The sequence below is a fragment of the Lepidochelys kempii genome, chromosome 26 (genome assembly GCF_965140265.1).
Source record: "Lepidochelys kempii isolate rLepKem1 chromosome 26, rLepKem1.hap2, whole genome shotgun sequence".
Lineage (NCBI taxonomy): Eukaryota > Metazoa > Chordata > Testudines > Cheloniidae > Lepidochelys > Lepidochelys kempii.
The window spans coordinates 7,125,409-8,278,841 of NC_133281.1; the positions used below are offsets into that span (position 1 = coordinate 7,125,409).

Consider the following 1,153,433-nt stretch of genomic DNA (forward strand, 5'->3'; position numbering starts at 1 on the left):
GCCCATCCAAAGTGACAACTCTTTACACAATGTGCATGACAATCAAGTTGGGCTATTTCCTGCACAAATCCAGGTTTTCTCACATCCCCCCAACCCCCATACACACACAAACTCACTCTCCTGCTGGTAATAGCTCATCCAAACTGACCACTCTCCAAGTTTAAATCCAAGTTAAACCAGAACATCTGGGGGGGAGGGGGGACTAGAGGGGAGGACAAGAGGTCCTCTTGTTTTTTCCTACCCCCCCCCCCAGATGTTCTGGTTTAACTTGGATTTAAACTTGGAGAGTGGTCAATTTGGATGAGCTATTACCAGCAGGAGAGTGAGTTTGTGTGTGTATGGGGGTGGGGGGGATGTGAGAAAACCTGGATTTGTGCAGGAAATAGCCCAACTTGATTGTCATGCACATTGTGTAAAGAGTTGTCACTTTGGATGGGCTATCACCAGCAGGAGAGTGAATTTGTGTGGGGGGGTGGAGGGTGAGAAAACCTGGATTTGTGCTGGAAATGGCCCACCTGATGATCACTTTAGATAAGCTATTACCAGCAGGACAGTGGGGTGGGAGGAGGTATTGTTTCATATTCTCTGTGTATATATAAAGTCTGCTGCAGTTTCCATGGTATGCATCCGATGAAGTGAGCTGTAGCTCACGAAAGCTTATGCTCAAATAAATTGGTTAGTCTTACAGGAGAGACTCCGCACCTTGTGAGATTGGACCTTAATACAACTAAGACCAAACAGGGTAAGCTAGGCGAATGCAGGGAGACCAAGAGAGGGGAAGGCTTCATGGAAGATGTAGGTTTTATGGAAGGATTTAAGGGACAGAGCCAAAAGTCCCTTGAAGACAATAGCAAGACTTCCACTGAATTAACTGGGCTACTGATTAGCTGTAGAGAAAAAGGGAGGAGATGCTGGGCTGGCAAGAACTTGGCATTAACTTGGGTTTGAATAGAGACTGGGAATGGCTGGGTCATTACACATATTCAATCTATTTCCTTAAATTAAGTATCCTCACACCTTCTTGTCAACTGTCTAAATGGGCCATCTTGATTATCACAAGAAAAGTTTTTTTCTCCTGCTGATAATAGCTCATCTTAACTAATTAGCCTCTCAGTTTGTATGGTACCTTCCAACTTATCTGTATGTGTGTGTGTATATATATATATATATCTTTTTACCATATGTTCCCTTTTATGCATCCGATGAAGTGGGCTGTAGCCCACAAAAGCTTATGCTCTAATAAATTTGGTAGAGTTACACACCCACTTTGCAATACCTTTAGCTTAGTGTAATGACTACAAAAAGTACCAGGCAACAGAGAATTGGGCCCTTGTCTTGGAATCTGTTTTTATTAAATTTCTACCTCTACTGATAGACTTACATATTGCAATCAGCCTTGGACTTGTCCTACTAATCCTTGTGAAACTAGACTCTACTAAGGAAAGCTCAGTGTATTGAGACTTACAATACTGATTAACAGACAGACAGACCGACCCCGAACTCTCACTGCACCCTGTAGATCAAATACATGTTCTCAAATGTTTTTAACCAAGGGTTAAAACTGAAAAACATGGAGGTTAATACCAATATTTCCAAATGGGGATGCTTCAAGATAGACACCTAAATCTATGTGTAAACACCTAAGTAAGGCCTGTTCTTCACTTGAAAGCTTTACTGGTAAAACTACTTCTGTTAGGAGATGGGATTTTTACTGATCTTGTTATAGCAGGGGGGAAAAAAAACATTGAGTGTGGACAGAGTTGTATTGTATAAAGATGGCTTATACCAATATAAAGAAAAGGAGGACTTGTGGCACCTTAGAGACTAACAAATGTATTTGAGCATAAGCTCTCGTGAGCTACGGCTCACTTCATCGGATGCATAAGTCCTCCTTTTCTTTTTGCGAATACAGACTAACACAGCTGCTACTCTGAAACCTGTCCTTATACCAATATAGTTAGGACACTTCTCAAAGCCAAACTGGCATAAAGCAAGTTACACTGGTATAGTTAAAGCAGTACAACTTTGCAGCGTAGACAAGTTTTAAGTTGTAGAAACTTACTTTGTTTCTTTCCCTCTAGATTTTTGACTTCCTGGTTGTTCTCATTAGTTATATCATGAATTCCATTTTCACTTCCCAATCTTCAAATCCTCTGTAATTATGAATCTACATCATCAGCCCAAAACGAACATCACTAATGCAGGCGTCATGGGGGAGGGGACACGAGTGCAGTGTTTATAAAATGGAAATGATTCGTAGACTGGCCATTACTTTCCCCTTACTTATTGCTCAGAGCCCTACCCTTCCTTACATGTTAAATGTTAATCAGCACAAACTGAAATTCACATTGATTAAATGCTGATAAGTCAGGACCTGAAATCTTTGTGGTGCTGAAATCCATTGCATATCTTTAATTCTCCATGGAAGGAAGGTGCTCAACATTCCAGTCTCTTATCCTCTCTTCCCTAGCCCTGTATTTACACATGAAGGCATGAATGTACATATAATCCCAACTCTAATGGCATAAAAAGAATTGTAAGCAGCCATGTCTGTTTTCTACCAGCCAGGCTAAATAAAAACAAACAGTCTTCGGACAACTCCAGTCCCTTTGGCGATAGGCACTAGGTCTGTGAAATCATTTGAAAGAAGCAATCAATATATCACAATTCAAGTGACACCAACTCACTGGCAGGAACTTCCGCATGCAGTGGCATTGCTGTAACTTGAAAATTGTGCAACACCTTTAGTAAACACTTCCTCATGTAAGAACAAGAATAAAGCTGAAGGACTCATTCTCCCTCCTTCACTGCAGAAGGCAGGGCAGGTTAAAGTAGGAAGAAGCTAGAGGCCAGTCTTTCTCAAAGCAAGGACACCGCTTTCCAGGCTTAGCTGAAATGATTAAAGTATTTCTTATTTCTACAGTTTTGCTCCTTTCTCAACACCGAGGTAAGTTTTTTCCCCTTTTATCAAATCGCTGCTAAGTACAGTGACAGATAAGTTTCTATAGCTTTTGTAAGCTTTTAATTATTAACAGGTGGCTGATACTGAAGAACCATGATTGCATTTGTTGTACTCACACCAGATGAAGTCACTTGAAGACAATGGCATTGCTGAATATAGAGGTTTTTGTTTCACGACTCAAGTTAACAAGTAATCATTAAAATTCTTGAGAAAGGCAGATTAGTAAAGAAAATATTTACCCGATTGACTAAACTGGACACAGATTGACTCAAGACTTGGAACAAGTTTGTTCTGAGGAAGTGAGAAAGCCATTTTTTCAACAATTGTGAGAGAATGTATTCAACTTGGATAATTTGTTGCATTTACAACATTTTAATTGTAAAAGAAATAATTTTACTGGAATTAAATGAACAGAAGTCCTCTACTTGCAATTGAAATAGAATGATAAACATGTAATATTTATGTAGCACCAGGATAATACCTTGAGATCACCCGGAATATGATTAAATAGTTATATATTAAATCCTTTCAATAGTAAGTAAGTATAATTATTTAACCATATTCTATATGAGGTGCCATACATTAGTTTTTGAGTGTATTCTTGCTTGCTTGCTATTTGAATCAGGAGCAGATTTTCAGAACATGACATGCACAAATATGCACAAATTTGCACACGCGATTCATGGTCACTTGGACATGTAATGGTCTTCAGTGCACACATATATTATGTATAGAATTAAACAGAAGTGTGTATGGAATTATATGCATTTTCTTGTGAAGAGTTCTGAAAATCTTCCCCTTGAGACTTTATATATCTTGATCAAACAGATTTCATTTTCATATGTAGATCCACACTAACTGGTGGTCTTAATTCCTGATTTAAGATGGTTGGGAAATTGCAGTATTTATTTACGCCTTATCACCAATTTTTTAACCTGTTGTAACAGATCCAGACTAAACTTCTTGCTCAGAAAAAACTGAGTTAAAATCATGCCTGAAGCAAAACAAGATGACACCGAACATTCACTCTGAAGAACTGACTCTAGGAAAACTATTAGAAACAGAACAAAATATAACTGCTTACTTAACATACCCAGAATCTTGTAGCTAAAAATCCACATTTGAAATACAACACAAAGGTATTAAACCATAAGACTTGTCTTGACTAGAGAAAAGGTCAGGTTTAGATCAGGCTACCTAGCGAAACCCAACCTAACTTGAGCAACGGAGGCTGTAATTTGACTTGCTAAAAATCAAGCTAAAGGCGTTACCCTGAATCTGCAATAGGAAGTTTTGGTTAGGTTGATTTCAGTGACACCACTCAAAGACTTTTCCTCTTCTAGACAAAACCAAACAAGGGGCTGTTTCAGCAACTCATACTCTCTGATTAGTGCTCGCCCACACAAGTAGTCCTATTATTCACTGAAGAGATCCACTGATTTCACTGAAACTATTTACATAAGGAAGTACTTCTCAAATGGAGTAGCTGGAAAATCAGACCCATAGAACGCAACGTTCGCTGGGTGCTGAGCTCTTTTGAAAATCTGGCTACAAGGGTCACAATGGGGTCCTGAGCACTTAGGAAAATCTGGGCTTTATTTATGTGATTAAAATAGGAGCCGACCTATTTTTGAAATTCTGGTCCCAAATGTAGGTGCTGAACCCTTGAAAATTTGTCCTTTAGGGTGAAATTCACCCCCCTGCAACGGGATTAAAGGGGGCCTATGTGGTATATAGGCCTTGTGATGTCTCATAGGACAGAATCTGATTTTCAGAGACTCTGAACACCTTCAAGAGAAGTCACATGTGCAGAGCACCTCTGAAAATCAGGTCATGATACACTGATGTTCTTCAGTGCAGAAGCTGAAAAATTCTTCTTCTGACCCTTAGTAAGCTCTTCATTACCACAATACCTCTAGCACGTACTTCACTACTGCACAGTCAGACTACAACATATCCACGTACACAAGGGGAGATGGAAAAAGGCCATTGGGGTCATCTAAGATGTCTCTCCTGCCACCTCCGTCATGGACATGTATGTTCCCTACTTTTCAGCATATTTGCCAAAGCTTTGCCCAGTCCATTTTAAATGCCACCACAGCGAGTCAAACATGTCATTGAACTAGAAACTTTCCATGGGAATGTGTCAATTTCAACAAAGTTTCAGTTTTTTAAAAACAAAAGTTGAAATGAAGCGTTTTGACCTTTTCAGAACAAAGCCTTTTGAAGGTATGCGTTGAAATGACTTTTCATTTCAAAATGTATTTTAGTTTATATTATAAATTATGATACAGCATAACATTTTAAAAAGTCAAAAATCAGAACAAAGCATTTCAACTTTAACACAATGAAATGTTTTGAATGGCCCAATACAATGTCTGCCCCCCGCCCCAATCATTTTCTGGGAAACTTTGATTTTTTTTTTGTTTTCATTCCAATTTGGACCCAGGAGACCCAGACCCAGATTCTAGTTCTGCACATCTTAATGCCCTTTCACTCGAGTGATCCTAATGAATTTTGGACATGGTTCCATGCTACAGACAGGGATATCAAGAGCTTGCACACCACATCACAGTGGTACTAGTATATGATCCACACTGGGCATGATCTGTCCAAAACAGGAGAGTAGCTGTCGTCCAGTGCAGGGGTTCTCAAACTTCATTGACTGTGACCCCATTCTGACAACAAAAATTACTACACGACCCCAGGAGGGGGGACTGAAGCATGAGCCCACCCAATTGGGGGGCCAAAGGTGAAACCCCAGGGCTTGTAACCTGAGCCCCACCACCCCCAGCTGAAGCCTGACCCCAGGCAGTGGGATTCGGGCTTGGGCTTCAGCCCCGGACCCCAGACAATCTAACTCCAAACCTGGTGACCCCATTAAAACAGGGTCACGATCCACTTTGGGGTCCTGACCCACAGTTTGAGAACTGCTGGATTAGAGGATGAGGAAACAAGAGCACCTTGGGAAACAAGAGCGGCTCTTCCTATAGATATTCGAGACTATTTCATGACTCAGTTCTGGATTGGTGACAAAGAACCTATAGGGATATGGAGATCTAACTGGTCCAGAGTAGCCATAATACTCTGATCCAGCAGTTAGGATTGGCTGAACCTCCGTGGTACCAGTATTAGTCATTCTAATGTAGTGGGGACGGCATAGTCATTTACATTCAGATCACTTTGCAACACTGTGATGTTGCACTCTGTATGATTTTGTGAAAGTATGCTGATGAGTGTGACTATAATGTAATTAAAATATGCTTCATGCAAAAGGTCTCTTGTAAGTTATCATTACAAAGCTTATAATCTACTGAGTGTGGTCATTCTATGTGTATAAATATATACCTCTTGTATCTGAAACTAGAAATATGAACTATAACTCCAAGGTCCTATTGTAGTTATGCAGAGTGTGGGCCATTAATGGTGGATTGGAATCTTAATGGCTCCCATTAACCAGGACAATTAACTGTAGATGGCTCTGTTTTACTACAGCAGCCGTGTTAGTCTGTATTCGCAAAAAGAAGAGGAGTACTTGTGGCACCTTTGAGCATAAGCTTTCGTGAGCTACAGCTCACTTCATCAGATGCAATCTGTGGAAAATGATGATTGATTGCATGCTTATGCATGAGCCTATGCTCAAATAAATTTGTTTGTCTCTAAGGTGCCACAAGTACTCCTTTTCTTTCTGTTTTACTTGTAAGTCTTCCTGTATACCTGTATGCTGGCAAGTGGGTAATGAAGTCTTACAGTGACATGTGATCATGTCACCTGAACTGGAATCCATCTTTAACCTGGTGCTTTTCCATTGAGGAGAGGTGGGAACCCAGAGGGACAAAGGATTCCTGCCTTATGCAAAAGATATATAAAGAGGGTGGAACAGAACAAAGAGGCAGCCATCATGAGAAATCTGCTAGCGAGCACCTGAGCTGGAACAAGGGCTGTTCCAGGGGAAAGGATTGTGCCCAGACTCGAAAGGTGTCCAGTCTGTGAAAGAAACTTATTGAAATATCTCTAAGGGTGAGATTTTATCTGTATTCCATTTTTATTACTGTACTAGACTTAGACTTGCATGTTTTATTTTATTTTGCTTGGTAATTCACTTTGTTCTGTCTGTTACTACTTGGAACCACTGAAATCCTACTTGCTCTATTTAATAAAATCACTTAATACTTATTAATTAACCCAGACTATGCATTAATACCAGGGGCAAACAGTTGAGCATCGCTCTTTATCAGTGTTATAGAAGGCGAACAATTTATGAGTTTACCCTGTATAAGCTTTATACAGGGTAAAACGGATTTATTTGGGGTTTGGACCCCATTGGGAATTCGGCATCTGAGTGTCAAGGACAGGCACATTTCCTAAGTTGCTTTCAATCAAGCCTGCAGCTTTGGGGGGATGTGGTTCAGACCCTGGCTCTGTGTTGGAGCAGACTGGCGTGTCTGGCTCAGCAGGACACGATGCTGGAGACCCAAGCTGGCAAGGCAGGAAAGCAGGGGCAGAAGTAGTCTTTGCATATCAGGTGGCAGCTCCCAGGGGGTTTCTGTGATCCAACCCGTCACAGTGGTGTAGTCGGGCAGGATCTGTGCACAGCAGATTGCTTTGAGGTAGCGGTAGTGATTTTAAGTAAGTTTTAAGTGTAGTGGCTGGAGAACAGACAAAGTGGTTCCTGTTTGGTTATTTTCTGTTTGCTTATTTTGGGCAAGGGAAGTAGGGACAGAAAAGGAAGCAAAATAAGTAAGAGGGAAGATCAGAAGAAGCTAAAACTGCACAGGTCGTAAATTGCCCAGAAAGGCTGAACACTGGGTGCTGTGAAAGTCTCTGTTAACGAAGAAGCCCCTGAGCTGAGTGCATCTGTTTCAGTGAACTGAAGATGGGTGTGCTCCAACCTCTGTGTCTGTGCTATCCTTGCAACAAAGCCCGTTGCCAACTGTGTCCACATATCTATTGAGGGGACACCATCATAGGGCCTAATCACATCAGCCACACTATCAGAGGCTCATTCACCTGCACATCTACCAATGTGATATATGCCATCATGTGCCAGCAATGCCCCTCTGCCATGTACATTGGGCAAACTGGACAGTCTCTACATAAAAGAATAAATGGACACAAATCAGATGTTAAGAATTATAACATTCATAAACCAGTTGGAGAACACTTCAATCTGTCTGGTCACTCGATTTCTGATCTTAAAGTGACTATCCTTCAACAAAAAAACTTCGAAAACAGACTCCAAGGAGAGACTGCTGAATTGGAATTAATTTGCAAATTGGATACAATTAACTTAGGCTTGAAGAGAGACTGGGAGTGGTTGAGTCATTATACTAAGTAAAACTATTTCCCCTTGTTTATCCCCCCCTCCGCAGTTCCTCAGATGTTCTTGTTAACTCCTGGAAATGTGCTGCAAATGGCCCACCTTGATTATCACTTCAAAAGGTTTTCTCTCCCCCCACCCGACTCTCCTGCTAGTAATAGCTCATCTTAAGTGATCACTCTCCTTACAATGTGTATTTTTTCACGGTCTGTGTGTATATAAAATCTCCTCACTGTACTTTCCACTTTATGCATCCGATGAAGTGAGCTGTAGCTCACGAAAGCTTATGCTCAAATACATTTGTTAGTCTCTAAGGTGCCACAAGTACTCCTTTTCTTTGTGCTGAAGCTGACTGGAGTGTCTTAACTTAGCTAGACAAGAGTGAAGGGGTGCCTGTTTTGGCAGGAGGGGGTTCCTCTGTGGTATCCCAGCTCATTGAGTGACAGTCTAAAGGGAAAACAAATGGAAATTGATGTGCAATTTGCCCAGGAAAAGGCTGCCCTGGAAAAAGAAAAGGTTGCCCACCAGCAAACCCTGGATTTAAAAGACAAAGCTATTAAGACCCAGAAGCATGAACTGGCTGTAATGGAGTGGAAGAGGTGCACAGAGACATGTATCCTGGAGTGGGAAGTGGGGGTCCTGGTGACTCCTGCGGTGAGAACAAAGCCCAAAGACTCTGGAGCTGGAAGCAAACCCAACCTGAGTGAACGGGGCAGGGGGGAATTTTGCTGGCTAGTGAAAGGTCTGTCATAGCTGGTAACTGTGAGCCCGCAGTTGCATCAAGGTCTCTTTCCCTTTTGGGGGACACAGGCGTGTCTCCCCCGAGGGGAGCCCAAAAACCCTGGCTCTGGGTTGGAGCAAACTGGCGTGTCTGGCTGAGCAAGACAGGGTGCTGGAGTCCTACGCTGGCAGGGGCAGAAGTAGTCTTGGCACATCAGGTGGCAGCTCCCAGGGGGTTTCTGTGATCCAGCCCGTCACAAACACAATGGCTAATATTGCTCAGAAGGCAGCACAGGATAACATTTTTGGCGACTACATATTTCCCCAGCCTGGCAGCTTCTTCTAGCAGCAGCAATGCAAGAACTAGGAGACATATTGCCCATTGGCCCAGAACACTCTGGGGCCAGGTGCAGCCTCTTTCTGCGGGGAATAATAAAGGGGCCTTCCTTCCCATTGTGAGACTATTTCTGATCGCCTTATAAAGTAAAGTGAATGCATTTCAGCAGTTTTAGCTGAGCTGTTTGTTCTGTGGATACAGAATAGCGTTTTGAGGACACAAAGCGCGATCTTCTCTGGAATAGTTTAGACCTGGGGTTCTCAAACTTCATTGCACCGCGATCCCCTTCTGACAACAAAAATTACTACATGACCCCAGGAGGGGGGTCCAAAGCCTGAGCCCCGCCACCCTGAAGGGGGCAAAGCTGAAGCCCAAGGCTTCAGCCACAGGCAGGGGGCCTATAACCTGAGCCCCGCCCTGCATAGTGGGGCTTGGGCTTTGGCCCTGAGTAGTGAGGCTTGGGCTTGGGCCCTAGCCCCAGCAAGTCTAATCCCAGCTATGGCAACCCCATTAAAATGGGGTCCCGACCCACAGTTTGAGAACCGCTGGTCCAGTGCATCAGTCATATGGCTTCTGCTATCTCAAAGCTTGTTGAAAGGGAGATCATGGTAGATGGAAATAATGTACGAGTAACAGATTCACAGCAGCCACCTGGGATAGGAAGATAGAGGGACTCGTGTATATTCCCACATATATGATCAACATCACAAAGGAATCTGTAGCAATCCAGAACAATCAAGTTCTTCCTGAAGGAACTATCTTAGAAGACCCCTATGCAACTGGTCTGTTACAGCTATTATGTTTTATGCTAATAGTACTTAATCGTACACTAGATGCTACCCAATATGCAGAAGTTCTCTGCTGCAAAGAGATTAAAAACTAAGGTAGACCCTGACTCAGGAAAGCATCTCTATCCAGGACAACACTTAAGCATGTGCTTAAGTCCCATTGGACTTATAGTTAAGTACGACTGGAAAAAGGCTAATGTAGTGCCCATCTTTAAAAAAGGGAAGAAGGAAGATCCTGGGAACTACAGGCCAGTCAGCCTCACCTCAGTCCCTGGAAAAATCATGGAGCAGGTCCTCAAGGAATTAATTCTGAAGCACTTAGAGGAGAGGAAAGTGATCAGGAACAGTCAGCATGGATTCACCAAGGGCAAGTCATGCCTGACTAATCTAATTGCCTTCTATGACGAGATAACTGGCTCTGTGGATGAAGGGAAAGCAGTGGACGTGTTGTTCCTTGACTTTAGCAAAGCTTTTGACACGGTCTACCATAGTATTCTTGCCAGCAAGTTAAAAAAGTATGGGCTGGATGAATGGACTATAAGGTGGATAGAAAGCTGGCTAGATTGTCGGGCTCAACTGGTAGTGATCAATGGATCCATGTCTAGTTGGCAGCCGGTATCAAGTGGAGTGCCCCAAGGGTCGGTCCTGGGGCTGGTTTTGTTCAATATCTTCATAAATGATCTGGAGGATGGTGTGGATTGCACCCTCAGCAAGTTTGCAGATGACACTAAACTGGGAGGAGAGGTAGATACGCTGGAGGGTAGGGATAGGATACAGAGGGCCCTAGACAAATTGGAGGATTGGGCCAAAAGAAATCTGATGAGGTTCAACAAGGACAAGTGCAGAGTCCTGCACTTAGGACAGAAGAATCCAATACTTCGCTACAGACTAGGGACCGAATGGCTCAGTAGCAGTTCTGCAGAATAGGACCTAGGGGTTACAGTGGACGAGAAGCTGGATATGAGTCAACAGTGTGCCCTTGTTGCCAAGAAGGCCAATGGCATTTTGGGATGTATACATAGGGGCATTGCCAGAAGATCGAGGGATGTGATCATTCCCCTCTATTTGACACTGGTGAGGCCTCATCTGGAGTACTGTGTCCAGTTTTGGGCCCCACACTACAAGAAGGATGTGGAAAAATTGGAAAATGTCCAGCGGAGGGCAACAAAAATTATTAGGGGACTGGAACACATGAGTTATGAGGAGAGGCTGAGGGAACTGGGGATGTCTAGTCTGCGGAAGAGAAGAGTGAGGGGGGATTTGATAGCTGCTTTCAACTACCTGAAAGGGGGTTCCAAAGAGGATGGATCTAGACTGTTCTCTGTGGTAGCTGATGACAGAACAAGGAGTAATGGTCTCAAGTTGCAGTGGGGGAGACTTAGGTTGGATATTAGGAAAAACTTTTGCACTAGGAGGGTGGTGAAACACTGGAATGCGTTACCTAGGGAGGTGGTGGAATCTCCTTCCTTAGAAGTTTTTAAGGTCAGGCTTGACAAAGCCCTGGGAGGGATGATTTAATTGGGGATCGGTCCTGCTTTGAGCAGGGAGTTGGACTAGATGACCTCCTGAGGTCCCTTCCGACCCTGATATTCTATGATTCTATGGGCCTAAGTGTTTTCATGCATTGCGGGCTCAGATATAATGCAACAAAGGGGTTGTACAGAAGGTTGGAGAAGTGAGCCCAGGGTTAAGATCATGGGGTTACTCAGCAGAGGCCGGTGTAGAGCATGATGGAGTAATATTTAGAGTAAACAGACATTAGCTGTCACTAGTATATAAAAGATACACAGGTGCCACATATCCTGTGCAGCCTGAGCGGAAATTGTATTTATGTTTCTGAGTGGGAGAAATAATCACAATTAACCTGTTAACATGAAATAGATCAGATTTTTCAAAAACACTCATGCGCTTTGAGACAGACCTCGGAGCAGTGCACAGAAGAAAGATGCTCTGCCCCAGTCTGAGTTTGTCGAGTGTAACAGAGGGATCTAGAAGCAAGATCAGATCTAGCCAGAGCTACAGGCTTAGCTAATAATTTAATAAGGACGGGGCTCCCACAGCCAAATCCACAACGCCCATCTGAAATGCAATCTGCTCTCCTGCCCTTGCACTGAGCTCAGCATTATACCCAATAGAGATCTGAGAGTCCTGAGACGAGAATTTTGCTCTTCAAGTAGGACAGAAGACACACACTGCCAAAAGAGCACTGGTAACATGACTAGGGCCAGACTATGATAGCACAAGGGGGGAAGAGAAGGGATGAGGAGATGACTCTGCATAAGGAAGGTACAATTCAAGCTCCTGGGCCCTCCTCAGCGCAAGGTCAACTCCTTGCTGTCATCCATTTGGTTGCAATCAACCCGAAAAGAGCCATGGTCCTGCTCCCATCTGCACACCAAGCAGTGAAAATAGCCAGATGCACTGTGTGTGGGGAAAGTTGGGGGAGAAGGATAGCCTGCTGCACCTTCCTTAGAATCATGGAACATCAGGGTTGAAAGGGACCTCAGGACATCTAGTCCAACCTCCTGCTCAAAGCAGGACCAATCCCCAACTAAATCATCCCAGCCAGGGCTTTGTCAAGCCTGACTTTAAAAACCTCAAAGGAAGGAGATTCCACCACCTCCCTAGGGAACACATTCCAGTGTTTCACCACCCTCCTAGTGAAAAAGTTTTTCCTAATATCCAACCTCAACCTCCCACACTGCAACTTGAGACCATTACTCTTGGCGTCCTTAACACAATGCCCACCCATACCTACTCACCAGCCCCCATGACAGCCGGATGCACCTGCCCCAAAGAACTATCCGCCCTCGAGCTAACACTGAGTTGATGCAGCTCTGAATTGCCCCCAGTGCGGGCAGGTGCCCATCAAGGTACAATCTGACCCTTAATACGGACTGCAGCTCTCCCATACAATAATGGCGCAGGAGACAACTGCCGGGTATTGCAAATTGTGCACATACCGATGTACTGACTAACCATGAGGCTCCCTGATTATGTAACTGGTTTCCTTGTATTCTGGCACGGTGAGTAGTGTTGTGCACATCTGTTCACAATGAAGCGTGCTATCAGTCAGCCATTGCCAAAGTTTCATAGCCTCAGGGCCTTTTAGCATTTAACTCACCCTGGGCTTGGATATCGACAGAGCTTTTGTGTGAATCTGAAGAAGATTTAAATAGCCTCAAAAGGAGTGAACTCGATTTGTCCAACCCCAAAGGCCATACTAATACATATGCTTAGCTGGATAAAATATCCATATTCTACCAACTGATACTTCTAGTATGCAAGCACCTGTATGCCGTCTGTGAAATGAATTTTTCCCCGATGATAGTTCCCTTTGAAATTTTTCTGATTTTGGCATACAAAGATTCAGATTTTCGGGTTTTCAGTGACAACCGCCCCCCCCCCCCTTTTTTTGGGACAAAACCAGAACTTTTTTGGCAAAATTTCTGTTTCATTGACAAGCCATTTTCCATAGAAAAAAAGATATTTTGCTGGAAATTTTTCAACTTACTCTAGTGAGAAAGGGCAGAGCAAAATGGTTAGATCACATGCCTAGCCATCTGGCCTCTTGGAGTTTATTCTCAGCTCTGCCACTGACTCACTATGCAACTTACTTATCCTTTCTATGCCTAAGTCTACCCACCTCCAAAATAGGGCTAATAAAAAGACCTGTCTCACACCCGTGTTTTGAGACTTATCCATGCATGTAAAGTGCTTTGACATCCTCAAGTGAAAGGTGCAGTCTCAGCACAGGTTATTAATATTAATGAGTTCAGACTAAATTTTCAAAAAGAGACTCGTGTCCAATTTGTCCAGTGCCCAACTTGAGACAGATGTTTTAGCAGGGCCTGATTTTTAGAGCACGTCTGCTTAGCCCTTCATGAAAATCAGACCCTCTAAGGTTGTTGCAGGCTGGAAACCCAAAATCCAAAGCACCAAAAAAACCACTCTTAACTTTTGCAAATTTTGGCCGCACAATCCAGTGTTGCGCTTGGTTTCAGCAACATGTGGTGCCCAACTGCTTGTGCTATGGACTGGGGATAGTTTCTGCATGAGGAATGCAATATGGTAGCTCAGTTCTATGGAAACACGGTGTTCACCAACTCTGCACCCAGAAGAGAGAGCTGCAACCTCCTGGCCTGCTGAAGAGGAGAAAAAAAGCCAATATGGCTGTTGCTGTCCATGGATATTCTCGCAGTAGCTGAAGGGCTAACCACAAACACAGACTATGAATCCAACCAACCAATGATGGGCACACCCTCAGTCTAAGGGTTTGATATTACTCTTGCCATCTCTTACAGTTCCTTCCTGTGGCCACCATCTCTTGGTCTGTGTTATGCAGGAAGCCAGATTAGTTGATCGTAACGGTCCCTTCTGGCTTTCAAATCTATGAACCACTCTTTCTCCTACAAGCATCCTTGTACACAACTATATTGATCACAAAACAGCTGGTATGAAGTGTTCTCATAAGGAACAAAACATATTTCATACTCCTGTATAAAACCCCAATAAAAAGTGGGAGCAAGGAGTAGGAGAGGACTGAACAAAAGGAGAGAAAAAGACAACAATAAAAAGCAGAGAAAAGAAAAGTTTTCAACTATCACATGCACATAATCACACCCAGTAAAATATAGTAGGTGAAACATGCTATAGGTGGAAGGTTAACTGCAAGCTATTTCTGTGAAAAGACTAGTTGAAAATATTTCTAAAGAATGGTTTCAGAGTAACAGCCGTGTTAGTCTGTATTCGCAAAAAGAAAAGGAGTACTTGTGGCACCTTAGAGCCTAACCAATTTATTTGAGCATAAGCTTCCGTGAGCTACAGTACCTTTATGAAGTACTCGTCCGATGAAGTGAGCTGTAGCTCACGGAAGCTTATGCTCAAATAAATTGGTTAGGCTCTAAGGTGCCACAAGTCCTCCTTTTCTTTTTTCTAAAGAATGAATCAGATTGCTCCCAACTACCCATGAATGCTGTGAACTTACTTACCTACCATACAGGAGGAATTCTTTGTTAATTTGAACAACTTTCTGTAACAGAGCCTGGAGATCATTAACTCTACAGAATCACCTGCATCAGTTGCAAAACAGCGAATGCAAAAGTAAAGGCGACATCTTGAAAATCTGGCCCAATATGTTGATATAAAAATCACGCAGTGCTAGAATAGGGTTCTATGAATTGCATGAAAATTAAATAAAACAATACAGCATTTAGAAACTCTGGAACTTAAAAAAAAATAAAATAAATACCTTTGTTTTGACAAATCTTTTTGTTTCCCCTAGGGACTGCACGAAGGCAATTACCGGGGGTGAAGGACTACGAAGTGGTATACCCACAAAAATTACACCAATTACATAAAAGAGATGTAGCAGGAAACCAAAATCCCAACCATGGGGTAATAAAGGAGGCATTTTTTATTTGTTTGCATGGGAATGGGAGAGTTTTGTCTTGGGTCAGAGTGTACTTAACTTTCAAGATAAGTTAGATCCAGACATCAGATCATACTAATGGAACAGAATAACTAGACTATTGGATCCATTCCCCTGCAAGGGCAGGCCGTGACAGTCACACAGTAAAAGTAGGTGGCAAAGGCTAAATGTGATTGACGAGTCTCCTCCTAGCTTATGACCATACGTTTATTCACAGAGCAAACCAACTCATTCGTTGGCATGAGTGGCACGTTTTTGCTCAAAAGTAGAGCGGTGGGTGGATAGTGGAAAACAGAAGAGCGGAAGCGCCTCGCGTTCCAGGGTGTTGAGTTTTAGACCCGAAGCATGCAGCACAACCACATCCGCAAATCAACCTCTGGGTGGAGGTGGGACAAATCAGTGGGTAGGGTCCAAGACAGAGTTCTACTCCTAGCTCTGCCACCAACCCAACCTGCTGGGGGAGGGTGAGTAAGTCACTTAAACTTCTCTTGATCCCTCTTTCTCCATCTGTCAAATAGGACAGTGAGACTTGCTGCCCTTTATGAAGTACTTTGAGCCCTATGGATGAAGGCCCCAACACAGGAAAGCATAAGCACATGCTTAACTTTCAGCACTTTAATAATTATTACTCTTATTGAGATAGCGCCTAGTTATCCACCAAGTGCCTATTGTGTTAGGCACTGCATAAAACAGGGAGTAGTAGGTGGTCCCTGCTCTGAAAAGTTTACAATCTAAATAGACAAGACAGACAAAGGGTAGTGGGGAAAAGGATATAACATACCACTGAGTTCAACTAAGACAGTTCAAATGCTTAAAGTTAAGAACATGCTTAGGTGTTTGGATGAATAGGGATAGGATTATTCACATGCTTAAAGTTAAGCATGTCCTTGAGTGCTTTCCAGAATTGGGTCTTAAGTATAGTCTCCTCTCGAAGTCAGCAGAGATGTACATGTACCTTTGAAAGCAGACTTTAGATTTTAGAGATCAATTTATTCAAGTCATTTAAAAACTGATGCTTAGTCTAGCACTGGCAGCGGGTTTATTGTCGTGGGGGAGTTGGTGTTGGCATCTCAAGACCAGTAAATTCACAGTGAGGCTGGTGCTTATTCATCTCGATATTATAACATACAAATATTTGCAGGCAAAATATGACGACAGGATGCAATACGAAATTAAAGTCAACGGCGAGAAAGTGATACTTCATCTAGAAAAAAATAAGTAAGTTCAATTTCTTTTCTTTTAACATCATCACTCTCTAATCACCCAGGTCACTGGAAAGAGATACTATAAAGCACTCAGGATACAGTTTCGAAAAGCAGATGGGACTTAGGCTCCTAAGAGATGGGTGTATTTGAAATTTTAACTCTCAGATATCATAGGGATGGCAGCAGAATAAGAACCTGAATAGAATAGAACAGACTAGAACAGAATCAGTGGCACCCTGGCAGAGCCCGGCCAGCATGACAGAACTCCAAAACAGTAGATGGTCCCTGATGTGGACATTTGCTGTGACATTTGCTGTGACTATAACGACACTGCTGCAGCTCCTGCTGCTTTCTCTTGGATTCTAAAACCTTGGTTGCAGCAAACTTGACTTGTGAGCCCCTCTCTGTGCCTCAGTTTCCCCATCTGTAACTTGGAGATAATAATACTGATTTACTTTCAGGGTATTGTGTATTCACATTTGTAAAGAATCCTGAGATCCTCAGAAGGAAGACATTATGAAAATGCAAGAGGTAGATAGGTAGACCGACAGACAGCTAGGATAGCACTGGTCAGGCCGGCCACCCTCTGTGACCTCTATCACTACGATTACTGCCCATTTATGAAATCATACCTGCCTCTACTGTTAACTTTGTTCTCTCACTCCTACTTATTTGCCTAAATTAACCTCTTGTTTCTCGTCTAAATCCTAGATTATAAATTGTGCGGGGGATTGTGTCAGGGATTGTCTTTGCGTTATGTTTGTTCGGTGCCGAATTCAGCGGAGCTCTGATTCCTGGGGGGGGGGGGGCATAGGCTCTCTCAGAATGGAAAATATTACAATAGTAATACAAAGAAATAGTCCTGACAGTTCACAAGTGATCAGACTTCTAAACCTTACTGGGTTCTGAATTAATCTTGCAAAATAAGAAACACATCCCAGCCTGAGGAGCTTAGTCTACACGTATAGTATAGGCAAGGTACATAGAGAAGAGGCTATAATACAAAATAGAGTATATCAGAACGCTGTCGGCCCATAGAGAGCAAACATGAAATAACGTGTAATGGTTATTCTGCATTGGCCGGGTGTGTCTTTTGAGTTCTTTATGTTTGACATTGTGTCAGTTTAGGTACGTTTTAAGTGGCGTGTTTTTAAAGATTGTGTAAATATGCCTTAACGTGGCAATCGGTTTATATTAAATGTATCAAAAATAGAAATAGAAACAATAAATAAAGGTTAGTCCCTGCTTTAATCTATTCAAAATATTTCAAGGGAGCAGAGGGAGAGGAATTGGGAAGCCTTTTTGCGTTAGCTTCCTTTCTTTAAGAATACGGTAACCCATTGAAATTGCTCACAGAGGTTTGGAACGTTAGTACTAGCTGAAGTGAATTGGGCCCCAATTCATGACTGACCTCTGTGGCACTGCTCTGGTTCTTTAAATTAAGCATCTGTTTAAGTGCTCTGGTGGATTGGGACCCAGAGTGCTCAGAACCATGCAAGATTGAGCTACTGGTGATCAGCGTGCATGCAAGCAAGTCAGAATGCAAAATGAATGCAGTGTATTCAGTGGTTGCCAAATTAAAAGGATGTATTCCAGGGATATCATGTCCACCTATTTTGTGTGTTACACCTATATGTGTGTCTTTCTAAAGGTAGATAGACTTACAGTGAAGAAAAGTCAGCCTTAACTACAAACCAAGTCTGGACAATTTCATCCCCCCGGGTTAAAGTTTGACAAACTTATAAATAACTGTTTATAAACAGAGGGCAATAATGGAAAGTATTGATCAATCTCTATATGTATGTGTGTCTTGTACATAGATGAGCCAGATCTTCCATTGCTCTGTATGTTAATCAAAGTGGGTGTAAAGCACTAACACATCAGAATAGTAGTGTTTCACACTCACTTTGAAATGGCACAAATGACTACCCAAGGTATAGCCCAAGAAAGAATCAGGCCCGTATATGTATTTAAAAATGGTCTTGTCTTATACTCTCAGGAAGTTATTTTGCATTAATACAATGAATGGGCTTTGGTTTGACTTTAGAACTCTCCCTGTGTTTGGATAAGGGTTGTGAAGAGGCCTAATTGTCCAGCGGCCTTAATTCTCCAGTCTTTTGATGCTAAAAATAACACCACTATGCATGCTAGTGTTTCAAAATGGTTTGAAGTTCATTATGTAATTACTTCTTCCCTTGATTACTCCAGCATCATTATTTGCTGGAATAACAGGCCCATTGTATTCTTTCCAGGGATCTATTTGCCAAGGACTACTCTGAAACTCATTACTCAGATGAGGGTCAAGAAGTGACAACAAGCCCTCAGATCAAGGTAACATACGAAGGCTCTTCTACAAATCTGTAATCACGTGGTGTTCCATGTGAGATTCGCCGGCATATTAGCAACAGAACAATCCACTTTATAATGGAAGATATAGGTCCAGATTCTAAGCTTGTATAAATTGGCATAGCTTCACTCACCTCGATGAATGAGTGAATGAGGTTGTGTTTCTTGACCTCCATGGAACTGCACTGATTTACACCACTTGAGAATCTGAACCATAGCTTTCTTTATAACAAAGAAAACCTTTTGCACATCTATAGCTTATGAACATGTCTATAGCTTATGAACACTGTTGGAATTCCCGGAGAAAAGGGAGTGGGGCTCATTGAGACTAAACATTCTATGGCTTTCCACCGCATAACTAGGTTTCACAAAGGAGCAAATGTTATTCATTTTAAGAGCCTAATCTCAGTGAGATCATGAACTCAGGTAAACACACCTTCACACACACACACCCCCACCCACCCTGCCTCCCACCCACACAGCAGATGCATTAAAATATATTACAGGTTATACCAGATGGCTTCCTTGGACCATGACCAATCAGTTACTCAGTTATAAGCACAAAGGCAGTCACTGTACACATTTTTTTTTTAAATTAACTATGTCTATGGGTCTTGACCCACAGAACTACAACCCCCTCCCGCCCCCCAATTTTAAGCCATTGTTCATTGTATGTTTGTTAACAATTACAATTTGAAATGCAGAAATAAATATTCTTTGTCCTGGAGAAGGTAAGAGGAACAATAGACATTTGGATTGGGTAAACATCTGTGTAAGGACTTCAGGATTTCGTTTCTTAATATTACAGAGGCTATTCCTCATTGTTCTATTTATTTCTCTCACCAAATGGAAGTTTGCATTTGGTTAAAGATTATTCCAAACAAGGCATGCGGCACAGACATCTGATACACTGTATGACCGAGGAATTCCAGCTTTGCTAGTACTGCTCTGTGATTAAACATTTTTTGGCTTAACTTGCATAAGCATGAGGTGTACAGCAATTGTTTATTATTTTCTCTAATAATGTTCCTTTTGTTAATTATTCTTTCATTGTAAAGAAACTGACATATCATGATGAATGGATGTTAAACCGTAATGTGAAACCCAGCATCCATGAGCAATAAAAGTCGTACATTTGTATGTGGGTTTAAATGCTATTTCACAAGCCCATATTCAAGAAACTAGTTAGGGTAACATTTTCAAAAGCACCCACGTGACTTAGGCATTCCATTGAACCCACTTGGCTCTATTGGAATTTAGGTTCTTAAATCACTTAGGCACCTTTGAAAATTTCACCCTCAAGCACATGTTCACTTTTAAGCATATTCTTTGCTTCAATGGGACTTGACAGGACTTAATCGTGGTAAAGTTAAGCACATAATTAAGTGCTTTCCTGCACTGGGGTCATGCTGAAACAACATAATCTGACCCCTGATTCTGCAAAGCACTTAAGCATGTGCTTAACTTTAAATACAGGAGTAATCCTATCCCTATTTCACGTTTAAGCACGTGCTTAACTTTGAGAACCTGGGTAACACATGTGTAAAGTTAAGTACATGAAAAAGTGCTTTGCTGAATCAGGGCAACAGAAGGCAAATAAACTTGGCAGCTGTAAGCCATTTGAAGATTCTTCTATGGAGCGGAAAGCCTGTACTGTTTGGACTTGCCAAAGTTAGGGTACCTTTGTGCCAACAGACCAACACAGAGCTGCTGCAACTGACCTGGGAATTGTCACCCTCTATTTCCATTTCAAGCAGGAGGTACCACAGGTCATAATTTCCTTTTGGAAGCATAGGCAATTAAAGTGGATGGTAGAGGGGTACCAATCTCCTTTCTGACCAGAACACCGTAACTCAGATTTGATATAAAACAAAAAACAATATTCGGAGAAAAATTATAATATCTAAATGGGACAAATCGGCAGATAATGTAATATGACATAACGCTACGGACGTAATTGGAGCTAAGACAGTTCACACCAGCTGAAGATCTGGCCCAATATGACAATTTATCGTTGTTTCCTAACAGGACCACTGTTTTTACGATGGTCACATCCAAAACGATAATGACTCAGAAGCAAGCATCAGTGCCTGCAGTGGTTTGAAGTAAGATTGTAGCTAATGGTCTTCATGGTGAAATGACACAAGAATGTACTTTTTAAATCTACAAGACTTTTTGTTCACTTGCTCTTTATTTACAGTCAGAGTTGCATCCAGTCTTATGAATCAGTAAGATCTCAAAAGTTTAGCTCTATAAGGGTGAAATCACTATGAGAATGGGTCTGAGTAGTTATCCTACAGATCTACAGATCTACAGATCCTACAGATCTACTTCTGAGGAAAACAGTTTATAAAGAAAAGGAAAAAGGATAAGAAAAAGCCAGAGGGTATCAGCAATTGTTTGGAGGAGGTGCAACTGCATATTTTCACTCTGGTTCTAATACTAGATAGGAAACTAAACACTTATGTGCTGCGGGAAGTTATGTTGATGGTTCAGCAGGAGGTGTTCATCTTCTCATTCAATGCTGAACCAGTGCTTGAGTATGGTGTTAGGTGGAGCAGTGTTGTTAGAGATCCAGTCTTTTGCACGAGACAATCAATTCAAAGATCTGTCCTTTTGTAACCATTAAAGATTCCATTGCACAATTTGAAGGGCCGGGAACATTAGCACAAGGGCTGGTCAAACAATTTAAGAAGCAATATTTTTCCATCAGAAAATGGGGTTTCATCCACATAGAAATTTTCTGAGGGAAAGATTGATTTCAGCAGAATTCTCTGTCAGAATGTTTTGTTTCAGGTTAACACACTGAAATGAAACATTCTGATTTCTGACTGTGAAAACATTTTGTTTTGATCACAAATGTCGAAACAAAACATTTTGACATTTCCAATGTAAAATTATACTGAACTTTTCATTTCGATATTTTATCTTTTCTTCCTGATTTAGGATGAACACAAATGCCAAAATATCAAATTTCCCATGGAATCAAAATTCCATTTTTCAGACAGATCTCATCAGTATAGAAGTCATGAACAAAATTCTGTTCCACTGGCTTAATTCCAGTTTGAGTAGGTTTTACTTTTCTAATCTAATTTCTCCTAGAATTTCAGTTTGTCATGGCATTCTTTACTTCCTGTGGTGTATTGTATCTGAGAGCAGTTAAAATTCTACTGTGTACTATTACACTGGTGTGTAGTGTGATCCTTATACTAGGGGAGAAAAGTGCTCCACAAATGTGAGTCGTTATTATTTTGATAAAATCCTATGGATTCGCAAAGATCCTCACCTTCATTCTAATCTGAGGGTTTTAAAAAAATGTTTCACAGAGGATATTTCAAGAGCCAGGGTCAAAGATACCTTATCCAACCCCTGAAGCTCACAGACAGCGAGGAACATGCAGTCTTTAAATATGAAAGCCTGGAAGATGTTGAAGGCCCAAAAACTTGCGGCGTAACCAACACTACCTGGGAATCAGAAGATCCTATCAAAAAGTCCTCTAGATCAAGCACCAGTCTGGAAGTGAGTACTGCCCTGAAGTTAAACTAAATCCCTAAGAAAATTTCTGAGAATTAGTTTTTGTGATCCTGGCATAAAGGGGTGAATTACACCATATTTTGAGAAAAAAAAATCACTTTTATTCCTACCCAGAAGGGTAATGTGAGACAGGGTCTTAGGTGTAGTTAGGGATTCACCATGTTATTGCTAAAAGAAAAGGAGTACTTGTGGCACCTTAGAGACTAACCAATTTATTTGAGCATGAGCTTTCGTGAGCTACAGCTCACTTCATGGGATGCATACCGTGGAAGTGAGCTGTAGCTCACGAAAGCTCATGCTCAAATAAATTGGTTAGTCTCTAAGGTGCCACAAGACCTCCTTTTCTTTTTGCGAATACAGACTAACACGGCTGTTACTCTGAAACATGTTATTGCTGGCATAGAGGCAATCTGTGTTTCATGTTCTGTGCGCTGGGTAACTCCACGAGAGAATTACGTGCTTGTAAAATTAAATGGGTTCTTCATTAAAGCACCTATTTATAGAGATTCTGCAACTGTGACGCGCGCTCTAGCCATGTGCACACAGACTGACTCCTGGTGCAGGCTCATAACGCTTCTCTCCTGCAACCTGTGCTCCTCCCTCCAAGTTCCATGCACGCTGCTACACTGTATACCTTGCTGTTTTAATGGGGACCCACAGCTTAGAAAGAGAGGAAAATATTATCCTTTTTCAGTTAATTTAGTTTTAAATCAGTACAGAAAATCCTAAAGTCAGCTTCTGTAACCATGGGTCTGATCCTCAGTTACAACTCCTTTACATCAGAATCAGTCCCTATGCATGAAAAATGTGCACATCCATCCAAATGACATGTGCAAATATTGCATCTGCAAATGCACATTTTGCACATGGAAATTGCACAGTTTGCACACACATTTTTGGAGGCATTTTGAAAATTTGGCCTTGACAGGCATACATTTTTAATATGAAATCACAGATCTGAAATGTGACTCAAGCCGTTGAAACCTGTACGCAGCTGGAGGGAACCCAATTTATCTTTCTTTAGTATTGTGCAACGTTAATTAACATAGTAGCAGGCAGCTTTAAAACACAAATAAAGGCAAATTCTCCCTGCAGATACAAGCATGCAATTGCCAACAGGGAATCAATGAATTGAGTTCGCCCACTACAGGTTTGATTATTATTGGTCAATATGAGTTGCACATTGATCTAAGGCCCAAATTTAATTAATTTCAATTAAAAAAAGAACCCTGGGCTAGATTTACAAGGGTATTTAGGCTTAGTCAATGGGACTTAGGTGCCAAACAATATCAGTGGGAGTTATGCACCGAACTGACTTTTGTAAGGTGCTTTCGTAAATTCTACTAGGTGCGTCTCTGCATCTTTAGGCACTTAAATACCTTTGAAAATCTGAGCCTGAGCTTCTCAACTGTAAAATGGAGATGACACCATATCCACTCTCAGTAATTTAGCGAGAAAGAGAGAGAGAGAGAGAGAGATTATATGATTATAAAATATTCTTCTTGAATCTAAAGGGGGCAGATCGGAACAGGTCATAACAATCTTTTGCAAAATGTTTTTCTTAGAAACAGGAATACCTGAAAGCGAAGAAGTATGTCGAAGTCTACATAGTTGTAGACAATGCTGCGGTGAGTATTCAGACAAACATTTTTCATTTTACCTCTACAACAACAACTACGGATTCGATTTTTCAAAGCATTCGGCACCGGTCTAACTGTGCTCCCACTGAGATAAATTGGAGTATTATACTTGACTTCAGCAGCAGGGGCAGAGTTAAGCCAACTCCGAGCAAGGAAGATCCTGCCCGGTGAAGATTTGAAATTCACAATGGATAGCAAAATACAGATCTCAAGTAAAACTGATTGGAAAATGTTTTTCAACACATTGACATTTTTTGGATGACAATATAAGTGTATGGCCCGGCTCTCTGTTGCCCTGCGACTAGTGTGAGATCCTTACCCACATGCCATCCCTGGTTGCACTACATAAGGGCGCTATAGAAGGAGACCTAAAATCCCTAGTTCTAGCTATGGGAAGATTCCCCTAGTGCAGGCACTGAGGAAGATAGATAGCTGTAAGGCTGTCCTCTGCAGATCCTTCGTAAGCCCTGGCATATGGGGCATGCTGGGGCAGGGCTGCAGAATCCCAACCAAGCCTGCCATAACTGAGACAGACCCCCAGGACTATCTACATTATATCAGGCGTCCTGGAGCGGGCAGGACCCAAAGGTGACTTAGCCACCATAGTCTTCTCCATCCCCCTGGGCTGCAGGTTCTGTGTTGTGCCTCTCAGAGGCTCAGGACAGGATATCATATGAGCTAGCTGGTAGTAGTAGGCTGTCACCCTCTAGGTGGACCAGCCACATGACACACTTTGACCCTGATCCCACAAGTTGCTCCAGACAAGCAAATCAGAGAATTCTTTCCTGGGTATCTGGCTGGTGAATCTTGCCCATATGCTCAGGGTTCAGATGATCGCCGTATTTGGGGTCGGGAAGGAATTTTCCTCCAGGGCAGATTAGAAGAGGACCTGGAGGAGGGTTTTTCGCCTTCCTCTGTAGCATGGGGCATGGGTCACTTGCTGGAGGATTCTCTGCTCCTTGAAGTCTTTAAACCACGATTTGAGGACTTCAGTAGCCCAGACATAGGTGAGAGGTTTTTTGCAGGAGTGGGTGGGTGAGATTCTGTGGCGTGCATTGTGCAGGAGGTCAGACTAAATGATCATAATGGTCCCTTCTGACCTTAATATCTATGAATCTAAATCACTGTGCCCATATGGAACCCTAACTACCTCAGTAGGACTCTGCGGAAGAGGGGGAGGAGTGGGCGCAGCTTTTGGGGGGAGGGATAGCTCAGTGGCTTGAGCTTTGGCCTGCTAAACCCAGGGTTGTGAGTTCAATCCTTGAGGGGGCCTTTAGGGATATGGGGCAAAAATTGGGAATTGGTCCTACTTTGAGCAGGGGGTTGGACTAGATGACCTCCTGAGGTCCCTTCCAACCCTGATATTCTATGATTCTATTCTATGATATGCAGAATAGCTTGTAGGATCAGCTCATTAGCCTGCATGACCCTGACCACCATCTTGTCCCCAATACCTTTAATAAGTATTTTCAACAGCCTTTCAAAGATTTGGAGCCCACCTGAGCAGAGGGAATATGGAGAGGAGCAGATAGAGTTACAGCCACCAAAAGTATTCATGGGCCAGGAGAGGTTTGCAAATAAAGAAGAAGATTTTGAATACAAGAGAATCATAGCTGATCAATTATGCAACCTGCTGTGTAGGTAAAATATGGATATTACAAAAAGGCCCTGATCCTGCAAACAAATACGTGCTGAACTTCAAGCACAAGAATAGTCTCAATTGCAACCAGTGGGCTCAAAGTTAAGCAACCTGTGTTTGCAGGATCAGGTCCACAGCTGATAATATTTCTGACAGACACTTTCATGCTTACTGATTCATGCTCCTCTCATCTAAAATCCACGGGACCCAACACTCGGAAGTTACATCACGTGTTTCCATTAACTAAAACAGCGCAGTACCAGGCAAGGCGAATCATCTTGGCATGAAAAATAATGAACAAAAACTAGACCAATTTTTTTTCCAAATCGTTTCTTCTTTTTTCCCCCCCATCAGCATATTTTCTAAGAACATTACTATATTTGGTGTTATGAAAGTATGGCACTTCCGTCATATGTCCCAGTTTTCAGGGGGAAGTTTACTCAGCCTTAAATATTTGCCAAAGGCAGAAATTTGACAACAGCCCAGGAGCAATCTCTTTTAAACTAATTTTCATAAAACCTGCTATTTCCACTTTTTCTTTTTCTTTTCTTTTTTTTTAAGATTCTAAGGGCCTCACTCTCATTTATGCTAAGACCCCTTTACACCACAGTGGAAAGGGGCCGTAGAGTGAGTGGAACTGTACTTCACACCTATTCTAAGGCTCCTAATTCTGCCAGAACAGTGTAAAGGGGCTTTAATGTAAACCAGACCCTAAAGGGACAGGAAGAAACCCAGATCTGTATGAGTTTAGGCTACTCTGTCGCCCTTGTACCACGTCCTCTAACACTCTGCAAATCTGATTCTTCCTCACTTGCACTTGTGTCACTCAGGATTAAACCAACTGAAATCAGTGATGAAAAATGGATTTCGGTTGTGATCAGAACCAGGCCTTATGTGTGTACCTTCTATTTTAGCAAACAAAACACTACCAGATGTAAAGGCCAATCCAAAGCCTACTGAAATTAAGGAAAGTCTTTCCACTGACTTTAATGGGCTTCGGATCAAGCCCTTCGTGTTTATTATGAGAACTAATCCCAATGATTTCATATTAGCAAACACTTACGGTAATGCTACCCCTAATAGTAAGCGTTTGCAGGCCCCTTAGGGTAAGCCCGCCACACCACCTAGGCTTGAGAGCCTGAGCTGCAGTCCAAGCCACAAAGGCCACACTGATATTTTTAGCACACTAGCTCAAACTCCAGTAGCACTTTTCTGTCTGCCTGGGCTGGGAGACTCAGTCCCAGCTTCTAGGCACTGTGTGTTAAAAGTAATAGGCCAGATCCATAGCTGGTGTAACTCAGCACTGATTACAATGGCATGATGCTAATTTACATCAGCTGAAGATCTGGCTTAATATCTAGAACAGCTGTTATCCGACAAAGAAAAACAAGAATAATATTTAGTCCTTCCTTGACTGCAGGGGACTGGACTAGATGACCTCTCGAGGTCCCTTCCAGTTCTATGATTCTAAGAATGGGGGACAGGATCTGGGACCAAGTCCCTGAGCCTTTGGTTCTCAACCTATACTATTGTGATTGCAGTACAGTAGGTGTGGTGGGCTGCAGTAGCTCTAGTGCTGTGTGTAGTTGTCTGTAGAAAATAGACAAATAAAGGGGAATATGATTGAGGGCTACAAAATCATGAATAGTGCGAAAAAAGTGAATGGAGAAGTGTTATTTACTCTTTCACATGATACAAAAACTAGGGGTCACCTGATTAAATGAATAGGCAGCAGGTTTAATAAAAACAAGAGGAAGTATTTTTTCCACAAAACGAACAATTACTCTGGGGAATTCACTGTCATGGGATGTTGTGATGGCCAAAAGTGTAACTGGGTTCAAGAAAGAACTGGATCAGTTCATGGATGATGGATCCATCAATGGCTATTAGCCAAGATGGTCAGAGACATAGCCCCAGGCTCAGAGTGACCCTAAACCTCTGACTGCCAGAAGCTGGGAGTGGAAGACAGGGGTGGATCACTTCATAATTACCCTGTTTTGTACATCCCACTGAAGCTCTGCTACAGGCCACTGTTGGAGACAGGATCCTGGACAAGATGAACCATGGTCTGACTCAGTATGGCAGCTCTTACGTTCTTAACATCACCATCTGCGCTCAAATAGCTGTTCAAATCTCAACAACTAATGGGTGAAATTCACTGCAATACAAGGCCTATGCACCACTGAAGTCTCACTTAAATGCACAAAATAGAGCATCAGGGGGACTTCAGTAGGCCTGGTGCTCTCCCTCTGCATAGGGCTGAATATCATACAGTATGAGAGATTTGAAATATACAACATGATATGAATATGAGATAAATAGTAAACTGAGATTAGTTGCTGTACCAAGACCTTCATTTCACTTTAACAAAGACCACTGATCTGTGGTGCAGTTTTATTTGAAATGTTTCAGGTCTTTTCCCCTACAATCACAGTTTTATTTTTTTCCCTTATCCTGTTACTGATGCTTTCATATTTATTTTTGCAGTATAGGAAGTACAACCGCAACATGACAAGTATAAGAACACGGGTATTTGAAATAATCAATTACATCAACATGGTAAGCCCTGTTATTATTAACTTAAAGTGCTACAGAATTTATTAAGTTTTGCAGTCTCGGGAGTTTTCTGTAATTACACCTAGAAAAGAATGAAGAAAATCAGATCTGCTGGCGTTTATGAAAGAGTGAATAAAGCATAAATAAAGGGTCAGGTGGAAAAAATGAAAGGAGACTCTGTGCCTTCAAAGCAACAGGACCATGATATCAAACTAATGATTTTTCTCTCATAGTCCACAATGGTTTGGTTGAAAACAACAGTAGGGACACTGGATCTGATTCTTTACTGCCCCATGCCTTGCACGGTTTATTCACAGCAGTGCAAAGTGGGTATGAAACGCTGCCAAATCAACATAGTGGTTTACACCATCTTTGCAGTCAAGCAACTTACTACACAAAGTCAAGTCAGTGGCAAACCATGCTCGTGTAAAAGGCAAAATTGTAATAAATGCTACAAAGGTCTTTTTTTTTTTTTTTTTTTTTTAAATAAAGAGACCAGATATTCACAAAACCTTTCAGTTTCCATCAAATTTTCAAAGAAAATTCTTCCTTCAGAGGAAACTCTATGCCAAGTTTTTATAGACTGAGTTTTTTAATATAGTTAGGCTCCAATCCTCCAAATGCGCATGCATGTGCTTAACTTTAAGCACATGATAATCAATCCCATTGAACTCCATGTGCCTGATTCTCATTTATGATTAATGCCCCATTTATTATATTGCTCTTAGAGTGTAAAGGAGCCTTACTAGCACAGCAGCTAGAGATCTAGCCCCGAGCGTATGCCACATGTCCATAATATCCCGGGCTGTATGTTCAGAAGTGAGGGAGAAATAATTACATAACTAAACCAAATATTTTTAAGGAGGGGTTTATGGCATCCATGTCGTAGCAACTGTAACAAAAAACTGATTAGAGTTCATTAAAAAGAAGTCGTGAAAAATTTCCAATTTTTTTCCTCTCTTTTAAGTTTGTAATTTCTTCAAATATGCTGTTGCAATTTCAAAATGTGACTTATTTTGACAGTTTCTTAAGTTGGTCCAAAAAATGGGGAGGGGGGGGGGGGAGGAGAAGAGGCAGAATTAAGAAAAATCAGATTTTTTCTGTTTTTTTTTAGTTTCAAAACTTCACTGGAATTTCAGAATTCAGAAAAGTTCGTCTAGTTTTAGAAATGAACAAATGTTAGGTGATTAAAAACAAACTCATTATCAGAATACGTCCCTGCTGTCTGAAAAAATTATAGGTTACTTACTTCTTCTGTCCTTGCTCTCTCCTTACTGCAGGTTTACAAAGCCATAAACATTTACGTGGCTTTGATTGGCCTAGAAATCTGGTCGGCTGGGGATCCGTTCACTGTGAATTCTTCAGCAGGCACCACCTTGGACAAATTCTCAGCATGGCGTCAATCGGACCTGCTGAAACGGAAGAATAATGACAACGCTCAGTTACTCACGTACGTATCATGGCCTTTTCCACTTGTATTTCCAAATATGCCAGAAGAATTTGTACCCAGAAACTTGTTTACAAAGATAACCAGAGATGCAGTCTGTAAGGGTTCTAGTTTTGTCATTTCAAACACCGGGTTGTAATATTCACAGATCGATAGGGTGAAGCCCTGGCCCCATTTAAGTCAACAGGAGTTTTGCTATTGACTTCAACCTATAGGTTTTTCAGGGCAAAAGAGATGGTTATGTTCATCTCGTCTGAGCTCCGGCAAAACAGGAATACTATAAAATGTAGTACCATTTATACCAACATAAATGGTATAAATGCAAATAAAATGAATGAATAGAGATGGACCTAAGCACCCATGCACTTTTGGAGGGGGGGAGGGGGAAGTTTAATATCTGAATGAGGAGCTGGATATGAATTTTGCAGCTGGCTATCTATCTATCTGGGCCTGAAATACAGAGCTCACACCCAGATTCTGCTCTGAATCAGAACTTTGGAGAGGTGCCCAATTCAGTATTCTGGCACGAGCCCACTGGGCCTGGTTTACCAAAGCACATGCTTACATTGAAGCATGTGCTAATGTCCCATTGATATCAGTGGAACTTAAGCACATACTTGGCGTTAAAAATGTACTTAAGTGGTTTGCTGAATCAGGATTAATTTAATCAAATACTTAAATGCTCGGATAAATCTAGTCTTGCAGAAAAGCGATGAAATCATTCACATGCTTAAAACTGAACCTGTGCTTAAGTGCTTTACTGAACTGGAGCCAATATAAAGATATATCTGAGCTGCAAAGTCGGAATTCAGATCCAAAATTCAGGATTATTCAGCTGCAGTGTCCCATCTATGACCCTGAGGGAGAGAGTGTCAAGGGCACAAATGACAGGTAAGTGCCTAAATCCCACTGAAAGCCAATGGGAGTCAGGCTCTTGAGTATTTGTGCCCTTGAGAATCATATTGGTTCTGACTAAGGGGACCATGCCTAAGGGAATCTCCAGTTCAATCAACAAAACCACCAGCAATGCCATCAGGTTTTCACCCTTGTGACAGATTACTGGGCTTCACGCTGTGTTTTTTTGCTTCCTTACAGAGCAATTGATTTTGATGGGCCAACGGTCGGATTGGCCTTTGTGGGAACCATGTGCAGTTCTACTCATTCCTCAGGCATTGTTCAGGTCTGGTTGGTTTTTTGGGTAACATTTAACCAGCAGGCAAAGGTCACTGGAATTTGTAACACATCAATTTGCTGCGTGGCATTATTTGGGGTACATTTCATTACTGCATGAGGCTGCAGAGCATACAGAGCTGTTTATTTATAAACTAATATAAGGAAGAGCAGAACAGAATCATGTACCACGATTTAAAAGAAAGGCGTAAACGATGGAATCAGTTTTGACCAGAATACCCCAAATCACAACACTGAGCATCTTAAATTAGAGACAGATAAAAAAAAAAAGAAGTAGATATGCGCCTAAACCAGAACATTCGATGCAAAACCTCTCCTTGAAAGCAAGGGAAGTTCACCTCTGGACCCAAAGTTCACTGACTGAGCCAAATGCTTTAAAGGACCGAGCCAAATCTCTAAAGCCAAATACCCCGATTTTTATGTGATGTGATTTGGATGTGAAACCAGACAGAACGTACTTTAGAACACACAGGAGCCAAGATGTAGTAGCATATACTGCAGTGTCTGATGGGGATTTTGAAATAATGCAACACACCTTGACTTTTATGCCATTCTACTATCAAACACAGCTTATTTATTTAGATTTCCACCCAAAAGCAACTCCTTACCAAGAAGAGAAAGCCAGCCAGAGTTCCAGGAGCTCTTGGCATACTTTTAAAAGCACACAACCACATCAGATATAAAAAACATGATTCATCCCTAGCAAAAGCAGTTCTCTTTACCCTTATCACTTCTCCCTACCACACATCATTTAATAATACGTAAACATATTACAATGTTAGATGCGATAGAGGGAGAGGGGCTGGGATTTTCAAAGAAGTTTAAGGGATTTAAGTACCAATTCCTCTTACAATTCAATAAAAAATGGCTGCCTATCTCCCTTAGGCCTGGTATACACTAAGAAGTTATACCAGTATATCTACGTCAGTTGAGGGTGCGATTCTCCCCCCCGATATAGGTATTCCAGTGTAAATCCTAGTCTGAATACAGGTATATTGGCATAAAGGTGTCATGTTTTGCTATAGTTTGCTTCACTTCCTGATCCAGAATAAGCTATCCTGGCATAAGCACTTGTATACCAGTTTAACCGCATCCACACTGAAGGGAGGCGAAGAGTTTTACTGCTTTAAGTCTACTGGTATAGTTTCTAGTCTTAGACTCTTTTGAAAATTCCAGTCTAGAGAGAGAGATGGAGAAAGAATTTTGAGCTAAATAATTTTGTTGCTTTCTAATTAAGATGCAATTAAACAAACATTTAAAAAAATCCCTTTCCAGGTTTATACAAGTATTCTGCATTCGCAGATATTTATTTTGGGATTCCTATTTCTTAGCCATGTCATTTCTCTTATGCTGTGCTCTGTTCCAAACCTGCTCCCAGGTTGCTAGAAATAACTGACAGTTCTATTGTTCTCATCACCGCAGGACCATAATACCAATCCAATTTCAATTGGAGCCACCATGGCACACGAGATGGGGCATAATTTTGGCATGAATCACGACACTAGCTTCTGCAAATGCAATTCTGGATCTTGTATCATGGCAGCACAACTCAGGTGAGGCATTTGCATCTGCAAAAAGGGAACTACAAAGCCTGTGAGTGCTTTAAAATACAGCTGGGCCCAATCCAAGGCCCACTGATGTCAATGGGAGTCTTTCCATTCGCTTGATTTTGGAGAAGGCTAATAGAGTATTGTTGAAATGGATCTGTGAACTACGCCACAAACAAACACTTACAATAACTGTAACATGTGAAACGATGAGCCCAGAAAGCATGACTCTTCACACGTTTGTGGTGAGACAGAACTTACCCAGTCTTTGCATATCCTGTTTCATGTCCTGAAAAACTTGCTTGTAACTTAAGTGGATTTTTCTCATAGAGCCACTTGCCCTAGTTATCTGCCTCTCCAATAAGCAGCCAATTGAAAGCATCCCTGAAATTTCCAACACAATTTTACGTAATCCTTAGTTAAACAAAACACCCACCTCTCCTCAAAAAGAAAAGGAGTACTTGTGGCACCTTAGAGACTAACCAATTTATTTGAGCATAAGCATCCGATGAAGTGAGCTGTAGCTCACGAAAGCTTATGCTCAAATAAATTGGTTAGTCTCTAAGGTGCCACAAGTACTCCTTTTCTTTTTGTGAATACAGACTAACACGGCTGTTACTCTGCCACCTCTCCTCGACATCCAGTATTCACAGTTCCCATAGAGGCTTGCTTAAGAGAAACTTCCCTTTATATTCGTGATGATGGTTCACTTCCTGCTGTTTGTGTTTATCTGCAGAATTGATGTAGAAGGGCTTTGTATCAGATCCCAGCTGATTAAAATTTGTGTCGACCAAGCTTGACTCCTCTAGAAATGTGGCTTTTCATCCTGTGTAAACTTCCCACTCTTTCTCCTTAATTGTTTCACCAGTGTTTCTCTTACAACCACACGTCCTTTATTCTCTTCCCTTTTGTCATGTTATTTTTCTCCTCTTTTTTTCATACGTCTGAAGAGTGGGTGGTTGAGGCAATGTATTTTTGGTTTAAAAAAAAGAAAAAAAAATATCCCACCACTTTAGTCCATGTGCTAAACTCCAGTAAGAGAGGAGAACTTCCCGAGGTCAAACTATTCAACACCGATTTGAGACTTTAGGATGTTGGTGGTTGAGATATAGAGTTCACGGATTAATATTGCTGCCACAGGACCATAGTAGGGAAAACTGGGTACTTCAGGTGCCAGAAGTAACCACTGTACACACTTGTCTTATAGAGCCAGGAATTTATGATCTAAGAAGATGCTCTCTCCATGTTGTCAGTATCTCCAAAAAAGTTTTTTTTTAAAAAAAATTTTCACCCCAACAAAAATATTTGTCAATGCCCAGAAATTAAACTAAACTTTCCAGGTTTTTAAAGAGCATTTGGGGAAACCACTGTATTTGATTAACTGGGATGAGGGCACTCATTTCATTCATGTCCTATACGCTCTGTGTGTTGTGTGTAATTGGTTGTCACTGAAATAATGTTGATTCATCTATGCAGCTATAACATCCCAAAGGATTTTACTGCATGCAGCCTCCAGGATTTTCAGAAATACCTATTGAACCGAACACCAATGTGCATCACCAATATGCCTGCACTGAAAGACATAGTAGCAACCCCGGTTTGTGGGAACAACTTTGTAGAGAAAGGAGAAGAGTGTGACTGTGGAACTCCAGAGGTACCTGTGAATAGTTGTGAAAAAATAATATTTATCTAGGGGTAGAAACTCTACAGAAGCTTCTGGCTCTTTGAACGTAGCCTTGTTTTTTAAGTCCACCTCACTCTTCCACAAGTAACCCCTGATTGCCCAGAGGTCTTGGGAGAAGGTCTGAAACCTTCTGCTACTTGAGGGTGCAGAAAACTCAGAGCTGCAGAGAAGGTGCCAGATTTTCTATTGCTCTGCCCTTTGTATAGCCAGTTAGCCTAGTGCAATGAGGTTATGAAATGCTACGACTTTGATTCATACCTTCCAGCTGTCCCAGGTTTCATTGGACTGTTCCACTTTAACCCACAAACCCGGGCAAAGCGACTCTGGGCTCAGCTTTCCATTCTGGGCTGCAAGCATTATGACCCGCTCCCTGTCCCCCCCTTCTCCTCCCTGGCAGCCTCTCCCCTCCCTACGCTCCTATTCTCTCCTCACTCCCAGCTTTGCCCTTTCACAACCCCTCCCTTCCATAAACCAGGCATGTGCTCAGACCACCGGAGCCAAGCCCAGCCAGCCCTGCAGGACAGGAACTGCAGGTGCTACCAGCACTGGGTGAGTGCAGGGCGAACTTGCAGCTCCCTCGTGTCACCCCAGTAGCGCCCCCTCTCCCCCCGCCAGCATCCCACCCCTGGGGGCAGGACCTGTCCCACTTTAGCCACTGGCAAATGTTGGGAGGTGTGCTGATTTGGTAGCATTTCCCATCCACTTTGCAATTACCCCTACATCAAGGCTTCTTTACACTGCCTGGGTTGTGCAAAGGAACCTTAGTGTAATTGAAAATGAGGCCCTTGGTCTTCAACCCTGAGAAGCAGAGGACCTGTGGAGGAGGGAAGGTTACTGGTCTGGCAAAGGGGGAGCTTCAGTCAGTGTTGCCTTGGGGAGCTCAGAACGCACCTTAAATTAACCCTAATCTTCAATTAACCCAGCGTTACGGTTTGTTGAGCTTTACACATTTCTGAAGCATAGCTGGAAGAATCAAGGTTGACTCAAATGTACATTAGCCCAAATGAAATAATTTTCTTGCTCGCTCCCAGAATTAACTTCTGCCAGAATATGCTTCAGTAGCATTTTTCCATGGAATATCCATTCAAATGCCACGAGACACACAGTACAGTCATTAGGGCCACAAAAAACAGTCTTGAAGCTAGTGTGGAAACTTATTTCTAAGAACACCGAGTTTCCAGCCGATTGTCAAGGCAGAATACGTGTATTGGGGGACAGCAGAAAGCTGAGTGGTGAGGCTGAGCTGAACTGTAAGCCGATTCAGTTACAATAAGGAAGAGCCGTATGTGATCTGTGCCGAAGGAAAAAAAACAAAACAAAAAACACAAAACTAGCCGTTCCCTGCACCACTTGATTCTGCAATTTTATAATCAAGCATGCTTCGTTGTCACGCACAATCCTCCTGAAGAATGATTAGTATCAGTTTGCTTTGCCGTAAAGCCATTTTAGATACGTGTTGCACAAATGCATCTCGTTCTCTCTCTTTAAGCGAAGTACAGGCCGTCCTATCAGAAATGTGCTACTGGGAAAAAACAAAACAAAACAAAACAAAACACAGAGCACTGTACCGTGCCAGTAATTTTCTCTGTGATTGTTTCACAGGAATGCACAAATATCTGCTGTGAAGCTGCGACGTGCAAGCTGAAGCTGAATGCTAAATGTGGATTTGGAGAGTGCTGTGAAAACTGCCAAGTGAGACCCCTTTTGATCTCAGCTGTTTCTTTGGGTTTTGGGGCAAGGCAGGAGGACCCCTTTAAAATGGAACAATGGCTGTTGTTTATCTCTGATGCAGCATTATAACAATAATCATACTTTGCACTTCTCAAGCACCTTCCATTGGAGTACCTCAAAGTGGTTGATTAATTCAACCCAATGTTAATTAACTTAACCTCTCAGCATTCCCCATCTCTCCAGACAGGTAAACTGACGCATGGAGCACCAGATTCTCAGCTGGTATAAACTGACATAGCTCCATTGAAGTCAGTGGAACCACCCTAGTTTACACCCACTGAGGCTGTGGCCCAGAAAGTTTATGTGACTCATACAGTGTGGCTGTGGAAGACACAGGAATAAAATCCACATCCGACTCTCATGCTTGTATCTTAACCACAAGATCATCCATTTCCTTTATATCCTACTAAGTCATGGGTGGCAACGGTATGTTAAGGACAACTAAATAATCACAGGGCTCTTCTCCAAAGAGCTTGCAGTCCAACTTCGCCATAACACAGCCAGGAGTGTTTAGAAAAGGTGTGTAAGGGAGAGCATAGGAGGTTCACAATGCATCGTTGCCACTGCAGCAAGCTCCATGGCTGTCTCTGTGTAATATGCTGAGTACCTTCTACTAGAAACTGCGAAGTATTTTAATCTGCATTATTATTAACACCCATTGTGCTGGGTTTGCAGCATCTCTGATTCTCATAGTATGATGTAGCGTATATTTTCCAGCCTTCTTTAAAATGGCAGTAGCTTAACCCAGGATGTCTCTGAATCTCATTGGAAATAACGGTAGCCAGCAAATAACTGATCTGCACCAAAGCTAAAATAATCCTCTCCCTGGAAATTATATCAGGTGTTTGAAAGCAATGACACATGACACTTAAAGGTCACTCGCTGGAAGCATTTTATAGCTAGCAGCAGTGAGTTTATAGGATGGCTGCCAATGTCACTGATTAGCAGGCTCAATGAAAGGGCCCGATTATGCAGTCATTATATATGCAGAAGTCCCACTGATTTCTCTGGGAATTGGAAGTTCTACTAGTTTCAATGAGGGAGGCATGCATGGAAGGACTGCACAATTGGTTCGAGGTGGCCTGGTTTTCAGAGCTACCAAACACTCACTCTTTGCCCTTAATGGGTAACATGGGTGATCAGACCGTGAGAGACTTTTAAGTCCTGTTCAGCCCTGGGATAAGTCCATTGCTGGGTATTTTAAATGACATGGGGGAATGGCATGTCTAAAACCACTGCTCTCTCTTTCTGCTACAGATTAAAAAAGCAGGGACTCTTTGCCGACCGATAAAGCACGACTGTGACCTGCCCGAGCTGTGCACTGGCCAGTCCCACCAGTGCCCAGTGGATCGATTCAGAGTCAATGGATACCTTTGCAGAGATGGCCAGGGTTACTGTTACATGGGGAAATGCCCCACCCTGAAGAGCCAATGCATTGCTCTTTGGGGATCAGGTGAGTGGATGCTGTCATTAAATTAATCAGATTGTTTAAGGTGAGGGGGACAGTTCAGGACAGATTTGTGACAATTTGTCAAGTACCTTTTGAGAATGGGAGCCAACACGTCAATATAACTGTGCTATGATGTTATGCAGGTGTGGTCCTAGCGTCTTAACATTCCACCTGTTGTGGAAGGGGCTATATTTACAGCACTCTATTTAATTTATTGTCAGCCCAGTTTATCATCAGGATTAACTGGTTTTTACAAGTATTCAATTACCACTTTCCCAGCATGGCAAAAAATGTGTCTAAGACATGGAGGGGGAGTAGTTTTAAAGCTTTTTTTCCCATTGGAGAACCTGCTTAATCTCCTTTTCTCATAGTCACATTCATTTAGAAAACAAAGCCAACAGAAACTTCTCTGAAATCTGTTAATACTTCCTTAAAAAAAAAAAAAGAGAGAGAACTTCCCTTTTCTGTCTTAATGCTTCAGCACAGAGTTATTGGTACTAAGGTTCCTTGCGTGTACAAACCCCATAGCTTTTCTTGCACCCTATTGGTAGGTCAAATGGTTGATGGTGGCCGGGTTTCAGACCACAGGGGTGTGACGTGCAGTGTGTATTAGCATGCGCTGGTGTGCTGTTCTGTAACTGCCCCATGTGGACACTTCCAGCGCGAACTAAAAGGTCCAGGATCCCGAACTAGGTATATTTTAATTTGCGCCAATGGTGTCCACCCAGGGGAGCTATAGCATAGCATTGTAGTCCAAACTGCAGGGCCATGTAGATAAGTACCAAAGGCACCCTTAATGAGGAGTAAGGGTGAGCTGTAGCTCACGAAAGCTTATGCTTAAATAAATTTGTTCGTCTCTAAATTGTCACAAGTACTCCTTTTCTTTTTGCGAATACAGACTAACATGGCTGCTACTCTGAAAGGTGTCCACACAGGAAGTTAGTGCAGAGTAGCTACTGGGCTTTAAATTCACACCCTAGCTCACTCCCCGCTAACTTTCCTTTGTAGACAAACCCTCAGTATTTGCAGCTGCTTGATCACACATCTTCACTCCTCCCCCAAAGAAGAAGGAAAAAAGCTTTAAAGATTTCATTCCATGTGGGGGTTTTTGGTTGTTGGGCCATGCGTGCTTAAATCTAGTAGTTTTACGCCACCACTGCATCTGACGATCCCTACCAGTTTCATAAGCTCAGTGCCACATTTCAGACACTTTCTAATATGCATTTCTGGGGAAAGAGGAAGTTGGAAAACTCCTCCTCTTTTGCACAATGTTGGGGAAAAAGGTAGTCCGGCAGTGGGTGGGGAATTTACATGATAAATTGAGGCCATTTCTCTGTTTTCACACTGATGTGATGATGATGATTATGCTCCCTTTTTACTTAGCGATAAAAATTTGTTTTTGTGGCACTACAGGGCAGGGAGAGCAAACAAGACACCATTCTCCCTTGCTTGTTAGGGACAAATTATAAGCTAGGTTCCAACTGCAGGGTCTTCATTACTGACGATATTTTAGAAGACAAAAAACTCAAATTAATCTTTACAGCATAAACGTATTGTGCTTGTTGTCTTAACACGCAGCCATCAGAAACATCAGCTGCTCTTCACTGGGTATTAGTGTCATCACACCAAGCAACTCCAATGTGCAAGGCACCGGGCAAACACACAGTAAGAGACAGTCCCTGTTCCAAAGAGCTTATAGTTGAAATAGGCAATGCAAACCAGGGGGCAGAGGTACAGAGAGCGGTATGGACATGGCCAAGGCCACACAGCAGGCCAGTGGCAAGCTGGGAATAGACCCAAGGTCTCCTGACTTACACTCCAGTGCCCTACTCACTGGACCACACTCACCTCACAGTTTCAGACACTAAAGGCCGTAGCTGCAAATGTTGCCCTCATTTATAGCCATGCAACCCCGCATTTATATAGGTTTACATGGGACTGGATCCTCCGCTATGTGCAAAGAACACACAGTGCAGGCTGGGGGCGAGGCAGAGAATAGAGGGGTGAAGGTCTGCATAAAGCTCACCTTTGCCCTCCCCTAAACTCGGTCCACTAGCCTGGTCCTCCAGTGTAATCTAGAGCCAGCTGAAGTTCCATCATGGACCTCAAGGAGTCAAAATGAAAAGCTGGGGATTGGCATGTCCCAGCCATGCCCTCTGGCCACACACCCCTGAATGTACTTTATCCCTCATCTATTTTTTACGTAGATATGCTAGCACCTAGAACATCCTGGGTGCTACTGTAGTCCAGGATACATTTGAGTGATGTGCCACTGCAAATCCGATTACACGTGTGTGATGTCAACAGAATGAATGGATCATTTCCTCAGCTGGTGAGGTCAATGGAGCTCCACCACTTTTCCATCAGCAGAGGATCTGGCCCAGGGCATACTGTTTTCCATGCTCTTCATGGCTTTTCTGTCTTTTTTGCCTCCTTCCCAGGTGCTACAGTAGCTGTAGACTCTTGTTATAAGACTAACCAGAATGGAGTTTATTATGGACACTGCAAAAAGGTGAATGGCACATTCATCCCCTGTGCAAAAAAGTAAGCAAAAAAGTACTTACCTTGTTGAAGTCTGGGGGGTTCTAGGAAATAGGTAATTCATGTCCGTGTGAAGAGGCAAAAAACTAGGATAACTCTCTTCTAGCAGCTCTTCCTTTCATATTGGGGCTGGTTTGCTTTTCTCTTTTTAACCTGGATGTTGCAGTAAAGCAGGGCAGTTTCTGATGGAAAGAGAGAAGTACAGTTTCTAAATACAATTCTGATTCAGGTAAAGACAGCATAATAAACTAGAGTGAGATCAGTCAGAGAGAGAAGCTTTTGAGAAAGGAAGAATGAACCCGAAGAGAATCAGAGGCTGGGTTCAGTTAAATTAAGCATTCTGTCCTGCAAAGTAGTGTGAGGATACTCAATTCCCCTGGAAGTCAGTGAGAATTGAGCACCAGGACTTGTCTACACACAGACTGGAGCTGAAATAATAAGGGTTATAATTCAAATCTTTAGTTATTTCAGTTCTAGTCTGTGTATGGACTCAGGGATATGACATCTAGGTATGCTGTGCTCTGACATTCTAGAAGATAAGCAAGTGTTTTCCTCCCAGAGATATACAGTGTGGGAAGTTATTCTGTACTGGTGGTTCACGAATGCCTACAGCTGGAAACCTACTATCTTTCGACTCATGCAAAGGCAGTTTTCCTAATGACAATAATGAAGACACAGGCATGGTCGCTGCTGGAACTAAATGTGGTGATGGAATGGTTAGTGAAAGAAGTTTTTATCCCCCAGTAGTTTCTGTTCCATTCATTTCATTAGCAGTTTCTTGTTTATAGCACAGACACTCTTGCAAGACAAAAAGGACTTTAAAAAAAGTCCTATTCAAAGTGACTCAACTCCGTAAAGTCTGATTTTTCGACCATCTCACTCTTTGTGCCATCATTTATTCCTGTACAAAGTGAGTGTAAAGTGCTACCTTCTGATTTGGATGCATTTTACAGTCTGCACTGGTATAAAGTTACTGATGGAGAATCAGGCATGTGGAGTCTAAGGTGTCTAAAGCTCATAAGAATGTGACTTATTATTTGTACAGTATACTCCCATTTATTCAAACGTCTGCATTCTCCAAATCCCTTCCTCATCCCTGACCCCAAAACAACTGCCCGTATGCAAATCCCACAGCTAGCCACCCTGCCCAGCTGCTGGAATGCACCCCCCCCACACACAGTGGAACCCCCTGCCCAGCTGCTGGAATGCCCCCCCTGCCCAGCTGCCGGAATGCACCCCCCCAATGGAACCCCCGCCCAGCTGCCGGAATGCACCCCCCCCAATGGAACCCCCTGCCCAGCTGCCGGAATGCACCCCCCCCAATGGAACCCCCTGCCCAGCTGCCGGAATGCACCCCCTCCAATGGAACCCCCTGCCCAGCTGCCGGAATGCACCCCCCCCCCACAGTGGAACCCCCTGCCCAGCTGCCGGAATGCACCCCCCCCAATGGAACCGCCTGCCAACTATGCCCCGCTGCCTGCATGAACATCGCCTCCTCCCTGCACCTGTAGCGTGAAGATGCTCCTCACCCAGTCAATAGTGTAGCTCTGGCTGATGCAGCACTGAGATGTGCAGCTCCCTCTTCAGTGCACTCTCCACTCTGCTCCCCAGGCGGCCTGCAGGAGCCACTGTTGGGGCACACATGCACTGAGCCGAGCAGCTGCAAGAGGAGCCCAGGTGCTAGGGAGTCTACTGCCTTGCGGCTACTGCGCATGCAGAGTGATAACAGCGAAGTCTATACCCTGTCCAACTGTTTCTGACTGCAAGAGAGAACACTACGGGGGCCTGGGATGAAAGGCTGCCCTCTTGATTATCCCAACACCTGATTATCCAAATGAAATCTATGGGCCCCCCGCCCAGGCTATTCAGATAAACGGGAAGATGCTGTATTGTGGTGGTTTCTCAGTGCTCTAGTCACAGACCAGAACCCCATTGTGCTAGGTGCTGTACAAAACACAGAACATGATATATCAAAGATCGAGTAACACCTGTTAGCCACATCTGGTACAGTAAAAGCTGGTTTGGAAAACAGGGAAGGGGGAATATTGATACACACACACACTTTCCCTTTTTTGTAATCTATTCAAAATTTCAATGAAAAATGACATCAAAATTTCAAGTTCCGTAACATTTCTACCAACCCTGGGTACAATGAAATAACGCTTTGGGCCCGATCTTCATTTACATGAAGTCCCCTGTATGCTGCTGTAGCTTGAAATGTGGAGTAAATATAATTGACTTCCACTTTAAGGCCCTTTTACACTGCTATAGCAGTGCACAGTGGTCTTGGTGTAACTGAGAATCATGCTATTTTTCTTTATACAGTGTCTGATTCTTAGTTATATTAAGGACCCTTTACACCTCGGGGCCCTTAATGCCTATGTAAAATACATTTGTACACACACTTTAATGCCCCTTTACACTGCTCACCACGTTACAATTGACACAATTATTACACAGTGATGCAATTTATGAAAGCTGAAAGTCCCTTCTTGTTGATCACACATGCACTTTGAATTTCAGGTGTGCAGCAAGGGACAATGTGTTGATATCGAGAGAGCCTACAAGTCAACCAACTGTTCCGCCAAGTGCAACGGACATGCTGTAAGATCTGAGTCTTATTGCCAAGGACACTAAGAAAAGCTCTTGTGTGTGGACTAAAGCCCAGTTTTTATATTACAGTAACAGCTATAGGATTTTTTAAGTCCAGGGGGGTTGGCAATGTGTGATCAAATGAAAGAATCCAGATGAACTGAGTCGAACTGAGTCCGAAACGTCCTGTGGTTTCACAGGAGCACACGTAACCCAATAATATATCAGTACCTTTGCTTAGGAGATCACATACAATGATAGCGTAAATGATTTTCAGGAGGGAGCATAATCCTTGGGTAGCAAACTGGATTGGAAATCAGGAGACCTGGGCTCTATCCCTGGGAAAAATTCACACCTCTGAGCAATGTAGTTACGTCGATCTAAATTTTAAGTGTAGACCAGGCCTTATGCCTCCTTTACAAAATGCTCAGAGGTCTAGAGATGTAGGGCCTCATTCTCTGCTGCCACACACTTTGTGTAGTAATTTACATTGGTGTAAAATGCTACCGAGATGGACACGGAGCACTCTACATTTGCTTTGCACAAGGGTACGTGACTGTACAAGGTGCAGGAGAGTGGAGAATCAGGCCTGTGAAAGTGCATTGTAAGAAGTCAGTACTATCATTATGTGAGCTAACTTCTCATCTATCTGAATAGGAATTTTACACTTCACTCCAATTTTACACATCATTGGAAGCCTGATTCAAAGCCCACTGAAGGCAATGGAAAGATCCCCGTGGACTTTAATGGGCTGTCAATCCTGCTGATATATTTATGTATAATAAATAGGCCAAATTCTGATCTTACACTGGTATAAACGTGGATTAACACTAGCCACGGGCATTAAGCTAGCTTCTTCACTCTCTTGACCCTGGTTTAAAGACTAATATCAGACCTCTGTTCTCCTAGGTGTGTGACCATGAACTGCAATGCCAGTGTGAAGAAGGATGGGCACCGCCCAGCTGTGATAGTACCACAACAGTTCAGTGTGAGTAGGCTGTGATAAATATGATCAAGCGAGACACTGGTCAGCCCATAAACTGCGGGCCAAACAGAGCTGGCGTGAGCTGCACAGCTCCACTGACTTTAGAGGAACAACAACAGGGATTCGCTCCAGCTGAAGCTATGACCATAAGGGCTTGCCTACACTTACAGCAGCGCTTCAGTGAAGACGCTAGCTATGCTGACGGGAGGGGTTTGCCCATCAGGGTAGGTGGCCCAGCTCCTGAGAGACAGTAGCTCAGGTGATGGGAGAATTCTCCCATTGACTGAGTGCTATCTGCCCCAGGAGTTAGGTCGGTTTAACTATGTCACTCAGGGGTGTGGATTTTTCAGAGCCCTGAGCAACGCGGTTACACCAACCTAAGTTCCTAGTGTAGACCAGGATACAGCACCTTCATTCCCCTTTGTATCTGCTCTCTGCATGTCCGTCATCGCTGCTTATTTGAGTGACTAAAAAAAGCAGTTACTTCTGATAGCCCTAAAGAATTGACACATCTCTGGGTGGGGGTGGGGGGGGGAGAGGGGCAGGCTCTGTCTTCACTGCTTAAAAATGTGTTTTTTTACACCTGTACAATCCTGGTAGAGACGATCTCCCTGTAGTTTTTACCACAAAGTAGCTCGGCAAGGACAACGCTAAACGGCTTGCCCGTGGTTGACTTCTTGTAATTTTGCTTCGTGGTAAAACTACGGTGCGTTTTCTCCACTAGAACTTTACAGCAGAATAGCTAATATGTTAGTCACCCCATGGCAGAAACAGCTTTTTAAGCAGTGAAGACAAAGCCCCAGACTCATTCCTGCCTTCAAGTTATCTACAACAAAATTAAAAGCTAGATTACAGTCAGAGGGGGGTTACATGCAGAACTGGTGTAAGCAGCTGAAAACCCACTGTGGTTGGTTAGAGGAAAACCTCCTACACCAATTCTGAACTTGGTCCAGAGTCCCACAGAAGCGCTGTGAGGATTCGTGAGTATGTGCAAAGTGCTTCGAAGAGAGAAAGCACCCAAACATACTGAATTTTATTATTAAGGTCCTCACCTGCCCTCTCCCCAACTTTTGTTATTCAATAGGAAACTTTTTAAGATCATTGTGTGCAAGAATGAGCTTTAAGACTCGGTTCTGAGTACCGACAATCTGACATTACATATACCCAGGAGAGGCACTGGGGAGGCAGGGAATTGTGTCTCAGAGACACCGCTCCAAATCACCATTTCTCTGGACTTCCATCTGTCATTGGTTGGAGAAATATGCTGTGACACATCCTCTTCCTCCTCCTGGCAGCCATCTGGCTGACACAATGTCCTGACCTACTCCCCAACCTTCTGCCCATCTTGCTAGTGCAGTGATGAGTGAATATCGAGCAGCCGTGCAATTCTTGTTCTCCCCTTACATGCACAGACCCAGGATCCAGCTAGACACAGCACTACACAGTCATGCAGAAGAATGGGGTGGAGTCTCCCTCGTGTGGCCGCTTTTGATTGGAATGCAATTTAGCCTTAAGAAAGCCCTTAGCGTGGGAAAATGATGATGCCATATCTACATGCCTTTGTTACATCTCAGTGTTGTCGCAAAACAGTCACGTGTTGCAATGTATCATCCCTGCAGATTTCGCCATCGTTGCCGGTGTGCTAGCTGCCCTTGCCATCATTGTGATAGTCGCTGCTTTAATCATCCGCTACCGAAATGCTAAGAAGAAGCAAGCTCAGAGGTACAATGTTTATCCTTTTGGAATAAAAAAAATCTTGAAGGAATTAAGGCTGGAGCTTTTCAATAGGAGATGGGCTCCTCGCTCCCACAGGCTTCTCTGAAAAGTGCAGGAAGGATGGGAGATGTTAACCCTGGGACCTGAAAGTGCCATGGTCTCACCCCAACCTCTCAGGACTAATTAATGTCCATACATTGCTCTTTAAAAAAAGTAAAAGTAAACAATAGTAAGCCAGCTATTTAAACTCAACATGTGGAATGCTTTCCATGGTATAATGTCTTTTTTTTTTTTTAAGACAATCGAGATAACACATACAAACCGAAGTGCAAATTATAATGTCTTTGTAGTGGCCAGAGCAAAGGTGTATCTGGAGAGACAAACCAAGGCTTCTCAGGGAAAGTACAGAACAGAAGACTGAACGCTGCACCCGGGGTACCTGTCCAGGAGGTGAGAATCTGGATGTATGGCTGAGTTACAGACTGCTTGGTGCTCTGCTTATATTCTGCCATCACTGTAATAGAGTGGCTAAAATTTCAAAACTTACCTGCAGTTACTTAATAATGGGTTACCTAGGGAGGTGGTGGAATCTCCATACTTAGAGGTTTTTTTAGGCCTGGCTTGGCAAAGCCCTGGCTGGGATGACTTAGTTGGTGTTGGTCCTGCTTTGAGCAGGGGAGTTGGACTAGATGACCTCCTAAGGTCTCTTCCAACCCTAATATTCTATGATTAATAAGGGCCTGAGTCTAAAGATTAATCTAGTGATCAGAGCAAAGAGCTTGGAATCACAACTCCTGGGTTCTGTTCCCAGCTCTGGTAGGGTGGGAGCGCAGCCTAGTGGGTAGACCATTTGGCTTAGAGAGTCTAATTTCTGTACTTTGTCAGTCTGGAGCGAGGGGCTGCGAGCAAAATCAATAAGCAAGATAAAGATTTTAAAGTAAGGCTCATATCAAGTTTCTTCTCTTTTCCTGTTTTCAGGTCCACAACACAAGATTCCTCCTTCCCACTCCTCCACACCAGGCAAACAAGCCACAAGCCTATGTTGTGAGCACAGCCGGAGACTGTTTTCTTTTTTAAAATCAATTTTATTTTTGATAAGGCTGAACACAGCATTCAAAGGGATGTAATGGTCAGCCACAGCTGGGGCCAGATCCCAAGTCCATCAAAAGTGGAATGACTTCCATTGATGACGGTGGACTTTGGATCAGGCCCCTCTCTGTTCTTTCAGGGCTAACATAGATGGCTAGAAAGGGGAATAATGCTGCCCAAACCCGCCATCTATAATATATTCATATCCAAACAAACACATTCCTTGCAAAATGGGCACTGCCAGCTCATCGAAGGATTATAGATCCCAGTCTAGCAAAGCACTCAAGTTCCTACTTAGCCAATCTGTTAATGATCTGCTTATTCAAAGAGACTATTCATATGCTTAAAGTTAAGCATATGCCTAAGGGCTTTGCTCAGTCATGAACAACGAACTTGCAACAGACAGAAAATAATTGAATAGCTGCCCAACAGTGTGAGCTCCCATCTGGCCTTTAATTGCTCGCAGCAGTGGATATAAATCAGAAATAGGGGATCTGTGCACAAGAAAAGGTGAAAATACTCTCAACCTTTTCGTATTTCTCTCATTTTGCTGAAGAACGGAGCCCATTTCGCAGAAAAGTTTGCCAGGCATCAAAGTTTTCACAGGAAAACGGACCCTTTCAAAATTCAAAGTCTAACACTGAAATCTTAAGCTTTTGATGCAAAGACAGTAAATTCAAAGTTTGCTGGAAAGAAAAATGTAATGGATGTGAAGTCACTGACAACAAACAAACAAAATATACCTTGTGCAAAAATTGCTACCAGTTTTGCTCAGCTCCAATATACTTTAATAAGTTTTGGAGATCTCTTTCCTCCTCGATGATGGGTGTCTAACTCCCATTAATGCTAACAGGGGACTTGCATGTGCATATCATGGAAGAATAGGCCTCAGAGAGTAGAAGATCATCATCACATATTTTGATAGGCTACTGATCCGTAATATCTACATGCGCAACTGCAAAGCATCTCAGGTCTACACCAATTTTCCATTCAATTCCACAGTATGTCCACGCCAGTCTTCTGTTTGTCTGCTTGATGGACTTGTTTCTGTGCACCTTCATGAGTTTGCTATGAGACCACCTATAAGCTATAAGAGCTTGACACAATGGAAAGACTTCCATTTGCGTTTTAGGCAAGTCCTTTGGATAGATTCAATATGCAAAGCCATGCCGCTTTAATGAGGCTTTTGTAAATATCGGCCAAGAAACCAGACTGAGCACTGGGCCCGATTCCACAAAATGCTGAGTGCCCTCATCATCTACTCCTGGACGCTCAGCATCACACAGTGGGTGATTTGTATCTTTCAGGACTGGCCCTATTGTGATTAGAAATTGGCCCAAAACAAAGCTCTAGATCTAAACAATCCCTAAAGCTTTGGGAAACTTGCCCCCCTCCCCCAGTCCAAATTTCTGCGTTTCGGACCCATCTCGAGTGGTGACATCTGAGCCAGAGCAAAATAATCTCGGCACTACAATCATTAGAGTTCATAGATTTGAATGTTTAAGGCTGCAAGAAGAGCATACACCTTAAAGAATGCTGATTGGATTGGATTTATCTTTGTATTTATAAAAACACGCCTCTCCCATCTTCAGGTGCATGCTCATCAATTATAAAGCAATTGAAACACAAATAGTTAAATTGATACGTCAGCTCCAACGGATTAAAGAGAAGACCAGGACAAAAACTCCAACTTCAGTTTGTCACCACATCCCCTCTGGAAAAAGCTTGGGGAAATGGATAGGTTTTTATCAGTAGTGTCCTGGAAGTCAAATACTACAATCTGTGCTGTATTCGGCTGTTTAATGTTGAAAGCTCAGTATGTTGTCAGCCATAAACCTGTAAACTGCCTTTTTTCCCCCTGCAACACTAACATATTGTAACTTATTGTTGCTCCCTAGAATATCCCAGAGGAGAGATCCAATGGCAGGCCAGCCATCCACCAAAATACAAAAATGGTAAGAACCTCATAAGTGGATTTAAAGAAGAAGAGTGACATCCTGGTCCCGTTGAAATCAATGGCAAAACTCCCAACGACTTCAATGCAGCCAGGATTTCATCTCTAGACTTGTAAGGCTGGGGCAATTCTGAATAAGGGACAGAGGCCTCTCCCTCACACACACACACGATCTCTCAGCGTAAACATATTTTTTATTTTCTTCTTTTTCAGCCTATCGTAAAGCCAACCATTCCACCACCTCCAGTTCCTACTGCCAAACCAGCCTTTACTCCTGTCATGGGCAATTCAGTAAGTAGACTTCCATAATTCTGGTCCATTCTTTTCTCATGGATCTTATCTAATCAAGTTACACGTGATATAATCATGATGCAGTGGACACTGGCCAGTGTTTTCAGTTTCATGGTTAAAACTGATGGAAGCTAATTAGATTGTAACTCTTTGGGGACGGGACCATCTTTTTGTTGTTCTGTGTTTGTAAAGCACCTAGCACAATGGGGTCCTAATCCATGACTGGGATGGTGAGTGATACAAATACCTAATATATTAAAATTATTTATTATGTCCCATTTTTGCAGTGTTCCTATGTATGTCGAGTAGTCACTAAAATTGCCTCAGATGTACTGAAAGGGCAGGACCAGGAGAGTAGGTCATCAATAATTTTTTAATAAAATTCAGGGGGAAAGAATTTTAAACACAGTGGGCCTAGTTTGCATTTACACTAAGGCCACATTGCACTAACACAGCAGTATAAAAGCACCTTTGGTGTAAATGAGAAAGGCCAGAAAGTTTGCCTAAAAAGCAAAATACACAACCAAACCCAAGCAAACAACCACTCAAACTCTTGCTGTCCGAGGGCTTGATCCTCCAGTCCTTACTCAGACTAGCAATTTCTACTCCTGCTAGTAATCCCACCACAGTCAATGCTACTGCTTGCATGAGCAAGGATTTTTCATTAAGATTTCAATTCAGCAAAGCACAAGTATGTGTTCAAAGTTAAGCGCAAGTCCCATTGACTTCAAATGGGACCTAAGTGCATGTTTAAGTTCAGCATGTGCTTAAGTGCTATCCAAAATAGAGATGCTTTCCTCAGTCATTGCCTCAAGCATGTGCCTGGCTTTAAGCAGCTGAGTAGCCCTATTGAATACCCTTTGCTGATAGAGATGAATTTACATCCCATATGTAAAGCATATACCTCTCTTAGTATTGACACCTCCTCCTCAATTATTGGGAGTGGACCACATCCACCCTGGCTGAATTGGCCTTATCACTGGTTCTCCACTTTCTCTTCATGTGCCAGTATATTTATGCTTGTATCTGTGATTTTCACTCCGTGCGTCTGAAGAAGTGTTTTTTTACCCACAAAAGCTTATGCCCAAACACATTTGTTAGTCTTTAAGGTGCCACCGGGCTCCTCGTTGTTTTCACATGCTCAAGTGCTTTCCAGAATCGGGATCTACGTTTCTGTCTGTTTACATTTGTTGTGTGTGTAGGGCAGGGATCTCAAACTCAAATCACCACAAGGGCCACAGGAGGACTAGTACATTGGCCCGAGGGCCGCATCACTGACACCTTTTCATAAAAAGATACAAAAGCCCACACCTCTGCCCCTACCCCGCCCCCTCCACCCCTTCCATAGGTCCCACCCCTGCCCTGCCTCCTCCCACCCCTTCCCCAAAGTCCCCACCCCAACTCTGCCCCCTCCCTGCCCCTAATCCAACCCCTTCCCCAAATCCCCGCCCCTGCCCTGCCCTGCCTCTTCTCCACCTCCTCCCCCGAGCATGCAGCTCCACGCTCCTCCCGCTCCCTCAAGGAAAGGGCTAAGCATCAAACAGCTGGTTGGTGGTGGGAAACGCCTGGAGGTAGGCAGAGGAGCGGGGATGCGGTGCGCTGGGAGGGGAGGGGAGCTTGGCGGCCGCAGGAAATAACTCTGCAGGCCGCGTGTTTGAGACCCCTGGTGTAGGGGGAAAATATTTAGGATCACAATGCTACTTGCTTATTTACTTTTTGTCTCTGGAAAGGTCTTGGTAAATATGGGAGATAACCCCAGTAGCAGCTCAGCTCTGTACTCACTTCAAAAAGGAGGTATAACAACTATATTTTTGTCACAGGTAGCACAGACAAAGTCCACTCCTTCACCAGTCCCAAAGGGCAAACCTGCACCCCCACCACAGGTAACTCAAGTACACCATACATGTGGATATTCCAAGTATGACTGACTGCAAGATAGAGATCAAGATAAATCTTAACACAGTGCTGCCAATTCATGATTTCACTGTGAGCTGCATGATTCTTGGTGTTTTTTTCCCACAAGGCCCTAATAGCTCCTGGAGTCAGGTTACAACAAACTCAAAACCAGTAAGTTTCCAGCACTCATGGCTGTGAAGAAAAGATAAAAAACACGACTCCTTAAAGGCTCAACAACATGATGGCAAATAAAGGGAATCCAGTCTGGTTAGTTTGCGGGGGAGGTATGGAGGAGTGGTACAGAGCCAAGATTTTTGGAGAGACAGAGCTGTCAATACTGTTAGCAGCACAGTCCAGTAGTTGGTATTTAAAATGCTTTTACTTTCTAATTGTCTTCGTCGGTTTGCATTATAGTGCAGGGTTTTAATCCTGTAATAAAAGTACAGGATCTCAGCAGCACTACTCCGCATGTGGTCTAGGCTCTGACCCTGCAAAGAATTATCCCGTGCGCTTAACTTTAAGCGTCTGACTAGTCTCAGCATGTGCACAGGTCTTTGCAGAATCGGTGCCTTTGAATGATAATTCTTTTGCTATATATGAGTACAATGCCGAGCATAATGGGGCCTCTATGTCCTACTGCAATACAAAAATTATTATTATGTAGAACAACTGTGGGCCAGATTTCAATTACCTTTACTCACGCTGAGTAGTATTTTATACAACACGTGATTCAGCGGGACCATTCTCGGAGTAAGGTGTCATTCAGAATGAGTAAGGGTATCAGATCTGGCTCTTAAGAGGGTTGCTGGAATATAGGAGCCGGACCATTTACCCATCAAGTCCGGAATCTGCAGCAATGGCTATTCTCTGATGCTGAGGAGGTACGGAAAAAACCCACAATGCATCTCACCACGTTGTGCAATGCTGAGTAGAATTTGTGGAAAATCTTGTGTCAGTCACTTGATTTGTTCCATTTGTTTGTTTTCACTCAGGCTTTAAAACCACCAGTCAAACCCAGAGTATGAAGCTACTGAAGAAGAATTGATCAAGATTCCTGACATTCTGAGGGACAGTTTCCATCTCCATTCACCTTGTGGTTCCTGCCTTTGCCAAGGAAATTATGATCGTTCCACTAACTTTCTTTTTTAAATGGACTGGCAATTTCTTTGAAAGAAAATGTGTTTTTCAAATAATGTTGTAGTCCTTGGATAATGACATCAGCCTGCCATTCCTGGCTTTCCAGAGGAAAAGCCAGGGGAATAGCAAACTGAACTGAGGGGGACCATATGTGAGTTATTAAACCAGCTCAGTATATGTTTTAGGTTGGAATTAAAATAAACATCCTAACTGTCAGGGTGGTTAAGCACTGGAATAAACTGCCTAGGGAGGTTGTGGAATTTCCATCATCGGAGATTTTTAAGAACAAGTTAGACAAACACATCAGGGACCGTCTAGATAATACTTAGTCCTGCCATGAGTGCAGGAGACTGGATTAGATGACCTCTCGAGGTCCCTTCCAGTCCTATGATTCTAGAGTCTAAGATTTGGGAAAGTCTGGTGCGCTGGATTCTGTCTGTAAATTGCAAACTACATGTAAAGTTGAAGGACCATCAAAGTAGCTGGATCAATGGCCCAACATTGCCTTCAGTGGTGAACACCTGATGCTTCAAAAGGATGTGCAAAGCTGTCAAGGGTAGAACAAAATTCCTTCCTGACCCTTGGAGGAAGTCCCCTTTTAACATTGAAGCATGAGGCTGGATTACCCTCCTGTTCGTCAGTTTATTAGCTCTTGCACTGACTGGCAACGCTTGAGATCTGAGAAGTATTTTGGTTCTGAAAAGATCCTTTGGGATTATAGTACCCCTTTATTCTCTACCACTTTAAAGGCCCCACAGTGAGCTATTTTGAGCTGGGAAGATTGGAGACATGGTCAGAGACTGTATTACAGTCAACCAGCTAGCTGCTTGGATCACAATGCTCCTGAAAAGCATGCTTTGCCAGCCTGACATGGAACTTCAGATGCCATAATTGAACTCCAGGGACAATGAAAAAAAATCCCTTAATAAATGGTTTTATTCACCACTTAGTTCCAGAATTATCTCCTCTTCCCCCTTCCCACCCTGCCACATTCCAGCAGAGAAACACTGGTATTTTCTTAATTGTAGGATTACTCTTTGCACTCTGCTGTATTATTGTAAGTTTGCTAATGAGTACTAGGCTGGGCACATTGATTTATTATTGTAAGACTGCTCCTGTGTCTGGGGCTTTGCACACTAGTATGTTACTAGAGGGGTGTTCATTAGTTCTGGGCTGCTGGCACTGCTGTTATTGATACTTGGGGCATTGATATGATTGATGTTACTAGCATCACTATATTTAGGTTAAAGCACATGGGAGTATGTGTCAAGGAAAAAAGATGTTCCCAAAAAATAAGATGAACCTTGTATCCCAAGCACCCAACATTTCATAGAGGTTCCAGTTTGAACCAGGTTTGGTTCTAGGTCACATTCAAAAGCAGAATGGTCCTTTCATTTTCAGAACGGGTTAGGATGTGGTTCAGGATGGCAGATTTACACTATCTGGGCACAAAAGTGTCGCGAAGGGAGATCTTCTCCCGGCTGCAGAACCACCGAAGTGAAGTCATAGCCTTGAATTAGCCTCCACATGAAATCTGGAATTGCATTGTAACTCTAATCCATGCCAGGTCCTGAGCATTCCCTGTTTGGCCTGCTCTTTAAAAAGAGCCATATCCTCAGCTGGTGTAAATCTAAGCTTCGTAGTGGTTAGCACAGTTGTGCCGGTTTGCACCAGTTGAAATTCTGGCTTACAGTATCTTATTTTGATCGTCAACAGCTAAGTTAAAAATAAAATAAAAAAAAAAAGGTAGATAGAAGTATTGACCTGCCCACTGTTGTCTCTCTGAAACAAAAACAAGAATGTGAAAAATATCCATTCCTTCTCTTATGCTGTGATTTCCTTTGGGCTGTCAATCAAGCACTGTAACAGAAAGAACCATGCTATGAAATGATAATATTCTGTTACTTGCCTTGTAAGCTGTCAGTTTTGGGTGTACATTTTTTTTAGATTCAACTTCATTGGGAGAACATTTGTGTCTCCCACTTTGGAATCACTTCTGCTCTATTTGTATTCAAAGCTGTATTTAATATAAGCAAGTTTAAACATGGTGTATGGAGATTTTAAAATGTTATTTTTATTACCTATATATAATGTATTTACAAATATTTCTGTATTAAAATGTTCTAAGAAAAGCAGAGTATTTTTTGTAGATCATCATCAATTGCACATAATACATATAAAAGATGAGTGGGATCATTTATAATCCTATAAAATCCACGGGACTCCAAATTTTGCTCAAACTGCCCAGCAAAGTTTTGTATTAATGCAGTGGGATGGATCTTCAGCTGATGTAAACTGGCATAGTTCCATTGAATCGAGTTTATATTAGGTGAGAAAATGGCCCAATTGCTCTAAAACAGAGAGAACAAAACCCTAAATACTTGATGTAAAAATCTACCTTCTTTCAATTTGTCTATCCAGCTAATTTATATCTAGCTGTTGGCTACATAGATTATCTGACCACAGTCATCATAGTAATTGAGCACTTTGAAATGAGTAAAGCAAATGCCCAATGCTCAAGTGTTGCTTCTCAACTGGACCAGTCTTCCAGACAATAGTGTATGTATGCAGCAGTCGCATATATGTCGCTATCCATATTCACTATAGCATAGCATAGACTCCCGGCAGCCACAGCATATAAACGTCAGAGTATATTTGTAGAACCCCATTGTTCTGTTATACAAATGTGACATCTGCTGTTAGAAAGCCTCAACTGCAAGCAGAAAGCAGCCCAAATCTGAGCCTCTAATATACAGGATGGAAGAATACTTATGATGCTTTCAGATGTCAAAACTTCCAGGGCCTGATCCGCAGAGGGTGTAAGTCAGCAAAGTGCCATTAAAAGCCAATGGAGTTACACTGATTTACACCACCTGAGGCTCTGCCCCCAAATATTTGCTATCTTTGATCTGGCAAGTCCTTACATAATGCACAGTTGCAAATGACGGCTATGCTGGAGTGCTGGTAGGTCTGAGCGTTCAACAAGTCTCAAACCCTTCTGTTCTCACCAGAGTTCAAGCTGAAAAGGGGGCATGGCCAGAGAACAGGTGCATCTTAGGAAACATAGGCATGTCTATACTGCAGTCACAGGGTGCAATTGTAGTTTGAATGATGTACTTGAGATAGCTAGCTAGGTTTAAGCTCGGGACCCAGATCAATGAAGACAACAGTACAAGCTAGGCCGCACTGAAGTTCTGGGACCTGGCCTAGCTTGATTAAAGCTAGCTCAGGTACATTGTGTGGCAAATGGCCGACACTACTGTGGTGGGTCCCGTGCTTGTTCTTAGTGTGGTGGGTCAGGGCGCTACCCCTGCCCCTATTCTTAAGCGTCAACAGCTCCACTAGTGCCCTAGTCAGGGAGAGAAGCAGACTGGGAGAAGGGACCCAGGTCTGCCCCCTAATCTGGATCCCATCCCCTTCAGCTTCGCAGACTTCTTACCCTCTTTGCCCTTGGACAGGGTTTCTCTCGGTCTTCTATGCTGGGGAAGGAGAGGGGGTGGGGGTGGAAAAAGCATCCCTCTGCTCGGGCAGAGTTTCCCTTCCCTTGGTATTCCTCCAGACTACAGTCAGGTCTCCTTCCCTATCTCCTGTCTGACTGAAGCAGGGGATTATTAGGTCTCTAGCATGGCCTTAATTGGCTCCAGGTGCTCTAATTAACCTGTAGTAACCTCTCCTTAGTCCACAGGGAATAAGGCCCTGATCATCCTGGGGCTTATATACCTCCCATCTCACTCTCCTGCTGCATCACAGTCAGCTCCAGCAGTAATTGCACCCTGTTAAGGAATGAACCGTGCACAGCCTTGCCTAATGGTTGGAACTGGGCGACCAGGCACAGTGGCCAGAACCCAGCTCAGGAGGAAGTTACCAAGCCCAGAGAGCGAGCCAGCCAGAACTGGGGTGGGGGCAGAACCAGGGGACCAGGCCGAGATTAGGAGCTGAATACCAAGTCCAGGTTGGAGCCAGAGTCAGATGCCAATACCAAGTCCTGGGAGCAAGATGGAGCTGAGAGCCAGAAGTCAGAGGTTGGAACCAGAGTATCAGCTGGAGCAGGACCCAAGAACTGGGAGCTAGAGACCAGGTGTGGGGACTGGGGACAGAGGCAGGAGCAAGTGCCAGGAGGAGCGAGGAGGTGGCCGAAAAACCAGGAAGCTGAACCAGAAAACACTACAGAGCAGCAATGGGGGAGGCAGCAGGGCTGCAGGGCAAGAATATGACTGCTAGTGTCTTCAGCCTGTCAGGAGGCCAGGATCATTAACTTGAATCAACTGAGTGCAATGAGCTGGGACTGCATTCCGCTCTGGGTCCTGGACATACCTATGATCGCACTGTAGACATATTCTTTTCTCTCTTAGGTGAGACCCTCATCTTGCTATTTGCTCCCATCTGTGGCTTCAATCCTACTCCTAGAGAGCACCCCAGCCATGTGCTCAATGCGCATAGGGCCAACCACCCTGTGCTCCTGGTCCGTTCCACACCTGCAATGGGCAGCATCATAAGAGCAGCCAGACTGGGTCAGACCAAAGGTCCATCTAGCCCAGTGTCCTGTCTTCTGACAGTGGCCAATGCCAGGTGCCTGAGAGGGAATGAACAGAACAGGTCATCACGTGATCCATGCCCTGTTGTTCATTCGCAGCTTCTGGCATCACGACCACCGTGCAACATTTTACAGTTATGGGTATAAAAGATCTTGGCCTGGTGGGATCAGTGAGTAAACACGGGGGCTGGCTGGGAATTTCAGTGAACCATTTATTTTTTTTTCCCCCAAAATGCCAATTTGTTGTAACCCAAACAGTTTGTTAAACAGGCACAGTTCCAGTGCATCTCTTGACTCAAAAAGAAAAAAAGTGGTGAAAAAAGTTCCAAAATTGTCAAAAACGTCCCACTTCAACATTTTTGAACCAGAAAGTTTTGGTTTTTTGAGTTGAAATGACCTTTCATTTTAAAATTTTAGACTAAAAAAGAGGAGAAAGAAAGAAAACAAGGTTGAAATTGAAAAAACTGACTAAATTTGAATTTATCTGAATGAAATGGTGCAATTCCAATTTCCAGTTTGTAAAACGCTCCCAACTTGGAACATTTTTTCACTCTCTCAAAGATGTTCCAGGCACAGGAAAACAGCTTCTTTCCCCGCTGTAGTTAACAGGGACAGGCTCAGCTTTCACAGATGCAGGGATTCAAGTAAGGGGGAATTGTGGAGAAATGCATCACCCCTTCCACTACTACAAACAAAAGGGGAGAACTTCCAATCTTCTCTTGGGCGTGGATAAGTGCTCCCACCCCAGTTCCCTCTCCTCCTGGGCTGGTGTTGTGAGAGCACCTCCTGCTGTTTCCATTGACTTTAAAACCCTGCACTCACCCTCCCAAGTCCCTGAGAAATTTTGCGGCAAAAAGTGGCCACTCCCTTTCCCCTGCATACCCTCAAAGCGCCATCCTCACAAAAAGTCCTTGCAGAGCAACTTCCTGGGGTCAAGGGAAGGTCGGTGCATACTGCAGAATTACCACTGCAGCCTGGATCCACTAACATCTTCTACTTTCTGCAGGCTTTTCTTTTTGCTTCTGCAGGCAGGCTCTTTTGATCATTCAACCACCTCTAGCACAGGGAACATAGGCTATTTGGGGAGGTGAGGATATAGGATGAATCCAGCCCAGACAATCCACTCTACTGGGGAAAAAAAGCCATTTAATAATCCAGTCAGAGCTTGCTTGGTAGCCATGATTTCAAATTAAATATGAATTTCAGTGTGTTCCATGTCCCTTGGCATTCAGTTATAGATTCAAATACATTAACAGTGACAGAGCAGGAAGGTAAGGGCAGCATGCAAACAGGCGCCAGCCAACTAATCAATAGGCTAAACCCACTCTCCAAATGGAATACCATGGAAATTATATGCTCAAGGATATGCAGGTTAGGAGGAAGCCCTTGCTTTCTAAAGCCCTACTGACTATAAAGCTAAACTAAGGCTTACACTTATTCGGCACCAAAACAGATGGGTAAAAGATTATCACTTCTTTTAGCTTGAGATTAAACCTTTTCTTTACTCTTCAGCTGTCTCAACCCAGCTCAGCCAAAAAGCGTGTGTGCCTAACAACATTGCATCCATACTTCTCTCAGGGCAAACGAAGGACTGAAAGTCAGATCCTTAGCGGGTGCGAATTAGAGCTGAGCAAATAACTGATTTTAGAAAGAAAAGAAAAATCAGATTGGGACAAACAGAATCTGAAATTTTTCAGTGAACTGAAAGTCTCTTGCAGGTCTGTTCCAGAGCTAGGATTTGAACCGGGGTCTCCCCGCATCGCATGTGAGTGGCCGAATCACCGGGCAAAAGGTTATAAAGGGGAGGGAGGAGAAGGGGTGGCAGCAGCACCAGCAGCTCTGGCCGTTTTGTGAATGGCCAGAAATGTGTGTGTCAAATTTGTGAATAAACCACGTGCCTGAAAAATTTCACTCGGCACCGGTGCCACTGTCCATTGAAATCAATGGAGATACTCCAGCTGACAGCAGCTGAAGATCCAGACCCTAATAGCTACTGTCCACTACCCAATATCCAACTGGGCCTAATGGCTCACAATTCCTATGGGACAGAAACAGCTCTTGCAGCAGGGTAATTTGCTGTATACTGGTACATTTCCATATGTGAGCCTCAGCAATTAGCTACTTATTATTAACAGGAGAAGGACGACAATCTTCAATCATCGGCTTATTGAAAGCTTCCCAAGTGTTGCATAATTGGACGCCTTTAATCTTCCTCTATGTGATTGAGAAACTGAAGGCCCAGTGAGGCACAGGGCTATCTATAGAGCTGCCGGCAACAGCCATGGCCACCAAATTACTTTAGATCAAAGGTTAGAAGAGTGGCATGGATATCAGCATGCTATAACTGGCATTAGATCCATAAATAATTCTGCATAATACATGACCATAGCCTTCAAAGGGTCTAGGGGGAAAAACAGAGGCTGGCGTATTGATGGTTGTGTCTGTAGCAGCTATCAAAAGAGCAGAAGTGGTTACCATGGGATTTGTCAATGTCTCTTTACAAAGAAAGAGAAGGAACCTGGATCATCTATTTCAAACAGGAGAAATCAAAGCCCACCAGGACAAGTGACTTCGTGTACAGTGGAGAGATTTGTCTCACTCCAGCCAAACATGAACCAGAACCAATTAGCCAACTACCCACTATCCAAGAAAAACCTTTAGAGTTTCAGATGAAATGAGACATGGATCCAAACTATTACCCCTGCTTTGTAAATCTAAAATGGACTCCTCTCTAGAGGTTGCAACTATTTAGCAAAGTACAGGGGTAGTTTCCCCATTGGGATTACCTAGAGCACTGCCCCACTAAGTAAAAACCATAAAACACAAATCAGAAGGAGGCAAAAGAAATGTACCTGAAATCCAATTTCTCACTGTCACAACTCTGATCGAGGGGAGATTTTAGATTTACAAAAGCAGGGGTAGTTTGGATCCAGGTCCCCATTCTTCTGAAACACTTTGGTGTTACCACATAAAGGACCCAAGGAAAGCCAACTTCTCCAACACGACGACGGGTACAGTATATGGTAGTTAGGTAGGTAAATGGATGCAGTGCTCATTCTAGTAGAGAGCAACATAGCATCAGAAGACTTCAGGGAGGGCATCTGCACTTCAACAGCCCAGAAGCCACAGCCAAGGACTTAGAAGTGTTCTTAATTAACGGGCCCTGTCCAAGACAGACACAGGGCTTATTTGGATTTAACCTCTACTGCAGCTGGGGAAAAGGTTTTCATCTCTGGATCTTTTACTGAATGCAGGTGGAAAATAACTCCCTTTTCGGCATGCTGGACCCATTTTGTTCTGTCTTAAATGCACCAGCATGATGCATTTTCCATGTTATTCTTTAAAAATATTACAGAGAAACATGTTCCTAATCCCAGTTTACTGGCATTTTATGTTCTAGTGCTGTACAGAATTGCTAAACATTATATACATCAGTTGATTCAGAGACTGCCTGACATACAAGACAGTTTCCAGATGATGAGGCTTTATAGCAGTAAGACCGGAGACTTGCACATGAAGAACATAAAGAGGGGAGATAGTCTATCAGATAAAACACTAGATGGGATTCAGGAGATCTGGATTCAGTTCTTGGGTCCACCACAGACTGTGTGTGACCTTCTGCAAGTCACTTAGGGCCTGCTTTTCTAGAGCTCAGCATCCTTGGGGTCTGGATTCTCAGAAGACCTTAGCACCAGATGTCCATGTAGTGTGCTGAACTCTTTGGAAAATCTGCCCTCAATTGTGGATGCTAAGCACTTGCTCGCTCTGTGCTTCAGCTCCTCATCTATAATGCTCCCTTTCTTTCACATAATGTCTCTCCTGGCTGTAAAAACCGTAAGACCTATGGGGTAGGAACCGTCCCTTATTCTGTTTGTACAGAACCTAGGGCACTGGGGCCTTGCTGTTGGTTGGGGCCTCTACACATCACAGTAATTAATGCAAATAAGAATGTTACCACAGTACATCCAAAACACTGAAGTGGATATGTCTCTACTGTGTTAGATATCAAAAGCAGCACTTCACCTGAATTCATCTTTGCACTGTAACTATTTGAAAACAGCAGCGAAACCTTGAGCTGGAAAGCAAATAAACTTACGCTCCACCAGGTACAGCACAGAGCAGTAGGTTGTCCTAAAAAGGGAAAGGCAGCGCAGCAGGACCCACATGTCCAAATCATCTGACCATCACCAGATCTCCGGATAGCTGTAATTGGCGGTGAATTTTTCATGCCAGAGTCAGCTGTGCACTGCGGGCATGGACCAGAATGGAAAACAAACCTGAAATATTAATGACATCTATCAGAGGACAGGCAGAATACAGACAAAAGAGATAACTGAGGACAGGGACTATCAAGAGGTTGGGAGAAACTGTTCCCTTTTTGTCCAAAGGCAGGCTAAACAACTGGTTCCAACTAGGGTTGCCAATTCTGGTTGGATGTATTCCTGGAGGTTTCATCACGACACAATCTTTAATTAAAGATTCATCTTTAATTGGCTGGAGACTCCTGGAGGGTTGACAACCCCAGTTGCAACTCACATACCTGGTCCTTCGAGCTTGGTTTGCAAAGGTCCTGAGCACCCACGGTTCCTATGGAAGTCTAAGGGAATTGGAGGTGCACAGCACTTTGGTCTCTAGGAGGTGTCTCAAGTTGGACACCCCCTAAAATTAAAATAACTTTGATGATCAGGCCCTATTAGCGCATATAAAGGGCCAGATCTCCGAGTCCAGCCAAGCTATGCTTGTTACAAGAAATAGGACCCCACCTTTCTCCCCTGATCTGCAGCATGACCAAGGGTTGAGCCATTCCCAACAAAGACAGAACCTGGTGCCAGGATTTTAGGATGTTCATAATGCATACGTTTTACAGCTTTTATCCATCCCTGCATTGGGGATCTGAGCCAAAACCACTGTCACAAATACTACCCAGCCAGGCCTGACCCAATTGCGCTAGAAGCTGTACACACATTTAGCATAGTTTTTTTTGAGGAAGCTGTGTTTTTGTTGGAAAAATCTCCATTCATTGAAAGTCTCTCTCAGGTCCATGATAGAATTTCTGGTCACGGAGAGTGAGAGAAAAAACCAAGAATAGTCTATAGCCCATTGATTAAGACACTCACCTGAGATGTATGAGATGCAGAGTCAAGTCCCTGTGAGGACTTAAATCTGAGTCACCTACATCCCTGGTGAATATCCTAACAACTAAGCTATACAGTCCCTCTTTCTCTTGCTTAGTCTCATCTTTGGAGCTGATCCACTTGTATAAAACAGTTAAATAATAATTGGGCGAGAGAGAGATACACAGACAGAGTAACAGAATAGCTTGAGATTAACTCAAAAGCTCACTCGTTAGGACACTTACCTGGGAGTGGGAGACCCCAGTTTACTTTGCTGCTCTGCCTGACATCCCAGGGAAGTATCTTATCCACTGGGCTATGGAGTCAGTCTCTCAATCCCTCCTGCTGGAGCTGTTGTATCAATAATTACCTGTACAAAGGGGGGATAGGATAAAGATCTATAAAATCACGAGTGGTGTGGAGGAAAGAATAGGGAAGTGCTATTTACCCCTTCACATAACAGGAGAACGAGGGGTCACCCAATGACATTAACAAGCTGCAGGTCTAAAACAAACAAAGGTGATATTTCTTCACACAATACATAGTCAACCTGTGGAACTTGTTGCCAGGGCATGTTGTGAAGGCCAAAAGCATAATGGGGTTGAAAAAAGAATTAGGTCAGTTCATAGAGGACAGGTCCATCAATGGCTATTAGCCCACATGATCAGGGACACAACCCCATTCTCCGGGTGCCCCTAAACATGTGTGACTGCCAGCAGTTGGGACTGGACAAGAGAGGACAGATCACTCTATAATTGCCTTGTTCTGTTCATGGTCTCTGAAGCACCTGGCACTGGCCACTATCAGAAGACATGATCCTGGGCTAGATGGACCAATGGTCTGACCTAGCATGGCCACTCATGTTCTTATTCATTTGGTAAGAGAGAGGGAGGCAGACAGTCTACAGCGTGAATCCGGCAGAGCAGGGACTTGAAGCTGAGCCTCTCACTTCCCCGGCGAATGCTCTAAACCAGCAGTTCTCAAAATGTGGGTCGCGACCCCATTTTAATGGGGTTGCCAGGGCTGGCTTAGACTTTGGGGCCCAGGGCTGAAGCCGAAGCCCCATTGCCCAGACCGAAGCCTTGGGCTCAGGCTTCAGTCCCCGCTCCTGGGGTTAGGTAGTAATTTTTGTTGTTAGAAGGGGGTCACAGTGCAATGAAGTTTGAGAACCCCTGGTCTCAACCACTGAGCTCTTGGGTATTCTGGGAGGTGTCTCTCTGGTTTTCCATGACAGTTTTTAAAGAGGTCTAGCTTTCATTCCACATCCAAACGCAAACAAATCTGAAAACGTCTATATTTTTGAAAAACAGATTTCTTGTTTTCTGGCCAGCCCTAATATTTAGTAACAAGACAGTCTCATGCTTACAGTCTTGGCTATGACATGAAACAAGAGGTGGATTAAACAAACAACAAGAGGGAAGAGGTGGTAACAACACAAGAATGCTTTTGCATAGACTATTGGTGCAGTCAATATGGCTTTCCAGTTGCTTAGCCTAAACTGGCAGACAACTCCCCCTCCCACCGCCTTAAATAGGGCCTGATCCAAAACCTTTTGAAGCCAATGGGAGTCTTTCCATGGTCTTCAGTGGACTTTGGATCAGTCCCATATATCATTACCGAGAAATGAATGCAAGCTTTAATTAGTACCATCCTGAATTTCTTCCGCCACTCAGCTTTTTGTACTTATGTATTTTATTCTTACTTCTCATTTATGTTGCCAGTTTCCTGCCTTAGAAGGTTAATGTGTTTTATCTAATTGCCTCGCTTCTTGGGAATGCTGGAATCAGGGAAATATTGACTGCTCATTATTTAAAAAAAATGCAAACCAGCATGGATTTTTGTGAGGTATAGTCCATCTGCTGGCCAAAAGATCCCCAAGGGAAAGAGTCACATTCATATGCACCGTTCAAATATCTGCAAAATATCCAGAAACACGTAAGAGCAATATGGAGAGAATGCCGGCTTTTAAAAAAAATCATTAAGGGACAGTGGTCAACTTCATTCTAGCAAGGCTACTCCTGGAGTAAGATGCTACTCATGAGTAAACCGCTATGCACCATAGACTGTAGTTTATTGACATTTACCAATACAAATCTTTCCAAGCTGAGTCACCCAGTATTAACTGCTAGCCTCATCCGCATTTCAGTTTTTAGACCTGTGTTACCCCAAAAAGGGAGAGTCTGCTTCTCCCTCACCCATGCTATTAGCCAGTCTTCTCCTACTTAGCACAAGTCATTCATCAGAAGTAGTCCTACATAGCGCAAGGAGCTAGCACGTATATGAGCAGGGCCAGAGACGGACAAGGGCAACAAATTTGGAGGAATTTTGAAAGCCCTTTAAGTGGGAGTCAGGTGAGTGTTGCTAAGGCCAGGTGACGCTAGCTGAGGATCTGGCTCTTGTTTTTTAAGAAGTGAAAGATTTTGGAGCATGAGTCTGCAGCATGGGTTCTGTAGCATATTCTGTGCTTGTGGAATCGTAGTATACACATACCTGCTAAGCCAAGGGTAAATGGATCTCATTGGTGATAGGCTCAAGGTGCAAAATGTGGATTGGGGTCTGGGTTTGGATTTCAAACCTCCCAAAGTTGGGAGCTGCTCAGAACTGGGGTTTCGGTTTGGCCCATCTCCTGATCGAGCGTTAGGGCATGAGCTGATCACCACAAGGGTGAGGAAAGAATGCTCTGCCTATCTACAATCAAACCACAACCACCTGTCTCTAACGGATGAAGCATTAGACTACTGCCAGAAGGAAGGATATCGGACTTAATGAACCAATGTGATAAATCCTGTGTTCCGCTGTAGAGCACAAACAAATTACACTGAGACAGACAAAAAACACATACATACTGTATGCTGGTCATGTGAGCTGCACAGGGAATGAAGTTGGGTGTCTTTAGTTCCTAAAAGCTGCTGAAGAACCATCTTGCATTTCCTTCTCTTTGCCACTGGATGGAGTCAGGAAACTGCACGTCAGCTGTTTCTCTTGCATTTGGTTCCAAGTAGCTAATACAAATGCAGTACAGAGGCAAGCACAGCAAATGTTGTCCCCCGACTGAAAAAATTTGCTACTGTCTGTACTGGTGGAATAAAAAAAATACAGCATTATTATAACATTCTTGAGAGTTCTTTTCACATTTAAAAGACTCAGAGCCAAATTCTCCTATACACAACAGGTAAGCACCCTAACAGTTACACTTACAAGCTACATCGAAACGTCACTCACATCATGACGCAGCAAAAATGTAACACGTGAGCTAGCAAATAAAACAGTAAATTCTATCCCCAGACCATCAGCTCTTCCCAGCAGCCCTCCTCCCAGATGGACAGTTTCTGCAACATGCCACACAGGGCAACCAGTTCAGGCTACTTCAAAGCCAAGGAGCTTTCCCCAGGAACATACTACCTCCAGTCACCTCTCTCTGGATCTAATTCTGCACCACTTAAGTCAATTAGAATTTTGCCACTGATTTCAGTGGGTGCAGGATCAGATCCTCTTACAGGGCAACATGGAAAGCCCACTGAAGTCAATGGAAATCTTTCTGCTGGTTTAGCTGGGATGTGTATCAGCATAGAGCAGAGATGGGGCATTGCAGAATTTGCTGATTGTGGCAGTACGGCACAGGGAGAGAGGCCATCTCTCAAGTAGGCAGGCCCCAAGACATTCAGGATTGTAGACTATATTCCATTGAGACATGAAGATAATACATCTATGCCACATTTAAAAAAAAAGTCATTTTTACGAACTTGAGACACGTCTAGTACCTTAGCCCCTGAAAAAACAAAGACCATCGAACACAAACTGAGATTGATTAAACCGGATGTTTATGATTCCTATATGTACGGTGTAGACATATATACAAATATATGGAATATTGTATACATAAACATACACAGCAGATACAGAGAATACTGCATACATGTATGGAAGAAGATGTACATGACCGGATAATCTTTATTTTTGTTTGGATTATACTTAGGGTCATTATTTCCTTCCCTTCATTTTTATTTACCATCATTCATTTATTTTATTTCACAGAATCATAGAAGATTAGGGTTGGAAGAGACCTCAGGAGGTTATCTAATCCAACCTCCTGCTCAAAGCAGGACCAACCCCAACTAAATCATCCCAGACAGGGCTTTGTCAAGCCTGACCTTAAAAACCTCTAAGGATGGAGGTTCCACCACCTCCCTAGGTAACCCATTCCGATGCTTCACCACCCTCCTAGTGAAAGTTTTTCCTAATATCCAACTCAGACCTCTCCCACTGCAACTTGAGACCACTGCTCCTTGTTCTGTCATCTGCCACCACTGAGAACAGCCGAGCTCCATCCTCTTTGGAACCCCCCTTCAGGTAGTTGAAGGCTGCTATCAAATCCCCCCTCACTCTTTTCTGCAGACTAAATAACCCCAGTTCCCTCAGCCTCCTCGTAAGTCATGTGCCCCAGCCCCCTAATCATTTTTGTTGTCCTCCATTGGACTCTCTCCAATTTGACCACATCCTTTCTGTGGTGGGGGACCCAAAACTGGACGCAATACTCCAGATGTGGCCTCACTAGTGCCAAATAAGGGGAATAATCACTTCCCTCCATCTGCTGGCAACGCTCCTACTAATGCAGCCCAGTATGCCATTAGCCTTCTTGGCAACAAGGGCACACTGCTGACTCATATCCAGCTTCTCGTCCACTGTAATCCCCAGGTCCTTTTCTGCAGAATTGCTGCTTAGCCAGTCAGTCCTCAGCCTGTAGCAGTGCATGGGATTCTTCCATCCTAAGTGCAGGACTCTGCACTTGCCCTTGTTGAACCTCATCAGATTTCTTTTGGCCCAATCCTCCAATTTGTCTAGGTCACTCTGGACCCTATCCCTACCCTCCAGCTTATCTACCTTTGCCCCTCGCTTACTGTCATCCGTGAACTTGCTGAGTTCAATCATTAAAGAAGATGTTGAACACAACCAACCCCTGGGGCACTCTGCTTGATATTGACTGCCAACTAGACAGAGCCATTGATCACTACCCATTGAGCCCAACGATCTAGCCAGCTTTTATCCACCTTATAGTCCATTCTTCCAATCCATACTACTTTAACTTGCTGGCAAGAACATTTTGGGAGACTGTATCAAAAGCTTTCCTAAAGTCAAGCTAGATTACATGCATCGCTTTCCCCATATCCACAGAGCCAGTTTTCTCATCATAGAAGGCAATCAGGTTGGTCAGGCATGACTTGCCCTTGGGGAATCCATGTACACTGTTCCTCATCATCTTCCTCTCCTCCAAGTGCTTCAAAATGGGTCCCTTGAGGACCCGCTCCATGATTTTTCTAGGGACTGAGGTGAGGCTGACCAGTCTATAGTTCCCCGGATTTTCCTTCTTCCCTTTTTTAAAGATGGGCACTATATTTGTCTGTCTTTCTCCAATCATCCGGGACCTCCCCCAGTCACCATCAGTTTTCAAAGATCATGGCCAATGGCTCTGCAATCACATCAGCCAACTCCCTCAGCACCCTTGAATGCAGTGCATCCAGCCGCATGGACTTGTGCATGTCCAGGTTTTCTAAATAGTCCCGAACGTGTTCTTTCACCACTGAGGGCTGCTCACCCCCTCCCCATAGGGTGCTGCGCAGTGCAGCCGTCTGGGAGCTGACCTTGTCTGCGAAGACCGAGGCAAAAAAAGTACTTCCGTTTTTCCACATCCTCTGTCACTAGGCTGCCTCCCCCCATTCAGTCAGGGTCCCACACTTCCCCTGACCACCTTCTTGTTGCCCTTCACATCCCTTCTTTCTCCTGCCATCCATCTCCACCCTCTGACAAACAGAGGCTAGGGACACCATTCCTTACCCATCCTGGCTAATAGCCATTCATGGAGGTTAAGTCCATTAATCTAGTTCTCTTTTAAACCCGGTTATAATCCTAGCCTTCCCAACCTCCTCAGGCAAGGAGTTCCACAGATCCCTTGCTAGCTGCAACTCCAATTGTGCTTTGGCCTTCCTGATTACACCTCTGCATGACTGAGCAATATTTTTTATACTCCTACCTAGTCATCTGCCCAAGTTGCCACTTCTTGTAAGCTTCCTTTTTGTGTTTAAGCTCACTGAAGATTTCTTTGTTAAGACAAGCTGCCATATTTGCTGTTCTTTCTGCACATCGGGATGGTTTGTTCCTGCACCCTCAATAAAGCTTCTTTAAAATACAGCCAGCTCTCCTGGACTCCTTTCCCCCTCATATTAGCCTCCCAGGGGATCCTGCCCATCAGTTCCCTGTGGGAGTCAGACTCTGCTTTTCTGAAGTCTAGGGTCCGTATTCTGCTGCTCTCCTTTCTTCCTTTTGTCAGGATCCTAACCTCAACCATCTCATGGTCACTGCTGCCCAGGTTGCCACCCACTTCTACTTCCCCTAGCAATTCTGTTTGTGAGCAGCAGGTCAAGAGGAGCATGGCCCCTAGTTGGTTCCTTCAGCACTTGCATCAGGAAGTTGTCCCCAACACTCTCCAAAAACTGCCTGGATTGTCCGTGCACTGCTGTATTGCTCTCCCAGCAGGTGTCAGGGTGATTGAAGTCCCCCATGAGAACCAGGGCCTGCGATCTGGAAACTTTTTAGTTGTCAGAAGAAAGCCTCGTCGACCTCCTCCTCCTGGTCTGTTGGGCTAGAGCAAACGCCCACCATGACATCACCCTTGTTGTTCTCGCCTTTAAACTTAACCCAAAGCCTGTTGAGAGTGTCTTTTCTCCAGTTTCATACTGGAGCTCTGAGCAATCAAACTGCTGTCTTACACACAGTGCAACTCTTCCACCTTTTCTCCCCTGCCTGTCCTTCCTGAACAATTTTTACCCATCCATGACAGTGCTCCAGTCATGCGAGTTACCCCACCAAGTCTCTGTTATTCATAGTTCCTTGACTGTGCCAGGACTTCCAATTCTTCCTGCTGGTTTCCCAGGCTTCTTGCGTTCGTGTACAGGCACCTAAGATGGCTAGCTGATGGCCCTGTTTTCTCAGTATGAATCAGGAGGCCTCCCCTGTTGCACCCTCCTCCTTGTGTTTCCTCCGGGTAACCCACTTCACCACTTACCTCAGGATTTAGGTCTCCATGCCCCAGCAAACCTAGTTTAAAGTCCTCCTGACTAGGTTAGCAAGCCTGCCTGAGAAGATGCTCTTCCCTCTCTTCATTAGGTGGATCCCATCTCTTCCTAGCAATCCTTCTTCCTGGAAGGACATCCCATGGTCAAAAGAATCCACAGCCTTCTCTCCGACACCACCTGTGAAACCACGCATTTATCTCCAGAATTCGATGGTCCCTATCTGGGCCTTTTCCTTCAACAGGGAGGATGGATGAGAACATGACTTGCACCTCAAACTCCTTTAGCCTTCTTTCCAGAGCCATGTAGTCTGCCCAAGGTCATTCCTGGCAGTGTCATTGGTGCCCACGTGGAGAAGTAGGAAAGCGTAGTAATCCAAGGGCTTGATCAGTCTCGGCAGATACTCGGTCACATCCTGAATTGTAGCTCCAGGCAAGTAGCACGCTTCCAGTTTCTCAGTCTGGCTGGCAGATGGATGACTCCGATCCCCTTAGGAAGGAGTCCCCGACCACCACCACCTGTCTCCTCCTCTTGAGTGGTGGTCGTGGAACCCCCATCCCGAGGACAATGCATCCCGTGCCTTCCGGTCAATGGGATCTCCTTTTGATCCCTTCCCTCAGATGAGCCTTCCAAACCATTCTCTATTGTAGTGCCTGTGCAAAGAGCCTGAAAACGGTTTCTTACTTCTATCAGCATTGGGGGTACCTGGTTTCTCCTCTTTCTTCTTCTGGAGGTCGCATGCTGCCAATTTTCTTCCCGTTCTGCACTTAACTTCCCCTTTAACAGCCATTTATTCCTCCCCACCGCCCCGCCAATACCATCTGCAATTTGGTCACTGAGGCCTGATACATTTCATACTTGGCTCTATTCAGTGTATGACATCTTTAATGATTTGTTTCAGAGTAGCAGCCGTGTTAGTCTGTATTCGCAAAAAGAAAAGGAGGACTTGTGGCACCTTAGAGACTAACAAATTTATTTGAGCATAAGCTTTCACGAGCTACAGCTCCCCACTGTATTTTCCACTGCATGCATCCAATGAAGTGAGCTGTAGCTCATGAAAGCTTATGCTCAAATAAATTTGTTAGTCTCTAAGGTGCCACAAGTACTCCTTTTCTTTTAATGATTTGGTTATTTTAAATTATCTAGTATTGATTTCTTGGTGGGTGGAGGGGGAGGAAAGTCAGAAACCAGCAATGAACCTGCCCAGCAGCTGCTACCCTGAGATATGATGGTTATACATGGAGCAGAAACCATCTGTGATCCAAGTCTTTCTTCTTCGTTGTTTTTTGGTGGTTCTTACGTTGTGGTCATTCACATTTTTTGCTGGAGGGGAATCAACTAACCTTGTGTTACTTGTGAAATCATTAGAACTGGTTGGGATTTTTCATTCTAAATATTTTTTCAATGAAAAATCATCCATTATTAAAAATAAAAATGTTCATCTTTACAAAATTTTTTAACTTTTTGATCAAAAATATCAGATTTCTTTATCTGTTTTTCAACTTATGCTTCCCCATCCTTTACTTTCAATTTTCCCCTTTTCCTCCCTTGATTCTTTTTTCCCCATTGACAACGAAAAAGGAAGAGTGGAGGAAAGTGAAAATGGAGAGACCAGGGAGAAAAACAACCCTCCCATCCCAAATCCCCATCCCCCCACAACCAGGGGTTTAATTTTTTCAGTTCCAAAATTTAAACTTTTTGAAATGAACATTTTTCAGTTTTATGTGAAACAGACTTAAGCACTTCTCAACCCGCTCTAGAAATTACTTTTGTCCCATACAAAGAGAAAAACAGAAAGTGGAGCGCAGACAAGAAAGATGTTCTTGGGGTTAAAACACAGGACTGGGACTCCGGAGGCCTGGGTTCTATTTCCGTATCTGGAACGGCCTCCTTGTTTGACCTTGGGCTAATTGCTTAGGCCTTGATTCAGCCAAGGATTCAAGCATATTAGTCTTTAAGTACATGCTGAAGTGTCATTACAGTTAAGCAGGTGCTTAAATGTTTTGATAAACTGAGGGCTGAAACTATCTCAGATTCCCTTTTGTAAATGGTGATCATATTACTTCCTTTGTCTGTCTTTGACTATGTCTATACTATCGTGGTAAGGCAACCTACGCTATGCAACTCCAGCTATGTTATTCACGTAGCTGGAGTCGATGTACCTTAGGTCGAGTTACCGCGGGGTCTACACCGTGTGGGGTCTATGGGTCGACTTACCTTACTCTTCTCGTCATGGGTAGAGTACAACTGGAGAGCGATCTGCAGTCGATTGGGCGGGTCTTTACTAGACCTGCTAAATCAACCGCCAGTGGATCGATCTCAGAGTGTCAATCCCTGCCGTAGTGTAGACCTGCCCGTACGTATTTAGACTGTACATTCTGTGGGGCAGGCTGTCCCTGATTCTGTGTATGTACAACGCCTAGCAGAATGGGGCCCCAATTAGTCTGACCGCTGCCATCGTACAAATAATAAATAAGTGGAACTGACAAGTTTCCATCACTACTGCTATGCTACGCTGCAGTTTTTCTGGAACCAGCCACTCAGGAATAGGCCAACGGCTTTAGAAAAAAATAACTCCATCACAGTGTCACACACAACCACACACCTCTTTGCCCTATTTCTGAAATTTGCAAACTTAATGCTTAATCCTATTTCCATTGAAGTCAATGGCAATTTCAGCACTGATTTCAAGGGGCGTTGGACCAGACCTTTCCTGCACAGAAAGCATTAACCAATGCAGTTTATTTTGCCTATAAACCATTGGCCCTGCATGCTCTCTTTTTATTGCTGTATCACCAAAACTTACTTTTATCACTGGGTTGGTGGTGACTTCATGACTAATGGAGAAAACATATGCATCGCACTTAAGGCGTGGGCAGAACACCAAAACCAAAAGCTTTCACCTTCGTTAACCATAATTAGATGTGGCATATCTTTAATCAACCCTATCTGTCCAATATTCACTTTATTAAGAAGTCCATCACGCCAGGCTGCATAATGCAAATGGCAAAGACAGTAAATTCATAATGGGTGCATAAGCAAGTGGAGGTATGGGATTTTTGTTTTAAAGGCCCCGCTTCAGGAAGAATCAATTTTGGGAATGGAAAATGAGGTAGATTAAATCAAGTTTGGAGATTTACTTTGCAAATGGTTGCTGCAAATGAGCCACTTCTAATAAAGGTTTTGTTCTAAAATGAAAGACTATTGGTGCATATGACAAATTTAGGCTAAGACACTGCAATCTAATATGCACACCTAAGACTCCTTGAACCCATGCAGAGCCCCCATTGAATTTTATGGAACTCCGGGCATGTGTACGGGGCCACTTGCCTAGATCAGTTGGCAGGCTCAGGGCCCAGTTCTGAATAAAAAGAGGAACTAGGCAGTTCTCGCTCATGCATAGTCCTAGGACCCTCAGCAACCTTTCCCATACGGAAGATGCTCTTCCCCACTTCACTTCTGTCCCTCAGCTTGCTGGTCAGTAGGCGAGGATGTTCTAACACTACCCTGCCTTGCAAGGATGTTGAGGGTGTCCATTAGCTTCAGGACCCTCAGTTTTGGGGTGTCCCACTTAAGGCACCCAGGATTCAGATTTTCAGGGTTGCTGAGCATCCAAGCCCTTCAGCTGGAGCTGCGGATACTCCTCCTTAGAAGTCAGACCCAAGCCGAGCACTCAAAAATGGAGACACCCAAAAAAATATCAGTGGCTGTTTTTGGAAATGTAGGTCTAAATTTCTACATGCCTCAGCTTCCCCATCAACTAAATAGGGAGAATACGGGGCTCCTAGGGAGGCTTGTGCCATTTCTGCACTGCCCTGAGTACAGGGGGCAGCATAGAGCCACCCCAGAAAGGGGTTATGCTCCTCTCTCAGTAGGCAGGGGAAGTGTGCAGTTTCCTTTAGACTCAGCTCTGCTTCCTCCCTTCCCTATTGTCAGAGGGACACCAAGACAGGCTCCCTGTAGCCTTCGTTCCCTGTCCTTCCCCACCCAGCACATCCCCCTGATCAGGAACAATCTGGGTTTTCATCAATTAATTCCTAGAAAGTATTTTCAGACCCTGGGATGTACATTGCTATATTACAGCATGGTGTTATTTTTTTTCCTTTCAAATTGCTTTAAAGGGGCTCTGTAACTTGAACCTGAATTTAAACAGCCGCTTTTCATGCACGCAAGACACAGTCCCCTATGCAATCACCCGATCTAACCCTTCCCTGTAATAGAATAATACAAGCTGTCACCTTGTTGCAGGAAAGCTTTCCTTTCGGACTGAGCCAGCTTGTCATGTTCCATTCACATGTGTTGTGTCACCCGTCGTCAGGAGGCACTGCCTTGCACGCAGACTTGCCACAACTCAACGCGGGGTTAGCAGCGTAACAGGCTAAAGCACAACATTTCAAAAACCAGGGCAGGACAGAAATGGAATGCTGCCGGCTCGTCTCACTGCGAGGACTCCCACGGACTGGGTAAGCCAAGCAGAAGCCAGCCCTGAAAGTGGAGATCGTGCAGCAATCAATCAAAAGGGATTTCCCTGGCCCCAGTTTTGAGTTTCAGCTGAGCTTTGCACCACCTTGGCATCCCCAGGCTCTGAACACGTGCAGTAGAGCAGCCCCATAAACTGCTCTTACGGCAGCTGCCATGAGTCAAGGCAGCTGCCCACAACAGCCTCATTCCTTCTTCTCCACTAGCCAGGACTCCGCCACATCCCTACAGCGGGCTGGGACAGGGCTCCTCTGCCAGCCTTACCGAGCCCAGGGAAGCCGCTCCATCAGCGAATTCCCAATTGGCTTTTTCCACCTTTTTTACATTCCCTGACACAGCTAGCATGCAGGAGCCGCACATAACCCAGACCTGGGACAATATCTGCAAAGGGATGAGCCTGTGACAAAAGTTTGGTTCCAGCTCCGAACAGCCTCAGAGTCAAGTTTATCGTTCACGTGTGAGTGACAAATTCTGCCTTCCTGCAGCTGGGCCTACAAAGTGCTTATGGCAGAGAGAGAGAGAGAGAGAGAGGAAATCCATTTTATCCCAACAAGACATTTCAACAACATGTTTTTTTGTTTGCTTTCCTCTAATTTTCTTTTAGATTTTTAGGGTTTCATCAAAATAACGGAAAGCCAAAGATCCGACTGTGGGGTTGCTGCTGAAAAACCCAAAAAAAACCCACCATCACTGAAGCCCCCCAAAACAAATAAACCCAAAACAGTTTGGGTTGTTTTGGTTTCGGGGGGGCGGGGAAAACCCAGCTTTTCAATGAAAATTGACATTTTCCCCATGAAAAATTCTTCAGTTGAAAAGTCATTTTCTGCTGAAAAAAATGTTTCAGTGGAAAATTTTCATGCAGTTTTAATCACTGGCCCCCCTGTTAGTGTAGCTAAAAGCGTGGTAGAGAACTATGCTTTTGGAGCTAAAGGAGGTGACTCCTAGTTCCTGTGGCGAGGGTTTAAAGTGGTAGATAGGTGGTGCATAGACAACGCACTGGCCGCTGCAAAAGGAAGAACCCCACCCAAAATGAAATTAAGAGGCAGCGGGTTTAAAAAAACAAACAAACCAAATGAAGTATTTCTTCATACAAACACACAGTCAACCTGTGGAACTCCTTGCCAGAGGATGTTGTGAAGGCCAAGACCGTAACAGAGCTCAAAAAAAGCACTAGATAAGTTCATGGAGGAAACGTCCATCGATGGCTATTAGCCAGGCTGGGCAGGGATGGTGTCCCTAGCCTCTGTTTGCCAGAAGCTGGGAATGGGCGACGGGGGATGGATCACTTGAGGATTACCTGTTCTGTTCATTCCTTCTGGGCCCTGGCATTGGCCACTGTTGGAAGACAGGATACTAGGCTAGATGGACCCTTGGTCTGACCCAGTATGGCCATTCTTACCCTCTGTGCTGTAGTTTGTATGATTGTCCATGCTGTCTGCAGCACCCGGATCCCTTACAAGGGACACTCAGATCTGGGATTCTGTCCCTGGCCTGTCTCTAATGTGTTTTTGCACAGGCTCAGGACAAACATTTATTGTGCAGCCTTGGACGGTCACTCACTGCAGTATCTTTCAATCAGTGCTTGCTGGGGGACACTCCTCTCAGGGTACATCTACACTGCACGCGAAAGTGTGATTGTAACTTTGATCTAGTTAGCACGGGTAAGAATAGCCGTAAGAAAATGTAGTGACCTGGGTTAGCAACCTCAGGATACAGAGCCAGGCTCCCCAGCTGGCTTGTACTCTGGTTGCTAGCCCATGCTGAACCCCACGCCACCATGTTTGCACTATTGTGACCCATTACCTGTGCTAGCTAAATTCAAGTCTACCCATGCTCCAATCACACTTTGACTTACAGAGTAACAGCCGTGTTAGTCTGTATTCGCAAAAAGAAAAGGAGGACTTGTGGCACCTTAGAGACTAACCAATTTATTTGAGCATAAGCTTTGTGCATCCGATGAAGTGAGCGGTAGCTCACGAAAGCTTATGCTCAAATAAATTGGTTAGTCTCTAAGGTGCCACAAGTACTCCTTTCACTTTGACTTACAGTGTAGACCCTCCATTGTACACGTGAGGCCCCACTGAAGTCAGAGTGGGTTAGCAGGCACCACCTTGCAACCTGGAAATTGGGCCTGCAGGCTTCAAATATTGAGGAACAGCTCCATGAAAAGCCTTTCAAGTACATTTTCCTCCTGCTCTTCATGCATAAGTCCCATAAACATTAATGAGAGTTCCGCATGTCCAGGAAGAATGAGAAGCAGCTGCCGTGTTGCCTGCTGAACATTAAGTGTAGTAACTAAAGAACTCCTCACGACTGGAATAGTATGTGCTAGAGAAATCAGAGTTCGCGACATAGTTTTCTAAGTGTACGGTGCCCACTAATACTTATCAAAGCGCTCTACACACAGCAGCTAATTAATCCCAACAAGCCCGCATTGCGAATGTAATAGAGTTATTGTTGAGGTCTTACAGATAGAGAAACAGAAATGCTATGTGGCCTGCCCCACGTCACAGAGGAAGTCAGTCTTAGAGCCAATATTAAAATCCAGGTGTTTGTTTTCAAGTCCTGTGCACACATCATAAGGAGCATGCACTGCTTAAATCCAAACAATTAGGGGCTTAGGCCATGAGGTCGGTTCTCTGCTTTGGGGTGAATTTCACCCTAAACAGCGTAAGCTACAGATAAAGTGGCTTATGCTGCCGGACTGTACTGCTTCCTCTCCTCTACAGAGGCAATTCCTACAAGAGGCACTCCTGTCTGTGAGCAAATCTCACACCCAGGGCCACATTAACTGGGCTGAACCCTGAGCTGGTGGACTTTTCTGTTGCTCTGGTTTTCGGCTTATGTTTATCATGGTGTTTATAGTTATCAGCATTATCTCCCAGCTTTGCAGTGCAGAAATGCAGAGTTGGGTGTTTACCAGCAGCGTACTCACCTCCTTGCATAGGATCAGAGGGCGTTTTTCAGTAAGGTCAGCTGTCAGAAGAAATGCTGAGTTACAGAATAGCACTGGCACGACCTTTCAAACCAGTAATTAAATATCCAAGCTGTCTGTGATGTCAATTATGGGGCTCATTTTCTGTGACATTAACTTTCTTGACTGTGGGGAAAAATATGCCTCTACGTAGGCTTGACCAATGGCTTTGAATTGAATAGAAAGTCTCCCCTTTCCTTCAGTGGGCTTAGGAGCCAGCTTTATATTTGAATACAGAGCTTTGTTTTTTATTATCTAGTTAGTCTGGGTAGCAAATAGAACTGGTACACTCTGAACTTTGTTCCTAATTCCAATCACACAGAAATTAGCGCAAGATAAGGAAGGAGATTTCGGAGATCCTGATTTCAAATACTGTCCCCCTTCAAACAAATGAACCTGCAGTCTCGGTCTGATCCTGCCGCATGCCCTTTCAATTAAGTCGTTTTGAATCAAAGCATCCATACGTGGAATTACAAGAAGAAAACTATAGCCTTATACCCGGTGGAGACAAGTTTTAAGTGAACAGCACTCAACACCTTATTAGGAGAAATGCACCTAAAAACTCCTCTAACAAGTCTTCTTACCCGTTTGGGGTTAGAACTGATTTAAGAGTATCAGACCTACCAGTGGCTCCTTCAAGCAAACCAGGTATATTCAGCAAAGCATCCAAGCATTTGCTCAACTCTGACTTCAGTGGGGTTTAAGCACATGCTTAAGTGTTTTGCAATATAGGGAAGCACTTTCGCACATGTATAAACGCTTTGCTGAATGGACACCACTGTTCGTTGTAAGTTACTGTTTACGTAGCGCTAGCTTGTCCACCTGTATTCACACTGGCGAGCGCTTTAAGAAACAGACCCATTGATGTCTTCCAAGTAAGCGCTCCCAAGCATAACTGAGAACTACCTCAGCATTAGGTTAACATGCAGTACAGTTTGCATTGTTTGAGGGTCTGGCTATAATAGAAATGTTACAGCTGCAGCACTAGCGTAAAACACTTGCTACAGCAACAAACGAGGCTCTTCTACCACTGTTGTAAATCCACCTCTCCGAGGGCAGGAGGATTGGAAGAATTCTCCCATCAACCTGGTGGTGTCTACACCGGAGCTTAAAATCAACTTAACTACATTGCATAGGGTGAGAAATTTTTCACAAGCCTGAGCGATGTAGTTAAGACAACTCAGCTTTTAGTATAGACCAGCCCTTACTTGCTATGACTGACAAAAATCAAACTCCCCCCGAGTTACATGCAATCCTGGATTCTAATGAGTGGCTCAAGCACCAGGCAGACAACCTTTCTTCTGAAGGGTTCTATTAATGTACCTCACAGCTTGTTCAACATTATTCTATGACAGCTTGATTGGAGATTACGTCTAGAGCTAGCTGGTGTAGGCCTTGTACGAACAACGAAAGAAAACAGAAGACAGACAAGACATTAGCCATGGATAAAGCATGAATTCAGAAGTGATCTTGTAAATAATATGTAGCTAATAGATAAAGAGTAACATGAGAGAAGCTTGGAGCTGCAGGTTTGTTTACTAGCGCACTGTAGCACATGGACAGCTTATGATCTATACAGGCACTGAATGTAATGCACGGGTTAGTCTGTTTTAGATGATGTATACAATTTCATTTATAATTATATACTTTGGAGTTGAGGTGCATTCTAACCTGCCCCCCACCTGAGCCTCAGGTGTAGCTTTATGAAATGCCAATAAAGAAACCTCAGTGACAAAGTCGAATTTGAATCAAGTTTTTGTATTCAAGAGAACTGGATAAAGTGTTCTGGATCAGCAGAGTGGAATAGGTCTGAGGAATCCCAACACCTGGAAAATAAAATTTCCAGCCCATGAAAAATTTCAATGTTTTTGGGGAAAATAATCTGAATTGGGAAAAAGTTAAAAAAAAAATTCGCTACAGGAAAAATTCCATTTTGGAGAGAACTGAAATGCTATATTTTGGCTTGCTCCTGACTGTCTGGCTCCCTGAGCAGCTGCCTGACCCCACAGGCAGCCAGTTCCCTGAGGAGTCAGGCAGCCAGGTAACATGCCTGGTTTCTGACAAATATTTTGACAGAACTAGCATATTCCCATAGAAAGTTTAGATTCTGTAGAATTTGCATTTGCAATGGGAAAAAGTGTTCCACCAGAATTTTTTTGACTAGCTCTCATGACTTCATCCTGCCCCTTTATTGATTACAAGATCATAAAGGTGAGTCTTGGTAGCTGAATAAAATTGGAATGAGTAGGTTGGTCTAGCAAAAACACTTTGCTCATTGCAACCTGAACATAGAGGTCACACAGTCAAGCTCTCATATCTAGGTTGGCAGAGGTTTAGAACTTTAAAGAAACGGCATGAAAGTTATAGAAGGGAGACCCTTAACGGATGACCCTTAACGGATGGTTTAGCAATATAGGATTTGCCATAGATTAGAGTTTGGTCCGTCAAGTCCAGGATGTTACAGCCAGAAATAGCCAATACACAATAACTGAGAGGAAGGTAACAGCAAATCTAATGCACCTGGCCATCTGTGCAATGCTGTTCCTGGAAAAAGAAAGGGAGTACTTGTGGCACCTTAGAGACCAACAAATTTATTTGAGCATAAGCTTTTGTGAGCTACAGCTTACTTCATCGGATGCACGTAGTGGAAAATACAGTGGAGAGATTTTATATACACAGAGAACATGAAACAATGGGTGTGACCATACAGACTGTAGCGAGAGCGATCAGGTAAGGTGAGCTATTACCAGCAAGAGAGCGGGGGGTAAGGGGAACCTTTTGTAATGATAATCAAGGTGGGCCATTCCCAGCAGGTGACAAGAACAATAGGAGGGGAAACAAACAAGGGGAAATAGTTTTACTTTGTGTAATGACACATCCACTCCCAGTCTTCTTTCAAGCCTAAATTAATTGTATCCAGTTTGCAAATTAATCCCAATTCAGCAGTCTCTCGTTGGAGTCTGTTTTTGAAGTTTTGACTTAGAACAACGCTTCCTCAGCTCTCGTCCCCTAATGCCCCTACTCTACTTGCGCTACATTGATGACATCTTCATCATCTGGACCCATGAAAAAGAAGCCCTTGAGGAATTCCACCAAGATTTCAACAATTTCCATCCCACCATCAACCTCAGCCTGGGCCAGTCCACACAAGAGATCCACTTCCTGGACACTACGGTGCTAATAAGCAATGGTCACATAACCACCCCCGTATACGGGAAACCTACTGACCGCTATTCCTACCTACATGCCTCCAGCTTTCATCCAGACAACACCACACGATCCATCGTCTACAGCCAAGCTCTACGATACAACCGCATTTGCTCCAACCCCTCAGACAGAGACAAACACCTACAAGAGCTCTATCAAGCGTTCTTACAACTACAATACCCACCTGCTGAAGTGAAGAAACAGATTGATAGAGCCAGAAAAGTACCCAGAAGTCACCTACTACAGGACAGGCCCAACAAAGAAAACAACAGAACGCCACTAGCCGTCACCTTCAGCCCCCAACTAAAACCTCTCCAACGCATCATCAAGGACCTACAACCTATCCTGAAGGATGACCCATCACTCTCACAGATCTTGGGAGACAGGCCAGTCCTTGCTTACAGACAGCCCGCCAACCTGAAGCAAATACTCACCAGCAACCATACACCACACAACAGAACCGCTAACCCAGGAACCTATCCTTGTAACAAAGCCCGTTGCCAACTGTGCCCACATATCTATTCAGGGCACACCATCATATGGCCTAATCACATCAGCCACGCTATCAGAGGCTCGTTCTCCTGCGCATCTACCAACGTGATATATGCCATCATATATGCCCCTCTGCCATGTACATTGGTCAAATTGGACAGAATCTACGTAAAGGAATAAATGGACACAAGTCAGAAGTCAAGAATTATAATATTCAAAAACCAGTCGGAGAACACTTCAACCTCTTTGGTCACTTGATTACAGACCTAAAAGTGGCAATTCTTCAACATAAAAACTTCAAAAACAGACTCCAACGAAAGACTGCTGAATTGGAATTAATTTGCAAACTGGATACAATTAACTTAGGCTTGAATAAAGACTGTGTAATGACACATCCACTCCCAAAGTAAAACTATTTCCCCATGTTCATTTCCCCCCGTACTGTTCCTCACACGTTCTTGCCAACTGCAGGAAATGGCCCACCTTGATCATCACTACAAAAGGTTCCCCCCCCCGCTCTCCTGCTGGTAATAGCTCACCTTACCTGATCACTCTTGTTACAGTCTGTATGGCAACACCCATTGTTTCATGTTCTCTGTGTATACAAAATCTTCCCACTGTATTTTCCACTACATGCATCCGATGAAGTGAGCTGTAGCTCACGAAAGCTTAACAAATTTATGTGAGCATAGTTTCCAAGGTGCCACAAGTACTCCTTTTCTTTTTGCAGATACAGACTAACATGGCTGCTACGCGGTTCCTGGAGGGGATGAGGGATCACTTTCTGATCCTTGCATGTGCTCTGGATGTTACTGAAGCATGAAATGAGTTTATCCTTTTCTTAGAATACATAACAAGGGTGCCTAAGGATCATACAATTAGTCAGTATTGTACTTATCTTCATGCAGAAATGAATTCCACAGGTTAACTCTATACTCTGCAAGGCAATAGTTGCTTTCATCTGATCTAAGTTTCCCATTCGTTCATTTCATTGAGTGACACGATGGGATTTAACATAGGAATTGCCATACTGGATCAGAACATGTCCAATATCCTGCCCTTTGCAGTGGACAGTGCCAGTTTCTTCAGCAAAAGATGCAAGAAAGTCTGTAGTGGGCAGTGGTGGAGTAAGCTGCCCCCAATGGAATTTTCTTCCTAACCTGCATTAGTTGGAACTTGGCTCATGCCTTCAAGTGTGAAGACTTATATCCCCTGCAAGACTCTTGAATTTTTAAAATCTTTTATTGTAACTCTACATGCTTTCATTAAAGCTGGGCAAAATTTTTCAATGGATAGTGAATTTGCCAAAAAATGCACTGACAAAACAATTCGTCTCCCAGATCTACTCATTATCCATATAAATATCCAATCCAATAAGCTCTTGCTCTCAATGGTAGCCTGTGGCAATGAGTTCCTCAAGCTAAGTAGTAGGAAAGTGGTTTAAGGAACTGTTTTAGTGAATATCTCGTCCTGGGACAGCTATCCTTGGTTGGAAGTTTGCGTCTCCGATGTGCAGGGGTATAATGGAGCTGATCCTCAGGATTTCTTTTAGAGTGTGGAGCATTGCAGCAAGGAGGGGAAAGAATTCTCACAAGTGTGCCTCCTTTAAAGGGGGTTGAATGTGCCCCCTATAAATCATAATAAAAACAGGTGTCCATAATGAGACAGCTGCTGTGATGACCGGCGAAGTGATTCTAAGACTGCTCTGAGTCGAAGATGAAAATGTCCCTAGTTTAAACTGAATAGCTTATACCTCTTTATTAATATCTGAAAATAGGTATGACTGATGAGCCTCCTCTCCTGGCATGTATCAGAGACTCTTCCAAACAGCCGATTACCTCTGTTCAATAAATTAATCTTTCTGAAATATATCCTGTTAGAGTCTTGGTCTCTTGCACTGTTACTGGTTATGAGGTTCATATTGCTCTCCCTTTTAAAGGAATTGTTCCACTTTTAAAGAGATGTAAACACTTACAAGACACATAAATGATCTGTAACAGAATAGGAACAAACAGCAGGAGTGTATTCTTGTTGTGATATAAAACTGTGATTGGGGTGTCAAACAAAAAAATAGATTCCAAGACACAGTGGGCACTGTAAACAAAGATACCAAAAAGTAGGGATACAAATCAGTAAACTGCCCTTTAACATAATTTCAGATTGGTTTAATATTAGAGCACCAGCCAAGTGCTCTTACCAGGATGCTCTGGGAAAATAGGGTTTAAAGGGGCTCTGTCCTTGGTCTGTGGAGGTAAAAAATTAAATATGACCTCGAAGGAAGCGCCTCTTGACATTAGTCTCAGTATCCACCTTGTTGTTTTCAGAGAGGACGATTCCACAGAACCCTTTGTCAAAACATTCCCAAAGGGAGGAGTCATAGATTTCATTGGGATAGTGAGGTGGTATCTTGCTGCCAGGACAAGCAATTCAGAAAAACCTAACACAAAGCAGAAAGAAACTCATGTGTCGATCAGGCCCCCAGTTAAAAATAATAAATGGATTAAGTGGAATCATATTTACAGTCATCTGGATTATGTAATTTAAGGAACAGAAGGTACTAGATTTGACAGTGATAGATCAAATAGATCTGGACAGACCTACTGATGGACAGGACAGTCTTACTGGATCAGACCAATGGCCCATCTCACCCAAGATCTTGTCTCTGGAAGTTGCCAACAGCTTCTGCTTCAGCATCTGCAACAAACCTGCTGGTTCAGTGAAATTTTCCTCTTAACTGCCATTAAGTAGAGGTTTTCTTATGCCCCGAAGAACGAGAGTTTATATTCTTGCCAAAACTGGGGGCTTGTTTGAGTTCCACAGGCTACTTGTGTGGAAAAGTATTTCATATTACCAGTTTTAAATTTGCTATCTTTCAGTGCAATTGCTACTGACATTTTACCAGCTTTTCTTTTCTTCTTCTGTTAGTATTTCTTAATTACCTGCTCTGAGAGACACACAAATACTACCATATTTTAATGGTATTGTATAGTTTATCACAATAGGCTTTTAAACAAGTTAATGACATGATTGACATTAGGAAGGACAAATATACAGATTTCATAGGTTTCTATTTATAAAGTGGTCATCAATTGGCAACCACTTTACACAATGCTCCTCTCAACTTAGCCAAGGTTAAAAAGGTCACATGCATCAGCAACACAATCTGTACAACAGCACTTGCCTGAAATTGCACTTCAGCTCTTGTAACAGCATTGTGGCATCTCACAAGACATTGGAATCTTGCCTTCCCCTCAAAGCGTACACGTAATTCCCATTAGCACTGCCACTGCGGGGAGAATGCAGCCCAGGCCGCCTTGTCTACAATGAATACATTTATTCAGCTTGGCAGTGTGATGTAGCGAATAGCAGATGAAGCGGGGATTAAGAACTTCTGAGGCTCCAAAACAGACTGTGCGGGTGACCTGAGATGAATTGCTTAACTTCACTGCATCACATTTGCCTTGTCTAGGAAACGGGGCTAACATCACTTACCACCTACCTCACCTACAAGGAGGAGGTGAATCTTAATTAATGTTTGGGCTGTACACTGTAAGTGCCATATGTTACTGTAATGGCTTAAAATGTATTAGAAAGGTCTTTGCTAATGAAGGGCTAGACTTGGCTTTCAGGTGCAGCCCTGAGCAAGAGTGGGTGGGTAAACGCACCACCCCCAGGAATAGCCCTAGGAGGCAGAACGCCTCAGCCACAATTCCCTTCCTGCTTCCCCCTTACTCTGGTAGTGAACACAACGTGACCAGCTAGCAAGTGTGAAAAAATAGGGACAGGGAGTGGACAAAGACAAAGCCCCGAATATCAGGACTTTCCATATAAAATCGCGACATCTGGTCAGCCTAAGACAACACCCTTCGTACTAGCTCAGCTCTAACTTGCTGGTGGATAAAGAGAGATGGAACCAAGATTCCTGCCCCTCTCTCAGCTTGCATGGGAGAAGTAGGAGCAGACAGAGTACCCATTTATTCCCATACACCTGCACCCAAGAGCAGAGTAGCTTGGCAGGCCTACAAGTTTACCTGGATTGTGAGCTCATCTGTGGAAACAAGAACAGCGTGGGACCAGAAATCAATGACCCAACATTGGTGGGTTGGAAATCAGGCATTGCTGGTGGACAAAATAATGTGAGGATGGGCTATTCTGCAACACTGCTGTGAACCTGTGACTAGAAAGAGGCAGCTAAACATCTAAACATCCCAACGCTGGTACAAATTTGCCAGGTCTTAGAGAGTGGCTAAGACCATGTGCTGAGCCTGTGTTTTTCCAGCAATGAGGTTACAAGTAAGAGTGAAAGCCAGAGACAGGAGCTGTATTTTCTCTCTTCAACAGCAGAAGCAAATCCTCCAACCCAATTCAACTAACTTCTCTTCTCCCCAGACAGGACAGTTATTACCATCTATGCCTACTAAGAGACTGTCAGATGGGGGTTTCCTTCTAAAGATTCCCTCCAGCTAAAAGGAAAAGGAGCAAGGGATGATGTTCAAATGGAAGATGTATTTCATGTACCAGCATATTAGAGAGACAAGGTGGGTGAGGTAATATCTTTTGTTGGACCAGCTTCTGAAGAAGAGCGCTGCGTGAGCTCGAAAGCTTGCCTCTCTCACCAACAGAAGTTGGTCCAATAAAAGATATGGTCTCCCTCCCCTTGTCTCTTTATTTAACGCTTTATATGTCAAATACTTTAACTGTTTGGTTTTCCCTGTATCAAGGATTTTTAATGATGGGCTTGCCACAGTAGTCAGCAGGCTGAGGTCTCGATATAGCAAACCCTAAACCTTGTTTAAAATCCGTTTGATGTTGGACAATTACAGGGTCATATTAACTCCGTTGACTTGAGGGGCTCATTTATTCCATCCACATTGACACACCAACACCCACAGACTGAAAGGATGTTCTTACTTCACGTTGCTCCACGCTGGGGGTGGGGTGCAGGGGTTCAATCACAATGGAGGCTCAGTCAGGACTTCCTGACCGGTATGCCTGTTTCAACCTGGTTTGGGATTCTGCATGAACAGGCCCTTCTGCATGGTTTGCTGATGCTTCTGACCACATCCCAACCTCAGAAAAGGTTCCGTTTCATTTAGTTTTATGGTGAACTTTTGGGTCCTAAACAGCTCTCCCATCCCTAATCTTGATGAAGCAGCTCGGTATGGATTCGTCGTCTTCATTGACTGTCTTATCTTACATACCCTCAGATTATCTGCATATTTCACAGTTCACCTCCTCTGTGTCTCAGTGAAACTGAGACAGGAAGAGTGCAAGGAACGGTCAGCTGACTTCCTGGGCTTCTTTATGACTGTATGAATTACATGACCTTTTGCAAGCCAGCCTGTCAGGACTGATGCTGTTCACTACAGAAAATGCGGCAGACCTAAGAAAATAAATTGCAACCATAACCTCCCCTTCGAGCCCCCCGCAACCCTAAACCCTGCATTAAAGTTAAAAATCTACCTGATGCATGTAGGGAAACACAGTTCAATGCAAATGAGTTATTAGTAGCTTATCATAAATCATAGATTCTTTTTCTTTCGAATTGTCTTTTTCTCTGCATTGCAGTCCTACCCTAGTTATAACTCCAAGCCTATCGTGTTTCTGACTGTAATGCAGCATGGCCCACTCCAGCTGTTGATTTCATTCTGAGAGTTCATAATGGAATTAAAATGTATTGTTTATGAATTCGAGGACAAGCAAGAACATGGGTCTGCCAGTTATGCTTAGGGCCCCCATTAGGGAAAAGATAAATAAAACCCTCAATTCTTAAACAAAAAGTTCATCAATCGGTCTCTACTACAGACCCCTGAGTGTACAGGAATAGTCACTGAAATCTCAAGAACCTCATCTACATTTTCAGAAATTCTCTCTTCTTCATGCAGCAGCTTTCTTCTAAAATTGTTCCCCATTCTTTTAACCTTGGAGGATTTACTGGAGATGCAGCTTACGACCCACCTTACATCCACACTGTTTTTCAGTCAAATGTGGGCATAATGCTACTTACCTCCTTTGCACTGTGCTTTGAGATCTGCAGATGAAAGGCACGCCATAAAAATGAACTATTATTGTATTCAGATAAACCCTTACCTGTTGGAAATAAGCATGGTTCTTCAGTGGATCTCTTTGTTTGCTCTCTATTTACAACAGCTCCATATTTCCTCTTGGATTCAAATGTCCGATCTGATTCTTCTTTCACATACACTGATTTCTATCATGATGTGCTCCAAAGGCAATGAAAGGCTGGGTTGTCCAGTGGATAGGTTACTGGTAGAGCTGGCTGGGAAACTTTCCTCTCCCCCTGCCCCGCAAACAAAAACAAAACATTGACTCTTAGGGTTTTCGTCAACAACAAAAACACACATACCTGCAAGCTTTTTTGTTAAAAACTGAGAAATTTCAGCAACGGAAAACTAAAAATCAGTTTTAACTTTTCTTTTTTCAGTTTTAATTTGTTTTTCACAAAAAATTGAATTTTGCAACAATTTCCATTTAATAAAAAAAAAAACTATTTTTTGTAAAGAAAACTCAAACATTCCCTTGAAATAACAACCAGATCTAGTCAAGGAGCTCGGTTCTACTTCTGGCTCTGACCAGCTCTGATAACTGGAACAATTGCTGCCCTTTATCTGCACCTCAGTTTCTCCAATGGGGATAGTGATCTTTATCCTTTTCAAAAGTGCTCAGACTCCATTTTTTAAGTGCTTGTCCTAGAGGCTAACCAGGCTGGGGCCTACTGTGCATGGCACTGTACAAATACATAGAAAATGACAGTCCCTGCCCCCAAAGAATTTAAGTCTGAAAAAGAGTTTACAATCCAGTCAGCTTCTCTCAGCTAGGGGAGTAAAATGCGCAGATTTCTTTGCACCGGTTGAAGTTAAAGCATGTGTGATGATCATCCTCTTGGCCTGCACACCGGGGACTGAACAGGGACCTCCAGAGCTAAAAGCACAAACCACGATGGCTTGAGATAAAAAACCTCCAAGGCTCTGCAACTGCTGGCTTAAACAACTTGTACCCTCTGTGGATTGTCCCTATAAACACACACCCGTGGGTCGCACATGCACCGAAGATAAGAAAGCACCCTGCTGTAAGTGATGTTAGCACAGTCTTGTAAAACTGGCTTGTCGGCGCACGCTCCTGTTAGCAATACCTAGGTCCCTTTGGACCCCCCGCTCAATCAGCTAAAGCAACTGTTTTGGCAGCTAACACGCATGCTGGCATCTAGGATCCTGACATATGAGGCCTTCAATTGTCTGTCTCCTGCACTGGCATCCGAGTCCGTGCCTACTCTCTGATGCAGTGTTTTTATTTATTTATTTTTTTAATATGTGTTTGCTGTCAAACAAGCTAAGGGCTCGCGCTGGGGTCAGCATGCTGCAGGGCCTTCCTAGGAGCCCAATTGGAAATTCCCTCCCCATCAATTGGGAGGAACATGCAAAGGCAGCAGAGCGCTCATGCTAAATCAAAGCCGGGGATGGCTTTTACTATTTTCTTCTTGGTGTCTGACACATTGCGCTGCTGCAGATGGTACCCACTGAAGCAAAGCAGCTTTGTGGAGCAGATGGATACAAATGGAAACGGCCTCTGACGATTGCCGAGACGGGCTCAAGCTGCAAAACTCAAATCTAGGTTTCAAAACCTCGTCTTGCCTTTATGGCAATCAGACCCAGAGGCTTTGATTCAGCCAGCACAGCTAAGGCCAGTTCCACAGTCCAGATTCCACCAAAGTCAATGGAAAGTTTCTTATTTATTTTAAATGGGCATTAGATAAGGCCCACAGTGTAGGTGCAGATCAGTGTCAGTTTCTGAACGTCCAAGCATTTGAGGATGCTAGGATCAGAGGTTTGGATTCAGGCCCACTTCACAATGGCTACATGGGTGGCTTGAAATGTAGCTCCCCCTACCCCCTCAGCCATGGCAAGATGCATTGTTAGGGCCTGACCCTGCAATGAGCACCAGATGGGTGGCTCTCCATGCCTACATGGTGTTGTCTCACTGGACTCAGAGGTTGCAGAGGTCAGCGTGCACAGAGAATGCGGGCGATGACGCCTGAAATGCTGACAACCAATGGGACCTTGTCATGAATGGTGGAGCGAGTGCTGGTCAGAAATGTACAATGTTAAATTACACAATCAGGGGCCCATTCTCCTCTCACACTAGTTTTACACTTCTGAAACTGCACTGACTTCAGAGAAGGAGCTCCTGATTGACATCAATGTAAACGCGAAGAAATTCAGGACCTCATTTTGCTTCTTTGGTCCCTTTTTTAAGTCTGCATTTAGGCACCAGTTCAGCAAAGCACATGTGTAAATGCCACTGACTTCCCATCGTCCCATTAAAGTGAAGCACCTAAGGTTAGGTGCTTTGCAGAACTGGGGCCTTGAAAAGCAGGGTACATTAGTATCAGGCCGGCCTGATGTAACAAATATACCTGTCTCACAAAAAGATGTGCTACAACTAGGTGGGGGAAGAAGGAACGAGTTATAATTTCTCTAGCGGACATGTCCTGTTATTTTGAAGAGCAGAAATACCCACTGTGACTCACTGAAGGACATGGATGCAAGAAGTTATCACAGATGACATTGGGAGAAACTTGTGCGAACTGTAATACAACAACAAGAGGAGCTTGAGTTGTCTGGGTTGGGAGCTCGGTAAGGAAATACGATCTGATTTTTAATGTCATTTCCTTCAGAGTGGATAGGACTAGATGATGGAAAGAAAGTACAGATTATCTTTGCGCCAGTTACTTGGTCTGCCGCCCACATTTCTCCCCCCCTCCCCCATTGGATCTATACATGAAGCATCCAATTTGGATTATTATAGGCTATGAGAGTTGATTGATATGCCATTTCTTTAGCTTTTCTTTGTACAAATTCACCTTAATGATTCTCAAGTCTATGAATGCATGGATATGTAAATCCACATTATGTTAGATATACACATATATAAAGTGAGGCTGTATTATTTGAAGACCACTGCATAAAATCTACTATATGGGGCATATCAAAAATTGTTAGGAAATGACAGCCATTTCTGTACTGCCAAGTAAATTGACTGGACGAGCATCTTAAACCAAGAATGAGAGTGACTGTGTACTTTTAGGAATACAGTAGAGACTTGCTCATATATTCCATTGCTGTTTTCAAAGCCAGTCAGACAGTTTAGTCAGGAGAGAAAAATAAGACATACAAGTTCCCTCTGAGTTTGACAATGATTGCAGGGCCTTGATTTTCAGAGGCATTGAGTACTCACACCTCCTGCTTCCTTTATTGGGAGTTATGGGCCCTCAGCACCTCTGAATAGTCAGCCCATGGCATATAGTACAGTGGAAACTGGGTTGGTCGGATTTTTGACCCTCTTTGAACCAGAATAATATAACTGAGGTGAATCCTTACCCCTATTATGGGGAGATAGTTTGGTCTAGTGGATAGGGTACTAGCCTGGGGGATGGCGCACACTGGCTCCCTCCTTCAGCTTGGCTGGGCCAGTCACTTCTCCTCTCGGTGCCCTGGTTTCCCCTCCGACCCATTGGTTGCCTAGTCTCTTCAGACTGTAAGACAGTTCCTGCCCAAACGAGCTAATGCGGAGTCTATACAGTGCCAAAAAAAAAGAGGGCCACAGTGTCTCTTTTGGAGCCTTTAAGGGTACAATTGATTTTAAAACCCGCAGCAGTGAGTCTCAGAGCCTGTATCTACAGACTGGGGCTCGCAGGTCTCACACTATGGCACTAAACCCAACAGCGTCGATGTTTGGGCTTGGGACCAGGGTCTGGAACCTGAGGAAGGGGGCAGGTTTCCGAGCCCAAGCCACAACTTCTACACTGCTGTTTTAGTGCCGTAGCATGAGCCTACGTCTCAGGTGCCGAGACTCACTGCCACAGGTTTTAACACACAACGTAAACACCCTGTATGCTTCTGTAAAAATAAAAATACAAAAAAAATAAAAAACCAAATAACCAACCACAACCCAAAAAAATCCCTCCTGCCCAAAACCCACATTTTTGAACTCCTATCGACTTCAGTGGGAGCAGAAACCCCCAGTCTTTTTTCCTCTAGGTTGTTGGTTCCAATCCAGCCCTTTGACATAGAAAAGGGGTCTTCCCCTCCGCCCCATGTACTTCCATTTCTCTCACTCCCCCGCCCAGCCCTTACTCTCTTTTCTTCACAATGAATGACTCTTACTACTCCATTCACATATTGCCCAAGAAATCTCATTCTTACCCATTTTTCATTTCCCCTAGCCCAGGGGGTTCCTCTGCTCGTGTCCTAGCGGAACCAGAACTATTAAGCGTCCTTTGTACTTAACATGCATAGTATGGGGCATGAATGGTGCCTAAAGCAGTACAAGCAAAACTGATGTGGAACATGTTGATAAGTTGTCTGTGAAGAACATCAAACACTTAATCACACTATTAATAATTATATTGAGCATATCAGTCTGTAGACTCTCTCGCTACATTAAGCACTGAGCTCCCTTGTGTTATATTATTTTATTTTCTAAGCCTCTAGGGTGAGATTCATCCCTGTGAAAAGGGCCAGCACAATGCCTATACACCACATAAGCCTCACATCTGCATTTGCATGAATTGGAGTCTCCTAGCCATGGGGATACGATTGCTTCCTTAGTTCCAGATCCTCAGTTGTGGTTAAATTGGCAGAAGCAGTGCTTTGCTGATTTATACCAGCCGAGGAGCTGGGCCCCAGATCCTCAAAGATACTTAGGCACCTGACTCCCACTGAACCCAATGGGATCCCACTGAACCCTTTGAGGCTCTGGGCCAGGACCTTTCAGTTGCACAAAAGCCCGACCTTGGATAAACTGAGAAAGGAAAGGTTGTAGCAGAATAGCAGAGTACTATCTAGCTACCTTCCCCACTGCTTATGGGGCCCAATCCTGCAATATGCTGACAGCTTTGAAGTCATGGGAGTGGAGCACACACAGTCTCTCAGAAGTCGAGCCCTCTCTGGTATCCAGTTCTATTATTCTCTCCAGCTTTTAAATTATTTTCTGCGCTCGGGACTGAGCAGAAGAGTGAAAACAGCTCGGCATTTAAATATTTTATTCCAAAACAGCTCAGTCTTAAATATTGCCAACGCTGTTAAAAGGAAGAGAGCATCAATCAGTGAGGTAGCGCGCACAAGCCTCTTAAAGCCTGCCATTCAGGAAAGTAATGCCAAGCCTGCCAATTGGACGGAAGCTCAGCTCAGCGGGCCCATATCCTCTGCAACAGGGACAAGCTTAATAATTAACTGCCAAAAGGTCTAGAATGTACTCACTTCAATTGCTGTCCTATTGCTTGCCAGGTCCCCTTCTTCACTACTCCTTTTGCAATAATCTAATACTGGCACCCATTTCCAAGTGCTTTCATTCTAACCCGATACCACCGTGGGGTTATAGAACTCAGTGGTTAAAATGGGCTCAGGGAGGAGGCTTTGCATGAAGAATCTCAGCCTGGGGGCAGGAATTTATTTTTGGAGGAAAAGAAAGCCCTCCGAGAGATCTGTGAATTAGAAGAGGAACAAAGTTGCTTTTCTGGGGTGGGGTTGTCTTCTCCCCTCTTAAGAGAATTAAAGCATTGCTTTGTAGGCTTGATGCTGACTTGCAGAGTTGAAGGCTTACTGACCCCGTGATACACTGAGGACACTTAGCCCTCATTGCAGTCAGAGACTAAGGGGGCTCAACACTTGACAGGTTCAAACCAAAAATGATGGGGCCCAACAGCAAGAGGAGCTGATGGCCTGACTTTCACATCCGCTCCTTTGGCGCAAAGCACCAAGAATGCTGGCTTAACCAGCTCTTACCCCTTGGGTGGCAAAGAGCCAGCCTAGTGGCTCAACGCTACCATCCCTTCCAGGCCCCAGCCCAAGGAATGGTACTAGGAGAAAGACTGTGGCTAAAGCCCTGGAGATTCAGGATTGCTGCCAATATTTCCAAGGAACTGTTTCAGCTATCTACGGCCAGGTCTGCACTTAAACTGTATCAGCAAAAAAGTCACACCCCTAGCGAACATAGCGATGCTGGTAAAACCCCCAACGAAGATGCAAGTATGCCAACAGTGTGCTTCTGTCAGCATAGCTAATGTCATTCAGGGAGGTCGTGTTCCTACACTGGCAGAACTCCTCCTTCCGTTGGCACGTGCTGCATCTATGCCAAGTGCTGGCATAGCCTCTGAGGCTGCTCTAAGTTATGGCAAGGGACTGGATCAACTCCAGGAATGTCAGAGTGACTCACAGAGCCACCTTTGCACTAATCTCAGCTGCACTGAGCATCTCCGCTGCAGCGGAGGATCCGACCCAATATTTAATGCGAATGCCGCAGTTACAATTTGAAAATACTGTGCAGATGTACAGTAACATTGTTACTTGAACCGCAACACAACCTGCAGCTTTGTTAACTGCAGCAGCCCAGTGACCTCACAGAATATTTGTTATAAGCCTTGCTTTATGATTACCTTAAACCCCCTCCCTGTGACACTTCTTTTGATCGGCTTTCTATAGCCGAGTTCTAAGTTCTAATGGAGAACCCACCGGAAACAGAAATGGACCCGACCTGGCACTGGGCCACACTTGATCAGACAACTCCACCACCCAAAGGGAAGTTCATTGTCGCATTAATACAAAGCTCCAAGGACAAACCTGCCCAATAAGCAAAGAAATTCAGCAGATGCCTAGGAAGCCAATTAAATATTTATGACTGTTTTAGCCTGCAAGACAAAAAGAAATCTGGACTAAACTTATCTGGAACACGAAACAGCTTGATGTTTTAAAAAAAATTTTTATCACTGTCTGTTTCCTTAATGAGGCAATTCTTGTCTGCAAAGAGCATAAGGTGCCGTGCAACCAGAATTTTTATGTGCAGAGTTTTCTACCAATCAAAGCCCTTTTAACAAGGAACTAAATGTCAGGCTCATTCCCCTGTGTCCCCAAAAAGGCAATCAACGATATGGGGCTAAGGCGGGTCTTGCTTCACTGTGACTTTGCAGTGTAGGGCCAGTGGAGCTGTGCTGATTTACACGCCAGCTGGGGATCTGGCCCTGATTCTAAGCCCCATTTCACTGTTGTAAGTCAGGCCTTGTCTACATTAAACCATCTGCCTGCATCACCAAAACTTGTAAAGACCATAAATTCAGCTATGCAGTCAACAGCCATGGAAAATTATTACAGAGTCTGATGTGACCGCTAACAAGTTCTGCTATCAACTGCACTCCGGGCAGAAGCAGGCCCCAATAATAGATTCAATCCTGCCATGGAAAGGTTTCTCCTCCCACCCCTTTGTGGTTATCTTATTTATTCATTCATATATACAAATACTCCCATTGCCAAAATGTCTAGATGTAAAATGTATCATGGCAAATGGATATTAAACGACACCTCTGGAACCGAACTGCTTTGCACCCATCCTCTCGGGACTGGGGGTGGGTGGTGGAAGGACGGACTCTGAAAAGACTTGGCCCTGCCTGGTGCTGCTGCTTCACTTGCTCATCACACCAAACTTGGCATCTAGCTACGGAGACAGTCACCTGTGGCCCCTATTCTGCAAGGCCAGCTTCCCATAAAGATGTAGATTGATTCTGAAGTACTTTGGCTCCCCTCCAAAGCCTGTCATGGCAAGGCTCCATTTCAATCTCTTTGGAATAAATTCATCCTTGTGCGGATAGGCCTTGTGCAGGTCCCTCTACAACTTCAGGTCTGGTTGAGGGCTTAAATGAGATTTATTGGGGGAACTGAACTTCACCCACCCACCGATTCCTTCGGCCTCCTTTCCCATTGCACGTTCTACTCAATAGAATCCAAGGGTGAAATCCTGGCTCCATTGAAGTCAATGGGAGTTTTGCCATTTACCTCGATGGAGCCAGGATCGCACCTCAAGACTGCTCACCTTCCAGGCTACAAATGCCATCTATTTACAAATGCTTTTGCCTGAAGTGTGGATGAGGCTCCTGGACAGCACGAGGGACAAGAGGAAAGGAGAAATAGCCAGCTGATCTTTTGTCATCTTAGATTTTAAGCTTGTATGTTACTACATCATGCAGTCAGCGAGTGACATGGTTAACTGCAATTACTATATCAAAAAAACCAAATCAATAATTCTTGATATGGGTGCAAAGTATTGGTTTTTCCCTGGTCGTCCCAGTAAAAAGTAAGATGTCTCAACCCTGCCACTGTCGAGCTGTGTGAACTTTGCCAAGTCACTTTGGGTAAAATGTTCCAAAGCACCAAAATAAACTTCAAAACTAAAGTCCCATGTGACAAAGGCTCCTTAGAGTACATCTATACTGCACTGTAAGCCCAAGTCTGTGGGATCCCAGGCTCCGTGTTAGGCTTTCAAAGCATGTGCTTGAGCTTCCATACTGCATTGTAAACCTGGGCTTATAATTGCTGAATCTGGGTCAGACAGCCATGCGAACGCACCCACCCGGCACCGCGCAGACCTGAGCCAGTTCTGCATCCACGCTGAAAAATAAAAGGGCTTGTGTGCCCGTTCCTCTAGTAGGGTCCTAGGACCTGCGTCCTGAGTGCCTGACTGATTAGTGAGAGGATGGAAAGGGGGCTTGGGCTGAAACCTGAATCTGAGCCCGGACTTAGTGTGCAGCATAGACACAGTGCAAGTGCCTAAGGCCTGGATTGACAAAGAGACTTAGGTGTTTTACCCTACACCTCTCTAGACACTGAAGAGACCTGGTACCCCATATAATTCATCTCCCTGCCCATGTGCCCTATCACACTTGTATTAGTGTTTTATCCAATCTAATTGACATGTTCTAAGCAATGGGGTTTCCACCACTTCTCTTTGGAATTTGCTAAGACGATCAGCTGTAGCGGATGCATTGAATGGTAGCAATTTGTGCCTCATTTTTGTGCCTCTGTAAAATGGGTACAATACCTACCAACCTCATAAGGGTTTTCTGAGACTTCATTATTGAATGCATGCATCGCTCATTCAAAGGAAGTGTTTAAACAACAGTGAGCCTGATTCTGATCTTGTTGATGCAGCTTTACAAGCGCATTGTCGTTACTGCTGATTACCTGTGAGAGATCAGGATCAGAACCACTGCATTCCTCAGCTGGGTCATATGAAAATATATGGATTCTAGCACAGAGCTCCTCTTTGAGCCTCCAGATCTTCCTGGGGAATTGCCCATCAATTAACAATATCTCTCTCCAGAAGGCTGACTTCTGGAAATGCTAAGTGTGCATTTGGTTTAGTATTTTTGAATAGATTTGGTTACTGTAACTGTAAACCACTCAGAGGGCTGGTGTTTGAAAGGCACCACCTAACGGTTTCATTGATTTTAGAAGAAGGTTAATTATCAATTAACTCTGGATGCTAGTTCCTCTGTTCGAGCCTGATCCAAACTCCACTGACATGACCAGACCAGACAGACTCCCATTCACTTCAATAAGCTTTGGAGCAGACTTGTAGAGACACGCAATAGTACAGTGTTGAAGGAGGTTCACAGAAGCTTGCCTTCAACATGCTGGCCAAAGTAACACGTTCCAGTGCCATTTTAAAAGGATGTTAGAGTGTCCTTGATGTCTAGAGTGCTGGGGCCAAGTCTTTATATATCAGCAAATCAGAGTGGAACATGCTTATAACAAACTCACAGCACTGAAATCAACACAAAATAAAACCAAAAATCTTAACTGATTTTGTGAAAAATAATAAATAATAATAATAATAATAAAAAAAGAGACTGTGATTCAGAGAGTAGGGTATTGACCTGGGAACCAGGAGATGTGGGTTCTGTACCTGGCTGTGCTGCTAAACTACGGTGTGACCTACACTTCTATTTCCTTTCACACTTCATCTAGTTATCCTTCAAGCTCTTCAGGGCAGACACCGTCTCCTATTGTATTTTTGTACAGCGCTTTGGCCAAAGGGGCCCTTACCTCATTTGGGGCTTTTAGGTTTCACCATAAAATTGGTACAACTAAGAGTTTGCAGATTCATTTTACCTTACAAAGAATTCCACTTACATCTGCCAACATCCAACTTTGCGTCATATTTTGTGCTTGTGAAGTATTTAGGGTCTGATCTTTGGCCGGGGTAAATTGTCATAGTTCTACTAAAGTTAACGGAGTTATTCTGATTTTTCACCATTGGATGATCTAGACCTTACAGGCTTTTTATTGTAATTTGACTCATTTTCATCTCTGAAAAACCTGTACCCAGAGTCCTGCTGCCTACATTAGTGAGTTGCAACAAAAGACTCTCCTTTTGAATGACTGCAGCAGCAGCAGCTGGAAATTATTGCTTAGGGGAGTCTGAACTCCCTCTTGCCACTGCAGTGCATAACTGTAGCCTGTTAGAGGCAAAGTCAGACTGGCTACCACTTGGGAGGGGCAGTCACATTACCACATTCCATTATGGGTTGCTATTCTGGGCACCGATCAAATTCCTTTGCCAAGGCTCATTGTCTGAGGCATCTTATCACCCTTCAAACTGTAATTAGAGGGCATTTCAGCCTTTCTATCTTGTTAATAGGAGGTTTTGTTTTTCAGCAAATCTTTCACCTGCCACTTGCGATGACTTCTGGGCTGCAAAAGGACTGAAAATATATTACATCTTTATTTACCGGTTCCAATTCATAACCAGCAGAGGCAGAGCTGTTAGAACAGGGAGCCAGGACTCTCAGCTTCTGATCCCAGCTTTGTTTAGTGGTTTGAGTAGGGCACTGGAGTGAGGACTCCTGGATTCTCTCCCCAGCATTAGGAACTAACTTAGTTTAGTAATTACAGCAAGGAATTAAATGTCAGGACTCCTAGATTCTATTCCCGACTTGTCTACTGATTTACTATTGGACCCTGGACAAGTCACTTCACCGGGCCAGTTTATCCAATTGCAAAATCAATATAATTGCACATACCTATGTAATAGGGAGGCTTAATTAATTCTTGGGAAAGGATTTAAGATCCTTGGATGAACAGTTCTTCATAAATGCTTATCATCATCATCTATTCATGTGCCATGTGTGCATGCTACGTGTCTGTGGGCTAGCTAGATTTGTTTTCAAAAACTCTTGGAACTCTAATCTTTCAATTCCCTGCCATGCCCTTTGTTTGCCCAATACAGTTCGCACTGACTGACTAGGAGGAGACTGACTGATGCAAATGACCCTCTGACCTAGAACTTCAGGAGCCTTAGAGGATCAATCTCACTCTGTAGCATATTTGTAGCATAAAATGGACTATTTGTTATTAATCCATCTACAATCTTAATCCATCTGCCCTTCTTCATCATTTCTCCTTTGAGCTCAAAGCACTTTACAAGCTTTGATTAAGTAAACCTCACAATATAAAATATAAATTAACTGCAAAAAAAGTGAAAGCAAACGAAAATACTTCCCAGCATTGCTTGGAGCAATGTGCATTCAGCAACTTTATTGTGAGGAATAAAAGAATAAATAAGTAGATTAAATGGATGTTGTAAAGCCAAATCACTACAGGTGATGTTCACCCGTATGCCAGCACAAGACCTATAGACCCCTTAAATCTCACGTAAGCCCCATTTTGAGGGTTTACATGGGACACTGTGTACTAGCTCCTTGCACAGGTGTGAATTTCACCTTAATATTAGATGGCTGTTGTTGGTATTGCAGGAATTCTGACACTGGCTGTGCTAATGGCAGCGTTTTTTAAAAAGGAGGACACTACAGTGCTCCTGGTGGTACTGAACTAGCAGATCTTTTGTGCCCATGCTTAAAGTCAAGCATGTGAGTAGTCTTATGATTTCCATGGGGCTGCTTTTCACATGTTTAAAGTAAAGTACATGCTTTGCTGAATCAAGGCCAGAGAGGTCAGCACCTTGAAGGTGTGAACCCACACAGACCGGGGATTTTAGTTAGAAAGGAAGCTGAGGTCCCTTGAGTTGAAAAAGGGACCTCCTTTGGGCAAAACTGCTCTCAGCCCTGACAGGTATATTTTACTATTACATCCACTGAACCCCCATGGGGCAAAAGCTTCCCCACTATACACCTCAATCTTGGTCAATCATGGCCTTATAGGTTTCACCAAGGGAGAGCAATTCCAGTTCAAATATACCAGAGTCACTGTATTGTTTGAGATTATACAGAATGACAAAAGCACAGGTGCAAAAGCACTCCTTGTTGGTGCCAAAGTGAGTGGTCTATGCATGGAGGATGGCATTCCACAGCTATAAAGCTGAGAGCAGACCTTTGAGTGGAAGATTTTGCTTTTGAATTGAGAAAGAAATCCACAGGCTTTGACAGTAGACATAAAATTTCAAAGGACTATACAAAACTGATGGTCTTCCAGACATAGTGGGTAAATTCAGAGACCACAAGCCCCTTATATTTCGTACTGCCTTTCTACGAGATGGTTGTCAGTATAGGAATTAAACTCTTTGGGTCATATCAGGTCTTGAGCCACACATGCAGTTCCCACTGACATAAGCTTAGTAGAGCTTTTGAGTGTGAGAGCCTGCTTCTCCACTGCCTTCAGCAGTGTGTCATGATTTACACCAGCCTCAAGTGGTTGTGATGCGTTGGCAGATCAGAACGGTATTATTTTATACTGCGCTCCATAGGTGTAAATGGCTAGAAGATGCAGGGCAATATAGAAATAGGATCAGGACATCTCCTGGACCCCAAATGTACTTACATTGCAAAGTGTAAAACATTGGGCCTTATTCTTACACCAAATCGGAGTCCAACAACAAAAATAGCTCAACCTGTAGTAGCTGTATCCCAGCATTACCAAGAGGAAAATCCAAGCCAACTGGATCAAACTCATCTCCGGTACAGCTTCCTTGGTATTACACAGGCATGAATTTGACTTATGATTTTTCAATAATCTAGAAAAATCAGATTTTTTTAGACTGATCTCTTTCATAAAGGGAAGCAAGGAGGGTTTCATAAGATCTTTATGATTATCTGTATTACATTAATGTTTAGAGGTCCCACCCATCAGAGATCAGGGCTCCATTGTGGTAAGCACAGTAGAGACATTTAGGGAAAGAAAATCCCTGCTGTAAAGAGTTTATAGTCCAAATACACAAGGTAGTCAAAAAGATGGGAAGGAAAACCAAAGCAGAGAGTGGGAAATAACTTGGTCACACAGAAGGTCAGTGGCAGAGCCAGGAATAAAATCCAGGTCTCCTGACTCCCAGCCCAGTGCCCTATCCACTTGACCCCACTGCCCTCCATAAAACTTGTAATAGAATGGAGGGTTCAAAATTATAACTAAATACATTTAAAAGCAGTACCCAATATATTTTGTACACCTATTGGGCAAGAGTTCAGACAGCTGAGGACATCCCTAAAACCATGACTACAAATCATACAAGCAAATCTCCTCTAGAACAGAGCACTGAATTTAAGACTTTTGATCTCACCTTGAAATTAAGCAATTTCTCTGCAAACTGATGGCCATCAGGTCCCTTACATACCAGAGGCAAGTCAGGTGACAATAAGGAACTAAGAAAAGCAAAGCACATTTCAGCCTCCCACATCTTTAAATCTACCATTAATTTAAGTCAATTTACCAGAGAAAATCCAGGTGGCTGGAATTTCACTTACTTTACAGGACAGGGAGCCAGAGGAGAGCCTGTGGTCTGGTTTCATTTACCAAAGACATGATGCCGTACAAAGCACGTGTAACATCTCACATCCATTTTGCACAGATGTAGAGGACTGCACAAGGCATAAGGCAGTGGATAATTAAACCCCTGCTCTTTGGGGCAGGGGCAATCCTTTAGTTTTATGTTTGTACAATTCCTTACAGGTGAGGATCTTGGTCCATGATGAGGATTAAGTTCATCCTTTATTTCAGGGCAGCACTTATGTGCCTCCCTAGTTTTAAGCAGGTGTGTAAATATTTTCCTGAAGAGATGCTTTCCTCAACAGGGATCATTATTTGCGTGGCTATTATATTACAAAAGTTGTATGCTAATGAAATTCTATATAAATTACAAAAAGAAAAGGAGTACTTGTGGCACCTTAGAGACTAACCAATTTATTTGAGCATAAGCTTTCGTGAGCTGCTCACGAAAGCTTATGCTCAAATAAATTGGTTAGTCTCTAAGGTGCCACAAGTACTCCTTTTCTTTTTGCGAATAACACACTAACACGGCTGTTACTCTGAAACCTATATAAATTACCATATTAAGCGACTTTTTTCAGCCCGATAATTGGGAATAAAGAGGTTGGGACAAAGAATTGGCATCATTTGCTACTTGATCTTGGTAGAATTTCAAAAAGAAACGGTCATAAATATAAAGGGAAGGGTAAACCCCTTTAAAATCCCTCCTGGCCAGAGGAAAAATCCTCTCACTTGTAAAGGGTTAAGAAGCTAAAGGTAACCTCGTTGGCACCTGACCAAAATGACCAATGAGGAGACAAGATACTTTCCAAAGCTGGGAGGAGGGAGAAAAAACAAAGGGTCTGGGGCTGTCTGTATGCTGCTTTTGCCGGGGACAGAACAGGCATGGAGTCTTAGAACTTTAAGTAAGTAAACTAGCTAGGTATGCGTTAGATTATGATTTCTTTAAATGGCTGAGAAAAGAATTGTGCTGAATAGAATGACTATTCCTGTCTGTGTGTCTTTTTTGTAACTTAAGGTTTTGCCTAGAGGGATTCTCTATGTTTTGAATCTAATTACCCTGTAAGGTATCTATCATCCTGATTTTACAGAGGTGATTCCTTTACTTCTATTAAAAGTCTTCTTGTAAGAAAACTGAATGCTTTCTCATTGTTCTAAGGTCCAAGGGTTTGGGTCTGTGGTCACCTATGCAAATTGGTGAGGATTTTTACCGAACTTTCCCCAGGAAGTGGGGTGCAAGGGTTGGGAGGATTTTGGGGGGAAAGACGTGTCCAAACTATGTTTCCCAGTAAACCCAGTTAAAGTTTGGTGGTGGCAGTGGAAATTCCAAGGGCAAAGGGTAAAATTAATTTGTACCTTGGGGAAGTTTTAACCTAAGCTGGTAAAAGTAAGCTTAGGAGGTTTTCATGCAGGTCCCCACATCTGTACCCTAGAGTTCAGAGTGGGGAAGGAACCTTGACAGAAACAAACAAGAAAACATTAGTGTGTCACATTCAGACTGACAAGTTCTCACACACGCCACCTGTCTCCATTTAGGAGGTGTAGCTCCTGTTTGCAGAAGAATATTTAACATTTTCCCCCACTTTGTCCTTCCAAAGCTTTCTTATTCCACTTATATCAATTGAATTTAAAGCTGTGTCCCATTTTACTCACCAATTACAATTTTATTGACTTCAAGGGTTGGCGGATGTTCAAGTTAGAATATAGGAAAGTACTCACAGTGGTCTCCACTAATAAGAAATAAAGTCTCGATTCTACAATCTGATACACAAAGGAAGACCCTTTTCCCCCCAGAGAATCGCACTGAAGTCAACGGAGCTCTATAGAGGCACGAGGATCCAGCTGCCAGACCCCTATCTAAGCTTGTCACCATTTAAGTGATGGAAGCGTACCATTCAGGAATGGCCTTTGCACTCCTTCCCGAGATAAACATTTGAGCTGATCCTCCCACCCTCCACCTAGATAGACTGACTTCCACCACATTTTTCATATGGCAGTGGAACACTGAATATTTCAATTTTCCATTTTCCCCTTCGACATGTTCTCTCTTGCAGCTGGGGTGAAATCCCTTTGACTCTGCATATTTCCCCATGGCTATGCCTCCAACAGCAACAGATTTGAAGAGAGATTGTGTGCTATTTTTCTTGTGCCCATAGTGTGACCATTTCCAACTAAGGAAATGGACAACTAACAGTTCTCAGGGTGGTAGATAAATAGAGCTGGCTTAGTTCACCAAAGGTGTTTTAGCAAGACTAGATTTTTATAGTCCCCCATCCTATGGTGAAGCAGGGATTTCACTAGCACAAGGAAAGCTACAAGGTTCCATCTTGCTTTAAAGAATAGATGCTGAGGGAGGCATGCCCTCTTTCCTGTTGATTAATTAACAGCCTTTGGGTCGAAATCTATTCTTGGATATGATGTTGTAAGGCAGAAGCAACTCCACTTAAGTCTACACTTGCACAAAACCAGGGTAACTGAGATCGGAAGCCGAGATCCTGATCTCACACTGGGGTAACTCAGGAGTAATTCCACTGTGGTCAATGTGGTTACAAGGGTGTAAAACTTGTGTAAGCGTTTAGGAGAGTCAGTCCCCGTGTGTGAAAGCAAAGGAAACCAGAACAAAGCCCCACTCTATTGTTGTTTTTAAAAAGTTGTGTTCTTACAAGCCGGCAGCACCTGAAGGAAAGGAGACAGAAGCAAGTAAGGATATCTTGGTGCAGTTTTGTTAAATTAGGGCCAGATCTTGCTGCTATTTACACTATTGCATATCCAGAGTCAGTCTTTTGAAGTTAATTGGTTTACTACAGTTATGCAGCACTTTCACTGAAACAGAAGCTGGCCCTAGGTTCTGCTGCTGAGACTTTTATCATCAGCTGATGCAGTTTTGTTTTCATATTTACAAAATAGATGTTTCTCTCGGATTTAATCTGCTTTACTTTTAAATCCCTGTTGTGTTTCAAAGTGCATTATGGCGTTGTTTCAATATTGCATTAGCAAATGTACGTTATTGGCGTGTGTGTATGTGTGTGTATATATATATTATATATATTCTCTGTGCACAGAGACAGAGAAGGATTTTCTGATGCTGAGAGTGGCTTTTGGACGTGACATTCTGCAGAGGCACTTTAATTGTTCGTTGCCATTTGAAAATAATTCTCTCTTTAAGAGAGAAGGGAGGAGGGGGAAAAACCCTACAGTGCTGTTGATTGCAGGCATATTCTGCAGACTGATGTCAGATCTGCTCATGCTGACCTAGATGTCCCAGTGGACTTTCTAATTCATGCTGCAGATACTGCAGAGATATGGGTGGGGTTTTCAATATAAAAAAAAATCCTTTCTACACTGTAGGACAGAGATTTAAAGATGTAACCACACTGTTGGCCAGCCAGAAAACTAATGTGGGCTGAAAGTAAACTGAAGGAGTGCTGTGTTATGCAGATGAAGTAAAAACATTTCAATTATAGAGAAAGCATTTCAACTCCCTTACAGGTGTTTTATAAGGTTTGAACTAAAATGGTGGCGTTTAGCAAACAGGATGTCCAGCAGAGCATGCTGATGGGGTATAGAAACATACACAAGCCTTCCGATATAAGCAGATGAAAGATTAAAAAAATGATGACTGAGATTTTCAGAGGACCCTAAGGGAGTTAGGCACCCAACTGCCATTGAATTTCAGTGGGATCTAGGCACCTAATTCTCTTAGGGTCCTTTGAAAACCCCAGGCTTGATAGTTGGTTCCTGAAAAAAATTAACACAAAGTTGCAGGTGTCTTTATGGGCTCCATCCTACAAGGTGCTAAGCAATTCCTACCACCGATATCAGGAGTCGTCATAATCATATTTCTATAAGGTGTGATCCAGCTCTCACCAATGTCAAATCCGGTCGACTTCAATGAGTGTCTGACCAGGTCCACAGTATGCTATGTGCTTTATTGACAGGCATGAAGACAATGGGCTGGTTTTCCATTGCCTTGAATCTTCAGCCAACATTTATATCTAATCCAAGTGGATGTAAAATATTACCAAATCAGAACAGTCGAGTTTTACACCCAACCTGCACAGGTGAAAAGGACAACACAAATTGCAGGGCAACAGAGAATTAAGTTTTTGAGCTTGATTTTCAATCTACCATAAGGAGACAATACCAATTACTGACCCAGGGCCTGATCCAAAGCCCATTGAAGTCGGCGGGAGTCTTTTTGGCAGACTTGTTAAAGTGTTTAATAATTGATGATCGCCACCACCGCCGATGGATTGACATAATGCGGCCTTTGAGTTCCAATTCAATTCTACCATCACTGTGTGTTTCCGTGCGGATTGAATTGTATTTCATTTGTAAACAATTGATATGTAATTAAAGGAACAGCCACTATTCTATCCCTCATAGAAAAAGAATATTGCCTCTTCCCCACCCCACCATAAAACTAGTTGAAAGCAACAGCACATCCTTTCAATTCCCAATGATGCAGCACCGACAACCTCATTTGGAGCCACCTAAGTTCCACTGTGATCCAGTGCAGAAAGGGGAATATTGCAGGAGGTGCAGTATTAGCCTGAATGAGCTTCTGCAGCCTGCCCAGTGACTGGAAAGGGCTAGGAACTGCTATTCAGAAAGAGGGCAGGTAGCTACCAGAATGATGGGCGATATTAATCCTGTTAAACTGATTACTTAATCCTGCGGGGGCTTCGTTATTAACATCAAGACACTTATGTAGCCAACTTATTTTAAATCCAAATAATCAAAAGCTGCCTTCGCTTTTGGCTGATATTGCTCATCATAGCTTTGGGAGGGGAGTGTTTGTGAAAAAGAAAAAGAAAGACTGGAGGGGAGGTAGGGGAAGAGAGAGAGAGACGTTTGCACCATTTTAATGTGACGCTAAAACTCACGGTAAAAAAAAAAAAAGAAAAAGCAATGCTCGACTAATTCCTGCGCGGATACAGCTCTAAGTGCAGTGAGCAAATTGCCCACAAAAATATATGGTAGGAACAGAAGTAGGGAAACTTCCCATTAACTGTAGGAACGAGTGGGGGGTGGGTGGGAGGAAATATAAATCTATGGAGATTTCATGCATAAGGCTCAGTTCAAAAATCAGTAGCGCAAGCAAGATGGAAATCAGTAACTAGATACAAGCAGCTTGGATTAAAGGAGGAATGCACAGAAAAGTGCTGCCCATGGTGGGAGGCAGCCTGTCAATGGCGCAACGTAATACAGCCTAAGGCAATTTAGGGCCTGATTCTGCACCATGCCGAGCGCCTCCTGCCTGGTGCTCAGCACCTTCAGCTTTTACAGCCTTTACTGGAAGCAGAGAGCTCGGAGTACCTCGCAGGATTAAATCTTCTAGAACAACCAACGTAATTCTTCACTTGTATAACTGACTGCCTCCTACCTGTGTTTTTCCCCACCCAGGTTTGCTTGTTCGGCTTTGATCTGCAGTGGTGTAAAAAATTAGGGCTCATCCCGACAGATTTTCAGCCTCCTGCCTTGACTAATGTTCGTGCAGCTTTTACGCCAACAGAACGTGGCCGGCAGATGGAGTCACCTGGAATTGGTCTTGGAGAAACCTAAATTAGGCAAGGCAAAAATCAGGCCTGGGTCTCTCCACCTACCTGATGGGTGGAGTGCCAGATTCACACACACATTTAGATAACTCTCCGTGCAACTGGAGTCAATACAGATTTCACAAAGGGAGAGGAGGCACAGCAGAGGAAGCGACTTACCCAAGTGGAAGAGCCAGGAATACCGAGGTCTCCTGATTTTAAAGCCAGCGCCCTACCCACTGGACCAAGCTGCCTCTAACTACTCCTACTCTGCCCTCTTACTCTGAACAGCAGGAGTTCCATTTGACCCTAAATCTGAGGCATGGACCGATAGAATTAAATTTCTTGAAGACAAATGCAGCTTATAAATAGACATTCTGATTACATGCATAAGGCTGACTCATGTCTATCAATCCTATTATAGAAATCACTGGTTCAGGAGTTTCTACCCTATGTCAACCAAAGGCATCCCAGGGAGCGTTTCAATCACCCATCCATTACATCATCTCCGAGTCCTCTAAATCCATCCTCCACATCAGCATGGGAGTGAACATTTTGTATATCTAAGAGCCTATAATCCCTTTAAACTGTCACTAGCGCCTCTGATTATGCAACTTTCTCCCTCTAAGACTAAAATTAATAGCCCTTATAAGCAGGATGACTCAGGGAGCTGTAGAGAGGGCTGCTTCACCTCCCTGCATTTGCAATGAGAGTTCCCTGATTTATTTCCTCTGCAGTAATTAAGGCGGTTTTTTTCTCTCTGCTGCAAACGTTTAAAAATAGCATGAGAAACCGCACCAGCCTAGACAAACTGATCAGCAAGAAAAGCACTCCGGGCAGTTAGAATTTCACCTTAATAGACCCAGAGCACTTTATGATGCTTAAGAACATTCCTCCCCGGTAACATTACGAAACAAAGCTCACACTTTAAAAATATGCAGAGGCTGATGCAGGCAAGCCCTCCTCACTGCCAAAAAGGAGTTGCCACACCTGGCACTGCATAGATCTCCCTTTCCCTTCAGAGAGAAGGGAGGGGAAAGCCATCAGTGCCCCACCCCAGAGTAGACTGCAGTGCCTAGCCCACACCATAACATGGAAGGAAATGTTTTCTGTAAGGATTTCAGTAGCAACAGGAAGACGTCAGTGTTTCTCTTCCCTTCACAGAATAGATGCAGGACTCTTCCCTGTTGAATTAGTGGAGAGAGAGAGAGATTTTTCTATGCAAGTAGAAACCATCCTAGCCACAGGCATAGTCCAACACTGGAAGCCTGAGTCATAGTGGTAGAGTGATCACTTTAGATAAGCTATTACCAACAAGAGAGTGGGTTTGTGTGTGTGTGGGGGGGGGGGGGGCACGAAAACCTGGATTTGTGCTAGAAATGGCCCAACTTGATTATCATACACATGTAAGGAGAGTGATCACTTTAGATAAGCTATTACCAGCAGGAGAGTGGGGTGGGGGGATAGAAAACCTTTTGTAGTGGTAAACACCCATTTTTTCATGCTTTGTGTGTATAAAAAGATCTTCTACACTTTCCACAGTATGCATCCGATGAAGTGAGCTGTAGCTCACAAAAGCTCATGCTCAAATAAATTGGTTAGTCTCTAACTAAGGTGCCACAAGTCCTCCTTTTGTTTTTGCGAATACAGACTAACACGGCTGTTACTCTGAAATCTGTCATAGTGGTAGCTCTGATTTGCTGTGTGATTTCGGACAAGTCTCTTGCTCTGTGGGCCTGCCTAGAGTAGGGAAATTTACAGCAATGTAAAAAGAACAGGAGTACTTGTGGCACCTTAGAGACTAACCAATTTATTAGAGCATAAGCTTTCGTGGCACCAGTGTAGTTACATGGCTGGGTGCCCACTTCTAATGTAGATACAACACACCAGTGCAAAATGGGGCTTGCACGCATGCAGCTGATTCTGTAAGGGATCTGTGGGGAGCCAAGCTTGGTACAAGTCTTGTTCTGCACTGAGGTAAGGTGAGGACGTTAGAAATGCGAATGGATGTAAATATGGAAATGTTGTTACCCTGCTGCAGGTTTCCCTAGACCGTTTACCTTCCTCTAGCGCTGTTTCGCACACTTGCTCCAGGGGGTGCCATGAAGTACGATCAGTGAATGTAAAGCGGCTGAAGACTCCCAGGCAGAAGGTACTTCCGGGGCACGGAGCATTGCACAGTGTTAAAATCCGGCCAGGATCAGCAGGCAACAGCTGTTGTAACACTTTGAGCCCTGCCTGAACTCTAGAGCAACGTCCACCTCAGGAGAGGGTGGACAATCCAAAGACTAAAAGAAAGGAGTACTTGTGGCACCTTAGAGACTAACCAATTTATTTGAGCATAAGCTTTCGTGAGCTACAGCTCACTTCATCGGACACTGTGAAAAAGTTTAGAAGATCTTATTATATACACACAAAGCATGAAAAAATACCTCCTCCCACCCCACTCTCCTGCTGGTAATAGCTTATCTAAAGTGATCACTATGTGCATGATAAGCAAGGTGGGCGATTTCCAGCACAAATCCAGGTTCTCTCACCCTTCCCCCCCCCACACACAAACTCACTCTCCTGCTGGCAATAGCTCATCCGAACTGACCACTCTCCTTACAATGTGTATGATAATCAAGGTGGGCCATTTCCAGCATAAATCCAAGTTTAACCAGAACGTCTGGGGGGTGGGGTGGGGGTAGGAAAAAACAAGGGGAAATAAGCTACCTTGCATAATGACTTAGCCACTCCCAGTCTCTATTTAAGCCTAAATTAATAGTATCCAATTTGCAAATGAATTCCAATTCAGCAGTTTCTCGCTGGAGTCTGGATTTGAAGTTTTTTTGTTGTAAGATAGCAACCTTCATGTCTGGAATTGCGTGACCAGAGAGATTGAAGTGTTCTCCGACTGGTTTATGAATGTTATAATTCTTGACATCTGATTTGTGTCCATTTATTCTTTTACGTAGAGACTGTCCAGTTTGACCAATGTACATGGCAGAGGGGCATTGCTGGCACATATCACATTGGTGGATGTGCAGGTGAACGAGCCTCTGATAGTGTGGCTGATGTGATTAGGCCCTGTGATGGTGTCCCCTGAATAGATATGTGGGCACAGTTGGCAACGGGCTTTGTTGCAAGGATAGGTTCCTGGGTTAGTGGTTCTGTTGTGTGGTATGTGGTTGTTGGTGAGTATTTGCTTCAGGTTGGGGGGCTGTCTGTAGGCAAGGACTGGCCTGTCTCCCAAGATCTGTGAGAGTGTTGGGTCATCCTTCAGGATAGGTTATAGATCCTTAATAATGCGTTGGAGGGGTTTTAGTTGGGGGCTGAAGGTGACGGCTAGTGGCGTTCTGTTATTTTCTTTGTTAGGCCTGTCCTGTAGTAGGTGACTTCCGGGAACTCTTCTGGCTCTATCAATCTGTTTCTTCACTTCTGCAGGTGGGTATTGTAGTTGTAAGAGTGCTTGATAGAGCTCTCGTAGGTGTTTGTCTCTGTCTGAGGGGTTGGAGCAAATGCGCTTGTATCATAGAGCTTGGCTGTAGACGATGGATTGTGTGGTGTGGTCAGGGTGAAAGCTGGAGGCATGTAGGTAGGAATAGCCATCAGTAGGTTTCCGGTATAGGGGGGTGTTTATGTGACCATTGTTTATTAGCACTGTAGTGTCCAGGAAGTGGATCTCTTGTGTGGACTGGCCCAGGCTGAGGTTGATGGTGGGATGGAAATTGTTGAAATCATGGTGGAATTCCTCAAGGGCTTCTTTTCCATGGGGCCAGATGATGAAGATGTCATCAATATAGCGCAAGTAGAGTAGGGGACGAGAGCTGAGGAAGCGTTGTTCTAAATCAGCCATAAAAATGTTGGCATACTGTGGGGCCATGAGGGTACCCATAGCAGTGCCGCTGATCTGAAGGTATATAGTGTCCCCAAATGTAAAATAATTATGGGTAAGGACAAAGTCACAAAGTTCAGCCACCAGGTTAGCCGTGACATTATCGGGGATAGTGTTCTTGACGGCTTGTAGTCCATCTTTGTGTGGAATGTTGGTGTAGAAGGCTTCTACATCCATACTGGCCAGGATGGTGTTATCAATAGGAAGATCACCGATGGATTGCAGTTTCCTCCGGAAGTCAGTGGTGTCTCGAAGGTAGCTGGGAGTGCTGGTAGCATAGGGCCTGAGGAGGGAGTCTACATAGCCAGACAATCCTGCTGTCAGGGTGCCAATGCCTGAGATGATGGGGCGCCCAGGATTTCCAGGTTTATGGATCTTGGGTAGTAGACAGAATATCCCAGGTCAGGGTTCCAGGCGTGTGTCTGTGTGGATTTGATCTTGTGCTTTTTCAGGAAGTTTCTTGAGCAAATGCTGCAGTTGCTTTTGGTAACTCTCAGTGGGATCACAGGGTAGAAAGTGGTGTTGGAGAGCTGCCGAGCAGCCTCTTGTTCATATTCCGACCTATTCATGGACACAAATCAGATGTCAAGAATTATAACATTCATAAACCAGTCGGAGAACACTTCAATCTCTCTGGTCACGCAATTCCAGACATGAAGGTCGCTATCTTACAACAAAAAAACTTCAAATCCAGACTCCAGCGAGAAACTGCTGAATTGGAATTCATTTGCAAATTGGATACTATTAATTTAGGCTTAAATAGAGACTGGGAGTGGCTAAGTCATTATGCAAGGTAGCTTATTTCCCCTTGTTTTTTCCTACCCCCACCCCACCCCCCAGACGTTCTGGTTAAACTTGGATTTATGCTGGAAATGGCCCACCTTGATTATCATACACATTGTAAGGAGAATGGTCAGTTTGGATGAGCTATTGCCAGCAGGAGAGTGAGTTTGTGTGTGTATGGGGGTGGGGGGGTGAGAGAACCTGGATTTGTGCTGGAAATGGCCCACCTTGATTATCATGCACATTGTAGGGAGAGTGGTCACTTTGGATAAGCTATTACCAGCAGGAGAGTGAGTTTGTGTGTGTGTGTTTGGGGGGGTGGGGGGGGTGAGAAAACCTGGATTTGTGCTGGAAATGGCCCACCTTGATTTTCATACACATTGTAAGGAGAGTGGTCACTTTGGATAAGCTATTACCAGCAGGAGAGTGGGGTGGGAGGAGGTATTGTTTCATGGTCTCTGTGTATATAATGTCTTCTGCAGTTTCCACAGTATGCATCCGATGAAGTGAGCTGTAGCTCACGAAAGCTTATGCTCAAATAAATTGGTTAGTCTCTAAGGTGCCACAAGTACTCCTTTTTTTTTTGCGAATACAGACTAACACAGCTGTTACTCTGATCCAAAGACTGTTTCTGACCAACATTGCCAATGAACTGAAGCCAAGACATTGCTCTGCTGAGCTCCATTTAATGAGACGGATGAGGAGTGAGCACGTTCAGGCCCTTTTCAGCTCGGTGCTCCGGGCAGCTGATTGTTTTTTCCTCCGAGAGCCTTTTCAAACCATACATATGAGCAGCAGCCACCCCCGGAGCGTCAGACTGGGGACATGCAGCCGGTCATTGGTGTAGAGCGCTCGTCTGATTAGCCAGAGGAGAAAGGGAAGTAGGCTCAGCAAGAGCAGAGGGAACAAAGAAGGATAAAGACAATGATGCTAAATGGAGCGCACAATTGTATTCATTCAGGAGGCTAGCTCCAGGCACGTCTGAAACCTTACTAGCTACCCTGAAAACTGTGGGGGCAGATCTTGCTCCCAGTGCACAGCCTGACAAGAGTGGAAGGGGGCAGAGAATGAGAAACCGTCCCCTACCCCGAAGGCCACACCGTGGCAGCGGAGCTACTCCCATGGTCTGAAGTCAGGAGAGTTCTCTGTGTCTGTAACAATACCAATAGTTAAAGATAAAATGCCAGTAGATAGGGCTCAGGAACAGGGAGCATTTCTCAGAGTGAAAAAAGTCAGCTCTGTTTTCACACAAAATATTTTGCAAGAAATTTCAATAGCAAAAGCTTTTGGCAGAAAACCATGGTCAGACTCCATCTCCCATGGTGCACCATGGCCTGCCTGACTGGTAAGAGGAGGCAGTGCACTATGGGAGTCCTTGGCCATGGTACGTCATGGGAGATGTAGTCTAGTTGGAAAGCCCAGTCTGTAGAAGAGACTGGGGACAGGAGGCAATCACAATACCACTCCCAGGAGGCTCTGAAGCAGCTGTTTCAAATTGAAACATTTTAGTTTGCAGATGTTTAGTTTTTTGGACAAAAAAAAAAAAACTGTGGGAATTGGATTTTTTCATGAAAACAATTTTTAGTGGATAAACTGCAATTTTCTGTTGAAAAACAGGTTTGACGGGGGGAAAAGTTGGCCAGCCACGTTCACAGGTTTTCTAGGCACAATAAACTCTGCTGGCAAATGGCAGCACTTTACATGCAACTCTTAACATGAGTCTGCTAGGACTCCTGCCCCATGGGAAGAAAAGCCAATGAATGTGCATGGCAGATGGTACACTGGCTCTGTTTTTCCTTTCCCCCAGCCTTCCCCAACAGCTCATATGGGTTCTGCAGCATACAGCTTGTGTCTTCCCTGCAGGGGGCTCAAAAAACAAATAAAATCTAACCCCATTAGCGAAGCAGTGGTGCACCAGTTTCCTTGGTGCTCGCAGAAAGAACAGCCGGATTTGCCACTGACTAAATAACGCATAAAAAAGAAGAAGGAAGAACTTTTTCTCCTAGCTCAGCCAGTATATTCCAGCTCTGAGCTGTCTGAGACAGGCCCACACGGTGACCCTCTGGAGAGGACAACATGAAAAGTGAATTGGTCCCAGGGCTTTTACCAAACTGCTGGTGATCGGTCTCCATCTTCAGTCTTTAGATACTATAACTTTAGGGCATAGTTCATTGCTCTGCTGAAATATCAGAGCAGTCTGACAGATGAGCTACAGATTCTAATTGGGGAACTCCCAGCAGGTGGATAGCTCCTCTGCTCAGTTGACGGATTGTTATAAACTAAGTGGGCTACCAGGTCATGGTGACCACCGCTAATTTTAATAAATCCCAGAGGGTCCTCTTCCTTCCTATTTATCTTGTGGCTTGTACAACGTGAGCTCACATCAATAGCATATGATGAAGTGAAATAAAATCCTTGGGCAATTTGTCCAGGCAATACTTGCAGTAACTAAGGGAGGTAACATGCAGACATTATAATAAAGGGCCCAATTCTGCAAGGTGGTGTGCTTGCAAGAGGTGTGGAGCATATTCAGCTCCTATTAAAGTCAGTGGGAATTGAGGGAACTTTCAGAATCACTCAGCACTCTGAACCATCAAGTCCAAAGTCTGCAAGGAACGAGAATACAGGTAGCTACATCTATTTCAGGTAGGGTGACTAGATAGCAAGTGTAAAAAATCAGGACGGGGGTAGGTGCCTACAGAAGAAAAAGCCCCCAAAATCGGGACTGTCCCTATAAAATCAGGACATCTGGCCACCCTAATTTCAGGAGGCACTTAACATCTTGCGCAATCAGACACTAAGCCGGAAAGTCCTCCCTTATTATTTGTAATACAATTCGTAAAGCAATCAGAGGCCCAGCCATAATTGGGTTTGGCACAGTACATGCTCATAGTAAGAGATAAGGACTGAGGTTTGGCCATACCATTATCAATTAATTTTCCTCCAACCTGGAAAAAACGCTAGAAAATCATTTATTATTATACCGACTGGAGGCCCCAGTTGGGATGAGATCTATATTTATATTACATACACAATCCCTGTCCCAAAGTATACATAGACAAAGGCTGAAATAGGAAACAGAGGCACAGAGAGAGGAAGTGACTTGCCCAGGGTTACCCAGCAGGTCAACTGTAGAAAAGATCCATCTGTAGCTGGGAAAAGAAGTCAGATTTCTATCTCTAGTACTTATGTGCCCTCGTTACCATGGTTTCTGGGCATCTCAATCTTTCACGTATTTATCCTCAACACCCTGGGAGGTAGGGAAGTTCTATTACCCCCACTTTACAGATGAGGAATATCTTTGAGGACCTGGGCCAGAGAGACCAAGTGATTTGCTCAAAGTCACACAGGCTAACACGGCTACCCCTCTGATACAGGGACTCTGTGGCAGAACAAGGAGTTGAAACCAAGTACCAGGCTAGCACCCTAGCCCTGGGCCATGCTTTCTAAATGTCCTGCATTTTAGTCCCATTTCCTCGCCACTTGCGTTTGCCACCTGACACTAATACCTGCATCTTAATATCTCAGCTACTTTGGGGAAAATGTATTTAATTCTTGGCGACAAGCAGGTATTCTGTAACTGTCCAGCACCCTGTTGTGAACGAAGCAGCATGGAAGTAAGGACTCCATGCCTAGCATAGGAAACAATTCCTGTGTAGTGCTGCTGGCCAAGGCCAGCCAGCCAGACTGCAATAATAAAATAGTCACCGAGAACTCAAAAAATAAAGTTGAAGCATAAAATGGAACATGGTGTGCTGACAAAACGACATGACCACCTATTCCCTGCTCTCGTGGGCTGATGTCACACTGGAATGAACCAGGCTCAAGTCTCCAAGGGAAAATGGCACTTAGTTATGGTCAGTTTAATTTTCCACGCTGAACTCACACATCAGTCCTTTCCAGGAGATATTTTGTAAGTATTTGTAAGGCTCATGCCTCCCTCCTCCACTCTATAGGACTGATAACACAAGGGCGTGGGGTATCATTTACACCAGTGAGAAAAGCTATTATTCTCAGTTGGCAGTGACTTGCACCAACTGTTTACTGCTGTGAATTAGGTACTCCTCCAGCCCCACCTCTGGTGTACCCAATCACCTCATCAGCATTGATAGCCACACAAAGCCCCAGGGAGGTAGAAGATCATCACCACTTTTACAGAGAGCCAAACTGAGGCAAAACTGGACTGAGTCCGAGAGGTTATTCAGGAATCGAACTCCCATCTCCTGACTCCCAGTCCAGTGTCTTAGCTACAAGGTAAACTTTCCTACTCCTGACCTGTCAAGGTTCCTTCCCCACTCTGAACTCTAGGGTACAGATGTGGGGACCTGCATGAAAGACCCCTTAAGCTTATTCTTACCAGCTTAGGTTAAAAACTTCCCCAAGATACAAACTTTGCCTTGTCCCTGAACAGTATGCTGCCACCACTAAGCATTTTAAACAAAGACCAGGGAAAGAGCCCACTTGGAGACGTCTTTCCCCCAAAATATCCCCTGCAAGCCCCTTTCCTGGGGAAGGCTTGATAATAATCCTCACCAATTGGTACAGGTGAACACAGACCCAAACCCTTGGATCTTAAGAGGAATGAAAAAAAACAATCAGGTTCTTAAAAGAAGAATTTTAATTAAAGAAAAGGTAAAAGAATCACCTCTGTAAAATCAGGATGGTAAATACTTTCAGGGTAATTAGATTCAAAACATAGAGAATCCCTCTAGGAAAAACCTTAAGTTACAAAAAGACACAAAAACAGGAATATACATTCCCTCCAGCACAGCTTATTTTACAAGCCATTAAACAAAAGAAAATCTAACGCATTTTCTAGCTAGATTACTTACTAACTTTACCGGAGTTGTAAGGCTGCATTCCTGATCTGTTCCCAGCAAAAGGATCACACAGACAGACAGACCCCTTTGTTTCCCCCCTCCCTCTTCCAGATTTGAAAGAAAGTATCTTGTCCCGTCATTGTCATTTTGGGTCAGGTGCCAGCGAGGCTACCTTAGCCTCTTAACCATTTACAGGTGAAAGGGTTTTGCCTCTGGCCAGTAGGGATTTTATAGCACTGTATACAGAAAGGTGTTTACCCTTCCCTTTATATTTATGACATGACCTATTTCCCAAAAATCGGATCCACCTTTCTGCTTCAGCCAGGCCTTTTGCATGGGAAGCTTGTGGGCAGGTGTAAATTCACTCCAAGGAAGGATGGGGTCCCCTGTGCAGCTAGGAGACACCTCATTCCCACTCAACACTGCATGTTTTGGGCCACCTCGGCTTTCTGACAGGGGAATGGAAAGGGTCTATAACTTGTCTTCTGACAGATTTTCCACATTTGGGACCCCAAGTCAGAGTTTTTGTCAACAGAAACCCCCACCCCTTTTAGGTCACCATAACTTCTCCCCCCAGCCCATAGACCAGGAACCCAGCTCTCTCAACACCATCGGGAACCCAGCAAGTATTTCTGAGCAACCTGATTTCAATTTCAAGTTTATGATGAACCTGTAGCCAGGAGTTCTTTCTATGTTGTACTACCCAGCATTGTGGGTGGCTCTCACCTGCAGCCATTAGAGCTAGCAAGTGGGCTACCAATCCTCATGCTTCAGGGCATTAAATGATCACCAGCTGGGCGGGGGGGGGGGTCAGGAGGGAATCTCCCAGTGTGGTACAATATTGCACAACAACTAGGACCCAGATCCTCAGTTATTTTGGCACCTAACTCAATAGGGTTTCAATGGGAGTTAGGCATCTAAATACCTTCAAGGATATGGGCCAGTGAATTGTCAAGCAAATTGCTTATCTCAAGCACTAGCTGCAGACCCGTTCAGCAGGCAGGATATGACACTAGATTCTCTGTTCCTGAATGGTCATTCTTTTGCTCCTATATTAGCGACCACCTACAGGAATTTGAGTCCCCAAGCCTGGTTTCTTTGCTAAGTAATTTGCTGCAGACCTAAATCTGGGACCAAAATTTGAACAAGATAATCAATAGCAACATGATAGGAAATCATCTCCTTTCAGTATTTCTAACAAGGAGCTTTGGGTTAGGTTTCATTCATTACGGTCAACAAATGAGATTAAAACATAGTGGCAAACTAAAAGGTGTTCAGTATGTCAGCCAGCAATCCAACAGGCTGTTAGAGGATCACCATCTTTATGAACGGGTGATTCGCTTGGTACATGCTGTTATTCAATAGCTCCATATGCGGTACAATCAGAAAGTTAAATACTTGATTTAATTTATTGACTAACTGCTGCAGGTAGCTTTGTCCGGTAATGGATAGATTTAAAAGGTGCTGTCAATAAATCACGGTACTAAGGAGCATCGTATCCAGAAAGGTTGTAGGAGGATTATTATTATTTGTACTGCAGAAGCACCTAGGAGCCCCAGTCATGGGCTAGGATCCCATTGAACTAGGTGCTGTACAAACTGTGGCAAAACCCCTGGGGCCAAGTTGCGAGAGATTGTGAAGGTATAAGAGATACCATTCCTCTCATGTCAGAGGTCGCCAGCTGGCTGATTAGCCCCGGCCTCTGTACCTCTAAAAGCTCTAACTTCATTAGCTGACCCTTATAAAGGGCTGCAATATCCTCAGGAAAGCTGTGCGGCCAGAGGCAAGTGCTCCCAATGGACTGCTCTTGGAGCTACTCCGAGAGGAATTGCTCCAGAAACCAGACAGACAGAAGGGAGACTGTGTGGAGTCCTGTATTCCTGAGGCACTGAAATAATTGCCAGGGCATTTTGATTACTGGAGTGAGGGACAGACTTGGGGAAGGGACTACTTGGCCTGCACAGACTTGTGAGGGAAGAGTCTGCAAGGTTTTGATTTTGTTTGTTTGGAAGGCTTAAACAAAACTAACCCTGCTGGAAACGGCTTTCCTGGATTTGCTGAGCGTGCGCAGACAGAATTAACCCAGGGAATGAGCTGACTCAGCCAAAGCAAAACCAGATTCGGCAGGAGGAAGGTGCTATAGGATAGCACCTCTGAAAAAGGTTTAGAGCTTAACTCCCATTGAAGTCAGGGGTCCAGAGCCTCAAAATAAATAGACCTAGCTCCATCTTGTCAACACTATGCTGATTTAGAGCAGCCAAGAATCTGACCTAGTGACTTCAGCACATCTTGGGCTTTGGTCCGTGATAGAGAAATGCAACAGACAACCTTCTCTCCTAGTGAGTATAACCTACCTCAGCACAAGCCAGCTCTGAAGGGGTTCCATGAGAAATGAAATGAGCCACGATAGCTCAACTCCACTCTGATTTCTAGAGATGGTCCCTCCAGGTCAGGGTGTGGAGAAAGCTCTCACTACCACCGTCTGTGCAGGCTAAGCCTGCCCGAATAGCACCCTCACCAGCAGGAGGAGAAAAAGTATCGGTAGCAAAACGCTTGTCCTAGTGCTTGCTTATGAGCCTATAATCTTTGCACATAGAGAACCTTCCATATGAGGCTCCAAAAGGTGGGTACCATTTTTACAGATGGAAAAAGCTGAAGCACAGAAGGCAGAGTGACTTGTTCAAGGTCACATTGAGTGTATCTATGGCACTTGTGTGCCCCCCCCCATTACTGTAATATCTGAGTCCTCACAATCTTAAATGCATTTATCCTCACATCCTACCTCACTCTTGTCGGAGCTATTATCCCCATTTTATAGATGGGGAACTGAGGCTCAGAAAGTTTTAAAGGGCTTTAAGGTGCCAAAAGCTGAAGATTGAAAAATCCCACTAGGTGCTGATCATCTTTAGGCACCTAATGACCTCAAAATCTGGCCTTAAATTGCTGAAGGTCGCACAGGACATCTGTAGCAGACAGGGATCTCAACCCAGGAGTTCTGAGTCAAGGCTGGCATACTAACCACCAGTGGCACAATCAGGAGTAGTGTCCAATTCTACCAAGACTCTGATCAGACCATTAGACTATACTTCCTCCTTTGGGGAGATGGACAGATTGTGGCACTAAACTTCTATATTTACTCCTTAGTTTGGCATTGAATATTGCACCAGAAAGGATCTGAGACACCGGGCTAAAACATCCACATCGTTTTCTAACTACATAAAGGACGCACATATATGCGGAGAATAATAGGTCTCAGCCTCATCATTTAGAAACACCTACTCCCTGCCATCTTATTGTCTGCAGTTACAGTAATCTGCTGCAGATGCCCCATCCCCACCAAGAAATGCACTGTGGCTTGATTTTCAGAGGGGCCGAGCACCCAGAACTCCATCTGAAAGCAATGGGAGCTGAGCGCTATTGAAAATCTGGCCCTGACTCTGGGTGTCCCCAACTCTGTGCTGAGCTAAGCAGACACCATCAATACCCTTGCCTAATTTTAGGTCATTTCCACACTACAGGGTAGATCCTCAGCTGGTGTGAATCAATGTCACTCCACTGAAGTCAAAGGAGCTACACCAGTTTAGAATCTGGCCACGTAGACTGAGCCAGTGCACAAGATGCAGGGGCAATCAGTTACAGAGCTGAAAGATTTGTGTCCAACTATCTGGAAAGTGTCACGTAGTTTTTAATGACAAAAAGAAAAGGAGGACTTGTGGCACCTTAGAGACTAACCAATTTATTAGAGCATAAGCTTTCGTGAGCTACAGCTCACTTCCTCAGATGCATATCGTGGAAACTGCAGCAGGCTTTATAAATACACAGAGAATATGAAACAATACCTATTCCCACCCCACTGTCCTGCTGGTAATAGCTTATCTAAAGTGATTTCCAGCACAAATCCAGGTTTTCTCACCCCACAATTTGTGTGGGGGGGTGGAGGGTGAGAAAACCTGGATTTGTGCTGGAAATGGCCCACCTGATGATCACTTTAGATAAGCTATTACCAGCAGGACAGTGGGGTGGGAATAGGTATTGTTTCATATTCTCTGTGTATATATAAAGCCTGCTGCAGTTTCCACGATATGCATCTGATGAAGTGAGCTGTAGCTCACGAAAGCTTATGCTCTAATAAATTGGTTAGTCTCTAAGGTGCCACAAGTCCTCCTTTTCTTTTTGCGAATACAGACTAACACGGCTGCTACTCTGAAACCTTTTAATGACAATAATCCATGCCTGACTCCCTGTTAGTGCCCCTATCCTGAGGGGCCACTAAATCCTGCTTGTTGTATTGTATTTGGTACACTGTACGGAAAGGATGCTTTCCATGAGATGGCTCTAAACTCCTTCATGAAATGACGTGTGATCCAAGCTCGAGGGAACTCCTGCTTCAAGTGCTATTATGATGTATTCCCATTACAAACCTTAAATTAGTTTTTAAGATTCTTTCCCCACCCCCAGCTCCCCGACACTATATCAGGGCCTAGTCCACTTACTAAATATATCACACTTTCCATAGTTCTCAGACCTCTATCCCTGCCATTAATCCCTTTTCTCACTCGTGCAGCAATTTGGTGATTAACTGCCAGCGGCAGAATTAGCTCAAGAGTGAAACAGATTTTCTGGGCTGCGATACCGGTGGCCTCTATATCAAAGGAAACAAGAGCACCAGACCCCCTTTTTGTGAAGCACAGAGGGGGCAAGGAATGCCCCTAGCAACTCCAAGCCTGCTTGTAATAGGGTTCAGGTTTCTGACCCATAGAACAATATCGCTAGGACGTAGGTTTAATGGATCCTGAACTTGGTCACAGTGCAAGCGCTTGGAATAAAAATCCAGATTCTCTAAACCCCAGTCTAGTGCTGTAATTGCAAACCATCCTTCCTCTCATGATAATGAATTTGGGCCTGGGGTGGATTTAATTGCATTGAAAGAGAGATGAAAGGTTCCATGTCACATTACACCCAGTCCCATGAGTCATGCAAGCCACAATGTTTTTTAACTACAGTTATCAGAATCAAAATACACGGTCCTATTCTTTTGTGATTTTTAGCTTATCTACAATTGTAGATAACTGTAACTGAGTGCCCTACCCATTTTACATTATTATTCTTTCCATTCCTTTCTGTTTCTTCCATTTTGGAGCAAAGAAGCTTCCAGCCATCCCATGATTATACCTTCGCCAGCTGCATTAACATCTCACTTGGAGCTTTGTCAAAAATCAAAATGAAAACCAGAACTTCACATCTGTAGCACTATCTCTGCCATGCATCGAAGAACTTCAGCAAATGTTTTCTGAGGTCTGCTCAAGCTACTGTGCAAACATTTTCAGAAGGGCTCCATGGCACTTCCTATATTAAGCTCGAACCAGCAACAGTGAAGTGAACCCCACATTTCATTTTTAATTCCACCAGTCATTAAGAACAGTTTACAGCAGCGAATGCCCTTGGAAGTTGTGATGAATTGGAAGGTGGTTAAGGCACTGGAGAGGGATTTGGGTTTAATGTAGGCAGAGCCAGAATTACGTCCTATGTGACCTTTTGCAAATCACTTAGGGCCAGATTTTCACATGAGCTCAGCACATGGGTAGTAGACGTCTTCTGAAAATCTGTGCGTAAGTGTCACAATGGGAACTACTGGGTGATGAGCTCTTTTGAAAAATCTGGCATTGATGGTGGGGGGTACTGAACACTTGAAAGTCTTGCCAGAGGTTCTTTTTGAGGTCCCTAATCTGGTCCCTAATCTCTCACTTTACAATTGGGGAAATCAAGTCAGAAAGTGGGGATACCTCACAGGGAGATGGTTAAGATTCATAAACATTAATATTTACCAGTAACTCAGATACGAGAGAGTGACAAATTTGTGGGAGCAGAAAGGAAAGGTAAGATTTGTCCACTATTCTTCCTCCAGAGTTTATATCTCAAGGCAGTATAGCATTAGGCTCAGTATCTGTACAGATGTCTATTTCACTGCTTTGTACAGTATGGAACTCATGTACAGTTTAGACATGAACATGCACAAATTCATCTAGTTAGCCATTTGCATGAGCAAATGCCAGATGTGTGCACAGTTGTGACAATTTGACATACAAATGAGGCATGCAACTTCACATACATCTTGTGTGCCTCTGCTGTACGGCAATGTGCATCAGGATTGAATGCAAGCGATATATTCCAACAGACAAAGGGTGAAAAAAATCAGTGGTTATGGACTGAAGCAAGGCAAACAACAGAGCAGGTCTTTGAACCCTTCACTCAGATTATTTGAGCTCTGAGACCACCAGCACACTATGAATTTCTATCACGATACATTAGCCATCAGATTAAAAGCCATTATAACGACATATCAAAAATGGAGCTTTTTGCATTACCTCATTTCACAGCATCCTCAAGAATGTATCACTTTAATCCCCTAATGTAATTGCCTGTCATATTGTAACAGCAAATGCAATTCATTAAATTTGCCCTGTTTTAAATGGGTCTCACATTTTATAAAGAAGCTGCATGATGCATAATAAAGGATACTTTTATACATTATAGATAGATGTACACAGAATACAGACATCTACACACTTCATCTATATAAAGATATAGAAGAGAACTTTATGTGTAAACTTATCATTTACATCCGTTGTAAACCATAATATCTGACCTCAATATTAGAGAGATCACGGTTATTTCCTTTTGTAAACACAGGGAAAAAACGGTGCTCGCTCAAATCCCATTATGTAGTGACTGTTGTCAAATATTACCTTTTCAACGAGGTTCACTGTGCGTGTGCGCACACAAAGGAGCATACATTCATATATGTCATCCTCTCACTTTAAATATACATCAGCCCCTGGACTTTAAATAACGCCTTTATCAATGTAAATTTACCTCCCAGGTTGGCAAGTGGATGTACGTTGTCTTCCCCAAATGAAAAGCATTAACAAATAAACCATCACACCAGAGGCTTTGATGGGAGGCAGCAGCAGCAGCAGGAAGCATTAAAAACCACACACACACACACACAAGGCCATTAATTTATGGTGGGGTGTGCAGCTTTCCCTTTTTAAATGCTAATCTGATCAATACAGCAAGATTTTTATAATGGCAATCTTGAGACAATGCCCAAGAAAGTCACTTGGACATTTATCAGACAGAAATGGCTATGAACATGATAAATTACTATGGTTCAGGTCTTTATGGTCACAAAACTAAAATAGGAACATTGAATCCGTATGGGACAGAAGCTAGAAGATAAGTATCCCTGCACCTCTAATCCAGGGGTCCATTTAATTCCCCTGCAACCTCCAATAATTGGCACCTGCTGCTGAGCCAACTAAGAAATAATGTCGTCTACTGAAGGACTTTTCTGATTTCTTTGCTCTACTAACCCCAATGTCGCTTTTCAAAGGGATTGTGGACTCTCCGGTAGAGCCATGATGAACTAAGAAACAGAGGCTAAGTGGCCTGTTTGTAATGACATTTGAAACAAAGCCAGCTTCATGGAGTTTTAGACATCATTGTAACATGGTCAGGGGCTCTAACTGTCTTGAGCGTGCCTGTATCTAGAGCTGGTTGGAAATCAGGCTTGTTTTACACAGAAAATGTAGAGGAAAATGAAGTTGTTTTTGCCCAAATGTTAAAAAAAAAAGTCATTGAAAAATGCTTCATATTTTCAGTTTTCAGCAACTAAAAGTGAAGTGTTTCAGCAGAACACAAACAAACTGTGTGAACATTTTCCGTTTCATTGTGTTAAAACCCCCTATTTTCTGTCAGATTTGTGGAACCAGCACTACTTAAATCACAGAAAAGCTCACTTCTCTAGATGCCCCTGTTCTTCTGCCATGATTAACAGGCTCTCTTAAAAATCTAGGGGATATATCTACACTGCAGTTAAAGACCTACATCATGGATGTGGCTGGCACAGGTCAGCTGACTTGGGCTCGTTAGGGTATAAAAGTGCAGGGTAGACATTTGGGCTCAGGCTGGAGCCAGACTCGGAGACCCTGCAAGAGGGAAGGGTCATCTGATCTGGGCTCTGAGATTCTGTGCTGTGGATTTTAATCTCAGCATAGCAACCCAGTGGGATACTCAGAGTCTTACTCAGCAAGGTACGGGTGATAGAAATGGGCCTAGAATGATTAGCTACTTATTTAAGGTCACACTAGAACATCTAGCTTTGCAGCAGTAGTAGGCCAAGAAATGAATTGGGACTCCGAGTCAAAATTCATTTCTTGATTCCCTGCATTGCTTCAGGAATAGTAGCCTACTACTGGTCTAGAACAGTAGCAGATTTCATCTGCTGTGGCAGCATTGAAAGGGAGGAGAATGAATTTAAAGCTTTGCTCATTCTCAAGCACTGCCCTTGCCCACTGGTACAGGAGGGGAGCAGCATCCCTGTAGGAGAGTGCGCCTTACCCTTTTCCCTGCACTAGTACATAGAAGAGACCATCTTACCCTAAGGATGGAAATATACGCGAGTGGTTAAAGCAGCAAATTGAGCAGGAGATCTGGGTTCTAATTCCTGCTTTGCCACAGAGCCACTGCAGCTCACAATTGACTGAACCTCATTTTCCTCCTGTGTACAATGGGGACGCTACCCAAGTCTCAGAAGCCTGGTGAGATTTAACTCAGAGCAGGGGCTGTCTTTTTCTTTTATGTTTAGACATGGCCCATGACGAGAGTTTATAGGTGTTACGGTAATGCAAATCATCATCATACCTTACAATGAGATCCTCATGCAGAAAGTGCTAACAGAACGCAACTAATCACCAGTTATACACACAGACAAATCTGGGTAGATAGAGAATGAAAGTCATTCTGAAATCCCTGTGTCTGAGTGTTTCAACAGAGAATCAGTGGCTCCTCTGGGCTCTGTCCTCCGTAGACTTTTCTAGCCGAGTGATTTTACTTCACCCATATAAACATGTCTGCAGCTGTAAAACATGAATTTTTTACTGCAAGAATGAGTCATCTTCAGAGCTGCAGAAAGAAGCAGTCACGCAACCTACCAGAGAACCACTTAATCCAGGCAGCCCTAGTGCACTTCACTGGTTATTAAAGTGAGACGTTTGGAGGGGTGAGGGTGTTACACGTCATAGGTCAACTCTTTTCTTAGTCAACGGGGGAAATAGACAAGCGGGTCATTGATTTTCTTCCCGCTTTCCTGGGACCTCTTTCGCCCATCTAGGAGGACTGTTTTTCAGAGGTGCTGAGCACTTGCAACTTCCACTGACTTCAATATTCTGAGCTCACTCGCTTTGCCAACATTAAGAGGCAACTCCTACCCTATCAGCAACATATTACAGTCCTTATCACCGCAGTATCACGGCACCTCACAATCACAATTGTATTTTTGGCCTTCCAAGCACGCCTGTGAAGTAGGGAAGCATTATTGCATTGTACAGATGGGCAACTGGTACAATAGGTATTTCCAATCCTATTTTGGGGAGGGGGAGATCGAGGCACTCACTTTAAAGCCCCTTCCATTGCTTGAGCACTGTGAAGAGTAATGAGCATAAATGAGAATCAGGCCCAGAATCTTATTAGCCTCAGCCACAGTCAGCAATTGTTGCTCGGTTTATAGAGATGCCTTTGGCCTGGTCTACAGCTAAACTTAAGTTGAGCTAGCTATATAGCTCAGGGCTGTGACAAAATTTCACACCTTGTGCCATGTAATTAGATTAACCGAATTCCGCCCCCCCTTCCCCCATAGACTCAACCATGTCAACAGAAGAATTATTCCGTAGACCTAGCTACTGCCTTGCAAAAGCGTGAATTTACTACAGAGATGGTAAAACCCCTTCCGGTGCTGTAGCAAGGGTCTACGCTACAACAATGTAGCCTCAGTGCAGTTGCTGTAGTGAGTTGTGTAGACAGTCTTTGAAGAATGTCTCATTACATTTTTCTATGGGGCTCAGAGTTAGGATGGGGTTATGGGGCTCAGAGTTGTGATTAAGGCACTAGATGGACTCAGGAGATGTGCATTCTGTTTCCAGCTCTACCACTAACCCTCTGGTGTGACCTTGGGCGAGGAATTTAATCTCTGGGTCTCACTTCCCCATGTGAAAAATATGGATGAGAATACTTCCTTTGGCTAAGGTCATACAGCGAATCAATGGCAGAGCCAAGAAAAGAACCCAGACAGGAAAAAAAATGGATATATAAAGCACTGGACCTTCCAAGTTAATCTTCTATTTGTATTAATAAAAAGCTCTTAGCGAGCAACTTGACAATAAATTGATTTGCTCCTCCCGCAGAGTACGATCTAATCCGGTTACACAAGGTGACATGCCAGAAAGCTGAGTGTCTGATTACATGGTAAAGGATGGGTGTTCAATTTGAAGGGCTGTGCACCTTATCAGTAAGGCTGATATCCAGAGCTTCACCTCACAGCTAAGACTGCTATGGTTAGCTTTCCAAAGCCATGAAACGGTGCGTTAATGTCTTTCAAAAGAAGAGCTGCACATTACACATGCAAATTGCTCTTTATTTAGGGCCAAGTTCTGTTCTGGAATTCCAGTGTAGTAACAATGAAGTTACTCTGTATTTTCCCAAGTGTCACTAACGTACGCTTTGGCCCCACAGGCGTACATTAATAGGATAGTTTGGGTGATTACAACAGTGGCTGTTAGACAAACAATGAATATATTTTAGCATACACACGGAGAAATTAATGTAATCTACTGCTTAAGGTGAAGATTTGTCATTTAAATTCACATTTGATGATGATTTACAAGCTGTAGCCTCATTATCAATTACTTGTAGCAGTTCCTAGGAGGCTCCGTCATGGACGAGGACACCATTGCGCAAGGAGCTGTACGAACAGAACAAAAAGATAACCCCTCCCTCAAAGATTTTATAATCTATATAATAAAATTCCAGGATTGTCACCCTGTCTGTGAGACACTCTGAAGCCTAGAATATCTGTTCAGCCAGTCCAAAGTGCAGGAAACAACCACCAGTATGTGTCTATGCTGGCAGAGTTACAGCGCCGCTCAGAGCGTGCCTAAGGGAAACCGCTGTTGTGTGTTCACACCGACAGTTGCCTGCACAGTAGCACATTCACACTTGTGACACTTGCAGCGGTATTGGGAGCGATGCACTCTGGGCAGCTATCCCACAGAGCATCTCTTCCTCTTCTGCCACTAAGAGTGGTGGGTAGGCGGAGGGGGTCGCGGGGCAACCTGGGTCCTGTCCCAGTGCCCCATGATGCATTGCTTCGCCTCCCAGCAATCCCTGTGCTTCCGTCCACATTTGGCGCTATCTTACAACGGTTTGTGTATTGCGCGCCCTGCCTCTTCGGTCTGCAGGAATGGATCCCGCACTGTTGACCAGGATGCTGCTCGCTCTGACCAACACATCACGAGTGGCAGTGGAGTTATTCCTTAAACTGCAAAGGCAAGAGGAGTGCGACGTTGATCTCGCCATGCGTAGTAGCTACAACACGAGATTGCTTGTGGCATTCACAGAGGTGCTGACCACAGTGGAATGCTGCTTCTGGACTCAGGAAACAAGCACTGAGTGGTGGGATCACATGGTCGTGCACGTCTGGGATGACGAACAGTGACTGCAGAACTTTTGGATGAGGAAAGCCACACTCATGGGACCGTGGGAAGAGCTTGCCCCAGCCCTGCGGCGCAAGGACACGAGAATGAGAACTGTCCTGCCGTTGGAGAAGCGCCCATGAACTGCCAGTTCTACAAAGAGCTGGACGCGTTACTCGGTGCTGACCCCATCTCCACTGCGAAGGCCACTGTGGATGCTTCGGTGGCTTGCGAGCCAGTTGAGAGTGGACCGAGCCAAGAGGAGGAAATCTTGAATGAGGATGTTGGGGGGGTGAGGGGAGGGACCCAGAGGCACAGGCCAGAAATGCATGCAGCCAGGAGCTCTCTTCTACTGCAGAGGAGGCTAGCCAGTCACAGCTGTCAGATCTTGGCGAAGCACAAACAGCTAAGGAGGCCCCTAGTAAGTGGATTTGATTTTGGGAATTGCTGAAGCGAGTTGATGGGGGCAGGAGGGTTGCAGAAAGCAGGTTTGTGTCTGTATGATGCACCTACCACCACATGCCTAGTCTGAGCGGCCGAACAGGCTGTTGATTGATTCCCTCACTTCACGGGAATCTGCAAACCACAAAACGTGGAAGGCATTCTGCAGCGCCTTCACTTTGACTCTGCGCCGCAGTGTGTCTTGGTCATGGCCCCTTTCTGTCATGCACCGTGAAATCTGTCCATATGTATCATAATTCCTAAGGCTGGAGCACTGCTGGGACTGGACAGCCTCCTCTCCCCAAATGCTGATGAGGTCCAGCAGCTTAGCATTGCTCCATGGCGCGTGGAGCAGGCATAGCAACCTGGAAATATGCACTGAGACCACTGCACATGTCACCGAGCAAACAGGAAGGGGACTTTCAAAATTCCCAAGACATTTACAGGGTGGGGATGAGGGTGGGTCACCTGAGGGCAGGGCAGTAGAGTTCAAACTGATGGCCAGAGAGGCAAGAACAGGTATGATGGGACATCTCCCGGAGGCCAATTGCAGCGCTATAATTAACCAGGTATCGACCCTGGCACCATGGCGCTGTATCCCTGGTGCAGAAAGCTCTCCACCCTCATCGGGGTGGGTTTTTTTACAGCAATGCAACTGTGCAATTTCTGCACACTAAGTGGCTTGGCAGTGTGTACACCTGGGGGGTTACAATGCAGAAAGCTGCTTTACCGCGCAGGAACTTGCCAGTGTAGACAAGGCCCCGCTAAGAGCTCTTCATTTATATTAATAATCACAGGGTTCAAGCATCACTCGGATTCACACTATTTCCGTCCAAGTTTTAAGTTCTCAGCCATTTTTGGCCTTTTTGTTTTAAGCCTCACACGTTACAAATTAAACCCGTAGGACAGCGTGGGCCTTCACCTAGTTTAATATAATCTGGCCAAGATGTTCAAAACTGAGGGGTGGTTTTGGCAGCCCAATTTAACACCCCTTAAAAAGGACTTAGTCTGCAGAGTGCACGGACCACCCACCCTCTGGAAAAAATCAGGCCCCTTGAATGCATCTCAAAGGGGAGCACCCAAAAATGGAGGCATCACAAGTCACTTGGGAAAAATCTTGCCCTCCCTCCACATTTGTATTAGGGCTGCAGCCACAGGAAAAATACTTTTCAGACCTAATTTTGGGCACTGAAAATATTAGTGGTTTGGGGGGAGGGAAGGAAATTTCTCCGAGCCAATTTCTAATTTATTCCAAAACTGAATCGGGGCAGTTTTAACAATGTTGCCTCACCCAGCTTGGCTCTGACAAAGCAGGAAGACAGTGAATTGTCGGTGTGTGCACACGCGTGTTGGGAGGGGCGGGGCGGCATTTACATTTGTTGATCTTGCTCATTTGGGAATCCGTGAGGGGTGACTGCTGTTCTGTTGTCTTGGGGTTTGGGTTCTTTTTGTATGTGCATTTTCAAACCGTAGATAGACGGCACGAAGGGAAAGGCATCCTTTTTTAAAGGTGTATGAATCCCAGTAATATAAATATAAATGAATACCAAAGTTGATATTATTTACGATCCATGAACTGGTCAGGGCTCTCTAGCCATTAGAGGCTGCAACCTATGAAACTTTCCTAACCCAACCACCCTATCTTACATGATGGTTCAACTTTACCCTAAGGAGAGCTCCCATTTCCCTGGTTTGCTGGTGGGTGTTAATAAGCAATCGAATCGGTGAGAGACTCCATTGCCTATATTGTCTTATGGGCCCGATTCTGCTCCCTGCGGAACCCTACCGACACCTCTGGATTTACTCCTTATTCACACTGGCTTAAATGAGACTGTTTTTGCTAATGGCCCCTTACTAGTTGCACTAACTTGCTTGAGTCTCCTGTAATGACACTAATCCAAACCAGTTGTAAACAGCAGCCCGATCTTCAGTTGGTGACAACGGGCTTAGCGCCTTGGAATCTTTAAAAATAAGCGTACCCTCACTAGTGCGGCCCTGGGGCCATTTCCCCACCCACTGGGCGACTGTGGCAATGGGTATATTTTCATATTTCCAAACAGTTTGAGTAACTGTCCAGTGTGTATCCTGTGAAATAAAGTCAGTGATAGCTGCTATAACTGCCCGTCCATTGGGGGTGTTCTGCATGCCCTTAAATAGACTGATCATTGATATACTGGAAACTCGCACTGTAGCAGCCCCACGTAGCATAAGGTTGCAGGAAGCCTGTATCGCTGTATGCTGGCCACGCACACTACCTCATAAAGTTACAAAGGTTGCATAGTGACATTTGGAATGACAATTTCACATCTAGGCAGCAAGAATAAATAAAAAAATGGCTGTTCCCCCTCCATGCTTATTAGGTTGCTGGTTTCAACCTCCCCTGTGAATGCCACTCGGGATGATCTAGTGCAGTAATATGTAGCGTTCAGAGGACATCATCAGGAACGCAGGCCAAATAGTGCGCTACATAACAAAGTGAGCAATGAAACCATTAGAACAAGGGGCCATATTGCCATAAATTTTTCCACCAGACTATCCAGCACTCCCTATGGAGCGTCATAGTTGCACGGTCTAAAGAAAAATGAAGGGCAAGGGTAGACCTTACTGTTCATTGTGAAGTAAAGAGGAATCAAGATCCTTCTGCTTGCACCACCATGCATATGACCCCGAGATCCTGCTCGGAGCTCACTAGGGCTGCAGCTTCCCAACCCCTGTGCAGGTGGGATGTGGAGAGGAGAGCAAAGCCTTAGCTCCACCCCCTCAATAGATCTGCGAGCACAGCTGGGGAATAGTCTGGCAGATTACTTCTCGCCATGCAGCAAAGAGGGCGAGATCTAGGGAAGAACGGATGCCTGGGGTGGCCCTGCCGTGCATCACTTCTTACATCTGGCCCTAACTAAGAATCCCCCATATGGGTATAATGGCACCCGGTACACACGACACAGCAGTAAGGTTTAGGGACCAAGACGCAATAACTCCTGAATTAGCCTATCTTGTCTGGATTACGCTAGACAAGCACAATATTCAATCAGCATGTGTTACTCTTGTAATCCTCCAGCCTGAAATTAAAGGCGATGATTCTTTTGCAACAGCCACCAGAGCAGCTCCAAATTGAGAATTCTTTTCAGTGGGAGGGGAACTAAGTCCCTTCTTGGACAAATGTGACCTTTTATCTTGCCTCTGGATATTTTGATCATGGGCACACTAAATGGAAAAGGGCCAATTCTTATTTATGCTTATGGCCCCTTTGCACCATACAGGAACCTTAAAGTGGATATAGTGTAAATGTAAAGCCCTCATAGTTCTAGAGCAATATGAAGAGGCCTTACTGTAAGTGAGAGAAAGCTGCAGTCAACAATTGATCCTCCATCTTTGTAATGCCTTGGTACCTTGCTACTTTCTTTGGAGAGTGTCATATACAGGCCTTTCTAAAGTGTAAAGAGGAAGGACCATCTTGTCATTAAAGCACTACACTGAGACTGCGATGATGTGCATTTAGTTCCCAACTCTGCCACAGACCCTCCAGTGTGAGCTAGGGCAAGTTATTTAATCCTTGTGTCCCAGTCCCCAATCTGTGAAATAAGAATAAGGTGTCTGTCTTGTCTATTTAACACATGGGTGAGTGTGCACTATGGGTTCCCATGTGTGCCAGTCCAGAGGATAGGAGTTGTTACAGCACCCGGCTCGAGGCTCGGCTCTTCAGCTCAAGCTGTAAAGAGTCTCATGCTTTTAACTCTGGAGATCCCTGGTGTGTTGGCTAAGAGGGGAGCAGTCCTATTAGCTCAGGGCAAAGATCGTGTCTATGTATAGCTCCAACACCTAAGATGATGGGAACCTGCTTTTTGCTGTAGCTCTAAGCAGACCTAGCTTTAAGTAATTACAGTAATGAAGTTACTGTAACTCGGCACAGGCGGACAAGTTCTTCATGTACCAGAACCGGGGCCATGACAGCATAAATAGGAGTTTCACATACACCTATCTGCACAGTATACTCCTTGACCTCAGCTGAGCACTTGGCTTAAGGACTTCAGGATCAAGCCCCAGTTGTGTCTTTCTTATAACCTGTGTCCCAGGATGCTTTACACAAAGTTAAACTACAAGATCAATGGGGAAAATGTGATCTACAATATTAATGCAAACTAACAGCAGCATACGATTTGGCAAACCTGCAACGTCAAAACAAAAATTAGAATGTAAAACCATTGGCTTTAGTGCAACAATAAGCATTGTTCAAGGGAACACAGCAAATGCTATTTACAATCAGATTAAAGGACATGTCATTTAGCATGAAAAGTGACTACAGAAGCATCTTTTCAAACACTAATTGGTTTATGGCAGCCTGACTGAGGCTGTGCAGCTGATCCTGCCGTCCCAGAAAATGCCATGCAACTGTTTTTAGTTAATGGTTTTTTTAGAGTAGAATTTTTTCCAAGCTGATAAAATTGAATTTCCCCGGGACACAGTTTTTGTATTTCGGGGGGAAAATTTTCTTCTAAACTCACATCAACCCCATAAACAATCTTCTTCTCTTTAAAAGCTCTTGATCATAGACCACTTGAATTGAAACTAAAAAAAGACGCCTCCAAGAGCGGAAGGACATGTGATTTTTTTTGGTCCTGGTCTCCCTCCCCCATCACAGCAGGTAGCCCTCAAAATAGAATATTGGCCAGCTGTAGATTTACTTTACATTCTAAGCCTCTCAGGCAAACATCTGATCTCCTGAGTTTGTTCAAGTAAACCTAGCAACGATTGCTTAGCAAAGTTTGACACCCTTGTGAATAAGCTCTCACAGCCCTAATCGCTATGTTCCTCATGCAAAGCTACATGAAACGAAACATAATTCTCTTCCTCTCTGAATAAGGCATTAAGCTGTTATGCTGGAAAGACTGAGCCATACAATACATGCAATTGACAGCAAGGACCATTCTAGAGCTTATGGAAAGTTCTTCAAGTAGTTCTCCTGATACAGTGGAGGCAGGACTGATTTAGACATCAAGTCAGGAAAGCACTTGAGGACATGCTTAATTTCAGGCACATACTTAAATTCATCCCGATTTAGCAAATGATTTAAGGAGATGCTTAAGTTCCTTGGACTTCAGTGGCAGTTACTGTGCTTAGAATTAAAGGGGTTCTCAAGTACTTTGATGAAACAGGGTCTTAAAGAGGACAAAGGCTCTGTGAGGGTATTGTTTCTATTTCAACAGTAAACATACACAGCACAATTAGTGACTCCATTTGCAATCAACTAGTTTCTTCACACCAGCAAAATTATGCTCCCCCACTTATTAAAGCAGCTTTCCAATTTATTAATGCTGACAGGATTTCTTTTGGAAAGCAATTTATTTCACCAAGCATGCAAAAAGGTTCTGCAGAGAGAAAAACACCATGTCATTGCTTTTCAGTCATGCACAGAGAGGTGAAATTGGATCATAAAGCTGAATGGTGCTAGATCTACCAGGTTCCATATTCTCAGGCTAAATATTATCTCTTGACCCCTGTGACAACATCCCCTTCTAAATAGCACTTTAGCTTTACCTCTACCCTGTGAATGTTTGCATCCAGAAGATGGCAAAACAGACTAATGATCCCCTATTAAGAATTTGTAGGCTCTAGTTATTATTGCCAGAGATACGTGAACTTGTCAAATGAGATGCAGCAATGAGTAAAATAAATAAGGAATGGCAAGTGTTCGCTAGTTACAGAATGTCTTTTCTTCCACTGATCCCACAAATACTTCTATGCTTATTTAGCCTCACTGTCATGAGTAGTCAAACTGATGCTCATAGAAGTCAATGGGACTACCAAAAAAAACATAGGTGGTGGCCGGATTGAGACCTAGGATAGTAAATGCATGAAACTCTCAGTATTTGTCCCACTATTTTGTTGAGGGTGAAACCCAGCCCGAAACAGAGGGACCTGCAATACAGGGAGAAAAATATATATTCAAAATTTTTCACAAAAAATGTTTGCTGAAATCTAAAATGTTTCCAAGTTTTCCTGGTTGAAAAAACACCAAATTATGAAAATGTTTATTTCTCTTTTAAATTTATGTTAAAAATGTTTTTGCAAGCTTGGTTGAATTTTGAACATTCAAAATCTAGCCAGTAGTAAATTACCATCAGCAGGATTAAAAAAAGGATTGACTCCACTCTCCTGGAGTATTAACCATGGTTGATCAAGCTAAACCATATTAGGTATAAGCCAGTGAAAACGGCTACATTAGCCAAACAGATTTAGTGAAACAACATTTATTTTTGGCCATTTTCAGGTTTTAGGCCAATTTGACAAAAACCACACAAAATTTTTCAAGGACTTTTCATGCAAAACACCCCCCCCCACCCCCATCATTTTCTGACCAGTTCTAATATTAGCCACTGTATAAAGTCCCTACCTAGCAAGAGGATGAACGGCACACGATGTTCAGTAGGACACGCAAGGAAGTGCCAAATCACACACAAGAGGAGCTGGAAAGGAAATCGTAACTGGGATTGAGTGCACTGGATACAGATGCACATCCTCGGATCTCGTGTACAAGGAACTCAGGCGAAGATTGTGACTTTTACTAAAAATATCCATGATAAAAGTGAAGAGCCGCCAGGGGTGCTGCCGCCTGCTGGCTCCCAGCCGGGGCGGTCTGAAGTCATGGAGGTCGTTGGAAGTCATAGAATCAGTGACTTCTGTGACCTGTGACTACGTCATAGCCTTACTTGGGATATCCAGTTCTGATTCTAGTCGGAGGCAGTGGTGCACGTACACACACAAGCCACGTCCTTATGAAATGTTTAATCATTTTTGCTCCACAGTCTAAAACCATGCCCAATGGCACATCCCCAGCTGAAGCAAATCAATGTGTTTCAATGATGGCAGCTGCCTTCTACTGGGTGGAATCACTGCCAGTTGTGTTGTGAGGAAGATCCTCTGCAGCTTGAGTGGTCATAGGAATTGGAGCATCAGTTCCTTGGACACAGGATCCAAGCAGGAGTGTCTCAGCCTTCCTTCCAGTCCTTCTCACTTACCGGCACTGATGTACAGCAGCTGTGGATTTTGCCCTATAGCTTCAGAAGCCAGAATATAAATTAGGATCTGAATCTATTTTATAAAATGGGATTCAATTCTGAGCTGTTCGGTTCCCACAGTAATTCTTGTGCCCCAGACATTCGCGTGACCTCTGCTTGTGTTCTCTTATGCATTCGGTGTTATACTATAATATACGCATATTGTTGAAGTTAACACTTTACATGGATCCATGGAGGTATTACACCCACTTCCTTTAGTCAACAGAACCGTTAACTAACATTTTACCTCCTAGCCTGACCACGATTTGTAGTTTAGTGTTTCGCTGAGAGTAGACTTGGCAGGGAAGAGATCTAGCTGCTGCTAGTCATTCAAATTCAAATACCCTCTCTTTTCGGTACAAGACTACTGGGTATGTTTCCAATGAGGAAGGCAACAAAATTTGCCTAGCTCTATTGTAACAAACATGGCTGAGAACATCAACCAAGATTGGGGTCTCATTGTGTTAGGCACCATGCAAACAGAGCAGGAGAGGGTCCTTGCAGCAAAGAACTTACAAGCTAACCAGCCAGGACAAAGGGTTGAGGGAAGAAGCAGAACACAAACGCAGAGTTTGTCTTTAGTCAGTTAGTCTTTAGTCAGTTCTGATCCTAGTCCTGGTCAGAATGGAGAAACAGCCAAAATGAACAAAAAGGTAAATGGGTGTTTTAGAACCTTCAAAAAGGGCCAGTTTCCTTTGCATCAAACAGCCATTGTCAACTTGTGCCAGCCAGAGTGGCCACAGTTGATGGTGTCACACCAGGCATTGTGTTGTGAAGTCCCCGAAATAGAACTAGGTAGGTCACAGCATGCACCACTTCACGCACCAATGGAGACTGAGAGCACAGTGTGCTGGGGTGTTTCATTTGTAGAAACAGGCCAATGTACAAGTTGGATGGGGAAGATTGACCATGCATCTGCTTTGCCCTTCCTTATTTCATAATGTACAACCCATGCCATGTACAACAGGGTCTACTGGGTCAAACATTAGAGGGAGAGCTGGAAGACCTGGGCTCTGTCCCTTGATACTCTGTACTCCATTTGGCATACAGACAGGCTACAAAGGGAAACCTTTGTGTTCCTCTTCTTGGGGCAGCTCAGCCAGCCCGGCTCCCAGCATAAGCACCAGTCAAGTTCCATGGGGTTCTGGATAGCTGGGAATAGTCAGAGTGATTGCATTCCAGCTGCACCCCGCCCCCCCCTCCCCCGAGTCAGTGTCCCTGCAAAACAATCCCAATCCAGTAGTGTTTTCCAGGAACTGGTTCTGCCCATTTTCCTAGTACCGGACCCTAGCAGAATGGAGGAGTGGGTGGAATGGAATTACACTAGCACAAATCAGGCATAAAGTAGAGGGTAATCAAGCCTATTGACTTTAGCACAGCAATAGAAGTAATGGATGCTTCACTAGAAGTCCATACGGGTCCAAGCCACTGCTCTCAGATCTAATGTATTTGCATATTGTATTTATAATAAAAAAGCAGCTATTCAGGAAAATGCTGACATTTACTCCACTGTCTCGGCAGGGTCTTTTTAGTAGGTTGTCTTCTACATCCTCCTGGGAGGGCCCCCCCTCCGTTTCTGTGGAGGGGATACATTCATCCATCTTAATGATCAGCCTCAAAGTGCTTTGCAGTATGAAAGAAAATTCAATCAACTTACGTTAAGGCCAGGCCACCAGCAGTGGCTCAAGCCATATGCAAGAGAAGGGTCTCAGGAAGGAAAATTGTTATTGTTTAGGAAATAAGGGAGAGGATTTTCAAAAAACACATTAGGAGAACAAGTCACTTGAGCGCTTTTGAAAATTATCTTTGGAGAGGAAGGCAGCTCCTATGGTTGAAGTGTGAGTCTAGCACTGGAGAAAAACCAGGGTTCAATTCCTTCCTGTGTAATCTTAACAAGGTAATTTCATCTCTGTGCATTAGTTCCCCCTCTGTAAAATGGAGCTAGTTGTCCTTCCCTACTTCATGAAGGATAAATACATTAAAGGCAGATGCTTCGATGCTGGGGACCAGTTAAGATAGCGGTGCTTTTAACGATATACATGTATCATCTCTCTGCAACTCCATGCTCCAGGAGTCCCTAAACCTCTGACTGATAGAAGCTGTGACTGCACACCAGGGAGTCGATCACGCAAATAGCCCTGTTCTGTTCACTCCCTCTGAACCATGTGCCACTGGCCAGTGTCAGAAGACAGGGCACTTGGGCAGATGAACCACTGGTCTGACCCAGTGTGGCCATTCTTATATTCTAGGACTGGAATTTTCAGAATCTCTCAGCTTCCACTTCGGTATCTAAATAAATGCCCTTATTGAGGTGCTTAAATGGGGAACTGTGCTTGGCCCACATGGAATAGAGATATTCAGAGGGGTGTTCCCCCGGATTTGTGGTGGGGAAGAGCAGGTGGAGAGAGAATGCTCATCCTTCCACCCATAAAAACAGAAGCCACTCACCTAATTTAAGGGGCACTGCACAGAAAATTTACCGTGTCCTACATACCCTTTAGTCTTGCGGTACAATTTTTGTATAAAGGAGTTTAACAAAAGGTAACGCATGATTTACATGCTTGTTCCCTGCCCCTCACCAGTGACAGTACCAGGAGAAGCAATTCACATATCCTATAACGAGTCACCTCTTAAGGAGACAGACTTCCCATGGGCATGGGAAGACTGATTTTTTTCCCCCTTAGTCAGCCGTTTACCTCTGCAGCCTCAGGTCTTCAAATGTTTTAGATACTCCATGTTTCCTCTTTGGAGCTCCTGGTCTCTGAAAGAGGGAACTAAAGGGGGAAGAGGATAAATGTCTGTAAGAGATGACTATGTGAAAGGTCTATAAAATTATGACTGGTGTTGAGAAAAAAATATGAATAAGGCAGTGTTATGGGAAAGAGTAAACAAGACAGAGGTCACCCAGTTAATTTAATAGGCTGAAAGTTTTAAAAAAAACATAAGGCAGTCATCCTTCACATCGTGTCAACCTGTGGAACTCATTGCCAGGGGATGTTGTGAAGACTAAAAAACTGTAAGTAGGTTCAAAAAAAGAGAATTAGGCAAGTTCATGGAGGATAGGTTCATCAATGGCTATTAGCTAAGAGAGTCAGAGAGGCAACCCCATGCTACGGATGTCCCTAGACCTCTGACTGCCAGATGCTGAGACTGGATGACAGGGGACTGATTACTCAGCAATTGCCCTGTTTTGTTCATTGGCCACTGTCAGAAGACAGGATACTGAGCTAGAAAGACCATTGGCCATACTGGGTCAGACCGTTTTGTTAAAGTTACTTTCCAAATGCAATTAATAAGTGCTTTTATTAATTCTTACTTCAGTTTTATCTGAGAAAATACTTCAACCAGGGAATTCCCACTGTGTCTTAAATGATAAGTTTCCATTGGGACCCTCCTCAAGGACTTCTGCTAAAACAGAAGCCAAGGAGATTCAGGCCTACAGCGTGTTGTGTTCTAAATATACAGCATTGGCCCGTTTCTAGTAAGAAGCTAGTAGCTTCTTTGACCACAGCTGCATCCGACAGTTATGTACGGAATCACTACGATAGTAAAAACAAAAAAAACTATTGGATTTTTTTTTTTTTTACCAGCTCTAGTAACAGACCCTCTGAATCAGGAGGGGACAGATTCTTGGCTCATGTACATTGGTGTAACTCAGTGGAGCCATCCTGAGGTTGGAGGTTATGCCCAAGAAAAAAAAAGCTAAGCTTTCAATAGTGCCTGAATCCCAGCTGTCTGTTGGGTAATGGGGCCATGGCCCAGCTGGAACGCTATACAGCACACCGATATATAGAGCAGGAGGCCCCTGAACTGCCACTCCCATGAGACATCACAATATTTCAATGTTTCTAACCAAAAGTCAAATTTTCCACCAGGACCAGGAGAGGGAAATGGTGGGGGGGGGGGGGGGGGGGGGGGAGGGGGGAGGGAGGTGAAAAGAAGAGAACCTTTTCCAGCCAGGTCTAGCTGTGGTTCTGGGGAAACATTAAACAGCCTGTACACAGAGAGAATTTACTCCTTCCTACTCCACCCTGTGGCTGCCCATATAAGGCAAGGGAGCTGTCTAGTCCTTAGCTTTTATAAAGCTAAGGGTTTCTTCAGGATAAAAATGTGCTTTGAGTAATAGTAATGCATTAGCACAAATAATCCTGTACAGAACATATTTAATGCTACTAGCTAATTCTCACAAGCACCCTGTGAAGCAGCTAATTATGATTACTTCCTTCGGCTTCAGGGTCCTCACCTCCAAAGTGACTTGCTGCTACTCACAATCAACTGCAAACCCTGGATTCACATGCAGAACTGTGCCCTCCACCCTTATTTTAAAGTTCTGTTTCTTCAGCTACAGAGAATGCCAAAGCCACATTCTTGGAACATGGAGCTGTTGATTTAAATGCAATCCAGCATAACAAGATAGGGGAAAGAGATGCAATATACATTGGGTACCACTGGGGTACCTTGCTCCCACATGCCTAGAAACATTGAGCCTCATTCTCCATTGCTGTGCACCATCGCTTCACCCCAGTGCAATGAGAGTTCAAAATGCTACCAAAGCAGGTGGTTAGCAATTTGCATTCAATATACACTGGATTAAGTTCAGGGCAACAGAAAAACAGGTCCAGCATTTCAAGGTAAGGTGGAGGAGTTAAAATATATTGAATCTTGTCCCAGTCAGAACCTTATTTATTCTGTATCACATTAGCCCATGACTTAGACTAGTCATGCTTAGACTATTCATTTTATCTTGCTTGAGATCACTCATAAGTGCAGGGATCTTTAATTTCTTTATTTAGTTTATGGTACTGGCTCCAACAGTGGAAAATGATAAAGATAAGAGATGTTTGAATGCATTAACTTCTGTTATCCTGACTCTGACAGGAAGAAGTTTCCAACCACATCCTTGGACATTTTATTATTTCCTTTGAGGATAAGTATTAAGTGTTCTGAAGTGAGGAAATAGCCTTTCAACTAGACAAATCCCACCCCTTAAGTGGGGAAGTCAGCCTGCAGGCACCACAGAATTAAACAAGATTTGCAGGTATCTCCAACCTGTCAGTTTAAGGCCCAGATTCAGCAAAAGCTCTGAAGCATGTGTTTGGACCCAATTTCATTTACACAAAGCTCCCTTTACACCACTGGCAGCAAAAAAGCCATAAGTGGGGAGAAATTACCCTTACCCCCACTTTAAGGCAGCTTTTCACTGCTGGAGCAGGTTTAAGGGGCCTTAGAGTAAATGAGACTCCAGCCCACTTAACTTTAAGTACTTAAGTGTTTTGTTCAGTCAGGGCCTACCTTCTTTATCATAGTTTCCTTACGTTATGGCCAGAGCAGTTCCCAAAGCTGGCTCATTTCCTTTTATCCTCCTATCTGTGGCTGTGAATTGTGCTGGAGAAGCAGAAGCTGTGATCCACAAAAGGAGAGCTCATTTTCACATCTCCACTTCAACAGTTTGATGCCACTTTTTAAATAAAGGAGGAAAGTCTTAAAAGCACCACATGATTTCTGGGCTTAGGTGTATCCAACTTCCAGTGATCACGTTAACATTTGTCCTTCACATGGACGAGATCTGCAGGAACATTGGAAGAACATTAATGAATTATGCATCACAACAGCCTTAGGTTACCCATGATGATACCCATTTGTAAAATGGGGAAACTGAGGCACAAAATCATCATCATTTGGGTTGAGGGCCCACAGCATGTTTGTGACAAAGCTGTAAAACACCATTTCTCTTGACCTCCAGGCCTTAGAGGCAGGTTTGAGGGAAACAAGTAAAGTTTCAAAGCAGCTCAAAGTCAGGTTTCTAGGTGCTCAGCACCCATCGTTGGAGCTACATTTTGAGAAGAGCTCAACTCTCATTTAGCCTGCTACAAATTTTCAGTAGTGCTCAGGGCACAATGTGAACCCAGCAACATGAACTCTTTTGAAAATCTGGCTCCACTGGTGGGTGCTGGGTGCTTCTGAATTCCAGGCACATTGCTGGAGACTTGAGATTTTTACCTTGCCCCAGATCACTGAGCAGAGACCATTTGAGATTATCAGCTGAGGAGATCCCCCTTGATGGATTTCCTGAGGCTGCAGGCTGGCTTTTGGGGCTTCAGTATTTCACAAACCTTTATAATTGCAAATTAATGCCATCCCTCTTGTAATGCACTGGCTGGTGTGGATATGCACCCCACCCTCTACTAGAGGTCAACATGTGAGCACCCTCCCAGTAGAGGCAGCCTAAAAAGTTGTCTAACCACAAGACAGCAAAACATGTACTTATCTTGAAGCACATGTAGTCCCACTGAAGTCATACCACTACAATCAATAGCTTCTTGCTACAGATTTAAAGAAACAATACTTAGATCTTCAAAAACATGGTATAGAATTGTGGGTAAAATCCCAAATATAATAATGAAGAGTTGAAGGCCAAAAGGGACTATTCAATCTAGCACAGACCATTAAATGTCACCTGAACACCTGTGTTGATCCCAGTGGCTTCAGTTGAACTAAAGCATTTTAGTCCTTAAACTACATGTGTGCGCCACAGAGAGAGAACAGGAGAGACCGAGGTGCCACCAGAGGCTGAGGCCTCTGCACTGGATCTACCAAAGGCCATACAAAAAGCACTAATATCATAGTGTTGATGAGATCTCCAGCTTCTACCACTACCATCCTGGGCTGCATCTGAGCCAGCTAACCAGTTGGCGGATGCCCCCGGCTGCCTAACACAAATGTGTCCTTGCAAAAATTTAAAATTTGGCTCTAATTTCACAGCTGGATCTATGCAGGTAGCCCCTCAAACCTATACAGAACCCTACTGACTCAATGAGTCTGTCATATGAATCCCCTTGCAGGACTGGAGCTTTAATGACGATGCCAACATGGAAAGTTTTATACAGATGTGCGGATTTTATTATGGTAGTGCCTAGGGGCCCTTTTGTACCATATGCATAGCAGGAGACTGTCACTTCTCTGAAGTGTTTGTAATTTAACTAGAAATGGCATACAAAAGGTAGGAGGGGAACAGAGGTGTAGTGACTAGCCCTAGGGGGACACAGCTGGTCAAAGGCCAAGCCAGGACTAGAACTTGGGCCACCTGACACCCAGGCCATTGTCCTGGGCCACCTCATCTCTATTTTTGCAATCCTCTCTCCAGTGCTTACTGCAAGTCATACAATTAAAAGCAAAAGGCAAAGCAGTTGGTAATAGACAGCATGAGAGTTCTGGGCATCATTTACTGGGATAGCTGCTAAATACTGGTAAAGAAGGCCTCTTGATCAACAACCCAGTCTGTTCCAAAGACAACTCTTTTAGGGAGCAACAGCTGCTGCAGAGACCAGATGTATTGATGCAGCGAGCTTTTTAAATACAGAGAAATCAAACTGCAATGCAGGCTGAAAATCTAGTGTTATCCCAGCTTAACCTGCAGGGGAAAAAAGGGCCAGGTCCTCAGCTGGTGTAAATCAGCCTAGCTGCAGTGAAGTCAACTCAGATCTACACTAGCTGATGGTGTGGCCTGAGGTGCTCTCATCTTTCTCAAGTTCCACAAGTTTCAAGTTTGATTTTATTATCCCAGCCTTTAGAAGATTCATGGCCAGGCTCCTGCCATTCTCAGGAGCTTCCCCCCCCCACACCCACACCCACCAGTGAAACCGTGATTCATTAAAAGTTACAGGGTTTATTTCTTTCCTGTATTTTACAGGAGTGGGTGTTTTTATGTAAGAGATCCCACAGGAACAATCTCCTGTGATATCACTTCTGTTATAGCTTTGCTCTGACTCTCAATCAAGCAGCAGCCACTGGCTTCAAATGACTAGGATTCACCTTTATGTTTTGAGTCATCACTGCTGGGAAGCAGCTTCCACAGCTGTTCACCAATAGCTACTGCTGAAGGAAATTCGGGGGCAGGGGAAAAATGATACTCCCTTTTCCCCTAAAGCAGAGACCACCACACAGTGTTTCTCAAATGCTGCCACCTGGGCTGTGACTGGGGGGGCAGGAGACACCAAAGTAGCTGCCCCCTCCCTGTTACTCCTGGATGCACTGCCTTGGTGTGGGTTGCTGGGGCTGCCAGCAGGGGTTGGACCCTGCCTCCCCACTCCAGAGACCCCTGGAGCACAATGCTGGAAAAGCTGGCGAGTTCCCCACCTTCCCAGGGCTGGTGGGGCTCAGGCTTTGGGCTTCAGCCCTGCGGTGGCTCTGGCCTTGGGGCTCTAGCCCTGGGCGCTGGCTGTGCAGTGGCAGGCCGTAGCAACCAACACTCCATCCCTGGGCCCTAAGCTTGCCAGCTTTCTAACCCCACAAAACCGAAGACCCTAGCCCCACGCCTTGCCCGAGGCCATGCCCCCTGCCCCACCCTTTCCCCAAGGCCGTGCCTGCCACTCACCACATCCCCCTCCCTCGGCGGCTCGCTCCCCCCACCCTCACTCACTTTCATGAGGCTGGGAGTGTGGGGTTGGGGATGAGAGGTTTGGAACACAGGAAGGGGCTCCAGGTGGGGGTGGGGCACGGGGCTTCAGGGTGTGGGATGGGGCTCTGGGCTAGGACAGGCGGTGAGGGGGCTCAGAGCCGGAGCAGGGGGGTGGAGCTCAGGGCACAGGCTTACCTCTGGTGGCTCCCAGGCAGCAGCAGGGGCGAAGGCAGGTTCCTGCCTGTCCTCGCATCATGGACTACGCTGCGCCCTGGAAGTGGCCAGCAGCTGGTCCGGTTCCCAGGTGGAGACGTGGCAGGCAGCTCTGCACCCTGCTCTTGCCTGCAGGCGCTGCCCCTGCAACTTATATTGGCCATGGTTCCTGGCCAGAGTACAGAGCCGGTGCTTCGGGTGGGGGCCATGTGTGGAGCCCCAGGGCCCCCCTGCCTAGGAGCTGGACCTGCTGACCACTTCCAGGGTGCAGTGCGGCACCAGGACAGGTAGGGACTAGCCTGCCTTAGCTCTGCAGCACTGCCGACTGGACTTTTAATGGCCTAGTCGGCGGTGCTGACCAGAGCTGCCAGGGTCCCTTTTCAACTGGGTGTTCCAGTTAAAAACTGGACACCTGGTCACCCTACTGGGCCCCAGCTGCAAGGCTTCAGGCTGTGGCCATGGGACTTCAAGCTCCGGCCCTCTGTTGCCTCCCCTGACCCTCCATCCAGGGCTTAATTTATCCCAGGTTTGCTAGTGCTTAGTAAGTCTGTGAAATGTGATACTAACAAACATACAAATATCACATTTTACAAGAGATTTTCTAGCTAGCAATACATAAATTACAATGATTTGGACCTTCATCTGTGCATAAGTATTTTAGGAAAAAGAGTGGCCACCAGCAAGAGTTGGTAGCCTCACCCTTAGGACACCCAAAAAATGTGTTGAGAACCCCAATCTAATGCAAGACATGAGAGGATGAGACTGAGTGCAAAGAAATATCAGGTCTGTCTGGAAATTCTGAGTAGATGGGAAAGAACAGAACTGAGTGCACCCTTCAGCTAACACTCCATGATTACACAGAGTAAGGTAGTCAAACAGAGCTACTGGATGGCTAAGCCCATAATAGGATGCAGGACCTACCGGGCCAGATTCTGGCTCCTGCTGCATCCCCCTTTATGGCTTGATTTCCCCACTAAAAGCATCAAGAGGGATGTGCAGCCCCCTAGAAATTCCCCAGTGCAGGGACAGCATAGGCTCAACGTAGGCAGCCCTGCACTACCTTCTTGCACAGCCCTCAGCACCGGGGTATTGCAAGAGATGAGAAGGCGCATGCTGGGACCAGAAGGGGGAGTGAACAGAGGCTCCAGTTATTCTGGACTGCAGAGCAGCTGTGCAAGTCTGGCATAAGATCCAATGGTTCTCAAACTTCATTGCACCACAACCCCCTTCTGACAAGCGAAGGCTGAGCCCTGCTACCCTGGGCAGGGGGCAAAAGCCAAAGCTTGAGCCCTACCACCTCAGGCAGAAGGGCCAAAGCCGAAACCTGAGCCCTACCACCCAGGGCTTCAGCCCTTGGGCTTCAGCAATTCCATCTGCGGTGACCCCAATGAAATGGGGTTGCAACCCACTTTGGGGTCCAGACCCAGTTTGAGAACCTGAGATAGCCCATCCCCTAAGACCGCTCTGACATACTTGGGAGGCCTGGGCCCAGAAAGAGGCTGACACTAATGTGCATATAGTTCCCCCCGAAACACATTCCTGCACTGAACGTTCAGTGCTGTGCCAGGTCATTGGTTCAAACCCAGCCTGAGTCCACAGCGATAGAACATCCAGACCACCTGAAGGCCATTTGTGCTAAGTGAGTTTGTGGCCTTGGTCCAGTTCTGAATGAGTAAATGTCATCTTCACTAGAGCCAGCACACTAATTGGCAGCCTTAGCGGAGAGGCCAAGGACTCAGTCATGGAGACCGATTTCCCTGGTCCCATCTCAGTGGCAGAGATGGGGGAAAATGGGCACAGTTGTAAGGGTCTTGTGCCCTGACAGCCTGTACCCTAGCCCATTCCATGGGGGAAAGAAAGGGGTGCTTTCGCAGCTTCATTCTCCAGGACTCTCAGCCCGATTGAGTGCTGATGCAGGCTAGTCACTTAAATCAAAAGACAGGGGCCTCTTGCGGCCCGTGTGAACATTAGCTATTGTATATCCTGCCTCACTGCCAGAAAGAGAAAGGACACACCCTCCCCACCCCCTCTTCCTCCACACCGATCTAAATGAGTTGGACCCCTTGGAAAGTCTTTGAGTGTCCCCAGGGGTACACATACCCCTGGTTGAGAACAATGGTTCTAGGAACACCATATAAAGATGCTGAGCTCTTATAGACTTTAGTTGGCATTGTAGGTGGTCAGGCTCCACTGAAAAACTGACCCTAGTTATCTCAAGCAGGGCACCCAAAAGCTGAAGCACTCTTTGAAAAAATTTGGCTGTGTATTTTTATTTTATAGCTCTGGCCCAGCAGTTCCTCATGAAGTCAAGGGCAGTCTTTTCATTGACTCCAATGGGAGTTGGATTGAGCCCAATTTCTTTAATATACAGAGTGTGAAACTGCAGCCCTGGTGAAATCAATGGGAGCGTTCCCACCGATTTCACTCAGTGGTGCATGCTGTACTTTGGCGACTGAAGAGTCTGTGTAAGCTCCCAGTTAGGAACTTCTCTCCATCTTCCTGTCAGAGAGAGTTAGATACTCAACGAGGCCCTGATCTTGTAAGGGGTTCTCTGCATGCAGAATCATGCCCCTGCATAGCTTCACTTCTGCTCATGGGGGGGGGGGGGTCTTCTCATGTGGTTTCTTTTGCAGGAGTGACAGATTCTGCTCCCCATGAAGTTCTGAAGTCAAAGGCAAGACACTCATTGAATTAGATGGGAGTAAAAATGAGCCTTTCAATGTACAGATTATCCCACAGCAAAGCCCCAGATCTCAGACCACACAAACTTTGAAAGAGCCCAGATTTAGATCCAAACTTCTCAGCCAACTGCCCTATTGCTTGAGGAAGCCGAGAAGCTAACATTGGGAGGGGTTATGCAAATCTATACTCCCCATATGGTCCGAGCCTTATTGGATGCAAAGGGAGGGCTTTGGCTCACCCAGGCTCGGATTGCTCGGTACCAGGCTAAGCTGTTAGAGAACTCTGAAGTCACCCTACAGCCTTGTCCCTCCCTTAACCCAGCCACTCTCTTGCCAGAAACAGAGGAACAGAAACATGACTGTTTAGAGATCATAGATGCCCAGTACTCCAGCCGTCCGGATTTAAAGGATGTACCTCTCCCAAATGCAGATTATGAGTGGTACACTGATGGTAGCAGTACTGTAATAGATGGGCAAAGAAGGGCGGGTTATGCTGTTGTGACCCTCCATGACACTGTGGAAGCTGAAGGTTTGCCTGCTGGGACCTCTGCCCAGCTTGCCGAACTAATAGCCCTGACCCGTGCACTTGAACTGTCAAAAGGAAAGCGGGTTAACATTTTTACTGATTCAAAGTATGCTTTTGGTGTGCTGCATGCTCATGCTGGCCTGTGGAAGCAAAGGGGAATGCTGACAGCCCAAGGCTCCCCAGTCAAGTATGGGCCCCAAATCCTCTGGCTCCTAGAAGCTGTACAACTCCCCTCGGAAGTGGCGGTGGTACACTGTAAAGCCCATCAAAGGGAAGATCGAGATGTGGCCAGCGGTAACGCCCGGGCAGATAGAGAGGCTAAGCATGCTGCCACCCTGCCATCCCCTCAGGCTGAGAACGCCCATATGCATGCCCTTATCCCATCAGGAGGGGAGCTTCCAACCCCTCAGTACTCTGGGGAGGAGAGACAGCTAACTGGAAAACTCGGTCTCTGGGGAAAGGAGGGATGGCTCCATTCCCCAGAAGGGAAGGTCCTCTTACCAAAGGGCCTAATCCGGCCAGTGCTGCAGAAACTACATCAAACCACTCATGCTGGCAGGGAAGCACTTATCCAGCTAATGGGAAAATACTTTATCACTTCCGGACTCCGACCCCTGGCTGCCCAGGTACAAGCGGACTGCTTAGTCTGCCAAAGAATAACCCCCGACCGGGACATCCTCTGCCACCAGCTGCCCTGGAACCCACTCCGGGCCCTGGACAAGTGTGGCAAATAGACTTTACTGAGTTTCCCCGGACTCAAGGGTTCGAATATCTCCTTGTCATAGTGGATCAGTTCAGCGGATGGCCAGAAGCCTTCCCATGCCGTAACTGCACTGCCAGGACAGTGGCCCTCAAGTTTGTTAAGGAGCTCATTCCTCGCTTTGGACTCCCCCTGTGGATGGAATCTGACAATGGGACACACTTCACGTCAAAAATCATTCAAAGCATCTCACATGCCTTACAGATCCCCTGGAAACTCCATACGCCCTGGAGACCGCAAGCCAGTGGGGTAGTGGAGCGTACCAATCAGACCCTTAAACGGCATCTCTCAAAAGTGTGCCAAGAAGCCTCACTGCGATGGCCTGATGCTTTGCCCCTCGTCCTACTCCGTACCTGCGTTCTCCCAAAGGGTAGATTAGGGCTCAGTCCCTTTGAAATTATGTTTGGAAGGGCATGGCCCATGAATGGCACCCTGGTTCTGTCAGGGGAATAGGAGTTGGGTAATGGTTTTTTGTCACAGTATATGTGTTCCCTGTCTGCTGTTCTCTTGTCTCTTCACAGGTATACCAAGGATTCCCAGCCTCTCCCCTGGCACTCTCCCGTTCACTCCTTACAGCCCGGTGACTCTGTGCTTGTTCGCACCTGGAAAGACGAGCCTCTCCAGGAAAAGTGGAAAGAACCCTATACCGTCCTGCTGATCTCCCATACAGCGGCAAATATCTAGGGACACAAGAACTGGATCCATCACTCTCGTCTGAAGGCAGTACCTGCCCCCTCGTCAGCAGAACAGTGGACTGTCCAACCTGCTGACTCCTCATCTAGTGACGATCTCGGGCTAAAGCTACTGTTTAAAAGACACAAATAGCGGGCACCTTAATGCTAAAATGGGCCCACCCAGGTACTGGAGACCCTGGGTTGGGAAGACTGGTAATAATTAATTGGGTAACATTGTTATTCTTTGTATTGGTATTTCCAAATTGTGCATATTGGGAGCATAACTCCTTTGTTTTACTTGCGCACCATGTTGCTACTTTAACAAACCAGACTGACTGCTGGGTGTGTGCTCCAACTCCACTATCCCCCAAAACGGGAATGCCCCTTGACATGCTGCCCTTGACCCTAGCAGAATTAGCCACCACCAAAAAGCAGGAAAGAACGGACTCACCGTTCTGGACCAAGACCTCTTTACAGCAGGCCACCTATCAGGACCAGGAGTATTCAGTTGCAGTACTCACTGAGGGAGTGTTATGTTTTACCCGAAACCAATCTGATCCCTATGGGCATCCTGTGGGAAAGAGCTCCTGTGTTATTACACAGTGGGCTGATGGGTATTGGATAAAGACCAACAGGGGAGGCCAACGGTGTGGGTGTAATGGTTCCTCCCCTTTTAGGGAAACACTTACAAATAATCTTACCACAAAAAAGGGGTTTGGAAATGTAACTTGCCGTCCAGTTAATATCTCCAATGTAGCAAGCCAATGGTGGGTTTGTAGTGGTCCCTATGGCGAGTGTAATTTGAACGGCACAATTAGAAATGCCCCCACTTGTACCCAATCAGGAGGATGGGATGCCCCCCTAGGGGCATATGAACTGTTTGGAAAAGCAGCCTTAAATATCCGAGGAATCCCCTTAAGAAACAGTCCTTATTGGGCCCTACAGGGTCACTATTTTGTATGTGGCCGAAAGGCTTACAAGGTGCTGCCAGCCAACTGGACAGGTAGTTGTTATATAGCTCATGGAGTTCCTCATCTTTCCATAACTGCCACACTGCCCAAAGGAAAGATTAGAAATGCCCGAGACACCTCTGTTGAGTCACGAGAAAAGACCCTGCGGCGACTGACTAAGGCATTGGCGGGCAATATGAAGAATCCCCTCACAACCGAGAAGCTGGTAGGGTGCTCTGTACTGGGAATATTACCACTGTTTACCGGGCCAGCCCTGGCATGCATAGGCCGCTATACTGTAAGGCTGCAGATGGTACTTGAGAAAGTGGCCTTAGAGTTAGAGGACTCGGTTAGTGATTTAGGGTCAGCAGTAAAAACATTAAATAAAGAGGTACAGCAGCTCAGGACGTTTTCCCTCCAAAACAGGCTGGCTTTGGACTATCTCTTGGCATCCCAAGGAGGGGTTTGTGCCCTCATCGGGCCCCGATGTTGTGTATATGTAAATGATAGCAGTTATGAGATCTATGAAAAGGTGGTACAGGCTGAGGCCCATGCCCGAGCCGGAGCACAGGTTGCCTATACTGCCCCAGAGAACGATTGGTTGCAAACCTTGTTTTCAGGCTGGGGTTTGTCGTCTTGGCTTGGTGGTTTATTTAGCCTGCTATTGAAATTTCTCTTTCCTGTACTGCTTGTATTACTGGTATTATGCTGTGCGGTATCATGTGTCAGGGCCCTTTTGCAAAAGTCATTCTTTTCAGGGCTATCACAAAGTGCTTATGCAAAGTCATATTGTAAAAAAATAAGTAGCCCAAGTGAGAAAACTCAGAGCCAAGGCTGTTGAGTGTTCTCAAAGGGGGGAGTTGTTGGGAACACTGGGGCATGGCCACTAGGTAACTCGAGGGGATGGAAGACCACAAGTGTCGATGAAGCCCCCTCGCACTCGGCCCAGGTGTCCTTGCCCCCCCCCTCCTGCCTGGAGGCACTCGCAGCAGCTCTGTGTACTAGGCCCAAGTGTCCTTGGCCCCCCCGCCTGGAGGCGCACACAGCAGTTATGCTGAGAATCTGCAACAGTATGTTGCAGAGTCAGACTGCCTGAAACTAAGCAAGGCCAAACAGGGGAGATATGGAAGAACAATGCTGAATAAAGCAGCTTTATGTATAGTTTAACAAATGATACAGAGAATCAGGGAACTAGCTGGGAACTGGATTGGCTGGCTATATGGATACTTGGAGCAGTTTGCTATTGGATAAGTATGCTGGGAAAAAGGATGTATAAAAGCCTGTGTAACTTCCTGCTCTGGTGTGCAGGATTTGAGATTTTATTCTCCCTGTACCTTTTTGCTTCTCCACCCCGTTGTGATTATTGGGTGTAGCACACCGGGTAACGAACCACTCCAGCTGTTGTTCAGCCTCTCGGCACTGGGTGCCAGCAACAAACATGGGGCGATTGCTTATTTTTCCTATCCACAAAGCCAGTCTTAGCCACAGTCACACCCTGAACTTTGGAGGAAGTTCAATTTCAGATCTAACAAATCACACCTTGGGTCTCAGCTCTAGTTAAAACAAACTTCAAACCAAGACATACAGCAGGTGCAGATTATAGGACTGGCAATATACCGTACATTTAACAACCAGGAAAGATGATAAATAAGTTTTCCATGGTATTATTGTGTAGCTATTTTGCTAGGACAGCTCAATTGCATATAAAAATAACTGCATTTTGTAGGAGAAACCTTTAGAGATCGTCCTTTCCACTTGAGAGAGAGTTGGAGGAAAGGTAAGAGGAAGAAAACTACATGGAAAACAGTACAGTTAAACCAAAATGCAGACACTGTTTAACGGTTCTTAAAAAACTCTGACTGAGACGGTGATAAAAATCTCATGAGCTACATTGTTCTCCCTTCAGATGCAATTCATCCATGTGCAGAAGACAGAAAAAGTCCTGTGCACCACTTTAATTCCATTCTGAGTCTGAAAGTTCTGTTTTCAGTCCTTCATAAGTTTTGTGCAACCCCTCTGCACAGGGGTGAGTTTCACACTTGCAAGCCAGCATGCAGCCCACTATCAATGAAGCTATTTTAGAGACCTTTTTATGGGTCAGGGGAACACATTTCCCTGCTGTGCCCTTTATGCCAAAGCATTGTGCTGCCATTAGAGAACTACAAAAATGAAACTGACTAGGAAGAAATGCAATTCTTGCTAAATTAATTCTATTGCCCAGGATTGAGTGAACTACAAAACTTAAACAAGGAGAAAAATGTGATACATGGTCAATTGTCAATAAATCTTCATTTTAATATGTTGTGCTACTAGTTAAATAAGTAAAACAAGTCTTAAATCTTCGTTTGCCATACAACATTAAGAATGAAGAAATCACAAGGCTACATTTGGGTTCTAAATAACTTTAACAATATACACATGCAAGGCTACACCAACACCACTGCTCTAGCATCTTCCCGTGGGCCTCACTGTCTATGTTCCAGAAAACACACAAGCTATTTGAAGGGATATAACCCAATTCATATATACCAGAGTATGTGTCTTTCATGAAAGACTGACATCAATTACACTGGAGTAAACCAGGAGTAAATCCAATTTAAGTGAGGAGAATCAAGCTCATAATTTCTAATTTGACAAAAATCTTCTATGTTGCCACTAGTGTTTAACAGATGATCTAGCCTATATTTGGGGAAACAAACCCTGATTATACAAACACACACTTTGTTACATTCTCCAAGGTGTCATTTTGTGCACCATTCATGAAGGAGAACTCTAGGGTACACTGATTCCAGCTGGTTCAGCAGATGACTACTTAGCACCTGACCTTGTAAGTCACTAAAAGCTGACAATGTTCATCCCCTCCGCCCCCCCACTGCAACAGTGAATCTATATAGGATATGAAATATCCATGCAGTTCAGCTATGGACATGAGGACTGACCTGTATGAGAACATAATATATAAAAACCCCAACCATGGAATACACCTTTGAGCTTTCTCAATGCCACAGGGAAATGAGAGAGTTTGGCAAGAGGCAAACAAACCCATTGAAAAGAGGCATAACAAAAAATTATGATGACAAATTACATCAGGAAAGCAATCTTTCCTAGAAGAACTGAATTAATTGCAGCAGGACAAAAGCACTTTTTTCCAAACAAGCCATCAATAGATTATCTGAGACACCCTAAATTTCAGATATAAACTATTTGTCTCCAAATAGTTTTGTAATAAAGTGGACAAATTGCTACGCCTACACAGATCCACACTAATCCAACACAGAAACCATGAGAACAACTTAAGAATTCTGCGGTCTGAGACACACGGGGCACCATTTTCAAAAGTCACTTAGGAGCTTAAGTCCAATCGGAAGTCAATGGGAGATAGAAGACCATTTTTTTTAAAAGGTATTAGTGCTTAAAGATGCAGATAAGTCTTACTACGAACCTTCAGGAGCATCCAGGTGCCTAAGGGAGTTATGTGCCTCAGAACTTTGGAAAAAATCTCCACAGACACTTGTCTGGATCTTTGAGCACCAAAGCATCTTTAAACATTTGGCCCACTTGTGCCTTTGGAAAAAAAATCTACCTCTAGACTCCTAAGTGACATAGATGCTTTCAAAAATGGAACTTAGAACTCATGAAAATTACACTCACAATCAGATATAGATATCAAATTACACTCCCTGATCCAAGGGGAGTGTGATTGGACCTGACAGGTGAACGCAGAATGAATGAATACATTTGCTTAATTCGGCGAGTATGAAAGTCACCTCTAGGCAGAGGTCCTACATAGCCTTACGCACTACTAGAACCTCATTAAAGACCACCAAATAGGATTTAAGGTGAAGTCAGTGGGACTAATCATGAATTTAGAGAGTCGTATACTTAAGTACATTGCTGAATCAGGGCTTTGGTTAGCAGTAAGGCAAAAAAGAAACTCACCATGGGCTGGTTTTGATTTTTCTTTTCTGAGCATAGGGGGAAGTTACTTGCACTAATTAACTCCACGCCAACACATGGCGGTGCACCTTATTTTTAAGGCAGCCTGTTTTGTTTTCAAGAAAAACAAAACAATTGGTTATAATTAACAGGCGCTGTTTTGTCAGTTTCAGAACGTGTGTGGGGAGAGCCTGAGCTAGTTTGGCTAACTGCCATGTATTGATGCATACAAGTAAAGCTATTTATTCAGTACATTGGTGAATAAGTTGCTAGAACTAGTAGGTTGCATTCATTTCTTTTTATTCCAAATGCAAAGTCTAAGGCTGGATTCTCCACTGTTACTGCAAATTCATGCCAATAGGTTTATTTCAATGGAGTTACATTGAGTAAAACTGGGGTAACAGATTGGTGCATCAGGAGGGTAAGTTTTTTTTGTCATCTGATTCTGCCCATGTGGAGTTGTGTTTATTTACACATACACACACACACCCCGCACTGAACTTGTGCATTCAATACTGCAAAGGGTTTCAACAAAGTCTCTTACTTAGCTTTAATCTTCTAAAGGAGATTAAAGGGGGAAGAAAAAAGCATTCTTACTCTGAAATAAGAGTATTCAAACAGGAAGCATTTCACTATAGCCTTTGCACATTAAATTCACACCTTACCTTATTCCAGAATAACCACCCTTAGAACAGGTCTTTTAGAAAGACATCTAGTCTTTATCAACATTACATCCATTTGCAGACAGGATTATTAGTAGGGTCAGTCTCTGTGACAGGCTACTTTATTCACCGCTGGATGGCACCTCTTGCTGGCAGTCCTGGAGATTAGCTCTGTCAATTCAACACCCCCCCCCCATCAGTTTCTCCTCCACAGTCCCCCCTCTCTCGCTCTCAGGAGTCACAGCATCCTCTTCATAACTCAACCAGGTCACTATTGTGGTTTCCCCATCCCAGGAGAAGGTGTCAAGATTCCTGCTCTCCAGTAGTCTCCTGCTTTGCTGCCTTGCAGTATCACTCCCATAGGGGATAGCAAGAGAAACAAGGCTCATGCTCTACTCCAGAAGCTGGCTCAGGAGCCCTCTAAACAGCAGCTACAGTCCATTCCCTGTACCTTACTGCCTTTCCCTGAGCCACTTCCATATCTCCTGGCCTCCCCCACTCCTCTGGCTTTATCAGTCTCTTTATTCCCTCCTCCCAGGTAGGAACTTGAGACAGCGCCTCTCCCCAACCTCCAAACACACCTCCCTTCAACCAGGAAGTGACCACAGCCTTCTTCCTTACAGGCTCTCTACTTCCTATTTCCTGTTTTTTGTAGAAGCGCCACCTGTCCATCACAGGTGAGCTGCTCTCCAATTAGCTGCCTCCAGCTTAAAGCTCCCCTCCCACCTTTGCAGCCTAATTAACTGATTGGACCTACCTGACCTAATTTAGCTCTTGCAGGGCCAGTGTAAGGCCCACACCCTATCACAAGATCTGTGGGACTACATAGGGGTAAATATCACCCCAGGGGAATAGCTTTCATAGTAGTCCAAGAAAGCTACATGTAGTCTCTTCTGTTAATTGAAATTCTCCTCTAATGGGGCAACCAAGTAATCTGTTAAACTTTAGAAGTTCCAAGTTGAACATTTCTCATTAAGCAAGCTGCTTTTTAACTTTCATTGTAGAGGGGATGTGCTATTTACTTCCTCCAGCAAAGTCAAATGTCTTCTGTGGTGGCTGCTTAAATGATGAATAATGATTGTGTTTGTCAAAGAAAGGGATAAAAATATCTCTATACATTATATTAGTCTTTAAAAATTCTGAACTGAATGAAGGATTTGCACACTGGGCAAAAATTCTGCCAATGAAGCAGAATTGCTGCATTCTGCACCCTTACAATCAATTATATGATTGCAATGCACTTGGCCTAATCATTTATCTTTTGCTGCTTGGCTTTGGGCAACATGGCTCCAGTATACAGCCTGGCCACCTGAGGTGTGTGCTAAGTGGCTCCATGGGGGCTGAATGCAAAGAATCTTCCCTACACTCACGGGGCAGTAGTGCAGCTGTCATAAAGCTGAAACCCCGCTCTTAGGTCTGGCGTAGCCTTCTTGCATCCAAAAAGCATCAAAAGTAGAACTGAGAAGAGGAAATATGTTTTTACACAACATACAATTAGGCCCTGGAACTCTGTGTCATATGATACCGTGGTGACCAAGAACTTAATAGGGTATCGAAAGGGGTTGGGTATTTACATGAATAATGAGAACATCCGGAGTTAAAAAGATTTTTTTAGAGGGGATGTAAACCCTCCTGCTTCAGGGATAAGCTATCCTCTCGCTAATGGTGGTTAGCAAGAAACTTTTCCCATGGGCAAGTTACTTAACACTGCATTTCCTGCCGCTTCCTCTGAACCAGCTGGTGCCGACTACTACTGGAGACAGGATATTGAACCGGATGAACCACTAGTTTAATCCAGTCCTATGTGACTATGCTCTTTATACAGGGAGTGGGGCTCATGGGTCCACAAAGCACCCTCAGATACCTTGAATTTGGAATGATATGCATTCCAGCTCACCCCTCTAATATTTTATTGAAGGATTTCCAATACAACTTCCCAACATTTCAGGGAATAAATAGCCATTTGCTATCAATAAATGATCGATATCTATATCAGGCATAATATGAAATAGATACAAAAAATCTGTGTTCAACTAACTTTGAGGCTTTTTTTTCCTTTGTGAATGGATGGCATATTTATATATATATATATATATATATGAGCATGAGAGTTGGTATAAATCTCTCTTTAATAACTTCATACCAACAATACCCCAGCAGGGTATGTGTATCAACTCATTCTGTCTGGGGTGGGTGTGGGGGGAATAGATTCAGGGCCTGATCTTGAATATCCTCATACACCCAAATTCTCACATTGATTTTATGAACTTCAATAGGACGACTTGACTGAATAATGATTACTCATGTCAGTAAGGATTTGCAGGATCAGGCTCAAACTGTAAGGTCCTGATTCAAAGCCCACTAAAGGTATTGGAAAAACTCTGGTTTAATTCAATGGGCTTCAGGTCTGGCCTCATATATGGATGTAGCTTTGCACTATTACAATACATGAACATTTTCACATCTACTCCCCCCCCTTTACCACAGATGGATGATAAAGAAAACAATGTTGAAAAAAACTGATATTTCACTTGCCAAATGTTATTCACTACTGACATCAAGCAAGTAAAATGTGGCAAGGTTTATACTGTACCTGTTGGTAGACAGATTAGAAAAATCTTTATAACATTTTTCCCCTGACCGCCGTAACTGCCCATGTTGGTGTCCAGTGGAATTGGTCACACACACACACATAATTGGAAAATGAGAGAGAGTGTGGGTGTGTCACATTGATAATTGTGGGGTTCAGACTCAGCCTTCTAAACATCTAAAAGCATATTTAGCCATTGCGTTGGACCCTGTTCTCTTGGGGCTGGTAGTAGAAAGCCTTTATCTTGGTTTAGTTCACCTGTGTCTATCTGGAAACCATCCAAGTAATCTTATTACTGCATTATGGACTGCTATCATTTTCTACAACAGAATTAAACTTATATATGGTGACACTTATTTGAGAGAGAGAGAGAGAGAGAGAGAGAGAGACAGACACACACACAAACTCTATGGTCCACAGAGACATCATTAGACCTAATTCTCCGGAGAGCTATTAGCTACCCATTTTCATTAAGACAGGGGACTTTATAATAGCATTTCTTCTTGGACCCACGCTTTCCCTTTTGTTCTCTTTATGAATTTCAGTGTGTCTGTCATAACTACAGGCTTTAGGACAAGCAGACACACATGTATCTAGAGATCTAGTATACGGGTGATGATTTTGTATGAATGTTCAGATCTAGATGTAGATCAGATACCAAGAGTTTTTTTACCTCTTTGTGCTCACTTGCAGACAGTACTTCAATCTGAACGTCTCAGGGAACTAAAGTGAGGGCATTCTCAGTAAAGAGACCTAGGTTAGGGGCTTCACTGCCCCTGTTGGTGGGGGTAGGGAAAGGAGAGCCCAAATGTGTTGACCTTCAATTATAACGCCCATCACCTTACTCAAGCTTTCCGAGAGACAGGATGGGTCTCGAAAACACCGTCACACCTCTTGATGCGAAGGGCCAAATTCAAGTGAGTCTCTAAACTGGGGTCATTTGCATCTTCTTGCAGCCCCCCTAGAATATAAGATGCCATTTTAGACTCAGACTCCTTTAGATTTACCCCCATTTACTAATGTCACTGCTATGTTACACCCTTTGCTGTGTCACCTCTGCATTTCAACCACTGAGGTGAATGGAACTGAAGGGAGCCTAAGCTGCTGCAACTCACATTCAAAGGGTGCCAGGAGGCAGGAGTGCAGCAGGGAAAGCAACTAGCTGGAGGGTATCAGTTTTGAGTGGGCCTTCCTTTAACCACTTTAGTAAGTGGATGTGAGTGTAAGTGAAACTCATGGTGGTGACGAGAACCTATATTACATGGATCGAGAACTTCCATAGATTAGAACAAAGCTTAGTAAAATTTACATCTTTTCCGACTTCCTCAGTGAGCCTGTTGGATCTTAGACAGCTTTAGATTCACTTGGACTCACCTCCGAATTGTAATATGAATGTAGGAGTTTCTGGATGTGGGGTCACAGCTACTGGCTGCATGGTAATATCAGTTAACCACTGTGCATGCTGACCTTTGACACATGACCTTCCTTCTGATGTTCCACCACATTCGTGAGGTTACCTTTGAAATTCACCTCATCGGCCCACTCTCATGTCTATGGAAATCTGACTCTCCAGCTCCCACTAAAAACATCCTGTGGCTGAAATGTTTCCAGACAATCAACCAACTATCTAGTGCTACAGAAGCTTCAAGGACTCTTGGGGGGGCAGAACCAAGCTTTGAGAAGTGCTAATGAAATGCTTTGGTCCAAACTTTACCTTCATGCTGTCCTTGACTTGAAGGCCATTGCCTATTGTTCTGTCCCTATTAACTGAATTCTGTGCCTCAAACCAGATGGCTGCGGATTATCACCTTCCAGAACAGATATTGCATTAGCCTTCTACGCTCCTGGAGAGAATGTTCCCTGACATCCCCTAAAAGTGTGAAAATGAGCCAGTTCCAAAATATGTGGCAAAAAAACCTCAATGTCATCCTGGCAATATTTAATTTATGCCCACTTCAAGGCCCCTTTGCACTGCCAGGCCAGTGTAAAGGAGCTCTAGTCTAAATGAGAATCAGGCACAATATATTTAAACTATCTTTGTGCCAGTGTAAGGGTCCTGCAAATGAAATAAAGACCTAAGCTTTACCCATGTAGAGAAGTGATGCCAAGTTACCGCCTACCTATTTTTAACCAAGGTTTCCTGCTCTACTACAAATAAGTCAAAAGCACAGAAATTGGAGTCTGAGCCATTGATTGTCTCAGGGTTGAGACGAACTGATTTGATGTGACTATTAAAGCAACAGACCAAGACAGACAGTTGAATTGGCCGTCTGGCAGTATTCTAAGAATACAATACACGTCCTTTGAAACCGGCAGGCCACATGGCCTCAGTTACTGGGACTTTTGCACAAAGTAGAAAAACCCCAAAATTTCTTCTCTATTTTTGATGAGCAGCAATAATCCCTCATATATTTTATGATTCATAACTTGTTCAGGCCACTTTTCATATTATTCATTAAAAGCGGTAGATAAATATTGAATAAAGTGATTACTACCAAAAAAACCTCATGCTGTAGAAGAGCAGGGACTGGTGCAAATAAAGGTCCCACTCAGTTGGTTTTATAAATAGAGAAATCTGGTCATTTGAACATCCCCTAGTTGCTATTTTTGTCTTCCTCACAGTGGGTCACATTCAGAGTCCAGCTGCAATACTGAATGGAATTCACCCATTCACAGCTGGTCAATGCAAGGCCTATTCACCTGATAAGTCACATTTAAGATCTAGTTACTAGCTTGAGTAGAATTTAAGTTGTAACATTGTCTTTGTGCTGGAGCCACTATTATAATCAACAAAGAAGGGAAGCCCTCTTTGAGTACGGGTAGTGGAACTAGAGAAATCTGGTTTCACAAGACAGTCAAAGTAAGCACTGCAGTGTCTATACAGACACTGTGTCGCCCCTAACTACACCCACCTAAGCCCTATGCCTCTGCTGGAGATGGCATTAGGTTAGTATAGGAGGGTACTTGTATTAGTTAGGTCACGATAAGCTGCCTTATGTCGACCTACTTTGTAGTGAAGACCAGACCTTATGTCCAATGGGCCCATTTCTCCTCTCACAGTCTACTTCCATTGGGACCTTTCCAACTTGCAATACTATTGTCTGTTGAGAAAAATGTCCTTAGCTACCCTAATCCCTTTTAATATAGTAGGCCTAGCATCATACGTTAATGCTGTGCACTTTTTCCTTTGTGCATTAAAGAACATATATTTGCTTTGGGGCAGATGCACAGTTTGCTTAAATTGGGATGGCTCTATTGAAGTTGCTAGAGCTATGCCAATGCACACACTCGTTGAGAACCTGGAACTGTCCTAAAACGTAACATCATTAATACTCCCCTTGTTTCTGTTAGCTCCTTTCCCTTCCCTGCTGCCCACATAGTTTGCTGTAAATTGCTGTGTTGTCCCATAGGGCTGCAGCATGTCCCGATCTAAATGAGTTTAGGCAAGAACATCTGAATCAGCTGTTGATAAAAGTGCACAGCTGTAAACTCATGGGGATGGCAAGGACAGGGCAGCTATGAAAGTAAAACAAATGATTACAAAGCTGATCCCGAAGATGAAATACTCATACAGCCACCCAATAAATGGATTTAAAAAGTGCATCTCCACATGAAAAGTAAGATAAACAGGAGAGGGAACACAGCAACAAACAACAGCACTTATAGTTTCTGTATGCATTAAGTGGCTCTTATTATTATAGGAATGAAGAATTTAACTAGTCTAGTATTAAGAGTAATAAATGTGGAGACTAAATTGAGAAAGTGCTGAGTAGGTGCTTAAAAAGGCATTGAAGTAGAATTATAGTTTCATCAATCTTTAAATTTATAATCCGCTTTCCATGGTTAAGGCAATGCAGTTGTGTTGCATCAGGGAACTACAGGTGTGGGGGGGATAACTTCAAGTAATCAACCAGGCAGAGTGGTTCACTGCACCGCTTTAATCCAGCATGGGGTGACTTCTCAGTTATATACTCATGATGCATGGATGGGAACAAATTACAGACTCAGAGGAGAAAGGTGTGTACAGGACTTCTGTGCTTCAGTATTTGTACAGTGCCTAGTAAAATGGGATCCTGGTTTCTTGACTGGGGCTTCTAGACACTACAGTAATACAAATAATGACCAAGAGGGCAGGTATTGCTAGGCATGGACCAGCACTGAGGAGTATTAGGTTTTCCATACACAAAGGATAAATATATGTATTCAGCCTGAATAGCTTTTATGTAGGTTAAGGGAAAAAAAACAAAGTATTCATAACAAACAACTCTTATATAGCCCCTTTTATCAAACATCTTATAATGCTTGAGAGGACAATATATTATCCCCCTTTTACAGATGGGGAAGTGGAGCCCCAAAGCAAGGACATGACTTGCCCAGGGTCATCCAGAGGGTTGCCCAGGGGAAAAGGAGAAGCCAGAGATCCACCTGTCCCATTCTTACCCTTCCCCTTCTGCAGCAACTCAGGCTCACCTCTACTACGGAGTTCCTGCTGTTGCCCAATCCTGCCACAGCAGCTGTTGTGACAAGGGATTGAGAGAGTGTCATGTGCTGTCATAGCTCAAACCTCTTACACAATTAAACGTCAAAGGGATCAAGCTCAGAGTGAAAGCAAAGGCCAAATCAGCAATAGCATCGAACCAGAGAGGAGGCAGGCCAGGAAAGCAGGGTCATGTGGTTATTTACAAATAGGAGAACTTTGGATGCAAACTTAAAGACAAGTGAGAGGTGCCCAGAATAAGAGATTGTAGTTTGTGTGTTTGGTGCTGGAAATGGAGAGGAACAAAGATGAGGCGGGGGGATTTTGTTTTCTAAATCCCAACAAGGGGTGGTTCAGTTTCAGTGTCTATTTTTCCAACCCCCTCCCCCCCAAGAGTTGTTTGATAAGCTAATTTTTCATACATAAAAAAATCAGAGTATTGTTACCCACATTGTGCAGATGAGATACTGCAGGTGAGAAGTGGTTCGCCCAAGTTCACACAGCTCACTGGCAACCGAGCTGGGAAGAAAACTGCGGTCTGCTTGAGTCCCATGCTAGTCCCTTATCCACTGGGCCACACCGCTGCTTGCTTAGCTGGTGCCTCTAACTGAGAAAGAGGGAAATGAAAAGATGAAGAAATTAAGTGAGACAAAAGGGAGGGGAGGGGGGGGAACGAGGTACTAAGCTTCTGTTCTTGGAAGAAGAGGTTTAACCACATGAGTCACTAGCCTAGACTATGGGCCTGTCTACACAATGAGTTCCTGCACAACAAGACAGGATGTGAAGCTACAGCATGCCAGCAAGCCAAACCACACTCCAGGACTGTCACTGCACTATAGCAGCGTCTACATGGGACTCAGCTGTATTGCAAGCTGGTGTGCTACATAATCACAACCCGGCTTACTGCTCAGTAACTTGCCATGCGAACAAGCCCTGAGATGTTTAGGTCTCATTGTGGATCTCCACGTCACACAGCAGGTGCCCAATTTATCCAATGCTTCCCCCACCCCTCATGCATGTTGGGCCAAATTTTCAAATGAAGGCTCAAATGCTGCCCTTCTTCCCCTACGTGCATGCCTGCAAAAGCACATACACAAGCATTGTACATAAAGAATTAGTGATACCATTTGTACATGGCACTGTGGTGGTGTTCATCTGTGTGGTATATTGAGGACTACATTGGAACGGCGAGCTATTACTTCAAGAGTGGGGTGCGTGGAGGGTTCTGGTCCTGCTTGAAGGCTCTGGAGCTCTGTAGCAAAGTTTGTGATGAAATGTATTCTGGAAGGAGCCAGCTTAAAGCAAGATGGTATGAGTTGTTGCTGCCTTAGGGAGTGGCCTGCTTTCTCTGTTTTGGGGTTTTGTTATTCTGAATTCTAGGAAACATTAATGTGTTGCAATCTTCCAGCAAAAATTTGCTTTTACTCTCATATCTGTGTATGCTGTGAACATAAAACTGTGTATGCATGTTTTCCTTTCAGAGTCTGGTTGCTAGCCTCCCTTCCTTCAGTCCCACTAAGGGTAGAAGAAACCAAAGGAAGTTTTCAGTCAGAAACAGTTAAGCACTTTTGCTGATAAGCTAAGTTTCTGAAAATGGATATCTTGGCCCCACATGAACTACTTGCAGATGAGGTTGGGGATTAGAAGTCGTGCGTGAAGAGATACGCTATTCTCTTCCAACTCTTATTAAAAAAGCACCACTGTGTCTTGCTCAGAGCTGGTTCATTTCATAAAATGGTAACTTAAGTGACAACCTGTTGCCAGAATTAGCCTGTGAATGACTTGTGCATCAAGATGCATAGGCTCTGAAAGCTTACCTCTTGCCTTTCTAATGCATCCAACATCGAAGTATCAGAGCACTCTGCATAATTCTGATACGAGTCATTATCCCACTAAGAGGGAGGAGTCTCCTTCCATCAGCCAGACAGAAACTAAACTGATTAGATCTCAGCAGTCAGCATCCCAGGGAGCCCTGTTTGTGGCCTGGTTAGTTGGGAAATTCTTGAGTACCCAGGGCTGTATTGTACCACACTGTAAGGGCCGGATCTTCAGCAGCGCAAATCAGTGTCACTTCATTGCAATGAAGATGCAATATATCCCACCTAGGGCTCTGGCTCCACTGATAGAAAACCCTGAGGTAAGCCTGCTATCAGGTAGGAATGACTTCCAAGATAGCCTTGCCCCCTGTTTCCAGATGTTTAGACCTGGGTTGTGAGCACAGAAGCATCCCTTCTGGATGGGTCTTGTGATGGTATAGGCAGAGCTGGGGGGCTCTGTGAGATAGCCGGGCCCTTGCCAATTTAGGCCTTTCAAGGTAAGCAGCAGCAGTTTGCACTTAATTCAAAACTGGATTGGTAGCCATTGCTAAGTGATCTATTCCTTTCCCCCATGTTGATCTATGTAGCATGGGGGTAGTCAATAGGTGGACCAGAGGCCAAATCCAGACCACCAGATGCTTTTGAACAGACCCAAAAAATTTACTTATTACTGTTACTTTTTAAATTTCGTCTCTGGAGTCTGGACCTTGATTCTACCTTTTCTAAGAAATTTGGACCTTGACAAAAAATAAATTTACTACCCCGATCTAGCTTTTTGTCAGGTTGCCCAACACCATGGCATCTCAGCACACTGGAGATGGGCTTCTGTTGACTGCTCCCAGGTCTTCTGCAATACTTAATGTGATTCAGTCTGTAATTGGCTTTGCTGTCTCATGAGGAACTACAGAGTGAGTAGGGGTGGGTGGAGGAGAAACTCCAGGATGGGCCCTTTAGTCTCTTTATTGAGCCTGCATTTGGCTGCTTCTTCCATGCCTCCCTGGTTAAGAGCAATATCCAAAAATCCTTGCCCCAAGCTTTATCATTGAGCTAGTCCTTCCATCTCTTCAAACCAGAATGGCTCTTCTGGCCCTGTCTGGAAGGGATTGGTTTTGTAATCCTTTAAGGCTAATTACAGAGTATACGCTCCATGTCCTTTGTGTGCCTCCCTGGAGTGAGCCACGCAAAGAACATGGAGTGTATGCTCTGTAATTAACCTTAAAAGATTACAAAACCAATCCCTTCAACAGGGCCAGATTTATGCCTTTTGCTCACACCTACAGCTGACCTTCATGATTTCCATAAAATATGGAGTAAAACACACACACAGCCTTCTTGGGAAGGCACAAGACCCTGTCATGCAGAGCTCCCAGCCTGAGCTCCTTAGGTGAGGCACAAGGGGGTGGAGGGGAACAGTACCTCTCCCCTTGGTAAGCAGTCCCTGGGGGTCTTCCATCCCTCCTTCAGCCCAGCCGTGGTGCTCCAGCTCTGCCCATGCAAGTAAATGGGTGCCAGCAACACCCCTTCCTCTCCCTGGCATCGGGGTGGCAAAGATAAGGAAAGATGGCTAGGATGTTCCCAGCATCTTCAGCAGCTGCCGTGCCTGGCCACAGCTCACAGCCCCCCAGGTGGGCTCACTTGGGTACTCACCCTGCTCCAGCCCCACATGCTGGGTGGCCACCAACCCTTGCCAGGAGTCTGGCCACCTGCAGTGGAGATGTATTAAAAGTGGGTCAAAAGTTAAGTGCCCCTAAGCACATGCATACTGTGCCTACCTGGAAATCCAGCCCACCCTGCTTCCAGAAGAAGGGTGGCAAGCAGGAGATCAGAGGGAAGAGCTACATGTTCCATTTTACAGACCCAAGCACAGCTAAATCAACTTAAGAAATATCTGCTTCCATGTTCAAGGCAGTTTCTTTAGTCTGAAAATGCCCTTCCATACTGGTAACAAAAGGACTCTAGGGGGAGTTGCTTAACCACCTTCATAGAACATCAGGGTTGGAAGGGACCTCAGGAGGTCATCTAGTCCAACCCTGTGCTCAAAGCAGAACCAATCCCCAATTTTTGCCCCAGATCCCTAAATGGCCCCCTCAAGGATTGAACTCAACCCTGGGTTTAGCAGGCCAATGCTCAAACCACTAAGCTATCCCTCCCCCCAACCAAAGCCAAAACTGGAATGGCCAAGAAGAGGGGAAGCTCAGACAAATTTTAGTATAATGTGGGTACAACCTATCTGAAATGCACCTTCCTGTTCACATCAGCATCCAAGATGGATAGTTACAACACTCATAAGGGGCTTGATTCTCTTCTCACTCACAATTTACACCAGCGCCACCATACGGATGTTAATGGAAGTACACCACTATAAATCAGGAGTCAACAAGTAGAGAAACAGGCCCTTTAGTGTAACCTAAAAACCATTCATTAATTTGGTATAAAATCTGGATTAAGAGATGCCAAACAACTATGGCTTTGTGTTAACTGAAAGTCACAAGAGCAAAGAGATTCAGCATTAAGGCCATGGTTAGTGTGAGGCTAGTAGCTAGGATTCCTGGGTTCTAGTCTAAAGTCAGGGAAGAAGCGTTGTTTAGTAGGTATAGCAGGGGTTTATCACTCGATCTGTAAAAGTTCTACCCATTTGCCACATCATAAGCCTCTGTAGTAGTCTGTAAAAGGGGTACAATAATTCTTGCCTACCTCACAGGAGTCATAGTGAGTATTTGTAAAGAGAACTCAGATCCTTAGCAAAGAGATGTTATATTGAAATCTCACCCTGTTTACTACTGCAGCATACATGGTATGTGAGATCCTCCTCTATGGGCATTAGAATAGTTGGCCCAAATGGAGTGAATGAAGGTCATTTTGCCTTTAACCTGGAGTATGCATGCTTTAGGTCAGACTTTTGGCTTTCAGTTAGGCAGTTACCAGATACCATCATGCTGAGCAAAATATACATTGGGGTCTGATTCTTTTCATAATTACACTAGTGTAATTCAGTAGAGTTGCTCCTGATTTGCCAGGTAGATGAGAAAAATCAGACCCTCAGAGAGATTAACAGAGGGTTAGATACATGAATTTCCCTTACTGAATCTGACCTATATTATTCAGAACTTACAAATAGGCACAACTGTGGTATAACTCTAGAGGAAAGACTCCTGTAGAAAACGGTTTCAGCATACTGCTGATCTCACTGTTCCATCTTCTCCTACCTTACTTTGGCTGTTTGATGGTTTACAAATTCCCCGACCATTTGGTAGGTTAACAGCTCAGATATCATTTCAGGGGGGGCTTTGACTGACAGCAAAGAGGCGCTTTGCTATGATCCAGATTGTCACTGGAGAATCCTTCAATAAGGACAGCAGAGATGGCAGAAGCCAGTATGTTTAATGCAGTGAGATTCCATGCTGAATTGTAATCTAAGTGAAGAATCCTTCAGGGGAAAGAAAAAGTGAAGTCCTCAGCTGGGGTAAAGTGGTGTTCCCCTAGGGACTTCAATGAATGATGCCACCAACTGAGACTCTGGTCCTTGGAGGCAACAGAGATAAGGGGTGCCCAGCACAACCCCTTATCCGATTGCAGATCTCTAGTCGACCCAAGGAAGTAGAACAGCTGCCTGCAGGGTACATCCCAGGTTAAATCATTTCCTGCTAAGAGTTTGAGAGGCATTTGCAGTCACAGCTGCCATGCACTTACAGGAAACAGTTGTTCTGCTTCACCTCACCTTGAATATCCTGCTGTTGCTTTGCTCTCAGCCGAAGTTTCCAGTACTCGAGCAGACTGGTGGCCTGACTCAAGGATGGAGCTGAATACGTTTTCAGTATTTCATTAGTTTCCTTGGCTGAACAGAACTAGGGCACAGAATTGAAGGGCTCTCTGTATCAGCTTCAGTTGTACCCAATGGTTCAGTGCATCTGCATTTCCCTCTGTCCAATTTGTCCACCCCAGATTCGGTCTGTCCCACAACACTGTACCCGCAAATTTTATCTACTGCCTGTCCATGCACATCACCACTCTGATAGCTCCTGTCCCGATCTGCTCCGGCAGCTCACGGCCAAGAGGGAGAAGGCAGCACTGGCTGGCCGTCTCTCTTCTTCAACACCTGCTGCACACAGCGTGGAGCAAGGAATCCAGCAGAGCGAGGGGGCAATCTTGGCTTCCTGTTCAGCAGTCCATGGGATGAGGAGGAGGAGGAGTTGCAGGGAACTTGCAGCTCTGATGTTGAGTGGGGGCAACTGTCAGCAGATGGTCTCTCCAGATGAGAGACTCAGCAGGTGCGCCTTGGGAAGTACACTTGCTTACAAAGCTCTGATTTAGGACCAGTGTCTGTGGTCCTATTCGGAAGTTTGGAAGGCAATAGTCTTTGGACCTTGGAGAGTAGTGAGTCAGCGACATAAGCTGATGCTACATTAGCTCAGCTCCAGAGGGTATAACAATTGGCCCTCACTTTTTTCCTTCCAGTACTTAATTACACCACAGGAGAGGAATAACCAGTTTATTTGCTTGAGTCATCATCTGGATACCCTCAGGCCAGCCTCCTGTCAGCTGCTGCTCTGTGTGCGATGCCTCATGCCGAGCTGCTTTTATTCATTTCCAGTGCATGTATATCTGACACCATCTGCCAACCCCCCCACACTCTGATCTGAGCAGTCCTAAAGCGTATCTAGGAACGCAGAACCTACAACCTACTATGTAAAGAAAGAATGCTTGATATCAAAGGCGCCTCCAAAACGTCACAATTTTAATTCAGCCACCCAACAGCCATTGAGGTAAACTGAGGCACAGGGTTAAAGTCCAGGCAGCGAAGGGCCCTTGCATGAAGGTGCAGAGTGGGGGCAGACAACAAAACAAATCCTCCCCACCCCCACCATCTTGGACCCCACACACAAGGTCTAACCACAAGTTTATTGGCATTTTTGCAACTGTGAATTTCCATTCGACCTGTTCCTGTTGTCCCCTGTCAAAGTAATGCATTATGAACACAAGTTGTTGAGCTCTTGTGGGGGGCGGAATCTAGTCTTTAGTTAGGTGTCTGACTTGGAGTCAAGCTCTTGAAAAAAAATCTGATTTTTGAAGTGCTCTCCATGGCACCAGTCTGGCTGTTTGGGCTTGATGCAACTCCCCCTTTAAGTCAACGTTAGCTGTTCCATTAACTTCAGAGAGTTGGATGCAGCCTGTACTGGAGAGGCTTTTCACAGACTCCAGCTGTGAACAGGTGGTTGGTCTTTGTCCCACGCATTCAAGACATTTCCTTCTTGCCCATGTTTAACATATTTCTTGCTAATCTCTACTTTTAGTCTCCAATGGCTTCATGCCTGCTTCACTTGGAAATTTAGAGAGAATCAAGTTCCTAGTCTTACACACTGAGAAGTAAAGAATAAAAGGAGATACTATTTGGGGGAGGTAACATCATTAAAGGGGATCTCAACCACTCTTCAAAATCTGTAAGGAATCTGAATTCCAGCTGAAAGTTGTTGCAAATAGAAGAAGTGAGCAAGAGTAACACAAGGGCACGCTTTGGGGTAGAGATCAGCCAAAAATGTTATAGTAGGCCATTACAGAAGCATGGAGCAAAGCAAAAAAGGCTGTGGAGTTGACACAGTTAGGTAACAGGTCTGAGTTGGGTAAAGTTTTATAGATCTAATTAGATAATCTAGTTTTCTGGTATTGAAGCGTGTGGGAGATTTACATTAGCATTTTATGAGGAACATAGGAATGGATATAAAAGCCTTTCCACCAGCTTCACAAAGAAATAGCCTTACGACACGTGTCTCCAAACTGCCAGTTTATCCAGTTTTCATACTGGCAGAGTAGGTGCCCTTTGCTTACAAGTAGCCACTTCTTTAATTTGTATGCTTTGAATTCACATGTTTTTTCCTCAGGGAACTTTCAAAGGCAAGTTTCTCCATGCTTTTGCCTGCCATATTACTATTAACAGTGTGTTACTTTAGAGCCTATCAGCTCCAACCAAATCAGAGGCCCATTATGCTAGGATCTGGACATAGATACTCACACATTGGTGGACTCAGATCTCCCACTTCAGGTTTGCAGAGAGGTATCCAGAACTGATCTTTTGTTCCCCGATTGTTGTACATGGCTAATTTTGGATAGCTAGAACTGCTGGAGGGCCATTTGCCATAAAGGAAAAGGCAAATTAATGCTAATTCAGTTAAAAGTTGTGATAGGGACCCTTGTCCAATAGCAACTGGTTAGACCCAAACAGTTTTGGGCACAAACACCACGTCCATAAGCTATCTCTTTAGTTTAGGGCTAAATCTTCAAGTGGCGTAAACTGGTATTGCTCCTTTGACATTAGTGGCATGACACCCATTTACATCTGGGGATTGGTCCCAAATATTGCACAACTGAACTTGAACAACTGCTTTAATCTGTCACTGCAAATGGGGGTCATGTGATCACTATGAATATTTGTTTTAAAACATGGAGAGACTTTCAGTTTGAAGGAAAATATATGAAGTTGAAAAATGCTAATACCTCAGCAAGAACAAATCAATGGCAATAAAAATGCCACTCTTAAGTGGTGACTAACGGCAATGTGTCCGATTTTAATGGACATGCACTCATTCTAAGAATAATATGCATTTCAGCTTCCGGTGGACTTTGAAAACTTGAAGTTGTTCTGAGCAGAGATTTTCTCTCTACCTATTATTGACCTTTCAGATTTGGCATATTACTGGGGCACTAGGACTCAACCCTTACTCAACAGTCACTGAGGAAAAAGCAATGGGGTTACTAGTGCTAAATGTCCAAGATTCATACGAGTCCAAAAGCACCAAGATAGACACCGATAACTTAAAAAGCATCCAACCCCAGGACAGCAGAGACTCAGGCTTAATCCTTGCTCTGGATTCAGGATCACAAATATTTAATCTGGCTGGAAACTGACAGGGCATGGCCTTCCGCTCCTGTCTTTGCATTCTTGCCTCCAGTTTGTAAACACCTATGTTGTTTACTTATCTCAACCACCCCCATTCCCAGCCCTGTGCAATAACTCAGTTTACAGCAACTATCAACATCAGCCCCCTTTGCCAAATACAAGTGAGGGAAAGATCCATCTATGCAGAGGCCTCCTTTTACCCTGGCCTTCATAGCCTCTCTCATTCCCCACGTGAACTTCCTTCCTGTGCGCTTGTCTGCTCTTCCACTTAATGGGGTAGCTCCCTAGTGCTCCCCAATTCAGACTAATCTAATTAGCTCCAGCTTCCCCCATCATGCCCCTCTCCAGGGAAACTCATTGGACTTCTTGCGAGTGTCGGTTCAGCAGCTGGTTCTCAGCACTCTGACACAGACCCCTTTATTTGAGGGTCTTTTCAACAGGTCTCAGCTATTATTTTCAGCTGATATAGGAACCTTTCCCATTCTCACCTGTCTCCTTTTTGGGATCTACTCAGTACCAGTACTTTGCTTTGTTGCAAATAAAGAAGTAGCTTCTAGTCCAAACTCTGCCACTGACTGTCTTCAGCTGACTGAATCATCTGTAGAACGGGGGGAATGGCACCTACCCACATTCTTAAGATGCTTGGATAAAAGGTGTCCTATAAGGGCAAAGAATTATTCTTATGGTATTTTAGGCCCTTTATAATAAAAATAAACTGTGACCTGCAATGTTTATTACTCTATTAATACTTACATTGTTTTAGTACCCAGGAGCCCTGCTCGTAGGCCCAGATATCATTGTGCTAGACGCTGTATGCACAGAACAAGGTAGTCCCTGCCCCAAAGCACTTATAATCTGAGTAGGACAAGCACTGTATCACAGGACACTGGAGCGGGTTTTGTAAAGAACGGCATTTCAGGCATCACACCTCTTGGCTGGTACAAATTAACATAGCACCAGTGACTTCAATGGAAGTGCACCAAATTACAGGTTCTTCCCGTAGTTTAAGATATACTGTTTAGACAGCTGTGAATTAGGAGTAACTGCACTGAAGTTTGTAGTATTCCACTACTGGCATAAGCCAAGAGTATACTACTACACCCCGGAATGAGCAGCAGAGGCACTGGGCCTCAGTGTTGAGTCCGAGAGTCACATGGCCTCCTGTGGCTATGACCATGCTGGTGAATCACACACACTGCCCTGTGCTTAGGGCTCTGCCTAAAGGCACAATCTCACCCCACTTATTCACAGCTTGCAAAATCGCCCCAAGTGGATTTCTCTGAAACTTAGGCTCTTTCATCCTTTCCCACCATCCTGTCACTCTGTATAAGTGTGGTTATCTAGTAGATTCCTCGCTCAGATTTATACTGCATCAAAATTTTCTTGCTCACAACCACAATTATATTTAGCAACATGTCCAAGCGTTTTCTTTTGGCTGTTGGTTCAAAAGGTGCATTTGTCCTTCCTGTCAATGTCATCCTGGGTCCTGAGATTTGTTGGGCGAGAGTCACCCTAGCACACTTATCCAGGGTGTCTTTGGCACAAGTGGTAACAGCGGTCCAGCCAGTGTCATGGTTTTGGGGATAGTATTCTCTTTTCAGGAAGCAGATTACTACAGCCTGCTCCCATTGTAATCTGTGGCAAAACTCCCTTGGACCTCAATGGGAGCAAGATTGGGCCCTTTATTAAAGGAACCTGTTCAGCAGTGTTGTGTTTTTCACCCCTTAATCTCCTGATAGCTTTAGTTATTAATCTTTTGCAGTTCTAGAGGTGAAAGGGAACCCACCTATTTAGAGTTTAGCTGACAGGGCTGATTTTCAGAGGCACTCTTCTCCTCTATTGCCTTTTATCTCAGGATTTATTGCTCGCCTTGTTTTTCCTTCCAAGTGCTTTAGTTTCCCCTCAATTAGATACCATATAAATCTGGGTATGAAGGAGGCCTGCACTGGTCTCTAGTTTCCACTGTTTAAGTCAGTGGAAGGTTTCACATTTCAGACATTTGAAGGGACCTTTCAAGAAGTGTCTACTTTCCTCTCCTAGTACTTAACCAACATGCCACACCCCACTTCACACAGTAACTCCACAGGGCCATATCCTGTTACTCCTCTTCCCACAAATGGCCCCAGTGACTTTGGAGGATGCAGTTATACCAGTATAGCTCCCATATAGGAGTAGAGCTTATTCCTCTTCTGTAGTGGAATAGCTACACCATTCTACAGCTATCATCACTGCATCCACACTTGGTGGGGGTGTTGTATTGGTAACTACAGCGATATAACGTGGGCACACAAGGCTTGAATCTGGCCCAAAGGCCTCAAATCTACAAGGTGCTGAATACCCAACTTCCGGCACCTCCCAAGAGGCACTGTCAGCCCCTCAAAGGATTGGGGCCCAGGGCAGGGTAATCCTAAAAGCAGATTACCCTTCCCTAAATCAAAACAGGGTTTTGCTAAACGTGCTTTCTATCTCTGAAGTTTGTTCTACTAAACTCCAGAGCTCAGCCTTCTGGCTCTTTCAGAAATGTCTCCTTGTAAAAAACAAAAAGGGGGGGGCACACACACCATTTTGGTCTGACTGGATTTATCATTTAATACTCATTCTGTTACTTCATTGCCTGAAATTTAAAAAACCCACTGAATATGCCAATTTCTCCATTATCCCCTCAATCTGTTAAAGGTCATTAGCTTGACATCTAATCATATTTCTTTGCAGGGTACATGAAATGAATTTGTTTTATGGTTCCACAGTCTGAACATTTCTACAGTGGTTATATAAGGCAAAGGATGTGCTATTTTTAGTATTGTCTCTCTCTGCCTGGTCGATAGACAGCAGGGAAAAAACCCTGCTCTACCATTACGTTTGTCTCTTGAAGGTTCCCAGTTTACAGAAGCCTCAGTGCAGTGGGCTGGACTATATGACCTCTCAAGGTCCTTCCCAGTCCTACGTGTCTATGAGCTGGAGGGCATGATCTACAATTAGAATTTTGTTTGTGCTTCCCTTGCATGTGCAGTTAGGATTTGTTGTAAATTAACCAAATATTAAGGTCCCCAATCCCCCACACAGTTGGGCACATACTTCTCTTTACACAAGTAGACCCATTGCTATAAAACTTAGCACCCGTTGACATTATGGACTGTATTAGCAAATTCTCAGAGATCCAAGGACCATGCCTAATTTACATGTACATATTGACCAAGATTCGCAAAAGTAACGAGATTTTTGGGTCCCCAACTTGAGATGCCTTAACAGGCCTGTTTTCAGAATGTGCTGAACACCTGCCCTCTGAAAATTAGTCCCCCATGGTCCGCACCCAAAAAAACCACTAGTCACTTTTGAAAAAAATCTAGGCTACATTTTATTTGATCATAAAAAAATAAATGGTGCAGCCATAATATTTGTTTATGCGTATTCACAATTATTGTGATGGGAATTGGACACCATGGACCTATCTGCAGGTTTAGTCACCTAAAGACCTTCTCTAAAAAAACCCTACTTTTTAGGCTGCTAAGTGCCTCAGCCATTATTGAGGATGGGAATTAGGCTCCTGTGTCACTTGGGCATTCTTGAAAGTTTTATCCCATCTCCTCAGATGGTGAAAAATCAACAGTTCTATGGAGGTCAACTCTGGTTTTCCTTGTTTGAGAATTTGACCCTATACTTTTATTGCTGTAAAAATTCCTCGGGCCATATAAGCCCATTCATTCTGAAGCAAAGTTCTTCACTGTATTTTTCAAGGTTTAGTTTAAAAACAGATGATGATTCCCTGATTAGGCAGCACATCTCTGCTGCTAATTTAAGTAGGGCCAGTTCAAGGTCCACTTCAGACAATTTTTTAAAATTTCAACTGGTTTGTTGAAGGCCACCATCTTGCCAACAGCTGAGCAGATGCATTTCCAGCTCTGTGGAACTGTATTATATGCTTGACAGACATCTGAGACAACCAGTTGTTGCGTTTACTTATACAGTCTATTCAAATGCATCAAAAAGCGTGTATGCTGGAATTTAAGTGCAATTGGATTCACCCTGCCCATCTATTGGAGATGGCCAAGTCAAAAGTCAACACTAATTCTGTGTTCAAGAGACACTGTCAGGAATCACATTTGTTTCTCCCCAGTGAAAGCTGAAACCCAATGAAGGGCAAACAAATGACTGGAAATACTGTTGGAGGATGCCTCCCCAAACCACCTACAAACAGGTAATGGAGTAACCTTCTGCAATTTAAGACTATGAGTGATGGAAGTAATCCATTTGTTACTTAGTCCCTGCCCCAAAGAGCCTGCAATCTATCTGCTCATCTGTGTTTTCTACCAGAGAGCACAATGGGTCCTCCCCGCCATGCTTGGCTGGTCCTTAGACATGACTGTAATAGACCCAACCAAGCACTGTTTCTCCTAGAATGCATAGTGCAGGCATCGCAAGGGCTGCCTAGGAGGCCTCTGGCAGAGAAACAGTGCGGTTGGGAAATGTCTAAGGAAGATGTAAGCAGAAGAACCACCTGTTGGAAGCCTAGCCAAGTGGCCTGCCCAGAACAAACCCTTCAGTGAGGCTGGAGGGGAAAAAGGGTAATGAGGGAAACTGCCATTCTGAAGGACCAGAGCAAGCCTGGATCCACACCTGGCTCCGAGCTATTCTTCTGGGTCCAAGGAGGCTGGGCCACAGTGGAAACAGTTGGCAGGAGAGGGGAGGCCCAGACACTGCTATGATGGAGGCTAGGCAAGGACCTGGAGAGAAGGGCTGGGTGTGAAAGGGTGTATTTGAGAAAGTCCAAGTGAGTCCCGTTCATGTTCCTGGGTTTGTACAACATCTAGCACAATAGGGTTCAGGGGAGGCACTGTGTCAGAGACAGCCTACCAAGTCAAGTTTCTCCCCACTTCTTCTCACTTTTGGGGGGGGCACGTGCAGAAATTTACTTCTGGTACCACCCACACTCACTCAGGTGGAATGGAGAGCCAAGGTTCCACCCACTCCCCACCTCACCTGCCCCAGGGAGAGAGTGAACAGGCAAGTAGCCCTGTTCACTTTTAAGCATCCAGGACTCCAGACCTATGGTCCAGGTAGCTTATAGAAGAGCATAGGTGCGGTATTCTTTTGTGCAGTCTAAAAAAATCACAATCTAGCTTTTTATAGCTAGCCCTTAGTTCTGCTGATGGCTTCAACTGAAAACAAATGAAAATTCAGAACCAGATCTGAATCCATATCCAAACACTGCATCTTAGGCCTCTCTCTAGTTTTTACTCAGTGCTCCAAGTGCTATGATTAACATCCAAACATACCTCATACAATAGGACTGAATTGAATTCTCTTGTCTACAGTGCCTTTGTCTGATTCTATTCTGTTTTGTTTTCCTTGGTGAAACCTTTCTGGATGACTGCAGCATAAATGCCCATGCAGACATCTATTCTGATATTTTCTAGACAGATGTCTGTTAATCAGGAAGGGTGATGATTATGCATAGCTAGTTTCCTTCTGTTATGTCAGTACTCATGCCTTTTCCCACCTTATTTCTGTGAAGCACCTTTTGGAATTGCAAATAAAATATATGAGTCAGCCTGCCCTTGACTTGACAATAGAATACTTTGCTGTGTAGTATTTTCACATTGCAGATATATGCCACTCACAATCCTTAGCAGGGAGAGAGGATGCTTTCTGACACTGGGGATTTGTTCAATCATTTGATGATCTGGATGTCAACATTCAAACCCACCTGAGACACTATTGCATGCTTTTCCTGAGTTGTATAGGACAGGCGGCTCAGATTTGAAGTTTCTGATGAACAGGACTGTATATTGCACTGCTGATTCAAAGCATGCCTGAAAAGGTAATTGGAGCATAGAATGGTTATTATTTAGGCTACTAAACTCTGGGACTGAGCTCTTCATTTGTCTCTTGCCATGATTTCAGGACTATATTTTTTGGATACACTTCAGAATAAGAACATTCTAATTGCAGTGGGAATGCAGTATAAAAACCACTAATTTATGTACCTGTATTATGAAATGCATCCCACTTTCTACATAGCTGTTTCAGATTTCAAAATGCCAGGGTAAGCTTTGTGGCTGGGACAACAAGAGCTAGATTCCATTCCCATGGACTTCAGTGGAAAGACTTCCACTGATTAGTCAGAGTTGGATTAGGCCCCAAATCATTTGGGGCCTACTGTGCTGGAAGAGCCTGATCCTGCTAGGTGCCGAGCACCTCCCGAGAAGGTTCAAGACGTATTAAGTATCTTTCTGGGTTGGGCCTCTTACTTCAGTGCACCAAAAGAATTGCATCATTTCTGTCCCCATAAACTGTATACGACCTCTTGGTTTGCCCAAGAGCATAGAAGCATCACTATCCAGATGACCTAACAGCGTTCAGATAAATGACTTTACTCAAGAAATAAAGATCATGGCAGAGTGTTTCTTGGTTGCCTGAGGGCAATTTAGTAGATACAGGTTCCTTATTTAATAACAAAATCACAAAGCAGACTTGAGATCCAAGTCCTAGGCTTTTATATATATGATTGAAAGGTTTTCATTATTCTAGATAACCTTAAAAAACCCATATAAAATCTCCTTTGGGGCAAGGGAAGGGGATTTTTGGTTGCAGAGAAATAACAAAAGCAGTCTGAGAAGATAAATCTCACTCATCAAGGTCTGAGTGAATTAAAGAAAGCCTTCCTCCAGGTCATGTCAAATGAAGACATCAACTGAGAGCCAGCTGCAGCGGGTTCTGAATTAAACATGGGCCAGGACACAGGGCAAAGAGCATTACTGTCATTGTTCAAAGTGAGTACATGCTACAGGAGCTAACCCCTGCACTTGTGCCGTTCAGTTATTGCATTTGGAGGATTTGCTGGGAAGGTTTATTTTGTGTAAGGAAATCAATTACAGGTTAATAAACTAAACGGAGGACTGATCCCACAAGCCCTCAGTGCAAGAAACCCCTTTGAAGTCAGTGATTTTTCAAATCAGAGTGCCTAAAGTCAGGCTGCAATACCCATTCTTAGGAACTTAAATAAAAGCAGCTCGATAGTCAGAGGTGCAGGGCACCTCTGACAATTTACGTCTGTTATTTAGGTGTCTAACTATTGTTCAGGGCATTTTATGTACCCAAATTTAGGGTCAGATCCTCAGATGGGGCACATTGGCATTGACGTCAATGCCACTCAGCCAATTTACGCCAGCTAAGGATCTGATCCTTAAACTGGTCCTCCTATGGAATTGTGGTGTAGTAAAACACGGGCTGTTCTTGTAATGGAAAAGCTTTTTACACGAAGTACATATACAAGAGAAGCACCAAAAAGGGGTTAGGGATTTAAAAATTTGCTCACCCTTTCTACTGTACTCAGAGGATGGCTCCCCAGCTGGCAAACCAGAATTTAGCCAGGTTCTTGGAATATTAACGAGATCCTGAACAAAAAAGGTCCTGAATGACTTAGCCATCTTCACACATCCAGTGACAAAGTTAGGAATAGAGCCCTGACTCCTATGCCCTGATTCAACAGGATATTTAAGCAAGTGCCTAACTTTAAGTACATGCTGTTTGCAGTGGTGTTGTAGCCATGTCAGTCCCAGGATATGACAGACAAGGTGGGTGAAGTAATATCATTTAATTGTCCAACTTCATTGGTGGAAGAGACAAGCTTTTGAGCTACACAGAGCTCTTTAACTCTAGAGTGACAGCTTCAGCAGCCTTGGACCATTAAAGGCTATTACCTTGCCCACATTGTCTCATGAAGCATATGACCTGTCCAGCTGAAGCAAATGGGACTCAAGGGCATAAGCATTGCTTAAACCTCTTGCTGAACTGAAGCTCTAGTCCCTTGCTCTATTGTCTTTGTTTAATGGCTATTAAACCTCCTCAGTGGCTATTTGCCAGGATGGGCAGGGATGGTGTCCCTAGTCTGTTTGCCAGAAGCTGGGAATGGGTGACAGGAGATAGATCACTTGATGGTTATCTGTTCTGTTCATTCCCTCTGGGGCACCTGGCATTTACAACGGTCTGAAGACAGGATACTGGGCTAGATGGACCTTTGGCCTGACCCAGTATGGCCATTCTTATGTTAATGCTAAGATAGGTGGTTAGTTATATAATAAACGCATAGGTCTTTGTGAGTTAGCAAAGCACAGAAAAAAGCACCCTGAAATATTTGGGGCTCATAGGGCCAGATGGAGTTGCTATTTGAAATAGGTGATGAACTGTAGGATCCCCTTCTCTGCCTGAAGAGATAGGGGGCCCTGTTTAATTCTTGAGCTACAAACACCTGAAAATAAAATTCATTTTGTGAGATCTGACAATTTAAACTGCGTAGATGCAAACTCATCCATCCACAGCACCCATGCAATCAGGAGAACAAAGTGACAGATAATTCAGGAACAAAAAAAAAAAAATCACTTGTCTGCTTGCCCCTGCTTGTGCCCAAGCTTTTCAGCTTCTCTTCTAGCAACCAATCTTACTTGACAAAAGCTTTTCATCAATTGCTTAGACAACAGGATCTACAGGAACTAAGAGTTGTTGAAATTCTAAGAGGGCTGCCTTTCCAGACACACTGGTATGAAATTCAGTCTGGGTGCAGATAATCAGGCAGTGCTGATTTTAAAAAGCTCACCTCCTTGCCTTGCACAAGAATTTATTGGTGTTAGCTGTGTGCTCTTTCACTGTCATAGTAACTGGAGGGTTACTCCTGTTTGCACATGGGCTAAACTCTGGAATCATTGAGTTATTCTGGTCATAACAGGCCAAGAGTGCCTGGAAACAGATCGAAGCTGATGTTGCAACTAATGCTCCAACCAGCACTTGAGTGCTCATGAGTTAGTGAGCTATTTTGATTTTCATACAGGGGACCTTAAAGCCAGACTCCTAAATCCATATCTGGGCACCTACCTGATTTTCAAAGGCACCAAACAGTGGTTCCCATTGAAAATACTTGTGTATAATAGTCAAAGGGTGTTGGTATGAAGTTTTTGGGTGCTCAGAAGCTCTGAAAATTAGGTGGGACTTAACTGATTTAGGAGTGTCACTTTAGGCACCTATGTTTGAAAGTCTTGGACTTCATCTGGGTTCTTCCTTGGTGTTGGGAAGTCACATGAGCGACTTGAGATCTTCCACTACTAACACAAGGTGGAGACAGAAGCCCTGAGTCTCAAAAGGTATTTAGGCACCCAACTCAAATTGATTTTCATGAGTTAAGTGGCTAAATACCTTGATGATCTGAGCCTAAAGGACACATTTAAGACCAATACTGCCCTTGGGGTGCCCACCGTGGTACTCCACAGGCTAACTATGGATTTCAATGGAAAGCTTTGGTGGATGGGAGGAACTTGAACATATTTTTGCTTTTGGCTGTTACACTGAAGAGCAATTATAGGAGCAGTTTATTTTGTCTGAGATTTTCAGAGGTGCGTAAGGGAATTGGGTGCCAAACTGCCACAACTCCAGTGAGTATGGCACCTAACCCCCTTAGACTGCTTTGAAAACCCCCACCTTTATCATTGTAAATTTAAGGAAGCATCAAGTTGCACCTAGAGTAATGGATAGGGACTCCATTTTCACAGAATGGAAAATTATATTAAAGGAAGTTTAAAGAAAAACTAAAATCTTAATATTCACAGCAGTGAGTTAGGGAGGAAGGATGGTTCAGTGGTTTGGACACTGTTAGGAGACCCATGTTAAATTCCCTGCTCCTCTGTAGGCCTCTTGTGTGAATTTAGCCTGTGCCTTAGTTCCCCATCTGTATGGGGTGGGGGATAATACCCTTTGAGGTCAGGAAATTCTATTAAGGATAATTGCATTCAAGATTGTGAGCCACTCAGGGTATATCTACACCGCACCTGGGAGCAAGCCTCCCAACCCCCCGTAAACAGACTCGCACTAGTGGGGTTCAAGCTAGCACACAAAGAATAGTGTGGACACTGCAGTTCAGGTTTTCAAGACCACCTGACCCCCTAGACATGAGGCCCTGAGCCACACTGCTATTTTTAGCAAGCTAACTTGAGCCCTGTGAGTGCAAGTCTCTCTACCTGGACTGGGCTGCTCTCTCCCAGCTGCAGTGTAGATATAGCTTCAGATGCATGGTCCCCATCCCCGTTGTAAGTGTCTTTAACAGACACAACAGCCCCCAAAATACTTAGGCTTTGTCCACTTCACTGATACTTGTAAATCAGGAATAACTGCACTGAGTCAATATTTACACCTTTTACTTTGGTAACTAGGAGAAGTTAAGTCCTACCAGTAGGAGAATTACATTAACTATCAGCTCCTCAGATGGTGTAAATCAGTGTATCTCCATTGATTTTACACCAGCTGAGGATCTGTCCCACAAAGCTAAAGTCCAGAAAAAAAAAAACAAAGTACAACTTCCATGGGCAATGAAAGGACAGACCAATGCCATTTTTCTTGGGCTTCTGACTTCCTATTTAGATGAAAAGATGTTGAAAGCGATTCATCTAAAACCATCATGATTAGGAGTTAAAAACACTCCCTTTATAGCTTAGCATCTTCAGCTGTGCTCCTAGGAAATTAATCCATGGACATTTCTTCTGTGTGCTACTTATCAGTTTAGGAATCATTTTTAATCTAACTGTGCCAATCTTGTGTAGGATCCATCTTAGTCTGTCTTCGATAACCTTCCTTTATCTCCCCTGGTTACTGTTAATATCTCACCAGGACATTAACCAAAGCTTTGGCATTCACTTTAGCAGTATATTATTCTAAGCAGATCAGAACAGGTAAAAATAAAATGTTTTCTGATAAATGAAAGCAATTCCATCTGACCTTCAAAATGTCTCACCTAACATGAACACCAGGAGTCCCGAATATAAAAGATTTAGAAGTAACAAGGGTCTGTGTTCAGTAGAAGATGAAATTATGCTTGCACAAGCCTTATTTGGGTGCTGTTTCAGCTGTCAGTGATGACAGCCTGAGATTTCCAATAGGTTTGGGGTTAAGCTCTCTCGTAAGGTAACACCATATCGTCTCAAAAAATAGGCATGTCTAAAAAGTTCTGCTCTGGATCTGAACTTCTTCCAAGTTTAGAGGCCCAATCCCAGAAGCTTTCCTCACAATGTGGAGCTCCCATTGGAGTGTTATGCAATGGTACTGATTTAAGTGGGAAAGACTCAGGCTCTTAGACTTTTGGATGTACAAATTGGCCTGAAACAAAACCCCACATCCAAAGCCCCCCCTAAAGTTTTGGAAGGCCTCAGAGATAGATCTGAATTTCATAGCTGGTCCCTTCTTTTTTGTTTGGGAGAAAAGGAAGGAAAAACTGAACTTGAAACATAACCTTCTCCTTCATCCCCTCCCATGTACATATTAGATAAAGAACATTTGGACCCAGTTTCAAATCCAGACTTTGCAGGGTCAGGCTTCTTTCTCCAGATGCTTATTCATATGTTCTGACATTCACCCATTAGCTTTAAGCAGTAACGCCTTGTTTACCTGGGGGATTTTAGCTCCCAGTGTACATACATCAATATAACTGCACCAATCCCAAAGCCTAGTGGAGTTGCCCTGCACTGGTGTAAACCATGATTGGCATTCCTGCTTATCCAGAGTTGCACCAAATCTACCTTAGGGTTTTGCACTGCTATAGCAGCCTCAGACTTATTGACAAAGGACCAGATCCTCAAAGATATTTAAGCACTCAACTCCGATTGACTTCAATGGGAGCCTCCTGCCTCTCAGTCTGGGGTGAGATTGGGGCTGGGGGAGTAGCATCAGGCATCATGGTAGGTAGGCTCAGGGGGTAGTATCATGGGTAGAGATCAGGCTTATTGTGGATCTCTGCTGGAAAGAGGGAGACTAGGAGAGGGCAAGAATTCTGATCTTGTGAAGGTGATAGGGACTGAAGAGACAAAGGAAAGCTTCATTTGGTCTACAAATAAATGGCAAGAGGCTTTTAGTATTTATGCAAAATAAAGACTAAAGGCACCTGGAATGGAAATCAGGTCCATTTTCTCAATGCGTCCTTTAAAGCCACTAATTTAGAAATTTGAATACATTTGGTTGGCTACCATACTTTGGCTAGGATGTCTCTTAATAGCTTAGTGCTTGACCAACGTTTAATAGAGACAGAAGACTGGTTACAATAGATCCACCCTAAGGGCTTGTCTTAACTAATGGGGAGATCGATGCTGCTGCAGCAACAGATGCAGCAGGTGTCAGTTTAGTGGGTCTAGTGAAGATCCACTAAAATCGACAGCAGACCGCTCTCCAATTGACCCCAGTACTCCACCTCTCCAAGAAGGTGGAGGAGAGGAGACAGAGGGTGGCTTCTGTTGACGCAGTACAGTAAAGACACTGGGGTGAGTTAACCTAACTACGTCAACTCCAGCTACACTATATATGTAGCTGGAGTAGTGTAACTTAGGTTGACATACCCTGGTAGTGAAGTGTTTATTACTGACCTGTGACAGAACTAGGTGACTGGGCAACAAAATGGCAGATGAAATTCAAAGCTGATAAATGCAAAGTAATGCACATTGGAAAACAATCCTAGCCATGCATACAAAACAGGATCTAAATTAGCTGGTACTACAAGATCTTGGAGTCATTTTGGATACTTCTTAGAAAAATACCTGTTCAATGTGCAGTGGCAGTCAAAAGTGACCAGAATGTTAAGAACCATTAGGAAAGGGGTAGATAATAAAACAGAAGCTATCAATGCCACTATATAAAATCCATGGTATGCCCACACCTTGAATGCTGTGTGCAGTTCTAGTCACCCCATCTCAAAAAAGGTACATTAGAACTGGAAAAGGTGCAGAGAAGGGCAGCAAAAATTCAGGTTATGGAACAGCTTCCCTAGGAGGAGATTAAGACTGGGACTGTTCAACTTGGAAAAAAAAAGAATAAGGGGATATGATTGAGGTCTACAAAATTGTGACTAGTGTGAAAAAAGCAAATGAGGTGTTATTTACCCCTTCACATAACACAAAACTAGAGGTCACCCAATAAAATTTAAGGCAGCAGCTTTAACAAACTTAAGGAAGTACTTCACACAATGCACACAGTCAACCTGTGGAACTTGTTGCCAGGGCTGTGGAAGGCCAAAAGTATAATTGGGTTAAAAAAAGTTAGATGAGTTCATGGAGGATAGATCCACCAGTGGCTATTAGCCAAGATGGTCAGGGATGCAATGCCATGTTCTGGGTGTCCCTAAACCTCCAACTGCCAGAAGCAGGGACTGAGTCACTCACAATTGCCCTGTTCTGTTCATTCCCTCCGATGCATTTGGCAAGGGCCACAGTCAAAGACATTGGGTTAGGTGGACCATCTGTCCGACCCAGTATGGCTGTGCTTATATTCTTAGAAGTTTTAATTGCTGACCTGGAAAAGCCTCTCATGCTTAGTACTTGGTGGAATATTTGTTTTCTCCTGCAAGGGGTACCACATGCATTACTAAATCTGAAATTGTTATTGATGTGTCCACTAATAGCACCATCCAGATCGCTCTTGTAAACAAACTGAAATATGAGGCTAATGTAACTTAAAGACTAAACATCATGCCAAGACTTTTTAAAAAAATTTACAAGTTTTAGGACCCAAATTTAGCCTTCCTTTGAATTTGTTCAAGTTATAGGCCAAAGTTTTTTCAAACTGAATTTTTCCCAAAGTTTGGGTGCCCAGGCAAGGCCTGATTTTCAGAGCGGGATGCCCAGTGCTGTCTGAAATTCAGCCCCCTTACAAGTTGACCAGAGAAAAATTGATACAAAGTCACAAATCACTTTGGAAAACCTTGACCGCAATTACTAGGTTAGGGCCAGGTCCTCACCTGGTGTATGGTGGTGGAGCTCAGTCGAAGGCAAGATCTATATTTTTGTACTATAAAGAAAATGGACAACAAGAATACCAAGGACAGTATGTTGCATGACTTTAAATTACTCTGAAATATTTATGTCCTTGATATTGCTTATTTGGTACGGAACTTTTAAATCCTAATTCTCAAATAGTACATAATTTTTTTTTTCGTTCCAGGTCACAAAAGTTAATTAATCTAAACATCCTCAAAATTTAGCATAGTTCTACACCTCATCTCTAATCAAACTTGCTTTCAGGGCTGATTGTCCTGTTAAGATAGTGTGTTTAAAGGCAGATCAAACAAGGAAAACAAAGAGTATGGATTTCACATCCATGACGTATATTCTAATTTCGAAGCTGACAACATAGCAAGTGGCTGTCTATTCTGAGTCATATTTCACCCAGACTACATGAGAAAAAACTAAACAAATCCAGATCATACAAATCTGTTCATATCAGCACTCGCTATCAGGGCTACAGTTATGAGTTTGTCAATCCTACCATTATAATCCCTCTTTCTGATCGATTTATATATTGGCTGAAACAAACGAGATCCACTCTGAAGTGAATCTTGGCAGGCATGCAAGATCAGGCCAATATTAAAATGAAAGGCTTTGGCCCACTGTCAATTGGGCAAGGGGATGAGGGAGGAATGAGCTTTATTTGCATTTTTGTAACACCCAAACCAAATGGCTTTAAAGTTAAATTTTCCAGCTGAATGCAGAGGTACTAGAGCTAAGTGGCCTTGGAATAGTTTCCCTGCAAAATTAAAAAGGGCAAGATCTTGCAAGTTTTACAACAGTCAGATATAACTGAAGTGAACTTCAAGGGTAAAATGATATTGAGCACCAGGGCTGAGTCAGACTAGCTGCCAAATGGGCTAGGAGCAGGTTACTGATCCCTGCACTCCATCAGCGGCCACAAACAGGCTAAGAACCAGCTCCACAGTGGCACACTCCTCTCCAACACCTCCCTGCATCTCAGCAGTAGGTGTGGAGGAGAAGGAGCAGCTGGATAGAGAGTAGGCAGGAGGAGGACAGAGAATGGGCCCTTGGGTGTGCCAGACACCGGAGGCTAGTAGCAGAATGTTCCGGTGGGGAAGTAAGGAAAGAATCGACACTGCTCTCCTTAGACTTTCTGGGTTGGGGCAGGACAGCTGTGTGCCTGCCCCTTGCACAGGTCTGTTCATGAGGCACAACCATCGTTAAATTTTCAAAGGCGCAAAGGGCAGGAAGATGCCCAAGTCAACGCGAGTTGTGTATAACTCCCCTTTGTGGTATAATGAAAGCTTAACTAGAGGAGGTTGTTTTATCTCCCCACTTCGCTGCAGTGAGGCATGCTGAAAATTGTCAGACTGGCCCTGCCTGCTACAGGAAAACTCACAAGACAAACATGAAATGAAAAGAAAGTGGGAGGAGAAGGTACATTCCACAGGGCCCAAGTTTCCTCTCCAGCCATTGAGTTCAGTGGAATTCACAGGGAAGTTAAATCCATATAAAGCAGGGGAGAGTCAGAAGAGAATCAAGGCCCATTTTTGCTACTCAAACTCCAGCAGACTAATTAAGGACACGATCCTGTTCCCACTGAAGTGAGTTGTAATTTTGCCAGGGCCCTAGCTTTAGTGACAAATAGAAATCCTAGGCTGCCTTAAAGGCCCTGCTTCTAACTTTCAACCTGAATGTGTGCATGCTATAAGAGCCTGAACTAAACTGTTTTTAATTTACCTTTTTGGTCTCTACTTCTTGCACATTTGTCCTTTGTAAAAAAAAGATGAGTTATAGGGGAGAGGCTTCATGGTAACGGAAGCAAATTTTGCAGGCTTCAGAAAGTGCCATGAAGTGCACCCTTAAGGCTATATTTTCAAAGTGCTACAGTGTTGTTACAACTAGAAAAGGACTGTAAAAATAGGTCCTGCTTACTCAGGTCTGCTCCCTCACCGTGAAATGGAAACCAATGCAGAGGACCAGCACCATGCAACATAGGGCTTATGTAGGAATTGTGATGCATAAGCATTACGCTGGACAGGGATGAATTGCACCCTTAAACAGTCGGCACTGGAGTCAGTGGATACTGACCCCTATCATTACATGAGATTTTTGTCATCCTGGCCCAGATCATGTGACTGAGGACAGGACATAGCATTCCATTTCTGACCAACACACCTGTTGGTCAAGTTCTTCTTGTACCATAGGCTTAATCCTTCCAGGTGCTGAGAACCTCCCACACATGGCTGAGCCGCCTCTCAACTCCCACTGATTTCTTCATGCCTTGTGCGTTATCAAACCTCATCATGGGCCCAGATTGCCTTTGAGCCGTATCTACTCACTACACCAACAAATGCAAGTGTTTTACTCCTCTAAGCACTGCAGAGCTAATACACCGGTGGAAGCAGCTTCAGCACCTGTTAGGATCACACCCTACATCTCGGCTCTTTTGCCGAAGCTGAAGCTTTTGGGGGGAGAGTTTCAAAAGGCCTAAAGGGAATTGGGTGTCTCACTGCTCATGGGAAGTCAAGGCAAACTGGGTACCTCACTGCCCTTTATGCCTTTGGAAAAAAAAAAAAAAAAAAACAACTTACCGGATAGAGGGGTACCTCTGTTCTGATACTTGAGGTATTTCTAGGCCTGATGCACGTCAGAAAGATGCCTGGCTTCCAAAACTCAAAGCCACCCAAAAGCAGCTTGCCCAACACCAAAGTCAGCTGAGTTTATTAATTATTAGTATTTATTTAAATGCCTAGCAGCCCCAGTCATTGACCAGGGCCCCATTGTGCTAACAGAACAAAATTTCAGTTCCTGCCTGTAACAGGGTCAGCACCCATCTCTTGCTAGCACCCTCTCTGTTTGGGTGTATCCACAGTCTTTAAACCAGTCTCGGCCCTGCCTTCAGGCTGTACCCCTAGGGCTTCCTCCCTGGAAGCCATGGTTTTGCGCCAGTCTGCAGTTGAGCCTCCTGACAGTTCAATCCCCTTTTGGGGATTTACTGATGTCCAGCTGTAAGGCCACTGGGCAAGTGCCATTGGGGGGACCCAGGTCCACCCACTACTCCAGCTCCCAGCCCAGGAACCCAAAGAATAGCAGCCAGACACCACCATGTCCCTTTAGTGAAACTCTTCAGTTCTGTGGGCCACTTCCCCCCAGCCTTCACCAATGCCTTACCTTTAGCTCAGGGCCAGTAGCCAGCCAGGAACTCTTCCTTACACCCCCAGTCCCTACTAGCACTAAGCTATTTGTGGTGCTGCAGTTCCCCTTGCCAGCCAGGAACCCAACCCCACCCCCTTCTAGCTCCAGCAAGGAAATGCTTATCTGCAGACCTGTAGCTCCTTTTTATAGGGTCCTCCTGGGCCCTCATTGGCTGCATCCCTGAAGCCACTCTAGCCTATTTGGAGGACCTCTCCACTGCTCCTTACCTGGAACAAGAGTGGCAAGACCCTGAGGCCTCCAGCAGGGGGCCTTTGGGTCTAGTCCACACTGCCCAGAAGAGCTTATCATCTAAGAACAAGATGAGAGAGTGGGCAGGCTATTGACAGGGGAAGCACAAGGAAATAATGAGGCTGTATTGGTCAGCATTATGGGCAGTGGTCTCAGCACAGCAGCTGTCTCATCAAGTTTTCTGTAAACTTCTCAGCAGGGGAGAGTTTTAAGGAAGTCTTTCCCCTCCTGCTCTGGATGGAGACCTCAGTGTATTGCCCGTGACAGCTCTACTTAGGACTCAGTCTCCAAAACCTATTGCAAGGCACCTGGAAACTTGAAACTGTTTGTCTGTCTCCATTATTCTGAAGCCAACATGTCAAATGGGAATCAGCCTCTGGGGGGAACTGCTGAAACATTCTTGTTACTGGAAAGCTGTAGCCTTTTTACATTCACCTTAATTTCACAAAGACAATAAATTGCTGCACGGCCCCATCAAGCATCTGTAGAAAAGCTAAGCCGATGCTCTATTAGTCAATGTAATGGCTTCAGAGGGCCAGTCTTCTCAAAAGCTAAGATTTCTCTCCACCTTATAACTAAGGTGTCAAGGAAGAAATGTCTCATTTCTGAGGTTTACCCAACAGCTCAGAAAACAAAGTGACTGGCTTGCTTAAAAATCAGTCTGTCAATGAAAACTCTAATTCCACCCAGGGTCACCTCATTTGCAAAGCCAATTTCTGAAGCTGAATTCCATCATTGCTAGAAAAAAATTAGTGGGGGACTGATTGGGGTAGGGGTTTGGTGAGAAGCTACATAGACTTGTGTCTCCCGGCCACTGGATCAAATAATAAAACTTAGCATTTATAGTTAATACTGTTTGTTCAGCTCTAATGCTTTAGAAAGGTAAACATTGCCATCTTCATTTTGCAGGTAGGGAAACTGAGGCACATTGAGGTTAAAGAGACTTGCCCAAGGTCACACAGCAATTCAGTGGCAGGGTTGCAAAATAGCACCTAGAGCTATACTACTGGCCTAAACTTACACTTCCAAGTCAGTAATGACCATAAGCCAATTTTTTGGCAGGTATCCAAATATGGCTTTGGGTACCTAACTTAAAAGTATCACATGTTTGAAAATGCAGGTTAATACAAGGACCAGAAATAGAGGCCAGGCCATGCTCTACCTTTTCAGTGTGTCTCAGATAACCTGATTTTCGAAGTTATATTAAATACAACATTTACTTTTGTTCTTGCTCAGATCTGTCAAAATATGCTTATTTACCAATGATTTCTGCAAGTCTACCGGGGCAGAGCATCAGACGACACTAACAGGTTTCCAGAGAACTAGTAACAGCCTTGCACGTAAACCACTTTTTAAATTTTGTTTTGACAGCTACATTTGAAGCCACACGGTATCCCCACCCCCCATGCAGGATAATGATGCAGCAAAGGGTTTGGAAACCTAGGCCTGCGTCATTGGGTAGCTCATTGGATTCAATGGCCCCTACAGAGGAGCGGATTCTACTGACTTCCTTGGTGCAGGACTGGACCCTTAATCAGGCCATAAACAATCCTTTTTACTGTACACACTTTTAAAAGGGATTCACTGTTACGGGATTTGATCCTACAAAGTGCTATGGGTCCTCAGTTCCCACAGAATTCAATTTCCCTTCCTAACTAATAAGTAGGGGCTGCTGGAGGGCTCATACATCTAAGCAAACAAACATTGCTCAGTCTAAGGGTGGTGAGTGCCCTCTAGTCCTGCTCAGCAATGAGCCAGCGTTACTCAGAAACCAGGGGACTCAGCCCCGAGCTCTGTAGAACGGATAGAGCCTGGAAACACAGGGCCATTGATTTCAATGGAGCAATGCCAGGTTTATACCAGCTGAGGATCTGACTCCAACTTCAGTCACCACCAAGGTCAGCTCAGTCCTTCCAGGACACATTCCATGGTAGCTCTTCAAAGCTTTAGGCCTCCTAAGACAAATACATCAAGTACCTGTTGGTTTAGTGGATTAGACCTTTGAAAAATGAGGTCCTATCTCCACCACATCAGACCCTCTGCCCATTCAGCCATGACCAAGGTTTCCCACCCTCCAGCTTTTGCTCAGCCTGGTTTGGGCTGCATACGCCTCCTCCACCCCAGAGATGGCTGCATTCCAGTGGCACTGAATGTGTCTACAGTAGCACTTTGATTTTACAAACACCAAACTTATGAACAAACTATCCTTCCCAACAACAGCAAGAACAAAAAAAAAAAAATCACATAAAAGTGTTCTTGATGAAGTACAAGTTGACAGCCCCTCACATTCTCATGCATTCAGAACCTTGGAAATCTCTTCACAGCGGTTTGAAGTACAAGATGAAAGTGACACAGCACACCTTGCTGCAATTTAAGCACCATCCCCACTGTCATTTTGAGATGTTCCACTATTTTTTTTCACTTTATTAACTGCTTAACCCCCAATTAGGTAATAAGAGAGGGCTTCTACCATAGTTCATGAAGCACTGCTATTGGATGAGCAGAGACAATGAACTTCGCTCTCCTCTGCTGGGATGGTGTAGGGGCAGGTGGCAGTCTACGCACACCCCAATCACACAAACAGGGTATCAAGGGCAGAAGAGCACCACCTATGAGTCCTCTCCTAGGCTTTCTAGATGGCCAAGTCAGGCTTTAAGGTCCAAAACACAGGCAACAGCCTCTAGGATCAGGGCATCATGGCCTAGCAGCCAGAGTTCAATGAGGGGCTCCCACTAGGGGGTGTGGCAGCCCCAACAAGGGGGCCCAGGCCCACCCAACGCCTTAACAGTGGCAGAGCAATTTGCCACTGACTCACCAGGGGGTCCTACTGAAACACACTGAGGTTTCCCAGGTGGGAGGTACCACTCCATCACACCCCCCACCCCCACCCAGTCACTTCCTACCAGTATCTGCATTGGGGTCTCTCATGAGGTTTCACATTCTCCATGGTCTGTTATGCCAGTCACAGGAGTTCAAGCAGGCCCAGGGAGGCTCTGATCCCCCAGCATAGTCAGGGGCTGTGGCTGGTCCACAGCAAGAGCTTCCCCTGCAGCCTCCAGCCCAGGATGAGCTGGGCTTCCTCCTTTATAGTGCTAGAGCATTTGGAGCATGCCCAGACCCACCTGGGAGGCGGGACTTCCTCTGTCAATAATATGGGCTTAATCCTGTCTGGGCTCATGCAGGGAAAGCAGGCCCCATCATAGGGCACAAGAGGGAAGCTTGCATTGCGTGCGCTGAGATCCCACACCATTCATCCATTCCCTGCAATCGCAGGGTGGTCGGGGGCATGGCTCAAACTCGGTCTTGCATGTCTTCTGTCTCTACAAGAAAAACATGGTACGCAGCTGTAGTTTGACCTCATGATCTCACTGCTGCTCACAGAAAGGTGAACAGCCACTTAAACTGGGCAGCAGCCTTTCCTGTCGGATTGCACAAGCAATTTACACGCAGACTAAACAATTCTTTTCTACACCGTTCAGGGTGCCCCTGACCCAGCCTTCATACTCAAAGGATCAAGGTTAATTTATTGTGAGCCCCACTGCACCTAGCACAAGCTCACTCTGAAACTTTTTATAATCACAAAACATCAAATCCATTTTCTATCTAAATGTGACTACGAAGATGTTCCTCTCAGCTGTGAAGCCTGCAAAATACAGATGCAAATTAAAAGGTCTTGTGAATTTTCTGTCCACTGGGTGGAGAGCAGGGAGATGGACACTGACTCTAAAGTATGGATCAAATCATTCATGTTATGGGTGGAAGCGTATTTGCACTCTTCTGTACACTGCTTTATTCCGTTTCTTTGAGTGTAAGCGCTTTACTCTCAATAGGATAACAATTGGAAACCCTGGAGGCTGGTAGTGCCCCTCATAACGTATCCGTCTATTAGTACCGTATACGTCACATATACTGTGGGTCTGATCCAACTTCCAATCAAGTTAGTGGAAAGTCTACCTCTGATTTCAAAAGGAGTTGCACCAGACTCAAGAGTTCCTGATGACACAACCTTGCAGCCGATTTGTATTGCCTCCACCATTTATGTGGCTTATACTCTGTAACATGGCAATTCATGCAACATCCCGACAGTAATGTAGCATGTCTCTTTGCAATCATGCACACATGATCCTTAAAAAAATGAAAGGGGTTATTAAATTGTACATATAAAAGAGGGTGGTTAATTCTTATTACCAGATTAAAGTTTACATGAGCAGAGGAAGAATACTAACGTCTGGCAAGTCAGATGATTTAACATGGTAAAAAGATTAAAATACACGTGGTAAATATTGTGTACAAAGAAAGACTCTACTCATTTAGGTCCTGATCCTGTGTAAGCATGAGGGTAGCTTTGCTCCTGAGTGTAGTTTAATGGATTTTGAGTTGGAGCACTCTTGAAATTACAGCAGTATTGAAACCACAACACCTGATTCAATCACACCTACTAGATTTCTGCTTTCTCCTCTCCGAACTCCTTGATCCCATCTACAGCGGCAATCACGGAACATAACTGTCTGTTGTGCAATAAGATACATTCTAAACTCCTTAAAAATTGAAAATATGGTGTTGATTCGGGTAACTAGTTAACACTCAAAGTGGGTTTGAAAACGTAAAGTCAGTAAAGCAGGTCAAAAAGTGCCAGTTATTTTTCTTAGGAAATTTCAGGAATAAAATGGTCTTTTCTTCAGTATTTCACATAACATTTTGAATTTTTAAATGTAAAACCAAAACTGAATACTGAAAGCTTTTGGTTTGCAAAGACCACTTTCAGTAAAAATGTTCAGGTTTTAGTTTAAAAAAAATCAATTTATTTGGGGGTTCAAAAAAGAAAAAACTTGTCCTAGTAAATGGAAATGTTTCCTGACTTTCTTGGGGGGTTGATTTCTTCTGTCATCAAAAAAGACCCCCAGAAAATATTGTTGCAAATGAAACTTCGGAATGAAAATGTTAATTTTAGTCAAGAAGCCGTTTCTGTTGAAAAAAATTTTTCAACTGGCTCTTTTCAACTTTTCTTGGGAACACAATTCATATAGTTGCATGGCATCTGGCCAGCTCTTTCTCATGTCTATCAAGCTGAAGGGCACAGTATTTATTCCACATGGCAGCAATGGGCCCAATCTTGCTCCCCCTAAAGTCAGTTGAAGCTCTCTTGAGAATCAGACCCTTGGTCTCCCTGCAGAGGAGTGGGAGGAAGCAGCGGGGCCAGATCAATATTCTTACCCTGGAATATGTTATTTAATTACCTAGGAAGAGGCTTGCTATAAATGAGATTTCCAGCTCAGGCCATCAAAAAGCTTTTCCTATAAATATCCCTGCTGTATGTCACGAGATGGGGGAGTGCCCTACTCCCCCCTGAAAGCTCCTTGAAATGCCCTTTGGTGAACAAAAAGGCCCCTTTAGCTCACACTTTAAGTAAATAAGCCTTCATTCCTGTCCGCAGGGCACCAAACCTCTGGTGAGCTGTAAGAAGAGCAGTGATCCATCTCCCCTTGCATTAACGGGTCTCCTCCATTATGGGGTGGCTCAGAACAAAGGAGTCTGTCAAAGAGCCACTTTGGCTAATTGGAATCCTGAGCTAAAAGCATCAGGGTGCAAACCCACAGCAACATAATGCAGGAGCAAAGGTTAATGCACAATTATATGAGATGCATTTAATCTCATAGAAAGGGGGAAGGCTTTTTTGTCCCTTTAAGGGGGTGGTGGTGGGGGGAAATTACCACAGGCCTGAAGGCCAGTGAATTGAAAAGGAAACACCCGCCTGCTTCCGAGCCTCTTGTTTTATGTTCCTCAGCATACGCCTTTGCGCTTTCTGTAGTGTCCTTGGTGGAGTTACCGATAGATTTACCGTTGCAGAGAGAGCTGACTCAGCCTTCTGTAGACATCGCCTCCCACAGTTCTGCTCTATATCCCATTCAGAGCACGAGTGGCTCAGAACCAAACACAGCTCCACAGAGATGTAGCTTGGGCCACTGGATGGTTCTGGGGGGAGGGCGGGAGGGGGAGACGAACCAGAGCATGATTAGTTCCTGAGTCCCAGACTATGCAGAGGCCACTGAGTTATTTTGATTGATGATAGCTGAACCGCATCCAGCTCTATCTCTCCACTGAGTGATGCACAATAAAGAAAACTCCCAGCCAGTGACAATTTCAGTGCAGGAGGGGGACAGGACATAATACATCAGCTCAGCAGCAGCAGTAGGGAAGGGCAGAGCATCTGAAGTGCAGACTAGCTCTTTAATAAAGGACAGTGCAGGGGAGTTTCGGCAGTGATGGCCAACATGAGAGAGAAGGCTAGGAAGGGAAGGACAGCTGCTCGGGGTAGGGATGGTGGGAATGCAGTGCAGACTGGCTGCAAGTCAGAAGCCCAGTCCAGTGATCTGCAGGCACCTTAGTGATGGACAGGCTGCAGCAAGGAAGGAGTTGCACTGGCGCGGTGCAGAGAGGATATTGCACTCTTTAGGGAGGCTGCTGACGGCCCGTGGGGCCTGAGCCAAAGCCCATGGAAGGCAGTGGAGAGATTCCTGTTGACTTCGGTTTGGGCTCTGGCTCCTGGTTTGCTCAGTGACGTTACTTCCATGAGCATTGGATTAGGCTCTAAGATTCCCGTAGGCTCAGACCCACTTACCAAAGTGTAACTTATGCCCCCACTTTAAATATGACTTCTGAATTTGACCCAAGTGAGTCTAAGATGGTGCAGTTTGGACGCCAAGGAGTCAGAAGAGAAGAGCTCACAATAAATCAATGAGCGGAGGGTATATGAAGGTGTAAGTCAAAGCAGTCACCACCCTACTTTAGCCTGCACCTTTTATAGCAACTTGGGCTTCCTTACCCATCAGTAAGTGGGTGTAAGTATTTCTAAGGGTCTCTAACTTACACATCACCTTGCAGTTTGACCCTCCTGTCTCCACTCCTACAGTGATCCTTTGATTTCTATAGCATATGGCTTAGGTCCACCACTGGTGTAAACCACTGTAGTTCTATTAGGACAATGCTGATAGACACCAATGGAGTCTCTGCTCCAAAGGATGTATCTGACTTCAAGGGAGTTGTGCCAATTTATACCAGCTGAGGATCTGGCCCCAGATATTTGGGCATTTCTAAAGCCTCCATCACCCTGGTATCCAGGCACCAATCTACTGGCAGTGTCCATCTCAAAATATTAACTGCTGTGCTCAGATGCTCCATCATCAAAGCCAATGTTGTGAGCAACTGGCACGTGGATTAGTGCATAAAATTATACAGACAGTACAAAAGTTTGTAGGATTTTTTTCCTGTTTCCTCTCTCTGTTCACAAGAGGCCAGAGGGATTTATTAATGTCTACAAGCACTGACCTTTCACTTGTATGTGTCTGTTAAAATCAGAGTGGTCTTACTTGAGTCCCTGTGAGTAGAAATGGATATCACACAAAGCAGCTACCGTGGCGATGCTCTGAGCAGTAGATGTCCATGAGTCAGTAGGGAGGAAAAGCTGGCTTCCGAGAGCCTTTCATGTTAATTACTGAACAAAATTTGCCAGCTCAGCAGTGAAGCCCGAGCAGCAATTCAAAATCCGCATGTTTCCAGATGAGAGTCGTAAAGTTTGAAGCAATACAAAATTCATATGTGGTTTGACGCTGCCTAGAAAAGGGGACTCAGAAGGCACTATGAAAATTTTGCGAGTCTATTCTCAGAAAAACAATCACGCCAATGCATTGAATTTATTCTTGAGCCGGTTTGATCATTTCCTTTATTATAGAGCCTTGATCTTGGCAACAGAATTGAATCACCAACATCCCACACACAGTTATAAGCAGATGAATTCATTTAAGTTAGTGCCAACTTCACACTGCTCCCACCGCCTGGTTTTCTGGTTTGGCCATCACACTTTTGGAGAGCGAAAACTTGCTTCATCAATTAGGGATGGTAACATCTGCTTGAAAAAGCAATAAACCACTTGAGCAAGGAAAGTTTGATTTGACATGAAATGAGCCTTTGCATCTGATCAGTGAGAATCCACTGAAAAGTGAGGAAGAATATGTCAAGCATTGTGGGAATATATAAAAGCAGCTAGGAATCATCAGGCCCTTATCTGATCCACAACTTTCTATGGCACTTTTCTATCCCCCATTACTATGTCACGTAAGGTCTTCACAATCTTCAGTGTATTCTTTCTTACAACATCCCTGTGACAGCGGGAAGGGCTATTGTCCCCTTCTTACACATGGAGTATTAAAGCACAGAGAGCGCCTTGCCCCAGGCCTCTCAGGAAGTCTGTAGCAGAACAGGAAAATCAACCCCTGTCTCTAAAGGTTCAAGCTAGCACCCTAGCCACTTGGATCCTCCATCATCACACAGGAGCTTGCAAAAAGAGAAAGCAAGCAGAGGAAGGTAAGTAGGTTGTGAGCAGCGTTGGGTAGTTTTCCCCGTCTCCTTTGACCCTTCACAAGAAGCATCATTGTCAGTGTGGTGGAACACCGGTTGGAATTGACCCCACAGAGCAAAGGTCTGGTCTTGCAAACCCTTACTCCTGAGAGTAGTTCCACTGAAGTTAATGGGACTACCTGCCTCAAGACTTCTGACAGGAACAAGGGCCTGCAGGATTGGATTGTCAGAGGCCTATCATTACCGTATTACTCCAGTTTTACGCTGCTGTAACTGATTCCAACAGAGCTTCCCCAAGGTAAAACTGGAATCAAGCAGTGGTGACGAAGCAAGGCCTAAAGGGCCTAATCCTTGTTTACACTAAGGCCACATTACATTGCTCTGGCGTAAAAATGGGCAGAAATTGATTTACATCTCATTTACATGGACCGAGTGGGGCAAAGGGGCCTGAGTGTACGTGAGAATCCCACTAGATATCATCTACTGGATCCAACAAGGGGTCTAAGTCTCAGTTACATGAAGGCTGCTTTACACCACTTCTGACAGCGTGAAGAGGACTTATGCCCACTTTAACCTTGACCAGTGTATAACAGCCTCAGAATAGGTCCACACTGCAATCGGAGGTGTGATTGCAGCTCAGGTTGGCATAACCCTGCGAGCTTTCCTTAAGCTAGCTTGGGTAACAAGAGCAGTGGAGACGTAGCAGCACTGACCCCAGTATGGGTCAACAATGCAAGCATGTCCCCAGGATCCTAGGCAGTGAAATCCGTGCCACCCTCCTATTTTTAGCCATGATTAAAGCTGGTGAGGGTATGCCTATATGAGCTGCAATCATGCCTTCGACTGCAGTGTAGACGTACTCTTAGGGCTGGTCTTCGCCAAAAACTTCCATCTGCCTAGCTACTGTCAACCCAGCTACTGCCTCTCTGGGAGGTGGATTAACTACCGCGATGAGAGAACCCCTCTCGTCGCTGTAGTGAGTGTCTACACGGAAGCACTACAGAGCTGTAGCATTTTAAGTGTAGACATACCTGTAGTGTAAATGAGAATTAAGACCAAGGACACAATATGAGACCTATTGGGTGACATTAGGAGGCATGTTTCAGACATACCTGGCACTCAGCACCTCCTTATCCCTGTACCAGGCCCCAAGACCCAGGCAGTCTGTGAGAAGGTGTGAAGGGGATTTTTACTCCTCCTTACACTCCTTGCTAGGCTGTAGCACCAGTCACAATCTAGCCCCTTTAGAGTTTGTGAACTGCAGTCAGTTCAGCTCAGTGGAGGCTAATTCTTAAGCCTCACAACAGCACCAGGAAAGGGCCAGATTTTAAAACAATGGGGGGTGTCACTGTCCACCGAACTGGTGGCTACCTCTATTTTACTTGTGTGTGCAGATTGGGCAATTCCAGCTGCTAATGAACAAATAAACAAAGGGCAGAAATAGTGCTGGTCCCAAAGTCACCCTGCCTAATGTTTTCCCTTCAGCACGATGTTGAATGCAATAGGAGCTTTAGTTTTGTTACTGTGCAAGAGGCATATTCTGACATCTGTCTTTCTGCAGAATTCTCACTGACATCAGTGGGAGATCAGCACATGGCTTGAGAGTAATATGTGATGCCAATAATTAAAACTGTATTATAACCCTCTTAATAGAATGAGTTTGACACCTTGGACTCACTCCACATTTACTCCAATTATAATCGGGCAGAATATGCTCCTAAATATTTTCTTTCCATTACGCTGGTACCTGGGTTCTCAACTTGGGGATCAAGGGTGCCTCAAACAAGTTGGGAGGGTTGGCGGCCACCCCCTTTATGGGGGGTCCTTAATACTTTTTCAGCAGAGTATGGAGAACCACTGATCTAGTCATTAGAACAATGAGTTATGTGGTGTTAAGTGATCACCTCATGCTTGCAAGAGAGCTCCAGCTGGCTGTGCATAGCAAGAGCTTCCCAGTGCCCTGTCTAGACGTTCTGTTTGGGAAGTTCAGCCCTTAAAGGCATAATCGCCCATGCCACAGATTGGAAGTCAGGACTTCTTTGTTCCGTTCCCATTTCTTCCAGTGACTTGCTATGTGATCTGTTTCAAGTCACTTAACCTCTGGGAGTCAAACCCACAAATGACATCAATCAGCACTTATTCTACTTAACGCCACCTATTTCATGGTAGAGCTCCTTAAAAAATTTCACTCTGCAATTTTTTCCCAATGGAAAATGGCTTTACAATTAAACAGAATTTATTTATTTATTTTTTTGCTAAAAATTCTATTTACATGAACAAATTTCAGGGATTTTGTTGCCAAGCACTATATATATATATATATATATATATAGTGCTTGGCAACAAAATATATGGTTTTCAAATTTTGGGGGAGTTTTGACCAAAAAATATATATTTTTTTATTTTTGCAGAATTTTTTTCATTGGGTCAAAAATCATTCCCCATGTGATTGGGTTTTTTTCCCCAGATGGTTGGAAGGATATGCCCAGAACGCTGGCAAGTGGAAAGGAGTTTTCTGGCAGCTGGCTGGCTTTCCAAGTAGATTTCTGTGTTCCTGTGTTCTTTAATGCTACTGGGAGTATTTTGTTGTGACAGAAGTGTCAGGTTGCCTGGAGCTCTTGTATAGGCATCTCTTTTACGATTTAAATATAAATAAATACTCCCAGTGGCTGAGGATCTGGCCCTAATATCCTTGGAAAGTAGGCGTGATATGAGGGTAGAGTGTTAATCTTACACTGTTTCCCCCCCTGTATAAAATGAATCGTCTCCAGCTAAAAGCCTTGAGGTCAAATCAACCTTGAAGTTCTTGGAGAGCACCTTGTTTGCAATGAATGAAACATTGCAATGAATGAAACATTTTAGAAATAGATTTTTCACCGGGGATGCTCTGAACCTTATTGCTATGCTCTATTGATTGCACTGCAGGCAGAGGGGCCGGAGAAACAGCTGTACTGTTCTGCTCAACATAGCTGGCCACAACAATTTTGTTAGGACATATGGGAGACTCTGTCAATAAAGTGTCTCCATGAACCGGTCCGGTGGGACCTTGGGTAACATGCCCAGTCATCAATAAAACTGTTTTATCAGCACATCAGGACAGCTGCAATCCAGGGTGGACAGAAGAGATTAGACATTCATAATAGCGTATATTGTGGGGCTGGGATATCCCAGGCTGTTTTGCTGTGTTCTGTTAGTATATAAGCAGCATAAAAAAGTACAGCAGCTACTGGGGACTAACCATCTGCTCCAGTGAAGGGCAATCGTGTCCTCTCTATAAAACGATGTTCAGAATAATGTATCAAAGAACGCTGTGTGCAGCAATCTCCCTGAAGCAGGATTGAGCGTTATGAAAGAACTCCTGGAAAACCCATCTGTCTCTCTATGAAATATTTTGGACAGTCACTGTATGCTCTTATGCACTGTCTCTCTCATTTCCACCTCCCCCGCACCCCCCCCTTCTACCTGGGATTGTTTACAATGTGATAAATGAGTCGTTTGCCTACTGTTGTAGACAAGGCTCACCTGGTTAGAACTGGGTTAGTAACAATGGAGCCAAATCCCTCAACTGGTGTAAATCAGCATAGCTCCACTGAAATCAAAGAAACGAGGTTGATTTAGATCAGCTGAAAATCTGGCCCCTGTTGTTTAAATACTTTTATTGATAGAATGGTTCGAGCTAAAGATGGGCCTAAATGGGAACACCAGATCCAGGACGCACAGAACGATGGAGAAGTGTGCATCTGCATCTGTACTTGGAGAACCTCTCTTTAATGAAACACTAGCTACAAGGATCTTCCCATTCTTGAGTTACAGAGAGCTTCAGATTCAGGTTCCAGATCAGGACACTAAAGCTCAGATCTGTCTCGGTAATAGGCCGGAACTGGACCTGCTGAATCCAAACCCACCTGAACACCGTGGAAGCTCAGGTTTGGATCTGAATTGGAAGTCTATACCCGAGCCTATCTCCACTTGGGACCTACAGCCTCTGTGATCAGCATGAACATCAATTGTAATTGGCTTATAACAGCCAAAGCATGCTAATGAACAATAGACCACATGGACATAATCCATGCTATACTTCAACTGATTCCACTGCTGTTACAATAGGGATGAGTTTGGCCTTGTATCTGTGAAATTTCATGGACTGGCCTTTGATCTGACTGTCCTGTGTTGAACCCAGTGTGTCCCCATTGCAGTAACTGTAACCTGTTTTCTTCTGCTTCCTCCCAGGCACTCCTTGATGTTTCTTTTCCAGCTGCACTTCCTGCAGGAGAAGCATTGGGACTATGCAGTGACAGATGAACTCCACCACTCGACCTCACGCTGCTCAGCAGCAGAAGCGGCGCTCCGATGACAGCAACTTTCAACTTCTTCTGCTTCTCAGCTTCGTTTTATCCTTGTCTGTGGGGATTCCTTCCTGAGGTCCCAAGGCCAAGCATCTGAGCTCCTTTCCAAACCTGACCTGCTGCACTACGCTTCAGAGCAACAGCCATTATCCTCCAACAAAATTGAGGCATCGATGCTTATTTCATTGAGAAATCACAACAGATTACTAGATTACTAGATTTGATTGGCTCATTACACTGAGCCAGGATTTCCAATATACCTGCAATTTGAGCAATAAAAGAAGTCTGTACATTTAAGTGCTGGCTTGATAATACTGAAGAGTGAAGTCCTCTTTTGACTCACCGAACAGGTGCAGCATAGTTAGCAGAAATGTAAGTTTGCCCCATCCTGTGCCTGATCCTAAACAGACCATTACTAGTGTTGAGCAGGTAATTCAACCCGTGACTATTCTGTCATTGGATCTCTCTGCTGAGACTACAGTTAGGCTGGGCAATTACTGCTGGAGTTTTCTGTGACATGAACACCTGTCCTCTGCTCGTTGGACTCAGATCACCAGACTTCGCTCACCCAGGAGCCACCATCCATCTATCCAGGCAGCACAGTTTGGTTGCTACACACCCAAGAGTTTCAAAAATGATGCGTGATTTCAGGTGCCTACATTGTTGGTTGTCTCAAGGTGGGCAGCTTAAAGGGGCCTGATTTGTGAAGGAGGCTCCTCAGCACTATCTGAAAATCGGGCCTCTTTAAGTTATCTCAAACTGTTCTGTTAGTATATATATGCACAAATGGGTACACCCCCCAAATCACAAGTCACTTTGGCCCTGGCCTAGAATCGGAAGGCTCTATATTTTATTACTGCTTCTATGAGTGAATCAGTCCCCCCAGCACTGCTCTCGGGTTGAAAAAAGTAAGATGCACTGAACTTTAGAGGGAGAACAGGGTGACTCTGTCATCTATTTATAACATATGGTGGGTGCCAAGCCAAATGTAGGTTACTGTAACACGTGAATCATCCCGTTCTGGAGAGCGAGGGAGAAAAAGAATAGGTGGGGAGTGGAGAAGTGGTTACAAAACTTTGCATTTATTGACTGCAAGTTGAGCTTTGCCAGCAGCCTTCCACACTGGAGTTAGTCAAGTGCACTCTGCCTGTTCCAATAGAGATTAGTGGCTCAGCCTTTAACACTCAGATAATATGACAGCGAAGTATGGTAAATAGTGCATTCTGACTGCTTAAAGGGAGACTGAAAAGGCTATAAGGAGCTGCTCCTGCTCCTAATAAAGTCAGTGGGAAATTGGCTTCAATGGGAGTAAAATTGAGCCCTGGAGCTTTCTTATTCTTGTTAAATATTTTTGGTGAATGATTTTTAATATTCAGGAAGTAAAATTACGAATCACGTGGGCAAGAACCAAGCCTGATCACATGGATCCTCACAAAGTATTTAGGTGCCTAATTTGCATTGAAACCATTGGGAGTTAGGTGCCTAAATACCTTTGAAGATCTAGGGCAACGTGCTTTGCCAGTGCAACTCAAAGCAACTTACTTTGATTGTAGGCTCCTTAGGGTAGGAGTATTATTTGTTTGCACAGCACCTTCTGCAATGGGGCCCCAACCCCCGATTTACACCGTCATTTGTTACCCCTCCACCACTGGTGTAGCCCGCAAAGATAGCCAACAGTGCTGAATTGTGTGCTGACTTATTCACTGTAAAAGGGTGTTACTCGATCAGGCATCAACCTCTGCCACGGCCTCAGTTTCCCCTTCTTGCTGTTCTCAAAAATCTACACCCAGGCTCTCGTCAATCAATCAAATCACCCACCTTTTTGCGGGGGCCTGGTTTGTTAAAACGTCCCCTTTTAAATATCAGCTGAAATCAAACAAGCCTTTCCCTGCCACGGCTGTTTCCTTGCCCCCTTGCCAGGTTCAACCATGCATTTCTGGAAGGCGGGTGTTGCTGCCTCCTTGAGATCCTGCCCCTTCAAGCTTCAGCACCTGCCCCACCCTTCACTGCAGGTAGCTCCAGCCAGACCTTGCCATCAGGCTGATATGGAGAGCCCCTTCCCTTGTTCTCACTGACCTTGCATCCCCAGCGAAGCAGCTGAGCCGAGTCAAAATCCCTTAAAGGGCCAGCCCACCCTATAACATTCATCTGCACCCAAGCTCACCTTCACCTATAACCTAAAGTATCGTTTGACCCCAAATGTCTAGTTGATAGAGCACTACACTAGACAGCAAGAGACCGGGGGTCTATTCCCAGCTCTCCCACTATTACGGCACAACAACTGGGGAAGCAGCTCATGCCCCCCTCCTATTTATGTCCACTCTCAATGTGTTTTTAGAACGAAATCGTTCCCACTAGCTTTTGGTCTACGGTTGCAGCACTGTCCCTGCTATTGATCTTAGAGCTTGTCTACATCTGAAATGCCGCACAGCTGTAGCGCTTCAGTGTAGACATGACGGAGGGCTTGTCCAGTCGGTGTAGTTAATTCACTTCCCCGAGAGGCAGTAGCGAGGTCAGAGGAAGAATTCTTCCATCAGTCTAGTGCTGTCTACACTGGGGGTTTGGCCAGTTTAACTATACCACTCAGGGTGTGGATTTTTCACACCTCTGAGTGACATAGTTAAGTCAACTTAATTTTCTAGAGTAGACCAGGCCTTGGGTACTTACACGGCCCCCATCCGCATAGTATATGAGCCCCTTACAGTCTTTAAAGTACTTATCTGCACAACACCCACATGTGGTTGTTGGGAAATATTGGGAAATGTTATTATCCCCATTTTACAGAAGGGGAATGAAGACAAAGAGGGTATGTCTACACTGAACACTTAGCCTGGGCTCTCGGTGTGGGTGAGAACCCAAGTCCTGCTGTGACTTGGGTCCAAGCCCTTCCCTTTTGCAGTGTGGATGTACCTCAAGCCGCAGACCCAAGGCAAAAGGTCTGCATGGTTCAGTATGGATGTGTTAGCAAGGCTGTGAGATATGGATCCAGCAATTGCAAACCCAGGTTTACAAAGCAGAGTGGACAGCCGTGTGTGGGCCTAGAAATACCGAGTCTGCAAGTCCACCCCACACCAACCAGTTTCAGGTACTTGATGCCCAATCCATATCACTTTCAAGGGTTCATGGACTTTAAGGCCAGAGAGGGCTATTAGGAACATCTAGTCTGACCAGCTGCATAACACAGATAGGTTTGAGAGTAACAGCCGTGTTAGTCTGTATTCACAAAAAGAAAAGGAGTACTTGTGGCACCTTAGAGACTAACCAATTTATTTGAGCATAAGCTTTCGTGAGCTACAGCTCACTTCATCGGATGCATACTGTGGAAAATACAGAAGATGTTTTTATACACACAAACCATGAAAAAATGGGTGTTTATCACTACAAAAGGTTTTCTCTCCCCGCACCCCACTCTCCTGCTGGTAATAGCTTATGTAAAGTGATCACTCTCCTTACAATGTAATATAACACAGATAGTTTCACCTTCTACTAAATGATTACTGATTACACCGATTACAATTGCTTTCAGATATTTATCTTCTGACAACAGAAGACATTTTATTTAATTTCCCTTATGATATGTATCCTGTGTCCATATCGATACAACTTCATGTGGGATTTTACTAGTATAATCTAGTTGTTGTTACTTACCTGTATTATGGTAGTGCCGGAGGGCAACAGTAAAGGGTCAGGACCCCATTGTGCTAGACACTATACATATACTTATTTAAAAACAGCCCCTGTCCCAGAGTCCATCGTCACATGAAGTAGTGAATCACATGCAAAACTAAATGGGAATGAAAGGTTAAAAAAGGGGGTGGGGGGCAAAATTCTCTGATAGTGTAAATGGACCCTTCTAAGTAGGAAGCAGTTTTGCCTAGTTGACAGAGAGCTAGACTAGAAATCAAGAGACCGGGATTCTATTCCCAGCTCTACCATTGGCCTGCTTAGGCTAGTCATTTCACTCTGTGCCTCAGTCTCCCCATCTGTAAAATGGGTATAATGATACTGACCTCTGTAAAACACTGGTCCATGGAGTTACTCCTTTTCACTCTGCATGTAAAAAGATCTGGGTTTGAGCTTTGGTTCAAATGCATCCCAATGCACAAGGCACTATGCACTACCGCATTCCGCTGACATCCCTAAAATGAGGCTTAACTGGGACTTACATGTTACATAGGGCTTTGTGCATGTCTCATTGTCATCGCGATTATTGTGCACACGTTAAAATGGGCTGTTGTTTTCCTGATGCTTTGCGAAGTGTGAACTGGATTTGTCATGTCCTTTAGTCTGTGTGCTCAGGATTAAGTGGAAGTTAAACTATTGTGTACCCCTTTCAGAGAGGAGATAGGAGTGAGGCTCACCTGTTTAATATTGCCCTTCCCTTTCCATCTTCGGTCCTCTGCTTTCAAACTGTAGATCCTGGCTCATTAGAACAGCAATTAGATCACAGCCCAAGATTTCATTCTTTGATTCTGTGTGCGCTTAACACTGGTGTAGAGCCCTACAATAGGGCAGCTTGAATTTACTTCCTCCAGAGGCTAATGTATTCAAGGTGCCATTGTCAATACAACTGGGACCTCAGGGCTGGAAGTCTCTGCTTTCAGCAGCTCAGTTTTGGTATTAATGGTTTTTCAGTTAATTGTGTTATTCCATTAAACTGATTTAGTGGCGTGTGTGAGCAAACCAGCTATTGCTTCATTAATACGTTGGGGTCTTTCAGCAAGGCTAGCATTTTCAGCAGAACAGTGCAAAGTTCTGTCGAACTTTCAGCATTGCAAGAATTAATGAGAGAAACTTAGCACACTGGGCTAGCGCCCGCAAAACACAATGGCGATGCTGAAGAGGAAGAATCAGGTGCGGGAGGTGGGTGAAAAAGAAAGAAAAACCGTGGAAGTAATGCACCAAGCATGTCATATGATAGGGACATGAGCAGTAGCACCCAAAAATAGCACCCACAGCCAGACACATCATGAACTGAGGCTAAGGGCTTGCCTACACTACCGCGCGGGGTCGATCTAAGATACACAACTTCAACTACGTGAATAGGATAGCTGAAGTCGACGTACTTAGATCTACTTACCGCGGTGTCTTCACTGTGGTAAGTCGACAGCTGACGCTCTCCCGTCGACTCTGCTTGTGCTCCTCGTTCTGGGGATGACCGGAGTTGACGGGAGAGCGCTCAGCGATCGATTTATCGTGTCTATACTAGACGCGATAAATCGACCCCCGCTGGATTGATCGCTGCCCTATGTCTACACGAGAGATGCAGCTGCACCGCAGCTAGTGTAACTGGTCTATGCCGACGCGAGAGAGCTGTCCTGTCGACATAGCGCTGGCCACACTGGTGCTTATGTTGGTGTAACTTATGTCACACCCCTAAGCGACATAAATTATGCCAACGTAAGTGGTAGTGCGGCCAGATTTCAAAGATGGAACGGATTAGCACGGAGGTCCCTGCCCCAAAAGAGAACATGCTTTCCAAGGGGAATAGAGGCAGAGAGTGAGGCTTAAATCTGAGGATCCACCCTCCACTAAAACTATTTACATAGTACAGAGAATGCAGAGCAGCTGTAACTCACATGTGGGGGCGAGGCCATAATGCCATGCCATGTCCCCCTTTCTCCTTCCCCTGCCACTCACCACTGTGCAGCTATTAGCTCTGGTTGTCTCCATTCTGCAGTGGAGAGAGACATCTACAGTGTATGCTTGTTTAATCGGCTGGCACTTGCGTGCTCTGTTGGAAAGCACGTGGACACATTAATTACTCAGTGGTACATTTTAGTCTGCAGATCCATTTGAAGCATCATTGATTTAAAGCTCTTCTTCATTTGTTTTCTGTATCGCTTGTTGCTAGGGGCCCTCACTAGCACAGAAGAGGATAGAAATGCCAGGCTGTTATGTAAATGCAGCTTGAGCCATAAGGAAAAAAAAACATGCCTTGTTTGGCAGGCTTTCATTGCACAGAGGAGCTCAAGAGAGGATGAGGCGCAATGTGAGAAAAGGAAAGACAGAGGGTGCTTGTGTACTTGTAAGAAAGAAATCTGGATCCCTCTCGTGCCCTGAGACTGTGCTTAGGGCATGAACAAGGCTCTGTCTATCTAGGTCTCTCCTTGCATATCTTCTATGTGAATTCCCATAACTATGCCTTCTCTGAATAGTGGGATTCTTCCAGCCCTCTTTTGTATATGCCTCCAGCTGACAGACAGACACACAGACAGATGAAGAGCCTTCTCGAGGAGTAAATTTGTGCTATAAGTGTGTTTAAATACGTGAGGGTTGGACAATGCTTTTTCTGTTCAGGCCCGGCCCTGTGTAGGGGGAGCTGTGGAGCTAAGTTGCCCTAGAGAGCACAAGAGACACAGTGCCTCAGGCCCAGCTAGTCTTTCTGGGGCAGACTGCCCCCTCAGCGTGCCAGCCGAGCTCCATAAGCAGACGTGGAGGAAGGCCCAGCAGCGGCCCTGCTTCCTCTTCCTCGCCCTGCCCTTTTCAGCCTCTTGCTCCCTGCGTGTGGTGCAAGCAATCCCAGAATGCAGGCAGAGCAGGTCCTGCGCAGTGGGGTAGCTTCTTGCATGCCCCTCCACAGACACGCCAAGGGCCTCTCCTGATCTGACCTTTAATGGTTCGGGGATAACATTTCATGCTGGTGTCCAAGTGTCCAGTCCTGCTCCCCTGGATGTCAGCGGGAGCATAGCCATTAACGGGTGGGGGAGCAGGTCCGAGGACTGTATTAGTTAATTTTGCCTTGCACGTTGAAGTTGTACAGTGCTTTAGGTGCTAGCTATTAATTATTAATAATTACACAACGTTTGGTCTTTGGAGTCATCTCAGGAGAGGATCACGAAATGTAATGGGCAGAGACCTAACTGCAGCCATCAAAAGAAATGCAAGAGACATTGGGGAGCTTGAGTCAGCCACAGGAAGCAAAGTGCTCGATTATTATTCATTGCTTTCCTGGGTTTCTTAAGCCATTAATTATCTGCCTCGTACATTACTCGCCATGCATATTAATACCAGCTCACCGATCCGCTTTGGCCTTCCTGTTAATTCCGAAGAGTCAGCGGGTCATATTAAATACATGCTTCATGCCACGTGGGGTTATGTACGGGAGGAAAGACGAATCGGGATCCTGTGTTTTGCAATGCAGCAGGATATAAATAAAACCTTTTCCAGGGTGTATGTATGTAGGGGTGAGTGGGGTGACCAGTGTTCAGGACCTGCTTTTTAATTCATGCAAAGAAACTGTGACAGTATTTTACGAAGGATGAAAGTGGAGTGATCTCATCCCTAAAGGACAAAGCCAGATTTTCAAAGGTATTTAGAAGACCTAAATATGCAGATAGATTTCAATGGAATTAACTACCTAGATGCTTTTGAAGATCCCACTGGGCACCTATCTCCATCGTTAGGCACCTAAATACCTTTAACTCCTGGCCCTAACTGCACATTTTGAAAATGGGACTTAGGAACCTAAGTCACCGAAGCACTTTTGAAAGTTTCACCCTCCCTCTCAGTAATGTCAATGGGAGTTGGGCTCCTAACCTGCTTAGGTGCCTGCGAGGTACCTATCAGCATATTTAAATGCCTAAATACCTTTTAAAATATGCCCCCAATAGCTTAGGGCTGATGGGAAAATCAAGAAACCAGGAATATTTTTGAAAATTGCTCAGATATTTGGTTACCTTCCTTTGTTCATTGTTTATTTTTTGTTTTGTTTTGTTTTTTCATTTTCATTCAAATCTGGCTTTTCAGGCACCGGTTTGCATCACAACCCGAAATGCAATATACCATGGTAAAGATACGTCTAGTCCAGGTGTGCCCCAGCTGTGAGAGTCAAATCTGTATCTGAAGCTCGCAAAGCCTGGGGGTGGGTGGGGTGTTCATGTTTGGAGTGTCACTTTGCAGCAATAGTGTAGTCAGCAATATGCCACCATTGCTAAGACCAGGCCAGTGTACTCGTACCAGGTGACAAGCTCCGTTAATTGATCTATTAGCTTGAGAGTCATGGAGGACAACACAGACAGTGTCCAGCAGCTGGAAAAAAGAATCCTTTTCACACTCATTGTAACCCAAGTCCTGTCCCCCAACCCCTCCGAAAAGAAAAAGAAACAAATGAGAAATTGTGGGCTAGATCTTTTGCTATGATGGAGAACTGTTCAGCATAGCAGGGGGACAAGGAGTGTCAAGGAACCAATGACAGCTTCCTGCTTCCCTCTTTGTCTTGGCCTTGGCATAGCTTAGAGCAGCCTGAGGGCAGCTCTAACCTATACTAGCTGCCACCCGTCCCAGAGGGACCATCCACCACCTGACAATGCCCATCTCATCTTCAGCACACCTCAGCTTTAATGTTGCATCGACCTTACGTTGGTCCCCCCCCACAGGAATGTATTTCACCTCCTGAAGCCAAGATCTCTCATTTTCACCCATCATTACAATAACTGCAACGATTTATCCCTAATCTAAATTAATTTCTAGCCCCTTAGGAAAACTAATCCAAAGTTGAAGGGTCTGAGCCTTCAGCCCCATGAGCAGTCCTTACATCAATCACTAGGCCTTCTTGTCTGACTAAGGACAACTTCCATGAGTAAGAGTTTGTAGGATGAGACCCCATGTTCAAAAATCCTGAGATGCAATGCAATGTAGGAGAACGCCTTTTGTCTACAACAGTATCATAAAGTTCCCCACCAATTATTTTTTTAAATCCAAGCCCCACACTTATGGAGGTGCCATTGGCAAATTTAGCAGATTGAAATACTCCCTTTAAAAAGTGCATTACCATCCAAGGGCAATCGTCTGCAATATCACTGGTAAATGTTCCTGGAAAGTTGCCAGCCGTGAAATTTGTGAGGACAATAAACAGATGAGTGCACATCCAACGAATGCAAAGCAAGCCGAGTAATAAGTATTTGTGCAGTCTAGCTGGAGGTATTTCATGTTGTGGGCATGCAGCTCTTTCTACCTAAGTACGGCTACCGTAGAAATATTATGCTATAGATATATATATTCTGCAGCTACCAGAGCAGAAAGAATGGTAATATTGCAGAGGTACTGCAAACTAATAACTCTAAAGAACCGTAGCGTTACTGTTCTCCTGCAAATTATGCTTATTGTCTAACAATTACATTGTGGGTCATCATTGGGCATTGATCCGGGATCTCCAGCGCTAAAAGTACAATCACTTGCGCTAAAGGACAAGCTCCTCCCTCTGAATCTTGTAGCAACCTAATATCCTTTGTGGACTAGCCTGAGATGCAGTTGTCTAATATACACCAAGTTAGTGATAGTAGCACTAGGATTCAGACTACATACTGAGGAGGAAGAGAGTGTTCATAGAATAGCAGGGCTGGAAGGGACCTCAGGAGGTCATCTAGTCCAACCCCCTGCTCAAAGCAGGACAAATCCCCAATTTTTGCTCCAGATCCCTGACTGGCCCCCTCAAGGATTGAACTCACAACCCTGGGTTTAGCAGGCCAATGCTCAAACCACTGAGCTATCCCTCCCACAAAGGATAAAAGCTGGGGGACAACTTGCCCAAGAAAGGACTTCAGAATTTGAACATAGGAATTACCACACTAGTTCAGACCAGTGGGTCCATCTAGCCCAGCGATTTGTCTCCAACTATGGCCAGCACCAGCTACTTCTCAGGAAGTTACAAGAAACCCTGCAGAAGGCAGCTTGGGGATAACCTTCCCCCAGGGAAAGTTTCTTCCCGGCCCACATTAACCAGAGGTTGACTTAAGCCCTGAGGCATGAGAATTTTTATCCCTTCCCCAAGCTCATGTTTTGTTTTTAATATTTACTCTTATAACTCTGAATATTCTTGTTATTTGGACCTATGTATCAAATTATTGGTTTGCTACTGAGCATGATTGCAACAATGACGTAGCTGGGCAGATAGACTGGTAAACGGGAGGTACCATGTGAAAAAACGATGGCTCAGCTTTTCCAACCCCCTATAAGCTTCTACAGAGTGGTTTTTTTTCCCCATAGAGAATAAAATGGATCAAAATGACTGCACTGGAACTACAGGCTCCGCTTCAGATACTAATTATTCTTTTTTTTTCTTTTCTATTTTTGCCTTGTGCCTTTACGAACATGCTTTTTTGTGTGAGACATAAATGATATCCATTAATGATAATAATGCTTCAATCCCATTATCGCTTAGACACATCCATTATCACCCAGAACAGCCTCTCTACCTTCTCCCTGCTTTCTTTTCTCACAGCCTTTCCGTTTCTCGACAGAAGGTTATAAATTGTACTTTAAGGACTCTTTACAGGCAGCAGGGAATAAAGGAACCATCGTGAAACTGAGAATGTATTTAAAAATAATAGAAGCATATATTGTTGGATCTTTTGCCTTTACTTTAAAGGTTTTTATGCCCATCTTTTTCTTCCCTAGAAGAGAAATATTTGTATTAAAAAATACATGTTTGTGAAATGCTCTTTATCTTGACGATGTTAAGAGCTTGTTTTTTGTAACTACAGCAGCTTACCTGCACTAGTCCACATTCAGATGAGCATAAAATACATGTGTGTGCTTGAGAGCAATGCACTGTGTGTGTACACCACCTGCACTCCCTGCCTTTACATTAAGGGGTTACCACTTTGTCTGGATTTTAAAGGGCAGAACTGGGCAGCATGGGCACCCGCACAAAAAAAGCCTAGAAAGCTATACATTCAGTCTGGACAGTGCATTGTTTAAATATTTTAAAAGCTGTTTTTATTTGTTTAATTCATAAAGGAGCATCTGCATTTTTTGATGAAGATGCTGCAGTCGTCAGTCCTGCTGACTCTCTGCAGCCTGACTGAAGAGCATTTTAGGGCTATTGCTACAAAGGCAAAAATGGGGCATGAAATTCACAGTTAGGCTCTGATGGCGATCCACTGGGGTTCGCAACAGTGAAAGCTGTAATGTAGACAGGGGTCAGGGGTCTTTGCTGCTGTTTAGCCCCTGCATTTACCCCTGCTCTGAGCCATGGTAAAAACCCTCTGCATTGTCTACATGGCAGCCTACACCCATGGAACTGCACCCATAGTGAATCACAGGTCTCATTCTTGCCGGAGTAGACAAGGGCCGATGTTTTCAAAAGTGAATAGCAATCTTGGGTGCCCAACATCAGACACTTTAAATGGGCCTGATTTTCAGAGGGCAAGTGGCTTGGTGCCTTGAGAAAAATCAAGCCCCTGTAAGATGTCGCACGTTGGGGACCCAAAATCTCTCGCCACTGGCCAAAGCCTATGGGCAGGGTTATAATTAAGGATAAGATTATGTCACGGAGGTCATGGAAGTCACGGATTCCATGATTTTCAGGGACCTCCATGATATTTTCTGCTTCAGGCCAGGGGCAGCAGGACCCCAAGAACTTTCAGCCACCTCGGCCGAGGCAGGGGGCCTGCAGCGCCAAGCCGCTGGGACGGGGGCCCGTGGAGCTGTCAGCCCCAATGACGGCAGGTGCTGGACCACCTCCTCCTGCCGCAGGGCTTGGGCTCTCATTCTCTTCCCCCCACCCACTCAAGCTTCAGTCATTCCCCCGCCCCGTCTGCCTTCTCCCCATTATTTTTAGTAAAAGTCACAGACAGGTCACAGGCTTCCGTGAATTTTTGTTCATTGCCCACTACCTGTCTGTGACTTTTACTAAAAAAAGACCGTGACAAACTCTTAAACTTAGTTATAATTAGAGTGACCAGATAGCAAGAGTGAAAAATCAGGACAGGGAGTGGGGGGTAATAGGCGCCTATATAAAACAAAGCCCCGAATATCGGGACTGTCCCTATAAAATTGGGACACCTGGTCACCCTAGTTATAATATATGTTGTCTTGCTGGTCTGTTATTATATGCCAGCCTCTCCACAAGAGACACATTTCTGTTTCAAGTAATCATCGGAGGTTCTGGCTTTAGCTGGAACAATCCTCTTGCCAAAGTATTTTAATACAGCCTTCAAACTGATCAGTTTAAGTGTCCAATTACATCTAAATTGCCCAGTCTGAACGAAATGTACACACCATCCCTGGATTTTTCTTCTGAGGAGCACAATTACCTGTATTGAATGGAAATAAAAGGAAACAACTCTGCAAGGGAAGAGTACTGTGAAAACAGAACAATCTCAAGACAGTCTAATGAGGCTGAAATGAACAGAAATAAGACTTTGCTTCAATGGAATAAATGGCGATAGCACTGGCTGGAGCATGGAGAGAAGAGATGCAATGTGGGCTACAGGTCTGAGCATTGGACAAGGATCTAGGAATGCTGATGTTCTCTCTGGCCCAGTCAAGTCATTTATCCTCTATAGACTTCAGAAGGCTTTTGCTCAAGAGCCCCCCATTTCTCTATTAGTAAAACGCAGAGGATAGTACTGACCCGTTTCAGAGGTGGGATTTTCAAAATCACCTAAGTGTCTTAGGAGCACAGATCCTATTCAAATATTTTATAGTAAACAATAAGATCTTAAACCAAATTTAAAATGCTGCCTTTAAAAAAAAAAGGCCACCAGGTTTTGTAGTCCTGATGTGAGGAAAACAAGAGTCTGAAAAAGAGCCCATTGTTTCTCTGTAGGAAAAACAAAATGCCTCTTGATGTCCAACTCCCTGAAACTGAATGGTGATATATGTAGTACCTGAGCCTGCAAGAACTTATTACCAAGCCTAGAGCTTACTACTGAGTGAAATACATCCTCTACAGACACCTCTGTGCCATTTAAACCCTGGTTTGAGGACTAAGACACAGAACTTCCAAGGTATTTGATTTGAGTGAGAGTTAGGAACCTAAATACCTTGGAGGATCCTGGTTTAAGCTCCCAAACCTGCAAGTTGATCCATGTAAATAGACCCCTGGACCCACACTGAGCTCTGTTGAAGGGTCTGCCTGCAGGCCTTCTGTAGCCTGTAGGATGGTTTGGATTAAGAAATAAGTAAAAGTTAGGCTAATTTAGGCCCTTCACTTAAGTGTAGATGAGTACGGGAAATTGAAGTTGCTAGTGTGAGAAAAGTCGAAGATAAGTTGGAGACAGATTGTTATTGGAAAGTAAGAGCTAGGAAGGACATAACCCCGGCTTGTATTGTCATTATGTAACTGGTTTAAGAGCAAAGTTTATAACTGAGTATTTTTGAGAATTGTGTGTGTTCTATGAAAATGCTATCTGTCGTGACAGTATGAGAAGGACGTTGGTGTAGATGTTTATTTAAATAATGTGTAAAGAGCCCATAAGAAGATGGTGGGAATATAATTATGGTAAGGAACAGTTTAATGTTAATTAGTATTATAAGGCTTATAAAAGGAGTAATTTTGCTAAATTGTAGGAGAGCTCCAATTAACATTCAAAGGGTACCATTCAATTCCAGGATTATAAGGCTGTACTTCTCTGTTGTCAGTGGACTGATCACCCATTGACACACCATTTCATCTTTGAGTGAGAGTATAATTGTCATATTGTGTAAGCACTAATTACATGTCTGTTTGCTTAATTAATCATTTTTTCTTTTTAATAAAGTTTGGTTGTATCATCCAAAGTGTCACCAATGGGTCCTCTGCTAAATACATTTTCTCAGAGCATAACTTGTAATGAAAGAGGTGCCGGGGCTCAAGCAATTTGTATACATTCATAACTGATGCAGCAAGCCCAGAGGTGCTGGGCTATGAAGTGCCAAGCCCAGGAATGCCAGGGCTCAGCCCTGGCAAGCCCTGGCACAAATTAAGCACTGCATTTTCTGTAACTAGCCTAGAGGCTCAAACCTGACAATTAAGTTGGGTTTTATAGCACCCTTACCCTGAACAACTTAATATTAATTGGGAACATTTCAACATCATGGTTACATAAGGTTATACTACCTCAGGGTCTTAAGTGGTGCCAGCCCTCTTCCTGTGTTTTGACTATTGGTACCTGAAAAGCATGGAGTTGGGATAAGTGTTCAAACTAAAGGCTCCTGAGAACTCTGCAGCTCCATCAATAAAAAGGATGTGGATCCCTTCTGATCCAACAAGAATTGGGAAGTAGTCATGGGTGACCTTGTCTGGATTCAGATGGATAACTGTGAATATCCAGGAGATGACAGCTCATTGAAAGCAATGGAATTTTTTCCATTGCTTTCCATGGGGTCGGGATTTCATCCTTGCTGGCTGTGCAAGCTAGCTGATCCTCCTGAGTCTGCCAAACAGAACTAGAAATTTCCTATCTCTTCAGGGGAGTTTCCAGTATCTCTAGGTTAGCTTCAGCATCACGAGAGGATGGACTTGTGCCTCGGAACTCAAGACATCTGGGTTCAGTTCCTGAATCTGCCACAGACTGTTCGTATGATGGTGGGAAAGTAATTTATTCTCTCTGTGCTTGACTTCCCCATCTGTGGCTGATCTGTGCCTCGTCTGCAGCAGAAACAGGAACTGAACCCCCCATGTCTTGAATGCTCATCCACTGCCTTAGCCACAAGTCCATCCTCTCTCAGTGATAAAGCTAATTGATCAGATCATTTAAGAACTTTAACAAGGATTCCAGTCTAGAAATTTGTAAATGTTTGACTGATCCAGACGTTCTTGATTTTCCTCATCCCTCGTCTATATCACCGCCAAAATGACAAAGGAGCAGCATGAACAATGAGAATTGCCAGCTTCTTATTATCTCCATCAGATTGGAGTATTTCATATTCCATCTTCAGATTCAATGATCTATTGAAGCAATTATAATTGGACTTTTTGTTGCTTGTAATTAGAAATAAATTAAAATTCAAACAAATAAACTTGCTGATTTCCCCCACAAGTTTTTAAAAAGTCAGTAAAATGTCAGGAACACTTTTATATATAGCTCTAATTAAAGCTAACAATGAGGCAGAGAACATTAGAATCCAATAAACATATTGCACAAGAGTAAACAAATTATTTGTTTGAGTATCACGCAGTGAAATTATCAGCTCAGGAACCTTTAAGGCAATGATGTATTGCCCAGAATGCAGAATAACAAAAACAGCAATTTCTCTGGGCTGGCTTGCTGCTAGAAAATCTATACTTTAATAAGAGTGATGAGATGCTTCTTCATTCCTCAGCCTGAAGAGAACAGAGATGATGGCATAATTATGTTATCAAAATATGCAGCAGAGGGAAAGGCTCTTTTTTTGAGGAAGCTCGTAGCCAACAAATCCTCAGCAATCAAATTGTGTTTGGGTTTATTTTATCTCGAGACACACTGAAAACATTAAATATTACGTTAATTGACGTGTTCATCTTGTTGAATTACATAGCTGCTCTAAAATACAACAGCGTCTTCCATTGAAGCGGTGTTATCCCCTACCTCTGTGTGATGCACTCTAGGTATGCTACAGCAGAATCTGGTTCCTGACAGCCGTAAAGTTACAGCCCTAAACTAGGATTAACAGGGAAAAAAATGTTGCATTATCTCAGTTGAATAATTTGTATTAGCCAGTGATAGGGAAGAGATAAAGATAGGGCATTTTCCAGGGAAATTCATAGATTGTGATGTGTGCTATAAATCCAATAGTCATATTTTAAGATTGTCTTCTTCCGAGAGCATGCACATTTCTTAATTAAATGACTATTGTATACGCCTTTCTCGTAGACAGAGCCATTATCAGATTTTGTATCACTCAGGTAGTTTTGGTCTTCCTATAGACAATTCAATTTCTCACTAAAGGTCCAGAAGCAAGCAGAAGCAATCAAAGCCAAAACACAAGGCCATGTGCACTCGCCCATTGTTGTGTGCATGGAAGTCAGCACGAGTTCGGCATAAGACATGATGGCAGGATATGGCTCATAAAATTCTATTTGAACACACAGCACTAGCATTCTCTTCATGGATTGAATGCCACTGAATCACTGGAATGAACAATCACCGGGGAACGGATCCTTCAAACCCTCATTCACGTGACGTGAAATTCACCCCCTGTGCGTAGCACCAATGCACCGTTTGTAAGTGATGAATTTTACTTGTGAGCAGTTCTCATGCCTGAGTGCAACAACAATACGTTGCTCTGATACAGCACTTTTTATCAGTGGACTTCAAAGAGCTTTACAAAGAGGGTAGGCATTATCTCCATGTTCTACATTTGGGGAAATGGAGGCAGTGATAAACGAAATGGCTTGCCCAAGGTCACACAGCAGGCCAATGGCAGAACCTTACCTCTTCTGAGTCCCATTCGGCGTACCATCCTCTAGCCTACACTGCCTGCTAATAAGCTTATAATAATAGAGTAGGTCTGTTGAAATAAGAACTGCTTATGTGACTAAAGATTTGAAGATCAAGCCTGTGGCCAAAGACAAGACAATCAAGTTCAGTTGCACTGTGCTCCTCAGCAAACTTTCTTATAAATAATGCATGCAACACCTAAGGCATCTGCTCCTCAAGTAATTAAGTGTGACTAGTGTTGTATGCAAGAGTTAGGCTCATCATGAAAGGTGCTTTTTTATTACAGTTGTGGCTTCCGCTATCAAATCCATGACTTAGAGCCCTTCTCTTCTGATAAATCCACTTTAATTTTCTCCTGGAAATAAAAAAATAAGTGCCTTCACTTTTTTTTCTTTATTGAATATTGAAATGAATGTAGTCCCAGTCCCGCAAAGGTATTTAGGTGCTTAACGTCGATTGAAATCAATGGAAATTACAGAGCGAAATAACTTTCAGTACGGGTAGTCAATAGGCAGAACGCGGGCCAAATCTAGACCTCCAGAGGCTTTTGAACGGACCCCGAAATCTTTTTATTTACTTACTGTTATCAGTGTTGTTATTTTTCTGGAGTCTGGACCTTGGCCAAGAAATTTGGACCTTGACAAAAAATAATTGAGAAGCCCTTTCAGAAGCCGGGCCGTAGTGTCTGTGGAAAATGTTGGGATGACATCCCTGGAGAATGAAGTCACTGAATCATTGTAAAAGATACATCAGCAGGGCAAATTTCGGCTACAACAGACCCCGCCAACGTGTCTCAGTTCTGCTCTGGATCAGTCACCTCTGACATGCTGAAGAGTGTTCGGTCTCCAGGGGCCACTCAGTCCTTGGCTGAGAGAGTTGATAAGTCATGATGAGGATGTTCATACCTCTGGGCAGATCAGAGTCTCATCCAGTTCTTCAACATGCTTTTAGAGTTACAATATTGTGCATGTGTACAGCTTTCTTTCGTGCACAGGTCTCAAAGAACTTTACACTGATGGGAAAGTATCATGGCCCCCATTTTACAATAGGGAATCAGACACAAAGAAGTGAAGTGACTTGACCAGGGTCCCACACCAAGTCAGTGTCAGGAATTCAATCCAGGTCTCTATCGCTCTAACCATTGGCTGTCACTATCTCTCATGACTGAAGGGTCGTAGGGACTAGGCTTTGGGACTGCTTGACAGGTTTCAATATTTATATGGAAGTATAAAGGAAATGAAAGAATAAGAATAAACCATGTTGTACCCAGACCTCTACTGACTAAGTGCAGAGGGCATGATGGACATAGTCACAATCCTTGTTCATTGCCACGAAGTGTAAGGAATGAGAAAAACTACTACTCAGTGATTCCAACCTCCCAAAGTGTACTGTGGGCCCATATAGCAGAGGAAAGATTACATACCACACCCTACCAAAAGGTGTCTGGAAACTGGAGCCACACCCTTGGTGCACTTGACTGCCCAAGCCACAATGCCTCCAAGAACTACCACGAGCTCTTTCAAGCCAAAAACTGGCCCAATGTGTTTTCAACAGTAGGCTAAATCTGCCCTCAGTAATTATCTATCTTGAATGTGCATCACTGCCCTCTACAGAATGGGCTCAGAACTGCTCAGCATTGTGTCATTAGCCCTATAGTACAAATAGTTACCAGCGATTCTCCATTAACTGAGGTAGTCAGTACCTAGGCTTTTGAAGTACAGCTTCGGAATTATTTTAAGTTTTAAATAGTGACCGAGTGAAGCAAGCTTCCCATCGTATACCTGTCCACAGATCTGTTACAGTGATGTGCCCTTTGGCTGAATAAATGTTGCCCATAAAGTTTAACAGATGTTAGCAACTCTACGACTCCCACCACTGGATATTGACAAGATTCAGGCAGATTCCTCACTTGCCCACACCTCTTGCTATGAGACATAATTATGTTCTGCAGTTAGTGAGTCAGGCCTTTTAGTGGATGTAGGACAGGAGTAGTCAATCATATGAGTGCCAAATTAGCAACGAGTAGGAGTGTACAGCAAATGGCTGGGATACATTGCAGTTGTAACAGGCAAAGAAGTACATATGATGAAAAACTAGTGATCAAGATTAAAGAAGAAAAAAAAAAAAGAAAAAGACCGACCCAAGAGGAAGTATTGTGAAGTAATAAAGGAAGACATGTTAGCATGTGGTGAGAGCAGATGACATTGAACAGAGCATGCTGGAGGGAGAGAACACAGAGCAGATGCTATTTGATGGGATTAACACCAGGAAGAAAGGATCAGGCCCAATGCTGAACAATCAGATGCATTGTGGGGGTATTACATCTCTTTCTGAAGTATGTCATTATCCACTGCTAGAGATAGGGTACGTCTGTTCTGAAGCATTACGGCAATTCCACTCTAACAACGCCTTTGGGGTTTCAATAAGGGAATTTTTCTATGAGCTTACCACCAAAATAGCACTTTTTCACTTTTCTTTCTTTTAGATAAAGGGGAAATATATAGCACTCCCAAATCTGATTTTGTATGGTTAATGCTGGCGTAACTCCCTTGACTTACCTGAGTTACTTCTCATTTATGTTGGTGAGAGATCAGAATCAGACCTGAATCAGAATTGGTTCCTAGTTCCTTGGGATTTTAATGGTCCTTTTACTAATCTCTTGACAAATCCCAAGGCTCTGACTTACACTGCCACTTAAGTCGATCTCACTTATGTCTTTCGGGGGTGTGAAAAAGACACCCCCATGAGCAATGCCAGTTACAGTGACCTAAGTGCTGTCCACACCTCTCGCAGAGGTGGAGTAATTATGCCTCAAGGCAAACGCCACTGACTTCACTGCTATGGACAAACTGCGCGAGGAGCTCAGGTTTTGGCCAATTCCCAGATGACTTATGTGATCAATACCATTCTCTGCAGACCAAAAGGAAAACTCGTCAATGATTTCAAGGAGGGTTGCACAGAGGAAAGGTCAAACAACATCAAGGTCCTTTACAAACTTTTCAGAGCTTTTCAAACTCTGAATAATGTAGAGGTTCAGGTTTGGCTTTATTAATACATATGGTATTTTTAGCTAGAGACAACTTCGTAAACATGCTCGGTCATTTCACCTCTCTGCACAATGCCTTCAATTAAATGAACCCAAGCCACTTTGCAAGATGTGATTTTAAAAGACTTAAAACAAAATAACTAAAAATACAACCTCAGCTTTTTTTTTTTTTAAGTGAAAAGTTTCAGCTGGATATAACCAGGGACTGAAGTCCCTTATTTAATCACAAAACAGACCGGAGGGGTGAGTGCAAACTTCCATCCCATTGTGCCTCAAACAGGTTCCAAAGAGAACATCTGTTTCGTGAAGATAGCTCGCTCTCCATATCCACTCAACCCATTCCTTAGCCTCTCTGTTGAGATTACCACGTGGCAGGTGTCGTGTTATAGGCAGACACCTAGAACTTGGACAGCATTAGGTTGTGATATCTTCTTGTCTGGAGTTAGATTGTGAATTCACTGACTCATTTCACAGCAGCTGACAAGTGACAAAAGTTTCAGTGACCCCTGATATTAAGTGCCTCAGTTTTGGAGTCCTCAGCTTCAGATACCTAGTAGAGTCCGGCAACTTTTTGTAGCAGTGATAACATGTGTAGGTGTCTTAGTCTTGGCTCCCAGACACTGAATCATTCTCTTCCCCTCCTCCCATGCCCAGAGCTGTGTGCTGCCCCGTCATTCTATTGTCCCCTTCCTCACATGTCACTCCATTCCCCTCCTCCCTGGCACCCTATCCAAGGGTTTCCCATTTTCCCCACACCCCCATCCCAGGGGCTCTCTACGAACCCCCACTCCATTCTTATTTCTTTTCTTTCTGTCTGGGAGTGAAGTTATTCCAGGCATCAGCTTGGGAGGGTGAACAGACCACAGAAATGCCATCAACTTGAGTGACAAGGTGGGTGAAGCAAAATCTGATTGGACCAACTTCTGTTGGTGAAAGAGAAGCTTTTAAGCTGCAGAGAACTCTTCTTCAGTTTGAGCGTAAGGCCTCACAAGTTTGGCCAATTGTAAATATTAGAGAATGAGCTGAAGTCAGGTAGGACATGATTATATTTTATGAGGCACATAGAGGGGACAGTTAGTTACAGAATAGTCACCTTTGTCTGCTGTTGAGTGGAGAGGACATAGCACTGAAATAGCTCCAGTTAGCAACGAGCAAATCATGTCTATCATGGGAGTCAGAATGTTACCCAAACACTGCATCTGCATTACGCTAAAAAATATTTTATTTCCTCAGATGTCACCTATTCAAGTATTAACCAAACCTAGCTCTGCTTAGCTTGCAAGATCTAAGATCATACTCAGAAGTTGCACAAAACTGTGCATGCCTCCTAAATATCAGCCTCACTTTCTCTCTCTCTCTCTCTCTCTCTCTCTCTCTCTCTCTCTCTCTCTCTCTCTCTGTCTTAGGGGTTTTGGCTGTCACAGATCATAGCAACCGATTGCTTTCCATGAGTGGAAACTTCCTGGGTCCAACATATTGGGCATTGGACTGAGTTCCATTGCCACCTTGGCCACTGACCGAATGGGCAAGTCACTTCCCCTTCCCTGCAACTCCGTTTCTCCATCTGTAAAGAGGAGACAATGATACTTTCCTTGTAAAGTGACAGGTTTCAGAGTGGTAGCCATGTTAGTCTTTATCAGCAAAAACAACGAGGAGTCGTTGTGGCACTTTAGAGACTAACAAATTTATTTGGGCATAAGCCCACGAATTATTATTCCCACATAAATTTGTTAGTCTCTAAGGTGCCACAAAGACTCCTCGTTGTTTTTCCTTGTAAACTGTTTTGTGATCTGCTATAGAATGCTGGAAACCTACTGACCGCTATTCCTACCTACATGCCTCCAGCTTTCACCCTGACCACACCACACAATCCATCGTCTACAGCCAAGCTCTGCGATTTGTTCCAACCTCTCAGACAGAGACAAACACCTACAAGATCTCTATCAAGCATTCTTACAACTACAATACCCACCTGTGGAAGTGAAGAAACAGATTGATAGAGCCAGAAGAGTTCCCAGAAGTCACCTACTACAGGACAGGCCCAACAAAGAAAATAACAGAACGCCACTAGTCGTCACCTTCAGCCCCCAACTAAAACCTCTCCAACGCATTATTAAGGATCTACAACCTATCCTGAAGGATGACCCAACTCTCTCACAAATCTTGGGAGACAGGCCAGTCCTTGCCTACAGACAGCCCCCCAACCTGAAGCAAATACTCATCAGCAACCACACACCACACAACAGAACCACTAACCCAGGAACCTATCCTTGCAACAAAGCCCGTTGCCAACTGTGCCCACATATCTATTCAGGGGACACCATCACAGGGCCTAATCACATCAGCCACGCTATCAGAGGCTCATTCACCTGCACATCCACCAATGTGATATATGCCATCATGTGCCGGCAATGCCCCTCTGCCATGTACATTGGCCAAACTGGACAGTCTCTACGTAAAAGAATAAATGGACACAAATCAGATGTCAAGAATTATAACATTCATAAACTAGTCGGAGAACACTTCAATCTCTCTGGTCACGCGATTACAGACATGAAAGTTGCGATATTACAACAAAAAAACTTCAAATCCAGACTCCAGCGAGAAACTGTTGAATTGGAATTCATTTGCAAATTGGATACAATTAACTTAGGCTTGAATAGAGACTGGGAGTGGCTAAGTCATTATGAAAGGTAATCTATTTCCCCGTGTTTTTTCCTACCCCCGCCCCCTCAGACGTTCTTGTTAAACCCTGGATTTGTGCTGGAAATGGCCCACCTTGATTATCATACACATTGTAAGGAGCGTGATCACTTTAGATAAGCTATTACCAGCAGGAGAGTGGGGTGGGGGGAGGTGTTTTTTCATGCTTTGTGTGTATAAAAAGATCTTCTACACTTTCCACAGTATGCATCCGATGAAGTGAGCTGTAGCTCACGAAAGCTTATGCTCAAATAAATTGGTTAGTCTCTAAGGTGCCACAAGTACTCCTTTTCTTTTTAAGTAATAATAAATCACAGGGTCACCCCACATGAAACAGTGTGAACTCTAATGAAATAACAAACAAGTGCTCCCCAATCTGGATAGATTAAGACATCATCCCCTGTGAGCAATCACAGGCAGCATTTGAAATAACAGTGTAGAGTATTATTATTAAAGTTTATAGACAGTGTAATGTGGATTTCCCTCAGTTGCATTAATTTGACTATTAATTCACAAGGAAATATGTAAATGTTAACCTGAGAATATGCAGGTTACAAAAATGCAGCATTGGAGCATCACAACATTTGCAGTATCAGTCTTGCAATGAATGCAGCATTGTAGAGGGTAATTTGCATCCCTGCATCTTTTACATCTGCTTTTGCTCTTCAGCTCATTCCCACCCTCACCTTTCGTAGGAGATGAGAGAAGAAAATCTGAGGCAAGAATATGCTGATAATCAGGGACTCAAAGACTTACAAAGCACAAGCACCAGAGCCTGAAAATGACAACAATCTACAGGACCCTAATGAATATAATTGTTCCAAAGAATACACAATGCCATTTTATATTGGCAGATTTAGAAAAACCCTCTGACAGCCCCTTTCCATTTCAGATGAAAAACTGAGCTCCTGTTTTATCTCAGACACATTAGTCATTGTTATGTCAGATCCAGAGCTACTCATGAAAGTCACTGATTAAAGAAAGAAGAAAAGATTTCCTTTGATGGTTCCATTTCTAAATCATCGAATGAAATTATTTCAAATTACCAAGGGCAGCTCACTATAAATAGTCCTTTTCCACATGTATTTATTTAGAGTGTGTTACACTAATCTCCGTAGACATTCTGTACATTCTAGCTCCTTAGCTGGGGAGACTTTTAGCTCTTCTTTAACAAAATCATCTAAGAGAGATTTTGACAATAAAATTAGCTGGCAAAATGTAGTACCAGAAGTATTGATTTTCCTCCTCTGAATGCCTGTATTATTCAATTTCTTCATTTATTGCTGTCCTGCTATTAACTTGGAGTTATTTCTGTTGAGGATTCACAATTGGTGTTATAGCACTGCCTCTGAGTCAACGTGTACTTGCAACATGTAATTCAGAATTCTGAATACAGTAAATAATTCAGTTTTAGGAAGATTTGGTGTATTGTACAAAGCACACACAGTCCCGGAATTACTTCTCTGATTGAAACAAGTCATATTTCGATACCCACCGTTCACATCAGCGTCCAGTCAGACAGTGGGCATATTAGCAGATATTTCAAATTTTTATGGAAAAATTGAGAAAGTTTTGTTTGCACCATGGCCAGAGTTCTGAATACAGGTAGTCAAAAATGCAGCAAAGTACTTAATGAGGATGGCCCACACCCTAACAATACCCAACTTCCATTGAAACCAATGGGAGTTAAGCACCTAGATACCTTTGAGGATCTGGGCCCATGTGCCTAGCTGTAAGCATGTGAGTAGTCCCAGTGAAGTCAATGCTGTTTACATGCTTAAGGTGAGGCACACCTTTCAGTGTCTTGCTGAATCTGGAACATGAGTGACAAGACGAGAATCCAACTGAGTTCTTGGGAACCAGCTGGAATAGGTTCAGGGGAACCTCAACACTATTGAATCCATGCAATGGGCAGCAGTTTATCCTTCTTCAGACAAATTCTTTGGGAAATATTGGGACAATTTACCTGGTGCACTCAGTTGCAGTTTTGCCAGGGATGAGTTGGTCACATTCATCAATGATATGCTGATCCTCAACCTCCACCTTCTCCATCTCTTCATTTGTGTATTGGATTAAGGCCCCTATGCCATTTCGCACTGGACAGTTTATCAGGTGGTCCAAACTCAGGAACACTTGCCGGACCTGAGTCCTTGAGCAGTAAGTCACAACCCATCTGTAAGAAATAAAGTGGCCAAAACCAAATCCTGGGGTTTTCAAAGGAGTCTCATGAAGAAAGGTGCCCTAATCCCATTGGGAAATTCAATGAGAGTCAGGCAGCTAACTCCCTTAGGCTACTTTGGAAGCCTCAACCTAGGTGATAAGATGATATCGAGGGGTTCTCGGTTGCTTTCAATTAAGAAGACACAACAAAAATTTTATGCAAGATAAGCCTCTTGAAGAGGCCATCACCATGTTTTAATGCTTACTAGATTCTTTCAGTTACAGTCAAGGGTTCCCACCTGAAAGCATCTTCAACTATGCTGCTGAGTGTATCAACACTAACAATAGAGTCTGCCTTGGAAGAAGAATATGCATGCATCAGTCTTAGCAATACCTCAGCCACATAGAGTTCTCAAAAGACTTCTGCAAGGTAGGTACTGCCTTTAGCTCCAGTTATAAAAAAGGAGTCATGACAGTTAATGCAGAATCATTGCTGAGCTTCAGACTTCCATTGGCTTTCCCTCTGCAAATCAAAGACATCCACTAGAAGTGCAATTAACCTAGATCCAAATTAGACTAGCAGGGGGGAATTGCTTCTTTGCATCGGTCTCTTGTTTAAGAAATGGAATCATCCATATGTAAGTGCACACTTTTTCCCCCTTTCCCCTGACAGAGGCAAGTCAATAAAAAAGGCAAACACTGCAAAGAACAGGCATGTTACTTTTTCAATGGCACTTATGTAAAACTGAGCGCAAAAGTTTGGTGTCAGTGAGCAGATGAGTTAAAGACAAGTGCAAACATAGGAGCAGATCCTAAAACTTAATTTCAGTTGTCAAGTATGACCTCGTAATGTGTTTGTAGAATTGGGCCAATTATCATTGTTAATCCTCAGATTATGAGCTATATCCTCAGCAGGAGTAAATCAAAGTATCTCCCCTGCAGTAAAGAGGGCTGGTGTAAATCAGCATTACTATGGATTTGCCAAAGAGCTCAGCATGCCTAAATGGGAGCAGAGATCTTTGGAAAATTTAGTCCCCAGTATGCATGCTGAGCACTTAAAAATATAGTCTAATGGTCCTTGTAGCACCTTAGAGACTAACCAATTTATTTGAGCATGAGCTTTCGTGAGCTGTAGCTCACGAAAGCTCATGCTCAAATAAATTGGTTAGTCTCTAAGGTGCCACAAGTACTCCTTTTCTTTTTGCGAACACGGCTGTTACTCTGAAATCTAATGGTCCTGAGCCCCAATCCATGGATCTATGTTCAGTTCCTGGCTTTACTAAAGACTGTGTGACCTTAGGAAAGTCACTTAATCTCTCTTCATGCCGTATCTGAAAAAAATGGTGACCGCAATATATCCTCTGTCTATTCTGACTGCAATGTTTTCAGAGCAGGACTTTTCATAGTGTCTGGTCATTGCCTTCCACAACGGGGTCCCGATCTCCATTGGCACCTCTAAGTGCTATCACACAGTATAACTAATAATAATTGAAGTCAATGGCAACCTGTCTTTGATGTCAGCAGTCCACTCTCCAGCCTTGAAATCATTGTTCTTCATTTTGTCCGAGAATTTGTCCTTCCAGGAATAACATCACAGCGCAGCAGCATGTGGAGGTCACAGCACTGGCAAGAAAAGCAGCCACACTGAGAATGTATTGTAGCCACGTTTCAAAACTATGTTTTTAGTTCAAGGAGGTTCAAAAGCCATCAAAGCCGCTATCAAAGCTAGAAGGGAAGACGAGCTATTCTGGACTGCTTTGGCACTAAAAAAAGATTAGTTTCCCCAACTTGTGCTACTTTCCGTATGCCAACTTTCAGCCCTGTTCAACTGAAAACAGATGGCACACCCAGGAAATATGGCCACTGACCCTTAAACATGATGCTATAATTTGGAAGCACTATGGCAACAAAGAGGTGATTTTTCTTCACTTCCCAGCTACATCATTTAGATTTAGGGCAGGTATGATTTTTTTCCCTTTAGGATGTGGCTCAGCTGCGGAGACCTGACCCCTTGCATTGTTTATTTTGCTGTATGACTCACAAGGACAATTGACCAGCCCCTCTGAATGCAGTGTAGGTAACTGAATAGCTCTAAAGCAGCAGAATTCTCCACTAGGGACCAAACAATTCTAATTCAACCATTTCCTAACTATTGATCTGCGATCCCATGACCCTTCTGTGCCTTCCCTTCCATCCCTCTGCTCCTATCATTCATTGTTATGAATGCAGATGACCGGTTATTCCATACTGTGCTGCATTTTCTTTCCAGTTTACCATTTCTAACAGCATTATTACTTTCAGCATATGTTGCAGGTGAATTCAGTGTCCAGTACAGCAAAGGACAAGAAGCACTGAATTTGAATTATGTCTAGAAAGGCCAGGTAATATGCAAGTTTCTGCCATTGTACCTCAATCTTGATTTCCAGCACCTAGTATTCTCTTGTCCCAGACATCCTCCTCCTTGCAGCAACCCTACCGTCTACTCCCGGGCACACACACACACACATTGCTAGTTCTGGGCCACACTCACACCTCTCTGACCACACTGCTCCAGCTTCATCCACACATCAGTCCAATCCTAGACCTACAAGCTCGGCCAGCACATCTTCGCTCTAACATGAAGCGCCCCTGGCCTTTCCAGCCCGGAGTTTTTGCATGAGCAGATGCTTTCAGTTCTGCCAGATAGCATGATGGGTTTTTGATATGCACAAATTTCCACTAGGACCATAACACCTTCCATTCTCACTCGCCCTAGGGACTTAGTCAGTATTTGGACCTAGCTTTCCAAATTGGCAAAAAAACAGAGAGTTAATGCTATCGAAAACTTGAGTAACACAGGATGGTGTTTAAGAGGACACTATTACTGTGGAGTTCAGTGATGATCTGGATTAAATAGAATATTTTTAACACGAAGGCACTCACTAGGGTAGCCGCAGTTGAAGATCTTGAAGCCATTTTATTGCAACCCCATATTTTCAGGTGTTTCTTGTTTACATCCTAAGGACCTGATTCTCATGTACACAAAGGTCAATTTACACCAATGAAAGTGAAAAGGGGCTTTTGAGCCTGACTCCCAGTTGCACTAAAGCCTCTTTACATTGTCAGAGTGGTGTAAACTGACCTTTGCACAAATGAGAATTGGGCTCAAATTCTCAGGCTAGGAGCATTTTTTTAACTCAGGGAATGAAAGTTTGCTGCCTTTCTGTTTTAACGCAGAGATTATTTAATATTTTGTTCTTTTATAGCACATTTGATCCAGGGATTTCAATGCGCTTTGGCAACATGAATAAAGTTTCACAATCCCTCTTTAATGTAGATATGCACTGTTATGACTATATTCTCTCTCTTCTAAGCACTTAGGACCTGCCTGATACAAAGCCCATTCAGTCTTCCACGGACTTCCACTGACTTGGTCAGGCTCTTAAATACCACACTGATTTGTACTCCAGAAAACCTTAAGATGGGGTAGAAGAGTTGACTCACCACGGGCACACCACCTCGTGGCAAGGTATGACATGACGCTCTTTCCCTCCCTAGCACCCAGCTGATTGTCGCTCCAATCCCACCAGGGTCCACCTCTTCTTGTAGTTCAGCCTTCAGGCAGCTCACTTTAAAATCTCTTCCCTTCCAGGCTAACCAAAGCGTCCACTATATTAGACTCAAGCCCACAGCTCTTCACGCCCTACAGACTGGTCCCACAGACTGTCCTGGGACACTGCACCGGTGTTATCTCTCTCTCTCTCAATGCCTCCCAAGGCCTTTTCCCCCTACCTGCCCAGCTCCACTCTCAATAGTCCTTCTCCTGCCTGGCTTAAGGGTGTTTCTGCGCTACCTTTTCTGGTGGATCATTAGGGGAACCCTCATTCCCTGATCCTCTCATCCCTGGAACAAATAGTCATGGTCTGTTCCATCAAACCCCCTTCCTGCTGCTTTCCTTGACTCCTCCTAACTTGACTTTCCTTCTGCCCTTTCCCACAGCCCATCCCTGTATTTACTATACATCTTCTCTCTAGGCCCTTCCTTCATTCTCTAACAAGAAGACAGACTCTACAGAATTCTTCCCTGTCTCATCTGGGCTTCCTCCCTTTGTAAGCTTGCTCCCCTGCAGGGCTTCATCTTCAATTGGGCCTGGCCCACCTTCCAGGTGCCCTAATTGAGCTCTCCAGCCCTAGTTAACCCTTTTGGTGCCAGAGTAGGGTATATACCCATCACAATTGTTAGAGATAAAATTCATTTAATCAACTGGTAAATCGAGGCACAGAGAGATTAAAGAGACTTATCAGGACTTGAATCCTGAAGTTCTGTCCAACAATCCCCTGCACTAATCACGAGACGATGCTTGGTTAATGGCTGTGTTTTAAGTCTGCAAACCAATATATAGCCCAATTTTTCCCCAGGTGAGTGGTCCCATTGACTATGTATGTGAAATGAGACTATTCTCTTGAGTATTGGAGTGCGGGATTTGGCTCATTACTGATATAATAATTTTAGGCATTTTTTCTTTTTTGCTTCTTAAAATATAGCTCATTAGACTGATTTCCAAAGCCCATTAAGGCAATGAAAAGACTCCCATTGACTTCAGCGGGTATCAAATCAGGCCTTTTATTTCTATAGCTGGATGAGAAGAAAAGGATTGGTATTAAATGCGGTTACTGTGCGGGCATGTGCTGTGACTGCTTTTCAGATTGCAATTTCATTGCACATTTGGAGCTCAATTGTCAAAGAATACACTTTAAGTGCTCAGTGGGGCTCAGTTCAGCAACTACTTCCAGTATATGAGCATGGAGAGAGGGAGATTTCCTCAAATGCAAGAAGAACCTACCATAGTGGACCTGCCATGAAGAACCTACCATAGTGCACTTGTAGATAACATGAGCAATCTGCACCATGTCAAGTATCAGAGGGGCAGCCGTGTTAGTCTGGATCTGTAAAAGCGGCAAAGAGTCCTGGGGCACCTTACAGACTAACAGACACATTGGAGCATAAGCTTTCGTGGGTGAATACCCACTTTGTCGGATGCATCCGACGAAGTGGGTATTCACCCACGAAAGCTTATGCTCCAATGTGCATCCGACAAAGTGGGTATTCACCCACGAAAGCTTATGCTCCAATGTGTCTGTTAGTCTGTAAGGTGCCACAGGACTCTGCTGCTTAATCTGCACCATGTGCATTTTCTGTGATGAGACGATAAGAGAATTTCTTTTACCATGCAGATGAGGCTCCTTTATGTTCACAGGCATATTGCTTTGGTGAAATATGCTTTACAGAGTAAATATTGATTTCATTTCAGGGTCTTGGCAATTTGCAGCTGGGGATAAGCTGGGGATAAGCAATCTGTCAGATTCTTATGGGATGAGATGTACTATAATATAAAACTGATTTCACCCTGGGGTTTTGCACTTCAAATGTATTTGCAAGTTTAAAAATATGCCCAGCAATTAACAATTACACCAATTTGTTTACAGAACCATTCCATCTCACACCTGCCAAAAAAGTACCATTGACATTGTATTGTTCAGAGGACAATAATTACCCAATTGAGCCTTGTATCAAATTATACCTCTCAAGCTCCAAACATGACACAAGATGTGGGACAAAGACACCAAGTTATGTGTGTGTGAGGGGTAGGAGGTCTGCCCAGGAAATGATGAATGCTCAGAGTTTAAACTGATATGGCATTTGCCTCTTAATGTTAAATCGTCCATGGCTGAGGACACAGAGCTTTGGATCATCTGCATGCTGATGGGCTCAAAATCCACATTATCTCGCTGTCTTCCTCAGCAACTTTGCATACAAAATGAGCCATTGATCTTGCAAGGCCTCATACTGAGCTTTGCAAGAAGCACAAGTCTGTTGCATTCCAGCATACGTGTGAGTGGAAACCAGAATTCTGCAAGAAACATTCATTCATCCAGATACTGAATGTACGTTCTGTTTAGGATTGGGTCTTCAGGATTGTACTCCTTTCTTAGTGCAGTTTATCATCATCAACAGCAACATGAAACACTTCTGCATACAGAAAATAATGCATATGTGTGGAAATATTTGATTTAAAGTAATAAAGCACACGCACTAATTGAATGTGAATGTTGAAAAGCTGTCTAGTGCCAGAGAAGTGATACTGTGTTTTAGCCCTGCCTCGAGCAACTATAATCAGAACAGAAAGGAAATCATCTGTGGGAATTTCTCAGGCAAGCAAATGGTTTCCCCCATCAAAAGATTCATATTTTATTCTTTGACGCCTTATCAAAAAGCTTTAAAAAGTTAAATTGCTCAGACTATGCTGACTGATCCATCAGTCCTATGAAATTTGAAATAGAATGCTAAAAAACCCCCCCATGTTTTTCATCCTCTCTTTGCTTTTGCTTCTCTTCCCTTCACTGCCCTGGAAGGATCTCGCGGTGGTGCTGAGTATGAGCTATAAACGTGTAAATGATCATCTGTCCTTAGTCCAAAAGCCCAGCCCAGGAGTCTCAGTTGTGAGAGCCCGAGCAGATGATGACAGGGCAAAAAAGGCTATTCACTTATGTGAGGCTGAATAGTTGGGTTTCTTACTCATTTGGTGGCCAGGTACCGAGCAATTCCCTTGAAGTGATGAGTGCCCCCCTTGACTTCAACAGGAGCTGAGGGGCCTAAGCATCTGTCGGGAAGCACCAGGACCTTGCAAGATCAGGCTCCTGATGCATAGACCTGAGCGTTTTGTTCCTTAGCCACTGCCATATCCTCAGCTGGCGTAAACTGGCATCACTCCATTGCCTCCATTGGCAGGAGTCCAATTTATGCCAGGGGATGATCTGGTCCACCATAAATTAGAAGTAAAAGGAGAAAGGTAAAAATATCTGCTGGATGCCATATTCACCACCATATTTAAGATTCCAAGGGAGCCAAATCCTCATCTGATGTAAACTGGGGGTCGCTTTTTTGACTTTCATAGAGCGACACCAATTTACACTACGTGGGGATCTGGCCCCTTCTTTTAAGACTACCCTTAAAGGACAAATGTGCGGCCAAATCCTGAAGTCTTTACTCAGATAAACTCCCCACTGAAGCAAATTTATTCCACCTTACATGAATATTATCAATGCTCTCCTATATACAACATGATTATATTAAAACCTGCTAGTTCCTGAGGAAAAGGCTCTAAACCGGTGCATTAGTTTATTTATAGACTCCCCCCCTCCCATCCCCCAAGGTCTTGCATTAGCTAGCCTGTCCAATTCACTGCTATATCTCTCTATAATATAATCACATCCTTCCCTCTGTCAGATCCCAGCATGGGTTTTCTTAAAAGATTCTCAAGTTTTTTCATTATAATGATACATATTTGCTGGAATATTTTTATGGCAGCATTCAGAAGGTTGTATAATCTATATCCTGATGTTTGTTTCTTTCAAACAAGAAAGTTGCAAAAAAATCAGTCATGTCTTTCTATGATCTCTCTCCTCTTAACACTGGTTTTCCCAATAATGCACAATCAAGATTAAAAATAATGTATTTTCTTTTCTACTCTGTGTAAGTGGCAGCATTTCCCAGCATGACCTACAGTCCGCCTCTGCAAAGAGTGAGGCACTGTGGTTGTCTTTGGTCAAAAGTAACGATACTTGTGTGTCAAACTCTAAGACAAGAAGTTTTCCATATTTAGAAACAGCAGTCTTCATCTCAGAAATCCTAAACCAGATATTGACATAAGGTGGAAAGGAATTAGTTTCTTAAAAAAGGAAAATATTTTAAAGATTGTTTTTGCTGGCTCATTCTAACCTCCAGATCAGCTTCATAAAAATGTAGCATCTGTTTTGTCTACAAACACTTTATTATGGATCTGAAGTGAATGTTACCAGAACAGTGATTTTTGAAAATGAAAAAAACTATCTTTCTGTAAAGTGATTTCATAAAGACTTGTGTGAAAGTGTGTGTGTGTGTGCGCGTGCATCTCTTTTTGTCATAACTTTCTGATTTTTTATAAGGTAATCAACATATACTATGATAATGACTGTACTGTATACAACTTTACATTGCCTGAATTTAAGTATTCCATAAATAAGTCAAACTGGATTAGCACTTGATTACACAGTAGCAATGTGTTTTGCATACTAACCAATTGGATTTTGAATAAGCTGTGCATAAACATATTTAATGCAAATGGATTTTATTGCAAGAGTAAATATGGTTCTTCTTTTAATTGTCTTTCAGCACAATTGTCTTGTTTTCAGAGCATTAAAAGAATAATAAAAGTCCCAGGCACCAGTGTTAACCTTATGTTTTCTCTTACAGTAAGTTCTCCCTATGAGTAATTCAACATGAACATATTCTGTTTTTTTTCTACAGTTCTTTAATCAAAGGGAAAAATAACAATACACCAGATCATAACACATCTTTTATCCTGAAAATTAAGAAAACGCAATATCATTATTAATAGCATTTTTGTCTTGACTTCCTGCTGAGTCTAGAGAGTTCTTCCCTGCACCCCCCACCCTGGAAAAACTATTAGCAAAATTAATAGAATGCATTTAGAATCCGTGATTGCTTCAATTACCCTAAAACCTTCTCCATATACCAGTCTTATACAACTCCGAATAGGTTAAACTGGGGGTCTGATAGGTTCTGTTTGCAAATGCAATTCAGCAGATACCTTGGATAATTCTGACTTCCTTTCTCCACTGACTGCAGTGCTGCAGTCCTATGACAACATCATATTAGTGAGCGAACTGTGGTACAGTGTTCCATGTGGCCTGAAAGTTTAACCCTGTCCCTCAGACTGTCCTAGCTGTATAGTGAAGAAATGCTGCAGCATTTTAAACATAATTTCAAACACAGGGCTAAAAATGAGAAGGTAATTAGTGAACAGAGTTTTGTTTTTCGAATTTTACCGATTTCTGAGTCGAAAGAGGCATACATTTTCAGTGCCTACAATAAGGAAGGAATTCAGGAACCATAGATCATTTTTATTCCAGGATCAGCAATGATTTATCCCTGTAATTAACTAGTTAATTGACTGTGTACATCCAAGAATGCAAAGTCCACAGGATGCTAGCTAGTCACCACCCACGTACTCATCAAAAATTACACTGTGCCCCCAAAACATAAGTATTAACAAGTCTTCAAAGAGAAAATGCACCAGGCATTATTTTGATAGATAGATAGATAGATAGATAGATTAGATAGATCGATCTTTGGAAAAAACAAAGCCAAGAGCCAGAAAATGAGTAACAAAAGACTTTCGATCCAAGGGGATTTTGAAAAACTCTTGTTTCCCTGTACCAATTACAGGTGAGTGCTCTATCCCTGCAGTGGGTGCTCTATCCCTGCAGTGGTTACATGCTAGAATGCAATCAACTTCCTTCTGCAGAATTTCACGGTTCTGCTTTTATTATTTACCCCGAAAACTCGAAAGTCACTTCTGGTGCTTTCCATGATCACAAAGCAGCAATCCCACTTTCCTGTTAATCCACCCAAACCTCTGTTCTCTTTTCCAAAGCATTGTTGACCTTCAAATGTCAGACCTTTGTTGGGGGGGGGGTTCTTTCTTTTATCCCATCTTCTCCCTGCCTTCCTGCTTCCCGGGAGTCATCTTAATAGGAATGTCTCGGGCTAAGAATTTTACAGCTGTATGTGAAAGGAAATAACTTCAGGAGGGAACATCTAGTCACTCTCTGATCCTTTCTCCTACTCTGCATTGCAGATGGAGCCCCGGCTTGACACTCGCACGCTGCTCATTTAAAACAAACAGCACACTAGCTAGGCTTTATTATAGTTGCCCGGGGAGGGGCAATCACAGCACCAGACAAACCATCCGGAGACGTGTTTTTATTCTGCATGGATTTCCCCTTCCATCCCTTCTCCAGCTGCCCGCGCCGCTGGCCGTGGTGCTGAAACCGCCATGGCTATCTCTCCTATAGACACACACACACACACACACAGACCTTACCTGACTCCCCAATGCATTCAGTGGGCTCTCCCTCAACTCTAACGCAGAATGCCTGCCCGGGCCCCCCTTGGAGAAACTCCGCACCCCCCACCCACCTCCCTGTCTAGCGTAACCTTCGACTTGTCGCTGTTCTTTCGCAGGGAGCGAATTGACTCTGCTCCATTGTGCTTTGCTCCGTGCAGTCGGTGGAAGCGAGCGGGGAGGGGAAGGAAGGAGAGGGGAAGGATGGGAGGGGGAGGATGGGAAAGAGAAAAGGGAAGGGGGTAGGGATGGAGGAGATGAGGAAGGCGAGAAGAAGGGGGGAGCTAGGGGAGAGGAGGAATAGAGAAGGGGAAGTGATGAAAGAAAAGAAAAGAAAGAAAGAAAGAAAGAAAGAAAGAAAGAAAGAAAGAAAGAAAGAAAGAAAGAAAGAAAGAAAGAAAGAAAGAAAGAAAGAAAGAAGAGGGGAGGAATAGGCGAGGAGAGAAGGGGAGGGGAAAGAGGGGAGAGAAAAGGAGGGCGAGGAGGGGGGAAGAAAAGGGGGGAGAACTGGCGGGGAAGGTGGGAGGGGCCAGCTGCCGGGGGGAGGACCCCGGGGGCGGCTGCTGTGCCTTTAGCTGCCACGTGTCGCCTCCCTGGCCCGCCCCCTCGGAGCATGTGTCTGGAGCGGCGCTGCCGGCCCGGCTCCGGTATATAAGGTGCGGGCACGGGCAGGAGCCGCGCTGTGAAAGCCGCCCACATCCCAAAGTCTTCCAAGATGAGCTACACCCTGGACACGCTCGGCAACCCCTCCTACCGGAGGATGACCGAGAGCCGGGCCATCTACAGCCGGGCCAGCGCCTCCCCGTCCAGCGGCTTCAGGTCGCAGTCCTGGTCCCGGGGCTCCCCGAGCACCGCCTCCTCCCCGTACAAGCGCAGCGCCCTGGGCGCGCCGCGGGTGTCCTACAGCTCCGCCGTGCTGAGCTCCTCCGAGAGCCTGGACCTCAGCCAGTCCTCCCTGCTCAACGGGGCCGGGGACTTCAAGCTGAGCCGCTCCAGCGAGAAGGAGCAGCTGCAGGGGCTGAACGACCGCTTCGCCGGCTACATCGAGAAGGTGCACGGCCTGGAGCAGCAGAACCGGGCGGTCGAGGCGGAGATCGCCGCCCTGCGCCAGAAGCAAGCCGGGCGCTCGCAGCTGGGCGACGCCTACGAGCAGGAGCTGCGGGAGCTGCGCCGCGCCCTGGAACAGGTGAGCCACGAGAAGGCGCAGCTCCAGCTGGACTCGGAGCACGTGGAGGAGGACATCCAGCGCTTCAAGGAGCGCTTCGAGGAGGAGGCCCGGCTGCGCGACGAGACCGAAGCCACCATCCGCGCCCTGCGCAAGGACATGGAGGAGGCCTCCCTGGTCAAGGCGGAGCTGGACAAGAAGGTGCAGTCGCTGCAGGACGAGGTGGCCTTCCTGCGGGGCAACCACGAGGAGGAGGTGGCCGAGCTCCTCGCCCAGATCCAGGCGTCCCACATCACGGTGGAGAGGAAGGACTACATGAAGACCGACATCACCGCCGCCCTCAAGGAGATCCGCAGCCAGCTGGAGTGCCACTCCGACCAGAACATGCACCAAGCCGAGGAGTGGTTCAAGTGTCGCTACGCCAAGCTCACCGAGGCGGCGGAGCACAACAAAGAGGCCATCCGCACGGCCAAGGAGGAGATCGCCGAGTACAGGAGGCAGCTGCAGTCCAAGAGCGTGGAGCTGGAGTCGGTGCGGGGCACCAAGGAGTCCTTGGAGAGGCAGCTGAACGACATCGAGGAGCGCCACAGCAACGATCTCTCGACCTACCAGGTAAGGGCCCCACCCCGGGCAGGTGTAAAGCAATGCAAAATGCAGCCCAGCAAGGGAAAAAAGGGGTACCTCGACCACTGCAAAATGAAACTCGTGCGCTGCCGAGCGACCGTGGGCAGGGCAGGGGCGCAGACGGACTGAGTTACCGCTGAGATGCAAACGTGGCTTGTGCGAAACAAATCAAAAGTTCCGGCAAAGGTGCCAAAAATAAAGAAAAAAACCCCATGCTAGGCAAAATTGGCTTGCGTCGTGCAAAAAGATCAGCTGTGCAATGCGATCCAGAGGTCTAATAAGCAGTGTTCAGTGCTTGTCCCCGGACTTTCACCCCCTTAGCTGTCTGCTCTTCCCTCTGATAGTAAATATTTAGTCCACGGTACCTCTTTACAAAGAGTATGTTTAATATTCCTGCTTAGATTGTTAACTGTTCTTTTAGAATCTGACATCGATTTACTATGCAAACTTTTAACCCTAAGGATAGAGTAAATGACCTTTATCAGAGAAGTTTAACAATTTGCAAATATACGGTCTACATTTTGCTGTTGCTTAGTCATAAAATAATCTGACCCAAGATTTTAAAAAGATGTTTTAACACAGCTTTTAACTCTTTACAGTAGTTTACTGATAGCTAATAAATATCTTAAAATACATGGGGAAAGTTAAAAGGTCAAACTTACAGTCCTCGCTGAGGTAATGCTCCCTCAGAAGGAGTTTTGCCTGAGTAACGACAGCAGAATCAGGCCCCAAAAGCTTTATTGTAATGCACAATTATTTGCAAAACGATGGGCCTGATTCACACACCCAATGCAGTGAGACCAGGATCAGATTCCTTTTGTGCGCTTATCCCTTTCTTATATTAGCCCTGGATTTTAAGAGTGGGCTTTTAAAGGGCTTCCTTACAGAACTTTTTTCAGTGCTGCTATTAAGTTACAGTATAGGAGTTAATAGTATTATCTGAGCAGGGATGCTTTTTGGATACAAGTGTAATTATGTTATGGGGATTTTATGTATTTGTTGCAGGACACAATTCAGCAGTTGGAAAACGAGCTGAGGGGTACAAAATGGGAAATGGCACGTCATTTGAGGGAATACCAGGATCTCCTCAATGTCAAGATGGCGCTGGATATTGAAATTGCTGCATACAGGTACCATAGGAATGCTGTGGATGTGTCTGGAATACTAATTGCACTGCAGATGCTGCTGGTTCCAACCAACCTCTGCCCAAACAGCTTTTATCATTGGCAAGGATTTTTCCCCTATAAGCATCAAACAAATGCAAGAATAGCCACTCAGCCAAATTATTAGCACTCTTCCAAATCTGTGCAAATGCAAGACCTCTTCACATTAAGAAATCTTCTTGAGTTAATAAGTGATCCGGCTCTGTGAAAGTCAATGGCAAAACTCCCATAGACTTCACCGGGAATGGGATAGGACCATTACACTGCAGTACAATGGTTCCATAATGCAGCATTCTGTTCTTGTTTGGTTCACAAAAGTAGGAAGCAGACGACTGTTTTTAATCTGTAATTATTTTCTTTCACTTCACTTTGAGCATGTCGAGCAAGCAGCATGGGTAGTTTTAATGCGCTCTTGTTATTTTAGAACACGGATGTACTTGGGTATCAGATGAGCACCGTTAATCTGCACATTGCAAAACACTTTCACATTTCTTTCTTAACTTTCCTTCAGAATCCTCTGTGAAGTAATCCTGGAGCAGGGACGTAGCTGCTATTGCCATCATCCGGCAGGATGGGTTTTTTTTAGCTTCTTTTGCATGGCTTTTGTAACTGTTTATTTGCCACGTTTATTTTTGAAACTGGGTTGCTTAATAAATAAATAAATAGACTGCAACAATGGCTTTAAAATAAAACATGAAAGCGCTGATTTTCTGGGTCAGAGGATTAGATGGGGAAAATGCATTTCTGAATATAAATAACATCAAAACAGACTACTGGAAAGTAAACATCTTTAGAGCCCTGCAGTGTGCTGGGCTTACCAAATATACAGAGAATGGATGTCTTTTATTTTATTACCAAGGTTAACGTGGTTTATTCTGGTGAACATATTATGGCTGAGAGTTTCAAATCATAGAAGGGATTTTCTCATTAATTCGATGAAATTAATGAGAAATAGGGATTCAAATGCCCTAATTGGCTTTAACAATCTAAGCTAGAATATTTATATTTTAAACATATAGGGCTTAGTCCTCAGAAGGTCTAGATCAGCATGGCTGTATTGAAGTGAATGACTATGCTCAGAACTGTGCTGATTTACACCAGACTGAGAATGTGGCCGACGCATTTTTGTTATAGTTTTACAAGACCCAAAACGTTGTGATCAAGCCTGACAACCACGAGATTTAAACCAAGCTAAGGAGAAATGTGTGTTGTGGGCAGCACTCAGATATTACTGTGTTGGGCGTAAGGTGCCTGATCCCAGCCTACTGAAGTCCCACTGAACATGACCAACAGATATTGTCATCGTCCTTAGCATATCCCACATACTTGAAACACCTTTCCAATTCTCTGAGACACTGCAGACACAAGACAGACATTTTACATGCTAACTTCCCCTCCTCCTCTTTATTTCCCTAGGAAACTACTGGAGGGTGAAGAGACAAGATTCAGTGCCTTCTCGGGAAGCATTACTGGTCCCACATTTACACACAGGCAACCCACGGTCACAATATCATCTAGTAAAATACAGAAATCAAAAGCTGAGCCGCCAAAGCTAAAGGTCCAGCACAAATTTGTAGAAGAAATCATTGAAGAGACAAAGGTGGAGGATGAAAAGTCTGAAATGGATGATGCCCTGGTAGCCATTGCAGAGGAACTGGCAACCGGAGCCAGGCAGGAAGAACAGAAGAAGGAAGAAGAAGCAGTGGAAGAGGAAATTGTAGCTGAGAAGAAAGCTCCAGTGAAAGCAGCTGCACCCAAAGCTGAAGAAGAAGAAGAGGAGAAGGGAGAAGAAGAGGAGGAGGAGGAGGAGGCTGCAAAATCTGATGAAGCAGAAGAAGGAGGTTCTGAAAAAGAAGAAGCAGAGGAAAAGAGTGAAAAGGAAGAGGGTGAGGAGGCTGAGCAGGAAGAAGAAGAAGAAGAAGGCGAGGCCGAAGCCGAGGGAAAGGAAGCTGAGGTGGAGATTAAGAAAGAAAAGGAACCTGAAGGGAAGAGCAAGGAAGAGGCTGAAAAGGCTGCAGTAGAAGAGAAGGTGGAAAAAGTGAAAGCGTCTTTAGCAAAATCTCCACCTAAATCTCCTGCAGCAGAAGAGGCTGCGGAAGAACAGAAGGCATCAAGAGAAGAAGCTGAAGAAGGAGAAAGTGAAGAACAGAAAGTGGTGAAGGAAGGTAAAGAGAAGGAAACAAAGGAGGAGAAGCCGGGATCCCCAGAGAAGCCGGGATCCCCAGAGAAGCCGGGATCCCCAGTGAAAGAAGAAAAGGCTGCGGTGGAAGAGACCATCTCGGTCACAAAGGTAACAAAAGTCAGTGTAGAGAAAGAGTCCAAAATGAAGGAAGGGGGCAGTGAAGGAGAGGAAAGTGACCAGGCCTCCAAGGGGTCCATGAAAGAAGACATTGCAGTGAATGGGGAGGTGGATGAGAAGGAGGAGGAGAAATCCAAAGAAAAAGAAGTGGAGGAGGAAGACAAGGGTGTGGTCACCAATGGCCTGGATGTGAGTCCATCTGAAGAGAAGAAAGGGAAGAGCGAAGAGAAAGTTGTGGTCACCAAAAAGGTGGAGAAAATCACGAGCGACGGTGCGGACAGTACAACCAAATACATCACCAAGTCTGTGACAGTCACCCAAAAGGTAGAGGAGCATGAGGAAACTTTTGAAGAGAAAATGGTTTCCACCAAGAAGGTTGAGAAAGTCACTTCTCATGCTGTAATAAAGCAAGTACAAGACAGCGACTAATAAATAGAAATTAAAAAAATTGAAAAGAGCTTGGGTTGTTGAAAAAGGTTAAGCCATATGACAGCTGCAAAATGCATGTGAGTGACAGCTTTAAAGCAAAACAGGTTCTCTCATGGAGGCTCCAGACACACTGTCTTTTACTTTTTTTTGTGTGTGTGTGTGCAATACTGGGGGGAAATGCATGCAAGCTCAAGATGTTCTCCCTCCACAGAATTTGGGGAATTAAATAAATAAACAAACAAATGCATGAGGAAAGGAAGCTTTTGAATTCCCTAAACTGTCGGAGGAACACATCTGAGGAACGTCTTAAGGGGTATTATGCAAAGAACCAACTGAGCCAAGAACCAACAGAAAACAAAACAATCATGAAAAAAACCCAGAATTCTCCTCGCCTTAAAAAGAGCTACTTATGAATAATTATGTTTACCTCACTGGTGCAATTAAGATGGACTTTTGTTCATGGGAGAACCTAGTTGACATTCACAGTACGCAACCTTTTGTTGTTCGATGTAGAACCGTCGCAGCAGTACTTGCTCAATAAAGGTCATATTGGAAACATGCCTTGCTCTGTGGTGTTTCTCTGATGAGTAGAATTTCTCCCCAGACTTTTTTAAATATAAATGATTCAGCATTAATAGTAAATTAGCTTCAGTTTACAAAGTGCTTGGGCTTTTTGCAAGTGTCTTTGCATTTCCAACCACTGGGAGCGTCTTTAAACAAACATTTAACAATCTGGGGCAAAAACTGGGGATTGGTCCTGCTTTGAGCAGGGGGTTGGACTAGATGACCTCCTGAGGTCTCTTCCAACCCTGATATTCTATGATCCGATGTCCATTGGAGCCAATGGGAATATTACCATCAAATTCAATGGGTGTTGGATTGGAACTCACAAGCTTGTAAAAAAGGTCCAGACTCACAGCCCTACAAAGTGAATGAGCCAGTTTGGGTCACATCATGCAAGCCTTACTTGCATGAGTCACTCTCACAGAACTACTTGGGTGAGTAGGGTGGACAGTATTTGATGTTTTAAAGCATGGATAGGAGTAGTTTAAGCTTCCTCTGTTCACACGGTACCCCGATCTGTAGGGACCACCTTAGGGGTGGAAGAGAGTCTCTAGAGCCCATACAGTCCTTGGCCCCTTTGTTGAGACTGCCACCAAGTGAGCCAGTAGGGATTGTGATGCGTTTTGGATACAGGTGTTTGTCCATTTGTAAGTTGGCTGAGAACCATCAATACATTTCACAAAGGTCTCCAAATACCCATCAAAAGGCAGTGACTGCTGATGGCTCTGGCTCTAGCTATGATTCAGCCCAGCAATTTAGAGGTGGATGCCTCCTTGACCAAATCCCTAAAATGCTCTGCTCCCCAACTCGTATCTGAGACTCTTCCTTGTCAATGTGAAACACCATTACACAGTTCAAAAGTTAAGAGTAATTATACTCTTTTGGGAACAGAAAACTGCCCTAAAGGCAACGTTGACATTAAATATAATTGATTACTTTTTAAATAGCTGTTCATTAAAAAAAATATTAATGAGATTATTTCAGACACACAACTCCAGTTAGCGATTGTTCAGATTACAGCATCTATGAGTCATACAGAAAACTGAAATGAAGACCTCAATTTCATCCCACTGAAATGAGAACAAAGGATGGGATTTTCAAAAGAGCTCAGCAATGGCCTCATTCTGCTTCCATTAAAGTCAACCACTTGCCTCTACAGGAGCAATGGCCCTCTGAATTCCAACCTATACAGAAAAAAAAAAGTTTTAATACACAATAAAACAAGCGTTAAGAGCAAAAGAACAATGTAAATGGGGCCTGATTCTCTTTTGCCTTCCATCTTGTGTGACCAATGAGACTTGTGTAAAATGAATGGAAAACACATCCACTCTGATTTTACACCTATTTTTCACACATGTAAATTGCTATTTGTATTACTGTAATACCTAAATGACTGCACAAGGCACAAGACAGTGGAGAATAGGGTCCATGATTTATTAAAAACTTAATAAAAAGAGATCTAAAAAAATCACAAATACAAAAAATGGTCTGCTGCTGTAAATCATCATAGTTCAATTGAAGTCAGTGGAGCACCTCGAATTTACTTCAGCTGAGGAGCTGACCAAATATGCCCTATTACAAGATAAATCATATATTCAGTATAATTAATGTTTTTATGGGAATTCAGATAAGGAATACTACTTGCTTCCTATTACCTTAGTATATCAGTTAAACAGAAGACTTACAATACTACCAGCGAAAAGAGTTGCCAATCATTTTTATCTGTCTGTATTCAGAATGAGACGCATCCTGAATTTCATGGGCTAAATGTAGCACTGATAAAAAAACCAATGATTTACATATGTCTTCTGCGGGGGGGTGGGGGGAGATTGGTGAGGCGGGTGGTGGTGTTAATTCTTTACTCTATCAATAATTGAAATTCAGATAGTTTTTTAATGGAAGGAGATGTGTGTGTTCGTAGCTGAAGGAAATGTAAAACATCCACAGTGGAGAAATCCTATCTAAACCCCTTTGTGTAGCAAAATAATGAAGGTTTCTCCTGCTGTTATCATTAATGAAATCTCTTCTCAACAGATTGCTGGATGACTGATGTTTAATTAAAGCAAAAAATTAGCAGATTAAATGGCAGCATCTCCATAGACAGTTTATTCATAAAAGATGCATCTCTCTCTCTCTCTGTATATATATATATATATATGTTAGTGGCATGAAGAACAGACTTGTGCAGTTCATATATATAAAACTGCACTTTTATGCGTAAGATACCAACTAGCAGAACCACACAGAACTGTTCGTTAAGTCAATCAGAATTAATGAAGAGCGGTATGCAGCCATATTTAACTCCCCAGGGTGATCCAGTGGATATAGTGTACTTAGACTTTCAGAAAGCCTTTGACAAGGTCCCTCACCAAAGGCTCTTAAAGAAAGTGAGCCGTTATGGAATAAGAGGGAAGGTCCTGTCATGGATCAGGAGTTGGTTAAAAGAGAGGAAACAAAGGAAAGGAATAAATGATCAGTTTTCAGAATGGAAAGAGGTAAATAGTGGTGTCCCCCAAAGGTCTGTACTGGAACCAGTGCTGTTCAACATACTCATAGCCCAGACATAGATGAGAGGTTTATCGCAGGAGTGGGTGGGTGAGATTCTGGGGCCTGCGTTGAGCAGGAGGTCGGACTAGACGATCATAATGGTCCCTTCTGACCTTAGCATCTATAAAGAAAAAAAAAGACTGGGACTTTTCAGCTTGGAAAAGAGACAGCTAAGGGGGGAATATGCTCGTGGTCTATAAAATTGACAGGTGTGGAAAAAGTGAACAAGGAAATGTTATTTATTCCTCATAACACAAGAACTAGGGGTCACCCGATGAAATTAATAGGGAGCAAGTTTAAAACAAACAAAAGGAAGTATTTCTTCACACAATACACTGTCAACCTGTGGAACTCTTTGCAGGTGGATGTTGCGAAGGCCAAAACTATAACAGAGTTCAGAAAAGAACTACATAAGCTCATGGAGGCTCTTAGCTAGGATGGACAATGATGCAACACAATTCTCTGAGTATCCCTATCCTCTCTTTGCCAGAAACTGGGAGTGGATACAAAGGATGGCTCACTAAGTGATTGCCCATTCTGTTCATTCCCTCTGGAAAACCTGGCATTGGCTGCTCTCGGAAGACGGGATGCTGAGCTGCATGGACACAGTATGGCCGTTCTTACATTTGTATGTTCCCCTTAAAGTTAATGGAAAAACTCTCTCAGATTTTAATGGGAGTTAAACTGGACTCCTAGAGGGCAAACATCAGTCTACTGCAGCACTATCCTCTAGCTACAATGGATCAATGCTGTCAGTTACACCAGGGTAAATCTGAAGGAATTCTTTCAACTTCGGTAGATGCATGTGGATTTTGGCCAACAATTAAATTTACATTATGAGCCAGATTTTCAGCTGGTGTAAATCAGCATGGCTCCCTTGAACTCAGTGGCGTTGCATCAGTTTACACCTTCTCTGAATCTGGCCCCATATGTCTAACATACACTTCAAAGGTCCAGGGTCTTCCACTGTGAAAATACAGTTGGCTTTCCCTGCACATTTATTCTTGTTTTATTTTAACCCCTAATTCTCTTTAACATTTGTCTGGCAGCCAGAGACCATTTTCCTGCAAAGAAACCCAGCCCAGAGACATTATGCCAATGTGTCACTGAAATCAGGATCTAAGTGGCTATCAGGTTTTGGTAGCAGGATCTGCAATGGGCTAAACTCTCTGCAGTATCAAGAACTGTGAATTAACCTCAATGCTCATTGAGATGGGTGGGATTTGAGGGCTCTGAACTGCTACCTCAATCGACCCTGCTCATTGAGAAGAAACAGATAGAAGCCAGGAATAACAGCTCTAGTGTAAAAAAATGAAACATTTCATTTGTGTCTATCACCAGCTGAGATTATGTTACATCTGTGCTACTTCATTATAGCACCCATTAACTCTTATGTAGGTTCCAAAGCATGAAGGAATGTTCAGCTCGATGGACCACTACCTGGGTCAAAATATTGGGCATTATCATTCGAATCATAGAATGTTAGGTTGGAAGAGACCTCAGAAGGTCATCTAGTCCAATCCCCTGCTCAAAGCAGGGCCAACTATCCCAGCCAGGGCTTTGACAAGCCGGGCCTTAAAAACCTCTAAGGATGGAGGTTCCACCACCTCCCTAGGTAACCCATTCCCGTGCTTCACCACCCTCCTAGTGAAATTAGGTTAGTTACAAGAGATGAATTTTTGGGTAAGATTTGCACCACTCGGTGGGCATTATGCATTTTAGATTTTTCCCCATTTATTCTTTGGCTTCGAAAAGAACATTTAGCTTCCCTCTGTGGTCCTTTGGTCTTATGCCAAGCTAAAAAGGAAGAAAGAAAACAATGATCCATAGTTCAAACAGAATTATCTGTAGGTGCTATATGTATGTAAAATAGACAAGTATTTCCATTGCAGTCAATGAGTCCATTCACAGTGCATCAAGTTAAGGATCTGCATAAGACTCTGCAGGATCAAAGCCTAATGATGCTCACTACGTGAAGTGAGTTAGATTTTGACCTCAGTCCTAGTGGACTTGCACACGTATATCTGGAGTCACAAACTAGCCTGATATTTTTTGTGTCATGCCCTCTTCCACAGTTATAGCATACCATACGTATATGGACAAATTTTGATTACTAGTATGGTAGTTGTTTATATTAGGATAGCACCCTAGAGGCTCCAATTGAGATTAGGGCATCATTGTGCTAGGGGCCCTATATAGGCAAAGTGAGAGAGAGTCCCTGCCCCACAGGGTTTACAACCTAAATAGATAAGACAGACAAAGGAAGCATTATTAACCTCATTTTGTAGATGGAGAAATGAGACATTAGATGACTTGCCCAAGGGACCAAAGAAAGTCTGCAGCCAAGAGGCCACTGGAAACCAGGTCTAATAAGTCCTTTGTCTTGTGCCTTACCCTCAACACCATCCTTATAAAGGTCTCTGAGAAACCACAGACTCTGTGAAATCAGCAAGGCACAACAGTCCACTCTCAGCCTAGGGGACAGAGAGGCACATAGGATTAAACAGAGTTTTTACACAAAAGTGACTTACACCAGCATTTCCTCATGTTAATTTGTATTGTGATAGCACTGTTGTGGTCAGCATTGTACACACATGCAACAGTCAGTCCCTGCCCCAAAGAACTTATAATCAAAGCAGGCAGTCTTTCCTACCCACAATCTTTGCCCCCCTAGTGCCAGCGTCCACTGCTCTAGAGAAGCCCCAGCTGTCTCCTAACTGATCTCTCTCTGGTCATCTCCAATTACTCAGTCCATCAATTTACCCTAAACTGAGTCAATCATTAAACTTCAGGACTTGCAGTCTTCCTTCATCTTCATATCAGTATCTCAAAGACAGGCTTGCTTGGGGCAGTGGCTGCTACCTCTTTACTATCCCAAGCCTTTCTACCGCCACATCTCATGCTGTCTCCTTGCTTTATAGCTGGGCTCATCTTCCTTATTGGTCCCATCTGTGGGTGCATGCCTCCATGACTGGCAGTTCTGGCAGCTGTGCTGTGGGGTGGCCAGCCTGGTTACCTGTAAGAAGGGAAGGCTCTCCTCTCTCTTCTGTTTGTAAATCCCATTACAATCAGGCGAACAATAATATATACGAACAAAAACACTTTTATAGCCATATAACGGCATCCACACTAGCGGGTTACACCAAGTTAACTATATTGGTTTCTAAAATATTGTAGTTAGATTGGTACAAAACCAGCTTGTAGACTATAGGCAATAAGTAGATACAAAAAAACCAATGAGGGAAGCACAAAGAAACAACAATATACTAGTGAGCATGAAAAGCAAAGGTCACAACTACCTGCTGCCTATCCATTGTTGAAGTTTGTTTTGTATTATCACTCTTTTGAGCAAAAGGCAAAAAGTAATATTTCAGACTTTAATTATTTTCGAGCTGTAGATTTTTTATCTCTAAACTCTGATGTATAAAACATGTTAGTGAATTCAGGATATTTCCCAAAGTAAATGTTTCCATCTGATCTGTTTGAATAACCCACAGGAAACACAGCGCAAGGCGGAATAAGTAACAGAATAACATATATTTCTAAATATTTATAATACTGCATGTTTTAGATTAAATTAATATTTAATTTTGCTAGGGGGTTTTGTCTGCTGACATCTCATATCCAACACAGTTTGAAGAGAGAGAGTAAATTCAGCTCAGGCAAAACGGTTATTTCGTTTGCCTTATTTGTGCCAGTTACTTCTTAAAATCAGCATAATCACTGGAGGGATTAATTAATCTGGAACCCCAGAGAAGTTCATTAATCGATCCAAAAGCCCCCGTGAAAGGAATTTTAAAAATCTGAAGTTATGTGTGGCAGATACGTGTGTGTAAATTTAAGGACACACAAATAAAGACTACCACTAGACTACCAATGATCTCAGTGGTCTTAGGCTCAGGCAATACATTACTAATGGATGATTAATGAGAGTCATAAAAGCACCACACTGCTCAAATAAAGGACAAGAAAAGGTGAGCAAAACAAATATAGGTCAGGACTGAGATTCATGGGGAGGGCTCTTTGGAAGGAACCTTATGCCTAACAACACCTGCTTGCAAAATGACTTGTTTTGGCCATTGCCATTAGGTCCTAAATTTTCCAGAACTAAAACCCAATTTAGAAGAAGAAAAATATGCTTCTTTTCTGGGAAGCTAGTAGCTGTATTTCACAGGATATACAAATGAGTCCCCATTCCCAGTGTATGTCACACATTACACTCAACACCTGGGTTTAGCTTGTTTTTCATTTGTTTGTGGCTCCCCCCCCCAACAATGCTAAAAATAATATTAAATAATAAATGAAAGCAGCAAATAATTAATGGTGAAATATTTAGCTAATGCAACATCCTGAAGCTTTTGAGCATTTTGTTCTACCTAATAGGAAAACAAAACCAAACCAACTTGATTAATAAGAAAAATCATTGGTTTGAATCCATTTCTGATCAGCTGTGACCTATAGATGTTTTGCTCACCTGAGATTCAGGCCCAGCCTTGGGGGGAGGGGCACAATAGATCTTGTAATGAAGACAGAGCCTTGGGATGGCAACTTCACTGACTACCCTAAAATGCTGCCCAGATTAAAGTGAGAGGAGGAAAAGTTTCCTTATGTTTCCCCCTCTGCTGGTCTGGTTTACTGCATTGCGTCAAAAAGAGCTCCCAGGTTTATAAACATGAAACAAGTGTTTCTAGCAGAATAACTAGGCGCCCTGGGATCTGTTCGAGCTCCCACGCACAGCAAATACAGATTGTCCTGTTCCCTTTTACCAGCAGAGCAGAACTCCAGGAACCAAACAAGGCTGAGCAGTCCCTGAAACCAGTAAATATCTGCAGTACATTTCCCTGTCTGTGTCTTGCACGTTTCCTAAAGAGCTGGCTTAAAACCTTTCGACCTTTCTTCCAACTAGCTTGTAGCACGTTCAAAAGGGAGGGCTTGGGGATGAAGATAAATGGGATCTTCTACAAGAAAAGTTCAGTCAGAGGAAATCTTTGATGACAGGACTCTCGCCAGGCTTCTTTGATCTTGGTTTATTTGCAAATTCCAGGTAGAGTTGAAGTGGCAGAATAACTGCTTTAAACAAAGCAACTCCTGGAGGCAAAAGAAATGCACAGGCCTGAACAGGACAGGGTGCTGATCCCAGAAAAAAAACATGAATAGAGGGACAAGGCAGGTGAGGGAACATCTTTTATTGGACCAACTGCTGTTGGTGAGCAAAGCAAGCACAGAACGATAGAGAGGTCACTTCAGATGATAGGCGAGACCTGGATCAACAGCTGATGCTCCTAGAGGATTTGACCTTGTGAGGAGCTAAGGAGCTAAAGTTCCCCCTGAAGTCGGTGAAAATTGTAGGTACTCAGCATTCTGCTGGATCAAGCCCCCAGGTGGGAGGCAAGTTCATTAATTTTGTAGTTTTGTTTTAATGTCCTGGGGCCTGATCCTGAGGTGGGCAGGAGTTCTGCCTGTAGGATTAGGGTGACCAAATGTCTCAATTTTATAGGGACAGTCCTGATATTTGGGGCTTTTTCTTATATAGGCTTCTATTTCACACACACCCCCCGCCCTCTGTCCCGATTTTTCACACTTGCTGTCTGTTCACCCTATGTAGGATCAGATTGTGGTGCCCTACGAATGCGGTAATTATAGACTTGTCTAAGAAAGGCACATAAATGAAATTTTCAAATATTCTATTTCACACTGATAACACACTGCTGTACTTAAATTCTGTGTTGGTGGCCAGGGAAACCACTTAGCAAAAGGCACGGGAAGTATCAGGTAGTCTGAATTTCTCCTGCCTTCTGATCAAATGGCAAATAGCAATGCTTGTGATTTCCTCATCCTTTTTTACCATAATTGCCATGCGTGGTTGGTTTTGCTTCACTGGAAATGGAGAGAAAATGTGTTTAAAACAGCAAGAATTTAACAGTGTAAATTTTTGATCGTGGTTAGCAGAATTGGCCAAGTTTGGAAAGAAACTCTCCCATCAAGAAAGATGTTGAAAAAGAAAAGCATTCCGAGTTGTCTAGCTTTACAAGCATTACCAAATGTAAGTAGAATTAGAAAAAACGAGCTTTGACAGTGCCGTTAGGATTCCTTGCCCAGAACCAGCAGTCACTCCAGTTATCATAGATTCCAAAGCCAGAAGGGATCATTGTGATCATTTAGTCTGACCTCCTGTACAGCACAGGCCATAGAGCTTGCCCAGAATAATTCCTACAGCAGATCTTGAAGAAAAACATCCAATCTTGATTTAAAAATGGTCCGTGATAGAGAATCCCCCAGGACTCTTGATAAATTGTTCCACTGTTTAATTGCTCTCACCCTTAAAAAATTACACCTTACTTTTGTTATCTCTATGCGAGGACAAGGTTGCGTTTCCTGAATACCTTCTTGCTAAACTCCCTTGTGGCTTGTCTACACATAAACCACTACAGAGGCACAGCGGCATGGCTGCAGCACTTCTGTGAAGACACTATCTACACCAACAGGAGAGGTTCTCCCATCTCCATAGGGAATCCACCTCCACAAGAGGCAGTAGCTAGGCTGACAGGAGAATTCTCCCATTGACCTAGGGCTGTCTACACTGGGTTGATTAAATTGTCGCTCAGGGATGTGGATTTTCACACCCCTGAGCGACATAGTTATATCACCTTAATTTCCTACTGTAGACCTGGCTTTAGTCTCTTTTCCACTGTTTCCTGGGAGTTTGGGGAGAGAGAAATCTTTTTAAAGGCTGGCACCACACAATCGCCTCTTCAGAGCTCTTTTCTCATCAACACATAGAGAGACGCCTTGGGAAAAAACACTTGAAAACTCTTTGAAGAATGAAATACACCCTCTATCTCTTGAATGGTTTAGTAGGCAGAGTGGGGGGAAATATTAACCAACTACTTAAAAGGTGTTATCTATGGCTCATTTCATCCCGTCTCTTAGGAGGGCTGTACATTAGAAAACTTGCTTTGGTTTAACTCTTAGATCAGTTTTAAATGGATTGAGCTAAACCTGTGCAAACCCTTGATGTAGACACATTTAAACTGGTGTAGGATCATAGAATATCAGGGTTGGAAGGGACCTCCGGAGGTCATCTAGTCCAACCCCCTGCTCAAAGCAGGACCAATCCCCAATGAAATCATCCCAGCCAGGGCTTTGCCAAGCTGGGTTGTAAAAACCTCTAAGGAAGGTGATTCCACCACCTCCCGAGGCAACCCATTCCAGTGCTTCACCACCCTCCTAGTGAAATAGTTTTTCCTAATATCCAACCTAAACCTCCCGCACCGCAACTTGAAACCATTGCTCCTCGTTCTGTCATCTGGTACCACAGAGAACAGTCTAGATCCATCCTCTTTAGAACCCCCTGAAAGCAGCTATCAAATCCCCCCTCATCCTTTTCTTCTGCAGACTAAATAATCCCAGTTCCCTCAGCCTCTCCTCGTAAATCATGTGCTCCAGTCCCAGTGTAATCTTTGCTTAAATTGGTTTAGCTTCACTTGGTAATTTACCTAAATGGGACTTAAGTGTTGCATAAGTCCTGTGCTGGTCCTCTGCATAGGGGCAGAATTTCATCCTGTGTCCCTATACACTAGCTCCCATGCTGCCTCATTTATAGTCACTGAAAATAAATATGCTCAGAACAAGATATGAGATACTTATCTTCTTTTGAGAGTTGCTGTCATGGTTTGCCTCGCTCTTCCCTTTCTAGTTGCTCTCATTTTTTGTCTACTCTGTGATCCTATTTCGTGCAACTTTAGGCTGATCTTTGGAAGCTGAAAGTCATTGGCTGATTTGCAGTAGAAAGGAAGACTCCTGGGGGGAAGGTACGAAGATAACTTAGTGAAAGCTCTATGGGAAAGCAGGTCACATTCAAGTAGAAAGATATAAATGTTTGATGTCATTCCCCTTGAATGCAACACAGTTTTGATAATTTTTATTAAGGACCTGATCCAAAGTCCCCTGAAGTGAATTTCCATTGACTTCAGTGGGCTTTGGATCAGGTTGTAAAGCATAAAGGACCTGAGTGAATTCCAAATGACGCCCTCTGAGAACTGTGTTTGTGTTAGAATATGCTAATATATATATTTTCCCCTTTCTGTCCACACTGGATTCTCTCACACTGGAGTTGAACTAAATCTGTCCCTTATGCCAGTATGTGTGCAATGCAACTCCCAAGCTGCAATGTAAAACCTTTCCAGAAGTGTAGTGACTATGGCTTTAAATCATGCAACTGAGAGCATATACTCAGACTGCTGTGGCTGTATGGAATCACCATTTCTTCAGTGGGGCTCTGCATAGACCTGGCAGTCTGTCCATGTGCTACACTTTGCAGCTTGGAGGGGGCTTATAAATCGCTCCCCCTCCCCATTATTTCCTTCGCTACTTAGACTGTTCAATACAGATTATGTTCCAGACATGTGAAGAATTTGTGAACGATAACTCTGTGTTTACGTCCTCAAAAGCACCAGCTGAAAAGGAATATTTACCAGTATTACCTATAGAGGACTGGAACATTGGTACTTCGTTCTAATGTGTATAATTTTATCAGTCATTTCCAGATGTATTTGGTAACATATGACACACACACTGTGAGAAAACTGTGTATGCAGTTCTTTAACTTTATTGTCTAGCTTTATTGCACATACTTTATTGAAGCCTTCGTTACTTTACCACTCAAGGTTCCATAGCTATTTTGAATTTAGTTTAAACATATTTTGTCTCCCAAGGGACTTAATTTTATTTTAATTTTAAGGTTTTGAATCATCCAAATTGAACGTAGCTCCTGAACTGTAAAGTAAGTAAACACCATGCATATTCTGGAAGCAAGCCAATGGGTACTCTGCAAGCATACTTACACTGTGCATAGAGAAAAAACACCATAGAACTTTAACTTTAAACCTAAATGGTCTCTGAATTAAATACATGGTGTGACATTTTTAGCTCAGTAAATTTATGGATTGTTTTGTGACCTGATTGGGGAAACTGACACACAGTCTAAATCAATCCTTCTTTGTCTCTTTTTTCTCTTCCTTTCCTGCTGCCTCTTCCTTCTTCTCCCCATCTTCAGCTTCCTCAGCAGCCTCTTGGGATTCCTCTCCTTCTTCTGCTTCTTCCTCTTCTCCTCCTTCCTCCTCCTCACCCTCTTTGGCTTCCTCAGATTCCTCCTTGGCACCTTTAAAAATTGAGCAGCAATAAAGAATTCCACATCTTGCATGTAGTGGCTGCTGAGCCAGGGTCTTGATTCTGCTTTAATTGAAGTCAGTGATAAAACCTCTGCTGACCTCAATGGGAGCATAAATGAACTTAGTTTGGGGACATCAAAAAACCGTACATTAACTTTAGGGTGTGTTTATTTAAGCTAGGGCTTTCAAGAGAAAAAGAGAGTTAGGCACTAAATCATATTGAATTTCAAAGGGATTTGGGTGTTTAACTTCTCTAGGCTCCTTTGAAAATCCTGGCCTTAAAAAAACCATAACTGATTGCCAACTCATTTTAAGCCCTGATCCAAAACCCACTGAAGTCAAAAGGAGTCTTTCCACTGACTTCAGTGAACTTTGGATGAGCACATTGGTGATCTACTAGACAATGCACTATCTAGTTACAGATGAGCTTTCATACTAAGTGGATCTTAGGTAACTGTTTAAATAAAACCAAATTTGCTTTCAGATGTATGTAGTTGAAATCCTCCCTCAAGGATTAATCATCACAGATCATTAATAGCTGCCTGTTTAATTTTTTCCCCACATTTAAGATTTTACCACCCATTGTTTATGCTGCCCCGAGAACGATTATAGCATCAAAAAGAGAATGAAGGTTCTCAGTGGAGCTCTAGTTCAAAGACACAGAATAACTAAACAAATTGCAACAGGAACTGGGAAAGAATGCTCCGGAGAATAATTATTTTTAAATGTTTCTTTAAAAACTTCCGAGTTTAGTAAAGAATGTAATGGGAAAAAAGTACTTTGGTGGAAGGAGGACAGTGAAAGAACTGGCAAGATCCCCAGCTGATGTAAATCAGCACAGCTTCACTGAACTCAATCGCATTCATTTATGCCAGCCAAGGATCTGGTTCAAGATCTTCTCTGGGAATTAATATTTAGTTCAAGATGTTCCTGTTCTTTCCAGGAATGTCTGCAAATGGTAAGTTAAGTATTGTTTATTGGCTTGAGAATTTGCCAATAGCACTTTCTATTAACATAGCCCAATGCTCTTCCTTTGAAAGTCAATTGCAAAGCTCCCATTGACTGCCAGGAGAGCAGGATCAGCCCCATAATGTATTGAACATTCAATATTTGTCTGATTTCATCCTTCATATTGTACTTAGGTTTTCCCACACAGGCATCATGGGGTCAATCCAACAATTCCTTACTTATGTGAATAGCCCCATTTAAGCCAATGGGTCTATTCACTTGAGTTAGGAGTGTTTATATTAACAAAGGTTTGCAGATTGAGGCCTCATATATGAGCATAGGTGAATTCAGGAATAGCATGCTTTGAAAGGAACCAAATGTACCTTCTTCCTCTTCTTCAGCTTCTTCTCCTCCCTCCTCTTCCTCAGCCTCCTCCTTCTCCTCCTCCTCCTCACCTTCTCCTTCTGAAGGGGGTGCTGCTTTGGCCACTTCCATTTTTGCTGCCTCAATAGTCTCCTCTACTTCTATCTGTTCTTCCTGAACGTGACTGGAGTAGTAAGCAGGGAAGGAACGGGCTGACATCAGATAGGAGCTGCTCTGTAAACCGCTGTAGGCAGACCTGCCAAAGACTGGGGCACTCTGAGTGTAGCCACTGGTTATGCTTCCAACACCAGTGAAACTAAGCCGTGTCTCCTCACCTTCCAACAGTTTTCTAGAGGAGGAAAAAGAAACAATTATGTATTGTTTGTCCTGCAGTCGTGCCTAGAAGCCCCATTCATGGGCCAGGGCCACATTGTGCTGGAGGCTGTACAAACACAGAACAAAAAGATGGTCCCCGCCCCCAAAAAGATTATCGTCTTACACACTTTTAGTAACAAATACCATTATTCTACAATAACCAACTGTCTGGCAATTATACATTGATCCAAAAAGATAGGATGGCACTTTATCAAAAGGAGTTACCCAAGGTAGAAATTAGACATCAATGTGCATCGCTGGATGTAAAGATCCCTTTGAAAGGGAACTAATGAAAAACAGCACGAAAATAACATCACTACGACAACAGTGGAAGATAGTTGTATTCTGTTACACTGTAGGACTGCAGAGTAGGGACACCCAACCATTTGACCTCCTCCTTTGTTCCAGGGAGTCCCAGTTTAATAAATATACCAAGCAGTTTTATACTGAAAAAATAGTCCCCTGCCTCTACACTCAGATGCAGGCAGGCAACATAATTTTAACTTGAGGTTTGCAGTTTCCATTAATGCCTTGGGTCAAGCATAGAACAGTGATGTAGCAGTAAGTTTGCTCCCAAACATTAGCTGAGATTTTAAAAGCACCTAAGTAACTTTTAGTGGGAGTTGTGCTCCGAACTCACTTAGGCACTGTTGATAACCCCAACCTTTGTATTTATTATTTTAATTAGGCTTTGCTGGTTCTAATAAACTTTTTTGTATTCAACAAATCTAAGCATGGAAGGTTTATTATATAGTGAAGATTTTGTCCTGAAGCAAACACTTCACCTTCAAATCATCTTTGGTTGGCTTTTTCTGTGAGTGGCTTAAGGGGCTAGTTAATAAAAACACTGAAGAATAAAATAGAATTCTATAGGAAACGTGCAGCAATGTTTTCTATAGTGACAAGAGAGTGCAGAAAATGACCTAACAGTTCCTATCTATTTCAGATACCTATTAGTCTATGAAAGGCTAACGTAGTCAGCAGCTATAATTCTTGCCAAATATTAGAGCTGATTATATAAAGGGCTTGAAGCTAGCGAGAGGCATGAAAAATAAAATGGAATTTCTCCAGCTGCAAGAGAAAATTTCTGATTCACTTAACTCTTTCTCCATCATACCTGTATGCTGCAATTTCAATATCCAGAGCCATTTTCACATTGAGAAGATCTTGATATTCTTTCAAATAACGGGCCATCTCACTCTTTGTGGTTCTCAGTTCATTTTCTAATTTATTAATGGTGTCCTGTTGGGAATAAGAATATTCAGAAACATAAAATCTTTCGTTCCTCTTATGTACTGCAGTGACGGCTTGGAAAATAATGCTACAATCCAATTAAATGCAATCCTGTTGCAGCAAGGGAATGTATTTCATGGACCCAAGTCTGGCTTCAAATAGAAGGTTGAAACTCACATTAAGTGCCGCATCATCTGATAGGGTTTTTCCATGTCTAGCATATATGATTCCATTTCATTTAATATTTTTAAGATCCAAAGTGGTTTTGATTTTCCCTGTTTCTCACAAACAGTTGCCAAAATGTATTTTAGTCCCCACTCTTTTTTAAAGAAGCGGTGCTCATTTGAGGACAGAAAGCAAGTTATGTTGTAAAGCTACACCATAACAAATACTATTTTACGTGTTAGCCTAATGTCGTTTTTCTTTAATTCATGGAACTTCCTGCCAATAAACACAATGGACCAGATCCTTAGATGGTATCTACTGGCATAGTTCCTCAGTGGAGCTACATCGATTTGCACCAGCTAAAGATCTGGCCCATTACATTTTGTGCTCACTACCTGCATTTGAAGATATGTTTATCTACTCCATTTCCATCAAAGAAGTGAGGGATTCTTTGCTACTTCAAACTAGTTAGTTCCTAATATGGTGGTTACTAAAGGAGAGAATGACCCTCTTGAATCACATTTTGTTTTAATGATATAATCCTGTACTTCTTACTATGGCAAAACTTCCAAATGCCTTTAATCACAGAATCACAGAAGTGTAGGATTGGAAGGGACCGCAATAGGTCATCTAGTCCAGTCCCCTGCACTCAGGACAGAACTATGTAATAACTAGACTATTCCTGACAGGTGCTGATGAAGAGTTTTGCCTGAGTAAGGGCCACAAGATTTTACATACAGTAATAAGTGATTCAAGGACTGAATTATTCCTGAAATTTTTGTATTTTTTAAATACATACTCCCTTCATTTTTTCTTAATCTTTTATTCTTTACTCCTTTTGCATTTTCTAGCATGATCTTCTTAATTAATTACATTATTTTTTCATTAAAGGATCAATTAAATCCTTTAAAAATGTGTCCATCTAATTAATATCATCGAGCATGCATTAGAACTAATGCCACCCATTCCGATTTTATTCATTAACGACAATATATAATTCATAAATATCTCAACCCAATGAATTTTAATCCTGCTAATAGAACTGTACGCCAACATTTACCAAAGTGATCATAACTATGAGTGTTTTTAATTGTAGTCATGTAATTAGCACTGTGTTAAACACCTTTGTAAGTAATGCAGCTCATTTAACTGCACTCTGTTATAAGCATTGCAAAACATTCATCATAACTAATGACACCTTTTTAGATTTCAGAGTAACAGCCGTGTTAGTCTGTATTCGCAAAAAGAAAAGGAGTACTTGTGGCACCTTAGAGACTAACCAATTTATTAGAGCATGAGCTTTCCTGAGCTACAGCTCACTTCATCAGATGCATATTGTTATGCATACCACGATATGCATCTGATGAAGTGAGCTGTAGCTCAGGAAAGCTCATGCTCTAATAAATTGGTTAGTCTCTAAGGTGCCACAAGTCCTCCTTACCTTTTTAGATGCGACTCTTATTGCTGAGTTCTGCTTATTTAACCGGAATTGGCTTTCAACTTAACTCTTTAAAAACTATTCCTGTAATTAATATACATCCTGCTTAATGCAAACCTTTTTTGTTACTTTCTCCTATAGCGGAGGATACAAGCACCACGGACATTTTGCTTTTAATTGCAAGGAAGCACAGTCTATGTTCCGGGGGTCCCTGCAGGGGGAGAGCTCTGAGTTGCCCAGAACACTGCAGGGTTCAATTCCCTGAGTAGGGCCCGATCCAAAGCTTGCAGAAGACAATTAGTGTATTCCCACTGACTTCAATGGGCTTTGGAGCCGGGTGCAGATGATGGGGATTTCTGCACCGTGCCTGGACAGATGCTGGGGTTACTGCCTTCATTACTTACCTAGGTGCTGGACAGCTCCCTGGGCGGGCGCGAGGGACACCCCACGGCGCCGGGCAGCTCCCTGGGCGGGCGCGAGGGACACCCCACGGCGCCGGGCAGCTCCCTGGGCGGGCGCTGGGGATGGTGCCTGAAGTTACCCGTCTGGGCGCTGCGGGTGCTGGACAGCTCCTGCTGGGAATGCTGCCCGGTGCGCTCCCCCGCTGCCCGCCCGGGCGCTCCAGGGGCCCCGGATCCCCGCCCGCGGGGCGGGCGGCGGCTGGCTCACCTGCATGGCGGAGATGTCGTCGTTCTGCTTCTCCTCCAGCTCCTGCAGCTGCCGCTCCATCGCCTCGTTCATGCCGCGGGTGGCCTCGATCTCCAGCGTCTTGGCCTTGAGCAGGCGGCGGCTCTCGGAGATCTCGTCCTTGGCGGCCCGCACGGCGTCCGTGTTCTTGGCGGCGCTCTCGGTGAGCACGGTGAAGCGGCTGCGGAACCACTCCTCGGCGTTCTGCATGTTGCGGGCCGCCAGCTTCTCGTACTGCGCCCGGATGTCGCGCAGCGCGGCCGAGAGGTCCGGCTTGGCCGCCACGTCCATCTCCACCGAGAGGTGCGCGTACTGGATCTGCGCCTGCAGCTCGGCCAGCTCCTCCTCGTGCACCTTCTTGAGGAAGGCCAGCTCGTCCAGCAGGCTGTCGACGCGCTTCTCCAGCTCGGCCCGGGCCAGCGCCGCCTCGTCCGCCCCTTTGCGCGCCTCCAGCAGCCGGCCCTCGGCCTCCTCCCGGCCCAGGGTCTCCTCCTCGTAGCGCGCCTGCAGCCCGCGCAGCGTCTCCTCCAGGCTCTCCCGCTCGCCCTGCAGCGCCTGCTTCTCGCCGCCGGCCTCCTCGGCCGCCAGGCGCAGCTCGCGGATCTCCTGCTCGTAGAGGGCGCGGAAGCGGGAGGGCTCGGCGTGCTTCTGCCGCAGCACCAGCAGCTCGGCCTCCAGCACCTTGTTCTGCTGCTCCAGCTCGTGCACCCGCTCGATGAAGCTGGCGAAGCGGTCGTTGAGGTCCTGCAGCTGCGCCTTCTCCTGGCTGCGGAGCGACTTGAGGTCGCTGCTCATGGCCGCCACCTGGCCCAGGTCGAAGCTCTCCCCCGCGGGCAGCAGGCAGGCCGAGGCCGAGGCCGAGGAGGCGGCGTAGCTGCGGCGCGCCGACACGGAGGAGGCCGGCGCCGAGAGGCTGGAGTAGGGGGAGCGGGACAAGCCATAGCCGCCGCCGCCGCCGCTGCTGCTGCGCACCGCGGCCATGTGCAGCCGGGGGCTCTCGGCGTAGCGCCGCTTGTAGGCGGGGAAGAAGGGGTCGTAGCCGAAGGAGCTCATGGCGCCGGCCGCCGCAGGAGCAGGAGGAGACGGGGCTGGCTGTTCTGCGCCCGGCCGCCCGCCCCTATTTATACCCGCGCAAGGGGGCGCTGAGGCGGCCGCCCCGGCGCCGCTGCCAGGAGCGGGGGGCGCGCTGCGCCACGGGGAGGGGCCGGGCTCCGCCTCGGGTCGCCTCCCGCCCTCGGAGTGACTCTCAGCCCGCTGCAGCCCGGCCCCCCGCGGCATCGTCCCTCGTCCCCCCACGGCATCTTCCCTCGTCCCCCCACGGCATCGTCCCTCGTCCCCCTCGTCCCCGGCCCCCCGCGGCATCGTCCCTCGCCCCCCTCGTCCCCGGCCCCCCGCGGCATCGTCCCTCGCCCCCCTCGTCCCCCCACAGCATCTTCTATTGTCTCCCTTGTCCCTGTCCCCCCGCGGCATCGTCCCTCGTCCCCCTCGTCCCCCCACAGCATCTTCCCTCGCCCCCCTCGTCCCCGTCCCCCCGCGGCATCGTCCCTCGCCCCCCTCGTCCCCCCACAGCATCTTCCCTCGCCCCCCTCGTCCCCGTCCCCCCGCGGCATCGTCCCTCGCCCCCCTCGTCCCCCCACAGCATCTTCCCTCGCCCCCCTCGTCCCCGGCCCCCCGCGGCATCGTCCCTCGCCCCCCTCGTCCCCGTCCCCCCGCCGCATCTTCCCCCGCCCCCCTCGTCCCCGTCCCCCCGCGGCATCGCCCCTCGTCCCCGTCCCCACACGGCATCTTCCCTCGCCCCCCTCGTCCCCGTCCCCCCGCGGCATCGTCCCTCGCCCCCCTCGTCCCCCCACAGCATCGTCCCTCGCCCCCCTCGTCCCCCCACAGCATCTTCCCTCGCCCCCCTCGTCCCCGTCCCCCCATGGCATCGTCCCTCGCCCCCCTCGTCCCCGGCCCCCCACAGCATCTTCCCTCGCCCCCCTCGTCCCCGTCCCCCCGCGGCATCGTCCCTCGCCCCCCTCGTCCCCCCACAGCATCGTCCCTCGCCCCCCTCGTCCCCCCACAGAATCTTCCCTCGCCCCCCTCGTCCCCGTCCCCCCATGGCATCGTCCCTCGCCCCCCTCGTCCCCGGCCCCCCACAGCATCTTCCCTCGCCCCCCTCGTCCCCGTCCCCCCGCGGCATCGTCCCTCGCCCCCCTCGTCCCCCCACAGCATCGTCCCTCGCCCCCCTCGTCCCCGTCCCCCCATGGCATCGTCCCTCGCCCCCCTCGTCCCCGTCCCCACACGGCATCTTCCCTCGCCCCCCTTGTCCCCATCCCCCTACAGCATCTTCCCTCGCCCCCCTCGTCCCCGTCCCCCCGTGGCATCGTCCCTCGCCCCCCTCGTCCCCCCACAGCATCTTCCCTCGCCCCCCTTGTCCCCGGCCCCCCACAGCATCGTCCCTCGCCCCCCTCGTCCCCGGCCCCCCGCGGCATCGTCCCTCGCCCCCCTCGTCCCCCCACAGCATCTTCCCTCGCCCCCCTCGTCCCCGGCCCCCCGCGGCATCGTCCCTCGCCCCCCTCGTCCCCGTCCCCCCGCCGCATCTTCCCTCGCCCCCCTCGTCCCCGTCCCCCCGCGGCATCGCCCCTCGTCCCCGTCCCCACACGGCATCTTCCCTCGCCCCCCTCGTCCCCGTCCCCCCGCGGCATCGTCCCTCGCCCCCCTCGTCCCCCCACAGCATCGTCCCTCGCCCCCCTCATCCCCCCACAGCATCTTCCCTCGCCCCCCTCGTCCCCGTCCCCCCATGGCATCGTCCCTCGCCCCCCTCGTCCCCGGCCCCCCACAGCATCTTCCCTCGCCCCCCTCGTCCCCGTCCCCCCGCGGCATCGTCCCTCGCCCCCCTCGTCCCCCCACAGCATCGTCCCTCGCCCCCCTCGTCCCCGTCCCCCCATGGCATCGTCCCTCGCCCCCCTCGTCCCCGTCCCCACACGGCATCTTCCCTCGCCCCCCTTGTCCCCATCCCCCTACAGCATCTTCCCTCGCCCCCCTCGTCCCCGTCCCCCCGCGGCATCATCCCTCGCCCCCCTCGTCCCTCCACAGCATCTTCTATTGTCTCCCTTGTCCCCGTCCCCCCGCGGCATCGTCCATCGCCTCCCTCGTCCCCCCACAGCATCTTCCCTTGCCCCCCTCGTCCCCGTCCCCCCGCGGCATTTTCTATTGTCCCCCTCGTCCCCGTCCCCCCACGGCATCGTCCCTAGCCCCCCTCGTCCCCGTCCCCCCACGGCATCGTCCCTTGCCCCCCTTGTCCCCATCCCCCTACAGCATCTTCCCTCGCCCCCCTTGTCCCCGTCCCCCTACAGCATCTTCCCTCACCCCCCTCGTCCCCGTCCCCCCGCGGCATCGTCCCTCGCCCCCCTCGTCCCCCCACAGCATCTTCCCTCGCCCCCCTCGTCCCCGTCCCCCCATGGCATCGTCCCTCGCCCCCCTCGTCCCCGTCCCCACACGGCATCTTCCCTCGCCCCCCTTGTCCCCATCCCCCTACAGCATCTTCCCTCGCCCCCCTCGTCCCCGTCCCCCCGCGGCATCATCCCTTGCCCCCCTCGTCCCTCCACAGCATCTTCTATTGTCTCCCTTGTCCCCGTCCCCCCGCGGCATCGTCCATCGCCCCCCTCGTCCCCCCACAGCATCTTCCCTTGCCCCCCTCGTCCCCGTCCCCCCGCGGCATTTTCTATTGTCCCCCTCGTCCCCGTCCCCCCACGGCATCGTCCCTCGCCCCCCTCGTCCCCGTCCCCCCACGGCATCGTCCCTCGCCCCCCTTGTCCCCATCCCCCTACAGCATCTTCCCTCGCCCCCCTCGTCCCCGTCCCCCCGCGGCATCATCCCTCGCCCCCCTCGTCCCTCCACAGCATCTTCTATTGTCTCCCTTGTCCCCGTCCCCCCGCGGCATCGTCCATCGCCCCCCTTGTCCCCCCACAGCATCTTCCCTTGCCCCCCTCGTCCCCGTCCCCCCGCGGCATTTTCTATTGTCCCCCTCGTCCCCGTCCCCCCGCGGCATCGTCCCTCGCCCCCCTCGTCCCCGTCCCCGCACGGCATCTTCCCTCGCCCCCCTTGTCCCCATCCCCCTACAGCATCTTCCCTCGCCCCCCTCGTCTCCGTCCCCCTACAGCATCTTCCCTCACCCCCCTCGTCCCCGTCCCCCCACGGCATCGTCCATCGTCCCCCCTCGTCCCCCCACAGCATCGTCCATCGTCCCCCTCGTCCCCGTCCCCCCGCGGCATCTTCTATTGTCCCCCTCGTCCCCGTCCCCCCATGGCATCGTCCCTCGCCCCCCTCGTCCCCGTCCCCACACGGCATCTTCCCTCGCCCCCCTTGTCCCCATCCCCCTACAGCATCTTCCCTCGCCCCCCTCGTCCCCGTCCCCCCGCGGCATCATCCCTTGCCCCCCTCGTCCCTCCACAGCATCTTCTATTGTCTCCCTTGTCCCCGTCCCCCCGCGGCATCGTCCATCGCCCCCCTCGTCCCCCCACAGCATCTTCCCTTGCCCCCCTCGTCCCCGTCCCCCCGCGGCATTTTCTATTGTCCCCCTCGTCCCCGTCCCCCCACGGCATCGTCCCTCGCCCCCCTCGTCCCCGTCCCCCCACGGCATCGTCCCTCGCCCCCCTTGTCCCCATCCCCCTACAGCATCTTCCCTCGCCCCCCTCGTCCCCGTCCCCCCGCGGCATCATCCCTCGCCCCCCTCGTCCCTCCACAGCATCTTCTATTGTCTCCCTTGTCCCCGTCCCCCCGCGGCATCGTCCATCGCCCCCCCTTGTCCCCCCACAGCATCTTCCCTTGCCCCCCTCGTCCCCGTCCCCCCGCGGCATTTTCTATTGTCCCCCTCGTCCCCGTCCCCCCACGGCATCGTCCCTCGCCCCCCTCGTCCCCGTCCCCGCACGGCATCTTCCCTCGCCCCCCTTGTCCCCATCCCCCTACAGCATCTTCCCTCGCCCCCCTCGTCTCCGTCCCCCTACAGCATCTTCCCTCACCCCCCTCGTCCCCGTCCCCCCACGGCATCGTCCATCGTCCCCCCTCGTCCCCCCACAGCATCGTCCATCGTCCCCCTCGTCCCCGTCCCCCCGCGGCATCTTCTATTGTCCCCCTCGTCCCCGTCCCCCCATGGCATCGTCCCTCGCCCCCCTCGTCCCCGTCCCCCCGCGGCATCGTCCCTCGCCCCCCTCGTCCCCGTCCCCCCATGGCATCGTCCCTCGCCCCCCTCGTCCCCGTCCCCGCACGGCATCTTCCCTCGCCCCCCTCGTCCCCGTCCCCGCACGGCATCTTCCCTCGCCCCCCTTGTCCCCATCCCCCTACAGCATCTTCCCTCGCCCCCCTCGTCCCCGTTCCCCTACAGCATCTTCCCTCACCCCGCTCGTCCCCGTCCCCCCACGGCATCATCCATCGGCCCCCCTCGTCCCCTTCCCCCCACAGCATCTTCTATTGTCCCCCTTGTCCCCATCCTCCCACAGCATCGTCCATCGCCCTCCTCATCCCCATCCCCCCATGGCATCTTCCATCGCCCTCCTCCTCCCTGTCCCCCCATGGCATCTTCCCTCGCCCCCCTCGTCCCCGTCCCCGCACAGCATCTTCCCTCGCCCCCCTTGTCCCCGTCCCCGCATGGCTTCTTCCTTCGCCCCGCTTTTCCCCGTTCCCCCACGGCATCTTCCCTCACCCCCCTCGTCCCCGTCCCCCATGGCATCTTCCCTCGCCCCCCCTCGTCCCCGTCCCCCAATGGCATCTTCCCTTGCCCCCCTCGTCCCCATCCCCCCATGGCATCTTCCATCGCCCCCCTCCTCCCTGTCCCCCCACGGCATATTCCCTCGCCCCCCCTTGTCCCCATCCCCGCACAGCATCTTCCATCGCCCCCCTCATCCCTGTCCCCCCACAGCATCTTCCTTCGCCCCCCTTGTGCCCGTCCCCCCACAGCATCTTCCCTCGCCCCCCTCGTCCCCGGCCCCCCGCGGCATCGTCCCTCGCCCCCCTCGTCCCCGTCCCCCCGCCGCATCTTCCCTCGCCCCCCTCGTCCCCGTCCCCCCGCGGCATCGCCCCTCGTCCCCGTCCCCACACGGCATCTTCCCTCGCCCCCCTCGTCCCCGTCCCCCCGCGGCATCGTCCCTCGCCCCCCTCGTCCCCCCACAGCATCGTCCCTCGCCCCCCTCGTCCCCCCACAGCATCTTCCCTCGCCCCCCTCGTCCCCGTCCCCCCATGGCATCGTCCCTCGCCCCCCTCGTCCCCGGCCCCCCACAGCATCTTCCCTCGCCCCCCTCGTCCCCGTCCCCCCGCGGCATCGTCCCTCGCCCCCCTCGTCCCCCCACAGCATCGTCCCTCGCCCCCCTCGTCCCCGTCCCCCCATGGCATCGTCCCTCGCCCCCCTCGTCCCCGTCCCCACACGGCATCTTCCCTCGCCCCCCTTGTCCCCATCCCCCTACAGCATCTTCCCTCGCCCCCCTCGTCCCCGTCCCCCCGCGGCATCGTCCCTCGCCCCCCTCGTCCCCCCACAGCATCTTCCCTCGCCCCCCTTGTCCCCGGCCACCCACGGCATCGTCCCTCGCCCCCCTCGTCCCCGGCCCCCCGCGGCATCGTCCCTCGCCCCCCTCGTCCCCCCACAGCATCTTCCCTCGCCCCCCTCGTCCCCGGCCCCCCGCGGCATCGTCCCTCGCCCCCCTCGTCCCCGTCCCCCCGCCGCATCTTCCCTCGCCCCCCTCGTCCCCGGCCCCCCGCGGCATCGTCCCTCGCCCCCCTCGTCCCCGTCCCCCCGCCGCATCTTCCCTCGCCCCCCTCGTCCCCGTCCCCCCGCGGCATCGCCCCTCGTCCCCGTCCCCACACGGCATCTTCCCTCGCCCCCCTCGTCCCCGTCCCCCCGCGGCATCGTCCCTCGCCCCCCTCGTCCCCCCACAGCATCGTCCCTCGCCCCCCTCGTCCCCCCACAGCATCTTCCCTCGCCCCCCTCGTCCCCGTCCCCCCATGGCATCGTCCCTCGCCCCCCTCGTCCCCGGCCCCCCACAGCATCTTCCCTCGCCCCCCTCGTCCCCGTCCCCCCGCGGCATCGTCCCTCGCCCCCCTCGTCCCCCCACAGCATCGTCCCTCGCCCCCCTCGTCCCCGTCCCCCCATGGCATCGTCCCTCGCCCCCCTCGTCCCCGTCCCCACACGGCATCTTCCCTCGCCCCCCTTGTCCCCATCCCCCTACAGCATCTTCCCTCGCCCCCCTCGTCCCCGTCCCCCCGCGGCATCGTCCCTCGCCCCCCTCGTCCCCCCACAGCATCTTCCCTCGCCCCCCTTGTCCCCGGCCACCCACGGCATCGTCCCTCGCCCCCCTCGTCCCCGGCCCCGCACGGCATCTTCCCTCGCCCCCCTTGTCCCCATCCCCCTACAGCATCTTCCCTCGCCCCCCTCGTCTCCGTCCCCCTACAGCATCTTCCCTCACCCCCCTCGTCCCCGTCCCCCCACGGCATCGTCCATCGTCCCCCCTCGTCCCCCCACAGCATCGTCCATCGTCCCCCTCGTCCCCGTCCCCCCGCGGCATCTTCTATTGTCCCCCTCGTCCCCGTCCCCCCATGGCATCGTCCCTCGCCCCCCTCGTCCCCGTCCCCCCGCGGCATCGTCCCTCGCCCCCCTCGTCCCCGTCCCCCCATGGCATCGTCCCTCGCCCCCCTCGTCCCCGTCCCCGCACGGCATCTTCCCTCGCCCCCCTCGTCCCCGTCCCCGCACGGCATCTTCCCTCGCCCCCCTTGTCCCCATCCCCCTACAGCATCTTCCCTCGCCCCCCTCGTCCCCGTTCCCCTACAGCATCTTCCCTCACCCCGCTCGTCCCCGTCCCCCCACGGCATCATCCATCGGCCCCCCTCGTCCCCTTCCCCCCACAGCATCTTCTATTGTCCCCCTTGTCCCCATCCTCCCACAGCATCGTCCATCGCCCTCCTCATCCCCATCCCCCCATGGCATCTTCCATCGCCCTCCTCCTCCCTGTCCCCCCATGGCATCTTCCCTCGCCCCCCTCGTCCCCGTCCCCGCACAGCATCTTCCCTCGCCCCCCTTGTCCCCGTCCCCGCATGGCTTCTTCCTTCGCCCCGCTTTTCCCCGTTCCCCCACGGCATCTTCCCTCACCCCCCTCGTCCCCGTCCCCCATGGCATCTTCCCTCGCCCCCCCTCGTCCCCGTCCCCCAATGGCATCTTCCCTTGCCCCCCTCGTCCCCATCCCCCCATGGCATCTTCCATCGCCCCCCTCCTCCCTGTCCCCCCACGGCATATTCCCTCGCCCCCCCTTGTCCCCATCCCCGCACAGCATCTTCCATCGCCCCCCTCATCCCTGTCCCCCCACAGCATCTTCCTTCGCCCCCCTTGTGCCCGTCCCCCCACAGCATCTTCCCTCGCCCCCCTCGTCCCCGGCCCCCCGCGGCATCGTCCCTCGCCCCCCTCGTCCCCGTCCCCCCGCCGCATCTTCCCTCGCCCCCCTCGTCCCCGTCCCCCCGCGGCATCGCCCCTCGTCCCCGTCCCCACACGGCATCTTCCCTCGCCCCCCTCGTCCCCGTCCCCCCGCGGCATCGTCCCTCGCCCCCCTCGTCCCCCCACAGCATCGTCCCTCGCCCCCCTCGTCCCCCCACAGCATCTTCCCTCGCCCCCCTCGTCCCCGTCCCCCCATGGCATCGTCCCTCGCCCCCCTCGTCCCCGGCCCCCCACAGCATCTTCCCTCGCCCCCCTCGTCCCCGTCCCCCCGCGGCATCGTCCCTCGCCCCCCTCGTCCCCCCACAGCATCGTCCCTCGCCCCCCTCGTCCCCGTCCCCCCATGGCATCGTCCCTCGCCCCCCTCGTCCCCGTCCCCACACGGCATCTTCCCTCGCCCCCCTTGTCCCCATCCCCCTACAGCATCTTCCCTCGCCCCCCTCGTCCCCGTCCCCCCGCGGCATCGTCCCTCGCCCCCCTCGTCCCCCCACAGCATCTTCCCTCGCCCCCCTTGTCCCCGGCCACCCACGGCATCGTCCCTCGCCCCCCTCGTCCCCGGCCCCCCGCGGCATCGTCCCTCGCCCCCCTCGTCCCCCCACAGCATCTTCCCTCGCCCCCCTCGTCCCCGGCCCCCCGCGGCATCGTCCCTCGCCCCCCTCGTCCCCGTCCCCCCGCCGCATCTTCCCTCGCCCCCCTCGTCCCCGGCCCCCCGCGGCATCGTCCCTCGCCCCCCTCGTCCCCGTCCCCCCGCCGCATCTTCCCTCGCCCCCCTCGTCCCCGTCCCCCCGCGGCATCGCCCCTCGTCCCCGTCCCCACACGGCATCTTCCCTCGCCCCCCTCGTCCCCGTCCCCCCGCGGCATCGTCCCTCGCCCCCCTCGTCCCCCCACAGCATCGTCCCTCGCCCCCCTCGTCCCCCCACAGCATCTTCCCTCGCCCCCCTCGTCCCCGTCCCCCCATGGCATCGTCCCTCGCCCCCCTCGTCCCCGGCCCCCCACAGCATCTTCCCTCGCCCCCCTCGTCCCCGTCCCCCCGCGGCATCGTCCCTCGCCCCCCTCGTCCCCCCACAGCATCGTCCCTCGCCCCCCTCGTCCCCGTCCCCCCATGGCATCGTCCCTCGCCCCCCTCGTCCCCGTCCCCACACGGCATCTTCCCTCGCCCCCCTTGTCCCCATCCCCCTACAGCATCTTCCCTCGCCCCCCTCGTCCCCGTCCCCCCGCGGCATCGTCCCTCGCCCCCCTCGTCCCCCCACAGCATCTTCCCTCGCCCCCCTTGTCCCCGGCCACCCACGGCATCGTCCCTCGCCCCCCTCGTCCCCGGCCCCCCGCGGCATCGTCCCTCGCCCCCCTCGTCCCCCCACAGCATCTTCCCTCGCCCCCCTCGTCCCCGGCCCCCCGCGGCATCGTCCCTCGCCCCCCTCGTCCCCGTCCCCCCGCCGCATCTTCCCTCGCCCCCCTCGTCCCCGTCCCCCCGCGGCATCGCCCCTCGTCCCCGTCCCCACACGGCATCTTCCCTCGCCCCCCTCGTCCCCGTCCCCCCGCGGCATCGTCCCTCGCCCCCCTCGTCCCCCCACAGCATCGTCCCTCGCCCCCCTCGTCCCCCCACAGCATCTTCCCTCGCCCCCCTCGTCCCCGTCCCCCCATGGCATCGTCCCTCGCCCCCCTCGTCCCCGGCCCCCCACAGCATCTTCCCTCGCCCCCCTCGTCCCCGTCCCCCCGCGGCATCGTCCCTCGCCCCCCTCGTCCCCCCACAGCATCGTCCCTCGCCCCCCTCGTCCCCGTCCCCCCATGGCATCGTCCCTCGCCCCCCTCGTCCCCGTCCCCACACGGCATCTTCCCTCGCCCCCCTTGTCCCCATCCCCCTACAGCATCTTCCCTCGCCCCCCTCGTCCCCGTCCCCCCGCGGCATCATCCCTCGCCCCCCTCGTCCCTCCACAGCATCTTCTATTGTCTCCCTTGTCCCCGTCCCCCCGCGGCATCGTCCATCGCCTCCCTCGTCCCCCCACAGCATCTTCCCTTGCCCCCCTCGTCCCCGTCCCCCCGCGGCATTTTCTATTGTCCCCCTCGTCCCCGTCCCCCCACGGCATCGTCCCTAGCCCCCCTCGTCCCCGTCCCCCCACGGCATCGTCCCTTGCCCCCCTTGTCCCCATCCCCCTACAGCATCTTCCCTCGCCCCCCTCGTCCCCGTCCCCCTACAGCATCTTCCCTCACCCCCCTCGTCCCCGTCCCCCCGCGGCATCGTCCCTCGCCCCCCTCGTCCCCCCACAGCATCTTCCCTCGCCCCCCTCGTCCCCGTCCCCCCATGGCATCGTCCCTCGCCCCCCTCGTCCCCGTCCCCACACGGCATCTTCCCTCGCCCCCCTTGTCCCCATCCCCCTACAGCATCTTCCCTCGCCCCCCTCGTCCCCGTCCCCCCGCGGCATCATCCCTTGCCCCCCTCGTCCCTCCACAGCATCTTCTATTGTCTCCCTTGTCCCCGTCCCCCCGCGGCATCGTCCATCGCCCCCCTCGTCCCCCCACAGCATCTTCCCTTGCCCCCCTCGTCCCCGTCCCCCCGCGGCATTTTCTATTGTCCCCCTCGTCCCCGTCCCCCCACGGCATCGTCCCTCGCCCCCCTCGTCCCCGTCCCCCTACAGCATCTTCCCTCACCCCCCTCGTCCCCGTCCCCCCACGGCATCGTCCATCGTCCCCCCTCGTCCCCCCACAGCATCGTCCATCGTCCCCCTCGTCCCCGTCCCCCCGCGGCATCTTCTATTGTCCCCCTTGTCCCCGTCCCCCCATGGCATCGTCCCTCGCCCCCCTCGTCCCCGTCCCCACACGGCATCTTCCCTCGCCCCCCTTGTCCCCATCCCCCTACAGCATCTTCCCTCGCCCCCCTCGTCCCCGTCCCCCCGCGGCATCATCCCTTGCCCCCCTCGTCCCTCCACAGCATCTTCTATTGTCTCCCTTGTCCCCGTCCCCCCGCGGCATCGTCCATCGCCCCCCTCGTCCCCCCACAGCATCTTCCCTTGCCCCCCTCGTCCCCGTCCCCCCGCGGCATTTTCTATTGTCCCCCTCGTCCCCGTCCCCCCACGGCATCGTCCCTCGCCCCCCTCGTCCCCGTCCCCCCACGGCATCGTCCCTCGCCCCCCTTGTCCCCATCCCCCTACAGCATCTTCCCTCGCCCCCCTCGTCCCCGTCCCCCCGCGGCATCATCCCTCGCCCCCCTCGTCCCTCCACAGCATCTTCTATTGTCTCCCTTGTCCCCGTCCCCCCGCGGCATCGTCCATCGCCCCCCTTGTCCCCCCACAGCATCTTCCCTTGCCCCCCTCGTCCCCGTCCCCCCGCGGCATTTTCTATTGTCCCCCTCGTCCCCGTCCCCCCACGGCATCTTCCCTCGCCCCCCTTGTCCCCATCCCCCTACAGCATCTTCCCTCGCCCCCCTCGTCTCCGTCCCCCTACAGCATCTTCCCTCACCCCCCTCGTCCCCGTCCCCCCACGGCATCGTCCATCGTCCCCCCTCGTCCCCCCACAGCATCGTCCATCGTCCCCCTCGTCCCCGTCCCCCCGCGGCATCTTCTATTGTCCCCCTCGTCCCCGTCCCCCCATGGCATCGTCCCTCGCCCCCCTCGTCCCCGTCCCCCCGCGGCATCGTCCCTCGCCCCCCTCGTCCCCGTCCCCCCATGGCATCGTCCCTCGCCCCCCTCGTCCCCGTCCCCGCACGGCATCTTCCCTCGCCCCCCTTGTCCCCATCCCCCTACAGCATCTTCCCTCGCCCCCCTCGTCCCCGTTCCCCTACAGCATCTTCCCTCACCCCGCTCGTCCCCGTCCCCCCACGGCATCATCCATCGGCCCCCCTCGTCCCCTTCCCCCCACAGCATCTTCTATTGTCCCCCTTGTCCCCATCCTCCCACAGCATCGTCCATCGCCCTCCTCATCCCCATCCCCCCATGGCATCTTCCATCGCCCTCCTCCTCCCTGTCCCCCCATGGCATCTTCCCTCGCCCCCCTCGTCCCCGTCCCCGCACAGCATCTTCCCTCGCCCCCCTTGTCCCCGTCCCCGCATGGCTTCTTCCTTCGCCCCCCTTTTCCCCGTTCCCCCACGGCATCTTCCCTCACCCCCCTCGTCCCCGTCCCCCATGGCATCTTCCCTCGCCCCCCCTCGTCCCCGTCCCCCAATGGCATCTTCCCTTGCCCCCCTCGTCCCCATCCCCCCATGGCATCTTCCATCGCCCCCCTCCTCCCTGTCCCCCCACGGCATCTTCCCTCGCCCCCCCTTGTCCCCATCCCCGCACAGCATCTTCCATCGCCCCCCTCATCCCTGTCCCCCCACAGCATCTTCCTTCGCCCCCCTTGTGCCCGTCCCCCCACAGCATCGTCCATCGCCCCCCTCGTCCCTGTCTTCCCACAGCATCGTCCATCGCCCCCCTCGTCCCTGTCCCCGCACAGCATCTTCCCTCGCCCCCCCTCGTCCCCGTCCCCCCATGGCATCTTCCCTTGCCCCCCTCGTCTCCGTCCCCCCACGGCATCTTCCATTGCCCCCTTCGTCCCTGACCCCCACGACATCTTCCATCGCCCTCCTCCTCCCTGTCCCCCCATGGCATCTTCCCTCGCCCCCCTCGTCCCCGCACGGCATTTTCCCTCGCCCCCCCTTGTCCCCATTCCCCCACGGCATCTTCCCTCGCCCCCCTCGTCCCCGTCCCCACACGGCATCTTCCCTCGCCCCCCTCCTCCCTGTCCCCCCACGGCATCTTCCCTCACCCCCCTTGTCCCCGTCCCCCCACGGCATCTTCCCTTGCCCCCTCGTCCCCGTCCCCGCACGGCATCTTCCATTGACCCCCTCGTCTCCGTCCCCCCACAGCATCTTTCCTTGCCCCCCTCGTCCCCGTCCCCCCACAGCATCTTCCATCGCCCCCCTCGTCCCCGTCCCCCCACAGCATCTTCCATCGCCCCCCTTGTCCCTGTCCTCCCACAGCATCTTCCATCGCCCCCCTCGTCCCCGTCCCCCCACAGCATCTTCCATCGCCCCCCTTGTCCCCATCCTCCCACAGCATCTTCCATCGCCCCCCTCGTCCCCGTTCCCCCACAGCATCTTCCATCGCCCCCCTTGTCCCCGTCCTCCCACAGCATCTTCCATCGCCCCCTTTGTCCCCGTCCTCCCACAGCATCTTCCATCGCCCCCTTTGTCCCCGTCCTCCCACAGCATCTTCCATCGCCCCCCTTGTCCCTGACCCCCCCCCAGCACCTTCCTTGTCCCCACCGTCTTCTACTCTCATCCCATCAATTCTTTCCCCCAATCTCATTCCATTCCAACCCTTTCCCCCAATTAAATTTTCTCCTCCATCAGTGGCTGGTTTTTTAATTAAGTCCTTTCACCCAAATCCACCCCATCAGCTCCTGGAATCTCCCCATTACCTACTTTCACCTCACCCTATCATTTTCTTCTTACCACTCATCAGTACCTGTGAGCCCACCCCACTGGCTCTTGGGTTCCCTCCCAACCCACCAGCTCACTTTGCATATTCCCCCCTCCCACATAGGTCAACCTCCTATGACACTGCAAAAAGAAAAGGAGTACTTGTGGCACCTTAGAGACTAACCAATTTATTTGAGCATGAGCTTTCGTGAGCTACAGCTCACTTCATCTGAGTGCATCTAAGGTGCCACAAGTACTCCTTTTCTTTTTGCGAATACAGACTAACACGGCTGTTACTCTGAAATATGACACTGCAGTAATACAAGGGGATTTTAGTCATATAATGAGAATATACCTAATTCAAAGTGTATATATATCTATATATTATATATACACACATATTATGGAAAGGGTCTGAGCCTAATGGAGTTAGGTGCCCAATCCCATTTGGATTTCAATGAGAATTAGGTATCTAACTCTTCTATTAGCTGTTGAAAATCTTAGCATACAGGTGCATGTAAATCTGATTAAGCTATTCTGCAGCTTAATTTGCCTTTATCATAATTCATCTAACACGCTTGCAGTTTAACTCTATCTTTAACTGCCTTTCCACCATTTCTCTTCTGTAATATTTGTGTTTTCCTTTTCTAAACCAGCCAGTTATGTGGGTTAGGACTGCTTGTTGCCTGTTGCAATGAAATACACCAACACACACGCATCAGTATCTATCTGAACATCTCTGTTTTTGCGCCCCATGAAATTTGCTTGGTCAGCCTGTTTGAGTCAAGGGTAAATGAATATAGCTAGTCAGACAGACTTGTAGCACCAGGCTGAGAAGAACTCCACAGGTATATTAAAGCAACTGGACAACTGATTTGCATTAAATACTTTCCCCTAATCTGTTCTGAAGGATTTGCTGTTGGTTAGTTAAAACAAAATAACCTTTATGCTGTGACTGCTGAGCACTAAGTATAAGAGATGAAGATATTGAAAGAATAAAAGCAGACATAGGTTTTCATAGGTTGCTTGAATACAATCATATGACGTTTCTCTGGATCAGAAGAGGTTATTTTAATGGCAAAAATAGCTGTTCAATGAAAGCTTTGTCTGAGTAAAGGCTAAATAAAATGGCAGGATTTGATTCATGTTTATTAGCAGCAGACACTGAACATGCTTAATTGCTTCACAAAGGAAGAGAAATGATCGCTCTCTATTGGTATAACACCTGTGAAATAGATATATCTAATATATTTAGAGAGCACCCACCACAGTAGCCTCTAGGCACTGACCCCACGAAGGACTGGCCAAAATGATTTGCTTTGTGCCGTTATCTTCTAATAAAGATGGATCAGGATTGTTTTCCCATTACTTTGGGGTGGTCTCAGAGGCTGTGTTTACATTTAAAATGCTACAAAGTCAACACAGCAATTATACAGCCCAAGTCAGCTGAGCCGAGCCAGCTACGGGAGTCTAATTGCAGTGCAGCCCTACCCTGATACTGCAGTTCCTTTGTGTACAATATGTTGCCAATTGAACCATTATGACTATTGAAATATGTTAGTGATACAGTAAATACAGCCTGAAAACTAGGTCCTGCGAAGTAAATGAAGGGCCTGTTGCTCAACTGGAGTAAATCAGCATAGCCCCTTTGCTGTCACTGGAATTATGCCAGTTTACTCTCGCTAGGAATGTTTTACGTATGGCCCTATGTTCCTGCAAAGTTTTACTTTGAACGAAGAAAATTATTTTGTCCATTAGATTAGGAAAAGGACCATGAACGCTAGAACTAACCTATGCAGTGGGCAGCCAAAGTAAATAAAAATAATTCAGGATTTTTGCTAAGTCTCAATTATGCAGTGGAGATGGCTGCACATCACTGAATAGGGATGTGCTTCCTGCCTGTGTGGCTTGTGTAGTTTGCAAAGACCTTGGGGGGGGGGGGGATGCAGATGGGACAATTGCTAAACCGCTGGCTGACTCAGCACATCACTATTGACCACATTCATGTTTCTTTCAAGTGAGTACTTTGTTTACCACCTGCTTTGGGTGTCCCTAGGCTTCTGGTTGACAGAAGCTAGGACTGGATGACAGTGGTTGGATCACTCAATAAGTGTTCTGTTCCTTTCCTCTGAAGCAAATGACACAGGCCCCTGTTGGAAGACAGGATACTGGCCTACATAGACAATTGGTGTGACCCAGTAGGGCCATTCTTACATTCTAGTGTGCTGCATGGACCAGATCTAAATCCCAGCCAATGGAAAGACTCTCACGGACTTCAATGGGCTTTGGATCAAGTTATTATGGGCCAGATCCTCAGCTGGTGTAGATTGGCATAACTCCAGTGATTTCAATGGTTCTACACTGATTTACACTCACTGGAGAGCTGACCCTCAAGTTTTGTAGTATTGTTTTATTATTTTAATAATATCTGAGTTTCAAACCTGAGGAAAACAGGATTCGTAATAGTAATAACTGGTCCTTATATAGTATTAAAAAACTGGAGCTCTAACACTTTCATCCCAGGGTGGGGATGAAAAGCGTGCAAACCCCATTCTTTTGGGTCAACAACTGGTGGCAAGAAGAAAGAGCTGTAGCTCCCAAGACCCTATCATGGCCAGCCGTAGGGAAAATGACACCCTGGGCGAACTTGTATTTTGGCCTCCGCTGCCTCCCCAGGATCCACACCCATTTCCCCCATCGCCCCGGCCCCCGCTGCTTCTTCCCTCCCCCACCCCATTGCCCGAGATCCCTTCTGCGGCCTTGCACCCCAGGCCCACCCCACTCCTAGCCTCTTGACCACAGTCCCCTGGGAGGTCGCCTACATCACCCGTCCGTAAGGCCAGCCCTGGACCCTATAGAAACCTCTGCATACCAGCTGCAGTGTTGGGCTTCTGTGTGGCTCAGTGGGGACATTGTGAGCTAGGAAGAGAACAGAGCAAATAAAAGTCACCATTTAAGCCATCATCCCTTGGAAGCTCATAAGTATTTAGGGTAACGCTGGCTCAGATTTTTCTACCTACCTGTGTCCTACTGCTATTTTGTTTCCAGTGTGAGGAGCATAGTCTAGGCCCTGCTGTTTTACTATAAATAAAAAACAACCTAAATGTGGTAGTGAACAGAGGATTGTCTATCAATTAGCATGTAAGTGCTCCTGTTGCCTCTCCTGAAAAGCTGTCTGCATTTTTAGTACTTGCATGAAAAAAACATGAATGTGGTCAAAAGAGATTTGCTGAGTCAGACAGGAGTTTAGCAATTGTTTCATTTACATATGCTGAAGCAAAAACTTGAGGCTGCACCCTTGCTGTATTAATTAATTATAAGTCTCTCAGTTCCATCCAAATTAAACTTCCAGGGAAAGAATCCAAAGTCCGGGCTCGTTCTGAATTCTATGGAAGTAACTCCAATTCCATATTCAACACAATAACATTAATTTCTCCATTCTGAGTTTGTTCTGCCACGTGATTACAAGAGCAAGTGGAAACATCCAGCAGCTTCTTTCATCTAAACTCCACCATTGAGTGCTTAATTAGATGTCATTAGTTCTGTTTACTTTTTGGATCAGGATGCAAAACCAGGCCACACAATCCGATGGCAAATCCCTCCTTGCAGCTTCAAGGGGTTAGGTTTTAGCCCCAGAAATCAATTAAATGGATGTTCTGGTTTTGTCTGCTTCAAGCAATTAAACCTAAACACAAAGAACAACCGATTCTAGATGAGCTCAAACTACCCTGGCTTGCCAGGAGTGAGGCACTCTAGATGAGAGTACCACAAAACAAGCCTATCCTGAGACCACTTTTGAAGAGCTCACTCATTCCTTATTCAGGCAGTCAATGGATCTTTTGTCTAAGTTAGAAATACATGTGCAAGTTTCAGATTCTGAAGGCCAGATCCTCGGCTGCTATGAATTGGCACTGTGCTATAGACGAGCTATGCTAGTTTACACCAGCTAAGGATCTGGTTTTTGGTTATGAAGCATCTCATTTCCCTGTGGATGATCTTCCCCATCTCAAGGTTTTGTCTTATACTGAAGAACAATATATTATGCTGCCATAAAAGAAGTAAGAATAACTGTGGCTTTGGATGATCATGAGTTCCTCCCTTCCTTTTTCCTCTCACTGGTTGGTGAATTATGGGACAGGTTCTGATCAGTTGTATCCCAGTAGAACTCCATTGCTTTCAGGGGAGTTACTCCAGTATAAGTCAGGAGTAAGTGAGGTCAGAATCAAGCCCTTTATGTCTTGTGATATATCACCCAGCTAATCCATGCCACATAACATCCAGGTAATCCATAGCAGGAACACATCAGGATTGGAAGGAGACGACAAAGCCCGCTTTAGAGGCATCCGTGTATCATACCTATCTTACTAGCATTTGTAACCATATTGACATTTCCCCCGCGTTAACTGCTTCTCTAAGTCATTGTTTGAACTTGTTCATGTAACTTCCATCATTATCTCTGGAAACCTTTCTCTTCACAAAGAAGCTTCCTCTGAACTCTTCAAATATGTGGTGCTTTCTTATTTTCAAACTTCTTGCACCGTTGTGTTGACCTGATGCCTTCTCACTCTCAAAAGATATTAAAACCTCTGCAGCTGTTGTATCCAACCTGTTTACAGGAGGTGGTAGTGTTCTGCCCACACAGTAACCTGTTTAACAGGGATTAAGGCTGAGATTTTCAAAAGAGCTTAAACTCTCAATTCCCATTGGAATTCTATAACATTTGGACACCAAATTCCTTGAAACTCCTTTTGAAAATCTCAGCCTAATAGTATGCTTGCACATCTGTGCTTGCAAAAGTGGATGAGCAGTGATCATGTTTGTGCACACAAATCCTTGATTAGCTGTGCAAGCGAATGGACACACATGAATAGAAATGGCCATTTTTCTGAGCAATTGCCTGATTTCTGCTTGCAGTCACAGCCAATGTACATGCAAGCTAGGCACACAGTTTTACATGCATTTTTGCATATGCTATGGTGTGCAACATTTTAAAAGCCAGACCCAAAATATAAATTTTGTAAAAATAACCTAATGCCTAAACAGTTGTGTATTAGAGATATATGCTGTAAAACCACATACTTGAGCAGATAGGAACAGTAACAGCAAAAAAGACAGTACTTTGGCTGAAATACACATTTTACTGCAATCTCAGAATGGGTTGCAAATATTATTTAAGCCTGACAACATCTCTAAGTATTATACCTACTTTACAGAAGGGTCACAGAATGGTTAAGTGAGTTGGTTTAAGGTTAGACAGGAAATCAGTGGCAGAGCCCTGCGTTGAACCCCAGAATCCTAACTCCCCTTCTAGAGCCATTCCATGCTCTGATGTGGAAGTAGTGGAGAGCTTATAATCACCGGTTGCAATTTACACAAGTGAATGTTGTCTGCCTCTCTGTTGCTTAGCCCGATTGAATATTGCTGGGTATAGCTTGGTTCAGAGACCTTGGCAGTGAATATATAACTGCATCATTAGCCTGCAGGATAAGAACTACAGTGACCTGCAATGAGGATGCGTATCAATCTTTTATTAAGCATTGATACTCCTACGAATAAATTCATTGAGCTTTCATAATGAATCAGCAAACATTTTAGAAAATTAAACTTCACATATTGTCTTAAGACCAGGTGACCGTACCAGACACAAATCCACAGGCTGACAGTGGGCATGTTTCCCTGTCCAGTTCTATTAATGCATCCCCATCCTAGCTGGCCACACAAATAGCTATGCTATCTTTAGGCCTTCCTTGAGCGGGAACTGCTGGTGGTGCAGAGTGTAAAGGTCTGTGAAGGATAAAGCTGAGTTCACCACACAATTCAGAGAGTATAAGGTTTCTGGATTTCAGGCACAGATGAATCATCACAAGTATTTTTTATTTATCGGTATTACAGTCGGACTTGGAGGCCCCAAGAGAGATTGAGGCCTCATTGTACTAGTTGCTGTACCATCAAAAAGTGAAAGATAGTCGCTGCCCCAAGGAACTTGCAATCTAAATAGACAAGACAGGCAAAGGGATGTATGACAGGCAAAGGAAGTATAGGTATCTTTGTTATTGATGGGGAACCGAGGCACAAAAAGGTTATGTGACTTGCCCAAGATCACATAAGACATTTGTGGCAGAGCCAGGAACTGAACCCAGATCCCTCCTCCAGAGGCTTCATAAGACCATCATTCCCTGGAGTGGGGAGTCTAACTAAACCATTGGGGAGTTCATCCCTTTTTACTGAAATTACTAGTTCTTCTGTAGAGTTTTGAGAGTCTCCTCACCTCATTGTATAGGCAGAAGTCCAATACAACTAATGTGAGTTACACACCGACCCCTCCATGCCCGCTAATATATGTATAAAATATTGCTTAGCAAGACACAAGTATCCAGACATGGAGCAGTCTGGCATGTGCTGCTGGCAGTGGGAAGTGGAGGAAAGGATGCCGGTAAAATGCTCTGAATGTTGTGCTAGAGTTTGCTGGCAGAGTACGGTAGCAGAGAACAGCTGTGGCTGTTCAGCTCTGCAGTCTCTATGCAAAGCCTTTAGGCAGGCAATGCACCGAATTTCCCACACCAGATCTTTTTGTGCAAATCAGGCTGCAGACATCGCACTTGGGTCAAAGAGACGATTGAGAAGGACTTGTGCATACAGGAGGGAATGAGAAATTCATGCCACTCCTCCAATATTACAACAGTATAACTCTATTGAAACCAATGTGTCTGCTAAGGAATAATCCCCCCCACTGCTTCTCCCTGAGCGAAATCGCTTTGCACCACCTCAGTGTGGGGCTATAGTAATTTACACAGTTTGGATGAGAGTACCCACCAGGCTCTCGCATCATGCATTAAATGGAAGAATGAATGTGTTTTATCATTGCTCATAACTAGAGCTGGTCAGGAAATGATTTTGTTTCTTTAAAAAAAATTGATTAACATGAAAAAAAATCATTTTTGTCCACATTTAATTTTTTTTGGAGTGGGGGGTATTGAAAACCCAAAATATGATTTTTTTTATTTGAAAACCATTGCTGAACTCCGAAAAGGTTTCATTTCTCAGGATTTGGGGTCTTTGACACACACACACAACCCTCTACATTTTAACCAAAAAGGGATATATTTTCATGCAAATTTCCATGTCATCCAAAAGCTGTTTTCCAACAAAAAAATGTCAAAAGAAAATGTTTGACCCATTGTACTCATATACTCACACCACCAGTGGGGGGCAACCTTTAGGTGTGTGTATGGCACCATATCACAGCGCCACTCACTCAAATGTTGCCTGGCCACTCCTCCGGAATGGCCGGCCCAAACCTGAATGGCACTGCAGCCCCATGCGCCAGGTCAGAATACCCGGAGTGGGGAGCTGGCCCAGCCCCAAGGGCCAGGAGCCACCCCTACCAGGTGAGTGCAGGGCAGCACCCACCTCAGGGCCCGCCCTCTGCTCCGGGCCAGGATTAGGGTTGCAGCGCAGAGGCGGCAGGTGCTGCTGTGGGTGGTCGGTGTCCTCTCGGGGGGGGGGGGTGAGAAGGAAGCGGCGGTGAAGGAGGAGTGCACCCATTGGAGAGGGGGGCACCACCAATGACCTGTCACCCGACTGGTTGCAAAACCTGGCTCCACCACTGACCGCTGCTTATCTCAATCGTTTTTATGGTAAGCACCGAGACTGTGTTGTCAGTGCCGTGCAAGCTACAAAATAAAGCTGGCCCTTCCCCCCGGAGCTCCTTGTCAGAGTCTGAAAAGGCAAGACAAACTCATGCAGCGTAACACAAATGAAGCTAAGCCTATGTGTATTCTATTGCTTACGTTGCATATTGTAATGATAGCCTGTATGACGCTGATTGCTGTTTGTATCCTCTGAGTTGAGTGACATAGTGACATAACTTGTGATGGGATATCCCATCACTTTGTTACTGGTCTAGTAGAGATCTCTTTTCAACGTTCTCACCTTGAATGAGAAGAGCTTAGGGTGACAGCAAAGAATATACTTTGTTCTGTTGCCAGAGGGGGAACCCAAGAACACAACACACTTATTTGAATGAGACCCACAAGAGGAATAAACAATATTAACTGCCTTTGGAGGTCCAGTGCCTCTCATGACAGGAAGTCAGGCTGGATTAAAGGAGGTTCTCCCATCCTAATTCTATCAGCTGAATTACAACACTGACCAAGATCTGGCAGCATCGGGGGGCAAGGATTCCTTCCTTTGCTGCTGCAGACTTTGCCATCACCCAGTTGAGCTACTGAGGTTGAGTTACTGGCGGAGGATTTGGGTCTTATGAGCAGTGGGTTAGTGAACTACAATTTAAAGATGGGTTGGCCAAATACACAGTCACAGCGCAAGATGAAAACTTTGTCAGTGTAACTTTACAGAGGAATAGGAGTGCATCAAAGCTCTTCCCAGCTATGCACCCAGAAACAGATATAGCCATTTGGAGCTTCAAGGCACTCAGAAGCTAAGGACTGTGCTAACCGAGGTGTGCCGTACCATAAAACACACTAGCATGGCTCGCCGAAGGCCTGAGTAGCCAGTGTTTTTTTTCAAGCTGCAGCATGCTCTGCAAATATCAGACAGTGAGCTCGTCAGTGAAGGGACAGTCTTTTACTGCGGTTATGTGCAGTGCCTACTCAGACGGGAGCCTGATCTCCAGCGAGGCCACTGTGCACCATTGCAATGCAAATAATAACAATGAGAGTGCTCATTACTTGACTGAAAGAAAGCAGATCAACACAATTATCAAAAATGTGCGTGGGCCATTCCGAGCGGGAAGCTGTTGCTAATTAGCTGTTGAGATGGCGTGTGGGTGGGTATCCGTACATTATCTTTTGTGTACGTTACCACTGATATGTCTCTTGACCTTCCCCTGAAGTCAAAGGCAAAAATGTAGACTTTCCTGTGAGCAAGATTTGGCCATTCATTGATCTGGATATTTTGCTTGTATCCTCTAAATATTTCCAAAATACTTATATGAATGAATTCCTCCTGATTTTTGTTCGATCTTTGGCTTAATCATTTTAGTCATATTTTGTTTCCGTTTGTAAAATAGGCATTCATAAAACCCTTCAGTATTTCTGCTGTCTGTCTATCTCTCGCCATACATGCCCTTCTATCTAGCAAGGGGATTTCGAGGGCCTCTGGACACAGTGGTCCAGATTCTCACAGGCATTTAGGTGCCCAACACCCATCGATTTAAATGGGCGTTAGGTGCTTAACTACCTTTGTGGATCTGGGCCTACGCACCTTCCACACTCCCATACTGTCATGACCTCAGTAACAACGAATGGCAACAAGTGAGCTTTCGTATTAAATAAATAAATATATTCTCATTGTAACTTCAACTTCAGGCGTATTTTACCTAGGTAGCTAACCAGACCCAGTCTGTGTATATGTGGTATTGCCAAAAGGCATTCACTCATTTGTTTTAATTACTCCAAAATCTCAGTGGGATGTTGTGGCAGTTGAGCAGATGGTAATAAGCATTCTCTTCTAAGTGACAGTCCGCTTCCTGTCTAATCGCCGAAATTGTGAAACACAGACGCTCTGTGGGACCAATAATTAATCCACGTGAGTTGCTGGGATTGTTTGTCTCATCTAGATTGCTTTGCCCCAGCTGGGGTGGAACTACATTAGCAAGATACAGTAATGCAATTATTGGGTTAAAGAACGGAGATAAATCTTCTTCAAAGAGGCCCGATGATTCACAAATACAGCCATCAAAGTTCACCAGAAATAGCACTAACTTTGCTTTCCAGGAGAACTACTTGTCTATTGATTCTGAGACTGGATATAGCCCCTGAGGCTACAATGTAGGGAATAACTCTGTACTGGCAGGTGGGATGGGCAAGATAATAACCCCTTTTCGTTCTCATTTCCATGCATCTGTTGCTTGAATTCATGGGTGGATTTTGTTGATAAGGTGCACGTCAAACACTTAAATAAGCCAAACATGAGCTTCATCTTTCAACAACAGCTGCATTTTGCACTGAAGAATGACAGCATCAAGCAGTGATATAAAAGGTATTTGTTTTTTTGCTATCACCGGAAAGAATGAAATGGACTTTGCAATACAGTAGGGCTGGATTCTTACCCCCATCTGAGGGTTTCACAGGATTCCACAGTCTTTGATGCAGCATAATTATATTCCTGACACCTCTCAATGGATTTCTCCAGCCAGAGATGACTGGGGTGTAGAATAGCGATTGGTGTTGGGTGAGCTACAAGGCTATGGCAGATTTGGGCCGATTTGTTTCTCACTTGTTACAAAGCAATTTAAACCCTGTCACAGCTGCTTGGAATGGCAGCCATACTCAGGTGTCCAGATATACACACGGGTGATCGCTGGTGTATTTTATTTCAAGTCAATATTGTTGCTAAACATACGTGTTGGCATAGAAGCAAATGATATGTGAATGCAGATATAGAGATATAGAGAAAGAGATATAGAGAGGTAGAAATATATAGATATTAGCCATTTTAACATCCTAGGAAATGTGCATGCAACAGGCATGTAAACCGGAGACAAAAATGCAAGCAGAACGATCAATATTAACAGTTAGGTCTAGCTCCTCAGCTGGTGTAAAATGACAGCTCGAATGACATATCTTTCCTTGTTACTTGCACAACCTCTATACTACAGTGACAGCTCCACTAGCGAAAATCAGCCCAGACTGTTGCATTTAATCAGCTGGCTGCCATCAGACATCTCCCCATCTAGCACTCATGCTGAGACAGTTAATTTACAGATAAAGCCATGGTGGGATTATAATTCCAAAGTGAGAACTGTGCTGTTGATTTAAAACACCAACAAGGTTTTACAGCACACCGAGAGAGAGTTTGTCTTAATCCACAGGTCTTGTCAACATACCGGGTCCATGCACCTAATGCCACCAAAGTGAGAGAGTAGATGTGAAGAGTAAATGTGCATAGGGTGGCCGATTGCTGCAGAGTGAGTTTAAGTATGCATTTCACTTCACTGTCAAGGTAAGAGGCCACTGCTCCATCACTTTATGAATTGTAAATCCAGTCATGACCTACCGTTCAGCTGTGTACTTTGACTTTGGGTGCTTTAAAGTTTGGACTGGAGTAGGCCGTTCCACCTTTGGGAAAACTGGGATACAAGGTATTTTCAAATCCTAGGATTGCAGCATTCAGTCCACAGGTTTCAATTTCAATGTGAGTTGTGTGTGTTTAGGATCAAGCTCCACAGCCCAGATCTTTAACGATGATGATGGGCGATCACTCGTTACTGAGTATGATCATCTTCCAAGGGAGTTATGGGTCCTCAGGTGGCTAATAAGGCCAGTCCTTGAACCACAAGTTCTATTACAATGAGAACAGATGTTTTTGGGCTCAGCAGGAGGCTGTTGACCATGACTCATTGAAATTAATGGGAGCTAGGCACCTAAATACCTTTGAGGCTCTGAGCCTTCATGCCTTGAAACAAGAAGGGGTGCCAAGAGGAGATTTATTTAGCATCTTATTATAAATGAATGTCATCGGCATTAAAAGCAATCCCAGGATCAGAGTAAAATTGATTCTCACATCTCAGGGATCTACAAGGCTGTATACCCTGGGATATACTCGTCCTCAAGTTCTCTGATTTCCACTAGCAGAAACCCCAGAACAGAGCTCCCAAAAGAAAGTGCAGAGTTCCTAACCCTATTCCACTAGGGAGCCTAGAGCCAGCTGGCACGGTTCACAGAGTGGCTAGCTGAGAAACAAGCATGGCCGAGGAATCTGGAGCACGGGCTTATTTAGCACATTCTCCAGACAACCTCCAGCAACTGAGCTGCTGTGGCTCTAGGCACCTAGGTTAAATCTACCCTCCCTCAGTGGCATCACTCCAAGCAGGGAGGAGGTGGAAACACCGTATCTCCTCCCCCAGGGGTGTAATTGACCCTATTTTGTATCAGCAGGCGTAAACTACGTCTCCTATGTTTAACATTTTATAGGATAAAATGTTACCACTGTTAACCACGTGCTATTCCCAGTAAGCATTACCGTCCCACATAATGACATTAATGACAGGGTATTATACTCGCTATGGTACCCATGAAATGGCATTAGTGGCTTATTGCCTGTCATAGTGTGCAGAAGAATAATCCAGCACACTTACATTATCTGTGTACTGTATTACAGGAAAATATTGCATTTGGTTTCTTGGCCAACCCCACTGCAAACACCTGGAATTTAAACACAGTCTTCAGAAATAGGATCAAAACTTGTTGCCACTGGATCTAATCAAGCCTCTGCTTTCCAGAATGTGAATTATATTTATTATTATTTTATATACTCTTCTTTCTTGCCACTTCCCTATATCATAGAATCATAGAAGATTAGGGTTGGAAGAGACTTCAGGAGGTCATCTAGTCCAACCCCCTGCTCAAAGCAGGACCAATCCCCAACTAAATCATCCCAGCCAGGGCTTTGTCAAGCCTGACTTTAAAAACCTCAAAGGAAGGAGATTCCACCACCTCCCTAGGTAACGCATTCCAGTGCTTCACCACCCTCCCAGTGAAAAAGTTTTTCCTAATATCCAACCTGAACCTTCCCCACTGCAACTTGAGACCATTACTCCTCGTTCTGTCATCTGGTACCACTGAGAACAGTCTAGATCCATCCTCTTTGGAACCCCCTTTCCGGTAGTTGAAAGCAGCTATCAAATCCCCCCTCACTCTTCTCTTCTGCAGAAGAAGAATACGTGGGGTCTGTGACTTTTACTATTTTTACATATTGATTATTCTATTATATCTACTATTTACTAAAGCTGTTCAGAATTGCATAAACCCTGGCTGGTTCTTTAAAGTGTTGTTTAGAGCCTTCCATAATTGCACATCTAGAAAGAATTTAAAAGTGACACTCTGATTGGTACTAGACAGCCTTTCACTCCTAGGGGACTGGCTCAAACCTAGTACCAGCCAGTAATGACAGGAATTCATTTCCATCTCATGACTCTTTGGTAGCATTCATGAAATATTCCTGCTGTCTGCCCACGGCACACAATAGCTTAGTCTCCAGAGGGCTGTGTTATTTTAGTCTAATCCAGGTTATTGGGCTTAATTCAGAAATAACTGGGTGAAATGTAATGACCTGTGTTATACAGGAGGTCAGACTAGACAATCCCTTCTGGCTTTGAACTCTATGACTCCATGAAAAACTTCTTGTGGATCCCTGTCTGGTTCCAGGTGGACAACTGTCCGTATCACAAAAGCTATCACTACAGTTTGACTGGCTTGTCTGAAGTATCAGCAGAGAGAATTAGGACTAACTGGGCCACAGAGACAAGCCCCTTTCTCACTAAAGAAGGGATGGTCTTGTGGGTAATGCAGGAGAAAAGGCTTTGTTCCTGCCTCTTCCACAGACTTCTTGTATGATGTTGGACAAGTCACTTCCCCTGTAGGGCAGAGCCTCAGCTGATGTAAATTGTCTATCTCCATGAAAGTCACCATCAATTAGGGTCAGCCCTTCCCTGCCTCAGTTCCTTATCTGCAAGATACTAACAATAACGCATCTTTTCCTCCATTCTATATCTGGTCTATGTAAATTGTAGGCTCTTAAAAACAGGTGCTGTCTCTTATTCTGTGTGTATATTGCATCTAGCACAATGAACCCCTGATGGCAGTTAGGGCCTCTCTGTATTAATGCAGTATAAACAATAATAAACTTATAGAGGTGGCCCTTCCAGATCAGTTTAGGCACAGTGACAGCATAAGGAAAATCACACTGCTGGATCTTGTGTTATTCCTATAAAGGAATATTTCATTTTCCAAGGCTGTCAGGAAAGCACATTTTGTGAGTAGTAAAATTCACTTTTCTTTCTTTCTTTCTTTCTTTCTTTCTTTCTTTCTTTCTTTCTTTCTTTCTTTCTTTTCTTTTTTGGAGGGGGAAGGAATTTATCAAACTACTTTTCACTATTTAAAAAAAAGTAAAGATTCTCTGTTATTTATAGCACCTATTGGAAGCTTAAAAGGGAACTCAGCTACTTCAATTCAATTGTTTATTCAGTGCACTTAGTGGCTGTCTGTGATTTTGTTTGTTTGTGTGTGTGTTCTGTTTTCCCTACATTTCGTAAAAATCATGGACATATTTCTATTCATATTTGGTTAGTATCAAAATTAACACTATCGCATCACTTATTAATGTAAGGAAAGAAGGTGAAATCGCTAATTGTTTTCTCTCGTCACATTATGAGTGTAACTGAAGTATAAGATCAGATAATATATGCTTCATTCTATTGTTGTTGTTATTAATGTCATCAAATATTGTCATGGGAAATTTTGATGTATTTTCTTCCTTTCCCCCCAGAATTTCTCAGGACACTTTATTGTTTTTGGTTTTCCAGGATTTTTTCCCTTCCGAATCCTCTTTTTTCCCCCCACTCCTTTCCCCAGCCAATTTGCAACCAGTTGTAATAATAATAATAATAATGTCATTCTTGTTGTTCTTTGTTATTTATTTGTTTATAGCAATGGAGGAAGGGGCTAAACGGACTGTTCCCTGTAGCCAACGTGGCCTTTAGTTCTGATTAACGTCCAAGGGCCCAGGGACAAACAGCAATAAGCCTTTCAGCAGAGGCGATGCTTGCAATGCAGATAAGAAGCAATGAGTGTGCAAAAGTGAAGCTGGCTGGCCACTTTGCAGCCCTGGCGCAGAGCTGCAGCCGCAGCATTGCACCGTCTGTAGCAAGGAGATGCCACGTGCGGCCCCGTCTAACCGGCTGCAGTCGAGAAGTTGGGGTCTGTTCTCAAAGTGAGGGTGAGAGGAGGGGAGAACGAGTTGTTCCTCTCAGTGACACGATGAGTGGAGTGCCCTGTTCTCCTCCTCAGCCCTGCGCCCAGCCATCAGCCGCTGTGCACCGAGAAAAGAGCATTGCAGATGCCCCTGCACCTGGCTGAGCTGCTTCTGGGCAGGAACGTAGATTTCCTGGCCGCCTGGCTATTCACGCCTCGTAGCAGCCTGCACTGAATGCCCTGGCACAGGGGGAGAGGGAAAGGCTGCGTGCCCAGGAGCTCATCCTGAGTCACAGCTGCCTGGAAGGCTGCAGTCATGGCCCAGGCTTCCCTCCTCTCCCTGCGCCTGCAGCCCTTCCTGCCTGTGAGTCACCATAATGGAGCTTTCAGAGTAACAGCCGTGTTAGTCTGTATTCGCAAAAAGAAAAGGAGGACTTGTGGCACCTTAGAGACTAACCAATTTATTAGAGCATAAGCTTTCGTGAGCTACAGCTCACTTCCTCAGATGCATATCGTGGAAACTGCAGCAGGCTTTATCCCTGCTGCAGTTTCCACGATATGCATCTGAGGAAGTGAGCTGTAGCTCACGAAAGCTTATGCTCTAATAAATTGGTTAGTCTCTAAGGTGCCACAAGTCCTCCTTTTCATAATGGAGCTGCAGCCTGGGGGTCGGGAGGGGTGGCTGGGTGGGTTTGGGAGAGCTGAAGCCCCAGTGCACCTGTCCCCCCTTATGCAAGGGAGGGGGGAGAGCTGCAGTTCCCGGGCTTGGGGTGAGGCAGGGGGCCTGGGACAGGCAGGGCAACCCCCCTGTGCGTGGAGATGGCTGCATGTGGAATAGAAGGAGAAGGTGAAAGCTGCAGCCCTGGGCAGTGCCGCTTGTCTGTGCATACTAGGGGAGGAAGGTGTTGATGAAGAGAGACAACCCCTGTGATTGGGGGTGGGGTGAAGTGGGCTACAGCCCCCCCCCCCCACCACCACACACACACACATACCTGTGCATAATGCAGGGGCAATCCCTGTGCATTAAGGGGTGGACCTGGAGGGAGCTATACCCACCGCCCTTGCATCACAGGAAGTGTAAGGGGATGCAGAGAGCTCTAGCCCCTGGGCATGGATGGGGAGGGCAGTTAGAGTGGGCTACAGCCCAATGAGAAGCATCCTCTGCGTGGGACCCGGGGGGGGTGTAGATGCAGAGAGAGCTGCGGGTGCCATCCTGAGCGGTACCTCCTGCCCAATCATCATGGGTTATGTGACTGGGGGCAAGGGGGGGGTCAGGAGGTGAGGATTGAGCGGCTGCCCCTGGGACAGGGTTTAGGGAGGAGTGGGGGAAGCATCACTCAGCCCTCCTGTGCCCTCCTCCCCGTCTGAAGCTGCTGCTTCTTGCTATTGCAACGAGACCAGTTGCTGGCAAAAGAGCAACACTGCACCAACTTGCAAAGGAAAAGTGGGGGGGAGGGCGAGAGGGAGGAGGAGAGGTCCGCATAGAGGAGGAGCGACTGTGTTCCAGACTGCTCCTGGCCAGGAGCCCAGCTGCTGCAAGGGAGAAGGGAGTGGGAGGCAGCAAGCCTGCCCTGTTACCATTCAATGCCAACCCTGTCCCTTTGCACGGGGCTTGTGAACTCGGGGTCTCCATGCCTTTCTCACCTGCCCCAAGAAGCAAAATTTCCCTCATGGTACCAACACTCCTCCAGAGACGTTTTCCCCCTTAGAACGGGTTTTGTACAAGAAATGAGGGATTTGGCTTCCGCTTTAAGGGCTTTTGACCCAAACGGTTCGTCTGCCCCAGGAGTGCCAGCCTCCCCATCTCCTGTACACAGTGACACTGGGTCATCTGATTCCTTGAGATACCCTGAGGATGGGGAGGGGAGTGGGGGCCGTGCAAATAAAGTCATTTAAGAAAGAGAGGAGAGGCAAGGGTTAAAAACCACAAAACCAGCAAGAGAAATAGAGGATGGAAAAACGTAACAGGCAGGGAATCAGACCAGACATCACAGGAAATAGGTGAAGGGGTAAGGAACAAACAGGGGGACTTTATACAAATCTCGTACCCCTTCTTAGCTTCCTTTTGGCCTAGTTCTGCAACTCTTATGCTGAACAGTGCTCGCTGGTATGAGCAGCCCTGTTGAAATCAAGTAAGTGTTAGTCCCATGAATAAGGGTTGCAGCAACTGGGTCCGCTCCTGCAATGGGAGTGGAGGGCCCTCAGCACCATGCAGGATCAAGCACGCCGCCTATAACTGGCCTAGTCACATTGTAAAGCGTTTTGGGGCATGCAGTTGGCTGCAAAGTTCCTCCTGGCCCACACTGGGCTTCACTCTACCTAGGTGATGATTCCTTTCCCCACGCAAGCCCCCTTCAGTGCACCTTACTTCTGGAGGGACTGGTTTGAATGTATCCATTGATGGGGCCCACACTGGGCATCCCTTAATCACGGTGGTGAGCACTTCCATTCCAGTCTAGAAATGTTCTTGTACCACGCTTTGTGTACGAGCAGTCCCGCCGGTGTCGCACCCGTGTGTGTCAGGGGTGCCGGGTGCCGCCCTGGCTTTCCCACCGTGGTCCTCACTTGGGCATGAGAGGCCTGGAGTCTTCTCTGCCACTCTGAGTGAGTAGGAGCTGGGTATGCGAGGGGAGTACAGGCTAGCTTTTCTGCAGTGCTCAGCTGTTAGTAGCTGGGGGAGCAGAGTGGTATCCCCGGGTATGGGGCAGCATGGCAGCTTTGCTACTGCTCTCAGGGGGCCAGGCCTGGATTAAGTTTGATGGGGGTCTGCAGCTGTTACAGTTTTGGAGGCCCCTCTGTGCATATTCAATTCCTTCCCCTTGCTCTTCTACCTCCACCCATGGCCGAGGCCATAAATTACCTTAGTTATATCCGTTCCCGGTTTTAAATGTGAGAGACCCATCGTAACGCTGGGTGGCAGCTAACACAAACAAAAGCACTTTAATTCCGGCACATGACTGGAAGTCATGCACATAGTGATTCTAATTACCTAAGTGCCTGAGGATGGGGTATATGTTTGGGGGGGCTCAAAATATGAGGGCCCAGGCTACAGCCCCTGCGTTAATCTGGCTTTGGTGGGATGCGGTAGCTCCTTTGGGGGTCTCAGGGAGTAGTGGCTGGGGAAGGGGCACGTGGCAGCCTCCCTCATGCTCATGCTGTGACTGGGGCAGAGCGCACCCAGTCCTCTGGGGCTCCCAATGAGCAGTGGGGCAGGGCAGGCAGAGGCAGGCGTCAGTGTCTCTCCTTCAGCTCGCAGCGGGTGGAGAAGGGGCAGTGGCTCGTGCAGACTCGGTCAGAGAAAGTCGGTGGCGTCCTAGGAGGATGCTCCCTCTTTGCCGCAGAATGATGCTGAGTCACTTCTGCAGCATCAGCTCCTCCCTCTGAGCTCCCCAGCCCTTCCTCCCCTCCAACACTGAGGCTGATGGAAACAGCTCAGATCCCTCTCTTCCCGCCCCCTTCCCCCCCCCCCCGAGCTTTCTCGCTCTCCTCTGCTGGGCGCCAGCCGAAGCAGCCTTGGCCTGAAAGGAAATTATTGCAGTAGCCACCATGAGGAGATGCTGAACCTGTTCCCCCTTCAGTAACAGATCTTCCCATTCCTCTAGGGAGCAGCAGTAATGAATCCAGTATGTGCTGCAGGAATTTTCTCCTTTACAGACGACCTCCTGGGCCGTGATCATGCAGCTTCAGGCAGGCAGTTCCTGGAAGACAGGTTGGGAGGGGGAGAAACCTGTTTTCTGGTTGTGCTGGAAGAGGCAGCATTCAAACCCTCTGCTCTGCAGTGTTGTACTAATATTGCCACAAAAGCTTATTTCTTTCACCTCTCCCTCCTGAGGGATTTCCGTAGAGACATCTAGGCTGACCAGACAGCAAATGGGAAAAATCAGGACGGGGGTAGGGGGTAACAGGCGCCTACATAAGCCAAAGCCCCAGATCTTGGGACTGTCCCTCTAAAATCAGGACATCTGATGATGTCATGATGACATCCCCGGGGCGGGGGGGAGTTCCAGCAGGGGGGAAAAGTTCCACCAGCTTTTTATTCTTGTTTGTCCTTTCCGAATGTTAACGGCATGTTTATGTCTGTGATAACAGATCTGAATGGCAGAAAGTTATTTATATGACACACGAGTCCCTGTTCTCCCCCAAATCCAAGCACGACTGGAGCATTTTTTCCTGTGAGTGGATCATTCATTGCCTTATATATCTTACATCTTCATTATTTACGATCTTATAGCTGAACCTTCCATAGTTTATTACAGACAGGGCTGGTAGCATCCCCTATTTTAAGGTCATTTGACCCGTCCCATTATGAAACCTTGTTTTCAATTGTTTTATAACTTTGCCAGATTTTTAACCACTCAGGCTGAAATTGTACATGCCAGTTGTTTGGTTCAGGTTTGGATTTATTTATATGTGTATTTATTTTGGAAAATGTCAGCCACAATAGTTCTTGCATTTCTGAGAATGATGCTGGGGGGAAACACATTGTTTTGCTCATCTTTTTTTTAAAAAAAAAAATCTGGCCACCTTTTCTTTGAAAATCTCTAGCACCCCCATGCTTTGGAACTGCGGATTGAAATGCAGCAGGGTGATCGCATTTGTGTCAGGGAGGTGCCTTTTGCCATCACCATAACTAGGAAAATAATTAAATGCTTTGAGTGTTTTTTTTAATTGTACAGTGAACTGTCCAAATCCAATCTCACAATCTCCTTATTTCAGAGATTTTCCACAACTCAAAGGACCAAAATTGGTTAGACAAGTGATAATCTTGTTTCACTAAAGTAAAATATTCAGCTGCATCAAGAAAATACTATGCTAGTTTTGGGAGCTTCTTGGGGCAGGAACTTGTAGTCCAATGGTGCCCTGATTTCTGATTGTGACCTCTGGGCATCATTACTATAACCTACTGTTGTTACTATGAATAATGACAGTGTCACCCTTGGAGACAGGTTACCAGACTGTGAGCCAGGATTTTCAAAACTGCTCAGCCCCTATAATCAGGACCAGCTTTTCAGCAGAGTTCAGCTCTCCTTTAGCCATCTAATTAATTGGCCAGATTTTTGAAAGTACTCAGCACATTGGCTGCTGGGAGTTTTTGAGAATCTGGCCATAAGTGTCACAAAGAGAGTTTTCTGAGCTCTTTTGAAAATTGGTTCTGGGTGCTTGAAAATTTGGCTCTGCGCCCTTTTGAAAATCTGGCCTCAGATGAAACATTGGTCTGAAACAATAAGACATGTCCCGGTGGGTAAAAACTCCCATTTCCTCAGCTTATTTTAAAGAAACTCCCTGCCTATACACTGGGCCTTTCATGCCTCCATTTGTAGATTTCTTTTTAGCTCAAACCATGTTTAGTTTGATTCCTTTATGACTATGCAGGTGTTAAATAATGAATGTATCATTTTCCTTATGGGAAGACAGTTTTTATCAGTACCCAGAATGGGCGATTCATTCTGGCCACTTTCTGCAGTGTGTAGAAGTGTCGATCAGTCTTCCTGAGTATAGCAGCTATCGATCATGTCTTTGTGGGAATAGTCCTTACAGGGATTACTCAAGGAATAGTCCTTACAGGGATGAGCAAGCCTTTGCAGGATTTCACCCTATCGGTTTATCTATTTGTCCCTCCCCCTCCATCATTAAGCTATCTGAGCACAATAAACTGCATTAGAATATTTGAAGCGAATGTCTATGAATCTTTTCTATTAGCTAATGGGCAGATCATTTCCAATGCACTTTGTCTTGCTGCAAAGGGAGCATTAAGGCCCTGGCTCTTTTTAAGCATAATAATTTATCAAAGAAATAAAATCGAAACTGAAAGAAAAGACCGCAAGGACTCTGTCCTGGTATTTCATTTTAGCATGTGGCTCCTTCGCTTGAATAAAACAGTAATAAAACATTGTCCTTGTCTGGAACCTTTCATCAGAAGATCTCAGAGCACATAAACATTACTGTTACCGTTATATTCCTCTCGTATTGTCCTACCTAAACTGCAGTTAGGTAACTTTGAACCTGCACAACCAATGTTTTCTAAAAGATGTTCTATCTGTCTATATCACCCTCATCATCACAGTATCTGGCCATCTGACAAGTATCAATGAAGTTATCCTCTCAACACCCCTGTGCTGTGGAGAAGCATTGGTCCCGTTTCACAGACGGGGAACTGAGGCACAGAGAGATTATGGGCCAGATGCCCAAGTGCTCAGCTTCCACAATCAGGGCCAGATTTTCAAGAGCTCAATTCTCATTTAAGCTCCTAAGTAAGGGCAGAATGTCAAAAGAGCCCAGTGCCTCCCAGCAAGCCCCAACTGGGACACTTGTGGACAGATTTTCAAAAGAGTCAGCATCCAATGTTCACCCAAAATGCTGGGCTCTGTTTCAAAATTTGGCTCTTATTTAGGTGCCTAAATGGGAGCTGAGCTCTTTGGAAAATCAAGCCCCAATTGTGGGTGCTGAGCAGTTAGAAAAACCTGGCCCTGAACGTGCAAGGTGACACAGAAAGTCTATGGGGGAACCAAGAACTGAAACTGGGTCTTGTGAGTTCTCTACCCCATGCTTTAGAGTGAAATCCATCATTTTTCAGGCCTTCTGAAAATAGGTGCATAGTATTGCTCCCATGGAAGTCAATGGGGTTGTGACGGGGCGAAGCGGCCCCGCACTGGTACCACAGGGGTTAACCCTTCCTTCCTAGCAGAGGAAGCCATGCCCCTGAGGCTCTGCTGGGCATGCTCCAACTGGAGAACAGGTATAAAAGCCTGCAGAGCTGCTCAGTCTGGATGGACAGCTGGAGGGGAAGGAGGCTTCTGAGGAGGAACGGCCTGTGTTCCAGGATCTGGAAGCCAGCCAGCCAAGTTGGGACATGCCCCCCAACGGAGCACATCACAGCAGGGGAACAGAGTGGAAGACCCCTTGACACAGAGGACCCAGAAGTTATGGTAGGCAGTGACCCAGGGGAACTCTAGAGGAAAATGGCATTAGAGCTGCACAGAGGCACGATGTGTTTCGAGCGGATCCCCACCAAGGCGGTGGCAAGGGGAATTTGCCACTACCAGGGCCCTGGGTCAGGACCCAGTGGAGAGGGTGGGTCTGGGTCCCCTGCCCCCCCCCAGCCAACTCCCTCCATCCAGGCTGGGGGGAGTGGCCCAGCATGGGAATCATACGGACTATGATTGCTAGGCTGTGTTACCCTGCCAGTGAGGGGTGATTATATGGATTCTGGCCATTGGGCTGCACTACTCCAATGCTGGGAGCAATTTATATGGACCCTGGCCAGTGGGCCGCCCTGCCTTGACATTTAGGGTGAGTTACATGGACTCTGGCCCACTAGGCTTCACTACCCTGCCTGCGAGTGGGGGTCATCATATGGACTGTGGCCACTGGGCTGTACCGCTCTGACACTGGGAGTGATTTATATGAACCCTGGCCATTAGGACACACTACCCTGCTTAAGGGGTGATTGTGTGGAGGGAGGCCATCAGGCCACCCACAGAGAGGCGAGCACGTGAACTGGGGAGTGGTGAGGTTCTGACACCCCATCCCCCTGCCCCAAAGGGGCAGTAAGGTGCCAAGCCCCCCACAGGGGGTTTTGCTATCAATTTCAATGGGAGGAATGAGACTGGGATGAGGACTTCCTTGTGTAGTATTTCATGCAAATAAATTTGATTAACTAACCTTGTCCCTAGGAATTGGGTGGTTGCTCAGCTTTTTTAACAAGCGGCATCTTGATTGCAAGGGTCAATCAACAATACACTATTGACCAAAAGCAGCCATAGCAGTAACTTGCTTCTTGTCCTCTGCAAAGATTGAGCAAAACATAATGTTTATCTCAGCCAGCCACTCCACTGGGTACATAAACCATTCCCACCAAAGGAACAATTTTCCCAACAAGGGACAGAATTAGATTTGCTGTCCCACGCATAATAGGAATGAGCACATACCATCTGAGCCCTGTAATGACTAGTACCCTGTTGTGGTCTGATTTCTTCTCCCTCTGGGTATCCCATCCTCTCTAGTGAGTAGGGGGATTTGCATCATGTGTATAACATGATCAGCATGAGTCAAGGTATGTTCTTGTCAGTGCAGTGCATGTTGCATGAATAGGTTAGGCACAAATAATGTGCTCTTCACTGGGAAGAAATAGATCAATTCATACAGATCCTGAGCCAGATTCTCCATGACTGCTGTACAGCACTGGAATATTCTTCCTCTAAATGAAGTTCAACCAGCTGTGGGAGGATTAGCTCAGTATAAGGGGAAATCTCCACTGATGTAAAGCCCATGTAGGCCTGGTGGAGGAAAAGAAGCATGGCTGGAAAGAAGAGGGTATGGCCAGAATGTCCACAAGCTATGCTGGTCCATTTTTGGCCACACCATCTCAGCATAAGTTAAAACCGGCTTTAGGCTGTGCCTACGGGATAGAGGAAGTGACTGGAAGACAGGACTCCTGGGTTGAACTTCCAAATCTGGGAGGGAGTCTGATGTGAGATCCACTAAAGAGCAGGAGACTAGAAGATAGGATGAGAAAATACTGCGAGAGTCTCTAGCTTTTCTTCTGCATTGCTCATGCAGTTGGCTCTTCTCTCCCCCACAGAGCCAATACACAGCGAAACCAGAGCTGGCATAGCTCAAGTGTTTATGTGCTTAATGAATGAAAGGAGCCTTCAGAGGATCTGCATGTTACAGTGATTGCTTGCCTTAATTTTCACTGAACAGCTCTCCCTTCCTCGAGCAGTTTCATTTATTTGTTTTCCCGTTCTATGCATTCATTTAGCAAAGCACTTGAGATGTCAGAATTTATTACTCAACCAACTACTGTGGGTGAGACAAGCTTTTGAAACATGTCTCTCAAAAGAAGTTGGTCCAATAAAAGGTAGTACCTTGTCTCTCTAATGTCCTGGGACCAACATGGCTACAATGACACTGCGTAAAACGTATAGTTTTTAGGCTATGAGTTGAGGAATCTGTGTTTGATGTTCTGCCATCCATCAAATGCTCTGAAATGCCAAGGCTGCTGAGCCCGAGACTTATCCTTAAGGAACATTTGTATTTCCGAGTGGCAGGTGCACATGCAGAACAGACTGTTGTAAGACTTGGCACGGTGAGTTTTTCTGTTCCTAAATGCTGGATCAAAGGCATGTTGAAATGAAAAATTGCTTAACCCAGGCCGTGATCCTGTTTTCCTCACACACCCAACAGTAATGGGATGGGAAAGTTCCACTGGAAGAAATGTAAGATAAAGGAAAATTAAATGACTGTAGCTTGTATAATCAGCTGCAGCCCCTTGGGGTCTAAATGCAGCAGCAGCTTTTGCAAGGTTTGCAGAATGTCCCAGACAGGGGAGGGCAGGGTCCAGTTCTTAATGCTGTGGTTCTTTGCAGGTTTGGTGGTGGTTTATGCGCCAGATCCTCAGATGGTGTAAATGACTTCGGGGGAGCTGCATGGATTTGGAGATCTGGCCTTATGTCCCCATTTGGTGAGAAATGCAAGCATCTCACATGAAGGATAAGGATCTTGCATGTAAGCTGTAGGACTGTCCATAATGAGGCATGATGCTTTCATGAAATCTTGAGCAACTGATTCTTGTAACTCCCGTGTGTGCTCCTTGGCGGAGGTGGGTCATAGGGATTTCATACGATGGAACCTCACATGATTACATTTAATGGATTGAAATCTCACTTCCTTTGGATTCTGCTGCCTCGGTATTATTATGCTAGACCCCTTCTTTCAGGAGCCCAGAAGCAATCTGCTACAGCCAGGAAAGCCCCTCAAAGTCATGTCCTTTAAAGATCTTGGGACAGATCCTCATCTGGCATAGGTGGACACAGCGGCAATGACCTAAACAGCACTACTTCCATTTACTTCAGCTGAGGATCTGGCCCATAATATGTCAATACAAGATAAATTAAGATAAATCACATGACTTTGTAGCCCAAGCGCGTAGCTGCTTTCTGACAACATGGACTAAAGTCCTTATGACTCATGCTGGTTGAAACTTTTCAAAGCTTAATGACATTTTTGGGAGGGAAAGGAGAAAACATTAAATTGTCATGAAGTCCCTCTGATATTTTTGACCAGCTCAAATCATGTTACAGAGATGACACAGATATATCAAATTCCTTCTCCTGTCTGTCGCTTTCACTTATGTGTATAGATATGAAAGCTGTATATTTCTGTGTTTCTACCCCCCTGAGATTTTTAGTGACTCTTACCTTCCCTGGTAACTTCCCACTCCTTAAAGAGAATAAAACTCATTAGATCAATCTAGAAAAGATGAAGGTCTGAAATAAGTCCTGTTGCAATAGGGGCTTGTCTAAACAAGGAAGTTAGTGCTTAGTAAGCTAGGATGTGAATTGAAAGTGTACTAGCTACTCTGCATTAACTCACCATGTGGACACTCTTTCAGCACCCTCAGGCGGTTTAGCTTAATGCACTTCCAAAATGTATTCAGTTAATGCACACAAAGACTAGTGTGCACCAGCTATTGCGAGCCTTTTCCCCATCCAGGCTAGCCCTTCGCCTCTACACTGCAATTAATAACCCACGGCTGGCCCATGCCAGCTGTCTTGGGCTCTCGGGGCTGTTTAATTGCAGTGTAGATGTTTGGCCCAGGCTGTGTGACCCTGCAAGGTCGGGGAGTTCCAGAGCTTGGGCTGCAGCCCAACCCTGAATGTCTACACAGCACTTAAACAGCCTGAGCCCCAGGAACCCAAGTCAGCTGGCACCGACCAGCCATGGGTGTCTAATGACCATGTAGACATAACCTCTGTGCCTTGCCATTAGTAAAATGGGATAATGGCACCCGGATGGGGTGGAGAGTGATGAAATGAAGGCCAGATAACCACCTAAGAAAGACAGGCATCAATGGAAAGGACTCCACTGACTACTTTGGCTTTGGATCAGGTCTCTTCCACAGCTGTGGGAGGAGAGTCAGACCAGTAACTGATGACTTTTTCCAAAATCCAGGGTTATTTCCAGAGTTCTGTTTATTTCCTTTCAAAAATAAAAAAGGAGCTTTATTTACATTCCCAGTCCGCCAGACATCCATTTTCATACTCAGACAGGAAAGAGGAGATAAAACCCCCCTGAAGTGCAATTCACCCTGCTTCCTGCTCTCAGTCAGACTCATAAAATAATCTGCTGTCTGGCTTGCCATAATAAGACGTTCAGCAGAGCAAGAACCAGAGTTGAATGGAATGAAATGCCGGGTTCCTTGAGTTTGCAAAACGCTCGCCTCGGCCATTGCAAGCCATACACCGGAGGCCCGCGCTCAACCGTGATTGTTTGAAAATGATTCATTCTGGGTGTTTGGGTCTGACAGGTTTAATTACAATGCTCCTTTTGTATGAGGTAACTCCAGGGAGTCAGTGGGGTTTTTTTGGATTGAGAATGGATCCCAGGTGTTACGTGTGCTAAAGCATTTTGCCGGTTGCAAATGGAGAAGCTTGTGTGGTGAATGTCAGTGGATCCTCGGGACAATGCAGCTGCCTTATAGAAAAGGAAGTTGTGCAGCCAAACCTTGGCACAGTGCACATGCTGCAGTAGAAGAGGTTGGTGCCTTGTTCTGTAGGATGCTAAACACCACTGTCTCCTTAGCGACGTCCACAGCCAGATCTTGAATGGGTTTTCAACGTGCCCTGTTTCTTAGGGGAAGTATAATGCCCACCATTTAGGGCTGAAGCCATGGAGCTAAGAGCACACAGCTTGAGCTAACAGTCTTAATCCCTGCTTGGGCGTAATAGCAGACTCATGGCCTCTGTAGATCAGGCAGCCCTGAACAGGGGTTACACAGGTGTCCTCCTTGGAGCCAACTCTTCTCCAGCACCTCTCCTTAAAGCCAGCTCATCCAGCTCCCTTAGGATTCCTGGGGTGGGATAGAGGTGATGCAGCAGCTCTTATCCCTCCTCTCCTCGAGTGCTAGCAGAGGAGTGATGTCTGGCAGAAGGGTGGCATGACCAGGGTGTTTCTATGCTCCAGTGCGTCCCAGTTGCTGACTGGCTCCTTGGTGAGATGAGAGAGGTGGCTTAATGCCACGTTGTTCTCTCCCCTCCCCCCCACCCCCTCATCCTCCGGTGCTCTGGCACAGCTAATGGTGTGACCCACAAAAATTGCCTCAAAGCTCAGGGGATGCTTGGATCAGGGGTTCCAGTTTGGCCCATTCCAGAGAAACAAGGTTTGGTCCTCGAGCTGGGATCTGGAGCCGGATCCTGCTGTTCAGATGCAGATTTAGGTTCAAGCCCACCTGCAACGCTTCCCTAAGCACAATCACAGCTGGCTGGTATGAGCCATGGAGTCAGCTGTTCCATCTGGGTGTGAGGCTGCCTCTGTGTGCTGATGGAGAGAGATCACTCAGCCAAGACACAGCGGAACCGAACTGGTGGGCACAATTTTATGTTAGGCCCCCCACAGGCTGGGCATGTGACTTGCCCACAGAGAAGGTCCCATGGGAAATGCCCTGTCTATAGCTGCTTCAGAGCTCTAGCTGCAGCTTCACATGCTGTGGTGGGATGTCAGAACCCCACACAGGTTAACAAAGGATTAACAGGAGCCTCTGTGCTCACAGCATGCGCTCACTTGGAGGATGTGTTGGGTACAATTCCTTATCGGACACAGCTGGGGAGGAACCCAGGGCAGAAAGGGGAGACCAGAAGGGAAGGGATCTAGGGCGCTCTCTCTAAGAAGAAACGACAGGATTGGAGCTAGCCTTCTGGTGGGTCTTGAAGTTGGGGTGAGGCTTCAGAGAGGTAGCTCTATGCATTGGTATTAAGGAAGAAGAACAGAGAGATGAGGAGAGCCCAGAGGGACTAAAAGCCTTCCCTTGGGGGGAGTTTTGAGTTCTGCAGGGGAGAAGCCAGGAAACTCCCTCCTCTGACAGAAGAGAGGGATTGAAGAGGAGCCCAAGAGAGGTGGAAGATATCCTATTGATGTCCAGAATGGTGCTGAATGCCCTTTATTTAGGACTTTGCTACCATGGAATGGGTGAGATGGTATGTGACCTGGCTGGAGGGCTGAGTCACCACAAGAAGCAGACCACCACAGGGGCTGACTGGCTGTCCGAAGGGAGGCAGCTGAGGGGAAGGTCCTTCAGTGCTGTGCCCAGCCAGGAGAGGGTACTCTGGTTTGTGAATCGCTCTCCTCCTGGGGGTGTGGACGAAAGAAGGTCGAGTGGTACCAACACTGGCCATGTTGGACTAGCTGCTTTCACATCTCTGCTCGATCAGAGGAAGTAAGGCAGGGGAGAATGAGAAGGAGCAGATGGCTGGTGGAGAGGGGTCTCTGGAGCAGTATCACTTGGGAGGGAAGGAGGCGTTCCCAGGTGAGCCTATGGAACTGGGTGGGGTAAGAGCTGTGAGGTGATTTGTTAGGGTGGGTACTAGTCACCTTTGGTTTAAACAGCTAAAAATGGTACCTTATGCTACAACTCATAACACAGCTAGAAAATGTGCCTGTCAGATCAACCTGTTAACACAGAGAGAGAGAGAAGCTGATGTTTTGTGGGGTTATTTCACCCAATTCACCCTCTGTTGCTCTGCTTTGAACACTCCAAGCAGCAGGAGCTGAAGTGGCTTTGAGAAATGTTCCCCCCTCAATTTTTCACAGTCAGACTCTTCCAGCAATTAGCTCATCTTCTCCAGGATCCGATGCATGGAAGCTGCTGCGTTGTTGGTTGGTGGGGTTTTATTTATTTACTTATTTGTTTGCTAACTCTACATCGAAGCAAACTACAGAGAAAAGCAAACTGTGTTGCAGATTGGCTGCTTTTCCTGGTAACATGCTGTGAATTATTCATGCCGTCTCTTTGTCGTCCTGAAGGCTTTCATTAAGGGGAAAGGCATGAGTCTGCAGTTTCACTTATAGGCCTTGGTAGCATGGAGTGTGAAATAGATGCATCAGCAGGGAGCGGAGTTAGTTACCACAGACATTACGAGGATAGGCTACCCACCTCAGGAGTTACCTTGTATATTAAAATTCAGTCCAGATTGCAGTGAGAGGAAAATGGCTGTAGTAGATCAGAGCGATTAGTTATTGGCTGAAAAGCACCTTATTCTCCTGTTATACTTGTGTAAACTTGGTGTAACTGACTGAATAGCTGGGCAACACATTGATTCAGGCCCTGATTCATTAAGGTACTTAGGCAAGTGCCTAACTAAACAATAATACTTAGCACATGATGAAGGAGGTCAGTATCATTCCCCGCATTTTTTCAAATGAGGCAACTGAGCCACAGAGGTCAAGTGACCTTTTGGAAAGTTAGCCAGTAGCCCAGGAATAGAACTCTGCTCCCCTGGTCCAGTGCTTGATCCAGTAGGCCACACTGCAATTCTGTTTTCAATGGCACTGCTCACAGATTTGCAGTTAGGTGTATATTTAAGTATCTTGCTGAAATAGCTTCCAAACACCCCTGCTGCATCTTCCACTAGCCAGGTCCCTATGGGGCCTATTATGCCACTTTGAGCTGCCCCCAAAGCAGGACAGCAATGGAAGTCCCCCACAGGAATGTCTACCCATATATTTAGAATAACGCCTCTTATCTGTCTGCTGTACGATGTATCTTGCTAGCTACCTTTTCTGCCTTTTCCTGTGTACTTTGGTGTGTGCAGAGACAGGGGGCCATTTTGTGTCCAGGTCATTCAAGGCTATCACAGGCGTTCCGTGCTTGCATAACACCGACCGATCCCGGTCATCGGTGGGCGGGATAGAACCTGAGACCTCTAGAGCTAAATGCCGTATGGCTGTTAGCGAAGGCTGTAGAGCAGACTCCTTAATCTCTCTCTAAGTGGTCTCAGGGCCACTAGATAGGCCTGAGCACCACACTCAGGAGGAGTGTGGGTTACATACTTCCCCTACCTGAGGAAGTGCATGCTGAGCTTCAGAGATTTCCCAGTGGAAATCCCGGACGAGCCCCCACTTGTAACACCGAGAGACTCTGGTTGTTGGCGGGCAGGATCAGACCTGGGACTGCTGAAGCTTAGTGCATGAGCCTTTACTGCATGGGCTGAAAGATGCATGGCCTTTAGTTAAGGCTGTAGAGCAGACTCATTAATCTCTGTGGTCTCGGTGGTACTAGATGGGACAAAACACCACACCGAGAAGGGTTGCTCATGGCAACTTTCCTTTTGTTTGCTCTTGTCTTTGTTCTCTAACTCTAAGATGAAGACTGTTCTGACCCCAAGTATCCATTTGTGTCTGAGGAAGCATAACAAGTGTTCTGGCGACAATGATGGGACTGTACATTAACAAGAACTTGCCTCCGCTTCTCATACCACCACCACTGCTGTAGTATCTGAGCACTGCACAAACAGTCATGTATTTATCCGCGCAACAGCCCTGTAAGGTGGGGAAGCACTGCTCTCCCCATTGTATAGATGGGGAACCTGGGCACAGAGAGGCTTAGGTGAGATTTACCAAGGTGCTGAGGTACCTATCGGTGCCAGGTGAGTTTAGTGAGTGAAGCCCCTCCCTCCCTTTCTCTTTCTTAGAGAGCTAGGCACATAACCTACTTAAGTGCTTTTGTAAATCTCTCCGGGTATCTGCTTCTCTAGGCACCTAAATACCTTTGTGGATCTGGCCCTAAGTAACTACCTCCAGGTGTCTGTGAGAGTGGTCAGTTCCCTGCTGTCTCCCCAATCTTAGCCTCACAGCTTAACTGCTAGACTATCCTACCTTCTGAGGTGGAGGCATCCTAGTCACACAAGCAACCAGACTTGCACTGGCCTAATAGTTACACTGCCTGTATGACACTTTGTGTTTTCTGAATTTTAATGCCTGGATAAATGGTGCTCATTGTGCACACTGCTGTGACTCTTAACAACTGACGCCAACATCTGGCGCTCTCTAAGCTGGCCTATTGCTATGTCAGTGTCCAGTTTAATGTCATAAAAGGAAATCTTGTAGCTTCTCTTATATGCACAGCTGTGGTAACATTTCTTCAATTCAATCGAGGCCAGGGTATACACACCATTTCTATTAAACACTCTCCTTATCAGGAGGTGATGGATGTCTGTGGCCGTTAACTAATGCCATATGCTACCCTCAGTCAGGTCCTCGGTACAATGTAAATTGCGAACAAAGGAGGAGTCGGGCACAGTTATCCTTGGTTCACACAGACCAGCAGACTAGCATTGGGGAGGGGTGGGAGAGAGAGATGATGCAGGGCTACGTGAAATAGATGTCTGCCTGCATGATTCTTTCTCTTTAGCTGTTTGTGCTGCAAAGTATCTTGCTATGAAGTTAGACCACATGTGGTGAGCTTAATCCTGCTCCCACTGAAGCCAGTGCTAACTTTGCTATTCATTTCAGTAAAAGCAGCATCAGGCCCAATAACGCCCTATCTGTGTTATTTTGAAAGCAGCCACTGCTGTAGTATCTAGCTACCTCTGCTGCTGTTCCTTCAAGATGTGCAAAGCCAGCAATAACAGAAGTTCACACTAAACTTTGGATCTGTACATACTACTATCCCTATTTTAGATAGGTAAGCTGAGGCACATCACAATGATACCAAGGAATAGAACCCAGACATGCTGACTTTCAGTTCCCTGCTCCAACTACTAGCCCCTATTCCCTCCCAGAGGAAGTGATAGAACTTGGGGGCCGTGATTCCCTGCCCTACCTGCTCTAAGTACTGGACACCACTGTCCCCCCTCATCCCCTCCGCCTCAGGAAGAGAACGCAGGGGTCCTGATTTCTCAGCCCCTGCTGTAATTAGTAGCCTGTTTCTCTGAAGAAAAAGGAAGCTTTGTTTACTGTGGGATTCTAGGTGGACTCCTCCTGAAGGTCGAAACAGCAGACTGGACTTCTACATAGAGTGCTTCCGCCGACGTGCACGGGCTGAAATTGTGGAAAAGCAGCATCACTTGCCCCATAACCTCAGCCGTGCAGAACACAATGCCATCCACAGCCTCAGAAACAACTCTGACATCATAATCAAAAAGGCTGACAAAGGAGGTGCTGTTATCATGAATAGGTCGGAATATGAACAAGAGGCTGCTCGGCAGCTCTCCAACACGAGTTTCTACAAGCCATTACCCTATGATCCCACTGAGAGTTACCAAAAGCAACTACAGCATTTGCTCAAGAAACTTCCTGAAAAAGCACAAGATCAAATCCTCACAGACACACCCCTGGAACCCCGACCTGGGATATTCTATCTACTACCCAAGATCCATAAACCTGGAAATCCTGGGCACCCCATCATCTCAGGCATTGGCACCCTGACAGCAGGATTGTCTGGCTATGTAGACTCCCTCCTCAGGCCCTACGCTACCAGCACTCCCAGCTACCTTCGAGACACCACTGACTTCCTGAGGAAACTTCAATCCATCGTTGATCTTCCTGATAACACCATCCTGGCCACTATGGATGTAGAAGCCCTCTACACCAACATTCCACACAAAGATGGACTACAAGCCGTCAAGAACACTATCCCCGATAATGTCACGGCTAACCTGGTAGCTGAACTTTGTGACTTTGTCCTTACCCATAACTACTTCACATTTGGGGACAATGTATACCTTCAGATCAGCGGCACTGCTATGGGTACCCGCATGGCCCCACAGTATGCCAACATTTTTATGGCTGATTTAGAACAACGCTTCCTCAGCTCTCGTCCCCTAAAGCCCCTACTCTACTTGCGCTATATTGATGACATCTTCATCATCTGGACCCATGGAAAAGAAGCCCTTGAGGAATTCCACCATGATTTCAACAATTTCCATCCCACCACCAACCTCAGCCTGGTCCAGTCCACACAAGAGATCCACTTCCTGGACACTACAGTGCTAATAAACAATGGTCACATAAACACCACCCTATACCGGAAACCTACTGACCGCTATTCCTACCTGCATGCCTCCAGCTTTCACCCTGACCACACCACACGATCCATCGTCTACAGCCAAGCTCTGCGATACAACCGCATTTGCTCCAACCCCTCAGACAGAGACAAACACCTACAAGATCTCTGTCAAGCTTTCTTACAACTACAATACCCACCTGCAGAAGTAAAGAAACAGATTGATAGAGCCAGAAGAGTTCCCAGAAGTTACCTACTACAGGACAGGCCTAACAAAGAAAATAACAGAACGCCACTAGCCGTCACCTTCAGCCCCCAACTAAAACGCCTCCAACGCATTATTAAGGATCTACAACCTATCCTAAAGGATGACCCAACACTCTCTCAAATCTTGGGAGACAGGCCAGTCCTTGCCTACAGACAGCCCCGCAACCTGAAGCAAATACTCACCAACAACCACATACCACACAACAGAACCACTAACCCAGGAACTTATCCTTGCAACAAAGCCCGTTGCCAATTGTGCCCACATATCGAGACTTGGAGTGGCTAAGTCATTATGCAAGGTAGCCTGTTTCCTCTTCCTACCCCCCCCCCCAGATGTTCTGGTTTAACTTGGATTTAAACTTGAAAAGTGGTCAGTTTGGATGAGCTATTACCAGCAGGAGAGTGAGTTTGTGTGTGTGTATGGGGGTGGGGGGGATGTGAGAACCTGGATTTGTGCAGGAAATAGCCCAACTTGATTGTCATGCACATTTTGTAAAGAGTTGTCACTTTGGATGGGCTATCTCCAGCAGGAGAGTGAATTTGTGGGGGGGTGGTGGAGGGTGAGAACCTGGATTTGTGCTGGAAATGGCCCACCTGATGATCACTTTAGATAAGCTATTACCAGCAGGACAGTGGGGAGGGAGGAGGTATTAGTTCATATTCTCCTTGTATATATAAAGTCTGCTGCAGTTTCCACGATATGCATCTGATGAAGTGAGCTGTAGCTCACGAAAGCTTATGCTCTAATAAATTGGTTAGTCTCTAAGGTGCCACAAGTACTCCTTTTCTTTTTGTGAATACAGACTAACACAGCTGTTACTCTGAAACCTTTGTTTACTGTGACACAGATGTACACCCCCATCCCAATATAGAATTTTATTTGGACAACCCTGCTCTGCATATTTATTTGAAAGAAACATTCAGTGCCCAGCACAACATTGGTCCATGATTGGAACTCCTGGGAGCTATCCTACAATAAATAAACAATAGCAGTAAAGAGGAAGGCTCTCTAATAATTCATGATCTACAATCTTTCTAAACTTGCAATTGCAGTTAATACGGAAATCCATGCTGATTAGTCACTGAGCCCAATTTGATTAGCAGTGCTTTGGCCCAGAAAGCTTTTTTTCTTCTATTAAATTATTTCTGCCTGCCTCAGCTTGTGCTCATGGATTAGCAGTCCTGCTCAGAGCAAACAAATAAATGAATTACAACAGAAAATTTGGATGTCTTGCAACTAATCAATGGACTGGCTTCCAAATGTCTGAAGGTCATATTATAAGGGCAGCTGCTGCTTTGGGTTCAGCAGACATGGCTGCCAACTGTACTCTTGAGCCCAAACGTGATTTTAAGAATAAAACACTAGCCCTCCGGCACTCCTGTGTCCTGTATTAAACCAATCTGCCCATTCAGTCTCTCAGTAGGATGCAGCTGTTTAACTGCTCATTTCTAGAGGGGGAGGCTGGGCCACGTCTACACTAGTACTTACATTGGCAAAACTTTTGTCACTCGGTGTGGGAAAAAACCCTCGGAGCGACATAAGTTTTGCCGGCATAAGTGTTTGTGTGCACAGGGTGACGTCGGCAGGAGAGCATCATTGAGCTGGTTTTCTGATGTCGATGGGAGACGGCGTAACATGGCTAACGAGCGCTCTGACCGTGGCACAGCTGTATCTGTGCCACTGTAAGCTTGTGAGTGTAAACAGGGCCTAAGATATCTCCTCCCTATGCCATTCCTCTGTGTAAGTGGAAGGAGCTAGGCATCTGAAGCCTCTGCTGTCCATGCTTGATGGATTTCACTGGGCCAATGACTCTAGCACAGCAATTAACTCTCATGCTTTCGCAGAGTTCCCCTCCTGAAGAAGCTAGCTGCAGGTGATGGTAATTCAATATAATCTTCATGGAAACGGGCAATTTAGTGAATAGTGGCTCTCTAGACATGTCCTAAATGAGCTATTTCCACTTGCTGCATTTACACAGGGGTACTTGTTACTCTAGTTGGAATATCTTTATAATGTGGGCATTATTATAATACTGCCTAGAAGTCCCAACTGATATTAGGGCCCTACTGTGGTAGGTGCTGTATAGACACAAAATCAATCCATGCCCCTGTGGTGGGGAGGAGCCCCACCCCCTGAGAAAAGGGCTGAACCAGGCCAGAGAGGCTGTGTGAACCAGCAGCCAATCAGGACCCGGAAAGGTCCTATATAAAGGCTGCCCAGGAAGGGAGTAGAGCAGTCTGTCCTTGACTGGCAAGGGTGGAGGACTGGCTCCTGAGTGGAAAGGTAGCACCTTGGACAGAGCAGTGGTGGGGAAGGGTAAAAGGAGCTGGGGAGCCCTGGCCCAGGAAAACCCCAGGCTGCAGGCCTTGCTACAAAGGGCTGAGCAGGTGCACAGGGCTGAAGGGGAAGCAGCCCAGGGACAATAGTTTGAGAAGGAGGGCAGAGAAGCTGCTGCTAGAGGGTCCCTGGGTTGGGATCCCTCCCTTCCCCCTTCTACTACATCTGGCTGACGAGCAGCATGGCCTGATACAGGCTGTGGCTGGCCCCTGCGACAAAGGGGCTAGACCTTGAGGCTGCAGTTGGCCAGTAGAGCTGGTGTAGATTCAAGACTTCTGATTACCCTAAAGCCCCAGGAGGGGGTGAGACTGGAGCAGTGGGCACTGCCGGAGGGCAATGTCCTGAAGAGGATGCTGCTGAGCGGGGAGCAACGTGGGTCCCCAAAGCAGCAGAGCAGACAAAGGGCAAGGCACCACACGCAAAAGATGCTCCATGACTGGACAGAGCTAATTCCTGGAGGTGCTAGCGGCGGTGAGTCTTGACCCCATCACAGCCCCAAAGAGCTTACCATCTAAAGTGACAAGATACACAAAGCAGGGAAGTAGATTTTCCCAAGATCACACACAGCAATTTGGTGGTAGAATCAGAATAAGCCAGGTATCTTGCGGCCCATTTGTGTACTATCCACTAGACCACACTGCCTACCTTATTGCAATTCACCCAAACCAAAAAGGAATGTATCCAAATCAAAAACAGATTCAGTGTCTGATTCTGGTCTCAGTCACATTGGTTTAACTCCATGGACTTTGGTGGAGATTCCTTTGGTACAAGGCCTCATCTGAAGAAACTGGGAGTCTTTTCATTGACTTCAGTGGGCTTTGAACCAGGTCATCACAATAACCTGCTCCACTAAAGTCAATGGGAGCTTTGCCATTGATTCCAGCAGCACAAGATCTGGCCCTGAGTGACTGGAAAAATCAGGTCCATGGTGTGAAGGCTTATAAATCAAAATATGTTGTTAGTCGTGGGTAGCCCCATGAATATTTAAATAACTGGTAATTCTGTTTGAAATGTTTTCTATTCAGTGTATTGTTCCAGTATTTGACGTTCTTCATGGATCTGTGCATGTTGTGGGGTGGGGAGTGGAAGGGGGTCACATGTACTTCTCCACAGCTAATACTTAAAATACTTGTTAAGCTTTTTTTTATACCTCTGATGAAATGTCAAATGGCAGCAGGAATGAGGCTAGGAAACTTTACTTGAATCCTATGATGCTTCAAAATTTGATTCTAGAGAAGGATCTGTTACTATGATCAAATCTTACCTGCTTACTTATTGCTTGGTGAGTCAATAGATGTGTTGTATGGATAGAGGCTAACAAGATTTACCCATGTATCTTTCCCAAGATCATCTTATCTAACCTGCTTTTGAATATCGGTAGCAGAACAGTCAGTGTCTGTGAGGCTTACAGCAATGAACCATGACAGGAAAAACATGACACACTTGTGCAGGGGTAGATAACAGCAAGTTGATGGTCCTTAAGTATAAAAGAGAAATCAGTAAGCCCCCCAAAAACCTTTAATCTCTTGAAAATAACCGCTTCTTTCCAGTTTACAGTGTCAATGGCTAAGTCAATTGGGGTGCTGCTCATGTACTAGGTTGGAGTGATTGCAGGGTTCTGAGTGAGTGGACAATTAGCAACCACGTACTCCTGAGTTCCATGCTAAGCTCTGACAGACTTCCTCTGTAGCCTTGGGCAAGTCACTTAGCCCCACGGTTTGTCAGTTTTCCCCGTCTGTACCAAATAACTTGACTTGGGTTCTTCATGAGAGAAGAACCCTCTCTCCTAGGAAGCATACCCTCCTCCAGCCTAATGGCACTTCTAAGGACATGGCTACATTGCAAGGGGAAGATGTGATCCTAGCATAGGTAGGCTTTCATCTAGGTAGCACAGGTGGGCTGTGGTAGCAGGGGCTAGTGTCCAGAGTATGTACCAGGGTCCCCAATGGACTTGTACAAGCTCACATTGCCCTATCTTTGCTCTATAGTTACCCAGACTAGCTAGATTAAAGATGGCATGGGTAAGTATACCTGTGCTACATTTGTACCTTCGCTTTGCAGTGAAAACATACAGAAGCCACTTGAGGGAGGGAAAGACAGGAAGATCCATGGGGCAGGGAACGCTCCTGCTTCTACACCTCCCCCATGGAGCTGGGCTCTGTACCGTGTGTGCTTACCCCTTGCATGGCCACCATAAATCCCACTCCTCCCCTTGCATGGCAGAACCTCAATAGCTCCCTGCCATAGGATCCTCTCCACTCAAAAAAGGGGGCAGTGTTTTGCCCCCTACTTCAGACTATCCCCTTTTGTTACCAGTCCTCCCATGTATTTCTGAGATTTGGTGCACTACAGACCAGTCTCCTCTCTTTATCATTAGTTAATCTATTCCTGAACTTTCAGTCCAGTAATGTAATGCCATGCAATTTGTCTGATTTTTTTTTTATGACTAATGGAGAAAATGCCCCTAGCCTATCAGAAGCTGGGGGCCAGTGTACAGAACCTATAACAAATTACCAGCATAAATTATGGCAGACAAATTTGTCTGTGACCAAGTACTGAAGATAGCTGGAACCTTTCCATAATGACACTGTCTTTGCAGTTTCTTGTTAGCCTGATTTAAAACACTTTAAATGAACTATACCTCGGATTCACTGGTCTTGGTCAGAACATCTGTGTCTCCTCAGTCTTTGACATGGCACCTAATCACATACAGGGGGATTAACAGGCTTTTCAGCTGATGTGCCACCACAAAGCACACCACCTGAACTCTAGTTAAGGACTGTAGATCTAAGTAAGAGCTCCTGTGAAACAAGCTTGGAAAGCCAATCACATTTTGCAGCTTGAAAAGAAGCTTGCACAGTACATTCTAGATTTGCGGATAAAGACTTGGAAACTGCTAAAGGTCCAAATTTCCAACAGTAGACTGATCTTGATTGTCCAACTTGCCCCTTTTGTAACCACTAACTTCCATTTCCAGAGCCAAGAATGGAACTTAGGAGTTCAGACTCGCAGGTCCCTTGCTCTGACCACTAGATGTGATTTTTTTTTTTTAGGAGGGGCTACATCCTGTTCTACTCAACTAGTGCTGAGTGATTGGTGTTTCTAAAGATCAGGCTCAGGGTGTCTCAACCTGGCTTCCTAGGAATGGAATCACCCCAAATTAGAAGCCACCTTTGAAACGAGTGTCCTCATCAGCTTCTAGGATTTATGCCAGACCCCAAATTAAGGGGTTTCAGACTGAGCACCTATAGCTAGCATAGGTTGGGGGTATTGTGGAAAGAGTCTTCTCTGGTCTAGGCTTGTCCAACCCTCTTCATCAGAGGGAAAGCCCATGTGATAAGCCTTTGAGAAAGGGATAAAGGAAGATGGAAAAATCAGGGATCTTGGAGGAATCGCTTGCTTCCCCCTCTAAATCAAAACTGGGGCCTGAGGTATTGAAAATCAAAGTTCCATCAAAATCCAATTTATACCAGCTAAGGATCTGGCTCTAAACATCCATTCTGATCCCTAAGTCCACAGTGAGCTGGAACAAAAACCATCATGCAAACATCCTGAGTGTGTGTGCTGTTTTTTTTGGGGGGGGAGCTTATCTAGATGTGGATTTTGCTGCTTGGCCTCCATCTCTGCCTCTTAAAATAAGAGTCTATGTATGCAAAGTGCTCAACTCCTTGTTTATGCTCTGCTTAATGTCTACTGTGTCAGATGTACTTCCTTTTCGGTCTTCCTTCCCCAATCATAAAACCCTGAAGCCTAATCCCAGTTCCCTGCTCAGACTGCAGGCAAATCCTTGTCTACTGATGAGATCCTTGAGTCATCTGGCAAAGGTACAGATGGAGAAACTGAATAGAGGGCCTGCATTCATCTTTTCCTTACCCACTGGTTCAGATTCCAATGTGAATACAAAATAATGCCTACTCCCCATTATGTTCCTGTGTCCTGCTTATGCCCAAAGGGTCCCCTTTGCTTGTGTTTGCAACCCTATTTTGACCTCTTTAATATATATATTAAAAATTTTTTTTAATTGCTTCAAGCAGTATTTTGATGATGATGGGGAGTTCCTGCAATCAGGCAGTATCAATTCTGTCTGCATGGTAAAGCTACCCATTCAGCAGCTAATAAACTCCATAAGCCTCTCCGAGAAAAATGCACCTAGGTGAAGGCTGAATGCCAGCTTCTGTGCTGCGCCTCTCAGGAAGTGAGGACAAAGGTGGCTTAGTTTCTCCTAAATTCTGGACTGGCTCCTGGGGCTGCTCTAATTTACACTGCCTGCAACAGCTCCCTGTGGAGCCACCAGGCAGCCAAGAGTAGCTGAGCTGCCAGTCATTGTCCATGCTCCCTCATCTCCTAGCTCTGGGGCTGTGAGTGGAGGGAGGTGTAGGGCCAGTTAATGCTCAGCAGTCAGTGAGAGAATTCTGGCAATGAGAAATCCCGAGCGGGGCCCCATTGTGCTGGAAAGGTACACATGTATAGTAATGAAGACAGCCTGTGCCCCAAAAAGCTTACAGTCTAGACACTGATGGGTTGGGTGAAGCTTGCACTGTCATGTCTGCATTGTACCAGCTCTTTGGATCCAGGAGTCTAGACTGCCATGCTGGCAATTTGACACACTTCTCTCTGCAGCAAGCACTTCCTAGCTGAGAAGCTGCCGGCTGAAATATCTGCTGGCCTTATCTATGGAAACTGTTTTGCTTTGAAACATAAAAGCATCCTGCATCAACCCAGCCCCCACATGTCCCAGTGGTTTCAGCTTAGACGTTGCGTCCGATGTCTGTTTTCTTTTCCAATGCAGTATTGAAGTTTGTGCCGAAGGGTTAAGCTTGCTGTTTGTTTGACAGCATTGCAGCAAAGGGGATGAGGTATGTCTGAAGGGCAGAAATGATGTACTGCATCTTTAACAGGTCATGTCCAACCCATTTGCTGCAGTCTCTACTGCAGTGAGGTTTTACGTAGGACTTGCACAGTGCAGTAGCTATAGCTGCTCTCTTAAGTTTCCCCATATACAGATTGCTGGAGAGAACTTTACCCAGAAATTCATACTCCCCATCCTGTGACATGCTGGAATGGTCTTTGAAACTGTTAGCCTAATCAACTAAGGGATACTCTTTATAGGGCATCTCATGAAGTGGGCTGTAGCCCATGAAAGCTTGTGCCCAAATAAATTAGTCTCTAGGGTGCCACAAGGACTCTTCATTATTGTTTTTTTTTCTTGATAGGGTGTATCACCAATCCAGCTGATGAACCCTCAGTTTAGTTATTGCTCCACTTAGTCAAACTTTTTCAGGGGTACTGATGCTGTAAGTGTCACTGAGCAAAAAGGATCCCTTGCTCAGCTGTATACAATGAGGGTTAGCCAGAGTTGTCAGTACTATATAGAACAACTATGGTTTTTAGTCATTTTGTATAGTCAGACATTGTGCTATGGCACTGCTGAATCCATTTAGCAAAAATACCATTGAGCTCGTGTGAGCTGTTTGAAGTTCCTTGCAATGGTTAATCATCTCGCTAACCCGCTGGGCAGGGAAGGTAGCAGCTTTTCCCATTTCGTGCTGGAGTGTTAAACCAGAAAGAGCGTCTGGATGTCTTCTTGGCTAACCCAGCAGAACTACAGTGCTAATGTTGCTTTACTAGGCAGGTGGTTGTTCAATACCAGATGCCTCCCTATGGGTTTCTTGTTGGTGTGGTTATGCAAGGTCTTCACTGGTTCCAGGAGTGGGGTGTGACTTTAAAAATGTACAGACGTATATCTGGAACTACAACCCTAGTTATAAATCTTGTAAAACTGCATGTTCACTCTGCACTCCAGAGCTATCCCAAAAATCACACAGCTCTGTTTGTTTTAAGCAGCAAGAACCTAAAGCATTCTCAAAGCAGCTTGTAGCTTATTACTTCACTAAGATGTTGCATTCTTAAAAGAAATGCTCGAATGTACCAAAATGCATGTAACCTCTCTTGGTGGTATTTTTTTAACTGTAGTTTTGTTCATAATATACAACCAAGGGCTTGGGTTTGTGCCCACAGAACTGAAGCTGATGGCAAATCTCAAATTAACCTCGCTGGTTGTAGGACTGGGCCTAGATTGTAGATTTAGTAGCACCATTTACATGATTATGGCCCTGACTTTGCCCAATATGTGGCATCCCACTGAAATCAATAGGTCTCCATGATGGCATGAGGGTCCACCTCTCCAGGGCTGTTTGCGAGATTGGATCTATGATCATATCAGGGCAGAGGCCATCTGCCCACTATACTTTTGGCACTATATATAAATAAAGCAGCAAGAACTAGTGAGCTGTAGCTCACGAAAGCTTATGGTCAAATAAATTGGTTAGTCTCTAAGGTGCCACAAGTACTCCTTTTCTTTTAGCAAGAACTCTGTCCTTCTATCACTAGAATTCCAAGCCCCAGTTAGATTTCAAATAAAATGTTAACTTGTAAGGGAAAGCAAAAGAACTGTAAACATATTATTTCATACAGGATTTTACAACCTATATATTCAAAACCAGGCTTCAAAACTTATTGAGTGATGTTAACTCCATATAAAGCAAACAGACCTAGGTGACAGTTTGTCATCTTGAGTGACTGGTCCTGCTGGTGCTGATTGATCTGTTACATCTGTAATCACCTGCATGAGTTCTTCTACCATCAAGTATCAGTCCATAGCAAGAGTGCAATTCCTGGCAGTGTCCACAAACAGATTACTGGCTTACTGATATCTTGGATTAGTTAACTGACACCCTTGTTTCCAGGGCAGCAGCAGCATTGGGGACCTCCAAAAGCAAAACTGATTTAATCTACCCTGGAACATGAAAATCAGAAGCCTTGTAGTCGGGATTTTCAACATAGATTCCGGAGGAACCTTAAACCTCTCCCTAACTGGGTAGTTAAGAAATGCATCTGACTACACGCTGATCTGTGAGTCAGCACAGCTCTATTGACTGCTGTGGCTAAAATAATTCACTAACATTAAACTTTGTAGCTACACTGATTTACACCAGATGAGGATCTGGCTCTGAATCCTGAGCACCTTCTTGGTCACATGACCACAAGATTCAGTACTAGATTCTTCAGCAGACTTCTGAGATGTGACCTAAAAGCAAATACCAGATTTAAAAAAAAAAAAAAAACAAACACTACCGCTACAAACACCTCATGCTTCTTCAAAAGAGAAATCCTGGACCCTGCGCTTAAAAAAAATAAAATAAAATAAATCCAGGAACAAAAGCATCACTCCTTCCCCACCACTCCCTAAAAGTCTAACTGCTTCTGGGCCAAATTTCCATCAGCTGAGGATCTAGTCTAGAGACTTTTGACTTAGTTTAGAACTCATTCTTGTGGTCCCTGAAATGCCGGTTCTGCAGGTCAGGGATGAAGGAAAGTAAAGGACAGAGGATGCTCTTGTGGGATGGAACTGTGGCTGCTTGAAGGCTATGGTGACTGAGACAATGCACTTTTCATCTCAGAAGCGATCTTGCCAAAGCAGCAGTAATTAGAGCGGAAGCAGACTCTGAAATGGACCCTGTCTGCCGGGTCTCCTGCATTTCCTTATTTGGTTGGCTTTTTGTCTCTCCTTACAGGGAGAGGAGGATCAGAGAATTATAGCAATTGAAGGCTCCTACTCATTACTCGGTGATGGGAGAAAGGACTGTAATATGGGCAATGCGGCTCAGAGCCTCAAATGGTGCAAATCAGCATGGCTCCAGTGACTTCAAGAGTTTGCACCAGCTGAGGATCTGGTCCTACATCAAGTGCCCGACCTTCTAATGTGCTGAGCATCCAAATCCTTTTTGCAGTTGATTCTCCTTTCGCTTACATTAGCAACTGCGTATTCTCCAGGATGCTCTTCCTTATAACATGAGAATGAGTGGGGCGGATCAAATGTGTTGATTGCAATGGGTGTACTGTCGTGGCAAGAACTGCTCAGCCCCTCTCAGGCATGGGTGCCTCACCCAATGCAGAATTATTCCTTACAGCACATAATCTAGCCACGGTGTTGGTTGCCCCAAATGATAGGGCTTCCATCACTTCCCATTGCCTCATAGAATTCCATGGATTATGTCCCTATCTACTGCCTGATCGTAACTCGTCAGTGTTTCCTTGAGCGTAGACCTGATTCACTGCTGCTTTACCCCAATGGGGGGCACACTGGCAAAAAAACTGGAACAACTGAGTGGTGAATCTGGTCCTGCTAATTTTCCCTCCTTCTCCCTTAAAAGAAAGAGCTAAAAGCTCCTCCAGCCCAGAAGGCTGATTGTGCGCCTTCCCTGCAAGGCTGAAATATTGTATGAGCATGGTATTGGGAGACAGCTTCATCCAGCCACGAGTAAAGGGAAATGGAGAACCACCTGCCTTACCCTGCAGCACTCTGCCGAGCTGGTGGATTTGATCCAGGGGCCCCATTCTGCTCTCGTTGAATTCAGCCGTCTGACTAAACCATAATCAGGCCATTAATTGGTGTGTCTAGATTTAAATGTGCTACCCTGAAAAATTCAAAGACAGGAGTGTTAGTCCAGTGCTAGGCTGATTTACATCAACTGAGGATCGGAAGTCCATGGAGCTCTGTTGCTTGCCATCTGAGGATCTGGTCTACTATTTCGTGACCCTCTCTATTATAAGTTCATCCACATGTGAAATTACACCGATTGTTTTCACACCGCTTGAGAAGTAAAAGCCTGCAGAAGATGACACAGCATGTTGCATTACAGTATGTCCTACCACTATTCCTGTCTGAGGAAGCAGTTAAATGTGTATTACGAAGACCAAATAACTTCATTAAAGGCTAGTGAAATGTCTTTGTTCATCTTTGCTGCAGAAGGTTTAGAGGAAGCCCTGGCCCTCCGTGAAGCATCTTTGTGGCAACTTGCTATTCTGTGGGCCAGATCCTCAGCTAGTGCAACTTGGCACTGCACCCTTTTTTTTTTCTTTTAAATGGAGCTCTGTAGATTTACACCAGCTGAGGATCTGACCTTTTGGTTTTAAGGACCATCGGCGGCACAGTGCCTCTGCCATAAAATGGTCCAGGGAGGAGTTTGCTCCCTGCAGTGAAGAGGATTTTGGTTCTCCTAAGATGAGGATGTTCTCAGTGAGCAGGGAATGAGTTTTGTTTTCCTTGTTGATCTTAGAGTGACACCTAGGGTGTACAACATGCAATAGCTAGCTCTGCTAAACTTCAGCTGCTCAAACAGCCTTGTGGAAGTGCTTTGAAGAAAGCATATTTAAGTCACTGGGACCAACCAATCCACAGGCTCTTACCTAAGCAGAATTCCCATTCCTGGATGAGGATGGCAGGCTTGGTCTATCTAACTTTAAAATCAAATTCACACCCAATACCCTCTCTGGACTCCTTCTGTGTTTTAGCAAGTCTCCTCTTTTGATGTATTAGTCATTACTTCCCTTGAATCAAATATTATCTCCAATACAAACCTCCATTTTGTGTTGTTTTTTTACACAATAGGATTTCCCCCCTCAATACAGCTCGACAAGCTCAATTTCTCTGAAGGGATGAAAAAGCTATGTGGGGGGGCGAAGGAGGCAGTACAAAGAGCCTTTAAAGGGGACAAATGCCCCTTCTTCAGGGGGCCTACATAATCGGTGTTGAACTGGTGTAAGGTTTCTCCACCAGCCCTTCACCCAGCCCCTGGTATAGGCGCCAAGTGGAAGGTGGGGAGAGGGTGGGGCTAGGGTGCCACATGAGGGGCCTTGGGAAGAAGAGCATAAGTTAGAGCAGCTTCTAGGTTGCTGTAACTTACCAAGGGGAAACAAGGTAGGTCCAGACAAGGTGGATCACCAAGGTGTCGTAGTCACCTTTGCCCTTCATCTTCAGTCCTTCCCCAAGGGCAGAAATGGAGGAACGGAGAACCATGCTCACTAGTTTTTTTTTTTCCCCTCTGTGAAGGTTACCAAAGTACTCACTCCTAGAATGCATGTTACATCATGTGACTGCCAGGCAGGCTAGAATCAGCACTGCTTCCTGCTGGGTGGGTGGGTGGATCTCTAAACTCTTATTTCCAGGATTACTGTGGCGGCCGGGGGGGGGGGGTGGGGGAGGGTAGAGCCCATGGAGAAGATGCGCTCCCCCTCGAGAAATTTTCTTTAAAAGTGAAAGCCGCCTCCATATCTGAGCGATTTCACGTACACAACACACTGAAAGCTGAAACCTGGCTTTTATCTGCTTCACTGGTTGCTTCGAATGGCATCCTAGAAAAAGTGATTACTGTATCGTCAGACCTTCTGATTTGCAGTTCTCCTCTACATAGGATGAAAAAATACCAAATAAGTCTTTCTCCCCACCCTGCTTTCTTGTCCTTGTAGAAAGAAAGGCAAATAAGTAAAATGGGGCAGGGGGTGGGAGAATGTGCTCACTTGTTCCTGTGCAAATAAAGACTGATTCATAAAAAGCCCACAGCCCTGCTTTTATAAACTACATGAGCACCACCGCATAAATCTTTGTCCTTTCATCTGAAGATTTCAAAGGACTTCGCATCTGTGAATTAACCCGCACATACAACCCGAAAAGTAGAAAGAACGAGGAGGACTTGTGGCACCTTAGAGTAACAAGTTTATTTGGGCATAAGCTTTCGTGGGCTAAAACGCACTTCATCACGTGCATGCAGTGGGAAATACAGTAGGAAGATGTATACACAGAGAACATGAGAAAATGAGTGTTGCCATACCAACTATAACGAGACTCCTCATTTAAGGTGAGCTATTATCAGCAGGAGAAGAAAAACGTTTGTAGTGATAATCAGGATGGCCCCTTTCCAACACTTGACAAGAAGGTGCGAGTAACAGTAGGGGAAAAATTAGCATGGGGAAATAGTTTTTACTTGGTGTAATGACCCATCCACTCCCAATCTTTATTCAAGCCTAATTTAATGGTGTCCAGTCTGCCAATTAATTCCAATTCTGCAGTTTCCCATTGGGGTCTGATTTTGAAGGTTTTTTGTTGGAGTATTGCAACTTCTAGGTCTGTAATTGAGCGACCAGAGATTGAAGTGTTCTCCGACTAGTTTTTTTGAATGTTATAATTCTTGACGTCTGATTTGTGTCCATGTATTCTTTTGCGTAGACTGTCTGGTCTGGCCAATGTACATGGCAGATGGGCATTGCTGGCATATATCCCATTGATAGATGTGCAGGTGAATGAGCCTCTGATGGTGTGGCTGATGTGATTAGGTCCTATTATGGTGTCCCTTGAATAGATATGTGGACTATTACTGTATTAGTCCTCCTCTGTAAATGAGGAAACTGAGGCACAGAAGAGCTCTGTAGCACGTTTTCAGAAGCAGCCACTGATTCTGGGTGCACCACCACCAGTTGCCTGACTTGAGACAACTTGGGCTTGATTGTCAGAGGACCTGGGCGTCTGCAGAACCCATTGACCTTCAGCCAGAGATGGAGTGTTCAGCGTTGTCTGGAATGTTAGGCCCCTGAAGGTGTCTCAAGGTAGGTGTGACAAAGTGGGACTGTTAATGTTTTCTCTGAATATTGTGGGGGTGCCTCAGTTTCCCCTATGCAGTTTTAAGTATCTAGGTGGGGAGATAAGGGTGTATGATTATTGCAGAGCCCTAGAGGGCAGGTATGTGCAGGGGTCTGGACCCAAAGAATGGCCAACACCCTGTTTCCTGGCACCTGATGGCCTGGCCCTTCCCCCTGAAAGGTGAGAACGAAAGGGTTGGAGAGCAAAGGAATCGGGTGATCTCCGGGCCCGGGAAAGGGACAAAGCCCAGAGGAGGAGGGGCTAGAGGGAGTTTCAGTTCGGGCTGGGTAGTCGAATGCAGGAAACCCGAAGGCTGCGGTCTAAGCTCCCTGCCCCCCCAGATGGACTTACTGAGGGGTCCTGGTTGTATCCATAAGCTTTGTTCTAGACAGTGATGCTATTGTCCAATAAACCTTCCATTTTACTGGCTGGCTGAGAGTCATGGTGAATCCCAGGAAGAGGGGTGCAGGGCGCAGGCTTCATGACAGTGGGCACCCAAAAGCATTGGCCAGTTTTGAAAGTGTTGGACACTGTGTCCCATGGAGAGGTGAGTGACAGAACCAAACACAGAACTCAGGGCTCATGAATCCAGTCTAGCATGCTAATCTTGAGGTACAGAGTGAAATTTATCCTTGGTTAACTCCCATAATTATAATGGAGTTACACCAGGGTGACTTTGGTCCACTACCTCTGTATGATAGTGCTCAGTGCTGCAGCCGTGGGAGTTTAGCCGTTTGCTTCAATTGAAGTTGGAGTCAACGCCACACCTCGGGTGGAAAATTTAAAAACTCCAAGGGAATGCAGCTCAGCAGTCCTGCTTCTAACATACTCAATTCTGCTGGATGTGTGATGGCCAGCTGACTGACCTGGAGAATCAGTAGCTTAAAGGAACTCCAGCAAGATGCACTATACAGAAACAAGATTCATAGATATTTAGGTGAGAAGGGAACATTATGATCATCTAGTATGATCTCCTGCACAACGCAGGCCAGAGTTTCACCCAGCACTCCTACACAAAAAGCCTCACACCTATATCTGTGCTATTGAAGTCCTCAAATCATAGTTTAAAGACTTCAAGGAGCAGAGAATCCTCCAGCAAGTGACCTGTGCCCTATACTACAGAGGAAGGCAAAAAACCTCCCAGGGTCTCTGGAGCACACTCATCTAGAATAAAAAACAAAGGTGGTAAACGAGCAGCAGAGGCTGAGTGAATAAATAATATTTCCAGGACGCTAATTAGAGAGCCTCCAAAAAAAATCACATTTGTTTCTGCATTTGTAAAACAAAGATAATTTTGATCCTTACAGCCCTCGGGTGCACAGTGAGAAAAGACAAATGTGAGGGCTTTGACTAGAATTGCTGAAGAACATAAGCACTGCCTTACTGGGTCAGACCAATGGTCCATTTAGTCCAGGATCCTGTCTTCTGGCAGTGGTCAATGCCAGGTGCTTCAGAGGGAATGAACAGAATGAGGCAATTTTGAGTGAACTAGTTTCCGCTTCTGCAGTTGGAGGTTTAGGGACACCAAGAACATGGTGTTGCATCCCTGGCAATATTAGCTGATAGACACTATCCTCTATGAACTCATCTAAATTCTTTCTTTGAAGCCAATTATACTTTTGGCCTTCAACATCCCATGGTCCTTCCTCACCACAAAAACTTCCTCCAGACTTTTGCCACAAATTAAAAGTCCTTTTATGAAGAGAGACTTCAGCTATTGTCCTTAGTTACAAGATACAAATGAGCTTCAGGTAGAGCTGTTTTTTTTCCCACACAACAGACCACATCTACTTAACACAGTGGTCCCCAAATTTTTCAATGGGGTGGACTCTTTACCCTGGTCCACAGCTCCCTTACCCCCAAACTGGGGCCAGGAGCAGGGCCGCAGCTCTAGGGCAAGGGAGGAGACACCGACAGAGCTAAGGGGGCCAAGGTTTGGGGCAGGGCTGGGGCTAGGAAGAGAGCTGTGGCCAGGGGCTGAGGCTGGGGGCAGGAGCAGAGCTGCAGCCAGGCCATGGTGGGGACTGGCAGCCAGGTGCAGAGCCAGGAGCTGGGGATGGGCTGGAGCAGAGCTGGGGATGGGACAGAATTGGGTGGTGCTTCCTCCCTACCCCCATGGGGGCTGGCCTGGGCCTGCTCCTTCCTCCACCCCCCCCATGTTTCTCTCTGCCCCCTTTACAGGGGTGTGTCCCACAGTTTGGCAACCTTTCACTTAACAGGTGTATATTCTGCTCTCAAATGTCCTGACTGCCAGGACCAGATATTTGAAAATGGAAATCTGTAATGGAGACTTCCCAGGGGAAGGGAGAGAAAATATTATTGATTTAAATCCACTCAGTGCAACTGTGACATTTTATAAATGGTTGCTAAGAATGAGGTGGAGGCCCATTTCCAGCCTTAGAAATATGGATTAACTCTGACCACATTACTCCCCCGGTGAGGACGCTTTCGGGAACAGGCTCTTCTAGCATTCAACATGTGAAAGGTACATTAAATATAAAAGTCAATATTCCAGATTCAGCTTTGATGGACAGGCACCACAGGCATTGCAAGAGGGGGGTCCCACTGATATGCACTCTGCTGATATCCAGTGATTCTTAATGAAGACATACGACATTGCTTCCTCCCTTTAATTCTTTTGGGTGATGTAATGAGAGCCGAGAAAGCTGGTATCGTTTGAACAGAAAGTGTGGCACTGGATCCTACAAGCTGCCTGTTTTTTATTACAGTAGTACTGGAGTCTCATTGTGTTAGGTGCTGTACAATATATAGTAAAGGACAGTCCATAACTCAAAAAGCTACAGTCTTACAAGTCAAGATGAACAAAGGATGGAAGGGAAACTGAGGCATAATGCGACGTGGACAAGTCACCTTGCAGGTCAGTGTCAGGAACAGAACCCAGCTCTCCTGAGTCTCAGTCCACGCTACCAGGTGGTGGTGGTACAATCCCAAAACAGGACAGTTTGAGTTTAGAAGTAATTTGGGGGTTTATATCTGGGTGGACTAAATGGCTTTTCCAAGGTGAGCTCTCTTATAGGCTGGCAGCATTTGTCTAAAACACATGGTGCTGTTAACAGTGTTTATCCTGCCAGAGAAGGCTCAATGAGTTTTTCTGTCTCTGGGAGGCAGGTGTCTCCTTAATCAGCCAGATATAAGGGAGCTGGGAATGGATCTCTCATAAGAGAGAGGATCTAGAATGTGGGCTGAAGAACTCAGAGTGAGGAGCAGCTAACCCTGGTCTGATCTGATTATTGTATTTTTGTTAAAGACAGGAAGGGGTGAATTTTTAACCCTACACAGTTGATGGACTCTGGTTTAGAGCAGGTTGGAAACAGCACTGGTTGACATGCCCATTCAGCCCCATTCTTCAGTAAAGAAACTGTCATGCACATTGTGTAAAGAGTTGTCACTTTGGATGGGCTATCACCAGCAGGAGAGTGAATTTGTGTGGGGGGGTGGAGGGTGAGAAAACCTGGATTTGTGCTGGAAATGGCCCACCTGATGATCACTTTAGATAAGCTATTACCAGCAGGACACTGGGGTGGGAGGAGGTATTGTTTCATATTCTCTGTGTGTATATAAAGTCTGCTGCAGTTTCCATGATCTGCATCTGATGAAGTGAGCTGTAGCTCACGAAAGCTTATGCTCTAATAAATTGGTTAGTCTCTAAGGTGCCACAAGTCCTCCTTTTCTTTTTGCGAATACAGACTAACACAGCTGTTACTCTGAAACCTGATCCTAAGTAAACTCTGTTGAACAGTGACTTCTGTCCAGCCAACTAGGGATAAATTCTGCTGTTATCTGGGTGTGAATCTGGAATAACTCCATTGAGTAGAGTGACTATGCATCCGTACTAAGGTAAAGGAGTAGATTGTGGGTCTAAGCTGCCAAATGATAGCTTTGGAGCCAAATTTATCGCGAGTGGAATGCCAGTGAAATGGAATCAGTCACAGAATCCTAGAAATGTTGGGCTGGAAGGAAGCTTGAGAAGTCACCAAGTCCAGTCCCCTGTGCTGAGACAGGACTAAGTTAACCTCGGGTCACCCCAAAGATGAATTGGGGCCTTAGAATGCAGCAGGCCTAAGGAGAAACTCTGTCCCTATAAAGTCAATGGCAAAACTCCTGTTAACTTCAATAGGGGCAGGATTTCTTCCATATTCTTTTCTGGGGTGCTTGCAGAATAATTTTCTCCTGCATTTATCTGTATGTATTAAAGCTAACTTCCATCACTGTCCTCTCTGCTATTTCACTTGTTGTGTATACAGAATGTTTACGTAATTAATAGTCTTTATCCTTTCAATTCCTTTGCAATCAAATGTCTCTAGAGCTGGGTGAAGTATGACACAACAGCCGCATAACTGTCCTGATGGAAGAATAAACCTTATCAACCAAGCTCTATTGTACCTCACTCATTCTAAAACCAGTTCAATTTCCCATAGTGAATGGACTAAAGGAGGATGATCTAAAATAATAAATCCCCTAGTCAGTTGCTACTCCGATATCTTATCCATGATAAATTGCGACCAGACATTTATCTGCACTCTCTCATTATTCAGGAAGATTGGACCGGGGTTCCCAAGCATTTTCACAGTGTAAACTGCATTTTAACGTAGACCCTGTCTTTTAGACAACACCTCTCCCATTCAGAATCATGCAGCACACCCATCCTTCCAATTACAATTGTAAGACATCCCTCAGGCTGCTTACAATTGCTTACATGGAAAAGTAATATTAGAAAACGAGTGAGTGTGGTTTTGATACACCTTAGCTGTTGGAAATTAGGAGAAAACAGAGCCATGTGACCAGCCAGCTCTCCATAGACTAATAATCAGGTGAAAAGACCCTATCCCGTGTGTGTGTGTGTATATATAGATAATATCTCCACTGTACACATCCAATGAAGTGAGCTGTAGTACACGAAAGCTTATGCTCAAATAAATTTGTTAATCTCGAAGGTACCACAAGTACTCCTTTTTCTTATCCCAACTAGTGATAGCTTTGGCCGCTCTACCATAGACGAATAGTAATTGGAAACAGAAGGTTTTCTAGCCTAAATAAACCCAGCAACCATTAGAATTTTCTTTCCCTAGACTATATATGTGATATTTCTTAAGATTGCACCAAGTTTCAATCAAAGCAGACTTTTACCTTTTACAAATATAGCCGGGAAATGAAATCTAGTTTTTTAGAGTATGGAATGGGATATCACAATTGTTGAGTTCTGTTCTAGGCCCTATAACATCCTTTACCCTGATTATTTATGATAAATTTACTAGATTTTAATCCCCAGCTCAAAGAAATTGCTCATAAAATAAAATTTTGCAAGGCCATGCTAACCCTAGAATCATTCTTCTTCTCCAAATACAGGTTCACCTTTAAGAATCAGAGGATGGTAAGACCAAGATTTGATCCGTTACATTTAAATAGGAAAGAAGGAGATTTGGTGGAGTTATGCCAACTTATACCAGTGGAGGACCTGGCCTCTTCAGTAGGTTACTAATATTAATAACAGTAAGTCGGGCTTTCAGCAGTACCCATTTCATAAGATGAAATGCTAGATTTGCTGTTGGCCCAGGGGAACCTTTGTCATTGTATGTGGTAGCAGTAAATAGACTTCAGTGAATTTTAAAAGGAAATTTACAAGTGAGCTCTTTGAGCTGTCTAGCACTGGGGGGGTTGATTTCTCATTTCAGCAATATGGGGTTTTTGGGCTTATGGGAGTGAGAGGTCATCCTTGATGAGGCCGAATTAGTGCAAATACACCCCATTGGTGTAATGGGATGTATTGTGCTGGGATTTGCAGCAGAAAAGAGAGGGAAGTCTATTGTAAGAGTTAACAATACTGGGTTGCATCCTGCATTCCTTCCTGAGGAAAAGCTAGCTCCGATGCTTGTGCCCTGCACGCAGATCTCATTGCAGGACTGAAGCGTTAGTTTGCACTGATGGAAGTTGTGCCTGAATAAGGACAGAGCTTATCATCTGGATACAGCACAGGTCGGAGAGGAAGTTTCTGAGCTCTTTCCCTGATGTGGAAAGGGAAAAAAACGTGAAGCTTTAAAATTTTAAGGAACCCTTCTCCCCCCCCCCCAAAAGGAAATACAAAACCATTCAAAATGCTAGTGCCAATCAAACATTCGGAACCCGTTCATCTGAGTTAAAATACCTCAAAGCTGAGATGTTCAAAGTTGCCTTAATGATCTGGACTCCCAATTCTCGTTAAATAAAAGGGAATTGGATTCCAACTCCCCTAGTCAGATCTGGAAACCCCTACCTACCCCCTAAAGTAAATCATGACGACCATTCATTTCTAGGATGTCTGAGGAAGAGGGACAAAACTTGACCAAAAATAATGTGTCCTATTCACCACTATGTTACATCTATATCTTCATTGAAGATGACCGTTACACACACACACAAAATAGATTAACACAATGGTGAATCAGCCTTGTTGTTCTTTAGAAACCTTGAAAGCTCTTTTTGAAACACATTGGGTAGATTTTTTGCCATCTGATCTTTGAAACTCTTACTTGTGTGAGTTATCCCTTTAAACTTGATGTGACTACCCAGTTGAATAAAGACTAAGGCCCCGTCCTTCCATTGAACTCATTGGAAGTGTGGAGCCTAAATACCTTTGAGGATCTGAGCCTAGGTTCCTGAGCAAAAGCTACAGGATCAGGCAGTTATTTCTGATCTACTTCAAGCCTGAGACTTTTCAAAGCCACTTGGGGATGTGGAAGCCCAATAGCCATTCATTTGGGGAACTGATCCAAATCCCTTTGAAATTTGTATTTCTTTATTTTGCCGCTTCAGTCAAGATGGCAACAGCCCAGGGGACGAATGGGTCTATTGCATGGTACGTAGCCTTGCGTGTTGGTTGTGTAAACGTACAGTAGTATGTGAAAATAAAACCATACTGTGCCGTTGTTCTTCAATGTCATTGATTTAGTTAGACAAAGGGTAACATTTTCAAAAGTATCTAAGTGGCTTAAGCATTTAAGTCCCATTGACTGGCAGTGAGACTTAGGCTCATAAGGAACAGATTATTTTTAAGTATTTAGGTGCCTACAGACCCATGATTTCAATGGGGGTTAGGTGCCTTGGCATTTTAAAAAATCGCATGGTGCCTATCTGCATCTTTAGGTACCTAAATACCTTTTTTAAAACCTTGCCCTAGGTGCCGAAGTCACTTTTGAAAATATGATTTGGCTCTTCAGTCATTGGACGCTTTTGAAAATTTGCTCCAAAGTAACACAATCTCAAACTTTTTTAAAAAAAAGCACCTTCCCCACTGCTCACCTTGTTTTTATTTGCTCACAGTTCCACCTTCAGAATGATTTCTTCAGTCCCCACCCCACCCCCATGCAGTGAGAGCTTTTTCTCCAATCCTGTTCCAAGAGGTATTTCGTGTCCTTAAGAAGCAATCTCTCCCATATATAAAAAACAAAACCAGTGAACATCCATTCGTCTTAATCCTTGTGGCAGGGAGCTGTGCAATAGGGCTGCAGGTTTGCACAAAAGGTAGTGCTGGTTTCTTCCACTGCATTGTTTCTATCTCTCAAAGCAGGCATACACACAAGAAACTCTGGAATATAATCCCAAGAGACTGGCACCTTTACAAGGCATAATGTGATGCATTGTAGGTTACACGGTCGATTAGTTATACTTCAGCTACTAAACTATTGCTCTGTGAGCTTGCCGCATCTACACTTGCTGTTTTGTGTAAATCAAAAGAATGGATTGCAGTACATTTTGCATTTGGTGGTGTAGGTCCTGGCTTTAGCTAAAACAGATGTCTGTCCTTTCCCAGAGCGGGGCAGATGCTGAATTTGCTATGAGCAAGGGCTCCAATTGTTTGTGATACTGTGCAATGCTGCGAGACTAACACACCATAGCTTATAGAGTTGAAATCCTTAGCAAAATTGTATACCTCTGCTCATATTTCCTTCTTTATTCTAGATACTTCACTGCCTCAAGAGTTATGTTTCAAGTTTACTGTAGTGAAATAAAGCTATATTTTATGGTGAAAGGATTAGCACCAGCCGCAGAATAAATCTGGGTTTAAATTACCAACCCCTATTAAATGATACCATCAAAGAAAACGACTCAAAATACCACCAGGAGGGAGAGGGGAAGAAAAGAAAGAACAGGGCCTTTATGGTATGAAGAATGCCTGGGAATCAAGCCATTAATGGGCTAGAAATTGCAAACCAGATGCCTCTTTTAGACTTCTTCCTTTGTGTCTTGTGACCACTATTTGTCAGCCAACTGCAGCGCTGCAGTGAACTGCCACCTAGCTATTATAGTTTCCCTTCACTGTATCTGCTCTTTGGGGGGTAGGCCTGCTTCGGACACCAACACTTAAGCACGTTCTCTGCCATCGATGGACTTAGAGGAAGGACACTTCCTTCTTGTGATCCACAATAGACAATCTTGGGGACTTAAGAATCGGACACTGGCGGCTTCTTTTATCACGTAAAGAGAAACTCTTCACATAATAGGGTGCACAAACGTTCAGCCATTGTCTTGCTATTCTTTTATTGGAAGAAGGCTGTTTTATGGCAGGTTTGGATGATAGAACCTGCCTTTGGCATCAACAAACTTCTAAAAATAGATTCCCTTGAAAAAAACATCGCCTATCCAGAAAGCAACTGTGTCCAAATGGTCAGTGGGGTGGTGATCTAGTGTAATTGGTGGGAAGACATCTCTGATTTTCTTGGGATTGCTGTTTACATGAAATGATATGACCTAGGGGGAAATGAGTGTTGTCATTAAATGCCTGTTTTCTCTTCCTGCTATAAAATCCCATCTTGGCACTATACAAATACTGTAAGATTTATATAGATCCCTCGATCTATATATGCAGGTGAGATCTTAATTGTAGCAAGGGTGGTTTAGGTTGGACATTAGGAAAATCTTCCAACTGTTAGCGTGGTTAAGCACTGGAATAAATTGCCTGGGGAGGTTGTGGAATGTCCATCATTGGGGATTTTTAAGAGCACGTTGGACAAACACCTGCCAGGGATGGTCTAGATAATACTTAGTCCTGCCTTGAGTGCAGGGGACTGGACTAGAGGACCTCTTGAGGTCCCTTCCAGTTCTATGATGCTATGGATAGCTAGCTAGATCTATAGGCACAGATTAGAGCTGGGCAGAGAGGTAAGAGCTAGCTAGAGCTATATATTCAGGTGAGATCTACATAGGTCCATATACTCTGGATAGGTCTATATACACAGATGAGAGCTAGATACATGGGTAGATAAGCTAAGATTCGCTCCCCACAGGCAATAATGAGAGCAACTAGGCAAAATGTTGTAGTTTTAGAAAATGGGATCAGATAACCATTTGGAGAGTAAATGATTGAGAGCTTTATGAGCTTTCTGATTTTTTCTATCCCAACCTGTCAAATATTTCTATGAACAAGAATCATTTTCTCATATTAAAAAAAAAAAAAAGAGACCATGGCCTTTTTGTGATCAAAGAAAGCATAGGTCTGATATTAGAAGGCCGCAAACCCACTAAATTATTACTGAGGAAATAGACATGTTGGTCTCCTCTGTCCAAGAAAACAGCATCTATGGGAGCAGATATGCCAGGAAAAAAACTGCAAAATGTGCTTTGGATGCTGGCATCCTTTTAATCTTCTGTGAACACACAGTCTTCAGTACCGAGTTACTAAAGGGAGTGATGGGAAATCCATTTCTGTGAGAACCTAGCCATCCCAATTCAATGAGATTTTCATACTATGGCAACTAAGAAAAGCAAGAAGGGATTCAGACTTGGTCAAACCCTGGAAATCCCTATATACAAAGGCGCTTTAACCTATAGGACGCTATACCACTGTATGCCTGGGAAAAGATCCCAGAAATCTATTCCCCTACCTCCATGCATAAGGGAGCATTGAGGGTCTGATTCAAAGCCTGTTGAAGTCAATGGGATTCTTCCCATAGACTTCAGTGGGCTTTAGATCAGGCCCTGCGTGCAGACCTGGGATGCAATCAATGGGTCTTTTCATTCCCTGGATCCATTGGGCCAAAATCCAGTGAGATGATAGGGGCTGTGGGCTTGTCTTCAGCGAAGTTTTAGCTCGAGATATAACTCAAGTGTTGCCCCTAACCCAGCCCCTGTCCACATAGGCAAATCTCTAGGTTTGCCTTAAGTGTTGCTTTAAACTGGAGCTAGCTGACCCATGTGGGAGTGTGGGGTGAACAAGCTAGTAATCCAGTGGGGTTGCAGCTACTCTGTGCTGCTAATACAATGGCTCTGTGGTGCTTCAGTATTGTTTGGGTGGTAACTCTAGCTAACACTGAGATAAAGACAAGCCTTGTATCTGCCGCTTCAGAACCTTGTATGTTTCGAGTTCAACCTAATCTCTCGGTGCTCAGGATGATTATTTAGTATTATATTATGGTAGCACTATGCTGAGCACTAAGGAAACGCAGAGAAATCCCTGCTTCAGATAACTTGTGGTCCAAAAGACTGAGATCAGAAAGGGGGAGAAGCTGGGCTTTGAAGGGTCAGGCCCTGGTAGAATGAAAGATTAATAGCTGTGGAAATTAATACACTTCATAAAACTCAGTTGTGGAAAAGACCGAATGAAGGGTAAATACATCCTCAGCTGGTCTAAAACAGGGGAGCCCCATTGCTTCCAATGGAGCGACGCTGATTTACACCAGCTCAGGATCTGGCCCACTAGGTTTCCATAGGATGTGTTTGACCATAATCTTTAGTGCTAATTTAACATTTCAGTAGAGGCAGCCGGCCACTAAATGATTTAATGGCATCTGGGATAGTTCTAAATTAACTGTGAAATCATGTGTTTCTTTAAATGGATGATACCAAAAGACAATATTGCCTGAAGCATAATGCAAGTGGGAGCTATATCGCACTAGTGAATCATCTCTATAGCACGTGGATAATGCATGGTGCATCTGTTTTAGCAGCTTACTGGCGAGAGAAATTAGCACTTGTGTTTCCAATGAGGTTCAGTATAAAGTAGCATTATTATAGAATTGTAGATTTCTCTCATGGGGTAGTAAAACGACCCATAAAATGGATGTAACAATCTCTACTCCTCCTTTGTAAAGGGCTTGGAGATCCACACATAAGTGCTAAGTAGTATTATACAAAGCAAATAGGTAGTGGTAGAACATGTTGAAACATTGGTTTCTAATGTTCATTTTGCACAGGTGTGTTTGTATATTGCATTGTGTTGCTTTTTTATAGTTATCTCTATTGCCACATTGTCAGACCTAAGTCAGCTCCTGGCCTTCCCCATTGAAGACCTGTGAACATCCAAAATGGCAGCCCGTGTATTAAAATTAAGGCAGGTTCAGCTGGTAGCTTTAATGAGTGGATTCCATATGCTAGAATCAAAGCAACCAGAGATTGAAAAGAGCCGTTAGATCATCTAGACCATTCCCTACCATGCCAGTGCAGTTTGTTCCCTGCGGTATGTTCCTTAGAGCTGTGCCAACGTTACATGACTCAAGCGTGAGAGCTTCATCGCTTTCCTGGTAAGATTCCTTTTCAGGCTTTAATTGTCTGGACGCTGAGACGTTAGCTTTCTAATTTAGCTGGTATCATATTAATTCCTAGCATCTGCTGACCACTTTGTTCTTTTCACCATTACCCCCTCCAATGAAAGGACAGCCAAGCTCTGCCACACAGAGTGCTCTTTATGCTCTGCGTTTACAGTGAGACATACAGTGCTCCCAACCTGTAAACTAGAGTTGGATCTGAGCCTTACTGTCCTAGGTGCTAGCACAGAATAAGAGACCACCCCTGACCCGAAGAGTTTACAACCTAAATCCACAAGGCAGACAAAGGAAGCATTATTTATACCCATTTTAAGGATGAGGAACTGAGTGGCCAAGTGTCTCTCTCAAGGTCACACAAGAAGCTTGTGGCAGATTGAGGAACTAAACCCAGGTCTCTCGAGTCCCAGTCCCATGCGTTAGCCATAAAAACCATCCTTGTTCTCTCTTGTTTCTGATCCTTTACCATCATAGCGACTGGGTCTTGCACAATGATGTCAAACCTGTGGATATTGTTGGAGCTGCTGATAAGGCTTCCATAAACCTCTGGTCAAATCTCCAAAAACCAAGGAGGGCAGATGGAAAAGAGGAGAGACAGGAGAATCCATTTAGATTGACAATGTCCAGCTCTGTTCTGCTAGCCTCCTGATCACAGTTAACCTCTCTGTGGCCCAGTTTACCTGTCTGTATAATATGAACTCATCTTCAATGTTTGGGAAGAGCTTTGAAATCCTCAGAGGAAAGATCTTGTGGGCTAGATCCTGGCTGCTTTTCTGCCTGCTTTGTACCACTTTGCCAATAAAATTCAGGCTAAAAACCATCTTCACCAGCTGCCTGAGTATTTCCTTGGCACAGAGGAATCCCCAGGATGCTTAGGGCTAGCGTAGCAACTCCTCTAACACCCCTTGCCATAGCAAAGGTTATGAGGATACAGGGGCTATGGGGCCAGAGGGAACTACCAAGTACAAACCATCGTTACCTATCATGACAGCTTTTTGGGAGGAGAGCTGCTACCAGCCAGTGCTCCTTTAAAGAAGCCATGATACTGCCAATTGTGCACTTAAAGTACAGGCTGTAAGGGGCTTTTTGTTATATGGGCAACTATACTCCCCCCCCCCCCCCAAAAAAGTCCTGTTTCTTCACACGTGTTATCTGGTCACCCTAGGAGGAGGTAAATAGTGAAATATAAGGAATATTCTGTACAAAGTATTGGTATCTTGCTGTCAGGTTAGCATTGATCAATGGAAGACTGCAGTTGTGTTTATTCCTTAGCAAGACAAGCTAGGTGAGGTAATATCTTTTATTGGACCAACTTCTGTCCGTGAAAGAGGCAAGCTTTTGAGCTACACGGCACTCTCCTTCATGTCTCTAATACCCTGGGAGACCAACAGGGCTGCAACAACACTGCAAACAGCAAACAAAGATATTTATTCTTTAGCATTTGTAGTTCTTAATTCTAACAGAGTGGGGCACTAGAATCACACTCCTTCAGCCTTTTGGTTAAACTACAATCGTGGATTAGCTCAAGAGAGATAGTGCTATAGAGGCCTTCCAAGGTATTGTACAGAGAGTTCTTTCCAGGGACTGGCATATTGTAAAATTATAGGTTCAGAGCGGTTGGCTTTAACGGTTCAAAATGCTTAGAAATGTGCTGCTCTTTCAAATAGAAATTAAAAGATGATAAAGCACGTACATTTCCAGCGTGTGTGAAAAAGGCAACAGAAATAGTTGGCCACCTTCTTCACCGACTTGGATTTGCACACTGACTACAGTGTAATTGCCCGGGAAGTAAATCCGCACCAAATTCAACGTTGACTCTTTATTACTTATATTTAAAAAAATCAGACCATAATAACAATTGTTAGGTCTCAACACACTCTATACAAGTAGGTATCGTCCCCAGGCCCATGAGGGGACGTGAGTTGTCCATAGTCACAAAGCAAGTCAATGACTGAGCTGGGAGAAGAACCCCTGTCTCCTTCGCAGCTGGGTTATCTTGCAGGCAATGAGTTCCAGCCTTGCAATCAAACATCCAGGTAATGGAGATCTGACCTACTGCCCACATTTACTATCTGCCTTTTAGCTCAGTAATCCACAGGAAGAGAACAGTTTTGCTCCTGCAGAGAGAATCTTCTTGTTCCTGGAAGACAAAGATTATAAAATTCCCCATCAGCCAAAAAAAACAAAAAAACAAGAAGAATTCAAGTTGCACGGAAACTTTGAAAATCTGTCCGGAAAGGGTGCTTCGTATTAAACTAGGTACGTGTCTTTCTTGGGGACCATTGGGCCATATTCAGAGGTGATGTAAATTCTATTATCATTCTAGATACGTATGTGGCCCCATCACAGTAGTAACTGAGGAGCTTCAATATCTTTGAGGCTCTGGGCTTACCTTGGATTGAAATCAAATGTGTTGCTCTTTCCAATAGAAATTAAAAGATTATAAAGCACGTAATCAAAGGAAGTTAGGAACCTAAATTCCTTTGAGGATCTGGGCCTGAGTAGCTCAGAACCATTAATGAATATATGTTCACAATACCCCTGTGAGACAGAGAGAGACTATTAATCCCCAGTTTTACAGGTGGGGAACTGAGACCCAGAGAGATTAGGGGCTAGCTGAGGTTAAGGGGAGTGAGTTGCAAAGGATCAACACCTCCTTAAAATCAAACTCTAAAGTGCTTTGGGCCAAGGTCACACTGGGAGCCAGGAGCTAAATCTAAATCTCCTTAGTCCCAATCCAGTGTCTGTCACCAGACCATCCTTCTACATTGCTAAATTAGTGTAGGTGGGCCAAATTCATCTCTGGTGTGACTTCAATCAGAATTTAACCTACAGTTCTGGTGAGAGAATAGACTCCAGCTCTCTCTTCCATAGCTATCTTGGTTAAGCAGTGACAAAACTTTAGTCATATCTGCTCAATTTTTTTTAGAGACCCACAGGGAGCAAATGCGCAAAGGAGGTGTTACTTGAACAAAGTCACTTTTCTAAGCAAAAAAACCCAAAAAAAACCCACACTGAAAGGAAGGAGATACATCTGAGACTGTTCACTGTGTACAGCAGTGAGGCTGATGAATCCTTACATTTAATGAAAAATTCACCAATGTTTCCTATTTCAGTAATAAAAACATCAACACTAGTTACTGTTTGTTCATCGGTTATGTTTTGCTTTTGGTTTCCGCTTGCTGACAAAAATTTTCCTTGCCCCCCTTGGAACACAGGGGCAGAATCTTAAACACCTTGAAAAAAGTTGTCACCATTCTAATGTTCATGACACCAGCACACAGCCAAGTTATCTGACACCTGTGACCCTACGTAGCAGTAGAGGGTTGAACAAACTACACTTTGAGGGTCATTTTTAAAAAAAAGATCAGCTCCAACTTAGGCACCTAAGTAAGGGGCCAGACTTTCAAAAGAGCTCTGCAGTACCCAGGCAGATAGCCAGCATGCTGAGCTATATTGAAAAACTGGACTCTTGATTTGGTGCCTTTTTTGATAAGCTGAGCCTCACTGTGGGAACTGAGCGCTTTTCAAAATGGAGCCCTTGTTGTCTCCAAGATATTTCTCTCTCCCTCTTCTGTTCTCTGACAGTACAGAAAGTCACTTCAAAGATAAAAGTGCAGTCCATGTGATAAGAAACAGGGCTGCCTTACTCACAAAGAAACAGACATTATCCACTATCTAAGGATATCCTAGGGAGAGGCATTGAAACTGAGTTGAATATTTGCTCAAATGTAACACACTGCATCAGCGAGAAGAACGGCTAGCCTGAAGCACTGATCAAGGTTGTCTGCTACTGCAAGCATTTTTGGCCAGATTCTTGGTCCAGCACAGGAAAGCAAGAGTAAGGCTGGCCTCCAGGAGCAATGTACAATTGCTCTTTCTCCGAAGGGGGATGTCAGGGGTTGGGGAAGGCTGCTCTAAATTACACCAGGGGACATTTTGGATACCAGACAGTCTGAGAGCAGAGCAGAAAGATCGGGAGTTACCATTATTATTATCATCCCTTATCCCACTCTTATCAGCTGCTCCAAGTCCAAACCTAGCACGGCTGAGCATCTGACCGCATGCATGGGCAAAGGATCTCAAAGCATTTTACAAAATGAAGCTTCCTAAGGTGGGATGGGTGAATCTTATGGAGTTCAAGGATTTGCAAAATCCTTCTACCTGCTCAGATGAGTTATGTACAGTAGGAGAAGGAAAGGTGATCTATACACTTGAGATCTTTTCTTCACCCATTCTCATAATTTCGTAGGATGCTCACATCCTATGGTAATGGACATGATCTTGCAAGGTGCTGTGCATTTCCTGTCCGGTGTTGGGAGGCCTCAGAAGGCTAAATAGCTGTGAGGATCTGGTCCTATGAATCATTTAGGGCCAAGAACTATATGCTTTTAGGGTCTTCTTACATATGCCACATATCAAGCACAAAGCTGAGTTGGTGTTTATATAAAGAATAAATTATTTAACTAGTTCTGACTTGCATCTCTTTTTTTCCTGTAATGTAAACCCTTGGTAAATCTCTTGTGCCAGCCATTAAACACGCTCCATCTCCGAGCCGCTGGTAGGAGTTCCCACAACCAGTTGCCACTTTAAGTGTCAAACTACGCTGCCCCTGATGCTCGTTGCTTTAGATGTGTTTGTCAGAATAAAGGTATAGCCATCACAAAAATATCATGAGCACCTTTTGGAAACAAATGTAAGACATCTTTTTTTAGTGAAGGGCTTGGGTTTTCTAAAAGAAACTGGGTGTAACCTTGCAACACATCTCCACCACAGGATGACTAACTTACTGTGCATGTAAGAAACCCTTGAGCTACATATTTTTGACACAGTGGACCAGGTTTATTTAAAGATACAGTGCAGCATACACTGTTAGCAAGGACTGTAATCGTAAAAATGGTTCTTTATCCCTGAAACTGAGCTTCTGTCAAGCAGTGAATAAACCATGTCTTGGGAGAAGCAAGATATTATTTATTACAGTAGGACCTACAGGTCCCATTTGAGGTCAGGACCCCACTGGGCAAGGCATAGCCTGAGGAGCAGTGGGAGTGGCTAGCCATGGGCCTACATACCCATGCAAGACCAAAGGCACATATTCAGAGCAGCGGTTCTCAAACTCTTTTTTTACTGGTGACCCCTTTCACCTAGCAAGCCTCTGAGTGCGACCCCCCCCTTATAAATTAAAAACATGTTTTAATATATTTAACACCATTATAAACACTGGAGGCAAAACGGGGTTTGGGGTGGAGGCTGACCGCTCACGACCCCCCGCGTAATAACCTCACAGCCGCCTGAGGGGTCCCAACCCCCAGTTTGAGAACCCCTGAGCTAGCCTATCCTGCTGCTCAGCGCTAGTGGGATGGGAATTAATGCCAGCATATCGCCTTGAGCTGGGAATCATACCCCCAGCTCCAAGTGTAAACGCACCATAAAGGTACGTCCGCACTAGCCACTGTCCATGTGTGTGGTTGCGCCATCGCCCCCCATTATCCACATGTATGTTATTTAAGAGAATTCTTGGGTCCCTCTGAAACCCTCCACCTTCCTCCCCTACGATTTTCCACACGACAAATAAATGGGGGACCTTTTTCATCAGAAGCAGATAACCAGGTTTGGGGCGTAAGCTTCAAACCAGCACAGATCTGTTTGCAGGAGTAGGGCCTACCGCTAATGTAAAAATAAATTATGTGTTGAGCATTTTAAAATGCCTCACGGAAGGTCCCAAGCCTGTCCTGGCTGAAGTCAACAGGAGTTTTGCCATGCACTTCGATGGGAGCCTATAATTCTAGTTGTGTTGTATTCCTGAAAAAACGTGCTCTTGCAATTGTTTTCCCACTGCTGGTAGTCGTTTTATTGCAATGCTTTATGTATATCTGTTACACTGAAGGGACTTTTAATTTAATTTAAACAAAATACAAACTAAATAACGCTGCTAAATCTTGGAAACGTCCCCCCCCATGGACTTTTGTTTCTCGGAGTGGGGTAAAAGGAGGGACCGGTGAGGGGATCTTTCCCCACTGGCCTCTGCTTTTTTTCAAAATCCTCTTCTCCGGTCTGTGGCTTGGCTCGCGTTTTCCAACTGCAGATCAGCATCGTGCAAACGGCTAAGGAGGGGGAAACGCTTCAGAAGCAGCAGCAGCATCTGGCATAGATCCAGGCTGCGGTCAGCACAGGGTTAACAGAGCTTGTCAGAAACAAATCTGCGCCTTGCCGGAAAGTTGCCCAAGTCGGGGCGGGGGCCGTAGATCTGAGTGGGAGAGAGGTGGAGGTCCGAGCCCGGGGTCAGAGGGTGCTAGATCCGAGCTTGGGCTGGCTGGGTAGTGCTCAGAGAAAGGGGAGCCAAAGCTAGGTAGGGGTCGGGGTGCAAGCTCCGAGCTCGGGGGAAGCGGGGGGCTAGATCCGAGCCCAGGCTGGGGCGGGGGCTAGATCCGAGCCCGGGGCGGCCCCGGGGCGGCCCGAGTCCCGGCGCAGGGCGGAGGGAGGGCGCGGAGCAGGTGATCGCTCCCGGGGCGGGGAGAGGGGCCGGGGCCGGGGGAGGCGCCCGGCTGCCGGGAAGGGAAGTTCGCTGCCGAGCGGCGGGAGCGGAGCGGGGCCCCTAACATGGCGGAGCAGCCCGGGGCGCCCAGCCCGAGACAGCAGCGCCGGGGGCCGGGGGCCGAGGAGCGGCCGCTGCCGCGCTGAGCCGAGAGCCGCCGCCCGGGGAGCGCCCGCCCGCCAGCATGGCCCGCTGGGTCCCCACCAAGCGGGAGAAGTACGGGGCCGGTGAGTGCGCGCCGGGGCGGGGGCGTCCTCCTGTGCCCCCCTCCGCCCCTCTGAACCCCCCTGCCCCCCTCTCCCAAACACTCCCCCCGCCCCACTGCCCCCCAAACCCCCCCACCCAAACACTCCCCCCGCCCCCTGAACCTCCCAAACACTCCCCCCGCCCCACTGCCCCCCAAACCCCCCCACCCAAACACTCCCCCCGCCCCCTGAACCTCCCAAACACTCCCCCCGCCCCACTGCCCCCCAAACCCCCCCACCCAAACACTCCCCCCGCCCCCTGAACCTCCCAAACACTCCCCCCGCCCCACTGCCCCCCAAACCCCCCCACCCAAACACTCCCCCCGCCCCCTGAACCTCCCAAACACTCCCCCCGCCCCACTGCCCCCCAAACCCCCCCACCCAAACACTCCCCCCGCCCCCTGAACCTCCCAAACACTCCCCTCCGCCCCACTGCCCCCCAAACCCCCTCTCCCAAACACTCCCCTCCGCCCCACTGCCCCCAAACCCCCCCACCCAAACACCCCCCCCGCCCCCTGAACCTCCCAAACACCCCCCCTGCCCCCCTCTCCCAAACACTCCTCCCGCCCCCTGAACCTCCCAAACACTCCCCCCGCCCCACTGCCCCCCAAACCCCCCCACCCAAACACTCCCCCCGCCCCCTGAACCTCCCAAACACTCCCCTCCGCCCCACTGCCCCCCAAACCCCCTCTCCCAAACACTCCCCCGCCCCCTGAACCTCCCAAACACCCCCCTCCGCCCCACTGCCCCCCAAACCCCCTCTCCCAAACACTCCTCCCGCCCCCTGAACCTCCCAAACACCCCCCTCCGCCCCACTGCCCCCCCAAACCCCCCCACCCAAACACTCCCCCCGCCCCCTGAACCTCCCAAACACCCCCCCTGCCCCCCTCTCCCAAACACTCCTCCCGCCCCTGAACCTCCCAAACACTCCCCCCGCCCCACTGCCCCCCAAACCCCCCCACCCAAACACTCCCCCCGCCCCCTGAACCTCCCAAACACTCCCCTCCGCCCCACTGCCCCCCAAACCCCCTCTCCCAAACACTCCCCCGCCCCCTGAACCTCCCAAACACCCCCCTCCGCCCCACTGCCCCCAAACCCCCCCACCCAAACACTCCCCCTGCCCCACTGCCTCCCCAAACCCCCCCACCCAAACACTCCCCCCGCCCCCTGAACCTCCCAAACACTCCCCCCGCCCCACTGCCCCCCAACCCCCTCTCCCAAACACTCCCCCCCGCCCCCTGAACCTCCCAAACACCTCCCCTCCGCCCCACTGCCCCCCCAAACCCCCCACCCAAACACTCCCCTTGCCCCACCACCCCCTGAACCTCCCAAACACTACCCCACTGCCTCCCAAAGCCCCCCACCCAAACACTCCCCCCGCCCCACTGCACCCCCAAACACTCCCCCCGCTCCCTGAACCTTCCTCCCAAACACTGCCCCCTCTGCCCCACCGCACCCCCTATACCCCCACCCAAACACTGCCCCCACCGCCCCACTGCACCCCCTGCACCCCACAAACACTCCCCCTGCCCCGCTGCCCCTGAACCTCCCAAACAGTTCTACTGCCCCCCAAACCCCCCCACCCAAACACTGCCCCCGCCCCACCGCCCCCCAAACCCTCCCTCCCAAACAATCCCCCTCTGCCCCACCGCACCCCCTGCACCCCCTGCCCAAACTCTACCCACTGCCCCTGAACTTCCCAAACATTCCCTCCCATCCAAACACTGCCCCCACCACACCCCCTGCACCCCCAAACACTCCCCCCGCCCCACTGCCCCCCTAGAACTCCCCACCCAAACACTCCCCCCGCCCCACCGTGCCCCACAGCACCCCCCAAACACTCCCCCCGCCCCACCGTGCCCCACAGCACCCCCCAAACACTCCCCCCGCCCCACCGTGCCCCACAGCACCCCCCAAACACTCCCCCCGCCCCACTGCCCCACAGCACCCCCCAAACACTCCCCCCGCCCCACTGCCCCCCTGAACCCCTCACCCAAACACTCCCCCACCGCAACCCCTGCCCCACTGCACCCTCCACCCAAACAGTTCCCCTCTGCCCCACTGCACCCCCTGCACCCCCAAACACTCCTCCGTCCCACTGCCCCCCAGAATCCACCACCCAAGCACTCCCCTGCCCCACTGCCCCCCAGAACCCACCACCCAAACAGTTCCCCTCTGCCCCACTGCACCCCCTGCACCCCCCAAACACTCTCCCGCCCCACCGCCCCCCGAACCTCCCCAAACATTCCCCCTCTGCCCCACTGCATCCCCCAGCCAAACACTCCCCCCTGCACCCCAAACACTCCCCTCCGCCCCACTACACCCCCCACCCAAACACTCCTCCTCTCTCCACTGCCCCCCTGAGCCCCCCACCTAAACACTTCCCCCTGTCCCACTGCATCCCCACCCAAATACTCCCCCTCCGCCCCACTGACCCCCTGAATCCCCCACCCAAACACTCCTCCTCTGTCCCTCCATGCCACCGCCCCCATGAACCCCCCAAACGCTCCTCCTCCGCCCCACTGCACCCCCAAACACTCCCACAGGCCCCACCGCACCCCCTGCCCCACTGAACTCCCCACCCAAACATCCGCCTCCGCCCCACTGTCCCCCTGAACTCCCCCCCAAAACACTCCCCCTCTGCCCCCGCCCCACTGCACCCCCCACTCAAACACTCCCGCTCCGCCTCACCGCACCCCCTGCTCCACCGCACCCCTCCTGCACTGCCTCCTGGGGCTCCCCCACTTCCCAGTGCTCTGTCCTCACTGTATTGCCCCTGCCCTACTGTACCCCGCCCCACCCAAACACTCCTCCTCTGCCCCACTGCACTCCCCCACCCAAACATTCCTTCTCTGCACCACTGCACCCCCCCCACCCAAACACTCCCCCTCTGCGCCATTGCAGTCCCCTTCCAACCCTAACACTCCCCGACCCCCCACTGCAACCCCCAGCCCAAATTCCTTCTCTCACCCCCTTCAGGGCCTTTTGATTTCATCCCATCCACCCCCTATAAATTCCCCCTTTGAATTCTTTTGACTGCATTTGGATTACCTTCTCAGTCCTCTTTAATTCCTACCCCACTTTGTCTTTGCCTGGAGGTTTCAGTTGCTGATATTCCCTGGGACTTTATTTCACTTCAAGCGTGATCCGGGTCCAGTTCCGTTCTGTACTGCTCTGGTTTTTGCAATAATGCAAGTGTGTCTGCTGTCTTCGGACTGACCCTGTTTTGGGGGTAATTGTTGACTTGAGTCTGCCTCTAGGGCTGTCTCCAAAGGCTATCTCAGGATGGGGAAGGGGGAGAGACTGCTGCGGTGTCCAGCTTCCGTGCCCCCATGGGATATAGGGAAGGGAATGGGGTACCGAGGACAGAGTATGGCTGTGCAATGTTCTGGGGAGAGGAAGCTTTGGAGAGTGGTATAGGGAAGTGGGAGTGAAGAGATGAGCTGCAAAAGCTGAGGTGGTGTCTGTTACCATCTGCCCTGCCTGTTTGCTGGCATTTAAAAATAATCGTGCAATGCTGGTTTCAGAGTAGCAGCCGTGTTAGTCTGTATTCGCAAAAAGAACAGGAGGACTTGTGGCACCTTAGAGACGAACCAATTTATTTGAGCATAAGCTTTCGTGAGCTACAGCTCACTGGTTTTCTACCTCTTAGGACAAGCTTAGCACCTGCTGCAATGGTTTGTGAGGTTCTCTCCCCCCCCCCCCCCTTTTTTTTTTTTTTGGAGAACGTGATCAATTGAAAGCCACAACTTTTGAGCCGGTAAAGCAAATACCCTTGAGAAAACAAAAGAGCGGCCAGCAGGAAACCATGAATGACACAAACCACCCTGCAGCCTTTGTTTGAGCAAGATCTTCTTTCCCCCCTGGGAAACTTGTTGCTGTGGGGGAAGGTTTTAAATTGGATGGTTGAAAAGTGCAAAGCATGGCTGCTGTTGTGATGCTGTTTGGCATAGTTCTGCCCGCTTGTTAAAAGGGATCAAGGCCCCGATCCTGCACTGATTTGCACAGGATAGGGCATGTGCACTTGCGAAAAGTCCCCACTGACTTCGAAAGGGCTCCACGTGAGTGCTGGGGCTGGCCCACTGCACGATCAGGGCCGCGGCATGGTTTTATGGCTTAACAAAGTTACTAAACGCAGCACCGTCTTATCTAGCTTCTCCCGTGGTAACTTTTAGGGCGTGTAACATTTGCGCACCCTGAACTTTGTTTCTTTCTGTGCTGGCGATGACTCGGGCTCTCTCGTACGTCCGTATATTTCCTGGGTGGTGCGGGAGATTGTGTCTGGGGATTACCAGGGTCGCTTGAGTGCTGCCATCCTGCAGAATGTACGATAACTGGTATAATGATGCCAGGTTAACAAAATAATCCTCACCCAAACAGCTGGGACTAGATTGTGAGTTTAGGCACACTCCTGCACAAGGCGTAGTACGAGAGCTCCTCTTCAGAAACAGCCTTGGAAGGTAGCGTGACACAGACACAATTCTTTCATGTTTCAGGGGTTACTAATTTGCTGCTGGTCTATATTTTCCCAGAGGGCTGAGCTGCACTGGCCTGTGTGTAGGTGGAGGGGAGCCTGGGTTTTGCCCATTTCCCTCATCTCCTGACACAGGAGGAGAAAGCAGGTGTGCAGTGTGCTTATTTCTGTCCCCAGACAGGTATATAAAGGGGGAGATTCTTATTTTTCCCCTTACTTGGGCATGGAGTCCATAGCGTTCTGGCTTTTTCGTCTATTTCACTAGCACATTTGACAGGGTTAATTCATGCTTTCTTTAAGGAGCCGATGTTTGATGCTTATACTTGGCATGGAGTAGTTCTAGTTCTCACTTTCATATCTGGCTGGCTAATGGATTACAGAGGTGCATGTCAAGTGCTTTCCACCTAGGCCCCGATCCTGCACTTACAGAACATGTTTAATTTTACTAATGCGATGTGTCGTCATAGACGCCGACTTCGTGGGTGCTCCAGGGCTGGAAAAAATTAGTGGGTGCTTAGCACCCACTGGCAGCCAGCTCCCCCCTTCTCCCCCAGTGTCTCCCACTGGCCGGTGGCTCTGCTGATCAACTCCTCCCCCTCCCTGTCAGCACCTCCCGCCCGCCGTGATCAGCTGTTCTGCGGCGTGCAGGAGGATCTGGGGGGACGGGGAGGAGCGGGGATTGGGCATGCTTGGGGGAGGGGGTGGAATTGGGCAGGAAGAGGCGGGGCAGGGGTGGGGCCTTGGGGGAAGGGGTGGAGTGTGGTGGGGCCTGGGGCTGAGTGGGGGTTGAGCACCCCCCGGGGAAAGGAAGAAGCGGGCGCCCTGTGTGTGTTGTACTAGTAAAGATAAGTACGTGCCCAAGTGTTTGCAAAAGCTGGGCCTTTCATAATAAAAGCTTTAAGAGATTTTCTTTAGTGCTTGTGGCTGGCACAAGAGGGAAGAGGTGGCAGAAGGGGCATTTAACTTTTTCTCCCACCAATATGCTCTCCCTGAGGATCCCAGTCTTAAGGCGTCCCCTCTTATTGAGAGGATACTTTAATACCCTTGGTAAGACTTCCAACAAGGGTGCCTATTAGTGCTAATTACTGGTGTTTGTGATGAGGAACTGAGCTGAGACCACCAGTTCATATCATTTAGGCTATTAGACAGTAACAATTTTCATTCACTACTTGCCTGGGCCATGTTCCAGCTGGTGGCTAAGCGAAAGGATCAAAGTTGTGTGTGGTTGGGTTTTTTTTTTTTCTTTTCTGGAGGATAGAATAGAAACATTATGGCTGGTAGAGAATAATCTGTGTTTTTGAAATTACACTAATGACGTGTGTGTGTATGTCAAATGGGGCTCTGCAAATTTCAACAGCATTGTGAAGAGTTCCCCAAAAAGTAACTGTTGTGATCCAGTGCCATCCTTTGATTTGTGCAAATTTCAGTACACAAAGATTTGTTTCCTGGACTCTTGTGACCAGTCTCCTCCAGTGGTTTGGCAGAATAACCTCTTCGGTTTGGACTCGGGCTCTCCTCAGAAGAGTGTGTCATTTGCAAAGTGTGTTTTAATGAGTGTATCTGTATTATGCAAATATGCAATTAGATTAGTTGGTTTGAAGTTGTATGGAAAGGAGTTGCAATTGACTGCCTGGAGTTCTTAATGTAATGCGTTCATCATCTGATTGATTTTAAAATGATAAATTTGTGACAAAGGAAGTCCATAGCATTATTCCTTTCTCTGCTGGAGAGAGAAATATCATGGAGCCAACAAGGGCTCCATTCTGTTTAACAGTGTGATTAAAACTGCGATTAATTTTTTAATCCCAATTAATTTTTTTGAGTTAATCGCGTGAGATAACTGCTCTTGTTTTAATGTCCTCAGTGCTGTCTCAGGAATCTAATTAAAGGGATGCTTGAGTTGCACGCGTCCTTCCCATATTGCAGTAGGTAAGTCAATAGTACTGTTGTTACGGGCTCTCATTATCTGCTTCGAATCGAACTGTTCCTTGTAGTGACTGAACTATGCTGACTGCTTCAAGAGTTTAAAGCAGGGCTTCGGAGTGCAGCCCGTGGAGCAGCTCCGGAGCAGTGGAGCTGTAGGTTTTTGCCTGGAGCTGGAGGGGAGCCGAAGCACAGCTCCAAAGCTCTGGTTTAAAGAGACAGTACACATAGGTCTGCATTTAGCCTTCAATGTCAGTATTTCATTTGGGTTGCAAAAAGGTTTTCCTTTAAATCATCACACTATATTTTCTTTCATTAATCCTCTTTTACTTCTTGCAGTGACCCCGAGGTGATTGCTTAGCGATTTCGGCACCAGGTCTGAAGTACATTACCTAGACTCCCTGGTCCAAAGTATGTTCAGATCTTACCAGGGTCATATTTAGAGGGATGAAGGGCTGAAATCTGTAAATTTAGAATTATGCAGTTTACTGTGAGTGTGTGTTAAACCCATTTACAGTTAATGTCTTGCAGGTGAGAGTGCTCTAACGTGTGTGTGTGTGTGTGGTGGGGGGGGGAGCGGAGCGGCTCTGTTCTGCAGAGACTACTTTGTCACTAAAGATTGTGAGTGTAAAAATTGGCATTTGTGCTAGTACCCCTGGCCAAAGCTTCCCCTCTCCCATTCCCCACAGCTATTTGATTATTTCAGTGAATGAGCTGGTGTCCTCAGGTGAGATTTGTGTGGACCGGTCTCCATATCACACAATCACCATCACATTAGGCACTAATAACCCCCTTCCTGGCACTCTTCTCTTGGGACCAAGTTGCAGTAAGGATGCATTACTGTAATTGTTTAACTTTAACCCCCCCCCTCTCGTCCCCCCATCCTCCCAAATCTGGAGTATCAGAAAAAATTGATTATCAAGTGAACTCTAGTGAGATTGTAAATGAGTTTGCTCTTATCTGCAGTAAAACGGATTGTTTTTGTCATATGCCAAAAAGCGTGACATATTTGTTGCCTTTGCTGTTATTTTTGCAGCAGTCATGCCTGAATAACTTCACCAGTGAGAACAATGTCCCACATAAATGTCATGTTTTATCATTTCTTCTTACCTGACGGCTCGAAAGGTATAGGGCTGTTATGCATATGGCTCATCATAACGGATAGGTAGCTTTTCACTTCAAGGTCACCAGTTTGAATCCAGCTAATACTAGTAACTGTATTTATCTGATGGTAAGGCCCCAGTCATGCACAGATTTCTGCATGTGCTTAACTTTACACATGTGAGTAGTTCTATTGAAAGTACTCGCATGCTTAAAGTTAAGCATATGCAGGATCGGGGCTTTTGTGGTCTGTGTGAAATGAGTTGGTGGGTCTCAGAAGAGACAACCTGCATTAAGGCTTCTTTACCATGTTATCACAACAGAAGGGCCATGGAACTTGAATTTTAATTTTTTATAAATTTGACACAAAATATCCGTGTTAGTTTTTAAGCATTTTTAAAGATTTTTATCGATTTAAATTTTCCACAGTTGCACGGAATTGTGGGTTTGAAGCATTTACAAAAATGTATTTTAATCTTTTTCGATCATGGGAAATTATGGGGAAGTCAGACCATCATGCTTTAGTGACAGTAGACATTGACAGGTTTCAGAGTAACAGCCGTGTTAGTCTGTATTCGCAAAAAGAAAAGGAGTACTTGTGGCACCTTAGAGACTAACCAATTTATTAGAGCATAAGCTTTCGTGAGCTACAGCTCACTTCATCAGATGCATATCGTGGAAACTGCAGCAGACTTTATATATACAGAGAGAATATGAACCAATACCTCCTCCCACCCCACTGTCCTGCTGGTAATAGCTTATCTAAAGTGATCATCAGGTGGGCCATTTCCAGCACAAATCCAGGTTTTCTCACCCTCCACCCCCCCCCCCCACAAATTCACTCTCCTGCTGGTGATAGCCCATCCAAAGTGACAACTCTTTACACAATGTGCATGACAATCAAGTTGGGCTATTTCCTGCACAAATCCAGGTTTTCTCACATCCCCCCCACCCCCATACACACACAAACTCACTCTCCTGCTGGTAATAGCTCATCCAAACTGACCACTCTTCAAGTTTAAATCCAAGTTAAACCAGAACATCGGGGTGGGGGGAGGGGGTAGGAAAAAACAAGAGGAAACAGGCTACCCTGCATAATGACTTAGCCACTCCAAGTCTCTATTTAAGCCTAAATTAATAGTATCCAATTTGCAAATGAATTCCAATTCAGCAGTTTCTCGCTGGAGTCTGGATTTGAAGTTTTTTTGTTTTAAGATAGCGACCTTCATGTCTGTGATTGCGTGACCAGAGAGATTGAAGTGTTCTCCGACTGGTTTATGAATGTTATAATTCTTGACATCTGATTTGTGTCCATTTATTCTTTTACGTAGAGACTGTCCAGTTTGACCAATGTACATGGCAGAGGGGCATTGCTGGCACATGATGGCATATATCACATTGGCGGATGTGCAGGTGAACGAGCCTCTGATAGTGTGGCTGATGTTGTTAGGCCCTGTGATGGTGTCCCCTGAATAGATATGTGGGCACAATTGGCAACGGGCTTTGTTGCAAGGATAAGTTCCTGGGTTAGTGGTTCTGTTGTGTGGTATGTGGTTGTTGGTAAGTATTTGCTTCAGGTTGCGGGGCTGTCTGTAGGCAAGGACTGGCCTGTCTCCCAAGATTTGTGAGAGTGTTGGGTCATCCTTTAGGATAGGTTGTAGATCCTTAATAATGCGTTGGAGGGGTTTTAGTTGGGGGCTGAAGGTGACGGCGAGTGGCGTTCTGTTATTTTCTTTGTTAGGCCTGTCCTGTAGTAGGTAAGTTCTGGGAAGTCTTCTGGCTCTATCAATCTGTTTCTTTACTTCTGCAGGTGGGTATTGTAGTTGTAAGAAAGCTTGACAGAGATCTTGTAGGTGTTTGTCTCTGTCTGAGGGGTTGGAGCAAATGCGGTTGTATCGCAGAGCTTGGCTGTAGACGATGGATCGTGTGGTGTGGTCAGGGTGAAAGCTGGAGGCATGCAGGTAGGAATAGCGGTCAGTAGGTTTCCGGTATAGGGTGGTGTTTATGTGACCATTGTTTATTAGCACTGTAGTGTCCAGGAAGTGGATCTCTTGTGTGGACTGGACCAGGCTGAGGTTGGTGGTGGGATGGAAATTGTTGAAATCATGGTGGAATTCCTCAAGGGCTTCTTTTCCATGGGTCCAGATGATGAAGATGTCATCAATATAGCGCAAGTAGAGTAGGGGCTTTAGGGGACGAGAGCTGAGGAAGCGTTGTTCTAAATCAGCCATAAAAATGTTGGCATACTGTGGGGCCATGCGGGTACCCATAGCAGTGCCGCTGATCTGAAGGTATACATTGTCCCCAAATGTGAAGTAGTTATGGGTAAGGACAAAGTCACAAAGTTCAGCCACCAGGTTAACCGTGACATTATCGAGGATAGTGTTCTTGACGGCTTGTAGTCCATCTTTGTGTGGAATGTTATTAGAACACACGTCAGTATCGTGTCAAAATATACCAAGTAAATATCCCTGAATCAAACTCGAATAAGTTCGCAAGCAGCATTTTTCTTTCTTTGCCTGTCTGTAAATTTCAGTTATTGATGGAAATATTTTTTCATCGGTTTGTGTGTTCAGTGAAATCAACATTTATTGATGAAAATCGAATCCTTCAGAGCCTAATAATACCTCTGGGTAGGTAGCAGTCTTCAGTCTCCAGGGCTGTCAATCCAGCATCTTTAATTTTGATGTCTTCTTTTTAAATAGATACACCTTTGTAAAATGACAAATAATTACTTTTAGTTGTTATCGTGACCTATTAGACGTGCAATATTCTTACCTCCTAGAAGAGTCAGGCTTGGAACTATTCTCCTTATAGAAGAGCAGTATTCATGCTGTGGAATGACCATGTACGCATTTGAGTTACGATCTGCTGCATCATGTTTTAGGAATGGCAGTAATTTTTCAAATGTAAACCTGTGCCTGCCAACTACATTCATGATTTATGGGACCAGAAATGCACAGGGACAGAGGGTAAGAGAGCACAGCAGAATGAGATTTCATTAATTTTTATTTTGGGCAACATTTTGAGTTGTGATCACTTCTGATATGGACGGTCATCATGATTGGGCGATTGCTCAAACTGCATCTGGTTTCTGCAGAGTGGTCTGAGAGTGTGTTTTGTGCTTTGCATGACCCTGCAGTATCACAGCATGTCCCGCTTTATTGTTAAAACTGTTTCATGTTACTAATAGTATCCCATTACTGAGGCTTTGTTGATATACAATAAAGTTCACTTTCGTTTTCAAGATCTGTTTAAACTTGTTGCATGCTTACAATAGATACTGGAACGTGTTAAGTGAAGGCCCCAATTCTGCAACCAGATCCTTGGCTGGGGCTTTAAATGGATATAAGGATCAGGCCACATGGATCCAACTGCAGGAGTGCATTCTAAGGGCTGATCGTGCAACTCTGACCTGGATAAAACTTCCCCTAACTCCAGTTTGAGTAAGCATATCAAATTCTGCGGGCTTATCTGTACACAGAGTTGCACTGGTTGAACTTGCAGTGTGATTTTTAAATCAGCTTAGTTAAATTGGTGGAAAATACTGCATGGAAATTATTATTATTATTATTATTATTTATTATTATTTCAGTTTAAACCAAACTTGTTTCGGTTTAGCCAGGGGTGAAAGTAAGTCGTGTGACTTACCGGTACTCTGGGGCCAGCTCTGGCCCCCGGAAGGGGTGGGGTTGAGGGGGTCAGAGCCAGCCCACCCTGTAAGGTAAGTGCCCCCCGCCACCGGGGTAGCAGCAGCAGCCTAGGGTTCTGGGGGCTATTTCAAGGGCCCGCGGCTCCCCTCTTCTAACACCCTGGCCTTTTAAATAGCCCCCGGAGCCCTGGAGTAGCAGCGGCAGGGCTCCAGTGGCTGATTAAAGGGCCCGGGGGGTAGAAGCAGGGGAGCCCCAGGCCCTTTAAATAGCTGCTGGAGCCCTGCAGCTGCTACCCCAGGGCTCCAGTAGTGGGGCTCTGGAGGCAATTTAAGGGGCCTGGGGCTCCAGCCACTGCTGGGAGCCCCAGGCCCTTTAAATTGCCCCCTGGGGAAGCCGGGCTGCCCCAGTACGGTGCACCGGCTCTTGCTGGTACTCTGTACGGGGGCGTACCGGCTTATTTTCACCTCTGGGTTTAGCTGAAATCAGTTAGTGAAAGGTTTAAGCTACACTGAACATAAGTCCTGGTCTACGCACAGAGTTGTATGGATATATCTAATGGTGTGATTTTTTTTTTTATACCACTTTCACTGAACTGGTGCAGCTTTTGTATGTGGACTCTCTTATATTGGTTTAGACCTGGTTTATATCGGTTTCTCTTGTGCTTGTAAATGTACAGATGCAAGCTAAACCACTATAATCAGTTTTAAACTGATATAAGAGAGTCCACACACAAAATCAGCACCAGTTCAATTAAACCGATTTACGTTGAACCAAAGCGAATCCTGTGTGTATACAAGACTGAGTCATTCTTGAACTGGAAGAGAAGTATCCACGTGCGGAGGGGGTTGCACCCCTTTAACTAAACCAGGGCAAGTTTGTGTGTAGAGAAGGCCCGAGTCATTTTTGTGTGCATGAAATTGGGAAGCAGATCATGTTAAGTGCTTGTCTCTTTCTTTGTGGGTCTGATCCTACTCCTAAGGAGGTTAGTCAAAGGCAGACCCTCCCCATACCTCAGACTGTAATGGGAGCACGATGAAGCCCTGTTGTGTTTGCTGCTCTGATTCTTGGCTAATTTTTTTTTAACAGGGGTTTTCTTAAACACTGTCAATTGCATGACGACAGCCTGTTCCAAAAACACCTTAAACCTTCCTGCACTGGTTTTTACCAAGTCGTCATTCTGAAATGTACACTTTGTGTTAATTGTTCTACTGGAACATGTGATTGTTTTCTTGCAAGCTCCCTGACTTAAGGATTTTCTCTCCCTCCCTCCCTCTTCTGGATGAAAAGGTATAATTTCCCAGTGGCCTTAAAACAACAAAAGTGAAACTGACCATATACTTCAGGATCTATGGCTGTACCTAAAGTAAAAGTGGTGCAGAAGTATTCTGTGCGTGCCATACATTGTTTGGATGAAATCTGTGTTGAATGGTTAAAAGGGCAGGTTTGTGTGCATGAGTCCGGGGAAAAGGATTTAAAAAAAAGGGGGCCTGGAAGATATTGGAGAACTAAGTCTATGTGCATGCTTCTCTCATCTTCTAGACGAGGGATTTTTAAAGACCACGTGCTTGCGTACCTAGGGTTGGCAGTTGACTGGAGCAGGGAACAGGAGAAGAATAGAGTGGAGCAACTTAAGTTTAACAGGACTGGATGGAGCAGACCAGCCCAAGCCTGGCTAATTCTTTTCTGGGAAGGAGTTGCTGTGTTTTTTCACAGGAAGGGAGGTGGGAGGCAGGGAGTAAGCCACTGAATCCTGCTTTTTTGACAGGGTGGAGGGAGGATGTGAGGATCCGGGTGGCTTCTGAGGCATTGGTTTTTTAAGAAGAGGGGAGAAGGAGCAGAGGGACCAGGTTGAGAGGAGGGGCTAGGAAGCGAAATGTCTCCTGCATGCCCAGGACCGCGAGAGGGCAGCAACAACAGAGGGGCACTGCAAAGACATGCGAGACAAGACTGGGTGAAGATGTGCCAGTGGAAATCAAATCTACTTGGCTACAGGAGTGTGACATGTAGGTGTGTTTAACCAGGTTAGTAGGCTGTGTCCTTGGGGGAGCAAGTGTTGGGGAAACTTTCCAAGCTCTGCTCTGCGGAGCTGCTATTGATTTTCAAGGGTGTTTTCACTCATGGAGCAATTGCAGATTCGGGCATTTAGGCTGGGACTTTCAAAGGCGCCAAAGGAGATCAGGCACCAATCCTGTGGGAGTTGGAGGCCTTAACTTCCCTTTCAGCTCCTTTCAAATCTCATCCACAGCCTCTGATCCAGCATCTGAGAGGACCACGATTCTTGCTCTGCGTTCTCCTGTGCTGTTTGCTTGTAGAATCTCTTTTCGATGTTCCTCCTAGCTGCCTAAACTGTAATTTCCAGCGCAAAGCAGCCCTCGTTGCTGGAGAGGGGCCTTTCCTTTCCCGGCTCCTTTCCTTCCAGGGGGTTAGTGTGGTCTCCTTTCTTTTTCGAAATCGCTTTCAGTCCCCTCCACGTGGCCAAATTATTACTTCTGTTACCGATTGTTTGGATCTGGGGGTAAACTAGGACAAATAGCTGAGTTTGTTAGCTGTCAGCTATGTATTAGGAAGATCATCTTAGCTGCGCTTACTTGCAAATGGAGGAGTGGGCAGCAATGAGAACTGCATGGTTTCACAGAAACTCAGCCCCCCAAAGCTCTCCACCAGCATATTAGATTATAGCCCGTGTGTCACCAGAACTCTCGCTGGCTGATCTTGTCCTGATGGCGTGACATCATGTCCCTTTCATGGGTGTTGCATATGTAACGCTGACAGACCCCGCTCGGCGACGGGCGGGATCGAACCTGGGACCTCTGGAGCTTAGTGCATGAGCCTCTACAGCAGGGGTGGCCAATCTGTGGCTCTTCAGAAGTTAATATGCGGCTCCTTGTCTAGGCACCGACTCCAGGGCTGGAGTTACAGGCGCCAACTTTCCAATGTGCCGGGGGGTGCTCACGGATCAACCCTGGCTCTGCTCCCACTCCACCCGTTTCCGCCCTCTCCCTGAGCCTGCCGTGCCCTCGCTCCTCCCTCCCCCCTGCCAGCCTCCTGCATGCCACGAAACAGCCGATGGGGAGGGAGCGGGAGGTGCTGATTGGTGGGGCTGCCGGTGGGCGGGAGGCACTGGGAGTGGGGTGGGGGACGTATTAAGAGCTGCGGACGTATTACTGTGGCTCTTTGGCAACGTACATTGGTAAATTCTGGCTCCTTCTCCGGCTCAGGTTGGGCACCCCGCTCTACAGCATGAGGTAAAAGCCAATTGGTTGTTAGCTAAGGTGGGAGAGCAGACTCATTTTATCTCTCTCAGTGGTCTTGGTGCCACTAGATGGGAGAGAACACGACACCCAGCAGGTGTGTGGGTAACACATACACTATGGCAGTCGGTCAAAATATGCAATGTATTATGCATTAGTACCTATTACATTATTCTTTTACTAGCATTGAGTCTACTTCGTTTGTAAGCCCTTTGAGGCAGGGACTATCTTTCTGTTTGGTTATGTTTGTGCAGCACCTAGCGTAGTGGTGACCTGGTCTAGCACTGAGGTCACTTGGCACTGCCGCAATAGAAAAAAATAATAGCAATCGAGTTCTTCGTGTACGAGGGGTTTTAGTCTCATACTTGTATCCATTAGCTAAGACTAAACACAGCTCTGAAGCCTAGTCTGATACACAGTTAATTTGTATTCATTTCCTGACAACCAATTAATTCTTGATCTGCTTGGGGTGGCCATGGCAAAATGTGGAAAAGCATAGCCAGTGATGGACTTCTGCTTTTTCCGAGTGAACAAATGAACCCATTTTCTTCTCTGCAGCTAGTAGCAACATTGGATTGTGGAGGCTTACCACATTCTTGCCCTGTATTGTGGCAGTGAAGGGAAAGAAAAAACCTGTACAGTCATCCCTTTTAATTGATTGTTTTGGTTTGAGACAGACTTTCATTGTGTATAAGAGTATTAAGCAGTTTAGACTTCAGCACTGTAAGAGAGCCAGAGTTAGGTTACAATTAAAAATGTTTAAATTCCTTCCGTGTTATTAATAACTGATATTATAGCTGCTAGAATTGTAATACTTAGGTCCTGATTTTCAGAGAGGCTGGACGCCTCTCTTTGACTTTAATTGGAGTGTTAAGTGTTCAACAATTTTGGAAAATTAGGTCCTTAGTTTTTCAGGATGGCTGCGTACCCTGTGTGCTGCTTATTGACTTCGCTTCACTTTGAAAATAGAAATACAGTCAGGTTCACTTCCTGGTTCTCTCCTGCCAGCCTGCTGTTGCAGTGTTTTGGGCTGGAATCGATGCCCAGGGAAATATTTTAACTCCAGATCAAGACTGTTTTCATTTAAATTAAAAAAAAAAAAGTTTTCTGTTTGGTAAAACTTCTTAAAAACAAACGCCACTGAAGACGTGACCATCTTTGCACATATCAGTGCAACAATACAACCGCATATGCTCTCTCCTCCAACTGCATTACGAGTCACGCTGATTGGTTGCCACACTGAGAGCAATAAAAACACAACTTTTAAACAGGGAAAGCTACGAAGGGTCTGATTCTTCACTGCTGGACACAGAGCATTTTATCTCGGAAGTCCTATTGTTCTTTAATTTGGTTTTCTACAGTAACTATTGTGTTAAAGTTCACTTGGTGAAGTTCACTGTGCTTGGCTGGATGGCTGGGCCAAATCTGCGTGTGTGGCCACGTCTACACTACCCGCCGGATCAGCGGGTAGTAATCGATCTATTGGGGATCGATTTATCTCGTCGAGTGTAGACGTGATAAATCAATCCCCGATCGCTCTGCCGTCGACTCCGGAACTCCACCACTGCGAGAGGCGGAAGCGGAGTCGACGGGGGAGCAGTGGCCGTCGATCCTGCGCCGCGAGGACGTGAAGTAAGTGATTCTAAGTCGATCTAAGATACGTCGACTTCAGCTGCGCTATTCTCGTAGCTGAAGTTGCATATCTTAGATCAATCCCCACCCCAGTGTAGACCAGGCCTGTGTGTGTGTGTGTGTGTGGGGAGACTCCAAGAATAAAATGCTAAGATGGCGTGTGATCAGAAGAAGGTTGAGAACCCTCTACCGAGGCATTTGTGTACAGGAGGAAAGCGGTTGAACTGTTCAACCAGTCGGAGGTGCCACAAAGTAACTGCATCCATGACCTCCGTCTGGTTCCAGTTTCTCAAATACAGTAGAACCTCAGAGTTATGAATGCCTCAAGATTGGAGGTTGTTTATAACTCTTAAGTGCTCATAACTTTGAACAAAACGTTCTGGTGGTTCTTTCAAAAGTTTACAACTGAACATTGGCTTAATACCTTTACTATGCAGAAGAAAAATGCTGCTTTTAATTATCTTAATTTAAATGAAACCAGCAGAGAAACAGTTTTCTTACTTTGTCAAATCTTTTTTTAAAATTTTCCCTTTTTTTTAAATAGTTCATGTTTAGCACAGTACTGCACCGTGTTTGCTTTGCTTTGTCTGTGTGTGTGTGTGTCTCTCCTGCTGCCTCATGGCATACTTCGATTCCAAATGAGGTGCGTCGTTGATGGGTCAGTTCGTAACTCTGAGATTCTACTGTATTATGTTTCTCAAGTAACAAAACAGTAGTCAGGTCTCCCAAATGTAAACCTTTTAAGGGGAGATATATGGGCAAATCCTCCCTCTCGCCTTTATGATTTATTCTTTTTATTATAATGTGTTTTTGAAGTATATATTAAGGACATGGGCAGGGTCAATCTCTTAATTTATCTTCCTGTTTAGTTCATTTCTACCTGGTAATCAGCAAAAGCAGAATTTTTACTGTACTGAGTAAGATGTAGGTAGTTCTGCATTTGCTGAGATTTGTTGGGATAGTCAGCAAACCACTGACTGCGTATAACAGGAAGCAGGGTGTCTGTGTGCGTCACTGTCTCAGTCTAATAGTGTCCTTATTATCATAAGTGCCTCACAATCTTTAATATACACATATAAAGTTTGTGGATGATACCAAGCCGGGAGGGGTTACAAGTGCTTTGGAGGATAGGATTAAAATTCAAAATGATGTGGACAAACTGGAAAATGGTCTAAACTAAATGGGATGAAATTCAATTCCACTTAGGAAGGAACAATCAATTGCACATGTACAAAATGGGAAATGACTGCCTGGGAAGGAGCACTGCGGAAAGGGATCTGGGGGTCATAGTGGATCACAAGCTATATATGAGTCAACAGCGTAATGCTGTTGCAAAAAAAGTAGACATCATTCTGGGACGTATTGGCAGGAGTGTTGTAAGCAAGACGCAAGAAATAATTCTTCGGCTCTACTCCGCACTGATTAGGTCTCAACTGGAGTATTGTGTCCAGTTCTGGGTGCCAAATTTCAGGAAAGATGTGAACAGATTGGAGAAAGTTCAAAGAAGAGCAACAACCACAATTAAAGGTCTAGAAAACATGACCTGTGCGGAAGATTGAAAAAAATTGGGTTTATTTAGTCTGGAGAAGAGAAGACTGAGAGGGGATATGAAAATAGTTTTCAAGTACATAAAAAGTTGTCGCAAGGAGGAGGGAGAAAAAATTGTTCTCCTTCTGAGGACAGGACAAGAAGCAATGGGCTTAAATTGCCGCAACGGCGGTTTAGGTTGGACATTAGGAAAAACTTTCTAACTATCAGGGTGGTTAAGCACTGGACTAAATTGCCAAGGGAGGTTGTGGAATCTCTGTCATTGGAGATTTTTAAGAGCAGGTTAGACTAACGCCTGTCAGGGATGGTCTAGATAACACTTAGTCCTGCCTTGAGTGCAGGGGACTGGACTAGTTGACCTTTCGCTGTCCCTTCCAGTCCTATGATTCTATGATATTTATTTTCACAGCACTCCTGTCAGGTACAGAAGTTTTCTGTCGCCATTTTATAGATGAGAGACAGAGGCAAAGAAACTCAGGCCTAGTCTACGATAGAAAAAGTTTGCCCAGTATCCTATTGTAGATGCAGTTTATACTGGAGCGGGGGGGAGGGGTGTTTTTACAGGCATAGCATATACCAGTTCACTGAGCAAAATAATCTAAATGGGCAAAAGCACTCTTTTTTTTGTTGGTATAACTGTTTTGCCTGCACAAAAATGTCACAGAAACATCACCGCTTAGGTGATGATATACCAGCAAAAATATCTAGTATAGACTTGGCTTAAGAGACTTGCTTCCACGGAAAGTCTGCAGTGGAGCAGGGAATTGAACCCGTCTCTCCTGAGTCCCAGACCAGTGCTTTTGGATAGGGATGGATTTCGCAGGACAATCTAAATGCTACAGGGACAGCTGGGTCATGGGGCCCAAATAGAACAGGATCTGAAGATAGGTCCTTAACTCCTGTTCCTGAAGCGTGCTAGGGCTTTGGACGTACTGTTGCAGGGCAAGTCTTGGCTGTATTTTTAAACATGTGTTGTAGCCGTGTCGGTCCCAGAATATTAGAGAGACAAGGTGGGGGAGGTAATGTCATTTATCTGTTGGTGAGGGAGACAAGCTTTTGACCTTATGTAGAGCTCTTCTGTAGGTCAGGGAAACTTACTCAGGGTGTCACAGCTAAATACAAGAGGGAACAGGTTGTTTAGCATAAGTAGTTAACACACACTCACCTTGAACGGTCCTGTGAAATAGGTGTTTGACTTTTTACCTATGTGATAAGATTCCAGGACTGTCACTGTGCGTGTCACCCTGAACCCTAGACTGTTAGTTTAGTCAATGTGAAGTGATGGGAACAGCTAGATGCACAGCGGAGGTCTCTCTTCGTTTAGAATATCACCAGATTCAACCATCATTGGGATTGATCGTCAGTTACCATCCAGTTTTTAAGATCTCAGCTATTTTAGGCCCTTTTTTTTTTAAACACTTTATGAATTATGCCTGTAGGACAGCACAGGCCTTCATCTAGCTTTTTGTTTTTAAATTCTAACCATTCAATAACTAAAAATCACCGCACTGCTGATTCAGAAAAGGGGGCAAAAGTGACAGGGCTGGGAATGAATCTAGTGTATGTTAATTTCTTACGCTGGGATCTTCAGGAAACACGCCAATGGTGCTGGCTGGAAAAAAAGAACCATGCATTTATTATAAAAACAAACAAAAATGTCCCTTTTTTAAATTAAAATTTCAGGTGGTTCCACAATGGGTCAAAAATGGGAGAAGGGGGAGGTTGGGAAAATTTAACCATTTTTTTTTTCTAATTTCAAAATTTAAAATTTGATCTCATTTTCAAAATTTGAAAAGTTTAATGAACCAGTTCTACACGTGAGCTATGTAGCCCATAGTCCGAGCAAAGAATTAGTTATTTGAGAATCGTCCCCTTATTGCCCAAGTGTTTAATTTGACATTTCTTTTAGTTAAAATTCCCTAGGAAAATATCCTTTTTAAGCAAACACATTAAGCTAAATTTATAACTGACTTAGTCCAAAACCATAAACACATTTATTCTTTTGCTGACAGAACAAAGACTGCATTTTTAGGCCCACTGCTTTTAATTTATGGCTGAAATGCCTAAAATATTTTAATGGTATCTGTGCCTTTGCCAGGAAACCTGCGTTAATAGAACTGAAAAATAAAAATGAACTGCTAGATGACTTTCTAGGTGGCCAGTTCTTGGTCAGCTCCAAAGATTGATAATGTTCAAATCCAGAGCTTTGGTTTGGGTACATCCCAAATACAATATGCACTTCCAGTTTAAATGATAAAAGTATCTTTCTGGTATGATGCATACGGTATTAAGCAAGCTGATTTGCACATATTTAAGATTAAGTGCTTTAAAAAAATGTAATTTACTTTAGTAATCTGTTAAAGGTTTCAGATAGGTGTCCAAGAACTCACGCAAAACTTTCCTAAGATGTAATAATTCTTCTGCATGGGACATTATTCTTTATTTATGTCCTTTTCCACTTTGTGATCGTAGGAAGCATTGTTGCAAAGAAAACTGATCCCAATCTGGAAGGGAAAGTGCTAACTTGGTGCAAAAAGGTGGAACAAATGGTTCAGATAAACCCGAGATAAAAGTTTCCTGTTCGTGGCAACCTTAGAGCTTTAATCTTTCTGTAACGATAATATATTGGTATTTTTAAATTCAGTGCTTGGTGCCTGTCTTGTATAGCTCCAATACTTCTGCCACACAGTAAATATAAAAAAGAAAAGGAGTACTTGTGGCACCTTAGAGACTAATAAATTTATTTGAGTATAAGCTTTCGTGAGCTTTTCTTTTTTCAGAGTAACAGCCGTGTTAGTCTGTATTCGCAAAATTCCTTTTGTGTTGTATAATTATATTCCTTTTCTTTTTGCGAATACAGACTAACATGGCTGCTACTCTGAAACCTGGCAGTAAATATAGATACAGATATCAACTATCTTGTTCTGAAAGAGGTTTTATCTGCTGTTGGGATGGCTTAAATATATGGGACCTAATTCTTATTTACACTAAACCTGATTTACACCACTCGGGCAACATAAAGTGGTCTCAAAGTGAGTGTAAATGTAATTTACCAGAGTTGCATAAAGTGGCCTCAGTGTAAATGAGAATCAGGTCCTAGGTTTGTAGTACCGAAACCCTCGTTCTTCATTGCCTTATTACACCTTGTGCAGACATGTGCATTGTGGGTATGAAATCTGTCATTCTGATTCCATAGTGGCATGCTTCCACTTTGCACAGGTGTAAAAAGCTGACGGATGTGCAAAGCAGTGAAGCATTAATGCCAATCAACTCATAAGAATCTCAGGATACCTCCCTCCATGATTCTGACAAAACAAGTCCATGTGGGGTTCTTTCAGGTAACTTTAAAAGCTGGTGTTCTGGGTGGGCATTGACCTTCTCTTTGGCACTGTCCCTAAGAGACTGGACAATAGCAAGCTAGGTAGAGAAATTGACCAGAAGCCAGAGTCTGATTCCATTAAAGACACTGGCAAAACTCCTGCTGATTTCCATGATCATGTGGCGGTGGAAGAAAGATCATATTGTGGATTAGAATGACCGAGCTAAAGTAAATCACTAGGATTTAACATATTTTTGAGAGATTAATACCTTTCAAGTTGGGTGTTTCACCTCTTTGAAATCTGAGCAGCAACTAGCCCTGCAGGGCATGGGGGGAAAAGCACCTTGCAAACACAATAGCACACTTCTACCGAATCAGTTCTATAAACCACCTGTTGCTCTGGGATCTAGGTCCCATGCCTAGACTGTAGATAGGAGTGAGAGCTGTCCAGAGGGAACAGTCAGGTCTCGTGTCCTGTTTGCAGGGAAGTTCACTATATCAGGGATGAGAGAGGAATCAGATGCCTCTGGTGATAAATGAATAAAGAATGCACATGGCATGTAGATTCCTTTTGCGAATTTGGAGCTAATAAAAGACGCCAGCTTGGTAGTCGTCGGGTCTGAAGTCCTTTGTTTATCCTCAGAACAGGCATGCTGTGGGCAGTGACAGGGCATGCTGCCAGCGTGTCTCAATCCTGCCCTGACATGACCACCTCTAGGAGTGAAAAGGAGACTTCGGTCTCGTAGAGCCGTTCTCCCCTTCTGCTTTCTGCTGAGACTGCCAAAGGGGCATCTGTTGTGATGCAGATGCCAGCATCCATTAACAACTGGGCTGAGATCGCCAACTCATAGGCATTGAATGGTTATCAGGTGGTGGTAATAATTTATTGGCGTTGACCCGAACTGAAATGGTCAATGGCCTTAGAAACTGTTTGTCACTGAGGCTGATATTCCAGGATCCTATCTTCCCTTTTTATTTGTTTGAACTCTGTTCAAAACACAGGCCCAATTCTCGTTGAATGCAGGGCATATGTTGAGGACTGGTAATGTATGAAGAGCAAAAGTTGAGGGAGCACAGTGCCTCTTTGCTGCTGTCTGACTGAGCTCGTAGACAGTGTTAGGCATCAGGGTCTTGTATTAGCTTAGAAATGAGATGAATAAGAGGGGACATAAGAATGGCCATACTGGGTCAGACCAAAGGTCCATCTAGCCCAGTATCCTGTCTTCCAACAGTGGCCAGTGCCAGGTGCCCTAGAGGGAATGAACAGAACAGGTCATCATCAAGTGATCCATCCCCTGTCGCTCATTCCCAGCTTCTGGCAAACAGAGGCTAGGGACACCATCCCTGCCCATCCTGGCTAATAGTCATTGATGGACCTATCCTTCATGAACTTATCTAGTTCTTTTTTGAACCCTGTTATAGTCTTGGCCTTCACAACATCCTCTGGCAAAGAGTTCCACAGGTTGGCTTTGCGTTGTGTGAAGAAATACTTCCTTTTGACATAAGAATATATAAATGAATGCTCAGAGTAGATCACGATCTTCTGCTCCCCCTATCTCATAGCACAAGCACAGGGGGACATTCAATGAAATTAAAAGGACTTGAAGATGTTATCATATTTACAAATGAATTAAATTAAAAAGTGAGAATTTCCAAACAAGTGAAAGGAAATGCTCCTTCACCCAGTGTGTGATTAAACCATGGAACTCGTTGCGGCCAAGAACTTATCTGATCCCTTTTGGAATCTTGCTACTTAAGGGGGTATCGAGAATATTTAGAGTAGTTACAATTTGATCTGGATTTGGAATTTGAACACCCTCAAATTTCAGAGATGCAATTTATGGTTTTGTTCCAGCGTTGACTCTCTGAAGCCCTCCAGACCAGCCATCCTTAAAAATAAATAGAAATGTTGTCAGTTGATTTAGTCCCCTTGGAAACTGGCAAGTTTATGCTGTTTTGGTCTGTGGGTTCTATTCCCAGTTCTGCCACTAACTTGCTGTGTACCTTTGGCCAAGTCACTTCCTTTCTCAATGTCTCCATTTCCCATCTGTTGAATGGCTCTGGTGATAGTTGCTATCCTTTCAAAATAAATTTGAGATGCTTAGCTAGGTAGGGGGAGCTTTTCAAAGGCTCAAATGGGAGTTAGGCAGCCAATTCTTGTTAATATTCAATGGGAGTTGGGTACCCAACAGCCCGTTAGTATCTTTGAAAATCTATCCCATAAGTGTGAAGAATAATTTATTAGTAGCACTGGCTTGATCCCAGGAACCAGTCGACTAGAGTCGATCTGAGCATCCCTGACTCTATGCGCTTAGCGTTATTGAGTTGAGAGTCACTGCTGTGAGACCACGCTGGTGCACAATATTCAGCTTCAGAATATACCGAGCCAGTTGTTGCGGTTTGCAGGGTCTGTGGGCTGGAGCACCGTGATGGGCCTATCACACATCCAGCCTCCACAGATTAGAAGAGCTGCTCAGACCTCTCGCTTTCTTGACCATGTCAATGCAGACGTGAGGATCCTGCTGCATGATGACCTGTAGAACCCGCCGAAGACAAGATTAAAATCCCGCAACCCTCTATGGAACTGCATCAAGACCCTTACCTTCAACTTCGACACTGAGGCTCAATGGAGAGTCACATGGAGCGTTTCAACCGCTCAAAGCAAACCGTTTGTTGTTGACCCTGCCACGCACCCACTGGGTTTTGATTCATGTCAGTAAGACTGGTGCAGATTGAGTTGCTTCAGGGCATCTCATGGGAGATGTGGACAAATCCGAGTGTCCCCTTCGTTTGGGCTTGAAGGACATTCACCAACTCACTGCTGCGGCAACGTACTGGCTGTCAAACCTTGATATAAATGTGTCGTCGTTGCTACCTACCCAAGCCATATGAAAGAAAAAGCAGAAGCTTGAGCCCGGCACAGAGTACGTGGGAAGTGTGCAGGCTTCCACGCATGCCTATCCCAAGCCTTTTCTACATTAGAAAGGAGTTGACAGTCTAGCAATACTGGCAAACCCTGCTAGTGGAGACAAACCTTAAACTAGCAAAATAATTCTTTTGCCCAAACAAAATAACCTACACCCATCAAAAGCCCTTATCTGGTGGTATAATTACTTTTGCACTGGGTCTTTCGCCAGCATAGCTGTGTTGGTTAGGGGTGTAATTTTTTTTCATACTCCTGGCCAGCAAAGCTATGGTAGCAAAACTTTTAAGTGTGGATCAGGCCCCAGTGTATTTCCCTTTTGGCCTGGCACATGCCCTGTTGCTCCAGGCATGAGCTGAGAGTGCTAATATGGAGAAATTATTTTGACTAAGTTTAAAATCTCTATTGGATTTTTAGAGTGCAAATAACAAAAGGAAATGGAAAACCTGGTAAAGAAGTACATAAAGGTATAATTATTTTTTCATATTACAAAAATGTAAAATAAAACACACAAATAAAATGCACACTGGCAGCTAGGTAATATGACTCTCTTTTGCATCATTATGATACACATAAGTTAGAATGCAAGAAAATAATATAAGAAATTACTGTGCACATGGTACCAACAAAACTTTAAACCCCACAGCCAGCTCTGTTGGTGGGGGGCAGTTGGAATTACTGGGTGAAACTCTCTGGCTTGTGTTATGCAGGAGATCAGACTAGATGATCATAAACCTCCCGATCTATGAAATTATTCAACTCTGTAGTTAGTGGGTGAAATTCTGGCTCCATTGAAGTCAATGGAATTTCAGTGGGGCCAGGATTTCAGCCAGTGTAAGTGCAGTTACAGTAATTACTGTCTGTCTATACTTCTGGTTTTGTTTTTTTGGCCGTTTCCCTACAATGGATTCTCTTGGCGCTCTGTTCTCGTGGCATAGTTGTGTGGGGGAGGGAAAGGGGCTGTGACTGTAAAGTTCTTTTGTCTGGACAGGCCCTCGAGCTGCTCAAAACATGCATTTAGTGGCAGAATAGGAGGGATTTAAAGAATTCTCTCTGATTTGATCACAGTGCTAACTGTACACATGGTAACTGTATTCGTAAATGTCACAGAAACTGGTGAAAGCCACATAAGCTTTGGAGTGTCCAGCATTACACCTCATGGCCCAGACTCTGCTCCCATTGACACCAAAGTGAATATCTAGACTCCAGCAAAGTCAGTGGCGTTACTCCAGATTACTATCACTGTAAGTGAGATCAAAATCTGACCCATTGTTTTCAGTATAAGCAACCATAGCATTAACAGGGACTGTCTTTTTGTTCTGTGTTTGTACAGTGCCTGGCACAATAGGGTCCTGGTCCATGACTAGGGCTCCTTGGCGCTATGGTAATGCAAATAAACACTTGGCAATAAATAATTGAGGAGGAAAGATGATGAGCGTGAATATTTTAGACGTGGAAAGATGGACATTATATTACTTTTTCCTGCATAATCAGTTTGAGTCAACTGAGCTGCCCACCTCAGAGGGCCTGATTGTAGTTCATTGAAATCAATGGAAATGCTCCCATCAACATTAGTGGGCTCTGAATCAGGTCCTGAGTTCTTCTTGGTTTCTGAACAGACGCTGTTATGTGAGGCCAGGTGTGCTCCCTGATTCCACAGGTGTAGAATTTGCCACAGAATCACCCCTTTCTTCAAAGTCTGGAATCTGTTGTTGTTGTTTTGGTCCTTAAAATTGTGAAGAAAACCTTCCAAATGTGATGCAAGTGTAACACATGCACTGTTTTTCTGAGTCTAAAGCCAACTTGAAACAATAGGTCCGAGACTGGTGTAAACGGTTTCCTTTTAGCTCGGCACTTTAACTCTGAAACTTCACGGTGGCAGTTGAGCGATGTGTTTAAGCGTATGAGTAGTCCAAGTCAAGGGAACTACTTGTTCAAAGTTAAGCAAATGCTGAGCTGCTTTGCTGAATTGGGGCCTTGAACATCAGTATTGTTAACTATTTCATGGCTGATCATTTTAGGATAAAAGCCCAGCTGACGTGTTTATTCTGTGATCCCAAACCACAATTTTTTAAAAAATCTGACACACAACTCTTCTCTTTATCAATTTTTTTTCCCCCGGCCATAAATGTCTGGGCAATTTCAAAAGATTTTCCTCCAAACATCAAAAAGGCTTTGTCCCTATTAAGAATGGGCTCCTTGGCCAGTTCGTTATTTTTTTTAAATGAAGCCACTGTTTGTGGGCTCTATCTTGGCAACAGACAGCATACCAAGCGCTCTCCAAACGGGTCTCCCCAGTGCAAATGCCAACTCTAGCTGCATGGTCACTGTAGTTCTCTTTCCAGATGATAGTTCCAGCACATAGTTCTCTTTCCAGACAATAGTTCGTGACTCTTCGGTTGACAGATGTAATGAGGCTTAGGGCTGCTCAGTGCAAAGGCACTGAATGTGATTCTTTGTTCAGAGAAAGCAAGGCGCTGCCTTCTCCTGTGAGATAGTGGTTAGGGCAGAAACGCCTTCTGAGAAGCAGGGTGTATTGTTTGGAAGCTGTTATCATGTTCCCTTGAAGGGGGCGGGAGGGAAGGGCTGGATATTTTGACCTAAATGAGAGATAATGGATCCTGCAGTGGTTGCATTTTGCAGCCAAGTAATCTACAGTTTAAACATGCTTAATCAAATTATTGGGTAACGAGGCTGTTTTGTTCTGTTTTGGATTATACACAGAAAGATATGTGAAAGTTTGTGCCTCCATAAATCTTATTTCCAGATGCTTTGGCTAAATTTAGTTGCTCTAAGAACATTTTATCCACTGTGGGTGAGAGGCATTGTTGTTGGTTTAGTGATTAAAACAGGACCATGAGTTAGGAATCCTGGTTTTCTTCTGCAGCTCTGCTACAGATCAACTGCCCTGCCTCAATCTCTCCATCTGTAGAAGAGAGAATGACATCCACCTTTGTAAACTGTGTTGAGATTCTCATGTGGAAGGCTTTACATAAATACGACGTATTTACTTGTCTAGGCACATACCACTCATTGGTGCAAAGCTGGTTAATGTGTGGCATTGCAGTTGACCGGATTGTCTCCTTTTCGGTAAACGATTGTTGTTGATATGGCATATATAGACCTGACACAATGATCCTGATCCTGCTTTTGTTGAAAGCAAAGACAAAGTTCCAGTTGATTTTAGTGGAAGCAAGGTCAGGCCCAGTGATTTGCAAACGGTTGTGGTGTTAGTCCGGCAAGTTAAGTCTTCTCCAGATCTCTTGGACGCAGTCTGGTATGAAGTGAGGCCTTGTGAGTTTGCGGTTCGTGTGTGTGTGTGTGTGTGTGGTGGTCTTTGAGTTTTCTGCCGCACGTGTGGTGCTGGTGATACCTGGTCCCACTGATTCAAGTCCCACTGACTGGTGCTTCGGAAATCAGGAATGTACTATGTTTCATCTTGTGGCCCACGCACACAATGAAGCATATGAGTAAAACCAGACCTTCTCCTCACCTCAGACATACCATCCCTGCCCAATTGTAACACCACCATGTACCAGCCCTTGCCAAGCTTTGTCTGCACTCTTGGTAGACTAGACTGACTTCCAGCTCATTTGTGGCTACAATTCAGGGCCTGGCTACCTTGGAGAGCCCTGGATAAATACTGGCCATCTCCTTTGACTGCAAACTCCTGCAAACTCCTTTGGATAACTCCTGTATCTTGTCTCCAGGGATGATCAGTGTATGATGCTTCAGAAGAAAGCAACCCCTAATCTCCGCGCACACAGCATCTAGCCAGTTGTGCAATGCTGTGTGTGTGGGAAATGGAATTCCTTCCTGATGCCTGCAAGGAATCAGCTTTTTGCCTGAAGCATGAGATTCATCTCCTTTTGTCTTAGTCTTTATAACTACAGTTGCTGCTGTTTGGTCATAAAATTATTCATTGTCCTCTTAAATCCAGATGCAGCGTTTGCCCCGTTGTCCTTCCCTGTTAATGAATTCCACAGGCTTGCTACACATTGCTGAAAAGTCTTGTCTTAAATTTACCTGCTGTTAATCCAATCTAGTGACCTCCTTATTCTCATGTAAATGAAACAAAGTGATGCATTGCTAAGAATTATACTCAAAGAATGTGATTGTTAGAACAAGCCCGATTTCTCTCTCTCTCTAATGGCCAATACTTTCCTTCTGTGTCTTTCAGCTCAGATTAAATTTTCTAGACTTCAAGGTTAGTTTTGCACAACCATTTTCATTAAAGAAAACAAAGGAAAAGAACAGCTCTTCTAAGCTTCCAAGTTCCATAGAGGAGAGAACACAACTGAGGCTTACTCAGAAGAAAGGCAAATTTAACTTCAAATATTACTGCAGTTTTGAGGGCAAATGTTAATGCACTTTTAAGTTGTACACGAAGGATTTTTATGTCTTCACGCCAGGAACATGTTTATTTGGTGGGTGCAGATAACTTTTTCTTGTAAGCCCCCAAAAGGTCAGTTTAAACACACACAATAAAAAGTCCAAACAGCTTAAATAGCTGTAGATGGCCTATCTTGGATGCGGCTGGCTCCAAGGAATAAGACGCACCAGTTGCAAACAGTAGAGCTCCCAGGGGAAATATGCCAGCAATTTGTCTTTCGTAACTTTGCACATAAGAGTTGGGGAGTCACTTACATACAGTGACTCTGTGTTCTTGTTTAATTCGATCGAGCAAAACAAGATACTGTATATCTTGCCTATCTGTGATGAATAGTGGCAGAAGTATGTTTCTTCTGCTCAAGGCCATTACCTGTGGGGGGTCTAAAACGTTCAGCCTGTATGGAAGGCGTCTTGCTGTCCCCTCCACACCACACCCCCCGGTATGCTCTTTAATGCTGAAATTTAATTCCAACCAAACCTTAAAAAGAAGGATTGTGTTCTGTTACACGCTAAACATCTCCGACTGTTTTGGTGGAAGCTAAAGCAGTTTCTTATGGAGAAATAGTGACTTGCATTTATATTGTGCTTTTTAGTTCCACAGAAGCCTAAAGTACTTAAAAGCTATATGTAGCAATCACTTCACCCCCTTCACTGAAAAGCAGCCATCTTTGAGGTAGAACATTGCACAACATTAAACAGTGTTCTAAGACGGAGAGTGAAGTAGCATCCAGTTAAACCACAAGAGGAATTTCAGTCGGTAGAATATAATCAGACAAGTTAGAGTTTGGCCAGGATGCCCGGGGTTTAATCTTCTAATTTTGCGAAAGAGCTATGGGATTGTTAATGAGCACAGACTGTTTGATGCTTGGTTTTACATCACATCTGAAGAATGGCACCTCCAGTAGCCCTGTGCCCCCTAGCACTGCCTACTGGGACGTCTGTTCAGAAGTGACTCATGGGCAAGAATTCTGTTCACCTGAGTCATCTGCACCACTTCCTGCTGCACCTTGGGGTGCTTTCGAGCTGTCCCATCCAAGTAATGGCCTGGCCTAATCCTTCCTAGCTTTAATAATCTGGCAGATTTCCTGCAATGGACAGCAGGCAGTTCCTTTAGTCAGGGTCGTACGCGGCACTTTTATGAAAACTTTCAGAAGTACTTGGTCTATCAGCCTGGTCCCCCCTCCCGCACCCCAAACCCCTCATTTCTGGCCCTGTGCCTGTGTCTGCACCCCCATTCAGAGCCCTAACCCCCTCCTGCACCCCAACACCCTGCCCCAGCCCAGTGAAAGTGAGTGAGGGTTGGGGAGAGCGAGCCATTGATGGAGGGGGAATGTAGGGAACGGGGCCTTAGGGCAGGGATGGGGCAGTGGGCGGGGCTTCAGGGAAGGGGCAGGGCTAGGATGTTTGGTTTCGTGCCATTAGAAAGTTGGCAACCCTATGCAGGAGGTCAGACTGGGATGATCCCTTTGTATCAATGATACTTTGCGGGGGGAACCTTAGTCAGTCATCTCCCCCAGTAACGCATTCATTGGAGTTACACCCAGTGGGAGTTTGGCCCAGTATCGATCAACACTCACAGATCAGCCTAAGAAAATAAAAGTTTATGAACAAATGCCTATTTTAGGCGCTGCAGGAAATTCACATAACCTGCCCACTCATTGCTGCGTTATTTGTAGCTCTGCAGGATTTTAAAGTAAGTTAGTGCGTGATATAATTTCCGGTGTGGTAAGCCACAGTCATTTGTTTGTATTGGCTTCAAGCCAGGAAGTAATATACTTCGCCCTGACGGAAATGATAGGCATTTGATGTTGTGAATTTCCTGATGCAGCAATTGAAGAGATATAATTTTTTTTAATTACATTCAAAGGGCGCCCTTCACATACAAACCCTCTGAAGTAGGAGCCCCTTTTCTAGAGTCAGCTGGTAACATTTACCAGGTTAATGTCCCTCCTTGAAAATGCAGCGTACTTCCCTCCCACTGCTTCTGTACTTCACCTCTGCAGCTCCTTAGGGAGCAGCTCGCCAAGAGACAATTGAAATCTAAATATGCCTTGGCTGCTCTGAGTGTAAAGTCTCAGACAAATGAGAAAGCTGCACTGGTATAACTTAAGGTGTGAATTTAAACCAGTGTCGTTTAAAATGATGTAAAAGGCTGTTTGCGCTTATTTTGGTCAGTTAAAAGCCAATTCAAGTTACAATAGTGCAGCTTTCTAGTCGAACCAAGGCCCATCATGACGGCTTTTCCCAAGTACTGTGCTAACTCTAGAAGGCTGCTGAGCAAGACTAGTGTAGCGACTGCCAGCTTGGGGTCTGATCCTGTTCCCATTGAAACTCGGTGACAGCATTTGCATTGGCATTGCTTTAGTTCAAGGTGTAGCTCATGGTGAGTCACAAGCTTGCTTGTTTACATGTTCCCTACTCAAGACACCAGCAGCGCTCAGTCATGCCAAAGATGTGCCGGATCACTTGGTAGCAGCCATGCTCTGCGGCAGCAGGCCCAGACAACTAATATGAAGCATTAGAATGGCCCCTGAAATGGAAAATCTTTGTCTTGCGTGTGCTTGACAAAGTTGCTCTCCCACCAGCTTTCTGAAGGGTTAGTAAAGAACGGCTTTTGTCTTATAATTGGTCCAGGACCAATGCTTGTGTAACGACTTCCCTTCCCCTGCCTGGATCATTAGCAGGGTTTGAACGCAGGACCTTTAGCATCACAGCACGGAGCTCTTCCACTCCAGGTAGCTGCTAACAAGTTAGTATGTTCTTCTGCTTGAGCAGACGTGCTGCAGGAGGGAGATGGGACACACATGTTCCCAGTCTGTTATGCTCAGAGCAGCTACTAGTCAGTAAAATCATTTGCAGTGCTCTTCCAAAGGGTTTGGCCGGTTGCAAGACATCAGATTGCAACATCTGATTATCTTCATGCTCTCTTGCTCCGCTTCACTTCCCACATGATTATATTTTTTCATCTGTCTCCCCCACTTCTAGCAATCTACAATTATGAGGCTGTCCAAGATGTGGAGCTCTCCTTGCAGGTTGGTGATACGGTTCACATTTTGGAGATGTATGAAGGTAAGTCCCAGACCACCGCCTCTCTACTTGGTAAAAGTTTAAATATCTGAAACAAGTTTTTTAAAACGATATTCACCCCAAACTAGAAAATTCCAATGAAAACTTTAGGGAAAATGATTTTTGTTTTGTTGCTTCTGAAATTGTTTGTGGAAAGTATTTACCACTTTCTGACCAGCTCTAGTAGGATACAAAGCTTGGATCCAGATCCAAACTTCCAGTTAAAGTCTGGTGGTGTTGGCCCATTAAAAAGATGGGACAGTTTTGAAGTTTGCATCCAGACTTTCCCAATTTGAAGAAGCATGTCGCAGGCTTGTCTCTAGTTTTGAAGGTGTATAAGTTATTCTCAACTCATGAAATACAAGGCATATTACTTGTTTTGGCATGCGAGCATTCTTCATGTGCTACATATTTCTCTAAATTAAATGTCTTCGTGTGTAATGTGTGGTGATGTTTGGGAAAGTTCCTGTGTAATAATGGCTCTTTCTTACTCCAAATCTCGTTTCCCTGTCTCTCTCTGCGTTACATCTGCCTGCCATATTGACACATGCAAAGAATTTTACACATTCGGATCCCGGAGAGCTAGCGAATATGAATGCAAGCTAGATTCTGTTCTGCCTCAGACATCAACAAACTAAGGCCATATCTACATGGGACATTACTGAACGGCACCCAAGTGTGCTGTAAATTCACACCCTGGCTTGCCACTTAGTAACATCCAATGTAGACAAGCTCTTAGTTCCAGTCACAAGATCTTCCTTATCAGTGGGATGATGTCATGGATTTTCAGACCCAAGGTGCTCTTTTCAGATCTGTCAGTTTAGAAAAATCACCATTTTTTGATTTGTAAACTGAACTGTGACACCTTGAGGGAGAAGAGTTCCAGAACCCCAGAATATATTTGTCACTTTGTGGAGCATAACTGCCTTGTTAGCTATACTGCTGAATTGATTATCTAGGCTAGTGGTTCTCAACCCATGGCCACTTGCGGACCTATCAGCACACAGCTGTGACCCATGTGACATCCTCAGGGCCATACAGGCAGTATATATATTACGTGGGCTGTATCCACACTGCACACACAGAGTTGCATATGCAGCCCACAATGGTAAATCGGTTGAGAACCACTCATATAGGTTATTTTATTACTCCTGTCACCATAGCAGCTGAGCTCCTTGTGTTGTTATGCAATATTGCTGGATATTTGTCCCTTTTAAATACAAGGACGTTCTGTACAGCACATCACTAGCTATTAAAAACTGCTTTAAAAACAGGTGCAAATGAAAATTAATACTTAGATCTTGTGGATTTAGCTGTTAAACTGGGCTGTCTAATACTCTTCTGCTGGGAACAGAATACAGTCAGCTATATCCTGTGAAGAGTACAGTGCCCATATCTCAATTGTATGATATCCCTGTTCTCTCCAAAAGGCCTTTCGTGAATATAAATTGTCATCAAACTTCCACAAACAGCATCTATTAGAGGGGCGGGGGGGGGGGGACACATGTACAACTTCCCTGCTTTGGTATCTCCATTGAGCAGGGCAAGTTGCTTGCTCAGCAATTTGCTGTTAGTGAGTTGGTCTCTTTCCACTTCTTTGACCTTGACACTGGAGACAGCCAGCCAGCCAGATCTTACATGTCAAAGCAGATTATACTGCTGATGTGTATGTTTACAGTGATGTGTGTGGTAGTGGAGGATTGTGTTTGTAAGAGAGAGTTTAATCAGCAATAGAGGCAACATATGAGCTGATTTTGCAAAGAGGAGAGAGAGAGGCTCAAAGCTAAAAACAGCCTTTTTCTGTGAAGCTGGACGTATCCTGAATTTACCAGAAAATAGCATTTTTACATGGTGGTTCAGTTTCCTCCTTAGCCAGCCGTTAGCAGAGACATTGTCAAGTAGAGTAAATTCGTCCTCATGTTGTCTGCCATCTGCCTGAAACTCCACCATCAGGAATTTAAACTGAGAGTGTATTGCAAGTTCTTTGCGACAGGGCTTCTTGTTCTGTGTTTGTACAGTGCCTAGCACAGTGGGATCCTGATCCATGACTGGTGCTGCTAGGTGCTACAGGAACACAAATAATACTTTTATTGGAAAGACGGAGGGAAATCAGGCAAGGCATTTGTGAATTATAAAGGTTCCAAAAAGGGGGGGGGTTTGCAGGTGTCTCCTTGGGGAATTCTCTTATACATGTGTGTACCTCCTCCTGCCTTCAGCTTCCCCTCTGCCCCCCAAAAAGAGGTTTCAACATAGAAACTCCAAATTTTCTTTTTGTCTTTTGCTGTGGACACTCTTGCATGTCTGTGTTTCCTTTCTCTCGTGACGTCAGCTTTGGGTGTCCTGGTTTCCAGATGTGGGTGGGTTGTTCTTTTGAGAACAACAGTGTTCCCGCAAGAAATGTCTTTATTCCTCCTATGTTAATGCAGTGTCTGTACAAGCTGAACTCCAGCTTAACAAAGGCTTTTTTTGGGTCTGAAAATCACTAGGTTTATATAGGTGCGCAAGTCTCAAGTTCTATTTTACCAGGATGATGGCTTCCCCAGAAAGGAAGCTCTGCCCTATGAAGTTTTTTCTCTGGGACATATTAGTTACACCTCCAGTTTCCATCTGAAGGGTTGCTCTGAATCATGCAGAGGAGTGACTTGAACCTGGCTTTCCCACATCCCAGTTGAGTGCCCTACCATTAGACTACAGAGTCAGTTTCTTTTTCTGGCCCAATGAATATTCAATTATTTATACAAATTGGAACAGCTCCAACACAAGAGATTGAGAGAGAGTCAGAGAAAATCTCTGCAGGCTGCTGGTTATGGCATTCACTGGAGATTTGGGAGACTCACGTTCAAGTCCCTCGATCCTGTGTTTTTTGCGCACACACAAATTTTTTTTGAAAAAATCTTCGTTTTGCTCTGCTTTGGAATGGAAACAAATGTTGAAACCCTGGCATTTTTCATGAAATGGAATTCTTGTTTTCCGGCCAGCCCTGGTGAGGACTTATGCTGAGTTACCAAGATGTACACGGGGCAATTTTACCTGCAGATGTCTTTCTCCTCCTCTTCCTCACATCTAGAAAGATGCCTCGTATTTACTCCTAATGTTGGTTCCCCCACTCTTAGTTTAAGGGATTGGAGCAGGGCTGTATTCTCTCCTCGTCTGTGTGCAGTGAAGGAGTCTTGGTGTATTGGGCAACCGTAGCTTGAGAGCTCTTTGTATTCTCCGTGTGCCTGGCTCCGCTCCGTTGGAAAGAGCTGAAATGCACAGTTTGTTCCCCAGCTGCGAGACAGAAAGGTTGAAGCTCTCACTTGGCTTCTTTGTATACCAATAAATGTTATCTTAATCTCAGCTGGCAGGAGAGCTCCGAAGTCATAACACTGACAGAGCTAAACAAGTCCAGATTGGAGGAGGCCCATGAAAAGACAGGGAGCTATGAAATGAACTGGAGGGCAGTTATCTCAGACCAGAGGGCCTAGGTGCTATTCCCCCTGTGCAGAAGGCCGATACAATAAGGCCCTATTTATTAAGATCTGCTTGAGAAGGCCAAATGGTGTATAAGACCTTGTGAGGGATGTCTGCCCTGGGTTGAATTTCACCCACAAGACACAAGTCATTGCCTGTAATTTAAAAAAAGGGATGGAAACTCATAAATGAGCCAGAATCTCTAGCTGGGAGTTATCAGTTCCCTGTAAAATTCCCTGCACTGGGAATTGCCTCAAGGGGCAATTGATCCTAAAGAAAGGTCAAGGTACCAGAGTGATAGGTAAAATCTAAGGTCAGGCCTGCCGCTCGAGGGGGGCAAAGGAACAGTTGCCAAAGGGCCTGGGGGCCCCTGGCCGCCCCCGCTGCTGCAGTAGTGGCAGGCAGCTGGGAGCCCGGGCCCTTTTAAATCGTCCCGGTGGGCCGCAGAGCACATAGGAGATTGAGACTGCCCTGGGCCCTGCGCTGTGGGGGGTCCCTGAAGTGACGGATTTGTCACTTCTGCCCTGGGCTCTGCCCACCCCCCCAACCCCCCTCGGGACAGTCCTGGCCCTGGGGCCTGGAATTTCTGTCGGCGGGCCTGGCTAAGGTAGAGTAGTTATAGTGTCATTTCCCTCCCTTGGAGTTTTCCTGTGGGAGAGGGCAGTGTTAAATTATAGGTAGGACTCCGCTGGAAGTTGGCATAAACCCAAGCTAATCCCAGCCCCCTGTCTGGATGGTAAAGCAAAATCTCTGGCCTACCTCCACTTGTTTAGTGCCATTCATGCCTTTAGGATCTGTGTGTAGGACCCCAGAATAGCCCGGTGGCTTGGGCACTTACCTGGGTTGCAGGAAAACCCGGTTTAACTTCCTCCTCTGAATTAGGCAGAGTCCTATGTGGTTTCCCCAGTCACCAGGCTATCAGCTATTCTGGATGGGTGTCTTTCTTTGGAACAATGTAAAGGTCATGGTGGATTCTGCATTATTTTTTAAATCCAGATTGGATGCTTTTCTGTATACGTGGTCTAGGAGTTATTGTGAGGAAGTTCTGTGGCCTGTCCTACACAGGAGCTCGCAGCAGTCCCTTCTGGATGATCACAGCAGTCCCTTCTGGCTTTGAAAACTCTGAATCCTGGAGCCAAAGTCCATTGGAGTTGATGGAAAGTCCCCTGTTGACTTCATTGACCTTTGGATGAGGGCCTTATAGTCCAGCTTTGTGGCTTGTGTTCTTTCCCCCTTTACTAAATGGGTGTAGGAAATAGCAATTTAGAAGTCCCAAGTATGGCCAGAGTGGGTGGGCCTGGGTTATTGTGAAGGGTTCCCATTTCCTACAGTGGTAGACAATCCAGCTGGAAGGTCAGAGTAATACCATCTCAGATTGCTGGGCTAGGTTGTGGCCTTGCCCACAGTGGGGGTTTTGTCCAGTCACAGGCACCAGGGTAGCACACCAGTACAAAAGTGATGGTCATTATCTTGGCTGATATACCGGGGTTTGAACCCGGGAGCTCGAGAGCTGATACAGCTTGAGCTAAGGGGCCCAGACTGTCTTAGCAAGAGCTGAAACAGACTGGACCAGCAAAGAGGGGGGCCTGCGATGCACCCTTACCAGCGGGTTACACAATCCCAGGATGCTATTGACTGAAACTGGAATAATGCAAAGTGTGGCTTATAGCAGCTTGGGCCATCTACACGAGAGGTTTGCCCTGGTGAAGCTACACAATTGGCTGCAGTCAGGGCAGATCCTCTGCATAGATAAGGTCTAAATCGTTGCCCGCGGTTGCCTATGCTGAGATGAATCTTAAAGGCTTTCTGTTGTGCCTTGCTCTGCCTGTAAGCAGGACTTAGCGCCGGATGGTTTATTCATTAAACATGAAACATCTGGTCAGAGCCAGTCTCCTTAGAATTTCCTCCCTTTTAAAGGAAACCCACATGCTGCCATCTTTGAAATGTGCAGGTTAGACAGTCTGGGGTCTGGGATTTAGCACTTCCTTGTAAATCGTGAAAACGATTTTTCTTCATTGTTCCGTCTGGGTGATCTGGCCGCAGAAGGGTGCGTGCTCTTTTTGTTGAACAACCTGCTCCCCCGATGACAAGACCAGGCAAAACCCAGCCTGTTGGCTGGTAGATGTTTGTAATTGGGGGAATGTGCTTTACGCTGCGTAATCCACCGAATGGCAGTAAAAAGACACTGCTTTCCGTGTGCCTCCCAACGCTGCCCCCTGGGTGAGGTGTGCATGTCGAACTTTTGCAGACTTCCTCAGAGTGAGATTTCACTTGAGCTCTGGGAATCTGTCCTAAGGGGGGCGCCGATTCCAGTCCTGTTTGGAATCTCTTTTCGTGCCTGTGGAAAATGGCAAAAACAGGGACGGAAGGGGAAAGAGCGCTCCGTTTTGGAGAGCTGGCCAAGGAAGCCTCGTACAGGTGCAAATTATGTTGCACTGTCTGCTTCTGTCTCAGACATTGCTTTGATTGCCACAGGTGACTGAAGGAATCCCCTTCTCACTGCAGTGCAGTGGCTCGCAGTGTGGTGTACTGCAGTGAAAAGGAAGGACGGTCTTGTGGATAAGGAAGTGATCAGGGACTGAGGAGTTCTGGGTTCTATTCCCAACTCTGCCCCAGTGTCTCTGTGTAACCTTGGATGAGGTTCTGTGGGCTTCAGTTCCCCATCTGGAAAATGGGCGTAGTAATACATTTCTGCCCTCGCCCCCCACTTTGTCTGCTTTGCTCGTGTAGTTTGTAAGCTCTTTGGGGCAATGGCTGTGTCTGTATATGTATAGCAAAACTGAGTTCCCGTTCTGTTTTCAATCTCTTAAGTGCTACTGTTACACAAATAAACCTAAAATTACAAAAATAAACTTTTAGATGAGGTAAAAAAAAAAAATCTCATGGCACTTTTTGTAAGAGTCAGGCTGTTAACCCCTGTACCCTGAAAATTTCAACATTCTACCTCCTTAAATTTCCCATTGGTATTTTCAACAGGGATGCCCTTATCTTTTTCAGCTTCTGTCATAAACTCCTAAATAGCCCACAGCAATACCATGTAACAGCTGCCCGATCGCACCCCAGGGGTGGCTGCATTTCAGTGGTGGGTGACATGAGTCCAATATATCTCATTTTATTGTAGGGTCCATAATCGGGTTTTGGGAGAAAAGACATTCTCTCTTTATAGAAAGTATTTTTATCTTAGTCAAATACAACTATTCAAATGAATAACACATGTCTGGGCAGAGAAAGTGTGTGTGTGTGTGTGTGAGAGAGAGAGACTGATGTTCTCTCCTTGCCCTTTAGTTCTGGCATGAAAATCCTCCCCTTCATCCTAAAATTTATCCGCTGTCATCCTTGCAAGGGAATAAATTTGAGGGAAACTCTTAACTCGTCTACTGTTTGTCTGAAACTTCTAGACTTGTATTTGGGGGGAAAAAAAAAAGAAACAAACCGCTAAAATGACCATTGCCACGAGCACTTGTTCACTGCAAATGATGAATAAAGTTATTTTATGCAGTGTCATTGTAGCTGTGTTGATCCCAGGATATTAGAGAGACCTGGCATTTTGCTACGATGCTGCGAGTTCCTTTCCCAGGCCTGAAGAAGAGCTCTGTGTGGCTCCAAAACTTGGCACTCTCAACAACAGAAGTTGGTCCAGAAAGATATTACCTCACCCACCTTGTCTCTTGAGTAATGTTATTGAAAGTTAGAACAGAATTCTGAGAAGATCAGAGGATTCATTGGTTCCAAGGATGAGTGGAGAGCATGAAGTCATGCTGGAATATAGCTTTATATAATAATTATATGTAACACAGCCCTTTCATTCTGTGGTTTCAAAGTGCTTTAGAAAGGTGGCTTTATATCACTGTGATGTTCGTTGTACAGATGGAGAAACTGAGACATGGAGAGGTTAAGGACTTGAGCCAGAGCAAACTGGAGTTGCTGGAAAGATTCTCATTGACTTCACTGGGCTTTGGCTCAGGCCATAAATAGCTTGCACTAGGCCATTCGGTTAATTATTGACAAAGCTAAGAACAGAACCTAAATCTCCTCATTCCCAATCCAGTACTTTATCCATTGGACCATGCTTAATCTATAATCCTGTTTTTATCCAGTGGAAGGAGTGGTATCTTGCCCCACACCCCCCAGAGCTTCTGGAATACAGAGGATTTTGAAACCAAACTTGACTGATCTTATATTTACTAGAGAAATGGGCCAGACTTGCAAAATCTGGACTTCTCTAAAGTTTGGGGGTGGGGCAGGGTGAGCACATGCAGGATTTTGGCTGAGACTTATCTCTGCCAAGTATAAAAATGCTTCCACAAAAGCTTTTCACCCCTCTTCCCTTTGTTTTGTCACCTACTAATCCCCCACCCTCGTGTTGATCTCTTTGCTAGCTTTGTTATCTGTATGTATGGAGTGTAAGCTCCATGGGGCAATGACTTTGTCTGCACTGGTGCTTCTGAGCACCACTTATGCCCTGTAGATAACAAATACCACTCCAGCTCCCCTAAGAAACAATAGCAACATTTGTGTGTAACTTTTAAATGTCAGTGCAAGCAACAAGCAAACCAAACCAAACAAACAAAATGCCGAAGAGCTGTGTGTCACGAAAGTTAGTTAAGACGAGAGCTGAGGAAGCAGAATCTCTTGACCTTTGGAATAGTTATTTTAGGGGCAAAGTAGCATTAAGAAAAATGCAAATTTGCCCATCATATTTCAGAAATGTGAAGCTGGAGACCATGTTTGCAGGTCAGTGTTTTAAAATAAACCCGGTTCGGTAATTGAAAAGACACTGTTGCTGTTGGTATTACATTAGCTCCTGGCAATCGCCACAAATGGACGGGACAAAGAGTGGGAGACGGAAAGTACGAGTATTTCCAGTTGGGGAACCGGCACACAGTGTGAAATGATTTGCCCAAGACATCTGTGTTAGAGCTCAGCATAGAACCCAGATCTCCTGAGTCTCAGGCCAGTGTCTTAACCACAAGACCGTCCTTCCTCTGCCGTGATTTAAATTTCACGCTTGCAAAGTAAGGCTCACTTGAGAGCAGCAAATACAAAAAATACACTTATTCATTCATACCCTTGCCTTTGCGTCACCTTGAAATTTAAAATGTTGGCTGAACCCCAAGCTCCAAAGAGGGAAGAAATGTTCTTCTAAAAGCGATATACTTCTGGTCTGCAAAAACCACAGCTATTACTCTGTAACTGATACTTCCCTGGAGCTTGTCACAAAGGGAGTAAATAGGAATAATATCTCTATCTAGGGCAAATAATTTGCTGATGGTTTTTTTCCTTCCTCTCATAAAAGTGAAGACCCTTTACTAATTTCTCTTTCAGCCTTCCTTCACAGAAGGATTTCACATTGGTTCATGGGCAGCAAGGAAAGGAATGTGTAAACACAAGACTCAAGCATCATCTAGATAGAGAATTGGGTTAACACCCATGTGAGAAGAAGGATGGTGTTAGGGTTAAGGCCGTGGAGTTGGCGTTAAAAGATTCGATTCCCAGCTCTGCCACAGACTTCGTATGTGACCTTGGGGATGTCATTAATCTCTCTCTGCCAGTTCCCCATCTCTAAAATGGGCATAATAATACTTGTGTTTTCTATCCCTTTATCTGTCTAGTCTCTTTAGACTATCAGGTCTGCGGGGCAAGGAATCTTTTTTGCTACATTTATGTACAGCCCCTAGCACAAAGGGGCCCCAATCTCAGTTGGGGATCTAGGTGCTACCATAATAGAAATAATAAGTACTGCCACTGCACAGTTCCAGCTAAAGGAGCAGGCCCACTGTGTCATTTCATAGTAGGAAAAGCCACTCTTTCAAGCTCTGCCTTATTTTAGGGCTCATTCCCACTGGTCTTGTTCTCACTGCTGGTACCGTTGGCCTCAATGGGACCTCTGAAGTGAGCAAAGCCAGCAGGATGATATGTGGTAAGAAGAACGTGTGTTGCTAATAGCTTTGCATGTTGAATTCCTGTATGTGAAGAGTCATGGTATTTCTGTTGTTCCTTGGCAGGTTGGTACAGAGGATACACCCTCAGGAATAAATCGAAAAAGGTACAACATGATATTTTTCAATAATAGTTATTTTTATATGTTAAATTTTGCCAGGCCCTATCCAGCGCTGTAATGCCCTGTATTCCTGTGGTCATTTCTACCTTAGTACACTGAATACTTCCTGACTGGGATATTCTTTTCTCTAACAACAAAAGTGAATAGCCAGGAGCCAAATGTTTGAGAATCATTAACTTGGCAGACTATACGGTGGATGCATTTGAAAAGTTCATTGCAGCTCTTATAGGTATCACTGGTCCTACCGGTACTGCCCATTTTAAGCATAGGGAATACTGCTTGAACTGGGAGAATCAAACCTTTAAGTATGCCCGCTATATAACAAGCCCACTGTTTAGTTATTGAGTCCTGTACCTGTCTTCTAACATTGGCTGCCTATGAGAATGGGTGACCCTCTAAAGGTTCAGGGTTCAGAGGTCAAATAAGCACCCATGTATCTCTAGACCTTATCCAAACTCCTTGACTTTGCAAAACTAGTGTTGGAAATCTCACTAGAACATGGTTTCCCATGAGAATCCCAGCACCATTGCTCCTGGTCCCATTTGGAATTACTGTAAGAGTGGCCTCTTTCATGGTATTTCTGCATTTCTAGTCCCAAGCGGAAATGAAAGTAAAGTAAGATTTAATCACATCCCAAGGAGCAGTTTTCTATGAAAGGATGGAAATTTTAGGTGAGTGAGTTCTTGTTTTCTTCCCAATGAATTCTTCCGTCCATAATTGTAAGCGTCAGTTGCAGTCCTGCAGTTCTTTCTACCTGACAAATTCCATGACTCAATGGGAAATTTTAATTATTCTTGCAGTTAGGACAAATTAACATGGCTGTTTCGAATCTGTAACATCTCAAAGCATATCACAAACACAGGAAGTATCGTTTTAGCGGCACTTACTGGGTGTGACTTTTCAAAGATGTCACAGCAAATTGGGGGCAGAGCTGAGATTAGAACCCCAGGAGTCTTGACTCACTTTCCACTGTCCTATCCAGTGGACAATGCTGCACTTAAATTCTGAGGCCCATGTATGTTTATGCTGCTAGTAACCAGTAAGCATCAGTCACACTGTAGAACCTCAGAGTTACGAACACCTTGGGAATGGAGGTTGTTCGTAACTCGGGACAAAACCTTATGGGTATTCTTTCAAATTTTTTACAACTGAACATTGACTCAATACAGCTTTGAAACTTTACGATGCAGAAGAAAAATGCTGCTTTTAACGAAACAAGTACAGAAACAGTTTCCTTACCTTGTAAAACCTTTTTTATAAAAATGTTCATGTTATTTTTTAGTAGTTTACATTTAACACTGTACTGTACTGTATTTGCTTCTTTGTGTGTGTGTGGGCAGAGGGGTCGTCTCTGCTGCTGCCTGATTGGGTACTTCCAGTTCCAAACAGGTGTGTGGTTGACCGGCCGGTTGGGTTGGTGTTCGTAAGTCTGAGGTTCTCCTGTAGGTGGTGTTGCAGGGATTAGATTTGTTTGCTTTATTTAAAACTTTAAATTAACCATGAGCATTTTCATGTGACTGCTGTAGAGAGAAATGAAACTTGGATGCTGAAAGCCCATCCTGGGCTTCATTCTGCAAAGTGGTGAGCAGCCCACCACTCCACTCTCACTGACTTTAGCCAGTGTTGCAAATCCTCACACCTTTCAGGAACAAACTCCCCTGCAGTCAGAATGGGGAGCAGGAAAAAGACCAGGAGCCAAAGCAAATTGCTCTGGATTCTATTTATCTTTGGACAGCCATTCATCGGCATATCTGAAACCCTTTTAAACTGCTCTGCTTTTCCTTTTGAATCCAGCTTTCTGGGGAAGACCATGTGAAAGCACTATTTTAATGGCAATTTAGATGTCATTTATTATTGGGCCTTATTGTTTGGCATGAGGATAAAATTTGGTGGGGCTGCAAATTGAAGAAGCAAAGAGCAGCTCTGCGGCCAATTATTGATCTGAGAGGGAGAGACGGGGCGGGAGAATCCTGACATGTTTATGAAACCAGCCGGGTCGCTGTTGAGAAAGCGGAAGCTGAGTTAAGTGGAAATGGGAGGTAAATCAAAAATTCAGCTGCAGTTTTCATTTTATGTGCTTCGTGGAAAGCTTGCTTTAAAAAAAATGCAATTCCTGTGGAACCTTTGGTAGTTATTGTCCAGAGAGAGGGGCCCAGTGGAGGTGGGAATGGTCAGCAGCTAGCAAGATCAAGCCTATGCCGAATATTTGTTATGTAGCATCACAGAGTTTAAGGCTAGAAGGGACCACCAGGTCTATCAGAGGTCAGCCACACCACCTGGCACCTGCACATGAACCCCAGCAAAACTGAAATGAGACTAGGCTGTTATGTGCCACAAGCAGAGAATAGGAGGACCGAGGTGTATCAGTGCTGGAGGCCCATGCAATGGCAGGGGAATGATTAAGTAAGGTAGACCCAGATATCCTGGCAAGTGACCTGCATCCACACGCTGCAGAAGAATGTTAACTCCGCCCCGGCTCCTCCCCCCCCCCACCGCCAATCTGGGGGGAAATTCCTTCTGGACCCCACATCTGGTGATCAGTTAGACTGAGTATGGGAGCAAAAGGCAGGCAGCTAAGTATCGCAGAGAGAAAAAGCTCAGTGCCACCTCAGAGCTCTGGCCCAGTTGCATTATGATGAAATTAGCAGTATTGCCAGCATCAAGCATACAAAAAACATGGGATCGGCTTAAAAATCGTGAATTAAAAAAAAAAAAAGGTTTGGTTCTTTTTCTTTGTCTTCTGGTTTGTGAGTCTTTAGAGTGCACTTGCTTCACATTTTCACGCTTTTCTTCACAACCTCAAGGCCTAGAAACTTTTTTTTTAAACGAAAGTTAGGATTCTCATGCAGTCTTTCCCTGCAGCTGGGGCTGTAAGGAAATCATCAAATGTCCTGAGACTCATGATAAAAACCCAGGGCTCTGCATGGAGTTAACTTTCTCTCACTGAAACATCCGCGTGTAAGAAAAGGCGTGTGTAATTGACTCTTACAGTTGGCTTTATTGTCTTTAAATGGGCTTTGTTAGCAAACTCCCACCAGGTCAACAGTTTTATATGTTGATTCTGGAACCAGATGACACATTAGGGTGGCGTTTAGCTGGACTCTCATTTCCTTGGTGTTGAATTAGGGCTCGTCGACGCTGGCAACATTGAAGCGCTGCCTTACCAGCGCTTTAACATGGCTTGCTGGGAGAGAGTGCTCTAAAAAAAAAATCACCTCCACGAGGGGCGTAGCTATCAGCGCTGGTTTACTGTCTACACGGGCGCTTTACAGTGCTGAACCTTGCAGCACTTGGGGGGGGGGAGGGAGGAAGGGGTGTTTTTATCACACCCTGAGCGAGAAAGCTGCAGCGCTGTAAAGTGCCAGTGTAGACAAGCCCTTAATCACACAGTGAAATGTCACTGGAATGAAGATTCATTTATTACGGTTTTTAGTGGAATTTAGTGGAGCCTCTGGCTGCGGAATCCTGTTCTTTTCCAAATGATCCTCTTCTGGTTTCTCTTGGCTTGTGACAACAGTGGTAACTTTAGCCGCTGTTTATAATCGCCTCCAGATCTACCCAACTACTGTAACCCATGCTATCTAGATTAAAGCTAACGCAGATATGCCTACTCAGGCTACAATCACGCATTTGCTTGTAGTTTAGACGTACGCAATTGAGCTTAGCATACAATTAGTATTTCATAAATGGGAAATGCCTTTCAGTCATCGTTTAGCTCTATAAGGTCTATATTTTCTTTGTTTAGGGCCTGTGAAGGCAGGGTTAGAGCACAGAAAAGGAAGGCAGGATTCCTAGGTTCTGTTCACTGCATGACCATGAGCAGCCCACCGAGGCAGAGTTTTTAAAAGTGTCTCCTAATTTTGGGAGCTTCTGCTTTCGGGTGCCCAGTTTGAGACTTCCGAGGGGCTTTTCCACAGAAGTACTGAGCACCCTCAGATCTCCTGGAAGTTAGCAGGAGCTGGTGGGCTTTTGAGTTTGGGCAGCTGAAAACTGAGGGTCGTAAAAATTAGTGGATACTCTTGAACTTTTTGGCCTTAGCCTCTTGGTGTATCAGTTTTTCCAATCTGTAAGATGAGGATAATTCCTACCTGGTCAGAGTGTCCTGAGGCTTAATTAATGCTTGTAAAGCGCTTTGAGATCCTTGAATGAAAGGTGCTATAGAAGTGCAAAGTGTATATTATTATTAATTTGTTTTACTACACCAGGGAAAACTCTCCATTATTATTATTCTATATATAAAACAGTCACTGGAGCTGATTCTAAGGGGTTCTTCTATTTCTTCCTTCTATATCTAGCACCAAAGAGGATTTACCTTGAGGGGCACCAGATTGAGAATCGGGAATTCTGTTGCAGCCTCTGCCACTGAGTTGCTATATGACCTTAAGCGAGTGACTTAACCCCTCCCTCCCTCCCACTTTATCCATCTTTGTAAAACTGTTTGAAAGCAACAGATCAAACTGTCTATAAGTACACAGTACTGTATTATTATTATTATTATTATTTATTATTATTGCCAGTTTGCTTTTCCTGGGGTTTATTAAATTGCTATTAGAGTTGACCTAATACCAACATAAAAGAAGACACACCGATCTCCGCATATATTGTACTAGAATTGTTTTTTTATTTATTGAATTTTGGAAAAGTTTATTTGACTTGTGCTTGGAGCTCAGCTGATCACATTCTTCTGCTTTTCCCCCTCCTTGTTGCTGAATGATGTATCGCATATTACAACATGATTTCCCTTTCTCTCTCTTTTAGGGCATCTTCCCCAAAACTTACATTCATTTAAAAGAAGCAACTGTGGAAGACCGAGGGTAGGTTGGAGACAATCTTGAGATGTCCTGTGGTTGGCAGAAGTGATTGGATGCCGTTTGATAAAAGAGCTTACGTAATGGAGGTGCAGCTTGTCATACGGCCAGTCTGTGTTTTTGCATAGCAAGTGCTGTGAACCTCATGTAGACTCTAGGATCAGAATAATTTCTGTTTTTGCCAAAATGTTGTACATCAAAAATTGGACACATGGACAGAGGCAAAATATCCCACTTGCAAAGATAAGCGTGAAATCTGCTAGACATGTATATGGCAAAGTAGGTCACTCAACTTACATTTGGTTCTTCTGGGGACTCTTGCATTCAACACACACACACACACACACACACACACACACACACACACACACTCGCAGCCAAGTGGCCATCAGAAGAGTGTGAATTCTTTCCTGTCCTGGAAAACCTCTTAGAAAATCATTCCCAGTCTAATTCTTACACTGGATTCTCTGATCAGTATGAATGGGGGCAACCAGCAGCCGCAGCGATAGGAAGTGACTTGAGAAGGCATTTTTTAATCCATATAGTCCAAGTTATCACTGCAAGCGGTGATCCCTCCAACTGGGAAACTGACTAGAGCAGACATGTCCGTTCAGCGTTACATTTCTGAATCTGCCACCTTTTAATTTCATTACATGCCCCCTTGTGTTTTTTCCTCTCTCCAGACAACATGAAACAGTGATTCCAAGTGAACTGCCCCTTGTTCAAGAACTCACTTCCACGCTGAGGGAGTGGGCAGTTATCTGGCACAAGCTGTATGTGGTGAGTATTTGCTTTCTTCCTTTGTTGGTGTTTGGTCCAGTGAGAGGGGAGAAAAGGGCAGGATCTCTACTCCATCCAGGACAGAGTGTTTAAACAGAAGTACGCAGAAGATTTTGAAAGGACCTCGCATATCCCCATCTTGTGCCCGTGCATCCAGCAGCTGATGTTCATTTTGAGCACATATGCTTTTTACGAACAGGGCCCCAGAGCTCAGTTCTGCCTGTAGGGTGGTTTGCTCTGGGAATCAGCCCCATGTTATTCTAACATGTATTTTCCACTGACTGGTAGATCTTCCCATCTGACGTTTGCTAGTGTGATTTCCAGAGCTGCAAACAGTGATGTGATTAGAAGCAAAATGGTAAAAGTACTAAACCAGACGCAGGGGGCTGTGATTCAGGATTTCTGCGCTCTGTTGTCCTCCTAACTCATTGTGTGATCTTGAATGAGTCACTGATGCAGCAAAGCACGTCAGCATGTGCACAAGCCCCATTGACTTCAGTTAATGAGTGAGTTAAGCACCTGTCGAATCATGGCTGATAATTTCCCTATGCTTCCATTGCTCAATCGATAAAATGAGCATAGTATTGAACTAACTCAGGTATATTGAGACTTAGTATTTGCAAAGCATTTGGAACTTGTACATTGCCTTATACCTAAAAATTTCTCAGGATCATTGTTATAATAAGGAGCTGAAGGAGGAGTAGTGACTTATTGCTGTTTAAAAGGTGACTGAGCAAAGTTAGATCTTGTAAGACTAAGGTTCTATTTACTCTACAAAGCGGTATTGCTCTTGAATAATTGAATTAGAAGACATGACCCGCACCATGGTCGGAGTTGACCAGGACAAGCCATAATCAACGTCTTGTCAGCTAGCTGGTTGGGACTGCTTGTGTGAGTCCCTTTTCACCAACGTGAATAAGGGTTCCTGGGGTGCCTATGATGTCTGTCGGATTTAGTGACAAAGGACAGGCCGAGGAGTCAAGACTTGAAGCCTAGTACTGACTCTGCCACTGGCTTCCTAGGCATGTTTTGGAAAATTGCTTAATCTTGCTTGGCTCCAGAGATGGAGATAATATTTCTTAGCGACCTTTGCAGAATGCTTTGAGATCTCTGAAAATCCGGTGAAGTGTACGTGCATGAGGATAGGTGCTGGTGCTTGGGGTGCTCTAGCACCCCCTGGCTTGAAGTGGTTTCCATCATATGCAGGGTTTAGAGTTTGGTTCACTGGCTCTCAGCTATACTATACAAACTCCCCCACTATACAAATTGTTCCCTTGTGCATGAGAGGAGTGTGTGTGTGTGTGTGTGTGTAATATATATATATATATATATATATATATGTATTTATATAAAGGCACAGAGTATAGCAGAGTATATATACCTATAAAATATAAATACTTTTGGTGTTGCCTTTTCCAGAACAGGCACAATCTCTGATCTTATTTTTCTCTCCCTGGGGAAATATGCCATCGAGATTGTTGGTGAAATTAGACTCGGAAACTTCCAGGTGCAGTGGAAGGAAGAGCCATCTCATTAATAGTTTTCTATTTCTCAGACAGCTGTTTACTTTCCCTAGCCCCCTTGATCTTTCTGTCTTCTGTATCCTGAAGGCAAGATAATAAAATATTTTCACTGAGTCTCAATCTAGTGCTTACTGTGCTCTGCAAACAATCTTTCCAGGCAATGGCCAGTACATATTAATTTGTTCATCAGACTGACTTTTGTTGGTGATTTATTTTTGGTGGAAGGATTAGCTGCTTTAGAAGCCCTCTGTATCTTTGTTTCCTCCCTGACAGGGCCATGCTCAAGGCCAGCCTAAACGTCCCTGATTTTCATGTGAAGCAATGCACAGGCTTCTCCGCTAGCATGGGGTGTCATTTATTTTCTGCTTATGCTGGGCCAGCCACTCGAGTTAATCCCATCTCTGTTATCTTGTGCTGATGCATATTAGCTCTGTGTCTGCTGGGGAAGAAGATGAATAGGAGGTAATGAACCATATGGGCTCAGAGTTATCCCTGGGGGAATTCCACTGAAATCGATGGTGTTCCCCTAGGGATAAACTTGATCCATTATTTACAATCCTATCCTCTTTCGACTGTATCCTCTTCTCCGCAACATCTGAAGCCATTCAAGAAAGGGAATTTTCTCACTGTTGGGAAAAGAAACTGGAAGCATTGTGCCACGGCAATACTCAGATTGCTGCTTGGTCCTCCGTGCACACCTTACAAGGTGCAAATATGGATCTCAACGTGAGGCAGGTGCAAGCTGCTAAAGAGTCCTGAATAGTCTTTTTGCAAGAGGAATAACTTCTAAAATTCTCCCACAGCATGGTTTCTGGAATGCCGCGTGCCTCGGATTGCATGGGACCTTCCTGCATTCTCAGTTCAAATTGCCCCTCTTCCATGGATGCCATTTATTCCTTATTTTGATGGTCAGATTAAATAACCAGAGTTCCACGAGATTTGTTGAAGTCTAAGTACCATTGACTGGCACTTGCTCTGAGCCACAGTACGTTGCCCTAAGCCCGGACAGGACTGGCAGAGTGCACAGACCGTTCTGCAAAAAGATCCCAACTCCAGACTGTCTCCTTCCTCTTACTGTGGAGAAAATGAGGGAGCGGGAAAGGTCAGCCAAAGACAGAGCTCCCAAGCAATCCAGGGCGACAGCGACAGTGTTACAGTGGCTAAGACAAGAGGTTGGGGTCCAAAGACCTGCACTTCCTTCCTGGATCCACTGCTGACTCATTATGTGGATCACTTCCCCTCTTCCTGCCTCAGTTTCCGCACCGAAGAAAAGGGATGATGATGCTTGCCCCTCCTCCTTAAAGCACTTGGAGATCTCCAGATGAAAAATGTTCTATAAAGGCTACGTGTTAAGTATTTTTATAGATCCATTGGGTGCCGCATAATGACATCTCTAATTTTCACCATAGATAAATCCGGTTTGTCTTATAGTAGCACTTAGCAGTTCCAGCTGAGATTGGGGCCCCTTTGAGTTATGAGCTGTACCCACAAAGAGTAAGAGGGAGCTCCTGCCCTAAAGAGCTTACAATCTGCCCAGACAAGTCAGACCAAGGGTGGGAGGGGAGCCAGAGGTCCCACAGTGGGGAGGTGACTTATCCAAGGTCATGCAGTAAATCGGTCATTGGCAGAACTGGGATTGGATTCTTTGTCTCCCAAGTCTCTGTCCAGTGCCCTAGCCTTTTCACAACGCTGCCTCTGAAAAGTTTGTAAACCTAGGCTGTTTGTGAAGTTGGTCGTTTTGCTGAGTTAGGCTGAAATGCTGACGCGAAGAAAAACAATTCAGAGTTCAGAATGAATTACCCTTTCTTCCAAAGTGGAGTCTTAAGGCAGATTATAAATTCTGGAGTTGAATTTTTCTTCAGGCAATGGTTACTTCAGGCTGCACAGTATGTGCTCTGAGACTGTAATTAAGATGAGAGAATAGTTTTAAATTAGCTCCAAACGTTTTTCTTAGCCAGAGTCAGTTGGTCCTACTGAAAAATTTCGCGCAGCCATAAGTGCATTTTGTTTGTGGTCCACAGAACCATAAGCATTTTTTCCACCCTCTTAGTTTCCTGAGCGGCGAGATGTGATGCAATTGCTGTGTAAAGCAAGCATTTTGTCCCTGGCTTGTTCCCTTAAAACCTTTCAAGTTCTAGCCTCAGAATCTGTTTTTCTTAAGAGCAGAAATACTTCCTCTTTTATGTGACTTTACTCTGTCAGCGTTGTCCTTAAAATAGACTGGGAAAACATCGTGGTTTGTAATGGATGCAAATTTATTCCCCCCCATGCCCCTCACGGTATAAAGAAACTCGAAGGGAGGAAGGAGGAAGATGGGGAGAGAAGGGAAATGGAGAAGAAAGAGGGTTTTTTTTCTCTTTGGCAGCATTTCATTTCACTGCTGTAATTTCTGTAAATTACAGCAAGAATTGCACCATAATCTTTACTGCAGAGCATCAGCTGAGCCCGAAAATGAATCCAGCCTCTGCGTGGCGCATGGGAATCTAGCAAGCATCAGTTGTCAGTGTTGCAAATCTAGTTTCTTTTAGGGTTGTGGAACAGAGTAACAGGGTGAGTCAAACATTGGGCAACGTTTAGCACAGCAAAGCTCTGCACGGTCATTTCGTTGTAGATCCCTGCCTCAGTCAAGGGCACGGTTTGTAAATGGCAAGTGTAATTCTGGGGCACGTACAGAACTAATAAATCTCCTGAAAAGTACAGAGCATCCTCACCTTCACTGGTAACTGAATTCAGTGGTAAGGGCAGGTCTACACAACAGCGGGGATCGACACTCTGAGATCGCTCCACCGGCGGTCAATTTAGTGGGCCTAGTAAAGACCCGCCAAATCGACTGCAGATTGCTCTCCAGTCGACCCTTGTACTCTATCCCCGCGGTAACTCGACCTAAGGTACGTCGACTCGAGCTACGTTAGTCACGTAGCTGGAGTTGCGTAGCGTAGGTCGACTTAACGCGTTAGTGTAGACATAGCCTGAGGGTGCACAGAACAGGGCAGATCTAGGCCTCTCTTGGAGCTAGCGGGGAATTTTTTTTTTTTCTGTGCAGAAATATTTTGACCAAAAAATGGGTTTCATAGAAAATATTTTTAAAAAAACATTTTGGGTAAAAACAAAGTTGTTTTCAGTTTCTGGTTGTCAGAAATCATCCGATTTTTTGCAGATAGGGGGTTGTTTTTTCTGTGAAAACCTGAAATATTGTCAAAACCAGACATTTCCAATGGACGTTTTTTCAACAACAACAAAAAACCCTTTTCCCTGTGGAAAAAGAAGTGTAACAGAAAATGTTTGACCGGCTCTAGCCCAGCTCGTAAGTAAAACAGAGGACCACAATCATTCCAGAAGCTGTGGAAAGGAGACACATGAAGAGAATTCAAGCTCTGGTTTAAAAATAGTTTGTACAGGTAGTCTTCGACTTTACGATGTTCGAGTTACAACGAACGGCACTTACAATGTTTATAAATTGTCGTCATGTTTCGACTTTACAACGCTGAATCCCACATTGTTCCTATAGGAAATTCGAGTTACGACGTTTTCGATGTAAGACGCGATTTTCAGGAACCAATTGTGTCGTAAGTCCGAGGACCGCCTGTATTGCATTTAGCGTGGTTAAGCCCCTGCATCCCAAGCTTTTAGCATTCTTTGACCATTAGTAGGTTTACATACATTGTATTGCTTCCTGTTTTCCACCATTGAAATCAAAACTTTTGCCATTGACTTAAATGGGAGCAAGATCAGCTTCTTCTTCTTCCTTTTGTGCGAGGCATACGTTTCCATTGCTTCTAGGTGGGTTAGGTTTTTTTAAACTGTTGCCTTTGTACATTATCTATTTCATGCCAACAGTCCACAGAGCGTCTCATCAATCACGTCAACTGGGCTAAGATCAGTGGTGAGGCCTCATCTGGAGTACTGTGTCCAGTTTTGGGCCCCACACTTCAAGAAGGATGTGGATAAATTGGAGAGAGTCCAGCGAAGGGCAACAAAAATGATTAGGGGACTGGAACACATGAGTTATGAGGAGAGGCTGAGGGAGCTGGGATTGTTTAGCCTGCAGAAGAGAAGAATGAGGGGGGATTTGATAGCTGCTTTCAACTACCTGAAAGGGGGTTCCAAAGAGGATGGCTCTAGACTGTTCTCAATGGTAGCAGATGACAGAACGAGGAGTAATGGTCTCAAGTTGCAGTGGGGGAGGTTTAGATTGGATATTAGGAAAAACTTTTTCACTAGGAGGGTGGTGAAACACTGGAATGCGTTACCTAGGAAGGTGGTAGAATCTCCTTCCTTAGAAGTTTTTAAGGTCAGGCTTGACAAAGCCCTGGCTGGGATGATTTAACTGGGAATTGGTCCTGCTTCGAGCAGGGGGTTGGACTAGATGACCTTCTGGGGTCCCTTCCAACCCTGATATTCTATGATTCTATGATTCAGTGCAAGATCTTGCTTTACTTCAACCTATTTACTCAAAGTACATCCAAGTATTGATATATTGGAGCACATATCAATATGGAAATGGCCCTTTTTGGCACTGGAGTGCGCGTAGACATACTCTCTGCATGTGCATTGGCAAATGGCACTCAGGATTTTATCGAGAAGTAGTGTTTTTATGTGTACCTCTTGAGTTCATCCAGATTAGCTTCCGGAGGGTCTTCCACGTAGAGAAATCCTATATTATCCACTCTGTTTTTGATATTTGTTGATAACACACATTGGAAAAATGCAAGGTAAATATAGCTGTCCAGATAAGGAACTGAAAAGGGTTCCATTTTTGGGTCTGATAGAGACTTCCTGTGAGACCTTGGGCAAATTGCTTAATCTCTCCTTGCCGCAGGCCCCAGTCTGTGTAATGGTATTCATAACGCTTCCTGACGTCATGGGGGTTTTGTGAACCCCTCCCCTTCACCACCAGTAGCCCTGAACTGGAGCATGTGCAGGTTTCTCTGAGGAGATGATTTATGTGCAGTGTGGTCAGTGCTAGGAGCTGTGAGAGTCTGACGCTTGGTCGACAGAGTCGTCAGAGATGTTTGTGAGACTCTGATCAGCTCCATAGTAAATCCTGTAAAGAAATAAAATGCAACATCCTTTATTCACCTTTGGTCTCCGATCACCACCACCAAGCTTTGTTTTGTAGTTGGGGTTTAATATTTGTGTGTAACAATGCTGCTGACTGGTGTAATACAGAAAACAGTTTTAGATAAAGCAAATACGGTAGTTTATATCCTTCCTCTTCTTTCAGAGAGGGACAGAGTAGAGAAATTTTTTTTTTTAAAGGGGGGTGGCTGTTCCTGCTGTGTAGGGACAGTTGTGCACAGCTAAGTACTAATGGTATTCATTACAAGAATGTGTGTGTCTGTCTTTGAAACTGACAGGTTTCAGAGTAACAGCCGTGTTAGTCTGTATTCGCAAAAAGAAAAGGAGGACTTGTGGCACCTTAGAGACTAACCGATTTATTTGAGCATAAGCTTTCGTGAGCTACAGCTCACTTCGTCTTAAGTGAGCTGTAGCTCACGAAAGCTTATGCTCAAATAAATCGGTTAGTCTCTAAGGTGTCACAAGTACTCCTTTTCTTTTTGTCTTTGAAACTGTTTTCATTTGGAGCTTTTTGCCCATAGTAAGGCCTGTTTTCAGACACTGATACCTAAATAGGATGCCCTCGTTATACATTCAGAATCAGGTTGGCAATCAGGGATATAGCTGCCCATTTTATGTCCCTGGTTGGTGATAGGGACACAGTTTTAAACTGTCCATATTTAGAGATTGGTCCCACAGTACATTTCGGTAGAGGTGGACTTAAGCCACATGTTTTGGATCTAGTTAGCAAAGACGCCAAAGTTTGTAGTGTTTGGATCTGGAGTATTGGTTTAGCTCTTTATAAAAGTTAGGGCCATATGCAAAATTCCAGCCCAGGTCTAAATTTCAAACAACCTGAATTTCAGAAGTGTCGGGATCTAGGGCTTTGATTGTCAATTAACGAGTGGTTTGAGCTTGGCGGTGGCTCAGCAAAGAGGCATCAGACGAGAACTCTGTGCATGTTTTTGTGCGTATCCTGGGGGAGTCACTGACTGTGTTAGACTTGGGAGCAGTCCATCTAGAGTGATTTAAAGAATATAAAGTTGAAAATTATTCTCCAAAATCACATGGTGCAGTTGCTTCCCCTATCATGGGGGAGTTAACGTTTATATGAATTCATTGTGCAGGAGGTTAGAAATGACTGTCTGCCACCATAATGCTGGTTATCCAGAGCTCTGCAGTCTTGCTTCATGTGGCTATGCATGGAATAATTAAAAGTGCTAAGGTACGTTGTAACATAATTGAAACCAAAGAGTGTGTATTTAGAAAGTACTTGCTCATTTGATGGGTTGTAGGTCTTGTTTAGAGTTTATTAAACTCTGGCAACAGGTATTTTCAAGAAATCATTTGCGATTGAAGAAATCTAACAATGCAGACTTGGTGTAAGCAGTCTTTAGAGTAGCTGCTATTGACATCTTCTTTGAATTTGGCCTGCTACCTTCATGTTCAGTATTTAATATTAACCATTAAAGTTTGCGCTCCCGTACCCTTTTGTATGATACCAATCTTAAATCTAATGAGTACAGAGAACCTGGGAGCAGGTGCCTTTTCCAAGCTGCTCTAAAACAAAGTCCACACACTCCTTTCCAGGGGTTCATTAACAATAGCATAACAAAGTTCATCTCAAGCTTTTTCCCAGGCATGGCTGCACCTGGAGTTCCTCCCTCTGGACTGCTCAGCTCGCACTCTAGATCCCCTCTTTCTAGAGAGCCACTCCTCCCTCTCATATATCCATGTGTGTAATGAACCACCTGATTCAGTGAACCAGAAGAACCCACTTAACTCTTTCTCAGCAGGATCAATCCCTGATAATAGGGTGGTGTGTAGCAGACTAACACTGTGATCCTGGTAAAGAGACATTTTTGATTTTGTCTTGATAAGTTAGATCTAGTGTCTATAATTTCTGATATGCTGCCTCAGACAGCAGGCTGTGCCTGATGCTTCGTGTAAGTCAGGAACTTGCCATAATGCATCTGGCTGATTGTGTAATATTGGGGATGGGAGGGAGAATTCCTTCCTGAGCCCTGTGAGCGAACAGTTTGAGAAGCGTGAGACTTAATTAGTCATCCTACTCTGCACTGCTACAAATGTTGTAACTAGTCACAAAATTCTTCACCCCTTTTAAGTACATCTATACCTGTGGCTTTGGCACCCTTGTAAGAGCAACGTGCCTTGTATATTATGAGGCACAAGAGCCTGCCCAATTTAATCGGGTGGAACCAAGCAAGGGGCATGCGAAAGATTTTCATTAATTAATTTGGGGGGGAGAGCATCACAGAGTGATTTTTTTAAACAACAGGCTGAGTCAGTATTTTAGAATTTTACATGCTGTTGTGTGTGAAAAATTAGAATGTATCTACTGCAGGAAACTGGAGAGAACAAATCGCCGCTTTTGGGAAGCTCGTGGGGAAAACGTGTATAGGTGGTAAGGTCTTTTTACTCTGTGTTTTGGAGAGTGCCTCGCATGATGTTTGTCCTGGTCCATGACCGGGACTCCTAGCTGCTCCCACAATACAAATAATAGAAAATAACCAAGTTTATTAATATTTATTTGCACTGTGGGGGCACTGGAGGAATAGATGAAGTCAAAACCCCCCTGCGCTAGGCACTGTACAGACATACAGTAAATGACAATTGGCGTCCCAAAGTGCTTGCAGCCGTGGCCCCGATCTTCAGGTAGACTGCTGCACCCACACAGTGATACTTTCACTTCGGCAAGTCTCTCCAAGGGGCCCGAAGTCTCTCTGTGGGCTACCAAATCTAAGTCTCCGAATGCAACGCCATGAGTGCCGTGCTAACACAATGTCCCAGAATTTTTTTTTTTTTTTTGGGTGGGGAGGTTGTCGTTGCGTTTTGGATGGATTTTGAGAGTTGGCGTGGAGTGGGGTTGTGGACAGGACCAAAAGGGTAGACCACCCTGGAAATGAAGCGCAGCGACTCAATTCAGTTAGTGTTCTGCCTTTAAAATGTAGTCGCTGATGCTGTGTAAACAGAGACGGAGGCTGGAGTTCTAATTAGTCACATAGTGTTTCACTCAGGCAATGGGGTAAAAGGAACCTTTTTGTTTAAAATACCAACGAGGTGGAAGAGTTGTTGAGGCTGGTGCAAGGGGGTAGTAAGGAAGACTTAATATGATGAAATTTACAGCAAGACACATTCAGCCTAAATGTTATAATAGATGTTGTAATAGAATAATTCCAAACAGCATCAGAGCTGAGATTTTAGTAACATGTAGAGGCCCTGAACCAGGTCCAGTATGCTGAGTGCTGTACAAACACATAATGAGAAACGGTCCCCATCGCAAAGAGCTTGTCGTCTAAATAGACCAGACAGACAGAGTGGCAATGGAAAGAGATCGGGAAGTGGCTTACCCAGAGTCACACAGCAGGTCAGCAGCAAAGATAGATCCCAGGTCTTGTGAATCCTCATCCAGTGCTTTGTCCGCTAGACCATACTGCCAGTCTAATCTAATCAAATTCTGTCCATTCGGTCTTTAAAAAGCACCCATCACATAACAATTTGGGGGCTGGAATGCATTTCCTAAGGAAGTGGTGGAAGCCTCGTTGCTTGTAGCATTTAAATGTAGACAGGAGAAAAAAAACCTGGCGAGTAGAAGATGTAAGAAACAATCATGCGGTGACACTGGGGGGTATAAGAAGTATCCTACCAGGTGTTTTCTGTGGTTACATGTGGATTTGATGATGGTTTCTATTGAATCACCTTTTGGAAGACTTTTTGAGCTTGTGGTTTTCAGCACACAACCAGCCTGAAATTGTGATCCCTTTTCCCCCTTTAGGACAACAGGATGACACAATTTCGGCATTTACAGCAAATGACCTATTGCCTGATAGAATGGAGATCGCAGATACTCTCTGGGACCCTTCCCAAAGATGAGTTGGCAGAACTCAAGAAGAAGGTCACTGCGAAAATTGACTACGGCAACAGGTAAACCCCACTCAGCGTTCCACGTAGAGCCAAGCTCCCAGCCGATGGTCTGAGACTAGGATTCCTGGACTTGCGTAATCCGTATTAACCTGGTAGTAACGGCAGCTATCAATGGAGGCAGCATATCTAAAAATAAAGTCATGGTTTCTTACCTGAGATGATAATTGCATTGCAAAGACTTACTGGCACTTCATCAGCTCCTCATAGTTTCAGTCCAAGCATTAAAAGAAAATCCTCTTATCTGCTGAACTTAGCAGATAGCTCACAGATTTTGCACCCAACCCAGCAACTTTTATTTGTACAAGTTATTCTGTTAACCTCACTATTAATGACTCGTGTAAGTAAAGGCCAAAGGATTGGGCCCTTCAGTGGTTCTGTTACTTCAGTGCTGCCTGTATTTGGTTAGGAGAAGAGACGGTGGATAGGATCCTGGGAATTGGGAAGCCTGCATTCTATTCCTGGCTCTGCCACTGACCTCTTGTGTGTGACTTCGGAAAGTTTTGTTTCCCCTTTTATTTGTCATGTCTATTGAGCTTGCAAGCTTTTCCGGGAAAGGGCTGTCTCTTACTTTGTGTGTGTACAATGCCTAGCACAAAAAGATTGTGATCTTGGTTAGGGTCTGAAGGTACTACCATACCACAAACAATAACAATAAAATGGAGTATGGATCCTCTGTTTTGGGGTTAGTGAAGCCAAACCCTAACTGATGAGGGTTTGCAAATTCAGACTCAAACTCCTCCGCCCAGGTCCTCACTCAGATCTCGGGTGATTTACCGTCTGTAGGAGACAGAGGCCCAAAACGAAACCCAGAGTCAGAAGAGCCCCACACAGTGGGCGAGTGCAGATCTGAATCAAAATGCCCCTAATCTCTGAGCTGAGCTTTGCAGGTCAGACCCACCTCTAGGGTCTTCTGATGTTGATATTGTCACACCCCCCCGTCCCTATCTGCCTCACTATACTTAACTGTGCTGCAGCCCCAGAAGGGTACGATTGACAGGTAATTGGAGATTAAGGGCCTGCTTCTGTCACCTTGCGTCTTGCGCAGTCGGTTACACTGGTGCCAAATGGGCGTAGAATACGACCAGATTAGAATGGCAGTGTTTTACATTCACTTTGTGCTGGTGCGAATGACAGCCCAAGGCGGTCCAGAATCAGGCTTTAAATGATTTCTCCCTGGAAAGGGGACAATGGGGGTTTTCACGCCCATTCGAAATGCAACTAAGCTAGCGGGAGTGGATGCAACAGCTTGGAGTTCATATGCCGGTGCTTGGCAAGCAACCTCACCTGTCTAAATTCTGCCAAGAAGCTGGCATCTCCCATGAAGTGTGGTTTGTGCCAGGCTGCCCGGGGTCAGGATTGAGATGCAAAGCAGGAACTACACTGCTTTATCAGCACGTTAAGTGCCACAGCTCTGTAGACCGCCCAAGCAGCATTTCATGGGTTTGTACAGACCAGAGATTGTCTCCGTGGCTCATTAATCTATTTGAAGGCAGAGTTGAAAAATTAACCATTTAACCTTCTTGCAGAAAGCTAGTAGATTTAACACATGCACAGATATATCTCTTAAAAATACATGTAAATTCCCATTGAAGGGATCTCATCTTAGCTAAACTAATTCATTAACTCTGCGTCTTTACTAGATATTTTCTGTACTGACCTTTTTTTAAGGTGGGGATGAAGGACGGTATTTCTGGGCCTGGTCAAGTCTGAAGTTTGATATCTGTAGTTGGCACAATTTTCTAAGTCTCTGGGGGGCCCTGTCTGGACTAGAGGTTCTGGTCAGGTTGATCTCTCTAGCATGACTGTAACACATGTGCAAATCCTGAATCAACTGTAGCTCATGCTGTGAAAGCCAGGGGAGCCCCCCTCCCCCAAGGCTTCCACACAACCAAGGCTCTATCATGTCAGTTCATTCCTGTTTCCACCAACATGGACGGGGTTGCAGTTCATGAGAGAGGGATGTGGGAGATCTAAGCACTTCCTCTGCTGACTTCCTCCTCTGACTGCCTCTGCAGATACAGAGAGAGAATATTTGAAAATGAGTTTGCATGGTAGTTCCATACTTGTGTACTGTACCTCTGATCACTGGTTTTGAGACCACTGGGAGAACTGAGGGCTAGTTTCCTAGTCCATGTTCTGTCCTGGAGCAATCCTCCAGGATTCAAAGGAGAGCAAAGATGTATTCAAGCCACTGTTCCCTCTCCCCTGTCTTGAGCTGACCCCAAAAGAGCTCTAGTCCAGCTGAGGATCTTATCTCGAGGCTGGAGTCCTATGAAGGGCCCGTGTCTTCACTGACCTTCAGTGGTAGCATGACAAAATATTGTGATGTTTTAGAGCTGTGATAGTTATAGAAGCAGGTTGCTGTAGTGACATTTGTCTGTTCATCTTCTCAGCTGTCACAGAGATGGACACTCCATTGGTTCTTTAAACAAATCCCTCCAGATTTTTTTAAAAAAGTTGCATGAACATTTTCTGTTCCATTTCCATGCCAACATTAAAAAGACTCTTGAAATCGCATTTGCTTCCAACTTATTGGCAATTATTCTCCCTTTCCACCTGTAACACGGATGCTGCCCAGGATTTTAGGGCTGGATCTAGTGGTGCGAGATGACAATGGAAACATCCTGGACCCGGATGAAACCAGCACGATCACTCTCTTTAAGTCCCATGAGATGGCATCCAAAAGGATCGATGAAAGGATCCAAGAGGAGAAGGTATGTCCCTGCTTGTTTGTGGCCTTACCCCCATGGAGTCACCTGTGCTCTCTGCCTTTGTGTATGTCAGCTGAATTTTTGGTTAAGGGATGTTATGCTGTCGTAGTGGTGTTCTATCTGGCATCAAAGCTAGACTGAATTCCACTGTGTTTCCATTAAAAACAAAGGGGGAAATCCATTTTAGCAATCCATTTAATGGGGACTGGGCATCCGGAGCTCCTTGGAAGCTTAGAAATTCTCAGATAAACGCAGCTTGCTCCTAGCTTGTCCTAGCCAAAGTGCCTTAGTCACTTCAGAAAGTGGGACTTAGGCTCCTAAGTCACTTGAGCACTTTTGGATATTTAATTTAACCATAAGCATTCTTCTTTTTCCTCCTCTAGTTAAAGACATACAAGCTGTGATTTATTGGTTGTTCTTGTAAACGTATATGTATGTTACATGTATATGAACCACTCTGGGACACAGACGCTTCTGTGATGCAGCATGGGTTGCTCCATCAGTCCTCCTATCCCACTGAATGAATCAACCATCAGTCCTGTCTAGAGATTAGTTGAATCCTTAAGGAGACCCAGCACTCAGCTTTATCCTACCTGAAGCCTCTATCCTTTCTAAGGAGACACCTTCTTGTTCATTTTATCTTTCTCTGCAGTCTCTGCAACAGAACGTAGACCTCCGAGGGCAGCCAGTATTCAACTCAACACACACCTACGGCCTGTATGTGAACTTCAAGAACTTTGTCTGCAACATTGGAGAAGATGCAGAGTTGCTCATGAGCCTCTATGATCCCGACCAGTCGAAACTGATCAGGTAGGTTGCTGCCGAATGGGAAAGTTCCCTGTTGTTCTGTGGTGATTGTGGTGCCCCATCCGATGGCGCTGCAAAGAGGGCCATAAGGGAGGAGTTGGGTAGGGTTGTTTTCTTCTTTAGTCTCTTGTTCTTTCTTTTGGTTACTCCATCAACAGTGATTTGAGTAGGAATTATTTTACCTCAAATGAGACCTAAAACCAAGATCCTGAGCCCATGTGATCCTTAAAAATCCCACGACACTTGTTAAAGGGGTAAGCATATTCACCCCAATACATTAGTCAAATTCCAATTTGTCTCTTTACATTCTACTTAACCTTAAATCCCCTTGCAGTGTTCCCTTTTCGACTGAATATGTTTTCTTCACTGTCGGCCTTAAACAGTGTATATAGGTTTGGTGTGTTCTGTTCAACAGCTGCCTCTCTCCACCCCAGAGGGGCTGCATTTCACCAATGGGTGAAGTGACTTCCATGTATCATATGTATATCACTTGGGGATTAAAGGCGTTGGTTAAAATGTTGTAAAGTGCCTAAGTGACTTAGATGTTTTTGAAAATTTTACCTAGTATACATGAATTGCAGAGGTTTATTTTATTTTATTTATAGTGAAAATTACCTGGTTCGTTGGGGCAGTAATGGGATGCCGAAGGAAATTGAGAAACTTAATAATCTCCAAGCGATCTTTACAGTAAGTCCTGTTGTGTTTGCAGCCTGGAAATTCTCCAATGCTTAGTCATCCACTGTAATATTTATTATTATTATTATTTACTGCTGCTCTTGGAGAAGCCCCTAGAGTCCCCAATCAAAACCAGTGCTGTATAAATACCAAACCTATTATCCTCCCTTTCCCTTTTTTAATGAGTCTTGTATAAACACAACAATTCTCTTGTATTCTGTGGGAGGAAGCTTTTGTATCCGGCAAATGCGGATTTACTTTGGCAAGATGACCTGGGTCAACCAGTATGTTACCAACCAAACAGGAAAGTTATGTACAGTGTAAGTGCCACAACAAAGACATGCCCTTGCTTTATATTCCTTACCACATCAACCTAGTTTGCCAGGATTTTCAAAGCGATTAGTAATGTTTAGGTGCCCAACTGAAACATCTTAATTAAAGGGGTCTGATTTTGAAAGAGTGCCGAATACAGTGCCCTTTGAAAATCAGGACCCTTTTAAAATGTCTTAAGTTGGGCATTGAAAATCATATGTCACTTAGACAGCTCTTTGCAGCTCATACAGACAAAGGCTTTTGTAATCCTTAGCAGAGTAGCGAAGTGGCGAGCTTGATCAGCAAAGAAGTACAGAAGAGACCGCATCTGATATGTTGCACCTCATTTTAAAACACAACGGTTTTAGTGGCACTGGAGTTAATTTTTAAAATGAGAAGTTGCACCTTCCAAAAATGCATGAATACCAATTATGTTCATTGGACCTTTGCTCATGGAAATCATGTATGCATGCAAACAATTGAGCTGCATCCACAATTCTTTTGCCAGCAGAAAGTTTTCCATGCTTTTTGCTTGGATAATTAAGGTTGCACAGACAAGCTGGGGTGTCCGCATTTGAAAATGTGCCCCATCATGATTTTTTAATATCTGTAAGGGTATATATTTTTTCCAAAGGCTGCATTTTAAAGGTATTTTGGTGCCTGAAGATGCAGATAGGCACTTTCGGAAATCCTATTGAATGTCTAGCTGCATTTTTAGGCACCAAAATAGATTTAGAAATTGGGTCCTAGGTGCCTTGTTGGTTGTTTTCAATTGAATTCTCCTATTTAGGAGGAGTTGAGCTTGAGTGCATTGTTGGTTCTGTTCTTTGGCAGGGTTTCTGTGTCAATATTTTGCTCTTAGTTCTGAGTTTGTACAGGCATTAGTGAGCTAGCTAGCTGGATTGTACAAAATCACTTGTAACCAGCTGTTCATGAAAGAATAACACTTCAGTGTAATCATATGTGGCATGTTCAGACTAGAAACAAGAGTGGCACAAGCTAACTGTCCTGTCATCAGTAGATAATGCTTTAATAATAAAATTATTTACCATCGTTTCCAGAACTGGTGCTGGGAAGTCTTATTGAAGGACAGCGTGTTGTTAAGAAGTTGCTATGTGTTAAAATTTGTCAGGCACATGCCATATATTTGCCTTAGCAGCCCTTTTATAAGTGAGATTGTGCTTGCTTTCTTTTCAGAAATTTATTTCCTAGCTTAAATGTTTTTGTCCTTGTCAGATGGCCGGGAAGTGATGAACATTGGCAAATGTCTTTTTGTTTTTTCTACGTTCACAAAGCAACTGGGTTTAATTTTCTCTATTTTAAATGGTCTCTGCTGTTTCTCCAGGACCTGAGCAGCTCTGACCTGATTCGGCCCAAAATCAGCTTGGTGTGTCAAATTGTGAGAGTGGGGCACATGGAGCTAAAAGATGGGAAGAAACACACTGGTGGGCTCCGGAGACCGTTTGGGGTGGCAGGTATGAGATGCCGAGCTGCAGAATGCATTAACTGAGAGAGACCATGGTCCAGTGGATCGGACACTGGCTTGGGAATCGGGAGATTTGGGGCTATGTCACTGAACTTGGGAAAGTCAATTAACTCTGCCTGTTTCCCCATTTGTAAAATGGGTAGAATAATACTGACCACTTGCTTTTGTAAAATCTTTTGAGATTTACAGAGGAAAAAGTTCTCTGTGATAGCTACATATTATTACTATTTGCTACTTATTATGCCCTCCATACTTAAACTTCTAGTCCCATGAAGCAGGGATGTCCCAATCAATTTTCAAATCCTTATCACGGTGTCATTTCAAGGCTTGGATTTTCAAAGGAGCCTTCATGAGCTAGGTGCCCAGTTCCCATTGAGTTAGGCACCTAATACCCTTGGCCTGCTTTGAAAATCTCAATCTGAAAACACACAGGAAAAATTAAAATTAAACTTTGAAATTAACAGAATGTGAAATCTAAAGGTAAATTCTTTGCTTTGATCAAATCTTTGTAAATCCCATCTGTTCTTATAGGGAAGAATATTCATGTTTTTATGCTATAGGCTGGATCGATGAAAAAAACTGCATGTGGAATTTGCTTTACCTGCTACGAGGATGAGAACACTGAAGGCTGGAATTATGTCAATCAATCAGATTAACAATGCACATAGGACAATTGACTGGCTGAAGAGAGAGTTGAGCAAACTATTATTCATCTTCTAGGAGGGGAATCAGTATTTTCTGCTTCCACTCGGTTTTTGGAAAGTAGATTGATTTCCTTGAAGGGATCAATAAACAATTTACAAAGCAAAATTCCACTTAGATCTTGTTTAGACTCAGCAAATTTTGTCAATTTTCCCATCATTGCAAATGATGATCCTGCTCCACCAGTCAGAACAACATTATGGAAAAACTAGTATGGATGGGTTGCTGCTTATGGTTCCAATGCTGTGTCAGCCAGACCTGCTTGGTGCTTAAAAAAACCAGTGGCCGTTTAGGTCTCCCAAATTTGTTACCACTAGTGTAGCTGAATCAGAATTAACATCTGTTGGGCAAGCCATTTTTTTTTTTAAAAGTCACTTAGTAAAGGTATAAAATGATTTTTGTTAAACTTGTCTCATTGCAGTAATGGACATTACTGATATCATACATGGGAAGGTGGATGATGAGGAAAAGCAACACTTTATTCCTTTTCAGCAGTAAGTATTGGACATCAGAGTGAGTCACGGAGCTGTATGAATCAGGACAGACAGTCTTTAGAGAATTGGAGTGTATCAGAAAGGCCTGTACAGACACACTGGTTAATTGTAGAGTCTGATCCTTTTGGAAGAAAAAAGTCTCCAGTCATGTAAAGCCCAAAGTTTGCAGCAAGGTGATTGACTCAAGCGTCATCAGTAAAAACCACCTCAGCTTGATTTATGCTCTGTGACAGGGAAAACACAGCCACTGGAAGGGAGATGGCTGACGGGGTGGTATCTTAGCACTAGATTTGAAGTAGACAGACTCCCTGGAATCAAACGTTCAAATCATAGAAGGATGAATTGAGGGCAGGTCTACACTACGGGCTTAAGTCAACCCATGTAGTTGGAGTTGACGTAGCTTAGGTTGACTTATTGCGGTTCTGTACCACACTGGGTTGATGGGAGAAACTCTCCTGTTGACTTAGCTTACGCTTCTCGTTCCGGTGGAGTACCGGAGTCAAGGGGAGAGTGATCTGCGGTTGATTTAGCGAGTTTTCACTAGACCTGCTAAATCGATCCCCAGTGGATCAATCACCGCAGCGTTGATCCCAGGTGAGTGTAGACATACCCTCAGAGTCCAATGCACAGTAGAGGGTGGGTTCCTATAGACAAGACCTCGAAAATGGAAGCATCATCTACTGTGTATGGGTATTGGGGGTGGGATTTTCAAAAGCAACTAAATGGTAGGGAGTACAAATCCAACTGAATTTCCCTTGTCTTCACCACTGTGCATCATCTGTCTGAGGATGGAGTAGGAGGAATCGGATAAAGAGAATAGAAGTCAGGGGTGAAATGATTCCTGGCTGCATGGTTACAATTTCTGGTTTGGAGAGGAGATTCAAGCCCCAGACCTGTGCCTTTCTGCCTCTCTAGTTAGACTGGCTCTTTGATGGCGCTGTTAACTTGTTCAGCGTGTTACAGTATTGAAAATGAAGCTTGTTTGGGTAAGCTGAACTGTGTTATTACAATCCTAAATATAGCAGTTTGTTTGGTTCAGCCAGCATGTCATTACGAGGGACTCTCGGTGGTGAATTTTTTTATTCCTTTCATGGCCTGTTTATATGACTAGAAAAAGTGCCCCAAAGGGTGTTTTTCCTTTCCATAATAACGTGGATTTACAACTTTTTTTTGCCTGTCTTTGCTGCAGGGACATTGTAATTAGAGATTAGCTCATGATGCAGAGTCTGAATCCAAATCTAGGCTCTTCCAAAGTTTTGGGGGTTCATATTTGGATGGAGTGGGGAGGGAGGGCTGGCTTTGGCTTGTTAAAGACAATAGGGGCCAAATCCAAAGGTCAGAAATATTTGGATCCAGGACTTGCTTGGCCTTCAGTCTGCTTGCACCCCATCTTCTGTTGTTCCGCTTATCAGAATCGCCATGGAAACCTACATTAGGCAGCGACAGCTAATCATGTCCCCTCTAATGACTTCCCATGTGATCGGTGAGAATGAGCCTCTCACTTCGGTCTTCAACAAAGTCATCGCTGCAAAGGAAGTGAATCATAAAGGGCAAGGTACGCACATTTGGACAAGGAGCCAGCTTCACAAACTGGGGCACGGGAAAGGCTCCCTCTCTTACAAAGGAATTGAATTATTTGCGAAGGTTCAGAAATCAAGGCCACTAGAGTCTGTTGCTTCCACTGGGCCAGACTGTGAAATGATGCTATCTCATCACCAAAGCTAAAAGCATGAGCTGCGGAAGCTCCCTAGCTGGGCTATAACAGACTCATATCCTCTGTGGATTGGGCAAGGAGGGAGACTGTAACAGACTCACCAGTGGCTTATACTTAATAAGTATTTATTCCATCCTTACTCAAAACAGAAGACTTGTCCATTTCCCCCACTAAACTTGTTTGCCGCCAGTGTTGTAGTTACCTTGGTAAACTACACTCCACAGCTTACATCTCCTTTTATCCCATCACACCCAACCCCTCTGTTTCTCCTCAATGATTTGGATGTGTCTGAAACCTTATGGTTTGGATTCTGCCGCCCTTGCTCAAATTAAATAGTACCTTACTCCAGTGAAAGTTCCACTGTAATTCTGGGTCTACTTGCAGAATTAGGTAATAGTCAGCCATGAGTAAGTGTTGGAGAATCAGGCCCAGTGGAAACTTGGGGTTGCGTATTTTAGCTGTGTGTTTGGGATACGACATTATATATATCAAACAAGAAAATAGTCATTAGTTTTCTCTCCTTAAGCCCAGGGTTCATGGTCATACTGTAAGGAGAGTGATCACTTAAGATGAGCTATTATCAGCAGGAGAGCGGGGGGAGAGAAAACCTTTAGTAGTGATAATCAAGGTGGGCCATTTCCAGCAGTTAACAGGAACGTCTGATGAAGTGAGCTGTGTAGCTCACGAAAGCTCATGCTCAAATAAATTGGTTAGTCTCTAAGGTGCCACAAGTACTCCTTTTCTTTTTGGTCATACTATAGATATTGCACTTGTACCAGTAAACATTTATTAAGTACCATATTTTTTTCTTAGGCCTCTGGGTCTCCCTGAAGCTGTTACCTGGAGACTTAGCCCAGGTTCAGAAGGATTTTTCTCATCTTGTCGACAGATCGACTGCAGTGGCTCGCAAAATGGGATTCCCTGAGATTATTCTGCCTGGTAGGTATCTTATCTTCATGAGCACAAACTCTGACTTGCTACCGTGCTTGTGAAGGACGTAGGAAGACACAGAAATCCTGAACTTACCTGTTGTGCAGAGCTTTGTTCCATAGTTGGTTGAAAAGTGTGTGTTGTTTTCCACTAAAATTTTCAAAGAAGATTAACATTTTCCTATTTTGTCAAAAACTTTCGATTTCGGAATTTCATCCAAGAAGTGAAAACTTTGAAAATTTTCAGTTTTGTTTCTGTTATATTTTATTTAAGGAAACCTGAAAAATGTCAATGAATGGAATTTTTTGTAAGAACGTTGCCATTTAATCAAAAAGCCATCTTTCATCGTGACATTTTCCCCTCCCCTCCCCCGTTCTATTGAATTCACATAGGGAGGAATTCACCCTGGCAGATAGGAAAGAGAAATACAAAAGGTACAAACTTGGTCATGGCATAATGGAATATGAAGCTTCCTTGCCTTTTATTCATGAGTCCATTTGTGGTCATAAAGAGAGGGGTTGTGTGGAAGTCATGCACGTAAGAATTATTAGCAAGAAGATTGGCACATGGTAGAGTCTGACCCCAAAACTGAGGTGAAGATGAGACCAGTGGTTCAATCTAGAGCTTCCTTGTTGTCATTCAAGGATGTGAAATAACATGGTCAAAGTCCCATGCGGGGTTGTGAAATGTTAACCCCGTAACTTTCCCCAGCTGGCTGTCTGTGGAAAGCAGCTCACCGGGAGTCTCTTAACATTTCAGGTGATGTTCGAAACGACATCTACATCACTCTGAAAGAAGGGGAGTTTGACAAAGGGAAGAAGAAGACTCCCAAGAATGTAGAGGTCACCATGTCTGTGCATGATGAAGATGGCAACCTCTTGGAGGTAGGGTGGACCTGCTTGGGTGGTGGGTGACAAAGATGTTGCTTTATGCACGTAGTGGGCTGCTGCAGGATCTCCAGCTGAGATGGCCCTTAATGGACATCCTTTGTGCAAGGACTGTGTGACTGTTCAGTTAAGGTAATTCTAGGGGACCTCTGTGATTACATTGCTGGGAAAAGCAATAGAAAATGTAATGGACACGCCTGCATTGGTTGAAGGATGGATTAGATGACATAGTGGGTCTTTTCCACTTCAAACATCAATAGGAGGCATAGGATATAGGTACGGTGAGTGCAGTGGCTAGAGCATGGTTCTGGGAATCAGGACTCGTGGGTTCTGTTCTTACCTCTGCTACTTTTATTTTTCTTCCCCCAAACTTGAGCGTTAAGGTTCAGTTAGTCACGTAGGCAACTCAACTGCTGGCGCACAGCTGAAGGTTGCATCCTTTGGCAGCTGGTGACTAGATTGTAGTCTTGGCAGTAATTTACCAAAATAAACAGGGGTCTCACAGAGGCCTCTGGATGCTGAGCTTTAAGTCTCTGTATAACCCTAGATTATTCCAATCTTTTATACAATGAATTTTAGGACTCTGTCCTACTGAATTTACACATTAATATTGATGTAAGGAAATCTTTGAAGGTTAGAAGTAAAATGTACAAAAAGTACCAAAATGACTTAAACGGCTAAGTCCCATTTTCAAAAGTGATTTAGGCTCCTAAGTGCCTAAGTCACTTGAAATGGGACTTCAGCTCCTAAGTCACTTAGAGGCTTTTGAAAATGTTACCCTCGGTATTTTTTCCTGACTTTATTTGATCTTCACCTTCTGCTTGTCTTTTTCCCCAAAGAAAGCTATCCATCCAGGTGCTGGTTATGAAGGGATCTCCAAATACAAGTCTGTTGTTTATTATCAAGTCAAGCAGCCTTGCTGGTATGAAACTGTAAAGGTGAGTGTGTGTATTTTACAGTCCTGCTCCCTTCACATGGAGCCTAAAGAATAAGACAAATCAACAAACCTTGAATCAGCAGAGGACATGTAGACTAGCATGTTGTCCTACGTGGTCTAGAGAGACAGTATTGTCTGGTTTTTCAGCAAACAGGACTCTGGTCCACTTTCAGCTGCAGAAAAGGTATCATCACTGGATCTGTGGTGTGCTTTGAAAAACCATCCGCACCCTTGCTGTAGACAGAGCAGAGTATCTTTGAGATAACTAAAGGGTTTAACTGCTAATCTGAATTGGACAGGGTTGGGGGCGTGTCTCTGAAATGGAAAGAACAGACCTGCTTTTCTGCACTTGGAATCCTGGTAAAATAAAACCTCAAAAGGCCCTTCCATTACTTCCTAAACGTTTTTCGTGATGGAAGAGAGAGAGCGTCCTGGATTCCAGACATGATTGAGGCTCTGATTGATTGCATAACCCTGGCCAAGCCAACTGGCCACCTGTACTTCTATAAGATGATGCATCTGAGAAGAGCTTTCCCAGTAACATAAAGTACAAATGCACATATATTTGTGCATGTGTGTTTATCTGCACACACGCGCACACACACACAAAGTAATTTAAATACCTAGATACCCAATGGATTCAGGGCTGAACGGCTTTAGCAAATGTTTCCATGAAGATAATGCAAAGAGGATGAGGGGGTAACGCTTTCAAAAGGGCCTACGGGAGTTAAATGCTCAAACTTCATTCAGTCTCAATGGCATTTGCTTGTTGAATTCCCTGCGATCCTTTGAAGATCTTAAACAGAAGTAGAGATGAGTTTTCAAATGTAGGGCCCGGGACAAGAACTCCTGGATTCTCTTTCTGACTTTTCCACTGATGTGTTACATTGGGTAAGGTACTTCATCTCTCTAGCTATACTTTCCCCATCTGCAAAATGGTTATAAGGCTTTAGCGTGAGGGATTGGGGCATGTTATGAGACTTGCTTTACTAGTGTTTGTAAAATATTTTGTGTTCCTCCTAATAAGAGGCATATGAGAAGCCCTAATTGTTGTTCTGTTTAACCCCTCACGTAACGTTCAGGTGTCTATTGCAATTGAAGAGGTCAGTCGTTGCCATCTGAGGTTTACGTTCCGTCACCGATCATCACAGGAATGTAAGTACTTGGAGCAGAGATCAGGGAGGTTTTTCCCCCCGTGTATATTGTGCACTTCATAGCCTAGGTATGTTTCTGAGCGTCCCGCAAAGATGGAACCAGCATTTGGCCTTCCTCCTAACTTGTTGTCTGCTGGGAAGGGGATGGTTCAGAGTTTGGGATTGGCATGGACCAGCAAGGGAATCTTTTCTGATGAGCCCCCTCAACATAATGGGGGAGCAAAACTGGGCTGCTATTCTAAGAAAACAGGCTTTTCCCACTGGATTTCCGGCACTTTTGCTTCTGATTCTGGTTGGAAATCCTGCAGCAGCAGCCTTTCTTGGTGTGTTTCGGCATTTCCCACTTACTGATTGGAAGCAGGAAATGGGAATGACACATGCAAATGGGGAGAAACAGTTATTTGAACCTTAAAATGGCTTTGTCTATAAAAATGGGAAACAGGACTGCCTGTCCTTGGTGCCGAGGAGCTGAACTACTCCTTTTATTTTTAAGTCCTTTACAAAAGTCAGTGCTGGAATGCGCTGTGACTCAGGTCTTGATGGCCTCGTTGCAGGAGAAATCATAGAATCATAGAATATCAGGGTTGGAAGGGACCTCAGGAGGTCACCTAGTCCAACCCCCTGCTCAAAAGCAGGACCGATCCCCAATTAAATCATCCCAGCCAGGGCTTTGTCAAGCCTGACCTTAAAAACTTCTAAGGAAGGAGATCCTACCACCTTCCTAGGTAACGCATTCCAGTGTTTCACCACCCTCCTAGTGAAAAAGTTTTTCCTAATATCCAACCTAAACCTTCCCCACTGCAACTTGAGACCATTACTCCTTGTCCTGTCCTCTTCTACCACTGAGAATAGTCTAGAACCATCCTCTCTGGAACCACCTCTCAGGTAGTTGAAAGCAGCTATCAAATCCCCCCTCATTCTTCTCTTCTGCAGACTAAACAATCCCAGTTCCCTCAGCCTCTCCTCATAAGTCATGTGTTCCAGACCCCTAATCATTTTTGTTGCCCTTCGCTGGACTCTCTCCAATTTATCCACATCCTTCTTGTAGTGTGGGGCCCAAAACTGGACACAGTACTCCAGATGAGGCCTCACCAATGTCGAATAGAGGGGGACGATCACGTCCCTCGATCTGCTCGCTATGCCCCTACTTATACATCCCAAAATGCCATTGGCCTTCTTGGCAACAAGGGCACACTGCTGACTCATATCCAGCTTCTCGTCCACTGTCACCCCTAGGTCCTTTTCCGCAGAACTGCTGCCTAGCCATTCGGTCCCTAGTCTGTAGCTGTGCATTGGATTCTTCCGTCCTAAGTGCAGGACCCTGCACTTATCCTTATTGAACCTCATCAGATTTCTTTTGGCCCAATCCTCCAGTTTGTCTAGGGCCCTCTGTATCCTATCCCTGCCCTCCAGCGTATCTACCACTCCTCCCAGTTTAGCATCATCCGCAAATTTGCTGAGAGTGTAATCCACACCATCCTCCAGATCATTTATGAAGATATTGAACAAAACCGGCCCCAGCACCGACCCCTGGGGCACTCCACTTGACACCGGCTGCCAACTAGACATGGAGCCATTGATCACTACCCGTTGAGCCCGACAATCTAGCCAACTTTCTACCCACCTTATAGTGCATTCACCCAGCCCATACTTCTTTAACTTGCTGACAAGAATACTGTGGGAGACGGTGTCAAAAGCTTTGCTAAAGTCAAGAAACAATACATCCACTGCTTTCCCTTCATCCACAGAACCAGTAATCTCATCATAGAAGGCGATTAGATTAGTCAGGCATGACCTTCCCTTGGTGAATCCATGCTGACTGTTCCTGATCACTTTCCTCTCATGTAAGTGCTTCAGGATTGATTCTTTGAGGACCTGCTCCATGATTTTTCCAGGGTCTGAGGTGAGGCTGACTGGCCTGTAGTTCCCAGGATCTTCCTTCTTCCCTTTTTTAAAGATTGGCACTACATTAGCCTTTTTCCAGTCATCCGGGACTTCCCCCGTTCGCCACGAGTTTTCAAAGATAATGGCCAATGGCTCTGCAATCACAGCCGCCAATTCCTTTAGCGCTCTCGGATGCAACTCGTCCGGCCCTATGGACTTGTGCACGTCCAGCTTTTCTAAGTAGTCCCTAACCACCTCTTTCTCCACAGAGGGCTGGCCATCTATTCCCCATGTTGTGATGCCCAGCTCAGCAGTCTGAGAGCTGACCTTGTTAGTGAAGACAGAGGCAAAAAAAGCATTGAGTACATTAGCTTTTTCCACATCCTCTGTCACTAGGTTGCCTCCCTCATTCATTAAGGGGCCCACACTTTCCTTGGCTTTCTTCTTGTTGCCAACATACCTGAAGAAACCCTTCTTGTTACTCTGAACATCTCTCGCTAGCTGCAGCTCCAGGTGCGATTTGGCCCTCCTGATTTCATTCCTACATGCCCGAGCAATATTTTTATACTCTTCCCTGGTCATATGTCCAACCGTCCACTTCTTGTAAGCTTCTTTTTTATGTTTAAGATCCGCTAGGATTTCACCGTTAAGCCAAGCTGGTCGCCTGCCATATTTACTATTCTTTCGACACATCGGGATGGTTTGTCCCTGTAACCTCAGCAGGGATTCCTTTAGATCAAGTCCATGAGAGGCTAATAAGAAAGTTACATAGCCAGAGATCTCATGAAGCTATTTCAGAGCTGTGGGTGGCCCCATGAGATCAGATCATAGCCTGAGAAACTGATCCAAAAAGGGCAGTAAGACACTGTAACAGGGCCTCCTTGGTCCTGCTTCTGTCTTGGTCGACAAATCACGCAGAGACCCTTGTGCTGGTTTAACATCCTGTGCAGTTTATTTATAATTGAGTCCCACCACCTTCATAGTGTAACTAGAGCGTTTACCTCGCACTGCCTGCTTTCCCCCTTTTCACTTCCTTCCGGTGCCTATTTGTGGGCTCTGGCTAACGGCTTTGTTAGCCTTTCTGCCCTGCCCCGCCCCACCCACAAATTAGGCATAGGTCTGCCTCATGAGCTCCAATCTGCTATGCCTGATTGGAGCCGTTGTGAACAGAGTGCTGACGCAGGGTTTCCTATTTAGCAATCTGTCACAGACACAAATCCATAGAGTTAAATGCAAGATGTGGTGCCAGATTTGCAAAAATAGAGGCAGTAGGTACGAGTTCAGAAAAGCATGCGTTTGCATTCACAATTCCTCTGATTACATGCACAAGTGATTATAAGCTCCTTGGGGCAGAGACCATCTCTTTGTTCTGTATTTGTACAGTGCCGAGCAAAAGGGGGCCATGGGCTATGACCAGAACTCCTAGCTATTGGAATGCAAATAACAAATACATTAACATTTAAGGCTGTGATTCGCAAAACTGCCTAAGTGATTTGAATGCTCAATTAACATTAAAATGAGGCATCTTTGGAAAATGTCTGCCTAAACCTCTATGCAGAATTGCATGCCCCTGTGTAGGCATGCAAATTGCAGTGCATTTCTTCTTGCATCTACCCATTGAAAATTTGGACATAATGAGGCATTAACAAGGAAGTGTTCCCATCTTATTGTAAAAATGGTCTATTGTGCCTTGAGATGTGCTGCAGTGAAATAGTGCCTTTTAAACAGAAGTTATTACTCTTGCTTTGTTCCTTAGTAGCAGCAAGTAAAAAAGGAACCTTCCCATGGGTTGGGAGCTGGGAGAAAATCCAGGAGACAGACTAGAGGTCCCTTTTAGTGAAGGTTATGTTCTTTCTCTTTGCAGCCAGGGATAAATCGGAGAGAGCTTTCGGGGTGGCCTTTGTGAAACTGATGAATGCGGATGGAACAACTCTGCAGGATGGCAAACACAATTTAGTCATTTACAAGGTAGTTTGGGGGGAAAAAACCCTTGTTTGTGCAATCCTTGTACTAGCTGAAAGTCTTTCCCAGCCATGTATGTTGTCTCCTGGTAACACAAGCCCTACTTTACTCACCAATGCAAAGATCCCTTTAAACCTGTTAACCGCCAGAGTCTGAGAACCAGTGACACGCTGATTTATGGTCAGGATAAGTCACCATTAAATAAGGTTGCACTGGGTGGATCTCTGATCACTTTGACACAGGTCTGATACATTCTTGTAGTAGCTTGTGAATCCATTTTACTTGTTTGCTGTATTTGGCTCCGTAACCCAGACAGCCTGTAGAGAAATGGCATGGAGTCACATCTTCTCCTTTTCTGCATTTAGGGCAGAAGGCGAAAATCATGTGTAGTCAAAATTACCCTTGAAAATCCCTTAAATCGCAAACCGGAGTGCTGCAGGGTGGCCAGGAGCATTGTCTATGATCAGCAGCACTTTAAAGTCAAGTCCTTTCTCTTCGCGGTACTGCTTGGCCTCCGGAATGAAACACGTGTGGAACCAATCCAGAAAGAATGCTGCCATCACCCAACCCTCTTTATTTGGTTGCCAGAACACAGGCAGGAGATTTTTGTTTTTGCCTTTTAGGACACGGAGATTTGCAGCCCTATAGAGCAAGCCCGGCTTTATTAAATGCCCAGCTGCATTGCCACAGAACAACACAACCACACAGTCTTTAGCTGCTTTGAAGCCAGGGGTTTGTCTTTCTGATTTTGAAGGGTACGTGCGGTTGGGCATTTTTTTCCAGAAGAGCCCAGTCTCGTCAGCATTAAAAACTTGTTCCGGAAGATAGCCCTTTTTTCTTCGATGATTTTTTTTTTAATTGTTTGGGATACGCTTTTGCTGCCTCTTCATTGGCAGATGCAGCTTCACCAGTCGTCTGCACGTTTCTGAGGTTGAAGCGGTTCCTAAAACTGTTAAGCCAGCCTTGGCTGGCTTTGAATTCCTTCTCATCAGAAGGCTGTCCCTCTTCGGCGGGAGGTTTCAACAGCCCATAGAGGCTGCCTACGCTACCCGCTGGATTGGCGGGCAGCCGTCAACTCACCGTAGTGAAGACACCATGATGAGTCAATCTAAGTACATCGACTTCAGCTCCGTTATTCACGTAGCTGAAGTTGCGTAACTTAGATCAATTCTACCCCCACCCCCCCACCCACGGAGCGCAAATAGTTGAATTCGTGTAAATTAAATGCGCATATGATGCGACTCACCTGTATAGGTAAACTACAATACAGAGAGAGGAAAGCTGGTCTGGTGGTTAGGGAATTAACCTAGAACTTTGGAGATGCAGGTACAAGCTCCTTTTTTGCGGGGAAATGGCTTAGTATCTCTGTGCTTCAGTTCCCAATCTGTAAAATGAGGGTGACGGCACTTTCCTACCCCACAGGGGTGTTGAGAAGATAAATGCATTAGAAGAGTGCAAGGTGCTCAGATAGTCTGAGGATGGAGGCCAGATAAGTGCCTTGGATAGAATGTGATTTTTCCATGCTCAACTTAAAAAGAATTCCAGTCCATAACAGATGTGAAAACTGCTGAAAAAACATGCAGTCTGCTGCTGTGTTGGAGAGTATTCGTAGCTAATGAGTGCCTGCCTCCTATGTGGACAGGGGCAAGATGGAGTATTATCAGCATCTGAAAATGACCCCCCCCCCTCCCCCAACTATGTTCTATCAACAGGGCGATAACAAGAAAATGGAAGACGCTAAATTCTACTTAACTCTTCCTGGCACAAAAGTGGAGGAGGAGAAGGACGGCCCCCCAGGCAAAAACCTGCACCACTTGGCCAACTTCACGCCCACTAAAGACAGCACGAAGGACAGCTTCCAGATTGCCACTCTCATCTGCTCCACCAAACTGACCCAGAACGGTAGGTCTGGTGCTAGCAGCGGGGTGGGCGCTATGCTGTGCTGGGAGAACTGTCTGCCAGGTGAACTAGGCCCTCCCCCTTACACGAAGACTCTCTTAGACACTATTAGGCGACAGGCTACTTTAACCTGCACCTTCTTACACCTTCCTGTTAGGGGAGAGAGCGACTCACTTCTGGTCCTCCAGTGTGAATCATAGAAATGTGGGGCTGGAAGGGCCCTCGAGAAGTGGTCAAGTCCAGCACTGTATGCTGAGGCAGGACCAAGTCAACCTCGACCATCCCAAACAGGTGTTTGTTCAACCTGTACTTAAACACCTGCAATGATGGGGATTCCGCCACACCCTTTGGAAGCCTATTCCAGAGCTTAACTACCCATGAAGTTAGAAAGTTTTTCCTAATATCTATCCTAAATTTCCCCTGCTGCAGATTAAACCCATTACTACTTGTCCTACTTTCAGTGTACATGGTGAACAATTGATTAGTCCTCTTTATCACAGCCCTTAATATATTTTTAGGCCGTTACCAGGTTCCCTGCTCAGGTGTCGTCTCTCAAAACTAAACATGCCCAGTTTTTTTAACCATTCCTCGTAGGTCAGAGTTTCTAACCTTCGCTCATTTTTGTTGCTCTGCTCTGGAATCTCTCCATTTATTCCACATCTTTCCTAAAGTGTGGTGTCCAGAAGTGGACACAGTACTCCAGGCTTCAACCCAGGGACAATTACCTCTTATGTCATATAATCATAGACTATCAGGGTTGGAAGGCATCTCAGGAGGTCATCTAGTCCAGCCCCCTGCTCACAGCAGGACCAATCCCCAATTTTTGCCCCAGGTCCCTAAATGGCTCCCTCAAGGATTGAGTTCTCAACCCTGGGTTTAGCAGGCCAATGCTCAAACCACTGAGCTATCCCTCCCCCAAGGGATATAACACTCCAATTAATTCACTCCAGAACATGGGCTTTTTTTCATGGCTGCAACACATGGTTGACTCGTCTTCAATTTGTGATCCACTATAACTACCAGATCCTTTTCAGCAGCATGACCACCTAGCCAGTTATTCTCCGTTTTGCCGTTGTGCATTTGATTTGTCCTTCCTAAGTGAAGTATTTTGTACTTGTCTCTGTTGAATTGCATCCTGTTGAATTCAGCTCAGTTCTCTAATTTGTCAAGGTCATTTTTAATTCTCATCCTGTCCTCTAATGTGCTTGCAACCCCTTCCAGCTTAGTGTTATCTGCACGTTTTAGAGGTATTCAACTGGAGACAAGGCCAAAATCAGTGGTGATGGGTAAAATGTATATGTGGGGATGGGTCACATATTAGTAAGTGACAGTGAGACTGTCAGTCTAAATCTAGAAGGGGAATCATAGTATAACATACGATGTGGTTTTGGGGTGGAGAGACTGTAAATTATGCCAACTCAGATCCTTTGGACTAAATTTGGCCTTCTGTGTCTTGATTGCATATTATGTGCCTGCTCTTCCTTTAAAAGGTAGTGACCAAGTTTATTTGCAGGCGGTGGTTGAGATCTTCAAAGCAGTCTAGGGGATTTACACACACATCTACTGGTAGCTTTCATGGAGGCTGTGTCTAAATCCCCTAGTCTGTTTTGAAAATCTCATCTACAGTCTGTCACTGAATTTGATGTCATTGGATGGTCCAGAGCTGTGATCAATGAAGCCAAAACCTTAACTCGCTTCCTAAAAGAGGCTTAAAATGGGGCTTTAAGAAGCGTTCTGAAAACTCTGAAGGAAACGTAAGAACATTTGTCAGTCAATCATTCAGTCTGATGGATTTCCCAGCTTATGGGTGTCTGCTCTTAAGTAAATGAGAAGTCTGCAAAATTGCATGTTTCATGTGCTAAGATTTAAAATCATAGAATACAGGGTTGGAAGGGACCTCAGGAGGTCATCTAGTCAACCCCCCTGTTCAAAGCAGGACCAATCTCCAACTGAATTATAGGTGTGTCTCTAAGAGCAAGGGCAACTCTGGCAAAGACATAAAACAGCCATTACAAAGTATTATGACTTTTTCTTATAAGCTGATGAGAAAAATAAGCACTGTTTCCATTTCTTTATTGGTCTGCAGCCATTAGGGTAAATCGGCTGTGGTGTTCTTTGCAATCTGTCACTAATTGTCATTGTTCTGTCCTTGGTAGTTGACCTGCTGGGTTTGTTGAACTGGCGTTCTAACTCTCAGCACATAGCGCACAACCTAAAGAAGCTAATGGACGTGGAAGGAGGAGAAATTGTAAAGGTACAAGATCACAGCTTCTGTTGGTGTACATAGAGAGTTAGGTCCCAATCTTGCAAACACGCAGACATGTGCTTAACTTTTTAACCTTGACTACTACTTTTACTTCTTCTTATTTATTAATGACTAAGACCCCACTGTACTACACACTATAGAAACACAGAACAAAAGGACAGTCCCTGCCCCAATCTAAGTATAAGACAGAGACAACAGGTGGATACAGATAGGCAGGGGAGCACCAGGAAACAATGAGACAGGCCTGGTCGGCATGATAGGCAGTGATCTCAGTATTCCAGTGGGTGTGCTAACTTGCTTAAAACACGCAGGCTCATTTACAGATGTGCAGTTACTGAAAAGTCCAGAGATAGCATGGACAGTAACAAGTTTTAGGGGGCGTTATGTTCATAACACTACTTTATTTGCAGGATTGGGGCTGTAGGGAGAATTCAATGCAAGTTCTTGCAAAATATGATACGCAGGAAAACCCTGATCATTATTTATTTATTTTCGGTAGCATCTAGGGGCCCCAATCGTGGATTGGGACTCCACTAAGCTAGGTACTGTACAGACACACAAGAAAAAGACCGTTTGTGCCACAAAGAACTTATTGCCTGAGTCTGAGTGGCTTGAGAACTTTAGCTGAAAATTGGAATTTCCGGGAAAATGAAATTCTGATTTTTGAGAGACTTTTTTTTTTTTTTTTAAACTTTGGATAATCTATATGTCGGCTTACTGGGGCTGTGAAATGGGGGTTCGCTTTGAAGGTCAGTTGAAAATTGTCTTACTTGCTGAGCTACTTAAGTTAAGGCGGCGTGTTTGTAAAATTAGGACTCCTGGTGATTGCCAAAGGAATGTTGTGCTTGGAAGGCTTGTCCTTGATCCTTTGGCACAGAGCACAAGGTTGACATGCTCCGCTGCAAGCAGAGGCTATGTGTGGGCAAAGTTGGAGTAAGCCCCCTTGCACAGCCAGCCACTCCTGTACTCCCTAACTGTGCCAGATAGAAAGGGGACAGGGCATGGCAGATATGGGCTTACGTGTGATCTTCATGCTGGAGAGTTGCTCACTTCTTATTGGCGCTTGCTCCTGCTCCTAGAAAGGAGCAGCTTGGCAGACATGTATCAGCGTGCACATTTGGGCTCCTCTGCATTCCCTGTCCTGCTAATCCCTTTTTACCTATTTGTACACATACAGCTTTCACACCTCTGCTGGGCAGGATCAAGCCCTTTCTGTTTTCCTTAAGCTCGTGGGGGGAAAGGGACCAGAAGAGAGGATTCCTGAGCAGCATCGAAACAGAAATAACCTCTGTTTCTGCTTCCCCATTATCTTCTCTCTCTAGTTTTTACAAGACACACTTGATGCACTTTTCAACATAATGATGGAGATGTCAGACAATGAAACATATGACTTCCTTGTGTTCGATGCACTGGTGAGTGGTTATCATCTGCATATCCCAAAGCACCTTTATTTCAGCCTGTCTTCTCATTCTGGTTCCTATTGCTTCCACTGGACAGTTGATTGTTGTCTCGCTCTATGAGAAATATGAAATTATATTTAAATGCTGTTTATACTAGTCAGGAGTCATTGGGTGCTAATGTAAGGCAAGGATATGAGATGTACCATGGCCATTTCCATGAATATAATGAGAATAGGGATTGACATGTACATAATGCCTAGCTACTTACATATAACATTTTTCATCTGTGGATCTCAAAGCAATTTACACAGAAAGAAAGTATTAGTATCCTCCAATAGACTGGACATATGGAGAGGAAGTGAATTACACAAGGTCTCATGGCAGGTCAGTGGCAGAGTTGGAAAGAGACCCAACATCTCCTGAGTCCCAGTCCAGTTCCTATCCATTGGGCAATAGTGCCTCTCAACAAGAGAGCATTTTGTACGAAGATCCCAGTAAAATGTTTAGCAGACTTTACTAAGAGATTGCAGTCTATGTAGAGAGACTGCTTTACCTGTGGAACAAGGAAGCAATTGTTTAATAAAGCTCAGCAACAGAATGCGACAGGTTAGAAAAGAAACTGAAGATCACTGTATCCAGCTGAAACTGCAGGGGGAATTTAGGGAGGCAGGGTGCAATTACTCAAGCCACAGTTTTAGCAAAGAAGCAGGATTAGGAGCACTATCGATGTAAAGTGCAAGGGGATATTTAATGACTCCAGATGTTCAGAACCTTACTTTTGAGCCTCATCTGAAAACCAGTGCTTCTAGCAGCATTGTGCCTCTCTAACCCCCTGATACGGAAATATTACCATACGGAGTCTGTCACTTACCAAAGTGTCACTTACCAAATCACCAGGGCTACTTCATACAGCAGCTGGCTTTACCGTTACAGTTCCCCATCTGTCCATTGAGTAGGCCTGACATTGTCTAACTTCTGTGATGGGACATGATCGCCCTCCAAGGCCATATGGCCATTATCAGCAGATACGCAACACCATCTATAACATTAAAGCTGAGCAGATCAAGCACAAGCAACCAGCAAAACAAAATGGGACACGATTAGAATAAATTGCAGGACAGTTAGTTGAAGGTCATGCGGTTCAGTACTTCTGTTTCCTTTTGTGTTTTTGGCAGGTATTTATTATTTCTCTGATCGGAGACATCAAGTTCCAGCATTTTAACCCTGTACTTGAAACTTATATTTACAAGCACTTCAGCACCACCCTGGCTTATGTGTAAGTATCAGTAACCACAAACCTAGCTATCACAGTGATCTCTAGCTACTGCATAGATTAGATGGGGTGTAGGAGATTAAGGTGTGTGGGTGAAAGACAGAGGGTATGTACACTCATGTGTTCCCACCCTGAGATCATCTTGAGAATAGAAGAAAATTATAATTATTTACTGCAGAAATAATTTATGATTGAACTAATTCATTTTAATCGAAGGAAAACATTGGCACTACCTTTGTAAACAGCCAATCAAGCGACTGGTCCCAGTGTCCTGTTGAACTGTAACCCTGTCTCCTGGAATTATAAAAGCTAGCGCCTCTTTTGCCTCACCAGCTGCCAAGGGACTTGACGTTGCCTGGAACTCTCGAAGCCCTTTGAACTGTTGCTTTCTCCTTCTCTGCACTTGCTGTACAATCGCTGTCAGCAGAGGGTTATTCTCCCCCTCCCCTCCCCGCCCCAGCTTGCGGAGGATTCTTCATCCTCACTGTTCTTCGCTAAAAATAAACCCCTTTTTTTTGGTCTGATTTATGGATGGGCTGCGTCTCAGCTGCTTTGTTACCTTGCCTTGTTTTCCAGCTTGGCTCTACAGTGTGACATCCCCATGATGCCAAGCGGACTAGAGAATTATTCAGTGCTTGCCATACGCTCTGTGTGCCAAAGGGTTTGACAAACAACGAGCTAGATCCTGGCAGTGCAGCGCGTGGGGTAGGCGAAGGCAGGGGCTGCTGTGCACTCAGCAATCCCTCAGATATATCCTGGGTTGCTCAGAGCTTGGTTAATGAGGAGAAAAAGGTGTTTGCTTGAACATTATCCTCCCCAGTGCTATGAGATCTTGAACTTCTACCTAGACAGCGACCAGAGACTAAATAGTGAAGATGCACTTATACACCTTCTGTCCAAAGCCCTTTATAAACTAAGTCTCAGGAACCCCGCTCTTCTATTAAAGGGGCCATTACCCCTTTGTACATGTAGGTAAACTGATGTCCACAGCAGCTAAGAATCTGGTGTTCAGGTTCTGAGATTCTCAGAATTAATGGGCTTCCCAAATTCTTAATTAAAGCTGCCCAGACTCAACCCTTTGAAAAAACAGGCCACAAAGTTAGAGTTTTCAAAAGGACTTAGCACCCACATTTGGGGCCAGATTCTGGGAGCTGCTGGGTGCTGAGCACTTTTGAAAATCTGCTCCCATGGGGGTTGCCCAAGGTCCCAGAGTGACTCCGTGGCAGAGCTGTGACTAGAATCCAGAGGCTCTTACTCCCGGTCCCTAGCTCTCTAACCACTAGACCACAGTCCCTTTGTGGGATACGGGAGTCTGGTTTAGCTTCTCCTGTAACTACACCTGCGTTTATTCTCCTCTTCTTTTCCTTTCCTAAGGAAACTCACCAGAGTACTGAACTATTACATACGAAATGCAGATGACTCCAGCAAGACAGAATTGCTGTTCGCTGCCCTGAAAGCCTTGAAGTATCTGTTCCGATTCATCGTCCAGTCACGGGTGCTGTACCTGAGGTGAGGCAGACCCTCGAGACTGTGCAAAATATCGGCAGAGGGTACAAACTGGCATCGCTCTAGCCAAGGGAGCCTGCTTTCGATTTCCTCCAGCGGAGGATGCCCCGAGTTATTAAGAAAACACATCTATAGCTGCCTTTCATCCAGGACTGTAGAGAGATCTGTGTGGGTGGGTGGAGATATTGATCAGAACAAGGGAAAACAACTTAGAACACGTTCCTTGGGGTGAAATTCTTTCTAATCATTCACATCTTACATAAGCTGCATACTGCAATGCAGATAAGGAGTCTAAACTCGGTGGTTGTTTTTTAAATGCCTTCCTTGTTTAAGAAGCTTCCTCATTTTAAGGGACTTTTGGGGGTATTTCTGCTAGGTTCTGTGAAGATCCAGATTGTTTAGAGTTCCCCTTCAGGTTTTTTTAAATCAATCTTTAGTGGTGAGAGGAAAAATCCCCTTCTATATTAATCCGTTCAATGGAAATGTTTGCACATTATGGAGGATGCCTGATTCTGCTCCCATTGAGCTCTTTGCAGTAGACATTAAAATGCATTGTCAGCTACTTGAGATCACTTTGTACGTCGCCTCACAGAGGGGTCCTCGTGCAGGACTAGAGCTCGTAGCCACTAAGATAACACTAATAATAATTAATGGTATTTGTTACAGTTCAGGACAACTGCACCTGTATTCTCCCTCCATGGTCCACCAAGGGCTAAGAGTTTCTGGCTGCCAGCTGTCACCTCTTTTGGGCAAAGACCCCTGTGTGTGTGTCTCTCCCGACTGGATTTTTTTTCAGGCTGCACAGTTCCCTGCCTACACTGTGATATTCCTAGCAAGCCAGACTGCCTAAACAGGCCAGCATCTGCGCTTTGCTTACTATGAACAGAGTAATGGCCCACAGTTACATCTTACCACACAGCTCTTTCTACGCAAGCGCATTTATTCTTAAGCTAGAAACAATAATGAGAAAACTTATTAAAAACAATTAAAGAACCTGCACAATACAAAATGGCTCAACTTTGGTCTCTGCAAACTCCAACCTCGGACTCTTGTAGGTGTCAATCCTTCAAAAACCCACAACTGCGTTTTCCCTGTCATTATAAGTTCATAACTGTCTCAGATCTGGAACCCAGGCTGGGCAGTTCAGCAGTCTCTGGGAACAGGTAATCATCAGACAATCACCTCTCCTCAGGATGTAGTTTCAGAAGGCAGAGTTTTTGCAGAACCAGAGGTGAGGAATGTGCAGTAAGCTCTCCTTGGTATACCTCACAAAATCCACTTAGCACTTATTGTCCCAAAAGTCCACTTTTGTCTGGCACCTTTTCAATATAGTCCTCCCAGCCTCACACCACATCTCCCCCCGTAGAGAGATTATATATAATCCTAGCCTACAATAATACATAAACTTTGCATTTAATACAATGGACTCCAAAGATACTTAAACTTAATAAATAAGGATATGCAGGAAATTCCCCATCACTGTCCTAGTATATGCCAGATTGCAATGTGTGTCTCATCGCCCGAAACCATTCTTCACACGATTCTCAGCAACCATTCAGGACTGTTTTCTCCTCTTAGTCGTTCAAAGCCAACGTAGAATGAGCTGGATTCTCTTCTGGCTCGGACGTAATCAACAGAATTTGTAAACTATGCTTAAACATCAAATTTGGTCATCGTTGAAGCCAGAAAGGACCCTGCTTGACTCTCAGATTCCAGGCTGAGTTTGTGGTTCGGAAAATGCCCCCCCCCCCAAATCTTTTTGCTATTAAATTTAACAGATTTAATCTGGAAATCATTGATACAGTAAATCGAGAACCCCACACAGCCACTTTTACTGTCACTTTTCATAGCAAAAGAGCACTTTAAGAGGTTGCTCTGGAGGATAAAATGTATTTAAGCCGTTGTGGCAGTATTCCTCGCTCTGGCCTAGATTGGTGTGTATAGCCAATGTGACTGATGTTCCTGCTCTTTTTCAGGTTTTATGGGAAAGACGAAGATGGGGATGAGTTTAACAATGCAATCCGCAAGTTGTTTTTCTCCTTCAATGTCCTCATGGACCGACCGCTAGAGGAGGCTGTCAAGATTAAGGTTGGTCTAAAGCCTGTTTTGAATGGTGGTACACATCTATTCTGAGGACAGGTAGTCAGTATTAAAGCCCCCAAAATGTAGCAAGTATTAATCTGAGCTCTTTAAGCTTTGCACAACTGTGACAAATGCTAAAATCTTGGCATTGAAATGCAGCCACTTCTGGGGTCGAGGCTGACACCAAGTCAGCCTGTAACAATGTCGTAGGGAGGACAACAGTTTGGCCAGTGACACCTGGGATTATGAATGATTCAGACAGCAAATGATATGGAAATAAACGTAACAAATGTAGATAAGGAAAGTAATGAAAGACCAACAAGCTTTTGTCTGTGTCTTAACTTGTTCTGCTTTCTTGTTTGTCTTGTGTGAACTTTACTTGGAGCCCTCTGAGTGAGTGAGGAACAGAGAAGCCATGCAATAAGGCTTACTTGCTGCTTTCTTCTTTAAAATGCTTCTGGCCAAAATGCATTAGTCACTTTCCACCAGAAGGATTGATTCTAGATAAGAGAGGCTTCGCATTTGAATGTTTGATCGATTTAAAAACCACCCTCTCCAATGCCTGTGTGGTGAGGGGCCGTTCTTCCTGCAGCATGGAATTTTTTGTTCCCACCACCAAAAGCAGATGGGGAGAATGCCTCTACAGCAAACCCTGGGGAGACCTTCAGTACCTGTCACACACCGGCACTCAGATGCTGCTGTGATGACCCGTAGGTGCCTAGATAGCTTGTTATTGGCATTGTTCATGGACCTACCAAACTGTGCCTCTAAGGAGCAATGCAAAGGGAGCACTTGGGTGTATTCTGCCTCAGAGACCATGTTTCCTGGGACTCCCTGCCAGAGGGGAGTCATTTGCTGCTCCTCTTTTAAGGGGTACGGCATACCTTAAACACCCCCTCCCACACACACATGTTTGGCTAGCACATGCTCCTCCTTACACCAGTCTCAACAAGTTGTTCTTAAGAGTGGGGACAAATGAGCTGCAGTTGAGCACAGGGTCTGTGATTCTTATGGGGGCTGTGTACGATGGAAGGTAGGGTGGAGTCCAAGCTCCCCTTGACTTTCTGACCATATAAGGGCTGGCTACAGTTCAGTCCAAAGAGCTTTAAACAAGAGCGAAAGTCAGACACCATTGTCTTTTTCTATTCAACTTTTTTTCAGCTTGTGGCTAGGCCAATGCTGTGAGGAGGAGGGCTTTATTTTTAACAAACAAACAAAACAAAAAAAAGTGTAAAACATATTTCTCATCTCTCTGCTTGCCTGTCCAATGCATTTTGATTTTTTCAAGAAGCCCAGTCCCTCGGACAGCAGTGTGTTCACAACCAGAAAGTCAAAAATTAGGCACTGGCTAAAAGTCTTTCATGTAGCATCCTTTCAGCTCTGATCTGCAGAGGTGCAGATGCAGAGGCTTGAATTAGATCACGAACCGGCACAGGGTTAGCGTTAGGGGTTAGGGTTAGGGTTGTCTGCATCTTTGCTTTTGCCCAGACCAGATACTACCACTGGTGATGTGAGCCTCTTCCAATGATGTCGAGCAGCAAGTCCTCAGGCTTGTTCTCTTTTACAACGAATGGATTAATCTAACCCATGTATGTTTTTTCTTCTCCAGGGCGCAGCTTTAAAATACTTACCAAGCATCATAAATGACGTCAAACTGGTATTTGATCCGGTTGAGCTCAGGTGATTGTGTTAAGCATATTTGTTGTCTAAACCTACTAAATATGCATCTTTGTGGGGAGGGGGGGAGTTGGAAACTGTGCTAATTTTAATAATTAAATTGCGTTGCACAAGCTGCGTGATTTAATGTGAGCGGTTCCTTGGAAGGATTTAGAGGAAGCCACATAATGGTTTTAGAGCTGCAGCCCAAAGGAATTAGCGTGTTTCAGCTGAATTTTCCTCTGAGTTCTGAGGCTTTCTCCAAACTGAAAATTCAAGGGCTACAAAGCCATATGGATGAAACCCAGTGACTATGATTCCACAGACCCTGGATCATTAGGTCTCAAGTTGCCAAGGCCCAAAGGGTGACAAAGGCCAGACAGGAGGGATACAAACAATTTATTCATGCACGAAACTTAAAGTGCAGTGGATTTCTTTTCCTTGGTGTAAATAGCTTTCCCTGCCTGTGTTCAGGAGCCTTATTTCGGATGTAAATAATTTGCAAATAATAGTGAGAGGACACCAAATGTATGTGGAATGTAATTCACTCTGGGAGTGAAATGAGTGATCTCCCTTGAAGTGGGGGATATATTTGGGAGATTATGCTTGCGGTGATCAAAATGGCTAAGTCTCCCACAACAAGGGCTCATTGGGCTGACATGATTAAGACACGTCAGCTTCATTGCCAATGGCACACAAGGGGGCGATGTGGCCAGCATCGTGTCTGACCATCTTTGACTGCCCTAACCTGACAGGTCAAGTACCCATTTTGCATCTGGGTGAACTGGAAGTGGCTTTTCAGCATGAGATTCAAACCCACGACCTTCAGGATTTTGTAGTCAAGCACCTTAGCTACTCAGCCACCACTGCACCTCATATGTTATCTTGCACCCTTGCAAAATCCTATTTGCTTAGAGAGACTTTCATTTTATTTTTATTTCTGGCAGGAAAGTTAGATATATATTTTCTAAAAGTGATAGGGAAGGACAAATATGTTCTGTGCCTGGGCTGATGAATTTTCATGATAACTTGTTGTAATGTTAGATTAATTATCTGAGAGGTATAAATCTGCTGATTCTGGTCACTGTTCAGTTTATTTTAAGTTCTTTAGTGAGCTTCCTGAAACCATATAACATGAGACTTCATATCGGTTTACCTTGAGACTGTTCTCAACACAATGGCACAACTGCTTGAGCAGGGGCAGGGCAATGTAGTAATATGTAGAACCATGCCAACAGCATTCTCTGGGTGAAAATACTAACCATCTGTCTACCTTGTGCTTTGCATTCTAGCATCCTCTTCAGCAAATTTATCCAAAGTATCCCTGACAACCAGTTAGTTCGGCAGAAACTCAACTGCATGACCAAGGTAGTGGACAGTGATCTGTTCAAACAATCCGGTGAGTAGCCTATTGAGATCTCCAGAAACTGCAGGAAATGCACCTTCTCAAACAAATACTTGTCTGTAAAGTTCATGTCTCTCTTTTAAATTTCTCCTTCAAATCCCTCCTTAAAATTCTCCTTTGCTGTGATGCCTACAAAAAAACTTGGCAACAGCGAGGTTGTTGGTGTGCTGAGGCCACTACCTATATGCTGACCAATGCGGTCTCATAGATGGGGGATTACAAAGACACAATCTGATGTCTCTTGTCTTATACTTAGATTGTAAGTTCTTTTGGGGGCAGGGACCAATTTTATGTTCTGTTTGTATTACACCTGACACACTGGGATGCTGGTCCATGGTGGACGCTCTTAGTCATGACCGCAATACCGAAAATTAATAAAAATTACAGTAACACCCCCTGGTCAATTTTAGTTTTGATGTCTGTCTCGGGATAAGGATGATTTCTTTTGGGTTTATTGGTACGTTTTTTGGTTTCTCTATTCCCTAAGCGTATTCCCTAGCAAAGAGCAGTAGTTAGGAGATGGTGAGATAATGGATCCCTTATGTTGGGCACATTGAGCCAATCCCTAAGATCATCACTAAGGACCATGCACCATAGCTCTTTGCTCCTATACGTAGAAGCAGTACTATGTTTCTCCAGGATGTTAAAACACAGATGCAGATACTAGGGTTTCTAGAATGGCAAAAATATGAACACACATTGCTGGAGAGGCAGCCATTAAGTAACAGGCAGCAATAAAAATTGAGCCACTTATTAAGGATGTAAATGTGGATTTAGGTGCCTAATTTTAGACGCCCAAATTTGAAAATTGTGCCCTTAACCGCTCTCTGCTTCATTTCCAAATCTGTAAAATGAGGATAATAATCTTTACTCTTCTTTGCAAAGCCCTTTGAGAGCTTGAAAAGCCCTAGGTGTGTACTTGGTGTTACCATGATGTGTAGAGGTTATAATCCCGAGTATGACTGCAGCCAGTAGAGGTTTTCCTCTATCTCAAAGGAGTCTGTGCATCTGTAATTAATGATACTGGGTTCTGTTCATGCCAGGTTTTATCCAGGCTGCATAGTTTCCAGATTAGCTGGTGCCTGTGCTGTGTACAACTACCATTTGTTATGGACATCAGATATATTTTAGGTACTTATCTGGCCCCCATAACTCAGAGTAGAGGGGAGCGCCTCACAATCTTTAATGTGCTGATCCTTGCAACATCCGTGTGAGGTAGAGAAGTGCTATTATCCCCATTTTATAGACGGGGAACTGGGGCAGAGAGAGACGGGTAAAATTTTCAAAAGCGCCTACTAAATCCCATTTTCAAAAGTGACGTAAGGCCAGATTTTCAAAGATATTCAGGCATCTAACCTGCTTCGGTGCTTTCGCAAAATCCCACTAAGCTCCTGTTTGCATCTTTAGTTGGCTATATAAGAGCTAGATATTATTATTAAATAACTGAAAAATCTGGCCCTAAATCTATTTTGAAAATGGGATTTAGTCTTCAAAAAGCCTGTGTCACTTCTGAAAATTTTACCCATAGACCCTTACTTAAGGTCATGCAGGGAGTCAAGCAAGGCCGGAAATCAAACCTGGGATCTCCCAAGTCCTGTGTTAGTGTCCTAGCCATGGGACCATCTAATACATATATTGAGAGAAATCTCTCTCGTGCAATCTGTCTAATTAGAAGAGAGGCAATCTGTGCTGTCATCTACCTATTAGAACCACTGTGACATGATTTTAATTTTGGTGACTGAGTCAGAGTGAGGAGCACAAAGTTTTCTTTTTGTGGTCACTTATACTTGGCTCTGAAGACTATTCTTAGGCCATTGTGATACATTGTTCTGTTTCTTCATTTCTCAGAATGCAGAGATGCTCTCCTGCCTCTGCTAATAGATCAGCTAAGTGGCCAACTGGATGACAATTCAAACAAGCCTGATCATGAGGCCTGCTCTCAGCTCCTCAGTAACGTTCTAGAAGTGCTTGACCGGAAGGATGTGGTGAGTATGGGCTGTAGTCTAATGTCATCCTCACTGGTAGGGTTACACTGGTATAGGTCAGAGGAGGAACAAAACCTTCTTAAGTGCACCTCTCAGAACCAGTCTTTATAGAGTTAATGAGACCAGATGTTCACAGAAGTTTTTCCACATTGGGTATTGGCATGAGACGTTTGAGTCGAAGTAAGATAAATCCGACGTATCAAAAATGAACCTAAGACATTCTAGGACAGAACAGGGGAAGGCATGGTCAGGTCATCCCCAGAGAGGTGCTCCCCTGCTGATGCAACGCATGTAGGGGATATAGAAAAAAGGGGCTCAAGTTAGAGCTGCCCTGGGGGCCGATCCAGCTCCAGCATAGGGAAGATTAGCCTCCTGTGAATCCCTTTGCTGGGCCCTGGACTGGTGCAGAGATGTATTCCCCCGCCCCCTTCTCGGAGTCTGAAACTACTTTCTATTTAAATGAATTTCTGATGGGCAAAGAGTCTCCTTTTCTCATGTCTTCTGACAATAAATAGCCACAGTCAGCCTGGCCCTTCCCGACAACAAATCTCTCTGTAGAATGGACCATGCTGAGATTAATCTAAAACAGCCCGTACTTCTTTAATCTCTTCAGGGGCCCACTGCAGTTCACATCCAGCTGATCATGGAGCGCCTGCTGAGGAGAATAAACCGGACGGTGATTGGAATGAGCAGACAGTCTCTGCATATTGTGAGAGCCTTTTGCTTGCTTCTGTTCTATGCTTTCTACCCCTTGCTCTGACGCTTCAGCAGATGGGAGCTTTCCATCACAGTCTGTCCTGCTATGGACTGCAAATTGTGCCAGTGCGTTATAAAATCTCTGTCCTGTTTCCTGCGCCCTGCTGAGGTCTATGGGAGGCCTGCCCCAGCCCTATTAAAATCTGGTCTGGATGGCTGTAGAGAGAGGTACTCTGCTAAGGCACCATTTTTAATCATGTCTGGGGCGGTAGTGGCTGCAAGTTGTTACTGTCTGGTGACTCTTTGGTAGCTTGTATGTGCAGTGTGTTTGAGTCTCAGTCCAGTTCCTAATAGTCAGACAGCCACATTGTAGAAACACTAATTAATTTGCTTCCGATGTTGAATGGAACCAGATGCTGATGTACCCTCGACCCTGTAGGTGTCCTCTCCAAGTCTGGGGTGAAGCAGGTTGATAGGAAAACAAGAGGAGGTTGGCACCATTCTGGCCTGCCCTATACTTGGTCTGTGGATGGATAGAGAACTCCAGGGCTGTCAATCCAGCACTAAATTCACTTTATAAGAAGAGGCTTTGACATTGGCGAATGGTTTCCATCAGATGTGTTCATAACGAAGACTTGGAGGGTCCGGTTTAAAATGGATGTAGGAGCGTTCTGCTTTGCAAACGTAACCCCTTGTAGTCTCAGCAGTCCTTGCACTAGTGATCCGATAGGAAGGGAAAACATTCCTGCCTGGGTCAGAGCATTTTTTAAAAATATTTGCCAAATTGTGAGTCTCAGTAGCTCAGAGGGCGACAGGCCAATTTAAAAAAGAAAAAAAAACCTGCTACTTGCCTTTGTAGGAAACAAAGCGATTTCATCTTAATCTCTCGCCGTAAAAAGTGGGGTTTTTGCAAATTCCAGTCCTTGAAGGGATAAAGTCTGTCCCACCTCCTTGCCTCAGACTTAAAACTTAAACCCTATGAGAGGTGATGTCCAGATTAATATGTTGGTATCACCCCACTGCTGTCCATGAAACGCTGCGGATGTTACTGATCGGAGGGGGACAATCACGTTCAGTGACCTTAGTGCCTTTCTAGACTCCACGTTAGCAAAGTACTTAATCGGGTGCCTGATTTAAAGCAAAGGTATGATCCTTGTGAAGACTATTCCTGTGACTAAAATTAGGTACATGCTTCAGAACTGTGCTGAATTGGGGCCTTCGTGTAGAAAGATAATTGACCAAGTGCTTTTCTTGTCTTTTCCATTCCAGGGTAGTTTTGTAGCCTGCATGACAGCCATCCTGAGACAGATGGATGATTTCCACTACAACCACTACATCAGCACTTTCAAAACCAGACAGGACATTATCGTAAGTCATCTTGGCCCGGGCTACAGCCCAGTCCATGTAGTGTCCCTCTCTAATTTTATCCTATCCAGCTCTTATATTAAGTTCAGGCTCTTGCACCCATCACTGAGGAGTATGAATACCTCATATTGCAAGTGTTTGTGGAACATTCACTTCACCCCAGCTGGATACAGCGCTGCTGGCTGTTTGCTGACTCAGCAAAGCATCGGACTAGTTTGCCACGTGGAGTGAAAACAGAACTTTAATGAGTACTTGTGGCACCTTAGAGACTAACCAATTTATTTGAGCATGAGCTTTCCTGAGCTACAGCTCACTTCATCGGATGCATACTGTGGAAAGTACAGAAGACGTTTTTATACACACAAACCATGAAAAAATGGGTCATTATCACTACAAAAGGTTTTCTCTCCCCCCACCCCACTCTCCTGCTGGTAATAGCTTATCTAAAGTGATCACTCTCCTTACAATGTGTATGATAATCAAGGTGGGCCATTTCCAGCACAAATCCAGGTTTTCTCCCACCCTGATTTGGGAGATATCATAAGGAGAGTGATCACTTTAGATAAGCTATTACCAGCAGGAGAGTAGGGTGGGGGGAGAGAAAACCTTTTGTAGTGATAATGACCCATTTTTTTCATGGTTTGTGTGTATAAGAACTTCTTCTGTACTTTCCACAGTATGCATCCGATGAAGTGAGCTGTAGCTCGCAAAAGCTTATGCTCAAATAAATTGGTTAGTCTCTAAGGTGCCACAAGTACTCCTTTTCTTTTTACAAATAGAGACTAACACGGCTGTTACTCTGAAACAGGACTTTAATGACTCTCTCAACCTGTGTAAGTGAAGAGCTGGAAAGAAGAAGATAGACTGAATGAGGATGAGAGGACAAACAGAGGAGTTCGTTTTCCCTTCCTTTCTCTTCTGTCTCTATCCATGTGTTCTTCACTCTCTTTTTTTCATTCTATCCTTTAAGAGCTCCGTTAAGAGCTTGGATTCCCCTTTTTTTTTGTCTGGGCTGATGAAAAAGATGACGAGCTTGGAGCAGTATCTCTATTAATTTCCAAAAATATGCCTGTGTGTTTGTTAATAGAGCCACAGGGCATCTTGGCTGCAAAACCTGAAAGCAGGGAAATTTTGGTTGATCAGGGTTCTGTTTCAAAGCCAGATGAGGTTTCTGAAAAGCTCTGTGGTTGTTGCAAACTTTTGAGGGCAGGGATTGCTGTTTGTGATGGGTTTGTATAGCACCTAGCACAGAGGGATCCATGATTTGAAGCCCCGGAGGGTACACCTCTAGTGGAATAAGGTAGGGGGCACGGCCCTGGCTGGCCCAGGTCAGCTGACTCAGGCTCGTGGAGTTAGAGCAGCGGCGCTGTAAACTTCTGTGTAGACGTTCAGGCTCAGGCTGGAGTGTCCTCGAGGATGGGTGTCAAGCATCCTTAGCCAGCATTGCATATCCATCCTCTGTGTTAAACCTGTACAATTCATGATCTTCATGTAGTTTCAGTGCAAAACCAGGTGAAACAACACTTTTGCTCTTTGATCCCCTTAGAACCTGAAACTCCAAGTAAAGGCTAAGTTTCACCTCCCACCCCCCATGAAGATCAGAACCAGAGAAAGTATTGCACAAGCTTCTGTGGTGTGACACTGGTCTAACTGGTAGTCACAGCTCCTGGTTGCTTGTCTCTGCCTGTAGCTGTGCAGAACAACATAGTGAAGTGGAACACAGGTGTGGGTAGACTTTGCATTAGGTATTTCAGAATTTATTGTAAAATGTCTGTAAACCACTCTGAATGGCAGCATGCTGCCTTTGTTTCCCTGGCTGGTTATAAGTGCCTGTGATCTGTTAAGCAACATGGCCACCTGCAGGATATAGAGATTTCTGCAACGTCATTGCCTAGACTGAAAAAGCCACTCATCTGAATACTCATAGAAGATTAGGGTTGGAAGAGACCTCAGGAGGCCATCTCGTCCAACCCCCTGCTCAAAGCAGGACCAACCCCAGCTAAATCATCCCAGCCAGGGCTTTGTCAAGCCAGGCCTTAAAAACCTCGAAGGGTGGAGATTCCACCACCTCCCTAGGTAACCCATTCCAGTGCTTCACCACCCTCCTAGTGAAAAAGTTTTTCCTAATATCCAACCTAGACCTCCTGCACTGCAACTTGAGACCATTGCTCCTTGTTCTGTCGTCTGCCACCACTGAGAACAGCCGAGCTCCATCCTCTTTGGAACCCGCCTTCAGGTAGTTGAAGGATGGAATCAAATCCCCCTCAAGAGTTCAAATAGAACTCTTTTGAGTTAGTAACTCACCTGAGAGATTTCTGGAAGAGTATGCATTGTAAAACCTAAACACCTGGAGGGTTTTGCTAGGGCTCATCAAATGAGTAGTAGCCTTTTTCAAATGAATCAGTGGTCAGTGAATAGGGTCAGAGTCGGCTAGAAATGTTGTTGAAGAGCAGGAGTGCTAGGAATTGGGACAAAATTTCTGTTGAAGAGCTTTGCTTCAGGACAACTTCACTATTCAGGAAGCATGCTTAAGCACAGTGAGGTCAATTGTTAAAGTTAGGCACGTACTTAATGACTTTTCCGAAAATGGGGTATAAGCTTCAATCTTTGAAGCTATCATTTGTGCTTCTCATTCATTCCATGGTTCAGTGCTTTCTGAATCATGCATTTAAATGTTCCTCTTACATTTTCAGTACATGCACAGCCTGTGCATGTGAGACAAACCAGGAAGGTGAATTGTATAAAAACAAAGTTGGTACAAGAATACAACTTCAGGAGACACTGGTCCAAAGTGTAGGTTTGGAATCGAACTGTTACCATCCCTAAAACGTATAGAAATGTATCCATTAAATTATTTTTAAAATAATTCCAATGGCATCATGATTTATTTACAATTTTTTTAAAAAATAAGCATCCCCTTGTGGCATTTTCAGCCCAGACATTGCAATGTTGCTTCTTCAGGTTAACATGGTTAGGGGTTAATTCTAGTCTTCATGGTGCCCCTTGTCAAGCCTGAATCTTTCCATCAAGCTCTGATTTAATAATGCTTAGAGGATTTCTGCTACAGCAGTAGCAGTGTCCATTTCTCTCTCTGCATCAGTGTCACTTTCCAATTCTTTAGTGCACGCTATTCAACTCAGCAGCACATTTCTTTGCCGGTGACCTTCGGAAAGTGGTGACTTCTCGGTTGTGTGTGTGTCTGGTGCTTGAATGCGAATGTTACCTCTTAGAGCAGAAGAGAACTTATGAACATTTGAACCTCTGGAGACGGAGGTTCTTTCTTGGTCTAAAGTTAGATTTTGTGAGTATTGCTTGCACAAATCCCACTCTTCATCCTGCAACTTGGCAGAAAAGCCTCATTTAGACTAGGACTTAAGGTGTGATGGCTTTAACTTGACCGGTTTAGCTCTTGGTAAAAACTGCATGTCTTGTCTACACTAGACATTTGCTAACTTCACACCTCATCTAGTGAAAGCCTAAATGACTGGGAAATGACAACCCCTTCTATATCTATGTATATAACAAATAATGCAGCAGCCCGATGTAATGTCATCATTCATACATTCTGAAGGGAAGTATTAGGTCGAAAGACTTTGAACACCTGTTTTGCTTTTTAGTGCTCTCTACGCATCTAGAGATTGACTTCAAACAATAAGAACAGATTTAATTGCATTAATTGAATAGATTTGTGGAGGGGATTTTTTTTTCCTCCTGTAATTTGATGGATGAGATTTCAGACATAATTTAGTTACCATGATATATGCCACAATAAAAGATGCATTTCAAAAGGCCAGCATATTGATCTGTGATCAATGGAATCTGCAGTCACGCATGTTTGCATCCCCCACTCTTCTCCCCACCCCGTGTTTCCATCTGATTACAGACTAATGTTCTTGGACCTTGCATGTGGCATGTTTTTGTACAGGACTTCCTGATGGAAACCTTCATCATGTTTAAGGATCTGATCGGAAAGAATGTCTATGCGAACGACTGGATGGTGATGAACATGATGCAGAGCAGGTAAACAGCCTCTACCAGAGGCTGCTACTGGTATAAGGCTCAAGTGACTTCTTCAGAACTTGTTGGCTCTGGGACTGGGGAGGTTTTGCACTAGAGCCACTGCAAGTAAATTGAGATGTACTTCCTTTAAAAGTTCATATTGGTTTAAGTTAGCTTTGACTAAAGTCCTATTGGCTGGACTTTTTTTTTTTTTTTTGGATGACTTGTGAACCTGCAAACTCTTTCTTCCTCTGTCAAAAGGAGTGTTTGCAAAACTGAAAACTTCCCCCCCAGTGATTGTATTTCCCTGCCAGAGATGCCTGCTTCAATCTGAGAAGCCTCTTTATTTCAAATCTGGGGGGGAGATGCATCGTCACTTGGGAAACTTAAAACTAAACTGGACAAAAGAGGATGATCATGCATGCAGGACGCTAGCCCAGTACCTGGGAAACCCAGTTCATTTCCCTCCTGTGCCACAGACTTCCTGTGTGATCTTAGGCAAGTCACTTAGCCTCTCTGTTCTTCAGTTCACCATCTGTACAATGGGGTTAATAGCACTTACCTACCTTACAGGGGTGTTGTGAGGGTGAATACATTAAAGACTGTGAGTAATTTAGAAACCACAATCACAAGGGTCATGGAAGTGCCGAAGAGAGACAAAACACGAGCAAATATCCTCTGTGGAACCACACTGCATTGGTATGGGGCCTGGATGACCTAATAGATCTTTTCATTTGTAACTTCCCTAAATCAGGGATACTTCTATTGCGAAACAGAGAAATAACCTTCACCTCCCACTGAGGACAGAGAATTTTGGGGAAAGAGAAGGATTACAGTACTAGAGCTGAACCTTTGAGGTCACTGGTTCGTGCCTCATCCGAGCTTGCGAAAAGGAGCCGTACATTCAGGCATGTGCTGTTTCTACTTCTATGGATGCCTCCTTATCTGTGTTTACTTTTCCAGGGTTTTCCTCCGAGCGGTGAACCAATTTACCTCGGTGCTCAACCGATTCTTTCTGGATCAAGCAAGCTTCGAACTCCAGGTGAGGATAAATTCCATTCTGGATTCTCCTGACCGCTTTGGAACTGAGCAAGTCCAGAGAGGTGATGGGTGCCCTCAACTCCCACTGGCGCCAGTTGTGTTGTTGATAGTGATGAGGGTGTTATTGTTCTGTCCTCTTGCTGGAAAAGTAGCATGACTTGGAAATTTCTAACCCGAGATGCTACTTGTCACATGGGCTTGTGCTCAGCCAATGATCTGTGGAGCATGTTCTACGCTCATTCTGCATGCCATATAGCATTGATGCGCTAAAGCGGGAGTGTAAAAGTATCTCTTTCCACCCCTTACTTTTGTGTTAGGTTGACTATAGTTTACTGGCACTTTTGGAGAGATTTGATGGCAAACCCCTCTTTTGAGGAGGTATGGTCTTGTGGTTAATGCCCTGGACTGGGACACAGGAGTTCTGTTCAATTCCTAGTTCTGCCTCAGACTCCCTGTGTGACCTTGGGCAAGTCACTTAAACTTTCTGCTACCTCCGTTCCCCGTCTGTGATATGGAGATAATACTCCCCTATCCTCACAGAGAGACTCTGGAGCCCAAGTCATAGACTAGCACCCCACAAACACAGAACAAAAAGATGGTCTCTGCTCCAAAGAGCTTACAATCCAAGTATATGATAAGAGACAACAGGTGGAAATAGACAGATGGAAGAGCTCAAGGAATCAAAGAGACTGTATTGGTCAGCAGATAGGCCATGGTCTCAGCACACCAGCAACCTACCTCTTATGTTTTTCATGGGCATCAGGGCAAAGGAGAGCTTTAAGGAGGGATTTAGTGTATCTTGATTCATAAATAGTCTTCTGGGTGAGCATTTTAAATAGATCAGACCAAAAGGAACAAAGTTTGATGGTGCAGATTGTATAGTTCTTAATTAGCTTTTACACCTGTTGACCTTCTGTGGGAATTGATTTTTTCCCATTCATTGTAATTGTGTTTCCTCATTTACACCTGACAGAGAATCTGCAGCACTGGTGATGAAGTAGCTCTCTTGTGCTGTGTGTTTCTGTTCCTTTGTGGTTTTCCTTTCTTTAATCAGTTTTTCCCCCTCTCCTCCCCTCCACCCCCACAGCTCTGGAACAATTACTTCCACTTGGCAGTAGCTTTTCTCACTCATGAATCCCTCCAGCTGGAGAACTTCTCACAGGCCAAACGCAACAAAATTATCAAGAAGTAAGTTCACATTTAAATGTGGTCAGGTCGTCTTACTCTTAGAAAATTAAACCCAGTCTTTATATTGTGCTCATCTCGTGGGGCACAGCTGGTACAATCCCCGGATATGTCCGGACTGCAATCACAGTGCGTGACTCTAGCTCCTGTAGATGTACCTGGGCGGTTTTTAATCTGGTTAGCTTGGGTACCGGAGCAGTGAAGCTGTGGCAACATGGGTTTCCGTGCAGACTAGCCACCCGAGTAAGTACACAGGGCTCTGGGTGGGCTTGTACATCCTGTGCTGAAGCCGTTGGTTGCAGTGTAGACATACTGTGCATGTGGGCTCTCTGTGACAGGACAGTTCGTGGTCGGTCCAGACAATGGGCTCTGCATGTTTGGGTTGAGTTTAAACACGTGAGTGGTTTGGTTAATTCTCAAACAGAAGTTGTTGCTTCTTTAAGGTCCGAGATAGAAGGTTTTCCTCAGCCGAAGTCCTCAAAGTAAGGAATTACTGGCTTCTCCAGCCGTAATGCAGGACAAGTGAGCAATAACCAGCTCATCCCTCCAGCATTAAGATGTCTTCTTCTCACAGCTCCATTTCCTGTCGTCTCAGTATTGCCAATCCCAAGTGTACAAAAATCCTGAGTCAGGCCCCCCAAAATCATGATGTGGGCTTCAAAATCTTGAAAAAAGGGAAGGTGCCACGGCATCCGCAAGCCCCTGCTGGAGTCCCAGCACTGTGGGCTGAGGGAGGGAGGCTGTGGGCAGGGCAGCAGCGAGGAGGCACGTCCCAGGACTTCCTCCCCTGGCTGCAGCCCCACAAACCTGCCTTCCACTTACTGGCAAGCTCCAGAGAATAGCAACTGTTTGCTGGGAACCGAGAGGTTGCAAATAAGGGGAATCCACTGCAATCCCATTCATAAAATTATCAAGTGCCTTCTTAAAACTAGTTCGGTTTCTTGGCCCTACTCCTGCCATTGGTCAGCTTTTGCAGAACCTCACTCCTCTGATGGTTAGAAACCTTCTTCTAATTTCCAGCCTAAACTTACTCATGGTCGTCTTATCACGATATGTTCTTGGGCCAACATAATCCTTCATCTTAAATATCTCTTCTCCCTCCCTGGTGTTTGCCCCCCCTGAAGATGTCTGGTGTCCACTCACCTCTTGGCAGATTGGTGGTAGGGAGGAGCTTGGCCTTCAGTTTTTGAACTCTTTACCCTAGATGCCCAATATTCAGGGCTACATTTTTTAAAAGGGCAGGCTAGTAGATTGTGCAGCTGGGCTGTTACATTTCCCTGGCAGTTTAACAAGGCAAATTTCAATACATGCATTTTTTCTTTTACCTTCTTCTCTCGTTTAATATTTTTTCCCTTTCTAGATATGGGGACATGAGGAAAGAGATTGGCTTCAAAATAAGGGATATGTGGTATAACCTGGGTGAGTTCCCTATCTGTACAGTTCACAATAGTATGTATGTTCTACCTCCAAAACTGGATTTCAGTTCTTCTGTGAGATGGGGCTCTGCAGTCCATCCGCTTTGTGCCTGGTAACTCTTGCATGCTGCTAGAGCTCCACCGAAGCTGTGGACCCTCTGGATTAGCTGTCCCGTTCTGGGACTATGTGACAGTGAAAGCAAGTAACACAGAGACTTTGCCAAGGAATTTCTAAACCAGTCACGCTTTACTCACAGACACGGCACAAGAGAGATACAGATCTATGGAAAAACAACAAAACCTGCATGCAAATCCCTGCTTCAGTTTCCTTACCCCTCTGAGAGCCCTTTAGTTTTTGGTCAGTGTCTTATAGGGAGTGCAGGAGCCTTCTTCCTCAACTCCTCTTCCTCCTGCACAGCCTTGCCTTCTTCTGATCTTCTTTCTCTTGATGGAGAGAGTCTCACGTTTTAACATTTGAATCACTTTGTCTCTCCCAGTCCTTCTGTTGTTGCTTTTTAACTTCTCCACTCTTCTGAGCTTCCCCCTCCTCCAGCCACAGTTAAAAGCAGTTAGCAATTCGTTCACTTTTGGCTGGTAGCGCCCATTGTGCTGCTAGGGCAAGATTATTCAACTGTCAGTGGTCCTGAAGGACTGTCCAGCTCAGGGGCAGACACCCAGGTGCCGGTACCCTTTCCCTTAACACCAGAGGCTGGTGCACAGACACGATCATACAATCCAGTCGGTAGCGTTAATTCCCACAAACGGATTCCCAAACCGTCACACCATATAAAACTTGAGAGTGGGATTTTCAAGAGAGACTCAAAAAGAAAAGGAGGACTTGTGGCACCTTAGAGACTAACCAATTTATTTGAGCATAAGCTTTCGTGAGCTACAGCTCACTTCATCGGATTATATATACACAGAGAATATGAAACAATACCTCCTCCCACCCCACTGTCCTGCTGGTAATAGCTTATCTAAAGTGATCATCAGGTTGGGCCATTTCCAGCACAAATCCAGGTTTTCTCACCCTCTGCTCCCCCCCCCCCCCCCCAAACTCACTCTCCTGCTGGTAATAGCCCATCCAAAGTGACAACTCTCTACACAATGTGCATGATAATCAAGGTGGGCCATTTCCTGCACAAATCCAGGTTCTCTCGCAGGAAATGGCCCACCTTGATTATCATACACATTGTGAAGAGAGTGGTCACTTTGGATGGGCTATTACCAGCAGGAGAGTGAGTTTGTGTGGGGCGGGGTGGAGGGTGAGAGAACCTGGATTTGTGCTGGAAATGGCCCAACTTGATGATCACTTTAGATAAGCTATTACCAGCAGGACAGTGGGGTGGGAGGAGGTATTGTTTCATGGTCTCTGTGTATATAATGTCTTCTGCAGTTTCCAAGGTATGCATCCGATGAAGTGAGCTGTAGCTCACGAAAGCTCATGCTCAAATAAATTGGTTAGTCTCTAAGGTGCCACAAGTCCTCCTTTTCTTTTTGCGAATACAGACTAACACGGCTGTTACTCTGAAGAGACTCAGTGATTTAGGAGCACAAATGGCATTGGGGCATAAAACTGCACCATTAACGGGTGTCACCCGCTTTGAGAACTTCACTGGCACGGAATGTGTGCACTGTCTTCTCGTTACCTTGAAACGACTAATGTGCTCCCAGATACAGCCACCTGCCTTCAAGCAGCTGCGTTCCACTGAGCAGAGGCTGGGTCTAATCTTCTCTCTGTCACAGGCCCCCATAAGATCAAGTTCATCCCATCGATGGTGGGTCCAATCCTGGAGGTGACCTTGACACCTGAGTCCGAGCTGCGGAAAGCTGCCATTCCCATCTTCTTTGACATGATGCAGTGCGAGTTCAACTTCAGTGGGAACAGAAACTTTCATATGGTGAGGGACCGTGGAATCGTCGGCACTGACGTTTCATGCTGTGTGTTGGGCAAGTAGGAAAAAAACAAACAAAGGAGTTTCCTTTAAAAAAAAAAAAAGTGCACACCCCCCAGCACAAAGCACTGTGGGAAGTCTATTGTAAGGCCGTTTTATGTGGTAAATGTAGCAGGAGACTGCAAGTCTGGATTCTTGTGTTCTGTTACTGACTGTGTTGCTGTGTAGCCTCGGGCAAGTCACTTCACTTCTCTGTGCCTCAGTTTCCCCATCTGTAAAAATAGGTGAATACCCATCGCACAATTGCAAAGGGATTTGAGATCCTTGGATCAAAAGGTGCATTATAAACTAGTATTTACTGTTTATCTATATAGTGTTGTTTATTTGTATTACCATAGCACCTAGCAGCCGTAGTGCTAGACCAGAGCCGCACTGAACTAGGTGCTGTACAAACAACAGAACCAAATGGTGGTCCTTGTCCCCGGGGTCTTGCAACCTACATAGCAATAATTCTCTGAGGGTAACTTCTTGGCTGCACATATTAAGTTGTTCTGATCTATGGAGCAGTTAACATCCTTAATAACCCCTTCGAAAAACTTTAGCCCTCACAATTTCCCCCACTTTATTGTGGCTGTGGTACAGAGAGGGGAAGTGACTGGCTTGAGTTTACCCAACATCTGGGGCAGAACTGAGACTCGAACGCAGGTCTCCGACACACAACTCTGGGCTACTTCCACTGGACTTCTCGCTGTATTGCTAGCCTGAAAACGCTGGTAGGGAAGGAAGAAAGAGAGGTTCTTTGCTTGGTGCCCAGTTATCCCTTCAACTCTAGCAACTGCCACTCAGAACTTTTCTTCCCACGTTCCTCGGGGGATGCCAGTCATTAGCATCACAGCCAGTAGGTAGGGGACACTCCAGTGACACTATGGTCGTTCTTCTCCCTGAAGACATTTGAAATCATCCATCCTTGGCGTTCTGCCTTTCAGACACACAAGAGTGTTGTCACAATGTGATGCCTGTGTCCCTTTGCGCTGTACGTGCACCAACCCTTCCCTGCTTGGATCTCGGTTTAAATACTCAGAGGGGATCTTATTTTCCTCTGGGTCATCCGCCTTTGGCATTGTCTGACCCAAGATGTGCTTGGATTGCTGGAGCGTATGGGAATTGCTTGAATGCTATGGGATGTTGGGGCATGAATGTTTAATACTGGTTATAGACACACCCTGGTATCTTGGGGCTTGAATTGCTTACTACTGGGATGCTGGTTCCAAGAACACCAGTGGTAGCCTGGGGTATGATTGGGATTATATGCTTGATCAGGGTCACTCCTGCTCACACGTACACAAAATCAACCTGATCATCAAATCTGTGGCTGGCAAGAAATTTCCCCCTCTACCATATTAGCAGGGGCCTTGATGGGGGCTTTGCCCTTTCTCAGGAGAGAATAGGGAATCATCCATTAGGATCAGGGAGATATATCCCAGATGATCAATTTCCTGTGACTTCTGGTTTGAGCAGGGGAGCTGTTCACATTGTCTGGCTCCTTCCCTGTCTTCTCTGTCTTTTCCTTGGGTAAAATCACCCTCCAGTTTGGCCAATTAGATCAGTGCCCCATCATGGGGCAATTCAGAAATTCCTCCTGCAAACACATCTGGGCTTCATTCCAAGTGCTCAGGTTTTGTTCTGGTTTTGGATTTTTGTGTGTGTCTTTTTTAGCTTGAAAACGAGTTGATAACCAAACTGGACCAGGAAGTGGAAGGGGGCCGAGGGGACGAGCAATACAAGGCCTTGCTGGAGAAACTGTAAGTGTCTGAAACACACTCGGAAGAACACTAAAAAATCCTAATTCGCTACTTCAGATGATTGAGTAACATAGAGAAGGCGCAACCTGCAGTGATCTCAATATGAATTGGCTGCTGCCAAGATGGACTGATTGGCTTAAAATTATACCTTTGTTGTTGTTTTGCATTACAGCAGCACCTACAGGCTCCAAATGAGATCAGGGAGCCCGTGTGTTAGGTGCTGTACAGCTTCTAGCTTCCTGATGAGCAAAGCAGAGTAGCGAAAAGCCTCTTTCATGAACATCCATGTGTTTCCGTTGGAGCCTTTTGGCCCAGTGACTTAGGAATGATGATCATAAAGTTCTGTTAACAGCAGAAGCACCGTCCAGAACTTGAATGGAATCTCTCTTTTCTTCTGTATTTCTCTGTTCTTTCCTCGGGCGATATGCCTGCAGCCTTTTGGAGCACTGCCGGAAGCACAAATACCTGTCGAGTTCTGGAGAAGTGTTTGCTTTGCTGGTCAGCAGCCTGCTTGAAAATCTCTTGGACTACAGGACCATCATGCACGATGAAAGCAAGGAGAACCGTATGAGCTGCACTGTCAATGTGCTGGTAGGAGGGGAGGCCTCTGGTGCTAATTTACTGACTTGCTTTTAACATAATCATTGGACAGACTTGGTATTTCCAGAGTGCGGGTGCCAGGCTTAGCTTGCACCTGAGATTCACCCTGAAAAATGATTCATTCCTGAATCTCCAGGAAAAAACAGGAGAACATGAAAGGTAGGAATCCTTAAGACAAGATTAAATATCTTTCTAAAAGACATGTTTTAATCAAGCCTCTGGGAGAAATTCTACAGCCTGCAAATCCAGGAGGTCAGACTAGATGATCACAGTGGTCCCTGAGGCCATGTCTACACTTACAGGCTTACAGCGACACAGCTGAATCGACACACCTGTGCCGCTGTAAAAATTCTCTTGTAGCCGTCTTATGCCGACGGGAGAGAGTTCTGCCAACAACATAATAAAAGCAGCCCAACAAGCAGCGGTAACTATGTCGGCGGGAAAGCATCACGTCGTGCACGTGAGCGCGTATGCTGGCAAAACTTACGTCAGTCGGGGGGGGAGAGGGGGGTTGTTTTTTTCATGCCCCTGAGCGACCAAAGTTTTGTTCACGTAAGTGCTATAGGGTAGACATGGCCTTAGTCTATGACTCAATTTTCAAAAAGGCCCAGTCTTAGCCTAACTCTGCTCCCGTTGATGGTAATGTTTTACTGTGGGCTTCAGCACAGGTGGAGCTAGGCCAAATCAGAGCACATCTGAAAATGCCACTCTTAGCTTTCAGTGACCTGGCTTTGGTCTGCCTACTTCAGGGGAGGTTCTGGGAGGACTGACTGAGCCAACTCTGAGCAGAGTACGGCAAGCCTAATTGAAGATGGCGCTAATTTGGGAAGCCAGCCCCAACGCTGAGTGAAAACTAAGATGTGCATGTTGAGGCTGGCACCCCAAAGCTAAGCGACGCTCAGTGTTTTAGGTTGGTTTGTTCTGCAGGTGGGGCAGCTGTGATCAGCTGAGCAGTCTACAGATGAGGAAGTTGTGATCTGGCTGCTGATCAGACAAAAAAACACCATTAGAATAGCCTCTCCAACGGTGTTTGGGGTACCTCTACCGGAGTTTGGGTACTCAGAAACAGCAGTGATCATAGAAAATTATTGGTTGAGGGAAGATAACCAAATGTTCTGAACCCCTGAAAAACGATTCAGGCTCAAATGTAGGGCTCTTAACCTCATTTGAACCGGATCATCTGTTCTTACTAACATTATTTGCTGGGATTGAAATGTTCTCGTATGCCACTTTATTGCTCTGTTTCTAGCTAAAGTTGGGCACAAAGCAAACTGTCGGCGACAAGCAGCTGCGAACTTTAGAGGGGTTTGTCATCCAACTCAGATACAGATTTCATGGCTAACCCTCATTTCCATAATACAGCAAGCCCTGGATTCCATATCCTCAGAAACTGAGGTGAGGATGGTGATGCATAGTGAGTGGAGCCAAGGGTCAGAGCTGGAGTCAGGAATGAAGAGCTAGAACAAGGCAGGAGTAGGTCTTGGAGCAAGGCTGGAGCTGGCTGCGCCTGTGGACTCTGTCACTATGAGTCAGAGGAGAGTTCTAAGCCATGAAGCGACGTTGAGAAGATTGAGCTGCTGTTTCTCCTGTGAGGCTTATATCTGTGCTCTGAGAGTCACCAGACCAGCTCTTGGCTTGGCTGGGGCCTATCGCAAGAACGACTCATCCCTGCATGTGGCTTAGTTCAGAGACCACTCTTCACCTCGCACTTATCACTCGCAAATTGATCGGGGTTAGAATTTAAGCTTGGCTCCTTGACCCTCTCTCAGCTGCCAGTCTCTTTATGGGTTACAGAAGTCTGCCTGAGATCACACATGTCTTACAGAGAGGAAGGATGGTCCGGTGCTTAGGCCACTAGCCTAGGACTTGGGAAATTTACATTCAACTCCTCTGCCACAGATTACCTGTGTGATCTTGGCCAAGTCACTTAGCCTCTCCGTGCCTTAGTTCCCCATCTAGGGATAATAGCATTTCCCTACCTCACTGGGGGGTTGTGAGGATAAATACATTGAAGATTGTGAGGTGCTCAGGTACCGTGGTAATGGAGGTCAGATAAGTACCTAAGATTGATAGCCCTAAACAGGTAATTTACCTGACTCTGTGTGAATTCAGTAGTTTTTACACCAGCTTGATAACTGTGTGTTATTTTCTCGGCAGAATTTTTATAAGGAGAAGAAACGGGAGGACATATACATCAGGCAAGTTGGCTGCCTCCAGAATTGCATATAGAAACGTTTTATTCTCACTGCTTTTGGGTGCCTCCGTTCAGGAGCCTTCAGATCAAATCCCTGTTTGCTTCTCATTCATCTAGGTATCTGTATAAACTTCGGGACCTACACAGGGACTGTGAGAACTTCACAGAGGCAGCATACACTCTGCTTCTCCATGCAGAACTCCTTAAGGTGACTCATTAGAGGCAATTTTAGTATTTTTACAGGGTTTGTGGAATTTCAGCTTGACAAAGAAGACCAAACAATGCGGAATAATAAATCTGTGTGATTTTTAACCTGAAAAGGTTGCCAAGGACCTGAATAGTTTTGCAAGTTGCACATCAGGTATAAACTGGGTAGTTGATGAAAGCAGCAGAGTAATGTAACTTGCACCGATTTGGCATGCAATCCTGCAAATCTTTGTTTGGGTGGGATGGTCTAGTGGGTAAAGCACTGGACTGGGAGTCAGGAGATTTGTGTCCTGTTACTAGCTCTGTCACTGCTGTGTGATCTTACCAAGACACTGTACTTCTCTGAGTGCCTGTTCCCCGTCTTCAAACTGGGGATAATGATCATAGAAACATAGGACAGGAAGGGACCTGGACCTCTCGTCTGTACCCGGTCATCTTGTCCATCCCCCTGTACTGAGCAGGACCAAGTATATCCGCTGCATCCCTGACAAGTGTTTGTCTATTCTGTTCTTAAATACCTACAATGGCGGGGATTCCACAGCCTCCCTGGATACCCTGTTACAGTGCTTTTAACTATCCTTAGAGTTAGAACGTTTTCATAGAACTGTGGGACTTGAAGGGTCATCTAGTCCAGTCCCCTGCACTCAAGGTAGGACTAACTATTGTCTAAACCACTCCTAATATCTGACCTGAATCTCCCTTGCTGCAAACTGAGCCAGTTACTTCTTGCCTGATGGTTGGAGGACATGGAGAGCAATTGATCACCGTCATGATAGACACCTTCCTTTCCAAAGTGCTCTGAGATCCACTGATGGGTAGTGTATTTTTTATTTTAGTAGTCCCATTGGCTTCGGTATGACTGCTCATGTGACTAAGGGGTTGAGGATCAGAACACTGGTGTGAAAAATGAGTGTGACTTACCATTACTTGGGCATTCTGTGGGTATGGAATTCATCCCTGGCGTAGACAAGTGCCAGGTTGCACCTATCTACAGCAGTGCTGATTTTCTTTCCAGGACTGTTGGAGATGGTCCAGGGGTAAAATGAAGTGTATTGGGCATCCAGGGTACCGCTTGCTCATAAACCTACCTGTTAATTTTTCTTCCTGCCACGCCCCCTTCCTCCCACTTGTGTATCAGTGAGGCCTAGTCTACACACACACGTGCCCTGGTTTAATTACACCGATGCAAAATTCAGTGTGGCTACTCTTATTTTGGCTTCAGAGTGGCTTTTTGCCTTTTTGCCATTGAACTTGAGCCAAAAAATCCTGTCTTGAACTGAAATAAGAGCTTCCACAGAGCCATTTGGATTTTGATTCGTTTAAAATGATACCTTAAATTACAATTCAAGGTGCGGTGCTGCGTGTAGGTAAGAAATTATGTCCATTTCACACACCCATCCGAATGTCAATTGTTTGTCAGTTACACAACTTTGTCACTTAGGCCTGATCTGTACACACACGCGTGTGCGCACACACACACACACTTGCACTGGTTTAACTAAAGGTGTGATTTCTATACCAGTTTAGTTAAACCGATGCAACTTTTGTGTGCAGACACTCTTACATCTATTTAAACCTGGCTTATGTCCATTCAGTTTGCATCAGTAAATGTATAGGTGCTTAACCTGTATAACCAGTTTCAAACTGATAGAAGAGCGTCCACAAAGGAGTTTGCACGAGTTTAACTAAATTGGTTTATGAACTGATTTAAGTTAAACCAGTGCAACTTTTGTGTGTAGACGAGGTCTTACTCCTGGGTTCTGACCATTTATTCCTGCAGTGTAACTTATACCTCCCCTTGCATTGCTGTTGAATTTGGTTCAGACACATCCACAGGAGTTGAACCCACTCACATTTGGCTCAACACGTCCCAGTTCTTTTCAACTGTTTTTTCCCTTTTCCCAGTGGTCCGATAAGCCGTGTGCTCCCCATCTGCTGCAGAGGGACAGCTACTATGTTTATTCACAACAAGAACTCAAGGAGAAACTCTACCAAGAAATCATCTCTTTCTTCGACAAGGGCAAAGTGAGTCTCTCTGCAGATCTTGAGTGGCTCTTACAAACAAATTGATCCGGAAAGAAAGGGAAAGATGATAATCTAACAGGCTTGTGTATAAATCAAAAAGCTAGGATTTTTTCAAAGGATTCAGTTGAATTTCGGTGGGAATTGGGCACTTAACTCCCTTAGATTCCTTTGAAAATCCAGTGCCCCCTGTGAGTCAAAGGTCTCATCCTGCATGATGCTGAGCACCCTCAACTCTAGAGCTGGCAGAATATCGGGGTGGGGGGTAATTACTAGTGTTCTTCCTGTCTTTCTTTTTCCCTTGACAAACATTTGTATCAAAATTTTTAATGGTGAAAAGAAATTGGTTGATTGTACTGAGCTCCCATTAGCTGAATTCTTAACAGATGGCTCCCCCATTCCTTCCCCATGGTGAGTGTAACTGCCTTGGAAGAGTGGTTTCAGTGGGGGTGGCTGCTCTTCAGGGTGTGTGCTGAGAAAAGGATTTGAGCCTAAAAGGTGGTTATGAGAAGCAAAGCTTTTTTTTAAAAAAAACCACCACCATATGTTCTACCAGCAATCTTTACCAAAAAATGCCTCATTGGTAAAAAGCTAAAACACTCAGACCTGAGGCAGCATGGTCCAGTGGGCCGTTAGACATGAGTCAGAAGCCCTGGGCTCCTTTGTCTCACGATCTGACCTTGGGCATGTCGCTTCCCCTCTCCATGTCTCAGTTTCCCCATCAGGGCTAGTGATACTGACCCTTCTTCGTAAATCACTTCGAGATCTACAGATGAAAAGTGCTATATAATGATCATGAACATAGTAAGAAATACAGTCTGTACAGTGTGAAGCTTCTCTGGAATGTCTGATGCTTTAAGAAAGAACTACCTGAAGTCAGCTAAATTTCTTATTTACCTATGGGAGGCAATAAGTGCTTTTATAATAAATGTTCTTTTTTACTGTTGTTGTTTTGTTTCTTTCCTGGAGATGTGGGAGAAAGCAATCCAGCTAAGCAAAGAGTTGGCTGACATGTACGAGAACAAAGTCTTTGATTACGAGGGGCTTAGTAATCTTCTGGTAAGGTCCCTTTTTCTGGCTTGGGTTGGCTGCTGCCTGTTTAAATGGACGTTGCTGGGTCGTTCCGGCCCAAAATATAGGTTATTATTTGTTTAAAGGTTTTTTGCAAAGCTTAATATTAAAGAGGAATATTTTCATATCTGGTTTTTTAAACTTTCTTTTGCCATTAACATAGATGAACAGAATATATCATAGTTTTAAATTTATACAGGTGTTTTACCCTCCTTTACACTAATAAATTAACATTTCCATACAAGTATAATACATTTTGCTCCTACCTTTAAAACTATTTCTGTATATCTCACCAACTTATTATTGCTATAGCACCTGGCAAGCCGCACTCATGGACAGGACCCCATTGTGCCAACACAGAACAAAAAGCTGGGTCCCTGTCCCAAAAAGCTGACTGTCTTATTTAACCTGCAAAGATATAACCAGCTGCTTGCTGTTTTGTGTCCCTGCTCCCCTTCTGCCTACGCCTGGATGTTTGACACCATTTCGTTTGGGCAGCCTCATGCCATGTTTATTTTGTGATATCTCTGAAGACAGTGCAGTCAAGAAATCTAGTGCATGAGAACCAGGAAGTGACATTGAGTATGACCAAAACCAGCCCCTATGTCAGCAAAATACAAAAGAGTGCTAACACAGGATAAGCAAACATTAAGTTGATGGTTTTTTTACAATTCGTTTGGATTTAATAATAAAAGTAATATTTCATAGATGTGTTGCTAACAGCACAGGGTGAGAAAACAACCTTGTAAATATGCCTGACAATGTCTCTGTGAGCTCAGAAATGAACACATCAAGGGTTTTCTTTTCCTTTTTTCCCAGAAAAAACGAGCCACATTTTATGAGAATATTATGAAGGCAATGAGACCTCAGCCGGAATATTTTGCTGTTGGGTATTATGGGATGGGTTTCCCCTCATTTCTCCGGGTAAGAATCCTGCGAGTGCTCAGACATTACAGTGATAGGTTCTACAGGAAACTCTAGAGGTGAGATTTCAGAGGTTTCTAGAGGATTTTGATGCCAAATGCCTATGAATCTGAATGGCAATTGACGGTCTAAATCACTTAAGTGGTATGAAAATCTCACTGGAAATGGCCTGAATTCTCAGTTACACTCAGGCCCTTTTACTTTAGTATAAATGAGAATTCAGGACAGTTAGTTGCCCGTAGCCTGCTGGGTGATCCAAGTGATCTTACATGGACTTAGAGGGAATCTTTCATACGTTTATGTGCTCTCCACAGTCTCTTAACTGCTTATCCTAGTGATCTTCATTGTAAGAGTGGGGTTTTTTTCTTGTAAATAATTGACACCCAGGTGCCTCCAGACTGAATTGGTTTAATTCAAGGATATGGGTCACTTCACTCTAGAAAGTTAATGAGATCTGTCAATCCCGGATGCACTGGAATGCAAAGATGCTTCCTGTTTAGGGTTGCGTTAGTGCTGGATCCACACTGTACCAATGTTCCTCAACCTGTTCAGTTTGGTGACCCGTATTTGAAGTCAAACACATTCACAGCCCCTTTACATTTATTATAAAAGTAAGGGTAACAGTTGTATTAATGCTAACAGTGATATGCCTGTATCGTTTAGAGGTGTGTGTTTGTGTACGTGTGTGTGTGTGTGTTTTTGTTTTTGAGAGGTTGACGGCGCATACCTGACCTCGAAGGGGAAGGATGTGCGGAGAGCAGGGGACTGAGATTTTCTTTGCTTTCGATTGTAATAAAATTGTCAATTCCTCATGACTTCCTCTCTTGGGGTTCACAGAATCACAGAATATCAGGGTTGGAAGGGACCTCAGGGGGTCATCTAGTCCAACCCCCTGCTGTCATTTAGCCAATCCCCAATTTTTGCCCCACATCCCTAAATGGCCCCCTCAAGGATTGAACTCACAACCCTGGGTTTAGCAGGCCAATGCTCAAACCACTGAGCTATTCCTCCCCCCAAAGTTGTGATCTACTAGTTCACACACACACGCCTATGCTATGCAGCAAGTCAAACTAGAATCCTAGTGGTTCCTTCTGGCCTTTAAATATCTATGAATCCAACACATTTGACAAACACCAAAACTGACCACAAAACAGTCCCAATACCATCCATCTTCCCAGCACAAACTGTTGACCTGCCTGGATGTTTAACAAATAGTTTGTGCTGGCTTAGCAACACAAGGCTGGTTTTCTCTTTTCCCTCACTGGTCTGTTATCCACGAGGTAGGGTGAACAGATGTCCCGATTTTATAGGGACAGTCCCAATATTCGGGGCTTTGTCTTATATAGGCACCTATTACCCCCAAGCCCCTGTCCCAATTTTTTACACGTGCTTTTTGGCCCCCCCCACCACCACCACCACTAGGACATGTACATGATGGTTAACAACATGTGCTAATATTTTGTGTGTGAAATCATTGGAACAAACTCAGTGACCCTTTTGTGGAGATACCAGCAACATACATGGTTGCAAAATGTCACTGCTATTAAAGGTTTACACTTATGAATTCATTGTGGACTTCAAGGCTCAGCCCAATTCCACTGCAGCCTTCATTCCCACAGTGTATATGTCTGGGTACCTATATGGCACTCCTGACTGTAGTAGGAATGCCCCAGAAGCATTAATGGATTTTATCCTGTCAGCTAAGTATTATCCTCATTTTGCTAATGGAAAACTGGGGCACAGAGTAAAATTAAGTTACTTGGCTGAGGTTACGCTGGAAGACTGTGACTGAGCTCGGAATTGAACCATGGTCACCTGAGCTTTTGGGGAGTACTTTATTCACTAGACCATGTGTGATGGAGGGATTAGTGGATGGGGTTCTCTGGCCTATATTCAGACTAGATGGTCAGATTTGATGACTACTATAATCATCTAATCTATTAATCAATGAATTCATAACTAAAACACTGGTTGGCACAAAATTTTAACCACCCAGATCGCGCCCCAAGTGTGTGTGATGTCTGAGTCGCGTCTAATTCTCATTTCCTCCCGCTGCCCGCAGAATAAAATCTTTATCTACCGTGGCAAGGAGTATGAACGGAGGGAAGACTTCAACCTGAAATTGCTGACCCAGTTTCCAAACGCCGAGAAGATGACCAGCACTACACCTCCAGGAGAGGAGATCAAGTCTTCCCCTAAACAGTGTATCTTTTAGCTATTGTTTGGTTTGTCATATTCAAGCCCTACTTCCTCTGCTTGAGGTGGCAGAATCTGTCATGCTGGTACTTTTTCTGCACAACATGTGATTAGACTGCGGAACTCATTGCCACATTATGTCTTTGAGGTCAAAGACTTAACAAAATTCAAAGAGGGATCCGACTTCTATATGGATGACATGGAAATACAATAATTACAATGCTAAAAAATGAATAGGGATATAAAACCTCATGCTTCAGAGTTTAAACCAGTTTGTTAGAAGTTAGGATGACATTTCTATGGGGGTCAGATTATCCCCCAGCTACCCACTGTGGGGTTTCTTGCACCTTCCTAGCAAGTGGCGCTGGCCACTGTTGGAGACAAGACACTGGGCTAGATGGATAATGGGTCTGATCCATTCTGGCGTACAACGGGTGAAAGTGGGGTACAAAGAAGTGCCATATCTCATCTCTTCTGGACAGTGCAGTTTATTGTCAGTCGTGAGGAATCTGATTATTTCCAACCAGAAACTGATACTTTTTAAAATTTACTTTTAATTTTTGTAATAATTATAAGTGCTTTGATGAAAGGTGCCAGGTTCATAGCCCTGGAGATTGATTTCTGATTCTCCACCTATATACTGGAGTAACTCAGTCAACAGCAGCGGCATAAAACTGGTGCTACAGAGTGGAGAGTCAGGCTCAAGACTTCTCTTTACTAACAGTAAGGGTGATTAACAAATGCCCAAAGGAAGTGGTGGATTCTCTTGGTGTCTTCAAGACTCAGATGCCTGTCTGGAAGCTGTGCTTCAGTCAAACACAAATTATTGGGCTCAGTGCAGAGATAGCTTAGTGAAATATTCTGGCCTTTGTCAGACAGGAAGTCAGACTGATACTTAGATTCATAGATTCATAGATATTTAGGTCAGAAGGGACCATTATGATCATCTAGTCTGACCTCCTGCACAATGCAGGCCACAGAATTTCACCCACCACTCCTAAAAAAGACCTCACACCTATATCTGTGCTATTGAAGTCCTCAAATTGTAGTTTGAAGACCTCAAGGAGCAGAGAATCCTCCAGCAAGTGACCCGTGCCCCATGCTACAGAGGAAGGCGAAAAACCTCCAGGGCCTTCCAATCTGCCCTGGAGGAAAATTCCTTCCCGACCCCAAATATGGCGATCAGCTAAACCCTGAGCATATGGGCAAGATTCATCAGCCAGATACTACAGAAAATTCTTTCCCGGGTAACTTGGATCTTACCCCATCTAAAAACCCATCACAGGCCATTGGGCCTATTTACCATGAATATTTAATTACCAAAACCATGTTATCCCATCATACCATCTCCTCCATAAACTTATCGAGTTTAATCTTAAAGCAAGATAGATCTTTTGCCCCCACTACTTCCCTCGGAAGGCTATTCCAAAACTTCACTCCTCTGATGGTTAGAAACCTTCGTCTAATTTCTAATCTAAATTTCCTAGTGGCCAGTTTATATCCATTTGTTCTTGTGTCCACATTGGTATTGAGTTTAAATAATTCCTCTCCCTCTCTGGTATTTATCCCTCTGATATATTTATAGAGAGCAATCATATCTCCCCTCAACCTTCTTTTAGTTAGGCTAAACAAGCCAAGCTCCCTGAGTCTCCTTTCATAAGACAAGTTTTCCATTCCTCGGATCATCCTCGTAGCCCTTCTCTGTACCTGTTCCAGTTTGAATTCATCTTTCTTAAACATGGGAGACCAGAACTGCACACAGTATTCCAGGTGAGGTCTCACCAGTGCCTTATATAACGGTACTAAAACCTCCTTATCCCTACTGGAAATACCTCTCCTGATGCATCCCAAGACGACATTAGCTTTTTTCACAGCCATATCACACTGGCAGCTCATAGTCAACCTATGATCAACCAATACTCCAAGGTCCTTTTCCTCCTCCGTTACTTCTAGTTGATGCGTCCCTAGCTTATAACTAAAATTCTTGTTATTAATCCCTAAATGCATGACCTTACACTTCTCACTATTAAATTTCATCCTATTCCTATTACTCCAGTTTACAAGGTCATCCAGATCCTCCTGTAGGGTATCCCTGTCCTTCTCTAAATTAGCAATACCTCCCAGCTTTGTATCATCTGCAAACTTTATTAGCACACTCCCACTTTTTGTGCCCAGGTCAGTAATAAAAAGATTAAATAAGATTGGTCCCAAAACTGATCCTTGAGGAACTCCACTGGTAACCTCCCTCCAACTTGACAGTTCACCTTTCAGTAGGACCCGTTGTAGTCTCCCCTTTAACCAATTCCCTATCCACCTTTCAATTTTCCTATTGATGCCCATCTTATCCAATTTAACTAATAATTCCCCATGTGGCACAGTATCAAACGCCTTACTAAAATCTAAATAAATTAGATCCACTGCGTTTCCTTTATCTAAAAAATCTGTTACTCTCTCAAAGAAGGAAATCAGGTTGGTTTGGCACGATCTACCTTTTGTAAAACCATGTTGTATTTTGTCCCATTTACCATTGACTTCAATGTCCTTAACTACCTTCTCCTTCAAAATTTTTTCCAAGACCTTGCATACTACAGATGTCAAACTAACAGGCCTATAATTACTTGGATCACTTTTTTTCCCTTTCTTAAAAATAGGAACTATGTTAGCAATTCTCCAATCATATGGTACAACCCCTGAATTTACAGATTCATTAAAAATTCTTGCTAATGGGCTTGCAATTTCGTGTGCCAATTCTTTTAATATTCTTGGATGAAGATTATCTGGGCCCCCCGATTTAGCCCCATTAAGCTGTTTGAGTTTCGCTTCTACCTCAGATATGGTGATGTCTACCTCCATATCCTCATTCCCATTTATCATGCTACCATTATCCCTAAGATCCTCTTTAGTCTTATTAAAGACTGAGGCAAAGTATTTGTTTAGATATTGGGCCATGCCTAGATTATCCTTGACCTCCACTCCATCCTCAGTTTTTAGCGGTCCCACTTCTTCTTTCTTTGTTTTTTTCCTATTTATATGACTATAGAACCTTTTACTATTGGTTTTAATTCCCTTTGCAAGGTCCAACTCTACTTGACTTTTAGCCTGTCTCACTTTATCCCTACATATTCTGACCTCAATAAGGTAGCTTTCCTTACTGATCCCTCCCTTCTTCCACTCCCTATATGCTTTCTGCTTTTTCTTAATTACCTCTCTAAGATGCTTGCTCATCCAGCTTGGTCTACAACTCCTGCCTATGAATTTTTTCCCCTTTCTTGGGATGCAGGCTTCCGATAGCTTCTGCAGCTTTAATTTAAAATAATCCCAGGCCTCCTCTACCTTTAAACCCATAAATTCTTCATTCCAATCCACTTCCCTAACTAATTTCCTTAATTTTTGAAAGTCAGCCCTTTTGAAATCAAAAACCCTAGTTGCAGATTTATTTTTGTTAATCCTTCCATTCAGTTTGAACTGAATTAGCTCATGATCACTTGAGCCAAGATTATCCCCTACAACCATTTCCTCTATGAGATCCTCATTACTCGCCAAGACCAGATCTAAAATGGCATCCCCTCTAGTCGGTTCAGCAACTACTTGTTGAAGGAATCCATCAGCTATCGCATCTAGGAAAATCTGAGCCCTATTATTATTACTAGCACTCATCCTCCAGTCTATATCTGGGAAGTTAAAGTCTCCCATGATCACACAGTTTCCATTAGTATTTACTTTATTAAAAACATTAAAAAGGGCTCTATCCATATCCAAATTAGATCCCGGTGGTCTATAGCACACCCCAAGCACTATCCTAGGGGAGGCTCTAATAGTTTTCTTCCCCAATTTAATTATTGCCCAGACAGACTCAGTCATATCCATTTCATCGCTTACTTCCTTCTGTCCTTAAAAATGTGTGAAGTTCTCAACAGCAAAGACACAGCTCAGGCAGCTTCCCCTGCACATATCAACCCGGCCAGCTATCCGCTTAGAAAAATTCATTCAAGACCAAACTTGGTATCAAAATTGCCTCCTTCATTTCTGCTGTTTCAGCTGCTTCCTTTGTATCTGTTCATGTTTGCACTAACGTTTTGGCCAGGGGTAGGCCTGAGCTGCACAACGTGGATGCAGATGTGAACTCTTCCCAAGGTTCGGGGATGTTTGGATGCAGGGCTTTGGCTTGGTCCATTATAAGAAGTAGCAGCTGCATTGTTTGGATCTGTTACAGGTCCATTTCTGCTTCTTATTGAATCCATTTGAAAGGACAGGCAGTACTATTGCTCCAAGTACACTGTTACCACAGACAGGTTGATGATTCTGTGAGTAGTTCAATGTCAAGCTTTTTTTATTATGTTTGAAATCCTGTTTCTTTCAGGCCCTTTGAAATTTTTAACAGAAGCTGTATCCTCACTCGCTCTCTCTGTGTAATAAAATAACATCTTGCCCTTTTACGGTTGTTTCATGAAAGGAACTGAACGTATGTTGCAGACGTTCCTTAAACCTTGCAACACCTCAGTGACATAAGGAATATATGGGGAATTACATCAACCACCATTGAAATGCAGCCAATTCTGGGGAGCAGCGAAGCAGCTGATCAACAGCAATATTAGGTGACTGGGCCAGATTGTGTGGCCCTCCTTTTCATTCGGGGTTTTACTTTTGGGGCGTCTTCAGTAGAACAGAACAATGGCCCCAGAGATAGCAGTAACACTAATAAAAAGTGTTTGTGTTTTAGGCCACTATTGTAGACCACGGTATTATTCTTTATTTAATCTCCATCATAGCTCACCAGTGCAAGAGCTGGGGTTAGAGACACCTCTTCGCTGATTTACAAACAAACAGCCTACGTTTGTTAGGTAGCTTTATCAAAGTCTGTTTTCTGGCTGAGAGCTTTGAAGTGGGCTCCAAAATGCAGACATGCTCTGCGTCTGCAAAGCACGTGTCTGTAACACTCAAGGGAAACTGCATTAGCTGGCAATAGTAGCAGCAGATCCCTTCGGCTCTTTATGAGCCAGTTCTTAGAGGGTGACATGCATGCACGCACTGTTACACGAGGTCTTGTGAAGGAATAATGTGCATACTTTAAACGTCATGACAACAGTGCAGGGGACACGGGGATTGTTCAGAAATCCGACACTGAAGAAAATGAGAAGGATGTTCCCTTCCTTCCTTTTATTCTCCCATCCGAGATCCTGGCGTTTTCCATCCTTAACAGGAACCCCGCAGATGTGCAGTGCTTTATAGTGAAGCCTGTGATGAACCTGCCCCCCAACTATAAAGACAAGCCTGTTCCGGAGCAGATCTTAAAGTAACTTCCTTTCCTTTACTTGTTCTCTCTTAGGAACGCCGAGGGGGTTATCAAGGGCACCAACCACAATTTAGCCCGCCTGAGCTGTGGCTTTCCTAAACCTGGGAAACTTAAAAACTCCACATTTGCCACTGGCCAGTGATTCTGATGCCAGAATATTTCCATTTCAAAGCACAGGTGTCTGGGGAGGAGATGAATGTTGAGTTTTTAATGGAGTTCATTGCGTTTCCCCGAGCTCAGCCAGCGCGATCCCCCTGTTTGAATTCACTCGCCACTGGTTCTAAACTAACCATGTTCAAACACGGTTGTGTACAGGTCCGGAGCCTTCAAGGCTTAGCTGCCCTATTATTTTGTTTGTTGTATTTCCATAGCCCCTAGCGGTTTCAGTTGAAATTGGGTGCCTCATGCTGTACAGTGAGAGACGGTCCCTGTCCTAAAAAGTTTGTATTCTAAATAAACAAGAGGAAGAGAGAGGATGGAAGGGGAAACTGAGGCAGGGAGGTCAAGTGACTTGCCCAAGGTTACACAGCTGGTTATTGGCAGAATTGTAGCAAGGGAGGGACTTGGTCTCCTACAGGAATCCAGTAGTAGTTCGTGGCATTCATCCTGCAGGCTGAGTGGGAATTCGAAAGCTCCTTGATTATTATATAGTTGTGATATAACATGGTGCGGGGGGTAGGTGCGGAGTTGTGCTGCCCACACAGGCCAGAAGGTTGTGTTCACAAACATGGAAGAGCTGTGTTTTTAAATCTGGTAGTCACAGGACATCCTGATCTTCCACCCGCACCTTGGCAGCAGGACCCACCTGGTGGGGAGAGCTGCTCCCTGATTTCCTAGACCAGTAATGGCATTGCAGGGCAGAGTAGAGGGTACTCACAACTTGATCCTCATCTTCCCCAGGGCTAAAGTATAGGTAGAACATGGCTTTTTGCAGTGTGCACAGGGGAGAATAAATTGTAGACCATGGCTGGGCCACAACCATGTTTAAGCCTAGCTATTTTTGGAAAAGAACAAGAGGAGGAGGAGAACCCGCCCCCCCATTTATTGTGTCCTTCCTTAGCTACTACAGAGCCAATGAGGTGCAGCAGTTCACATATTCCCGGCCGTTTAGGAAAGGAGAAAAAGATCCGGAGAATGAATTTGCGGTGAGTCCTTCACTTTCTGTTCAAAACGCCTCGATTCTCTAAGCAATGGGGGAACTGCTCTTTGTGCATTGCCTTTCTCTTCCTTTCAGAGGGCCCTGACACCTTGGTACCTACCGAAGCACCAAACAGTGATATGAAAATCAACAGATCTAGAACGTGTTCCTCATCTCCCCAGCTGTAGCAACGGGATTTGATTATTTAAATGTGGGGAAAATCAAGAGCTGGGCCTGATACCATGATCTGAACACAGAGCTGATCTGCTCTGGAATGGAGGTCTGGAGCTGGGGTCCTGCCACTTGGAATTCTCTTACCCAGTAGTCCAAGATGGGTCTCTTAAGCAGCATCCCTATGGAGTGCAAATGTGTGACTGGGGTTTGTGGTGGGTGTGATGATGTATGAGGGAATCAAGCCCAAACCCATAATAAAGCCTCAGTAAAGACCACAACACTTTGAATTTAATCCAGCAATGGAGGTGGGAATTTCAGTAGAGTTTATTTCAGAGTAGCAGCCACGTTAGTTTGTATCTGCAAAAAGGAAAGGAGTACTTGTGGCACCTTAGAGACTAACAAATTTATTGGAGCATAAGCTTTTGTAAGCTACAGCTCACTTCATCGGATGCAGATGTAGAGTTTATGGAGCCTGAGTGTAGCGTGTTAGCATCTGTTTTTGTTGCTTCCCAGAAGAGCCGTTGCTGCTATGGAGTGGTGATGCGCGATGTAACGCACTGTCTCAATGTGTTGTATCCCCCTCTAGGGGCTGGTCCACGTAGAGGGTAACAACCTATTATTGCTACGAGCTAATGGACTTACTCCGTTAGCTTTAATGGTAGGAAGCTGTGCTTTGCTGCTGAAAGGCCTGGGTTCTACCCCTGTTGTTGACCTGTCATGATCACACGGAAGTCATTAAATCAGCCCAGTGAGTTGCAGCAGTCTGGTCTAGAGGTGCTGGAAGCCTGGCCTTGAGCCCTAAAACATGTGGGAGTTGAATTGCAATGATTTCCTTATGACTTTGTCTCTTGAATTCCCTGACCAGACCATGTGGATTGAAAGAACGACCTACACAACCGCCTACACGTTCCCAGGCATCCTCAAGTGGTTTGAAGCCAAACAGATTACGACGGTGAGTCCTTGGAAGAGGTGCATTCCGGTAAAGGGACTTTATATGTCAATATCTGGTCAACGTTGGGCTTTTGACAGGCTGGATCGGACCTTTGGCCCATCGTGTCTGATGTGCTGACTCCAGCAATGGCCAATACCTCATGTTTCAGAGGAAGGCGACCCCCTCTATCTTCTATAATGCACCTGGCTATTTGACCGGTGCAGCAGGGAACCCCACCGCACGCAAAATAAGTCCCAGGATAATTGTACGGTGCGATGGCCAAATGCACCTCTATTTCAAACCCACCGCGCATGGTGGTAGGGAAAGGCCCAGTTCACCAAAAACATGTTTTGTGTGCTTTAGTCCCATGGAAATCATGGGGATTTAAATAAGTGCTTTAAGTTAACCACACACTTAAGTGCTTTGCTGAATTTCGGTCCAGTCCCAGATTTCTGCAGGTTATTGGCATGAGAAACGGTCTTTCTTAAAGATATGGTGAATGGGGCCCCTGTACAAGTAGAAAGAATGAATCCTCTGTGTGTCAAGTTCCAGGCTGTTTTTTAATGTGTCCATCACTTGTGTCTTTATTGTACATTATCCCCCCTCTGGCAGGTTGAAAGCTACATAGGGCAGGGGACAGTATTAGACAGAAGCAATTGTTGGGGCTCTTTCTCTTTTGGGGGCCCGGTGGTTCTGGGCTGACTTGAGAACACACAGGTTATCCTGATCTTCCCCTCTCCCCAACGTACCCTGGCAGCAGATCCCACAGGGTGGGGAGAGCTGCTACCTAATCCCCCACTGCAGCAATGGTAATGTAGGGCCTGAGTGGGAGACACATGCAGCTTGAGCCTCGTCACCCCAACTGGCAGTAGCATCAGATCAGAAGGAAATGACCCACTGAATGACTGATCTCTGTTTTCCCACTGGCAGCAGGATGCACATAGGGAGGAAAGCCGCTGTCCAATCTCCCACTCCTGCAGGACTGGAAGGGAGGTGGTACTTGTATCAATCGACCATTCTAACAGCAGAATGGGATCAGGAAGCCGCTCGGAATCCTCTTGTCTGCCCTGCTTTCCCCTGCTCTTGGTTTGAGGCCTAGCCCTGTGCTATGGTGTGCGAAAATTCACGGGCAGGATGGCGGGAGTTTCCAGAGAGGGTCAGTGCGGGATTTCTCAGTCTTCTCTTCATTACCGTTCAGGAGGAGATCAGCCCTTTGAAGAATGCCATCGAAACCATGGAGCTAACCAATGAGAAAATCAGCAACAGCGTCCAACAGCATGCCTGGGATCATGCCCTGCCTCTGCACCCGCTCTCCATGCTGCTGAACGGCATTGTGGACCCTGCAGTCATGGGGGGATACACCAACTATGAAAAGGTCAGCTGGCTCCATGTAGCGCTTATCTCTCGTCCAAGGTGTTGACTTCCAAGTGGAAGGATGGTCTTGTGGCTGAAGCACTGACCTGGCTCTTGGTTCAATTCCTAGCTACTACACGGACTTTGGGCAAGTCGCTAAAGGCCAGATTTTTAAAGGTATTTAGGTGCTTAACAGGATTTTCAAAAACACCTATGATCTTAGCACCCATCAGTGGGCACCTAAGTAGCTTTTAAAAATCTGTCCCTTAATCTCTCAATGCCTAAATTGCCCATCTGTAAAATGAGGATAATGCTACTTTCCTTCTTTCGCTCACCACTGTTCTAATCTGTATAGATTCAAAGAACAATAGAAAGAACAAAGGTAAGCAGAGGAAGGATGGTCTAGTGGTTAGGGTGCTAGTCTAGGAATGGAGAGAAATGGGTTCTGTTCCTTGCTGTGCCACAAACTTGGGCAAATCACGTAGTTGCTCTGTGCCTCAGTTCTCCATCAGTATAATGGGAACAACAATACTTCCCTACATCACAGGGATGTTGTGAGGATAAATACATAAAAGATAGTGAGGTGCTGTGGTGATGGAAGCCAGATAAATGTGTGGGGGGTAGGTCTGCCCTTAAAAATTATATTGACTTAGCTATGGTGCTCAGGGCTGTGGAAATCTTCATGCCGTAATTAGGTCTATTTAACCCCTGGTATAGACACACCGAGGATGACTGAAGAATTCTTCCATCTACTTAGCTACCTCCTTTTTGAGAGGTGGAGGATCAGCTACATCAGTGGAAAAACCCCTTCTGTCGATACAGAAAGCACCCACGCTACAGCAGTATAGAGTAGAGTGTCCTAGAATCCTAGAATATCAGGGTTGGAAGGGACGTCAGGAGGTCATCTTGTCCAACCCCCTGCTCAAAGCAGGACCAGTCCCCAATTTTTGCTCCAGATCCCAAATGGCCCCCTCAAGGATTGAATTTACAACCCTGGGTTTAGCAGGCCAATGCTCAAACCACTGAGCTATCCCTCCCCCCAACCCTGGGTTTAGCAGGCCAATGTTCGACCGAATGCTCAACGCACTGAGCTATCTCCCCCCCCACACACCCCGGTAAACAGAGTAGACAGAGATCAAAGTAAATTGACTTGTGTCTCAGTTTTAATAATGTAAAATGCTGACAGGAAGACCAGGGATTTTTTTTATAATCACTGTCTAGCTGTCAATATATATTTTGTCTTGATAGCGTGACGGCAAAGAGCAGTCGAATCAGAATGAAAACACAATCTGTCCCTTCGCAGTTTGTGCCTTTTTTTGGCATGGCATGTATCTCCCTTGTTAATTATACTGAGCTGAAGACAGTTATTACCCCAGCCTCTAATCACATTGCGGAGTCCTGAATAATGCCATCTCTGGCATGAAATGTCATGGTGGTTTTCATAGCTTCAGTGTGTGGTGCTGGAAACGTGTTTGATTTTTAAAAAGTGTCGTGATCAAACAAAATGAAGCACAGACATTGAAGGGACTTGTGTCAGATTTAACCCTGGTGTCAATCCCCCGATTCCAGAGGGATTGCACACTCCAGCAGGGATGAATTTGGCTAAGTATTTTCCCATTTTATGAGTTAAAGTTAACGTAAAGTTTAGAATTATGAAAATGGGAAAGCATTTAAAACAAGGAAACTCCAGGTATTTGTAACCACATCTGGAAATACTCACAACCGGTTCATATTTTCCTACCTCGACTAAGGATTAGCAGAGAGAGAGTCTGGCGTTTGTGGGCGGCCTGAATCCTGAGCTTTAATTGTGTCATTGTAGCTGGAAGCCAAAAGTCTCCATTGTACCATGGGCGTGCTTTCTTCCTCGAATAATGAAACTCTTCCAAGAAAAGTACTTTGGGTCCAGCCCTGCAGTTCTCTCTCAGGGTACCCAGCTGTTGACCTCAGTGGGAGTTTAGGCTTTGTAGAACCATACTCCATTGGCCCACAAACACCTGTACATAAAATCCAGTTAACAGAGTGCAGTTTTAAAAGTGGATGGAAAGCTAACAAGTATTTTACCTAGAAAATGTTCTTTAAAATTGCTTATCCTGTGAACTGTGATTGTGGGAAACTTTGAGACTACGTTCGGTCACAAACCATGTGAATTGGTGGGAATTTAGTCCTGTTTTAAGGATCCAAATCAGGAAATGACTTAAGAACATGCTTACCTTTAGGCATGAGCTTAAATTCCTTTGGCTTCAATGTGTGGTTAAAGCTAAGCACATACTTAAGTGCTCTCTTGAGTTACAGGTGTTTTACTGAACCAGGGGCCTTAGTGAAAGCTTAACTGTGGAATCGCTACTGTTGCTTCCGTCACAAAACCCCATATAATTGCTCTGCTGGGAAATCAGTTCCACATGTGGGCTTGGATTCCTCAGCACAGAGGTACCAGAGGCACAAGGGTGGCTTACTAACCTTTTTGAGGTTGGAGTTAAAAATTGTGTGTTTGGGTACAGTTTTGAAGGATTGCATGAGTACTCTGTTGCTTGTATGCTGGAGTTTAAAGAAACTTTGTTACTGAGATGCGGATTGTTGTGGAGTCTTCTGCCTTTTGGGTGGTAGGTCGGGTGAAGGGAGGTTACTCTGGATATTAATACATAGTGCAGGTCAAATGCTGAGGAAACGCTTGACCTTTTTTATTTTTCCCACTGAAATTTTGAAAATCAAAAATATTCAGCCAAGTGGTTGTACTTTAGCAAATTTCAATGGAGAAAAAATGTCAAAACACTTGAGGGGGGGAAAAAAGCATTTTTCTCACGGTTTTTGAGAGAAACAATCTTAGCTCTTAATTTATTGAAGAAGAAGAAGAAAGTTCTAGCAGCTGTAACATCAGACCACACTCGTTAAGAGACCTGGGAATCTTATCGAAAGAAAGTATTTCACTAGGGGTAAGGACCCTGTCTGAAACTCGTTGGTCTGAAACAGATCTTTGTCGCTTGCTATTGGTGTTCTTCAGGTTAAAAGCCAACTGTAAAGAAAACATAATGTTTTTATGTCTTCTGCTTTCCTCTTTGCTTTCAGGCCTTTTTCACGGAGAAGTATCTCCAAGAACATCCTGAAGATCAAGATAAAATTGAACTACTTAAGCAATTAATTGCCTTACAGGTACCATATTGGGACGGGGGGAGAGAGAAAGAGAGAGGGAGAATTGTCACATTGTGTGTGTGTGTGTGAGATGTTTGTACAAAATTTTGAAACAACACAAAGAAGAGAGGTGTTAAAAGAACGCAGTGCAATGTCTGTACAATCGTCCCTTATTTTAAAAAGTTCTATGGTATTTTTACTTAGTGGTCCAAAACACTTCAGTCGCACTTTGGCACAGGCTAACTTCCTCTTGACCCTAGTGGAAGTTGAGCTTTGATTAGAACCACATTGCTTGGCCTACAAACACCTGTGCATCCAGTCCAGGTAACAGAACATAGAATACAAATACACGAATGTAATCTAAAGACTGAGGTAGGTCAGAGCTGAATTTTAAAACTAGATGAAAAATTATCAAGTATTGTACCTAGAAAATGCTCTTAAATTTCTTTTTCCTCTGAACGGTACTGCAGTGCTTTGGACTATTATTCTGGAATATGATGGGTAGATTTTTCTCATTATCCTAAACGGTTGCTCATCCCCTTTTCCTTTTTATTTTTTATTTCTCTTCTTTACCCCACTTTTTTTTTTTTTTCCATAATTCTGACAGTTGAAAAGTCACGCAGCCTGACCTGCTCTGTATGTAACCATTAAAATCGATAAGGAAGTTGTCATGAAAATTGCACTGCAGTAGGACGTCAACTTGTTCCCGTATATTTCCATGTAATGGAGCCAGGTTAAAGCTACTTCACAGTTATATTGCTTTGGAGACTGAGTGCTCTCCCCACACTTTACATACCCCATGCTACACACATACAGGATCATCGTGTGAACACTGGGGGTTTGGAAGTGACAGAGAGAGAGAACTCCTTCTTGACCCCTGCAGCACTCAGCTTTCACTCTGGAGCATGAGAATTGATTTTCTTCCTTGCTTGCTTTCTTGCTCATAGCATTAGCTCATAGTATTTTGCGCCTTTTTTTAGATGCCTTTGCTGGCTGAAGGGATTAGGATTCATGGTCAGAAACTGACTGAGCAGCTGAAGCCCCTGCATGACAGGCTGACAACCTGCTTCAAAGAGCTGAAGAAGAAAGTAGAGAAGCTCTACGGTGTGATAACTCTGGTAAACATGACTTGTTTGTTTAGTGCAGTGTCTCAAAGAAACAGCCCGGAATTACCCTCTCCTTGTGAGTAGCATGTCCCAGCTCCTCACAGCTTTTGTTTAATATCGTCTGCAGCCTTCCTCCCTGACGGAGAGGAAGCAGAGCAGGTCAGGCTCCGTGGTATTGCCTTACATCATGTCTTCCACGCTGAGACGGCTGTCTGTCACCTCTGTGACTTCCTCTGTGGTATCTACGTCCTCCACCTCATCTGACAGCACCTCCTCCAGGCCAGGATCTGATGGGTTAGTGACTGCCCTTTTCAAAAATGTCAGACATTTATGGGGAGTGGGAATCACTTTTGCTCGTGGAGGTTATTTTAATATCGCCTTCTCAAGGGATGCAGCTTTATAACTTTCTTTTGCTTTTAAAATAGGTTTCATCTAACCCGCAAATAATAGTACTTAGTTCTTACAGAGCACTTTTTGTCAGTAGATCTCAAAGGGGTTTAGAATGGGGGTCAATGTCATTATCCCCACTTTACAGATGGGGAAACTGAGGCACAGAGAGGCGGGGGAGACTTATCCAAGATCACCCAGGAGGCCAGTGGCAGAGCTGGGAATTGAACCCAGGTCTCCTGAGTCCCAGTCTGATACCCTATCTGCTAGTCTGCCAAATGATGTGGGTAATATAGTACAGTGAAACCACAGCATTTCTGTTCTCCTAAGAGAATCACTGAACCCTGGAAGATGGAGATTAAAACATCCTATGAGGTCTGTAGTCCAGTGGTTCCCAAATTGTGGCCTGCAGAGAACTGGATGGTCAGTTAGTGCTACCTCAGCTGCTGTGTTTCCAGCTGGGAAATGGTACAGAAGGGAATTGCAATCCTTTCCTGACGTTACTGTTCCACGTACGCATTTGCAGTTGTTACACCACAGGGCCTAAATGCCTTGCCCACGGTCACAGAGCAGATCAGTGGCAAAGCTGGGAAGAGACCCACAGGTTTTCCTGACTCTCAGGCCAGTGCTCGGTTCATTGGACAACACTTCCTTCAATGCATAACACAGTGCAATTTCAAAAGTGCCCAAGTAACTTAAGCGCACAAGTCCCTTTGACAGGTTTCAGAGCAGCAGCCGTGTTAGTCTGTATTCGCAAAAAGAACAGGAGGACTTGTGGCACCTTAGAGACTAACCAATTTATTTGAGCATAAGCTTTCGTGAGCTACAGCTCACTTTATCAGATGCATGTAGCTCACGAAAGCTTATGCTCAAATAAATTGGTTAGTCTCTAAGGTGCCACAAGAAGTCCCTTTGAAAGTCTTGTGCTCCTCACTCACTTTTGCACAATTACTCTCGTGCATACTAAAAAGTGAGGGTCTTCTCACTGGAGGGCTAATGCTTCTGGCTTTGTGTCTGTCCTTCGGTATGGGCTGCAGATCCATTCTCGAGCCTCTCTTGGAGAGAAGGCTGTCGACGGCTTCCAAGGCTGAAGAGCTGCCTGTCAAGGAAGACGCCGATAACCGGATTAACAAATTCAAGCGGAAGGACCGGAGTATTAGCAAGTCTCAGGTTATTGTGGAGAAGGAGCCAGAAGCTGAACTGACTTCCAAAACGGTAACAATAATAGTAGTAATAATAAAATCCGCAGTGGGGGTTTCATAGTTCTTGCTTCTCCTTCAGCCTTGTTTGTCATTGGGATCTTCATTCAATACTGGGAGGAGTTCGAATACCAAAAGCCCTGGTCAGCTAAATAATTACTTGCCTGTTGTTTGGAAACCTTGTTTCAGGAGCCACAGTGCAGTTTGATTTGAAGTAGAAACTTGAGGTCCCAGGTGCTGAAAGTTCCACTAGGGGAGTGCTCATCACCCTCATCTCTCACAGATGCCCAGGACAGTTTCAAACAGACAGCTGCTATCTAGCCACTCAAAAAATCCAGCTGGAGGGCCAGATCCTCAGCAGGTATAAATCAGCATGGCTCCATTGGAGTCAAATGTACAGCCGCTGAGGATTTGGCCTGCGATTTAGGAATTGAGAAGGGACGATCCAGTGGTTAGGACACTAGAGCTTGAAAGAGAGGCTGCTCTGCCACAGATCGGTGAGCTTGGACAAGTCATTTAGTGCCTCATTGTAAAAGGTATTTGGGTGCCTCACTCCCATTGATTTCAATGGGAATTAGAAGCCTGGCTGGCTCATGCCCTGAGGGAGGGACCGCAAAACTGGTCTGCATGCAGCTCTGGGGTTGAAGATGTGTTGAATTTGAGCCTGATCCAATGCCATTTAAGTGCTACTGTTGATTTCAATGGGAGTAGAATCTAGGGCTTCATCCCTGGGTTGAGCTGTCAGCTGCTCTTTGCTTTTGATCCCGATTCAGCGGAGCACTTAAGCATGTAGAAGATCAGGGAGAAAAGTCTGGCAGGCAACTTGGCTGTTGGTTAATGCCCCACCACACGATAGGGAGCTAAGAAAAGCAGAGACGAATTCTTAGTAGAATCTGTACCTCTGAGGGTAAATTCCCCATATGATTGGCTCAGTGAAACACATGAGGCTTTTGAGTTGTATTTTTCTTACTACATTGCAAAATACGCAGATGTTGATTTGGAGAAGTGTTTGCAGGGAAGTCAGGAGTCTATTCCATGACTGACTAGTCCAGTTGAGGATTTAGGGAGACTCTGGTGTGACCCTGGGCAGCACTGGCTGTATAAATTAATCTGAGGCTTGGCCTGTGTGCAGCAGCCTCAATAGTTCTCTCTTATATTCGTTATGCCCAAGTCCTGTCTCTTCTGCACAGTGAAAAACACACCAGCATTCAGCGGTGAAAGGTGGCTAATGCAATAGATCTCCACAAAGAACACGTTGTGTTCTGTAATATATGTAAACCCTGCCAACTTCTCCTGATCGTAATGAAGTGTCATCTAGAAATGGACCAAAATATTGCATAGGCTGGATTTTCAACATCTGTGTCAAATTTCAGCTATGTTTAGCTATTGAAGGGGGGCAATGTTTAACAGAAGAGGAATTGGGCAGGGACAGACTCTCTAAATGGAGCTGTTGAAGGCACCATCCCCGCAGAAAGTCAAGAGCAGGTTAAATAAGATGTTAGTCTGTCTATCTAGATCAGGGGTGAGCAAACTTTTTGGCCCGAGGGCCACATCAGGGTGCGCAACTGTATGGGGGGCCAGGTAGGGAAGGCTGTGCACATGTCCCCGAACAGCCTGGCCCCGCCCCCATCTGACCTCTCCCACTTCCCGCCCCCTGACTGCCCCCCTCAGAACTCCCCACCCATCCAACCGCCCCCTGCTCCTTGTCCCCTGACTGTCCCCCTCAGAACCCCCCACCCATCCAACCCCCGCCCCCTGCTCCTTGTCCCCTGACCACCCCACCCCCTATCTAAATCCCCCCTGATCCCCCCCCGCTCCCCAAACCTCTGCCCCATCCAACTGCCCCCTGTCCCCTGACTACTCCCAGGGACCCCCTACCCCTTATCCAATCCCCGGCCCCCTTACCATGCTGCTCAGAGCAGCATGTCTGGCAGCCGCGCCGCCTGGCCAGAGCTAGACATGCCGCTGCTGTGCCCTGGAGGAGTGTGCATCCCGCTGCCCAGAGCGCTGCCGGCACGGCAGCGGCATGGCTGCAGGGGAGGGGAGACAGCGGGGCAGGGAGCTCAGGGGCCGGGCAGGACAGTACAGTCCCGCGGGCTGTAGTTTGCCCACCTCTGATCTAGATATTCCTGCAGCCCCCATCTCTGTAGTATTTGAGCGCCAAAAGACCATTATTGAATATTCCCTCATGGCATCGCTGTGAGGTAATGCCAGTATCATTAGCTCCATTTCACAGACTGGGCAACTGAGGCAAAGATTTTCAAAGAAGCCTAAGGGAATTAGGCACCCAACTCCCAATCTGGGTGTCTAACTTTCTTAGGCGCCTTTAAAAATCTCAGCCAGCGAGGTCAAGCGACTTGACCAAGGCCACACCAGAAGTTTGTGGCATGGTTAAGAATTGCATCTCGTTCTCCCAAGTTGCAAACCAGTGGGACTCCATGAGCAAGACCCGTCCTTCCTTAGTTGGAATAAGAGAGGGATTGGTTCTGCAAAATGCAGCCTCTTGGACTGAATGACCCACACGGTCTCTTCTGGTCCTGGTACTGATTACCTGAACCATTTTTCTTTGCCTTCTCTCAGGAGCTGCTCCTTGCAAAAGTGTCCATAGAATGGCTAGGCCAAGTGCAACTGTTTTCCACCCTGAATTCCTTCCCTGATATCAGAAGCCTCTTCCTTCCTTACCTGATACAATGAAATCTTTGTGAGCAGTGCTATCCAGTTAGTAAGGTCCCCACTGAAAATTTGACCAGCAGTGCTAGCATCATATGTCATAGGAGTTACAGCACTCGCCTTTTGACATTGCTTCGCCAGTTCTGTGTTTGCACTCTTATGTTTCACCTAAATGCGCCTTTCTGTCTTGTACATGGCTCTTCTGGTACATGCTGATCCCTTCCTGACCGGTCTGGTTATTCCCTGCATGCGCAGCCACCTTGCCGACTTCAAACGGTTTTGTTTACTCTGTGTTTTCCCTCAGAGCACATCAGAAAAAGCACAGAGACCAAAGAGTCTTCAGTTAGGAGACGGCAGACTGACACTGCATCAGGCTTCCTCACTCCAGCAGTCAACCCCACTCAGCCCGCCCCCCATCACTCCGAAAACCCCAAGAACCCACAGTAAGTCCTATTGCACTGTAGTTTGCTTTCCACTTCCTTCTGGGCACTGTCTGTGGTAATAGAATATACCAGCGGTTCTCAAACTGTGGGTCAGGACCCCAAAGTGAGTCACGACCCCATTTTAATGGGGTCACCAGGGCTGGCATTAGACTTGCTAGGGCCAGGGCCAAAGCCAAATCCTGAGCCCCACTGCCCTGGGCCAAAGCCCAAGTCCCACTACCCGGAGTCAAAGCCAAAGCCCGAGGGCTTCAGACATGGGTGGCGGAGCTCAGGTTACAGGCCTCCTGCCTGGGGCAGAAGCCTTGGGCTTCAGTTTTGGCCACACCAGGCTTTGAAATTGGCTCCCCCGCCCAGGGCAGCAGGGCTCGAGTGGGCTCAGGCTTCAGTCCCCCGCATTCTGGGATCAGGTAGTAATTTTTGTTGTCAGAAGCCGGTCACAGTGCAATGAAGTTTGAGAACCCCCTGGAATACAGGCAGTCCTCAGACTTACGACACAATTGGTTCCTGAAAATTGCGTCTTGTAAGTCGAAACATCAGCACTCGAACATCCACTCCACTGCAAGACCAAGCGTCGTAAAAGTCGAAACCAATTTTTGTTAAGTCAAATCAGGGTGTCAGTTCAGAAGCGTCGTAAGTCGAACGTCGTCAAGTCGAGAACTGCCTGCATACCATGTTTTAGTAGAGAGAGCCCAAGAGCTAATGACAGCTTCAGACCAGGGAAGAAAATCTGGTAGGAAAAAGTGTATTGAAAGAAACCCTGACTTTTACCATTTGCCTTATGGACTTTCTCTCTGTGTTACCAAAGGGGCTGAAATAACCCTTCTTAATTGTATGCAGCCCAATAAATTGAAATTAAACTTCTTCCATGAATAGTTATTTTTAACCTACTAGGCCAGACTTTTTTTCATCCAGGCTTTTCAATGAATGGTGTGAACGGATATTGTGAGCTAAATTTCCGAGTGAAACGCCAGTGCAGTTATTCGTGGGCACCTGGGGAACGAGAGACTGTCTCTGCAAATCAGGCTCTTTGTCTCTAGCGTGACAGAACATGTTCAATTTATAGGGCCTGCTGCTTTTTTCACTATAAATCAGAAGTGGCCCCAGTGAAGTCGGTGGGGTTAGCGAGAGCCGAATGAATCCAGGACACCTTTTTAACAGGTCTCTGGCTAAAGTCTTGGGCAAAACTTGCACTTTTTGCTGTAAATAAGTGAACTACAAATTCCAGCTGTCTGAATCGCCCAGCTCCATCTTGTGGCAAAACATTTTATCAGGAGACATAAATTGCTGCCGAAATCTCAGCTGGCAAATTAAAAACGTTTTACCTGTCGAAGAAGGATTTTATCTTAATAGGTAAGGAAAGTGAGACCCTTATGGAGTGCATCCCTTACATAGACAAATATGGGATTTGGTTGGTTCAGATGTAAGCTTTTAGGGTGTGGGTGTGCGGGCGTAAACTTGGTTTAAGTAGAGAAGCCAGATAATTTTCATTGTGATTAGTAGCAGGACTATTTCTTGGGACATTTTTTTTTTTTTTTGAAGTTTGGATACTTATTTACCCCATCAGAAGGAGTTAACTTCAAAGTGAATGCTGAGGTTAAAGCCTGAGTGGAAAGGAAACCCCTCTGAACATTTCAGATGTGATAATGGATTCAATTTTCTGTTCCCCCAGGCATGCCTTGTTCACATGGGTTTAGAATCACGTTACGAACATAGAAATCTTCCGGATCTTTTGAAGTTAGGGGAATTACAACTGGGATTTTTCTTTGACCCATCTGTTCAGGTTCATCTGCTAAAATGGTTGGGGACCTGTTAGTAGATTAAAACAAAACACAGGAATAATTTTCCCTTCAAAATTACATGTGGTCAATGCCATTTCCCTCCCACATCCCACCCTCAATTCAGTCTTCTTTGACTTAAGTATCTTTTTATTGTTTCTAGGTTTTCCCTCATTGCAGGCAGATGGATTGGCAACTGCTAACTTCCAGAGCACCCCACCTCCGCCTCCACCCAAGAGCAAACCCTATGAGAATAGCAACTCAAGGAACTCTTTGGAGGTAGGGAAATTGGAATGGACACTGGAACTTTCCCAGTTGCTCTCAGGGTGGTGCTACTTGAAACTTGTCTGATCCGTTTACTGGTTTGCTTCCTGAAACCATAAGAGAGCAAGACATTTTCCGCTTAATGGGAAAGCAATCTAGCCAGTCCCTTTCTTCAGCTGAAAAGAACGTGCTTTCCTTGCCTTGGCAAAATCTGCTGTATCCAATGTTTTGTGTGTTCTTGTTACTGAAAACACAAACTAACACGATGACCTGGGAGTTTAATAACTATAGTCAGGGTGTAAATATCACCGTACTCTCCACTACTGAAAAAAAGAAGAAACAGGGAGAACTTCCAGGCCAGGATTTTCAGAAATGACTAATGATTTCTGGGGGCCCAACTTTAGGACACTGGGAAGGAGCCTGATTTTCACTTTCTGAAAACCGAGGCCCCTGGTATTAAAACTATGGACCAAGATAATTTTCTGGTCTTCATAAGTCATCATCTCACTGTGGCATCATAATAGTATCTTCAATGTGTACGACTGTAGTGCCTTTTATTGGAAAGCATCTGACAGTGCTTTACAAGGCTAGCTAATATCCATACTAAGGATCCCGGAGTTGGAATTTGGCCAGTAATACTGAGTTTTTAATACCATTCTTTATTTAAAAAAAAAAATGGAAATGGGACATTTCGGCTGTGTCTACTGTATGAGCTGGGGTGGGCTTTCTGTGCCCACGTGCACATACTCACGCTCGCTCGATGCAGCCGCAGTAACGATAGTGCCGGCATAGCTGAGCTGTGCTGAATACGTACCCGGCACTTGGCACGAATCAGCCATGTCTTTGCCGCTGCTCGTGTAGAAGTAGCCTTAGAGGCCACGAGTGGATCTGGCCTCAGTTTTACACCGATTCCAAATGATGGCACCTCTCGCAGGGCTGGGACGTACCCCAGCATCATACTATGGGACTGTTTCAGTTCTGACCTACAGGGCCACCTATGCAATCCCCCAAAACACGTCCTGCTAGGGATGCCTTAGAGGTCTCCTCTGCAAATCCTGACCTGGTCTGACTTGACATAGCTTGAGACATGAGGCAGCGCTTCTGCGCAGGGTGGTCTGGCTGCAGGAAACATGCGAGCGCCGTGCATGTGCTGGGAGTTATTGTGCAAGAGGATTAATGAAGAGCTCCCTTTCCCTGAGCCTTATGAGAAAAAGGATTACTAACATGCTGTTGCTCACTACATTGTCACGGACCTTGGTTTGCAGCAACGGGACTGACTCAGAGGGCCGTAAGGAGAGACTGTAAAAGTATTTCACCAGAGGGTTTCTGCACATTGCTTTTTAAGTCATAAAGCCCCCACCTAACCCTTCCTTTATTATCTCTAAATAGTTTGAAATCCAGACAGTTTAGGTTGAGCAAGAGGAGACCACATGGCCTCTTGCTCACCCAACCTTCTTTCAGGTCTGTCTTATTCCAGATGTTTCCCTTAACAGCTCACGTGCATTGGTTAAAGTAGCTGAAGGGAAAAATCCAAAGCACCCAAGAGTGTAAATTTGTGCAAAACCAAGGGGCACTCTTTAAAATCCCGTTCCTTGTGCAGGAAGGGTGTGACTTTTGTACTGGAACTTGTGGCGTGATTCACTGATTCCTTGCACTGTGTGCAGTCATTTACAGGAGTGCAAAGAGATGTAAATGCTACCATTCTGACTGGGTAGCATTTTACACCCACTTGGCCCTCGCTGCACCTGTGCAAATGATCACACAAGTTGCAGCTCAATGGAAAATCAGGCCCGCGGTGTTACTCAGTGGAGTGCACCCATCAGGACGGGTGGTATTTCAAGGCTCCAGCACTGTAGTATTGTCCCCATTTTGCAGATGGGAAAACTGTGGCACACAGATTTGCTGAAACTCAGACAGCGAGTCAGAGGCAGAACCCAAATGTACTGGTTCCCAGACTTGTGTTCCATCGTCTGGTGCTGAGAAGTTCCGTTTGGAGTGGAATTGGAGGATTTGATCCTGAAATAAATAGCCCGGACTGCAGCACCATCTAGACGTCTGTTGCCTGGTAGAGCAGAACTTCTCACCCCTATGGTTATGTGTTTTATCTTCCCAGGTTGCCCCACCACTGCCCAGCAGACGTGAAGTCAAACCTCCCCCTCCGCCTCCGAAAGCAAGAAAGTCCAGCGTCGTCTCTTCGGAGCAGGGATTACAATAAGGATTCCCTCTGCGTACCCTCTAACGCCTTGAGTGAAATGGGCTGCTTTTCTGTTTCTGACACTCTGGCTCTTTCCAGCCCTAAAGACTGGTGATCCCATCTTCCATTCCCTTCCCTGGGAGTTTTCCCCAGGTAATTCCAAAATAAGCCACTTGAACTGTATATACTTTGCATTCCCAATCCTCTGATTTTCCTTGCACACATTAAGCCCTATGGGGAACTCTGTGAGCTTTAAAATGGAGGCAGTGTTACCAGAAATCTGAGACTCGTACCCCAAAAGGGCTTGTCTGTACTGGTGGTCGTTGCACAAGTGTAACGGCGTCAGTGCAAACCCCTTGTGCAGAGTTGCCCCGTTGGTGTAAAAAAGGATTTGCAGCAGCACTTAAACCGAGGCAAGCCAGGTCCATACAAAACACTTCTTACACTGCCCCAGCATGTTTGCATTACCGGTTGATACCTATGCAGCCCCACTGGTGGGGCGGAGGGTCAAGTGGGAGTAAGGGTGTCCTGATTTGCATGGAATGGACCAGATTACAGTCATTTCCATCTGTGAAATGCAGCCCTGGGAGACGACGGATCCTAACATGTGATGTTCCTCCTCAATTCAAGCGGCCTCATGAGGTTCTGAGTGTGTCTTGAGACCTGCTGGGAGCAAAAATGAACATCACCTGCAGGACCCCAATGTCTCTGCTGGTCACCCCATGTATTAAAGGTGAGGGCAGGTTGCTCACACTTGGGCCAACAATGGTGGTAGCGCACTCCCAATGGAGAGTTTGGGTTCACCAACACTGCCTCAGACCTTTGCTTTTGATTCTTGTTTGAATACCGCAAAGCAGTTGATGCTCCGCTTGTGTTATCCCATCTGCTCAGCCTGTGTGCCCTCGGGACACACTACACTACGACATCCCCCCCTTTTTTTTTTTTAAATAATTGAACAATGGTGCAAAAAAGTCCTCTCTCCTGTGGTACTCGTTGCTTTAGCATTAACAGGTTGCAGTTATCAGCATGGGCTGCTCATCAAGAGGACAGAGATTATGTCTCCATTGTGAGGAAAGACCCACGCCGTGGCCGCAGCTGGCCCGGATCAGCTGACTGAAGCTCCCGGGGCTTGGGCTGCGGGGCTATAAGATAACAGTACAGAGGTTCAGGCTGGGGCTGGAGCCTGGGCTCTGGGGGACCCCACGAGTGGGGAGGGTCTCGGAACCCGGACTCCCAAGCATCTACACTGTTGACGTTAGCAAGTGTGAAAAATCAGCACACTTTTTTTTTCGGGGATGGGGGTGGGGGGTTAGTTGTGTATATAAGACAAAGTCCCTGATATCAGGACGTTTGGTCACCCTAGTTGACCTAGGCTCTGAGACTTGGTTTTTATCACAGTATAGATGTACATCTGAATCTCGTAACCCAAGCTCAATAACCATTAGCTTTTCAAGTCCCAGTTGAACTCTTGGCCGACAACCTTCCAATCCATGCACTCACAAACACACCCCCTTACTGTACCCTGTTGTTGCAACTCTCCTTGTGCCTTTTGTCTGGGAGCTTCCATTGTGTTCTGCACACAAAACGCTTGGCCTAACTTTTAACAATCACTAAACTCAAATGAGTCGCACCTAGGCCTGAGAGGGACGTGAAAGACTGGGCCGTTCACCCTGAAGTTTCTGGTTTCTTGGGTTGCTCCGGTTCCTTGTGGGCTGTGTTTGGTGAATTTGACAATTATGCTGTTCAGGGATATTTTATGGAATTGGTTCTAATTCTTCTCTCTTAATTAGTTATTCCTTTCTTCTGTTGTTTTCAGTGGATGGCAGCAGCATTCTGTTTAATAAGTTTTCACTGCCTGATAGTCTAAATTTTCCCTTCTATAACTTCATTCCATTACTCCTATTTATACTGCCACTTGCCACCCTAAATAATTCCTTCCTCTGCTTGGTGTCAATATCCTTCAAAAGCATGTAGACCAGTTTTGCGGTCCTTCCCTCAGGGTGTGATCCAGAGACCGCTGGAGTCTATGGGCATCTTTCTGTTGAATTTGGCGGGCTTTGGATCAGGCCCTTCGTCATCACTTGTCCCAATAGGTAGGTCATTATCATAACTCTTGTAATCTTGTTTCATAAATCAGTCTCTCCAGCACCCTGCTCATTTTCATCGCTCTGAACGCTGTCCATATTTTTCTGGTCACATGATGATCTGAATAGCTGAGGTCAATTTTAAAATGTGTGCTTGTTCTTTTTAGCTCTGCAAAACAAATGAAAGAACTAGGTGGACTATATTCTGCATTCCCTTTCTCTGTCTCGGCTTGTATATTATGATTATCACCCAAGTATCTTAAGGTATGTCTACACTACAATAAAAAGTCCATGGCACCGAGACTCAAAACCCGGGTCAGTTGACATGACCTCCCAGGACTTGGGCTGCAGGGCTAAAAATATCAGTGCAGATGTTTGGGCTGGGAATGTAGCCCGAGCCCAGACTTTGAGGTCCTCCCCACTGTGGGGTCTCAAAGCCTGGACTCCAGATCGAGCCCAGTCATCTACGCTGAAATTTTATAGCCCCACAGCCCGAGCCCAAGTCAGCTGATGCAGCCATGCCCTGAGTCTTTACTGCAATGTAAACATACTCTGTGTGACTGGATCAAAAACCCTTCTGCTAAGTTCTGATTGCTGAATCCTTATGCCTCTCGTGATGATTTTGGTTCAGCCCTGTCCTAGCAATGGATCCACCTGCAAATGTGGTGGCAATTCAGATCTGGAGCCAAACTTTGCAAGTGGAGCAGAGCTTTGGTTCGGGACCATCTCTAATTAGAAGGCCAGATCCTCCAGTGGTTTAAATCATATAGAGCCACTGAAAACACTGCTGAGGATGTGGCCTGCAATATTCAAAACATTTATCATATTTTTAACATAGGCCATTTCAACATAATTTCTCTTGCTATTGCTATACAAACTAGTTTCATTACCTCATTGAAAAACAAAAGGCCTTTAAGCCTTAGTAAAACACTGTCCAATAGTATAGCAATCTTATTGTAATTATTTTTATTCAGACTGGAACTATCCGATCTTCTGTAATATGTTTCTTTGGTGTCTGTTTGGATGAAAACAGAAACCTGCAGAAACTGCATTCACTGTGCTGCCCGTATGGCTCCCTAAACAGATTGCATTCATTAAAGGCTCATATCAGATTCACATCACAAAATAAGTTGGAGACATTTTAGAAGTCACACTGCAGTCACATCACATATGCCTACAGCTGTGTTTGCTATAGTGCACACACAACTGTCTTTTGGGCAGCTGCCTTCTCCAGGGAAAGCTTTGAAAACCTTTCTGAACATCTTGACCATATTCCACCCCTGCCTCCAATCCCCAGGGCATCATAGAGATTGTCAGTTCCACATTACATTCTTGGACACAGACATTGCTTGACTTGAAAACCTCAGGGTTTTCTTTTTTTGTTCCTCCCCCGCCCCGACTTTTCCTGCCATCCCTGATACACGCGCACACAAAATCCTGAAATCCTTACTCAAAACCCTCACTGAAGTCCATAAGAATTTTGTCTGAGCGAGGATTGTAAGGTCTGGTACAAGTGAATAGCGTGCGTGCATATTTCACCTTGTCTTAATTGTCACTTTTCCAGTCCTCCACCGATCAGTCAGTATCAGCCACATACTTACTTAATTTCCTTGCAAAAGAGGGAATATTCCGAGCACAAAATGGATGTCATGGTACATTTCCTCTCGCTCTTTATATCAGGCAGAAAGCATGAATGTTTGCAAGAACTACAGCAAGTGGCTTTTCCCACCATAAGTAAGAGAGCTAGGCAGGGATATTGCAGTACTGTCTGGTTCATCTCTAGTTTTATTTCTCTGTGTTTTGATCTACTCCATTAGCCTGGTATATTTTGGATGCTTGCCAACTGTATGTAAGAGGAGAAATGGGCCTGATCAAAAAGCCCAGATTTGAACAACCCTCAAATTTGGAAAGAACTGTGCAGCCTTAACTCTAGAATGAGCCAAACTCAAAACCTCAATCCAGACACCCCCGAACTTTGGATCCAAATCTGACCTCTAGCAACATTTCCTCCTTCCACCTCTGTTTTAAATTCCTGTTCTTTCCCATTTTTCAGCCTTGGTACGGAGAGGATTGATGGACAAAGTACCTGGTATGTAAGGGGTTAAAACTCTGCCATCCAGAGAGAGCTGCTAACTGTTAGGATTGTCAGCAGTTACTTTCCCTCCTGCTTGTTGTAACTCAACAGTACTAAAACCCGAGTTACCAAGCACCAAGCGGCTAAACTAATCACCTAAGGCTAACACAGACAGGAGAGCTGTAGGAAGCTCTGTCTATTGACTCTGAACTTCAAGAAGCTTCAAGCTTTTGTTGTTGTTGTTGTTTTGTGGAGCTGTGGCTGATACAAGCCACATTTTGATTCTTGGCCTTCATTATGGGTTGAGCTCTTAAACAGGTTGTTCCCTGGCACCAACTTGCCTGACAACTTCCTTACGGTTTGCCTTGATGTGTTGGCTGCACAATTCAGGCTTTGCTTCTTGATGGCGTGTCGTCTGGCCAGTTTGAGATTGTTTAGACCTCACTTCTACAGGAGGGGGACAGGGCAGCTGGTGCATAAGGAGGATGCGGAGGATTTGAGGTACTGTGTATTTCCTTCATCTTTAAACTCTCACTTGAGGATGGGGGCCAATAGTTAGGGGAGGTTTTTTTTGCCATGTCTTCAATCTGTCTCTAACTTGTGTTAGCCTCTCCTACTCCCTTTCTTCTCATTGGGTGGAAAACATGCTCACGAATGGAAGTTTGTTTCCTTAGAGGTGTATTGCTGACTGGGCTCAAGGGGTCAGATCCTCAGCTGGTATAATTCAGATTGTTTCTATTGAAGACAAGGGGCAAAATTTTCAAGTATCAAAGTGATTTAGGAGCCTTGTTCCCATTTTCAGAAGAGACAGAGGCGCTTAACTGCCAGATTTTTAAAGGTATTTAGGCATCTAAGGATTAAATCTGTGGGAGCTTGGCATTTCTGAAAATCCCACAAGATACCTATCTGCATCATTCGGCTCCTAAATAGCTTTGAAAATCTGGCCCTCAGAAACCTAAGTTTCATGGAAAGTAAATGGGACTTAGGCACCTAAATTCATTTTGATAAGGGGAGTTAGGCTTCTAAATTCTTGGAATGCTTTTGAAAATTTTACCCAGTCTCGCCCAAGGATGACAAAAAAACAAGTCCCACCATGATATAATCAGTCCACGGCAGAAATGAAAGCTTACTTCTGTGCTGACCGTAAGGTTAAAAAACCCAAACCTGGAAACCAAAAATCCAGTCTGCATTGAAATATATACGTAATCTCACTTCCTAACTACGCTGTTCAAAATGAGTGTTAGGTTTCGAGTCCCAGAACCTTTTAAATCCCGACTGACAGTTTTCCTAAAAGATCTGCTTTAGTTCGGACAAGAATTATTTTAGGGAAGTTCCCTGGCGTGCATTATACAGGAGGTCCGACTAGATGATCACAATGGTCCCTTCTGGCCTTGCTAGTCTATTCACATTTTTTCCACTGAGAAATTTGTGTGACCCTTGCTTTTTGGGTGCTTTTTAATTAAAATTTGTAATGCCAGGATAAATTTGATTTAAAATATTACAGGTTCTTATCCATGCCTGGGGGAGAAATGGGCACTTTTCCCTTTCAGTGGATTATTAGATTAGGAAAGGAGGTTGACTCAAGTGAAAAGTGTTCTGGGCGGAGCAGTGGCAGACAATGCAGCCGTGCCTATCGAGAAGGAGTGGAAAATTTGCATCTAATAAACTTTCCTACTTTGTGCCAGCCAGCATACCTTCCACAAATGAACCGTGAGTTAGACTTGTAGTGATAATGTAGGATTCATTGCTCCAGACTTACTGTCCTTATTTATTTTTATAATTGTAAATGGTAATATGAAAAAGACTGATATGTCTGTAATTTAACTGTAATGTTTTGGGGGGGGGGGGTAGTGAAAACATTCCTGACTGTTTCAATCCCAGCTGTTTGTTAAAAGCTGTTCTATCATATATATGTCGCTGTTTTCATTTCCAGCAACAGCTGTAGACCAAACTATGTAAATGCCCCGCAAGAACCTCCGTCTAAGATTCCAGGGGAACCTGAAAACACCTGAGTAGCATGGTCAAACTGATCTCCTGACATTAAAGGGAGTGACTTTCAAATGCACATGCCCAGTGTTGGCCTAACTCGGGCCAGGTTTACACTACACACTTCAGTGTAACTAGGTCGCTCAGGGGTGTGAAAAATCCACACCCCTGAGCAATGAAGTTATATGGACCACATAGACAGCACTATGTCAGCAGGGGAGTTTCTCCTGCCAACGTAGCTACCACCTCTGGCAGAGGTGGAGTAACTAAGCTGATGCGTGAGCTCTCTCCTGTTGGCTTAGAACATCTTCACAGTGCCACAGAGGTGTAGCTGCACTGTTTGTAGTATAGACTGGCCCTCAGCTTCCACTGTGTCCCACTAGTGTAATAGCCTAATGAGAACTGAGTTGAGATCATCATGCCACATACCGTTAACATATACAGATGATGTTGGCCTGATCTGTCTCCCTGTATGTGTTACTTAATGATATTGGTATTTTGACCATTTAATACCAGCAGTAGGGGATATGTTCCTCTTGAATGCTGGGGAAACTTACTTTTATGTTGCGGCATAACATGACCAGGTTGATTCCTTGGAGGTACTTGACTTGATTATTTAAGTTTTTAAAACCACTGTGGGCTGCAAGTAGCTTCATATCCCCCTGCAGCTGACTCACCCATACACACAGCTTTTCAACTGGTTCTGAAGACAGGGCCAGAGCCAAGCTTTGGAAAAGGGATTCTGTGCCTCTGATTAAATAGCATATTATTTACTGAGACTGTAAAGCAAGGTGTACAAATGTACATGTTTGGAAAACAGTGTGTTTACTGTTGTAAAGTTTGTAAATATTTTTTTAAATAAATGTAGATTGAGCAAACTGGGGAAAAAACACCCTAAATGTCTTCCATGCATGGACTTGTGAAATTGTGTGTTGTTTAATAGTAGGTAACTTAGATGTATTACACTAACGTCCAGAGGCCCCAACAAACATAACGGGCTCATTTTGCAAGAGACTCTACATGTGAAAAGTCACACAGCAGGTCAGTGGCAAGTAGTATCCAAGTCTCTTGTAGCCCAGTCCATTGCCCCAAGCGGTCATTTATCTTATACTCCACCCAAAATTTTTTTCCCAACATCTCAGTGTGGTTTTTGTATTTGAACATTTATACACATGACACTGTAATCTAAACAGAGGTCAGACCTTAAAGTTAAATCATTGCTTTGAAATGTTACAGTAACTGGTCCTTTATTCCATTTGCCTTCATGAATTCAGATCTTCTTTTGCTCCGCTTCTCCTTCAATCAGACCTGCCTGTAACACACATTGTATAATTTGATATTTTAAAAAAAAAAAAAAGGAAAAAATTACTTGGTTTAGAATTTTAAGGCCAGGTGCCATACTAAAATATATTCTGCATGGAGGGTCTCTGTCAGGAAGAGGGCTAGAACCACACAAATCTCAACTAAGCAGATCTCTGCCACCTGCTCAGGTTGGTGAGAGTGCAGTACACCATACCTTACATTTATAATAGTTTCTTTCATCCCACTCCTACATCTAGCACAGGGGTTCTCAAAGTGGGGGTTGGGACTCTCTGGGGGTGGCAAGGGGTCAGCCTCCACCCCAAACCCTGCTTTACCTCCAGCATTTATAATGGTGTTTAATATATTGAAGTGTTTTTCCTTTAGAACGGGGGGTCGCGCTATGTGAAAGGCGTCACCAGTACAAAAGTTTGAGAACCACTAATCTAGCAGTTTGCCCACCCCTGAAATGCAACACAGACTATTTAACACTGAATAGCAACAGCAGTTTAGGACAAGTAGCGAAGAAATGTCATTTGAAATATCAATATGTTAAGTGTCCCTCTACAAATTTAGCCTTTGACCAGACTACCAGAGCTAAAATCTTACTTTCTGCGACGCGTATCTCTGGCCTGTCACAGCACCGCTTCCTGCAGTATCTAGTCTGCCATTCAGGTACTGATCTACCTTGCCCCGTCTATTATTCTTGTAGCCTGAGATTCTATTGATATAGTCTAGGGAACTATACTGTCTTTCTCCCAAACTAGAATAGATAAGTACTTTATAGGGCTCCCATTACTAAGGTATGCAAGCACCTGACAAGCTTTAAGGTATTTATCCTCAACTCCCCTGGGAGGTAGGAAAATGTGGTTATCCCTGTTTTACAAAGACACTGAGTCCCAGCTTTTTAAGGTATATAGGTGCTTTCAAAAGAGCTTACATGTCTAATTCCTATTGAAAATCCCACTAGGTGCCTGGCTGCTTCCACAGGGCCAGATTTTAAAGGAATTTAGGCACTGAAATGGCTTGCCAAAGCTCTCATAGGAAGTGTGGCTGAGCATGGAGTTGAATCCCATTCTGATTCTCGTGCTAACCCACAAACCACTGGCCTATCCTTCCGTCTCACTCTGTTCTGTAAATATAGGATCTAGAGGATAAAGTCTGGTATCAATGCAACTAATTAACAGCCTCAGAAGTCAACGATTGAATTGCATAGAGCAGTGGTCTGGAAACATTTTATCTTGCACGCCCCCCACTTACCCCTGTCCGTACCCTCCCCCTACTCTTTGGGGACCTCTGGCAAAGAGATTGCTCTACCCTTTAGCCTATAGGTGTATTTCCTCTGGGAAACCATTGAGATTAGCCTCCTTGAGACCTGAAATTGAGATTAGCCTCCCATCTGTCTCTCTCTCCCTCCCCCCGACACACTCATTTTTGTGTGAATCACCTTACTTTCCACTAGCTGGTTGCAAAACATCCCTTTAGCAACTGCAACAATTGGTTACATGGAAAAGTTATAGAGGGGAGAGATTGAATGTCACTTGTGTCATTCAGCGGCTGGAAAGGAGGAGCCAGCGCCAAATGAGCAGCCAGCTCACTGCAGACCGTAGCAAGTGAGCTGTGGACAAGTGGTAGTCCGCTGGCCACAGCGTGTATGACGCATACCAGAGGAGAAGCAGATACATAATTCTTGAGCTTCTGCATTAAACCCTTCTTTCATCATACCATGTAAGATTGCAAAGATATTTTAAAAGTAATTTGGGGTTGGCAAACCTGAAAATCCAATTAGTGAGCCTTCACCTATGAGAAAGAAAGGAAAGTACTTCCTCCTAAATGGGTAAGAAGCATTCAGATGACTCACTGGCTGCTCTTTCCGCTTCCCCAATAAAGGTTTTCACAGGAGAAAGATCCTTGTGTTAATATTTCCAGAAATCATTATTCATTATTTGTATTGGAGTAGAGGCCAGGAGGCCCAGCCATAGGCCAGGACCCCATTGTGCTAGGTACTATAAAAAAAATCCCTGCCCTGAAGAGTTCACAATTTAAGTAATTTGAACATACAGTTCCCATTTGAAGTCAAAGCTTACTTATGTACACTGCTGCAAAGTCAGAGTTTGGCCCCTATGTTCTGCGAACCGCTGAGCACTGCAACTTTCCAGGGCCGTCTCCTAGCTGAGGTTTGCATTTGTTCAGTCAGTTGATTGAAGGAAAGAGTTAGTGGGTAAATGGGAAGGCCAAGATTTTCAAACAGGACTAGTGATTTTGATTGCCTCAGTATTTAGGTGCTTTTCCTGAGACATCTCAAAAGGCTCTGATTTTCAGACAGTGCTGAGCATCTGTCCTATTTAAAGTACCGGTTGGACACATGAAAACGAGGCCCAGAAAACCCCTTGTGATGTCTGAAAACCTTTGCCCAAAATTCTAGGTTGGACACTAGACTTCTCTGCACTTGCCTGTCGGGGCTCTGCTGGTCTGTTCATGAACGTTCTGCTATTTTTCCTTTGCAGCTTGTACCGGAATAGACACTCTGCAGTGAGTGCACATTAGAGGGAGCAGCATCCATATGGCCTGATCCTTCAGCTGGCAGAGTTACTCTGTGGGATTAACAAACTATGAATGCTGCATAGAATTAGGATGAGGGTAAAATTTATCTGACTTTTGATTTTATTTTCTCAGTTGGTGCAGAGGCAGAACCAGCATTGCTAAGCACCAACACCCCCCACCAAAAATGGTCCTTTGAGTTTCCATCATAATAAATCAAAGCTTTACTTACCAGAGCTCCCTTCAGACCACCAAGCATGGAGCGCTGATGTGGGCCAGTGCATTCAAAATGCTGCAGTTCATCTATTTTTTCCATTTCACTGGCAAGCTGAATTAGAAGAGGATACAAGTCTCATGGACAGAGAATCTTCTGCTAAAGGCCTACACTACTATGCTAGATGGACATGCTTTTCTACTTCAAATTCACCATTCTCCCTCCCACTACAGATAACCAGTATTATCCCACTTTTGTTATGGTACGTTTCAGAAATGCTCCGGAAAGTATAGATGAATCACAGAAGTTAGAAAGTGCCAACAAATGGAAATGGCGGACAAAGGCTTTCAGCTCTGGTTACTAGTTTGAATCCAAGTGAATGGCCAACATGTGACTGTAGCAGGGCAGTTACCCCACTCCCGAGAGAAAAGGCTCAGCTGATTGGGGAAGCAGCCCCACCTGGCCCTGTTATAAGGGCTCAGGGAGGAGCTAGGTCCCTCTCTTGAGCTGTGGAGAGAGACGGATCTAGCTGCTGGGGAGAAAACAATACCTGGAGCGGAGCGGAGCGGAGCAGAGCTGGGGCACTCCAGCCAGGCCACTCCCCAGGCTGAGGACTTGGTAAAGGCCTATGCAGGTACGGGGCTGGAAGGTGCAGCCCAGAGATAGGCAGAGGCAGCTGGTCCGACCTCCTTGCCAACGATGAGTGGCCATGACACACTACAGTTTGCCCCAGTGAGCGGGGGCCAGACGATGACTGGCAGTAGCCACTGAGGCAAGGAGGGGCTAGAGGGTTGAGGGTTCCCCTGGGAGGGGAGACCCAGACTGTGGGTTACTGCTGGTGGCAGAACCCCGAGCTAAAGGGGCACCGGGGTGTGAGAGGGACACGGAGCCAGTAGCAGGCGAGATACCAGCCTGCAGAAGGCGCTCCATACGCTGGAAAAGAGCTAATTCCCAGACGACTGGCAGGAGGCGCCGCACTGGCGAGGCTTCACTTCGCTACAGTGACCAGTTGCCAGTGGGCAGCTGTTCCTTGTCCTCCCTGAGCTCAAGTGGAGCGAGCGTTGCCATCACAAAATAGCTGACTGGAATCTTAGCTGACAAAATAGCAGAGAAGTTACGGACTGGCTGAAACTAGAAACTCTCGTTCTTAGAGGCGTTCCCTCCCATCAAACATGAGATGTTCCGATTTTAAAATAAAACACACAGCAGTGCTTAGACAGACAGGGGAAGCTGCCACTGTCTCTCTTCTGTTGCTAGAACTGGGTCTCCAGGGCTGTCAAGCTGGCCTCTTTCACTAAAATGAAAATTTTCCAAAAAGTTTTTAAAAATGTATTAGATGTCTGCACTGCAATTATCCACCCACAGCTGGCCAGCAGGAGCTGGCTGGGGCTCAGGGCTATGCAACTGCAATGTAGACAGCTGGGTTCAGGTGTCTATACTGCAGTTTTATAGCCCACAATCCTTCAGCTGACGGGAATCCATGGGGATTAATTGCAGTGTAGACATACCTTTAGATTCTCAGGCTGCTATTCTGCTCTCATCCCCCGGAGGGCATGTGAGGAAAGGTACACTGAATAAAGTGTCATTTTAAAACCAAGAACCTACCTCTTGGAATGATTCTACCAGATTTTCAGCATCTCGCTTTCCTCCTGGTTGCAGGCCATAAGACCAGTGTTGAGCCAAGCAAATCTCCACAGACAGAATAAACAGGAGGAAACTTACAAAGAGCTTCATGGTCTTCTCCATTCTACCAGAAAGCAAAATATAAAGGCAAAAATAGTACAGGGACTGAACAAAGATGGGGGAGTGGGGTACTCTATAAAAAGACAAATTGCACCTATACTTGCAAACAGCTGCTGAGAATCCATGGGTCACAAATCCCCCCACCCACCCCATACCCGATTATTCAATAATCAGTTTAGTATATTGGGGTTATGGCTCAATTCTTTTACTACAAAACCATGACCATATTTGTATTTCTGAAATGCACCTGAAATCCAGCTGTAGCTCAAGCGTATTTCTAAAAGATCTGGATGTGCTCAACTCCAGGATTAAGGGTTAGCCCGTTATAAAGAGAAGGGCCATCTGCACAATTTGGACACCTCCCCAGAGTTTCAGGAGCGTCTAGATCCCAGGGTTTTGGTGCAGGCTATTGCAACTGATCCATTCAATTTAATCAGTTCCTCTTCTAATACCTCACTCCTTGAAGAATGCCCTGCAGTCTTTCCCAGTCAAGCATCTAGGCACACTGAGTGTGCAAAATGCAATGCATGGTCTGGTTCAAGTACATTACCTTCTCGATGAGAGGAGCTGCTGAATGAATAATTCCAGCTCTGCTTCTTCAGAGAATATCCTACCTGTTGGACCTGTCATCTTGCTTTTTATATACACGTATCTTCTCCTAATACTGAAGCTTTCCCTGCAGGTGACAATTTAATGGTCTCATGTGGACTGTAATTTTGTTCTTAAATTTGCTATAGCGTACCAGAAGTGAAGCATGTAATTGGCACACCCCGGGTGTAGCTATTAAATTCAGCTGAGTGTTGTCACTAAGAGCCATAAACAGTCTTTCTTTTAAGAAGCCAGAAATCGGAGGTTCCCTAGGGAAAATCCTCATTTTTCTTTTCAATGGCTCTTAATTATTTTAAGTAGAAAGTACATCCTGGGTAAGTTTGGAATTGTTGAGATGCAACCAGTACTGTGTGCAACAATTTAAATGTACAAGGAATTCAGTTCGTTAAACGCCAAGCATCTCTGTACATCAGACCTCAAGGGCCACATTTTACAAAGCGCTCAGCTTCCATTTAGGCACCAAAACAAGCAGGCAGATTTGCAAAAATGCTCAGTACGTTGAATGCCCATTGGGTGCTGAGATACTTTGAAACTGTAGTCAATATGTTTAAGTGTTTTGAGATTCTTGGTTCTATAAAGCTGAAAGTATAATTTGGATGATGCAGTAGACAACTATATTACTGAGATTGGGGCATGGGCTGTCTTTTCGTTGTGTGTTTGTACAGCATTTACAACCATGGGGTGCTAGTCCAGGACTTGGGGCTCCTAGGTACTACTGCAACAACAAACTATATTGATGCCTTTAAGCAGTGACCTATACACCTTTTGGAGCTGAAAGGTATCGCAGACTATAAATATGCTGATAGGCGCCAATAACAAGGGGTTAAACTCAAACTTTGCTGCAAAAATCTGAATTTTTATCCAGCTGTTTGCTCCCATGCTCCCCACTGTGCATGTAAGTAGTGAAATACCCAAGCCCTCGTTTTTAGTAGCCCATTCACAGTCCTCCTCTCCCCTTTCAGATTAACGGATTAAGAAGTAATTTGATAAAGATTAAAGTATTTTAAGGAGGATTTAGTTACTTTGGGAAAAGAGCAATTTTCTCTCCTAATGTAACATCTCAACAGGAAGGGCTAACACACGACTCCTGCTGATACAACTAATCAAGCTGTTAAAATGGTTTAGTAAGTGAAATAATACCTAGAGGTAAGTTACAGAACATAGGAAAGGACTTGCATAGTTTTTGTTTATTTCTTGTATTTTAGAAGTCAAAACCTTTCCTCAAATCAACAACAGATAGGCTTTGCAGACACACACGGCCAGATTTCCAACTGCCCCGCAAACACAACTGGAACCAGATTTTCAAAAGGGGCTTCAGGACCTACCAGTTCCCATTGTGATCCAGTGGCCAGGTGCTGAACTCTCTTGAAAAACCTGGCTCTCAATTATGATGCCTAAAAGGGAACTTAGCTCTTTTGAAAGTCTGCTCTGCATTTTTCAACGTCTGGTCATTAACGCTTTTAGTACACAAAACATAATTTGCCTTTCACTTGCAAGTCAGACTTTTTCCAGCTTATATTTTCCTTGGTCCACCTAAATAAGAGTCATATACGTTGCGGCAAAGCATTTTAAATGTCTTGTATTTTCACAACCTTTACTCAATTAAAAAAACAAGACTCCTTATAAGTATTTTATACTATTTATTGATGCAGCCAGTTTACATCAGGCTAGAATCTGCATTTTCAGAACAGGCCATTTTTGGCTATTCCTGCAGCCTTGTCATAGCAAAAGAGGTACCTTAAACTTGTCTGCAAGTGAACAATGCCTTATGCTATGAGTATTCAAGTGACTATCAGTGAAAGTTTAAATATAATTTATACGCACTGATTATGAAAATAGATTTCTCCCATACAGTATTCTACTTCTGCCAGCTACAAATATGACAAAAATAATTCATTTAAGTACGTACGTTTCTCCAGCCCTACACTCCATTCTTCCTTCAATGCATGTACATTACCTTCCTGTTAAGGAAAATGACCCTATATTTATAATGCAACTTTTTGCCATGAAGATAAGTGTTGTCCAATAAGGCAAAAGGCCTAAGAGCCTGATGAATCCCAATTCTGCTCCAATTGGCTATGCGACCTTGAACCCAAGAAGGTCACGTGACATGATCGAGTCAAAACCAATACAGCCCCATTCCCCCCAGTCACGTACTTTTGGGGAGCTGATCTTTCCTAGGAAAATAAATGGTTTTGCTATAACTATTAAGACCACACCACCTTCCTTGTACAGAAGGCAGGAGATCGGCACTTCTGCAGCTAAAAAAGCGACCCACTGAAGTAGCTGTGACAATTTAGATCACGGTTAACAAGGGCAAGCTCTGCAAATTTAACATCATGCAACATTTCTTCCTATCTTCCAGTAAGATTGGTATTTCCTTTGATTTTGACCTATTTTAAGTTAGTGAGGTAAGTATTCTTGATGCACCCAGGTATTTTTTGGTATAAAACGTCTGTGCTTGTTCATGTACAGAATAATCACAGACACATAGGAGAGGTTCTCAATTGGTGTTACAGTGGAAACAGCTTATTGAGTGAAATTCATTGCTGGACGGAGATCCCATAAGGCTTTCTGCACTGCAGAAAGTCCATGGTTCCCTGTCCACTAACAGGTAGCGAGGGGTAAAGGAGAGGAATTTTGGACCAGGGAAGTGGCTCCCATGGTTTCACAGACTATCAGGGTTGGAAGGGACCTCAGGAGGTCATCTAGTCCAAGCCCCTGCTCAAAGCAGGGCCAATCCCCAACTAAATCATTTCTCTGAATTGGCCCAACATAGAGCATTGGGGAAGGTCTGTGCTATCCATGGTTTCAGTGAACAGAATGCTTGCATAGCATGCGTTCAGGGGGAACAGCTGCCATTCCATACACAGCAGCAGCGACCATGGAGAGAGAGGCTGGGCATCAGTCCCTGTGTCCACTTTGCTGGAGGAATAAACTCTCTTCCTCTTCCTAACCCCCACTTAATTTCCTGTTTTAAAAAAAACAACCCAAAAAACATGCACTTAGGTTTGGTGCTAGAAGGGACACGTACAAGCTAGAGATTTTCACTTGTCAGCACTCCACACTGACATCGAAAGGACTAAATAAGTAGTGTGGGTCTTGGAACATGCTCCTTTAAGTTCTAATTATAACAAAGCTCCGCTGTGCATGAAGATTTTCTAGTGAAGATATAGTTGCAAAGATGCTTCCACTGTATATTTCCGAAGTTGGTGGAGCCATTGCATACCTAAATTCAAGCTACAACTAGGCAGTGTTACCTGTGATGACTTAGTTAAATGCTGTTCCCCCCACCCAAAAGAAAGTACCTGAAAGAAGTGTTTTGGGAACTCTGTCCCCACCACATTCATCATCTAGTATGCTGTGCATGAATAAAGAAACTAACTGTGGATATACTAATACTAATTGTAAACCTGAACATTTCTGCTACTATAGATGACTGACATTTCATATATTTATATTGTAGATACAAATGTAATAAATATAGTTGCATATATTGTGCTTTTATAAATTAAAATCCTAAAAAATGCATTCCAAAATGAGGTGATGCTAAAACAAGTCTAGTTAAAAAAAGTAACACTTCTGGTTCTAAAACTAGCCCACTTTCCCATCTCCATTCAAAAAATAGCAACAATGTCTATTCTTACACGTATTACATAAAAGCCCCCTCCCCCAAAAAGTGATCAGAGGTGTTTCCTTAGGCACTACGAAGGGTATAAATTATTGTCTAATAAATGGTATGTCTAGATTATAAAGGGAATGGGTGAAGAAAGAAGTCACAATAAGTGTTTTTCATTTCTTCCTCTTCAGCAAGTATTCTTCCAGTCAACTGTGCCAAGCCCTATCTGACACTCTGAGACATGTGTAAAGGCGTCAGCATCTCTTCAAAGATAGCTCCTTTTACGTTAGAGCCTCTCAAGTTAGCTTCTTGTAGATCACAACCCGATAAGTCACAATTCTAAAGGATATAAAAGAAAAGCCTCTCAGGTTAAGCGTACAAAGAAAGCACTCTGTGATAGTCTAAGCTAATATAAAAGTACACCCAGCTTCTGTAGAATGGTAGTTAGAGCAAGCTAGAATTAGTTGGACACTATAATATTACCCTAAATTAGCTACTCCTGGTAAACTATTTGAGATTGAGACTTTGGTTACTTACCACAAGCAGCTACAGTCAAATTTATTTTTAGTGAAGGAATTTGATAAGATACAATATAAACACCTCATCTCAAACTAGCATTCGAACCACACTGAACAAAGCTGATAGAAAGGTAAGAATTGTTGCCATGCCAACAGACATAACTGAAGGGCATATCAGCAATTTCCTCTATCATAACAGCTTTATAGGGCTTGTGAACATACCAATTAAGAGAAAAGTAATTTTTCTACAATATAGACACTTAAAGCATATTGCATGAACTCGAACAGCAAGGCAGGCTTCCCCATGCTACCCTGCTGAATGTGGCATGATTCTCTCCAGTAAAGTCAACAGCAAAGCTCCACCTGTCTTCAATGAGTGCATGATCTAGCACTTAAAGTGAAGTGTAATAAAATCTCCATGCACATTCAGATCCGTGTGTCACTTTGGAAGAAAGGCCAAAAAGATTTTTGGCAAGCTGAAAAAACTAAGGTTTGAAGTCTTTATTCCTCAGCCCCTGGGGCAAGCGTGAAGCAAGAGCAAAAGTACTGACAGACTGAGATATGGGCAATGTGGGGCAATAAAAGGACAAATACTAGAAAATTGACAGCTGCTATACTTAAAATCAGTGCCTCTTCATTGCTCCCAGTTTAAAATATCCTTGCTTTCCATTTAATAGATAACCCAGCTGAAAGGAATTAACCTTGTTAAGACCTCTGTAGATGCTGAAGTCTAATAATTCTATTGGAAGTTTAGTTCAACAAGTTACTGTGTATGAAACAAAAACATTACTCACTTCTAAGTCAGTTCCTGCCAGAGTTGCTCCTCTGAGGTTACAGTTTTTTAGCTTTGCATTTTTCAAAGTTGCAACTCTTAGATTAATTCCTGTCATCTGACTTCCTTCCATGTCAACACCTTTCAGGTTAGCACCTAAAATACACAAACAATCGGTCTACAAAAAGAACACTCAAGGGTGAAATTCACACAGCCAACCCCTGCACAAAGCTAGGGTAATCGTGCGGCTTTTGGGACTTGCCCAAACTCAATGCAAGCAATGGCAGAAACAAGACTAGAACTCAAGAGCTCCTGCTTTCCAGTAACACGCTCTCAATTCACAAGACAAAGCCTCCTCTCAAATATATTGATTCCACAAATTAAGTTTGACACTCTGCCATGTACCATTTAACATAAGTCACAGCAACGCTTGCACTTTTAGTCTGTATGACTCCCAAAGCAAGTGGATACCAGAGAGAGAGACTATTTTTGTTACCTTCCAGGTTAGCTTTAAGGCCAGAGGGATCTTCAAAATTACATCCTTTCAGCGATGCCCCTTCTGCATTGGAACAGAGCATCTTTACACCTTGTAGGTTTGCACACTGGCAAAGAAAGAGGTACATGCTATCAGTAAGATTCTACACACAGCTCAGAGAACTGCAGAGACCAAAAGGTAAGAACAGCTTGTCAGATCGTATCATTTATCTTAGGCTACGGCTACACCAGAGCTTGCAGCTGCCCACTGTAAGTTCTCTAGTGTAACTGCTCTAAGTCGATGGGAGAGAGCTCTCCCATCGACTTAATTAATCCACCCCCAACAAGCGGCAGTAGCAGCCCTCCCGCTGAGATAACACTGTCCACGCTGGTGCTTAGGTTGGTGGAACTTATGTCACTCGGGGGGTGACTTATTCGCACTCCTGAGCGGCATAAGTTATACCGACGTAAGTGAGGATTGGCCCTGCTTTGAGCAGGGGATTGGACTAGATGATCTCCTGAGGGCCCTTCCAACCCTGATATTCTATGGTAGCGTAGACATAGCCTTATAATAAGGCACTGAAACCCATTATAGCACAGCATATAGTGCCATCTAAGGAGGAGGAGTGAAATCTTATAACACTGTTCCCCTGCCAACCTCCCAGAATGGGGAGTAGTGCAATAACCCACAGCAGCTCTTCAAGAGACCCAATGCAAGCTCAAAACCAAAATCTGTATTTACTTTAGACCTATGCTTCCATAGAAACTGATCTGAGGAGGGAAGGAAATTAAAACTTTGGGATGAACTATAAACCTGTCAGATCAAGTCTTTGTGTAATCAAACGTTTTCAATAAGACTTGTAAAGTGATCTATACACTCAAGAGTTTGCAAAGGTTTTTAAAACAAATGTAGCTACTTTGTATTTGTTCCCAATATTGCTCTTCTAAATTACGTAACACTGAACAGCGTAGGCTTTCCGAAGACACAATTCTCACATCAAGCACTGATCCAGAGAGGTCAGCTCGTTCAAGATTTGCACAGCAAAGGTTCGCATGGGCTAGGTTGCAGCGGCTTAAGTTAGCCATCTTGAAGTTTATGTATCGAAGATCTAACCGAGAGAGATCTGCACCACTGAAATTTAGACCCTAAAAAAAAAAACAAATAGAAGTAGAAGATGAGGTTTAGTCCAGTGGTCTAAGCACAAAACCGAGTCAGAAGCTTCAGTGTTCTAACCCCAGCTCTAACACCCTCCACATCTGTGACCTCGGACACAACCTTTGACTCAGTTTCCCCATTTCTAAGATATGAACATTATTTTCATCAGACAGGTATTGGAACATTAGATTATGTGAGGAGCTTTACAAATAAAATTATTTGTTTTTATTTACAACACACTGAAGCCCTAGACACTTACCATTACAATCTGCTTGAAAGACTTTATAATTCTATTCCATCCCCACACATTTTTTTCTTGTGCATGTAAGATAAAACATTAGACGCTTACCTTCATTTTGTATTCTACTTAAATCCAGATCTTAACAAATATGTTCTCAGACAGGTGAATTTACGCAAGGAGCTTACAACATTACACAGTGTTCTCAGTCCCTTAAATCAAAGAAAAATATACGCAAGAACACCTTCTGCTCCATATGAGAGCGAATGAAATGTAAATGCAAAACCTCACACATTGTCCTCAGTTATGTTAGTTCATTTTGCATTTGAATAGGGAACTGATTAATTCAGTGAATGGCTGCTACATGAAATCTTCAACCTAAAATAATAGAAGACAAAAAGCAAAACAGAGGGGCTTTTTTTCCCCCTGCATGATTGGTTCTGGATTAGCCATATCTTTGAATCAAGACCTCCTGTCTCACATTTAAAAGGAATTAAAAGGGAAAAAAGGAAAAAAACCCACACATGGCTTGGACTTCACATCACTAATTGTCACATGAGATGTAGGGCATTTTGCTGTTGGACTCTAGTACTATAGTTCAAAGCAACGTTTGTATTATACCTGACAGCGCAGTTCAGACTTAGTTGGGGTTGCCAGCAGAAATCGGACAAATTCCTTCCGGGATATAGGAGAATGATCCTCAGCTGGCTGAGAATTCTGCAAGAGAGTTGCATCAAACAGTTTAAAACTAATAATATTTATAGAAGCGAGAGCTAAAATTGATTTAAAAAAAAACAAAACACAAAACCCCAAGGCGTACAGTCAAATAAAATAGAAAAGTTACCTTAATAGCTACTTCCAGATGTTCAATCAACGAATCAATACCAAAAAATCTGGCTTCTTCCAAAACACCTAACAAAAGAAAAAAAAATTTCTTCGCTATTTAGAAAATAAGGGCCCCTTCCTGCATGATGCCAAACTCCCTCCTTCGCTGGGATATGAGGAAGTTTAAAACCTCCCAAGATGTGCAAGATCTGTCCCCAGGATTGCAAGTGCATAAATTCTATTCCCGCACCCCGCAATTCATCTTTTAACTCTCAGGAAGACAAAAACCATCTCTTGTTGAATTTAAACAGTTCACAAGAAGTACATAATACAACTGTCAACCATATACATTAATTAGATGCAATTAGGGTGGAGGAAAGGAGACCTTATCCACAGATTAAAGGAAAAATTATCCACCAATTTAGTGACGGTGTGTTTCAAATACAAGCAGTGTAGAAGATCTGGAGTACATGAGGGTTAAGGAATTAAACCCAGAATTATAGTAATAGGTTAGGGCATGGCAAGAATCCTGACAACCCTCAAGCTGAATCGGTACCAATATATTATTTTCATTCAACTGTAAATCACAGAATTAAACTTAATCAATAACAAATGGACCAAAGTTTTAAAAACATCTACAAACCCTCAGATATACATACACAACTCTTATTGACGCCAGTGGATGTACGGAGGGACAGAGTTTAACCTTTGATGAGGAATAAATTTTAGGGATGTCACACAGAAAATACATACCTAGCAAATTAACGCCATCATTTACAATGAGCTGCCCATGACGCAAATAGTTCAGAATTGGTTCAAAGTACTCTGGGCTGCGATCAATTAGGAACGCTCCCCTGCGATCCTGCTTATTCCCCCAGACATCTGTTTCCACACACAAAAAATATGCAGTGTATTAAATTTGATACAGTGATAACTTTTCATATTCAGATTACTACTGCCACACCACTCAAAGCAACAGATTGTAATGAGCTAAATAAAAGATTGACTTGAAGGGACACAGTCTGGAAGAGAATGAAAAGAAAAAAAAAACAACAACAACAAGAAGTGGCAATTGTAAATCCAAAACACAATTCATGTTACAGCATAAGAACCAGCAGGTGAATCAACATAAATCGGAGCAGAACTGGACTGTTTTAGTTTTACTGGAGCATGGACTGTATTTTTGTCTCTTGAACAGTGTTAGCACATTGATTGCATTAATTGAAACAATGGTCAAATAAGAGTGAGATGCAACTAAAAGCATTCACAAGTATTACCAGTCGTAAATTACATTTTCAAGATGTCATACAAACTTTAAGCACAACAGGTGAAAAGTAAAGCATTTTAAGTTCTGTTTTGGTACTCTAACATATACTCATAAGGAAAGGGTATCTTTAAAAAAAAAGTAACAGTGCTTTTACTAACTTTAAGGAAGAAGTCTATTTCAAAATACCAACCTTTATCTTTAAACATATGGGCCAGCATACTGTCAGGTTCTTTATTAACTAAAGTGCTCCTGGAAAATAAAGCAAATTCAATTTATCTTTAGCTTGTCTAGCTCAAGAGGTACATTGCAACAAATCAAGAATTTCCTGTACCTACAGTTATGAAAGTGATGAGAGTAAGAGACAGATCTCTAAATTACAATGCTGTCCGAGACTTATTTTCATAACATGTATAGCGTATTAGGTCAAATTTACTCTCATAAGACATCTCAAAAGGAGAGAGCTTATTTGATTGATTAAAAAGTAGAGAAGATTCCAAATACAATTTTCCAGCAAGTTTTTAATACCATCTGAAAACTGTTCTAAATCAGTAATAGTGAACAATAAGATAACTGCCCAGAAAGATTTTCTCCTAAATAAGTGATTTTTTTTCAATGTTTTTTTATTTGTCCTCTGAAGACTCACCAAGTGAACATACAGTGGTTGACTCACGGAAGTAAGTCTATAAAGTTCTTTGAAAACAAAAATTAAATAGTTATATTCCCACCGTGTAGTTGTAAAGTATCGGCCTCCAACATTTAGTGTTAACCAATCCGTGTGCGACCCTGTTAGTTCTTCGTGAAATTTTACGTCTGTCTGAGGATCTACATTGATGAAATGTACAAAGTGATCTTTAGTCAAGTATATTTCTGAATAACCCCACATTATAAGATACCTCTTCTGAAAACTGTTTGCACACTGGTGAAAAGAATTTCATATATATTTTACATTTACTTCAAATCTTTCTTCGTAAGTCAAAACATTAGTCAACCCCCCCACCCACCCCACACACCTACCAATGAATGGCTCCCCTTCGCAAACGAACAAAACATCATCATCCCTAGGGAAAAAAAGGAAAAAAAATAATTGTGTACTTTGTATAAAAAGTCATTAATCCAGGGTTAACCCTTTCCCAATCAGTTTGAGGCAATGGAAATTGATTATCATTTACTTAGAACGTTAGCATCCAATTCTGATCTCCCATTGATTTTATGAGTGTAACACAATTTCAATGGAGATACTCCCAATTTACACCAATGTAAGCCAGGCAAGAATCAAGCGCTCTGTTACTTAGCAAGTTTAGTTCAGTTCATTAGTTGTATCTCCTGTGAAATGTATAGTACCTGTTCTCTCTTGTCTGAAGTACATATAGTCTTGCCGTCTTAAATGTCCAATCCTCCAACCCTCACACATGTAATTCACAGGTAGAAGGGCTGAAGGATTAAGCCACATACGTACTCCGTGCATTGGTAATCCCTTTAGTATACACATTTCTGTACAACAATTCAGATAGGTATTAAATGTTATGACATCCAGTTGATACAAGCAGTTTAATTCTCCTCAAAATTTAAAAAACAAAACAAAACAAAACACACTTTGGCTAGGATATCATAGCATTTCTGTTTTGGCAAATTAAAACATAAGATAGGAGAATGTTAAAGGGGAAAAAATGTTAACTCTCTCTTGCTTCAGGGCATAAAATGACTTAAAACAAGGTTCAGGATGGAATCCACACAGTCATGCAGCATTCCATAACTGATCAGGGGCACTTGTGATGGGATTTGCTTTCCTCTAAAGCACCAGGTATTGACCACTGTTAGAGCCAGGTTATTAAAGTCGAGTTATTGAAGATCCAGGAGGACAGCCCTAAGTTTTCTAACCAGTATCTATACAAACTGCTTTTCAAATGGCCTCTATAGCACTTTCTTCATATATTTTCATAGAACAGCATATTAGTATTAGTCTCAATTAAGTTAGCTTCTGTTTGGACAAACATTACCTGATCAATGCAATATCATCAATGAGTCCACCTTTCCCATTGTACACACTGGTCGCTTTTATTCCAAGCTTATTACTAGCCACAGACAGCAAATCTGATAATGTCCCATAAACAGCCACCACCTAGAAACAGAAGACAGGTAATTTAGTGCTGCAGATACCGTTTGTGGATATTTTTTCTGGATATTTAAACTACCGTTTTTAAAAGAAGAACACACATTATCTACACTTAATATGAAGGGGGGAAAACAACAAGCCCCCACGTCACAATCTAATGGCCCCCTCTAATGAGCTGAAACAGTTGTAAAGTTTGTTTTGGTTGTGTCTTTATAATAACTAAGAAATACCTTGGGCGTTAAAGGATTTTTTAAAAACATGTTTTATTGAATGCACAATGATGATTAGAAACCTATTCTATCTAGTAGGACTTAAGCCTCTTATTTTAAATCTCTCTACTTCTCCCTCTATTCTACTGCTCATGAAATTGCTGCAAAATGTCTTTAAAACAAAACACACAGCAAGTCCCCAAGAACAAATAGAGAAGGGGGGAAAAAGTCTCCAGGGCATCAAAGTGTTTACAATTAGGAACATAAGAAGTGTCATACCAGATCAGGCCATTCTGAAAGTAGCCAGTACTAGATGCTCAAGAGGAAAGTTCAATAAACCAACCCACAAGCATTTCCTGACCCCCATCACTAAGTGATTGATTTGTGGCCTGAATCTTGAGGGTTAATATCCCAAATAAAAATATACATCTAACTTAATTTTAGATCTTCTCATTGTCCACATAAATGTGCAGCCTTTCTTGAACCCTAAGCTCTTGGTCTCAACAGTATCTTGTAGCAGCAAGTTCAAGAGGTTAATTACACAATGTGTGAAAACAAAAATAAGAATCTGTGGACAGGAAATAATGTTACTAAGCTCTCAAAAATAGCACAACTCTTAAGCAAACTGGCACTATGCTCTATCATTGAACAGACCTCTATTTTTTGTACCAAAAGAGGAACTAGTTTGTTGATAAGTGTCACAACATGGACACTGATTATTTTAAAATTACCAGGCATTGCCAAGTATCAGCCCATGATCCAAAGGCAGTGTATGGAATTGAATAGTGTAGCCTGTGGTCATTCATCTGTAATAAGCATGTCCCATGGAGACCACAGGTCACTCCATGCCTTCATGCTTTGGCAGATGTAACATATGTGTAAAACCTAGCAGAAACCACAGTGATCCAATTGTTCCCATCTGTCAAGTGTTAAGACTGGAGGTGCTATCATAACCAACCCTAGCAACAGATTGCAATAGCAGAAACAGAATCAAACCTCTTAATGGCATTTACTCAAAAAAACATTGGAGCATTAAAATGCTGTAATGGCTGTGGATTTCTTTTCCATTCTATTTGTCCCTCTCCCCTTTGCCAGTCACTTGAAATGTCAGGTGTTTAATGAGATCAGGGCCTTGAGAAGGTCCCTGAAGTCAGAATCTCCACAAAATGCAGACCGGGAGAACTCAGTACTGCTCAAGGTACAAGATAAGCACCAATGTCGTTGTGCGTCAGAACAAACTTAACTAGTTCCAACCCAATGCATTATTTATGGTTTCAGTGCCTCTTCCTAATCACCACACTGCCAATTTTTGTTAGGATGAGAAAAAAAGGGAACGGAAAGAGCTGTCAAAAAGTGAGGAGGGTGAGGGGAAATCTACTATATAATTGATCCTCAATGGACTGAGACCAAAAAAACTCACCCTAATAAAAATCTAAAAATACGGTGAAGGACAAAAGAAATGTGCAGGTGTGTTTGCGAGAGGGAAGGGTGGAGGGCGGACAATAAATGAAGTTTCAAGAAAGCAGAAAAGGAAACAAATGGTGACATTTACAAGACTATGGCTTTTATATGCATAAATGGAAAAGATAAGAAGATAGCTGCTGAAACAATATTAGATGCACAGTATTGTAGAAAGAAAAGGAGTACTTGTGGCACCTTAAAGACTAACCAATTTATTTGAGCATAAGCTTTCGTGAGCTACAGCTCACTTCATCGGATGCATACTGTGGAAAGTTTAGAAGATCTTATTATATACACACAAAGCATGAAAAAAATACCTCCTCCCACCCCACTCTCCTGCTGGTAATAGCTTATCTAAAGTGATCACTCTCCTTACAATGTGTATGATAATCAAGTTGGGCCATTTCCAGCACAAATCCAGGGGGCAGAGCCCAGAGGAAGCAGAAGGTCTGGTATGACTGCACGGCGCGGGCCCGCGCCTACGCCACCGGGGATCAGGTGATGGGTCTCATCCCTGTGAGAAAGAACAAACTACAGGCCGCCTGGGAGGGCCCTTTCAAGGTTATCAAGCAGCTCAATGAGGTAAACTATGTGGTGGAGCTGTCAAACCGGGCGCACCACCGCCGGGTGTACCATGTGAATATGATGAAGCCATATTATGCCAGGGGGAATGTGGTGTTGGCCGTATGTGGACAGTGGGAGGAGCAGGGAGATGACCCTTTAGTAGATCTATTCCCTGGGACCAGAGCTGGTTCCCCCCTGGAAACAATTCCCCTCTCGGATCAGCTAACCCCAGCCCAGCAAGCTGAGGTTAGGGGGTGCTGCATCCGTACCGACAGCTGTTTTCCAACCAGCCTGGATGCACTAATCTGACTGTCCACCGGGTGCAGACAGGGTCGCACCCGCCGATAAGATGCTCCCCCTTCCGAGTCACAGTGAAAACTGCTCAGGACCTGGAAAGAGAGGTCCGGGACATGCTGGCTTTGGGGGTGATCCAGCCATCGGCCAGCCCTTGGGCCTCGCCGGTGGTGCTGGTCCCCAAAAAGGATGTGTGTCCAGTTCTGTGTGGACTATTGGAAACTCAATGCCATCACTGTATCTGATGCCTACCCCATCCCAGGCCGGACGAGCTCCTAGACAAGCTGGGAGGAGCTCGGTACCTTACCACCATGGACCTTACAAAGGGCTACTGGCAAGTGCCGCTGGATGCAGATGCCCGGCTGAAAGCGGCCTTTATCACCCCTCTGGGGCTCTATGAGTTCCTGACCCTGCCTTTCGGCCTCAAGGGAGCACCGGCCACCTTCCAGCGCCTGGTGGACCAGCTCCTGAGGGGGATGGAGAGTTTTGCCGTGGCGTATATTGATGACATCTGTATCTTTAGCCAGACCTGGGAGGACCACGTGTCCCAGGCTAGACAAGTGCTGGACCGACTCCAGGGGGCTGGGCTGACTGTAAAAGCGGAGAAGTGCAAGGTGGGGATGGCTGAAGTATCTTACCTAGGCCATCGGGAGGGGAGCCGCCACCTAAAGCCGGAACCAGCCAAGGTGGAGGTGATCAGAGACTGGCCCGCTCCCCACACCAAAAAGCAGGTCCAAGCCTTTACTGGGATGGCAGGATACTACCGAAGATTTGTGCCCCACTTTAGCGCCATAACCACCCCCATCACTGAGCTATGCAAGAAGGAGAAGCCAGACAAGGTCGTCTGGACCGAGCAGTGCCAGGAGGCTTTCCGGGCGCTGAAGGAGGCTCTGGTCAGTGGCCCAGTTCTGGCAAACCCAGACTTTGACAAGCCCTTTGTGGTGTTCACCGACGCCTCCTACACGGGACTGGGGGCGGTGTTAATGCAGGAGGACGAAAAGGGGGAGAGACACCCCATCGTGTACCTGAGCAAGAAGTTGCTACCCCGGGAGCAACACTACGCGGCCATCGAGAAGGAGTGCCTGGCCATGGTGTGGGCCCTCAAGAAACTAGAACCCTATCTCTTCGGGCGACACTTCACCGTGTACACCGACCACTCTCCCCTGACCTGGCTGCACCAGATGAAAGGAGCCAACGCCAAACTCCTGAGGTGGAGCCTGCTCCTGCAGGATTACGACATGGACGTGGTCCACGTGAAGGGAAGTGCCAACCTGATAGCGGATGCGCTGTCCCGGAGAGGGGACCCCGAACTTCCCCAGGTCACTGGTCACAGTCACCCCGCTCAGTTCAGTCTCGAAGGGGGAAGAGATGTGACGATGTGACTCAGCAGGGAGTGGGGAGTGCTGACCTGGGAATGTGCCCTGGGGATGGGAGACCTGAGAGCCTGTCACCTGAGCCAGGAGGGGGAGGTGACACCTCTGCCAGGCATGTGGACGGAGACTGCAGCAGGGAACCTGCTGGGTGGGTTTAGTTTTCAGTTTGGGGCTGGGTGGAGGAACACAGGGAACCCCAGGGCTGGGGTCTAAGCTCCCTGCTCCCCCAGAAGGACTTGACTGAGGGGTCCTGGGTGTACCCACAAGCTCTGTTTTGGACTGTGTTCCTGTTGTCCAATAAATCTTCTGTTTTACTGGCTGGCTGAGAGTCTCAGTGAATCCCAGGAAGAGGGGTGCAGGGCCTGGACTCCCCCACACTCCGTGACAACTGGTGGCAGCCTGGATTTGTGCTGGAAATGGCCCAACTTGATTATCATACACATTGTAAGGAGAGTGATCACTTTAGATAAGCTATTACCAGCAGGAGAGTGGGGTGGGAGGAGGTATTTTTTTCATGCTTTGTGTGTATATAATAAGATCTTCTAAACTTTCCACAGTATGCATCCGATGAAGTGAGCTGTAGCTCACGAATGCTTATGCTCAAATAAATTGGTTAGTCTTTAAGGTGCCACAAGTACTCCTTTTCTTTTTGCGAATACAGACTAACACGGCTGTTACTCTGAAACCTAGTATTGTAGAAGCACTTCTTGCTGCAATGTCTCCGTACTGGTCAATTTATACAGCCCTACTGGCCTTGGCTAAGAAAGCAGCAATTTAATAACCTTTCCCACAGAACTGGTGCTGCCAAGCATCCTGCTGCTCACAGGGAACTAAGTCAACTAAGGGTTTCAAGGAGGGGATGATGGGCCAAACTAAGCCTGATGTAAGTGAGCTTAACGCCACTGAAATCAAATGACGTACACCTGGTTACACCAGGACTGAATTTGGTGAAGTGGCAGGAAGCAATGAACAGACCACCAATAAAGCAAGTGTTTTTATATACTGATTATTTTGTTGAAAAATAAATATTGCTCATTTGTTCTGTTCCAGGGCTCTCTAACATTGCTTTCCATTGCAGCAGTGAAAACTAAGTCAGTTCTGTCATTCCAGTTAAATAACTCATGAGATATAGATCTAAGGCAGAGTGGGAAAAGGAGCTATGTTTAGTAAGGCCTAGCGAGACCAGGCATGTGAGGTAATATATTTTATTGGAACAACTTCTGTTGGTGAAAGAGACAAGCTTTCGAGCGTACACACAGCTCTTCTTCAGATCTTAGAAAAGTACTTAGAGTATCATAGCTAAATACAAGGTGGAACAGATTTTATGAATACCTGACAGCTGGTCATTTCTTCTTTAAGATTTGTATGCTGGCTAAGCCTAGAGAACTGAGCCTCTCTCCTCCTTCAAAGATTATTTCAGAAGCCTCAGATAGTGAGTGAAGTTTAATATCACTTGTTAGCAGCAGATAACTGAAAGTGTAGATATATCACGGTAGTTGGAGATGGAAAAGACCATTATTGGAAGTGCATGCATATCCCCCCCGATAGAGGGAATTACTCACATTAAACCAATATTACATTAAATGTTGGGCTGAAGGCCAATCCAGCCTTAGATGGCGATTTATAAAAACAGAACCATAAGCAGCCGGCAGACTTTAATTTACAGGCCTGTCACTGCAAACTAGAAGGAAAAGAGCAGGACCTGCATTAACAATGACAATGTGAATGTGACTTTAACCACATGGAACCATGACTCAAGCAAGGAATTCCTAGTCTCTTTGAACCCCCCCCCCCCCCCCCCAAAAAAAAAAAAAAGAGTTAGTGAATACTTGACATATGCTCACTCTTAATGAGCTCAATCCCATTTCCATGAACTTCAGTGGAAGTAGGACTAGGCCATAACAGAGAGGATCAGTAGAAAATCTGGCAAATACAGATGTTCTTGAAAGATGCTAGCCCCAGATACTGAATTCGTATATTCTACCCATAGAACAGGAATAGGATGGACAGCAATGCAAAGCTCCCCCATCCTGCCCTGCCTGCATGTCCCAAACCTATCCTAGAGGGACACACTCTCGGGAATGAAAGGATAATTCAGTTTCCAAGCCATGAAAAGGAATTGCTGCAGATGAGGCTGAAGTTTATTACACATAACAAAAACATGGTAATAGATCCTTAACAAGGTGCACCGAAATTTTAGCATCCCTATAAATAAGTCATTCATTTCTTAATTTTAATAGTGTAACATCGTATTCTTAACACGATAAAAATTATTAAACAAAACTTAAAAAACTTGAACTTCCTTGTTTGAGGGAGGGAAGGAAAGAGGGATCACGTATTGGAGATCGGGAGAAGAAAATTAAGGGTCTAATTTTGCAAGGCACAGAAGACCCGTAACAATGAGAGGTTTCACCAGAGGTTGAAGGTCATTCCCTTGTGCGTATAGTAGAATATTCACAGAACAATTCCCTCCATGTAAATATGATTCATACACAGACACTATTAAGTTTATATATTATCTTAAGAGGTTTAATTGCTGTTTTGGTTATGTTTCAGAGTAACAGCCGTGTTAGTCTGTATTTGCAAAAAGAAAAGGAGTACTTGTGGCACCTTAGAGACGAACATATTTTTTTGAGCATAAGCTTTCGTGAGCTACAGCTCACTTGCACTCGATGGAGTGAGCTGTAACTCACAAAAGCTTATGCTCAAATAAATTTGTTAATCTCTACGGTGCCACAAGTACTCCTTTTCTTTTTGTTTTGGTTATAACATCTGTGCAGGGCCAGACATTACTACATTTATATACTAGTATTACAATCAGACAACAGTGGGAGACTGAGGGAAATTTTTCAAACATGAGTACCAAGATATAGGTCTGTAGATTTATTGCAACATGTCTATCCACACAACCCTGCAGTATTTTTTCCCCCACCTCAACAGCTACAAACACGCTAGGAGGACTTAAGTCATTCACACAAAATTTGTGCATACCCACTGCTGTGCTAGAAAAAAATCCACCTTTATAGACAGATTTGAAAACCCGGCCCACACCATCAGTAACCATGGTACTTAGGGTGGACTGATTTAAATCACGAAGTGGAATGCCTCAATTTAAATAATCGATTTTAATCAACTTTTCCATTTGTACTTCAGTTATTTTCTAAAAACACAGCCCTCCCGTTGACTGAGCTCATGTTTTCACAGTTATTTACATCTAAATAGAGCCTTTACACTAAAACTGGCACATCTTTTTGCTAACTCAGAGGATACATTATAACTATGTACATTTATTTGAGGAATTATATAGTATATTTTCAGATTATTATTAATTGTACATTTTTAGTATATTAGAAAATGATGAATGATATATTGCTTATTTACTTGATGGTTAAATTTTTGCTCATTACTTGTGTCAAGCTGTATTAGGATGGTAACCGGAATTTAAACAAACACACAAAACAGTTTGTGTTTTTACAATTTGTTTTTATTAAACAAAATAACCTTAAATGTTTGGGATATATAAACCTCATCAAAAAATGTTTCATATTTACAACTAAATGACTAAATAAACAGAGATTAACTGTAGTCAGTGAATTAAACTGATGATTTCAGGTCAGTCTGGGAAAGTTTTCAAATATGCTTAAGTGAAAGAGAGTGCTGCTTAAGTTCCTACATACCAAAGTATTTTGAAAATCAGACAGTCTCCTAAATTACTTAGGCTAACCTACTATGCCACACCTATAAAGTCTGACCTCAAAAGTCACATGGTTCTCCCTCGACTCTCTCTTTTATATAGAAATGCAGACTAACTCTAAGTTTTTGATAGAGGCTCATGGATTCATGATACATACTTATTATTTAAATGTTTTAAGAGATTATAATAAATTTAGGTCTTATGTTTTGTATTAAATTCAGATTTCACTTTAAACAGGTATATCTTTTTGAAAAGAAACACATAATTTGAAGTAAAACAAAATCAAATTGAAATTTAAAAAAAAAATCCTGATTTTTATCCATCCTGTTACTAACATTGCACCAGAGAAAGATGCATCATGTACTGGTATTTACATTGCACCAGTAAGATTTACAACACCTACCCACTACCCCAGCTAAATTAATATGATGCCTGCAAGAGCACCCACAACCCATGCACACTGATTTACACTGTGAGGAGGGTTGCCAACGTTTGTTGCACAAATTCCTGGATACTTCATCACGTGACATCATCTTAAATTAAAAGATTAATCTTTAATTCTTGGAGACTCCAGGACAATCCCAGAGGGCTGGCAAACCTCACAGTGAGTCATTTGTACTGGCAAAAATTCACATCCACAAAAAAAAATACATACAACCACAGAGTTCACATATGCACCGGGCACCAGTGGCATCCCCTCCCTATTTCCCCTCCTAGCCCCGCTACCCTTGAGAGCTCCTCTGTCCTTCACCCCCCAACCCTTCATACCCCACTCCCCCAAATACCCTTCATACTCCCCCCCATAATCTTCATATTCCCCCCTCCAGTACCTTTCATACCCCCTTCATACTCCCCCCCCTCAAATACCCTTCATACTCCCCCCTCCAGTACCCTTCATACTCCCCCCCTTCATACTCCCCCCCTCCAGTACCCTTCATACTCCCCCCCTCCAGTACCCTTCATACTCCCCCCCTCCAGTACCCTTCATACTCCCCATCCCCTTCATACTCCCCTCTCCAGTACCCTTCATACTCCCCCCTCAAATACTCTTCATACTCCCCCCCTCCATACTCCCCTCTCCAGTACCCTTCATACTCCCCTCATATACTCTTCATACTCCCCCCCTCCAGTACCCTTCATACTCCCCACCCCCTTCATACTCCCCTCTCCAGTACCCTTCATACTCCCCCCTCAAATACTCTTCATACTCCCCCCTCCAGTACCCTTCATACTCCCCACCCCCTTCATACTCCCCTCTCCAGTACCCTTCATACTCCCCACCCCCTTCATACTCCCCCCCTCCAGTACCCTTCATACCCCCCTCCAGTACCCTTCATACTCCCCACCCCCTTCATACTCCCCCCTCCAGTACCCTTCATACTCCCCACCCCCTTCATACTCCCCCCCTCCAGTACCCTTCATACCCCCCTCCAGTACCCTTCATACTCCCCACCCCCTTCATACTCCCCCCCTCCAGTACCCTTCATACTCCCCCCTCCGGTACCCTTCATACTCCTTCCCCCTCCCCCCGGCCCCACCCACTTCACCTCAGAGGCCCTCCCCCCTTCGCCAGGCCCCCGCTCACCTTCCCGTTCTTGGGGGTGCCATTGACGAACAGGGTGACCCGCCTCATGCTACCAGCGCTCCCGAGGCCACGGTCCGTCGCCGCCAAACCCGGAAGCCAGCACCTCTGACTGACATCGCCGGTCCCCAATCAGAGACCCGCTCCCACTCCTCCTGCCCAATGGGAGGCAGGCAAGGGCGGGGCGTATTTCCGTGCAGGTGTGGAGGTTAGACAGGGAGGATTGACGGGGGGAACGTTCTGCCCTGGGGGGGGCGGGGTCTGGGTTTTGGCCAATCAGAGCTCTAAGAGCGAGGGGGCTTGAGAAGTGCAGGGCGTTACTCGTGACGGCCAAACAGCATGAGAAATATTTGCATGAGGAGGGGGGGCCAATTACTCCCTAGACTTCTGATTGGCCAGGGAGTAATTGGCCCCTGTGTCACGTGGGGATGGACCAGCCGTTTGATGGGCCGTATTTCAAAACTAGTGCGCCATCCAATCGCGTCGATGCTATGTTTCCTGCGCGCTGCCGGGACTCACTGCAGGGAAAATAGTCCTGGTCCTCGCAGAGGCTTTCTAGGACTATCTGAGCCCCTAAGCCTGCCGGAGGTGGCCTTCTTCCTGCCACCCCACTGGTCTGGAGGGCATGTGCCCAGGTTGATGCGGCTCTCGGCGCGGGATGACCATGCGGAGGGATACGCACGGTGCAGGCCTTGCAATGAGTTTGAATGAAGAGGCGGGTCCAGCCCGTCAGCCGTAGTTTTCCTCTCGGTCGGGTCGTCCTGGATTCGGGAACCGTTGTGTGTGAGGTGGGGGGCTGTGAGAGGGGGAGGGGTGCTGGAGGGGATATGAGAGGGGGGATATGGGAGAGGTGGGGAGGGGGGATGAGAGAGGGAGAGGTGCTGGGGGGAGGAGGGACGGGAGAGGTGGGGAGCAGGGATGAGGGAGGGGTACAGGGGGAGAGGTGGGGAGGAGGGATATGAGAGAGGGAGGGGTGCTGGGAAGAGAGGTGGGGAGGAGGGATGAGAGGGGGAGGGGTGCGGGGGGAGGAGGGATGGGAGAGGTGGGGAGGAGGGATGAGAGGGGGAGGGGTGCGGGGGGAGGAGGGATGGGAGAGGTGGGGAGGAGGGATGAGAGGGGGAGGGGTGCGGGGGGAGAGGTGGGGAGGAGGAATATGAGAGAGGGAGGGGTGCGGGGGATATGAGAGGGGGGAGAGGTGGGGAGGAGGGATGAGAGGGGGAGGGGTGCGGGGGGAGGAGGGATGGGAGAGGTGGGGAGGAGGGATGAGAGGGGGAGGGGTGCGGGGGGAGGAGGGATGGGAGAGGTGGGGAGGAGGGATGAGAGGGGGAGGGGTACGGGGTGGGGAGGGGGGATATGAGAGAGGGAGGGGTGCGGGGGATATGAGAGGGGGGAGAGGTGGGGAGGAGGGATGAGAGGGGGAGGGGTGCGGGGGGAGGAGGGATGGGAGAGGTGGGGAGGAGGGATGAGAGGGGGAGGGGTGCGGGGGGAGGAGGGATGGGAGAGGTGGGGAGCAGGGATGAGAGAGGGAGGGGTATGGGGGGAGAGGTGGGGAGGAGGAATATGAGAGAGGGAGGGGTGCGGGGGATATGAGAGGGGGGAGAGGTGGGGAGGAGGGATGAGAGGGGGAGGGGTGCTGGGGGAGGAGGGATGAGGGAGGGGTACGGGGTGGGGAGGAGGGATATGAGAGAGGGAGGGGTGCGGGGGATATGAGAGGGGGGAGAGGTGGGGAGGAGGGATGAGAGGGGGAGGGGTGCTGGGGGAGGAGGGATGGGAGAGGGAGGGGTACGGGGTGGGGAGGGGGGATATGAGAGAGGGAGGGGTGTGGGGGATATGAGAGGGGGGAGAGGTGGGGAGGAGGGATGAGAGGGGGAGGGGTGCTGGGGGAGCAGGGATGGGAGAGGTGGGGAGCAGGGATGAGAGGGAGGGGTACGGGGGGAGAGGTGGGGAGGAGGGATATGAGAGGGAGGGGTGCAGAGGATATGAGAGGGGGAGAGGTGGGGAGGAGGGATGAGAGGGGGAGAGGTGCTTCGGGGAGGAGGGATGAGAGAGGGAGGGGTGCTTCGGGGAGGAGGGATATGGAAGGGGTGCTGGGGGAGGAGGCGGATATGAGAGAGGGAAGGGGGATGGGGGATCTGAGAGAGTGGGATGGGGTATTGTAGAAATTGAAAAAATGTCCATGGGAACAACAGGATCTATATGTGGGGGGAATTGCTTGATAGACCCTTGGGCACTGGGGCTCTTCTCCGCGGCCCCTCTGGGAGCAGTCTCCTTCCCCCACCCCCACCCCTTTGCAGGACCTCTTTGTCAGCTGTTGCTACACAATCCAGTGACACTATTGAGGACATGTGCAGTCTACTTGCCTTTCTTTTTGTGGTGCCTGCACCTCCTTTGGGTGGGGGGAGGAACGTGCACCAGCCGGTGTGAATCTTTGAGCGTACCCATCCAACAAACGTTCCTCTTTTCTACCCATCTCCTTTCGTTTCTTTATGTTGCCCAGTTGTATGCCGGACACCTCCTGTACCCCCAAAAGCATCCAATCTAACTTCAGATGTTGGCACAAGAAGGGAACAATAAAACAATTAGAAGTAGGTATGTGGAAGGAAGGACTGGATTGTGTGTTTGGTTTTGCTTGACAGGTGCACAGCATGGTACAGCAGGCTCTTTTCTTTAAAAGCACCTGTTATTTTTTTAAAGGAACAACCTACTCTTAATACTTGGCAATCTCTGCCTTTCCCCACATTACTTATGCCATCTACCAAAGCAGTCTTCAGCTTTTCAAACGGGAAGGGCTGCTTTGATAATCAAAAGCTGTAGCATTAGTTACTTTGGAATGTTTGTGTAATAATATTTTGTCACATTGTGACAGCTTATTTAAGCATTGTTGTGATGCTATTGCGCAAGACTTGTGCGATACTGGGCTTAATTTTGGGTGGCTTATTTTTTTTTTTTGTTCTGTTTAACGTGACACTATCTTATTGCCCTACTTTGGGTGTTAAAATGTTTTCTTTTTGTTTAAATAAACAAACTGATTTGTCCTGTTATGCTTTAGATGAACATTATCTCAGAGGGAGGAGATTTCCCTTAAGAAAGTGAGTACCAGCTAGTACGTTCTTGTTCGTGTGGCGTTGTCAATATCTGCCAAAAGATCATTGGATTCTAGACTGGGCAAGTTGTAATAAAAGTGCAAGTTTTAGTAATGCAGCCCTTTTACAATGAATGACTGGCTGAGTTCCCAATAGATCTTGAAGTCAGTGGGAGTTGTGGGTGCTCAGCACTTCTGTAAAATCAGTCCATTTTAGTTAGGTGCCAAAACATAGATTTAAGAGGATAACTTTTTAGACGTTCACTATTTGAAAATTTTGGCCAAGCGTATGTTTGAATGCTTAATTGTGTATGTGTGGGAGAAGACCTTTAACTCTCAATCTTGCATTGAAATAAATGCATCTAGTATTCAGTGTGCGATAAGTGCCACAAATTAAGCTTTAGAGCTCCAGTGCGATCATATCTATAGTTCTACATACTTAAATCTAACGTTTATTTCAATGTGACAAAACTAAGTGGAAGATCAGTTACTCGAGATTTCAAAGTCTCAAAAAAAAATCTAAGTAGTGATTTATATATAAACCAAAACTCTACTGCACATGAAAATTATCACTGTGTAGTATTAACACAAAAACCTGTTGGATAAGGGGCAAGATTTAAAATAGATGTGCAGGGGCGGGGGGAGGCTTGAATTTTCTGACTTTGGTGATTTGGAAATCTCCATCCTAATGTTGCATTAGCATAGTTTTTTGTGTGTGTTTAATACAGATATCCACATACTTCAGAATATTGTGCATATAATATCTGATATTTACAGTAAACTTCAGAGCTAACATTTCATACTTCCTTCCCTCCATAGGAAGGACGACTGCATCTTCTAACAGCTTTACAGCGTCTGCATGTTGTGGCTGTTGCTTTTACAAAAAAACATAAACATGTTCTTAATGACAGAGCTGTGATTACAAGAGAACAACAAGACTGATCATATTTTTTTGGAAGCTCAGAATACAGTACTGACTATGCGCAGACAATCTAGACAAATTATAAATACTGTTGCTGATGTCAAAGAAAATGGGAAAGGAATTATTGAAGAAGACGGAGATATTTCTTCTATGCCTGTTCCAAAAGACAAGATTGTCAGAATGGATGAATCAAAAAGCACAAAGGTTTCAGAAATGGAAAATTTAAATGGCAGGAACCCCACAAATGTGCAGAAACCCAGAGTGAAATGCAACAAATACGTAGGGAGAAAATTATATCAGAAGAGTAAGGATGATAGTAAACTGGCAGTTTATGAAAGCCTTTCTGTTAAACAAAAAGGAAACTTACCTGAACCTTCCTTGTCCTTTTTGACATCAAACAAACTGCAAAGTCCTTTTTCAGAAGGCAGACCTACATTTTTGGGTGAGGCTAGCTATCTGACACCAAACAAAGGTGAAGCAGATGTAAAACCTAATTGTGGAACATCAGAGAAATTAATGAGGAAACCTATTGATTTTGCTCATGTAACAATAGCTGAATTTGGGATTACTCCAGAGTCTTTTACTGCTAAGCCATCTGTAGGTAAGGATTGATAAGGTGACTGTAAAAATGAAAATTTTCAAAATATTGTGCTTCATATGTAAGCAAGAACACACCTGGTATCTTGCATAATTTACATTCCCCTAAATTTTTAATGGTGGACATGAATCCCTCTCCAGAGATTTCAGGGCATTTGGGACAACTTTTACATGAAAAATGCTCTTAAATTGGATTGGAATGTGGTGGGTGGAAGCTGTCAAGTAAGAAAACTTATTTGAAATCTGAGGGTCTTTAATTTATGCTGAAATCCATCTAGTTAAAAAATTAAAACAAAACAAAGTTGTTTTAAAAATCCCAAGATTGCCGACATAGCTGGAAGTACTGTTGAAATGGGCAATAGAATTGGCTTCTCACAGGCCCAAAAGGTTAAAATTTTTGAAGGTGCCTTCAAGTATGACTGTTTATATTGCTGGATCTCACTTACAGTTCATCAAACCAAAATGATGCTGTAATGGATAAACAGCATAAGCTACCCATAATGCAAATATGCTGAGTTCAATATAAAAGATTGATATGACTATGTAAAATGGCAAAATGATTTATTTTCTGATTGGGTGGATGTCAGTTTCATTCACAGAGTAATATGACATAATGGGCATTTCTGGTAATAACAGATATAGGTTTTACAAGCAGTGAGTTGGAAATAGTGCAGGAGAGAGAAATTGTGAAGAATTGGCCAACATTCACTCTACTTGGCATGTAGAGTAATTTCCTATTAATCATATGTTTTCTTGAGTAGAGGGGAAATACTCTGACTTCCTAAAGCCAACATGAGATGGGGAATAGAATCAGCTGGAGGAAATTTTGCAAAAGTAACACTGGGAACTTTCTTCATCCCATGTGCTTTATAGCAAATTTTGATGTTTCTGTCAATGGCATAGACTCATAAGTACAACTAAGTGTGCAATTTCACAATCAGTAGGTAGGGCTTCTTGAAATCCAAATGATCATTTTACACCGGGATAAAGTAATGGTGATTATTCCACAGCACAGCCTTTTATATGTTCTAGCTACATTAACATTACAAAAAGAAAAGGAGTACTTGTGGCACCTTAGAGACTAACCAATTTATTTGAGCATGAGCTTTCGTGAGCTACACTTCCGATGAAGTGAGCTGTAGCTCATGAAAGCTCATGCTCAAATAAATTGGTTAGTCTCTAAGGTGCCACAAGTACTCCTTTTCTTTTTGCGAATACAGACTAACATGGCTGTTACTCTGAAATTAACATTACAATTTTCAACTGTCCCTGTTTAAAGGCACAAAAGAGCAAATAAGGATGGGATGTTAAACCAGTTTGAAAACATGTTCAATAACCTATCTAGGAACTGTCAATATGGTTCCCCCAGGAAAACAAACAGTGTTAGACCTCAGTTTGGGGATACATGGGTTTTGGGTTTTTTTCCGATGCTAGAGAGCTGAGGGAGGGTAGTCTTGCATGGCACCATTCTCTCCCACTCTTAGCCCCAAACCCTGTGGAAACCCAGCAGAACTTCCCATGAAAGCTTATGTTGATCATTGCGGCATTAACTTTCTATTTCCTGGGTCTTGTACTCTGGAGAAGTGTTGAGTGTAAGAACATTCATGCTGCCAAGGAAAGGGACACCCAGGGATTGCCCAAAGATTGATTTGAGGAAGTTTTTCCTTTAAGCCTTTTTGTTTTTCCTTTGTGAAGACCTTTTCTTGGTTTCCCTAACTTTCTGCATTGCAGCACTATTTGCCTGATGGTCTTTTGTATCCAGAGAGGAAACTGTTTTGTTTGTTTATTTATTTATTTTTTTTTTACATATTATATGAGAGAGAGACACACACACAAACCCCTCCAACGCATTATTAAGGATCTACAACCTATCCTAAAGGATGACCCAACACTCTCACAGATCTTGGGAGACAGGCCAGTCCTTGCCTACAGACAGCCCCGCAACCTGAAGCAAATACTCACCAACAACCACATACCACACAACAGAACCACTAACCCAGGAACTTATCCTTGCAACAAAGCCCGTTGCCAATTGTGCCCACATATCTATTCAGGGGACACCATCACAGGGCCTAATAACATCAGCCACACTATCAGAGGCTCGTTCACCTGCACATCCACCAATGTGATATATGCCATCATATGCCAGCAATGCCCCTCTGCCATATACATTGGTCAAACTGGACAGTCTCTACGTAAAAGAATAAATGGACACAAATCAGATGTCAAGAATTATAACATTCATAAACCAGTCGGAGATCACTTCAATCTCTCTGGTCACGCAATCACAGACATGAAGGTCGCTATCTTAAAACAAAAAAACTTCAAATCCAGACTCCAGCGAGAAACTGCTGAATTGTAATTCATTTGCAAATTGGATACTATTACTTTAGGCTTAAATAGAGACTGGGAGTGGCTAAGTCATGCAAGGTAGCCTGTTTCCTCTTGTTTTTTCCTACCCCCCCCCCCCAGATGTTCTGGTTTAACTTGGATTTAAACTTGAAGAGTGGTCAGTTTGGATGAGCTATTACCAGCAGGAGAGTGAGTTTGTGTGTGTATGGGGGTGGGGGGGATGTGAGAGAACCTGGATTTGTGCAGGAAATATCCCAACTTGATTGTCATGCACATTGTGTAAAGAGTTGTCACTTTGGATGGGCTATCACCAGCAGGAGAGTGAATTTGTGTGGGGGGGTGGAGGGTGAGAAAACCTGGATTTGTGCTGGAAATGGCCCACCTGATGATCACTTTAGATAAGCTATTACCAGCAGGACAGTGGGGTGGGAGGAGGTATTGTTTCATATTCTCTGTGTATATATAAAGCCTGCTGCAGTTTCCATGATATGCATCTGAGGAAGTGAGCTGTAGCTCACGAAAGCTTATGCTCTAATAAATTGGTTAGTCTCTAAGGTGCCACAAGTACTCCTTTTCTTTTTACCCCCTACCCTGAAACTGTTGTGGAGTTTTCTTTGTCTAACTGTCTTTTAATTGTTCCAGTGAAGTAAGTAATACACAACCAAGGTTTCAAATGCTTGCTGTTTTATTTTTCCTTCTAATGAAGACAACATTGCAAATATAAAACTTTGTATAACACCTACATTTTTGAAATAGAAGCAATTTCCCTGCTATTGTAAGAGACTTGTAAGTGTTCTTCTGAAGCTTCATTGTGCTTTTCTTCTTGCTTTGTTTTCATTCCAGGGAAATCCCTGGCTTTAAAACTTAGGCGCAGATCTACGATTGGAGTACGGGGTTCCCCTGAAAATAATAGCCTTATTCGATACCTTGCCCAACAAAGGAGGAACAGAACCAAAGACCCTTTCACAAAGGTGGGAATTTTTTTCAGAGTTGTGCAATATGGCTGGTGGAGGAAATCCGCTTCAGATATTTATCATGTCTTGAATGAATGTGACAATGTTCACCATTTCACTTTTATAGTCAAAAGCTTTTTTTCTTTTTTTAGTTTAGATTTTGAATGTGGAGAAAATCCGGCTATGTCTACACTACCATCTTAGTTGAGCTAGGTTAGGTCGACTTAGTCACTGCAGTAATTACTGTGGTGGCTGATGTCCACACTACCCACCTGTTGGTGGTACATGTCCTCACCAGGAGCGCTTCCACTGACTGAAGAAGGAAGCCACTGGAGCCCAGCTGCCCCCCTGGGCTTCTCGCCTCCCAGCACGTTCCCAGCCAGGAGCCTGGGAGGCAGGTTGGCTTGGGGGGATCTGGCAGCAGCTAGGCTTGGGAGCCAGGAGCTGAGCTTTCTTGTGAATTTCACTGCTGGGGCAGAGCTGTGAAACTGACAAGACAGCAAACAGCTGATGTAAGGAATGCAATGTCTGCATTGTCCTAACTACATCAACATAAGCCTCTCATGGAGGTGGAGTTAGGGCACTTTCATCCGTGGGAGCGAGGCTGTAGTGTGTACACTGACATAATTAGGTTGCTGTAAAGTGTCTTATGTCAACCTAACGGTAGTGTAGAGCAGGCCTAAACTGGACTGAAGGAAAGAGAAGGCAAGTCTGAAGGAAGAAAACAAAAATAGAAATAACAATGGACTGACTTCTGATTCTTAACAGTGTTTCTACTGAGAATTGTGGGGAGCTAAAGTTGAGGCCAACTGCCTCCAATAGATGTATTTTAGTAACTCAGATTATTATATATTGAAAAAGAGTTAGCTTAAAACACTGTGACGGTAAAGCTACACTTCAAAAACTGTTAACCCCTCTTCTTTTTATACCGTTTTCCCATACCCCACCCTGGGGTTTGCTAGCTATTTTCTTGTATGTTTGTTGCTCAAGTAATGTTAATGAACCTCCTTTTAAAAAATCTAAGAGGAAAACATGTTAGATCTGGGCTACTTAAAAACTTTGCTTTAGAAGAGACTGAGGCCGTTTTTACAGCTTAATCTTTACAGCCCATTTGTGGAACTTCCTCAAAATGTGTACATCTGTTTGGGTTATTGGATTGAAAAACGTTGTTCTGTATTGGAAAATTAAAACAAGTTTTAAACACTGGAAAGGTTAGGAGTAGATAGTAGAAACCTAAAGGTAAAAAATATTACAGCGATGTTGTAATGATGTCAAAACCAAGCATTACAAGCCCAGGACATTCTGAATTAAGGTTATGTTTAGAATAAATCGGAGCATTTTCAAGTATGGAGATGCACATGTAAGTTGCCCAAAGAATCTCCACTCTGTCTTGCAATAACAGTATAATAATGACAAAGGCATGTTAGTGGGTGTGGTCCCAATTATATTAGACTGACTTTAAAGAATCATTCATTTTTATTTTTATTTTTTTTCATGTCTTTTTCCTCTCATGGTGTCACTACAGGGCTAGATGCCTTATGTGGGTATTGTCATACCTTTACATTTTTGGATTTCCTATAGCTGTACATATAGCTCCTGAATTTCTTGGATTTGTAATGTTTGGTTTTTGCAATAATTACAAAGTATTAAGCCTGTTTAAGGCATATTTTTTAAAACATACATATTAAATTTCTTAATGAACCCAGTTTTTAATTACTTTTAACTCCTGGATGAAGTAATGGATCTTAAAGTGCCGTGAGTTTGGAAAAGGCTGATATTTTTCATACGTAAGAGGCTGGATTTCTGTTTTAAGTGCAAAACAAAACACAGACTTAATTATGGAGTCACAAACCATGTTTTCCACTGAATGCATCCGATGAAGTGAGCTGTAGCTCACGAAAGCTTATGCTCAAATAAATTGGTTAGTCTCTAAGGTGCCACAAGTATTCCTTTTCTTTTTGCGAATACACACTAACACGACTGCTACTCTGAAATCTAAAATTATAGTGTACGTATCTGTTAACATCTTGTAAGATATCACTTTAAGGTGTATTTGCTTTTTACATATGTTCAGTTCATGCTTTTACATCATAAAGTGCCTGCTTGTGTGCATCATAAGGTTATGGCCATATTGAAGACCTGGGGTCCAGTGTTCATTTCACTGGACCTATCACTCCAACATGCCACTGAAGTCAAATTTTTAACTGTCCACTCTTTCTTTCCTCTTCTTCTGAGGTATAACTGGAGGTTGATTTAATTTAATTTTCAGGAGTTCTAGGTGTGTGTGTGTGTGTGTTTTTGTTTGTTTGTTTAATAAAATGCCAGTGTTGTATGTAGTTATGTTTAAAATATAGAAAAATGCTGTCACTTGTACAATTTAGTTGACATGAATGTGAATGGGGCGGGCATAGGCAAACTGCTTTGGAGGGATAAGCGGAGGAGAAAGGGAGTCAAACTGTATTGTTGTGTAGCAGTATATTTGAGATTAATCCCTTTTCTACATTTTTCATCACAGAACTCGGGGGCAGTATCCAAGTGAAACACAAGGCCATTTTAAGATGCACTTATTTGTCTCTTTGATTAAGTTTGTGCTGTTGTGTTAACATACTTATTCCTCTTCAGCATTTGTAAGTTCCAACTTTTAAAGAGCATAAATGGATTATTTTTTCATGTCCTAACAGGCCAGCCCTTTTAAACATCAAAATGTTGGCTCGTTAAAGGATAGAATATCTGCCTTCCAGTCATCTTTTCAATCCGCGCAAGAGGACGACGACAGGGCTTGCTTTCCTGGGCTCTCGCAGGAGGAGTGTGTGTCCCGGGCAGCAGGCTATTGTAAGTAATCTGTATCTGCAACCAAAAAAAAGTCAGTAAAGTTGATGGTAATTTAATTTCGGTCTGAATAGTAACCATAAATAATTGTTCTATTGTAATAATCCAGTTTCAAGATGAATTCTGAGTCATGGTTTCACCCGGGGGGGGGGGGGGGAGAGAAGGTAGGTTAACTGAAAGCTCCAGTGTGTTTATCTGTTGCCGAAGTGACTTCTCTGATAGTTTTTACATTATCAAATTTTACGTAGTACTATTCTGACTATGGTTAATATACATTTTGGACAGTTAATCAGGCTTCTTGTCTTTTACTTTTCATTGAATGTGTTTTCATTCACTGTTTTTATTGTTCGCCCCTCTTTCATAATGAATTCATGGATCTAGAGACTGAAGTCATTGGATTGGTCCTTACATTTCTGGTAACAATACCAGTTGTGTGAAGATTGGTGTCCAGTACCTTCTTCAAAAATGCAGTAGTATTTGGAAATTTTATCAAAGAAATAAAATGTATAATTAACATACCCAAATGCTGAATGAACTCCAAATTATTGATAAATTGCCCTATCCTGTAAGGCCTCTAAGCCATCCAATAGGAAAAGGAAATTAACAAATGTTGCACATGAAAAGTCAACGTGGCTCAATGGTAAGTATAGAAAAGATGCCAGAAACTACATTGCTATATTCTACTTCATTACTTACCTGAGCCCTTCTTTATACTACGGCTTTCCATACCATCCACAAAATAGCCATCTAGTTTTGGTGGCTTGCTTTATTTAAAACACCCAAGAATATGAAAATAAGTAATACGGTACTACTTGCAGAATAGAATTCAAAGGATGTTCTTAATTTTGTCTGACTTCTAGAGAGACTTCTAGCTTATCTTATGCAGTGAAGGGGTGTAAATGATCTACATGGAAAATCTAAGCTTTGTTTATTTTATTAACTTACAAATGCAGCTGTCAACGAACCGCCTTTTACAAAACAGCATGAACAGTCTCACATGAGTGACGAGTTAACATCTGAATGCAAGAGTGTTGCTTATGAGGAAAACTTGAAAGAAAAATTAACTAATGGTGATAAAACTGCAGCCAGTATCCAGGTATGCAAGATTGTCTCTCCACCAGAGGAGGTGCCCATCATTGAAACTACTACTGCTATAATTTCAGAGGTATGTGTATATCTTGAAGAGGGTGAGGGGAATTAATTATGAAATTGCATCAGCAGATCCCTCTTGTAGGGATTAAATTCACATTGTGAGCAGTGGAACTGCCAATGTAGCAAAAATCTGTTGGGGGCACTGGTGCATTGATTATACATTCAAATGTAGTCCCACCTCCGTCATCCTTAGTTCCTCTTCTGTCACCAGGAATTATGGGCCCAAAACACAGTGTGGATGTTGTGTGGTTTTTTTGTTCAGTTTTCAGTTTTAAGTAGGCTGTAAAATGTGTTTGCCTGCTGTAAAGTCTTCTAATAGACAATGTTATCTTTTGTCTTGTAATCATACACAGGTTTAATTCACAACTTTCATTTACAGAAATGAATATTTTAATTTTGTAACTTACTACATTTGGCCTCTGAAGATTTCTTGTACGTAGGTCAAATCAAACTTAAAAGTTCTACGTGAGGGTTGAGCTTGATGATAACGATACAGAGCAATACCTCTTCATTGGAAACGCCCTCCGTGTGTGCTCTCGGTTCTGTCTGTTACAACTATGATATTCATGTGGACAAATTTGAACATGCTGTTAACTAATGTAATCGTTCAGAAGAGATGTAAAACAAAGGTTCTCCATGCCTCTCCTCCTCAAGGAAAAAGGCATGTTATTGCCTCTGCACAAATAAAGGAAGGGGGGAGAGAAACACGACTGGATGTAATACAAGCACTACTTAAGATATGCCATACATCAGAATTGCTCGGCCACTGGTCAGGTGTCCTGTCTGATAGTGGCCTCCATCAGAAGCTCCAGAGGAAGATGCAAGTTACCTGCAATAAAAACCAGCCCTTAGGGAAGTTGCTTCTGAACCCACATCAGTTAGTGGGTAACTTGTTCCCTGAAATATATTACTACTTTATTTCTCATATTTTTATTCCTAGCAAATGTACCTCTGATTTTTTTTCCCATTGACATAAATTTCAAATCCTCTTTTGAATTCTGATAAGCTTTTGTCCTTGCTGATATTTTGTGGCAATAAAGTCAACTAAAGAGACTAGTAATGTGATGATGAAAACTGTATTCCTACAGAAGGAATATTACGTGACTCTTTAACATGCATTATATGCTCAAAGAAAAAGGGAAAATGTCATAAGCAGCAGTTGCTATTAAAGTCACCATTTGCCAACAGTTACCTCACAGGTGAAGCTGAACAGTCCTTACCTACAGATAGAATAGAAAGTTAGCAGTTTGGTCCTGTACTCTCAGTCTTCCAAGTGAACTGCAAAGCCTTTTAATATTTTGTCCTCTTCTTTCTTTATATATAGGCCTCAGGCTTGTTAAATTGGGGAGGAGGGGTTGGTTTTGTTTTTATTTTATTTTTGTTACATTGGAAATACCAGGTCTTGCTTCTCTGTGTGTGTTTGAGGACTGGAATTCAGTACTTGTGGGGAGAGGATGTTGAGTCAGAAAACTTAAATCGAGAACCAAAAAGGTTATTTGCTGTTTAACTGAAACACTTGGCAAACACTTAGGAGAAAAGCTTTTTTGTAAAAGTTTCAGCACCCCATCCCTTTAGTTTAGGATTGAGAGCTTCAACTCTTGTCCTCCAGAAGCTCCTCTTTGTCTTACCTTGAGGATCAGAGTTGATACATCAGAGGTGAAAAACAAGCATTTAAAACCACTCCTTTTAAAAAGACTATTTTAGACATAGAAACAAATTTCAATGAGCACAAACAAAATAAATTTTCTTTATGGTTCACTTCTAATAACTGAGTAAGGAAGCTGCGTTCAGGTTTTTGCTTTAAAAATATCCATGACTTTTTTAATATTTTTGAAAACTGTTTTACTGTGTTTCCTTGCATATCAGTATTCTTGTAAAAAGAGCTTTAATTTTCTTTTTTCTAGGAAATTCCCTGTACGCCACCACTTACTGAATCTGGAAGCTTACCTTTAGAGATTATTCCACTAACGGGCATCCCAAAGACACCACGCAGTAAGAAGATTCATCACTACTTCTGTTAATACTCTGTTAGAAGCTTTAAAAACTAAATATGCCTTATTAATTACGTTTCCATTTCACAAGCAGTGATGCTCTCTTTTTCTGATTAGGAGTTTTTCAAATGCAACAGAAGTCAATGTAGCTTTGTGCTGTATTACCAATGCTGGCAAAAAATGTGTCATGAATGAACAAGTAATATTCAATTGCTGCTGCAGAGGAAGCTCAAATTAATCTGGTTTGCAGAATTATGCAGCTCATTTTGCTGTAAACTACAATATTTGGAAATGCTTCTTTCAAATGAGAATTCTATAGAAAATTAGGACCCAATAAGAGTAATAGGAGAGTCTCAAGAGTGTAGAAAAGAAAATAACCCAAAGATAGGAAACAGTCTCATCCTGTAAATGATTCTTTTGCTGTAATTTTGATATTTATTAATCACTCTGAACTTGCTTTGTTTTTCTGAGCATCTAATGGTGTTACCTTTAAAATGCCTTTATCTTCTAAAAAGCTTTATTTTATAACAAGTACTACAACACATTACAAATTTACATTCTAATAAGTTTCAATGCCTCTTCATTCATATCTTAATTTTCGCTTTCTTCTTTAAGTAGTACAGCTCTAAAAGCTAAGTACTCATATAAAACAGTTTTTTCAGTTCTCAAAATGTTTAGTCGAACAATGTGGAATGTGTTTTGTAAAGTTTTATGTCACATAAATAGTAATGATTTGAAGCATACCTTGAGATAGAAGTATCCTTAGACTCTAAGAAAGGTGAGATTGTAATTGAGGAACTTTTATGATTAACATAGATTTCTCATAAAAGTATGATGATCCATCTCTTAGTGACCACTTCCCTTAACTTCATGTTAAACCTCCAAAAAATAGGGAAGTATAACAGACATGCTGACACAATCTTAATTGGAAAGAAAATAATTGCAGTACTATAGCAGCTATATTTTAAACAGAAGAAATAAACAACCATACCTGATATTGTGTGGTGGTAACTCATACATAATCCATCTCTAATGGAGACCACAACTCCAAAAACCTAGCTTTTGAGGAATTCACGCGTTTAAGCAGCTTTTGAGACTAAGTAACAGCATGCATGTATTGCAACAAACGCTGAATTTTTTAACGTTACGTCTGAAGCCCTTAAATCTTGATATTTCTATATTCATTTTGAAGACTTGACTTCTGAGTGTATCAGTGAAGACGTTGGAAGTAATACTAGATCACAGCTAAGCAGAAAGAAAGTTACCTTTGCAGAAGAACTGAGCTTGGAGATATTTGATGAAACCATGCCACCTGTTATGACACCGCAAAAGGGAAACCCTCCATCCAGTGAACAATCCCATAACGGCTCTTCCTGCCTTCGATCTGTTCTGAAGAAAACACCAGTAAAACTACTGATGGAAAGCGTGAAGGTCAGTGTATTGATCTCATAAATATAAACTTGAAACATTAAAGGAGCATTACTGTGTTCGCTACTCAGTAACGTGTGGTGTGTTTTTTTTTTTTTTAAATTTGAGCGATGTTTTCCAAGAAGCATCTTTTTTTGACTAATGGTCTAACAAAATGCATTGGAAGTTGTGTTAAACAGTTGCTAGTGTTGTAAAAGGAGTCTGTCTGACCTTTTTTCGTGTCCGAGGTTTGTCTTGATTTATTTCCAAAGTTTTAGGGGGGCCTTCAACATGTACAGTACACGTTCTAAAAAACAAGATTATCTAATGCTCAGTTTATCCTGATTACTAAGAATTACTTAAAGAAAGAAAAGGAGTACTTGTGGCACCTTAGAGACGAACAAATTTATTTGAGCATAAGCTTTCATGAGCTACAGCTCACCTCAGCTTATGCTGAGATAAAGTGGTTAGTCTCTAAGGTGCCACAAGTACTCCTTTTCTTTTTGCGAATACAGACTAACACGGCTGCTACTCCTGAAACTTAAAGAAAATGAAAGAAGAAACTTAAAGAAACTTTAATTCACCTTTTTCAAAAGTGAACACTGGATAGATTAAACATGAACAGGCAAGCATTATAACAATATAGGTATTACACTACTGCATTGATTAGACAAGAGTAACGCTGTTGATCTTAATAGGAACACACAAGCAATACTACTGGCATGGAAGGAAACGAACCTCTCTTATTCTCTGATCTCTCAAGAAGTTTTGAAGAACTGCAAACAGGTCAGAAATTTTTATACGTTCCTAAACTGGCGCAAACTTTATTTCCTATTAATTAAAAGGGACACTGTCAAGTTGAACTTGATGCTGTTGCTACTGGTCACTTTGTTGCAGAACTTGAGGAAAGAGTGTGTCAGTAAGCAGTGCACAAATGATGCTATTTTATGGGATAGGCGGTACAACGAACCAAGAAAAAGAGGAAACTGTCTATATGCAAAGTGCTGTCAAATTCTCAAAGTGAATGGTGGTGGGGGAAGGAAGACGCTATCACTAATTTCTTACTTTCAGCAATCTTTTTGCAGTAATACAACAGGTACAAAACTTGAAGATGGAAACATGACTTCAAGTTGACAGTGCCCATTTAATTTTTCTTTTTTAATTGTGAGAAGATGTAAGAAAACTGAATATTTAATATACGGCAATATCCTTGGGATACAACTTTTAAAATACTTTCCAAGTTCAAATGTTTTTGGGAAAAATAGGTCATGGTAGAGTTATATACTGACTGTCTGAAATTGCAAATGACAGGGGGGCTTACAGTAGATAAAGGAAGTTCTTTTTTGGCCTGTGATCCTGTTGGACATTGAGTCAGTTCTTAACGTGGAGAACTTTTAAGACCAGGAAGTGTTAATTGATTTGCTTAGTAGCAAGCTTCCTACCCTCTGACTCGGTACTTAATAGTCCAGGGCATACAGTAATTCTGGAGGTGCCATTTTCACTGTACTAAGTCAAACTGAGGTTCTGACCACTTAGTAGTTCTTTTCTTAAATGTTTTATTTAAGCAGAAAACAGGTATTTTCCTGTTTCCTGGCCAAATTACAGATTTAGTCAAATTCCTATTGCATTACGAATTCTGCCTATCTAAGCTACTCCTGTAATGTCAGTTAGATATGGCTCAGTTTGCTTTGTCTTAAACTACTGTGTAGGATTGATGCAGGCTATTCAACAATGACCATGTCTTACCCCAGTGGTGACTGCACTTGTATGATGGAAGAAGGTGGAGTGTGTGAGGGCTCGACCCAAGTGTTGCAGCAGGGAAGGAATTGTCTCACATAGGCATAACTCCTTTCCTGCCCCAGTTGTAATCTGTTCCTGGCCCATACCAAAAGCAAGCTTCTACCCATGTTTATTGACTTAGCTACACTGGTTGGCATATTGGGCCAGGGGATGGAACCAAAAATGTGCTCAGGGTGTGGGGATGGAAAAGCAGTGACACAACATCCATTCGTCTCCTTGCACCCGGAGCCAAGGTCCAGGTTGGCTGTACAGAGGCACAACTAAGTTATATGCAGCCCAGGCCACAATCTTGCTCGTAATTTATTAGTTCGTAAAGCACTGTGGATGAAAGGCACTATATATGCAAGATTACTATAATGCTGACTTCCATAAACATGCCACAATTTAGAAACATGAGCAGTTCTCCACACCACCCAACCAAGGAATCTCACTTCTTTTCTGAAGTGACTATCTTTGATAGGTAGTAGTTCAATCTCTTTAGCCATTTAAAAGATGCTCATTGCGGTGGTGGTGGATGGATAACTGTCCTCCCAGGTTGGACTGAGACGACGAGCATGCAGGCTACTGAAGTGCTGTAAGGTGATAACTTACATTTGATATTGTCTTAACATTTTCGCCATAACCATCGTATTAACACTAACTTTCAAGCAATATTTGGATACATCAGAATGTGGCAGTGTATCTTGCCTATTACGTAGCTTCTTCAGAGGGATCCTAATAAAAGAGTGACGATGGGATTCTCTCTTTTTTTTTTTTTTAGTAGTCAATAGTTTTCTGTTTCTTCCTACCAAAAAACCATAAAGCAATTAATCTTCAGTTCTCGTTTTACAAGAAACTCAAATATGCCTTCTATATTTTTGTCTCCTCTTTCCTTAGCTCTCAAATCTGTAATACTGTAGATCCATACTGAAAAATCCTGTTGACTTCATTAGGAATTCTGTGCTTGAAACAATTGCCTGTTTAAATTCTCTTTATTTTATTTAGAGACTTGAAGTAAAATATTTCCGTTAATCGCATTTGAGGTCACTATGAATTTAATATCTTCTGTTACAGATACAAGCAGTACTAAAACAATAGACAAAACAGATGTGTACAGCTCTGAAAAGCCAATGAAGAGAAAGAAAGTTACTTTTGGAGAGGATCTAAGCCCAGAAGTATTTGATAAAACCTTGCCTGCAAATACACCATTGCGTAAAGGAGCGACCCCAATCAGTAACCCAGGATCACAAAGCGATAGCCCTTCCAAAGTAATAAGTCCTATGAGAGAATCTTTATCCCAGCCAAACTTTGATGACTGTGATGGTGATGATGTGAGTTTGCTTTAAATTATTACAATGGCTTCTTGGTCACTGCAATCAGTTTTATCGTTCCATTTTGTTCCTTTTTTTAAAAAAAATATAAATGTTAAAATCTGGACTGATTTGACATCTTGGAATGGTTACTCTTTAAACACACAATTTTTTGCTTCATTTGCCTTTGGCATCCTGCATAGCTGTTCTGCCTGCAGATTTGCCATCGGAAATGAATTCTGTTACAATATTGGAAGTATGTGGGATTTAGCCTCATTTTGTTTGTTGGGCCTTTCATACTTGTACCATGTTTCATAATGTCTCTACGTGTGACAATTACTAAGTTCCTCTCTTTGCAGGATGAAGGAGAATTCCATTAGGCCATTCATATGCTGTTTTAAGCAGGTTTTTGAAATATTGAAAGAAGGTATGTGTGTGTAATCTATTTATTTATTTATTTTTAATCCAGGAATATGCTAAGCCTCTTGAAGAGTCTGTAGCGGTCCCGGAGAATATGAAAGGTAAAGTTGGGTTATAATATGGCTTCTTAGTTTGTATATTTGATATCTCTTAGCATTTGTGTGTCTTAATTAATGAAAAATTTTAGGGAAAGATGCCAAGACACATACTTACATTTGATATTGAAATATGTTTAATGCTGCTGTTTGATAAACCTTGAAAATAACTTTGGGATAAACAAGACATAACGTTGAAGCATCAGAAATGTTCATTGTTCACTGGCTTGTAGGCCATCTCAACCTCACTGAAACCTCAGAATTTGTTTGTGTGTGCCTGGTCGAAGTTGAATTTACTGCTTGTTTTTCATGTTTTTAACAACTGAGTGCCTAGTGTGATCAGCATGTAAAAAATGCATGATGATGTGGGTGGTGGAGCATAAAGGTTTTATCAGCAAGCATTTAGGACTTGGTTTCACATTCTGCCTAAAACGTATTTCTTCTATCCCTGAACCTGCCTTTGGTTTCGACCTACTAATTTATGGCCTGATCATGCACACTGAATCAGTGGGAGCTTTGCCATTGTCCCTGACTAGGTACAGGATCAATCTCTCGGACAACATTAATTCCTTGTAAAAGCTGGCTCTTTAACTGTGAGGTCCAAGATGAACCGGGCTTAGTAACTTGGATATGTCTGTCTGTTTTGGGGGTTTGTTTGTTTGTTTGTTTTTTGAAGTCTGTATTAATATAGGGATTTTTACAATGTAAACAATAAACACAAGCCAAAAACAAATTAAAACTACAAAAATAAACAAGGTATGTGCATGCCTCTTTCTAAGTAACCACTTTACCTTGCTGCTGTAATCTTTGTCCTCCCTTTGCTTGCCCCAAGCTCGTCAGTTTTTCTTGTACCTGCTTGTCCTATTTCGATTTACAACTGTAAACCTTTTCAGGGCAAAGGCTGTATTGTATGTTTTTTAAAGGGCTTGGCATACTTTATACACTAAACAAATAAGCGTAATGAAAAGAAGGTGAGACAAGGTGTATAGTGAGAGGAGCTATATCTCAGACTTCCCAAGACAGGTATATCTGCTGTTCTTACATAGTTTAACCAAGATTCTTATTTTCCAATGTACTTAACAGACATTAATTCCTTTGATAACAAAACGTCTTGTCCCAGAATAACCCGGTCCTCTACTAAAAGAAAGGTAAGTATCTTTTAATATTTTCTTTTAGTAATTTTTATTGAACTTCCAAATAACAAATTTTATCCTCTCTTCGTATTGTTAGATGTTGGTGAGAAATGATTGAGAGCTTCCCAATTTTACAAAAAAATATTGGTACGGTTAACGAAACAGTGAATGCTTTCATAATTTTATTTTAAAACCTGATTTACGTGTTCCGCACTCAATCTTGCATAATTATAAACTCTTCTTGATGATTTTCAAATTTTATTCCTGTTCACTATACAACTTTTTTGATTGCTGTAAGATCTTCAGGATATATGTGTGCATGGTAGGTCAGTATGCTGCAGGTTGTGATTGATTGTTCCCAGGCAGCAATATTAAAGTATTAATTGATGTGTTAACTTGCTTGCCCAGTAGCCTCATAGCAACATGACGCCCACCTATTAACGTTCCTTGCTTTCAGGAACTTGAGGCTCACAGTTTTCTTGCACAGGATTCTAACACATTCCAATAATATCCCTCACTAGACTCGCTCCATAGAGGTGTATAGCTCTAGTTACAGGTTGGGGCACTTCAGTGAGGAAACAGGATACTCCAGAAGACCAACCCACCCTTCTTAAAATAAATATTAAAAAAGGACACTATATAACTGCATGGGGTTGGGGGTAGGCTTTGTAAATCTATCATGACTTTATAATGAATCAAGTGAAGTGAACATAAGATTTATAACTTTGAGATTGTTATGGCTTCTGGTCTGTATTGTGTACTCTTTTTTTTTTTTTTTTTTTTTTAAAAAAAAGAATTGATGTTCCTCAACAGCATATCAACATTTCAGAAGAGACTGGTGTTAGCATCTTGACCAAAAATGCTCAAGATATTAAGAAGCTAAGAAAGAGCAAGGTTCAAAGAGGAAAGGAAAACAAATCTGCCCCCAAAAGGACACCAGTAAGTAACGGCACACTGCAGTTCTGTGAATACCTCACTTAATTTTTCCTGTTGTCGATATCTCCTGAAATTAATTTCTCATGGATGTCTTCTATAATTACGAGATCTGCTCATAGTGTAAGTTTTTTGGAGAGTTTATTTTTTATGCCACTGCCAACACACTTTTTTTATCTTATAGGTGTCTCACTTTCCCTAATCCCTTCCTGTACCGCGGGTGAAGCTGGGCCCAATAGCCTTTATATACCTGTATTTTTATACCTTTTTTCCTCAAGACTTCTCTTGAGAGGCAGGGGAAACCTTGTACAACAGTACAGTACAGAAAGGACCCCTTAAGCTTTTTCTAAGATGTAACTCCCATACTAGTTGTTGTTGTGTTCAACAATGAATAACTTTGCTCCAGTTACACCCTATTTTCTTAAAATATTACCTAAATGTGTGCTTCTCCCTATAAATTAAACTGTTAGTTGATGTAGATTTATTGAAAAACATAAAAGGGATAATACTGTCTTGGTTTTTTGTAAACCTTTTCAGAAGGCAAAACTTAGAGGTTATGGAGGAAAAAGAGGAAAGAAAAAGGTAGAAAAATCCTTGTATGGTCAGAGAGAAGTAGCTTCCAAGAAACCTCTTTTGAGCCCAATTCCTGAGATCCCAGAGGTCTTCTCTTCTGCACCATCTTCTCCGAACTCACCTCGGACCCACGTTTTGCTCTTCTCAGGTAATATAGTCTTTCTCCTTTTCAGCCACTTTAACTTTTGCAGTCAATCCTAAAACTGTAAAAGCTGTTAACTTTCTAGCCTCTACGCATACGTAAAAAGTCTAATAAATCTGACCTTTATCATCTTGTGAAGAGGAATTCTGGAGAAAGGGGCTGGGGCGGGGAGAAGAGAGGGGAAGGATCGTACTTCAGTGATATGATCCAGGAATCTATGGTGCTGTTACAAAGCCCCAAACTGGATAAAACTGACCTCTTACAATGTAGCAATTGAAATTGTTACAAGAAGAGCCCATCAGATAAATGGGCTGATAGGTTAAGACTATCATTGAGGTGGTCAGTCCTAAACTTTGTGGTTTTTTTGGGGTTGGCTAGGTCCTCAACCTCAGGCTATCTTGTGTGATTTTTAGTTTGTTGTAATTTTTTTTTTTTTTAAATGAATGGATTGACACAACTGAGGGACCAGAGGGGTATACTTTATCCATTCCATTAAACAAAAAAATTGGCCAGGTTATTGTGAATACCTTAGAGGAATTTGAAATCTGCATGTCGTTAATCACTGATATGCCCAAAGGATGTTTGATTAGCTCACTTGCCAAATTATATCTCCTTTTTTTGAGCTTTGGACGAACTCATGATGGGATTTAAAAAAAAAAATGAATTTTTTTTTAGTCGTAAGCATCTATGAACAAACTGGAAATCTTATGTTTCCCTGTCTACCTCTGTTTTAACATTTTACATATAGTGTAAGTCTGTGCATGCACCCAAAACTGGTTCTCTAAAGAATGGGTTCTCAAGATTTTGGGATCCTGTGACCCCATGTCATGTGGCCTCAGAAGGCTAGATCTAGATCTGTTCTTCTTTTTCTATAAACTGCAACCTCTAGCTTGTTCGTCTCCTGGTAGTGAGGGTCAACTATTCGAAAGCTATTTTAGTAAAACTGATACTTCTGCCTCAGGAATACTGGATTTTTTTTTTAATTTAAATAACTAGCAATATGCTTTACACTGCACAAAAGAGAAGACCGGTTTCCTGCTCTCAGGAGCTTAAGTTCTCAGACAACTCAAACAATACAAGCATGTTGACAGGATGGCCAGAAGATCAGTATCTCAGTGCTGCAAAAATGTTGTGGCTGGAAAGAAATAGGATATTTATAAACTAAAAATTCATTAGTTTGGTACTACAGTTGAGACTTGGGTAGTGTTCTGATTTTTTTTTTTTTTTTTTTTTTTTTTTTTTGAGGGATTTGAAAGAAAAGTGAGTTTCAGGCATGTGTATCATAAAAGGAAGTGCAAAGAAGTGTGAGAGAAACCAATGGAATAGTAGAAGTGGGAAGCTTGATGCAGAGTGCTAAATTGAATACAGTGAGGCATACAGAACATGAACTGTAATATTTAATTTTCACGGGGGGGACCTTGTGTCTATAGTGCAATAGTAAGTTAAGCAGCTGGAAGAAAAGACAGACTGATTAGAAGCAGCATTGTGTCTTGTCTACTATAGAAGGCAGGTGGCCTGCAGCCATGTTGGTTATGATAGCTTGGAGCATGTCCTCTATTAATAGAATTCTCTTTGAGCCAAGAGAGGGAAGGGTTAATGCTTTCCTCCACCAGCACCCCTGGCTCCTTTAAATGTTCTCAGTCAACGCAATCTGGAGTGATCTTTGCACTGGGAATTGTGACATTTTACCTCTCAAATCAACTTCAACTTCAAGTAAACCCTAACTTAATGAGAAATGAAGAGTCATCTAAAATGCTAGCATCAAAGCCTCTTTCGGATTAGTGTTTCTGGGCAGCTCATAATTCTGCCCATGATTGAAATGATATTGCCTAGCTGGTCCTGATGCACATGAACATGTCAGGCCTCTTCTGAAAGAATGCTGCTTCCCTCTGCCTTTATTAATTTGACTGAAACCAGTCCGTCTCGTTCAAACTTTCCTATAAAATTCTGATTATTTGTAGGATGGTCTGACTAGAAAGACTGTGTCCTTGGGTGGATGAGCGGTGCGGAATAGCTTTGACAATAACTACCAATGTTAGCTACTTGAAACAGCTCTTTCTTTGGGAGGAGGTGTAAAATGCTGTGGCGGCTTTACTTCTTAGTTTCAAACGATTGCAATCTTTTTGAAATTTTGCATTTACTTTCAGGTGTTCTCTTGAGTATAACGAAGCAAACTTATGTCAATTCAGCTTTTTTAAATTGTAAACTTTGTATATCCTTTTAGATTATTCCAAATCCACCAATGCCCACAGAGGATCTATGAATGAAGTCGTTGAACAGAAAAAAGTGATTGGAAGAAACCAAAGGAAAGTGCCTATAACTAACAAATGTCCAAACACTAGAGACCTTGACGTTGTAGAAGCCGGCAGCACCGGTGGCATCGAGTGTCAGTCATCAGACATTGGCCCTGATCCTGCTTCAACCATTAATATTGAGGTGCTTAATATACAAGAAAGCATTCAGACAGAAAATGAGCTGGGATCACCCTTAATGTCGCTAGAACAGAAAGAGAGTGATGTTTGTGTGAATAATCAGACCGATGAAGAAGATAGCAATGATAAGACCACCTGTGAGCAGTCTGAGTCCAGTCTTATGACAGAACACACTTCACCTGTCATTGTAAAATCAAATTCTCTTTTGCCACGACTAAACACAGTTATGCAAGAAATTAAGAGCACGTCCCCATTTGATACATCTGACAATAAAGACAGTGAAAAAGAGAGAGCTGTCTTAATAGAAAATGAACGTTTGCCGGAAAGTGATCATCCTTCAGATAACTCCGAGATGCTAAAGGAGCTAGAGTTCTTCAACCTGCAGGACATCGGTGTAAGTGAAAATACTCAAACTGGATGTTCTATTACAGACTTTGCAAGAGAACGAACAGCTGACAGTGACGCCAATGTTAAAGGGTTCAAAAGGCCTTCAAGAAAAGGCAGGAGAAGCACTATCTACTTTTCTGAACTTGAGAAACTCCATTTTGAAGCACTTGGAAACAAACTGTCTGGTTCCTTTACTAATAAGCAAGAATCCCGAATAGAAAATGACTCAGAAATGTTTAGTGATCTACATTACTCTATAGAGCAGTCCTTCTTGAAGGCGAGTGAGAATCCTGAAAAAAAGGTAAGACGCAGTATGAGGCTGCATAAAAATGCAGAAAATGAGGGACTTGCGTGGATTAAAATACCTACTGAGATTCACAAGAACTCTTTGTCAGATTCTGGTCGCAAATCGAGGCGGACGATGTATGCATCCATCTTTAAAGAATCTGAGAACATTCATCAAAGACCAGAAAATTGGATCCAATTTTCAGCTTTGAGGAAAGAGAACAATGAGCGTGTTCCTGTTGCAGGAGGCTCTTGCAAAACACGGAGGAGGAGCATGTGTGCATCCACTTCCCAGGAAACCAAAAATATAACTCAAACAGGGAAAAAGAGAAGGGCAAGCCATGTGTACAATGATAAAAACTACCAAAAGGAGTCTGAAATGCAAGTATCCTTTGAGAACGATCCTAATGCCTAGGCAAAATGGGCCATCTCTTTTTAAAAAGAAAAAGGTCAGTATGTTAATGTGGATTTTCTTTGGCTTCAGTTCAGTTATCTGTATTTAAAAGTATCGCTTAGAAATAGGGAATGACTTATTTCTCTGGTCACAAAGACATTTGTATAAATATTCATTTTACTTGTTCATTTGCCAAGTAATTTGAATTGTCCTTTGGCTTGAGAGTTTCAAAATGCTTGGTGAAACAACTGCGGAAAAGCAAGCTCAGCGTTGAGAGTACAGGTGTATTAGTCAGCAATGATGGGCAAAGGGTGAAGCTTTAATCTCTTGATGCTAGGAATCCGCACTTCCTATTTCTAGCAGTCACAAAGCAAAGTGATGAAATATTTATTCTTATAAGAATACTGGGATCTACAAGGATTGATTGATTGAAGCAGTAGTAAAAGCTGTAACTGTCAAGAGAATAAATACACACTTCAGTAATTTATTGGAAGTATAAGGGGCTTCAGTCAACTGAGGCCGAAGAACACACACTCCTTCCTGTGGAAAGGATAGCCATAGAAACTAGTGAATTGTATGCCAAGATACATTTTGTTCCATTGCTGTGACATTTACAGTCAAAGGAGAATAGTGTTTTATAGAATAACCTGCTTGTCTTAGGTGCAAGATTTCTTTAAGGAGCAAGACCCAGTTGCTTGGTCACATTCTTTAGGATTCTTTATATTTAGATCTCTTTATATTTAGACCCACTTGGGGAAAAAAGAATTACTCTAACTAAAATACGTACTGTATTATGGAAGTCTGGGATTTCAAATGTTCAAATCTGTTGCCCTGATTTTTTTTTTTTCTTTTATGAGGCAGGAGTTATGGTGGATTATACTTAGCATTGTGGAAAGCACATAGCAGTATGTGTTTTGCCCTGGAAACTTCGGAGTGGTTACTGGATAAGATACGGTTTATGGGCAGACTCCATATGCATACCCAACTCGCTAGGGTACAATCAGTAAGCAAAGTCTCTCATTCTTCCACTTGCATAAAGAAATGCCAGCAACCCCACACGTGGTTCTCGCCTCTTTTGGGAAAAGAGAAACACAGTTTATGGATCAAAAAAAGCAACTAATATTGACAGACGGTTTAGGGGAGTGGGAAATAATCCATTCTTGATGGTGTTGGTTCTTCTTGACAGAGCAGAATTTAAATCCTAATTTGATTGTATTTTGAAGCCTAGCGTCACAGTCTGTAAAAAATGAGTGTGTCTTTACTAATTGACCTATGATGGCTTCGGGAATACCCTTCCAATGGTAATTGTTTGAAGAGTTGATATTGCTCATCTGCTGAATCCTGCTTTATAAATTGATTCTATTAAAAAAAAAAATTGCTTTTGAAATCCATGTAACTTTTTTCCAGATTTCAAAAACAAGCTAACAAATAGAGATCCTGTACAACTAACATAACCATGAAGAAAGCTCCTGCTGGGGTGCAGACTTTTCCCAGGTTCTGCAGAGACTTTGCTTTACCATCTTGACACCAACAGGTCTGGAGCGCCCACTGCTACGGACTTGTGTACTTTACATTTGCACTAATCATAAAGAAATCACAATTTCTGCAGAAGGATTGCTTGTTAAGTTTGTTTAATCTTTACTGTATACAATACTTCATGTTTTAATGTTTAAGGCTAAACTGGCAAGAAAAGGATATGAACGTGTCCAGCAAATGAAGTACAGTACTGCATAAGTGCATTGTGAATGTTTTAAATCTTCAGTGTATATGTACCCAATACAGTACTCAGTAGTTGATCTGCCATCTTACTGTTCGCTTATTTCTAGTTTGAGCTATAGAACGTAAAATGTTGAATATGGTCCGCTTTATACAGTCAGTATTTTCATATTTCATACTATTGTACTTTAACTGTAAGGTGAAATATGCCAGCTTTAAAACAGATTCTTAAAGTTGAAAAATCATCTCTATATTGTAAACCTGTTTGACCACTTTGAGCTGGAATAAAATTTCTTATGTACTTTTGGTGAAGTTAGAAAGTCACATTGAAACACTGTCTTATCCTATCTGCAGAGACCAACAGCCAGTCTTTCAGAAAACAAGAACTACTCAGGCAACTTTGCAAGAAACTTCATCAAAAGATATCATTTGTGTTGTACTGTTGATTTCAGTGACAGTTCTTCATCCGGACCCATCCACTTTCTTTTACTGTTTCATCGTCCCTTTTTTTCAAGTCTTCGTTAACTAAATCTTTGCGCGTTTATCTGCTTTTGCTGTCTTCCAAATTTTTCTAACTTGAACTGGTTTCTGGAAGATAGTAGAATATGCTGTCTCTAATGTTAGCAAAATTAAATCTACCACAGTGAAAATTTTAGACTTTGGTTTAGAAGATATGAGCATATTCAGTTAAATTTTGTGTGGCATAGCAATATCTTTGTTTTACCAGCAGAGGGCAGTGTGGCATGAATTTTGCACTGGGGTAGATGTAGACAAACCGGACTTCTTTGTGAAAACTGTCATGGATTTAAAAAAATCTTTAAACAGTTCCCAGACCACAATACTGAAATGTCAAAATCACTTGTGTTGGTTCAAAACAAACTGGTAATAGCAGCTAACTCTGGTACTCTTATTTTATACTTAATTAATTTTCTTGCCTGTTTCATACCTTCTGGGATGGGGTTGGGAGAAATGGTTTAAAGGTTAAAATAAAACTAAATTAATCTTATGATTGATGGCATATACTGTAATCAATATGAGATAGTAAGCTCTGTGAAGAGCCCACACATCACCTTGTCTTGCAAGACTGGGTGTTTCTATTGGTCTTGACTAAAATTTTACTTTTTCCTGGACTATATTTTTCACTAGGTATTTAAGACCGTTTGTTTTACATGGTGTATGTGTTCCACTGCAGATCTCTTACAGGAATAGGGTGAGCCTCTTTAGTCCAGTATTAAAGAATTTGTTCAGTTGCTGGGAACATCCTAATAGACTGTAAATAAGTCTGAAGACAGACTTTTCTTGTGTGACAGATGTATATCCCTTTTTCTTAAAAATAGGATATCTAAGTATAAACAGATTTTCTTTCCAGCATAATTACCGTAGTGACTGGGGGGGACCTGGTTAAAACAAATGTGTAAATAGGGCCACAGTATGTGGGGTTTTTTTATATATCCGTATCCTTGAGTCCTGTGTAAGATCAAAAGTCATTTGTTGCCCGCTGTGTACAAATCTTTTTTTTTAAACAGAGATGATATGCGGTATCACTTGTGTGTCCATTGCTGAGTACCATTTACTTTGATTCATCCACCCAGTTGCTTTAGCGTTTGTCTTCCATATATGCAGTATTAACTAAAATTTTCAACTTCTGCCTATTCAGAAATCGTTATGAGAGAAAATAATGAACCAGAACATGATTGAGGAAGACTGAGACTGTAAATGCTATTTGCAGGGGTTAACTGAGCCTAGAGGTTGGAACCTGAGAAGAGGTGAAAGAAATTGTTGTTGGGATGCAAGGAAGTGTTGGGAGAGTCACTAGGGGTAAGATGGGAATAAGGATAATGAGACAGTACTGGTGTTGGAGGGTCATTGGACTTCGGAGGGAAGCAGATAGTCTGGGATATGAGGCTTTTCCCCCGTGGAGGGAGGGTGTGTGTGTGTGTGTGTGTGTGTGTATGAGTGTGTGAAGCATAATAAAAAAGGACTTGAAACTTTTGCATCTCAAAAATGCAAGCATATAAAACACTGCTCCTTTCACAAGGGAAAGTGTGTACCTAGGATCCTGGAGCCGTGTGAGAGCCACAGTGTGGTTACCAGGCTGCTGTGTAGGAACTGGAGCCAGGAATCTATCAACCTGCCTGCATTTTTCACAAAGCTGAACAATGAGATGGGGCTAAAACGTAATGTGAAAGGAGATTTATGTTTCACATTCCTAAAATGGTGTTCATAAAGTTAAGTTTTAAAAAGATGATATCAAATTTGCATCTCTAACTTAGAGGCAGCCTCCTATAATTGCTGCTTTTATTGCACGATGGCTTAATAGGGTATAGTAAGATAACATTTAGGTAGTATGGTCGGGGAAAAGTAAACCAGGTTTTGGAGTCAGGATATTCTGGTTTGTAATCCTGGCTTTGCCACTTATTGTGGCCTTGTTGAGAGTAGGTTTTAAGTTGTCCTCTTAGGTCAAGTCAGCAAGGTCAGTCTAACATCTACCCCTCTATTCAAGACCACACAATCGTGCTTTAGAATGTACAAAACTGGCAGAGTTAAAGCCTAGCCCAGGGTTTAACTTGATCAGTCAAGTATGTTCTAAAGCCTGGTGCTTTATCTTGACTGGAATTGTAAAAGGTGTTCATTAGATTGTGATGGCACAGAGTTCCTGAGCTCAATTTAAAACCTTGTCTTGACAAAGGCCGACTTTTTGCTTGTAAGCTCTTGGAGGCGGTGGTGGTCTTTGTTCTGTGTTTTTTCTTGTACAGCACCTGGTACGATGGGATGCTGGTGTATGACTGAGGCCAGGTCTACACTAGAAAGTTAGCATAAATGTGTCCGCTAGGGCTGTGAAAGCTATGGTGGCAACTTCATCCCCAAAGCTTATACCAGCACCAGAGTCCCTTTGCCAGTATGTCTTACGTCCTTTGGAGAGATGGTTTAACCATCCCAGCAAAAGGATTTCTTTGGCTGGTATAAGCTAAGTCTATATTACTGGCAAAGCCTTTGTAGTGCAGACTATTCCAGAGACTCCTAGGCACTAACACAGTATAAATAATTGTGGTTTCTGGCCACCTGTCTGCTTCACTTTCCCTTTCTGTATAATGGGGATAATGCTTCCTGGCCTCACAGGGATTTTGTGAAGCTTACTTAATAGTCACGTGATGTTCTATGTAAATTCCTAGTATGTAGACATTAGATCACTTCAGCAACAGTAATAGCTAGAGTTAAGTACGTATTGCTGAATAATTACATTTATCAGATTCCTGTGTAATTGCTATGTAGTGACTGATTTACGGGATAAATGTTTCCTGGAAATGCAATCATTATCTTGCCACTATATTGTAATTACCAGGTCATTAGTCAACTAAGGAAGGAAAGAGTAGTTATATAATACTTGTCTCCTATATTGTGAAGTGTTAGATTACAGTGAAATGTTTGAGAACTACCTGTAGGGGATGCAATAAACAATGGGAATTTGTTTTTGTTTTTCCTGAATTTGTGTTGGACCATCAGAATGACATGAAGAAAAACACCAAGCATAAATTCTTGCAAATTCACGTTTTCTGAAGTTCAAAGAGAAGGGATGGAATCTTACTATAAATGTTCTGCTAATGGCAGAGTGAATTAGACAGCTTATCTTTCCAGAAACTAAAACAAATCATAGAATAAATTATCTAATTTACTCCTGATATACTAGAAGCATGTTGTTTTCATGGCAGTACAACAGCTATTCCTTTTAACCTGGCAAAAGTCATTCTAAATTTTTTTAATAAAGAGAAAATTAAGTGAAATGAATAACTTTGCTCTAATTCACTGATAAATGACCGTAACAAATATCTCCTGGTCTTTAACTATATTGTAATTACAAGCTCATTTTAGGAACATTTTCTTTACATTACTTTTATTGTTGTAGTTCCTCTCCCGCTCATTTCTAAATACCTGATTATTTTAAAAAATATCCTTTACTTCTCAAATGCTGTATATAAAATTTAATTGTACCTCTTTGTGGAGCACTCCCTGACATCAGGCCGAAATGTGTCCTGCTCTGCTACTCCCCCTGTTGGCTCTGCAACTGAAGATACTGTGCAGTCTACCCAAAACTGGGTTGATATCTGTGCGGATGCCAATCCACATGGCAAACCAATGGCATTATTTTCGCATCATTAGAAACATCTCTATTATATCTTGAACAGAATCCTACAAAAGTAGTGAAATCTAATTTTCAAGCTCCTAGCAGGCTATTAAACAGTGGAAAGGATATTTTTGTTTCATAAAACCCCCAGAAAAGTGTAGGTGACTGTCTTTTCAACTGGGACGTTTTTAAAGTATGTAAGCAACATGTTTTAGACTAGGTAAGATAGGATCTGATTGTACTATAGTCCCTGTGGGAAAGGTACAACTTCATCTTTGACACTCAGACAAGAAGGCTAATGTATTAGTTTTGTAATTAAGCCTTGTAAATTGTGCATAACAGAGCATTTAACTACTTTAACCAAGCTTTGGCCGGGGGAGAAGAAAAAACCCAGTGTGCATTGGGAATGGAGGCATGGAACATATTCCCTAACTTAAACCTGAAAAACCTGGTGTTAGTCTTGGGTGATTGCCAGTGACCCTTTGACTCCCATCTTCCTGCCCCCTGCACGGATTTGGAACTGGTCAGCCATTTTTGTTTTTGGAAGGGAGAGGAGACAGATATAATGAATGGCTTTTATTGTGCAATATTTCAAAACCTTTTGACTGTATTCGGATGGGATGGAAAATGTTCTACCCTGTGCCGTAGCCAAAACAAACAAAATGTATTCCCTAAACCTGGATGTGTGTTTCACTCAAACTGGCAGTAGTTAGAGCTCGACTCTCACCGAGAATTTAGTTTGACAATTTTTAGCCCTTGTTCAGCTGAATGACACAGCCAAAGAAAATACTTGGAAAAAAATTAATATATTTACAGCTTATAGGTGCCATTTATCTTTTCAGTTCAATGTGTAGTTTAAGAAACTCCATTAGTTGGCCTATATTTTAGGTTTTTCTAATTTTTTTAATTAGTTTGTCTTATATCAGAATACTGAGGCTGAAGGAAAACGTTTTATGTAGCTCCCACATGGGTGATAAATAGCTGAGATTCAAGGATTTAAAAGTTCAGGGGCTACCACGAAACAGAATATTCTGCAGATCCAACAAACTAGTAGTAGATGTCCTTGATGGACGCCTACCATAGACTAGCTTCCAACTCTACTAAACTTTGGTTTAACTACCCTCTTTATAGCACAGCCTTACTGCTGTTTTCTGACATTGCAGATCAATTTCATGAAGAGATTGTACTGTGTAATCAACATAATTCATGTAATGCAACATGTTTTATGACCTGAACGAACTGTAGTTATTAACTTTTACTGTATAGGCACCCATGCCCAAAGGCCTCTGGGTGCCGTAACGTTGCAGAATTAACCATAAATTACCAAAATAGGCACCATGCCCGACCGCCCAAAACAAAATCTTATAAACCTGACATCCCACCCTCGAAGTAAAAATCCCTTTGAACAAATAAAATATGAAACTCCAGCTAAAAGTTATTGTTAACTAAATGAAACACTTAAATAAATGAGCCTTGTGTTCTTTAATTATTATCTTTGTAGATAAATGATACAGATGAGGAGGCATCTCTGAAAGGGGAATAGTAAAAACAGAGTGTGATCATGTAAAGAGATGTAGAATGGACTGAGCATGAAACTGGGAGCCAGGAACTCCGGAGCTTTATTCTCTGCTGATGATGTGTGGGGTAGTCTTGGGCAAAATCCCTAATTACTGTGTGCCTCAGTTTCTCCCTCTAATTTTGTTTATTGACTTAGGTACCGATAACCACAGATTGTGAGTGCAAGGCATGGATTTAATGCTATCACACACTAAATCTGTTTGTCTTCAGTATAACCCATGTACCCTTTCCCCCTAGTCTGCCCCAATCTGCCATAAATAACCCACTTACAGTCATACAAATGCTTGACTAAAAGATGTATCTTGTTCCACGTACGGAAGGTCGGTACCGCTGGGTTCTAGTAGTAAATAATACTTGCCTACCTCACCAAGGCTGGGTGGGAATTCATGTTTGTGCTGTTCTTTGATGTAAAGTGCTCTCAGCCTTGCAAAATTGTTGTGAAAACTTAATCAGGCAGGTCCAAAACTACTTACTGCTAATGAAAAAAGTAATTTTACTCTTCCATCAAAAAGAAATTTACTCGCCCCGGTGCGTTATACAAGGAGACCTTTGCAAGATTAATATAAATGCTAGGAAATATGCACAGTTCATTTTAGAGAGCCAATGATTAGTTGTTACACAGAGATGTGAATGGTGACTTGCCCTAGCCTCCTCCATGAGGTGGAGCAGGTGGGCATGGCTCCTTGGTCTAGCGTGGTTTGAATGTGGGAAAGAGATCTAAAATGAGGGACAGGAGAAGAGGAAGCTTGTAAGGGTGTGGGACTAAGGTCACCCATCCAATTATTATTTTTTTTTTCCCCTGTAGCTTTTTAGGCCTTGGTGAGAGGGCTCGTGGAGGAATGGATTCAGAAGCGTAACGGATAATTCATGTTGGTCTGAAATGAGGGTGGGATTGGTGAATGGTATTTGAGTCTTGAAATCCAGTTTTCTTTAATCCTTAGAGGAAATTGTACTTGTCCTCAGTAAATTACACTTGCTGCCTTTCCACTTCAGTGCTCTGTACAAACATTAACTAAGCCTCATGTCCCCTGCATGGGGTGTTAATCAGTTTTAAACTTAAGTAGAATAGCAAGCAGTGGTTAAATGACTTGACCGAGGCTACAAAAACACTTGTCAAAGCTGGGGTGAAAGCTCAGGAGTTCCTGGATCCTACTACTGTGCCTAGGCTCCTAACATGTGTATAAAACATGTATGCTCAGAATTCAGTTTCTCCTTCTCCACCCCAACAGGTAGCTGCCCTGCTACCGCCAGGTATGGCTTTCTGCCTGCAACACAAAGAGGCCCATCATGCCTAATGAAGGATCCCAGAGCACTACAACCTAACCCTTTCCACTTCTGTATGTTTTCTCCTACCTGCTTCCCCTCTGTCACTGGCCTGCCTTCCTAATACTACCTTTTGCCAGTCATGTATGTACTCCTGTGTCAACTTATTCCCTGCTGGGTTGCCAACTGTTTATCCAAATAGCAAAATGGGGCAGCACGTAGCATGGCACACGCAAGCCTGTGAGTCAGGAAATGAATCAAAATTCTGCTGCCAGGAACCCTTTCTAATGCCTGGAATAATGCCCCTTAAGAGTCCCAGAACCCCTTAGTAACAACCAGAGCTAAGGTGTTCGGTGCCTACGACGGGGCCCTGTGGGTAAGGATTGAAAAAAGTGATAAGGCTGCAGGCAGAATAAATGTATGTTTTCATACTGGGGCAGAGAACAGCTGAAGCCTTAAATTCTTTCATTTTTACTAACAGGGAACCCCCCCCCCCCCGAAAGTTCCTTTTTCCTATCCCACTAACTTGAGAGATGTTTTGTTTCTGTATATGATTGCCTGCCTGCCTGCCTGCCTGCATTTGCTTTCAGTATCTAATACAGTGCACTAGTATGACCATGCCAAAAGCTGTTTAAACAATATTAAGATGTTTTCTTCAAGCTTCTCCCTAGGAAGATACTCTCTTTCAAGAGGAATGTTTTCCCGAGAGCATTACATCATGAATTGGTTCAGTTCTTGCAGTAAGAAATTGGACCAAATGGTGGAGAAGATCTCCTGGGGAAACATACTTATGTTGTTAAGTATTCCCATCAGAAAACTTAGAAACTGCTTACATATTACTATTCTGTCTACAGTTAGCCTTTCACCTTATTGCAGCTGAATGGGGGAGGTTGTGGGATTTTTTTTTTTTTTTTTTTAGAAATTTGAACCCTTTTTTCATTTTTCCCCCCTCCCCCCAAAATCTCGTGAGCTGAACTGTGGCAATAGACGCTAATACTTTTGACGGCAATAGTGAATCAAGGTGTATTTGTGCTGGAGAGAGAACTGTTAATGAGGTTGCAATTATGAAAGCTTCCTTGGAAATGTTGAATTTGGCTTTTGTTTGAGCATTAAATGAGAGGAACTTTGGAGAAGACCGGAGGCTGGAAGGATTTGGGAAGATTTATGGGACAGCAGCCATATGAACAACGTCTGCCCTCGAATTGTATTGGATTTCCTCGTGTTTACGAAATGGTTCCACGTGAAAGATGGGATACTTGATAACGTATCATTTTATCAGTACAAATCACAGAACATTTTTGCCAGCAAGAAAAATGATCTCACTGCATTTCAGTAAAAGCTTAGAATTGGGGGGAGGGAGACAATGGACTCTGTAATATGCAAGTTTTACTTTGTGTATAAAAGATATTGTGAAATGGTTATAAGTCAGGGTGCCTTGTAGTTTCATAAAGATCAGCATTGTGCTTGCAGCAAAGGCAACTAAAAACCCAAAGCACCTTTAAAAAAGGAGGTTTCAGAGTAACAGCCGTGTTAGTCTGTATTTGCAAAAAGAAAAGGAGTACTTGTGGCACCTTAGAAACTAACCACTTTATTTGAGCAGAAGCTTTCGTGAGCTACAGCTCACTGCATTGGATGCAGGAAGATTCTTCATTTCAGCCTGCACAGCTACTGAAATTCAAGAGAGAAGCTATCTATCATCAGAATAGCTTACCGGAAACCAACCCCGGAGTGAATGGACTGTAGGATATGACACTGTTTCGTAGCAATTGCTGACCTGATTGAACACACCAGAGAGCTGGAACTACACTTATGTTAGGAGAGGAGCCTTCCAGAGTATGTCAGAGAGACACTGACATGCTAGTGAAAGCTCGTGTTACTACCTGCATCTGTTCCATGGATGAAGATAGAACTTTAGGCTCCAGTGTGAATATCTGGCACCTTTTAACTGGCTCTAAATTCACTTTAAAACGTGAATGTGTTCTTCTCAGACAGCTTCATACGATACACAATATACAAAAAAGCATAGGGCTTAGGCTATGCTTTCTAATTGCTCTTTGTATGAATATTTTGTATCTGTGTTGATGTAAAGAACAGGTTTAAAAAAAAAAAAGTAGGCAAGTCTTTTAGTGTTCATAACAAGAAGGGCCGTTAACCTGGACCGGCTGCTGAGGAATTGGCACCAAAACTGAGGACTAGCAATTGGCATGGCGTTTTAGAAAATGTCCGTCTATCTATAATATTTCAATATAAATTAATTACAGTGTGCATATTATCTTTAAGTATGTAACAAAGTAACATTGTAGGAAGAGACTAGAGCCCTGATCTGAAGCCCATTCAAGTCAATGGAAAGACTCCAATTTTGCATCAGGCCTTATGTTAGTATTTAATTATCAACACCAGTAAGGGCAAAATGTTCTTGCGGGATCAGCACTTTGGCCCAGAGCCTCAACAGTGTTTTGGGGCCTGACTCCCAGTGGGAGTCTTTGAGGGTCTGGGAGTATCCTCTGTAGTGTGAATCCATGTTGAACACGCATACGAAGGGAACGATTGTGGAAGATGTCTTATGGACATCCTTGGAGACACTTTTTCATCCACAAAACAAGGAGAGGACGGTGGGCGGGGGCCAGTGCAAGCTTTGCCCCTCTTCCCCCTGCTGCCCTTTTCCAACGTTCCTCACACTTGAGCCTGCGGGGACACCTCTGAGGCAAGAAGGCAATTTAATCCACATGGTGCATTCAGTCTCGCTTGTCGGCTCCACTAGGGGTTTTTATGATATGGGCACTTCTCCATAAGGAACCAAGCTGAGCTCATCCATGTATATTCTTCGTTGGGGCTGTGCATGGAACTTGCACTGGACCTATCCATTGGCATTTCATTTACAGAAGGTACAGGAGAAATCCACGCAGGATAACAGAATTCCTTTAATATGGACATGTTTGGAAATTGGCTGCAGTCTGAGAGAGCCTGTGTCCTTCAGAGTTTGTACATATTGGGTGAAATCCTGGCCGCATTGACGCCGCTGTTGACATCAGTGGAGCTAGAATTTCAACCACGGTATTTTTAAGTAATACATTTTAATTGAAAAAGTCTTCTCTTCAGCAACCCTCTTCCCCTTGTTTTGCAGTTTGTGTCTCGAAAAATACATCTACTGAATAATTCAGAACAGCCATGAATATTTAGCAGAAACTGGTTATTTAATCGATAGCTGTTCATGAATGGTAAAAAGATGCCCAAGAAAAAATGCCTCCTTTCTTATCCATTTCTCCACTACCACGCAAACTTTTAAAATTACTGTTGCTTACAACTATAAACTGCTTACACTAAATAGTCCCCCACTTGATTAAGATGGATGGTAGTTGTATTTAGAGCAATAATAATAATTAAGGCTCTGGTGGTAAGCAAGAAAATAGCAAATGAATCTAATAAAAGTTTAAGGAGACGCTCTTAAATTGAAAAGCATTTTTAAAACATAAACCTCAATTTAAAAAATAATTACTCCAGGATAACTAAAACTCAAGATTACTGAAGACTACATTACTTTTCATCTTTATATAGAGAGAGAGACAGAGACAAACTTTTTGTTTCATTCACAGTACTTAGTGATGAAGGGTCTCTCTAGTTCGATGCACCAACAATTACATACATTTGCTTTGTAGTGGAGAAACTGACCAAAAAAAAGGGGGGGGTGGGGAGGCAAAAGAAATGTATAACTATCTGAATCTTCCAATAAAGAACAGGCGGCACTTTTTCTTTGATGATTAACTACATTTAACAAGTGCTATAATAGCAAGTCTGCTGATGCCAACCCCATAGCTGCTTTCTACTGCAGAAATATTTCATTTTTTTTACAGATTTAACATTTTTTATTAAAGCTAATGGTAAAATTTAATGTTAAAACCTTGTTAATACACAAGTTAAGGAAAGTGTCTGTACATCTAGGTATAATGCTTAAATTATCCAAAAGTAAGACGTTTGGTTTAAAAGTAATAAAATACACATAGTACATAATCTGCAATATCCCAATTTAAGGTTAAAAAATGTAATTATGCAGTTTTATTACATCTCGTTCTTTTCCATCTTCTACCACGTATTGGAAATACCCTTCCTTAGCTTATTTAGAAAATATATTTGGTATAATATAATACAATGTAGTATAACTATAATAAAGAAGAACTAAAGCAGTGGATGGAGAGTCCCGGCTTGGTTCCACCCTGATTTGGGACCTTGGGCAAGTCATTTCGTTTCTCTGTGTCCCTCAACTTCCCCCTCTGTAAAACAGGTTAAAAATCTTTATATTATATGGGTGTTGGGAGGCTTAATTAACTGTTTGCACGACACTTTGAGATCCGTGGATGAAAGGGGCTGTATGTGCAAATGAATTTTGATTGGGTTTAACTCGGGATGGGGCACTTTTGTTTTGTTATTGCAACATTGTCTCTGTCCACAAAGATGGAAGTGAAGCAGTTAATCTCTGACTTTCAAAGTGGGTTAATGGCATGGCTGTTGAGGTGTGACTGACACAAAGAGCCCAAATGATTTAAGGGTGGCACTGCTTTTAGAAGAGAGAGGTGGCTTGTTCAGCTTTTTAAAGTCCTTAAGATAATGTCTATTATATCTATGATTGATTTATTTGATATTTATGCAGTTGGCAGTGGGATTTGAAATATAACATAAGCACTTCCTGAGATGTCAGTACTCCAATGTTAGTGGTCTGAACAAGGATGTAATTCATATCTGCAGGTGCTTACTCTGGTATCAAACACTTCAATAACATCATGCTTGTGGAATCCGGCACTCCCCAGTGTCCCATTTGTATCCTGATATGCCCACGTCTTTCCTATGTGTGTTTTTCTTTCTTAAGGAGCTCTCATTTCCTTCAATAGGATATGTTTTATTTCATCCTTTTTCCTGCATTTACTCATACTAATGTCACCGCATTCATTGGTAATAGCGAGGTTTGGAAACAACCCGTGTATCCATGAAAACACTGGGTCTGAAATTTAATGCCTGGGATGCTTTATTAAGGAAGAATGGCTATTTAAGTGAAGGGAGGTAATAGCTTCTTTCTGGATTCTAATTTGATCTAACAAGGGGGAAAGTGGTCCAGCAAACTCACATGCAACATGCATTCATGTTCTCTTAGGCGGGGTTTGAAGAGCCCTGGGTGAAAGTGTTCCGGGGCTTGGTGGCTTCTATGCAAAGGAATGGAAATTGGACACTGCCAGGTGATGGAAAAGAGCAAGTTCCTGACAGAAGTTCCCTACGTGCTCTGTGGACTTCTTCCCGGGCTTTCTGATAGGGCTTAGTATGACTGTAATGAGCAGAACAGAGGACTGGAGATCAGGGTATTGGGTTTAGTACTATTTCTTGGAGAGAAGTGAGATGTAGTAGTCAGAACAGGGGAGTGGGATCCAGGATTCCTGGGCTCTTCTCTGGGCTCTTCCACTGATTAGACATATAATCTGGGGGATGTCACTTGTCCTTTTCATGTCATGATCTTACCATTCTAACCCTGGTCCTTTTCCCGTCTCCGATTTTACTCTGTTTGACAAGTCTGAATTTAGGCTGTGAGCTCTTATAGACAGTCCCTGTTTTGATTTGAGCCGTGAAGTACCATTGCACACTTGTGGGCACCTGAGCTAATACTCATTTTGTAAAATCAGCAGTTCAGTCATTCTTAGCTCTTAGCACTTTTTTCATCTTCCCGCTGCTTTGAAGACATCTATCAATCTTCACAACTCTCCTGTGAGACAGGGGAGAATTATCCCCATTTTACAGGCTGGGGAAACTGAGGCATAAACAGGTTATGTGGTTAATTACAGATGGAGTCAATGGCAGTAGGGTTAGTGCTCATAAGTTTCTTGCGTTAGGAAGCATGCTGGTAAAGCAGTTTGAAACCCTGGGATTCAATACACTGTACTGTTTAGTGGGTGGGACTCCTTGCCTTTGTGCCATTAGAATAACATGGTTTGGTCAGCAAGAGGAGTGTCCTTTTATTGACTGCTTTAATAAGCCAACATATTTCCCATTCCTGTTGGAACTTTCCTCCCCTCAGAGGGCAAATCTCCCAACATCTGCTAGGAACTGTATCTTTCCCTAACAAGGCAGGCGAGCAATGCCGGAATCCCTACTTGGTACTCCTTTATTTTCGGGAATCATGCAAGTAGTAATCTGTCACTGCAACTCACCTGGTAAATCAACATTGCAGCGGTAACACAGCGCAAGGAGGAAGAAGCTACAGAACATGGGGTCTCGCTTGGAAACTGAGAGGACCCTTTCAAAGGTGCATGAACTCTACAAATGCACCCTGCTTTAGCACCTGCTTCAATGTACATGTTTGTTCTTGGCATGAAACTACAGCAGTGTCTGGTCATTTAATCCTGTGTGGGTGGGGCCGCCCCAGTTTGTGACTGAAGTGGACTGTACTTACTCACTTTCACATGATCTAGTATTTATACTCCAGTAGAGACTCGAGGCCCAAATCAGGATTGGGGCCCAAGTCCTCAATGTACATTATAGCCACTGAAAAGTCGAACAAAACTGGGGATGGAATGAAGGTCCTTTCTACTGCAAACACACACCATTATGACACTTGAGCTAAAACGAATCCCTTTAGGTGTCAGCCACAGAGGGCCTTGAACATACAACTGAGCGTTTGTTTTCATAATGCAGAGGGCAATGGCACAGTTATGGTATTGCGCCCATTTTACAGATGGGTAAAGGGAGGGAGATTGAGAAGTGAGGCTTGAGGGGCATAATCTATCAAGGTTGGTGAGACGTTTAGAAAGCCTCAGCTGGAAGATGCAGAAGTGTGAAGTATTAATGTTATTTTGTTTTCACAGTTTATAAACAGCAAGGATGCAATTTCCTGTTTTCAGTCAGGGAAACTGCTTGTGGGGGCAGTTGCAAGTCACACTGGCCTGTGGCAACTTGCCAGTTTGAAAAATCATTAGGCCTAAGCCCCCCATCCCTCCCCCAATCTTGCCTGCCATAGATAAAATTTAAGTTTGGCAAACCATTATTGCCACCTGTTATTCTGAGCAAAATATTCATCTGTCCCACTCCCCCCATTCACACTTTGTTTTTGAAATAGTTCCTTCTCTGAGTCAGCTTGGAAAATAGGTACCAGGCCATGCTACCAGCAGCTGGGGACAGGAAATCCATGACATTAGCCCTAGTGTATAAAGGCCCCTTCCAACAGAAGAATCCAGTTCATTTCCTCTCTGGGGCAGGTGGAATGACGCTGTCTGGCTGAGTCACAGTTAAACCGGTGTTTATTCCTTTCTCTTTTTAAGCCTCTTCTCGCTGTTTGTTTGTTCTTTTTTTAAATTGCCAGAAATTTAGTCAATCTCTCTAGAGAAGCAAACATGATTTTTATTTAGTGCTTCAACTATAAACAGCCGTTTCACCATTTGGAAGGAGAATTTTGTCTTTCTCCATCTGCAAAAATCTATAGTTACTGTCAGTCTGAATGGGCTTATTTCTGATGAAAGGAAACAAGCAAATAAAAAGAGAACAGAAGTAAAGTCTCCTTGAGACTATAGACTATATGTTTCCTCTACAATAGGCTGCATGAACACCAGGTATTAAAATGGCTCCTTGTCTCTGCAGGCAGCAGCTTTCTTAGAAAGTTAATGGTGCACTACACGGTGCGGGGGAGGAGATAGGTGTAACTGTTAGCTAGTAAAATCCACCCCACACAGTGGTTGGCATGAATCCAACAGCAGTAAATATTTACAGCTACACGTATTAATATCTGACTGATGGATCCAAAAGAGAATCTCCAGCCCCTAATCCCCAAATTAGGGAAATTCAGGTGTAAATATAACTTTGTGGTTAACCCCTTTAGAATGGGGCTCAGTCACCACCCACTAAAATCCACTTCTTCCCTGACAGCTTTAAGGCATTCAGGCCTGCGTCTAACCTGTGCACTCGGGCCCATCCTAGCTTCTAATACAGGAGAAAAATAGAACAGAGCGAAAGGAAAATAAAGACATATCTGAACAACAAACATCTGAGTCTCCTCTGGCTGCAGTCCAGACTCAGGTGCCTTAGATTTCAGCTTCTAAATTACCTGATTACTAGTCCCCTCCCCAGGGCTGATTCAAGCAAATGTAGACTCTGGCCTTAGATCTAAGGGAGAAAAGCTAGTTTATGACTCTCTTCCCCAGGCTCCTACCCTGTGTCAGACTGGGGCAATTAATTCCACAGCAAGGAAGGTAAAAGAAATAAGGAAGGTGACTAGAACGGCTGCGAGTGTGGAAGGAGGTAAGGGACTTATAGATGGAGATTTCCTGATCAGCAGGAGGAACCTGCAGCATGCTTCAGTCTGGGCTCTGGTAAAGAGAGTGAGAACCTCTCTCCATAGGAGGTCAAATTATCCCCACAGCACAAAGTAATTCCTACTCCAAGCTGTGAAATTCTGACCACTGGCAGCAAACGTAGCACTAGCATTTCAGCCTGTGCTTAGTGAGATGGGATTCCATAACCCTGGGTTCAACAGAAGGTTTGATAGCATTGCCACACCTAGCCTTCCTCTGTCTCAGCTCCTCCTTGCGAAATTTATGCATCCAATGCTGCAACTCCTCTGAACGCTCTTTAACACAAGTACTTGCTGCTATAACCTTTGACTCTTAAAAAGATTTCTTCTGACTACCTATCCTCCAAAGCAGACACAAATCTCCTAATGCCCAAATCCAAAACAGCTGAGTTAGTTTAACACTCCCTTGCGACTTTAGTGTATGGGCTGGTTATGCTAGGGTGGGAACCAGTTGCTTGCTCCTTCCTGCCAGAGGGTAGCAAGGGTAAGTCTTTCTTTGGTTTTCTGTGCAAACAAATATCTTTTATAAAGCAGTTTAATTCATGTTCTGCTGGGAATATTTATTCACCCTTATGGGAACCACTTGTATAGTGTTAGCTAGACCCACCTTGGCTACATGGGTGCTGTGGATGAGTGATTGTTTGCTTCCCCTTCTTCCAATGTCTCCTTAATGGCTTGCCTCTTTGTTATACCAACAATTAAATCCCTGAGATTCTTGCTCTCCCTTGAAATCTACAGGAAAAAGGCTGGATTCAAACTTCTCCAGCATTTGGATGTGGGGGTTCCGTTAAGCCCATGATGTGGATCTCGGGCCAGATGCAAACTCCAGATCCAGCCTTGGGAGTGTTTGGAAATGATCCCAGTGTAGAGCAATAGCCAAGCCCAGAGTTTGGTTCTGAAATTTAGGAGTGTTTGGATCTAGTGTTTTGCTGTGGGCCCCCTCTCTGTTTCCTATGTACTGGGAAGAAAGAGGCAGGAAAGACTGTTCAATGGCTGGGGCACTAGTCTAAGCCTTGGGAGATTCAGGTTTAATTCCCTGCTCTGGCACTGATTTCCTATGTGACCTTGAGCAAGTTACTTAGGCCTAGATCCTCAAAGGCATTTAGGCACCTAAATCCCATTGGTGCTTAAATATCTTTGAGCACCTGGGCTAAGCCTCTCTGTGCCTCAGATCCCCATCTGTACAGTGCAGATAACAGCATTCCCCTGTCAGGGGTGCTGTGAGCATAAATACTCTACCGGCATATATTGAAGTGTATATAGTTAAGCAGATGCATAAGTCTTTGCAGGATCAGGGCCTTCCACATGGGCTTACTCACAGAGCATAATGTCAAGCATGTGCACAAGTCTGTGCGGATCAAGGCCTTAGGTACAGGGCAGGGACTGTCTCTCCGGTGTTTGTACAGTCCCTAGCACAATGGGGCCCTGTCACGGTTGGGGCCTTGAGCCTCTACTGGAATATGCAGAATAATACACATAAATGGGTGCAAGGTATCTGCCTGTGCAGATCCAGCTGACTTAAATTGCAAAGGTAGAAATAATCTGTGAGTGGGAGGTGGCAGTGGGTGGGAGGGTAAGTTCTTCAAAGCAGAAGAGATCTCAGGGAACCCGGCTTGGCTCCGTTCTGGTGAAGAAGCTTTGAATACAATGGGGGAAAGCATTGGGAGTAATTATCCAAAATGGGTGGCATAAATCTAACAGGAAGTAATACATCAGTTTTAAAGCTACTCATTTCAAACTGTGAGTTAGATTTATTTGGCCTGCCGTTGGGAGCAAATATTAATGAAAGGGCAAAGGCAGCTTATGGCTCTTTCAGTTCTTTCATTTCCCACTAGATATCTCTGGTGTAAGAACTAATTATGAATGTTCCTGATTTAATTTGGAAAAAAAATTGGATGAAGTTTTTTTTAATTTCTTTTAAGGTCCTGTGTTGTTGTACAGTGGCTGAAGTTAACTCTGGATCTTACTTCAGTAACAACTCCAGGCTGGAGTCCAACGAGGCCACTTAGAATCCATGCAATTAATGGATATGATTATTTTTTAATAAGGATTTGTCCAAGGTTTCTAAGAATTGAAACTTTTTTCCTAGCTCCTAGGCTGCTACGTGTTAAAAAACTCGCACCCATCTATGATAGTAACGCATGCTTGGTAGCCCCTGAAAATTCCCTGTCTGTTTATTCCACACCATGTTAGCATGTTATATTTGAACTTGGATCTCATCTCTCCCTTGTTCTGTTCAACCAGCATTAGTGGCCTTTACAAGAATCCAGATCTTGGGCAATTCTAAGTGCCTGATTCTGCCATTGGGTGTGTGGGGTGGAATCTTTGCCTAGCTAATTGCTCCACTGAAGTTAATAGATGCAAAGACCCACTCATGTGGATCCAGTTTCAAGACAGAGGCCTTACTTATCCTAGAAGAGCAGGATTCCTGTAGAGATCATCTGCTGCTTGCTGAGGAGAAAGCAGCAGAAAAGCCCACAGTGAGGAAGAGCCTTGGGGAGCAATGGTTGCCCTGAGATTTCATAGAATCATAGAATATCAGGGTTGGAAGGGACCTCAGGAGGTCATCCAGTCCAACCCCCTGCTCAAAGCAGGACCAATCCCCAACTAAATCATCCCAGCCAGGGCTTTGTCAAGCCTGACCTTAAAAATATCCAAGGAAGGAGATTCTACCACCTCCCTAGGTAACCCATTCCAGTGTTTCACCACCCTCCTAGTGAAAAAGTTTTTCCTAATATCCAACCTAAACCTCCCCCACTGCAACTTGAGACCATTACTCCTTGTTCTGTCATCAGCTACCACTGAGAACAGTCTAGATCCATCCTCTTTGGAACCCCTTTCAGGTAGTTGAAAGCAGCTATCAAATCCCCCCTCATTCTTCTCTTCCGCAGACTAAACAATCCCAGTTCCCTCAGCCTCTCCTCGTAAGTCATGTGTTCCAGTCCTCTGATCCTTTTTGTTGCCCTCCGCTGGACTCTTTCCAATTTTTCCACATCCTTCTTGTATTGTGGGGCCCAAAACTGGACACAGTACTCCAGATGAGGCCTCGCCAATGTCGAATAGAGGGGAACGATCACGTCCCTTGGTCTGCTGGCAATGCCCCTACATATACATCCCAAAATGCCATTGGCCTTCTTGGCAACAATTTGTTGTTGTAAAGTTGCCTGTTCACACTTTATTTAAAGTAAGCTGCATAAAATCACTTTTTTTTCTTTTTTTAGCCTGGACCCCAACTCGATGGCACTTCAGTGCCTGGTAGATATTCGACTCGCATCCATCCACATGTATGCTCCTGCACCATCCATCGGAGAGCTCTGTAGGGCTTATGCGTCACACAGTTTGCTGCCCGTGATGGAGGTTTCAGGTAGGTAACATTTAAGGACTGCAGAGTTGAACTGTATTGCACAGAGCACTGGCTTTTTGCAGGATTTCTGTAGCCATGCCACCTCAAGCTGTGATCCTGTCGGATCTCGCAAGATAACATAGCACTGGAAGGGACCTCCTGGCTCATTGAATCCAGTCCCTCCTAACGCGGATCATACGATCCCCTTCGTAAACTCAAGCTTAAAACTAGTTAGCTCGTTTCCTGCTACTACTCCCATTGGGAGACTCTTCCAGAATCTCACTCCTAAGATGGTTAGAAATCTTCTAATGTCCAACCAAAGTTTATCCATGGCTAGTTTGTTCTTGTGCCAATATTGTCCTCGAGCTTAAACAACTCTTTTCCCTCCCTGGTGTTTAATTCTCATTGTATTTAGACTCATAGAGTTTAAGACTACAAGGAACCACCGGATCATCTAGTCTAATCTTCTTTATATCACAGGCCGGCAGCACCCATAGAGAGCTATTAGATCCCTTCTCTGCCTTTTTCTTGCTATGCGAAACAAGCCAAGTTCCTTTAATTTCCTCTCATAACATAAGAGAGGTTCTCCATTCTCCTGTGCATCTTAGTAGCGCTTCTCCATAGGATCTGGAAGGATCCATGCTAGGGTTGGAGATCACAAAGGAGCACCTAACCATTCTAGGGAATAGTGCTGATTTACTAGATGGTATTCTTCCTTCAGAATCTATATAAGGGCTGGTCACCACGTTTTCATTGAAAAGGTTTTTTTGGATGAAAAAATGGCTTTTCAAATTATTGGGATGTTTAGTCGATACGTTGCTTTGCTTTGAATGTACCTGAAATAAAACATCTTTGTGTTCCTCCCTTTTCCAAAAGTCATGGGGGACAGGGAGAAAGGAGGAGGAGAGAAACCAACCCCCCTCGCCCTCCTTCCTCCCCTCCCCCCCCCAAAAAAAATTCCTGTCAAACCGAAATATTTTTTCATTTTGATGAAAAATGGGGAAAATACTATGGAAACATTTGGAAGGAACAAAAATCCTACAATCCCCATCCCCGTTTCCTTTTAAATTTGTCATGGAAAATGCTTAGTGTTTTTCTACCAGCCCTAGTCAATACTGAACCAGTACTGAGGGGCATTCTGCTGCAAGGGAGAGCCAGCTTTTTAAATTAAAAGTAAAATGGAGATCCTAACTAGCTGTGCTCTATAGAGATCCCATGGCACTTTTTGCAAGGGTAACCTTTGTGTCCTGGCTAAATTCCAGCTCAAGTAATTACAATCTACATATCTAAATGTGCTCCTCACCCAGCAGTTTCAAATGCATATAGTATTGTTCTATTATCTGATTAGAATAGTGCCCAAAGGCTCTTAGCAGAGAGGGTCCCTGATCCTGCCAAGTGCCATCCAGGCAACCTAAGTGTATGCGGTCCCTGCTCCCAAAAGGATTCTATCGAAGGGCCCAATCCTGCACCTACCTCTGTTTCAGGAGTGAAGGCCTAATTTGAAACAAGATGCAACCAGAGTGTGTGCCAAGCGCTAGGAGGGAAGGTGGGATGGGCTGACGGGGCTTTGTTAGTATGGTGGCATGCTATTAAACGGCTGCTGAGTTCCACAGCTGTGGCGAGTGAAGTTATCCTGATTTATTCCTTCCGCACTCGATGCGGGCTGGGCTTGTGAAGTATAGGGTATTCTATCTGTAATCTCTGGTGGAGACATACACTAGCTAGCTCACATACCAGAGTGGTGAAGCTGTGGTAGCCTGTGCTTTTGTATGGGCTGGATGTACAAGCTTGCCCAGAACCCTGGGTAGTTGCTTGGAACACTAGCCTGTACTGAACCCTGTCTGCCACAGCTTGGTACCAAGCTAGCTAGCTTCAAGCTAGTTCAGGATGTCTACTTAGGCTGCAGTCACACCCCACGCAGTGGAGACCTACCCACAATTGATGTTTGTGAGCATTGCTCTTTGAGATCTTTGGGTGATGGGAACAAGAGAAGAGCAAAGTGTTGTGACAGTTGCTCAACACATTTAGAATTGGACAAAATGTCATTTTCAGATTATGAAAAGCATTTAGGCCTCAATTCAGCAAAGCAGGGTTTCTCAAACTGGGGTCCGTGAGGGTGCTCCAGGGGGTCCACGAGTCGTGTCCGGGGCTGTCAGCCCCGCTGATCAGCTCCTCCCTCCTCCCTCCCAGTGCCTCATGCAAGCTGTGGAACTAGGATGCCCAGATGGCAAATGTGAAAAAGGCACAGCGGGTGGAGGGTAATAGGAGCCTATATAAGAAAAAGACCCAAAAATCGGGGCTGTCCCTATAAAATTGGGACATCTGGCCACCCTACCTGGAACAGCTGTTCAGCAGCGTGCAGGAGGTGCTGGGAGGGAGGGGGAGGAGGAGGAGCAGGGATGGGATGTGCTCAGGGACGGGGCAGAAAGGGGCAGGGAAGAGGAGGGGTGGGATGGAGTGGGGGCAGGAAGAGGTGGGGTGGGGCTTTGGGGGAAGGGATGGACAGGAGGCCCCTCGGGGGGGGGGGGGCGGTCTGTGAAAAATTTTAAATCAAAATGGGGGTCCTCGGGTTACTACAGTTTGAGAACCGCTGCAGCAAAGCATTGAAGCACGTGTTTATGTTCAGCGCTTTGCTGTATAGGAATGGACTTAAGCATGTGCATATGTGCTTTGCTGAATCAGGAACCTTAAAAATGTTGGGGCGAAAGTCTTCCCTCATTATGTAGTGGCAATTCTTGCATTAGTGTGTCCATTAGAAATGTGGGGCCAGATTTTCCAAAGAGCTCAGCAACCATTTAGGCACCGAAATAAGAAGCCACATTTTTATTTTTAAGGTTTAACGCAGTTTCCACTGTGGCCAGATTTTTCAGAAGTCCTCAGTATCTGCCAGGGATCCAACTTACTGAGCTGTATCGAAATCGAGCCCACAACGTCCACTTGCTCTGAAGCTTGGGCAAGTGAAATTCAAGAGGAGAGCAAATGGAGCAATCTGAGAAATGTCACCATTTCTTTTGAATCGCAGTTTTCTCCTGTTGAATTATTACAGCTGGACAATTCCTATCTAGTGGCTTTGTGGCTGATTGAAATAGCTTGTATTGGCTTTTCTGGTACAAGAGGTAGGGCCTATGATCAGGGTCTATTAAGCCATTTTGGTGTGAATTGTTGCATATACATTTTTTTGCATAGATTTTTTTTTTAAAGAGCTATAATATAACTTTCAGTGTTTTTTAAATGAAAACAGAACCTTTGGTTGCAGTTGGCATATGCTAGGTAGTCCACGGAGGGCAATTATTAATTTCCCAGTGGAGACCTTTCCTTCTGGTGATTGGCAGGTTTTTTATTATTTATTGTTACTGTGCCTTTTATTTAAAGCATCGCTAGAGGTCTGTATCTCAATACACCTGCTGTGTCAGTGATCCCGCTGTTTAATGGCATATCTACCTCAGGAGAGTGCGGCTAAGCTTAGGAGGGGACTGGAGACGACAGCGGTACAGCTCTTATGTTTGTACATCTCTGTGTTCTTGCTAGAAGAAGTGTTGTCTAATGGTTAAAGCGTGGGACTGGCTATCTTTGTGCCTGGGTTCCACCTCTGGCTCTGTGACCTCTCAGGCAGGTTGTTTAACTTCTATATGCCCAAGTTTCCCCATTTGACAATCCTAACTGCTTTTGTAAAGTGTATGAAGAGCAGCTCCGAAGAGCCTGTTGTAACCCTGATATTTGGCAGAGCCGTTCAGAGGACTATTTCCACAGTCGTGCACACTGTATGTTGCACACTGTTGAAGTGATTCCTGAGGGTTGAAGGCAGGTAGGGATTGGATCCTAATTCACTAGTGTTTGAGATCTTTGGATGAATGACGCTCGTGATTGCAAAGTGGTGTTGCTTATGAATGCTATATGCTGTCTTAACAACTCTGAATGGAACACATATTGTCTCTGAGAGCCTGTATTCAGCCCAAGACAGCTCCTAGAGCCATGGCACTCCGACCTCAGTGGGTCAGGAGCCCAGTTAGCGATCGCTATCACCCAAAAGAGTCACAGTTGTGTCAATTTGTTGTATCATTTCCTAGGGTACTACTAGGAACATAAGAAGGGCCAGACTGGATCAGACCAAAGGTCCATCTAGCCCAGTATCCTGTCTTCTGACAGTGGCCAGTGCCAGGTGCCCCAGAGGGAATGAACAGAGTAGGTAATTATCAAGTGATCCATATTTAAACAGTAAGATGGGGGTAATATTTAGTTAGTTGCTGTGAGAATAATTTAAAGTTCATAACTTAGTGCAAGTTGGTAACTTAATTGTTTAATAACATAGTGAAAACCTCCTGACTGGCTAATAACGTAGATTGTTAATAATTAAATCACACAGCGTTTGCTTTGAAGAGCCGCAGGAGACCCATTAAAGAGCCACTTGCGGCTCACGAGCTGCAGTCTGAGTGTCACTGCCCGAGAGAAAAGCTGAAATGATGCAGCAAGGAATTAAGGGTGAGCTTTTTCAGAAGAGCTTGGCATTAGCCTGACTCGGCTCCCATTGAAATTCATAGCTGCGTTAGGCCAAGAGTGAGACCTTGTGAAGATCCCATCCTAAATGGCTGTGTCACTTCTCTTGTGTGAGGCTCAGTTAAACCATCTGTAAAATGACTGGAACATTGGAGTTTTCATCTGGTTTTGTTACAAACCCTAATCTTGGTCCTTGGGCTGTTTGGTGTCAGATTAGGGAGTGTTGGGCTTCCTTCTGCAGCTGAAACCAGTGTGAAACTTTCTGGTCTTGTGGATATGTGATTTTTATTTATTTTTTTTTTTAACCTGACCATTGAAAGGTTGATCTGAATCCTTGCTTGCGGTTTTGGGGTCTGAAACCAAAATACGAACAAAACCAACTGCTTACGAAACCAGCCTCATCTAAAAGGCACATTATACTATATTGTGTTGTCATTAGCCCATGCTACAAAATCCACATCTAGATCCACATTGCAACACTCACCTTCCAACTGAAAAGCCCATTAAAGTCAATGTGGGGAGGGATAGCTCAGTGGTTTGAGCATTGGCCTGCTAAACCCAGGGTTGTGAGTTCAATCCTTGAGTGGGCCATTTAGGGATGTGGGGCAAAAATTGGGGATTGGTCCTGCTTTGAGCAGGGGGTTGGACTAGATGACCTCTTGAGGTCCCTTCCAACCCTGATATTCTATGATAATGGCTCAAGTCCATTGTTTGGGGGTGTTTTGGATCTGGGCTAGACTTTAAAATGTTAAGCCAGGATCTGATATTTCACAATGTGAACCTTGGAGGGCAGGGGTTTCAAATCTGGGGGTTTGGTTTTGCCTGATATAGCCATCAGTGGGGAGTCAGGAAATTCAGACCTGCATTCAAACTCCAAGACTCTGGAAGTTCACAGGAGTGGTGTGACTGGTTATGGAGCATAGAAACATAGAATATCAGGGTTGGAAGAGACCTCAGAAGGTCATCTAGTCCAACCCCCTGCTCAAAGCAGGACCAACCCCAACTAAATCACCCCAGCCAGAGCTTTGTCAAGCTGGGCCTTAAAAACCTCTGAGGATGGAGATTTCACCACCTCCTTAGGTGACCCATTCCACTGCTTCACCACCCTCCCGGTGAAATAGTGTTTCCTAATATCCAACCTAGACCTCCTGCACTGCAACTTGAGACCATTGCTCCTTGTTTTGTCATCAGCCACCACTGAGAAAAGCAGAGGTCCATCCTCTTTGGAACCCCCCCCTTCAGGTAGTTGAAGGCTGCTATCAAATCCCCCCTCACTGTTCTCTTCTGCAGACTAAGACCAGTTCCCTCAGCCGCTCCTCGTAAGTCATGTGCCCCAGCCCCATAATTGTTTTCGTTGCCCTCCACTGGACTCTCCAATTTGTCCATGTCCTGTCTGTAGTGTGGATCCAAAACTGGACACAATACTCCAGTTGTGGCCTCACCGATACCGAATAGAGGGAAATAATCACTTCCCTCGATCTGCTGGCAATGCTCCTACTAGTGCAGCCCAATATGCCATTAGCCTTCTTGGCAACAAGGGCACACTGTTGACTCATATCCAGCTTCTCATCCACTGTAATCCCCAGGTCCTTTTCTGCAGAACTGCTGCTTAGCCAGTCGGTCCCCAGCCTGTAGCGGTACATAGGATTCTTCCGTCTTCGGTGCAGGACTCTGCACTTGTCCTTGTTGAACCTCATCAGATTTGTGTTGGCCCAGTCCTCCAGTTTTGTTTGGCAGTCTGGTTTTGATCCATTTCTATTCACTTAAGGAGGGATTTCTAAGGGTTAGGTGCCAGTTCCCATTGATTTTCAGTGGGAGATGCACACTAACTCCGTTAAGCCCAGGATCCTTAATTAGCTTGATCAGGGTGCTGGTAATGATTCTGTTTTCAACTACAGAGGAGATGTTGGAATTGTTAAGGGAGACTCTGACTTACTCTCTGGGCAAAAAGGCCCTTCTTAATTTTCATCTTTACTGCTAGTCAGAAAGATATATACTCTCCAAATAATAGCAGTTTCCTTGTGCTGGAGTTATAGCGGCTTTGTGATACAATAAACAGCACCCTGTCATAAGTCTTGTATAAAAAATGGCCTGACAGTTCTTGAAAAGTAAAGAGAAACACTACTGCAGGAATGACCTTTGTGCAAGGTCACAGATGTTTTGCATGGTGGGGGAAGCTATGGTCGCGTACTTATGCACCACGATATATTGCTTACTTTTCACAAAGTGTTTTCCTGAGAAATTACAGGACGTTTAAAAAATGTTGGGTGAGCTCCATTCAGTCCTTTAATGCTAGTTTTTTAAATGATACAAAACAGGAAAAATCTTGCTGGCTGTATTCACTCCCCCCCCCCCCCCTCCGGCCACCTTTAAATGTCTATAGCATCGCAGCTTGGACACAAGTTGGAAGAACAACAATGGGGCAGGTCCTCAGAAAGGTTTGGAATTCAGCTTAGGTTTGGATAAGCACCCTGAAGTTTGGACGCTTACCAGAACATCTGCAAAACTGAGCTGGGAATCTTGTCACAGTAGTTTTCTGAAGAAATTTCTGGTGTTGTCCAGCATGTGCGTCGTTCACCCGTGGAATTCATTGCCACAAGATGTTATTGAAGCCATGAGCTGAGTAGGTTTAAGAACTGGATTAGACACGTATGGACCTGATCCTCAGCTGATGTAAATTGGCATCGCTCAGTTAAGGAGTATTCCAATTTATACCAGCTGAGCTTTTGTCCCCTATTTGTATTCTAAGAATATCAACTGCAATTGCATTAGCTAGGATGAAAATATACAAGGGATATCTCCACTCATGGTTTAGGGCACAGACTAGGCATTAACTGGGCTGAGGAAAAAATTCCCCCAAGGATGTGGTGTTACCGAATGGTCCATCCTCTAAAGATACCTGTGAGTTAGCTCGTGAGAACGAGAGCAGCAGAGCTACGGGAACTCTGAAAGAATCTCAGAAACCCCTCCTGAGGTAACAAACCAAGTGCCCACAAACTCTTGGGTAGCTCACTAATCAGCAAAGAGCCGTTGGTCCAATCTTTCCCATCAGAGAGAGAGAGAGTCCCCAAGCACGTGCCATCAGGTGAAAGAGAAATGGATTTTCATCTGGATAGTTATGATGACTTATTTGTGTTATAGTACCACCTACTGCCCCCACTGAGGTTAGGACATCATTGAGGTAGGCCCGGCATGTACTTCTAGTAACAGAGTGTCCCTTTCCCAAAAAATAGAGCTGGCCAATGTTTTCAGCCAAAACTACTTTTTTTTTTTTTGGGGTGCAAAAAATGCAGATTTGGGTTGACCAAAACATTTTACAAATTTGAGTTGAATTTTTTCAGTTGAACCCCCTCCAAAAATGTTTTTGATTTTTTTATTCAACTTTTTGATTTTTTTTTTTAAATTCATAACCATTTTTTGTGTTTGAAATTGACCTCGTTTCATTTTTTTTTAAAAAAGGGTTAAAATAGCTCAAATGAAATGCTTTATTTGAACTGAAATGAATGTTTTTGTTTTATTTTTTACTTTTTCAGTTCACCGAAAATTTCAGGAAAATTTTTTTTATTTTGGGTTAAACCAAAATTATGATTTGTTTTCAGAGCAGCCAGCCAGCTGAAGGGTCAGTTATTCGCACAGCTCTGCCAAAGAGCTTACCATCTAAATGGGCACGACAAGCCAAAGGCTAGGAGGGAAAACGGAGATACCGAGAGGTGATGGGATTTGCACAAGGTCAGACAGCAGGTCAGTGGCAGAGCTAGGTATCGAACCCTGTTTCCTGACTCCCAATCCAGTGCTCTATCTGTTGGTTCATACTTCTCCAGATACTTCCAGATAGTCAAAAAGGCTGATCCTGGCCAGAACTCAGAAGAACAAAGATAAATAGGGGCCAGTTTATTTTTATTGCTGAGCAGTGTCTTACTCTGTTCGCAGTCTCATTGAAGTCAATGGAGCTACTCGTGGCATAAAGTATAACTCTGTGAGCAAGGGCTGTTTCAGTCTGACCCATTCTTAGGCTTCATTCAGTCCAAAAATGGGCAAGAGGTAATCCTTTTCTGAACCTGTCCTACGTTGTTCAGAACCATTCTTGTTCTGCTTTGCAGTCTAATAACATAGACATTTTAGCTACCAGGTTGGCCCAGTAAAGCACATAACCCAAAACTAGTTTGTTATAATTTAATGGTGTCTTGGCCTCCCGAGGAGGATAGAACATGATTATCTCCACGGCCTGGGGGCATGATGTAATGGGAAATGTTTTCCCTGCTCCTTAAATATTGTCCATTGGACGTTCATTTACTTAATCGACGTTAGGTTTAAAGGACGATCAAGGCCAACCCTCTTAGGAAGTCTATAGGATTTGTGCATGCTCATTGCCTTGCTAATGTGAAATAAAGCTCGGCTGGTCATGTGGACTGGAGCCCTTTCCATAACTGATCTTGTACTGTGCATTCACAATTCGCTAATTCTCTGGGTAACACAGCAGGAGAGGGGAGTATGCAGCATAGTAATGTTCAAGCTATTTTGCACATCTGTGGGTACAAATGCAAGATAGGTCTCGCAAACACCCTTCAGCTGGTGCTATCGGCTAGGATTTTGGGGAGTTGGACACCTAACTGCCTTGGGCTCCTTTTGAAAAGCCCAGCCACCTTCCCCAGATTGGGACACGGATGGGATAAGACCCACACTTTCAAAAGTGGCTCTGATTGCAGGTGCCTCCGTTCTGGGATGTCCAAACGTAGGGTTCGTCTACATGAACAGTTAATTTGTGGTAAGCTTAGACATGGGTCTTGCTGTGGTCTAACTGTCTGTCTGCGTGTACCCTGCTGATACACATTAACAGTTCCTTAGAGCACATCAGTAGGGAGCGCACAGACAGCGAGTCTATCTTCAACTTCCAGCCATTGGATCACGTTAGACCTTTTTCTGCTAGACTGAAGAGCCCATTATCAAATATTTGTTCCCCGCATAGGTACTTCTAGATTGTCATCAAGCTGCCCCTTAACTTTCTCTTTGTTAAGCTAAATAGCTTGAGATCCTAGAGTTTATCACTATAAGGCGGGTTGTCTATTCCTTTAATCATTTTGTGACTCTTCTCTTTGCGAAGACAAGCCCTTAGGTGCCTAGGTCCAGCTTTGCCAACACCTGGCAGCTCCCATTATTCTCGCATGAACTGAGCACTAGTGAAAATCCAGCCAGGTTGCTTTAGGGTCCTGAATTAGAGCTGTCGGTTGCTGAACTTAAAAATCTGGCCCCACTATCCTCTTTGCAGGTGCTGAGCACCTTCAACTCCCATTGACTTCAGGCAGGCATCCAAAATTTTCAGAGGCCGTTCTAGAAAATTTGCCCTCCTAAGTGACTTGCTCAAGACAGAGATGATGATTAACTTCTACACAATGTTCTTCATCTGGAGATCTCCCAGGATATGTCTACAATGCAGCTGGAGATGCAATTTCCAGCTAGGGTAGACAAACACAGGCTAGTTTTGACTGAGCTAGAGCACTAAAAATAGCAGAGTAGCCACAGGGGTGTCGGCAGCCACAAGGGCCAGCTGCCAGAGTGCATACCTAGGGTCTCGGATAGGGCTGTATTTGAAAAGCTAGCTCATTTGGCTGTCCTGGCCACACTGCTTTTTAGTGCGCTCACTCAATCAAAGCTAGCGTGCATACATCGACTCAAGCTGGCGATTACCCGTCCAGCTGCTGCACAGATGCACTCCAAGTGATTTACGAAGCAAAGTCAGGATCATTCGCTCCATTTTACAGATGGAGAAAATGAGGCCCCGAGAGATGAAGTGTCATGTTGTCCCAGGGATCAGTCTTAGCAGCCATCAGTCATTGTCCCCTGCTTTAGCTGTCAGGCAGCACTCCCTCTTGTGCGTCGGTGACTTGAAATGGGCTGGCAGATACAGACACGTCCTGTTTTACAGAACTAGTTGAGAGTCCCAGCACTTGGCATTGCATAAATTACGTTAAACACTTTCATCTCTGAGCAAACTCGAAGGGGAGAGTAAGAACCAGAAGGCAACTTGAATTGCCACTGACAAGGCCAAAAACAGATTTGTAGCTGGGTTTCTAATCCATGTTAATTTAATGCCGTTTTAAACTGTTCAATTAGAGGTTGCACCCTTGATAGCAGTGTTTGATGCATGCAGTTGCAAAACAAACCCTTTGTTTACCATTTGGCAGTAGCATATAACCCCCGCCTCCCCGCATTTTATCTTTTAAATTAATTAAAGAAACGCTAATTTTGATCCAAGCGCCTCTTTAACTAGTGTTTTGTTTTTTTTCAGTCAATAAGAAAAATCCTCTTTGTCTTAAAACAAACAGCAGGCAGCTAATAATGTGGCAGGACAGTAGCTGGGAGGTAATCCTCTTGAAAAGATACAGAATTTTATCCAGAAGGGGACTCTGAACCTAGATTGCTCAGACTTTGGCACGTTTGGCAGTTGTTATCCACTAGATGGCAACAGACAGCTACATACATTCTCATTTCAACCCCAGTCTTCGGTTTAGGTGCTTTCTCGTTGTCTTGAGTTACTTTACTTAAAGGTACAGTATCTGACAACCTTTGCTGCCTTGAACTCTATGGAGGAATGCCTGATAGATGTATCAAAGTGCTTCCTTTGTTTAAATAGACACTGTCAAGGGGTTATCTTCTCTTGAAAACCTCTTTGGAACTTTGAAGCTGGGTTACATTTCCTTATGGGTATTTTTCCCCCTACTTTCCATCACACATGTAGCATTCTTTGTTGCATGGATGGGACTGTTCTCTAATGGCTGGAGTCAGGGCATTTGGTTTTCATTCCTGCCTCTACCACTGATGTGCTGTGTGAACTTGGGCAAGTCACTAAACACAAGCGTGCCTCAGTTTCCCATCTGTGGAATAGGGATGCTACTGACCCACCTTTGGGAAATGCTTTGAGATCTGCGGATGAAAGGTGCTACGTAACTGGCATTATTTATTATGGTTTGAGCTTGTTTTTTAAAGCGCACATATGTGTTCGGATGATAGATGCTCTATAGATGCTACGTATAGTGGTGTAGACTTGGGAATTGAAAGCATGAACGATGTAGTTTCCCCCTGCAAGAGCATAGCAAGAACACCTTTGCTCAGGCATGTATATCTTCCAAGATGCTCTGTCACGAGAGCCAACAGGGTATTTCATTTTTGTCTTCAGGGACTAAAGCACTGTCCACTGGAGAGCAAAAGTGGTCTGTGAGACAATTCTGTAATGTAGGCTTGAGACCATTATCTACAGAAGCTCTACAGAAGTATGGGGCGGGACTTGCAAATGCTGCCTAATGCAGTGATTATTTGCAACTGAGCCTATCTTGTGGTTTTCATTATTTAGACTGAGCTGTGTGCTGTCACTTTAAAAACAATAGATGTTGGGGCAGGAGGGGGTGGAATAGTCTTGAATAATTAGACTGGAGAGCACCAGGGGACATGGCAGATGAATCTTTCACTGAAAGAATGGCTGAATATTTAAACAGAACATGTACAGCTGGTGATCTCATTCTTCACCATGAAGCCAAAACCTGCTCACCTTATTCGAAGGAGAAGACCCATCGATTCCTAGACAATGAAGAATCTGAACACGATTTGGCCTGTGTAGTGGTACCAGGTATCTACTAGCTGTGTACTTATTTAAATATGAGTTACACTGCAATCCTACAGGGGAGTTAACCGAAATAGAGGCACTGGGCAGTTTAGGGTGTTACAAAATCTTTTTCCATCACCCATTTGAATCCAGCCAAGACCAGGGGCCAAGATTTTCAACAATTACTATTGAATTTGGGTGCTTCAAAGAGCCTTATCTCCAGAAGGATCTGAGCACCCATTGGCTGAAAATCAGGTTGCTTTAGTGTGTGTCAAGCTGGGCATCCAGAATCATAAGCTACTTTTTAAAATCTCATCCACAGTGTGCAAAAGTTGCCACTGGCAGGTGGCTGGTCACTGGCACATGTGAGATGTGTTGATGGGGCTCAGCCTAGTTCCTAGTAGATGCACATCTACATCAGAAAACCACCACTGTAGGTGGCACGTACTGGAGATCTTGGACTGAATGGGCCATGTTTTCACCCTGAAATTTGGTGTTTCTAGAAGAGGATTCAGGTTTAGTAATGGGGTACCTTCCACCTTTGCTACTCATGCTGCGTACTTCTCCAATGTCCAAACAGAGATTTCCTTCCTCCAAGACACTTAATGGACCACTCACCAGCCTTAAATAAATGATTGCTCTTTACAGAACAGTGGTTGCAAGCACACTGTAGTTACAGTGTAGTTACACTGTTGGTATGCATTTTGATGCATGTAATTACTGCACAGCTACATTAACTATGTCACTGAGAGCGAATTAAGTGTAAATACAGTGTAGGTAATGAACCCCTGTTCAAGTTCTGCATGTATTAAAAATGAAAAGAAAGGGGGTAATAACACGTAGTTATGTAATACAATTAACCTTCCAGTTATATGAATGAGTGCTAATTACCTATCAAAAAAGCATGACAACAGTGTAATTACACTGGATTTGTGGTGTAGTTAGTCACTGCATTATCAAGTGTAACCCAAATACACTCTGTGAAAACAATAAAGTAAGATTCTTATCTCCTTTGGAGCCAGTTAGCTTTCATTATTATTAATAAGCATTGGCACTGAGTGCATTGAGGGTACGGAGTAGAACTAAAGGAATCATTTGCCACAAGTAGCTTATTTCATTTAAATTTATTTATTTATTTGGCTCCCTGAATTCTCCCATACATTTGCCAGTTGAACTTATTTTTTTTAAAGAAATAACTTTTGGGTCTCAGGTCTTCATGAATTGGTTCTAGGTATTTGCAGTTTGAGCCATGTTTGTCGAGTTACATTAATGATGTTTCTGTTCCCTTATTGGATGATGGATTTGAAATCACCAGAGCAGTGCAAATGGCCGAGTATGAACTTTATAGTTGAAGATCAGCTTTGAAATTCCTGTTTCGGGTGCAGTTCACCCCGGGACGAGGGCCAGCATGAGGCCTATGCAGCAGCTGAAATTCCACTTAAGTCTCGAAATTGTGCATGAAGTTTTTTATAGCTATTATGGTAAATGATTATTGTATATTAACTAGCTGATAGCCTGCCCTGTGCATTGTTGCAACGTAACAGGGTTTTGTTTCAATGGAGAATCATTCTGACCAGTTTATTATGAGAATAATTACAGTTTTTGAAATTTGTTTCAGTAGGTATACATTTGTGTGGAATTGGGTGTAAATAAACAGAGTTTACCACAAAATAACTGAAAATCAGTTTATTCTCTCAGTAGGGCCTGATCCTGGGCATCTTCCACCCCAAACCCAGGGAGGTTGCTCTGTGTGTTGCAGGATTGGGCCCATGATCTGATTTCGGATTTCTCTCTTGCCGTATCCTTTTGTTTCCTTCTCCTTCAGCTGCTGACATCGCTGACACCTATCGCAAGTCCGTGTAAAGGAGCCCAAATCTCCTACGTGCTTTAGGTATTACTGATCTTATCAGTGGCTGCAGCCAAGACCCTGGAACCTGAATGCAGGGCTTAGCAGAGGGAAAGCCTTTTCAGGTCACCTTTTAATAATTAAAAGTACGAAGCAAGTGAGCAAAGGTAACAAAAGCAAACCTGTTCTGCCATGTGAGCCTTGGGTACTACTAGTGGCGTACGCAACAACCTTAACTTGGCCGCCCTGCATTGCAGCACACATGGTCTCTTAGCGGAAGCTCACACGTAATAATGTGACATGCTGCACGCTGGGAAAATATTTGGTTGCAAGTATGAGCAAAGCATCTTTGTGCCTCGTTGATAATTAGTGGTAGAATATGTAGATAACTTGTTTCTCAGAGAGGCTAGGTCTACAGCTGCCTCTGTGTTCATATGGTTAATACTAATCAAAATCCGTCACCGACTTATTGCCCTCTCCCACTTTGTCTGTCGTCTCTAATTAGATTGTAAGCTCTTTGGGGCAGGGACTGTCTCTCGTTATGTGTTTATACAATGGGACGTTAACGTGTCACCTGAATACTTACTGTTGCTACTACTCATAATAATTGCACTTAGAATTTATACCAGCTTACTCAGGGCTGGTCCAAATGTAATGCCCAGTGCTAGCAAAATGAGAAGATTGGTCATGTGTCAAAAGCACAAGACAAGGAGTCAGGACTCCTGAGTTCTCTTTCCACATCTGACACTAACTCCTATGATCTTGGGCAAGACACTTCTATTCTTCGAACCTCAGTTTTCCTCTCTGTAAGATGGTGAAATGTGATGCGTAAGAGCAACGTTTTATTGTTGGTGATCCTGGATCAGAATGTTTATGTTGTAGTGGTAACGGGAATCGAGTTCTGGATTTCACACTTTTATCACCTAAACCTCTTATTTCAAGTCCTGAACGCTCGGGAACTGGAAATCTGCACTCAGATCTGGATTTTGCAGTTGACCCTGTGTCTTCCCAGAGCCGTGTGAGCAATCTGGATGCAGTATTTGATCTTTGGCTTGGTAGGGGCTAAGAAGCCTCTGGGGGAACTCGCAGATTTAGTGAACCTGGAGTTGCTCAGTAGCGACCCCTTTGGCTGATACAGCTACTCTATAGCGATTTCCATTCAAATCTCTTCTGGCTGTGGACCATGAGGATCTGAGGAGCATGAACAACTACAGGGATTAGGTGTTCTACACCAAAGCAGAGGGCTCTGAAGGATAGAAAATAAACTCAGCCAGTTGGGGCCCTGGATTTATCACCCACATGCTGTATTGTCTGCATGCACAGAAGGGGATTTGTTAGCGTTGCCGTTTACCTACGTGGCGCTGAGAAGTGTGATACTGTGGAACATATGGGCTGCAATATCACGGCAGAATAGCCTGTGTGAAGGATGCCACGGCTCTGAATTTTCTTGCTTTTTGTCAGTTTTGAATGGATGCTGTTAACAGAATTTAAGTCAGACATTTAGATCTTTGTGACTTAAAGAAAAAAGAATTTACCGAGCCTGGTTTTTGAAGATTTTTTTTCACCCTAATTTTATTTCAATGAGAACAATTTAAAAAATAAAATTTCTCTGAAGCACGGTGAACCCAGACAGCACATACTAGTTCAAGAAAATGAAACTGACTCGAAAGGGATATTAACACAGTAAAACTGGGCTCTCTTCCTTCCCCAAGCTGAATGAACTGCAAAGGGTCAATAAATGGCCAAATCCTGGGAGGTACTGAGCAGATTTAACATTCATTTACCATCAGTAGGGGGTTAATGGTGCTCAGTATATTGCAGGATTAGGCCTGTGCTATGTAAAAGTAGAAACACACGCACACAGGGTGCATATTCGATTTATCATATTAATCTAGGGCCTGATCCAAACCTAGTGGAATCATTTAAAAATCTCCCATTTGCTTCAGTGTGCTTTGGATTGGGCCTTACAAGTGTAAAGAGTAAGTCACTTTGTTTTAAAGAGTGTTCTATTGTTAGTATCTAGAAGGGCCTGATTTTGCACTAGTGCAGTCAATGGGAGCTTTGCAGTTGCCCCTAAATTACCATGTAACCCCATCACTGTTCAGTCACTCCCTTCCCCACCCACACCAGTAGTAAAGCCATACTGCAGCTGAACCCAGCTCTGTTGTCACTTATTCCGAGGATTTGCCTTCACATGCCTTTTGCATTATTGTACCCGACAAGTCGAAGACACTGTCTAATGTTAATTCTGTTCATTGCTGCCAATTATAATCAGAGCTAGTCAAAATAAACAAATTAAACAAATAAACATGTCAAAACATCTCAGTTGTAGAGAAATTAAGCCAATTCCAAAGTCTATCAGTGCGGCACTATAACTGATATGCTGCGTGTTGTAAAATGTTCCATCATATCTTTCACCTTTCATTGGGGAAAGGAAAGAAAAGGTGGGTCACTTTACAATTACAATCCAGCTCTACTCTGGTAAAGAGTCTGCAACTGAAACCAAATCAAACCCAAATGTTCCTCCCCTCCCCAGCTCCTTCACCCAGCCTAATGATGATCTGCTGTACGTTTTAAACCCCCCCCCCCTTTTTTTTTTTAAAGTAGTTGATTCTTTATTGTCACAGTGCCAGGACACTAAATCGCTGTAAGATCTGGACAAGATGCAGGTGAAAATATACCAAATGCGGTTATACACTTCAATATAAAACACACTGCCCAGTCCGAAACGTTCAAGTCCGATGCATTTAAATTAGAAGGCACTATAGGTCTGAAAGAGGAATATATTAAAACATGGTTTTGCTACATGTAGGGGGTATCTTAACCTGGATTGTTAAGCATTGTGGTGATGGGGGTAGGGGGGAGCCAATTTTTTTTTTTTTTTTTTTTTTAGTGGTATGTTAACCTTAAAAATATGTTCTGAAGTTAAAGGGAAAAGCTGTCGCTTTAGACAGGTGGTTCTAGTAAAGAGATGATCTTTTAAAGTGCAGCCTTACAATGTCAAAACCAACGTCTCCTCAGCGCTATAATGCAGGTGATTTCTGGGACTCTTCCGTTGTCTGTCGCATATTTTTAAAATCTACGTTTCGAGACTTGGGTTTAAGAGTTGTCTTGGTTTGGGGAAGGGTTTTTTTTCAGTTACATTTTCTTTATCTGAGACACATGCATCAAGTATTGCTTTCAGATCGTCAGAGGTGGATCCCTGAAATAGAAGGAGTAGAAACTAGATGCCTTATCTTGCAAACGCTTATTACTATGAATCGTCCAAGAAGACTCATTCTAGTAAGCGTTGGGCCCTAAATTCAATAGAGACAGATCCTCAGCTGGTATAGTCCAGTGTAACTCTATTGAGGATCTGGCTCAAACGCTTTTAAAAAGTAGAACGATACCTTAAAAAAAAAAGAGAGAGAGAGAGAGCTGTACAACCATGAAAATTTTACCAGCCCGTTAACCAAATGTACTTGCCCATCTTAAACTGATGGTGGAAAAGCAGCTATTCAAGAAAAGCTAAGTTTGCTCAAGGTGAGGAGAATTTTGCAAGGCAGTTTGAAGAGCATGTGAATCCTGCTTGAAATATACAGAGGACTCTTATTATTGAGCTTCTTTTTCCTTCGTCGTCATCTTTCCCCCCACCATGTTGTTAATGTGCATAGGGTCTGGGGAGAAAAGGAACAGTGTGCCTTTGAAATGTTGTTTGCTGAAGACAGTATATAGAATCTTGGTTATTAACAGCCTCTCGCAAGACAGTTATTTTTGGAGTGGCCTCTGAGGAGGCAACCTCTTGGAATCGAACTCATTTATTCTGCGTTTCACTGTCCTGCCATTTCCTGCAGAGAGAGGGGAAAAGTGAAACCACATGTTTTGAGGAGCGAGCGTAGGAAACCCCACCGAAGACAAATGACTGCTCCTCTCCCCTGGCAATTAGTCAAACCCGGGCTGCGTGCCAGCCCAGGTGTTCCCGACTGTGTATAAATTTGCCAAAGAACAATGAAAATAGCAGCTGATTGTGCTGACAGATTCTTCTGGTAATTTCCTGTTGTTTGGCATCTTCAGGTTACTTTCCCACAATTATGTATCCTGATGAAGTCAGGGGCCTTCAAATCTACTTTCAAACTGGAAACTGAGAGAGAGTTTCTCCCCTCAAATACACTATGTTCTCCTCCCCCTACACGCTTCCCCCAGTTTCCAGATGTTTTAATTTAATCCCCTTTGCAAAATACATATTTTAATGAGCCTGAATTTAAAAAAAACTATTTGCACCTGCATCATATAGAGTTTCTTGGCAACCACGCCACAGCTTTTGCCAGGATCCAGGCTCGTTCTGCTCCTTAAACCTACCACTTGGAAGGATTTCCTCTGGTACCTTCCATTATCTTCTAAATCAAGGCTACTCTAGCAGCACTCCCTAATGGGACTCCAAGCCTTGAGCCAGCCACAGGAGGTGGGTGGGTGGGTGGGGGGGGGGGGGGAGAGTGAGTGTGGTTTGACAGACTCAGACGCTGACAGCATGGTGTTGTTAAAAGAGGGGCTCCTTCAGATGCCAGCCACTGATTTGGGATATGGGGGAAGATGTCTGTCCCTAAAGAGATCCAAGTTTTATCATCTGCGGGAAGGCGGGGGAGAGAGAGGTGTGTGTGTGTGTGTGTGTGGGGCGGGAGATTTCTCAGTCATATTAAAGCTTTGTGTTATCCAGTCTATCAGGAAGTTATAAATACTCATTTGATGGTTTGGTTTTTTTGAGCAACTTTAAAACAGTTTGAGTTGGAACATAGCTGGACGAGCAACAAGGGGCATTATCTCCCAAAGAAAGGGAGAACAGAAAGTGTGTGTGAGTGAGAGAGAGAAATGCTCACTGCATAGCCACAGAGAAGTTATATTGAAAAAGGTTGGAGGGCTGCAACATTCCACTGCTTTTATTCATAGAATCCAGAACAATACCATCCAGTAACCAAAACAGTGTGTGACAAAGCAGGCTGCTCCCTAAGGCAGTGAGGTAGGGTGACTAGATAGCAAGCGTGAAAAATCAGGACGGGGTGGGGGAGCAATAGGTGTCTATATAAGAAAAAGCCCCAAATATCGGGACTGCCCGTATAAAATCGGGACATCTGGTCACCCTACAGAGAGGCACAACTCACCCCCACTTTGTTCCAGATAGATTCTGATTGCATGCTTCCCTACAGAGCCCCTTGGCCTACAAGGGGGATCAGGCCTGCCCCCTTGACACACGCTCTTTGTGCGGATACAGACTAACACGGCTGCTACACTGAAACCACTCATAAAGTGATTGTAATTCCGACAGAGTCCTCAACATACCACAGCGTGTGTATTCTGTCTAATGCTTCTGATATGTGCTTGCTTTTTGTTAGGGGAGTAAAAAAAAAATCAACTGTAAAAAGGGGACTGTTGTTTTTAAAATATTTTGGAAATGTTCTTCTAGAGTGATAATTCCTTAGTATAAAATGCAATGACAGGTGCGGTGTAAACATAAAGGTCTTACTCCAATTAGGGGACCACTGCAGTAAGTTTTCTACCTTTTTCCTCTAGAGGGTCAGGTTTCCCATCACTGTGTGGGGCTGGTGGAGCTGGTCAAATATTTCCTATGGAAACATTTTGGGGTCTGTTTTTGGACAGAAAATTGGATTTTGAATGAAATGAAATTTTTGAGGACTATTTTTTTACTTTTTGTTGGAAAACTGAAAACCAAACATTTTTCAGTTTTGAATTTTTTTGACGAAGTAAAAATGCTCTACTAAAAATTTCAGTGGAACCATATTCCGCACCCACCCACATTTTAACTGAAATTTTCCAAATGGTGAGATGGGGCATTTCCAGCCAGCTCCAAATATTATAGGTATCCCTTGTGTAACCAGCTGGTAAAGAGTGATCTGTCCCCCTCTAGTGGATGATCTACGTAGAGGATAAAAGTCACCTACTACTAGCTAATAGTTACTCTTTTAGCTTAAGTGGTAGAGGTCGATAGTTTGGCACTGAAGGTCAAAGATTGAGATCCTGCTCACAATTTGTGATGGGGTCATCACAACTGAATGGGTGATAATTGGTGTTATGTAGGGTAATCCCATGTATGTTTTTTTCCTGAGCGGGTCAGAAAATGTTGTGAAATCCTGCCCTCCCCCTCCATCCCACCTGTTTTTTTTCATCAAAAGTTTGTTTTACTGGAAATTTTCTTCCCAGCTCTAGTGTTGCCTTCTGTTCAGTTCCCTAAAATTAGATGGAAAGTCCGCTCTCACTTATGCAAATCCACACTGCCTGCATCACAGTAATTATCTTCCTGAAGCAGCAGTGAGCCATGCAGGTTTGTGAAGCACTTTGAAGATGAAAAGCCCTCTGTGAGTTGTCTTAGTAAGAGCACCAAAAAAGTGCCACCATGGCTAAACAACAAAGTAAAAGAAGTGGTTTGAGGCAAAAAGGCATCCTTTAAAAATTGGAAGTTAAATCCTACTGAGGAAAATAGAAAGGAGCATAAACTCTGTCAAGTCAAGAATAAAACTATAATTAGGCAGGCCCAACAAGAATTTGAAGAGCAACTAACCAAAGGCTCAAAAACTAGTAGATTTTTTTTTAATACGTCAGAAGCAGGAAGCCTGCCAACCAGCCAGTGGGGCCACTGGACCATCAAAGTGCTAAAGGAACACTCAAGGAAGATAGGTCATTGTGGAGAAGCTAAATGAATTATTTGCATCAGTCTTCACTGCAAAGGATGTGAGGGAGATTCTTACACCTGAGCCATTCTTCTTCAGTGACAAATCTGAGGAACTGTCCCATATTTAGGTGTCAACAGAGGAGGTTTTGGAACAAATTGATAAATTAAACAGTAATAAATCACCAGGACCAGATGGTAGTCACCCAAGAGTTCTGTAGGAACTCATATGAAATTGGAGAACTAACAACTGTGGTATGTAACATTGGAAAACATAATCCAACTCTACATATAAAATGATGGGGTCTAAATTAGCTGTTCTTACTCAAGAAAGAGATCTTGAAGTCATTGTGGATAGTTCTCTGAAAACATCCACGCAATGGGCAGCGGCAGTCAAAAAAGCAAACAAAATGTTGGGAATCCTTAAGAAAGGGATAGATAACAAGACAGAAAATAGCATATTGCCTCTATAAATCCATGGTACGTCTACATCTGGAATATTGCATGCAGATGTGGTCGCCCCATCTCAAAAAAGATCTATTGGAATTGGAAAAGGTTCAGAAAAGGGCAACAAAAATGATTAGGGGTGTGGAACAACTGCCATATGAGGAGAGATTAATAAGACTGGGACTTTTCAGCTTGAAAAAGAGACGACTAAGTGGGGGGAATATGACTGAGGTCTATGAAATCATGACTGGTGTGGAGAAAGTAAATAAGGAAGCATTATTTACTCCTCATAACACAAGAACTAGGGGTCGCCAAATGAAATTAATAGGCAGCAGGTTGAAAACAAGCAAAAGGAAGTATTTCTTCACACAATGCACAGTCAACCTGTGGAACTGCTTGTCAGATGATGTTGTGAAGGCCAAGACTACAACAGGGTTAAAAAAGGAACTAGAAAAGTTCATGGGGATAGGTCCGTCAGTGGCTATTAGCCAGGATGGGTGGGGATGTCGTCCCTAGCCTCTGTTTGCCAGAAGCTGGGAATTGGCGATAGGGGATGGATCACTTGATGATTACCTGTTCTCTTCGTTCCCTCTGGGGCACCTGGCACTGGTCACTTTCGGAAGACAGGATACTGGGCTAGATGGACCTTTGGTTTGACCCGGAATGGCCGTTCTTATGTAACTTATCAAATCCATGGTACACTCACACCTTGACTACAGTGTGCAGTTCTGGTCATCCCATCTCAAAAAAGATATATTGGAGTTGGAAAAGGTACAGAGAAGGGCAACAAAACTGATGAGGGGTTTGGTACAACTTGTGTATGAGGAGAGATTAAAAAGACTGTGACTTTTCAGGTTGGAAAAGAGGTGACTAAGAGGGGATATAATAGAGGTCTAGAAAATAGTGACTGGTGTGGAAAAAGCATGTAAGGAAGTGGTGTTTGCTCCTTCACATAACACAAAAACTAGGGGTCACCCATTGAAATCAATAGGCAGCAGGTTTAAAACAAACAAAAGGTGGTGGTACTTCACACAGTCATAGTTCATGGGTGGAACTCATTGCCGGGGGCATTGTGAAGGCCAAACCTAAACTGGGGCTCAGAAAAGAATTAGATAAGTTGATGGATGACTGGTCCATCAATGGCTATTAGCCAAGATGGTCGGGGATGCAACCCCATGCTCTGGATATCTGTAGCCTCTGCTGGGAGTGAATGACAGGGGATGAATCATGCAATGATTGCCTGTTCTGTTCATTCCCTCTGAAGCACGTGGCGTTGGCCACTGTCGGAAGACAGGATCCTGGGCTAGATGGACCATTGGTCTGACCCCGTCTGGCCGTTCTCATGTTGGTCTGTGTATACAACTGAGATAAATGAGCTGTGAACCGGGGAAATTCATCAGGAGATTGGGGGCGGTGTGGGGGGACAATAGATTCCTCTCCCACAATCCAGGGCACAGCTTCAGAAATGAGATACCACCTGTGGTTTGAGCTATAGTCCCTACCTGGCGTGTGGCCAGAGGATCTATGTAGCCTTTTATCCACTGGGCCTGATCTAAAGCCCATCGAAGTCAATGGGAGTCTTTCTATTGATTCTCAATGAGCTTTGAATTGGGTCATGTGTTCCCATGTCCCTTTCTGTTTGCAGAAGGCCACCACTGAGTACATCCTCTCTGTGCCCCTCTCCTCTCCTGCAGGAACCCAGGGGGTTCTGTTGTGTTTGGGGGCTGCTTGTTCTTGGGAAGCTTTGCCCCGTTTGAGGGCTCTGTTTTGTGTGTGTTTGTGTGTTTGAGATAAGGCCGTAGATACTGTACCAATATAACAGCTCTTTAATAGAACCTCGCTGCCTGCTAATCGATTTACAGTGAGTGACAGACATGGAATCGCCAAGCCCCTGTAAATCCGGGCCTGTGTTCTAATTTCATACCATTAATGGCACGTCGGGGCTTTTATTCCTGTCTGGAGGAGCGCTGTCAGCATCATGATTTGCAGTCTCTTGATAGCCTCGTGGAGCATTTGGAAGGTCTGTAATGCATCAGGTGTGGGAGGTCTGTCTGTCCCTAACACAGCTGCGCTGTTTGCACCACCCCAGTGAAGGGGCTGTCAAGGTTCTTATTTGAGATGTTTGTTTTTATAAAACTGGCTATTTTAAAAAAAAATACAGTGTGGAGTTGAACTTAGCAACCCAAGCTTGGGTCTCAGTGAGCATTATTTCCATTTTATGAAGAGGAAGTGGATGAGCAGAAAGGGGACGGAGCTAGGGGTCATGAGAGCTGGTTGTATTCCTGGCTTTGCCACCAACTTCCTGCATGGCCCTGGGCAAATCACTTCCCCTCTCTGTGCCCCTGATTCTCCTCTCACCCCTTGTTTGTCTTGGTTTGTTTAGACTATAAATTCTTCAGCACAAGGGCTGTCTCCCCCTCTGTGTTTGTACAGCACTTAGCACAATGGAGCCCCAACCTCAGCTGGGGCTTCTGGGCACTACTGCAATGTATAATCATTTTCCACAGACACGCACATTGTGCTCCTTTTGTAAACAGCATGGTCAAGTAGATAGGTAGGCTTGGAAGGATTAGATTTGTATAGTTCAGGGTCAGTCAACTTCACTGCACACGCAAACCGACGGAAAAATATTTCCACCGGTGATGATCAAAATGTGCAGATAAAGTAAGTAAAATGCTGCTTGAGAACTGATTAGAGTTTGACTGAAGGACTGTTTGACTGTTTACTTTGTATCTGTTGACATTTTGATTTTTAATCATTATAAAGAAACCTTTAACTTTTTTTCAAGTCAATGTCTAGTGCCTCCAAATAATTGTGTAACCCCTACAAATTTTCAGTTGCAAGAAGTTTTGGATCTCTAGGAATGGGAAAAAATGCTTAGAAATAAGCATCAATATTATCCATTGAAATTATTAAAAAAAAATCTCCCAAGCTTATAAATAGGACACTAGACTAGGATCCAAGAGACCCTGGTGTTTTAATTACATGGAATCATTGTGTGACCTTGGACATGACACACCACTTCTCCCTGCCTCAGATTCCCCAGCTCTGTAAATGGGTATGATGATGCTTCCCCATTTTTCCAAAGCACTTTGAAGTCTGTGGCTGAAAAACTATACAAGGACTAAGTATTATTTTACTTCTACATGTAAAGTGAATAAGCAAACTGTTAAGGCTGATTTGAATTAAGATTGTCTTTTGCATTAGCGTAATACAATGATGTTTTGACTGAAAAATTAAGTGTTTGCCAAGTGTCAGTCCGTAATAAAGAAGGTCCCAATTCATAAACTTGGCTCTGGGCTGACATTTGCAGAGTTCAGGGTGTGTGTATATAGTGATCTAGTGAGTGATCGTCACACCCGGAAGTCAAAAAGATGGAGTTGAGGACTTTCAGCACCAAACCACTTGATGGAGTAATCACACTATGTGACTGAAGTAGTAGGCTGTTTTCTCCATGCGGGGGAGGTAACACATGATTTACAAGCGTGTTACTTTGAGGATCTGAGATTTTCTTCCATGCCTAAAATGTGGAGTTGAGATTTTTCAAAGATGGCTAAGACATTTGAATGCCCAATTTCTATTAAAATGGGTGAGAATTTGGTGTCAAAAGCCTGCCTGGTAGCTTTGAACATGCCAGCCTTAGTGGTTTATGAACAGTGCTACTCTGGATGCTGAAAGTTGCTTGAAGAAGAAGAAGAAAAAGCATCCAGTTGCAATGAATCTACCTGTTCTAACAAAATCTTGCAATTCAACCTTAATCTTCTGGAAAGATTTTAAGTGAATTTTTGACCTAGTGAAAGGCTGCTCATAGACAGAATTATTGTGCTCTATTGGCAGATGTGATGCTTCACAGACATGTAAACAGTCAGGCGGACGCAGCCTAGCACAATGGGGTCCCGGTCTATGGGTAGGTGCCCTCGGTGTTACAGTCATAGAAATAATAACAGGATAAATCAGGTAACAAGAAATGAAGACGAGCTAGCGCAGGAGTGGGAAGGGAAGCATAATCTTATAGGGGAGTGCAGTTCAACAAGAATTATGATCAAATATTCATGTCCAACTAAACAAATGAATTTGGCCAGGCCAGAGAGGCAAATCAGACACGAAACACCGGTGTTATTCATGCAGTGTGTACAATGCTGGTGACCAGGTACTGCAAATTATCTCCATATTGCCCCGCCCACTGTGTCTCAACCCTGCCCTTAAGGGACCGCCTTTAGGGGCCAAAGGGGAGTTTGGTCTGCATGATCCATTATTTATATGCATTACCATACTGCCTAGGAGCCCCAGTCATTGCCCAGCACCCCATGGTGCTCGGCACTGTACAAACACAGAACGCAAAGACAGTCCCTGCCTCAAAGAGCTTGCAATTTAAGTCGAGTTCTTGACCTCTCTGCTGAAATTGCCAATAAGGGGGCCCGTTAGCACCAGCTGTGTGCTGTTGTTTTGTCAAATGGATTCCTGAGTTTGGTTGGAACAATGGGTTTCTTCCCAGGCTAACTTCCCATTCTCATCTCAACTCAAAGGGACAATAAATAAACATAAAAGTAATTGAGACTTGGGATAAAAATTTCATAAGCACCTAAATGACTTTAGAAACCTAAGCCCCATTTTCAAAAGTGACAAAGGGCCAGATTTTAAAAGGGTATTTAGGTGCCTAACTGTCATTAAAATCAACAGGATTACTCACCTAAAGACCTTAACAATTTGGCCTGTAAGCACTAGGGGGGCCTAAGTCTCTTGCAAGTGGGATTTAGGTGCTTTGAAAATTTTACCCTTTGCTTTTACGCATCATAAAGAAACAAAAAAGTCACACCTTTCTGCTTAGAAATTCACCATAAAAAGGGACAACACCAATATAAAATGAGAAGAAGTCACTGTCCTAAATATGGAACAAGACTCAAAGCATCCTAAGTCACCAAATCACTCGGGTTTTTTTTTTCCCTTCTGCGCTACACTGACTACTAAACAAAGGAAATAATAGGAGTTAGGGATGGAGATCTAACTTTAAATGTCCCAAGTGATGAGACTTTCACTGCTTCCTTTGGGAGACAACTAGACAACCCAATAGATCTGACTGTCAAGAAGTTTTTCCCGATAGGGAAAATTTAGGCCGACTTTCTTAATTTCATCCCATGACTCGTAGTTATATCCCCTTGCTTCGCTCTAAATAATTCGCCCCCCCCTTGATGTTTACTTCATTCAAATATTTGTAGGCTCCTCTATCCGGTCATCTTCTACCCAGCCTAAACACATTTAGATCTTTCCATCCTTTTTTGTGAGTCAGTCATTCTGACACCTGATTGTGTGTGTTGCTGGGTTTTGAATTCCCTCCTGGAGGTGGGAAAGGAAAGTCAAAGACCAAAGAAAAAGGCTTTACACAAAAAAAAAAGGGAGTATTGAATCTCATCAGAACTAGATCGGAGTGAATAATTCACACTGAATAATTTATTTGACAAATTTAAGACTCTTCCTCTGCTCACCATGAGCTGACTGCAATTTCCTCAGATTTGTTGTTGGTGTTTTGTTTTTTTTTTTAATAGGGAATGTATTTGACTTTTTTTTTTTTCAGTTTTTATTCTGTGGGTTGATCACAAATATTTGCAACTTGAGCTGTATGGGTCTTTTTAGTTTAATAGTAGATGTAATAGCTCTTTAATACAATTAGTCAGACACAACGTCCTCTTTTGCAGCCTGATGCTGAACCAAAGGAAAAAAAAAAAAAAGGTCGATTGTTATTTTTACCATAGCAAGTAAGAGCTGAAGACACAGACCAGGACCACAAAGTGCTAGGTGCTGTACCAACACACAACAAAAAGATGATGCCTGCCCCGAAGAACTTCCACTTGATCATCTTTTACTCTAAATGCTAAATGTGAGTTGGATTTATATGCCCACAGACAGGAGTAAATGATACACATCCACCTGGATCTTACATGCCACCCTTTCATTCCAGGCTGTGCCAAATGCTACAATCTATCCTTCAATCAGCAAAAAGAAAAGGAGTATTTGTGGCACCTTAGAGACTAACCAATTTATTTGAGCATGAACATGCTCAAATTGGTTAGTCTCTAAGGTGCCACAAGTACTCCTTTTCTTTTTGCGAATACAGACTAACACGGCTGTTACTCTGAAACCTTCAATCAGTAGTGTTAGTTACTGCCACCACAGTGGAAGTTGGGTAAACTCCCATGGAAGTCAACAGGAGTTTTGCCATTGACTTCAATGAGGTCAGGATTTCACCCTTTGTCTCAAGCACCTGACTTAGGGTCTGATCCATCCATAGTTTCTCATGCCGCATAGTACTTGGCAACGTGAGTAGCCCCGTCAAAATCCATGGGACTGCTGCAATGGTAGGTGCTGCTTGAAGGAGTAAAGGGGCAGAAACTGTCCCCTAAGCTATTAGCAAAACAAGTTGACCAGCAAAAGGGATATTTAAAGGTCCAACAAAATTGTACAGGGTATTCTGGAGAGTCTTTATAATGGCCTTTAAAAACAGGGACTTGTGATGATCACTTAGTATAAGTTCGGTTGCTCTTTATCTGGATGATCTGAATAATAATTCACTAATTGTTATTTGCAACACATCCAGTGTCCATTTTTCTTACCTATAACTACATCATTGTTCTCTGTATATAATTATGAAAGAACACCCCCAACTTATTCCGGTTCAGGACACGACAAGAAAGCCAACATGGGAGCTAACTGGGAGTCCTTATCCAAGAAAGTACAACATATGAAAAATAAGTTGTTTGGGTTAAATCATGATTATGGTAGATATTAAAAACAAAAACAACAATTTGTGTAACTGAATGGCACAAAGGAAGCACCTTTCAGCTCGATGTTTTTAATGCAAACATAAACATTTTACGCACTCTAAATTTCAATGTCTTGACCTGTAGAGGATTTTTGCTTCTATGAAGGAAAAAAAAATAAAAGTCCAAGCCTTCTGTTATCTGAACAGTACAATAAACCACATTCAAATCCATGCTTCCTATAATCTTCAGTTTACGAGACAAGTATTTATGACCATGAAAATACAGTGGATGGTCTCTCCTTTTCCTCTTTTAAATGCTATTAGTTTTATAGTCCAGTGAAGAATGTTAGAGAGTCTGGAGAAGCACTGTCTCCTGGCAGAAGTTGGGTTTGAAGGAATGAGGGAAGAAATGGAAGTGTCACATGAAGTCATATAACATGTAATGCCAGAAATGTAATGATACCTTCATGGTTTATGAAATCATCTGATGATTCATGCTTATTGGAGAATTGTCCAGTTTTTGCATACATACGCCCACAGAATCAACCCCTTCCCCCCCGCCCAACCCCAATCCTTCCCAGAACACAGACTTGTTTAATTATTTATCTCTTCTTAAAGAAGTATGGCCTCTTCCCTGAAAGTGGATTGATTGAATTTGCATCTCCCGCTTTGCTCCTGAACTGGCCAAATTCAAGACAGGGGAATTTAAGAGAACATAACATTCCCTACAAAGAAATGCTGACAAGACAATAAAATCTTCAACTAAAAAAATGCCTTGGTCCCAACTTAAAAAGAAGTGCTAATTAGAAACTATAAAGGAATGGATTTTTGTTTTTTTAAAAGTTTTTTGGGGCATCTCTGAAATAGGCTGTTGAATGCCTTGGATAAAATTCATCCCTGTTCAGAGGACCAGCACAAGTCCAATGTACACTAAAAGTTCTCACAATTGTGCTTAAGTGGGTTGTGTAAGTGGTGCATAAGCTTTGTGCTGGTCCCTCTGCTCAGGGGGTGAATGTCATTTGATGTGATCGAGTAAACTAAGTCCTTATTTACATGGGAAAGTTTTTACCAGAATAGTAAACTGGTATAACCTCTCTACGAGGACACACTTATTTTGGTGTAAGGCTGGGGATTTTTTTGGTTTAGCTTAAACTCCTTCCCAAGTAACATAAGCTAAAACTAAGGAAGGTGCACTTACACCAGAATAAGAGCATCCACATGGAGGATTATAGCAGTGTATCTATAGTGGTTTAAACTCATGTTTTAGTTTATACCAGCATAACTTTCCCATGTAGACAAGCCTTAACTTATCTTATAAACTAGATAGTGTTACTGATCAGACTTCATAAGCTTAGTAAGTGTAGACCTGAAGTCTTATTTTCAAAAGCACCTAACTCACTTAGGCTCCTAAAGCCCATTAAAATCAATGGTATTTAGGCTCCTAAGTGACTTAGATGCCTTTGGAAGGGGACTTTTGGTCTATTCTTATACAATTGAGATCTCTAAGGAAAATGTTGTAAAGGGAAGCTGTGTTGGTTATATAGGAGAAGGCATTCTCATTGAGCAGGTACTGAACCAATCGCCTGGCATGGTGTGTTAGGAGATGCTGGGTGATATTTTCAAAGGCACAAAAGTCTATTAGGCATGCAACTCCTTTTGAAAGTCAATGGGAGTTAGGTTCTTCATTGCAAATTGTGCTTTTTTTGAAAGTTGTGTCTCAATGTTTTTTGAGTGAGACATAACCTGTCTACCCGTGATCATTAAGGATTCCACTAAAGGTCTGCAGTAGCTGAAGTTGCCAAATGGCTTTCAATAGGAGCCTCACGTAGAATGTATGATTGCTACTCAGGGCCAGATTTTCAAAGGTATTTAGGACCCCAAAGCTGTAGGTAGGCACCAAGTGTGATTTTTTTTTTCTCTCTCTCTCTCAAAAGCAGCTTACCAGGTTAGGTGCCTAACTCTCACTGAAATTGTGATGCTCCCCCCATACCTTTTATTGATGGTAGGCACTTAACTCTGCTGAGTGCTTTTGAAAATTGCACTAAGTGCTCATCTACATCTTTAGTCTCCTAAATACATTTGAAAATCTGACCCCTATTCTCTAGGCTGGAAAGCCATTGATAACTCTAAGGAAAGCCACATTGGAAAGACAATGTCATACTTAGAGCTGTTTGAAATTTTGGTGTATTTTTGTGAACATTTCTGATAAAACTAAGTTTTCATTTCATGCTGCCGGGGGGAGCCAGCTGGCCTGGGACCACATGTCTGACCTGGACTCCCTGGCTTCAGGGCGGTCCATGTGGTGGAACTACCCCAGAACCATGGGTTCTAGAAGCTCGGGGTCAGCTGACCTCCTGGCAGGACTCCCCAGCAGCCCGGCAGGCGAGCTAGCAGGGAAGTAGGTAGCTTTCTGATGAAAACCTACCTGTGATTCAGTGAAAGGTGGTTGAACCCAATTTGCTTTCATGAGAAATCTCTGGTACAACAAACTGGCGTTTTCGGACTAAAGTCTGTTTCTGGCCAGCTCTAATGTGAATATAGGAATTGCCACATTGGATCACGTCCGTGAGCCATCTAGTCCACTGTCTTGTCTTTGACAAGTTCTAGATGCTTCAGTGGAAGGTGCAAGAAACTCTGGCAGATAGGCAGAACAAACCCATGTTTGAAAATAGCAGTAGCTTGTAGAATGGCAAATGTTTTGAAACTTGATGGGTCATATCTTCAGCTGGTGTCAATTGGTGTAGCTCCAGTGAAATCAAATGAACAAAAAATAAGCCTGTAATATGAAAATCTCAACAATAGAACAACCTTCTCACTGACAGGAGGGCAGTCCCTAATCCTTACTATTCATTGATCGATAGCTCAATCGAAAGTTTATCCAGAAAAATACAGGGCCACATTCAGCTCTTATTAGCACTGTTGTAAATCAGGAGTAACACAAATGGAGTTATTCTGGATTTACACCAATCAATTACACCAATGTGGTTTTACATAAAATCATATTGTGGCTGACAGCAGCTGCGTGTGCTAATAGTCTCCTCTTCCCTCTGACGACCGCCGAACAAGAGCCCTAAAATTAATGACTTTTACAGCCAGTGCCTGCATTTCTTCAAGTCCGTTATCATGTGTCTTATGACAAATGAGCTTCCAGAGTGTTGAAGCCTCTAAGAATATTATTTTCTTTTTAAGCTCCCATTCCTCTCTGGATGGCTACTTTCTCCCTTTCATTCTTGGACATAAACCTAATATAAAGAAAATCCTCCAGGCTGCAGCTTGCTGGATTTCTGTAGCTGTACAATAGGTTTTAGGAGTGTTCCCTGGCTTCTTATCTTGTTTGCGATCTTGATTTATGCATATTTAGCTTCTGATTAAGAAACGTAATGTCCCTCAAGTGCTTGGTTTAAAAAAAAAATGTTTTGGTTCAGTTTGTTCTTGTTTCATAGGCACTTTTACTGACCTGGTTTCCTCAGATATAACTATTGTATGTAGGTTCTCATACCATCCTCCTCACCATAGTCAAACCCAACAAGGCGCTCTGATACTAAACAAGGTTAGACCCAGTCAGTGACGGGGTGGGAGATCTAGCAGAGAAATCTAAGTTGGGGACCAACCCTGAAAAGTCTGCAGTATGCAGGTAACTTTACTCACCTGACTGATCCTGTTGGCTGCAATGGGAGTACTCGCCTGAGTAAAGTTACTCATGTGTTTGTCTTTGCAGGATCAGGAATTGGTCTTGGTGATTGAGATTGGTGCTGTGCTGTTAAAGTTGCCATCTGAACCTAAAACAGGCAGCATGACCATTTGTTATCATTAAAGATCCTCCAGCAACTTTTGCTAGAAGCAGGTATTAGAGCTGTTTGCACTGGGCAAAAGTCAATCTGGTTAATGACATTCGACTTGCCTGATTCTCCCCTGCACTTTCCCTTGGATACTGTACTCTAGAGCCTGAAATGGTTTGGGCAGCTGCATAGCAGGGCCGTGCGCTGTTGAACAGCTGCTGTGTTTCACCCCAGTTGTGGCTGCACTTCAAGGGTAGACGTGGTGGTTCCTCTGGTAGATGTAGCACAGGTTCATAAATCATTCTGTGATCCTTTGGGGATAAGAAGTCCTATATCAATATGTAATTTTTTAACCAAGGTTTTTTCCAGAGTGACAAACGGTTTCAGGCACTTCAACTGAAGACCAAGGTTTTTGGAAGTGACTAGTGATTTTGGATGGACCAATTTCAGACATCTTGAAATGGCCTGATTTTTGGAGGGCAGGTGCTCAGCACTTTTTTGAAAACTTGTGGGGAGTCTCAAGTTGGGTACCCCAAAGTCACTACTGAAACTTTTGCTCTTATACATTTTTTTTTCTTCCTTTGAAGCCAGTCAAAGATTCGGAATGGCAGACCTCTTAGAGACGCAGAAGAAATGCAAATGGTTTTCATGTTGGTTTTTTTTTTTTGAAGAGTTTAAAAATTGGCTGACTCTTGTGGTAGGAAGTCCTGGATATTTGCTCTTTAAAGTTATGAAAAACAGGTTTGCTCACTTAGGAGAGGTGGGAGGGGGAGACACATTTATTCTGACTTTATCTTTATTTCATTCTACTGAGGTAAGGGTCTACACCATTCCATTTCACCCAGCTGGTTTCAATCATATCAAGAGAACACTATTTATTAAGTGTCTGTTTGGGGCAGTGTCAAATCCTTCAGCTCCTACCCTATTCTCTGTTGTAAGCAGGCACTTCAGTAGCCCAGGTGGGCTTTGAATTGCTTCAGAAAGTAGGTAGGTGAGAATCTACTTATTACTTACTGTAGAGCTCAAAAGATGGAGACTCCAGTTAAAACAGGAAACTGACAGTTTTACCCAACTTTCTTCAAACATGAGATTAGGAAATGTTTTTTGTTTTGTTTTGTTTTTAAGTAAAATAACACAGGTTACTCTGCATTTTCTTTTAAAAGCCTGGAATCAGAATTCGATGCCGCTTTGTCCTTTATCAAACTCTTCCTGTTCTTCGTTTATATGTGGGGAAGGTGGTGAGAAGAGAGGGTATTTTTTTTTTAAAGACCTCGCCAGCTACACTGCTGTGAAGTAGTGCAGGGGAGGGGTACGTTTACGATGTGATTGGAGGTCTGATTGCAGCCCGTGTAGGCATACCCGAGCCAGCTTTGATCTAGCTAGCCTGTTACAGTAGCAGTAAGGTCATGGCAGTATGGGCTAGTTGCCCAAGTAATTACTCCAGGGTCGTGGGCAAGCCGTGCTGAAGCCTGCATGCTGCAATTTCACTGCTGTCAGTACGTGAGCTAGCTCGATTACAGCTAGCTTGGGCATGTCTACGTATGCTCCAGTCACCGCCCTGTGATTGCAGTGTAGACAGACCCTAGATGAGGCGAAGCATCAGAAGCCAGCTGCTTGTTCCAGTGGCAAAACTCCACTGGGCATAGTTCTGGATTGTATCATAGTCATTCTTGGGTCTGGAGTGATACCGTTGGCTCTGATTATTCTGGATTTACACCAACATGGCGAAGATCAGAATCTGGCCCACCGTGTCTGCATGGTTATACCGGTGCAAATAACTGGCTTTTCGGTTCTTTGGCAGTGTCATTAAAAAAATAAATAAATACGGGTTCAGGTTGACCCAAAGGTGAAATTTTTCTACATTTTTGGTGAATCAAAAAATGTTCATTTTGGGTCAATGAAATGTTTTTTGTTTGACTCGGAAAGAAACATTTAATTTCTGGCACTTAAACTTTGCTTTTTATTTATTTATTTTAAAAAAAAAGGAAATGAAGGGCTAGATTCACAAAATTGGTGGTGCCCTCCTCATGCACAATAGCCCACTGGTTTGGAGCACTCCCCTGGGATGTGGGAGACTGCGTTTGAATCCCTGTTCTGGAGCAAAGATATGAATCCAGGTCTCTCCTCTTACAGGAGTGCCCTTTCTGCCAGACTATCGGTTATTCTGGGGTGGGTCTCTTTCAATCTCTCCTGTTGGAGAAGTTTGTCTATGTATAAAATACTTGAATTGCCAGTGGGGCCGGAGAGAGAGACTGTATAGCCTGGTGGTTAGGGCACTCCCCCGGGGGCGGGGACACCAGGGTTCCAGTCCAGGCTCCAACGATGATAAATCCATTTGCCAGAGATCTCTCTCGCACTGGATTCAAATGCTCCCTGAGCTTTGGAATGTTTGTCATCTGGCTCCAAATTTGCTGGCGTTCGTTTCAATTTGTAAAGCCATTACATAAAAAGAAGGAAATCCTGCAGGAAGGGAAGTATAAAAGTCAAAAATCCATTCCAAAACTAATCCATATGGAAATTATTTTAAGAATTGAAGGAAACAAGTTTATTTCCAAAAAAGAAAAAAAATGATAAAACCCTGCATGTAACCATTAGATTTCATTTTTTAAAAATTAATTCACTTTTTAATAACCCAAGGTGACATTGGTAATACTAGAGAGGATAATTTCTAAAAACAACATGGGGCCAAGCCTTCAACTGATGTAGATAGACACAGTCCCATTTAAGTTACTAGAACTACACCACTTACACCAGCTGAGAATCTAGCTGGTGGCTGGCATCTCTCTGATTTAATTTCGGGAAGCCCTCAGCCTCTGCCAATTGATTCTTATCTTGACGTTGTCTCTTTAACGCTCCTGGCGGGGCAAATTCTCAACTGGTGTAAATGGCAATATAGCTCTATTGAAGCCATGTGCTGAAGGCCGTTTACGTCAGCTGGGAACTGCCTGTGGCTTTTGTTAGAGGTTTTTAACGTTTTTATGCGGTATTTTAAACAAAACAAAACAAAAAGGCTTGTGTGGTCCAGATACATACCAACTTGTAAATTACCAGAATACATCAGACTATTAGAGGACTTCATTGCTCACAAGCATCTCTGCCACTTGACATATAAGCCGCCCTGTGTCACTCTGTAGCATGTCCTCTCCATATTAATACCTATTTATCATTAATTCATTTGAATGTATTTTTTTCCCAAGGAAAAGAGACAGAAAACATCTGCATTATTGAGTAATATTAGCTACAGTGTGAGTCTCAAGTGAGAGTAACTGACAAGCCTCATTTATTATAACTGTGTAGGCTTAATTGGGTTGACATAGAATTTGGACTTTGTGAAAGGAAAAGTAGCATTCAGATCTTTGACAGTTTTGTTCGGGGGTGGGGTGGGGGTGGAGGATAAAAGAACATAACATCCTGCCAACCATGTTTTACATATTTATTAAGACTCAAACCTATAAGAGCTGTTTTAATAAAGATGCTTAAATGAGGTATTAGTTATTAAGCCATATGGTTTACATTACATCTCTCATCTTTTGTTTCCTGCTTATGCTGTCAAGCATTAATGTGATTGTTTTGATTCTTAATGTCTTAATGCATCACTCTTCTCAATGCATTAGGCTAATAACTTTGGTCCTCTTAAGGGCTATGTCGACATCCATTACTCTTCCTGTTTTGGCTGACCATAGATTTTTGAAATGAGTGACTCTTTTAAAAAAAAAAAAATATAACAAAAAAAATTCTATCTATATAGTCCAGCGTTTTGGAAGCCAGCACGTTGAAATCATACAGAAAGAGCCTGGAGTGCACAAAGGAAAGTTGATCTGCACCATGTTGATAATGACATTTACATATCATGCCTTTCAGCTAGCAGTGGCCTAAGGCAATTCACAATTGTGTGTGTGATAAGTGTATGTGTGAGGTAACTATGTAAAATCTGTTACGAGGTGACTTGAAATTATTGTCCTAATTCTGCACTGGTTCTCAGCTTGTTTTCTGCAAAAACGTGCAACGTTGCATGAAAATCATGTCCTAAATTGCCACAACTTCTCATAATCTTGGCAAGTGTATATATAAATGTACACTACAGAGCATTTTATTGGAACATCCACATGTCACATCCCCATCACCTTTGGTGAGACACAGCAGCAAGAACATAAGAGGGCAAAGCCATTCCGAACACCCGATAGCCTGTCTCATCATATTCTGCTGCCAGAGCTGCAGTTAGCTGACCTACTCATAGACTTTAAGGCCAGAAGGGACCATCATGATCTTCCAGACTGATCTGCACATCTCAAGCCACAGAACCTCACTCACCCGCTCTTGTAGTAGGCCCGTAGCCTCTGGTGGTATTACTGAAGTTTCAAATCTTGATTTAAAGACTCAGTTACAGAGAATCCGCCATTTACTCCAGTTCAAACTAGCAAGTGACCTGTGCCCCACGCTGCAGAGGAAGGCAAAACCCCCCTAGGATCTCTGCCAATCTGACTGGGGGAAAACTCCTTCCTGGCTCCATATATGGTGATCAGTTAGATCCTTGGCTTGTGGGCAAGACCTACCAGCCAGACACCTGCAAAAGTGTTCTCTGTAGTAACTCAGACCCTCTCCATCTAGTGTCCTATCTCTGGCCTTTGGAGATATTTGCTTGAGATGGGTCCCCCTTGATTTAAAAGACAGGGACCTGGCAGTAGAGTGTTCTCTGTGATACACACTGAGCTGTGAACCAAGCTCCCACACTGCCCACCTCTCAGGTAATGGGCCACGGCGATTGACCTTTGAAGTGCACAGCAGAGAACATCTACGTGCAAAACTTGCATCAGGGTGGAGTTTGCTGGGATTGATCTTTGGGTGGGGGGGAGGGGAAGTTTGGTATTCTGCTCGTTGTTTGTTTTGAATAATTTATGGCAAGGGTGATGGACAAGAACCTCTTTTTATTTTTGTATACAGTCTAAATAAAGCAGTAAGGCTGGGCTGCGGTGAAGGTGGGGTTGGATGGTGGTGAGGGGCTGTGCTGGGGAAAGGAAATTGGTGTTTTATGTCTTGTAGGGAAGTTCAATTCTATTGGATGGGGGTAGAACTGCCCAGAAAAGGGAATTTCCATCCCATAAAAAATTCCAACGTTTAAAAAAAAAATCATCTCTAGTAAGTGCCAGAAGTAAAATCTTGAAATATTTTGCAGAATGGAAATTCTGAAATATTTTGATTCGGAAACATCAAAATGGCCTTTATTGAAACCTTTCATTTCAACGGTCATTACATACAATATAAATATATAATAAAATTAAAAACAAACTGATGGTTGGAATGAAATGAAACAAGAAAGTCCAGATGAAACACTCCATTTCGATTTGAAATCATTTTACAAAAAAATTCTGTCCACACTTTGATTTCATCGAAACAGCATTTTCTGCTGAGAAACTGTTCTTTGAAGAGGAGGAAAAAAAAGTGACCAGCTTTAATGAGGGGTGCATTGCTGTTTTATTTTTATTTCTCAGACACGTATGGGTAGGTGCTCCTTTTTATTGTAGGGTTCCAGTTGAGGCTAGAAAGATGGTTTTACTGTTTCAGTTGAAACTACAGAGGGAATTTGAGGTTGGCAGTATTTAATTAGCCACGTTGGTATCTGGCTAGTATACCAACTAACATCCCTGCTCTTGTGAAGTGCCAGGAAGTCTGGTGGCCATGAAAGGTCAGGAGATTGAGGTCATCTGGTTTCATTTCTCATTGGAATCATGGCACCCCCATCACAATGACCCCAATCCAATACTGGAGCATTGACTGGTGATAGGCTTAGAGGGACCAATGCCACATACTGAAGAGCCAACTCCACCTAAGTGTCTCTCGGAGATCCTCTAACTAAATATTAACCCATCCCAACTCTGCTTAGCTTGTGAAGTCCTGATAGGATCACAGCTCATTGTGTGTTGGTTGCAAGCTCTACTGTTTATCTCCTCTGATAAGTCAGACAATGGAACTGAATCATTTGGAGGCCAGAGATTTGTTTGGAACTTTCTGCGAGTGGGTTTAACCCTGAGGCTGCTCTTCAAAGCAAATATTCTAAAGAATAATAATTGTTATTTATATTTACGACTATGACAACACCCAGAAGTCCCAGTTGAGCTTGGAGCCCCTTTGTGCCAGGCACTGTACATATACATTATAAGACAGTCACTACCCCAAAGATCTTTCAGTTTAAATAGATGAGTCAGACAAATGGTAGGAAGGTAAACAAGCACAAAGAGATGAGTGGTTTCAGAGTAACAGCCGTGTTAGTCTGTATTCGCAAAAAGAAAAGGAGTACTTGTGGCACCTTAGAGACTAACCAATTTATTAGAGCATAAGCTTTAGAGATGAGCTTTTTGAGATGAGTGTTTGCCTTTGGTCACAAAGCAGGTCAGCATCAGGATAAAACCCAGGTCTTCTGACTCCCAGTCCACTGTCCTGCCCACTAGACCACACTCCATCCCATTATATTAGTAGTATATTTGTATTTTAAATATTTTGGCAGGCTGGCCTAAGTTTCTCTATTTTAAGACATCTGGGCATTGTAGACGGTTGTAACTGGATCAGAATTTTTCTGCTTAACTGTTGCAATGGGAGTGTTCTTTCCAATGAAATAGAATCAAAAGTTTCCCTTTCTTGCCTATTTTTCAGAGCTCACTTGAAGCTACAGCTTACCAATTTAGGCCGCTGAAGCTATGACTGTACTCCTTAGTCCAATGATGCCATTATATGTCAATGTATCTTTTCAGGTTGCTGATGCAAGAATCCATCATTTGACCATTGAGCAGTGATAAAGTCGTCCTGAAAGTTGGCTCTTCTGTCTGCTGGAGAGCCCAACTCCTCCCATCCAGAAAAGTAAGTGTGTTGAACTTCTGCATATGTTTTCTGTGGCATGGAAGAAAGTAAAAGAGAGTAGGGGTAGTATCTGGGTGAGATACAAGAGCCTGAACTCTAAAAGAAGGTAGGAAAAGAAAAATGAAATGATTTGGATAAAACTTGTCCATTTCTCCAACAAAGATAACTAAACTGGATCAGCCAAAATAAAAAATGGACCCAAAACATGATGCTCATTAAATCTGTGAACCCTGTTTTGTAACTATTTATTCTGAGACTGTCGAGCCTTACTTACCTTTCACACACCTCTGTGATCCTTGGGGTTGGCTGCTGCCAGAACAGGAAATACAGAAATGCCATGAGAAAAAGCTATCCTTGTGATGTTTTTCAATCAGACTAAACCCATTTATTATTTGTAATTTGGGAAACTTTGATCGGTTCTATAGTTAGTTAAAAAAATAGAGGGGGATGTTATGCAAAAATGTGTTTTAAAAATCCCTCTCACCCCCAACTTTGAAAAAATTCAACCAGTTTTATGCAGGATGCATTAGGAGGTTGTGGTGTTGATTTAGAAAATGCTGCTCCTTCTTAGGATATGTCTGTCACAGTTCAGGGCAATAGCACTTGTGTTCCCCCTCTGTGGTCCAGCAAGGACACCCACTTTTAGGTTTCTGACTCCCAGCCGTCACTCTTTTAGGTGGAGACATGCATCTCTCTCCCTCCTGACTGGGGTTTTTCCAGGCTGCGCAGTTCCCTGACTACAGTGTGTTAATTCCTGGCAAGCCAGACTGCCTAACCAGGCCAGCATCTGTGCTGTACTTGCTCTTCAAAGGCTGTGCGCAACATAAATGCTGGCAGATGTGAGTTACCACGTAGCTCTTTCTAAGCAAGCACATTTTATTCTTATAGTCACAGCATTACAGAGAAAGTATATTACAAACAATAAAAGCACCTACACATATGCTAAAAAGCTTACCAGAGATCTTGCAACTCCAACCTCAGGCTCTGGCAGGTGTCAACCTTTCCCTAAGGATTGCCTCCTCTCCCTCTCCCCCTTCCCCTCCCACCCCTGCCTTGGACAGAAGGTTCCATCCATTTGCTACATCAGAAAGAAGACCCTGAGTCAGTTGGTCTCTAGAGAATCTCATTTGAACCAGCATATGAGAGACTCTCCTGGTGGTGGTACATCTTTGGAGATGTTACAACTTGACTGAATTTGCCTAATCACCCCACCTCCTGTGACATTGCACCCCATAATGCTTTATAGAAATATGCTTATGAATGTAAATATGACATAACTGGAATATGCTAGATATGCCATGTAACATATCTGTGCAAAGGTTATATTCTTCTGCATGTATTCATCCTATTTGTATAAATGTAGTATTCTTGTATGTGAAACTAGAAATATGAAGTATAACTCTGAGGTCCGACTGTAATTATGCAAAGTGTGGGCCATTAATGGTGGTTTTGAATCTTGACAGCTCCCATTAACCAGGACAATTGACTGTAGATTGCTTGTCAAATATCTGTGAGCAAATGGCCATTTCCTTTACTTATTCACTCTTTGCAGTAATTTTTGGATTACTATTTGAATGCAACCATTCCGAGTATTCAAAATCTGAGCTATTGTGATTACTTCTGAATAGTTGGATAAATCAGGGGAAGTGGTTAATGTTCTTTGGATGAATGTGTACACATTTGTGTCACAAATAGTCACTCATACAAATATGGCACAAACCCAAGTAAGGTTTCAGAGTAACAGCCGTGTTAGTCTGTATTCGCAAAAAGAAAAGGAGTACTTGTGGCACCTTAGAGACTAACCAATTTATTTGAGCATGAGCTTTCGTGAGCTACAGCTGATGTGAGCTGTTGCTCACGAAAGCTCATGCTCAAATAAATTGGTTAGTCTTTAAGGTGCCACAAGTACTCCTTTTCTTTTTGCGAAACCCAAGTAAGTGATTCATTCTGTTTAGATGACAAATCTGAGGAACTGTTCCAGACTGAGGTGTAAATAGAGGAGGTTTTGGAACCAAGTGATCACTCGCACTCTCACTTACGTCAATTTCAATATCTTCCCATCTCTAGTAATGGCCGATGGGCCTGGTCCTTGTGTGGTGCTAGGGGGCATTTTCAAGCTGGACTGTGAGATATAAACTGTCCTGACCACTTGGGATTTATTAAAAAAAAATCCCAAAGCATTTCTAGTAAGAGGGGTTTTGGCCTAGAGACATCCCAGTTTAGTTAGTTACATTCCGCTTTCCTACAATTTCACCTTATAGCTTCAAATGGATACAGTATTCTTTGCATCCTGTTTTGGATCCTTTGCGCCCTGTTCAGCTGATGTGCAGTGCTGATTAGTACAGTTTCATCCAGTGAAGTAGTGGGAAGAACAATGCGTAAAATTTGTAAAGCACTTAGGGACACTTTGGGATGAAAAGTGTTGTATAAATGTAAGATTATTGTTATCCTCTGGTCACCCCAATTTATACAGTTGAAATAGCAAATGGAATGAGGTGGCAGGAAACTGAAAGGTGTGACAGGTTGTTCACAACATTAAAATGACCAGCGTCCACCAGGGAGTCTGATCTATATTCAGCATGTCGCCGAAACACTTATGAGATGGGTTGAATTTGAGTGTGTGTCAATATGAAAGACAAGTAAATGATTTAAGTCTATAATGCATGGGATGCCCTATAGTATTGTCATGTAGACTGTGATTTAAGCACTCAGTAGGCCTGCTCTGGGAAGAGCCAGGATAGAAACTTTGAGAGAGGATCTAGCAAATATTGTGGGGTCTATCCTGTAGGGAAAATATCCTTTTGGGGGTTTTGTTTTCCACCCTGGCTGAGACGCTGAAACAGAAGAGGTTTACTTTATGGGCAGAAGAAAAGCCAGTGCATTAGTGAGGAAAATGCAGTGCATGCTTTCACCGCCTTTGTGTCTTTACGGGTATGAGCTCTGAGGATTGCAACCTATTGAACAAATGGTTTTGTTACTAGATGAACCCGGGACAGTCAGTACAGCACAGCACCAAAGCTTTAACCCTGGAGGTGCCAGGGCTGTTTTATTTTAAATCTGTAATGTATTGTTCTAGAGACTTATCCCATCCGGCTTGTAGGAAGGGTGTCCTTTTTTTAAATACAGGAACTCACCCTGCAGGGCTGGAAAACACCTGTAGGACAGGAGGAAATTTAATTCACCAATGCTCTGTCCCCTGGGCCTGACCTAATGGCTTGGAGTCAGTGGGAGTCTTTCTATTGTCATCAGTGGACATTGGATCAGGCCTCTCGTGTAGTCATTTACATCTGGGCAAAGTGGATATAAAATGTTACTATATCAGAAAGGTAGTTTTCTGCACTGATGGAAATGCCTATGTGAACTGGGCCCTATCTGTAGCCTCTAAAGCAGTGGTCTCCAACCTTTTTATGCCCATGATCTCTTTTTGAATTTAAGGGCAATGCAGGATCTGCCCCACCCCACTCACTCCATTCCCCCCCCCCCGTCACTCGCTCTCCCCCACCCTCACTCACTTTCACCAGGCTGGGATAGGGGGTTGGGATTCAGGAGGGGGTGGGGGCTCTGGGCTGGGACCAAGGGGTTTGCAGTGCAGGAGGGAGCTCTGGGCTGAGCCTGGGGCAAGGGGTTAGGGTGCAGGAGGGGGTAAGGGGTGCAAGCTCTGGGAGGGAGTTTGGTTGCAGGAGGGGGCTCTGGGCTGAGGCAGAGTGTTGGGGTGTAGGAGGGGGTACAGGATGCTGGCTCTGGGAGGAGGCTCAGAGCTATGGGTTGGGGTGCAGCTGCCTGCTGGGCAGCTCTTACCTTCGGCGGCTCCGGGTTGGTGGTGCAGCGTGGCTGCCTCCAAGGCAGGCTCCCTGGCCCCCCGCCAGTCCCAGAAGGGGCCAATGCGCCCCTGCAGCCCCGGGGGCGGCAGGGGAGCTGCACGTGGCCCTCTTTGCAAGCATCTCCCCTGCAGCTCCCAATGGCCACAGCTTTCTGTTCCCAGCCAATGGGAGCTGCGGGGGCAGTGCTTGCAGGCAGGAGCAGTGCGCGGAGGGAGACCCCTCCCTGCTGCGGGGTGCATTAGCTGCCTCTGGGAGCAGCGTGAGGCCAGGGCAGGCAGGGAGCCTGTCTTAGCGGCAGCCCCGCTAGGACACCGAAGATCGCCATCAACTGGGAGATCCTCTAGGATTGACCAGTCGATTGCGATTGACCGGTTGGCGACCACTGCTCTAAAGCAAATGGGGAATGAAAAATTCTCCAGAACATCCACCAGGGACTGCTCAATTTAAAACCAGGTCCAGGCCGCCATATGTTGAATCTAGTCCCCAATGGCAAAAGGCAATCGAGTGTAATTGAGACAACCCTGGGAGTAGAAACTTAAGTGATAGGTTTCCAGTTTGAGATAAGGACTTGCTCTTCTCTCTAGCTATCTTCACCCACTTCGCTGGTCCTGCAGTGTCATTTCCTTTAAAGTCTCTGCACTCTTTACACTCACTGATAGCCGCACAGAGGTATGGTCGGTATGTAGAGAGATAAAGGCTTGTTCCCTTCTGCGACATTTTGGGAATCGCCCCAACCAGTAAGTGGTTCTGTCGCTGCCTGCCCGATAATCTTGGGATGCCTTAATGCTGTGCTGTTACGGTTCACGTCCCTGACACCAGTAGCCTGCCCACAAACACCATATCTCACCCTGGCTTCCACCAGCCTAGTTACTCCTCTTAGGGCAATGGCAACCAGTCGCAAGTCTCCCAGAAGTTCTTCCTTCCCGAGTTCTTAACTACCAGTCCCTGTCCCAAAGAGCTTGGATTTTTCCCTGCTAGTTCATCACCCCTGAAGTTGTGGAAACCAGCCCCCCAATTATCACCTCACTTCGACACACACACTCCACACAGTTTCCACAGCAGAGACCTACTTGGGGTACAAATAAGCAAAAAAGTTTATTTAATAGAAAAACGACAGATTCAAAGATGAAATAGTAAGGAAACGCAAACATGTACAAGTTACACAGTAAATAAACATAAGGATGGAACCTGAGACTTTACACTTCTATATTGGATAAAATCACTTTTCTAATACAAGTTACCTATTGCCTTTAAACAATTTCCCAAAGTACCCCCTAAGTGTAGGGAGGAGCTGTTGTTTCTCAGACAACTGCCTGCTTCGGGGCCGTCACTCACTTTCTGGATCCTTTCACTTCAAACCCCTCCTATTTTAAGTGTTTGCCAGGTGGCGGTGGTTGTTTTTTCCCCCTCATGGTTTTTCAGGGTGGGTAAATCCCAGTTGTCTCCATGTCTTTCCGTTAACTTTAGTGGTCCACCAATGTCCTTTCCTGGGCTGGATAATGCGTGGGAACCCGAAGCTGGTTTCATGTAACTGCTGGTTTGGGAAATGCACCTCCTTGCACACATCTCACTGCCCTGCTGTGCAGTGAGGCTGAAGTTATATGAGCATGGTTTTCGATATACATGAATTAGTAACAACAATCTGCCGGTATATCTCACAATGACCGTCACGTTCGCAACAAGACAAGCTTTCACAAAAGACCATACTTGATTATATTTTTGTAGTACAATAACATTGTAAACAATCGCTTGATTTTAACTGCATATTTTGGGGGTTCAAACCTTCTGTTCTCCCTGTGGGGTGCCTGGACCCGGTTGTCATGCCTACCAAAGCTCGGCTTGGTTTTTAAATCAGTGCCCGCAAGTCATTGGTATGTGTGAGTTTGTGGTAGTTCATTCACTCAAGACAATAGCATAAGTAATCTCCCAAGATGACTCTGCATGGATGGGACCCTGAAGGGAAATGCTTCAGACTCTGGTGGCTGAGGACTTAAACAATGAGGAATATGCGCCAGCTCTTTCCATTTGCTTATTAATAGGTTCTGTGTATCAAGCTCCAAGGGGATTGTCCTCTCTTTGTATTGCTAGCAGGGAAGCATTCAAGCATTCGCTTGATATAAGTGGAGAAAAGGGGGGGAAAGAAAGGAAAATATTTCAGTCAGGATTGGAGCATGCCCTCAAAAATGGAAATTGGTGGGTCCTGACTTTTCAGAAGTGCTGAGCTCTGGAGAAAATGGAACTAGGGGTGCTAAGGAGCTCTGAAAATCAGGTCCTGATTGCCTTCAAGTTCATCCATCTCTAAATTACCACCATTACAATGGCAGAGTTGTAGATAAACATAGCAAGAGTTGTAAGCAAAATGGCAAAGTCCAGTGCAGGACTGGAAAGGAAAGATCAGCCCAATGCAGCGTAACCTCTTTGGGGCAGGGACTGTCTTTCTGTCCTGTGTTTTGTACAGTGCCTCGCACAATGGGATTCTGGTCTGGGGTTGGGCTCCTAGATGCCGTGATAATACAAAAAAAATATTGTTCATTGGGCATTGTGATTCAGTTGCACTGGGCCAGATCCTGCATACCTCAACTCACGCAGAGCCCGCGCTTAGCTCAGTTGTCCCATTGAACCCACAGAGACTATTCGCCTGAGGAAGGGACTGCAGACACGTGCTTCTGAAAGGTGGGATCCTTTTTTTGCTTTCTTGGTTCTTGGTGAGCACTGTTAATGTTCCCTTTGGGTGAGATTTGCAAAGCTGCCTGGGAAATTTGGACCCTCTGTTCCTATTGACTTTAATGGGAATTAGGTGCTAAAATCATTTAGGCAGCTTTGAAGATCTTTGACTAGGGGCTGTAGTCTCCACACACATTTGCACTGGTTTAGTGTACGTCTACACAAGAAGCTCTGCAGCTGCACTGCTGTAGCGTACACACTTGCTACAGCCATGGAAGAGGATTTTCCATCACTAATAAATCTACCACCTTGAGAGGCAGTAGCTAGGTCAACAGAAAAATCCGTTGACCTACTCGTGTCTACACTGGGGGTTTGGACAACCTAACTATGTTACCCAGGGTGTGAAATTTTTCACAGCCCTGAACGATGTATCTAGGTCGACCTAAGTTCTAGTCCTGCCTGAACCATAGCACTTTCTCGTTTCAGCTTGAGTGGCTTGGTTTGGTTTATCTTAGGTCTGTTCCTAATGGATTTAAACTAAACCAGAATAATTTAGGTGGAACCCGAAATAAGATGCAGGGTAGAATGTTCAAAAGTGCCCAAGTCCCATTTTCAAAAGAGATTTAGGAGCCTATGGGTTTGTCTACACTTGAAATGCTACAGAGTCAAAGCTGCTCCTCTGTAGCACCTCTGTGTAGACACTGCCTATGCAGACAGGAGGGGTTCTCCCATTGGCTTGGGTTGTCCACCTCCCTGAGAGGCAGTAGCTAGATCAATGGATGGAACTGCCTTGGGCTCATGCTGCAGGGCTAAAAATAGCAGTGTAAACATTTGGACATGGTCTTTGAGACCCCCCCACCTTCACCAGGTTTCAGAGCCCAGGCTCCGGCCTGAGCCCAAACCTCTACACTGATATTTTCAGCCCCGTAGCACTAGCCCTGTGAACCCACATCAGTTGACAGACTTGCTGCCGCAGGTTTGTGGGGTTTTTCTTTTTGCTATGTAGACTTACCCTAAGTCTCCCTTGGCAATGGGATTTAGGTCCTAAAAGATTTAGGAGCTTTTAAAAATTTTATATGCAGCCTTTTGCACCAGTTGTTTGAAATTCCAACCTTAAGTTAAACTGGTGTTGTTCTGGGTGCAGACAAGCGCATCCGTAAGTGTCCCTGCATATCAGGTACATAGACAAACGTAGAGGTGACATTAATTGTAGCCGCAAAACACCTGGGTTGAGTTTGGGCTGAACCTGGCCCTTTCCCATGTAAGATGAAATGGCAAACAAAAGGCCAGATTCTCCATTTCCCTACACCTTGTGGTGTGTCATTCGCACTAGACCAAAGAGGGTGCACAAAATGCCCCCATTCAGATCTAGAAATATTTGGCACTCCCCTTGTTCCCATATGAATGACAACATGAGGTGAAGGACACTGTAGAATCTGTCTGCAAATAGCTGATGTGCAGTTTCATGAATGGATGTGGTCTGATGGCTCAATGAACATGAATGGCTGTAGAGCTTTATTGTAATTTTCTGCATCTTTGCATGGTTCTATATAGAACAGTTCACATCTGCTTTTATTTGCTGGGCTAGGCATCCAAGCGCTAAACAAATACAGACCAGCCAGACCACGTACGTTGGTCTCGATATTGTTTTGGCAAAGTAGCTGCTGCCAACAAAGCAGAAAATCCAATGAGTTAATTAATGAAGAATTGTCTAGGATTTCCTTTTACCTTTTATTTCTACCCCCCACCTCCTGTACGTCTGTGCAGTGGAGCTGCCTCTTGCCCCTTATGCCAGAATGATTAATGGTGGGACCACAAGGAGGTCAATTAGCTGGGGTCAGCGTGAAGCTGAAAGGTGGCGTGTGTTTCTTTATTGAACGTTGCATTCACACTCCAAGCTGTGACCTGGACTACAGTGATTTATTACCAGGGCAGTGTTCTGATCACTTACCTTCAGTACCTTACCTTGGCTTCAGAAATCAGGCTTTCATTATCAATTAAACTCCAGCAAGGAGATGCAGTTGAAATCTGAAATGTACCCCTGACTTGAGCAGAGGAGGCCTGCCTGCTTTCCAAAAAAAATGGGGAGCGCAGGAGCGGGGGCCCTCATGAGCTTCAGAGTAACCAAGAAATTAAATTATGATCCATCCTGGGGAAAGTTAAAGTTCAACTGCTGACACATTTCGAATGTTGAGTCAGAGAAGAGGATGTGCACCTGAAGAAGTGGGTTTTTTACCCACGAAAGCTTATGCCCAAATAAATCTGTTGGTCTTTAAGGTGCCACCGGACTCCTAGTTGTTTTTGTGGATACAGACTAACATGGCTACCCCGCTGATTCTTGATAGAAGAGGATGTGAAACTGACGTTAATTTGGGGAGAGGCATTGAGGTTAAAATCCCTGCAACTGATCTCTGAATAGAGAGAGGGAGGAGGGCCAAAATCACCTAACATTTTTTGGAGGTAAAAAATTACTTCATGCCTATTGAAAATATTTCTCAATGAATAGTGTTTAGTGCTTACAGGGCATCTTTCATCAAAGGATCCCGAAGCACGTAAGAATGTTAGTTAAGCCTCCTGATATTCCAGTGATGAAGGTATTACTTACGCTCACTTCTATTGATGGCTAAGAGGGGTTAAGATTCTGGTCCTGGGAGATGCTGAGCACCCAGAATTGAAATGGGAGCAGGCCCTTTTGTGATTTACCCCAGGGACACACAGATCCTGGGGGGAAAGGTGATTTTTAAAATACTTTGTAATTAGCATATTTTAAAAAAAAAATTAGTTATTTTGCAATCAAGGCCCCATTGTGCTAAGCACTGTAGAAACACGTGGTAAGAGACACCCTCTGCCCCCCAGGACTTTCAGACTAAGGCTGGAATTTTCCAATTCTCCTAAGGAAGTTAGACTCTTTTTTTGTAGGAATTCCCCACCTGTCTGGACAAAGGCTGGACAGTAAAACAGAGCTGGAAGGGTAGAGACATGTGATCAGTTGCAGAGACGGGAGTACAGTTCAGCTCTCTGTCCGTTGGGGCTATAGATGGGAAGAGAGTGCATGGCTTAAAGGTTTGCTGGATCGGGACCATGGTTTGTAAAGAGCACAAAAGCCTCATTTTTTAAAAAAATTGCTAACATTTTCCAAAATATTTTTGTTTTCTTCACTAGGCATAGGAACCAGAGATGGAAAATACCTATTAATTCATCAAGTCCATCCCCCTGCCAATGCAGGGTTGGTCCCAACAGAATAGTCTCCAGTGCTTTGTCCAGACTATTTTTAAATGACTCAAATGATGGGGCTTCAACTGCATCTCGTGGGATGCTATTCCAGATTTTAATAGCTCTCTCCATTTGTATGGCACACAGTAGCTTCCTTAGCCTACAGGAAAGGTTATAAACTTATGGTCAAGAACGGTCTGGGTATTCATTGCAATGCATTAGCTTTATTTTATTGTCAGTATCTGCATGGCTCTAATGTGAGCGCTGTAACTCTTTATTGAAAAGGGAATAGGAATTCTCGGTAGTTAGTGTCTTCTGGTATCAAGGCCTATTGCTTGCTATATTTATGATTTACATCTGTTCTAATTTGCACTCTCTTCTCAGGCAAATGTTGCACTGTGTCTGCTACATGGTGCAAAACAAGTGTGTTGCAGACATGCTGCATGGTTTCACACTGTATTAACTCCATCTTAGCTGTTCTTTGCTTTGCCTCAATCTCTTCACCACTGAAAATTTAGATATGGTAAAAAATAGGATTTGCCATATTGGACAGACCCCACTGACCCAACAAGTCCATTGCCTCTGGCAATGTTCAATACCAGATGCTCCAGAGGAAGATGAAATACCCATAATGCACTTGGTCAACTGCATAATCCTGTACATCATTACAGATGCCTGGAACTGGGGAAGTGAACTTCTTAAAGGTTTTAGAGAACCGTATGTCATAGTTCATGGCAACTGCACCTGTATTCCCCCTCCATGGCCCAGCAAATGGCACCCACTTTAGGCTTCTGGTCTGCTTTCTCTTGCCCCTGGACTGCAAGCTGCTGGATTTCCAGATGCAGTTGGTCACTCTCCAGCTGTATCCTCTCTGGTAGATCAGTCCATGATCCCAATGAATGCGGTTGCTACTTTAGTCAGGTTCTCTCCACTCTCCCACCAGGGCGTCAGCTCCAAGATTTCCCCACCAGCTGGACCCTCTGCCAGTGGGCTGGATGTTCCCTGTCAACCTGGACCATCATTTTTCTTCTGGTCATCAGAATACAGCAGGTCGACCAGCTGCACCCTTGTCTGCTCCTCAGTGTCTGCTGCTTTACAGTATAGCTCAACCAGCTGGCCTTTCTTCAGCTATTCACAATTAATTTCCCCTGTCTCTTTCTTCACTATTACTTTCCCGAAATGATTGAGATTTTTCGGTTCTTTTCCCTTCCAGGGTACTTGCTTTCCCCGCTGTTGGCACTTACAGCAATTCACCAGGTCACAGATCCCACGCATGCTGCCGCCAAACCCGACTGTATTCCGATGGAACCCTGTTGATTTAGTGCCTATTTGGTTTTATAAGACTTTTCCCATAAGAGTCAGTAAAGGATAGTCATGATAATATCACCCCTCTTTTGGTAAATTTGAATGACAATTTTGCACGGTTGACTTAATTCCTATTTTGGATGTCTGAGTCGCATTTCCTTCACCCTAGCCTTTTAGGGCTTGATCCTACAAATTGCTGAGCAGTCTGGCCCCAGTCCAACAAAGCATGAAGGCACCTGAAATAAGCAGGGAGAGATTTTCAAAGGCGCAAATGCTAGTTAGGTCCCTAACTCCCATTGACTTTCTCGAACTACCCATTGCATCTTGAAAAATCTTTCTTTAAATCAAAAAGGTTCTATAGAAGTTACTCTCAAAACCTATAGAACCTCATAGAAAAGTAGATCTTTTGCTTGTTTGGCTTTAAATTATCCTGTAGAGTTCCACTGCAGAGGTACAATTCCTCATTAAATGCTATAGGATGGAACAAAAATCCTATGGAAAGGAAATTATTTTCTATTGGTTCCTATATGAACAAAAAAAAATTTTTTTTAAAAGAGCTGTTTTATTTGCCCATTTTTAAAAAACCACACTTCCACAGGTTCACTTGAATGCTTAAAGATAAGCATATGCATAAGTGCTTTTCTGGATTGGGGCCACAATATTCCACATGTTGCAAGATAGAGCCATTAGTGGATGACAACCAGATTTCAAGAAGATATTGATGGCTTTGGATGGTTGTCTCAGCTCAGGCTGCCTGCCTTCCATGCGTTAATCATACATAATGAGACATTTGCCGTGCGAATATATTTACGCTTACAAGAAAATAATGTTATAACATCTTTATACAGGTGATCGCATCCAGTACTGAATTGTAATGAGAAGGAAAGCTAAACTCAGCCACATGCTAACATGGACATCCAAGTGGAAAGTTACTATGAAGTATATTTTAATAATAGTATTTTTCCTTCTTTTATTTTATAAAGCATTTTAGAGGAGCAGAAAAAACCATTCCTCCAAGAGCTTTGATCTGTATCTTTGAGACAAAATCCATTAATAGCCTGTTTGGTTTGGCAGTATCTTCGCTTCTGGGCAAAACACGTGCAGATAACCTGTTGGGGAGGCAGGGTGTGATGGTATGATGGACACACAACTTTTTGTGTCAGAGATGCAAGTCAGACTGGAGTTATCCATTCTGGCTTCTTATTTGTCCAGTCTACTCTGACTTGTTACACACCTCCTGGCAGTTAAAAATGCCTCCCCTTCCCGTACAATGTGAAGAATATGATTCAGGGACACTGGAAATACAATTTCACAATGGAAATACTTCCTGTGCTTGCATGACTGGTGAGTTACATGCTTATTGACAATATGATATTAATATGCTGAGACACACAACTTAGAACTTGGAGGCAGTATCGTCTGGATTGGGCATCAGGAGAGTTTTTCTTCCACTGACCAGTTTGCACCTCTCTGTTTCTCCTCTTGCCATTTGTCTGTTCAGATTATAAAATCTTCAGGGCAGGGACTGTCTCCTTTTTGTGTCTGCTCAGCACCTGGCACGATGCACCTCTAATATTGCTTGGAGCCCCTAGGTGCTGCCATAATACAATCAAGTGAGGCGTGAAGGGCTTTCAGTTTCCATAGTCAAATGGTGCTCATCATCTCTCCAAACTGAGTCTCAAGTTATTCATACTCCGTTGCCCATTTTAGCAGAGAATGGGTGACTATAAAACACTGGCCATGCTACCGAATTTACCTGCAAGTAGTTAAAACTGGGTTGTACAAACCTTATTCACATGAGCAATCCTTACTTGCACAAGAAGTCAATGGGACTATTCTTGTGAATAGGGATTACTCATGTGAGGAAGGATTGTGGGATTGGGGCCAGGAATGGGATCCTGACACTATGGAAAAAATCCAATAGAATTTAATCATATGTGATAAATTGTCTGTAGCTTGTTTTGGGGGCCATCCAATCACATTTAATTGAAAACTGTATACATGCCATAGACTTCTATAGGATAGTTTCCACACCCATCACTACCCAAAATGACAACCTGTGGAAATAATCTAATTCTGTGTTAAATACTATAGGTTTATAAAGTAATTTCTATAGATCCCTATTGATTCCATCTCTGCTAAACTCTGTAGGACTTTCCCATAATGTGTGAACACCTATAGTTTTCAGCAACCTCAAAAACAGGCATTGATCATATAAAAACTGTAGGAGTTCAATATACTTCTGTACTGTGGGCCAGATCCTTAGCTGTTGTAAATTGGTACGGCTCCACTGAGGCCAACGAAGCTAGTTTGATTTATACCCACTGAGAATCTGGTCCACGGGTCACAAATACATTTGAAGCAAGAAAATCTTCCGAAGACAAAAGAGAGATGTTGCCTTTGTCACTGCAAATGGGTTTTGCCACTTTCTTCTTGTTGTTGCCTGTCTTCTAAACCGTCTTAGCGTGCAGTGGCATAGGTGTCTTAAGTCTTTGTCTGCGTAGGCAAGAGAGCATATGTACAATAGCTGCTAGCCATCTTGGCGCATATACAGCAGTCTTGTTTTAATGTTTAATCGCTAATTGGTGCGATGGTCAAGGGACAGGCGAGGGAGCACTTTGACATCTGATCTTTTGAACTGATTACATGTGCTTTGCGCTACATGTTGTTTATCACGGTCAGGCTAATTTCCTTCGCCGAGCGCTGATTTCTTTTTGTGGTGAAATCTCACACTGAGGCTGGCAGGGAGAGACTTTCATTTTATTTATTTATTTATTTATTTAAAGGATTCTAATATGCACTGGGCTCCTGTTATTGACCAGACTCTCCAATAAATGTGATTCAAGTTCTGTTGGATGATTGGACTTGAACTTTTCTCCCATGCTCGCACTCAACTCTCATTTTCTGTTTGTTCTCTTTGTTCATTCGTTTTCTCTCCATCTTTCTTTCCTTCCCACCCCTCTCTCTCTTTCTCTGTTCCCCTCTCCTTTATTTTATCTTCCCTTTCCTGTATGGTTTGGGGTTTCGTTGTTGTTGTTGGTTGTTGTTACTTCTGTGACTGAAATCATACCTTTCAGGGTCTCCTTTTAATCTTGCTCAAAACAACAGCAACAAGAATACAACCCGAACTGTCAATCCCAGTAGGGGAAGAGGGTTCTCTCCCTTTTTGTATTATTATTATTATTTGTTAAGGGAAGTGGGAAAAAAATGGAGAGAGAATTTGACATTATTGTATAATTTAAAATTGCACAGCCTACAGCCCACAAAACAGAGCATGTAATTACACACTTACTAGAGGTAACAGCAGTGCTGATAATTATTCTTTACACAGGAGGATCTCACTGATATCCCAGAGTCGGAAAGTGGGAACTACAATATCTTTAATACCATCCTTAGAGACCCTTATAAGCAGAGGAGAAGTCTGAGGAGGCACACAGGGTCCAGAGCAATATCTTCATCGCACCAGAATGTCAAGGGCTTTAGCACAGCAGAAATCAATAGTTTCAAGTACATTTTTTTTTAAGATACAATATTTTTTTTATGACCCTACCCAGAGAAAGTACAGCAAAGCCAGAGGTGCGGCAGTGGTATGAAACAAACATTTTGAACGGAAGCCTTGTCGGTTTAGAAGAGCAGCAAGCTAGATTTTTATGAGAAACAAGTTTGGCATTAACCATCTCTGGGCTGTAATCCTGGAATTTCTTTGGCATTCCATCTCTGCATTGTTTTTCTTCCCTTTCTATTGCCCTTTCCATGTGCACCTTGTCTAAAATGTTGTTGTCTCATAGACTTTAAACCCAGGTCACTACGATTATCTAGTCTATCCTCCTGCATAACACAGGGCATAGAATTTCACGCAGTGATTGCTCCATTGAGGCTGATCACTTGCAGTTGAGCTAGTGTATATCTTTTAGAAAAGGATTGCCATCTTGATGTAAAGACTTCCAGTGAAGGAGAATTTATCCTAGCCCTTGGTAATCTGGTCCAATGCACAATTTACTCTGCGGTGTTCTTATATGGGCCAGATTTTGCTACCCTTACTTGCATTCTGTAGTACCTTGCTCTGCAAATAGTTCCATTGATTTCATGGAGTCTGGTAACACGCACTGAGTTAGGGCAGCAGAATCTGCCCCCTATACGTGGGATACTTTTTCAAGTTACCATTCAGCCAAGGCATGGAGAAAATCAAAGTAGTGGGGCCTGATTTTCTCCCACTGCTCTGGGCCGCTTCACGTGGTTCAGGCAGTGAAAAGTTATGATTGACTGACTGTCCAGTTCTGAATTCCTCGAGAGTAGGGGAGTTTTCAGTTCGCATAGTCAGCTCCTATTCCAGATGTGTGTCTCATGCTGGTCTAAGGGATGGGAGGGCACATTCTGGAAGCAGGAGGGTGTGGGACACTGTTCCTCCTATTCTCAACTGTGATACAGTCTCATGAGGCCCATTGCAGTCAGGTATAAGCTAGAGCAGCGTAAAGGCTGCTGTAACTGAAGCTGTTGAGCCAGGACTGGTGTGGATGCACCAGGAGAGTCAGGGAGGCATAACTTGCTCCCTGATGGTCTCAACTCTCCTGCCTGAGCCGATCACAGCATGATTGGAGAGAATCTGGGTCATGTTTCCAAAGTGCTGAGGAAATCAAAGCGAATAATGCGTCGAGGGGGGCTGAGGAGGAATCAAGGGACATAAAGTTAATTAAAAAAAATGTGTGCTTAATATCCCTCCTATCCACCTTAAAGTGACACCATGATCTCAGAAGTTGGCTTTAATCCCATCTAAAATCATTTACGCTTCTCCTTTCACTCGGGCCACAGGCTAATACCGCAAACATCGTTCAAATGCCGGTGAGCGCTCGCTCCTCCTTTCGGAAGGAAGCCTTTGTTATCCAAAACCATCCATCGCAATATGGTGGGGGGATCTGGAGTTAAGACAGCAATGTGTGCTGTGTAGTCATAGTCATTTCAGATCTGAGCTAAACCGGCTGTTGCTTGGGGATGCTGGGTGGGCAGCGTGAGGAGATGGGAAGGATCACAATAATTTCTTCAGGTTTAAGGCACTGAGACTCGGGAGATCTGAGTTCAGTTCCCAGCTCTGCCGCAGACTTCCTGTGTGACCTTGTGTAGGTCACCAAACTTCTCTATGCCTCGGTTCCCCAGTGTAAGGCTCCAAGTAATTTCTGCAGGCTTCGGGGTTGTTTTTTATTTTCAAGGGCTGGGGGTGAGGGGGAAGGGGAATATGCTGGATAGAAAGTGCCTCGAATCCCATCTGCATTGGTAAAAGATTTTTACATTTTATTTTACTGTCAACATTTACAGAAATTAAATTCCCAGTATCTGGAGCTACCGAGTGTCTTAGCAAATCCTCCAAGATAGGAAGCCAGATCTTCTGGCGATCAGGACCATAAGTGCCTGATTTTAAGCTACACTGAGACCTCTTTGAACTGTTCTGGCAGTAGAAAGGAACCTTTGCGTGGGTAGAAATTCATCCCTTTCCCCTGCCATTAGGCCCCAATGTCTTAAAAAATAAGACTCTTTTCTTCAGATTTGTGAATGGTGATCGAAGAAAAATGAATTGGCCTCAGAAGTAAAACTGGATTTAATGGTGATCAAAGATGTTTAAGGGCTTGATCCAAAGTCCTTTGAAATCATTTGAACTCCTGTTCTCCTGATCAATTGCTACAATCCTTTGTGGCAGGGTTTGCAGTGTGGTTCATAGCTCAAAGGAACGATGACCTTCTGTTTCAGACATTGTACTCAAGAGGCCTGGGTTCAGTTCTCAGCTCTGCCACGGATTACCTGAATAATTTTGAGTAGGTCATTTAACCTCTCTGTGCCTCAATTCCCTACTTGCAAAACTGAATAACAACTCATCTCCTTTCTCCCATCTTGTGTCATTCTTTTTAAAATGTAAGCTCTTTGGGGCCGGAACTCTTTATTAATATGTGATTTGTGCAATGCCTTGTGCAACAGGGGCCTGAGCTTGCTTGTGATTTCTAGGTAATGCTGTAATACAAATAATAATAACGATGGATCATCTAATTTGTCATCAAGGTCCTGGAAGGACACCAGCTAAATCTCCATGCCTGTACCTTATGAAACAGAAGGCAAAACATCCTCATCAGGGAAACGAATCCTTGCAAAGACCAAGATTCTTGCATATACTTTTTAGATCAATACAAGTACCTTGTTCTCTGCCTCATTAGTGTTTGTTTAAAGAGGAAATTCAATTTTTAGTCACCTGCAACTTTCTGTTGCTTTGTTTGATTTGCCATGGTTATGTGGCAAAGGCATGCAGAGCCTGTTTAGTGGGATGTACGTCTAGGAGATAATACTCATAAGTCTAGGAGATAATACTGAGAGAGGGGCCTAGGAGGCTGGCTTTGGGTTTTACAAAATCAGATCAAGGAGGCAGTTGGGTTCAAGTTCCATTATTATTTATACCTGAATCTCCAAATTGAGGCCTAGATCCTGCACCATCCCTCACCACTCATTGTCTTCAGTGAGTCCTTCACATTTGGGAGTCAGATAAACGTTCTGGTTTTGACCCATCTCCTTGCTGTTTGTTTATTTCAAGTTCCCAAAGCATCCTGGATTCTTTTTGAAACCCATCTGCAGATCCTTGGCTAAATCTTGTCCTCTTTTCTTACACTTCGGATGAATGTAGTGGTGATGTGGCTGTGTGGTTTCCAAGATATTAGAGAGATAAGGAAATATCTTTTCTTGGACCAAGCTCTGTTGGTGAGAGACATGAGCTTTCGAGCTCACACAGAGCTCTTCTTCAGGTCAATAGTAAATTTGCTGAACTAACATTACTATATGCATTTATGTGTTGTGACAGCCAATCTGATAGCTACCTTTGCTTTACTCAGATGTGTTATATCTTGGCATTTTGTGATTCACATGTTATGTTGCTAATTATTATTGTTTCACACTTAATAACATCTTGGTAACTAAATTGCTCCAGGGTTGCAAACTTGTTTATTACATTTTAGCCCTGAGCAAATTTTTGCATCCAAGCTCCGACCTCCGTCCCCAAATATGAATTTATATTGGAAATTCTGATGGATCCTGTCCGGAATGGGGGCAAAGCAACACAGCTGTGAACGAATAATGTAAAACATTGACTTTGTTACACGTCGGGATTGGGGGTATCTTTTTTTTTCTCCCCTTCCTTTCTTTTGTGTAAATCTGTTTTCACCACAGGAGCACATGCTGTCTCTTCTGGCTACAACACTACTTACTAATTCATCGATTCATCTTTAATGAGGCCCCCTGCCAATGTTTAAATAGCATTCAGAACAAAGAAAAAGGCAACATTTCCAAAACAGCTGCTTCTCTCCGATCCTGACATATCAGCCCTTCGGAATATCAAGAAATATATATTTTTTTCTTCCCTTAAAGTTGGTAATTTATAATTTAGGTGCAGCTTTATAATTAATTGTTTGCAGGGGGAGAGGGGATATAGAAAGAGATGGGAATGAAAAGGGAAAAAAAGAGTAAAGTTTCCCTCAGGCTGTTATGATACATGAAACCAACACAGCTTCTGTGGATTGCACTTGCACTGCAGATATAACAGTGGGAGAATTTTCTTTTACAGCCAGAATCGTTTGTTGTATGTTGCAAGTTGGTGCAAGGACATGACTGAGGAAGTTTTTCTGCATCAGCGGCACATAGGAATATACAGCCTCAGGATCCAGTTGGTTAACAACCCCCTGATATATCGGGGTGGATTTCCATAGGATGCTCTTAAGAAGACTGTGGAGTGTCCATTGCCTTAGTGACTATTGTTTGTTTTTATTCCAGTCATATCTAGAAGCCCCAACTCAGATCAGGGTTCTGCTGTAATAGCTATTGTATGCACATACAGTAAGAGCGACAGTGGGGAAAAGAATGGAGCCCTTAAGGGTTATGCCTACACTTCGGCTGGGAGCAAGTCTCCCACCGGGGCTCAAGCTCACCTCTGGATGTTGTAGCCTCTGGCGGAGACTTGGGCTAGCCATCTGATCTGAAGCCTAGGGGACCAGGTGGGCTTGAGCTTGGGTGGCTCGCATGAGTCTCTGCCAGAGCTCGCAACGTCCCAATGGCTCGAGCCCAACTAACATGTGCCTGCCTACCTGGCTGGGAGTCTCGTTCCCAGCTACAATACAGACATATCCCTTGTGTACGTCTACATGGCACACTAAGCCCAGGTTTGTGGGAACCAAGCTTGTGGACTGGGGGTTTCCAAGCCCATGCTTGAGCTTCCATGCTGCATTGTACACCCAGATTTACGATCGTTGGACCTGGGTCTCGCAGCTGTGCCGACACCTACATACTGCGCTATGCAGACCTTCTGACTCCGGTCTGCAACATGACACTGCACAATGACAGGGTTTGGACCAGAGTCCCGGTGGAACTTGAGCTCTGACCCTTAGCAGGGCCCAAGACCTAGGTTCCGAGTGCTTGTTGACTTGAGTCAGACTATTTTGTGTGTGAATGAAAGAAGGGCTTAGTCAGAGCCCAGGTTTAGCATGCAGTGAAGACATATTCTTGGTGACTTAAGAGCCTAATGCCCATTATGAAAAGTAACTTCAGCCCTTAGAAGCCCAAGTCCCATTGATTTTCAATGACACTGAGACATCTAAGTCACTTTTGAAAAGGAGACCTGGGCTCCTAAGGGACTTATGCTTTTTGAAAATTTCACTCACACTGAGCACACAATTTAAATAGACAAGGAAGACAAACAGTGGGAGAAAGGAAAGGTGGTTATCCCCATGTTACAGATGGGGAATTGAGGTATGGAGAGATGAAGTGGCGGGTCCAAGGTTGTACATGGAGGCTGTGGCAAAGCAACTGAACCCAGATCTCCTGAGACCTAATCCACTATCTTAGCCTCAAGACCATCCTTCTTCTCCGGGAGGATCACAGTAAGCAACTTTATACTGCCCACAAGAGGTGCCTGCTTGACAGCCCTGGAGACTGAAACTCTCAGTTTGATCGACAGAAAAAGTACACCTAGCAACAGTGTAGTCCCTCACACTGCACCACTTCCTGGGACTGGAAGGTTTTGTCTCTGTGATCTATTCAGTCCTTGGGAGGAAGGACTCCGAAGGAATTGCCATCCAGGATACCAAATGTGCTTTGTAGGTTGTGTGTGCGCTGTAGGATCTGGACTGAAACCCATCAGCTGAGATCACATAGGTCCTTGAACGGTCGTCATGTGGCCTATCACCCATGTGAGCTGAATTCAAATCCGTGACCTAGAGGTTGATAAAAGGCTCCATTTCTCATTCCCGAAATCTTTGAGCCATCCGATGCACTCCAAACTGTGTGTTTCCCTGTGGTTTAGTAGTAAACAAGAGGTTCTCGTCGTCCTCTTCACATGTTGCAGTATAGAGAATAATCAAACATTGTTTGACTCTCTCAGCAAGTCACAGCCCAGAACCACTAACTTTGCATGGTTACATTAATAGTAAGAAACACTGATATAGAGTTTAAGTGATGTGTCCTGCTCTACTCAGCAATCCATTCGTAACTACCTAATCCAGTCCAGGATCTAAGAAGACCCTATGTGGCTGTAACCCACCTGCCCCCTCTGGACCTTATCCAGTATGCATTTCCAACCCCACAGCAACAGAACCTGGATCTGTAGCCCAAGCTGTAGAGACTCGTGTTCAGCTCTAGTCGAATCCCTGGTGTCAACCAAGATGGCAGCCATCACGTTGTGACCACAGGAAGCACAGGCCATGTTAATCAGTCTGAGACCTAGAGTGAACTACATAGCCATGTCTGGGTCCAGCAGCCTCGGCAGAGAATACTCCTCTCTATTCATTACATCAGAGTCCTGTCTCTTCTCAACTATGACGGACACAGTACACATGCGTGAATCTTCCTGTTGTCAAACCAGTTTATTTTACTTGTACATACAGATATAGGGGTGAATATTTTAATACCCACCTGCTCTCAGAACGGTGAGAGAAACACTGTCAAAGGAGCTCCATGCAGAACAGAGGGAAGGCTTTGAAAGAGGAGAGGACGTTGTACATTTATATAACGTAGAATCTAATTTAGATTCTAAAGGCTTTTTACATTAAATAACAGCACGACTCTTGTACTTCCCCCAATGCACCTGAAAACAACAACAAACAAAACAAAATAAAGGAGGCTGGAGATGTTTCCAGGGAAAAGATTCACGATTCTGTTTCCATGGAAGCGACAGCACATCCCAAGTGGCAGGAAGAACCGACAGAGCGCAGCTATGAAAGTTAAAGTGCCATCTTCCTCTTTCCACCAAAGAGCAGAGCCGGGGATGGGGGTGGGGAGAAATGGTTTTGAAAAAGAACAAGGGGAATTAAAAGGATGGACGGTCTAGTGGTTAAGGCACTGGATTGGTGATCTGGGTTCCATTCTTGGCTTGGCCACTGACTTCCTGTATCACCATGGGCAAGTCACTTAAGACCTGATCCCATTCTTGTTGCTATCAGTGGGAGTCATTCCATTGACTTCAATGGGCATTGGATTGGGGGCTTAACCATTCTGTGTCTCTGTTATAACTCTAAAATATCTCCTTTCGTTGGCCCTTTCCTCTTGTTTTTTAGATTATGAGCTCTTCAAGGCATGGGGTGTCTTACTATGTGCATACAGCTCCTAGCACAATGGAGCCACCATCTTGGTTGGGATGTCTATGACCTACTGTAATACAGATAATAAATAATCCAAAAATCACAAAACTCTGCATATGGAAAGGTGATTTAATTGCCTAGATGTGTCGCTTCCAGAAATTACATCTGGGGAATTGAGCTGCCACCAGTCGTCATTGTGCTGCCTCAACAACATTTCAGGCAGCACCAGAACCTTTAGGTGGTACCAAATAGGTGTATAAATGGTGGCACCACACGCCCAGCGGGCAGACTGTAGAATATCCGCCTTTGTCCTCTTACTGTCACGGGCAGGAGAGACTGTCCACGTTTTTTTTTTCCTCGTTCATTTGGCCCAGAGCTGCCGTGAAATTTTATCTTGCTTAAATTTTTTTTGCAGAATCAGAAGATGTTTGAAAACTTGTAGGATTCAGGCCTTTGCTCGAAAGTCAGTAGGACTAAGGAGCCGAAGTCTTTTAGGCCTTTTTGAAAATGTTACCGTATCTCTCACTATATGATCCCCTGAGCCATCAACATGCTTTGTGACCTGTGGAAAATACCTGTGCAACAAAATCTGTCGCCTTGATGGAAGGAATTCCTGCTATACCTGCAGACTCTGCATTAGTAAACTGAAGAAATTCAGCTATTTTCTACCGTTTTGGTGAGCAACGTGTGCAATAGGTTGTGGTAAAATATTTGAAATCAGGGCACTTTTGCATCTTGTTGTGAATTTGAAGTTGATCCTGTAGTTGAGATTTTTTTTTTTTTTTTTTTGCATGTGTTGAAATGTGCCAATTTTCAAGCAAAGCAATTAGTCTGTGGAACTGATTGTCACTAGGTATTATTGAGACCAAGAGCTTTGCAGCGTTAAAAAAAGACTAGGCATTTATATGGATAATGACAACATCCAGCATTGCAATAGGCAAAAATATGAAAATAAACTCCTAACATTTGGAAAGGTTATAAAATTTGCATGCTTCTCAGTATAAGCCAAACGAAAACTAATAGGGGCTATGCAGAAACTTGGCATGTCAGCAGGTTATTCCATAATGTCCTATATTAGGGTTTATTGTACATTATTATGCTCAAAATGTACTGGTTTGGACTGGTCAGAAAATTCCAATTGTCTTTTGCTGGACACTTTTGGGGGAAAACAAACCTTTTTGTTGACGTTTTCTGTGACTCTCTTCAACTTTAGAAAACTGAAACTCAAAATGTATGTTTGATTTGTCCATTGAAAAGAATCAGAATTTTGCTGTGAAAAGCTATTTAAAATGTTCTTGACCGAGTTTTTGACGAGCTTGTCACTTTACAGAACAAATGGAATGATGTGAAGCCTGATCCAAAGCTGGTTGAAAAGGATGGAAAGACCTCCATTGACTTGCATAGTCCCTTCCTCTTTCTGATTTTAGGCGTAACATGAGGAAGGATGACAAACAATGGGGTAAGTGGCAAAGGAAGGGAAAGGGTTACCATAGTAAGACCACATGGTAACTTAGTTGTGGTATACACACATCTTGATGGTTCCATTGCTGTTTGTACCTGAAGCAGCTAATACTGGCCGCTGTCAGAGATGGGATACTGGATTGAATAGACCAGTGATCTGGCAGGTTCCAAGTTTTCATTGTGAAACCTGAGAAAAGTGAAATGAATAATTCATTGCTCGTTTGCAAAATAAGATTTTTCATGTGTGGTTTCAAACTCTTGATTTTGTCTTTATTAATATACATGAACTGGAAAACAGAATTCAAATTATACTGATGCTTATCCCTATTAACACTAGCCCTAATGCAATCAAGTATTGTAGGTCTTACTCGTAACAATTTCCGCCTATCTCACCTTTCAGTTGTATCTTTTTTTTAACTTGTAAAGAAGCAAGAGGGTCAGAAAATCTTGCCAGTGTGAAAGTAAGACATTTTAGAAGCACAAAAAGAAGCCAAAGCAAAATTCTATCCACTCACCACCACCCCCAACCAGATTTTTTTTTGCCAAATGTTCAGTTGATTGCAGTTTAAACTTGAAATTTTAACTCCCCTCATACATACCTCTGATAAGGCTATTGAACCACTGGAATAAACTACCAAGGAGAGTAGTAGATTCTCCATCTCTCAACTGAATGCCTTGGCTCCATCAAGACTGGATGCTTTTTGGAAAATGTGCTTTAGCCAAACACAAGTTATTGGGAATGTATGGGAAAGTGGGTGAACTTTTCTGGCCTGTGTTATGCAGAAGGGCAGACCCTATGATGTAATGGTTCCTTCTGGCCTCAGATCTATCACCATCATCATCCTGGTCCTATTATGCCTCTGGTGGTTAGGGCAGTGATGAAGCTCCCTCTCCTGTCTGTTTCTGGCAAGTCTTTCAATGGTTCCCCAGCCATGTCCCAGGTTTTTCAGCTCGGCTTCCACAGCTCTTCGCCATGTTGTTTTCGGATGGCCTCGTTTTCGCTTGCCTTCAGGGGTCCATCTTATTGCTACTGTGCGGATGGAATCAGTTTCCATCTGAAGCACATGACCGATCCATCTCCAACGCCTCCTGGCAACGATGGTGCTCAGATCCTCTTGGCTGCACTGTGTCAATAGATCTTGGTTTGAGATTGTTCTGGACAAAAGATGCAGAGGATTTTTCTGAGGCAGGTTGTAGGGAATGAAGACAGTTTGGACATGTCAGACTTTCTCATTCCCCAGCATTCTGCACTATAAAGTAGTGTTGAAAGTACGCAGCTCTGATAAATCTTGAGTTTGGTTTGGTGGTGTATTTTGATGATTTCCAGACTGTATTTAAGCTCCTGAAGGTGTTCCTGGCTTTATTGATTTTGTTCTGGGTGTCCTGGCTTGTTCCACTGTCCTGGCTGATGGTGCTGCCCAAGTATGTGAATGTTTCTACATTGGTGAGACCATAATCCTCTATCTGTACTGGTGATGGTGAGGCACTATTAAAGGCCATGAGATCTGTCTTCCTGCTGTTGATTTTAAGTCCGATTTGCCTGGCTGAATGCGTTGACTTGAGTTGTTTTTTTCTTGAATATGGTGTTGGGTATGTGATAGGAGAGCCAGGTCTTCAAGGGATGAGACGAATGTCCATTGAATGCCTCTTGGCATGTCTTCTGTTGTATGATGCATTATCCAGTCGTTGGCAATGTTGAAGAGGATTGCAGACGTGACACACCCCTGACATACTCTTGTTTTGACTTAAAAATTGAGCTCACTGTGATCAACACTGCATGTCAAGTTGAAATAGCAGCTTTTCATGACGTTGATTATGAAATCTATAGAAGGAAATATTCTGTAAGTAGCTCCATGTGGGGCAAACCTGTGCCCACCTAGACCCATTGAAATCAGTGGGGCTGCGCAGGGGTCTGGCTGCAAGGAGCTCCTGGCAGGATCAAGGTCTAAAGCATTCCATAAGCAATGTTCGTGCTCGCGACTCGTTACTTTTAACTAGCAGAGCAGTTTTGCCATGGTCCTCTTTGAGAGAGCTTTAACTACTGCCGTGCAGACATAATCAGGGTGCAAAGAATGAGCTGGCCATATGCAACAAGCAGGAAAAACAGGCATGGTGGAGGGGGAAAAAAATTAAATTTGCTTCTGGCAATTTATTATATAAGTGCTTTCCCCCTCCCCCGCCAAGCATTAGAGAGAGCTCCAGTGTTTCCTTATGAATGCTGGAGGAGAATGTCCAATTGGGCTAATTTTTTATACATACTGTCAGAGCATTCAGCTGTCTGCTTTGCAAAAGGAAAAGACATGTTATTACTTCTCAGAAGAAATGTTTTTAATTGCATACTATTGATTTTTTTCCCCCCTTCCCTTGCTGGAGCACATGTTCTGTTGTTGATGGATATAGTTGAATACAGGACTGGCGTATGTGCATAGACTGGCACCGAAATAACACAGTGTGTGAATTGGCTTATTTTGGTGCAAGATATGTGTAGATCAGCCCATGTGGAACTTACTTTTTCTTTTGCTGAATTTCGTGAAATAGATACAATTGATCTGTCTTTTTTTTTCCAATGGACTTAGGCTACACTGTGTATATTTCGCTTTCTGTCTGTCCCTCTCTCAGTGGATTCAATGAAATGTACACAAGTATTCATTCTCTCTCTCTCTCTCTCTCTCTCTCTCTCTGTTTGTTACTACTGTTAGCACCCAGTACAGCACAGCCATCAGTCCATATAAAATGATATCATGTCTGCATTTGTGGCTGCTCTAATTTACCTGTTAAATTCCCTCTCCTCCTTCAATACTGGAGTGGCTTTTAAAGCTTTTTTTTTTTTTTTTTGGGGGGGGGGGGGGTTAATAGTCACATATATTTTACTTGGCTTCCCGTTGCAAAATAAAACAAGCTGTAGAACCCCCCAGTCCCTCTCGCACACCCTGGGGAAAGAAAGTAATTTTGTGAATGGCTGGATATAAGCAGGTTAAGGCAGAACCATGGAGTATAACCCTTCCTTTATCATTACCCGTACGTGTTATGATGATATGCAGTTCAGAGCCAATAAAAGACACATGCATGCATGTTGATAAAGGGCCAGGGAGTTCTAAAATTGTTTTCACATTTCTATGTAAAGCAATTACTGATTTTTCTTTGCCTCATAACCTGAGAAATGGAGCAGACATACAGGAAGTCTTATTTTTTATTTCTCTCAAGTAGACTTGTAAAGCATGCAGCTCTGGTATACAGTGCAACAAGAGTCAAATGAAAACTGGATTTTTTTTTACTGCATTACTTGTAGCCCCTTAATTCAGGCAAATACCTTCAGAGCAGGGAGGCGGTGGGTGAAAGAATAGAAGGTTTCAAGAAGCCGACACTACATTCATTCACCTTCCTGGCGATCAGCAGATTGTTCCAGTGTATGTGTGTTTCTCCAGATCACCACCGTCCCACGCTGTCACATTTAAGGCCTTGAGAAATGAAACTTTAAAATCATTTTGTTTTTTTCCCCAATTACCACTTGGGAAGCCGTTTAATACAACGAAAGACAAGGTGGGTGAGGTCATTTATTGGACTAACTTCTGTTGGGGAGAGAGGCAGGCTTTCCCGCTACACAGAGCTTTCCCTCAGGTCTGAGAAAGGTACCAAGGGATTGTCTACACTACTGGCCGGATTGGCGGGCAGCGATCGATCCAGCGGGGGTCGATTTATGGCATCTCGACCGCTGAGCACTCTCCCATCGACTCCGGTACTCTACCAGAACGACGGGAGAGCTTCAGCTGTCGACTTATCCCAGTGAAGACACGGCGGTGAGTAGATCTAAGTACGTTGACTTCAGCTACGCTATTCATGTAGCTGAAGTTGCGTCTCTTAGATCGACCCCGCATGGTAGTGTAGACAAGCCTTAAGCGTGAGTGTGTCAGCTAAATACAAGGTTGAACAGATAGTTTAGCATAAGTAGTTAGCACATATTTCAAGGGACCATTCAAGGTGAAGTGGCCCGTTAACACTCCTGTGGTCATAGGATAAAACAGCAGGTTTGTGCGTTACAGATTGTTGACATAAGCCATAAATCCAGTGTCCTTATTAAAACCATGATTTTTAGTGTCTAGCAAAATTATGAATTAAAGCTCCCAGTCTTGTCTTTTGAAACATCAAATAAAACACCATTTTGAGCCTACTTGTTCTTTTATGGAATGTAATTAATTCATTTTCAGAATTTGCCTTTCATCTCATTGCTCATTTTACAAAGGTGCTAAGCCCTTCCCATCAGGACAGAATTTAAACAGATTTGTTCCTGCATCCTTAAATTAAGAGTCGATTGAATCAGTGTTCATTAAGGTGGGGCAGTCCAGTGATGGTGCAAAGAAGGGCTGGTCTGGTGCTTAATACGCTGGCCTGGGAGATTTGTGTTCGGTTTCTGGCTCTGCCACAGATTGCCTGTGTGAGTTTGGGTAAATCCATTTAATCTCTCCATGCCTCAGTGCCCCATTAGTAAAATGGGGGTAATAATACTACTTTTCTCTCAACCTTTGTTTACAGTGTAAACACACCAAGCTCTTTAGAGTAGGGACCATTTCTTGCCATATTGAGCAGCAGGCCTCCTGACAGAAATTCTGGGCCCCTAGGCAGAACAGTCAATGGGCCTCGATGGTACTAGTGAGCTTCTGGGTACGCTGTCTTTCAACACAACCATAGCTTCCACATGCCTGTCCGGCGGCCTTCGTCGCCACCAGTACCACCCCATGCGTGTCTAGGAGCATAGGCACCGACTTCCAGATTTCCCGGGGGAAATTATCCCAGAAGCTAGATGTACTTCACCCTAAAGTACTTCAGTAAGACCCTCTAGCCCTATGGTGTATCAATAAAAGACATTAAAATACGATGGTGAGGCAAATGTGTTGAAATACTGTACTACTATTTCATTTCCTTTACCTTCTGTATGCTGGCGATGCTGGCTTAGTTTCAATATGTGTTTAGATATTCTGTATTGTGCACAGTTCCATTACTACAAAAGAGCATAATCTAGAGGTTTAGGGGTTTTTTGGCTGATAGTAGCTTTCTTTGGCCTGGAGATATATGGTAGCTCCAAACAGAGAGGCTATGTTGGCAGGGACAATTACAGCTGTTTGTAGTATTCCTACTGACCTAGCAATTATCTGATGGTGGGCCCAAGCAACTGGAAAAGCTCAGGGCTGTAGCAATGAAGGAAGGAGGGGATTGTTATTAATAATAACTTATGGTGAAAAATTATTTACACAGCAAAACCAATTTTACTCAGCACTTTGCAAACATAAATAAGACTCATCCCTTCCCCTAGAGAGCTTCCAGTTTAATGATGCGTAGTATTTAGATGGCACTTTTCATCCACAGATCTCAGAGTACTTTACAAAGGAAGGTATGTAGCGTTAGCCCCATTTCACAGATGAAAGGCTCAGAGAGATTAAGTCAGTTCTTTCAGATCATACAGCAGGTCAGTGGCAGAGCCGGAACCCAAGCCTCAGGGCTCTGTCTAGTTGTCCTGTACACTGGACAATGCTGCCCCCTTTTACTAAAAGGGAAGAAAAGACAGAGGGCAGCCGTTAAAGGAAGAAGGGAAACGTCTGGCTTATTGGTGAGGAGAGAAAAGGAAGGAAGAAATCCTGAAAGGTGGGTTTCAAGAAGGGGTTTCGGACAAGTAAGAGGTGGAGAAAAGAGTGGTCTTGTTGGACAGGAAGCGGGAAATGGTTCCAAGCAGGGGGACGCTGAGAAAAGGTACAAAGGTAAGAAAGGGAGGGGTATGGGGAGAGGACTGGGAAGATCATAGGGAGTTGTAGGAAGAAACGAAAACAGAGCTGTAGATGAGGATAAGATCATGCAGGGCTTTGATTGAGATGTTGGTGCAGTTTGAACCTAATATGGTAGGAGCAAGGGAGGGGACTTGGTTGAGTGTTGGGAGAACAAGGTGATTTACGCAGGTGTGCTGTGACTAGAATGGAAACGGCTGTTTTCTAAAGGAGGAAAATTATTTTAAGGCCAGATTTTCAAAAGTGCTCAGTACCCATAAATAGGGGCCAGGTTTTTCAAAAGCTCAGATCCCAGTTAAGTCCCTAAATGAAGGGGCAGGATTTCTGAGTGAACTTAATGAGCCAAAGGCTTCTTCGTGGGAGCTGCTGGGTACTGAGACCTCTTGAAAATATCACCCACTTCATTCAAGTGTCTAAATGACAGCTGGCCTTAAAATTCTACTCCATTCTGCGCTCTTCAGGTTCTTATCCTATATCCATCCCCATGGCATCTGAGCATCTGGCTTGACATCAGGCACCTCGCATAGGGTCTTTCCCATAGCTTTAAACAGTTATCGTTAGCCCTAGTACCTTTGTTTTTGTTTTGCTTTCTCTGTCATTGGAAAAAACTTGTAAACCTGCACTGGCAAAATATTAAGGGAGTCTGAGCTGAAGAACTGGAAACAACACAGATAAATAGGACAAGGTCCTGCATCTTCTGACAACAGCTCTGGGTATTAAGTCTCCATTCGTCCCTTTCAATCATCCATAAAACGGTCTCCAAAACGTAGGCCAGTGTTCAACGTAATTCGTGTTTTATTTGTATTCCCAACCTTTCAATTTTGGGTAGAGGGAAGGTGTGGCATCATTTTTAGTAAGATGACATTCCATACATGGTGGTGGAGGAAAGGTTGATCTAAGTCACCTTTGCAAATGGAACTTCTTTTTATATATTTGATATGTGTTGCGTTAGCACCTAGGAGTTGCAGAGATAAATCAAGACCATATTGTGCTAAGTGCTGTACAAACACAGAACAAAAAGATGGTCCCTGCCCCCAAAGAGTTTACAATCTAAGTATAAGACAAGACAACAGATGGATACAGACCGATGGGGAGTACAATGAGTCAATAGTCTCCAAATAGACAAGAAAGACACAGGTTGGGGAGAAAAGGGTATAACACACAGCAGAATAAACAATGTGATGGTGGCAAATAGTGCCGTGTTTATTTTTTAGTCAGTCTCCAAAGTTAGTTAGGAGCTTTGGAAAATGTTAGCCTTGCATTTCTTTGTAAATCACCTGACATGCCATCATTACTACAAATAATGCTAATAATTCTGTCTCCATGTATTTGTAATATGCCCATCCAGATGACAACATGTCTTGGTTTCCAAATTAATGTAACTGAATAAAAATGTCACACTCAGTCCAGAAGAATGTTTGATTTCATTCCAGGCATAAAGTAACAAATTACCTTTATTGGCAGCGTCACCAGAAACCGGCCTCAGTCGCTTTGCCATGTCACTTTCAAGTGCCTTGTTGATATTTTTATGGATTTTTATTATATAGCTTGTTATGCAGCTTAGAGCAACCACGCCACGTTCTGGGGGAGCAGCAGGCAGTGGGGGATGAGCTACAATAAGAATTGTTACACTTCTGGTTTTAATATCTTTTACTTCAAAGCAAGGAGTTGATTTGATCTTTCATCATCTCAGCTGTTGTTTACCAGCTTCCTACAGATGCTGTTTGAACTAACAAACCTCACATTTCCTGGTTTGAGTGAGTAATTCCCTTGGCACTTGCAATCCGTTCACTTGGAAGCTTAGTCATCCTGATTGAATGATGCCACTAACAAGAAGGGGATAAACCATTTAAACGTGCAGTATCACCTTTCAATCAAATAATAACTGGCTAAATTAGCTTGGCTTAGCTTTTTAGCCCTGCTGTTTGTTTACTGCTCAGAGGGGAAACAGCCAACAAGAACAGGTCTGGATTTTGGGTCAGTTTGCTCCAAGTCTCAGATGTGTTTCTGATCCCAGGACTTCTCTTTGGTGCTGATTTGTGCATAGCATTTTTGTTTACTAGCAGAGTCTTTTAAATCAGTTGAACTGTAAAAATTACAGATGAGGAAAGAGCTGCTAGGTCACCTATTCCGCGTAGAGCTGAATAAGTTCTTCTTCTTCACCCGTTGCTGTAGTGTGGAAGTGCTTTAAGTGGGGTTACTAGCATCAGTCATGTATGGTTCATTTTTTCTTCCTGTTCCCAGCTCCTCATCTGGGAGAAGATAGAATATGCATTTAAAACCATATGGATTACAGTAGAACTGAAAGGCCTCAACAAAAATGTGGGTCTCATTGCTGTGGGTACTGTACAGGCGTATAGTGAGAGACAATCCTTGCCCCACAGAGATGGCAGTCCAAACAGACGAAGGTTGGGAGGGGAAGCAGAAGCAGAAAGTGACTTGCCCAATCTCATGAAGCAAGTCAAAGGTGGACTGGGGGAATCGAACTTGCATCTCCAAGTCCACTTCCCTATCCAGTGGACCACATTGGCTCTCTTTTCTTTTCTTAAATGTATGGTTTTTTTTGGTGGCTGTTTTATTAGTGAAGGTGCTTTGAAGAAATACACCTTGAACTTGGAATGGAAGGCAGTGAGGTTTGTGGTAGGTCTTACATCCTGCAGGAGAAAATCCCACAGTCTTGGACTGGCCCCCTCAAAAGCTCAGTCTCCTGCACAAACCCACTTTACCCTGGCTGTAGACAGTTCCACTACACCAAAGGAGCAGAATGACTGATTGTGGTCCTCCTCTTGGAACGTTAGGCAATCTTTTAAGTATCCCGGGTCCAGATCATTAAGAACCTTGAAGGTAAGGATCAAGAACTTGAATTTGATGTGATATTCTATGGGAAAGTATCTGATCATCCTACAGGGCCATATTTCCCATTAACTGCAGATTGTACTGGTTGCACGGAGCACACTACTGGAATCTCTGTGGTAACTGTCTATGTAAGTGGAAAATTATAGACTCCGAAACCACTTACCCGTGTCCAGCTGGAACTGCCCCTCCCTGGGTGCGAGGAGGTTGCAATCAATACCTCATGTTCTTAGATTCTTGTCTCCAGTGCAATTTTATTGAACAAAAGTTTAATTGACCTGAAAGAGAAACTTGCTGGGTTTCAAAGCCATCGGTGCACCTAGCAAAATAAACATTCTTTAGGGCGACTTCCGTGTTATTTCTGTGCTCAATTTCTCTTTTTTTTTTTTTTTCCTTCAGTCACCTCTTACAGCAAAAGGCAAAACCACTGTGATGGAATCTACTCCGTTCCCAATATTTTCTAATAAAACACCATTTTTTAAAAGAAGGCATCTTAGTAAGAAGCACGTATGGGAAAAATGATGGATGGTCTTGTTTCATAGAGGTCCAAGAATAATTTCTCCACTGTTCAGGATACTGGAATATTTAGTCTACATCAGAGGCATGGGACCTTGATCAACTAGAGTCATTTTGTTACTGAATGGAGTCTGAGAGTCACACAGGGATGTAGAATTTGTAAAATAAGAGCCTGATTCTCATTTGCACTTAAGGCTCCTTTGCGTAGCTAGTGGCATAAGACTGTTGTATCAGATCTTTCACAAAATCTATTCACCTGATGTGCTTTAGGGTTAAATTAATTCAGTTAATGAGTTAAATAACAGATGAGGGAGAGAGAAATTAAGAGGCACAGGCAAGAAGGGAAGAAAGATGCTTGCAGCTGAGTTTTGGAAAGTGAGGAAGAGTGATGCAGGAAAGCGACACTGGATGGCAAGGAGGGTGGAGGAGGGCGCACTCACACCCTTGGTCGTCAGATTTTATGAAGGGACTGAGAGATGGTCATGACTGCAGAAGTGTGTAAGAGTTTTATAATAAATAGGAGTTAAGGAACAAGTTTAATACAAGCTAGAGTCAGATATAGTTTTCACTTCTCTTAACTGGTTATTGCAAAGTACCTACAGATGGCGCAAATGTCTCTTATTTATTAATTATTTGTATCGAGGTAATGCCTCTGAGTCCCAGTCATGGACCAGGACCCCATTGCGCTAGGCACTGTACAATACAGAAAAAAGAAAAAAAGATGGTCCCTGTCTTGGTCTCATGCCATTCAGAATCTCACAGTGCTAAACCCAGATTGACTTGTGGAACTTGCTGCTCCAACAAGGACAGGTTCCGACCACTTGAGATAAATAGTCTCTTTGGGTGATGCACAAGCGGTGTATTTTCCACTCCATGCATCCGATGAAGTGGGTTTTAGCCCACGAAAACTTGTGCCCAAATAAATTTGTTAGTCTCTAAGGTGCCACAAGGACTCCTCATTGTTTTTGCTGATACAGACTAACACAGCTACCCCTCTGAAACCTGTAGTGACTTAGATTCCAAGGGAAAAATAGGACCTCATAACCACAGGGTCTGAGGGCCTCACATCTGCCTAAATAAGGGCTGCATGAGAACTAGAGAACCATGGGTTCAGAACATAGGAAAGGTTCCTAAGTCACGTGGGTGCACTGAAAATTTCACCCTTAATCTTTTACATTTCTTTTCCTATGAGAGATCTTTCTAAGGATGAAATTGTTTTCCCTGGCCTTCTCTGTATCAGGGTTGAGTATCGCAGGTCTTGACGAGAGAGAATATTTGAACATATGTGGATCTTTCTTTCCCATTTTAATAGAAATCCCTAAATTCATACAAGGCAGGACTTTATGCTAGGTGACTGGCCCTAAAAGAAATAGCACAAAATGATACTTTAAACAGCCCACAGTTCCTAACATGATTAGACTGATGAGGATTCTTTACACTTTAAGAAACCTCTGAGGCTCACAAACAGGGACCCTATGTTTAATTGTTTGGATACAAACAGCCTTGAGTAATTTCCCCAGGTTTTATATCATTGCCCTATCACAGTGCAATTAGCGTGAAAGGAGGTGCCTTGAAAGCTTGGAAAACAGTAACTACAGACCTGGTTGTGCTCAGCAGAACTTCTTCAGTGCTTTACATGAAATCTTCAGACAAACTCATTGGACAAAAGTTGGTTTAAAACAAAAATCTAAAAGTCCAAGTTTTCCACCGAGGCTTATTTAAGGAATATAAATAAAACATGTCCTGGATATGCTTTTAACTGGGGTACAGGCAACCTGCAGCTGATGTAAGAGGGAATTTGTCCTCACTTAATGTTCAATCTGTGCAAAGCTTACTGTTAAGTCCCAAGTTACTGGGAGCTCCTTAAATCAAGGCAGGGAGACTTGATAGTGAGACACAGAACTGTGAGCTTTATTGATCATCCTTCCGTTGTATTGCACTGGGCTGGAAAATAACTCCCTGGTTTGAAAGGGGTTCTCTAAAATGTTTCTGTGAAGAATCGGTCCACATGGGTTTGCTTGCAGGCCTCAAAGTTGGAAAAGGTTTGCGTTCGAATGAGCCTGGTTTCTCTTCAGTCCAAATTTGCTGTGAGCACAGAGGCATGATTTGGGGTGATTGTGTTTGTGCCCATTTGCCAGGACTGTAATTGGGACTAGGTAGACAAGGGGGGTGAGGTAATATCTTTCACTGGGCCAATTTCTGTTGGTGGAAGAGACAAGCTTTCGAGCTTCAAACCGCTTAACCGCCATGGGATTTTCTGTCCCTACAGCAGAAATGGATTCTGAGGAACATGGAAATTTTAGCACCGAGCATCCAGTCGAAAAGAACTCTTGTGCTATTAATTGGTGAGCCATCTTTATTATTTATTTGTATTGTGGTAGCACCTACGTGCCCCAGCCTTGGACCAGAATCCCATTGTGCCTGACATTGTACAAACACAGAGCAAAGCCTTTCCCTGCCCTAATGTGCTGCCAGTCTCAATTTACCGTCGTGACCAAGAAATAAGAATTGTTGATGATGTGGGAGAGTTTTTTCAAAGGCACAAAACAGTTAGGCTTTCAACTCATGTTGAAAGTCTATAGGTGTTAGATGTCTTAACTCCCATTCATGCCTTTGAATAATCTCTCTTTCTGACATGATCTTACCACCGCGATTCGTAGCATTCTACTGCTTCGAGAAGTTGAAATGCGAAGAAATGGAATTGAGGAAGGGGAGTGCTTATTGGGCACGTAGAGGGACACTGTAATGGGTTCCAATTAATGGGAGGGGTAAGCCAAAGAAGGAAAACTTAGTGACGAGGGTATCTTGTTTGTATCCTCTCAGAGAGTCGATTACATGCTTATCACACAGCACAAAGCATGGTTGTCTAGACAATCATCTAATTGTCTTGGCTCGGTAAACAGCGGCCCTAGTGACATTCCAGACCTTGACCTCTGCCCCATCCAGCTCGAAAACAAGTGCCGTTAGGAATCATGTAACGTTGTGTATTAAAAATTGTTGAAGAAGGTCAGGGGGTCAACCTACTACAGGAACTTTAACAACATTTCTGAATATAGCACACGCTTCTTCTCTCTCTCTCTTTGAGACTAGGTATCTTTGTATGAGAGCATTAGTACAGCGCTGGTCCTTCTAGTAAAGGATGAGTCTGCGCTGGTACACTCTGGTGTGTGTGGTATTTAAAAGGTAGGGCTTCTCGGACATACCGTGTTGGACTTTGTAAAAAAGCAGCAATTCCCAATTAGGAAAGGGACTATAAAAATATTATAGTTTGGTGTTTGAATAGGAAGATGACAATAAATAGGGTTATAAAGAGTTTTCCAGTCCGAAGGCCTGGTCTCTAGGTACTGCATTAATAAACAGTAATATTAACTTCCATTACCGTAGGACCTACGAGCCCTAGTCATGGACCCAGGACCCCATTGTGCTAGGTACTGTACAAACACAGAACAAAAAGACTCTCCCTCCCCCAAAGCGCTTCCAATCCAAGTGTGAGACAAGAGACATAAATAATAATTTTCTATCCTCAGTAAAATTTTCCAAAGTGGTCCTGGAGTCTGACGGTATGTCTACACTTTGAGCTGGGGGTGATTTCCAGCTCACGGAGACCTAGTCATTCTAGCACTCATTGAGCTGGCGAAATCAAACCAGAACATCGACATAATGGTGTGTGGGCTAGCTGCCCCAAATACGTGACTAGTGTCTCTGACGGTAGTGCACTAGGGCCGGCTAGGCCCTCCCACTGCCCGTGATACCACGGCTACGCTCTTATTAGTGTGTTAACATGAAGAACATGCGAGTATGTCTCCTCGAGCTGGGAATTGCACCTCCAGCTCAGGGTATGGACATACCCAAAGGTCCAAGCACTAAGGCACTCTTGAAAAGTTTCCCTGAAGCTTAGCAAGCTGGTGACCAGAAAATTCTGGGTAGAGCCTGCAAATATAAGGTTAAGTTCTCTGCTGGTGTAAGCAGATATTCTTGTTCCTTCATTCTAATGGGCAGGCGCTAGTCCTGTCTGCTCCTCAAGAGGAGAACCTTGAAATATAATCTCCCGTTTGAGAATCCTGATGATTCTATTTACCGAGGGCCTGATTTTCAGAGGTATTAAGCACCCAGAAGTGCTACCTACTTCAGGTTGCAGCTGGGGATGCTCAGGACCGCTGAATATCAGGCCCTGAATATAGAAACTGAGGTCCCAATTCAGGAAGGAACACATCCCTAATATTAAACACACGAGCAGTCCCGTGGAAGTTTTGGATTTATTGAAGAGAGTAATAGATGGAGAACTGTTTATAGACTGACACAATCTGGGCTAAATCCTCAGCTGGTGTCAACTGGCATAGTTCTATTAAAGCCACTTGACACCAGCTGAGGATCCGGCCCACTTATCATGCATGCCAGAGGTGTTTGCATGCAAGTGACTATAGAAATCATTGCGCAAAAGTTGAGCACTCCAAGCTCAATCAAATATCTGATCCAGAGAGGGTACGTCCATGGCTTTAAAGGGAATAAAGGAACGAAAATTGTGAACTGTTAACTGATTTTTATTTTTTTAAGGAGTTTTATAATGACAGGTCACATTCTGGAGGACGATAAAGCGTCAAATCTAACACCCATTATTCAAAAAGGGCAAAAGATACAGCAAGCAATTATAGTTTAACACCAGTTGTGGGAAAAATATTAGCAACCATTTGATGGGATTTGGGGAGTGAACAGCTTGGAAAGTGTAATTTGATTAGAGATGGCCAACTTGGGTTTTTGAGGGAAGTTTTAACGAACTTGGAGTTCTTCAAAGGTATTGCTGCTGTGGGAGGCAATACATCTGGATTGGCTAGCCTTACACTTGGGGTAAACTTTCGAAGTGGTGAACTGGGAGGCAACCACACAGCTCCTGTTAGTTTCATTGCGCTGTGCCACTGAGTCAATTTTAAAGATGTTTTAGATGAGGTGGAAAATCGGCTTCTTGACCACTCCTGGGGATGAAATGTAGACTCGGTCTGAATGGGTGCCACGTGATTGACTGAATCTGGCTCGTACTCTTTAAAACCGTGCCTGTGCCTATACCCGTGTGCGTGTGTTAATAAGGGAAAAGGACGAATAGCCATCGTGGTTCAAGGCACGGGACTGGGACTCACGATCTGGGTTTGCTGCCCAGCTCTGCCACGGGCACCCCACGTGACTGTGGAGAAGCCACTTGGAGCTACATCTTGTGAATGGGTCTGCCAGGGTGCATGAGGGGGCAGGGTCTCAGACCCGGGCTCCAACCAGTGCCCAAATGGCTATGCTACAGTTTTACAGCCCTTGAGCCCTGTGAGGTGGCTAGCCCAGGCCAGCCATGGGTCTTTGATTGCAGTCTAGGCATAGCCTTAATTCCCTGTCTGTAAAATGGGGGACAGTCTGACACCCTCTGTCTCGTCTATTTAGACTCTGAACTCTTCAGGCCAGCGATTGTCTTTAGCAGTGGGATTAGCTCTGCCACTGACCTGTTGGTTGACCTTGGGCTCCACCTCTCCACTCCACCTCTCTGTACCTCAGTTTCCCTTTGCACCTTTTGTGTCTCTTGTCTAGTAATTTGGGGCAGAGACAGTCTCTCATCCAGTGCCGAGCACAAGGGACCCTGAGCCAAGCTGAGACCTCTTGAGGCTACTGGAGTGCAAACAATTAATGCTAATAAAAAAAGAATGTTTCCAACAAAGAAAAAGAAGCTGGCTCTAAACACTAGCTTCCCTAACGGCAAAAAAAGGTTATTCAGGTTCTGGGTTTGAACCCACTTTTGTTTCATATTCAAGAAAAGGATTTGGAAGGGTAGAAGCCTGAAGTTAGGCTACTAACTGGATATTTAGGCTCCCAAACAAGCTACCTGACTTTCCAAAGCACGGAGCCCCACTGCTCAGCACTTTGTTCAGGAGCCACAAATAAAATGTTTTAAATTGTCTCAGGGTACATCAGAGCAGCCTGCTGCAGTCAGACTGGGTCTCACGCTACTGTGCCAAAAATAGCTGTGTAGACCATGTGGCTAGCTCTGGCGCTTGGGCTCTGAAGCCTAAGGTGGGGGGTGGGCCTCAGAGCCTGAGTCGCCACTTGAGCACTGTCTATTTTTAGCACGGCAGCATTTGCCCAAGTTTGTCCACCTGGGAGGCTCACTGCTATGAGCTGTGTAGATGTACCCGAAGTGACTTTTTTTGACCCAAAGACCATAGGATTTAGGCTCCTGAATCACTTTAGATGCTCTTGAAAATTTTACCGCCAGACATTAACTTTGGAGCCTATCTTTAGACTTCTGTCCTTGAAAATTGTGGCCTGACTGTGCACGTTAAATGTTACAATCTGAGGTATGTGACAGAACGAGGAGTAATGGTCTCAAGTTGCAGTGGGGGAGGTTTAGGTTGGATATTAGGAAAAACTTTTTCATTAAGAGGGTGGTGAAACACTGGAATGCGTTACCTAGGGAGGTGGTAGAATCTCCTTCCTTAGAGGTTTTTAAGGTCAGGCTTGACAAAGCCCTGGCTGGGATGATTTAACTGGGAGTTGGTCCTGCTTCGAGCAGGGGGTTGGACTAGATGACCTTCAGGGGTCCCTTCCAACCCTGATATTCTATGATTCTATGTGGGTCCTACAAAAGTGGAAGGTGCGGTGGGTAAGGAGAAGGAAATGCCACCGTGTTTCGACGTATTTAGCTCTCTTTGGGGGCCCACAAATGGAAAATGTACTTTTAATGCAGACAAATGTAAAATAAGAAGTCTGGGGGCAATGCACCAAAACCGAGAGTACGTGTTAAATGGAAGAGCCACGGAGCATACTGATCAGGAAAGGGATTTAGGGGTTATTGTAGAAAAATCCTTCAAGCCATCATCCCAGTGTATCGCTGCAGTTGGGCGGGGGGGAATGCAAACCAGCTCAGTGCAAAGCATTAGCAGGAAGTAGAGAATACAAGTCAAAGGAGTGATCTTCTTATTGTTAAAGTGCTTTAGCCAGACATCAAGAACTCTGGTCACCGCCTCACAGGGAGCAAAGCATTTGCTTTTTAGCAGGACTCGTATAGCAGAGTTCTGATCGCAGGGCTTTTCCCGATTGTTCGTAATGGAGGAAAGTCTTGAGAGATTGAGAGGATTCCCCTCAGGAAACAGGCCTCTGTGGGTTGAATGGAAGTATTCAAAATTATTAAAGGTTTCAGAGTAACAGCCGTGTTAGTCTGTATTCGCAAAAAGAAAAGGAGGACTTGTGGCACCTTAGAGACTAACCAATTTATTTGAGCATGAGCTTTCGTGAGCTACAGCTCACTTCATCGGATGCATACCGTGGAAACTGCAGCAGACTTTATATACACACAGAGAATATGAAACAATAAGAGCAGAAGATGGAGGAGGGCGGAACTGGGTGCTTAAGGTTCGATCCTCAGCAGGGGTAATAGGGCATGGCTCCATTGAAGTCGCTGACACAGCTGGGAATAGAATCTAGGCATCTTGAGTGGAGTTCAGTCCCCTAAATCACAGCAGCATTTTACCATCTCTGTGTATTAAGAGCCAGTTCTTCAACTGCCGTAAAAGGGATTAGGGCTTAAAGGAATACTCCTCCTGGGCCTAATAGCCAGCAATTAGCGTATCTTCAATATCCTTTATCATGCAGCTCTGTAATTTCATATTTATTTCCCATTAAATTAAATGAATACATTTTATACCACACCAAAAATTGTCTGGTATATTTGTATGCAGCCAGTATTCAGTTTGTTTATTGTTGAACTGCAGGAAGGGGACCTCATTCGAGTGTAATTACAGTGTGTAGGACTTATCGGGGGCTAACAAAGTTCTTCTAAGCTCAGGATCTTTCATTTCAATTGATGGAAGATTAATCTTAATTATCATGGACACGAGAGCGAGCCCAGAATGGAGGGGACATGTTTCAGAGGCTACAACAAGTGGCTGAGAGCCAGGAGGCCTGTTACGGACTCACTCAGCTACCTTGGTCAAGTCATTTAATCTCCCTCTTCCTTATATCCCTTATATGTGCTTCCAAGGGATAATAAGCACTCACCTTTCATAAAGTGTGTCAAGATGCCTGAGTGATATTTAAGGGCAGAGTTATTAATGAGGTTCAAAACCAATATGAAAACTGAATTAAACGTAATTTTTGTGTTCAGCAAAATTTTTGTGTTTTTAAGAAGTTGAAATGATTTTTCCCTTCTAAAATTCTCCTGATTAAAGCTGATGCTTTGTATTTTCAAATTTCAATATATGTAGTTTTTTAAATGTATTTATTATTTTAAAATGTGATGTTGGCTGAGATTTTTCAAAGTTTAACAGCCTTGGTGGTTGTTTTTAATTTGTATTCCAACAGCCCCATCCTGGTAGGCACAATACAAACATGATAAGAGATGGTCCCTGCTCCAGACAGCTTACAGTCTAACGACAGACAGACAAGGTGGGAAGGGAAACAGAGGCACAAACCGATTAAGTGACTTGCTCAAAGTCCCACAGCAGTTCAAGTGGCAGAGCCAGGTCACCTGGCTGCCAGTCCATGAGACCACACAACTGTCAGAGACCCACTGTCCCCAAGCAGTTAGAGGGGGAAAATCCTATCTGAAACTGTTTTTTAATAGGAGACACTTACTGTATTGGAATTAAAATCCACAGAATCTAGAGGGTTGTGGCAGTTACTTCGATTGCAAACTCTTTGTGGGCAAGGGCCGTTTTTTGTTGTTCTGTTTGTACAGCACCTAACACAATGGGGTCGTGGACTGAGGCTTCTTGGTGCTATGGTGATACAACTAATAAATAACAATAATTGCAGCAATCTGTGGGGAAAGGGTTGGAAAACTGTACCTGAATAATACCAATGTTTGCTCGTTATATTAAAATAGGTTAGGATCATTGTGGAGGTAACTGAAACAACATAAAAACCCTGAAATCCAATATGCATAAATACATAATTAAGTACATTTCTTTTCCATATGGAGAGGATTAGCCTCCTCTCCTCAGTGGGGAATTGCTTTATTTGGTGTCCCTTTCTTTTAGATGGCTTAAAAGATATGTTGAAAGGGAGTTGCATCCCCTGACTAATGAATGACTTTTGCAATAAGGAATTTCAGGTTTATGGGGAAGACTGCCTCACAAAACTGGCGTTTACGGACCTTAAAGGCTGACCTATCATATCTGCCTCTCTTTCTGATCCGAAGTGGGCCCTATGGGGTGATATTGCCCACCTTACCAAGACTTATTGCTAAGTCATAAATCTAGGGGGAGAGAGAGAGAGAGAGAGAGATGTGTGGCTAGTAAATGCTGAAGTATCAGCAAAAGCTCTTTAACTTAGGTTTCATAAGTCTAGAAATATTTTATCACCCTTGTGAGTTGAACCTCTGAAAATCAATAGAGCTTGAGAGTTGCCTGTATTGATCTGAAAGCCTGACTTGTATTGAAATATTTGTGTGTGTGTGTGTGTGTGTGTGTGTGGCAGGCGATGAGGTGTAGGTAGATTTGAGTGTAAGTCTGTCTCATTTTTCATTTAAAATAGATTAAGACTATTAGGTGACTCACAAAGCAAATGCTTAAAAGGAAGTGAGTTTGTTTGACTTACAAACAGGCTTCTGACAGATACCAAGAAACGCCTTCTCCTTATTATTATTTTTCTTAAATGGCAAACTGTTTGGATGAAAAAGTCAAGGAGATCTGATAAAATTAGCACCATGTTCTCTTGGGACTTTCTGGGGCTGCTTTGTTTGCAAAGCCAATTTGGACACTGCGTCTTTGATCTTCACTTTCAGTAGTTGAGCAGGCATGTTAGTATCACTCATTTCACATGAGATTTGGGATTCAAGTTTCTTCAGCAATTTAAAAAGCAGTACATTAGAAGGGGAATTGTCTGCCGGTTGTCTTAGAGTCTCAATACCCTTGATACTAATTTGATGTGATGCATTTCACCAGATGTGTCTACCTGAAAGGTGTTCTGTGCCCGGGAGATTTGTGCTACTGCTGTAGAGTATTAAACTTGCTTCCTTCTCCTCGCCCCTTCCCTTTCATCCAAAAGCATCCACAATTTTAATCTGCATATAGATGCCACACGTTACAAATATTTCAGGGGGAAGGTGGGGAATCACGAGGAAAAACACTGACAAATAATGAACCAAAACTAAAAATATCGTTTCCTTGTGAATGCCCCCTTACATACTAATGCATAAATGTGTTTAGATCAAACTGCAAGACCCACATTTTTTCCCAAAAGCCACTTTTCTCTTATTCATGACGAGTGCTTAGATCACTAGCTTAGGACTTGAGGAACTGGTGTTGAAATTCCTGCTCTGCCACATACTTCCTGTGTGACCTTGAGCAGGTGACTTAGTCGCTCTCTCTTGGTGCCCAAAATTGGGCTTTGTATATTTGAGGTTTTCACCTATCTCTGCTGTAGAATACAAAACACTGAAGACAATGGGAGTTGCACACATGCAAGTGACAGGCTGAAAACTACCTGGGTTTAGATGATGAACTCTCTCCTTCGCATTTGCCTCCACTGCCATAAATCAGAATAAGCTCAGAAATGTGAGATGCTACATAGAGAGAGCGCACGCACACACAAATCTTCTTAATTGTATTGTTGAATATCTCAGATGCATCCGTTGCCAAGCTGGCATATGGTATAAATTGTACAATGCCTTGTACGCTAGTTGTACATAAGTAACTGCAGCGTGAACAAAAGCAATGGCACACGTACAACTATACTTCTGTGCGCACAGGTGGTTTTGGTTTGGGATTTTTGTTCTGCCCGCTAGCTAGCAGGCATGGCAAGATTTTATTTGTGTTTTTGTTTGTTTTTTGGTGGGCGTCGTTGCATGGTACGAATGGGAAATCCATGGCTATTTTCTCGGTGTTCTGCTGCTTTCTAGGATATGTAAATTAAGAAGGCAGCATCTTAACTAGTGAGGTTTTTAGCTTCCCTTTCTAATTTGTGTAGCACTTAAAGTAGGTTATTCTGGTCTGTTCAAAGTGGCACTGGAAAAGTCCATGGGTGGAGAAAATGTTTCCTCTTTAAGCAGGACTGCAGTAAGTGGTGGCCATTGAACCTGATTACTATCCATGTACTGTTTCAGAGTAACAGCCGTGTTAGTCTGTATTCGCAAAAAGAAAAGGAGGACTTGTAGCTCACGAAAGCTTATGCTCAAATAAATTGGTTAGTCTCTAAGGTGCCACAAGTCCTCCTTTTCTTTATCCATGTACTGTGAGCTGTCCCTGGCAGTTTCTGAGAATGTTTGTTTTGCACATTACTTGCTCTCTGGCTCCATCCTTCCAGGAATTCCTTTGGTCAGACCGGATGATCTAATGGTCTCTTCTGGCCTTAATCTGTAATATCTGAATATCCTATATTTGCTGTGCTCTGGAGAGAGAATTTTGTCCTAAAGTGGATGATCTCAGGTACAAAACCAATTTTCGACCCACTTATTTACAGATTACCATTTTACTTGCCCAATACTTTTAAAGATCAGGACGACGCAACAAATTGAGACACAGAAAGATTGGCTGGCTCAAACCTGGCTGGCTTTTCAAGTGAATCTCAGTCATACCTGGCTGTTTTGTTAATGTAAGATACCTTTTCTCTCCAGAAAAAAATATCCAGTTTTATGTCTGCCAAGCTCCTTGCTTTGAGATTCTGTAGGCAGATTCATAGAATATCAGGGTTGGAAGGGACCTCAGGAGGTCATCTAGTCCAACCCCCTGCTCAAAGCAGGACCAATCCCCAACTAAACCATCACAGCCAGGGCTTTGTCAAGCCTGACCTTAAAAACCTCTAAGGAAGGAGATTTCACCACCTCACTAGGTAACCCACTGCAGTGCTTCACCACCCTCCTCGTGAAAAAGTTTTTCCTAATATCCAACCTCAACCTCCCCCACTGCAACTTGAGACCATTACTCCTCGTTCTGTCATCTGGTACCACTAAGAACAGTCTAGATCCATCCTCTTTGGAACCCCCTCATTCTTCTCTTCTGCAGACTAAATAATCCCAGTTCCCTCAGCCTCTCCTCATAAATCATGTACTCCAGCCCCCTGATCATTTTTGTTTCTCCCACTTGATTACAAGCCTTTGAGTGAAACTATTTTCTGGGTTCCCTGTTTGTTCTTTACTTGCTGGTGGTTTTGGTTGCATTCCCGTGTCTTGGGATCTTTTCTCCCATTTGGTAACTCTAGCCTAAATTCACAAAAATTGCTAGTGATTTTGGGGTGCTCAGTTTTTGCTGGCCCAATCTGACCCCTCTTGAAAAGAACAGGCCTTATTTTCAGAGAACAGCCATTCAAAAATCAGCTTCCTTTTAAGAAGCCCCATATTTGGCAAGCCAAAAAAATGACAGGATATCTACATATCATCTGTGGCCCTTACATGGCCCACGTCATGAGAGTCTAGTTTCCCAGGCTAGCTCCCTAACCCATGTCGTTCCAAGAATATCTGAAAACATCATAATGTGTAGTTAAAAAACAATTTCAAATTTTAAACATTCCGGAAAATAAAATAAAGGGTTGGGGGTGGGGACTTCTCATAATTTTTTAATGGATTTTTGACCAGCTATAGAGTTGGTTGAAATTTTACAAATATTTTCCTCCCTATTTCTTTTTTTGTCATGATTTTCCATGATTTCCCCCCTCCCCATTTTTTTTGACCATCTTCTGTCTTGTGTTCTCGTTGGTACCATTGCATTTGAATATATTGAAGTACCCCTTACAAACTTGCAATGTTCTGGGAACAGAGGTGGGCATCTACATTTCCCATCCAACACGCTAAGCGAAGCTGAACTGAAGATCATCCAACTGTTGGTCAGATAATAAACCCTTTTGGGTTTGGATCTATCCTAGAACCAAAACCCCAAGCAGCCAGTTGGGCTCTAGGAATTCTCCCTCCCCTGAAATTCAGAGAGGCTTGGATTGAGGTCCCAAATCTGGCTTACAGCTTTTTAAAACCTCAAGTTCAAAAACTTTTCTGTTAATAAGCAAAAGGGGGGAAAATACACCAACGCTCTATTTATTGTCATTCCTCAATGGCAAAGCAAAGGAATGTTTAAGTGACTGACATCAAAGATCTGGTTTCTCTGAACCTAAAGAGCCTATTAATCAAAAATTTTAAAGTGTTCTTTAATTACCCTCTAATAAAATGACACACACAGAGGGGGGCGAGGAAACATAGTATACTTTTCGGGGGTTTTATGTTTGTTTGTGTTTCAAATCTCACCGGAAAATCTCTCGGATCCCCCTGGCCTCTACTGCCTAATTCCTCTCTCCCTTAGCTATTGATTATCATTTAACTACATTACCAGTGTGTGATGTGATTCTACAAAAAAAGTGTTTTGGGAGACTGCGCCGGCTCCTAAGCTTGTTTCTGACAGGTTCAAATGCAATGGAAAGACTGCATTGGGAGAGTACGAAATGGAGCACTTGTACAGGGGGATTTAGACTGTCAATTCAGCAAGAGACTTAAGCATGTGTTTAAATTTAAGCCAGAGGGACAACTCTGGGACATAATGTTCCATGTGTACCTTGCTGGATCAGGGCCTTATTGGTTATGGAGGAGGTAGTCTCAAAGCTGTCCCAGGAGTGCTCTGCATATATGTAAATAGCCAGTTAATAGATAAAGTGCCAGTAGATGGCAATCAAGAATATCAAGTGTGGTCCCTGGATTATGTAGGAACAATAAAATGGCACTGTGGCTTCCTCTGGCAGCCTTCAACAACAGCACCGAGGAGAGGAGGTGAGAAGCAGCTGTGCTTCGGAAACACTTCTACCGATGGAATGATGCTACGTTTAGAAAGAAGGGAGGAGGCAGGGTGGATCTTTTTATTAAAACCTCACACAGAGAGTGGTAATTGCTGAGGCTGGGGGAGAGAGAGAAATTTTTAAAGGCAGCAGCAGAGAGGCCGCTAGTTTTGTTGTATTGAATTTAAGATAATTTTACCCGGGAGGTAGGTCAGGCGGTGGTTGAAGGTGGGAAAGATGAAGTCGCTGGCTTGTAACCAGACCTTCCTATCCAGTGTTGCCGTCTCTTTTATGATTTTATCTTGAGTCTCACGAATTTTGGTGTATTGCTTCAAGCCCAAATTCTTAGAATCGAGAAATTGCACGAGAAGATCAGCTTCCTTTTATTTCAGTAAGTTTCTCGCACTCACGGTTGTGGGGAAAATCTAGAAAATGTGAAGCAAGTGTACCTTAAAGTCTCATAAATCAGAAGGCGAATGAAAAGAACCCAACTTTTTATTTTTTTTTAACCTTATCATTTTTTTAAGCCAATTTCATGATGTCTTGGGGCCTGGCTCATGATTTCAGAATGCTTCCAATTAGCAGTCGCCATGCCAACTGTAAACTCCAGGTTACCAGTGTGAGAGGCAGGGGAGAAGGGGCCTTGCAGGAGCAGCATGAACCAATCCTGCTGCTTGAAGGAGATGCCAGAATTGACCAATGTCAGTTCTCCTAATAAGTCAGGGTGTGTCTTTGGCTGGGGGAGGGGAAGGGGTGCTGCAACTCTGCATTGTGGTTGGGGCTGATCCTCTCCCCCCCACTCCTGCAATCATGGCCAGGGTACTTTTTGGTCTGAATTTGCTGCTAATGCAGTGGGGTGGGGTGGGGGGGGGAAGAACTCAGCCGAGTAGGTAACATTGTGGGCTGATCTATTTTCAAATTCAGACAGTTGTTAATGAAACAGTTGCTGTTTTGTTGACAGAACATTAATTACTTGATCTTAGGACTTGGTAATTGCACGGGCCCCCTCTGTATACATCACTAATTACATTAGCAATTATATGGTATTTTAAAGACAAAGAAATGACTGCTGCAATTGCAGTGTCATAGGGACCCTGCTGGTAAATTTCAATCAAGTTTCTAATATTTTCATGAAGTGTCGAGACAGGATCTCTCTGCAGCTGAATCATGCAGAACGGCTGGATTGCGATAGGTTGTCTGGCTATATTCTGCACTTAGCTCCCCTGCCCCCGTTCCCTGGAAAGCATTGGGAAATACAAGGGTGTATCTAGAACCTCTAATTAAGATGAGCTGTACTCTCCCTTATTAACTTGGTGCAGTCTTGGCAGCTTATTGGAAATATTTCTTTATATTAAGTTAAAAAATCATGAATGAGTAAGGCCTCAGAAAATCATGAGATTTTTTTTTAAAAAAAAACAAACTTATTTGCCTTCTGGGTTTTGAAACTTTAGAATGCACTTGACTCATATTTTCAAGCTTTTCTCAGCAACCAAGTGAGCTAGAAAGCAACTTATTTGTGTATTTATTTGTAAATGAAAGCTGAAAGTCACATGCCTCCGGGATCTGGGGCTTTATAAAATCCGTCAATCACGGTGAAACTTGCTTTACGACTGTGAGAGTTGGCAACACTGCAAATGCATACGTTACGTTGCCCTGGAACATAAAGGATGCTTCATGCTGCCAGAGCTTTGTAAAGGGGCCTTCCTTTAAATAAGAAACAGGACCATTGCGTACACAACTAGTCTGTGTGAAAACATGCTTCTATTACTGCTGCCTTCCCCTTCTTGTCCTCCATACCCACTTGTTTGTTAATCCCCCTGTTGCATCTTGTCAGTAACAGTGACTGTAAGCTCTTTGGGGCAGGTACCATCTCTAATACTTGTTTGTACATTGCCAAGTAGAACAGGTTCTTGATCCCTGGTTGAGGTTGCTAGGCACCATTGTATTGTAAGTACTAATGAGGGTGAGCTCTGCGCTCCTGGGCAATGCGCTGGCTTGAACAGGACGTAAAAGAAATAGCACTTTTGAGATTATTTTAGCTCTCTTTTTCCCTGTTTCATAGCTGTACTTTTAGCTTGCAGGCCAGAGGGGAACGTAATTCTGTGGTCAGATCTTCAGCTGGTGTAAATCAGTGTCGTCCCATCGACTTAGTTTGACACCTACCAAGGATCTGGCCCATGTCTTGTAGAAGCTTCAGCTTGTAAACAAAAACAGGGAAACTATTATTAGCCAGAGGCAATCTCTCTCTTTTATTTACTCATCCCCATCCCCTTTGTCCCACCACCTCGCAAATACAGTTGGTAGAGATTTTAAGGTAAATAAGGATGTGTAGTGAACTGTGCATACAGCAATAAAAGTTGTTTAGCAGGGATCAAAAGTGGACTTACCACCACGGAAAGCCCCAGTCCCTACCACTTGAGTTAAAGGAAGTAGCACATCTTCAGCTGGGAGTGAATGAGGAAGGATACTTCACTTCACTGTAGAAATGAATGGGTGAAATTCTATGTCCTGTGTTGTACAGGAGGTCAAACCAGATTAATTTACAGTAGTCCCTTTTGGACTTAAAATGTATGAAAGAGCAGGTGCTGGAAGCCACTAGAAAAAACACATGACTAGAGCTGGATGAAAAATTGGACAGGTTTCCATCGAAAAAAGGAGTTTCGTAGAAACGGACCCGTTCGTTGGGAATGTGTCTATTTGTTTTGTTTCTAGAAGGTAAAAATGTTTTGTTTCAATTTTATCATTTGGATTAAATTTAATTTTGACTCTCTCCTATTAAAATACTATCTACATAAATATAACAACATTAAAAGTCAAAACGGACAGAATGAAAATCATAAAGCTGAAATGAAATGTGTTACCTTATCAAAACAACAACAGTTCCCCATGATCAAAATAAAACGAGTCAACGGTTCCCAACTGAAAATGTTTGGAACTTTGGTTTTGTGGGAAATTTTAACATTCCTGCTTTTCATTCTGATTTGAATTAATCTTTTTTAAATGCTGGTCTTTCCCAGAGAACAAAAATTCCAGTTCCCAGCTTTCCACATGACTACATGCACTAAGGTTTGATCATATATTCATTGAAGTCCATGGCAAAGCTCTTATTTACTTTAATGGGGCAGGATCAGGAACAATACCAGTTGCATGTGTGTTAATTTTATTCCAGCCTAATTAGTGTCACCTTTTGCCATTGTGTAGCCCAATTATTAAGGAAAAGAGTTTGTTTTGCTTTTAAAGTTTTAACTTTGAGGTGATTGGATGTTTGATTCTCTCTGAAATTCCCAACTCCCTGCAGTCTTCAGAATGGCACTGACCTCATCCCACTCTATTGTGGGTTTTTGCCTTTTGCCAGCAATCAACTTTTGGAACTCTGCCTACTCTAGCTAATCTTGTTGCTGTATATTTTCCTCCCAGCCACATAATGTACGTAGCTGCATGTTTCTGTCCCACAACTGTGGATCATGCACAATTTATTGGTTAGGTTGGAACAGCATCCAAAAATAATCCAGCTGTTCGTGCCCAGGCGGGGTTGCAGTAATCATTGATAATATTCATAAAAATAAGAGTATGTGATGAGTGCACCTACTTACTGTGCTATAAAAAATGACAACCGATTACTAAGTACATTAAATGGAAATAATAAATGAAGTCGCCAACTCAAGTATTGACACCAGGAAAGGAACTGACAATGGATCATGATTAATACTGGCAATAAAGTAGGGTGATTTTTGTGTTATGCATGTGGCTGCATTTTCTTGTGAAGGATAGATAGTTTAGCAGAAGCACAGAGAGAACCAAGAAACCTGATAAGACAGACACCATCCTTGGATTGCCTCCCTGGGACAGTATTTTGGTGCAGTCTGTTTCGGAGGAGGAAGTGTAGGGTTACTCACTTCCCCTTGTCTATGTTGATGTTTGCTAGACACTGTCTATGTTTCATGGCTGCTCTGTCTGCACCCTCTTGTATGGCCACCAGCTGTCTGTTTAATCCAGTCCCGCAAGCAGAGTTAATGAGACATTCCTACTTATGTAACCTGGTGTGATTAGAGCCTCAGATCTTTGCACCTCAGCAGCTGCGCGTTGTCATTGAGATAAATATTTTAACTGCTCTGTCAATTCCCTAGTCCCCGCATAAGTGGCTGAAAGAGAGGCTACTGTTTCACTATGTATTAAAGTGGAATTCAAGTTCTGACAAAACAAAAGCCTAAAAACAACCTATGAGGAGGGGGGAGGGGTGGGATTGTTGCGACTGGTCAGTGGTTGATGGAATTTAGTTTTCCATAGGGCCTTTCCTGTGCGAGGTATTTCAGAGATTTACAATGTCCTGGTTGCCCGGACACAGGCCAAAGTGGCAGATGACTGAGTTCTCAACAATATCGCGTGCACAGCCCTTGGCTTTACAGTTACAATCATTGGTGAAGTATCAGTGTGCTTGGTGCTGTACAAAATGCAAAAATGACCCTGGTCTTGAGCTCATGTGTGAAATAGGATCCCATCTTATTTTTCACAGAGAAAATATTAGTCCGCTGGGAGAGCTGGCCAGTGACTGGACCAGGAGACTCTCATCAAGACTCCTGGTTGTCTTCCTGCCACTGTCCCCCTTAACCAATGTGGACCAGTCACTTAATCTCTGTGTATGCCTCAGTTTCCCCCAGAGACAACAACTGAGAACAGGGCCTTGCTGTGTTAGATGCTGTACAGGTGTGTACCGAGAGACAGACCCTGCCCTGAAGATGTGACAATCTAAATAGATAAGACAGACAACGGGTGGAAGGGCAGAGAGAAGCCCGTAGTGGGGAAGTGACTTGCCTAAGGTTGTACAGCAGGTCAGCAGCAGAGCGGGGTATAGAACTCAGAGGCACTGGACTGGGATTCAGGAGGCCTATCCATTAAATCATGTTTCCTTGGGGTGTCTTCAGGATTGATTGATGAGTTTGTAAAGTGCTTTAAGATCCCTTTAATGATGCTCTGTAGAGAACCGCAGGATCTTACGTGATTTGAAAAAATTAAGTGGCCGTAAGCCAAAGTCCCTACTGTGGTGATGGGTTAATATTTTCAAAAATGCTAAGGACTCTTGACATTCACTGGTATGTCCACCAGTGAGAGGCAGAAGGGAATTCTGTTTGTTTAGCCAAAGGATGATAAATCTTGTCCCCCGTTTATGAGAGGGAAAATGTTACAGACCTAGGACCAGCCCTATGCATGGTGCTGCAGTCATACAAGAAGTCCAGGTCCCCAGTGCAAACAGCTTAATACAAAACACGGATGAAGGATGGGGGAGAAAGATTGCATTGGGAAAGCAACATGACTGTCCAGGCTGCCTGTGTGTTCCAAGGCTTTGATTTAACATCGAATGTGAGCTAAATTTTTAGGGTTATGAGGCAAGGCATGATAGAATTGGGGGAGAGAGGCTTGAATTCTCAAGAGGTTAAGGAAGTTAGGAGTCTGGGTGTTGGGCACCTAACTCCATTAGGCACCTTTGAAAATCCCAGCAAGAATGCATAACGGAGGAAGCGCATTTAGACGACAGATTTGGAAGAGCTTGATCAGGGAGCCATTTGTAGGCATGGGGAATCATTGCTAAATCTAGCACTGAGTTGGGGGAGAGGGGCAGAGGTAAAGGGCATTGGAAGACACATTAACTTGGCATAACGTAGATTTAGACCCTGATGGGGAGGACCCAAATCCAAGGTGAGAATGAGTCGTTTGACTTGGTGCAAATCGGCTCACTTGGGTGCACCTTGTGGTGGTCTCCAGAAGGGCATGTGATCAGGGAAGGTTGTGTTACCTGCAGTGTGGCAGGCAGAGGGATCTGTCTGAGCTGGTCTTGTTTTTGAAGGCAGTTTCGCCTTCTGTAGTATGGGTCAAGAAAATGCTTGTCAATCCTGCTTCTGAGATGAGGCAAGTTTGTTATAACTGTGTTGTTCTGAACCCACTTAAGAAACAATAAAAACCAAACCAAGATCAGCTAACAGATTATTTTCCAGTGTAGACTGGGCTTCATAACACAGAGCACACACACATACCCTCTACTGCGTGGCTATGGTAGTGTGTGGTTGACTCAACATACCTTTTGTGTGTGCGTGTAACATTAAAGTCAGGAATTAATCATTTTTCTAAAACCGACTAGCCGTGAGATTTCCATGCATTTCTCCCCTCCCCGCAGCATTTTGTTTGGAATTTGCTCTGACTCAGGTGGGGGGTTTCTAAAGGTCAGTCTGATCACATATCACAATCGCACAGTGTGCTTGTGCATCAAAAATTTCTCAAAAGAGATTACAAATTGGTAGCACAGCGTAGCGAATTTCCGGGCTTTCTGCACCATCACAATGAGCTCTGCCCCCTTGCATCTAAAAACTAGGTCACTGCCATAGACTAGGAATCCCTTTCAAACTAAATGTGTAATTATATCCCTAGAAGTCTTTGCTTACTGTCACATTCCAGCAGCCTATATTTAAAAAAAAAAAAAAAAAAAAAAAAAAAGCGTCAAGCCTAATCTTAAATATTCTGGGCCAGATCCTCAGCTGGTGTAAATTGGTGTAGCTCGACTCATGACAAGTTGATGGGTTCTTCTCTCTGACAGTTGGGGTTGCGTGGTTTGTTAACAAGGATGCATGGCTATTGTTTCTGTTCCTCGAACGAATGATTGAAAAATGCATTTCCCCCTGTCAGTTTTTGGATGACACTTCCAGAGGTTTCATATGTGTGTCTGTGTGTATAAATATAATGTCTGAACACTCACCAGTGCCAGATTCTTTCTTGAACTAGAGCTTGTCAACAAACTTCTGCCAAAACTCTGTGTGAGGGGAAATGGCTTTTTCCTCCCCTAAGTGAAAATGTTTGCAAAAAAAAAAATTCATTCAAAACTTTCTGATTTTGTTTTGACAAAAACACTGAAAAAATGTTCAGTTTTTGTAAACCAAGCCCTACCCTTCCCCCTCCCCCCCCCCCAAAAAAACCCAGATGTGCCATCTTCAGATTTTGGGTTTTTTGATTGGGCGGGGGGAGGAGGAATTGAACAGGAGGTTTCAAAAGACCCTCCTCCCTTCATCTTTCTTTTTTCAAAATTTTTCATAAGAAACAACTAGTGCTTTTTTTTTTTTTTTACGAGCTACCTACATGGGTTACCCAGACCTTGGATCTAGAGGCATAAGGGTAAGAAAGTGTTGCATGCCTCCATACTGCCTCCCAGGAGCAGGTGGGTGGGAATGGTTAGGACCAAGGTTCTTCCTTTCAACCCACTTGCTGGTCATCACAGTTGAGCTGGTGCAGAGAGTCTGGTCATTTATTATTGATTTAGGCCAGGAGCAGCAAATTAATATGCACATAATGAAGCAAGAGGGAATAGCGACTCAAAGTCTGAGTTGTCATGTCTCCTGGGTTACTGCAGCTGAGGGCAGAACCCTTCCTCAGGGCTCTACCTAAAGACACAGGGTAGCCCACATGACCATGGGTCATATCAAATAATATGACCCATAAGTCTCGTCAAACCAGACTAGGCACTTTTATTTTTAATGGAAAAATGTTCATATTTTTTTTTCCTATTTCATCAGCTCTAGTCAATGACTTGCTGCTTGCCAGCTCAAAAGGACAAGAGAAAACAAACAAAAACCCTCTATGCCTCTAACTGAAATCTGTCCTTTAATAGATAATCATTAAAACCCTATCCAGCTTCTGGGAAATGAGTTTTCGTCTGTAGATTTCTAGGGTTCGTCAAATATTTGAATGTGTTGAAGTTTGACCCCTCTCCCCCAGTAAAGGGAAATATAACTCCATTTTTAAGACAGAGCCAATAAATGTGAAGGCTAGAAATGATCATTACGGTCATGTAGTCTGCCAAAGATTTCTGCATCTAGCCCAAAACTTGGGGTTGAACCTTTCTTTTAGAAAAACATCTAGTATTGATTGAAAGACTTCACATGATGGCAAATTTCCCACCTCCCTTGGTAACCTGTTGTAATCGTCAATTACATGTGCTGTTTAAAAATGAGCATCTCACTACCACAGAAATACCTGGATAGATCCACAAAAATAGAAGAAGAAATACATAATAAAGGCTATTTGACATTCAGAAACTTTCAGACCATTCTTTTTACAGTACAAAAATTTTATTTTTTTTTGTTAGGATAATTTAAAGTTTAAAACTGAAGTAGACATATTCATTTTACAAACAAGATATTCTTCAATAAGTAGGACCATTAAAAACAGTAAACAAAAAAAAGCTATCTTTACAAAAAGCTCTGTGCATAGCAACTTCATACCGTATATAATAACTGACAAAGCAAAAAAAAAATACAAAATAAATGAACTATACAATTGGGAGAAATTATTTTACAAAAGGGAGAGAACGGTCTTTTAAAACCATGCATATTGAAAATGTGCAAAGAAATAGGGAGAATAAAGATGCTATAACAAGATAAATAATGAAATAAAACATACTCTTTCAAAGTTATGATAAAATTTGTAACTACCTATCGCAACACTTGTCTTTCTAGTGTCAAAAAGGAAACTTGGTAGAGAATTCTTAAACAGCAATGACTAAAAAAAGGACTGATTAGTTTATTCCTTTTTTAAAAAAAAAATCCTTACACACAAATTTACACATTAATTTTTTTTACTTTTTGCCACTGCCAAAGTCCTTGTTTCGTGATCAAGGATTTCTGGTTGTTTTTATTTACACATGTTTTTCCACGTAAAGCTGCCAACAAGTTGAACAAGATGCTTTCTACGCATGAGCAAAATTCATATTCTAAATCATGGCTATGTTAATTTCATTACTTTTGGTCAGCTCAAGTCAAGCTAAGACGTCCTTTTTGTTCACTCTGTGGGCAGCTACATTCATATTTCTCTTTCTCTAGGTACTTGAGAGAGTCTTCTAGGTGGGTTTTCTTTAGGTCTAAATTGTACTCCTGACTTTCCAAGTAGAGGGTGAGTAGCAAATAGAGTTAATCAAAATACCTTTTTTTTTTTTTAAATGCCACAGGAATTTTGAAAATTTTAGAAGCGTTTGTTTCAATGGTCTGATTTTCTTTTTCTCTCTTCAAAACTGGCAGGATTTTTTTCAATATATCTAAGATGACCAATCAAAAAAGCACAGTTTGAACAATTAGCAGGCTAGTATTTTCATGAAATGTTTCCAATGAAAAGTTTTGAGCAATAGATGAAATTATTTAATTAAAAAATTTCAGTAGCTCTAACTAGCAAGCAGCTGCTTCCCAACATATGGTCTAGAAATCCATATCCAGGATTTTCTTTGTGCACAGAAGTTCTAAGACTGACTCCATCTCCTTTTGACAGCAGAGATACCAGTATTTGAACGTAACCAATGGGAATCATTGGAGAGGCGAAAACAGGGACACACATCTTTATGCACTTCATGGAGCAAATGGACTGCTTCAGTGGCAAAGAATGGAAAACATGAGATGCTTCAGCATTTATGGGAGAGGCCCAGAATGACAGGTGGACAGTGAGGGGTGAAAAATACCCCAGTGAGTTTCGTCCATCTCTTGGCAACGTAGGGCCTGATTCACTGAAGTCAATGGGAGTCTTGATTCCAGTTCTTATAGCTCTCAATGCAAATTTTCTGTATAGACAAGGGAGCCTCAAACATCAATTTGTGGCCTTCTAGTCTCATTATGATACTGAGATCTCTGAGTATATAAAAATTATTAGATTATTTGTGCTATATAACAGTCACCAGGTTAGTCAGATTGAGGGTGAATCTCGGTGAATTTATAATAGTACAGACTTTCACTCAAGACTCCTTACCACGTAAGGTCCTTTCACCTTCTTCTGCAGATCATTTGGTTTCAAGAAGAGTCACCCGTTCACTCCCAGATGGTGCTAAGGGCGCACAAAGGATCTGCAGAGGCATTAATTCTCACAAACACAGTTAATGGTAAGTTTTATCTTATTTTACCTTCTCTGGAATTCAGACGTTTTATCTAGTCTAACTAGAAGACTTTGGTTCACTCCATATTCATGATTCTGCTCCTGGAACACCAAATATCCCCAACCAATTCTCCTCTGCAGGGTACACTTAATTGCCACTTATGCTGCTCTTTAAATTGGGGTGTTGATTTTAAAAGCAAATAAAACCCTTTTCAAAGTGGATTTCATGCCAGTGAAAAAAGCACCTAATTGATCATCTATCAAACAGCCACAGCATGGTCAGTAGCAACACAAGCGTCTCCCTTGCCTGCCTCCCAGTTCTATCCCACTGGGATCATTTGAGTTTCCTTGGCTTCTCTGCTGAGCTGGGAGCTGATTAAGAGCCAGATCCTGCAAACAGTTAGGCAGATTGAGTAAAATTTCTCACATAAGCCCTGATCCTGCACTACACGCCATGAAGACGGAGCCTCGAGCGGGATCAACTCTGGTGCAGTGCAATGCAGGATCAGAACTGTAACTAATCCATCCCATTGACTCCATTGGGATTGTTTACATAAGTTAAGTTACCCAGGTGTCTGCTTGTAAGGCTATGGTCCTATGATGCTGGTTCTTGAGATGGAAACACCTGTCCACTAGAGACTAGACGAAGATCTGTGAAGTTAGGGGACACAGCAGCTTTCAGTCACAAATAACCTGGGCTAGATTTGAGGCTTTATAGCCTATTACTAATCCACTCCCAACATAGAAATACACATTAGCTCAGCACTGCCAAAGTGTCATGAATGTTGACTCACTCCCCTTCTACCATATTAAATGATCACAGAATAAACTAATAATTTACTCACCCATCAAACACAATGACTCTCCTTGGCGAATGGGCAAATCGAATTTTGGGTGTTGCTTTATCTTAAGGGTGCATTTGTAAATAGTTAAATACATTCTTAATAGATGTAATAAGAATGTTCCAACCATACCTAGTGTATGTTAAAGACACTCCTAAGAAGAGCTGGTTGAAAACTTTTCGATGAAAAATGGCTCTTCAACTAAATGGCAATTTTCGTGATTGTTTTTTCATTTTTCATCAGGAAACCAAAAAATTCTCATTGGTGTGGCTTTTCCCCCTCCCCTGGTGTTTCCTTCTTTTTTCCCTTTGGGAACAGAAAATGGAAAACGAAACAAGTAAAATTTTTCCTTTTTTGTTTCTTCGTTGAAATGCTGAAAATTTTGAACCAAACAAATCTGGTGGGTTTTTCCCCATTAAAAATACTTAGCGTTGTTTGACTACAACTAGCTCTAGTTATAAGAACATCAGTGGAAGATGGCATAAATAACCTGCTGGCTTGCACAACAACTGAATGACCCTTTACTGAGATGTATTACTCATTAAATCCATTAAAGATGAAGAAGCATTTTCCAATTTACTGATGAAAAGTGCTATAACAGAGTTAGGTGGTATTATTCATTGTTGTTATTATGTAACCCTTTATGACTGCACCCTTAATATAAAATGTAATCCTATTTTGTAAGTCTGCCATAACTTCGTGGAAAACAATCATTTAGAGAACCTTTCCGATCCCCCTCCTGTTCATGTGAAAATTTGAAAACTAAACTCCTCATCACATGAAAACCTGATTTGTTCAAACACTTAGAAGCCATTCATTTACCAATAGGGTCTTTGAAACTAACCACCTTACCCCAGTACCTGAAAATCTTAAGTGAAGCAAAAGATGGAGAAGGAGGGAAAAGATGTTGATAAAATTCTTACATTAACTACTGGCTTATATATATACTGCAATGCGTATAAAAGTTTGTGATGCGTTAATCAGAAAGAACCCTACACATCCTTGCACATGGCTCAACAGGGGGCGAGGGAGAGAAGAGAAGAGCAACGGCAGCAACAAGTCTCTTAAACTTGTCACTACGTTTTTGCATCTTTTTTTTCTTCATTGTACAACAGGAGGAAAAAGTCCAAAAAAGGTCTTAATTGCTACCTCTACATACAATAAGTTACAAGTTTATTTAAATAATTGTAAAACATCTTACTTTTTTTTTAAAGAGGTTAAACTATAAGTAAACACACACATACACCAAAAGTTCCATCATTCGTGTCAGTTTGTCCTAGAAATTCTTCCATGCTGGTACCCTGTTTTGTTGTTTGTTTGTTTCTGCATAAACTAAATTGGTATCTGAAAGGCTCCATAGAAAATAGAAACTTCAACTTTTTTTCCCCTACAAAGTAAAACAAATAGTATCCAAAATATCAAGCTTGAATCCTTTGCCAACTTTTTTTTCCCTTTTCGTATTTTACAAACGTTAGGAAGGTTTCATGTCCGTCAAAAAAGACCTTGCGTTTCTGACCCCGTTATGCCAACCGCTGTCCATCCTGGCTCTTGGCTGATCCTTTGTTTGCAATGTTTTAGGAGTTGAGATGGCTACATAGGAAATGTGGAACGCATAAAAGATCCAGACTCCTGTCTTGTCCGATTTGTAGCAGTTGTTCCTTTTATTTTTTCCGGGCGGGGCTTTCCCCCAAAAAAGACCTTGTAGTGCTTTTTTCTTTTTTTAAGTGGTCCATCACAATAAGTAGTTTTGTGCTGTAAAAGAAAAATGAAAAACAAAACAAAACCAAAAAGCAAAATGTCCTCTTCTTTTACATCGGGGGAACGACAAGACCAGTCATGGCTGAAAATGAAGATTGACAAGGTTGAAACTTTGGCGGCTCTTTTATGAATGCGGAATTGTGAGCCACGCCTTAATAGAGAAAGTGACAGGTGAGCCACTTCCTCTCCCACCTGTGATCAAATATCCCCAGGGCAACTATCTGTGGAAAACTAATACTAGGCAAGTTTATTAGTCATAGAGTTTAAGGCCAGGAGGGACCACCAGATCATCTCATCTGACCTCCTGTGTATCACAGGCCGCCAACCCCACCCAGCACCCGCACAGTAAACCCAACTACTGAAATTAGACCAAAGTATTACAGCCCACAGGCGACTAAACTATTATGTGTTATAGGCAGAGAATAGGAGGGACTGAGGTGCACCATCACCACAGTATCTGTAAAAGCAGTAGCAATGTCCTTAGCAGAGTTCACGTAACGTCTGGCCCTTCTCTCTTTTTGGGGGTCAAAACTCAGCTTGGGTCTCCCATTCTCCTTCCCCCACGCCCCACCTTCAAATTTCTCACTTGCAGAACTGGTTAAGCTGTGACTGGGCAGTGGTAACATGGAATCAAATGGGAGCTGTGCACCTGAAGCACCTACAGGATCTGGGCCCAGGGCTGCCTTTCCCCTTCCATCTGAGAGTGACCAGAACTAGATTTTGTCCATTTAGCTTCAGCAGAAATTATCCACCAGCCTCTCTTTCTCTTGGTTTATCCCCTTTGTCTGAATCGCTGTAGTTTACCGGGCACGTTCGCAGAACGCTGGACACAGGTCAACTATTTACTAGTCACTCTCACTGGCTTTAATTGAAGCTGTGTCTTTCCTAACAGACAACCAGAGCATTTTAAGCTGCCAGGAACTGGTACTGTTCCCAAAGGCTTCGTTGGGTAAGTTTGTTTGTTTGTTTGTTTGTTTATATATATTTAAAACAAAAGCTAGGGGTCATGTTTTCAAAGGGGCCTTGTTTCAGTGTAAAGCCCTAATTCTACAAAGATGTATGCCCATTGAAATCAGTCAGATTATTCATGTACTTAAAGTCCTGTCTTTGCAGAGCCTTGAATTTCACCCTTATGTTTGTGTTAAAATAAATTGCAGGAATAGGGTAAGAACTTCAGATGGCATAACTCCATTTACTTGAGTGGAACTTCATTGATTTTAAGCAACTGGAGATCCGGCCCACAATTGGGATCATTTAGCATTATATGTAAATAAATGTTTTTGTGTTCAGAAAGGATGATGAGGAATAAAGCTACCCTGCAATTTTAGGGCACAGAGACAGAAAGAGAGAGTGAAACTGACCAGTCTAGATTAATTGTTGCTGCTGAGTGAAATCTTTCTTTAAAAAAAAAAAAAAATTGGCTAAGAATTCCCTGTGTGCAGTGCTGTTGTAGCCATCTTGGTCCCAGGATATTAATGAGACAAGGTGGGTGAGGTGATACCTTTTACTGGACCAACTTCTGTTGGTAAGAGAGACAAGCTTTCTAGCTACACAGCATTCTTCTGGTCTGGGAGAGGTACTCTGGGTATGTCTACACTTAAATCATGACAGTGATGCTATAACTGCACCGCTGTAGCGCTTATGGGCTTGTCTACGCAGCTCAGCTCAGCTCCACCACCGCAGCCGTAGCGCTTCAGTGTAGACCCTACTCACGCCAATGGGAGGGGATCTCCTGTCAGTGCAGGTAATCCACCTCGCGCTCTCTACGTTGGGAGTTTGGTCGATTTAACTACATTGCTCAGGCATGTGAATTTTTCACACCCTTGAGCAAGGTAGCTATGCTTGCTGTAAATTCCTAGTGTCGACCAGCCCTCAGTGTGTCACAGCTAAATACAAGGTGGAACAGTTTGGTTAGCATAAGCAATTAACAAACATTCTAAGAGACCATTCAAGGTGAAATAGCCTGTTAACACCGCTGTGGTCATAGGACCAAAAAACCGGGGGGATAGTGGGTTATAGATTGTTGTAATAAGCCATAAATCCAGCGTCTTTACAAGACGCTAAAAATAGTCTGAATAAAGTTATGAATTTATGGTCCCAGGCTCGCGCTCTCTTTTTTTTTTTTTTGGAAGGTGTTGTGTAGGTTTCCGTTGAGGACGAGGACTGAGAGGTCACATGTGGAGCGATCATTTTGTGAAAAGTGTTCACTCATGGGCGATAGGGTGTTTTTGCCTTTTCATCATTTTTCTGAGAGTTCACATGAGAGGGTCGTGATTGTCTGGTTTCACCCACGTAGCTGTGACTGGGGCATTTAGTGCAACAGATGTGGTCCTCCACATATTGTGATATGCATCTAGGGTGACCAGATGTCCCGATTTTTATATGGACAGGCCCGATTTTTCATTTTTTTTTTTCTTATACTTGCTAAACTAATGTAAGAGTGGCCGTGGACAAAGCTTTGCTGGTTTAATTAAATCAGTTTAACATTTAAACTGACGCAACTTTGGGTGTGAACCAGGCCCTGGATTCTTTTTAAGGTGGGAGAGTTGTCAGAATAATTATATTGACAAAATTCATTATTGCTTTAATTTTAAAAAAAGAGGCCGTACAGTCCAGAGCATTGGGCTAATATTTTTACTGATACAAAGGGCAGCGATATCAATTAAACTCATTTCTCCTAGTGCTGGGCAGAGCTCTAATCACCCCTGACGCTTCCATCTGAATATTGCATCTCCAGCTGTTCCTGTGGCAATGAGTAAGTAGATTTTAAGAATATTTTCTCTCCACACACCCCACGTGCACACACTTCTTTTCACAGCTCAAGTAAACGGCTTGGATCTGCTGCTTTCTCCTCTGCCCCACCCTCTTCCCCCCACTTCCCTTTGGGGCTGTGTTGTCAAAAGCCTATTTCCCAGCCTGTACCGCTTTTTATTGAATGTTTGCGAGGTTTGGATTAAGGTCTTACACTGCTAGCAAAGCTGTAATTATTTTTGCCTGTATTACTATATATTGAATCGATGTAACTTTTCAATAAAGGTGGTTCAATGCAGGACACTCCCTGATGGGTTGGGAATATAGAAAGCAGAGTCATTATCCCAGAGGGTTTTTTTTTTTCTTGGAGGGAAATGGAAAAAGAATTAGAGATGAGCCTTATTGTATTAGCCTTCACAGCTTGCAATTATCAACTGAAACACTTGATTAAAATTGTCACAAAGTTGGAGAATTTTATTTATTTATATCTATATCAAGCACCAAGAATACCCAGATGCTATGGTGATAGGCTTCTTCAGTGTGTGTAATTTAATAGTAACAATAGACACTACACAGCAATGGACCCTTTACATTTCTCCCTGCCTTGTAGGGAAAAGAACTCAGTGTTACTCATGGAACTCACCTAGCAGGCTAGGAAGAATTTTAAAGAGGTAGGGTGTTTATAGTAATGTAACCTCACACGGAGCGAACCAGATTTTCAAAAACAACTCGTGATTTTTAGATGGCCAACTTGAAACCCCTTTAAAGGGGCAGGTGCTCAGCCCTTTCTGAAAAACTGACCCCCTGTAAGGTATATCAAGTTAGGCACCCACAATGTCTCGACATCTGAAAGTAAGTGTGTGTGTAGCCATGTGTACAGAGACCCCATTTTATGGGCATGGTATTTCAGAAGTGCTAAGCACTCAGTTAACTCAATGAGAGTTATCCGTGCTCATCACCTATAAAAATCAGAGGCAAGGGGCGTGTGTGGGATGCTGTTGGGTAGGGGCAGGTGGGTGGAGGACAAAGAGAGGCTGGGGACCTTGACAGGTTGCCCAGGCAACTTTAATTCTGGTAGTCTTAATTTTTGGGTGCTTGGTTGTGCAACTTTAACATTCTTTCAGCATAGTTTCTTGGATGTAATATGCACATTTACTCTTATTTAAATATGAAACACTTCTTTTTACACCCCTACCCCAGCTTTTTTGCAGTTACCATGGTAACGTTTTGACAAGGCTGTCTGGCCAATGTAAGAAGATTGACCAAAGCTTGACCTAAGCAGTCCAAAGTCTAACAAATTCTTAGATATCTCCCCTTTCTCTTTACTAACACCCTACACCACTACCTCTTTGTTGCACTCTAGCAAAGGCCTGGTCTTTCACTTATCCCCAAACCTGAGGGTTATATTATATTTTCTTTTGAATCCTAACTATGAAACCAGAAAAGCTGTAATTGAAATATGATTAGGGTTGATATTTTTCAAAGATCTCTTGAATTAGAATTAAACAAATGTGGTGACAATGAAGTTGCTGGTTTGGGGAAAGAAGTCCAACATGTTTGTCAAATTAAAATGTGTTTGGCTTAATTATTGAAAGAAAAATGGAATTGATTTTTGCAATTATGCTTAGATTCGCCTGGAACAAGTAGATATGCATCGTCAGTTGCCTTTTCCATCATGTTGCTTTGTGGGAGCGAGAGGAAGGTAGCTTCCATTTCAACAGCGGATGGCTATTCAGAGTGGCAAGCTACAGCACTTCCCCAAGGAAGACTAAGAATTCAAGTAAGTTGTTGGCTTACATGCTGATAAGAGGGTTTAACCCTAAAACTATTGGGCCTTATTTTGTGGGCAGACCACAGTTCCAGCTGATGTCAATGGGAGCTGCAGCATCTCTGAAAATGACGCCCATTGGCTCTTAATAGACCTGGCTGAAATTTTTCATTCAAAACTTTTTTTAAGGCAATTTTCAGGGTTTTTGTGTGTAAGATTTTTCCAGTTTTTCATCTCAACCAAATATTTTGAGGGTTTTTTGTTTTTCCTTTTTGTGTCATAGAATGAAAGCTGTCTAGGGTTTTACTTGTTCAAAACACCTTCAACTTTGCCAAAGAAACTGAAATGCTGTTGCCCTGTAACTGGCATTCGAATGCAGCTCCTAATCCTCTGCTGTAACAAAAGGACGAGCGTAGCCTCTCACTTGCATAGGGTAAAAGTTGTGTGGGGATTAAGCCCTTGATGGCAGCGCTGGGGGTTAAGTGGAGAATGTGCTATGATCTGAGGGCAGGATGTTGACTAGAATAAGGGTAATGCAAGATGTGGCCCTGTTGGCTTCTGTTTGTCCAGCATGTGTCAGAGATATGTGGCACTGCCTTCTAGCAAAACACAGCATGAACTCCTGCACATGGGAGTGAGTTTATGGCAGTTTCACATGGACAAGGGTTGGGCGGGTGGGGGGTAGAAATAATATTTCTCTGTATATTGGCAGAGTCCAGACTCTATTTGACAGGGCCTCCATGGCTGAATGTAGCCCAGAAAGCCTGCACTTGATCAGCTGTAGCCTCACTAATGGGTTTCAGTCTAAAAACAGAGAGCTTGCTATGGCTGCCAGGAATACAGATGGGATGATGGATGGCGAATGCTAAGTTTAAGTCTCTGTGTTAAAACCATGAAGATGTTTGTATTAAATTGAAATGTGGGTTTATTTGTTTTTGCTTTTTTATAAAAACAATTGTGCCATTTAATTCTCTCCCTCCTTTAATTGCTGCAGGCTGTCTTGTATAACTAATCAAGTGATGGGGCTAGAAGAAGGGGACCACATGGAACACCAATGAGTTACACCAGCTGCCGCTCTGTAATAGGCATTAGAATGCAGAGGTTAAGGTAGGAAAGCATTATGAATTACAATGTGCACAGTCTCCCTGCCAGCTGAGGCAGGGTGATGCAGCATGGGAGATGTAGTTCAGCTCGGGAGTCTGGCCCATAGAACGGATGGGGGGCATGAGGCACTGTGATGGCATTTCCAAATGGAAAATGGCCAAAACATTTACATTGTGGGGGTGTCGTGGTTTTTGAAAATGAAGCTGAAATTTTCCATGGAAAGCAGATGCTGTTTTGGAAAAATGTCAAAACCCCACTTTTCCACAAAACTGGTTTTGATGGCAAAGTTTTGACCCACTCTAGTTAGGTAGGTGAGGATCTCACCCTGACCAGCTAACACATTTGTAAACAGCTCTGTCTGTGTCTACACTAGCTGCTAAGTGGTGTTTTAAATCACCACCCGTTTTCCCAGATTAGACAAGACCCTGGAATTCTATGGGAAGAAGGAGAAATAAATTAACTTGGCTTGTCTACATGGAAATCTGCACCAGATTAATAAAGGTGTGGGCTTGTTTTATAAACCAAGTTTGTTAAACTAGTGCAAAAAGCTGACTGGACACTCTTATTGCAGTTGGAGAGAAGCTGAACTGTAATACGCCTAAATCAGTTCGGAATGACCTTCTACTAAACCACGCTTAAGAGTGTCCACACCAGGATTTGCATCAGTTTAACAAAACCGGTGCAAAGGTGGGTGTAGATTAGGTCTCTGTTCCCGATCTTTCCTATTCTGCAGCCACTCAGGACTCGCCACTAGAACTTATCTTTTTGGGACCTGTCATTCTCTTGACCAGGTCAGGCGATGAGGGGGGAATTTAGGGTTGGTAACGACTAGCTTTTGCTCGTGAACCCCAAGTAGCCCCCCCATCCTTCCTGCAAAGTATGCCATCCAGCCCTAAGAAATTGAGTGGTCTTGTATGTCTACACTACAATTGGAAGGTGTGACTGCAGCACATGTAGGCACACCTCACCAAGCTAGCCAGCACTGCTCTGGCTTAAGTGCTGGTATCACCCCTCCCGCTTGTCGTGTAGACACACCTTTACAGGTGAGCCCTTCCTGCCCTCCCCCTCTTTATGGTGTGTGATGAATAGGGCCTGAAAGATGTTTTCCCATTAAAAATAGATAAATAAACCTGTTTGTATTTTACACTAGAAATGGAGGTCTGGTCTCTCTCCTGGCTGATTGTAAGGCACCTGGAGAACTAGTGAAATTGACCATCTCAGAGAGTGAAACTGAGCAACAGTAAAGAGAGGAGGAATCTTTTTATGAAGACTGTTTTAAAACTTTTAAGTGTTAGCTCATGCCCATTTAATCGTTTCAATGGCTAAACAGCCCTTGGGAGAAAAGACCCCTTAGTTAAGATCCCCTGTGTTCTGAAGTGTGATTTCCCAATACTTCTCTCTATAACCAAGAAGCTGGGGAAAAATAGTGGCAGCCCTCTATATAACATGCAGAAAAACTGCATTTTTGACCAAAAAAAAAAAATCTTTCCTTATGATGGTTGGATAGCCTGAACTGAGAGCAAACCCCATTGCTGGTAACCTGTAACATGCTGAAGGCATTGTCTATGCTCAGGATTAAATCAGTCAGAGGTGTATTATTGATGTGTATGTCGTGGTGGTGTCTAGAAGCCTCTGTCAGGTCACCCATGTGTTAGACACCGTGCAAACAAAGAGATTACAATCTGTGTAGCTGCATCACTGCTGAGCCCCCAGGGCAAACCTGGAGAAGGATGGGGAAGCAGGGGACTTGAGTTCTGTTCCCAGCTCTGCAACCCTGAACAAGTCACTTCTTCTTCAAACTGGGGTCAACCCCAATGGGTGGCCTTTGGGACTCTCTACAGCTATGCTGATGACTGAGTTGGGGATATGCCACAGTGTAGACATGACTTGAATGCCCTTTAGATTGGCTAGGGTCCTGCGGGTTAACTGAACCACAGACCTTATGAGGGTTGCCTCCTGTTCCTTGCATTTTTTTTCTATTGAAATGTCCTGAGCTGGCCAATAGAAATTGAGGCAGTCAGTGTTCCAGCAGTTTCCAATTTACTTGCTTTCCTATCAGCTGCCTTACATCTGCGATGAGATGATTAAGCATAGTGTACTCATCATGCCATCTGATGTCACGTCACGTTATATCTTCCCTATGCCGTTTTTAAACTGGCTTGACGTATGACATGAAATCAGCATGCAATTTTTCAGCGCGGGCTCGCCTGCTATCAATCTGCAGTGTGTCTAGAATTGGATGGTGTTCAGGATGGACTGCTGCTTGTTCCACCCCATCGTGTCCTGTTATATAATGGGAATGTATAGCAGATGGAAAGATGTAAGCAGGAACACATGGCACAGGATGGGGTTATCTGAGGGTATCCCCGCATGGCTTGGGTGCGTTGGCTCTCAGCTTTGTGTTGTACAAGAGGCACGTGGGATTGCTACCTAACCTTACTCCTTAAGGTAGGGGCATGCTTTCTAAAACAATACTTAATCCTCTCTAGCAGCTTCCATCTAAAGACCGCAAGGGGATTCTGGCAAAAATTCCCCACCATTGCGAACACTGCTGTAAACTCCACCAGTGACAGGACGTCCAGATTCTGAAAGGCACTTAGCTGACAGGTAAGGTGGAGTTGCACGAGTGGGTGCATTACAAACATTAAGGCTTTGTCTACACAGAGAAGTTAATTGCGATTAAGGTCGGGTGTGAATTTAAAGCGCAGTAGCTATTCCTGACTAACTTCTGATGTGGGGACACTAATTCTGGAATAAGAACATGCATGCAGAGAGTTAATCAGGAATAGCTCCTGTATAGGCAAGCCCTACATTAACTCTCACAAAAAGCCTTGTGAGGGATGTAAGTATTATCCCCATTTTACAGATGGGGAAACTGAGATGGATACAAGGTCAAATAATTTGCCCAGTATCCGAGCTGGGAATAGAACCTACATCTGACTCTTTGGCCTCTGCTTTCATTGCTAGGCTATATACTTTACCTCCATGAGCCTGACCCAAAATCCACTGAAGTTGCTCATGGAAAGAATGCCCTTGATTACAAAACGAGTTAGATCAGGCTTTACTAATACAATATACATTTTTAGAACATGTGTTAACTGGTGGATGTGAACCCAACATCTTAGAGTTCAACTTGCCCAGTCTACACTAGGGTTTTAGAATGCATTAAACATTTTTGCGAATGTGTTTTTAAAAAGATACCTTTTATCCTAGTGTAGGCCAGCCCTAAAATAATGTTGACAAAGGAGCCCTGCCTCCGGGGAACTTGTGTTTTTTTTAGAAAGGATCCAGACCCATGGCCTAATTTCCAAATGAACATCCCCACAGTGTTGACAGTCCCCAAAAGTCAACAGGAGCGTTCCAATGAGGCTCCTTAAATGGCATTACTGTGCAAGGGATTAGAAATCTGCATTGCAGCATAGCCCGAGGGCTGGTCTATATGCAATTTTTAGTACTAGTTTCACTGTACTGATGTGTAAATTTAAGTATACTAAAGTTATATAGCGGTAGACAGGCACCTTTATAAAACGGCAGCCAGTCTAAGGATCCTGGCTGCGAGCACTAACATCTCATTGCTGGATGAAGGAGAGAGGTAGCTTTTCTACCCTTCTTTGAAAATTAAAATGCTTCTTGAGGTTAGTATTTACAGTATTGCCTACAGGGACCTCTTGTGCCAGGCATTATACATACACATAGTGAGGGCTTGTCTAAATGTAAAAGGTGTACTGCTGTAACTGTAGCTACACTCCCATGGTGTAGATCCAGTTGTACTGGTATAAAGATGGTTTTTCCCCTTAGAGTTATTACCGCATGGAAAGGGAATAAGCTATGCCACTTTAAAGGTGCCCTTTATTGCTACAACTGCATCCACACTGGGACTTGTACAAAAAGCGCATGGAGACCCCCATGAGAGAGAGTGAGTTCCAACCCAAAATACTTCTGGTCACACATTCCAGTAAGGTTTCACAGATGAAGGGCTAATAGATGGAATAGACATTGAGCAACATGAGTTATGGACGGATATAAGCAATCTGTTGAAGGAACAATTGATTTAACTATTTAAAAATGGAACTTTAATATGAAGTGTAACCGAGCGTCCAGTCTAAATAGACAAGACCAACACGGTATGTGTAGACTAGGAAAAAATGTGTTGTAAAAATTGAGTTAGCTACTTTGAGGCAGCCTGGGGTGGACCCCTACTAGCTTAATACAGCTGTAATAGGTTAGAACCTTTTACCTAGTGGTACCAGAACCTAGTGCAGATGCAAAGTGGTATTGGCTATCTTGAGGTGGTTGGTTTGTTTTATATACTTTTCTTTCCTTTGGCTGACATAGCTACAAAGGGTGAGTGGGACAATCACTGTTTTGAGTAGCTTACGACATGTGAGGGGACTTCCTAAAATGAGGCCTTATCTCTACACAAGTTGGAGCAGTTTACCAAAGGGCTTGTGTAGTCCCATTTCAAACAGGACTATGTCAACGTGAACCTGGTACCTTTTAATTCTACATGGAGCTGTTAGGGTGTAGCACGATCTATAATTCACATCCCTGTAGTCTGCACTACGGTGTAGACAAGCCCTAAGGCTTTTTAAAAACAGATTTTGCTAAAACTGGTGCAAACATGTGTTATTTCAGTAAAGCGCTAGTCTATGGGGAACAGGTTCAAAGTAAACTAAAATAAAAATGTCTACATAAGGGTTTGCACCCATTTAAATTCACATCCTAAATTAAACCAGTGCAACTTTCTTGTGTAGAGAAGCCCTACATCTGTTCTAGAGCTGTGTAATCTGATATCACTAAAACAGTTTAAGAGTGACTTAAAGAGGCACTCAAACTGGTTTAAGGCATCTGCATGCTGATTTTAAATGGGTATAACTTCTGTGTAGACAAAGCCTTATTTACCTACAGTTCAAGTATTTACTTCAAATCCTTTTACCCTCTTTTAAACTGATTGGGAGAGAAGTAACTTAGCTGTATTCTTTTCTCCCTCTTCATGAAATGTACTTATCTCTTTCTGGTTACTTGAAGACACAGCCAACCTTCAGGAAATCTCACTGAAACTAACTTGCTTCATATGGACCTGTATTAAAGGCATGAAGTCTCTCAAGTAAGTGGGCTTTTTTTTTTTTTAACAGCTACAGCATGCTTTTAAAAATATAATTATTTTTGTCTGATGCACATATGGGGGTGTGATTCTTTTATAAAATAAGGAAACTTATGTGCACTCCCTGTGGCCTAGGTAGGGATTAATAATGCACCCAAACAGGTGTGTTTTGTATGGCTCAGTTTGGAATTACCACTGAGTCTTGGCATGGCTGAAGTCCCAGAGCCGTGTTTTCTAGGGTATCGCTAATGAATCCTGAAGGAGCCAGATCGCTTCACAGGACGTATAATTTTTTTTTTTAATGACGAGTTGGAGTGTATGTGCGTGCCTCATGTCTCCCCAACAGCCTGTTGAGAAAGGAATGCAGGACAGCTTTCCATTCTTATCTCAATGTTCACATTTGTTTTGCAGATCACCTTTAAAGAGGCTGTAAATGCACTGTAGGGCTCAATTCCCTCTATGAGCCTAAATCCTACAGCAAGTTTTAAGAAACTGGCTGCTTCCTATAGAGCTGTGGATTAGCACTGTGGGCACATTTAAATGTCCTTAAAGGTGAGGGAGAAGCCCTCGTTTTCAAAAGAGCTGGTATTTAAATGCAATTAGGGCATATCTATATTTGCAGCGCATGCAGTGAAGACGCTCTATGCGGACGGGAGAGACCTCTCCTGTGCACACGAGCGCTTATGTCGGCCTAACTTATTTCAGAGGAACAGCCGTGTTAGTCTGGTTAGTCTCTAAGGTGCCACAAGTACTCCTTTTCTTTTTGGCCTAACTTATGTCACTCAAGGGGGTGGAATATTCACCCCCTTGAGTGACAGAAGTTAGACCGGCATAGGCTCTCTCTATGCTACTGCTTAAGTGAGTCAAGCATAGCTCCATTGAAATCAAGGTCACTTTCTTGAAGTCTACAGTGCTATCTACATGTTCTATTTAGATTTAGAAAAAAAGGTTAAAGGGTGGGGCGAGAAGAGAAATCCCATCCATAAGCTCTAGGTGTCCTTCGCCTAGTTTAAAAATAAATTCAAAATGCAGCAATTTAAGATACTGCATTACAAAACCTCTGTGATGGGGGGGAAAAAAGGCTAGCGAATTTCTCACAACACAGAAGGCCCTGGGTGCCACATGCTGAGTTTATCTGTAGCGCTTTCTTTTGAGATGTTGAGAATCTTTTTTGTACATAAACACAAGTCAGATCCTGCGCTGCTGTAAATCCGCATAGCTCCCTCGAACTCACCGCTCACAAGATCTTTCCAGCCCTGTATGGTATATTGCTACACCTCTGCAGGATGAAAATCAATTTTAAATGTCTTACCTCTAAACCCATTTCCATTGCCACTAGAGCAGGCAGGGGAGGGAGACCCTTGGGGCCTGATGACAGGGGCAAAGGCACTCTTCTGTTTGACAGCAGGAAAGACGGAGGAGGAGAATGGAAGGATGGAAGAAGCGCTGGAAGAGCCAACTGTTGGACTTGAAGACATTACTGCAAAATAAGAGATGATCTTCTTCAGCAATGGAATTGATAAGAGACTAGGTAAAATTGCATTGCAATACATTGTTTTCCCACCTTGATTCAGCTGTGAGAGTATAAAAATAATATTAATAAGAAACTTTTCCTATCCCAAATAGCTAACCATGCTCCGCTGATACGTATGTCTCAAGCAGATGCAGTTTTATGTAATATTACTGCTTTCATACAAATCGTATCCCAAAATGTTTTTCTCAGGTAAAATTAAATATAAGCATGGGGAATAATATTTTCAGGGGAGAGCTGAAAAAATGGCAGAGTGATAGCCCAGAACTGTTAAAATGAAGGAGCTAGAGAGGATAATGCTCTTTTACTCATGGGTTGAATGAAACAAAAGAGGATCTGCTGCTAGAGAAGTTGATGGGTTAGGGCCGGTCAAATAATGGTAACCATATCCCCTCCCCAAAAGGGAAAGTTTTAAATCTAAATAGAAAAGGAGGACTTGTGGCACCTTAGAGACTAACCGATTTATTTGAGCATAAGCTTTCGTGAGCTACAGCTCATTGCATCTGATGAAGTGAGCTGTAGCTCACGAAAGCTTATGCTCAAATAAATCGGTTAGTCTCTAAGGTGCCAAAAGTCTTCCTTTTCTTTTTGTGGATACAGACTAACACGGCTGCTACTCTGAAACCATTAAATCTAAATGCAATTTTTAGCAACCGAAATGAAACCTATTTAGGTTTCCCTAATGGAAGAGGAGGACAAAAATAGCTGATTTGTCCTCTCCCCCTCTAAAAAAGCCCTGCAACATTATGTTAACTCTAGAAGTGCGAAACAGCTGTATGTTTGCCATTAAGAAATATGCACAATAAAGCAACCTGTTAATCCGAACTGCATTTCAAAGTATGAGGCAAGGGATAAACTCAGTCTGCGTGGACTGAGGTTTGTATGAACCCAAAGAACTCAGACTTGAAGTCTAAAGTCATTGCAGCAAAACGCTGTGGGGGCCAATCCTGTTCTCACTACTAAACAGGGAGCAGGCTCTGTCTCCACCTGAACATTATGCATATTACTTTTAAACTTAAGTCACTGTTCTAACAGCAATGACATAGTTTTCAAGTGCCCAAAACTGTGATGGATTCAAAGATTTCAGGGCCTGAATGGATCATTATGGTCATCTCGTCTGACCTGCATGACACAGGCCATAGAATTTCACCCATCGGGCTATATTTTAACAAAAGAAAAAATGATTTGCACTTAGAGCAGCTTTCAGCCAGGATGCTTGCAGCGCTTTACAGGGTCCTGTTAAGCCTAACTTCGGCGTAGGACACATTGTCTTCATTTTTACAGATGGGGAAATTGAAGCCCAGCGATGGGAAGTGACAGGGAAAGTCAGTAGCAGAGCCAGAAGTGGGGTCTGCCTCCCAGACCTCTCCTCTCTAACCCTGTGTCACTCATTCATAGCTCAAGATTCAAATGAAACTCGGTCTCACTTTAGGTCTCAGTTACTGCTAATTCTATTCGTTTATTGTTTTCATGGGGATTAAGTGACTTTAAATGCATCTTTTACAAGGAATTCAGCATGGATTATGTGATGATATCAGTAGAGCTGCAGCTTGGCAGAGACCAAAATGAAGCAAAGGCCCTCTTCCCTTCACACAAGGCCCTGCTCACAAATTCACAGCTGGAATTTACTCTGCATCTATTCTTCTTAGAGAAGAGAACATTTGCTTTAGTTAAGGGGTCTGTCAGCATTTCATTATACACGCCTATTGTCAGGGGTTTATAATTCAGCCGTAAAATTCTCTCTCTCTCCCTGAGCTGAAACTTGGCACGGAGAGCGCAGCCAGGAAGTGAAGGCTGTATGTAAAAATTTGAAAAACATCTGTTTGGCCATTTTGAAACTCTACCAGCATAAAAACAATAGAAGAGGCAAGTTTCAGATGTATTTTTGTGTGTGTGTGCGTGCGTGCATGGAGGAGAGGTTCACTGGTGTAATTAAACCAAGAACCCTTCCATTTGATATTGCAAACCATTAGCTAATGCAGACTCCTGCTTTTTTTTTTTAAATACCAGGTCAAATATTAATTCCCAGTTGTGCAGCCCCTTACACATAGGGGATAAAGCCATAGTTCTGTGATGACTGTCTGGAATGATACATTTATAGTCTCAGGTTGGGGCCATCCTGTGCAATAGATATTTTTCCCCCCCAAAAAATCAGAAGTAGCACTGGCTGAACAGCCCTGGAGCCTGAAGTCCTCCTTTTATAGAGGGATGTTTATTACAGAGACTATGGCAATGGTAGTAGAAGCCACTCTGCCAACCGTCACAATATCCTCTAAGGGCAAGAGGGGTAGTTGAGCTTTCACAGCCCATTCTACTCTAAGAGGGAGGAAGGCTTGGATTGTTAAAGTTGCCCAAGGGAGTTAACTCCAATCTATGTCTACACTGCAATCCCGGGGTGTGATTGTAGCTCAAGGAAACATATCCAAGCTCACTTGGATATTGGAGCAGTGAAGCTGCAGAACTGTGTACTTCAGGACTGTACAAGTCCACCTGGGATGCTGGCTAAAGTGCTCGGGTATCTGAGGAGGCAGATTAAAGCTTAGGGCTTGTGCTAGGGGCTATCGCCCTGGGCACCAACTTCTAGGAGGCACCATGTTGCTGTGGCACTTGCTTTTGTTTTTTTTTTTTTTTACTCTGAGTGACCTGGGGGGGCACCAAAATGTTTTCTACCCTGGAGGGTAAAAAAGCTAGGGCCATTCCTGTTACAGCTAGCTTGGATATGTCTACATGAACTGCAATCACACCCCACAGTGAAGACATACCCTTAGTATGATTGGGGTGAATAATACCCTGTAGGCTCCTTTCAGAGAGCCAGGTGAAACACCTAGAGGGTCTAGAAATGACTCCAAAAGCCTACCCCTTTTCTAATAAAAATTGTAACAGGTGTTTTACAACCATCTTGTTATGGAGCAGGGATAAAACCATTGACACGTGATCCTTTTCTATTACATTTTATAAGTGAGCATTTGGCCTCTGCTGAGACTACCAGCACGGGGGACAGTTCTGATGGTAACTTTGGGAGGGGAAGGATATAACAAATTATTAAGTCTTGACAGGCCTGATGGATGCCTCTGACGTAAAGGCTTTGAGATCCTCAGTTGAAGGACACTGTAAGTGCAAAGTTTGATCCATGTACGGCTTAAGTAAAAAAAAAAAAAAAAAAGTCTGTCAAAGAGGTGGGCACTTACTTCCATAGGGAGATCCTGTTGGAGAGCCATTAATGAATCCAGGTGAGCTGGGAACTCCCAAGTTAGACATCGGGACATTGCTGTAGCCGTTCATGCTATTACTGGAGGTGCTATAATTAGACTGCTGAGGTGTTGAACTGGAAGAGTAACCTCGAGGGGAGATGCTGCTTGTATTACGAATGTAACCTGAAATAAATTAAACATTTCACAGTGAGTCAGTGAATATGGCCTGAAACTTTTCTTTTCTCTGTTTTCCCAGTCTCAAAGAAATCTTTTGAGATTGCTCTTTTAGACCCAGATTCAACAAAACACTTCAGCAAGTTTCATTGATTTAATGGGACTGAAGCTTGTCTTTAAATGCTTTGCTAAAATATGGGCCTAAAACACGCTCAGAAATTTGTGTTTTTTGAGGCTGTGTGTGTATTTTCCTAATCAGATTTGATAGTTTAAAACTTGAAATCGGAGTCTGAGATCTGAAAAAAACAGTAAGCTCATCTTTTAATGGTTTTGTAATTTGTGTGGGTTGAGGTTATACTTTCAAAATAATTAATGGATTACCACTTAAAAATAAAGTACCAAAATGTATTAGTAATGGGAAACTGCAGTCAACTTTGGGATATACCCTCCTCCTCTTGTCTGTCACTGTGTGAGAAAAGATTGGCCCCATAAGTCGGAAAAAATTGGCTCAACTTGACCAGTAGGGACAATGGTTGTAAATACTGTAGGAGCAGGTTTTGGTCCATTTTTTCCCCAATCAAACACAATTTCAGTTTTCAAAAATGACTGGAAAAAAAGAGGAATCAAGCTAAAAAAAAATTCTGTATTTTCATTTTAGGCTCAGTTATTTTTCAGTGAAGAAACTTCATTAGAAAAATGTCATCACCACTAATTTAATGTAAGTTAGTTACCATTTAGGAAATCACTGGATTCTGCTAGTTGAGTTAATCCAGGTAAATTAATAAAGAAAATGCAAATCAACATGAACAATTACGTTTTTCTATATATTACATTCCGGAGCTTGTTAAGACTTCATGATATCCAGTGCTGAAACCTTACTGCTGATCTGTGTAACATTACCTTTCTAGTTACATTTGGCAGGATATACCTGGACATAAGTTCATATGACATGACTTTCACCTCCTGGGAGGACATTGTGTCCAACTAACTGTGCATTCAGACTACCCAGATTGTATATTACAGGAATCTAGTGTTAAACTGAGAAATCAAGCACTCCAGTCAGGACATTCCAAAAGTTTAAATTGCTCCCCTGATGTTAGCTCTGCTGTGCTGCATGTATTTTATGGCACGCATTACTAACAATGGTACATTAAGGTTCACATTCAACAAGGAAAACAGCACTAGTAAATACATGCAATTTGGCAAAGTTAACATTGTAGAAGAAACAATTAACTTTTAAAAATTCTCAGCCTCTCTCCACAATGGTAGTAGATGCATTTACTGTCTTGGTGTTTTCTGAGGGCATGGATATGACTGAAAAATGTGAATTAGAATGGAAGTTGGAATTCAGCCTTACGTTTGCCAGAAAAGAGACTATGGGTAAAAATTTCAAATGCACCTAAGTCCTAATGACTTCAGTGAAAGTTAGAAGCTGAAGTCCCATTATCAAAAGTGACTTAAAGCCCTTGAACCTAACTCAGAGAGGTGCTTTGAAAATGTTCCCTTCTTAGGATCTGCTCCAAAACCCACTGAAGTCCAAAGACTTTGGATCAAGCATTTACTCATCAGATCTGCTCCTTGTACTTGGATAGCAGGCCAGAAATTTGTCAAAACAGTTTTTCAATTAAACATGTAGATTTCAACAAAATTGTTTAGCTATAAAAAGCAGTTTTAAAAGTCTGAAGAGGTCAAAATCAGAATAAAAATCAGCCAAAACGAAATTTCAAAACTTTGTTTTTGGTCCAGGACAGAATGGAAAAAATTTAAAATCATGGCATTTCCTGCAAAACAGGAAACCAGGTCCCTGCCCAGCTCTAGTTTTGGTGACAAAAATAAGGGGTTTGTATGATTTACTCCAGCCCCACAGAGCCACTATTCTGTCTCCTGTGTCACCAAAAGAGTTGTTACCTAAATTCCAGTTGCAGAACCTTTATTGTTGAGGACGCATGAGCTAGAAAGAAACTAGCTTGCCCAGTTTGCCAGCAACACATTAGCTATTAAGAAGGCCGGGTGCTACTTTTCAACCGAGTAGATATGGAAATTGAGACACCAACATGAAAACAGAGATCCCCTGACGCTATTTTTACAATCACATTTTAGGATATGTGCAAACATTATAACAGACATTACCTTGGTTGTTCCCCTGTGTCGACTCGGAGATGCTGACTCCTAACTGGCTCCCATAGGAGTTGATTCCCATCATGCTGCTGTGAGCTGGAGAACTAGACAAAGCAGGGATCTGGCCGGGATTCCTTGGGACACTATACAATGCTTCTGCTATGTCCGCAGCTCGCTTCAGAATAATATCCTACAAGACAGCAACAGCCTACGGTCAATTTAACTTCAGGAAGTTTTTACAAAACCTTGAAAAAGGTTTCTCCCCACCCCCACAAAAGCAGTCATTCTAACCTGGTTATTATGTGGTGTTCCATACAGTGCTTCAACTAGGTCAGCAGCTCTTTTCAACAGCATCTCCTGGAGGAGGAAGAGATGTATGAAATGGCAAACCTTCAGAGACCCCCTCACCCGCCAAAAAAGACCGTTTTCTGCCTGATCTGTTGTTTGTTTGAAATAAAAACCAGGGCCAAGATTTTCTAGTGTGACTGGTGTTGTGGGAGGTCCAACCTGGTATACTTTGAAGGAGTCTTGTTTTCAAAAAGTGCTGCCACGCACCCACTGAAAATCGAGCCCCTTTCAGGTTGGGCACCCAACATCGCCAGTCACTTCGGGAAGTTTTTACCTACACGTAAGAGCATCAATAAATCACAGTTTTATACTTTAACTGATAAGTGTGCCATCCTTCTGTCTAGGAGCTCTCCATAGTCCTGAAATTGCTCTTCAGAACATTGATTATAAGAAAATTTAAGGTGGGGTTTTCAAAAACACGGAGATGAATTAAGAGCATGAGTCCCCATTGACTTCCAAGGGGACTTTTGTTCCTTACTCAGCCACTTTTGAAAGTCCTACCCTTATTCTTTAAATTACACACATGCTTTTTTTCTCAGTAATTGTAACAAACAATTAAGATTCCTCAAAGCCATCTTCAGTGTTTCTGTCATCTGCTGTTAATTATCTCTGGTTTTAGGGTTTGTTTGTTTTTTAATTACCATTATCTTCTTTCATCAGGCAAATTATACAAAGTTATTATTACTTTTAAATATAATCAGAAATTAGGCTCAGATTCTACAATGGAAGGGTCAAGCATGGCTATTATTATTGGTATTGCAATAGTGCCTAGGAGCCCCTGTCATGAACCAGAACCCCATGTGCTAGGTGCTATATAAACCTGGGTCTTTATACATTATCAATGTATCTGTTCCATGTGGTTTCAAAGCAGGCAGCCTTAAAGCTCACCTCTTTCCTGCTGTCATTCTGCTGATGGACCCCCTAAAACTGGATCTGTGTAGGCAGATCCCTGCAGCTCTATGGATCCTTATAGAATTCAATGGGGTGCCAGTTGAGTGCAAAGATCTGCTGCTGTGGATAAGGGCAGTAAACTACAGATTTGTACTGGGAGGGTGTCTGCAATGGTGGGTTCCCAGCTATGGAACTGATTCTCACACTGGCAATAAAAGAAATTCCACGTGCAACACATGGGCTGTAATGGTCAGATCTGACTTACCACTCTGTGCTTTATTACATATCAGCAGAAAAGAAAGTTGCAATTTAAAAGGCTTAGTGAATCTTTTACCTTGGCTAGTCTCTCTGGGTCACCGGGATGCCTCGGGATGACCTTTTGCAGTCTCTGGAAACCATAATCGATGGTGGGTTCATTTAAAGCTGGAAAAGAAGAGTGGTCAGACATGAGTGTGAGCCTTAGGCAATTGCTGGTTTAAAAAAACCCACAAAACAAAACATGAAGCCTTGAGGTGTATTCCGTGGAAGCCTGATCCAAAGTCCACTCATGTCACAGGAAAAACTCTTGTTGAATGGAACACCAAACCCTGCAGTGTCCTTAACATCATAACCTTAATGAAAAATTGGCCCCAATTAAGGGAGAGTCTCAGAGCCCAGCCTCCAGCCCGAGCCTGAATGTCTACACTGCTATGTAGACAAAGCCTGAATCCAAACACCCGAGTCAATTGACAACAGGCTCAGATTAGGTGTTGTAGGTTTTTCTTTGCAGTATATACTTGCCCTTGGAGACATATCCTCAGCGAGAGTAGATGGGCATAGCTCCACTGCAATCAATGGAATTATGCTAATTTACACCAACTAAGGATCTGGCCCTTTGGTTCTACTATTGCTGGACCACCAATTTGCTCTGTCAGCTTGGTTGTCACTTTCTCTGTCACTCTTTCTACCAAGCTCTCAGGATTCTTGTGAGGCTTTTGCTTATAGAATCCTTTAATCATCCTTGGAGTTCAAGGTAACTGAGCTCCTTGTCTCTCTTCTCCATTTTTACCTGGCTCCCTCTCACCATCTCAGACTCTCTCTTTCTTCCCAGTCCCTCCCATCTGATGAATGCAACTCATCCCACCTGTCTAGGCTTCCTGTGGCTGCCAGAAGAGTCATCCATTCCCGCTGAACCTACAGCTTGAAACTGCCTGCCAGCCCACTGCTCCAGATTCTATGCCAGCCTCATCCACAACCCCTACTTAATGTATTGTTGCTGGCACCAAGCCCCAGCTCATGACCAGTGGGAGGGCAGAAGAACAGGGAAGGTAACATATAATACCTGGAACAGAGGCAGGTAAATTTTAGACTGGATCTACTTAAGATTGCTGATCTGGTACCTCATTCCTCACCTCAACACCCTCCATGTCTACTCCTGAAGTTGCCTTATCCGTTAGCATTAGTCAGTATCCTAAGACTTGACCCAATGCTTGTGAAATGCTTTGTAGTTGTCCATTGGAAGACAAAGTATTGCAGCCCAAATTGTCAAAAGCTAGTGGTGATTTCGGGTGCCTAATGCCAGACCTCTAACAGGTGACTTTCAGAGGGTGGGTGCTCAGCACTTTCTGAAAAAAAAATCAACCCCTTTGAGGTATCTCAAGTCAGGAATCCAAAAAATGAGCCCCTCAAAATCATTAGCTCTTTTTGAACATTTAAGCCTACCACGTGGTAGTAATTATGTTCAGACACTTTGTGTGGGGAGTATGCCTACTATGAAACCCTCATGGGCCAACTGGCATTTGGATAAAGTGATGATCCAAAATTCAACTATGTACCCCAAATTCAAAATTCATATTAGAAACCAACATTGACTTCTCTAAATCTCTGAGTACCCAAAGTCTTTGGCTGTCCTCAGACACAACGTTTACTAATAAAATTAAGGATCTGGCTTGTAAAAACCCAACTTGCAAGTGGTGATGAGATTTAAATGTGAAATTAACTCAACCAAGTGCTGAGAATCTTGCTAAAAATTCCTTGTACTGTTCAATGCTTAACATGTCCTTAACTCATTTGGCAGAGTCCCCAGTCAATGGCAGCATCTTCCATCTCCTTGTGCCACTTGGCCCTATAAAAATGATCCCTTGAAAGAAGTAGTGCCAACAGCTGAAAGGGTCCCATCCTATCCAACACTTAGTTCCTTTCCTCACAGTACTCAGCACCTTTCAGCATCAGAGCATCAGGCACTAGAAGAATGAAACCATCAAGTGACACAGAATATTACTCTGATCCAGATTTTCTGTTTATCTGTGTCTGTCTTTGGTATAACACCATGAAGGTAAAAGGTCATATTCCCCACTGAGATACATTTTATATTTACTTTTTATTAAATAATTATGGCATGGCATGAAGTTTAAATATTACCGGAGCTAATAAAGAGGGAATTGAGTAGAGAAAACCCAGACCAGAGAATTTAGTCTTGGCTATACTTAGAATGTCTTCGCTCTCCACTGGGAACCATTCAGGTTTGCTTAAGGAGTTTAATAATACACATTTCAACTGCCACAGAATCTAAATCCCATTTGAGAAAGGGGGAATTTTTTGTGTGTGCCAATCTTGAGAATTCATGACAATTCTCTGGAGGGTCTATACATCATTATGTGCCATTTCTCTTCTTGCTTGCGAGACTACTAGTTTAGGTTATATATCTTGGACTAAGCAAAAAATAAATATATATATATATGTGTATATATTTAGCTAAAAATATCTAATGAGGAATATCCAAATCTATTACTCATGGAAAGGAACTGGCTACTACCCAACATGGTTCTTTCCCAAGGAATTGGCATGTATATATTTGTATTGTGCTCTGACATCTTAGAGCAGGAGAAGGTTCCTAGATCATATAAAACTGTTCTAAGAACAATTCAACCATTTTACACACATTATATATACAGCGGCTTTGATCACAAAGGACATGCCCAAAATATCCAAGTTGTTCACTTTGTTCACCAATGAAAGGCGACCACCTCTGAGGGAAATGCTTCCAATTGAAGCTGAAGGGTGGTGGGGGGGGTTGGGAGGGGTGAGGGTTTAGGTTCAGTTCCCAAGTTGAACTGTGGCCACAACATCGTTACCACCCCAACCCATTAAAAAAAATGCTATGGGATGTTCAGGTTATAGAAGGTGCATATATATATACGCACTCACTCCGAAGGCTTATAGGCCAGGATTTTGAAAAGTGACTAGTATCTTGGGGTGCATAGCTGGAGCCTCCTTAAGGGGTCTGATTTTCAGAGGATGGATTTTGAGCACTTCTGGTGTCTGAAATTGGGTATCTAAATAGTATGACATCCAGAATCACTAGTCACTTTTGGAAATTTTGGCTGTAAGTCTCAGGAAATCTTCCTGTTTCAGCTCACCATGGTTGTGACAAGCCACTTTGGTAAGCAAGTTTCACACACTAAACATCTGTTGAATTTTCAAGGTCAGACAAAAAAATTTTATGTGGACATCAGGTAACGGGGTAAAAAGAGTTAAAAGCTAGTCAGCAAATCAGATGGTCACCTAAGCTATTCACATCCCTCTGACATAACTGGTTTGATAACAGAACATTTACAGTCAATAATAGAGCTAGGTCTAAACGCACTGTAGCCCTCCTTAGTTTCTCTTTTGCACAGGCATGAATTCAGCTGGTATGCCCTACCCCGTACCTCTTTTATGCTGCCTCTTATGCTCCAGAATCTAAGCTTTCATTTACGATACAAATAGGGGCTTGTCTACACTTGGAAATTTATCAGAATAGCCATTCTGCTGTTGCCCCCCATGTGCACACTTGTATTCCAGAATACGAGTGACTTTCCCCCAGTTTCGCTTAATCCATTTTGGATAAATCTCATTCTGGAATAAGAGTGTCCACATTTGTAGATAATCAGGAACAACTTCATGTTCAGTCAGACCCTACGTCTCTAGCCGGAACAGTTGTTGAGATCGCCTCAAAAGCAGAAACTCACACTCATGGAACTGGTGCAGTGCCATCTCCCTGCATTTGCAGAACCTGAACAATAGCTCTGCCCCACTCTTCTCAATGAAAGCTAACTCAAATACCCAATGATCACTGACGCTTTAAATGTCAGCATTGTTATTTCACTGCCCAATCAAGTCACGTACACATGAGAGGGAGGATGACATGCACAATCTACTATGAGTGACAACTCATTCTGACGCCACCAGCAAATGGTCTTAGGAGATACCACTTCTTTCCCTCCCTCCTATCAAGAAGAGACCAATCCAAGGAATTTAGGAGAGCCCAGCAGGGGAGCTGGGAAACTTCCGCAGAGGGGAACCAAGCGCAAGAAGCCCACTGGACCAGGTCTGAGTGAAGGGACGCCAAGTGGAAGGAGCCCAGCAGAATCCATAGGTGTGTTCTGACCTCACCGCAGGAAAGCTGAGTGACTGGAGCCCATAAAGCATATGTCAAGCATCTGCACAATCTACTGTTTGTGGTGAATCATGTGCATGGGGCTTATTTTGTGGGCGGAGCTTCAAAAAGTACCAACTATCTTTCTTTTTTCCCAATCTGATCCCTGTCTCCGACTTTCGAAGCACCCTTTAATTTATGACAATGTCACTGAGTACTCTGCTGTATTTGCTGGGCCTTTACAAGCAACTCCCTAAGGTCCTATGGCTATTTCAATGCCCCTTTCTGGCATGTGCCCTTCATAGGCTTGGGCGGGACAGCAGCTGCCCGCAAGAAAAATCACATGCTTTTCCCAAGGTTAGTTTCCAACACTATCTCCATCCTTGTAAGTACTTCTTCCGAGAGAAGGATAACAAGGCCTTCTCAATTCCAGTTTACAAACCTTAAAAAACCAGCACGTCCTACAGTGTGCTGCTGGCATATTTCCCAACCCAAGGCAGCCCATTGGGAGTGCAGTAAATCCCACAGATCATAGAAATGTAGGGCTGGTAGGGACCTCGAGAAGTCATCAAAGTCCAGCCCCCTGCGCTGAGACAAGACCAAATAAACCCCAGACTATTCTTGACTGGTGTTTGTCCAACCTGTTCTTATACTGCATAGATGAGATTAGTTTACCTATCAAGCCTTTCTGTACAAGGATGAAAAGCTATGTTCAAAATCTTCCTGCCACATTATGTTTGAGATGAGTTTCCCTACAACAAACTACGTGCAGAGCTGGGGTCAAGTATAAGATCAAAAGCTTACAATGAGCCAGATTCTCACCTGAGCTCCATTAAAGTCAAGAACTTGGGCTTATATATTATTAGAGGCAGAATATAAGGCAACTGCTACATTAGTCGTGGAGAACAAATGCCTTCCTGTACCAAGAACGGCTAAGGAAAAGGGGGCGGGGTCACTCAGAACCCAGAAATGGGTGAGTCACCTTTAGTCACAGCTTTCACCTTTTTATACTGCAAGATATTAGAGGTCAACGTTTTGTCCTAAGGATGACATTTTACATAGTCATTGATTAAAAAAGAGAGACACGCTTTTTGTTTCTCTCTCTATATAGAATTACATAAAATTTTATATAATTATATCCACATTATCAGATTCAGCAAGGCTGTTCAGCAAACTCCAAGAAGAAGCTAGCAATGTCAGTCGATTTTTCAAGACTTTTCCATAGACCTCTAAATTCTGTCCGAGTTTTCCATAATGGGATCCTTATGGAAAAGGCCACACATTAAATTTTGGTGATGAGAGGAATGTGATGGCTGAATTGCAGCACCCCGAGTGATAGCACTTAAGAGTGGGAATGCTGAGAGAACCTCAATGGCAGCATTGCTCACACAGCACACTTCCCTCATAGCCTGTGCTGAATACACATCACAGGGAGCATATGCACTCCAGCAACAGCACCACTGTGGCATTTAGACTTACCCTGGAAATTTCTCTCTGATTCTTATACTGACCATTTATATCACTCTCTTCTTCAGCTTGTCAATGCTGCTCTTTTATAAAAAAACTAAAGCTTCATCAGATTGAACATTACTATTTGATTATATACTAAATATTGAAAGCTTTACTCTAATCATGGGGAATCATGTACTTCAAACTACCAAAATCATTTCTGTTCCATCTCCACCTTTCTACAATAGATCTGGATTGTCTTGTGATTAAAACTCTGGGCCAGGACTCAAGACACCTGTGTTCAATTCCCAGACTTGCCACAGACTCCCTGTGTGACCCCGGGCAAATTGCTTAATCTCTCTCTGTCCCAATTCCCCAGCTGTAAAATCGGAGTAACAACACTTCCTTTCATCTGTTTAGATTGCGAACTCTTCAGGGTATGGCCTGTCACTTACTATGTCTATGTACAGTGCCTGACACATTGAAACCCTGAGCTTAGTTGTGGTCTCTAGGTTCGCGAGTAGTATGAAAGTATAAATAATAATAATAGTCATAGAATCTTAGGACTGGAAGGGACCTCAAAAGGTCATCTAGTCCAATTCCCTGCACTCATGGCAGGACTAAATACTGTCTAATTATGCTCATGGTCTGTCTTTAGCCAACTATTCAGTGCTTCTAACACTACATGACCCTTAGTTAGCTCTTTTCACCTGAAGATCTCACAGCACTTTATAAACGTTAAGGCCCAGATTTTTAAAAGCATTTAGACACCCAGCTCCTATTGAAATCAAGGGGTCAGGTACCAACATATCTTTTAAAATCTAGGCCTAAGGGCCTAGCACGATGGGATTCTGATTCCATTTGGGGCTTCTAATTTCTACCAAAATACAAATACTACTAAGAGGAGATGTCCCGCACTCTTTGATCTTCTGGGGATGGTGTTATGGCCTATGTGTTTCTTAGGAATATTGCCTGACGGAGGTTGAATGTAAAGAGTATTTCTTTAAAGAAAGGGTTCTCCACTTTTTCATAGTGTTGACATAATTTAATAGAGAGAACCAACCTTTCCTCCCATCTGCCACCACACAGACCACCTCCCCCGACATAAATGTGAGCAACTACAGCCAATCCTTATAAAGAACTTCCAGGAAACATTTAAGACATTTTTAGCTGTTTTACTCTCCACGAGAGAGGCTTTCCTGTGCTTGCCTATCTTTCCCTTCCCTCACTACTGTTGTATGTGCCCACTGGCTGCCATCCTCCACCCAAGAAGTGGCTGCATTTTCCTGGTGCAGTAGGTAAAGTTTGTAAAGCACTACGGCCACAAAAAGAGCTCCAGAATTTTTTTTAAAAAACCTTTGCGGTTCTTCATAGCACGGTCAAAACAGACTCATGATATCACAGCCATGGAGAGAGAAAAATAAACATGTTATTTTCATAGCTTGGAAGTTGTTTTTGCTGCTATTATCAGCAGCAATGACCTGGGGGAATTGATTACGCTATACTTAATAGCTGTGTTTATCATTTTGCCTAACATGATGGGAGAACTACAAGTCCTTGGGTAGATCGATTGAAAAGTTGTCTAATTTCACACCAGCTTATGTACTTCTGAATCTTCTGCTCACATGCTATTTTGTAACATATGGCAGTAAGCACCCACTCGCTCCTCAGTGAATCTAAACAGATATCTCCACGCTGATAACAAGAGCAAAATAGGCAGATTATATTATCCTCTCTCTCTTCTGCTATTTGTCATGTACATCTTCATGTCCTCTTTGGTGGAAATACGCTAATTAACATGTCAGAGAGCAGCACTACAGTTTGACTTCAACCCTCTAGAGATGGCACAGATCAGCCCTGCACATAAAACACAGACCTACAAAAAGAGGACTAATTTCCCCATAATAAAAAGACACTGCTCTGTTTTATGCATTTCTCCATCATTAAGACCCTGATCCTGCACACGAACATGCAAGCAGTCCAATCCATTGGATTTTCAGTTGCGTATACACTTATATCTTTGCAGGATCAGGGCCTAAATAAGTAAGAAGTGCCACCGAAGAACTTAAATTTTCAGTCTCTGACTCACGATATGCTCAAGAATTAACAGATCCTCCCCTTGTAAATTTCATACCAGACCCAACCCTGGTCCTGCAGCCTGTTAGTAAGTGAAATCAATGAGAAAGCTCATTTGCATAGGACTGGGTCCCTGATGGGTTTTTTCAATCTTGTGTCTGTACAATACAATTACATTTCATGCAGATTTGAGATCACAGTCACTTGAGTTTCAGTAAGTATATCTGCTAGTTAAAGAAGCTGTGCTCAATGTATTGAGGGCTCAGATTTATCCTTCCACAAATCAAAGCTGTCTCTTTAAAGGGAATTTGCTTACAAAAAATTATGGCAAAAGTCTCACCTCACAAACACGGGTATAAATCCAGAGCAGCTCCTTGCGCTTTAGTGAGGTTATTCTGGGGCAAGATCCGTTTCAGGCCCTAATCATCTGGGGCCCAGTCCAAAGTCCACCGACATCACTGGAAGTCTTTCCATTGACTTCAGTGGGCTTTGGATCAGGACCCTACAGTGTAAACTCACTGGGTCAAGGATTGTTTTCTGATTTGTCTGCACAGAACCCAGCGTAACAGGGCCCTGATCCTAGACTGGATTTCCTGCCTGCTACTGGAATACATATGAATAAATACATTCTTAAGTAATAATAATCATGAAAGCTTGTAAAAACACATTAAAAATTAAAATGAGAATTATTGCTTTTTTAAAAATTATATGTTTAATAAATTTATAAAAATATCAATATTTCATTGAAAAAATGCCCATTTTTGAAACATTTTGACTGGCTCACCAGGTAGTCAAAAAACTGCAACATTATTAAGGAAAAATTTCTGGGGGTTTTCAGGTTGAGAATTGAATTTTTTTGCTGTGAAATTTGTCCAAAATTTGATATTCTAGAAATGTTTTCTAGATCTAATAGTAATAATAGGTTTTTTAAACCAAAAATCATTGCTTAAATTCTCAGCCACCTCAATAAAATATTACTACTAAAAATCTATTAGTTACATATATACATAATCCTCTAAAACATGCTACCATTCTCCAGCCACATATATTAGGAGGTAAAACTTTACTGTGTATACTGACAGCAAATGAAGACTCTTCTTTAGTTGCACTGATTTCTTTTTCTAGAGCTATAGATCTCTCTCTCTCTCGATATATAAATATTCTTCTGATGGCAGAGGTAAATGTGGGGCACTAAACAAGTTGACAATATCCTTTTAAAAAATAAAAAAAGTCATCAAGATTTATTTTGCACTCAGCTCATTGGCTTCTTTAGACATAAGACATTCTGCCTATCCCTGGGGGCCATCCTGAAAACAAGAGGTTACCCCCAGTGAGAGAGAAATGTAAAATAAATACTGTTATAAATAAAACATCTTCCAGTATGCAGAGCAATGCTATCAAGTTACTGTACACTTAATATATCTAGAGAGAGAGCCATACTGTATCAGCATGAGCTTTAATCTGCAAAATATATTAACATGTGGAGTAATATTCCCTTAGCTTCCTCATTGTGTACAGGTTTTATCTCCTTACACTTCCAAATACTCCAAATAGCAGAACAGTTTTCAAATGGCATGTGGCAAGTATTTAAAAGAGAGTAATCGATATTACTGAGAGGAAAAGACATTCATGTTCCAGCCCTCCACAGTAAATCACGTTCACCTACCGGTGTAAATAAACCTGCCCGGGGCTCCTTTGCAGAACTGTTTGGATTTATACGACAGTGTGACTTCGACTACACCAGGAATGTGACGAGGGGGGGTCTGGACTCGAATAGCGTGAGGTGTGATAAGCTGGGAAATAACAACAAGAGAGAAGCATGTCATGTATGGGATGTTGGAGTTTTTCCCCACTGGCCCCTCGTTGTGTTTCTCAAGCAAATGAAACTGTTTACTACTTCCTAGGAATTGCCAGATTGGATCAGACCAGTGGTCCATCTACTCCAACATCTTGTATCCAATCATGTGAAGCACCAGCTGCTTCAGAAGAAGGTTCAAGAAATCCTGCATAAGGCAACTTACAGGATAAATTGCCTACAGGGAAAGTTTCTTCCTGGCCCCCATTAATTAATTGTTGATTTATGCCCTGAAACTTGAAGGTTTGTTTCCTTTCCCAAACTCCAGGCCTTTTCTTTTAATCCTCCCCGTAACTCTAGATATTCTTCTTATCCATATAAACATCCAGTCCTTTTTAGAATCCCACTAAAAGTTCATGGACACAATGATACAATGTGGCAAAGTATTCCACAGACTAACCAAGCATGGGCGAAAAAGCATTTCCTTTCCTCAGTTTTAAAGTAACCATCTTCCAGTGTCATGGACCATCCCCTTGTTCTCGTGTTATGATGAGAATGAGCGAATAGTAGTTCCCCATCGACCTTCTCTATACCAGCGATATCTATCTTCGGCTATGCAATAGCAAGTTACTTTTGCCTACCTCACTCCATACAAGCATGGTCCCAAATACAACTTGTAGCCCATCGAAGAAATTGTCTCCTATAATGATCACCATTGCGCCCCCTGTAGTCCAGCCTTCACTTGGGCTAATAGCTTTGATGCATGGTGTGGCTAAACAGAAAAGGGATAACAGAGTGGTCAGTTAGTTTTCTTGCAACTGGTTTTGGAGCCTAGGTTTTTGGGTAGGTCGGGGCCAGTTATACCCCATGAGTGGATGGCAAAGCTGTTATTTGCACGAATTGCACTGGTGCAAATTGTGACTTATAGTTTTGCCTGTCCACTCTTGGGGGTTTGCACTGCTGCAGCTGTATTGCTGGCTTGTATACCCAGTGCCACCATAGCTAGGACACGTACCCTTAATTCGTTCACCCACGAAGACGGCTTACCACTCCAAGGAACCGAAAGTAAAATAAAATAATGTTGTTCTCTGCCTTGCTCGTGTTAATTACTTGCCTGTTCATTACCGGCACTTAACATTGTGTCATTAAGGTCTAATAGGCCAACTGTAGTACTGGGTGTAAAAGTGAAACCCTTAAGTGATTGGGCAGAGGCTGTTTTAAAAACACTCATTAGCATATGATCACACAAGAACAAAAAAAGCAGGCTGTAGGAGGGATGTGTTACAATTTACTGTGTTTATCAATGGGATAAAGAGATATGGAAATAGCTTGCCTTTCCTCCAGTTCCTATCAAGAGACAATTTCTAATAATTTTTGTGACTTTATGGAATTTTTGTGACTTTTTTTTCCTGCTCTTTTCCATATGTTCAAGGCCTCTGGACTATACATCCCATCAGGAACCCAATATGGTTTCCAGGCCATAACCAAAGTCAATCCATCACTCCATTCCCAATGTTGACAGGGTCAGAGGTGGAGGGGAACTTTGGCAGGGCTCCAAAAACATGAGACTCCTTTGAACAGCCAGTCAATCACATCCAATCAGTCAAGGAAAAACTGGATGGCTTCCTAGGCTTGGAATCCTGGGATTTTCCTTCTACCATTTCACTACCCGCTGGGGGGGAATTAACACTGCTCCGAATTCTTTACTGATTCAATCATTTTCTTCCAGTTCATTAATTCTTCTTAGGTTGATACAGGGCACATTTAAGAAGGGGGGCAACAAAACAGTGTAATGAAATAATAGCCTTGCTTGTCTCTTCTACTAACATCACAAACTCTTCTCACTTTCACAGGCTTCAGGGAGATTGGAGAAGGGGGGAAGAGACATAGATAGGATTTTTAAGTGGTGCCTGTTTTGAAGAAGTGGAGTTTGTGAGAGGGGCAGGGACGGGGGGTGGGGGTGGGGGGACGGGGTGGGGTGGGGTGGGGGGGGGTTACCCACTTTGAAGCTTAACAGATACAGGTATTGGTAATTGCTTTAATATACCCCCAAGAACCGTCCCATGGACGACGGCAATTCCTGCTTAGCCAAACAAACTAAAATCAATTAGTGTCAGTTTCCTTCTGCGCATTGTTATGCTTTGCACACAGTTTGTTTAAGAGAACCAGACACTTTTTCATACACATCTTGCACTGTAATGTTTCTGTTTAAGTAAGATGTCATGTTGCCTAATTTGCCTGAAATCAAGTCTGGGCCAGCTGAGCAGTAAGTCTGACATTCTTAGCTAATTGTGAACGCTTTTACAGAGTTTTTCATCTTCACAGCCCTGTACAAATTAACTAATGAATAGATGGGGGGGAGTCTCTCTCTTAGGTGAAGAAGGATCATATTCTGCATGTGGTAGAGCCTTTCTTGGGTTCATCTTCCTTCTCTAAAGCCCCTGAAGTTCTGCAGCTCTCTCCACTCCCACCAAAACAAACAAAAATTCAAGTGCAGAGTGTGTGTGTTTGTTTTCACTGGTGTACCATATTCCAGACAAAGTTCCATACCTTCTGAGGGGTCAAGTCTCCTCGCTCTCCGTCCATGTTTAGAGTTGTTATGAACAAACATGTTGTCAGACACTGCCAATACATGTCCATCAACATTCACTGTTGTTGATAACACAACCTAGGAAAAAAGGCAGGTAAATGACTTGTTTTAGTATTCAGCTTTTGATGTATTTATTATTATATTGAATTAAAATCTTGTTCTATTTGTAAAATATAATAGTTTATTTCCCACTGGGGGAAAAAGTATTTTCACTTTCTATCCTGTGCCTTCATTCCATTTAACATGGCATCCAAAGGGCCATATGCTATCCTCAATGTACATGACATAATGAACCAGTGACTAGAGACTATCTTAAGTTTAGTTTTCTGTGATGCATTGTAGCATAGAGGTCTGTATGTACAGACAATGAGCGCAGACTGCAGAGCACCAGAATAATGTGCTCGCTGCTATGTATATATAGAAGCACAGCCATCTGCTATCCTACACACACGTACATCATAGGAAATCAAACTTACAACCATCTGCTTCTAAAACATAGGTTTCTAAAACATGAGATAAACAGAAACTTCCATTAGCTGCAAGGGGTAGAAGGGCCTGGTTTCCAGAAGATGGCACTCAGTACTTTGTGCAAATCAGGCCGCTTTAGGGGTGTCTTAGGTTGGGCACCCACAAATTGTGGCTCTCAAAATCATGGATTTTGAAAATCTTGCCCTTTTTGTCCAATCTCGCTGGGTCCCAACAGGACACAAGTCAACTCCTACAGGAAATAATCATATTTGTTACTGAGACTCATTGAGATCTCTCTTTAAAACAAAATGTCCTAAGCTATAAATCTATTAAACCCAGAGATATGTGCGTCTTTAAACCACATATATTAAAAAAAAATCCTTCATTTGAACAAGTATGAAGAATGTGCATCTCATTAGAACTTTGAAGTCCAGATCCTCAGCGGGTCCACATTGGTGTACCTCCCTTGGCTTCAACAGAGCCTCCCTCATTTGCTGCTAGCTGTTAAGGATCTGACCCTGAGCGTGTGCATGAATTTTCAAAGATGCCATTGTCATGCTTTAAGTAAGAGACTTTCAGGCTTTAATTGTTGATAAACTGTATTCAGCACACAGCAGGAAAACCCTGCCCTCCTGTAGGATTTTGCTGGTTTAAAAATGCTCTCGCTCGGTCTCTTTTTTTTTTTTTTTTTTACGACAAGGTTAATTCATTCCAAAAGGCTCTTGTCATACTGTACATTAATACTTCTCATGCATTCCTGTCACAAAATGTGCTGCTTTTGTGTGTGCCAACTGATTTCATCATTGCACATTTGGGTGGAGTGAGACTCTGTTCCAAAGTGAACGTTTCCCGCATGACATAGCTGAACCCAGTCAGATGCACCTCATTATTTTCCGTTAAACAATGGAAATAAATTTTAATCTTTCACTGGCCAGCACAGACCATGCTATGGCAACAGGGGAATAGACCTGAATCATTCCAGTGTCTGAAATATTTACGACAAGATTTTAAATTGTAACCAAATGTAAATCAAAAATATACCCCATATATATATATATATATATATATATATATACACACACACACACACACAAAATATACAAATACCCAGCCACACAGAGACAATTTTATATATCCACACACACAAAATATATATTAATACACACAAATATAAATCGTACACATTACAGGTGTGTGACTATATAGGTATCTGTATTATACACAAAAAGTGAGAGAATATAGATGATCAACGTTTCATTTAAAAAGGTTCTACTGGTCCCTGAAACACAACAATAACTTCCAGACAGAAGTCACATTCTTGTGAAGTGCTGAGCACCCGCAAATCCCATGGTGAGCAGGGATTGCTGAGACCCCCGTAAGACCCCTCTCCTGGGTGGTTTCATTTTGTCACCTCTCAGGTTCACCACTGGGGGGGCGAAGACACCACCTCACAGAATGAAGCCAGAGTAAATAAATAAAACCATCCTCTGAGATGGACCCAACTCACAGAGGTTGGGTCTGGATCTGAACTCGCTCCGTGTTTTTTGGAGGTTGTTGGAGCTTAGGTTTTGGTTTGGGCCCATCTCTTGGCATTACTGCAATTCAGCAAGAGAGAGATTGTGTCTTCTTGACTATGATTCTTCTGGTTCACTTTTTTATCTATGCTACAGAGTAAGAATGTTTTAGATGATGGAGGTAAAGTTACTGGCGCTCCAGACTTAGCTCCACTCACTCCCCCTTGCCAGGCGAGGACAATCAAATGGTTGAATACTGAAGATTAAGACTCAACGTTTTAAGAATAAAAGGAAGCAGAATGTGCATTCCACCATAGTCTCTAACTCCCAGGCCCTCCCCTTTCACAAGCCAACAACTGCTTTCCCCCAGTGAGTATTTCCTGGGTCACGGAGGGTGACCCTTTCCATCTGGAATCAATCAGTCAACTCCTGACAACTTCCTGAAACACCTCACTCCATTTCCTGTTCTCTCCCCCTTCTCTCTTTCCCCCTGGTTTGCTTCACTCTTCAAAACTACAGGCCACAGCAGCTTAATGTTAGAGGGTCAGACACAGTTAGACTCCAAAACACTACACAAGGACACCTTTGACCTTCAAAAATCTTTACATCTTAGCTAAACAAATCAAGGTCAACATTTCTTACCATTACCTTGTTAACCATTTATAGGCAGTTTTGCCAATGCCCTTCTGAATGCATATCCATCAATACCACTTGTTCTCCCAAGATCGTAAAACATGGCAAGCTTTGTTTTCTTTATGTGTATTGAGTGCTGGTGAAAGGTGCTGGCATGACTTCCCTGGAGATTTAAGTCCTCAAATTTATCCACAGCACAGGCAAGTTACCTCAGGTACCACTATGCCAACTTGTCTGATTCCTCATCTGATGAGACCACCTCTCCGGGTGAGATTTGGCCACTAGGCCCATTCAGTTTATGGCTGTTCCACTGAGATCAGCAATGGGTGGCACACGTTGTTGTGGCTTTGGTAAACTCTTCTTGGGAAAGAGACTGAGAACACCAAATTATTTACATAGGGCATCAAACACCCTTTTGGCTCACGGCTGACCTGGGCTCAAGTTTAAGCAATTACGTAGAAACAAACGATTCTGCATCCCAATTCCTTGAATCAGCTAGTTCTCCAAACTGTAGTTTTAGAAGAAAATGAAGACTATAGTGACCTGAACAGTTAGAATAAAAAGGACAAGGCATCACATTCACAGACCTGAATCGGGGTTCCAGCAAGCATAATGGAGAGAGATTTGTGATCTTGTAAGTGGGGTTTTCAGCAGGTCTTAAGATTTACTTTGCTAGTCTGGATGGTTCCTCTTTACTGGCCTCAGATATTAGTTAATTATTCCCCGGCAACATTAGAAACCTGCATGTTTCTTCGAGTGCTTGTTCCTGTTCATTGCAATCAGGTGCGTGAGCGCGCACAGTAGCCAGAAGATTTTTCTCCTAGCAGCATCCAGGGGGTAGGCCTAGGTGCCCTCTGGAGTCGCACCTTCATGGCACCCAGTAAAGGGCCCTGCCGACCCGCCACCCTCTCAGTTCCTTCTTACCGCCAGTGACGGCAGCTGGGACTTTCCCTTGCTCTTGCTTCGGCAAGTGGCTTGGCAGTACTTTCAGTTTTTGCTGTAGATAGTTAGTTCTAGGTGGTTAGTATAACATAGTTAATTCACTTATAAGTTTCAGTTACAGGGAGGGTCCTCCTCCCCTCTTCCCCCCCCCCCCGGTTTCCTTCCGCCCCATTATTTTTCACCGGGGCATGCCGCGATCCCCAGGCTTCAAGACTTGCCAGGACTGCGTGAAGCGCATGGCTAAAAGTGACCCCCACACCTCCTGTTTACAGTGTCTGGGCAAGGGCCACCAAAAAGACCACTACAAGATCTGTCGGGAATTCCAACTGAGAACTCTTAAAGAGAGGGAGCAGGGGGCTTAAAATCCTCCTCATAGAGGCAGCTCTCTGACCTCAGTCGGACCCAGGCACTGGGGATCCTGCTTCCAGTATGTCTTCTTCAGCACGGAGCACTCCGGCGCCATCTTTGAGAGATCCAACGTCAAAGAAAGACACTGCCAAGAAGGCTCGGCACCATCATGGAGGCTCTCAGGGGCACTCCAGCCTTCGGCACCAGTCCCAATAGCCGGCATAGAAGAAGAAGAGGACAGAAAGAGGCCGATCCCCCTCAGCAAGATCCAGGGATCAGCCATCAGTGACAACTCAGTTGGGCCATGGCTCTGAGGCTCAGTGGGGCTATGTCGACTCCTGCCCAAGTGAGGCAGTCAAGTCCGAGCCCGTCACGCTTGCCGATCCCCCTCAGAGCACCTGCTGCTCCCGTCCACCCCGGAGCCTTTGAGGCAGCACAGGACCTGCTGAGACTCACGCCGCCAGTCTCGCCCCTGAGGCAGGAGGATGTGTGAGCACTGCAGGCTCCATCCCGGCACCCCGTTCAGTCAAAGGGAAAGCCAGCAAGGATGTCACGCCAATCCCCTTCACCTCGGTGCCCACCGACGTCAGTGCCTCCATCCAGGGAGCGGAGTCGGTCCCCAGGCAAGAGTTGCAGCGCTGCCCAGGTCCTCCTATTCTGAAACGTCAGAGTCGGACTCGTATCGCTCGGACGATAGCAGGAGCAGAAGGTCCAGCTCATGGCACCATAGGGGGTCCCGCCCAATGCAGTGGCCCTCACAATAGCAGAGCCCGGCTCAATAGCAGAACCCGAATTCTTTTGGACTCCATGGGCTTTCCATCAGGGCCAGAGTCGGAGCCATGGATCCTGCTTGGGAGCTGCGTCGGTGGCGTCTGCAACATTTGTTCCGCCACGACCAGCAACTGAGCCAGTACCTCTGGCGTCAACGCCATCGGCCGTGGCACGGTCACGGGCATCGACACCGACCACGGCGCCGCCGGGGGCATCAGACTGCTGCTACGGTGCTGGCTGCAAGGCCTTCAGCACCGACGTAGTCATCGACGCTGGCTGCGAAGGCGTCGATGAAGACCCTGGCGCAGGTGCGACCTGAGGCATCTACACTGGTGCTGGAGTGGGACCAGGCATCGGCACCAATACCCAGGCCCTTCACGGCGCTGGAACTGGGCCAACCAACCACAGCCCCCCCCGGGGTCACGAGATACCTTGGGTGGGGATGGTAGAGAGCAACCACCCCTTCTGGTGGCCTCCTCCGCCTCCTCTTCACAACCTGAGGCGCTGGCGGGCACTTCCGTAGCCCCAGCTTTGGAAGACTCCAGGGTGTTGCAGCAGTTGATGCGCCGGGTCTGGGCATTAAGGCGGAGGAAGTGGTCGAGGATGCAGACCCTGTGGTTGACATCCTGGCCCCCTCTGGCCTTTCCCGTATCGCTTTATCATTTATAAAGACAATTATGGACATGACTAAGACCCTGTGGCAGACCCCGGCCCCACTGCCAAGTGTAACTAACGCCGGTACTTTGTGCCCTCCAAAGGTTATGAACACCTTTATTCCCACCCCCAGCCTGACTCTCTGGTGGTGGACGCTGCTAACCAGTGGGAGAGGCAAGACTTTCAGGGCCCTACCCCCAAGAATAGGGACACTAAAAAACTAGACCTATTCGGGCAAAAGGTGTACTCAACAGGGGGACAACAACTCCAAATATCTAACCAGCAGGCTATTGTCAGCGGGTACTCCTACAATACCTGCTCGGCGATGGCTACATTCATGGAGTTGCTCCCCTCAGACTCTCCACAGAAAGCACCTCAGGTTTGTGGTGAACAATACGCACTACCAATTTACAGTCCTTCCGTTCGGCCTGTTAGCAGCACCTTGAGTCTTCACCTAGTGCGTGGCAGTCATCACTCCAACCACTCCAGTCATGCATAGATGTATCGACCAGCCCGGGACAGTTTGGACAGGATCATGACCCTGCCTTGCCCAGTCCTCAACTCCTTCCTGTGGTGGCTCAACCCTCAGGAGGCGTGCTCAGGGGGTCTCCTTCACCAGTCCACAGCCATCTCTGTCGCTCGTGATGGACGCACCAGACGTGGGCTGGAGAGCACATCTAGGAGACCGCAGGACTCAAGGTCTCCAGCTGATCTGGCTCTCCACATCAGCGTCAGAGAGCTGACAGCTGTGCACCTGGCATGCCAAACCTTCTGGGCATACTTAAAGGGACAATGCACATCAGTTATGATGGACAGCACTACGGCAATGTTCTATATCAACAAACGGGGCAGCCCTCTCCTCTCCCCTGTGCCAGGAAGTCCTCATGCCGTGGGACTTCTGTGTAGAACATTCAATACACCAACAAGCGTCGTACCTCCTCGGGATACAGAATGAGATGGCGGACCACCTCAGCAGGTCCTTTCATGGCCATGTCACAAATTCAATCTTCCAGAGGTGGGGCTTTCCCCAGATAGACCTGTTCTCCAGGCAACGCAACAGGAAGTGCCAGCAATTCCAGAACCACAGCCTGGGCTCGAGAGCAGACGCGTTCCTCCTCCACTGGGGAGGTAGTCTCCTATACGCCTTTCCACCCATACTGCTCATTCACAAGGTACTCCTCAAGATCCAAAGGGAACGAGCTCAGGTCATATTGATAGCACCAGCCTGGCCCCATCAGCACTGATACACATCTCTCCTAGACATGTCCGTGGAAGCTCCAGGTCACCCTGCTGCTCTTCCCGGACCTTCTGACAAAAGATCATGGTCGCCTCCAACATCCGAACCAGACCAGGTTAGACAGGTCCTCCTTGGCAGCAAGAAACCCTCTAAGAGAGCTACCTATCTTGTCAAGTGGGAGAGATTTTCAGTCTGGTCAGCGCAGCACCTTACGTCCCCGACGCTGGCTCCAGTGCCACTTATTCTGGACTACCTGCTCCATCTGAAGCAGCAGGGGCTTTCATTGTCATCAATAAGGGTTCACTTGGCCACCATCTCGGCCTTCCACCCGAGCGCGGAGCGCCGCTCTGTCTTTGGTAACCCAATGGTCAGCCGGTTTCTAAAAGGTCTAAAAGGCCTCACGTGCGGCAGCCTGTCCTGGCTTGGGACCTCAACCTGGTAATTTCTAGACTCATGGGACCGCCCTTTGAACCCTTGGCGTCGTGCTCCCTGCTCTACCTCTCTTATGAGGTGGCATTCCTGGTGGCATTCCTCATCCAGGAGGATGTCTGAATGTAAGGCCCTAACCTAAGAGCCTCCCTACACCGTGTTCTATAAGGACAAGGTTCAGCTCAGAGCTCACCCTGCTTTCCTACCAAAGGTTGTCTCTCAATTTCACATTAACCAGGACATCTTTCTCCCAGTATTCCACCCTAAGCCACATTCCAGCAGCAGGGAGCAGAGACTCCATTCTCTGGGTGTCCGCAGGGCACTGGCCTTTTACATCGAGAGAACGAAGCTGTTCAGAAAATCGGTCCGGTTATTCATGTCAGTGACCGACAGAATGAAAGGTCAGCCTGTGTCGTCACAACACATCTCGTCATGGATAGCGTCCTGTATTCGTGAGTGCTATAACCTGGCAGGTGTTCCTGCACCTCCGATCACTGCACACTCCACCAGGGCTCAGGCTTCATCTACAGTGTTCCTGGCTCAGGTTCCTACTCAGGAAATCTGCAGAGAGGCGACGTGGTCCTCCATCCACACTTTCACTACGCAATTACTCAGCAGGCTAGAGCCGATGTGGCCTTCGGATGAGCACTGCTCCAATCAGTGCATAACTCCGACCCCGCCTCCTGAATTTGGGCTTGTGAGTCACCTGATTGGAATGGACATGAACGAGCCCTCCAAGAAGAAAAAACGGTTACTCACCTTCTCGTAACTGTTGTTCTTCAAGATGAGTTGTTCTTGTCCATTCCAATACCCACCCTTCTACCCTTCTGTCGGAATAGCTGGCAAGAAGGAACTGAGGGGGTGGCGGGTCGGCAGAGCCCTTGGATGCTGCTAGGGGGGAAATCTTCCAGCTACTGTGCTCGTGTGCTGCACACACCTGATTGGAAGGAACATGAACGACACATCTCGAAGAACAACAGTTACAAGAAAGTGAGTTACCATTTTTTCACTACATCCCTGTGCTATTCTCATTTCTCAGCTGGATTACTGTAATGCACTCTGCTTGAAGACCAAGCTAAGGCTTCAACTACTGCAGAGAACAGAAGTGCTATCCAAGTTTGACGCAATAAACCTGGGCTCTGTAGGCTGCACTGGCCTCCCTTTTGCTTCCAAACACAATTCAAAGTGCTAGTTTTAATTTACAAATCCTTACCTGGCTAACTGAGTGAGAGGCCACCTCTCCTCCACACCCCTTCTGACAGCGAAGATCTGTCTAGATGGCTGTGATTAACAGTCTCAAGATTTAAACCTCGGACACTAACAGCTGGACATTCGCAATGGAGGATCCTTGCTAATTGAGTCCCCTTTTCAGCAGGGTACATATTTCCATGTCCACGGGGGTGGCGAGAAAGGAGGATTCTTTACGTAGCCTGAAGATGTTCTGTTAGGAAAACTAGCTAATATTGTAAAACGCTTCCAGACCCTCCGATGAGATGTAAGGTAGGAGCTAAGCAATCTCTCCATCATATACACACTATATCTGTCTCTGCGCGCAAATATGCACCCCCCCCAATTATATGTATCTAAATGTATCTAAATACACACAGTGTTGTACATGGACAATACATACACACAGTGTTGTACATGGACAATACATATTGCTTTTGTATCCCTAAACACACACATTTACATATGCATGCATACACATCAGGCATACATGCATTTACATACATGCAACACATCTCATCGCTGTGGAAATGAGCTCTAAAAAAACAACAACCAATTCCTGATACCCTTCCAAGTGAGGAAAAAATTCTTTATGACACTTGACATCTGGAAACAATATTAAATTCCTGATGTACTTTCCCTTTTAATTGTGCAGTCACAGTACCATGTTATTTTAATTTTTCCAAAAGAATAGCTACTCTGTGGATATTTTCATTATTATTTTCCACCTGGGTGGAAGCTACACACATACACCGGCTCATCCTGTCGTCTTCACTCAGGTAAGATTCCCACTGATGTCAATGGGAGTTTTGTTTAAATGAGGACTTCAGGATTAATGCTTAGCATACCGTGTTTGCTGTCTAGTTGAACTAGGGATGGGCTTAACAGAAAAATGCCAGCAACCTCTCTCTGCACCAAACTTCCATTGATTTCAGTTGGAGTTCCACATTTAGACCCCGATCCTACAATGAAGGCACAGAGGACTATCTGCATTGACCTTATTTCAGGGGCCCCAGAGTGCCCATGGATTCTAGTATGTTAGAACTTGTGGATTAATTCTTAGCCAAGGTGAGCTTTTTCTCACATGCTCAGGGATGAACTGAGCAAACCAATCTGGGGTCAGGGATCTCTAGGGATATACCTTGTTTCCCCCCACCCCTTTCTACCTCTCTCTGGAGCACTGAGAAGGGGAAAACCCGAAAGGGTATATCCCATGTCGTTGTTTCTTTTAAATGCAGTGGGTAGACAGGTCTGTGGTTAGAGCTAATATTTTCCTGCTTGTCCACTGTCTGAACCACAATGGTGCTCTAGGATCTGCTCAATCAGGATGATCCTGGCGCAAGGAGAATTCCCAGTCAACAGGAGGCTAATGTTTTAGCACTGAATCTTAGCTATGCATTTTAGCTGAAGTGCCTCATCACAAGTCAACGGAATTACCATCCTCGCCCTTACGCAGTGGTCATTACCATTAAGTATCATTGGACTTCAATCAAGGTCCCTGGGAGAAGTCCTCATTAAGTGGAGTGGAGTGTATCATGGTTTTTTTATGCTGTTCTTGGGGGAATTGCCCTCTGAGAACATAGTGATGATGGATATGGTGGTATTATGAAGGCTTAGCTTTCCAGTTCAGGTGAACTCCAATTGCCAATATTAAAAAATGGGGCCAGATCCTCAGCAAGTGTAAACTGGCCTAGCTCCATTGAGGGTCTCACCTCGAATGACAAATATTTTCATGAATAAAAGTACTAATGAGTTGAGTTGGCTAGAATTTGTGGGGCCAATATATGGACAGCCACTGGATACTTGGGAAAATATTCACCAATCCCAAAAGTTGCACGTATGGCAAGTGACTTCAAACATCTGAGGAGGGTAACTGATGTAAGTGAGCATCATAGAGTGCACCATTGTTATTTTTAAAATAGTTTGGGTTGTATTTTATGACAATTCACTGAGTTTCAACCTTTGTTGCCGCAACCCACTGGTGAGCGTGTGATTACAGGTCCCCACATCTGTGCCAAATCCACAGAGGATGTGAATCTGTTACAATCCCACTTACAGAGCCTTGGCTCTTTTGTGTGAGATGTAACAATTTATCCTTTAAGTTCTCCAAGTCCCCAGTCTAATCCCTGGTACGTCAGCCAAGAGGCCTCTCTCTCTCTCTCACACGCACAATCTAAGCATTTCCCACAATCAGATTCCCGACCTCCAGAATTCTGGTTTTGTAAATAGTGCATGTCACTTCTAAAGCCTCAGCCAAGTATTTCCAAGCACTTTACAAACATTAATTAAACCTCACAACATCCCCATGAAAGATAATTACGCCCAATTTGCATATGAATAAAGAGCACACTAGATGTTCTGACTTGCTCAAGGTCAAAACACGAGTCAAGGGCAGAGTCAGAAACGGAACCCAGAAGTCCTGTTTCCATCTCCTGCTCTAGCCATTAGGTTGCCTGTAAGAAAGATGTGTGTGTGTTGGAAATAATTTAAAATAAAATAATCGCAAACCATTTCACTTTGGAAATAGATGGTTTCTTCCCACAGTCGAAAATTGACTCCAGGATTGGTCAAAAAGCCATAAGTTAAGTGATTTTCATTGTGTCTTTGAAGCTCCTGCTCAGTAGCAAAGCACATTTCAAACAGTTGATGAGATCACAAACCATCTGGTGTTGCTCTCAAAACTGAAGAACTATTCTTAAAAAACAAGAAACAAAAAAGCAACCCTCCCCCGCCCCAAAAAACCCTACACTCTGTAGGCATCTGGAGATGCATTACATTTACAATTCAGTGTTAATTTAACCGGTTTGTTTTTCTATTTTTTTAAACAGGTGCGATATAAATGAAATGAACTTAGCCTTTAAAAAAAAAAAAAAAAGTAAATCGTACCAGTGCAGTATAATAGCTAAGACTTGTACCATTCCTATAAATAAGCCGGAGCCGACGCTTTGGATCCCAGCACCCGTAAACTTTGGTTGTGATCCAATTAAAGCCCAAACTCTGTGGTTCACGCTCATCTCTAATCATAACCATTACCTTGAGACTCTTCCAAGTTATGAGTAACCCAGCCTCTTGGGCTTGAAGAATTCCATAAAATATATCATACAGTGCAACTTCAATCTACATCATGTATGTTTGTGTGTTAACAGCAAATCCTGAGTGTGCTTCATGCTTTTAATGCACCCAAAATTCATAAGTCTCTTTGGGTGAAACCAACTCAATTTCAAGTGATGAAATCAGGTCAAATCATAACTATGTCAGTGTGGGGTAGGGGACTGTTTGTGTTACGTTTAGTAAAATGGGTCTCCAATTCCTGGGGGGGGGGGGGTGGTGGTAGGTGCTACCACAATAGAAGTAAACAAATAATGTCCCCATCCAGCAAATATTCATGCACGGTGTATTATATGAGTGACACCACGGAAGTCAATCTACTTATGTAAGTAAAGTTAAGCACCTGTGTAAGCTTTCACAGGACTAGCCCTTTAATAATACTCAAAAGCTCTACTAAGAATGTATTAAGGAAGCCCACTGAAATTCTTTAGATCTGGTCCACAAATAAAACCAAATTAATTAAATCAGGAAAATCAATAAAATAGCTGTTTCCTATTTTTGCCTAGAAGTCAGACTCTGCTTTACACAGTTATGATGGTCTCGCATTTCTAGGATTGACAGCTGTCTTCTCTAACCTCATAAAAAAAAAACCCTGTCACATTCATTACCTTTGTTGATGTAAAGCTTACCAAGTGGAATTAAAATGAGCGTGTTTGGAGTGTGAGAGCACAACCAATATTTTGGGATGACTCGCATGTTTAAACTTTTGACACCAAGGCAGATAAAACAGGTGTTCGCACAAATTAAAAGAAAAAGAACTAGGTGGAGCTAGAAGATGAGAATTCCCATCCAACTGCTCTTTGCACCCTACCCACTGCACCGCTCTTAAGAAAATCATTGCCCACATTCATTTTCTATCTTTTCCATGCAGATTTTGGTTAGGTACTTATTCCCTTGTCCTTGAACTCACCTAAATTTCAGGCTCTATTAGAAATTGGGAACGAAGATAGTTTCCTAGATACACAGTTCTGAGCAAACCTGGACTAAGATCCTGCTCTCACTGAAATAAACAAGATTTTGCCATTGCAGTGGGAGCACGTTTATTACTTTGGATCAGAGTCAGGCTGGCATCATGATTTTGACACAGAACTAGAGAAACCTAGGGGCCTTGACTGAGTCTCTTGATGAGGTTTTAGGTTTGACCCTCAAGGTCGAAGTGAAACTCTGAGGATATAAACCCATGTGGGCAAGAGACCAGAGGGAGTTCAAATAAGCTCTGTGAAACAAAACCGGAGAATTTCATTTGGCTCCAATTTTCAGGCTTGGCGTAGAGCAAGGTAGAAAACCCAGAAGGAGAAGGAGTCTATCCCAACTCATTTTCTTCTCCAATAAGCTGCTGATTTTAGTATACAGTTCAAAAGCAATGGAGAGGCATGTGTGAGAGGCATGCCAGGCGGATGGGCTCAAGGCATTCCATTGGTAACCACGTGAATGACTAAGGCTGATTTCAGTCTCCTTGTTCCATGTTCAGCTAGAAATTTAAATTCATTCAGGCTCCATATCATCACCACCTTGGGATCAGAGTCAAACTGGGAGCAAGACTGATGGCTAAAGATTGACCTCAGCCAGAAAATCTGGATCCAGATCCAAACTCTTCCACGGTTTAGGGCATGGTCCGAACCCAGGGGTTCGGTTTCACCTACTGTAGAGACGGGGTACGTGGCAAAACACTGAAACTAGATCTAAAGTTCAGGTGTTCTTGGATCCAGAGTCTGGCTTTGGGGCAGCCTCTAAGCAATATTATTTTTATTTATTTATTTTTATTGCAGTAGCGTCGAGCAGCCCCGGTCACTGACCAGGGCCGCCCCATTGTTCTAAGCACTGTACAAACGCAGAACAAAAAGACAGTCCCGAACGGTTTCGTTTCACTACATTCCAAAATCATTCTCTCTCCATCAGTCTCCGTACTGTACTCGCTGGCTCCCATTTATGAGCCATAAGATGATTTTTGTTCCTGTTTCAGATTTTTTCCTCGCATCTTGGCAGGCAACATCTGGGATCAAAATAACAATCTATGCTCCTTTGCTGAGGAGGGTTGCCATTAAAAAGGCAAGGTTCATTCGCTGACAGCTAACAGAGTGTCGTATCCAAGATATCATCAGCATTCCCTAAACTTAGACAAGGCAATAACTATGGAGTATCTGAACCCCTTGAATAGTAATTAGAATTGGTCTAGTTACTATTTATAAATAACTATTTTTCCCCACTAAAAATTCAACAAAAATGAACAGGTTTTTTTGTTTTGGTCTTTACATTTTTCTCTGACATTTTTGAGCTTTGCAAATTGAAAAACTTTTGTTGTGTTTGTTTTCAGCAATCAGAGTGTTCAGTTTTCAGGTTTTCAATGGAAATCTGAAACGTTTTGAGAACGATCCTTTTGGGGAACATTTCTATTTCTGAACATTTTCTGTCCAAAAACCATTCTGATGAAAAATTTTCAACCAGCCCCAGCAATAACATTCAGTGCATGAAGCATCTTTCATGATGATGGCCGTTGTATACGGAAATATTTAGTGCTCATGTGGCTCTCATTTTGGGCAACTAGCAGTTCCCATTCTTTTCAACCTGCCCCTTCATCTTTAAAGTGCTTTACAAACACTGAGTGTCCACTCCTACAGCCCTTACTCACACAAGTAGCCCCCCTCAACATCAGTAGAATTTTTCATGTGAGTAAGAACTGTAGGATTGAACCCAGTAACCAATCCTTACAATGTATCTTGTAAGTAGGCATGTTTAATTTTTATTTTATAGATGGGGAAACTGAGGCATAGAACCATTATTGGGACCTGACCGAGGCCACACAGCAACTCAAATGCAGAACTAGGAGTCTAATGCAGGAGTGCAGGTCTTGCAGTCCCATCCTTATTCTTCCAGACATTGTTGTCTTTCCCAACTAGACCATGCTGCCTCTGCAGGAGAGCAGCTTGGCTGAGAATTTTGTTGCTGATACATGAGTACAGAGAATACTGCTTATTCTCCCCGAGCTGTATTGGCTTTCTATGCATTTCTCTTATGCCCATCACTGCAATATCTAGATACCCAAGTTAATGAACGAGGCCTCACATAACTCCCATGAAATACGATCCCCATTTTACAAATGGGGAAACTGAGGCACAGAGCAGTGGCATGATTTGCTCAAAGGGCTATACAGGAAGTCTGTGGCAGTCAGAAACAAAATCCAGTTCTCATAAGTTCAGGTCCTGCATATCAGCCAGACAATGAACCTTCCCCTGCCCAGCTGATCCTCCGTCACTGACGATAGAACAGATGATGAAAGGAGCAGACATAACAGGAATATCAATAATAAATAATAGCACCACTCACTTAGACAGTCCTTTGCATCTGCGGAGCTCAAAGGGCCTGATTCAGCAAAGCACCTGAGCATGCGCTTAAGTACTTTCCTGAATCAGGTCCAAAGAGATTTAAAGAGGTCAGTGAGCTGCATTATCCGCATATAACAGGTAGGAACTCTGAGGCACAGAGACATGGAATGACTTGCTCAGAGTTGCACAGTGTGTCAGAGTCAGGGACAGAACCTAGATTTCCTGAGTTGCAATTCGGTAACCTAGTCACTAGACCACATTGTCTCTCTGTACATGGGATACGGAGGAGCCATTTTTAAGGTCACAGTTCTACGGTGACCTCTGGAATGTCACTTTTCTCACCACGGAGAGTGCTCTGCAGTGCTTCCAGGCAGCATTAGAAATGGTTATCATTTGTGCGAGGGATGAATTACAGGTGCAATATTTATTTATTAAGTCTAGTTGCTTAAAATATTTGGGGTGAGAGAGGAGAGACGGTGTCTGCCTTTCTCTTCACCAGGGTTTGCAACCTGACACACTTCACCTCCCTCTGTGGTTTTATTAGCTGGTATTCTCAATACATCAGCGACAGCGATGATGAAACCAGGGGCAGATTTCTCTGCAAAGCAGCTGGGCCATTGTCCCATGGGTCTTGTTGCTTTGCCGTGTGAGATCTTAAAGTGACCATGACAATTTTGGCTGCTGTTTTTAAAGAGGCTGAAAGGGAGGGTATGCAAGAGTTAAAAAGCGGGGGAGAGTGGGGAGTAGAAGGGAGGGGTGCTTGTGTACCATGTACACAGCTACTGTGAAAAATTCTGAGGCATCTAAGTATCACAAACATGATCCCTGCTGTGGGTGTGAGTGCTTTGCCCGAGGGTGTCAAATCAAATATCCACCGCTGGTTGGTACAGTACATTGCCCCCTCTTGGGGATTCAGAGGGGGTGGGGGGAGAAGAAAAAAAGGTTTAAATGCAGCAAATGAAGAAAATCTTTAACAATATCTGAAGTGGTTTATCATTTATTGTCACCTTGTTTATTATGAACAATATAGGTGAAAAAAAGAATGGGGGGAAAGAAAGGAAAGCAGACAACTTAATATCAAGTCTCCGAACGCTTACCTGGAAACGTCTCATGTCTCTGGGGTTTCCTGCTGTTTTCAAACAATTCTGATTGCACTTGAGGAAAAATTTCAAGAAGAATCTGCAAAGAGAAAAGACTGTGTCACTTCTATTAACAAGAAACTAACATCTAGTATTATTTTACCTGCTTTGCATTGATGCAAGCGTGCATCATCCTGATGTACGTGAGGGTATATAAACCAGACTGTCTGAAAAACTTAAAAATAAATCACATTTCTTGCTGAAATTTGTTACTTATAAGAAACATCTAATGTGATTCTAAATGAAATAGGAAATTAAATGTCCTCTTTTGGCTAGATCCTTAGTTGGTGTAAGTCAGCCTAGCTCCACATAGCTACACTGGCGCATACCTGCTAAGAATCTGGCATTCTATTTTTTGAAGTGTCCTTACTTGTGGACTGCCCTTTCTGTTTAGCCAGTTTCCCTTATTTCTTCTGTTGTCTGCGTACGTCTTTTGTGCAACAACATCGGAGGATAATGCTATTGTAAAAACCACAACGATTGGCAGGGTAACTCTGGGGCAGGTGAAAGACCTGAAACTACTTTAAGCTCATTAAAAAAAAAGCTGACCAGATTTCATGTTGACAGTTAGTTACTAAATTTTTATTAAAGATAAACAGAACTGTTGACCGTCCAAATTACAATCTTACATAATAGTAAGAGAAAGGGTGACAAAAATAGAAATTAAGGGAATATAGCAGACCCAATGCAGAATATAGGTGATGATTTAGAGTAGGTATACATGCTGGTGCTGTCAAAGTTATCAATGATTTTTTTTTTTCTGTCAAATACACCGATCCTTCGTACTTTACAATTCTGCATGGTCGTAGGTTGTCATTTATGTAAGTTGCATTTCCAGCACTCTAGGCAGAAACTGCCGAACGTTATGAACCACAGTGCTTGGATTTTGCGCAGCCTTGACATGCTATCACTCGAGAGCCGTTCTCAACAGGCCCTTCCATGTGAATAAGCAAATCCATCTTTCTAATGATGGCTGCACTGATAAGACTCATGAATTTCAGGAGTGCAAGGGGTTAACACAACCGTTTGCAAACATTTTCACTTTTCAGATACAAAATACCCCCCAACCATGCTATCACGATCCCAGCGTGACAAATGAGAAATATTTAAAGTGTCCTCCATTGTGAATGTGCACAACTTCCGTGATTCTGTTCTCAGAGCACATTTACATTTGGAGAACAAAACAGGTTGAACTGGGACAAGAAAATCTGTGTAGGCTACGAGAGGGAGGGAGGACGCATGAGTATAGGAGAGAGATTTTAAATAGTTGAAGAATTGGCATGGAATACAGTGAACAATTTATTTATTTATTTCGCTTGCTGAGTGCTTTTCTTAAAAAAAAAGAAAAAGAAATCAGCTTTTGCAGTAAGTTAAAGTCCCAGGTGAGCAAGGCCTATTTCCCTTTCTGTTACTATGACAACGATTTTTTACCGCAGTCCCAAAGTCCCTTCAGAACTCACACATTCATGCCTTGAATTAGAACTTTAAAGGAGAAAGATGTATATTTTCCAGGGTTTACCAACAACAAAATAATAATAATAATAAACCAGAAATCAACTTGGCTTCCTCACCGCACTTTTTATTTACGCCTCTCAAACATCCACTCCCCCCAGCACACAAAATAAATACTTAAGAATCTGATTCCTTTCTATGTGTCTCAAAAAATAACAACGGCAATCCTCCCCACAACCCGCCCCCCCCCGAAGAGATTAGAAAGATGGGCCCACAACAAAAATACCCTCCTATGGGGTTCTGCTGCACTAAAGGGTTCCATTATTTTTAAACCAGTCTGAACCTTTTCTGACCCTTTCTCTCATATGTTTCACAAAGGAAAACTATCATTTTAGCCCAATCATTTGCTGCTCGCTTTCCCTTTGCTCACAATTGTATTAATTCTTGGTTCTGTGTATGCTGCAGATAAAGGTAAAAGCACAGTGTCCGTACTGCAGTCTCTTTTCACTTTGGTATTCAAGTTCAGCAGTGGAAGATGGATCAATGCTCCGTTGTCAGAGGGAAACTTCTATGAACAGAGCCCTAGTCACTTGTCTGTACAGAGAACCCAAAATCATACAAAACTTCATGTTTTACGAGCAGAGCTGAGTGAATGCAGCAAAAACATATTCACTAATATTCTTGCAAATAAGTCCAGTTGATTCCTTTTGGTGTGGAATTCACGATCCCTTTTATTTGAATTTTTTGGCGAGAAACATTTTGTTTGCAAATATGTTTCCAGAAAGAAAAAACCCTTGTGCATACTAGCACGCGGGAATATTTGCAAGTTCAAGCCAGAAACGCTCTCGCTTGCAAACACTCTTTTTGCTGCGTTCAAACCATTACAAATGCTGGCAGATAATCTGCAAAAAGACAACAGGACCTCTCCTGTTTAGGAAGTTTAGGTCATCCAAGCTGGGAAAACAAATAATGTCATGTGACCGAAGCAAGCAACTATCCCGAACAAATATTGGAGACCATTTGCCAACAAACCATAAGCTAACTATTCGTAGAGTAATTGCAAACAAAGTCTTAAGAATCATGACCTGTTTGTGGGTAACAGGCAAATGGAAATAAGGGCTAAATTAATCAGAAAAATTATTTCCAACTTCAATTTTTTTACCTCTTTCTCTTCACGTAGGTCCACACAGACAGAAATTCAACCCAAGTAGAGCCTCTTAGAACCCAGGAAGGGAACCAAACCCAAAATATTTGGAGCCAGATCCTCAGATGGTGTTAATGAGCAAAACTCCATTGAAGTCTGAGCCACCAACTGAAGATCTAGACCATAACTTTCTTTTTTTAATTAAAGAAAACCATTCATTGCTCCTTGTAGGCCTGATCACCCCCTGTGAGATGCCAAGAGCCCTCATCTCTCATTGACCTCATTGGAACGGAGACCGCTCAGCACCCCAGCACATTGAGGCTTCGGGGATCTGCCCCAAGATACTCAACAACTAGTGATTTGCAGTGCCCCATCCAAGACATTTTAAAGGGGCCTGACTTTCAGGAAATGCTGAGTCCTGACTTTCAGGAAATGCTGCTGAAAATCAAACTTTAAAGTGTCTTAAGCTGGCCCCCCAACATCATTAGAGTCACCGCTGAAAATCTTAGCCAGGGTATTTAATATTTTAGCGTTCTAGTATCATTCTGCCATTGCCTACATTGTGGCTTATGACATTTATATTTTCTTCAGAGCCCAGTGGATATACTAATGTGCTTAATGTTTCCCCCCTGGTTTTAGACTTAAACACATGCACAGAGGAATTTTCATCTTTCCTCCAGTTGAATCAGGTCGCTCACTCTCTCCTTTCAGGTATTTTCCAGTCAATTTTAACTGCAACTGGGCACCCGTATAAAGTATTCGGCCTGTCATTATATATATCCATATATATCTTAAATGGTTGCATCTGGGAAAGGCATTAATATTTATTGAGGCATTACCATAAAAATGAAATTTTTTGGTGGAGGAAACAGAGGAGGCAAGGCTTAACATTGAATGAAGTTGATTTAGGGGTAACCGGAGAATTACAGAGGGGCTTTATTAATTTTTTTAAATTAGAACCTTTAGCAACTTTTTGGACTTAACCCACACATGCATCAAGAAAAGAAAAAATTGACCCTCTTTCTTAGCTGGCCTTTGTTCCTCCATAAGAACCATGCTCGCTATGGGTTTAGCAGACTGCTGAGTTTCCAGCCAAAAAGTGAGAGATATGGCTCATTCATACTGTGTATCAGCGTTCGAGGTACTGAGGGACAAGCAAGCTAACTTTGAATGACTACCACTAAATATCTGGCAGGGCTATAGAAGACTTGGGTATTTTAATGCATGTGCATCAAAAATAATTAAGAGATGTTTTCGGCCACCATTTTTTAAAATTCTTTTTTGTTCCTCCTCAGATTAGGTTCCTCTGTCCACAACCAGAGAGGGCCTTGGAGGGGTCATGTTGGAAGACCCTGCACATACTACCAAAAATCTGTTTTAGTATCCTGCTGTCACCAATTATTGGTAAAGTACTGTACCACTACGAGGCTCTGTATACAGAAACGGAGAATGGTCTAGTAGATAGGGCACTGGACTAGCACCCAGGAGACCTGGATTTGGTTCTCAGCCTGGCCACCGACTTCTTGTGTGACTTTGGGCAAGTCACTTAATGGCCTGGGCTATATAGGAGGAGATGGTTGGACTAGGTGATCACAGAGGTCCCTTCTAGCTTTAGAATCTATTAATCTACCCAAACCTCCATTTCCTAGCTGTAAACTGGGGCCAGAGACTGCCTCTTAGTGGGTGTACATAGAGCTAAGCACAGATCTCAGCTGGCATATCTAAGCACTAATATAATACTACTAACAATATAACTATTAAAAAAAACCCAGTGAAATCAGCTTTCCTCTACCAAATGCTTATATTCTAAAGACCCGATCCTTTGAGGTGGTGATATCCCTCAGCTTCCATTAATCTCAGAGCCGAGGGCAGTCAGCACCTCACAGCGCTATGGTTTAATGGCACAAGTACATACAGCAGGGGAAATAATAAAGTGCAATGTACAGACATTACAGCTTGTGGCACTGAGGACCAGGCAGGATTTTAGCAGCCAGAGGAAGCAGAGGGAGGGCACTTAGCAATGATTAATTGGGAGGCCATTCTGACACGTAAGGAAAGGCACGGAGGAAAGGACGCCATTGGGAGAGGGAGAACGAGATGAAGGGACAGAAGACAGAGCAAGAAGTGGAGGCAGAGAAATGACCTTCTCGCCTCAGAGAAGTAGATTGGGCAGAATTGTGGAGAGATCTGGAGGGGACCAGAAACCGGACCTGAATGCAGACGCATGTGCAGAGGGTAATGCTGGTGTCAGGACCTGATCCCAAGCTCGTTGCCAAAGACTGACAATGATGCCAACATGATTCTGATCAGGCGGAGAGAGGCCACTTTCTTGGTTTCCCTGGCATTTAAAAAGACTATGCCTGCCCCACTCCCTTTTAAGTTGCAGGGCCCAAATATCCTGCAATTACCTTTTATTTGGGCCCCAGCAGACACATCATGCAGGGAGAGTTCTTGCCTCTGCCACTCCCTGCAAACCAAACAGCTACAGACAGGGCCTCCTGTCTGGCATTTGCCCGGGTGGGACCCAGTCTAACAGGTCTTTTCCAACACTCACTCTCCTAATCCCGTAGGAGCACGACCTAACATTTCAATGGGAATGCCTCCATGCATCATGGCGGCGGTGGTGGGGTGTGTCTGTGGAAGGCTGTGTCTGTGGAAGGCTGTGGCGATGCCTATCCTTTCTTAATCTCTATTCTCCAGGGATTAAGAAGAGTCCGGTTCAAAGCCCACTGACATCAGTGGCAGTCTTTCCATGACTCCAGCGACGTTTGGATTGGGGCACCAAAGAGCAATCCAACATGCAGCAGAGGGAAGTTCATTTTTTCAATCTATTAAAAAACAAACAAACAAACCAACCCACAAGATTTGGGACTTGTCAGTCTTCCCATTTGGAGCCACAGAAAGACTTGACGTTTTGATAGCCCCGTCCTGGGGCTTCTAAAGTGTTTTATAAACTTCAGTTCATTTAGCCACCCTAAGGCCTTTTGAGGTCCAGCAGATGTGGGTGACTGTCACCATTTTACAGATGAGGCAAGTGCGGGCCAGAAAGGGGGGAGGAATTGCTCCCCACCCCATGGCAAGTCCGCTGTAAAGCTGAGTCAAGAACTCAGCTCTCTCAGTCCTCTGCCTTAACCACCCTTCCTCTCACCATTTGATTGCCTGCTCACAATAGTGCCGCTGTTTCAGAGGTGAAATATCAGGAGAATTCCAGAGATGTGATTTCATCCTTGTAAGTGGCTCTCCTGGGCATTAAAAAAAAACAAAAAAAAAAACCGCACTTGAAAAGCAAATCCAGAGACAAATTGGGTTTATTTGGCTTGCTGTGGAACTCGGACTCACAGCCCTAGTAACTTTCTCGCACAAGAATGTACCTACTTCACGTTTTCCCGCAAATCCTATGATGCTATCATGTACCTGGAGATCGTGAGATGACGACATCCTGCCTCCAGAAACTGAAGTGTTACCAAAAAGTCAGAGCATGAATGTAAAAGAAAAGCGCTGTGCTGCTATTTTGAATAGCCTTGTTTTAATGTAACTATATTAATATTAAACAGCCCAAGAACCACGTCAGAAGGATCATAACATGAAGGGTTTGATGCCAGCTTCACCAAAGCAAGGAAATTCTGAACTCAGGGTCTCAGTAGTCTCTTAAGTCACCCATGTGTGTCTTGGAACGGCAGGCTCTGAGGTCGGTGCGACACGTAACCTAACCCGATGCTACAACACAAAAGGAACGACAAATGGGAAGGGTTTATTCTGAATTCCCTGCTTTGGTGTGGACTCAGGTCTTGCACAATTTAAGTAGGGGTTTAAAATTGGTTAATTGCATTTATCGGATATCATCATCTTGATGAATATCTCAATATCTTCTGTATAATCTGCACATTATTCGCTGGAGTCATTCTGCTCTATGTCAGCACGGATTATTAGGGAGTCAATCAGAGGACCACCCACTTCTTCAGCAGTTACAGGCATGGGGCACTTCACAACAGTAATCTACGTCATACGTGCACTGTACTGGTGTAAATAGTGATGGATGCTACAAGAATACCCCCTCGCAGTTGTACGATACTACACACTCAACAGTTAATTTATCTTCACCACACTCCTCTGTGCTAGCTGCTAACCTCCCCCCTCCCAGGTTACGGATGTGGAAACCAACCCATGTAGGTCAAGTAACTTGCCCAGGTTTGTAGCGGGAGCCGCTGTTGGCCGAGGGAATAGAAATCAAATGACTCGGTCCCGGATCTGTGCTCAGGGCACGAGACCATGCAGAGATTCCATTTGCACAACAGAGGCTTTTTAAGCAGGCACATTGTGGCTCCATTCTAGGGTGCCCCCGACATTGCTTTGGAAAATCAGGGAGCACTTCACTCCCATCAGATAAAATCGCCTGCTCCAATCCACAGGGATAGAGCTACAGGGGCACCAAACGGCAGCCCCACTTCTTCTCTCCAACCAGCCCTACGCTGCCGGTGTAGAGTCAGAGCAAGTGCTGAGCTCAGGGCTCCGGCTGACGTCAGTGGGAGCCAGACCTGCATGAGGGAGGTGCGCAGAGATGCAGCGGGGGTTTCAGAGAGTCTGATCCAGTGTCCTCATTCAATTGTAATATGTACAGGAACTGTCCTCCACATTCTTGAATCCCTGCTCTGCCTGCCTGTATTTTCCCTGCTTTAGACAAAGGGTATGGGCCACGGCAAGGGTTACAGTACCAGGGTGTAGATACTTGCTACAGTGACAAAAGTGGTTTTTCTGTCCACCTCCTCGCAATGTCTATCCCAGGGTTTAGGTCAGCTTTACTACGTTTCACATCCCTGAGTGACATAGCTAGGTCTCAGTTCAGGCCTCAGACTCCTTCTGCCCAGCTCTCAGGCTCTTCCTCTTCCTAAACCTCAGCTTTCATTCCCCTATTAGTTTCATGACTCCATCCTTACCAATTATGACTGACACAGTCACCTACATCTCTACCAAGTTACCTCTCTCTCCTCCAAATCCTTCCTTGTCCCTTAGCTTTCCAGCACTGATCTCTGCTGTTACCCCCATTTTACAGAGGGGTTACGTGATTTCCCCAAGTGTTCTGTGGAGCACTGGGAACTGAACACAGTTCTGCTGAGTCCCAGTCCAGTGCCTTACTCACAAAACTATCCCTCCTCGCACATCCTCTCTCTCTCTCTAGAACACGTGTGGCCAAACTGGGGCTTGTGAGCCACATGTAGCTCTTTTACAGTTAAAATGCAGCATGAGTATGCTCCCACGTTCCCACCCCCCATTCTCCGCCTACCAGACTGGGCTGGGGGAGCTCAGGGCTTCTGCCCCATGGTGGGGTGATGGGGAAGTCCCGGACGACTAGAAAAAGGCTAATGTAGTGCCCATCTTTAAAAAAAGGAAGAAGGAGGATCCTGGGAACTACAGGCCAGTCAGCCTCACCTCAGTCCCCGGAAAAATCATGGAGCAGGTCCTCAAGGAATCAATTCTAAAGCACTTAGAGGAGAGGAAAGTGATCAGGAACAGTCAGCATGGATTCACCAAGGGCAAGTCATGCCTGACGAATGTAATTGCCTTCTATGATGAGATAACTGGCTCTGTGGATGAGGGAAAAGCGGTGGATGTGTTGTTCCTTGACTTTAGCAAAGCTTTTCACACGGTCTCCCACAGTATTCTTGCCAGCAAGTTAAAGAAGTATGGGCTGGATGAATGGACTATAAGGTGGACAGAAAGTTGGCTAGATTGTCGGGCTCAACGGGTAGCGATCAATGGCTCCACGTCTAGTTGGCAGCCAGTATCAAGAGTCGGTCCTTGGGCCAGTTTTGTTCAATATCTTCATAAATGATCTGGAGGATGGCGTGGATTGCACCCTCAGCAAGTTTGCAGATGACACTAAACTGGGTGGAGAGGTAGATACGCTGGAGGGTAGGGATAGGATACAGAGGAACCTAGACAAATTAGAGGATTGGGCCAAAAGAAATCTGATGAGGTTCAACAAGGACAAGTGCAGAGTCCTGCACTTAGGACGGAAGAATCCAATGCACCGCTACAGACTAGGGACCGAGTGGCTCGGCAGCAGTTCTGCAGAAAGGGACCTAGGGGTTACAGTGGACGAGAAGCTGGATATGAGCCAACAGCGTGCCCTTGTTGCCAAGAAAGCCAATGGCATTTTGGGATGTATACGTAGGGGCATTGCCAGCAGATCGAGGGACGTGATCGTTCCCCTCTATTCGACATTGGTGAGACCTCATCTGGAGTACTGTGTCCAGTTTTGCGCCCCACACTACAAGAAGAATGTGGAAAAAATGGAAAACGTCCAGCGGAGGGCAACAAAAATGATTAGGGGACTGGAACACATGACTTATGAGGAGAGGCTGAGGGAACTGGGATCGTTTAGTCTGCGGAAGAGAAGAATGAGGGGGGATTTGATAGCTGCTTTCAACTACCTGAAAGGGGGTTCCAAAGAGGATAGATCTAGACTGTTCTCAATGGTAGCAGATGACAGAACAAGGAGTAATGGTCTCAAGTTGCAGTGGGGGAGGTTTAGGTGGGATATTAGGAAAAACTTTTTCACTAGGAGGGTGGTGAAATACTGGAATGCGTTACCTAGGGAGGTGGTGGAATCTCCTTCCTTAGATATTTTTAAGGTCAGCCTTGACAAAGCCCTGGCTGGGATGATTTAGTTGGGGATTGGTCCTGCTTTGAGCAGGGGGTTGGACTAGATGACCTCCTGAGGTTCCTTCCAACCCTGATATTCTATGATTCTATTACTAGGGGCTTCTGCACTGCGGGGGAGGGGGGTGTCTAAGGGATTTAGCCCCACAGAGAGTCATGGGGGCAGAAACCCCATGCCCTGACAGGCACTGCCCCATGGGGCAGGCTGTGTGTGTCTTGCTGCTCTCGAACTTCTGAAGATTATTGTATGAGGCTCAGTAAATTTGGCCACTCCTGCTGTAGAATAAAACACAACATTCCTTGCTGTCCTGTGGCTGGGGTGTTTTTAAGAGCTCATTTAAGTTCTAAACTAAGAATAATCAAATGTAAAGCTACAACACACCACCCAAGCCCAGCCACATACAGCTCAGTAAATGCAATGTTTATCGGCACATATTTTGCACATTTTTTGCTTTATACACTAATTTCTTCTCTGAAATAGATTGTGGTCCGCTGTCAGCGGACAACAACAGACCTATAAATCCAAGGCTCCGATTCTCGCCCATTTGGTAAACAATTCACTTATGAGGTCTAGCAAAATGATCCCTTCTTCAAGGAACTGGGATTGCACGAGCGTGCATTGCCTGTGACATACACAGGCACTTTTCAGTGCTGCATGGCAACACTCGCTAGGAAAGAGAATCTCCAAGGAAAACCTCCTTGTTTTTTTGCACTCTGATGAAAATCTGACACCATTAATGAAAATAATAATTGAACTCTATGGGCTCGAATTGAAAATGAAACACAACACTAACAGCGTGTTTGTAATTGCAATTGTTCTCCAAAAAAGCCTTTTGAGGGCTTTTTGCAATATTAGCAGTTTCCCTTTTTCCTTCGGGTTTTCCTTCTACTCCAAAACTTTCCAGTAACTTACAAGACAATGGCTGAGAGCTTATTTATACAGTAAAATCCAGATTATTCACACCATTTGGCCCATAACCAAATGTGTTAGCATAATCAGAAGTCAGTACACAGGAAGTCAATAAAAACAGGGGATTGGGCTGGCTGCTTGTTGGAATGTAAGGTTCAAATATTATTCTGATTTGTGCAGTAGCACTTACAGGCGCTAGGTAGTCACATCATAAGAGAATTTAGAGTCTAAAGAGACAAAGCAGACAAAGGGAGGGAGGGAGGAGGGATTATTATCCCCATTTTACAGATGGGGAATTGAGGCACAGAAAGATTAAAGTGACTTGCCTGAGATCACAGAGCAACTCTGCAATCAAGCTGTGAATTAAATGAAGGTCTTTCGCATCCCAACCTGTGCCTTTACCACGTCCTCTCAATAGAAAAGCAGTGGTGACACTTCTGTGTCTGAGAAAACTAATTCTGAACAGGATTTCAGACGAAATTCTCCTCCGTTACATCCACACTTTGCACTACGCAATCTCAGTTACACCCATGCCAACTTCTGTAGTGCTCTGTATTTTTGGTTACACCCATACCTTCTTCTGCGGTGCTTTACCCTTGTAGCTACACTGTACAGATCTTTGTAGTGCTATGGCCTCCGAGTTATATTTTGCAAACCCCATTGGCTACAAAGAGATTTGCATGCGGTGCAAGCGGGAGGAGAAGTTGACCTCCATTCATTTTCTCCAGTGCAGTGACTATTGCTTGGAAAGTACAAAATTAAGTTATTTGGCACCCATCTAACCCAGTGAATTTATCTTTGGATTCTTCCACCACCTCCTTCACAAAAACAATCCATGCTAGGCTGAACTGTGAACACCAATTACTGAACTGTGAACACCAAGTCTTTTTGCTGCTGATTGGTCCACTGGTTTTTACTATTGCTGCCAGATGGTAGAGGCCAGAGCATAAAAACTCTCTACCCTGCCATTAATTCAGCACTTGGTAATAACTTTCCCGTGACTCCAGGAGATCGGAACGTTGGGCAGACGTGAATGTTCGGAGACAGAATCAAGGTTAGGCACCTATTTTACACCTGCCAGAGTGGATCTCACTCAGATGAATGCTCTCACTCATCTATGAAGTCAAGAGCATTGCGTGTCCCTAAACTGTTGTTGTATGGAATAAATATGCATTCATTTGCCGAGGAAGCAGAATGACATCCAAGCACCTTGGATCCAAATACATCTTTCCCCTTCCTCCTCCAAGGTCTATTCAGTTTGTAGTTTTACACCTATTGTACTTATGGGTCTACTCACTGATGACCTTGAATCTGAGCACTGGTGTAACGTTATATTCCTCTGACAGATTTATAGATTGGCAGATAAGGGTGCATTCCTTCCCAAAGACAGGACAGCATCCAATGTTTGTTAGCATCATTCAACTAAAACTGACTTTTCACCTGCTCCCATACCATATGCAGCTGCAAATTTTTAAATTAAACTATGAAGCCATGCATAAATTTACATATATTACAGACTAGCCTCTCCATTTAACATGCAAATGTACTCCAATGTTTCAGAACACCTTCTGTCGCTAATTAATTTGCTGAATTATAATTAGACTAATCCTGCATAATTAATAAGCACAGATTTTTTTTTAATTTCTAAGCAGCTTGATGAGATCATTCACTTCCTTCTATAAACTGCTAAGTAACTGTTAAAAAAAATCTGGAAAGAACATATGTGAAAAGGTATGTTTGATGTCGCATACAAATTCAAACTAGCGGACAAGATACAAGAAAGTCAAGATTAATATAGGTATATGGATGAAGCAAACGTTCAGACCATTATTTTCAGAGGCAGAGACTAATGTGCTCTTTGTCTCCATGTTTTCTTCCTTGGGCTTTTACCTTCTGAGATCATAGACTGAGACGGGAAAGGATTACAGAACCGTATGTAGCATTAGGAGATGATATGATATTAACACGCCCTTGTATATCAAAACACTCTGCCTGTACATGCTGTGTGAGGATAAGCTCCTTTGATGGTATTTGGAATTGTTTTCATTTCAGCTGCCAAAACCAACGGAGATCATTCTAGTGAAACGATTAAGTGTCATTAGTACTAGATCCATTCAGTAATGATTAAAATGAAGGGTCTCGCTTTAATGCTGAAGAGCTTCGTCTCAAACAAACATGTGTGTCAAAGTGTTCCAAAAAAAAAAAAAAAGTGCCATTGTATAGCGCAGCAACATGACTCGGTGTCTATTCCTGACTTGCAAGGCTACCCTAATGCATAAAGGAGACCAAGTATGGAGATCTCAACAAGTGATTTAATTGTGCAGAAAAGGGGCAGCCACACACGCAAAAAAGAAATCTGTGGACTGAGCACAGGTAGAATTTTGTGGGATATTTAGCAAGCGATCATGCAAGCTAGAAATAACACAGGTTCAGCTTGTAAGGTTCTCATTTAGTTTTCACTTAGTCCTTAACTCAATTAGCATCCCCACTGAGCCAGGGATTCAGGGTTTGATCCACACGGACGGGATCAGGGGAAACGTGTTCCCTTTCTGAGAAGTTATTGAACCATTTAGAATCAGCAAAGAGATGGCTTGGGAAGGGGGATGGATTTCACTTAGTTCCACCCCAAATAACTGAGATCAACCACTCTCATGCCAAGAGATACGTTTGTTTGGAAAGGGGCATGATGCACCAAGACGTTGAAAAACGACCAGCGATTTTGGCTAGCCAACTGGGGACGCCATAAAGGGGCCTGATTTTCAGAGGGCAGGTGCTCAGCATTTTCTGTCAATCCGGCCTCCTCACCCATTTTAGGTCTCCTCATAGAAGACTGATGTGTATGAACCTTAGATGCTTAAATTATATTTAGCTTCAGACTCAAGGCCAAGTTAGTTAAGGAGAAGAAAAGTTATCCAGACCTTCTAAACCGCACCGACCACCCACACTGAACCCTAACCACCTGACTGACAGGGTGATGGCAACAAACTAACAGGTTGCTCCATGTCATCCTGGAGCTAGACGATACCCCTAGAGGAAGAGCTTCTGTAACGATTCTCTGCTGTATTAGCTTTAGGTGGCCGCCATATACACAGAGCTTTTCCATAGCCACTTAATGTGCCCATTGGATGCCCAGAAGTCCAAGAAGAGGAAAATAAATAGAAAGCTGCTTTTTTATTTCTTTTATATGAGATCTCTCTCTTTATCTATCTTTAACATATCTATCTCAATAGGTGAGATAGATACTGAGTAAGGACTTCAAACCAAAACAAACCAGTGGAACATGCACCCAATCCTGGTTTTTTACACCAGGGGCATTACACTAGAGCTGAGTTGGACCAGAGATATTAGCCCTCGGTCACACGGGGAGTCCGAGGCAGAGACAGGACGAGAACTCAGATCTCTGGTGTACCAATTCAGTCCAGTGTACATGGTCAAGCCAACTGATATTCTGTTATTCTTTTGAGTCAATTCTTGCAGCAAAGTAATGAGAATTTCCTGGTGCATTTTCCAGTTCTAACATGCGGCCACCAACAAATTTCAACATCCACACCTCTCAGGGGTTATTGATTTTCAGGGTTTCCTACCATCTCACAATTCCCTGACTGTGGAAATGGTCATCAGTGGTGTCGAACTAACATGGGCTCCAGGAAAGTTTTCAGCTTTTTCATTTCAGACCTCTTCAGAGCCCTCTCCAAAATCTGCTCTTCTGTGGAGGCAGAGAAAATGACCAGCCTTAACTTTTCCTGTTCGCCTCAAAAAATATTCTGACACCATCTTTAGCTGCGCTTTAACATTTTGCACCAAAATCCGTTAATTTTCACTAGCAAAACAGCAGAAATTCATAAAAGTTTCATATTTGGGGGCAATACAAAATAATTTTGCACACTGTATGTATGGATATTTTTTTTAAATCACCCAATTTAAAGTAATTCCAACTTTCCCTCCAAACATCTCATCCATCTCTTCTTGCTAGCTTGCAAATGTAATTAACCTTTTCAGTACCCTTTGCGATAGTGTATGCATGCCAGAGGCTTGGAAAGATGCAGTATTTCAGTCGGGAAAATAACCACACATTAGAGCCCCGCGTGGGAATATTCTTAATCCCACTCCCACCCATTCCCGCTATGATGGCAGCGGGTCATGCAAGATCCTGGTCCTGCTGCAGGGCTCTACCGCACATCAAATGAGAAACTACAAACGTGAACAGTATCTACTGGCAATGGGTGGGTGTCAAAAAATGCAGCTCAGATACTTTTCCAGTTTGAGTGAAAAAGATTCTCTTCTCTTACTTCAATTTTGCATCTTTGTTTGGCTCAGTTAACAGGCTGACGGTGCTCAAGAACATTTTACTTTGCTTGTTTCTGGCCTGTCAGTGATTTACGTCCTGCCCTGAAATGTTATAAAGATGCCCAGGACGTAGGCCAACATTTTCAGAAACGGCGAATGATTTTGAAATCATTTAGCTTCATGAGCTTCAAGAGAGCTCATTTTCAGAGGGCAGGTGCTCAGCACTGCCTCAAAACCCAGGCCCCTGTAAGGTGTTTCAAACTGGGCACTCCAAAATTGAAGCATTCAAAAATCACCCATCAATGTTGACATCTTGGCCTTAAGGTTTGCCATAAAACCATGGCCCACTAAGTCAGGTATTCTTCCTCTGGATAATACCTGGTGCTACAGAAGTAATTGTTCTTCTCACTACACACACAATGTACCTAGCTGATTGTGCTGCGCTGTTAATGAGGAAAGAAACCTGCTTTTTGACCCTTAAAGTGATCGATTTATACCCTAAGGCATGAGATTAATCTCATTTTAGCAGGTATATGTAATACTCTGGCCTCGGGTCTGATCCTACACCACTTCAGACAACAGAAGCTCTGCCACTGAGTTTAATGGGTATAGGATTGGGCTTGTAGTGCGTGAGATCACATTTTGTTTTAGTGGCTGAAATTAGGAGCCTGCTACATACAGACAGCAAGCAGAGCTACTCCTTTAACAGAGTGGTGGGGGCTTGTGCTTTTGGTCGGGAAGGCCACAGGTTTGATCTACTTGTGACCATCACAGTGTCCGTACATAAGTGACCACGAGTTCATTGCACATAATTTTATTGTCAGTTGCACGATTACTCAGTCTTTGTTTAGACCCAACCGCCGTACTGGAGTCCACGACAGCTTCCACCAGGGAATTCTGCACTGTGGGAGGAAGCATTTCTTTGTGCTGGTTCTAAGTTTACCACTTATTAATTTCAGCAATTGACTCACCTATTGTGGGAATCGGACTAGCCTCGTGAAACACACCAAATCCCAAACCAAGCATCTGATTCCTGGGTCTCCTCGTCTGGAGGATAAGGGCCTGATCCTGGAACATATTGTTTGATGAGAACTCCAGAAGGCTGAAGAATGCAAACAATCTGGGACCAGATCCTTCTTGGCCAAACTTTCTTTCCATTGACCACACAAGGCAGCCCTGTGGTTAATGCTCTTTTTATCATGCAAGGAGCATTACACGGCTAATAGCCTCCTATGTCCCAGTCAGAACCTAAAGTGGTCGTTCTGGGTTTTGGGTTTTTTTTAAACCTCATTAAGGTAAGGCTTTAGCAATGCTGAGCTTTATGGTTGGCCTAATGAGACTGTGTGCGGGCTCCAGATGTTTCCGAGTGCTGCAACTATGGTCTACATTCCTCACTTACCTCAAACTCCCCGAATAGACTTCCCCAATTGGAGATCATAGAGCCAGATACAACGCAATGCATAAGGCCTGTGTTGCAGAAGCCAAGATATTAGACTTTTCAAGGGTTTGGCAATGTGGGAGTTGGATATATTTCTGGAGCAAAAAGCTTTGCTTTGTTAGCCTTGAAAGGCTTTGCAGCAGCTTAGTCCAATCCGTGTTACCTCTTGGAGATGTACAGGACATTGTATATAATATATCTAAAATGTAGATACTTGCATCACAGCTTTCTAAGCCTTCCTTCGGCTTACTGATTAAAAAATATCCATGTTCCAAAGCTTTAAATAATATTAAAATTAAAATTAAAAAATATCCATGTTCCAAAGCTTTTGCTCCATGTGCATTATCACCATTTGTTCTCTCTTGGCTGTTCCTGACTTAAGTCCTACATGCCTCGTGCATTGAGTAGTCAATGCATACAATGAATTTGGCAGGTTTTCCTCTTCAAATTTCTACCCCAATCATAAATCTCAAGGTAAAGTTTTGGAGCAAGGTTTTGGAGTGCTTGCAACATTTGCAGGATGTTTTCTTCATTTATTTAAGCCAGATGTTTGCATTTTAAATAATTTGGAAGCTGTTACAGTAAATAGACATCAAGGGAAGCTAATGGGAGTAGCATTGGCATTAGGAAGAACTTGTATGATGAGAGATTCGACTAAGAGCCAGTGCCTTCAGTGTCACGGTGGGTTAAGGAAATGAATACATGCAGGCTGTTGGAATGCACAACGTATCAGACAGATAGATTGGGGACCAGGGGTTTGAACTGGAATTGGATCGAACTCCTCATGAGAAAAGAGATTGCATTGTGCACGTTTTTATCACAAACATTTACGGTTCTTTCACCCAAGTATGAAACAATTAAGAAGAAGAGCGATCTCAAAGTTACAGATTGCTGATTTTCTAGTTTTTAAACATGTTCACTACACCGATGTAGCTTTGACAAGATTTTCTGAAGCTCCCAAATGAAAGATCCAAGTTGCCGTACAAGCTTATTTTGCGTTGGGTTGTGCTGCTATTTGGGAAGTCAGGACAGCTGGTAGCATGGACACAGACTCAGGAGACCAGTCTTCTATTTCCAACTCTGACCTACCCCATGACCTGGGGCAAGACATTTCACCTCTTTGGGCTTCCCTTCCCATCCTTTGTCTGTCTTGTCTATTTAGATTGCAAGCTCTTCAGGTAAGGGACCCTATCGTACTGTGGATATGTACAGCACCTGGCACAATGGCGCCCAGATCTTGGTTGGGGCCTACCATGATACAAACAGCAGCAACAACGTGACTCCACATCATCCCCTTCACCGTGCGGCGTGAATAGGCTGAAAGTTGAAGGAATTTGTACAACTGGAGTCAAATCCAATGAGAGAACACTTTATATCCTTGGGCTCTCACCTTTGAGCATACACACCTCTCACTAGCTACGATGATTCAAAAGCAGGAACACTAGTTGTTGCGCTTCTTGGTATGTTTCCATAAGGAAATTCTTTTCAACACACATTTTAACCTGTCATTTGTATCGTACAGCATATTTGATCCCAGATGATCTCAAAAGCAAGAAATAATTCACCACTAAAATGCAACCAAGTCAGGGGTACAGGGCAGCTATCCAGTGGCACCCTCCAGACAAGGTGGGTGGGGCCAGAGGAGGCTATTTTAGCTAAGGACATTGGCGCAAACCCATATGGCTTATGAGAAGAGCCATGTGGGGGTAGGGGGGAGAAGAGATCATATCTAAGCCAGTTCACACTAGCCAAGGATCTCACCCACACATTTAACATACACTATGAGCAGATAGGATCTCGATTGTTAAGGTCTGGCTTGAAAGATACTCTGTGTAATAAACTGTAATGTGTTCAAGTTATCTACCAAAAAAGATGCTGCGAACCGGTAGTACTAAGCAGCCTATGTACTTCAAAGCCTGGTCCTGATCCTGATCCTGCAGTCTCTCTCTGTCACGCAAAATTTCCATTGGTTTTAATGGAAGGACTACAGGATTAAAGATGTGATCATCAGGCCTCACCAATACGCTAATTTGCATTAGTGTCGTTAAATCAGTTTTGTTAAACCAGTGCAACCTGCTGTGTGGATGCTCTTATTGTAGCTTAACAGCATCTTATTTCAATTTAATAAAGGTTTTCCCAATCAATTTAAGCTTAAGTGAAGTAAGCCTGGTTTAATGGAAATAAAATAGCGTCCACACAGCCGTTTGCATGGGTTTAACTAAAATTGACTGTAAAAATCACACCTTAACTTAAACTGGCACAATTCTGCATGTAGAATAAGCCCTTAGATCCACGAACTCTCTGGGATCTTTGGGATCTTTATTTTTTCTTGAAACACAATTGCAGCCAAATCCTCAGTTGGTGTAAACTGACACTGATGTCAGTCAAGCTATGATGATTTATACCCGCTGAGGATCAGGTCCTTGGAAATCAGCTACTGTGTCTTTTTTCTCCCTTCCCATAAGCTTTTTATTCCCCCTCCCAATATGCAAAAATGTCTGAAAATCCTAATGGCTCCAGACCATGAATTGATGCAATCCCCCGTAATGGTTCCTTTGGAGCTGTTATGAAGTATTAACTCAAAGCACTGTGTAACAGCTGCTTCAGAGCCGTTATGGTCCGTTGGGTCCAAAATCCACTTTTTAAAAGGAAGGGGGGACAGGATGGGGGGAAAAAGGTGCTAAAATATAGATTTCAATAGCAGACCAGAATAGCTCCAACAAAACCAGTACAGCCTGTCAAGATAATAACCATTGCAAGGTTGTTTTTTTAAATGTCTAAATATCTGTGCTACACATGACAAATGGGAACAGTGCCTGATCAATTGTTTGGCTGGGTTTTGTTTTTAAGTCTCATTGACTGCGTAAACTTTGAAAGTGGTCTGAATATGAAAACCATCATCATTGTTCCATTGTAGCCGTCACAACAGGCCTCCCCCTTCTATGTGCATTCATATACATCATGGGAGTCTTGCTCTGGCCAGAAAACTAAGCTCAGTGCTGGGGTTGAGAGTCAATAGGGCCTGAACACCTTAGACAGTTTTGAAAAACTCAACCAAAGATACGCACACATCCCCTTCCAGTAGCTGGGTCACTTTGAAGATAATCGCCTACTAGGGCAACCTCCTAGATGAGTTAACTTAATTGGTGGAGGTCCATGCTGTGGATCTGAAGCTCTCAGGTTCAAACACTGCTGATGACCCATACTGGGAGTCTCTGCAACTTGACACATGAAGGCAGAAACTCTGTCCTTTGTCCTGTGCACCAGGCCATTTTAGGGGTCTCTGGAAGACGCTCAGTTTTATGTACCTTTTCATCCTGAAAAACCTAGATTCAACAGGCTGAGAATTTCAGTCTTAACTCCATGTTTGTGAGACATTTCAGGGTATTTGAACAGTCATTTGTGGTTTAAACAAACTACTGGTTTGTGGTACAGCTTAGGAAAATACTTAAATAGAATTCCAGGGATCAACTATTAGGAACCATTTAATTTGGTCTAAATAATTACTTGGACATGTCATCATCCAATAAGAATTTGGGGGAAAGAAGACAACAGACAAATCTATCGTAACGCACATCTTCATTCTAAATACTCATACTACTGACCTAAACGTACTTACGTGTATGTGTGTGCCCACTGCATAGCAGTTGTTTGTGTGTGTGTGTGCTTTATAGAAGCTGCTTTTGGCATTTTATTTAATCTCCACAAAGAAAATTAAAAACACAACTTTCATTTGTTAAGTAATTTTTAAGGGCATTTCTCTCTACCATTAAGTGGCAAGAAGGATGCCCCACAACCATGAATGTAATCGCTATAGCCTCAGGCCTACTGAAGGTTTGGAAAAGCACGCTAGGATTGCTAAGATTCGGGGACTCAGAGAGCTTTCCAGACTACTAGAGGGATCATTTATACTGTGGTATCACCCAGAAACCTTAATCAGGATCAGGGCCTTGTTATGTTAGGAGCTGTAAAAACACAGAGGAAGGCATGGTCTAAGTCCCAAAAGTTTAAAAACCTAAAGATCGGTTGAAATGGTTTATGACTTTCCCCCATCCCCTATTCCAAAGATGGGTTTTTGTTTTCCAAACATCCCCCTTGAAACATTTGCCACCCACGCATTGCAGCACTGAGCTGAAGCAGAAGCAGAAGGTGAAACTGACTAGAAATTGGTTATTAAAAACAAAAATCACCCACTTCCTGTCTTCCAAGTTCTCTCCCAATTTCCCCCTTAAAACTCACCCCTTTCCAATAATCCTTCCATCCTTGGTCTTTTCACCCATCTGTCCCTGAACTATCAGCATGTCTGGTATAAACTTGGGTCCATATGCTGCAAATACTAGCAGGCACAGGACTTGACTTAAAGTGGTTGACTTAAGATTACTCATGGTAGCAAGTGTTATGCTTGCTTGTAGTAAGCATTTACAAGAGCACGTCCAACCCTACAAACACTACTGCACATGTTGAAATGGGACCACACTTGCTTAAAGTTGAGTCAATGGGATTTCTTACATGGTTAAAGTAAGGCTTAATATTGTATTGTAGTGGGTGAATTTTGGCTTCTCCCTATGAGCTGAGTTATCTCAGCAACATAAACCCAAACGTCATGGTCCTATAAACAATAATCTGTACCCTGGCACTCCTATATGGTCACATGAAAATAACAGACCTGGCCCCGAAAGGGTCACACAAGAGCTTATAAAGAGGAATGAAGTGGAAATCTGGGATTCAGAATCTTTGTGAAAGGAGTTTGGTTGATAACGCTGGAGATCAACAAGGTCTCTCTGTGCATCCACTGAACAACCACCATACAAATTGTGGCAGTGCAAACTTCCCAGACTGCTCTGCCCTTACCCAGATTGTCTCTTGAGTTTCCATGTTCATTTACGGTCATATCAAAAGCCCAACGAAGTCAGTGAAATTCTTTCCATTGATTTCAGTGGGCTTTGGATCAGGCCCTCAATCTCTGACCTACCTGAACTACCAACTGAAGTTACAGTTGACAATAATGATGGATATTTGCAGTGTTGTTGCTCTGTTGGTCCCGGGATATAAGAAAGACAAGGTGAGTGAGGTAATATCTTTTAATGGACCAATTTCTGTGGGTGGAAGAGACAAGTTTTCAAGCTTCACAGAGCTCTTCTTCAGGTCTTGACCTGACTTGAAGAAGAGCTCTGTGAAGCTCAAAAGCTGTCTCTTCCACCCACAGAAGTTGCCCCAATAAAAGATATTACCTCACCTACCTGTCTCAGTCATGAGGTAGGCAGTTTGAGGTATGGATGCGAAACTAAAGAAAAGGCAACTGAAAATCTACCACACAGCAAAAACCTCATCCACTGCTGATCTAGGCATCTAGAGGGCAAATGACCTGAGTTGAGAATGTTCTGGGGTTTCTTAGAGTCGGATTGTTTATCTGTGCAAGAAAAAGGTTCACAATTGCTCATACACGCAGTCCCATCCAAGGAAATGAGATTCCTCTTGTAACTGCTCATCATCTGTGTAAGAGGTTCATAAACTCCCCCTTAATTACAAGATAATATATTAATTCACCACTTCTGAGCTTGCACTGGGAAAACCTGGCCAAAACTGAAGGGAAAGAGCCAGATTTCTAAGCAAGCTCAGCACCCAACACCTCCCGCTCACACAAGTACTTACATTGCCTGATTTTCAAAAGAGCTCAAGCTCACATTTAGACACCTAAATCCAGGCAAGCTGCATTTCAGATGCACTCAGCACTGACCAACACCTATTGCCCTCAAGGGTGGATGCTGGGTGCTTTTGAAAATCTGGCCCACTTTAGGCTAACCCTAACAAGTCACCAATCAATTCCTTACCCATCACCTGTGCCACGAACATGTCAGTTAAGATTTTTTCAGACGCCCACATCAACCTAATGATTTTGGAAGCCAAACTTTAGTGGACCCAGTTTTCACAAAGTGCTGAGCACCAGCCTCTAAAAAACTAGGTCCCTTTCAAGAATCTCAAGTCAAGCAGCCAAAATCACTAGCCACTTTCAAAAATCTTCACCATCAGCTTTTTTTAAAAAAAATCCTTTGATCTTATCCAGTGCCCCATGGTTTGTGAAGCTGCTGCCAGAAGCGTTTCTTTTATTACTAAAGGACCCTGAATAAACATGTACTTTTTAAAAAAATGCTGGGGGGGGGCAAGGGGAATAAATCACTCCAAATTGTTACTTTGATGAATGCGGACAAAAGAATAAAATTTGTCACCCACCTAATATTACCATCAAGGTTTTGTCTAGCTACATTCCTTCCAATTTAAAAACAGTTCAATACCCCTCTTACGTTCAAGTAGCAGCACTTAATAAACAGTGATGGATGTTTTTTATTCCCCCCTGCTCCCTGTGTTTCAGACTTCCCTATGTCTGTTACATGGGGATTGTTTAGCTTGGGGGAGATGATGTAGATCCTCCATCTTTCTTGCATTGACATGCATCCCTCAAGGAAGGACGACCATATTTAATTCATAACCCCCGTTGGCTACACAAACATACAACTTCCCATCAATTAGGCAACACAGAGATGCTGTTAAAAATCAATGAGCTTATTATTAAATATATTTTCTTTTCATGTAACAATAACAGATATTGCTGCTCTATTGTTATGGCTGCGATATCAGGTGTTTTAAGCAGCGTTTAAAAAGGGCTTGATTACTTTTGATGGGGCTGTATAATATCAAAGGACATCAGAACAACACTGTCCTTGCTGTGCTGCTTGACGCTGTTTGGTACTCGGGAAAGTGGTGGTAAAAAGGGGCCAGTGAATGTTTCCTAAAGAAAAACATATTGTACAGATACGAAACAAGTTGCTGCTGGATATTTAGCTGATCTTAATCGCCATGTGTGTGTGTGTTGCGCACATACACACAATATCGATCAAAGAACAGCCTGCACATATTTGTGTTTTCATTGTGGCGTGTTTATTAGAAATTATTTGGATATTTTGACACATGCCACTAGCAAGGGAGCTCCCTGCCTTCAAACAGAGATGTTAAAACTCTGCCAGCTCAAGCAAAGGTTAAAAAAAAAAAAAAAAAACCCACTGCGCAGGTTTTGGCAAGCACATCATATGCTGTCTGGCCACAGCTGATCTGAAGCGAGTCCCCTGTAATTATGGGAGAAAGTGGAACAGGTTTCCTGCTAATTGGAAAATTCTGCAAATGGCACCAGTGAAGTAAATTGACAGTCGTTAGAATATTAGCAAAATGAGAGAACTGATTAGGAAAAAGCTCAGATGTGGACTTCTTTTTTTTTTTTTTTTTAAACTACCTGAATCTACCAGCAAATTGATAATAAAAGGTGACCTTAACTACAACAGCTGTTATTTGACCTGGACACAAATGTATATACACGTGTGTGTATAATACACATTATACAGACACAGAGATATAGAAATAATTCTAGACACACACAATGTTATAGGTATAATTATGCACACCCATGCTATCTGTGTACTAATCTATGGCTGTTCCCAGACCAAGAAGGCATAAAGAAAAGCTTTCAGCTTTCGAAAAATTCTTTTCTAGTGCCAAAAGATTCTGTGAAATAAATCCGTATTTAAGGATGATACTGTCAATAAGCACATTCTGGCAAAACTATATTCATTTGAAACCCTTTAATCCTTGAAACAAATCTTGCTAGATATTTGTTTACCTATTTAAATATTGAAGTGATTCTTTCCTCGGAGAAGCTGGATTTCTGTGGTAAATTTACTCTTGATATGCCATTGAGGAGAATTCTAGGAGCAACTTCACCTCATATTTTATTTTAAAATGTACAGGAAGCAAAGTGGAATTTGGCCAAGATTCCGGCCATCCACCAACACTTAGGTATTTGTGCTTGGTATTTTTCAGCTACTAGGGGCAAGGGGAAAAGCAAACATGAGAGGAAAAAATAAGACATTTTAATTAGAGTCACTATTGCATATACCAGCAAATCTACCTCCCTGTGATCACTGTCACTTCATTCAGAGTCTCATTTCTTTTTCCTAGGAACCCCATGAAATAATCTCTAAGGACCTGATCCTACTCCCATTGACTTTCCTGGGAGCTGGATCAAGCCCTAATCTGTAGGATGCTAACAACTGGTTTTCACACAACCATCTCCCTCGCTGCCAAGATCCTCAACTCCCATCAGCTTCACTGGCACCTCAGGGGATAGAACCTGTGATTAGCTATTACTTTACCCCTCCCTCATGGAAAAGTCCTATAGAATTTAATGGGAATTAAGCCAAGGGATTCTAACAGAAATTATTCTCAAACCCTATAGGGGAATTTAAAGAGAATGAGATCCTTTCCTTTTTTTTTCAAACCATCCAGCAGAAATCTAGAGCAGAGATACGACTGCCTGTGAAATTCTATAGAGGGTCTGATAAAAACTCAAGTTATTTCAACAAGACTTTTCCCTAACAGCTCCCACAGCAATTTGTATTGCATCTAAACAATGCAGACTCTGAATGTTCAGTATAGAACCAAAATTACTTTAGCCATCCTACATTCAATAAACTTAATAAAACTCTAGCCTGATGATTATATATTGCTCTTAAAACAAAAATTCACACATTGCGTTCTCCATATCAATATATAGACCACGTTTTCATGGGTAACGTTTTAGAATCTAAAAGAGTTTAGTATATTGTAACTCTTCTTCCTCTTACATGTACTTTTCTAACTCCCCCCGCCGCCCCCACATGTAAAAGCCTAGATCTGGTATCTCTTTTGTTGTACTTTTTTTTTTTTAATGGAGAAATCCAATAGAATTTAATGGGAATTTTCATCCTGACTATAAAATTCTTTAGGCTGGTTTAAAAAATAAAAGCCACAGAAGGAATTTAGTAGAGAATGAGAGCTGATGGGCCAGAACCTCGACTAATGTAAATCAGCATGTGTGCGCTGATCAGGCCCTCTGGTTTGTAGAATAATTTCTATAGGAGTATGTTGGTTTCACTCGTATTAAATTCTATAGGAATTTTGCATAAGGGGATTTTCTGTTGGAGAGGTTTGAGTTCAAGTCTAGTGTTTTCATTTTCTGTATTGGTGTTTCTTCAGGGTTATTTCAGTGGCTCAGGGAGTCAAAATAATGCAAGAACTGGTCTTCGCATGATAGCTCCTGGGTGGCAGGAATACACAGCAATGGCTAGCCCTTACGCTATTTTGACCATTTCACTGCCTAAAGTCTTGGTCCAAATGCCATTAAAAATATCAATGGAAAGATTTCCATTTACTTCAGTGCGTTTTGGATCAGGCCCTAAAGATGCCAGATCCTGCTAATCAGTCCACCCAGGATGATCCATGCCTGTGTGGACTCCAGCTGGAACTGATCAGGATGTGGAGTAACTTAGAGTATAGGGACCAAGTCATTAAAAACAAAAAGCCCACCAATGCAGAGATACGTCAGTTTGCCAGGATAATAATATTTCCTGCTTCCTCACCCCAGTTCCTGTACAATCAGATTGCACTGTCCTGATTGGTTTCAAAATCCCAACAGGGAGCTCCAGCTGGTTTCACCGATCATGAGAGCGGGTGGCCACAGGCAGGCCTTAGAAGGGGCAACCAAACTCAATTAACTCTAATCCTGATTCTTTCTTTTTTTCTTACCTCCCCTTTTTCGGTGATGGCTTTTTTGTTTTGTTTTGTTTTGTTGTGTAGTCCATTTCCTATCCCTCATTCTCTCTGACAGTTCTGCTTCACAAAAACAAAATGGGGGGTGGAGAGCGGGGGGTGTCCAACCACCAAACCAACACAGACAGTTTGTGCCAAATACAGTTGAGGGGTGTGGGGGAAAGGAAAGGGAGGGGGGGAAACCAAGTCACTTTCAATCAAGTGTCACACCTTTAAATAGTGGTTAAATCTTTGCATTATGCAGCTCATCCCTTTTACAGCATGGAGTTCCCGTAGAGAATTCCCTGTTTACACTGGGAATTCCTCCAGGAGCGCATCAATAAAGCTGAACAGATGTCAGGGTGGAATGCCAGCGGCAGTGGCTGTTGTCAGGGGTGGTGGGGAGTGAGTCAGGGAACAATAAAAGGAGGCATCTGCTGCATAAAGCCCTTGCGTGTGGGTCAGGTTTTGCCAGTGTGTTGAGATTCCACCCTCTTCTTTGTCTGGGCACATTGCCTCTCTTGTTCCTGGATGACAGGGGTTGACACATGTCACCCAATCCTATCAGAAAGACTATTTGTTTGGCTATTGCATATGCACTAGTGTTTTTGACCTCCTCTGCTCGGAATATATTGAACAACACTGGGGGGGGGCAGGGGGGGAACCTCACGGGTCCTCACCGATATACAATTTCATTATGCACTTTGTGTCCAACGTGAGGATGTAGATGACCTGCTTTTTAATTAAAAGCATGATTGATGAGACTTTACTGACAGGAGGACCCGAGATTTAAAATACTACCTAAAGAGGAACTGGCCCCTGTTGGTTTGTGAAGTTTAGGTTTGTAATAATAATAATAATCATAATATATAAAAATTCAATTAGCCGCTGAAGAGCGTTTGTAAAGAAACAGCAGTATTTGAGCTGTCACTGACGGAGTTTTGTCCTGCTTTAACTGCAAATCTCAACACAATATCAACTGCAGAGGGGCAATAATGTACATTTTTTGAAGTCCGTCCCAAAAGGAATAGAAATTTGCTAAGATTGTGCACCATCTGCATCTTACAGTGACTTTATTCACGTTGCCGAAGTGTGCTTAAAATCTAATGTGGTGAAAAAGCTCCAGGGTATGGGTTTAAATAGCAATGTAAAAAGCAAACAAAATACATATAGTGTGGTAGCTCTTATTCTCTTCAGTCAGGGATCAGGACCCTATTGTGAAAAGTACTATACACATATAATGAACAGGTCCTAGCCCCAATAACTTGTTCAAGGTCATCAATGTAATTTTCAAGACGATGGATTAAATGTAGCTTCTCACCCTCTGAAACAGAAATAATATGGAGGCTAAACAGCTGATAACCTGGTAAAGTATCCCCTTGCATGAGGAGCTTTTCTTTGTTATTCTCCAATCCTTGCTGTTCCCCGTGATTTTAGATCTTAAATTAGGTTGGGTTTGGGTTTTTTTATTTAAAATGTATTTTTTTTTAACAAGTAATACTCTGCCCAAAAGTGACCCTTACTGCCTAGGTCTCATTCCGAGTATATAATTTAAGCTGCAATTTTCTTGTCAATAACAAAACAACTCCCAAATAAAAACGTATTATTCTAAAAGGGCAACAAATATCTGCTGAAAAGTGACTCCCAAGGGTTCATAGTTAGTTTTGTTTTTGAACTCTTAAATTAGAACCGGCAAGCGAAGCCTAAATATTGGAAGTTAAAAAAACAGCGACTATTCCATGTACATTGCACTAAATAAGTGAGTCCAATGTCAGTATTAAGTATTCAGGGCCAGATTCCCAGCTGGTGTAAATTACAATGTTATCTCCTAGGAGCATGACTATGAACCTACTGTCTGAAGCTGAGTATTAGAGTCCATGAAACTAGTTGCAGTAAGTTGAACAACAATAAATAAGTGAAAGATATTCAAGTTTTTCCTTTAAAAATATTCAATATGGTTTGTTCTTAATTTCTTAAACTGATTTTCCCCTTCTTAGTATCCTTACTGTGAAAGCGGCAATCTTCTATAAAACAGGAATACTCAGTTACAGGAGAGGGGGCAGGAACCTTATCTCTCAGCCAAAAGGATTTAGAAGTACACACAGGCTTGCACTATACAGTAGTGCAGAAAGTTAAAACCTTTGAACTTTCTTCATCTATCCAGATTTCACCTTCACTTTTCAAGCCCAGAAAAAAAAAAATACACGAGTGCATGTTTTAAAATTCCTTTCTGATTAAATGCTTGTAAAACAAAAGCACAAAAAACCTCTGCTTTTCTTACATACATCAGAGGGTTTTTTTTCCCCCCCTTTCAGTTTGACAATTAGAAATTATTTTTGGCTGCTATGTAGCTAGCAAAGGTTAATTGGTCTTGCTGCTGTTAAATACTGAATTCTGATCATTTGATTAATGAGGTGTCAGAAGCCACAAGTAACCAACCCTTTTTGGAGAAAAAGCAACAGAAATCAAATGTATTTTTAAAGATTTAATGTTCTTCCCCACACCCTCCACCATCCTAAAGGCAGCTGTTTTGAATACAGTTTAGATTTCAACCTGGTCAGGAAAAACCATGGGAAGAGAGATAACAAAAACTGTTTTGCGGTATGTAACCCCTTCAATCTCGGAGAACATGGGAAGTTAGAAATTTCTCTGGGCCAGATCTTCAGATAGCAGAGATTGGCATTGCAGAGTAAAGCTATGCAGATTTACACCCTCTGCCAATCTGATCTTTCACGTGTAAGTAGATACATTCTAAATTTTCTACCTTTCTCCTTCTCCTCCTCTATATCTATATCATCAGTGAGATATGTAGGATCTGTACATTAAAGAGGCTCCCAGTTTGTCAGTCTTACACTAGGAATTTAAATAGATGCTCTGCAATTTTAAGAAACATAAGTGTCCTGTACATTTGTCTTATGCCTACAATGAAAATAAAATGGTAAATATTATTACACTTCCATTTGACTCCACTCACCGAGAGCACTGATCTCCTCGATTAGTGGTATAAATGCACTTTGTCACAATAAACCACTGTATATTATGTTTATATATGTCCTTCAGGCATGTCACAACAGTTTGGCATTCTGAGTTGCTCTACCACTGTGTACATTAAATAGTCATGTAGTTACATTAAACAGTGGGGAGTTCACACTTCACAACCACTCAGTGTTTTAAAACAGATGTGGGCTGTCTGTTGTCAGGCTGTAATAGAAAGACTTAGGAGGATCTTGGTGGAATTTAATCTCCAGTTGATTGAGAGCTCCCCAATCTCTCCTTACTACATTCTTTCCCAGAGCACCCCAATATTACAAGGGGGAAAACATCCCCACAACAACAACTTTTGTATCACGGCATGCAGAGATCTGAAAGGAAAAGAAATAAAAGAGATTCCGAATTCGGAATACTTTGTGGCTCGGAATATTTTTGAGTGGGGTGGGCTGGAAGGAGTGCCCTGGGACTTACTGACAGGAGAATTTTTGACAGTTGATGGACAGATGAATTCCGTCATGGAAGCGTTCGTCGAAAGCGGCAAGGCCAGATGGAAACTCACAGCTTGTCTTTAATATTAATTTTCTTTCCCTTTTTTTTTTCTTCTTCTCTTCAGGAGAGCAGAATTCCCTAATTCCCTAAAATGTTGCAATGCATCTTGAGGTATTATTTTTCCAATGCCTTTTTCCCCACCTACTCCTCATAAGAAGTGCTCCTTTGTGTTAATGCATTTTTTTTCTCCTTCTCCTTTTGAAATAAAAAGAAATCAGAAAAATAAAATACATTTAAAAAGAAAAATCAACGAAGCTACACAGCTGTCAAAAATTCTGACTGGCTTAAAATACATAGAGATGAGTAATATCTTAACCTAGTATGAGATTTTTTTAAAGATACATATGAATCCGTTACAGCTAGCAAGTTTTAGCTTACAGAAAGAGCACTTAATAAGCACCTCGCTGAAATGAATGGATACGGAAGGAAAAGCAACACATCTGCTATTTTTTTTATAGGGAGAAACATCCTTATCTTCACAGAAACATAAAGATGACAGTAGGCTCGATTCCAAGGAAGAATCTTAGATAGTCACTTAGAGAGAGAGTTCCTTTTGTTTATTTTTAATTGGCATTTGAGAGAGTCGAAAACGAGCCACTATGAAAGTCATGAACCTCTGCTATTTCCCCTATATTTACTGATCTACTTGAACTCCAGCACATCTCTCTGACGAAAACATTCCTCCTTTTAGACCTAAATTTACTTCAACATCTCACACAACGGACTCTCACTTTTTCTTTAAATCTATTGTCAACTGGTTCACATGGCTAATGCAGACATGTGAAACTGATGTAACAGGCAATGACCGTTATAGCTGAAAAAATTAATACTACAATTCTCTTGTGGAAAAGTCCTATAGAATTTAATAGGGAGAAAGTCAGTCTGGCTCTATATTAATTTAATATGTGAGATTCTATAGGAATGTACTCTAAAAACTTATAGAATTGAATGGGGAATGAGATTTTTTACAGGCTTTTTTGAACTATCTTATTGAATTCTACAGCAGGGAAACAGAATTCAATAGTAAATTATATCTAGGCAGCAGAATGTGTCAAAAGTCCCAAAGAAAGGATCTCATTCTCCTTTAAATTCTATGCGACTTTTCCATCAGGATCTTATAAGTTTCCTGTGCTAGTAAGATTTCCTTGAGCTGCTCCATTCTGGGTTCTTATTCCACGTTAGCATGTTCAAATCTATTCTCCAGTAACACAGCATTGCTCTATTCTTGCTGCATATTAGCTGGTTTGCAGATTATTATTTCACATTTAAATTAGAATATATGCACATTTTTGGAATTTATTTTTTTCCTCAATCTTGGTTACGTGTAAATATTTGTAATCAAAGACAACTGATATGCAGTCAGACAACCTTCAGCAATTACAGTCATTAAAATGTTTGGCTAAACTGCTAAAAGCAGAAAGACACAATGGATTTGCAGTTTTGTGATAAACCGAAATAGCACTTCCTTGCTACAGGCATACACATCCAGAGTGCTGTTTGAAACACTCCAAGGTAGAAGTAATTGTCTGCATAGAACTTCAGTTTAAGGAGAGGTTCCCTGTAGCCGGAATTGCAATTTGCACATTGCATTAAAACACCAGGGAAAGTGCAAGGATTATGCACAGATGTTGCAAAGAATAATTATCCAAAGTTTGATGTAAGGACCATGCCTAGTTAAGGCCATTTGTGCACATTTTATGTATGACCATTTCACAATGCATGCCTGATCCTTGTATTTTTTGCCGAAATGAGATTCGTCGTAAGTAGAGTTGTGCGTATCAGCAGTTTCACTTCATTGTGGTTTGTGCACACACACCACACAAGCATTTTAATCCACATGCTTTGCCCCCTCGCTGAGTTTTGCTTTGAATTTTGGGTTCACAGAAACCATGCAAGTACAAAAATTGTCCCAGACAACTAGCTATCACCTCATTCTGCTTCCAAACTGGTGATGAGCTCAAACAAAACCTTGGATCCAAGAACTTTGGGTCTGGAACTCAATTGGCAGTTTGTGGCTCAGCCCATCTTTAGTCAACGCTGTGACTTTCACATAATTTTATGATGAAACAACAACATTAGCATAGGTCACGAAGTCCACTCAACCCTCTTGATGAACCTGATCCTAGTTTTGAATCTGCAAGGAAACCCCCCAAAACCAAAAGAGTCTCTCTCAGTTTGGGGGGGGGGGGGGGAGTCACACAGTTTTTGCACAGCTCTAACTTTCACAGCACAGGACTCTGATTCGGCCCATTGTTAGTGGGGGCTCTACAGTCATCAGCTTCAACTAGAGAGAAGTTCCACTGTGTTGTACAAACTAACTGGAAAGAGCACTTTTCGGGGCAATCTCACATAGAGAACTGGGCTAGAACAACTCTGGAAATAAAGCACCCACTAAAGCAATGATTGGAAAGGAGAAGTTGCATGGAGATCATGACAAGTACTCAAATTCAGTGGTGACGAGGGCCATATAAAATACCCAGATAGAAGGATTTACTTCTCACAGGCCAAATTCGGCTCTCTAGGCACACAAATGCAGCTCAGCTGGAACTGTGCGTGCCTTTGAAAGCAGAGCTTGGATTTCAGCTGTGGAAACATTTCTGATCCTGATCAATGCTATAATCTGGCAGTCACTGGTATAGACAGAGCTCAGCATTAATGTATCATCCAAGATCAAGGCACTTTGCTTGTCCACAAAGGTCTCCTCATTTGCCAGTGGTCCCTTTTTTTTTTTTCTTCAGGGGGCGGGGGGCCTCAGTTGGATGCTTCTAAAAACTGGTAATGCTGCCCTTGAGAAATTAAGGGGACAAATCTGCCCCCTACATGCTGCTCTGGTAGCATACAGAGCCAGTGAAGGAGCCATAATGGGACGGGGAGGATTCCTCTGATGCAGGAGTAGCGTAGGATCAATATAGCCAGCCCTTCCTTCTTGCAGCCCCCAGAGTAGCGGGCATACAAAAGGGGTTGGGGGCCAGAGGGGGAGAAGCATACCACTGACTGCTATGAGGGATTCCCAGGAGGCGCAGCACTGAATCTGTCCCTAAATAGAATATCTGATCATTTGCCAAATTAGGGATTGGGCCAGTACCACAAATTACTGAACTTGGTTCAGATTTAAGGTTGAACCAGCTAAAGTTAATTGAGATATAGCTGGGACTTAGCATCTAACTAATAATACCTAGACCCTCCATCTTCGGACCACAGTGTCCACTGAATGCATCCGATGAAGCGAGCTTTAGCTCACGAAAGCTTATGCTCAAATAAATTTGTTAGTCTCTAAGGTGCCACAAGTACTCCTTTTCTTTTTGCGAATACAGACTAACACGGCTGCTACTCTGAAAAGCGTCAACTCTGTGTTCAGTAAAGACAAATAAGTGGAACGCTCTGCATTGTGGGGACTTTTGATGAGATCTTTAAGACCTCCTGTGCTTTGCATGGACATCCCTCTGGCACTTTTTGTTTTAGGGGATGAGGTTTACCTGGGCATGTTTGTGCCAAAATTTCCAGTGGTGTACAGGATGATGTACATCCCACGACTTGTTGCATTCCACCCCAGAAGTGACTGCATTTCAGTACTGCTGTAGGTATAGGATTTGGGATAAATGCTAATTATGCTTTTTAATATTATATTGCTCTGCCCTTTTCATCGACCTCACTTTACAAACTTTGATGAAGTAAATCTCACACCACCCCACTGGACAGAGAAAGTATTTTTTCCCATGTGGAAAAAATGAAGCAGAGAGATGCTGAGTGACTCGCCAAAGGAAACAATTGACCAGATTTGGCTCCCAGAGAAGCCGAATGACAGAGCCTCCTTTTGACCTTAATAGGATCAATATCAGGCCTAGAGTTAAAGCCCAGATGCTACACTGATGGGTACCAACAAGAAAACCTGGATGGATGGATGGATAGCCGCAGACAGATGGAATATAGGAGGATGAGTAGATAAATAATAGGAATTCAGCCTTGTGGTCATGTAAACACACTTCTAGCATGTATACATCCCACTACGTGCCCAGTTCACTGAGTCTGTTACATCTTCTAGCTACAGGACTTAATCTTTCACTTCCTCAAGCTGTAGAGCTGCATGCTTTAGAGGTCCACAGAACAATCCCTGGCCACAACTCAGATGGTGGTTATCACATTCACACCTCTCTTCTTTTTCTCCAATGTACAACATTGAGCTTGTTTACTCTCCATTGTTCCAGATGGTGGCCTTAGTGCTACCAGATCTCAAAATGAATCCAGGCAACACAGCACAACCCTTCTCTTACCCGCATATTGCTGAAAATCTTCCACGTACCAACACAAATCAGTGGGTAGATTTTAAATCCCGTTCTTGCTTTCATTTTTAAATGGCTCGCATCTTTCTTTATTCCCATTCCTATTCCTATTTCAGTTTGACCCATATTTGGTTTCGTTTGCACAAAGGGAGGTTGGAGAACTTCTCCACCCAGCAAATGTGTTTTGGATATTGTAATGTTCCTGGGGAGGCTAAGGATTGGAGCCTGTTAAACAAAATAGATGGACAAACTCTGCTTTGAGTCTGCTTTTTTTTTTTTAAATGGTGGTGGGCATAAAAATAGATTTAACGGAAAGCAAGGGTCTATATATGCTCTCAGACAGACCCACACTCTAAAATCTGTAATCATTTCTTGGACCAGCTTCAGCAGGTTCCGGGACGGTATGAAGCACAACTGACAACTGAGACTCAAAAAGATACCCCCAAATAACAACCCGAGGACCTTTTATTAAGCAGTTGCGCATATCATTATGTCCCAGTTAAGCTGTCCCATTTAAACTACGTGTCCAGTTCCTAGGACGACAAATTCAAGTCGAGCCTTTCATCCTTTCAAGGCAAATAAAGTACATGCCACACTGTTTATTATGTGGGGGCTTTACAAGAAAGATTTTTAAAAACAGATTTCTGTCTGGTCTGCATGGACATCAAATATTCAGTGGGCACCTTTTTGGGGGTGGAGGGCTGCAAGTGCAAGGGTCTGCTGTTCTTTCGGGACACATCCTTGCCCTCTTCTGAATGCCATGAGACAGCTGCTGTCTGCCCAATAGCTGACCTCCACCCCAGAGCAGGCTACATTTCAGCAGGTTTGCATGCGTATGACACTTGTAGGGAGCTTCCAGGATGAAATGAGCCCAATACAGCGATCATAAAATAGTACCGGATGTGGTTGTGCATTACTAGTAACAGGACTGCACACATGTACGGTGCCCATCAAAACGCTTTAGAAACACTCACAACGCCCCTTGGAGGTATGCAAGTATTCTCCCAATTTCACAGATGGGAACACTGAGGCAGAGAGCGGTAGGTGACTTGCCATAGGTTCAACATTAGGTCAGTGGCACAGCTGAGAGTAGACCCCAGGTCTCCTGACTCCCACTCCATCCAGTGCCCGCACTCACACGCTGACTAGTGTATGCCTAATAGTGAAGACGACCTTCATGCTGCAAGCTGCTATACATCCTAGACTCCTAGTAAAGTCAAGGGTATTCCACACTGTGAAGAATGGCTCCCTAAAATGGCATCGTTCATCTAAGCCATGGCCTTGTAAAGCTCAGATACGGGGGCTGCATACTCAGTGTGGTGCAGGCCTGGAATCTACGGAACACATGTTGAAGCAGGCAGACACATGGTGATTTCCCATGGCCAAATTACCAACCAGAGTGTAATAAAAACCGATTTTTCTTTCCAGGAGGAGGGCAGGGGAAGAGGAGAGAGGAAAGTGACTGACCTTGGGTCATAAAAGTCATCTCAATTGTGCAATAATGTGCTCAGCTTTTTGGCTTCGGGCGCTGTAACACAATCTTGCTAACTTTTGTAGCCCTGAGGCGATATTTTAATGCATCAGCCCCAAAACCTAAATGAAAATGTGTTATTACAACGGTGACGTTTATGCCACTGTAGCTGGCAACATGAGGTCAGTCAGTGTTTCCAGCGGAGGCTTAGCTTTGTCCAGCAAACCCTGCTTTACAGTGAAATCTCGCATAAACTAACCACCCGCAGCAACTCTGATGTACCAATTTTTCACTAGCTGTCTGGCTTTTTAAAAAAAAAAAATTAAACAAGTTCTTCAAATTAAAAATCTACTTTCGGTTCTCCGTGATTTTTAAAAGGGATTATTCTCACCAGTGACATCATTTATAGTTAATTTTAAAACTTCTTCAAGTGGTTAGCCCAGAACCTGACATTATTAAAATAGGCACCCAATACTGCCAAGATTTGCACATGTGCTTAACTGCAAGTATGTGACTAATTCTCATCGATCAGATAGGACTCTTCCTGTGCTTAAAACTCATCACATGCATAAGTCTGTACATGATTGAGAGCTTATTTCATTCTATAGAACATCTGCTCAAACACCACAAATAAATCTGTGTATACACACACAAAATACCATTTCATATATTTTTACACACACACACACACACACACAAATGTGTGAATTCAGAACTAAATTGACAGCTCTGGGGACTGAAAGCCTCAGTGAAGTAGGGTGTTCTTCAAGCACACCTGTAAAGGTTCAATTGTCTCTCTCAATTTAGGTGTTTTGCCAGAAGCTGGGAATGGGTGACAGGGGATGGATCACTTGATGGTTACCTGTTCTATTCATTCCCTCTGGGACATCTGGCACTGGCCAATGTCAGAGGACAGGATACTGGGCTAGACGGACCTTTGGTCTGACCCAGTATAGCCATTCTTATGTATATTGCTTGGCGTCTTTGGGCTTTGATCTTGCAAACACTTAGGCGCATGCCTAACTTTGACTACTCAAATGCGTAAAGTTAAGCAAGTGCGTAAATGTTTGGAGGATCAGGGCCCATATTTGATGTAATACTACTACTTTGCTCTCGGGCTGAGCAAAACATTTCCATCAAAACTTTGATGGAAAATTGGGTTTTTGACTAAACAGAAAGTTGAATTTTTTTCATCCAAAAACCTTAAAACTTTTTTTTTGCACTAAAAACTGCTGAAAACCAAAATATTTAGGCTGGAAAAGATTTAAATGTTGGATTCCCTTCCCCCTCACCCCACCGCACCCTCCAAATAAATCAACATTTGCTGACTCCTCTACTTCGTACTTACATAAAGCCACAGATCATCCATAGATCTCTAAATCAGTTTCAAAGGTGGAAGGGGATCATAATCCCTATTTTACAGATCAGGAATTTGAGGCACAGAATAGTGAAGTGACTATAGCCAAAGGTCACATCCATGGCAGAACTAGAACCCAAGTCTCCTGGCTCCCAGTTCTATGCTCTAACCTCTAGATCATGCTGCCTCATACCTAGTATGTAGGAACAGTCCAGAACAGATGTCTTTGATCCAAACACCTCCAAACTTTGCGGGTGTTCAGATAAGGAATTCTGTCCCTTCGCCGTATGTTTCCTGAAGGTTGAAGTAAAAAGCCAAATCATGCCAGTGAGAGTATTGTAAAAACATATATAAAGGTAGGGAGCTAAAGTTCACAGAGGTCATGGTTCGCCACCTGCGCGTCCTATGTGTATGAAGATGCATGTTGTTAGACCAGGGGAATCCCCTCCAGCTGCAGCCCACTCTGCTTCATGCATTGATGGAGCAGCAAAGTTTCCTAAGATCTCTGTTACACAAGTGTTCTATATCTGTATATATGTAAATAGTTAACAGATAAGGTGCCAGTACGTGGCACTGAATAATATGTAGCACAGTTCCTGGGTTTTGTAAGACTGGTAAAAATCTGTGTGCCGCAAATGGCTTCCTCTAATGGCACTGTAAATCAGCTGTTAACACCTGTCAGTTTCACTTTGTTGCTCTGTTCCTGGCAGGGAGCAGAAAAGTGAAAACAGATCTTGTTCGTTTCATGATGGTGCTCAGCTACCCTCAGGAAAGGTTTGGGGGGAGGGAGAATTGAAGCAAACAGGAAGAGCCGGGGGAACAATGGGGAAGAAAGGAGAAGGCAACCTGAAAATAAAAGTGGGTTGGGGGTGGAAAAAGCAAGAACAAACAAGGAAGAAAAGAAAGGAAAAGTAGTGAAGATGAATGGGGTGGGGGGACCAAAAAAAGGAGAATACGTGCATTTACCTATTTGACTTTTTAAAATGGCAGCTAGAAACAGTTTCTCTGGCACGTCAAGGACTCCAAAACATTTTTTACACCCTGTGTGCATTAGAGAGTAGTTACAGTGTCTACACTCCATCGTTTTACTATATGACCCTTCATTTAGACACGCTGTGCCAATATCAGCCCTGGTTCAGGGAATGCTCAGTATGGCCTTAAGGCCCCTGGATTCAAGGGCATACTTAAAGTTACGCATAATCTTCAACGTCTTCAGGACTGGAGTGTAATGCAGGGTTTACATCATTGCGGCTGACTCGGATTATTCAACTGGTTTAGGAGCACCAGCGTACGCCTTGCTTTGGATCAGTGCAACTCACCTATGCCGGGGTTTGGGTGTGAATTTCTCCAACGTAGACAGACCCCTGTTTTGTATTTGTGGCAGGAGAACAAGAGTGCTGAGCCCTGCTTTAGATGGTCCTGGAAGTAAAGGTTGTGGAGGGGGTGAAGAGCCCATAACAACCACAACCTCGCCAGGCCTCCAACGTGATGACAGTGCTGTCTGTGGGCCCGTCTCACCATCCTGCATCTGTTACGCATTTACAGAGGGTTTGCACTCGTAGTTTTACAGCGGTTTAGACATGTAAGTAGCGTCTATACTTAAAAGACCACGTAAAAGGTGGAAAAGATAAAGCAGGAATGGAGAGATGGGGAAAAAAACCAAGGTGGACAGATGCTATTTTAAAAGCAGGCATTGTGATCCTTTTATTGACCAGTCTCAGTGTCTCATCAAACTGCATTTGGTTTTGCTGTTTTATTAGCTTATTTATTAACGACCATCCAGGAGCTTATCTGGTGAGAGACTGAGAGACCTCAACTTTACACTTCAATCTCTGAAACTGGGATTTTCAAAGGAGACTAAAGAAGTTAGATTTTGAGCAGCGAGGGGCACAGACACTTTTGTTCAGCGTTCGTACAACCCTAGTGCAGTGAGTCCTGGTCCATAACTTGGAGCTCCTAGACACTGCCGCGATACAAATGGTAAAATAAATAAATAAATAAATAAATAGGCACTCGGCGCCCACTGAAATTAAGTGTGATGTAGCTACCTAATTTCCTTAGGTCCCTTTAAAAATCCCAGCCTCCAAGTTGAGTGCGCTCAGCACTTTGCAGGATTGAGCCCTCTGAAATTTAAATGAATTTAAAGCAAGAGGGATTCTAGAGAGTTTAGGCTCTCACAGAATGGGGCCATTATAGATCAGATCACCGCGTTTGGTAGCGTGCCGCAAATATTGCTTGTTTCAGTTCTTATGAATGTGCTGGCATGAAGAAACTCATTTTAGGTTATCAAGGGTCTGATCCTGCAATCTCAGAACAGGCAGAAGTCCCAGAGAATTCAGTAAGAATGGATGACTACAGGGCCAGATCCTGCAAGGTGCTGAGTGCCCTTGAACTCACACGGACTTCAGCGCAGCAAAATGCAGCAGATGCTCAGCATCTCCAAATGAATTATGTAGTATTCTTTCATTCAGAGTCAGATGCATCCATTGCTAAAAAAAATTCGGGGGGAGGGAGGAAGGGGAGTTCCAGGGGTAACAAACAGAGGCAAATGTTAAAATAGATAATCATACAGGAAATCAACATAGATTTAATTTCAAACAACCAACACTGAAACATAAAGAAGTGATCTGCAACAACCGCTCACAGTTTAGAACAAACACACCAGCTGTGACAAAGCATCACAAGTTCTTAATAGCGTTCAAAGGACAATGAAGATTTTCTATATTTGAAGTGTAAACTCGGGATGTCTTGATAGCAGGACGTCACTTAATATTTTGTCTATTTCCTGTCTTTAAAAGACAAAACATATCCCGTGAGTCATACAAAAAACAATGACCTAGCTAATGGCAATTGTTTTGTTTGTCCGCATGAGTCATAATAAAAGGTGCGTTTCTTGACTGCTTTATCTTTCATGACAAAACCTCAATGGCCAGATTGTCAAAAGATCTAAGCAATGCTTCCGTACTGCTGATTGGATGCCCAATTCAGGAAAGCACTAAAGTGTGTGCTTCACTTCAACACCGAAGTGAAGTGCTTTTCTGAATCCTTGGGGCCTCAGATGGGTGTGAGAGGAGAATCAGCCCTGAGGAACCTAACTTCCACAAGTACTGAGCGCTCACAACTCCAGGGGAACTCTGGGAGCTGCCACATGCGCCTCACCTTTCAAAATATGTCTCTAGCTCAAAGTGCTGGATGTTGAGCATTTTAAAAATCTAGCCGCTTCATCTCGTGAAAACCCGGCTGCAGATTCATTGGAATACCCTACTGAAAAACTCCATTAGAAAGTTTAAACATTCCTTGCGGTGATCAGAGATAGACATCTATGTTCCCAAACAACAACAACAAAGCGTTCCTTGTTCTGACTTCAGCGAACCCGCTCCAGACCTTGGATGCTGATAGCATTTACTGTATGGTTTTTATGGTTCCCAAACTGTTCCATCCCCTTGTTATTCTAACAAGAAATGGCATTTGCAATATCCCACCCCAGCCATTTAAACCGTAATATAAACTAGAAAACTTGGACCGATCAAGCCAAGTGCTAGTAAAATACAGTAAACCAATTTTTCCAAACAAGGGGATGCTGTCTAGTGGCTAAAGGACGACACTGGTAATCAGGAAGACAGGAATTGCAAGCCGAGATCCAGGCAGTATCCTGTCTCCAACAATGGCCAGTTCCAAACCTTTGGAAGAAGGAAAAGAAACCCCTTAGTGGACAATTATGACATAACCTGGGCAGAGGGGAAATTTCCACTTACTCCTAGGCTCTTAGTGGTTGGTTTATGCCCGGAACCATGAGGGTTTGTATCTCTTTAAAAAAAAATTACCCTGTGAATAGACTCATTATGCACATAAAATGTCCTGTGTTCTAAGACTGGAATTTCCAAACTGTATCAGACCCGAGGTCCTTCTTGTCCACTATGCTGTCTCCGACAGTGACCAGCAACAGATGTTTCAGAGCAAGGTACTAAAACCCATAGTTATAACACGTCCCGCATGGATATCTTGTCCTAACCCCTAAGCAAAATAGGCTTAAGCCTTGAAATACGAGGTTTAATATCCCTTCTAAAACATTTTTCCCCAGTATTTACTGTAACAACTCTAGATACCCTTGTTACCCACATAAGCATTTACTCCATATTTGAGTCTTGCTAAGTTCTCCTATTTTTGACTTGCCACTGAGTCACTGTCACTTTGGTCAAGTTACTTCACCTCTCTGTGCCTTGATTTCCCCATGTAATAGGTGTAATGATGATACTTAAATAACTCACAGGGTTGTCTGTGGGGCTTATATCATGCATACAACTTGCCTTGCAATCCTCGTGGGACAGGTCCTTTTGTAAGAAAACAAGTAGCCTGTGTGCGCGTGTGTATACGCATAAATTCTTAAAAATATCAGCGACCATGGCTCTTTGCACCTAGCATCAATTAAGGCCTCAGTGCAGCAATATGATCCTCCTGGGTTGACTCTTGCACCTATGTGGAGTCTTATGAAAGACAATGAGGCCCTGCACAGACCAAAATGCAGGATCAGGGCCCAGTACCAGCCGGGGGGTGCTTAATTGTTGTGTTGACATACCCTTCATCTCTCTGTAAAATGGGATATAACAGCACTTTCCTACCTCACAGGGGATGTTGTAAAGATAATGCATTAAAGATTGTGAGCTGCACAGCTAAAATGGTGATGGATGAGGGCCATATATACACACCTTAGATTAGGGTGACCAGATGTTCCGATTTTATCGGGAGAGTCCCGATTTTTGGGTCTTTTTCTTGAAAAGGCTCCTATTACCCCCCACCCCCGTCCCGATTTTTCACACTTGCTGTCTGGTCACCCCATTTTAGATAGATTACTCCACTATGACTACACCCACATTAGGCTGGGTATAATTAATACGGTGCAATTAGTGTGCAGACAAACCCTTAGTATCCAAGTCCTTTTATAACAACTTCAAAAGCCCAAATTCCACAAAATAACATCACCCCCACTCCTTAAGAAGATACAGGCAGGTGATAAAATAGGCAAATCCCTAACCCTCACCTTGCGCCTGGATGCAGAATACCACACAATCCAAAATACACAGGGTAGAAACATGCTAGGAGGGGAAGGTCCAAGGTAAAGGCAAGTACACACTCCCTGAAAATTGCAAAAACCTGAAAGAGACTCAGCTCTGTAATTTTATCCAGACCCACAAAGAGAATCATTTAAAAAAAATGCTAAAACATAAATGCACCTACACTCAGCATTATTTCCCATGGATTTTCTCTGGGTTTTTTTTCTTCTTCTTCTTCTTTTTTAAATCTCCCTTCCCTTCCCCCCCTTTCACTTTCTACATCTGTACTTTATTCAATGAACACATCTGCATTCTTTCTTTCTGTTTTTGGCCAGAAACTCTATCCAACCCTTATCACTGACACCTCTCTGCAGTTTCAAATTCCGACCTTGTGCCAAATCCCCATTTCCTGCTGCTTAATTTCCATTCATTTACTCTTGTTTTTGCTTCTTCTGCCATTCTCAGCATGGACCAGCTCCAACCCAGCTTCTTCTAATTTTTTAAGGAAGGCTCCCTATTGAGTGCTATTGGAACTTGATCCTCCGCTCCAAGCCAATGGCTGGCTATTGTTTATACTACCTAACAACAGTTGCCAATATTACTGCTTTTTTCCTTTTCTTTGTTTCACTCTTTAAGTGTATATCTTAAGACCCAAGAGAGCCCCTCTCCACATATGGTGACCCATTAGGTCTGGTTTTATTATTACTTCTGCAGAATCTGAAGTAGCCTCTTTATAAAAAAATAAAATAAAGAAAATATAGAAAAGAACGTCTGGGGTGTCTTGTTTACATCGGTCTGGTGATCTGGCTCTGTGCCTACTTTTGGAATAAACTGATAGACGGATAGAGGCGTTCAAAACATCTTTTTTAGTGGCCCAATAAAAAGATATGCTTCATAAAGGTAAAACCCCCACACCAAGGCGCCTTCAAACTTAAATCACGGCTGTAAATGCCAGGAGTGAGAAAACTTCCTGAGTTTCTAAGTTCTAAGGCACTTTTTTAAATCTCTCTCTCTCTCTCTCTCTCAAGTCTGTTCTAATGGCTTGCAAACTTCTCTCCAATTTTTTTACATGAGAAAAATACTCAGAACTCATAAATAAAATCAATTAAATTAAATAAACACGGACCAGACTCCGATGCCCTTACTTCTGCTGAGTCGGTGCCTGGGATCAAGAAGGTAACAGTGGGCCTGTTCAAGGAGCAAACTACTAACTCAAGTTAAGTCAAGATCTGGGGCTAAGTGAACTGTGGCATAAAAAGATAAAGAACATTTTCTGTTAAGTCACAGATTTATGGGATTGCATCCCTCACCCATATGCATTGGCATTGGTGCTCTCTTCAGTACTCATTAGCTCTTCTTCCAGGATGATCTCTCTCTTTGGCTCCATTCCTCTACTTCTGCTCATTTCCCTCTACTTCATACCAATGCCCTCCTTTGGTTCTCCTGGACTGCTGCTTCCAGGTTCTCCTTCTGTAGACCCTTTCCTCTGTTCTGAAGGCTCACAAATCCTCCTACTTCACAAATCCGGCTACTTCTAAGCCCCTGTAGTACTTGGGCTCCTCATAAACATTAACAGATTTATCCTCCTCACAGCCCTATGCAGTAGGTCAGTACCATCGCCATTTTACAGATGGGGAATCAAGGCACAGAGAGACTAAGTGACTTGTCCAAGGGCTGTGACAAAGCTGAGACTTGAATCCAGATCTCCTGAGTCTCAGTCCAGTGCCTTAACCACAAGACCACCTCGCTCTCTCCTCTTACAACTCAGGACATCCATTTTATGGCTCCAAGCTTAAAGGGATTGTAATATGTGTTCTATCCTCCTTGACTGGCTGGTCAAGATAGAAGATAAGAGCCTAACAAGTCACTCCTTTAGCTCAAGTAGTGGAGATCTGTGTTTTGGGTCAAAGGTCCAGGATTCCTACCCTGCTGATACCCTCTGTGTGGGTTACTACACAAGCTTCTCCTTACTTCAGATGGTTCTCGGAGGTCCTAGTACGCAGAGTTAACACCTCCCATTAGATTTCTGGGGGAGATGAAGGTGCTTAGCCCTATGCAAGATTGATCCCCAAATCATAAAGCTTCTTCTTGAGCCATTGCTCAGACTCTTATGTTCTCTCCTTGAAGCTGCATTTAAAAAAAAAAAAGAAAGAAAAAGCTCAAGTCCAAGAGGAAATTTCAGTCCCACAAAGTTTGAGTGGGTTTGTAATGTGCTCCAACACATTCTCCCGTTCCTGACTTGGGTAACGATGATGTCACATCTCAGAGAGTGTCAAAAGAAACGTGCCTCCTTGTAAGGTTTTATGACAGACATGTCTTGCACACGCTGCAGAACCACATTCTCCCGTTATTTATTTATGCGACTGGAAATAGCAGCAGCAGCAACAAAGTTCGTCACAGTTTTGCTCTCTGTTTCCACATTTGCTGGCAGCCTGGCTGCATGCCCTGTTGGCTAACATACTGTTCGTGCATATCTCCTTCACACACCAACCCAAAGACAACAAACAATCTGCTACTAAACCTTACGACCAATTCCACCTGCCACACTCAGAGGATGGGTGTTGGGCTGGTGAGGAAAACGAGGCAAATTCTAGATTTTGGGGAAGGCCATGGCGGCTAGGGCTTTAGACTGTGGTTGAGGAGACCTGGGTTCTCGTCAGAGCTCAGAATTTAGATTCAGGATCCAGAGAGATATTTTAGATAGGATACTTCAAGGCAGCATAGTCTACTCTAGTGGAGAGGGCATTAGACTGACCTGAGCTCTATTTGCAGTGCTGTGTGACCTTGGCAAGTTACTTCCCCCAGCGTGTGTGTGTTTCTCCTCCTAACATTTGCTGGTCTTGCCTATTTAGGTTGTAAACTCATTGGGACACGTGCTGTCTTATACTATTGTCTGTTCAATGCCGAACACAATGGGACCTCCTAGGCACTGTAACTCAACCTAAAACTGGAGTCAAAGCTCACTGAACTCAGAGGAAAGACCGTCATTGACTTCAATGGGCGTTGGATCACATACACAGGACCTCGTTTACCCAGGCCAAATGTACCTTGGAGCGAACTATTACTTAGTGTAAGGGGATGAGAATCTAGCCTTTAACAATGAGGATTTAGAAACAGGTCTGGAGACCAACATCCTTCCCTCTGCTCTTCAACGCTGACCTACTGGAATGCACCATACAGTAGGGGGAAATTCCTCTCCCGCTGTCCAATTACCGCATTCAGGACATTTGCTTTTGTACTGGATGGAAGCCAAGAATCTAAGCATCAATTCCCTTGCTCCACTGACCCCCGCTCCGACTCGGTGTATTCCAAGAGGTGTCTGACACCTGCTGAGGCAAGGATTTGGGATATTAACTATTCTAAATGGGTTGGTATTATTTTCACCCAGTTTCCCTCCCCTCAAGCTATTTCCTTCCTCCATCTCCCCTCTTAATAACATCCTTGTGGAGGAATCTGCTATTTTCAGCACTCCACTGCTGACTGGGAGAGGCAGCCTGTTCCACAGTGGCAGTGCCTTTCCACAAACAGCCACCACCCGGCGCCAAACTGCAAAACAGAAAATAACTCCAGAGATGTGGGTAATCATTTGCGTGCAATGGGACAGCGAAGAGACCAGACTGCAGGAGGAGGTGGCTTTAGGTAGGGATCTGAGAACAGAAAGGGAGAGTGGGTAGAACCTGAGAAGCAAGAGGCTCCTACTTCCAGGTGTAGGAGACAAGGTGACCCAAAACAAAGAGTGGGAGAAGGAGACAAAACAATGGAAAACAGCAGAACTGCTTGGAACCACCGATGTTTGGAAGAACTATAGGCCCAATCCCCAGCGGACGTAAACAGCTGTAGCTCCAATTAAGTCATTGTGCCTATGAGGGCTCTAGCTTCTGCTTTTTCTTTGAGTGTCACATCAGATTTAGAGACAGGCCCATCCCAAAATCCAGATCCAAACACCAGGAGGTTCTGAATTGGTCCAGGTCCACATTTACCTCCTACCCCTCTCTCTGTGATTTGCCACGCAAAAACTCCTGATCCAAGCACACCAAGAACAGAAGAATAGCCACATTGGAACAAACCACTGGTCCATCTAATCCAGTATCCTGTCTCTGAAAGGCACCTGTGAGCTAGCATGCCCCTAGGCGAAGTTTAATTTTAACTCCTATTAGATATTTATTGGCTTAAACCCTGAAAAACAAGTGTTTGCCAAAGCTTTTTTAAGAAAATGTTTACTAGAACAACTCTGGATATTCTTGTCAGTCATATAAATGCCTAATCCTTTTGTGAATCCAGGTAAACTCTTAATCTGTATGGTATCATGTGGCAAAGAGTTCCACAGTTCTGCAGTATGTTAAATAGAAGTGTTTGAAAATGTATTTTTATATGAAGCGTGTGCCTGGATCTATCCCTAGTCATATTGTTCCTGGGAGCGTGCTATGTGCAAAACCAGTCCAGATAAAACAGGATAAAACATTTGTCTGCACCCAAAACCTAAACTCAGACTCTGAGATAAGGACAAGTTCGCATAATTTATTTTGTTGCCAATAATGCTGCCTGTTGGGAGCAGCTGCAGTTCCTGATTTTGGCCATGACAGTCAGAACGGAGTGAATTAAAGCTGCTGTACATGAAATCAGGATCTATCAAAATTCCTTTGTCACTAAAACAAACCTGTGGATCTGTGGACAGACACATCCTTCCAGTCCAACCTCCACTTCCTGCAGTAGATTCTTCCACCTAATGCATGGGAAGACCTACCCTTTCTTCCACTTGCAAATCCTTGCTCTTTAGAGGGGAGTGAAAATGTTCAAATGAAAGGCCTTGGGGGTTTTTGTGGGAAAATGGCCTCTTTACGCAAACGAAAAATGTCACAAACATTTTTCATAGTTTTCAACTTTGCCCCCTTAACGGAAATAAAATCAAAAAATGATTTTTTTCCTCTTTAGTTTACTCCAATCTGCCCACCCCCCCTTTGTTTCCCTTCTTTCCACTGTCAAAGCAGAAAAAAGGGGGAAGGAGGGGAAGAAAAGACTGAGGGGGGAAATAAAAACTTTCAGAATACATTTCTTGAAAGTTAAATCAACTCTTTGCAAATGTCAAAAGAAAAGCGTTTTCAAATGTTTGCAATTTTTTTTTCCATTTTCTGACCAGCTTTATTGATCTTCCTAAGTGAGTTGGGTCTAGCAGCAAGTCACTGTGCATTACTACTCCAGTTTGTGCTCTCTGCCATCTGCTGCTGTCACCTCAGCGCTTCTCCCTCATGATGTTTCCAGCCTTAACGGCACAGCCCAGTCTGAGCCAAACCTTGTGAGAATCACCAATCTACACCTACTCGTCGACACTTCATGTTGGAATTGACGAGGCTCTGAGGCTGGCATTCTGAGCATCAGCCCTTTGTCCTTGCGAGGTCAATGAATTGAGTTCAGTTTTATTTTTTGGGAATGGGGTGAGATTTTCTCTAGCACAAAGGACAGTAGGAAAAAAGGTGTGTTCTTGTCTTGTGTTAATCAATATGTGTTAACAAAAAGAAGGTAAAATCGTAATGTAAGAAGGTAATTGTAGTATTAATATGCAGCAGGTTGTGGTAAACAGTCAGACAAATAATGGATTTTTTGGTTTACTGACAATTTAAAAAAATCAAAACAAAAGCTTAATTTTGAGTCAAACCGACTTTTATTTTTTCATTTCAGTGAACCAGAGTCACCCCCCGCAAAAAAAATCATTTCAGGTTGAACAAAGCCTGAAATTAAAATGGTTTCTTTTTGATTTCAAGCATTCTTGCAACATTTTAGAATTTTTTTAAAAAAAAATTAAATGAAAGGACATTTTTAAGCAAAAATTCTTTCAAATAAAAATTGAAACTTTTTTAAAAATGGGATTTTTGGGAGGGGGAGGGGGACAAACAATTTGGCTAAATCAACACAAATTCACAAAATATTTCGGCGTCACCAAATCTGCATTTTTTGCCCATAAAAAAAAAAGTTTCACTCGAAATAAGTTGTCCAGCTCGACAGGTAAATCCTGGTCTCCCCTTTGTGTTTATCTCAGGCTGCTAACCCATGTGAACACCACAAGCAGCCTTGGTGGCCTGGGATTTTACCTTGTGTCTGCTGAAAGTCATGGGAAGTAGTGAACCTATCCCCGCTGTGTCCCTTTGGAAATATCCTTCTCTCAGTGGAGATTAAAGATCCCATCAAATGCTCTCCCCTAATGGCAGGGGTATGTCCCTGTAGCCAAACTGAGAATTTCCCTTCCTTCCCTCCCGCCCTCCCCCTCATACTGTTCTGCAGCTTGCCCTTAATCTGAAGGCAAGCACCCCACCCTCGAAGCAGCCGCATTTGGTACGAATACACACTTTTTTTTTTTTTTTTTTTGCCTTCGCTCTTCATTGCCTGCCAACATTTAAGTGGCCCAGGCAGGCCAACAGGGCTAATGACGGATGTCAAACCAGAACAATAGTTTGGTGGTGTGAACAAATATATATCTACATGACCCAAGTTAAAATGAATTACAGACACTGATCGGGATCATATGTAAACTGGTGTCTTTCTGGAGGCTAGCCAGAATCCTTCAACATAAATCCCTTGCAATGAGTTATATCATTAGCCAGACTCTGTACATTACCAAGACACTTCTCTGTACATGGTCAAATAAGTGCCATGATGGAGTCGATGCATCTTAAGGAGCTCCAATAAGAATTATAGTCCAGTAGAACAGAAAGAAATAAAAAATGCAATAACTTTTCATTGATTAATAATAATAAAAATAAATACAGCACCTTTCATATGAGTCACTCAACACACTTTAAAACTGCTGATTAACAAAAGCCTCATAATGCCCCCAATTGGGAAGGAAGCTGTCCCTTTTTTTTTATTAATTATTATTATTATTATTATTATTACAAGTGGGTCAACTGAGGCACAGAAAGGGGAAGTAGCTTGACCAAGGCCACACAAAGATTCTGTAGCAGAGCCAAGAATTTACTCTGATCTTCTGACTCCCAGTCTTGTGAGCCTTTACCACAAGACCAATCCTCTTCCCCTGAGCCAGGTACAAGATGTGATACAAGGGCCAAAACAACAGGCATAAAGATTCTGACAGATACACTAGCCGGTTACTAGAACCCAGATTCTTAAAAACATCACTGACAAGTGGCACTGAAATGATAAACCTAAAGATAATTAACCCAGAGACAGAAAACCATTTGGTTTATCAATTTTCCTCAGGTAGAGGCTGAGAGACTGATTTCCTTGCTTTGCCACTGACTCAAAACGGGGCCTTGGGAAAGTCACTTGACTGCTTCATTTATGCCTCAGTTTCCACATCTTTAAAATGGGCATAATAATGCTAATTAACTCACATGAGGCAGTGTGGTCGAGTGGATAGGACACTCAAGAGGGGCTCAGGAGAACCCAGCTCTGTTCCCACCATGGCTACCAACCTGCTCCGTGACTGTTTGCAAGTCACTTCTCTGTAGCACTTCTTACCCCGTCCACCCTTTGCTTGCCTAGTCTATTTAGAATGCAAGTTCTTTTGGGCATGGACAGTCTTGTTATGTGTATGCACAGGGCTGAGCATAATGGGGCCCTAATCTCAGATAGGGCCTGTAGGTGCTACTGTTGCATAAATAATAAATAATGGAAGCGTGAGCTTTGGCTGCATGTTTGCAAATTGCTAGGGATCATCTGATAGAAGGTACACAGAAATATCATGGCTACGTCTACACTGCCCCACAGTTCAGACTCTGGGGGTGTGAATAGCAGCGCGCACCACAGTGCTGTGCCGTAACTCCCCCGTGTGGACACTGCAGGCGTGAACTAAAAGGTTCCTACTTTGTATGAATGTAATCCTGTTTGATGAGGCCTATGTTAACGTGAACCACGAGCCTTTTCGTTTGCACCTGCAGCGTCCACACGGGGGAGTTTCACCGCAGCACTGTGGTGTGCGCTGCTATTCACACCCCTATCGTCTGAACTGCAGACAAGCCCTAAGTGTAGTAAAAAGAATCAGAAAATAGATGTCACGTATTTTGCCAATGACCTATTCATCTGTGTGCATTCCATTTTGCAAGAACATCCTAACTTGGGACATCATTTTTAAGTGACGCTGAGTTTTCTCCTTTCGCCGATCACACAGCAAGTCTGTTTTGAGTGTCTCTTGGCAGCTTTGTGCCAGCGGTGACTTGCGAATTTTTGGACTGGTTCCTCAGTTTTTACCTTGAGAAAGACATGTTCCCTTAGGGCATTTCAGCTCTTCCTAAACCTCAGAGAGGAAACAGTTTTCGGCTCACTACAGCACGCAAATGCAACACAGGATATTTTTCCAGCTCACTGATATTTCATAAATATCATTTGTTGTCATGTGGTTAAATTAAAAACTCGGGATATCAAACATCAAACAGTATGTTAATGTCAAGTATGCTTGAATAAATACTAAAGAGTTCAACTGACTGAAGTGTGTGGACTACTAGCTAATTAAGAAAGAAGCAGGTGTGGAAAAAACCCTAATTTAAGCAATTTTTTATAATTAATAATGTTTACTTGTAGTTCCCCTTATAATAAGGCTCCAGTTTAACCTCTTGTGGGTTGCTAGCTGTAATCCAGAATTTTAAAAATATTAATTGAACAGAGTGTTTTTAATAGGAGATCAGTTTTCAGACCCGGGTAATCTCCTGGCATATATTCAGAGAGAGTTTTTGTTATGGCACTTTATATCAATTGGCTCAATTACCAAATAATTCCAGCAAATTAAAAAACAACCTACTTTAGTGGCCATGGTGCTGATACCTTTGGGGACTACAGATATAAGAACCAGGAGGAAAATATTCAATGCGATTGCTTCAAAAATTATCCATGAAAAAATAAAAAAAAAATTCAGGAAGGTTATTTGGATGCTGACTTTGCTGGTGGGTCTTAAACTTCTCAGAGGAATAGTGTTCCTGTAACACTACAGTCTAGTTTTACATAGACAAAAAATTTAAAAAAACAACAAGATTTTTATTTGAACTGCTTTGGCAGCACACATATAGCCAATCAACTAATCCAAGGCTATATTTAATGTGGACTTTCTTTCCAAGAAGCCAAATGGAAGTAAAGGAGGAGAAAATGGCCACAGATGTAAAAACAGACCTGGAATATTTCATTGATATGACATATCTACTGCCTTTAATTACAAGAAGAATGTATGGGAACAATGCATCCTACTCAATCCGGGTCGAGGGAACAAAATAGGACTGGATTAGATAGGACAACTCAAATCCCCAGAGAGATTCCCATATTTAATGCAAGCTCCACATGTTTGATATGTAGGGAAGCAAGTGGGTGTTCCTGGACTTGATCCACTATTCATCATAATACCGCAGCCTTGTTCATTCCCAGTGAGGAGGCTTAAAACCATGAAACCATATGTAGAATATTAAAAATCATTTAAAGTTAAAATGAACATTATGAAACCATGCACTCCACTCGAGGCTTCAGTCCAAAGCCCTTAGTGCGCTCACTGTTCCTGTTGATAATGGTTGAGAACTAAACGACACACACAACCATTCATGGCGACACTGCTTCAGTGTATATTATGGGTTCTAACTTATACGAGAGTAGGCTCGGTGTCAGTAACTGATGTGAATGCCACCTACAGCAGCAATGATCTAGTTTATAATTAAAGATCAGAAACTCCAGTTTTATTTCTTCACCCTCTTAATATTGGGTGGGGTTTGGGGGTTGTTTTTTTCCCCTTTTTGCTGACATTAAATTGTTTCTCAGATACAGTCAATAACTTTACTATATTTTCCTTGCCGCTGAATTAATCATAGCTCTACCCTAACCACATGGAATTTAATTTCCCATAAGAGAAATGTTTACTTTGGTTTACTTTGTTGGAACTCAGCATACTTATACAGTCTATAAAGATTTACTGTAACATATTTTGTTAAGCAACATTAAAGCCCTTGCTGACAGATCTTGTCTTACATTACTTCTCTTAAATTCATATCCTTTAATGCCTTCGCTATACGTCGTTGCACCAGTAAGGAAACCGGAGCAGCTCTGATACACATGTTGCAATATTACAAGAGCTGCAAGATGGTTAGGGCCGGATTCTGTCCCTAGCTTACTCACGTGAAGCAGTCAATGGGACTACTCACAAAATAAGGTCTGAGTAGAGGGGCAGAATAGGGTTCTTTATTTAATTCCTTTTTATGCATTAATTTTAATCTATGGCTTGAGGAGCTTAAGTAAATTTAAACTTAAGCTAAGGCAACAAAAGACAATGGAATCCAATGGATAGGATGCTGGACCAGAACTCAGGACACATGGGTTTTATTCCTCTCACACTACCACTGATCTGCTGTGACACTCTGGGCAAGTCACGACGCCCCTCTGTGCCTCAGTTTCCCCATCCGCCTGTGTCTTGTCTAGTCAGATTCAATGGGATCTGTCTCTCCCGATGTGTTTTGTGCAGTGCCTAGCACAGTGTGTTCCCAATTTCAGTAGGATCCTGTTGATGCTAACACTACAAACAAACAACAACGTACAGTGATTCTGAGGCTGCATATTACAGACAACATTGTTCCCTGCTATGCCACACAGACATGGCCTAAGACAGAAGAAAACCTAGAACCATGGTGTTCTCCAAAACAACTGGCTCCACTACTCCCATGAGAGACGAGTTTGGCCTGATGTTCAAAGATACGAAGCACCTGCAGCTGTCAGTGAAGCCAATCGGAACCACAGTAGCTCAGCACCTCTGAAAATCAGGTCCTTTGGTGTTCGCTCTCGGTAGTAGAAAGGCTATTATGTCCTATAGACACCCAGGCACTAAAGGGCTGTGATACACATATACAGTAGGCTAGTACCATTACAGAAATTGCATTGAAACCTCATACTCTTGGGCATAAAGCATCAGCAAGGAATTCAGTACTCTGTGTGGCTTTGAGCAACCCTGGCTAGGGAGAATTTTTGGTGGGGACAGGTCATTGCCATTTTAGAAAGGATTTAGCATAGATTACCTGGTGGAGGTAGAACAGCACCACACTTAGATGCTGTGACCCTTCAATTCCCCAAAACATGCATTGTCCTTACAGCTCTTTTACGGTCCCATGCCTACCACATGGGCAACAGTGAGCAAAGGATCAGCAGCCCAATGGAAACTGGGGAAGAAATCATGAAAAGGGAGCTAACGAAAGAAATCATAAGGTGCTTAAGCACTGGTGAAATCAGACCTACCCTCGACTGTGCATGTCTTTTGCAGCATGCGTACACACACATGAGGAGTGGGAGCCTGCAGCTGGGTGGAGAACAGCAGAGGAAAAAGTGATTTTTAAACATAATTTATTAAATCATTGCTGAGGACAGAGAGGAAAAGAGGAGCCTGGTAATCTGCAGCTGAGACTCGGAGGCGGGAGGGCAAAGGGAGAACACAATGTATTCTTTATGGAAAAAAGAATGTTTTTTTCTTTTCCTTTCAGAATCTCGCCCTCCCCGAAGAAATAGCAATGTTTGCCTTAAAGGGGAAGCGCAGTGATTAGTTCCACAGTATTAGTCCAGGGCCTGATCCTGAAAACTCTTTCTAACAATCCACATGTGAATAGTTCCATTGATTTTAATGGGACCGCTTGCCAGAATAAAGCCTTCAGCTGCGTAGTGTTTGATTATCTACTGGCACCATCTTGCACACACTTGCGACTAACACTAAGGGGTTCGCTATGGCTAGCAGTTCCATTAAAGTCAATGGGACTACTCACACAAGGTTAGACTGGCGGCCTGTTATCTGCCCTCAGTAAGGCGCAACGCATCGTTGCATTGCCCAAGGAGTGGTGCAGGGACCGAACTGTGCCTAACAATCTAGTCCCTGCTTCCCCCTTGTTCCACAAGGGAGGTAATCTGTGTGAGCCCTTTTCCTGGTGCAGCATACTTCCCTCTCAGTGCCAGCCAGCTCATGGGAAAGTGAAACCAAGGCTATGCTTGTTCTCTACCCAACCCACCTACCCATGCAAGAGAGAAGGGAAGTAGCAGACCCACTGCACCTCCTCTCTCCCTGACATTGTGGCCCACAATGCGGAGAGCTGGTCAGAGTAAAAGTGGCTTATGCCCCTTTACCCCACTGGACAGGTGCAGTAGGCAATTCACAATGGAGCTCACAGAGAAGCCCTGGGGCGGGGCGGGGGGGGAGAATTAGTGTCCAGGCCCTTATATGATTGAAGAAATATTTAAATCTAGAATCTCTTATTGACCTGGCACACGTTAATCTGGGTACAGTCAAATAACATACTGGGGTGCGAATTAGCGCAGAGCCATCTACACAAGGCTTTTCAGTTATTACTGCAGTGTAGGTGAGACAGGACCCTGCACCACTAGGTGGCTTCATTAACATGCCTGCTCACTCACTGGACAGGATTCTCCACTGCCTTGCACCTTGTTCCGTTGTTTACATGTGTGTAAAGCAGGTGTAAAGATGCTAATCACACCAGACTGGTAGCATTTTACACCCAGCTTGAATGCTCATAAATGGCAGAAGGTACAAGGCACTGGTGAATCAGATCCTCTACCTCTTGCACCGGGCTGACACCGAGCACAGGTCAGAAAATTCCTGTTGGAATTTTTTTCCAGTCAGAAAATGTATTTTGTCTACATTGAAACATTTTGCAGGAAAGTGTTGAGCACTTTCCAACATCTGATGGAAAAAAAGTCTATGAAATGATTTGTTCTGATGTTCTCATTTCATTTTGTTTTGTCTTTTGCATACTATTTTAAATATTTTGTATGAAGTATGAAATATTATAATGTTGCAACATTTCTATAAGGTCATTTTGATGTTTCCCAACTGAAATATTTCTAAATTGCCGTTGTGCAAAAATGATTTTTTTTTTTTTAAATCAACCAATTTCCTTTTTTTGGTCAAAGAAATCATTTTCCACACCCCAAAGTTTTCCATTTTTCAAATCCGAAAATGAAAATTTATCAGTTTTCATTTTTGTTCCCCATTCTCCCCCTTTCCTGCCTCCTTTTTCAGTAGCAAAATAGAAAAAGGGGGTAAAAAGGAAAACCACAGAAAGAGAAAGAAAACAGCCCAAAAATCAAGAAAAACCAAAACCGCAAACATTTTCTATTAAAATTTCCTACAGAATTTTGGAACAGAACAAAAATAATTCCTCTCCCAAACCTTGAGAATGAAAAATTACTCAGAAGTTTTCAAATTTTCATCCAGTTCTTTAGTAAATTAAGTTGTACTATTTTTTTTAGCCACCTTGCAAAGATTCAAATTCAGAGGAACAAGCTCAAAACGCGTAGACGTGGTTGAAACAAAACAAACAGCAATGTTAGTCTTCCGTCCCATCCCCTCCCCCACCTTCCCTGGCCTCATGGGACTGGAGCCTCTCAAAGCACCAGAGAAGCAGGTGTGGGTGTATTTTAGGCAACAGCAAATCAGTTTAATTAAGCTCTCCGCAGACTTGCAAACCTAGGGGTTTGCTTTCTCTTCCCCTAACAAAATAACCCACAACAAGCAGAGCTGCTCTTGCGTGAGTTTGTCCAAGGTCTTGCACAGCTGATGGAAGAGACCCAATGCCACAAATGTCACAGAGTTCTCTTAAGTGTGTTTATTCTTGACAGTCTTACAGTCAGCAGTGAGTACGACGCAAGTGTGGAGAGACTATTATGTATCATTTGTACTACGGTACGCCAGGACCTCCCAGTGAAGAACTTGCAACCCATTGTGTTAGGTGCTGGACGAACGCAGAACAAAGCAGTGGCCCTTGCTCTGAAAAACATCACCTTTGCAGGTTGTTACTACAAAATAGAATTGGGCAGTGGCTGGACATCAGTTTCAAGAATCCCATTGACCATTTCAATCAGGTCCTTTCTCTTTCTCCCTCTCTCAGGTTGCCCTCACAAGCACCTCACAATCTTTTAATGGTCTTTATCTTCACAACACCCCTCTGACATAGGGCAGTGCTGCCATTCCCATTGGACAGTTGGGGAACTGAGGCACAGAGAGAGCAAGGGCTAAATTTTCTATGGTATTTAAGCACTTCACCTGCGTAGGTGCTTTTGAAAGTCCCAGTAGGCACCGATCTGCATCTTTGAGCCTCAAAGGGGTTAGGTGACTAATGTCACAGAGGAAGTTTAGTGGCAGAGCAGGGAACTGAACCCAGGTTTCCAACTCCCAATCTAACCACTGGACTGCTCTCTCTATTCACAAAATGTCTACAGCAAGGGAAGGATCAAGGCAAGCTTTTCACCCGTCACGTGTCCCTCAACCCTGATCTGCAAGGACAATTTTTGGTGGTGGAAGGGCCGTTCCACCCCCTGGGTCCATTCTGTTCTTGGAATCTGTGTTGAAACTGACAACTTTGAATTTTTAATGGATGTAGTCACTGGCATGGAGGCCCAAAAAGCACACTTCACCAAAGCCAATGAGCTGCCATCAGAAGGTAACAACATATACTGGATTGGAAGCAGAGACTTATGGGCCTGATCCAGTTAGAGTCTCTGTCGATCTGGAAGAAAGCACACACACGAACACCCGTTTCCAGACACAAATCATCCTGGGGCAAGATACAAACAACACACTCCGGATTCTGATTTATGAGCCCTGAATGATATGGTATGAGGGCCCAGAAGGAGCAGTTCACAACCGAAATTATTGCAGCCAAATGTTGGTTGGTATTTTAAATCACTCACTAATATGGATAGGTTAATGTATGTCACACTTGCTTAAGGTTCATGAACAGAAGAAAAAAATCCCTACGTCTTCTACTTGTTACTGGCTCTTTAAGCCCAGTGATAGATACACTTTTCTCTAACAAAGTCTGGTATATTATTTACTGTTTTCTGAGTCATTGACTTTAATCATGCATCTGGATTTTTAAAAGTATATTTGCTAAGTCAAAATCAGGGACAAACCTCTCTTTCCCCCCCCCCTCTCTGGGGAGAAACCCCCCCAGCATTTTTCAACTCCATTTTGTTTTAAGAAACTTCAAAACATAACTTTGGGCTTTCAAAATTGAACCAAATGTCGGCACGGAGTCTTCTTTCAATTTTTCATAACAGTTCTGCCACGGCCGAAAAAACAAATTAAATAAAGAAAAATACTATCAAATAAGGTTAAATGTCTGGCTTAAGCTGACAAAAAAAACCCCAGGAAATTCAAAGTTAAGGTTGATACTGACAAACTCCGGTTCTCGTGAAAATAAAGGCAAAAGCAGAATGGTATGAATTAAGAAAAACGTCTGCCAGAACTTTACACTTCTAGGATAAAGTCCATTTACAGGAGGGGAAAAAGAAAATACATAAAACAGCCCCTTCCCCTCTTATGTCATTTAAATGTTGTTGTGTGTATTAAATTTTTTACCAGGTTCATAAAACACATAATTTACTCAAGGGACAAACACTATATCTAGTGTAATGACATAATTAGGTGGTTTTGTAAAGTGTTCATTATTTACCTGCCAGCCCGGAAAACCACCAATAGTGATGTTTGGTCTCTCAGGTAAATATGAAGTAAGGCGGGTTTTGTTTGTTTGTTGGTTTTTTTGGAGGGGGGGAGGCAGAAACCCCAAACATTTGAATCTTCATTTAAGGACTTTTGTGAAAAAATATATATACACAGTGTGATCATTCTTCCAATTAAACATAATGGGCTTGATTCTTATTTACATGAATAAGACGACTTTGCACGACTTTTGGCAATTCAAATGTGGGAATAATTCTAATATATACTAGCAAAGTGGGGTAAATGAGAACCAGGCCTCATTTCTTCTTCTTTTTTTTTTTTTTAAAAATGCATTCAATGGAAACATGGCTCTTTGGAGCCATTCTGATATTTACATGTTCAAGATGCAGACATTGTATAATGAAAATTGTGCTTAATTCAACGAGAAATGACTGTAAATGGAAAAAGCCTTTTTTCTCCCACACACTCTAATTATCTTGGCCATTTTTACAAATTTGTATAGTTAGTTTATTTTGATACACCTAAAAGACTGTTCCTAATTTATGGAACATCAGCTTCGAATGCTTTAAAAATCATTCATGTTTGAGTTATACAAGTGAAAACTAATTCCTCAGTAATTATGATTTGTATTACAATAGTCTGTAGTAGCATCTAAAGACCCCAGCTGAGATCAGTGCCCTATTGTGCTAGGCAATGTACACACACATAATTCTACTATTTTGCGCTCGTATGTGACGTTCTCCGAATGTTTTACAATTATTATATCAGCTCTCCATGTCTCTTTGAGCGACATTATCCCCCTTTTACAGATGAGGTGACTGAGGCATAGGGAAATGAAACAACTTGCTTGAGGAACCACAGCAAGTCAGCAGAAGAGAGCCTTGGATTCTTGACTATTCGTTCACATGCAGTATTATAAATTACGTGTGTGTGTGTGTAAAACCAGACACACCAGATAAGCTTTAAATTTAATACGTCCTTCTACCCTCATAGGCAAAATAAGCTGGCCCACCCAACAAACCTGATAGGAAGTTTAATCCACAATTCTAGTTTTATGTTCACTGTACACATCTCTGGATGCTGGCATGTAAACTGGAAATGCGTATAAATCCTTAATTGCAACATCAGTCACAAATAGTCAGCCTGTAATCAGAGTTGTTATTGTACATCCTTGTACTGAGCTCTGCCCACTACACTAAACGATACTTGGGAAATGAGACAAGCAAGTGCGTGATCCATAGCCTTGTTTGTCTCCACATGGAAAATGTTGCCAAGGAAACACCCTAATATCAAAACTGAAATATAGTTTGACCCTTAATTCCAAAAGGAGCTGGAGGGAGTTTACTAAAGTTCAGCAGAGATTCTGGCTAAATGTGAGAAGGGTGTTTATAAAGGAGATCCTAGCACCAGGATGGAAATTTGAGAGAGATAATGCAACTTGCAGTGTGACTGTGTTTCTTAATATCGTTGATTACACCTTTTGTACACTCAGACCAAGTGAAAACACCCTAAATGCAACAGAAACAAACATTCTCCAAGGGGAAAACAGGGAAACATACATTTGGGGACAAAAAAGAATGAAAATTTGTAGTGTGAGCAGCACAACCCCCCACTGTCCCCCCCTTTTTTAAAGGTACAATTTTCCAAGAACTGCATTTTTCTGACATCTTGCGCATACTGAAGTCCATGGAGATTTCACATTTTCCACACTCAGCACTTTGAGGGTCAGAGAGGTCAAAGTACCAGTATTCCCAATGGATCGCTGATAGTTCATCCAGAACAATCAAGCTACTGGCTGCTCCTCCCCCCTTGTTACTAAGCTGACACGGGTGGAGAACTAGCCAGTTCCCCTTTAAAATAGAAAACCAGAGGCAAAAGATTAATTAGGGATATTAAGTTGCTCCGATAATTCAGTGTTTTAGATCTTTTAAACTGGGTCCCCCTCCGCTCATCAAAAGATAAAAGTTTGCATCAATTTCCAATTAAACATAACTGCAGCCTAAGCTGTTCGTTAGCTCCCATAAACTAATTATGGCTATAGTTTCAACATTTACTGCAGTCTGATGTCATGCAAAATTGGCAACTTTGAAAACTCTTTGGGGCAGGGACTGGCTTTTTACGCCATGTCTAGCAGATAATGTCTAGCAGAATGGGGTTTTTTTATCTGCGATCAATATCCCTAACTAAAGCCAACATATACTAATAATATCAATAATAATTATGACACCACGTGTGTTTAGTTATTTATATCTAGCTAAAATGTAGCTAAGATGGTCATTAAGCTTGAAAAATATTTGCTACAGAAAACAAGGCCAATTTAGACAAATATACAAAAGAACAGTCTTCTGATAATTTTACATAGGTTACTACAGTACCTTAACTAAGAATCCACAGTAGAATTACTGCATCCATATTCCTACATGTGTACTTATGGATTCATAGCACTCAAACACCTTCAAATTCCACCCTGTTATTTGTAAATACTCTATGCAACTCATCTCTATCTGGTTTTGTTCGTTAAGTTGTGTGAATTGTAAACTTTTCATAAAAATAAAATATTTGGCTGAGAACTGGAGTTGAGAGCATGTGGATGTCCTTATGTTTACGTAAATAGTAAGCTGAAGCTTTGTGGTTACGATAAATGTAGTTCCCATGGAATTTAAGGAAAACGTTTCTCCAGCTCTCTATATCAAAGTTATTCTTCAAAATTAAAAATTGGCATCACACAAAGGGCGATTAGGAAGAATTTTTTTTAAAAAAAATCGGAGTACAAGAGAATTCTGTTTAAGCAACACGGGTTTCTGGTTGTATTAGTTCAGAGCTTACACAGCTGCCAATGAAAAGTTAAAAATTACAACCCAGAAGATGAACAGATGTGGTTAGATTTACACTGCTATGTTAATCTTTCTGAGCTTCTTAGATAGGATTCAAACCAACATCCAGTTTTGCCAATGAAATAAATACTTCTATTCTGTAGATCTTTTCCCATGTTCATTTCTTATCTAAAAAAAATACTTCTCATACAACAAACTGCACTGCATCACGTATTTTATGAGAATAAATGACAACTTTTTTTTTTTGTTAAATAGGATGTGGTTAAAAATTGTTAAATCATCATCGACTATAGTTCTAAAAGACTGCATGCAATTTTTTCCATGTTCTTCCCCCACTTTAGAATTGAAATCCTTAAAATTTAGCCAATTTGGCAATCTCCACCACAGACAGCTATTAAAAACTGTTCAAGCTTTCTAACTTCCAGAACCGTTTGTAGGCCCCTGTAGAAGCTGAATGGCTATTCAACGTCTTTAGAATCACTCATAATATTCTGGGCAAAAGCCTTAGGAAAATGACAAAGTAAGAGCTAGCTGCCAAAAATACAGTATATTTCAACCAAAGACTGGTAATATTTGGATATGATTTCCTGTATTTCTCTCCTATTTATTTGTCGAACTGATCCATGTCCCAATGTTTAGAATTTCCATTCCTTGTACTACTGCAAAAAAGAGCCCAGAGGTTTACATGAAAATGTACTGACCTCAGCTGGGAAGAGTCCTTCTTTAAAATTGGGGGCTCAATTTTCAGCACCCACAACTCTAATCAAATTCAATGACAATCATTGGTGGGAGAGGGGCGGAAATCAGGCCTTTAAATTCTTTGCAGCAGTTGCGAGTAAATATTTTTATGAAGGGACATCTTAGACCAAAGTAAAAGACATAAATTCCCTAAAATTATTTGGTTGGTGGTATCAGATAAAGGGTTTGGACTTCGCCACAACTGGGGTTAATGAGATGAACTTGTCAACATCAGACTGTTGAGACATTAAGAGGATTTCATTGTGTGCCACCTTTAAACTCCAGTGTTAACTCAAGTTGCAGCTTCTAGTGAATTTTCCCTGTGCTAAGTGATTCCAGATGAACCCTAGTGACAGGCTTCAGTCTCAGGATACTTATTCATTTCACATTAAAATCTCGTGTTCCCAGGTCTGGGCCGTTATCTGGCCGAGATCTGAGGAGGGAATACAGAAAGAGAAGCATTTCCAAAGTTAGGGTCAAACCGAAATAACCCAGAGCCTGGAACTGACTGATAACCACTTACAGTATTTGTTGAGATTGTAGTTTACTGGGAGTTGAGGCAGGCTGGAAATGGATTAAGATTAAAAAAAAAAAAAAGCCACAAAAAACACTTGAGCCCTCATAAAATATCACCCAAGCAGGGAAAGACAAATCTGAGCCTTTTAGCTGTATTATCAGCTTTAAAACAAAGTATTCAAAATGTTGTATAAACTACAGATCCATCTTTCAGTCCGTTCAGAATTCCATTCACTAGCATATATTATTAATCATTTTCTCTTTTTTTTTTTCTGGTTCATTCAAAAAAAACCCCTCAGTAAAATATTGCAACACAGCTTTTTTACCTACTTACTTATAAACCTTCCCCCCGCGACTATCACTATAGAATCGGAGCACTTATGACTGATTAATTTAGCTTCATGACAATCCCTGTTTTACAAATGGGGAAACAGAGCAGCAAAGTGACCAACCCAAGCTCACACAGGAAGTCTGTGGCAGAGCTGAGAATTGAAACCAGGTCCCCTGAGTCCTAATCCTTTGCTTTAACTACACAACCATCCGTCCATTTCTCTCCCAAACTGAATCAGACTACTGGCCTCACAAGAATGGTATCTAGCTTCCAGCAGTGGCCAATACACGATGCTTCAGAGAAGTCAAGAAATTCAGAATCAACATGGCCAGCTGTGCAATGCTGTACTTTAAGATTTCTTCCTGACCTCTGTTCCAATAATTTTATGTCCTGAAGGATGGGAGTCGATTACCCTCAACTTAGCTGCCACGTCTACAAGTGTTATCACTGGGGAGCAGAGTCCCAAGGGCTAAACTTGCCCTCAGACACATCAGTGAATTCACCCCAATGCAGACAGATGTGTGCCACTAGGTCCCATGCTCATGGCTTAAGCGGTGCATAGAACCTAGTGTAGCTCCTTGCACTGGAGGAATAGTTGCCATTCCCATGTTTTTCCCACTGAAGCCAATGGAAATTGTATATGGGTCCCAGAGTTCGACTCCAAGAGTGTGGGGTCCCATCCTGTTCGTGTTGAAGTTGATGGGAGGTTGGCCACCATCTTCAGTAAATAGTAGGCCCTTGAGATGTGGTTTTCACATCCCAAAGGGGATTTGGAAGCTCAGTTCACATCAATTTCTAATGACAATTGGGCACCCAAATCCCTTAGCCAGCTTTCAAACCCCCAACTTCTGCGAGCATCTCTCCACACAATACATCTTGGGGGGCCAGAGAGGTGAGGGAGACAAGGTGACACTCTTAACACCACTCAAAGGAAATAACTAAGAGTTAATCTCACCCCTCTCCACACACACATTTATCCGTCCCTTTTACTGACACTTCACAAAACTAAAAGTGACCCCTTGTCACTTTGAAGCGGTAGGTAAAGCACCATGAACCCTGTCCAGAAGGAAGTCAGTCGTCACAGGCCGGTGGGCAGGTGGGCCTCAGCCCCAGAGCCCATCAGAGGTGTCTGTCACTGAACTCTTGACACGTTGTGAAAAGTAGAGTGAACGTTATGCATGCACGGATCTTTCCCCCTCTTTCTGATAAAGAGACAGACAGACAAGCCAGAAAAAGCCCCCGGTGCCTGCAACTAGAGTCAGGACTCTGGGCCTCTTGCAGAAGCGTGACAATAAAATTTAGAAAACGTCCACGGAAAAGCAGCAGCAGGCAGTGTTTCTTTTTACGACTGCCAGAGTGCTGGCTCTCTCCCTGAGCAATTTACAGTGCAGCCACACGTCAAGATGGCTGGTGGGAACGGAGATGTTCCCAGTTACTCAAAATAGATCAGGGACTCCGCTGGCAGATGCCTGTGGTATTTGTCTGGCTAATTTGCTTTTATTATGGGGAATAAGGTTTCTGTGGAACGTCTATTTTGCTTTTATTATGGTGGCGCAGTTTATGGAAGTGTCTGTAGAGTCTTCTCTTCTTTTATTTTGGCGGGGTGGTCCAACAATGTTCTGTAATATCCTAGCTGACTTTTACAAGGTGGGGAATTTACATTTTTAATAGACTACTTTACTTTCATTGTGGTGGGTGCTTTATTTAATTGTACGTAATAGCCTACTTTCAATACAATGGGGAGATTTATACAAGCATTCAATAGCCAACTCCTTTTACTGGGGGTGTGATCTATGTAAGCATTTGTATAGTGTGCTTTACTTTTATTACTGCAGGGGCATTTATAAAAGTGTTCCATATTTGCCTGCTTTTATTACAATGGAGAGATTTTCATTATTATTGTCATAAATGCCTACCGAAACTTTGCACTTCTAAAGCACCTTCCATCTCAGGATCTTGAAGCCCTCTCCAAATGTTTACAAAGCATTGTTTAGATATGGTTGTAAGTGTGCACGGCAATGTGTCACACCAATCCGGTTGCTTGAAGGGTTTACTATCCAAAGGCATGAGATAGAACCCTGGAAAAACAAAACTGACTAATATAATATATACATGAGGGGAAAGATCACCATGGGCCACACATCATGGAACAGGTGAGCTCTATGGAAATTTTGTGTGAGGGGAGAGTGACAGAGCTTTCCTTGTGTTAGCACAGTGGTGGGGAGACTCATGAAGATGGGAAGGAGAAAGGAGACTAAAAGGGGAGAGGTCAGAAATAGTTCTGAATGGAGCAAACAGGGATGATGAGATGGAGGAAGAAACACGGTAGCTAGACGCCAAACTGTGCAACCTGGAAAAGAGTAGTTTAAATGCTGTGAGGAAGACGATGAGAAGCCAGCAACATGTCTTTGGGCTGGGAGGGGCAGCAGAAAAGAATTATTTTGGAGAAATGTTTTCGGATTCATTGGAATAGGGATAGAAGGGAGGTCAGAGGAAAGGAGGCTAGAGTAATCCAAGTGTGAGATAACTAGGGCACGGACTCGCATCTTGGCAGGCAGAGCTGAGGGGATGGAACAAATTTTAGAGCAATGACAGGCGAAGATTTGGGGATGGTGCAGACAATGGGAGGAGAAAGGCAGGGGAGACGGAGAGAGAAAGAGAGGAATTAAAGAGGACTTCAAATTTCTGGGCTTGAGTAACAAGGAAGAGCGTGGTGTCCACACTAACTGGGGGAGGTAGGAATGGTGCTCAAAGTGAGTGTTTTCTAAGTACTTTACGTGAGAGTTTGTTGAGAAATTTTAAGTACTTTCAGCCATTTTTTTTGAATTTTTTTTCTCTCTCTTTAAAACTCTTTTTTCTTCAGGTTTTGCTTAAAAAGGGAATTTTTGGACACCACAAAAATGTTTAATTTAGGGAAAAAGGCCATTTTTCAATAAAAAAGAATTCAATGGAAACATTTTGCTGAGCTCTACTTCACAGAGACTGCCACACACATGATTAATCACGAAAGACATCTCTTAGGTGTTACCACCACAATTATCACATAGTATCCAAGCATCCACAGTATCCAGGGGCTCTCCTGTCGCTGTAGTTACTCCACCTCCCTGAGGTAGGTTGACAGAGGAATTCTTCCGTCGACCTAGCGCTGTCTACACCAGGGGTTGGGTCACTTTAACACCGTCGCTCAGGGGAGTGGATTTTTCACCCCTCTGAGTGACATAGCTGGGCAGACCAGCCCTTAGTTACAAGTCATGTCGGTGACTTTTGAAAATCTCACCCTAAGATAATTAGGCACCTAACTCCCATTGACTTTCCATGAAGATTTGTTGCCTAATTCCCTGAGGCACTTTTGAAAATCCTACCCTTAGTCTAAGTAATAACTATTCCATGCTAGAAAGAAAAAAGTTTCCTACAGTCTTTGATTCCAATTGTCCAGCATATTTGTATGAAATAGATAGAGAGAGATTCCTGAAGGGCTTTGAACAGTGAAATTTCTGACAATATGCCAAATGTTTTTTGGAAATTCCATGTAAATATCCCCTAATATCAACGCTATAACAGGTTTTCGGGGGGGGGGGGGGGGGGGAGGGGGGGAGTCATTTTCTCAGTCTCCTGGTTTCTGAGTAGGAGAAATATTGCCTCTCGACTTTAGAGGGGGGTAGACCTAATGGTTTGAGCTGGAATTGGGCTGAGACAGAAGTAATTCCTGTAGGCAGGAAATGGACTACTCCGTCCTCTGTGGATGCTACAGCTGGTTTGCCAACTCAGCCCTGTGCACATCACCCAATACTGAAAGGATGGCCCGGCTCATCATGCTGCATGGGGCTTTGTCCTGTTACAGGAGACAGCGTCATTTCACATCATCTTAGATGCAGCATGGTTCCAACTGAAAAAGCCCTTTTTGCCCCTGGGGGGGGGAAGAAGGTGATCAGATTTTTTGTGGCTGGACCCAAATGTAATCCCCAAAAAGGGACTGTAGACCAAGTCTATGGCTCACACTTAAAACTGGCCTCCTGCTGGGACTGGATTTAATTAATATTAAATTAAAAGTTTAAGTAAGTTTAAAATAGGCACTAGCAATGTTCAAATGGACACGCAGGAGTTGCTATCCTAAATCAGACCAGCTGACCATCCAGACACTGAGATAGGGAGGCCCAATGTTTCAGAGGAAGATGCAAGATAACCTGTATTGGACAATTATAGAACCACCTTCCCACTGGGAAAGTTTCTTCCTAACTCTAGAAAGTCAATAGTTGATTTATGCCCTGAAACATAATAGTTTATATCCCTTATTATATTTTTATCTGGTGTAATGGAATGGTGAATTTTCTTAAATATCAAATTTTTTTGAATCCTACTAAGCTCTTATCCTCAACACAATCATGTTGCAGTGAGTTCCACAGGTTAATTATGCAGTTCCATTTTTTTTTTAAATTGCCAGTTTTAAATTTGTTGCCTTTTAAGTTCAGTGCTCGTCACTTCTCCATACCATTCATTATTTATACACCTATATCATTATTATTATTATTAGCAGTAGTACAGTATGAGGAAATGTATCATAATTCAGCCTTATGGACCTGATCTGAAGCACACTGAAGTCAAGAGGGGTCTTTCCATTGACACCAATGACTGCTGAATCAGGTATTCGGTCTTATTATTACAATTAGTATTGCGCTAGCACTGAGTGGACCTAACCAAGACTGAAGAACTCATTGTGCTAGGCATATAGTGAGACACACTCTTTTCACTGAAAATCTAAATGGATAAGTCAGACAAACAATGGGAGGGGAAACAGAGGCACAAAGAGGAGAGGTGACTTGGCCAAAGTATCTCAGCAGGCCAGTGGCAGAGCCAGGAACAAATTCCCAAACTCCCAATTCCCAGTCCAGTTCTCTATCCGCTAGACAATAGTGCCTCTTAATAGCCTCCCTCACACATCTCTCGCTATCATGTCCCCTGTTCTTCAAGTGAAAATCTGACAGAAACCGGTTTTCTCAGGCTACATGGGCACGTCCCACTGCATCACCTACCCCTGCCTTTCTTACAGATGAAAGCTCAAGTACTTTTGTCCTTTTCAATTGCTGGCTGATGTTCTCGGTTGCGTAGATTTAACCTGAATGGTTCATCTCACTTTATGACAGGATGGCCCATATGTCATCCAAAATTACAAACAAAAGAAAAAACAAAGAAAGAAAAAAGCCAGATTCAAATGGCTGAGCAGCGAAAAGGGCACAAAAGAGTTGGCCTTCCACAAGACCGTGCTCAAACGTAACTGAAAATAAAAGAATCTTCAGAAAGGAAGCTGTGGTTAGACCCTCTCGTCGTTTGGTGAAAATTTCACCTCTGAAGGAACAGAGGTGGGTGGAGGGAGAGAAATACACAGCACCACGCAGGACTCACAAATACTAACTAAAAGCAGGATCCTTGTTTCCTCCTCTGCATTGAGATAAAGCCAGACTCTCCCAGTCCCAGGAGTGCCACCCCCACAGACCACCAAAATAAGGCAAAACAAAGAGGATTCATTTACTTGCTCAAGGAGAACATCTTGTTTTACGAGCATTTCAATTTTTGGTAGAGGACAGCAGCATAAAGCTTTGTGGGTGTTTTTTTTGCTCTGCATGGGAGAACAGGGGCAGGAGAGGAGAGGGAAGGCTCAGACAACTTTATCCCGGAAAAGGCAATCAGAGGGGCTTCTCACAACGTTACAAAAAAGAAAAAAATATTAACGCTTCACAAGTTCCCCATGTGGCCTCCAATGCTCCTCCTCGCCCATCAAAAATTCATAAAGGGAATCAGCATTCTTTACCGAATGGGTCCCTGAGGTGCCATAGACCTTGTTGGAGAGAAAGGCTATAAATATCGAATTATATACCTCATGGGAAGAAAGGGCTGAAGACTCAGCTTCAAACCCACTGCACGATCCCCCCGGGAGACCTCACGTCAGACTCAAGGTCCAAAATGGCAAGGAAATGGGTCAAGTGTGTCAATTTCTAGACCGCCGACCTTTGACACCTGTAATGATGCCCAGAGTCCGCCTCGGAGATGTTCGTGCATCACAAACTTTCCAAAGGTCTCTAAGTCCACATAAACACAGAAAATAACCAAACCAAACACCATCCTGATGACGCCGTAAATGCTGGTTGGGAACCATCTCTGGGCCATGAACGAGAGGTCCTGGGATCATACCCACGTTCCCAATACCTCTGTGTGATCATTACGCAACAGTATTTTAGGGCTCCAGCATTTTCATGATGAGCACTTTGATCCAGGATTTAGCTGCTCCCAGCTACAATACAAAGCGCTCTAGAATCAAATGAGAGAGACAGGTTCTCAACCCAGAAACAAACATCTGCTTTTTTAGTTGTTTCCACTTTAAGTTGAAAAAAAAAAAAAAGAGGTTGAAGCGCTAACCAAGCTGATTTTTTAAGCAATAAAATTCGGTCCATAGGCCCAATCCAGCAAACACTTACTACCAAGCACAGTGATTTTATAGCAGTACAGCTCAGTAGTAAGTGCCTCCAGGATCAGGCCCCTAAAGATTCTTCTCAACCAGAACCATTGTGGCTTTGCAACTGCTATCCTTGCATCTCATTGCACCTGGCAAAATAGCCTGATTTACCCCCAACCACAAGCCGATTCTCAATGCACGTGGTACTGAAGATCTTTTTAATGCCTCAGGGACATGAAGACTTATTGTAATTCCCATTGCTATAGCATATTTCATCCGAGAGGACTCCTGGGAAAGAGAGGGCAGATGGGGAAAACAGTACAAACGACTAGCTCTTTACCTACCTCCGAAATGCAGCCACCTCTGGGGAAGAACACCTTTCATCAGCAACCCTAAACAACTGCTTAGTACAGGGCATGAGGGACAGCTGTCTCCAACAAACCCATCCGGAATTTTAGGTAGGCAAAATGGAATGACCCCGTTCCTAAATTGGGATCTGGCTGGGGCCCCAGTGCTAACAACCCTCTTACAAAAAAGCACCATGGGAACCTTAATGATATTCGATATATTTTGCAGCATTCCCCCTTTACAAAAAAGGTAAAATGAAAAGGATTTAACCATTGTAGTCCCCTTGTGATAGACAAAACAAAATAAAAACAAACAAAAACACACAATCCTGTTGGGACTTCCCTCCTCTTCATTGATAAAATTTAGCAAGTGACTGGTGCAGACACACTCATCCTGGAAGTGCCCCAGGCATAGCTGTTTCTGGTCCCTGATCTTGGAACGTACTGAGGGAGGGATGCAGAAGTCAGTCTCTCTGGCTATGTGCTCACACTGCTAAAAAATTATCTTGTGATTCACCTCCAGCACGGCTCTATCACGGGCAGTAAGGAGAGAAGCTGTAGCATACATAGGTCTCCGCAGGCATACATGATATGGTTGTAACAAGCACCTAAGCCTCGTCTAAACTACACTTCTACTTTTGATACCGCTGGTGGTGAATTATAAGAGAAAGAATGGCAAGGTGTGCTGTGGTCAGGACACCATACTAGAATTCACGAGATCTGCGTTCAGTTCCCAGCTCCGCAACAGACTCCCAGTGTGACCTTGAGCAAGTCACTTCATCTCAGTGCCTCAGAAGCCTCATTTGTTAAATGGGGATAATAATCCTTCCTTTGTGTGTCCTGACTATTGAAATGAAAAGCTCTTTGGGGCAAGGGCTTACTAGGCGTATGTACAGTTCCTAGCACAATCTCAGTTAGGGTCTCTTGATGTGACCATAATATAATTAATAAACAGTAAATTCCATTTTTGCAAGGGTAGTAATTCCTGGGGCTGCCTCTCCTAGGCATTCTCAACGATGCCTGCTCCTCCCTCCTGTGTATCTGTCTGTCCCTTGGGCCAACAGTATTCATCTCAGCCCCCAATGGATGTCTTTCTCTGCTGAAAGAGGGGAACTCGCCTTTCTTCTTCTTGTTGGACCACCAGAGAACAGACATGGCTTTTGGTGAGCAAACCGCACGCCACCATCTTCGGGATAAAAATCATTTTAAAATCCAAGAAATATGTTGAACTATGGACATTTTCTTCCCCTTGGACAGACTCATTATATTTCACTGAAAACCCTCTGCCATTCAGACTCTCATAAAAAGTATAAACCCCATTTATTCACCATCTCAGAGGAAACCAGGTTCCTTTGGATAAGCGGGTTATGGATAATGGGGGCTGTCATCCCAGCATAGAAGAGGTCACTTCCTAGGTCTCCATCTCTGAGACACAATGAAAAGATGACCAAAAGACTTTGCTGACTGGTCAGATCTAGTGGGCATACACGTGTGTATACACACACACACAGCTATACTAAAACCCCAAAACTATATTACACCCACACACACCTACCTCTATAATGTATATACACACAGTACAACCCCAGAGATATAATCAAATTTAAGTTACCCCTTAACCCCCAACCCTGCTTCAATGAATTTGGTGCTTAAGTAAATCACCCATTTATCTCCAACAGGGGGCAGAGCAAACGTCCTCCAACTTTTCCACCATCTCTAGGGCTAAGAGAAGATAGCTGAGCCCATGTCGACTCCAGACTGTCCCCAAGATGCTGTTGCAGTTTTAATGTATCAGCTCCTGCTTTCTGTGATCTACATTGGCATCTCTATTTTATGTCCGGTTTCTGGGGTCTTCGGTGATGTTCACCAGGAGAAAAACCTATTTTACGGTGTGTGTGTAAGCACGGCTGGTGAAATATCTGCACACACAGAGGTGAATACTGTCCCTCTCCCCCACCAAATTGTGCTATCATCCAGTCTGAATGCCCCAGTGCATTGCGATTTCTAATCTAGATCAACATTTACAACATGGGCCCATGTAATCAGACCAGATTAGCCCATCACTGGGCCAGAGGCCAACATACACTTTTGGAGCCCTGCCTTGCTGGAGAAAGAAGTGGTTTCTTTACCCAGCGCCCTCCTCTTTCCTTGGCTTTCTTGGGAATGGCCAAGTGAGTCTGAGTGATGGGTAAGACTATCTTCGCCCATCCATCCGCTGGTGCATATTCGCATGTGAACTGAAAGAATTTAACTCTCTAGAATGGGTGGCATTGCGACCTGGCCCACAGGGCCGCCACCCCCCTCAAATTTGGCCTGGCCGACCCTTGTCATAACGGAGGGCTGGCTGGGTCAAATTTGAGTGGCATTGCGAGACCCATGCGCTGGACTGCAATGCCACTCGTTCAAGTGAATTAAAGTTCTTTCAGTTCACGTGCAAATCCACACTGGTAAACACAAACACACACGTTTCGGGTCCCACCATATGCCTTCTTTGCCTATGCATTAATCTGGCCTGGCATATAATACTTTCTTCTTACACAACCCCTTCCATCCAAAAACCTCACAGTGCTCGACAAATCATAATGAATCAAGTCTCCCAGTCCCCCTGTTGGGCATAATCCCTTTTTCACAAATAGGAAAAGCGACACAGAGAGAGGCAAAGTGTCTTGCCACAGGTCACAAAGTGAATCAGAGGTGTGGTGAGAAAACAGGTCTTTAACATCTCATGCCTGTGCTTTAACCTCCATATATTATAAAATGCATACTATATAACATATGCACAAACACAGGTTTATTTCAGAGTAACAGCCGTGTTAGTCTGTATTCGTAAAAAGAAAAGGAGTACTTGTGGCACCTTAGAGACTAACCAATTTATTTGAGCATGAGCTTTCGTGAGCTACAGCTCACTTCATCGGATGCATACCGTGGAAACTGCAGTAGACATTATATACACACACAGACCATGAAACAATACCTCCTCCCTCCCCACTGTCCTGCTGGTAATAGCTTATCTAAAGTGATCATCAAGTTGGGCCATTTCCAGCACAAATCCAGGTTTTCTCACCCTCCGCCCCCCCCCCCCCACACACACACACAAACTCACTCTCCTGCTGGTAATAGCCCATCCAAAGTGACCACTCTCTTCACAATGTGTATGATAATCAAGGTGGGCCACTTCCTGCACAAATCCAGGTTCTCTCACCCCCTCACCCCCCTCCAAAAACCACACACACAAACTCACTCTCCTGCTGGTAATAGCTTATCACTCTCCAGCTGGTAGTGGCTTATCTAGAGTGATCATCGGGTTGGGCCATTTCCGGCGCGGGTCCGGGTTTTCTCGCCCTCCCCCCCACGCGTGGACTCACTCTCCTGCTGGTAATAGCCCATCCATTGCCAGCGGGAGAGTGAGTTTGTGTGGGGGGGGCGGAGGGTGGGAGGACCTGGATTTGTGCTGGAGGTGGCCTAACTTGGTGGTCACTTTGGATGGGTTTTGCCAGCAGGAGAGTGAGTTTGTGGGGGGGGGGGGGGCAGAGGGTGAGAAAACCTGGATTTGTGCTGGAAATGGCCCGACTTGATGATCACTTTAGATAAGCTATTACCAGCAGGACAGGGGGGTGGGAGGGGGTATTGTTTCATGGTCTGTGTGTGTATATAATGTCTACTGCAGTTTCCACGGTATGCATCCGATGAAGTGAGCTGTAGCTCACGAAAGCTCATGCTCAAATAAATTGGTTAGTCTCTCAGGTGCCACAAGTACACAGGTTTATTTGTTTACATTTGGAAGGCACATATCCAGTGATGAGACAAGAAGTTCTTTAATACCATCAATAACATGAGTAAACTGAAGTTACAATCTGCTAGATATGGGCATCCACGCTTGCCTCTCCAAATTTTTGTATACACACACACACACACACACACAGAGTGAATGATACTTCGATCACTGAGAAACTCTGAATTTTTACTACTATAATTTGAATTAGGATTAATTATTCTGAATAATTAATAATAAGTAGTAATGTATTAGGAATAATATTTAAATTATTACTACTATACTAGATGTGCATAAGACCCTGCTAAAGTATTGATAATGGTACAAAAAAACATGAAAATAATAATAAAAGCAAAATATTCAGAGCTGTGGCTGATCATATGATAGCAAGTGTGTCTCTCTCTCTCTCTCTCATAGTGTGCTGGAGTAAACAAAAATACACAGTCTGTAGTCTCCGGAAACAAAACATCATAAATTCTCCTAAATAAAGGAAAATGCGGTTGACAGGACACAAGCAGTTGAGAGTTACACACCAAACATACAAGAGATGCTAAATCTAGTCAGCTGTATTTGATTAAAAATTAGCAAATCTTGGTTTACAAAATTGAGCGAACCAGTATCAGGCTCCAGCATAAAACTTTCCCTGAGTTGTTCCCGTAGCTTCTCTATGCTACAAGATCGGGTTGGTGCCAACTCTGTGCCTTATAAGCATACTTCTCTCGGCTTCTCGGTGATCTCTTCCCATGCATAAAGGAACTTAAAATTAGCACTACACATATGGAATGCCTGCCAAACATGTAATAGCAGAAACAGGGTAAATAAAGCTGCACCAAAATTAAATAAATAGAAGAACATAAGCCTGAATCAGACTCCTGGCTCCAAAAGCCCGCAAATTCAGAGATGTTGTAATCAGATCAGAACTCGATGGCTTGGGCCCACATTTGCAGTTAAAGTCCTACATTTTTCAAGCTTCGATAAAAAAAAAAAAATGGATACAAGGTGAGGATATTTCACTAGCCATCTGATTAATAGTTCGTACTTACCCTCCACTGTCCACCTTCAAAGGACTTTACAGACAGTTCATTAAGATCCACAATAACCCCCGGTACAGTAGGTATGATTTGCATGATATATGGGCCCCATTTTAAACAGAGGGAAACTGAGGCACAGAAATCTAGACATTAAGTTAGTCAGTGGCAGATCTGGGGTTCTAGAATGGTCGAATCCTAACTCCTAGTCTAATCCGAATCAACAGATCACCATGTAGACCCAGTGATAGAGCTCAAAAGTCCTGATTCCTCATCCACTGTTCTGATCACTAGACTATACTACCTCCTGGCCAGTGGTAAAACCCAGAAGCCCTGATATTCTAGACACTTGACACTACTTCCTCTTGCCATTTTAAGTCTTTTGTCTTCATAAATTTGGAGGAAGGGGTGGCTAGAGAAGAGGAACACAAGTTGGGAAGGAGCAGTGAGTAATACCATGAAGGATACATACGGATGCATGAAATAATGGACATACTTCAAAAGGTTCAGGTTCTTATCTGACCCCGATTCAGATCATTTAGGTCTACCAAACTTTTAGTTGTTTTTTTTATATCTGCTCCCAGTCCCAGCACGGAGGAGGAAAGCACAAGAAATTTGAAACAAAGCCAACTTTTCCAAACCTCAGGCCCAGATTGTGTTGGAAAGCATTGTCCAAAGATTTAGGTCATTCCTCCTTTTGTATAAACAGGTTCTTCTCAAATCCATAAGAGCTGTAGGTGTAACTCGTACCATGCCAAGACCCAAATGTGAGACATAATAAATGACAAAGGCCCAAAATGAGGGACATAAAAAAAAAAGAATAATCCTGGAAACTTAAAATGATGTGGGGTCCCCCTTCCTTCAGCATACATAATTCTTTCTATAACCCCTGTGCCAGGATTCTTAATTTCTGGTGCAAATAATTTTTAGTGATAAAAGGAAGGGGATAGCAAATGTGTGTGCAATGTAGGTAAATTTTGGAACCAAAATCCCTTGAAAGGAGGTCCACTTGAGAAAGGCATGGGCCCAGGGGCCAGAAATGCGGGACCACATCCTCAGCAAATGTAAGTTGGCAAGACTCCATTGAAATCAATGAAGCTATGTCAATTTACACCAGCTGAGGACCCGGCCTGCTAATTCATGCATGGAAACAGAACCATGTTCTTGGATTTAATAGGAAAGCTGAATTTCACTCGGAGAGAGAGCACCTGAAACAAAACGGGGATGATTTTCATGAAAACTTTGTGGTTTCTTTCCCCCACTAGTGCTACATAATTATTGTTAATTGTTTGTCTTACTGGAGCACCTAGGGGCCCTAGTCATAGATCAGCACTTCCATTGTGCCAGGCGCTGTACAAACAGAACAAAAAGACAGTCCAGGCCATGTTACTTGCCCTGAACTCAAAAACTAAGGCTTTCACGCTTGTTCCCCCTGCTCTTTTACCAAGTTGTAATGATTATTGTTTTAAAATGACTCTATAAACTCATCTTTGCAATGGATAATTCATAACTGCCCTGTTTTCTTCTCTGATGCTTATAGCGCTTCCTGCGTTGTGTTTCAGAGCATCATTAAATGTGATTTTATTGCTCCCTCATTGGAAGTGCCCGAGTATTACCAGGGCCTGGAGATTTACAGCCGATTTTAAACTCAGATAATGATGTTTAATTTGTTATTGGCTGTGTAAAGGTTAACAAAGAAATAACTCAAACTATTAGCGCAGGGATAACACATTACAATAGGGCAATTAAGAGCCATACCTGGCACTGCACAAAAGATTGATCTCTTGTTGGGAGAGGAGCCTGGATAGCTTTGTACTTCACAACACATTAAGCGCAAGTGTAGCACTTGAGTCCCTATCTTCCTTTGGGCAAACAAAATGCCTTTGAGCTTGCTCTCATTAGGAAAGTTGCACAAGAACGAGTGAATTTAAAATTGATCTAGTTATACCAGCGCAACCCTGGCGTAGAGGCACTTAAGTTGGTTTAAGCTTCGCTTGGGTAGATTTCACTTACACCGGTAAATTACCTGATTTATTTTTTTAACTGATTTTGTTACACTGGTACAAGGTGTTTAATATAGATCAGCCCCTTTCCCATCCAGCCTGCTGGGTAAGTGAAGGAAACTGAAGAAGGAGTTGGGAGATAAGTCATTAAATACAGGCCCACTGCTGGTGGAAAGCCAGAGAAGATATGCAGAATTCATGGAGGAAAGACAGGCAGATGCTTCCGGAAAAGACAGTTGTGTCCTCCCATCAAGAAATGAGTTCCTGGGGAGGGAAAGAAGTCCACCCAGAAGTAACATGCAAACAGGCAAACATGTCCTTCAGACATTCAGGGGGAAGTACACAACCTCTCTCTATAGGATCTGTCGCGGCCATTGTCCCAGTAGAACACGATGTGAATGAGATGGTAGAGCCAGAATTGCACAGACTTTGGACTGGGGATCCTAGATCAGCTGTGAGAGGCGCAATTTCCCAAAATGCCTGTTCGACCGTCTACTGCTATACCCCCATCAGCCCCGGGGGCTGGCAGCTGCACAGCTGCATCCATAAACAGCAGCCCTGCCAAGAGGCAGAAAATTGAAGACCAACAAGAAACTCATAAAAGCCATATGAAAACTGTGGAATTCACTATTTTATTGCCCAGTAAATTTTTAGTGGGTCAACATCTCCTAAATGACAATCAGCTGAGGGGCTTGGTACATGCCTCGGCATGCTCTCAGATCAATGCCGCAAATGGAGACAGAGGATGGAATACGCCTTGTGAACCATGTCACACTTTAATATTGAAGCAAGGTGGAATCTGTAAGGTTCACAGCTCCAAGTTGGTTTTCTATTCATTTTTGCTTCTCATAGTGCATTTGTTCAACTATCCTGTTGCTAAGGGGATACTTATTCAGCAGCTCTGCAAATTTACAGGGGCCTTGATCATGGGTATTGCCATATCGGATCAGTACTGTGGTCCCTCTAATCCAGTAACCTACATGACAATGGGAAGTTCTAGATGTTTCAGATGGTGCCAACACAGAAAACCTTGTATGGACTACTCTGAATTAACCTGCCACTAGGGGAAGCTTCTGCCTCACTCCTGTTTGGACCTGAAGCATGACTGTTTATATCCCTTCTAAAAACAATTTAACCATCTAATGTACCTGTGGATCTTCTTGTTATCCACATACATTTTAAATCTTTTTTTAATCCTGCTAGCCTCCTGGCTTCAGCAGTATCTTGTGGCAATGAGTTCCATAGGTTAATCGTGCATCATGTGGAAAAGTATTTCCTTTTATCAGTTTTTGGCATGTTTCAAATTCCTTGAACGTCCTTTTGTTCTTCAATTACGAGAAATTATTTCCCATTTTTATACCTTACATTATTATATACACCACTATCGTGCCATCTCCTCTCTCAGTCTAACACACAGGGTAAAATCCTGGCCCCATGGAAGTCAAATGGGAGTTTTGCCATTGATTTCCATGAGCCCAGGATTTCACCCTCAATCTTTTCAGTTTCTTTGTCCTCGTGGGAAAACTTCTTCCTGCCTCTAATAATTTTCTCCTCTCGTTTCTGAGCCTGCTTCTATTCCCACCTTCCGCATAGAGGCAGTTTCTAGTCCATGCATGGACTAGACTCCCACTGACATGAATGGGAATTACACAGCTGCATGGAAAACTGCAGACAAAAATGATTTTAGAATTACAGGTGGCACTCAGATACCACGGTGAGGAGCTCGGTATAAGAACACATGTAGAATAAAACTCCCCAGATGGAGCCCAAAAGAAATTTACAGGTTTTGAGTGTGATTTTCAAAGGACCCAAGTGAGAAGCGCAACTCCCCGTGAAAGCCAAGGGGACCTGGGCTCTTAAGTCACTTAAGTTCCTCTGAGAATCCCACCGTTCGTTACGTGGTAATTGCACATGTGGAGCAAATCCTTACAAGTGTTCATCTGCAAGTTCAATGGCAGTTGCAGGCACCTGGATGTAAATCACTTCCCCCTCCTCCCCATGCGTTTGCATCCACTCCTGGGGTGAAACAGTTTCACAGTGGACAGCAACAGGACACAACATTCAGTTTAAACTGCACGGTGACTCACACTGGCAGATTGCGTGACCCACATCAGAATTTAGTCAAGACGAGATAACCTTCCAACCTACAAAAAAGACAATGGGGAGCTTTAGGGGCAAGCGGTCTGGGTTTATGTCTCAGAGAGCTGCACACAGCAAGTCTAGTACCATGCAAAGGCTCCGTACAAATTTAGAGAGAAGGTGCTGCTTAGTGTAATACCAGTGACCACTTTCTTCCGTACCACGGCTTTTGACTTGGAGGTCTCCCATTGGCGCACTGAACTGCCCTGCCTCTGCTTAGCTGCTGAGAGCAGACAAGATCCCAGCTTGAGGTGACACGGCTTCAGCAGATACCTTATCGGAAGTGGCAATTTTTCATATTTCTTGATTAAATGGGGCCGTGGTTACAGTGCAAAGCAGGAGCAGCTGCCCAAAGGACGAGATCCACCGCCTGCGTTTCTCCCTTTCGCTGTTGAGCCCCCTGCCTTCTCTTCCACCGGCAAAGAAACTGCACATGCAAAATCATTGCTACTTCCAGGATATTGGTGTTAAAAAAAAATACATATATTGATGAACTACTTTGTCATTGTTAACAGCACTGCTGACAAACTCACAGCAGGCCCACTGAGAGAAAGACAGCGGCGTGTCTACTGAATGCCTGTTGTAGCTGAGACATGTGCTCTGAATTAGGCAAGGTGTGTAAATTATGACAGCCACAGCTCTTTAGAGAATGCCCAGGTCTGAAGGATTCTGGTTCCACTTTTGTTGCTGCTGCTGCATTTCCCTATTGTTCTCCCCTCAGAAGAAACTCAGCTCCTTGGAGAAAACATTAACAGGCGTCAGCTCTTGAAATGTCATTTGACAGAAGCAGAATTGAAATGCTAAAAGAAACTGCAGTCTCCCTTCCTGGTATTGTTTTAGTCTCACTTACCTCAGGGACAGCCCAACAAAACGGTACTGGAAAAACATGGGCATGAAACTTACAACCTGATGCGTATGTGGGGAGAGCTCACATGCAACACAAAAATAAGGAGTCCGGTGGCACCTCAGAGACTAAACAGATTTATTTGGGCTTTTGTGGGTAAAAAAAACCCACTTCTTCAGACGCACGGAGTCACGCAACACAGACTGCCGTGGCCACATAGCAATGCGGGTTGGAAGCAAGGCCTGGTTCTCACGAATGCCTCCCTTCCAATAGCAAAGCAATATCAATTAATAGGTGCATTATTATTATTATTGTTAAATCTCTGTATTGCACTAGCTCCTCGAGGTCCCAAATGGGGGTCGTGCTAGGCGCAGCATGCTCAAACTTACAGGGCAGCGAGCTTTTGGAGAGGCAGGCAGTGGGTGTGGAGTCGGAGCCGCCGAAGCAGCAGCTAACGCAGCTGGGCAGATAGGCAGCGGTAAGACGCCCGCAGTAGGTGTAAGGCGGAGCTACGGTCGCAGGTTGGCAATGTGCAGCAGAGGAGAGGTGGGCCAGCCTGCGCGAGGCAAGGAAAGTGGAGAGGCAAGCTAGGGTTTAGGAAGAAAGGCAGACTTGCAGCCAGCTCTGTGAAAGAAAGGGAGACACCACAACTGCAACACTTCACTCTCTAGGCTATTTACTCTATGCAGTTCAGGGCACTACACGTTTGGAATGAAGGGTCAGAAAGGTGATGTGACGGAAGCACAAAGTTACAGGGCCGACAAGCTTTAGTTATGCTGATCTGGCCCGGCCACTGGCCTGCCTGCATGGCAGCTTTGAGAAGTATCTACTTGCACCATAGCTATAAGGGAGCAGGCCGAATGACCAGTTCGCTATCACCAATAAATAGTGGCACGTCCCACATGTGCCTTAGGCTCCCATGACTCTCCGTCCATTCCACGATAGCCCAGTGGCAGTGGAGGGGCCAGGAGAGCTCTGCCTGGTGATCCCTGAGAAGGGTGCACCTTACAAAAAAAATAGACGAGTCAGTTGCACTTTTGCTTCTCTGCAACAGTCCTTTCAGGATCTCCTGCCCTAGCTCAACACTGCAGTGTCAGACAAGGAAGCTCTCCAAGGGAAGGAGAGATGGTGGGTCTGTTGGTTGTGTTTTGAACAACTCTCATTTGGAATGAAAATAAACAAACACATAATTGGGGGAGGGGGGTGTTAGGGTTAGATTTTATTTTTTTTTTCCAAAACGTGGGACTAAATCACACCTGACAACGCCTGTGTAAAATTGTTGTCCCTTTAAATACAAAAACACTAACACTAGCATAAAACTAAATGAATGCCAGCAGCGTCTTTCTTCTTCCATAAAAGAGCCTAGAAGTTCACACTCACCATGAATTAAGACAAAGGCTCAGGGTGATTCATAAAATGCTTTTATAGACACACACGTGTGTATAAAAAAGGGAAGGGATGCCACTTCAGAAACTCACCAGCATTACCAGCCCGGGAACGTTGTTCCTGTCATTGACCTGGCTCTGCTGCTGGGGCGCATGTGTTGTCTATTACATGCAAATGTTCTTTCCAGAACTGAACTATTGGGGGTAACATGGCAGTAATCGGCAGGCAGCAGCACTGGAAAAATTAAGGCCCTGATTCAGGAAAGCATGTAAGCACAAGGTCAAGTCCGTGCCTGTTCAGTAAAGCACCGCCTAACACATATGCTTAATATCAACTGACTTCAATGGGATTTAAGCACATGCTTGAGTGTTTTGATGAATAGGGGTGGCTCTTAAAGACTGTGTAAGTGCTTTGCAGAGTTCAGGGCTGAAAACACCTGAATCCTACAGAGCCTGGTGCTCACGATTCAGTGACTGGAGGCAGGGTCGCCCAGATGTGGGGGGACAAAAGGTGCATTTTGCTCTGAGCCCCCATTTGAGAGGGCCCCCCCAGGTTGTGACTTGGTGCATGGGGTCGCAGGGCCACTTGACAGAGGGGCCGCTGGGCCAAACATGAGTGGCGTTGAGACCCCAACACGTAAGGTCGCAACACCCGGAGCAAGAAGCCAGACCCAGAACAGGAGCTGCCTTTGCTCTTCCAGGGTCGAGCACAGTAAGTGCCCACTGAAAGTTTAATTTGTATTTTAATTTTAGCACGATCTAAAACGGAGAATACATTTTCATGACGGTTACCGTTAAATTACAAGCTGTGTTATTACAGTTGCCTGTTTTGACACCGTCAGATCAAGTGTCCGTGTAAACACCCTGCTAAGTTACAGTGAGAGTGGCTCAGTTGTGCGGACTGAGTGGAAACCGCCTGCGGGCGTCCCTGGTTGCAATGACCGTTTAGGGCAGGAAGTGAAGAAGGCAGCAGTAACCCCTTGAAACTTCAGGGGAAAACTGAATGGAAAAGAGACGGGAGGGATGTGTGAGGGAAGGGGGGAAGAAACATCCTCACAAAAGAGACAAACAAGTGTGAAATTAATTAACTCATCTACATCTTGCACCCAGCAACCAAAGCCTGAAAAAGTGTCACCAGCATCTGATGTGTGGAACGTTTTCTCTCTTGGGAAGAGAGAAAGGATTGTCCAGTGGTTCAGGCACTAGCTAAGGACTTGTGAGACTGGGTTCAAGTCCCCTGCTCTGCCACAGACTTCCTGTATAACCCTGGGTAAGCCACTTTGCTAGTCTGGGCCTCAGTTCCCCATCTGGAAAATGGGGATAACAACATTTCCCTATCTCACAAAGGTGTTGTGAGGATAAACCCAACAACAATTGTAAGGGGCTCCGATACTACAGTAATGAGGGTCCTAACTACCTAAAATAGATGCAGGCTGATTTAGGAATAAACATCTGAGCCCACAGGAGCTTGGTATGTTATGCTGATGCTTAACATCCACAGTGCCTCCACTGTGAATCTTCTCTGTTTAGCAGGCTGAGGGAGTTGGATACTAGTGGGAAAACCATGAAGGACAAAGGCAGGAGGCGACAGAGGGCAAACATCCAGCCAAGGCAATTACAGCATGTTACACAGGCTTGGCCTAGTGTCTTTCATAGCTCTTCCAATCACTGCCAGAATCATTTGTACAACCAGTGCCTAACACAGAGCCTATTGTCAAACTAATACAGCTAGGGTCACTGGATTTGCCGTACTGGATCAGACAGCTGGGCTAGCATCCTGGCATTGGAAGTGGCCAACAACCCATAACAGATGCTAGTTGCATCCCTTAATGTGATGCTGGAAGGTGCCCGGATACCAAGGTGATGGGCAGAGTGTAAGAACCTAAAGAGCAGAGAAATGTCCACAATTTCAGGGAAACCGTGAGAGCCCCCCATAATGCATTTGTGCCAGACTCTTCATGAAGGAAATAAATCCTTCCTGACCTCTGAGGTGACGTGTAGTACATTTCCATTGTGCTAGAGAAGAGACAGGACTGGGGGTAAGGAATATAAAGAGAATTCTTTACTGGACGCAGACAAACCTGGTGGTTCTCTCTGGCTGTCAAGCTCTCTGAATAGTTGTGCTGTCTAGGGTAATCAAACAGGGTGTCCTCTAAATCCTCGCCAGGACTCAGCAATCATGAAAGGGATTGCTGGACTATACTACAGTGGTTTAGTCCTCTCCTTCACAAGCAGTTTAAGGGTCACTAATATTTGTCGTTATCTAAGTCCAGCTGCAGCATCAATCCATGAGCTCCTGTGAGAATTCCACAGGCTGGCTATATGCTGCACTTCCTTAATGTTTCACCAAAAACTATGTTTTTAGAGGTCAGATTATTTATACTGTCTCACACACCCAGAATATGAATCACACATGTACTGAAGATCTTCATTAATGCCTCAATTTTCAAAAGAATACTTGACGCCTTCAATTTATTCCCCTCTTGCATTAACTTCAAGTGACTATGGGATAGCTTAAAGGGAATCCCCTCTCATTCTCCTCTTTCCAAGACTAAATCATTCTAACCTTTGCAACCTTGTCATATAGGATGAATGCCCAGACCTCAAACCATGACCACTGCTCTTGTAAACCTCAACGATAGCTTTTGGATGCAGTGACCAAATCCATAAATGCTGCTTGCAAAAAAGAGAAACCACTGCAGTACTGCTAACCAAAAGTTGTGAATGAGGATCCCACTGCCAAAAAAGTAACAAGGCTGGGTAAAAATAATGAGATTTTTAAAAATAATAAAATGTGGGTTCTTTTCATCTGCCTTCCCGTTTGTGAGCCTCGATGAGGGGGCCATTTAGGAATCTGGGGCAAAAATTGGGGATTGGTCCTGCTTTGAGCTGCGGGTTGGACGAGATGAGCTCCTGAGGTCCCTTCCAGCCCAGAGATTCTATGATTCTATGGTTCCCATTTTCAAAGTTTTCTGAGCAAACATGAGGGCCGTAAATATACTTACTAAAAAACAGACAACAACATGAACTCTGGGACTCTCAGATAATCACATGACCCCAGGAGCTGGGACTTTAAGAAAAAAAACATCAATTATCTCAAGACTGGCAATAAAATCCCAAGAGTTGGCCACGCTGCCATTAAGCCATCTCAGCTGACTAGAGATGGGCTTAAACCACATCCAAACCTGGCCAGAATTGGGATCTTGATTTGCGAGGGGTGGGGTCCTTTAAAAAGAAAGAGGAAGCAGTCGTAATTCAAGGAGAAATACACTGATGAGCTTGCAAAACTCTCTCTCGGGTAAATCTGTATTTGAGTAGGGTCTCTTTTAACACATTGTTTTCTTCGGAATTTTTCCAGTCTCTCAATTCAATACACATTAATGCCGTTTTTAAAATTCTATATTTACCCAAGAGACCCAGTAGGTGTCTATTATGTAAATACATATTTGGGCAGCTTATTAAGACAATTACCTATTCAGTCGGCCACAACAACTCCATCCGGACCCAGTTTCTCAAGCAGTTAACTATGTGTATGTAACCCAGACGCCTCCTGGGTGTGGTTCCATCCATGTCGTGGCACCGAGACCACTTAGAGAGAGAGAGCTTAATGAGTCTGCTCTACAGCCTTAGCTAACGGGCATATGGCTTTTGCTCATGTGGTAGAGGCTCATGCATTTCGCAGCCAGAGGTTCGATCCCACCCACCGACAACCGGGATCTGTCGGTGTTACACGTATACTGTGTAAAAGTTTTCAAAGGTTAGATTATCTACCCTATCGCAGTAACCTAGGATATTCATTACACAAAGCGAAGATGCACATTAAGACCCAAAAACAGTTAAATGCCTTACTGATTTCACATTAAAATGCGAAGTTAGAATCAGTTTTTAAGTTGTTAATAAAAAAAGTCATCATCTCATCTTCCATTCCAAATTTCTAAACGTGAGAATTTTTAAAAAATAATGCTCTTAATTTAGAGCTCAATGCGATTGTGGTCATTTCAATTCCACAGTGCCGCAGTGCTCAGAAATGTTCTCACTTTGGTATAATTAGGGCTTTATTGCAGGGAAAATGAACCAAATGAAAGTTTATCAACTGTTTAATTAATACATAGGTTGCCAGTGCTTCCGGCCAGACATCGCCAAGTGGGAATCTCTTGTTTGTCTCCTACTAAAGGGATCAAAATACCAACTAACCACTGGTGCCCACAATTAAAGTATCCATTTACCCACACCTATGCCAATCAGTGATGATTCCCCTCCAGGAAGAGGACATACAAGGTGAAACATAACCTTTGGGAAAATGTTTCTAACAGTTCCCACCTGTTATTATTTACATTATTGCAGCCTTGTTGTGCTAGGTGCTTCCCTGGAAAGCTTACAGTCTAAACAGGCAAGACAGACAAAGGATAAGATGGGAAACTGAGGCACCAAATGGGGAAGTGACTTGCCCAAGGCCGCACAGCAAGTCAGAGCAGAGCAGAGCTTAGACCCAAGATCACCTGACACTCCATCCTGTGCCTACCTATGAGACCACATTGTCTCTACTAGCTTTTCTGATCGGCCATTGCAAAGAAGCTACAATAGCAAGAAGATGGAGGGAAAAGCATGATAATAAAAACATAGCCATAATACCCTAATACAGTGCTTTTCATCCATAGATCTCAAGCCACTTTACAAACAGCCCCCCCCCCGGGGACTGAGGAAGTCGGCACCTATGGGTGTAACACTGTTTGATGCAATAGGCTTATGTACCATCTCCAAAGGGAGAACACTGTATGTTATAGTCACACGTGGAGTTTTCTATCACTATTGCTATCACTGGTAATGAGTGCTGCATGAGAACGCAAGGCACCCGGAAAGCTGAATGAACCGAGGCATTATACACAGAATCACAAGGGTGGAGGGGGGTTGAAAAGAAACATCCACTTTTACTGTGACCTCCACACAAACACTTTACGGGCCAAATCGCGCTCCACGTCTAAGTCAATGTCAAGATTCCCATCCCCCCTGAATTGGATCAAGGTTTGGCCATTAGTGGCTTCCCTGCTTTTGATCACTGTGTGTGGTCACCCCATGCCCTAAATATTGAGAAGCATTATTGAATTTGCACCATAGGATCCACCTGTTTGGTTTTTTTTCATAGATTCATAGATACTAAGGTCAGACGGGACCATTATGATCATCTAGTCCGACATCCTGCACAATGCAGGCCACAGAATCTCACCCACCCACTCCTGTGAAAAACCTCTCACCTATGTCTGAGCTACTGAAGTCCTCAAATCGTGGTTTAAAGACTTCAAGGAGCAGAGAATCCTCCAGCAAGTGACCCGTGCCCCATGCTACTGAGGAAGGCGAAAAACCTCCAGGGCCTCTTCCAATCTGCCCTGGAGGAAAATTCCTTCCCGACCCCAAATATGGCCATCAGCTGAACCCTGAGCATATGGGTAAGCTTCACCAGCCAGATACCCAGGAAAGAATTTTCTGTCGTAACTTAGATCCCACCCCATCTAACATCCCATCACAGGCCATTAGGCCTATTTACCATGAACATTTAAAGATCAATTAATTACCAAAATCATGTTATCCCGTCAAACCATCTCCTCCATAAACTTATCGAGTTTAATCTTAAAGCCAGATAGATCTTTTGTTGTCGGTATTTGTCTGGCCTCATCACCACAGTATCTGAGCACCTCACAACCTTTAAAATATTCATCCTCACAACACCCCTGGTGATGTAGGGAAGGGCCCTTATTGCCCAGATGGGGAACTGAGATGTAGAGAGACTAAGTGACTTGCCCAAGGTCACCCAGGAAGCGGGCAGCGGAACAGAGACTTGAACCTAGATCCCAGGCTAGTACATCCTTCCAGTATACGACATTGTTCTTTTTCAGCTTTCTCCCAGGTCCCTTTTTAATTGGATCAAGTGTCACAGTCTGGGAACAATGGGTCATTTATCCTTTCTTGCGTGGGTACAGAATATTGAGATTTAAAGGGTTCAGAGCAGGTGCAGATGAAGTACATGCACTAGACGAGCACTGATTCACCTCCCAGCTTCCAGGTTACAACATGGTTCCGGGTGATGATGAAACTTTACAGTGGGAGGTCACAAGGCATCCATATCCTTCCTCCCCTGTCAGAACAGATGGCCTGTACAGTTTCTGCCCAATCACAATAAAGGTTGCTCATATTATTGCACCACAATAAGATCAGGTAGCAGGGTTCCATGGAACATTCTTTGCTGTTCATTCAAACTTTGAGCACTGATCTTTCTGTGTGTTCTTCTCTTCCTGGCCCTCACTCCAAAGTCGGATGGACCACATCCGAACAAATCTCTGTCTCTCTCTAGGAACTCCCGACTGGCTACAAGAGCGGGTCAAAATGTTTCAAACCTCAGCTTTCCAGCAAAAATTGAAAATTGTGATTTTCAAAACCAAAACCTCCCAAAAGTTTGTGTTGCACATTTGATTTGACTTTTGGGGGGGGGGGGGGGCGAGGGCAGCTAGCAGAATTTTTTTCAAAATTCAAAAAAAAAAGTTGAAATTTCACAAAACAGTCAAAAATGTCCAATAATCTTCATGTAAGCTCGAAAGCTTGTCTCTTCCACCAATAGAAACTGGTCCAACAGAAGATATTACTCTATCCACCTTGTCTTTCTGCTACCCTGGGACCAACAAGCTACAACAACACTGCCAACTAAGAATCTGCATGATGTTTTCCCCCTGGTGTTTCAACCAACTCGGGTGTTACAATGCTGCACACACCACTAGACACTTGGCATGCTGTAACGGGAGCAGGAGTAGAACTTAGGCCCTCTTTCGCCAGCAAGAACATCCTGCCTTTGAAAAGGGGAATCTCTTTCAGCGGTTGGAAGTATAGAGCCTGTGACACAATTAACAGTATAGGGCAAAACTTTGGGCTAACACATTATTACTCATTTTAGATGTGGGCACATCCAATTCACCTTCCCCATTGAATGTGCCTGGATAGGTAGATGGGAAGGCTTCCATATTCCTTGAGAGCTATGCAAGCAGGACACAGGAAGCCTGGGTTCAATTCCCAATTCAGCCAAAGACCTTGTGGGCAAGTCAGTACACTGTGCCTCAGTTCCCCATCTGTAAAATAGGACAAATACGTCTCTCCTTCACCGGGGTGTTACGAACATAAAAACCTATTATGCATAGATATTACAGTGGTAAGGGCCATAAAAGCATATAGACAGAGCTAGTATGCTGATAATGCCAGGCTGTTTTCACACAAGGAGGATGATCAGGAGTGGGGAAGATAGTTATCTTCTGACCTGAACAAAAAGCGTACCCTTAGTACAGATGAACCTTTGGTGCAAGTAGCATTATTATTGCCCTTCTGGCAAAATTCTCCTCCCAGACCCTCACAATGTTCTCCCTCCATTGGCAAATCTCTTCGTCAGCTACTAGGGAAAATCCACCTGCACACCAACAGTGGAACATTGGGAGTCCCTTTCTGCCTGCAAGTGTCAAGGGGAATTTTGGCCTTCTGCTTCAGACAGTCTCCACATTTCTTCCCTATTTCTGTCAGTCGGATACATTGCTCCTAATTCACAAGTGTTCCTTCTCTAGACTGTTGAGACCGGCTCTGTCAAAGCACAAAACTGGGAGCCAGGAGAAAAGGAGTTCTAACTGCAGCCACACCACCAGTGTCTTCTGCACCCTTGGGCAAGTCACCCTCCTGGAGGATGGGGATAGTATCTACCCATGTCACAGCACTGACATATGTTGAAGATGAAAAACTCAAGGTGCTCAACTTATTTAGAAAACCTCTTTTGATTCTACATATGAAGAGAGTTGTTGACAAACTAAGTTCTCTTATGGTACAAACACTATTAAATGAGGGCCTTCGCCCTGGGAAGTAAGGGTTTTCTCCCATTTTACAGATGGGGAAACTGATGCAGAGATGTTAATTGACTTGGTATCACTGTCAGTGCGAGGGTTAGAACTCAAATTCCTGGCTCGCAGTTCTCTGTTCATACCATGTTTTCCCCACCCCCCCCCACCACAACAGCTGCCATAATTGCCTTATCCACGCAGAAACACGGGCCAGTACCCCATCCCACAAAATGCATTTTTATCATGATTGGATCTTGAGTGATAATGCAATATTTCCCCAGACTGGTTTCCATAAACGATATTTATATCCTTGCAACCTCCCCAGTGCCAATAGCAGAGGGCAAGAGCTGACCCGAGGAAGATTTTTTTAAATAGAATAACTGGTCAAGTGAACTTGTGCAAAAGAGGTCAAACAGCAGCTTTAAGGAGGAAAATAAAAAAGCTCAGCTCAGCAGTTCTTACTGGCACCGTTTCACGAATCACAAGAAGGCTGCTGAGAACTAACACAGTATATTATTGGCATTACACAGCTGGGAAATGAGGAGCAGGGGCGAGGTGGTTAGAGAGAATGGGAAAGGGAAATGAGAATGTTCTAAGTCTTCTAGCATATCCAGCCTCAAATCAGCCAGGCCTCCCCTATTAGCGAGGGATCAAGATGGAAGGGACCAAACCCCTACTCTGCAAAGGGGCACAGAACTTGGCGATTCTAAACAAACTCGCCGTAAGATAGGCAGAGCAGCGGGAAGAAAAGAAAAAAGAAAGGTATAAAAATGAAATGGGAAAGCTTGCCTCAGTGAAAGAGCCGTGCCTGTCCAAGTCACTAGGCCATTACAGGAGGCAAGGGGAAATAGAATATTATTGTCTGGCCATAACTTTATCTACATAGAATCTGACTTTGCAAATACTTCTTTTCTCCCCTTTTTTCCCCCTTCTTTTTTTATTTTAAAAGAAATAAGAAGGTGTCTGCTGTTATTGGTCTAATGAGCTAACTCTGAAATCTGAGCTAAAGACAGCTCCCTAGCGGCTGCTGACTGTTCCACAGACGGAGAGGAAACCTCTTTCAGAGTCCATCAGCGCAAACCGTTGCTGACAGCTTGGGACTACACAACACACAGATTTATTTCACAGACAGCCACAGACAGGAATTTAGCACCCTGAGCTGGCCTCCTGCTTAGCAGAGAAGGTGTTAAAACTCAACCACACAGAGCTCCCTCTCTCTTCTCCCCACCTCTCTGAACAAAACACAGTAGCATATTAATCAAGTGGTCACCTGTTCCAAGCAGAACCCCCCCACACCCCACTAGCCCCCCAAAAACTGTATGCATATATTGCAATGGAGAACCAGTGGGAGAGATTAGACAAGCGTGATAGTTGCTTCTGGTGCCGACCAAGTTCAACTGCAGCACCACCAAAATTTCCAAATATTTTGCACAACCTTTCATCTTACAAATTAATTGATTTCCAAACAACAGCGAATGCCATTTGTATCTTGGAATCGCTTAGTTCCTTGGCGATGATTTAAAGGGCTGGGGGGGAGGGGGGAACTCTAAGAGCATATTACACAGCCTGCTGATATTACATTGCCCAAGGGAATTTTTTTTTTCTTTTTCGCTCTAGTTTTAACTTAAAAGTAAGGGGTTTTTTTAAACCATTTCTCCGAAAATTTGCTTTAAAAGATTAAAGAGGAATTTGCAGAGATTTACACCAGTTGGGTTTAATAATGTGTTGAGAAGCCAATGTTTTAAGAAATGGTCAGGCTGGTTACTTTGGATTAATACCAAAAAAAAGGAGGAACTTTTATTCCTATTAATGCAACTGACAAAGCTCCATCAGAGCTTGGAAACCAGAAACCAAAGGAAATTTAATACAGTTGGCAGCACAGTTATTAGTGATTAGATTTACAAATCTCGCTTGCACACACTCTGTGCTCCTATTTTTAGGCATTTAGGAAATAAAAACCCCTCATCAATGGCAGTGTGTGTGAATGTATGTAAGAGGAAAATTCATTCTCGTTCAGCACGCTGGCTTTCACGCAAAGCACTGGAGCAATTACACCAGCCAGCACGCTGTACCTGAAATTTAGCAAGAATCATTAGTATTATTATTCATCTGCTTGATTTGGGTCTTTTGCTTTAACATTCCCAACGACACCACCGCTGAAGTTCTAATTCTTCCCTCTGCTTGTCAACGTAACTCCCGTTCATGCTGGCCACCTGCCTTGAGGGAAACAAGTTACACCAGAAAAAAAAATATTAATAAGTACAATAAGAGATTCCTTAGCTGGGTCTGGAAATGCACTAGAAGACCTAACAGAGATGGAAAAGACCTAACTTTTTATAAATCTATAATTCCATTGACAGACCAGCCCAAGAGCTAAGGATTCAAAGAGACTGTTTTGTAAGCACTGTATTAATAGTAGAAGCCTAATTCTCTGCTCAGTTACTGGTGTAAAAGGCTTCAGATTAACTTTAATTCTCTCTCCTACAAAAGAGATAGCTATCATTATATATCATTGGACAACAAGTGATTTAGGAATCGAGGTCTCAGTCCCTAAGTCACTTTTGAAAATAGGGCCTAGATTCTTAAGTCACTTAAAACACTTTTGAAAATTTTATCCTGTGATTTTCTGGATTCATAAATTCATAGAGTCCAAGGCCAGGAAAGATCATTGTAGTAATCTAGTTTGACCTCCCACATAAGGGTACAATCTCCATCACTGAAGATTTTTAAAAGCAGGTTAGACAAGCACTGGTCAGGAATGGAATAGATAATACTTAGTCCTGCCATGAGTGTAGGGGACCAGACTAGAAGATCTCTCCAGGTCCCTTCTGGTCCTATACTTCTACGATTCTATAACACAGGCCATAGGATTTCCCACAACATAATTTCTTTTGAATGTCCTTTTAAAAACACATCGATCATGATTTTAAAATTGCCAGGGATAGAGAACTCACCATGACCCTTGGTACATTGTTCCAATGGTTAACTGCTTAAAAGCCTTGGCCAAGATTTTCAACAGGCACCAGATCATCCTCAACAGGTATAAAGCCGCAGAGGCCGTTGACTTCAATGGAGCGGTAACAATTCGCACCAACTGAAGGTCTGCCTCAAAATTAGGCTCCGAAGTCGAGATTTAGGCTATAAATGACTTGATGTTCAGAAGTGCTGAGCATCTTGCAGGGCACTTATCTGAGGGAGGGGAGGATCTTTGGGTGAGATATTTGAAAGCCACCCAGTGGACTTGGAATCTTAATGCCCATTCTTTTCCCTCTCAGGGGCAGCTCTGAATACCTCAGTCAAAACAGGGATTTAAAGAGTCCAGGCTCTCATTTTTTGAAAATCTCAGCTCATAAGCCTGGCCATTTTCAGAGAAAGCTTGGATTTCCAGTGAGCGCAGGGATTTGAGCACAGCCAGCAAAGAGCAACAGTGAGTTCTAATCTGTTCAGGAGGTTACACCTCCTTCTTCCCCTGCACCCTCGCAAACAGTCCCCTAAATCAATATCAGCAGTCTGAGATGATCCTGTTGCCGTTCAATTAGAAGGGGCTAGCCTTTTAACACCCTAAGTCGTTTCTGATGTACGTTAAGGAACTCTCTCTCTCTCTCCCTGGCCCAGCGGAACTGGGCAGTGTATTAACTAGGCTGCTTAATAGCGGCAGAAATGTGTTTGCATTCCAAGGTGAAATCTATTAACAGGGAAAAGATGAAGTGTGAGATTTCAGGGCAGACAAGATGATCGGATAATGACGTTATCCTACACAATAGTGGGTACGGTTACCATTTTAATCTAAGCTATTTGTTTACTCTCCCGTCTACCCACCTACAGAGTGTATGAGGCCCTAGATTTTAAATACTAGATACAGAGGTGAAAGTCAGGAATCAACCTCACATGGGCTCAGTGTTAGATGCTTATCTGAGCTCATCGAGTGAAAAATTGGACTGGAAATTTCATTGGTATAGATTATCCATCTCCCCCTTTAAATAGATTTATAAAAAAAGTTCGTAACACATTTGTCTGAGTATTGAAATGACGCACTTAAATATTAAAAAGTGCATGTCAATAAGCAAGCACAGCCCCAAATCCAAGTTCGTAACAGAAATTAAAAAAAAAAAATCCCACCCTGAAAACATGCCAGTCCAGTAAGGAACCCAATACTCTCCACCTCTGGCAAACAGATGGGCTGTGCCGGTCACCCCTACTGGGAGCCAGTATGATCTAATGGGATGGGGTAGGAACCAGAGACAACCTGGGTTATATAGTCCCAGTCCTGCCACTATCCTGCTGTGGGACCTGGGGCAAGTCACTTCCTTTCTCTGTGCCTTAATTTCCCCTCTCACCCTGTCCGTCTTGTCTGTTTCAAATGTAATATTTAGAATATCATCTTTATATTGAAAAAATGAAATGTTTTCAGCTGAAAAACAAAACATTTTACCTTTTGAATTAACGTTTTATTGTGCAGATTTTTGTTCCCCACCCCTCTTAAAAAAAAAAAAAAAAAGCAGCGTTCCAAGGTAAGCATTTTCGCGTCAAAAAACCAATTTTCTGTTGAAAAAAGTTCTACGGAAAATTTTTGACCAGCCCTATAAAAACCCTCCGATGGATAACAAACCAAAGACCGGAATAGACCCAAGAGGGAGATCTATACAAAAGAAAACTGAAATCATGAAGGATCAGGACCTATGCTGATTTACACCACTAGAGTGTATAGCCTTAAGAGCAAACAATGACAGGAAAATGCTCAGAGAGTTGGTTCAGCCCACCCTGGAAAGGAGAGCGTGGATGCTTCCCTGAAGCTTATCAAGCTTGGAGAGTAACATATTTTCCTTCCCTGATCACCCTTTCTCCTAATCCAACCAGATAATTAGTCCCCTTCCCTTACTCTAGGCCTCATAACTCCCATTAGCCACTCAGCCCGATTCCCGCTTCTCAGCCCATTTCCCAAAACATCTCCACCCCAGCCAGTGCCCTTAACTTTCTTTATATTCCATCATAGGAGAGCCCTCAGCAGATTTGACTGTTGTTGAGTCCATGACAGCTGCTGTCTTCAAGTCTCAGATCATTAGGGCCCCAGAACACACAGCGCGCCTCTGATCCCGAAGAAGCCCCAGTGACTGCTTGAGTTTGAAGAGGGCAGCACGGGTCCTCATCGTCAGACATGGCTGAAAATCCACTGTGGATTTTTTCAGGATAACAGGTGCAGCAAATGAACCTCTGATGGGGCATGGGGAGCATCTGGGAAGACTTTGTCAGAGATTCAGCTGGGTTGCCTTAGTTTTCTAAACCTGTTCACCCATCCACACTGCCCACAGGAGATCAAAAGACAAAGTGGAGAGAGGTGAAGTCCATTCATGACAGTAGCTAATGCTAAGCAATAGAGCAGGAGTAAATGTATTATACACGCCAAACCACTAGAGGGACATGAGAGGAGGGATTGGCTTGGACAAAGAATTGAATTAGTCCACTGACTCCTCTTAATTCAGACCACACCAACTATACGATATGGGTATTTATATTGGCTCTGAGTGCTTCTCTCCAGCTCCTCCAGTCTGTGGACTGTGTTGTAGGAAAGCATTAAGGAATGCCGCAGACGTACTTCTTGTAACAACCAGCTTCAGATCGGAACACACACACAGGGCAGATTAATTGTGTTTTATATACCTCTCCTTCCCACCCAGAAAGATGTGCGTCATACCGTTTCCTACACCACAATCTTGTCATAAGCAATATCCCCTTCCAATAGCATACCCCCATCTATGCACCTAAAATATTAAGATAGATGATGGAGGAAGTGGGAGGGGGATGTAATTTCAAGCTAAGAGGAAGAATCAACCGCCTGCACGGTCACATTTCAAACAGAAGAAAGAAAAAGGCACCATTCAGAATGGGAGGGTGTAAGATCAGAGTGACCATCCGCTCTCTGATCCATACTACAGAAATCTCACCTCCCATTGTCCCACTTCCCCTGCATGCCCAGAAGACCCACTGATGTCAGGAGGAGATCAGTGCATAGACAGAAAGCTCAATGCATTATCCTTTATTATTTTTACTGCAGTATCATCTAGAGGCCATGTCAGGACCGGGGCTCCATTGGGTGAGGCGCTGAGTGTACTACACAGTCCCTGACTCAAACTAATAACCTAAATCCTTCCAGTCTGGTCAGACAGGAGACGTTCACTCAATGAAATTTAAATTGAAAGACATTACTAGGCAGATCATTTCTATTTATATAAACAAGAATTGTCCCTCGAGACCCCTGTCCGAATGGTTCCATTTTGGTGCCGTTGTACATAAGTTCCCTCTGAGATTTATCTTTAAAACTGACGGCACCAGTAAAAAATTTGCCCATCTTAGTATAAAGCTCACACACATGGTTCCCCACTAAAGACAGAAGGAGTAGTACATAGCATAGCCCTTATTTATAATCCTCTGTAAATTCACCAAAAAGTCACGAACTACATAATATCAGTTCTTATAGACTGACATATTTCCCTGATCTTTCATGAGCCACATGGGGAAACAGTTTTCGCCTGATCTGAATGAAGAAGAAAAACAGTGATCCTAATCAACCATTTACCCTTACTGGCTTCCCTAAACAAATCTGGGAAAGAGCTTAAAGGCTTGGGAATATCCTCGACCCTGCTTGATGCACTGTAATAACCCTCCCTAATTATACTGATATAAAAACTAATTGGAAAGATAGCAAATGTCAGGGTAAGATGCAAATTGTAGGGTGTTAATTGCTGAACAGGTGCTGCAATAGAATTAAATGAGCATCCTGATTAGGAGAGTGGAAAAAACAAATGTGGACCCCGAAATCAAGTTGGCCACGTGAATTATTTAGCAGCCTCCGTGTACCAGCGAAAGGTCATGTTGATGTGACCTGTGCTTTGTGATGGGTCGGCTGAGAAAACAATAGTGAACTCTAGGAGAAAACACAGCTTTAATGAGAGAGAGAGAACTTCGAAACCTACTAGATTTGCAGCACTGGGATAAGGGGAGATTAATGGAACGCTAGCAGAAGGTTGCACATGGACCAGCCTGCTGGCCGAAGTTGTCCATTTATCCAATGAACAGTTTCAGGAAAGATAGCAGCAGCCTCACCCGTGTATCTCAACCTTGTTCTAGAGGAATCCTGAGACGGCAGGAAAGAGAGCTCACTCTCCATAGCCGCCAGTTCAGTTTTTGTCAGCTGGCAAGCAAAGGTGCCCAATGAGTGCCCTTTGTGGTGGTCGTTTTGTGATGTGGACATCAGTCCATTATTGTTTTGGACTAAAACCTGGGGTAGGCACAGTCTCCTAGTTCTGTATTCATACAGCACCTCGTAAAGTGATTCTGGTCCATGATCGAATCTCCCTGGCACTCGTATAAGACAAAGCATCCTTTTTTTTTAAAAAAACATCAGATCTTTCACATAGACCACTATGGGTATGTCTACACTGCCTCTGGGAGCGATCTGGCTGAACATCTAACTATTTTTGGCACGTTAGGGCAAGCCCCGCTAGCACAAGGCTGTGCACCTGGGCTAGGAGGCTCGCTCCCAGACACAGTATAGACACACCCCAAAAAAGTCGGCATATATTTCAGTTCCCACCGATAACCACTGGATTAGAACTAGTGACTAAAAGGCACAAGGTTCTGTATCTCATTAGCAGCAAGTATTATTTGTGAGAATGGTACAATATCCTTAGCTATGTGACTAGATTCATCTTTAGGAACCGCTAAAGCTGGTTAAAATTTTCCTAATCTTGAGTTTCAGATTAAAATTTTTGATTAAAACAAAATTATTTTTGCTAGAACCTCCCCCCCAAAAAAAATTTCAATGAAAGATTTTGTTGTTGTTTTTTTTTTTTTTTAAACAGGAGTTTCAAGAAGTGATAGAACTGGTCTAATTTTTTTTGGACAACTGAAAAATTTCATCAACATTTTGAGAAACTGGTAAAAAAAAAATTCAAAATTTTCACGGAATATTTCACAGGTTATTCAGCCAGTTCTGGGAATAGGTTTATAAACCACAGCGAAGCTTTGATGCGAACACAAAGAAGAGAATAAGGACAAGTTCTTCCATCCAGTTCAGTTAATGAACCTGTAATTCTCTACAGGTGGTAGCAATTAATAGTTGCCGTTTAAAATTATTATTTGCATCACGGTAGCACGTAGAGACTGCAACATAGACCGTGGCCCCATTATGATAGGCACTGAGCAGACACATAATAAGAGACAGTCCATGCCTCAAACAGCTGACAATCTAAATAAACAAGATAAATAAAGAATAGGGAGAAAGAATGTAAGTAAAGATTAAGGGGCTGATTCTCATTTACACCACTGGAGCGTAAAGGGGTCTTAAAATGGCAAATATACTCTTACTCTGTGGCTCTTTTATGCCATCAAAGCAGTACAGTCTTGGTTTAAATGGGAACTGGGTTCTAATTATTTGTGGCACATGAACACTGCAAAGCTATATTTTACCGCTTCGATAGCACTTTCCAGAAGAGGATCTCATAGTACTTTTCAACCCCCACCAATGAAGCTGTTGAGTATTATGCCCATTTTACAGATGATCAAACTAAGGCATAGAGAGTCCATAACTTTCAATGGGACTTGGGCTCCCATGTCACTTCAGCACTCTTGAAAATCCCACTCAGAGAGGCTAAACAATCTGCCCAAGAGGATGTAGCAGATCAGTGCCAGAGCCAGAACCTAAATGTGAGAGACCCAGCTCCCATTCCCCTGCTCTAACCATTAGAAGATATTTCGTCTTGAAACGAAGACGGTTTGCTGTGGCACAAAAATAAATGCCAAGTCATGAGAAAGATACCCATCGGGTCCAGCACACCAGAGAACGGGAAGATGCCTTAAGCACATGGCTCCAGGGTCAGTCTACATGCCCACATGGGGAATTACGCTACAAATAACTCAGGAGGGAGCAGATTCTATTTCAGGGAAAGATGAAGTATTTTAGATAGTTCTTGGCAAAAAAAAAAAAAAAAGTCTGAGAACTTAGATTTATGACACCGAAAACTGAGGCTCCTTTTATATTCAGGGGGTCTGGTGCAGCGTGGGTGACGGCAGAACAGAGTGGGAAGTGTAATGCAACTATCCCTCTCCTGGGATAAAGACAGCAATTCATTATCTGTACTCCTTCCACCTTGGGGCCTCCTCTACTGGGGGAGGTGACTGCCAGTCATACTCCATTCTGCAAGCTTATATTTAATGTTTGCAATATGGGTTAGAAGGAGCAGGGGCACAGGCAGGCAAAGTTAATTTCTCAAGTTCAGATCGCTGTCTTTCAGAGGGGAAAGGTCAGCGCTTAACCAGCTAGTCTCTCCAATGACTTTCGGTTTAACCTCTCTGTTCAGCACCAGTGCAAATAGGCGGGGTGCATCTGCAGTGTCCTGAAAAAATTGATGCAGTATTAAACTAGGTGAAATATAAATATTCTTTTAAAATGCAACATATATAGTGGATGAATGGAATATAAATATACACACACACACACACACACACGTGTGTGTGTGTGTATATATATATATATATATATATATATATATATATATATATATATATTTTCATTCATATTCAGGTTGCTCAGGCAAAGATACAGTGTGTGTATAGCTATCTATATAGGTAGGGGTGTGTGTGTGTGTGTGTGTATACACACACCCACACACCTATATAGATAGCTATACACACACACTATATCTTTGCCCATGCAACCTCAATTCAGCCCCCTTGTGGAGATGCATTATGATACAGTCTTTAACGACACGATCATACATTTTTTCTTCATAGAACCCCTGCCTCATTCAGTGCCTGTTGCTCTCGGTCTCCTTGCCCAGCCAAACCCAGTTCTTTCCCTCCTCTTCCTCATCTGATCTGCCTCGCTCCCACACCTTGCCAAGTTCGGATAGATTTTCACAGGAACAGCCAAAGGCACATCCTTGACCTAAGGCCACTCCCCTGCCAAATTTGAAGTCCCTGTTCCAAAGCATAGGGGCTCTGGAGCTTTACAAAGAAAAGGTCTCCAGGTATTTTTTTTTTTTTAAAAAAACATGGGCAAAACCACATCTTTTTCCCTCGCCTCTTTCTCGGAATTGGTGGAAATGGTTTTGATTGGTATTTTCCAAAAACAATTCAGCCTGAGGCAGATACCCAGCATGGAAATGATCAAATGGTTAAAGTCTGGCAAAGTTAAAAGAAACTGAAAATAAAGTCCTACAGGGGGAAGTATTGGGTGCTTGAGAAGAGGCGGTGCTACCAGCTCCACTTATGACATTTTTGGAACAAATTTTTCAGAGTAGGTAGATTTTGAAAAGTAAATAGTAAAAAATTCTGTTAACAAATCAATACCTCGTTGTTCTGTGCACCCCCAAACTGAACATCCCAGACGCCCACTTTGTGTTCAAGTCTAAGGGGCAGATCCCCAGCTGATACAAATTGTCATAAAGCCAATAGAGCTATGACAGTTTAAACCAGCTTAGGATATGCCCCTTAAACATCACCCGACACAGTCTCAGAATCCCCTCTTTTGCACCCATCAGAGCTATTCTCAGGGCAGTTGGCTCTTGCTTGGCTTTGTTTTTGTCAAATGGAGATACCCCACTCAACTGAAATACCATCCAACGTGTGAGTGTAGAAATGCTGGCAGTGTTAAGTGCAACACATTATCTTAATTTATCTGAAGACGGTTTCAATTTTTGCTTACAAAACCAAAGCGGGTGGATAGCGACAGGAACACAGAGAAACAATGTCAAAACCCCCCGCCACTGAAATGGTTAAGGTCACTGCTTCTGAAAGACAACCATGCTTTAGACAAGTTATCATGCAGGACCCCCAGTCTGCTTGTGTTGCTTGGCTAAATAGTAAAAAACTGACAGTGATATTTTTGAAGGCACAGAAGTCAAGACAGAAAATGAGAGAACCAGATGTCTTGAAGGAATGCTGGGAAATGCTTAAGATAAAGGGCTCCCCCCCCCAACAAGAACGTCCCAAAGGATCTTATGAAGCTCACTGTCAATAAATGACACTGACACAACATTATATATTTTTCCACCCTTCTTTTTAATTGAAGGATTTTGACTGACCAAACACATCACATTTTTCAGCAGCTTTCTTGGGCATTACCCTGGTCAGATATTTGGTCAACATCAAATGGAATGTTGTTCTACACTGGAGTAGATGCAGCCCTACAATTTGAGAATACAATCCAAAAGGTGCAAAACACACACACACACACACACACACACACGAGGTTCTGTGAAAGGCCATAATTCAGGAAATTGGCCCTATTCAAGATAGCTTGAGCTTAAGTACCATTGAGTTCCATGCTTTCCTGAATCTGAATGGATTTAAAGAACATGTGGAGGGCTTTCCTCAATCAGGGCCTAAGCAAGTTGCAGAAGGCACTCAGGATCCTTGGAGGAGGCATGCCGTGACCCTGCAGAATCAGGTCCTTTAACCCTAACCCAGATAGACCCTTGGACCCTCACAGAACAAGCTGAAGTCAACAGTGTCTGCTTTTATGGAGTAGTTTGCAGGGTGGGACCCATTGCCAATGTTTTTGAGGGAAAATGTTTGTATGAAAAAAAATTAAGAGAATTAACCTGATGACATAAAATAGAAACAAAACTGTCGGATTTTTGTAATGCACTTGGTCAATAGCAAATAAGGGGCCAACGTTGTACAGCTTGCTTGAAGATGCTATGTAGTATTTCTAGATTTATATTTATGTATACTTTTGTAAGAGCTAAGTTGTAGTATTATTTCACACTCTAAAAATCAACACACATTCAGCATTGCCAACTCCCATGATGTTTGGTGTTCTTCTCAAAGCCTCACCTCCTGCTGTCATGTGAATACATGAGAATTTTAGCTTTCATGTTTAAAAAAAACAAAAAACAACATTTCTAGGAGTCTTAGTTATGGAGATAAGCTTGAAAAACATGAGCCCTAAACAAAAAGGCAACAAAAAAGAACCCCAAATTTATAAAAAAATCTCGTGATTTTGAAGACAATCTCATAATTTTCTGGGTCCGGACTCATGATAATTGATCACTTGGGTTTGTCAATACTGCAGATTCTATATCTTGTTATATTTAGGTGGGTTCCCACTGAAGCCTACAACAAGGATCTTTTACCAAACCAAAATAATTTCTGTCTCCAATGTGCTGTCTGTTTACTTCTTGCACTTCTGTGTGACTAGTGAAAATAAACCTGCCTGTCTATTCATCTGCATCTCTGGTCTTTCATCTTTTGATCATGGTGCACATTGTCTGCGGGGGAAATGTCTGCTAAACCCAAACAAAATACCCTGTAGCAACTAAATAAAAAAAATCAAAACATTTTTCTTAATCTTAAAGTTTATTAGTTAAAAAATAGTGCCAGCTTTTTTCTTTTAGTCTAAACCATCTATCTGGGATTTATTTATATTACACTAGGATCTGGAGGAGGCCCTCTGCTATAATTGGGACCCCAGCGTATTAGGTGCTGTACATGCACTTTTCAAGAAAAAGTTCCTGCCCTGAAGAGTTTACATTCTAAATAGAGAAGACAGACAGACAGTGGGAGAAAGGAAGTGTTGTTATCCCTATTTTAGAGATGGTGAAACTAAGGAACAAAGTGATTAAGTGACCTGCCTGAAATCACACAAAGTTTGTGCTAAAGTCAGGAGTTGAGCCTAGGTCTCATGAATCCCAATCTAACTGCCTTAGCCAGGAGACCGAACCTTCCTCTCTAGGACACAGCTTCAGCAAAGCATTTAAGCACATGCTTAAGTTCCACTGAAGTCAGTGGAAATTAAGCAGGTGCATAAGTGCTTTGCTGAATCAGGGCCTAGATAAATGGCTTATATCATCATAGTATCTGAGTGCACAACTGTGGCCCTTTAAAAACAATTAAATCCCATTTGTATCTGGCACCGACACGCACCGCAGCAAGTCCGATTTCTTTATACAACATTGGCTGGTGGCGTACTCACTTTGTATTGGCTTCCAACTCCATTATAATTACCCTCATTATGCCCCCTCTTTAAAAAAAAACTTAGTGGATGTTCCTCCAAGGTTGGCGTTTTGAAAATGCATGCACGCATGTGTGGGTGGGTGGTTAATGCAAATACACTTTGCACAGTTGTGTTTTTGCGATGCAGCTCTTGGGTATGGAACCATAAGAGCAAGACAACTATGTCTTTCCTTTCTTCTACAGCCTCTTGCATAGAGCACCAAAGATCAAGACAAGGATCCAGAGGGAAAATACGCTGGTGGAAAACTTTCCCCTGGAGAAAGCGAACAGACTAATAGGGAGCAAGCAAACACCTACAACCAGTCTGAAAATACGACTCCATGGTTGTAGTCAGCAATAACAGCGGAACGTGAAAAAGGCAGACAGTACTGTTGGCGCAACCTGTGGTTTAAGTGGGCCAGTTCTTTGAGGGGAGCATCAGTAACAAAAGGGAAGCAGAGCCTGGAATCTGAAAGGATTTATGGTAATTGACAAGATTGTTTTATTTTGCTGGGAATCCAGATTTCCAATGAGTTTTTTGTTTTGTTTTGTTTTGTTTTTTTTAAAGAGAAGAAATATCTTATTTATCACAGCACAGAGTTCACCGCCTTCATGCCAAAACCTGAGCTGCAGGGAACAGGGCTCATCCTTCCACAGGCTGCTGAGTTGGAGTCATTTCAGCCACTAAGCTCTCCAGACCCTAAGGGTCCGAAGTTCTGATGAACTCCATGGCTGGACCTGCAGAGGTCACCTGCTTCGGCTCAGCCCATGGGCCTCATCTTCAGGAGGAAATTTGACAGCACTCAGGCTTGCACAGTGACGCTCCGGTTAGACAACAAGATGCTGTCTGACCAGCGTAAGCAAGCACGAGTCACAGTCAGCAACAGCTCAGCTAGGTGTAGTTAAATACCGAGACGAGCTGGGTTGCCCCTTCACTAGCGGACAGGATGCTGAACACAACTTGCCCTGGTCTACTCCAACCGGTCATGGTCAGCATCGTCCCTTACCATCGTCATTTGTATGACAGCCGTGCCTAGCAGTGCCAACTGAGACCGGGGTCCCATTGTGCTTGGCAGACAGCCCCGACCTCAAAGAGCTTCTAGTTTAAATAAACAAGGCAGACAAAGGGTGGGTAGGGATGTGGGGACACAGAGAGGGGAGGGGGACTTGCTCTAGGTCACACAGCAGAGCCAGACAGAGCCAAGAATAGAACCCAGGTCTCCTGACTCCCAGTGTGGCGTATCCATTAGACTACACTGTCCTCTTGGTAATTAAAAATTGTGTTTAAACTTAATTAAATTCCCTTTTGAAGACAAGGCTAATGGAAGACCAAAAACTATTTGTGATCACAATAGCTCAAACCTGTGGCCCTGGCTTTCTACCCTCCCTTACCCCAGATTCCTTATCTTTTCTGTTCACAACTCCCTCCATGCCCACATAAGAAAAGTGGTTTCTTGGGATTATGCTGCACATGCTTATTGATTCCTGCTCCCTACTAGGAGCTTGATCCAAAAGCCCATTCAAGTCTTTTTCATTGTGTCTTTCCACCAACTTCAAAAGCTTTGAATCAGACCCTGGGGTTCGCGTGGCGTAAGAATATTGGCATCATGCATCTTCAGGCAGCTACAGAAACCTGAATCGAGAGAACAGTGAGAAACTTAGAGAAACAGTTGAAAAGCAGCAATTGAAGGAAGAGTGCCCTTCATCAGTTGAAGGAAGTCTCACGCCATGCTCCCCACCACAGTCAACCCCCCCCCCCCACACACACACCCCCAGGCACCTTCCCCAACTGAGAAGGATCTCTCTCAAAACAAAAAACTCCACACACCTTGGAGTTCTGCCAACTGACGGCTAGGAAGCTGCACCTGATGTAACCTCTCTCTAGGCTGGATTTGCTTTCCTGTGAATAATTTCTTACGCACAGCAGCGATGGAACTGCATTGACTGCGGCAGGCCTCAGCTTGCATTGTCACCCCTACCCTCCGCCACCCTGTACAGTTCTCTGCTGCCCCAGTTTTGCCTCTCTGTGTGCAATGCAAGAGTGGAGGGAGTGTTTATGAATGACTTAAGTTACCACTTCCCAGAGTCAAAAGAAAACTTTCTACCAGAAAGCAGAAGAAGCTAGAGTGAAATTTGTCCTCTTCATGCTGGTTGTGTCAGGCTGCTACTGGGAAGAAAATTGAAAGAGAAGGAGAGGGAAAGAGAGAGAGAGAGTTTCACCCCACACACACCAGCTGAAACACACATTTAAAAAAAAACCAAAAAACACCTAGAGCTCAGAAGATTTCTTTTTTTATAATTAATAGTTTGCTTCTTTCTGTAGCTACCACTGGCATTCAGGAGCCAGGAGAGGGCATGGATGTTTGAAAAATAACTACTGGTCAAGATCCAGTGATTTTGGAGTCCCAGTTTGAGACACTTTAAAGAGGGTCTGGTTTTCAGAAAATGCTGCGGAGAACTGTTTGAAAAATTATCACAGGAAATTTTGAAAAAAAGAAATAAAAATGCTTCCCCCAAATTCCCATGAAAATGTTTTTTTGACCAAAAATGAACCCCGCCCGCGCCCCCCCCCCGAATATATTATGGTTCTTGGCATCTGGTTTTTCAGGTGAAAACCAGAAAACTTTACCCCAGATGAAAGCTTTTCTTACAACCCCCCCCCCCCCGCCCCACCACAATTCAAAAAAATTCCTCCCCACATTTCAACAAAAAATTTTCCATCAGTTCTAGCACTAAGTATCTGCTCTCTGAAAATTAGGCCCATTGAAGATGTCTCAAGTGGGTTCCCTAATTTTTGGCTCGCAAAATCCTTAATCACTTTTGAAAAACCTTGGCCCGAATTATTTGCCCACCAACTTCTAGGTGGAAAAATAGGTGAACATAAGCCTGCTCCTACTGAAGTCAATTTCAACAAGGGCAGGATCGGGCTTGTAAGTGACGAGGTTAACAACGCACAGCCAGCAGCGCGGATTGTCGCTGTTCTGAAGGCATAAATATCCAATCCCTCCAGTAAAAGTAGTACCATTGTCTGGTGATAACAGCTTTCTGCCACCTCCTGGCGGGTGCTACAGACCTAAGGAGTTCACGAGAGGGGCAAAGCTGTGATTAAAAGCCACAGCGTAGCGATAAGTCGCCACATTTAATAGCATTTGTAGGAGAAATACAAATTCATACGGAGAACAGCAGCCCTTCTTTGCCTAATTGGTTCACGGTCCCTGTGACTCAAATAAGCCAACTACTTAAAAACTACTCAAGAGCCACAGTAAAGAATGAAAATTATTGCTTCCTGTCATGACCAAATATTAAACACAGCACACACCTAATGACTATCACTCCCCAGGGAAGAAGCTTTATGAACAATAAAATCCCAGCAGACTTGCACTGTTTGGACTTAGAAGCCTCATTATAGGCTCACTGATCCAATACAATTTACAAGCTCAATGGACTCCACTTGATCTAAAAAACACCAAACATGGAGTTATAAATGGAACGCCCACAGAGAAATAAGCACAGGGTTCTTTAACTGGGAAGGAAATTAACAGAGGGAGAGGATGGGGGTGGGAAAAGAAGTGGGGTTTGGAAGAGAGAAACGCATTAGAGTTACAAAGGAAATACGAGAAAGACATAATGGAAATTAGAGAGATGAGGTAGGTGTGTTATTTTTTTTTATTGGACCAGCTTCTGTTGGTGAAAGAGAGAAACTTCCAAGCTTACACAGCTAGAGATTTGAGTAAGTGTGAAACCTTGTCTCTTTCACCACCGGAGATTGGTCCAGCAACAAAATATTACTTTGTGTGACCTGAGTTTAATTCCATGCTCTGCCACAGGTGTCCTGTGTGACCTTGGGCAAGTCACTTAGGCCCAGATCCTGAAACTAATGGAAGTTAGCAGCCTAAATACTTTTGAGGATCTGGGCCTTAGTCTCTTTGTTCCTCAGTTTCCCATCTGTAGATCTGAGAGAATAGCACTTCCCTGCCTCACAGGGATACAGAGGATAAATACTTTACAGATTCTGAGGCAGTCAGATACTGCACTACTCAGTGCCAATACAAGTATCACATATGGAATGAGAGACTGATTTTAAGTCTATCAATAAGAGTCTTCTAGAAACCAGTGGACTTTGGATCAGGCACTGAATAAGAGAAAGGGAGGAAACAGACCCCACTTGTTAAAAGGGAGGCCTTCAGGAATGACATACGAGGGGAATGAAGCAAACTTAGCCTACAGGGGCAGGAATTGGGGGCGTATAGAGGATGGGGATTACAAGGGAGCCCACCAGGAATAACGGGTGTTGAAAGCATGCTACGACCAAGGGAGGGATTATAGAGAAACAAAAAGGTGTCAACGGGAATCAGGAGACTGCCATGAAGAGCAAGACTGTGGGACAAGAGGGGACAAGTCCATAAAACAGGGTCTAGACAGAGGATAAGGTAGGAGGATGGAAAGGCGCCAAGGATCAGGGAAGCATTTAGGGTCAGGTATATGCAGAGGAAGTGTACTCTAGGGTAGCCATGTCAGACCATGGACGAGTGTCTAACATGGCTCTCCACACTCCACTGCTGAACTCCCACCCCTCCAGCGTGGGTGGGGCCAATGAGTTGGATACGCATTTTGGCAAAGCACAGCCGGAAACCAGGTAGGTTTGATTACTGGCCCATCTGTTCTCTCCATACCCAGAACTGTCTCTCTGAATTATTAAACCCACTAGGCAAAAAATAACAGCCCCCCTCCTCTCCCGCGCACACAGAATTTTGGCTCATGGGAAACTCCATTCCAATTTCAGTTTGTGTGTCCATGGCGGGAGGAGGGATTCAACCCCTCTGGGTTTCAGTGAGAGTCATGAAACCAACAGACCCCAAGAGTGTAATGCACGGTTTCCCTCGGAGAACTGCATTCAGGTAAAATGTGCTCACGTAACAACATGCCCACAGGGTCAGCTAGCAGAATCTGAACCCGGGACCCATCAGCACCAAAGCACAGATCTCTACGGTTTGACTCGCCACATGCTGGGAGACATAGCACACGACTGGCCCTGGGAGGATCAGCCACAGAGGGGAATGCACACCGCACTTCCCAAGTGCATTACACACCCAAATGCATGCAGCCTGGTGGGAAGCCAGCTGTGCCACATAACTGGCTCCAGCATATGCTTCTTCCATTCCCCCCACCCCCCACTAAACTCACTGGTTCTAATGGTTCGTCATACTGTTGTCTCCTGAAGCCCTTCCCTTTTGTCCCGTTGAGATCCTTTATTATTAGCTGCTCCCAGGCCATTCAACCCCTTTCCTTGACGTTTACACTGGCCTTGGGGCTTAGACTAGGTGAAATCCACCCCTGCCCATTTAAGTCAAGGGTAAAACTCCCATCGACTTCAGTGAGGCCAGGATCTCACTCACTGTGCTTCGGCACGGTCAGAGCTCTGAGCAGGCCAATCAGGAATCTAACATGGGGTTAACCAGGCAGCAATGCTCTTTATCTGGGTTAGAGCAGAGAGAGTCTAACCAGGTTGGACTCCATCCACGCTGGCTGTCCAAATTGTGCTGCAGCATCATTGGATCTTATCGGATCGCACAGTTGCTCAAGTCCTTTGGGACTTGTTCTCATTAGATTTATTTTCTTAAGTGGTAGCAGTTGTCAGCACTGATGGGAAACTTTTAAGAAGAAATAAAGTTTAGCACAGGCATACAGCCTTGGACTGCCTGAAATTCTGGGACCTTAACCTCCCCTGGCTGACCTCAAATGGAGTTATGTGAATTTACACCAGTTGAGGCTCTGACCCATTGTATTTTGCTGACACCACCTCCAGAAATAATCCTGGACCCATCTCCCCCTCCTACTCCTGCTTCCTACCTCTTACCGCATCCGACCCAAAAATCATTACCGCAGGACAGCATCACATTGAGAGTGCATCTACCTTCCCTTTCTTCTTTTCTCTCGGTACTTATATGCCTCCTATCAGGGGCACCGGAACAGGGCAGGGGACCAAGGAGCATCGCACGGTCACTTTTAAAAGTGGGAGGGCTATGCCCTTCCACTTTTTACCTGCCTTAAAGGTGAGCAATGGAGGGAGGGGGTGGAGTCTCAGGGAGGGGTAGAACCGGGGTGAGGGAGGCCATGGTTCAAGCACCAGTGGCTCCCCCACTTCAAGGGAGTTTCCAGCAGTCCTGGCTCCTAACTCTATAGCGTCCAAGGACCTCAGACTCCTTACTGTATTTATCATCGTCACAACCGCCCCTGTGAGGCAGGAGAGTGCTATTATCCCCATTGTACAGGTGGGGAAGTGAGGCACAGAGGGGCTCACAGAAAATCGGTGGTGGAGCAGGGAATTGAATCTGGGTCTCCCGAGTCTCAGGCTTGCACCCTAACCACTGGACCATCCTTCCCTTTTTTTCTGGCATGTGCATTCAAGGAGATTCTTATGCTCCTTTTGACTCAGCTCCCTGGCAAATCTGTTGTCTAGCCACATACAAACTCATTAAGTGAAATGCTGAAACCAGAAGCTGAAGTGTTCCAAAAAACTTGGGCTTGTTTTTGGAGTTTTTTTGTGGGGTTGTTGGGCTTTTTTAAGGGACTAAAGAAACCACTTGTCAAATGGCTGGGCTAGTGCATTCTAACTTACTGATTTCTTGCAAACATCCAGTCTACTAAAAAATTCATAAGGAGACAGATGGCACAACAGCAGCTCTTTGCAGGAGTGCCGCGTTTAGCAGCAAACAAAGAACTTCGACTGCCTTGGACAAGTGCAGAGATCACTGCAGGCTTCGGAGGGGTGAAGGGGATAGCTGGAGGGGGACTGCAGGGAGCAGCAGAGAGCTGTCCCCGCTTTACTCTCATAACTTCTCTCCACAGCAGCAGCAGCTTCAGAGAGTCATTTACAACACCCCAGCAGCTTCACAAGGAAGGGGGAAATGAACAGAATTAAAAGAGGCCCAAACAGAACAACTCCAGATCGACCAAGTATTGAGAATTGCTGCTCAAAGAGACGTATGAAAAAAAAATAATAGAATTTATATGCCAAGATCTCAAAGCACTTCACAAGATGGGTAATTACCACCCCATTTTACACAAAAGTGAAACTGAGGCATGGATAGTTAAGTGACTTGACGAAGGTTACACAGCAAGTGCGTAGCATAACTAGGAACTGGGAAAGGTCTTCCATCCCCCACTAACTACGAGAACATATTGCGTCCTCATCCATTTCTGCTTCACGTGGCAGGAAAAACAATCAACATCATTTAAAGCAGAAAAATTCAAAGGGAAGCCTCCAGATATTTCGAGCCAGTGAGTATTCTTCCACCGGATGAGCATGCAATCTAAAAAACACACGTATGAATCACAGCTGTCACTTGGGTTGCAGCAAGACATGGCATACCGCAACCCCTCTCCTACGCTGGCATATCAAACCCAGCACTTCAACACGCTACACCGACACTTCAGTGGCACATTCATAATAGCTGTATCTGGCAGCGACTGTCTTGCCTGAAGTGACTTGCAGTGGTTGTGAAATGTGCCAGACAGCCCTAGAGACTTCAGCCCTCCGTGCAGCCAGACAGCAGCGATGGCAAGGCAAACTGCATCCCCACTGCCCCCATCTCTGCTGAGAAGGGATGAACCACACACCCCCCGGCACGCCCAGGGTGAAAGAATGTAATTCAGTCTCTTTGGCTTCTCTGCAGAGATGCGAACAAGTGCTGATGGTTTGGGGGGTGGTTTTTTTTTTTTACTTGCCTGGCAAATGGCTGAAGATCTGCAGTGTGTGTCAGTGGACCAATTCTGTGGTGCACGACCGACTGCGATTACAGTGCCAGATACTCCACTGCTATAAACCAGCATAGCTCCACTGGCCTCCGTTAAGGATCACCTCGCTCTCCTTCTTTTGCAGCAGTTCAGTGCATCTCTAAACCAAGTTAACATTCCCCATCTCACCGCTCACTCAAATCCTGTTCCTCTCTTGTATCCCCGGGATTATCAGTGCTTCCCTATTCAGCCCAAATGTGTATTAGGCCTTTTCCAGAACAATCCCCACTTCCACCGTGGGAATTGAACCCAGGATCCCTCTGCCGCCTGAGCTAGTTCTAGTAGCTCAAAGACAGTAGTGGACTCAAACTGCTCTATGGTCCACAGAGAGCCCTCTGTAAGGACAGGTAACATTTATAGTTCAGTACACCTAGAAGACACAAGTGAGATCAGGGCCTCATTGAGCTAGGCGCTGCACTAAACAGTACATGTAGTAAGGGACAGTCCCAACATCTAATAGACAAGGCAGAGCAAGGAGAGGAGAAAGAAAGCATCATCATCTCTATTCTGTAGTGGGGGATCTGAGTGACTTGCCTCAGGTCACACAGGGAGTCCGTGGCAGAGCAGTGGCTAGAAGCCAGATCTCTCGAGTCCCAGCCCAATGCTTGACCTACAAGACCGGTTTTCCTTTTCAGTTACCCTTCAGGCTCTGAAAAATAACCAGACTCGGTGACATCTAGGATACAGACCACACAAGCCACCGCTGCCACTCGCGAAGTTTCAATTGCAAGAGGAAGGCTTTATAATTTTCCAGAGATCTGCCTCAAGAATTCCTGCACCGTTTTACTGTCATCCCACATTTCCTTCAGTATATGAGAAAATCTTTGTCTCGGAGGCAACACTCCACATTCCAGAGGCTGCCAAACACTGCAACAGCACTAAGTGTCATTTCAGCCACGGGAAAGACTCCAACTTGGCTTTGGCGGAACATGATAATTTTGCAGAGTCCATAACACTACCAAGATCCTATATGATAACTTAAAAAATAAACCAAGAGGGAGGATCCAATGGAGGCTACAACCATTCAGGGACTGTTCTGGACTGTGTCGGGATGTAGAATTAAAGCATGAACACACTGAAACCAGGGGAGCTATGTCTGTTTACACTAGTTGGAGATCTGACCCACTCTGCATACATCAAGCTGCAATAGCAGGATTTAGGATAGCAAGAGTCCTCATTACAAGTACAGTATAAATTTTGCGTTAATGATAGCTATGGGTCAGATTGTGATCACAGTTACACCGGTGTAAATCTGTTGCGTTTCCATTTAAGTCAAGGAAGCGTCTTCAAATTGGAACCAGGGTGAGTGAGATCAGAATCTGGCCCACCGAGAGAGGGGGGAAAAAAACTCAGAGGGGAAATGTACTGACTTTATTCCAAAAACTCCCCCTGTACACAATATTCCAGACACCGGGAAATGGACACCGTACAGTCGGATCAAATCCTGAATGATACAGCAACAACTGAGAGCGAGAAGACTTTTCACCACTGGGAGAGCACAGCCCAAGTGAGACTCACCCAACCAACATCCTGCTGACAACATTATCCGTGTGGTAAAGAGCAAACACATAAAGCTATGAGTTAGGGGAAGCACTGGAGGGGGGGAGGGGGGAGGGAGAGTCTTCCTGTCAATAACAGCTCTGCACACCTGCCTGCTCCCAAAACCGCAACAACTCTTCAGTGTTTTGCTGACTAAGTGATTTCCGCTGGTAAGGCTGGAATGAGTCTTTAGGTGGATTCTGCATCAGCATTCGCTTGGAGGGGTGTGGACCATATTAGGCAACTTACAGATACCCAGGGAGATGGCTGGATGGCGAATGCAAGCAAGGCAACATTCATGCTCCAGTTCCAATAGCAAAACATCAGTTTCCAAGATTGAGAAGAAAATAACTACTAGGTCCTTCGGATCTAAATCGAGTCCCCAGAGCAAAGGTTACAGCGGAAATGGGTTTTTTCAGCATAAGGATTTTTGGACTTTGTTCAGGGCTGCCTGATGTTATTTTCCCCACTGAACTGTTTCCCCCTTTTTCAATATAAACACAAGATGCCCACGATTCAGCCACAAAAGTCATCCAGTTGTCACTGCACAGCACCCCTTGGGGGGAATTTACAACGTGCCAGGCTACCTGTGCAGGCAAAAAATAATTAAAGGGGTGAAAGGTGCGTTCTTCAGCTCAAAGGATGGGATGTAACATCCTAAAAGACTCACAGCAAACACAAGGGGTCCAGATCCTCAGCTGGCATAAACTGGCGTCATTCCAATAGAGTTGCACTGATTCGTGCCAGCTGAAGATCGGGGCCAAGAATTCAGCCTCTTGGCTGAATCTGAGTGCATGGTCAGATTAATATGTTGTCAGATGGGAGAGCGTAACCTGCTTCGGCATGGGAAGAGACTTTGGGCTAGTGGCTCCAAGCACTCTTAAATTAGCATCCTCTACTTTTAGTTGGGGTCTTAGTCTTAGCTACACTAACTACCACAATGACTGGGGAAGCTGCTTGAGACAAAAGGGCACCCCAACATGTCTTTAATTGTGGATGCACTGTGAATACAAACAATAAATAGATGGGACTAAGAAGTGTTTGGTTTCTTCCCAGCCTTTTGCTGTGAGCAACCCTTCTATGCTGCAAGATGGAATCCAGTTTTAGCCATGTTACAATCAGGCCCCCTACCATGGTAGGGATTACAATGGAGATGGGCCTTCCCAAGTGCCAATCACCATTTTCTCACAAACCCTTGCAGCAACAGTAATGCATATGATTGAATGAGGCAGAAAGGGAATGCCAGCGCATCGTATTCAATCCAGCCAGTCCCTTGGTGATCTCCGTTTTCCTTCCCTTCTAAATGGAAGACTCTAGCTGTCTCTCACAGATTCATTCTGGACATGGGTCAGCTGAACATCAAGCTTTCTTCAGTGTCCCCTCTTCCTTCCTCCACGTTTCATCCTCTCTCTAGGCCTGATCATGCTGTCCTGGCTCAAGAACAAGACTTACATTAACTGCTACGAAAAGAAAGGAATCTCCCCCCGCATCCATGCCCATATTCAAAGCTGCAGAATCCAGGCCTATCTACGTGGCATCAGTCACCTGTGTCAGAGGATTCACTTATCGCAGCTTGGGTTTTCTGAACAGCCGAATGGAGGTTGGCATCCAGCTCCCACTTCACTTCCTCAGGCTCCTTGGAAAACCCCAGACAAGAGGATGAGCTCCAGGCCTGGTTCGATCTTGCACTGCACACTGACCGAAACTGTGTTTCACCCAGTGACCCTGAATTGGGCTAACATAAGAGACTTCAGCACATTTCTGGGCCATATTAAAGCACTGATTGGTCCTACCTGCCCTGCAGAAGAGAATGATGTCATGTGGTAAGTGCGTTCCCCCTACGAGTCAGCGCCCCGCTGACAGCAAGGATCTCTGTCATCATGCCTGCAATTTATTTATCTTTTTAAAGTGTACATGGAACTTCAGCTGCTTTCAATCCAGAGCTACAGTTGCCTTCAAGTATGTGATATTCACTCCTAGAGTGATCAGATGTCCCGATTATAAAGGGACAGTCCCGATTTTGGGGGCTTTTTCTTACATAGGTACCTATTACCCCCCAGTTCCTGTCCCGATTTTTCACACTTGCTATCTGGTCATCCTATTCACTCAACAAATAAATGCTACTTTCCAACACGGTTGTTACATTGTAATATCTCAATCTCCATATTTCAATATTGCTTCAACCCGTGGCAGAGCTCTCTCTGAGAAGAGTTTTAAAGTGAATATTTTTAAGTTAAAACAATAAATATATATATACAGGAAGCCAACATTAAACACACACGTCATTATTTCGACGAACCATTAAAAACCCTCTGTTCAAATACACACCCACACAAATACCCATCAGCATGTTGGACCGTGGAGGAACGTGATCTGCCTTTCAGAAGTGACCTTTCACCTGGTGCAGAGTGGCTAGTTGTAGCAGTTTGCTTTCTACCAACAAGCAATGTAAAATCTCCTAAAATAATTAGTATCCAGCTTCTCAGATGATTCCAGAAACACATACTACTCTCTAACATTCAAGCATTTGTGGGGAGGTCAGAGGGGATCATTCATCGGCTGTAGTTTGTTTGATTAGTTTGAAAATCCTAAAAGGGCTTTCAGTGCTTATGAAAGGTGCCAGATTGCCAGACTCTGGAAATTAAATTCTGTTTATCCACAGAATAGGTGTATCATAGGTAGTATTATTCTATTTACATTATAGTATCACTTAGGTTAAGCCTGTCCTGGCCCTGGCAAGCTCATAATCCATATGGACAAAACAGACAAAGGGTGGGAGGGAAAACAGAGGCCAGAGAGGTGAGCGATTTGCCCAAGGTCACACTGCAGGTCAGGGGCAGAGCTGGGAAAAGAACTCAGGTTCCCAGATTCTCAGTCCAGTGCCCTGCTCACGAGCCCACACTGCTCCCCTCATGGCAGGGCATTCTCCACCAACACTGCTCCAGCCCTGATCTGGAGGACGGCCTTTAAAAAGATAAGAACAAACTGTTTCAGCTAAGTAGAGCATCCAATCCCCCTCTACCTGATTAGTGTCTATTTGGCAAAAGGTCCCCCTCATGGTTGCCAGACAGAGGAACAAGCTTCATATGAAACAGTCGACAGAGATCTGGAACATACTCCCGTGGAGCTGGTGGGAATCATCTTTGTTACAGCTAGGGCCCTGTGTTGTCATTAACATGCAGCAGAATTCTCACCCGTGAAGGTGACTGTGGTGAAAGGACTTTATGACACTTAATATTTTCAAAGATCCCTCAGAAATTAAGTATTGCCAAGGCTGGGTTAGGAAGAAAAGCCCTGGGCTGTCTATAAAATAACAGTTTCCCTCCCATAGCATTGTACGTTCACAGATCTCAAACCACTTAAAGCAGCATAATTCCTGTTTTACAGATGGGGAAACTGAGGCACACAGAAGGAAAGTAACTTGCCCAAGATCAAACAGAGAGTCTGAGGCAGAATCAGGAATAGGACCTAGATTTTCTGACTCCTCACCCAGTGCACCATGTTGTCTCCCCAGCTGCAATGGGCAAACCTCAAGAAGTTCAGACTTGAGGTTGGATAATTCTCAGATGCAGACTCAAACCAGACCTCAAGTCAGCCAAATATAGGCTAAAAATTGTGCAGACAAGCTCAATATGACATGTCCAGCACTTCTTTTTCTAGCCAGAATACTGTGGTTCTTTGGCATTTCCATCCTTGGTCTCAGCTACAAGCTGAAAGTGCGAAGATAAAGACAAAGAAGAAAAAAAAAACAGCTAAAAAAATTCAGAGCCTCCAAAAAGGATTAGGATCAAATTGACTAGTAACAATTTGAGGGAAGGGAATTATAGATACTTATTCAAACTAATTTGACCATTCTTAAATCCCAGTATAAATGTAGATGATATGTAGCTATCCTAATAATGTATAATAGATGCACTGAATATAGGCGTAACAAAGGAACAAAGAAATTGGACTCATGGTCCATCTACTCCAGTTATGGCCAATACCAAAGAAGAAAAACTCCTGCAATAGATAGCTATAGAAAAACCTGTCCCAAAGAAAAGTTTCCTCCTGACCCCTGATATTGAGACAGAAGCATTTGCCTTGAAGCATGAGGTCTTAAGATCTCTCTACATAAAGCACTCAAGTTGTGTATTTTTTAGTATTTACTAAAAGAATGCTGCATACTTCTTGTTATCCCCTTTTATATCCTGCTAAGCTCTTGGCCTCGGTATCTTGTATCAATGAATTCCACAGGCTAACTGCAGGCAGTGCAAAAAAAATTTCCTTTTCTATCCGTTTCGAATTTGCCTCCTTACATTTTCACTGAATACACACACATTTCCCCCCTCAGAAACTGAAGGCCAAGAAATATGTGAAATGGATGTTCTGCATAAGACGTATGGTAATCCCAAAACCATGCATTTAAAACCTGGATCATGTGTTTCCCAAAAAAGCCGCAAATACAACATCATTATTTTGTTAAGGAATTTTAATGAAACTGCCAGGTTACTTGAAACTGTATCTATTCCAGCAATCCAGCTGGCTCCCATCCCAGGTGAATAGACAGTATTCAGAGACTTACCATGCACAGAATACTTGGTCAAATTTAAATTGGTAGATGTAGGACAGCATTAAAATAAAAAATTTCCACCAAGGGAAGCCCAGCTTTTCTGAAAATAACTAGCTCTAAGGATAGCACTTTAGGATCGTACAGCAAAGACATCACAGGAGAGAGACAGACCCGTGGCTGTCTCCAAGCAAACGCAGCCGTTTGGTTTGGTTTGTTGGGTGACGTGGAAGAGAGCGCTTTATTTCCTACCTGTCGATGATCACAGGATCCGAGGGAGTCTCGTTTCTGTTGCCGCAACTTTTCTTTTCACAGCACCGGCTGGAGCGGGGAAGAAACCAAAATGAGAGGATTTCTGTGAGTATTAAACGGCAAAGCAACGAACTCTAAGCCTTGCTCAGCTGAACTAAAGGCATTGTGGACGTTTAAGTGGTATCCAGAAAATTCTAACTGGGATTTTCAAAGGGGGTCTCAGGAAGGTGCCCAACTCCCCTTTAACGTCAACGAGATTTAGACACTCGGCTCCCCTTAGTCTCCTTCGAAAAATCTCAGCCAAAAGGAAAAGCAATATGGTCGCATTTTATATTAAGGCTCCATTTATAAATGTTTAACAGATGTTGTAAGCATGTAACAGACATGAGCAGCATGTGTTCTAGACGGTTATAAGCCCACCAGTAAAAGGTGTCATAGCCGATGACAAGCCATGGTTATAAGCAACCTACTAACTTGTTGGACACCGTAATAATTGATTGACCATTTATTCCACATCTGTTAACCCTATTTATAAATGGGAACGGAATATAAAGTTTATACAGTGTGGTCAGCAATATGATGGCATAGAAATTGTACACATCAGCCTCTCTCTGATGAGCATGCAATGTAATTTGCACCCCGTTTACCAACAGACAAGTTCTCTCTCCCATGGGTATGTCTAGGGCTTTACAAGCATAAGCAAGATAACAAGGTCCCTGCCCCAAAGGGATACAATAATTAAAGTACGGCATAGGGACTTTATTTAAAATTTACACACACACACACGTACTACGTGTGTGCATGTAAGCTTGCGTATGTACATACAGGCACGCATATATATCCTGCGAGAGCACGGCTGCCCGCGTCTGGGAGGTAACGGAGCACTCAACTCTCATTGCCATCCGTGCAGACGGGGCACTGGGCACCAGTTCAGGACCTTTGTACGTGCCCATTCTGTTTGAAAACCAAAAGAGCTAGACCCATTTATGCCAACTAAAGAGGTGGTCGCTTGACACATGCATTGGGGGGAGGAGGCGGGAAGGGCTTGCTATCGCTACATTATAAAAACATCTCATAGCAACGGTGTGCAAGCCCATCAGACGTGTTAAGAGAATCCTGATGCTATGGTAAATCAAATAGCTCCATTTGACACAACCAGGATGTTAGTGGCGGGAAACAATATTTATCAGCAAAACGGCTGAACATTTAAGCACACTGTATCAAAATTCCCTTCTGCCCCAACCGCCAGTGGGTCAGCTTCAGTTACGCCCGCATCAATCCAAGCAGTTGGTCCCATCGCCTTTTTGTGACGTTATTTGGATTTACACCAACGTAACCGAGAGCTGAATTTGGCCCAGGCTGTGTCGTTTTATGTGCAGTGGTTTTGAGGGGGCTGAACGCATTTTCAAAATTCCTAGTTAGCCTAAATTCAGCTGCTTTCCACAGGGAATTGCTCTGACCAGAGGAAAAACAGATAAAAATGCACGAATGAGTCCAAGGCTATACAATATGAAGGATTAACTCTTTTGAAGTCAATAATACTCAGATATACAATGCTTAAAATATAAACATGGACATAAAACTTCCCACCTCAGAGCTATTAAGCATTTTAAGTACATGCATTCAATCAGCAAGCTGTAGCATGATAGGAACTGTCTGGCTTTCCCTTTGTGAGTTTACACGGCCCAGCAAGATGGGATGCAACAAGCAGATCTCTTTCATTAGCAGTTCTAACGTGAGCTATTTTGACATTTTTTGTATTCCTTTGCCTCAATCCCACAGTTATCCATTGAGTCCATGCCTTTAAAAATAAGGGATTCACAAGATATTTGAGAATCCCTGGGGTAGGTACTTATTTGGTGTAAACTGTCAGAGCTCCATTGACTTCAGTGAAGCTACAAGAATTGACAACCACTGAGACTCTCTCTTCCCCCCCCGTCACTCCCATGTCTAACTTCTTTTTGAGTGCACCTTGGATAAATTTCACCGCCCGTTGGCCATTTAGACAAAGTTTCATACTTTGATAACAAAAATCGAAGATTTCAGATGTTCTATTCTAAAGAAAAAATAAACAGAACCCCCTCATTTAGAAGAAAAGGAGGACTTGTGGCACCTTAGAGACTAACAAATTTATTTGATGCATCCGATGAAGTGAGCTGTAGCTCACGAAAGCTTATGTTCAAATAAATTGGTTAGTCTCTAAGGTGCCCCAAGTCCTCCTTTTCTTTTTGCGAATACAGACTAACACGGCTGCTACTCTGAAACCTGTCATTTAGAAGAGTAGAGAGTTGACTTCTATTTTAAAGCTGCAAATATTATGACCAGTTGGAAATGAAATCAGGAGCAAATCTCTTGTTCGTTTTAATGCAGCATACTGTTTGCCACTATCAAACAAAAAAAAAAAACTTAGCTCAGTTTTTTAAAGAAAGAGTTTTACACTGGTGTGCTTTTTTTTATGCTAACCAAAAAAAAAAACAAAAAACCACAGTTCCTTTCTTTGCAATAATACTCAAAAGATCATATAACTCATACAGTCGATCTCACGACAGACACATCAGATTATAACGTCACAACAACACGCAAAATGGAGTAAAACAATCGTACCCACACCAAATCTCTCTGTCAGCACACTGTAGAGTTGTTTAGATTAAATTACTCGGATTTGGGATGCAACATACCTGCTTCCTGGCAAAAACCCACCTCACTGTTAGATTTAGTTTGCATTCTTGGTTATCACATTTACGAGCTTTGAAGCATTATGTATTATTAAAAATATGCCTTTGACCCGAAGGCGTCCAAGCACTTTGCAAATATTAATTTTCTCACTGTTTGCCTCTAGTGTAGTATATTTTTGGTAAACAACTAAACAATTTCCTCTCACCCTAGTACTTTCTGAGCCCCAGAACACAAGAAATATTTTATTCTGAAAGCACCACCCCTTTCCACAAAATGACAAGTTTAGTTGTGGATCAGATTATTTCCAAAATTTGAGGATATACCAGTCAGGTGTTTCAGCTGAAGTCCATCTCAAATCTTCAGGTCCCCACTATCCAAGGTACTTCAAATGACCTATCACTGTGGCATTTAAATACTGACAATCTTCCAATTGGGTTGTTATATAATAGTTGTTCCTTACTGGGCTGACCCTGCTTCCAGGTAAATCAGTGGTAAAAATCTCAGTGACTCCAGTATTTGGTCCATAACATTGGTTTAAGTGGAAATTAAGACCCTGATCCTGCTAATATTTAAGCACTTGAGTAACTTTATACACACACACACACACAAATGTACGTGTCATTCCTTTGGTCCTAATGGAATTACTCACTTGCATAAAGTTGTAGGATCAGGGCCTGAGACTTATTATTGTCACAAAAATAAATCCTTACCATGCTTTGAGCTATGTTATTTTCTCATATAATCAGATCCACACAGGATACTGTAAGTCTTGCAGTATGAAGCGTACTGGTGAAAAAGCAACAACCAACAAGAACAACAAAGCCAGCCCTAGAAACTAGATGCCCCATAAGGCCCCATATCAAAGAAAGCCCTTATGCATCCCCTTCCCCCCCCCCACCAGCCCGACTAAAATGGTTTTAAAATTCAGCCCTCAACTTTTTTTTTTTTTTAAATCTGTCTCTAATTTCAAACTCAAATAAGCTCACAGCATGGTGGCCTTTGTTTTGTTTTCTTCTCCCCAACTCCTCCCTGCAATTGCATAACAAAAGTGTCTAAATTCACACCATCTGGACGATAAAGACACAGGCCCCAGTGGCCGCCTGGCCCAGCTGATTAGAGCTCCTGTCTAGTCTGAGCCTTGTGGCGAAAGTCACAGCTGTGGGGCTTGCTTGCACTCAATACAACTCTGTTATTAGCCAGCTGTAGGCCCTGAGACTACTTCTGTTCAAATTATAATACCTTTTAACCCTCTGAGCATTGAGGGCATCGCGGGCTGCTGGCAAAAGCATAACAACTAGTTTTCTCTTGGTTGATAATTGGTAGAACAAGGTGACGACGAACAGTTACTCCATGAGAAGAGACTGTTTACCTTGATTTCCTACCATTGAGAGAAAAAGATACTGTATATTTAAGAGAGACCTCCACCCTAGATGGACGGTTCCCATTACACTGTAATAGCCCAAACGCATAAAGCCCATTGCTAAAACTTTCAGAACTGTAATGAATAAATAAATTAAAAGCTCTAACTGAACGCACTCATTATTGGGGGAGGGGGCGGGAGGGAGGAGTTGAGATTTTAAATTTTCAATTGATATGACAGATTGTTGCATCCGCATCAATATTTAGACAACTTTCCTGCTAAGGATACATCTGTCACTGTCTGACTAGAAGATGAGGGGGGGGGTTGGATGCACTTGTCTGTATACAGCATGAATATCTGAGTGATTTTCTATGACAAATCAAATCAAAAGATCAAAAGGGTATTTACCTGCAACTAACAAGAAAAAGAAAACAAACCCTATAATTTAAAAAACAATAACAAGCAGCATCAATTTGGACCTCAGAGTGGGCACATTACATTAATGTTTTATATACTGTTACTAATGCAAACCAAAGTAGGGGCTTTAAAAATTGATGCTACCACATAAGCATCATAGAGCAAGGAGGATTTGATTAGTGTGCTTAAAAAAAAATGTCAAGTTTAAGTAGAGTTGGATTCATTCATTCCCCCTGGTATTATTCAAATATAATGCCTCTTCCAAATAGGCAGCATCCTGTTTTAAAAATATCTCTGAACAAGACATTTAAAAATCAAATGTCTTGATTAGGTTACACAGAGCTTTTGATTTGGTTCACTAATCTGTGTCTTACATGGAAAGGACAGCCCTGAATTGTAATTCTTCCTTGGCTAATCTATCAAGCAGGAATTTAGTACAAACTGAATAATGGTTTACATTTGTAGAACATTACCTTAAATCAAGCATGGAATATATTTATAGGCATCAAAGAAAGCCCAATATACAAAAGCTTATCAGAGAGTTTATTTAGTACTTTTAAAATGTTGGTCATTGTCAAAGGAAAGATCATTTTGTTTTGAAGAAAGGAGGTTGTTTGGGGTTTTTTCACTCTTAATATAGATTCTCTCTCATCCAGCAGGAGTGAAAAAAAATGGATTACACTAGCTGTCATTTTGTTATTAAAATCGAGACCCTAGTGTATAGAAATCCAAAGATTTTGCTTCTCCAATGATTATCTAAGCCAAGCCTTTCACAAACAGGGATAGCATATATATTAAAATAAATAGGTAAGTTTTAAAGAAACCAAAAAGTAATATGCCCCACCTCACTCTTTTTTGATATATGCATAAATACAGAGCAAATTGTAGGTTATGTAAAGACAAAAAGCAAATTGTGTATCACGCATCTAAACACACACATCTATGAAAGTAATATTTGCAATGTTCAGAAGTAATGGTGTACAGTTACTCTGTTAATGAGGGCGACATATAAGAGGTAAGTTTTGCATGCATGTGTGTATGTATGAACATGAACACACACACACTTTTGCATACTTCACCGTCATTGCAGTTTCCCAGGTACACCAATTATTCCATTACCTTTTGAAAAATGTGAAAAATACTTCCCCCGAGCAACAAATTCTATCCTATTAAATTGCTTTTACTGTATCGTCCACTGAGAAGGCAATACTTAAAATTATTAGTACAATGTGCTTTTTAAAACAAGCAACATTCAATCCAAGAGCTTTTCAAAAAACCTATTACACTAGATCACAAATGTGTTTAATAAAGGTCAAGGTTGGGTTTGCCTTTCATTTTATGAAAGACCATTCTGTGCACAATTTAGCACATTTTAATACAAGGACATGGCCTGTTTGCATAATTAAATGTATCAAAAAATAGTAATTGTGTGAGCAGGAAAAAGAATAAGCTACCGTGGAAGCAAGATGTACATACATAAGATACATGTACCTAAAGACATCCACAAATGTGATTCAAAACATCCTGACCAGTATTTTATCCTTTAACGTATCATTTCAACATCCCAAATTTTTTGTCTATTTTATGCAAAAGCAGAAGTTCTGTAACCATGGCTTGTAGCAAAAAATTATTGCAAAGATGTATTTTGGGGACAGAACTAAAGAACATTAATTATGTTCATTTAATTGATAATGTTAAAATATGTCACCTGGGAAAAATAAATCAGGAGTGCCTTCTAATTTTCAGGCAGGTTCTGGAAATTGACAGTAATCATTTTAGAAGGGCAAACTGGAAAAGCTTAAAGAGATAGAAAGTTGGGAATTCCGGGCCCTTTTATTTTGTTGTCCAAACCCAGTGCAAAACAGGACAAAAATAGTGCAGTTCAGATCTTAGGCAGGATTTCCAGATCTGTAGTACTAAATAAATTGGCATGTAACACAAACCGAACGCTGTATCCGGGCAAAGAGAAATTATTCTTTTGGAAGAGCGTCCCCGGTGCAAAAACGAAACTCCTCATATCTCAAACTTCTATGGAAAACCCCTGTTAGCATCTTTGGAAGCAAACTTACTCTTATTAACTGAATAAATCCAACGCCACCAAGAGAATTGTCTTACCTACACATGACTTCGTGAGTAAGCAGAACTCTGCACATCTCTGGATTCTTGTTCTGGCCTTCATAAGTGATGGGCTATGAAAATTAGGGAAATTAGTACATGGAGGAGGTTTTTGGTTTGTTTGCTTCTTGTAATATTCAGTTTTTTAAAACTGCAGAGCCCCGTGGCTTGCAATTCCCACCCTCAAAGTCTTTTTTGCACAAGGTAGTCAGTGTGCATATAACCCAGTGTCACTTACAATTGTTAAGATCTTAGGATCACTGGGGGAAGGAAGAGGCTAAGATATTGTTTTTCAAATGCACTGGAAATTAAGGTATGCAACACAGACGCTGGGGTGGAGAAAATAAAGCACAGAGTGAGAGGGAAATGAAAGAGTGGGGATTGTACAACACAAAAGCCGGCCTCAGCTCACCTGTTTCGTGACTGAATCGATGAGCCTAACAAACAGGTCCTGTTCAGTTCTGACACCTAGAGAGAGAATGGGAAGAAACAGGAAATCCAACAGTTGCAGAGATAGGTCGGGGAAACAATCTAAACCATCCTGTGACTTTTCTACTTCGTTTTACTTCCTATCAAGCATCATCTGAAAGTTCTAAGGCTGCTGTTTTTCAAAGCATGGGTTTACCAAAGGGTGTCATATTGGCCAGACCCGAGAAGCAGCTCTCCACAGTGAGGATTTTTGCTTCCAGAAGAGAGACAAAGGGACTTCAATGTATTTTATAGAAGCGATCTCTGCAAGGTCTTAAAACTTTATCACGGGTTCTTCGTTCCCAACCCCTTCTTTTCCACCCCGCGCCTTTTGTAGGGACTTACCATTGCTGTAAAGGAGTTGAAGTTTGTAGTGTGTGCCGTTATTGGTCTTTTCATTGCCTTGTTCCTGAAAGAGAGATTTAAAACTATCGTCCCAGAATTTGTTTGGTGCTGTTCTCGGACAAAAGCAACCCGCTTGCAAATCACTAATGGATGTGACAAGAAAGTTCATTAAGATCTTTGTGAGGTGGATCCACTGATTGGGATAAATTAACCTACCGAGTGACCCAGGACAGACATCCCCTTCTTGTGGCATTTGCAGAAACTTTTCCACTTGCTATAAAGCTCCCAACTTTATAACATAAACGCTCTTCCCCTATCGGGTGAATTCACAAATTTTAAGCAAGCTAATATACAGCAGATCGACGCTGGCAGGGGTTTTTTTTTTAAAAAAAAAAACAAAACAAAAAACTGTACGTGCAAAATAATGAAATTGTTTTACAGTAAGTCCTATCGGTATTTATTTCCTGAAGGTTTATGTTACCGGGACATTTCTCACGTGAACTGGGACTGTAATTTATCAGAAGACAATTATTCATGGCGTCCTTCATAATTAAAAGTCCTTGCCCCTAACTAAACTAAAGCCAAAGATGGTTTCTAAATGCTTAATGCCTGGATCTAAAACTCAAGAGCAAACGTTTCCGTTGACTTTGGAGTCTGAAAAGAACAGGCTTAGCAGATAATATGACAAATCACAGCTCGCTCAGGGTACTCATAAAACTTGGCAGATCCGGCATATGCAAAAATACTAATAATATTAATAAAAAATACAACAAGGTATTGGACCCCGGTGTGGTTTTATTCTATTTTATTGTAAGTGGATGTATGAAACTCCCATTGTAGCTCCCGCGGTGGCAGAAATTAACAAGCCTTGTTAATTACAGCGAAGGAGAGAGTGTTGAGAACAGGGGAGGAAGCAGTCGTCCTGTTACCTAACCCCTGACCACAAAACCAGGGGTTAGGTAGCAGGAAAGGGTGGCTGAGAACGACAGTACTTTACAATGGGTGGGGGCGCCGACGGTAAATTTGGGGAGGAAAGAAAGCAAGCAAGCAAGAAAGAAAATAGACAGGCCTTACTTTATCATTTTCTACGAAGTCCACAAAGGCGGTCCTCTCTATTTCCACCGGCTGCCCCTGCCTGTCGTAGAGAGCCAGGACAAAATGAAAGAAATTGGATTTCCTCAAGTTGGAAGGTGGCTGCTTTTCAAAGTGGGCTCTGGACAAAGCTACGCCGCTGTGGAGGAAACAGATGGAATCGGGGAGGGAGGGGAGAGAAACAGATGAATTAAAAGGTTGCACTCAAAGGTTGCACTTTGATTAAAAGCAATAAAAAAAAAACACACAGAAAAGGATTCTAGAGAGGGGGTAGGATTCTCCTGGTCTATAGCACACTGGGTTATTAACAGTCAATTGTTACTAATGACTTTGATCTCGGCGCTTTCCACTCCACCCTGGCGCACTCACATCACTTCCGATTAAAAACATTAAGTGAAATAAAAGTGAAGCCTGCTTGAATTTCGGTGGCAGCCAAATTAAGAACTTTTTCTTCTCCCAAATGTTACAGAGTCTAGAAACTTGATTAATATTTTCCCTCTTATGCCTTGATTTCCACTCTGTAGAGAAGAATAATTAACAGAACTTGAGTATTAAGGAAAGATTGCAAGGTAAGTTATTCCAAAACCGGAGAAATATTTTATCATCTCCTCTGATCCATCTTCTTCCCTTTCGTACTCATTTGTTGGGTACAATATAAGGGGTGTGTCTAGAATACAACAAAAGTAGAACATAAATGCTAAAGGATCTGAAAAATGATAAAATTCCAACTGAGTTCACTTTTCCTTTAGCCCAGGTCAACGCTCTTAAAATCTTTTCACAACTAGGAGTCTGTACTGAGGTTGGAAGGCAACTGGTTTCAAGCCATGTGCCTACCTTCCTCGGGAGCGAAGTTTCTATCAATTTCACATTGTTTAGTCACTGATCCATTTGAATCAACGTGCGGGTCTTCCCAGTGCCGTTTTGTGGGTTAACTACGTGTAATTTAAACACAGGTTGCCTGACGTTTGTCACACATTCTGCAGAAGATGTGGTGATTTCTTCCCCGCATTTACCGAGTTTGAATGATTCGGGATCTTTTCATACAATGGAAATTCTAAACCTTAGAGTTCGTTTTTTAGCAGAATTGGTTCCACTCTTTCCTTTCTGTCGATTTTTACAGAATGCACAGAAGACAGATACGGGGAGAGGATTTCTCACTTACAGCATTTGTATAAAGTTTTCCTCCTTTCTCCAGATTTAACTCCTGAAATGGACTCATCTAACATTGTTGCTTCACGTACTTGAGAAAAGTATTTGACTCTTTGGAAAGCTACAAATATCCCCCCCTTTATTTCTAACTCCAACTAGACAGGTACAATGAGACTGGGCAACACACAATCCCCCTGCCTTCTTCCCCCACCCCCTTCCGGGCCAGTTTAATAGCTTGATTTTTATCATCTTGGGCATAAGAACTTTGATCGCTGTATTTTTACTAGACATCTAGAATAACGTGACGTCCCAATGCGAACACCGATCAATTAGCCGCTGTCAATTGGCGATTTCTCACAGTGCATCTAACATTTGTTTTACTTTCGCTTTCCCCATCAAGGTATTTTTTCCTCCGCATATAAATTAAACCATCAATATTCATTTAAAAAAAAAAACCCAACAGCTTCTGATATCTCCTCTCGTGCTGCTTGAAAGATCTTCCATAGAGATCAGATGGAGGTGGTGAGGGCATATAGGGCCATATTGGTATATTGGTTCCTAGACCAACGTACATGCAACGCGGTTGTATGTCCCTCAAGTCAAGTTGTCTCTATCCTCAACTTTCTTCTCGGGGCGATTCAGCCCCTTCCCACACGTGTGCCCGAAGGCTGGCTAAAGAGATACTTGCAGAACGTGGGGACATGTTTTGTTTAGGGAGGGTTTCGTTCCCCTCTCTCCTCCATAAAAAAAGAAGAGGAAAGAAGGGGGAGATGAGGTCTGTAACTCAGAGAACCCGGCACTACTGGGGCGTATTTATTATGGAACAGAGGGATTATCCCCCAAACAGAAGCAAGAAGGCATCCTCGTTTGCAGTTGGACGGGTTTTATATTCCAGCTAGCACTGAGATCTACATAGTGTTGACAAGACTAACGCAAGGAGTTAGTAAGTGGGGTCAAGGACTCGACTCAGCTCATTCACACGACAGCTCTCTCCTGCACCGCTGATACCGGCAGTTTTGCAAAACCCTGGTCAAGGTATCTTCCCCTTTCCCTCGTTACTCAAACCCACGCTGGGCTCGCTTTCTGCCGAACCCTGTGGCTCGAGTGGGGAGGAGGGTGGCGTTCGCTATATAAAGCATGAGATCAAGGATAACAAGGTGATTTTGAATCAAAAGAGGCATAGCAATTAAGTTTAGCCAGAAGAACATCCCACTCAGACGTTCGGGCATACAAGGGTCTAAAGAGTTACTGTTCGCAGTATTGCTATGGATGGGTGTCCCCCACCCAAAAAAAAAGAAAAGAAAAAAAGAAAAACGCTCTCCCCTCCAATCTCTGCTCTCTGACTTCCTCTGCTGTGTGTGTTTGTCTCTCGCTACAGTTTTGCCCTCTTGGATTTTCACTGACTGGGGCGGGGGAGTAAATTCAGTCGCGAGTCTGAACAACAGCGGGAGGAAAGGGAGGTTTCAAAAGGGGAAACACAAGGCTCGATTACCTTTGTGCAGCTACGTTTGCATCCACAACCCCAACATTTCTGACCCAGGACCTGACGGGATCCATTTCAGACGCGAGAGATTTCTCTTTCAGAATCGGTCCTCTTCCTAAAGTATCTTGAATCCCAAACATTTAAGAAGTCTATTCCAACCGGCAACAGTTTCTTTAAAAAAAAACAAACCCAAACAAAAAACAGCAGCCTTTGAAATTGACACCCACACTCACAGAGATCCCAAAACCACTGAAGTTCAGCTTTAAAACCAACTTCTTCTGCTTCTAAAGGCTACGTGAGCTGCTGAAAAGGCCTTCCCAAAAAACAAAAAACAAACAAAAAAAAGTTTTCCCTCTTGCAAAGTAAAGTTATGCTCTCATTCAGGCTCGCCCGGTCCTATCATCCTGCAAACGCCGGAGAGGCAACAGCATCCAAACACTGACCGCTGGATCACCTGTTTCTCAAGGACACGGGGAAGAGGACGGATTGCTGCCTAATCCAAAAAAAGAATCGCGATAAATCGTGAAAGAAAGGGAGAAATGGAGCGAGAGAGTCTGATTACACAGCGAACTGCGGGAGCCAGGATGCTTCTCCAAGCCAGTCCCCATCAATGGGTTACAGCACCGGGAGAAAACCGACGGGCGAGGGGGCGGGGCGGATTTCCATATTAGGGGACTCGATTTGCATAGACTCACCCGATTGGAGGAGTGCAGACAATTATCAAGCGGATACACACTCATAACTCCAGCTCCAGGCTACCAACAATTGCCAATGGGAAAGTGGGCAGAGAAGCAACAGTCCTCAGACTTTTCTGATTGTTGAGTAAGTTCCTTCCCAAAATTACTTCGCTTTCAATTTGTTAACCTCAGATGGAACCCACTCAGGCTAGGGTATTATCCTCTTTTTTTTTTTTTTAAGAATAAAAGAGAGAGAGAAAAATTTCTAGGAGCCTTGTCGTATGTGTCCCTGCCATCAGGTGATGAGTTTTGTAACAAACAAACAATAAAGCAAACGTCCTTTTTTGAAAATCTGGAATGTCTTATTGCTACTGTTTTAGGAGCACTGTTAGCGAGATTATCAGCGAAAACTAAACAAGATCTAATCCAAATATCTGGCTCTGGGGGCACTGGAAGATGCTCACAGAAAGCGTGCGGGGTTGGGGACAGATTGTGCGCGTCAGCGAGGGAGAAAGAGAGAGCTCCACACCTATTCAGTCCATAAAATGCACCCACAATTTCACACGACACCAGAGCTCTGAAATCGTCCCTTCAAACTTTTTATTGCGTTGCATCTAGGCAAAAAATGTAGCCACTGACAGGACACAGCTATATTCATCCATGAACCAGAGAGTGGTTCCTTTTTTTAAAAAAAACAAACAAACAAATCTTTTTGGCTTGGCGTTATTTTCTTCCTGGCTCTTTTGTATTCTGATCTGTGCATAGATCTTCCCCTGAAATCTATATAACACCAACGCGAAAACAGATTTCAAGACAATGAATGCAAATCTGTGCTCAAAGACCATCTGCCAGATGAAGGAATCAGATGTTCCATAGTTAAAGGGACAGTGCATGGATTTCCTTGCCTCATTATTTAGAGCTCCCCTCTTTAACCTGCTTTATGTTTAGGAGGAGAAATAAACATTTCTTGTCAATCTCAAACCTAGTTTATTACAGTCAAAAAAGGGACCATCTTTAGTTGCATTTTAAATGTTTGCCTTTCTACGAAGTGTTAGATAATTATAAAAGTTGATTTTTTAAAAAAAATGCATTTAAATCTTTTCATCCGAAAAATGTATATTTAATTCACACACATGGTGGGGGGGGGGGAGGCGAAGAGGGGACTCTAAATTATTCTGTCTACATGCATGACATACATGGTATTAGATGAACTATAAATCTCCACGCGATCTCTGTTCAAAGATATTTACCACACTAACCTTTCTTTCCCCCTGCATTGATAAATATGCATCGAGTGATTTGTCAGTTTAGCAAAAGGAAAGCCTGACTTTAAAAAAAAAAAAAAAAAAAAAAAAGCAACGATCAGTTCTGTTCATTGCCTCTGAAGCACCTGGTATTGACAGGATACTGAGCTGTATGGACCTTTGGTCTGACCCAGTATGGCCATGCTTATGTTCTGGGGTTAACAACAATATATTGTACCAACAAACATTCCTGTGATGTGCAATAATAGAATCTTTCGATACAATTTCTCAGCTGTGAAAAGCATCGTTTGTTTCTGAAATTAGGCGAGATCACTTAAACCATCAAAGAAAGAGATCGAGAGTATTCAAACTAGATTTACAGGCGATAGTGTGTGAGCTATACACAACAGGAAAATTACCTTCGCCCATTGAATCCTAAATGTATTTCCTGCGCTAAGAACGATTTCTTTGCATTTTATTTGTATCATTAGGACTGTAAACAGAATTTAACTTGCCCCTGAATGTAGTCCTAGAGCTGGGATGGAAAAAATCCCATTTGTTCTAACCCTGGATGGCTTATTAACCGGGAGAAAAGGCTTTCAAATAATTGGAGCTCCCTGCTCCAAGTGATAGCTAAAAATGAGTCCGACCAGGCTCCTTTAAGATGCTTATCCAATAAAGTCTAATCGGTTACAAAATCTTGGTGGAAACTTCACTTGTCTCGCTGCGTGTGTGAGGGAGAGCGAGCGCTGACCCAGGGGTAAACGTGCCAGGTTTCCGGACAATAGGGGATCGTGTGCCACCGTCCCCGAGGGGAGTCTGGCTTTTAAGGATTCAGAGCAGGGTCAGAGGGCACCGACTCAGGTCAGGGGAGGGGCACCCTCTTTGCCCCCAACAGCTGCCACCAAAATTTGGCACTTCAGGAACAAATGAAAGGATCCCCTCCACTCCCCATATTCCCCCAGAACTGCCCACCCAGGGTACGCTTCCCCCATCCCTTCCAATGCCAAGTTAACAGTCGGTCTGCGGGTACAACTTGGGGCGGCAGGAGGGAAGGGAAAGGAAAGGGACTTTCAAATGCAAGATCTTTGTGCTCTCTTCAGGGAGGCATGACAGGTTTGCGGTGGCGCCGAGAGATAATCCAAGCCAACTGGCGAAAATGGACTCAAACCGATTCCACCCCGCTTTAGAAGAGGGATCATTTATTTTAGGGTCTCCCTTCCCCCACAGCGTACATCATTTACTTACACCGAGGGGTTTTATTTCCCCCTTCCAAAAGGACAGGACGATGGGTTTTTAATACTTTGTGGAAGTGTTCATTCCAGCTCCCATTCCAATAGCAAGTGTCTGGGTTTAATACCGTTTGAGCCAAAATCCCCTGGCGTAAATCCACGACACCGCCCTTTATTTCAGATGGAGTCACTCCGGATTCAGACCAATGTAAACCGGGTTTAATTTGGATTCGTGCCTTTTAATGCATCAGTTTGCTTAGGCGAGCCAATTTCACACACTAGTGAAAGGACGATGCCATCAAATAACGTGTCAAAACTAAAGAGAATGCACCATTTAAAAACAGGACTTGCTAAAGGTAGGGTGACCAGATGGCCCGATTTTATAAGGACAGTCCCGATATTTGGGGCTTTTTTCTTACAGAGGCACCTATTACTCCCCATCCCCGTCCTGATTTTTCACACTTTCTATCTAGTCACCCTAGCTAAAGGATGCCTTGAAAGTGGAAGGAAACCTCTTTATTGTCTTCCTGCAAGAAAATAAAAGAGCATTTAAAACTAAACAGGTTGGTGAGGGCCGTTTACGATTGGCAATTGGAGGCTTAACAGCAGATAACTAGTCGTTTGAAACAGCAGCCCCAGGGATACAAGGATAGACAATGAGCTGTGTCGTTTAGCAACAGGAAGGATCCGGGGCGACTCTACCCCGATTCAGCCTTCCAAAGCAGACAGAGGTAGAATCCAAGATTTTGTAGGCACCCAGTTCTGTGTTGCTTCGTTACTCTGTGGTCCAAACTGCCCTTTCAAGAGGTGTCAGTCCGAGTTCTTCTTTAAACCGCTCTGACTCCTGATAACGCTTTTTTTTTCTCTCTCTCTTTTTTAATGCGTAACTCAGTATTTGTGGTTCTTTCCTTCTGTCCCAAGCGCAATCTCAACCTCGCCTCCACCCACATTTCGGTATCGAAACAACAGGTGAGGACATCTTGCCTTGGCCACTGTCATGTGCTCTTCTTTGTTATAAACGGACACAGGACATTGCTTCTCACCGCTGACTACTAATAGGTTCCTGACTAAAGACCTGATAACGTTAAAGATTTCCGGTCCAAGGTATTAAATATTCGCCCAGATTTTTTAGACCTCTTTAAACAGACTATCCTACCCCTTCTCCCCTCTCCCCAAGCGTTTGGAAAATGAATGAGGACCAACTTGTCTGAAGCTACACCAAAAGCAAATGCCCACCCACCAGGAAAGAGACACTGCCCCACCTATTAACCCTTTTTGTAAGGGGTTCCGAAGGAAGAGGTAAAGACAAGGGGGCAGATGAGCCAATGCTTGCAACCTACAGATTTTTAAATCATCAATGCCGGAGCGGATTAAAGTCGCAGCTTTGTTTTCTGTAGGTCACATCGTAATGGTTTGTGGCTGAGCCGTGTTTTTAAATGGTGCCTTCTTTTTAGTTTTCACATGTTATTTGATGGCATTGTCCTTGTGTGAAATTGACTCGCCTCAGCAATCTGATGCATTAAAAGGCACAAATCCAAATTCAACCAGGTTTACATTGGTCTGAAGCCGGAGTCACTCCAGCTCAAATGAACGGCGGCGTCCTGGACTTACACCTTCCGTCTTTCATTAATAAAATAAAATAAATACATAAAAATAGACCCGCTGTTACGACCTGCTTAAAGAGACAAGTTTTCAAGCACCTGAAAACTAGATGATTACCTTATACATGCATGCAGGTTCCCACGGCTCAGAACGGCACTCTCATGCATTTGGTTCTCAAGTGTATAATCAAAGAAAGCCTTTCAAGAGCCAAATAAGATAAGGGTAAACAAATGGTTTACTTTCACGTTGTAGTTTGTGACGGAAAGATGGCTAGGAAAAGCTCCGACAGGCTAGGCGCTGTTCTTAACTTCTCAAATGAGAACTGTATGGAAAGCAATCTCAAAGTCTTCAGCACAGATCTGGGTAAGAAATTTATTCCGGCTGATGCAGCCACGATATTCCTCATATATAAAGACCCTCGATTTAACGGAAATAAAATGGTAAGGACGAGGTCGCTGGGGGCGGATGGGAAGGAGAGAGAACACCACAAAATATTTCAGAACAGAGGGTTTAATGCAGTTCACCTGTATGCAACTAACAGATAGGAAAGGAATACAGCCCGCAGCTGTGATTCAAAGTACAAAGCAAGACCCAGCTAAATTAAGCCCTTTCCGATTAAACCTGTTATAAACCAATAATTTTATATATTTACCATAAAGGCTATTTCAAAAGGATGCTCACTCATGTGATTGTTGGAGAAAAACATCACTAAGTATAAAATGATTGACTCGACTTCCCCCCCACCCCACCCCACCCCCATCACGAAATCACCAGAAACGTGGGTCTGTAGCTACAAAGTCTTGAGCTATCCCTGGTCTCTCTCCCTCCCCCTTCCCTCTTGTATCATAAAGGCACTATTTACTATAGGCAGATCCACACTGATCATGGTTTATAAAACCTGTAAGTTTCAAAGAATCCACTGATCACTGCAACTTACACCTTTATAAGCACTGATCAACAGAAGTTTGGAAACTTACAAACTATTAAGTCAACATGTAAAAACTTCTGCTCCACCTCATTCTTCCCCAAAGAGAGAAAATATTGTATCCATCATAAACTCTTTCGAGTTTCCCACATATTCCAATAAGTAGGTGCTTTTTCACTAAAACAGAAAAACACATCTGTTAGGTTTTATATTCAACCCCCTTTTTCTTTTAAAAAAAAAAAAAGTTACTTTTACTGCCTTTTGCCTAGCGTGGTTTTTGGAACACGTTAGCAAATAATATTTTACCATGGGGAGTGTATGTTCTATTTTATTTTATAATGCAGATTTGAAGAGTCTTGTTGCTGGAGTTTGTTTTTTCTAACCACATGGAATGTTGAAGCAACAAGCACATTCAGAAAAAATATTTTAGGTGGGTGTAGATTTGTGCTGGGGTCTTCTTATTTTCCCATTTACAGAAGGCTGTTGAGATCATTTTTCAATACATCTTTGTATAAAGACATTTTAAAACACCCCAAATCAGAAAATCCAAATTTGTCATAGCCCTTTCATTCACCCACACTGAACACATACCGGATCCAGTTTTTGCTGGCAGACACAAAACTTGCACCAACTGGATTTGTGCAGAAATACCCAAGGGCAGAATTGGACTCATCCTGCATTAACATATACAGTTCATAACCCCAACAACCACCCAAAAGGCTTCCTATGGCCTTGATCCTGCAAACACATTTATGCACATGCTTGAGGTAAATAGATCTGCTAAAGTTAATAGAACAACTCACATCTGTCAGCATGTGTTTAAGCGTATATTGGATCAGGGCCTATATTGACCTTCCCAACTGAATTATTTCTATTTGCCGATTTAGGTCCTGATTCAGCAATGTAGTTAAACACGTGCCTATCTTTAAGAACTTGAGAATATCATTGAAGAGATGAGACAACTCACCCACTTAAAGCTCATGCTTAAGTACTAAACAGGAACCTTAGTTTTTGTTTTTCAGTGCACATACTTTTCTTTAAGAAAAAAAAACCTCTCTCTCTTAGTTTCTTGGGTAGCTGTGGAATTCTACATAGCATAGCTTGAGAACTTAAGTCGGGAAATTCCACAGGCAAACGGCGCACAAAACACACACCTGTGTAAACTAATTAATATTGAGGTTTAATATGAATATTGTAAAATAAAAGAACATTGGTTATTTCACAGTCCTATAAGTCCAAAGCTGTTGGTAGCTGCACACTGTGCCTGTGCAAAAATGCAAATTGTGTTGCATTTATCACCACTATTTTATTTGTAATTGATCTGGAGCTCAGTTTTCACTGAGGACTAACCACCTGGAAAAGTCTGTAGTCCCATTTCAGGTATACCTGTGCTTTTCAAGGCAGAAAAATGTATACGTATTTACTTTCACTCGTGTGTCACTTGGATGAGTGGACCTGGCTCAAAACTTTCCAATAACTTCCATCCTTAGGTTGAATCCAAAAGTTCAGTACAAAAAGAGATTTACAGATAGTTATGCCGCTTGGTTCAAAGCCCATGAAGTCACTAGAGAGACTCCCACTGACTTCAATGAGATTTGGATCACACCCATGTTGAGTTATGGAGGGCTCAATATAAACTTAATGATAGCGTTCCCTTGCTTATTTTTATGTATTTATATATTGGCTTCTCTGTGGTATTTTGAGTATCTGAGTACTTCAAATATTCAACTTATTCTAACCACACACCTATGAGGTCAGGAAGTATTATTATCCCAATTTGACGGGGGGGAAACTGAGGCATAGAAAGGTCATACAGCAAGTCTGTGGCCGAGCCAGGAACAGGATTCAGACCTAATATGCATATTAACCGTAGAAACCTCTTTCCTCTACTCACTGGACTGTTCTTCTTTGTGCAATACACATCAGCCTTGTGCCAACCTAAAAACCTTCCTGAGCAACACAAATACATTCGCTAGCAAAATCCTCAGCTGGCGTATGTTGTATACAGTCATTGGAGTGAGACCAGTTTCCACTTGCTGAGGACCTGGCCCACTGTGTATGTAACTGATTTTTCCAACACATGTACAACATCCAACTATACTGGACATTCCTATGGATTACAAGAATACTCAGAGTTATAACCGTTAAGGCGAACCCATTTGGGAAACAGATATTAAACCGCATGCTTCGCGGCTTAAGCCAATTTCTAACTATTAGGGATTGAGATAGTACGCTTTTTTAAGGACCATTGCTTTTTGCTCTGAGTTTGTACAGCACCTAACACCATGCGGTCCAGAGTCCATGACCAGGCTCCTAGATGCTACCACAATACATATAAATAATAGCACTTTGGAGGATACCTAATATGGGGAGGGTGGGGGAGGTTATCCTATATCTGCCTGTTCTAATGCCTTCCTCTGGTGCTGGCCACCGTCAGAGACAGAATACAGGACTAGACGAACCACAGGTCTGATCCATTCTGGCAGTTCCTAAGTTACAACTCCCACACAATCAGGAGGAGGCTGAAAGTCCGCATGTAGTGTAACAAAAGCTTTTCCAGAATGGAAAGAGACACTTCTCAGTTCCTCCCTACAGTATGTGAAAACAATATCAATCAGGAAAGCTGCAGAAAACAATTTTTAGTTTTAAATTTATACAGGGCTATTAAAATGCCTAATTTAAGGGAAGCGAAGTGGAGTTCTGCTTTATGTAGGCTGGGGTTTTCAAAGGCGCTCGAGAGAACTAGACACCCAGGCCCCGATCCTGAAAAAGCTTATGCCTGTGCTTAACTTTACACATTGTGTTATTATTTGCACTACCCTAGCACCTAGAAGTCCTAACCAGGGACCAGGACCCCGTTGTGCTAGGTGCTGTACAAACAGAACCAAAAGACAGTCCCTGCCCCATGCTCCACTGACTGCACTGGGACTACTCCCAGTGCATACCATTATGCACGTGTGTAAGTCTTTGCAAACTTAGGATTCCCAGTGAATTGCAATGGCATTTCGGTACCGAATTCCCTTACAACTCCCCAGCACAGTCACTATTTGGTTTGTAAGAGGGTATTTTCAATTATTTATTGACTATTTACTTTCAGTAGAGTCTAATTTTGCCTACAGATTATTTGGCGGGGTGGAGGGGGGGTGGACCTGGCAGGTTTTTATACTCCTTGTGATATTCAGTTAGGGCTTAACACTTGCCCAGTTTTTATATTGCTCTGCTTAAGTGTTGATCTTTAATGCAAAAAACTCAGCCACTTTAAATTTTACACACACTTCAACAGTTCTGTTCTTTTAATGGGCACAGTCAAAGACACAGAAAATGCTGCATTCACTCTTGTGTTATGCAAGAGAAAGATTAAAGCAAAAATGTTTCTGTTTGTCAGCTTTGTGCATTTGGCAACGTTTTGTGCACCGAGGGTCACTCTGTTTTACTGGTGGTCACTTGCATTTTTGTCTGTGCATAACATTGGGGGTAAGTCCACATGTGCATGCTTCCCAGGCATTTGCATGACCAATACCAGCGGCAGCAAAGCTGAAACTCTTGAGGCAGATGCACCAAGAAAGCTGAATGTCTGGGAGGGGCGCAGAGAGGGCAGAAAGAGGTGGGCCTGAGAATACTTGGGGGTGGTGTTCCTGGGCTTATTCCTAAGACATCAGTAAAGGAGCAAAAAAATTCTTGTCATTTTAAAAAAAAAAAAAAAAAAGGAATGAATAAGAATAAATTTTAAAAAAATCAGGTCACACTATGGAGAAAAGGGGTGCTCTCCAAAAACTGTTTTTATAGGACAGTTTAAACAAAGAAAAAAAAACTCCACACAAGTTAATGGCATCACTTTAAAGCTGAAGAACTGCAAAAAATAGCTAGAATCTTGGCTGTGGCAAAGGATTGCAGAGCAAAACACAGCAAAAGGTGGCTTTTAGCTATCTTTGTGTTCGCCCAATCATAGCCTGGCGACGCAACGAGCTAGTCCCCCAGTGTAAGTCAGAGCAGCCTTAGGACTGCTCTAAACCACGCTAGCGGCCAACAGCCCCAATGAGCAATTACAGTAGCCAAGAATCATTTCCCCTGGCCATGTCCCCTGTGCTGGGGTAAGCAAAAGGCTGGCATAGGAGCAACTACATTGGCTGTGTGCCCTCACCGAATCCCTCTACTGAGGTGGTCCTTCCATGGCAAGCTGGGTGAGCTCTAGACCCACCTTGCACCAGTGGAATGGAGCAAAGCAGCCATGTGACAGAAGAGAATTTGGCCCGTTCAAAGCAGGCCTGAGATGAAAAAGATATTTTCTCTCTCTCTCTCTCTCTCTCTTTTTTTTTTTTTTAAAAATAAGAAGAAATTATTTAGCTACATACAAACATCAAACGCTTCCTCCACAGGGTTGCCCCCATCCACTTCAGTGGGAGCAAGAAAAGGTTAGCAGAATCAGACCCAGGGAGCTTAAAAGGAGGACACCGAGCAGAGGAGCGATCCTGTGGTCCATGTGTATCCCTTTGCTTCAGGGAAGTTGGACCCCTACACCGTTTTCAAAAGAGCCTGCTTTCAGATCAGAGCATCTGAACAGTGGAATACGTCAAAGCACATGGCATCATGTGTAGGATACAGTTCCTTCCCTGCCCCTACAGATAATCCACACGCTGCAGCCAGCCAGCATGGTCAGTCCTGGAGATATGGTTGGAGAGCATGCTAAGGCGGCAATATTCACATCTGGTTTCACCTGAATTTATCTGTCTGTATCTGCCTTTCTAGCAGGCCCAACACCATGGTACCTCGACAACCAGGACAGAGTTTACATGCATTAGAATGCAAGCCCTTCACCTCAGAGATTCTTTCTTCAGCCATGTTTGGAAACAACTTGCCCATTTTGGCACTAATCACAACACAAATAAATATTAACATCTAGACACCTCAGACAGATGAGGCCTCCACTGTATTAGGTGCTGCACAAACACACAGTAAATGACGGCACCTGCCCCACAAACTTATGCTCTAGAAAGCAAGGCCTCGATGGATGAAACAAGCAAGCAGATGGGAGGGCAGGCACATAAAAGGAACACAATGTCTTTGCTCTCAAATCATTGTGTGCCCAATCTTTAGCCCACCAATGACAATAATCCAACTCATCGTTTTATTAATATTCATTAGTCTGACAGCAGCACCTCAGCCCTCCATTGAGATCAGAGCCCCATTGTGGTGGGAGCTGTACTCACCTGACACAAGAGTTGCCCTGAATTGCTTACAGTTGAAATAGACAAAACAGACAAAGGGTGGGAAGAGAAACAGGACCACAGAGAGGTGAAGTGATTTGGCCAAGGTCAAGCAGCAGGTTAGAACGTAGATCTCCTGACTCCAAGTCCCATGTCCGAGCCGCCCGGTGGTTCGACCTTTTCCCCCCCCCCGCCACTCAAGAACTCCTAAACTTAAATAGACAAACCTGTGGACCCCCAACCAGAGGTGATACATGCAGGTGTGGGGGGCACATGGAGTTATGTGTTTCCCACCCCCCCCCTTCCAGATGTCTGCTTTCCTTTTGGCCCTGCTCCCTGAAGTGCTGATGCAGCAGGGCAGAGCAGTGGTGCGTCTTCTTGGCTAGCTGCTGCCTGCTTGTGGAGTCAAAGGCTGTGAGTCACCCCCTTCTGATGGCAGGGGGAGATTTCGCTTCTGCAGTGACGCTGCAATTTTTCGTTGCGCTCCCCCAACCCAGAAAGGCTGGGTGGCTCACTGAGGTGAGTCTTGGGGGTGGAGGTGGCGGGGCTCAGGCTTGGGTTTCAAACCCGAGCCTCGCAGCTCGGGGCTGAAGCCCGGTCCTTGGTGGACCCCCCGAAACCTGCTTAGGACGGACTAGAACCCTGGTTGAGACCCAGTGCGCTAAACACCATTTTCTAGCTTATAAAGGCCAGCGCTTGATAATTCTCTTTTTAAAACTTGCCCCCATTTATCGTCATCTCCACTTGGTGCATGGCACTCTCTGAATACCCAAGATACAGGGTGGGAGCCGGTCACCATCCAACATGCATAGTGAACCGAGAACTGTTGCACCAGCGAGAATGACCATAGTCGATGGCATCGCATCAGGCATGGTGTAGCCCAGTCCCCAGATCTGGATCAATCCTGCGATTCCACAAACCTCTGGACCAGCCCGATGGTCGGGTCAGAGCGCACCCCTCTGCACCCTCATGCGTCGATGGGAGTGGGGAGTAAGAATTCACTGGAGCTGCTGTGACAGCTGTAGGTCTAGAGTCTCACATAAGGCCCCCGTGCGCTAAACCCACCGTTGCATCACCCCTGTTGCCCCCCAATTGGTGAACTGAGGCCTAGACTGGCAAGACACATATGAAAGAGCATCACTGCCTGTGGCATTGCAGCCTAGTGGCTGTCAGTCCTCGACACTCCTGAATCCATGGCAGGCAAAGATAGCTGGTCAGCCAGGACTTTGTCCTGCTCCCGTTGAAGTCAATGGTGACCCCCTGTAATTGATGCCCATGAGCGAGGGAATCACCCCTGTGGGGTTCTGCTGCTAGGCTAGGTTTTCTCCTAGTGGTGTCAAGGTAAATACATTTTTGGCATCACCAGCTAAGAGGACGAGCCTTGCCTTGATTTGAGGGCTTTTTCAAGCGGCCCACATGCAGTCTGCTGTGCTGAGTGGCCTTGGCTTGGAGCTGGGCAGGGCCCTGAATAACCACAAGCCAGTGCTGTTTGGCAGCCGAGCACTTCACAGCCTGAGGAGGGGAGGCACATTTTACAAGATGGTTTATGGCAGCTATTTCTCCCCCTTCTAGAATACGAATTACGTTAACGGTGACAGGGTCTACAGGCAACAAAAAGCCTTTGCAGGCATCAGACAGCTTGAGGCTTTGCTTTCGCTCTTGGCCAACTACAAAAGCCAGCCCAACAGTTCCTACGGGTGGCCGGGATCATTGTCCATTAAGTAATCACTTGGAACAACTGGTTTCCAGTGAGAAGCAGAGAGAAAACTTATTATGTCTCAATGAATCACATGAAGACTGGAGAGGAGGAGGAGATCTGTATTTCAAGTACATCTGCCACTGGGTTTTAATATATAATCCTAAGAGTAATCAGGTAAGAAAATCCTAGCTCCCAGCCACCAAAGCACAAGTCCCATAAAACAAAAGAACCACGGCGTCTAGGTTGGGAAGTCACATGTTGGCATTAACTCACTACCTGCATTGTTTTGTTACAGCAGCTTTAGCGGCCCGGGTGAGATCAGGGACTCGCTTCATTCCATTGTTATTTAATGGTGCTATTTGGATACAGCTGTAAATCAAAACTAGCATATTTAACCAATATTTGAGAGGAAATAGTGGTAAGGTAAAGGTTGTCTTGCTCTAAATGGATCCCATTTGCACCTCCCTTGTTCATGTATTCCAAGGCTAGACGGGGACATTGTGATTTTCCAGTATGACCTCCCGTATAACACGGGCCATAGAACTTCCTCAAAAGAATTCATACGGCAGATCGTTTAGAAGAACAGAGTCTTCTTTAAAAAATTGCTAGTGATGGAGAATCCACCACAACCCTTGGTAAACTGTTCCAGTAGTTTATTACTCTCACCATTAAAAATTTACACAATATTTCCAGTCTGAATTATTCTAGTTTTTACTTCCAGCCATTGGATTGTGTTAATCTATCGCTGCTAGATTGAAGAGCACATAATTAAATATTTGTTCCTCTTGTAGGAACTTATAGACTGTAATCAAGGTCACCCCTTAACCTTCTCTTTATTAACCTACAGTAAATAGATTGAGCTCCTTGAATCAAACACTCTAGGCTATGTTTTATAATCCTTCAGTGATTCTCGTGGCTCTTCTCTGACCAGTCTCCAATTTATCAACATCCTTCTTGAGTTGTTGGCACCAGAACTCGACACAGGACTCCAAGAGCAGTCGCACCACTGCCAAATACAGAGGTAAAATAACCTCCCTACTCCTCCTTGATTACAGAATCCTGCAGAGATTCCCCTTTTTATGCATCTCATGATCCCATTAGCTCTTTTGGCCACAATGTCACACTGGGAACTCATCAAATGTTGATGGCTACATCTTAAAACAGCTATCCTTTTGCCAAGTTCATGATCTAGCAGGCACCCCCCTGGCACGTGTGTCTGTATTTGAGGCAGCACTGCCTAGTGAACAGAGCACAGGAGTGGAAGCCAGGACTCCCGAGTTCTAATCTTGTTCCTGGTCTTTGAATCTTGACACACATGCGCAATTGTTTTATCATGTGTACAGTACACGTAAGATAATACAGGTGCGTATGTTGATGTACATTTGATTTGCCGCTCGAGATAAAACTTTAAAATATTGAGAAGGGTCATTTTATATAATTTTACAATGTTATTTCAAAGGCGAACATTTCCATTTCTGCACTTTATTATTTGTTGCGTTTCTGTGACTGCACAGACTTGTATTCTCCCCGTCTTCAAATTTTTAATGGCGAGAGTAATGAACTCCTGGAACAGTTTACCAAGGGTTGTGGTGGATTCTCCATCACTAACAATTTTTTAAAGAAGACTCTGTTCTTCTAAACGATCTGCCGTATGAATTCTTTTGAGGAAGTTCTATGGCCTGTTTTATACGGGAGGTCATACTGGAAGATCACAAATGTCCCCGTTCCTTAGGCCAAGTCTACACTTAAAAGTTTTCCTGACATAATAACATTAGTGATGGTGTTTTGTTGTTTTTGGTTTTTTGCTGACCGCAAAAGCCCTAGTATCAATGCAGTTATACCAACAGCAGAGTCCTTCTACCTTGTATAGCTTATTTAACTCAGGGAACTGGTAGAAGCATCACTGGAAAAAGCACTTTTGCCAGGAAGGTTTACTGATGTAGCTAGACTGTATTGCTATACTTGCAAAGCATTTAAGTGTAGACAAGGCCTTAAGTATAATTGTCCGTGTAAGTACAGCAGATAGAGAGCTACGGTCTTAGAACGGCTATGGAAGTTTGGGCTCTGACTTCAATGAGAGCGAAGGACTTAGGCTTCCACTCCCTGACTTTACAATGTATTTCATCATCCAGGCACATCCAGACCGACACCTTGCAGGTTGAGCACCACCCTGATCAGTCTCTAGCAAAGTCCTTACGGCTGGTCATCCTTATAATTAATCCTACAATAGGGTCAGTCAAGAATCGGTTGTGCTAGGTGCTGTGCAGACAAAGAAAACTGTCCCCGATCCAAGAAGTTCACAAACTGTTTGTCAGACTGGATGCAACAGGTAGACAAAGCAGATGAATGGGGTGGGGCCTAGGTTGGAAGGGCCTTTTTTTACAAGGTAACAATAAATGCAATATGGTTTAGTAGAAAAGCAGAAGTCGCTGCTCATCATTTGACTGACCAATGGTAGATGGGAGGGATTTGGAAGCATTATTTGCATATTCCTACATCTTAAGGTCATTACAAAGGCCATACAAGAAGGGACCATTATGATCATCTCGCCTGACCTCCGGTATAACACAGGCCATAGAATCTCACTCAGCGCCTCATTTCTGGTTGGCCAAGAGCATTTCTTTTAGGTAAAGACGCCCCATCTCAATTTAAAGACGTCAAGTGACTTCAAAGCAGAGGTGAGTTTTAAGGAGGAATTTGTAGGCAGTGTTATGAACGCTGATGGCATGGTTTACCTCAGGTATACGGATGGCATGGAAGAAAGTGTGGGGGCTTGAGGGAGAGGTGGAATTGAGGCTGCCATCACTGGCTCAGAAAGGTAGTAGATCTGACAGACAGGGCAGGGCTAATCATGAAAGGCCTGAAAGGCAAAGACAAAGAGCTTATGTTTGATGCGACGGAGGTGGGGCAGAGCTATGGAGAGGCGTAAAGAGGGGGGTGGGAGTGAGGAACCAGGGAGAGGATCCTGGCAGCAGTGCTGCAGGTGGACATAAGGGAGATCACTGAAGCAGGCAACAAGGCCACAGAAGGAGATCGCAGCAGTCGAGGTAGGAGATGAAGGCCCGATTAAGAGCCTCAACAGTCTAGATGATAGAAAAAGGCCAACTCTTTGAAACATTACGGAAAAAGAGGCATTAAGAGTTGGAACCAGCCTGGTGAAGGGAGAGGGCCAAGTCAAAGATGACTCCAATCGTGTTATGCGATCCCTGCTGACAAACCCCTGTGCTTGCACGGAACCCCAGTGACTTCCCACTGACCTCTTAATTTGTATAGGCTCGTTTTATTTAATAATGGTCAATAAAGCTTTGAAACATTATACCATCTTCCCGACAAGGATTTCAAAGTGATTACGGCAATGCACAAACAGCACAACTGGGACAGGCACCCCATTGTGCCAGGTGTCATACACACAAGCTCACAATCGAAGTAGACAAGACATGGGATTGGAGAAGAGAATATAATATATAATTATATATAATCCCATTTTGCATATTGGGATTGAGTCTGTAGAGATTAGGTGACTTGCCCAAAGGCACGCTGAGAGTCTGTAGCGGAGCCAGGAACTGAACCCACATCTCCGGATTCCCAGTCCTGTGCCTGATCCACAAGTCACCTCTAATGAATTGCAAGAGTCTTGTGAGACTGTTTATGTTCAGTAGGGAGGATATACTTGTTATTAAATAAAGACAATGGAAACTCAAATTTTTAAAGGGTACTTATGTAAAGAAGGCGATACAATATGATTGAACACCCTCAGCTAGTCGTGCTATAAACTATTCAACTTTTGACGTCCCGTCCCTCCTCCCCTCCCCAAAGCGGAGCTGGCTAGCATACCTCAATCTGAAATTTACATCTTGTGTAATCACCACCACCAAGGCACTGCACGCACCATTTGCCTGTGCAATGGTACCACCTTGTGGCCACTGGAATCACAGTACCACATTAAATTTAAGAAATGACTTCTTTAGTAATAAAATAGGCTACTTGCTATTTAGCGATTTCATATAAAGGGGATAGCTTAGCAGGGATTTCATTCGTGAGTAAACTGAATAGCTTCTTACTTGCCTGGTGTATATTGGAAAGGACACTGATGGAGTTGAAAGATGTGTTACTTTTAACAGTTTGTGTTATTAACATGAAGTTGAGACCTGTGCTCACAGCTTCATCGGGTTTACTCCAAGGACAAGCCAAATAGAAGCCATGACTAAATTCTGATCTCTCCCACTCACCCATCCCTCAAAACGTGGACTCCAGCAGTATCAGTCCCCTGACAAGGAAGGACGCTTGTATATCCTGTGAGCTGTATCATGTTTCCATAGGCTCTCTCCCCTACAGGGTTTTATTTGCTGGACTGGTACACTTCAGGGAAATGTGAGACGATGCCTGAATGATAAAGTCATCCAAAACCTTTTACACTCCTGAAGTAATGGAGACACCTTGTGGGAGGAAGGTTTGTTTGCTTAGCCTTTGGGTTCACAGTGCAGGACTGCAAATCCAAGCACAAGACTGCTTTGCCTTCAATGTTACTTTGTCTGGCATCCCCGAGATGGATACAGGGCTTGACTTGCCCTTGGCTATTGCACTTAGTGTAGTGAATATTACCAAGTGGCCAGACTCCTGTGTGAACTCTTTGTTCTCTGTTCAGATGCGTAGGAGAAACTACACACCATATAAGGAAACAGAGAAGTTGTTAAGGCACTAGATTGGGACTCAGAGGATCGGGATTCCATTCCTAGCTCTGCAAAAGACTCCCTGCAAGACCTTGGGCAAATCACCTGATCTCTATGTGCCTCCACTCCTCACCAGTAAAATGGGGATAACCCCCCTTCCCTTGAGCTTGTAAGCTCTCAGGGCAGGGACTGTCTCTTACTATGTGACAGCAGAAAGAACAACGGGGACTGGTTTTAGCTGAGCATTCCAAGGCCCCAGTGTAATATAAATAATTCTTAGCAATATTTAATCTTTAATGAATGAGAACAACTGCGTTCTGCTTCACAGAACTGGCAGTTACAAGGAAGGGTTTCTGTTTGTGCCCTACGCAGAGTTATTTCCCCTCATCCCCCTATCACTTATTACCTGCACTGTAATAATGAACCTGCGGCAAACTGAAAGCAGTACAGCTTCCAGCAGGCATTGCAAGCCATGCAGAGTATTAGCACCACCAACTGTTAGTCGGTCAGCAACTGCACACTGAAAGGATTTTGAGCTGCATCCTGACTTCAAAATTAATAGCAAGTCACAGTCATCACCACATGTTGACATTCTCAAGCAATAGTTAGGTTTCTAACGTCAGCCTAGCCTTGTTGGTTTTAGAACACACCCTTTGGTGCGACGGTTACTGCCATGGTGAATGCTTTAAAGCTAAGATTATTTGCATCGGTTTCTACTCGGAACATGCCTCAGCACCGGGAGTAACGTGCCTTTGCATCACATACTGTAAGGTAGTTTTCAAAGGGAAAATGAATTGTTTACAGCATTAATGGGATGGCTGGATTGCTCCTATACGGGCACTAAGAAATGCTATCGGTGCTTAGAATGGGGGACAGAGGATAAGGACACCTTGGGTTCTATTGCTGGCTTTGCCATTCAATTGCTGTGTGACCTGGGCCATGTCAGTCATTCTGGGCCTCAGTTTTCCCCATCTGTGAAATGGGGCTAATGCACCCCAGAAATGTGATTTAACATCCCCAGATGAAAGGTGAAATACGAGTCCAAAATAGCAGCAATATTACTTTGAGATAACTCCTTGCATTTGGTGCTGTTGGAGGACACTGAGTGGCAATTGCTATGCTCAGCATTACTCCAAGTAAAAAAGGTTGCAGAGAACAGATGTGAGCGGGGGAGGGGGGGAAACTGTATTTGCTATAAGACATCCTGCAGGATATAAACCTGGGCTGCTTTCCAGAATATTAGCAAAGGCAAGCTCTGTGCAGTAATTTATCCTGCAACGGCTGATGCAGAACTCTGTTCGAGGAACATTATGGCGAATAATAAACCTTCCAAGAAGTGGACATGTGGCCTAACGAGAATACCCTCGTTCAGCGTGCACCTCAAAGTAGTCACAATTGCACTCTGTTTGCACAGCCACTGACTCGGAAATTGGTGCCAGGTAAGCTACTTTGCCACTTTTACACCTGTTTTCTCAATGAGCTTATACCAACACTACTGAATTTGACCCATAGTCTGCTAATGATCTGGGAGCGTGGAGAGATTAATCTCTCAGTGCTTTCCCTCTTGCTGCCAGCACAATCTGACCCCAACATTTTGTAAAGCCACTCCCTTATCCTTCTTCAAGTCTCCCTTCTTAAGACTCACCTGTGATGACTAGACCCCTGCGGGGTTGATAACAACTAAGCGGAGATGGTGAGGAACATTGTCCATTCTGCTAGCATTAACAGCGTGTCTACATGGGGAAATTGACCAGAACAGCTGTTGCAGAACAAGCTATTCCACCATAGCTGTTCTGCAGTATCCCCACCCACTGTGCAAACTCTTATTCTGGAATAAGAGTGCCTTTTTCTGAAGCAGATTAAGCTAAAATCAGAAAAAAAAGGCACTCTTATTCCAGAGTCTGCCTCAGGAGCTATTCTAGAATAATTTATTCTGAAATAGCAATTCTGGTCAATTTTCCTGTGCAGACAATCCCCACGGCTGAATTACCATCGGATTTGAGCATCCAGCTCCTTTTGGCTCCTTTGAAAATCTCAGCTTGTTGTCCTGCCCTTCCCCAACATGCACCAATGTGTTTGACCAGATGCAACAAGTGAACGTGTCAATTAACCTAGATTGTAAACCCTTAATTTCTTCCAATGTTTATGCAGCAACTAGCACAAAAGGGTTCTGACCCCGGTAGGCTCTACTGTATTAAAAATAATATTAATGTTTGGAAAAAAAGACACTATTAAAATACAAAAAGAAAAGGAGGGCTTGTGGCACCTCAGAGATGAACAAATTTATTTGAGCATAAGCTTTCGTGAGCCACAGCTCACTTCATCGGATGCATGTAGCTCACGAAAGCTCATGCTCAAATAAATTGGTTCGTCTCTAAGGTGCCACAAGTCCTCCTTTTCTTTTTGTGAATACAGACTAACACGGCTACTACTCTGAAACCTGTCATTAAAATACATTGATAAAATCTCATTTATGAATAGTGTAAATGACTGTCAGAAATAGAAGCCTTAGGGGATATTATTTTAGCTAATTCAACACCAGTAGTTGTGTGTGTGTGTGTGTTGAGCTCTTGCTAGTTGTATACATTTCTAAAGACTAATGTTGCTATAGATCACTTAAAAAATCTCCAGAAGACTAGATCCACTTACATGCCTGTAAAGACACATGAAGGAGCTATGAACGATACAAACACTGAAATACCCGCATGTAATAGCCTGCGTACCTATTGAAGAGGTCTCAAAACTGAAGGTATTGTCCTCACACAAAACTAAGGGGAGCATAAATACCAGTTTCAGTCCTTATTAGGTCTCAAAGCAGTAGACCATGATAAGATTAGAATCCTTATACGAAGCTATTCTGTTCCATAACTCGCTGTAGCCAGACAAACACTGTAGACTCCTGAGATCAATAACAGGACAGTGACTTGCTATCGCACATGTTAGGTATTTATATAGCGTCAATCACGGTAGTATCTAGGAGCTGAAGATGAGTGAGTTAAGATTGCAAACATTACCCTCATTAAGGAATCTAATGGCATGTTAGGAATGAAGCCCTGCTTTCCTGAATAGTTACACAACTTTCAGACTAACAGCCGTGTTAGTCTGTATTCGCAAAAAGAAAAGGAGTACTTGTGGCACCTTAGAGACTAACCAATTTATTTGAGCATGAGCTTTCGTGAGCCACAAGTGAGCTGTGGCTCACAAAAGCTCATGCTCAAATAAATTGGTTAGTCTCTAAGGTGCCACAAGTACTCCTTTTCTAGTTACAAAACTGTGTACTGATTTTCAGTGGACGATCTCAGAGCATTCAGCCTCAGCACTTCAGTGAAGCAGGTATTACTCTCCCTATTTGGGAAGATAGATAAAAGGGAGTCAATGGGAGATTAAGTGACTTGTCCATAGCCACACAGTGAGTCAGTGGCAGAGTTATGATTAGAACCCAGGAGTTCCAACTCCCAGTTCCATACTATACTCAGTCCACTAGGTTATGACATGCTACCTCTGTAGGGAAAGGCCATGAATAAACTGGATAGGTACAAAGTACCGAGACATTCTCTAAGTGAGGAAGAAAACAAGTAGGTGCCTATTCAGATCTTTGTACCAGCTTGTGTCTGTCTCCTCTGCAGCTCCAAACACCAAGCCCTGTACCAGCCTACTTGAAAGCATCCAGAATGTATGGCTCGGAGACTGCTTTGTCTACCTCTCAAAGGGCATGCTGAGCAAAGAGCAGCTTTCAGAGACCTCATGAAAGAAGCCAGTGAGCAAAAGGTGCAGGTGCACATAATTTATTTTGAATCACCCCTATTAGGCCTCTGCTTGTCTGCTCAGCTAAACAGAAGAGCCAGGACTATGAAGTGCCCTGGACGAAGGATTTGGACAGACAGAGGCTGTGGGACCCAATGACTAGTTCTCTTTGGAATTAGAGGGTTTCACAAGGTCACCACAGTGAGCTCCTAATGGAATCAGAGAGTAACCCAAGCTACTTGATGAGAGGCTTTACTACCAAGCTCAACAGGAGAAACCAGGAGCTGCTTTCAAGTCCCGCGCTAAATGACTCCATTCAGCCTAGGGTAAGAGCAGAGCCAGCCTGGAGAGGAGAAGATAGCGCATGGTGCACATATCTGCTCATCATAACCAGCCTGTCTCTTGCCAGCCGGCACTGGTGGGTTGCCCACCTTGCCACACCTGTCTGGCTAGGGATCATCATTCCCTATGTCCTTCAATCGCCTTGAAGCTGCTCCAGAGGCTGCAGCACTCCCTGGGACAGCACAAACAGCCACTTCATCGTGACCTATGCTGGTTGCTAGTAAGCCAAATATATATATTTTTTAACCAGTAGGATATTGAGCGATCTATGCCAAAGGCATTTTAAGCATCCATCTTTCCCTGCATCCATCCTTGTGAGTTAAAGTCAGCCATGTAAACTTGCTCATCCGCCGTAGTTCCAAGTGACTTGGGCTAAGGACAGAGCCTACTCAATTCAGTCTCCCCCAGCCCCATCTGTGGAACTCACTTCCCCCAGGGACGTCTGGATGAGCTCCCTCTTCATCTGTCTTCAGTGCCTTTCTAGTCAGAGCAATGCATCTTTGGCTACTTCAGTCTCCTGGGTTTTCCATCGTCTCTTCCTTTTTTGGATTATCCCTTGACCTGTTCTGCTTCTGAAGGTAACAGTGTTTTCCCCCTTCATGCAATGGACTCAAATTGATTTCAGTTTTGTTTAAACCCTACACAGCAACAGCCCACATACCATATATGGAGACGGGGACCCTAGGAAAAAATGCCCAATTCAGTGACAAACAGCAGGAACGCAAGATTTACATACAACGGAATTACTTCTAGGCCTAAGAAGAACCCTGCACTTCTTTATAAAGTACAGCTGATGATGCCTGTATTCAGTTTGTGTCTCACATCCCCCCATCAGGGGCTTATCCACAGAAGTTTAGGAGACAGCTACCGCTTCTGGCTAGCGCATTTATTTCTTTCGCTCATGCAATAGAAGCTCGTTCTTTTCGTGCTCAGGGCGCTGCGTTCAAACCCACTGTCAGCCACGCTAGAGTCGGAGACACAAACCTTTCCTTTGGAAAGATGCATCACTTGACTCAGTAAAGAAACAGATGTGTGTGATTCAGAGCCATGAAAGCGCTAATTAGCCTCCAGCCCTTTGTTTCTTTCTTTCTTTTTTTTTTTTTTTGTTTTTAATCAGTACGACACAGCACACACACACCCCTGAGTCAGGTCAGATCACCTGATAGAACTGGATGCATCACACCAAAGCCCCGGGTATTCCCAGCAGCGAAGCTGAAGAAACATGTCCCTTACTCAGCAGCCGGGGCTAGCTAGCAAAGGCCAGGAAACACCTCTGTATGCTGCCTCCCTGTTTAAAGGGCTTCATCTTTTCCACACCCTTAATAAATACCTGACACCTGAGCTCATCTCTAAATATGATCCAGCTCAACCAGAATTTACAGACCGATGCAGGAATCCCCAGGAGAAATCTTGTGCTACGCCAGAGGTCAGACCAAGTGAGCAAAATGGTCTCTTCGAACCTTAAAAATCGATGATTACTACTTGTGTTGCGGTAATGTCCAGGAGCCACATGCAGGGACCAGGACCCCATTGTGCTGGATGCTGTACAAACAACAACAACAAAAGTCCCTGCCCAAAAGATCTAATGTCATCATGGTTTGGCACCACCCCATTGTTTCATCCACCTCTTGCATCCAGTCTGACACTATGTTGAAAGCTCTCTGGGGCATGGCTTGGCTCGTTTGTTACTTGACTGTACAGCACTTAGCCAAATGGGGCCCTGTGATGAGCTCCTTTAAGGGAGGATGTGGCCAGCCACGCCTGCACCGTCATTAATTAATGCTCCCAGCCAAAGGGAGTGGGACTGAGGAGGGTCAGGTGACAGGGCTGAGTGAGTGATATCGGTCTGGAGGGAAACCACAGGGAATGGGCAGGTCTCTGTGAGGAAATCCATGAGCCAGAGTCTCCAGGGAAGCAAGCCCAGGGACCCAGTGCTCTACCAGACCAGGGAAGGACACATGGAAAAGAGCCCAGAAAGGGGCTGAAAATGGTATTCCAGGAGAATCAGCCTGACCGGGGAGGGGGCAAGTGCTCTATCCCACAGCGAGAGAGACTCTCAAAGGTAGCCCAGAAAGGGGCTCGGAATAGGGCCCAGAAGGTGTGCTAAAGAAAGGCTCTGAAGGGCACAGGAAACTTTTTGTTTGTTGGGCCTTTTTAGTTGGACTTTTGCTACCCCAGAAGGGGTTAAATTTGTCATGTGTCTGAAAGGCTAAGCTCCATCTCCTGAACACACCACTGAAGGGAGACCCACCTTGGGGAGGGAAACTGAGGCACCGGTTGCACCACGCTCCAACAGCAAGGGGCACTACAGGGTGACTATGACCCACGACAATCCCTGTTTCTTGACTGGGGTTCCTCGGTGCTACCATCGTATCTTTAACATGAGGTAGAAAGCCTTTAGGTGAGCCGAATACCATTCATTAGGATTTCCTTGTTTTAGACGGCAACTCCCCAAGAGCGTGTGCAACTGCTTATCGAGTCGAGCCCCTTCTATTTTAAAATAAAACAGAGACATAAATCAGTCTTCACAAACATTTCCGAATAATGCAGTAGCCTTTGGAATACTTGTCTAGCTATAATAAGTTCCTTCAAATATCTTGATATGTATCAGTGAAACATTACCGGGAAACTGCCTTCTTTGAATTACGTTTGTGATTCAGACATAATGAGATCGTCCGGCAGCAGTTAAGGACAGCTCAGCCCCAATAGTTATAACCCTGCATTTCCTTTCCAGGGCTTACAGCGAGCGTAAGGTTTATTTTGCTTTTCTCTGAAGCATCTGGGGGTGGCTACACTCAGGCTTTGTCTACACTTAAAACGCTGCAGCTGTCCTACTATAGGCCTTCAGGGTAGACACGCACTACTGCGACGGGAGGGTTTCTCCCGTCGCAGTAATTAATCCACCTCCCCAAGAGCTGGTACCTAGGTCAACAGAAGAATTCTTCTGTCAGCTTATTAATGTCTACACCAGGAGTTAGGTCGGCATAGCTACATCTCTGAGGGGGTGTAGATTTTTGACACCGCTGAGAGATTTAGCAGCACTGATGTAAATCTTCAGTGTAGCCCAGCCCTCAATGACACTGTACTGGACAAGGAGGATTGTTCCCACGTGGTCATGTACAAGGCAGAGACAGAATTGTAGAAGTGTAGGGTTGGAAGGGACCTCAAGAGGTCATCTAGTCCATCCCCAGCACAGAGGCAGGATAAAATATACCTAGACCATCCCCAACAGGTGTCTGTCCAACCTGTTTTTAGAAAACTCCCACAGACAGGGATTCTACAACCTCCCTAGCCCACCTATTCCAGTGCTTAACTATCCTTTTAGTTAGAAAGGATCTCCTAATATCTAACCTAACCCTCCTTTGCTGCAAACTGAGCCAATTACTTCTTGTCCTACTCTTAGTGAACATGGAAAACAATTGCTCACCATCCTCATTATAACATTTTACATGTTTGATGACTGTTATGTCCCCTCTCAGCCTTCTCTTCTGTGGACAAAACATACCCAATTCTACAGGATATCATATACAGAACGTGTGCTTTACAGAATACATTGCTTTCGGTAGAGCAGTAGAGAAAAAGAGAGAACCCTGGCTATTTAAAGTGGGGAGGGGCATGTAAATGTTACTTGTTCATCTCCTTGTCGTGCCTTGAACTCCTGGACGTATTTACTGCATGACTTCTTGCGTTAAAATAAGAAAAGGAGTACTTGTGGCACCTTAGAGACTAACCAATTTATTTGAGCATGAGCTTTCGTGAGCTACAGCTTACTTCATCGGATGCATACCGTGGAAACTGCAGAAGACATTATATACACACAGAGACCATGAAACAATACCTCCTCCCACCCCACTCTCCTGCTGGTAATAGCTTATCTAAAGTGATCATCAAGTTGGGCCATTTCCAGCACAAATCCAGGTTTTCTCACTCTCCGCCCCCCCCCCCCCCAAACTCACTCTCCTGCTGGTAATAGCCCATCCAAAGTGACCACTCTCTTCACAATGTGTATGATAATCAAGGTGGGCCATTTCCTGCACAAATCCAGGTTCTCTCACCCCCCTCCAAAAACCACACACAGTCTGGAGGGACGGTCCTCAATCCCCAGTAATGACTTGTGATGGCTATTATCACATTTGAATACATGGATATTTAGTCAAATGAACGGTTTTTAAAATGGTAATCATACCACCTAGTCTTTCATCAGTATATCTCAACACACTTTACAAAGAATCATTATCGCCATTTCGGGGAAGGGGAAACTGAGGCAGAGCCGCAAAGAGACTGGCCCGAGGTCACCCAGTAGGCCAGTGGCAGAGCCAGGAATAGCCAGGTGTCCTAAATCCCCAGTCCAACATGCTCTCCACAAGACCCCCTTGGAAGCTGAACTTCAGATCCTCAATCGGCAATCAGCAGTGCCCAGCATTTATGCCAGACACCATCTTGTAAAGTCCTCTGGCCTGGTACATGGGAGTCCTCGGCTCTCAATGGAGCAGCAAAATGCAACCGACTAGCTCCACTATGAAATCTGCTTTGCAGATCGGAACTTCCTTTCCGGAGCTTACATACCATGATCATAGGGGCTATCAAACATCCTAAAGCACCTCAGATAGTCCGGTCAGTTTCATTTTTCTGTCCACACATGCTAAGACCATCAGTCTAACCGCTTTGCTACACTTGCACACGCAGAGAGGGATAGGGACATGCATCGTCATTACAAAGCACTCAGCTCCTTTCTTCCCTCCTGGGCTTCAGGCCTGCTACCAGACAACCACACAGCAGTGTTCTCGTTAGTGCAGAATTGGGTTCCCCTGTGCTCCTCCTCCTGCTTCTCACATTGCACCTGGTGTTGAGAGGTATAACTCTCCACACTAGCAATGAGCAGGATCAAGCCCTAAATGCAAGTAGGTATGGTTTAGAATCCAGTGGGAACCTATCTGCAGAAACCTACCAAGTACTCTGCTTTTTAAGCATTAACAGGCTCAAGCTATGGCATGCCCACAGCTCCTGGAAGCAGTAAGCCCTTTGCAGGACTGAACCCATAACAAACATCCTCTTGCAGGGGCTTTGAATACTTCTCACTGCACATGCACCGTAGCTGGAACACCTTGTTTTCGTACCTCTCCCCGTCACCAACACACAAAATTCTACCTTCTTCTATGTGCTTAAGCATGGTTGTTGCTTACCAGGACTCCAGAAAGACGTCCCTGGCCAACGTGGGCAGGTTTGTTCTGTTTTTCAGAATGAGAACTGCATTATAAGGAGCATCATTTGGCTACCACAACTGTCCAGAGCATGTGAACCCCGGTCCACACTAGTATGGTTTCCTTCACCAGAAATCCGTTAGCAACCACCACGCTGAGCATAGTCCAAGCTAACAACATTCTGCCCCAGCATTGGCAAAGCTTGAAATGTCAAGTGAAATATGTATGTGTAGGGATCCAGCAGTTACAAGAGGATTCCTCAGACAACTACAATGAAATTTCATTAGCTTGCCACACTCCAGAAGAGCTGAGTGAATAATTGGTTTTTCAGTTCCAGGGGTGAACAGAAAAATCTGGGTTAAAAATTTGCTTCTGTTCAAATCGAAACTAGAAATCTTTCGTTTTCTCTTGGCAAAAACAAAAACCAAACAATGGATCCAGATCAAACACAACATGTAATTTGACCGAACATGATTGTTTTGTTCTTAGTTCTATTTGGGGGTTTGTTTTACCCTTTCGGGTTTATTTAACAAAAGAAATACAGCTAAATTTCAAAACACTGCTTTGAAATGAAAAATCAAAACGGTCAAACTATTTTGACTATTAAAAAAAATTAAGCCAAAATTCCTTAGCTGAATGAGACCCAAATTTGCAAATAATTTCAATGCCCTGAAAAATACATTTGCTGAAAATAATTTGCCCAACCGTACTCTCTCATTGGCTAGAAGGGAAGAGACTAAAGAGGTTACACTGTGTTTTTATTCTGACTTGCCTCTGTGCCTCAATAAAACCTACACTGAGGTTTTCATCCACTGATATAATTACACAGAGATAGCTGTGCGAATGCATAGGTACAGTGTAAAAAAGGACTTCCACTAATGCAGTTGCTATCTACTCTAAGATTTTTTCCAGCAATTCTGTTACACCTATGGCCTAAATCTGGAGTCCCCTTTTACTATTAATCCTGTTTCGTATGATAGTGCCTAGAGACTAACCAGGATTGTCCAATGCCGACCACAGCAGGGCCCCAGCCACAAAGGACAGTAGTAGACAAAGCAAAAGAGACAGTTCAGCTTCCTGGAGCTGAACAAAAACAGCTGTATGAGGAAAATACAGACAGGGGGCTTGTGAGTTTTCCAGTAGCACCTTCCTGGAATAGATCAGGGGAGCTGAGTGAGTTTTTAAAACCACACAGTGTCCTCCCTCCTATGAAATTACTCTACAAAAACTCATAACAAACTAAAACAAACAATTCACCCTACCGGGACAAACAGGAAATGTGGCTGGCTCTGGGCCCCAGGGGCAGCGCAGGAGATGAATCCTGCACACACAACTAGGCTTCTCTGGTCTGCCTTTCACAAATCCTGCAAGGTTCTGCCCATACTATTCCCCCCTGGGCTCTCTCCACTCTGCAACGAGCACTGAAGTGAAGACAGCTGAGGAAAAGCTGCCCTTTCTTCATCAGGAGCTAAGGTCACATGAACCAGCCCCTGCTCCCAGCTCTTAAAGCTACAGGGCTTTTACTGGGGGGGTCTCATGTCTGTATTACGAGTGCTACAGTCATAGGTGCTGACTCCATGGGTGCTCTGGGGCTGGACCACCCATGGGAAAATATAGTGGGTGCTCAGCCCTGGGTCCTACAGCTCTTTCCCCTCCCTCCGAGAGCCTCCCACCCATTGCATGCAGGAGGCACTGTGGGGGAAGGAGAAGAGCAGGGGCAGGAAGAGGCAGGGGAGGAGCAGGGAGGGGGCAGAGCAGGGGTGGCAAAAGCCCGGCAGAGGTGGGAAGAGGCGGGTGAGGGCTTGGGGCGGAGCAGGCTCAAGCACCCCCCGGGGACTGGGGAAGTCGGCCCCTCTGGCTACCGTGGTGCTGCAGCTACGCTGGTAAAGCAAGTGTCTGTGCTACAGTGACTCAAAAGGTTTTTCCATTGCTGTCATAAATCCACCCCTTGAGAAGCAGTAGCTAGTTTGACAGAAGAATTCTTCTGTCGACCTAGGGGTGTCTAAACCGGGCATTAGATTGATTTAACTATGTGTCTCGGGGGTGTGAATTTTTCACTCCCAGGGTTGACCTAAGTTTTAGGTGCAGACCATGCTTAACACTGCAGGCAGCAGACCTATCATCACCCCACAGTCACTGTACTTTTAATCACTCCACACAGGTAAATGCAGGCCCCTTAGGACCAGGCTGTGAACGCCCAACTCTCTCTGATGAGCAGTGTATTTAAGCAAGTAACTGCCCTCCTGTAGCAGCAAGGGGTGCGCAATCTGCTCCATGCCCCAGTTCCCTGTTCGTAAAATAGTAATCATGAAACTTCCTTTCTCCCACCTCTTTGTCTGCCTTGTCTATTCAGACTGTAAACTCTTCAGGGCAGGGAAAACACATGAGTACAGCTCCTTGCACACTGGGGCTTGTAGGTGCTATTACAATATCTTCACTAGTGATTTTCCGGATTTGTAAAGATGATGATGAAAATAAGCAAGTTTCAGCCACCTCACCTATAAGTTAACACCTGGTAAATCAAACAGTCAGGGCCAGGGTACTGCCAAAAACCGTGAAGGCACATCTGCGTATCAGTCAGACTCGTTCAAGAAACCCTCTTTTCACAGCTGAAGAGACATCGAGTAGCAGCCTATACAGCATCTCCCTCCAACTTTCCATAGGCGGCAGCATTGGTGCAGTTTTGAGGTGAAGTGGCTACACGAAAGCAGTACGGTTGCCTGAACAACGGAAACCACCTTTTTTTGAAAAAGCGTTACAGAAATGAATAGCTTTCTTACAGGATTTTAAACCATCCTATACAAATATACAGAGCGATACAGTTCTATAAGATGGGACAAAAGAAAAGAGACCCACCCTACCAAAAAGCTTACAATTGAATCTTATCGTGTCTCTACACGGGGAAATAGTGCAGAATAGCTATTCCACACCAACTTCCCACGTGGGCACTTTTATTCTGCACTGAAAGTGCCTTGGTCAAGTATCATGTAGTCCACTTTGGAAGTGGATTAAACTACACCACAAAAAGACACTTGGTGTGGAATAAGAGCATCAACACAGGAAGCTCGTGCAGAATAGTTACTGCGCTTACATCCGCACCCTATCCTATTTTGCAATAACCGCCCCGTGAAAATAAACCCTTAGCCAGATTCAAAGAGGAACTGGATATTTGTACAGATAGCAAGAACCTTAAGAGTTATAATAGTTAACAAAAGAGAACTGAGAATGAGATACGACCTTATAGTTCTGGGTTTACGACAATCTCTAACTATTAAGGGTTCATGGGAGATAGATTACCCCACATCTGCCTACTTGGGGGTTTCTTGCACCTTCCTCCGAAGCATCTGTTTCTAGCTAATGACAGAGACAGGAGATTGGACTATATGGACTTTGAGTCTGTTCCAGTCTGGCAATTTCTGTGTCCCTATTTTGTGATTCTCTGTTGCATTCTATAGACTAAGTAATTTTGCACAAACCTGTCAAGAAATAATTAAGAGCCATCAGCAAACATGCCCATGCGAAATGTTGGATCATCAGCTCAGGTGGCCAAACTTCTCTGCTTGTATCCACAGCACATTCAACTGCAGGGTAAGCTTCCCCGCAATGCACTGCCAAGGTGCCTCAAACTCTGCCGCACAGAACGGTCTCTCAGGAGGAGAAGCAAGCTCAGTCTCTGAGGCTCATTCATGCCTTGCCCACTGCCAGCAGGGAGACAATTAGCACCAGCTCGTGTGATGGTTTTTAGTCACATGGAAACCTATCCTTTGGGAAGCGGATTAAGGCCCCGTCTACACTACAGGAACTATATCGGCATTGCTATGGCACCAACAGAAGAGCTTTTTCCATCAGAGTAGGAACACCACTTCCTCAAGTGATGCTAGCTAGGGCGGTGGAAGCAGTCAACCTACCTGCATCTACTCTGGGGGTTAGGTGTGGATTTCTCTCACTCCTGCACGACATTGCCACGTCGACCTAAATTTTAAGGGTACCCCAGGCCTGAGATCAACCAAACTCATTACACACAAGGCCACTGAACAGCCATCGGACGGCAACAACTTAGTCACATCCAACCTGGGTTGGATTTGAACCAGCAACCTAGAGGTGAAAGGTTAGATAGTCCATTACTAATCCCCACAGTACCACTGACTGTCACTTTTAAGACGAGGCTCTCTGTGGGAAGGGGAGGTATGTCATTTACGCCATAATATTTTAGCTGCTGGAACTAAATCACACAGCAGATAATATTTCACTGCATTTCTAATGGGAACGTACAGATGACATTATCATTTTTATGGGTCGGAAGACCATGAGGGATGTGGGGGAGCAAAGCAGGATATATGCCTTTTCCCAGCTGCAAACCTATACTGAACTGACATAATACAGCTTCCCACGGATGATTCCCTCCCAAGAGCTAAGGCAGCAGCAATAAAATGACAGCTGAGCCATGAATCTTGCTCATTTTAGTTATTAAAATAGAACTCCTACTACAAACGCCTGTTAAGAGTAAAAAGATCACCAGACACATTTTCTGTGGCCTCTCTGTAGCTCACCTTCCCAAGACATTTTGCTGTTACCTAAAGAAAGCCAATACGATAGGCCCATGTAGGAATTTCCCAGACAGGTCAGAACCTCTGACCTGGACCTTTTCCACAGCATCATGGACCAGTTATCACTGGCACAAGTGCCAGTAGAAACAAGAACCCTTTTTATTAGTGTTTTGCCACAAGTGCAGGGGACTGGACTCGATGACCTCGCAAGGTCCCTTCCAGTTCTACGATTCTATGTCTGGAAAAGCGGCTATTAACAGGGCATCCCCTATCCTGGTGACAAACATCATTCACGTTTATGTCATAGACATAACTTTGCTCTGTAACCAAGATCAACCAGATCAGACCAAGACTAAGGGTTTGACCTGATTATCTTCCAGCCTATACCATAAATTGGGCATCACAGCTGTAATTGGGTTACTGGACACTGTGTTAGAACTGGTTTCCTGGTCTAGATGCAACCGTAATGTAGACAAGGCCCACATTTCCCCCATCTCACCAATGTGGTGTCAGTCTTCATCTTTAAATATGAGGGCCAAGAGGATAAATCAGTCTCCAGGCCCACTCGCTGAGACTGTGAACAAGGAGGCCAGCATCCAGTAGGAAATGGAGCGAAACCCCATTTCACATAGGCCCCAGTTACTTCAAACTGGGCTTGATACCCATTAGGGACCTCAGCATATAAATTAGATGAAAGCAAGTTGGTTAGGCAAGCAACGATCCACAACAACTTCTTTCTAGTCATCTTCGTTCAGCTTATTACCTCATCCTCCCAGCCCATCACCTCTCTTATCTCTCCATCTTCTATGACCTGGTGTGTATTTTTTCTTATTTCCCGAGAATAAAATACGACTATCCAGGGCTCTCGGTGCCCTCACTCTAATGGTGCTGGGATTTTATTGTGCAACAATTTCAAACAAGAACTCAGCCAGTCAGCCATACACTGACAAAAAACTCCTTTCCTCCCCTTCATCATTTAGAAAGCATCCTCTCGGGCCATGTCTACACAACAGGCGTTTTAATGGCATAGATACGACACCACAGCTACGTCTTCGTAACCCTGTAGTATAATCATAGATTACAGTGATGGAAGGGCATTTTCCATCACTGTAGGAACTCCACCTTCCGAAGACACGGTAGCTAGTGCAACGGAAGCATTCTTCTGTTGACCCAACTGCGTATACACTATGGCCTAGGTTGCCATAGCAATGGGATTCTGGGGTGTGGATATTTCACACCCCTGAGCTCAGCTATGTCAACCTAAGTGAAGACCAGGCCTTAGTCTTTTCCAAAACCCTCTCAAAGGAGGTGCCTTTTGCAGCCTGCCCAGAAGGTCACCAAATCGGAGGTAGTTAAGACCAAAGCGGGGAGAAGCAATTTCAGAGTAAGTCCTAGTACAGGCATAGTTATACTGGTACAAAGCACATTATATCAATCTTGCTTATTTTGCAGGGTCACACGAGAACAAGTTATACCAGCTTAACTGCATATACACGAGTGTGGGTTTCCTGCTATAGCTATGCTGGCATAGTTTAGGCCTTACCATAAGACAAATAATAATAATAGGGCTCCATAACACATTATTCCTGAGCTACGCAGCCCCCTGCTGAAGCTACTCCTTCCACACAGAGTGACTAATCGTGCATGCCCAGAACACCAAATATTTTGGTACTTCTGGGAATGGCGAGACCTTGCCTGCACTTGCATGACCCTGCCCCAACTGGGATGACCTTGAATAAGGGGACACCATAATAAAGAGTGTGCCACCCCACGCCTGCCAGGGTGACCTCGCACAGTCACGCTGGCAGGGGCAGAGAAAGGCACTCTTCCTTATGGCATCCCCCTCCTATCCAATACTGGACAAAACCACATTCGGTTTTGTCTCAGTACCAGAGGTGGGGGACTTTCCTGTTTAAAACAGGAGGAGTATCCTCCTGCTTATACATGCAACTTGGAAGTCCTGCTTATCCTTGCACATCTTATATTTAGCATACTGGTCAGAAAAAAAAATAAAATTCCCCAGGCAAGCTTCCTATAATCTGTCCTTCTGCACATCTCCTTCTGCATCGCCTACTCTGCTTCCTCTTTCTGATTTCAGAGTAACAGCCGTGTTAGTCTGCATTTGCAAAAAGAAAAGGAGTACCTGTGGCACCTCAGAGACTAACCAATTTATTTGAGCATGAGCTTTCGTGAGCTACAGCTCACTTCATCGGATGCATACTGTGGAAAATACAGAAGATGTTTTTATACACACAAACCATGAAAAAATGGGTGTTTATCACTACAAAAGGTTTTCTCTCCCCCACCCCACTCTCCTGCTGGTAATAGCTTATCTAAAGTGATCACCCTCCGTACAGTGTGTGTGATAATCAAGGTGGGCCATTTCCAGCACAAATCCAGGGTTTAACAAGAACGTCTGAGGAACTGGGGGGCGGGGGGAGAGAATAGGAAAAAACAAGGGCAAATAGGTTACCTTGCATAATGACTTAGCCACTCCCAGTCTCTATTCAAGCTTAAGTTAATTGTATCCAATTTGCAAATGAATTCCAATTCAGCAGTCTCTCGCTGGAGTCTGGTTTTGAAGTTTTTCTGTTATAATATCACAACTTTCCTGTCTGTAATTGCGTGACTAGAGAGATTGAAGTGTTCTCCGACTGGTTTATGAATGTTATAATTCTTGACATCTGATTTGTGTCCATTTATTCTTTTACGTAGAGACTGTCCAGTTTCACCAATGTACATGGCAGAGGGGCATTGCTGGCACACGATGGCATATATCACATTGGTAGATGTGCAGGTTAACAAGCCTCTGATAGTGTGGCTGACGTTATTAGGCCCTGTGATGGTGTCCCCTGAATAGATATGTGGGCACAGCTGGCAAAGGGCTTTGTTGCAAGGATAGGTTCCTGCGTTAGTGGTTCTGTTGTGTGGTATGTGGTTGCTGGTGAGTATTGGCTTCAGGTTGGGGGGCTGTCTGTAGGCAAGGACTGGCCTGTCTCCCAAGATTTGAGAGAGTGTTGGGTCATCCTTCAGGATAGGTTGTAGATCCTTGATAATGCGTTGGAGGGGTTTTAGTTGGGGGCTGAAGGTGACGGCTAGTGGCGTTCTGTTATTTTCTTTGTTCGGCCTGTCCTGTAGTAGGTGACTTCTGGGAACTCTTCTGGCTCTATCAATCTGTTTCTTTACTTCTGCAGGTGGGTATTGTAGTTGTAAGAAAGCTTGACAGAGATCTTGTAGGTGTTTGTCTCTGTCTGAGGGGTTGGAGCAAATGCGGTTGTATCGCAGAGCTTGGCTGTAGACGATGGATCGTGTGGTGTGGTCAGGGTGAAAGCTGGAGGCATGTAGGTAGGAATAGCGGTCAGTAGGTTTCCGGTATAGGGTGGTGTTTATGTGACCATCATTTATTAGCACCGTAGTGTCCAGGAAGTGGATCTCTTGTGTGGACTGGACCAGGCTGAGGTTGATGGTGGGATGGAAATTGTTGAAATCATGGTGGAATTCCTCAAGGGCTTCTTTTCCATGGGTCCAGATGATGAAGATGTCATCAATATAGCGCAAGTAGAGTAGGGGCGTTAGGGGACGAGAGCTGAGGAAGCGTTGCTCTAAGTCAGCCATAAAAGTGTTGGCATACTGTGGGGCCATGCGGGTACCCATAGCAGAGCCGCTGATTTGAAGGTATACATTGTCCCCAAATGTAAAATAGTTATGGGTAAGGACAAAGTCACAAAGTTCAGCCACCAGATTTGCCGTGACATTAACGGCGATAGTGTTCCTGACGGCTTAGTCCATCTTTGTGTGGCACGTTGGTGTAGAGGGCTTCTACATCCATAGTGGCCAGAATGGTGGTATTATTATTATTATTGTTATTACTATTACCAGCAGGAGAGTGGGGTGGGGGGAGAGAAAACCTTTTGTAGTGATAAACACCCATTTTTTCATGGTTTGTGTGTATAAAAACATCTTCTGTATTTTCCACAGTATGCATCCGATGAAGTGAGCTGTAGCTCACGAAAGCTTATGCTCAAATAAATTGGTTAGTCTCTAAGGTGCCACAAGCACTCCTTTTCTTTCTGATTTGACGATGCTGTTGCTTGTCCCAGTCTTGTTTCATCCAAAGAACCAAGCAAAAATGTGGGAACATGCACTGGGTTCGCTTGGCAGATACGAGGAGAAACCAGACTCCGTCCCACAAGAAAGAAAGCTGCAATGGCCCCACCAATCAGCAGCTAATCCCTCGAGAAGAAATTAACCTGGCCACCAAGCTGCCCTATTTGGTGGCCAGACTAGCTCTTGGCTAAAACGCCATCTGGGACCTTCACATCAAATGCTAACCCTAGACACACCAAGGATAAATACACTGAGTTGCACTGAAGAACTGAGGAGGACCGTCCAGCTCTAACCACTAGGCCACATACCCTTACAAACACATGGAAAGAGCCCAAGAGAGCTGACTAGAGCTGGGAAATGTTTTTTGTGCCCATGGGAAAAAAAAATCAGTGAAAACAAAGAGACAAGATGGGTGAGGTAATATATTTGATCGGATCAACTTCTGTTGGTGAGAGAGACACTCTTTTGAGCTACACAGGGCTCTTCTTCAAGTCTGGGCAAGAAGAGCTCTGCACAGCTCAAAACCGTGTCTTTCTCACTGACAGAAGTTAGTCCAACAAAAAGATATTACCTCACCCACCTTTTCCCTCTAATATCCTAGGACCAACACGGCTACAACACTGCAAACAAAACGAAAACAAACGCTTTTTTGTTTTCACCCAAATTTTTATTCAAAGGTCTTGAGGATTTTGTCAAAAAAACAAAATTCCCATAATTGAATAGTTTTCAGCCACCAAAAGCTCTCAGCTGAAAACTGATTTATAGCAGAAATTTTGTTTTTCCCCCCAAAATTGATAACATTTAATCACAGACAGACACTTCCCATGGAAATTTCCATTTTGATTTGGGGGGGGGGGCAGAAAGCAATTTGTTGTTAAAAAAAGTTTTGAACGAAAACTTAGATCTGGTCTAGGTCTGATTCCCCTTTCCCGCTCTTCTACCCATTAGGCCACATTCCCCCTACAAAACCAGAAATAAAATCCAGAAGAGCTTACTCACTGTCTCCCACTCCCACTGGTTCAGCCACTAAACGAAGCTGCTCTCCTCCTCCCAAAGTGTGGAATAGAACCCAGGAGTCCTGACCTTCAGCCCCCATCCTGCTCCAACCTCCAGACACAAGGGCTCCCTCTCCTTTAAAACTGACCTGAAAGGCATTTATGTTTGTATTTTAACACACTTTCCCAGTCCACACTTACACCGTCTCCACTTATAGTGCAGGAATTGTTTGTAGCATAACCCATTAATAAAAAACACAGCTAGTTTGTGTCACATCGATTTGTTCAGTGCTCTGCGAGCTGGGGAAAATTCACGAGATGATGAAGATGGATTGATTTGTATTTTCTCAAAACAAATTTAAAATCAATGAGCCCTTAATTAATTGTTCCTTATATTCTGCAGCCTGAGCTTAGTTAACTCTCATATTATGAATTAACACCGTTGCTAATAAAATGTGCTCTGGGTTCGCCCCCTCTCATTGATGTACTGTACCCACCACAAGACAGGTCAGGCAGCCTCTCTTTGTTACAGTTATAGCACTTGTGTTATTGACTCAAGTACTCATGTGTCCAAAAATAGCCAAGGGACTGTCCATTCTGTTTTGAGCCAGCCAGCTTCATGTCCTAGTGTTTGGCACAGTAATGGAAATTCTATCCCTTTGCCATGCAGAAGATAAAATAAAACCAAGGCCCTGACCACTTGTATTCATTTAAAGATGTCTTGACTTTTTTCCTCTCTGCCTAAGGTGCCTACGTCTCCTGTATATCGAAGCAAAGACTGTTAAGAGCATTAGTTTAAGTGTCTTGGCTAAACTCCACTTTGGATAATTAGGTTCTCCCCTTTGATCTTCCCTGCAGTTTTGTCTGGACAAGGTCCTTCACTGTAAGTCAGATCCAGCAGACGGTCTATATACATAACTTCATCTGAATTCTCTGTCAACTCTGCATTATTGAGTAGTAGCAGCATTACGGTAGTTTCAAGAGGTACCAACTGAAAATGGGCCCCATTGTATTAGGTGTGGTATATGAACATAATACGACAAAGTCCATCCTTTGAAGAGCTTGTCAGGGAAGCAGACAAGAACGTCAAAGGGTGAAAAAAGGTAGAATTATTATCGCCATTTTTACAAATGACGAAGAGAGAGATTGGGTAACTTGCCCAAGGTCACACAGTGAGTCTGTGGCAGAGCTGGGAATTGACCCTAGATCTCCCAAGTCCCCATTCAATGCCTTTAATCAAAAGACCTAACTATTGTGTGGAGTTGTTGTGTACTGCTAAACAGCTGCCAACTTCCATCCCAGAAATGGCTACATTTCAGTGATAGGAGACGCGATTTCTGAATATGCCTGGAACACGTAAAGAACTTGATGTGCACTCAATTTAAAATACATAAATATTACTACAACGATGGACAATTAGGAAATAAAGCTCGGTTCCAGACCAGTACACATTGCTATGATGCCATAATTGCAAACAGTGGTTTCTGATGAGCTGCATATGCAACAGCTAATCCTGGTTATTTTAGTTTTGTTGGCATGTGTCAGCTCAAAGCAAGGAACAACAACACTCAACTGGGCATATGGATTTAAACCCTTTCAGGGATCCTGGAAACATCATACGCCATGAAGGCAAAGCCCTGAGGGTTTATTATTGTTTTCACCAGATGTGCAAAAGGGGCTGGAAGTTGACGGCAGAGTGTCTCATGGCCAAAACCACTTTCCAACATGCAGAGAGAGTAGCACTGGTTAAATATTAGGCTGGATCAAGCAACTTTAGGGCTATCCAACTGGGCTCTTCAGATGCAATGACCCAATTCACTGTGAAACCCTTTCCCAGCCCTCTCCCTCTAAACCACTGTGCCACACGAGCATGGGAAGGCGTTGGTGATGTTCAGAACTGGTATGGTTTTGGAAACAGTTAAGGGGACAGTGGCGGGAGCTTTCCTGTTGAACAATATGCCCACCAGGGTCACAATATAGGACAAGTCCTGACTCCCAAGCAGGGGCGCTGGAACAGGGGCTGAGAGCCACTGGACCACGCTGTAAACCCTGTATATAATGGAAACCACTTCAAGCCAGGGGGTGCAGCATCACGCCCAGTTCCAGCCCCAATGCTCCCAAGTGGTCTCATCTTGTTTCACCACAGAGCTGTCGGTGAAACGTACTCATGATCAGGATGGCAGCAAACACAAAACCAGCATCGGCGGCCCCACATGACTCAGGAAGCTCCACACAGCTGCAGATTTGGCAGCACACGCTGAACTGGCCCTGCGTAAGTCAGTTCTGTTGATCTCCTGCCTCAACTCCAGTTGCTCTGATCCTGGCACGAAATGAAGGAGCAAAGTATCAAGCAGCGACGAGCAGTGGCAATTTGTTTCGAGCGGCTACAGAAAACGTGTCTGAACGTTAACATTAAAGTGCTGCATTATTATGATGACAGCTCTGATTTCTAACTGCACTTTCAAAGTCCAATCAGCCTGTGCTTATTATTATGCAATAAAAAGACTATATAGACTGCAGGTCAAGAAAATGATTGTCTAAGTGTTACATGCAGTATAATAGGAAGGGGAAAAGGAACATTTAGCAAAAACACAGCTGGGAGATTAGTAAAGAAGAAAATGACAGCTGGTAAATCAAGGCATTTAGAACTAAAATCCTCTCTCTCTGAGCAAGGAAGCAGAGTCACCGGGATGTAGAAAGGACAGAAAGGGACTAAAGGAGGAAAGACATCTATGATATGTTCCTGGCTCTGCCACTAACTCATGAGGTGACCTTGAGTGGATCACATAGGGCCAGACTTTCAGAAGCGCTCAGCTCCCATCCAGGCACCTACAAAAGAGAGAGATTTTCCAAAACGCTCAAGAGCAGCCAGTGGCTTAATTGACTTCCGTGGCAGTGGCTGAGTGCTCAGTTCCTCTGAAAACCAAGCTCATCTTCAGACCTATGAGCTTCAGTTTCTATATGATCTAGAGCAGGGGTGGCCAACCTGTGGCTCCGGAGCCCCATGCGGCTCTTCAGAAGTTAACATGCGACACCTTGTCTAGGCACCGACTCCGGGGCTGGAGCTACGGGTGCCAACTTTCCCATGTGCCGGGGGGTGCTCACGGATCAACCCCTGGCTCGGTCACAGGCCCTGCCCCCACTCCACCCCTTCCCGCCCCCTCCCCGAGCCTGCCGTGCCCTCACTGCTCCTCCCCCATCATCCCCCCAGAGCCTCCTGCATGCCACGGAACAGCTGATCGGGAGGTGCGGGGAGGGATGGGGAGGCGCTGATCGGTGGGTGGGAGGACCTGGGAGCAGTGGGGAGCTGCTGACGTATTACTGTGGCTCTTTGTCAATGTACATTGGTAAATACTGGCTCCTACTCAGGCTCAGGTTTGTCACCCTTGATCTAGTGGATAGAGCACCAGACTAGGACTCAGGAGACCTGGGTTATATTCCTCACTCTACTACTGATGATCTGCTGGATAACCTTGAGCAAATCATTTCCCTGCTCAGTTTCCCCTTCTGTAAACTGGGGATAACGTTACCGACCTCCTTTGTAAAATGTCACCTGTGGGCAAAAAGTGCTACGTAAGAACTAAATATTCTAATATTATTAAGGAGAAGTCCAATAAGATTTAACAGGAGAGGAAAATACTTGATCCTGCTTTCTATCTTGGATCATATTTTCATACGTTATGGATGCAATTTCCGTTCTTTGATTGATTAGATTATAATGACATTTGTTTCCAGTAACAATGTGCTCAACAACAATGTCCTTGAATAAACTCACTTACTTAACCATTGTGTTCATTGTATTGATTGTACGAACTTCTATAACATGCATAATTTTGTGGTTCTGGTTTTCTCTAATTACTTCTAAACCAGCAGAAGAATCGGTGTGTACGTGCCTTAAAATAATGTTTTTCTTACAAAATATGAATAAATAATGTTTTTTTTAAAAGAACCATTGGAATGTGCAATATTGCATGCACACTGGACTTACCCTAAGTTTATGGTCCGAGACTCCAAAGCTTTTCAGTGATTGGATTTGATGTAACTAACAGAGGGCCAACCGGGACACCACCCAGAGCAGAAGCTAAAGATCAGATCAGGGAGGTGGGTTCGGAGGGTGGAGCAGATTGGTTTGCTCTTCACTGACCTTAAAAACATAACCAAAGAAAGCAAATAAATCTCAGAAAGTCCACTTCACCCGGTGGATTGGCTGAGTGATGTGAAAAAGCCAACTGGGGTTGGGGTTGGGGGTTGGTAGCAGCAATGATGCGTCTCCCAAAATGATAATTTACTCCCCAGAACAAAAATATCCTTTAAGCTTCTCCTCACACCTCCCAAAAAATTATGATCGGGTCAACTGTCTTCACTTCAAACACTTGTCCTCTTCTATTCAACCAGAAACCATGAGAATTTGTGATATGGCATTATCATGTACACTGTCACACACCCCAGTTTGAGCACTGGAAAGGCCCAAACTCACTGAAGACATGATCCAAAACCCACTGAAGTTAAATGAGAGTCTTTCCCTTGACTTCAACAGATCAGGGCCTGAAATCACAGATTCAAATCCCAACTGGCCTGAGTAAACCTTTCTTCCTTCCAGCGTAAATAAGCTAAGTTCCATGCCATTTATGTTCATGGATCTTTCAGATGAGAACTTAAGGCCTGAGGCCCTACATCCTCTGTCTATCTAAAGTACTTCTCACCTTTAGATATAAATATCATATGAATATGAAAGATCCCTGGTTCTTATCAGAAGATAGGAGATTCCACCCCATGTCTTTGACCAAGACTTTTCCTTTTCACACTGTGGTATAAATGTGATGGTTACCAACTGAGATCTGCCTTCAATATGGAGGTCTATATGCAGGGACTAATCCAAGCGCCAGTGAAATCAATGGCAGTCTTTCTACGGACATCAGTGGGATGTCATCGGGTTTCTAGTGCTGTGGGCAAAAGGCACACCATCAATATGGATTACTCTTATTATTGTTTGCAGCATTCAGTACCTAAACTGTAACATTTTCTATTCAATCTATGCAGTTCCGCTTGCGGCTCTAGTGAGCATTCCTATGTAAATGTATACTATCACAGAGGCCCCTATGCATCAAAGGGGGGTCTTCTTCTGGTCTCAACTGACCCAATCAGTGCTTGTGCGGAAGTAAGCTTTGCTCTCCCCCTGGACTTTGAAATCAATGTTTGACCCTGGCATGGTAAGAATAGATCACAAAAGACAGAGATGCCCCAAGGGGTTATCATCAACAGTGCTCTGAGGGTTGACTTGAAAGAGGGTGTGCAGCACGTCTGTGTAGTATATTATGTGGGGCATGTCGCAAACAAGCAAAAGGGTTTCAGTGCAGCTAAAGAAGGCGTCAGCAGTTTATGGAAGCGAAATGGTTAATTCCACTTTTTCCTTCCGCTCACCTGATTGGGTGCTTTAACACCTAGAAAGACTAGATTCCAAGTTACTGCCAAGGGTATAGACACAGGATCATGCAGTTTAGAGTGTTACGAGGAGGGAATAAACCACTAGCCAGAACAATTAACACGCTGACACTATGCTTAATGTATTCTTTTCAGAATAAATTTGTGTCAGATCTAACCAAAATAGTGTTGCAGATGCAGGATTTAAATAATGAAAGAGGGTGACTCCATCTGATGCCTCAGAAACAGGGAATTCTAATACATTCCTCCTCTGATCCAAGACAAACTATCCTGTGCCTAGATTGAACAGAATGGGTTTGCATTGGGGGGCGGGGGGAGGTGTATGTGTGTGTGAAAGAGGACTGTATTTGGTTTGGGGTACTTTAAGTGAGTTGATACACAAGTATCAATAAGTGAGTTTCTTATTTCTTTCCTTCCCCTACCCCTCTCCCACTTACGGGGGGAGGGGGGCCTCCCACTAAGAAAATTTTGCTTGGGAAAAAAAAAGTTCTTTGCTTAGAGAACGCTGCAGAGTGCTCTCTCAGTCTACAGGCAGAGAGGAACAGAAGGTCAAGAATCAAAACAGGTTAGGATAGAGAATGGCTGAACATTTTTAAACCCCATCAAGTAAGGGCCATTGCTGTGCCACCACTCGCCTGTATCACCCTTTAAATAGGTCTCAGGAGTTCCCCCTCTACAGGAACTTCAAAAACTGTCTTGCCTTCAAGGCTTTTCACCTCCTGCTGCTGAACTTGAATGCACCATAGTTCTGGGACCTCTGAAGGAAGTGACACATTTTCCTCCTGGAAAGGAAGCAGCTGCCTGCAGCAATAGTCCCCAGGCTTATTCACAGGCTTAGCTCCAACTGTCCATTCTCTTTCATCGCTTTCTCGTAAATGACTTCTCATTACGCAAGCTGTGAATAACTCCGTAGAGGGTGTAATTCAGAGATCTGGGTCCTGATCTTGAAAGTTCCATAGGCGTCAATGGGGTTCTTCAAGCCTGTACTCTCCAGGTAGAATAACTGGCAGGATTGGGGTCTGTTTTTTCAATCCCATCCCAAAGCAGAAGGGAAATGATTGGGCTCGTAAGGCACTTTTTTGCTTTTCTATGTTAGATAAAGGCCTTTAAAGCTTTTGGGAGGGTTAAATGGGGTAAGGGGGAAGAAATGGCAGAATATTAGAAATTCAGGTCTTGCAGACCAGGGTTAATTGGAAATCTAGTAAATTTATGACATCAAGAGTGCCACTGAAGTGATTCATTAAGAGAGGATTTTTTTATTTTTTTTTTTTTTACTCATCATGTTCTTGTACATCAATTGTTCTGACTTAAAAGGAAAATAGGGCTCAGGTAGAAGAAGAAGAAAATATAAACCGTCTGTTTAAGAGCAGACAATTGTCCCTGGCTGAATTCAGAACAACACCTCCACTGACATGTAAACCGGGCCTGTAATTTGGGATACCTTTTCTAAACCACACGGGAGCCTAAGTTTTAGAATCAGCAACAGAGCAAGCATTAGAACGAAGGATTTCCTGTCTAATACACAGACCACACCTTTCTCCTGTTTATAGCATTAACTTATTCCCCACCAGAAAAGCCATGTAAATGGAACAATCCACTTTGAAATTCTGGCCTCCTTCCTTCCCTTCCCAGTTCATTCCTGGCATGACTTTCAGACTCCCTCAGTCGCACAACCAGAAGAGTCAGTTGTTATTCCAAGACAAAGGCAAGTACGCAAAGACCGTCTCAGAACAGCTTGAGCTGCAATGCACAAGTACTTTTTAATTGCTGCGTTAACTAACGTTTGCAAAACACTGTGAAGATGTCCTAGAAGAACTAAGTACTATTAATTACCAATAGAGGATTGAAACTAAAAACACAGACCATAAATCCAATTATTATAAAACAGCAAATGATAAACCAATAATAATCACACCACTTAACTACATAACACTAAAAATAACTCCTGCCCCTCTTTTTAAGGTTTTCTAAAAAGGTTGTTCGGATACCGGTATTACTAACACCATGCATTCAAAGACCGGTCCCCTAAAATCGCAAGACTGGCTTAAAAATCATGAGATTTTAAAAGAATAATTTGGGGGGGGAGGTATTATTTGCTTGTTGGATTTTGAGCCTTTAGAGGGTCACTTTTTCAAGCTTTTCCCAACAACCACAAGAGCTAGAAACGTCCATGAAAAATAAAATAAAATGAACAGATTCTCACATATTCCTGATTCCAGGAGTTGGGGCTCCACATTTAACATTGGGAGAGCTGGCAACACCGGCCTGCTCTATGTTAAGCAATGCAGGGTTCTATGTTTGACTTCAGCAATCTCCACCATACTCCAACCTACGCTGTACAACTAACTTAAAAAGAAGTGTTTCTTCAGAAAAAAGTTTGACCACCAGGATGGATAGGTTCATGCAACCTAATATTAACAAACAGACCACGAATCTGCAATGAGCTCTGTGCAAGCAGATTACTCTCCCTGCTTAACCCACCCAATTAAGTAAATAGGCCTCCTTACAGCCATAGAAGACCTCCTCCTTTGCAGCTCATTGCAGAATCAGGAGTTTATACTCCCCTTTAACTGGGCTACAGCTGCAGGAGCTGGAATTACTTCTTTATTAACAGTAGCTTCAGTATTGCACAGAGAATGACCATATCATCTGGGGGTAAGTCCCCCGCGTTGTGTCTTCTATACTTGAGTTTACCCTTTGAAGAAGAAAAAAAAAAAACCCTCTCCGCAGATATAATTTACCTACCTCACAGGACAGAGTGGTAGCTCGTTAATTAACTAATGCTTGGAGATCCTCAGATGAAAGGAACCATAGCCCCCAAGCAGCATGAGATAAATTATACTTATAAAAGATGGGGCTTAATGGTTAACTGCAAATTCACTTATAGCTTCCTGCTCTTACAAGTAAGCTACTTGTATACAGCTTCCTTAGTCCCAGTTTTCACTTTTGTGGACAGCTGATTGGTGTGACCGGATTCCCATTTTACAAATTTCAATAACTATTCCGCCCTATCCCAGAAATAGGCCCTGTGAATAGCCCATGAATGTTTTTTTTGAAGCAAACTGAATATTCTTTCAGCTGTATATCCTAGCTCCTCCTCTTCCTGCTAGGCTAGCTTGGCAGTTGTCCCTCATAAAAGTCATGGTGATTAGGGCCGCCTTCATCTATAAGTCACTTCCTGCTCCTCAGAAATGCATCACAGTATCTCAAGTAAGTTTATTTTAAACTATGTTGTTTCCCCCCTGCCAAAATGCAGTTACCTAGAGCTCTTCAGCCATAGGTCTCAAAACACTGTGTGAGGGTGTGCAGGCCTAATCATCCTCGTTTTACAGATGGGAACATTTAAGCCTGGAGAAGTTAAGCCAATATTTACAGAGGTATGTCAATTCTGGGGGGTTCATAATGCGACTACGTGACCCTGATTTTTAGAGATCCTGAACTGCAAATAAGGCTGTAGGATCTGAGCACCTCTGAAAATCAGCCCAGAGATTTCTTGAATGGAGTATGCCAAAACTGAAGCACCCCAAATCGGAGATCACTCCAGAAAACATTAAATTACGTGTTTTGTGCCACGTCATACAGCGAATAAGTGATAGGAATAAAACCTAGGTCTCATAATTGCTAGTGTTGTGCTCTAGCTATATCCCTAGGTTTAATAGGCTCATGTGAACTTCCCAATCCATTTCTCTATTCTCCTTTTGAATTCCAAAAAATACTTGTATTCCAGCCTGTTTGCTTCACCTGTTTCAGAGGCTCAGCAGTTTTGCCTGAGCTTTCCTGTGATTTTTTTTTTCATTTATTTGAGATTTACTTTTCAAATAAATCCCATGCAACTGAACTAAAGTTTAAAAAAAAAAAAAAGGTGCATCAAACTGGTAACTTTTTGCAGGCTCTGGTCTCACATGTGGCTTTGTGCAATTACTCATCTTTAACAAACCAACTCTGAGAATGGACTTAAACTTGTCTTGTAAACTATTTCCCTTAACACAGTTGTGAAATCTTTCCCAAACCAATTAGCTTTTGTGCTAGCAAAGGCAGGGCTAAAGAGCCTGGAACAGCCCTAATATAGGAGAATACCTATAGGGATTTCCAATACCAAACTCCATTGAGGCTTCCTCCTGTACAGCTATTTAATCCAATGAGCTTTATACTTTTTAAATGACAGTTAAGCTGCTTGTGTACCCGAATTCCTCGGCTTTCTTTGCAGGGGTTTGTTCGGTGAGGAACAGCTTAGGGAGCCACTAGACTTTATTGCTGTGTTATTTTGCTTAAACAGCTCTTTAGATGATTGTTACAAAGTGATCTGCAAGGGATGTGTCATCTCTGTCCAATTTTACCTAAAATCTCCGGTGTCTGCAAATGGAGAGATTAATTCCCAAGTGCTCATTAAGTTGCGCTGCTTTTAGTGGACCGTGCTCAAAGCTGCTAGCAATTTTAATTTTATACCTTTCCAAAGAGGGAGCATTAAATAAAAGAAAATCAGTTTTAATAACCAAGCTATTATAATGCCTTCAGCGTCTAGAAGCTCTAATAGGCTCTGCCAATGGCCCCAATCTTACAAACACTTACAAGCATGTTGAGCAGGTGAATAGAACCATTAACTTCCATGGGAGAACTCCTGGGAATCAAGTTAAGGATTTACATAAATGGTATTCAGGGTCAGGCTGATGATAGGACTGGAAATGTGCTAGTTGTTACCTTTGTTTAAACAGAGTTATAGCTGTGATGATTCCCTGAGAACAGGGATTTTCAGGGCTTTATAGAGCCTCCTGTTCTGAGTGAACTCGGGACAAGTGAACCGACTGACAGCAAGGAGAATGAAATCCCCATATGCTTAATGCATCAGAATGTGACAATTGCCATTCCAGATAGGGCCCTGGCTATTCTGAGAATATTTATATCGGTGTAAACCCCCAAGGCAGACGTGCTGCACTGATGTAAACTGGGGCTTACACTAGTAACGTAACATGTGAGTACGCTTGCACAAAGCTCACAAAGGTCAGGGCTATTTGACCATTTTGTTAAGCAGGAGTTTCCAGCTGACGATAGTACAAAAATACTAAAACAATGAGTTGTCAATTTGTTGGAAGGTATTAATTAAATGGCTGTATAGCTAGGAACATTGATATGAAATTAAGAATTGGAGAATTTAGGCTATTGGGAATAGGGTGACCAGATGTCCCGATTTTATGGGGACAGTCCCGATTTTTGGGTCTTTTTCTTATATAGGCTCCTATTTCCCTCCCTCCCCCCCATTCCGATTTTTCACACTTGGTGTCTGATCACCCTAACTGGGAAACTTTGCCAAATATTACAATCTTTTAGCCTCTGCAATGATTTCCCGAAGACAGTGATGGAAGCCTCTGTGTTTGAAATGTATTAAAACTAGACTGGATGAAGTGCAGGAGAATATGCTGCAGGAAACCATTCTGCACTGATGCCGGATAGACTAGATGTGACCTAATAGGTCAGTTCTATCACTAACTTCTGTGTTCCATTATAATTAATGCCTTTGTTATTTCTGGAATTGGTTGTTATAATTAATTATCCTCTTGTCTAACTGATCATATTATTAAGAAACTGCGGCAGACACTGAGTATGCGGCTGTTAGAGTTCTTTCTTGTGTCTAGATTGTTTGATCATTGCCTTAGTTTTGATATATTTTCATTAGTTACCCGTCAGATTTCACTTGATTTGTGTGAACTGATTTGTGTGTATGTGTCCTTACCACTGCCCTCTAATAAGCTGGATCAGAACTGCTTTGCTATGTGTCTCAGTCCCTATATTGTTCTCAGCTAATGTCGATTCTCCTTTAGTTAAGTGGCAAGGATATGGTTTTGAAACACAAGGATATGGGTTCTAAACTTGCAGCTGCTGTGAAATTCTGCATGGCCATTATGTGCGGCCTAATGACCTTCGATTGTCAGCTTTTTAGGGCAAGGACAATCTTTCAGTTAGTGTTTGTACAGCACCTCCCACAATGTGGTCCTGGGCCATGATAGGCATTTCTACCACAATACAAATAATAAACAAAAACAAAAATGAAAACGGTGAAGTTCTATAGGTGTCCATGACAGACTTCTTATCGTATGTTTCTTGATTTTCTTAAGATTAATATCTGTTGATTGTACTAAATATAATTTTAAGATAGCTGTCACTCTGGACTCTACCTGAGTCTAATTTATGCAATGTGAATGTGGAGTTTGTATTACCTTTTCATATGTGCAAACATGAATCAATTTTTAAACCACAATTGAACAGGGCGTGTGTTTAAGAATATTTTGTGCTATGTAAATGACACGGGGACTTCTTGTGAAGGGTATTGTATAAATGTAGCATATTGCTGTTCAAGGCCCTGATTCAGCAAAGCTATTATGCACATGTTTAAATCCCATTAAAGTCAATGGGAAATAAGCATTTGCTTAAGAATTTTGCTGAATCAGCGCCATAAGGTAAACATTGCTCATTTGCACTAATCACTAAACTGGTGTAAATGACCAGATGCCATGAATTAATAAGTGAGTGAACATACACACAAGCAAACCTTATGCATCCCAAGATGTTTCACTTTGATCACAACTGTCATTTAATGAATGTTATTTATAAGTTTCAGAGTAGCAGCCGTGTTAGTCTGTATCCGTGAAAAGAAAAGGAGTACTTGTGGCACCTTAGAGACTAACAAATTTATTTGAGCATAAGCTTTCGTGAGCTATAGCTCAGTTCATCGGCTGCATGCAGTGGAAAATAAAGTGGGGAGATTTGATATACACAGAGAACATGAAACAATGGGTGTTACCATACAGACTGTAACAACAGCGATTAGGAAAAGCGAGCTATTATTTGTTTATATTATTCTAACACTTCACTATTATAGTCTGTAGTTCAGTTTGTTTGAAAGAAAAAAAAAACCCAGTGGTCTTTGTATTATGTGGAATTATAATACTTTGGCATCATGCTATTCAATATTTGCTAAGGGTAGGGAGGAGACTGACTTTAGTTTGCGCTAATTATAGAGTGAATTAAGGAATCTCTATTACATTACAGAGCTAACGGTTGTTTCTGAAACAATGTCTCTGAAGAAGTTTTTGAACTAATGTGTGCTGTAAACTCTGGGCTAAATCCATTTCTGGAGTAACTCCATCAGAATCAAATGAATGACCTGAAGCCCATAATGCAAGGGAGACTTGCTTGCTAAGTGGTGGCCAGATATTTTTGCTCAGAGCTTATGCAGCATTGCTATCAAGGAATCCTGAAACAACTGACCAGGTTTCATGGCAAATTTGATACTCAGTCCAGGTTTGCCCAAAGGTTTATAGACCTAGTGAGTAGAGATGGTCAGAACGCCCCTGAGGTTTGGGAAAGTTTTTGGACCTTGTTTTTCCGGCTGGCCCTGAACGCTATAGTGAGTCAAACAAACAGTACTGGGTAATGACAATCCTCAGACTTTGGGCAAGTTTGGCTCTGGGCTTTGTGACTTGCTCTAAATTCTGCAAGGGACCAAACAAAAGATCTGTATCCAAACACTCCCAAATGTAGCAGAAGTGTGGCTAGGGAGCTAAACTTTGAGCTATCTCCACTTTCAAGTGAATCTGGAACCAGCCGTGAGTGAAAAATTTTAGTTATTTGATTTATTTATAGGGTTGAATGCAGCCCCCAGTACCATGCAATCAGAATATGAATCTATCCTTTTAGGAACTCTGTGAGGTAGACAAGTGTTTTATAATCTCATGGAGGCTCAGTGACAAAGGCTTAAATTTTCAGAAATGGCCTGTGATTTTTGGCAGCTCAGTTTCTGAGTGACTAATATGAGACATCTTGAGGTCTGATTTTTCAGAGACTGGAGGGCATAAGGGGAATTAAGAATGGGGGAGAAGGAAGAATGGAGAGGCTTGTGGGGGAAGAGGGAATAAGGGTGTATACAGAGCTGCTGGCATGAGGGGAGGAGACTATGGGACCCTGGAATGGGGGGGGGGGGGGGGGAGAGGCACACACAGAGGCCCTGGTATAGGGGGCGCACAGTCCCAGGCATGAGGGAGAGGATTTGGGGAGTTGCAAAGAGTCCCTGAAATAGAAGATTGGAGGATTGCCCATGGGTGGAATGGAGGAATGCAAGGAGCCCTTGGTGAGTGCGGTGAGCTTGGCCTACAGAAGCTATGAAGGACACAACCTTCTGGTTATATCTGAGAATTGTGTGGGATCTCCATGAAGAAAATCAGGCCCTAGATATTTCAAGCCAGAAACACCAAATCAATGAAAATTTTGTCTTAAGCAACCCTAACCCTTAAGCAACTTGCAACTCACACAGCGAGTCTCTGGTAGAGCTGGGAATACAATAAGAGCTCCTGAATTCCAGCCCACTTTCTTCTCTGGGGCTGATTTGTGGTTTCCCATTTAAATCCTTGTAAAATCATTGAATTTTTAGATCTGTTCAAACGGGAATTTCAAAGTGAAAGTTGAGGTACGTGAACCCCACACTGACTGAAAGCAAAGGAAACATTTACACAAATCTCTCTAAAGCAAACCTGATGAATTCTGCAAGGTCCTAACTGGATTGGATGGAGTCATTTATCTGAGTGCTACATGTTAATTGCAGCTGAAGACTTGAGCTGGCACCTAGCGAGCTAAAAGGGAGCCTTCGTCCTTTTCAAGCCAGCAGGAGCTGTGCCAGGCTGGTCTCGGCTGGAAGTCTTTCTTTGTAGATCTTACAGGCTGTCAGGATGAAAGGTAGATGTAGGCTAAAAATGGCTTAGGAGCATGGCTGGGTATATGCAGGTAATAGCAATGAGAATGGAGAAGGGTTATCAAGTAAAATATGAACTAAAAGGCAAAGGACATTGTGGAAACCATCCAAGGGGGGGAAATGTGCACTCAAACAGGGTCTGTGGCCAGAACAGAGGAAATGCTGGATAAGTCTAATGAGGAGTGTCATCGGAGGACAGCAAGAGTGTGAAAAGGAACAGGGAAGACTCAATGCGTGGTTGAAATAAGGAATAGGTCTGAAAAATAGCACAGGTCAGAAATAATAGGTGCCCCGAGAAGGCAGCTTGATCTGACACAGACGTTGAAATCCATTCCGTACCTTTTCAATGTGATAAATCTAACTTCAGAAATAAAACACACAGCCTCCCCACGATGATTTGTAACCAAGTTCTTTGGGGGATTGGAACGTGGCTAATTCTTCAAAGTGCCATGTCAATTTGTGACATGAATCCGTGGGGGCCCAAACCAGAACCATTTATCCAGCAGCTAGCGGATGCTGGGTTGTGTTATGGGTGCAGTGGCACAGATGGCATGTGCTAGCCAGAGGTGTGAACACAGCAGGTGCAGACAGGGGAGAGGAATAGGTGCAGAGCTTGGCCAGAGGTGAAAGTGCAGTGGGCCCAGCGCTAAGCAGGGCTGGCCTGTTGGGGAGCATAGCTGTTTCAGGTAGGCCAGGTGTGTCGGAGAAGTGAATGCTTTTGTCAGGTGCAGGAGAGAAGTGTGGGTGCAGTGGTCCCAATGCGCAGAGAGGTTGGCGGATGTGCAGCTGGTGGGGGCTGGGCAGATGTGCAGGCTCAGTGTACAGAGAGAATGGGCATGGCTTACTGGTCGGAGCTGGGCAGGGCAGTAAACACAGTGGGTTGGGATGGCTGGGGTGCAGGTGGGGGGGATATGTGTGGGTGCAGGGAGAAGCTGGGGTGCAGTGAACACTGGCTGGGGGGTGGCTGGGGTGCAGCTGGCAGGTGGTGGGGATATGTGCGGGTGCAGTGAACACTGGCTGGGGTGCAGGTGGTGGGGATGTGCATGGCTGCAGGGGGGAAGCTGGGGTGCAGGGAACACTGGCTGGGGTGCAGCTGGCAGGTGGTGGGGATATGTGCGGGTGCAGTGAACAGTGGCTGGGGTGCAGGTGGTGGGGATGTGCATGGCTGCAGGGGGGGAAGCTGGGGTGCAGGGAACACTGGCTGGGATGCAGGTGGTGGGGATGTGCATGGCTGCAGGGGGGGAAGCTGGGGTGCAGGTGGTGGGGATATGTGAGGGTACGGGCGGGGGAAGCTGGGTGGCTGGGAGGGCGCAGCTGGGCTGGTTAGCAGCGGGCAGGGGCTGGACAGTCGCTAGCGGAGAGACACCAGAGAGGGCAAAAGGGGCGGACGCAACCGAACCACCCTCCTTCCCCGCTCCCCCCTGTTCTCCGTGGAGTTCTCACCCCGCCCCTTGTCCTCCCCTCCCCGGGTGACGTCACCCCCAGCTCCGCCGGCGCCATTTTGAAAGTGGAACCTTGGCACGGACGGGCGGGGGGGGGGGGTGGACGAGGGAGCAGGAAAGACCGACTCGGAAGAGCGGGGGAAGCCGAACGGAGCCGGCTTCGCACCGCGCCCCCCCCCCCCCCACGGTACAATCTGCCGCCATCCTCCCTCCACGCTCGCCATCCGCCCGGCACAGGGACCCCTTCCGAGAGCGGAGAGGCCGCTCTCCCTGACCCGGCCGCTATTGGGAGCCCAACATGGCAGGTAAGGGGGAGAGCGCCCCCTCCTTCCCGGGGGCCGGCCCCCGCTGCCCATCGAGCCCAGGGGGCGGGGGGAGTGTGTGTCGGGGCAGGCGAGGCCACTAAAATGGCCTGGAAAGCAGCCTGCAAACCTGAGCTGTTGCCTGATCTGTGGGGAGGTTGCATACTTGCTCGCTGTCTCTCCTTCTTTTCCTCTTTCTCATTCCCCCGCTTTCTCTCTCTCTTTTTTTTTATTCCTTCCTCTGAAAATGTGGGCTCGGTTTCTCTTCCTCTTTTTTTTTTTTTTTAAAAAATTTGCATTACTAAAACCTTCAATCCTGAAATGCAATTTGCATTCCCCACCCCCCCTTTTAATATATTTTTTTTCCTTCTAGAAATCTGTGTTCATTCCTCTTTTGCTTCCCTGCTTGCAAAACATTTGTGTTTCGCGAGGGTGGTGGTGGTGGTGGCTGGGTTTGGAAGAAGCCCTGTATTTCTGAAGTTGAGCATGTTAGGAGATTTCCAAGCAGGGTGTGTGTGTGTGTTTTGGTTTGTATTTTTTCCCTAGACTTTTTGGTTTTTGCAAGGGTGTTGCGTGATTGAAGTGCAGTTTGTAGGGGTGCAGATGTGCACAGGAGGGTGGCTGGAGAGTGCAGATGTGATTGTGATTAGACTGCAGCTGCACCCTCCTGTAGGGTGTAGTTGTGTAAATATCTGCAGATACAGGTGAAATTGGGAAGACGGTTGTAGTTGGTTAGAAAATTCAGGTATCTCTGAGTGTGTGCAATAATGTGTGGTGTTTTTATTTCTTCTTTTCTTTCTTCTGGAGATTTATGTTCTTTCTCCATTTTGCAGATTGCTTATCTTGCACCCTAAAGTGCGATTTGTGAGATAAAAATTGATCCAAATGCACAGGATGTCTCTTCCTCTTACTTTTCCTCTTGATTTTTTTTTTCTTCTGGTGACATGTTAATTTCCCCTCCTTTGCAAATTAATTGCCTGCCTCGTCAGTGCCTTGCATTCTGTAGAGCAGCATGAGAGGTGGTATTTAGGTTTGCACCTTGCTTCCCACACACATACCAGGCTGTCCCACTCCACCCTTCTCTTTCCTTTCCTTCTTAACCAACGGAAACAAGGCCTTGAATGTAGCAAGTTGTATGAAAATTAAAATACAGTTTGCTGCATACGGTATATTTTTTTTTCTTGCAAACAATCATTCTCAAAATGCTTCCAAGGTGTTAAAAGTAAGAGTTAAATAGAAAATAGCAGAAGTCGGGGGAGGACAAGAAATTGGGTGGATAGGGTTGTGGGTAGTTGGGAAAGATGCTGTGGGTGGGATACTTTTCCAATACATGCATCCAGAACAAATATTGCAATTCATATTGTCTAGAATAGGTAGATATCCTGATAAGATTTCCCCCATCACCTTGACTGATTCTAGTTCAGGTTGTCTCCCCTAGTTCCCGGACTTGGTAAGAAACTCCAGATACAGACCACAGGCTAATCCTTTTCAGACTCTCACTCTTCTCCTCCTCCCCCCCCCCCCCCCGTGCCCCCCAACACACACACACTCCCCAGTGCTCAGGCAGCCTCTTGATCTTTCATGGAGAGAGACTGCTCCTGACTTGACCTTAATTTAATTTGTTCCTCAATTTGGGGAGGGAGGGATCCTTCCTGCATGCCCCCTCTTCCCCGGAATGTTGCATCACATTCACGCTTTGCAAGCTACATCTGTTGTGTAGTCCTTTTTGGTTGTTGTGGGTTGAGAAGGAATTTCCATTTTGATAGCCTCCTGCAGACAGAGCAAACTTGTTTCCATCTCTCTTCCTGTCTGGACCCAGCCCAGTGATTTGTTAAGAATGAAATGCAAAATAAATGGGTGGTGTTTTTTTGGCGTTTTGGTGGCAAGGTTCAAATGAATCACTACCTTCCGCCGAGGCGGTAATGTTCCTGAAGTTTTCTCTTCGATCCATTTTCTCTGGTAGTTATACTTGCTGTTAACTTCAGGCCGATTTGTTGCTTTTTAAAAAACCTAAGCCTGACTCTTTCTTTTGGTACTTTTATGGCAAAGGAGGGGGAGGATTATAAACTTGTTTTCTCTAGCTTGACGTACTTAGGTGCTTTAAAGTACTGTATTTTGCAAAAGAATTTTTTTTTTCTTTTTTATAAAGTGCAAACATTTAATGATTTGAAATATTTGGAAAACTTGTAGGGGCCATTCTGGCATCTAATATTTACTTAGAAATTTAAGTCACTTGTAAGTAAAGTGCTCTGTTTTTTAGAGGGCTCTGAAGTTCTTAAATTTAAAAAAAGTGTTGTGACATATACCGACTGGAGCTTGTTTTAACATGGCATAGTTTATTAACACTAGCTGTGCTTGTTTTGATAGTTTTGTGAGTTTTCAAGAAATGTAGAGAGCAACTTTTATCGTTCCTGCTGCTACTTTTGACAGATGCTGCTTTGGATATTAGGCAAATCACTGACAAAAGCAATATCAGGATTGCGGAGGGGGGAGTTTGTAGTCAACTTTTGGAATCTCTACATTTGCATAGGAAACGTTGTCTTTTGTAGGTGTATACAGTACTGTCTAAATTATGTCACTTGCCAGCGGTGGATACTGCCTCTGTGTTTACTGGAGTAAACACAAAACTCAGACTGATTTAACAAGGATCTGTTTTATTTTTTTGTTTCGTTTTGTTTTTTTTTCTAGGAGCTGGAGGAGGAGGGAATGACATTCAGTGGTGTTTTTCTCAGGTGAAGGGAGCTGTAGATGATGATGTAGCAGAAGGTAAGAACAAACTTTATTAAAGTGAATTAATCTGATTGCTGGGTAGCAAGGGTGTTGCTGAAGTTTCTCCTTTAGAATTGGGTTTTATTATGCATAATTGTATTAAAATAGGAAAGCAAGTGGAAACATCCAGGCATCCCTCTATATCCTGGGATGAAACTTATATGCGATATAAGTGGGTGCAATTCAACTGACATCCGTGGTCCTCCTGCTGCTTGTGTCAGAGTTGAATTTGGCCCGATGATTGCGACAGGAGTTAACTTGTTTTCCAAAATATGTCACATGACAAATAGTCTCAGTTGAGACAGAGCTACTAATTTGTCTGTTTTCCCCATCAGTGAAATGGGGATAATGACACTTAAATTCTTTACAGGGGTGTTGTGACGATTAATTAAAGTGTGCACAGCACTTCGAAGACGTAAGGTGCAGCATAAGTGTCGGGTAAATGTTCCAGTTTTTCCATCCTGCATTAGCCATCAGAATTGAAGTGGAATTTTTGTACAGAATGACTTTTTAAGTGTCAGTTATTTTTCATGATGAAGAATTATTGGAAACTGCTGTAAGCTTTTGTAGTATAGGGCTCCTACCCTGCCCGTGACAGATGTCATCTTTTTAGCAGAACGGCTGCCTTGAGCTGATGATGCAAAAATTCCATTTGGAGTTTTCAAATGATGCTTGATTCATGGAAGGAGAGGTCTTTCTCTCCTTTCGACTGTTCAGACTTCTGGGCTGAACAGGGCCCTTGGTCCTGCTTGCTGCTCCATCTGGGCAGAGCCCCACTGACTTGGATATAATTCTCTATGGCTTTAGGGGTCCATTTTTGCAGGGCAGCTTGCAAGATGAAGACCTAAAATTGTTTTCTCTTGCAAAAAGCTGACTTTGGGGGGGGGGGGGGGGTGCGTGTGTATGGTTTACTCAGCATATTTAGCATTTTACACGTCCTGTACTCACTAACTTGCAGGCAAACGAGAGAAATATTTATGTTGTATTTAAGAAAGAAGTAACTTGTTTCATTTCCATTCTTTTTTACTTTTGACATGGTCGGATTTAAATTCTGGAACTGCTACTACTGTAGCGACCCAAGTGTTTCGCTTTTAATTCATGACTTGCAACCTGTGGAAATGATGCCCTTCAAAGATTTTGTCTGATGCTTACCAGCTGAAAGTTAGGTTTTTGGAAGCAAGTAGGTTGAAGCAAATGTCAAAAACGAATATATTTTTTTGCAAGATGGATACATTTTAAATTGTTCAGCAAGTACATTTTAAAGGTTGAATGTTGTTAATTTACATAACTGTTGTGCAGTTTTTTCCTACCAGACTTCAATTTCTGTGAACTTTATTGTTCGTTGACATTCTGTAGCTACCTGGCTTTTGAATTAAATGCAAACAATTGAGGAAATCTTGACTCTGCCTATTTCTCCACTGATAGATGGAGCCTATGAGCTAAGACACAAAAACATTAGAGCTGTTCCTTTGATGTTCATACATCTGTTCCATTAAATAATACTCACAGGTTGTGGTGATTGGTGTCCTCTTTCCCTCTCACCCTCCTCTGCCTCCGTTCTCTCTCTCTTTTTTTTTTTAATATATCTGTGATGAAATGGATCTGGAAATCCAAGAGCCAGTCTCAGTTCTCAACTCCACTGTTTGTTCTTAAATATTATAGCTCCTACACACTTAGTATGAAAGATGATTTACCAGTCTCTCGCTTCCTGACAGCTGGAATAGCTAGTCACAATGGGTCGAGTTAAAGACCAAGAGTACATGAACTAGCTTGAATTTCAGCCTGACACTCAGTGTTGCTTTTAACATTTTTTTGTATAAATATCCATTTATAATTGTGCAAAAGGTATAAGCTGCTCATTGTGCAAGCTGTCCCTAGAGAGACAAAGAAGATTATAATGACTTCATAGTCAGCTATATCATCATCTCGTAAAGGTGTGTGGTGCTTTTATTAAGAAAAAAAAAAAAAAGTGCATATTACAGGGCTTCTACATAGGGCCTGGGATTTTGTTGTGCACTGGGATGGCTGCTTAAGTAAGGTCCCTAGGAAAATTTACGTGGGAGTATCTGACCATAATGGATTTTGTTGAGTTGGAATTCTTTTACCCATATGGCTGACTCCCACATGGCATGCTGAAAACTTTCAGAACAATTGAAAGATGTCTGTCCATCTACTCAAACTGTAACTTGAGCTCCTACCCAACTATTTAAAGGTAGTGCTATACTTGAGATAGATCCCTTATCCTTGAAATATTGTTCGAATAGTTTAAATACTGGTTAATTTCATTTCTTACGTTTATTTCCTTGGATACGTTATATTACGAGCTGTGTACTGAGGAAACACACCTTTAATAATCCTCCTTGTGAACTTGGGACTATAGTTTTACATATAGTAAAACTATACATGTTTTACATGTTTCTGGTGTGTGTCGTGTCTTCCTAAATTGCACCGGAATAAGTATGCTATGGCTTTAGGTCCAGGCTGATAACCTTTTTCTCTGTCTGCCTTTCTGCTTCTTCTGTGTAAGCAGGCAGTATATTGAAAGCTCACAAGAATGTTGCTGTCTGAGCCTTGAGAGGGTGGTGGTCTTTTAAATTTGCGTGTATTGCCTTCTCACAAGAATGACCTGCGATTATGGGGGAAAAATGCTGGTTATTGTAAGGTTGCAACTAGTGTGTATGGTTTTTTGTTTTAAAAAGTGATGTTAAAAAGACAACTGCGTTGAATATACACAATTTAAAAGCAAATTACTTGTAATGCTACTAGCTTGGTTTGTTAAAACTGCAACAATTTTAACACTCTAATTTACTTTTCACTTTGTTATGCAGTTTATTTCTTTCCGCATAGAAGGTTAAAATAGAGTAATTTCACTTTTGTTTCTAGTGATATGTTGGTAAGTTTCACTTTCTTGGTTCTTTTGTATTAATGCACCTTATAATGTTTACATTGTAAACACTTAGCGCTTGTGTATGCCCAAGTTGCGCCCATTTAGCTTAAATCAGTGCTGGCTTATCTTTGGGGGGAGGGATAGCTCAGTGGTTTGAGCATTGGCCTGCTAAACCCAGGGTTGTGAGTTCAATCCTTGTGGGGGCCATTTAGGGATCTAGGGCAAAATTGGGGATTGGTCCTGCTTTGAGCAGGGGGTTGCACTAGATGACCTCCTGAGGTCCCTTCCAACCCTGATAGTCAATGATTCTATGATCTTGGTTTACCTTGCACCTGTGCACAAGCTAAATCAGTACAAATGTCCGCATTAAAAATTGCATCAGTTTAACTAAGTGCATACAAAATCATACTCTTAGTTATATCGGTACTAAATCTGTATAAAGTAACACATTTAGTTTGATCTGCCCAACATTGTATGTGTAGAACAGGCATAAGTGTCGGGGAACAGGAAGCGTGTGTTTAAAAACTGCACATTTGAATTTTAAAAACAGATAATGAAAACACTTACATTTGTCTTAAGTTTTGTAAGAGCTGCCTGAACAAAAGTGTACTGTAAACATTGGGCCAAATTTGACCCAAATGTTGCCTCAGCAAAACATATACAAACTCTGAATGTTAAGAGACTTAAAGTAGATTTCAGAGTAGCAGCTGTGTTAGTCTGTATTCGCAAAAAGAAAAGGAGGACTTGTGGCACCTTAGAGACTAACCAATTTATTTGAGCATGAGCTTTCGTGAGAGCTTATGCTCAAATTGGTTAGTCTCTAAGGTGCCACAAGTACTCCTTTTTGCTACAGTAGATTGGCAATCTTAAGTCAACTTTCAGTGGTTTTGGGAGTTGAAACATGAACTCTTTTATGTTAGGTTTTTATCTTTCCCTTTCAAAGGAGTTAGAAATAGGGTGATATTTCATGAGCTGCTAATCTGATGATGACACCATGCTTTTGGCATTCATGGAGCAGCTCCACATTATGGACCGTCAGTTCTGGGTCTGAGAAACAAACACCAAGTGTTTGCAGGTATAGGATGATGAGCGGTGGCCGCAGAACTTTCGGATGCGCAAAGCTACGTTCCTGAAAGTCTGTGCGGCGTGCATCCATGTCCTCTGGTGCAAGAACAACAAAATGAGAGCTGCCTTAATGGTGGAGAAATGAGTGGCAATTGTTGTGTGGAAGCTGGCGACTCCTGACTGTTACCAATCAATCGCAAATCAGTTTGGAGTGGGGAAGTTCACTGTGGGGGTTATGGTGATGCAGATGTGCAGGGCCATTAATCACCTCCTGATACAAAGGACTGTGACTCTTGGCAATGTGTGTTTAATAATGGGTGACTTTGTGGCAATGGGATTCCCTAACTGAGGCAAGGCAATAGATGGCGCACACATCCCCATTTTGGCCCCAGGCCACCTTGCAACAGAGTACATCAACAGAAAGGGCTACTTCTCTATGGTATTGCAAGCACTTGTGGATCACGGGGGTCATTTCACCAACATTACTGCAGGGTGGTCAGGGAAGGTGCATGATGCACGCATCTTCAGGAACACTGGCCTGTACAGAAAGCTGCAAGCAGGGACTTTCTTTCCAGACCAGAAGATTCCAATTGGGAATGTGGAAATGCTAATAGTGATTCTTGGACACCCAGCCTACCCCTTCCTCCTGTGACTCATGAAGCCTTACACCCGCAGCAAGGAGCTGTTCAACAAGTTCAGCAGGTACAGAATGTCTGTTGAATGTGCCTTTGGCTGCTTAAAGCATCACGGGTGCTGCCTTTTTGGCAGGTTAGACCTCAATGCCGAAAACGTTCCCATGGTCGTAGCAGCCTGCTCTGCTCTGTGTCACATTTGTGAAGCTAAGGGGGAGAGCAGCCAGATACCAGGGCTGTTAAAGGGGCTCAGTGGGGAGTTATTTGAATTAGGGAGGCTTTAAAGGAGCATTTTGAAAATGATCCACAATAATGTGGGTTCTGGAATGCATTGAGCCACAGTATGAACCTTGTGGTGATTGCTGTGTGTATGTTAATTTTACACTGTAAGTGAACCAATTACCACAGTGTATGAATTCCATCAGAAACCACACTATGTAGGAGAAAAATAGAGATGTCTTCTCTTTCTAAAAATAATTTTTTATTAAATGCCTATGCAAACATTTCTGTGTTCTGCAAGGAACATGAGAATTCAGAGCCAGAAGCTGGGAATGAGCAACGGGATGGATCACTCAATAATTACCTGTTCTGCTCATTCCCTTTAGGGCACCTGGAATTGGCCACTGTCGGAAGACAGGATACTGGGCTAGATGGACCTTTGGTCTGACCCAGTATGGCTGTTCTTATGTATGTTCTTATATGATTTTCTTTAAAAAACTTGTTGAAACGTCCTGTGTGGGTTTTTTGTTTGTTTGTTTGTTTTTTTAAATATATGCTGAGGGCCTGATCCTCTATTTTTTGTCATCCAAAATTTCTGCAGACTTAGGTAATTCTGGGTGGGACGAGTGATGCAGAATCAGATGGTTGAGATTTAAAAAATAAAACCCTTAAAATTGTGCAAAAGAGCTCTTTGATTGGATGCTGGCTGGCAAGTTGTAGCCTACAGAGTAAATTACAGCAGACGCATTATAAAATGAAACTTTGGCTCAAAATAGCAATATTGGTAGACTTACTAGAGCTACAAATCATGTTGTCCTAGTTCTTTCCATTGCATCGTCTGTTTCTTAATTTGCTCGATTGTACTAGTTTGCTTTCTGAATCTGCTGGTCCATTTGCATGCATGGCCATGGGATTTTCCCTTCTCTTTTACATATGTATTCACATTGTAGGTTCCCAAGTCCTGTGAATGATCTGCCCTCAACTCTGAGACCCTGTCCGCAGTGGGGTTGGGGTGGGGGGAACCCATTGGCTTTACTGGTTCAGCTGAATCAGAATACTGGTGTAGACTAGGCTCCGCCACTGGCTTCTGAAGTTAAATCTTCTCAGAAGGTTTAAACATGAGTGTTAAAAGAACCCAGGAGCTGCTGGAGCCTTGCTCTTGCTTGTGCTACCCCTGGTTCAGCACTGGTAGGAATTATTTTTCTAAAAATCCCTAGTGTAGACCTAATATGAGTGTCCTTTTTATTTAATAGTAATTCTACGCATGGTATGTATCTCAGTTCCAGGGTAACTGCACCTGCATTTCCCCCACTGTGGCACGCACTCCAGGAATGCCCCATCAGGTCTTTGGTGTCCAGCCATCACCTGTCTCTTGGCAGGGACGCTGGTCCCACTCCCTTCCGACCAGGGGTTTTAAGGCTGCACTGCCCCTTGCCTTATGCTATGATATTTCCGGCAAGCTTGTCTGCTTGAAGGCCGATGCCTCAGCTTTGCTTTTTGTCGGAGGGCGAGGAACAGTGTATTGCCAGTAGTTACAGGTTACTACACCACTCTTTCTAAGCAGACATATTTATTCTTAAGATAAAAGCATTACAGAGAAAATATAACAGCAACAATAAACACATTTTAAACACACACACACACAAATCCTTTCAGGAGTCACCTGTCAGTCTTACGGGACCTTAGTAGACCAAAGTCTGTCCAACCCTTCAGCAAGGGTTGAGGCTCCCTGTGGACAGAAGGTCTTGTTTGGTTGCTAGATGAATAAGAAGGCCCTGAGTCAGTTTAAACACAACCTTTTAAAATCCTTTTCTTTATCTATTGGTCTCTGGAAAAGCCAATTCAAAGCAGTGTATGCAAGCCACCCTGTGGGGTGGTATTTCTCCGGAGGTGTTGACAACCTAAGTGATTCACCGTAATCATCCCCCCCCCATTCCCCCCCTTCCCCCCCCCCCAGTTCTTGGAGAAGTTGTAACCTCTTCTCTCCCCCCCCACCCCCCCCGGGAGTTGGATACAATCCCTGACCCACAGTGTTACATAAATGTAATAGTGTCGTTCCTAAAAATATTGCTTGGGATTGCAATATGTGCCCCAGTGTGATTGCAGGAAAGAGTCTTGAAGTTGCAATCCTCTTCAACCATTCCTTGGCCTGGCATTTTTTATCACCCAGAATTGCAGAGCACCCACAACTCCAGTTGAAGTCAGTGGGAGATGCGAGTCCTCAGAATGTCAGAAAACAAGACATAACTCTCTCCTAGGTATGAAATTGTCATATATTTTTAATTATTGCTTTGCAAAAAGAACTAAGCTAGACTGTATAAATACTCTCTCAAATGTTGTTCAGAAATCTGTAAAAAATTATAGTTTTTTGAGTCGGAGTCTTTTTTGTATTCCTACCATGTGTCAAATTAAGACAGGCGGGGGGATTGCAGAGCAGTTATGGATCCTGCTGTTGGTTCAGCAATATTTGAAGTCTTAAAAATTGAAATAAGCTTCTGAGTTCAAATCACAAAAAACAAGGAAAATTTGAAGCGAAGGGTGGAGCCCTGCTGGAAGCAGGGTGATTGTCCTCTGTATAAAAAGAAAAGGAGTACTTGTGGCCCCTTACAGACTAACCAATTTATTTGAGCATAAGCTTTCGTGAGCTACAGCTCACTTCATCGGATGCATTCAGTGGAAAATACACTGGGGAGATTTTATATACACAGAGAACTACAAAAGTCCCCCCTCCACCCCCAGCCGCTCTCCTGCTGGTAATAGCTCACCTTACCTGATCACTCTCCTTACAGTGTATATGGTAACACCCTTTGTTTCATGTTCTCTATGTACATAAATTTCCCCAATGTATTTTCCACTGTATGCATCCGATGAAGTGAGCTGTAGCTCACGAAAGCTTATGCTCAAATAAATTGGTTAGTCTCTAAGGTGCCACAAGTCGTCCTCTTTTTTTTTTTTTTTTTTTTTGCGGATACAGACTAACACGGCTGCTACTCTGAAACCATCTTCTGTATGTATTTCAACTCCATTCTGCCTACTGTTTGGCGCTTTTACACGGTCTATGAAATCACATCCTCTGCTGATGATTGCGGATGAGAGTTGCTGTGTCCAGCTGGAGGAGAGTCAGCTAAGGATATCTTCCTAGATTTTCTCTCCTGATTTGTCACATATCCTGTTCCGTGGGTCAGCTGGAAGTATTTGGCTTCTCCTCCTCCTCCCCTCCAGTCTCCTCCCTGGAGCCCAGAGCCTGAGCCCTGGCTGCATAAGCAGGTTGAGTGGGGAGGAAGGTCATTACACTAACTGCCATCCTGATATCAGCAGTGATTTTTTTTTTTTTTTTTTTTTTAAATTTCTTATTTCTATCCAGGTTGAGGACTTCTGCCACAGGAGCAGAGAGAAATTTTCAGCAGGCAGTTATAGTGGGGGCACAAAATGAGTGGCTGGGATCATGATGCTGAGCAAGGAATGAGAGAGAGTGCTTAATTAGGATTTGTTTTTTGAAGGAAAAAGCAGCTTACTTCAACAGTTTTTTGGAACATCAGTTTGTGGAGAAGGACCAGGTCAGGGAGTAATGATGGTGTCATCAGAGGTGCAGTCTGGGATGTTTGACATTTAAAAACTAAACCAAATATAGAACTAACTAACAAAATGGGTTCCTACCACCACCTTGGTCACTATACTTGCCTATTGCACCCATTCCATTTGCAAGAGTCACCTTTTTAGACATCTCTAAGCTTTCCAAAATGGTGGCTGCACCCCCTGTTCTTCACAGTGATGATATTATGATATGATTGTGACATGATTATGTAATTTATGCAGGAGAAGTCATGTGAGGTGTCTGGAAAAGTTACGATTTGCTCAATAGGGTTATCCTCTTCGTATGCGTGTATAATTTTTGTATCTGAAGTTGTGACTATTGACTACATATCTGTATTTCAAATTTAGCTACACGTGGGTAACGCCCACTAAACAAGATGTTTTCAGTCTAGTTAGTGGGTGAGGAAGGGCCCATTCAGGGCAATGGGCCATTAGAAAAAATCAGTAGGCCTTAGGAGAAGCTTATCTCCCACTTGGGGAGCCTTCCCGAAAACGCTACCGACCGCGTCCAAGTAATGGCTGCTATGACTCTACGAGGACATTTGATAAGACCACATGTCTCTCAACTCCATCTTGGAACGTCAGTGTTTTTCCACAGTCTGGTCTGGGAACCAAGCTTTGGGAACACAGGGTTCCCACCATATGCAAAAGCTATACAAGGCAGGGAGTGATATCATCTGGGGTTCTTCACTCCCCACCCAAGAAGACTCCTGGAAAAACCTGAGGAACAAAGACTGAACTGGGGGAAGTGCTGGACCCAGGCTAAAGGGATTTCTAGCCTGTAAATGAAACGCCCGGGGATTCCAAGCTATAAAGCAAGTGCAGCTTGCCCCTTAAGAATCTGCAGTCTCCTTGTATCCTCTCTTAGGATCAGAATTTGCTATTCATATCCAAGCCATATTAAGCTTAGTTTGCATTTTTTGTTTATATGCTAGGTAGTCTGCTTTGATCTGTTTGCTATCACTTATAACCACTTAAAATCTGTCTTTTGTAGTTAATAAACTTAGTTTTGCTTTATCTAAACCAGTGAGTTGGAGTGAAATGTGTGGGAATCGTAACTCGGGAGCAAAGGCTGTTGCAGATTGCTCTCTACTTTGAGGGAGGGGCTAATTTCAGGAGCTTACGCTGTACAGCTCCCTGTGCAGCACAAAACGGTATAATTTCTGGTTTATACTCCCGAGGGGGTGCGTCCCTGGGAAGATGGGAGTTGCCTTAGCTGTAGTCTTTCTATTGTTGGTTCATTGCAGGGGCTGGTCAGATAGCCTGCATGTAACTGCACCTGGGTGTGTCCTTACCTGTATGAACGCTGGTGAAAGTGCAGGCTGGAGGGCTTTGCAGCTTGTCACGGCAGTACAGTGTGAGAGGGAGCCCCAGCTGGTGGGTCAGGGGGCTCAGTGGTATCCCAGTTCCAGGTGGCGTCCTGGAGGGAACCGGTCACAGCTGTGTCTTCCTCTCTTTGGAAAGTGCCTTGTATATTTTGGGAACCATCATAATCTAAATAAGAGTTGAATATATTTTGATTTACTGAATGCCCCGAAAGAACAAAGCGCATTCAGTTGATAGCTAGTTTTAAATGGACATCTGTATTCTTAGAAGTTGCATCGAAAGTGAGAACTAGATGGCTCGTTCTCGACAAATTACCCAATATGAACTTAGTTAAAAGTCATCCCAGAAGGACAAGAATCTAAAACATTGGCCTAAGAGAACAGTTAAAAGGAGTGCCAAACATCCTGAATCGCTGCTGATCTTTAACTCTGTTTCCTTCCTTTTTTTTGGTTTAAAAGAATTACTGTTCTTAAAGCCCCAGGCTAGACTTTAAGTCTTAAGATCTGGAAGCCATCCCTTATTGGATTGTAAAGAACTTTTTAAATATTTATTTCCATCCCTGTCTCTCTTGGCTAATCGCCACCCTGCATGAACTTCTCTTCTAAGGGTCAAGGGCTGCCGGCAGCAGGGTGGTCACCAATAGCTCTTTAAACTGAAAAAGAGATGGAGTGAATTAAAACAAATTTGAACAAAATTATGCCTGCACTGGCATATGCCAGATTTCAATCTTGAAAATCAGGATATTGTACGTGCAATGTTAAAAACAACAAAAAAGGTGAAGTTGCAACTGCATTATGATGCTGCTCAAACGCGTTTTATTTACATACATATTTTTATAGTGCCAATGATTGTGTATCAGTACATAGGATACAGTAATCAGATCGGATTTTCATACTGGTTAGAACCATTTTGCCCTGCTCCCAGCTTGGTGAGATTGTACTTCATAGGTCTTAAGAGGAGAGTGGAGGAAGAAAACTTGCTCGCTGCGATATTGCCTATAAGGAAAAAAAGTGTAATCAAAACATTGCTTGTGCTCTGGAAGAGGAGAGACGTTGAAGTATCCGGACATGGTATAGTATGGAGTTGCGTAATTGAGCATCCTTTACTGCAAATACCATGTTTTTCATTCTCGGGCTGTTTTTCAACCAGAAATATGTTAGGTGTTTTCAGAACATCCCCATAGGCCACATTTCAGGCCGCGTGATTCTGTTTGTTGAAACAAAACGTCATGTTGGTTTAAAACAAAACAAAATCTGACCTGGAAAGAGTTAGTTAGTTTATGCTCCCCTAAAAATCAAGGTTTAATGCAAACACTGGCTGTCGGGCCCTGGACTGCGGTGATACTACTGAAGATGATAATAATATTACAGAAACTTCACATGACTGTTTTCAGAAATTGATCATAATTCAGTTGCAGAGCTAGGAACTGCTGCAAGCTTTTCTCTTCAAACTCACCATTCTTTAGTTAATCACCGAAGGAGAAGTAATTACCTTAGGCACACAGTCTTCGTAAAAATGTACTTTTGCATTTAGAGATTTACAAGTGATAGCAACATTTTAAGACAAACCAGCCTATTTGGGTTGCATGTTAAAACCCCTAGGCAGTTGCACTTGCATCTAATTTGGGAACTGTAGGCAGAAGTTTTAGGGTCAGTGGGAGAGAGTGGAAAGCTGCATTCTAAGTAAGGTTGGTTCTTCAGGTATGTAAAACACATCCTGTGTAAAATGGTTTTTCTTAGCATTTTCAGTTGACTTTTTTGAATTACTGATTCTGGCAACAAATAGTGACTCCCTGTGAAAATACTGCTTTTGTACTTAATGATGTTGAGTACTTGGGTTCAATTATCTGCATAAACTACATATATTCCAAGATCATTAAGATAATGAAGACTTCATATTGCATATTTGTCTTTTAAAATTTGCATTGAATTCCTACATGTTGGTTAAATCCTGCTCAATTTTTTTGTGTGTGTGTGTTCCTGATAAATGTCAAAAGTATTCCAGGAAGCATTCTTTGATTCTTCAAAGCAGTGATGGAAACAGTGCTTTTCACCATGGCAATGGAAAAAGATTTCGTAAACAGCAGTCACTTTAATATGTGACCTACATACTGCGTATGTATGGATATTTGTGCATTCAATAGAAAGGACTTGTTTTCCCAAAATACTTTTTCTTTTTTAAAGCAGATTATCATAGTACATATTAAAATCTGTTCAGCGACAGTCATACTGAAATCAGCTTCCAGTTTGATCCATTATAAAAACAGATCTTAGTCCTTGTAAAGAAAACTTCTTTTCCAAGAGGTCCTGACCATCTGTTCAGCAGAGGACTATGACCAATAGAAATACATATCTTAAATGTGTCTGTTCCAGGTCTTCTATGCTTTTTCACAGGGGTGTATTTATGGATGTGTTGAATGGCCTTTTTTAATCTCTTCAATTCCAATGATCACCGCTGTTGGAAAATTGTCTTGCATGACTTGTTTTCAAGAGAGGTGTGTGGTGCAAGCACACAATTTGGAGTAAGGAATTTGCATTGGTAAGTCAGTTACCTTCTCTGCCTTTGGTTTCCCCATCTATAAAATGGTTGTACTTGTTTACTTCTTGAGCACCTCCCATGCAAAGTACTCTGCTTTCAACATGCCAGTGAATTAAGCCTCACAATACCCCTGAAGTGATAGGTAACAACTAACATCCACAATTTAAATTAGGCAAACTGAAGCGCATATATTAACAGGGGGGGAGTTTTCAAAGGGCCTCCTTTGAGTGCTTTGCAGAGGATTACATTGCCCAGTTTTTCATGTTCAGAGAAGGGGGCGTTTCAGAGCATGAGTTGTGCTCGGTGTTTTTGTTCGTTTTTTGTTTGGCTTTTAAATATCTGCTGATGGCATCAGGTGCCTGAGCTGTCAGAAAGTTTAAACGCAGCTGGGTGCTTGGCTTCTGTATTTTCAAACCTTATTGCTAGTGCCCTACCAAATTAGTGGCCATGAAAAACATGTCACGGACTGTGAAATCTGGTTTGCCCCCATGAAATTTGGTCTTGTGTGCTTTTACCCTGTACTATACTGATTTAATGGGGGAGACCAGTGTTTCTCAAATTGGGGATCTGGACCCAAAAGGGAGCTGCAGGGGGGTCGGTTGCAAGGTTATTTTAGGGGGATCGTGGTATTGCCACCCTTACTTCTGCGCTAGGCAGCTAGAGAGTGGCAGCTGTTCACCAGGCACCCGGCTCTGAAGGCAGCGCCCCGCCAACAGCAGTGCAGAAGTAAGGGTGGTGATACCATATCATGCTGCCCTTACTTCTGCACTGCTGCCTTGAGAGCTGGGTGGCTGGAGAGTGGCGGCTGCTGACTGAGGGCCCAGCAGCGCAGAAGTAAGGGTTGCAATACCATGCCAGGCCAACCTTCCTTCTGCGCTGCTGCTGGCGGCGGCTCTGCCTTCAGAGCCTGGATCCTGGCCAGAAGCCACCGCTCTCTGGCTGCCCAGCTCTGAAGGCAGCGCTGTCGTCAGCAGCAGCAGCAGCGCAGAAGTACTGATAGCAGTACCGCAGGCCCCCCCCTACAGTAACCTTGCGATCCCCCCACAACTCCTTTTTGGGTCAGGACTCCTACAATTACACCACTGTGAAATTTCAGATTTAAATTGCTGGAATAATGAAATTTACGATTTTTAAAATTCTATGACCAAGAAATTGACCGAAATGGACCATGAATTTGGTTGGACCCTACTTATTGCCCTATTATGCTATGCTGTCCAAGTTCAGCTCTTTTGCCTGAGCTAAAGGTCACTCTTTCTTCCCGACCTCAGTCCAAGGTCACTCAGGACAACTCTGCAATTCTAGTGTGAGGCACCTGTGGCCTGTAAAACTCCTTCAACGATGCTGAAATAATAGAAAAGCCTCAAATGGAGGAGGGGGTTGATCAATGCAGGATTGATCGTTGGTTTGTAGAAGTGATTTTAAAGCAGCGAAATTGAATGAATGTGAAGCAGATAGAGGGCAGTTTCCACACCAGGGGCAGCCTTTTCAGAACCTTGGGTAAGGGCAAATAACGGTATGCACTTCCGTCTGGGCGATCAAGTGGGGGTTGGGCAGTTGGAGACGATAGGGTGGGGTTCAAAGCTGATGTTTGGCTGAGCATAAATGTCTGGGATTTTCAGAGGTGCCCAGGCAAACTTCCTAGTACCCAGGACTGAGCAGAAGCACCCACCGATCAATTGCCAATACAGTAACTGGTATAGTTTATACAATTGGAAGAAGATAAGGCATCTGAATTTTTTTTAAATGTCGTTCCCCCTAAAAACACTTGAACAACCAATGTAACTACAAACGTAACTTGTCGTCGTCTTTTTTTTTTTTATTCCTTAAAATTTTAAGCGTTAAAGGCAAGGGAGAGAAGAGATGTTTCCATCTGAGACTTGAGATGGAGAGTTGAGGAGAGATGCAGGAAGGCTGCTCCAGATGGTAGGAGCTGCAAAAGAGAAGGCTCTCGTAGCGTCAGTGAGAAGATTGTGTGAAGAGGCCACAGGAGGCCAGTGCTGGACAAGCATGTGAGGGTGAAGGGAGATGTAGGTCCATCCAGAATCTGGTTGGTAGATGAAGAATTCTGTAGTGTTTTCCATGCAAAGCTTGTTGCTCTTCTCCCTCTCACATGTCTGTCTTCGACTTTATGCTTCGTTTCCTATCCTGCCCTCTTTCGTCTGTCGTCTGCCTTGTTCTTTTTTTACTTTCCTTCTCCTTTTTAGGGGTATCTCGGGATCCTTTTTTTTTTTTGTTTTTTAAACTATGATACCCTTAGAAGGTGATGACTCCTCCCTCTGACTGAGAGCGGTTAATGTAGGACTTGACAGACATAGTCCATCCTGTCTGACAGTGTCTAGTGCCGTATGCCTCAGAGGAAGGTGTAAAAATCCCACGCTAAGCAGATGCGGTGTAATCTGCCCCCTTGAAGGTCTTATGCTAACCCCAAAGAAAGAGTGGCTTAAAAACTGAAGGATGAGGTGTTTTGATGCCTTCCACAACGGTATGCAATGGTGGTGGTGTAGCCGTGTTGGTCCCAGGATATTAGAGGGACAAGGTGGGTGGGGTAATATCTTTAATTGGACTAAATTCCAGTATGGAAGCTGGTCCAGTAAAAGATACTACCTCACCCATCTTGTCTTCCCAAAAGGGTGTTCATGAACTCTTACAGTGCTGGTTCCCTTTTGAGACTGTAGATGCTGATCCTTCATGTGGTAGGAGGTGGCTGTTATTGAACCAAGCAAGGCACATACTTCCATTCAGGGCTGAATGTACTGCCTCCGTGGCATTTCCATCCTCTTTCTGCTTCTGGGACCCAGTGAGGCCTGATCCTGAATTCTGCTCTGTTACTGTGCTGCCAGGCCAACTCTTGCTTCTGTCTCTCACCCATCTTTCCAAGGTGCTGCTCCCAACAGTATTTAGCCTAGCCATGGTAGGTAGGGGGTAACGGTAGCTTTGAAAGTGGTAGGATCCCAATACAATGCTCCTGATGGACTATAGGGAAAATAACACCAGTGTTGCCCCAAATCAGGTTATCTTCTCCCCTTCTAGCCTACCATCGTCTCAAGACAAAACAACAAAAACCCAAACAAAAAACACCCCCTGCAAAACCCAGCAAAAGATCATGCACAGGACACTCTTTTGCTGTATAAAGCTGTTTATGCAGCAGTGGTAAAATAAATTCCCATTCTAAGAGTTGCATCTTTTCCGTCGCACCTGAAGTGGAGTTGGCTGGCACCATCAAACGCGTGTTCTCGGTAACTGCTGCAGCCTGAGTTAGGCTATTACATTGGTTTGAGTTTTTCCTAAAGAATGAAATGTTTGGTCAGATTGATATCTCCAAATGTTGTGACAGTGACCATGAATACAGAGAAAATGGGAGTGAGGTTGTAACCTGAATCAACACTGATTTGCTGTATGAAGTTGGGGGAGTTGGGGGAGTCTCTCTGCCTTGGTTTCATTGATCTGTAAAGCCAGTATGCCTCCCTGTCTCAGGGGTAGTGTTGAGAAGCTTAAATAATGGTATTGTGCTTTGAGATCCTTGGATTAAATTTAATATGACAGCTTAATGCTTTATATCTTGCTTTACGATTGTTAAATAACTTGATAGCACCTAGGGAGAATTTTTACTTCCACATTTTACAGATGAGAGTAAGGCACAGAAGTTAAGTGACTTACCCAAGGCCATAGAGTGAGCCATTATCAAAGCAGCTGTCTTGCTCAGATTGCTAGTGGTTCTCAACCTTTCCTGACTACTGTACCCCTTTCAAGAGTCTGGAACCCGAGCTCTGCCACCCAGGGCTCAAGCCTGAGCTCCACAACCTGTGGCTGAAGCATGTAACTTAGTTTCTCTGGGACCCCAGGCAATAGTCCTGCTTGCCACCCCCTACCACCAGCCCTGCGCTTGTGACCCCTCTAAACCCATCATGGGTCACTCCTTTCCCCCTCCCCCCCAAGTTGAGAAACACTATTCCAGATGAAGAAAAGGAGTACTTGTGGCACCTTAGAGACTAACCAATTTATTTGAGCATGAGCTTTCGTGAGCTACAGCTCACTTCATCAGATGTTTACCGTGGAAACTGCAGCAGACTTTATATACACACAGAAATCATGAAACAATACCTCCTCCCACCCCACTGTCCTGCTGGTAATAGCTTATCTAAAGTGATCAACAGGTGGGCCATTTCCAGCACAAATCCAGGTTTTCTCACCCTCCACCCCCCCACCCCCCCCCCCCCCCCCCCCCCGTTGATGTGCTTCCCGAAAGACTTCTGAGTACCCCTAAGAACCACTGTGCTCGATTATGCTGCCTCTCTGCAAGGTACTATATAATGTCTAAGTACAGGGCTTGATTTTTCAGAGGTGTCAAGAATCTGCAGCTTCCATTCACGTAATTGGGAGTCGTGGGTGTTTCCTGTCTCTGAAAATCCATCCCATGGTGTTAGACCCATGTTAAAAAGCAAGTTTTTAAAAAACGGAAACCAACTGAGCCATTTTTGTTTGTGCCAAAATAGAAACACAGGAAAATATTTGCTAAATAGGGAAAAAAAAAAAAATTGGTAAAGGGAAAACTATTTACCAGCCTCCAAGTGGCACCACAAACAATAGATTAAACAAATTTTAAAAAGGAATACACTATTAAAGTAGTTGTGTCCTTCCATGAGTGAAGTAATCGGAAGCTTTTATTCTGTGATCATTTGATAGATAGATCTGTGTATTCATCCTTGTTGCAAATGTAAGTTGTACTTGTGACCTTCACAAGTGCTGAGCTTTCCAGCACGCTGCCTGAAACTCCGTCTAGCATGTGTCTCTTTCTCTCTCTCTGCCCCTCACTCTCATTATGGCAGGTAAGAATAATTTTGCTTTCATTTGATTCCTTCAAGGAAAGCACCTTCCCCAGGCCCTAGGAGACATGCTCCTTTGTGGTCTAGAGCTTGACACTTGAGGATTAAGGGCCTTACAAACTTCTGGACTTAGCCTTAGTATCTGGCATTAAAGCATTGCTCAAAGAAACTGTATGAGGAGGCTTGAAGGAATCGGGTCTCTTCAATTAAAATAATGGTTTTAAAATCCACATCAGGAAAATGACCCTGGGTTAGAGAACTATAGTGGCTGATTATGAAATGCATTGCCAGTCTCTACTTATGCTTTTGAAAGTAATACTTTTCTTACATATTAAATATTTGTTTTAAATTTGTATGGCATATCTGAGTGGATTCAGCTTAAAAAAAGAAAAAGAAAAAAATCCAGATAATCCAGGCTTTTACTGCACAATATGTAATGTTTTCAATGACAAATCAAGGAAGTCATTGCCTAAAGGCTTCTGATATTTACATGCAAAACAATAATCTTGTACATTATTTCCAAATATATTTGCATTTGCAAGCACAAACCTAACCACTGGCTCTTCTGTGCTGTGCGGCCTATTGAAATTCTGGCTGTGGTTTCAGCAGAGATTTTTCCATAAATAGCTCTGTACTACTTCGGAACACTAGCAGGCCTCCTGAAAAGAACTAAAGTATGGCCTTCCAAGGACTATGCGTCAGTCTAGGTTCATGGTATGTACAGTAGTACTTCATTGTATGTAGCTCTGTTTTGCTCTATTTGACACAGAGTGGGCCGGGGGAGGGCAGGTGGGGAACAGGAAGGAATTGAACAATAAATACTTCTACTTTCAAGGTAAAGATACGGATTGATCAGTGACCTGAAGGGAACTTAGAGGAAAGGGTAAACAACAAAATAAAAATATGAAACTTATCAATGAACAGCTGTAGGTATATTTCCTAAACAAATATTGAGTTCATTTTAACGTCATCACATTTTAAGTTAATATTCGTATTTAATATACATGGTCTGTTGCTTTAACCTGGAAGGTTGCCCATCCATGAAAAGGATCCCTGCCGAAGTTTTATAGATCTGATATTCTGTGAATTAGTGCATATATTTATTTTATAGTGAATATTTCAGTTACCCTTCCTAGGGATAAGGCGTTAGAATTGTATTGCGTCTTCATTCTTGAATGTGAGTGATTCCATGGCCAAGTTTTGCATAAAATACATGTTAAAATAGTAAGACTTGATCTTTGGGAAAGTCAGCAGAAACTCTTAACAAGAATCAAAAACCGTTCCTGATCTAGAAAAACTTACTTAAAATATGGACAGTTTTCTTGAAGAGTTTCAGAATAGCAGCCGTGTTAGTCTGTATCCGCAAAAAGAAAAGGAGTACTTGTGGCACCTTAGAGACTAACCAATTTATTTGAGCATGAGCTTTCGTGAGCTACAGCTCACTTCATTGGATGCGTTCAGTGGAAAAATCCGATGAAGTGAGCTGCAGCTCACGAAAGCTTATGCTTAGATAAATTTGTTAGTCTCTAAAGTGCCACAAGTCCTCCTTTTCTTTTTTTCTTGAAGAGGAGCTTATAACTTCCAACGTATGGCATAAGAGGCAACAGAGAAAATACTTAAGTGTCTCCTAGTTTGTGGGGCTCCTCCCCAAAGTAACTGTGTAGTTTCTAGGCACACCTTGACAAAGTGGATGCAATCTTAATGAAGGTGTCAGAAGGCATGGAAACAATTTGAGCATTTGTGAAAGCCACGCTTTCAGTGGCAGATACTCAGGCACAATCTTCTGTACCTGCTTATCAATGAGTGGTACACCAGCAGTCACGCTGATGACAACAACGCTGCATACAACAATGGAATGGGCGAGGGCTTTGGTTTTTATTAGTCTTGCATGAGCACTTAGTTTTTCACGGATTAAACCCTGTATCAAACCAAGAGAGCGTAACCTGAAATCAAAGCTCACAGATTTTCAGTCTGTCCTTCAATCTTTACAAATCCAACTATTGGTGCAAGAGCTCTTTGAAAGCTCTTCCTGACCATCAGACATCAGGTGGGAGTGGAAGTTTACATGGACATCAGTTGGGGCCAGACATATTTCCTTAGCGTAAATGGCAGTGAAAGGTTTTGTGGCTGAGGAGGAGGGAGGGTAGCCTCACAACTAACCGTAGTGACTTTTGAACCACTGATGGTATTGCTGAGGTTTTGCAGGAACAATTCTTTTGGTTCTTCCCAAGCAAATTGCACATTGAGCAAATTTCTCTTAAGAAAACAAAGGTATACATCAGACGGCTGGCAAAACATACATTTCTTAACCTTAGCAATACAGCAAGATAAATCCACTAACCCGTTCTGGGTGAAATTGAAAACGCTTTGCCAAAATTCTAATCTTCCATCATCTCGGAAGGAAGAAGTAGGAGCCCACATAAAGTTTTATCTAACTTTCCAGGGTGATTAGTGGGATCCAGAGACTGTACATAATAACTTGCGTTTCTTTAGTATCTTTCATCTGAGAATCTCCGAGCACTTTTACAAATACTAATGAAAAAACCTAGCAAGACGCCTGTGAGTATGTAACTTTTATCCCTGTTTTATAGCTAGAGCTGTTACTGTCCAAGGTGAAACAGTGCATCAGTAGCAGAGCTGAAATGGGACTCTGGCCTCCTGCTTTCCAGTTCTTTGCTATAACTAATGTCTTTGGTCCAGTATGTTAGCAGGAACATTTTAAGCAGGAACAGGAATGTTGCTGTAGGTACTCCTTTTCTTTTTGCTCATCTAGTTAGAGGCTCTTCCAAACAATGTATGCTAGCCTAGCACAAAGTTGAGTCTGGAAAGACTAAATCTTTGGTGACAGAGTTGGAAACAAATAGCTTTATTTTCTGCCCACAGAGTTTTACCTTACAATTACTGTACTGGAGTATTAGCACTAGACGAGTGGTAAAAATAAGATAATGTCCTTACAAACCTGTTAGGGTTAATTCATCTCCTATTGCTCAGAAAAAGCGGTACTAACTCCAGATAGCTACATAACTGGTATGTTTTGCATATGGTCGCAAAATATTCAGGCCTCAAAGGAGTTCATATGTCACTAATTAAGCTACTGTTCAAGTTCATTTTGTTCCCCTGCAGTTAGATATGGTCCCTATGTAATTGTAGAGAGCACAAAAATGACCAGTGATTTACCCAAAATGTATTTGAATTGTAAGCAATTTAGTAACCCTTGAAGACAATTTCTCTGAAATGTTGTTCTAAATCAAATTATATGTAGAATTTTGTGCCTGCTTGCAACGTATATACATCCTTCCTTTGCATTATTAAAGTAGTTGTACGAAACAGTGTATTGTACGATCCATGCTAATAACATTTTTAATCACAATAGACTCACTCTCCAGGCTAGGTATAGAATACATGTACAGAATACGCGCCTGACTTCATTAGCGGGAACATTTTGTGCTCTCGAGGGAAGTTTGTGGAAGTTCCTTCAACTGTAGATCTCACCCCCAATTAGGTCACAAGTTTGGTCTCTCTCAGAGCCTGGTGCAGTCCCCATCTTTTTGGCCAGGACTTTACTTATGGGTTTTAAAGAATAATTGTGCAGTTCCGTCTAGGTTCTTACGGCTTCCATCACTAAGGTACTCAGCGTTACCAGAATTTCACTTTTCTTGCTATTCTGAGCCGTGTGTGTGTGTGTGTGTGTGTGTGTGTGTGTGTGAGAGAGAGAGAGAGAACAAGGGATTGAGTGAGGGTTAGTATTGTTGCCCATTGTGGGCGCTTATAAACTTATTTATGTGACACATGCAGATGCTGTACGACTTGTCTACGTGGAGCAGCAAGGTGTGCTACAGGGTTGTGATTTCTGCAGCTCGCTAACTTATTGTGCATTGATTGGTCCGTGTAGACCCTGTGGGTGTAAACTAAAAGTTCCCTAATGTGGTCTAACATACAGCACTGTGTTAAAGCTCACTAGAGGACTTTTAGTTCGCACCAGCAGAGCCTACACAGACCAATAAATGTGCAGTGTGGTAGGAGGCTTTAGAAATCACACCCCTGTAAAGTGCCTTGCTGCTCCATGTAGACAAACCTGCAGTGATGGGTACTAGAATAAGTTTTATGGTCTCTGGAATTCTGCCGCATGTGAAGTCCAGACTCTGCTTTTTTGTCTGACCCAATCTGAAGAGTGACTTTTGAATTTTCTCCCAATAGAAGTATAAATTTTGCATGCTGTCATTTATTCCGTTACACACGTTGTTAGCACATACAGTAAAACCTCAGAGTTATGAGCACCAGAGTTACGACCCCACACGTCATTTGGAACTGGAAGTACAGAATCAGGCGTCACTCACTCACTTCAGTTGTAAACTTCTGAAAGAACAACCATACGGTTTTGTTCAGAGTTACGAACAACCTCCATTCGCAAGGTGTTTGTAACTCTGAGGATCTACTGTATGCGTTCAGTCCACATGCTAGAAATCCTTAAGACATTTTGATTGAAAAATATACTGTCGCACCAAGTTATTTCTTGTGAAAGATAGTCTGTTGTTTTAATGTTTTAAATATAGCATGGGTTACTTTTTCCATGTTGGGTTTCCACCATGATGTTTCTAATTGTAAATATGCTTTAAAATCTGGTATTCAGGAACAAATTAGTTGAGGAGCACCTAACCTCTGAAAGTGTAGTACTACCAGAAAAACTCTGCATGATCTTGCTGATATTACGACATGGAGCATTAAGTAGTGAGAGAAGTTCCCATGCAATGGAAAGGAAGGAGGTGCAAAACTAAGATCCGAGATGGTGTTAAACAGTTGTCTGGAAGGAAACAATTTTTTTTCTTCTTCTGAATATGGAATTAGGCTGCTTGGGTTTGCAGACTGCAACAACGGAGGTGTGTGGTGGCTGGAAAACTGAATCACACTTCTGGCACTAGCATTGATCAGCTAGATGGCATTACAAATATCAGTGTGTCAGATTTGTCTCTGATTGCTGTTCGTTAGAGGAAAGGTGTCCGTCCACTCCTTGCCACCCATCCGGGGTTCTGGAGAGAGCTATTTAAAATGCTGTGGCGTAACTTCATTTTATTTTGTGACAACATATTTAATATAGCTCCTGCAAATGAAAGGCTCACAGAAAAGCTGTGACGTGTAATTGCGTAGTCCTAATTGTGGATAAGTACTGTGGTTTCATAACTTGTGGTGGTGGTCACCTGCCTTTCCAAGGTTATTTAAGACTGGTACAGGGGCAGGTCTGGATTGTTGCCATTTATGTCTCTTATGTGTGTGATATTAATAAACTGGTGTCAAATGTCCTGGGAACAGGTGATGTGGGTAGAAAGACCTTTGTTTCGACCAACAATAGAACTGAATTACTGTGAATAGGAAAGGCCAACAGGCATTTCCTGTCATATTTCGGGGATGTCTTTAGTAGAGCATGTATAGTAAGTTAACTTTAACAACTGTACCAGAAGGTTGCTTATTATATGTATAGGCTTTATAGATGAGATTTTTTTTTTTTTTGCAGTTGACCTTCACTTACGTTCCCAGCTTTGCAAGTCTAAAATAACTTTTCTTTAATTTCCCTAAAAATGCCTGCATATTGCAGTGCTTTATAAGGCAGTGAAATTGGGGAAAATCCATTTGTTGAAGTAGGTTATTAGAATTTTGCTAACCTCCTATGTGGCTAATCTACAAACCCAGTTACCTGAGGACAATAAACTATAGGGAGACTTGTTTTAGGAACTCAACTGGATCCCCGAGTTAAGAACTGGTTAAGAGGACCTGGCAAGGATTGGAAGTATCCGAGCTAAAAGCAAGGGTTACAGCTAGAGCTTCAGACCACCTTTTCATGCCCTCCACTCACAGCTGATGAAACTTTTCTGGTGTAAAAGTCCAGAATGGAGTCAGCCTTCCTCCTTTATGAGATCGTCTCCATTTAAAAGACCTAACATTCTTGGAAGTTGCAGTTCATGCAGATGGAAATACCAGATACTTGCAATATGTAGTATTCTAGCAGTCTGTCACCAGTGCAGTCCCTGAAGTGGGAGAAATTGTCTTGAATAGGCTGAGGTTAGCTGCCATTTCAAGGTAGAAGATATCGTTGACTAAATGTTTCTTTGGTAGAGACTGAGATAAAGGAACACTTGTCACATTTTAGAACTGGTTCTAATTGTTGGGGCACTGCTTTGATATCCCCGAGCGTCCTAGTTGCTTTGATATCCCCGAGCGTCCTAGTTCTAAAGGTATGTCTTCACTGCAGGGTTAACTTAGATTCTTATTTGTGTGTTATCCCTAGCCTGCCCATGTGCCAGATGGACATACAAGTTCTCCCATAATTCGCTGAGAAAGAATCATAGACTAGCTGAGCTTAGAGCAGCAAAAAGAACCATGGGATATGCCCCCACAAGTCCTAGCAACACACAGTAAGCATCAGTGAGGACACACAGACTTAGATATGGTGTTGCGTTGTGGCTACTCATGCCCAGGCTAGGCTAACCTGAGTTAACTTTGTAGTGAAGATATACCCTAACATAGAGGTGACGGACTAGGTCTAACAGCAGTTTCCAAGTAACCTTGCCTTTTCTGGTGGTCTTGGCTGTACTTCATTGGACATGGATCAATCATAAAAGAATTTCATTTTCTCCTTCTGTACATGTAGTCAGCCCTATTGCTCATAGTGTAGTTTTACTTCTCCATGCATTGCTCATCCAACTGAGTAATGGCTAGAATAGGGGTATTGTTTGAAAGGAAAAGTAGTTTGCAGCTTTTGGTAGGCTATTAAAATACTGCTGGGGTCTATATTTCACTTAGTTGGGTAAAGGGAAGTCTAGTTCACTGTCTATATTTCACTGAGTTGGGGAAAGGGAACCATTGCTCATTGGTTTCCTATGCATTTGTTCTGAGAGGAATTGCAGTAATGTCCTTTCTCAAGGTTTAAAGACGGAAGGTAATTAATCAGGGTGATGAGGGTTAATGGTTTCTGTCCAGAGACCAAACAGCTTTGCATCTGGCTACAGAGAGAATAACCTTGTGTACATCTACTATAACTATGGTTTGTTTTTTATTTAGGAAGAGAGATTTTAGTACTTAATATAAAATCACACACACACAAACCAATCAGTTTTGGCTTTAAAAATAAACGCAAACCCCTAATTTTTTGAACAGTTGAAATGTCTTCCAAAAGACTCGTGTAGAGGCTTTTTTCAACCAACAAGCCCCAACCCTTTAGTTTGCCCTTTTCCAGATGGTTAGGCTTTGTCCACACCGGCACTTGCGTCACGAAAAGTTTTGTCACTCAGGGGTGTGAAAAAACAGCCCCCTGATGGACAAAAGTTTATTGACGGAAAGCGCCAGCGTGGACAACGCTTTGCTGGTGGGAGCCGTGCTTCCAGCGACGAAGCGGCTGCTGCTTGTTGGAGGTGGTTTTATTTTGTCCCGGCGAAAAAGAGCAGCCAGACAGCGCACCTTAGAACAGCAGAGCCGTGCCGTTGTAAGGTTCGCAGTGTAGACATAGCCTTAGATTTGTAGTGCGGTAGGTTTACGGAACATTTTGATAATGAGTAGATCGTGTGAAAGTTGACACAAAGAACAGAACCCCTATCTCGGTGAGCAGTGTAAAGGTATAATACTAACACTATGGACAGGTACAGTCCATACAGACACAGAGGATGGTGGTCATAGTCAATGGAATGCTGCTGGAGCTTCATTATTACATTTACACATGTGGATTATTTCCATGGCGTTTCACCATTTAAAGCAATTAAAGGTTTGGAACCTTTCCCTGACCACGTAGTCGTTTTTTAATTTAAATCAATGAGTTAACTCCCCAAAATTAAAACTTTAAAGTGATTTAATTCTGTATTAAATATTAGGAAACATTGAACGTTCAGTTTAAATGGATATAAATCCCGTCTCCTTGAAAATAGTCAGACCTGCATCTCTGGCGATGTTTGATACATAGCAAAATTATGGCAATACCATAAGTGTTTAGGAGTTCTGCCTAGAGGAGACCTTGTGTTTCCAGTTTTTTTCGGAAGCAGGTGGAGATGGGACTTTAGTGGCATGGTATTAGTGTTTCTTGTCTCCACCCCCACCCCACCAAGAGTTGCTAAGTACTCTCATCTCATAGAATCGGTTTCTCCCTGTCCTCTCTGTCTACGGGCCATAAGCATGAGGGAGATGGTCGAGTGTATCTACTCTTGACTCGTGGTTTGCTTGCTTGATAATGAGGCTGCAAACACAGGCTAGAGCTGTGGTTCTCAAACTGTGGGTCGTGACCCCTCAGAGGGTTGCCAGGTTATTACGCGGGAGGGTTGTGAGCTGTCAGCCTCCACCCCAAACCCCACTTTGCCTCCAGCATTTATAATAGTGTTAAATTAAAAACACTTTTTAAATATTTACAAGCGGATGCTGGGGGGTTGCACTCAGAGACTTGCTGTGTGAAAGAGGTCACCAGTACAAAAGTTTGAGAACCACTGGGCTAGAGGAAAAGTCTGAGGTGTATGTAAGAGATTAGGGGGCTGAACTTTCATTCCTCGTATGCTTAAAACTCCCTTTGCTGAAGGTAGATAAGTTGATTGAGTCATCTTGTTTGCATTAGACCAATCTTTCCTGTCCTCTACAGAAAATTAAACATTTACAACTTGAAATGGTTGTTTCTAATGTAAAGAAAACAAGTTTGAGCAAATATTTGGTGAAATAATACATCTAATTATTGACAGTTGTTAGTAAATATCCTGTGTAACTAAGGATCTGTATAAATTTGCAGAGATGGCATGTTTAGACATTTTAAATCCACTCTATTTGCTTGACCAGGAAAAAAAAACAAACCAAACAATATTAAACTATTCACCAGCTTTGACTTAGGTAATAAAAACACTAGTGTGAAGTCTGTTTTTAATATTCTCATTGAAAAAATGTCTAATTTTATAACTTCTGTGCTTAGTAGTCTCAAATTAAGTCTTGTATAAAGGCTTGGCGTATAATTATGAAACAAGAAATTACAATTTTGCATTAGGCTTCTCAGAGTCTTCCATGAGATGAGAAGAGTTTTCATAAACACATTTTTGCCTGTGTGGGTGACAGAAGTCTGCTCTTTTTCCACAGACGAGGGGCGAAAGCAGTAGCAAACTTCCACCGCACTGTTAAGCATCACTGGGTCTCAACACTGCGGACGCTACCTCTTGTGCTAAGAGGGTGATTGTCTCCATGGCCAGTTCAATCCTTTGCTTCTTGCCTGATCGCTAACAGTCGGAGGAAATTGGTGGCAGATTTTTGTTTTGGTTTGTTGATGAACACTTGGCTACTGGGCTGAGATCACAAAACTCAGTTCATGTAGAAGACCAAGCAGCTATCCCGTGTTGATGTTCAGTGATTATGTGCGGAACTGGATTTGAACTGGCACCACAGGAAGTAAAATGCTCTCTTGCAGCGGTTCTCAAACTCGGTTGCACCGCGACCCCTGTCTGACCACAAAAAATACCACACGACCCCAGGAGGGGGTTCAGAAGCCTGAGTCCACCCAAGTAGGGGGGCCAAAGCCCGAGCTCACCGCCCCAGGTGGGCAAGCTGGCCAAAGCCCAAGGGCTTCAGTCCTGGGCTGGGGGGCCTGTAACTTGAACCCAGCCACCCGGGGCTGAAGATCTTGGGCTTCGGCCCCGGCCGGTGGGGTTTGGGCTTCGGGCCCGGGCCCTAGCAAATCTAACGCCAGTCCTGGTGACCCCATTAAAACGGGGTTCTGACCCACTTCGGGGTCCCGACCCACAGTTTGAGAACCGCTGTTCTATAGCCAACTGGCTATCCTCCAAGCACTTCACTCTGCCTGCTGCTTAAAAGGTTTGTAATATTGAACTTGTGACTCTCGCTTTGCCGTTAAACATGGGTCAGTTCAATATTTGTAGCTGTTCAGGGAATTACTCTGCTGGGAAAGAGAGTGTTGTCTAGTGAATAGAACACCGTACTGGGATTTAGGAGGCCTGGGTTCTGTTCGCAGCTCTGCCACTAGCCTGCGGGTTAACCTTGAGCACATCACTTAACCTTTCCATGCCTCAGTTCCCCATATGTAAAATGGGGATAATAATGACACTGACTTTCTTTTGTAAAGTGCTTTCAAGTGTACTCCTGGAGAGCGCTACAGAAAAGCTAGTTTACTATTAACTTTTACATCTATGTCAATATAGATACTTAATTATTTGTCCCCTTTTGAGCATTCCTTTGCGGACCTGGGTGGCCTCTGTTCCCTGGCAGAGTTTGTGCCTCTTGACGGGCTACAAGCCTAGTGAAGCTGCTTGAAGGAACAAATAGCTCTGCACACAGCTAGCATCTAGATGGCTAGGAGCGGCATTGTCATGTCACTTCAATGGGAGGGGATGGGGGGTTGCTACGCTGTAGTTATTAATTTTTCCTCTGCAGTCCTGAGGCTTGACAGGAATAGCTGTTCTCATGAGTTATGAAACCACTGAGTAATAATGTTTTGAGTTTAATTCTCCGACTTACGTTGTCTCCGAACTACCCAGGAATAATAGGTCATAAATTTATCTGTAATTCAAAGCTATCCTGATATGTACTTTCCTTTACGGTACTAGTCATTGTTAAGCTCTCTGCTTTGAGCTTTTATTGTTCCTATTTTTGCTTCTAAAAGGGCTGCGGATAGTTTCAGCAATGGTATTACTGTCAACCCTAGCTTGTGCTCTTCACCATATTCTTAGGCCTTCTGCGCCCTTTTGGGGATTGCTCTTTATGCTGCTTCAGCTGGGAAAGTAGATGCCTTTCTTCCGGCACCCTGTGCAAGGCGGATCACAGCTCCGTACTGAGGGCTTTTACCGGCCGAAGTCCATTTAGGAAGTCGGAAGAAAGGCGGAAATGGAACGGCACAACTCCATTTTCCTGAAACAAATAAATAAAAGTAGAACACTGAAATGAGAGCTATAATAGCATCGATGGCAGGTAAACGACCCAAGCTCTCAGAAGTTGATGCACCAAAATTTTTTTAAAACAGATGTCAGACTAGTAAATCGGCTTGTATAAAACAGGGTCTGTTATTTCCCCATTGGATCAGGCAAGTGATCTTTTTTTATTTATTATTTTTTTTAAGCAGGACAGTTGTCTTTCTTTTTTCCAATCTGCCAAGGGTACCAGCCTCCGTTCCCCTTTCTCTCTCACCCATGCCCATGGCCACCTGAAGCGTTCTACATTGCCCTCTGAATGGAAATGTCTCCCAATCCCAGTGTGTCATGCTCACCTTCCCCATTCATATTCCTCCTGAAGATCCATTCTTTGCGGTCCAGAATCCTGTGAAGTGCTAATTAACACCCTCTGAAAGTTGTTTTATTTCCATTTGCCGTCATATTTGGCGTCTCCCATTATCTGTCTTCTAGCCTGTGTACTCTGCAGATCTGGCTCTGTCTTTGCATTTGTTTGTTGTATTTCACTGAGCACATTGCATCAGTGCTCAATTCAGGAGGGTTCATTAGCTCAATGAGTACCGATTGGCATAAGTGCTGCTTACCAGGATGTCTTTGGTAGCTCTCCGAAAGTGTTTGCCTCAGTTGCTTTGTGTTCTACCTGTCTCTTGGCCAACAGAGTGAAGCTGTCTAAGGACTATGGTCTCTGCAGACTGAAGGAGAAAGCCCCATACAGGAGGTAGGGATGCCACTGTTCTGATGTGGGGGAAATTATTTCCCATTGAAAGAACAAAGAAAAGCAAGAGGAAAGAGAAGAAATAGGAGGGGGAAATGGGAAGAGAATGAGTGAGAGAAGGAAATAAGGAAAAATAAAATGCACATAGCATATAGGCCTGTGTGACCGTTTTCGAACTGATAGGATTATTTCAGTTAGGGGTGTGGCTTTCTTTTTTAAACTGAAATAGTTACGCTGATACAACTCCTGTTGTGGTTGCGGTTATATCAATAAAAAGGTGTTTTACACTGGCATAGTTTATTTCCCTTTCTGCATGGGAATAGACTATACCAGTAGAAGCCCTTTCGTATTCGTGTAACTGCTTCCTCACTGGGGGGATTTTACTCCTTTACCTATACTGAGATAGTTACAGCGGTGACGCTTGTGTGTAGTCAAAGCCTACGAGTAGTTCACTTGTACTTGTTTCCCTGACACACCTCCCTTAGTTTTATTTGGGGGAGTGGTGACCTGCATATTACTTTTGGGGATTAAGGCCTTGCTTGTTACAGAGATTGCAGGGGTTTGTTTAAAAACTACATTCCACAACATCAAGAGATTGGCTCTCTTCACTCTTGAGTAACAAGCTCAATAGGAAAAATGAGTGTATCTCAGCAGAATGATCGGGCAGTTCAATTCAGATGTGTAACACTGCTCTTCAAGAATCTAGCAAAGAGGCTATTTTGGGACACTGGCACCTCATTACGGGGTCTTTCAACAGAACAGAAAAACACTGACACTATTATAAAAGTACTGCTGCTCCAGACAGGACTGGCATGCTTTCAGAATCAATAGGAAAAGAGAAAAATTCTTACTAGTCTTCACAAACCTTTGCTCTGAACTTCATGGGACGAAAGTTTTTGAACTCTGGGGGGGTCATGGAAGTTCTTCTGAAATATTTCTCCCCATGTGTACATACTTCCAAATTCATTCAAAGCCAGAGAAACCAGCATAAGCCTCTTTCGCCTGGATCACTTATCTGGCTTTGCCTAATAGCCTGGCTACGCTAGCAGGGTCAGCAATATAAAACTAAGCAGTATAATTTGTATAAATTCTAATTTTCATTCCAGAGTGTTTCACATATATGCGTGTGTACAGCGCTATTGCAAGATTGGCTTCTATGGGTGGGCTGCAGCCAGCTGGTTCTCACATGTTCAGCAGTGGGAAGTGTGGAAATTTTGGCCTGGGAATACTGAGACACAGTTCTCCTTCTCTTACCAAGAAAAGAGCTAGGTGATCTTTACTCATCGCAGACAGGATGGACCTCAGTTTAATGGTTTCAATGGTTCCGGACCTCAGTTTCAATGGTTCCGGAAAGACTCCCATAGTGTAACCTGAAAGTAGGATTGCCTGGTTCTAGACGGTGTTGCTGCCACAGGTGCTGGGTTGGTTTGTTTAAGCTGCTGAGTGTAGAACCCAGAGAAAATCATGCATGAAACCTAAGAAGGTGGAGAGGAGGACAGAAGTGTTTTCAGTAATGAGACCGTTAGTTGTATCCCTCAGTTACAAAATCACTGTACTTAAAAAGGGGGGGGGGGGAGGAAAATCAGGGATGAAGATGAGAAAGGGAGGGATTTTTATACCCTTTCTCTTACCCACCACCAGTGAACAAAGGCTGTTAATTGTTACCTAGCAGTTTCTTAATCTAAATTATAATTGCCTTCCAGAGATGAAAAATTTGTCGTCATACCTCTCTGAGTTTGTTTATACTTCTTGCCTGTCCCATGCGCACTTTCTGTGCTCTTCCAATCCTGGTCTCTTTATCCCCACTGACTGTCTGTGGTTGGGTGTCGTGTTGTCCCCATGTGTTGGGAGCTCTGTTCCTCCCGTCACAGTGATTCGCTCTTCCTAAAACTTTTCTGTTGGCTTTTAAGATTAGTGCTCTGTAATCCATTTTATAATATTTGTATTAAATACTTAGTGTATTAAGGACTCTGTATAAATGCAAAATACATGCACATAAGCAATGAAGTACCAGTGGGATGGCTCAAACTTGCAGGTATACAGTGAAATTTCATAACCGTATTTTAATTTTTTTGTGAAGTTACTTCCAACTTCAGTGAAAGTCTAACTACATTTTCCCACTTTTGATTCCTTTGTGTTTTGTAAGATCTTTTCCATGATAAGGAGACACATCATTGCAATACGAAATCCTTATTGGAAAGAAGAGAAAATCGAGCTAAGAATGCCACTCAGTGCCTATACACAATTTTCTGTCGTCAGCTACGATTGTAAGGGGTCTCACAGGAAGTTGCATCTGTTTTGTAGCCTCAGACAGTCGGAGGACCTTTCCTGGAATCATAGAATATCAGGGTTGGAAGGGACCTCAGGAGGTCATCCAGTCCAACCCCCTGCTCAAAGCAGGACCAATCCCCAACTAAATCATCCCAGCCAGGACTTTGTCAAGCCTGACCTTAAAAACCTCTAAGGAAGGAGACTGCACCACCTCCCTAGGTAACCCATTCCAGTGCTTTACCACCCTCCTGATATCCAATCTAAACCTCCCCCACTGCAACTTGAGACCATTACTCCTTGTTCTGTCATCTGGCACCACTGAGAACAGTCTAGATCCATCTTCTTTGGAACCCCCTTCGGGTAGTTGAAGGCTGCTGTCAAATCCCCCCCGTCACTCTTCTCTTCTGCAGACTAAATAACCCCAGTTCCCTCAGCCTCTCCTCATAAGTCATGTGCTCCAGCCCCCTAATCATTTTTGTTGCTCTCCGCTGAACTCTTTTCAATTTTTCCACATCCTTCAAAGTCCACTTTGCCAGGAGAGTGTCGGCCTTGTGGGCAGACAGCTTCTCCATAGAAGTTTTCCAGGCTACCCGTCTGTACTTCTCTGCATACTTGCATTTGGCTGTTTATTATTTATGTATCTTCTAATACAGGGCCTGCAAGGCAAGTGTTTGCAGACTGCCTTTTCTATAGAGCTTCTGTATATCAGTGATCTGACAAATGCTTTGGTAGTCCCGCTGTTGTGGCTGGCACAGGAATATGATCAAAAGAGTAATGGGTTTCTTGGACACCTCTCAATCCAGATGGTTCGCTGAGTTACTGTGAAGAAATGTGATTGAGAATTATTCTTCATTTGTTCATAATAATAGTTAATTATAGACAGGACACAGGCCGCTAACAAACCTCAGAGATGGTGTCCTCATCAGCCCTTTGAATTTTCTGTTTCCATTTTATAAGAACATAAGAGAAGACATATTGGGTCAGATCAATGGTCCGTGTAGCCCAGTATCCTGTCTTCTGACAGTGGCCAATGCCAGATGCTTCAAAGCGAATAAACAAAATAGGGCGATTATCAAGTGATCGATCTCCTGTAGTTCTGTCCTGGCATCTGGCAGTCAAAGGCTTCGGGATTCCCAGAGCATGGGGTTGAACATCTGGGCTAATAGCCATTGAGGAGGATAGACTTTTTCTCCATTTAACTTACGATTCCCTTTTGAACCCAGTTTATAGTTTTCAGCCTTCACAACATCCCCTAGTAATGAGTTTCTAAGGTTGACTCTGCATTGTGTCAAGAAGTACTTCCTTTTGTTTGTTTAAACCTGCTACCTATTAATTTCATTGGGTGACCCCTGTTTTTTGTGTTATGTGAAGAGGTGAATAACACTTCCTTATTCTTTTTTGGAAGACAATTGTCAGTAGTCCGTAAAACCTAGAAATTCCAGAATTGGTATTTAAGGTCCCTGAGAAGGTGCATAAACAACAAAGAACTCCAAAAATATTTTGGAATACTGCAATTCTTTGTTCAGAATCATTAGAAACGTGAGCAGATTGCTCCACTTGTGTAAACTGACTGATTTGCTTGCTGAGTGTATACACACTTGGCGAGACCAAAGTGGTTCCAAAATCTTGTGCAGAAACTTTTTTGGACTGGTGAAATAAAGGCATTCTGTTAGCTGCCATGACTGCCTTACTGCTGTAGACTAGGTAACACGTTCTGCCTGCCAAGCATGTTTTTATAAGCGAAGCTTGTCTGAAGTTCGTAGTACGTTAAAATATATAACCTCTGACGATAAAAATAAATGTTCTATTACAGTTGTAAACTAGAACTACAGATTTAATGCAGGATATCTTGTTAGAGTCACACAGGTTCAGTTTGTGGAATTAAATCAGTGCATGAAAGTAGAGTCAGCTCATCAGACTAATCTGAACTAATGACGTTTTCAGTATTTTAACCCATTCTGAGCTGTTGCTTACTAAAATCTCTTTTAGACACTCTGACTTGCTTGCATTGTCTCATGGGCCAAATTATCTACTGTTCAGTTTTTAGGCCGGTGTCAAGAAGTGTGGAAGGTCCCTTAACCAGTCACCAGCAGTGAGATTCCTACTTCAAACCCATTACTCCTTCAGAGCAAAACTCTAAGGTCTCAGGGATATGTTTATTCAGCCATCCCTTAGCGTGATCTTAGCTGGTTTGCTTACTAGACATTTCTCTTTCTGTTTGACTTGCCCGTCATTAATTCTGGCCCGGGCTCATTTCTCAGCTTCGCCTGAATCCTGACATGGCTGCCTTTCTACAGTGGACCTTGCAGTCTAGTTAAAGAATATAATGGACCTAAGCACATCCTGCTTGTCAACAAGCAAGTATTCATGCAGTTTCCCAGTAAGAGAATCAAGGGTGAAATTTACAGACGAGGGCAAGATGCTCTGAACAGGTATACACCAACTTCTTTTGAGGACTAACCCGTTTGCTTGGCTTCTTGCTTCAAAGGACGGTTCTAAACCTGATGTTTCTGCTTTAGCTGTCCTGCCCTTAATACAAGCACCATATGCCAAAGTCTGGTGTAATTTCATTGTTACTAGAAAAAAGTAAATGAGAGCTTTCTTTATGCTTCCCCCATGGAATAGATTCTTGCCTAAACTTCTGGATGTTCTTTACTTTGGAAGGGTTCATTGCAGACTGTATGCATATTCCATGAACAGTTGAAGAGGGAGACAAATAGAGTCAGCAGTGGTTGAAATCTTTTCTCCATAAGTCATGTTAATGTTGATAATGGTCCCTTCATTGAAAATGTTTCAGGTAACTTCATGAGTAGACATTACCAGTCTGATATTGGGGCAGTCTTGAGTCGTCCTTTGACAGAAAGGTACTCATGCTGCCATATAGATGTGTAGGTTTTCTTCCCACCCATGTTCCAGCCATTCCTTCTAATGTCCCAAATTCAGTGCCTATCCTTACAATGTAATTGAGGGGCCAGGAAGAAACTCAAGGTGAGTTGGTTCCATTCAGATTTGTTTTAAATACTGATAGTTCTGAATGTGATATGCCCTGCCCACCGCCCACACACACCGATCTGTGCAAGTTTGAGACTACTGGGAAATCTGATTGTGGTTAATTTGACACGGTTCCTTTTTATTAATAATATTTCTGTGCTGTAGAACACTAAGCCTCTCATCACCATTCTGTTTGGAAGTGGATTTCTCAGTGTAGTATAAAATCAGTACAGTAAACGTATACAGTGATCAAGACTTCTGAAAGTGACTGACTATTTTTGGGAGCCCAACTTGAGACACAATAAAGAGACATACTTTTCTGCAAATACTGAGTGACTATTTTTTCATTGCACCACCTTGCTATTGGGGGTGGTTTATCTGTTAGCAATAAGATGTTTTATTTTTTTAAAGCTTCCAGTATGTCCTATCTTCCCACTGTGGAGCCTAAACATATTGCATCAATCATCAAAACATCTTTTCATACGTACCATTTTTTTCCTTCATGTAAAAGGAAAGGAGCCTTGTTTGATTGCTCCGGTTTTAGCAAGGAGACCTGCAGGTCATTGTCTCTATCTTTATGTTTCCCTAGAAAACCTTGGAACTACAGTAGAATTGATCCTCATGGTGAAGATTAGTTTTCTTCTTGACCCCAAGATAGTGTTTGATTTTTGTTAGAACTCTAAAAGTAAAGTGGAGAAGATGGGATGTCTGTGATGGGAGGCGTAGTGAGCTAACTGCAGCTTTTCAGAATGAAGATCATATCTATATTCCCACTCTCACGCTTATAAAAAGTTAGAGCTTGCATCTACTTTAGCTGGGATAGCTATTGGAAGGCTTATAGGACTCCTGACACAGAGCAGACTGCATTCTGTTAGGATATGGCAATGCTTTAGGGTCAGTTACCAGGAAACTCCAGCCGCAATTCTGTAGGGCATTGTAAGATACTTGTTTAAGATCATTGGCTTGGTTTATTTCTTCAGTGACACTTTATGCTACTGTGCAGTGTATCTGGGTTGATTCACAGTCTTTCATTTAGGTTGGCGCACAGGGTGGCATTCTCCTATAGGTGATGCTTCTGATTGGTTAAGCAGTAACATGGGCTGTCGCTCTCCGGTTGTCCCTGGCGTGCACCAAAAAAAAAAAAAAAAAAGCTGGTCTTTGATCTGGTAGTAGGAATTGAATTTTTTGCTTTCGATTCACTGGTTCAGGACCAGCGTTTGGTCATGTTTACAAGTCATTAAAAGGTTTGTACCTAGCCAACAAAGGTACGAGTAGTCCTGGCAAGTTGCATGATATTGGACCTTAATATAGCATCCTGATAACCATCTTGTTTTAATTCTTCCGCTATGATTCCCACCTAGTTTTAGTCCTCAAAATCTTATGAACCACTGAAGGTGAAGATGAGCATTTTATACCATTCAAAAGATGTGATTCCAATTCAGGTTGGCATAAAGTGCTGGTTTGTTTTCAGCTGTTCTTGAGATACCAGCCATATAATAATGCTAAGAAAAAAAAATGGAGGGCCAGTGTTTTCAAAAGGGACTTCGGTGCTTCTATTTTTGTGTATCCAAACTGTGATGCTTTTAAGGTGCCTAATTTTTCAAAAAGTGCTGAGCATCCAGCCTCTGAAAATCAAGACTATAATCAGAATGATGAGATTTTAAGGTCTAATATATCCCACCCAGCTGGGGCTAGTGAAGAGCACTGCGCAGAAAATTTGGGTTTTCCATCTTTAAAGTGGTATACAACACTTATATCTAATGCCAGTAGTCCTACAGTCAATGTTAAATAGCTCAGGTGAACTGGAAAAAGGTGAACAGTGATATGACAAAGGTTAGGGGGCCAGAGCAGAGACAAAAGGGAATGGTCTTTTGTGAGCTGCAGTTTCCTCTACCTAAAGGCAGAGTAGTTAACCTCCTGCAGGGAAATTCACAAGTCTTCACAGACCTGAAGTGTTTTTTTTTTTTTTTTTTTACCTCAAAGTAACTAGAGGGGTTTTCTGCCTATTTGCCTGGAGACAAAGGTGTCAGGGTTTTGGGGGGTTTTTTGAATTTTTTTTTTATGGTGGTGGTTGTTGGGTTTTTTTTTGGATTTTTCTGTAAGCTGTAGCTTAGGAAAGCTTGTGCTCAAATAAATTTGTTAGCCTCTAAGGTGCCACAAGTACTCCTTTTCTTTTTGCAAATACAGACTAACACGGCTGCTACTCTGAAAATAGTCTAGGTTAGCTATGACTAAAGAAGACTGTGGGGAGTTTCAGAGGGGTACCACAGTGACTGATGAAATTTCGTGTTGAAATTTGTGAGGTGATGCATTTGTTGCTGGGTTCTGATATTAACTAACCGCTCGGGGTGAGGGCAGGGGGTGGAGAGGGCCAGGCAACTCAATGTATATTTCTGGAGTGGGTGTCAAAAAAATAAATAAGCAAAATGTTAGGCTGTATAAAGAAACCAATACTGCAAATATTATAATGCTATGATATAATTCAATGGTATGCCTTTCCCTGGAATATTGTGTTCAGTTCTGGTCACCCCATCTCAGAAAGGATATAGCAGAAACAGGCAGTGAAATTGATTATATACATGAGAAGATATGAGACGAGACAGACTGACCCCAGTTAGTGTTGAGAAGACACAAATGAGAGGAACTATGATGGTAGTGTACAGTTTTGGGGTGTGGCTGTTTTCCCTTATAACAAGAATAAGGCTACCTTCAGTTAAACTGAAAGGTGACCAATATAAATTGAAAGGAAATGCAATTTTAAATACTACATAACCTTTGGAGTTCACTATCTCAAGATATAACTTGAGGCCTAGTAAAATTAATAAAAGAAATAGGTATTTGTATGGGTAATGACAAAAATTTGGTAAGTGTATAAACTTTCCCACTTTGGAATAAGCCTGTCTGATGATGGTTAGAGGAAAAACTTCTCTACGGGAAAGTTATTTCATGTCTGTGCACTACAGATATTTTGGCCTCTTCCTCTGTAGCATGTGGTACTGCCACTATAAAAGAGTGTATTGTGGATGGACCTTTGAGGTGAAATCCTAGCTCTAGAGAAGATGATGGGAGTTTTGCTATTGACTTGAATACTTACAGTATTTCATCCTGTTCTGATGCATTGTGACAGTTTCTCTGTGCCTACAAATAACAGACCTTCAAGCTGTTAGTTGATTATTCTGTTTAGTCAGTTTTGTTGTCAGTATCATGGACCTGACTATAGAAACTTCTGGCCCCGCTAGTAATTTTTTTTATCCCTTTTGGAAGGAGGAAAAATGGGTAGAAAATGGAATATGGGGAAGAAAGAAGGAAAAGATGGGGAGTCCCTTCTTCAGTAAATAAAAAAGGTCCAAAGTTGAATGTAGAGGATTTTTCTTGCCTGCTCTCTAGATCTGCCTCTTTTCAGATATTATGGCTTTTATATATCTAGTGTAGAAATTAAATAGATACTTCCTGCTTGATTTTAAAAAAACAACAATAAAAGTAACTGACAATCCCATGCCACATTAATAAGCAAGATAGATCAGGTCACTTTTGTTTCCTTTTTAGATTTGAGAGAACTCTACTTAAACTATGGTGGGACGAATGAGCAGGAAGTTTAGGTGCCCTGGAAGAGTCCTCCATTTATCCTCTCCATGACAACTGCTGCAGGGGACCAACCTGGTGATGTACGTTTGACTGTCCTTTGCTGAAAGACCTTGATCACTTAGGAATCTATCAAACCTGCTTTTCACTTCTGATCCAGGATTAGGCAGACAATTCTAGTTTCTAAAAATATACCTGCAAGGAGTCTAGTGCTGTTGTAGCTTAGGAGTTGCGTGTACTAGATGAATTGGTTTATTTATTCAGATATATGCACTGCAATTGGCTGCCCAGCTTTATTTGAACAGAACTCTGAAAACCAACTCTAAATATATTACATTCCTAACTACGTACCTAAAATCCGTTATTTTGTAGTCATATTTACAAAGCAGTAAGCGTATTCTTAGTAGAATTAGGTTATTCTTCCTAGATTACATTTCATGTAAGCAATGGAATATAATTTAGTGAATAAGCAATTTTTTTTCTAAACATCATGACAGTACAAGAGTTGTAGCTTAGCATAACGATCTTTGGTAAGGGCCCCTAATAATCCTGTTCGTTGTTTTAGTGTATTAACTTAATATCCTAATTCAGTAGACATGAATAAGATTATCACCATGAAGTTTTTAAATCAAAATTCACTTTATAATTATAATGTGATTGGGGGTGTCCGTTGGGGAGTAAAACTACTGAAACAGATCAAGGTAGATTTAAAAGAGTTGGGATGGGGCAGGCTTTTTAGGCAAATAACTTGTTTTCTCAGCTCTGCTGATTTGAAGTTTGATGATTTCCCACATCTAAGGATGAGTAAGTAGCCTTGCGGTTAACACACTGGACTGGGATTCAGGAGAATTGGTGTCAGTTCCTGTGGGACCTTGGGCAAAGTCACTTCATTTTTCTGTGCTTCATTTTTCCTGTCTATAAAACAGTGATTGTACTTTCTTACCTTAGTGGGGTGGGGTGAGAATAAATTCATTAATGCAAGTTCACAGTTACCATAGCAATGAGGGCCATGTAAGAACCAAGGTAATATCTCTCCTGTTTTGCCTTTATCAGAATTCTGTCTTCCTCTTGCCTGCTCGTGATACTGCACCACTGTAATTAAATTCTTGGTCCCTTGAAATGTCAGAATACTGCTTCTTAGGCCATGTCTACACTTACTGGGGATCAGAGTGCTCTCCGTTAATCCCCCAAAACAAGAGGGGTTCGGCAAGTTGACAGGAGTGTCTCCCATCGACACAGCCTGGTGTAGGTACTGCAGTAAGTTGACCTAAGCTACATCGATCAATCGAGCTGGAGTAACGTAACTTAGGTCGACTTACCCTGGTAGTGTAGACATGGCCTTAGTGTCAAGGAAATCTCAAATCACCTACAGTTTAATAAATAAATAAATAAATAAAAATACAGAGACTAAGTGGTCTCCAAAGAGAGGTGCATTGCACATTCATTCTGTGACTTTCTGCAGGTCTGTCAGGAGATTGACTGAGTTAACTCTTGCATCCGATGAAGTGAGCTGCAGCTCACGAAAGCTTATGCTCAAATAAATTTCTTAGTCTCTAAGGTGCCACAAGTCCTCCTTTTCTTTCTGAGTTAACTCTGTTTGCTAAGGTGCGTCAAATATGTGCAGTTTTAAGTGGCTGTTCTTCATGGCATCTTTTTTGACACTGGTGGTTCCGGGTAAAGGGGCGCATTCTGCAGTAAAATAGAGAATGCAGTATGTTTCTGAACGTCTGTTGTGATGCAGACTTACTCGAGCATCAGTAGGTTTGCTGCTTCCCCCTCATCGATTTTCCTCCTCTGTACTGTTGGCCTATCATTTGGAAGCTCCTGGGCAGTGGTGAAAGCAGCCCTGAGAGTTTCCAAGACCTCCACCTAGAGACTGTAGCGAAAATAGCATACACAAAAGGGAGGAGGCAAGAGAAAGCAGCACGTTCTGTAGATGCTCTGTTTCTCATTGCTGCACTGAAGGACTAAAATAATCCTGCCTTGCAATTGTCACGGGGATTTTAGTTACCATTTGAAAGAAAAGACTAGCATTCATTTTATTTGGGAACAAGGGTGTTAACGCAGATGAAAATACACAAGCGAATTAGTGCACTGCGGAAGATGAAATGCTTCCCCTGTCAATTCTCAAACACTATTAAATCCGCCCAGTCTAACACCAGTGCTTTGATGTCTGCCTCTTTCTTTGACCAAGGTATGGGAATACAGTATTCTTAACGGTGAGTTACTCGATTTAAAATGCTTGATAGTTGCTTTGCTTTCAGTACTTACTTTATATAAATGTGCAGGCTCAGCACTATTTTCAGGCTAATAGGAAAGCCTTTTTTTGATTACTTGTGTTTTGACCTTTGAGAATAAATAGCTCAAGCTTGCCTTGTAAGAGACAGGTTCCTTAGATTCATTTTTACTTTTTTTATTTTTTTTTTAAAATGCGAGTTTTACGGACTTAAAGGAGTTGCTAATTTTCTGATGTAATTGCAAATAAAGAACTTTTTTTAAATTTAAAACTAAATTGATCCAAGCTGTTTAAAATACCCGTTTTCTGGATACTAGAAAAATAAAACACAAGTAGATGCAGCATTCAGAGTTTCAGAGTAACAGCCGTGTTAGTCTGTATTCGCAAAAAGAAAAGGAGTACTTGTGGCACCTTAGAGACTAGAGTTTGAATGTCTTGTCACCTTCAGAAGAGCATGCTGTCCTCTCTTGGAGGGCTGGGGATGGTAGCACTGAAACTTCTTTCACTGATGGAGGTTCATGCAGCTGATTCTGTAAACAAAACAGGAGCTGTGTCAGCCTGCTGGCCGCTAATCAGACACTCAAAAATGCACATAAACCCGTAAGGTACTAGGAACAGAAAGCAAGGTGAGAGATAATATTTAGACTGGGAGACCTCCTACAGGCTACTGGATGCATTTAGGAGATGATTTCTGGGCTTAACATAATAAATATATGTACAGAATGTAAAACTGTGGTGAAAAACAGGTAATTGGTTTACCTTCATGAGCAAAGACCATAAGAAGCTTCTCTGAATATATTTCAGATGAAGTATGTTCAAGGAAAATAGTTGGACCAACAAACCTCAGGAAATTCAATTCCAGTCTCCTAACTTAGAATGTCCTGACTTTTGATGCTGTATATTACGATTGTAAGGCTTTAAATGTCGGGTCTTTATCCTTTTCCATTTTTGAATGGCAGTTCTGCAAAATAACTTGTCATGAAATGCATCAAATGTGCATTCATTGACTTGACTTGCTGTTCTGGTCATTCCTATAAACATTCCTATTTAGGCTTGCAAAAATATGTGTTTTGGTGTGAATATGTAATGTTTTCAAAGCATGCTTTTTCCTGGCCAAATAAGTATGGTGATAGCTTTACCCATGTCCTCTGCAATCAGGTTCTAAAGCTAATTTTTACTTTTCAAACTTGCAGGTGCTATTCCGGTTTATTAGCAAAATTGTCTCCTCCTCACCATGGTTAGCTCAGTTGTCAATGCAAATGCTGACAGCTCATTTCCGGAATGCTTTTTAAAGTATATGTCATCCTGTACATTTGTTAGTATTCAATGGTTTTTTGAACCCACACAATATCCATTTTGACTTGGAATGAAGTGCCAAGGCTTTTATCTGATAAATATTTTCCTTTAATATTGCTTATTGAATCATATAGCTTTCTCAGACTTGCAAGTGCTTTACATTAACTAACCCTCAAAACAATCCTATGCAATAAGTAGTATGTCCCTGTTTTACAGATGGGGAAATAGAGGTTTTTAAATTTACTCACCCAAGATAAGAGGGAGTCAGGATTTGAACTTGGGAATTCCTGGCTGCTAGGTCTACTCATCATCCTCATTATTATTTATTTGTTTTACCGTCGTGCCTTGGAGTCCGAGTCATGTATCAGAATGCTAGGTGCTGTACAAACACAAAATAAAAAGACTGTCTCTGCCTCTTACAGTCTAACTTGTGAAGGGTGTACATTGAACACCCATACTATTGTTTGTTTACATAAATATTCTGAAATCGTTTTAAAAAAGTAGTCTCAAACATCAGCATTCATGAGAGGCAAATATCAGTTTAGCCAGCAGTGAGTAGGAATGAATGGATATTGTTACTTTTAAAAGGTTGGGGGGGGGGGGGGAAGAAATCAATTTTATGAAGGATAAACTTATATTTTGTTGTTGGTGTATTTAGAAAGAAGCTTACTTCATATCTACATATTTAACTTTAGGATCGAGTTAGTGAGAAATTGCATCATCTCTATTTTCAGTTCTCTAATATGCGGCAATGAACACTGCATATCGGAGAGCAGAACTGAGCTGTGTGTTGAGCATCCTCCCATACATGCCAGAAGTCTGACTTTGCATCTTTTTCCTTGATATTTGGGGATTTTGCAGCTCAGTTTGGCCTGCATGTTTAAGCTGTCTTGGGATTGCACAATTTTGAGACAGTAGTCTACACTTATAATTGCTGTATATTGCAGTAAATAGAAAACAGGATATTTTGGTAATGACCAGAAAGGGCACCACCCATCTTTTTGGAATAACATCAGAATGATTTTTGCCTAAGATCCACCTTAGCTGTTTGAAAAATGTCTCCCTTCAAAATCACGGTGAAAGGACATGAAATTTCCTGTCTTCCTTTAAATGAGAGAGGCCTGGTACTTTTAGTGTCTGCTTTCTGTTCTCATAACATGGACCTGCCTGACCTGCCTCTCTGCAGAAATCTGTGAACGTTAAGATAAATATGGAACGTTTTGCTCAGTAGCATTCAGTATGCAAGGTAGCTCCTCAGAGCTCCAAAATGTAAAACAAGAAAGCAGAAACGATCAGGCAACAACAACCATAACAAAAGTTGTGCACTGCATTGTTCATCTCTATTACACAAGAATAAAGAAGAAAAGAGATTTTCTGCCTGGAAAATAACTGACATACTTTTTTTCTGCCAGAAAGTCTTATATTTGTTGCTCCATGGTGAAGTGGAAAGTGTCTGCAAATTAAATATTAGGTATTGAAGATATTAATCCCAGAATAAACTGAAATATCTCTTCTAGTTAATGGAGAATATAAATATTGTGGTTTCATGGAGGGAAGTGTTTATAACCTGGTAAACATATCTATTTCTACACTGAAGTGCAAGTTTTGATTCCCTCATGTACTTATTCTTTTGCTTTTGAAGAAAATAGTCTGGGTTTGTTCCTCTCTAGGAAAAATACATACTTTTACTGGGCATTTATTTTTTTCCCCTCTGTGTCTTTGCTGACACTGTCTACAGCGTATTGTGTATTAAAAAGTAACTAGAATGAAAATGCTTTGACGGTTGGTTGAGTTGGATCAGGGGTGGCAAGTTTAAAGGTTAAACTTGAAACATTTTAAATTCTGAATGTTTTTAAATTAAAAATTAATTTAATAGGAAGTCTAAAGGAATCCACGCACAACATTCAAAATAATTTATGCTTAGTTTTAATTTCTGCAGAGGAAAGATATAACTCAGATGAAAACAAACGTGTATTTGTATGTGTGCTAGGAATTAATATACATTGGTGGGTATGGGCTTAATTTTCATCCTACGTTCGACATTTGACATTGCCTCTCTTGCAAGACCAGTTATGTACATATTGTAGGCTAAATTCCATTTTTAAAGGGATGATTGGCAGAGATGAGTACTCCGTATATAGAATTACAAAACTTGCCCAATTTATATAGCGCTCTCAAAGGGGAAAAAAACCCTTAGTAAATAATTTTAGCAGGTAAAAACCCAGTCTAAATCTGATGAGGAAGTAGTCTGAGAACAGGAATTCCTCTACCTTTTTTTTTTTTTTTTTTTAAAAGACAGTCATTTGAACTTAAGATCTTAACTTGAGTGTAGTTGTTGCGGTTCTGCTTCCTTGCATTCCTCAGATGCTGATGTTTGAGCATGTCCACCCGAATAAAACATTTCTGCCTAAAGCTTTCAGATCTGTACATACAGTCCTGAAGAGACAAGCTTTGAGATCAGTATGGGTAATGGGCACATGTCCAGTTCTACTGTTAAAAATGAATGGCAGAGGTCTAGGTGAAATGAGCAGAAATATATATAAACAAAACCAAAACCCCACTATTACCGGCCTTTTTCTGGATGAACAAACAATTTTGGACATTTTCCCGGTTATGAGGATTTTATTCAGAGAATAAGACTGATGTAGACTGAAATGAGCCTTTGTCAAGCTGTCAGGAAAGATTTTCTGTTTGTACTCCTTAACCATTTATAGTTTTCTTGACTTTTTGAGTAGATGTTTAGAAGAAATGCTGAATGACGGTTTTTTTGTTCTTGGTTATGCAGCGGATATAATTTCTACGGTAGAATTTAACCATTCTGGAGAATTACTAGCAACAGGAGACAAAGGAGGTAGAGTTGTCATCTTTCAACAGGAGCAGGAGGTGAGTGTTAACTGTGCTTAAAATAAGTCATGTATTAAAACTCTTCCCCTATCTGCAAGTGACCTCTTGGAGTGAGGTGTGAACTTGTATGAGAAATTGTGCAGTTCCACTGTATAATAAGTATCTGATCATTCTGAAGTGCTGGGAGAATAAACAGTGAAACTCCAAAGCAACTACCAAAAGAACTATCAAAATTGATTACATTATTAGGGTCTTTAAAGGTCTGGTCCTGTTTCTAAATGGTTGTCTAAACAGTTTATAGTGCGAACAAAATTTGACTAAAAACCTTGGGGACCTCTTGAAGTTGTCACTTCAGATAGCTTGCTGCCTTTTGGGGATGTTCCTTAATGCCTGTTTCAGTGTAGCTGTTGGGAAATGAGAAGTGGCTCTAAGGGAGCATGTGGCCAAAGATGGCCCTTTACACTCTAATATATATCAGGCAAAAATTGGTCAAGGTTCTTCTGTCAGCATTGAGTCTTTGCAGCTTGTTTTGGGGTGATTTAACAGCAGATTTTTTTCTGCCTGCTAAAAGTTACGATGTAAAGGTCTTAACAGCAGAGGGAATTCTTTCCTAAAACTAAACACAAAAGTTAGTTCTAGCCATCACCTTCAGCCCCCAACTAAAACCTCTCCAACGCATCATCAAGAGTCTACAACCTATCCTGAAGGATTATCCATCACTCTCACAGATCTTGGGAGACAGGCCAGTCCTTGCTACAGACAGTCCCCCCAACCTGAAGCAAATATTCACGAGCAACCACACACCACCCAACAGAACCACTAACCCAGGAACCTTGATCAAACTGGGCAGTCTCTACACAGAAGAATAAATGGACACAAATCAGAGGTCAAGAATTATAACATTCAGAAACCAGTCGGAGAACACTTCAGTCTCTTTGGTCACTCGATTACAGACCTAAAAGTGGCAATTCTTCAACAAAAAACTTCCAAAACAGACTCCAACAAGACACTGCTGAATTGGAATTAATTTGCAAACTGGATACAATTAATTTAGGCTTGAATAGAGACTGGGAGTGGATGGGTCATTACACAAAGTAAAAAATTTCCCCATGTTTATCTCCCTCCTCTCCCCCCCCCTTCCCCCCCTCACTGTTCCTCAGGATATGTCTACACTACAAAATTAGGTCAAATTTATAGAAGTTGTTTTTTTATAAATCGTTTTTATATGGTTGTCAAGGTTCCTCCCCCACTCTGAACTCTAGGGTACAGATGTGGGGACCTGCATGAAAAACCTCCTAAGCTTATCTTTACCAGCTTACGTCAAAATTTCCCCAAGGTACAAAATATTACACCCGTTGTCCTTGGACTGGCCGCTACCACCACCAAACTAATACTGGTTACTGGGGAAGAGCTGTTTGGACGCATCCTTCCCCCCAAAATACTTCCCAAAACCTTGCACCCCACTTCCTGGACAAGGTTTGGTAAAAAGCCTCACCAATTTGCCTAGGTGACTACAGACCCAGACCCTTGGATCTTAAGAACAATGAACAATCCTCCCAACACTTGCACCCCCCCTTTCCTGGGAAATGTTGGATAAAAAGCCTCACCAATTTGCATAGGTGACCACAGACCCAAACCCTTGGATCTGAGAACAATGAAAAAGCATTCAGTTTCTTACAAGAAGACTTTTAATAAAAATAGAAGTAAATAGGAATGAAGAAATCCCCCCTGTAAAATCAGGATGGTAGTTTTCTTACAGGGTAATTAGATTCAAAAACATAGAGAACCCCTCTAGGCAAAACCTCAAGTTACAAAAAAGATACACAGACAGAAATAGTTATTCTATTCAGCACAATCCTTTTCTCAGCCATTTAAAGAAATCATAATCTAACACATACCTAGCTAGATTACTTACTAAAAGTTCTAAGACTCCATTCCTGGTCTATCCCCGACAAAGAAGACTACAGACAGACACAGACGCTTTGTTTCTCTCCCTCCTCCCAGCTTTTGAAAGTATCTTGTCTCCTCATTGGTCATTTTGGTCAGGTGCCAGCGAGGTTACCTTTAGCTTCTTAACCCTTTACAGGTGAGAGGAGCTTTCCCCTGGCCAGGAGGGATTTCAAAGGGGTTTACCCTTCCCTTTATATTTATGACAATGGTCGATTGTGCGTGTCTCTACACAAAATGCTCTAAGTGCATTAACTCGGCAGAGTGCTTCCAGAGTACCGAGGCTAGCGTCGATTTCCAGACTGTTGCACTGTGGGTAGTTATCCCACGGTTCCCGCAGTCTCCACTGCCCATTGGAATTCTGGGTTGAGATCCCAATGCCTGATGGGGCAAAAAACGTTGTCGCGGGTGGTTCTGGGTACATGTCATCAGGCCCTCCCACCCTCCTTCTGTGAAAGCAAAGGCAGGCAATCGTTTCGTGCCTTTTTTCCTGAGTTACCTGTGCAGATGCCATACCACGGCAAGCATGGAGCCCGCTCAGCTCACTCTCACCGTATGTCTCCTGGGTGCTGGCAGATGCGGTACTGCATTGCTACACAGCAGCAGCAACCCATTGCCTTGTGGCGGCAGATGGTGCAATAGGCCTGAAAACCATCGGCATCATGTCTGAGGTGCTCCTGGCTGCCTCGGTAAGGTTGGTCAGGAGCACCTGGGCAGACATGGGTGCAGGGACTAAATTTGGAGTGACTCGACCAGGTCATTCTCTTCAGTCATGCAGGCAGTCCTATTGCACCATCTTCTGCCGGGCAGGCAGAGGTGAGGATGGCTAGCAGTCCTATTGCACCGTCTGCTGCCAGCCAAAGATGTAAAAGATAGATGGAGTGGATCAAAACAAGAAATAAACCAGGTTTGTTTTGTATTCATTTGCTCCCCCCTCCCTCCCTCCCTCCGTGAAATCAACGGCCGACAATCATTTTGGTGAGGTCTGTCGGGGCACCTTGAAAACATCAATGGAGATTCAGTCCTGCCTGAAATACCAGAGGGAGGGATAGCTTAGTGGGTTGAGCACTGGCCTGCTAAACCCAGGGTTTTGAGTTCAGTCCTTGAGAGGGCCATTTTGTGTGACCGTTGTTTTTGTTTGTCCTTGATGTAAAGCCACCCCCTTTGTAGATTTTAATTCCCTGTAAGCCAACCCTGTTAGCCTTGTCGTCAGTCACCCCTCCCTCTGTCAGAGCAATGGCAGACAATCGTTCTGTGCAGACGCCAGACCACGGCAAGCATGGAGCCCGCTCAGATCACTTTGGCAATTAGGAGCACATTAAACACCACACGCATTATCCAGCAGTATATGCAGCACCAGAACCTCGCAAAGCGAAACGGGGCGAGTAGGGGACCTCAGCGTGGTGACGAGAGTGATGAGGACATAGACACAGACTTCTCTCAAAGCACGGGCCCTGACAATGTGGGTATCATGGTGCCAATGGGGCAGGTTCATGCGGTGGAACGCTGATTCTGGGCTCGGGGAAGAAAGCACAGACTGGTGGGACCGCATAGTGTTGCAGGTCTGGGACGGTTCCCAGTGGCTGTGAAACTTTTGCATGCGTAAGGGCGCTTTCATGGAACTTCGTGACTTGCTTTCCCCTGCCTGAAGATCATGAATACCAGGATGAGAGCAGCCCTCACAGTTGAGAAGCGAGTGGCAATAGCCCTGTGAAAGCTTGCAACGCCAGACAGTTACCGGTCAGTCGGGAATCAATTTGGAGTGGCCAAATCTACTGTGGAGGCTGCTGTGATGCAAGTAGCCAACGCAATCAAAGATCTGCTGATATTGAGGGTAGTGACCCTGGGAAATGTGCAGGTCATAGTGGATGGCTTTGCTGAAATGGGATTCCCTAACTGTAGTGGGGCAATAGACGGAACCCATATCCCTATCTTGGCACCGGCGCACCAAGCGGGCGAGTACATAAACCGCAAGGGGTACTTTTCAGTAGTGCTGCAAGCACTGGTGGATCACAAGGGACGTTTCACCAGCATCAACGTGGGATGGCCGGGAGAGGTACATGACGCTCGCATCTTCAGGACCTCTGGTCTGTTTCAAAAGCTGCAGGAAGGGACTTCATTCCCAGACCAGAAAATAACCGCTGGGGATGTTGAAATGCCTATAGTTATCCTTGGGGACCTAGCCCACCCCTTAATGCCCTGGCTCATGAAGCCGTACACAGGCAGCCTGGACAGTAGTCAGGAGCTGTTCAACTACAGGCTGAGCAAGTGCAGAATGGTGGTAGAATGTGCATATGGACGTTTAAAAGCGCGCTGGCGCAGTTTACTGACTCGGTTAGACCTCAGCGAAACCAATATTCCCACTGTTATTACTGCTTGCTGTGCGCTCCACAATATCTGTGAGAGTAAGGGGGAGACTTTTATGGTGGGGTGGGAGGTTGAGGCAAATGGCTTGGCCGCTGGTTACGCGCAGCCAGACACCAGGGCGGTTAGAAGAGCGCAGGAGGGCGCAGTGTGCATCAGAGAAGCTTTGAAAACCAGTTTCATGACTGGCCAGGCTACGGTGTGAAAGTTCTGTTTGTTTCTCCTTGATAAAACCCCCCCACCCCTTGGTTCACTCCACTTCCCTGTAAGCTAACCACCCTCGCTTCCTCCCATCAATCACCGCTTGTAGAGGCAATAAAGTCATTGTTGCTTCACATTCATGCATTCTTTCTTAATTCATCACACAAATAGGGGGATACCTGCCAAGGTAGCCCAGGAGGGGTGGTGGAGGAGGGAAGGACAAGGCCACACAGCACTTCAAAAGTTTAAAACTTATTGAATGCCAGCCTTCTGTTGCTTGGGCCATGCTCTGGGGTGGAGTGGCTGGGTGGCCAGAGGCCCCCCCACCGTGTTCTTGGGCATCTGGGTGAGGAGGCTATGGAACTTGGGGAGGAGGGCGGTTGGTTACACAGGGGCTGTAGCAGTGGTCTGTGGCCCAGCTGCCTTTCCTGCAGCTCAACCATATGCTGGAGCATACTGGTTTGGTCCTCCAGCAGCCTCAGCATTGAATCCTGCCTCGTCTCATCATTCAGCCCTCTCTTCAGCCCACCACCTCTCCTCACGGTCATTTTGTGCTTTCCTGCACTCTGACGTTGTCTGCCTCTATGCATTTGTCTGCTCTGTCAGTGTGGGAGGACAGCATGAGCTCAGAGAACTTTTCATCGCAAGTGCGTTTTTTTTGCCTTCTAATCTTCACTAGCCTCTGGGAAGGAGAAGATCCTGTGATCCTTGAAACACATGCAGCTGATGGAGAAAAAAGAAGGGACAGTGTTATTTAAAAAGACACATTTTATAGAAAAATGAGTACACTCTTTCATGGTAAACCTAGCTGTTAACATTACATACCTAGCACATGTGCTTTCGTTACAAGGTCACATTTTGCCTCTCCTCCCCCCCCTCCTCCCCCCCCCGCACGTGGCTAACAGCGGGGAACATTTTTGTTCAGCCACAGGCAAACAGCCCAGCAGGAACGGGCACCTCTGAATGTCCCCTTAAGAAAAGCACCCTATTTCAACCAGGTGACCATGAATGATATCACTCTCCTGAGGATAACACAGAGATACAGAACGGATGTTGTTTGAACGCCAGCAAACATACACTGCAATGCTTTGTTCTACAATGATTCCCGAGTACCTGCTACTGGCCTGGAGTGGTAAAGTGTCCTATCATGGTGGATGGAATAGGGCTTCCCTCCCCAGAAACCTTTTGCAAAGGCTTTGGGAGTACATCCAGGAGAACTGCGAATGCCAGGACAAATTAGTCATTAAACATGCTTGCTTTTAAACCATGTATAGTATTTTAAAAGGTACGCTCACCAGAGGTCCCTTCTCCACCTGGCGGGTCCGGGAAGCAGCTTTGGGTGGGTTCGGGGGGCACTGGCTCCAGGTCCAGGGTGAGAAACAGTTCCTGGCTGTCAGGAAAACCGGTTTCTCCGCTTGCTTGCTGTGAGCTGTCTACAACTTCATCATCATCATCTTCCTCATCCCCAAAACCTGCTTCTGTGTTGCCTCCATCTCCATTGAAGGAGTCAATCAACACGGCTGGGGTAGTGGTGGCTGAACCCCCTAAAATGGCATGCACATCATCATAGAAGCAGCATGTTTGGGGCTCTGACCCCGAGCGGCTGTTCGCCTCTTTGGTTTTCTGGTAGGCTTGCCTCAGCTCCTTAAGGTTCACGCTGCACTGCTTTGGGTCCCTGTTATGGCCTCTGTCCTTCATGCTCTGGGAGATTTTGACAAATGTTTTGGCATTTCGAAAACTGGAACGTAGTTCTGATAGGACGGATTCCTCTCCCCATACAGCGATCAGAGCCCATACCTCCCGTTGAGTCCATGCTGGAGCTCTTTTGCGATTCTGGGACTCCATCATGGTCACCTCTGCTGATGAGCTCTGCACCCACCTGCAGCTTGCCACGCTGGCCAAACAGGAAATTGAAATTCAAAAGTTAGCGGGCCTTTTCCTGTCTACCTGGCCAGTGCAACTGAGTTGAGAGTGCTGTCCAGAGCGGTCAAAATGGAGCACTCTGGGATAGCTCCCGGAGGCCAATACCGTCTAATTGCGTCCACAGTACCCCAAATTCGACCCGGCAAGGCCGATTTCAGCGCTAATCCCCTTGTTGGGGGGGGCGGGAGGGGGGAGTAAGGAAATCTATTTTAAGATCCCTTTAAGTCGGAAAAAAAGGGCTTCGTTGTGTGGATGGGTGCAGGGTTAAATCGATTTAATGCTGCTAAATTTGACCTCAACTCCTAGTGTACACCAGGGCTCAGACGTTCTTGTCAACTGCTGGAAATGGCCCACCTTGATGATCGCTACAAAAGGTGTCTCTCTCTCTCTCCCCCCCACCCCCACCCCCCGCTCTCCTGCTGGTAATAGCTCACCTTGTCTGATCACTCTCGTTACAGTGTGTATGCTAACACCCGTTGTTTCATGTTCTCTGTGTATATAAATCTCCCCACTGTATTTTCCACTGAATGCATCCGATGAGGTGAGCTGTAGCTCACAAAAGCTTATGCTCAAATAAATTTTAGTCTCTAAGGTGCCACAAGTTCTCCTTTTCTTTTTTCAAAAATGAACGGGATTCATGCAAAGCTATATTTCTCTGAGCATAGGAAGATGATCAAGGAAGTTCTAAGCTTGGTTTTGAGACACTTTTTGGTGTTGAGCAAGGCACTCAACCTCAGTTTCCCACTTGTAAAATGGGAATATTGCCTTCCAGGGGAGGTTTGGAGAGTGAAGTGTTTTTGAGGATGGAACAATATTATCACTAATACATTGTGTAATACATTGACTTCAGATGGAGAGGCGTAGAGGATGTTAATAAGATTTTTTGTCCCTTGGTACTGTATCTAATTATCCTATCCTTAAATGAATTCCCATGGCTTGTTGACAGAACTTTGTGCATCTGTGCCTGCTCTCATTATCCTAGAGTTGGCTGACAAAGCAATTTCTTGTGAATAGAGTTGCCCAACACTCCAGGATTATCCTGAAGTCTCCAGGAATTAAACATGAATCTTTCATTCAAGACGATCTCATGTGATGACACCTCCAGGAATATGTCCAATCAAAATTGGCAACCCTACCTATTAACCACATTTCCCTTTGATCAGACGCTGCCCCAAAGTTAAATCTGCCACTGGCTCTTGTCCCTTTTAGCATGGCTCACAGATTGACATGGACTTTTTGCTACTGAATGTGATGTAATCTCTCTGGCTTCTGATTTAACTCGGAGCTTAGTGATATTTAAATCTACAGTAGAACTATACACTGACTAAGGCTCACTGAAAATTACTGCATTCTATGAATTTGAGTAACCACAATAAAACAACCATAGTGCATTGCAATGAACTTGACTTATTTGGCAATTTGTATTTTATTTTTAAGACTTCAGCATGTACTGTAATATACCCTGTAAAACTAATGAAGTCATGCAGTGAAATTTCACTGCCTTGGAGGTTTTTAAATCTTTGCTGAGGAGTGAGGAGACACAGCCACTCTGTGCAAATTATAAAGTGTGCAAATGAGTGAGATCCTATTGTTGATGAATAATTGCAAGGGTTGAAGACAAGGTCCTGTACATCAAGTATTTATTCCAATCCTTTAACTCTATCCTTGTTCTGAATAATTTTCAAATGAGAGACCGTCATAATACTTAGCCCTTCTGTAGGGCCTTTCATCTGTGGCTCTCACAATGTGTTACAAACACTAATAAATTGATTCTGGCATTACTTCTCTGAGGTTTTTAAAACTAATAGCACTGGGGACTGGAGAACTTGGGTGGCAAGAATAGTATGCAATAGAAATTATACAAAGCACATAGGTTACTCTTTCACCCCCCTCTTGAAGCAATGTAAAGCAGTTGAAATGCATGTGACTGTCAAAGAGTTTTCGACGGATATACTAATTGTCTGAATTAAAGACATAACTTTATATGCAGTATTGAACACATTGTGAATTAAACATCAGATGACTGCCCATATGTCATTAAGGAGGGATAAAAATAAGAGCATGGGGGAAAATACCTTGAAACGATGCCGATATGGATCTGTCTTTCCTATTCTGGAAAAAAATATATATGCGTGTGTAAGTCCGCTAGTAAGAAGGGATCAAGACTTATGAACAATGTGTACATTACTACCCTCCAAGTTATATTTTTCATGTATACTGTACAGTATTTAGTTGAGATCGGGGGGTGGGTGTGTGTGTATGGCTGTTGTCCCCCACAAAATCTATTTGCATCAGGTACAGAATGCTTTCCATCTCTTGCACCAGTGACTAATATTAGATAGCGGTGTCTTTTCTGTAATAAATTTAAAAAAAAAAATCTTGCTGCCCTTATTTTCTTAGGTGGAAATTCTGACTTCATTTAAGCACCGTGAATATGTCACAAGCTGTGGAAATGACTATCCAATAGAATAGGCTTACTTCTATTCAACAAAATAGTGTAGAATCTCTTGGCTTAAGAGCCTTTTGTTAAATCTTTAAAGGGTAAAGCAGGTCATTGTCAGTGTTGGCCTCTTTGGAAGTGTCTGCTTATGAAAGTCATTGCATTCATATTAAAATAAGTCAACTTTGTTTTTGTGTGTGGATATAAGCAGTAGAGAGGCGTATTAATCTACTTGACAAGCAAATCACGGTCTGCTTTTTAGTTAATAGAAATTAATAAATATCTTAATAGTTGTATTATTATATTCAGGTGGGTAACAATTTGAGATGCAGATTTGAGGTGGTATTTTGAAATTCTTCCAGACCAGCTTCAAAGCTAGTGAGTAGCTTAGCTAATACTCAGTCAAAACCAGAGAGGAAGCTGCTCATCACTGATACCATTTAGAGACATTTTGTAGATACACAAAGGATGTGCTTTTGGAAGGGCTTTAAGATTTGATCCCTCTGCTCCCACAGCATGTTAGTTAACTTCTGCACCGATGTTTGGCTCAGAATGTCACAGCCTATTAAATTAGTGGCATTTTCAAAAGTGCCTGAGTGAATTGGGAGCATAAATCCTATTAAGTCAATGGGACTTGTACTCCTAAATCACTTAAGCACTTCTGAAAATCCCACCCCAGTTAAGATATGGAACTGATGGCATTCTTTTATCCATGTAATAATCAGTACTTGCATAGTGCTTTTGTTTTCTATAGCACTCCACAAACTATCCTCCCAGTATGCTGGTGGGGTACATATTCCCATTTTAAAGGTAGGGGAGCTGAGGTAGAAAGTTTGATTTAGCAGAGGCTGCACAGAGTTGGCATTGGAATTAGACCACTTGGAGTTGGCATTAGAGTTAGGCAGTGCTTGGGGCCCTAATCTATACTTAGACCATGCCTCTTCAGAGAGGTATCACTAATTTACTTAATCTTGCCATAATTGTGACCACATCATGAGCCAAAACTACCTTACCTATAAGGTTTTTTTAAAAGCTGCTAAACATTAAAAATATTTTTAATGACCTGTATGATTGAATTGTATAGTCCGCAGGAAATAGACAAATAGGTTTCAGACTGGCTTGAGTGTCAAGGAAGTAGGAGGAGGAGTAAGAGTCTCTTTTATCTCCCTGCCAATATGGGGTGGATTTCCGAGAGGACGCTTTCTAGTGTTCATTCAGTCTAGCTGTAAAAGTCCTAAGCAATGAGAATTTTGCCATTCTCAAAGGAGGTTCTTCTTCCACCGCCTGCAACAACTTGTTTGCTTCTGGCCTGTGCAGAATTGAAACTTGTCTTAGGCAAATAAATCACTAGGGTCAGTTAGTGCCATCTAGTGGAGTTTATCTGACTTTGGTCAGGACAAGTAGCCTTATAGTAATTTTGTTTAGCTGGATTATGGTTGTAATGTAATGTAAAATGCAGGATGTCCTTAGTATAATCTTCTGTTGGCTATACTGTAATGTGAAATTCACTGCAGATTTATGCTTTTATGAATATAGATATGCTAAATAAATAGCCTTTATACAGGCTAGTGTCCAAGAAACTTTAAAAGACTAAACAGCTAATCTTGACTTTCCTAGGTAGGTTGTCTTTATAGTTGACTCTTGTAGTTCTGTACCATAATTTATTAATGCAGAATAAATTGAATAACCCATGAATCCTAGATCTCTGACGCATTCAAATTTATTGATGTAGCACCTTAGCTGTAGACCATTGTGCATAATACTGTAAATATAAATATAAATGTAAACACAAACTTTACATCAACACAACTTAGTAAAACAAATACAAATATTAGAAACCCAGGATTAGCCCTGTCCTAAAATCAGTTTTACCTTTTAAAATCACCACCCCTAAAACAGTATACAACAATAGGATTAAACAATAATTAGACGTACATTCTTTCATTGGGGTCAAAATAGCCTCTCTTTCACACGTTTAGTTCTTATTTTTGCAGCTGGCCTGGCAACAGCCTATACAACTGAAACATTTTCACTGCATAGCAAATATTCTGATTTCTTATCTGACGATTCCTGGGGCATCACAGAACAGCTAGTCCTTTTAAGCAGTGTAAGGCTGTACAGTTCTAGGATTTTAAAGTTCTTCGTGGCTTTCCCAAAGAAGTTTCCTTCGCCATTTATCCTCAGTGATTTGGTTCAGGAAGCTTCCTTCCTAAATCAGCTTTTCTTCACTGCCAGCACTGTCTGGGTCCAGCTCATTTTTGTCCACTTGGAATCCCCAGGACCAACCCACTAGGGGTTTAACTGCTTTTGCAACTTTTTTGGCTATGAGTTGTCACCTTTGTGGTGGGACAAATTCTGTAGCGCCCTTATGTGTTGCATCATTATGCTGCATCAGAAGAGAACATTGCCTCAGTTGTTTTATGGGCCACTGAAGTGGTGAAAATTCAGATGACTGAACTTGCAGGATATGGAATCTTGCCCTGTTTAAATATCAAAACGGTCTTGGAGAGGTGGGGATAGGCAGCAACTTGTTTGTAGTCTAGCAATTCTGGTTACAAGTTAGGATCTGTTTAAGGAAGTGGAAGTCACTGAATACTTGATTTTAATGCTCAGCTGCCCTGAAAAGCTCCCCTTAATTTCCGGTCACTGGCATGACTGAAGATCAGAGTCCAGTGTGACTGGCTAGGATATCCTCAGAGAGCTGTCAGAAAGTCAGATGCTGCCGTTGGTCTTGTGTAGTTGAGTACCTTTCTGTGTGTTTATGCAGACTTCCTGTTTTCAATACAGAGCGTTATTTATTAACGGGTGTCTGTGTCTTAATTTGAACAGTTACTGGGTAAATATTTGCTTAAATTTAATGTGCATCAAGCCAGCATCTGCACCTTGGCTCCATGCCAGTTCCAGTTACCCTTGAATACAAGGAGTAAATGTTTTGTGGTGAAGAAACTGGATCCTGACTCAGGAGATCTAGGTTCTTCTTCAAGTTCCAGTCCCTATGGGCGTGTTCCACCTTTGGACGCGAGTGCCCCTGTGCACTTTTGATCGGCGATTTTAGTTAGCAGTGTCAGTGTCTGTGCCCCATGCAACCTCGTGCTCCTGTGCAAGGATATACAGCCTCCAGTTCCTTCTCAGTTACCTTCAACTTGAGAGAGAGCCAGAGCCGTGTGGTGTCTGCTCTTAGCTTTTCAGATACCACGTTATTCTGTGGGTTTTTTAGCATTTTAACATTGGAGTCCCCCCCCAACCCCCCAATTTTCTTTTTGCGGCCAGGGCCGCCTTCACACTCAGCCTGTGTTCGTCTGCAGTCTCCCTGACAGCGGCGGATATGCCAAAGACACTGGGTTTCAAAGCCAGCCAGACCTGTCACAGTTCTTTCCCCCTCAGCAATGGGCATTCCACTTGCCTCTGCTGCCTTGGAGAGTTTCACATCCCATCTGAGTGCAAGGCCTGCTCTGGATTTAAGGCATCGCAGAAGCTGAGGGAAGTTTGAAGCTTCTCTGGATGGAGTGTTCCTTGAGGCTGGTGGGGTCCAATTCTTGATTTCCTCATCCCAAGTGCGTAGGCCTCTACCGCTCAGACTGCACTGGTAACTTCAGCCTTGGTATGCAGAGACTATGGGGCAGCTAAGGAAACAACACATTCCAAAAATGAAGAAAACCCATTCCCCGGAGACAGACTCCAAAAGGAGAGGAAGGTCATCTCTGAGGCCAGGGAAGGAGATACCCGGTATAAGTGCTGCTAAGATTCCTGCAGGCCTTGGTACTGAGATATTGGTACCCAACAAAAATACTTCAGGTACATCTCGCGCTGAGAAGTCTTCTAGCAAACTGCACCAAATGGCGCAGTCATCGGTACTGGCAGCGGAAGCCTACAGACACAGCGACTCTTCTAAGGGGCCTTCAACACCTTCACCTTTCTCCTGAGGCCACAGCCACGAGGAACTCATGGACCCTAATGAGGCACTATTTTCACGAGCCTGCATGGTAGACACCCCCAGCTCCTTGGTTGTGGGCAGCCTCGACGAGAACAATCAACAAGCTTGCTTCAAATCGACTGTCTCAGACAAACGCACAAGCATGTTGACCTCTTAAGCCAAAAGAGCTATTCATCATCTGCTCTCTGGTCTATACTTTTTAACATTTTTTTGATCATTTGCCTTAAGCCCAAAGAGCAGTTTCAGCCCCTCGTTTCAGATGGCCAGATGACTCTGAAAAACACCATAGCAGACTCCATGAGCAGGCACTTGGATGAACACCACAAGTGATCTTCAGCGGTTTGGTTTTTTGGAGCATATGGCAGCCCTGGGGCCTCCCAGAGATAGATCTCTTTGTAATGCTGTCCAACGTAATGCTCCATTGCTTGTACTTGAGGAGAGGTTATGGCCACAAATTTACTTGTTCCCAAATCTACTTTGCCCCTTTCTCTGCAGGTGCATCTTTGCTGTCCACTCATGGCGGCTCTCCTGACCCGGATATCAGGCACCATGACCCCCACCCCAACATCTCTTCACCACACCTCAAGGTTTGGCTCCTCAGTAGTTCTCAGACATAGAACTGGACTGTTTTCCTGAAGTTAAGACTATTCCTGAGCAGTAGAAAATCTGTCCTGAGGAAAACCTACCTGCAAAAGTGGAAGTGTTTCCAAACCTGGCGTGCCCATTGAGCCATATCTCCTCAAAGACCTAATCAACTGACTGATTAATTACAGAATCCCAAGGTTTGTTACTCAGTTCCATTAGGGTCCTCCTAGTTGCCGTTAGAGACTTTCACTCACCTGAGGAAGGTTTTTCCGTTTTTGCTCACTCTAGTGCAGCCTGAATTTTTAAATGTTTGTCTAACCTTTTCCTTCACGACAAGGCACCAACTCCACCCTGGAACCTTATCCTAGTTCTGAACACCCTGAGTTAATCTCCATTTGAACCCATGGGCAGCTGTTCATTTCTTCATTTGTCTTTCAAAACTTCATAACCATAACTTCGGACAGGAGAGTAGGAGAGCAGGGGGCACTCCTGGCTGTGATCTACTCTTAGACAACTTTCTACCGTGACAGAGTACATCCCCATCCTCGCTGCCTACCTCAGGTCATATCAGAATTCCACATCAGTCAGGGCGTTCGACTCCCAGTATTTTACACCAAGCCTCATCCCAAGAGAAAAGGCTAGTCTTCATACTCTGGAAGTGTGAGAGGCTCCTGCCATCTTGCTTGATAGAAGTCCCTCCAGGGCCTCTCCCAGACTCTTTATCTCCTTTGCTGAAAGGGTGAAGGGGCAACCAATTTCTACTTGGAGACTGCCAAAGTGAGTTTCAAGATGCATCTTACCTTATTATGACGAATCTGGAGTGCATCCCCCGCCTCGAGTGACTCCGCGTCGGTTAGGACTCAGTCAATCTCAACAGCGCCCATAGGTACAAACCATTTTGAAGAACTCCAGCTACTCTACAGGTAAGTAACCTCCCCTTCAGTTCCCAGTTCTGCCACAGACTTCATATGTGGCCTTGGGCAAGTCATTTAGCCTCCATTTTTTCCCCCCATCTGTAGAAGGCAGATGATAATTCCTACTTCATATGAACATTCTGGAGATTAATTCATTTGTGTTCAGGAGTCACACTCTGGTGATGGGGACCACAAAAATACATCAGTGGCGAAGAGCAGAAAATCTACCTTCAAAATAGAGCTTTGGGAGCATATATGTTGACTACTTTCCTGAGATTTCAGGGAATAAGTTCAGAAAAATGGATGCCCTAATAATACACCAGGATTTATTATTTTGTAACTACTCGTGTGTGACCTTGGCAGAAGCTGTTTCATAAATACGGTTATTTACCCAGGAGTATTTTGTAATATATCTTAGATTCATATTGCACCTTTCGTCAGACACAGAGCATTCCAGAGTTCTTTATAACGTGTAGAGAGCGTCACTGAAATGTGATTCCTCTGTATCGTTATACAAGCATGTGTAACTTCATCTACCACTGAAATGCTACCCATTTCTTGAGTTGGGATGTAGCAACTGTTCAACAGTATAAAGCAAAAAATGTTACATAAGCTAGGACAGGAAATGAACGTTGTATCCAATTGAAACTTCACGAGGAACTCATGGAGGCGGACTGCAATTATCCTAATTGGAATTCGTCCCTAGTTAGAGGGACAGGGGTTTGCTTATACCTCTTGCTTTTTTTATGTTTAGTTCTATGATATCCAAAATGACTCCAAAGACCTTTTGCTTTTCATGCTAAAGATGGTGTCTCCTACATTACAGTATCCTCTAGTCCTGTATATTTTTTTATTAATCCACAAACAAGTTTGTGTCAGCATGAATCATCGAGTTTAGTATTGACTCGAAGTAGAGAACGCGACTGAATCATGGCCAGCACATCCTACAGCACCATAGCTTTGCCTTGGAAATCTCCCATTCAGTGTACTGACTGCTTGACCCTGCTTAACTTGTGAGGCATGACTGAAGAAGCACAGCAGCAAGTTCCTTCCTCTTTCTACGATGGGAAGGCCAAAATAATTGGTGGGCGTGGTTCGGTATTCTGGTGCTAAATAATGTGACTTCTAAGGCAACTTTCTTCTCCTTGCTCCTGGCTTACTCTACAACATGATAAATTCTAATAACGCCTCGCCTGCATTAAAACGTAAGGATGTGGTACAAGAGAAAGGGATTTGGAAAATGTAATGTGTTTGGGTCCAGTAATGATCATACCAGGAGATAATTTGGGGGCACAATTTGTGGATGAAAGGACCTGAGTCATATATAAAGGGAGGAACAAGTTTCACAACCCAGAGCTCATCACAGCAAAGGCATGATTCACCTGTCAACCTAAGATGGTGATGGTGGGATTGCTAGAACCTAAGTGGGATATGAAACAGCACAAGTTTTGAAGCTAGCGGTGTGCTCAGCTGTGAACTGTTTCTTCCTGGTCACTTTTCGCATAAGAGGAAGTCAAATTTCTCCTGTGTGAGAGTGCCTTTAAGAAATCATTACATAAAAAAAAGCTTTCTAGCCGGGGGAGCAGCGGCCTGTGTAAGATTTGAGGCTTCCCATCATTCCAGGCAGCTCTTCCATCCAGCCAGGGTGCCCTCATAGCATAGGCTGTCAATCATAGGTGTGGTTTTAATATTAAAGCTATGCTGGCTAAAGGTGGAACCTCAGAGTTAGGAACACTTCAGGAATGGAGGTGGCTTGTAACTGCAAACAAAACCTAATGGTTGTTCTTTCCAGAGTTTACAATTGAACATTGACTTAATACAGCTTTGAAACTTTACTATGCAGTAGAAAAGTGCTGTTTCCCCTTTTTTTAAGTAGTTTATGCTTAACACAGTACTGGACTGTATTTGCATTTTTTGTTGTTGTTTTGTCACTTGTGCTGCCTGATTGCATACTTTTGGTTCCAAATGAGGTGTGTGGTTGACTGGTCAGTTCGTAACTCTTTTGTTTGTAACTTCGAGATTTCACTGTAGAAGCTTTGACTTCCTCTCTTTTTTTCCAGCGTAGCTTCCCAAAAGGAAGGAAAAGGGGTTTCTAAGAAAACAGGAACTAAGACTGTTCAGGGGTGGAAGAGCTGATTTATATATATTTATATCTGGCTTGCACTGTGGATGCGTTTGGGATTCTCACAGCTTGAGTAGCAGGTCACTCTTCCCCACACTAGATTAACCCGATGTGCAGCAGAGAGTGTCTTCTGGAGACTTTGGGGACTATACTCGCTAGGAAACTACATATTCTGTGGGCTGGATGAGACGCTAACATAATTTTTAAAAGCTTACCGACAGTTTCTTAGCTCTGAGGGCAGCTGATTTGCAAAGTTAGAAGATTCAAAGTTCAGCTCTTTTGAGTTATTTACAGGGGGCAAGTAACTATGTTGTAAATCGTGCATGAGTAGATTAAATGACGGAAGGATTTTTTTTTCTGAAACTTTAAACATTGATCACATTGAAACAAAGCATAGAAAATGACAGCCCAAAAAGAAAACTGAGAAAGCTGAGTGAGTGAAAAGGGGGGATTGGTTAAAATCAAGTGTCTGCACAACTATACCGTCTTTGTGCCATATCAAAAGTAACAGTATGTACTCAGCACTTCTGTAGTGCTGAAACTTTACCCAAACCCTTGTGAAATGGATGAGGCTTGTTGCATCCATTTTGTAGAATTGGAAAAACGAGACACAGAGAAGTTGCAGCTTGTCAGAGGATATACAACAAGACTGGCCGAGGCAGGCATAGTCCTGGCTACCAGTTTCCTGTTCGAACCATTAGTCTACATATGCACTCTGTGTAAACATCCCCCGCTACAAGCTTGGTACACGTGCACTGCATATAAGCCTTAATCACATAATTCTCAGAAACAAATCTTTTCTCTCTCTTTAGAACAAAATCCAGAGTCTCAGCAGAGGGGAATACAATGTTTACAGTACTTTTCAAAGCCATGAACCAGAATTTGACTACTTGAAAAGTTTAGAAATTGAAGAAAAGATCAACAAAATTCGGTGGTTACCCCAGAAAAATGCTGCTCAGTTTTTATTGTCTACAAATGGTAAGTTTGTTTGTTTGTTTTATTGTACACAGTAAGCTTGAAAGCAGAATAAAGCTGTGTAGAATGAATCTCAAATTTTCTGCTCGTCTTTCTGTCCTTACTTACAGCATACTCAGCTTTGACTAGCATCAAAGTTTGTTTATGCTTTTTTAAACTGAGAATTTAATATATTTTAATATATATACATATATATTAATATATTTATTTCAGATAAAACAATAAAGTTATGGAAAATTAGTGAAAGGGACAAAAGACCGGAGGGCTATAACTTGAAGGAAGAAGATGGGCGGTATAGGGACCCTTCTACAGTTACAACACTACGTGTGAGTAGCTCCTCTGTCTAGTGTGATAGTTCTCAGAGTCACCGTCTGAGGGTAGGTAAGTATTTAGCCTCATTTAATAGATCGGGGTCTAAGGCAGAGGCAGTTGAGTGACTTTCTCAAGGTCCCACATAGATAGGTCTGTGGCTCAGCTGGCAATAGAAGTCAGAACTCCTGACTCCATGTGCCAGTCGTTCGCTACAAGACCATCCTTTGTACAGTGATGTTAACTGTGAGGTTTCTATGGTGTCCCACATACTGTACTCCAGCAGTTCCTTGCCTGCTATGCATAGGACATCAATTTTTTAAATGACTTCAGGGTTCTTGTTTGTCAGGCTGGTGGAGGTGCATGGGCGCATTGGATGGGTGGCTGGCAGTACACATTTATCTGTGTTACATGCACAGCTTATATTTTGTGTTTTCTTGTATTTGGCAGGTGCCAGTATTCAGACCCATGGATCTTATGGTTGAAGCCAGTCCGCGAAGAATATTTGCAAATGCTCACACGTATCACATCAACTCTATCTCCATCAATAGTGATTATGAAACGTACCTATCTGCAGATGACTTGCGGATTAATCTGTGGCACCTAGAAATTACAGACCGAAGTTTTAGTATCTTTTTCTGTTTGTCTTTTTGTCGGAGAAGGACTTTTTGCCATAACTAAAGTTGTTAGATTTCTCTTTTCCCTTGAAGTGTATGCTTAAGACACCTTCCATTGCTTAAAAAAAAGAGGAATCCTCGTGGCACCTTAGAGAGTAACAAATTTATTTGGGCATGCTCGGGGGTTTTGCTGTTACAGATTAACACAGCTACCACTGGGAAACTTGCTTCCATTTCTTAGTTATTTTGCAGTTGCAGAGAATATTGCTTCTGGCATGCCAATACCGTAGGATCCTTTTTAGGCAACATAAGGCAAAGCAGAGTTATGATTAATATTGGTTGTTTTCCTGGCAAAAAAATTATGGGAAAGCCATGGCATTTGTTGTCAGAAAGGAGGAAAAGGTAGCGCTCCCGGAACAGAAGAGGAGCAGGGCTGGAAAGAGAAGAATTTCAAAGTATTTGTCTTTTGAACCAGATCTTGAGCTACGTTAAGAGCCAGGTCTGCGGGAGAGGTACCATCCTCAGTTCCTCAAGTTATTGGTCTGCTGCAGAACTTTCCAGCCCCCTTCTCTCTCTCTCTCTCTCTCTTTTTGCTCCCCTGCCGCCCCACCCCTCCACTCCTGCACACATGCGCAAAGGTTCTAGGTCTCTGGAACCACAGGAGCATATTCAGCCACTGCCGTGTGGGGAGCAGGAGCTGGTGCAGTGGGAAAATAAGGAGTCTCAGAGTTCTGCTGGGGTGGGGAGGGAGACAGGAAATCACAAAATCCATGACTCCTGTGACAATCAGCCTTGGTTACGTTGCGGCATTTGGTAAAATTAGACACAGGCCAGCTGATGTTCTCCAGATCAAAACCGAACAACTGATGTGGTGCAAAATCATTTATTTAGAAGGTTGGATTTTAATTATTTTAAGCTTATAAAATATATTGGTGACTGTCGCTTGCTAGATGATAAAAGAATTTTTAAATGATGGCGTGTTTATATTTCAAGGTATGTTGACTGGTTTTATAGACAATTAAAAGAAGACTACATTTCCATTTTTTCAGGTGGATAAACAAAGGCACAGAAAAATGGTGATTTACCCCGGGTCACAGAGGAAGCCTGTGGCAGAGTCCTGTCTCCCAGTTCCCTACTGCCACACTGCTGCCTTCTTCTTTGGATTGTTTTATGTTTGTCTGTTTTAGATACCCATGTATTGGTAATTGGAGAGGCATTGTGGAATAAATGTATAGAGCTGTATAAGTGTGTTCTGAACATTTGAAGAGAGAATTCCTTAATAAAACGCACTTTAGATATTGTAGATATTAAGCCTGCCAACATGGAAGAGCTGACAGAGGTGATAACAGCTGCAGAGTTCCATCCTAACAGCTGTAACACATTTGTATACAGCAGTAGTAAAGGAACAATTCGTCTGTGTGACATGAGAGCGTCGGCACTCTGTGACAGACATTCGAAATGTGAGTTCTACTTTTAATTGATTACCCTCCCCCCACATTTTTTTTAAAGCATTCCACATTTCCTTACTAGATGAAGCTGTGGGCTTATCTGCCCTTGAAATGCTACAGCTGAGCCAGCTAGACACTACCTATGCTGACGGGAGGGGTTCTCTCATCAGCAGAGGTAATCCAACTCCCTGAGAGGCGATAGCTAGGTGGACAGAATTCTTCTTCTTTCTACCTAGCACTGTCTACACTGGGGGGTTAGGTTGGCTTAACTACGCTGCTTTGCGGTGTGGATTTTTCAGACCCATGAGTGAAGTAGTTACGCCAACTTAATTTTCTAGTGTAGACAGTGCTATGTGTAGTGCCTAAGCATCAAGTACTGTAAACTGTGGCTTTTGTCAATACATTTCTAACACACCTCACTGTGAGTGTATAGTGAATTTCCTTCGTATGGGGGGAAAAAGAAAAAAACCCAATGTCCCATGAAGGTTTTTTTATCTCCTTGCTTGAGTGAAAACAGTAACTTAATGTTACTGCAACTTAAAAAAATTAATGCCAGAGGACTGGCCAATTGAGAGGATTGGAAACAGCTTAATGCAGCCTTTAACTTTGAAATTACCGGTTCAGTTCCAACTCAGATCCGTCGCTAATGCTCAAGACTTGCAAATGAGTACACCCTCCAAAAGTTAGATTCCTCGCTCTCTTCGATTTTTTTTATTGTGATCGCTCTATAGGAAGCAATATGTACAGTGACTTGCCTTTTACTTCTTCTGTCTTACATACACTCGATTCGCTATCTCTTTAGAGGATCACTTCAGGAAAACGTTTGAATAAATCCATCATTTACTTCACCGCATGTAGGTCACATTACAAAGCTTTATTTTTCTGAAATACTGCATATAAGGGCAGCAAGGCTATTTATTCTAGCACAGCTAATACGCTGTAAATGTTTAATAAGCTTATTTGGGTATATCCCTGTTTTAGCAGGGACTTGTATCCTGGACTTCTGAGGAGATGCGCTCCGTGGTCCAAAGGTCTTATATCTGATTGGTTTTAATTCTTCCAGTATTTTGGATGTTACAGCCTTAGGCCATGAATATAAGTGGCATTTGCCGTATACATCAGTATGCAACTTTTAATATCCTTGTGCCAATATTTCTTAGGGCGATAAGTTTTCTTCTTCGTGTGGGCATCAAACACCAGATAACTAACAGCAGCTGCAGTGTTCCTAATTGGTCTGTGTTGTGTGATGTCTGTCTCGTGAAATGATGAGTATGCTGTATTGGGGTATGGGAGATGCTCATCAGTCGGTGCATGTATAAAATGCTGTCCCAGAACCATTTGAGATTTTTTTCCAAGGTTCATATTGAAATTATTGTTTTGAAGCGTGTGAGCTTGTATGGAACTGACTTAGAGTACTTTGCTGATCGGCATGCCTGTCTTTTCCTTAGTGTTTGAAGAACCAGAAGACCCTAGCAACAGATCGTTTTTCTCTGAAATCATCTCTTCCATATCCGACGTAAAATTCAGCCATAGTGGTCGATATATGATGACTAGAGATTATCTGTCCGTGAAGATCTGGGATTTAAATATGGAAAACAGACCTGTGGAAACATACCAGGTATCCAGTGAAATGTCATACACTGGTATTATAAACCTTGGAAGTATGTCATGTACTGAGTATGGCCTTGATCCCTTATTTGGATCTGTGTATACAGACCCTTGTTCCTATTCAGAGCTTCAGCAAAGTCAGTGGGGCACAAAGACATATGGGGGTCTGCTCTTTGTGGTCTGATTGTAGGATTAAGATCTACATTTGAACATGTATGACATGCTTTTTCTCGTGGGGTGGGAATCGTGAAGGGCACAATAGCGTGACTTGCATTCTGGGCCACGAGTTAGCACAGTGATGGTGTTTTGCAGCATCTGAGAGGAGACCAGAGTTCACGCCTTTCTGCCTGGGCAACAGGAGGCAGTGTTGTGCAGGACACTTGCTCAGTTTAGGGACAGTCCAGTGCCAGAGGGTCAATTGTGACGCTTCCTGTCAACTTACAGGGTGGACTGAGAGTATCCGAAGGGGGTCCTGTTCAGTTTTCCTCAAGAATCGGGTTGGTCTCCATGTAGCTTGCTTGGACGCTTTCACAGACAAATCATGCTTTTTCAAATATTAAAGAAACTTTTTTTCCCCTAGGTACATGAATACCTCCGAAGTAAACTTTGTTCTCTGTATGAGAATGACTGCATTTTTGACAAATTTGAGTGCTGTTGGAATGGATCGGACAGGCAAGTCTAATAGTTTTTCTTCACATATTTAAGCCTGAGTTTTGAGAATGGGAAGCAGCACTATGGGTTCCTTCTGACGTGAGAAATTCAAAATCTAGCCTCAAATGTATGAATCCTTTTCTTCTTGGGTTTGGTTGTTTTTTTTTTACAGTGTTATGAGCTAATGTAATGTGTATTAGCCCTTACTGTGGGAGTCTTGCAATTTGATGTGCAGGGAGTGAGAATCCGCTTATGGAGATTTTATGGCTGGATTGAGGCCTTCAGTACTCTTCACACTGGAGAGTATATATTTCTTATGACTGTAAGTTTCCTGGTATGCTTTGGGAGCTGTGTTGTTCTCCTTAATAATCCTGTCTTGCCAAAACATGAAAATACGTAGACAACCCTCTAAGAATTTCATTATTTTTTTAAAATGACTTTTCAAGCTTGCCTTGCCTGGCCGTCTCCCCAGTAATATTTCTGTTAACCTAAGTTGAATGATGATTTAAAAAAAAATGCATTGAGCTACTCATTTGCCAAATCTGAAGCAGCTCATTGAGTCCTCATCTGTTTCATCATGAGGGGATCGTTCTCTTTAAACGAAACAGCCGTTTATCTAAATATTTGGATAATCTCTAAGCATATTTGCCTAACTGAAAATCTGATATATTTCCATTAGATGGTCTAAAACTAGCCAACTCTAAGGTGCATAAAAAGTTGGGTATATTTTGGTCCTGATGCTCATGCAATTGTAGCCATGTACTTTGAGCCAAATTCAAAATGCTACTCCTCCTGGCTCTCAGACATTTCTTTCCAGGGGACACTCTGTTGCTAGCCATAAGGGCAATACTAGCTGCTTACATGCAGAAATTCAAATGCTTGTCTTAATCAGAGAACCTTGTAACAGGTTGTGACATTTCCCAGGGTTGTGAGGCACCTGCCCCTAGTGTGCGGATGTTGTCGGTGCCCGCTGTGGTTGAGCTTCCTGAATCCACTAGCCTCTGGCAACACAATTCTCCACAGGCCTTGCTCTTTCTGAACAGGTTAGCAGTAGGCACACACCAACCCCTGACTCTTCTGAGCATCCCTCTGGAGTGTTCAGACTCAACACTGAACGCTCACAGAACTCTGCTTCGCTACTCCCAAAGGAATAGCACACCCCAGCTTGCAAGGAGTCAACTCGGAATCCCCACTCATCTGAACATACAGCACTTCGGTATATTTATAGTGAAAACAAGAATAAGTTTGGTATCAAAGAACAGAGTGTCAAGTAATAGAAAGGAAGAATATTGGAAACGAGTAGTTGTATACAAAACAAAATCATAACATGCTTTCTAGAACCTAGTTGGGTGATGAGTGGGTTCACATGGGACCTTGGGTTAATCACTTAATCCCCCTGTGTGCCTCAGCTCCCTATCTGTAAAATGTGAACACATACTTTATTTTCACTCCCCTTTGTCTTCTCTGTTTGACGTGTAAGCTCTTTGGGCTGGGGACTCTTTTTATTTATATGTACAGCGTCTAGCACTGTGGAGCTCTGTTCTCAGTTGAGGCCTCCAGGCGCTACCGTAATACAAATAACTCCTTCCTTTTTTAAAATGTGGCATTCTTGGATTAATCTTTAGCTTTCTTATTTCCAGTGTTGTCATGACGGGATCTTACAACAATTTCTTCAGAATGTTTGACAGAAACACAAAGCGAGACATCACCTTGGAAGCATCACGGGAAAATAATAAACCCCGCACTGTTTTGAAGCCCCGCAAAGTCTGTGCAAGTGGAAAGCGAAAGAAGGATGAAATTAGTGTTGACAGCCTAGACTTCAACAAGAAGATACTACATACAGCCTGGCATCCCAAGGAAAATATCATTGCTGTAGCTACTACAAACAACTTGTATATATTTCAAGACAAAGTGAATTAGGGTTGGCATTCCTAACAGAAGAATCCACTTCCTGCATAGTTGAGATAGTTGAATCTAGCCTTTGTACCTGTAAATGAAAGAGAATAAAAGAGAGAGGTCCATCGTGGCACCCCTTTCCAGTGTTTAAAAATGTGCCATATTACACACTTTTTTTAGCTACATGGAGAAAGCTCTGATGATTCATCACAGTGGTGTTCTCCATGTTTGCTAGCCATTTAGGTGAGGGTAGGGCACTTTTTAATTTAATGACTACTTGCACCATCTTGCCTAATGGACTAGATTGGACTGTATCAACATTGGTTTACTCCACTTTTTATGCCTTCCATTGTGATGACGTCAAACACAGGGAAAGCCTTCAGTCATGCTATGGGATTTAATTGTGTAACCTCATTACTGTATCATTTGTGGCCCTTTTTTATTAAATGCAGCTCATTCTTGCTGTGGCTTGTAGCATTCCTCCTCCTGGACTCCCCCTTCCCTCCCCTTCATCCCCTCCACCCCTCCCTGGTGGTGGTGTATAGAAAAAAATGAAATAAAGCACATGAAATGGGTCAGTTTGGGGTCAGTGGTAAAGGGAAGGGGTCTATGTTGCGAACAATGTTTTAATAAGCAGTTGACTGTAATCACTCCTTGCCATGTTTGGCACCAAAAAAGAGAAAATAAGGAAGAAAAAAAAAAAACTACTGAATAAAAGTGACAAAGAATGAAGAATCTGGGTTTTTTTTCTTTTTTTAATCTACCTCTTTATACAAATATTCTGTGTTTTACCTTAGATGCATGAAAATAAAGTGTTGTTTTTTTGTAATGATTTTAACCAGTATTCATTATAATTATTTTTCAGTGGGCAGGGGGAGAGGGAGGGTTTTTGCAACTGTCTGGCTGTCATTCCTGTATGAAAAAGATCATTCTAACCCTGGTATTTATTGACCATTTCCATTTCAAAAACCTTGAAATGCTACCAGACTTTGCCATAGTCTTGAACAGTAATTGACCTGTTCCGTCTCCTTAAAGCCCCTTTATCTGTTAATTAAACTATCCCTTATGTCTCAGTGTGTGAATTTGTATAATTCAAATCCATTTATTGGGGACTAACTTTTTAATATGTTTAATCTCATCCTAATTTTATGTAATACCTTGTTTAGAATACAAAGCCAGTGTTTTTTAATTGTTAAAATTCTTGTTCAACAGTATGATGTAGTGGAAAACTAATATCAAGTAATTATAGATGAGAATTTACACTGCATTCTGAGTACATATATATTTTCTGTATTTTATTGCTATCAGTGTCTGAATGGAAATGTAGAATACCGTATGAGTGCTGCTTCTTCTGGCTTTTCAAAGCAATTAAAGATCAACTTTAAAAGGTGCAATGATCAGAAAATGCTTGAAGTACAGAAACTGCATGAAATAAATATTAATAGTTGTCTGTAACTTGATTTAAACTCTTTTTAAGCAAATAAGGCTTATCCAAAGATGAAGAATTGGATACTAACGTTTTAAAAAGCTTGTGGGTTTTTATCTCCAATATGTTTTTGCTAATTGTGCTCTTCTGGTGCACTAGAAGGTCTAATAAGTTGTACTTACCATTCAACAAACGGTCAATGGCGTTTTAGTCCATAGTAAAGCCTACCTTTGATTGGGAGGAACTATACTTCTAAATCAACTGCGTTCACATTATTTTTGTGGTTTAGTTGCAAGTAAAATTTCTATAATGCCTCAGTAACCCAATCAACTTAAACATTGTTTCTGCTGTAAAATGTTGGCAGGATTGCACATAGTTAGCAAGATCACTGATGCAACGCTATGCCTTCGTTTCATTGGAACTTGTGTAGCGTTTTGAAAATGTTAAACGCTCTAAATATTCATTACATTTTGCTTTGCGTGGATACAATATATAACTCTTTTGTAACATTGATACCTGACCTGTGAGCCTTTTGTGAGGAATTTTGTGAGAGTATGAGCGATGCCTTTTATTCTTTTTCATTTGTTGGCCTTACCAAAATGTAACGCTCCTGGGGATCATAACTGATGGGCAAGTCAAATACTAGGCCGCAATCTCACGTACTATTGTGCACTAGCTTAATTTTGCTCAAATTATTAGTCTCCTTGAAGTATTTGGAACTGCGTATGTGAGTAAAGTTAATTGCATACACAAGTGTTCCCAGGATCAAGGCTGAGGTTTGTTCATTACCCTGGCCATGGGAGTGGGTCGGCAATTAGATTTTGTGTACGCCAGGGCTGATAAAGCAAAGATGGTGGTATATCTAATCACATCTGTTGTTTTGGGGCAATCCAAGTGTTCTGTAGGGGGTTGTGGCATCTGTAAGGAGTGCTGTTTTACTTGCATGTTCAACTTGTGTGTGTGTGTGTGTGTATTCTGGATTTCGTATTGAATAGTTGAACACTTCGCTTATCAAAGACACAAGATGGAACAAAGATGCAGACCGTGAACAGGTAGATTTCACAAAGAGCTTGAAGCACAACTTGCTAGCACTACTGAATTAAAGTAAAACTGCCTTTGGGACCTCTGTTGTGCTCATCAGGAATGCTCATGGTTTTAAAAGGATAAAGTGGCTTTAGGAGAGACTGAATTTTGCTTTTCCTGTACAGGTGGCACTCTGGCATGCCACTCCATATCACTAACAAATCCCTCTTTCCCCCAAAACTAGCTACTGATTGAGGTTGCCAGATATATTCCAACTATATATTATAATTCTTTAATCACACTGTCTTTTGACGTACACTGTAAATCCTGCTGATCAGTTTATATGCTAATGCTAATTCTATTTTCTATTAATAAAAAGTATGCATAAGAATAAATGTACTTCTGTCAGGTTGCTCTTTATCCTCTACTCCCCTTATTTCATGAGGTTTTTCAGGTTACTAATAGCTCCTCTACCCCTCCCCCCATCCGAATGAAACAAATCACCCTGCTTCATTTGCACCGCAGCATCTGGACCTGTTCCTAGATCGCTGGGAGGGAAAGAGAGTTTGCAAGAAAATTCTGGTACCTCCAGAAGAACAGAATCACAGGAAGTAGCTACCTCTCTTTAGGGGCCTGATCCTACTCCCAATTAAGACGAAGCAAGCCTTTCAATCAACTTCAGTGCATATTGACCGAAACCCTATCAGACCAATCTTGCCCCCTACCTGAGGTCTCAGATGTTGTTGAAACACAGTCTTGCTCCCCCCTTTGACTATAGGTGTGATTTTTAAATGGATTTAGTTAAATGGTGCACCAACCTGTGGAAAAACTGAAATTTACAGACCGTGTTTAAACCAGTATTAGCCATTGTTCAACCAAATACTTTTTCCACTGATTTAACTAAATCTGTTGTAAAACCAGTGCAACTTGTGTGTGTGTGTAGACATGGCCTGTGGCCAGTGTTCCCTTTAACTTCAGTGGTGCAGTACCAGGCCCTAAATCTCTGTTTTCTGCTGAGAAGTGGCTATTGCCTTCATTTCCTTGCCATGTCAAATACATAGAAGGGTTCCTCTTCACCCTACTCAATACCTCGCTAAATCTGGACTTTAACTTCCAATTTAGCCTTTGTATATGTTAAAGAGGAACACTTGTCTGTCCCAGCCACACTGGAAGAGAAGACCAGATGCGGTGGTTGAAGTAAAGGGGTGAGATTACTGCCCTCAGAAAAAGTAATCTGGTAATCGGAAAAGGGGGAAGTTCCCCTATTTAACATTTAAAACCATATTTTGGATATTTGGGGGTGCATGATTTAATATTCTGGAATATTTTATTAGGGGTATAGGATTTTTTTGAAATCACATTTCCTAGTTTTAATGTGTCTATTCTAATAAATTGGAATTGGACATCACAAGGTATAGTTACTTGAGACTAGTCACGTCCATGGTGCGTGGCAATGCACAGAAGGCACGTAGGTTCCCAACCCCTAACACACCCCTCTATCTAATTGAGCAATAGGAGACATGTCCACAGGCTGATCCATGTGATTTGCCTTTTGTTTATTGAAGGTATTTCTATTTGTGCCCACTGGCCCCTCGAACTTGTCATGCATATTCACTCCCAGAAAGTTCCTTTTTAACTGGGCACTGAAAAATTGTCATGTTTGTATTTATTAACACAAAGGAATAACAGGTGAAAGCTGTTAGGAGCAGTGGCTGGAACAAGGGAAATAGAAAGACCTGTCTTATGGAAAACAATATAGGTCAGAGATCAACCCTGTTAAACTGCTGCTTCCTTGTTAATTTCTGTCTTCCATGCCATAAACCCGTTCAGCCTTGTCATCTACGGTCTGCTCTCCCAGCTGAGTTTTAACAGTCCTTCAGCATTTCAAAAACACTGCTTCTTTAAAATGGGGAGGGGAGGTCTTGCAGAGAATTTTTCTGATGCAATGCTTACTCATTCTATTTTGGTATCTTCCACTAAGAAGCTAATAAATGTTTCCTAGGAGAGCGAGTGAGCAAGAGTACAGAGGGCTTCAGTGTTAGGTTTCCCACCAGACCTGATTGGTACTTTGCAATAGAGCAATGCAGCAGGACTGGGATCCCCTGGGTCCCGCAGGACCCACTGTCCTAATAGCAGGAGCAGGTAAAAAGTCCTTTGTTTGGGGGCAGGATAGAGTGAGCAAAAAAACAGTCCGCAATAATTTGCGGGAGAAGGCTACATCTTACCAGTTTGTCTCAAACAGAAATTTCAGCAATGTAAAGCAAGTTTTTTTTTTCTAAAATAAAGGTTTTAATACTTACGTTTAAGTAAGGGCTAGATTTGATGTCTATTAGGAGTAAAAGTGCTTTTTACATGGTTTAAGCAAGATTTGTTTTATTTTAGTGGTAAAATTTGCCTGGATTATGTTTATATTTACATATACCGACTGTTTTAGTAGCGGGGGGCATCTGTCCCTTTTCTGGAATATGCGGGATCTAAGGTTTTTGCAGGTGGCTGTAGGATAAACATAAATGTAAGAAACAATAATGGGAGCGGGTATGGCAGAGCAGGACTGCAGCAGGATTTTAAAACAGTCCTGCGCAGGGTTCTATTTTGCAAAGTCAACATATCCTGTGGAATTTTAGTACTTTGCATCAATGGCTGCTGCTTTTTGAACCATCAACTGCCAATTGACATTAAAGTCCATTTGGCCAAATCCAGCTGCATGCAGATTTCAAGGAATATCTTTAGTACATTTCAACTCCAGCTGAAGCACGAAGAAAAGTGAGACTGAACACTTTCGGGGAGGGACTGTCTCTGATATGTGTTTATACGGTAGCTGGTACAGTATAGTCCTGAATCCTGATTAGGCCCCTCTCTGCAAAGTACAAATAAGTTGTTTCATGTGGCCTTACAAAGAGTCTGTTACAAGCCCAACAGTGGAGAAGAGGGAGTGCAAGTCCTTAGATCTGGCATGCTCACATAGCGATGTCACCAAGAGCAGCAGCTGAATTCCTTATACTAAGTTTAGCCCCTCACACATCTATTTGGGCCTGCCCTCCAGGCAGCTCACCAGACTGCAGGGGGTGGATCCAGCTGCTGAATCCCTCAATCTGTAAAGCCTCTCAGTGAGAGTTGGAATGGACTCCCGCCGTCTTTGGCTCTCTCCACTCGCTAAGCAGACTGTGTGTTTAGCAGCCCCTCCTAGACCAATGGCTCCTGCCCCGTCCATCAAATCAGTGCGGACGGGGGTCTCCCTCAAAGTTTAAACACAGCCTGCCTGCCCCAGAATCCCACTACCCGTGTGAGCCTTCTTGTTTACCTCTTCAAGGGGCCAGATGGTAGGCATAGGATGTAACACCCAGAGACTTTTCACAGTACTTGAACCCACTATTGCGCTTTAACAGCAGAAAAAAAATATACAGACCTATTTTAAAAAAAACCCAACATGCAGTTCTCTGCCTCAGTTTCCTCACCACTGCAGAACGTTCTCTGAGTAAAACACACGAGGAGGACGTGTGGCACCGTGGAGACTAACACGTTTATTTGGGCATAAGCTTTCATGGGCTAAAACCCGCTTCATCCGCTGCATGCGGTGGGCCACGCAGGAGGAAGATACATATACCATCCCCTTTCTCTTGCCCGCCCCATCTTCCGGGGTGTCCGGTCTCTGAGTCCTCCCCCAAGAGTCCTGTCTCTCTGTCGTGTCTGGGAATTCCCCATTCCCCCACCGTCTGCCACGAGCAGGGAGAGGGAACTGGTTTCCCTAGGAGTTGGTGAGGCCTTGTCTACGCTGCCACTTGACACCCCCGCCCCTCCCCCGAGCGCTGCACGTTTCAGCGCTGGGAAGGAGCAGTGTAGACAGTACCCCAGCGGCGGCGGGAACGGATTCGGAGTGGCACATGCGCAGTGTAAAGAGACGGCGCTGAGGAGCGGCGCATGCGCCGTGATGGCCAGGCGGCGCCTCGGGGGAGGACGTGCGTCGTTCCTGGAGGTGACGTGCCGCTGGCACCTGCGTGGGTGGGGCGGCGCCTGCGCGCTTGCGTCAGAGTGGGCGGTGTCTCAGGGCTGCGCCTGCGCCGCCGCGGGAGGCGGGGCGCTGGGGCCGGGCGGAGTCTGGCTTGTTGTTGTTGTCCCAGCCCCGGAGGCGCCTCAGTTGCCGCCGCGCCGCCATGTCCTGCCTTCCGGAGCCGCCGCAGCACCACCACCACCCCCCCAACAACCACCCCCCCCCCCCGGCCGAGGGGGCGCCCGCTGAGCCGGGCCTCAACAGTGAGTGCATTAGCATAGGCAAATGACATGTAAATAAAGAGGGCCTGCGGGGAGCGCGACCCCCCCCCAGCATTTCCCCCCCCCCCTCTCCGCGGCTGGGATTGGTGGAGAACGGGGCCACGCGAGCGTCTCCGGGCCAATCCGTAGGGTCCCGGGCGACGTGGGCTCGGCTGCGTCCGCCTGGGGGGGCTTCGAGGGGTGGGGGAGGGTCTGGGGGGTTGGGGTTCCCTGGGCGGGGGTTGTGGGACTCTCCGCGGGGAAGGTACGTTGGCACCCTGAGGGCCTTTAGGGAGCTGGGGGGACACGGGGGTGTGGAGGAGGAGTAGGGTCTGTGGGGCGGCTCTAGGGGATTGGGGGACACGGGGGTGTGGAGGAGGAATAGGGTCTGTGGGGCGGCTCTAGGGGATTGGGGGACACGGGGGTGTGGAGGAGGAGTAGGGTCTGCGGGGCGGCTCTAGGGGATTGGGGGACACCGGGGTGTGGAGGAGGAATAGGGTCTGTGGGGCGGCTCTAGGGGATTGAGGGACACTGGGGTGTGGAGGAGGAGTAGGGTCTGTGGGGTGGCTCTAGGGGATTGGGGGACACGGGGGTGTGGAGGAGGAATAGGGTCTGTGGGGCGGCTCTAGGGGATTGGGGGACACGGGGGTGTGGAGGAGGAGTAGGGTCTGCGGGGCGGCTCTAGGGGATTGGGGGACACCGGGGTGTGGAGGAGGAATAGGGTCTGTGGGGCGGCTCTAGGGGATTGAGGGACACGGGGGTGTGGAGGAGGAGTAGGGTCTGTGGGGCGGCTCTAGGGGATTGGGGGACACGGGGGTGTGGAGGAGGAGTAGGGTCTGTGGGGCGGCTCTAGGGGATTGGGGGACACGGGGGTGTGGAGGAGGAGTAGGGTCTGCGGGGCGGCTCTAGGGGATTGGGGGACACCGGGGTGTGGAGGAGGAATAGGGTCTGTGGGGCGGCTCTAGGGGATTGAGGGACACGGGGGTGTGGAGGAGGAGTAGGGTCTGCGGGGCTGCTCTAGGGGATTGGGGGACACGGGGGTGTGGAGGAGGAGTAGGGTCTGCGGGGTGGCTCTAGGGGATTGGGGGACACTGGGGTGTGGAGGAGGAGTAGGGTCTGCGGGGTGGCTCTAGGGGATTGAGGGACACGGGGGTGTGGAGGAGGAGTAGGGTCTGTGGGGCGGCTCTAGGGGATTGGGGGACACGGGGGTGTGGAGGAGGAGTAGGGTCTGTGGGGCGGCTCTAGGGGATTGGGGGACACGGGGGTGTGGAGGAGGAGTAGGGTCTGCGGGGCGGCTCTAGGGGATTGGGGGACACCGGGGTGTGGAGGAGGAATAGGGTCTGTGGGGCGGCTCTAGGGGATTGAGGGACACGGGGGTGTGGAGGAGGAGTAGGGTCTGCGGGGCTGCTCTAGGGGATTGGGGGACACGGGGGTGTGGAGGAGGAGTAGGGTCTGCGGGGTGGCTCTAGGGGATTGGGGGACACTGGGGTGTGGAGGAGGAGTAGGGTCTGCGGGGTGGCTCTAGGGGATTGAGGGACACGGGGGTGTGGAGGAGGAGTAGGGTCTGTGGGGCGGCTCTAGGGGATTGGGGGACACGGGGGTGTGGAGGAGGAGTAGGGTCTGTGGGGCGGCTCTAGGGGATTGGGGGACACGGGGGTGTGGAGGAGGAGTAGGGTCTGCGGGGAGGCTAGGGGATTGGGGGACACGGGGGTGCGGAGGAGGAGTAGGGTCTGTGGGGTGGCTCTAAGGGATTGGGGGACACGGGGGTGCGGAGGAGGAGTCGGGTCTGTGGGGTGGCTCTAGGGGATTGGGGGACACGAGGGTGTGGAGGAGGAGTAGGGTCTGTGGGGTGGCTCTAGGGGATTGGGGGACACGGGGGTGCGGAGGAGGAGTAGGGTCTGTGGGGCGGCTCTAGGGGATTGGGGGACACGGGGGTGCGGAGGAGGAGTAGGGTCTGTGGGGCGGCTCTAGGGGATTGGGGGACACGGGGGTGCGGAGGAGGAGTAGGGTCTGTGGGGTGGCTCTAGGGGATTGAGGGACACGGGGGTGTGGAGGAGGAGTAGGGTCTGTGGGGTGGCTCTAGGGGATTGGGGGACACTGGGGTGTGGAGGAGGAATAGGGTCTGCGGGGCGGCTCTAGGGGATTGGGGGACACGGGGGTGTGGAGGAGGAGTAGGGTCTGTGGGGTGGCTCTAGGGGATTGGGGGACACGGGGGTGTGGAGGAGGAATAGGGTCTGCGGGGCGGCTCTAGGGGATTGGGGGACACGGGGGTGTGGAGGAGGAGTAGGGTCTGTGGGGAGGCTCTAGGGGATTGGGGGACACTGGGGTGTGGAGGAGGAGTAGGGTCTGTGGGGCGGCTCTAGGGGATTGGGGGACACGGGGGTGTGGAGGAGGAATAGGGTCTGCGGGGCGGCTCTAGGGGATTGGGGGACACGGGGGTGTGGAGGAGGAATAGGGTCTGCGGGGAGGCTCTAGGGGATTGGGGGACACGGGGGTGTGGAGGAGGAGTAGGGTCTGTGGGGCGGCTCTAGGGGATTGGGGGACACGGGGGTGTGGAGGAGGAGTAGGGTCTGTGGGGCGGCTCTAGGGGATTGGGGGACACTGGGGTGTGGAGGAGGAATAGGGTCTGCGGGGTGGCTCTAGGGGATTGGGGGACACCGGGGTGTGGAGGAGGAATAGGGTCTGCGGGGCGGCTCTAGGGGATTGGGGGACACTGGGGTGTGGAGGAGGAATAGGGTCTGCGGGGCGGCTCTAGGGGATTGGGGGACACGGGGGTGTGGAGGAGGAGTAGGGTCTGTGGGGTGGCTAGGGAATTGGGGGACACTGGGGTGTGGAGGAGGAATAGGGTCTGCGGGGCGGCTCTAGGGGATTGGGGGACACGGGGGTGTGGAGGAGGAGTAGGGTCTGTGGGGTGGCTCTAGGGGATTGGGGGACACGGGGGTGTGGAGGAGGAGTAGGGTCTGTGGGGCGGCTCTAGGGGATTGGGGGACACGGGTGTGTGGAGGAGGAGTAGGGTCTGCGGGGAGGCTAGGGGATTGGGGGACACTGGGGTGTGGAGGAGGAGTAGGGTCTGCGGGGTGGCTCTAGGGGATTGGGGGACACGGGGGTGTGGAGGAGGAGTAGGGTCTGTGGGGTGGCTAGGGAATTGGGGGACACTGGGGTGTGGAGGAGGAATAGGGTCTGCGGGGCGGCTCTAGGGGATTGGGGGACACGGGGGTGTGGAGGAGGAGTAGGGTCTGTGGGGTGGCTCTAGGGGATTGGGGGACACGGGGGTGTGGAGGAGGAGTAGGGTCTGTGGGGCGGCTCTAGGGGATTGGGGGACACGGGTGTGTGGAGGAGGAGTAGGGTCTGCGGGGAGGCTAGGGGTTTGGGGGACACTGGGGTGTGGAGGAGGAGTAGGATCTGCGGGGTGGCTCTAGGGGATTGGGGGACACGGGGGTGTGGAGGAGGAGTAGGGTCTAAGGCGTGGCTAGGGGATTGGGGGACACGGGGGTGTGGAGGAGGAATAGGGTCTGTGGGGCGGCTCTAGGGGATTGGGGGACACGGGTGTGTGGAGGAGGAGTAGGGTCTGCGGGGAGGCTAGGGGATTAGGGGACACTGGGGTGTGGAGGAGGAGTAGGGTCTGTGGGGTGGCTCTAGGGGATTGAGGGACACGGGGGTGTGGAGGAGGAGTAGGGTCTGTGGGGCGGCTCTAGGTGATTGGGGGACACGGGGGTGTGGAGGAGGAGTAGGGTCTGCGGGGTGGCTAGGGGATTGGGGGACACGGGGGTGTGGAGGAGGAGTAGGGTCTGCGGGGAGGCTAGGGGATTGGGGGACACTGGGGTGTGGAGGAGGAATAGGGTCTGCGGGGTGGCTCTAGGGAATTGGGGGACACGGGGGTGTGGAGGAGGAGTAGGGTCTGTGGGGCGGCTCTAAGGGATTGGGGGACACGGGGGTGTGGAGGAGGAGTAGGGTCTGCGGGGCGGCTCTAAGGGATTGGGGGACACGGGGGTGTGGAGGAGGAGTAGGGTCTGCGGGGTGGCTAGGGGATTGGGGGACACGGGGGTGTGGAGGAGGAATAGGGTATGTGGGGCGGCTCTAGGGGATTGGGGGACACTGGGGTGTGGAGGAGGAATAGGGTCTGAGGGGCGGCTCTAGGGGATTGGGGGACACGGGGGTGTGGAGGAGGAATAGGGTCTGCGGGGCGGCTCTAGGGGATTGGGGGACACGGGGGTGTGGAGGAGGAATAGGGTCTGCGGGGCGGCTCTAGGGGATTGGGGGACACGGGGGTGTGGAGGAGGAATAGGGTCTGCGGGGCAGCTCTAGGGGATTGGGGGACACTGGGGTGTGGAGGAGGAGTAGGGTCTGTGGGGTGGCTCTAGGGGATTGGGGGACACGGGGGTGTGGAGGAGGAGTAGGGTCTGTGGGGTGGCTCTAGGGGATTGGGGGACACGGGGGTGTGGAGGAGGAGTAGGGTCTGTGGGGTGGCTCTAGGGGATTGGGGGACACGGGGGTGTGGAGGAGGAGTAAGGTCTGCGGGGAGGCTAGGGGATTGGGGGACACGGGGGTGTGGAGGAGGAATAGGGTGTGCGGGGCGGCTCCAGGGGATTGGGGGACACTGGGGTGTGGAGGAGGAATAAGAGACGCTGTAGGGGGTTGGAAGGCGCTTATGGTTTTGGAGTCCCCCTGGATGGATATTTTTGGAGGGCGGGGTGGTCTGCATCTTGCATACTGGACAGAGTGGTGAGGGGAGGTGTATTATTGTGTACTGTGGGGTGGAGATGAGGGCTGGTGGTCTGTGGGAGGATGACAGTAGGGGAGGGTGTTCAGGAGTTAAAGGGGGATGAAATTGGCACTGGTCAGAATGGGAAGCAGCTGAGGGGACCATGGGCAGGGGATTATCTTGTGGTGGTAATAGGTTTATTGAATGGCTGAGTTTAGGTAATATCAAGAGACCAAACCATCACGTTTAACTCAGTAAGTTTTAGAGGGTAGGGTGTAAATACAGTGGGTGAGTCAAATGCAGAAGGGGGCGGGGAATTTTAGTAGCAGGCTTAATAACAGGGATATGAGGTAAGGGGATGTGAGGAAAGACGGATGTGACTTGGTATTTAATGGGGAGAGGGAGTTGGTTTGTTTTGTGACAGGAATGAATTTATTTCGTGACTGGTTCTAACAGCAAAGATGATGGTACAGCAAGAAAGTGGGGAGGAGCTTGACTGTGGGAATGACTTTATTCAGTGACTCAATATCACTGACGTGAGCTGTTTTTCTCATATCTCGCATGTATGTCAGCTGCTTTGCTGCATCCTTTTGTTCTAAGGATAATATTTGTGTGGAAGACTGGTGATTTTATCTAGGAACTCATATTGGTTTAACTGATGTGTTTTACATCTCAAATACACAGCCATTCAATATATATATTTTGGTTTGTTTTTACGTGCCGAGGATACTGTGGTAAAACAAAATGTATTAATGATTAACCATTCCCTCTATCCTAGTTTGCTAAATCATCCACAAACCATTTCAATAGGACCAGCTAAGTGATCTCCGTTAATTCAGTGGGAAATGTATTAGATGAGAGTAAACTATGTCGGTATAACAACATTGCCATTGCATTTGATGTCTGTGCATTGAGTGTCATGTTAATTACAGCAGTGTGTTTCTCTGATGTGTTGGCCTCGGAGAACTGCACATGCAAACAAATAAACAAAACAAAGGCACCATATCCAAATTATTCAGGGCTGTTAACGTGTAAAAATATATCAGTGTATATTAATTGATAAGATTTCACTTAACTTTGGAAATTTCATTTTACATTTGGCATGTCCAAGTAAACCTAATGTTTAGTTCTACAACTTAAAATTAGTTTATCCGTGATCTGAAGATATTCTTTCTTCCATACTTCATTTTTTTTCCCTTTTTCTGTTCACTGTTATTACAGTGACTTACTTACTGTGTTGGAGACGTCAATCTGTAAGATGAGAGCAGCAAGAGGGAGTTCAGTGTAAACTTTTTAGGTCCCAAACTTGAAATGAACTCCACAGGGGCACATTGCCATTGAAGTTAGTGGGGCATCATGCAGGTGCCTGCAAGGGCTGCCCACAGATATCTCTCTGCGGGATCAGAGCATAAAGAGTTAGTGAAATCAGTGCAGCTCCTCAGGTTGGCAAGTGCCATGTGGTAGCATGGAGTGTTTTCAGGAGTGGGCCCCATGAGCAAAACAGATGTAACCAGTCACCTCCATGAAGGCTCAATACCAGTTGCCAGTTGAATTTTGTCAGACTAATGAGTCTATACATTAATTCATTTTTGTTCTAAAATATACCTTGCATTTATTTAGCACCTTTCATGCAAAGATCTCAAATCACATATAGAGGTGAGGGTTGCCCATTTTGTCAGTGACAGAGCTGGGAATGGAACTTGGAACTCCTGACTTCAGTCTTGTGCAGTAACCACAAGAGTGTGCGCTCTCTGGTATTTCCTGAAGCCTCACTCGGATTTGAATTCTTACCTCGTACTTCTGTTAGATATTAGCAAAAAACAAACAAAAAAACCCCCAAACCCAACAATTTAAACTGGAACACACTGACAATTATGTTATGTCTGTTTTTCAACAATATTTACTACATTACTGAGGAAAAAAGAGGGTAGTCTCTGTTATGGCTCTACATCCCGTCTTGTGAGAAGTCTGGTTGCTATTGTTGAGTGCTGCTGGAAAGTGACCACCGGTGCTTGTGTAAAGCGCTCAAAGTCCCTGGCTAATGAAGTACTGCTACATCATTCTGGCCTTTTTACTGTAAAGGTGAAGCAAAAAACGCTAAAGTGTTAGTGTGGGATATCTGTTGGATGGAAAATATTACTGTGGGAAATGGAAAAGCTTTTTTTCGACAATGGTGTATTTAATTACTACTTAAGCATTTAGTGAGTGATACTTCAACAGTCAACAGATTATGCTAGATTCTATAGCTTTTATGAGATCATGAAAAACTAAAGGGTAAGAGCGAAGTCCATTGGAATTCTTTATCAAATAGAAGATGCTGTGACTGCATAATGGCCATGAGCCAGAAAGCATCATTTTCACTGCTTCAGACTTGCAGTAGAATTTAGGAAAATTTGCCTGTGAATTTCTTTAATGTTACTGCAGAAATTAGCCAGTTGGACCAACCCCTGCAGTCGTGTAGTATGGTAAAATGCTTATTCTGCATAGAGCCCCATTGCCTTCAACAGGACTCTGTGATGTCAGTTTGAGAAACAGAGTCTAATAAAAGTAAATTGAATTTTGATTAATACCCAAAACAATAAATCCATCCTACTCTGCAACAAGCCTTGGCTAAAGTTTTTCTATAGTATGACCTAATTAACAGAAGCAAGGTTATTAAAGCTGTGTAGCAAACAATCATGTTCATACATGCTTCAGTTCCTAAGCATCTCTGTATGCCTGATGATCTGGATACATACAGTTGTTGCTTGTAAAGGGGACACTGTCATATCACTTTAGGTCCAGAATTTTAAGATAAAAGATTTGTGAAATCTAAGCTTCATGGAATTTTTTTCCTTGACAGATAAATTTTCTAATGAAAGTTTAACATTTAATTATTCCTCTGCTGTGTATGTGACCCTATCATTGTGTTAGTCCATGAGAACCTGAAAGTAAATCTGAACTTGTTCATTAAAAACAAAATTGAAATTTGTATGTGGTGTGTCCAAGTTTATTAAAATGCAAGAAAGTAAAAAATGGGGAAAAGTAACTAGTCTTTTGGTTTTAATCTGTTAGCTGTCTGTAAGGAGTTTAAAAAAAAAAAAAAGCTGACCGTGTCACTTTTATTACAGATTAATCTCTTGACTAAATTTCTATTTTAAAAAATACATGACATTGCTTCAGATTGCTTTTTGGACAATTTTCTCTTTTGAGAAAATGTCAAATTCACAATTTTTATCAAAACAGATACCTTTCAGGTGTTATGTGGGCCGCATCCAATACTACCTATAGGGACCCGAGGATGTCACAGGTGCCGCAGCTCTGTGCTGAAAGGGCTGCAGGTTGAGAACCACTGTTATAGTCTCAAATATTTTTCTGGGATAATGTTGCTGCTGGTCCTCCCAGTCCTAATACTAGACAGCCAGCATATCTGGATCTGTAAGCAGAGGAAAAAGGAATATACTTGATCTCCACCAGTTACTTTTGGCCATCACTTTGGAGCTGCACGAATGGACTTTAGAGGATTTCATATCCAGCGCATTTCATCCAGAAGGAAGGTTATAACATAGGGTCTTTGATGGACGGGATCATCAAGCACCTTTTCAAACAGCAATTGGTGGCTGTTCCTTGACCTCTGTGTTGGAAATCGGTGGCAGTGTTTAAGCTTGATATCACAATGCGTTGACGCTAATTAAACATGTTTTGACTCATCAGAGATGAGTGGTCAGATGGAGAACGTGCAGCTTCTCATGTAAACTCTCTCCTTGGCCTTCTTTTGATGGGAGGAGTATTTAATTGTTTTAACTTGTTTCCTCCAGTGTGCCTCTAACACAACTTTAAACAGCAAATTCCACAATGTAGCGTATTAAGCACAACTGAGTCCTAATCATGCCGGTGCAGCGATAGGTTATAGCAGTCCATTCTGATTAGTCCTTCACTGCAATCCCAGGCTTCCTCTTTGGTCATCTACCAAAACTCCTCCACAAGGCTAACCTTACAAGAAGTGGCCTTCCTTATTTATGCTAACTGTCAGCCTCCAGTATTTCTGCCTTCATTTCTTGCCTATTGTTTGTTTCTGAACTCTGCTGTACAACATCAGCAGGGGTGGGGGTGGCTGAGGGTGAAAAGAAGTTCCTCATTTACTTCAGACATTCGAGATCCCACCATAGTAGCTTCTCTGAACCCAAAGTTGTTACCAACTGACTTGTAGCTGTCTGAGCTAAATAATTCCCTAATTGCAATTGCAGCATGCCTTCCCACAGATATTAGTGATTTCATAATGGAAGGTGGTTGCTCTAGGGTAGGTCAACTGTCCTGGCATATTTCTTGAAATGCGGCCTTCCTTTTCTGAAATTCTGCAGTCACTGCTGATCATCCCAGGTCTGAAATACGGAGTAGTCCCACCATTCCATGCTGGTTGGTCTGACCTAAAACTGCCTTTCCACAGCTCGTGCTTCATTGGCTAAACAGCCAGACATTCGGTTGTTCAACTGGTGCATGGGCTCCAGATCATCTTGCAGTGCTCTGACAGTGGCAGAAACACCATCATCTTCTCACTGCAGCTGCTCTGTAAGACTCCTGGAACCAACACACTGCGTTAGTGAATATAATCAACAGCATCTCCAGCCTGGGAGACATTCCTGGTTACCGAAACGTAATGGAGAAGTTGCTCGGGTATGAAAGAGTTAGCAATTGATCCACTGGTTCTATGACACAACTTCTGGAACCAGAAAAGGAATTCTTGGAATCTGACCTCCACTCCCAGAACGCACATGGGTTTGTACATGGGCAGTGTGCGTTCGCCCATAATTTATCACCCACAAAGATCACTGCAATATGTCATACCATAAAATCGTTGCAGCTCATGTAATTGAGCCCAGCACCTGTCTGAACATGGGCTTTACGTGAGTGTACTAAGCATGATTAATAATTGATGGCTTCGTTTGACTCAAATAACATGGGTTGCATATTGTTGAGCTTTTTGTAGCCAAGGTAGAATACCTTAAGAGGTCAATGGTGGTGATATTCCCTGGGACCAGACCTGAATCTCCATTTAAAATTTCACTTTCACTTTAAAAAAAAAAAAATCACTGGCCAATAGTTTGTATGCACAGTGTTAACTTTAGTCTAGTAAATTTAAAAAATGAATTAAAAGTAGTTTCTACTACTACCCCTGCCAATACTTTAGGTTTTCCAGTCTCCCAGTTTCTGTTTTCACAGTATTTTTTTTTTCTCTTCCCTGGTTGAAGTGAAAAGATTACACAGATTGGGGAACCTGACATTATACAAGATAACAGTGACACCTTTTATACCCTAATGCAAAAAGTAAACAAACGATGAAGGAATATTTTAGGTGTGACAGTCGAAAGTTTTTTTTAAAAGAATCAGAAAAGCATGTTACTTTTAAGATAATAGTTATGTGTTATTTCTGAGAGTATTTGCTCTCTGCTATCGCAGTTCATGTATTGACAGGCAGAAAATTTGTGTTAAGCTTTGAAAACAATTTTTGTTTAAGAGGTATCAACTTTATATTGTTCGGATAACAGGGTGAGAGTCCCATTAGTTGTTGCTATTGAAAATTCCTCCCGTTAAACACAATTGTTAGTTTTTAAAGTAGTCCAGCGTGCTAATAGTTTTGATTTTAAAATAGAGTATTTAGGTTGTCTGTATGCCATAATAAATCCTAGTTACACCAAAGAGCTGAATTGATTAAAAAAAAACCCTGCTAGTATGTAAAGATGCAAAACAACAACTTCTTCCACAAACTACTTTGTAACATCTCAGTGGCATAGTTTTTCAGACTAAATAGGATGTAATCAGGTTCTGAATTTGAATGTAGTCTGAGATGAGGGTCTGAAAAAAGGTATAAAATGAATTGCTTGAGCCATGTAAGGCAAAAGCGACACCAAACGTAAAATTACTGCACCAAAGAACAAGAGCTTATGCAGAAAAGAAACTTAGTGTTTCAGCTTATGCCAACTGTTCTCAAACAATTAATGTACTCCGATTAAAAAGTAAACTATCTATATTCTCAAGTGATACAGTTAATGAGTTTGAATAAGAACCACAGGTTTGCAGTTGAATGGGCACTAGATTAAATAGGTGACCCATATGTCAGGACTCAAGTGGTTTAAATTCACCAGTCAGAACATAAACTACCTATTTATGAATATTTTCAAAATATCCTAAATGAAATCTGTGACTGCTTAATGTACTGGTAAAAGTTTTATGTTGTTACTATGCATGTTTAGTACAGTCTGCAGTTGGAATTATGTTCTTGTATTTTAGTAGTTTAAAGCGTGTGTTTTCAGTGCTAATATGATGCATGCAGCTTCTCAATGCAATTGAGGCCCTTACGCTAAGATCCTGTAGTTAAAACTAGTTATAAGAGCAGAGACAGGATGAATTACAATATATGTAGGCGAAGTGTAGTACTTAGTGTATAGAATCTTCCCTGCAAAAATAGGTTGTAACGATCAGTTATAAGAAAGCGGTTAACTAGGTTAACAGTAATTATTTGCACTATTTGAACTATTTGAATTAGAAAATGTTAAACGAAATATTTAGATGGGACTTTAAGATGGTTAGAGACTTTGCCCGCCCACCTCAACGTATTACAAAGTGAGAACCCCAGTTTTCCCACATACCGAGCATAAACAATGGAGCATATGTGTGAACACACAAACACCATTTCCGGCTAATTATAACCAACTTAGTTTCTTAGCGTACAGTAGATGTGCATAGTTCTTAACTATGTGGGAAAACAAGGGGCCTACCTCAAGGATCTAATAATTCATAGATCTGTGAATCTATAATCTAAATTGGATACATCCCAGTTATTAAAGTTCTGATGTGAGGGGTAACAGACAGTACTGGAGAAGAGATTGGGATTGGAAGGCCAGCTGAAAGAAGTGAGGTTTGTTTGGGAAGAGGAAAAGGAGATTGCTTGCCATATGGCTAGAGAGGGAGGTTGTTCCAAGCACAGGGGGCATTGTGGGGAGAAAGGCACGAAACTCTAAGTGGGGAAGAACAAAGGGAATATTAAAGAATGGAATTTGTTTGGTTCAAGGGTGGGGTGTAGAGAGAGGGGTGGTGAGGATTTGGAGCTTAAACCTGATACATATGAAGGGGATGCCTGTCAGGGGATTTAAAAAAAAAAAAAAGCATGAGGGAGGGGAATGACTGTTGTTGTTTCCAGTTACCCAAATTAAGACTGTTTAGTTCAGAGCTATTGAGTCTACAGTTAACTTAAGGGACAGGAGGAAACAAACCTGCCATTCTTGTCTTCTCTATTTGTTTGTGAGCATTTTTCTTTTTTCTGGCATCAGTGGATGTTATCTGAATTCACCATGTTCACATTCTTTCTGCATGTGAATGATAAACTTTAAGCGAGGTTTTAGTTTCGCTGCTTTTAATGAGTGCCATCTGGCTGGCCCAACAGGTTCCTGGGTGGAGTTACAGATGAACGGCAATGGCAATAGCAATGATAATGCCACTGGGAAAAATGGGGGCCTGGAACATGTCCCTTCGTCCTCCTCTATCCACAATGGAGACATGGAAAAAATCCTTCTGGATGCCCAGCACGAATCAGGACAGAGTAGTTCAAGGGCTAGTTCCCACTGTGACAGGTAAGGAAACACAGCTGTATCAGGTCTCTTGAACCACTCATTTTTTCATATGTTATGTGATGCAATTTCCATTCTTGATGCTTTAATCAAGGGCAAATAACATTTTATTAGCTGTATACTTCTCCATCCAGCCTGTGTGCCATTTGGAATACTTGCTGAATCCTGCTAACTTTAACCAGTATAGAACTTGGCTTGTTTGAAAAGCAAGTAATTGTTGTTAAACAAAAAATAAAAAAGTGCAGGAGTAGAACAAATTGCATCAATGTCAGTGTGAAATCTCATATTAACATTGTTCATGTACTGTGTAAAAAAATAATTAACCGTGTGATTACTGATGCATGATTATTTAAGAGAAGGTAAGAACAAGGGATACTGTGACTGAAGATGGTATTGACTATGATGAAAATGTAATACCTTGGCTTTATGAAATTTTTCAAAGTAACTTACTCAGTTACATCTGTATACTGTGTGTCCAGGCAAGAATAAATGCAAGGTAGTGATAGAATAGACAACTGACTTATAATTTCCACCCCTCTTTCTCTCACAGAAGAAGTAGTTGGGAGAAAAAAAGTGTCTTTGCTCAAAAAAGCCCTAACTACTTTTTTCCGTTAAAGGCAAAATGTATTTATTTATATCTGGTAAAATAATCTTGCTTGTCATGTCAAAGCAAGCGATACCCTTAAGGTTTCATCCTCAGAATTGTTGGACAATTAAGACGGTGTTGGAGCTGTCTTAGGAGCCTCTTTTTCTTTTTCTTATATTGCTGGACAAATGCTCTCTTCTTGCCATGTCAAGTATGTAACATTTATATCAAGCTCGATCAGATGTACCACCTACAATGAATATGGATGGAACTTGACATTAACTCAAGGATCATTTCAAAATAGAATTACCAAGTACAATGGACAAGAAGAGTAAAAAAATATTTTTTTAAAAGCTATTCCCTCAGAAAAAAGCAAACTGTTTGCTATACCTTTATTTCTAAGAAAATTTTAAGCTGCCAGTAACTAGCAGAGTATGTTTTCACTTTCCAGTTCAACTAGAAACATTTGATAGGTAGTGTCTGCAATGCTCATTTTCATTCTTATCAAGGTAGGAACTTTCTCTCCACCCACACCTTTAACTGCCCCAGTATTTTTGATTTAAATACTGTCAGATAAAAATGTCAGATGAAGATAAATCCCTTTTTCTTTTTTCTCAACATCAAATGGGTGGAAAACTAAACTTCCAATTTTGTAGTGAGCGTATCAGCTCATGATTATGGACAAGAGTCTGATATTTATAGAAACCTGAGGTCTAAAACATTTGTAGAAAGGAGTGCAAACGGCTATAAACCATTTACTGAGTAGTTTAAAAGAAAGGTCCTGTTCCCAGTGTAACTTTTTTTCCACTCATTATCCATCTTTTTAATGAAAGCTAATATCAGATTAAAGAGGGGTGTCTGCAATTTTGATGCGATGAAATGACATGTCTACACCGCACTGTACCTTTACACTCTCCCTGATTTTAAATTCTGTAGCATTTTTTCCCATCTGGGTGTGAATGTTACTAAAGAGAAATCCTTTAGTAGAGTATACTCAGGTTTTAGTATTGGAAATAAAAGTATTTATTCCTTTGGGTTAATTTGCTAACTATTAAGATATTTTGGTGTGTAACATGTAATGCCTGCTGGAGAAATTCCTTAGTGTGCCATGGAACAACACTAACAAATTCCTCCCACAGATATAGTCCTTTAAGCAGCCACTTTTAAAATACCTACAAAGTTTCAGGTACAGTTTTATTCAAACTCCTTTGAGGGATCCATCTTCTAGGTAACTTGATTTTGCTAGTGACTGCTTAAGGTTAGTTTTACTGTATATCAGAAAGATGGCCCAGTGATGTAGCAACAATAGCAATGTATTGCCTCTCAGGGGATGAGAGTTCAGGACTCCATTTTGTTCTTTTGCTCCTGGGTCGGAGTTACAGTCGAGTCACTGTGCTGATTCTTGATGGTAGAGGGGGTCCTGCCCATCTCTTTATGATTAACTGAAGGGTAGTTGGGGGTGGGGATGGTATGAAAACAAGAACAAACTGGGAATATGGAAATTCTTTTGGGGCTTGGAGGATTTTTTCCTTGTGGGGCATAATGATAAAGGATCCTTGTTTCTCATCTGCATTGTCTGCGTACCTTATATGTAGAAATAATTGAACTATGATGCAATTAAACTGATGTTTCAGTAACTTAATAACCCAAAAGTGACAGTAATGCCATCATTCTTTCCTTTAGCCCTTCCCCTCAAGAAGACGGACAGATAATGTTTGATGTGGAAATGCACACGAGTAAGGACAATAGTTCTCAGGTACTTTCTCCAGTAAACTCTAAAGTACACAACACTTTGTCTAGGAGAGCAGTGTTTAAGACACAATTTTGTCTATTGTAAATAGACAACTTCATATCAAGATGAGTTTAAAAAAAAAATAAATAAATTAGTGAAGCATGCTAGAGGACTGAAGCCAAATACTTAAAACGATAAATTCTGTATATAAATATACAGCTTTAAACTGTTAATTTCCCGCAATGCATTATTAATATGGTATGGAAACATCTGAGTCTACAGTACCTATACTGAATTAAAGGCCAAGAATATTAAACTCCAATTGTCGAAAGCCTGTTTATTCAAAATCTGGAAATGTCCTTTAGCCTTTTGGAATAACCGTGTTTACTTGTATTGTACCATGTTCTTTGTATCTTTTAAAATTAACCATTTGACTTGAACTGTGTGAACAAAATTATCCATTCTTGCTTACTTCCATGTAAATAGACTCAATGAATCATTGAAGCTTTTGTATAGTTAAGGTTATGATGGTAACTATGTTATAAACTTGTATTTTAGGAGATTATAATATGTCTATTAAACTTTGCTCTGTGAGGTGGTGTTATAAAAAAAAAATTGTTTTTATAATTTACTGAGCAGAGAAGGAGTTGTTTGTATGTTTAAATTCCAGCAGTGGGGAGGGAAAAAAAGTCTAGTTTGAAACACATGCTTTGGAATTATACAACTTGGACTTTATAAAAATTCAATTTTTAAACCTTGGAGAGAGAGAGAATATCAGGCACCAAACCTGAACTTGAAATAATGTGATTGAGTATATGTAGTAGCAGGTTATCAGAGAGATTGGCAGGATTTCTTTTTCACATCTAATTATGTAGGTATGTGATAGAACTATTTGTTTTACAAATATTTAAATTACTACCTAAGAATTCAGAATCATCATTCTGTGGTTAGTGAGCTCACATATTTCTCAGTCATCTCAACCCGAAATGGAGAGGGAATCTAATGCTGAACTCTTAGTTTGGTCATTTTATGAAATTTGCTGTCTTCAGCAGTACACGTTGAGAGCAGTAGTGGAAAAACGAACGGTGCAAGTTGAATTTTTGTCAGAGAGGATGGCCAAGCAATAGGATCGTCATCCTTCTGTAGCCCTGTAGAGAACCGTACTACTCTGAGTGAGCTCCTTTGCTTTTTGTTTTGTCATTCAGGGTTGCCATCTCCCTATTACAATTCAGCATGGCTCCCTTTCTCCATTTGTTTTGGTGCCTCTTTCAGCTAAGCTGTACTCCAAGTGGTGAAATGTAACCTTGCTAAAAGCTGAATTTGGTCTCAGGCTCCCAGTGAATTCAGCGGGGAGAGGACAGCTTGGGAATGCCAATACATACAGCTCTAGGCTTGGCAGTTCATAGCCACGGCACCTCTGAGCTTGCTGCGTCAGCTATGAAAGTAAAACAGTTTCTTGAGCCCTGGCACCTCTTCCATTACAAATTAAGCACTGTATATGGCAATCCTTCCATGAGAGGGAGGTATTAATCTTTGGGGCAGGGACTGTCATTTACCGTGTACAGTGCCTACCATAATTGGGCCCAGACCTAGTTGAGGTCTACCATAGTATACATATATACATGTTAAATAACGATAGTAAAATAACAAACAAAAAAGAGATTTGTTTTGACATTGACAAGCTTCTGGAAGAAATGATTTAAAATACTTTTGTACAGTTTGGGCAGAAATACTGCCCTTTTCATTTGATTACATCTGATTTAAGAATCGCTAAAGTTTTAGGGAAAGGTTTTTACTTGAAAACATTTTATGCGACACCATCTTATTCAGACTATTTTTAAAATCATCCTCTCAATTGTTCTTCGCTTTAATTTGTAATATATATATTTAAATATCATACAATGAAGCTTACTTAAGTCTGTAATAAAATAATATATTTATCAGAGGTGCACTGACTTCAGCGGACCCTGTGGGCATAGTAAAATCCCTTCCAAATAAACGCTTGATGCAAGAATATCTTTTCAGTCGTCATTGCCTTGCCTTTCCCTCCCCAATCCCAACATATGCAGAAAGAGCTCAGTGGAATGAAAACTGCCAACATCTGCTGCTTCTCATTTTGTCACTGCAGTTGGTGCTCTTAAAATTAATACCATGCGGAATAGCTGATTAAGTGTTGTTACAAGGCATGTCCCATGTGTATTTTCAGTCTGAAGAGGAAGCAGTAGAAGGAGAGAAAGAGGTGGAAGTTTTGAAGAGAAGTGCTGACTGGGTTTCACACTGGTCGAGTAGGCCTGAAAACATTCCTCCCAAGTGAGTTGAACTCTTTACTAATAAACGCTCCTTCGTAAGAAGGAAAGAAGAATCATGCTGCACACGTATATGGAATTATTCAGGCTATCCAAATGGGTTCATCACTTTGAAGACTTGGGTTTCCCTTGGAGGATAGATAGCCTAAAACCAATAAGTGCTGCAAAAATGTATTAGCATAACCGAGATCCTTTTACTGAAAGCAACCCAACAATAAGCTTAATATGAAGTTACTTTTTCCAGTAAAACCAGTGTCTTTACTTGTTAGAGTAGGGTACCTGGAGCTTGCATTGGTGGGGTTTAGTAACATCTCACTGACTGGTGTGGTACTGGGCAAGTCACCTAAAGTCTCTGCATCTTGGTTTCTGCATTTGTAAAATAAGTATAATGCTTACTGATGCCACGGGGACCCTAGACACTATCAGGCTTTGAAACCCATGAACGGAAAGCACTATGTGAGTGCAAAGTGTTAGTTAAATTGGAGGATGCTATCCATATCTGGGAGATTTCTACATCCCTGCTTGAAACAAAAATGTGGCTATTACTAACAAGTCATGTACTGAAATTTCCTCTCCAAGACCTGCTTGTCTCTTTAGCCTGTGCTCCCATTGTCTCTGTACTTGAATAAGTGGTCTTTCAACGCTGCCTCGTATTTCAATTTGGTGCCCCTGCAATCTGGCTTTTGCCCTGTCTAGTTCATGAAGAAAATCTGGCAGTGTTCTGTGCAGTTCTGCAATATTCCTGTCTATTTTTTCCCGTCAGGGAATTTCACTTCAGACATCCTAAACGTGCAGTATCTTTAAGTATGAGAAAGAGCGGAGCTATGAAGAAAGGTGGCATTTTCTCTGCCGAGTTTCTTAAGGTTTTCATCCCATCTCTGTTTATATCTCATGTTTTGGCTCTGGGACTAGGGTAAGTACAAAGACTAATTTTAAACTTTGCATCTTTATTGCTTGTATACTTATTGTAGTACTATTGGAATAACCAGTCTGAGGAGGAGCATAATAAGAATGACCAGATTACCTTGACATTGTGCTGATACATCAAGTGTATTTGAGATGTAGGGAAAACTACCTTTGCAGTGACGCAAATTTTTTTACTTGATTGTAGGAAAAGTTGGAGATTGCATGTTCATGCATTCAGAATGCACAGATTATCATGAAATCGGTGACCTTAGTTGACTGTGAAATCCTACTGCAAAGAAGCTTTGCAGTGTCCTGTGGCATGACCCACTTGTTCATTTGCTCATTCTATCAAATTCCTGAGAGTATAGTGTAATAAAAGAAAAATAAGACTCTAAGCATAAATATTCTAGTATTTTTTCCTCTTTTGCGCCAAGAAAACTGATGATGTAACTGTGTAACATCATTAGATAATGCTCCAGACCCATGTGTAAGCTCCCACTAATTCTGAGTGGCTCGCATTACTGCAGTTGCATGATGGTACTGAAACTAAGGGTTTGAAACTTGAAACAGGTACAAACGGTGATGTGTATATTTCTGTCTTTCAAAATCAGCTACTGAATTTTCAGTGCTGTTAGTATTTCTGTAATTAGAAGTGATCACTGAGTATGCTAAAGGTCTTAGGTTTGCAAATATCTATCTCATGCCCTCTTGTGGTGGGGCCTGAGAAATGTACTGTTTAAAATACCATATTTCAGTTTTTATTTAACTTCTTGCACAAAGTTTGCCTTCCACTCTGATTTTAACATATTCTTGTAAATAATTTTTTCCTCAGTCCTAGTTTTTGGCTAAACTAGCTGGATAGAAAATGTGAAAAGAGGATGTCTGGTTGCAAATAAGTACATTTCTGAAATAAAGTAGGGAAGTTGCCTCGGTTAATTTGTTAGAGATTTGCCTTTTTGTCAGCCCATAACACTCAATGTTTTAAAGCCTGTGCTAATATCTTTTTCTTTAAGTGTAGCGTAAAGAATTTGGTGTACGTACTATTTTGGCTGGGATTTTCAAAGGAGTCTTAGGGAGTTAGATAGCCACCTCCTATTGAATTTCAATGGGATCAGGGTACCTAAATCCCTTGGGCTCTATTGGAAATCTCAGCCTTTCCAGTTAAGTGTTTAGATAAAGTCACTTGTATAGAAGAGAAGGGGGTGTTATGGAAGAACATCACCCAAAAAAAAAAAAAAAAGGGAACTATTGACAAGGGCAAACTAGAACAATAGAATGAGCAAGGACTGTTGTGAAGGGTACTACTCCCATGAAGTATAATATTTTATGTTTTTATTTCAGCATCTACATTGGAAAACGCCTGACCACGCCTTCAGCCAGCACTTATTGAGAGAAGCAGAGTGCAAAACTTGGAAATCCACATGACCTGTGAAGATGTTATTGTCACATTAGTACATTTGAACTTGAGACCATTTTAAGCATGATCCCAGCCCCGCCCTTTCTTTACATATCCAGGTTCCAGTAACCCTTGGAATTCAGTATTGTATTGGAACTCTGTTGAGGTGTTTGACTACCCACCTTCTCTCCCCGCACCCTTTGGCCTGCAAAACACGTCAGTTGCCTAACAGACTTTACAATTGTCTATACATTGCAAGGGCTTCTTTAGGTACAAAAATTCCACCAGCAAATTATAATTTTATCAGTGATGCTGTTGTCTCCTCTAGTACAACCTGACTTAAATCTGAAACCGCTCTTGGAATAAATGTGGACTGTATTATAACAATTGCCAATCTCTTTAAAAGAAACTCAAGAGTAAAAGTGTAAACTCAAGAGTAAAAGTGAGTCTTTGTTTTTAGAAACCGTTGGCTGTAAATCAAACTAAAAAATCATTGGCAATAAAGAATAAATAAATTTTAAAACCAGCTTTTTGGGTAATTTACTAACCCCCTATTTTGGCCATGACGTTTAGTTTGCAGAAGGCAAAGACTGCACAAAACATAAAGCAGGATAACAACTTAAAGTCATCAGCATATTTTAATACTAGATAATTGTCATAATCTTGTCTTTTCTATGAAATAGGCTCCTTGTTTCTGGTAGGAAAATCTAATGGCTAGAAAACGTAAGAGGAATTGCGTCGTTTGCATGTGAAGAAGCTTTTATTTTCCTTTAGCTTTTTCCTTACTGGAAAATTTTAAATGTAAAGTTTTCCTTTATAAAAGCAGTTTGAATGCAAATATTTTTGGTATATTTAGACTCGCTGTAAAAAGGAGAGTCTCCTGAAACCACCTACAATTATAAAGATATGGTCGTTTCAGTGGCTACTCGAAGCATTTGACCTGCTGTTGGGAACAGTCTTGCAGTTGTGTAAAGAAGCACAAGCTGTAAATCTCTGACATGATGTCTCCTTTTGTGAAGTTTTCAATATTCCCATTTCTCGTTGTTTACTGTATGGTCTCCCTTGGGGATAACGTAGATCCTAAGGTCACTCGTGACGTCTTATGTAGCTAGGTAGAATTCTCATTAATGTTGTTGAACTTTTATCTTTGGGAACACTCAGTCTTGTCCTTCAGTGATGCCTTTTTCAAAATGTGAAGCTTTAGTACCAAATTGTTAAAAAGCATCGGGACATAGCCATGTCCTTAAGTAGATTTTATTGGATTTCAAAACATGTAGCATGACTCTGAAGGATAGAATACTCTGTTTTTTTAAATATATATTTTATCATAGATAAATAATATGATATAGACTTGAATACGAAATATTTAGGGAACCAGTGTTAATTTTAAAACTAGCAAAGTCTCATTTAAATAGAAAATGCATTAGGTTGACTTGTAGAAAATGTTCAGAAAATCTGGTCAGCGAGTTTGGAAGAGAAAGGTACCTTAAATTTTCTGCTTGCATCAGATAAAGTTGATGATTTGGTATAGCAGTGATAGTTCAAAACAGTTCAAACATAGAGGCTAATTCCTAGTTGAGGTTTGCTTTAAAAAAAGGCACCTCAGGGAGCAAAGAGGCGAAGTATGAAATCCATTTCTAAAATGTGTTCGTTTTATTCTCCGCTTCTCACGGCCTTTAGGAGAAGGTTTTAAGACAAGTCCAGGGTGAAAGGGTAGTTGAAGTATTCTGTTTAGACATCTGTGTTTTCTTTTAATCTCAAATATTAGTAGCTCTTGAATTATCTACAACTACATATTTATTTCAAGCGTGGATATTGGGTTTCATCCAGACATGTGGAAGAAACAAGTGGCAAGGATGTTTTTAGGCAGTATGAACCACCTTATTTGAGAGACCTAAGTAAAATGGGAAGGGGAGAAAGGCTGGTATACTTTATTAGTACTAATTATAGCATCTTCTTTTGTATGAAAATTGGAATAGTGGACAAATAGATTTATATTAAGTAGGGAATATCTTTATTTTAAAAAAACACCATCCATATTAGATGGATTCATCTGCATAATACTTGATAAATTAATACGTTTCAAGTTTGTGACTAGAGGATAAACACAGCTATGTGCTAAGATTTCAAGCAGCTGTGAAATTAAAAATTGTTCATGGAAAATATTATTGAAAAAATGGATACCTGATCACTGTAGCACTTATCATACAATGATACAATGCAGTATTTATTGATACCCTAATGTAAGCTCGGGATGGAAGTCTACAACTTTTAGTTTTACAATGAACTGAAACAGATTGTTGTATCATTTGAAAAGGGGTTTCAGCTATTGATAGTTGAAGTTTTGTTAAGATAAATATTGTTTAAAAGCTTTATACCTGTTTACAGTTTTGAAAAAAAATGCAGGCTTCATTTTTCTTACGTTCAGTGAAAACGGGCTTAAAATATTTGTAAATAGGATCAAGCAAAAATACATAAACTCACACATTAAAAAAATGTGGCAGGCTAACTTAACTGTAGCAAGTACATATTTACTTACTCTGTTTTGAAAAGTGAAAACGGAAGACTCTTAGAAATTCAGATTTTTTAATTGACCCACTTGTTGAAATTATTGAAGTTAACTGAGCCAAAGTGATTATGCATCCTTCATATATTTAGTTAGCACTTTGTAACATTATATACAGTTTACAGTACATGTCTAAGTTGTAGCTATAAACATTTTGTGCCATTAAAGCTCTCACAAAACTGTGTGTCTGTTAGATCACTTTGTACCAAATCCACCCCCCCAATCTCCTCCCGGGGAAGATGTTGGATAACTTTATGCTGCTGCTTGTTTATGAAGTAATAACTATCCTGAGTTAAATGAACCAAGAGGTTGTCTTTATTAGAGTGGGATCATCAAGTTCTTGTGCTGAAAAGTAATTAAAATATTGCCTTCATCAACCATGTTCACTACTTCCATCCTCTCCCAGCACCTTGATCTCCTTATAGATCAGGAAGACTGTGATACCAAAAATAAGAACCATGTTTTGTGCTTTAAGATCCATTGTCTCCTGGGCCAGTTATAGTTCTAAGACTCCTCCCAATTCAGTTACCAATACAATTTAAAGAGATGAGGCCATTCCTTGTTCTAAGTCGATAGAGCTATGACCGTTTACACCAGCTGAGCATCTGCCCTTACAGTATTAGCACAAGATTATTCCTTACCTTAAGGATGTCAAGGTATTGGAGAATGCTGAAAGGGGTGTGGAGTTTACCTATATACATTTTAAAAGTAGCAGTTTTTGTGGCCCATTTTATTTCCTCCCTGGTTTTTTCTTGTTCAATGTAAAATTTCGGGGAAAAAGTGTAAGAAATGAAGAATAAAATTTTCAAAAGCACCTAAATTACTTAGAAGCCCAAAAGACTCAGTGCAGGGTCTGCATAAGTAAGAAAATGTAATAACATTTTATAGACCAGAAATACTCTTTCTCTAACAATGTTGTTCTTTAAATGGCAATCCATAACTGAGTTGCAGAGGGCTATTAGTCTCCCAGTTCAGCTGGGCTACTAAGACTCTTTCAGTGGTGGCCTTCCTCTCTCTACAAGAGCTGTCCGGTTCATGTAAAAGGGGTTCGTGTGTGTTAATCAGGCTGACTGCAGAAAAGTTTTAATCACACATTTCATTAGCTTGATGGTTCTGTTTGTACATAGCTATATGCATACAGTGCACACACTTTGTGTCGTGTCAAGATTGGAAAAGAAAACAGAAAAATAAGATAAATCTTGAGTAAATTTCCCTTCTGTGAAAGTTCCAAGTGGATTGAAATTGCCAGTAAAATTCTTTGTATACAGAGTTCTCCCATAACTCTCTTCCTACGCGGTCCAACAAAGTTGGCTCATTTTAATGACAGGAGGGAATATATACCAGCTAAAGTATTCAAATGGTGGCTTTGATTTTATCTGATAAATTTTGTTTTACTTGACAGGTTATGAACTGTGGATTTCTTTGCTGATGGAGGGTGTTTCAAATTCTCTTTCAATCTGAACAAGCACCTGGTTTGGGCAATTTCCGTAGGAATACAGAGCCTACCATCGTGTCTAGTATTTTGGTTTATTTTAAACTATGTGGGTAAGCCTAAAAACAGAAAGAACAGGAGGACTTGGGGCACCTTAGAGACTAACCAATTTATTTGAGCATGAGCTTTCGTGAGCTACAAGTACTCCTTTCCTTCTTGCGAATACAGACTAACACGACTGTTACTCTGAAACCTAAAAACAGAAAATCCTACCATTACATTTAGAATAGGATGGTTTGAGAGGTAAAATCCTCCAATGTGAAGTTCAAGCACTTCATATCTAAATGATGACAAGAGTAACAATAAGACAATAAGAGATGTCAAGAGTAACAAGAAGGGTTTCTTCAGGTATGTTGGCAACAAGAAGAAAGCCAAGGAAAGTGTGGGCCCCTTAATGAATGAGGGAGGCAACCTTGTGACAGAGGATGTGGAAAAAGCTAATGTACTCAATGCTTTTTTTGCCTCTGTTTTCACTAACAAGGTCAGCTCCCAGACTGCTGCGCTGGGCATCACAAAATGGGGAAGAGATGGCCAGCCCTCTGTGGAGATAGAGGCGGTTAGGGACTATTTAGAAAAGCTGGACGTGCACAAGTCCATGGGGCCGGACGAGTTGCATCCGAGAGTGCTGAAGGAATTGGCGGCTGTGATTGCAGAGCCATTGGCCATTGTCTTTGAAAACTCGTGGCGAACGGGGGAAGTCCCGGATGACTGGAAAAAGGCTAATGTAGTGCCAATCTTTAAAAAAGGGAAGAAGGAAGATCCTGGGAACTACAGGCCAGTCAGCCTCACCTCAGTCCCTGGAAAAATCATGGAGCAGGTCCTCAAAGAATCAATCCTGAAGCACTTGCATGAGAGGAAAGTGATCAGGAACAGCCAGCATGGATTCACCAAGGGAAGGTCATGCCTGACTAATCTAATCGCCTTTTATGATGAGATTACTGGTTCTGTGGATGAAGGGAAAGCAATGGATGTCTTGTTTCTTGACTTTAGCAAAGCTTTTGACACGGTCTCCCACAGTATTCTTGTCAGCAAGTTAAGGAAGTATGGGCTGGATGAATGCACTATAAGGTGGGTAGAAAGCTGGCTAGATTGTCGGGCTCAACGGGTAGCGATCAATGGCTCCATGTCTAGTTGGCAGCCGGTATCAAGTGGAGTGCCCCAAGGGTCGGTCCTGGGGCCAGTTTTGTTCAATATCTTCATAAATGATCTGCAGGATGGTGTGGATTGCACTCTCAGCAAATTTGCGGATGATACTAAACTGGGAGGAGAGGTAGATACGCAGGAGGGTAGGGATAGGATACAGAAGGACCTAGACAAATTGGAGGATTGGGCCAAAAGAAATCTGATGAGGTTCAATAAGGATAAGTGCAGGGTCCTGCACTTAGGATGGAAGAATCCAATGCACCGCTACAGACTAGGGACCGAATGGCTAGGCAGCAGTTCTGCGGAAAAGGACCTAGGGGTGACAGTGGACGAGAAGCTGGATATGAGTCAGCAGTGTGCCCTTGTTGCCAAGAAGGCCAATGGCATTTTGGGATGTATAAGTAGGGGCATAGCGAGCAGATCGAGGGACGTGATCGTTCCCCTCTATTCGACATTGGTGAGGCCTCATCTGGAGTACTGTGTCCAGTTTTGGGCCCCACACTACAAGAAGGATGTGGATAAATTGGAGAGAGTCCAGCGAAGGGCAACAAAAATGATTAGGGGACTGGAACACATGAGTTATGAGGAGAGGCTGAGGGAGCTGGGATTGTTTAGCCTGCAGAAGAGAATAATGAGGGGGGATTTGATAGCTGCTTTCAACTACCTGAAAGGGGGTTCCAAAGAGGATGGCTCTAGACTGTTCTCAATGGTAGCAGATGACAGAACGAGGAGTAATGGTCTCAAGTTGCAGTGGGGGAGGTTTAGATTGGATATTAGGAAAAACTTTCACTAAGAGGGTGGTGGAATGCACTGGAACGCGTTACCTAGGGAGGTGGTAGAATCTCCTTCCTTAGAGGTTTTTAAGGTCAGGCTTGACAAAGCCCTGGCTGGGATGATTTAACTGGGAATTGGTCCTGCTTCGAGCAGGGGGTTGGACTAGATGACCTTCAGGGGTCCCTTCCAACCCTGATATTCTATGATTCTATGACCTCTTCGCCCTATTGAAGTCAATGGGAGTTTTGCCTTCAGTGTGGCCAGTATTTCACCCAAAGTATTTTAAGCAGTGGATGATTTCAGAGGGACTACTCTTGTACTTAGTACATTGTTTGCTTAAGTCCCTTGCTGAATTGGGGACTTGAAGAGGATATTAAATGACGGTTTTGATTTACTTGCGCTGGTGTTATGCTGTATGGTTCATGGTTCTTGCCACCACCACACATGCGCATATAGATGTGAGATTTCAAAGGGAACCTACAACCTTAGACTGCGCTTGAAAATCGCATGTTGGGTATATACAGCAGCCGTCCACAAGAAAAAGACAAAGCTCAATTTACTTCCAGTTGATTAAATAAGTCTCTGTGTCCTGCACTGCATGTTGACTTGGCCAAGAGCAGCTGACTCAGCCAACTTCTCCTTGCAGCACTAAAGTGTGATTACTCTTGATGTTCCGGGGAGGGGAGGGAGGGAGGTTCTCCATTAAGCAAAGTAAACTTAGCTGTTAACCCTGAAGTGCAGACAGAAGAGTGAGCAGCGTGGAAACTTGCATTTTCCATTTTAAACAATAACACTTCTTTGATATCAACCGGTAGCATGAGCAAAAAAAGTCTGTTTCTGCAGATTGTGGGATTTCTGGTGACAAATCTCAAGTTGCAATGCAGATCAATTTTGCATGCCCTTGCTATATACAAGTAGATTAATAGATTAAGGCCAGAAGGGGCCATTAAATAATTTCTGTCCTCTTTCATAACACAGACCACAGAATTTCAACCAGTAATTTCTTCAAATCCGTAACTTCTGGTTAAAATAGAGCATATCTTTTAGAAAGACACATAGTCTTGACATGAAGCCTTTAGCTGATGGAGACTCTACCATGGCCCTTGGTAAGTTATTCCAATAGCTAGTTACCACCCCTCCCCCAGCTAAAAAATTGAACTTTGAGTGTAGCTTTTTTCAGACTTCTGCTTCCAGCCATTGACCCTTGTTATGCTTTTGTCTGCTAGATTGAAGAGGCCTCAACTACAGGAATATTCTTCCCCTGCGGTACTCCTAGACTGTGACCCAGCAAACTATGTAGATCTTTAATATAAAACAAGTTCTCTTTGAAGTATTTCAAATGTTACTGCTTTTGGGGGCAGGTCATACTCCCAGCTACACGGCAGGACTTCATGTTACCGATCTCATAATACAACAACTTATCAGTACCCAGGATGATATCTTGTTCCAGTTAAATGAAATCTGAGTTGGGACATTTGTAAGAGAGTAAGGCAGCAAGAATATTTAATTGCTCTGAACAAGGCAGACTTTTAGCTACAAAAGATTAATGCCAGCAGAGCAAGCGTTGATTCCTATGCCCACTGCCTCTACCCACTCTCTGCTCCCACAGCTGAATTATCAAAGGAACCCAAGTGATTTAGTAACCCAACTCCCACTGAATGTCCATGGGAGTTTGGCATTTAACTCTCTTGCACTCCTTTGAAAATCTCTGATAAAGATGATTTCCTTCCTTCCCTCCTTTCTGTGAGAATTTGTAGAAAAATAGCAGTTATAAATTTCAAGTAGTTCTTCAAGTCTTAAATGTTGGTGCTTTCTGCTCTGCTGCTTGGAAAACAAAAGAATGTTTCCCACCATTTTTGTAAAAGTCCTTAACAAGTTTCACCAAAGCTGGACTGTATAGGATATAAAATGGAAGTTTGGCAGGCCAAGCACTATATGCCACAATTACCATCTTTCTCTCCTGGGTTTTGATCCTGCTCCTGTTAAAGTCAATGAGCCACAGCAGCAGCTGGAATAAAATTTCATAAATCCTTTGCGATGAATAACGCAACACTGAAGTCCATCAGCTGAGTATCTGGCCCAAAGAACGCAGGATCATACTGCTTCTGCTTCTTTATCTCCCATTTATTGAGTCTTGTTGCTGGCTTCCGCTCCCTTCATCCAGTTCAAAGCCCTCATCCTCTCCTTGAACGCTCTCCTAAGCACTTCTGCCACTGCGTACGTAACTGCCCTCATCTTTCCTGCATGCCCTTGTGTTCTCTATGCGCTGCCCCGTCTTCCCTCCTGACTGCTCCCTTTGTTTCCTTCAGCCGCTCCTGTCTTTGTGCATCGTCTCATGCTTGGAATAGCCTCTTAATTAATGTCTGGCAAGCGCCCTTCTCCAGAAGATCCACCGATTCTGTGTAGCGGGACCACACACCACTGTTCTGTACTGTATTGAACTTTACAGTACACACTCATTCCTTGAGGACAGCAGTTCTTGGGGGCACATATGGTGCTGTTTCCTATGGCTTCTGTGAACCTTTGTACAGAGCCACGCACTCTTCTGTTGCCACCTGTATAATTTGTACCTGATCCATTGTATTGGATTATGCAAAGCCCAAAACAGGTGTGTTTAAGAGGCATCATCGCATTTCGAGGTCATAGGAAGCAGCAGAGCAGAAGGGGGCAGGTCTGTAGGGAGGACAGTGATTCAGATTTCATAAATCAGTTAAACCAAGATTAGATTCTGACCATCCTGCTTATTCCACCTCAGCTTCGCTCCCTGGAGCATGTAGAAGAGATTTCTGAGCTCATATCTCCTGTGCGGGAGGGCGTGTTGGATAAAAAAGCCACAACTCCGTTTTTATGTAAAATTAAAAACAGAGCTGACAAAAACATGGAGTGTCAGGTTTTTCCCCATTAGCTGGTTTCTGGGGATGGGACGGAGAAGAAATATAGGTGGTGGAAAGGATAGTTTGGGGGACTGGTGGTAAGGATAAAGCATCCTTTTACCTGCAAGTCTTCGGTTCCATAGGCCACAGACAGGGATAATTGGCTGATGGCAGGCTGGTGGATTTCATCGTGCACAGAGGTCCACAATATTAAACTCCCTGCTGTAATTTGCATCTGTAGTCAAAAGTCTTGCCAAAAAGGCAGCAGACTGAATGGAACGTGGAGAACTGTCCTTTTTCATCCTGGCAAGGTGGTCCCTCCAGCACAGTGTTGAGGGCACATTGCCATGTGGAGGAAGCTGGCACGGCTATTTCCCATGCTACATCTCTTCTCATTCTCAACAGCATTCTCCGGGGTTGTCAAGCCAGCACCATTCCTGAGTCTTTAATTTAGAATCAGTAAATACTATTTAGGGCAAAATCTGGAGCTGATGGGAATTTTGCCATTGATTTTGACAGGCGCGACCTGGCCTTTACTGGGCTTTCCTTGTGGGACCTGTGATTTATGTTCTAAGTTGCCTGATTTGCAAGTGGAGTCATATTCAGATACTATTGTGGTGAGTGTGTTGTGAAAATTGGTATCTATCTGTCTACTTAGATTCTAAATGGCCTGAATCATATGCAGAGTTATGGGCACACAAATTGTGGCTATACAACAGGAGAGCCCAGGCTTTGGTAATATGACCTATAACCTGCTTTTGAATTCCCAGACAGCTACACTGTTTTTTCCCCACTCAGATGAGCAAGCAAAAACTGCTTTCAATCTACTCGGGACCACCTTCTGTTTTCCTTTCAAGGTGAAATTTACTGACAATTCCAGATTTCTCTTTGAGGGAGCGTTGTCTGATTGTTAGAGCAGACGGTCAGGGTTCTGTTTCGCCTCTGTCACTGTCTTCACATTTGAATTTGTTACAAGTCACTGAGGCCTCGTCTGTGTTGGGTATTTCAGACGGCCATGGCCAGATGCTCCCTGGGGTAGACGGGGTAAGCCACTGTACGCCGCAGTTTGCAATAGTGCATCCTGTTCCTCCTTGATCCTGGGGTAAGCTGCTGCAGTGCAAGTCCCAGTTTGGCCCAGTTACATGATGGATATAAGCAGGGTATGCCCCAGTGTAGATTCTCTATGGTGCTCTCCCCATCTAGGTCAGATGTACTATTCGCTTATCTCTAGAGGGGTGTCACAGAATTGAACTGCCTTTACTTGGGATTGAAGATGCTCTGGCAATACTAAGATGTCGGTCTGCATGGTATTATCATTGTAAGGCACTCTAAAGGATTCGCAACAGGGAGTTGTTCTTTCCTCTCAAAACAGCGCTGAACAAAACCGTGGGTGTGCAGAACTGAAAGGAAATTCTTGCTCCTGCCTCACCGGCTGTCTGGGTTTGTGGGGCGGGGGATTAACAGCAACAACCAGGGCGTTAACCCTTTCCCTTCACGGGTACTATTTCGCAATAGGTTCCCTTGTGAGGGGGGAAACAAGGGCTTCCGTGAGAGAAAACATACCCAATTGGCTGGGATCGCGGTGGCATGACAAGTGATGTCACCCAGGCAAGCTTATTCATGACTGTGTTCTGGCACTTTTCAGGCTCCGGCTTTTCTCTCTCAGCAGAAATGAGAGCGAGATTGGTGCGGAAACGTCATCGGTCCCATTTCCTGCTGAAAGGCGAGAGTCCGCTAGAAGTCACTGCTCTATTTCAGAGTGGAGGCGAGTCAAAGCGAACGTAAAATTAGGAGCAAGTGGCTGGGAGGCTATTACATTTCCGAGCTTTGCACGGTGTGAGTGACTGGCTGCTGCAGAATGCAGGCAGGCTGCTCTCAGACATCTTCACTTTGTTAAATGCATGGAGCCAAACTCAGGCCTGGTGAATGGGCATGTCCGTCTTGGGAAAGTTTCAGGGCCAAATTTCAGTGGTGGTGTAGATTGCCCATTTTGTTTAGGTGGGCATGAGTGTAACATGCACCAGTGTAGGAGTGCAAAATAACTGCAACTGTATGGGTGTACAAGAAGAGAAGCATGAAAAACTAACTTAAGTACAACAAAGTAGAAATTCCCCTCACCCCCACTCACCTTGGCGTTTTATCCCCATAAGGGCCTCACTATGTTAGGTGCTGTATAGGAAGACACAGTCCCTGTCCCAAAGAGATCAGTTGCTGTTCCTGTTGCACACACCCAGCTCAGCATGCACATTACATGTTTTGCACACCCACTGAAAACCAAATCAGTGCAAGTTATGCCACTCTATTGCTTACACCCTCTTCTGACCAATTTACTATGCACTCTTTGTCATTGCTGAGTTTGGCGTACTAGCTTTTATGTATTGTTTTACCTTGAGCTTATTTTCTACTGAGTCAGTTTAAGGGTTTTTCTCTTGGGGCAGGGGTGTGGATTAGGACTAGGAGTCAGGGGAACAGGGTTCTTATTCTGATACTGACTCGCTGCATCACCTTGGGAAAGTTACCCTAGCTATGTGACTCAGTTTCCCCATCTATAAAATGGGGATCATAGAATCATAGAAGATCAGGGTTGGAAGGGACCTCAGGAGGTCATCTAGTCCAACCCCCTGCTCAAAGCAGGACCAATCCCCAACTAAATCATCCCAGGTCAGGGCTTTGTCAAGCCTGACCTTAAAAACTTCTAAGGAAGAAGATTCTACCACCTCCCTAGGTAACGCATTCCAGTGTTTCACCACCCTCCTAGTGAAAAAGTTTTTCCTAATATCCAACCTAAATCTCCCCCACTGCAACTTGAGACCATTACTCCTTGTTCTTTCATCTGCTACCACTAAGAACAGTCTAGAGCCATCCTCTTTGGACCCCCCTTTCAGGTAGTTGAAAGCAGCTGTCAAATCCCCCCTCATTCTTCTCTTCTGTAGACTAAACAATCCCAGTTCCCTCAGCCTCTCCTCATAAGTCATGTGTTCCAATCCCCTAATAATTTTTGTTGCCCTCCGCTGGACTGTTTCCAATTTTTCCACATCCTTCTACAAGAAGTGGGGCCCAAAACTGGACACAGTACTCCAGATGAGGCCTCACCAATGTCGAATAGAGGGGAACGATCACGTCCCTCGATCTGCTGGCAATGCCCCTACTTATACTTCCCAAAATGCCATTGGCCTTCTTGGCAACAAGGGCACACTGTTGACTCATATCCAGCTTCTCGTCCACTGTGACCCCTAGGTCCTTTTCTGCAGAACTGCTGCCGAGCCATTCGGTCCCTAGTCTGTAGCGGTGCATGGGATTCTTCCGTCCAAAGTACAGGATCTGCACTTGTCCTTGTTGAACCTCATCAGATTTCTTTTGGCCCAATCCTCCAATTTGTCTAGGTCCCTCTGTATCCTATCCCTACCCTCCAGCATATCTACCTCTCCTCCCAGTTTAGTGTCATCTGCAAACTTGCTGAGGGTGCAGTCCACGGCATCCTCCAGATCATTTATGAAGATATTGAACAAAACCGGCCCCAGGACCGACCCCTGAGGCACTCCACTTGATACCAGCTGCCAACTAGACGTGGAGCCATTGATCACTACCTGTTGAGCCCGACAATCTAGCCAACTTTCTATCCACCTTATAGTCCAGCCCATCCTACGTTCATCCAGCCCATACTACTTTAACTTGCTGGCAAGAATACCGTGGGAGACCGTGTCTAAAGCTTTGCTAAAGTCAAGGAACAACACGTCCACTGCTTTCCCCTCATCCACAGAGCCAGTTATCTCGTCATAGAAGGCAATTAGATTAGTCAGGCATGACTTGCCCTTGGTGAATCCATGCTGACTGTTCCTGATCACTTTCCTCTCCTCTAAGTGCTTCAGAATTGATTCCTTGAGGACCTGCTGCATGATTTTTCCAGGGACTGAGGTGAGGCTGACTGGCCTGTAGTTCCCAGGATCCTCCTTCTTCCCTTTTTTAAAGATGGGCACTACATTAGGCTTTTTCCAGTCATCCGGGACTTCCCCGCATCGCCATGAGTTTTCAAAGATAATGGCCAATGGCTCTGCAATCGCATCCGGCGACTCCTTTAGCGCTCTCGGATGCAACGCATCCGGCCCCATGGACTTGTGCACGTCCGTGCCTACTTCAGAGGGATGTTAATGAATGTTTGTTTAAAAAACAGTATTTCTGTGGTCCTTTTTGTCTGAGGATCTCCAATAATTGATTTCATATTTACTAGTTCTGTGCCAGCTGGCATGAATCCCTGGAGCTCCATGGAAGTCTATAGCATTTCTGCTGATTTACGCCAGCTGAAAATCTGGCTCATCCTTTCTGTTTAGAAGAGTCCCAAGAGACTCAAACCTGCACTGAATTGGGTGGCATTGCAGCTGCTCCCATCAAGGTTTTTGAGGCTTGTCTCTGCTAGCTGCCTGAGTCCACTCCCATCTGAGGTCCTCGGTATGTACTTACCGGCAAGCCCGTAACGCTGCCAGTGCTGCCTCCATCATGCTGCTGTTTTTAGCAGACTAGCTCAGTCAGAGCTAGCATGTGTATAATTACCCGAGCTGGGATTTCCACTTCTCAGCGGCTGTATAGACATACCCTTCAAAACTGAACATCTGACACCTCGCAGCCCATGTGAAGCAAGCTGGTGGTATCAGTTCAGTGGAGAGGTGTCCATGCTGCGGTAAGTTTTAAGAAGGTGCTTCTTTCCAGCATGCTGGCTATGATCGTGAGTGTGGTACAAGGACCCAGCTCAGGAGTTAGTCTTCTATTAATGCTGTGTTACTCCCTAGGCTCAGTGTGTACCAAACTGAGAAGAACACATGGGTCATGGTCTAGGGAGCTTGTAGTCTAAGCCCCCGATCCTGCAACTTGTTCTGTGTGGATGCCCTGGTACCTGCCTGGAGCCCCAAATGAAAGCAGTGGGCATCTGCTTGGGTGCAGGTGTCAGTCTGTATGGAACAAGTTGGAGGACTGAGCCCTAAATTATACAAACAGCACTGCCCAAACATCCGATGAAGTGAGCTGTAGCTCACGAAAGCTTATGCTCAAATAAATTGGTTAGTCTCTAAGGTGCCCCAAGTCCTCCTTTTCTTTTTGCGAATACAGACTAACACGACTGCTACTCTGAAACCTGCCCAAATACAATATCACACATCTGTTAGACATGCCTAGGACATAGATGTCGCAGAGCTGGAAGACCAACTCTTCCAGTTCAAGAAAGATTTGGTATAATCTGTGAAACAAAAATTTTGTCTCCCTAATCTGTTCCCTCGTTTCTTTATGCAGCAAGGAAACCTGCGTTCCTCTGGATGACTGGTGATTATCTGACAACTTCTCTGGACCTCCTATGGAGAAAGATGAAAACATTGCTGACAGGCTGCAAATACTTCTATCTAATGCAGTGGGCCAGTGAGCTAGAAACTTAACGATGATCCCTAGAGGTTAGGCAGTGAGATTAGAAAGCTGGGCAGAGAGAATAATTTAAACCTCCTAAATGGTCAAATCCTGAGAGGCATCAAACACTCTCTATTCCTTCGGCTTCAATGGGGATAGGGCTGGATTTAGGTATGAGCACTATAGGCTCCTATCCTGGAATTGTGTGAGTACATCAGAATCCAGCTTTCCTTTAAAAAAAAAAAAACGTTTCTAGCCCTTATGGCCAGGAAGAAAAGCTTGAAAAGTGACCTGAGTATAAATGATGCAGTGATGTCTGTCTGCATCTGCAGGCCACCTGAAACAATAGCTCTCAGATGGGTGAACGGTCCCATGCATCTCAATGGAGTGTTAACTCCCAGCCCACAGGTCTGGAGATCCTGCAGAGGGATCTGTCTGGCAGGAGGCCCCCCCCACCCAAGTAGCCACAGCCTGGCTGCTAGGATAAGCAATGGGGAGCCCCTACTGCTGCCACCTCTAGTGCTTCTGAGTGGGTGGGGAGCCTCTGCTGCCACTCCTAAGCAGAGAGAGGCCCTATGTTGCCGCCCCTGCGAAGGGAAAGGGCCCTGTCCCACTGCTACTCCAAGGAGGCTGGGCTGTCAGGGTAGAGCCACAGGGACCCCATGTTGTGCTGTGCCTTGGGTTTGGAATTCTCTTAGTCTGGGGGTTGTGGATGCTTACTAAATTCAGGCCCGTACTATGGATTATGAGGTAAAGAGTGAAGATATGAAAGACAGCCTGCTGTGGTTTAACAGCTATACCGATTAGAAGGGTAGGTAAAATTCACTGTGCACAAGGTCCTTTTCTGTGCAAGGTAAATGGTGCATAGGCCTTGTGCCCGCTCTCTGTATCAGGGTGAATTCCACCCATTGCCTTATCAGCAGGTTTCAGAGCCCTTCACAAAGTGAAGTATCAGGACCCTCCCAGTTCAAGGATGGAGGGACTGAGGTGTAGAGAGACCGTGAGTTGCTAGGTTACGCAGCACATTAGCAGCAGAAGGCCTGATCCAACTCTTGTTGAAATCAGTGGGAGTCCTTCCATTGATGTCAGTGGGCTTTAGATAAGGGCCAGAGTGAGGAATAGCACCTAGGAATCCTGATTTCCTGTCCTGCGTGCCATTCTCCCAATCATGCTGACTACCCCTGCTGTGTTTATTAAAGGGATCCCACGAAGGGGGATTGAAGAGCAGTCTAGCCCTCTCAGAAGCCCACACTATCCGTTCTGAAGCTGCTGTTTTCAGTGCAGCTCTGTCCGCTGATGCTCCCAGCACAGCTCTTGTCTTCAGACATGCTGAGATGTAATTAGTCTAGCAGGTGTCCAGTACGGCAGCTTGTTAATAAGAATCCCTAAGATAATGCTGTAAACGTGTATGATGCCTTCAGAAGAAGGGTACATTTCCTGCCCCTGAAAAGCTCTCAATTGCCTTCTATCCTAGGCAACTTTTAGCATCTCACATAGGTTCTGTCTTACCCCATGTGCATACACTGTGAAATAATTAGTTTGCTGGATTCACAAAGAATTTCTCGAATGTCCCCTCCCCTGTAAAGCTATAACTTCCTCAGAAAAATAATCCAAGTTCAAAGTCTCCATTTTTAAACTAAATTAAGGTAACCAGGTTTCTCACTTTGCAACTTTCGTCCATCAGAGCATCTTTGTCCTGCGTAGCACTCCATGGAGGTTCAACACCTGGCACAGGCTTTGGAGTAGAGCTGGCTGGAATTCTGAAATTTCAAAAAAGGTAAGAAAGGAACTATTAGATGAAGGTTCAAAAAAAGAGGAAGAAGGGAAGGGATGGGGATTTTTTTAAAAACAGGATATGGAGTCTTTCACCTCCAGGTTGTTGTTGGCCAATGTGAAGTGAACTGAACTGGTGGGTTTGTGAGTTGGCGGTGGCTTTTAGAATGCTCATGTCTGAGGAGTAAAGCCGTGCGGAAAATATTCCTGTGAAGTCCATTCTTTCCTGCCACTTGCCTGTTCTGATAATCAAAGGAAATACAAACCAAAACAGAAAAGCTCAGGGGGAAGGGAAAAATAATCTCTGAATGGCATAGTTATTTTGATGTGAGGAATGCATGGGTTTTGAGGTTTGAGAGAGGAGACAGATGCTGGCTCTAGCAATTCAATTCATCAAGGTCGACCTAAATATGAAACTGAGTTATATTAACTCCTCCTAATTGATTATCTTGCCTTTGATCTATAGGACTACTAGTGAATAAGAAAGCCAGAGTTTGGCCTATACACTAGTTTCAATGTGGTTACTTGTGTGATTAAGGAGAGCAAGATTTGACCTATGCACAGGTTGAAATGGGACTGATCATATGAACAAAGACACAGGTTTGTTGTACATATGTATTTGAATGGGACCACGCATGGGAGTAAGAAGAGCAGGAGTTAGCCCCACATAGATACTTTTCTAAAGCATCTGTCACCATAGTTTCTGAGTCCTACGGTACTGGTGCACCCTGGGGTAGGAAGAAGAATTGTAGTTACACTAATTCGGCTGTTTTCCCCCTAGATGCAAATTTCCCTCCCTAACAAAAACAGGATGGGGGTGGGGAAGGGGGGGTGTCTCATGAATGTATACCTGGAGCCGAGGACACAGACTGCGGGGGAGAGCCCTTAGTAGCTGTCTCGACACCCAGCTGAAATGCAGGCAGAATCCTGATAAATAAATGATTCTGTACCATTCTACTGGCCAGCCTGTATGGAGATACCCATGAAAGCTGACTTTCCCTAGAAACTGTCTAGACTACCAGATGAAATCGTTCCAAGCAGACTCAGAAAGCCGTCTGCAGTGGGTGGGGTCGTTGCTAGCAGACAGCTGGTTTCTTGGTAGCGGGAATGGCTGGCATGACAACAGTATATTTGCAGGCAGGTTTCCTCCCTATTCATCGATGCGGGTCAGGTTCCTTTTTTCTCCCAGCATGTTTCTTCGATAGCTTTTAAACACGGTAACATCTCTTTCTCCGTTGGTTTGCCTAACAAGCAAAGGACATGCCTGTATGTCACAAAGGAAAAGCAGCGCTGTAGCTCCCAGCCCCCCTGAAATCCCCTGGTAAACATCCGCATTGTCAGTGCTCTCTTCTCCCCCCGCCCCCTCTGCAAGGGACACAGAGAGGAGTTTCCTGGATTTCAATGAGGTTTGCTGCTTTTAAAGTGCTGCAGTCAGAACGGTATCTATCTTCACGACCCTGATGGAGAAGTTGTCTGCAATTTAATCAAAAAGGATCTTTCTGTGGGTTATTTTTAAAACCATTCCATAGGATTGAATAGAGAATGATCCCTGCTCTAGAAAGGCGACCATTTTTATTACATTGTCTATTCCGAGTCGTTTCTATTGACCCCTTTATTAAGGCTGAGGTTTTCAGAAGTGAGGAGTGATTTTGAGTGTCCCCTTTGGGACTCACTAAATGGGCCTGATTGTCAGAGGACGGATGCTCAGCACTATCTGAAAATCAGGCCCTGTGAGCTGATGCACCAGCTGGGCAACGTGAAATCACACTCCAAGCAACTGCTCAGCTCCAGCTAATTTCACAGGGCTTTTCTTATCAACAGAGACTCAAGATAACACAAGAAAGCCCCCGGATCCATCTCACCACCCTTCAGGGTCCTGTCTAGTCCTTGTTCCCAGGGTTTCACAGGCAGCTGCCTGACAGATGCAGAAAGTCCCTTCACTGACCAAGGGGTCTCTCCTGTTTGCTCCCCTGCCTAAGACTGGACCTCCTTTGGTGACTCTACAGCGGGCAAAACCAAACCCTTTTTTAAAATCAGTGTTCCCCTCTCCCCAGAGCTGGCTTTGCATTGCAGATGGCTTGTGAGCCCTTCCTTTGGACTGTGCTCTTCACGCCTCCAACCCCAGATGACTGGGAAGGGACCCTTGACAGAAAGATGTTAAATAACCTGTTTCAGAGTAACAGCCGTGTTAGTCTGTATTCACAAAAAGAAAAGGAGGACTTGGGGGACCTTAGAGACTAAATAAATTTGTTAGTCTCTAAGGTGACACAAGTACTCCTTTTTGTTAAATAACCTGTAACTTGTGTTCTTTGTTCAGTTTGGTTGGTTGGTTTTTTGGGTTTGTTTTTTGTTTTGTTTTTTTGTTGGTGGTATTCTAGTGATAAAAAAAGGTTTGAAGAAAAAGAAGCACATGTCATATAGATTATATATGTTCATAATGTTGAGTATAAATGGGATAGACACAAACATTACTAGGAAGCTTTATACACAGTCTCCTGTAGGGCGCAGGAAAGGGAGCAAGCGTTGACTTTTCAGCTACAGCTCCCAATCTTAAAGAGCCCAAGGACTGCAACAGGTGCACGAGCCCTGAGGCCGAAAGCCCAGGCCCTTTTTAAGGCGTCTCATGTTGGGACCCCACCCTCACAAGTCACTTTTGAAAATCTTGCACTGTGACATAGACGTGGGAGTCTATCTGCTGAGGTTCTTACATCATGCCCTCACTTTCACGCCAGAGCCCGTAGGAGAATTGTTTACTACAGCATGGTTTAGCTTTGGGTTGCTCCCAGTTTATTATTCCTAGGATTAGCCGGCTGGCTTCAGCAGTTCAGGGATGGCAGCAGCAGTAAAAACCGTAGCAGGAAGTTGCTGCCCTCCAGCAATGCAACCTCCCTGTCAGCCCCAATATTTTGTAAGCGTCGGAGTAGATCAGCCCATCCGGGCAGCTGATGCCTGTTCGCTTGAGCCTGAGCTTTCTGTCATGCACTCCCTTGCCTAAAGCAAGGCTGGGAACTGCAGAAGAGCTGAAGGGAGTTGTGAGGTGCCCGTCTCCCACTACATGTGTTTACAGTTGTGCTCTAGGAGATTTTTGGGCTAAATACAGAGGTAACGGGGTGGAATTTTGTGGACTGTGTTCTACATGAGGTCAGATTAGATGATGTAATGGTCTCTCTCCTGGCTTTAAAATCGATGACTCCGTGAATTGAGTGTCTAACTCCCTTAGGCTCCATGGAGAATCTCCACCAAAAGCTTTATTGTTGATTTTTAAGGGAGGCTGCTACACAGAAGCCCTATTTTGTATCCAGCCTCAGAAGAGCCTTTAAGGTTTGTTGATCTTGCCTTTTTTAAAAAAAAAATCCATCACGGCAAAAGGCAAATCAAAAATACCCCTGGTTCTTTATTCGCTGGGGCCCAGATTGAGTTAGGCATGGAAGTACCTTTGCAGATCTGGGCCTGACACGTTAGCAGATGGCGAAGCAGTCTGGGCTCCAAAAAGTCTTTAAAATATTATGGGTGAGTGTGAGGGATATTCACCTTTTCAAAGGGCTGCTTCTGATTCCTGATTTTAACTCTACAGCTATGAAGCGAGGAAATCATTAAGTTGGAAGAGTATTTTTCCTTTGCATAGCACAGCTCCCATACTTGCAAGCTTCCCCCCTGAGCATCAGTAAATTCATTTGGGTGGTTTTAGGAATAGAGACCGCTATTATCCCTATATGTTAAATAACAACACTTGGCCAGTTACAGAGCCCTATTCACCTGCAAATCTCAAAGGGCTTTACCTATGTCCTTAAGTATCTTTCGCCCCATTGTGTACACGGGGAAATTAAGGTACAGGGAGGTTCAATAAGGGTGGCAGGCAATGGCTATTGTGATTTCAGTGGGCCACATCCTGGCAGGGACTCAGCCTCTTCAGAGTTCAGCGAACGCAGGAGGAATTTGTCAGAGTAAGAGCCAAATAAAAATTGAGCAAGGGCTTCTTGACCTTCTCCAGTAATCATGTTATTTATTAAGACAAACTAGACATGATTTGCAATATGGGATTATTATCTTTAAATAGTCCATAGGGACTTGGGCAAAGGTGCAGTTACCAGAGACGCAGTGTTTCCCGGTGGATAGGGCACTGGACCGAGACTGAGAAGACCAGGGTTCTATTCCTGACTGTGCCACTGACTTTCTGTGTGACATTGGGCATGTCATTTAATCTCTCTGTCATTCCTCCCCCCACCCGCCCTCCCCCTTCTATTTAGACAGTGAGCTCTCTGGGGCAAGGAGTCTCATACTGTGTGGTGTATAGGAGCTAGCACAATGGGACCCATGGCAGCATCTAGATGCTACTGACAGACATATAGTAGTTTGCAATTAAAACATTAATACCAAGCCAGCTGCAGCATGAGAATTAAGATGTTTATAAACTGCACAGTTTGAGGGATTCATAAACTCCTTTGGTAATACAGAATTAGCCTTTACTGAGGAGCAAAAACATAAAGCGTGCTTCACAAAGGATTGCCTGTTAACAGCAGTGGTCATTTCACATGGATGGGGTGGGGGAAGTATTTTCCAACAGGAAACAGTGTCATTGGAAGTGAGCCAAGCACAAAAGGGACAAAGCCTGGCCTGTGGCCATATTATACCATCCAGGCTGCAAAGGCTGCAGAGCAGGAAGGTCTCTCATTGTGCTAAGGGACTGATCATCTGAAAAGGGACGTTTCATGGCGGTGAGGATGATCAGTACGTGAGAATGATAGCGAGCCGGCCCCTCTCTGATAATTGATTAATTATTCTCATTTTTTGAACCAGTGTATTAAGTAGGGGTCAGTGCACTAAAAACTCATTAACCAGGGACAAGCACAGAGAAGTGAAAACAAATTGCGTCAGAAGGGATGAAAACAAGCCCCCCCCCCGACCTTGAATGGCCCAAGTCACCCTGCTCAAAAGTCTCAATGTGCAGCACTGCAGGAAACGTTGCTCCCTACTGGACGATCTTACCTATCGTTATTTGTATTACAATAGTATCTAGCTGCCCCAACCAAGATCAGGGCCCCATTGGACTGAGTGCTGGGCACACGGAGAGTGAGAGAGTGCCTGTCCTGAAGAGGTTGCATTTTACATGGACAAGACAAACAAACAAAGTGTGTGTGTGGTGGGTGGAGGGGGGGGGGGTAACAAGGAAGATTTTATCCTCGTTTGACAGCTGGAGAACAGAGCCAGAGAGGGTAGGGATTTAGTCAGTGGGATTTAGTCTCCAAAGTCACTTAGGCCTTGTTTTCGTGACAAAAAAGGTGTGTTCTTAACTTGAGTTCAAATTAAAATATCCCACAGAGACTTGGTGGGATAACTCACATGACTGGAGTACTGTCATGGATGGTTATAAACTGTTCAGGAAGGACAGGCAGGGCAGAAAAGATGGGGGAGTAGCACTGTATGTAAGGGAGCAGTATGACTGCTCAGAGCTCCGGTACGAAACTGCAGAAAAACCTGAGTGTCTCTGGATTAAGTTTAGAAGTGTGTGCAACAAGAGTGATGTAGTGGTGGGAGTCTGCTATAGACCACCGGACCAGGGGGATGAGGTGGATGAGGCTTTCTTCCGGCAGCTCACGGAAGCTACTAGATCGCATGCCCTGATTCTCATGGGTGACTTTAATTTTCCTGATATCTGCTGGGAGAGCAATACAGCGGTGCATAGACAATCCAGGAAGTTTTTGGAAAGCGTAGGGGACAATTTCCTGGCGCAAGTGCTAGAGGAGCCAACTAGGGGGGGCGCTTTTCTTGACCTGCTGCTCACAAACCGGGTAGAATTAGTGGGGGAAGCAAAAGTGGATGGGAATCTGGGAGGCAGTGACCATGAGTTGGTTGAGTTCAGGATCCTGACACAGGGAAGAAAGGTAAGCAGCAGGATACGGACCCTGGACTTCAGGAAAGCAGACTTCGACTCCCTCAGGGAACGGATGCCCAGGATCCCCTGGGGGACTAACTTGAAGGGGAAAAGAGTCCAGGAGAGCTGGCTGTATTTCAAGGAATCCCTGTTGAGGTTACAGGGACAAACCATCCCGATGAGTCGAAAGAATAGTAAATATGGCAGGCGACCAGCTTGGCTTAATGGTGAAATCCTAGCGGATCTTAAACATAAAAAAGAAGCTTACAAGAAGTGGAAGGTTGGACATATGACCAGGGAAGAGTATAAAAATATTGCTCGGGCATGTAGGAATGTTATCAGGAGGGCCAAATCGCACCTGGAGCTGCAGCTAGCCAGAGATGTCAAGAGTAACAAGAAGGGTTTCTTCAGGTATGTTGGCAACAAGAAGAAAGCCAAGGAATGTGTGGGCCCCTTACTGAATGAGGGAGGCAACCTAGTGACAGAGGATGTGGAAAAAGCTAATGTACTCAATGCTTTTTTTGCCTCTGTTTTCACTAACAAGGTCAGCTCCCAGACTGCTGCGCTGGGCATCACAAAATGCGGAAGAGATGGCCAGCCCTCTGTGGAGATAGAGGCGGTTAGGGACTATTTAGAAAAGCTGGACGTGCACAAGTCCATGGGGCCGGACGAGTTGCATCCGAGAGTGCTGAAGGAATTGGCGGCTGTGATTGCAGAGCCACTGGCCATTATCTTTGAAAACTCGTGGCAAACCGGGGAAGTCCCAGATGACTGGAAAAAGGCTAATGTAGTGCCAATCTTTAAAAAAGGGAAGAAGGAAGATCCTGGGAACTACAGGCCAGTCAGCCTCACCTCAGTCCCTGGAAAAATCATGGAGCAGGTCCTCAAAGAATCAATCCTGAAGCACTTGCATGAGAGGAAAGTGATCAGGAACAGCCAGCATGGATTCACCAAGGGAAGGTCATGCCTGACTAATCTAATCGCCTTTTATGATGAGATTACTGGTTCTGTGGATGAAGGGAAAGCAGTGGTTGTATTGTTTCTTGACTTTAGCAAAGCTTTTGACACGGTCTCCCATAGTATTCTTGTCAGCAAGTTAAGGAAGTATGGGCTGGATGAATGCACTATAAGGTGGGTAGAAAGCTGGCTAGATTGTCGGGCTCAACGGGTAGCGATCAATGGCTCCATGTCTAGTTGGCAGCCGGTATCAAGTGGAGTGCCCCAAGGGTCGGTCCTGGGGCCGGTTTTATTCAATATCTTCATAAATGATCTGGAGGATGGTGTGGATTGCACTCTCAGCAAATTTGCGGATGATACTAAACTGGGAGGAGTGGTAGATACGCTGGAGGGGAGGGATAGGATACAGAAGGACCTAGACCAATTGGAAGATTGGGCCAAAAGGAATCTGATGAGGTTCAATAAGGATAAGTGCAGGGTCCTGCACTTAGGACGGAAGAACCCAATGCACAGCTACAGACTAGGGACCGAATGGCTAGGCAGCAGTTCTGCGGAAAAGGACCTAGGGGTGACAGTGGACGAGAAGCTGGATATGAGTCAGCAGTGTGCCCTTGTTGCCAAGAAGGCCAATGGCATTTTGGGATGTATAAGTAGGGGCATAGCGAGCAGATCGAGGGACGTGATCGTTCCCCTCTATTCGACATTGGTGAGGCCTCATCTGGAGTACTGTGTCCAGTTTTGGGCCCCACACTTCAAGAAGGATGTGGATAAATTGGAGAGAGTCCAGCGAAGGGCAACAAAAATGATTAGGGGACTGGAACACATGAGTTATGAGGAGAGGCTGAGGGAGCTGGGATTGTTTAGCCTGCAGAAGAGAAGAATGAGGGGGGATTTGATAGCTGCTTTCAACTACCTGAAAGGGGGTTCCAAAGAGGATGGCTCTAGACTGTTCTCAATGGTAGCAGATGACAGAATGAGGAGTAATGGTCTCAAGTTGCAGTGGGGGAGGTTTAGATTGGATATTAGGAAAAACTTTTTCACTAAGAGGGTGGTGAAACACTGGAATGCGTTACCTAGGGAGGTGGTAGAATCTCCTTCCTTAGAGGTTTTTAAGGTCAGGCTTGACAAAGCCCTGGCTGGGATGATTTAACTGGGAATTGGTCCTGCTTCGAGCAGGGGGTTGGACTAGATGACCTTCTGGGGTCCCTTCCAACCCTGATATTCTATGATTCTAGTGAAGATGAGGCAGGCGTAGTTTTAACATGAGTTAGCAGCGCAAGTTAAACACCAGGGTGCACTATGGCTATGTCTTCACGGCTGAGCGAACTCATGTGATCTACATTCAGGTCTGAGCACCCGGGTTATTTTAGCACATAACTGTGTCCTCACTGGCACTGCAGTCACCTCTGTGTGTCTCTCTAGGGCTTTTGGGGGCGGGGGGAGATATTGCATAGTTCTCTGTGCTGCAGTGAGCTGAGCTGCTCTAAAGTTCTTTCCCAGTGACGAGTTGTCTGTCCTTCTAGTCACATGGGGGGAATTGGGGGAAGGCATTGGAGAACTATTAGCACTTGTGGGATTTAACCTGCGTCCTCACTGCAAAATGGGCAGGTTATCAACCTGAGTGAATACGCTAAAACCCAGATGCTGCTTAGTCCCAGGATGGGCCAGCTAGGCTGGGTTGAAAGCACCACTAAATTCAGATCAGAGGGTTTTGTACATTGACAGGAGCTGGGTTGGAGCAACACCGAAGTAAGAGCTCAGTTGAACTCTGCAGAGAAGATGTATCCTAACTCAACCTGCTAACTCTAGCTAAAACTCATATTGGCTTGTCTTCACTAGGATTTGCGCTCAGGCTACCTTCTGGTGAGAACTCACCTTTCTTTGTAGGTCTTGGATGCTTTCTCTCAGAGAAATGAAGGACCAGATTTTCAAAAGTGGTCTGTAGCCAGCAGCCCACGTGAGAACGTTGTCTAATGGGAGGAAAATTGGCTGTTTCCTCATTTCACGCAACTGGGAATGACAAATGGTTTAATTTATATTACTTCCTAACCTTAAACTACAGAGTGGTCAACTTCCTAGTGATTGATATGCTGTATGGGTTTTGCAGATTATCTTTATTTTGATGTTGTTTTTTTAAGTGTCCATATTTAGTTGGATTTTCCTGGCTCTGGTCTGCGTGGTCCCTGAAATGAAGTGTTTGCAAGAAACCCAGTTGAATAGATTATGGTGGAATTAAAAATCCTGTTCTCTTTTTCTTTTTCCTTTCTGGCATTCCTGAGCATAGAATAGGTCACTTCCACATGGAAGATCCAGTAAAGTCTACAACTGTAGGACATCAAGGGAGAAGGAGGGAAAAGAGACACTGGTGTTTTTTCTTCAAGGTAGGTGGGGAATGGAGTTAGACGATGTCTCATTTGTTTCACCTTATATCGCTCTACTCTTGAGTTTGATTCCACCCCTTTCCCAACTTTATAAAAGCACCCTATAAAATGCTTTATAAAAGCATTAAGGATGCAGGGCCAATGGAACTACACTGATTTACACCAGTTGAGGATCTGGCTCAATAACTCCAGAAATGAAAGGACCCAGTTTCAGACCATTTCGTCTTGGAAGCAACAGACTTTCATCGGTAAATGTCGATTTCACTGAACACACAAACTGACAAAAATATATTTCTATCAGTAATTGAAATATACAGATAGGTGAAGAAAAGTGCTCCTTGACATCTTATTAGAGTTTGATTTAAGGATATTTACTTTGTATATTTTGATGAGCTAAAGGGGATGAAGTAGCCGTGGGGAGTAGAGTATCCTGTAGTAAACCTAGAATCCAGGAAGAGAATATAGAGAGGCTTGGTAGGAAGGAGCCCAGGGAAATGGCAAAGGGATGGGGACTGAGGACCTGGACTGTGGTTAGAGGATCCCTGGGCTGGAACCTGGAGTCGTGATGGGCCTGGTTTCATGTACCAGCCACGGGTAATGGGACAGAGTCCTGAGCAGGGGGGCTGAACGCTGCCTGGAGTTGTTCTGTTGGACTTTGTAACCCCAGAAGAGGTGGACTAAATGATGACCTGGCCAGAGGGCCAAGTTACCAGAAGAAAGACCATTGCAGAGTGAGCAACGAGCAGCGAGGGAGGTACCTTCCCAGATCTAGATGCAAGGAGGTGCACCAGGGGTGAGTGGCAATCCCATTACAACCCTCTTGAATGGGATTTAAGGGTACCTAGATCTAGGGTTGCCCCCCTCCTTACTGACACATGTGAAATTAAACTGCAGTAACTATCAAGCACAAAGACAGGTTTCAGAATAACAGCCGTGTTAATCTGTATTTGCAAAAAAAGAAAAGGAGTACTTGTGGCACCTTAGAGACTAACCAATTTATTTGAGCATAAGCTTTTGTGAGCTACATGCATCCGATGAAGTGAGCTGTAGCTCACGAAAGCTTATGCTCAAATAAATTGGTTAGTCTCGAAGGTGCCACAAGTACTCCTTTTCTTTTATCAAGCACAAAGTAATATATAACTCTGAGGCAGGTCCTCCTGGAGATTACCTGGTTATAAACAGGGAGAGCCACAAAAGGGGATGGGGAGAAAAGAGAGAGCAGATGGTCTTATGGTTAAGGCACTGGACTGGGACTCAGGAGGCCTGGTTCAATTGTGGGCTCTGCAATTTGCACAAGCCACATGTGGCCTGGTTTTTGAAAGAACTCAGGGTCAGGTTTTCAAGTGCTCAGCACCCACAATTAGGGCCTGGCCTGCAAAAGAGCTCTGCTCCTATTTAGACACTTCTATAAGGGCCAAGTTTTCTGAAGCAGCCAGCACCCAACGTGCACTAAATAGGTTGAGCTCTTTGGAAACTCTGGCCCTTAATTTCTCGGGACCTCAGTTCCTCCTGTCCACCCTTTATCAGTCTTGTCTCCTTAGATTCTGGGTCTTTGGAACAGGACCTGTCTGATACTGTGTGTTTGTACAACACCAAGCACAAAGAGGCCCTGGTCACAGTTGTGGCTTTCTGATGCTACTGTAATGCACATCATAATAACAGAGAGAAAGCCAGGTCCTCCGGATATTTTCTTGTCATAAATCCTTGCGAAATCTTCACGGACAGGCTAAAAATATCACATCTGTTGTTTTCCTTATTTCTCGTCAGCCTTGTGATTTATACGGGACCTCCAGGAATGACCCACATCCTGAGGCGTTTACTCATTCCTAGCCCAACTTTCTATCTGGCCGGGTGCCTGAGAGCAAAAATCTTTCTGTAATATAAAGAACAGGACATCACCGAGAGGAAGGCTGATCTCGACGGAGCCTGCAAATGCCTGAGCTTGACGATTGGTAACCACAGCAACAGGGCCTCCTTTGAAATAATTGCTTGTTACAGATCCCCATTTTGTGCGGAGAACTGGTGAGCATTAAAAACTGGAGAAGACAAGGTAAGATCTATGAGGCAAGCAAAGGCATCAGCCTGGCCTATCGGAACTGACTGCCACCCAGCTGAGTAAATTAAAGCGGGCGCTGCCCGGGGGAGCAGCGTTAAATGGTGATTTGACGATGCCCAGCAAATGGCTAAGCAGGCTGCTGCAGCTCCTCAACTTTTTGGGTGAAGAAAAGAAAGATTTAGCAACCCAAAGTGCCCATGTGAGAGTGAAAGGGACCACGTGCTGCTCTCGTGTGAATCCACTGGAGTTACTCCAGATTTACGTTGTTGTAATGGCAAGCAGAATCCAGCCCAAGGCTTTTGCCGTAGGGAAAACTGCTTCAGGCTCTGATTCTGGGTTGCTCTGCTTGGCATGGGAACAATGGGGAGGGGTTTTTATAAACCACCTTGTGCTCCCCGTGTTCTGGAGAAGGTTGGGGACCTGCCTGCCCATGGTGTAAATTAGATCAGCCTTAGGGCTGCTATAATTTACACTCTGCTCCCCATGCACCCTTAGCACAGTGCTCTGGCTACATTCCCCTTTGTCCCCCTCAAATGTCCCCTTCCTCTGAGCGTCCCAGCCCATCCCCGACACGATCCTTATACTGAGTGGGGAAGAAGTCTTGTGCTGGCTTTATATGGGGCAGTGAGGCCCATTGCACTGGGGTAATTCCTGAAGTGCATCTCCAGTGGCTTTCTGACCCCTTTGTACTGCTGGAGAGGAGCATCGAGGCCAATCACAACTGAGAACTGGACCGATAGAATTTAACATCCACAGTCTTTCTGATGGTGTTTTTAAACCAGCCCCCTGAATTTTACCACAGGGGGTCAGTTCTGGAAGTCCAGCGCAACTGCCGATTTCTCCACAGAACATTTCTTTTGGAAGAACATTTCTTTTGGAAGGGTCAGATTCTGACACGGAGCATTTGTGTTGAGGAACACCTCCCTGGGCGCTTGTCAACAGGACGAGGAGCGTGATGGGTACCGCTCAGCGTCAAGCCTTTTACTCACAGAAACTGGAAATAACCTCTGGGAATATGAAAGGAGACCAGGTTTAGTTTTGATCTCCCCTTACACCCGTTTAACTCCCTTGATCTCACTGGGGTCACTCCTGATTTTCACCGCTATCAGGGCTTGTCTATATGCAGATTTAACTTAAGATGTGATTTGTAAACTGATCTAGTGAAACCGGTGCCAGATGCTTCCGGGCCGGCATTAGGGAAAATGGCGCCCGAGACAAACTTGTATTTTGGTGCCCCTGGCCCCCACTGCCTCCTTGGGCTTCCCACCCATCCTCCCTGGCCACGGCTGCCTCCCTTCCACCCCATTGCCCTGAGCTCCCTTCCGTGGCCTCACACCCAGGCCCACCCCTCTCCTTGACTCCTAACCAAAGCGTCCCCCTGACCACAGCGCCCTGTTGTGGGCACTTAACCTGGGCTTAAACCAGGCTCGTGTCAATTTAAGCCAGTTAAGCTGAACGGCAGTAAGCCCCTCTTAAACCAGAATAAGAACTTCTACACAGGGGTTTTCAGTGGTTTAACTAAACCAGTGCAGAGGTGCGGGTAGACAGCCCCGAGGAAAGAGGAGAACCAGGCCCCAGGGTTTCTTTAAGAAGGCGGTGTTTCACGCCCTCTGAGGAGCAGCCATGCCTCGTTCTGTTGCCATTACTATAGCAACTTGCTACCTCCTGATTTAGTTATGAATGATAGGAGCAGCCTCAGTGCAGGCTCCAGCTGACACCCTGTTGCTTCAAACATGCTTGAGGATTGCTTTCTTTTTAACCCGCCAGAGACTTGTGGGTTCCGGCTGAGGCATCTCTGTGCTTGGGCTTGCGTTGCTCTCTCCGTTACGGCGTACGTTGCACAGAGGAGGCAAATCAGGGCCAGTTTTCAATACAAACCTATGCTGGGGAGAAAAAGGGGTTGTGCATTTTTGGGAGCTTGCTGTTCACAGCATCAATCCTCCACGATCAGTGGGAATTGAGGGTGCTTAGCACCTCACAGGATCAGGCCTGGCGAGCTGGCTGTGGCTTATCTGTAGCAGGAGTAAAATGTCCCTGCTGGATTTTCTGCCGCCGTGGACCTTTGCCTTATGCTGCTGAAAGAGGCCATAAACCAGGGGTGAATCTATTTATCTATTTCGGAGTGGCCGTTCAGGATTACTAGCCCCATTTCATAAATGAGGAAAGTGAATCACGCAGACGAGAAGTGACTCCCCCAAGGTCAAAGGGAACCGTTGTCAGAGCTGGGATAAGAACACGGGGGGTTGAGTTCCTGGCACTGGGCAAGACCACTATAATTTTGATGATTATGGTAGTGCCCAGAGGCCCCAGCCAAGATCAGGGTATCATTGTGCTCGGTGCAGAACACAGTTCCCCGTACTGAAAAGCTTACAATCTAAATAGAGAAGACAGACCGAGGGTGGGAGAAGGAGTCTTGTTATCCCCATTTTACAGATGGAGAACTGAGACCCAGAGAAATTAAATCACTCATATTAGGGTGCACAGAAAGCCTGTTGCTGTGTCAGGAACTGAACCTAGATCTCCGGAGTTCTTCGACCTTAGCCTTTTCTCTCCAATGAGAATGGTAACACTTCCCTTGCAATGTAAAAGATCCCAGCAGTCTGTTCTCTCTGTGAGCATCCATGCTGTGTGACCAAGAGGCTTGATTTCCCTACGCAGCCCCAGGTCCTGGTAAGATGACATTCTGTATTTGCCCTGGGGGGTAGGTGCCCTTCTTGTAGTGTCAATTTTGCTGTGCCTGGTTAGAGTTCTAAGGCCTCAATACGCTGCTGGCTCACCAGCTCAATCCCCCTCCGAGTCGAGAGCTCCTCTGATGAGGGATGTGATTTAAATTCATTGCTCCTCAGAACTGACTGGCCTTTCATCCATCTGAGGATGATACATACACCAAGTACACTGAGTTTGAGACTATAACCGTCTACTGTAACATTAACAGTCCTCGGAGCCAGTTTTCAAGAGGATAATTGCTTAATTATCTATAATGCAAGGAGCCTTCAGGTCACTTCATTTCATAATTGAATATTTCATGGGCCTTTAATCCCAGTATCTCAAGGCATTTTACAATCCTGAATGAATTAATCCTTACAATCCACCCCTGAGAGATAGGGGAGTATCATCCTCATTTTACAGATGGGAAAACTGAGGCACAAACAGGTGAAGTGACTTGCCAAAGGTCACAAAGTGTATCAGTGGCAGAGTCAGGAGTAGGACCGAGGAGTCCTGATTCTCACTTCCCTACTGCTGCCCCAAGACAATGCACCTTCCCTTCGTAATCAGATTTTGGGCTGTGGGGAAGAAGGGGAAAGAGATCTGAGCTTAAGTGAGAAAACTACTCTGGGCCCAACCCTACAGATTATTACCTAAACAATCCTTACACAAATATTCCCATTGACTTCAGTGGGATTGCTAATGTGTGTGCAGCTTGCAGTATCCGATCCTGTGCCAGAGTGTTACATTTACGCACATTAGCAAAGCAAATAGAAAAATTGCAGAGCAGCTGGTGCACATGTCGTACTTTAATACTAACTTGTCTGTTTCTGTTAGGAAAAGAAAATGGTGACCAATTAGCGGATGGCTTTCCCCCCACCCTGCAAGCCTTTGGATAAAAGCTAGCCAGATGGGAAGCTAAGTACGCTACAGAATTGAATGGACCCGGGAAGTTCTCCATTGTGTTCTGGGGCTCAGTCCTGCAAGATGCTGAGCACTGTAGCCCTGATAGAGTAAAGAGCTTAAGTACGTGCTTAACTTTTATGAGCTCAGTCGTCCCATTGTTTTCACTATTCACACGCTTAAATGCTTTGCGTATTCCAGGCTGGCTGTTTGCCGTTAGAGCCAGAGATCATGCAGGGGGAATTGATTCCATCAGTTGCCTTTCCCGCTTCAATTTTAATGTTGACGCTCCTGAAGAATAAAGTGATTTCTTGCTTAGGGTTTCGTGGTCAGATTTGGACAACTAATGCGCACTCTCTGCAAAGGGAATTTTTTTTTCACAGTTACCCAGCACGGCTAGATACTGCTGTGATGTTAGCTGTACTGAGATCCTCAGTAGATTAAAAAAAGCTTCCATGGCCTCTGGTGTGTTTAAACCCCGCATCAGTTAAACCGGCTCACAGCAAGGCCTTGTCTATCTTGGGGTCCATAGCTGTTTCAGCGCAAATCCCTTGTGTAGACCCTGTCTAACCCAGTGCTCCAAGCAGATGCCAAACACATACATTTCAGGTATAGCTACTTATTAACTATAGAAATATATTGAGGCTTGTAGCAAACTTCGTATTATCTACACTTGAAATGTATATGTCTGGACAGCGCCTTGCACACTAGGGCCTTATCATGGTGGGAGCCCCTGTGTGCTACCATAATAATGAACTGCAATTTCAGTTAGTACAGTGGGCCTGATTCTGCTCTCACACTGGCTTTAAACAACTGTAACCCTGAGTTATTCTTGATTTAGATTGGTGTAAGCCAGGGCAGGATCACAGCTACCAACTTCTTCACTTCCTGTCCTCGGCTTTTGTGCAGCGTTGCTGTGTGCCATTAAAAGAGCTGCTGTGTTCTGCCCCAGAGGTGGCCACATTTCACTGGTGGGTAAAGTGGCCCTGTATGTATAAAGCATGCTTGCTAGTTAGCATGGCATCTCACCATATCTCCTGGCCAGAAAACCCCTTCTGCATTCCCCTGGCTGCTACAATCTGTCTCCCTAATTTAGGCATTACGGTGGGGTCTTGTCCTTCTGCTGGATGAGATTTCCTGTAATGACTAGCACAGCCATGCAGCAGTCAGCTGGATCCAGGCAATAGCTGTAAAGCGCTTTGAGATCCTTCTGGTCATCGGGTGCTATGTAATCATAAGGTATTAGTATTCTAACCCAAGTGCTGGAAGAGTTTCCACTGCAGAGCTGATAGGGGGAGACATTTGGTGGTGAGTTCATGAGTTAATTCTCCGGAAGCTCTGGGAAGCACATAGATTTATAAAACAAAAGGTCATAATGTGGTTTAATGAGATTAGATGTATTCAATAAGCAGAGCATGAAGGCATTGGTTCAAGTTTAACCTTAGCTAAAAAGCACCCAGGGCTAATGGGTTTTATGAAGCAACGCAGACTGGTGTGATTTTTTTCCTTCTGAATTGTAGGGTTAGGAGGTGGTATTTTAGTTTAATACTTCTCAGTCTGCCAGGTCAAGCTTGGCATTTCAGAACTGTGACAACCTTGTCTTCCTCCTCTATTCTAGCATAGTCTTTCCTCGGCACTTATATTCCCAGGGAGAGGGGTCTAGTAGCTAAATCACTGCAGTAGGACTCAGCAGAGCGGAGTTTTATTTCTGACTCTGCTATAGATTCCATCTATGACTTTGAGCAGACCATTTAATCTCTCTGTGCTTAAATTCCTCATCCGTAGAAGAGGCTAATAACACTTCCTTTGTCTGCATTGCCTACTCAGGCTGTGAGACCAAGATTTTCAAAAATAACAAGTGCTTTTGGGTGCCCAGCTTGAGGTACCTTTAAGGGCCTGAATGGACTGAGTATAGCTTCTGGAAATCAGGCCCCTTGAAAGCTTTCTCAAGTTGGGCACCCAAAATCTCTTGACACTTCTGAAAATCTTGGCAAAAGATTTAGGAATCTGCTTTGGGGCAGAGATCGTCTCTTATGATGTGTTTGCACAGCCCCTAGTGAGGCCCCAATCTTAGTAAATAACTGATGAATTATAATAAAACTGAATATATTGAGAAGCTTTCAGCCTGACTCTGTCTCATTTGTGCTAGTTTTACACCAGTGTAACTCGACCGACTTCCATGGAGTTACACCTGACTCTTGCTGGTGGATTTGTGATCAGGATCGGGCTCTTTTTCTATGAAGAAGGATGGAGCCAGGAAAAGACAGATTACTGAAGCCTTACACTCCTTGGTGAACACTTACTCATGGGACTCATTGGCTATTTCTGAAAGTGCTCATCTCATGTGAGGGAGGATTGGACAATCTAACTCTGTCTTCAATAACATTCTAGCCAAGGGATGCATTCTTTTCTGGAGAATTGTCTCTGGTTTTCATTTCCATTCCCTAAATAAAGGATGACAATCTGTTTACCTTTGCCAGTGGATTCAAGACCTTTCACCGTCTCTCGCTCGCTCTCTCTCTCCCCAGGAATTCCTCAGATGAACAATGAGGGGAAAAAATGGACCCAGAGCTGTTTTGCAACATGCCCATCATTCCAAGGCCATGGCTCTGTTAGTTAGCCAAGTTTAAAATACCCGTCAAGGCCATCATAGACAGTAGAGCCACTCAGGTGAAGCTGCTTAATGCAGCTTAAAGATAAGGTCCTCTTGTAACCAATGAACAAACCAGATAAACAGAGCATAAACATGTTCCATTGCAGGTGAGTTTCTGAGTACAATGCAACTTTTTGTGACGAGTTGTACCAAAAATGTTTTGCTGTGTGAAATATTTCCACTGGAGAGAAAAAAAAAATCTTTATTTTTGATACAGGCAAAAGACTTGACAAGACAGAGAGAATCAGGGAGGCTGCTCTAATTGGCCAGAGGTGCAAAGGAGAAGGGTCTTGCACTGAGAGTTGGTGGATTTCTTTCTCGCTTGATACATTCAGTCATAACATCCTTCAAGTTTCCAGGCTTCTTTTTCTCCCCTTGAGATCTGATCCTGGTGAATTTGTGCTGATTTCATTGAAATGTTTCACTCAGGGAAAAAAAAAAACCTACAAAAAATCTGAAAAAATTAAAAGGTTTTGTTCAAAATGATCTGATTTGATTTTTTGCTTCAAAATGACTTTATTTTTCTTTTGGAATTTCTTTGTTTCTTTAAAAAAAACATTTTAAAAGCTCAAAATCAAAATGAAATGTTTGGTTTCACCTGAAATGATTTTTTTTCCCCAGAATTGCAGGTAAACCAAAAAATCAGTTATTCACACATCTGTAATTAAAACAAATATCTCTGATATCACAAATGTATTTTTGAATCTTTATTTTCAGTTGTCTGGAAAGAACTTACCATCCACAGGAAATCCATCGGTTTTGCATAGCAGTGTATTCCCAGGGAAGCTTTGTTATGATTGGAGCTAGTAGCATTCTAGATGAAGAGATTTGGTGAGATCTGCCTTTTTATGCCCACTTTCTGCTGACGAGATGCACTGTAATTCCCTTGAGGCGTTACTCTGCATTTGTGTTTCTTAAAGGGGCAGTCAGTTACAATCTCAGGAATTAATGCGGTTTCAGGGCTAGCAGGGACAGAAGAGTTCTAAAACTCTTCCATAGCAAGATTATAAAATGTTCCCAATTTGTGTAGGCCATTCAGGAGGGTTGCTGGGGTTGAAGCATCAGCTTTAAGCTTTGAATGGGAGCTGATGAGGGGAAGATAAAGGCAGAAGGATGGGGAAAAGTGGAGGGAGAGAGAAGATGGGAGGTATAAGAGTAGAGATTTAGATGAGGATCTCACCTTTAGGCCCTGATTCAGCAAGTCACTTAAATATTTGCTTCACTTTAAGCATGTGTGTAGTCCCATTAATTTAAGCCTGTGCTTCAGTACTTTGCTGAATTAGAGCCTTTAATAGCAACTTCCTCTCAAAGTGCTTTATGTACTGATTTGCGGACTAACCTGAAGTTCACCTCCATGACAACTGAAATGCAGCCCCTTCTGGTGTGGAACGGAGCTGCTGTTTGACACTGCACACCAAACATTCAGCGATCTTTCAGACAAGTGGAAAAGAATACCATATACAGGGAAGATCTGAGGCTGACATAACGTATTTACTTGAATTGAAATTTGACTGGTATGGTAGGGGTTAACACCCTGGCTCTTGTGAAAATGTCAAGAGCCTATTTAATGACCCAAATGCAGTCAATACTTTTGTTTGAAGTCTCATCTCAAAGGCAGAATCTGGGGTGAAGGAGCTTGCACTGTTGCCGTTCATGCTTTACCATTGCGGGGATAGATGAAAGAATTTAGACTCCAGAGACGGTAGTGTGGCACTTTTCACAAACATTCATTTATTTTTTAAAGAATCATTTTGAAGGGTGAGATTTTGAAAGGGCAGTTAGATTTCCAGCTCCCATCCAAAGTCAGTGGGAATCAGGTGCCTAATTTGGAAATGCCTTTGGAAAATCTATTCCTAAATGTCTAAATATTTGTCCTACTGGCTGTGGGCAAGATGGCACAACGTAGCTTTTAGGCAATCTGTTTTCATGGACTAAAACTCATTGGCAACAAACCCTGACTGGCAGAAATTCACCAAGACTGGTTTACATGAGTCGAGGTTGCCGAGGACAAAAACCATAAAGGAAAACAAGGGTAAGCAAGAAAAAATGGAGCAGGAAAATAAATGAGCTTTGGGCATTTCAATAGACTTAACTCATTTGCCCAAAGACTTTCTTTTGGTCTTTAATGTTTTCAAATGACCATCGTTCTCTTTTGGAGTGCTCAGTATCAGGAGAGGCTGTCAAACAGTTCAGCAATTATCATATCCCAAAGGGAAGCTAGCTAATGATTTCTCTGGCTACAGCTTGGTCTTTCAGTTTTCATGCTATGCCAGAATAGTTCCCATTTAATCAAGCGTTTTAGGGTTTGGTTCTTGATGTTAGTGTATGATTCTGAAGTGTAGTGAAAGCTATCCACTTCTTCCTCTTGATACATCGCCATTGCCCCATAACATGAGAATTATGAGGTTGCTTGATTAAATCAGTGGTAACTAAATTGATAACCAATAAAAGAAAATAGTTCTTCCCATAGCAGGTGCTCAGGTAGTAACATTCATAGGCTGTTACAGAACTGCATTAAAAAAGTGGATAATTCCAATGGCTGCAAAATGTTTGTTTGTGGAGATGGGTTCGAATCAGAACCTTGAATGTGATCACCTGCAAACTTTGGGGAAGTTTGGATTTGGATGTGGCTTTAGAGCCAAGCTTTGTGGCTCTGCTCTTCTTGAAGCATCATTTAAAATGGAGCAATCAAATTTCAATCTTCATCTTCACAGGGGTCAGAAAGAAATCCCCCCCCCTCCAAATTCAGCAAGAATATGTGTACTATAAGAATAAGTGTACTATAGATTCTTTTACCTGATGGGCACTGCCCAAATCCCAATATTGCTTTAATGGTGTAAATATTTTGGTGTAAATAATGGTGTAAACCTAGGATAAATCTGTATTCCTGTAGCTAATAAATTAATCGGGGATGAAATCTTCCATTGAAGACAATGGAAGTTTTGCTATTGGCTTCAACGGGGCCAGTGTTTCACCTCAGATGTCCAAAGAAATCTGGCATGCAACTGTGCATGAATTTGTATGGCTTTTTGTGCTTGCAATGCACAAATTAAGCACTTACATGCACAAGTGCCTAATTTTCATGTTTGGTTGCAAATTAAGCACGAATCGCACCCCTAAAATCTTTGAATAGCTGGAGTCCTATCCTCAGCTGGTGCAAATCAGCATAGCTTCACTGAAGTTAATGAAACCTCAATTTACCCCGGCTAAAGATTTGACCCCTGCTTCATCACATTAATCCTTCCGTCTTTTGCAAATATACAGGAAGAAATGTATGTTTCATGGAATTTTGCCTTCGCAAACGTACATATTTGAGGGGTGCCAAAGTCCTATGTTGCATGATAAATTTAGCATACATTGAAGATAAAAATAATTGATTTTTTTAATAATGAAAGCTCCAGCTTTTGAGGCAGTCTGTCATTTGCTTTTCATAATGGCGACATAGGCAGAATGTTCTGCTTTAATTTCTGTCTGAGTTCTTAATCTTTAAACAATGAACCAAATGACGTATTTGGGGCAAGGGTCTCACCTAAAGGTTGCAGGGGAGTTAAAGTAACTTAAAGCTTGTATTGCATTGCATTGCATTATTAATTCAAATAAAGTTTGCTCGTTCAGCTGCACATTACACATGTAGGTACTTATGGAAAGGGAATTTAATAAAGCAGAAATTACACTTCTATTGTTTTGTGCTTGAGAAGTCAGGTGGGTTGTTGCAATCTAGTGAAATGTAGGATCTGAAATATGTAGGATCATGGTATTAGCTAGATGCAACATGGTCTAGAAGAATGAGTGCACAGTTGTATGTCCTGAGTTTTCTTGAGACAGTGTGGTCTAATGCATAGGGCACTGGCCTGTCAGGAGGCCCCAAGTTCTAAACCCCACTCTGCCACAACCTACTGTGTGTCTAGGAGCAAGTCAATTTTCCTGTTTCCCCATCTATATATCTTAGCGTTATACTCTGACCAATCACGATAGTGTCCAATACCTCCGTGTAGAAGTAATAGCAAAATCCCTAGTGGGCTTTGTGCAGCCCTTTGTGTGTCTTGTCTATTTAGATGGTAAACTTGGGGCAGGGACTGTATCTTGCTCTCTGTTTGTACAATCCTTAGCTCAGTGGGGTCCTCATCTCAGTTAGGGCCTTAGGCACTACCATAATATTAATAGTATAAACCTACCTCTGCCACCGACTCACTCTGTAGCCTAGGGCAAGTAACGTGACCTTTCTCCCTCACCTTCCCCATCTATGATACGGAGATAACACTATTTATCTTTAAAGAGAGTTGAAAAATATTGGCTAAAAATTCTTTCGATGCAGTTTTCGTTCCCTAAATTATTCAGCAAATATTTCCCCTTCCATTATTAAAGCAAGTCTATTAGTTCATTGACTAACATCAGTGGACGAATTTATTCAGTTAAGTTTCTTGTTGATTGGCAAATAAATTATTGGCAAATAACTGTTCACACTTTTTTTTTGTTAGCTCTGCTAACCTCGTTCACAGCAATATTGCAAGGGTTAATTAATGTTCATGAAACACTTTGAACATGGGAAGTGCTGCATAAATGCTAAAGGCTGTTACAGCCTGATTCTAATCTCACTTACTCATCTGTGTAACTCAAATGGGATCAGTTCTTTACTCAAAGCCGGTTTTACGTTTGTAAACTCCATTTACTTTAAAGGCGTTTCATCTGTTGACACCAAGGTTAAATTTGATTCATTGACTGCTGTAGAATTACTCCTAATTTACATCACTATACGTGAAATCCAAGTCCGGGCCCAAAGGTATTTAGGTGCCCAAAGATGCAGAAAGGCACCTGGTGGAATTTTCAAAAGGCCTTAGGCACCTAACACATTTCAATAAGTCTGATGAGTTGTCTACACTTGCAACATCTACATCATCACAGCTGTAGTGCTTCCGTGCAGATGCTACCTGTGTCGATGGGAGAGGTTCTCCTGTCAGCATCGATAATCCACCTCCCCGAGAGGTGGTAGCGAGGTTCTTCTGCTGACCTAGCGTTGTCTACACTAGCGGTTAGGTCAGTTTAACTACATCGCTCAGGGGTGTGGATTTTTCACACCCCTGAGTGACATAACTACGCTAATGTAAATTCCCAGTGTAGACCAGCCCTTATGCTCCTAAACACCAGATTTTCAAAGGTATTTGGGCACGCAACTTCTATTGATTTCAATGTGAACTAAGCTTCTAAACACGGACCCTAAGTGCCTAAGGGCTTGTCTACATGGATAATTAATTCACAGCAAGCTGGGGTGTGAATCTACCCCACACTAGCCTGCCGCGCTCTAACCATTTGTGTGGATCCTGCTGACGCACATCAATAGTTTGTTAATGTGCTTTGATCAAAGAGGACTAGATCAAAATACATTGACAAACTGTTGAGGTATGACAGTCAATCTGTGGCAGGTAAGTGTGGGGTAGATTCACACCCCATCTTGCTGTGAGCCAACTAAGGTAGACAAACCTTTAAAATAACTTGGAGCCTAAATGCCATTTTCATTAGTAATTAAGGACATCTGAAAAATTTACCCTTACCTTTAAGCATGTGCTTAAATTTCCTATTCAGGAACTGAATTGTGTCGAAGTCCATGGGACTTAAACACGTGCTTAAAATTGAGCATGTACTTAAATGCTTTCCTAATAGACATGCCTTTCTGGATCGTGGTATCTGTACTTCTTCATGAACTCGGTAAACTGATTAGTTGCTCTAAATATTCCAGCGTATTGGTTGCTAGTCTGTATCTGTTTTCCCCTATTAAATATGAATAAATAATACATACAAGTAAAATTGTATCAAAGATAAATTGTATCAAAGATAAACTTGAACCACACAGGCGCAGGTTTAAATATGCTGTGCTGTTAGATGGACCTGAACTGGAAAATTACTTTCAAACAAAAGTGAACTCTGGAGAAGTTGGATTCTAGATCCAGACGCAGCTGTTTGGCTGTTCTGTGGGGGGCTAGAATGTGAACAAGGAATATGAGCAACAGAGCGCTCTGGAGCTGTTCAGATTAGGCTCTGAACTCCATATTTGGGACTGATCTCTGGTTCTAAGTATCACTGTGCTTCACCTCAGAAGGGCTGGGGCTAACTTTTTTGTTTTGGATGGATTTGCATGAGTCTGAGTTTCAGGCAGGAACAAAAATTCCCCCATAAAAAACTGATGGAAGCTCACCTGCTTTCACATCAGAATCATGTGAAGGATAGGTCCATCAATGGCTATTAGCCAGGATGGGCAGGGATGGTGTCCCTAGCCTCTGTTTGTCAGAAGCTGGGAATGGGCGACAGGGGATGGATCACTTGATGGTTACCTGTTCTGATCATTCCCTTTCGGGTACCTGGCATTGGCCACTGTCGGAAGACAGGATACTGGGCTAGATGGACCTTTGGTCTGACCCAGTATTGCTATTCTTAAGTAAAACCATTAATTTTACATTACTTTGATTCAAAATCCTAGACTGGCACCAGGCTTGCTCTAGGACCTGCCATCATAATCCAGGAACCTGCCGACGAACCTAGGCTGAACTTAGTTGGCAAGGAAATCTAAAACCAGGTGAGTACTTTGCAGTTTGGGGGTTAGTTTGACCATTTTGCACAGCCTTAGGTGTAAGCATTGCCCTGTTTTCACATAATGCAAGTGGGGGAAATTTGGTCCACTTTCATGATTTGAATGGACAACAGAAGAGTTTGTGTCTATTAATTACTGTAGTTGTTTGATGAAACACCCGTTTTGCCTCCATGGTTAATGGGATATGGTAACAGGTTGATGTGTGTATGTGATATTGTACATTGATTTGTAAGCACGGCCTCATATTCTTGATGCAAATGCCACTCGGTGACAAGTCACGTGGTTTGACCTGTATCACGTGGTATTTAAAATATGCATGCTGAAACTTGTTTTACATATGCTACAATGGGAGTAACAAAAAGCTTGACACTTCCACTTGCAGCAGATTGATTTATGGTGGTGCTTACGGAGCTCCTGTGTTAAGTGCAGGAAATACCACAAATATGGGTAAAAGGATAATGCTGTGGTACGGCAAATGTTAAGATATATTGTCCCTCACTGTGCGCACATGATTGGGTCAGAGCTTCACCTGGGGTAAATCAGTGGAGCTAAATTGATTTGCTCCAGTTGAGGATCTGTGCCCATAATCTCGAGGGGCCAGATTGTGAACTTCTTACTTACACCGAGTAGTGCCTTAATCCTGGAATAGTCCTATTGAAATCAATAGGATCCTCTGAGGAGAAAGGTAATATGGGTAAGTGTATCAGAATTTGACACTATGTGAATTAGACGTAGTGAGCCTGATTCTGAGCTCACACCAGTTTTACAAAGCTGTGCCACTGACATCACTCTCTCTTTATGGTGGTCTGAGAACAGACTCGGGTCCATCGTACTTCCACGCATACATGCTGGTTTATGTGTAACAGATAGGGAATCTGCATATTGGCGCACTGGTTTCGGTCCAGGTGAACATCACATTGTATCTGTATGACAGTTTTGCAATTTTTCAGGGAGTTACTGTTTGTTTGTTTTTGTTTGTTTGCCATTTCCTTTTCTTCTTCTTTTTATAAACAACTGTCCGTTTGTGAGGCAAAGGGAGAGTGATATGGAGGCACAGAGAATATACCAAAGGTTATGCAGGTAAAAGATATAAATGGTTATACAGTATATACATGATGAGGGGGTAACAACACTCCATAGGTACACTGGTCACAGAAAGTCAAGCTGATGTTTGGTGCAATAAATCCCTTTGCACACAAAGAGCAGGCATCACTCACTGTTCTGGGCTTGCGGGTCTAGGGAGGCATTGCTGAAGATACCACAGCTGCTAGGTGATCCAAAAGTCAAAAGTGTATTCTTCTTGCACACCTGAGAGTTTGACCTTTCCTCCCACAATCGTCCTGTGGACAGAGGAGGTCTCCTGGGAGGCTCTGAAATCCTTCCAAGGCTGTGATTTCTGAGATCCAAGATAGGTCCCCACCTGCGCGACAGCCAACATCTTTACCAACATTGGGCACTGAACTGAGGACATCCAGAGCATGAGTCTCTACAGCTTGAGGTAAAGAACCAGGTTCTCATACCAAGAGCTGGACAAGACCCATAGCCTCACTGGACTGGATGCTGAGGACATGTATGTCATCCACTGGCCACTAGGGTACAATTGTGTCTAACATAATTGGGTGCTGCACAAGTGTGGATGTGACTCATGGCAGTAAATGTGCTAGAGACAGTAAATGTGTGCTCAGGCTGGGGCGGGAGGGTGTTTAAAGGCCAGAAGAAGGAGTGTGAGAGAGATTTCTTTCATGATTTGGTCCCCACCAAATATGGGTTGTAATTGTTTGATGAAACCCCTATACCATCATTTTGTCCAAACCATGGAATCAGCCATGGGTTCTAGGATGGCTCCCCAATATGCCAACCTCTTCATGGGCCACCTTGAGGGAAAATTTATGGGAAAATGTGCCACAAAACCAACTATATACCTGAGATGCATTGATGATATTTTCATCCTCTGGACAGAAGACCTAAGATCCCTCATAGATTTCTACCACAACTTCAACAACTACTAACGGTCCATCAAACTCTCTCGAGAATGCTCCCACACCAGCATCAACTTCCTCAACACCATGATTAGCTTAAATGATGCAACTCCACAAACAATGATACACAAGAAACCCACCGATCACCATATTTACCTTCACAGATCCAATAATCGCCCCAGCCACACACACAAATCTGTTATCTACAGCTACATGCTCAGCTACCACAGAATTTGCTCGAAAGAGAAAGTCTGGGATACATACCTAAACACACTTAAAACCACCTTCGCTAAACAAGCACACTCCACCAGAGAGAAGCAGATTGCATCATGGAACAGTCCACCCAAATACCCTAGAAGAACCTGCTTCAATACAGAAAAAAACAACAACCCAACCCTGACCACAGATGCTTTGTTATCACCTACCACTTCACACTGGAACACATACAGGGTCTCATTAAACTATTACAACCCATATTTGATGGGGATCACATCTTGAAAGAGACCTTTCCTGAACCCCACTCTTCTAGCCTTCAAAACCCGCACTCACCCATCAGGAGCAAGCTCCCCACAGACCTAGACATACAAACTCAAAGTGGCATCAGACCCGGTTAGAACAACCTATGCAAAACCTGCAGACATATTTCCACTGTTATGATGATCAATACCTCCCACAACACACCTTTTCAAGATTCATGGGTCCTACACATGCTTATCACAATATGGGGTACCAGTATCTCATCCAGTGAATCAAAATGCCCCAATAACAACTAGGTGGGTGAAACCAGACAATCACTGTGCCCTCAAATGAACTCACTCAGAAAAATGATAAGAAAAACATCATATCATCTCTGGGCGAACACTTTTCACTAGGCGACTGCTTCATAGCTGATCTTTCAATGCTTGTCCTCAAAGGAGACATGCACAATATCATCAAAAGGTGACCTTGGGACCTTAAATTGCTAGACACTGAAAGCCATGGGCATAACCGCGACGCTGGTCTTGTCAGCAAGTTAAGGAAGTATGGGCTGGATGAATGCACTACAAGGTGGGTAGAAAGCTGGCTAGATTGTCGGGCTCAACGGGTAGTGATCAATGGCTCCATATCTAGTTGGCAGCCGGTATCAAGTGGAGTACCCCAAGGGTCGGTCCTGGGGCCGGTTTTATTCAATATCTTCATAAATGATCTGGAGGATGGTGTGGATTGCACTCTCAGCAAATTTGCGGATGATACTAAACTGGGAGGAGTGGTAGATACGCTGGAGGGGAGGGATAGGATACAGAAAGACCTAGACAAATTGGAGGATTGGGCCAAAAGACATCTGATGAGGTTCAATAAGGATAAGTGCAGGGTCCTGCACTTGGGACGGAAGAACCCAATGCACAGCTACAGACTAGGGACCGAATGGCTAGGCAGCAGTTCTGCGGAAAAGGACCTAGGGGTGACAGAGGACGAGAAGCTGGATATGAGTCAGCAGTGTGCCCTTGTTGCCAAGAAGGCCAATGGCATTTTGGGATGTATAAGTAGGGGCATAGCGAGCAGATCGAGGGACGTGATCGTTCCCCTCTATTCGACATTGGTGAGGCCTCATCTGGAGTACTGTGTCCAGTTTTGGGCCCCACACTTCAAGAAGGATGTGGATAAATTGGAGAGAGTCCAGCGAAGGGCAACAAAAATGATTAGGGGACTGGAACACATGAGTTATGAGGAGAGGCTGAGGGAGCTGGGATTGTTTAGCCTGCAGAAGAGAAGAATGAGGGGGGATTTGATAGCTGCTTTCAACTACCTGAAAGGGGGTTCCAAAGAGGATGGCTCTAGACTGTTCTCAATGGTAGCAGATGACAGAACGAGGAGTAATGGTCTCAAGTTGCAGTGGGGGAGGTTTAGATTGGATATTAGGAAAAACTTTTTCACTAAGAGGGTGGTGAAACACTGGAATGCGTTGCCTAGGGAGGTGGTAGAATCTCCTTCCTTAGAGGTTTTTAAGGTCAGGCTTGACAAAGCCCTGGCTGGGATGATTTAACTGGGAATTGGTCCTGCTTCGAGCAGGGGGTTGGACTAGATGACCTTCAGGGGTCCCTTCCAACCCTGATATTCTATGATTCTATGGCTCATTACAACAATTTGTGACACACCACATTGCCTACCACCCTTAATGGCCCACTTCAAACCCTTTGTGCTTAACTATATAACCCCCATTTCCCCACTTCATTTCAAGTGACTGCCTCCCACGTCTTCTGCTTCACAATCTGTCCCAACTTGTGTTTAGTTCAGACACTCTGTTTTCTTCCTCAGACCTGAAGAAGACTTTGTGTCGCTCAAAAGCTTGTATCTTCCACCAACAGAAATTGGTCCAATAAAAGTACTACCACATCCAACTTGTCTCTGTAATATGCTGGGACCAACACATCAACCACAGCACTGCAAACAGTAAACGTGCTAAGCATGTGTGTGAATACCAAGCTCAGACGCGCTTAGGCCTGTTGGCTTACATTGAGCTGCCTAACTTGAATTAAGCACAGTCGATTTAACTGTGAAATGCAGACAAAACCTCTGAGGTCCATGACTGGTCTTCATCTTCACCAAGACGTCCTCCGACTCCCTGCCTTTGCTCCGTCACTACTTTCCATGTTTTCTGTTGTGTAAACATGAAAACAAACCGACAAGCGGCATTTGATCTGCTGACATTTATGTTTATAGCTCTCTGATCTGCAGTGAAAGAGACTTAGGTTGATGAGTGCACTTTTTATAAAGGAAGAAATTAACGGAGTAGCAATAAAACTGTGGAGTTGCATAGGTTTACTAAAGAATTACAATTCAAACCTACAAAAACGAAGAAGATAAATTTCAGAGGATAAAGTGACTGTAACTGATCATTTTTAAAGGCCTGACTCTTGGTTGATTTTACAGGTCATAACAAAACCTCAAAAAAATTACACCCCATTTTCCAATATAAATAAAATGATCATAAATTGACAAAACTGTAAGCCAAAGGTCCCAGAAATAACAAAACTGAAGAATAGCACCATATAGACTTGGATTTTCAAAGGAAGTGTCATGCCAGCACCGTTAGGATCCTTTGAAGATCACACCCATAGCTCCCCAAAGCCAGTCATGGGGAGTTATTCTATTGAATGGGCTCTGATACCCCGTGCTTGATAAAGGAGGCATTGGTTATGCCTGACTAGCTGATGTGTGGAGAGTGCTGCTCAAGAAACGTTGAGGTCAGATCAACCTTTGTTTATAGGCTGGTGGGGGAAAGAGGTTACAGAGGTGATGGCTGGGCCACTCGAGGGTAGCTAGAGTTTTGTAATCTTCCAGTCTGATTTCAGACCATGACAGAAGAGTGCATGATGAATCTGAGACAGGTCTCCACGTTGTTTTGTTAGTTACTTAGGGAACCTTTTGATCATGAGGTTAGATCAGGCCTGACAGCATAGACGGATGGATCTAGAATCGGGTTGCTTCAGAGGGGTTCTGTAATTTCTTTTGTATGGATGGAATCCTGCAGGATTAAATTTTATTGCCTCTGTGGTTCAGTATACATGTGAAACCAGAAAGTTAGACACTTGATAGTGCTCTGCATCCTTTCCAAATCTTGGTAAGCATCTCATAATTCTCATAAATCACCAGTTACCACGGTACCTAAACACAGCACAGCAATTAAAGTCCACGCTGAACGTGCCCAGAAGTGTCATACCGATGCGGAAAGACGATGGCGTTACTTGTGGAAAAGGGGAACTGGCTGTGGGACGCTGCTTGATCTGTGATTGCGCTATGCATTGTTGGCATTTGCCGTGGTGAGGCAGAATGGGGCCATTTCTGAGCATGAGAACAGTGTGGAGGCCTTGGGTGTAGGAGTAGCCTTGATGAGCTCTGAAACACTGGGAAATTGGGAACTTTTCTTCAAGACCCAGGTCTCTTCCCAGTCCTCCATGCCTTCATGACCCCCTAGGCTGGGTTATGGAATTTCAGTCTATTTAGATGTTTCTTTGGTGGCCATCACTGTGGTACCCAAGCGCCTTCCAGGGATGCGTTGAGCGATAAATGAGCCTTATTTCGGGGTATCCCTGAAAAGCATCACTTACGTTGCAGCAACTGCAGAATGTGTCAGTACAACTGCTCCGCGATTTTAACAGGCTGAAGGCTCTGTCCGTGCCCTCTGAGGCTGATAGTGACTGCCTATTCAGCAGTGGTTTGGCTATTAATATTTATAAAGCTTAAATAATACAGGATTCAGTTTACCTGATAGACCATATGTTGCCCTGAGTCCCATAAGGGCACCTGAGATTGGCCTGGCTACAGCCCAGGGCCATCCCCAGATACAATCTTGGGAGGAAAAGGAGGAGTCGGGTTTATTCCCTTGAGGACCTGTGTCTTTGGACTGTTCTCCCCCTCATTAGTCACCAGAGCACATCGCCATCATCCTTCAGGGCAACACTCCAGGCTTACTTCTTTCCTTTTTAGTTGAGTCTTTTAGAAATGGGTTGTGCATTTATTTTATGCCTTCTCTTGCATCTGACCTTGGCGTTACTTGGGCACTTTGCCTTATTAGTGACAATATATTGATTTTTTTTAAAAAAATGTGTTTCTCACTAAGGTGCCTGCTACCCTTTTGGGCACAGTTGCCTCTAAATTAACATTTAATGTATGCATATACATAGATGCATATTAATGAATAATGCATAGCAATGAATAGCTTAGCAACTGAGTTTGGTTCAGAACAATATTGAATGTGGATTTAGCCTTAATACAGATTAGCATTATTAACGACATGTATCAGATGGGTACAGCTACATTAAACCTATTGTGTGTTGTACCACTTACCTTTGTGATAGAAATATCTCTCCTCCCCTCGCCCGCCCCACGTACACAGACTCACAGTGCAGTTGGCTGCAATCAATCATTGAGAAATTATCAGGGCAACATTTTTTCTCTCTCTAGACCTTTGAACGGTTCATTTAGATATGAAAAATGATGGAATAAGATTTTTTTTTTTTAAATCTGTTCACCTTCTCTTGGGAGGCTAGGCATGGGAGCCAAGGACTTCAGTGTGTTACAAGGGAGAGGGGTGTGTGTATGTGTGGACAGTAACCCAGCAGCTAATGCAACGCCCTTAAATAATAAAAGGGTGGAGGGATGGATGGAAGCATTGCAATATGGACATGATCATCTTGCCAGCTCCCATCGTACCTGCCTGTGGCTGATCCCCCCCCCTTCCTCTCCCCCTAACAATAGCAGCCGCGTCTCTTCTGAGTCGTGCAGAGGGCAGGCTGGTGCTGAAGGGACAGCGCCTGGAAAGCCGCGCTGGGCAAACCCCCCAAGATGAGCAGGGCTGGGCGACTCCCTTTCATCGGGGCGAGCAGCTGATCCGCGGGGCTGGGGTGTCTCCCACCCCGCTCCAAGCTCCCAACGCAGGGGCTCTGCGAGGAGCTGGGAGGGGAGGGTTTATCGCGCTCGCTCTCTAGCCTTGAACCTTAATTTAAATTAAATCTCAACAGCCATTTAGTGCCTCCCCTCTGCCCCACCCCCCCTTTTAGGAGTGAGATCTGGGGTGGGGGTCTGGCACTGCTGGGTGTTTCCCTGTCTTGCAAGGTCACTAATTCCGGAGGTAAGTCCTGATTAATGGGCAAATTTCCTTGTCTCTTTCTCTTCCCCATCTCTGACTGTCTCCACCCGCCTCCCCCCACGCCAGGGGACGCTGCATGAGCCGGGTCACCGCTGACCCCCCCCCCCAATATGATTCAGCATTTCGCCCCCTTCCCCTGCGGTGCTCACCCTCCAGCTGCTGCCTTTGGAGAAAGTGAGGAACAAAAGGCTAAGGCCGCGCTTCATTTGCAAGGGGGTAGGGCAAGGGGGGGGCAGATCCTTGGCAGCTAACACGACCCGCTCCCCGCCCCCAAGCAGGGGGGAGGGTCGCTGCTCAGAGCAACTTGTAACAGCAACACGGTCCGGGGTTTTTTTGTTGCTCCAGCCCAGCTCGGCTCTGTTTGCCAATTCGCCAGCCCCACATCACTTCCGGATCAGGCCCCAATCTCTGCTGCAGAGTGAGGGATTTTTTTCCCCCCCGCCCCCCTCATCATCTGGGGCGGCTGGGAACTTGAAATCTCCTCTCTCCTGATTGCAGCAGCCTTGCCTTCAACTTTGCATTGCATCTCCATCTCTATGCACCGAGCGAGCTCGCCAGCCTCCCCTCTATGAGGGCAGGAAATCCACATCTTGCAGCCCTGTTGCTCTCTCTCTCGGGGTGTGTGTGTGTGGGAAATCTTGATCCTATTTGTTGTTGTTTTTCTTGAACAGGGAGACCCCCTCGCCCCCCCCCCCCGGAGCCATGGCCGAGAGGAGGCAGGGTGAGGAAGAGGAGGTCCCAGCCTTCTTCAAGAACCTGGGCTCAGGCAGCCCCAAACCCCGGCAGAAATTCTGCGGCATGTTCTGCCCGGTGGAAGGCTCCCTGGAGAACAAGACCATCGATTTCGATTCGCTCTCGGTGGGACGTGGAGCCAGCAGGATCGTGGCCCAGCAGAGGGACGTGGCCCACCTGGGCTCCGGTGCCCACTCCCTGTCTTCCAGGCAGGGCAGGAAGGGAGGGGAGCCACCTGTTGAATTCGGGGGAAAGGTGGAGATCAGGGCGGCTGCTGGCAAAGAGGCGCTGCAGAACCTCAATGACAAGGTGGGTGCGGATGGCTCCGGGTGTGTCCGAGAGGGAGATCTGCAACTCACCCGCGAGTTAAGCTGGGGGGGGGAGGTGATCTCTGATCAGGCTTCCATTAAGCATCATGCCTCCTCATTGCATTCAGCCTGTTTCAGTGCTCACCGAGGCAGCAGCTGGTCCTAGCCTCTTATCGCCAGACTTTAAATGTCCCTGCATTCTTCTGCAGGAGGGGGAGATTGGCAGAATTAGGGAGAGGACCGTTCCCCCCCTTCCCCCCCCCCCGCGCACACACACACTTTCCTTTCCATCTGCTGATGGAAGCTGACTTTGTTTCTGAACAGCACCCCTCTAGCACAGCGCCCCACCCATCTGATGAATGCAGCTCACCACAAGATAAAATGCAATTGTCAGCAAAAGACTGGGCAGCAAAATCTGATGGCCAAATCCCTGCCGATTTACTGAAGGTAAAACTCCCCTGGGGCTCAATTCTGAGGGCCTTGCCCAGATTTTTTACCCAGGCAATGCTCTTCGTGGGAATTTTGGCTGAGGAAGAATTTTAGGGATTGGCCAGTTGACTGAAATGGGCATTTTGCCTGAGTAAAATCTTGCATAGGACTGAAGGAATCTGGGCTTGGATTGTCAAAGAGGGACTCAAATCCCATTTAAATAATTTTATCTCCCATAGACTTCTTTGAAAATCCTGGTCTTGACCCTTCGTCCCAGTTCTCTGCTAATGTGTCAATCCATGTATAATTAAGGACCTCTTTGTCCCTTAACAACAAAATAATTCAAGGCCATAGCTTTGGCTGATCACATATACTTTCGTTCCCAGGTAAATTAAAGGAAATCAACTCAAACAAGCTTTATTTAGATTTAAGCCAAGAAATATTGTCACTCTGTGCTCTCCTCTGACAAACACAAGCTTTGAAGAGTCCAGGTGAATGAAGAGTCGATCAGGAATCTGACAAACTTCTAGTAGCAAAGTAGGAAAGAGTTCTTCCAAGTATTCCCCCATGTCCACACCCCAAAGGTGCTTATGAAACAATTCCAGTCTCTTAAGAATTCATCTGAACAGCTGGTACCCAGATGCTGATTCACCAATGGTGTGGATGGTATATTCGAGGCAAAAAAAGTGGGTGAGATTGTCCATTTGGGCTTGACCTTCAGCACTGATAAATCGAATGCGAACTTTGGGTACTCAGCACCTCTGAAAATCAGACCCCATATCCACCTGCTACTGCAAAAACCCAAGGCTTGATTTTGCCAACATTGATGCCTGTGAATGACTTGATTCAATTAAGTAGTTCAGTTAACTAAGTGAGATTAATCTCAGGAATACAATTACTCATCTGCATCAATGTTTGCAGGTTTAGGGTTCAAGGAAGTTTTGCGATTCAAGACTTAATTTTATGTGGCATCTTGCGTACAAACCATAACTCGTGATGCTTTGCAATGCTACTAGTAGAGGACTGGACATGTGTTCTGAATAATAATAAAAAGGTGCAGTTTTTGTCTGGTGAGGAAAAAAGAATCTCTTTTAAATAATACTCGAAAACAGTAAATATGGGATTATTTGGAGGAAAAATCAGGAATTGTAACAGAATATGAACTGTTTCAGAACAGCAGCTGTGTTAGTCTGTATTCGCAAAAAGAAAAGGAGTACTTGTGGCACCTTACAGACTAACCAATGTGTTTGAGCATGAGCTTTCGTGAGCTACAGCTCTAGCATTTTATCAGTTTGATAGTCACATTTTCATTCTACCTTTAATTAAGACGGCACAAAATAATGGCATGATCCACTAGAATCTTTGAATTGTGTCCCAGCATAATGCTGGCACCAATATGGTGGGTTTTTTTTTTTCTAATGGTGGTGTGAAGTCTTCTGTGGCAAATGAAGTAAGAGAGATTGATTCTCATTAGCAGGAATTTATGGTTTCCCAGGTGACTGCATCTGTGTATTGTATTGAATTGAAGTGCTAGGTCCTCAACGGATATAACCTGGCTGTAGCTCCTTATTGAGGATCAGGCTCAATATATTTATATAAGAAAGGGGAAAGAAAGCACTTCAAGCTACAAGACAAAATTCAGACTTGTGTTAAAAGGCTAAAAGCCCACTGGCTTTGCGTTTAATACCCGGGGTCTGAATTTGGCTATTTACTTTCACACCTCAGTTGCACAACATAGTTTTATTAGCACACTGCTAATCGTGTCTAACCTAGCCAAGAACAGCCTCTCTACATTTCTGTATAGATAATGATAATGTGCAACCTAAAAACAATAATAAATTCATTCATGGGTCCCCGAAGTTATGAAAAACGTAGTTTATCTAACAAAAGCCTAGATGTCCTAACACTCAACTAGCTTTAGCTTGGAGACTTGAGAATTATTATGGCCACAACCAATATTCTTAAGAACCCATCTATTTTTGATGGTTGGTACTCTGGTCTAGAAATCCAAGGGCCATATCACCAGGTGGTATACGTGGGTGATGGCTCTGTTGGAATTAGTGGAGCTCTGCCCAGTTACATTAGCCAAAGATGTGATTCAAAATATGTTAAAGCACAGTCATCGTTTCTTCCGGTGTGTACGATGACCCTGCCTTATTCTCAGCCTACATTGTTAGCGAGGCAACTAGGACCAGTACATCTGGTATTTTTCTGTACTCTTAACTATCCAGAGGATGAAAAAGGAATTTAATTGTCCTCCATTAAATGGCATGTGTAGTTCTGCAGAATAATGAAATCTCTCTATGTCTCGCTGGTGGTCTATGGTATTCCACAGGGATCTAACGCAGTAGTATCTTATGGACATGGTGCTCCATGCTTCCTGGCTTAAAATGATCCCTAGAGACATCAGGAAGAGTTTCCATCATACTTTACAAAACATTTCACAGTTAGGTCTTTAGAGGCAGTGTAGCCCAATCAACAGGGCAGACTGTGGGAGATCTGGGTTCTGTGCCAAGCTCTGCCACTGACTTGCTGTATGGCCCTGGGGAAGTTACTTCACTTTTCTGTTTCCCCTCCCATTCTTTGTCTTCTTAGTTTGTTAACTTTTGGGCAGAGAATGACTCACGCTCTGGGTACGGCAACATGGCAGCCAGGGGTGGGATTTGTCCATGTTGTTGTGCTTGAGTTAGTTTGCGAAAAATAGCAGGGAGGATGCTGTGGTACAAGGCTCGAGGGTGACCAGATGGCAGACGTGAAAAATTGGGACAGGGGGTGGGGGGCAATAGGCGCCTATGTAAGGAAAAAGCCCTGAATATTGGGACTGTCCCTATAAAACTGGGACATCTGGTCACCCTACAAGGCTCCAATGCCAGCTGTACGAACAAGTATGTACCCAGGCGGGTCAGCAGGCTTGTGCATCCCACACTGAAGCCTGGGCCAGGGTGTCCTCATTTTAATTTTTAGCGGGAGTACAGCTCGCTCAGATAGGTCTACACAAGCTGCCATTCACACCCCTGCTGCGGTGTAGATGTTTCCAATATGTCTGAGCATCTGCTAGTACAACACCTAGCACAATGGGGCCCCGACCTTGGTAGGGGCCTCTACAAAGTACCATCCTAATAACAGCAGCCCGACTCAGGTAAAAAGTCCCAGTGATTTGCTGGAATAAAGACGGCAAGGTGAAGCCCAAAGAGCGAAATCATGAATTTCATTTCACTGCCCAAGTGGAGTGAAGTGCAAGGAGTAGAAGCAAGCAAAACCCATGCAAAGTAAATGAGATGAAGAAAAAAGAAAACGTTGAGAATTTTTTAAAATTTAAGGTGTTTAATTATTAAACTTGCTATGTCAAGCGCTTTGAGGTCCTCAGATGGAAGGTGCTATAAAATGCACGGCATCGTTACTATTAACGATCATTTTAAACCCAGGCCTATGTACAGTCGTCTGCGTCCATCAAAAATCAGGGCTTCTGATTTAACTTCACAGTTGGATTTTGAATTTCTCCACCACTGGCTCCAGTCCTTTAAAGAACAGGCATTTGAATAAAAGATCTGTCCCCCAAAAGGCCAATTTGAAGTTTTGAGGTTGCTAATATGTTGACAATGTGTGATGATTCCGTACAGAAAAGTGGTTATATAGTTATTATTTGTATTATAGTAGCATCAAGAGGTCCTGTCAGATCAGGGCCCCATTGTGCCAGGTAGGGTGACCAGATGTCCCGATTTTGACGTCTGGTACTTTGGCTGCTAGTATAGGTCTCTATCCGCTATAACACACTGCCTCCCACAACACCTCGCGCTGTCACTCTCAGACAAAATGTAGTTTTTCTATCAGTCATTCATTAGTCGTATGGAATAACTGGCAGCAGACAATTAGAACACAATGTAACTGCCATTAAAAATATAGATTATCTTGTGTGTGCTGCTCACTTGATTTTTCTGCTCAGAGAGAGATCTAAAAATACCAGGCAGCTCCATTTATTGTTACCAAAGCTCTCGGTTATGCTAACACACTGGAAAGGTTAATTAAAATTAACAACTGTTTGAATCTGGTTTCATTGCAACTCTGGTCTTCCTGTGAGGCAAATTCTAAACTTCTTTTGTCATAATAATGATTATGGTAATGCCTAGAGTTCCCAACCAAGACTAGGGCCCCATTGTGCTAGGCACTGTCTAAACACATTGTAAGAGACACACCCTGCCCCAAAGAGCTTACAGTCTGACAGACAAAGAGTGCAAGGGGAAATAGAGAGGTGAGGTGACTTGCCCAAAGTCACTGGTGGAATAAAGCTGAGGTCTCCTGATGCTCACTCCAGAGCCCCTTTCACTTGGACCATGCTGCCCCTCCTTGGCTTGGCCATGTGACCGCTTTGTGCTTCAGTTTCCTCCTTTATAAAGGGGAATAATAATACTTCCCTATCTCAGAAGGGGGGAGAAGTTGTAGGTGATCAGTGTTTGCCCTTTGTCCCAAGATATCCAAGCACTTTATGAAGCAAAGCACTATTACGGTGAAAATGTTGCTACTAATGGAGGTCAGCTTCTAATCCAAATAAAGATGAAGGTTATTTATTTCTCCCTTTTTGGCTTCTTCCCTTTGCACTCTATGAAAGAAGCTGTCATTAGGCGGAGACTCAGGATCTACCTTGGCAGTCCTTTTATTCCCATTGAAGTCAGCGGGCATACTGAGTGCTGACCGAAGGACAGTTGGATGCTCCAGTCCGGATGTCTAGTTATCCAAAACTTCTATCCTAGCTGCAGGGGTTATTAGACCATCACTTTATTTTGGCACATCCACCTTTTGGGACCTGTGAATTCAGCAGCTTTGGTGGGCCCCTGATTAGAGCGTGCGAATAACGTATTTTTTGGCTCATGGAGCAATTCCAAAATAATGACGGGGGGGGGGGGGAATAGTTTCACATTGAGCCAAAAACAAAATTCTTCAGAATTTTCAGTCAATTGAAAATTTCAAACCAAAAACCTTTCTTGTCAAACTAAATGCTTTGTTTGACCTAAAACAAACGGTTTTATTTCAATTTCAACCATCTGAAAGGGTTTTGACTTGTTTAAAATATAAAATTGAAGGAAATTTCAAAACAAAAAGTTGTTTCAAACCAAACAAATCAAAATTGGGTTTTGGTTTTTTTTACACAGTTTATCAAAACTGACCCAAATTCACAAACTGTTTTGGTGTTGCTGAATCTGCACTTTCCACCTAAACCTTTTGGCTAAAAAAACGTCACCTTACTTTACTCCTGATTTGGGAAGAGTTGATACATAGAGCTTTTTATCTGTTGATCTCAAAGTGCTTAACAAAGGAGGGTCAGTATTGTTATCCCCACTATACAGGTGGGAAAACTGAGCCACAGAGTCCAGAAGTGGCTTGCTCAAGGTCACACAGCTAATTAGCGTCACTCAAATACGATCGGGCTTGCATTTTAATTAGGAGTGACTGGAGGAGAAAGGATCAAGGGGTGATGATCAGGGTAAAGGAGCAGAAATGGGATAGGAAATAAATACATAAGTACATGGCCTGGCTTTCAGAGTCGCTTTGCACCTGCGGGTCCCATTGACTACAGTGGGACTCTGAGGTGCTTGGCTCTTCCGAAAATCAGGGCATTAATCTAAATAACTTACACATAGCACCTGCCAGGCCGGTATGTAGCATAGGTAGGAAGGATGATAAATGCACTAGATTGAGACGAGTGATCTCTCTGTTCAATCTAATCCAAATAAAGATGAAGGTTGTTTATTTCTCCCTTTGTGGCTTTGCTTCAGACTTCCTGGGTGACCAGAAGCAATTGTCTTAATCTTTCGTTGCTTGAGTTCCCCATCTGTAAAATGGGAGTAAATAATACTCCCTTTTTCTCTCTTATCTGTTTAGACTGTTAGCTCTTTGGGGCGTAGACTGGCTCATACTGTGTGTTTGTACACCAAGTAACACAATGGGGCCCTGAGGCATGAATGGGGCCCAAGAATAACAATAGTTAATAAACACCGACTGGGAAAGCAATTCTATTTTAAAACCGTATCAACACGGAGGGACTAAAGTGGATTTAACATGCAAGGAAAAAGAGGTTCCAGAAACAGTCTTGCAAACCTGCAAAATAACTGGGGTTGTTGCAAAATCCTCAAGCTCTCATGATCATGCTTGCCCATCCCTGCAACAAATAATGACTAACAGGACATTGTACAGAGCACAAACAATCATAGACTTTGGAATGCTAATGGAGCCGTTGTGCAAAGCACAAGAGAGGTTGTTCCAAACAGCTGGAAATGCTGTTCCAAGTTTAATTTGTTACGATTCCTGTAATTTCTCTAGCCTTGATTTGATAATCACTACTTGCAAAATAATTACACGGAGAAATGACTTGCATATTCTCCCAATGGATCATAATCATTTGTCTGGCTACTGGAAAACCAAACAAAAGCCTGCAAGCTTCCTGGATCCCTCTTTAAGACACCAATTCACATGGAAGGGGATGCCACACATTCTGAGAGCATAGTTTTCTATTAAGTGCTTATCATGAATTTACCAATTTGCTCATCATTCCTTCTGATGCAGAAAAGAACCAGGGTCTTTGATATGGTGCCAACAAATACCATTTGGACTAAAGAGGCTCCACTGTTTGGCCCAGATGCTCCTTGTCTTCTTGTGTATTTACAGTGCTGATGGGGCACAATGGGGAAGTAATCAAGTGCTTTGAGTGCCACTGAAATACAAATAATAGGAACATAGTTTTAAATGATTAGCTTGTTTTATCAGCTACAAGGCAGCCTTCCAGGTCTGGCCCAAATCTGTTGCAGACAAGGCTGTGTCTAATTCCTCATATCCTTTGTCATATCTGCAGTATGTTAAATTTGATTCCGTACCCACTAGGTTGTTGGAGAGGTGAGACATTATTTTGTCAGCAAGCTCTGCATCCCAGCTAGAATAATGCTAATATGGCTGTTCTACATAAACGGTTCCCTCATTTGAACCCCTAAAGGGAGTCTTCATTTGGGAGCAAACTTGCGAAAGGATCTAAGGCCCAACTCCTAAATACCTTTGAGGATCTGGGCCTAATATAGCCAGAATCAACAACCTTTGTTCTGTTTCTGAGTAGCAGCCGTGTTAGTCTGTATTCGCAAAAAGAAAAGGAGTATTTGTGGCACCTAAGAGACTAATCAATTTTCAAGCACAAAGGAGATTCCCATTCTTCAGAAGATCCGAGAGAAAAGATAAGCTCCATGGTATTGATACCAAATGGTTTTTTGGTGGCAAGATCTACCCAGATTTTTTTTCTCAGTCATGCAGTCAGAATTTCCCCCAGTGAAATAAGAGTAGTTGAACCCACTGTTCATGTTCACAGATGACATGAGTCTGCTACATTTCCTAGCTCGTTCTTTAGGTTAAGCTGTAGGGGCACATGCTTGAGCTCTGGAAGGCCTATGTTCAGTTGCAGTGATGACCAAAATGATAACCTTAGAGTGCTTAGATCGTGAGCTCTTCGGGGCAGAGACCATCTTTTTATTATGTTTTTTTACAGCGCCTAGCACAACGGGGCCATGATCCCTGACTGGGACGCTGAGGTGCTTCTGCAATCTGTACGAACATAAGAACTGCCATGCTGGGCCAGACCAATGGTCTATCTAGCCCAGTATCATGCCTCCAACAGTGGCCAGTACCAGAGCTCCAGGAAGAGTGTACAGAACAGGGCAATTTTGGAGAGATCTACCCTGTCTTCTCCTCACAACTTCTGGCAGTCAGAGGTTTAGGGTTGCCCCAAGCATGGGGTTACATCCCTGGCCATCTTGGCTGGTAGCCGTTGATGGACCTATCCCCCATGAACTTCCGCAGTTCTTTTTTTTTAACCAAGTTATACTTTTGGCCATCACGACAACCCATGAAAATGAGTTCCACAGGTTACATTATGTGAAGAAAGTATTTCCTCATTTGTATTAATCCTTCTGCCTATTAATTTCTTTGAGTGACCCATGGTTTTTCTATTGTGTGAAAGGGTAAATAATACTTCTCAATTCACTTTTTCTACACCCTTCACGAGTTTATAGACCTCTGTCTTGTCCCCCCTAAATCGTCTGTTTTCTAAGATGAATGGCGTAATCTTTTCAGTTCTCCTCATACGGAAGCTATTCCATACCCTTGAACATCTTTGTTGCCCTTCTCTGAACCTTTCCCCAGTTCCACTATGTTCTTTTTGTGAGATGAGGCTATCATAACTGGACACAGCATTCAAGGTGTGGGTGCACCATGGATTTAGTTAGTAGCACTGTGATATTTTCTGTCTTATTTTCTACCCCTTGCCTACTAGCTAATACAAAGTATTAGTACGTCGTAGTAATAACAACAACAGTTAGGAAAGTGTGGGAGCTTATCTTAGTACAGCTGTGGGCCTGAAATGCTTGGGATAAACTTCATCTGTCCTCGGGATATGAGCATAAAAACCATTCTGTGTGTGTTATGTATGCCCCTCTATGCCTGATCCAAAGAGCATATATGTCTGTGAAAGCTTCCAGCCAGGGGGCTGGGACTTTCAAAGGGGTTTAAGGGAGCTAGGTCCCTCATTCCCATTGAAAGCCATAGAAAATTTGACTCCTAGCCTTAGTGCTTCAGCTCAACCTCTGGGAGTTCATTCAGGCTTTAACTCTGGAGGTTGTAGGTTCAAACCTTGGCGACAACAGCTCTTACGTAAGCCCTTATGGTTCAGTCAGAACCGTCTTTACGTTTCTCAAGATATTAAGAGCAACAACGAAAACTTAATCCAGAGACAAACACTTTGATTTGCTTTTATTGACTTGTTTGCGCAAATGGAAAATAAACCCTCCACTCAAAACTTCAGATACTATTTATTCAGAATGTCTGTCTGTAGAGGCTGAAAATAGTCATATAAGATTGTAGCTCATCATCATAGCTTATTTGACCCCCGTGTGCATTTAACTTAAGCTGTAACATTTATTAGTGGTCAAAAGAAAATACCCCCCATCCCACTAGTGACAGAAGTTCCCCTTTGTAATTTATAGCTATTAACGGTAGACATTTCTTTCATCACCTTTTGGGAGGGACAAATGTATCCCTACAGATATTTACCAATTCCCCTCTAACCCTTCCAGCACTTGATGGCATGCGGGTGGAATGTTGTACGCACAAGGCATGCCAGTCAATGGGGCTCTGTGCTGGTGTAGCAATCTACGCGTGCTGATCAGGGCCTGAGTTATGAATAAGTGAAATCTCTATTGGCCTAACCCTGCTTCTCCTGAAGGCAATAAAAAGACTCCCGTTGACTCAGGTGACAGGAGGAGCAGCTAATGGGGGTGGCATATTAGCATTTATCTGTCATCTAACATGTCTGTTTTCCTAGGAAAAAAATATAAAGCTGGTTGAGTGAAACCAATCTGTTTCTAACTTGCTTCTCACATACTAAAGCTGATGCTGTTGTGGAGTTTCCAGAACTACCAGGGAAGGTTTAAACCCACCCCGATCCCTCCTTTCATTGCACTTCAAAATATATGTTTCTGTTCTCATGCCATCACAAAATGTCCTTATGGAAAACCTGTAAAGAATTTAATAGGGATAAAACCAACAGGATGTTGTAGAAACTCAGCAGGGTCCAACTGCAATTACTCAAAAATCCTAGAGACTTAAATAGAGAAAGAGATCCTTTCTCTAGATTTTCACTTGAACCATCCTGTAATTTATAGTGGGAATGTAATTCTCTACTACAGTGTTTCCCAAACTTACAGCTGTTGTGTACCCCTTTTGAGACACTTGTCTTACCGGCATACCCCTTCTCCGGTGAAGATAATTTGGAGGATGGGGGGTGGTTGCCACATTTTTATAATGCACTCCTAATTCGTTTCATTCTGTATTAAATGTTTGTTAGAAATAAATGCAAAATTATATTACATACAGTTGAAACAAAAATTTTAATAGAAATAATAATTACATATAGAAACTGTACTATAAATAATTAAAATAATAGAAGCGACTCAACAGTCTGGCAGAACAGCGCGCGCCCGTGTGTGTTTATATATATTATATATATATATATGGTGAATTTGTATAATTCTGAAATTAAAATACGCTGGTTTGGCTAGGTTCGTGAAGAAAGCACTAGTTTTAATACTTACTCTTTCAGTCTTGAAAAATTTTCAGTACAAACCAAACTATTCAGTGCGAGGGATGGAACTGCTTTTGACCAGACACTATCGCGGGGATATCTGGCTCGATGTTTGTGATCTTAAGACGAAGCTGGGGCTCCACATCAATAAGACAATTTTGTTTTTTTTGTTTTGATGCCCAACAGTGCAGAGAATCTGATCTCGCACAAATACGAGGTGGGAAAAGGCAGAAGATACTTGACAGCTTTGTCCAATAGAGCTGGATATTCAGAGCTAACACCCAACCAAAATGACGTCAGTGTATTTTGCTCAAATTTTGTTTTCAGGAAGCTATCTGAAGCCAGCTCCAAGAGCTGTTCTTCTGAAGCAGAGAGGTTATTTGGCAATGTTTGAACATTGATGATAAAAGGGTTCCTTATCCATTCAAAGGTGCTATCTGGTTCAGGGAAATACTTCCAAAGATCTTTCTGCAAGCTTTCCAAATGCTGTTTCATGGTTTGTAACACATCACTATCAAGTTCGTTAGTCGAGTTTATTACTAAGTCATGAAGAGATGGAAAGGAATCCAGTTCACGACGACTAAGACGTTCATGCCACAGTTTCAATTTTGCAACCATGGCGCTCACTTTGTCTTGAACATGGAATATGGAGATGAGTTTCCCTTGCAACAAAGATAGATTGAGGTTGTTTAAATGAGCAAAGATATCTGCAATATGTGCTAGTTTGCATAGCCATCTCCAGTTGAGTATACAGTCTTGCAGGTTAAAGGTTTCACGTAAAAAAACTTGCAGTTCTTCTCGCAGCTCAAACAGGCGATTCAGAACTTTTCCACGCGAAAGCCAACGCACTTCAGTGTGAAATAGGAGTTGTGTGTAATCATTGCCTCTCTCATCACAAAGCTGAGAAAACAGCCGGGCGTTCAGAGGGAGGCCTTTCACAAAATTGATTATTTTCACAGCTTCATCCAGTACTTGCTTTAGATCTGCCTCCATGTTCTGGATGGCGAGTGGTTCCCTGTGAATGCAACAATGAGTCGATTTTGCTTCCGGCGCAAAAGCTTGAATACGTGCAACAGCTCCTTTCTTCGAACCAGTCATGGCTTTGGGGCCATCTGTGCTTATTCCAACACAACGACTCCAATGCAAGTCATTGTTTTTGATAAAGTCATCAATAGCTTTAAAAATAGCTTCTCCAGTTGTATGTATTGGCATAGGTTGGCAGAACAAAATATCATCGTGGACTTCATTATTCAGCTCATATCTGACAAACAACAAAAGATTAGCTAACTTCACAATATCAGTGGATTCATCCGCTTGCAGTGGATAGTAGTGACTCTTCTGTACTCTTAACAGTAATTGCAGCTTTATGTTTTCGGTCATATCTGTGATTCTGCGATGAACCGTGTTATTTGAGAGGGGGACATAATCTATACCTTTGCTAGCCTTGTCTCCAATCATCACTTGCACCATTACTTTGGCTGCAGGTTTTACTAATGTCTCACCAATCACTTCAGCAGCTCTGGACTTTGCAATTAAGTACGCCACACTATCGGAAGCTGCCAAAGCTTTCATATTTTCACCTCCCGTCACATTACGAATTGTTTTCTGGGACTTTTGGAGATCTTTGCGCCTATTCTTGAAGAATTCTACAGGTTTTCCCTCGTATTCTTTGTTTGCTATCGAAATAGTATTTTAGGTTGGATGGTTTCATACCTTCATTTGTGAGAGTCTCGTAACAAATCACACATAGTGGAATGGGCTCCACCTCATCGCCAGTCCATGAAAATCGCAGTTTAAGATATTCTTCAGCAGATTTGCGGGCTTTTTTTGTTTTCTTTGCATTCAATAAACTTACAGATGGTTCACATGGTTCACTGATTTTGTCATCACAATTGTCTGATGTCGCCATATCACTGCATTTTTCAGCATAATTATCACTAACATTCGTATTTCCTTCGTAATTTTCTTTTGTACGTTTCAAACTTCCTGGTTTTAGCCAGCGATCCATTGTAAATGGGTTTAACAAAAAGAGAAATTGTGTATATTAATACACACCAAGTATGTACTTGCTACAATCTTTAGATTACTACTAGTAGTTATTCACTTTTATCTTTTATCCATCAACATGCCTTCTGCACGTGCCACAAAGGCCAGTGTATTGCCTGAGCCGCGGTAACGCGCACGCGTGGTTTGCGTCGGCTCTGCTGTGCTATCCGATGTTACTGAACGTGCTATCATATTAGTTACAATGTACACCTGTGCGTATTTCTACTGTACAAGTGTACATCATTCTCATATATTAAATTTTAGTGAATTGTTTTCTGCTGCTAAAAAAACCCGATGATAAAGTAAAATAAATTCTGCCGCGTACCCCTTGAAACCCAGGGGTCTGCGTACCACACTTTGGGAAACACTGCTTTCCTACATTTGCTAGGATATTCCAAAACCCCTATTGAGCCATATCCTCAGCTGGTATAAAGAGGTGTAGCTCTGCTGAAGTCAATTGAACTATGCTGATTTACACCAGCGGAGAATCTGGAAGTGAAAGAGATGCTCATTCTCTATTAAATTCAATCTATAGGACCTGAGATGGTATCAGAGCGGGCATGTGTGTTTGAAGACGGTGGTCTGAAGGAAAACACGAAGACGACTGATGTTATGCAAGTTGGGGATACAGAAGAGGAGCTGTTGAGTGAGGCTTGAGGAGGGAAGCAGAAACCGAAGATTTTGGGCACTTGGGAAGAACACGTAGTGCCATCAGAGAGATTTGGGGAATGGAAATGAAGAACCCAGTGTGCATGGGTAGCAGTGAAAAAGGTGGCAGGAGTACGGTGGGTCTGGCAATTAAGTCAATAATTGAAAGGAAGAAGTGCATGCTGAATGTGTTTGTCCCTGCCTGCTCTATTGTTTGGAAAGAGGAAGTCTTACAGAGATGGAAGAAAAGAAGATACAGGAGGTCGAAATGATATACCGAGGAGGACAATGGTAAGCAAGCAGAGGGTAGACAAAGTACACATGGAAGAAATTAGGAAGAAGATGAACTTGTCACGCCCATTGATAGCCTGGAGAGTACGTGTTGGAGGTGGGTGGGACATGTGATAACAATGGGAGAAGAACGACCAGCAGAGAAAGCAGGGGAGGAAGAGGACAGCAAGATCAGACATGGAAGATGGAGGATAGGATGGAAACTCTGTCAAGGGAAGTTTGAAGAGAAAAGGCCTGGAACTTGAAGACCTACGAACCCATGCCATGGACCGGAAGGAGTCATGAAGAATTGTGGGCACCTCCAACTCCGGGTAGGGTTTGGCCTACCGACTGGACAGTGATCCTTTAACATGAAATGCACTCTTGTGCAAAAGACCTGCACAAGCCCTTATGCACCATTTTAAGCCTTGTAGAGGCAAAACCTGATTGCAGCCATGGCAGGTCCAGTGGCCAATAAACCACTGTGATTGTGCTGAGCAAAGGGTGGGCAGGATTAGTCGGGGCTGTCAATGGGCACGAACCCCCTGCAGGGCGTGACTCCTTGTGTGGCATGGGGTGGGTGGGTGGATGGGGGCAGGCCTGGGAACATGCAAGGCACAACTATCTGCTTCTGCGTTTATTCTCTCATCCCCCACCACACTGAGAGGGGTGGGGAGGGGAGAAGAGGGCTTGCATAGGGCCCTGCAGAGGCTATTTCAGCTATTGGACAGGAATAGCTCCCATGTAACAGCAGTGCAGCTATTCCCAATCTTGGGGAAGAATCCTTCCTCCTATCACGAGCCTGGGTGCAGAGGCAGAAGATTTACTCTTTAATTTGGGATTTAATTGGTGCCTAGGCTCTGTGCATTGGGTAATTCCACCCTTAATGAGGGATGCATTGAGCCACATTGGCAGAGATAGGTCTGGGATACTAACATTCTTCCATCATCCCTCACTCAGCAATTTCCAGGACTTTGAGTGATATCAATGACCTTAAGCATCCCACTCCTTTGTCTGCTGTCAGGAAGGTGGCATTTAGGGTTTGGGCTCACTGGCAGTTCCCCTCTGCTTAGCATTTGGCAAGAAGGATCTGGCAAAGTGCTTGTTCATTACGGTGTCTTCTAATTTTAAGTTTCCCAGCCTGCTGCAGGCAGAGCCATACCTCTGGAGTACAAAAGGAATCAATGGACTGAATTCCTCAGCTGTCTAAATCTTCCAGAGCTGGATGCATTCTTTCCCTTTCCACAGTGCATGGGCAGGATTTATTTTGTGGTAATAGCATTGCTGTATCGCAAAAGGGCTATGCCGCAAGCCACTAGGACGTCACAAATTTGTTATCCAGTCCATTCATTGTAACCTAGTAACTCACGACCGCAGTTAACTTTTCATTGGGATTTATTGGTCTTAATTTAAAGCGTGTGGATTTAGGCAAAACCAAGGCCTGTAAACAAACAAAATAGACTCCAATACAAAACATCTTTCGGAGAATACTGGTTTCTAATTAACATGAGCCATTAAGAACAGGGGCGCATCGTTTTTAAGATGGTCAATGTGAAGAAAGGCATGGGCTGTCAGTTCATAAGCTACGTTTTCTTTTCTAAGTTACTACTTCAAGGAAGTTTAATAATTGTTTTTTAAAATCATTTATCTTCTGAAGTCTTTTAACTTCCCAGAAGGAAAAATTTTGGGCAAGACCCTCAGCTGGTGTAATGGGGCCTCGACCTTGCCCATAAGGGTTAGAGATGGGGTTGTGATCTGGGAGTGGATGAGAATCTAGGTGTCTTTTGTGCTGTTCAGATCTTGTGTTTGGGATCAGCCTATTAACCAGCTATCTAATTTCTTCATCTGTGTTGTTCTGTACGATAACAGTTCTTATAATATGGTGATGGGAAAGAATCTCTGAACATCTCCATGATATCGGCAATAGAAGTGCCAATGAAAACTAGCATTATGGGTTTCTTTATTAGAGAGATAGTGTGGTCTAGTAGGTAGGGCACTAGCCGGAGTTCGTATTTTGGCTGTGCCACTGACCTACTATACGATGCTGGCATCACACCTCACCTCTGTGCTTCCGCTTCCTCTCCCACCTTTTGTCTCTTTGGGGAGAGAGACTAGGTCTTGCTGAGCACAATAGGGTCCTCACCTCAGATGGAGCCTCTAGGCCTTGCTATCATAGTAATAATTTATGGAGGACTTGAAACAGGAACCTCAAATCCAAAAGCTCTTGAATTTTGGGAATGGTCCGATCTGCGCTTTATACACATTGTGTCCTGTACCTGGCTGAGTGCTTTGGAATTTAATAAATAATAAAACCAGGCTACTAATTTGGACATAGTATGCTAGACTGTGCGTATGACTTTGCCACTAATGACATACTTCTGCTTCTTTGCAGCTTCCTGGCTTGCTGATGCCAGCATTTTACTTCCAGGTCTCCAGTAAAAATGTGCTGAGATATCAAAACTTCCCCCAGTGCAGCAGACCAGGGAGGGGCAAGTTGATACATTTAGTGTTTTCTATTCAAATTGTTAACAAAATATTCAACAGCGCAGTAACAAGTTAATCATGTGATAACGAGCTGCGTTCTCATTTGTTACTGGTCAGGTATTAGTGGATTGGAGCATTAACCAGTGTAAGGCTTCCTGGTATACTCAGGAAAAGCTGTCTCTTTCTCTCTCCACTCTACCTTCCCCCTGCAACCTTGTAGCCTAATATAAAAGAGAGATCTTGGTGTTGATCTCTTGGAACAGGTGTTCCCTTTAAAAAGATGCACTGCAGTGGTACACTAAAGCAATTTTTAATCTCTTACATTTGTGCATTGTATGTTTGATCTGGAAGGATCTTGTGATCCAAAGGGCCTGATTCCTGCAACCCCCTACTCATGGAATTAGCCCCCAAATCAGAGGTGTCATTTGCTATGGGGCAGTTGCCCCCCCAACTTGGGGTTTTCGCCCTGGACTTTTCATAGATCTATATGCTGCATTATGTCTTTTACTGTACTTTTTGGGCCCTCTCCCCAGCCTTTGCAGGATAGAATATAATAACCTCAACGGTCCATATGCTAGCTCAACTTTGCTCTCTCCCCCTGGAATTTTTCTGCAATTTCCCCCTGCCCCAAATGGGTTACTTGTGTGAGTAACAAGACTTGCAGGTTCAGATCCATAGGGCTTTTATAGTTTGTACTGTATTTAACAGGTATAATTCGCTTGTCACTGAGGAGTTTAAATAATATCCTTAGTTTGTCATTACCTGGCCCATACAGACCTGCAAACAGAGATGGATTTGTGTCCTCTGTCCATGAAAAATGTCTCTTGTCTCATTCCTCTCAAGCAGCTGTCCCTGACAGTGATGGGGTATTGGGTTAGATAGGCCACTGATATGATATGGAATGGTGATTCCAATGGCTTGAGAGAGTAAGATGCTGGGGCCAGGGATCGGATGTTTCCTTTGTCTTGTACAGTGCATAACAAGTGTCACCAGCACCTGCTCGTTATTGTTTTCCCTAGCACGCTAACTCTTGGAGTCTGATGTTTATGCGAGAATCTCAGCTTTTTCTTCTTTTTTTTTTTTTAAAGTAAGTTTCCAGCTCCTAGGCAAAGAGAAAAAAAATGGAAAACATGACCCAAGCATGGTCTTAAGGCTCAGAAAGCGGAAGCAAAGAAATAGAACGAGGGTGGAGTTATTGGTTTATAAAAGCTCATGATTGTTAAGCTTATCTCATGATTTTTGAGGCCGGATTCCTAATAGTTGAACCCGTGGGGTTGGTAATGCTCTAATAATGAATGTGACCTAGATGGCCCAATGGCGCTCAGCGTAACCCCTGCTTCTTGAAGACTTGCAGGGAGCCAGAGATGCAGAACGTGGATGCCCCTTAGCTACTTGTGTATTTTTTGGGAAGGGTGGAAAAGGCCATCAGATGATGTAGGTGTTGTTCCCAATCGAAAAGGGGAAGGCCTGGTCAAAGCCAAACCCGTGGGTTGCTATGCAGGCCTGTTAAGAATTTTGGGGGCAGGGTACTTAAAAGTTTGCTGGAGCCCTTCCCCTTTCACCCGGCTCACAGATCTTTCGGGGGGGAGCCCTGAGCTCAGGCTCCAGGTACAACTCTCCCTCCTTTAGCCCCCTCTCCTCAGCCCTGATGCTATTGTTCAGTCTCAAACAGCGCCTCCTCCATCGCGCCAAGGAAGGTGGAAGGGCCGAGATGGACAAAGAGGGAAAGTGCCGTATTTCCTGCTGCGCCCGCTCTCCAGAAAGAATTTTCCTATTGGATTTACTGGCTCGGCAGCGCGGAGGGTCTGGGTGTATGTGTGAAATAAAACAATGGCATCCACATGCATATTCCTTTCAAAATAACGATCTGAAATTCAGAGTCACCGTGCATCCTATGGCTCCCAGGGGGAGCTGCGGATGCTCAGCATCCCCGAGCATCAGGCCGGGACTCGGTTAGAAGCCAGCTCCCTGTTCTGCTGGGCAATGCTTTCTTTCGCCAAGGGTTATGCGGTTCTCTCCTTTCCCTTTAAAAAAAAAAAAAAAAAAGGCAACTCCCCTTCCCCCAATTCCCTTGCAAACCTGCTGCTGATCTCACCCAGCAACCGCCCACCGTGCAAGCTTCCGCAGCAGCATCTTCCAGCCACGCCAGCGGAAAGGGCGGCGGGGGGGGAAGGGGGAACAACCCCCCCCCATCCCCCTCCGCTGTGGCTGGTGGTAAAGGGCGTGGGCGGCGGCGGAGCTCTGGCCCCGTGCAGGGGGCTTGGCTTGGCCCCATATCTGCCAGCTGGGGCATTGCACCGGCAGCGTGGGCTGGGGCTTTGGGAGCCCGGGCGCAAAGCCCAGGAGGGCGCTGCAGCATCCAGCGAGCTGCAATGCAACGCTGCCCCCCCGGCCCCGCCCCGCCCCGCCCCGCCGGGCCTGGCCTGCTCCCCAGGGGCTCTGGAGCCGGGGCAGCAGCCGGGCCGTGCACCGCCGCGCCGCGAGCTCCCAGCTCGAGCCCGCCCCGGGGGTTGGGTTGTCGCGGGGAGGGGAGGGGAGGGGAGGGCAGGGCAGGGCGGCTCCTCCATTGCGCCACTTTGCATGTTACCGCTCTTCTCCCCTCCCATTGCACAGCGGCCGGGGCTCGTTTGCATATCCCGGCGGCTGCCAGCCAATCCAGGCCAGAGCCGGGTGCTTCCTCCCCCGCGCTCGGCAGAGGAAAAGGGAGTGGCTGAGCGCGCATGCGCTCCCGCTTCCTCCTTGTGCTCGGGCTTTGATTGCAACGGGGATTTTTCCCCCCGCTGGCTCCTTCGGTCTAATTCTGGGGCTGGGCTTGGAGCGGGGCAAAGACAGGGAGACGCGCCGGGGCTGCTGTTGGTCCCGGTTCCTGCGATTTGCAAAGCGCCGGGCAAGCTTCTTTTCCTCCCCTGCAGACCCCAGCGTCCCCCCTCTCCCACCCCCGCCCCACTTCCTTTTGATTGCAATTGATTTTATTTTATATCTATCTATATATTTTTAAATTTCAATAAAGCGTTTGCAAGAAGGAAAAAAAAATCAATAAACAAACCCCTCCCGGTTTTTGTTTTGGGGGTTGTTTCCCAAGAGACATGTCTTATCAGGGGAAGAAAAATATTCCACGGATCACGGTGAGTGTAGCGACATGGGGAAGGAAGGAGAAGAGGGAGGGGGAGGATTAAGCCCTTTGTGTGCTTGGGAGGTGATTGCAAGGGGTTTTGCAGGAAGATGATAAGATCACGCTCTCCTGCAAAAAACCCCTCCTCTGCCGCAGCATCGCTGGAAGCCTTATCTAGACGTCCTGAAAACATGCAGGGGATGCGGGGCGAACAATGGTTGCCTTGAAGTTGCAAGGAGTGGGGCGCCAGTCGAAGCGGAGCTGGGCTCGTGGCTCATCAGCTCGGGGATGCTGCGACCCTAGCATGGGTCCGAGCAAACGGATGGCAGGTTTAGGCGTGCACGGGTGGGAAGAATAGACGGAGGGAGCTGGCTCGTGGGTTTCCGAAGCCCCGAGTGGGGGGGGGGGGAGTTGAAAATGTATCGCTTTGATGTTTTATGGCAGCCCGTGCCGCTCCTAATACACAGGGCGGATGGGGGTGGGTGGGGAAGTGAATGGTAGATGCAGAATGACAGCCGGGGTGGGGTGGAAGAAGGTAGGATTGGGGAGGGTCTGCGGGAGATTTTAAAATAGACATAAAACCAGATTTTTTTACAGTCTGGCTCTAAAATATGGCTCAGGAACAGACATATCTGCCGGGCAGAGCTTCTCCACCACTTTGCTGGGAGGAGGGGGCAGATTTGGCTGGGCTCTGAGGGTTTTTTTCTGTTGGTTTTCTGGTATGATGGAAGCAGCTTTCCCCCCCTCTGCTCATACAAAGAGGGCTGTGATTGTGAGGAGCTGGGGACAGTGTTTGTGCTGTTCCTCCAGGAGGTAATGGCGCTGCTCCGATGAGATGAGCAGATGGGGCTGGTTCTTTTCATCTTCCATCCTCCTTCCCAGCGCAGCGAAAACAATGCTTAGAAAGAGCTCCTGGTGGTGGGATTTTTTTTTTTTTTTTGGTACTGGTATATGAGAAACGCCTCCCCCTCTTTAAGATTAGGTGTGGAAATGAAATAGGAAGTATTTCTCTTCCCCAGGAATATTCTTGCAACACACAATTCAGTCCACCCCTGAATGAAATCTGAAGGGAAAAGAAAAGGAGCGGTGACATAAAACCCTACGTTTCCCCATTATTATGGAAACTGATCAGTGCAGGTATCACAGGGGCAAAGATACTAACTTTCTGCAGCGTAAGTGAGGCAGTTAAAAATGCTCCTTGTTTATCTTTTGACATACAAGTTTGCACTGTTTGTATCCGAGTAAGAGCTTTCCGCTCTTAGACTGAAGGATGCACCCGTCGTAAATCTTGTTCCTGAGCCTTAGAGGTGGACAAGTGAAAGATCAACGGTAGTAGATGGATGATATTAAGTGTGACATTTGGATGTGAGCTGTTGAATTGGGTAGCTGTGTGTAAAAAGCATTTATGCAGCCCAGTGTACTTCACTGATTGGAATGTGAGAAGACTGAACCTTTAACTGGTAGAAAAAATGAGTGATCTCTCACTGAGATTCCAGTATCTTAAGGTTTTAAAAACGCTAGTCCCGATTTAGAGGAAGCTGAATATTACTGATGGGTGGTGCTGTGGGTCTTCAGCGAACTGGTGTATTTTTTTCATGAATGAACATTGCAGTTATTTGGGTTGGGGTGGATAACAAGACAAAGAATAGGAGATGAGCCAGATTCTGATTTGATTTACTCTGGTATAAACACAGTGTGACTCCACTGAGATCCGTCTGTAAAGAGATCAGAATCTGGCTCAATGGGTAGGGGACTTTCATGTGAATCAGTAAGGTGAATATGAACAAGTGTGGTATCAGTCCTTCCCACAGATACAAACTGCATATGTGGTTTCATACAAAGCCCATTGAAGTTAATGGAAAGACTCCCGTTGATTTTGGTGGGCTGTGGATCAGCCTCAAAGGGAGAGGTGTGTACGATGAAATGAGCTGTAGCTCACGAAAGCTTATGCTCAAATAAATTTGTTAGTCTCTAAGGTGCCCCAAGTCCTCCTTTTCTTTTTGCGGATACAGACTAACCCGGCTGCTACTCTGAATACTAGCAGTAGGTTATAGAACAGCATTATAATGTCCAAGGCTCATTTTGTCATTTTTTGTATATTTCCCAAGTGACAGTGGATTGAGGACTTTCTTCTGCTCTCATTATCATCTGTGGCAAAACTATGGATTTCAATAGGATCAGGCCTTTAATGGCACAAGAAGGCTGCACTGGAGGGAATTAGTGCAGTGATTCTAGGAATGATGGAAGTGTGGGACAATTTGCTGTAGTATACAGGAACCTGGCATTGAAAACAAGCAAGTTTTTCAAGCCCCATGTTGCTCTGTTAAGCATTATTGTCACAGCAGAGCCTAAATTTAAAATCTTGATTTCTTTTTGCATCCTTACGGAGCCAAAACTCTCCATTAACTTTTCCCTTAAATAAGGAAAGAAAGACTGGATACTAAAAAGCTTTTATAATTTTTGTACAATGATATAAAATTAGCTGTAAATGCAAATCTTAAACACCTTGGGCCTGATTCTCAACTGGTGCAATCATGGTAGCTCCGTTGACTTCCAAAGTGCAATGCCAGTTTATAACACCTGAGAATCTGGTCCCCTATCTTAAATTAGATTGTAGTCTCTTTGGAGCAGGTACTGCCATTTTCTATATGCCTGCATAGTTCCTAGCACAGTGCAGCCCCAATTCTGACTATGGCTCCTGACTACCTCTATAATAGTAATAAATAATGCCTCTGAAAACATGTGTTCTAATTTTATGGTCTGTGCATCTACATGTTAAAGTCATGCACTTTTCCCTCTTTTAAATCAGCCTTGGATTTCCTCTATGGACAATAGTATGTCAGGCCTTGGGTTATGAAATGTCATTGATTCTGTACAAAGGAAACGGGGCAAGTTTTAGCAGTTTCTTTTCAGAAGATGTGCAAATACATTTCTGAGAGGTAAGGTGTAACTTGTGAGGTTTAAATTTAGTGCTGCATGATACATGTGCACTTTGAATTCAGTATTAAATATATGTGCACTTAGTGTTGTGGGGAAAGAGGATGAATACAATGCTAATGGCCCACGTTCCTTCTCACCTAAAGATCTTTAGAGTATGTGTTTTGATATTGTGCACGAGTACTACAAAATGATGCATTTGTTTTTCACTTACCGTAGCTGCAAAGGAGCTATGTAACCTAAGCGAATATCTAGAAGGAATGGCTTGAAAGCTGCCTCATTGGCATTACCTTTCTGTTTCTACCAAACAGCAATCTAATTTGAGGGAGGTTTAATAACATGGCTTCTTAAATCCTATCTTTAAGTTAATTTGCTAATGTGTGCTTATTTTCATTAGATTATGCAGTAGCTGTGTAGAAACACAGTAAAAGATCCACTGAACTGAAACCTTGCTAGACTTGGACAAAATGGATTTGTTTGTGTTGTGTATCCCATGGCAACAGACTTTTGGTCAATTTCTCTGACTGCAAGTGTGACTCAATTAGCCAAGTAGTGACTTTAGGATGGGTGGATTTAGGAAGTTACGCCTGCAACAAGGTTAAAAATAAGAGACGTGGTTAAAAACCACAATCTGCTTTTTGAGAAATGGTGTTTAGTACTTTTGTGGTAGGTGGGTGAACGATTTTGGTTTAATTGGTTGTTGGGGTAGTTAAAGCAAACAAACAGGCCTCATAACCAAACTTCTTTTAAATAGAGAATATCGCTTGCTCTTGGATCATTAGAGTGATGAAAGGACTTGCAGATGAAATGGTACTTTATCTTTTCAGTTGAAAGTACTGTAATTGACTTGTTTTTTGACATGCCCTTTGAATAATGCAAAGCTTGTTTCCCTCTCCTCTTTTATCTGTGAACGGATGCTGCAAACTGTCAGTTTTCTTACAGCCTAATTATTATTGTTCCTTGTTTTTTTTTGTTTCAGAGCGATCGTCTTTTGATCAAGGGTGGTAAAATAGTTAATGATGACCAGTCTTTCTATGCAGACATTTACATGGAAGATGGGTTGATAAAGTGAGTGCAGCCTGATGCAATGATGTGATTGAAACTAGCAAATGTAATGTAAATGCACTGCAGAACTGCAAGAATAACTCAGTCTTGTAGAATGCAGAAAGAAATGAATATGTAATGCATAGTGGGGTGCTTGACTGGAGGGATCTAAAACCAAGGTGTTTAAATAATAATAAAAAAGTACTATACGTTCCAATTAACATAGTCATTAAAGCTCTGGTCTAACGAGGTACTTAAGTGCTTGAATGATTTGAGTTCAGTGGGACTACTCGCATGCTTAATTTATGCTGGTCATGTGTTCAAGTACCTTGCTGCATTGAGGCCTAGGAAATTCTCAATCCAGAGCCTAGCAAACTGACTTGAAGCCCAATCCAAATCTCTTTCAAATCTTCCCATTAAAGACTTCCATTGACTTCAGGGGGCATTGGATCAGGCCTCTTTCAGGCTCACCTTTAGGTTTTTAGTCCTTACGCATGCAATTCTGGCACATTAAATGTATTACACATTTCCTTGGAATAAAACTCATAGGGAAAAATGGACTGGCCAAAGGTTACAAACCAGGAATTTTGCTTGTTCTGGCTATATACTCAGCACATCTGCTTTCTTAATCAGGGCTAGAAGTTGGAGGAGCAAGTGAAAGACACCTAATTAATTGTGATGTACCATCCACAGTTCGGTGTTTAAAAATAAATCCTTGCGAAACCCAGACTGACGGGCTTTGGGGTCTCATCAGGAACTTGGTAACTAGCATATGTGCAGGTTTATTTTTGTGGTTGCTGTACATATGTTTTAGTGTGAAATAAAGTAGATAGGCTACATGCAGAAATTCTTGCAGTCCTTTCCAAGCAACATGAAAATCTAAAAATCACCGTTCCATCCCAGAATGAATTATTGCACTGGGCCCAGTTCAACTCCCTCTGAAGTCAATTTCAAGACTCCTACTGACTCCAGTGGGATTTTGACGAGACAGAAAATAAAGAAAATGTGATACACTGAACGCCAGCTTCACAGAAGTGTACCGAGGCCACGTATTGCTATTGCTCTGTTGTGCTGTATCATTGGCACCTGTTAAAGGGTATTGTATCCAGACCATGTCGCTCGCTTGAGACACGTTTCTCATTATATTCATGTGGTGTAACATTTGTAACTCGCTTACTGATTGACACCTGTTTACCCAGGCAAATTGGAGAGAATCTGATTGTGCCAGGGGGAGTGAAAACCATTGAAGCTCATGGCCGGATGGTGATCCCTGGTGGAATTGATGTCCATACCCGCTTCCAGATGCCAGACCAGGGAATGATCTCTGCTGATGACTTCTTCCAAGGAACCAAGGCTGCCCTGGCTGGAGGCACCACAATGATCAGTAAGATAGAGATATGTATTCCCTGGGGAGTTGGGCGGGGGAGGGGAGAGGTTCCCTTTGCTCTTTTGAACAAACCATATCTATAAGCAGGGAACATAATTTATGGAAAATAGCAGGGTATTTGCCTCCCAGTGTGTGTGTCATTTATCGGCTAGAGTGGGGGACTGGGAGTTGGGTCTCCTGAGTTCTGTTCCCTCCTCTACCCCTTGGGCAAACACCCTCTCAGGGCTGGGAAGTGGAATACAGGACTCCAGGGTTCTATTCCTGGTTGGATCATCTAGCCTTCAAGTCAATGGGTTATGGACTTCCATGAGGATAGGATTACACCCAGGCTGACTGTGGAACCTTGAGGAATTTTCAATGGGAATTTTGTCATTGATGTCACTGGCTGCAGGGTCAGATCTTAGCCTTTCTGTGCCTCAGTCTCCCTATCTGTGTAGTTGCTATAACAACATCTTCACAAGGGTGTTGTGAGGCTTAATTGGTGTATTGTTTCTAAAGTGTTTTGTCATTCTTGGGCATGAGGTGCTGTGCTGTATAAGTATACTATGGGGACACTTCACATGGGCCTTTTGGGGTAAATATTTTAGTCCTCACGGGAGGTAGAGGCTGATCATACTGACGAGGCACAATGAGTCAATGCAAATTACATGTACGGTGCACCTCTCAAAATCAGACTTCTTTCTTAGGTGCCTAAATGTAAGTGCCTCGCTTTAAGCATCCAAGTTTCAAAATTTTTGGCCCGAGGTTTTGTTAACTGATTTTAAAAATTCAATTGAAATACACTCCGCTCCCCCCAAATAATTAAACATTATCTTTCTGGTTTTTGGAATTATGCCACAATATTAGTGTGTGAGAATCAGGAAGTGAAACTGACTAAAGTCTCTAGGCCAGATCCTCAGCTGGTCTAAATGGCTGAAGTTCTTGGTACCTGTGACAATTTGCATTAGCTGAGGATCTGCCCCAATAATTCTTTACACAAATCTTTCATATTTATGTTGTTCTAGCTGAGAAAAAACGTAAAATATAGCTCAGTTCAAGTGATGAGCTTGTGAACTGCCATAGGACATCCTGCAGTCTGTTGTCCTATGTGAGCACTGTTTGCTTTGCAAGCTCTTCGGTACTGCCTCTGCTGGTTACTGCTGTGACATCTGCTAGAGCAGCGGCCTTGGGGGCTGCAAGCAGGTTTCAGGGGGTCTGCTAAGCAGGGCCGGCGTGAGACTCACTGGGGCCCAGGGCAGAAAGCCAAAGTCCCATTGCATGGGGCCGAAGCCGGAGCAACGTAGCTTCCTGGGCGTCCCCAGGCAATTACCCTGCTTGCCACCCCCTAACGCCGGCCTTGGCTTTTATATGCAGAAAACCAGTTGTTGTGGCACAGGCGGGCTGTGGAGTTTTTAAAGCAGATTGGGGTGGGCCTCAGCAAGAGTAAGGTTGAGAACCCCTGTGCTAGCATAGGTCTTCTATGTTGCCAGAATTCTGGCCCCTCAGAACAAAAAATTTTTTTTTTAGCAAGGGAAAGAGGATTCTGCATCCAAACTTATGAATGAGATCAACGCTGCCTGTGACAGTGAGTGCATGCTGGTAGAGGGTCCACTACTGGCTGAAAAACGATGATCTTAGGTGCCAGTGTGGGCCCCTGTGACATTAAAGATTGTGAAATGCTAGGATATTGCGGTAGGGAAGTGGTATTATCTCCATTCTTGTAATGGTGGTCTGAGGTACTGCAAGACTAAGTGTCTTGCCCAAGGCCACGCAGGAGGTCTGTGGCAGAGCCAGGAATTGAACCGGGGTCTCTTGAGTCCCACAATAGCTGCCCAAGCACTTCTTTTCATATAGAACCTATAAACCCATTCCTTTTCCCCTATCATGAGCATTCTTTAAAAAAAGTTTCGTAGTGGGAAGTCAGCCAGTGGGCGGTGTTGGTTCAGAGTACCCCCCTGCTGCCCAAGGGCATGCAAGAAGTTAGTAGCAGAACTTGGAATACAGCCCAGCTGTCCTTTTAACCACAAAACCATCCTTCCCCTCCAACCCTCATCTTCACTCAGTTTCAGTGAAAACAGCTTTCTTGTCTGGATTTAAACCTTCCCCTGCCATGTTTGCAACCCAAACAGAGAAGCCCTGAGTTAATTTGAGAACCAGAAAGCGAAACTGACCATTATTGTAATTAATTTGCGTTGTGACAATACCTGTGTGCCCCAATCACAGACCAGGGTGCAATGGTCCTAGGTATTGTACAAACACAAAAGCAAAAGAGAGCCCCTGCCCTGAGTAAGTTACAGTCCAAGTAGAAGGCAACAAACAACAGATGGATACTGATCATAGACAGAAAGGGGAGCATAAATTAACAATGAGATGATACCGGTCAGCATGAGAAGCAGTAGTCACGGCTTACCAGCTGTGTAATCGTTCACTAGAAACACTGACTAGATGGGTTGTACTAACAGGTAGTGATGGTCCAGTGAGTATAGCATTGGCCTGGGAATCACGAGGCTTGGGTTCTATTCCCAGCTCTTCCCCTAACATTGGCCAGCCACTTCACCCCTCTGGACTTCCATTTCTCCTGTTGGGAAAATACAACCCTTTCAGTAAAGTGCTTGGAGATCCACGAGTGAAACATGCTGGAGCAGGGCTAACTAGCATTATTAGTCTTATTCTCGTTGCCCAAACTGCGCTACATGGCGGACGTTACATTTATCGAACTCTCTTCAGTTTTGCTGACCTGATGAGGCCTTGGTAACACAGGTAAGGAAATTAACTTTTTAAAGGGTAATTTTTTTTTAATCTGCTGTTTTTCATGTCATTAATTAATCCTCTCCCTGGATGAAGGATGGTCGTATGATTAGGGCACTAGCCTAGGACTTGGGAGGCTACAGACTTCTGTGTGACCTTGGACGTGTCACTTTAGGCCCTGGCCCTTGAAGGTATGTAGGTTCCTAACTTCCATTGAAACCAGTGGAAGTTTGGAGCTTAAATACCTTTGAGGATCTGGCCTTAGTCTCTCTGTGGATCAGTTGCCCATCTGTAAAGTGAGGATGATCGCCTTTTCCACCATCTCATAGAAGTAGTGTGAGGGTAAATATATTAAAGGTTGTGAGGTGATCAATACTACAGTATTGGGGTCCATGTAAGTACCAGAAAGAACATATGTTTGGGGGTAGCTAAGAGTTATTTGGTATTAGATCCATTTTGCAGATGGGAAAACTGACACAGAGAAGATGAGGAGGAGAGTTTCAAAGGCATGAATTGGAGTTAGTGCCATCTCCTGTTGACTTGCAGTAGGAGTTGGCTGCCCTAGTGCAGTGGAAATCCTATCCACCCCCCAAGTGACTTGTTCCTACATAGTCCTTGTCATACAGTGAGTTGGGGCCAGAGCTGGCAATAGAACCCAGGTGTCCTGATTCCCAGAGCTCTGCACTAACCCCAGGAGTAACATATATAGGTAATGCTGCTCATCTGGAGGAAAAATTAAGGGAACATGTCAGCATGGCAAAGTAACGTTATTGTCGTTAGACAAAGCTTTTCACCCAAATTCTCCTCTTTGACAATGAGAGCATTGTGGAATATGGGTTTGGAGAAATGCAGCCTAAGGCTCCATTCATAACCTTCTCCATTCAAGCCTTGAATGGGGCAAGAAGCCAGCATCTTCAACAAAATATGTAATTGTATATAAATAGATCCTCAAACCGGTCTGGCACAAAGTGGGGTTCAGACATGAGCCTGATCTTTCCTGTTCTTTCTTTCACGTACCCCTGTACATGCATCTCCATTATGGTGGCCTCTCCTGTTATGCAGCTCGAGGGGGGGAGTGTTCAGTGTGAAAGGCTGGGTGTACGTGGTGTGACCTGGTAGGCCTGTCCCATCTTCAGCCTCTGTGGTTCTCCTCATTACCTCCTTTTCTCACCCCTCCCCTCTCCTTTTGTTTAATATGCTTTAAATTGACTTTGATAGAGCCGTAACTGTAAAGATCAAAGAAACATGCCTGATTGTTACTGAGGCAACACACTCATTGACTGCCCTGTGGCTAGCTGCAGTCTCTGGGAAGCAGGACTGCTGGGGGATCAATAGGAAAATTGAAAGGTGGATAAGGAATTGGTTAAAGGGGAGACTACAACGGGTCCTACTGAAAGGTGAACTGTCACGCTGGAGGGAGGTTACCGGTGGAGTTCCTCAAGGATCGGTTTTGGGAAGAATCTTATTTAATCTTTTTATTACCGACCTTGGCACAAAAAGCGGGAGTGTGCTAATAAAGTTTGCGGATGATACAAAGCTGGGAGGTATTGCCAATTTAGAGAAGGACAGGGATATCCTACAGGAGGATCTGGATGACCTTGTAAACTGGAGTAATAGTAATAGGATGAAATTTAATAGTGAGAAGTGTAAGGTCATGCATTTAGGGATTAATAACAAGAATTTTAGTTATAAGCTAGGGACGCGTCAATTAGAAGTAATGGAGGAGGAAAAGGACCTTGGAGTATTGGTTGATCATAGGATGACTATGAGCCGCCAATGTGATATGGCCGTGGAAAAAGCTAATGCGGTCTTGGGATGCATCAGGAGAGGTATTTCCAGTAGGGATAAGGAGGTTTTAGTACCGTTATACAAGGCACTGGTGAGACCTCACCTGGAATACTGTGTGCAGGTCTGGTCTCCCATGTTTAAGAAGGATGAATTCAAACTGGAACAGGTACAGAGAAGGGCTACTAGGATGATCTGAGGAATGGAAAACTTGTCTTATGAAAGGAGACTCAAGGAGCTTGGCTTGTTTAGCCTAACTAAAAGAAGATTGAGGGGAGGTAGGATTGCTCTCTCTAAATATATCACAGGGATAAATACCGGAGAGGGAGAGGAATGATTTAAGCTCAGTACCATTGTGGACACAAGAACAAATGGATATAAACTGGCCACCGGGAAGTTTACACTTGAAATTCGACGAAGGTTTCTAACCATCAGAGGAGTGAAGTTTTGGAATAGCCTTCCAAGGGAAGCAGTGGGGGCAAAAGATCTATCTGGCTTTAAGATTAAACTCGATAAGTTTATGGAGGAGATGGTCTGATGGGATAACAGGGTTTTGGTAATTAAATATTCATGGTAAATAGGCCCAATGGCCTGTGATGGGATATTAGATGGGGTGGGATCCGAGTTACCCAAGAAAGAATTTTCTGTAGTATCTGGCTGGTGAATCTTGCCCACGTGCTCAGGGTTTAGCTGATTGCCATATTTGGGGTCGGGAAGGAATTTTCCTCCAGGGCCGATTGGAAGAGGCCCTGGAGGTTTTTCGCCTTCCTCTGTAGCATGGGGCACGGGTCACTTCCTGGAGGATTCTCTGCTCCTTGAAGTCTTTAAACTACGATTTGAGGACTTCAATAGCTCAGATACAGGTGTGAGGTTTTTTGCAGGAGTGGTGGGTGAAATTCTGTGGCCTGCGTTGTGCAGGAGGTCAGACTAGATGATCATAATGGTCCCTTCTGACCTAAATATCTATGAATCTGCGTACTATGGTGGAGGGTCATGGATGGGTGGAGGGAAAGGGATTGGGGTAGGGGAACACCAGCTGTTTCTAAATCCTTCTCATGGGTCTTCTAATAAAATGTGAGACTGTCTCTGTTGTGGTTACCGGCTGCTCCGTCTCTAGGCCAGGAATGCCCCCACACTGAAGAGGGGTGGGTGGTTCTTTTCCTTTCCCTGAGTATAGACCCAGGGATAGGTGCTCCATTAGATCCTAAGCAACCCGTTAGTTAAACCGAGCAAAAACTGCAGTCACGCTTCCCTGTCTCCAGAAGCAAGTCTTCCCTGCCATTTCAGGGTGTAAGGAACATGTAGTCGTAACATTGGTAGTGAACGGTGCTTATGCCTAGTGCACGTGGCAGAGTGGAGGTGGACCATTTGGTGTGAGGAAAGGAGAAGGGTGTTCTTGGCTTCATGGAAGCAGACACAGAAACAAGAGTAAGAAATGGGGACAAAGGGCGAAAGCAGGAGGAAACGAGGGCTGGGATGGGGTGATGGTTTACAAAGCTGTGTTGACGTGGGGGCACTGAAAGGATGGGCTTGAGGGGACCGACCTGGGCAGAGCAGCCAGGGTGTGAAGATGATTACTGGCAGTAATGATAAGATATTATAACTACTTATATCAAGGATGATTTTCAAAGGCACAAATGAGAAGCGGGCACCATTTATGCCTTTGAAAATCGTCCTCATTGTCTTGTCTGTTCCCCATGCACCAAAGCGAAACATGGACTTTCAGTATGCCTGACTTCCCTTTCTGCCTAAGGAAAACGGCCAAGAAAGTCACCAGATGGGCAGGGGTGACCATAGTGCTCGCTGATTGATGGCACTGCCTTCCTTCAGACTGGCGGGGAGACAGAGAACAGAATCTGGACATAGCTTTTATTTTGCATAGTCGCACGCACCAGAGGTAAAAACACAGTAAGCAAAAAACCAAATTCCTGATCCCCAAAGAATTTAGATCCCAAGGAGCTAATATGTTGGAAATGCCATACATAGAACACAGGAATTGCCAAACTGGATGAGACCCCCTGGTCTATCAGGCCTAGCATTTTGTCGCTAACCATAGTCAGAACCAGATGCTTCAAAGAAGGTGCACGAAATGCTGCCACTGTGAGTTTTGAAATAACTTGCCCATGGGCAAGTTTCTTCCGAAACCTAAGTGTGGTGACTTAAGCTGTGAAGTATACAGGCTTATATCTTGTATATATTTTTATCCTATCTAAAGCAGCTGTGGATGTTTTCGTACATATAAATGCCTAATTCTTTTCTGAATCCTGTTAAGCTCTTGGCCTCGATGATACCTTACGGCAATGAGTTCCACAGGGTAATTATACAGTGTATAAAATGGTGTTTCCTTTTAAGGTTCATATTTGTTGACTTTAGATTCACCTGTATTATGAGAGCACTTGATTTACCTTGTCCACATTATTGCTTGTTTTATATCTCGCTAAACGAAGGTGGGTAGAAAATAGCATTTGCATTTAGATTGTTAAATGGACTGTTCATGTAATAACACAAATGTTAAATAGCACTTCTAGCTTGAGTAGTTATTTAAAAATATTTTTTCCCCAAAAGTGGCTGCTGATTTTGTGGGCCCAACTTGAGATACTTAGGCTCTGATATTTCAGAAAAGCCCCAAACCTACAGTTGTGTAGAAGTGAAGGGGAGCGATATTTCTGAAACGTAAGTCCCTATTCTATTACATCCATGTATTTATATAACCCTCATCAGTGTAGTATCTGAGTGCCTCACAGTCACTGATGCTCATTATATATATTATGCGGATAACACCCTGTGAGGTAGGGAAGTATTATCTCTATTTTACAGATGGGAAGCTAATGCACAGTGTAGATTAAGTGACATGCCCGTGGCCAGGAAATCTTTGGCTGAGCTGTGTATTGAGCCCAAGCCAGTGTCCTTTCCGCTATGCCGTCCTTCCTCCTGAGGTATCTCGAGTTGCGCACCCAAAATCAATGGCCACATTTGAAAGAATGGCTGATGTTGCATCATTTCTGTCCCTGCACTAATATTTTCACACAGCTTCAGGCTAGGGAGACATTTCTAATTGGCAGACTTAAGCCACTGGAGCTGAACAGTGGAAAAAAGGATGAATAATCTTACCACACTTCAAAGCTTTGTAGATGCTGGTTTGCTTCAGCTGTTCTCGTCTCAGCAAAATTATACATTCGCATAAAGTTTTCTCCACAAGGAAGCATGGAATTGCTGCCCTCATGAACATCCTCCCTGTGGGTGGTCTTTGATTTTTTTTTTTTTTTTTCCAAAGCAGGTGGGAGCCATTGTTCATTTCAAGATTTCTTTTTAAATTGGATTATGTTTAATAAACCAGATTTATAATATTGCAAACACATTTCAGTCTGTAAATACCATGCAATAATTGTATCTGTTTATTTCAAGCATTGAGCCTGGAAATTTTTTTAAGAAGCCTAAGAAAATTAGCCACCCACTAAATTTCACTGAGTTGGGTGTGTAACTGCTTTACCTTCCTTTGGAAATCCCTTCCTCAAGAGGCCCAGACTAGATTAAAGATCATCTAAATATCCTTACTTATGCTATAAACAGCATCCAAGATGATTCAGAATGAAATAATTTTGGAAGTCTAATTCACTGTTTGCCACTTACGCTGTTTGTTTCCTTTTATACCTATCCAACAGCTTTGGCCGAGAAAACGGATCGGTCAGTTTCACATGTCAAGTTCACTTTCAAGTTCTCCTGCACTTAGGGTACCCCAAGGCTGAAGTGTATCCATTGCAAACATTGCAAGAGTGCGTGTGTTTGTGTGTTCCAGTGGAATTAAAAAAAAAAAAATCTTGGAAACATTTCTACTGGTTTTGGGTTTTGTAAAAACTGTGGATGAAATCCTGGTTCCAGTGATGTCAGAGGTTGTTCTGCCTTTGATGTCAGTGGGGCCAGGATTTCACGCTGTGTTTGGTTTGGTTTCACTGAACTTAAGTTTCCTCTCCTCTCAAATTTATTTGGATGATGTCCCTTTTTCTTTCACATGAAGCACGTACAAGTGAAGCACAGACAAGTTCAAAAATATCATGCATTGTTTCCAGGCTGTACTGTCTTCTCATAGATTTCTGTTCTCATTTCTTAATGCACTCTTTACTATAGTGTCTCGGCACTAAGGACCAGATCCTCCACTGGAATAAATTGGTTTATCTCCATTGATTTATACCAGCTGAGGATCTGGCTCCAGTTCTCTACATCTCAACTCCTCCGCTGGTCAGTAGAAAGGAAGAAGAATGGTTAATCGCAATGATCTCTGAAATGGCCCTTTCCTTTCTGCCATACAGTACGCTGAAGGCAGACTTTACAAAAACCACTGCAGGGTTCCATAATTCTTCCTTCTCCCAGAGCCCTGTTTGCTCAGTGTGAAAGTCAAAGATGTCTTTTTCTAGCTTTTGGTCCTGCAGACCTATCCTGTGGGCTCTGACAGTCTGGCTGCGATCCTCTTGCCTCTGACATCTTCAGCAGGAAAGATTCATGACGAGTCCACCGCGGGTGTTGTAAGGCAGAGTAGAATACTGCTTGCTCTCCCCTAGCTGTGTTCACTCTCCAGGGTGAATAGATGGGAAAGCATAATGTGGTATGATTTGCATGCACTCATGGAGCAGGTCGGTGGCATAAAAAGATGCTCTTTGCACAATCCTTTTTCTGGCTGCACCCCTGTTGTTTTGTGGAATATGTTAGTCCTGTGAGGAAACAAAGGCAAAACAGGCACATTATGGGGGGCGTTTACCCATGTCGAGGTTTGGATTACTGTTTTTTTCAAATGCTACCAAATAGCATTCAGGTGCTCTTCATCTGTCCTTGAGTTTGGATGAATGGTTCCAGCATAGTCTAGTTACAGAGGTTCTCAACCTTTCTCTTTCTGAGCCCTCACGCCCCTGCGACATGCTGTAAAAACGCCACAGCCCACCTGTGCCACAATAACTGGTTTTCTGCACATAAAAGCCAGGGCCGCCATTAGGGGGTAGCAAGCACGGCAATTGCCAGGGGCTTCCATGAAGCTACGTTGCTCAGGCTTCGGCTTCAGCCCTGCGTAGTGGGGCTCAGGGTCCTCGGCTTCAGCCCTATGCATGGGGGCTTTGAGTTTCTACCCTGCTGGCCCTGCTTGGTGGCCCCCCTGAAACTGGCTCGTGGCCCGCCAGTGGGCCCCATACTCCTGGTTGTGAACCACTGGTCTAGTATTTACAGGAAGGAGTCAGGACTCCAGCGTTGTATTCCCACTTCAGCTACTGATTCATTATGGATCGGGAGCAAGTCACTCATTGTGTATGGCCCAGATCATCAGCTGCTGGAATGTGTCATAGCTCTGATGACTTCACTGTGACAAATGAAACCATCTGAGGATTCTGTGGGCCTTGGTTCACCCATCTGCAAAATGGAAGCAGATGCAATTAACACTTCAGGGTCTGATCTCAGTTCCCAGGGTGGGTACCTGGAAGTAACTCCACTGACTTGATTGAAGTTACTCTGAATGTACAAAAATCAGAATCCAGCCCATTGTTTGCAAAGTACTTTGGGCCTAATTGTACCCCCAGAGATTGAGTGGGACCTTACGACACAACAGTCATGGGATTACTTATGGAATAAGGTACTACTCACTGAGAACAAGGGTCGTCTTGAGAAGATTCTGTATCAGCTCAAAGGATTCCTTGCCAAACGCCTATTGATCTTGATTGGTGAAATCCTGGCTCCGTTGAAGTCATTGGGGAATTTGCCATTGATTTCAAACAGGGGTATGATTTCACCCTGTTTATTGGCACACTTATTTTTTTCTGACGCATTATGATTAATTACATCTATTTATTGCCCGTCTGATAAACCTGGCCTATTTCATATCCTGACGAGAACTGAAACTATCCAGTCCAGCCCCCACACGCATTTCAGCTGAGGCGGTTCTTCTTTTTAAGAGGACTCTACTTCTTGCTGTATCTTTGCTGTCCTTGAGTGAAATCATTTGCTGACATTCCATGCATTGGCTCAGTCAACCACTGTTATAATCACAGGGAGAAATTACAGTGAGTAGGAATTATAGCTCTTTCTGGCTTGGTGACTTGGAAGCCAGCTGCCTTTTGAACTTGACTACCAGTTATTCTAATAATATGGAGAAAATACACTGGGGATATGAGCTCTTGCATTTTAGGAGGTTTCTAAAATTTCAAATGGTTTGTAGCCTGCTTTCCAATTAAAGGGCCGGTGTACCTTGAAGAAGTGACTTTCGAGAGTCAGGTAGTCAACTCCCATTGATCTGCAATAAATTCAGTGCCTAAATCCTTAAGGCTGTTTTGGAAAACCCCTAAATATTTAACTAATGGCAAGGGGGTTTTTAAGTCTGAATGCTCCCTTAGCTTTTACTGGTATCAACCAGGAATAATGCAGTTGTCGTGAATATAATTACACCAGATGAGTTCAGAATCAGGCTCTTAATATCCTAACAGGGTGAACACCTGAGAAGCAGTGGGGAACAGGGACAAACGCAAGACGGGAGCAGGGAGAGCCAGCAGCGAGGCAAAGGAAGTCGGGAAGGACTGCTCAAAAGAGGGTTACGTGTGTGAGTAAGGGTTGCAGGATCAGCTCTCAGGTTTAATCGTGATATTAAAATGATCACGTTTAGTGATTGTTGCACCATCTTAAATCACTTCGGAGCTATTTCCTGCCAGGAGTAGCATGGTCAATGAGGATGAAAAGTTTGAAGTGCGGGCAGAAGCATTTGCTTTTACAATAGCTGATGCACAGGGGCATCAGAGCTTCAAAGGAGGTTAACAGTCATCGGTGTCATTCTTCCCTGCTGTGCACTGTGTGTTCTTACTTCCACAAGGGTGCAAAACGTGATCACTCAACGCTCCTTATTTAGTATTAAATATTACTGCTTTTGCAGTAGCTCACAGAGGTTGTGTCCCCATTGTGCTAGGCACTGTACAAATCTATAGTAAATGCTGCTCTGTTAAATGACAGTAATGTTTTTGCACAAGTTTGCATGATTCCACAATATGCAAGGCAGTGCATTAATAAGCCATACATATGTATTTTTGCCTGTGCTTTTCTAATAACACCTTAGACTATTAATGGAAATTATTATTACCATAGATAATTAATAAACACCCAAGATGTATATATTGCAAAGTTTCTAATTAATTTTTCATTGTTTTTTTTTTTTTTTTAAATCTTTGCACGTCACTTAATTTGGGCAGTGAAACTAGATCGGTCACTTTCACTCTTTGGGCCTGATCCTGCAACTTTACTCAAGCAAAGCATTGGGAGTTTTTGCCTAAGCAAGGGTGGTATTAATAATGTTATGATAGTCTAGAGAGGCTGACCAAGATTGGCCCCTATCAAGCTAGGTGTTGCACATGGTAAGAATCCTTCCCTGCCCTGAAGAGCTAACAGTCTAAATAGATAAGAGAGAGAAAGGGTAGGTGGGGAAACAGGCAGAGCGAGATGAAGTGATTTGGTCAGGGGCACACAGCAGGTCAGGGGCAGAGCTGGGAACGAACCCAGTTCTCCTGAGTCCCAGTCCAGTGCACTGTCCACTAGACAGCAGTGTCTCACCAACATTCTTTGTTTTCTCTGCATTGTTGCTGCATGGTAAAGTCTCGGAAAAAAGAGAGGAACTGGCTGAGTGTCTAGGGGGAACCGGTAGCTAATATACACTGCCCTGCACTTTCCAGTCAGTTCACTTTCTGGCAGCTGTGCACCAGCACAGAGTTGTTGTGTTTGAGGTTCCAGTGCTGAAAGGAAACTTTTAAATCTTTCTGTATAAATTGCCTGAAAATGTTTATTCTGAGGGTGTCAAAAAACTGTACAGAAGCTAAATTTTGAGACTTATCTGGTCAGTGTCCCTTTAAGTGTGGAACAGTGAAGATCCCAGATTGACTGACTGGAGCATGGTGACTTCATTTTCTTTCCATTTGGGCTCCACATGGATTCACACTGAACCTTGCCTGTTGCCGTGACTTAACTTCCAGGTTCTGCTGACGTATGTGTTACTTTCAATCAAAGCAGCCTTTAGCCGTTCACTACCGAAGCCTGTCCGTGTCCAGACCCGGGCCCTCCCCATTGTAAGCTCTTGCCGTCTCAAGCTTTTAAACCCTGCCAAGTCTATTAGGAGTCTCTGGCTGTAGTGCTGCTTTTAAGTAACACAGCTCGTGCAAAGACAGCAGAGCGCTTGCTGAGGTCGTTTGTGCATCCAAAAATCTCTCCGACTACTTATTTTCCAGCCTGTGGAATTGTATGTATTATTCTAATGGTGGGATTCCATGAGGGGCCCCCTTGGAGATGACCGTACGAATCCACCGAGCCCTTAGTGGCTCTTGCCAATTAGCACAGAAGGGAGCAGCTGTTTATTCCTCAACATACGTTGTGTGTATTTTTCTTGCATCGGGCCATGTGCAGTCTTCGTTGTGGCTCCATCCTTCAGCCCGCGGCAAGGAGGAGTTTGTGAGGTTGCTCATATGAAAGGGACTGTGGTAGCACATCGGATATTGCCATGCGAGGATTCTGATGGCAGCCTGTCCATTTCAAACATTGCTCTTAAGGAGAGGATCGGATCAGAGAGTCTCTTAGTGGTTACCTGCAATGACGGCAGCTCTAGATAAATAGAACTTGAGGCTCGGTGCCTTTCAGGGGTTAGTGCAACGTTTCCTTATGCTTTCACTTTGCATGGGTTTGTACCCCATGTTTTGCCTTGAATTTTGGGTTGGAGCTGAACCCCACAATTCTGTAGATCGTTATCTGGCTCCCCGTTAATGTAGTATCATAGAATCATAGAATATCAGGGTTGGAAGGGACCTCAGGAGATCATCTAGTCCAACCCCCCTGCTCAAAGCAGGACCAAGCATCCAAACTCCTCTTAATCTTTAATGTATTCATCCTCACCCCATCCTGTGAGGCAGGGCAGTGCTGGTCTCCCCAATTTGATAGCTGAGAAACTGAGGCCCAGAGGGGCTGAGTGACTTGTCTGATGTTACAAAGGTAATCTGCAGCCGAGCAGGGAATTGAACCCAGGTGTCCTGAGTCCTATATTAGCATCCTAACCGCTGGAGCATCCTTCCTCTCTAGAATGCTCCGCTGAACTCCTGTGAAAACAACACAGCATCTGGTTTCGGGTCAAAATCCTGTGACACCACTGAGTTTAGTGTGATTTGCTTATAAATCAGACACTACCTTTCCCGAATTTCCTCTCCTCTTTCCCACACCCTCAATTAGCCTGGAATCTTGCCCCCCCCCCAAAAAAAAATCTTCTAAAAGCATTGTGACTCCTTTGGCCAATTTTAGGTTTGTCACCACATTTTAAAGAGCAGGTGAATTTGACCTCAATTCAGTTTCTGACTGGCCCAGCTCTGTTCAGGGCTCGGTACGGCCCTGCCTAATTGTATAGGGAAGAATAAGAAGGAATGACTGAAATCTGTGTCATGTGTATTGTAGTTGGACCTCTGCTTTTAGCTAGGAACATTTGAAATGGCAACATTACTGACAGTGCAGCTGCCTTCCTGCAGATGCAACTGGATAGCTAACCTAGATTTTTCCATGCATCCGAAAAGAGGGATTTGGCAACTGCTGTAGAGAAGTAACTGATGTTGTGTGTTTATGCAATAGCACTTAATCCCTAATGGTCTGGATCACTAAAGCTGCTTTCTCACTGTGTGGTGTGGGGTGGTGGATCATGCTGTGTTGTTCAAAGAGAGCTGCTGTCAAGTACTTTGGCTGCTCCCCTCTTCTTATGAACAACATGGAGCATAGGTAGAAAGCTAGAGCAGCGCTATTCCAGGGTACTTGTTCCATTCTGCTGACTTTGGGCCAGATCCTCTGCTACTATACATCAGTTGTTTGTATTGTGGTAGCACCTAGGAACCTGAGTCATGGATTGGGACCTTGTGCTAGGTGCCGGACAAATGAAGAGAGACAGCACTTGGGTACAGACAGAAGAGGGAGCACAGGGAAACGTTGAAGTCAGCGAGCTACGTTGGTGGCGTCTGACTGTTTGCACGGTGGAATTACCTACCGGGCCACAGTACGCTAGACACCATACGCATATCTATCAGATAAGGTCCCTTCCCCTAAAAAGTTACAGTCGAAGGCCTCCATCCTGCATTGTGCTCTATGCAGATCCCCCATCTGCCTGTGCAGCTTGCATTGCAGAATTGGGGCCACAGTGGCGAGGTAAAGTGAAACAAGAATTGGATGTAAATGCTGGTGTAAGTGAGAAGCGAATCAAATCCCGGGTATTTAAAATGCTTCTGGGTCCCTGTAGTTGAAAGCTGCTCTGTAAGATGATTTTAAGTAATCTTAAGGATCCTTTTAAATGTGAGGTTAATATGTGAATTCTAATGGCAAGCTTCTGTCTGAATATGAAGCCTACTGAAAAGAGACTTCAGCTATGGTAAGTTCCATTTCCTAATGGCCTATACTCCAAGTGTTAGCCAGATGGCTTTGCTCCTGCAAACAGTTGCTTATGTGCGGTGTATATATTTGGAATCCTGGGCACTCCACGATTTTCTACAAATGAATGAAATTTTCTGGCACGCTGCAGTTGCGACGTGAGGGTAAATCAGTCAGTTTGTTGAGAATGATCCTCTGTTGTTACACAACGCCACTTTGTGTCAAGGAAGCGGGGAGAGTTTCAGTGTAATTACACTCTGATCAGTATAGCACAAAGGGTCTGATTCTCTTCACCCCATCCTGTGAGGCAGGGCAGTGCTGTGTTGTTTTCACAGGAGTTCAGCTGAGCATTCTAGAGAGGAAGGATGCTCCAGCGGTTAGGATGCTAATATAGGACTCAGGACACCTGGGTTCAGTTTCCTGCTCGGCTGCAGACTACCTTTGTAACATCAGACAAGTCACTTAGCCCCTCTGGGCCTCAGTTTCTCAGCTACCCATGCAACCCACCAACATGGCTCCATTGACTTCAGGTAAATTACTCCTGATTTACACCAGTGTAAGTGGGAGGAGAATTTAAGCCCATTATCCAGTATCTTTTCTCCAAATGGGGCCCTAGGTTCTGCACATTCTGGAATGCAGAGGGATCACTGCATCCAGCAGTAAGATGAAACAGCAATGTTTTTATCAGGACACTACAGCGCAGCTTAGGTTGCGGGGGGAAACTTACCCAACCTGGAATTTGGCCAGGATCCAGAACTAATGCCTGCTACTGCTGTGAAAAGTTTCATGGAATCCTTAGTTCCTAAAAGTACTTAGAATCTCTGGTACATGCCACATATACAAAGATGGTACCATCAACCGCATGACGCTGGCTAGCACCATTCTCTGCAGACATGGGGATCCACTAGCTCCATCCAGGTACTGACTTGGCCTGATCATCTTTAATGCATGAGAGAAGTCCAGGATCGTAGTAGATGGGCATCGGCATGAAGGTCTGCAACACGAAAGAGACGCTGGGGGAGGCTACGCAGAACTTGGTGCAACTCACCCAGAATGAGAGTTGCATAAAATAAAGCCTTTGTCGAGTGCTCAGAACTGCTATTAATCAGTCAGGGCTACTGAGCCACAACTGAGACATCACCTTATAGTCTGAGATACCCAAGCAAAAAGTAAAGTGGGAGAAGATGGGGAGCGGTCGGGGGTGGAAGAAGGCATATTTCCTGCCTCAAAGAGCTTACGCTCTACCCATCAGTTCTAGGGGCTTGTACATCAATTAAAAGAGCCACATCCATGTTTAACTCTATCCCTAAATCAATCAGATCAAATTAATTGCAGGACCAAATCCTCTTCCCATCCCGAAATCATGGAACTTTCTCTCCTCAAACTCCCCAGGAGTCTAAGAAAACACACGTGTGTGCTCAAAAGGCCAAGAGATTCAGGCTGTTTCAGAAAAGGGAGATGTGAGCTCCCGAGTCAAGGGCATGTCACAAAGTGTCTTGCCAGCGACCCCTTTCCGTTTTAACTGAGGGTGCCCCAATTAAAGTGCCTCCAAAGATCACTACGGGGCAGTGTTGCATGGAGTGAGAGGGGTGTCCTCAGCAACCAGCTCCCAGAGGGTGATGGATACGCTGACTGGTGCAGAAAGTGGGTATTCGCGATGCTTAAGTGTTGGGCTGGACGCTGTCCTACGGCCCCCCCGGTTGAAAATTGTGCTTTGTTTATACCGCGTATTCTTATTGCACCCACAGCTGGAATCCGACCAAAATTCCAACGTTCGTGCACATGTGAGAATTTGGGTCCATTTTCTGGCTTTCCCTAGTGTAAATTGGGTGTTAAGTGCACTGAAGTCTGGTTTAATTGAGAGCTGAACCAGGGCCCTGAATCTGTTAACAGAAGCAGAGATTGATATTGGCACATTTCCAGAACCCCTTAAAGTGTGATATCACTGAACCAAAATCACAGAAAGAGGAATTTTCTGGTCTTTGTGCGGTGACGGAAGATTTCTGTGGAGATTGTACAGAGACAAGGGAATGTTCCGATAAGAAAATCTCTTTGTAGCACCTCCTACGTTGCCAGTAAAATGCGATGCCATACGTGCCTCACATCTCCCTGAGACTTGGGGGATTTGTTAGAAATAATTTTGATTTTCTTATTGCTGCAGAACTAAAACCTTGTCAGAACCATTTAAAACTCTCGTTGTAAAAATGCTTGTCCGTCCCTCTTTGGCTCAAATGCTCCGGGAGGCAACACCAGAGAACGAAATGGAGATCGGAATCCAAGGAGACTGTTCTTGGTCACACTGCCTTAAATCCGGAACAACTCCACTGATGGAAAGCAAAATTAGGGTCAGATTCTCAGCTGGGGAAAAAGCTGGCAAAGCTCTGTGGACTTCAGTGGAGCGACACGGACTTTTACACCGGCTGATTCTTTCAAAGCAAACTTTTGCCCTCTGGCTAGTGTTAAATGTATTTTACCTTGACTTTAAATCCAAGGCCACAAACAGTAAATATCTCGCTTTTTCTCCTACCTGTCCCCCCTAGGTTTGCAGGCCATTTTATCTGGAATTATCCTTTGAAGCATTACATGCTTTTTCATGAGCTTCAACTGTGGAGTATGCCTAAAAATAAGAAATAGTTGAATCCCTTGCAGGTCCCATTTGAACGTGCCTCCCCTGCTCTTTTTAGCATGATCACCCCCTGAGAGATAAAACCTACTTGGAGACACTGTACATTCCTACTCTAAAGAAACCAGGGATTTATTTGGCCTGTGATCTGAATGTTTAATAATTTCCACAGCTGAAAAGGGTTATTAATTGGTTGGACATATGGCCTCCTATTACTCTTTCAATTTGGGTCCAAAAGGCATTACATTATTATTCTTGTATTTTGGATCTAATCAGACAACTGAAAAGACAAATGAAATATCCACTGCCCATTATGTCTTCGGCTAGGGGATAACAGAACATTATGGTACATTCTCCGCCTTCAGACGTGTGTTATTCTTCTGAATCTGGTCCAGTTCCTGATTTTAAAAAAAAGGTCTAATTTTGGCTCTAAGCAGACACAAAACAAAGTGACATAATTTATTTTTCTTTCCTTGGGACTAGCTATCAGAGACGTACAAACAAACAGTTGTATCGCAATTGTATTAGCACAGCGAATGTCTCTATGTTTAGGGCTTTTAATAAACTCTCATGGGAATCTAGGCTGAATGATTTGGAAATGGAAAGGTGCAAAAAAAAAAAAAAATCCTTGTTGTTTTATGTTAGATCCTCAGCAGGGCCTCCGCGGGAGAATGGCAATGAGTGGGAAGCAGTTTGCGGTACGGTATGTTGAGAAAGTTGTGTGTGGGTCTGTTTCTCCACTGTGGAATTCAGTGTAAATTAGTCAAATATGTAAGATATAGATAAACTTAAAAAGCCATCTCTGTTCTAGGCTGCAAAGCTGTAACAGAGCACTGAAAACTTTTGGGAAGCCTCGTAAGAAATACTGGGCCAGATCTCTAGGTGGTGTAAATCGCTGTAATCCCACTAAAGTTACTGGAGTTAAGCCGATTTATATCAGCTGAGGGTCAGGCCTGTGATTTATAAGTCTCGGAAGTGTATTACTAATCATGCTTATTACAGTGATGCCTGAGCATTCACTAAAACTGGGCCCCCATTTTGCTAGGCACTGCACAAATACAGGGTAGCAGACTGTCTCTGCCCCAAACAGCTTACAGTCTAAATAGACAAGGCAGATGGAGGAGGAGGGAAAGGGGTATAACACAGAGCGTACAATGTGATGGCAGCAAACATCATGTTCGTGCCATGGTGGTTGTTTTGTGGGTTTATTTGGAAGACGTCCCATTGCTTCCTCCCTGGCATGCCTCCCCGTGTCTAGTTACACATTCTTTGGGGAAGAGACTTTGTGCTAAATTGCATTCTGTCACTTCTTTAAGCCAAAGGTGGCCGAATCGCTCCCCGTTCACAATATTTGTGGCGCTAAATGGCGCTGGGAGGAAATCATGGTCCAGTGGCTAGAACGAGGGGTTTTCCTGGCTTTTGTGCTAATTTGGGCGATTTCATACCTCAGCTTCTTGATCTGGAGCATGGGGATAGTGGTACTCACCTACTTCATAAAGGTGTAGTGAAGATGTGTTAGTACAGAGGTTGACGTGTCTGGGTGAAAGGTACTCGGTGCCCATGAAAGAATCTTACGTTAGAATTTGGCCTTAAACATGCAAAGTATTTTCACGGTCTCAAAAAAGATGTTGGCTTAAGTTTTCAGAAGTGACGAGTGATTTTGGGGGCTTCAAGTTTTGAGTGCCCGACGTCCGATGCCTTAAAGGGGTGTGGAGGCTCAGCACTTTCCAAAAATCTGGCTCCTGTAAGGTTAGTCAAGCTAAGCATTCAAAAATTTGAGACGCCAGTCACTTTAGAAACTGGGTGGTGGGGGCCCAATTTTGCTGGGGTGGGTCTGTTAACTTTCCCGGAGCTACACCTTGTTTTTGCACTGCTCTGTTTCATCAGAATCATGCCGGCGGCTCTGAGAGGCGCAGCAGCTCCCGCCTCACGAATATGGAGTCGTCGGACTAGCAGTAGAGATTTTCATTTGGCTTTTCAATGAAGTGGCTTGCAGCAAGATGTGCAACCCAGTAAAATAACCAAATTTCATCAGCTGCAGCGGGAACTGTTGCTGGGAACAAGAAGCAGCATTATTCAGTCTTAAATGTGGATGTTATAATGACCAAGCCACTCTTTAAAATCTGGTTTGGGGCTGGATGCCTGGTAATAGTTTAGTTCATGCCTGTGAAGGATTTGCGCATTATCAACTCCTCTTAAGCAATATGCCCATGTTAGTTCATTAGAGCTTTGAGCTGGCTTGTTGGGAGGAAGGTCTTTAACACGGGAGATAGAAACTCAAGAGTTGTGGTTTTATTATGTTCAGAACTTTTGACATGATCCCTAACTGAAGATCCTAACTGGCTTTTCTACCTTAGTACTGAGCAGTTTCTGTCCCCCACACTCCCCCTTCTGTCAGTGGTGTTCATTAGCTCAGCACTGGGGGAACTTTCACGTGTGTTTTAGATCCGTGTTTCTCAAGTTATCTGATGTGGGGGACTGGCAAAACTTTTCCCCCAATGTGTGCGTAGACCGGCAGCCGCTGGCTCGCGGGCCTGCACTGGTACCGGTCCGCAGACCACCACTTTGAGTAGCGTAGGTCTAGATGACAGATGCTTAGTCCGGTTGAAAAGCACTTGTGGGTGGAAATTCGAACTGAACGCTATGAATAGAAATGTTAGGAAAGGGTGGTTAGGCCAAGCAAGGTCTCTGAAAAACGAAGCAGGCTGCTAAAAAAATAAAAACCCGTGCGCCACAATAGCAGGAAATGATAAAACCATTATTCCCCACCCATCACCAAAAATACGTGCTGCTGATTAAAGGGCTGGGGTTGAAAGAAGCTGAATATCTGTCACTCCAAGACTTGGAGAGGCCATTGGGCTTCTCGTGAGCTCACTCATGGCAGCAGAAATAAAAATGGTCTGGGTGTTACCCTGCTTTTCCTTTGGGCTCTGCAAAGTGCTTTACAGACAGAGACCATAGCTTGGATCCTAAAACGTGTCAACTCCTGGGGCCTCGCTTCCCCACTGCTTTGCTCATTGTGTTGTCATTTACACTTGTGCAGTGTGTGGCTTCCATGATCAGCCAAGGCTAGGCCTTGAAAGGAAAAATATCCCAGTGGTTAGGGGATCGAGCAAAGTACATGGGAGACCCAGATACCCCTGCTACACCATGGACCTTAGGTAAGTCACTTAGGGCAAGATTTTTTTTCAAGGTATTTAGCTCCCTATGGGAGTTAGATGACTAAATATTTTTAAAAAATCTGCCCCTTAGCCTCTGTGTACCTCAATTTCCCATCTGTACAATGGGGATAATAGTACTGACCTGCCTCTCAGAGGTGGTGTGAAGATAAATATATTATAGATTGTGAGGAACTCTGATACTATGGTAAAGGATACCACATAAGTACCAATGGCCTTGTCTGCACTACAGGGGGAGATCCATCTAAGGTACACAACTTCAGCTACGTGAATAACGTAGCTGAAGTCGCCGTACTTAGATCTACTTACCGTGAGGTCCACGCTACGCGATGTCGACTGGAAATGCTCTCCCGTCGACTCCCCTTGTGCTTCTCGTTCAGGTGGAGTACAGGAGTCGATGGGAGAGCAAGCTGCGGTCGATATTAGTGGGTCTAAGTCCCGCTAAATTGACCGCCGATGCGTCTGTCACCACACGTGGATCTCCCGGTAGGTGTAGACGAGGCCTTAAAGAGACGGGTCCCTGGAGCTAAGTTTATGAATTGGATGTAGGTAGTACCTAGAAATATTCTAGCACCGTTGTATGAATCCATGCTCTTGTGTAGAAGAATCATCACAATGTCGGACTGGATGGGACCTTGAGAGATCATCTAGTTCAGTCCCCTACACTGAGGCAGGACTAAGAGTATTATCTAGACCATCCCTGACAAGTGTTTGTCTAAGTTGTTCTTAAAAGCCTCCAGTGATGGAGATTCCACAACCGCCCTTGGTAGTTTGTTCCACTGCTTAACAACCTTTATAGTTTGGAAGTTTTTCCTAATGTGTAACGAAAATCTTCCTTGGTGCAGTGTAAGCCCATTACTTCTTGACCTGTCCTCAATGGCTAAGGAGAACAATTTATCACCTTCCTTTTTAGAACAACCTGTTCCTTAAGTATTCTAGGATGTATTTCATCAGGGCCTGCCGATTTGAAGCCATCTAACTTGTCTACATAATTCTTAGCCTGATATTTCTCTATTTTAGCCTCACATCCTACCCTGCCTAAACTGATATTCACGATGTTGGGGCATGGCTACACTTACAGTGCATGTGGTGGAAGACGCTCTCCCGCCGACATAATGCTGTGCACGGTATCTTTTATGCTGGCGTAACATCTGTCGCTCGGGGGGTAGAATATTCACATCCTTGAGGGACATAAGTCTCGCCAACTTAGGCGGTAGCGTAGCCATAGACTTAGTCCTTCGATCGCTGCTAACCTTTTTGGTGAAAACCAAAACAAAAAAGGCATTTAACAATTTGGCCGTTGCTGCATTTTTTGTCATTGTTTTTCCTTTCTCATCGAGTAATGGGCCTACCCTGTCCGTTGGTCTTCCTCTTGCTTCTTATGTATTTGTAAAAAGTTTTCTTGTTAACCTGATGTTCATAGCTAGTTTAATCTCCTCTTATGACTTGGCCTTTCTGATTTTTGTGTCTATATGCTTGTGTTGGTTTTTTTTTTTTTTTTTAAATAGTCATCCTTCGTAATTTGACCTGGTTTCCACTTTTTGTATGCCTCCTTTTGGAGTGTCAGGTCATTGAAGATGTCCTGGTTAAGCCAGGTGGTCTCTTATCACACTGCCTTTCCTACGCACATTGGGATAGTTGGCCGTTGTGCCCTCACTAAAGTCTCTTTAAAAAAACTGCCATCTCTCCTGAACTCTTTTTCCCTTTAGACTTGCTTTCCCTGGGACCTTACCTACCAAGACTGCTGAAGTCAGTCTTCTTGAAATCCACTGTCTTTATTCTACTGTTTTCCCTTCTACCATTCCTTAGAATCAGGAACTCCGCATTTCATGATCACTTTCACGCAAGCTGCCTTTCACCTTCAAATTTTCAACCAGTTCCTCCGTATTTGTGAGAATCTGAACAGCTTCTCCTCTAGTCTTTTTCTCCACCGCCTGCAATAAAAAGTTGTCTTCAAACTTGTGGGATAATCTGTGCCCCGCTGTGTTATTTTCCTAATAGGTGTTTGGATTGTTGAAGTCCCCCATCACCCCCACCTCCTGTGCTTCTTTCAGGTTAGGTGGTCTGACTCCACACTAAACCTCGACCATGACATCACCCTTGTTTTTTTTCTTTGCCCAGAGACTTTTCACAGGTCTGCCTTCCACCTCTAGCTCAGCTTCAGTGCAGATGACTATATCGTTGGTATACAAAGCAACTCCTCCCTTGTCCCCATGCCTGTCCTTCCTGGACAAGCTGTACCTTTCTATACCAATATTCCAGTCATGTGAATTATCCCATGTCTCTGTGATGCCAATTATGTCAAAATTGTCTTTATTCTCTAGTATTTCTAGTTCTTCCTGTTTATTCGCCACACTTCTTGCATTAATATACTAACATCTAAGGTGTTTGTTAGATTTCCCTTCTATATTCCCTCTTGTCTCTCCTTTGTTATGATTGCCCATGTTCCCCACCAGATTCTGACCCTTCACAGGTCTCCATGGTTTGGACTTACCTGTGGGCTTTTGTCTCCTGTCTCTGTAGAACCTAGTTTAAAGCCCACCTCACTAGGTTAGCCAGTCTCTATCCAAAGATACTTTCTCCTTCCTTGATAGGTGGACCCCATCTCTACTCAGCAATCCTTCTTCTCAGAACAGCATCCTGTGGTTGAGGCCCTCCTGGTGAGCACAGCCATGCATCCACCTTCAGGATGTGTCTGTCTCTGCCTGGGACCGGAAGGATCGATGAGAACATCAGCTGCACCTCCAGCTCCTTCACCCTCACACCCAGAGCCCTGTAGTCACTTTTGATCTGCTCGGGGTCATACCTTACAGTATCATTAGTGCCCACATGGGAGAACAGCATGGGGTAGCAGTCAGAGGGCTGGATGATTCTCGGCAGTCCTTCTGTGATGTCACAGATGAGTTGTTCTGTTTCATATAAGGTGGAATGGTACATAGTCATGCCTGTGGCATCTTGAAAACATAGCCGGAGAGGTGATCCGATCAACATCCATGTCTTTCTGCAGAACGAGCCTTTCCGTTCAGAGTGCAGCAGTCTCTTGAAAAAAACTTATTTTTTTAAAAGAAAGCCAATGCTTCCCACTGCCATGCAGAAAAAGATAGCATTAGCTAACGCTTTCCAGGCCAAATAGATCCAGGCTGTATCAGGAATGAATGTGCCCCTCCTTCTTCAAAGGGCTTTATAAATCTTGACTAACCCGCCCAAAGCCCCTCTGAGAGGGAGAAGTGTTATCCTCATTTTTCAGCTGGGGAAACTAAGGTGCAAAGTGTATAAGGCCAGTGTTTTCAGAAGTGGCCACTAATTTTGGATGCCTCCTGTTTTCTTTTTAGTGGGGGCGGGGAGGTGTCCAACTTGAGATGCTTCAGGGCCTGATGTTTTTCCAGGGTTGCAGACCGCCTGCAGAACCTGTTGATTTAAGGAGTGGGGGTTGTGCTTTCTCCGCTCTTCTGAAAATCAAAACCTAATTTTCAGTGTCTCCTCTTGAGATTTGGGTTTAATATTTTCAGAAGAGCCCCAAGTCCCACTGAAACTCAGGGGGGTTTGGGCTTCTGTGTTGCTTAGTGATGGTGAAAATTTTACCCAAGGTCATGTCCACACTCCAGACCTTACAGCGGCACAGCTGTGCCACTGGAAGGACTCCTGTGTAGCAGCTCTATGCCGAAGGGGGAGAGCGCTCTCCTGCCATCATAATTAATCCATCCCCAACCAGTGGCAGTAGCTATGTCGGCGGGAGAGTATATCCCGCCAGCAGAGCACTGTCCACACCGGTGCTTTTGTCGGTGAAGCTTATGTCGGTCGGGGAGGGGGAGGGTGTTTTTTCACACCCGGACTGACAAAAGTTTTGCCGACAAAAGAGCTAGTGGAGGCAAAGCCTTGGTGATCACTCGTGCCTCTTCCCCCCTCTCCCCGCCCCCCCTCCAAGCTGTGTGAACTGGAGAGAATTTCAGGGTGCAGTGCAGGATGATTCATTCATCTTTATTCATCACTTTGAGAACCATGGATGGACGCCTGGCAGACAACGGAGCTCAGATCTTCAGAAGTGTCTCCTAAAGGCCAGAATTTCTATGAGTTGGCGCACACGATCTAAATCAGGCCATTTACTTCGGTGCCTGTATGAGAGACCTATATGAGCCTGAGCACTTGAGAAAATCTGCCCCTAAATAACTTGCCCAAGACCTAGGGTCTCTATGTTACATTCTGGTTCCATGTCCTGGCTCTAACACATTATGAGCTGAATGCTTTGAAAACAGACTGGCGTATCCTTACTATTTTAACATGTTGTTTAACCCTTTGATCACTGTGTCTTTTCAAATTTTGATAGGGCTGGGGGAAAACAATGCAGCTTGGTCAATGACAAGTTTTGTTACAGGGAAACTGATCAGTTTTGTTAACTGATCGATGCCTTATTAAGTACATGGTCATGTTTAGCAAAGGGGCATGTTTGCCATCCTAACTCAGTTGTCCTACCCGGATTTTCTTCTGATGGTTATGTTTTCTTTTTTCTTTTCTTTTTTTTTTACCCCCTTGTAAATGGTTGTGTTTGAAATGTTCCCTTCAGATCAGCTTCTTTTATTTTCTGCTTTCCTTCTTCATGTAGCACAGAGCTCTGTTATTGCTTTGCTCTGTCAGAAACATTAATGGCTGTTATGACTTCCCCCACAGCGTTCCACCATTGATGCTTGTAGGATGCACAACATTTCACCGTGGCTAGATGCCAGCTCTGGCACATTAAAGCCACACAGATAAGCTAACAGTGGTTAGTGTTGTTATCTCGCTTTGGCTTATTGTCTGGTTTTAAGCTTGAGCTGATTAATTTGCACCAGGAGGGAGCGAAGGGAGCATGACAGAGACAGAAAGGCGGCAGTGGATACGCGGGTGAGGAGGGTGGCGGTCAGAATGGGTTGGGAGTAAGAACAGATGCACCTTGTAAGCCGAGTGAAAACTGCGTAGAATGACAGAGAAGACCTGGGCAATTAACGGGACTGTCTTAAGGGTTGTGGTTGGGATTTTCAGAGCAGGTAGGTGCCTAAATCCCATTGGTTTTCCGTGGGAATTGGGTTTCTAGCTTGTTTGCCCAGGGGAAAAATATGCTTCAGATTCAGAGGCTGTTGAACACCCCACGAACATAGGGGGGGAAATATAAAGATTTGCTAGAAACAAAAACAACGAGGAGTCCGGTGGCACCTTAAAGACGATGTGGTTTTTTTTTTTTTTTACCCACGAAAGCTTAGGCCCAAATAAAGCGTTTCGTCTTTAAGGGGCCACTGGACTCCTCGTTGTTTTTGTGGATACAGGCTACCACGGCCACCCCGCTGATCCTAGAAACGAAAACACCGTCATCTCTAAGGCAGCTCCTCCGCTGGCATGAAAAAGCATTGCCCCTTGGACGGAGCTACGCTGGGTTACAGCAGCTGGTGCTCTGTTGTATAGCTCGGTTTTGCCATAAGAAGAGAGGGAAAAGCTTTTTTTTTTTTTTTAAAGCAATTCAATCTTTGCTTATTCTCAGTGCTGTAGACATGGGTTAAAAGGACCAGTTGATGGCTGGTAATGCACCAGCCTGGAGTCTGGGGATCAGTGTGCTGGTCCCAAATTTGCCACTTATTGCGGGTGAAATTTCACCCCTGTGGACGGGATCGTTACAAGGCTGATGCACCACTTAAGTCCTATTTAAGTCTTATTTTGAGGTCTGAAGTGGTGCACAGAGGCCCGTGCTAGCCCCCTGTGCTCGGGCAAATTTCCTCCTTTGTGACCTTGGGTGAAATCCTGGCCCCTTAGAAGTCAATGGCAGTTTTGCCATTAACTTCAGTAGGGCCTGTTTTCATTCCTCACCTTTCTGCTGGGGTTTCCCCAGCTGTGCCTCACAAAAGTCACTCTCTCCATCTTTAAGGAGCAATTTTCTCAGACTCTTAAATTAGGGTGCTAAATCAGCCTGTCGGGGTTGAATGCTCAAAAGGAGTTAGGCTCCTAGCTTCTACTTAGCCTCCTGTTGTCTTTTGAGCATTCAGTCCTCGGAGCTTTAAACAGATTATCTGGGCACATATGTATATATTTAAGCACTTAAGTGTAGAATTTTGTTGTTGTTGCTCTTTTCAGCAGTGGTAAGAAGAGACTGGTCAGTTTCATTTTTGATTTTGGTCAGTTTCACCATTTGCTTCCCAGGCAGTAACCCAACACTCTTGCATTTGGGATTCCCAGTTCCGCTTTGGAGAAGGTTAAAATTTAAATGCATGTAATGATTTCTGTTCATAGTGGACCACTTTTTGAGGCCCTTACCTTGGGTTCTCCATTTACCTCACCGGAAATGGGCCTAAATAAGACCTGACTTACAAACGAGTCGGAAGGTCATCGCAGATCCTCAGAGTTATTGAGGCAGCTAACTCGCATTGATTTCAGTAGGAGTTGCGGCCTTCAGGATTAGAGATTAAATTGACTCCAGAGAGCCAGCACAAAGTCTGTGCATCGCTCAAGTCCTGTTTTGCAGGCAGTTGTGTCTCACGGGGGAGAACTTAAATTTTAGTGCTTTCGGGCTGTGTCATCAACCACTTGTTTCAACTTTGATCTTGAACCCAGTCCCCTTTAAAGATTAGAATTTGGCATTGTTTGTGTAGTAATAATGGAGACCAGGATGAAAAGATTTGGGTCAGGGAAGGGAGAAAATCAAAGCAATAAACAAATGCAAAATAAGCGGGTGATAACAGCATCTGCTGAGAGAATTTTTCTGAATCCATCCTGAAGTAGCTAAGCCACATACTGCTTCAGGAATTGAACATCTGTTGCTTCCAAAACAAAGGAAAAAAACTAACAACGGTACAAGCAGTGGGGTTCCCAAGAGACAAATTGTTCAGTAAGGTCAGAACGGGATGCTGCATTTCACATGTGAAGCTGCGAGACTGGGTTTTCTACATTTTCTAGTGGGTCAGGAACCCTTGCATCCGTGGTCTGCTAGCAGGTAATACCCAAGGGTCATTGCGGGAAGCTAGGAGTGTGGGAAAAAGGGAGGAAGAGGCAGATGGATTTTCGTAAACTTCTCTGGAGACATGTGAAGCATGGCCACCTTAAAGAAAAAGCTTCTGTTTCCCTCCGTGCTAGCAAGTTCTGTCTGAGGCCTGGAAGTAAATCTTCCTATTTTGATGCATGTGCACAACTCCTGCTCGGGCTAATGGGAGTGGGGGGTCGTCTAGCAAGGGCCAATAGTCACGCACTCATCCAGGGACAGTGCCTAGTTCTTTCCCTTCAGTGTGAAAGAGCCGATCCTGTTTGATTCTGGTGGCTGACCCTGATGTCTAAAAGACTTAGATGGACATAGGCTCATCAATACCAGCTGCGGCTTTGCCTCTTACATTTTCATTTTGAAGAACAGTTGAGGGAGCCTCTAGCGGCTGGGGGACTGGGCCATGACCTCAATGGTCTGGTTTTCAGTTGGCCCTCTTCCCAAAAAGCACAAAACATACTGAGTCTTTCTCCTTCCCCACCAGTGTGGACACATTCTATCGATAGAAAGCTGCCATATACTATATAGTTGGTCAGGCTTGACAAAGCCCTGGCTGGGATGATTTAGTTGGGGGATTGGTCCTGCTTTGAGCAGGGGGTTGGACTAGATGACCTCCCGAGGTCCCTTCCAACCCCGATAGTCTATGATTCTATAGTTATACCTGCAGGGATACTAGCATAAGGCACCTTTATCCAGTGTAACTGTGTGGCCACTGTGGCTGTACTGATTTCAACTATTTTGATAGAAAAATCACACCTCTAACCAAAATAGTTACATCAGTACAAACCTGTGTGTAGGTTACGCCTAGGTCTGATTTGGAACCAAAACTGTAGGGGTAGATTTGAGTCTCCACTCCCTTCCCCTCCTGGAAATTTGAAGGCGTTCAGAGGGGGTTCCAGATCTGTTTTCCACTCCGAGTTTGGGGCCTTTTTAATTCCTGCTGTGTCTCTACAACAATCAGACCATCACGCGGTAGCCTGCAGTAAACGTGGCCTCTTTGTTCGGTGCTATCAACTCTCCACTGTGGCAAAGGGCATAGTTTTTTAATTGAGAACTTAAATAGAGAAAAGGGCACCATCCTAATAAACAGCCAACGGATCTGTCTGGTCTCTGCCCTTTTGTTGCTGATGCCTGGCCGTAATGACCAGTTGTAACGCTGCGCTTGGTTGCAAATATGTCTTGTCTGGTGTTGCTGTCTAATCTAAATCTATCCAGTGTTTTTAATGTACCCATTACCATAGTCTCTGACTGCTACTATACCCATGTTACTGTCACGCTGTTTACTCTGTGTTATACCCACTCTGTGTCTCTTGTCCATTTATATTGTAAGCTCTTTGTGGCTGAGCCCACCTATCACTCTGCGTTTGTGCAGGGCCGGGACTGCGTTCTCAGTTGGTCCTTAGACATTGTGGTAATTAGCAATATGTGGTTTGCAAAGCAGCCTGAGATACTCTTGCAAAAGGCATTGTATTGTCTCCATGATGATGATGATCAGCTTTTTGATCTGAGTGCGTAAAGGGAGCAAGATTCGGGTTGCCTCATCTCAAGCCATCAAAGAGCTAAAGGAAGCTGTAGAAGATGCGTCGGCAACGCTGCTTCCATGCTAAATGTTCCTAATCCTTAGTGCTGACTTTTTCCCTCACAGATGTGCCACTATCTCCATTTTTATGGCCTTATTATAACCAGTGGTGGTTTGACTTTGTCAGAGATCAGATAGAGATTCTCCATCTCCCTACCCCGCCTCCGATTACTCACACTTGGACAGCACATGAAATAAGAGAGCGATTAAAGTTCTGATTCGAGACATCAGAGTCGATCCTTTGCGCCGAGATCTTACAGCTGTGTGGTGTTTAGCCCTTTCGTGCTGGGGGCAAGATTTCTTAATGATCCCTTTGCGCTCTAATTTGCACTTCTGTAGCCCTTTTTCGTCCAAGCATTCAACAATGTAAGCCTCTCCGCATCATGGCATCTTAGGTAATAATTGTGCTCTTTTTATTATTGTGCAGACTGAGGTTCAGGAAGACTCTGCCCAACATTTTAAGACTTGGGTGCCTAAAAGTAAAATGCCCGAATCCATATTCAGACACATAAATAAGTGGCCCAAGGAAGAACAGTTTTGTGGTAAGGGCACTGGACTGGGACTCGGGAGATTATGCTGTAATTTCAGTCCCTTTCACGGGCTTTCTCTGTGACCTGGGTCAATTAATGTCTTTGTGCCTCATTTCCCACTGGGGACACAATCTCACCTGGGCATTGGAGGTTAAATTCTTAAATGTTCAAGAGGGTGTCAGATATGGCGTCAACTATTCAGAGCGGAAGCAGCTGGTTTTCACGACGGGCTGAGACACACCAACTAATTTCACAAAAGGCTGCCGTTGAAGCTGTCGTGGCTACAGAGCTAAGCTGGAGTTGAACTTGCGATGCAGAGGCCAAACATTCGGCGTCACACACTCCTCCCGGGCACAATTACTTGCTCCATTTAGCAGCAGGCACAACTTCATCCGAAGGGCACAAATATTGTAACCGTTACTTGCGGACAGTCACGTAGCCACCCGTCACAAAAATGGAGGCGATGGCCAAAGCTTTTAATTCGTGCAACAAAGATGGTTGCTTTACGTAATCCTCTTTACTTCCGGGAACACTTGCTCATCTCAGGCCGTTTGGGGACATTGTTACCAATTCAGACAGCTGGCTGTGGCTAATGAGGCATTCAGGGAAGTGACGCTGTTTATACCAAGCTTCTCGTGTAAATCTTGGATGATTTGGCTGGCTCTGAGTAAGAGCAAAGGGATGGTTTGTGATATGGCAGAGGCCTGAGGACTCTGTCTCTCATTTCAGCATTTCCATCAAGAGTTAGAGCCAGATGCTGGGCTGATTGCAATCCTGATACTTAACAATATAGTTAAAAATAAACTGCTCTGTTTTGTCTGCTGATAACTAAGCAGGATTCATGTAATTTCTCCCCCCTTGCTGGCCAATGTACAATCAGCCAAGCTCTCCTCCCTCCCTGCTCCCCCTCCACCCCAACACAAGTTCAATTTGTGACCTCTGAAACCATGAGATTATGTCTTTTTTCTTCCCCCTTGAACAGCTGCCCAGTCTTTCAGACTCTGGCTTTGTGGCCTTGTTCCATGCTCGTGTTTTTTCTCTGGGATGAGGAGCCCTCTGACTGCGCTGTCCTCAGGGCTTGCTGGATCCAGAGAGAGCTCCTCTTAGTACTTGCATGTTAAACAGTTTTTGGAGGAGATATTAAACGTCATGCTTCAGGGTTTTAGGGTTTTTCACCTGTTGATCTCTGAGCTCTTTACAAAGGAGGGTAATATCATTATCCCAATTTTACAGGCAGAGAAACTGAGGCACGGGGAGGGGAAGTGTTTTGCTGGGTGGCCGAGCCAGGAATAGAATGCAGATCTCCTGGCTCCTAGTTCACTGGACCATGCCTGTACCTACGACATTGGTGTTAGTTCTAATCTGTCAAGTCCCTAATGGCTCCGGACCTGCATCCCTGATGCTGCTCCAGTTGCAATCAGTAGAGGCCCTTGAACTGGAGTCCTCTCAGAAGAGGTGGCTGGCAGCACATTCTCCGTGAAGGCGTTTAGAACTTGCCCCTCCTTCATCCACCGGAACCCAGATTTGCCAACTTCCCTGGGCATGCTGCAGAACCCACCTTGGGCGATGATGAACTGGAATGTAGGGGGGTTGGGTTGGAGTCATTATTGGTGGGCTAATATCAGAATATCGGCAACTCAGACAGGGCTTTAATCTGAAGTTTTTGCATTGACTGTTGTTTTTAACAGCTAGGTTATACGGCTGGTGCAAAAAAAAAAATCAAAACAATAGACTAGGGGCTCCTTTTCTCCAATCTGAAGTTGTAGAGACACTCGGAAAGCCTCCCTTGTGCATACGTATTTGAGGTGAAGGTCACCCTTGTGCCAAGAGCAATCGCAAGGTCTACTGTACACCACTTAAGCCCCACTTGAACCTTGGGCTGAAGGTGGACATAAGTGCTGCATTGATCTTGGCTGGGCCCCTCTGCACACAGGTAACTATCACCCTGGATCTACAAATGGCACCTTAAAAGAAGTTAATTGAGGGGGTGCGTGAATATATACCAATTGCCATGGTCTCTGCATTGACTGCAGTGTGCAAATTGGGAGTCTATTAGCAGGTTTTAAAGACAATTGTAGCCTTAGTTAGTGTGGTGGATTTAAAGAAGAGCTGAATTTGCTCACTGGAGTCTTTGCTGCTCCGCCTTTTGATGTTAGCTGTGGGATTATGGTAGCAGCAAGTAGGTGCAGACAGGGTATCTTTTAATCTCATCTTTGTATTTAGACTGGAAGCTCTTTAGGGGAGGGACAGTCCTTTTGTTCTGTGTTTGTACCGTGCTGAGCACGGTGGGGTCCTGGTCCGTAACTGGAGCTTGCTAGATGTTATAATAATACAAAAATACATTCCAAACCCTTTGGGGTACCTTATCCAGCATCTCAGAGGGCACAGAGTAGAGAAAGATGTCCCTCAGTTTGACTGGAAAACTACTCACTGATGCTCATGCAGGGGAGTATTGTCTGTCATTGTTTGTTTGTAACCCTAATAGGAAGCAGAGGAGTAACCGTATACATAAATGTACGTATAACTGCAATGGTTTGAATTTGCACTGGCTTTGAACTAGGAATTTCCTCTGCTCCAATCACATACAGTTGCAGTGTAACACACTCTAGTAACTGAATTATTTCCTGCTTTAGTTTTTGCTTGTAATCAAATGGCAGAGTGGGTTCTTGAACCCCGGGCTTTGGGAAACGCACAGATCCAATTTTTCTTTGGGCGGGGGGACATCCTGTTTCACAGAGTCAGTGGAAAGCGCTGTCTGTCTTGGATGGATGCGAAAGGCCTTTGGACGCACATTCACGGGTGCAAATGCTTTGTCTTTTTCCAGTTGATCACGTAGTTCCAGAACCAGGGACCAGCTTACTCACTGCATTTGACCAGTGGCGAGAATGGGCGGATAGCAAGTCTTGCTGCGATTACTCTCTGCATGTGGATATCACGGAGTGGCATAAAGGGGTTCAGGAGGAGATGGAAGCCCTGGTGAAAGACCATGGTAAGTTTCGGGATCATTTAAATCGATATGTTTTTACTGATTCAATTTTTTTTCTTTTTTTTGGTTCTGAAGACTGGCCCTTGTAGATACTTTTTATTCTTTTTTATTTGTTTTGGTCAAATTACTGGCCAGATCAGGGTTCAGAATGGTGTCTGTTTTTTGGTGGTGGTGGTGGGGGCTTGGTACATCAGGAGGCAGTGTTGTAGGGGGGCTGGAGAAGCCAGGTTAGTGTATAGGGTGGGACTGGAATCCAGTCTTGCCATTCTGCCTCCTTCCCTCTGGAGTGGCGTTTAGGCAGGAGACTGCACTGACCGTGTGCAGGGGGTAAGATGTGATGCCTGGGGTGGTACTGCCCAGGGCTGCCGTGGACAGCGACCCGGGTCATTCAGAACAAGGCATAGCCGATCCTCAGTCAATGGAGCTTTGGTGAGCTGCAGCAGTGGAGGATCTGGACCCTCTCTGGAGATGGGCATCTCCCTGAAGGAGTGATAGACACACTCTCGTAGGACGTATCTCTCCCCACTGGCCAGTGTCAGCAAGAGAGCTGGAAGTCATCCAGGGGAGATAGAGGTGGCCTGACTTTGCTTTCACGTGCAATGATGCAAGTCCGGAGTAACTCATGGAGTTCATAGAATATCAGGGTTGGAAGGGACCTCAGGAGGTCATCTAAACCAACCCCCTGCTCAAAGCAGGACCAATCGCCAATTTTTGCCCCAGATCCCTAAATGGCCCCCTCAGGGATTGAACTCACAACCCTGGGTTTAGCAGGCCAATGCTCAAACCACTGGGCTATCCCAGTTAAACTAGCGTAAGCGAGAAAAGAATCTGACTCAAGAAGAACAATCCTTCAATGGCCAGCGAAAGGAGGGCAAGATAGATAAGATGATCGAATAGGTCTTTCCCATCTCTGATTTCCGTGACCTTTCATCCCTGGGCTGGAAGGATTTTCCATCCTGTTTATGGTTGAAAAAAACAACAGCAACAAACTTTTACATCCTAATGGTGGTTTTCCCACACATCCTGGTTAAGAATTTTTACCCTGTCATGTCTGTAGAATGCAGGGGAGGGGAGGCTGTGAACACTGTGGTTTGGTCAGCACAATGCTTTGTAGAAATGCTCTGTTAGTAATTCCCCAGCCGTCTAGCAGGAGGGGTTGGGAAACCAGGCAGCCAGTACCCATTTTGAAGGTATTTTTCTTACATTTTTTGCTCAGCCTCCCACAAAGCTGAATCTGAAAGACGTATTCCTTTTTGGTGTTGAGTGGAGCTCTGAAGGCTTAGCTCTCTTTTCTGCCACAAGCTGGGCTCCATCATTCTTACTAGTGGAGTTTTTAAATGTCACATGGCTAAGAAGCTGGTGGCCTTTAATTGTGATTTATTAAGTGTTGTGTGTGTTTCACAGCAGACTGAATTTCTTTCTTTCTTATTTCTGTTCTCTGGGGGAGCCACATCTTATTTCTCCGTGGCTTGTCAGTTGTACGGTCATACTCTGGTATATTTCAGTACATTACATGCTGTGGGATCGATTCTGCTCCCAGTGCAGCCAATGACAAACTCACATTGACTCCAGGGGGGGGTCGGTCCATTGTCATGCGTGGCACACAGTCCAAGGGGCTGATAGTGCCAGGTGCTGAGTTCCTTAACCTGACATTGAACTTTCATGGGAGCTGAGGATGCTGCGCACTTCCCAGGAGGCACAAAAAGTCAGATCCTCAAGTGGTGTAAATTAGCATAGCTCCATTCATTTGATTGGCAGTAACTTGATTTACTCCAGCCAAGGATCTGGCCCTCAGAGCCAAGAAGGATTGGGCTGTCTGTAGCAGACCGTTCCATTGAACAGATGCAAAATCAGTTCATTTTGATGGGAAGAAGTTAAAAGTTTCTTAAAGCCAGCCAATGTCTATACTTGTTTCAATGGTGCATCTGGTCCACTCCGGCAGGAAGGGGAGAGTCCTCTTTATTCAAGACAGGTGGAATTTTACAGGGCCAGGACTGTCTTATCTGCAGTTTCCAAACCGTATAGTCAGTTTTAGCGCTAAGAACCTTGTGCTTGATTCTCTTCTCACTCACACCAGTGTATTCCCATTAGCTTCACTGAAGTTCCTCCTGATTTACACCAACATGAGTGGCAGGAGAATCAGGCTCTTGGACTGTCTGGCCGTAACAGCTCATCTATTAACTTCTGTGTGGATCACTTTGTTTATGTAACTTGTGGCTGGCTCGCTTCTAACTTCAACGTGGATGTTATCTATGCCTATTACTTGTACATCCTGGGCGTTTTCTTTGTTTTGTCTCTGCTAGGTGTGAATTCCTTCCTGGTTTACATGGCCTTCAAAGATCACTTCCAGCTAACAGATTCTCAGGTAGGAGGGCTTTACGTTCACAAGTCATGCTTTAGCCACACAGGAGTTATTGGGTTCAAAGAGGAATAACTGGGTGATGTTTAATGGTCCGTGTTATACAGGAGGCCAGATTAGATGGTCCAATAGTCCTTTCTGGCCTTAAACTCTATGAATCAATGTTTTGTGCCTGTATCAGTTACTCAGGTTGTGCCATCAGCTGGGATCGAACCAGACGCCTCTGGATCCGGAAGCAAGCGCTTCTGCCGCTGGAGGTGAAAGAGCAGCGCCGAAAGTCTCGCTCCATTGAAGTCAATGGCAAAACGGGCATTGATTTCAGCGAGGCCACGATTTTACCCTAGGTCTTTCAATTTGGAGGCAGCACGAGGCTCATAAACCTCTCGATGTGGTCAAGTCGTTAGAGGGAGACACAGAGCCACGCTGGGTTAGCCTGTGTTACGCAAGTGATTCTGGGACCTAGGGCCTGATTTTAACCAGGAAAGCACTTCTTGGTTTTGCGATTGGAATCACTGGGACCTTGAGAAAAAATTCTGTTCGCACTCGTCCATCATCGGGTGCGTTTCATTGTTGGGCTGTCCAACCTGCAGAAGGCGCTTGCTTCCAACCATGATGTGGCGGAGGTTTCCCTCCGTGTTTGAAGTTCGAGCTGAACTGAGTTAAGAGGTGACAGAAAAAATGGTCTCTTTTTATCTAAGAATATGGTCAGAGGTTTCAAAAGTGGTCACGGATTTTTGTGAACCCCCCCATGTTTGGATGCTCAGCGTGAGACCCAGTGCACCTCGTTGTCAGAGGGGTGGAGCAACTTCCATCAAAGGCAGTGGGAGTTGCGGGCGCTGAGGATCGGGGCAAGTTGGGCACCCACGACTTGAGGCATTAAAGATGCCACTTTTGAAAATTTGGGCCTTTAGAGCTTCTACCGATGATGCCCTGGAGAATGTACCAATTTCTGTTCTGTGCTCCATTATAATAATAATTAATAATACCTATTTCTTATATCGTGCTGCTCATCTGTGAGTCTCAAAGTGCCTTAGAAAGGAGGCCGTTATTGTTATCCCCATTTTATGGATGGGGAAACGGCGGCACAGAGCGGTGAAGGGACTTGCTCGAGGCTCCTCAGCAAATCAATGGCCGGGGCAGGAACTGAACCCAGCTCCGAGTCCCAGTCTACTGCCTTATCTTTTAAGGCAAGCTAAAGAGAGCTTGTCTGTCTTGGTCGCTTCCCTTTTGTTTCAGTTTTACATAACAGTTTAAGTTGAAGGACATTTAAGCGACGAGAACACTGGAGTATTTGCAAGACCAAAAGGTATGTATCAAACAGTGTGCCTTCTTTCTCCTAGATATACGAGGTCCTGAGCGTAATCCGTGATATAGGTGCCATAGCTCAAGTTCATGCTGAGAATGGTGACATCGTTGCTGAGGTATCGTATCTGTTCGCTCTGTGGAATTTTAGCTGCATTGTGCTGTCAGGTGTTCAAACTCGAAAATCCCGCTCTTAAAACCCACAGCAGGAAATCACTAAGCCATGTCAAGGCGCTGTCTCAAGTAGCATAGACATTTCCATGTAGAAAGCCGAGAGAGTTCAAAATTACAGCCCTTGGAACTCCCAGTAAGAGAACGATAATGCCTCAAGTTTATTTACTAGCTTTTATTCCATAACAGTTACAAACTATACATCTCTTTGCCCATCACTGAATGCAGCCCCCGTGTATAGTAATATTACACAGCAGTTTAGGACAGGAAGTGAAGAAACATTTACTATACATTTTGTACAGCGCCTAGCACAATGGGATTTGGACTTGGTTGGCCTCTAGGGACTATCGCAATAGAAATATAAATAAATAAGTCAATAATTGGTTCCTGTTGCTGATGCCATACTTACTTTACACGTCATGCCTAGATCATGCAACTTGGAGTTGAACAGGTTTTCAACACGTGGCCTGCTAGTTTTGTGGGAAGTTTATTTTGTTCTTTCAAACCTGAAACGTGCAGGGTTGTGAAGTGAAATCAAAGGAAAGGTTGGCATGACAACACTGCGAATGAAATGGCCAGGATTTGCAGAGCTTTGGTAATTATCCAGACATGGGGAGTTAGTCTGAACGCTGGTTCTACTGCTCCTGCCTTTGTGAAAGTACCGTGGGATATCTAGAGAGCACAAAATGACAGGGATCTCAGTTTTACATCTCTTCCAAATATGTCCAGCTCCTGAAATGAGAAACTACATTGTTTTGAGCCATCTTCCTGTTTTTTTCTGCCTTAGGAGCAGCAAAGGATCCTGGAACTGGGAATCACAGGCCCTGAAGGGCATGTACTGAGTAGACCTGAAGAGGTGAGGACGTTTCACATTTTTCACTTAATTCCGCCTATTCTGGGTCATGTCATATACTGCCAGTAAGAACTTCATGCCTCGATTAATGTGGCCAGAAAAATAGTGCACGTCGTGTGCCCTAGGAAATGTTGGTTTCACAGACAGAAGGGAGGAAGGGAAAAGAGGATTTTGCGACTGGTAGTTCTTGTTTGCTTGTTCTGCCCGTGCAATAAATACTAAGATGATAATGATGATGTCCATTATATGTTGTTTGAATTACTGTGGCGCTTGTGACAAAGATATTTCTGTTGTGTCAGAAGTCTGGAGATCTCAAGCTGAAGACCCTTATAAGTATCATTAGCCCCCTGTTACAGCCTTGGTAACTGGGAACCAGAATGGCTCCAAATTTCAAAAATGCTCACTAGCTTCAGGTGGCTCACCGGTTAGGTAGCCAACTTGAAATGCTTTGGCCTCATGAGCAGAAGCACTGCAAGCCCATAATGACTTCTCAAGTCAATGGGAGTTGCTGATGCTCAGCACCTCTGAAAATCAGGCCTGTGGTATTTCCAACCGGAAGGCCCAAATTAGGGGACACTTGAAAAATTTGGCTTGAGATCCTTGCCCAAGGTGTCGCAGCGGGGGCTGTTGATGATGGAGGACCCAGATTATGTGACTCATCCCTCTCTGGTTCAGCCACTGGATTGTGCTTCCTCAAAACGTCACGGTAGTCTCTCTTCCCTCCTGGAACATCCTCGTTTTCACTGAAAAGAACTCATTTTCACTCAGCTATAACTGGAATTGCTATTTGCAGCTTGCAAAGTGAAACTATTCAGAACTTTGCTTCTCTTTCATTCTGGTCCTGATCCGGAAGCCCTTATTCTGATTTTACTTCGGCCAGATCCTGGGGTTCTTGCATATTTTAAACCTCAGCAAATTCCCATTAACTCAGGAGATTTGTCTGAGTAATGGTTTCAGGATTTGACTCCCCATTGGATTTTCACTATAGCTGAGTTCTCTGTGCTCCAAACCCTCAAGTTGTTGTTCATTGTTTACTTGGTCCTTGTTTGGGCAAAACTTCCTGAAAAGTCGGTGGGAATTTGTGCATAGGGTCAAAGTTCTATCTATCTTAGGTATTTATATTCTTGGGAGGTAGGGAAGCTCTAAGGCTCCTGTTTTACACGTGGGAAACTGAGGCACAGGCGGACCAAGTGACTTGACCAAAGTCACACTGAAAGTCTGTGGTGGAGTTGGCACTTAGGCTGGTGTCCTAATCATTGGACCATCCTTCCTCTCCCATTGATTGCGCTGGGATTAGGTGCCCACATCACACTGGAATTCAGTGGGAGGTGGATACCTAAATCCCTTAGGGTCCTTTTGAAAATTGTTGTGTAAGTAACAACACAGGATTTGGTCCTAAATTCTCTTCCCTCTGTATTGTGCTCCTCTGAGCTTTCAGTATCTCTGGGCTGGACGTTGCCCCATGGAATCTTGGCTCTGTGAGGGCTGTCCTTTCTGTACAAGGAGATTCTGATTGTTCCTCCAAAGTATGGGGGCTTTGCTAAGGGTGCCAGATGTGGTGCTGCTGAAAGCCCGGTGGGTGAGATCATTTTCACAGCTCCCTCCTCTTTTTATTTACTTTCCTTCTGCTTTGTTCAGGCAAGCAGCATCCAAAAGCATTTTAATGCCAGCCATAAATCTTCCAGTTTCAAATGCTGTTGCGGATTGAGAGGAACAATGCCCAGCCCGACTGGAACACAAATCCTCTCCTTTTCCCCCCCGATTGTTGGCTCTGGGGATGGGGACTGTTTCCTTTATGCTGTGTGCGAACATCTGCATCCAGATTTCCCATCCACCCTTGTATTCCTTGACATATTTTCCCGATTGCATAAGGAAAACAGTAACAGATGGTGGCATTGGAGGAAAACTGCATGACACTTGGGCCCAAAGTGCTGAGCACCCGCAACTCCCGTTGACTTCAAAGGGAAAAGAGGATGCTCAGCATCCTGGAGGATTAGCTCAGGCCTTCAACGTGCATCCTAAGGAGGAATCGGACTCTTTGATGTAATGGATGGGGCCGTTCCCTTATTTGGCTTGTTCGTTACATCTGCCTCCTGCAGTTAGAAGTGGATGCACAGACGCTCGTTCTTCCTTCAGCGTAATTCGGATGCTTTGCCAGTCGTGCTGCTGCCTAGAATGAGAATCAGCCCAAGTCACAGGGAGCCACCTTTGCACTTGAGGTCAGCTGCTGCAGTATAGTTAATGGTGCCTTGGCCACGTTCTGCTCCCTTGCAAGCCCATTAACAACAAAGGTTTAGTGACAGGCCTGATCCTGAAAGGGGCTGTGGAGCTGAAGTTTCCATTGGTCTATACCATTGGCCTAATTCCTGCAGGATGTAACCATCTAGTGGCAGGGCTGTCAGCTCTAGAATTGACTTCTCCCACTGGCTTACCAGAGCCTGCCGTCTTCAAGGCCTGTCCCTTTCCCCGGTACGGCGTTAAGGGGATGGGTTGCTGTTTATTTTGTTGGGTGTCCTTTTTCCTATGGATGAAATTTTAGGGCTTAATTGGTGCATTGGCATTGTGTTGGCCCTCTGCACAAGGGCAAATTTCACCAGTATGCCTATGATTGAATAAAGAAACTGACTAAAATGTGTAGTAATGCATAATAAGGGCAATCAATTCTCATGCTTCAGGGTGTGTTGCCAGCAAGGGTCAGGAAGGAATTTTCTCCCATGTAGAGCACTTAATGACTGTTGGATCGTTTATGGAGAAACATGCTTTTCTCCAATGCCTCAGGTATTTCCAGAGGAAACACAGAAGGACGTGATGTTAGATAGTAAAGTGCTCAAGGCAGGGATCACCTCGGTGCAGTGCTGAGCACACTGAGCGCACTCAACCAATAAGGATAATATTAGTCATGTGATCTGTCCTTGCATGGAAAAATCCTGTGGGTGAAATTGTCATTGCGGTCCCAGCTCCTGTAAATCAAGTAAAGGGATCAGAGTGTCATGACAGCTGTAAAGCCCGGATCCAACCTGGGGAGGAACTGAGGAAAAGCCCCAGTGGAGGGGGCATGGGAGGATGAAGCTGGGGCAGGACTGGGTGTAGTAGCCTGGACCAGCTATGGGGATTTTAGATGCTGCAGAGCAGCCTCTGTGCATGGAGGCTCTAAATTGGAGCCGCTCTCAAGGCTGCCCTGGTTTATGGCAAGGGCCAATCCAATCCCTATAGCACCTGGAATCTAAATGGCTTAAAGCCACCAAACCCACCCCACTCCTTTGAGTCCCCTGCACCCTCTGCTCTTAAGAAAACAAAGTTGTAACTGGGCGAGTCGGAAGAGCTGGCCACGCTAAGTCGAGCGTGTTCTAACGTACAGCTGGCTTTATCTTTTAGGTGGAGGCTGAAGCAGTGAACCGGGCAATAACCATCGCCAACCAGACCAACTGCCCTCTGTACATCACCAAGGTGATGAGCAAAAGCGCCGCAGATGTTATTGCTCAGGCCAGGAAAAAGGGTAAGTTATTCATAGATGGAAAAGTCCTCTGAGATCATCCAGCCTACCTCCCTGCCAAGCTGGGATTGTTCGCTGAAGGGCAATTTTCTAGCGTTGTCCAGTCTGGGGTTTAAATGTCCCAAACAATTGGCTCTGCGTCAGTTCCCTGGGAAGCCTGATAGGCTGTCAGAAAGTTTTTTCCTGATCTTCAGCCCAAATGTTCTCTCTCTGAATATTTATCCCATTACCCTCAGTAATTTCCTCCATTAGACAGTTATCAGGTGCCTCGCCTTGAATCATTTAGTCATATTACACAAAGCTCTTTCCGTGTAACTCAGTCCTTCCAACTCCCCCGTCTTTCTTTGGTACGGCTCTCTTCTGCACCCAGAAATAAACACAATATTCCAGGGGCAGCTACAACAGAGAGAAGTATTTTCACCATCCTGATGTCCATACTCCACATTGCTGCCTTGGGCCAAATTCAGCGCTGGCATTGGCTTTGGCTCATCGTCTTCTGCTTCTCAGACAGATGGGGGAGGAAAAAGCGAGTGGAGCTGCTCTTTAGCAGGGCATTAGCTTAAGCAAGGCAAGCAAATGACATCACTGATTTCCAGACTCAGTGGAATTACAGTTAAACAGCAGAGAGAGCTCCGGTTTCATCCCTTTATTCTGCTACCAAAGCCTTGTTACTTTCCATTTAAATCATCTAGGGTGGGCGTTGAAGCAGGAGGATTTTTTTCCCCTTTGCATTCAAGGATTGGATTTAATTTGATGCAGTCTAAATAAAACCAAACGAATACACAGATGACATCAGTTTCCATGTGGGGGCAAGGTGCTGGAAGAATTAGTTCCTACTGCAGCAAACTCCAATGCAGGGGGAGAGAATTCATGAGTGCTTAGACCCCATGATTCCCTTTAAATTAATTCAGAGCTGGTCAGAAGGATTGAGGGGGTTCTTTTTTAGTCACAGAACTGGGACAGCACAAGCAGCATCAGGCCTCATTTGGGACCGAGAGGGATCACCTAGAAATGAGAGCATAAATTCACGCAGCGATGGGACTGTATGTCTGAGCACTCAACAAATGACTGAATTTATCCTCCCAACACCCCTGGGAGATAGGGAAGTGTGATTTCCACTTTATAGGCCAAGAACTGAGTGATAGAGATATTAAAAAACTTGGCCAAGGAGGTTGTGGCAGAATCAGGAACTGAAGTTGGTTCTCTCGAGTCCCAGTCATGTGCACTAACCACAAAAAGCATCCCCCCTCCCTTGGCCACAACGGTAAAGACAGCCAATAGTGGTGGTAGTTTTGGGGATGTGGGCTAGCAGTCTACTAGCCCAGACCCATTTTGGGCATTAAGGAGTAACCCATCAGGTAAAAAAACGTTCATTGCTACGATGTTCGGTCCATCTCTGGTGGTGATTTTCCGGGCAGATGTAGGTGCTGGAAGTGGGTCAGTTTTTCTCTGTCACAAAATATTTGTCGTCATTTGTAGAACGGACTGATTTCTGTCTGCTGCTTTTATCAAATGATGCAGGTAATAAGACCCCTACCCCCTAATTATAAAATATGCCTCAGGCTGAGCAGAACACCAAAACTGTATGTCTCATGCCCACATGGTACAACTGTAATTCATAGAATATCAGGGTTGGAAGGGACCTCAGCAGGTCATCTAGTCCAACCCCCTGCTCAAAGCAGGACCAATCCCCAATTTTTGCCCTGATCCCTAAATGGCCCCCTCAAGGATTGAACTCACAACCCTGGGTTTAGCAGGCCAATGCTCAAACTCGTATCACTGAATACAATGACAATAAATGTAAACTACTTATATTACAGTAATGATTCTTAGCAGAAGAATGTTCTGCATGAATATATTGTGTGAATAACATGTACTCTGATGTAATCCCTACATGTAACTAACTATGAGCTACTAAATGTTTAATGCTACACCACTTTGAGCTATAATTTACTTTAAAAAAATAGTCAGCTGAAATCTTTCTATTGTCCCTCACAACCTGTGTCCGATGTGTTCCGTACTGTGTTTCTACACTTGTCATTGTCACAGTTGCCTGCATAGGATCCCATCAAATCTTCCCTGCGGCATTTGCATCTCCTCAGCTATGCTTCCAAAAAGGTGAGGATGACTTTTGGTGCAGGTGGCAGACCGTCTTTGAGGAACAAGATGTCCCGTACTATCTTCTCACCCATCTGGTTTTGACAGGGGACACTTGAAGATACTGAACTGTTGCATGAGTCCATATGTATAGCTGATAATTTGCACCTAATTGTGCAGCCTGAAGGAGGCCATCGTTGATGGCAGTTGCTCACTTGTTCTGTTCTTCTTGGGAAAGAACTCGTAGCACACGTTATCTAGACGCTAGCTTCTTACCACAGGATAGTAAAGATACCACTGAGACACCAAAGATACCACTGTTGACTTTGAAAAAGCTGCAGTTACCTCCCTTCAAATCTTGCTACTGAGCTAGGACTACTTGATTCAGCTACTCTTTGGTTCTTTCTTAACTCTCCGGTGAGGTCAGCTCAGTCCATGCCATGAATTCAAAGTAATGCTCCTAGGTTCTTCTCTGAGTGATGATCCCTGTGCGGATCCCAAATGTGGGGTGCGCATTCTTGCCAGGTGCCAGAGCCGCAACTGTTCACAGTGGTGCTGGTTGACTCACACGTGTGTCGTGCGTCCACTGCGTGGCGTGTCCGAGACCTTAAGAGGCCATGGGGATGGACACCACTCCAGTTCCCTCTTACCAGGCAGGAGGAGAGCCCGGAGCAGGGGGGATGGAGCATTGGATTGGATTGGGGATTGGGATCCAGACGGGGACCACACATCTCAAAGAAACCTCCAGTTACAGTAAGTAACCTTCTCCTCTTCTTTGAGTGCTGGTCCCTATGTGGATTCCAGACGTGGGAGAGTACTGAGTAATACTCGGCGTGAAGGCGGGTGCGAGGGCTCTCCAGAAGTCACAGTCTGAAGGATGATATGGCCAACAGCCGCATCTGCCACCGCGGCATGGGTGAGGGCATAATGGGTTGTAAAGGTATGGATGAAGGACCAAGTGGCCGCCCGGCCAATGTCCTGCCATGGGACGTCTGCAAGGAAAACTGCCGTGGCAGCATGAACCCGCGAGGAGTGGGCCGTGACCCCCGGTGTGATGGTGGGGGAATGCCAGAGAGCGTGTAACAGTCCACAATGCAGCGGGAGAGACGTGACGAAGAGTACTGTGACTGAAAGGGAGCTGAGAATGGGCAGGCCACAGACATATTAGCCCCGAGGCCAGAGGAGAGGGATTGCTGAGAGTGGATGTGCTTGGTTCATATCACAGACGCATCTCTAACGGTAAGAGAGCTGAGAAGGGGCATGCTTTGTGAATGCCACAAGCACAGGGTGGGGAATGCAGAATAGACACAGTCAGCACAGGCCACACCTTCGCACCCAAGACCAAGTGAGGAATTGAGATCAAGCAGTCTCAATGCCCGCCATAGACACAGAGCCCTGAGACTGAGGGTTGGGGTGTCCAAATGGGGGTTTGAGAGGCATTCTGGAGCATTCCTTCCTGCACATTCCTGCTGTCCAGGGCTGGGGGGAGGGGAGGGAGAGAAGAGCTCTAAATTCCTTCTCCACCCACTTCTCCGGATGCTCAGTTGCTAGCTTCAGCCAATTTTTTCCCATGTTACCGAAAGCTGAAGTAGAGTTAAATCCATTGACAGCATGAATGGTGACATAAGACACGTCCGTTCCCCGTTCCCTAACTACGCTGTGCATAGGAATGAATCTCTCTTCTTTGGGCCAACTCCAGTTTTGAAATAGAATTGATCTACCCCAAGAACAGAACACTGTCTTGGGCGCATAGATGCAACCTCTGAGACCAAGCTCCTCATTAGCACCCTGTTTAGTCCAAGTGTTCATCAGCAACATGCAAAAACCATGCGCAAATCTGCTTCCTTGCGATCTGCCTCAAGTTCTGGTATTGCAGAATGGTTGCCTGGCACTACTTTCAGTGCTCGTGCGAGGTCGTGAAACCCACCAGCAAGGTATACTTCAGCACCAGGCAACCAACTCTGTTCACACTTCACGACCCAGTCACTGAAGAGGAAGTTTGCAATGTTAGATTTGTTCTTTGAATTTGATGAGCTTTTCAAGCGTTGCTTTGGTAATGGTGTTAACACAATGGGGTCTCAAACTTCTTGCATTTGGACATTCCCCCCCCGTAGGTTCGCTCACCAGATTTGGCTGAGGCTTCATTTGCATAGTTGTCACCAACAGCAGCAGTGAATTGCCATGTTAGGCTAGGGATAAGGTTTAGCAGCTGATCAAGCAGCTCGCCAAAAGTTTTGCACTTGGCAGTGTTGGCATGCCATCTGCAGAGGGATCAGGGGGTCAATAATTGCTAACGTTGGCTAGCTCAACCATTGACAGATTTTTCTCCACCCAGACAATGTGTTGCTCTTTTGGGTTGTTCTTAGAGATCCATCCAAGTTGAAGAGGGAAAGTGGGACAGGTGCCAGGATATACTTCATCAAACCCTGGATATCAACATCTCTGGACTGGACAATACCTGTCACCTTGCTGACTATCAATAGTTATTGATTGTGCTGTCTGTTTCTTCTTTTGTTCATCTGTTTTGTTGAGGTTACCAAATGATTTGAGATTATGCCTTTTTTGTGGGATCAAAGAGGCCTGCCTCAACCCTTTTCAGCCTACTGGTTATAGGCTACTTCATTCCTTGTGTGCCATTCTCTCTTTATCACACACAAACTTCGTGCAGTTTCAGGTGGGGGCCACAGAAGACGTTGCAACGTTCGCAAGCAGCTCTCTGTTGTCTGGGCTTCTTCCAGGTTCAGTGCAACACGGATTTGTCATTCTTTCAGTCTCGGCTTTTATAATATCTCGGACAGCAGTTTCATTTGCAACCGTGCACTTTGGGGCAGCTTCTTCGTGGAGCTCTGTTGCTGAAGGCTGCATTCCACACATTTATTTGGCCATAGTTGTTAAAGCTGCCTTAAAATGTGCAGTCAGGTATTCCCTGGTCAGAGCCTTACCTTTTGTGCAAAGATGCTGATGCTTCCCATGGTCCTTGTTGAGAGACTGCTCTTTGGCCATATCATACCCGACATCACTGAAGGGTCTGGCAGTCCAGTATACTGCTTCTTGACTATCAGCCAGGGCATGATACATATCTGGCTTCTCCTCCTCCAGAAGTCTGGCTTCTGCTACATTTTACACAATCCCATCTAGCCCAATTCGTATGACCACACTGGACATCAAGTGGAATTGTTTCTGCAAATGTCTCAAGCTCCATGGATTTGTTATTGTCTCTTTTTGCTGCTATGAAATCTATCGGTAGAAGGGAGAAATCTCCTATATAGTTTTTCCAGAAGAGAAATGTATCTGAATAGTTTTTTCCTCGGATAACATAAGTGTCCACGAGCTGGTGGAATGATGGTTCATGAAGTCTGCCAGGTCATTTTGTGCTTCCACTCTGGTTCCTGTGTGTGCCTTCTGCACATCTTCAAATGCTTTAGTTCATGTTCAGGCTTTCTCTAAGACGCACGTCTTTGCATCTTTTGGGAGAACATCGTTGTTCATGGAATCGCTGAGCAACTTGTTGCCTCACTCATAAGTTGGTGGATTCTAACGCCGCACTTACATGCTTCTCCTCTTAAAGCATGGCTGATGACTGAAGCATCGTGGATGCTGGCTTCCACGTGGGTGTCTTGAAACTCACTTTCCTGCTTGATCTATGAAATTCTTTGCATGATGCATGCCTTCCACCTCGAGGAGATTATTGTCAAATTCGTTGTGATTCCTCCATTTAATCAACTGTGTTTTGCAGTAGAGTCCTTCATCGTATGCGTCTTAGGTCCAGTTTTGGCCCAGAGAGTGAAACGTATCTTGAAGGTATTTCATCATGGCGTACACCACGTTAACATCAGCTGCTGCTGCAGGAGTCTTTGGACTTTTTCTCAAATCCATCCACTCTACAAACAATGACCAATATTTTGCATTATCATATTGTGGTTGCATGATCAGTTGTATTTAGAAGCTTTCTTCCAATTTCAGTCAAAATTAGACTGTTACTTCAAGTTAGGGCCCTTTTTGTGGTTTTAAGGTTCTTCCAGATTGGATGCCCGATAACATTTAAACATTACATGACAGAGAAAACTGCACCACTTCTAGCATCTTCCTCCGCTCTGGTGAGGACCACCAGATATGTGCCCAGTGTGATAGCAGTGAAGTTTTTTTAGCTGATGGGTTAGCCTGACTGACAAAAGCATGTTTTTAAATCTGGTTGATAGACCATAAAAACTGCCTATTCATTGCACTCAGGCCATTAAACAGTCTTTCAGTGGCTGTGGAACTGGCCTGGAACTGAACCAACAACCTACAAATTAAAGGCTCTGGGGGCTGTTACTAATGTCCCATACCATCCAGAACAGTGGTCCATCTAGACCAGTATCCTGATCTAGATGGACCAGTGGCCAGTGCCGGATGCTTCAGAGGGAATGACCAGAACAGGGCAATTTATCGAGTTCTACCCTCTGTCGTCCGGTCGCAACTTCTGGCAATGCACCCAGTCGATATGGGCAGAGTTGAAATTCCCCATTAATATTGGGTTTTCCGTTTCTGTAAACTCTAATCTTCCTGAGCATTTCATCGTCACTGTCACCGTCCCGGTCAGGTGTTCACTAATATATTCCTACTGCTATAAAGTGCCAATGACGTATTGTTCAAGCGTGCAATTTCTAGTCATGGAGATCCTGTGATACAGTTTGCTTCATTTAAGATTTTTACTGTATTTGACTCTACGCTTTCTTTGACATATAGTACCACTGCCCCACCAGGCTCTGTCATTTCTATATATTTTGTCCCCTGTTATTACTGGGCCCTATTGATTGTCATCATTCCACCAAGGTTCTGTGATGCCTGTTCTATCAATATCCTCATTTAATACCAGGCACTCAAGTTCACCCATCTTCAAACACTGGAATACAAGCACTCAAAAAATTGGTCAATAGTGAATCGGACTCTTTTTCATTTGACTGTTGCTCTTCAGTTCCTCCCTGTACTTTATCAGCTTCTATCCTCTCCTGTTTACTAGGATATAGAGCATTCCCTTTAATAAATCCTTGCCTAAGTGATGTCTGTCCGAACCGTGTGCTCCTCTGTCCCTGTCGACATTCCCCCCGCCCTGGGTTTAAAAACTCCTCTACAACCTTTTTAATTTTACATGCCGGCACCCTGGTTCCATTTTGGTTTAGTTGGAGCCCATCCTTCCTGTACAGGCTCCTCCTTTCACAAAAGGTTCACCAGTTCCTAATAAACATAAATCCCTCCTCCAAACACCATAGTCTCATCCACGCACTGATACCCTGCAGTTCTGCCTGTTCAACTGGCCTTGCATGTGGAACTGGAAACGTTTCAGAGAACGCTACCATGGAGGTCCTGGATTTTAATCTCTTACCTGGGAGCCTAAATTGGCCTCCAGGACCTGTCTTCTGTCTTTCCCCATGTCCCTGTGTAGCTACATGTACCACGACCACTGGCTCCTCCCCAGCACTGCACATAAGTCTGTCTCGATGTCTCGAGAGGTCCACGACCTTTGCACCCGACAGGCGGTTCATGCATTTCTCCCGGTTGTAACAAATCCAACTATCTTTATTTCTAATGATCAAATCCCCCATTACTATTACCTGGCTCTTCCTAATAACTGGGGTCCCCTCCCATGGAGGGGTATAGAATCATAGAATCATAGAATATCAGGGTTGGAAGGGACCCCTGAAGGTCATCTAGTCCAACCCCCTGCTCAAAGCAGGACCAATTCCCAGTTAAATCATCCCAGCCAGGGCTTTGTCAAGCCTGACCTTAAAAACCTCTAAGGAAGGAGATTCTACCACCTCCCTAGGTAACGCATTCCAGTGTTTCACCACCCTCTTAGTGAAAAAGTTTTTCCTAATATCCAATCTAAACCTCCCCCACTGTATCCTCAGTGAGAGAGGATATGATGACATCATCTGGAGGGAGGCTCCCAACTATGGGATCCTTTTCCTCTGCTCCAGCTTGATGTTCTCCTTGGAGACTTTCATCCTTCTCAGCAGCCCAGAGGTGGGACCACTTTGATGTGTCCATGTCTGTGTACCTCTCTGTCTCCATTAGTTCCTCCAGTTCTGCCGCTCTCAAGAGCCCGTATGCCGTCTATGAGGGCCTGGAGTTGCTTGCACTGAATGCAGACATATGCCACCTTTCCACCAGGCAGGTAATCATATGTGCTGCGTTCAGTGCAATAAACTGGATAGTCCCCACTCTGCTGCTAGACTTCTGCCTGCATTATTTTTACTCTTGCAGGCTTTTAGTTCTTTTTCGGGGGGTTGTGGTGTTTATGGACCTAAGTTTAGAGTGTTTTTTAGGTGTATCTGGCTCTCCCACTCCTTCTTTAAACTCCGTCATAAAACTCACCTGTTCACTAGCTCCTCTGGTGGTTTAGGAGGTGGCTTTTTAAGCCCCTGTTTTCCCTGAGTTAGCTGCGGCCCCTTGTCAAGGGATCCGAAAGGCATTAGAGATTAATGGATGGATGGCGACTGCCTTGTTAGGAAGCTCTGAGTCTTGCCTAGCACCCAGCCCCACCAACAGACAACACTACAGTCTTCTGTCAAGCAGGCACATGGCAAGCAAGCACGCAACAAATAAGCTAACATTCAGAGTCACGTCAAGGGTAACATGTTGTCGCTCCTCACAAAACTCCCCTGGTTGTTGCTCCTGTTCGCTAGCTCTCAGTAGATCTTAGAATGCTTCACCGTCTTTTCATAGTACCCTTAGGAGGTAGAGAAAAATTATTATCCGCATTTTACAGCTGGGGAACTGAATCACAGAGAGGCTAAGTGACTTGGCCAAGGTCACACAGAAAGTTTGGGGTAATGCAGGCAATTGAAGTGGTCTGTCTCATCTTGCAGGAGAGAGCCCTAACTATTACGCCATTCTTTTTCTTTGGTGGTAGCTTATGTACAATTCCAGGGCAAATGGCATTTGCCCCAGTAGGTGACTTTTTATATACCTTACACAAGCTTAAAAAAATGGCATGCAAAGCAGAGTTGCACAACAGAGCCACACAGCCGGCACCCACAATCCTGAGAGGGTAGAGAGTGAGTCACTGAAGAACATCCAGAGGAATGAACAAAAGGTAATTGATTTCCTAATGGGGGGGAACTTTGTCAAGCCAGATGCACATGATGGCATTTGCATGGTGAATATTCCTTGCAGACACTGTCCTTGGTAGTCCTGCAAGATGAAAGATAGCTTGCGAGAACAATTCCTCCAATGTATTGGGTATAAACAGGCTTCCCTTTCACATCCAGCGTGCCCTTTGCCTTGTTCCAGTTTCATGACCCCTGACCCTGTTTGCTGCAAGTACTCCCTGGCAGGCTCTTCTTCGGCTGGAGAGTTGTCTTTTAAACAGTCCCAGTGATAGGGTAGGAGGCCAAGCCATTACGATCCACATTCAAGGCCTGTTTCCTAGGATGCACCCTTCAGTGCTCTGTCACAGGAAAGTGGCCAGATTCGATGGTCTTTGCCCCGCTTTTTGCCTATTTTTGTGTCTGAAAACCCACAGAGCCCCAGATGCCTTCTTTGCACGTGAGTAGTAGCACAATAAGGATCTGTGCTCGGATGCTGCAGTGAGGGGTGCAATAGATAGAGCTCAGAGGGGTTTATTTGGTTAGTAGTTCAGTGCCACTAGCAGCTGTCAGGGCATCTGAAGTTGCAGCCTCCAGTATGTGCTCTGTATGCAGATCGTGTATCCCACCCCCGTAAAGCATCATGCCCTGAAACATGGGCTGTTCCCGCCTGTGGTTAAAAATACTTCTCTAAAGAGGTCTTGTGGTTAAAGTACTGGACTGTGACTCAAGAGATCTGGTTTCATTTCCTTGCTGTGCCACAGACATTGGGGAAAAACATCTATCTTCTTTGTGCCTCAGTTCCCCCTCTGTAAAATGAGGATAATACTTCCTTTCTCCTACCCTTTGTCTGTCCTTTCTATTTAGACTCTAAACTCGACTGGGAAGAGATTCTCTGTGTGTGTATGTACAGCACCTTGCACTATGGGCCACAGTCTGTTTATGACAGTTTGTTATATGTAAATATAACAAAATCTTCATTCTGCTACATTTTTTATCTGATCCCTTCTGATTTATCCTGTCATGGGCCTTCAGACACTCTGATCCCCCCCCCCCCCCAGCTCTTATTTATACGGTCCCATTATGAGGGATCTAATAAACTGGCAACTTTTGCTGCTCTGAATGCTCCTCAGGAACAAGACCTTCACTGTTAACTCACAAATACTGAGAGGCCTATGTTTTCAAAAGTAACTGACAGTTTTGGGTGCCTGACCCGAGATGCCATAAATGGACCTGAGTTTCAGAAAATGCGGAATACCCACACTCTGAAAATCAGGCCTCTGTGAGGCCATAAGGCCTAGGGTGATCAGATGTCCTGATTTTTGGGTCTTTTTCTTATATAGGCTCCTATTATCCCCCCACCCCGGTCCTGATTTTTCACACTTGCTGTCTGGTCACCCAAAGGCCTAGTGATAGAGCAGGGGACTGAGACGCAGGAGGCATGGACTCTGTTTCCATCTCTGCTGTCACTGGGCGGTTGCGTGACCTTGGGCAAGTCACGTCCCTGTTCTGTGCCTCAGTTTCCCCATCTGTAAAATGGATGATGACACTGACCCTTGAGAGTTCCTGATGAAAAGCTCTATATAAGAGGTAGGTGGTGGTATCATTATTAAGGTTTCTCAAGTGGGGCACCCAAAATCACCAGTGGCTTGTGAAAAATTTAGGTCATAGGTAAGGTAAAGGCAAGCGGTGAGTACTTCTGAGGGAGCTCTCAACCAGGCAGCCTTGTCTAATGACGGTGATCTAAGCTGGTCCCTCAAGCATGAGATGCTGTGGAAACGGGAATGGTATGGTTGTCGTCTCATCAGCAAATATGCATTTCATACACAGCGCTGACCTGATTATTTACATCGTGTTTTTTCCACTAGCAGGAGTGCAGCCGTTTGTCCATACCAATGAAATGTTAACATTTGAATACACTCCAGGATACTGGAGATGCTGCAAACAAGGGGTGGGAGTAGCAGGGGCAGAATTTTGTTTCAGATAAAGTTTTTGGCCAAACCATCTAGTTTGTGTTGGTTCAGATTTCACCAGCCTTAATTTTGGGGCATTTATAGCACCTGGCATCATGTAATTTGTTGTAACAAATCGATTGGGTTGGGGTCTCGCAGCACGATAGGGTGGGGCAGTTGCTATGCTGCTTCAGACCGTGTAGTCCAGTACCCTGCCTCTGTCAGGGGCCACGATCAGCTGCATCAGAGGAAGGTGTAAGAAATCCTGCTGTAGTTACAGGCCAATGTCCCTTCGGGGCAAGTTATCTCCCTGTTCTCCCTTAATGAGAAGGATGGCAGGCGCGCCCCCGGAGAGGGTGGAGATGCCTGTTGCTCTGCTGGCATTGTGGTGCTTACAGCTGTCCTGTTGGTGTGTCTCTGCCCCACAGGCACCGTGGTCTACGGGGAGCCCATCACAGCAAGCCTGGGGACCGATGGATCTCATTACTGGAGTAAGAACTGGGTCAAGGCTGCAGCCTTTGTCACCTCCCCACCGCTGAGCCCTGACCCAACCACTCCTGATTTTCTCAACTCCCTGCTGGCTTGGTGAGTAGACGAGGCTGCGCGTTCGCAGAGCGTGTTGCCTAAGCACAGGACGCACACTCTGCTCGTGGGTGGTCACCAAAGCTAACTTCCGGTTACAGAGCCCCATCTTGAGCTCAAGGGGTAGAGTGCTGTGCTCTGGTGAGGGAGGTCCGGGGCTCTCTGAGGACTTGAGCTGTTAATTTGCTGTGAAAATAAAGTAATCCCCGCCCCCCATTTGGGTTTCAGCGGAGACCTGCAGGTAACTGGCAGTGCCCACTGCACCTTCAACACTGCCCAGAAAGCTGTTGGAAAGGACAACTTTACCCTGATCCCTGAAGGAACCAATGGGACTGAAGAAAGAATGTCCATCATCTGGGATAAGGCTGTGGTAGGTCACTCAGGGGTCCAATTCCCATCTGTCCTCTAGTTGAGGAGTTCGGTTACATGGTTGGGTTACATTTTGTTTGCCTCCCCCCCCATCTTTTTTTATTCCCCTGTTTAGCATCTAAAAAGGGCACTAACCAAAAAAAAAAAAAAAAAGTGAAAGTGACCTTTAAACCAGAATCTAGTGAACGTTGTCTGCCTAGAGGTAGACTGCCCACCTTTGCTCCTTCCCACTTCTGGGCTGCAATAGGGGGCTGGTGTGAGTTAGAGCACCCTTAATAGCTGCTTGTAGGCTGCTTTGTAGACTAGAATTGCCAGTGTAGAGCACGCTGGTGACTCTTCCTCTGGTCCCTTGCAAGTCTCCTTTGGCCCGGCCCCAACAATGCCACTATACCAGGGCTGCACAGGAGTCGAACGTAGGGCCCTACGTATCCCTTCTCAAGGGGCTGAATCAGAGACTAAAATCTGGCTCAAAGTTCTCCAGCCCTCACGGAGGAAATGTAATTCTTTCCACCTCTATTCTCTCTGTGTTGACTCAGATTCCTCCTCTGTAAACTGTCTAATAAACTGATCCCACAGGCAGGTTGGGTGCTGCTTGATTAAGATTTGCACTGCTGTAGGGAGGCAGTGTGGCCTAGTGAATAGTGCACTGGATTGGGACTTGGGAGACAAGGGTGCTCTGCCACTGATTCATTGAGTAACCTTAGGCAGGCCACTTGCCCGCCCTGTGCCTGAGTTTTCCCATCTGGAAAGTGGGGATAATAGCAGTGACCTTCGTTGTTTTTGTTTTTAGAAAAGAAGTGTGTTGAGATCTACTGCTAATAAGAACGAGGTATTATGGTGCTTTTAGATCTTTGAAGGGAAGATATTAACAGAGCTTGGTTGTTACAATTAATAAGTAATGTTGTCTGTACAAAGCCAGCCACCTCCTCCATCTGATGGTAACAAATCTCTGTCTAGCACAAGGCCCTCAGGAATCTGCTTTTGGCCGGAGATGCTGTTAGTACAGGTTTGTGCTTTGCTAATGCAGTCATGTCTTTGCTCCTTCACCAGGTGACTGGTAAAATGGATGAGAACCAGTTTGTGGCTGTAACCAGCACCAACGCTGCTAAGATCTTCAACCTGTACCCACGGAAGGGCCGCATCGCCGTGGGCTCTGACGCTGACCTTGTCATCTGGGATCCTGACTGTATCAAAACAATCTCGGCCAAGACTCATAACATAGTGAGTACCTTTTGCAGCTGAGCCCTGCCTGCTCTCCCTTCTGCACCACGCTACAGCCGGCCGGCCGTAATACAGTAGTACAGAGGCTTCCCACAGCTAGGTCGATGGAAGAATTCTTCCACTGACGTAGTCGCAGCTACACAAGGGGTTGACCCAACTACAGTGCTCCGGGTGTGAAAATACTCACCTCCCTGGGTAACAAAGCCAGGTTGTGCTAATTTTTAAAGTGTAGACCAGGCCTTTGTAGCCGAGCACTATGCATAGTGAGAAGTCTGGTCTGGTCTGGTTTTCTCCATAATGTGCCCAACAGCTCCCTCTGATCCAAGGGGATTGAGAGTGTTTGATGCACACCTGATTCTGATGCATGATCCCTCCTTGGCACTCCACGGGAAGGTGAAAAATCTGCCATAAAGCCACATCCTTCATACTTACACCCACCATTACAATGACTGTCGTGTAGTGTCCCCCTGAGACCATGCACCCCATGTGCACACTGCCACAGCAGGACCCGTAGCGTGAAGGAGCAAATAAGTATTCGCTGGCCCACAAACATAGGACTAGGAGCAGTGGTTTCACACTTAGGACGGTCTGCATTCTGGGGGTCATTTTTCAGCTAATAAATGGTGGAATGTCTCTTTTGCGGATGGGGGTGGAGGGGTGTTCAATTAAACCTAAGATGAGCACAGTTATGAACTGGTTTTTGAGACTTAAGTTTTGCCAGTGGCTTCCTCGTCATTACAGTGGGCAGAATCAGACATCTGGATCCAAGCGTACTCTTGAACTTTGCAGAGTTTGAATGACAGATTCAGACTTTGCAGACTGAACTCCTCTCAGTTAAAAACACAGCCTCGTTTAACCAGGAGCTTTCACGCTGGCTGCGGGATTTCTGTGCCTTGTGCGACTCAAAGGGTTAGACGAGCTGAATGAGAGTAGTTCCTTCTGGCCTGAAAGTCTATGGGCCAGATTGTCAGCTGGAATAAATCAATTGCGCTCTCCTGGCGCTATATTAATTTACAGCAGCTGAGAGTCCAGCTCCTTAAGCCTGCGCTCCAGCAGTTGACTAAGTAGGTCTCATATTCTAAATGAGAGAGTACGGACCAGTATCAGCAGGCAGGGCCAGCTGAAGTTCCCCATGGCCCTGCAGGAGGACAGGAGAGAGAACAACCACTGTGTGGGTTTGTTTACCACTGGTTTAGCTGCTGGCTAAGAACTTAGGGAGTGTTTCCTTGGAAAAACCTCCTTGTGCTTTTTCCATGAATGGCTTTATTCACTCCACTGCTGAGAAGCAAAATTTTCCTCCAGAGATTGGATCCCTGGATACATTAACAAAGGCTTTGGAAAAAAAAAAAAAAAGTTTGGCTTGCTTTTGTATTCCTTAACATGGTCTAACTTGGTAACTGGGCTAATAGCTTTGTTATGGTGGATGAAAGAGCCTATATAAAACACAGTTTACAAGGACTGAGTGGGTCAATAGATGATTAGGGGCTGGATCAAGTCCTGCTTTGGCTGGTAGCATCTGAAAATTCTTGCCACCCGATGGCTTCTTTTTGTCTATATGATGCAAGTGTGGTGGGTTCCCAAAAGGCATGGGGCAATATCACAAAACATACAGGGCCTGATTTTCCATGGATTTACAGCAGTGTAATCAGGATTAACTCCTTCCAATTAGCCAGCGCCATGAGAGCTCGGGTAGTATACAGCCAGAATAGAGCAGAGGAGAATCAGACCCATCCTGGAGAGAGTTTCAGAAGACTTACTGATTTAGGAGCACAAGTCCCCTTGATTTTTCAACAGGACTTACTCACCTTACTTACTAGGGTGTGTGTGTGACTTTCTGGCTTTGTCGGCAGTCAAGGGCCCAGTGAGTGACCCTCATGCTTCCCAAAGATGGCCTCTCAATATCAGGTTAAAGCATGTTTGTGAGACTGCCCTATCAGCTCTGCAGATGGAGGACCTCAGGCCCACCTCCTTAGAGGTAATTAGGTCTAACTTCCATTGAAATCCATGGGAGATAGGTGCCTACGTACCTTTGATAATCTGGGCTTCATTCTCTCAGGCTGCTAGTCCATTACCTCTCAAAAGCTACCTTTTAAAACCCCAAGAAAGGAGAGACTTCAACTGAAGACAAACAGCACAAACCACTAACTCGTAAGCAACAAATATCTAATTTTCATGCAGGTATCTACCCATCCAGAGATCCTGTCACTGTCCAGATAGGTACAAGCAGTACATAAAGTAGACGTTCATTTCTAAATGGCATGTTGATAGCCTCAACAGTCTCCCAGGAGGCATTAATATTTTTTTATATTACAATACCACTTAGAGGCTGCAGTTGGGGGATCAAATCCCCATCATGCTAGGTGCTGTGTAAACATGAAGTAAAGAGGTGGCCCTTGCCTTAAAGGCTTCCACACTTGGTTATAAAAAGATGGAGGTGTGGGGGAAAAGAGGATGAGGTTGTAGGGAGACTTTTTAGATGGTTTTGTCATCCCTTATTTGGGTCACAGTAGCAACTGGAAGCCCCAGCCCATTCCCACTGTACTAAATGCTGTATAGACTTTTGGCCCCCGTGAACTGTGACTGCTGTGTCTCATACATGATTGTAATGCTCTTCTGTTTATCTTGCCCCTCCCAGTGGCATCTTGACAGAAGATTAAGCTTTCCAGGTCAGGGCCTTGCCCTGCATAGCATCTGTTAGTTATTTTGCATCCGTAGGACCTCTTATGTACTTGGCGATGGAGGCAAAAGTGATACAAGTGCAGAATTATTAGTATCCCTTATTTTAAAGGAACACCATTTTACTAAAGCTTCAACCAAAGCTGGTTTGAAACTCAGGAGAAGGTATTAACTGCTGCAGAAGCAGAGCTAGTGATTATGGGGCACCAGCTTATTCTGTTATTTTTACATGTTAGAGCAACACCGCATTTCTCAGGAAATCACAGCTGTGCCCCTCTCGGGCAAGGAAACATTAAAGCTTGAGAGGGAACCTGTTGTATTTGGAACGAACCTAATTCCTGTGCTTTTATCCTAGCTCTCTTCTGGGCAGCCACAGCCTTTTCTCAGACTGGATCCCATTTGCTTTACCCTCCATTCGAATGGTAAAGCTGCAGTCAAACCCACCCATAGTTATAACACACTGAAAGTGCAGACTCCATCATGAACTCCACAAAAGTGACTTGGATCAAGTTGCTATTCCCCCCGCCGAGATGATCACAAGAATACCTGTTCCCAAACAACATGTTAGTAGACCCCTTCCTGCCAGTACAGTTAAGAGGTGGAGCATTTTCCAGTGATTCTCCTGGAATTCCTGTTGCCTCCCGTTGCCACTCCCAAGTCAAATATTTCAAATCCTGTTAATTGAGAGTGAGCAATCCTATTAGAGTAAAAGAAGATCGCCCTCGTCCCTGACTCAACCAAAATGTTGACACGAACACCATTTTGTAAAGCTCAAAATTTAGCTTTAATCTAATTAGGATTATATATATATATATATATATATATATATATATTTTTTTTTAACCATCACTGAGCACTATCTGTATACTTCTGCTCTATGTATTAGTGACTCAGAGGTGTTTCCAATTGTTTGACTACACTCATGGTTCATTCTCAAAACATCAAATAACTGAACTTAACCATTTTATTGCCTAAAGACAAAACAGTACACTAGGAAAAAGCGATATTAGTGCCCTCCTCCTGGGGAGCAAATTCTCATAGCCTGTTCACCTTACGCAGAAGGTGTGCTTCAAGGCTACGCATCTCAACTAAAACAATAGGGCTCTGGTCTCAGTTTGGACCAGTAATGGGGTGCACTCCCCTCTCGTGAGTGCCCGCTTGGCCAAGTGCGCATGCCTGCACACACTTGGATTGTCCTTGCTCTGCCCTAGGGCTCCGTCCCTGGAGACAATGTCTGTACCCTCTTTGGGGCTTTCTGGCTTCAGCTCTCCAGCTGGGCCACGACAGCTCAGTTCCCCCTTTGGGGTGCCTCAGTGTCCAGGCCACTTCCCCCCACTGGCTAACGGACCCAGGCCTGCCCACTACTCCAGGTCCCAGCCCAGGGACCCTGTAGATTGCAGCTGTTCGCTGTGTCCCTTTAACTATGTCACATGGCTTCTCTAATGCCCTGGGCCACCTCCCTGTGGCCCCGTGCCATCTTCACCCTTACTTCAGGGCCTTGTCCTAATGCAGTCCCAGCAACCAGCTCAGGGCTCCTTCTTGTTCTCCCTGGCTTCTGGCAGCATTGCCCTGTCCAGGGTTCTGTAGCTCCATCAGCCATCCACATGCCTACAGCTCCAGCAAGGAACTGAACTCCCTCTGGCCCTGCAGCTCTTCTTATACTAGGCTGCTGGGCCCTGATTGGTTGTGTCCCACACAGCCACTCTAGGCAGCTTGGAGGACCATCTCCACTGCCCTTTTTTGGGACGGGGTGCGGCAGGGCTATGAGGTCTCCAGCAGGGGGTCTCAAAGGGTCTGGTACAGGATGGATTGGCAATAATAGAATACAAATCTGATTAATAATAATGCATACAATACTCTGAGCATAAAGCAGGCTGTTACTTACTTCTCTCTTACATGATCTTTGTCTTTTATTCACATGTACTTAGAATAAAAGCTTGTTTGGGTTTGATATAGCAGGAGTATGTCAGAGGGACTGATTTACTAAATATTGTTTTTATTAGGATAATCCCTCAGGGCTTTATACTATTTAATGATATCCAAGTAAGTTTTTAAAAAAAAAAAACCTGGGAAGATAGCAGGAATTTCTATAGGTAGTATAGGAAGGTCTATCCTGGGCTAAATCTGGCAGGATCTGGTTTTTAAAAAAAGTGTCTGAATGACGATTTTAAAATGTAGGCCTTAATCTATATCAGCGTGGTACCTCAAGGCCCCCGACGAGATCAGGGCTGCGTTGTGCTAGGCACTGCTCAAAACACAGTAAGAGCTTACAATCTAAACCAACATGACAAGTAAAGGGCGGGAGGGGGGCAAAAACCAAACTTCCTAAGAGTGGGTCAAAATGAAACAGGAAAAATTTGTAAGGAAAAACGTGATCCTGGCATTTTTAAATTGAATTTTTACAAGCAACGCTACTTACCCTTCCCATTTTACAGAGGGGGAATGGAGGCAAAAAGAGGGATTAAAGTGACTTGTCCAGGTGACAAAAGTCTGTGGCAGAACTGAGAATGGAACCCTTCAGAGTCCCTGTCGAGGGCTGTAACCATGTGACAGTCCTTCTGTTCCACGATGCGGGGGTCAGTAGGAAGGGCTGGTACTCAGCACCTCTGAAAATCAGGCCCAACAGTGAAGGACTTCCATGGGCTTTGGATCAAGCCCCTAAATCCCTTTGTCAGCCATGGACTAGGCCCTGTGAGGTTCCAAGCCTAAGAGGTGTTAAACTATAGTGCATCCAAATTTGAACTTGTTGGCATTTGTTCATCATTCTAATTTGTGCCCCATTGGGAGTTCTGCCTGCGTAAAGACATTAGTTACTATTGCTTTTATGTCACCACATATATTGGCGGTGAGTGCATCGACATTGTCACCTCTCTCTCACCTGAACTCTAAAATTTGGGAATCAGTGTGGATTGTTATTTAAAAAAAAAACAAAAACTGGGGGGTGGGAGGGAATTGTTACTCGGCGGTAGCTTAAGACATGGCATCTTGCATTGGGATGAACACTTGGTCCTGATGTCTTCTTTTTGTCCTAGTCTCTGGAGTACAATATCTTTGAAGGCATGGAATGCCGTGGGTCTCCATTGGTGGTTATCAGCCAGGGAAAGATTGTGTTGGAGGATGGGAACCTCCATGCAACTGAGGGCTCTGGACGATACATCCCCAGGAAGCCATTCCCTGACTTTGTTTATAAGCGCATCAAGGCAAGGAGCAGGGTGAGTATGTCCATGAATGCTAGTTAGCTCATGAAGCTTCTACGTTACGGGGCTGGTGAACAGGTGACATCCCCACCCCACTTCTTCCATAGAGAAAACAGTGGGTATTGTCCAAATTTAGTTTCTTCCCTGAGTTGGCTTTTATTTTCTAAAGTAACTTTGTAACCTAAGTCTGAGCTTGGCTATCCCTGCAGAATCTTTGTCTCTGCTCCTAAATTCCCTCGGTCACAGACAGACAGGAGTAAGAAGAACTAGTCAGAACGATTTGGTCTGGCGTGCAGGGTGAGTCAACAAAATGACTCTGCAAGGTACTAGCATCCTGTCACAATAGGAAAAGAAAATAGTCAACTTAAACACTCATCCAGATAAATTTACACTTTAAAATAAAACTAATTATGTTGTTGACTTTGTTGTCTTTGCATTTTATCGATCTTCAAACAATGAAACTAGGCTAGTCACGCTTGTTTCAGGCAAATAGTTTGATTCTCTTGCGATTTGGTTTGCAGCATTGTTGGTTAAATTCAAAAGTTTTGGAAGATTTAATTTAGTACGTTTTGCACTTAGGAAGGAAAAATCTCATGCACAATTACAACATGAAGAGTAACTGCTGGGCAGTAGTTCTGCTGAAGAGGAATGGGGGTTAAAGTGGATCACAAATTGAATAAGTCAATGTGATGGTTGGGGGGAAAAAAAGGCTAAAAATTTGGGGAGTATTAACAGAAGTGTTGTATGTAAGATACGGTTGGTAATTGTCCCACTCTGCTCAGCTGGAGTACCGAGTCCAGTTCTGGGCGCCACGTTTTAGGAAAGATGGACAAATTGGAGAGCAACAAAAATGATATAAGGTTTAGAAAACCTGACCTATGGGGAAAGGTTACAAATTGCATAATTAGTCTTGAGAAAAGAAGGCGAAGCTCTAGAATAGGCTGACAAAGGAGGTTGTGGAATCCCAGTCATTAGAGGTTTTTGAGAACAGGCTGGATAAAACACCTGTCAGGGATGGTCTAGGTTTACTTGGTCCTCCCTCGGTGCAAGGGGCTGGACATGACGACTTCTCAAGGTCCCTTCCAGCCAGACACTCTATTCTGAATTGAAACAAATGTAGTGAGAGGGTTTCTACTTTTGAAAAATAGTGAATTTAGGCTGAGGCAAAAATTGGTTTTCAAAGGATATACGAAGCCAAAACAGAAGCAATTAGAGAGATCCTCAGCCAGTAGAAGTCAGCATAGCTGTACTGAAATCAGCATAGCTATACAGATTTACAACAGCTGAGGATCTGGTCCCTAGAGTCTTTCAAAGTGGAACAGTCACATAATTATATGTTTTGGTTAACTTGTCAAAATCTTTAAGGGAAATATTCCATGCTGAACTGAAGTATCTGCAACACTGCCCTCTGCTGGATAGAATCAGAGGAGTTTGCTTGGGATTATACTTTGTCAAAGTATTCATTGCAAGCGAGACTCCTTGTGAATGTGTTTTGAAATGTTGATGGGGAAAAAATGGATTTGCAATGCTTTGAAGCCAATGGATTTATACTACTGGAGGCCCAGGAGGATTAATGTGGAATCCCATGATTTTGGGGTACTTGGGTCACCAGAAAAATTGATTTCCTGTCCAGGCCTGGTTGACCTTCTCTCACAGTTTGTGAAATTACATTCAATGCAAAATAAATTATTGCAGCCAAAGGGGCAAAGGCTGGTCTCCCTTTCACTTGTGCAGTTGAATAGCCATAGTTCACAATCAGCATCAGCACCATGCAGAGTGTGACTTTTAAATTCTAGTGCAAAAACTGAACCGTGAATCAAACATCTCTGACTTGGTGACATCGGGACCCAGTTCAGGTCTCTTCCTAATGCCGCCTTTAGCTTTGCTGTTTGAAGGCTCATTGCTTGTGTTTTCTCCAGCTGGCTGAGCTGCGGGGCGTCCCCCGGGGCCTGTATGATGGGCCCGTCTGTGAAGTATCTGTGACACCGAAGACTGTCACACCAGCATCCTCAGCTAAGACGTCTCCAGCCAAACAGCAGGCCCCACCTGTCAGGAACCTGCACCAGTCTGGATTTAGCTTGTCTGGTACATACTTATGTATGGCTAAATTATTACGTTGAAATCTTGGTTGTTTTCTTGTGGGGGCGTGGGTTCGGTTGCAATAACAAGAGGAGGCGGGGACGGGGGGGTTAACAGCAGTGAGATTCATTTCACAGCAGAAGGAAAAATCTGGATAGAAGCCCTGCTAGAATTCTGATTTATTTCAGTGCCAAAACAAAGGAATCTATATCTCCATCCACTTCAAAGGGCAGGGCCCCAAGCTGGGATACAAGTTAGGTAGCACCATTGTAGACTTTTGCCAATTGAGGATCTGGCACTTTGTATTTTTCACTTTTTATCTTGCAATGTCTATGGCTGAGTTTTTTCAGCCATGATTAGCTTGGCCAGAATGGGAGACAATTACACAAGCTTCCTTTATGGATCTTGAGTGGCCCAAAGATTGACATTCAGGGCCAGATTCTATGGAGCCAGGCTGGAGTACACCAGGTATGTGGGATCTGGCCCATATAGTGCAGAGCGGGGCAGTTTTGCAGGGCCTGGGCAGTTCTGTATACCATCACAGGATACTGCAGAGAGAAGATTTGTCCTGAATTGGGAAGAGGGGGTTTAATGATGAAGTATGAAGAGACAGTGACTCAGTGTCTGGGAGATAGATCCAGAGATGAGGGGTAAGGCTGCCTTACTGCTAAATTGAGAGCTGATCAGGAAATCCACTTTCTCTGCATGGAAGATTTTTGATTAAAGCCAAAACTTATTCAACTTTTTTGGATTTGTCAAAAAAAAAAAATTCAATGAAAATCCAAAATTTTCTGACAAAAGCGAGGGAATAAAGAAAGTTTTAATTTTGGGGGTGGGGTGGGTGTCCAGGTCAGAGAAGGCCAAAATCAGAGTAAAATAAGAGTACCTACTTAGAAGGCCAGAATTAGCAGGGTGGAAGCTGGAACAACTCAATGAAAGAATAGGATGGGTTTGAACTTGAAGATGTAGTTATGGAAACCAGGAGGGCAGTTCTGATGAGACAGCTGGGAAGTTCATGTTGGCCGGTGCAGCAGTGTGCGGCTACTTTGGTTCTGCTCCCTGAAGCAAAGCAATCACCTCACCAAAACCAGGGTGGGCTGCCTGCAGTTTAGAGGAACGCATTAGTTTTATTTAGTGAGAGGCATCTCAGAGAGACTTGCAGTGCTTTTAGTGGACTTGAAAGCAAGCATTAAAAGTTATTTCAATACTTCCACATGGTTCTAGTGAAACTCACTTGTGGCTGGAGGTTCTCAGCATAGGCAAGTGTTACACATCTCTCTCATTTTGTGCTGAAGCAATTGGTTGAGGATCAGAAGGATGATTTAATGAGATCCCTCCTTCCACAACAAATATGGCAAGGTCTCCCACTAAGTTAATTTAGCTGGGAGGAGTGGGTGGACCAAGTGTTTGATAAAGGGCTAGTAAGCCAGCAGCATGCCTCGGCAGAAGCTACACAACAGGGAAAGCTAGGAGAGGGAGTTTCCTCCCAAGATGATGCTTCTAATCGGCAATTAAACCAAGTTAGCATTGGGAGGGGGGAAGAAGGGGAAAAGACTAACAAATTTCTCCACTCACCAGCCTGCCACTTGAAAGCTTTCCCAGTGCCCTCTGCTTCTGCACAGTCTAACCTAGCCCCTTGTGATCACAAAGAACCATCACAAAACAGCGTGAACCGATGCAGTGCCCCTTCCCTGAATCTGCAGGCAGCTCCAGGGCCGCTGCTGCTGCTCAGAGCTTTCACTGAAACAGTAGCACAGTCTTGTCTGTTTTTAGTATTGCTGTTCTGCAACCCAGGGGTCAGTCCGATGTCCAGCCCCATTCTCTGGGCACAGAGCCTTCACTTCCTGCTCAGCAGTCTCTCCCCCTTTATATCCCAAGCAGCCAATTTAGAGCCCTTCCACTGGGCACCTGATGCAGCAAGAACAAGTGAGCTGAGGTTAAAGCTCTTGTGGGCTTCGCTGTGGGCCAGATAGTGCTCCCTCGTTGTGGCATGGGGATAGAGAACCTCTCTTCTGCTCACTCCCCCGCAAAGCCATTAGCATGGATAGCCAGTGGTCACCAACCTACCTCGAGCTCTCAATCTAATCCACGTCTCAGGACCCAACATCTTAATTAATGGGGCGGCCTCAGCAGAGAAGACTAGGACTCACTCCACTAGAGAACGTGCTGTACTCTCCAGTGCTGGTCTCTGTGGGTTTGGATTAGAGCAATTCAGGACCTAATGATTCCCCACCTTGCAGAACAGCTGCCTGTTTCGTGATTCCCCAAGGCTGGAAATCAGGTGCCTACATATCTTTTTGAGGAACTGGGTCATAGGGCTTAATTCAACCTGGCCAAAGAGGCTATTATCAATTCCAGTGGAGCTGCATCCTTTTAGACCCACGGGCTCAATGCAGCCCAAAGACGGCCGGCAATGTCACGGGTCTATGTTACTGCGTTGAAAGCTACGCAACTCCAGCACTGCACTGACATGGCCTCTTCTCTGTCTCCTTCCAGGTGCGCAGATCGATGACAATATCCCCCGCCGCACTACTCAGCGCATAGTGGCGCCACCTGGTGGACGTGCCAACATCACCAGCTTGGGTTAAGGAACTAACCTCTCTGAGGCCGCCTAGCGGACCAGGGGAGGGGGCAGGGTACCTGGAGGCCCTTTCGATTCTTTTAGAGCCTGTGACGGTTACTGCGGGCAACCAGTGTGCTATGGCGCAACTTCAGTCCCCCTCAATCCATCTTCCTCATCGTCAGCGATCCCACTCAATTCCCCCCTCCCCATCCCCCAATCCCATCACATTTAAAGAAACAACCCCCATTTGATACGCTGGACATGCAAAAAATCAGTTTAAAGAGGGTGTTTGAGATGAGGCCTCTGTTCCCATTAAACATCTCTTGACAAAGGAAGGATAAAGTGAATTTCCCGGGAGCTGCCTTTTTTAAAAAATAAAAATGGCTTTTTGAGATGCCCAACACAGCAGTCATTCAAAGGGTTTTTAAACTGGATATTCCTTAGGGTCCTGACCTGCAACAGCACCGCTAAATGAGGGCAGAGGAACACAAGTCTAAACTTATATCAACATTCTCCCCCCTCACAATCATTCTGTGATCTCACCGGGTATCTTAGTACAAATAGGAAGCCTGTGTTAGAAATTGACAAGATGCATCTTACGCAGTTGGGCTGAGGTTTTGCTGTGTTTTTCCTTCTGGATTTTTCTGCAAATTAGATCATTGAGGAAATTTTAAAAATGGAGTACTTTTTAAAATATTTTGTACCATTGTGTTTGCACAGTCTCATCTCAGGAGTGGACCTCCCTCCCCCATTCGTGTCATAGTTTCTGGCCGTCACCACAATCATTTGGTAGTAGGAGCTCATAGCATCATTTCAGCAAGCACTTGATACTTGTGTTAGTTCATGGACGTTTCTAGGCCTCAAAGCGAAGCTATGATCTGCCTCAAAAAGTCTCAGGTCCTCAGCAGGTGTCAATCAGCCTAGCTCCATTGAAGCTAAGCTAAGACTTAATTGACACCAGCTGAGGATCTGGAACAAAGTCTCATGAAAACATTTCCTCAACAGGCTTTTCATTTGTGGAGGTGAAACTCCAGAAGCTGAGGTTTTAGTCAATAAACTAGGTTCATTTGGCAGTATGTTAAATTCAATCGCAGCCCCCCACTTTGATGATCAGAAGAAGAGTAGCCCTCACAAGAGCCATCATTTAAGATAGAAAGAAACTTTGTTAGTATCGTGTAAAGACCCCTCGTGAAAGCAGACAAGAAAGGTCTTACCAAGGGCCATTCCAGTTATAGGGCCAGAGCCACAGCTGGTGTAAATGGCAACTTGGTGGTAGCTATGCTGATTTACATCAGCTGAGGATTTTGCCAATGATTTATGACATTGTTATACAATAGATCATTGCACAAGGGCAAAATTCATCCTACTGGAAACACCCAGGAAAAGGCCTTTATTTAACCCACCCTAATTTAGGGTCAGTGGTAGTTCTTTGTCCTTACATACTAGCTAAATCCCATATAGAGATTGCTTAGTGCCTGTGAGCTAAGGCCCAGATCTTCAAAGGAATTTAGGTGCCTAATTCCCATGTAAATCAGTGAGCATTAGATGCCTTTGAGGAATTGGGTGCTGATCTTTTAGCTCAAGCGATGGATGATCCTCATTTCAGATCCAGATGGCAGTTGGTTCACATGCATCATTTAAGTCCTTCTCAAGCTGTATTTTGAGGGCTCGGGGCCTTGGTCTGGTTCTTTGCACAGAGGGTAATCTTTCACCCATTGTCACAGCATTTATCTTCACTTCCTTTTTGTCCCCTGCAGCATTGGTGGAGCCCTGGTGGTCCCAGGATATGTGGGAGACAAGGTGGATGAGGTAATATCTTGGTCCAATAAAAGATACTACCTCACCTACCTTGTCTTTTTTGTCCCCTGGTATTCAGGGGTGTCACCTGCTTCTTCTGTTTGTATTTTTGCTTGTGCATTCACTTTAATTTTCCTCGTTTTAACTCTTAAAATGATGTTTACAGGTTCTTAAGGGAAAGAGATATATGCAGGCTTTTAAAAACTAAAAACCAAATCCGCTTTTGTCAAGTATCAAAGCTGGGATTTCCCAGTGGTCTTAAAGCAGTTTAGGTACCTAAGTCCCATTGGATCTCAACACCTAACTCCTTCAGGCGCCTTCAAAAATACCAGCCTTAAAAAAAAACAGGACAGTATGTTTATTTGTCCAGCCATGTTTGATTTTGGTTTAACTCTTGGGTCTTTCGTTTTTCCTCACAGAGATTGCACTTTTGTTAAAGTAATCAGTAAAACCTAATATATATTGCAGCTGTTTTTTCCACCTGTGCTTTAAAATAAATTGGAACAAGTTAGGGAGAAAAAAAAAACCAGTCGTTTCAGTTCTACGAAACATTCGCAGCTCTTCAGTGTTCACTTGAGTCTTCCTTGTTTGTTTTTTTTTCCCTTCACCCACTGACTTTTCAGGTAGTTTTGTTCATTCATTACAAGAGGGGAAAAAAAAGATTTTTGCAGGCTACGTAAGCATGTTTTTCTGTGGGAGCTCATTTGCTTTGTGTCTGTTTAATGGATGTCATATGTAAATGCTTAAAGAAAAAAATGAGACTGACTATTAACCGCAGTGACTTGAAGCTCTAAAAATAAACAATGTAGGATTTAATACTAGCTGGATTTTAACCCTTGGATTTGTGATTGTGAACTATGAGAGGAGGAGCTGTAAGTGCTAAAGATGATCATGTGTGTAGACAAAAAGTACTGATATTTGACCATTGTCACAATGGTAAACCCCACCCCAAAGTCTTGTGTTTTATTCCTTACAAACTGTGTTATATTACCATGGGAACGCCTAATAAAGACAAAATGTTGTGGTTCCACTCGGTGTGTCTGCGTCCTGAGGTGATCAGTGTTGTATGAGTGTACACGGGGGTGGGGAGGGCAGCCCTCAGCTCGCATAGATTGGCATAGCTCTGTTGGCATCAAGACTGATTTACAGCAGCTGAGGATCTGCCCCGTGCTAGACATGTCTTGGAACATGCTTGTCACCGCTGAAGGGAGCCCGAGGGGATGGAGTCCTAGCCAACGAGAATTGCCAAAACAAACCCATCCCGCTGGCGCTCCGTTCTGTCATCTCAGTGGGGAAGCCAAGGATTGAGTGGTCCATGGAGACTGAATCAACCACTCTCTCCTAAGAGGCACGTCAATAAGGGACAGTTTGCACCACTGCTCCCTGCACTGTTCTACTATAACTGTATAACTCGCGGCCTTGTCTCCACAGTGCTCGAGCCAGCCTCTTTCACATGCAAATTCACACCATTATTTAAGAGACTTTTCATACCAGGTGTCTGATAAACACAGCATCTGGCAAAGCAGAGAAGTGTGAATTCCCACCATCATTCGTCTGAAAACAACACCCTCAGTTTACATAGTTAAGCAGTGGCCAATGATCTACAGCAATCTGCTTTGATCAAAGGGGAACCAAAGAGATGAAAGCGGTTGGCACAGCTCTCAAGCCTCCAACAGGCGCCCATTTGGACCGTGTGCAGGATACAGACACTGAGTGAAGCACGCAAACAGAGAACTGAGCTAGAATCATCACAGTGGGTGGGGAAAATGCTGATGAACCATTTTTAATGAAAGTTGAACTGCTTTGCAGAGATGGTGCAATTTAAAAGTTGCAGTAGAACCCAGGCAGGTTTCCAGTGGAATCTTGCAAGCCAGGCAGGTTGTGAAATCCTTCTGGTTCTGTGGCAGTTGACCAGCCCAGTTCCTCAGCAAGCTGGGATTTCAGGCTTCCAGGAACTACAAGCCTGGGAAGCTTCCAAGGTACAGAGCTCCAGGGCAGCCAGCTAGGCAGATTGCCCTGACTCTCCGATCCCAGCGCTTTCCATTTTGCAGAGAATTTCAAAGTTGCTAGTTTTTGTTCCAAATGGGAATGAAATTCCATGTCAAAATCCTCCACGAAACAGAATTCCCTTTCTCCACGCAGCTCTAGGAAGCATGAGGTGTCTGTTCATCTTTCGGTTGCCTATGTTCTCTCCATCTCTTTCAGAATATGCCATGGGCTCTAACTTCCACGGGGGCAAGGAGGGACCCTGGTTTAATGTCTCAGATCAAAGGTAGCGTCCCTAACAGTGCAGCTACCCTTTATTACAGTAGTAATATAGCACTGGGGTAATACAGTGTAGCATAGGAATTGAGCACAAGCATGAAGTGCTGTCCCCATTGTTGTCAATGGCAAAACCCCTGCTGATTGTCAGCAGGGCCAGACTTTGCCCCAGTCGTGCTATGGGTCTTAGTCCCATGGTTCTCAAGCACAGAGGGACTGCTACGCGCAAAACAATGCTTAACAATATTGTGTTGGGAATTGAAAAAGGCAGGTGGGCAGGAAAAAGCCCTCTAGCAAAGACCTTCATTCGACTAATTTGCTTATGTTCTCTTGTCTCAGCAAAATGCAACAATTTGGTTACTACCTCCTTACACTAGACAGTAGCACATATGGAAACACCTTTCCAGGGTGTTTTTTCTGGCATGGATTTATCTGAAGATGGGTTTAGATAAACTCAACTGTTGAAGTGTTTCTACAATAACGTAGGGCTGAACTATGAAGCCAGCCCCTAGCATTAATATTTAGTTCACACACATTGGTGGGGCTTCCACCTAGTGAGTGGTCATTTTGGGATTTCCAGTCTCCTCAACCACAGAAAAGGCTGGCCCCAAGGAATCCATCCCAGGATTTTCAATGAGCCCAGCATAGGCCGGGATAGGATTTGGAGTGTTTATGAAGATCTGACATGCTCAATAAATTCTATTAATAACTGAGGGACAGAAGCTTGAAGGGGAGAAGGGACCATTAAGATAGAGTCTGACCTGTATAATGCAGGCCATTAAATATCACCATTATCCCTGTATTGAGCACAACAACTTGTGAGACTAACAGGGGTGCTGGAACAATTTGTATAGTGGGGTGCTGAGAGCTATTGAACCTAACTGTAAACCCTGTAGATGAGGGAAACCACTTCAAGCCAGGGGGCACCAGCATGCCCCGCACCTATGGTGACTAAAGCACATCTTCTAGAAACATCTGGACTGGGCTTGAAGTCAGAAAGAAGAAGAATCTGCCACTTCCCATAGTAGATTAATAATCATCCTCACTTAATATAGTGCCTTATTTCTAATACAAATGTCTGACTTCAACTGCCAGCCACTGGTTCTTGTGATGCCTTTCCCTGCTAGGTTAAAGAGCTCTTTTTAACCTGGTATTTTCTCCCTGGGGAGGTACTTCTACACGAATCAAGTCACTGCTCAATCTTCTTGTTGATAAACTAAACAGATTGAGAGCTCAAAAAAAGCGTAGCAGTGAGAGTCTCAATGTGTTGATTTAAAGAAACCCTGGTCATGTGGGACAGTTTATTTGATGAAAACATCCTGAGCTAGATCAGTGGTTCTCTAACTTTTGTACTGGGGACCCCTTTCACATAGCAAGCCTCTGAGTGCGACCCCCCCACTTAAACATATAAAAAAGTGTTTTTAATTTATAACACCATTATGGGTGGAGGCTGACAGCTTGCGAGCCCCCCACGTAATAATCCCACAACACCAAGAGGGCTCACAACCCCCAGTCTGAGAACCCCTGAGCTAGAATAGGACTGAAACAACATGACTGCCGTCCTTAATCTTGGTTCATCTCACCAGCATTGACTGAAAAATTCCATTGATAGCTCTAGAAAGTTGCTATTTGGTCAAAAAAGGTGGTCAGAATTCTGAAAGAGGAAGAGAAAGCCCATGGGAGATCAATGCAGTGCTTAAAAACCCTACTAGAGCAATCATAATGCTATAAGTCATGGTAGAATAGTAAAGTAATGCAGTGTGCTATAGCTCTATGACCATGTGGATTAATCAAGTCAACTGTCGGTCTGCGTGAATCTAAGGCAGGGAAATGTTTGAGTATAGTAAGAGGAAACCAGTGGATCGATTAGATGGATCCATTGGGTCAGTTACAGCGTGTAGACGTCAGCAGTCCTTTTACTGGAGTCAGTGGAGCTATGCGGCTTTCTAGTAGCTGAAATTCTAGCCCACAGCTTACCGTGTATATCTACCCCTCTGGTTCTCTGAAGACTTCCCATTGGTTAGGTCAGGGTCACACACTAGGGCCAGTACACATCCAGCTGGGGCTCATTTCAGCTCCCGTGCTGACAAACAGAAGGAAGAGGAAAGCTATGGCTGGCAAGAAACATGCTCGTCTCAACAACTCAGAAGGTTGGATGGCCCAGCTTGCAGGCTGTTGAGAGCTTTGTCTTCAGCCTGGGAAGGCCGAGAGTTGTTTTGGTTGCTTGGCTTGCCTCCCCGGGGAAGGGAAATCTGTGCTTGTTTGGTCAATGTCATTTACTGTGGATGGAGGAAACCTACTGTGTGACCTTTACCCATCATGCTCCGGTGAAGCACCCACCACAGGCTCCTTAACCAGTCCTGCCAGATCACTCACATTTCTAACAGGACTGCAAATCCTCAGCTACCATAAATAGACTAGATGCAGATATATCAGCCTTCTATGTCAGTCATGGCTCACCGCCATCCCCTCCCCTGTATTTCAGCTGCCTATTGGCAGCAAGAGACAGCCAGGCCCAGATCCTCCTCAATACCTTTGAGGATCTGGGCTCTGGCCTCCTCTCCTGCCCATGCAGTGTAGGATTGACTTGGTTATTCCCTCCATTCATTCTATTAACCTCTCTTTTCCAGTCTAGCCAGGTAACTCAGTGAACTATGGCCCTGGTTCAGCAGAGCATTTAAGCACATGCCTGCATTCTATCGACTTTCATGACCCTTCAGCACTGCGCTTTCCGTGTTCCGCCAAATCAGCGCCTATCTGAACCACATTACAGGTCAGATCTCTCTCACCAGCACTGCAATTGGTATGTGTATGTACACCATAGGATTACTTGTTGGTGCCATGATGACAGCCTAGTGCTAATTCGTGGACCTTAACTGTGAATTTCCTGATTTTTTCCAACTTTAATTTCCAGGCTTTCACTTTATTTTTTCATGTAGCTACACAGATTTAATATTTTTGAGCAGATTTCTATTCCGATATAATCCTCAGCTCAAGAATTTTGTAGACCCAACTAATACCATTAGATGGCAGCAAGACATTAAAACAGAAATTACCTAGGCTTTTGGGGCATATGTAACACTAGGAATCCCTTCCATTTAGTACATAATAAATGCAGAAACCTGCACGTGGCTTCTTACAGGGAGATTACACATGCATACATTAATAAATGCACCACATCTCTCGTAGTACTATTTCATTGTATTGAAAGGTTAATATCCTTGTGTTTTATTCAAATTTAAGCCCCAACAGTGTGCTCCTATAATAAAATAAAGGCTGCTATAAGCATTCGCTATCTGACTAGTTACAGAAGAGATGTGTCTTTACCAAGGTTTCATTTATGTCACGGAGAGGCTGATGAAATCCTAGAGTAAAAGTGAAACGGATCTGGAGAGACTGCATTTTCCAAGGCGCGTTAATTCTCTGGACTGTTTCACAGTTTGCTTAATATGATGTGTCTGACCAGAGAGGAATTTTGCAAATAATCCTGAAAACAAATGAAAATCCATTCCCAGTGCAAATCAGGATATGTTCACTTCTGAATCACGCTTTAAGCAAGCTTTAAACATGATTGTAAGGGCAGGTCTACACTAGAGATTTTTGCTGGAATGACAAGGTCTGTTAGGGATGTGATTTTCTTTTGGGCAGCATTTGTATGGCGTGAAAGTCCTATGGCTTATTTCACATAGGGAACTGGTATAACATATAGCAACTAAAGCATTCTTGCCAGGATAAGTGCGTCTATGCTAGAAGAGTGGGCTGGTATAACTGTTCTGGCAAAACAGTGTAGATGAGGCTTAATTTTAGTGTGGGCAGGATGCAGGAGTTTGATTTTACTCATGTTTAACCCTAGAAGCAGCCAGTTAAACGCAGCTAGGAACAAACCTTGTGTAATATCACAATTGGTTTAGTTAACAGTTTTATGTGTGCTAAAACAGGAATAAAAACCCAAAAAACATGGCCTCAAATTGTCTTCAGTTTAGTTAAAACAGGGTGAGGTAGTGTTGCATTTGCAATCTTAGATAAAGTTAAATTTAGAGCTGCTTGAATTTTTTCATGCTGTTTGACAATAAATGGCTTTTTCCTGGAAACAAAATTGTTTTAGAAACAGCAATTTGGGGTTCAGGTTTCCCTCCCCTCCCCAAAAACTGAAAAGCCAAACCTTGAAATATCCAGAAATTTACTTCAACAATTTTTTTGGGAATATTTGAAAAAGCTAAAGTGTTATTTTTAAAGCCAGCAGTACACACCATTTTCAGCCAGCTTTTGTTAAACTAGTGTCCTGGGCATAGGGGCTGGAACTAAGGGTGCTACTGTTTCCTGGCTTGAAGTGGTTTCCATTATATACAGGGTTTAGAATTTGGTTCAATGGCTCAGCACCCCCACGAAAAAAAATATTCCAGCACCCCTGGTCCTGTGTCTCTTCCCACCCTGGCCTAACACTGTACAGTGCTGTGGGATCTGCAGTGACCGCAAGCAGCCACAATTTCATCCAAGAGCTCAAGGTGCCCATGAATAGTTAAATCTGATCTAGATTCATCAATTTTAAGTCAGAAAAGACCATTAGATCATCTAATTTGACCTCCAGTAGAACGCAGGCCAGAGAAATTCAACTATTTTTTCCTGTATTCAGCTCAGTAATTTGTGGTTGAACTAGATTGGTGCTTCCAACTGCAGTACACGTATCACTCCTTGGATGCGAGCTTGATGTGTCATCTGTTGGCTTAATTAGTTAAGATGGTGTGATGGGGCACCTGCTTAGGGGTTAATAGAGCCCTAGGGCGACTGCGCAAAAAGCAGCCAATAGGAAAGGGGCTGTGAGGAGCAGCCAATCAGGGCTGGGCAGGCCCGTATAAGAAGAGCTGCAGGGCACAGCAAGTTCAGTAGCTGACCAATTCAATGAGGGAAGACTAAGCTCCCGGCCAAGCAGAAGGGAACTAGCACCCTGGACAGAGCAGTGCTGCTAGCAGCGACCGGGGGAGGAGCTACAGGGATTCGTAGGCTGAGCCCTGAGGCAAGGGCGAAGAGGGTGCTGGGGCCATGGGGAAGCAGCCCAGGGAAATGATCTAAGGAGTTGGAGGGGATGCAGCAAATGGTGGCCATCTACAGGGTCCCTGGGCCAGGACCTAGAGTAGCGGGTGGGTGCCTGCCCACTCCCCCCACCTCACCATTAAATAAGTGGTGAGACAATTGGCTGTAGTTACCATAGCCGCAGCAAAGTGGCTGGACAGCGGACTGCAGTTCCCCCTGAAGGGGGGAGAACAGAGCATGACATGGCCGGAGGGCTGCGTCATGAAAAGGACTCTGGTCTCAGGAGTGACGTGGGTCCTAGAGCAGAAGTGATGGTGGTGAGACACCACCAGAAGGGTACAGTGATTAGCAGAGCTAATCCCCGGGATAGCCAAGAGGCGGCACCATGGTGGTGAGTGAACCTCATCACAGATGGTAGGTGGAAAAGTTTGAAAGCCACTGAACTAGACCTCCGGTCTTGATCTGATGACATTGAGAGAGAGTCCACCACAAACCACTAGAACAAGGGACCAAAGGAAGTCACCCTCACTTAAAAATTAAGTTGTTTCTAATTTGAATTTGCATGGCTTTAGTTTCTAGCGTTTGGTTTGTGTTATGTCTTTCTTGGCCAGATTAAGGAGCCCGATATTTTATCTGGAGTTAAGTTTAGCATTGTTTGAGTCAGGTAGGTTCAACTTCTGAGCTAGGAGAGGAGAATTCTGGGTTTATTCCACTCTGTACCTGCTGTGGAGAGAGAGATGAACACCATGCTGTGTGATGACAGAAATAGATCCGCCACCAAAATTGCATTGAATATTTATGAGCTTCATCACATGATGCACTTTGATGAAGGCTGGAACTCCTGCTTGCTAACTCCATCCTGTTCATTTCTTTGAATTATAGTGATCCTAGCCTGGAGTAATGAGACACTGGTTTAATATACAAGGGTCTTTTTGGCAACCCTGGGGAGATTAGTGGGAAGGACAGAGCAAGTGTCCTAGGGGATTGGTGTCTGAGCTGATATATCAAAGAGCTGCCAGGGAGTTCTTGGATCTTTGGGTGGAGCAGATTAAATATCAAAGCACAGAAAGGGAGAGGATTTCTCTCTGCCTAGTCTCCACTGCCCAGAAGGAAAGTGGGAGGTGTTGGGTGCTATCAGTGGTCTCTCCTTGCACCCAGACAGAAGCAGCCATTTGGCAGGCCTGGCAGATCTCAGTACTCAACACTTGTTGCTATGAGGGCTGAGAGATTCTCAGTGGTTTTGGTGCCCAGAGGGTCATGGGAATGTTTACTCTGGTTTTGATCCAGACGCATTCACACCAGCCCTGCTGGGAGTCTGGTTCAAGTGAATCCCACAATTCAAAATGTTGCTATTGTCAACAAATCACTGCTAAGCAAGTTCAGAGAATCCCTGCAAACAAATGCCTTTAGTAAGGTCTGATCCTCTATCAATAAACTCACTGGGAATTTTGCCATGGACTTCTATGGATCAGGATCAGACCCCGATTGGTCTGTAGTAATTACTCTGTAATTACAGCGTGGTAGCCTCCCCACGTAGGGGCATAGAAAGGAATTTTTGCACATTGTTGGATTATGTAGCACGTTGTGTTACCCAGGGTTCTTTCAACCCAAAGCTCTTGGGAACTTTTACTTTGTGCGAGGTGGTGTCAGGAAGTCAATCAGGGGAGACACGACCATCCGACCGATAGATGGCTGGCACAAACAGAACACCACCAGAGTGCTTTTACTTAAAGCTAAACTTTACTGAGTCTCAAGCACTTACATATGTCGGCAACAGGTTAGTAAAACACCCCAAACCCTTGATAATTACCAAAGCTGAGTGTGGCTCTTGAGTGACACAGCAGCAGGCTGCCGGTGGCCAAATCTTCCGTCTGCCGGTGGGGAATCCAAGATGTATCCAGAGGGAGAGTCCAAAAAGAGTCCCACTACCTCAAACTTTCTCCCCTTATTAATACATTAGCAATAGGATGACATGTCCCTTAAAGAAAACTTGGTAAGTAAGCAGTTTCAATGGTCAAGCAAGAGGTTTCATCTGATTATTAATTAACCAGGTGTGGGTTTTTCCAGAGTTTGCAGCCCTGAGGCCCCAATAGACATTTGTGGGGCACATCCTGCTCCTCTAAAATGCATGTATCAGCAACTTCAACACAATTCTTATTAGGAAGGATGGGCGGGGTCAAGCTGCCTTTTCTGTGGCACCCAAAACCCCCTCCCATCCTTCCTTGGTCAAGCTGAGTTTGCTACATGGCCACTTTACAGCCTGCTGACTTGGCTGCTTTTAGCAAGAAACCATAGTGGTTTCAGGCACTTGATTGGTTTGCGGATGTCTCCCTGGACAGTTTTATACACATTTGGGCAGAGGGGCCTGGATCCTGATTGGGGCCTTTGGTTGCTACTGCAATATTTATTTTTTTTTAAAATGTTAAATGAGAGCTTTACATTGCTTACTTTTCCTGATCCTTATAAGATGGGAAGATTGTTTAAGGTCCAGTTTAAACAAAACCATTGTGATGATACGTGTCATGTAGAGTTTGACAGCCACTTTGTGCTCTCACCGGAGTCAATGGGAATTGACATGGAATTGTTTGTTTGCACAGCACTGTTAATATGTCAAGTGATGGAAGTGCAAGGATAGTTGATCAAATTGAACTTGTGTGGTTAACTAGACACCATTGCCAGATGAGGATACGTACTGCTTTCCAAAGGGACTAGGTCAATTGCTTTTCTTCCTGCCAGGAGATGAAGCCACCCGAAGTACAGCTCAGTAAAATGAAGAGTGCCATAAATGCCACTTTTGTTCTATTTTCAGGAAAAACAAACAAGCTTTATTTTAATCACACTTAGATTCTACTGTATGTTCGTAGGCAACTTGGCCATAAGACTACATGCTAATATTTTATATTACTGTTTTTATTGCGGTAGTGCCAAGTGCCAGCCACCTACTCTGCTAGGTGCTTTACAAACAGATCAAATAGCTTGCTGGGGCAAGGACTTATGGTATCTTAAAACCTGCCTTTTCCAAGCAAGACTCAACTATGACGTTTGCTCACAAGAGGGCACCATAAATACATTGTTTAACTTGGATGCCTTCCTATCTTCCTCCCCAAACTCCCATTGACTTCAGTAAAACTACTTCCAAGAGCAAGTTAGTGGTTTTTGGCATGTATATATGCACAGAGATCGGCCTCTAAACCTCTTCCCAAAGCAGGCGGTTAAAGAGAGGGCTTTTCAGCACTCAACCCCTCTGCTGCTACTTTTTTGCTGGACCAGGTTCTTATATTTTTAGTTCTGGATTAAATGCAACTGAAATATCATGTGATCCTTATTGGAAAAATCCTGTGGAATTTAATAGACAGTTGACCTTAAACTGATCTACAGAATTCTACAGCAGGACCATAGTTCTATTGGAGTCTATCGTTGAGAGTGATTCTTAGAGAAACCGTTCAGTTGCATCCCTGTTAATTCACAGGTTTCAGAGGGGTAGCCGTGTTAGGCTGTATCAGCAAAAATGCCAAGGAGTCCTTGTGACTAGAACCCCCACAAAAGCTTATGCCCAAATAAATTTGTTAGTCTCTAAGGTGCCACAAGGACTCCTTGTTGCTTTTCATAGAATCATAGAATATCAGGGTTGGAAGGGACCTCAGGTCGTCATCTAGTCCAATCCCCTGCTCAAAGCAGGACCAATCCCCAATTAAATCATCCCAGCCAGGGCTTTGTCAAGCCTGACCTTAAAAACTTCTAAGGAAGGAGATTCCACCACCTTCCTAGGTAACGCATTCCAGTGCTTCACCACCCTCCTAGTGAAAAAGTTTTTCCCAATATCCAACCTAAACCTCCCACACTGCAACTTGAGACCATTACTCCTTGTCCTGTCCTCTTCTACCACTGAGAATAGTCTAGAACCATCCTCTCTGGAACCACCTCTCAGGTAGTTGAAAGCAGCTATCAAATCCCCCCTCATTCTTCTCTTCTGCAGACTAAACAATCCCAGTTCCCTCAGCCTCTCTTCATAAGTCATGTGTTCCAGACCCCTAATCATTTTTGTTGCCCTTCGCTGGACTCTCTCCAATTTATCCACATCCTTCTTGTAATGTGGGACCCAAAACTGGACACAGTACTCCAGATGAGGCCTCACCAATGTCAAATAGAGGGGAACGATCACGTCCCTCGATCTGCTGGCAATGCTCCTACTTATACAGCCCAAAATGCCATTGGCCAAGGGCACCAGCTTCTCGTCCACTGTCACCCCTAGGTCCTTTTCCACAGAACTGCTGCCTAGCCATTCGGTCCCTAGTCTGCAGCGGTGCATTGAGTTCTTCCGTCCTAAGTGCAGGACCCTGCACTTATCCTTATTGAACCTCATCAGATTTCTTTTGGCCCAATCCTCTAATTTGTCTAGATCCCTCTGTATCCTATCCCTGCCCTCCAGCGTATCTACCACTCCTCCCAGTTTGGTATCATCCGCAAATTTGCGGAGAGTGCAATCCACACCATCCTCCAGATCATTTATGAAGATATTGAACAAAACTGGCCCCAGGACTGACCCCTGGGGCGCTCCACTTGACACCGGCTGCCAACTAGACATGGAGCCATTGATCACTACCCGTTGAGCCCAACAATCTAGCCAACTTTCTACCCACCTTATAGTGCATTCATCCAGCCCATACTTTAACTTGCTGACAAGAATACCGTGGGAGACAGTCTCAAAAGGTTTTATTAATTCATAGAGGACTTCCCTGTCGTGGGAGCACCTATTCTTACAAGGGTTTGGTAACAAGTCATTCAACAGCCTGGGCCCAGAGTGTTTAAAAAAAAATCCAGCTAAAGCTCTGGGATGAAGGTCTGGGTTGACAGCTTTGCTCCTTTGACCCTGCGGAACTTATTTCTACCATATGGGTAAGAGCGATCTGAGCAGGGGTACAGCCCCACTGCAACCAGGAGGGGTGATTGCCGTACATGTAGCTGTTCCTGAGCTAGTTTTGATCTAGCTCGAGTAACAATAGCCGCAAAGCTATAGGCTAGCCCTACCTGCTCAGCATCCCTGGTACTACACAAGCAGTCAGTGCCCAGCTGCTGAGGCTTGACTGTGATAGCTACTTGAGCTAGCTTTGATCTCCCGCCCACAGTGTGTCCCGGGAGACAGCCACCATCTTGGGGGCAGATCCACAGTCTGAGACCGAACTCCCACTAAGGACCACCTCAAGCCTCCCCATCTTCCACTCCAAGTGCCAGGCTTTTCTTGGCCTTCTCCAACAAGCATAGAGCACCAATGGTGAGGAGTGCAGTTCAAGAACCCATACAGAACAGACTCCATCACATGAAGGTCGATGCTGCATGTTATTTTCAATTCCATAGCAAAGCAGAGGCCTGATATAGCCTATAGGTAAGATAGATATGGGTATGGATTAAGGCAGTAAGGCAAAGGCCTATAGGGCTCAAGCCTGTAAAGACAATAGCTTAGCCAAACTAATAAGGTCCAAGGCCTAAAAACATGAAGTAACTAACCCATAAGCGACTCTAGATCACAAGAAAGTGATGTTATACGCAAGTGTTGCTAAACAGCTGACAGGTAACCACAAGATGCCAGACTATACCAGCTTTAGCTATTTTAAGTTAGGAACATCAGCAGATGTTTGACCACAAGAATACTATGGTAATCAATGAACACATATGCTAATAAGCATGAGAGAAAAGGCCTAGTAACCTGTGAGAAAAGAGCACTCTGCCATTAGTAGGGTGAGGAAATACAGATAAGCAAGAAGGGCTGAAATGCCTACTGAATATTCATTAGGCATAGTGGGAGTCAGCACAACAATATAAAAGCTGTCTCCCAGCTTGTATGCCTTGGGAGACACCAGGATGACAACCATGGGTGGTGACAAAGCTGAGGGTGATGACAAATACTTTGGGCCGTTCCACAAAGGAAGGTGCAAGTGTGGGACCGCTCTGATGCCAGACCTCTTAACCATTCTGTATTATCTCAACCTACTTTGCTGGGTTAGCGGGTTAGTCATTTGACTAATTGTGCTAATAGATGTTACAAGGACAGAATGCCTTTCCCAAGTGCGACTGTCTCCCTCATGCATCCTGGTGTCCTCGTAATAACTCTAACTTCTGGGTCTGGTCATGAGGCAGAACCTTGCCAGACTACACAGTGCTAATTGTTTTTTTTCTAAGTGGTCACTCTAATTGAAACACAATCAGAAGAACAGGCAACACTGAGCAACAGAGGTGCCGCGCAATTGGCCTAAACAGCTGCATGTTTTTGCCTTTTAAGGATTACATTACAATAAATACCCCCCCAGTAGGATATCCTAAGCTTTTTGACTGTGAAAGCCTTCTTGGGTGATAATTGAAAACCAAGTGAACTCGTAGATTAGCTACAGGTTCAGAAAGAAAAGTAGAAAACATTCCATGATGCATACATGATGCAAAGCTGTACAAAGTGAAAACATCCCTTCCTAATCCCTTCAGACAATCAGTGGAAGCCTAGAAGCACAAACACTGATTACCCCTTATAATGGGTAACACTCACAGTTAGGTGCCTCCTTGGGGCTACATCTAGGGAATAGCTCTCCTCCAGTCTGAGGCCACCTCCTCCAGTTACTCACCCTATAGTCTCTCAAGGTGCTCCCTCTTCATGACTAGCTCTCTGGCCAGCTCACTATAGTCCTCCTCTGCTAGGGTAGGAAATTCCCACTGGACAAACTGTCTGCAGTCTCAGGCAGTCTTCTGATCTACCTCCAAGTCTGTGCCACTTTCCCAGTGGTCAGTGGAGGAATCTGGGTTTGTCCACTACTCCAGGCTGTATCTCAGGGACCCAATACCCAGCAACCACAGTCTGCTCAAACTCTGCTGCTATTTCCCTGGGCTCTTCCCTACCTTTCTTCCAACCCACTTCTGGAGCATCCACCACTCCCCATGACTACTTCTCCCCTTTTAGCTTCTTACCAGAGTCTGTATTACAAAGCAAAATCCCAGAACCAACTTCCTCCTCTCTAAATTGCAACTACAGAACTCCTTTGTGCAGCTGTTCATTTTCATCAGCTTCCTGTCTTTTATAAACTTAGCCCCACTCCTCCCACAGCTGGGCTTTATCAGCCATGAAGCTTTATAAGGCTGGGGTCTCCTCCAGCTGCTGCCTATAAGGTTAATTGGCCTTTTTTATTATCTGTGTAGGCTTCCTGTAGGATAGACACACTAACACCCACCTATATCATTTCCTGATTCTGCAGTCAGATCCCAGAGAAGTTGCTTGCCTCACTGAGTCAGTAGAACCCACTGAATATTCTCTAGCAGGTTCAACAACTGCAAACAAGTACGGCTGACCTTATGCTGGTCTAGACCAATGCTATCTCAAATAGCTACAACAAAAACAGACCAGTCTGGGTTAGTTCATAGCATTTAGCGTGTGCTTGTACACATGGCATTCTTTATCCTTCCAGTATGCTAAGAGGGATGGTGTTTGTTTGCAGAAGACCATTTTGACTGCTTCGGAATTCATTAATCTCGTAAAATAAAAATTGAACGTACAGGCCTGAAAGGAAACTCTCCATCTCGCCGCAAAGCCAGACCAAGCACCCCCCCCAAGGCACTTCAGTAATCTTCACCGATTCCTTATTGCAGTGGGTGCAGAACCGAATGCCAGAAAAGCACAAGTTATTTGGAAAGGGGGGAAAAATGCCCCTTTCTTCCTCGAGGCACTGTTAGATTTACAATGATGAGAGCTTTTAATCAGAGCTGTGTGCCTTTCAGCCATAAATTATTGTTGGAGAGCAGGGACAGTCTTTTGGAGGACTTGCTGACAGCCCTAGCTTTTGAAAGCATTAATCAAAGATGCTGTATTTTTTTTTTCCCTGTCAGGCACTACTAGCATGCCAAACAATGGCAGGTGCTAAAGAACAATATGAATTCCCCTTGGATCTCTATAAATAACACCGCTATAAACATGTCTCATAAATTACTCAAAGGGCTGGGTTGCTTTCTTTTTCCCATCCTGTCTCCAGCTTTGCATGTCTGTGCTGGAAGCTTGTAGACGGGAAGAGAAATCTATGTGGTGCAAAAGGCATTCTGTTGGCTCTCTCCGCGGGGGTGATTTTCACTCTCTACATCCCATAGCATTCCTTCCTGGCCATTACTGAGCAAATAGGATTCAGATGATGTCTACACAGCAGCTGGAAGGTGCAATTCCCAGCGTGTGTAGACATACCGGTGCTAGCTTTGCATGAGCTAGAGCCTCAAAATATCAGCATGGCTGCAGCAGCACAGAGGCTGGCTTGGGCTAGCTGCCCAAATATGTACTTAACGGGTCAGGCTGGATGGTACTTTGCTCAGGCGAGTGCATATAGGTTAACGTGCACTGGGAGTTACACCTCCCAGGTGCTACGTAGATGGATCCCTAGTGAGGAATGGGACTCAGTGCCATTGTGACGCTTACATCCAGCTGTTCCAAACAGGTCAACACCCAGTGTGCTGGCTCTTTTGAGACTCTGCCCTTTGGTGTCCCTTCACTTCCATTGTTGATTATTAGGTACCTTAGGCATTTAAAAATAAAAGAGGCCGAGTCATTTACACGGCAGGAAGAAACCCCAAACATTTCATTTGTGAACATTTTTTGGGAGGGAACATTCCTCGTTTTGGGACTGTCCATACATTTGGGCTTTGGCAGGTTGAGAGGTATGTTCCTTCCAGGAGACCAGCATGGACCTTGAAGCATGAGAGCTGATTGCCCCATATCATTTGCATAGCTTGCACTGCAATACATATTATTGAAGAGGAGGAAAGGGCAAGGACCACAAGGTTTAAAATCATGAACCCCCTGAATTGGAACTTCTAAAAAAATATAATAGCCTCTAGAGAGGGTAGATAGGGCAGTGAAAGTATGTCTACACTGCAGAGTTAACTGGGGTGATCGGCACTGGGTCTGAGCAAACAGGGTAGCCTGGGCTGGGTGTGAGTAGCCGCACCACAAAGCCCTACCTGAGTTATTGTGTTCTCATTGGTGCTCTGCTTCCCCATGTGTGTTGCTATGATTTTGGGGGCATATCCCAAGGTTCTTTGAACTCCAGTGAGCTGAGCGACTCTATGATTATTTCCCAGTGAATTATGGGCGAACTTGTCTGCGCTTCTGGACACACGGGGGGATTTGTGGGAAGGCCCTGCATGGTTTAGCCTGCATCCTTGTTGCAAAGTGGGAGGGTTTCCAGCCTGAGTGAAAGTGGCACCCATACTCTCCACCACGATCTGGGCCAGCTTGGGGCAACACCTGGTTGAATTTTGACATTTTTCAGAATGGAACCTTTTGCTGTTTCGTTTTGAAATTACTTGTCTAAATGAAACTCACTGTTCTGCAGATTAAACCTTTGTAAATGTTGTTAAAAGGTCAAAATTGGAAAGAAATGTTTTGATTTCTATCAATGAAATGTTCCCATTGGCCCAAAACATTCTGGAATTTTGATTTGCAGGAAATTTTGGTTTTCATTCAGTTTCAGGTGGGAAGGTTTATTTTGAAATCGCGGCATTGCTTCCTTACAATCTAAATAGAGAAGACAAAGGGAGGGGAAAACAGAGGCAGAGAGAGAAAAGGTGACTTGCCCAAAGTCACACAGCAAATAGAGCCAGGAATAGAAATACGATATCCTGATTTCCAATTCAGTGCCCTATGTACTAAATCATATTGCCTTAGGCATTGCTGCCTGGGGAAAGTGGTGATGTATATGGGAATGAGAAGCTATAATGTGATCGTTTGCCTGTGTCTGATTCACGATGTTCCTTGTCTTACGGCCACGTATATAGCGATCATAGGTGGACTACAGAATCCTAGCTCTCCTTTTTAATTTTGAAAGATGCCGTGTAGACTCAATATCACCCAGAAGGATTTGGTTCCCCATGGCAAGAGAGAAGATTTATCTCTTTCCTCTTCTTTTGTAGGCCTGTCCTTTCAAGTGAGGCCGTTATGGTGAATGTTAATGACTGCTGCCTCGGGGTAAGAGCCTCTTCATCACCTCTTGCTGTCAAGTCTTCATCGGTAGCTATGGAGATGGCACCTTATGCTCATCTGCTGCTTCCTGTTAAAATTCAAGCACTTGATGGGGGAACCCTAGGACAAACACAGCTTGGAGAAGATGAGGATTGGATAAATATTCTGCTGCTGCTTGTAACTGGAAAGTTTTGGGTTTTAAGTACTACTACCATAGCATCAAGATAGAAATTTCAACTTAGATCAGCCCCCTCTGTACAAACGCATAGTAAGAGAGAGTCCCTGCTCTTATAATCTAAATATCCACAGGATGGGAAACTGAGACATAGAGAGGCAAGGTGACTTGGCAAAAGTCACACACCAGGTCAATGGCAAGCCCAGGTTTCCTGCCTCTCCATCAGTATCCTACCCACTACACCAGCCTGCCTCTCTCAGAACATCGTGCCTTTATTTTAGAACGTTCAATAGATTTTTAACGCCGTGAATATGTTTGCAAGAACAACAGTAGCTTCAGTGTGGATTTCAGAGGTCTGTCAAACAGAGAGCTGGGTGGGAATTTCTTGACAAAACGTTTTTTCATTGAAAGCTGCTGATTGGTTGAAACAAATGTTTGGCGGGAAAGGGTCTATTTGGAGAAACTTCTCAAGGAGGAAAAAAGTAAAAAAAAAAATTTGAACGAAAAATATGGGATTGTTTTCGTTCAGCAATTTCAAAATGAACTTTTGGTTTGAAATTGAAGCAAATTAGAGCATTTTTTCCCGGCAAAATTATTGAAATGAACTTTTTGTTGACCCAAACTGACATTTTTGGAGGGGGATTTTTGCTTTGTGAAAATTTTCGAGATTTCAACTTCCTATCCCAATTTAGGATGGGGAATTTTTATTTTTTTGATAACTCAACAATTTCCTCAGGATGGGAAAATCCTTTCGTGTCCAGTTCTAGTCACAGAGCATTTTTGGTGCAGATTTTATGAAGCTGTGTTGGCTTCAACTCTGGAATAAAGGAAGGGACGGCCACGGATAGGACAAAATAAGCACAACTAGGCTTCTGTATAAGCCTAGGTTGTTATTACATATTCGTTGTTCAGTAGCACTCAGCCAAGATCACGGCCCCATTGTGCTGGGCATTACACAACCGTAGTGAGAGTCAGTCTTTGCCCTGATGACCTTACAATCTAAATAAACAAGACAAAAGAAGTATTATGTGGTCATGTGCTCTCCTCCCCCCGCCCCCCCCATTTTATAGATGGGGAACAGAGGCCCAGAGAGATGAAGTGAACTTGCCCAAAGTCATGCAGGAAATTCCACGGCAGAGCTAGGCAATGAACCTCGGTTTCCTGATTCCCAGTTCCGTGTCTTAACTACGAGAGCATCCTTTTGCTCTAATTTTTTTGAATTGGTACTGACACAGTTCCGTAATGCTTTCATTTGGGGTGACTGGCTGTAAAGTTTAAGCCCAGATGCTCAGCCTAACACTGGCTCCTTGATCTCCTGTACTGAGGCCTCTCTTGAACACCAGGTCAAAGTTACAGATCAGCAGCCGGTACCTGACGCTGAAGGGCACCGGTGGGAAGCTGGCATTGTGCACCAGGTGGCATTTGCTTGGCCAGAGAATTAGAGTCAGCACCTACTTTGAACAATCCATTGGAAAAAGCAATAGGAGCTTTTCCATGGCCCACTGAGACATCTTGGATCTCATCTTCCGAAAGCTTTTAAGGCATGGCAGTGTATTTTAGCGGTTGAAACCCTGTGTAAATATTGAATTATCTGCTCAGATTCAGCACAGAGTCAATTGCCTCTATTTAAAAGCTTTTTATTTCCAGCCATCACTGTTGAGCTATTCATTATTATTCTTTAGCCATTAATAATCCAGTATGTTCAGAGCTGTTGCTTCTGGAGTCTGGCCCATCCTGCTTACTCCAGTGTCCCATTGTCATTCTGTTGTCCCTGGCAGGGTCATCATCAGTGTTTGAACCCTGGGCATCTGGATCTCAAAGCAAGATTTTCTACAACTTGAGTTAAATGTCCAAGACAGTAGCAGATTAATAAACCTCTTCATGTTTCCCAACCATTAGAGGGCGACAAAGATGCACGCTGGCTCAATCTGGATTACAGCATAAAGCAGCAACAGATGCTGCAAAATGGGCTGACTCTCCCTTACTTGCATTGAAATTAGTGGGGAGAGTGTATTGGACACTCACCATCTGCCACAAGACATTCTGCACCTCATAGGATGGGAGTCTTGGACTGTAAGCGCCCCAGAAAAAGGAGCACAGTTCTTGAAGGAGCCTGTATACATTCTTTGGGACAGGGATGTATATGATAAAAACTAATCTGTTACTATTTACTACCTATAAAATACAATGCATGCTAGATGAAACTTCCAAGAGATACCTAAACCTCATCTACCAGCAGTGTACAATTTTGGCCCTAGATTATTTCCTTTTTGGTATAACTCCACCTCATTTCCCCCTGAAATGCTAGTAAAACTTTTACAGTATCTTTGATTTCAGACCCAAACTTCTGTGTAACTTTATTTATTTATTTTTCGGCTAAATGAGTGCAGTGCTGGTGAAAACAGTGGAAACGGAAGACTTCCCTCCATAGCAATAAGACAAGCTTGCCCCTGCTGACTCCACTGCCCGGACAATGGGGATCAATCCCCTCAACATGTGAGAAGGGAGCTGAATTTCCAGGGCTCATTCAGTCATTGGCCACTCTCCTGAGATTGTCCCGGAAGGGGTCGGTGGTGGTGGTGGTAATGGTTTTGGTGAACACCTGCCCACTGTCAACCTGACCAAAACCACCAATCTATTTCACTTAGTCCATGAAAGACATTAGCTATCAATAATTAGATGATAACAACCTGGGCTGATGTGAACCTACTACTCAGATGGGAAAGATTCTGTATCCTATCTACTCCCTGAGCCATCTGGAACCTCAAAATGAGCACAGAGGACTATATTCCAATCTTATTTAAGATGGTGTCAACCTTCATAGAATCATAGGACTGGAAGGAACCTCGAGAGGTCATCTAGTAGTCCAGTCCCCAACACTCACGGCAGGACTAAGTATTATCAAGACCATTCTTGACTGGTGTTTGTCCAACCTGCTCTTAAAAATCCCCAATGATGGAGATTCCACAACCTCCCTAGACAATTTATTCCGGTGCTTAACCACCCTGACAGTTAGGAAGTTTTCCTAATGTCTGACCTAAACCTCCCTTGCTGCAATTTAAGCCCATTGCTTCTTGTCCTATCCTCAGAGGTTAAGAACAATTTTTCTCCCTCCTCCTTGTAACAACCTTTCACTTACTTGAAAACTGTTATCATGTCCCCTCTCAGTCTTCTCTTTTCCAAACTAAACAAACCCATTTTTTTCAATCTTCCCTCATAGGTCATGTTTTCTAGACTTTTAATAACTTTTGTTCCTCTTCTCCAGACTTTCTCCAATTTGTCCACATCTTTCCTGAAATGTGACGCCCAGAACTGGACACAATAGTCCAGCTGAGGCCTAATCAGCGCAGAGTAGAGGGGAAGAATTACGTCTCGTGTCTTGCTTCATAGACTTTAAGGGAGCTACTCTGGAGTTACACCACATTCTGATCTGTTATACTTCTGTAAAACTTTAGTGACTTTATGAAAGTTAATCTAGATTCACACTGGATGTTAGCTATTCTTGTGTAAATCAGCTTTAAAGGAGCTACTCTGGATTGACACCACATTCTGATCTCAGTTATGCTGATGTAAATGTTCATCGATTGATAATAGATTGTGATTGATAATAGAATGTGGCTTGTGGCTTTTTTCCCCTGGCTCTTATTAAACATTTCTGAGGGGAGGGGGCTTAGACCAGAACAAATTAGCTCAAAATAATTCTAAACTGTTTGTTTTTCAGTTAGAGCTGAGAGCAACAAAGCCATGAATAATAATGGTGCTTTTAGCAGCAAAAGTATCACTTACCGCCTCCAGAATCCATTTGTCCTGTGGTTTAACACCCAGAGCTTTACCCTCTTTGTCCAACATTAATGATTCATGCAGGGAAGGGAGCCAACATTACTCCCACAACCATGCAGCGCTGCAGGTTTGAAAAAGGAAGTGGCCATGAACAAATAGGACAACACCTGACCCTCTGCATGCTTTCACAATGGGCTCTAATTGGGAGGAGCTATTGAGAAGGATCTGGGCCACAAATACATATGCTGTGAGGGAGCTGACTTGGCAAGTCAGATTGGGTGTGAAGTCAAAGGGGAAACTGTTCTGTGACGGAGGTCTCCACTTGCAGCTATTACGGCAGATACGTTTTCATCCGTCGCGTGTTACGACTACAAATCTGATTTTGGATCATTTCTTTGTAATGCATTTGTGTGCGGGTGCTGACTTGTAAAGTATTTGAAGTGCCCATAAAACCATGTTATGTTCCACCCGTGGGAGCCGAGAGAATAATGGTTGGCACCCACTATATTACACCTTGCCTTGCATCTTCCTGTCCCAAATAAGAGGAGATAGGAAAAATGGAGCTTGGAAAATAGAACCCAGAATTCCTCACTCTTCGGCTATGTCTATCTTGCCCTGCACTGAGGACTAAGGGGGTGCGAATACCACTGTGCACCGAAGTGCCGCATAGTAGCTCCCCCATATGGATGTTGTGGGAATGAACTAAAGGTCCCTAGTTCACATTAAAGAAACCCTCTTCAAACAGAACTACAGTAATGCCAACTAGGAACCTTGTAGTTTGCACCTGCAGTGTCCACACCAGGGAGCTATAGTGCAGAACTTTGGTGCACGCTGCTTTTCACACCCCTGCAATCCGAATTACGGGGCAGTGTAGACAAGCCCTTAGACCCCCCCCAGCTCTAACAAGTAACACCTTAACCCATACATCTCAATCCTCTAAGTGCCCATTTTTTGGTCCAGCTATTGATTCTATTCCTGGTGCTGCCACTGGCCTGCTGGGGACATTGGGCAAGTTACGTCCCTGCTCTGTATCTGTTTCCCCTTCTTTAATATGGGGATACGACTCTGACCTCCTCTGTAAAGTGCTTTGAGATCTGTGTATGAAAAGCTCTATGTAAGAGCTACATATTGCTGTTATTAAAGGTCTTTCAGGCAGTGGGTGCAGGGATCTATGCTGGCTGATCGCACTGCAGGATTTCAACCGAAGATCTGATTGATCCCACTGACGTTAGCGAAACTCCTCATGTGTTTAATGCTGGGCACATGCTTTCAGGGGCATATGCATTTCTCCCCTCTTATTTGTTTAGTGAAAATGGTATTTCAAAATCACTCAGCACTGCTTACTGCTTCCATTGAAGGCAAAACCCCCCTCAGTTAGTTTTTATTGAGAAACACAATCATCATGTTCCTAAATTTAATGCATTGAACCGGTCATCAGATGACAGCAGCTACTGGAGCTTTGGGAATAAGAGTCACCCAGCTCATTCCGAGCTAAGGGGCTGGAATGTCCGACCTCTTGTCTAGACACAAATTAAACTGGTTTATTTAAATGGACCTAAACCGTTTGAGTTAAAACTGCTGCAGATTTCAGTTGAGTTTGTCACGTCCTTCCCAACTTGAGCAAACCGATTTAGTTAGACCAGTGCTCAAACTGCATATAGTGTAGCCCTGAAAGGATGATGGCATGAGGATACCTAGGGCCAAATTCAAGGCTGGTCTGTGTGTGGGGTTATCTCTGCTGACCTCAAGGGAGAGTCAGTGTTTTACATGGAAGAGAAGAGTCATTTGTGAAAGACTTTTCTATATGACTTTTCACTTCCTCAAAATGGAGTAAAGAACACCTCTTGTTTCAGACTCTTGCTCACCTGATCTCCATTGTAACAAGAACTTCTCTCACTTTGGGTGAAATTCACGCTGTGAAGAGGGAATAGCACAAGGCCCAGGTAGCATTTATGCCATCATACAAAACGTAAGAAGGTCTTAAGTAATGTGTCGGCTGTGTGTCTCAGTAGTTACTTCCAATCTAAGGTAGACCGGAATAGAAACCTTAGACCCCATGTGGCAGGGCAGGGGTAAAACCCCTTGACTGCCCTGCCAAAATGCTGGCTAAGCCCCGCTTTCTGGTAGGGAAGCCAGGTGCAGGGGCCCAGGCGGCGAGCAGAGAGCCCAGCTCTCTGCAGCTCTCTGCAGGCCCTAATGAGGGCTGGCTCACAGCAATGACCTGAGCTAAGTAGCAGCAGCTGGGCTGAGGAAGGAAAGGGCTATAAAAGCCCTGGAGAAAGCTCAAGCAGGACGCTAGCCTGGGAGGGGATAGGAGGCTTACAGCTCTGTCTCTGCACCAAAGGCAAGGAGACCCTGGGAAGGGTCAGAATGGGAATAGCTGTTGGGGGAATAAAAGGGACTACATGCTTGCACTGTAAATAAAGACACAAGGATGAAACACCAAAGAAGGTGTTGGGGCTCTTTATTTGGCTGGCCAACACAGAGCACAGGCATGAGGAGGTGGAAGCCTGTGAGGACCCTGTGACACCCCAATGCTCCCAAACTTGGGCGGGGGTGTATGAATTCAAACTCGTGGAGTGGAGGAAAAATTGAGGGAGGCAGAGATGCCTACTGGATATAGCACTGAACTGGAAATCAGCATAACTAGTGTCTATTTCAGCTCGGTCACTGGCTTGCTAATCAACTTTGGGCAAGACACTTTGCCCTCTCTGTGCCTCAGTTTCCCCCTTGCGTGACATGGGGCTAATGATGCTGATCCTCTTTGTAAAGCGCTTGAAGATCTACTGATGAAAAGCACTAGATAAGAGCTAGGGATTACTATGGGGCCAGATCGATGTCATGAATCTGAATACCACAGCTTTTGGTGGAAGTCTGGGTCTGCAGTTCAAGCCCGTTTTCTGCTTCTAACATCCCCATGTTAATTTTGACAGCAATGATCACATCCACCAGAGTTCATCTGCAGTGCCTTGCATGACCTCTTTCATGAATATTCCTTCAGCATGGCAACTCCCACTTCTTTAACCCCAGAGAAGCCTCAGAGGTCAGAACCTAGGGCTTCAATGAGAGATGCCCAATTAGAGCGCTGGACCTGTGGCCTTTTGGGGAACTAATTTTGTGTTTTACTGGCAATTAGTCTCCATTAAAAGTAGGTTCAGGGCGGTACTGCAGCGTTATCGGACAGCTCTATATGATCCTCTGAACATCACAACAATAGCTTGCTCATTTACACCGCTTTGAAAAAGCCTAACCAAAATCAAGAGGTCCGGCTGAACTGATCAAAAGCTGGAATCATCACAGGAAAGAAACTCAAAACAATTATAACTTTGCCCTTGCTGATAGTGTGGGGTTAGTCTGTTCTTGTGTTAATAATCAAGCCTTCATTATCTGTTACTGGAGGTTCTTCCTCTCTCAACTTGCTGACTACATCTGGGATTTTTTCTCTAAGCCAGCTACAAGTAATTTTTCGTACGACACGGTTTACATTTATTAAGTGCAACAAACCACTAGAGGGCAGAATGCTCCAGTTGATCGTGACTGTACCAAGGCATAGTCTAGAATTCTATCACCCTCCAGCCTGTCCATAAGGGCCTGATCCAGAAGGCTATTGAAGTCAATTGGAGTCTCTTCATTGACTTCAATGGTCTATGGAGAGGGTCCTAAAAATCCTTTTAAAAAAAGAAATCATTGTACTGTATTATCTAAACTCAGAAACATAAACTGCAAAACCCTGACATTTACAGAGTTTAGGTTTAGCTATAACCTGTCACATGGATTTTAAAAGGTCCTGTAAAAAAGAAACTCGTTTGGAATAAAACACCCATGTTATGAATAAACCATGGAAACGGGATGTAATCCAACATCCCAAGGCTCTTGTTTGAATTCTTTGTAAAGTTACATCTGCATTCTGTTTTAATGAGGTGAACACTAGTCATTGGTACTTGCATTTAAAGACAATTTCCTATAATAGACCAATGTTCTTTTAGGCCCTATTTTAGCGAAGTACATAAGCACGTGCCTAGCTTTAAGCACTTGAGTAGTCTCATTGATTTCAGTAGGATTGTTAGACCCTGTAGGCCAAAATCCTGTGTAATGCAATGGGCTGACATGGATCCCTGCACCCATGTGGGGTCTCTGTTCCTGAAAGCTGGCAGTTAGAGGACTGAGAGGCAGGACCTTAGTGGTGAGAACTGGGGTGTAATGTGAGGACACCAGGGTTCTACTACTGCTTGATCTTGGAGAAATCGCTTATCCCCATATTACAGGTGGGGAAACTGAGTCCTGGAAATTAAAACCATCACCAGGGTACTATAAAGGTTAATTAAGGTAGTATTTTCAAAAGCACTCAGTATTGGCCTACTGCTGCTCCCATCAAAGTCCGTGGGAGTTTAAATATTGACTTCAGCAGAAGCAGTCTTAGGTCAATGCTGAGCAGTTTTAAACCCCCCACCCTTAATGTTTATAAAGCCCTTTCAAATCCTCCAATGAAAGATGCTTTAGAAATGCACAGGATTAGTATTTGCTGCAAGTTCTCCCTCCCACCGACTGCGTTATTTCTAGGCAATTTTCTTGCCCTTTTGGGTAATACAATGTGTGAAGAAAGATAAACTCAGGTGATTATCCCTTTTTCGAAGCATTGCTGTGTTTAAAAGACAAATTGCCTCCTTCAGCATGACTGCCGGCAGGAAATATTGGACTTGAAATATAGATGAAAAAGACTAGATGTGATTTTAAACACGTTTCCTCACACCCAGATTCCTGGAACTGCTGTTGGAACTTGCAAATATGGCTTAAAAATCCTAGAATCCGGCAGGAAGGGAGCTAAAGGCAAAGAGCTGATTTCCACAGTGAAAGTTATCACCTAAAGCACAATAATGAGGATGTTAAATACGAGGCTTGTGAAGAAGGAATCCTCAGCATTTTATGCAAAATGTTGTAACGTAGTGCTTAAGGATTTCTGATGCATGATTGTGGCTGACGTTCTCAGCCAAATAAAGCATGAGGGTGGGATGGCTGAGAGACTTGGATAATGGGTAGCCTCACCCTGCTAGGTTACGCGTTCAAATTCAGCCCAGGTTGTTCGTCAGAAAGAAAAAAAAGACGTTTTTTGGTTTGCACATCAGACCTCTTTCCCCTAGAGACGGGCAAGGACAATCTACTATTCTGTGTCTGTGAGGTGCCTACCACCGATCTGGGTGAATCCCGAGGCAGGACTGTAATAAACACGATTAATGCTAATAATTGCCAAATGAAACACAAGATAATCCTTTCTCCGGTTTGTAGTAGAGAAGCGTTTATATCCTCTAAAGCTGCCACCATCGACGACTCACTCACAGGGAATCGCAGCGGTGAGACCAGCGAGGGGACATTTTTATTATTGCTATTTATTACCTGTGCTATGGTAGCACCTAGAGGAGTGATACTTAGAGCGAGCCTGGCGAGCTGCAAGTGGCTCTTTAATGTGTCTCCTGCGGCTCTTAGCGGCCCAGGATATTAAAATACTGTGCCATTTAATGATTAACCAATCTACTGTAAATTATTAACCAGTCAGGGTGCTTTTACTCTGTTATTAATCTATTGCCGTTGATCAAATAATAATACTTGGTTAGTCATTTTGCTGTGAGAATAATATATACACTAAATATTTTCCCATCATACTGTTTAAATATGAATATATAGTAAACAAAACAATGAATTCACACTACTGTGGCTCTTTTGGGTAATGTTAATTGCTAATTTGGCTGCTGAACTGCTGGGGGCTTGTTTACATTACCCGCTGGATCGACGGGCAGCGATCGATCCGGCGGGGGTCAATTTATCTCGTCTAGTCAAGACACAATAAATTGACTGCTGAGCGCTCTCCCGTCGACTCCGGTTCTCCACCGGAGCGAGAGGCGCAGGCAGAATCAACGGGGGAGCGTCAGCAGTCGACTCACTGAAGTGATGACACTGGGGTGAGTAGATCTAAGTACATCGACTTCAGCTACGTTATTCGCGTAGCTGAAGTTGCGTAACTTAGATCGATCCTCCCACCCAGTGTAGACCAGACCTCAGTTTCACTGACCTAGAGGCAATAAAAAAGATCACAGTCCCCTTGTGTTAGGCTCTGTACATCTGTGTATATCTCCTTGCCCCGAAGACCTCACAGTCTAAAGAGATGAGACAGGCAAATAGTGGGGGAGACAGTGTTGCCATTGTTGCCCCTCAGCCCCAGTGGTTAGCCATTATTTGGCGGCATTATCAGGTTATTTCCAGAGGAGGAGAAATTGATTCTATGAGTCAGGTGTTTCTCTCGTGTAATGCTGCTCATTTACAAAGAATTACACCGTAGGAACAAGGAGCAGATAGTTTCCAGCCCCTGGCTTACTTTCCAGCCCCTACTGTGCCCTGTGATCTCTCTGGGCCACTCTCACACTGATTCTCTCGTCTGCTTGCTTTCTGGCTGGCTTTCTGCTTTTGAGACACCCAGCTTCACCAGTGGATGCCCCAACCTCTGCATTTGTAATCATTCCCCAGATTACCCCTCTCATTCTCTGAGTTAGTTCTTGCTCGGGCCTTTCCATCTGGCCCAGCGCCTTGGGTGGTGGCTTCTGTTACTTTAGCAATCACTAAACAAAGGAGGTGTTAAATTGCTCCCTTCATTTAGCCTGAATGAAAGGCGGCTAGTACTCATTAGCTTCAGCGAGGTCTGTGATTGCCCATGGATCTAAGACAAAATTGCAGGCAGCAACCAACACCCTCCTGCATAACATTATCCTCCTTTTACAGACAAGGGGCTGATGCACAGAGCTGTTATGGGACTCAGCTAAGGTCACATGCCGAAGTTTGTGTTAGAGCCAGGAACTGAATCCTGGACTCCTGAGTCCCAATCCAATGCTGTAACCACAAGTCCATCCCTTCTTCTTCTCTAAGTTACCCAATCATCCCTAGATGGGTTCTCTCCAGGAGAAATTTGAAGCACACTTACTTCGGTGGCTGTGGCTGTTCTGTGGTTTAGAATGGTTTAGATGGTTTAGAATAGAATAGAATAGAATATCAGGGTTGGAAGGGACCTCAGCAGGTCATCTAGTCCAACCTCCTGCTCAAAGCAGGACCAATCCCCAACTAAATCATCCCAGCCTGGGCTTTGTCAAGCCTGACCTTAAAAACTTCAAAGGAAGGAGATTCCACCACCTCCCTAGGTAACGCATTCCAGTGTTTCACCACCCTCCAAGTAAAAAAGTTTTTCCTAATATCCAACCTAAACCTCCCCCACTGCAACTTGAGACCATTACTCCTTGTTCTGTCATCAGCTACCACTGAGAACAGTCTAGATCCATCCACTCCTTTCTGGTAGTTGAAAGCAGCTGTCAAAGTTTCAGTCTCTGGGCTCTCGAACCTCTTGCTAGCACTAAAAATAGTTTGTCTTAAAAACCAAAACAACTCAGGAGAGAGCTCCAGAACATCTGAAAAGATAATATTAGCACGTCTCCCAGTTTGGAAGTGCAGTTTGCTGCCTGACGTTAAGGGAGTGGAAACTCCTATTTTGAGAATAGTCTTTTGGCACCAAGCCCGGTCTACGAGTTTGATTTAGAAATAAAGAAAACTACAGATGTCACAGTTATACATCTCTGTCTTCTCTGATCTGGAGATTCTTCACATGCTGTTTTTTTGTTGCAGGAAAGGTCTCCCAGTGACAGCCACTTCCTTCGGAAGGATGGAGAAGCAGCTTGTTTCACAGCGCCTGGCATCCCAAGGTTGAGACAGACCTCTCTGAAGCCAAGAAAAAGACAAGTGTCTTGTTTGCCGCTTTAACATCAGAATTAAGGTGTCAAATGGCGTGCAGCAAGGATGTTTTCCTGGGAAGCATTCATGGGGACCATGAAGACAACAATGTCAGTTTCAAAGCACAAGGATCACTTCCCCAGCAGGCACTGTATTTGGGCAGCTTATGTTTTATGAAGATGTTTCTAAAGTTATACACATACTGTGGATTTTGGTGCTATTACCAGACAGATGTCTTATTGCCATAATTTTGTTCATAGCACGATTGTATGCTCGTCAGGGCTGATTAAAAGAATTAAAGGCACCTGTCTCATCTGGAGAGAGACCCTAAGAATTGGATATCTACCAGGAAACAGATTTATGCCTTTGTGTAGTTAGAAAGAGCAAAAGAGCTTCATAGATTTTTTTTAAAGCTAGAAGGGATCTTTATGATGATGTAGGGGTAAATTTTTCAAATGCACCTTAGTGACTTCTAAGTTTCATTGACTTTTGATGCACCTTCAATGATTTTCAATGGAACTTAGGATTCTAAGGAGAGCTAAGGCAAAAATTTTCAGGAAAACCCCCTTTTTGGAAAGGAATGCAGATTCAGAAACATTGAAATGTTTCAGCAAAACTGAGATGAATTTGTGAATTGTTTGTGTTGAGGGGAAAAATTCCAAAAAAGTAAAAACATTTCAATTTTTCAGTTCAAAATGACTTTTCTATATAAAGATTTCCTTAATATTTATTTTAAAAAAAAATATGTTAAAACACTAAAATACTCTGTCAAAGGAACATTTTGGATTGAATGACATTTTTTTTCTTTTTTTTTCCAAAATGCAAACAATGTCAACATTTTGGTTTCAGGTTGACCTTCCACCCCCCCGCCAAGTATTGCCTGTGAACTGAAAAATCCATGATTAGCACAGCTCCACTCTGAAATAGCTTGGCCGTTTTTCAAACATTTACGCTCTGCGCCAACGCGGCCCCTATAAATTCACCTAGCAATTCCCGCATCAAGTCCAACAATGAATGGGGGCATATCGCTTAGAAAGAGGTCCAGTCTTAATCAAAGGCTCCCGCTGATGGAGAATGTACTGTGTCCCTCAGTAATTTGTTCTGATGGCAAATTACCCTCTCAGTTAAAAATATGCATCTTATTTTTAGTTTGAACTTTAATGATATTTCCTTCCAGCCATTGGATCTTGTCATGAAAAAGGAAAATAATTCTTCCGTGGGTCTTCAGTGAAGTCTTAAGCCAGAGGTTCCATGGACAATGGAAATTCCACAAGCCTATCATTCTGGGTATACTAATTTGCTCTGGAGCAACTGAGATATATTACACAGCTGCTTACAAGCCAGACTAATAGAGAGGCAAGGGAATGAGGCTGATTCCTTTGTATCTGGCTCGGCTGTGAAATGGATTTTGATTTTCTTATGTTAATTCATCCTGCAACTTGAATGAGTGCCTTTGTGTTTCGTTAATTCTAGCCTTGCCGTTTACGGAGATGGTCACTTATCTAAATTCAGTTTAGAACATTATTAGCTTTTATTTATTTATTTTTTGTTTAAGTGTTATTCCCTCAGGTTAAGAATAATTAGCTGTTAATTTTCAAAGCTTGAAAGGAAAATACAACCATCGTTCATTGTTTGAAATATAACAGCTGATTTAGAAAGCATGGGTGGCTGCCTTAAATAAAGATAGGTTTCCGAGTAGCAGCCGATGAAGTGAGCTGTAGCTCACGAAAGCTTAAGCTCAAATAAATTTGTTAGTCTCTAAGGTGCTACAAGTCCTCCTTTTCTTCAAGTAAAGATGTAGCCACAATTTAAATTTACCTTCACATAAATTAAAATAATACAATTCTACGTGCATTAACAGCACTGATGAAATTAACACATTTCTAAAACGTCAATGAAGCTTTGTTAGGGTCTGGTCTAAAGTCCACTGCAGTCACTGGGGCAAAGCCTCAGCCAGTGTAAATCAGATCTCTGTGCCTCTGACTTCATGCCGGCAGCTGAGGTTCTGTCCTCGTGATGGCGATGGGTTTTGGATCAGCCCTTAAAAGCTAGCGTGGCAGGGTTTCCTTGGCAGAAATGAGCTGGACCAATTCACAAGGATTCTGGATCTCTTGCTGCATAGACGGATTCCTGGCTGGTGTAGGCTGTCATAGCTTTTTGCACAGTTTGCATCAGCTGAGGATCTGCCCCAGAATATTTAGTGAGCCAGAGGTGGAATGGTTGTTATAAAGGATATAGAGCCCCTCGTTAGAGTCTTGTTGGGGTCAGAAATCTTCATATAAACATTTAGCTTGGTCATAGACGTTGTTCTAATTTTGGTTGTTGGGTTTAGTGTGCAGGGGCTGAGTGATGCTGGTGGCCCGTGAGAGACGGGAGGTCAGACCAGATAACCTGGTGGTTCCTTCTGGCCTGAATCTCTATAACTGTGACTATGTATCCTATGTTCCCTTGGTCCTCTTGGCTGCTTTGCTGGCATTCTTTGATGCTATTCCAGTTCGACTTGAGAAGTCCCTTGACAGTCTCCAGAACCTCCTCTCGTCTTGCTCCTTATCACTGGTATCTGCTTGACCCACTCGGACATTTCCTCAGCCTTCTCTGACATAGCTACATTTTGAGATTCACCCTTTGAGGTGTCAGAAGGTAGGAAAATGCAACCTTTTTCTTAACCCATGAAAGGTAGCTGGGATTTGTACTGAGCAGTTTTCTCTGTGTAGGAAAGAGCCTTCTTAATAGTTAAACACATTTCTCAGTTGCATCAGCGATTATTATTTGTGTTACGCAAGCACCCACAGGCCTTCCACTGAGATCAGCACCCTATTGTGCCTGGTCCTGTACTAACACATACTTCGAGACAGCCCCTGCCCTGAGCACCTTACAGTCCAAGAAGACAAGATGGATGCAGGGTGGGAGGTTAAACAGAGAGATGAAACAATTTGCTCAAGGTCTTACAGCTGGCCAGTATCAGAGTCAGGAATAAACCCCAGATCTCCTGACTCCCAGTCTAGTGCTCTACTCACTGGACCATCTTGCCTCATCAGTACAGAGCAACTATAACTCCATTGAATTTATTGACCCACAGGGGGCTGAAGTGGTGGAACAAAAGAGAATTTGGCTGGATATTCTTACAGGTGTCATGAAACAAGATGCATACGTGGGGAACAAATATTTGATTAATGGGTTCGTCAGTCTAGCAGACAAACATTTAACATGATCCAAGGGCTGGAAGCCGAAGCTAGACCAATTCAACTTTGGAAGAAGGTGTCATTTTTTTTTTAACAGTGAGAGGAACTAACCACTGGAACAATTTACCAAGGCTTTTGGCAGATTCTCCATCACTGGCCATTTTAAAATCAAGATTGGATATTTTCTAGAAAATAGGCTCCAGGGAGTATTCTGGGGAAGAGTCAGGGCCTGTGTTACACAGGAGGTCAGACTGGATGATCACAGTGGTCCCTTCTGGCCTGGGAATCTATGAATAGTAGGTTTCAGAGAAGCAGCCGTGTTAGTCTGTACCGATGAAGTGAGCTGTAGCTCAAATAAATTTGTTCGTCTCTAAGGTGCCACAAGTCCTCCTTTTCCTTTTATGAATAGTAGACATTCTGAGCAGAGATGCACTGTTTTTCTGGCTATCTTCTTGCTCAGCTGGACGGTCATGGCATCATCATGGCAAGGTGATGGCTTTTATATTCTTCTTGCTCTAAATACAATACCCACTGCTGCACGTGCTGCTTGCTTGAATGGGCGTCCTATTGTTATGTCTAATGAAAGGAAACGCCGTTATCTTAGCAACCTGACTCCCCGGCTTTATCCAGGTAGAAACAAAGATGCTTCCCCCATGGATAACAGTGAGGCAATGCGGGGAGAATCTTGTGAGTTATTAGGGTGCCCGTGTGTTTTGTAGGTGAAGGAAAAAGTGATGGGAGTTGAACAAAGACAGCAATGCGGGAGGCCACACACATCTTGGCTGCAGATTTGCTCAGCTGCATTGGCTAGCTGTGCGTGTGGAGAGCAAACTCACCGGGAGTGACACTGAAACAGTATCACCATTCAGTAACATCTGCATTATAGTGCAAGGACTGGTGTAAATTGGTATAGCTTAAAGTCAATAGAGATCTGCTGATTTATAGCAGCTAAGGCTCCGGCCCCGGAATCTAGCTGGCTGGCTTGTCATCTTAGGTAAATTATAAAACATAGATGAAGGACTTTCAGAGCAACAAGAACAGAAGAAGCAACCCTCTAGTGGTGAACTAAGCAAACGTCCCACAGGCAGCCTCTGGGCATTCGTTAGCACTGAGTTTATAATTGGGTAATGCGATCAGTTCTTGGTAAAAGTTTCTAATACCCTTTAATTGTCTGGGTGTGTCTCATAAACACAATAGAGCAGACCGGCGTTGTTTGCATTTAGAGCAGGTGCAGTGCCCCCTCAATGAGTGGACACTGTCGCGATTATCTCCATTGGTTCTTGGTACTGGTAAGTGGAAAATAGACCCCCATCAATTTTAGAGCCTCAGCCAGTCAGCTGCCTTTAACTGGGAGCGGATTTTGATTCTGGCAGTAAAGTGTGTGGATACAGATTTTGATTCTGGCAGTAAAGTAAATTTGCCTATGCCAGTCCTGAGTCTAGATGAGAACTACACAGTGGTGTGAAGCTGGTGTGAGCAGACTCAGACTCAGTTGCTTCTTCTTTCTCAACTTTTGTTTGGATCACCTCTGACCAGGGCTTGAATTGGGCTGGTCTGTGTCTCTCTTTCGCCCCGCCCCGCCCCTCACCCTCATTCTGTTTCCTTTTCCTTCCTTCTCCATGCTTTAGTGCACTTCCTCTGCCTCTCCTGCCACCTGCCCTTTCACCAGGCACGGTGGAGGAGACAACAAAATGGCAAGGAGAGAGGCCTGGCTGGGAAAGGAGACATAAGTATGCATCACAGGCAGTGTTAAGGGGAAAACTAAAGGCGTACCACTGCCTATTGTTTGTCCAATTTGACCCTTACATCTAGCTAGGTAACCTTGGGTTGTATTTTTATACACAGTTTCAGGCATAACAAAGTGTGTCCCTGGTAACATGCCTGCTTCCCCTTCCATGATCCCTTTGCAGCATCAGAAAGGAGCATCAGGACAGGGAATGTGCTTGTTACGAGTCCCCTGGAACCCATGAATACTCCCAGATCCATATGTAAACATAGCTTGGGATGAGCTTTGTAGCCAAGCATTCCCCAGTCAAGCCAGTCGGCAGTGCAGGCATGCGATAAATGAAACAACAATCAAAGCAAGCCGTATAATTTAATTTAACTACCTCTTCTGGTGTCTGTCATGCATTAAGGATTAGACAACTGAACTCCCAAATACTCTGTAGATTGTAGCAAAATAGTGGAAAGCATAAAACCCTCTAAAAATAGCCTGATAAACACATGAGACCTACTTTTCTTTTGGCAAAGGCAATTTATGGCTCTGGACGTAAAGTTCACAAATAATTGTGTGTTCCTTTTGCTTTCCATTGGCACGTTTTTGGCTTTTCATAGTCTTGCCATACAGACAATACATTCAAAAATAACTATTAAATTCGCAGCCCTGAGCGACTCTGCCTTGGCATAATTTAGAAAATCTGTGTTGGCTAGAACAGTTTCTCAGTTACCCTTGTAATAAATTTCATATCAGTCTGGCTGTTCACTGAATTTTCTTGCAGAGCCTAGCGGGACGTGAGATACATTGATCAGAAAAATTCATGATGTGGAGATGACAAAATGGAAACCAACAGGTCAGACGGATCTCCAAAAAGGAAGCAGTTTCATTTAGTGCAACTGTCCAGCGAATGATTTTCCTGAACATAAATGGTGGTAAGTGAGGCTTAGTAAGCAGAGGTTTTGTTTTGTTCCCTCGCTGCATTTCCTGCTCTTGGCAAGAACACAAATTAGTTGTTTTTCTTGCAGTTTCCAGTTAACAGCTCTTCAATCCGTGTTGTGCAAAGGCACAACAACAGAAACACGCAAAGTCTGGAACACAACTGCAACCCTCACACGAGTTAGCCGATCACACTCCATCATAGAACAGTCCCTGAGCGAATTGTTAATAAAAGCGGTCTTAGGAAATCCTTCTTCTGTGGAGATGGTGTGATTGTGCTCTGAGATGGCAACAAACGACGATTACTGGGAAAAGGGGCTTGGGTTTCAGAAGGGATCTAGACCAGAGAAGGAGCAGGTGCTCAAGAAACCACGGCAAACAGTAGAACTTAGTATAACCCTGACCTCTTTCTTACAGCTCAGCTTAACTGCTGCATCTCTGTGGGTGTGACTAAAAAGCGGCACCTACAGATCCCATAGTAGCTCCTGTGTTTTCACTGGGAGACTCTCATGCTTGCGGGCAAACTAAAAGCATGTTGCTCCTTGAAACACTGGTATGAGCAAGAGACTCTGAGGCCCTGGAAAGCCCTGCTTATCGGCTCTCTGTGGATCAGCCCCTTCAGCAGGAGCTCCCGTAGGAAAGGGCAGGATCCATTCACTGAAATCATCCCCACCTTGTGCCATTGTGGGGGCGGGGCAGAGTTAGCCCCTAATAATCCTTTTGTGCCCTTCGGTGGGGCCCACTCCCAAACTTCTAGCTATATCTAGGGAGGTGCCGTGCGGGGAAAAAATAATACAGCCTGACACCTCTTTTCCAGGTAAACCCCACGCAGCCGGAAAAGGGATGATTCACCCTCCCCACCTCGCAAGCCTGCACTCTGACCTCAGGGTAGGTCTCTGACCGACAGAGAAGACTCTGGGAGTTCAGGCAGGAGGGTCGCTGCTGTGCAGCTGACTTAGAATCCAAGGGTTGGAAGGAATCTCAGGAGATCATCTAGTCCAACCCTCTGCTCAAAGCAGGGCCAATCCCACTTTTTGTCCTAGATCCCTAAATGGCCCCCTCAAGGATTGAACTCACAACCCTGGGTTTAGCAGGCCGATGCTCAAACCACTGAGCTATCTCATTTCCTATGGTCGCCTGTTCTAGTAGATTAAAGAGTCACACGCAAGATTAACGAGTCACACGCAGTGATACCATCTGTATGCCAATAGTAAGGCGGTCACCCAGATATATATATATTTTTAAGATCCTCTTGGTCACATTCTGTACATTTGGTTCTGATCTAGACAGATGAATAATCCTAAATTAGGGCCAAAGTCAATATCAAATCCATTGTCATTTGCAAACACGCTTGTTTAAATCCCTTCATTCTAACCTCTCCTGGGGAGGCCATAAAGCAGTGTTGAAATCTGTCGTGATGTTTATCACACGTCTCACCATGTTTGGTATTTGCATTAAAGCCCCAGTTGCTGGTGTCATGTTATTTTGTGAGAATCTCCGCTTTCATTTTAAAAGTGGAAAATAAGTTTTAAGCTCTCATGCTTGCAGAGCAAATCTTGAACCATTTATATCTTAGGTATTTATCAGACCTCCATCACTGTAGTAACAGAGCCACTTGCAATCTTTACTATATTTATCCTCCAAAACCCATGCGGTAGAGAAATACTATCGTCCCATTTTATAGATGGGGAACTAAGGCACAGAGAGGCTAAGTGACATGCCCGAGGACACATAGAAAGTCTGTGGCAGACTAGAGACTTGAACCCAGATCTCCAGATTTCCTAAACGACTGGACCATCCTTCTTCTCTGCAGGCTACCAAATGGCTCAAAAACCTGGAGCTATCCAAAATTTATTATTTTAAAAAAAATAATAATCTCATGATTTTTACATAAGAAACATAAGAATGGCCCTACGGGGTCAGACCAAAGGTCCATCTAGCCCAGTATCCCGTCTTCCGACAGTGCCAGGTGCCCCAGAGGGAATGAACAGAACAGGGAATCATCAAGTGATCCATCTCCTGTCACTCATTCCCAGCTTCTGGCAAACAGAGGCTAGGGATACCATCCCTGCCCAGTCTGGCTAATAGCCATTGATGGACCTATCCTCCATGAATTTAGCTAGCTCTTTTTTGAACCCTGTTATGGTCTTGGCCTTCACAACATCCTCTAGCAAGTTTTTGAGGTCTGGCTAATGATGTTTCGATGCCTGGGATCGGTAATCCTGCCAGTAAAGAATGTATTTTGACCGTCTTACCCTTTACATGTGTTCAGGAAAAAAATAAAAATTCCTGTTTAAAATAAGAATTGCTGGAGATATGTTTCTTGCCCCCTCCCCCCCACTCCAGATATAGTACCATCCATTTCAAATGTTACAATTCTCTAGGGAAACTCAGGCTCTCTCAAAGATAAATCATGAGAGCTGGCAGCATGTGGAAGATTTGGCTGAAGAGGCACAGGGCCAATAAACACTGATACTCTCACTTAATCCAACATTTAATCACAAATGCGTTTGCTGTGACTCCAGTAAGGGGATATAAGAGCATCACTTTGGAGGGCAGATAATGCTAATAAAATGTAACTATTCTTCAGTGCTGGCATTCACTTGTGTACTGCTGCCGTACATCAACTATAATGGGAAAAAAATAATTGGTGAAGAAAACTGTCCCAGCTGTTGAGTTTCATGTAAACACAAAACCACATGATGTAAAAGGAAATTGAGTGTGTTAGATTTAAAAGCAAATAAACCATCATCTTCACTGTCAAAACATTAGGACAGATCCTCCTTAACAGTGTAAAAGGGCAGGCCTCCACTGAAATAAATGGAGTTGAACTAGAGTAAATGGTGAATTCTCTGTAACTTGAAGTCTTTCAATCAAAATTTGAGGACTCGAGTAACTCAGGCAGAGGTTATGGGCCTACTGCAGAAGAGGGTAGGTCGGTGGGCGAGGTTCTGTGGCCTGTGATGTGCAGGAGGTCAGACTAGATGACCATAGAATCATAGAATATCAGGGTTGGAAGGGACCTCAGGAGGTCATCTAGTCCAACCCCCTGCTCAAAGCAGGACCACTCCCCAACTGAATCATCCCAGCCAGGGCTTTGTCAAGCCTGACCTTAAAAACCTCTAAGGAAGGTGATTCCACCACCTCAGTAGGTAACCCACTGCAGTGCTTCAGCGCCCTCCGAGTGAAAAAGTTTTTCCTGATATCCAACCTAAACCTCCCCCACTGCAACTTGAGACCATTACTCCTTGATCATGATCATGATGGTTCCTTCTGGCCTTAAAGTTCATGAGACTATGCTTATGCTGATTTGCACAAGCTAAGGATGTGGCCCAGTGTGATTAGAGATCCATTCTATTTAGAAATTATTTTGCTGACATCTCCATTTGCATTTCACTTCTCTGTATCATTATTTCCAGGAAGATTCAGATGCAAATAAGATCTGTCGGTTCAGAGTTCATTGGCATTGCACGCTATTTGCGAGAGGCATAAAAAGCTGCTAGTGCCACTTCTTTCAAGGGCAGTCATATATTTGCAGTTGTCCCCCCTTGGGCATCGATCCCATCAGCTAAGCAGAGGTTGGGCCTTTATTTGGGTGAATGACCTCCAAAGGTCACTTAGATGTTTCTCTAGAAGTTGTGTCGATGGCTCAGTCGGCATATTTCTCTCTGAATTTGCACCCAACTGATCACAAGGCATGACGCCAGGCACTTCTGAAGGTGCAGTGTTCTGGCAAAAGTCCATTGAAGGTAGCAATGCACAGAAGACATATTTAAAGCAAGACCTATAACTGCTTCTTCTCCCCTTGGAATATAAGTATAAGACTCTAGAGCGAAGTTTGAGATTTGCAAAATCAAGATAGGTTGTGTGTGCATTCTGGACTCCTCTCTTACCTTGGATAAACAAGTTCAGGAAAGATCCTGTTTTTCCATTTCAAAAAGAGCCTCATACAAGTCTTACATCTCTAAATAAATCTCCAGCTCATCTTCACTGCATCCTAAATTTTACAGGCACTTTGGTCTATCTCAACTGCAAAACCACTTTGAGAAACGGGACAAGAAGCTGTGCTTATACATAAACTTGATATTGAGCCAGTTTCATTCTGCCTGTCATAACAAGGAAACAGATAAAAGTTGGCTAGTACTTCAGTCAGGTTTTGATTTTCATAGCTGACCACTGTCTAAGATATCTGAGCATCTTCACTGAAAAGAAAATATTACTCACAAATGGACCACATGCCCATGCGTGAGATCAAAACTGAAACCTGAACATAAGATAAAGCTACCCTGTTCTGAACACTAAACTCACAAGGACTTCATTAGGAGTCTTAGGAAAGGAAAAACTGCAGGATCAGGTCCATAGATTACTATAAATATGTTCTCTTTGTCTCCATCATAGTCTGAGTCCAAACTGGGGATAGAATGTAAATTATGTGAATGTCATTTGCCTGCTCTAATGTCTACAAACACTGGGCTAAATTGTGCCCTGTGTACACCCAGTGTAATCCTAGTAAAGTCAGTTGGGAGGATGGATAGTCTTGTGGCTAAAGCACTACACTGGGACTCAGAAAACCTGGCTTTAATTCCTGGCTCTGCCACAGACTTTCTGTGTGACCTTGGGCAAGTCACTTAGGGCCTGTAGGCTCAAAAGAAGTTAAGTGTTCGGATGCTCAGCATCACACTGCCTATCTTTTAGGCACCTGGAAAAATCACTCTGATTCTCAAAGCCTGTGTTAGGTGTGTAAACTCCTGTACAATGAATGGGGAGAGAGAGGCCCCTTAGACTGTGATTCACAAAAACCATCACACTAGCCAATGGAAGATGCCAGTCGGAGCAGCGTGTGTGAAGCCCCACTCTTCTCCCCTCTCACAGAGAGAGAGGCATCTCAGTGTGGGCTGCAAGGAGTTGCCCAGCTCTGTTTGCAGTTCTGAGGCTGGGAACCCTCTTTAGAGCTTAGGTGCCTGATGCTGTTTTAGCACGAAGCTGCCAAAGGAGAAGGAGGCGGTAGCAACCTTTCCTCACGTGAGCAGCCTGAGTGGAGTTAATGGGATTACTTGTGTGATTGACAGCTGATGAGGGTAAGGCATGCTGCTTCAACATGTATTTTTTAATTGGGTTATGGAGAAAGGGGGTCAGCTCTTCATTTTTGTGCATGCGTTCTGCCAAAAACATGTCAGGAGGGAAAAGCAAAAGAAGAACACCAGGAAAGCTTCCAGGAAGCAGGAAACGTGCCAGGCACTTTGCTGTCTAGAAACTTTAACAGAACATTTCAACTTAAGGACCAAGTTGGAATGTCAAAACTATGTGCTCTGGTGTGGGAGTGTTGAGCGAGAACTGTTTTTTCAGACTGCTGCTTCTTCACAGTGTATGGGCCTGATCCTCAGCTAGGGTGAATCAGTGTAGCTCCATCGACTTCAACATGCCAATTCACACCAGCTGAGGATCTCCCCCGCACATTTCTAATGTCCCTTAGGGCTTGACTACACTACCGGCTGGATCGACGGGCAGCGATTGATCCAGAGGGGGGGTCAATTTATCGTGTCTAGTATAGACACGATAAATCAACCACCCATCGCTCTAGTGTCGACTCCGGTACTCCACCTCAACGAGAAGCGCAAGGGGAATCGACGGGAGAGCGTCTCCCATCTACACACCGCAGTGAAGACACCGCGGTAAGCAGATCTAAGTACGTCTACTTCAGCTATGTTACTCACGTAGCTGAAGTTGCGTAACTTAGATCGATCCCCTCCGTAGCGTAGACCAGCCCTTACTCACTGTATGTCCAACACCTAGCACAATGGGGCCACGATCTCAACTGGGAGCTTTTAAAATACTACTGCAACATAAACAAGCAACAATAATTAATGAACTTTCAAGGTGAATTTTACGCTGGTGAAAACTGATGGACTTGTAGCACTGGGCCACAACCACCTTAATTGAATTGACCTCATTAGCACTGACCCCCCCCCCCACTCCACTTGGTAAGGCAGCTCCCATCTTTTCATGTGCTGTGTATTTATACTTGCCGACTGTATTTTCCACTCCTGATGAAGTGGGTTTTAGCCCATGAAAGCTTATGCCCAAATAAATTTGTTAGTCTCTAAGATACCGCAAGGACTCCTTGTTGTTTTTTTTTAAATCCTGACCCTGGCTTCTTGATCATCAGAGGGATTTTTGGCATTAACTTCACTCAGATGGGTATTTTGTCCTTAGAAGGAATAGTTGTAAACTGAAGAGGTGATTCAGTCTCCAATCTCAGTGGCCTTGAATGATTTTGGGTAAGTTCTGAACTCATGGGCCAGATTCTCATACATTTACTCACTGCATAGTCCCCTATGCTATAGGCTATGTCTACACTACCGCAGTAAATCGACCTAAGTTACGCCACTCCAGCTACGTTAATAAGGTAGCTGTATTCGACAAAGCATAGGTTGACTTACTACGGCCTCTATACCGTGCTGGGTCGACAGGAGACACTCTCCCTTCAACTTACCTTACTCTTCTTATTCCAGGTAGAGAACTGGGGCCGACTGGCAGTCGAGTTAGTGGGTCTTCACTAGACCCGCTGAATTGACCCCCTGGAGCATCGATCATCGGAGCATCGATTCGGTGGTAGGGTAGACATAGCTTGTGAGTAGCTTCGCTGATTTATGTGGGACTGTCTGGAGTATCTGGCCCTGATTCAGCAAAGCTAGAAGTGCATGTGCTTGAAGTCATGCATGTGCGTACATGCTTTTAAGCTTTGCTGAATTTGGAGCCTATATTACTATTCTATGTGAGTAACGGTGGTAGTTTGGCCGTATTCTGAGCTCAGATCAATGTAAATCGGGAGTAACTCCATTAAAAATCATGGAGCAAAGGGATCAGAATCTTCTGAGTTTCAGTGTATTCATCTCCCAACTGGGGGTAATCTTACTTCACAGGGGTGATGTGAAGCGTAAGCAATGTTAGGGCTGTGCAAATATTTGATTTTCAGTTCACCAGACAAGCTGAACATTGTTGTGGGTTGACGCAAAACCAAAATTTTTTGATAACTAAAAGTGTCGAAAACATTTAGTTTTGGGGCAAATGAAACATTTTCATTTCTGACTTTTTTTTTTTAAACTCTGACATTTTTTGAAAATGAAATTGAAGTAAATTTCAGAACAAAAAGCCCTTTTGAATCAGAACATTTCATTTAAAAAATGCTGAAACCAAACATTTTGATTCTTTGGAATTGTTTTGGTTTTGCTGAAACTATTTGGCAAATCTGAACCAAAGTCAGGAAATGTTTCAGTTTCACCCATTCTGCATTTTTTGGCAAAAAAAAGTTTTCCAATTTTTTTGTACAGGCTTTGGAGGAAGGGGTGGAGCGGGGGCAGGGCTGGGGGCGGAGCGAGAGCGGGAAGAGGCGGGGAGGGGTGGGGACTTGGGGGAAGGGGCGGAGTGGGAGCGGTGCCTGTGGCATCAGGGGCGTCCAGCACTCCCCCCCACCCAGATAGAGAGGAAGTTGGCGCCTATGCTTCAGGGTCATACGAATCTCTATCTTTTAGGCATGGCATTTTACAGGGGAAACAATCCCACATCTGCCACTTTAGGGTTTCTTCCAACTTCCTCTGAAGCAGCTGGTGCTTGTCTGCTGTCCCAGACAGGATATCAGAGTAGGTGCACCACAGTCGAAAGCATTCTAGAAATGAGAAGTCCCAGCCCCGTAGATTGTTGTGCAGCTGTATGAACAGCCTGCGAAAATGCATTTGCTTTTACACAAAGGATGCTATCGATTGCATGCTGAAAGCCAAATTCTGGGAAGGCTTTGCAGACAGCGGGGCCGCTGTACAACATAAATGTAAAGAACCACACTTCTCGGGACTAGTTCAATCAGTTCAACAGTCCACAGTGTACAGACAGACAGAGAGTGGTGGCTGGGAAATGCATTACGTGACCTAATGGATTAATGGATCTACATTTGGGTTACTTACCGCTCTAACGAACAGCGAAAGAATCACACTGGGAAGTGTGCTGCAGCATTAGCCGAATAAAATATGTGGCTGTTAAAAACAACCGGATGTTTCATTAACACTTGCTGCTCAATCAGTGACACTGGAACAATTTTAATAGTGGGGGTGCTGAAGGCAGAAACCACGTATTGGGGTTGTTATTAGTGCTTCAAGCCAGGGGGTGCAGCAGATCCAGCACCTATGTGCTCACGTGGTTGCAAACACAGTCACTTTTATCATCATAAAAGCATTTGAGCCCCAAGGAAGTCCAGGAATGTCTCGACCTTACACTGCACTCAGATGACTGACTGTACAGAAGCTGCAGCATTAAGATGGCGTGTTTCTGGTTTTCTTCTCCTCTTTAATCAATATGTCTCTTTCTCTTTGGGGAGCCAGCTGGCTGTCATGTCTGTTGATCATAAGGATTCTGCAAGGGACCATGATTAATCCTCTATTAAAACTCTCTGCGGTGTCTGAACTGTGTAAAATAGAAGCACCAGTTCTCTAGCATGTTAGCAAAAATCACAGTCATATCTTGGGGAGACTGAGTGGTGCAGAGTATTGGCATACCCCATGTGTTCATTAAATATCACATATCTTTCATTTTGGAATTATTGTCGTGTTAAACTGGATATGTTGGACAATTCTGACTCAGGTAATTAGATTCTGCCATCTACATTTCCCCTGGAGTTTCAACTGAATGGGGCAATTTACACTTCCCAATCAAAGCGGAAGTAGAATGTTAACATAAGCTGTGGAATAGCTGTCTTGTTTTACCAGAGAGGTGGCTACATTTCAGTCAAGGACAAATTTGTCCTCGTGCGTAGTTTGTGTATCAGTTTAAGTTTATAAAAGAGCTTGGGGGTTCTTCCACGGGAAATATCTTGTGGAATTTACTTATTTAATTCACTTGGATGAAGTGTACCAAACACATAATATTTTGGATTTTTAAATTATTTTCGTCTCCGTAGTACCATGTTTATGGTAAGAAACTCAAATAAAACTCTGGGATTTGTTGATGGATCAAATGTAAATCAGAGGAAAGCTCTGGACTGAAGATTGATTCTGCTTTTTTGGAATGCTGAGCACAACTTGGCTCGTCTTCTATCAAAGAGGCTATTGTAGAAATGGAGACCGTACAGCAGAGGGGAAAAAAAGCGTCAGCAAGCGTGAGGGAGAACGAGTTAATGATTCAGAAAGATTTAGCTAGATTCTGAACTCACGTATGTATCTGGAGTAATTGGCTGACTTTGGTGAAGTAACTGCGGACTGGCCCTGATGTGAGATCAGCATTTGGCTCTCTAAGGGCTCAGTGCCACCAGCTCAAAGCGAGGGCAGCGCACAGCTGGGCTGATTCAGGAACCCGGAGTCACGGTTGGGGCTGACTGAAATGTTTTTGTCTCAACTTTTTAATCAACAAAGAACAGCGTTTGGCCGAAGGTGACATTTTGGCACACAGTCGGTGGGTTCCGTTGCAATTTTTTCACATTTTCCTCAGAGAAATGAAAATCTGGAAGGAAAACTTTTGTCGTCTTTGAAATTTATTTTCATGGAAGATAAGAAATCATTTCCTGACTCTCTGCAGTTACAATGTGGCTCTCGGTTCCCCTCTTGCCGCCAGGAGGGGAAAGTACTTTGCCCCTGCCATAGAACAGCTACCAATTACTTCCCTGGCTCAACTGTGCTGGCCCACATGTTGGGGAGGTGGAATCAAGCCCCAGGCTCTCCCACGCCCCGCAGCAGTGGGTGGGAGTAGCAGCCTCGTGATACAGCAAGGGTTCCAATCTGGCCCTAAATGTTTCCCTTTACAAAAAAGGAAACTGAGTGGATGGGAGCTGCCATGAGGCTAGTGCCAGGCCTTTAGTGAAGAGGCAGAAATTAGGACAATAAGTTAACAAAGGGCATAGGCCCTGGAGGGATTAGTACCTAATGTGTAAACATAATTAAATTTACAAAAAAGCATCAATGGGTCTCATCTAGGCCCTTGCCACTCTAGTATGCCAGTCCCTCACAATCCCTCATGGAATTTTAGCCTCACAACATCCCCGGAAGGCAGGGCAGTGCTATTATCCCCACTGCACAAATGGGAGACTGAGGCCCAGAGAAGCTAAGTGACTTGCCCAAGGTCACACAAGAAGTCTGTGGCAGAGCAGGGAATGCACACAGGGCTCTCAATGCCTAAGCTAGTGCCCAAACCACTGAACCGTCCTCCCTCTCAACTTCACAGGTGGGGAATTTAGTACAGAGTTAGGGTGACCAGATAGGAAGTGTGAAAAATCAGGACAGGGTTGGGGGGCACCTACATAAGAAAAAGCCCCAAATATCGAGACTGTCTCTATAAAATCAGGACATCTGGTCACCCTAAACCCTGTAGATTAATTGACTTGTCTAAAGTCACTCAACACAACGGTTGCTTAGTTAGGAAGCAAACCCAGATTGCCTGCATCCAAGTCCCATGTGCTAGCCACTTACCCATCCTTCCTACCCTAAAACACTGATTTGTGTATAACAGATGGGAATGTATTGCAAGACAGATAGCTAGAGCAAGGGCTACCATCACAGTGCTAGAAGGAGGGGCATATTCCAATATTACCTGAACTGATTTTATTGCCTAATCCACATACTCTGAGACTAAGCAGAAAAATGCACTTCCAGCACCGCTTTCCCACCATTTATAAAAATAACTCCAAACCCTCCCCTTTGACAGGAAATCTAAATATTGCACAGCTAAGTCTGTACGTTAGTAGTTACGGTTATAGTTATGGTCAGCAGTCAAGGTCAGGTTGGCAGGCCTCGTATGATATATTAGATATTCAAGTGCTTTAGCATCATTTATTCTTAAGCAGAAGTAATTCCATGTTACAAAGCCCTACTTCTGCAAGGTAACCAGATCCCTCAATTCTCCCTGACTTCAGTGGGCTTTAGGCATCTCCTAAGAAAAGAGCCTCAACTTGTGACCTTCAAGAAAAAGATCAAGGGGCTTGGATTGACAGCTCTTTAAAGCCAGGGCCATATTTTTTGTTCTGTATTTGTACAGTGTCTGGTACAACAGAGCCCAGGTCTAGGACTGGAGCTCTTAAGCACTACTGCAATACAAATAGCAACAACAATAAATATGAAGGGACTGATTCTGATTCCATGCCAGAGGAACAGTCCAAATAGTCCACCCACTTCCTCAGTGGAAGCGGGGACCCTGGCCTGCCCACTACTCTGGGTCCCGGCCCAGGTTCCCTGCAGCTAGCAGCCTCTTGCTGCCTCTCCTTAACTTCTCCACCAGTGCTGCTTCAATTCCCTGGGACACTTCCCCGCGGCCCCAGCACCTTCTTTGCCCTCTTTTCAGGGCCACCAGCCCGCAAGTCCCAGTAGCCAGCCAGGAGCTCGCTCGCTCCCTCCCAGCATCTGCCCTGTCCAATGCGCTACCTTTCTGCAGCCCACGAGGACACAAATCTCCCTCCTGGGGCGCCCTGCAGCAACTGACTCATTCGAGCCCCACAGGTCCTTTTATGTGAGCCTGCTGGGCCTTGATTGGCTGTTCCATGCAGCCTCCCTCCAATTAGCTGCTCCCTGCACAGCCTCCCTAGCCTGCTTTTAACCCCTTCCTTTCTGGTGTGGGGTGAACACCCTATCACAGAGCAGCACCGCTTAAATCAATGGGATCATTTGTGGAGTAAGGTATGACTCAACGTGAGTCATGGAATCTCGGTCCGGCACATAGGGAAAAGTCTGTAACTGGGGATAACTCACATTTATAGGAAACCCAAACAATTTTGAAAAAACCGTGGTTGATGTTTCACAAAATATCTTTTTTCCCAATAATTTATTTGTTTACCTGGTAATATCTCATAAACATCCAATTTTGTTCAAGAAAATGACCAGCATGACCGTTCAAACATGTCACATATCAAACACTGGGTCTATAAAAACAGCATATAGAAAATTCAATAACATTGAAACACCATATTCAGAATATGTGGTGCCCATTCCATGAGAGTGAAATATCTTAAATTTTGGCAGCCCATCTTGTACGGTGTGGATGTAAAATGCTGCAATCAGTGGAAGGAAACCAAGCATATTTCTGCAACCAATAACTAGGTAAGCGTTAAAACCATAATTCTGACTGTCATAACATATAGAGTACAAATAACCGGCCAGCAACATTCAGCGAAGATATTTATAGTCTCACAAAACATAACGGTGCGGTGATCATTAGCTGAGATCTCACGTATCAGCGGGCAGGTTTTTTCATGTGGAAAATTGTAGAAATGCTGGTTGGATTTCTGGGCTCTGTCTTGCTTCACAGAACTGTCTTACACAGGCCCAAGTGTTACCGGATAAATATGGATCAATAGGCACACATTTTGCTGTTCAGTCTGAAACACAGAGTACTATGAATTCATATTTTTGTATTGTTTTTAGTATAAATACGTGGCCATTCTGGACTATGCTGCAAGAGATTGCAAGGTGTCATGATATTTAAAGCAGAAGATATTTTTCAACATGGATTTATGTTTGCTATAACAGAGAGATAATAATCCACATTACCCTAGCTCCTTTCTGTGTGTCAGACCTTAAAAGATACATTATTTCATACTTCAGTAGAGTGCAATATATAGCTCTTCCTTCTATCTTTTCATATCCTCCATAGCTCATGTGTTCTCTTTCTTCCGCTTCTTTGCCAGCATGAATAATATGCAGTGACTCTCTATATAAGGCATGACCTTTTACTTGAACTTTTAATACAAATGTTGAATCTCCTCTTGGGAGCTACAGTGATTCAATTCCATTAATCAAACTGGGTAGAAGAATTTTATTTTCAATGCACTATAAACTTTCTCCCAGAATCTAGGAGTTTCATAATACTGTCATGAATACGACAATATCTACCTGTGAATACCCTTTAAAACGAGTTGATTACGTTTTTGATTGAGTTGCAGGTTATAGATATTGACGATTCTGTTCACTTATGTGTCTAGCTACGAAACCACTGGATTATTTGTACAGATATTTCCACCCTTCCCCCTTGAGTTCGTGGAGTGTCTCATTTTAATCTGGCAAGAAAGCGAGCCTTGTAAACAACTGGCTGTGGGTTTATGGGAGTTGTTCTAGGGCTATTGGGCTTGGTGGGAAAACAAATGAAAAACCAAAAGGCCAGTGAGATTAAAAGGGCACTGAGTGAAATGATGGTTTGAAATAGAATGTAACTAATGTGGTAAACAAAGATAAATAGCAGCTCAGTAAACAAGGCTGGATCATTACCAGACTTTTGCTTGCTAGCTGTTATGCCCTCCCATCTCTCTGCTGCTTGGTAAGCACTTATAGGTTATTGTTGAGTTCTTACAGATGATGGCTGGAATTTTTGCAGAAAGGATAGAAATAACCAACTAGGAGAAATAAATGCCATTGGCTGTAACCTGTCATGCCTGGGGTTAAATCCTCTACCTCACTCAGTTTTAGGAGAAAAGGATTAATTTGTGATTCAGGCATGCAACTGGATGCCAGGTAATATGGATTCTGCCCCCACAGCTGCTAAAGGCTTCCTTCGGCAAGTCATTTACCTTCTCTGTGCCTCAGTTTCTCTACTTATAAAACGGGAACATCATTTTCTTACCCACATAGGCATTATGTTAATTCACTCATTAACAAGGTGCTCAGCTGGTGTGGCGGGATGAGCATCATAGATATGCCTATAATTAAAATAAATCCTGCTGTAAATCGAGGGGAGTTACGTTACTGACGTCACTGGGTGCAGGATATGACCCACAGAACATCCAATTCAATAAACTCGTCCCTTCCACAAAATAGATACGGTCGAGGCAGGGACGTTTTACTATCATAGTAAGACTGGAGGTGCCAAAAGAAACCCATTTACCCAATGGATAATTTTTACACAACGGGTAATTAACCATTGGGACTCACCCCCCATAAGATACCACTGGGGCCAAGGCTTAGCGTGAATCAGAAAAAGTGTCAGACATTTACAGGGATAATAGAAAAAAATCCACAGTTACAGACAATAGGATTCTAAAAGTGTTTGCTCGAGGGAATATAAACCTGAAAAATCAATAGATGATAAAGTCTGACCAAACTCCAGGTGGTGGAATGCTGATCAAACTCTGCTTCCTTTTGTGGCTTTTTGCTTCTGTTTGGCCAATGGTGTCAATATACATTTGAAGCCAGCAAATAGCTGAGAGCCTCCTGTGTGGGGCTGACAACGCTGAGTTCTTCTCAGAGACTCTGGGAGCTGAGGATGCTCAGGGCTCCATGGGAGATGCTCAGCTCCACTCAGGACCGAGGCCTCGGTTGTCTGACTCAGTAAAATGAGGGAATGGGCAGTACTCCTCTCTCCGCTTTCTGTGGGGTTCACTTAAATCAGAGCGGCAGCATAGTCTGGTATGCAGAGCACTGGACTGGGAGTCAGGCAACCTGGGCTCTGTTTCCAGCTCAGTTGATGACCTTGGGCAAGCCCTATTTGCCTCTACTTCCCCTCCTACCCTTGATCTATTTAGATTGTAAGCTGTTTGGGCTAGCAGCTCTCTCTCACTATGCGTTCAAAGAACACCTACCACAACAGAGCCCTGATCTCAGTCGGGTGCTCTGGTAACACAAACAGTAGTAACTGGCAGGGCATTGAGGGAAGCTGCACTGCGAATGCCTATTTGACGGATAATAGAGACCTTCACTCCTCAAGGCTGTCAATCATTCCTCAATGCCGAATTCACTTTAAACAAGAAACATACGGGCTGCTAGTCAGTTTATTTTCCCCAGAGTTCCCAAAATAGCTTTGGAAACCATCAACCCAAATGTCCATCAACTTGACGAGCGTCTGTGTTCAGCAAGTTTTTGGCAGTTTTCATACAGAGATTCCCTGTTGGGTGAGCGAAACCAAATGTGTGCATTTATACTTGCTGGCAAATGTGACAGCAGCGATAGTGTTAGTGGAGAAGTGGCTAGTGTTATGGTTTGAATATTTCCAGGATCCTCTGAAAGAAGAGAAATTTGATCCCCTCCTCTGAATGGAAACTAAAAGGGGTATGCGTGCGGAGCATCGTGTTCTGTCATCACAAATGGCCTTTGCAGAGGGTGACAGAATGGCAAATACACCATGTCAGCCTACGGTGACTATGACTGAAAGGGAGGTTCCTCAAATTGATTCTTCTAAGAGTGTTCCATGAATCATAGACTCATAGAAGATTAGGGTTGGAAGAGACCTCAGGAGGTCATCTAGTCCAACCCCCCGCTCAAAGCAGGACCAACACCAATTAAATCATCCCAGCCAGGGCTTGTCAAGCCGGGCCCTAAAAACCTTTAAAGATGGAGATTCTACCACCTCCCCAGGTAACCCATTCCAGAGCTTCACCACCCTTCTAGTGAAATAGTTTTTCCTAATATCCAACCTAAACCTCCCCCACTGCAACTTGAGACCACTGCTCCTTGTTCTGTCGTCTGCCACCACTGAGAACAGCCGAGCTCCATCCTCTTTGGAACCCCCCTTCAGGTAGTTGAAGGCTCCTGTCAAATCCCCCCTCACTCTTCTCTTCTGCAGACTTAACAAGCCCGGTTCCCTCAGCCTCTACCACTCCATGGGAGGTGTTTAA

General features: G+C 44.1%; 11 protein-coding genes and 3 long non-coding RNA genes across 39 annotated transcripts; 9 read left to right on the forward strand and 5 right to left on the reverse strand.

The window, feature by feature from the left end:
* Window positions 1-2,783: 2,783 nt before the first annotated feature.
* On the forward strand, window positions 2,784-52,671 carry LOC140903535 (zinc metalloproteinase-disintegrin-like NaMP). Of its 2 annotated transcripts, XM_073324945.1 has the most exons (25): window positions 2,784-2,947; window positions 15,412-15,524; window positions 16,700-16,776; window positions 19,016-19,094; window positions 21,138-21,214; window positions 22,436-22,628; window positions 24,209-24,271; window positions 28,410-28,481; window positions 29,759-29,928; window positions 31,021-31,105; window positions 32,539-32,669; window positions 34,140-34,317; window positions 35,950-36,039; window positions 37,336-37,531; window positions 39,970-40,072; window positions 40,629-40,785; window positions 42,593-42,673; window positions 43,571-43,649; window positions 45,266-45,368; window positions 45,713-45,812; window positions 46,341-46,406; window positions 48,350-48,406; window positions 48,619-48,696; window positions 50,517-50,579; window positions 51,585-52,671. In XM_073324945.1, the coding sequence occupies exons 1-25, from the start codon at window positions 2,896-2,898 to the stop codon at window positions 51,615-51,617; spliced, it is 2,496 nt and encodes an 831-aa protein (XP_073181046.1). In that variant the 5' UTR covers window positions 2,784-2,895; the 3' UTR covers window positions 51,618-52,671. The 2 variants fall into 2 exon arrangements, with proteins under 2 accessions (XP_073181046.1, XP_073181047.1); XM_073324946.1 differs by lacking the exon at window positions 46,341-46,406.
* On the reverse strand, window positions 40,099-64,418 carry LOC140903541 (uncharacterized). Its single transcript, XR_012156274.1, has 4 exons — window positions 64,224-64,418; window positions 61,623-61,747; window positions 60,360-60,540; window positions 40,099-40,251 (listed from the first exon to the last, which is right to left on the reverse strand). It is a non-coding gene; the product is annotated as an uncharacterized lncRNA (long non-coding RNA).
* Window positions 64,419-232,279: 167,861 nt separating this feature from the next.
* NEFM (neurofilament medium chain) lies at window positions 232,280-237,914 on the forward strand. Its single transcript, XM_073325068.1, has 3 exons — window positions 232,280-233,451; window positions 234,469-234,593; window positions 236,043-237,914. The coding sequence occupies exons 1-3, from the start codon at window positions 232,390-232,392 to the stop codon at window positions 237,352-237,354; spliced, it is 2,499 nt and encodes an 832-aa protein (XP_073181169.1). The 5' UTR covers window positions 232,280-232,389; the 3' UTR covers window positions 237,355-237,914.
* Window positions 237,915-249,048: 11,134 nt separating this feature from the next.
* On the reverse strand, window positions 249,049-256,153 carry NEFL (neurofilament light chain). 2 transcript variants are annotated; one of them, XM_073325123.1, is made up of 4 exons: window positions 254,827-256,153; window positions 252,439-252,563; window positions 251,039-251,295; window positions 249,049-249,625 (listed from the first exon to the last, which is right to left on the reverse strand). In XM_073325123.1, exons 1-4 carry the CDS (start codon window positions 256,120-256,122, stop codon window positions 249,453-249,455), a joined length of 1,851 nt encoding a protein of 616 aa, XP_073181224.1. In that variant the 5' UTR covers window positions 256,123-256,153; the 3' UTR covers window positions 249,049-249,452. The 2 variants fall into 2 exon arrangements, with proteins under 2 accessions (XP_073181224.1, XP_073181223.1); XM_073325122.1 differs by having other exon boundaries at window positions 250,967-251,295.
* Window positions 256,154-333,331: 77,178 nt separating this feature from the next.
* On the forward strand, window positions 333,332-474,311 carry DOCK5 (dedicator of cytokinesis 5). Of its 10 annotated transcripts, XM_073325314.1 has the most exons (52): window positions 333,332-333,555; window positions 364,775-364,858; window positions 374,314-374,354; window positions 379,128-379,183; window positions 379,861-379,957; window positions 390,335-390,483; window positions 393,062-393,197; window positions 393,847-394,004; window positions 394,607-394,688; window positions 396,334-396,463; window positions 397,598-397,670; window positions 399,083-399,225; window positions 400,198-400,323; window positions 401,074-401,198; window positions 402,041-402,139; window positions 403,221-403,293; window positions 407,041-407,144; window positions 408,851-409,040; window positions 411,194-411,291; window positions 412,626-412,715; window positions 413,879-413,979; window positions 415,351-415,485; window positions 417,459-417,570; window positions 419,174-419,244; window positions 420,513-420,619; window positions 422,474-422,610; window positions 423,224-423,319; window positions 424,576-424,674; window positions 428,597-428,691; window positions 429,634-429,712; window positions 430,799-430,899; window positions 432,257-432,315; window positions 434,058-434,212; window positions 435,923-436,008; window positions 436,443-436,599; window positions 438,766-438,806; window positions 438,920-439,010; window positions 440,915-441,034; window positions 442,001-442,090; window positions 442,922-443,026; window positions 445,089-445,230; window positions 450,434-450,515; window positions 451,576-451,660; window positions 452,693-452,779; window positions 453,957-454,133; window positions 457,175-457,258; window positions 458,218-458,355; window positions 458,471-458,637; window positions 459,768-459,945; window positions 462,904-463,042; window positions 464,981-465,096; window positions 467,195-474,311. In XM_073325314.1, exons 1-52 carry the CDS (start codon window positions 333,513-333,515, stop codon window positions 467,294-467,296), a joined length of 5,631 nt encoding a protein of 1,876 aa, XP_073181415.1. In that variant the 5' UTR covers window positions 333,332-333,512; the 3' UTR covers window positions 467,297-474,311. The 10 variants fall into 10 exon arrangements, 9 of the variants coding, with proteins under 9 accessions (XP_073181415.1, XP_073181416.1, XP_073181418.1 ...); XM_073325315.1 differs by lacking the exon at window positions 442,922-443,026; XM_073325317.1 differs by lacking the exons at window positions 459,768-459,945; window positions 464,981-465,096; window positions 467,195-474,311 and having other exon boundaries at window positions 462,904-463,035.
* On the reverse strand, window positions 468,406-481,379 carry GNRH1 (gonadotropin releasing hormone 1). Of its 2 annotated transcripts, none has more exons than XR_012156326.1 (4): window positions 479,767-481,379; window positions 479,079-479,220; window positions 477,168-477,587; window positions 468,406-474,727 (listed from the first exon to the last, which is right to left on the reverse strand). XR_012156326.1 is itself a non-coding variant. In XM_073325326.1 (4 exons), the coding sequence occupies exons 1-4, from the start codon at window positions 479,844-479,846 to the stop codon at window positions 474,690-474,692; spliced, it is 360 nt and encodes a 119-aa protein (XP_073181427.1). In that variant the 5' UTR covers window positions 479,847-481,379; the 3' UTR covers window positions 468,406-474,689. The 2 variants fall into 2 exon arrangements, 1 of the variants encoding a protein (XP_073181427.1); XM_073325326.1 differs by having other exon boundaries at window positions 468,406-474,731; window positions 477,492-477,587.
* Window positions 481,380-481,452: 73 nt separating this feature from the next.
* KCTD9 (potassium channel tetramerization domain containing 9) lies at window positions 481,453-500,112 on the reverse strand. Its single transcript, XM_073325324.1, has 12 exons — window positions 499,988-500,112; window positions 490,692-490,813; window positions 489,709-489,752; window positions 489,420-489,516; window positions 488,885-488,943; window positions 488,181-488,309; window positions 487,447-487,514; window positions 487,224-487,319; window positions 486,205-486,354; window positions 485,231-485,336; window positions 484,757-484,890; window positions 481,453-483,783 (listed from the first exon to the last, which is right to left on the reverse strand). The coding sequence occupies exons 1-12, from the start codon at window positions 500,033-500,035 to the stop codon at window positions 483,667-483,669; spliced, it is 1,170 nt and encodes a 389-aa protein (XP_073181425.1). The 5' UTR covers window positions 500,036-500,112; the 3' UTR covers window positions 481,453-483,666.
* Window positions 500,113-500,502: 390 nt separating this feature from the next.
* CDCA2 (cell division cycle associated 2) lies at window positions 500,503-530,557 on the forward strand. Of its 6 annotated transcripts, none has more exons than XM_073324926.1 (17): window positions 500,503-500,772; window positions 502,482-502,573; window positions 503,034-503,073; window positions 503,886-504,589; window positions 507,781-507,908; window positions 510,572-510,722; window positions 511,673-511,884; window positions 513,776-513,863; window positions 515,055-515,293; window positions 515,968-516,055; window positions 518,123-518,379; window positions 518,828-518,879; window positions 519,957-520,021; window positions 520,820-520,945; window positions 521,477-521,660; window positions 523,879-525,207; window positions 527,223-530,557. In XM_073324926.1, the coding sequence occupies exons 4-16, from the start codon at window positions 504,046-504,048 to the stop codon at window positions 525,171-525,173; spliced, it is 3,429 nt and encodes a 1,142-aa protein (XP_073181027.1). In that variant the 5' UTR covers window positions 500,503-500,772; window positions 502,482-502,573; window positions 503,034-503,073; window positions 503,886-504,045; the 3' UTR covers window positions 525,174-525,207; window positions 527,223-530,557. The 6 variants fall into 6 exon arrangements, with proteins under 6 accessions (XP_073181027.1, XP_073181026.1, XP_073181029.1 ...); XM_073324925.1 differs by lacking the exon at window positions 527,223-530,557 and adding an exon at window positions 526,560-527,169; XM_073324928.1 differs by lacking the exon at window positions 527,223-530,557 and adding an exon at window positions 526,560-527,169 and having other exon boundaries at window positions 502,482-502,569.
* Window positions 530,558-545,382: 14,825 nt separating this feature from the next.
* Window positions 545,383-639,686, forward strand: LOC140903593 (uncharacterized). The gene is made up of 3 exons (XR_012156301.1): window positions 545,383-545,516; window positions 583,820-583,925; window positions 639,651-639,686. It is a non-coding gene; the product is annotated as an uncharacterized lncRNA (long non-coding RNA).
* Window positions 639,687-642,384: 2,698 nt separating this feature from the next.
* EBF2 (EBF transcription factor 2) lies at window positions 642,385-814,685 on the reverse strand. The gene is made up of 16 exons (XM_073325474.1): window positions 814,555-814,685; window positions 811,896-812,052; window positions 810,822-810,885; window positions 810,421-810,476; window positions 810,009-810,082; window positions 803,441-803,509; window positions 689,381-689,462; window positions 673,590-673,707; window positions 671,681-671,811; window positions 670,911-671,037; window positions 661,658-661,746; window positions 660,376-660,441; window positions 660,097-660,274; window positions 657,790-657,975; window positions 654,383-654,550; window positions 642,385-642,425 (listed from the first exon to the last, which is right to left on the reverse strand). The coding sequence occupies exons 1-16, from the start codon at window positions 814,683-814,685 to the stop codon at window positions 642,394-642,396; spliced, it is 1,728 nt and encodes a 575-aa protein (XP_073181575.1). The 3' UTR covers window positions 642,385-642,393.
* Window positions 814,686-866,439: 51,754 nt separating this feature from the next.
* PPP2R2A (protein phosphatase 2 regulatory subunit Balpha) lies at window positions 866,440-937,950 on the forward strand. Of its 2 annotated transcripts, none has more exons than XM_073324762.1 (10): window positions 866,440-866,663; window positions 869,349-869,426; window positions 913,297-913,394; window positions 930,598-930,763; window positions 930,974-931,086; window positions 931,520-931,697; window positions 932,982-933,146; window positions 934,583-934,752; window positions 935,323-935,414; window positions 937,034-937,950. In XM_073324762.1, exons 1-10 carry the CDS (start codon window positions 866,657-866,659, stop codon window positions 937,311-937,313), a joined length of 1,347 nt encoding a protein of 448 aa, XP_073180863.1. In that variant the 5' UTR covers window positions 866,440-866,656; the 3' UTR covers window positions 937,314-937,950. The 2 variants fall into 2 exon arrangements, with proteins under 2 accessions (XP_073180863.1, XP_073180862.1); XM_073324761.1 differs by lacking the exon at window positions 866,440-866,663 and adding an exon at window positions 868,499-868,619.
* A 5,848-nt stretch (window positions 937,951-943,798) lies between these two features.
* Window positions 943,799-965,966, forward strand: BNIP3L (BCL2 interacting protein 3 like). The gene is made up of 6 exons (XM_073325380.1): window positions 943,799-943,989; window positions 956,109-956,295; window positions 958,562-958,634; window positions 960,817-960,920; window positions 961,680-961,829; window positions 963,164-965,966. The coding sequence occupies exons 1-6, from the start codon at window positions 943,890-943,892 to the stop codon at window positions 963,210-963,212; spliced, it is 663 nt and encodes a 220-aa protein (XP_073181481.1). The 5' UTR covers window positions 943,799-943,889; the 3' UTR covers window positions 963,213-965,966.
* An 11,899-nt stretch (window positions 965,967-977,865) lies between these two features.
* Window positions 977,866-997,204, forward strand: LOC140903577 (uncharacterized). Of its 2 annotated transcripts, XR_012156291.1 has the most exons (6): window positions 977,866-979,231; window positions 988,341-988,437; window positions 990,205-994,225; window positions 994,944-995,073; window positions 996,252-996,862; window positions 996,973-997,204. It is a non-coding gene; the product is annotated as an uncharacterized lncRNA (long non-coding RNA). The 2 variants fall into 2 exon arrangements; XR_012156290.1 differs by lacking the exon at window positions 994,944-995,073.
* Window positions 997,205-1,011,633: 14,429 nt separating this feature from the next.
* Window positions 1,011,634-1,104,066, forward strand: DPYSL2 (dihydropyrimidinase like 2). 7 transcript variants are annotated; one of them, XM_073324853.1, is made up of 14 exons: window positions 1,011,634-1,011,987; window positions 1,035,003-1,035,091; window positions 1,036,267-1,036,451; window positions 1,069,094-1,069,258; window positions 1,071,559-1,071,620; window positions 1,072,955-1,073,035; window positions 1,073,875-1,073,943; window positions 1,077,316-1,077,436; window positions 1,088,981-1,089,137; window positions 1,089,363-1,089,504; window positions 1,090,554-1,090,724; window positions 1,096,433-1,096,612; window positions 1,098,517-1,098,694; window positions 1,101,173-1,104,066. In XM_073324853.1, exons 1-14 carry the CDS (start codon window positions 1,011,649-1,011,651, stop codon window positions 1,101,262-1,101,264), a joined length of 2,031 nt encoding a protein of 676 aa, XP_073180954.1. In that variant the 5' UTR covers window positions 1,011,634-1,011,648; the 3' UTR covers window positions 1,101,265-1,104,066. The 7 variants fall into 7 exon arrangements, with proteins under 7 accessions (XP_073180954.1, XP_073180955.1, XP_073180956.1 ...); XM_073324854.1 differs by having other exon boundaries at window positions 1,098,517-1,098,682; XM_073324855.1 differs by lacking the exon at window positions 1,011,634-1,011,987 and adding an exon at window positions 1,030,707-1,031,099.
* Window positions 1,104,067-1,153,433: the final 49,367 nt, after the last annotated feature.

Bases quoted from the DNA above. Each gene is read 5' to 3' on its own strand.
- LOC140903535 (XM_073324945.1), top strand. From the start codon at position 2,896: ATGATTAAAGTATTTCTTATTTCTACAGTTTTGCTCCTTTCTCAACAC. The intron at 16,777-19,015 runs GTAAGTTCAATT...TATTCTTTCCAG, and splicing joins CTTCATCTAGAAAAAAATAA to GGATCTATTTGCCAAGGACT. The intron at 48,407-48,618 runs GTAAGAACCTCA...CTTCTTTTTCAG, and splicing joins TCCACCAAAATACAAAAATG to CCTATCGTAAAGCCAACCAT.
- NEFM (XM_073325068.1), top strand. From the start codon at position 232,390: ATGAGCTACACCCTGGACACGCTCGGCAACCCCTCCTACCGGAGGATG. The intron at 233,452-234,468 runs GTAAGGGCCCCA...TATTTGTTGCAG, and splicing joins ACGATCTCTCGACCTACCAG to GACACAATTCAGCAGTTGGA. The intron at 234,594-236,042 runs GTACCATAGGAA...TTATTTCCCTAG, and splicing joins ATTGAAATTGCTGCATACAG to GAAACTACTGGAGGGTGAAG.
- NEFL (XM_073325122.1), bottom strand. From the start codon at position 256,122: ATGCCGCGGGGGGCCGGGCTGCAGCGGGCTGAGAGTCACTCCGAGGGC. The intron at 251,296-252,438 runs GTATGATGGAGA...TTCCTCCTCTAG, and splicing joins ATTGAAATTGCAGCATACAG to AAAACTGTTGGAAGGTGAGG. The intron at 249,626-250,966 runs GTACATTTGGTT...CAATTTTTAAAG, and splicing joins AGCTGAAGAAGAGGAAGAAG to GTGCCAAGGAGGAATCTGAG.
- DOCK5 (XM_073325314.1), top strand. From the start codon at position 333,513: ATGGCCCGCTGGGTCCCCACCAAGCGGGAGAAGTACGGGGCCG. The intron at 379,184-379,860 runs GTAGGTTGGAGA...TCCTCTCTCCAG, and splicing joins GCAACTGTGGAAGACCGAGG to ACAACATGAAACAGTGATTC. The intron at 402,140-403,220 runs GTGAGTGTGTGT...CGTAACGTTCAG, and splicing joins GCTGGTATGAAACTGTAAAG to GTGTCTATTGCAATTGAAGA.
- GNRH1 (XM_073325326.1), bottom strand. From the start codon at position 479,846: ATGACAGGTCCAACAGGTAGGATATTCTCTGAAGAAGCAGAGCTGGAA. The intron at 479,221-479,766 runs GTAATGTACTTG...GCTTTCTGGTAG, and splicing joins CAGCTCCTCTCATCGAGAAG to AATGGAGAAGACCATGAAGC. The intron at 477,588-479,078 runs GTAGGTTCTTGG...CTTCTAATTCAG, and splicing joins TGGTAGAATCATTCCAAGAG to CTTGCCAGTGAAATGGAAAA.
- KCTD9 (XM_073325324.1), bottom strand. From the start codon at position 500,035: ATGAGGCGGGTCACCCTGTTCGTCAATGGCACCCCCAAGAACGGGAAG. The intron at 489,753-490,691 runs GTAATGTTTGTC...TTTTTTCCCTAG, and splicing joins GATGATATTGCATTGATCAG to GGATGATGATGTTTTGTTCG. The intron at 487,515-488,180 runs GTATGTATTTTC...TTCTTTTGTTAG, and splicing joins TGATGGCGTTAATTTGCTAG to GTGTTTTGGAAGAAGCCAGA.
- CDCA2 (XM_073324926.1), top strand. From the start codon at position 504,046: ATGCGCAGACAATCTAGACAAATTATAAATACTGTTGCTGATGTCAAA. The intron at 511,885-513,775 runs GTATGTGTATAT...TCTTTTTTCTAG, and splicing joins CTACTGCTATAATTTCAGAG to GAAATTCCCTGTACGCCACC. The intron at 513,864-515,054 runs GTAAGAAGATTC...TTCATTTTGAAG, and splicing joins CATCCCAAAGACACCACGCA to ACTTGACTTCTGAGTGTATC.
- EBF2 (XM_073325474.1), bottom strand. From the start codon at position 814,685: ATGTTTGGGATTCAAGATACTTTAGGAAGAGGACCGATTCTGAAAGAG. The intron at 812,053-814,554 runs GTAATCGAGCCT...TTTCCTCCACAG, and splicing joins GCAAACGTAGCTGCACAAAG to CGGCGTAGCTTTGTCCAGAG. The intron at 654,551-657,789 runs GTAAGTGCCCAC...CTTATTTTGCAG, and splicing joins AACAGGATCTCCCTATGGAA to TAATGTCTTCAAGTCCAACA.
- PPP2R2A (XM_073324761.1), top strand. From the start codon at position 868,514: ATGGGTGGTGTTTTTTTGGCGTTTTGGTGGCAAGGTTCAAATGAATCA. The intron at 869,427-913,296 runs GTAAGAACAAAC...TTGGTTATGCAG, and splicing joins AGATGATGATGTAGCAGAAG to CGGATATAATTTCTACGGTA. The intron at 931,698-932,981 runs GTATCTTTTTCT...AACGCACTTTAG, and splicing joins AATTACAGACCGAAGTTTTA to ATATTGTAGATATTAAGCCT.
- BNIP3L (XM_073325380.1), top strand. From the start codon at position 943,890: ATGTCCTGCCTTCCGGAGCCGCCGCAGCACCACCACCACCCCCCCAAC. The intron at 943,990-956,108 runs GTGAGTGCATTA...CTGGCCCAACAG, and splicing joins CGCTGAGCCGGGCCTCAACA to GTTCCTGGGTGGAGTTACAG. The intron at 958,635-960,816 runs GTACTTTCTCCA...GTGTATTTTCAG, and splicing joins GTAAGGACAATAGTTCTCAG to TCTGAAGAGGAAGCAGTAGA.
- DPYSL2 (XM_073324853.1), top strand. From the start codon at position 1,011,649: ATGGCCGAGAGGAGGCAGGGTGAGGAAGAGGAGGTCCCAGCCTTCTTC. The intron at 1,035,092-1,036,266 runs GTGAGTGCAGCC...CTGTTTACCCAG, and splicing joins ATGGAAGATGGGTTGATAAA to GCAAATTGGAGAGAATCTGA. The intron at 1,036,452-1,069,093 runs GTAAGATAGAGA...GTCTTTTTCCAG, and splicing joins TGGAGGCACCACAATGATCA to TTGATCACGTAGTTCCAGAA.